The sequence below is a fragment of the Pseudophryne corroboree genome, chromosome 7, assembly GCF_028390025.1.
Source record: "Pseudophryne corroboree isolate aPseCor3 chromosome 7, aPseCor3.hap2, whole genome shotgun sequence".
Taxonomy (NCBI): Eukaryota; Metazoa; Chordata; class Amphibia; order Anura; family Myobatrachidae; genus Pseudophryne; species Pseudophryne corroboree.
Window position 1 is genome coordinate 116,788,067 of NC_086450.1, and position 1,153,433 is coordinate 117,941,499.

The 1,153,433-nt window shown below is 44.8% G+C and overlaps 2 protein-coding genes, 1 long non-coding RNA gene and 1 pseudogene across 10 annotated transcripts in view; 1 reads left to right on the forward strand and 3 right to left on the reverse strand.

Moving 5' to 3' along the window:
• Window positions 1-16,632: 16,632 nt before the first annotated feature.
• STK39 (serine/threonine kinase 39) lies at window positions 16,633-621,413 on the forward strand. Of its 2 annotated transcripts, XM_063933583.1 has the most exons (18): window positions 16,633-16,886; window positions 117,933-118,045; window positions 149,582-149,690; window positions 171,848-171,989; window positions 172,982-173,037; window positions 196,899-197,008; window positions 204,453-204,554; window positions 220,943-221,076; window positions 231,490-231,538; window positions 231,710-231,775; window positions 281,595-281,720; window positions 281,836-281,871; window positions 351,730-351,789; window positions 355,594-355,661; window positions 503,182-503,234; window positions 516,650-516,718; window positions 615,884-615,948; window positions 619,886-621,413. In XM_063933583.1, exons 1-18 carry the CDS (start codon window positions 16,787-16,789, stop codon window positions 619,958-619,960), a joined length of 1,533 nt encoding a protein of 510 aa, XP_063789653.1. In that variant the 5' UTR covers window positions 16,633-16,786; the 3' UTR covers window positions 619,961-621,413. The 2 variants fall into 2 exon arrangements, with proteins under 2 accessions (XP_063789653.1, XP_063789654.1); XM_063933584.1 differs by lacking the exons at window positions 351,730-351,789; window positions 355,594-355,661; window positions 503,182-503,234; ... (1 more) ...; window positions 615,884-615,948; window positions 619,886-621,413 and adding an exon at window positions 291,054-291,290.
• Window positions 221,071-229,529, reverse strand: LOC134944752 (uncharacterized). The gene is made up of 3 exons (XR_010181941.1): window positions 229,433-229,529; window positions 221,793-221,877; window positions 221,071-221,164 (listed from the first exon to the last, which is right to left on the reverse strand). It is a non-coding gene; the product is annotated as an uncharacterized LOC134944752 (long non-coding RNA).
• Window positions 613,226-613,344, reverse strand: LOC134946881 (5S ribosomal RNA; annotated as a pseudogene).
• A 44,774-nt stretch (window positions 621,414-666,187) lies between the features above and the next one.
• B3GALT1 (beta-1,3-galactosyltransferase 1) overlaps window positions 666,188-1,153,433 on the reverse strand; it is a 571,239-nt gene continuing 83,993 nt past the window's right edge. The window contains exons 2-6 of one of the 7 annotated variants that reach the window (XM_063933588.1): window positions 1,025,585-1,025,645; window positions 837,309-837,399; window positions 754,126-754,188; window positions 714,315-714,391; window positions 678,979-681,702 (exon numbers count right to left, since the gene is read on the reverse strand). In XM_063933588.1, coding sequence (XP_063789658.1) covers window positions 680,536-681,516 — 981 coding nt within the window. In that variant the 5' untranslated portion in view covers window positions 681,517-681,702; window positions 714,315-714,391; window positions 754,126-754,188; window positions 837,309-837,399; window positions 1,025,585-1,025,645 and the 3' untranslated portion in view covers window positions 678,979-680,535. Of the gene's footprint in view, window positions 666,475-678,978; window positions 681,703-714,314; window positions 714,392-754,125; window positions 754,189-837,308; window positions 837,400-1,025,584; window positions 1,025,646-1,141,400; window positions 1,141,523-1,153,433 lie in introns of those variants that run through there. The other 6 variants (XM_063933586.1, XM_063933587.1, XR_010181942.1 and 3 more) reach the window with 6 other exon arrangements.

The following is a 1,153,433-nucleotide window of genomic DNA, read 5'->3' on the forward strand; positions in this document are numbered from 1 at the left end:
CTGTCATTCGCTTACAGCTTCCTGCTCCTAATAAATATGATGGCAACCCCAAGCTCTGTAGAGGATTTCTCAATCAATGTGACATCCAATTTGAACTACAACCACAGAATTTCCCTTCTGCTAGGACAAAGATAGCTTACATTGTCTCCCTGCTAACTGGTTCAGCTTTAAATTGGGTATCACCGCTGTGGGAAAGGTCTGACCCTTTACTCACTGATTACGTCAAATTTGTTTCCGCATTCAGACGTATATTCGACGAGCCAGGTCGTGCGGCGTCCGCCTCTACAGAGATACTCCGTATTAAACAAGGCTCCCGTCCCATGGGATAATTTGTAGTCCAATTCCAGACCTTGGCTTCTGAATTAAAGTGGAACAATGAAGCACTAACTGCTACTTTCTGGTTAGGATTTTCGGAGTGCATTAAGGACAAGTTGGCTACCCATGATCTTCCAGTTCAGTTAGAAGATTTAATCTCCCTGTGTGTTAAAATAGACCTACGTCTCAGAGAGAGAGGTCTAGAGCAGCAGGAAAAAGTTTTCTCCAGAGTTTCTTCCCCGCCTCTGCATTGTCCAGTGTCTGCTAGCACAGAAGAACCTAAGCAAACAGGTAGATCTAGGCTCTCATCGGAAGAACGATCCAGGAGGCAAAAAGAGAAATTGTGTTTGTATTGTGCCACTTCCGGTCACTTTATCGGGTTCTGTCCTGAGCGTCCAGGGGAACACCAAGCCCTAACCTGCAATGGGGAAGTCAGATTAGGCCGTTTAATAAAGTCTCCTCCTTCTCCTGACTTAGTACTTCCAGTTACCCTTGTGACTCCAGCAGGCTCCTATCACGTCTCTGCCCTGGCAGACTCTGGGGCTCATTACCTCAGACCTTGCCAAGAAATGTAATTTTCCAGTCTCTTCATTGTCTCAGCACCTCTACCTGACTGCAGTCGATGGTAGTAAAATTCTTGGCAGTGATGTCATACATCAGACAGCTCCTGTTACTATCCAAGTGGGGGTTCTTCATCAGGAACGCAGTGAGTTTCTCATCATTCCTAAGTCATCTTATGACATTGTGCTAGGTTTGCCGTGGTTATGACTCCACAATCCTCGCATCAATTGGGCCTCACTTCAGATTGAGGAATGGAGTGATTATTGACATAAACATTGCGTAAGTGAAGTAACTCCTATCCGGTCCACTGAGATTAAGCCCTTGCCCGGCCTACGCATAGCATATGAAGAATTTTGTGACATATTCAGTGAACAGGCAGCAGATGTGTTACCTCCTCATCATAAATGGGATTGCCCCATTGACCTTCTTCCCGGAAAGTCCCCTCCTAAGGGGCGCACATACCCACTCTCGGTACCTGAGACTAAAGCAATGTCTGATTACATTCAGGAAAATCTGCAAAAAGATTTCATCTGCCCTTCCTCCTCTCCCGCTGGAGCGGGTTTCTTCTTTGTAAAAAAGAAAGATGGAGGCCTGCGTCCTTGCATTGATTATAGAGGCTTAAACAACATAACAGTCAAAAACAGTTATCCTCTTCCACTCATAACTGAGCTGTTCGATCATGTCAAGGGAGCAAAGGTCTTCACCAAACTGGACCTCAGAGGAGCATATAACTTAATCAGAATCCATGAGGGCGAAGAATGGAAAACAGCTTTTAACACCAGAGATGGGCATTACGAGTACCTTGTAATGCCCTTCGGATTAAGTAATGCCCCTACAGTTTTCCAACAGTTTGTGAATTATATATTCAGAGATGTATTATACAATTTCCTCATAGTATATTTAGACGACATCCTGATATTTTCCCAAGATCTCCAAACCCATAGCAATCAGGTGAAAGAAGTCCTGTCCCGTTTACGTGCAAATAAATTGTACGGTAAACTCTCTTAGTGTACCTTTGAAGTACCCTCCATAACTTTCTTGGGGTACGTTATCTCCAGGTCAAAATTACAGATGGACCCCGAAAGACTTGAGGCCATCAACGGTTGGTCCCAACCAACTACACTAAAGGCTGTCCAGCGCTTCATTGGCTTTGCCAATTATCACAGAAAATGTTATCAGGGGATTCTCCACGCTCATCCTCCAATTACAGCCCTGACCAAAAAAGGAGCAAATCGTGCAGCCTGGTCCGAAGAAGCCTTGTCCTCGTTCTATCTGCAGAAAACAAGCCTTCATCTCGGCTCCTATTCTCCAGCAACCAGACCCTGATAAGCCCTTTTCCCTTGAAGCTGATGCCTCTAATGTGGGTATTGGCGCAGTGCTATCCCAGACCGCGGAAGATGGGAAGTAACATCCTTGCAGTTTTTTCTCACAAAAATTCCTTCCTGCAGAGAAAAACTACTCCACTGGCGAGTTGTTAGCGATCAAGTTGGCATTGGAAGAGTGGAGGTACTTGTTAGAGGGTGCCGAATTCACAGTAACCATTTTTACAGACCACAAGAACTTGCTCTACCTCCAAGCGGCCCAGTGCCTGAATCCTTGCCAAGCCCGCTGGTCACTATACTTCTCGCGCTTTGATTTCAAGATCTTGTATTGCCCAGGCTCTCAGAATGTAAAAGCAGATGCGTTATCACGGTCCATGGAGGAAGATGTTCAGCCTCATGACCAGCGTCCCATCAGTCCCACTGCCTTTGCCACCACTCATGTGTCTCCTGTGCCACCTCCAGGGAAGATATATGTGTCGCCTGAACTTTGTCCGAAGTTACTATTTTGGGCTCACGCCTCACCCTTTTCCAGGCATCCTGGGGTTCTCAAGACACTTGAACTTGTTCGTCGCTCTTACTGGTGGCCCAAAATGAGGAAAGACATCCAAGATTTTGTGGCCTCTTGTTCCACATGTGCCCAACATAAAGTACATCGCCAAGCTCCTGCAGGTGCTCTCCTCCCATTGCCCATTCCTACGCGTCCATGGACACACTTATCCATGGACTTTATCTCAGAGCTCCCGAAGTCCCAAGAATGTAATACCATCTGGGTAGTGGTGGATCGATTCTCAAAGATGACACACTTTATACCACCCACCGGTCTACCTTCGGCTCCCAAGCTCGCCCAAATATTCATACAGCATATTTTCAAGATTCATCAACTTCCTACAGAAATTGTCTCCGACCGCGGTGTACAATTCGTAGCCCGCTTCTGGAAATCCCTTTGTTCTGCCTTACAAGTGAAGTTAAGTTTCTCCACAGCGTGCCACCCCCAGTCCAATGGGCAAACGGAGAGGGTCAACCAGGACCTTGAAGCATTACTCAGGCTGTACATTTCTTCTTCACAGGATAACTGGGTTAGTCTACTTCCTTGGGCAGAGTTTGCCCATAATTTCAGGTACCATACGGCTACGGGTTATTCACCATTCTATATTGTGTACGGTCAACATTCGCGTCCACCTAACTTCGAGGCGGTACCAGCTTTAGAAGTGCCAGCTGCATCTTCTACACTCAAGCACTTCTTTCTAGTTTGGAAAAATGTCCATGTCTCGCTCAAGAAAGCTTCCAAGTGATATAAAGTCTTTGCTGATCGCAAACGGCGAGCTGTTTCTCTGCTAAAACCTGGAGACAAAGTTTGGCTCTCCACTCGGAACCTACGTTTAAGGGTTCCTTCCATGAAGTTTGTCCCTCGATTCATAGGCCCATTCTCCGTGGAACAAATGATCAATCCTGTGGCATACAAGTTAAAAGTACCAGCCTACCCGAGAATACCTAATTCTTTCCACATCTCCTTGCTGCGGCCTCTCATTCTCAACCGCTTCCAAAAATCTTCCTTAGTCCCCCAGAGTGTACACCTATTGAGGAGTTGAGTTCAAAGTCAATAAAATTGTGGATTCTCACCAGAGATATGGGCATATCCAGTATTTTATCGATTGGAAAGGCTACGGCCCAGAAGAGAGAAGCTGGGTTAATGCCTCTGATGTTCACGCTCCTCGTCTGATCTCAGCCTTCCACAGGGACAATCCTTCCAAGCCTCGTGGGTGTTCGGTGCGCACCCTAAAAGGGGGGAAGGGGGGTACTGTCAGGAACCACAGTTCACACACTGCTCGCACATGCCACTTACCGGCACGCTGGTGTATTCTGTGCTGCAGATCAGCCACTGGTGCTTTCTGTGGTTACTAGCATGATTTCCACTGACTCTGGCAGAGTCACATGATCCAGAGTCACATGATCCAGAATCACATGATCCAGGTAATTACTTCCTGGTTTTGTGCATGCTGCTGCTGCCAGCAGCAACCAATCAGCATTCTTTTGGGGGGATATAAGCAGGCTTCCCAGAGTCCTCATTGCCTTGAACAACTTGTCAGTTCTCCTGCTTTTCCTGGTTACTTACCTGCCGCCAGAGACTTCCACTATCTCCATCTCAGTGTGTTACCAGTCTGCGGTGCTCAGTCCAGGATTCCCCTCACAGGCTCTGGATATCCTCAGGTACCCAAGTACTCCTGAGTTCACCATCTCCGATATACTTACCTTTTTACGTCACCATCGGACTCACTATCGATGGTTAAACACTTCAGTATAATCCGGTAATACGCATCCCTGTATACCCGAGTGTCTCACAGCCTCCACAGAGGAACCTGAGCAGAGGGCCGCGACCTGCCCGTCAGGCGCAGCGAAGACCATATCCCCTGGCGGGGGTCACTGGCGAAAACCCCTGGCGAGTTGGACTCCGCGCCTCTGCTTCAGGTCTCGTCAATTCTCTGTGCTCACTGTGTAATCTTCTAGAGTGCTCCAGCATATGACTTGTCCATATCTCAAGCCACCTAACTTCTACCTCCCTGCGCCCTCCACTGGCTCACCCAGGTCATTACCGGGAACACAATCAGACCAGCCCGTGACACAGAGACACTAGGAATTCCCCCTCCTCCAGACCTGAGATCACCACTCTCAGAGACTCCATCTTGAATTTGAACTCATGTAAGTACGGGTTCAACGACTTGAGGATCAGAATCGGTCTTACCGAACTGTCCGGTTTCGGTATTACAAACAAGTTGGAATAGTACCCCTTGTTTTGCAGATGAGATGAAACTGGAACAATGACCTGAGTCTGTACCAGTTTTTGAATGGTGTCCTGTAAAGTTATATTTGCCTCTTGTGAAACTGATAAGTCTGATTTAAAGAATCTGTGAGGTGGGAGCTCCTGGAACTCCAGTCTGTAGCCCTGGGAAATAAGATCTATGACCCAGGGATCCTGGCACGAACTTGTACAGATGTGACTGAAGAATTTCAGTTAGGCTCCCAGTCCCACCTGCCAGTCTTCCAGGCATCGCGGTCCACCGTCATGCTGAAAGTTTTGAGGAAGCAGAGCTCGAGCCCTGTTCCTGTGAACCAGCAGTTGCTGGTTTGCGTGGTTTACATCTAGCACCTCTTGTGGCTGTAGAAGAACCTCTGGGTTTGCCCCTAAACTTGGCAGTCCGAAAGGACTGTAAATTGGGCCCTGAGTAGGCCTTCCTAGCTGGGGGAGCTGCAGAAAGAAGGTATGTGGACTTACTCGCAGTAGCTTTGGCGATCCACTTGTCTAGTTCATCTCCAAATAAGCCTCTGAAAGGTAGGTCTTCCATGCATTTCCTGGAGCCCGCATCCGCCATACACTGGTGTAGCCATAGACCCCTGCATGCAGGCACTGCCATAGCCGTAGTACGTGCATTAAGCAAGCCTATTTCTTTTATGGCTTCCACCATAAAATTTGCAGGGTCCTGTATATTCTGTAGGAACAAGATAACCTCCGCTTGAGGCAAGGTGTCTAACCCTTCAATCAGGTTACCTGACCATTTGGCAATGGCTCTAGTAATCCACCCACATGCTATAGTGGGTCTCTGGGCCACCGCAAACAGCTGTATACAAGGATTTGAGCGTAGTCTCAATTTTACGATCAGCCGCATCTTTTAGGGATGTTGCTCCCGGGACAGGCAATACAATTTTTCTGGAAAGCCTGGATACTGATGCATCCACTATCGGTGGATTTTCCCATTTTTTCCTATCCTCAAGAGGAAAAGGAAAAGATGATAACAACCGTTTAGAGATTTGAAATTTCCTATCAAGACTAACCCACGGTTCTTCAAACAGGGCATTAAGTTCCTTTGACACAGGAAAGAGAAAAAGGAACTGGCGCTAAATGTTTCCCCAATAATAAAAACTGTGGATGGATTTCAATAAAATAACATAAAATTTATTGATTAACTAGACATCACATGCTAAAAGCAGGAAAAAATTCCAATAAACACATGTAGTTAAGGGCATTGATGGAGCTCAAAAATAGTTAATAATGGCTGCTAGTAAGTGTCCACAAAGGATCCCGGACTGAAATAATATGCAGAGTTCCCTGGGGAGAAGAAATGCAAACAGCTGGTGTTACCCTTTGTCGATGGAGACTTCCAGAGATTTGAAAATTGCCAGCAGGCAAGCTGTGCTGTTAGTATGAGCACTGGGTCTCTTCAATCGGTGCTGTATAGATGGAATCCCACAGGGAAAGATTTCCAAGGTGGCTTGTTCAAAAGTCCATATCTGGATCCGTTTGAAGAACAGGACACTGATGTAGTAGCAGCATGCACACTTAACGCGTTTCCCTAGGCTCGGTCACCTAGCTTCATCAGAAGTAAAGCTCAATCTGCATATGGGATCTATTTAAACCCCATTTGATAGCCTGATGCCCAGCAGGTGTGATAGAAATACCATTTAATTAACCACAGTATAAATAAAAACAAGAGTTCAATATAATCCATCAATTTACAATGTATATAGGAGTTAGTAGGAGGCAACCCCACAAGAAAACAAATATTAATTTCATATACAAACAAGCAAACCTAGTTTTAAGATTAAAAAGGTCAAAGGCCAGTGCAGTCACATGACTCGCCCCCAGCCACCAGATCTATCATCTGGATTCGGATTTATTTTATTTATTAATTGGTCACTTATAGTCCCCCCCTCCACCATTTTCGGGGCATAGATACCCCCGCAGCCCATCTTACTCACAAAGGTACCCGCGATCGGAGGTAGGGAGACAGGCACATCGGAGAAACTCCGTGGAGCACTAGACGCTCCTTCCGGGTCACGTGACAGGTGGAGACCAGTTGCAGTCTCCCATCAGAGGCGCCCTGGTTGCTAGGCAACCCCGGCGCGCACCAATGCGGTGCGTGATGACGTCATTCCCCTGTCACATGACCGGGAACTCGGAGTAGCTGCAATTACATGAAAAAGTATGTTTATTCCCAATCGTGGGCAAATAAACATGCACTGAAAAACACACTAAATTGTTTGATATGATAGAACCAATATATACATTAGCACTGGGACGCTTAGAGCACTAAAATTCAGACAATTAGCAATTATTGTTCAAAAGTCACAGGAAAATAGACTGTACATAGTGCAAATCTTTATAGGAGTGCAACATAGATCCTAGCACACAGGACCCTCACATGAACAGTTGGATAATTATCAGTTAGCACCACCATATTCTATATACCCTCCTCCTGTACTACTAAGTTAGGATAGGGATCAGTTTATATTTAACTATTAAATAATACACATATAATATGTCTTATGATGACACAAATCACAGTGAAAAATAAACAAGGGATTTCCATGCGGGTGATGATTCATAGGTCAAATTAACATTCAAAAGCCACCTGACCTTAGTCCCACCACCAAAGATGGTTGGTAGCGCAGCGAAGGAGGGACTCCAGTTGGCAGGAGTTGCCTGAACACTCGGATGACCACCGAGTGACCGATTACCCAGGACGTGCTGACAGGGAAAACCACTGTCCCGTCACGGATAAACGTGGAAGCCTCCAAGGCCACGCATACCACACACAGGTGGCACGGATTTGTCACCTGTACCATCTGGGTGCGTGGGAAAAAGAAAGTTATATAGAGCTGATTATACAAGAGGATCAAACAGACATTAGTAGAACCCTTGTCAGTGGTTATAAACCCCTATGGTCAGTTCCCTTATCTCATTGAGACTCCTCAAAAAATTTTTATACCACTACATTCAATTCCATTGTCTCATTTAGATCAGTGGGATATACTGAATTGAACTGGAGCATCCAGTAGATTTCCTTCTTATATAGTAGTGAAAATCTATCCCCCCCCCCCCTTGCAGTTGGGGCCACATGTTCCAGTGCCAAGACAGAAAGACACCCAGGATCTTTTTGATGTTTGCAATAAAAGTGACGGGACACACTATGTTGTAGAAAACCTTTAGTGATATTTCTTTTGTGTTCCATGAACCTGGTGCGTAATTTTCTGGTGGTACGACCCACGTAATATAAATGACAGCTGCACCAAAGGAGGTAAATGACATATGAGGAATCGCAATTCATAAATTATTTGATGGAATGAACATCTGATTTATTTGGTAACTCTATCGACATTGTTTTCCTAGGTGTGTGTAAACAAACTTGGCATTTATTCTTGCCACAATGAGAGAAGCCTAGTGGCTTATTAGTCAGCCACTCAGATTCTAATTTTTGTTTACTATTAGTATCTTTATTTTCTACTTTTTTCAAAAAACTGGGAGCTAAAAGAGTTTTTAGGGACTTATTTTTTCTGTAGATTATTTGTGGGGCATGGGGGAGTGTTTCCACCAGATTACGGTCTTGTTTCAAGATTTTGAAATTTCTATTTATTATGCTACGGATCTGGCCCGCACAACTATTAAATTCACAGATGAAAGCAAAGCTCTTATCCTTATTAACAACATGTTCATCTTTCTTGGAGTGATGTTGTAGAAGGCTATCTCTGTCTAACTCAGAAACCTCCAAAAGGGCTTTTTGTAAGACATTTTCAGGGTACCCACATTCCCTGAAAGAAGTAATAACGGTGTCTGCCTGTTCCTTAAAAGTGATGAAGCTGGAGCAGTTTCTCCTGAGACGAATAAGTTGTCCCTTAGGGATATTCTGCTTCCATGGTTTAAAGTGTGAACTAGTGAAGTGTAGATACGAGTTAGTATTGGTCTCTTTGCTAAATGTAGACGTGACTATTTTATTATTAACTATTTCAAGATTAACATCCAGGAAGTTTATTTTGGTGGCGTGAAAAGTTGAGGTGAAAGTCAAGTTATATTTATTACAGGCCAATGATTGAATGAACTGTGTGGCAGAGTGAAGGTCCCCATCCCAAATAATAAAAAGGTCATCAATGTACTGGCCATAGAGGACCAGATTCGACGCCCAGCCACTGCCCCACACATGGGTTTGTTCAAACTCCCCCATGTAGATGTTGGCATAGCTGGGCGCGAATCTGGTCCCCATGGCCGTACCCATCACCTGTAAATAAAAAACACAGAGAAACAAAAAATAATTATGGGGTTTAAATAGATCCCATATGCAGATTGAGCTTTACTTCTGATGAAGCTAGGTGACCGAGCCTAGGGAAACGCGTTAAGTGTGCATGCTGCTACTACATCAGTGTCCTGTTCTTCAAACGGATCCAGATATGGACTTTTGAACAAGCCACCTTGGAAATCTTTCCCTGTGGGATTCCATCTATACAGCACTGATTGGAGAGACCCAGTGCTCATACTAACAGCACAGCTTGCCTGCTGGCAATTTTCAAATCTCTGGAAGTCTCCATCGACAAAGGGTAACACCAGCTGTTTGCATTTCTTCTCCCCAGGGAACTCTGCATATTATTTCAGTCCGGGATCCTTTGTGGACACTTACTAGCAGCCATTATTAACTATTTTTGAGCTCCATCAATGCCCTTAACTACATGTGTTTATTGGAATTTTTTCCTGCTTTTAGCATGTGATGTCTATTTAATCAATAAATTTTATGTTATTTTATTGAAATCCATCCACAGTTTTTATTATTGGGGAAACATTTAGCGCCAGTTCCTTTTTCTCTTTACAATTTTCATTGGGACTGACAATCCCTACTGGCAGCTGTAACAGCGCGTCTGGGCTTGTTTTTCTGTTTTGACACAGGAAAAGTGGCTGAGGATTTCTTTTTTATATTAAAATAAGATTCCTCACTCTCCTCTGTCACGTTATCAGGAATATTTAGAACTTCTCTGATAGCTTCTATGAGAGCCTCTATTCCCTGCGACAGAGTACCCTCCCCCACCTCTGAGTCCACCTCACCCTCCTCCATTTCTGACCCCTCATCATCCGAGTCAGACTGCAGGATATGGGCCAAAGTGCGTTTTTGCAGACAAATGGCAGGGGACTGAGACGCTGGTCTGGGTACTGAGTCTCTTTTCATAAACTCAGTCATAGATTGTCTTAAGTATTGCGTCTCTTTCTCGGTCCGAGATAACTTAGTAGAGATCGTGGAAATCATTCCCCTAATGGAGTCCAGCCATGCTGGTTCTGCCCCACTAGCCTGGGAAGGGGCACTACATTGAGTGCACACTAGTGAACCCCCTGGGGAAAAGGAACACTGTGCCTTACATGAAACACACTCTTTGCCTGACATACTGTTTAGTGACAGCACACACACACAGGAAAAGGTTAAATGCACAATTAACCCACAAAGAGCCCTTCCAGGGAGACACAGAGGGAGTATGGAACCAGCACACGGCGCCCATAACGCTAATGCCAAGTTTAGCCGGGTCGCAGATTAAGTACACGCTGCCCCCCTGCTATAACCCTTGGTACTGCTGAGGTAATCTTGAGTCTCTCCAGAGGAGCTGCGCATCCCTGTCAGTCAGCATCTTTGTCAGCTGCAGAGGGAAAATGACGCTGGTGAGTCGCTGGATCCGCCCATAGTGAAGCCCCACCCCTTCAATGGCGCACGGTCTTTTCGCTCTTTTTTATACTGGCTTTATGTGTCTAAGTGCATAAAATGGATACAGACTCCTTTTATGGCTTTGTTGCCAGTCTGGGTCCTGTGTCCGCTGTTCAGCGTCTGTGTCCTTACACAGCGGGGAACGCAGTGCACCCCATTTAGAAGCCATGTGTCTCCGTACCCTCATGCAGCCATAACGGCCGGTGACCCGCTAACCGGGGTGCCGGCTTAGTACTCATCACTCTTCTTTCTTCTGGCTCTGTTAGGGGTGGCGGCGTGCTGTGGGAATGTACGCTCGCTGTGGTGGGGCTTGGAATAGTTCCCTCAGGAGCTAGTGTCCTGTCAGCGGGGAACGGGACCATTTACCCTGAGAGAGGTTGGGCCACCCCCCCCAAGTCCAACGAAGCAGGCAGGCTGGTGCCATCCAGTCTTGCCTGAAAACAACAAACACAGAAAATAAATGCAGAAAACTCTTCAGGAGCTTCCAGAGATGTGACCGGCTCCTCCGGGCACATTTTCTAAACTGAGTCTGGTAGGAGGGGCATAGAGTGAGGCAGGGCCGTAACTACGTGTGTGCCAAGTGGGCTTGGCACACAGCGCAGTTGCCCTGAGGGCGCACGGCCAGCGGCATGTAATGAGTCAAATTGACTCATTACATGCCGCCTCTAAGTCTCTGCGCCGTGCGCCGCGCTGTGAAGATAGAAGACATCAGCGTCGCCGTCGCCGCCGGGCAGCGGAGAAGGAGGAGGGAGGGGAGCAGGGAGCCGCAGCAGCGCTATGTTATTGGTAGTAAGCGCCGCTGCAGCATCCCCCTCTCCTTCCGTATTGGCTGCTGGGCAGCCAATACGGAAGGAGAGGGGGATGCTGCAGCGGCGCTTACTACCAATAACATAGCGCTGCTGCGGCTCCCTGCTTCCCCTCCCTCCTCCTTCTTCTCACCTCACTGCCTGCACCGAGGGAGCTGCACGAGGAGCCTGTCAGCGGGGAGAAGGTAAGTATATCACCCCCCCCTCTCTCTCTCTCTCTCTCTCTCTCTCGGACACCGCCTGCCGCAATGTGTAAAAAATGGGACTGGCTGCCGCAATGTGTAAAATGGGACTGGCTGCCGCAATGTGTAAAAAATGGGACTGGCTGCCGCAATGTGTAAAAAATGGGACTGGCTGCCGCAATGTGTAAAAAATGGGACTGGCTGCCGCAATGTGTAAAATGGGACTGGCTGCTGCAATGTGTAAAAAATGGGACTGGCTGCCGCAATGTGTAAAAATTGGGACTGGCTGCCGCAATGTGTAAAAAATGGGACTGGCTGCCGCAATGTGTAAAAAAATGGGACTGGCTGCCGCAATGTGTAAAAAATGGGACTGGCTGCCGCAATGTGTAAAATGGGACTGGCTGCCGCTATGTGTAAAAAATGGGACTGGCTGCCGCAATGTGTAAAATGGGACTAGCTGCCGCAATGTGTAAAATGGGACTGGTTGCCGCAATGTGTAAAAAATGGGACTGGCTGCCGCAATGTGTAAAAAATGGGACTGGCTGCTGCAATGTGTAAAAAGGGGGACTGGCTGCTGCAATGTGTAAAAAGGGGGACTGGCTGCTGCAATGTGTAAAAAGAGGGACTGGCTGCCGCAATGTGTAAAATGGGACTGGCTGCCGCAATGTGTAAAAAATGGGACTGGCTGCTGCAATGTGTAAAAAGGGGGCCTGGCTGCCACAATGTGTAAAAAGGGGTCCTGGCTGCCGCAATGTGTAAAAAGGAGGACCGGCTGCCGCAATGTGTTAAAAGGGAGATTGGCTGCTGTAATGTGTAAAAAGGGGGACTGGCTGCCGCAATGTGTAAAAAGGGTCTATCTGCCGCAATGTGTAAAAAGGGGGACTGGCTGCCGCAATGTGTAAAAAGGCTCTATCTGCCACAATGTGTAAAAAGGGGGCCTGGCTGCCGCAATGTGTAAGAAGGGGTCCTGGCTGCCGCAATGTGTAAAAAGGGAGACTGGCTGCCGCAATGTGTAAAAAGGGGGACTGGCTGCCGCAATGTGTAAAAAGGGGGACACTGTCTGCTGTAATGTATAAAAGGGGCTCTACCTGGTGTAGTGGCGCTACTGTGCAGCGTAATTTGAATAATGTAGACTACTGTGCACCGTAGTATGAATTGCTATTATTTTGTGGCCACGCCCCTTCCCCGTGAAGCCACGCCCCTAGAAATTTTATGCGCGCCTGACCCCAATCTTTCATGGGGTGGGGGGGGGGGGGGCGCCACTGTCGTTTCTCGCACACAGCGCTAAAATGCCTAGTTACGGCACTGGAGTGAGGAACCAGCGCACATTATCAATTTCTTAAAGTGCCCATGGCTCTTAGTGGACATGTCTATAACCCATGATACTAAATGGATTCCCAGTATCCCCTAGGACATAACAGAAAAAATGCTGATACTCTAGGGTGCCGTGATTCAAGAAAGTTTGGGAACCACTGCTCTTGGCTGTTGCCCATCATTGTCAATAAAATGACAGAATGTGATTGGCTCTATGGGCAACTTCCTCACTTTGGGGCCCATTTACCAATGATCACATATGCTATGCAATCCTGAGCGCTAATATCACGCCCAGATTTCACTGCATAATGCGATCATATCGGGTGGATATATCACCTGGTACAGGAAAGGACTGGGGCTCCGAAAGGAGCCCTTACTGCGATGCACCGAGTGAGGAGCTGGGGTTGCTGCACATGCGCAGTCATAGTGACCGCCATGCACTGGGGCCCTTTCCGGCAGAAAGTTCCTGGGAAACCCTGCTAGAACTACATCTCGCAAAGTGGGCTCAGAAGATTGCAGTAGCAGCGGGAGCCAATATCGGACCTATGGGGGATGCAGTCGGAAATGGAGGAATCGCAGCAAAGATACCTACTATGATCGCTCCTTCTTACATTGGGGTGGATACATAATATTTGTGGCTAACCCCTAACACCGGGTACATAGCCGCAAATATTGTGGTCAATTCAATTCAGAGCGTATTGAATAGCGCCGGGAAGGAGCTCCCAATGCTATTCAATTCAGAGCGCTGTTGGTCTGAGAAGGCCGGTTCTCGTTGACTAAACAGGGCGTTTAGTTGCGAGAACCAGAATTCTCTGATTGATAGGTTGCTGTTTCCGCTGCGTTATGGGCAGAAAGCAGCATCACATCAGGTAAGTATATCCCCCCCCCCCCTCTCTCTCTCTCTCTCTCTCTCTCTCGGACACCGCCTGCCGCAATGTGTAAAAAATGGGACTGGCTGCCGCAATGTGTAAAATGGGACTGGCTGCCGCAATGTGTAAAAAATGGGACTGGCTGCCGCAATGTGTAAAAAATGGGACTGGCTGCCGCAATGTGTAAAAAATGGGACTGGCTGCCGCAATGTGTAAAATGGGACTGGCTGCTGCAATATGTAAAAAATGGGACTGGCTGCCGCAATGTGTAAAAATTGGGACTGGCTGCCGCAATGTGTAAAAAATGGGACTGGCTGCCGCAATGTGTAAAAAATGGGACTGGCTGCCGCAATGTGTAAAAAATGGGACTGGCTGCCGCTATGTGTAAAAAATGGGACTGGCTGCCGCAATGTGTAAAATGGGACTGGCTGCCGCAATGTGTAAAATGGGACTGGTTGCCGCAATGTGTAGAAAATGGGACTGGCTGCCGCAATGTGTAAAATGGGACTGGCTGCCGCAATGTGTAAAAAATGGGACTGGCTGCTGCAATGTGTAAAAAGGGTGACTGGCTGCTGCAATGTGTAAAAAGGGGGACTGGCTGCTGCAATGTGTAAAAAGAGGGACTGGCTGCTGCAATGTGTAAAATGGGACTGGCTGCCGCAATGTGTAAAAAATGGGACTGGCTGCTGCAATGTGTAAAAAGGGGGCCTGGCTGCCACAATGTGTAAAAAGGGGTCCTGGCTGCCGCAATGTGTAAAAAGGAGGACCGGCTGCCGCAATGTGTTAAAAGGGAGATTGGCTGCTGTAATGTGTAAAAAGGGGGACTGGCTGCCGCAATGTGTAAAAAGGGTCTATCTGCCGCAATGTGTAAAAAGGGGGATTGGCTGCCGCAATGTGTAAAAAGGCTCTATCTGCCACAATGTGTAAAAAGGGGGCCTGGCTGCCGCAATGTGTAAGAAGGGGTCCTGGCTGCCGCAATGTGTAAAAAGGGAGACTGGCTGCCGCAATGTGTAAAAAGGGGGACTGGCTGCCGCAATGTGTAAAAAGGGGGACACTGTCTGCTGTAATGTATAAAAGGGGCTCTACCTGGTGTAGTGGCGCTACTGTGCAGCGTAATTTGAATAATGTAGACTACTGTGCACCGCAGTATGAATTGCTATTATTTTGTGGCCACGCCCCTTCCCCGTGAAGCCACGCCCCTAGAATTTTTTTTGCGCGCCTGACCCCAATCTTTCATGGGGGGGGGGGGGGGGGGGCACTGTCGTTTCTCGCACACAGCGCTAAAATGCCTAGTTACGGCACTGGAGTGAGGAACCAGCGCACATTATCAATTTCTTAAAGTGCCCATGGCTCCTAGTGGACATGTCTATAACCCATGATACTAAATGGATTCCCAGTATCCCCTAGGACATAACAGAAAAAATGCTGATACTCTAGGGTGCCGTGATTCAAGAAAGTTTGGGAACCACTGCTCTTGGCTGTTGCCCATCATTGTCAATAAAATGACAGAATGTGATTGGCTCTATGGGCAACTTCCTCACTTTGGGGCCCATTTACCAATGATCACATATGCTATGCAATCCTGAGCGCTAATATCACGCCCAGATTTCACTGCATAATGCGATCATATCGGGTGGATATATCACCTGGTACAGGAAAGGACTGGGGCTCCGAAAGGAGCCCTTACTGCGATGCACCGAGTGAGGAGCTGGGGCTGCTGCACATGCGCAGTCATAGTGACCGCCATGCACTGGGGCCCTTTCCGGCAGAAAGTTCCTGGGAAACCCTGCTAGAACTACATCTCGCAAAGTGGGCTCAGAAGATTGCAGTAGCAGCGGGAGCCAATATCGGACCAATGGGGGATGCAGTCGGAAATGGAGGAATCGCAGCAAAGATACCTACTATGATCGCTGCTTCTTACATTGGGGTGGATACATAATATTTGTGGCTAACCCCTAACACCGGGTACATAGCCGCAAATATTGTGGTCAATTCAATTCAGAGCGTATTGAATAGCGCCGGGAAGAAGCTCCCAATGCTATTCAATTCAGAGCGCTGTTGGTCGGAGAAGGCCGGTTCTCGTTGACTAAACAGGGCGTTTAGTTGCGAGAACCAGAATTCTCTGATTGATAGGTTGCTGTTTCCGCTGCGTTATGGGCAGAAAGCAGCATCACATCAGTACTTTTGTCGGATTTCTGCTGGCACCCCCGGAGGGCATCACATCAGGTTGAATTGAATAGCACCTGGAGCTCCATCCCGGCACTATTCAATACGCGTTTAATTGAATTGACCCCATAGTATGATAAATGGGCCCCTTTTGATAGATCTCCCCCTCACCTCTGTGTATTACTTTCTGACAACCATGAGGTAACTTCACGACCTAAACTAGACCATCAGCTGTCACATAACAGGGAAAGGGGAACATGATGAAGCACAGTATGAGGGTCAGCCAGCAAAAAACTCCCAAAGTGAAGTTCCAGAAGGTAAAGGGCAGCGCTGGGTCCTTTTTGTATTATAGAAGGTTTGAACGAAAAAGTGAGTGACAATGCACTAGGTTATCACTTGCTTGTCACTGCCTAGGAGAGGGCTGCACTGTGGGTATTCGGCAGCAGGTGTGACTGGTGCCCTCACCTTGGGAGCAGTCAGTGGCAGATGCCACCAGCCTCCCCAGATGCCAGCTGTGCCCTGTCTCACACAGATAAAGCGTAGCGTGTGCGGCACTTGCATCCAGCCAGGCCGGGGAAGCACCACCTCCTTCCCTAGCTGCTGTCACACAGGAGGAAGCAGCAGCCTCCTCCTCCTCCTCCCTCTGCCTCCCCTCCCCAGCCCTCCTGTACCCGGCTGTCAGTGAGTCAGTGAGTGCAGCCTCTGCAAGTGCCCATAAGCATCACCCTCCTCACCACCATCACCATGGCAGAGCAGACGGAGTCCCCGGTGCACAGCCAGCCTCCAGCACAGCCCATCGGGTGGCCAATCTGCAGGGACAGCTACGAGCTCCAGGAGGTTATTGGTCAGTGCATACCGTCTCTTATCTCTCCCTATGATATGTCACAGGGCATTAGGCACCCAGGTGGCAGCGGGGCTTCAGGCCTACCGGCATCCTGTGCCCCCTCCTCCCAGTGATGCTGCACATTGCAGAACCTGCTGCTGCTCTCCTCTCATAGCTAGCAGCGGCAGAAGTTCCGTCTGGTTGCATCATCACCTTGTCCTCTGCTGTCACTGCTCCAGTGTGATCACACCTCCTACACCCTGTTCTATGCCCCTGTCTGTGCACTGTGCAGTTTCACTCCGGATCCTGCTTGTAGTTGTAGTGTCACTCCGGATCCTGCCTGTAGTGTCCCGCTCCTGGTCCTGCTTAACCTTCTGGAGACATTGTGCCCTTCCAGTTATTGGGGGGTATACAGCTGCAGCATCATGGGGCATGCTGCAACTTCATGTTGGTACAGACCCAGCACTGATATTCTCTTTCTTCACCCTTAATAAACCCTTTGAGTCACAGAAGAATAAGCTGACAGGCTCCTATCTGTAAATTAATCCTGAGATAGCCCAAGAGAGCCAGAGAGGCTTTATTTTTACATTATTTATTTATTTCTATTTTAAAATGCAAAGGCAGGCACTGTATTGTTCTCCTCTAGGTAATGCACACTCTACTGTATATACACCCTGAGCTACTTTGTATCTACCTGGCTGTTACGATATTTTAAGTTCTCCATGTATTCCTCCTGCATCACACGCACAATGCATTTTTAAATGAGTATGCGTAAGCAGCAGGGTAGGTTGTTCCATCAGAGATCTGTAGTATAGCGAATAGTGCAGACAAACAATTAGATTTATGTTGCAAATGACAATGTGTCTCCCTATAGAATTCTTTTAAGTACTCCTTTTTGCAGGCAAATAGTAAATATAACTTTATTTCCTGTGTAAAAGGACCTGCTGATGCTAGCAACGCAAAGTGTTCATTTAACAATTCTGCATAACATGATATTGCCATTCATTTGAAATAATGTATTTTCTGTTCCTGGGTTAACTTAAATCCCCTGAAGACAGGTAGGCCAGATTCAAAGCAGGTTATATTTAGCTAGCTAGCGACTGCACTGTACAGTATATACTGGTGAATTAGATGCTCTTTACGTGAATACTTCTCTCTTATGTGTTTGTACATGTTGTGCTAATAAGACAAAGCCCAGATAGCAAGTATTTGAATAACTTTTTTCCTTTGCTTACAATAAGTATATTATCATTTCTTGCAATAAAAAGTTGTGGTTTTTTTATTGAGACTGATTAAACATTTTTAATTAGTTAACTTCTGATAAAATGTTTCTTAAGAAAACACCCTCCTTTATGAGATGTTAGTCAGATCAGAAATTTTTCTGGCTTCTATGGGAGTTCAGAATGAAAATACTCTATTAGGAACGTTTGTTCCAAAAAAAAAAAAAAACAGACATGGAAGTGTTACATCAACCAATCATATGGTTTCTTCCATTTTCTAATCTGTGCGAGAAGAATCTCAAGCTCTGATTGGTTGCTATGGACAACACTATATGAAATGATATAGTTACTGTAGCAGTTAGGAACAAATGCCATTATTTATCAATGAGTGATAAATTTCACTGTGAGTGATAAATTGCACCAGCCAATCAGCTCCTAACTTCCATGTCACCTGCTGGGTTTGAAAAATGACAGGAGCAGATTGGCTAGTGTAATTTATCACTCACAGTGAAATGTATCACTCATTTGCCCTTATTTACCAATGAGTGATAAATTTCACTGTGAGTGATAAATTGCACAAGCCAATCCGCCCCTAACTTCCATGTCACAGGCTGGAGCAATTTATCACTCACAGTGAAATGTATCACTCATTGATAAATAAGGGCAATTGATAGATAAGGGCATTAGGTTAACAAATAAATATGTAATACTGAAGAAGAAAGAAGACAAAAAAATTTAATATGGAGTTTTAGGAAATGCCAGTTGGACCAGTCTGTCTTTTAAAACTTTATTTTCTGTATGGCTGTGCTGTGCTAATTAGCTGTTAGCAGCCATTTGTCACCATGGTGACCCCATCTTTGTAGGCTACTATTGGGCCTCCGCAATCCTAGTAACCTCACCTATGAATTCATCAGGACACCACAGAGGTCACTCATGCGGTTGGTCACTGCTCAGTACAGGTACAATCAATTCGTAATAAAATGCAGCAGAAGGGTGGCATAGCAGTTGCTAGAGCTATGCGATAGTGGGCAGGAATTTTTACGGGTTCACTGCCATGTTTCACCTGTTACCCTCCCTAAGGGGTAAATTTACGAAAGCTTCTAAAACAGAGAATTTACGATGTTGCCTATAGCAACCAATCAGATGATGTCTATCATTTCTCTGTTGCCTTTTAGAAAATGATAGACAACATCTGATTGGTTGCTATGGGCAACATTACCAATTCTCTGTTTTAGAAGCTTTAATAAATTTACCCCTATGTAAGGGCCTAATTCTATTATCTATTATCAGTTTCACACGCATGCCGGGGGACGCCCAGCACAGGGCTAGTCCGCCCCATATGTCTGGCTCTGCCCCCCCACATGGGTGTAAAAGCATTGCACGGCGGCAGCTCTTGCGCAGCTCTTGCACGCTGGCAGGGAGCTACCTGCTGCGTCTAGGGTTGCCACGGCTACATGTGACATCACGCGGCCCGCGACCGCATCTGCCTGTCAATAAGGCAGAGGTGATCACGGCCCTGAGATGCTTTTAGCCTCTCACTGGGCTCCCAGGGTGCGTACTTCACAAAGAAATTCAGACTGCAGCGATCCAGTCTGAATTACCCCTTTAGTCAACATTTATATTTATCCTCACCTTCCATCTCTGCTAACCTGATTTCCTGTTGTACGTACTTTGCTACATTGCTTATATTGCAAAATCCATTTATAGTCCCTTCTAGTGTAAGTAGTTATATAGTAGCTATATTTATTATGTTTATGATTGTAGGTTCCATGTCTAAAATGGTATCTGGTCTCTAGGTCGACAAGACTTAGGTCGACAGTGTCTAGGTCGACCACTATTGGTCGACAGTAACTAGGTCAACAGGGTCTCTAGGTCAACAGGTCAAAAGGTCGACATGAGGTTGTTTTTTTTAAATCTTTTTTTGAAGTTTTTCATACTTTACGATCCACGTGGAATACGATTGGGAATGGTAACCTGTGTCGAGCTCAGCGGTAGTGGAGTGAGGCAACTTGCCCGAAGCTTTCACGAGCCATGCGAGGGGACACGGTGCACTAATTGGGGTTCCCAGTCACTGTACGGAGAAAACGTCACCAATACAGATTAAAAACTCATGTCAACCTTTTGATCTGTTGACCTAGACCATGTCGACCTAGAATCCCTGTCGACCTAGACACTGTCGACCTAAGTGTGATCGACCTTCAATACCACACCCGTCTAAAATATATGCTGTGATCTGAATAAATAGTATGTACGTACTGAGTGATGCATATACTGTATCTAACACAGAGTTCATTTAGAGAAGAAAAGTAATTGTATTCTTTGGGTTAAACTGGAAACTGTGAGGAATGAAGTAATCAGCCTTAGGACATTATACACAAAAGAAGCCAAAAGAAGCAAACATAAGAAAAAAATATGCAAATGTAAAAAATTGAACTATGCTAATATTAGCTCGATTGGACTTGATTAGATAAGAAACAGTAAATTTCACGCCTTATCTCAAATATGACTTTCCTAAAAAAAAACAAAAAAAAAACCATGTATTTGCATAAACTTTTTATTTGTGTAAATTATATTAGTTTTAAATACAGTATCTTGTCAATGCCCATTAACATTTCTGCCTCACTGCAACACCCTCAGTGCAGAATAGCATGCCCTTTTACTCCAGGCATATGAATCGTCTAAATTTACACCTGTTTTAATAATGGAAGAGTATTGAACTTTTTGACATGACACAATTTATGCACTAGTAGAACATGAACGCTCTGTATTAGATACCATTATTAAGGATCCCCAGCAGGGGCGTTTTAACATTGGAGGGGGCTCCTGTGTTGACTCCGGGTGAGCCCCCTCCTGTGCACAACGCAGTAGTCTCCAGCAATGTGCCGTAATCTACTGCGCATGCGCAGTTCTCCGGAAATATGGCACCCGCCAAGTTCCGGAAATCAGTTTCACTACTGTGCATGCGCGGTACCCATTTTGGAAGAGATTTTTGCTGCAGCATCCGAGGCGGGACTCCACAAAGGTAAGTATTAATTTGGGTGCGGTGTGGGCACCCCCTGGACCCAGGAGCCCGTATGCACCACACACATTGCACCCATTATAGAAAGGCCAATGATTCCCAGGATGTAAGAAGGAGGAACCTCAGCAGCTATCTCTATATCTGTCACAGTCCCTTTATTCCTACCACAAAAGCAAGCCCCCCATAGGTTTGTACAGTACACTCACCGATGTGGAACCCAGAAGCAGAGTGATAGGGTATGCTATCACTGTGGTTCTAGCTCTTCGCCAGGATGGACTGTTGTAGGAACTCAATTTTAATTATATCCACACGGCGTTTAAAATGCATAGTAGCTTATAGCCAATCGTATTGCCAGTTTCTCTAACGTCCTAGTGGATGCTGGGGACTCCGTCAGGACCATGGGGAATAGCGGCTCCGCAGGAGACAGGGCACAAAAGCAAGCTTTTAGGATCACATGGTGTGTACTGGCTCCTCCCCCTATGACCCTCCTCCAAGCCTCAGTTAGGTTTTTGTGCCCGGCCGAGAAGGGTGCAATCTAGGTGGCTCTCTTAAAGAGTTGCTTAGAAAAAGTTTTTAGGTTCTTTATTTTCAGTGAGTCCTGCTGGCAACAGGCTCACTGCATCGAGGGACTTAGGGGAGAGATTTTCAACTCACCTGCGTGCAGGATGGATTGGATTCTTAGGCTACTGGACATAGCTCCAGAGGGAGTCGGAACACAGGGCTCGCCCTGGGGTTCGTCCCGGAGCCGCGCCGCCGACCCCCCTTGCAGATGCTGAAGATGAAGAGGTCCGGAACCAGGCGGCAGAAGACTCTCAGTCTTCATCAGGTAGCGCACAGCACTGCAGCTGTGCGCCATTGTTGTCAGCACACTTCACACAGCGGTCACGGAGGGTGCAGGGCGCTGGGGGGGGGCGCCCTGGGCAGCAATGTATAATACCTGTATGGCGAAAAATACATCACATATAGCCCTTGAGGCTATATGGATGTATTTAACCCCTGCCAGATATCTAAAACTCCGGAGAAGAAGCCCGCCGAAAAGGGGGCGGGGCCTATTCTCCTCAGCACACAGCGCCATTTTCCCTCACAGAAAGGCTGGTGGGAAGGCTCCCATGATCTCCCCTGCACTGCACTACAGAAACAGGGTTAAAACAGAGAGGGGGGGCACTGATTTGGCGATATGTATATATATTAAAATGCTATAAAAGGAACACTTATATAAAGGTTGTCCCTGGATAATTATAGCGTTTTGGTGTGTGCTGGCAAACTCTCCCTCTGTCTCCCCAAAGGGCTAGTGGGTCCTGTCCTCTATCAGAGCATTCCCTATGTGTGTGCTGTATGTCGGTACGTGTGTGTCGACATGTATGAGGAAAATATTGGTGAGGAGGCGGAGCAAATTGCCTGTAATGGTGATGTCACTCTCTAGGGAGTCGACACCGGAATGGATGGCTTATTTATGGAAATTACGTGACAATGTCAACACGCTGCAAGCCGGTTGACGACATGAGAGGGCCGGCGAACAAATTAGTATCTGTCCAGGCGTCTCAAACACCGTCAGGGGCTGTAAAATGCCCATTTACCTCAGTCGGTCGACACAGACCCAGACACGGACACTGATTTCAGTGTCGACGGTGAGGAAACAAACGTATTTTCTTTTAGGGCCACACGTTAAGGGCAATGAAGGAGGTGTTACATATTTCTGATACTCCAAGTACCACAAAAAAGGGTATTATGTGTGAGGTGAAAAAACTACCTGTAGTTTTTCCTGAATCAGATAAATTAAATGAAGTGTGTGATGATGCGTGGGTTTCCCCCGATAGAAAATTATTGGCGGTATACCCTTTCCCGCCAGAAGTTAAGGCGCGGTGGGAAACACCCCTCAGGGTGGATAAGGCGCTCACGCGCTTATCAGAACAAGTGGCGGTACCATCTACGGATAGGGCCGTACTTAAGGAGCCAGCTGATAGGAGGCTGAAAAATATCCTAAAAAGTATACACACACATGCTGGTGTTATACTGCGACCAGCGATCGCCTCAGCCTGGATGTGCAGAGCTGAAGTGGCTTGGTCGGATTCCCTGACTAAAAATATTGATACCTTTGACAGGGACAGTATTTTATTGACTATAGAGCATTTAAAGGATGCATTTCTATATATGCGAGATGCGCAGAGGGATATTTGCACTCTGGCATCAAGAGTAAATGCGATGTCCATATCTGCAAGAAGATGTTTATGGACACGACAGTGGTCAGGTGATGCAGATTCCAAACGGCATAAAGATGTATTGCCGTATAAAGGGGAGGAGTTATTTGGGGTCGGTCCATGGGACCTGGTGGCCAGGGCAACTGCTGGAAAATCCACCGTTTTTTACCCTAAGTCACATCTCTGCAGAAAAAGACACCGTCTTTTCAGCCTCAGTCCTTTCGTCCCTATAAGAGTCATATCTGCCCAGGGATAGAGGAAAGGGAAGAAGACTGCAGCAGGCAGCCCATTCCCAGGAACAGAAGCCCTCCACCGCTTCTACCAAGTTCTCAGCATGACGCTGGGACCGTACAGGACCCCTGGATCCTACAAGTAGTATCCAAGGGGTACAGATTGGAATGTCGAGAGGTTTCCCCCCTCGCAGGTTCCTGTAGTCTGCTGTACCAATGTCTCCCTCCGACAGGGAGGCAGTATTGAAAACAATTCACAAGCTGTATTCCCAGCAGGTGATAATAAAATTACCCCTCCGACAACAAGGAAAGGGGTATTACTCCACACTATATGGTGGTACTGAAGGCTAGGTGAGACCTATTCTAAATCTGAAAAATTTGAACACTTGCAAGGGTTCAAATTCAGATGGAGTCACTCAGAGCAGTGATAGCAAAGAACAAGGGGACTATATGGTGTCCTGGGACATCAGGGATGCTTACCTCCATGTCCCAAAATTTGCCTTTTCTCACCAAGGGTACCTCAGGTTCGTGGTACAGAACTGTCACTATCAGTTTCAAGACGATGCCGTTGGATTGTCCAAGGCACCCCGGGTCCTTACCAAGGTAATGACCGAAAGGAGGATTCGTCTTCAAAGAAAATGGACGACCTCCTGATAAGAACAAGGTCCAGAGAACAGTTGGAGGTCGGAGTAGCACTATCTCAAGTAGTTCTACGACAGCACGGGTGGTTTCTAAATATTCCAAAACCGCAGTTGTTCCGACGACACGTCTGCTGGTCCTAGGGATGATTCTGGACACAGTCCAGGAAAAGGTGTTTCTCCCAGAGGAGAAAGCCAGGAAGTTATCCGAGCTAATCGGGATCCTCCTAAAACCAGGAAAAGTGTCAGTGCATCATTGCACAAGAGTCCTGGTAAAAATGGTGGCTTATTACGAAGCGCTTCCATTCGCAGATTTCACGCAAGAACTCTTCAGTGGGATCTGCTGGACAAATGGTCCGGATCGCATCTTCAGATGCATCAGCGGATAACCCTATATCCAAGGACAAGGGTGTCTCTCCTGTGGTGATTACAGAGTGCTCATCTTCTAGAGGGCCGCAGATTCGGCATTCAGGATTGGATGCTGGTGACCACGGAGGCCAGCCTGAGAGGCTGGGGAGCAGTCACACAAGGAGTGTGATCAAGTCTGGAGAATTCTCTCCACATAAATATACTGGAGCTAAGAGCAAATTTATAATGCTCTAAGCTTAGCAAGACCTCTGCTTCAAGGTCAGCCGGTATTGATCCAGTGGGATAACATCACGGCAATCGCCCACGTAAACAGAAAGGGCGGCACAAGAAGCAGGAGGGCAGTGGCAAAACTGCAAGGATTTTTCGCTAGGCGGAAAATCATGTGATAGCACTGTCAGCAGTGTTCATTCCGGGAGTGGACGACTGGGAAGCAGACTTCCTCAGCAGGCACGACCTCCACCCGGGAGAGTGGGAACTTCATCGGGAAGTTTTCCGCATGATTGTGAACCGTTGGGAAAGACCAAAGGTGGACATGATGGCGTCCCGCCCGAACAAAAAATGGGACAGGTATTGCGCCAGGTCACGAGACCTTCAGGCAATAGCTGTGGACGTCCTGGTAACACCGTGGGTGTAACAGTCGGTGTATGTGTTCCCTCCTCTGCTTCTCATAACCAAGGTATTGAGAATTATAAGACATAGAGGAGTAAGAACTATACTCGTGGCTCCGGATTGGCCAAGAGAGACTTGGTAACCGGAACTTCAAGAGATGCTCACAGAGGACTAATGGCCTCGGGAGCTAAGAAGGGATTTGCTTTCAGCAAGTACCATGTCTGTTCCAAGAGGAACCGTGGCATCGGCCTTTAAGAAAGGACCTGCTCCAGCAGGGACCTTGTCTGTTCCAAGACTTACCGCGACTGCGTTTGACGGCATGGCGGTTTGAACGCCGGATCCTAAGGGAAAAGGCATTCCGGAAGAGGTCATACCTACCCTGGTCAAAGCCAGGAAGGAGGTGACCGCACAACGTTATCACCACATGTGGTAAAAATATGTTGCGTGGGTGAGGCCAGGAAGGCCCCACGAAAAAATTTCAACTAGGTCGATTTCTGCACTTCCTGCAAACAGGAGTGTCTATGAGCCTCAAATTGGGGTCCATTAAGGTTCAAGTTTCGGCCCTATAGATTTTCTTCCAGAAAGAATTGGCTTCAGTTCCTGAAGTCCAGACGTTTGTCAAGGGAGTATTGCATATACAGCCCTTGTGTGCCTCCAGTGGCACCGTGGGATCTCAACGTAGTGTTGGGATTCCTCAAATCATATTGGTTTGAACCACTCAAATCTGTGGATTTGAAATATCTCACATGGAAAGTGACCATGCTGTTGGCCCTGGCCTCGGCCAGGCGATTGTCAAAATTGGCGGCTTTGTCTTACAAAAGCCCATATTTGATTTTCCATTCGGACAGGGCAGAACTGCGGACTCGTCCCCAGTTTCTTCCAAAGGTGGTGTCAGCATTTCACCTGAAACAACCTATTGTGGTGGCTGCGGCTACTAGGGACTTGGAGGACTCCAAGTTGCTAGACGTTGTCAGGGCCCTGAAAATATATATATATATATATATATAATTCCAGGACGGCTGGAGTCAGAAAGTCTGACTTGCTGTTTATATTGTAGGCACCCAAAAAGCTGGGTGCTCCTGCTTCTAAGCAGACTATTGCTCGTTGGATTTGTAGTACAATTCAGCTTGCACATTCTGTGGCAGGCCTGCCACAGCCAAAATCTGTAAATGCCCATTCCACAAGGAAGGTGGGCTCATCTTGGGCGGCTGCCCGAGGGGTCTCGGCTTTACAACTTTGCAGAGCAGCTACTTGGTCAGGGGCAAACACGTTTGCAAAATTCTACAAATTTGATACCCTGGCTGAGGAGGACCTGGAGTTCTCTCATTCGGTGCTGCAGAGTCATCCGCACTCTCCCGCCCGTTTGGGAGCTTTGGTATAATCCCCATGGTCCTGACGGAGTCCCCAGCATCCACTAGGACGTTAGAGAAAATAAGATTTTACTTACCGATAAATCTATTTCTCATAGTCCGTAGTGGATACTGGGCGCCCATCCCAAGTGCGGATTGTCTGCATTACTTGTACATAGTTATTGTTACAAAAAATCGGGTTATTATTGTTGTGAGCCATCTTTTTTAGAGGCTACTTCATTGTTATCATACTGTTAACTGGGTTCAAATCACAAGTTGTACGGTGTGATTGGTGTGGCTGGTATGAGTCTTACCCGGGATTCAAGATCCTTCCTTATTGTGTACGCTCGTCCGGGCACAGTACCTAACTGAGGCTTGGAGGAGGGTCATAGGGGGAGGAGCCAGTACACACCATGTGATCCTAAAAGCTTGCTTTTGTGCCCTGTCTCCTGCGGAGCCGCTATTCCCCATGGTCCTGACGGAGTCCCCAGCATCCACTACGGACTATGAGAAATAGATTTATCGGTAAGTAAAATCTTATTTTTTCAGGGGTCTCTTCATTATCCCTTCATTTCTACAAAAGTAGGTGAAAATTAACATTTTGTAGAAACTAAGTACTGGGGCCATTCATTATAAAGCTAATGCAGAATATATTATGGATATGTCCTGCTTACTTTTCAGTCCCAGTCTGGCTGTCATCCCCATACAATAGTATGGAGACCAAAATTCATCAAGCTCCAAATATACCAAATCTTAAGAACTTGACTGCAGGAACCTATGTCATCTTCAGATGTGTTGGTTTCCAGACCCACCGCTCATTCATATTGGAAAGATGTCCTCCCCTGTTCTGCTCCTCCCGCTGGTCATTGGGTGCTTTGTGCGCATGCATGAACCCCACTTAATGCATGCGCACTAGCACTGCCGAGACAGACTCTGCAGTGTTGTGTTTCACCAATACAGAAGTAGTGGTGGTAGGGATTGTGGGTACAGTTGATCTTTGGATCAGCTGCCTCTGCACAGGAGCAATGTTGAAATGTGCCGGTGTTTTAGTATTGACTGCCGCTACTCACAATATTGGATTCTGAATTAGCAGGCAGTGCTTAATGAATAGGCCCCTTAGAAAGATCCTCCGGATCCCTCTTTGCTTGCCCTTAATGATGTATGTACAGGCCGCTATCTGTGCATGTGCATTACAAGCGCCAATGCTGAACCCAAAAGCAGAGTGATAGCATATGTGTAAGCTATTCATGTGCTTCCTGCTCTCCACTGGGAAGGACTTTTATCAGAGCCTGTGTAACAGCAAGAGATTATTTCTAAATTCCAGCAAAAATGCTAATTAATTACTGTAGGCGAAAACACAACATTTAAAATGCAGAGTGTGGTAAATAGCAGTCTTGAATTTAACACAGAATTTGCCCTCATTTTAATGACAGCTGCAAACTCAGCCGGCTGCCATAGGTAGCTGCACACATGACGTACCTGTTACATTCATGGCTGAATGGCAGTGGTAGTGCTTGGGTCAGCGTATCACATATGCGGCAGTGAAAGGGTTACAGGAAAAGTATACGACTCAATAAATTTTTACTTTGTTTTTATAAGTGCAAAATATGCTGAGTTTATATTAAAACAAAAACCTCTATACTGTATCTAACCATTGGTTATATACTCGCTAGCAACATGTACTATATATGCTAGGTGTAGGGTGCTCTACATAGATCCAAGTAGCACACACACATCACAAAGCTGATGTCATCTGGTTTCAAACATTTGTGTGCACTGTTGACATTGGCCAGATGACAATGTAGTGCCTGTTGGGCATACACAAGGAAATAAAACTTAAAAATGTTGATGTTGATCATGAAATTATATAAAATATAAAAGTTCATGTTCATTAATCCTTAACTTTGAAAGTACTATCTCTAGGGTGTCATTCCGAGTTGTTCGCTCGCAAGCTGCCGCCTACTGGGAGTGAATCTTAGCTTATCAAAATTGCGAACGAAATATTAGCAGAATTGCGAATAGACACTTCTTAGCAGTTTCTGAGTAGCTCCACACTTACTCGGCATCTGCGATCAGTTCAGTCAGTTTCGTTCCTGGTTTGACGTCACAAACACACCCAGCGTTCGCCCAGACACTCCTCCGTTTCTCCAGCCACTCCCACGTTTTTCCCAGAAACTGTAGCGTTTTTTCGCACACACCCATAAAACGGCCAGTTTCCGCCCAGAAACACCCACTTCCTGTCAATCACATTACGATCACCAGAACGAAGAAAAAACCTTGTAATGCCATGAGTAAAATACCTAACTGCATAGCAAATTTACTTGGCGCAGTCGCACTGCGGACATTGCGCATGCGCATTAGCGACTAATCGCTCCGTTGCGAGAAAAAAATAACGAGCGAACAACTCGGAATGACCCCCCTAGTTCTGTAGTCCAAAATATTTCCCTATATCTGAGCTTCTTTTGTAAATGTGCTAATAAAATGTCTCACAAATCATCCGCACTACCATGTCCTCCTCTAAATGATTAACCATAGTGTTTTTTTATTTCTTTTTGGTTTATTTCTGCTTTATGTTCTTCTGAATGTTCCCTAAACATCTTTATAGACCCAAATAAATGTTATCACAAGGGCATAGGATAGGAGGGCATAGATCACTATTGTAGGTTTGGAATTCATATGGCTCTTAAAGGTTTAATGTTTATTAAGTTAAGGATGAACAAAGAATTGAATTTTGCAGATATTGGACTTTCCACATTTAAGGCTTCCCCTTAAATGCTAAGTAGAGGAGGGGTATTTGTATGAGTCATTATATTGGATATTTCTGTGGTTAGTCTAATCAATTGCATAATCCAGTTCTTCTTCATATGCATATTAGATGCTATTTCTACCATCATACAATGTACTTACTAGCTTATTACAAGTTATTAATTACTTCAAATTAGTATTTAAAATGCAAAATGTACGCAATTGTTAAATTCAGTAAACATTCAGGATTTCTCCCAACTTTCCAGATACTGGGAGGACAGTCCCAATGTGAGTACTCTGCCTCAGTGCCTTGATTGAGATAACTCTGTCCCACTTGGGATGTATCTCCCATTCGCTGCTGCTCTGCATTTTAAGTGGGTGCTAGCAGGTAGGGGGGTTAGGCACATCTCCGGCGGTGCAAATGTGCTAGGCATATCTCCGGTGGTGCATGTATAGCCGGGTCCCTATCATTGGGCGGGATGTAAAATAGTCCAAGTTCAGCGGCCGTGCGTTATGCTGGATAAGTTTGGGTGTTTTTATTAAAGGGGCAGTCCTGTACAAGGCATGGTTTAGACTTGTACATGATTGCCACCAGGGACAGACTGGGGGTCTAAAGAAGGCTGGGCACTGTACTGCAGGCGTAAGATGCAGGAGTGCTTGCGCACAACAAAAGGGCGTGGCCATGACTTAATAGTGTGTGCAATGAGTCACAAGTGCTTGACCTCATGGCACGCCCCCAACTGGTGAATTAGTCATCAATAGAACCAAGATAAACATTATTTTGACAGTTTGTTATAATTTATGTGTCTTTGTTATGTTTTAATTTTTTTCTTTATTGTTATCGCTTATTTCTTTATGTAGTGCATCCTTGAGTACAGATCACTTTAAAGCTGCATACACACTAGACGATGTCGGTCTGTGAGCGACGTCGTCTACGGTTTTCCTTCCCAGCCCGGCCGGCCGTACATACTGAGCGATATGACCATTCATATCGCTCAGAGACATCACGCCATGGCCGGCCCGTGCATGCAGCTCCTGGACGACAGTCCAGATTGAGCATGCATGCACTGCTGACACCGAGGGTCATTGACGACTCGCGGTGTGGCGCATCGGCCGTCGTCGCCAACATACACACTTGCAGAGAAAGTGAACGACGTCGCTCAGGAAGGGTGAAAATCAGTGATGTCGTTCATTTTATCGGCAGGTGTGTATGCACCTTAAGACCTCTAAAACACAAATGCTTTTCAAGCATCTTTAGTGCATCTTGGTGAGATTCATTCAAATGTTTATGTGAATACAGAGCAGTGTCACCTCATGTCCAAAGACTACCTCACCTACACAGAAAGTGCATGCGCAGAGCTCACAGGAGATAGCGAACCGTAGTCATACGGTATGTACCCTATAATCTTGTAAACATATCTCAAGGGATAGTAGTATGGAGAAAATGCACCCATGTGTCTGAGTGAGGCTTAAGATGTATGATTTTATGATCTTTTGTGCTTGGAAATCACCCTTTGTATTCCTGGAGACATTAGGTTGCACATTTTATGGCTTGTACTCTCATCAAACAGGAGTACTGGCAGCTTACTCAGGAAAGAGTATGATGAAGTCAGTCAGTATTTTTATAAGAGTTCTTGCTGCTTTTTGTTTTATTCAGTAGTTTTTCTTTAGCAAACAAGTATCCTACAGTTTATTAGTATTATTTGACCTCTCATTGGGCCTGATTCTGAGGTGAAATTAAAGAAAAAAAAGGAACTGTACACCGTGGGCTGATTCAGGTCCCGACGCTGTAGCGTCCCATGCAGCAAAGTTCTGATGTTTGGTACTTTGCGCAGAACCTGTACTGCACATGTGTAGTACGGGTCTGCCACGTCAATCGCACTATGGCATCACACTGTCAGTGACTGACAGTCTGTTGCTGTGTGGGGGCAGGGAGGGAGCGGTGACAGCCTCCGTTTCCTGGTTTCTAGGTAGCAGCTGCGGCGGCCGGCTTCCACATCCTAGGATGCAGCTCAGATCAGTAATGCATGCAGGAGGTGTTACACCACCTCCTGCATTACCATATTAGTACTATCACCAGTGGTGTTGAGATTGGGGGGGCAGGTACTATTTACCCAGGCCTAATTGAGGGGCCCAGCGGGCTCAAGTCTTCTCCCTCCCTTACATGGCAGCAGCAGCTGCAGCTCTTCTCCTCAACCCAGCACACGCTGCTATGTGCTGGGCTACAGTGTGGCCAGGGAGGTGCTCAGAGTACTTTTTCTGTATTTTTTCTAGACCACGCACCCTGAAATGTACCTGTGCCCGGCCAGGCTCTCTACTGCCCTGGCTATCACTGTTGCTTCCATGTAAGCAGCAGTGATACAGTAGCTACTCCGTCCTCATCTAAATCAGACCCTGTGTCAAAGCCATGTTGCACTGCATATAGGGCAGATTTAAAATGTGAAGAGAGATTTGGGGTTTATTTCATACTTGCCTACCCTCCCGGAATGGCCGGGAGGCTCCCGAAAATCGGGTGACCCTCCCGGCCCCCCGAAAGAGCAGGCAAGTCTCCCGATTACAGGGGTCCCCCCCTGCCCGGCTGCCCACTTAGCGAGTGAAGTGGGCGGTCCGGGCAGGCGATGACGCGATTCTTGTTGAATCGCGTCATGCAAGCCACGCCCCCCACTGTATAAGGCCGGTAATTGCGGCATTGCACAGTGGGGGGCGTGGCTTGCATGACACAATCCAGCAGCCACGCCCCCGTCCCTCCTCTGGCCCGCCCCCGTGCCACCTCCGGCCCGCCCCCCTCCTCACATCAGCTCACTGCCCGGCGTGCCCGCCCCCCTGCTGAGCCGACTGGCTGCTCTCTCCCGGAGAGAGCAGCCCAAAAGTCGGCAACTATGGTTTATTTACTTATTTATTTCTGATCGTTCTATGATTTTACTAGTAGTGTTTTGCTAGTAAGATCACTGCCCTTTTAAATATTGGGCATAAACACGTCCAGAAGCACCAGGTTTTACAACACTACGCTTTACAAATAAACCCTTAGGTTTGAGTGGGGCTTGTCCAAACTCAAATATAAACTGCATTGTAAAAATAAGGCTGTCCAGTATTTGTAGACTACATGCAGAAGCAGCTATGATTTACTCTACATGCAGAAAACAGGGACGTGCCAGAAAAACATAACTGTATTTGCACCCTTGCATTTGGTAACAAAGGCGCCGAGCCCGGGATGGCGCCGGAGAGGGGTAAGGGGGAGGGGCGGCAGGTGGCCCGCGGGCCAGCGGCACAATGGAAAGGAGGGGCGGGCAGGTGTGCCCGTCCCCTCTTTCACACCTACAGGCGCTGGTAGCCTGTAGAAGGCGAGGGGGCCGGCCGGATAGCGGGCGGGTTAAATAGGAAGGCGGGGGGGAGGAGGCGGCCACTGGGAAAGAGGAGCACAGAGAGTGAGGTCGGCAGCAGCAGCAGCAGCAGCAGCGCGACGAACAAACGGGTGCAGCGGCGGCCAGCGAGGAGAGGATCCACGGAGGGCGCCAGCAGCCGCCGATCAGGAGGAAGAGGTCACTCGCGGGTGAGAGCAGCTCGGCAAGTACGAGCAAGAAGCGGCAGCAGGGGGGGACGGAGAGAAGTCGGGCACAGGTCGCAGAAGCAACTTCCGGTCACTTCCGGTCGCGAGGCGGCTCCGGAGGCTGGGTGCAGCGCGGGGGGGCTGTAAAAGGGTCGCATTGCATCGGACCAGGTCACCAGCGAGATCAGCACCGCAGGGCAGCTGCGCAAGCCACAGTGCATCCCCTGCAGAAGGAAAGAAGAATGGAAGGGCAATCAGAGAGGGGGGTCAGAAGAAGGAGCATACCCCACAGGTTCAGGGAGGAGACCGAGGACAGTGCAGGGTTACACTTTAACCCTGCAGGGAGGGAAGGAGCACGTCATCAGCAGCAGCACAGGGATAATGAGGCAGGAGCTCCCCCTGGTGGCAGGAAAGGAGGAGGACGCCCGCATGTGCAGAAGAGAAGAAAAAGCAGCTCCAATCCAACAGCCAGGGCCGCGAAGAGGAAGAAGCAGCCGGCAGCAGTGATCACCAGCGAGCAGCAATACGGGGTGAGTGACCTGCCGCCTATTTACGAAGATATCCCCGCGGCAGCGGAGTCAGATGGACCTGACTCCGGGGGGGAGGGCCGGAAGGGTTGGGGCAAAGTTTTGAGCAGCGCCAATCCCACTTCACCCGCCACACAACCGCAAACCCCAGCCCGTAGATGGGAGAAAGGAGAGGGCGGGCCATCATCAAGCGGCCGGGATGCGTGGGTACAGGAGGCTTCCACCCAGCTGTTCAAGGAGATGTCACAGCTTCCGGCGGCGGGGCAACCGGACAGGGGGAGGCATGACAACGGACACCGTCACAGCAAGGAGAGGCATCACAACGGGTATGGAAGCAGGGAGTCATCTTGCGGCCGGAGATCACCGCGTTACAATTCGCCACCGCCCAGCCCTCGGCATCGGCACAGCCTACATTTCACAGCACGCAGGTCATCACCGGTCAGGGGTTACAGCCGACACGCATCACCGCCGGAGGCATACATCACATCACGGCACGGCTGTCGAGGGTGCAGCTGCAGCAGGAGAGAAGACAGGCAGGAACAGCGTTATCGGTCGATGGGAGGAGGGCAGCGATCAGTGCAGCACAGCAGCCAGCACAGCACACCGACAAGACAAGGCGACAGGGAGGCAGTGCACAGGAACTTGCAAGTCTTCACCACGCCAGCAAGATCAACGCACGGGAGCAATACGGCGGTCCACGGTACCATCACGCCACGGGAACAGCAGAGGGCATACACGCAGCGGCCAGGAGGCGCGGAATTCCAGCGCGGAGAGGACGTCATGGGCTACGCTACGGCCGGCGATGCCCCAGCAGTCAACACGGTCCAAGTGGCCACCACACCGAAGGCAGCATCCGGCGCGATGACCAGCGCGGACGGTCCAGCGAGGGAATCCTCACACGGGACGGGTGAGACCAATGTCGATATGAACAGTTTGTGTAATGTTATGGTATCCCCAGATATATCGCAGAATGTTGGTAACGTTATGGTTAAGTTCACGGGGGTGGTCGGTAAGGGCGGAGCAGGTCAGGCGAGGGAGCAGGGGGATAGCGCAACGGATTCAGATGAGGACGAATCATGTAGAGTGTTGAGGGAGCAGCTAAAGTTAGCTAGAGCGACATGTAAGAAAAGGAAGGGGCTTACGCCGGGGACAGATGCGGTTAGGGAACAGATGGGGCAGGTGCAGCAGGAAACGGCTAAGAAATTTCTGCAGACAGGATCCGCAGTGGGTTGCGAGTTTAGCGCAGTGGCAGGCCACTTGCCAAAACAAATCAGAAAGGAGATAGAAAAAGGGGGTTTTGTCTATATATGTTCATTGACAGAGAAGGGCTTGAGCGACAAGGAAAAGGCAAAACCGAAAGGGGGTACACAAGTCAATAGCTACAAGACTATTGAGAACTGGCTGAGCGGAATGTTCGCCTACTCTGGCTGTTACATAGAAGCGTACCCCGAGGTAGCGATGAGCATGTTGAAATATACAGATTTTATATACTCTGTGTACAAGGAACAAGGGGGATCAGTCTGGCTGAGGTACGACGAGAGTTTTAGAGCGAAGGCAGAGGGCGGTAAGCCCATCGACTTCGGAGTTAGGGACCTCGACGCGTGGCTCAAGGCATTAGCAAGCGGTATAGCGGAAAAGGCGGCACCGGCACAAGCAGCCGGGGCAGGGAGGCCTAGCACGCAGAAACATGACCTCAAATGCTGGGCGTTTAACGAATCTCAGTGCACCCGCGCGCAGTGCAAATTCAGGCACGCATGTTCCTTTTGCAACGCAAGTCATGCAGCAAAGGATTGCTATAGGAAGAGAGCAAATCACCCAAGAAAACTACCCGCGGCAGCAGGGGCTGGGAAAAGCGTTTAGCCCAGTGAATTTAAGCAGGATCCTGGGGTGGCTAGCCAGGTATCCTAAGCAGCAGGAAGCCAAATTGCTGCGGGACGGTTTTAGGGAGGGCTTTAGGATACCAATAATAAGAGAGGTCCCGCCCACAGAAAAAATAAGAAACCTGAAATCCGTCAAGGAGCAACCGGGGGTGGTACGGGAGAAGATCGCAAAGGAGCTAGAGTTAGGTAGAATGGCGGGGCCATTTGCAGCCCCACCATTACAGGATTTGATAGTGTCACCTTTGGGACTGGTCCCAAAAAAGGCACCGGGGAAGTTCAGGCTCATTCAGCACCTGTCTTACCCCGAGGGAGGGTCAGTAAACGACGCACTGGACAAAGAGCAATGTTCAGTGCAGTATCAATCCTTTGACCAGGCGATCAAGATGGTTAGGGCACAAGGGAGAGGAGCTCTCATGGCAAAGCTAGACATCGAGTCGGCCTTCAGACTGCTTCCATTGCACCCAGAGAGCTTCAGGTTGATGGGTCTACGTTTTGACGGGGTTTTCTTTGTGGACAAATGCCTGCCAATGGGGTGCGCCATTTCATGCGCTTTCTTCGAGGCATTTAGTTCATTCCTGCAATGGTGTTTGCAGGAACGCGCTGGGGCAAGGGCCATAGCGCATTATCTAGACGATTTCTTGGTGGCGGGCCCACCAGAGTCGGAGCAGTGCAGCCACCTTTTACGAGAGCTACAGGGTATGCTGGAAGAGTTCAGCGTACCCATCGCGGCGGAGAAAACCGAAGGCCCGACGGAGGTTATATCCTATTTGGGCATAGAAATTGACACGGTTAGGCAGGAGTGCAGACTACCAACAGAGAAGGTGGTAAAGTTAGTCAGGGAAGTGAGCGACTGCGCAAAGGCCAAGAAGGTCACGCTGGGGCAGTTGCAGTCTTTGCTGGGGAGCCTGAATTTCGCTTGCAGGGTGATTCCAATGGGCAGAATCTTCAAGAGGAGGCTGGAACAAGCCACAGCAGGCAGGGCATCAAAGCACCACTTCATACGCATCACCAGGGAGCTTAGGGAGGACCTGCGGGTGTGGGAGGAGTTCCTCTTACAGTTTAACGGGGTGCAAATCTGGCCCAAGGAAGTAGCACCAAACCGTGCGCTGCAGTTATTCACAGACGCAGCAGGAGCTACGGGGTTTGGGGCATACTTGCAGGGCGAATGGTGCGCCCAGCGATGGCCACCAGAATGGGAGACCGCAGGGATCACCAAGAACTTAGCGGCATTAGAGTTGTTCCCGATAGTCGTGGCAGTCGACATATGGGGTAAAGTGCTGGCAAACAGGCAGATCCAATTCTGGTGCGACAACATGGGGGTGGTGCAAGCCGTGAACAACCAGCGGGCATCATCGCCGCCGGTGGTCAGGTTGCTCAGGAGGTTGGTGGCAGCTTGTTTGCACCACAACATAACATTCAGAGCTAGACACGTGCCAGGGGAGAAGAACGTAATAGCGGACGCATTGTCCAGGCAGAAATGGGAAGTTTTTAGGGCCGCAGCGCCGGGAGCAAGCGAAGTAGGTTTAACATGCCCCTCCTATCTCTGGCAGATAGTCGATCAGAACTAGATAAATTGGTGGAGCGATCCCTGGCACCAAAGACCTGGAAGGCCTACAAGGCCGCATGGAGAAGATGGCGGCACACTCGTTTAGAATAGGGGCGGCCACGTCAGCCGCTAACGAAGGGTGCGCGATCGAAGAGATCAAAGCATTAGGCAGGTGGGGGTCCAACAGCTACAGGCGCTACATTAGACCCCGCAACGACGAAACAGAAAACATCTAACGAGCATGTCCCCCCCCCTCTCCCACACAGCCCCATCCGCAAGAAAAAAGGAGGCGAGGCGGATATGGATCGTCGGTCACTCATACGTTCACTGGGCGGCAGCACGGGCCGCCGGGAGGCCGTATGGAAAGCAGTTGGGGCTAGCGGAGAAAGAGGGGAAGGTATGCTGGTTTGGGCAGAGAGGGATGAGGTGGCACGGCTTGAGGGGCACCCTGTTATCCGGGGAAGAAGCGACAAGCAGCCCCGATACCATAGTATTACACCTGGGGGGCAACGATTTGGGCGACATGAAATCCCTAGACTTGATCAGGACAATACGGGACGATCTAGCATGGGTAAGCGAGCGATGGCCGGGCGTAGAGCTAATATGGTCTAACATCATTCCCAGGCTAGCTTGGCGCGGAGCCCGGAAAGGGGCAGGAGTGGAGAGGGCCAGGAAAAGGGTCAACGCGGCCGTGGGCAAATGCGCGGCCGCACTAGGGGGACAGGTCATACGGCATAAGGACATCAGTCAAAAGATCGGGGGCATGTATAGGAGCGACGGGGTCCATTTGTCGGACATTGGGATTGACCTTTTTAATAACGCGCTTCAGGAAGCACTGGAGGCCGGGGGTCAGTAGCTGGTTGCAGGGTGGGGGCTTCGGGTCTCGGGGGAGGGGGGCAGCCGAGATCCTCGTGTGGCGGGAAGAAGCGGTGCGCAAGGCATGGCGAACGGGGGGAGCCAGCCGAGGTTGGCAGATTCACCCTCGGTGAACGGGCGCAGGCTCGGCTCCAGCTTTGGACGGTTGGGCCAGGGAGCTGCGTGCCAGGTGAGCGTGATATGCGCCAGGAGGGCTGGTTCCCCAGGGGCGTTGCCGCGGTGCCTACAGGGTAGGCAGGGCACGCCCCCAGGAAATCAGGAGGGGTCAGGGACCCAGGGGCGCCTTGCCCACCACTTCTATCCGTGCCCCGCAACCTGGTAAGGTAACATGTAAGGTAATGGAAATAAACTGTGGCCAGTAATTCGATCCAAAGGAAGTGTGTCAGACTCTTTATTTCAAGGGGAGCTTATTAGCTTATGTGAGCGGAAACAAAGGGGGCCGCCGTAGGTCGACCTCTCCCCCTTATGGTAACAAAGGCGCCGAGCCCGGGATGGCGCCGGAGAGGGGTAAGGGGGAGGGGCGGCAGGTGGCCCGCGGGCCAGCGGCACAATGGAAAGGAGGGGCGGGCAGGTGTGCCCGTCCCCTCTTTCACACCTACAGGCGCTGGTAGCCTGTAGAAGGCGAGGGGGCCGGCCGGATAGCGGGCGGGTTAAATAGGAAGGCGGGGGGGAGGAGGCGGCCACTGGGAAAGAGGAGCACAGAGAGTGACCCACCCACCCACCCATTTAGAAAGGTGTATATAGGTACATATACTTACAGTTCAGAGTTTTATCGTATAAGTCGTTGCAAGTTATAATACGGTTGTATGTTTAATGTGTTAAGGAAAATTAAGGAATACGTATGTCACAGTCAGCGGGCGGCGGGAAGAAGCGGTGCGCAAGGCATGGCGAACGGGGGGAGCCAGCCGAGGTTGGCAGATTCACCCTCGGTGAACGGGCGCAGGCTCGGCTCCAGCTTTGGACGGTTGGGCCAGGGAGCTGCGTGCCAGGTGAGCGTGATATGCGCCAGGAGGGCTGGTTCCCCAGGGGCGTTGCCGCGGTGCCTACAGGGTAGGCAGGGCACGCCCCCAGGAAATCAGGAGGGGTCAGGGACCCAGGGGCGCCTTGCCCACCACTTCTATCCGTGCCCCGCAACCTGGTAAGGTAACATGTAAGGTAATGGAAATAAACTGTGGCCAGTAATTCGATCCAAAGGAAGTGTGTCAGACTCTTTATTTCAAGGGGAGCTTATTAGCTTATGTGAGCGGAAACAAAGGGGGCCGCCGTAGGTCGACCTCTCCCCCTTAGCAGCCTGGTTTGTCCAGATACACTGTTACTTTTTCTTTTTTGCTCTACTCCCACCTCAGAATCAGCCTCCTTATCTCTGCTTATTGTTGTGCAAGGTTTTCCACAGCTGAGCAAATACAAAAACAAAGAAACATCACCGATAAATGAAATATTTGAGCCAAATTATTTAGCACACATAATTTAACATTATATTGTGTACAGATGTGTCCATCTAGCCTCAATAGCGTGAGATGCCTGGCGTGCACTGGCGTATCTATAATGGGGGCAGTGTGTGCGGTGCACTGCACACGGGCTCCTGGGACCAGAGGGGGCCCGCACCGCACACACTGCACCCATTTCTTCTATACTTACCTTTCCGGCATCCATCGGCGACTGTGTGTGGGCCCCCTCCTCTCCTATAGTCGTCACCGCCGCTGCTAGCACACTGAGCGCTAGAGACTCTGGCACAGTGCCAGAGTCTACAGCGCATGCTCAGGACTCCGGAAAAATGGCACGGCGGCCATTTTTCGGAGTCCTGTGCATGCGCTGTAGACTCTGGCACTGTGCCAGAGTCTCAGCGCTGAGAGCGCTAGCAGCGGCGGTGACGGTTACAGGAGAGGAGGGGGCCCACACATGGAGTCTGCACACGGGTCCCCTTCTCTCTAGAAACGCCGCTGCTGGCGTGAGTGCAACTCTGCTATCGTCGGGAATCGTTTTGCTGAAAATGCATCTGATTAATGCTGAGTCATTTGATATATGACACTTGTATATTGTGTGTGACTGTCTGTATATGGAGCAGAACAAAATTTGTAACGGAAAAAAACTGCGGCTGCATATCAGATTAATCAGCACAGTCTCCTTGTGCGTCCTAGTCACACTGCGTTGTGACTAGGATGCCTTTTTCGGCAAAAAAGACGCCCAATGCTAGAAGACTCTCACGAGACCTGGCGTCCCAAGAGGGGCTGTTTGGATGACTGCAGCAAAGATGTATGAGGACACATCTGCATACTGTATATGGACATACCTCCCAACTGTCCCGATTTGGCGAACTGTCACTTTTTTTGGTGTCCTGCGGTCAAGGGGGAGGGGAGCAGTTGGCATGCTCCTGTCACTCACTGCTCTGCCTAGAATGCACACAGCGTCTATTCATGGGAGACAGAGGGTCTAAGGACATGCCAGCAGCTCACAGAGCACCTGGCAAGCTTCAATAGTGACGGAAAAAGGGAACGTGGCTCGCGATCACGTGAAACCATGCCCCCTTTCAAATAAGCCATGCCCCCTTTAAAGCCGTGCACGGCTTTGCCACGACAGGGGGTCCCACATTCCCATCTCCTGATGTTAGGAGGTATGATATGGGTGTGGTATATCTTGTTGACATTCATTGCGTGGTATTCAATTCTTTTCACCCCTTCTACATCCGTTCCGTTTCTGTTAATGGGCGTGGTATAATCATTTCAGCTCGCTGCCCCCGAAGTAGCGAGGGCGTCCAACCCTTTACGCAGCTAAACCTGATTACTATGGGCACGATATGCATGATAACGGGGAACACTTTAGAAAGGAGATTTGGCATGATGTATTATTTGAATACCGCCCTCTATGTCCGTTCATCAGTGGGTACATGAGAATGTCAACATGGTCAACATAGCAAAATAGAAGCAAAAAAGATGCCCGACGTATCCATACTTACACAAACGGTCACCCGGCGTTGAGTGGGTCTGATTTGTAATGTGTAGCAGTTTTTATATATTAGCAACTTATTTGGTAAATAGACCAAAAATGCTATTTAAAAAATATACAAAAGATCTGATTAGAGAAATAAGATAAAAGTTAAACTAAACAAAATTTAATTTCAGTAAAATTAAATTAATTTTATTGTGACTATGATTTAATAATTAACTTAATTTATTATTTTATACGTTTCTTATTACAATAATTATTTTATAACAAAATAACGGCAAAACAAAAATGTTATATTCATTTCTTTAATTTTAACAAAGCTTAGTGGTTATATTTGTACTTATACTTATCCCTTATACTAATTTAGAAACAAAGTTTAAAGTAAAATTATAATTTACAGAACTTCTTTATACTGTATACAATATTGCACTTTTTTTGAAAAGAAAGTATACAGATTTGTGTCTGTCCCTACTATAGAGCATCCCACGTACAGGTGACCATGGGAGACGCAGTGCTCTTGTACTTGAAGCCCAACAATTTTGTGTTTGTCACTGGGATTTATTGATCGACGTGGCAAAATGTTAGCTTACTGGAAATTGCAAGCGTTATCTCAGATGCTATTAGTGGTATTCTAGGAATAAAAATGTCCTCTCCTTTGCCACAACCAGTTTGTATTTGTGCTTCAATGACATGAGGCCATAAAGCTTTTATTATTAGCCTTCTACCATTGCAGAGCTTAGGCAGATCTAAATTTCATAGAAGCATTATAGGAGCTCCTATTTTAAGTTGCAGTTGGTGGGGTGGCAATCCGAGAGGTTCCAAAGAATTTATTGTCGTGAGATTTGTTGCTTTGTTGCATTGACTCTATGGCCCTCATTCCGAGTTGTTCGCTCGTTCTTTTTCTTCGCATCGGTGCGATAAGTCGCAAACTGCGCATGCGCAATGTTCGCAGTGCATCTGCGCCAAGTAAATTAGCACAAAAGTTAGGTAATTTACTCACGGCTCAACAAAGATTTTTCATCGTTCTGGTGATCGGAGTGTTATTGACAGGAAGTGGGTGTTTCTGGGCAGAAACTGACCGTTTTCTGGGTGTGTGCGTAAAAACGCAGGCATTTCAGGGGAAAACGCGGGAGTGGCTGGAGAAACGGGCGAGTGGCTGGGCGAACGCTGGGTGTGTTTGTGACGTCAAACCAGGAACGAAACTGACTGAGCTGGTCGCAGTGTAGGAGTAAGTCTCGAGCTACTCAGAAACTGCTAAGAAATTTCTATTCGCAATTCTGCTAATCTTTCGTTCGCAATTCTGCAAAGCTAATATTCACTCCCAGTAGGAGGCGGCTGAGCGTGTGCAAAGCTGCTAAAAGCAGCTAGCGAGCGAACAACTCGGAATGAGGGCCTATGTCATGTTGTCTCCTTCTATCAGTCAAACAATTGTTTACAACCAAAAAATGATGTTTTCAATATCTATTGCTCAGTCATGTTGTAGATATATGGTCTAATGACTTAATTTTTCGATACTAAATAACTGTATAAGATTTAAGTTAAGAATGCCTATCACCTGGCCACACTAGGCTTCCTAACCAACCATAGTGGGGTATAATAACCCAAGTGGAAGCCCAAGAACACCTCCAGGACTGCTACCAGCCGTTTCCAGGGTTCCCCACATACAGGATAATTCTTGTTAAACAGTCATAGTAAGGTGGAGCAAACAGTCGCAAGATCCAGTGAATGTTATCACTAGTGGGGATTAGCCCCTTAATGCTCAGTATAGGACCAAACCCTATGATAAATATACTCCTAAATATTTATTGAACAAAAACATTGAAAATGCATGTAAATAACATTATAACCAAGTGCAAAAAGCATATCAATATTTATTTATTATTTATTATCAGTTATTTATATAGTGCACACATATTCCGCAGCCCAATGCAGTTCTCCATTTCTCCAATGTCTACCTAGACTGTATTGTATGTGACATGCTGATTTGGAACTACTCAGCACCAGGGTGTTGGCAACTTTGTTAATGTGAATATGCTGCATCCAATTTTGAAATCAATCAAAAAAAGATGCAAGTCAGAACAAAAATACAGATGTGTCTTCATACATCTAGCCTTAAATACACCATGCATTGTGAGATGTCTGGCGGGAGTGAGCTGAGAGGTCTCATGCACCAAAAACACATCTTGGTCACAATGCGACATGACTAGGACGTGCCCAAAGTTCTGTTTAATATAATATGTGACACTTGTAAATCTTTTTGCGACTGAGTATATATATGAAGTACAATGGAACTTGTAGTGGAAAAAAGTCATGGCAGTTGCATTGTAGCACTTCATATAAAGATTCAGAGACTCAGTCGTGCACAAATATACAAGTGTCGTATTGCGACTAAGACGCATTTTCTGGGGGAAAAGATGCTCGGTGCAAGCAGAGTTTCACGTAACCTACATCAGGTCTCTATTTGCTCTTGTTTAATATTAATGATACAGTGATAATTTGTGCTCTTCACCATCCGCAACAATTATAGCAATGTTCCATGGCTTTTGTATCCATAAAGCACAATAATAACTGGAACCAATGGTTATAGTGTCCACAAGACACTTTGTCAGAATCTCTGACTGGAATAGCTAATTCCAAACGCTGATCAACTGGTCATCAGTATGTATTCACTCAATAATAGTGACCAACTCTCATATGTCCCAATTGTAGTCAGAATCTCTGACAAATACTTAATCCGATCCTGTTAGGACATAAAGCCAAGTTTTTATAACATTTGGTCAGTGGCGCTGTTGTATTCCATCAGCACAAATAAGCTTAATTGCTGACAGACAGTCCTGGGTAAGCGCTCCAAAGATATCATGGGTTTTTATACAGCAGACTCCTATATTCCTCTCACCCACTACAGCTGAGTAGTTCTGGTGACGAGTCTCCTTTCCCACTAGGCAGCAGCTTCCTCCGGCAGTCCTGGGAAATCCAGCAACACCAGACGCTCAATACCTTTTACGCGTTTCTCCGCCTCAAATCGTCAGCGGCTTCATCAGAAAGAAAATTTTATTGGACTACGTAGTTATTACAATCTAATGTGATGAGTTTATATTTACAGCCATCTACTGAAAGCGATTTTAGTATATGGTGACAGAGCTAAAAGTTAGAAACATTTGTAGTGCATGCTGCATACTGTACCAGCAGCAAGACTGGCGGTATCTTGAAAATGGGGAGAGTTACTAAGCCTTGGAGAGTGATAAAGTGGAGAGGGATAAAGTATTAGCTAATCAGCTGCTAACTATTATGTTACAGGTTGTGCTTGAAAAAATGACAGGTAAGAGCTGTTTAACTGGTACTTAAACTCTCTCCACTTTATCATTCTACAAGGCCCCAAAATATTTTATACATCTCAATTAATCCACAATATACCCAGTTAGCCAGCTACTGACTCATCATTAGGCCACCGACTCTACAACGTAGCATGCAGGTTTTCTGCTCTCCCAAAGAATAATAGCCATGTCCCCACCCACAATGTAGCAGCCAGGGTCTTCTATCAATGTAAAACCCCTCCATCCACATAGCACCCAGGCAGCTAATGTACCTCTACACAGTATACTCAATACACTCATTACTAATATAGGGACACTGCATTATATATAACTACCAGCTGCTCATTATCACTACCACCACTTACATTTTAGTGCTGCCATTACAATTTTAGAGAGAGCACAACCTATTCATCATACAGTACATTGCCATGTGCTACCAGTGCAATACATTATATCGTAAAAGTGCAGCACATCAAAAGCACATGTTTCAAGTGTATCACTAAAAAACGCTTATGCATGCAATCATTTTCACACATTTTACAATTTAGGCAGCGCATATTTGTGAATGAGCACTCAGCGCACCAGGTCATTGAATAACTGTTCACTTTCATCATGTATCCTCTGGCTGCTGTATAGTTTATGTGCCAGCAGCGGATGTCAGTTACATGTCAACACCAGTGCATTATGTTGTCTCCGTACTTTCCTCACCAAGGGGGTTATTAAGAGCTGATCGCTCCTCTGTGAATTTGCAGATCAGATAGCCACCGCCCAGACAGAGTGAAAACTCACCCTGTGCAAGTCTGCGTATGGCCTGAGAAAATCTCGGCGATTGCCAGTCAGCTGCAAATCCGTTCGCAACTCAGTCATCCCTCTTCCCTCATGTGCTTATCCTTTCTTACTTTAATAATCTTCAACTGCACCACATCCAGCAGTCTTCTGCCACCTGATACTTATTCCAGTGTCATCTGCTGATGTAACTATGTTTATTTACCCTGTACTTGTCCTATACTGTCATCAACTGTAAGTTGCTGTTTTCCTGTTTATATGTTTATGTACTCTGTAATTGGGCGCTGCGGAACCCTTGTGGCGCCATATAAATAAAGGATAATAATAATAATCATTGAATGATTTTTCCAGTCTGTGCGTAGCCCAGGACCTACTCCTACAGTGTGATAGAATCATGCTGATCGGGGCCGGAGCTGACGTCACACACCTTCCCTGAAAACGCTTGGCCACGGTGCATTTTTCCTGACACTCCCAGAAATGGCCAGTTAACACCCCTTGTCAATCAATTTGCGTAATACGATCTGTACGCATACGCAGTCGATTGATAATCAGCCGACTTGCAAATTCGCACAACAGTGATCAGGTCTGAATAACCCCCCAAAAGGACAACGTTCTAGCCCTGATCTTACATATTACAGAGAAGTGCCCTCATAAGAAAGCTATAAGTATAGTAAAAGCTATACAACATATACACATTGACTTTTATATATGATAGATGTAGACTATTTCAAATATAAACAACAAACTCATCATTGATTCATACTGAGAGCTGTTGTCTGACTGCTGTTTATGTTATACTGTATGTGAGGTTGCAATCTGTCATTACTGTGGGCTACAGAATAATGGCATAGATGACTGTGAGGTTGAGGCCAAAGGTGTTAGTTGTGTTTCCGTGACGTGTTGTTTCTTATATGTACATGATCATTTCCTCACACAAGCTACTGCACCCCTTCTCTTTCTAGGACCTGCTGCTTGTACTAAAGCTAACCATACCATGCAGTGACTTGGAAGGCCAAGCAATGACTTAACTACAGTCAGGGGCGTCGGAATAGGGGGGGCAAGGGCGCAGCTCGCTCCCCCCAAACATGAGAGAGGCGCCCAGGTCCGTCGCTACCCGCTCAGAATCTGCAAAGCAGGGAGGCGCTCTCCCTGCTCTGCTGCTGCCGCTGCGCCTGTCACACTGCATGACAGGCAGCGGCGCCGGCATCACAGGGATGGGAGGAGGGGTTAGATCGTGCTCACTGTGAGAGCAGCAGCAGGGGAAGTCCCTGCATCTCTCTGCGGTGCCTCGTCTCCTCCCCTCCCTGGTATCAGCAATAAGGTCAGAAGAACATGTGCCGAGCTGTGATTGGAGGAGCTCGGCACATGCTGATTAGAAGAGCCCCTGATTGGAGGAGCTGTCACATGCTCCTCTGACCCCTGGAACACGGAGGATGTCACAGCATGGTTGATTCTATATCGGAGTGGGAGAAGGGACCTTCTGACGTGCCTAGGGGAGGAGACCCGTCACCAGGTGGAGGAGCTACGGCCGAACAAGGTACCCGAAAAGTACCCTCGCGGGCTCGCTTCGCTCGCCGCGCTTCGGGCGCGGTGGCTCGATACGCTCGCCACCTAATTACTAAAGGTAATAGTTGGTGGCGTGGATACTAGAGCAACTGTCCTGCTGGCGTAGCTCCTCCCCCTTGTGTTGTGGCTCCTCCCCCTGATGGAAAAGGTCCCTTAGGCCACTTGGATCTAGCCTCAACCGTCACAGCATGGCCCCTGTCTAAATGTGAGTAATGTATTCAACCTGACTCCTCTGTCTCCATAGCTCCTGCCTGTCTCTGCCACCCTCTCAATGCAGCTGCTGTCTCTCTCTCTCTGACTGCTACATGTTCTCTCTCTGTCAAGCATGTGCCTCCCCTCCTGTCTCTCTGCCAAGCATCTGCCCCCCTCTCTCTGCCCATCATCTGTCCCCCTCTCTGCAGCATCTGTCCCCCCTTCTGTCTGCCCAGCATCTGCTCCCCCTCTTTCTGCCCATCATCTGCCCCCTCTCCGCAGCATCTTTTCCCCCTCTCTCTGACCAGCATCTGTCCCCCCCTCTCTCTGACCAGCATCTGCCCCCTCTCCGCAGCATCTGTCCCCCCTCTCTCTGACCAGCATCTGCCCCCCTCTCCGCAGCATCTGTCCCCCCTCTCTCTGACCAGCATCTGCCCCCCTCTCTCTGACCAGCATCTGTCCCCCCCTCTCTCTGCCCATCATCTGCTCCCCCTCTCTGCAGCATCTGTCCCCCCTCTCTCTGCCCATCATCTGTCCCCCTCTCTGCAGCATCTGTCCCCCCTTCTGTCTGCCCAGCATCTGCTCCCCCTCTTTCTGCCCATCATCTGCCCCCTCTCCGCAGCATCTTTTCCCCCTCTCTCTGACCAGCATCTGTCCCCCCCTCTCTCTGACCAGCATCTGCCCCCTCTCCGCAGCATCTGTCCCCCCTCTCTCTGACCAGCATCTGCCCCCCTCTCCGCAGCATCTGTCCCCCCTCTCTCTGACCAGCATCTGCCCCCCTCTCTCTGACCAGCATCTGTCCCCCCCTCTCTCTGCCCATCATCTGCTCCCCCTCTCTGCAGCATCTGTCCCCCCTCTCTCTGACCAGCATCTGCTCCCCCTCTCTGCAGCATCTGTCCCCCCTCTCTCTGACCAGCATCTGCCCCCCTCTCTGCAGCATCTGTCCCCCCTCTCTCTGACCAGCATCTGCCTCCCCTCTCTCTGCCCATCATCTGCCCCCCTCTCCGCAGCATCTGTCCCCTCTTCTCTCTGCCCAGCATCTGCCCCCCTCTTTCTGCCCATCATCTGCCCCCCTCTCCGCAGCATCTGTCCCCCCTCTCTCTGCCCATCATCTGCTCCCCCTCTCTGCAGCATCTGTCCCCCCTCTCTCTGACCAGCATCTGTCCCCCTCTCTCTGACCAGCATCTGCCCCCCTCTCTGCAGCATCTGTCCCCCCTCTCTCTGACCAGCATCTGCCTCCCCTCTCTCTGCCCATCATCTGCCCCCTCTCCGCAGCATCTATGTCCCCCCCCCTCTCTCTGCCCATCATCTGCCCCCCCCCCCCCTTTTTCTGCCCATCATCTGCCCCCCTCTCCGCAGCATCTGTCCCCTCTTCTCTCTGCCCAGCATCTGCCTCCCTCTCCGCAGCATCTGTCCCCCCACTCTCTGCCCATCATCTGCCCCCCTCTCCGCAGCATCTGTCCCCCCTCTCTTTGCCCAGCATCTGCTGCCCCTCTTTCTGCCCATCATCTGCCCCCTCTCCGCAGCATCTGTCCCCCCCTCTCTGCCCATCATCTGTCCCCCTCTCCGCAGCATCTGTCCCCCCTCTCTCTGCCCATCATCTGCTCCCCCTCTCTGCAGCATCTGTCCCCCCTCTCTCTGCCCAGCATCTGCTCCCCCTCTCTGCCCAGCATCTGCCCCCCTCTCCGCAGCATCTGTCCCCCCTCTCTCTGCCCAGCATCCGCCCCCCTCTCCACAGCATCTGTCCCCCCTTCTCTCTGCCCAGCATCTTCTCCCCCTCTTTCTGCCCATCATCTGCCCCCTCTCCGCAGCATCTGTCCCCCCTCTCTCTGACCAGCATCTGCCTCCCCTCTCTGTGCCCATCATCTGCCCCCCTCTCCGCAGCATATGTCCCCCCTTCTCTCTGCCCAGCATCTGCTCCACTCACCGCAGCATCTGTCCCCCCTCTCCCTGCCCAGCATCTGCCCCCCTCTCTCTCTTCCCAGCATCTTTTCCCCCCTCTTTCTGCCCAACATCTGCCTCCCCTCCTCTCTCTCTGCCTGGCATCTGCCTCCCGCTGATGGTGCTCCTGTATACCAGCGCCTCTGCCCCTGCTCACGCCGGCACTGGGAGCGCTGCGATTGGATACCTGCCACGCAGCGGCGGAACTACTGCACCGGGGCCCAAAGCAACAAAGTGGCCCACAGCAGTAGTATGAGCAGTACTAATAATGAGTCACACTGACTAATTCTAGTACTCCAAGTACACAGCCGGCTGCAGGACATGACAAAGAGGAAGGAGGCAGTCCGGGGGCTTCTGTTTCCTTCCATTCCCTCCTCTCTCCTCTGACCTCCTCCGCTGGCGCTGACACACTGCTGCTTCTGGCTGGGAGATGAGATATTACCTTATGTACTGTATGTGGGGCTGAACTATCAAGCTGACACAGAGACCAGCCAGAGTACAGTATATATTATTCAACTGCCTGCACACTGTCAGAAAACCTAACGCTGCATCCCCATGCACAGAATCCGACACCTAGGAGTTAAGTGTCCTAACCCTCCCCCTCTATACCTCCTAACCCTCCCTACCTGCTACCTCACCCTAACCCTCCAATCCCTGCAGCCTAAACCTAACCCTCCCTCACCGCAGTCGAACCCTAACCCCCCCGCCCCTCTTTAGTGCCTAACCCTCCCCCCTTACTGCCTAACCTTCCCTCCCTGCAGCCTAACCGTAACCCTCCCCCTTAGAGCCTAACCTTCCCCACCCCGCAGACCAACCCTTCCCGGGGGTGCATAACCCTAATCCCCCTTTCCCACGGCCTAAACCTAACCTCCCCCCCCTCCCCGCAGCCTAACCTTAAACACCCCCTTTCCATAGCCTAAACCTAACCCTTCCACCCCCCCCCCCCCCCCTCTTCCACCCGCCATGGCTTACCTCTCTGGTTTCCCAGCACACAGACGTCCAGGATCCGGCGCCGGGATTGTGATCCTATTCGGGATGACAACGCCAGCATTCCGAGCAGTGTCGGGATTCCGACGTAGGTATTTCGACTGCCGGGATCCAAACCAGATCCCACGCTTACCATGTTGCTGGTAATGCTAATAATCATAATGATGCCCCGACACATATGCCTTTCATGTCACTCAGTGTCACAGTGTGCTGGGAAGCTAGGGGTGCCAAACTCAGATTATATCTTGCCCCCCCCAACCTAAAATCGTTCTGACGCCCCTGACTACAGTACAGGGTGGCTAGACTGGCATATGTCCAGGGGCCCACAAGGTGAAGGGGGCCCAACCCAGAACCAGTCTCTAAATACTGTAGACTAAATACATGATTTGGCAAATAATCTCTGTGTACACGGTACCATTAAGTTACTCTTCAGTTCAATTACAGTAATGACGTTTAAAAAACTGATACGATGGTGGCAGGGATCAACAGCGCTGTGTGTATCATAGCCACTGTTGTACTTGGGACCCTGCAGCACTCAGCTATCCTGTCCTGTATAAGCCCGCCCACAAACTCCTCTGTATCTAGCCAATGGGAGTCTGTGGGCAGGCTTATGCAGGAAGGAGAACTAAAGCTGAGTGCTGCTGCCTGAGTGCAGCTGCGGCTGTGACACATTGCGCTACCGATCCCAGAGGTCAGGCAGCTCCCCCCCCCCATTCATGCTATGTGTGGTCTGCCCAGGGGCAGCAGGCGCCACTGATAATGACTAGCAGTTGGTTAATTGGAGCTGATACATCTTGCTGCGCCGCCTCATGTATTTCTCATATGCATGATACAGCATACCCTCCAACATTTTACACCGAAAAATCGGTACAAATCCGAAAAAGGGGCGTGGCCGCGGGTAAAAGGGGCGTGGTCACGCCCCTTTTCCTATACTTTCAATGTAAGTTTGGAGAGCCAAAAATCGGTACAGACCATGAAAAAAAGGTACTGTACCTATTAAAAAGGTACAGTTGGAGGGTATGATACAGACGTGATTTGGATATGATAAAACATGTAGACCTAAGGGTTTATAGATATCAAATATGAGGCGCACCTTCAGAGTTTGCCAGGGGCCAGTGTCGTCGTTTTAGACAAATCACTGCTTGTCTGGCTCCAAATCATTGAGCTCATACTGACTGGGACTGGCAGACAGTACAGGGAGTTGATAGCGAAGATCTGTCAGTGTATGTTCTTTGGCTGACCATACAAACTAGCTGAATAGCCAGATATTGCTTAGGTGGTTTAGCATGGTGCTACACAAGTCCTATGTACATTATGGAATGCAAATATTCCAAAATCCAGAAAATCCAAAATCCAAAATACTTCTGGTCCCAAGCATTTCAACCTGTAATAACATATTTGTCAGGTGCTTCAGCCCCAATGACCCTGTTTGCTGTTTTAGTGAAAAACACAGTAGCTAAACAAAAAATTCATTCTAATTTTCAAGTACAGATTTTAGTGTAAGAACCAAAAGGTATGTAGTCACTTTGTCGACATTCAGAATGTTGACAGCATAATGCCAACATGTTCTGAATGTAGACATTTATTATATCAACACGTACAGATCCAGTTTTAGGGTTAGCTTTAGATTAGGGTTAGGTTTAGGTTTAGGGGTAAATTGACTAAGATGGGAGTTCTATTTAAGATGGGATGTTGCCCCTAGCAACCATTCAGATTCTACTTCTCATTTATCTAGCGCCTTCTAGAAGATAATACCTGGAATCTGATTGGTTGCTATGGGCAACATCCCATCTTAAATAGAACTCCCATCTTAGTAAATATACCCCTTAGGGGAGTATTCAATTTGAAAAGTCAGTTGGGTGTCTGTTTTTTCCTATCTAATAGACGGGAAAAAAAACAGACACTCAACCCACTTTTCAAACAATTGAATTCCCCCCTTAAAGTCAGATTGAATGGTAAATCCCACTATCAAACATTGTTCCAATGCCGACTGTCAAACATACTGGGGGGAATTCAATTGTTTGAAAAGTCGGTTGAGTGTCTGTTTTTTCCTGTCTCTTAAGGCCCGTACACACTGGCCGATATATCGGCCATTCATATTGAGAGGCCGATTTTATATTGGAGCATCGCTGTGTGTGTACGGGCGACCAGCCGACCGGCCGTACACAAGCTGCGGCAGCCGGCGGTGATTGACAGCTGAACTGTGTGTATGCACAGCACACTGCCCAATCCATCCATAGATAGATATATCTGCAGATCAATTGATCTGCAGATATATCTATCAGTGTGTACCCATCATTAGATAGGAAAAAAACAGACACCCAACTTACTTTTCAAACAATTGAATACCCCCCTATGTCTGTGTTGCTGTAGATATTCTGATTGTCAACAAAAGATACCACTCCCAAAGTAATCTAGCGTACAGAGTGAAATCCTCACAACATGGTGTGCTGGTTATCCCTGACTAACTGGAAGTACTTGAGTATTTTTGTATATGGTCCAACAGGGTCATATTTGCTGATCAGCTATATTATCACTCAGTCCTGTCCTGTCCTTATTCTTTGTGTTCTGGCTGTGTTTATATGAATTTGCATACAGGCTTTTTTATACATTCCATGCATAATTATGACTTGACTGAACACAAGAAAACATACAAGAACAGAACATAATTTCTGTCAGGTAAAAGACTTGGAATTGCAGCACACTGTACTGCGATTTGCTGAACATACAGTAACATGTATTTGCACCTCCATTCTGAAATAAACTGAATATTCCTAAATCTTACTTACCAACTCTTCAAATCTCTGTGGGAAAGGGCAGCCCGCAGAGAGGAGATGAAGATGACCATTACGGGGGCAGGGATGGACTCTGTGTGTCATTAGGCCTGTCCCCTCCTTGCAGACATGTGATTCTGGAATTATTTCCTCATCCTGCCCACTTCAATAGGAAGTGTCCGGGATGCGGAAGATCCACCCATCCGGGATTCTGGGGGACTACCCAAACAATCGTGAGTCTCCTGCTCTTTCTGAGAGAGTAAGTAAGCACAGTATGCCCTAAATGCATTCAGTATACGGTCTGTAGGTCGACCACACTTAGGTGTCTAGGTCGACCACTATTGGTCGACAGTAAGTAGGTCGACATGGTTTATATGTCGACAGGGACTCTAGGTCGACATGTTCTTGGTCGACATGACAAAAGGTCGACATGATTTTGTTTTTTTAATAATAATTTTTCTAACTTTTCCATACGATCCACGGGGACTACAGTTGGGAACGGTAACCTTGCCCGAATTCGCTCGCCTTGCAATGGGACCCGGTGCACTAATTGGGGTTCCCGGTCACTGTACGGGGAAAACAACACCAAAAAAAGTGAAAAAACTCATGTCGACCTTCTGTCATGTTGACCTAGAGTCCCTGTCGACCTAGAAACCATGTCGACCTACTTACTGTCGACTAATAGTGGTCACCCTAGACACTGCCGACCTAAGTGTGGTCGACCTTGCATACCACACCCAATGCATTCAGAAGGAATGTAAAAATGCATATAACATACTGTATGTGTTCTTGTCATGTACATCTGAGTTTGTCGCCCATGTACAGTATACATTCCACAACTGAATGATGATATTGTGATGTTACTCAGTGAGCCTCTTAGGAATCTGTAACTCACCTCTGTGCGTGGATTATATTCACGTTTGGGTCTCTGAAGTCTCTAGCACAGATCCTAAATAAACTGAGCATCCCAGGTATAAATGTTAGCATTCCATTCTGGGGTATATTTAGTAAGCTGCGGGTTTTCAAGCTCCCTGGTTTACCACAGTTTTGCCTGCTGAATTTAAAGGGACAATAATACTAAATACAAAATCGGGCTCCGCAATTTAGTAGATATTCCTCTAGCTTGTAAGGTTGTTTCTAATATTGGATTAGCTGAGAACATAAAGTCTTCTTTCAATTTACTTCAAAATTGCACTATTCACACTGGAAAAATGAATGTGCTTTATGCAGTAATTCCACTTTCTGCCTCTGAAAACACAAATTAAAATTAATTAATTGGTATCTCTCATAATGAAATCAGGTGCAGTCTTGACAATACTGAGAAAAAAAGACTATTCCCTAATTTAGGGGCTAATTCAGGTTGGATCGCAAATCGCGATCCAACCTGAATTTTTACGATTGCTCCGCGGGCGCAAGTGCAGCGCCCGTCCTGCGCATGCTCCAGCACTTTCTGTGTTTGGCCGCTATGTGTGGCCCTACACTTAGGAGACCCAAATTGTGTTCCATACAACACAGCATTATGGCCGCAAATAATGCAACACGTTTGTCTTTATTTGCTTTAAATGTTATACACATCAATACACTGAAAACCCAATGTGCTGCTGGGGGACCATGCTACTTCCACTATATAACTCTCAGTGTGTGGGTTCGTGCTACCTCCATTCCCCTCCACACATCATGTCACAGCCCCTGTCCCATGCAGCCCTGTCATCACTGACATATCATGCATGTCCTGATATACTCTGTGCTGCTGGGCCACCCCTCGGGGTGCTAGTGGTGTGTTACCCCCACAGTGTTTGTTCCCAGAGTGTAAGTAATATGTGTAGCAAGTTTGGGGTAAATTGCTCCAGGCATTCCAGAGTTATGTTGTCTGCTAAAAAACTCTGTGCTGCTACCTCAACCCTAGGGGCGTCTTACCCCCACAGTGTTTGTTCCCAGCTTGTAAGTCATATGTGTAGCAAGTTTGTTGTAAATCGGTCTAGTCATTCTGGAGTTATGTTGTCTCCTGAAATTCTCTGTGCTGCTGTCCCACCCCTCGGGGTGGTATTGGTGTATAACCCCCACCAAGTTTGTTCCCAGACTGTAAGTCATATGTGTACCCAGTTTGTTGTAAATTGGTCTAGCCATTCGGGAGTTATGCTGTCTCCTTAAATACTCTGTACCGCTGTCCCACCCCTAGGGGTGCTAGCGTTGTCTAACCCCCACAGAGTTTGTTCCCATATTGTGAGTGAGATGTGTACCAAGATTGGTGTAAATTGCTCCAGGCCTTCCATAGGTTTGCTGTATCCTGAAATACTCTGTGTTGCTGTCCCACCCCTAGGGGTGATAGGAGTGTTTAACCCCCACAGAGATTGTTCCAAGATTTTAAGTCAGATGTGTACCAAGTTTGGTGTAAATTGCTCCAGGCTGTCCACAGTTTTGCTGGCTGCTGACATACTCTGTGCTGCTGTCTCACCCCTAGGGGTGCTAAGCGTGTCTGACACCCATAGTGTTTGTTTCCAGAGTGTAAGTCATATGTGTACCAAGTTTGTTCTAAATTGCTGCAGGCATTCCAGAGTTATGCTGTCTGCTGAAATACTCAGTGCTGCTGCCTCACCCCTAAGGGTGCTGGGGTGTCTTCCTCCCACAGTGTTTGTTGGCAGATTGGAAGGCATATGTGCACCAATTTTTGAGTACATGGGTCCCGCAATTCCGAAGTTATGCTGTCTCCTGATATACTCTGTGCTGCTGTCTGCCCCCCTAGGGGTGCTAGGGATTTCAAATTGTTTTAGTTGCGTCCGCCATGTTTTAATACGCTTGTATGTGAAATTTCACGATCTTCGCTTGTAAACTGTGGATTTGTATAGAAAAACAGACAGAAGGACAGCAGGACAGAATTACAGATTTTCATTTTTATATAGTAGATGTATACTGTACATGAAAAATGATTGTGTAGTAATTAACTGGGTAATTTATGTAACTTCCCTTTTTGATAACAATAATCGCCTCTAATGGTAATGAAAATAGGAAATATGTGTTTACAGTAGATTGAGATTGGCAAGTGATTATTAATACCTGCTGCAGGGTATTAAAGGGAAATGTATTGTCTGCTTCCCAGACTCCTCTTTTCTGTGGATGATAAATATTTCCTAATGTTTATCTACCATTAGTGCTTCCTTGCTGTCTTTTGAAAATAGATTATTGTGTTCTCTATAACTTCTTAAAACGTTGGCAGTGATGGAGCTGTCTCTACCATTATTATTGCAATCATAATCATCAGTATAATAACGGATTTACATTTTTCCCAAGTTTTATGACTCACGTTTATATTGAATGCCTGTGGACTTGTTATAAGAGAGATTACGGAATAACTAAACCCTTTAATACTTACAATTGTATTGATATAATGTTTTTGCTGTTTAAGGGTCATATCTTTATAATTTCAATGTTCTTTATTTATATTTTACTTTTCTAGAAGTTTAAAGTAAAAAACACATGGTCCTACACCAAAGCAATTTGTACAGTGACCCTAAATTCTCTGCATGTTTGAATGTATACATACTGTAGTATTAATATTAATAAATTAAAATATGCAGAAAATTATACTTGTTACAGATATGGTGGGGGATTCAATTAGCCGTGGTAATTTACCACGGCTAATTGATCCTGCGGGGGCTATCCAATTAGCCCCGAAAACTGGCACTAACAGGGGTTTTGTTTCACCTGCCAGGAGAAATAAACCCTGATAACTGACCCGTTCTCGCGATCACAACGCAAAAAAACATGGATCAGGGAGATTACCCCGGATCCTATGTGTTTTCACCTTAAATCATTTTGGGGGGTTTCCAGGCAAGAAAAAAAAACTGACTTGCCTGAAAAGATATTGGGTAAATTCCGTTTGAAAGTTTTTCCAGCACAATGGAATTCCTGCTTAAGACTATGGAGGAAATTGAATTGCAGGTGAAATCCCGTTTTCGAGTGAAACGTTTGGGGGTGGTAACTGGCCATTTCTCGGAGTGTCAGGAAAAACACAGACGTTCCCAAGCATTTTCAGGGGGGAGGGGTGTGACGTCAGCTCCAGCCCCGAACAGCCTGTTTCTGTCGCACTGTAGGAGTAAGTCCTGAGCTACGCACAGACTGGAAAAATCATTCGCTGGTGAATGAGTTGCGATTGGATTTGCAGCTGACCGGCATTTGCAAAGCTTTTGGCATGGCATATGCAAACTTGCACGAGGCAGGTATTCACTCTGTCTGGGCGGGGACTATATGATTGCAGACTCGCAGAGGAGCGATCAGGTCTGAATTGGGCGCTTAGTTTGCCTTTTCTTGGGGTATAGCTAGATTTCCCTTTTCACCTAGACTTAACACAAGTTTTGCCAGCAAGAATTATCAGACGAATTCCGTTTTCTCTCATTACTAATTGAAATGCCCAATAAACGGGAGTGCGTGTACAGGCCAAAAGTATAATTATCATCGCGAAAAAGTTAACACTCGAAAAATAAAATAGCATTTTGCCTGCAATTGAATTGCAAGCCGCAACGCGGTCACGTGACCGGAAGCACCCGAGAGCTCCGGAGCTCTGCATCTGAGACGGTAGGAATCAGGTGAGTCTCTGTTAAGGGGAGAAGCACACGGCAACCGGCTCCATCAGGAGTACCCCACCCCCAGACCAACCCCCGCGTACAGCAGCACTCGGCACCAGTGGATGACCTGGACGGGAAACATCACTGATAGCCGTACCGCAGCTGACAGTGAAGGTCCGGAGCCCCTGACGGCCTCTGTTAGCCCAGACACATATCCTCCCACTACTACCAACATCAGTAACCCCCGGGTGAACAACTGGCCACCACTAAAGGAGCTACATAGTACATACAGACAAGCAGGACACCGCTATCTGCTAAAGACTATTGAAATGAACTGAGCTTGCTGCCCAACACGGTGTAGTTAGATTTTAGATTAAAGATTTTCGTGTGGTCTACTATAATAGAAAGTATGCTACATGATTGATTTTATTAATACTTCACGGTGATTGGATTACCAAATGTTTTTTCATATATGTTGAAAGAATATTGGGAGTAATTCCAAGTTGATCGCAGCAGGATTTTTGTTAGCAGTTGGGCAAAACCATGTGCACTGCAGGGGAGGCAGATATAACATGTGCAGAAGTTAGATTTGAGTGGGTTATTTTGTTTCTGTGCAGGGTAAATACTGGCTGCTTTATTTTTACACTGCAAATTACATTGCAGATTGTACACACCACACCCAAATCTAACTCTCTCTGCACATGTTATATCTGCCTCCCACATGGTTTTGCCCAACTGCTAAAAAATGTCCTGCTGCGATCAACTTGGAATTACCCCATACTTGCCTACTCTCCCGGAATGGCCGGGAGGCTCCCGAAAATCGGGTGACCCTCCCGGCCCCCCGGAAGAGCAGGCAAGTCTCCCGATTTGATGGGGTCCCCCCTGCCCGTCCGCCCACTTTGTGTGTAAAATGGGCGGTCCGGGCAGACGATGACGCGATTCTTGCTGAATCGCGTCATCGTAGCCACGCCCCCTGCATTGTAATGCCGGTGATCGCGGCATTACAGAGCGGGGGCGTGGCTTAAAGCTTAAAGCTTTAAATACATGTTTTACGTAGTGTCTCATGCTGGGGTAATTGTTGCTTGTAGTTGGAGGCAGGGCCAATGCCACGCCCCCGTCCCACCCTTGCTCCGCCCCCGTACTGCCTCCGGCCCACCCCCTCCATTCGTCAAAGTGCTCCCGGCCCGCCTGTTGAGCCGACCTGGCTGCTCTCTCCCGCAGAGAGCAGCCAGAATGTCGGTAAGTATGAATTACCCCCATTGTACTCATTCAATCATACTAAGTAAAGACAGCTTTGATTCAGATTTGTGTCAACCACGCATTATTGATATTGCACAGATTATATAACAAGGGACAGAGCGCTGTGCATCCTGTATTGTTTATCTGTATTAGCAAGGCGGGCAACCTTGTGTGAACAATAGCAGCACTCCCCGTGTCACATACGCACCACACTGCGCAACTGGTATCACAAATTTTCTTTTGCAAAGCTTTTGGCACAGCATATGCAGACCTTGCACAGGGAGGGTATTCACTCTGTCTGGGCGGGGACTATATGATTGCAGACTCGCAGAGGAGCGATCAGGTCTGAATTGGGCCCTTAGTTTGCCTTTTCTTGGGATATAGGTAGATTTCCCCCTTTTCACCTAGACTTAACACAAGTTTTGCCAGCAAGAATTATCAGACGAATTCCGTTTTCTCTCATTTCTAATTGAAATGCCCAATAAACGAGAGTGCGTATACAGGCCAAAAGTAGAATTATCATCGCAAAAAGTTAACTCGAAAAAGAAGTAGCATTGTGCCTGCAATTGAATTCCCCCTCTATCTGATTGAATATTATGCTGTAGATTATTTAATATTGTAAATGACTAGTTTAAATTGAATATATACAATATACATATTTCAGGTGCAGAATGAGTTACAGCAAAACTTACCGCCTGGTTACCTTGGGTGTAAGGTGTATGGGAGGTCTGGTCCAGGTTTTGTAGCTGGCTGAGAACAGCAGTCAGATAATAGCAGCTGAGAGCTTGGCTTAAAGATCTCATGGGAACAAGGTTCAGGACTCCTGATGATGAACAAGTCAGCCAGGCGATAGGCTAGGTGGGAATGGATTTAGCATCAGAGTGCCGGGACCAGGAGGGTTCACTGTTCTTGGGTATATAGGCTGTGGCTGAAAGTGAAACCCCACTGCTTTGATTGCTTTATTCTAAGAAAAATATTTCTGCAGCGGGGCACACTGTCTTCCACAGGGAATACATCGGGGTGTAGAGAAGGATCTTGATCCAGGCACTAACACGTTAAAGCTTTAGCTGTCCCAGGATGCATTGGGGCCTCCTCTATAAACCTGCCTCCAGGCACTGTGGGCTCAGTTACGAGTTGGTACCTGCAGAAGCAGGTCACTTAACAGGGTGGCTGCACTTGGCAGCCCTGAAAAAGCTTTTAGAATACTTCAAGGGCCACAGCACTTACATGTCAGGGTGACATTCTGTGCTGCGGCTCTGTCACCTCCCCAGCGGCGTCGCATACTCCCGCTGGCTCTGTTCCCGGGTACTTGCGACGGAGACGCTCCGGCTCTAGGCACACTGTCGCAGACGCTCTCCTGGTTCGCGTGGTACTACTGAAGGGAGCAGGTAATAGGGTCCCCCAGGTGGGACCCATCATTAAATCGCGTTCCGGTCGCAATCTAAGGAGAAGGACTGCGATGCTGGCGTGGACACTGAAACAGAGCAGGGACCCCACTGTATCCACCAGGGCATAGGAGTACAGGTCGGATATATAAATATCCTCTTTAGTAAGACTCCATAGTACCAGGTGGTGAGGACCAGCATAGGGGAAAAGGCGCTTGACCTCTAGCCCCTCCCCCAGCTCCGGACGCCATCTACTGCTGTTGTTCCCGCCCTGGAGCTGCCTCACACTCTCCCTCACTCCCTGACTGAGACGCTGGGCACCATTTTCTAAAATAGATGCGACTGGTCTCTGGGACTGCAGGGCAAGGTCTCCTTTGTAAACCCGCCTGTACATCAGCGCCGTGGTTTTACAAGCACTTAAGTATTGTACATGTCAATATTAAGACAGCGTTAGTTAAGAACAAGTGTACCTGTGCCAGAATATATTGTACGAGTATTCTAATATATACATCCAATCTCAGGCCATGCATTGTTATATATAATATACATATACTAGTCCATTGCAGTTTTATTGTGTTACTAAAATAATTATCTGCATTGTCACTGTGACTGTGTGTGCCTGTATCTGCTGTATGGATTTCACTTTCAGTGTATCCCAGCTATATCTCTCACTGTATTCTGTACCCTAAGGGACTAGGTGCGTCAGGGTCCATATATGGTGCTTCACAGTATTTACCGAGTGTACTATACTGTGTACTCAGTCACATAATACCGGATTTATTCACTGGTGTTGTGTACAGTATGCGCAGTCACATTGTACCGGATTTAGTCGCTGGTCTTGTGTACTGTGTATGCTGTCACATACTAGGGGATTTATTCGTAGGTATTGTACTCTGTCTGGCTGTATCATACTTAAATGCTTGGCTGTTACAAATCTGAGAATGTCTAACAAAAAGGGCAGGAAATCCGAGAATGCTCCTGCATCATGCAGGGCATGCGCCAAGGAGTGGGAAGTTTTGTATGACGGTCTGTGACTACTTGCCATACATCTCCCAGTCATTCCACAGCTCCTGTAACCAATGAGGAGCCACCTTGGGCGGCGTTCTCATCTATGTTAAATATGCTTGTGACACGCCTTACGCCCCCTATGGGACCTCCTGTGCAATTACAGCCACATATTGTCTCTATGGTAAATACACCTTAGGCGGTTAATTTGTCTACCTAGTTGCAGCAATTGAGTCAATCCTTTTTAGACATAAAACGGCCCCAAGTCACTTTCACGTCACAGGATCATCTAAGCGGGCTACTTCCTCCTCAGAATCCACTAATCTCCCAGAAGATTCTTCTGATGAGGATGGGGAATATACTGTCCCGTCAGACACTGACACAGCTGCTTCTGACGAGGAATCTACTACTCAGGTTGATGTCCCTGACTTAGTGGTTACTATTAAGCAGATCCTACAAATCACTGATGATGATGAGGATTCCACTACGGAATGTTGTTCTGAATGTCCTGCAAGAGTCTCCATTTGAACCTCTTGAGTCAGTGGACCTTAAATTGCTCACGGTCAAAGTCCTGTTACTACTGGCTATTGCCTCTGCTAGGAGGGTGTCAGACCTAGGCGCTTTGTCCTGTCGTCCACCCTTTCTGATATTTCTCCATGACCGGGCAGTTCTTAGAACTCGCCCTGGTTTTTACTTAAGGTGGTGTCATCTTTTCACCTTAACCAAGAGATTGTGGTTCCGGCCTTCATCTCTTCTGGTTTGTCCTCCAAAGAGCGGTCTTTGGAGGTGGTATGGGCTCTCCGTATATATGTGGAAAGGACTGCCTCTATCAGGAGGTCAGATTACCTTTGTGTACCATTTGGGTTTTTACAAACGTAGCTGGCCTGCCACTAAGCAAACCTTGGCCAGATGGATTAGAATGGTGATAGCACAATCTTATGCACAGGATGGACCTGCTACTATTAAAGCCCATTGTACTCGGTCTGTTGGACCCTCTTTGGCTGCCCGCCGTGGCCTGTCCGCAGAACAATTGTACAAGGCGGCTACGTGGTCCTCAGTGAACAAGTTCATTAGGTTCTATGCCTTTGATACTTCCGCCTCCCAGGATGCTTCCTTTGGACACCGGGTTCTCATACCTGCTAAGGCATGTCCCCTCCCTTGAGGAACTGCTTTAGGACATCCCGATGTATTCCCTGTATTCCCTGTGGAGCATTGTGTACCCCACTGCAGAAAAGGAGATTTATGGTAGACTTACCGTTGTTAAATCTCTTTCTGCGAGGTACACTGGGTTCCACAGGGTGCCCGCCCTGACGCACCTAGCTTCAATGGGTTTGTATGGCATTAGCCGCTAGTCCCTTCTCCTGTCGTGAGAATGTGGTTCTATGTGACTAACATCTGCCTTCTCTTTTACCTGCTCCTGCATTGGACTGTTTAACGAAACTGAGCTCACAGTGCCTGGAGGTGGGGTTATAGAGGAGGCCCCAATGCATCCTGTTTTAACCTGTTGGTGCCTGGATCAAGATCCATCTCAACACCCCGATGTATTCCCTGTGGAACCCAGTGTACCTTGCAGAAAGAGATTTAACAATGGTAAGTCTACCATAAATCTCCTTTTGTAACCCACCGTTGTGGAAGACCTGATATTTGCTGTGCAGTGGCAGCTGAGTTGCATTGAGTATATGCCTACTGCTTTACCACAACTGCTGGACAAGAATCCCGGCATTTATGAGACTGACGCCAGGATCCTGACAGCAGGGATATCGTCAGCAAGCGCAGTGTGGCCCATTATGGGCTTGCTGTACTTGCCATGCTTCGTGCCCAGGGCCAACATTCGGTCGCCACAGGAATATATTCCCCCGCGGGTGGTGGTGTTGACGAGGTGTGAATTTCCGACCACCAGCATTTCACCGGCTGTCAGGATTCCGGCGTCGGTATCCTGACAGCCGGGATCCCGACAGCCGGTAAATTGACTGCCTCCCGTATATATATATTGTGACAAGAACACTGGGATAGTGTTTGAGGGCAGGTATATTTGTCCCAGGTTCTTGTCTTACATGTTTTAGAAAATGTTAACTTCTAGGAAAAATGCTTTTTGTTTTGTCTGAACCTTTTCAGTTTGCTGTAAAAGCTGGGAAAAGGCTCTGAGAGAGAGATAAGGCGAGTTCTAGACATTGGGCCCAGTTCGGGTCTTTGGCCTCACAGAGGGCTAATCAGGGTTTCAGCTGGGTAAGAGTGATATAGTGCTTCTAACCTGATTAGTATGGGCAGACTGCCTGGGAAGGCTGCAGGATCTGTGTGTGAGAGACACGCTTTCTGATGCAAGTAAGCTATACAGTATGTACTGAAGAACTCTGTGTTTTGTTTAGTGACAGTTAGGAACATCTTATGTTTAGTTAGTGCCGGACAGGCAAGGTATTTTTATTTTGGGGTTTGTTTTATTTTCTGTTTCAATAAAACTGGCCGGGGTCAGTTGTACCAGAAACTGGACTTGTGTTGTTCCTCAGCTGCTGCGGGCTGCCATATTCCCCAGGAAAAGGCACCTTGCACCCCTACAGTGTTACAACTTGGTGGAGAATGCGAGCAGGCCGTTCTGCGCATAAGTGAAAGCAGCAGCTTTGTGAGGCCTGCAGAAAACGGTGGTTTATGCAGATACAGCCCAGTGTGAAGTTACTGAGACTCACCCCTGAGGGTTTGATATATGTCCTGGGTGAAAGCAGCTGCAAAGCCGCCTGAAAAATCTGTTGACATGGAGGATCTGCTTAAAGCCTTGCTGCAAGCTACAGCGGCTCAGCAGGAGGCCAACCGACAGCAGCAGGTGGCAATGGAGGAAAATTGGAGACTACAGCAGGTGGCAATGGAGGAAAATAAGAGACAACAGCAGGCAGTTGTTGATGAACTTTACAGGCAACAGCGTCAGGATAGAGAGGCCTTAGCAGAAGTGGTGCAGAGACTTGCAGCTCGGGTTGGAGATGTGGCCGTCAGTGCTCCAACCAGCTCTAGTTCTATACGAGCCAGTCACTTCCTGCAGAAAATGACAGAGGCTGATGATGTGGAGGCCTATCTGACCACGTTTGAAAGGACTGCCGAGCGTGAGAACTGGCCGAAAGCACAGTGGGCCAGTCTGCTGGCACCTTTCCTGTCAGGTGAGCCCCAAAAAGCTTACTTTGATTTAAGCCCTGCTGAGGCTCGGGACTATGATAAACTAAAGACTGAGATCCTGACCCGCCTGGGAGTCACGCTGTCAGTACGAGCACAACGGGTGCACCGTTGGCTGTACGCCATGGAGAAGCCTCCGCGCTCCCAGATGCACGACCTTATTCAGCTAACAAAAAAATGGCTACAGCCAGAGACATTAACTGGTCCCCAGATGGTGGAAAGAGTCGTCATGGACCGCTACTTGAGATCTTTGCCCATGGTCCTGCGCAAGTGGGTGAGCCATGGAAACCCGGGTACTGCTGACCAATTAGTGGACATGGTAGAGAGGTATTTGGCAGCAGAGGAACTACTGATGACCACCCAGCAACCCATAGATCCTCGACAGCGCCCTTCAGTAAAGACTGGTAAGACTGTTCCGTGGGAAAACGTTGCTGGGCGGTTAAGAGAACGCAAGGCTGGAGAGACTGTAAACACTGGCCCTGGAAACAGGCCAATGGGGCTAGAACGGTCTATGCTGCCCAAATGGGTTGATAATCGTGTGGTTAAATGTTTTAGGTGTGGTATGCCAGGTCATGTTATTGCCAATTGCCCAGTCACGCAAGAACCCATGCAATGTGATGCTGCCTTTGAATGTCGCAGAATGTCTTTCTTTGCTAGGTTAGCCTGTACTGTGGTACCTTCACCTGAGCTGGAAAAACAAATGTGTGATGTGTTCTTAGAAGGTAACCGGGTAGAGGCCTTGCTAGATTCAGGAAGTTTAGTTACCCTCGTGAAAGCTGGGTTAGTGAACCCCTTAAAGGTCCAGCAAATACCTATTGGGGTAACTTGCATACATGGGGATACCCAACATTATGCCACTGCTGAGGTGAATATAGAAACTTGTTGTGGGTCAGCAATGGTTAAAGTGGGACTGGTCCCTACCTTGGTGCATGAGGCCATAATAGGGAGGGATTTTCCTCATTTTTGGAAACTGTGGGAATCACGGTTATCAACAGATGTGAGAAGTAAAAAGCCAGTTGATAATACCGGTGATTTTATGGATGTACGTGGGTCTTCGGAACTTTCTGGCCCTTTGCCTTTTGCTAGTTTGGCTGGGGAAGTGACAGATGGGGAGTCCAGTGAGGACCCTCTTGCCGGGAACAGAGACATAGTAGTTAGAACTGAAAGCGTGCCTGACCTGGAGGTAAAGAAGGATCTGTTTGCGTCTGAACAGTTAAAGGATCCTACCTTAATAAAGGCTAGAGAGAATGTTAAGATTGTTAATGGGGAACCTGTGGTACCAGGTGACAGGGTTACGTATCCCCACATGGCCATCTGTAATGAGCTCTTGTACCACATTGTCAAAAGGGGTGAGGATGTGGTGGAACAGCTGGTAGTTCCCCAGCCTTATCGGAGAACGGTACTAGATTTAGCTCATAGTCACGTTACCGCAGGACATTTAGGGGCAGAAAAAACCACTGAAAGAGTTTTACAAAGGTTCTTTTGGCCAGGGGTTTATAAAGAAGTGTCTGAATATTGTTCTTCCTGTCCTGAATGCCAGTATCATGCCCCTAGACCCCATTTCAGGAGCCCACTAGTTCCCATGCCTATTATAGAGGTCCCGTTTGACAGAATAGCCATGGATCTCGTGGGGCCCTTGTTAAAGTCTGCTCGGGGCCATCAGTATATCCTGGTAATTATGGACTATGCCACTCGATATCCTGAGGCTGTCCCTTTACGCACTATCACAACCAAGGCGATAGCTAGGGAGCTGGTGCAGGTATTTAGTAGAGTGGGAATACCAAAAGAAATTTTGACTGACCAAGGTACTCCATTTATGTCAAGGATCATGAAAGAATTGTGCAAGTTATTTAAGGTCACTCACCTCAGGACGTCCATCTACCATCCCCAAACTGACGGGTTGGTGGAAAGGTTTAATAAAACATTAAAAAGTATGTTAAAAAAGGTTGTTGAGAGAGATGGGAAAAACTGGGATTGTTTGTTGCCCTACTTGTTAATGGCCATCAGAGAAGTTCCTCAGTCCTCTACGGGGTTTTCTCCATTTGATTTGTTGTATGGTAGACACCCCAGAGGGCTGTTGGATGTTGCCAAAGAGACGTGGGAAGGACAGCCCACTCCTTATAGAAGCGTTATTGAGCATGTAACACAAATGCAGGATAGGATTGCAGCCGTGGTACCTGTTGTCAGAGAGCACATGGAACAGGCCCAAAGTGCTCAACAGAGGGTCTATAACCGGAGTGCCAAGATACGGGAATTTGCTCCTGGAGATAGAGTTCTTGTTTTGGTACCCACTGTGGAAAGCAAATTCCTAGCTAAATGGCAGGGTCCATTTGAGATTAGGGAAAAAATGAATGAGGTTAATTACAAAGTATACCAGCCGGGAAAGAGAAAACCCGAACAGATCTACCATGTTAACTTAATCAAACCCTGGAAAGATAGGTTGTCTCTGTCAGCGGAGCCTTGCCCTTCGGTGTCTTCACCCCGGTTGCTTCCCGCAGTGAAGGTGTCAGAGACATTATCAGCTGATCAGAACAATCAGGTTAAAGAATTTCTCATCCAAAATAGGGAGGTATTTTCAGAGCTGCCTGGCCGAACGACCATAATAAAACATGACATTGTCACAGAACCAGGGGTCAGGGTTCATTTAAAGCCATATAGGATTCCTGAAGCTCAGCGAGAAGCTATTTCTAAGGAAGTTAAAACCATGTTAGAACTTGGAGTCATAGAGGAGTCTAACAGTGAGTGGTCCAGTCCCATAGTGCTCATCCCAAAGCCCGACGGTAGCATACGCTTCTGTAATGACTTTCGTAAGTTAAATGAGGTGTCCAAGTTTGACGCATACCCCATGCCCCGTGTGGATGAGCTTGTAGAAAGGCTGGGAACATCCAGGTTTCTCACCACATTGGACCTGACCAAAGGTTACTGGCAAATACCTTTATCTGATAGCGCCAAAGAAAAAACAGCCTTTTCGGTTCCGGAGGGGCTGTACCAGTATAAGATGTTACCCTTTGGGTTGCATGGGGCTCCAGCAACCTTTCAACGGGCGATGGATAAAATTTTGAGGCCCCATAGAAAATATGCAGCTGCCTATTTGGATGATGTGGTAATTCACAGTACAGACTAGGGGTCACATTTGGTTAAAGTACAAGCAGTACTGGACTCAATCAGAGAGGCAGGGTTAACTGCTAACCCAAAGAAGTGCTGCCTCGCAATGGAGGAGGTCAAATACTTGGGCTTCACCATAGGCAGAGGTCTGATTAGGCCCCAATTGAATAAAGTTGATGCTATTCAAAACTGGCCTCGTCCAGTGAATAAAAAACAGGTAAGGGCTTTTTTGGGAATTACTGGGTACTATAGACGGTTTATTCCTAATTTTGCGACCACAGCGGTGCCGTTGTCAGACCTTACCAAAGGGAAGCAGTCAAATGTGGTGAAATGGAACCCTGATGCAGAAAAGGCGTTCCAAGCATTAAAAGTGGCTTTGTGTTCACAACCGGTGTTGATAACACCAGATTTTTCAAAAGAATTTGTGGTACAGACAGATGCCTCAGAGGTAGGGATAGGTGCTGTGCTGTCCCAAACCAGAGATGGGGACGAACACCCTATCATTTATTTGAGTAGGAAACTCAATGAGCATGAAAAAAGGTATGCCATTGTGGAAAAGGAGGCTTTGGCCATTAAGTGGGCACTAGATACCTTGAGATATTACCTCTTGGGTAGACAATTCAGACTAGTGACAGACCATGCCCCTTTAAAATGGATGTATGTAAATAGAGGCAAGAATGCTCGTGTAACTAGATGGTTTCTAGCGTTGCAGGACTTTAAGTTTACTGTCGAACATAGACCGGGAACACAATTGGCCAACGCAGATGCATTGTCTCGCATCTTCTGTTTGGGGGCTACAAGTGTTCCGGCCCCTAGGTCGAAACAGGGGAGGGGGATATGTGACAAGAACACTGGGATAGTGTTTGAGGGCAGGTATATTTGTCCCAGGTTCTTGTCTTACATGTTTTAGAAAATGTTAACTTCTAGGAAAAATGCTTTTTGTTTTGTCTGAACCTTTTCAGTTTGCTGTAAAAGCTGGGAAAAGGCTCTGAGAGAGAGATAAGGCGAGTTCTAGACATTGGGCCCAGTTCGGGTCTTTGGCCTCACAGAGGGCTAATCAGGGTTTCAGCTGGGTAAGAGTGATATAGTGCTTCTAACCTGATTAGTATGGGCAGACTGCCTGGGAAGGCTGCAGGATCTGTGTGTGAGAGACACGCTTTCTGATGCAAGTAAGCTATACAGTATGTACTGAAGAACTCTGTGTTTTGTTTAGTGACAGTTAGGAACATCTTATGTTTAGTTAGTGCCGGACAGGCAAGGTATTTTTATTTTGGGGTTTGTTTTATTTTCTGTTTCAATAAAACTGGCCGGGGTCAGTTGTACCAGAAACTGGACTTGTGTTGTTCCTCAGCTGCTGCTGCGGGCTGCCATATTCCCCAGGAAAAGGCACCTTGCACCCCTACAGTGTTACAATATATATATATATATATATATATATATATATATATATAATATTTATTTATTTATTCTTCTTCTTCTATATAGACATATACAATACACAGCCAAAATTAAAGAAAGCACTCCTCATAGGTAAAAAGTCCCACGTGGGCTCCAGTGCAATACAGACAATTCTTGGGCGGCACTCTGTGCAGTGTTTCAATGTTATTCTAAAGGTGCATACACACGGTGTGATGTAACCTTACGATTTTGACTATATAGTCAAAATCGTAAGGTAGGTTAGTGCAAATTCGCACCATGTGTACAGAGCTTGTGGGGTCCGTATCGCAAGAAAATATAGACTGTGCAGGCATGTCAATCTTGACTATATTGTGTACAATCTAGTACATAGTATAGTCAAAATTGGCACTTAGTCAAAATCTCACATAGTCAAAATCTCAAGTAAAGATAGGCAATATCGGTGGTTCAGGGCTCCGGGGGGAGTTCAGGGGAAATCGCAAAGTGAAAATCGGAGATAGCCAATATCTCACCGTGTGTATGTACCTTTACATTTTTGTCAGGGTGCATGAATACAAAACAGCATTTACAGTACTCACCTAAATATCCTTACTGGACCGTCCATGACGCCACTGTACCGCAAAATCCTTGCAAAATGACTTCACGGGCCTCACGAGAGTCGGCACCAAGGAGAGACCCACACCACGTGGTAGCTATAGACAAATGAAAGGAGAGAACTGTAACTTAGCAACCAAAGACACTAAGCCTGCAAGTTAATGCAATAGTGAACATACAATGGCATTAATCACAGATAAACAACAGGCATCAACAGGCAAGTAATGTATAGAAGAAAAACTGATTGAGCCATTTGACTACATATACACATATAGGATAAAGGGTTGCGCATTACAAGCAACCCCGCAGCAATGTTCTGAAAAAAAGATGCCATACTGTATACTGTGCACATCTGGCAAAAAATATAAATTGTATCAAATAACTTAAGGGAACTATTCTGTTCCACAATATACCAAATACAATCACAAGATGATGTATAGAAAAAAACAGGTTGTTAAAGAACAATAAATATATACAAATATGTAAAAAAGGTAAACCTCAATATTATATAGACTGAGGGGCCCATTTATCATTAATCATATATTCAATATATCACATATTCAATATGATCTGGATGCGATATTAGCATCCAGGATTGCAATATGCAATTACAACGATATGATTTATTAAGAAGCATTCGGAGCAATTCCCTGCAATGTGCTTAGGGCTGCTGCACACGAATGGTCCTGCTGAACGCACATGCCCAGTGGCCATTTCCATATAGGGTTCCAGTGGAATCCTCCGGAACTACATATGCAGTGAGTAGGCCATAGGTTACAACGGGCTACCACTGCAGCTATTCCAAAAATTGCTAAATCAGGCAGCATCGCTATGAAACTCTATGGAGAATGTGGCTGATGCGGCTGTCTCTGGGAATGTATTGATCGCAAATGTATAAGAGATGCCTGCTGTAGTCCCTCCTACATATATTCAGGGGACGCATAATATTTGCACCTAATCGCTGAAAACTAGTGTTTATGGTGAAATAGCCATAATTATTTTGTTGATAAAAGAGCCTCTATATTACATAAGACTATGTATAAAGCCGTTCTGAACATTATAAAAAAACAGGACAATCACATTATTTCATTTAGTTTGGGGAGAATGTCACCGAACGATCTATCCTGCAGCATTCAGCTCTAATAGCATTTAAGAGCTCCACTTCTCTTAGTACCTAAAATCTGCCCGATAATACGGCATCATAGTGTGGTAAGAGAGATGAAAATCACTTTCCTCCCTGAGCATGTCACAGCAGCTATATCTGCTGTCACAGCTCTCCTCCCTGAGTGTCACATCAGCTATGTCTGCTCTCACAGCTCTTCTCCCTGAGTGTGTCACAGCACCTATGTGTTATGATTCCTGTACTCCAGACCGGAGGAGATCTTATGGCAGGGATCTGAGTACAGGAAAATAAGCTGGTTGTGGGAGCTGGATAGCCTAGTAACCCCTGGCGCCCTAACTCCGTTGTCTCGCCCGTGTTATCAGAAATCCCCTGCGAGACTATGGTTGCTTGAGCCCATGGCAGCCGCGTTCGAAGGGCGGATTATGTCTGCCCAACCCCGATGCCCCCGCAGGTCTTAATGGGAGACAAGGGGAAGTCCGAGACAGGGTGATAACAAGGGGCCCTCTGACTAAGCAACCAGGCCAGGGGTTACAAGCTAACTAACTAAATCAAAAGGTATGTGCGGACTAGCCGCCAGGAAAAAGGACAACCAAGGATCCACTGATCCGACACTCCTATCCGGCACCGCCGGACACCAGAGTGGATCTGTGGAAGCGGAATCCTCCGCAAAGCTCCAGAACACAATTAAACAAAATAATAAACAGAAGCGGACAAGCCGCAACACACGGCTGCGCCGCGACTCACGAACACCACCAGATGTTAAAGGTGCTCGGTCAGACTCCAGGAACAGATGGTAACTTCCGAGTACAGGATCTCTGAGGACAGGAACAACCGAATAGAGCAGGACTGGAAACACTCTCTGCAACAGATACAGCAAACAGGAAGCTCAGGAACTAGCAGGAACCAAGCTCAGAACTCAAGCAGACTGAACACCCAGAAATATCACCAGCGTCTGTGAACTGCAATCAGCCAGCATATAACAGAGAGGCCTAATTAATAATCCAGAGCAGCTGGCCTATTGCATGATTCCAACTGACAAGATGCAATTAGCAGCCAGGTGAGGCTGAACACATGGAACAAGCTGCAATTACACAGACTAACCAGCGGCAGCAGACAAGAGCATACTAAAACAGAGCAACAGGAAATCCTGGCATGCAAGACAACTTAATAAACATAAAATAGGAATGAACCACTACCTGTGGTTCATAACAGTATCCCCTCCTTAAGGGTGAGCTCCGAGCACCCCATGACACCCACGGGGAACATAAACAGAAGTATAACATAAAATACAGAACCAAAATGCAAAACAGGAATGAGCCACAGCCGTGGCTCATAACATTACCCCCCTCTTGAGGAGGGGTCAAAAGACCCCAAAATTCAGACTATCCAGAACAAGGGATACAAAAAAAAACCTGACACATTGGTCAGACAGACACGAAAACAGAAACAAGCTGCAACCACAGCTTGTAACAGTGCCCTCCCCCTGACGGTGGCCACTGGACACAAGATAAGGGGGAAAAAAAATCTCTCTTTTTTTTTTTTTTTATCAAGGCAAGAGTCAAAAATTATTTATTTTTCTTCTTCTTCTTTTTACAAAGCTCTTTAGGTCTGACCAAGGTAATTCCCCAAACATTGTCTGAACTGATGGTACCACCCAACAAGGCTGCGTTCAAATCAGAGACAGGTTTCTTACCCTTGGGAGCTGAACTTTCTGGCAAAGTACTATTATTAGAAGAAGAAGAAGTCAGAAAAGCACATCCTGCAGTCAAAGCAACGGGCTGGGACTCTTGTGCCGAGTTTACAGTATTTGGTGGAATCTCAGCAGACAAGACGGGTGACTTAGAGGAACCTGAACCAATTTCTTTGGAACCATATCTTTTAATAATTGCATCACTGAATGCTGGGGGATCCTGAAGAATGGGATCTTCAGCTTTCATTAGGCTGGTCGCCCACTCAAAAGGCTCTCCTTTAAAAGAATAAATAAGATAGAGCACAAGGTTCTCTGGAGTGATGCCCAGAAATGGTCTAGACAACATAATAATGTAATAGTGTTTGTAAAGCGCCAGAAATTGGGCTAAGTCCCCATCAAAGATTATGGATGTTGAGATATCAGAGTCAGGATCTGTTTCCTTCCCATCTAACTGACTGAAGTGCTTTGCTAGGACCTGGTCACTATTGCCCTTACTTGAGGCTGAGACTCTCTGAACCCCACCCGGGGCAGTGACTTTCTGAACCCCACCCGGGGCAGTGACTTTCTGAACCCCACCCGGGGCAGTGACTTTCTGAACCCCACCCGGGGCAGTGACTTTCTGAACCCCACCCGGGGCAGTGGCCTCCGGGAACCCCGCTGGGGCAGTGGCCTCCGGGAACCCCGCTGGGGCAGTGGCCTCCGGGAACCCCGCTGGGGCAGTGGCCTCCGGGAACCCCGCTGGGGTCAGCACCTCGGATTCTTTTACTGGGACCGGGCCGTTGGCCTCCCTGACTGGGATCGGGCCATCGGCCTCCCTCTCTGAGTCGATAATTATCGAAAGTTCTCCCGGGACTATGACTTCCGGGACTTTTGCTGAAGCCATAACGTTCAGATCCTCCACTAATGCTATGCTTCTTAAGTTCTTTCCTGGGGAAGCGACTTCTAGACCCTTCTTTGGGGCTGCGTCTCTCGAGACCCCACTTGGGGATATTACTTCAAAGATCCCTTCTGGGGTTTTGCTTCTCGAGTTCCCTTCAAGAACTATGGTTTTAGATACCCTTTCTGGGATTGCGCTTTTCAAATCCCTACCTGGGGTAACAGCTTCTGAGACCCCTTCCGGTATGGACACCTGAACTATAATATTTGATGTCCCTCTATAAGCTAGGGCATCGGGTACCGCTCCAGTACTCTGGGCATCGGGTACCGCTCCAGCACTCTGGGCATCGGGTACCGCTCCAGCACTCTGGGCATCGGGCACCGCTCCAGCACTCTGGGCATCGGGCACCGCTCCAGCACTCTGGGCATCGGGCACCGCTCCAGCACTCTGGGCATCGGGCACCACTCCAGGACCCTGGGCATCGGGCACCACTCCAGGACCCTGGGCATCGGGCACCACTCCAGGACCCTGGGCATCGGGCACCACTCCAGGACCCTGGGCATCGGGCACCACTCCAGGACCCTGGGCATCGGGCACCACTCCAGGACCCTGGGCATCGGGCACCACTCTAGGAACCTGGGCATCGGACACTACTCCAGGAACCTGAGCATCGGGCACCCCTACAGGGACTTGCAACTCCGCTTCCACAGGAACCTCAAGAGAGGAGAGAAACATTCTCTTTTGATTCCTGAATCTATAATGGGGCTCCCTTGCCCAAGGACCCCAATTATAGGACAGAGAGCTTTTTTGTGTGGGTTGTGTGACAAGTACCTCTGCCACAGTAGAGACAGGAGTAGGTCTTGTATCACGACTCAACTTGGCCAGAGGGCTAGACTCGTCACCACACTTTGGCTTGCGCAACTCACAGGTCTGCAGATAATGGCCTAAACCCCCACAATATAGGCATAAGTTTAAGTTTCTGCGACGCAGACGCTCCTCTTCTGAGAGCCTGGGCCGCAGAAAACTTTTAAACCTTTTCTCTTCAATTAAACCAGAGGATTCTCTTGTCACCATACTGTGAACAAGAGTCTCTTTAGAGATAGATGTACTCTCAACGACTTCTGGCAAAATGAGCAAGATTTTAGTCAGAAGGTTTTGCAGTTGCTTTAGGGATTGCTGCCAAACTTGTAGTCGCTCTGGTCTCAAAGCACTGAATACAGAGTTCAGGGCTTCGAGAGATGCCTGCAGGGCTTGCATAGTAGACATAGGAGGATTTAAGACAAGGCAAGACAAGGCAAGACAAGACAAGACAAGGCAAGACTAAATTTTGCTAAACAAATCAAGACTTTTTTTTTTTTTTTTAAACACCGGACTGGATTCTAAACACCGGACTGGATTCTAAACACCGGACTGGATTCTAAACACCGGACTGGAATCTGCACACTGAATTCTAGACAGGACTGGATTCTAAACACCGGACTGGAATCTGCACACTGAATTCTATACAGGACTGGATTCTAAACACCGGATTGGATTCTGCACACTGAATTCTAGACAGGACTGGATTCTAGACTAGACACTGGACTGGGCCAAAAAATAAAAAAAAAAGAGTTTTATTTCTTTTTTGTGGTATGGCTGGTGATAATGTTATGATTCCTGTACTCCAGACCGGAGGAGATCTTATGGCAGGGATCTGAGTACAGGAAAATAAGCTGGTTGTGGGAGCTGGATAGCCTAGTAACCCCTGGCGCCCTAACTCCGTTGTCTCGCCCGTGTTATCAGAAATCCCCTGCGAGACTATGGTTGCTTGAGCCCATGGCAGCCGCGTTCGAAGGGCGGATTATGTCTGCCCAACCCCGATGCCCCCGCAGGTCTTAATGGGAGACAAGGGGAAGTCCGAGACAGGGTGATAACAAGGGGCCCTCTGACTAAGCAACCAGGCCAGGGGTTACAAGCTAACTAACTAAATCAAAAGGTATGTGCGGACTAGCCGCCAGGAAAAAGGACAACCAAGGATCCACTGATCCGACACTCCTATCCGGCACCGCCGGACACCAGAGTGGATCTGTGGAAGCGGAATCCTCCGCAAAGCTCCAGAACACAATTAAACAAAATAATAAACAGAAGCGGACAAGCCGCAACACACGGCTGCGCCGCGACTCACGAACACCACCAGATGTTAAAGGTGCTCGGTCAGACTCCAGGAACAGATGGTAACTTCCGAGTACAGGATCTCTGAGGACAGGAACAACCGAATAGAGCAGGACTGGAAACACTCTCTGCAACAGATACAGCAAACAGGAAGCTCAGGAACTAGCAGGAACCAAGCTCAGAACTCAAGCAGACTGAAAACCCAGAAATATCACCAGCGTCTGTGAACTGCAATCAGCCAGCATATAACAGAGAGGCCTAATTAATAATCCAGAGCAGCTGGCCTATTGCATGATTCCAACTGACAAGATGCAATTAGCAGCCAGGTGAGGCTGAACACATGGAACAAGCTGCAATTACACAGACTAACCAGCGGCAGCAGACAAGAGCATACTAAAACAGAGCAACAGGAAATCCTGGCATGCAAGACAACTTAATAAACATAAAATAGGAATGAACCACTACCTGTGGTTCATAACACTATGTCTGCTCTCACAGCTCTCCTCCATGAGCATGTCACAGCAGTTGTGTCTGCTCTCACAGCTCTCCTCCCTGAGTGTGTCACCGCACCTATGTCTGCTCTCATAGCTCTCCTCCCTGAGTGTGTCACAGCACCTATGTCTGCTCTCACAGCTCTCCTCCATGAGCATGTCACAGCAGCTATGTCTGCTCTCATAGATCTTCTACCTGAGTGTGTCACAGCACCTACTGTATGTCTGCTCTCACAGCTCTCCTCCATGAGCATGTCACAGCAGTTGTGTCTGCTCTCACAGCTCTCCTCCCTGAGTGTGTCACAGCACCTATGTGTGCTCTCATAGCTCTCCTTCCTGAACGTGTCACAGCAGCTGTGTCTGATCTCACAGCTCTCATCCCTGAGCGTGTTACAGCAGCTATTTCTGCTCTCACAGCTCTCCTCCCTGAGCGTGACACAGCAACTTTGTTTGCTCTGACAGCGCTCATTCCTGAGCGTATCACAGCAGCTGTGTCTTCTCTCACAGCTCTCCTTCCTGAGGGTGACACAGCAGCTATGTCTGCTCTCACAGCTCTCCTCCCTGAGCGTGTTACAGCAGCTTTATCTGCTTTCACAGCTCTCCTCCCTGAGCATGTTACAGCAGCTATGTCTGCTCTAACAGATTTTTACAAAGCATGGTGTACCTACAAAAAGGAAATGGTTTAATGAATGACTTCCAGAATTAGTTGGGGTTTTTAGCTGCAGCTGACATGTAATTGAAGGCAAGTGTCATGTGATTTCCTCACATCCAATCAGATGATCAAGCCGAGAGTGTTCCAGTCCTTTTAAGTCAGTTTCTGCAATTCTTCTGACTCTATGGGAGCAATTTAGATGTTAGAGATACCCATGGTCAGACTCTATCCCTTGCAAATTAAAGCCACAAACTTCACAGCATTTCCTTCGAAGCCCATTGGGATGCGCAGAGAATTCTGCATTATTGCTCTACCACAGTTCTCGGCAATGTGAGTGTTCAGCACACGCCTATTTTGAATCACTCTCTATTTGTCGGTTTTCCCGCTAAAATGTTACTTTTTTAATTGGTACATAAATACTGCTATAATGAAAACAAAGCAAAAACAAAGATGGTTCTGCAGAACCTTTGAAGACTAATATATTTCCCTTTCACTTTTATATTACTGAAATACATCTCAGTGTTTCAACGTGCTAATGACTTGTCTTTACTGTCATGTGGTGACGTGCGTACTGCCAGCAGCAAACCTATTGATATAGGCCCTCATTCCGAGTTGTTCGCTCGCAAGGCGAATGTAGCAGAGTTACACACGCTAAGCCGCCGCCTACTGGGAGTGAATCTTAGCTTCTTAAAATTGCGACCGACGTACGCGCAATATTGCGATTACAAACGAGTTAGCAGTTTCTGAGTAGCTTCAGACTTACTCTGCCTGTGCGATCAGTTCAGTGCTTTTCGTTCCTGGCTGACGTCATAAACACACCCAGCGTTCGCCCAGGCACTCCCACCGTTTCTCCGGCCACTCCTGCGTTTTTTCCGGAAACGGTAGCGTTTCCAGCCACACGCCCCTAAAACGCCGTGCATCCGCCCAGTAACACCCATTTCCTGTCAATCACAATGCGAACGTCGGAGCGATGAAAATGCCGTGAGTAAACTTACTTTCATCATAGTAAAGTTACTTGGCGCAGTCGCAGTGCGAACATTGCGCATGCGCACTAAGAGAATTCTCACTGCGATGCGATGAAAATCTCCGAGCGAACAACTCGGAATGAGGGCCATAATGCAGTGATGCTCTGCTGAACTGATGCAAAGTCAAAATGACCTTGAGAAATATGCGATAACCAAACCATTAATATCATATTATCTAGCAGCTCTGAAAATGTAGAAATAATGAGGCCAGGTGACGGTGAAATCAGGATAAAAAAGCATTCTGTCTTATTGTGAGAAACAGATTTTTTTTCATTTTCTTTGGCTAAAACCTAAATGAGTTCCTTTAAATTAGTCAAGCAAGTAAAGTTTTCTGTTTAAAGGAACACTGGCCCTCATTCCGATCGCTCGCTGCCGTTTTTTTCGCAGTGCAGCGATCAGTTTACTATTGCGCATGCGTATGCACCACAATGCACAACTACAACTACAAACAGCATCGTTGCTGTGCAATGCTTGTAGCGAAGAATCCATTCGCACAACCAATCGCAAGGAGATTGACAGGAAGAGGGCGTTTATGGGTGTCAACTGACCGTTTTCTGGGAGTGGTAGGGAAAACGCAGGCGTGTCCAGGCGTTTGCAGGGCGGGTGTCTGAATTCCGGGACCGGACAGGCTGAAGTGATCACAAGGGCTGAGTAAGTTCAGACCTACTCAGAAACTGCAAAAAACTTTTTCATACTGCTCGGCTGCACGGCCGATCGCACACTTGCAAAGCGAAAATACACTTCCCCGTGAGCGGCGACTATGCATTTGCACGTCTGCAAAAAGTAGCTAGCGAGCGATCAGCTCGGAATGAGGGCCATTGTCATTGTATTTTATTGTATGCCTATAGTACTGTATTATACCAATAACATTTCAAGTTACAGTAACGTTTTTCTCCATTTTATTGTTTTGGAGTATTCACAGAAATGTTATTTTATAGTTGAAAAACTGTGGAGGCCTAATGTACTCTAATCACAAATGCAACTAATCCACCAATTACATGACAAGGAGCTGTGCCCGTGCAAGCACTCCATTTGGGGGATTCTAAAAAAGTGAGGTCCCACCTATTAGTTTCCCCTTATATATTTTCAACATTTTAGTTTTCCTCCTAAAGCACTTTTTCAGTATCATCTGTCTGTGAGGTAATGAGAATGGGAAGGCATGGAAACTATGTTCAATGAATGTGTCCTCTTCTTTCTACCTCATAGAGATCTTACAAATCAGGTCCTCTTATGGGGTGGCTGGGGGAGGCTTTGCAGCTACCAGCAAGGGTGCCTGAAAAAGGGTCTGTCCCCTCCCCATGAAGCTCTTAACATATCTTTTCTTGCAAACAGGTCTGCCCAGAGATGCACTGCCCCAATACTTCTATCTATCTATCTATCTATCTATCTATCTATCTATCTATCTATCTATCTATCTATCTATCTATCTATCTATCTATCTATCTATCTAAATATAAAAAAACAGACAGGGCACTTCTATTGTCCGTTCAGCACACCTGTGTGTAGAACCTTCAGTCTAAAGACTGAATAGTATATATAGATAAAAGAAAAGTTTGTGAGTTATCGTTCATATTCTCTGACTAATGGCCAGAAAATCACAAATTCTGCTAGGGTATGTAAATTTATGAGCACAACTGTTATATATATATATATATATATATATATATTAAGTGTCTGCTGGATTCCCATTATCTTTCTGCTCTGCAGGCATACATTTCAGAGGCGTTTTAACATAGGAGGGGGCCCATGTGCACACTCTGGGCGCGCCCTCTCCTCTTCATGGCTCAATAGACATTGGCATTGTGCCAGAGTATACTGCGCATGCTCAGGTCTCCGGAAAGATGGCGCCCGTTTTGCCAAAACCATACTACGCATGAGCGGTGACCATTTTAACAGCATTTTTTTTACTGCTCCGATGCGGGACTCCGGAAAGGTAAGTAAAAAACATCTGTGCAGAGTGGCTTCCCTTGGACCCAGGGACCCTTATGCACCACACACATTGCACCCACTACAGAATCTTACAGTATATATATATATATATATATATATATATATAGTAGCGTAGGGCCGGCACTCCTCGATGAGGTAATTGCTGCGCTTTTGCCCTCACATGTACAGCTGTACAAACATATAGAGTCCAACGTGCGGCACTCAGCTATCAAAGAAAAAACACTGGAAACCAGTAGCGTATAACAACGTTTCAGTGCCCGTAAGCACTATCGTCAGGTTTAAACCTGACGATAGTGCTACGGGCACTGAAACGTTGTTATACGCTACTGGTTTCCAGTGTTTTTTCTTTGATAGCTGAGTGCCGCACGTTGGACTCTATATATATATATATATATATATATATATATATATATATTTATATTCCAGAGCCAGATGCTACTGTGATCTTTGAGAGGCACAGTAAATACGATAATGGGGGCATTGATGTGCATGCTACACTGTTTCCCCCCTTAGCACCTCTGATTGCTGCTGGGTTGAAGGTAAAGCCTATTTTTCTAACGTCCTAGTGGATGCTGGGGACTCCGTAAGGACCATGGGGAATAGACGGGCTCCGCAGGAGACATGGGCACTTTAAGAAAGAATTTAGATTCTGGTGTGCTCTGGCTCCTCCCTCTATGTCCCTCCTCCAGACCTCAGTTTGAATCTGTGCCCGGACGAGCTGGGTGCTGTTCAGTGAGCTCTCCTGAGCTTGCTGTAAGAAAGTATTTTGTTAGGTTTTTTATTTTCAGGGAGCTCTGCTGGCAACAGACTCCCTGCATCGTGGGACAGAGGGGAGAGAAGCAGCCCTACTCTCTGAAGCTAGGTCCTGCTTCTTAGGCCACTGGACACCATTAGCTCCAGAGGGATCGTACACAGGATCTCACCCTCGTCGTCCGATCCCAGAGCCGCGCCGCCGTCCCCCTCGCAGAGCCGGAAGACAGAAGCTGGGTGAGTATGAGAAGCAAGAAGACTTCGAAATCGGCAGCAGAAGACTCCGTTCTTCACATGAGGTAACGCACAGCACTGCAGCTGTGCGCCATTGCTCCCACACACCTCACATACTCCGGTCACTGTAAGGGTGCAGGGCGCAGGGGGAAGGGGGGCGCCCTGGGCAGCATATGGACCTCTGTTGGCAAAAGTACTCATATATACAGTTGGGCACTGTATATATGTATGAGCCCCCGCCAAAAAGATATGTATTTTAGCGGGACAGAATCCCGCCGTCGAGGGGGCAGGGCTTCTCCCTCAGCACTCACCAGCGCCATTTTTTCTCCACAGCTCCACTGAGAAGTAGCTCCCCAGGCTCTCCCCTGCAGATCACGGTAGAAAAGGGTAAAAGGAGAGGGGGGGGGGGGCCACATAATTAGGCGCTAAAAACACAATATACAGCAGCTACTGGGTTAACATTAAGTTACTGTGTTATTCCTGGGTTATATAGCATTGGGGTGTGTGCTGGCATACTCTCTCTCTGTCTAACCAAAGGGCCTTGTGGGGGAACTGTCTTCAAAAAGGGCATTCCCTGTGTGTGTGGTGTGTCGGTACGCTTGTGTCGACATGTCTGATGAGGAAGGCTATGTGGAAGCAGAGCGGGAGCAAATGAATGTGGTGTCTCTGCCGACGGCACCGACACCTGATTGGATGGGTATGTGCAAGGTTTTAAATTATAATGTTAATTCCTTACATAAAAGGTTGGAAAAAGCTGAAGCCTCAGGACAGTCAGGGTCCCAACCCATGCCTGATCCTATGTCGCAGAGGCTGACAGGGTCTCAGAAGCGCCCACTATCCCAAATTATTGACGCGGATACCGACATGGATTCTGACTCCAGTGTCGATTACGATGATGCAAAGTTACAGCCAAGATTGGCTAAATCCATCCGTTATATGATTATAGCTATTAAGGATGTGTTGCACATCACAGAGGAAACCCCAGTCCCTGACAGGAGGGTTCATATGTATGGGGAAAAGAAGCCGCAGGTAACTTTTCCCCCCTCACACGAGCTCAATGAGTTATGTGAAAAGGCTTGGGAATCTCCAGATAAAAAACTGCAGATTTCCAAAAGGATTCTTATGGCGTATCCTTTCCCGCCAACGGACAGGTTACGCTGGGAATCTTCCCCTAGGGTGGACAAAGCTTTGACACGCTTATCCAAGAAGGTAGCCCTGCCGTCACAGGATACGGCTACCCTCAAAGATGCTGCGGATAGAAATACAGGAGGGTACCCTGAAGTCCATTTATACACATTCAGGTACCTTACTGAGGCTGGCAATCGCGTCGGCTTGGGTGTGTAGTGCTGTAGCAGCATGGACGGATACCTTATCTGAGGAACTTGATACCTTAGACAAGGATACTATATTAATGACCCTGGGGCATATTAAAGACGCTGTCCTTTATATGAGAGATGCTCAAAGAGACATTAGCCTATTAGGTTCTATAATAAATGCTATGTCGATTTCTGCCAGAAGGGTTCTGTGGACTCGGCAATGGACAGGTGATGCCGACTCAAAAAGGCACATGGAGGTTTTACCTTACAAGGGTGAGGAATTGTTTGGAGAGGGTCTCTCGGACCTGGTCTCCACAGCTACGGCTGGAAAGTCAAATTTTTTGCCATATGTTTCCTCACAGCCTAAGAAAGCACCGTATTACCAAATGCAGTCCTTTCGATCACAGAAAAACAAGAAAGTCCGAAGTGCGTCCTTTCTTGCCAGGGGCAGGGGCAGAGGAAAGAAGCTGCACAACACAGCTAGTTCCCAGGAACAGAAGTCCTCCTCGGCTTCCACTAAATCCACCGCATGACGCTGGGGCTCCACAGGCGGAGCTAGGCCCGGTGGGGGCGCGTCTCCGAAATTTCAGCCACAAGTGGGTTCACTCCCAGTTGGATCCCTGGGCAATAGATATTGTGTCTCAGGGAAACAAGCTGGAATTCGAAGAGATGCCCCCTCACCGATACCTCAAATCGGCCCTGCCAGCTTCCCCCTTAGAGAGGGAAATAGTGTTAACTGCAATTCACAAATTGTATCTTTAACAGGTGGTGGTCAAGGTTCCCCTCTTTCAACAAGGAAAGGGTTATTATTCGACCATGTTTGTGGTACCGAAACCGGACGGTTCGGTCAGACCCATATTGAATTTAAAATCCCTGAACATGTACCTAAAAAGGTTCCGGTTCAAGATGGAATCGCTGAGAGCGGTCATTGCAAGCCTGGAAGGGGGGGATTTTATGGTGTCTCTGGACATAAAGGATGCATACCTTCATGTCCCCATTTATCCACCTCATCAGGCGTACCTCAGATTTGTGGTACAGGATTGTCATTACCAATTTCAGACGTTGCCGTTTGGTCTCTCCACGGCTCCGAGAATATTTACCAAGGTAATGGCGGAAATGATGGTACTCCTGCGGAAGCAAGGGGTCACAATTATCCCATACTTGGACGATCTCCTCATAAAAGCGAGGTCAAGAGAGCAGTTGCTGATCAGCGTAGCACGTTCTCTGGAAGTGTTACGGCAACACGGCTGGATTCTAAATATTCCAAAGTCGCAGTTGGTTCCTACGACTCGTCTGCCTTTCCTGGGCATGATTCTGGACACAGACCAGAAAAGGGTTTATCTCCCGATAGAGAAAGTTCAGGAACTCATGACACTGGTCAGGGACCTATTAAAACCAAAACAGGTATCAGTGCATCACTGCACTCGAGTCCTGGGAAAGATGGTGGCATCATACGAGGCCATTCCCTTCGGCAGGTTCCATACGAGGACCTTTCAATGGGACTTACTGGACAAATGGTCCGGATCACATCTTTAGATGCATCGGTTAATCACCCTATCCCCCAGGGCCAGGGTGTCTCTCCTGTGGTGGCTGCAGAGTGCTCACCTTCTCGAGGGCCGCAGATTCGGCATTCAGGACTGGGTCCTGGTGACCACAGATGCAAGCCTCTGAGGGTGGGGAGCAGTCACACAGGGAAGAAATTTCCAAGGTCTGTGGTCAAGTCAGGAGACTTGCCTTCACATCAACATCCTGGAACTAAGGGCCATTTACAACGCCCTACGTCAAGCAGAGACCCTGCTTCGCGGTCAACCAGTTCTGATTCAGTCAGACAACATCACCGCTTAGGCTCATGTAAACCGACAAGGCGGCACAAGGAGCAGGGTGGCGATGGTGGAAGCCACCAGAATTCTTGCTGGGCGGAGAATCACGTAAGCGCACTGTCAGCAGTGTTCATCCCGGGGGTAGACAACTGGGAAGCAGACTTCCTCAGCAGGCACGACCTCCACCCGGGGGAGTGGGGACTTCATCAAGAAATCTTCGCACAGATTGCAAGTCGGTGGGAACTGCCACAGGTGGACATGATGGCATCCCGCCTCAACAAGAAACTACAGAGGTATTGCGCCAGGTCAAGAGACCCTCAGGCGATAGCTGTAGACGCCCTGGTGACACCGTGGGTGTTCCAATCGGTCTATGTATTTCCTCCTCTTCCTCTCATACCCAAGGTGTTGAGAATCATAAGAAAAAGAGGAGTGAGAACAATACTCATTGTTCCGGATTGGCCAAGAAGGACTTGGTATCCAGATCTGCAAGAAATGCTCACAGGGGACCCATGGCCTCTTCCTCTAAGACAGGACTTGTTGCCCTGTCTGTTCCAAGACTTACCGCGGCTGCGTTTGACGGCATGGCGGTTGAACGCCGGATCCTAGCGGAAAAAGGCATTCCGGATGAGGTCATTCCTACGCTGATAAAGGCTAGGAGGGACGTGACAGCTCAACATTATCACCATATATGGCGAAAATATGTTGCTTGGTGTGAGGCCAGGAATGCCCCTACGGAGGAATTCCAGCTAGGCCGTTTCCTTCACTTCCTACAGTCAGGAGTGACTTTGGGCCTAAAATTGGATTCCATTAAGGTCCAGATTTCGGCCCTATCCATTTTCTTTCAAAAAGAGCTGGCTTCTCTACCTGAAGTTCACACGTTTGTGAAGAGAGTGCTGCATATTCAGCCCCCTATTGTGCCCCAGGTGGCACCTTGGGATCTTAACGTGGTGTTGAGTTTCCTGAAATCCCACTGGTTTGAACCACTCAAAACGGTGGAATTGAAATATCTCACGTGGAAGGTGGTCATGCTACTAGCATTGGCTTCGGCTAGGCGTGTGTCAGAATTAGCGGCTTTGTCACATAAAAGCCCCTATCTGGTTTTCCATGCGGATAGAGCAGAGTTGCGGACCCGTCCACAATTCCTGCCAAAAGTGGTTTCATCTTTTCATATAAACCAACCTATTGTGGTGCCTGTGGCTACTACTGACTTGGAGGATTCCGAGTTGCTTGATGAGGTCAGGGCTTTGAAGGTTTATGTAGCCAGAATGGCTAGAGTCAGGAAAACAGACTCTTTGTTTATCCTGTATGCTTCCAACAAGCTTGGTGCGCCTGCTTCAAAGCAAACTATTGCTCGCTGGATCTGTAACACGATTCAGCAGGCTCATTCTGCGGCTGGATTGCCGCTGCCAAAATCAGTTAAGGCCCATTCCACTAGGAAGGTGGGCTCTTCTTGGGCAGCTGCCCGAGGGGTCTCGGCATTACAGCTGTGCCGAGCGGCTACTTGGTCAGGTTCAAACACTTTTGCAAAGTTCTACAAGTTTGATACCCTGGCTGAGGAGGACCTTGTGTTTGCTCATTCGGTGCTGCAGAGTCATCCGCACTCTCCCGCCCGTTTGGGAGCTTTGGTATAATCCCCATGGTCCTTACGGAGTCCCCAGCATCCACTAGGACGTTAGAGAAAATAAGATTTTACTTACCGGTAAATCTATTTCTCGTAGTCCGTAGTGGATGCTGGGCGCCCGTCCCAAGTGCGGACTTCTTCTGCAATACTTGTATATAGTTATTGCTGCAATAAGGGCTATGTTATTGTTGCATCAGGGTTGAACTGATGCTCTGTTGTTGTTCATACTGTTGACTGGGTAAGTTTATCACAAGTTATACGGTGTGATTGGTGTGGCTGGTATGAATCTTACCCTGGATTTCCAAAATCCTTTCCTTGTACTGTCAGCTCTTCCGGGCACAGTTTCTCTAACTGAGGTCTGGAGGAGGGGCATAGAGGGAGGAGCCAGAGCACACCAGAATCAAAATTCTTTCTTAAAGTGCCCATGTCTCCTACGGAGCCCGTCTGTTCCCCATGGTCCTTACGGAGTCCCCAGCATCCACTACGGACTACGAGAAATAGATTTACCGGTAAGTAAAATCTTATTTTTTTACATGTTGATGCAGATTAGGGTACCCTTATGTACCTACCAACATGTACCAGGAAACACTCCCGGAAGGAGATACATTCTCCTCCATCTTGCCCCCCCACACACACATATAAACTGTCACAATCATGCAAAACAGTATGTGATTTGAAGTTGTATGCACGGTAATGGGCCGGCTGGTCCGTCATACACTGATGATTAACAACCACTGATATCTTATCCATCAATGAAAGGAGCGGAGTCCCAATGGCTAGTGGCTAATGTCATCTGCACATCAATGGAAGGAGCCCCAAAGGCCAATGCTATCTGCAGTATGCCTATGTGTGAAGTTAAATCATTGGTGGCTCTATGAGACAATCCTAGTAAAGGGCTATGATTAACTGACCCTCAAATGGTACAGAAGCTTTGGTGCTGTACTTCTCTTATGCAAAAGCTAACTATTGTGACTTCTAATGGTCATGCACAAATGCTTCTAGAAAACTAACAAATGTTATATCACGTGTATAGTTATGCTGAGTTAAATTTATAATTTAGTTGATTTAAGAGGCAGAATCTCTCTTCAGTCTTCCTTACAACTATAAATGGTCATCAGATGTTTATCTACGGTTTACACCCGTTGATGGGTGTGGGGGTGAAACAAAAAGACATTGGCTCCCAGTCTGCCATCAATGACGGAGAACCTTCAGATTTCCGCCTTCGATGGCAAAACTATTTGTGGAAATTCATTGATGTTTGTCAACTATCAATGGCTATCCCTACTTGAGACCATCGTTCTAATATATTATTGCTGGAGCTTATACCCAGCGCTCTGAGATGAATGATTATCATCCATATAGCAGTTTGTACACCTTTCAATGGAGCTCTTACTTTTTCCATCCATTTGCTTTTCACAGTTGTCCCCTTTGTCTGTCATGCATTTCTTTGCTATTATTTTCCAGATATTACTATATTCAATGATTCATTGACCAAATTAGCAATGACTCAATTAAACAAATGAAAAGATAATAGTTTTCAATGCTGATTAAATATTCATATTGCAGGAGACATGGGTTTTGCAGTGAACTAGCAACTTAGGATATCAGGTGTATGGATGCGGGCAGATGTTCCAGTAACACCTTTGAGTGGTTTTAATGGGCTTGGACTAATTATGTCTGATTGCTTTGTACAGCTGTGGAATTAAATAACAGACAGCGAACATGCATACGAAGATTAATTTAAATGCCTTTTATTATCCATTTTAATTAATACATTTTGAAATTTACCGAGATTTGAGATAGAATAAGTGAGGCATTTTAATTAAAGCCGTATTCTATATAGATTTGCATTTTGTTTATTGTCATTTTGCAAATACAAATTATACTTATTAGCCTGGCAATGTCCATAACAGATATAACATTAGAAAAACAGTAAACCTATAAGCATGATGATGATAATAATAATAATAATAATAATAATAATAATAATTAGTGATGTGCACCGGAAATTTTTTTGGTTTTGTGTTTTGGTTTTGGATTCGGTTCCGCGGCCGTGTTTTGGATTCGGACGCGTTTTGGCAAAACCTCCCTGAAATTTTTTTGTCGGATTCGGGTGTGTTTTGGATTCGGGTGTTTTTTTACAAAAAACCTTCAAAAACAGCTTAAATCATAGAATTTGGGGGTCATTTTGATCCCATAGTATTATTAACCTCAATAACCATAATTTACACTCATTTTCAGTCTATTCTGAACACCTCACACCTCACAATATTATTTTTAGTCCTAAAATTTGCACCGAGGTCGCTGGATGACTAAGCTAAGCGACCCAAGTGGCCGACACAAACACCTGGCCCATCTAGGAGTGGCACTGCAGTATCAGGCAGGATGGCACTTCAAAAAAATAGTCCCCAAACAGCACATGATGCAAAGAAAAAAAGAGGCGCTCCAAGGTCGCTGGATGGCTAAGCTAAGCGACACAAGTGGCCGACACAAACACCTGGCCCATCTAGGAGTGGCACTGCAGTGTCAGGCAGGATGGCACTTCAAAAAAATAGTCCCCAAACAGCACATGATGCAAAGAAAAAAAGAGGCGCAATGAGGTAGCTGTGTGACTAAGCTAAGCGACCCAAGTGGCCGACACAAACACCTGGCCCATCTAGGAGTGGCACTGCAGTGTCAGACAGGATGGCAGATTTAAAAAATAGTCCCCAAACAGCACATGATGCAAAGAAAAAAAGAGGTGCACCAAGGTCGCTGGATGGCTAAGCTAAGCATCACAAGAGGCCGACACAAACACCTGGCCCATCTAGGAGTGGCACTGCAGTGTCAGGCAGGATGGCACTTCAAAAAAATAGTCCCCAAACAGCACATGATGCAAAGAAAAATGAAAGAAAAAAGAGGTGCAAGATGGAATTGTCCTTGGGCCCTCCCACCCACCCTTATGTTGTATAAACAGGACATGCACACTTTAACGAATCCATCATTTCAGCGACAGGGTCTGCCACACGACTGTGACTGAAATGACTGGTTGGTTTGGGCCCCCACCAAAAAAGAAGCAATCAATCTCTCCTTGCACAAACTGGCTCTACAGAGGCAAGATGTCCACCTCCTCCTCATCGTCCGATTCCTCACCCCTTTCACTGTGTACATCCCCCTCCTCACAGATTATTAATTCGTCCCCACTGGAATCCACCATCTCAGGTCCCTGTGTACTTTCTGGAGGCAATTGCTGCTGGTGAATGTCTCCATGGAGGAATTGATTATAATTAATTTTGATGAACATCATCTTCTCCACATTTTCTGGAAGTAACCTCGTACGCCGATTGCTGACAAGGTGAGCGGCTGCACTAAACACTCTTTCAGAGTACACACTGGAGGGGGGGCAACTTAGGTAAAATAAAGCCAGTTTGTGTAAGGGCCTCCAAATTGCCTCTTTTTCATGCCAGTATACGTACGGACTGTCTGACGTGCCTACTTGGATGCGGTCACTCATATAATCCTCCACCATTCTTTCAATGGTGAGAGAATCATATGCAGTGACAGTAGACGACATGTCAGTAATCGTTGGCAGGTCCTTCAGTCCGGACCAGATGTCAGTACTCGCTCCAGACTGCCCTGCATCACCGCCAGCGGGTGGGCTCGGAATTCTTAGCCTTTTCCTCGCACTCCCAGTTGCCGGAGAATGTGAAGGAGGAGCTGTTGACGGGTCACGTTCCGCTTGACTTGACAATTTTCTCACCAGCAGGTCTTTGAACCTCTGCAGACTTGTGTCTGCCGGAAAGAGAGATACAACATAGGTTTTAAATCTAAGATCGAGCACGGTGGCCAAAATGTAGTGCTCTGATTTCAACAGATTGACCACCCGTGAATCCTGGTTAAGTGAATTAAGGGCTCCATCCACAAGTCCCACATGCCTAGCGGAATCGCTCTGTTTTAGCTCCTCCTTCAATGTCTCCAGCTTCTTCTGCAAAAGCCTGATGAGGGGAATGACCTGACTCAGGCTGGCAGTATCTGAACTGACTTCACGTGTGGCAAGTTCAAAGGGTTGCAGAACTTTGCACAACGTTGAAATCATTCTCCACTGCGCTTGAGTCAGGTACATTCCCCCTCCTTTGCCTATATCGTAGGCAGATGTATAGGCTTGAATGGCCTTTTGCTGCTCCTCCATCCTCTGAAGCATATAGAGGGTTGAATTCCACCTCGTTACCACCTCTTGTTTCAGATGATGGCAGGGCAGGTTCAGGACTGTTTGCTGGTGCTCCAGTCTTCGGCACGCGGTGGCTGAATGCCGAAAGTGGCCCGCAATTCTTCGGGCCACCGACAGCATCTCTTGCACGCCCCTGTCGTTTTTTAAATAATTCTGCACCACCAAATTCAATGTATGTGCAAAACATGAGACGTGCTGGAATTTGCCCAGATGTAATGCACGCACAATATTGGTGGCGTTGTCCGATGTCACAAATCCCCAGGAGAGTCCAATTGGGGTAAGCCATTCTGCGATGATGTTCCTCAGTTTCCGTAAGAGGTTGTCAGCTGTGTGCCTCTTATGGAAAGCGGTGATACAAAGCGTAGCCTGTCTAGGAACGAGTTGGCGTTTGCGAGATGCTGCTGCTGGTGCCGCCGCTGCTGTTCTTGCTGCGGGAGGCAATACATCTACCCAGTGGGCTGTCACAGTCATATAGTCCTGAGTCTGCCCTGCTCCACTTGTTCACATGTCCGTGGTTAAGTGGACATTGGGTACAACTGCATTTTTTAGGACACTGGTAACTCTTTTTCTGACGTCTGTGTACATTTTCGGTATCGCCTGCCTAGAGAAATGGAACCTAGATGGTATTTGGTACCGGGGACACAGTAGCTCAATCAAGTCTGTAGTTGCCTGTGAATTAACGGTGGATACCGGAAACACGTTTCTCACCGCCCAGGCTGCCAAGGCCTGAGTTATCCGCTTTGCAGCAGGATGACTGCTGTGATATTTCATCATCTTCGCAAAGGACTGTTGGACAGTCAATTGCTTACTGGAAGTAGTACAAGTGGCCTTCCGACTTCCCCTCTGGGATGACGATCGACTCCCAGCAGCAACAACAGCAGCGCCAGCAGCAGTAGGCGTTACACTCAAGGATGCATCGGAGGAATCCCAGGCAGGAGAGGACTCGTAAGACTTGACAGTGACATGGCCTGCAGGACTATTGGCTTTCCTGTGTAAGGAGGAAATTGACACTGAGGGAGTTGGTGGTGTGGTTTGCAGGAGCTTGGTTACAAGAGGAAGGGATTTAGTGGTCAGTGGACTGCTTCCGCTGTCATCCAAAGTTTTTGAACTTGTCACTGACTTCTGATGAATGCGGTCCAGGTGACGTATAAGGGAGGATGTTCCTAGGTGGTTAACGTCCTTACCCCTACTTATTACAGCTTGACAAAGGCAACACACGGCTTGACACCAGTTGTCCGATTCTGTTGAAATAATTCCACACCGAAGAGGTGATTTTTTTTGTATTTTGACCAGGCATGTCAATGGCCATATTCGTCCCACGGACAACAGGTGTCTCCCCGGGTGCCTGACTTAAACAAACCACCTCAACATCAGAATCCTCCTTGTCAATTTCCTCCCCAGCGCCAGCAACACCCATATCCTCATCCTGGTGTACTTCAACAGTGACATCTTCAATTTGACTATCAGGAACTGGACTGCAGGTGCTCCTTCCAGCACTTGCAGGGGGCGTGCAAATGGTGGAAGGCGCAACCTCTTCCCGTCCAGTGTTGGGAAGGTCAGGCATCTCAACCGACACAATTGGACTCTCCTTGGGGATTTGTGATTTAGAAGAACGCACAGTTCTTTGCTCTGCTTTTGCCATCTTAACTCTTTTAAGTTTTCTAGCAGGAGGATGAGTGCTTCCATCCTCAGGTGAAGCTGAACCACTAGCCTTGAATATAGGCCAGGGCCTCAGCCGTTCCTTGCCACTCCGTGTCGTAAATGGCACATTGGCAAGTTTACGCTTCTCCTCAGAAGATTTTGATTTAGATTTTTGGGTCATTTTACTGAGCTTTATTTTTTTGGATTTTACATGCTCTCTACTATGACATTGGGCATCGGCCTTGGCAGACGACGTTGATGGCATTTCATCGTCTCGGCCATGACTAGTGGCAGCAGCTTCAGCACGAGGTGGAAGTCGATCTTGATCTTTCCCTATTTTACCCTCCACATTTTTGTTCTCCATTTTTTAATGTGTGGAATTATATGCCAGTATCAATAGCAATGGCCTACTACTATATATACTGCGCACAACTGAAATGCACCACTGGTGGATGGATAGTATACTTGACGACACAGAGGTAGGTAGAGCAGTGGCCTTCTGTACCATACTGCTATATATTATATACTGGTGGTCAGCAAACTGTGCAAAACTGAAATACACCACAGATATGGATGGATAGTATACTTGACGACACAGAGGTAGGTAGAGCAGTGGCCTACTGTACCGTACTGCTATATATTATATACTGGTGGTCAGCAAAATTATGCACTGTACTCCTACTATATACTACAATGCAGCACAGATATGGAGCGTTTTTCAGGCAGAGAGCGTATAATACTGGTGGTCACTGGTCAGCAAAACTCTGCACTGTACTTCTCCTATATAATACTGGTGGTCCCCAGTCCCCACAATAAAGCAGTGTGAGCACAGATATATGCAGCACACTGAGCACAGATATGGAGCGTTTATCAGGCAGAGAACGTATAATACTGGTGGTCACTGGTCAGCAAAACTCTGCACTGTACTCCTCCTATATAATACTGCTGGTCCCCAGTCATCACAATAAAGCAGTCTGAGCACAGATATATGCAGCACACTGAGCACAGATATGGAGCGTTTTTCAGGCAGAGAACGTATAATACTGGTGGTCACTGGTCAGCAAAACTCTGCACTGTACTCCTCCTATATAATGCTGGTGGTCCCCAGTCCCCACAATAAAGCAGTGTGAGCACAGATGTATGCAGCACACTGAGAACAGATATGGAGCGTTTTTCAGGCAGAGAACGTATAATACTGGTGGTCACTGGTCAGCAAAACTCTGCACTGTACTCCTCCTATATAATACTGGTGGTCCCCAGTGCCCACAATAAAGCAGTCTGAGCACAGATATATGCAGCACACTGAGCACAGATATGGAGCGTTTTTCAGGCAGAGAACGTATAATACTGGTGGTCACTGGTCAGCAAAACTCTGCACTGTACTCCTCCTATATAATACTGGTGGTCCCCAGTCTCCACAATAAAGCAGTGTGAGCATAGATATATGCAGCACACTGAGCACAGATATGGAGCGTTTTTCAGGCAGAGAACGTATAATACTGGTGGTCACTGGTCAGCAATACTCTGCACTGTACTCCTCCTATATAATACTGCTGGTCCCCAGTCCCCACAATAAAGCAGTGTGAGCACAGATATATGCAGCACACTGAGCACAGATATGGAGCGTTTTTCAGGCAGAGAACGTATAATACTGGTGGCCACTGGTCAGCAAAATTCTGCACTGTACTCCTCTTATATAATACTGGTGGTCCCCAGTCCCCACAATAAAGCAGTGTGAGCACAGATATATGCAGCACACTGATCACAGATATGGAGCGTTTTTCAGGCAGAGAACGTATAATACTGGTGGTCACTGGTCAGCAAAACTCTGCACTGTACTCCTATATAATGAAAGTGTGAGATGGTGTAACCGGGGCGCCCTCTTTCCGTGGTCGTGTGGAAAGACTAAATCAATGGTGAAAATACTGAATGCAATATGTATGCTATTACCAATACCAATGAGTTACGGTAAAAACCATATGTATTTAATACAATAAAAAAATTCACATACGATAACTAAAAGCATACCATAGAGGTAAGCTAGGAGCCACAGGTGTTAAAAGAGGCAGGGTTTGTCAAAGATACACCCTGCTCTGGCTCCTAGGCTTACTGATGGGTCGTTAACCCCTGGATAGGTGATGATCGATATTCAAAACAGCTCAAATCGCAATTCAAATATTAGAAAGCATACCGGAGAGGTAGCTAAGGAGCCGCAGGTGTTGTAACAAGCAGGGTGGTCCAGACTTCACTACAACATGCAAATATTCATATTCGGTGTAGCAAAAGATCTCTATAGATAGAAAAAAGACTTGTGATGAATAGGAGTAAAACATAGATTCAACTACATCCGTTGGTAGCTGTGAAGTTCGTGATGGTCCGGGAACTGCGGCTCCGATACCGGAAGTGACGCAATGATTTGCGTTCCACCGACCGGAAGTGACGCGGTTTGTTTGCGCGTCACTGACCGGAAGTTGTGGAAACTGTGGCTAGAAAGGCGGTAGTGAGCCGTAGAGCTCTATTTATGATAATAACAATGGCAGAAGTGTGGGTTAATTGATCCTAATTGCATGATAAATTAGTAGAGGCCGAGGAGTAGGGTACAAATATAATACCTAAAAGCTAAGAGAGAGGTGATCATGATTGATGAGTGAAAACAGGCTAGTAATGTACATATATACCGGATATATTATGGTCCATAGTGAAAATCCACAATGAGTGGGACTAATCCTGTGTTTCAAACATCAAACAAGTGTCGTGATCGATGAGTGAAAACATGCTATATTGTGCATATATGACAAATTATTATGGTCCACAATGGAAAACCATAATCAATTGGACTAATCCTGTGTTTCAAACATATAATTGTCCAAAGTTGGAAGTATATATAGTCAATAAAAGTCAAGAGTCCAATGTTGTCCAACGGTGTGGAGATAAGAATTCGAGGGACAAACTAGGCCCGAGAATAAATAAGCGTCCTGGGTTTTTTAAAGAAGGAGCCTAGGGCAAGGAAGGAGAGAAAAGGGGAGGGGAGGGGAGGGGGGGAGGGATAGAGCAGGTAGCATAGCAGCATCCTATAGGTAAGAGGGGGAGGAGAGTTACCTGGGAGGTACAAAAGAGCAGGAGTGCCAGGCAGGCTCCCTCTTTCAGGCTGATCAAGGATACAAGAAGGCACCCACCTCACAGCTCCTGGAATCAAGCAAAGGAATAAGTACAATTTTGTTATTAAGCCTCCCCGCGCTCCCCCTCTCCTAAGCTTCAGTTATAAATACACTGCAGCCCACAACCTAAGCCCCCCTCCATACAGTTCACCGCAAAATATACTTAGGCTCAGCCCAAACGCAGCCCAGTCAGCTAGCACCCGCACAGCAGAATGCGCAGACCCAGGAGGAATGCCCCCCCTCCCCGGCGCCTCATCCAGGCGGACACGGCAGCGCTCGGTTCACAACACGCTGCTCCCCCCCGAGGGCCCCGGCCGGGATCGGCGGGACCGCCGCCCGCGTCACCCCTCCATACGTGGCTGGCGTGCGGCGGCCCGGAAGCAGGCTCCGGCGAGTCAGCCCGCAGCCAGTCACAGGCCGCACCCCCCTCCTTCCGGCGCCGAGCGATCGCGTCACGCTCGGCGCCGCCCAGCCGCAGCAGCAGCCACAAACCACGGCTCCGGCGGGACAGGCCCCACCGCCGGACCCCACACTTACGCCCCCAGCGACGCGGCACAGTAGCGGCGCGTACCCGCACACGCAGGTACGCGCCCAGCAGTGGCAGCAGCCACAGATAACGGCTCCGGCGGGACAGACCCCACCTCCGGAGCCCGTGCACCCCCCACCCAGCGCTGCAATTAAACCACCCGCTTGGACACACCCCCACCCCTTCAGGCGCCGAGCGATCGCGTCACGCTCGGCGCCGCCCAACCGCCGCAGCAGCAGCCGGATGTCCCAGCTCCGGCGGCACAGGCCCCGCCGCCGGAGCTCACACGCACACCCCCCGCGTCACGGCACAGCAGCAGCAGTATAGCACGGCTCCGGCGGGACAGAACCCACCGCCGGAGCCCGTGAGCACCCCTCCCCCCCCCCCGCGTCGCTGCACCGGAGCAGCACGTACCCACACATGATGGGACGTGCCCAGCAGCAGCCGCAGCAGCAGCCACAAACCCCGGCACCAGCGGGGCAGGCCCCACCGCCGGAGCCCACACTTACACCCCCAGCGACGCTGCACAGTAGCGGCGCGTACCCACGCACGCTGGTACGCGCCCAGCAGTGGCAGCAGCCACAGATAACGGCTCCGGCGGGACAGACACCACCGCCGGAGCCCGTGCACCCCCCCCCCCCCCCCAGCGCTGCAATTAACCCACCCGTACCCTCCAATACTGTCTCGGGGCACCTTCACGCTGCAAGCGCAGGCGGGGCAAGCTGCGTACAGCCAACCGCAATACGCAGTGACGCTACAGCTGGGGTGGGGGCAGCAGCCCACAGCGCTCCCCCCCCCCCCCCCCCCCCTGGTGGCAGGCAGGCCTGCACCTTCCCCCGGCCCATTACCCGTCAGGTACTGTGTTGGCTCACTGGGTTAATAGCTGGGACTATTCTGAATAGTGATGTGGATTCCCTGGTTCAATACCCACTGCTGCCTTTCTTCCAGCCCACAGCAGCAAGACAGCACGCTTAAATATTAATTATTTATTTCCATAAATTTCCACCTTTTTCTGTCATGTTACTTTGTAATATGGTACTTTTCCCTTTCACTTACTGTACTTACTTACAGATGATCAGACTACTCGTCTCGCTTCTCCTTACGGCTTAGCTTCGGGGGGAGCCCACGCGAAACTTTGCAATCTAATGATTCCTTAGGATGCACGCAGAGGGACCACCCAGATAAGTATCATGTATTTACGGGCTAGGGGTATGGCTTCTGCGCTGTGGCTTAGTGGGTTAAAGCGACTGTCTGATAAGCAGGCCTCAATGGTCAATGAACATAATGAGTGAAAAGTCCAGCACTGTCCACCAGTATAATCCCACATCTAAGCAACCCTCCCCTTCCCCGTTGCTAAGGCTTCCCTCATAAAAGCTTTGCTCTCACAGTAATACACTAGCTTCCCCCCTTCTTAATTACTGATAGCATGTCCAGCAGACGCTATCTGGCTGGGGGTTATCTTATCTCCCCTCCTCCAACAATGGTGGTGGTTCCCTTTCATCTTCTCCCCTGCACATAACCCCTCCCAGCAGGGTGACCAGTGTAAGGTATACGAGGGAGGGGGTGTAAAAATAAAAATACATAAATAAAGGAAATAAAAGGGCAGTAGGGGGCTGGGTAGAATTACAGGGTTGTGGGGGTTATGGCAGCCCATAGTGTGTAATAGTGTCATAGTAGACAGTATAACATGGGTCAGTGGTTGCATTGCAGTCAGTATTAAATTACAGCGTATAAAGTATGATAAGGTAATAAGATAATATGCGAGTGATGCAAGGATCGCAGAAGTGCAACGGCGTGTATATATTGCAGGGTAGAATAGGTACTAGCAATGCTGCTCACATCGCAAAACCTGCTTTTGAAACGGTATTTGAAACGGTTCTTAAAACGGGTCTGAGCGGTTAAACCCCTTTCACATCTCATGTTGTAACCAGTATATTACCATTTCATTAATTTTTTTTTTTTTTTTTTTTTGGTACCTTTCACACTGAACCCGTTTCACCCATAGAAAACAGTGGTTGTCGCTATAAATGGACTTTTCTAACCACACATTATTAATAAGTATTAATTAATTAATTATTAATAAATTTGGATAGTAGTACGATGGAACCCAGCAGCTTGAAGCATTTTGCTATTGTTTTTATATATGAGGGTATTCTTGACTGTCCCAGTAATTTGTCTGCAGATTTCCTCATCCCCTCTGATCCTAAAGCAGCTCCCTCACCTCTTCATCACTCCAATGAGACATTTTATAATGGCTTTGCAGTATAAAAGTTTATAAAGCCACTCTCACATGGGTCTCCGGTGTTTTCCAAGCTTTTTCCTGGTTGTGGCTGCTGACATCACACATGGAGACAGCCTATGACCTGCTGGGGCTTGCAAATACCGTTTCAGACCCTTTCACACTGCACAGTGAAATGGGACTGAAACGGGGAGGACCCTTCTTTTACCGTTCAAAATACCTGTAGTTTGAAAGCGGTAAATTGAAGGGGACCCCTTTTCACATCGCAGTTTTGACCCGTTTAGGAAGCCAGTTAAAATGGCAAAATACCGGGTACGGGCGGCAGTGTGAAAGGGGAAGTATACGAGATAAAGCAAATCAGCGATGTCATTGCCGCATGGGTATATTACAGGGTACGGGTCGTACTAGGTATACAGCGTAATGATTACTGAGGGCATGGCGGCAAGAGCATATTTCAGCATCATAGGTATACTAGCGGGCTAATATAAAGCTTAATACCGGATCGAATGGCCGGGGGGTATTTTGCACATTATAGGGGGGAATAGCGATGAATTATATAATATAAGGCAGAACAGTCATCGCATTGCCGTGAGCATGTACTATTGCATTGATAGTAGGTATATAAGAACAGTATAATACAGATCAGTGGGGGACAGTCACGCACCATAACGTTCATACTAGCAAATTTTTTCAGTATTACCCGTGGCCTTAGCTCCATTATTATTGTATTGCAGTTAGTAGGAAGGCGTCACAGGCGATTTGCAATGCCTTGCACAGTCCATACATTAGAAAAATGCATGGGTACACAGAGCATAACGAGGCAGTAACAAAAACCAAAAATAATAATAATAATAATAATAATGAATAAATAAAAATAAATAAAAAATAGACAGACCACGATTTGCATAGCGCGGTACAGCCCAGCGCTACGCAGTACAGCTTCCACTGTGCTAAACGCATGGTTTAATCCCCTGGCATTGTATTATGTGGTATATAGTTATAATGATAACCGCTTGTTATATAACCTGAGTGTCATACAAAAGGCAGGCCTGGGAGACAAAGCAAGTAGCGATAGCGATCTCAATAGAAATACCATCAAAGCGGCTTCGGGGAATACGCAGTATTATGTTCACTTAGGTAGCAGAAACGCACCATTTATGGGGCAATGGTTAGCATTACGGCCTCACAGCGCTGAGGTCATGGGTTCAATCCCAGTTCTTAATTCATATTACATTTACTAGTTATGCCTTTAAGCGCTTAATAAGTTTGTTCCAGAACCGAACGGTCATACAAAATGCAACAAGTAGCGGTAGCGATCACAGTAAAAACCCATCAAAGCTACTTTAGTGAACGTGCAATATGATGGTCACTTATGGTATCATAATAAGGTAGACAGGACAGAAGGAAAAGGAAAGCAAAAGGTCCAGGCGCAAAGCGAAGGTTTAAGGGCTGAATAATACCTCATCTCTGCATAAAGTAGGGGTCAAGGCTGCATGGGCCTTAGCGGTATACGGGATAACGTAGGACAACTATAGTCTGGCGCAAGGCATGAATATCAAGTCAGCGTAAACGCACCAGTATGTGGCAATGGGTAGTATTACGGCCTCACAGTGCGTAGGTCATGGGTTCAATCCAGTTAAGAGCATTCTTTGTGGAGTTTGTATGCACTCTCGGGTGTCTTATGTCATATGTCAGTTGCTAGGTATAGATCATAGGGCGCTATATGATGAGTATACCTAACCGGATTGAACCCGTTAGGATGTAGAATTGTTGGGTTTTTAATTTCGGCACCGTTAGGATGTAGAAATTTTTATTGGCTCCGTTAGGATGTAGAAATTGTTTTTTTTTTTTAAATTGTCGGTGGAGGCATCGTCAGGCCATTTGAAAGTGTAATTATCAACTGACAAGACATGGCAGTAGTGGCACGTAAGGGGTTGCCAGCGGGCGAGACCAAAAATCTGGCCAGGGGGAAATCAGGAGCGTACAAGGTACACTTACGTGCGGAAAAGCAAGACTAGAAGGCAGCTCGGCGTCTTTCGCGAAACCCAAGGCCTTAAGCTGCCCGCCATAAATGGGGGAATGAAGGACTTTTTCCAATTTTGCCCTCAAACAAAAAGAGGTTTTGTGGTTTTCACCTTCATATGGGTCGCGCGAAAGTTCGCACCATAGGTCCGCATACAACAGGGGGTAACGGTTATTTGTAATTCTACTTTTCAGGAGGGCAAAAGGTCTAGGGGGCAGCGATCTAGGAAAAAGCTAGGGGAGCGAGCCGATTACGGCAATTCAAGCCGGCATACAAGGGTTGAAGGGCCGGTGGCCTAATACACGGATCACATGGTCCGAGATAGTCCCAAGGGCACAGGGGGGCACGGGGTTACAAAGGGTCAGAAGAAAGGTGAACAGGGCGGTAGCCCGTCTCTTAACGGGAGAAGGCGATACGATCGCCAGGCACCCGTTGTTGAGGTTCGGAGAGGAGGGACTATTCAGGCAAGGCGGGGTACACCTGACAGAGGAAGGTTTAGCTATATTCTTGGGCAACATAGCAGAAAGCGTCAGTGGAAGGCATGAGGTAGCAGGGGGTGGCGGGCCTGGGTTCTAGGAACCAGGCTATGGCGGCAAGCAGTGCTCCTCGGCGGTCTGTAGTAGCGCAACGTCGGTTGGCCGGCACTTCCCCAGATACTCGGCGAATTTGTCGTGGCCTCAAGGGCCGACACGGTCGTCATCTTAAGGGTGGACCGGTGCTATGCCGATGAGGGGAAGTGGTACCGCTCAGCTAACTTGCGCAAGGGCGGGACTTAGGTTCCGCCCCGTTGTTTAATTGAGGAGAAATTAATATGGAGGCTGTAGCCGGGGGTATGCACTGCTTTCTCGCCACCCACTTATAGAGTACCAATTCTAATCCAATCAATAAATTTGGCTGTGACCTTTTAAATCGCAATTCAGTTGTCCGCGTGTTTATTGGGGAGAAAAGAAGGTAGGGGGGTGGACGGCGAGGCCGTTAATAAAATCAATGGACGGCTTAAAGAATTCGAGGGACAAACTAGGCCCGAGAATAAATAAGCGTCCTGGGTTTTTTAAAGAAGGAGCCTAGGGCAAGGAAGGAGAGAAAAGGGGAGGGGAGGGGAGGGGGGGAGGGATAGAGCAGGTAGCATAGCAGCATCCTATAGGTAAGAGGGGGAGGAGAGTTACCTGGGAGGTACAAAAGAGCAGGAGTGCCAGGCAGGCTCCCTCTTTCAGGCTGATCAAGGATACAAGAAGGCACCCACCCTCCCGCCCAGTTGGTAGGGCAATTTGGCCCTGGTATTTAGGAATTGAACATTTTTTAATTTCGGTGGTGGCACCGACAGGCAATCCAGAGTTTTCGCTATCACCAGGGCGAAGGTGAGGTAACTGGAATTTGAATTGAAGTTTACGTCCGGTGGTGGCAACGTCAGGCCAATTCGGTCTTTAATTATGGTCTGGCAAAAGAGGTCCAGCAGGCGCGGCAAGCAGTGCTCCTCGGCGGTCTGTAGTAGCGCAACGTCGGTTGGCCGGCACTTCCCCAGATACTCGGCGAATTTGTCGTGGCCTCAAGGGCCGACACGGTCGTCATCTTAAGGGTGGACCGGTGCTATGCCGATGAGGGGAAGTGGTACCGCTCAGCTAACTTGCGCAAGGGCGGGACTTAGGTTCCGCCCCGTTGTTTAATTGAGGAGAAATTAATATGGAGGCTGTAGCCGGGGGTATGCACTGCTTTCTCGCCACCCACTTATAGAGTACCAATTCTAATCCAATCAATAAATTTGGCTGTGACCTTTTAAATCGCAATTCAGTTGTCCGCGTGTTTATTGGGGAGAAAAGAAGGTAGGGGGGTGGACGGCGAGGCCGTTAATAAAATCAATGGACGGCTTAATGTTGAGAGATATCCATAAAGTGTCTTCATTTGATTCGTTCTCCATAAGTCCCCATGACAAAGAAATGAAGAAAGGAAAACGAAAAAAAGAAATGAGATAAAAGACACCATGTAAGGTATCTAACTGAGATGAATACTAGTGAATTGTGTGTGCTAGTGCAAGAACCATTTGAGTTCAAAATCTTTGTTTAGGCCTTTGGGGCACAGAGACTGAAGTTTGTAAATCAATTTCATTTCCGCCTTTGCAAGATTTTTTTCTGTATTTCTGTCGCGCCAGGTGGATTTTATATGCTGTAATCCCACAAATTTCCTTATAGATGTATATGAGCAGTTGTGTTCTGATTTGAAATGTTCAGATAGATTATGTGTGAGCAGCCCTTTTTTTATATTGCGCAGATGTTCGCCCAGTCGTGTTTTCAGTGCTCTTGACGTGCGTCCAATGTATATCTTCCCACAGGCACACTCCACTAAATAAACCACATTACTGGTAAGGCAGGTAATGAAATCTTTGATTTTAAAGCAAATATTGTTGACGGTTACTTCTGTATATTTGGAGGTTTCAGTTTTGATTTGTCGACACGGAAGACAAAGTCCGCATCTATGAAAACCACTGGTTCTGATGGGATTGATATTTTTCTGAGGTAAGGCGCTTCGGACTAATTTGTTCTTTATATTCGCTGCCTTACGGTAGATAAACGTGGGTTTTTTCGGAATGATGTTTTTTAGTGTATCGTCCATGCATAGCAAGTTCCAATGTTTTCTAATGATCGATTCTATTTTTAGGCCCAAAGGCCTAAACAAAGATTTTGAACTCAAATGGTTCTTGCACTAGCACACACAATTCACTAGTATTCATCTCAGTTAGATACCTTACATGGTGTCTTTTATCTCATTTCTTTTTTTCGTTTTCCTTTCTTCATTTCTTTGTCATGGGGACTTATGGAGAACGAATCAAATAATGAAGACACTTTATGGATATCTCTCAACATATCTCCACACCGTTGGACAACATTGGACTCTATTGACTTTTATTGACTATATATACTTCCAACTTTGGACAATTATATGTTTGAAACACAGGATTAGTCCAATTGATTATGGTTTTCCATTGTGGACCATAATAATTTGTCATATATGCACAATATAGCATGTTTTCACTCATCGATCACGACACTTGTTTGATGTTTGAAACACAGGATTAGTCCCACTGATTGTGAATTTCCACTATGGACCATAATATATCCGGTATATATGTACATTACTAGCCTGTTTGCACTCATCAATCATGATCACCTCTCTCTTAGCTTTTAGGTATTATATTTGTACCCTACTCCTCGGCCTCTACTAATATATCATGCAATTAGGATCAATTAACCCACACTTCTGCCATTGTTATTATCATAAATAGAGCTCTACGGCTCACTACCGCCTTTCTAGCCACAGTTTCCACAACTTCCGGTCAGTGACGCGCAAACAAACCGCGTCACTTCCGGTTGGTGGAACGCAAATCATTGCGTCACTTCCGGTATCGGAGCCGCACTTCCCGGACCATCACGAACTTCACAGCTACCAACGGATGTAGTTGAATCTATGTTTTACTCCTATTCATCACAAGTCTTTTTTCTATCTATAGAGATCTTTTGCTACACCGAATATGAATATTTGCATGTTGTAACCAGCCATTCATATCGACATGTCACTTCCGGTAATAGGCTTCCGGTCCGGGTCACTTCCGGTTGCCCGGCCGGACGTTTTTTATCGCTTTTTAGCGTTTTTTTCACCCAAAACTGCACCCTCTACTCATCACAGAGCACTGATATAGATATATTTCTTCATCAATTTGGTTTGATTAAGAAGTATCCTTTTGAACTAATTCGGGCTCAAGTGACCTATGACCCGGAACCAACCTTACACCATCTTTAAAAGCCATTTCTGGAGACATGGAACACCATCAAGCCCTGAGGAAGAGATTACAGATCTCGAAACGCGTTAGCTATTGGATCCATCAAGAACTCGAACCTTTCATTCATTGGACATCGACCTGGTGGTTAGCTTGGGAGCCAGAGCAGGGTGAAGTCTGGACCACCCTGCTTGTTACAACACCTGCGGCTCCTTAGCTACCTCTCCGGTATGCTTTCTAATATTTGAATTGCGATTTGAGCTGTTTTTAATATCGATCATCACCTATCCAGGGGTTAACGACCCATCAGTAAGCCTAGGAGCCAGAGCAGGGTGTATCTTTGACAAACCCTGCCTCTTTTAACACCTATGGCTCCTAGCTTACCTCTATGGTATGCTTTTAGTTATTGTATGTGAATTTTTTTATTGTATTAAATACATATGGTTTTTACCGTAACTCATTGGTATTGGTAAATAGCATACATATTGCATTCAGTATTTTCACCATTGATTTAGTCTTTCCACACGACCACGGAAAGAGGGCGCCCCGGTTACACCATCTCACACTTTCGTTTTTGCTTTTTTTGGGGGAAGAGGAAAACCCCAGAGGTGTACCCTAGGCTGCCCATCCCCTTTCCAGCGCCCAATAAGTTTTCCCGCCCCTTTTAGCAAATCCTCCTATATAATACTGGTGGTCCCCAGTCCCCACAATAAAGCAGTCTGAGCACAGATATATGCAGCACACTGAGCACAGATATGGAGCGTTTTTCAGGCAGAGAACGTATAATACTGGTGGTCACTGGTCAGCAAAACTCTGCACTGTACTCCTCCTATATAATACTGCTGGTCCCCAGTCCCCACAATAAAGCAGTGTGAGCACAGATATATGCAGCACACTGAGCACAGATATGGAGCGTTTTTCAGGCAGAGAACGTATAATACTGGTGGTCACTGGTCAGCAAAACTCTGCACTGTACTCCTCCTATATAATACTGCTGGTCCCCAGTCCCCACAATAAAGCAGTGAGCACAGATATTTGCAGCCACCTGAATAAAACTGAGAGGACGCCAGCCACGTCCTCTCACTATCATTTCCAATGCACGAGTGAAAAATGGCGGCGACGCGCGGCTCCTTATATAGAATACGAATCTCGTGAGAATCCGACCGCGGGATGACAGCGTTCGGGCGCGCTCGTGTTAACCGAGCAAGGCGGGAAGGTTCGAATCTGCCTCGGACCCGTGTAAAAAGGGTGAAGTTCGGGGGGGGGTTCGGATTCCGAGGTTCCGAACCCGCTCATCACTAATAATAATAATAATAGTACAAAATAAATATTGGATTTTAAAGATAAAAATTATTTTGTGTGCAATTAGGTCAATAAATAAAACCAGAAAATGTACATAGAGTACTGTACCGCTTCACCACCGTTCATCATTTTTGGTGTTTCGTTTGATTCCTCCCAGTGGAAAGCTCACAAGGTAGTGAACCTGCCAATTTAGTGAGGAATTCAAAAAACACTGGGCCTAATTCAGACCTGATCGCTCGCTAGGGTTTTTTTTGCAGTGCTGCGAGCAGATAGTCGCCGCCCATAGGGGGAGTGTATTTTTGCTTTGCAAATGTGCGAACGCTTGTGCAGCCGAGCGGTGCAAAAAGGTTTTGTGCAGTTTCTGAGTTGCCCAGAACTTACTCAGCCGCTGCGATCACTTCAGCCTGTCCTGGGTGGAAATTTACGTCAGCCACCCGCCCTGCAAACGCTTGGACACGCCTGCGTTTTTCCAAACACTCCCAGAAAACGATCAGTTGCCACCCACAAACGCCTTCTTCCTGTCAATCTCCTTGCGATCGGCTGTGTGAATGTATTCTTCGTGCAATCCATCGCCCAGCAACGATCCGCTTTGTACCCGTACGACACGCATGCACATTGCGGTGCATATGCATGCGCAGTTCTGACCTGATCACAGCACAGCGAAAAATCCTAGCGTGCGATCAGGTCTGAATGACCCCCACTGACCCTTAGCATTTGCCATGCAACAGGAAAATATAGTTTTCTTCTCTAGCTCAAACTAAAACTACATTTTTATTTTTCAGTGAATTTATCGGTTAATCCCTTCTCTGTTTCTTTGTCTTGTAGAACTTGCCTGTTTGGCCAGATTTACCACTACTTGCGAAAGCATGCAGTTTGCGCCCATCAGCCACTGACAGGAAAGTGTACTTGAGTGTGCTTAATTCACTGGGGAGCGAGTTATCAAACCTTGAAAGGAGGACTGGCAGAGAATCTGACAAGCAGATTATGCCTATCCTTTTATAGGGGTGGTATTCATGTGACCGGCGGTCGGGAGACCGACAGTCACATCACCTCCTCCACCATCCCGACCACTCACTATCCCGATGGTCGGCATGCCGACCAACAGGGACTATTTCCACTCGTGGGTGTCCACGACACCCATAGAGTGGGAATAGAACCCGTGGCGCCCGCAAGGGGCTTGCTGCACTCGCCCCTCCCCGCCGGGATCCCGGCGTCGGTATGCTGCCGGAATCCCGGCGTCGGTAAGCTGACCGGCGGTCTCCTAAAGGGGAACCTGTCTTCAGAAAAGAGTTTCCCTGTGTGTGTGGAGTGTGTCGGTACGCGTGTGTGTCGACATGTTTGACGATGAAGGCTCGCCTAAGGAGGAGGGGCAGTGCATGATTGTCAGGTCGCCGTCGGCAACGCCGGCACCGGACTGGATGGATATGTGGAATGTCTTGAATGCTAATGTAAATTTATTGCATAAGAGATTAGAAAAGACTGAGGCTAGGGATCAGTCAGGTAGTCAGACCATGCCTGTCCCTGTGGCACCGGGACCTTCTGGGTCTCAGAAACGCACATTATCCCAGATCACTGACACAGATACCGACACGGATTCAGATTCCAGTGTCGACTATGAGGATGCAAAATTACAGCCAAAAGTGGCTAAAGGTATTCGTTACATGATCATTGCTATTAAAGAGGTTTTGCATATTACTGAGGAACCCCCTGTCCCTGACACAAGGGTACACATGTATAAAGAGAAAAAGCCTGAGATCACCTTTAAGTCCTCATTTGAGCTAAGCGAATTGAGCGAAAAGGCTTGGGAATCTCCAGACAGGAGACTACAAGTTCCCAAAAGGATTCTTATGGCGTATCCCTTCACACAAAAGGACAGGATACGATGGGAATCTTTGCCTAAAGTAGATAAGGCGTTGACACGCTTATCCAAGAAGGTGGCACTGCCTTCCCAGGATACTGCTACCCTCAAGGATCCTGCGGATCGTAAGCAGGAAGTTACCATGAAGTACATTTACACACATTCTGGTACTATTGTTAGGCCGGCTATGGCATCGGCCTGGGTTTGTAGTGCTGTCGCAGCATGGACAGATTCCTTGTCTACGGAGATTGAGACCCTAGATAAGGATACCATTCTAATGACCCTAGAGCATATCAAGGATGCTGCGTTATATATGAGGGATGCTCAAAGAGACATTTGTTTACTAAGCTTCAGAATAAATGCTATGTCTATTTCTGCTAGGCGACTCTTGTGGACCCGACAGTGGACGGGGGATGCCGACTCAAAGCGGCATATGGAGTTGTTGCCTTACAAGGGGGAGGAGTTGTTTGGAGAAAGCCTCTCAGACCTTGTCTCTACTGCTACGGCTGGTAAATCGAAATTTTTACCTTATGTTCCCCCACAACATACTAAGAAGGCACCTCATTACCAAATGCAGTCCTTTCGTTCAAATAAAAGCAAAAAGGTATGGGGATCGTCCTTTCTTGCCAGAGGTAAAGGCAAGGGAAAAAAGCTGCACACAGCTAGTTCCCAGGAGCAGAAGTCCCCCCCTACGTTTGCAAAATCCACCGCATGACACTGGGGCTTCCCTGGGGGGGCCAGATCAAGTGGGGACACGTCTTCGATTTTTCAGCCACGTCTGGGTTCACTCACAGGTGGATCCCTGGGCAATAGAGATTGTTTCTCAGGGATACAGGCTGGAATTCGAAGAGATGCCTCCTCGCCGGTTTTTCAAATCGGCTCTGCCAGCTTCTACGTCAGAAAGGGAGTTAGTGTTAACTGCAATTCAAAAATTGTACCTGCAACAGGTGATAGTCAAGGTTCCTCTTCTCCAGCAAGGAAAGGGGTATTACTGAACCCTGTTTGTGGTTCCGAAACCGGACGGTTCGGTCAGACCCATTTTGAATCTGAAATCCCTGAACCTGTACTTGAAAAAGTTCAAGTTCAAGATGGAATCGCTCAGAGTGGTCATCGCCAGCCTGGAGGGGGGGGGGGGGGGTTGGATGGTTTCCCTGGACATAAAGGATGCTTACCTTCATGTTCCGATTTTTCTTCCTCACCAGGCGTTCCTGAGATTTGCGGTACAGGACTGTCATTACCAATTTCAGACGTTGCCGTTTGGGCTTTCCAAGGCCCCGAGAATTTTCACCAAGGTAATGGCGGAACTGATGGTGCTCCTGCGCAAGCAGAGTGTCACAATTATCCCATACTTGGACGATCTCCTCATAAAGGCGAGATCTCGAGAGAAGTTACTGGACAGCGTGTCACTGTCAGTGAGGACGTTGCAACAGCACGGCTGGATTCTCAATATTCCGAAGTCCCAGCTTGTTCCTACAACGCGTCTGACCTTTTTGGGCCTGATTCTGGACACAGAACAGAGAAAGGTTTTTCTTCCAATGGAAAAGGCTCAGGAGCTCATAGCTCTGGTCAGGAACCTATTAAAGCCAAAAAAGGTTTCAGTGCTTCACTGCACCCGTGTCCTGGAGAAGATGGTGGCATCGTACGAGGCCATCCCCTTCGGCAGGTTCCATGCGAGGACTTTTCAATGGGACCTACTGGACAAATGGTCTCATTTACAAATGCATCAAAGGATCACCCTGTCTCCCAGAGCCGGGATATGTCTCCTGTGGTGGCTGCACAGTGCTCACCTCCTGGAAGGCCGCAGGTTCGGCATTCAGGACTGGATCCTGGTGACCACGGACGCGAGCCTCCGATGTTGGGGAGCAGTCACACAGGGAAGAAATTTCCAAGGACTTTGGTCAAGTCAAGAGACTTGTCTTCACATCAACATCCTGGAACTAAGGGCCATATACAACGCCCTACGTCAATCGGAGATCTTACTTCGCAATCGACCAGTTCTTATCCAGTCAGACAACATCACCGCAGTAGCTCATGTAAACCGCCAAGGCGGCACAAGGAGCAGAGTGGCAATGGCGGAAGCCACCAGAATTCTTCGCTGGGCGGAGAATCATGTAAGCACTCTGTCAGCAGTCTTCATTCCGGGAGTGGACAACTGGGAAGCAGACTTCCTCAGCAGACACGATCTGCATCCGGGAGAGTGGGGACTTCATCAGGAAGTCTTTGCGCACATTGCAAGTTGGTGGGGACTACCCCAAATAGACATGATGGCTTCCCGTCTCAACAAAAAGCTACAAAGGTATTGCGTCAGGTCAAGAGACCCTCAGGCGGTAACTGTGGACGCCCTAGTGACACCATGGGTGTTCCAGTCAGTATATGTGTTTCCTCCTCTTCCTCTCATACCCAAGGTGTTGAGGATAATAAGAAGAAGAGGAGTGAGAACAATTCTCATTGTTCCAGATTGGCCACGAAGGACCTGGTATCCGGCTCTGCAATAAATGCTCACAGAAGATCCGTGGCCTGTTCCTCTAAGGCAGGACCTGTTACAACAAGGTCTCTGTCTGTTCCAAGACTTACCGCGGCTGCGTTTGACGGCATGGTGGTTGAACGCCGAATCCTAGCAGAAAAAGGTATTCCGGATGAGGTCATTCCTACACTAATAAAGGCTAGGAAGGACGTGACGTCTAAACATTATCACCGAATATGGCGAAAATATGTTTCTTGGTGTGAGGCCAGGAATGCTCCTACGGAAGAATTCCATCTAGGCCGTTTTCTTCACTTCCTACAAACTGGAGTGAATTTGGGCCTAAAATTAGGCTCCATTGAAGTTCAGATTTCGGCCTTATCCATTTTCTTTCAAAAGAAAATGGCCTCTTTACCTGAAGTACAGACTTTTGTGAAGGGAGTACTGCATATTCAGCCTCCTTTTGTACCTCCGGTGGCGCCTTGGGACCTTAACGTGGTGTTAAGTTTCCTTAAGTCACATTGGTTTGAACCACTTAAAACAGTGGAGTTGAAATATCTCAAATTGGAAGGTGGTCATGTTGTTAGCCTTGGCTTCGGCTAGGCGAGTTTCGGAATTGGCGGCTTTATCACATAAAAGCCCCTATCTGGTTTTCCATATGGATAGAGCGGAGTTGCGGACCGTCCTCAATTCCTACCTAAGGTGGTCTCATCCTTTCATATGAACCAACCTATTGTCGTGCCTGTGGCTACACGTGACTTGGAGGATTCCGAGTCCCTTGATGTAGTCAGGGCTTTGAAAATTTACGTGGGCAGAATGGCTAGGATCAGAAAAACAGAAGCACTGTTTGTCCTGTATGCAGCCAACAAGGTTGGCGGCCCTGCTTCAAAGCAGACTATTACTCGCTGGATCTGTGACACGATTCAGCAGGCGCATTCTACGGCACGATTGCCGTTACCGAAATCGGTTAAGGCCCATTCCACTAGGAAGGTGGGCTCGTCTTGGGCGGCTGCCCGAGGGGTCTCGGCACTACAGCTGTGCCGAGCTGCTACTTGGTCGGGGTCAAACACTTTTGCAAAGTTCTATAAGTTTGATACCCTGGCTGAGGAGGACTTCCTGTTTGCTCAATCGGTGCTTCAGAGTCATCCGCACTCTCCCACCCATTTGGGAGCTTTGGTATAATCCCCATGGTCCTTACGGAGTCCCAGCATCCTCTAGGACGTTAGAGAAAATAAGATTTTACACTTACCGGTAAATCTATTTCTCGTAGTCCGTAGAGGATGCTGGGCGCCCGTCCCAAGTGCGGACTTCTTCTGCAAGACTTATATATAGTTATTGCTCACATAAGGGTTATATTATAGTTCATCGGTTTGGACCGAGACTATGTTGTTTGTTCATACTGTTAACTGGGTAGTTTATCACAAGTTATACGGTGTGATTGGTGTGGCTGGTATGAATCTTGCCCTTGGATTAACAAATATCCTTTCCTCGTACTGTCCATCTCCTCTGGGCACAGTTTCTCTAACTGAGGTCTGGAGGAGGGGCATAGAGGGAGGAGCCAGTGCACACCCAGAGTCTAAAGTCTTTCTTAAAGTGCCCATGTCTCCTGCGGAGCCCGTCTATTCCCCATGGTCCTTACGGAGTCCCAGCATCCTCTACGGACTACGAGAAATAGATTTACCGGTAAGTGTAAAATCTTATTTTTTTGAGTGAGATAGTGAAATCTTTGTTTTCTGATGGCACAATATAAACAAACTTTGTTTAATACACAAAGGGTGTCATTCTGAGTTGATTGCTCGCTAGCTGTTTTTAGCAGCCGTGCAAACGCTATGCCGCCTGCCACTGGGAGTGTATTTTAGCTTAGCAGAAGTGCGAACGAAAGGATCGCACAGCGGCTACAAAATAATTTTGAGCAGTTTCAGAGTAGCTTCAGACCTACTCAGCGCTTGCGATCACTTCAGACTGTTCAGTTCCTGTTTTGACGTCACGAACACGCCATGCATTCGCCCAGCCACGCCTGCGTTTTTCCTGGCACGCCTGCGTTTTTTCGAACACTCCCTGAAAACGGTCAGTTGACACCCAGAAACGCCCACTTCATGTCAATCACTCTGCGGCCAGCAGTGCGACTGAAAAGCTTCGCTAGACCTTGTGTGAAACTACATCGGCCGTTGTGAAAGTACATCACGCGTGCGCATTGTGCCGCATACGCATGCGCAGAAGTGCCTTTTTTTGCATCATCGCTGCGCAGCGAACATTTTCTGCTAGCGATCAACTCAGAATGACCCCCAAAGTTATTAAAAATATTGTATTAAATGACCTTCAGGCTGTATGTATAAGGTGTATATGAAACAAATGATTTGTGTGAATTTACAGTACACACACTTTGTTTAATGCACAAAGTTATTAAAAATATTGGCTAAAATGACCTTCAGGCTGTGTGTATAAGGTGTATATGTAACATAAATGCATTCTGTGCTTAGACTTGCGTCCCATCGCCATGATATCTCATTATGGTATGCAATTATTCCAAAATACGGAAAAATCTGATATCCAAAATACTTCTGGTCTCAAGCATTTTGGATAAGGGATACTCAACCTGTATAAGCTTGATACAGCCGCTCACCGTAAGTGCAGAGTTTTCCAACATTTGATGTTAATAAACCAACGACTGTCGTATAAATGTACAGCCAAGTGTGACATCTTCTGTATGGACATCCACAGCTCCAGGAATAGGGTGTAGTATGGCTGACCGGCGGTCTCCTGACCGCCGGTCAGCTTACCGACGCCGGGATCCCGGCAGCATACCGACGCTGGGATCCCGGCGGGGAGAGGCGAGTGCAGCAAGCCCCTTGCGGGCTCGCTGCGCTCGCCACGCTGCGCTCGCCACGCTGCGGGCTCGGTGGCGACCTACGGTCGCCACGGGTTCTATTCCCACTCTATGGGTGTCGTGGACACCCACGAGTGGAAATAGTCCCTGTTGGTCGGCATGCCGACCATCGGGATAGTGGGTGTCGGCAAGCTGCAGGAGGTCATGTGACCGTCGGTCTCCCGACCGTCGGTCACATAAATACCACCCCAGGAATAATCGTGTAAACCTGTGCACACTGGTGATGCTACTTAGGGAGTACAAGTAAAAATGATTTATAGCTACTGAGGTTCCTTAAAAAACTACAGATGTGTATGAATACATGAGCTGATACAGAGGTGTACCCTGTTCACATAGCCTGCCTACGCTGTACGAAATCCTGCAAATCCTGCCTCTCAGACCTGTTTCCATTGTATGTTTATTGACACTCTCATTGTAAATAGAAATAGAAAAACAATTAAGGTGCATACACATGGGCCCTCATTCCGAGTTGTTCGCTCGCAAGGCGAATGTAGCAGAGTTACACACGCTAAGCCGCCGCCTACTGGGAGTGAATCTTAGCTTCTTAAAATTGCGACCGACGTACGCGCAATATTGCGATTACAAACGAGTTAGCAGTTTCAGAGTAGCTCCAGACTTACTCTGCCTGTGCGATCATTTCAGTGCTTGTCGTTCCTGGTTGACGTCACAAACACACCCAGCGTTCGCCCAGGCACTCCCACCGTTTCCCCGGCCACTCCTGCGTTTTTTCCGGAAACGGTAGCGTTTTCAGCCACACGCCCCTGAAACGCCGTGTATCCGCCCAGTAACACCCATTTCCTGTCAATCACATTACGATCGCCGGAGCGAAGAAAAAGCCGTGAGTAAAAATACTTTCTTCATAGTAAAGTTACTTGGCGCAGTCGCAGTGCGAACATTGCGCATGCGTACTAAGCGGATTTTCACTGCGATGCGATGAAAAATACCGAGCGAACAACTCGGAATGAGGGCCATGGTTTTGCCCAGTTGCTAAAAAATGTCCTGCTGCGATCAACTTGGAATTACCCCCATTGATCAGTGTGTATGTGCTATACCGAACATTATATCGTTCAGCGATATAGCGCTAGTTGTGTGTGGAGCGAAAGTCGCCCAGTGTGTATAGGGCTTAAAGCTGGCCATACATTAGAAAGATTTTAGGGACGATTGTACAATTTAGATGCATCAGAACCATAAATCGTTAGTAAAAGTGCAAATCGTGTACTTTTTTCTAACGATAACGATCCAATGCACGGGTTGTTTCTTTAGAGCTTACCTGCGGCACGTAAAATCTGAAGTTAATGACAGCATGCTCCTGGATTTGGCCACTCCTCAGATCTTTACAAGATCTTAAAGATCTATCTTATGTGTATGCACTATATCGTGGGTCGGGACTGTTGGGAAGTTCAAGGGAAATCGTTAGCGACATCGCTCATTTGCAAGTTGTTCTAATGCAGTGGTAGCCAACCCTGGTCCTCGAGAGCTACCAACAGCTCACGTTTTCCAGCTCACCTGGCAGGTGCACATGTGCAGTTATTACTAACTGACACATTTTAAAAGATCCACAGGTGGACTCTGTGAGGAGACCTGGAAAACGTGCACTGTTGGTAGCTCTCGAGGACCAGGGTTGGTTACCCCTGTTCTAATGTATGGCCAGCTTAAGTGCTCCTGGTATGGTGTAGCTGATTACAGTATCAATTGAGATAAAGATGGAGCCATGCCGAGAATGTCTCCGTCTGGGCGGGCGCGCGCACCTGTGACGGAGACGCGCCCCATTCACCAAAATGGGAGAGCATCTCCATCCGGGGCGCGCCATGACAGAGCCGCTGACGGAGACGCGGCCCCATTCACTAGAATGGGAGAGCATCTCTGTGCACTCCCGGCGGATCTAGTCGGACGGATCGCATAGTCACGCCGGGAGTGTACGCCTGCGATGGAGCCGCACTGGATGAGTGTGGCTCCATCAGTAGTGATGATAATGAAATAAGTGGAAGCACTTGGGGCTACCTCCCAACTTTCTCGAACTGAAGGTTAGAAGTTTTGTGTGCACCGAAAAAAGGGGCATGGCCTCGCGGAAAGCAGCATGGACTCACAGGAAATGCTGTGCATGTGGTCCACTCCCCCCATTTTCATCAGGCTTGGGGCATGCCGAGCGCGTTTGGAGCTTCTGGGTATATTCCCAATCACCGAGAGCACTGGGTAAGAGGGGGCCACCCAACGCCCTCCCCTCCCCTTCTTTTTCCCTGCACCGCGGGATACTGTGGCTGTGGGTGGGATTGCAGGACAGTGCCTAAAGAGCGGGACTGTCCTGCCAAAATCAGGACGGTTGGGAAGTATGACGTGGGGTGCAATAAGTGTTACATGAACTGAGAAAATGAACCATTAATAATTTAGGGACTGACCCCATTCATGCCTGATACGCGCATTCACTGTCCTTTCTCAGTTTCCACTCACAGAAATTATAAACTACATTGAGATTATTTGTGAAGAATAACTGTCAGTCACATTTATTTGGCTGTTTAGGGAATACACTTAGCCATATATCTGGATGTACATTAAGCGACAAAGTCTTACTGAATGAAGCTATTTAACATGCAGAAAGGAAGACTTTAAGGAAACGTGATGATCCCACGTCTTTCCCCTTGAGGTAATTTCAAATCACTCCATATCCTTCTGCTGGCAAAAGCAGTATTTACTTTACGCTCGGCTTTTGTTCTTGGCCCGGATCTATATTAATATAGTAGAAATTATGTTTTGTTTAGCTAAGGAGTGTCAGCAGACCTAGAGCTGCAACGAACCAACTATAATTGGTTGACAGGATTGACTCAATGTCAAGAGACCTTCAGTAATTGCAGGTTCCTCTTATGTTCCAATTTTTATTCATTTGAAATGTTGCCTGTCCTATGATAATATTAGTGTATCCAGCTTCATGGTAACGGGACAGACACCTCTGTGTATTCTTTTGGCGAAAGGTGTAACATAATTACATCACTAGAAAAATGCAGAGCAATTGAAGTTTCTGAGAACCGATGAGCATTCATTATACAATATGATGCCATAAACCTACTTTCTAACTAATAAAACCATAACCGTATTATCTATTGTCCATAAAAATCCTAAGGAGTCTATTTATAAAGCAGTAGCACTGCTCGGTCTGTCAGCTATCACTCTGTTGTTGTACCTTCGATGAAACAGCATCCTTTTAGATGTGATGTCCCAGCTGGGGCCCCAATATATACAGATGGTCGTCATACGGCACGAATCACCAGGCATGACTGAGCTTTTCCAAGTGGTGCAGTGTACCATCTTTTTCTTAAAATTTTGTGTCGTCAAATGGCAGATGCAGTGAAACGCCACTCACAGTGTACTAGAGACACCAGGCTGCAACTTTTACCGCACATGAATTAGTTTTAAACACATACAAAGTTGCAGATGAAGCACAATGCAACTTGGCGTGAGAAAAAGCCGCAGCTGCTGCACCATAGCACTTGGTATACAGATTCAGACTCATTTGCACACAGATGTAGAAGTGTTGCATATCCAAATTGATCAGTGCAATCCAGCACTTCTAGTTGTTTTCATTTAGTGAATAATAGATACATATTGAGCAAAAAAGACACTTGATGTGGCCGATACACCCTGGCCCTGGTAAAGAGTGGCTATTTCGCATAGCTGGAGCCACAGCGTATGAGGACACATCTGAATAACCCCAAAGCTTCATCTCTTATCGCTGCAAACTGTGGTGATAAAATATGATATTTAACGTGGGATACTTACCCCCTTTGACGTCGGGATCTTCAGTGTTGGAATGCTGGTGTCGGTCATGTGACTGCTGGCATCCCGACGAGCGGTATTTCATAGCAAACCCTTACAGAGCCATCCTCATACATCTAGCCTCAATACGCCCTGCAGTGTGAGATGCCTGGTGTGAGTGAGCCTCCAGGTCCCTTGCAACTCTGATAATGTCAGGTGTCTTTTTTTGCAGAAAATGAGACTTAAGGGGGGTACTCACGGAGCGATTGCTTAAAATCCAAGCAATCTGACTAGATTGCTTAGATTTTAAGCAGTGATCTCTTCGTGTGTACCCCCACAGCATAGCGATGCGCAGCCCCGCGCATCACTATCGCTGGTGCTAGATTGGCCTCAATCTAGCAGGTCACTCATTTCACCCGCCGGGTGAAATGAGCTCCCCCCTCCGCACGCTCAGCGCACATCGAGCTGTGCTGAGCTCAGCACACACCTCTCCCCAAATCGGGCCGTGAATACAGCCCTTTAGTCGCAACGCAATGTGACTAGGATGCACAGTGAGATTGTGCTGATTAATTTGATATATGACACTTGTGTATTGTATGTGACTGAGTCAGTATACGGAACAAAACAGAACTTGTATTGGAAAAAGCTGCGGCTTCTACAGTGTAGCACTTCGTATACAGATTCAGTGATTCAGTCGCTCACAGATATAAGTGTCATATCAATCAGCACAATCTCCTCTTGTGTCTTAGTCGCATTGCATTGCGATTAAGATGCATTTGTGGCGCAAAAAAAGACGCCCGTTGCTAGGAGATTCTCACGTGACCTGGTGTGCCAAGAGGGGCGGTTTTGAGTGACTGCAGCAAATGTGTATATGACGACACGTCTATATAAATAACTGACACAAGTTTTTTGCTAAATAAGCACCCCATAAGTATGCATTCATTTCATTTTTATTTTACATTTCCCTTGCACTTTCAGTACAAGCTGCTGCAGATCCAACATGAAATGTGCTTGGTGGAAACAGTAAAAACATCAGACTCACATCTTTCGATAATTGCAGCGTCTCTGTTTTTACCTTACAGTACTGCGCATTTTATCTTCGTTTATACCCGCCTAGACAGTGTCGGACTGGGGCATGTAGGGCCCACCGGGGAAATGCAGTGGTAGGGGCCCATGTTTAGGGGTGTGGCCAGTACACAGAGGGTGCGTGGCCTGCCACATCATTGGTTTGACTAACCATTAGAGAGTGCAACGTCTGGGCCCCTTCATAAATATATACAGTAAATTCAGGTGCTGCATGCATGATAAAGCACCAGATTAATAACAGATTAATTATAGCAATGCACTGTAGAAAATACACCATAGTCCAGTATAAGGTAACATATGTATGATGTATAATTCAAGTGCACAGTCTGGAACCTGATCCTTAGAGCAGGAGGTGGGCCCCCTAGGCAGTGGGGCCCACCGGTGGTTTCCCCCGTACCCCTGTGGGCCAGTCCAAGCCTGCGCCTAGACAATAATTCAAACATTTGTGGAAAGGACATTCTGTGAGAGTAGACAAGTACAGCCTATAGGGGTAAGAGGTAAATCTAGACATGGCTGGTCCCAATAGAGTTACTCAGTAGTGACAGGCTATGGGTACTACTGCCTAGCATAACAGTAACATGCTGCTCTCCTTATCATTTGCATACAGTAAAATAAACGTTGGCATACCTCCCGACATTTTAGGCTTGACCATGCCCTTGATTGTGTCCTCAATCACCCCAACCACTGTTACAACGACTGTATGTCCCCAAATCAGAAGCCTCAGCCCTTTTGGATGCTCTGTTTTGAGGCTGTCCTGATAAAAAATCAGACAACTGAGCAGTATGAATTGTATACTGTAAAACAAATTCAGTGTCACTATCATCATCATCATCATCATCATCATCATCATCATCATTAACTAATTAACATAGTAGACTCCTTCAATTTAGATTTTAACATGAATTCAGCACTGCTTGAAAATAGTTATGGCTGGGTGTAGTAGTGTATGCCGGCGGCCGGGCTCCCGGCGACCAGCATACCGGTGCCAGAATCCCGACCGCCGGCATACCGACAGATGGGTGAGCGCAAATGAGCCCCTTGCGGGCTCGCTGCACTCGCTACGCGCGCCGCACTATCTATTCTCCCTCCAGGGGGGTCGTGGACCCCCAAGATGGAGAAAAGATGTCGGTATGCCGGCGGTCGGGATTCCGGAGCCGGGATGCTGGTCATCGGGAGCCCGGCCGCCGGCAAACCGAAGACCACCCCTATGGCTATGTGGGTGCGCAGAATGATAATAATCAAGTGATCTCTCTTCAGGACCTTCCCACTATTTGAATAACTTATAACTATCACAGGAATACATAACAAAGTGCTGCCGCTAATTATCATGCTGGGGCTGCCCTACAAGCCCAGCGAAACCCTCCCTCCTCAGTGTTGTTTTTCCTTTAGCCGGCAGCCTAACTCTACTAGTGAATGGGAGAAGTGCTGTGCCGGATTAATCTCATCACATGCACAAATAGCGGCAAGGTAGCCTAACATAGCTTTTATCACTCCATGAACTGCCTATTTCATAGGGGCCTGCGGTGATGGCGGTAAGTACTGATATTTTGATTAAGGCCTGAGAAATCGCTCATTTCTCTGGCAATAACCATTTAACAAATTGCACAAAATACTGCGATAGCCATTCACAAGAGAAAACACCTTAATCCCCAGTTTTTTGGCTTATCGCGACTCTGAATTGAAGCCATGTGTGCAAAGACCGTTTAGTTAAAATGTACGGAGTCAGTGACTATGTGGGGACCTTAATAACTTGGTACCTAAAATGGCCTCAATATTTGCACAGCCATGGCTAATGCATACCTCCCAACTTTTTAAAAGTAGAAAGAGGGACTTGAAAAGGGGGTGTAGCCTATATGAAAAGGATGTGGCCTCACCGCAGAGCCGCGATCATGAGTCACGCCCCCTTTTACCGTCACTGAGGGAGCATGCCCAGTGCTTTCTGAGATGCTGGCATGCCACCTCACCCTCCTGTGAATAGACACTGTACGCATGCGCACAGCGTCTATTCACCGCTAAGCAGCAGTAATTGGAGCCTCAAAACTGCCCCCCCCCCCTCCACTGCGGTACACTGCGGCCCGTGGGTGGCACAGTGGGACAGTCCCAAAAACCGGGACTGTCCCGGGAAAATCGGGACAGTTGGGAGGTATGGCTAATGTTAGCTATGCTTATCTAATATTTTGCGGGGAAATGTACAGTAATAAGGTGTGAGAATCAGGAAGTGAGAGATTTTGTGAGAGTTCTCCTGATTTATTTTTAAGTGGCAATCATTTACATTGCAAAACCAGGTTAATTTTGCCATGTAAATGATTGCCACTTTAAAAAAAAAACCAGGAGAATGTTACCAAAATCTCTCACTTTCTGATTCTCACACCATATTACATTCCCCCCTATGGGTGTAGTATGTTATGCCGGCGCTTGGGATCCCGGCGCCCAGCATACCAGCGCTGGGATCCTGACCGCCGGCATGCAGGCAGCGGGGTGAGCGCAAAAGAGCCCCTTGTGGGCTCGCTGCACTCGCCACACTGTGGGCACGGTGGCGCGTATTCTCCCTCCAGGGGTGTCATGGACACACCAAGAGGGAGAATAGTTGTCGGTATGGCGGCTGTCGGGATTCCAGCGTCGGTATGGTGAGCGCCGGGATCCCAACAGCTGGCATATCAAATGCCTCCCCTACCTATATGTACTAATCACTGTTCTGCTTTAATATCCTTATACACTGTAAAATACTGTATCTTTTTATTTTAGGAAGCGGAGCCACAGCAGTGGTTCAAGCAGCACTATGCAAACCCAGACAAGAGCGAGTGGCCATAAAAAGAATAAACTTAGAGAAGTGCCAGACCAGCATGGATGAGTTGCTAGTAAGTACACCCTGTTATTTTTGGACTTGCTACCGTTATCACAGAGAATATATCCACTTTGCCATCGGCAGAAAACACTGAAACTATTTCAAACAACATTAAAACTTGTATACTCTTGTGATGATAGCGATCTGTTATAAACCCTTTCTCAGCTTTTGCCTCATAGGATTTGAATGATTTTAATTATACAGATCAGTGTCTGGGACTAATTAGATCTACATTTGTGTACACTATTCATGTGCTGTAAATGTATTATGATTTTATTATCTTTGTAATGCAGTCTATTTTTACATGACTGTGAGTTACCCCTAGATAATGGAACTCTGTGGCAAGATGTAATAGGGTTCAGGTTTTTAAAAATGCCAAAGTTTAGCGCTATACTCGCACATTTTACAAACTCAAACAATGTAATAGGATGCGGGAATATGCAGACTCGCATGTTTGCCGCAATCCTGCAAGTCGCACAAAGCAAACTCGCATCCAGATGTTTTCCATAGGAAAACATCAAACTCGGCCAATGTGATAGGTTATGAGTTTTAAACTCACATCCAAAACTTGACCAAAAACTCACTTATAAATAGACCAGCTTTTTATAGGCGAGTTTGACGAACAGTTAATAAAAAATGTGGGTTCCACCCTAGAAGCAAAACCAGCATCGGGCTCTTTAAGCCGGTCCTGGTTGAAATATATACAGGAGAAGAAAATTAGTGCGTTTCCCCTGTATTTTAACAACCAGCACCTGCCTTTTAGATCGGTTCTGGTTCCAAAAATATGAGGAAAAAAAAAAAAAAGTAGGGGTCCCCCATACTTTTGAATCCAGCACCGGGCCCCACTAACCAGGGAGCTATTGCCACAGCCGGGGAACACGTTTATACTTGTCACGGCAGCTGTAGCATTCTCTCCCCCCACTTCTCAGCCTAAGCCAGAAATTCCTGGGGGAGTGAGGACTCCCCCCCCAATAAAGCCCCCACCCCCTTCCAGGGCACCCAAGATGATGGCTGAAGGCTGATGCTATCTACGGTGGGTGCCAAATTCATAGCTTTTAAGTGTAAAATTTTGAAATAATATTGTCTTTTACAGGTGGAACTACGGGTCCCAGCAAGCCTCTCCCGTGTGCTGGTACGACCCACAAGTACCAGCATGCAGGGTATTAAAGAGCCTGCTGGCAGCTGTGGTCCCACTTGTAAAAAGAAAAAAAAACAGTAAACACACACAGCATAGAGCCCGGTGCTGGTTATTAAAATACAGGGGAACCGCACTCATTTTGGCTGGTAATGCTCTTTAGGGCAAGAAGGACTGCATGTTTTTTGGGGGGTTTTAATATGCATTTTGGATCCCAAACAGAAAACATGAACCCCAATTAACAATGTTAATTTTCAAACAAGTTTACTGCTGGTGGAGAAGGGGCACTGAGATTTATAAAAGTCATACAGATGTGTCTTCTAGTACATAATGCAGCTGCAGTTGCGCAAAACAGCCCCTCTTGGCGCACCAGGTCCCGTGAGACTATACTAGCGTCAGGTTTATTTTTTGCGTCTCTTCTGACAAAAATGCATCTTAGTCGCACCAGGAGACTGTGCTGATTAATTTGATATGTGACACTTGTATAACTGTGTGTGACTGAGTCTCTGAATCTGTATACGAGGTGCTACAACAGTTGCAACTTTTTTCCAGGACAAGTTCAGTTGTGCTCCGTATACAGACTCAGTTACACACAATAACAAGTGTCATCTATCAAATTAATCAGCACAGTCTCCTCGTGCATCATAGTAGCATCGTGCTGTGCAAGACACATTTCGTTAAAAAAATATGCCCGATGTTAGCAGAGTTGCACTGGACCTGGAGGCTCGTGATGCACGGCGTATAAAGGCTAGATGTAAGAGAACACATCTGTACTGACACTTTCTGACAACTACTATTATTTTATTATCATAACTACTATTATTTACACTTTTCTGTTTTACTACCTTGGTTAAAGTGCACTGATAAATGCGCCCCAATAAGAGTATAGGGCAAGATCCAAGGTTATAAAAAAGTGTCCCAATAAAAGTATAAGACAAGATTATACTGTAGGTGATTAAATAATCAGTCCTTTTGCCTGGAGAAAAGGGCTGGTACCCTACCGCAAAGAAGGAATTGCCCCCATAGATGCGTCCTCTCAACGCCTTTACTCATTTAAAAAATAGTGTTCAGCAAAACAATACAGTGTATATATATATATATATATATATATATATATATATATATATATATATATGTAAAACGGTAAAGATTCTCGTGGGAACCTGATCGCCTTTAGACTACAATATTTAAAATAATTTTTATTCACAAAAATGAACAATATTCACAACACTACATTCGTCTTTGACGTAAATATGTAAAAACTTATTAAAATAGTACATCAATCTCATACATAAATGTTTCTGAATTGATCTGAGGAATTACAATCAGGTGGTCACAGTTATGACTTGGAAAGGATGTATCCCCAACCAGATGCTTGTGGAAAAGGCTTTATTAACCCAAATCGCAAACCCAACGCGTTTCGTCCGTTAGGACTTCATCAGGGTTTAAAAAAAAAAAAAAAAAAAAAAAATCTAAATAGTTACAAGAGGAGATAAGTAAATATCATAATATTCATAACAAACTTACGATTATCACCAAGAGATAGGTAGGTATACATACCAGGTTTTGTATAACAGAAAAGGTTACCACTGGTTGTATTTTTCAATGTATTTCTCAATGTTATATCCAATAGAACATTCTGTATTCAATTCTTAATATATCTGAAATATTACCATTAAATAAATCAGAATGTTATCTCTATAAACATAAACATAATTTAAGGAAGAGGGAGGAGGATCCAATACTCCAAGCTTTTTAGCAAAAAATCAACATTTTAACTCTTGATCAAATTTATATAGAGTACATATCGTATTCAGCTCTAATTCAGGTAAATACCAAAGAGAGGAAGAAAAATTATATATATATACAATCATCCTACAATAATGGCTCTATTTAGTCCACAGAATTTAGAAAATATTAATTCACCATAACCATAAAAAACATAATATATTTCATTAACAATACATACCTAAATGACTTCATTGTAACAATTAACAACACATAAGTCGGAGTTAGATGATGTGATATTCCCTAAAAGGGATAAGGATACATTTTTTTATATATAATCATTAGTGGTGGATGAAACGTTTTACGAACATTTATACCATTACAGTTTCAGATGGTTCTTTATAAATTTTAATAAATTTGTATATTGGAACCTACTGATTGCTTTTTTAAATAAGATTACATTTGGACATTGTGTCACTCTATTGTATAATTAGGGATGTTATAACAACCCCAAGGCGCCAATTTCACTATTATATATATATATACACACATACACTGCTCAAAAAAATAAAGGGTACACTTAAACAACACAATGTAACTCCAAGTCAATCACACTTCTGTGAAATCAAACTGTCCACTTAGGAAGCAACACTGATTGACAATTAATTTCACATGCTGTTGTGCAAATGGAATAGACAAGAGGTGGCAATTAGCAATTAGCTATAGGCAATTAGCAAGACACCCCCAATAAAGGAGTTGTTCGGCAGGTGGTGACCACAGACCACTTCTCAGCTCCTATGCTTTCTGGCTGATGTTTTGGTCACTTTTGAAAGCTGGCGGTGCTTTCACTCTAGTGGTAGCATGAGACGGAGTCTACAACCCACACAAGTGGCTCAGGTAGTGCAGCTCATCCAGGATGGCACATCAATGCGAGCTGTGGCAAGAAAGTTTGCTGTGTCTGTCAACGTAGTGTCCAGAGCAGCGGTGGCCAACCGGTGGCTCTTGAGCCGCATGTGGCTCTTTCTTTATTCAAATGTGGCTCCCAACACTCTAAATCATGTGACCACAACAGATACAGAAATCGCTGCACTCCAGCCAGACACGCAGCAGCACTACAGGGACTGAAAACTGAAGGAGTCAGATACTAGAGGTGAGACACCCACAAGCAAACAGTGGACACATTAGGGACTGCTGCAATGGCACGAGTTGATGGGGGAGCTGTAGTGATACATGAGGGTGGGCTAGAGTGACACATGGCAGAGCTGGCTGGAGAGACACAGGAGGGTCCTGGCAGGAGTGACGTGGGAGGGTGCTGGAAGTAGTGACACATGGGAGATATGGCTGGAGTGACATAGGAGTGTGGTAGCAGGAGTGACACATGGGAGAGCTGGCTGGAGTGATATAGGAGGGTGGTAGCAGGAGTGACATATGGGGGAGCTGGCTGAAGTGGCAGGAGGGTGCTGGAAGTAGTGACACATGGGAGAGCTGGCTGGAGTGACATAGGAGTGTGGTAGCAGGAGTGACACATGGAGCTGGCTGGAGTAACATAGGAGGGTGGTAGAAGGAATGACACATGGGGGAGCTGGCTGGAGTGACATAGGAGTGTGGTAGCAGGAATGACACATGGGGGAGCTGGCTGGAGAGACACAGGAGGGTCCTGGCAGGAGTGACGTGGGAGGGTGCTGGAAGTAGTGACACATGGGAGATATGGCTGGAGTGACATAGGAGGGTGGTAGCAGGAGTGACACATGGGGGAGCTGGCTGGAGTGATACAGGAGGGTGGTAGCAGGAGTGACATATGGGGGAGCTGGCTGAAGTGGCAGGAGGGTGCTGGAAGTAGTGACACATGGGAGAGCTGGCTGGAGTGACATAGGAGTGTGGTAGCAGGAGTGACACATGGAGCTGGCTGGAGTAACATAGGAGGGTGGTAGAAGGAATGACACATGGGGGAGCTGGCTGGAGTGACATAGGAGTGTGGTAGCAGGAATGACACATGGGGGAGCTGGCTGGAGAGACACAGGAGGGTCCTGGCAGGAGTGACGTGGGAGGGTGCTGGAAGTAGTGACACATGGGAGATATGGCTGGAGTGACATAGGAGGGTGGTAGCAGGAGTGACACATGGGGGAGCTGGCTGGAGTGATATAGGAGGGTGGTAGCAGGAGTGACATATGGGGGAGCTGGCTGAAGTGGCAGGAGGGTGCTGGAAGTAGTGACACATGGGAGAGCTGGCTGGAGTGACATAGGAGTGTGGTAGCAGGAGTGACACATGGAGCTGGCTGGAGTAACATAGGAGGGTGGTAGCAGGAATGACACATGGGGGAGCTGGCTGGAGTGACATAGGAGGGTGGTAGCAGGAATGACACATGGGGGAGCTGGCTGGAGTGACAAAGGAGTGGTAGCAGGAGTTACACATGGGGGAGCTGGCTGGAGTAACATAAGAGGGTGGTAGCAGGAATGACACATGGGGGAGCTGGCTGGAGTGACAAAGGAGTGTGGTAGCAGGAGTGACACATGGGGGAGCTGGCTGGAGTGATATAGGAGGGTGGTAGCAGGAGTGACACATGGGGGAGCTGGCTGGAGTGACAAAGGAGTGTGGTAGCAGGAGTGACACATGGGGGAGCTGTCTGGAGTGATATAGGAGGGTGGTAGCAGGAGTGACACATAGGAGAGCTGGCTGGAGTGACATAGGAGGGTGGTAGTAGGAGTGACACAGCAGGGTCTTGGCAGTAGTGACACATGGGAGACCAGGCTGGAGTGACACAGGAGAGGGTCCTGGAAGGAGTGACGCGGGAGGGTGCTGAAAGTAGTGACACATGGGAGAGCTGACTGGAGTGACATAGGAGGTCCTGGCAGGAGTGACGGGGGAGGGTGCTGGAAGTAGTGACACATGGGGGAGCTGGCTGGAGTGACACAGCAGGGTCTTGGCAGTAGTGACACATGGGGTAGCTGGCTGGAGTGACACGGGAGAGCTGGCTGGAGTGACACATGGGGGAGCTAGCAGGAGTGACATGGGGAGCTGGCTGGGGTGACATAGGAGGGTGCTAGCAGGAGTTATACATGGGGGAGCTGGCTGGAGTGACAGGAAGGTGTTGGCTGGAGTGACACATGCGGTAGCTGGCTGGAGTGACACAGCAGGGTCTTGTCAGTAGTGACACACGGGAGACCTAGCTGGAGTGACACAGCGGGGTCTTGGCAGTAGTGACACATGGGAGAGCTGGCTAGAGTGACATGGGGGAGCTGGCTGGAATGACCTAGGAGGGTGCTAGCAGGAGTGACACATGAGGGAGCTGGCTGGAGTGACAGGAGGGTGCTGGCTGGAGTGACACATGGGGTAGCTGGCTGGAGTGACACAGCAGGGTCTTGGCAGTAGTGACACATGGGAGAGCTGGCTGGAGTGACACGGGAGAGCTGGCTGGAGTGACATAGGAGGGCGCTAGCAGGAGTGAAACATGGGGGAGCTGGCTGGAGTGACACATGGGGAGCTAGCAGGAGTGACATGGGGGAGCTGGCTGCGGTGACATAGGATGGTGCTAGCAGGAGTGATACATGGGGGAGCTGGCTGGAGTGACAGGAAGGTGTTGGCTGGAGTGACACATGGGGTAGCTGTCTGGAGTGACACAGCAGGGTCTTGTCAGTAGTGACACACGGGAGACCTAGCTGGAGTGACACAGCAGGGTCTTGGCAGTAGTGACACATGGGAGAGCTGGCTAGAGTGACATGGGGGAGCTGGCTGGAATGACCTAGGAGGGTGCTAGCAGGAGTGACACATGAGGGAGCTGGCTGGAGTGACAGGAGGGTGCTGGCTGGAGTGACACATAGGGTAGCTGGCTGGAGTGACACAGCAGGGTCTTGGCAGTAGTGACACATGGGAGACCTGGCTGGAGTGACACAGCAGGGTCTTGGCAGTAGTGACACATGGGAGCTGGCTGGAGTGACATAGGAGGGTGCTAGCAGGAGTGACACATGGAAGAGCTGGCTGGAGTGACAGGAGGGTGTTGGCTGGAGTGACACATGGGAGTCCTAGCAGGAGTGACACGGGGGAGCTGGCTGGAGTGACATAGGGTGCTAGCAGGAGTGACACATGGGGGAGCTGGCTGGAGCGACACATGGGAAACCTGGCTGGAGTGACACAGCAGGGTCTTGGCAGTAGTGACACATGGGAGAGCTGGCTGGAGTGACATGGGGGAGCTGGCTGGAATGACATAGGAGGATGCTAGCAGGAGTGACACATGGGGGAGCTGGCTGGAGTGACAGGAAGGTGTTGGCTGGAGTGACACATGGGGTAGCTGGCTGGAGTGACACAGCAGGGTCTTGTCAGTAGTGACACACGGGAAACCTAGCTGGGGTGACACAGCAGGGTCTTGGCAGTGGTGACAGATGGGAGAGCTAGCTAGAGTGACATGGGGGAGCTGGCTGGAATGACCTAGGAGGGTGCTAGCAGGAGTGACACATGAGGGAGCTGGCTGGAGTGACAGGAGGGTGCTGGCTGGAGTGACACATGGGGTAGCTGGCTGGAGTGACACAGCAGGGTCTTGGCAGTAGTGACACATGGGAGACCTGGCTGGAGTGACACAGCAGGGTCTTGGCAGTAGTGACACATGGGAGCTGGCTGGAGTGACATAGGAGGGTGCTAGCAGGAGTGACACATGGAAGAGCTGGCTGGAGTGACAGGAGGGTGTTGGCTGGAGTGACACATGGGAGACCTAGCAGGAGTGACACGGGGGAGCTGGCTGGAGTGACATAGGGTGCTAGCAGGAGTGACACATGGGGGAGCTGGCTGGAGTGACACACGGGAGACCTGGCTGGAGTGACACAGCAGGGTCTTGGCAGTAGTGACACATGGCAGAGCTGGCTGGAGTGACATGGGGGAGCTGGCTGGAATGACATAGGAGGGTGCTAGCAGGAGTGACACATGGGGGAGCTGGCTGGAGTGACAGGAGGGTGCTGGCTGGAGTGACACATGGGGGAGCTGAAGTTTATTATGTGAATCTGGCTTTTTCAATTTTTTTGTAAAAGTGGCTTTTTCAATGGATCTGGCTTTAAAAAAATTATTGTATGTCGTTCTGGATTTTTCAATGTATTTTATACCAGGGGTGTGGTCTAGCAGGCACAAGGCCACATTCCATTTTCGCATGTGTGCCATCGGCTCGATGTCGGCTCTTTGACGTACCTAACAAGGTTTTTTGGCTCTTTGTCACTGACTGGTTGGCCACCCCTGGTCCAGAGCGTGGAGGCGCTATCAGGAGACAGGCCAGTACATCAGGAGACGTGGAGGAGGCCGTAGGAGGGCAACAACCCAGCAGCAGGACCGCTACCTCCGCCTTTGTGCAAAGGAGGAACAGGAGAAGCACTGCCAGAGCCCTGCAAAATGACCTCCAGCAAGCCACAAATGTGCATGTGTCTACTCAAACGATCAGAAACAGACTCCATGAGGGTGGCATGAGGGCCCGATGTCCACAGGTGGGGGTTGTGCTTACAGCCCAACACCGTGCAGGACGTTTGGCATTTGCCAGAGAACTGTGCTCTTCACAGATGAAAGCAGGTTCTCACTGAGCACATGTGACAGACGTGACAGAGTCTGGAGACGCCAAGGAGAATGTTCTGCTGCCTGCAACATCCTCCAGCATGACCGGTTTGGCAGTGGGTCAGTAATGGTGTGGGGTGGCATTTCTTTGGGGGGCCGCACAGCCCTCCATGTGCTCGCCAGAGGTAGCCTGACTGCCATTAGGTACCAAGATGAGATCCTCAGACCCTTTGTGAGACCATATGCTGGTGCGGTTGGCCCTGGGTTCCTCCTAATGCAAGACAATGCTAGACCTCATGTGGCTGGAGTGTGTCAGCAGTTCCTGCAAGACAAAGGCATTGATGCTATGGACTGGCCCGCCCGTTCCCCAGACCTGAATCCAATTGAGCACATCTGGGACATCATGTCTCGCTCCATTCACCAATGCCACGTTGCACCACAGACTGTCCAGGAGTTGGCGGATGCTTTAGTCCAGGTCTGGGAGGAGATCCCTCAGGAGACCATCCGCCACCTCATCAGGAGCATGCCCAGGCGTTGTAGTGAGGTCATACAGGCACGTGGAGGACACACACACACTAGTGAGCCTCATTTTGACTTGTTTTAAGGACATTACATCAAGGGTGGATCAGCCTGTAGTGTGTTTTTCCACTTTAATTTTGAGTGTGACTCCAAATCCAGACCTCCATGGGTTAATAAATTTGATTTCCATTGATAATTTTTGTGTGATTTTCTTGTCAGCACATTCAACTATGTAAAGAACAAAGGGGGTAATTCTGAGTTGATCGCGGCAGCAAGTTTGTTAGCAATTGGGCAAAACCATGTGCACTGCAGGGGGGGCAGATATAACATTTGCAGAGAGAGTTAGATTTGGGTGGGTTATTTTGTTTCTGTGCAGGGTAAATACTGGCTGCTTTATTTTTACACTGCAATTTAGATTTCAGTTTGAATACACCCCACCCAAATCTAACTCTCTGTACATGTTATATCTGTCCCCCCTGCAGTGCATATGGGCCCTCATTCCGAGTTGTTCGCTCGCAAGCTGCTTTTAGCAGCATTGCACACGCTAAGCCGCCACCTACTGGGAGTGAATCTTAGCTTATCAAAATTGCGAACGAAAGATTAGCAGAATTGCGAATAGACACTTCTTAGCAGTTTCTGAGTAGCTCCACACTTACTCGGCAACTGCGATCAGTTCAGTCAGTTTCGTTTCTGGTTTGACGTCACAAACACTCCCAGCGTTCGGCCAGACACTCCTCCGTTTCTCCAGCCACTCCCGCATTTTTCCCAGAAACGGTAAAGTTTTTTCGCACACACCCATAAAACGGCCAGTTTCCGCCCAGAAACACCCACTTCCTGTCAATCACATTACGATCACCAGAACGAAGAAAAAACCTCGTAATGCCGTAAGTAAAATACCTAACTGCATAGCAAATTTACTTGGCGCAGTCGCATTGCGGACATTGCGCATGCGCATTAGCGACTAATCGCTCCGTTGCGAGAAAAATATAACGAACGAACAACTCGGAATGACCCCCATGGTTTTGCCCAACTGCTAACAAATTTGCTGCTGCAATCAACTCAGAATTAGGCCCAAAGTATTTAATAAGAATATTTCATTCATTCAGATCTAGGATGTGCTGTTTTAGTGTTCCCTTTATTTTTTTGAGCAGTGTATATATAGTGTATTGCTTAGCATAAAACTTAGAATCAGTTGGGCCCATAATCAATATTGGGTTCTCTGCTAGTATAGAATTAACGTTTGCACTGTTGACATTAGTAGTCTACAGATTAGTTGCTGGGAGTTGAAGCTACTCTGCTGATTTTGGATCTGCTGATGTATTAAAACTAGTCTTCACCAGTGCCGTAACTAGGCATTTTAGTGCTGTGTGCAAGAAACGACAGTGGCGCCCCCCCCCATGTAAGATAGGGGCAGTGCGCGCGTAAAATTTATAGGGGCGTGGCTTCACGGGGAAGGGGCGTGGCCACAAAATAATAGCAATTCATACTACGGTGCACAGTAATCTACATTATTCAAATTACACTGCACAGTAGCGCCACTACACCAGGTAGAGCCCCTTTTATACATTACAGCAGACAGCGTCCCCCTTTTTACACATTACGGCAGCCAGTCCCCCTTTTTACACATTGCGGCAGCCAGGACCCCTTTTTACACATTGCGGCAGCCAGGCCCCCTCTTTACACATTGCGGCAGCCAGGCCCCCTTTTTACACATTGCGGCAGCCAGGACCCCATTTTACACATTGCGGCAGCCAGGCCCCCTTTTTACACATTGCGGCAGCCAGGACCCCTTTTTACACTTTGCGGCAGCCAGGACCCCTTTTTACACATTGCGGCAGCCAGGCCCCCTCTTTACACATTGCGGCAGCCAGGACCCCATTTTACACATTGCGGCAGCCAGGACCCCTTTTTACACATTGCGGCAGCCAGGACCCCTTTTTACACATTGCGGCAGCCAGACCCCCTTTTTATACATTGCGGCAGCCAGGACCCCTTTTTACACATTGCGGCAGACGGTGTCCCCCTGAGAGAGAGAGAGAGAGAGAGAGAGAGAGAGAGAGAGAGAAAGAGAGAGAGAGAAAGAAAGAGAGGGATATACTTACCTTCTCCCTGCTGACAGGCTCCTCGTGCTGGCATCTCCCTCTCGGTGCAGGCAGTGAGATGAGAAGGAGGAGGAGGGAGGGGGAGCAGGGAGCCGCAGCAGCGCTATTTGATTGGTAGTAAGCACCGCTGCAGCATCCCCCTCTCCTTCTGTATTGGCTGCCCGGCGCTGCTATGGATGCTGGGATGAAGGAACCGCATCCCAGCATCCATAGCAGCGCCAGGCAGCCAATACAGAAGGAGAGGGGGATGCTGCAGCGGCGCTTACTACCAATCAAATAGCGCTGCTGCGGCTCCCTGCTCCCCCTCCCTCCTCCTCCTTGAACCCGGCGCTGGTCTCCTCTCCCTCCAGCCGCGCACGGCGCACACAGAGGCGGCACGTAATGAGTCAATTTGACTCATTACATGCCGCTGGCCGTTGCGCCCTCAGGGCAACTGCGCTGTGTGCCAAGCTCCCTTGGCACACACGTAGTTACGGCGCTGGTCTTCACTATGACAGCAACAATGCACAAACCTTTACTCACATTCTCCACTATGTTTGTGACATACAGGTTATGTCATGATACAGTAGTTGACTGCTATTACTGTAAGGGCTGAAACTAGGATTTTGGTTACCCGGGGTAAGGGAGTCATTTGGCGCCCGCCACCCCCACCAAAAAAAATAACAAAAAACCTGTCAAGACTAAAATAATCAGATTTTCAAAAATTTTGAAAAAAAGGGGGATACTAATGGACAATGGCCCTCATTCCGAGTTGTTCGCTCGCAAGGCGATTTTAGCAGAGTTACACACGCTAAGCCGCCGCCTACTGGGAGGGAATCTTAGCTTCTTAAAATTGCGAACGATGTATTCGCAATATTGCGATTACAAACTACTTAGCAGTTTCAGAGTAGCTTCAGACTTACTCGGCATCTGCGATCAGTTCCGTGCTTGTCGTTCCTGGTTTGACGTCACAAACACACCCAGCGTTCGCCCAGACACTCCCCCGTTTCTCCAGCCACTCCTGCGTTTTTTCCGGAAACGGTAGCGTTTTCATCCACACGCCCATAAAACGCCGTGTTTCCGCCCAGTAACACCCATTTCCTGTCAATCACATTACGTTCGCCGGAGCGAAGAAAAAGCCGTGAGTAAAAAAACTATCTTCATAGCAAAATTACTTGGCGCAGTCGCAGTGCGAACATTGCGCATGCGTACTAAGCAGAAAAACGCTGCGATGCGAAGAAAATTACCGAGCGAACGACTCGGAATGAGGGCCAATATTCCCTTATTTGCCCCAAATGCTCTAAGTGTCACATGCCCCCCCAGCAGCGTGTTACACTACATGACCCCTGTGTGTCACCCTGCATTATACTATATCATTGCACTATATCATAACACTTCATCGCTACACTACATTCCCCTATCCGCTGCACTACATCACTATACAACATACCCTACACACGCTTTACTACATCACTACACTACATGTCCCTATACACTGCACTACATACCCTATATGCTACACTACATCATTAAACTACATCCCCTTATATGCTACACCACAAGCTGACTGCTTGTTATAGGTTGGTGCTGGGCAGGCACCCTGGATCATAGCCTGCTGAAAAACACAGCACCAACAGCTCATTTCTATTGCTTGCACAGTGCACTGCACGCTAGACACTGCACTGCATGGCAATGAAGAGAGTTTAAGACCATAGTTGGCATAGGAGAGATTCCAGGTACTGGAGCTCAAAGTACAGCTTCGGAGCCAGCTGCGGGTAGACAGGTGGATCAGAGACACTGCCCTGGGGGGATCAGTACTAAATCCCGCTGGACGGGATCCCGGCAGTCGAAATACCGACGCCGGAATCCTGACCACACAATCCCGACAGGGGTGGCGAGCGGAACGCAGCCCCTTGCGGGCTCGCTGCGCTCGCCACGCTGTGGGCACGGTGCCGCGCTACGCTCGGCACACTAATTTATTCTCCCTCTATGGGTGTCGTGGTCGGGACTCCGGCGTCGGTATTTCGACCGCTGGGATTCCGGCCGGTGGGATCTTGACCGCATCCCGCCCTGGGAGCCATCTGCTGTCTCACTAGAGCTGCACAGCACTGCTGGTAAAAAACAAAACTCTGCTCCTCTCTAACTCCTCGGCGCCCCTCAGATCCTGCACACGGGACGCATGCCCGCTTAGGCCCCCCACCCAGACAGCCTGGATCATAGCCTGCTGAAAAACACAGCATTCATGGGTGGGAATTTATAATCAGCTCACACTAAAATTCATCAAGCAATTTATGCTATCTGTATAATGAACAAATGAAAGTGTTAGAGCTTTCTTGTATTTTATGCCATATAAGGACTGTAAACTCAGATCAGTCTGGTTGCTAGTGTAGTCTGTAGCTGAAATAACATTGAGAAAAACTATGTAGTACATCTTACAGCCATTTCACATATGCATAAAATGCGGTTTTGGCTAAACCCGTCTTTTATATAAATATGTGAAATATGTGACAGTGGGCTGATGTACATATTTTAAGCTACTGTATATACACATTTATATTTTTTCGTTAGAATTATAAGTGCTCAAACATTACCTTTACTAGAAAATACCTTCACAAACCAGCATTTTGGCACATAAGCAGCCATGTAACCCCCACACATGATTATAAAATGCATATTTCTTAGCGTGTGTGAACAACTATTATACAGATGTGTCCTCTTACATCTTCGCTCCGCTTTTTTGCATTTTTCCCCCCACGAAATTGTGTCTTAGTCACAAAGTAATGCAATTGGACGTACAAGCAGATCCCGCTGATTAAAATGATATGCAGTATGCCTGTATTCTGTATGTGACTGCGACTGAATTTGCATACAAAATGCTATGCTGCAGTGTTTTCTTGTAAAAAAAGACTCTCGGCGCTACCGAGTCATGCCACGACATAGCGCGACTTCACGGGCTGTTTAGCGTCACTGCAGCAAGGTTGTAAGAGGACACATCTGTAGGAACAATGCACATTTTCATCATGTAGTTTTCCTAGGGCAAAGGGGGGGGGTACATGACTGACAGCAGGACCTAATTGTGTTCCCCAAGGGTGCACCCTGTAGTAGATAAAAATGGTGACAGGCACCAATTCTGCTCATTGGAATGACACAGAGAGATGTAGTAAGCCAATGTTTTATTGAGCTCTGCAGGAAGGGTAATATAAAAACAGTTCTTGCAGATGAGCACTATTTCATTAATTGTGGGTTTGCAATTTATTAATTTAGATGTTAATAATATTTAATTTGCTTACATTTATTTAGACTTTGCACGCACCTAAAAACTGGCATTTGTATCATATGACAATGAGTTTTTAGGATGCAATACAAAGTAATGAGTCCTTTGATATGTTATCAAATAATGCAAAGCAGACTTTAATATATGAAGTCTTGTGTAGCTGGCTGGTGCAAGGAACAAGAAAGCAACAGGATGGCCAGTACCTGTGTCTATACCCAAAAAAACAACTTTGAAGGAACAGGCCAAGATCATGGTAACAAGTTCACAAGTCCATTAAGAAGTCCGGTCAGAACAAGTAGCAAGCAGGATAGTTGTTACGTTCACTGTACTTGGTACTCCTGGAACTGGGCGGATGAGCCCCAAGTACAGGAACATAATGCTGCAATAGATACAGAGCTCGGCAGCAACCCCTACGGAAACCTGACTCCGTTGTCTCACCCTCGTTGTCCGCTTACTCCTGCGAGACTATGGTTTCTTGGGCCCACGGCAGCCGTGTTTGAAGGGCGGATTATGTCTGCCCAACTCCGATGCCCCCCGGTCTTAGTTGGAGACAAATCGTAAATTGAGACGGGATGATGACAAGGAGAACCTCTAACTAAAGACAGAAATACAGAGTTAGGGGCGCTACAGAACTAAATGAAAGTATGCGCGGCTTAGCCACCAAGACTAACAACAAAGGCAATGCTGTCCACACGCCTACACGACACTGTCGTATACCGGCGAGGACAGCCAACGCAGAACCTCTGCAGAAACTCCAAAACAAATATAACAAGATGCTGCGGCCTAGGCCGAGGGATGCGGCAGAGCCGCTACTCGCGAAACCGGTACGAATACTGGCAAAAGGACAGGAATCCCCAAAGTAGCTGACACAGGCTCTGTAATTACACAGACTCACCACGGCGGCAAACAAGAGTCTTCTAAACCAGAGCAAAGGGAAATCCTGGCCTGCAAGAGAACTATAACATAAAATACATGAACAGGAATGAACCACTGCTTGTGGTTCATAACAGTACCCTCTCCTTAAGGGTGGACACCGGACACCCCATGACACCCACGGGGAACAGAAACAGAAGTATAACATAAAATACATAACCAAAATGCAAAACAGAAAACGGACCCCAAAATTCAGACTTCCCAATACAAGGGATACACTAAAAAACCTGACACTGGAACAGACAATGACAAGAAACAGAAACAAGCTGTGGCAACAGCTTGTAACAGTGCCCCCCCCCCCCCCCCCCTTTACGGTGGCCACTGGACACAAGACAAAAAAACTTTTTTTTACACAATGCAAGAGTCAATAATTATTTCTTTTTCTTCTTTTTTTTAAAAGGTTCTTGAGGTCTGACCAAGGTAATTTCCCAAACATTGTCTGAACTGATGGTACCTTCCAGCAAGTCTGGGTTCAAATCAGAGATTGGTTTCTTAACCTTGGGAGCTGAACTTTCAGGCAAAGTACTAGTACTAGAAGAAGACAGAAAAGCACATCCTGTAGTCAAAGCAATGGGCTGAGATTTTTGTGCCGAGTTTACAGTATACGGTGGACTCTCAGCAAATAAGATGAGTGACCTATAGGAACCTGAACCAATTTCTTTGGAACCATAGCTCTTAATAACTGCATCACGGAATGCCGGGGGATCCTGAAGAATGGGATCTTCAGTTTTCAAGTTGGACACCCACTCAAAAGGCTCCCCTCTAAAAGAATATATCAGATAGAGCACAAGGTTCTCTGAAGTGATGCCCAGAAATGGTCTAAACAACAAAATGGTGTAGTAGTGTTTGGTTAGTGCAAAAAAATGGACTAAGTCCCCATCAAAGACTATAGACGTTGAGATATCAAAAGAGTCAGGATCTGCTTCCTCCCCATCTGACTGACTGGAGTGCATTGCAAGGAGCAGGTCACTACTGACCTTACTCGAGGCTGCGGCCTTCGGGACCCCCTCTGGGGCAGTGGCCTTCGGGACCCCCTCTGGGGCAGTGGCCTTTGGGACCCTCGCTGGGGCAGTGGCCTTCGGGAACCCCGCTGGGGCAGTGGCCTTCGGGAACCCCGCTGGGGTCAGCACCTCAGATTGTTTTACTGGGACCGGACCGTCGGCCTCCCTCTCTGGGACCGGACCGTCGGCCTCCCTCTCTGGGACCGGACCGTCGGCCTCCCTCTCTGGGACCGGACCAACGGCCTCCCTATCTGGGACCGGACCATCGGCCTCCCTCTCTGGGACCGGACCGTCGGCCTCCCTCTCTGAGTCGATAATTATCGAGACTTCTCCCGGGATTATGACCTCCGGGACTTTTGCTGAAGCTATGACCTTTAGAACCTCAACTAAAGCTATGCGTCTTGAGTCCTTTCCTGGGGAAGCGACCTCTAGACCCTTCTCTGGGGCTGTGTCTCTCGAGACCCCACTTGTGGATATTACTTCATAGATCCCTTCTGGGGTTTTGCTTCTCGAGTTCCCTTCTAGAACTATGGTTTTAGACACCCTTTCTGGGGTTGCGCTTTTCAAGTCCCTACCTGGGATAACAGCTTCTGAGACCCCTTCTGGTATTGACACCTGAGCTATTATATTCAATGCCCCTCTTCGGTCCTGAGCATCGGGCACCACTCCTAGGCCCTGAGCATCGGGCACCACTCCTAGGCCCTGAGCATCGGGCACCGCTCCTAGGCCCTGAGCATCAGGCACCGCTCCTAGGCCCTGAGCATTGGGCACCACTCCAGGACCCTGAGCATCTGACACCACTCCAGGACCCTGAGCATCTGGCACCACTCCAGGACCCTGAGCATCTGGCACCACTCCAGGACCCAGAGCATCTGGCACCACTCCAGGACCCTGAGCATCTGGCACCACTCCAGGACCCTGAGCATCTGGCACCACTCCAGGACCCTGAGCATCTGGCACCGCTCCAGGACCCTGAGCATCTGGCACCGCTCCAGGACCCAGGGCATCGGGCACCGCTTCAGGACCCCGGGCATCGGGCACTGCTTCAGGACCCTGAGATTCCACTACCAGGGTTTGCAACTCTGATTCAACAGGAAAATCAAGAGAGGAGAGAAACATTCTCCTTTGGTTCTTGAATCTATAATGAGGCTCCCAAGCCCAAGGACCCCAATTATAGGACAGAGTGCTTTTTAGTGTGGGTTGTGTGACAAGTACCTCTGCCACAGTAGAGACAGGAGTAGGTCTTAAATCCTCACTCAACTTGGCCAGAGGGTAGGACTTGTCGCCACACTTTGGCTTGCCCAACTCACAGGTCTGCAGATAGTGGCCTAAACCCCCACAATATAGGCATACATTTAAGTTTCTGCGACGCAGACGCTCCTCTTCTGAGAACCTGGGCCGCAGAAAACTTTTAAACCTTTTCTCTCCAACCGAACCTGAGGATTCGCTTGTCACCCTATTGTGAGCAAGAGTCTCTTTAGAGAAAGATGAACTCTCAACGACTTCTGGCAAGATAAGCAAAATTTTGGTCAGAAGGTTTTGCAGTTGTTTTAAGGATTGCTGCAAAACTTCCAGCCTCTCAGGTTTCAAAGCACTGAAAGCAGAGTTCAGGGCTGAGAGAGATGCCTGTAGGGCTTGAATAGTTGGCATAGGAGGATTTCAAGACTAGACTAGACTAGACAAGACTGGACTGGATTTTTAAACTAGACAAGACAAGACTGGACTGGATTTTAAACCTGGACTGGGCTCTGAACACTGGACTTGGCTCTGCACACTGGACTGGGCTCTGCACACTGGACTGGGTTCTGCACACTGGATTCTAGACAAGACTGGATTCTAGACAGGACTGGATTCTAGACAGGACACTGGACTGGGCTAAAAAAAGAAAAAAACTACTATTTAGCTTTGTTTCTTTTTTGTTGTATTGGCCGGTGATAATGTTACGTTCACTGTACTTGGTACTCCTGGAACTGGGCGGATGAGCCCCAAGTACAGGAACGTAATGCTGCAATAGATACAGAGCTCTGCAGCAACCCCTACGGAAACCTGACTCCGTTGTCTCACCCTCGTTTTCCGCTTACGCCTGCGAGACTATGGTTTCTTGGGCCCACGGCAGCCGCGTTTGAAGGGCGGATTATGTCTGCCCAACTCCGATGCCCCCCGGTCTTAGTTGGAGACAAAGGGTAAACTGAGACGGGATGATGACAAGGAGAACCTCTAACTAAAGACAGAAATACAGAGTTAGGGGCGCTACAGAACTAAATGAAAGTATGCGTGGCTCAGCCGCAAAGACTAACAACAAAGGCAATGCTGTCCACACGCCTACGCGACACTGTCGTATACCGGCGAGGACAGCCAACGCAGAACCTCTGCAGAAACTCCAAAATAAATATAACAAGACGCTGCGGCCTAGGCCGAGGGATGCGGCAGAGCCGCTACTCGCGAAACCAGTACGAATACTGGCAAAAGGACAGGAACCCCCAAAGTAGCTGACACAGGCTCTCAGGACCGGAGGACAGGCAGAATCCCAAACGACAGACCGGTGGACACCAAGAAGCCGGATACTGGAATAGGCACAGACAAAGCCACAGGACTTCTGGACAGGAATGCTTCAAGGCAGGATACTGGATCAGACACAGGCAAAGCCACAGGACCCCTGGACAGGAATGCTTCAAGGCAGGATACTGGATCAGACACTGGATCAGGCACTGGATCAGGCACTGGATCAGGCACTGGATCAGGCACTGGACTCCTGGATAAGAATGCTTTAAGGCTGGAAGCAGCTAGACAGAAACTATCACCGGCGTCTGTGTTATGCACTGAGACAGAATATAACAAGGATTTCTTCCAATCACAGCAGGGACCCTAATTAATTATGTCGTGCAGCTGCCCTGCTGCACGACTCCAAACTGACAGGTGCAATTAACAGACAGGTGAGGCTAAACACATGGAAACAGGCTGCAATTACACAGACTCACCACGGCGGCAAACAAGAGTCTTCTAAACCAGAGCAAAGGGAAATCCTGGCCTGCAAGAGAACTATAACATAAAATACATGAACAGGAATGAACCACTGCTTGTGGTTCATAACAATAGTCCCATAACAAGCAAAGGTCAGCCACAGAAGGATATCACATAGTGGAAGCACAGGAGTCCGGACACCAGGAACAAAACACATTGACCCTCACATATTGTAGAATGAGCAAGCTTTATGGTTCAGCACAACAAGGAACAGAAGTGTAATTAGCCGTTTCATTGCTGAATACCATGGGACAAGACTGCATCAATCCTGTTGGTAGGCATAAATACTGCAGGATACATGTCCAGCACATCAGTATTAGGACTTAAGGTGCCCATACAGTAGATGACTTGTAAACGATGCAGTCTCATTAACAATTTCCTTTGAACTCCACGGCAGTACTGGATAAACAATTTGTGCATACACATAAAATATATCTTAATCTGAAAATCTCAGGAGTGGCTACATCCAGGAGCATGCTGTCACAAACGATAGCTTCAGATCTTCCCTGCAACAGGGAAGATCCGAACATCCTACCAACGACCTGCTGGACTGCGCATCGTTATCGCTCATAGCCACTGAATTATCTGCACTATTATGAACGGTTTGACATTCTGATCTGTTGGAAACGGACAAATTGCTCATAATATCATCTAGTGCAGAGGTTCCCAAACTTTATGAATTATGGCACCCTAGAGCACAGGTTCTCAAACTCGGTCCTCAGGACCCCACACAGTGCATGTTTTGCAGGTCTCCTCACAGAATCACAAGTGACATAATTAGCTCCACCTGTGGACCTTTTAAAATGTGTCAGTGAGTAATCAACACACCTGTGCACCTGCTGGGTTACCTGCAAAACATGCACTGTGTGGGGTCCTGAGGACCGAGTTTGAGAAACACTGCCCTAGAGTATCAGAATTTTATTCACGGCACCCCTAGGCCAAACGTTTCTTATAGAGAAATTTAGAAGGAAATATTAAATTACGCAAATTGTGTTTATGCCATTGTTGGGTTCAACTGTGTGGTGCGGGACAAGATTTGCTTCTGTTTAGCCACATATTTTGTGATTGACAGCCTATTACATTGACCATAAATAATTTTAATTGGTCCTGGACCACCAACCCAGAGCACCCCTGCAAGTGTCCTGAGGCACCCCAGGGAGCCACGACACACAGTTTGAGAACCACTGGTCTATTGTATGGGCACCTTTAGTGTCCTAATAAGTCAACCACAGCTGGAAAAGCGGTTTTCAAAAACAGAACATTATCTTGTGGACTGTTCAGCTGAAACCTGTGCTATATGTAATTGAACTATGAATTTAGTAGTCATGTAGGTATTGTGTCAAATTATATTGACAAGATAGTTAGCAGACTTCCTCATAAACCCCTACAGGAAGTATGTGTCACCTTGTAGAAATTCCAAGCACTTCTGCTAACTGGCCAATTACAGTATAACATCAATGTAGTATCTGTCTTAACAAGTGTAATGTGATTGCAGAAAACTTGTCCTCACCGCAAGTGTCTCCTATCTTAATAATAAAAATGTAGCACATACATAGGCTTACCATACTATCCCTTTAAACCCGGACACTCCTAAATTACACAGGTTCTATGACTGACTGACTTCAAGCTGCATTTCAGCCACAGAACCTGTGCAATTCATGGGTGTCCCGGTTTAAAGGGATAGTATGGTAAATATATATATATATATATATATATATATATAGATATATATATAGATATATATAGATATCTATCTATCAATCCACATATATATATATATATATATATATATATATATATATATAAAACTAAAGTTACATGGAATATATTTGATGTCTTTCTAAAGTTGTCAAGATATTTTGATTCACTCCATGAATGACAAACCATATCTTGCCACCAATGATAATATTATTTGGTTGCCCTAAATTCAGATCCTCTATTGCAATTTCCTGGACAGCTTTAAATGTAACAGGGGTTACAGCAATTATAATCCCACAGGCATCAGATCCAATTTCTAGTTGATTGTTCAGAATTAATTAGGTTTCTGTAGTCATAGTGACAATATTGTTCACTATGGTTTCACTTCTCTTGAAACACACATGTTCAAAGTTCAAAGGCTCAGAGAAGATAATGCCATACCTTGCTGGCACAGTGGTTAGCATTGCTGCCTCACAGCACAGGAGCTATGGATTAAGAGCCCGATTCAGCCTGAATCGTAGATGTTCAAAAAATTGCACATATATACGATCCATCACTTTGACATGCGGGGGGACGCCCAGCACAGGGCAAGCCCGCCCTGCATACTGGATACAGCCCTCCCCTTCCCCCCCGCACACACATACATATATATATATGTATATATATATATATATAGTGTTCCTTGCTGACTGGCACGCTGGGAATCGTATCAACTGGCCCCAGTGCCCTAACTAGTTACACCATATGTACTGCAGAGATCATAAATCCCAACATGACCCTCTCCAGGAGGGAGAAAATGCTCTGCTCCTGGACTTTTCTCTTAATATATGATTGCCATCACCTGTGGCGAAACACCTTTCTTATCAATTAACCTGTTCAACACAGGTGCCAGCAATGATACATTAAGAGAGAAGTCCAGAAGCAGAGCATTGTGTCCCTCCTGGAGAGGGTCATGTTGGGAGGTATGCAGAGATGTCTGGCACTCAGCGACTTAGTGAAAATACAGAGGCAGGTTGTTGTTTCAATAAAATCTGTTTAAGGATGCAAGGCCTGACATGTTTGGATAATATATTGACAATCATGTTTATACTTAGCATCGCTTGGCTAAAAGTTGTTAAATAAGTAATAATGCACTTTATAGGTTTAAATAGCCATAGCCCCTAGCCCTGATTGAATTACACAGCTGGAGACATCACAGGTGGTTGCAGAATGCAAAGGAAGTTATGCTGGAAGAGATTCATTATTCATTACTCCCTATTCATTTCAGATAGACATGTCTAGTCCTGTATGGTTGATTACAGGTCAACAAGTTTCTTTTCATTTATTTCAGCTCATAAAAATGATTTGCTTTAAATAATATAGCCAAAGGGGAATGTATTAATGTAATGTAGGAATAAATCAAATGAGAGATTAGCTGCTATAAAATTCCACCAACTAAGCATTTTATTTGTGTTAATCTGGTATTTCTTACTTTGTCTCAGTGAACATTAGTGTTTAACAAGTACCGTAATACTTTATCTGCACGAAAATCAGTAACTGTTAACGTGCCAGTTGGCTGTATAACTACTTATAGCAACAGCAGGTGGCAATGTAGTGCAATAATGTAGTGCCGTGCGTTATATTGAGTTAGTTCGGCATGGTAACTTGTGGACTATTCTGCATACATGGGAGAAGATTTAGGGGTATATGCAATTGCGGTCGAATTCCCGAAATTGTCGAAAAACTGGACTTTTTCGCCCCAAAAAAAAATAAAAAAATCGACAATGCAATTCAGTACTTTCCGTCAAAAAAACGGACTTTCCAAATTCGACTTTTTGAAATTCGACATTTGTCAAATTCGACATTTCTGCAATGGTACAAATGCGGCAATTCGCCAAAAGTATATTCAATTGAAGTTTGGAAATTCGACAACAGTGCTTTTAGACAGTAAATTCGTCATTTTCAATCCGCCACACTTTGGTGGCGGAATCTAATAAAAAAAATTTAAAACATGTTTTTTTTGGTGTTTTTTTTATTGGTAATAGCATATCTATTTATATTAGAAGGGATTAGGTACTTGGTTTGTCTATTTTGGAGGCACAAGTATTATTTATATATTTAAAATTTTTTTTTTTTTTAAATGGAATGGTAAAAACCCGGAAAAAAATGGCGTGGGGTCCCCCTCCTAAGCATAACCAGCCTCGGGCTCTTCGAGCCGGTCCTGGTTCTAAAAATCCCGGGGGGAAAATGACAGGGGATCCCCCGTATTTTTAAAACAAGCACCGGGCTCTGCGCCTGGTGCTGGTGCAAAAAATATGGGGGACAAAAAGAGTAGGGGTCCCCCGTATTTTTTACACCAGCATCGGGCTCCACTAGCTGGACAGATAATGCCACAGCCGGGGGTCACTTTTATACAGCGCCCTGCGGCCGTGTCATTAAATATCCAACTAGTCACCCCTGGCCAGGGTACCCTGGGGGAGTGGGGACCCCTTCAATCAAGGGGTCCCCCCCAGCCACCCAAGGGCCAGGGGTGAAGCCCGAGGCTGTCCCCCCCATCCAAGGGCTGCGGATGGGGGGCTGATAGCCTTGAGAAAAGTGTAAGAATATTGTTTTTTCCAGTAGTACTACAAGTCCCAGCAAGCCTCCCCGCAAGCTGTTACTTGGAGAACCACAAGTACCAGCATGCGGGATAAAAACGGGCCCGCTGGTACCTGTAGTTCTACTGGAAAAAAAATACCCAAATAAAAACAGGACACGCACACCGTGATAGTAAAACTTTATTACACACATGTCGACACACACATACTTACCTATGTTCACACGCCGACCTCTGTCCACTTGTCCAAGTAGAATCCACGTGTACCTGTGATTTTTTGTGATCCACGTGTACCTGGTTTTAAAAATACGGGGGATCCCCTGTCAGTTTCCCCCCCGGATTTTTAGAACCAGGACCGTCTCGAAGAGCCCGAGGCTGGTTATGCTTTGGAGGGGGGACCCCACGCCATTTTTTTTCGGGTTTTTTACCGTTTTTTCCCGTTTTTTAAAAATCGGATCAAAATCCGTCAAATCGGCCGTTTTTCGACAGCGGGACTGTCGAATCCGTTTTTTATTGAATATGTTGAATTTCGGCACCCACTTGCCGGAATTCGACAGTCGAATTGTGTCGAATTAAAAAACGGCCGAAAAATTGCCGTGATTCGCCGCTAATTGCATATACCCATTAGAGTAGGATACAAATGCATTGCAGAAATTTGCATTTTAACAGGCCTTCTTCATGCAACTTGCTCAGGGTGAGCGGCACTGATATATTTCCCCACAATTACTGGCGGAAGTTGAGCGCATGTTGTATTGTATAGTGAATTTTACAGGATGTATATTCTTAGAAATTGCTCACAATTGGTTGTAATCTTACAACCAATCCTGTCAGTAGTCCCAATCCCTGTTTAGTACCAGATGACAGGGAAGTATGGGAATGTTTATCAAATGTGTAAACATGTGTGACTAAAAGTTTATACAAAAAAAGGCTGTTTTCTTACAGCTTATAATATAAAATGTATAAACGAGGTTTTACAGAGCAGTATGTTACAGTACGAATCAGTGTTCTGTTAGAAGCAACGCTGATCACTCAGACATTAACTAACACAAATCATCATCTTTACTTGGAATAATTGTTGAGACAGTCGAGAACAAACTTTTACATGAAGTATATGTTAACTCAATTAATGAATTAAAATGTAATGAAGCTTTATAATCTAATATGGCCCATTAGAATAATTCACATTTGCTTGTAATCACTGATAGATCTCTTTCATGGATAGTAACAGTTAATTTAACATCTAGGGGTATATTTACTAAGGTGCGGGTTTATAAAAGTGGAGATGTTGCCCCTAGCAACCAATCAGATCCTGCTTATCATTTATATAGCACCTTCTAGAAGATAATAGCTAAAATCGAATTGGTTGCTGTGGGCAACATCTCCACTTCTATAAACCCACACTTTAGAGGTTATAGGGGTATATTCGATTAAGGTCGAAACTGCCGTCTTGTCGAAAAGACGGCAGTTTTCGACTTTTTCAGGTCGGAAGGGGTTCCGACCTATTCAGCCCCGAGCATTTTTATTCGACAAGTCGGGGGAATTCGACTTGTTGAATAGTACGTCAATTGGCGGTATAGCTGCTGATTTGCGTACTTCTGAGGGAATTGGGGCCAAATTCAACAGGTGTTGGCCCCGTTTCCGACCATCTCTGTTCGACTTAAAAAAAAGTCAATCTGAGATGAGGGACCTGAGAGGAGAAGAGGGGGGAGAGCTGCGGGCAGACGGGGGGAGCCGCGGGCAGACAGGGGACAGCAGCGCTACAGCACAGCTCTGCAGGAGCATGTGTCATAGCCGCCACTCACGGCAGCGTCCAACCGGCTCCAGCAAGTGAGGTCCCGCTTGCTGGAGAAGGGCGGACACTACCGTGAGGTCTGGCGGCTGTGCCACATCCTCCTGCAGCGCTGCTGTCCCCCGTCTGCCCGCACCTCTCCCCCGTCTGCCCGCGCCTCTCCCCACTCTCCCCCCTCTCCGAACCCTCATCTCAATTCGACTTTTTTAAAGTCGAATTGAGATGGGCATTGAATAGCCCTTGTCGAATCCATTCCGACAAATGCATGTCGGAATGCATCCGACCTTAATTGAATATACCCCATAGTGAGGTACAGTGCTGCACACAATACTGAAAATACATTATAAAACAATAAAATCTAATTAATAAAGTATTTTACTCTTATACAGTACATTCTAAAATGAGGTTAAATTACCTTTAAGACACCATTTTATGGTGGAAAAAAATAATTATTTAATGAGGTATTCTATCATCAGATGACTGGATTTTATTGGTTTGTGTGAGCCCCTGTTAGGGTCTCCTGCCCTGTGCTGCCACGTCGTCATGGCAACCGGGAGACAAGTGCTAGTGGAGTAACCTGAGCGCAGCTGATACTCCGGTTCGGGTCTTTTGCTGTGCAGTGGTTATAGGCTCTGTGCACGGCAGGGGATCCGGTGCTGGTTTTTGTGCTCACAGTCTGTGAGGTCTGAGTGGGGCGTGGACAGCACCTGCTTTATAAGGCCTCTTTTCAGAGTAAGCAGATGCTGCTGAATCTCTGTTGGTTAGTCAGTTCATGAAAGTTAGCCAGTACTGTGTAGCTTTGTATTTGTTTGTTGCTTACTGCAAATAGGCCTGGGGATTTGGTATTACACTCTGCCAATCCAGACCTAGCAGTAAGACTGGAGTCAGTCGTTTAGCTTGCTGGGGTTCTGTTATTACTCTGTGAACTTAGCAAGTTTGCGGCTGTATTCTAACACTTGCCTGTCTAATCCTGTCTCACTGTGCTAGGTGTCAGGGGTCAGTTTAGTGGCAGTAAGCTTAAACCTGTGCACTGCAAGTGAGAATCAGGATTGTGGAGGCTCTCCTTGTGTCTATCATTCCATCTCTGACCAAGGAGTTTACTGCCACACCCGTTGGTAACCCTTTAGGGTTTTGCTGTTGCCCTTAGCAACAGCATTTCGGGTTCTCTACGTATTAAAACACAACATCTTGCTTTTTACATCTGAGCAGTTCTAATACAAGGGAGCGACCCAGTTCCTTAGCCTCTGGGCTTCTCTGTTCACTGTGTGTGTATTTTGTTACCCTATCACCTTCTGTGTACGTTATGTCATATTCCCCAGTTTGTCTGTGAGTCCATTTGTTTTGCATAACAGTTCAAACACCAGTACTTTCCTGCAGGCACTGGTGTGCATAACAGCCCCTTTGTAGTTTTCACTAAATACATTGCTTATTTTTCTTTTTACTTCATCCTGTGTTTTCCAGTTATGTATTTATATCATCTGGTAAAGTTAGATATTACCCCTGGAAATGTTTTTGTTGCCATATGGCAGGGGAACAAAAATAAATATCTTTCAACATTTGGAATTGGGACATCACTACGGTACTTTCCTAATGCCTAGTTGGCCATCTTTACAAAATGTACCTCTTGAATGGTGTATAAATGAACAGAAGTCATCCAAAATGTTATACTGTAAAACAAAGTTTTGGTCTTGAGCCCAGTTATACACTGCGTTAAATACCAGTGACATCATTGTACATGTTGTTAGAAGCACTTGCATTTTAGGTGAGGGAGGGTCAACAAATGGCACTCCATTCACTCTAATGTGCTTACTTTCAGTAAATGCAATTAAATTCAAAATGAAAAGCTCTTGAACATAAACAGAAGTGTTACTATGTATGGGGTCATTGAATTCAATGATTTCTATTCCTATTCCCATTTATGTGCTCTCACTGGTGTCAATAAAGCTAGTAAAGCGTGTATTATGATGCCAGTGCATAATGGACCTTTACTAGCATGTTTTTGGTTGACTTGCATCATAGAGCCATCATTCATTTTATTGTTTCAGCAATAGGAGTCAAATTTTCATGAAAACGGAAAAAAAAACTAAATAATAATTTTTTTATATTTTCCAAATTAATTGAGACCAACTAAAAAAGTCTTTCTTTTGATTTACGCATGATTAGTTTTTCATTTCATGATTGTTTCTTTTTCATTTTGAAGCAAGACCATAAGTACATCTGTATCTGGATATCTTAGCAGTGAGAATTTCCAACCTCTGCAGTTTAATATGATGGGAAATAAGAACTTGAGCGCCTGCCAAGAGATGTCCCTTGTTCTGTCACATCATTGATTGGGCTGCCAAGACAAACACTGGATGTAGACACATAGTGGACCTTGATTTGGAGTCTCATTTGAAGGACCACAAGAAAACCTTGAATGGCATCCAAAATCTAGGATTCATGTGTAAAATGATTACCCTCAAATCTTAAATAGGCGTGACAGCCAGCTGCAGAACTGGAAGAGACTTCACATCACAATCATTACTTCATTTTATATTAAGCATTAATATGGAAGGGAGAACAGATCACGATCTTCACCACTTTACATTATCCACTACCACTACATATGATATTGTGGACCGGCGTTAGGGAACTTTTGGCTCATTAGCTGTAATATATCCTGGCATGCTGTTGTGAGCATTAGTCTACCAGCTTTTGAAGATCCACTGACCCCCGCGTCTTAGTGCTTTGTGCAATATTTTGTGCTGAGATATGAATGCCGACAACTGTAAAGATGTTGCTTCACCTTCCTTCGCTGTCTCCACGTTTAATGTGACCCACCCATGCATTTATTTATTATTTATTAACAGGTATTTATATAGTGCACACATATTACACATTATTATATATATATATATATATATATGGTAAACAATGTTGAGTCAGTGCGCAACTTCTCCTTCCCTCCAAGGTCTTTCTCAGTGAGTCGTTAAATGAATAATAGTTTGTATCTGTTATCGTCACACTCTGCTCCAAGGGTCTTTCTATGGACGACTGCTCAGTTTCTCAAAATGCAGCTGGGTTAGAGGCAACAAAATCTGGAATCAATAAAGATGAAACAAGCGCCTCCTAGTGTGGTAACTTTCTGTTGTTTTTGGTAACACACACAACACACATATAGATATTATGCATACCAGATAGCGGAGTCAATCAAGCATATCACAATTAGCAGTCTTACGGTCCTCTGGATAATAAACTATTGCACTGGATGGCAATGGTAAAGATAATCTTCTTGCTGCATCAGCCAGCCTTGATGCTACTGGCTTAGGTCTTCAGTTCTAATGTGACATGTCTTCAAGCTTCCCGCTGTTTGCTTGTTGTCTGCCACTACCGCCCGTACCACGATCCGGCCTGAGCCTGAGCATAATACGCATAATATCTATATGAGTGTTGTATGTGTTACCTTAACAACAGAAAGTTACCACACTAGGAGGCGCTTGTTTCATCTTTATTGATTATATATATATATATATATATATATATATATAGTAGTGGTCAGGGAACAGGGGTAAATGACCCCAAATGGGGTAAAAATTAAATTCCTGGGGGTAATGGACGGTCGCGCTGCCGAGACACAGCTCTGTCCAGCACCGGCCGGTTCGCGATTTGACGTGCTGATGTCACACCGCGCTCCCTCCTGCCCGCCCTGCGCTGTGCTTCTGGCCGCCCTGTGCTCTGTTCCTGCTCCCTCATGCCTGCCCGTCCTGCTGCGCTGTCCTGTCTTCCCGCCCGCGGTCCTCCAACCCATACACAGAACTTGAAGTATTCTGTGGCTGACCGGTGACGGAGTTGCGCAGGATCGGACAGTGGCCCACATAAAAGTGGGAAATTCCCACTGACACCACTGAGGTGAGGATGTGACCATCTGTCTCCTAAAAGTCGTGCACCCCCCCACCCCCTTCCCCCCTCATCCATCTTTCTTACATTCATTCTGGTGTTTTGGGGAGAAAGTGTTAATGAACCTATTCATTGCCCAAAAAAATGGCGAAAATAAATAAATATATATATACGGGTGTAGTATGGTTGACCGGCGGTCTCCTGACCGCCGGTCAGCTTACTGACCGCCGGTCACATGAATACCACCCGTATATACACACATACATACATACATACACACACTATCTCAGAAGTGCCATATAAACAGTGATAACCAGTATATATGCACAATAATATATGATTTCCTTCCTTTCAAATCAAGGGGGTAACATCGTCGTATCTATTATATATATATTTATATTTTGGGGTAAAAGGTAAAAAAGTTCCCTGACCCCTGATATTTGGGATGTAGATATGTGACCGACGGTCAGAAGGCCACCGGTCACAATACCGACGCCTGCATCCCGACCCCTCAAATTCCCAACCGTCGGCAGGCCAACCAACAGGGTCTATTCCCACTCGTGGGTGTCCACAATCATATAGCGTTTGGGATCCCACCGGTCACCATACTGCGCCCCTCCCCAAACCCTGGGATCCCAGCGTCGGTATGGTGACCGGCGGGATCCCAAACTCCGGTCTCCCATACCCAACCCATATATATATATATATATATATACACACTCCAAAAGGAACAGCACTCCAATAGCAAAAAAGGTATAGGCCGTGGTGCATTGCACAAATAATAAATAGTAGCATAGGAATGCGCCACTCAGACAAACTTAAAAAGTAGATTCAGAAGCCAATATGACCTTCAACATTTTGTAATTTAATCCGTCTTCAGGAAGATTATTGTTTTCTACTATTCTTCCTGGAGACGGCTTAAATTCCAAAACAGTGAAGGTTATATTGGCTTCTGAGTCTACTTTTGAAGTCTGTCTGTGTGCCGGATTCCTATGCTACTATATATACAGTGTGTATGTCTATATATATATATATTTATTCTTACACTATATATTACCTATGACATGTACACACATACACACTAGGGACATTTTGTCCCAGGAGCCAATAAACCTGCTAGTATGATTTTTTGGATTGTGGGAGAAAACCAGAGCACCCGGCAAAAACTTGCGCAAATACTGGATGTGCATACAAACTGCGCACAGTACGGCCCTTGCTGGAATCGAACCCTTGACCTCAGTGCTGTAAAGCACTAGATCTGATCACTACACCACCATGCTGTCCATGTGTAATGTGTCAGTTTGTTATGGTGCAATGTTATAATTGCATTGGTATTTGTATAAAATGCACACAATGTGCCTGAATGGTGTCTAAAAGGTTAAGGTATAATAGGTCGACAGTGTCTAGGTCGACATCAAATGATCGACATGCACAAGGTTAGCATTGTCAAAAGGTCAACAGGTTCTTAAGGTCGACACATGAAAAAGTCGACACAGGGTTTTCATTTTATTTTTTAAATTTGCCTATCAGCATGTGTAACCCCAATTAGTGTACCATGCCAACTCGCATGGCTCCTTTTGCTTGCATGCTTCGGGCAAGGTACCTCGCTCCACTACCCCGGAGCTCGGCACGCGTTAATGTTCCCAGTTGTAGTCCACGTGGATGGTAAAGTATAAAATAGGTGAAAAAAGTTTTTGTTTTTATTAAACTCATGTCGTCCATTGTAATGTAGACAATTTGAACCTGTTGACCTTTTGACCATACTCACCATATACATGTTGACCATTTGGTGTTGACCTCTTGACTGTCAACCTCTCATCTGGATACTGTCTGGATATATTGGCCAGCATTGACTGTGTGGAAACTCTGTGACCACCCACCTCAGCTGAAATTACATAAAGTCTCCCATAGCACTCAACTTATTTTTGTTGTAGCCTGTATTCAGCTAGGGACGCCTCAATTCTCACCAAAATCCTTGCGTCAGTCAGATGGAGCACAATTTTACACATACACAGTCAGAATCATTTTTAGACACTAATCCTTGTGCTTACCCATATAAAAGAGTGCAGCTGCACAATAATAAGGGTGTAATTTCACAGGGGGGCACATGCACTGCTGGCTTTCATTTTGCATCGCTCAAGATTCCCTTTTTGTTTTAAGCTTCTCAGTGGAGTGTTTATACTTTGACCCTTGGTTAATTAGCACTCTAATCATTCTTATGACCAGTGTGGAGTTGGTGCTTTGAAATACTGATAATCCTATTAGTGTGGGTAGCATACGTGTGCACTGAAGAGGTAAGTGTTAGACCTTGTTGTGTCTCTTAGTGATGACTACCCATCTATTTACTCTATTGATCACCACACATGACTAATCACAACAATATGTTACTTTTCAGAAAGAAATACAAGCCATGAGCCAGTGCAGTCATCCCAATGTCGTGACTTATTATACCTCATTTGTGGTGAAGGAGGAGCTGTGGCTGGTTATGAAATTACTGAGCGGAGGTAATGTCGGCTTAATTCTTGTTACCACTTATTTCTCAGATACTGTAGCATAACAGCATCATTTTGTTGCAAAACCTTCGTTTTATTTTACTATTATGAGTGTATAGTTAGTTGTATGCATTGGGTTTTTTCTCATGTTTTAGGAATTTCACGTTTTGTACAGTAGTCTCTGAACTATTCATTTCATCTGCAGAGCATTTCATAAAGCCGGAATAGCCACAGCATTAGATTTCTTTAGACCTATCAATCAAAGGCAAGCTACAGTATTATGACATTTCAGATAATGGGGTAAATTTACTAAGATTCATAATTGTCGGGATTTGGAGGGAGATTAAACACGAATTACATCGAATGTGTGAATTTGCAACTTTTTGAATTTTTTACGCCTCATTTACTATGCTGTCGTATTCTGCATTTTCGTGTTTTCTGATGTCGATGTCATTCGTAATTTCGGCCAGTGTTTTACGGGAGTGATTAGTAAAACACTGCCGAACTTAACAAAATGAATCCCATCCGGATCTGTGAGATCCGTGCAGGGCTTCATTGTGTACCTTAATAAAAGTGCTTAAAGTGTTAAAAATCCAGAAATAAATTGTGTATGGTCCCCCCTCCTAAGCATAACCAGCCTCGGGCTCTTTGAGCCGGTCCTGGTTGTAAAAATACGGGGGGAAAATTGACAGGGGTTCCCCCATATTTTAACAGCAAGCACTGGGCTCTGCGCCTGGTCCTGGTGCAAAAAATACGGGTGACAAAAGACGTAGGGGTCCCCCGTATTTTTAACACCAGCACCGGGCTCCACTAGTCAGAGAGATAATGCCACAGCCGGGGGACACTTTTATATTGGTCCCTGCGGCCCTGGCATTAAATCACCAACTAGTCACCCCTGGCCAGGGTACCCTGGAGGAGTGGGGACCCCTTAAATCAAGGGGTCCCCCCCTCCAGCCACCTAAGGGCCAGGGGTGAAGCCCGAGGCTGTCCACCCCATCCAAGGGCGGTGGATGGGAGGCTGATAGCCTTTTGTGTAAAAAAAAGAATATTGTTTTTTGTAGCAGAACTACAAGTCCCAGCAAGCCTTCCCCGCAAGCTGGTACTTGGAGAACCACAAGTACCAGCATGCGGGGGGGAAACGGACCCGCTGGTACCTGTAGTTCTACGACAAAAAAAATACCCAAATAAAAACAAAACACACACACCGTGATAGTACAATTTTATTAAACATACATGCACACTTACATACATACATACTTACCTATGTTGACACGAAGCAGTCGGTCCTCTTCTCCAGTAGAATCCACGGGGTACCTGTAAATAAAAATTATACTCACAAACAATCCTGTGTAGATCGGTCCTCTTCTTTAAGTTTGTAATCCAGGGACTTGGTAAAATAAAAAAACGGAATACCCGAACCACGCACTGAAAGGGGATCCATGTTTACACATGGATCCCCTTTTCCCGACTGGCGGGACCCCCCGTGACTGCTGTCAAAGAGGGTCCCTTCAGCCAATCTGGGAGCGCCACGTCATGGCACTCTCCTGATTGGCTGTGCGCTCCTGAGCTGTCAGTCAGGCTGCGCACTGTAGATACAATGTAGCGCATAAGCGCTCCATTGTATCCAATGGTGGGAACTTTGCGGTCTGCGGTAGTCTGCAAGGTTAATTGGGGTCACTCTTGTATTTTTACAACCAGGACCGGCTCAAAGAGCCCGAGGCTGGTTATACTTAGAAGGGGGGACCCCACGCAATTTTTTTTCCTGATTTTTAACTCTTTCACACACCTTCCCACTGATAAACATGCACGGATCTCACAGAAAAAAAAAAGCAGGTCTAAAAAAAAGCAGGTCTATTTGAAAACTGCTTTTTTCTACGATTTGGATTTTTTCACGGCAGTGTTTGGCTATTGCCGGCAGTGATTGTGAATATTTAGTAAATTACCGAGTTGTATAAAATAACAGGCGTGTTTGACCGATGGTGTATTCATTCGTATTTTTTTTCTTTAACTTAAAAAAAAATACGAATGCCCTCATCACTGCCGAGAATTGAGTTTAGTAAATTCCCGAGATGACACTTTGATGAAAAAACACCAAATCGTTCAAAATCGGGAGCTTAGTAAATATACCCCAATATATCAGTTGGTTTGCACATTTTAAAGAAGGTGAAATCTTTTTTTATCTTAAAATAATTTAGATCAGTTGATAATAAGGTGATATGAATCTATTTTGTTTTCATGATTCTGTTGTCTTATGGTTGGAAAAAAATTATTTAGGCTATTAGCTTCTGCAGCCCTGCGAGTTATGGCTAGCAAACACAAGCGCAAACCACAAGTGGAAATGCATACAGTATGAACACCTATGTTGTTGTAAGAGGTGCGGCTGCGTGTGGTGGTGCCTGCTGCCGTGCAGGTGTATTTTCGGTACTCACCAGGCGCCGCTCTCTCTCACCTTCAGGTACCGGAACCTTCAACGGACCTGGCAATCTTCCGTCGGACCCGGACACGACGACCTAGGAGGAAGAAGATTGCTGAGTGCCGTCCTCCTAACTGTGGACCGAAACGCCCTCCGACCCCGAGAAAAATAGTGCTTTCGGGCTAGGTGAGGGTCATCCCAGGCGTCCGCCTCAGAGCCCGAATTTCACCTATTGGCACTCTCGCACCAGGTGGAAATTCTACCTTGCACCGGCGTGCAAGGCTCACCGTTCGCCCTGAAGGAAGGGAGACAGATAGGGACACACAGAAGGAACACACAGACAGATGTTACTCACCGTCCTACGTTTTGTACTCCGATCTTCTCCACTTACAGGTCCCTGTAAGGAGGCAAAGAGAGAAACAGCCGTGCAGGGCCTAGAACTACCCTAGTGTGCGTCCGCTACACTAGCTACATAAACAGAGCCCTCAAACTAGCTTGTGTGAGTGGTGCAACACAACTATGCACAAACTTAAAACAAACAGACACTTTGCCCTGCACGGTAACAACATACATCACAATATCTGAATACAAGATCACATGGTGCTGTCCCTTTAAATCCCTACCTGCCGCTGGAAGGGGGTGGGCGCCACACAGCCTGCCCACCTCCTGTACACTTCCTTCTATAGGGCTCAGGTCAAGCGGACCTGCCTACCTGAACACCTCAGGGTGGCCTGGGCCTAGTGCCCAGTGCCACCTTTATTCACCTCGGGGGCACTTATCCACTGGGCCTAGCGCCCCCTGACTGCGCACAGGCCGGAGGACTGATTTCACCCACGGGCCTAGCGCCCGCCTAACTTGTCACTCGTGGGGTGACCTGGGCCTAGTACCCAGCGTCACCTTATGCTTACCTAATCGGCCAGAATACACTAGGGCCTAATGCCCTCTAATGCCCCACAGGCCTATTGCCTGATATGCCCCTCGGGCCTAATGCCCGCCTACTGTGCTGTTGGGGTGGCTTGGGCCTAATGCCCAAACCACCAAATCCAATGGTGACTTAAACCTCCTACCTGCGCCACAGGCCTAGTGCCTGAATTGTGCCCCCGGGCCTAATGCCCGTCCCTGGTGGTCAAGGGAGGGGGTGAAAGTTGCCTCACTGAGGCCTCACCTGCTCCAGGGATCTCCAGCGCCCTCTTCTGCCGCTGACTCGTCCTGGCCAGCGGCGTCGCCTCCGCTCCTCCGCGTCCAGCCGCCGCTGGACATCTTCTTGCAGGAGCCCGACGTCTTCCGGCCTCTTCAGCGGCCACCGGAGCTCCTCTTTCCACGGCCGTCTTCTTCTTCTCCTCGCGGCGTCTCCTCCGCTCACCCGCGCGGTCTTCTCACTCCGGGTCCCGGCCGCTTCTCTCCCACTCTTCGGCGCGCTTCTGCACCTCTTCGGCTCCCGCCCGGCGTCTGACGTCAGACGCCGGGGGCGGGGCCTATGACGCGGCGAGCGCCGATTGGCTCGCCACGCCCCTCTCTGATTGGCCGCCGCTCCGGGAGCCGCGATTGGCTCCCGGAGGGCGCCAACATTTAAACCTCTCCGCAGCCTCCGGTCCGGTGCAGGGAAAAGGGTAATCCCTGCACCGGACACCCGCCGCCGCCACGCACCCAGCGCTGGGGACAGACAAGCTGCCCCAGCGCTGTCCCCAGCCAGGGACAGCACCACTGATGTGCCCACAGGGCACATCTCTACATTTCCCCCCCCTTTTTCCTTTGTAGTCCCTACAAAGTTCCTCACGACGTCCCTTGTCCGCGGGTCAGGGAATTCCGAGGTCCCTCCGGCGAGGTTGTGTTCGAGGGCCCAGCCCGGACGGGCTGTGACCCCACATCCTTCCACCTCCAGCTCCTGGTTCCTCTTCTTACCTCCTGACCTCCATCGGCGGATCCTCTGGGGGAGTGGCATCTCCTCACGGTCGCTCGACGTTGGCCACCAAGGGGACTCTTCCTCCACGGGGACAACAGTCACCCACTCCTGGCCTTTCAGATCGTCTGTGGCATCGTCCCTGTCTTCAGAAGGTGGTACCGACCACCACCCAACAGTGGAATCCTCCGGGGCATCCGTTTCCTCCCGGGCAACAACCACCATCTGTCGCATCTCCTCGTGGGGCATCTCCAAAGGTCCCATGTCTTCCTCTGGAACGGGTCCTCCCATGGCATCACGATCCTCTCCCCGTACGTCCGTCCATTTCGGCACTCCCGGCAGGTATTTTTGCTCCAGGACTATCTCCTCCTCTTCACGGAGGGCATTCAACTGGGAGCACGACTCCACCCGATCCTGCCAGTCACTCTCGTCGGCGCTTCCGATGCCAGAGTCGTCCTCCATCTGTTCTTGGAGGGATTCGTCGGCGGACAGCTCACCGTAGTCCGAGTCCTCCTCCGATATCTGGACTGGGGTATTATTTTCCTCCTCAGCGTACTTAGTCTCTTCCGCTGGTACCTCTGCTTCCTCAGCGTACTCCTTCGCTTCCGCTGGCATCATTACTTCCTCAGCGTACTCCTTCGCTTCCGCTGGCATCTTTACTTCCTCAGCGTACTCCTCTTCCGCTGGCATCTCTAGGTGCCCAGGACACACCTGTTCCGCACGTCCTGGGCATGGACGGTTCCATCGCGGGGAGATTCCGGACGTCTCTGTCACTGGGCCTTCACGCTTTTCTTCGCAGCGTGGTCTCTTCACCTCCCAGTCGTCCACCTCCGCCTTATGCGGGAAAGGATTCTGCCTTACTGGGGTCACTTTCTTGGGACAGAGTAGGTCCGCGGCATCTTCCCAGGGGCACTCACTGGCCCCATGTCCTGGTCGCCGACACTTCCAACAATGGAGGGCCACTGCCACCTTCTCCAAGACGGGTTCCTGGTCCACCTCCTTCACTGGGGAATCTTCACCCGTTGGTTCCGGCTCAGAGGAAATGGGCACCTGCGAACTAACTTCAAGCAGGGTCTTCCGCTCCATTTCCCTGGTTTCCTCCTCCAATCTCTGGGCACGACCATCCGCAATCATCCGGTCTTCATTCCACGGACAATCGGGAAGCGCATGTCCTCTCGCCTCGCAGAGCGCACACACGGGCTCTGCAGCCACCCGGTCCCAAAGTTGCTGACGAGACTCCGTCAGCTGCTTCACAGTGGCCTCGTAGTCTGTCCTGTCTTCCGTCCATGGACAATCCAGGAGCCGATGTTGGGGATCTCCACAGCTTTCACACCAGGAATCAACCTCGTCTTGGCTCAACTCTTCGTCCCAGGGACAACTGTTATGCTCATGCCCGTAGTTTCCGCAGAGCAAACACCAGGACTCCTTCTTCGCTTGGCTCTTCCGACGTCTTCGGTCCGCTTCCTGGACCACCTTCTTTGGGGACGTCTCCCGCCAAGTACACTCGTCGGCAAAGTGCCCCGTTTGCCGACATTTCTTGCAGGGCGTCACAGCGGCCTTCTTGCGCCCCTTCTCCCGGCGCTCTTCCTTTCCACGCTGGACCGACCGCTGCACCATCTTCAGGAGGTCTGCCCCAGACACCGTCACCCAGTCGCTCTGGTCCGCACACGTCTGGGGGTGAGTCTGTTCCGGAGCCGTCCGCAGGGAGGTCTTCTTGGTGGCGTTCCACATCGTGTCCGTGATCCGGTATCCTTTATCCTGCCGACTACGCCAAAATGTAAGAGGTGCGGCTGCGTGTGGTGGTGCCTGCTGCCGTGCAGGTGTATTTTCGGTACTCACCAGGCGCCGCTCTCTCTCACCTTCAGGTACCGGAACCTTCAACGGACCTGGCAAATCTTCCGTCGGACCCGGACACGACGACCTAGGAGGAAGGAGATTTCTGAGTGCCGTCCTCCTAACTGTGGACCGAAACGCCCTCCGACCCCGAGAAAAATAGTGCTTTCGGGCTAGGTGAGGGTCATCCCAGGCGTCCGCCTCAGAGCCCGAATTTCACCTATTGGCACTCTCGCACCAGGTGGAAATTCTACCTTGCACCGGCGTGCAAGGCTCACCGTTCGCCCTGAAGGAAGGGAGACAGATAGGGACACACAGAAGGAACACACAGACAGATGTTACTCACCGTCCTACGTCTTGTACTCCGATCTTCTCCACTTACAGGTCCCTGTAAGGAGGCAAAGAGAGAAACAGCCGTGCAGGGCCTAGAACTACCCTAGTGTGCGTCCGCTACACTAGCTACATAAACAGAGCCCTCAAACTAGCTCGTGTGAGTGGTGCAACACAACTATGCACAAACTTAAAACAAACAGACACTTTGCCCTGCACGGTAACAACATACATCACAATATCGGAATACAAGATCACATGGTGCTGTCCCTTTAAATCCCTACCTGCCGCTGGAAGGGGGTGGATGCCACACAGCCTGCCCACCTCCTGTACACTTCCTTCTATAGGGCTCAGGTCAAGCAGACCTGCCTACCTGAACACCTCAGGGTGGCCTGGGCCTAGTGCCCAGTGCCACCTTTATTCACCTCGGGGGCACTTATCCACTGGGCCTAGCGCCCCCTGACTGCGCACAGGCCGGAGGCCTGACTTCACCCACGGGCCTAGCGCCCGCCTAACTTGTCACTCGTGGGGTGACCTGGGCCTAGTACCCAGCGTCACCTTATGCTTACCTAATTGGCCAGAATACACTAGGGCCTAATGCCCTCTAATGCCCCACAGGCCTATTGCCTGATATGCCCCTCGGGCCTAATGCCCGCCTACTGTGCTGTTGGGGTGGCTTGGGTCTAATGCCCAAACCACCAAATCCAATGGTGACTCAAACCTCCTACCTGCGCCACAGGCCTAGTGCCTGAATTGTGCCCCCGGGCCTAATGCCCGTCCCTGGTGGTCGAGGGAGGAAAAGGGAGGGGGTGAAAGTTGCCTCACTGAGGCCTCACCTGCTCCAGGGTTCTCCAGTGCTCTCTTCTGCCGCTGACCCGTCCTGGCCAGCGGCGTCGCCTCCGCTCCTCCGCGTCCAGCCGCCGCTGGACATCTTCTTGCAGGAGCCCGACGTCTTCCGGCCTCTTCAGCGGCCACCGGAGCTCCTCTTTCCACGGCCATCTTCTTCTTCTCCTCGCGGCGTCTCCTCCGCTCACCCGCGCGGTCTTCTCACTCCGGGTCCCGGCCGCTTCTCTCCCGCTCTTCGGCGCGCTTCTGCACCTCTTCGGCTCCCGCCCGGCGTCTGAGGTCAGATGCCGGGGGCGGGGCCTATGACGCGGCGAGCGCCGATTGGCTTGCCGTGCCCCTCTCTGATTGGCCGCCGCTCCGGGAGCCGCGATTGGCTCCCGGAGGGCACCAACATTTAAACCTCTCCGCAGCCTCCGGTCCGGTGCAGGGAAAAGGGTAATCCCTGCACCGGACACCTGCCGCCGCCACGCACCCAGCGCTGGGGACAGACAAGCTGCCCCAGCGCTGTCCCCAGCCAGGGACAGCACCACTGATGTGCCCACAGGGCACATCTCTACATTGTTATATGACTCACATGCAGTATTCCTGTGGCTTATATGCTGTACTTGCAAACAGCTCTGTTCACATTCAGTTCAATAGTCACTTCATTTTAATGGTTATGGATCAATGGGTGGACAGTCAGAAGGTCGACACCAAAATGGTCGACCTGCACAAGGTTGGCATGGTCAAAACCTCGACCGGATTGACAGGTCGATGTGGAAATGTTCGACAGATTAGGAGGTCGACGTAACTTTTTAATGGTTTTTGTTTGTGTCAAAATGTTTCTTCCATCACATGGAACCCCTATTAGTCCCCTCGCATTCACTTGCCATGCTTGGGGCAAGGTGCTTCACTCAGCACAGGTTACTTTTCCCAATTGTAGTTCTGAAATGAAAAAACAAAAACAAAAACTCATGCCGACCTTTTCATGTGTCGACCGTTGTCATGTCGACCTCTTGACCATGTCTACCGTATGCATGTCAACCTATCTTCCGGATACCTTTTCCATAGGGCATCCGGCATGTGTTCAACATGCAGAAATTAATGGACTACTGAAAGTGCTGTAAAATGCAAATAATTTATTCTGCAGCCAGTGCCAGCACTGGACAGCCTTGGCAGGAACCCACTAAACCAGTCGGACAAAAGTGGGGTACTTCCATTAAAGTTTCACTGTGTTACTTAGAGTAAAACCTGGCCCCTGCTAGATAGCCTGGACTGGATCTCTCTAAATGATGGGGCATTGAGCTTCAGATTCCCCTACTTGCATAGGGATCCGTTCTTGAGGTCGACAGTAAGTAGGTCGACAATGTTTTGGTTGACCACTATTGGTTGACAGTAAGTAGGTCAACAGGGTTTCTAGGTCGACAGGGTCTTTAGGTCGACGGATCAAAAGCTCGACATGAGTTTTCCACATTTTTTTTCTTTTTTTTAAAACTTTTTCATACTTTACGATCCACGTGGGCTACAATTGGGAACGGTAACCTGTGCCGAGCGCAGCGGTAGTGGAGCGAGGCACCTTGTCCGAAGCATAGCGAGTGAAGCGAGCCATGCGAGGGGACACGGTGCACTAATTGGGGTTCCCAGTCACTGTACGGAGAAAACGACACCAAAAACACATAAAAAACTCATGTCGACCTTTTCACCTGTCGACCTAGAACATGTTGACCTAAATACCCTGTCAACCTAGAACCCCTGTCGACCTACTTACTGTCGACAAACAGTGGTCGACCAAGACATTGTTGACCTACTTACTGTCGACCTTACATACCACACCCACTTGCATAGGCATTTCTTTAATGGGTGCAGTGTGTGCGGTGTACACGGGCACCCATATAGTATAATTACCCCTCCGGAGTCCCGTGGTGGCTGCCTTGCAGTGCTGCAGAGATTTCTGAGTGGTTTGCGCATGCGCACTGGAGATGTCCCCGGGAACAAGGCGCAGGCTGCGTCACTCTTTATCCATCTCCACTTTATCTCTTCTTAAAGCTTATTTTAATTTAGGCTTTAATCCATTATATTATAAATAAAAAACAGACACAATTGTTAAATAAACTTTTGTTCTAATAAAAGCTGTCTAACCTTCATTTATGTATATACAAAAAAATCTTGTATTCCGATCATGGTAACCTTTTTCTTGTAAAGGGTAAGATTTTCTTATTTTTAATTCAGCAGGAACATTTTGTTCTTTTAATCTAATGGTAAATAAATTCTCATATTTATAAAAAAAAAAAAATAGATGTTATTATGAAACTACTTTAAACTGTGATAGTTATGTTCTAATAGATTTGCTAAGGGGACTCGGGGTTATTCAGGTCGCATCGACCGAAAAACCCTGTCCTCAGCGGCAGTGTGCATGTGCAGGTACCATCCTGCGAATGCGCAACCGCCAATGCATTGGGGTTGCAGCGGGTGCGAATGCCTCTGCCTGATTGGTCACCATTTAGCATACTGGGCGGCCTTGCACAGCGATGGGCAACCCCCAGTATGCGAAAGAACGGATTGCAAATTCTACTTTTTGGTAGAATTTGCAATCCGTACTGAATATAAGACATTTTATAGTTATTTCTTGCACTTATGTGTTAAGTACATGCAGAGCGAAACGCAGGGAAACCTCAGCTTGCTTGTAAAGGGCACTGCAGATACAGTCTTGCTTTAATAATAACTTATTTTTTGTTTGTTTAGACATAAAGTATACATTAGTATTTCATTGAAACATTGTATATTGTATATATACAGTACTGCAGTGTACTTAGGTATGTATTTATCATACAGACTATGATTACATCTCTAAAGCCACATTGTTCTGTAGGAAAGAATAATATTTTTATTTTTTTATTTTCAATTTTGTTATTTGCTATTTACTCCCTTATCACCAAAAGAATAGAGAAGGGTATTAAGGCCCATACACATTAGACGATGTCGCTCTGTGAGCGACATCGTCTAACGTTTCCCCCTCCCGGGCCGGCCGGTCGGCGGCCGCCTGTACGCACTGAGCAATATGACCGCTCATATCGCTCAGTGACGTCACGCCCCCGCCAGCCCTGCATGAAGGTCGTGGACGACAGTCCACATCCTTCATGCATGCCCTACCGACAGCGACGATCGTTGCCGACCCACGGGGCCGCGCATCGGTCGTCGCTGGCGGCATACACACTTAACGATAAAATGAGCGACGTCGCTCAAGGAGGGGGAAAATGAGCGACGTCGCTCATTTTATCTTTAAGTGTGTATGGACCTTTAGAGGGCAATTAGCATGTGAGATAAATACAGTAATTACTATTTACTGTAGGTCATATCCCAATTTATGTCAGCATTATGTATAAAAACATAACTCCCAACTTTCCCACTTTTGAATTTGGACATAACCCGAAAAAGGGATCTCTGTTTAGTGCTTCTGAAGCACTACATCCCCAAACCCTCTCCCCTAACAAATAAAAATACTTCTACATTGCCATACGTGACAAGAGAGCTTATATTCACTGCTGTCCTGCCCTGCCATGCAGATAGAGGGCCAAACATTCCTATATTCTAGAAATTGGGACATGCAGTAGGTCCTGACTGTACAGTGAGACAGTCTCCTAGACTCATGGTTATTCCACTTATACTGTAGCTAGACAGTTGGGATGTATAGTAGAAGAATTGGTTGATAACACATACTGTATACCATGTAAGTAGGGACCAAGAGGCATGGAAATAAGTACTCTGTATTCTATAGAGGTTTCCGACATACTCTACTGTACATCCCCACAAAAATATACTTTTACCATGGAGAAAACCTCTAAGAGAAAGGTACACCAGTTGTCTCACATGCCTCATTGTGAAAATGTTGCAAAGGAGAATACACAACAACCAGGGACGTGCGGTGAGCTAATGGCTCAGGAGGCACTAGCTAGCACCAGAGACAGATTTAAACGCTATATATTTGCCAAAGGGTACATCTGGGCATTATACACAGGTGCAGCAGTATAAACCCCTGGAAATTTGGTGAGTTTTGATCTGAGAGGTGCGGAAAAGATTGCAAGGTGAGGCACTGCCTCACCTGCCATAGACTTTTTACTGCAGAGATTTGGCTATAAAAATTATTAGAATAATACAAATAAGATATTTCAAACATATTCTTTGTATTTTACATATACTTAATACAGTAAAGCTCTGGTGCAAACGTTAGTATGACCGGGAAGGCTCTGCCTCACCTCACCACACGTCACTGCAACAATCATTGAAGACAAAATTTGTGGAGTTATGAAGATCACCTTGTGTACTGTAGGCAAGTTTAGGCTATAAGGTATCTATCAATGAACATAGAAATAGAAAAAAAACCTTGGTGCAGAGGAACTCTCAGTTGATCTTTGGTGTTATAAAGATCTGTTTAAATGTGTCAGCAAGGTTCAAACAGTAAACAGGATTTGTTCTAAACATCATAAAAGTAAAGAACTTCTTCTCCAAAGCTAACAGCAATATCAGATTTAATAATCAAAATATACAGAAACAACTAATCAAGTATAAACATATAGTGAATGTACTCCACATATAAATATTTGAAGACTCGATATGGCTTCCAGTGTAATAAGCTAGTTACTGTAGATCTGTACTTTGAATTCCAACAGTCCACAAATATATTCAGAATGAAAAGTAATTTCTAATCATTGGTGATTATATGTTATATTTAGTGGCATTGGCCAACACAATCAATTTCCACAGTGACTTTTAGTCTGTCTTAAATTAAAGGCATCAAAAGGGAGGTTTGAAATGTACCCAGGTGTCACCCTACCAGGGGATGACACCAAAATACAGGCTCCTCCGCAGTGACAAGGAGCTGGTGCTGTACTGACATTCTCGTGCAATGCTCGGCCACTGTCACTGGAGAGGGGAAGGCAGTGTAGCCATAGGGGGAGATGTACTAAGCAATGAAAAGAGTGGAGAAGTGAGCCAGTGGAGAAGTTGCCCGTGGCAACCAATCAGCTGCTCTGTATAATTTTATAGTATACAAATTAAAAATGTTACTTCAATGCTGATTGGTTGCCATGGGCAAATTCTCCACTGGCTCACTTCTCCACTCTTTTCACTGCTTAGTACATTTCTCTTATAGGGGTATATGCAATTGCGGTCGAACTCCTGAAAATGTCGAAAGACGGGACTTTTTCGCCCCCAAAATTTTTTCGACAATGCAATACAGTACTTTTCGTCAAAAAAACGGACTTTTCAAATTCGACTTTTTGAAATTCGACATTTGACAAATTCGACATTTCTGCAATGGTACAAATGCGGCTTTTCGACAAAAGTATATTCAATTGAAGAATGTAAATTCGACAACAGTGCTTTTTGACAGTAAATTCGTCATTTTCAATCCGCCTCACTTTGCTGGCGGAATGTAATAAAATTTTTTAAAAACATGATTTTTTTTGTGGTTTTTTTTTATTGCTAACAGCATATCTATTTATATTAGAAGGGATCAGGTACTTGTTGGTTTGTCTATTTAGGAGGCACAAGTATTATTTATATATTTTTAAAAATATATATATATTTTTTAATGGAATGGGTTAAAAACCCGAGAAAAAATTGCGTGGGGTCCCCCCTCCTAAGCATAACCAGCCTCGGGCTCTTTCAGCCGGTCCTGGTTGCCAAAATACGGGGGAAAAAATGACAGGGAATCCCCCGTATTTTAACAACCAGCACCGGGCTCTGCGCCTGGTCCTGGTGCAAAAAATACGGGAGACAAAAAGAGTAGGGGTCCCCCGTATTTTTTGTACCAGCACCGGGCTCCACTAGCTGGACAGATAATGCCACAGCCGGGGGACACTTTTATACCGCTCCCTGTGGCCGTGGCATTAAATACCCAACTAGTCACCCCTGGCCGGGGTACCCTGGAGGAGTGGGGACCCCTTCAATCAAGGGGTCCCCCCCTCCCAGCCACCCAAGGGCCAGGGGTGAAGCCCGAGGCTGTCCCCCCCATCCAAGGGCTGCGGATGGAGGGCTGATAGCCTTGAGTAAAATGAAAGAATATTGGTTTTTGCAGAAGAACTACAAGTCCCAGCAAGCCTCCCCCGCAATCTGGTACTTGGAGAACCACAAGTACCAGCATGCGGGGGGAAACGGGCCCGCTACTGCAAAAAAAATACCCAAATAAAAACAGGACATGCACACCTTGAAAGTACAACTTTATTACATACATGTCGACACACACATACTTACCTATGTTGACACGACGTTCGGTCCACTTGTCCAAGTAGAATCCACGGGGTGTACCTGAAAATAAAATTATACTCACCTAAATCCAGTGTCCAGTGATATTTGTAATCCACGTACTTGGCAAAATAAAAAAAACGCATTTACCCGATCCACACGGACTGAAAGGGGTCCCATGTTTACACATGGGACCCCTTTCCCCGAATGCTGACAGCCCCTGTGACTCCTGTCACAGAGGGTCCCTTCAGGCAATCAGGGAGCGCCACGTCCTGGCACTCTCCTGATTCCCTATGCGCGTCTGAGCTGGCAGACAGCGCATCGCACAGCACCTCCATTAGTTTCAATGGTGGGAACTTTGCGGTCAGCGGTGCCGCGGGTGACCTCACCGCTGACCGCAAAGTTCCCACCATTGAAGATAATGGAGGGGGCTGTGCGATGCGCGTCTGACAGCTCCGACGCGCATACAGCCAATCAGGAGAGTGCCACGACGTGGCGCTCCCTGATTGGCTGAAGGGACCTTCTGTGACAGCAGTCACGGGAGGTCTCTGCATTCGGGGAAAGGGGTCCCATGTCTAAACATGGGACCCCTTTCAGTCCGTGTGGATCGGGTAAATGCGTTTTTTTGTTTTGCCAAGTACGTGGATTACAAATATCACAGGACACTGGATTTAGGTGAGTATTAAGTTTATTTTCAGGTACCCCGGATTTGTCGACATTGGAGACGTGGCAGTCGGCGTGTCAACATAGGTAAGTATGTATGTGTCGGCATGTGTGAAATAAAGTTGTATTTTCACGGTGTGCGTGTCCTGTTTTTATTTGGGTATTTTTTTTGCAGAAGAACTACAGGTACCAGCGGGCCCGTTCCCCCCCGCATACTGGTACTTGTGTTTCTCCAAGTACCAGCTTGCAGGGGAGGCTTGCTGGGACTTGTAGTTCTTCTGCAAAAAACAATATTCTTTCATTTTTACACATGGCTATCAGCCCCCCATGCGCAGCCCTTGGATGGGGGGGGACAGCCTCGGGCTTCACCCCTGGCCCTTGGGTGGCTGGGGGGGGGACCCCTTGATTGAAGGGTATTTAATGCCACGGCCGCAGGGAGCAGTATAAAAGTGTCCCCCGGCTGTGGCATTATCTGTCCAGCTAGTGGAGCCCGGTGCTGGTCCAAAAAATACGGGGGACCCCTACTCTTTTTGTCCCCCGTATTTTTTGCACCAGGACCAGGCGCAGAGCCCGGTGCTGGTTGTTAAAATACGGGGGATCCCCTGTCATTTTTTTCCCCGTATTTTGGCAACCAGGACCGGCTCAAAGAGCCCGAGGCTGGTTATGCTTAGGAGGGGGGACCCCACGCAATTTTTTTTCGGGTATTTTACCGTTTTTTGTACCATCTGAAAAGTCGATTCAAAATCCGTCAATTGGTCCGTTTTTCGTCAGCGGGACTGTCGAATCCGTTCTTTATTGAATATGTCGAATTCCGGCACCCGCCGGCCGGAATTCGACGGTCGAATTGTGTCGAATTTAAAAACGGGTGAAAAATTGCTGCAATTCGCCCGGAATTGCATATACCCCATAGTCTCATGGGGCAATCCAGCATCTCCTCTGGGAATGCTAGGTATGCCTCCAGAGTGATGTAACGGGGGCTTCCAGTGAGGCCACACATCCTTATGAGGTCACACCCCAGGATTGTAGTAAATGCGAGTTTTCCGAGAGGCCATGCTCCCTTTTCACTCTGCAATGTTTGCGGCACGGGCAGTCACCAATCCTGGTGCAACCTCTGCTTACATTACTTTAACAAGGTAAATACTTGGTGCAGGGTACGGTGTTTAGGGACCTTTCTGAAGCGAGAAATTATAATTTGGAAGACTAGTGAGTCCCTCTGGCGTCCCCAGTTTAGACGTTAACTATAGACGGTATGAATTGAAACCACCATTCTCATGTCATAATGTCGACATGTCTGTAATGTCGACATACTCATGGTTGTACTGTTGCCATATTCACCAGGGTGCCGACATGTCAAATTGTGTCGTCGATGTGCTGTAAGTATGCCTAATCCTAATCCTAACCCTAACCACAGTCTAATCCTAACCCTAACTGCAACCTAAACCTAACCATAAAATTGTAAGAAAAACAGCTGCTGACATTCCATTGACGACATGCACAATTATGTCATGTCCATATTCTGTCATTGTCTACATTGTGAATGTAGAAGGCACAGCTGTTAGGGTCACTTCTCACATACCTTTCAATCTTTTTAACATCTGCTAAATGTGATTATATCATAGAAGCTTGGAGGTCACAAATGTTTTAGCCAAACAATCTCACAAATGTTTCTCCAGTTGGGTTCAATATGAAAAACCGGGGGCCGGGATCCTGGCCGTCAGTATACCGACAGAGGGATCCCGGCCACTAGTATGCCGGCAGCGGGGCAAGCGGTAGAAAGCCCCTTGCGGGCAAGGTGGCTCGCTGCACTCGCCACAGGTTATATTCTCCCTCTATGGGTGTCGTTGCTATGGGGCCAACAAAGTTCTGGCTACTCCTCTTTAGCACATGGACAAGTGATGTGCTTCATCCATACTACATTAGTCTGCATGGTAGAAACATATAATATGAACTAAGCAACATCATTTACATTGGGCCTGATTCATAATTGCAGTGCGGCCACATTGCGTGCTCAAAAACAAAGTCTAATGGGGGTCATTCCGAGTTGTTCATTCATTGGCGATTTTCGTTATACTGCAATTAGTCGCTAACTGCGCATGCGCATGGTACGCAGAGCGCATGCGCTTAGTTATTTTACTATAAACTTAGCTGTTTTGCTGTAGCGTCTGCGGCGCTTTTCAGTTGCACTGGTGTTCCGTAAATGATTGACAGGAAAGGGGTGTGTCTGGGCAGCAACTCAGCGTTTTCCCGGCGTTTGCTAAAAAACGCAGGCGTGTCAGGGAAAAACGCTGGAGTGTCTGGAGAAACGGGGGAGTGGCTGGCCGAACGTAGGGCGTGTTTGTGATGTCAAACCAGGAATGAAATGGGCTGAGCTGATCGCAGTGTAGGAGTAAGTCTCGAGCTACTCAGAAACTGCTAAGAATTTTCTAATCGCAATTCTGCTAATCTTTCGTTCGCACTTCTGCTAAGCTAAGATACACTCCCAGAGGGCGGCGGCCTAGCGTGTGCAATAATGCTAAAATCTGCTAGCGAGCGAACAACTCGGAATGACCTCCAATATCCGTCTGTATATACTACACTGCCCCTATCCATTCACTTGCAACAGTAGCCATCATCGATATCAGTGCGGATTAGCACAATCAGTATCCTTGGTGCAAGAGTCTTTGATATCTGAGAGAGCAAAGTTGCATTTTACCCAAGTGAAACAACTCTCCCTAAACTTCTAAATAAATCTACAGTATATATAAAGGACTCTGAATGGGCAGACTAGGTGGGCCAAGGGGTTCTTGTCTGCCGTCAATTTCTCTGTCTCTATGTAATAAGGCCAGAAAGAAAAGGTAATGGGCCTTATTTGTGAAGCACACTGCATGTGCATTGATGGTGCACCCAGCACATGGGACGCAGTTAATTTCCCGACTGTTGGGATTCCGGCATTCAAAATACCGACACCGAAATACCTCCACCCATTGAAATGCCGGCGGTCGGAATCCCGACCGCCACCCGGAATCCCCATTTGGGTGCTGGTCCACGCCACCACCCGATGGGGAATAGACTAGTGTGGCGACTGATGGTCACCACCGGTCCCGAAGCATGGCACCTGCAAGGGGACACGCTGCACTCGAGGTCGGGATTCTTATTTCCCAGGATCCCGACAGTCAGGATTTCATACCGAATTCTAGCACTTATACAGATGCTTTCCTCTGTCATGTGATGACTCAATAAGCTAAAGTGAATAGACAGTAGGGCTAGAGAATTGTATGCAAGTCGGCATTAATTGCTCCTCGCTGCATGCACGGAACTAAATATGGGTATTTGCTACAGTGCTATGCAAATTTATAGGCATCTCAGTAGTCAGCTGCCCCTATCCATACCCTTGCTTTGATTTATTATTATTTATTAACAGTTTCTTATATAGCGCAGCAAATTCCATTGCGCTTTACAACTGGACACAGTTAGAAGACAAAACCGGGTAAAAACAAACAGTCATAGAGGTAGGAGGGCCCTGCTCGCAAGCTTACAATCTATGATGCCTATCATCATCAGTACACACTTGGACCTGTCCTATACCAGGTGCAAAATAGCTGCCTGAAGACAGACATTTTATCCGTACCTACACCGCATAGCTCTGAATTCCTCCAACAGGTCCTTACTGACTTTTGCTTATGTGCAGTATCCCATTACCACCCAGTTAAGCTGGGTACACACCTCCATTACCACCCAGTTAAGCTGGGTACACACCTCCATTACCACCCAGTTAAGCTGGGTACACACCTCCATTACCACCCAGTTAAGCTGGGTACACACCTCCATTACCACCCAGTTAAGCTGGGTACACACCTCTATTACCACCCAGTTAAGCTGGGTACACGCCTCCATTACCACCCAGTTAAGGTGGGTACACACCTCTATTACCACCCAGTTAAGCTGGGTACACGCCTCCATTACCACCCAGTTAAGGTGGGTTCACACCTCCATTACCACCCAGTTAAGCTGGGTACACACCTCCATTACCACCCAGTTAAGCTGGGTTCACACCTCCATTACCACCCAGTTAAGCTGGGTACACACCTCCATTACCACCCAGTTAAACTGGGTACACACCTCCATTACCACCCAGTTAAGCTGGGTACACATCTCCATTACCACCCAGTTAAGCTGGGTACACGCCTCCATTACCACCCAGTTAAGGTGGGTACACACCTCCATTACCACCCAGTTAAGGTGGGTACACACCTCCATTACCACCCAGTTAAATTGGGTACACACCTCCATTACCACCCAGTTAAGGTGGGTACACACCTCCATTACCACCCAGTTAAGGTGGGTACACACCTCCATTACCACCCAGTTAAATTGGGTACACACCTCCATTACCACCCAGTTAAGGTGGGTACACACCTCCATTACCACCCAGTTAAGGTGGGTACACACCTCCATTACCACCCAGTTAAATTGGGTACACACCAAAAGATTTATCTGTCTAATCTGTCTGTTGGGAACAAAAATCTGGTAATGTATGGGAGCAAATGACAATCGACCATTTGCTTCTAAACACTGTAAAACAGACAATGGTCATTCAGACAAATTAGTTAAATGTTTGATTTAATAAATGTAACAAATTTATCCGAACAATCATTTTTCCAGCATATGGGAGCAAATGGTTGTTAGTCATTTGCTTCCATACATTACCAGATTTTTGTTCCCACCAGACAGATTAGACAGATAATCTTACAGTGTGCATCCAGCTAAAAGTTTCTTCAGTCCCAATTGGACAAGTGACTGAATTACGTCTGACTTTTCATCACCCATACAGTACTTGAGCTTTGTCACCAAGGTGCAATTGGAAGGCACACAGGGCCTGATTCTGAGTTGGACACAGTCACGTCCATGTTTGCGACTTTTGCAGCTACAAAGCCCTTACCTGGTGTATATTGGTAACGTCCAAATCTGCAAGGACTGAGATACCCACTTTGAGCATCTTCAGACACTGAATACTGCTTATGCATCTTTAGACACACTTCAGACACACCATCAAAATTTGCACCAGTCCTATGTCTGAATATGCCCCCGCCATATGACTGATTCTGTGTCTCTGTATGCAACCACTATCAATGAAACACCCATAAGATGGATCACCTCTGTGCATCTGCTAAGTCGCCTCCTAGTCATTGCCAGAACATTTCTAGGACTGTACTTCTCCCATGCGCCTCAATTGTAACTGAACCTCTATGCGCGTGGACAGTGGATCCATGTGCTGTGCGACTTAGACCCATACGCAGAATAAAACATTGCTCCACGGTGTCCAACATCACCTCTGTGTCCCACTCAGAATCAGGCCCAAAATGTGTCTCCTTAAAAGTATATAAGTAGTCCCACAGATCAACAGCTCTGACTTGGTGTACAATGTATGTCTTTTTGCCGGGAAAGGACCTAATAATGGGGGTCATTCCGAGCTGATCGCACGCTAGCTATTTATTGCAGCGCTGTGATCAGAGATTCGCCGCCTATGGGGGAGTGTATTTTTGCTTTGCAAGTGTGCGAATGCTTGTGCAGCCGAGCGGTACAAAAAAGTTTTGTGCAGTTTCTGAGTAGCTCAGAACTTACTCAGCCGCTGCGATCACTTCAGCCTGTTATTGTCCGGACTTGACGTCAGACACCCGCCCTGCAAACGCTTGGACACGCATGCGTTTTTCCAGTCACTCCCTGAAAATGGTCAGTTGACACCCATTAATGCCTTCTTCCTGTCAATCTTCTTGCGATCGGCTGTGCAAATGGATTCTTCGTTAAATCTATCGCCCAGCAACGATCCGCTTTGTACCCGTACTACGCGCCTGCGCATTGAGGTGCACGCATGCGCAGTTTTGCCGTGTTTTGACCTGATGGCAGCGCTGCAAAAATAGCTAGCATGCGATCAGGTCGGAATGACCGCCAATGTACTATTTTCACCTTGTTATCCAGATTCAGTAATCTCCCCGCACAAATTGAATTTTCTTTTTGCACTGTTCCTCAGAAATAGGTGCAGTAATAATATGCATATTGTGTACAGTACTTCTCCTATACAGACTTCTGCTTCTCCATGAACAGCAGAACCCTACTGCATAAAACCGATGCACTTTGGCAGAAATCTAGTTTTGTTTGCTTAAATAAATGGAGGAACCAAACCTGTTTTGGCAATTCGCATTGATTCTTTTGAGCTCCATAAATGAATTTCAGTCTGTTCTCCCTGTGTTACATGGGCAGACCTAAACAAAGGATCAGTGGTTTGCATCGCTGATGGACTTTGCTGCCGAGGGTAACAGCATGCCAATCAAGGAAGGGGCAGGGCTTAGCAGTTTGTGGGGCCAATAAGGGAAGGGTGGAGCTAAGCTTTGTTCCCCCTGCGCCAAGAGAAAATAAAACCTCCCTCTGCCTCTACCAATGGCAAAACCATCAACCATCAGTGACAAACCATCGATGGTTGTTAACCATCTATGATCGATGGCTATCCCTAAATGCATATTAAATAAGCCCTGTGTTGGGGTTGGCTATGGATTATCGGAGGCCGGGATCCCGACGATCAGCATCCCGACGCCAAGATCCCGGTCGCAGAATGGGGGGCGATGCCAGCAAAGCCCCTTACTGGCTCGCTGTGCTCGCCATGGGTTCTTTTCCCACTCTATGGGTGTCGTGGACAACCACGACTGGGAATAGTCTCTGTTAGTCGGCATGCTGACTGTCGGGATTGAGAGCCGGCGGGATGTCTGGATCAGTATTGTGACCGGCGGTCTCCTGACAGTCGCTTACATAACTACATCCCCTGTGTTGGCATTAAAAAAATAAGAGGAACTATGATTTATTTATAAACTTTGATATAGTGCACATATATAAAGCAGCACCTTATAGAGAATATGTACTCATTCACATCAGTCCCTGCTGCCATGCAGCTTACAATCTACATTAACTATCACACAAGGGATATTTTTTGTCAGAAGTCAATTAACCTTAGCACCCAGAGAAAACCCATACAAACGTGAAGATACAACCCCCACACAGATAGGGTCTTGGTCAGGAATTGAACTTACAACCTCTGTACTGTAAGGCAGTAATGCTAACCATTAAGCAACTGTGCTGATTGAAAAACTTTTCAAACACAGCTCAAAGTGCATCTGTTTCATTGGTTGCTATGCTTCAGATCCTATTGCATTATGCTAAATGGCTTTTAATAAAAGGCTTTGTGTTTGACAAATGATTATTGACAAACCGTGAGAAAATACACTATTAGCTTGAGAGGCAGAAACCAGTATTTGAAAACATTAGCACCACTTGAAGCATTAAAGCTGGATTTGTTTTTTGTTTTAATAACTATGACTGTACCCAGCAGCGTGAAAACTTGATAAAGTGTCAAAAGTAAACTGGTTAGAATACTTTATTTAGCCAAGAAAAATATTGAATTCATACTGTAGTGTAGAGGGATTAGTTTTATTTGAGTCTAAACAAAGATCTGTTGTACTGTAGGTCACTATTACACATTTATTTTTTACCAATCAAATAGTCTATTGATCCAGAACCCTCATGTTTTGCTCATGGCTTCCTCTACAATATATTTATACTAAAACTGCTTCTACTACAAGTGTTGCAGAAGGTTCCCTGGAAACCAGAATACTCTCCCAGGTATCTCTGTTTTAAGTCTCAGGTTTACTGCCTGTGTCAGCTGCATGTTCGTCACAAGAATAGAACAGGTGATTCTTTCTTTGTTCTGGGACAGAGGTTGGGTATTACAGCAGTTTGTTTATTCTGTGCGCTGTGCTTCCAGGTCCCGGTCGTGATGACATGAAGCGAGCAGACTGAAACTGTTGGATAAGAAAACAAAAAGCATTTTTAGGAAGTGTCACTTGGGGACAAGAATGCTACAGGTTGTTTAAATGTCTCTGAAAAAAATAAAGTAAATATTCAGGGTCATTGTTCATTGTTTTTATTCCATTTTAGGTTCCATGTTGGATATTATAAAACATGTGGTCAACAGAGGAGAACATAAGAATGGAGTATTAGAAGAATCGATTATTGCAACTATACTTAAAGAAGTTTTGGAAGGGCTAGATTATCTGCACAGAAATGGACAGATCCATAGGTATGTTGTAATTACAGTACATGGAGAGGTTGCAGATGAACCCCACCGGCTGCAAATGCACAGTACGCTTTTCGGGTCTGAACCCAGAAGCAAAGCTGCAGGTATCACTTTTCTTCTATGCATTTGCTGGGGGGGGGGGGGGGGGGGGGGGAGTGTAGTTAATATCCGACAGTCACCATCCCAACAGTTGGAATGCCATCAGTGGCATCCCGTAGTTAAAACCCTGATGGCAAGCAGTAGGGTTAGGCACAAGTCTGGGGGGAGGTGGGGGTTATAGGTAGGCTGCAGGAAGAGATGGTTAGGGTTAGGCTAAGGGTTAAAATATTCACTTGGATCCATCTGGATTCTGACTGTCGAGATGGTGACTGGTAGTATATTGATAAGAACCCTTTCGACGGAACAGGGCTTTTTTTGGTAGTGATATCTCCGCGCCCCAGTTTAATAAACACATGCAGTTATTTTCATTGCCGCATTGCAGGTTGGGGTGTAATTATCACTTTAAGGTGATACGCCCCTTAAGGTGTTTTAAAAGTTATTGGTCTATTTATTCATGTCCAATGTTAAGGTAGTTTTTCTATTTATTCAACATCTATAACCATGTAGACTTATCCATAACTGCCTTCAGATAAAGCAGAACTTATGAGTATATTCTAAATATTATATATATAACAAATGGCAGCTTACACTTCAGTGTTCTCTCCTGTATATAAGATCTACACTGAAGAAGTAAAACTGTAGACGAGACTTTTAATCTCACTCAGTGAAAACATGTTTGAAATGTATCTGGGGGCTATTTTATTCAATTGCGATCGACCTCTTGTGATTCAAAGCAAAGTAACATTATGATTAAGTTCAAAGCTCAAAGATATTTCCTGATTTAATTTCCTTTTTGAGTTCCAAACATAAAAGTAAGCATTAGTAATATTGCGACTGTTAGATTGTAGAGTTGAGAGTCTATAATAATTAGATTACTTTTTAATATTTTATCCCAGGGACTTAAAGGCTGGAAATATTCTTTTGGGAGAAGATGGATCAGTACAGATAGCAGGTAATTTAAATCAGACATATGCAAATTAATTACCAACTTTCTGAAAAGTAGAACAGGTGCTTAAAAAGTACTTCTACTCTATAGAGGTTCTCATTTATGGAACAGATGTGCAGCGTACTTCTTTCTTGGCGGTGCGGTGTGTTTTTGTGAAAAATCTAATTTTCTAGGCAATATCCAATGTAAAACAAAGCTTCAAACGCATAAAAATTCCACATATAGCAAAGACATCCTCACTGCCCATCACTGATTATATTCAGCCATAAAGGAGCCTGAATCAAGAAGAAAGACATTGCAGAGTTGTACATAGGCAGATGCGGGGGGGGGGGGAAATGGTGCTATTGCCCAGAAACCTCCCTCCTCTTGGAAAGTGCCGCAAATTATGGCAACAATAGCAATGGTATATAATATATATCAGGGGCGGATCCAGAAGAAAAAGAAAGGGGGGGGGCACCATGGTAGGGGAACGGTAATAGTTATATTTACATGCACCTAAGGCTCACGTGCTCCCAGATAAGGGGTGTGGTATCACAGGGGGCGTGGCCTCACAGAATATGCCATCAGGTAATGATTGGCTGTAGGAGCACATCCTGGTTTATTGCCAATGTTTAACCCTGATGAAAAGGCTGATTGGGCCTTGAAATGTTGGTCACCTGTTCCATTAGCTAAGGGAGCCTGGTAGGCACCCCAGCATAATATAATTATTAAAGTTTTTAGTTGGTGGTGGCAGGTGCAGCATACCTTGTTTTGGGCACTGCACTGAGACTCAGACTGCAGGACGTGAACTGCCATCTTTGATTAGCAGAAGCAGCCAGCTGGATCTCCAAGAAGCAGCAAAAGACATCTGCAGGGCAGCCCTGTCACAATCACACAGGCTGCCTTCTTAAAGCTGAGGCTGAATTTGACTGCACCTAGCATGGTGGTAAAGGAAGTGGAGGAGGAAGCGCTGGGAAACTGTGCGGTGCAGTGAGGGCTAATGATGCCTTCTGCGCCATCATGAGCAACAGTCTTACTCGATGCTGGCATTTGAACCCCGTGCCTGGGCTGGACTCTGGCTGGCTGGCAGTATGGGAGGTAGGTTGCGGCTGCAGCTCCAGGCTCTCCATTGGTTACCACACAGACTTGCTGTTAGAGCCGCTGCGGGTCCTAGTGCCTGCCTGCTCTTTTATAAAATCTGACTGACGGAAATAGCAGTAGTGCTGCTGCTGTTCTCCTTTTGAAAAAAGTCAGAAACAACAGGAGGGGCACGGGCCCGGGTGCCCCCCCCCCCCCCGCCCCCGGATCCGCCTATGATATATATATAATGGTATATAATATGATCACTAGAGCTGCCACCACATCATGCAGTTTAAGGGACAGGGCAGAGCTGCTGCACGTGGCCAGTGACAGAGCCATAACTAGAGCTGTAACTACAGTTTTTGGTGCTTTGTGCCAGAGAGAGAATTGTCGCTACCCCCTCCATTTATTTTTCAATAGGGACATAAGGCACATGCCTTGTGGGAAAGGGGCATGACAAGATTGAGCCCAGAGAAAGCCCATGCTATGATGTCCCTTCCCACATTATATATATATATATATATATATATATATATATATTATACACACACATTTCTAGACCACTTCAAGAAAATGTATTTGGACACAAATCCTCATGCACTTAACTTGAGAGCTCATTGTTATTCAGTTACAATACCCTTTATTAAATAACACATTTCAATATACTGTATTGCCATACCCAGGATTCAAACGTATAACCTGTTGAATTCTAATCAAACACCCTACTCATTGAGCTATTTGATCCTGCATAAAAACTATGAACACTATATGAAGCTACTGGTACTTTGTAAAAAAAAAAAAAATCAGCATTGCAATTGAGCAGATCTATGTAGTGTACAGCTGCACATCCACTACATAGATCTGCTCAGCAGCAATGCTGATCATTTGTTCACAAAGTACAAGGTAAGCTTCAATAGCCCCCCTACCCTGCAGCGCTATGTGCGGTGCCTCCTCCGCACACACCTAGTTATGGCCCTGACCAGTGGTAGCAGGTTCTTCTACCAGTTTTGCTGTGTGTGTGGTTCTCAGTCACTGCTTTGGACCCAGAGCGTAGCTACCAGGAAGAAGAGACAGGAGCCTTACCATGAGGTGGGAGAATATGTGCTTAGAAAGTGCATTACTTTTCTATTATGTTTGTGTCTGTATTTATAATAGTATGTTTACCATTTATTTTATTTATATTATTTAAATATGTTAGATGCAGCCTATACTATAGACCACATATAGTGTTAAATATTGATACTGTATTGCATTTGGAAACCCCCTGCGTTAGCCACTGCTGTAGGAGGTTGGGCTTTTGGAGCTTACACTTTTACATCACCGGTGTCGCTACAATGGGTGCAGGATGTGCACTCATTCAATATACTAACCTTGAGATATGTGCGGTAGGGAATTTACTGGGAAACTGGCGCCAGCAACATGTGCATGTGCAGTAGACTTTGGTACAGTGATGAGTCTTCACTGAACATGATCCAGCACGTGGTGGACCTCCTTTCATCAGATGTACTGGTTTTACATATTGCACCTGTTCAGAACTTACCTCCACTTTACACACTCAGGACCTGATTTTGAGTTGCATGCTGCTGTGACTGCTTCAACATCTTTTGCTAGCTTGAGCCCTTCCCCTGGCGTACAAGCATGCTTCTGAATGTACAAGGTCAGAGGCTTCCACTGAGGTTCCCACTTCGAGCATCTTCAGACGCTGTTGTACTTTGTGGTTCATTTTTAGATGCCACTATAGATTAGTCATACTGAACCAGTGAAACTTGCACCTGCCCCATGCTAGGTGCATATTTTCTATCGGGATGCGGTCATGTGGCCAGCGCACGGGATCCCGGCAGTCACCATGCCGACACTGGAATCCCGAGCAATCACAATGCCGCATGACAGAATGCCAACACACAGGGTCTATTCCCACTCATGGGTGTCCACGACACCCATAGAGTGGGAACAGAAACTCTGTGGTCAGCTCAGTTGCATCTCCCCCGCTGCCATTCTGCTGCAGTGTGTGTCTAAGTATCCACCTCCCAGTCACCGCCTAGGATTGCCAAGCACAATTCCAATATATTTCTGATACTGTGCATCACAAGCGCAACCGCACCTCTATGCATATAGTTTTTAGGGTTTTTACATTATTTGCGCTCATGCAGTAGCAGAAAATCAGCATAGTGTGTGACTCCGATCTAGCACTGCGTGCACTTCTAGTTTGTGTATAACCTAGCATCACATGCAGTGCGGCAGGCCAGCAGCTCTTGTGGGGACGGAATTATGTACATTTTGCTAAAATTACATTTGCAAAAAGGGGGCGGGGCTCTGTATGTAGTCTGCCGTGGGCGGTTTCTAGGTTCTCAGAAACCCCAAAAGTGTGCGCCACTGATGCAGCTGCATTTATTGTCAGTCTTCCATCTGTGACTTTTTGCAAACCCTTGTGTTCGTCCATGTGGCCGAATGTGTAAGGTCTGAGACACCCACTTTTACTACTTGCGCACACTGTATTACCAATAAGTGCACCTTTAGCGCCACCATCGATCACACCGTAGGAACTTGCACCAGCCCTATGGCAGGTGCAGTGTCTCTATCTGACCGTGGCCTCTTATGCATGTAGCTGTGTGTCTGTGAATGCAAGCAATGACACTCCCATAACAATCCATGTTTGCATATACTGTTAGCCACCCCCTAGTCACCGCACAGGAAGGCCAGCACTTGACCACATGCCTTTCTGATGCCATCTGTCTTGATCACAACAGCCCGTTGCGCGTTCACTCTGTGTAACACGTGCATCATAGGGGTTTCCAGAACTTTTCACACATGCGCATTTGCAAATAATCAGTCAATTACATGAACACCAGCATTGCGTGTAGATTGTGTGTAACTCGGAAAACTATCTGCTTGATGGTATGTCACCCCCAAACAATGTGGAAATGTACAACTCCTTATAGCCATACAGGGATCAAAAGGTCACTCATACTGGTCCACTGCACGTGCATGCTAATTGGACAATTAGAACCATCATACTGTATCTTTGGCAAATTAAAGGAATCTCTTACTTTTTCTATAAAATTAAAAAAGCTTCATTCTTACTGAGCCACTGTCAGGTGAAATAATGGTGCCGGAAATGGGCTTATCATAATGGTAAATGAATGGTACATTGTAGACGTACTTAATGGGAATAAGTGGCTTTGTCAGAACTGTGAAAAAGCTGCGGTGGTGGCTCACTGAATAGGGAGAGGAGGCTGCTGGGTATAAACATGTGTCATATAAGAAGATAAGCTAGTTTGTTGACTCCAAGCAATGGTGGACTGCAATAAAAGAGACAACAGATCTCACAACCTCTTAAAACGGCAGGCTTTATGCTAAAATAAAACCATTGGAGTGTCTGTGTGTGTTACATTTTTTGGGGGCAAGGAAGTACTTATACTAAAATGCGGGTTTACAATAGTGGAGATGTTGCCTATAGCAACCAATTAGATGCTAGCATTTATTTTCTAGAACAAAGTTTCCTAACCTCGTTCCTGAAGACAACTTTTTTGTTATATCCATTCTTAAGCACAGATGGTTAAATCAAAAAATGGACTGGGAGTGTCCTCAAACCATTCACTTAGCAATTGCAGAAAGACCAGGTATTTAGATACAATATTCACCACTTGGTACTCGATAATTGTTACAAAGTCCCAACGGACTATTTGTGCAAATAGCAAAAGAACTCCAGAATGCCTAACCAGGCTATCTGTATATAGGTACGCTCAACATCCGTCTTAGTTAACATAACGGATCCAGCTGGGCATGCACTGTGTTTACCGGTCGGGTACGGCTAGGCGGCTCTGGACGTCTCTGAACTCCAGCATGTAAAGTGCCGCTGCAGTCCCAGAGAAGCCGCTGATAGATTACCGCTGGCGTCCAGTGTTACACAGTGACAGGGATATCCACAATGAATGGTAATGTCACCAAATGTCCCTTTTTCAACTAACGCGTTTCGCTCATTCCTGGAACTTCCTCAGAGAGATGATCTGGCACCCACTTATTATGTGATAACAATGTGCTACCAAGCGCTTAGCTCCTTTGTTACTAAAGCAACATCTACAGGGACATCTGTCCATATAACTAACCACAGGACAGTAGCGCACGCAGGGGGATTTTCTGAGTACCCAGAAGCCCCCCATGATGGTCTGAGATATTTTTTGGGGTAGATGGAGACAGCGTCTGCCGCAGCCATGATCGGAGCTGCCACCGGCAGCTCATCAGCCAGAGCTCTGCGCACGAGAGCTCTCTGTGCTATCCAGTGCACAGGAAATGACTGAGCTAGGGGGAGCCGCGGGTTATCTGTAGTGGCGGCAGCTGCAGCTGATAGCGGGTAATCAAGTGGACTGCGCTCCGGAGTGGCAGGCATCCGGCTACATTATAATGATATAGAAGGTAGATAGAAGTGTGCCTGTCAGAGGGCTTCCAGTGGAGGTGCAGCTGAGTGTTTATGACGAGTGTGTACAGTATGTAATTGTATTAATGTGAGTGTGTGTACATGTGTGTATAAAGTCTGCTCAAGTTGAATTTTCTATAGTAAATGCACATCAATTTGTAGTCTTGGCTGCAAGTTTCCTGTGGGTGATATATATTACTGTATGTATATATATATATATATATATATATATATATATACTGTATGTGTGTGTATATTTCATATATATATATATATATATATATATATATATACTATAACTGTATCTATGTATCCAACTTCCATCTAGATCTATAGTCTATCTATGTATCTATCTATAGTTTACAGTGTATATATATATATATATATATATATATATACATACATACAGTAATCATATGGCATATTTGGAAACCCCCCCTTACAAATTCTGCGTTTGCCCCTGCAGGATCAGTGGCGTAAATAGAAATTTTTCTCCCCCAAGCCAAATAATTCTCTGGCGCCCCCCCCCCCTCATAATTGGCACTAGTAAAGCGATGAATCTGCACGAGCCACAAAAAAAGGGGAGTGATCTTGCTGAAATGGGCGTGGCTTTGCAGGAAAAGACTACCTTATACCCCAGTTTTGCAACCTGCACGCCCAGACGTTGGCCACCACAGGAAAAAATAATAATACTGATTCATACCCCTTACATTATTTGTCATTTTTCCTCCATATGGTAATGCCCAGTATACATCATGCCACATACTTCAATGGCCCTTAGACATTATGCCACACACAATAATGCCCAAGACACAATATGCCACACACCATAATGCCACCGACACATTATGCTGCACACCGTAATGCCTGTGACACATTATGCCACGCATCGCAATGCCCGTTATTCATTATGCTACACACTGCAATGCCCCTGATACATTATAGCACATACAATGCCTGTGACACATTATGACACACACCGCAATGTCCCTGATACATTATGCCACACACTGCAATGTCCGTGATACATTATTCCACACACTGCAATGACCCTGAGGCATTATACCACATACCATAATGCCCGTGCTATAGTATACCACACACCGTAATGCCTGTGACACATACCGCAATGGCCGTTATACCCTATGCCACACACCGCAATGCCCGTTAAACATTATGCCACACACTGCAATGCCCCTGAGACATTATGCCACATACCACAATGCACGTGATATAATACCACACACATCGTAATGCCTGTGACACATACCGCAATGCCCGTAATACCCTATGCCACACACCGCAATGCCCGTTATACACTATGCCACACACTGCAATGCCCCTGAGACATTATACCACATACCACAATGCCCGTGATATAGTATGCCACACACCGTAATGCCTGTGACACATTATGGCACACACCGCAATGTCCGTGATACATTATGCCACACACCGCAATGCCCATTATACATTAAGTCCTACAGTAAGGCTTCTAATTACTTTTAAATTACCTGCTTGTTGCCAGAGGTTTCATGCTCTTGGTTCCATGCACGGTGCCAGGGGTTTTCATGCTCAGGGTGTCATGCTCGTTATCAGGGGTTTCATGTGGTAGGTGTTATGCTTGTTGCCAGAGGTATCATGTGCTGGGTTTCAAGCTTGTTGCCAGGGGGTAATATTCCTTGCCAGGGGTTTCATGCACTGGGCTTCATGCTCGTTGCTAGGGGGTAATGCTTGTTGCCAGGGATTTCATGAGCTGGGTGTTGTGCTTGTAACCAGGGGGTAATGCTTGTTGCTAGGGCTGTGCTCCCAGTGCCACATATGCCCCCAGTGCCAGATATTCCCCCACAGTGTCAGGTACACATATGTCCCCAGCGCCAAGTATGCCCCCCCCAGGGCCAAATATGCTCCCCCAGGGCCAAATATGCCCCCCCCCAAGTGCCAAATATGCTCACCCAGTGCCAAATATGTCCCCCCAGTGCCAAATATACTCCCCCAGTGCCAAACATGCCCCTCCAAGTGCCAAATATGCCCCCCCAGTGCCAAATATGCTCCCCCAGTGCCAAACATGCCCCCCAAGTGCCAAATATGTTCCCCCAGTGCCAAATATGTTCCCCCAGTGCCAAATATGCCCCCCAGTGCCAAATATGTTCCCCCAGTGCCAAATATGCCCTCCCCCAGTGCCAAACATGCCCCCCCAAGTGCCAAATATGTTCCCCCAGTGCCAAATATACCCCCCCAAGTGCCAAACATGTGTCCTCCCCCGACCCCCCCCCCCCCCCCCCCCCGGGCTCCCGCGCTGCTGTGCTGTTTTGAGAAGGAGGGACACGGAGGGCACAGCACGCGCCTCTCCTGTGTGCCCTTCCTGCGTCTCCGGCAGCAGCGGCGTGTCTATCAAATGAAGTGCCGGTTTGTGAGCCAATCAGAGCTCATGAACGGGCACTTCATTTAACAGACACGCCGCTGCCGCCGGAGCACCAGGAGGGGCACACAGGAGAGGCGCGCACTGTGCCCTCCGTGTCCCTCCTTCCCAAAACAGAATCAGTGGCGGCGGATAGGGCGCCCCGCAGCCCTGCGCTCCTCCAAGCGATCGCAGTGGCTGCAGACCCCTAGTTACACCCATAGGCGTGCGCAGCTAATTTTATTAGGGGGTGCACTGCTGGAGGGGCGTGTCTAGCACTGCCTTTTGGGCGTGTCTCGCATCGCCTTTTGGGTGTGTCTAGCACCGACCAGGGACATGTCTAACACTATTTTACATTCTCTCTGTAAAATCACATGGCGTAATCTAATTTATCCCTAGTTCCTAATAATACAAGTAGATACAATACACCCCAGAGAAATAAAATGAAACATAATGGTGCGACCAGTAGACACTACTGACTGTCCGCTATGGCATAATTCTGAGTCCTAGCTGCCGCTGCGTCCTATCGCTACTTACACTTCCCCAACCTATCGCTGACCTAGTGGTGGAACTAGAGAGTGGTGGGCCTTGGTGCAAAATTCACATTATGCCAAACGGTATGAGCCGAAATTCACATTACACCAGACAGTGGCCCTCATTCCGAGTTGTTCGCTTGCTAGCCGCTTTTCGCAGCAGTGCATACGCTAAGCCGCCGCCCTCTGGGAGTGAATCTTAGCTTAGCTGAATTGAGAACGAAGTATTCGCAATATTGCGAAAAGATTTTACTTTGCAGTTTCAGAGTAGCTCGAGACTTACTCCTCCAGTGCGATCAGTTCAGTGCTTGTCGTTCCTGGTTTGACGTCACAAACACACCCAGCGTTCGCCCAGACACTCCCCCCGTTTCTCCAGCCACTCCCGCGTTTTTCCCAGAAACGGCAGCGTTTTTTTCACACACTCCCATAAAACGGCCAGTTTCCGCCCAGAAACACCCACTTCCTGTCAATCACACAACGATCAGCAGAACGAAGAACAAACCTCGTAATGCCATGAGTAAAATACCAAACTTCTTAGCAAATTTACTTGGCGCAGCCGCAGTGCGAACATTGCGCATGCGCAGTTAGCGGAAAATCGCACCGATGCGAAGAAAAATAACGAGAGAACAACTCGGAATGAGGGCCAGTGTTAGCCAAAATTCACATTAAGCCACAAGGAATAAGCCACACCATTACGTCACACCATATGAGCCGAAATTTACATTACGCCACACAGTAAGAGATAAAATTCACATTACGCCACACTGTATTAGACTAAATTTACATTACGCCACACAGTAAGAGCCAAAATTTACATTACGCGACACAGTATGAGGCAAAATTCACATTACGCCACATTATGCCCCGGCCTTAAGAGACCCCATAGTACCCCAAAACGCGTTATATAATACACAGTGCACCCTAAACACATATGCCACACAGTGCCCCCCCCCCCCACACACACACACACACATTGTGTGACACATAGTGCTTCTCCAAATACATTATATAATATGCATTATACATTACTTGTGGGTGTATCGCAGCTGAGCGCTCTTCACCACCTGCCACTCCATGCATAGACAACTACTGCCGTCCTTTCTCTCTCCTTCACCCCTTCCTTCCCTGCAGTCCTGTTCACATGTGGGTTCCAGTAGTGGGTGCAGCTGACAAATGCATTCTCTACTGGCTCTGCAGCGGCGTGTCTCTTCCCCTATCGCCAAGCCTGCTGACCGGGCAGGTGAAGAGAGGGAAGTGGAGGGCGGATGCGGGTGTAGAGAGCGGGGGTGGGCGGGTGTAGAGAGCAGGGGTGGGCGGGCATAGCAAGCAGGCGGACGGCCGTAGAGAGCGGACGGTCTGTGCTGGCGGGCGTAGAGTGTGGTTGGGCATACACAGTCAGGAATAGAACTGCAAGCTTGGCAATGACTCAGTTACAGGCGTGTGTAAGGGGGGTGCCGGACATTAGGGGGTGCCTGTGCGCACCAGGCACCCCCCCTGCGCACGCCTATGGTTACACCACTGCACAGGATGGATGCTGGGAGAAGATGACTGAACAAGAGCTGGAAAAAGAGAATGAGATATTCAGTGGCAGTTGCCGTGTGTGTGCAGCCACATTATCCTCCAGAGATGGTACTAGTTATTCCAATTGTGATTCTGTGAGGAGACCTGGAAATCATGATCTGTCAGGGTTCTGCAAGGACTGGAGTTAAGAAACACTGATGTAGAAGAGTGATCTAATGTTAAGGTTCAAATCTAGTTCACATGAGCAATAGCAAAAGCTTCATATTTGTAACCCTGAACTAATTAAATATATGCTTTAATTATACATGATCATTAAAGTAAAAATATAATTATGTTCTCTGTATTGCAAAGTGGGAGTGATTCACATATTTCATATGGGCTTGCACATACCTTTGCTACTTGTCATATATATTACTTTCACCAAGATTGCAGATACTGAAGGTCAAATAGCACAGCCAAGAGCAGGAATCTAGCTAGACAGCTTACACTATCACAAAAATATTGCCTGGAGACTTTGGGACATACCCTTACGCACGAAGGGAAACTAGACGCTACCATACCCTTATCCCCATACAGTGGCGTAAGTTTGTCCCAGTTGCCCGGAGGCAAGAAAAATATTTGTGCCCCCCCCCCCTTCCCTATATATCATCCAATAAAATGTCGTTTTGAGATCCGAGTAAAACCGAACCCGCTAATCTCTAATTCTAACTATATGAAGCTACTACAAAACCCGTTGCAACTAGGCAGATCTATGTAGGGGTCCAGCCACACACTACATAGATCTGCTCAGTCACTCACAATGCTGATTATTTCTCTGACAATTAATTTGCAAGTGTCATATCCAGGATTAGAACCCACAACCTTTTACACTGGAAGCATGCTTCTTACTGGTGGAGATATCTGCTCTTGCATAGGAAGTATGAGAATTCTAACTATATGAAGTTACTTGTAATTGTCATAGAAATAACTTCATATAGTTAGAATTCTCATGTTTCCTTTATAGGAGCAAGTAGCTTCATAAATAAGGTGTCTGCTTCCAGTGTATCTATAATAAAGAGGGTGTGATTTGTAATTGTAAGGTGTAGTGACTAGTGGGGAAGTCGGCTACGGAAGATATAACAGCTGCTGTCAATTAAATTAATTGATTAATGTCACTGAACACACCGAACAGGAGGAGAGGTGCCCTCCTTCAAAGCAGGGGCCGGGCGGCAGCTGACTCCGTTTCCTCCCAGAGTTCTGCCTCTGTCCCCATAGACTGCAGCTGCACCTGCAAAGCCTGGAAAATTGTGTGATTGCATACAGTGTATATCAGGAAGCTTATGCAGAAGAGACTCTCTATTTGTATGGGATACGGTCATTAGGTCGACAACACTTAGGTCGACAGTCATTAGGTCGACCACTATTGGTCGACATGCATTAGGTCGACATGGTCACTAGGTCAACATGGAAAAAGAACTTTTTACAATCCTTGTGGACTACGATTGGGAATAGTAACCTTTCCCGAAGCATGGCGAGGGAAGTGAGCCATGCGAGGGGACACGATGCACTAATTTGGGTTCCCTGTCACTTTACGAAGAAAATGACATCAAAAAAAGAAAAAAACTCACGTCAGCCTTTTTCAATGTCAACCTTGTTCATGTCGACCTAATGACTGTATCGACCTATTTCAGGCGTCGACCTAGTCACTGTCGACCAATATGAATAAATTGGTGGAGTACCCCTCCAATGCGCGGTATAGGCTGCCCTAAATGTGTGAATCAAATATGGGTGTTCCCACTCCCATAAACAACAGAACAGCGAAGAAAATAGAAAACACACTGTACAGGGCGCCAATCAGACAATGAATAACAAAGAAATGAATAAGGATGAATACGTCCCTTACTAAATCTTGGATTTCAGGCGTATAGGACGTTCTTTAGATTTCTCATGCACAAGGGATTTTTCGTAACAAGACCTCAGTCATCGATGTCATGTGAAGAAAAAATATGGAACATCTAGTGTAACACAGTTTTATTCCTTCATAACACACTTCATAAAAAATGATAAAAACAGAATCCAAGTAAAAATTGTTTTCCATAAAACTTAATGGAGCACATGCAGCATAAGCGATAATCCCCAAGCTGTGTGTAAAAGTGCAAAATTACCGGATGTTTAGAGGATAATAAAATCCTCAAATAAACACGATCTCAATCACCAGGTGGCCTCCCGGGAAATGGCGTCCTGGATTCTCCGGCAATCCTCCTTCCACAGACAGCAAATGGACACCCCCTGCTGCGCCAACGCGTTTCAAGCCTTCCTAGGCTTGGAACGAGCAATTAAGAAACACTCTATACTGGAGGGAACTGAAAGACATAGAAGGGGTACATGCAGGTGTCGCTGCAGTATTGATGGCTGCTCTCTGCTAATGACTGTCAACCTAAGTGTGGTCGACCTAATGACCTATACCCATTTGTATTTATTTGTGTATTTGTAAATGTGCTAATTCAGACATACATTATTATTATTATTACATTTTATTTATAGGGCGCCACAAGTGTTTCGCAGCGCCGTACAAAGGACAGTACAGGGAGACAAAACTTAGCATAACAGTAAATAAATAACAAAAATGGAGTGCAGGTAACAAAGAGCAACACAATTCTCAAAACATAATACAGCTTAGATGTAAGTAGCGAAGGAGTAATCATTGTACTACTTGGGGCTGGCGGCCATAAATAGAGATGAGCCTTTACCAGCAGGACAGAAAGCAGGTAAAGATGGTCGCTGAGTGAAATGTGTCAAGAAGAGGGTTTAGACAAGAGGAAAGAGGGCCCTGCTCTGAAGAGCTAACAATCTAGTGGGGAGGGGCAACAGACAGATGACATGAGGTGCAAGCAGGTAGAAGCCTGATGGTGGTATGCGAGCAAAGCAGAGATGTCCAAGGCATGGGGCAGGGGGATGGAGGAGCAGCCTAAGGACTAGGTTATGCATTGGAGGGGTACGCTTTGATGAATAGGTGGGTTTTCAATGCCCGTTTGAAGCTTTGCAAGGTCGGGGAGAGTCTAATGGAGCGGGGGAGCGCATTCCACTGAAGGGGTGCAGCACGGGCAAAATCCTGAACTCGTGCATGGGAAACAGTGACCAAGGCAGAGGAGAGGCGACGGTCATCAGCCGACCATAGTGGGCGGGAGGGAGTATGAAGGGAGAGGAGGTTGGAGATGTAGGGAGCAGTGGAATTAGAGATGGCCTTGTATGTGAGGGTGAGGAGTTTGAAGAGGATTCTGTAGGGGAATGGGATACATAAACCTGATTTACAATATATGCAGGTAATAAAGGTTACTTATGATCTTCAAAATGTGCAGCTCCAAGGGCATATGCTATCTTCACTTTTGCCTGTGTTTCTGTACCTGGTGTATAAGGAATCGCATGGATTTGGCAGCCAAGATGGCATCTGTGGGTAGGAAAACTTTTGCACCACTAGACAAACATTTGATTTAGTTTTACAGGTTGAGTATCCCTTATCCAAAATGCTTGGGACCAGAGGTATTTTGGATATGGGATTTTTCCGTATTTTGGAATAATTGCATACTATAATGAGATATCATGGCGATGGGACCTATATCTAAGCACAGAATACATTTGTTACATATACACCTTATACACACAGCCTGAAGGTAATTTTAGCCAATATTTTTTAATAACTTTGTGTATTAAACAAAGTTTGTGTACATTGAGCCATCAAAAAACAAAGGTTTCACTATCTCACTCTCACTAAAATATTCTGTATTTTGGAATATTCCGTATTTCAGAATATTTGGATATGGGATACTCAACCTGTACTAGATAAGATTATTTAAATAATATCCAGTTTATGCTGGGCTGCCCCACAGGCTTCCCCTGCATTGTGAATAGATCCCATGCGCAGCCCGGCTCATCTTCCTCACCAAAAAAACTGCGTACACCTCCCCTCTCTTACAAGCCCTTTACTGGCTCTTCTTCCTTTTCAGAATCCAAGGTTTTCACACTCACAAAGCCTCCACCCACTCCTCTCCCTGTACACTCCTACCCATCTTCTTCGCTCCACTAATGCACACCGCCTTCCCTGCCTACTGATTACTTCCTCCCACTCCTACCGCCAATATTTTTCACGTGCCGCTCTCTCTGGAATTCTCTCCCTCTCCCTATAACACTCTACAAAACTTTAAACGGGCTCTCAAGACCCACTTCTTCACCAAACCCAGCCATCTCTCATCCTAATCCTCGTTCCCAAGCTCACTGTCTACCCCATCTTGGTCACCCCTGTCTGTCTGCATCTCCCCTTTGGAATGTAAGCTCTCACAAGCAGGGCCCTCTTTCCTCGTGTGCCTTTCCTTCTCTTACTTAAACGTTCTTCTACTCCCTTCAATGGCATCAGATCCTTCGGTTTTCTGCCACCCTAATACTTATTTCTGCAGCAGGTTACATTGGTTTCCACAGGGAAACATCGGGGTGTAGAGTGGATCTTGATCCAGAGGCACCAACAGGCTAAAGCTTTAGGCTGTCCCAGGATGCATTGGCACCTCCTCTATAACCTCGCCTCCAGGCACTGTGAGCTCAGTTTCAGTTGGTGTCTGCAGAAGCAGGTCACTTAACAGGTGGGCTGCACTGTGCAGCCCTGAAAAAGCTTTTTCTGACATAAAATTTCTTTAAAACTGGGCTGTGAGAGCTGTATGTCATGGTGACACTTCAGCGCTGCAGCTCCATTATCTCCCAAGCAGCGTTGGATACTCCCCCAGCCTGTTCCCGGGTACTTGCGGCGGAGACACTCCGGCTTTAGGAACACGGTCGCAGTCGCTCTCCTGGTTTGCATGGCTGCTACATGGTAAGAGGGTCCCCCATTAAATCGCGTTTCGTCCGTGACCTAGGGAGACGGGTCGCAGTGCTGGCGCGGACACTGTCACCGAGCAGGGACCCCACTAGACCACCAGGACAAAAGAGTACAGGTCGGGTGTACTAACGCCCCATTTAATAAGGCTCCCTAGTACCTGGGGTGGAAGTCCAGCATAGGGGAGCTGGCGCTTGAGCAGTAGCCTCTCCCTGGCCCAGGGCAACATCAACTGCAGATTTTCCCTCCGTGGGGCTGCCTCACACTCTCCCTCACTCCCTGACTGAGACGCTGGGCGCCATCTTATAAACATAGTTGCGACTAGTCTCTGGGACTGCAGGGTAAGGTCTCTCTTGTAAAGCCACGTGTATACAGCGCTGTAACTTTACAAACACTTGAGTATTCTACATGTTTTTATACAGACAGCGTTAGTTAATAAAAGGTGTACCTATTACAGGATATATTGTACGAGTATTTTGATATATACCTCTGGTCTAGGACCATGCTGTGTTTTATATATATATATATATATATATATATATATATCTGTACATATACTAGTCCAGTGCAGTTTTATTATCATAATAATTATCTGCATTGCCTGTGACTGTGTGTGCCTGTATCTGCTGTGTGATTTCACTTTCAGTGTTTCCCAGATATATCTATCACTATATTCTGTGCCCTAAGGGACTAGGTGCGTCAGGGTCATATATAGAGAGCGTCACAGTATTTACCTATTACATGTATTCTACTGTGTACTCAGTCACATAATACCGGATTTATTCGCTGGTGTTGTGTACTGTGTCTACAATCACATACTAACTGATTTATTCTCAAGTATTTTACTCTGTCTGACTTTATCATACTAATTCGCTTTGTTGTTGCATTTGTGTACAATGTCTAACAAGAAGGGCAGTAAGTCTATGGACGCTCCTGCATCATGCAGAGCATGAGCCAAAGATTAACCAGAGGGGGAAGCTGTGTATAATGGTCTGTGTACTATGTATCATACATCTCCCAGTCAGTCTGCAGCTCCTGTAACCAATCAGGAGCCACCCTGGACTGCGTTCACAAACCTACTGGGTACTCTGGTGGAATGCCTATGGGACCACCTGTGCCATTACAGTCACAAATTGTCCCTATGGTTAATCCGCCTCGGGCGGAAAATTTGTCTAACCAGTTGCAGCAATTAACTCATTCCTTGGTCAGACAAAAATCTACTCCAGGTCACTCTAGATCCTCTGGATCATCTAAGTGGGCTGCTTCCTCCTCACAATCCACAAATCTCTCAGATATTTCATCTGAAGAGCAGAGGGAGCATACTGTCCTGTCAGACACTGAATTAGGTGTTTCTGATGAGGATTCTCCATTGCAAATTGATGTCCCTGCCCTTGTAGTTGCTATTAAGCAAATCCTACAAATCACTGATGAGGATTCCACTACTGTGGCTAAGGAAACTGATATGTTTAAACGGCAGAAGGTGGTTTAAAATCTATTGCCCCATTCTGACCATTTGGTGGACATCAGGCAGGAGCCCTGGTCTAATCCAGGGAAGAAATTCCCTCTGTCTAAATGGACCTTAGCTCTCTATCCTCTCCCTGCAGAGTTATGTAACAAGTGGGAAAATTCACCACCGGTGGATTCTCATGTCACCCTCCTAGTGGTGTCGTCCACTCTGCTTGTCACCACTGTCTCTTCACTGAAGGAACTGACAGATAAGCGTGTGGAGGGATGCCTGAAATCTATTTACTCCCTTACAGGTGCTGTATATAGACCCACTATTGAGGCCTCTTGGGCTGCAAAAGGAATTGAAGCATGGGTTCAGGCATTAGAGGAAGAGCTGCCCGAGGATATAGCTGACAATGCCAGACAATACCTGTCTAACATTACCACTGCCGCCTATTACATTCAGGAGGTGTTATCTGAGGTGGGTGTGTTGGCAGCCAAGGCGTTGACTACGTCTGTCCAGGCTCACTGTATTCTGTGGTTGAGGTCATGGAAGGTGGACCTAGACTCCAAAAAGACCTTGGAGGTACTCCCTTTAAGGGGGACTGCCTTTCTCCCAAATACTAATCCTTTTGCACAGAAGGCTAAAGGTACCACTTTTCGTTCCTTTTGGCCTCAAGGGAATGCAAAAAGTCAGGCATACCCGAGACAATCTCATGCTCCCAAAACCACTAAGCCCAAGGCAAAGCAGTCCTGGGCCGCCCATCAGCCTGCTTCTAAACAAGACAAGCCTGCCGCATGACGGGGAGGGTCTCTCCCTGGGAGACTCCAGGGTGGGAGGCCGACTTCTGCAGTTCACCCAGGTCTGGTTAATGACTACTTCAGATGCATGGGTGCGGGAAGTTGTCTCTAACGGGTACGCAGTCTCCTTCAAGAGACATCCCCCTTGCCAGTTTTGCACCATGGTTATCCCTTTGGATCCGTTAAAGGCACAAGTTTTGCAAAAGGTTGTGAGTTCTTTCCTGAATACAGGAGTGGTAGTGCTGGTTCCTCTGGCCCAGGGAGGCAGAGGTTACTACTCGACCCTGTTTCTAGTTCCAAAACCCAATGGGTCTTTCCGGCCTATACTTAACCTCAAATCACTGAACAAGTTTGTGAGAGTGTCCATGTTCCGTATGGAAACAGTGCACTCAATTATACTATGGAACCCGGAGACTATATGGTATACCTGGATATACAGGATGCGTAAGACAAGAAAGGAAAAGAGAAAGTTGACTCTTGTTTGGGCGCACTCTTGAAAACGTTAATACAAACTGATTAGATAATGTATTTAAAACTTAACTTTGAATTAAAAGTTACGTTTTAAATACATTATCTAATCAGTTTGTATTAACGTTTTCAAGAGTGCGCCCAAACAAGAGTCAATGTTCTCTTTTTCTTTTTTGTCTTCAATTCTTTTGACGCAGAGCGCACCGCCATACGGACTTATAGTAAATATTTAACACTTGCGGTTATCGTCCACTTCTGGCTTTTTTACTATTATTTGTACCTTGAATCCATTGAAGGCCAGTGCAGAATCACAACCCACGTTCTATACTATACAGGATACGTACCTGCATATACCTATTGCCATGTCGCATCAACAGTGTCTGCGGTTTGCTATTGGCAACCTCCACTATCAGTTTCAGGCTCTGCCATTTGGACTGGCTATGGCTCCTCGGATCTTCACCAAGGTCATGGCCGTAATGACGGCTAATCTGCCAGCAATATCGGCAGTGTTCATTAGGGGCGTCCTAAACTGGGAAGCGGACTCCTTCAGTCACTAGGACATGCATGCCGGAGAGTGGAGTCTTCATCCAGAAGTCTTTCAACGCCTAGTGGACAAGTGGGACCTACCAGATGTAGACCTGATGGCGTCTTGACACAATCACAAGGTTCCGGTCTTCGGATCAAGGACCAGGGATCATCAAGCAGCGTTCGTGGATGCACTGGCAATTCCATGGATCGGCTGCCCTATGTGTTCCTTTGAGTGTCACTCCTGCCCATGGTTATGCCGAAGTTCAAACAAGAAGAAGGATTTCTTCTTCTAGTCGCTCCAGCGTGGCCCAGATGGCATTGGTTCTCAGGCCTGCAGGGTCTATCGACAGAGCGTCCTCTTCTACTTCCTCAGCACCCAGACCTCCTCGTACAGGGCCCTTGTCTTTATCTGGACCTGGCCAGGCTGGCTTTGACGGTGTGGCTCTTGAGGCATCACTCCTGAGAGCCAAAGGATTCCAAACTATGTTAAAAGCCCGCAAACCAGCATCTGCTCGGATTTATTACAGGGTCTGGAATTCTTACTTCACCTGGTGTGCTGATAAGAATTATGATGCATACAGATTCAGAACTTCCAGAATTCTGGCCTTTCTGCAAAGAGGCCTGGACTTAGGCCTTCATCTGGTCTCCCTCAAGGTACACGTATCTGCCTTGTTGGTATGGTTTCAGAGAAAAATTGCATCTATACCTGACGTTCATAAATTCACTCAGGGTGTCTTACGGATTCAGCCTCCCTATGTCCCTCCTGTGGCTCAATGGGATCTGTCTGTTGTCCTGAATGCCCTGCAATAGTCTCCATTTGAACCTCTTGAGACCGTGGACATTAAATGGCTCATAGCCAAGATCTTGTTTTTACTGGCTATTGCCTCTGCAAGAAGGGTGCATTGTCCTGTCATCCACCAGGTTATTTACCTAAGGTAGTGTCATCTTTTCACCTTAACCAAGAGATTGTCTTCTGATTTGTTCTCCAAAGAGAAGTCTTTGGATGTGGTACTGGCTCTCTGTATATATGTGGAAAGGACTGCCCAAACGTGGCTGGCTTGCGAATAAGCAAACCTTGGCCAGATGGATTAGAATGGTGTTTGCACAAGCTTATACACAGACTGGTCTCCCATTTCCTGCTGCTATTAATGCCCATTCCACTCAATCTGTTGGACCTTTTTGGGCGGCCTGCCGTGGAGCGTCCGCAGAAAAATTGTGTAAGGCGGCTATGTGGTACTCTGTGAACACACGTTTATTAGGTTTTATGCCTTTGATACTTCCGCCTCCCAGGATGCTTCCTTTGGACGATGGGTTCCCATACCCGCTAAAGTGCGTCACCTCCCTTGAGGAACTGCTTTAGGACATCCCCGATGTTTCCCTGTGGAAACCAATGTAGCCTGCTGCCTCTTTCTGCAAGGTACATTGGGTTCCACAGGGCACCCACCCTGACGCACCTAGCTTCTATGGGTTTGTATGGCATTAGCTCCTGGTCCCTTCTACTGACCATCTACCTACTCTCTTACCTGCTACTGCATTGGACTGGTTAACGAAACTGAGCTCACAGTGCCTGGAGGCGGGGTTATAGAGGAGGCCCCAATGCATCCTGTACCTTGTCCTAAAGGAATGCATATGATTTACCAGCAGGCAGGATGCCAGTTGTCCATATGCCGACAGCGGCATCCTGCTCGCCAGAATGTCGGCAGTGGGGCGAGCACAAAGAGTCCCTTTGCGGGAACGTTGCACTCGCCACGCTGCAGGCTTGGTAGCTCAATGCATTCACCAGAGGATTATTCCCACTCTATGGGTGTCATGGACACCCACGAGTGAGAATAGTCCTGTTTTGCCGGGATTCCGGCATCGGTATCCTGACCGCCGGGATCCCGACAGCTGGCAAATTGTATGAATACCGTCCTAAATTGTCTTGAACTGTAAGTCACTTATTTTCTTGTTTTGCTTATTTGCTTATGTACTCTGTAACTGCGCGCTGCGGATCCATTGTGGCACCATATAAATAAAGGTAATAACAATAATAAATGTGCATGCCATCTGTTCACCTGCTGCTCTGCTATGGAGAAGGTGCCAGTAATCAGGATGACTTTGTACCTTTTTGGCTTCACATTATATTGGAAATGCACTCTTAAGAGCATTTCATGAAACGCAAAAACAACAAATGTAATACAGACAGTCCCCAAGTCATAAGGGCCATAAGGGGCAACATAAATGAAGGAAAACAAAGCCGTTTCCACCCTCCATCGTGTTCTGTAAACAAAAAATAATAATAATAGAAAGGTGCAGATTGATTTTCTACAGGTTATTTCCAAAATCAGGATGTGGACGACATCTCTAATTAAATCTAGGTGGATAAATGGGCCCATTTGTGCAGATAATAAAGTGTGCATTCCACATTTTTGTGAATGACCTTTAATGTAACATGCTGAATTTCAGAACAGTGACTGAGAGCAGAAACGACCGTGAAAGAAAAATACAGTCGCCATAGTGAATCTTATGCTGATTTGGAAGCCATTTAATTTTCCAATCATCTGAGATGTTATTTAATGTTTCTTTAAGCTGATCTGAGTATAAGCAATACCATCTATAATAGGAGTATAATAGTATAATAGGAAAATACGAGTGATTGAAAGCAAGAATTACTTTTTGTGCTCTTATGGAAAGTAGTACAATATATACTGTATATTATATAACCAAAGAAGGATGCAAGTATTGAATTCCATTGGACTTTATCTAGGAACACCGACTAGGAGAACCCTAGTAATTTAATCCCTCAGGGAAAGATGAGCTGGTGTAAAGAGAATGTTAGAAAAATGACTTAATAATGGGCAGAAATGTACTTTAGTATGTTACGGATTTATGTAAGTAGATACGGCGGATTCATGTAGACTGAATGGAAATGTATCAACATTTCATTTGTTTCATTTTTGTACATCTACTGGCTCCAGGGTTTGGACAATCCTTAAATTACTGCAACAATTTTCAATCTACAGCAGAACATAAAGAAATATATCAGCGCTTTAAACTGTTCTGTGCTGTTGCAGAGCTGTATAACATGGTCATAATATGATCTGAGCCATACAAAAGTGGGAGACATATTATGGGTCGGGTTATTTCCGAAATGCCAACGCTCAACAAAAACTACCAGTACAACATTTCCGTCTGAGGAGCCAGGCATATTGTCCCGTTCCTTATACTGATCTCAGACTAGTCGCCGTCATTCATCAGTTTATATGCTACAGAAACAAGGTTTAGTTTTTCAGATGAAGATGCATTAAGGAATCTCAAGTAGTGGAAGCGGCCAATGTAGGCGGCATTACTGGTTTATTGAGGTTTGTTAGTCATGCAAAATGCATTTTTGCAGGTAATTGTTTGCTGATTATTACTGTAATTGGGACGTCTTTTACATCATCCAGACTAATGAAAGTGTACAAAACTAGTAAGATTCAGAATGTTTGCATGCAATACATGGAATATTCTGCCCTTATTATAACATGACATATTTAACACATAAATGAGCAATATTTGAAGAAAATAAAATGGTATTTTAATTATGCGAGAGGTCAAAAAATGATAATATATAGGAGTTTGACATTGGAAATCTTATAATAAGGCAAAATTATATAGCCACAAAAATATTTGCACGGAGGCACTTCCAGAAACTGGTATGGGGCACACATCTGGGTATACAGATGACACAAGACCATTTGCGTAAAAAATAATCTCTGCAGTTTAACTTTTTATGACACTTCATAAATGGCTGATTCTGCAAAAGAATATATGTGAACCATTGTCAAATGTTTTTTTTTTATGTATTACAGGCAGCGGCGGCTCCTACCTGGATGGAGGCTGCTGCTGACCGTGCTTCCTAGTCCCTGTAGCCTTGTCACCGCTGCCTGCTTCCGCTGCCGGCCAGGTCCCTGTACCATGTGGGTGACAGGTGCCAGGAACGGTGCATGTGCAGTAGCTGCGGTGGTACTGCGCATGTGCTAAACCCCAGCTTCTATAGACTGCATTGGCTGCAACCCATAGAAGCTGGCTATGGCTAAAAGGCAGGGAGTGGCTTCCTATAGGAAGCCAGCTCTCTGCTAATCACAGCCTGTTCTGGCATTCCCAGAGGCAGGAAAAACCTCCCAATGGTATTGCCTGTCTTGCGGGTAACTGGCAAGTAGGGCTTCCAATAGGCCAGTGCTGTATCACAGACTGCATCTGTCTCACTGAGCTGAGGTGGTGGATTTTACTGGGGAGAGAAGGGGGAAAGTCCGCCATTAATTACAGGCCTATTTATTATGAAGTTCACGACCGGCCTAGTGTAACAGTGACAGAACAGGAGGCAGCTCACAAACCTCTCTCTACCTAGCTCTCTAATGCATATGGGGCCTAATTCATGTTTGTACACAATTATCATACAACAAAGTGATTATCTGCAGACTGCGCAAATGCTGCAATCGCAATGCACATGCACGAAGATGCCGCTGAGGATTTTATGGAAATGTAATAAGTGACTGTTTGGAGGTGTTATCTGAGTGTTTACGGGGAGTGGTTGGGAAAACGTGTGTGTCATGGCCATTTTCGGGATGTGTATCTGCTGACTGATGCAAGCTCGTACGTACAAAAACATGGCGTCTGAGTCGGTACTGCTGTGTCCAGTCTGCGTAGCCATAGACCAAACCTTTGCCCCAATGTTCCTCATTTTTGCGTGTAGGCTGTGAATGTGTATGCAGTTGCGAACGCACCTTCAGAAAAATCGCCATACCCTCTAGCATAGTCACGGAATAGGCAACACATTCATGGTCAGAGCCCTGATGGCGCTTAACCTTTAGCAAGACTCACCCCTGATTTGTCCAAATTCCCCATCAGATGGCACATGTATATAATCCTTTCAAAACTATTTGCACTTCCACACAACTATGCGCATGACATCACAAAATCACATTTGCTCTGCACTTTTGTGGCTGACCCTTATTTTCTGACTTGCAGTAGAGCAGGCATGTCCAAACTGCGGCCCTCCAGCTGTTGAAAAACTACACATGCCAGCATGCCCTGACACAGCTTTAGCATTCTCTGACAGCAAAACTGTGTCAGGGCATGCTGGGATATGTAGTTTCACAACAGCTGGAGGGCCGCAGTTTGGACATGACTGCACTAGAGCAATCACTCCTAATTTTTGATGTTGTGGTTCAAGGTTCAAAAGTTCGCTAGGCGTATATATATTTGTCTGTGTAGCAAATAGTTGTATTCAACATGTTTTAGTTTACATTCAGTTTGTTTTATGGTAATTGTGGGCTCGGCCACATACTGGTTTTGCCAGAAGTTACCCCAGAGATGAAGTCACTGCATGCTACGTGTATACAGCATGAAAAGCCTTGTAGATAATTAATCCCAATGTCAATGCACACGATCATTCACAAAGCAGTGCACATTGAACTACAGTAGTACACACCAGAAACATTTTATGAGTTAGAGGATATTACCTGACTTTGGTACAAATCTACACAGTAAAGACATCCATAGTAAGCCGCCAGCAAATTTTAACGTTACACAGTATAGGGCTAGTAGTCTAATGAAAGCTGGTGCCTGATTGGCTACCATTGGTTCATGTATTGTGGAAGTGTGTATCTATAATATGTTAGTAAATGAGATGTCATATATGGTATCCATGATGTCAGTGCCATGGCTGCACAGCTTAGCCTCTTTTGCATAAATATAGACAACATTGAAGTATATTCAATTTATAAACATTATTTTATCAGATTAAACTTAAATTTTTGAACATTTTGAAACCTTTCAAATAATATATTTATATAAGTAAGTTGTTTCCATTTTGTGTTTGTTTTTACATTTCAGATTTTGGTGTTAGTTCATTTTTAGCCACAGGTGGCGATGTCACCAGAAATAAAGTCAGGAAAACATTTGTTGGCACCCCCTGCTGGATGGCTCCAGAAGTAATGGAACAGGTACAGTATGAGTTTGATATGTTTTAGCGTACAGTATGTGCTTTGTTTTTGCAAAAAAAGTTTTTATAAATTATGATGTTTAGATATTATTTAAACGCAGGATAAAGCCTGGCAGAGGACGTAGTTCCAGAGCTGCTAGGAGCGTGAAAATAGATATTTGCTTTATGGAGACTTTGAAAAATAAGTTTGTTTGGCTATAGTCTTTACTGGTTTTCCTAATAGATTTCTGTTGTATTTGGAGAGATTGGATTAAAGTGTATACTTATACGCATGTTTTACTACATTTGACGCACAAAAAATTCTATATACTTAATGTAAGACAAATATGTATCACATATGTTCTGGTTTTCTAATGCAAATACAGTAGACAGGGAGCCTGGAGCCTTAAACAGACTGTAAGGCTTTTACTTTTAGCTGCTATACAGTGGAAAGACCAGTGACTTCACTCACGTTCATTGCGTTGGTTTTCCAAATATGCAAATAGTTTTGAACTATGATGACCTGAAGAAGCAATGTTTAAATCAATAAAATAAACACATAGGGGTAAATTTACTAAGATGGGATTTCTTTTTAAGATGGAATGTTGCCCATAGCAACCAATCAGATTCCAGGTATTATCTTCTAGAAGGTGCTAGATAAATGAGAAGTAGAATCTGATTGGTTGCTATGGGCAACATCCCATCTTAAATAGAACTCCCATATTAGTAAATTTACCCCATACTGTAAATGTTTCTTTGCATCAGACTATAAAAGCCTTTGTCTTAAAGAGGGCCTGTAAGCTATATGGATTTGGAAAGCTTTGACCCACTGTGTGAAATTTATATAGAGCAGAACAGCAGTGATTGGGTGCCACCAATGGGGCAGCCATTCCATTTTCTGTGCCGAAATCTGTGAAACGGGTCAGGGGTTATGGTCACTCCCATTGTAATGTAGACACGCCATGATGGATGTAGTCACATCCGAATCGCAGTGTGGGCACGCCCACTGTCCTGATTCATGGTATAATATGTTTTGAGGTATGGCAGAACCAGTGACATCACTGAGCCACTGCCTAAGATTCATGAGATACTAGTCTTAGGGTATTGGTAAACTGCAATCTTGTGAATATTAGTTCAACCCATGATATTGTGTGCAGGTGAACGTACCACTTGAAGATTAAAAATAGAAATGTAAATAATTTTAGGAGGGGGGAGGGGAAAACACATTGACAGATGCTTATACTAGTCTCTAACATCACTTTATAGACACAGTGCCAGAGGCGGATTGGCCATAGGGTTTACAGGGAAGATCCCCGGTGGGCCGATGCACCCGCGGGGCCTGTTTTGTTTGAGGACATGTGGTCCTATTTTTAGACATAATGAATAAGATGCAAAATAATTTGCACATATGAAAATTTCTTTTCCACTTATCCTGTGATTGCAGATGATCTAGTGTATGCTCTGTCTGCCTGCTTGGCTGACATATAAGAATGAGTGAATAGTGATTGGGATAAGGTTGGTGTAATAAGCAAGAAAATATATCTTTCTAAAGAATTATATAGTTTCCTAAATTCTAACGGTGTATCATATAATGTGCTCATAATATGTCTTAGGGGGAGGGTGCTGCTGCCATGGCCCATGGCTAGACCTTACACCTCTGGTGCTGCCCATGTGGGGCCACTAGTACAAATTTCTCTACTGTCCTAGTGGATGCTGGGAACTCCGTAAGGACCATGGGGAATAGCGGGCTCCGAAGGAGGCTGGGCACTCTAGAAAGATTTAGGACTACCTGGTGTGCACTGGCTCCTCCCACTATGACCCTCCTCCAAGCCTCAGTTAGATTTCGTGCCCGGCCGAGGTTGGATGCACACTAGGGGCTCTCCTGAGCCCTTAGAAAGAATGTATAGTTTTAGGTTTTTTATTTTCAGTGAGACCTGCTGGCAACAGGCTCACTGCAGCGAGGGACTAAGGGGAGAAGAAGCGAACTCGCCTGCTTGCAGCCGGATTGGGCTTCTTAGGCTACTGGACACCATTAGCTCCAGAGGGATCGACCGCAGGCCCAGTCCTTGGTGTTCGGTCCCGGAGCCGCGCCGCCGTCCCCCTTACAGAGCCAGAAGCAAGAAGAGGTCCGGAAAATCGGCGGCTGAAGACATCAGTCTTCACCAAGGTAGCGCACAGCACTGCAGCTGTGCGCCATTGCTCCTCATGCACACTTCACACTCCGGTCACTGAGGGTGCAGGGCGCTTGGGGGGGGGGCGCCCTGAGCTGCAATAAAAACACCTTGGCTGGCAAAAATACCACAATATATAGCCCTAGAGGCTATATATGTGGTAAATTCCCCTGCCAGAATCCAGAAAAAAGCGGGAGAATAGGCCGCGGAAAAGGGGCGGAGCTATCTCCCTCAGACACACTGGCGCCATTTCTCCTTCACAGATCCGCTGGAAGGAAGCTCCCTGGCTCTCCCCTGCAGTCTACACTTCAGAACAGGGTAAAAACTGAGAGGGGGGGCACTAAAATTGGGCGCAATACATATATAATATAAAAAGCAGCTATAGGGGACATAACTTAGTTAGTCCCTGCATTATATAGCGCTCTGGTGTGTGCTGGCATACTCTCACTCTGTCCCCCGAAAGGGCTTTTGTGGGTCCTGTCCTCATTCGGAGCATTCCTTGTGTGTGTGCGGTGTGTCGGTACGGCTGTGTCGACATGTTTGATGAGGATAATGATGTGGAGGCGGAGCAGATGCCTTTAGAAGGGATGTCACCCCCTGCGGGGCAGACACCTGAGTGGATGGGCTTATGGAAAGTAATGAGTGCACGTATAGACTCCTTATATAAGAAAATCAACGACATGCCAAATGTGGGACAGCCGACTTCTCAGCTCGTGCCTGCCCAGGCGTCGCATGGGTCGTCAGGGGCTCTAAAACGCCCGCTACCTCAAGCAGACCCAGATGTCGACACGGATACTGACACCAGTGTCGACGACGATGAGTCAAACCTGATGCCCACTAAGGCCATTCACTGTATGATTGAGGCAATGAAAGAGGTGTTAAACATTTCTGATATAACTAGTGGTACCACTAAAAAGGGTATTATGTTTGGAGAGAAAAAACTACCCGTAGTTTTTCCCCCATCAGATGAATTAAATGAAGTGTGTGAAGAAGCGTGGGCTTTCCCTGATAAAAAATTGGTAATTCCTAAGAAGGTACTAATGGCGTTCCCTTTCCCGCCAGAGGATAGGTCACGTTGGGAAACACCCCCTAGAGTGGATAAAGCGCTCACACGTTTGTCTAAAAAGGTGGCACTACCGTCTCCGGATACGGCCGCCCTCAAGGAACCTGCTGATAGAAAGCAGGAGGCGATCCTGAAGTCTGTATATACACACACAGGCATTATACTTAGGCCAGCTTTTGCGTCAGCTTGGATGTGCAGTGCTGCCGCTGCGTGGTCAGATAAACTGTCAGAAAATATTGACACATTAGACAGAGACACGATCCTGTTAACCATAGACCATATAAAAGACTCAGTCTTATATATGAGAGATGCACAAAGGGAAATCTGCCGATTGGCATCTAAAGTAAGTGCATTGTCCATTTCTGCTAGGAGAGGCTTATGGACTCGCCAGTGGACAGGAGATGCAGATTCAAAAAAGCATTACCATATAAGGGTGAGGAATTATTTGGGGATGGTCTCTCGGACCTAGTTTCCACAGCAACGTCTGGGAAGTCAGCATTTTTACCCCATGTCCCCTCACAGCCTAAGAAGGTGCCGTTTTATCAGGTTCAGTCCTTTCGGACCCAGAAAAACAGGCGTGGAAAAGGCGGGTCCTTTCTGTCCAGAGGCAGAGGTAGGGGAAAAAGACTGCAACAAACAGCAGGTTCCCAGGAGCAAAAGTCCTCCCCCGCTTCTTCTTCCAAGTCCGCCGCATGACGGTGGGGCTCCACAGGCGGAGCCAGGTACGGTGGGGGGCCGCCTCAAGAATTTCAGCGATCAGTGGGCTCGCTCACAGGTGGATCCCTGGATCCTTCAAATAGTATCTCAGGGGTACAAACTGGAATTCGAGGCGTCTCCACCCCACTGGTTCCTAAAATCTGCCTTGCCGATTGCTCCCTCAGACAGGGAGGCGGTGCTAGCGGCAATTCACAAGCTGTATTCCCAGCAGGTGATAATCAAGGTACCCCTACTTCAACAAGGCCGGGGTTACTATTCCACACTATTTGTGGTACCGAAACCGGACGGTTCGGTGAGACCCATTTTAAATTTGAAATCCTTGAACACATATATAAAAAAATTCAAGTTCAAGATGGAATCGCTCAGGGCGGTTATTGCGAGCCTGGACGAGGGGGATTACATGGTTTCCCTGGACATCAAGGATGCTTACTTGCATGTCCCCATTTACCATCCTCACCAGGAGTACCTCAGATTTGTGGTACAGGATTGCCATTACCAATTCCAGACGCTGCCGTTTGGACTGTCCACGGCACCGAGGGTATTTACCAAGGTGATGTCGGAAATGATGATACTCCTTCGAAAAAAGGGAGTTTTAATTATCCCGTACTTGGACGATCTCCTAATAAAAGCGAGGTCCAAGGAACAGTTGTTGGTGGGAGTAGCACTATCTCAGGAGATGCTGCACCAGCACGGCTGGATTCTGAATATCCCAAAGTCACAGCTGGTTCCGACGACACGACTACTGTTCCTGGGTATGATTCTGGATACAGTCCAGAAAAAAGTGTTTCTCCCGGAGGAGAAAGCCAGGGAGTTGTCTTCTCTAGTCAGAGACCTCCTGAAACCAAAACAGGTATCAGTGCATCGCTGCACGCGGGTCCTGGGAAAGATGGTGGCTTCTTACGAAGCAATTCCCTTCGGCAGGTTCCATGCCAGAATCTTTCAGTGGGACCTGTTGGACCAGTGGTCCGGATCGCATCTTCAGATGCATCGCTTGATAACCCTGTCTCCAAGAACCAGGGTGTCGCTACTGTGGTGGCTGCAGAGTGCCCATCTTCTAGAGGGCCGCAGGTTCGGCATACAGGACTGGGTCCTGGTGACCACGGATGCCAGCCTTCGAGGCTGGGGGGCAGTCACACAGGGAAGAAACTTCCAAGGACTATGGTCGAGTCAGGAGACTTCCCTTCACATAAATATTCTGGAACTAAGGGCCATCTACAATGCCCTAAGTCAAGCAAAATCCCTGCTCCTACACCAGCCGGTGCTGATCCAGTCAGACAACATCACGGCAGTCGCCCATGTAAATCGACAGGGCGGCACAAGAAGCAGGATGGCGATGGCGGAAGCCACAAGAATTCTCCGATGGGTGGAGAATCATGTACTAGCACTGTCAGCAGTGTTCATTCCGGGAGTGGACAACTGGGAAGCAGACTTCCTCAGCAGACACGACCTCCACCCGGGAGAGTGGGGACTTCATCCAGAAGTCTTCCAGATGCTGGTAAACCGTTGGGAAAAACCACAGGTGGACATGATGGCGTCCCGCCTCAACAAAAAGTTAAAAAGATATTGCGCCAGGTCAAGGGACCCACAGGCGATAGCTGTGGACGCTCTAGTGACACCGTGGGTGTACCAGTCGGTTTATGTATTCCCTCCTCTGCCTCTCATACCAAAGGTATTGAGAATAATAAGAAAGCGAGGAGTAAACACCATTCTCGTGGTTCCGGATTAGCCAAGACGAGCGTGGTACCCGGAACTTCAAGAGATGCTCTCAGAGGACCCGTGGCCTCTACCGCTCAGACAGGACCTGCTACAACAGGGGCCCTGTCTGTTCCAAGACTTACCGCGGCTGCGTTTGACGGCATGGCGGTTGAACACCGGATCCTAAAGGAAAAGGGTATTCCGGAAGAAGTCATTCCTACGCTTATTAAGGCCAGGAAAGATGTTACGGCAAAGCATTATCACCGCATATGGCGGAAATATGTTGCATGGTGCGAGGCCAAAAAGGCCCCAACAGAGGAATTTCAACTAGGTCGATTTCTGCATTTCCTGCAAGCAGGAGTGAATATGGGCCTAAAACTAGGCTCCATTAAAGTACAGATCTCGGCTCTGTCGATTTTCTTTCAAAAAGAACTAGCTTCAGTACCTGAAGTTCAGACATTTGTGAAAGGAGTGCTGCATATTCAGCCCCCATTTGTGCCTCCTGTGGCACCTTGGGATCTCAACGTGATGTTGAGTTTCTTAAAATCACATTGGTTTGAGCCACTAAAAACCGTGGATCTGAAATATCTCACGTGGAAAGTGGTCATGTTATTGGCCTTGGCTTCAGCCAGGCGAGTGTCAGAATTGGCGGCTTTATCATGTAAAAGCCCTTATCTGATTTTCCATATGGATAGGGCAGAATTGAGGACTCGTCCCCAGTTTCTCCCTAAGGTGGTGTCAGCGTTTCACCTGAACCAGCCTATTGTGGTGCCTGCGGCTACTAAGGATTTGGAGGACTCCAAGTTGCTAGACGTTGTCAGGGCCCTGAAAATATATGTTTCCAGGACGGCTGGAGTCAGAAAATCTGACTCGCTGTTTATCCTGTATGCACCCAACAAGCTGGGTGCTCCTGCTTCTAAGCAGTCTATTGCTCGCTGGATTTGTAGTACAATTCAGCTTGCACATTCTGTGGCAGGCATGCCACAGCCAAAATCTGTAAATGCCCATTCCACAAGGAAGGTGGGCTCATCTTGGGCGGCTGCCCGAGGCGTCTCGGCTTTACAACTTTGCCGAGCAGCTACTTGGTCAGGGGCAAACACATTTGCAAAATTCTACAAATTTGATACCCTGGCTGAGGAGGACCTGGAGTTCTCTCATTCGGTGCTACAGAGTCATCCGCACTCTCCCGCCCGTTTGGGAGCTTTGGTATAATCCCCATGGTCCTTACGGAGTTCCCAGCATCCACTAGGACGTTAGAGAAAATAAGAATTTACTCACCGGTAATTCTATTTCTCGTAGTCCGTAGTGGATGCTGGGCGCCCATCCCAAGTGCGGATTGTCTGCAATACTTGTATATAGTTATTGTTAACTAAAGGGTTATTGTTGAGCCATCTGTTGAGAGGCTCAGTTGTTTTTCATACTGTCAAACTGGATATAGTATCACGAGTTGTACGGTGTGATTGGTGTGGCTGGTAAGAGTCTTACCCGGGATTCTAAATCCTTCCTTATTATGTCTGCTCGTCCGGGCACGAGGTCCTAACTGAGGCTTGGAGGAGGGTCATAGTGGGAGGAGCCAGTGCACACCAGGTAGTCCTAAATCTTTCTAGAGTGCCCAGCCTCCTTCGGAGCCCGCTATTCCCCATGGTCCTTACGGAGTTCCCAGCATCCACTACGGACTACGAGAAATAGAATTACCGGTGAGTAAATTCTTATTTTTTCCGGGGCCGCTTTTTGTTCCCAATCCGCTCTTGCACAGTGCTGTTTATAAATCTACACGAAGAATATGTCAATAACCAGTGACTTGATTTCCCTGTCTCCAGGTTAGAGGCTATGACTTCAAAGCTGATATATGGAGTTTTGGAATTACTGCCATTGAACTAGCTACGGGTTCAGCTCCCTATCACAAATATCCTCCAATGAAGGTAAGGTTAACAGATGGCTGACCCAGCACAGGCAGCTATTTTTTGGACCAAGCCAATTAATGTGAATGCAGCCTATTAATTCATAAGCAGCCAGTAATACCATAACATGTGCCAGAGGGTATGTGGTCATAATCACAGAATGTTTGCAGTTATACTGCTGACAGTATTAAGATGGTTTAATTAGAGATGAGCGGGTTCGGTTCCTCGGAATCCGAACCCGCCCGAACTTCATGTTTTTTTTCACGGGTCCGAGCGACTCGGATCTTCCCGCCTTGCTCGGTTAACCCGAGCGCGCCCGAACGTCATCATGACGCTGTCGGATTCTCGCGAGACTCGGATTCTATATAAGGAGCCGCGCGTCGCCGCCATTTTCACACGTGCATTGAGATTGATAGGGAGAGGACGTGGCTGGCGTCCTCTCCATTTAGATTAGAAGAGAGAGAGTGAGATTGATTTGAGACAGAGACACTTGATTTACTGGAGCTTAGGAGTACTGTAGAGAGTGCAGAGTTTAGTAGTGACTGACCACAGTGACCACCAGACAGTGCAGTTTTATTTAATATAATCCGTTCTCTGCCTGAAAAAAACGATACACAGTGACTCAGTCACATACCATATCTGTGTGCACTGCTCAGCCCAGTGTGCTGCATCATCTATGTATATATCTGACTGTGCTCACACAGCTTATAATTGTGGGGGAGACTGGGGAGCAGTGCCAGTTATAGGTTATAGCAGGAGCCAGGAGTACATATTATTAAAATTAAACAGTGCACACTTTTGCTGCAGGAGTGCCACTGCCAGTGTGACTGACCAGTGACCTGACCACACTGACCACCAGTATAGTTAGTAGTATACTATATTGTGATTGCCTGAAAAAGTTAAACACTCGTCGTGTGACTTGTGTGGTGTTTTTTTTTTTATTCTATAAAAAACTCATTCTGCTGACAGACAGTGTCCAGCAGGTCCGTCATTATATAATATATACCTGTCCGGCTGCAGTAGTGATATATATATATTTTTTATATCATTATTTATCATCCAGTCGCAGCAGACACAGTACGGTAGTTCACGGCTGTAGCTACCTCTGTGTCGGCACTCGGCAGTCCATCCATAATTGTATACCACCTACCCGTGGTTTTTTTTTTCTTTCTTCTTTATACATACATACTACATCTCTTTATCAACCAGTCTATATTAGCAGCAGACACAGTACAGTAGTCCACGGCTGGAGCTACCTCTGTGTCGGCACTCGGCAGTCCATCCATAATTGTATACCACCTACCCGTGGTTTTTTTTTCTTTCTTCTTTATACATACATACTACATCTCTTTATCAACCAGTCTATATTAGCAGCAGACACAGTACAGTACGTTAGTCCACGGCTGTAGCTACCTCTGTGTCGGCACTCGGCAGTCCGTCCATAATTGTATACCACCTACCCGTGGTTTTTTTTTCTTTCTTCTTTATACATACATACTACATCTCTTTATCAACCAGTCTATATTAGCAGCAGACACAGTACAGTAGTCCACGGCTGTAGCTACCTCTGTGTCGGCACTCGGCAGTCCATCCATAATTGTATACCACCTACCCGTGTTTTTTTTTTCTTTCTTCTTTATACATACATACTACATCTCTTTATCAACCAGTCTATATTAGCAGCAGACACAGTACAGTACGGTAGTCCACGGCTGTAGCTACCTCTGTGTCGGCACTCGGCAGTCCGTCCATAATTGTATACCACCTACCCGTGGTTTTTTTTTCTTTCTTCTTTATACATACATACTACATCTCTTTATCAACCAGTCTATATTAGCAGCAGACACAGTACAGTAGTCCACGGCTGTAGCTACCTCTGTGTCGGCACTCGGCAGTCCATCCATAATTGTATACCACCTACCCGTGGTTTTTTTTTTTCTTTCTTCTTTATACATACTACATCTCATTATCAACCAGTCTATATTAGCAGCAGACACAGTACGGTAGTCCACGGCTGTAGCTACCTCTGTGTCGGCACTCGGCAGTCCGTCCATAATTGTATACCACCTACCCGTGGTTTTTTTTTCTTTCTTCTTTATACATACTACATCTCATTATCAACCAGTCTATATTAGCAGCAGACACAGTACGGTAGTCCACGGCTGTAGCTACCTCTGTGTCGGCACTCGGCAGTCCATCCATAATTGTATACCACCTGCCCGTGGTTTTTTTTTCTTTCTTCTTTATACATACATACTACATCTCTTTATCAACCAGTCTATATTAGCAGCAGACACAGTACAGTAGTCCACGGCTGTAGCTACCTCTGTGTCGGCACTCGGCAGTCCATCCATAATTGTATACCACCTACCCGTGGTTTTTTTTTTCTTTCTTCTTTATACATACATACTACATCTCATTATCATCCAGTCTATATTAGCAGCAGACACAGTACAGTACAATAGTCCACGGCTGTAGCTACCTCTGTGTCGGCACTCGGCAGTCCATCCATAATTGTATACTAGTATCCATCCATCTCTATTGTTTACCTGAGGTGCCTTTTAGTTGTGCCTATTAAAATATGGAGAACAAAAATGTTGAGGTTCCAAAATTAGGGAAAGATCAAGATCCACTTCCACCTCGTGCTGAAGCTGCTGCCACTAGTCATGGCCGAGACGATGAAATGCCAGCAACGTCGTCTGCCAAGGCCGATGCCCAATGTCATAGTACAGAGCATGTCAAATCCAAAACACCAAATATCAGTAAAAAAAGGACTCCAAAACCTAAAATAAAATTGTCGGAGGAGAAGCGTAAACTTGCCAATATGCCATTTACCACACGGAGTGGCAAGGAACGGCTGAGGCCCTGGCCTATGTTCATGGCTAGTGGTTCAGCTTCACATGAGGATGGAAGCACTCAGCCTCTCGCTAGAAAACTGAAAAGACTCAAGCTGGCAAAAGCACCGCAAAGAACTGTGCGTTCTTCGAAATCCCAAATCCACAAGGAGAGTCCAATTGTGTCGGTTGCGATGCCTGACCTTCCCAACACTGGACTTCATGTTTTTTTTCACGGGTCCGAGCGACTCGGATCTTCCCGCCTTGCTCGGTTAACCCGAGCGCGCCCGAACGTCATCATGACGCTGTCGGATTCTCGCGAGACTCGGATTCTATATAAGGAGCCGCGCGTCGCCGCCATTTTCACACGTGCATTGAGATTGATAGGGAGAGGACGTGGCTGGCGTCCTCTCCATTTAGATTAGAAGAGAGAGAGTGAGATTGATTTGAGACAGAGACACTTGATTTACTGGAGCTTAGGAGTACTGTAGAGAGTGCAGAGTTTAGTAGTGACTGACCACAGTGACCACCAGACAGTGCAGTTTTATTTAATATAATCCGTTCTCTGCCTGAAAAAAACGATACACAGTGACTCAGTCACATACCATATCTGTGTGCACTGCTCAGCCCAGTGTGCTGCATCATCTATGTATATATCTGACTGTGCTCACACAGCTTATAATTGTGGGGGAGACTGGGGAGCAGTGCCAGTTATAGGTTATAGCAGGAGCCAGGAGTACATATTATTAAAATTAAACAGTGCACACTTTTGCTGCAGGAGTGCCACTGCCAGTGTGACTGACCAGTGACCTGACCACACTGACCACCAGTATAGTTAGTAGTATACTATATTGTGATTGCCTGAAAAAGTTAAACACTCGTCGTGTGACTTGTGTGGTGTTTTTTTTTTTATTCTATAAAAAACTCATTCTGCTGACAGACAGTGTCCAGCAGGTCCGTCATTATATAATATATACCTGTCCGGCTGCAGTAGTGATATATATATATTTTTTATATCATTATTTATCATCCAGTCGCAGCAGACACAGTACGGTAGTTCACGGCTGTAGCTACCTCTGTGTCGGCACTCGGCAGTCCATCCATAATTGTATACCACCTACCCGTGGTTTTTTTTTTCTTTCTTCTTTATACATACATACTACATCTCTTTATCAACCAGTCTATATTAGCAGCAGACACAGTACAGTAGTCCACGGCTGGAGCTACCTCTGTGTCGGCACTCGGCAGTCCATCCATAATTGTATACCACCTACCCGTGGTTTTTTTTTCTTTCTTCTTTATACATACATACTACATCTCTTTATCAACCAGTCTATATTAGCAGCAGACACAGTACAGTACGTTAGTCCACGGCTGTAGCTACCTCTGTGTCGGCACTCGGCAGTCCGTCCATAATTGTATACCACCTACCCGTGGTTTTTTTTTCTTTCTTCTTTATACATACATACTACATCTCTTTATCAACCAGTCTATATTAGCAGCAGACACAGTACAGTAGTCCACGGCTGTAGCTACCTCTGTGTCGGCACTCGGCAGTCCATCCATAATTGTATACCACCTACCCGTGGTTTTTTTTTCTTTCTTCTTTATACATACATACTACATCTCTTTATCAACCAGTCTATATTAGCAGCAGACACAGTACAGTACGGTAGTCCACGGCTGTAGCTACCTCTGTGTCGGCACTCGGCAGTCCGTCCATAATTGTATACCACCTACCCGTGGTTTTTTTTTCTTTCTTCTTTATACATACATACTACATCTCTTTATCAACCAGTCTATATTAGCAGCAGACACAGTACAGTAGTCCACGGCTGTAGCTACCTCTGTGTCGGCACTCGGCAGTCCATCCATAATTGTATACCACCTACCCGTGGTTTTTTTTTTTCTTTCTTCTTTATACATACTACATCTCATTATCAACCAGTCTATATTAGCAGCAGACACAGTACGGTAGTCCACGGCTGTAGCTACCTCTGTGTCGGCACTCGGCAGTCCGTCCATAATTGTATACCACCTACCCGTGGTTTTTTTTTCTTTCTTCTTTATACATACTACATCTCATTATCAACCAGTCTATATTAGCAGCAGACACAGTACGGTAGTCCACGGCTGTAGCTACCTCTGTGTCGGCACTCGGCAGTCCATCCATAATTGTATACCACCTGCCCGTGGTTTTTTTTTCTTTCTTCTTTATACATACATACTACATCTCTTTATCAACCAGTCTATATTAGCAGCAGACACAGTACAGTAGTCCACGGCTGTAGCTACCTCTGTGTCGGCACTCGGCAGTCCATCCATAATTGTATACCACCTACCCGTGGTTTTTTTTTTCTTTCTTCTTTATACATACATACTACATCTCATTATCATCCAGTCTATATTAGCAGCAGACACAGTACAGTACAATAGTCCACGGCTGTAGCTACCTCTGTGTCGGCACTCGGCAGTCCATCCATAATTGTATACTAGTATCCATCCATCTCTATTGTTTACCTGAGGTGCCTTTTAGTTGTGCCTATTAAAATATGGAGAACAAAAATGTTGAGGTTCCAAAATTAGGGAAAGATCAAGATCCACTTCCACCTCGTGCTGAAGCTGCTGCCACTAGTCATGGCCGAGACGATGAAATGCCAGCAACGTCGTCTGCCAAGGCCGATGCCCAATGTCATAGTACAGAGCATGTCAAATCCAAAACACCAAATATCAGTAAAAAAAGGACTCCAAAACCTAAAATAAAATTGTCGGAGGAGAAGCGTAAACTTGCCAATATGCCATTTACCACACGGAGTGGCAAGGAACGGCTGAGGCCCTGGCCTATGTTCATGGCTAGTGGTTCAGCTTCACATGAGGATGGAAGCACTCAGCCTCTCGCTAGAAAACTGAAAAGACTCAAGCTGGCAAAAGCACCGCAAAGAACTGTGCGTTCTTCGAAATCCCAAATCCACAAGGAGAGTCCAATTGTGTCGGTTGCGATGCCTGACCTTCCCAACACTGGACGTGAAGAGCATGCGCCTTCCACCATTTGCACGCCCCCTGCAAGTGCTGGAAGGAGCACCCGCAGTCCAGTTCCTGATAGTCAGATTGAAGATGTCAGTGTTGAAGTACACCAGGATGAGGAGGATATGGGTGTTGCTGGCGCTGGGGAGGAAATTGACCAGGAGGATTCTGATGGTGAGGTGGTTTGTTTAAGTCAGGCACCCGGGGAGACACCTGTTGTCCGTGGGAGGAATATGGCCGTTGACATGCCTGGTGAAAATACCAAAAAAATCAGCTCTTCGGTGTGGAAGTATTTCACCAGAAATGCGGACAACATTTGTCAAGCCGTGTGTTCCCTTTGTCAAGCTGTAATAAGTAGGGGTAAGGACGTTAACCACCTCGGAACATCCTCCCTTATACGTCACCTGCAGCGCATTCATAATAAGTCAGTGACAAGTTCAAAAACTTTGGGCGACAGCGGAAGCAGTCCACTGACCAGTAAATCCCTTCCTCTTGTAACCAAGCTCACGCAAACCACCCCACCAACTCCCTCAGTGTCAATTTCCTCCTTCCCCAGGAATGCCAATAGTCCTGCAGGCCATGTCACTGGCAATTCTGACGAGTCCTCTCCTGCCTGGGATTCCTCCGATGCATCCTTGCGTGTAACGCCTACTGCTGCTGGCGCTGCTGTTGTTGCTGCTGGGAGTCGATGGTCATCCCAGAGGGGAAGTCGTAAGCCCACTTGTACTACTTCCAGGAAGCAATTGACTGTCCAACAGTCCTTTGCGAGGAAGATGAAATATCACAGCAGTCATCCTGCTGCAAAGCGGATAACTGAGGCCTTGACAACTATGTTGGTGTTAGACGTGCGTCCGGTATCCGCCGTTAGTTCACAGGGAACTAGACAATTTATTGAGGCAGTGTGCCCCCGTTACCAAATACCATCTAGGTTCCACTTCTGTAGGCAGGCGATACCGAGAATGTACACGGACGTCAGAAAAAGACTCACCAGTGTCCTAAAAAATGCAGTTGTACCCAATGTCCACTTAACCACGGACATGTGGACAAGTGGAGCAGGGCAGGGTCAGGACTATATGACTGTGACAGCCCACTGGGTAGATGTATGGACTCCCGCCGCAAGAACAGCAGCGGCGGCACCAGTAGCAGCATCTCGCAAACGCCAACTCTTTCCTAGGCAGGCTACGCTTTGTATCACCGCTTTCCAGAATATGCACACAGCTAAAAACCTCTTACGGCAACTGAGGAAGATCATCGCAGAATGGCTTACCCCAATTGGACTCTCCTGTGGATTTGTGGCATCGGACAACGCCAGCAATATTGTGTGTGCATTAAATATGGGCAAATTCCAGCACGTCCCATGTTTTGCACATACCTTGAATTTGGTGGTGCAGAATTTTTAAAAAAACGACAGGGGCGTGCAAGAGATGCTGTCGGTGGCCAGAAGAATTGCGGGACACTTTCGGCGTACAGGCACCACGTACAGAAGACTGGAGCACCACCAAAAACTACTGAACCTGCCCTGCCATCATCTGAAGCAAGAAGTGGTAACGAGGTGGAATTCAACCCTCTATATGCTTCAGAGGTTGGAGGAGCAGCAAAAGGCCATTCAAGCCTATACAATTCAGCACGATATAGGAGGTGGAATGCACCTGTCTCAAGTGCAGTGGAGAATGATTTCAACGTTGTGCAAGGTTCTGATGCCCTTTGAACTTGTCACACGTGAAGTCAGTTCAGACACTGCCAGCCTGAGTCAGGTCATTCCCCTCATCAGGCTTTTGCAGAAGAAGCTGGAGACATTGAAGGAGGAGCTAACACGGAGCGATTCCGCTAGGCATGTGGGACTTGTGGATGGAGCCCTTAATTCGCTTAACAAGGATTCACGGGTGGTCAATCTGTTGAAATCAGAGCACTACATTTTGGCCACCGTGCTCGATCCTAGATTTAAAACCTACCTTGGATCTCTCTTTCCGGCAGACACAAGTCTGCTGGGGTTGAAAGACCTGCTGGTGAGAAAATTGTCAAGTCAAGCGGAACGCGACCTGTCAACATCTCCTCCTTCACATTCTCCCGCAACTGGGGGTGCGAGGAAAAGGCTCAGAATTCCGAGCCCACCCGCTGGCGGTGATGCAGGGCAGTCTGGAGCGACTGCTGATGCTGACATCTGGTCCGGACTGAAGGACCTGACAACGATTACGGACATGTCGTCTACTGTCACTGCATATGATTCTCTCAACATTGAAAGAATGGTGGAGGATTATATGAGTGACCGCATCCAAGTAGGCACGTCACACAGTCCGTACTTATACTGGCAGGAAAAAGAGGCAATTTGGAGGCCCTTGCACAAACTGGCTTTATTCTACCTAAGTTGCCCTCCCACAAGTGTGTACTCCGAAAGAGTGTTTAGTGCCGCCGCTCACCTTGTCAGCAATCGGCGTACGAGGTTACATCCAGAAAATGTGGAGAAGATGATGTTCATTAAAATGAATTATAATCAATTCCTCCGCTGAGACATTGACCAGCAGCAATTGCCTCCACAAAGTACACAGGGAGCTGAGATGGTGGATTCCAGTGGGGACGAATTGATAATCTGTGAGGAGGGGGATGTACACGGTGATATATCGGAGGATGATGATGAGGTGGACATCTTGCCTCTGTAGAGCCAGTTTGTGCAAGGAGAGATTAATTGCTTCTTTTTTGGGGGGGGTCCAAACCAACCCGTCATATCAGTCACAGTCGTGTGGCAGACCCTGTCACTGAAATGATCGGTTGGTTAAAGTGTGCATGTCCTGTTAATACAACATAAGGGTGGGTGGGAGGTCCCAAGGACAATTCCATCTTGCACCTCTTTTTTCTTTTATTTTTCTTTGCGTCATGTGCTGTTTGGGGAGGGTTTTTTGGAAGGGCCATCCTGCGTGACACTGCAGTGCCACTCCTAGATGGGCCCGGTGTTTGTGTCGGCCACTAGGGTCGCTTATCTTACTCACACAGTCAGCTACCTCATTGCGCCTCTTTTTTTCTTTGCGTCATGTGCTGTTTGGGGAGGGTTTTTTGGAAGGGCCATCCTGCGTGACACTGCAGTGCCACTCCTAGATGGGCCCGGTGTTTGTGTCGGCCACTAGGGTCGCTTATCTTACTCACACAGTCAGCTACCTCATTGCGCCTCTTTTTTTCTTTGCGTCATGTGCTGTTTGGGGAGGGTTTTTTGGAAGGGACATCCTGCGTGACACTGCAGTGCCACTCCTAGATGGGCCCGGTGTTTGTGTCGGCCACTAGGGTCGCTTATCTTACTCACACAGCTACCTCATTGCGCCTCTTTTTTTCTTTGCGTCATGTGCTGTTTGGGGAGGGTTTTTTGGAAGGGACATCCTGCGTGACACTGCAGTGCCACTCCTAGATGGGCCCGGTGTTTGTGTCGGCCACTAGGGTCGCTTATCTTACTCACACAGCGACCTCGGTGCAAATTTTAGGACTAAAAATAATATTGTGAGGTGTGAGGTATTCACAATAGACTGAAAATGAGTGTAAATTATGGTTTTTGAGGTTAATAATACTTTGGGATCAAAATGACCCCCAAATTCTATGATTTAAGCTGTTTTTTAGGGTTTTTTGAAAAAAACACCCGAATCCAAAACACACCCGAATCCGACAAAAAAAATTCGGTGAGGTTTTGCCAAAACGCGGTCGAACCCAAAACACGGCCGCGGAACCGAACCCAAAACCAAAACACAAAACCCGAAAAATTTCCGGCGCTCATCTCTAGGTTTAATTAGCCTTTTAACAGTGGTGACAGGATCTTGGTGCCGACACAAATATTGTCTGCAATGTTTGTGTTGACATAGCGTACTCAACCTGCATCAAGGATTCACTCTATTCATTCTCATTGATTTCGCAGTGGTGCAGCGTGGCTTATTTTGCACAAACTAATCCATTTCCTCTACTTGTATACAACGGAGCAGGCAGCCATTCATTTTTCTTTTTTCTGTACAGATTCTATTTATTGGTATTTGTACGAGACTCTTTATTATACCCTGCTTTTTTTGCCCTAAATTGTGCCTATCTTAAGGGACCCCCACTGTGTTAAAATTGGGCCTCATTCAGAGTCCGACACTATTGGGTTAGCAAAATGCAGTGGACCTACTGAGAGTTGGTGACATTCGTAAATTTGGAGCTGCGATTTCCTCCCTTTCACATACTGTACCTGGGTTAGATATGGTTGGGATAAAACTGGAGGCATGGTTTCATAGTGAGCACTAAAAATCACAGTACAAAATGGAAAGCCAATACAGTTAATGACAGGAGTATGCAGATACAGATTCATCCTCACTTATTGGTTATCCACACACAATATGTACGAGACGCTCAGCACGACTGCAATGCTCCGAGACAAGTAGCTTACCATATTTATCTTTAAATTGTGTGTCTTAGTCACATTGTAGTAGAAAGCCGCTCTCAGTGTACCGGAGACGATGGGCTGCGGCATTAATGGCAAAGGAATTTGTATTACACACGTACGAAGTTGCAGATGAAGCACATTGGAACTCTTTGTAAGCAGAAGCAGCGGCCGCTTACATCGGAGCCCTTTCTACGCATATTCACATTTAGTCGCACACAGATGTGCTCTTGTCGCATATCAAATTGATCAGTGAAAGCTAATGTAGTTTTCTCTGACGTCCTAGTGGATGCTGGGACTCCGTCAGGACCATGGGGATTAGCGGCTCCGCAGGAGACAGGGCACAAAAATAAAAGCTTTAGGACTAGGTGGTGTGCACTGGCTCCTCCCCCTATGACCCTCCTCCAAGCCTCAGTTAGGTTTTTGTGCCCGTCCGAGCAGGGTGCAATCTAGGTGGCTCTCCTAAAGAGCTGCTTAGAAAAAGTTATTAGGTTTTTTATTTTCAGTGAGTCCTGCTGGCAACAGGCTCACTGCAACGAGGGACTTAGGGGAGAGAAGTGAACTCACCTGCGTGCAGGATGGATTGGCTTCTTAGGCTACTGGACACCATTAGCTCCAGAGGGATCGAACACAGGCCCAGCCATGGAGTCCGGTCCCGGAGCCGCGCCGCCGACCCCCTTGCAGATGCCGAAAAGTGAAGAGGTCCAGAAACCGGCGGCAGAAGACTTTTCAGTCTTCATGAGGTAGCGCACAGCACTGCAGCTGTGCGCCATTGTTGTCAGCACACTTCACACCAGCGGTCACTGAGGGTGCAGGGCGCTGGGGGGGGGCGCCCTGGGCAGCAATGATAATACCTTGTTCTGGCTACAAATACATCACATATAGCCCCTGGGGCTATATGGATGTATTTAACCCCTGCCAGGTCTCACAAACACCGGGAGAAGAGCCCGCCGAAATAGGGGGCGGGGCCTATCTCCTCAGCACACAGCGCCATTTTCCTGCACAGCTCCGCTGCGAGGAAGGCTCCCAGGACTCTCCCCTGCACTGCACTACAGAAACAGGGTAAAAAAAACAGAGAGGGGGGGCACTTTTTTGGCGATATTGATATATTAAGCTGCTATAAAGGAAACAACACTTCTGTAGGGTTGTTCCTATATATTGATAGCGCTTGGGTGTGTGCTGGCAAACTCTCCCTCTGTCTCCCCAAAGGGCTAGTGGGGTCCTGTCTTCGATAAGAGCATTCCCTGTGTGTCTGCTGTGTGTCGGTACGTGTGTGTCGACATGTATGAGGACGATGTTGGTGTGGAGGCGGAGCAATTGCCGGTAATGGTGATGTCACCCCCTAGGGAGTCGACACCGGAATGGATGGCTTTGTTTATGGAATTACGTGATAATGTCAGCACGTTACAAAAATCAGTTGACGACATGAGACGGCCGGCAAACCAGTTAGTACCTGTCCAGGCGTCTCAGACACCGTCAGGGGCTGTAAAACGCCCTTTACCTCAGTCGGTCGACACAGACCCAGACACGGACACCGAATCTAGTGTCGACGGTGAAGAAACAAACGTATTTTCCAGTAGGGCCACACGTTATATGATCACGGCAATGAAGGAGGCTTTGCATATCTCTGATACTGCAAGTACCACAAAAAGGGGTATTATGTGGGGTCTGAAAAAACTACCTGTAGTTTTTCCTGAATCAGAGGAATTGAATGAAGTGTGTGATGAAGCGTGGGTTAACCCCGATAGAAAACTGCTAATTTCAAAGAAGTTATTGGCATTATATCCTTTCCCGCCAGAGGTTAGGGCGCGCTGGGAAACACCCCCTAGGGTGGATAAGGCACTCACACGCTTATCAAAACAAGTGGCGTTACCGTCTCCTGAAACGGCCGCCCTCAAGGATCCAGCTGATAGGAGGCTGGAAACTACCCTGAAAAGTATATACACTCATACTGGTGTTATACTGCGACCAGCCATCGCCTCAGCATGGATGTGCAGTGCTGGGGTGGTTTGGTCGGATTCCCTGACTGAAAATATTGATACCCTGGATAGGGACAGTATTTTATTGACTATAGAGCAATTAAAGGATGCTTTTCTTTATATGCGAGATGCTCAGAGGGATATTTGCACTCTGGCATCGAGAGTAAGTGCGATGTCCATATCTGCCAGAAGAAGTTTATGGACGCGACAGTGGTCAGGTGATGCGGATTCCAAACGGCATATGGAAGTATTGCCGTATAAAGGGGAGGAATTATTTGGGGTCGGTCTATCGGATTTGGTGGCCACGGCAACAGCCGGGAAATCCACCTTTTTACCTCAGGTCCCCTCCCAACAGAAAAAGACACCGTCTTTTCAGCCGCAGTCCTTTCGTTCCTATAAGAACAAGCGGGCAAAAGGACAGTCATATCTGCCCCGAGGCAAAGGAAAGGGTAAGAGAGTGCACCAAGCAGCTCCCTCCCAGGAGCAGAAGCCCTCCCCGGCTTCTGCAAAGCCCTCAGCATGACGTTGGGGCTTTACAAGCGGACTCAGGGGCGGTGGGGGGTCGACTCAAGAATTTCAGCGCACAGTGGGCTCACTCACAGGTGGACCCCTGGATCCTGCAGGTAGTATCTCAGGGTTACAGGTTGGAATTCGAGAAGTCTCCCCCTCGCCGGTTCCTAAAGTCTGCTCTGCCAACGTCTCCCTCAGACAGGGCGACGGTATTGGAAGCCATTCACAAGCTGTATTCTCAGCAGGTGATAGTCAAGGTACCCCTCCTACAACAGGGAAAGGGGTATTATTCCACGCTATTTGTGGTACCGAAGCCGGACGGCTCGGTAAGACCTATTCTAAATCTGAAATCTTTGAACCTGTACATACAAAAATTCAAGTTCAAGATGGAGTCACTCAGAGCAGTGATAGCGAATCTGGAAGAAGGGGACTTTATGGTGTCCCTGGACATCAAGGATGCTTACCTGCATGTCCCAATTTGCCCTTCACATCAAGGGTACCTCAGGTTCGTGGTGCAAAACTGTCATTATCAGTTTCAGACGCTGCCGTTTGGATTGTCCACGGCACCTCGGGTCTTTACCAAGGTAATGGCCGAAATGATGTTTCTTCTGCGAAGAAAAGGCGTATTAATTATCCCTTACTTGGACGATCTCCTGATAAGGGCAAGGTCCAGAGAACAGCTGGAGGACGTAGTAGCACTAACCCAAGTAGTGCTGCAACAGCACGGGTGGATTCTGAATTTTCCAAAATCTCAATTGACCCCGACGACACGTCTGCTGTTCCTGGGAATGATTCTGGACACGGTTCAGAAAAAGGTGTTTCTTCCGGAGGAGAAAGCCAGGGAGTTATCCGAACTTGTCAGGAACCTCCTAAAACCAGGAAAAGTGTCTGTGCATCAATGCACAAGAGTCCTGGGAAAAATGGTAGCTTCTTACGAAGCGATTCCATTCGGCAGATTCCACGCACGAACTTTTCAGTGGGATCTGCTGGACAAATGGTCCGGATCGCATCTGCAGATGCATCAGCGGATAACTTTGTCTCCACGGACAAGGGTGTCTCTTCTGTGGTGGTTGCAGAGTGCTCATCTGTTAGAGGGCCGCAGATTCGGCATACAGGACTGGGTCCTGGTGACCACGGATGCCAGTCTGAGAGGCTGGGGAGCGGTCACACAGGGAAGAAACTTCCAGGGAGTGTGGTCAAGCCTGGAGATGACTCTTCACATAAATATACTGGAGCTAAGAGCGATTTACAATGCTCTAAGCCTGGCAAAACCCCTGCTTCAGGGTCAGCCGGTGTTGATCCAGTCTGACAACATCACGGCAGTCGCCCACGTAAACAGACAGGGCGGCACAAGAAGCAGGAGGGCAATGGCAGAAGCTGCAAGGATTCTTCGCTGGGCGGAAGATCATGTGATAGCACTGTCAGCAGTGTTCATTCCGGGAGTGGACAACTGGGAAGCGGACTTCCTCAGCAGACACGATCTACACCCGGGAGAGTGGGGACTTCATCCAGAAGTCTTCCACATGATTGTGAACCGTTGGGAAAAACCAAAGGTGGATATGATGGCGTCCCGCCTCAACAAAAAACTGGACAGGTATTGCGCCAGGTCAAGAGACCCTCAAGCAATAGCTGTGGACGCTCTGGTAACACCGTGGGTGTTCCAGTCAGTGTATGTGTTTCCTCCTCTGCCTCTCATACCAAAAGTACTGAGAATTATATGGCAAAGGGGAGTAAGAACGATACTCGTGGCTCCGGATTGGCCAAGAAGAACTTGGTACCCGGAACTTCAGGAGATGCTCACGGAAGATCCGTGGCCTCTACCTCTAAGACGGGACCTGCTTCAGCAGGGACCGTGTCTATTCCAAGACTTACCGCGGCTGCGTTTGACGGCATGGCGGTTGAACGCCGAATTCTAAGGGAAAAAGGCATTCCGGAAGAGGTCATCCCTACCCTGGTAAAAGCCAGGAAGGAGGTGACTGCACAACATTATCACCGCATTTGGAGAAAATATGTTGCGTGGTGTGAGGCCAGGAAGGCCCCGACGGAGGAATTTCAACTGGGTCGATTCCTACATTTCCTGCAAACAGGATTGTCTATGGGCCTCAAATTAGGGTCCATTAAGGTTCAAATTTCGGCCCTGTCGATTTTCTTCCAGAAAGAATTGGCTTCAGTTCCTGAAGTCCAGACTTTTGTAAAAGGAGTACTACATATACAGCCCCCGGTTGTGCCCCCAGTGGCTCCGTGGGATCTTAATGTAGTTTTGGATTTTCTCAAATCCCATTGGTTTGAGCCACTCAAATCGGTGGATTTGAAATATCTTACATGGAAAGTAACCATGCTACTGGCCCTGGCTTCAGCCAGGAGAGTGTCAGAATTGGCGGCTTTATCGTATAAAAGCCCATATCTGATTTTCCATTCGGACAGGGCAGAACTGCGGACGCGTCCTCAGTTTCTGCCTAAGGTGGTTTCAGCGTTTCACCTGAACCAGCCTATTGTGGTGCCTGCGGCTACTAGCGATTTGGAGGATTCCAAGTTGCTGGACGTTGTCAGGGCATTGAAAATATATATTTCAAGGACGGCTGGAGTCAGAAAATCTGACTCGCTGTTTATGCTGTATGCACCCAACAAGCTGGGTGCTCCTGCTTCTAAGCAGACGATTGCTCGTTGGATTTGTAGCACAATTCAACTTGCACATTCTGTGGCAGGCCTGCCACAGCCTAAATCTATCAAGGCCCATTCCACAAGGAAGGTGGGCTCATCTTGGGCGGCTGCCCGAGGGGTCTCGGCATTACAACTCTGCCGAGCAGCTACGTGGTCGGGGGAGAACACGTTTGTAAAATTCTACAAATTTGATACCCTGGCTAAAGAGGACCTGGAGTTCTCTCATTCGGTGCTGCAGAGTCATCCGCACTCTCCCGCCCGTTTGGGAGCTTTGGTATAATCCCCATGGTCCTGACGGAGTCCCAGCATCCACTAGGACGTCAGAGAAAATAAGATTTTACTTACCGATAAATCTATTTCTCGTAGTCCGTAGTGGATGCTGGGCGCCCATCCCAAGTGCGGATTGTCTGCAATACTTGTACATAGTTATTGTTACAAAAAAATCGGGTTGTTATTGTTGTGAGCCGTCTGTTCAGAGGCTCCTACGTTTGTCATACTGTTAACTGGGTTCAGATCACAGGTTGTACGGTGTGATTGGTGTGGCTGGTATGAGTCTTACCCGGGATTCAAAATCCTTCCTTATTGTGTACGCTCGTCCGGGCACAGTATCCTAACTGAGGCTTGGAGGAGGGTCATAGGGGGAGGAGCCAGTGCACACCACCTAGTCCTAAAGCTTTTATTTTTGTGCCCTGTCTCCTGCGGAGCCGCTAATCCCCATGGTCCTGACGGAGTCCCAGCATCCACTACGGACTACGAGAAATAGATTTATCGGTAAGTAAAATCTTATTTTCTCACTCCCAGTTCTTTTATTTATCTGAACAAGACACACATTTTCAGCAAGAAAGACACTCTGCACGGCACTCACACGGGACTTATGAGCCAAGATGGGTTATGTGTAAAATGTAGAGAATAATTATTTTCTACTTAAATCTACAGTATATTAAGTGAGAATTCAAAAGTATTCACATTTTTTATGCTAGTATATATATAAAAGTATGCTGTATTCTCCAGGTCTTAATGCTGACCTTGCAAAATGATCCTCCAACTTTAGAAACTGGAATAGAAGATAAGGAGATGATGAGGAAATATGGGAAATCATTTAGGAAATTAATCTCGCTCTGTCTCCAGAAAGACCCATCAAAGAGGTAAGAGGCTAATCTTCTCCCAAAGAATATGTTGCTTTGTCTGTCTACTGGATGGAAGTCACACTGACCACATTCATGTATCAAATCTCTGCAAAACGTCAGACACAAGAGATTAGGTTAATAAAAAAAGAGCATTTATTTGCAATACCAGACTAAATATATTCACCGCCTGGGGTATTTTCCGTGCACACAGAGTTTTTTTTCCTGTGGAGTTCTCTTGCAGTCAATTAAATATTTAATGACAGTAAAATAGCACACAGGATATTGTTACAGTGATTATATTCAGCATAGCTGGTGCTCCATTATATTTTATAATGTCTTGGCTTGGTAAATGTGAAAAGATTTTATGTCGCCTCTCCTCTCCTGTCTTCCAGGTGCACTTCTCTTATGATTTTTGTCACAACACTCTTAGTTCATCACACATAAATAATTTTAAACAATGTCTCTAGAATAACTTTTACAGTTTGGTTATGAAGGTTTGCTTGTGTGTGTGCCAACATGTTATGTTATGGCCAGACGGGATACAGTGTAAATCCCGGCAGTCGGAAGACTTACTGCGGGATCCCAAACACTAGGGGGAGGGTCAGGGTTATGGGGTTATGCTGCGGGGATGTGGGGGGTTAGGATTAGGCTGCAGGGGGGACATTTACGGTTTAGGCTGTGGGAGGGGTGAGATAGGATTAGGATTTTAGGTACGGGTAGGGTAAAGTACATACCATGATCCAGCTCGGATTCTGTCTGTGGGGATTACGCAGTTGCTCTTCTGACTGTCGTGATCGAGATTACGACCCGTACCTAACCCTGCCAGACAATAACAATAGTTTATTTTATTTTTGTGTTACTCTTCTACTACTACTGCTACTACTACTACTACTACTACTACTACACTACTATTATTCTTACTACTGTCATCATCATCATCATCATCATCATCATCCTTGGTATTAGTTTTATTAGTTTTCTTTCCTTTTCACATTATATATCACAAGGTCAGGATGCAATGACTAAATGAAGGATAAATAATGTTACAATTTATTAAATGATCTTCAGTAACTTGATGCATCAAATAAATACACCACCAGATGTTTTGTTTATAAGTAACAGACTGTACAGTAAATGGTAGCACTATAGATACCATAACAATTGATACATGCAAAAGCACATATATGACTATTTAGTGCAGTATGTGAATGCATATCCATGACCTACTGACTATGGAAATAGTTATTTGGTGGACAGCACCAATGTTCATGAGAATGCAACCTTTTAGTGTATTAGCATTTTAGAAAATTGAAAGGCTGAATATCGGGTACAGTGTGTCTAGACAACAAGTATGTTTTAAAAAAGAAAGCCCAGAGATGTAAAGTTCTTGTGAAATGTCAAGGCACAGAACCGTATATAAGCAGTGCTGCACACCGAAGAAGTCAGCATGTTCACTTCCTTCACATACTCGTTATGGAGCTCAACAGAGACAACTGGAGAGCCATGATCCCTCTACTACTACAAGAGTGGTCTGTGACAGTAGGACAGTTTTGACCAACTGTTAGCTGCATTTGGGGAGAAAGCACTGTCCCGAATCACTGTGTTTGAGTTGTTTGCAGAATTTCGGCATGGGAGACAGTCCCTAGAAGATGAGGAATGATGTGGCCAACTTGTGTCCGCCATCATAGAGGACAAGATTGCTGCCATGCGGACCATAGTTGAGGTGGAAGACAGGGTGATATATCCCAGTTAGAGAAGGAGCTAGGCATCTCATCAGGATCCATCCACTTGATACTCCAAAAAAAGCATGTCATGTGAAAGGTTTCTGCATGCTGGGTGTCCCATCAGCTGACTCAAGAGCAGAAGGAGGCTAAGATTACTTGTTTCCGCGACATGCTTGCCAGATTTGATGGTGGTCGCTCAAACTCTGTCTGGGAGATCATCAGTGGCCTTGTATCTGCTGGGTTTTCTGTTTTTTTTTAATCTGTTTATTTGATTTTAAAACAAAATACACAAAGGAAAACAGATAATAGATAGACATGGTCGTGAAACAGTCATACAGAGCGATTGAGAAAAGAGAAATAACAACATGAATAGAGAAGTGAACACATCTTATGAAGATGATGTGTACCAATGCGGAATTGTTTGACACATCCACAGAATAGGATAACAAATACTAAATAATCCACAATCTTTATCAAATGAGGAGAAATCTAGAGCTGTGAGGAAAGGAGCAGGGGGAAGGGAAATCAGGGGAACACACATGAGGGAGGACAGGGACAAAAGAAGGATAATACATTAGTACCAACGACATCATGAGTGTAGATAAATATACCATAATAATAGGAATAGGTGGAACATAAGCTCACAGAGAACTAGTGAGCGGTAAAGGAGGGGGGCAGAGGGGTCATAGTGTGGAATCTTCTAATAATCTTTTATGAAGGAACCATTCTGTATTTTCAAATACTTTAAATATTTGGGGTTGTGTGGCCTGATCACGGGAGTCTATGTACATGCCCCATTTTTTGTAAAAGATTTTACACCCAATTCTTTATTGACTTGGGCTGATTTCCTATCAAAATATAGAATTTGTAAAAGCTTTCCGTGTATTCCGTCATCTTTGGGGAAGAAGCTGATAGCCAGTGTGATAATATAATTTTCTTAGATACAGTGACCAATACTGTCAGGAACGGGAGCCAGCGGTGTCTTGAGGGACCTAGGTCCCAGTCATTAAAGTTAGCACAAAGACATGTCAAAGGAGTCGCTCTAACCCATAGTCCTAGTAGCTGATTAACAAATGAGGCCACTTTATGCCAGAAGATACGAATCAGGCCACACTCCCAAAACATGTGATAAAAGGTAGCAGTGTGCATGTGGCATTTGGGACATTCTCCAGATTCGGTCGGATGGAATCTGGCATGTTGGGCTGGGGAGATATATGCTCTTTGCAGAGTGCGCAAATGTACCTCTTGCAAGTATGGGGAAGCTAGCCATTTCATTACAAGCGTATAATTACTACTGAGATGTTGATGAGCAGTGAGATAAGGTAAATCCCATTGCCATTGCTTCAGAAGTTTATCCCATCTTACATCAGTGGAGGCAGACGTTAAAATAGAGTAAAGCTGTCGAATACGTGTAGGGCCTGCTTTATGCACATTCAGGGATGCTAGTAAGGGACTGAGCGAGTTTGAGTTGTCACATAATGCTTTGTGGGAATAAGTGGTAGATCCCAGGTAATGACGAATTTGCAGGTACATAAAAAAATGTGAAGAAGGGAGAATGTATTTATCTCGAAGATCTGAGAATAGGAGAAAAGCACCTCCAGGATCAAAGACCTTCGAGGAATTCGTCAGACCCTTCTCTCTCCAGACACGAAAGTTAGAGTTGGTAAGAGAGGGAGGGAACATAGGATTACCCCATAACGGGATGCAGGGTGAGGTGTGGGGAGTACAGTGAAATTTCCTATGCAGTGTGATCCAAGCATAATAAATATCATGAAAGAGAGGATTTTGAAGTATGTGAGTCGGGATGGACGTAGCTTTGGATAATAAAAGAGCACCTGGGGAGTAAGGATGAAAAAGGGCCTCATCTAAGACTGGGTCTGTGAAAAGATCCGTCGAACAGCCAATCAGCAGCACAACGGAACAGGGTGGGTAGTAAGAAGCAAAATCTGGAATACCAATTCCCCCCGCTAATTTTGGAGCCATAAGTTTGTCTAAAGCTATAAATTATTTTTTACCTTTCCATAAAAATCTGGACATAATTTTGTGCATGTACAATGTATCTCGTTTAGAAAGGCCAATAGGGAGCATTTGCATGAGATAGAATAATTTTAGGAAAACTATACTTTGTAATACAGCCACCCTCCCTAACAAAGATAGGGGAAATAACATTCAACTGTCCAATAAGGCAGTGATACGGGTCAACAGGGGAGTGAAATTTTCTTCGTATAGTCTGGAAAGATCAGACGGAATCTGAATCCCTAAATAGGTAATTTTCATTTGGGAGACCTTAAAAGACATATTAGGGAGATGGTCAGAAAGGGTACGTGATGAAGCGCCCAGTGGAAGAAGTTCAGATTTGGCGATGTTAATCCTGTATCCCGCTCTGTTCCCAAAAGCTCCGATCAGTCCTAGAATTTCAGGAAGAGATGTAGTCGGATAAGATACAAATAATAGCATATCATCTGCGAAGAGAGCGACACGCAGGTCAACACCACCAACTCGTATTCCTGAAAAGTCCTTCGACTGCCTCAGCGAGATTGCCAGGGGCTCCAAGGCAATCGCAAAGAGCAGGGGGGAAAGGGGACACCCTTGTCTCGTGTCCCTACCGATGGTAAAAGGGGAGGAGAGAATCCCATTACAAGATACCTGAGTTTGAGGAGTAGAGTATAACAGTTTAAGGAGGTTAATAAAGGAATCTGGGAATCCAAATTGAGAGAGGGTATGGAAGAGGTGAGCCCACTCAACCATATCAAATGCTTTTTCAGCATCCAGGTAGAGTTTGAGGGGTTAGGTCTGTGGGAGGCAAGGTATTAGCATAATATATTGCTGAGAGTACCCTACGAACATTAATTTCAGATTGCCGCCCGGCTATGAATCAGGTCTGATCTATATGTATAATATGGGGAAGCAGTAATTTAATGCGATCTGCCAAGATCTTGGTGAGCGGCGCCAGGGAGTGAGAGATCCCTACCAGGTTTTGGGAGAATTTTAAGGATAGCCGTGTTAAAGTGGGGAGGGAGATATGTAGAAGAGAGCAAGGTATTCAGTACCCCTACCAATGTATCACATAAACGAGGAAGAAGGATTTTATAAAAATCTGCGCTGAAACCATCTGGGCCAGGTGCTTTGTCACGACTAAATTGACCAATAACCTGCTTAACTTCTAGAAGAGTAATAGGATAAAGAAGAGTCTGGACCATGGACGGAGGAAGTTGTGGAGTAGGAAGTGCATCCCAGAACGATTGGGACCAGGGAGAGCTACCACGGGGGCATGGAGAGGATGGATTCGTAGGGGTGGTCTACAATTCCTGATAGAAGAGTTGCATCACTTCAGAGATTTCCTTATTGCTAGTAGTCATTGCACCTGAAGAAGTGTTACCATTGGGGGGGCGGGTGCCATTAAGTTGATTTGTCAATAATCGTCCTGCTTTATTACCGAATTTATAATATCTATAATTCACAGAGAATAGATATCGATCACCCATAGACTTCATCAATTCGTCAAAATGTGTTTTAGCTTCAGTGTATAATAGTCGAGTATGGGGGGTCAGGGAAGTTTTGTACTGCTGAAAGGCTGCCGACAAGGTCCTCTGAAATTCCAGGTATTGGGAGGCATATTGTTTGTTCATGTTGGAGACATAGGATATAATATCACCCCTGAGGACCGCTTTCGCTGTCATCCAAAACAGGAGGGGTCACTGTCTAAATGGGCTAAATCATTTATCCTGAAGGTTTCCCAGGCAGGTTCTAAGCTTTGTTGGAATTTAAGAGATTTTGCAAGGTACGAGGGGAATCTCCACAGTTTGGGGGAGGAGGAGGTGTCTGGAAAGTGAAGGGTGGCCGTGACTAAAGCGTGATCTGAGAGGACTATAGTCTCAAAGTGAGAACATGTGACATGTGGTAGGAGGCAGTGTGAAAGCAAAATATAATCTATTCTAGAGAGAGTGTGGTGATCTGCGGATAAGCATGTGTATTCCTTGTCAATTGGGTGAAGTGCCCTCCAAATATCTGCTGCCTGCAACCTCTCAGCCAACAGGGGGACCCCTACTGTCGGTAAAGTGAGAGAACGGTTAGGTGTGTGAGAACGGTCCAAGTAGGGGGAAGAAACCAAATTTAAGTCACCACATAAAATTAACGGGTCAGAAAGGAGTGGACACAATTCTGCAAGCAGCATTTGAAAAAAGGACTTGGAGTACACATTGGAAGCATATACATTACACAGTAGGTAGGATCTATCCTGGATATTAACCGTAAGAATTACATAACGACCGTTGGGGTCCACAATAGTGGAGGTTATGACAAAGGGTAAATGGCAAATGATCAAAATCACAACCCCTCTGGCTTTAGAATTAAAAGAGCTAGAACCCAGCACCTGCCAATTTAAACAATTCAGTTTTGCAATCTCATCTGGTATTAGATGTGTGTCTTGGAGAAATGCCAGGCCCACATTCTGCTTAGTAAGATAAAGAAGTACTTTACGTCATTTAGCTGGTGAATTAAAACTACCGACATTCCACGACCCCACTAATAGACCAGGCATTTGCACAGAGGAGAGTGCAATACAAAGGTACTAGTACCATATTTAGATAAGATCAGTACAGAAATGAGTGCCAGCATAAAGAAAAGGAGGGGGGAGGGGGGGGGTGGAGAGACAGTACAAAGGAGGAAGGGGTAGGAAGGAGAGGGGGAGATCAGCACATGTAGACGGCTATACATGAGTAATGGCAATAAAAGTAAGTACAATACGATGAAACCAGCCGTAGTTCTCCAGCTAGCAGACATGCAAGAGCGAGACAATTGCACCCATCTCATGCACGGATAAATGGGTAGGGGGCTCCGTCCGACCACCCCGCTGTATAAACAAACCTAAAGAAAATAATAACAATAAAAATACAAACAACAAGGACATAGGTAAACGGTACTCAGGGAGGAGCTGCTAAACAATGGTGTAAACCGGCAATAAAACCAAAATAGAACAAGAAACTGTAATCCAGGTAGCCTACAAAGAACCATATGAGAGTCATCCCTGGGGTGTGAGAGTAAGAAAAAATCAATGAGCAACATATCTTAGTCTGAGAGAAAATATGGAGCTTGTTACCTGTTTGTAAATAGGATGAAAGATTTCAGTGATATAACAGTACAGGTGGAAGAGGTCGTACATCTGGAACATTGATCAAGGCAGTAGAGAGTGAGACTCCTGCCTCGTAGAAGTCATGTAGATGACATTAACTCAGTAAACTAATGCAGGCATTAGAGGTAATATTGGAACTACAGAAGAAACCCTTTCAGGTAGTTGCTGCAGGTGGATCAGATATGTCAGAGTGATCCGCGTTTGCAAGGTGATGTAGGTAAGCTGCGGCATCAGCTGGCGACAGAAAGTCTTTGTGGGAAGTCCCCTCATACAGGTGTAAGCGGGCGGGATATAACAGACCAAACTTGCAGCCCTCTGACACAAGATGCGAGCATATGGGTGAAAAGGCTTTCCGGGCCCTAGTCAGCTCCACAGAATAGTCCTGAAAAATGAAAAGCTTGAATATTTTTCACTCTACGTGAAGCAGACCAAAACACTACATTGTGGAAAAAGAGTTACCCGCGGTCGCAGTCTGTTAGGAGTAGGTGGACCTGCTCGATAACCAGATCTTGACAATCTTGTTCTATACCTAATAGGGATGGGAGGGTGATTCGTACAAAATGGGCTAATGCCGTGCCTTTTACAGATTCAGGGAGTCCCACAAGCCTTATATTATTTCTCCTCGATCTGTTCTCGACGTTGTCTAATTTATTCCAGATAATTCTCAGATGTCAGCGATTTTACAGAATGATGTAGCCCTTCTATATCATGGGAAGCGGCATGCAATTGAGATTCAGTAAGCGTGACACGTTGAGTGAGCTGCTGCAGCTGCTGTGTGATATCAGACACAGCCTGGGAGAGAAGGGGGGCCATAGTAGCCCTAATAGCCTCCACTACATCACCATATGTCACTGGGGCATCTGGTGCATGGCATACCTGGGAGGAAGGAGTCCCTGTGGCTTCAGCAGCCTTTTTCTTGGATGCAGGGGAGAGTTTGTCAGTGCCCGCGTCCAGCGCCATATTGCCAGCCGTATGTCGCTTCTCCTGTCCCGCTGAGGTGCCAGCGGGAGGCTGTGGCCACAGGCATCAGAAAGCGATCCATAGCGCTCATAGAGGCAGCGGGTCCGGTCCTGGGAGCTGTGGAAGCTGAGTACATCCTAGAAAAGGTGGGTCAGCGGGTCGGCGGGGACGGAGCTCTCACTGTGTGCTCCCTATCCCATGAAGACCGGAACCGGAAGATCTTGTATCTGCTGTTTATTAAACGCTAGAACACATGGTTCAATCGTTTATCCATGATGGTCTTCCTTTTAGTTTACTGTTTCTCCCTATGCAGATAATTGCTGATAAATATATACACATATGAAATTGAGGGTGCATATAAACAATAATAACACTTATTCACAAACTACTTTGTAGGCTTAAAAGAGAAACATTGTGAATTATCCAGAGATTTAGATAGAAATGTCTGGGCCCCATAGCAGAAAAAAGTGTGGCCCTCCGGTCCCTATGGTCTAAGTCAAAGCAAAATCGACTGAAAAATCTGCACTATCCCAAAAGAAATCCCAGTTACAGTACTAACAACAACTTTGTCTTCTTTGTCGTCTTCTTATTTGTCTTTTTCTTCGTCTTCTTCTTTCTTCTTTATTTGCCAAATGTTACTGCAGTCTGTATTCAGTATATTACTACAAAAACATTGACATGGATATGGTTATTTTAGAAAATTACAGATAATCACAAATACAATTCCTTTGTATACTTAAGGTGTAATTGTTTTTCTAGCTGTGCATTTTGAGACACATATTTTGCCTAATTATATATTTCATAACCTGAGCAATATGATAGCTTTGGTGTCATGCGTTCATTCATTATAATTTCTTTTATAGTAATTGTCGAGAAAGTAATAGCTAGCAATTCATGATCCAATTATTGTTGTTTTAATGAGAACTGCACTGAAAACAGAAGCAGATCATGTAATGAAAACATTCTAGTTACAAACAACTTCTTGTAATGTTAAAAAATATTATCGTTAATACATTAATAATATAGTTATAGAATTCCTTGTGTTAGCAGCTGATGTAAGTAGCAGTCAGTGTTAGAGAAGTTTGAAAGTGGGGTACTGGGAAGGGGCGGGACATCTCCTGCTGGGATTTCCACCATTTATTATCAGACTTAGCCCAATGACGGTCACAGTGGAAAACGGCAATTGACAGTTAATGCAAGAGGACTATCAAGACCTCTGGGCTTATGCAATAGCCTGCGAAATGCCGGCTGTGCGGGAATTCGGGCAAGTATTCTACTATTTTTAAAGTGGCAATCTGGCTTTGCCTTGTAAATTATTGCCGCTTTAAAAATACGAGCTGATCGCAGCAGGAAAGTTTTTAGCAGTTGGGCAAAACGATGTGCACTGCAGGGGGGGGCAGATATAACATTTGCAGAGAGAGTTAGATTTGGGTGGGTTATTTTGTTTCTGTGCAGGGTAAATACTGGCTGCTTTATTTTTACACTGCAATTTAGATTGCAGATTGAACACACCACACCCAAATCTAACTCTCTCTGCACGTTATATCTGTCCCCCCTGCAGTGCACATGGTTTTGCCCAACTGCTAAAAAATTTCTTGCTGCGATCAACTTGGAATTACCCCCATAGTTGCTATAATTCCTGCACAGGTCTTACATAAGCTCCCTCATGTGTGATTGGTTTTACTAATTTACTGAATAATAGCAATAGTATGCGTGTGTGGTCTTTTTATTGAGTACTTGCAGCAGGGTGTAACCATGATTCTTTTACTAATAATATTCTGCTATAATAAAATACTCTTCTTTATACTGTATAATACACGCTGGACAACTCTCAAGCAGAACCCCCCCCCCCGCCCCTTCACTCCATCCCACAATTACCCTTTAAAGCACAGGGTTCTTTCCCTGTCCCATGTCATATTATATGTACTGTATATACTTATTTTTTTAATGTACCATGTCAATCTCGGGTCAGGTGTGAATCATAGGGTCGACTGTATCTAGATCGACAGTCATTAGGTCGACCACTATCGGTCGATCTGAAATATGTCGACATGGTCGTTAGGTTGACATGAACAAGGTCGACATGGAAAAAGGTCGACATGAGGGTTTAAAAAAAAAAACATTTTGGTGTCGTTTTCTTTGTATAGTGACTGTAAACCCCAATTAGTGCACCGTGTCCCCTCTCATAGCTCGCTTTGCTTGCCATGCTTCGGGCAAGGTGCCTCGCTCTGCCACCGCTTCGCTTGGCACAGGTTTCTATTCCTAATTGTAGCCCATGTGGATCGTAAAGTATGAAAAAGTTAAAAAATAGAAAAAAAAACTCTCATGTCAACCTTGTACACGTCGACCTAGTGTCCTTGTCGACCCATAGACCATGTCGACCTAATGCATGTGGACCAATAGTGGTCGACCTAATGGGTATTGACCTAAGTGCAGTCGACCTAAGGACCGTATCCCGTTAATCTCAACACTTTATTAATATTACCACAGCTCAGCTGCAAAACATGTACTATTGGTTATTCCTTTCTATCCACTAATATTATTCCCTTATAGCCTCATCATGTCATTTTTAACTATGCAATATTTGAAAATAAAAAATCTTTTTTTTTATTTTAGGCCAACGGCAGCTGAGCTTTTAAAATGTAAATTTTTTCAAAAAGCAAAGGTAAGTACCACAGAATTTTATTTTTTTATTGACACCTTTTGAATATTTGCTAAGTACTGTATTTGTAAGCTATGCTGATGCATTTACCAATACTCTACAGGATCTTTGCGATTATTCATTGCCTTGTGTATACCAACACCATTAAAAAAACATTTTTTTGTTTTTTTACAGAATAGGGAGTATCTCATGGAAAAACTCCTTACCAGTTCACCAAATATTTCTCTGAGAGGAAAAAAGGTAAGATACTATGTACTTTTTCTTCTCCATTATAGTTCTGGTAAAACAACATTGTTGATCTGCTGTCTAGCTGAGCATCATGGGATACCTTGTTCTGTAGGTTATCAACTTATTGAAATAAAGAGAAAACATCCAACAAAGACATAATGGGCTAAATGTAATAGACTCCGAGTTGCCGGAGGTGCAGGACTTTGCATACTTGCACAAATTCCCGCACCTCCGGCAACTCGGAGGCTATTACATTTAGCCCTATGTATTGTAAAGAAATATAGATCCAATGTATACTCAATGTGGCAGTCATTTACTCTATTGCTACGGAGTTATTTGAGCTACTGGTCTTTAGCTTGTCTGCTTTGTTTCATTAGAGTACTTGCACACAAATCTGAAATATAATCTTTTGTAAATACAGAACTATACTTCTACCTACAAATTTTCCACACTCTCTGCACGCAAACCAAAATTTATGTTCTTCCTGAATAGTGCTTTTAAAAGGAATTGTACAGTACATATAAAACTGGAACGTACATTTTATACCACTGATTAGTTTCAACCCAGACACTCAAATTTTATCATACTCAGGCACGTAACTAAGGGTGTGTGAGCGGTGCCGTCGCACAGGGTCCTGGGGGTGGTACAGTTGCTGCCCCACGGCACCTGCATGTGGTTGGTAGGGTGCCTGGAAGTGTACCTTGCAGCGACTGCTATTGCATAGCTACCTGGAGCAGGCAGGCACCCTGCAGCCAGTATAACTATTGCAGAGGCGCCCAGAGCGTGCAGTCACCCTTCCACTTGGTGATCTGCCTGGAGCAGTGCTCTACTTCCCAGAGTCGGCGACCATGCCTCCTAGGCATGATGGATTTGGTGGGAGGTGCCGGCACTGCCGCCTTGTTATGTTGCTAAAAATACCCACCTTCTAACTGTAAGTCACGCCATTAAGCTGTTGTGGTTAATATGACAGACATTAGGTATTAACTAATATGACAGACATTAACTATTTTGTTGATATTATCACTAGTGTTTACAGTAATATCTGTCCCACACTGTAGGTGCCATCACTATAAATATTCTAATGCCTGCAATGTGCTAGGCTATGGTATTGCATGTTATTACATACTTGATCAATAAAAGCTATTGAAAGTTATATAAAGTTGTTTTCAAACAAGGAAAAAACAAAAACAATCAGAAACACATTTTGCATATTTTAATATGGTCCAAATCGCAATAAAGTGCACTTACAAATCTGTCCTTATATATCTAGCCTCAATATGCCACGTACAGCAACATGAGATTACCTGGTGCAAGTGAGCCGCCAGATCCTGTGCAACTATACTAGCAACAGGTGTCTTTTGGGGGTAATTCCAAGTTGATCGCAGCAGGAAATTTTTTAGCAGTTGAGCAAAACGATGTGCACTGCAGGGGAGGCAGCTATAACATTTGCAGAGAGAGTTAGATTTGGGTGGGTTATTTTGTTTCTGTGCGGGGTAAATACTGGCTGCTTTATACTGTATTTACACTGCAATTTAGATTGCAGATTGAACTCACCACACCCAAATCTAACTCTCTCTGCACATGTTATATCTGCCTCCCCTGCAGTGCACATGGTTTTGCCCAACTGCTAACAAAAATCCTGCTGCGATCAACTCAGAATTCCCCCCTTTATGCACACAGATATACCAGTGTCTCATATCAAATCTCTTGCTGCGTTCTAGCCATACAGCCATTTCATTGCGACTAAGATGCATTTTCACCCAAAAAGACTAAAAAAAGACATCCAGTGCTAGCTGAGTCTCTCGGGACCTGGCGCACCCACAGGGGCTGTTTGGCGTGACTTCAACAATGATATATGAGGACTTATCTGTATTTGGACTAATGTAAGGGCTGTATTTTGTCTGTGCAATTAATTCACTGAAAGTAGTGAGGGAAGAATAACCAAAAAAAATATTAGTGTCTCTTCTCACTACTACATCATCCTCAGATGTTTGGGGGTATATACAGTACAGCCAGCACAAATCCCTATTGCTCTGTCAGGATTACCCATTTTCCTGTGCAGTATCATGACAGTGGGAACTTAAAACTTTACATTTTAGTTAATCTTTAAAGGGCACCTGTACGTTTGCCTTTACTAGGGATATAAATATAATAATATTGGGTTGTTACTGGCATAGTATCTGAATAAATAGCTCATTTGTAATTAGTACCTTGGCAGAGTGATGAGTATATACAGATATTAATCTCTCTATCTTAATATCCATTTCCCTTTAGCTGTAGAAAGAAAAATCAACTGGTTTCCAATATACTCTGTGTGTGATGTAGGTTAATGCTTCCCATTGCCCAGAACCATGTGTCTCCCTTCAAAACTCATTATCGTCATTGTTACCAAAGTGTTTTATCGGCATGCCATCTAATATGTAGATCTTTCTCTGTATCTGTAAGCAACCGGGCACCTTTCTCTGACAATGCTGCTGATTGTGCCATTTGTTCTACTGAAGTGCCTACTGTTGCTGTGATTCTTATAATAAAAGTCATGTATTATTGGATTCTCTGAAAGAAAGAGATTCCATTTGCTTGATGCTGACATCTGTGTAATTTGCCTAACTGGGTGATGAGTCACAGGCTCATTCGTCTTAAATTGGATCTATCACCTTGAGCCGACTTTGAAATAGTACTTTAAAAAACCTGTATTCATTATTAATTGGATACTCATATTTTTTTTAATCAAATATTTAAAGTGTACTGTACCTGCATTCTGTGCATGTATGTTATTGGTTGAACCAGTATAATTTAGAATCAAATGTATCAATGTATTGTCAACCTGGTAGAATGAAAGCATGACTCAGTGATGTCACAAATTCATTTTGAACTGATAAATTACATCGTAATAAGTATTGAATATGTTCAAAGAAGTTAGAAATGGATTTAGTATAAAATACCGGCAGTTGGGATCCCAACAGTCAGAATACCGACAGCAGGATCATAATAGCCAGAATCCCTACACAACCCATAAGTATTATTAGCGTAACCCAACCCTCCCACAGCCTAACATTAACCTTCCCCACCCACAGCCAACCCTCCCCTCCCTTAGCTTAACTCTAACCTGTCCCGCAGCCTAACCCTAACTCTCCCCCCACCCTATCACTATCCTCCCCCACCCCCGCAGCCAGTGTCGGACTAGGGCATGAAGGGCCCACCGGGGAGATGCAGTGGTAGGGGCCCATGATTAGGGGTGTGGTCAGTCCAGAGGGGGTGTGGCCAGCCACCGCAGAGGCTTGGCCAACTATTAAAGAGTCCATGGTCTGGGCCCCTTGATAAATATATATAGTACACTATAATTTTAAGTATAGCATAAGTATTAAACATATATATAATGTATAATTCAAGTGCACAATGTGGAACTTGGTCCCTAGAGAAGGAGGTGGGCCCCCGGGCAGTGGGGTCCTCCTGTGGTTTCCCCTGTACCCCTATGGGCCAGTCTAACCCTGCCCGCAGCCTAACCTTAACTCTCCTCCTAGTGCCTAACTCCATCCCTGGTACTTACCTCCGGAATGTGTCGGGATTCTGACCGTCGGGATCTAGCTGTCTGTATTTTCATGGCATCCTGTGAGAAACCTGTATCTAGGCAAACCTCTAGTTACTGTAACTAAAGAGGCTATGTGGTTGATGCAGAGTTAATAGCAATATGGGCATAGATGATTCTAAACAAAATGCAGGGTAAAACAGCATTGTTCTGTCCTTATACAGAGACGTGCACCTCTCCAGATAAATACTGCTCAACATATGCACCTGCTCAGCATCTACACTACAAGTCATCACCGATTATCTGGCACCTGCACTCCAGCAATTGCAAAATATACTCCTCCTAAGAGGCATATATGCAGGGTTGGACTGGCCCACAGGGGTACCAGGGAAACCACCGGTAGGCCCCACTGCCTGAGGGCCCACTCCTTCCTCTGGGGATCAAGTTCCAGACTGTGCACTTGTATTATACATGTAGATATGTTGCATTACACTGCACTAGACTGTTGTGTATTTCAAGCCTCCATGGGGGCTGACCACACCCCCTTTGTAGGCTGACCACACCCTTAAGTATGGGCCCCTATCACTACATTCCCCCGGTGGGCCCTTCATGCCCCAGTCCGACACTGCATATATGCTTGCTTCTGCAGGTCTAAATGAGCCTTATTTGCAGAAATACACCCTTACTGTATTCTACCTACATTACAATGCAGCTTCCCTGTCCCACCTATCCCTGCTCATGGGAGTGAACATGGAACAATTGAATATGATTGCATCTATTATTATACAGTGGGTTCCTGATCAAAATGAAGACATCACATTAAGTGAAGAACTAATCATGACTGTGTGCGTTGCACATTAGGTATGACGTGCGCACGTGCCGCAGCATGGGGGTTGGTGGGTGGGCTGGGGGGGGGGGGGAGGGCAGAAGAGTATTTTTGTTTTCATATAACAGAGCATCTTACCCTGCTATAACATATGCTTACAATGCAGTAGCTTTCACATTCTCTAACACTAGGGCTGATGTAGGAGAGCCGTGCTTTGTGTTATATCAACCAGTAGCACTATGGTGTTTGAGGCACTGGAACTTGCAACAAACAAGGGAGAACATAATAGAAGGAAAAGGGTTTATTTAAGTGGGAATTCTATTTAATGCTGTTATAATAATATCAGTTTCTAGTTTCTACTCAAGATGATAAAATTCTGTTTGATACTAATACACAGTAGATACATCTCTTCATTGATTTTGCAACTCATTTATAAAATATGGATGTAGCCAGCATAATCTTATAGTGATATTTCAGGAAAACCAATATAATATTTGCTGTATTCGTAGGTCAAATTAGAGTATGATGGCTGAGCATAAAAGGAAAACCTTTCAGATGATATTGGATGGCAATAATATGACTCGTGACAAAATAGTTTCCTTTTGGAAAGCGTTGGCATACACTTTCCCTTTTTTCATTATTACCTAGCATCTGTAAATCGGCACAGCGTCCTACTGGCCACTGCTTGTACTGCGTCACAAGCTCCTATATCAGGGGCAGCATCTGTCTCACAGAATGTCACAGTGTGTAAGCTCATTCAGCCAGCGGAGTGTTAGTACAACTGATCTCTGGAGTGGTGACTTTACTATGAAATTTTGATATTTTTTTTTCTTACATAATACAGCTATTCAAAATATATGATTTGTAGCTTAGTGTTATAAGGTCCTGAGAGAATTGTCACAGTGCTGTCAGATCCTGCATCATGAATATGCTATTTACTCTGAGTAGCGCCATTAATAACGTTCCTAAAATATTCTCTGTAAATACTCATTTATTAATGATATGTGTTCCCTGTAATATCTGATGTGTGTTGCATACAGTGTGCTCTCTGTTCTGCGTCTCTTTGCTGTGGAATGCTATGTACTGGAATCTGTGGGTTTTTCAGGTCAGAGCAGCATTAACCAGTCAGTTACGAGTAGTAAAGCGCTAGCAAAACTTAGCAACCTTTGATCCATATTTTACTACTGACAGACAAACACAAGAGCGCTGCATCAAGTGCCCAACCAGAATTGGGAAATTTGCTATGTAGGCTGTTATTTAACAACTTCATGGCCCATGAAAACAGCTTATAAAAAAAGTTGCCCAAGATACGTGTGATTCATTGCTTCCATACCAGTATTGGGCCCTCCATGGTAATCTTCCTGAGGTTGGGAGATGTTGGGGTGATAAACTTACACTTGGGGAGTAGACTAGACTAAGATTACAGTTACCGAGAGAAAAAGGTTTTATATTCAAGTTTGATCCAGTTTGTGTATAGTCAAGGGTATCCGGACTCCAGGTCGACAGCAAAAAGGTCGACACACCTTAGGTCGACACCAATTGTTCGACACACCTTAGGTCAGCATGGACAAAAGGTCAACATGAACAAGGTCGACATGGAAAAAGGTCGACATGCGTTTTTCAAATTCCATTTTTTAAACTTTTTCATACTTTACGATCCACGTGGACAGTGGCGTAACTAGAAATGTTTCTCCCCCAAGCCAAAACGCAGCCAAAAGGGGGCGTGGCTTCATTGAAATGGGCGTGGTTTCGCATAAAGGGGCGTGGCGTTGCAGGTAAAGACTACCTTATACCCCAGTTTTGCAACCTGCATGCCCAGACGTTGGCCACCACAGGAAAGAAAAATAATCCTGATTCATGCCCCTTACATTATTTGTCATTTTTCCTCCTTATAGTAATACCCAGTATACATTATGCCACATACTGCAATGGCCCTTAGACATTATGCCACACACAATAATGCACATGACACAATATGCACACACCGTAATGCCCCCGACACATTATGCCACACACCGTAATGCCTGTGACACATTATGACAGGAATCGCAATGCCCGTTATACATTAGGCTACACACTGCAATGCCCCTGATACATTATAGCACATACAATGTCTGTGACACATTATGACACACACTGCAATGACCCAGAGACATTATACCACATACCTCAATGCCTGTGATATAGTATACAACACACCGTAATGCCTGACACATTGTACGTGATACATTATGCCACACACTGCAATGACCCTGAGACATTATACCACATATCACAATGCCCGTGATATAGTATACCATACACCGTAATGCCTGTGACACATACCGCAATGCCCGTTATACCCTATGCCACACAACGCAATGCCCGTTATACATTATGCCACACTGCAATGCCCCTGAGACATTATACCACATACCACAATACCCGTGATATAGTATGCCACACATCGTAATGCCTGTGACACATTATGACACACACCGCAATGTCCGTGATACATTATGCCACACACCGTAATGCCCAATACACATTAAGTTCTACAGTAAGGCTTCTAATTACTTTTAAATTACCTGCTCGTTGCCAGGGGTTTCATGCTCTTGGTTCCATGCACGGTGCCAGGGATTTTCATGCTCAGGGTGTCATGCTCGTTGCCAGGGGTTTCATGCACTGGGTGTCATGCTCGTTGCTAGGGGGTAGTGCTTGTTGCTAGGGCCGTGCTCCCAGTGCCACATATGCCCCCAGTGCCAGATATTCCCCCACAGTGCCAGGTACTCACGTGCCCCCAGTGCCACATATGCCCCCTCAGTGCCTGCCACATATGCCCCCAGTGCCAAATATACCCCCCCAGTGCCACATATGCCCCCAGTGCCAGATATTCCCCCACAGTGCCAGGTGCTCACGTGCCCCCAGTGCCACATATGCCCCCTCAGTGCCTGCCACATATGCCCCCAGTGCCAAATATACCCCCCCAGTGCCACATATGCCACAAGTGCCAGATATTCCCCCACAGTGCTAGGTACTCACGTGTCCCCAGTGCCACATATGCCCCCTCGGTGCCTGCCACATATGCCCCCAGTGCCAAATATACCCCCCCAGTGCCACATATGCCCCCAGTGCCAGATATTCCCCCACAGTGCCAGGTACTCACGTGCCCCCAGTGCCACATATGCCCCCTCAGTGCCTGCCACGTATGCCCCCAGTGCCGAATATACCCCCCCAGTGCCACATATGCCCCCAGTGCCAGATATTCCCCCACAGTGCCAGGTACTCACACGTGCCCCCAGTGCCACATATGCCCCCTCAGTGACTGCCACATATGCTCTCCCAGTGCAGCGCTCCCCCGCTCTCCCCCGCTCCCCCCCCCCCCCCGCTCCTTTGTGATGGAGGGACACGGAGGGCACAGCGCGCGCCTCTCCCGTGTCCCTCCTGGGTCTCCGGCGGGTCTGTTAAAGGAAGTGCCGGTTCGTGAGCCAATCAGAGCTCACTAACGGCACTTCCTTTATTAGACCCGCCGGAGACCCAGGAGGGACACGGGAGAGGCGCGCGCTGTGCCCTTCGTGTCCCTCCTTACAGCAGCGGAGGGAAGGAGACCGCAGATTGACATGCACTAAATCAGTGGCGCCCCCAAGCCACCGCGAGGGCTGCGGGGGCAGTAGTTATTCCACTGCACGTGGACTATAATTGGGAACGGTAACCTGTGCCGAGCACAGCGGTAGCTGAGCGAGGCACCTTGCCCGAAGCATGGTGAGCGAACGCGGTGCACTAATTGGTGTTCCCAGGTCACTCTACGAAGAAAACGATACAGAAAAAACATAAAAAACTGATGTCTTCCTTTTTCCATGTAGACCTTGCTCATGTCGACCTTTTGTCCATGTCGACCTAGCGTGTGTTGACCAGTTGGTGTTGACCTAAGGTGTCGACCTGGAGTCCCATACCCATATTCAAGTTTCATCCAGTTTGTGTACAAATCTTAATTTTGTTTTTCTAATATTATTTAAAGTATTGAGGAGATCATATTATCTTTATAATGCACAGAAATGTCCACTTGTATGTATAGGTGTATTTATGTGAGAAATTAAAATGGGGGACTGGGCTTGATGTTGAACAGAGACAAATATAATCTGTGCGCTGTGTGAGAAACCCACTGAAAATCAGTTTTATACCTGTCATCATGAGTAGAACAACATTGAAATAACTTTCTAAAACTGAACTTGGCGGCCACGTGAAAATGTTGAAGTGTACTTTGCAGGGCCCACCAGTAAATCCAGTTGCAAGGGGCCACGGCCATATTGACATTAATGTATTTTTTGCAGGCTGCTTGGCTTGTTGTGAGTGTCTTAGAACAGCAGTGCAATAAGTGCAGTGCAGTAATACAATGTAAAGAATAAGCCCACAGGACCCTTGCCTAGTTGGAGCCTTCTGGTTTGCTTCCTGTGCTAGATAGTACAGGAAGCCCCATGCTGCACTTTCCATAGTAGGTGTAGTTTTTCCAACTATTGGTGCTTTTGCTGGTTCCAGTTCTGATCAGTCTGCATTTGACTATTTTCTCTGGATCACTGCCTACCCTAGACTTTCTCCACTGGACTATTCTCTGGAAGCCATTAGCTCTGAGCAATCCACTAAACATTGACCTTTCCTGAATTTCTGCATGCAGATAGGTCAGAACCAGATCCCAGGCAAAACAGACAGCTAGAGCCCTGCATATGGAAACTGTACATACTGCCAGCTCTGCAACATGGGTCTTCCTACACTATAAAGCACATGCAGAAAATGAAAAGTATACCAGAGAGCCCTAATTCCATGTGCACCCACAGTAGCCAATGAGCTCAGTGGCGCACCCAGGGGGGGTTTCCGAGTACCCAGAAACCCCTCTCCACTAAAAAAAAAAAAAATTTTTTTTTTTTTTTTTTTTAGCTGCATGAGTATTATTAATGACTGTCTAGCATCCTCTGCAGCCTGCTGTCTTCCTGGTGGCACTTGCAAGTGCAATAAAAGTTTACTTTATTTTAATTATAGTACATATATATCCAAGTGCCTACATATATACACATGTATATACATACATACATACATACATACAAACACACACACATATGATATATGCATGTTTATTATGCTATGTATATGTGTATATGGGTTCACTACGATCTCCCGGCGGCCGTCCTCCCGGCGACCAGCATACCGGCGCCGGGAGGCCGGCCGCCGGCTTACCAACAGTGTGGCGAGCGCAAATGAGCCCCTTGCGGGCTCGCCACGCTACGCGCGCCACACTATTCTATTCTCCCTCCAGGGGGGTCGTGGACCCCCACGTGGTAGAATAAGTGTCGGTATGCCGGCGGTCAGGCTCCCGGCGCCGGTATGCTGGTCGCCGGGAGCCCGACCGCCGGCATACTGTAGACCACCCGTGTATATGTATGTGTGTGTGTATGTATATGTATATATATATATATATATGTGTGTGTAGATATATATATCACCTCAGTCCCCACCCCCGTGATTGGCTCCGCCCAGTTCTGGAAACCCCCCCATGCAAATCCTGCGTTTGCCACTGGAGCTGGTGGAAGAGGAGGTGCTTTGCGGTGCAGTGCCTACGGATTGAGGCACAATATTTCATATCACAAGTGCACGGTACTTTTGCTTATGGTTATATTTATTTAAAGACCTGTTTTCAATCTTTAAATTCCATGTTTTCACTATCAAATAGCCTAAAGGGGCTTGCTCAAGCTTGGGGCAAATCAGATGACCCTATGGCAACATTATATCTCTCCGTCCGATGTAATCACTACAAGGGGAAACTTTTTAGCTGACAGTTTTTCTAAACAGAGGGTTAATGGCCTTTTTTCTGGAGGTTTTGAATCTACCTGACTTACTAAATACAAATAAACGGAAATATGAAAGTTTAGCCAAAACCGCAATACACATCACCGTCCCGACTTTTAGCTATTAAGCAAATGGTATCCGGACTCCAGGTCGACACACCTTAGGTTGACGCCAATTGGTCGACACACCTTAGGTCGACATGGACAAAAGGTCGATATGGACAAAAGGTCGACAGGAACAAGGTCGACATGGAAAAAGGTCGACATGAGTTTTTCACGATTTTTTTCTTTTTTTGAACCTTTTCATACTTAACGATCCACGTGGACTACGATTGGAACGGTAAAGTGTGCCGAGCGAAGCGGCAGCGGAGCGAAGGCACCATGCCCGAAGCATGGCGAGCGAAGCGAGCCATGCGAGGGGACGCGGTGCACTAATTGGGGTTCCCGGTCACTCTACGAAGAAAACGACACCAAAAAAACATAAAAAACTCATGTCGACCTTTTTCCATGTCGACCTTGTTCCTGTCGACCTTTTGTCCATGTCGACCTAAGGTGTGTTGACCAATTGGCGTCGACCTAAGGTGTGTCGACCTTTGTGCTGTCGACCCTCAGTCCCAGACCCTAAGCAAATACTGCATAGGCCCCTAGATTTATCAAGCAGCATTTAAGAACCAGTGTAATACTGCTAAACAAAAGCTTGTGACTGGTGAGATGGCTCAAATCGCTGTAAGTTTTCTCTATAGTACCTTGCGTTGCTAACCTCAGTACAAAACAAAAAACAACCCCTCCCATACAGTATTATCATAAATGAAAATGTAATTGTTGAAAGAAAACAATAAACTATATAATATGGTTACCCCATCAAATAAATAATTCCCTATGATATTTATTATAATTATTATTGCCCCCAGATATAAATATAAAGTAAAATTGTGCTTACGACAATTATTTTAATAATGTGCCCCCTCAATATAAAATATTTTTAGTGTCCTCTCTATATATTATATACATATATATTATATATATGTTCCTCAGACTACCCCCATTATTTGCTGTTGTGTAGTGGTACCCCTATGTATCTTCCTCATGAGCTGACGTAATGCATTGGCACTTTAAAAAAACAAAAACAAAACACATTCACTGGCACTGACCAAGCCTCTCAGCTCCTGGCGCAGAATGAGGTAATAACTGGGTGCCCGGCCATGTTATATACTGATGGGATGGTATCGATATCCTGGCATATAGCGACAGCGGCATCCTGATATTCAAAATCCAGACAGATTCCATTGACTATTTTATCCCTAACCCTAAGGCACCCCTGCTGCAGCCTAACTCTACCCCCCCCCCCCACCAACAGCCTAACCCTAGCCCTCCACTAGTGCCTAAACCTAACCATAAACCTAACCCTAACCCCAATACTTACCATCAGGTTCTGTCGGCATTCAGAGCGCAGCATTTCAGCTGCCAGGATCCTGACCACTGACAGTCAGTAGCAGTGCCTCATCTGTCAGAAATGAGAGGACACTCCTGATTGGCAGGACATCTATATGGACAGTAAATCAAGTTGCTCTAGGACATAGTCATCTTGCCAATAATATAATAATCTTTCAATGTACAACTGCTTTTAAATTGTGCATGTTGCAGAATACAAGTTGTTTTTAGTCAAGGTTCATAACAAAATAAACCTGAATACCCTGGTAACTATTGATGCAAGAAATATTTATATACTATAAACATACTGTATATAAACATTCTTTATTTAAAAAAAAATATATATAACAGAAACTTTATGCAGGAAATACAAATATTTGTGTTGAATACAACTTTCTGAACTTTGAAGCAAAATAAAAATGTACTACATTAAAACTAAAAGTAATCATATGTAAGCTTTGTACAGGAAGCACAAATGTTTGTATTTAATAACTGCTGGGATTAGAACAAGTAAACATTTCTAAAAAAAAAATAAAAAAAAAATAAATCCAATTTTTACCAGCAGAGGGAGATAGAGGATTTCCTATATATTGGCTGAGTTTAAAATAAAACAGGAACGTTTAGAAGGATATATTTTTACTAAGTACGTTCAGTGAATTCCAAACTATTATGATATTTATTAGTTCTAATTATCTGGAACAATACACACTGCTTTACTGTGTTAGCACAATAGATTAGCAGATGTTTATATTATTATGTAAAAGTGTAGCATTCTGAGTGTGTACGTTATACAGTTCCTTGCTAAAGTATTCACCCCCTTTGCATTTTTCATGTTTTGTTGCCTCACAACCTGGAATTAAAATGGATTGTTTGAACATTTGTATCATTTCATTCACAGAATATGACAACTTTGAAGATGTGTTTTTTTTTTATTGTGAAGCAAACAACAAATAGGACAAAATAACAGAAAATTTCAGCGTGCATAATTATTCACCCCCCTAAAGTCAGTACTTTGTAGAGCCAACTTTTGCTGCAATTACAGCTGCAAGTCGCTTTGAATAAGTCTCTATGAGCTTGCCACATCTTGCCACTGGGATTTTTTCCTATTCCTCAAGGCAAAACTGCTCCAGCTCCTTCATGTTGGATGGTTTCCGCTTGTGAACAGCAATCTTCAAGTCTGACCACAGATTTTCAATTGGATTGAGATCTGGGCTTTGACTAGGCCATTCTAACACATTTAAATGTTTCCCCTTAAACCACTCGAGTGTTGCTTTAGCAGTATGTTTCGGGTCATTGTCCTGCTGGAAGCTGAACCTCTGTCCCAGTCTCAAATCACAGGCAGACTGAAACAGGTTTTGCTCAAGAATATCCCTGCATTTAGCACCATCCATCTTTCCCTCGACTCAAAACAGTTTACCAGTCCCTGCTGCTGAAAAATATCCCTACAGCATGATGCTGCCACCACCACCATGTTTCACTGTGGGGATGGTGTTCTTCGGGTGATGGGATGTGTTGGGTTTGCACCAGACATAGCGTTTTCCCTGGTGGCCGAAAATTTAAATTTTAGTCTCATCTGACCAGAGCACTTTCCTCCATACATTTGGGGAGTCGTCCACATGCCTTTTGGCAAACTCAGAATGTGCCTTCTTATTTTTAACAGTAAGTAATGGCTTTTTTTCTGGCCACTCTTCCATAAAGCCCAGCTCTATGCAGTATATGGCTTATTGTGGTCACATGCGCAGATACACCAGTCTCTGCTGTGGAACTCTGCAGCTCCTTCAGGGTTACCTTTGGTCTCTGTGCTGCCTCTCTGATTAATGCCCTCCTTGCCCGGTCTGTGAGTTTTGGTGGCCGGCCCTCTCTTGGCAGGTTTGTTGTGGTACCATGTTCTTTCCATTTGAAGATGATGGATTTGATGGTGCTCCGGGGGATCATCAGAGATTTGGACATTTTTTTATAACCCAACCCTGACGTGTACTTCTCAACAACTTTGTCCCTGACTTGTTTGCAGAGCTCCTTGGTCTTCATGGTGTGATGCCTCTTACTTAGTGGTGTTGCAGCCCCTGGGGCCATTCAGAAAAGGTGTGTTTATACTGACAGATCATGTGACGCTTACATTGCACACAGGTGGAATTCATTTCATTAATTATGTGACTTCTGAAGGTAATTGGTTGCACCAGAACTTTTGAGGGACTTCATAGCAAAGGGGGTGAATACATATGCACATGCCAATTTTAAAATTTTTATTTAGAAAAATTATTTTTTTATATAAATTTTTCTCATTTCACTTCACCAATTAAATTACAGGTTGTAATGTAACAAAATAGGTAAAAAACCATGCGGGGTGAATACTTTAGCAAGGCACTGTATTTAGCACTTCACAAATTTACAAGTTGGGTGCTACTGGGATTAGAATATAGAACTGTTATACATTGCATTTGTGCTGAAGATGGAAAGGAATGTTTAAGCTTAACACAACAAATCTGTAAATTTATAGCATATTACAGTAAACTGAGAAAATTAAAATGAGTTAATTTGGGTGGGGCTGCACAGCGTCCTTTGTAAATAGTCTAACAAGACATGCAGGAGAATGGCTAGACGGGAAGCAGTTAGCTTCCTGACAGACCGGATCCCGGAGGTCTATATACCGACGCAGGGATCCCGAAGTAGGAGGCAATGCTGGTGTCGAGATACCGACACCGCACAGGATGCCGACGGTACATTACTGACAGTCGGCATCCCCAGCGTCCGGACAGTGGGATGTGCTGGTGTCCTGCTGCAGGGGTGGGTTGGGGAGCATGTAGAGAAGTTAGGTTTAGGCAGAAGAAGGAGGGTTAGGGTCAGGCTGCAGGGCACTGTGGGGCATATGTGCATCTGGCACTGGGGGGCATACAAGTATGTGCATCTGGCACTGGGGGGCATATGTGTATCTGGCACTGAGGGAGCATGTCTTGCACTGTGGGGCATATGTGTATCTGGCACTGAGGGAGCATGTCTTGCACTGTGGGGGCATATGTGTATCTGGCACTATTGGGGTCATATGAGTATCTGGCCCTCCCATATGTGTATCACATACATTTTCATTGTCCACGCCTAGTGTTGCATGTGGCCACACCCATTTTCTGGCACGTGCACACAGTACCACTAAGAATTTTTTTCTACTTGCACCACTGACTGGGGTGGGGGGCTACAAATTACCCACGCTTTTCTGGGGTGCCCGTGCTAATACAGCCATGGCCTCTAGAAACAGGACAACAACAGTTCTTGGCACATATAAATGCATCTTGGTGGCTAACTAAAATATTTTTCTGAGCAGGCTTGACCAAGGATTTGTGCTTAGCCAAACCCCCTCTCTAGTACCAGGGCCTCTGTATCAGCTGCTCTGTGGCTGGAGTATGAGAAAGTTAGACTGCTCTGTGGCTGGAGTATGAGAAAGTTAGACTAGGGTCCTAATGGTATTGAAAGAAAACTTCCAGAGCTGTATCTGATATTTGATTTTTTTTTAAATCAGTATGACCTATTTGTGCTACTGTAACCATGGAAAAGGTGTGCAAGCTTTGAAAGGGAACTTTAAAGGGGCCATGTCTCCGTTAAACCTCTGTGCTGCTTCCCCCCCCACCCCCACCCCACCACCACACACTTTATATCTGTCATCTTTTCTGATGGCTGAAGTTGCTGCAGTTCATCAATGATAATGATGTAAGTGATGGCGGGGGGGCCATTACTCCCATGGGCTCAGGTGCAATGCTTTGGCTGTGAAGACGGTAGTTCTGTCCATGGGTTACTGTATTTTAGGATTTATGACAAAAATTTAAAAGGTTTTATTGACTTGTAAAATGTTGTAATACGGATGATTATCTTTGAGATATTTCCTTTTGTACATCCTGAAATTGTTGACATTCCTGGTAAGACCAAGAAAAGTGGCAAGCAAAGGGCGCTTAGCAAACAAAGAACAAACATTTATTAAAGGGTTGCCTGGGATGTACTGTATATACTATAGTATACCAAGGAAAACAAAATAGCCAAACTTGTTAATACACTGTGTGCTGTAGACTAAACAGGTGGTAATCTAAACAAGTGGTAATAGACCCAGCTCATGCACATTTTTGTGGAGGGCATATTGAGTGCAGAAAGTACAAAATAAAATGATATAAAGGTTTTTGTTCCCCTTATACCCATTTAGCATCCCTCTTTATACTTCTGCCCAGTATTAGTATGCATTTATAAGCATATAGGTATTAATTTGGTAGAACCTTTTGGACAACAGTATTTGTCCTAAATGGGATGTAGTCAAATTATATAATGCTGACATTCATAATGTTGACAGTCATGATATTGACATTGTTAAAGTGTCAGCATTGAGCATGTCGGGATCTGCAGAAATGATGACCTACTACTCTCATCTAATGCTGGCTGTTCCTAACTCCCAATATCTTGACAGCCTTTACTTTAATTTTTTAAATGAGACCAGGGAAGAATAAATGTGTTTTGCCCAACTGTAGCTGATTAATATAATCAGTAAAGTCACTCTCATTTCAACAGCTTACATTGAAACAGCCAATTTTGCTTAATTGTTTTACTATAATAAGAAGTTTGTCCTTCCTATTATAGGAGCAGGAGTTGGGTCTTCCTGCCAAAAGATAGTAATGTTTCTTCTTCTTACAATATGAGAGAATAGGCTTTGGGCCCACTGGGAGAGACCCTGAGTTTGTGGACAATTGCAATACAAGATAGCCTGACAGTGAGATAAACGATAAACCATACTGTCTTACAACTCATGCCAAACTAACCTTTCCAGTTGATAAATATCATATATAGTTTTCCAAATAGCTCTCTTAAATAAGAAAAATAAACAATTCATATGATCCAAAGAAAGTTTTCTCTGAGACAACAAGAGAGAACAACTAATAGAAATATTTAACATGAAGATACATCTTGCCTCAATACGCCATGCAGCAGGAGATGCTTGGCATGAGTCAGCCAGCAGCTCCCGGGCAGCTCTGCTAACCATGGGTGTCTCTTTTTCCAAAAAATTCACCTTATTCACATCACTGTGTGACTAGGACGCACAAGCAGCTTATGCTGATTAAAATTATATGCGGTATGCCTATATTCTGTGTACGACTGTGGCTATATCTGCATACAAAATGCTACATTACATTGATTTCTGTTACATAGCAATGCGACTCAGATGCATTTAAATGGAAAAAGCTGCACATAAAGATGCTCGGCACTACCGAGTAACAGCATGGCATGACTAAAAGGGCTGTTTAATGTGACTGCAGCAAGAATGTAGGAGGAAACATCTGTAGTATTGGACAGAGACAGGTAGAACTAGACATAATAGATGAGTCAACAGAGAATAGTCCAGCACCATGTTTTAGTCCCCAAACCAGATGGCAGAACAAGATTTTGTAATGATTTTCCAAAAAGTCATTGCATTCATAAATGGACAACTGAACAAGTTCATCAGTATCTTTTACTTAATGGTATCGCCACATTTACATAACAATAAGTGTGAAAACCTAAACTGCATTTGATACTCTGTAAACTTTTTTCAATTCAGTTTTACCATTTACTGTAGGTTACGCAATGTTCCAGTTAATTTACAGGTGCTTATGGGTACATATTTATGTTTACTCAGATATTATGCAGGTTATTTATATGATTGGGAAACTCATACAGAAAATTTGAGCAGTAATGAGCTTTCTTCAAAAGAACAGATTTGACTCCTAATCCTCAGAAATGTGCAGTTAGGTTAGCAGAGGCACTGCACTTAGATGATTTTGTTGATGGTTGGGGGGTAGTTACAGCAGAGACGTGTGGTCAGGTAAATGGCTCAGGAGGCACTGGCTAGTACCAGAGGCAGATTTAGACACAATATTGGAGCCCAAGGGTTCTTTGGGTCATTATACATAGGTGCAGCATTATATGCTGCTAGGAATTTGGTGAGTTTTGATCAGAGATGTGCACTGATGTAAGTTTTCTATGCACAGGTACATGGATAGTATAGGACCCTGAATGTAAGATACTCAGAGGAGATTTTGCTAAAATGTTTAAAATTCTATCTTTATTTTTTAATCATTTAGCCATACAGGTTACAATAGGTCTTCAACCTGTGGCCCTCCAGCTGCTGTGGAACTACACATCCCAGCATGCCCTGCCTCAGTTTTATCATATCTTAATAGAAAAACTGTGAGAGGGTATGCTGGGATGTGTAGTTTCACAGCAGCTGGAGGGCCACAGGTTGAAGACCCATGGGTTACATGGTTACTTGCTTTTAACTTTTTTCCTCAGGATACATTTTATATCACACAAACCTAATCAATACATTGGTTTTCTAAATAAGATTTTTATAATGATTTAATCAACCCTCCAGAATCTTTAGCTAGCCTGTTCTCATAATGACATAATTAATTAAATCAGGATCAATCATCTTTAATTACCTCATAAATGTCTTTAAGAAATGATTATTGCTGGAAATAAACAAACCTGATCACTTACATATTATTATTATTATTATTATTATTTATTACCAGCTATTTATATCATACACACATGTCATGCAGCACTTTATATTAATCCCAGTAGAGCTCACAATCCATATTCCCTATCACATGGAAACACAAACATCATACATCTTGATCTGCAGCGTGGCATTTTACAACAGTGGAGCCACTATGATGCAATTCAATGTGACTCACGTCATCAGGTTCATCGAAGATCGGCCCATTCTCTCATGAGTCCAGAAGAGCGCCCCAAATTCGTCACAGTTGGCAAGCACAGTATACAGTAGGGTTACTTTTTTGGCAGAAACCAGTAAATGTTATCAGCCGCGGCGCTGCTCGTGAAGGAGACAGGTCCCTGCCATTGCCAAGCGACCGGGACGCTGCACTTCCTCCATGAGCCGGCGTTTCCGGGTCCGGCCCTGTGCCTAGCAACGCTACTGCAGTGGGGACTGGGAGCTGCCGAGTGCCTAGCAACCAGGATCGTAGACGCAGGCAGTGTTCCCGGTTGCTGGGCAACTAGTCTGGCAGTGACTTGCAGCAGCGCAGCTGCACGTCCTTTCATTTATAATCTCATCTCTGATTCCTGGGTCTGATTGGAGTAGCCACATATATATTCCCTTCCTGGTCACTCCCAAAACGCTGGTGATAGTTCCTGATCTTGTGAGAACCTGTCAGCTTGTGTGAGAACCTGTCAGCCTGTGAAATACCCATGATTCTGAGACCATGCCTGACTGATTTCCTGATCTTATCCAGCTAGCCTTGTATTCAGGTTTTGGTGTGGAGTTTCCACACAGGCACTGTCTTGTCTACATTTTTTTATTGTATCCACCTTGTGCATTGTTGCATTTACAAATCATTTGTATTTACAGTCTCGTTGTTCATAACACCCTGTGCATGTACATTGTGATTGTGTTAATATTCCAACCTGTGCATTGTTGCACTCACGTGCACTCCTTATTTATTCCTCAGTCTGTGCCTTTGCATAGTAGTAAGATTGTGTTTGGTGAACGTCTCACCGTACTGCATTTACCCCTGCCCAGCCTCCGATAGTCTCCTTGTCCATACGTAAGACCTGGGGGCATCTGAGTACAGGGTGGACCTAATTCACCCTGGAAAGGCGGCTGCTATAGGAGAAGCCTAGCACTGCAGGAGGCTAGAAGACTGCTGGGCAGTGGGTAATTGCGTGAGCATCACAAGGCACCTACAGAACTGAGTGTAATCATAACTGTAAACCTACCAGTATGTACTGTATTTGGTGAGTGTGAAAAAACTGGATTATATACCGGACAATCTAAAATTCACCATTATATCTGCAAACATTTCAGGAACTTGTGAGAGCTGAAGCGATTGCAGATCAGGTTATGTTCATCGATTAGAATTTTCTTTGCAAACCAAACCAAACCAAACCATCTGTGAACCTGTTGAAGGGTTATTTCCAAACCTATTAATAACTGCATGAGGGTCATTCACTAGCTGTAAAATGTATATGATGCCGAGCATAAACATTTATCCAACTGCACCTAGTTTGACAGGTACACATACTCACAACTGTTCACTCTTTCCGTAATATTTGTGAAACGCTGAAAACAAATGTGAAATAGTGTATGATTTCTATATGCATAATACAGAGGAGAAAAAGAACATCTTGCTGTACTGCCTATCACATTCGTGCTCCACCCCATTTAAAGGGATACCCCACCATTAAACTATATTACCACTGCTTAATCCACCATGGGGTGTGATGCAGGGAGCGTCTCCACACATCCGGTGCCATTGTTCTAGCTTGGGAGTACCCAGGCTGCAACATCCACTCAGTACACCTTTGCTGTTTTATGCCTCCTAACATTATGAATAACTATTTATATATCCACAAATACATTGTAAAAGTCAGTGTAGTATTAGAGCAGATATAAGCATCTTAGGACTGTAATGACAGAGAATGCTGGAACTGTTAGTTCAGGATCAGCTAGATGTTGTCTAAGCCTGTGGTAGAGATCCTAAAGGAGGAATAAACCAAACTGCTGGTTTGTCGGTATAGGCACAGTTAATACTGTATGTTAGTTTCATATCTATCCTGTTCATCCTGCTGAAGATTAATTTCCTCCTGGGTAGCTTCAGTGTGCTATGTGGTATAATGGTCTGATACCAGGAGCTGCAGAACAAAGATTGCAAGAGATCACAAGGTCTCCTCTTAATAACCATTTATACCTACAAGAGTTGTCATGTTGAAAAAGTAACCTCAGTATAATTGTGTCTGTGTCCATGTAGGATCATTACTCTGTATCTTGTTCAGAAAGTTGGGACTATGAAATATGACAGATGTCTGTATCAATTGTATTGAATTATTCTAGTATGTAAACAGCTTTGATCTATAAATTTTTGATCTTATCTATAATAATGATAATCATGTTCCGTGCTAACTGTGTCTCTCTCCCTATATATATATATATATATATATATATATATATACATACATACATATATGTATATATATTTATATATATATATATATATTTATATATACTTTTAGACTCAGATTATTAGGTAATTAGCACAGTTGGTACTGTATGTAACAAATTACTGTAGCTCACATGACCTCCCTGCTATTTAGCTGTGTTTTTTTGTTTTTGTTTTTACATTAAACACAGGAACCCCACAAGAGAGGGAGAGAAATAGAACAAACAATAATAGCATGAGATATTGCAACATAAAGCAGAAATCCCATGAAACAAAATTTAGATTTTCCTTTTTTTTTTAAATTCTTTTTTTAAACATAACTTACTGCAGCAGGCTATAAGAAGATTATTGATATTTACATTTCTCTTTAGTTTGTTTCTTCAGACATCTGTTTATTGCCACAAGTGGTGCTGGCCACACTTACCAGAGCAGTCGGAGCATCACAAGGCAGTCACCAGGGTTTAGGGGTGGTCAAGCCCTTAAATAAAAACTACGTAAAGAAGTACCAGCGCTGGCTTGTAAAAATATACTTCGAACGGTTTGTTTAAAAAGATATATAGCAATACAATTTATTACACTATATAATCATAAATACATAAAATAGATAGCCACAGGGCTCACAATGAGAATGCAAGTATCATGAAAAAGTAACTTAGAACAGCCACTGTTAAAACTCTTATATCATGAAGTTCATCCGGTAATATTAAGCTGCATTTGAAGGCCATAATAGCAACACATTGCTCAGAGAGTCCTAGCCAGGGTATGAACTTCATGATATAAGAGTTTTAACGGTGGCTATTCTAGGTTATGTTTTCATGATTACTGAATTCTCATTGTGAGCACCGTAGCGCTCTGTTTTATGTATTTATGATTATATAGTGTAATAAATTGTATTGATATATTTATTTTTAAACAAATCATCCTAAGTATATTTAGACAAGCCAGTGTTGGTATAAATCTAGTCACCAGGGTTTGGCAATCCAGAGAGGTGACTACCTGGTTCATGCAGCTGGGCATTACAGTCAGGCAGTGTGACCTGAGGGACAGTGCTGAAACAGGACTCTATACTGCCCTATTAAATCCCCACCCTCTAGACCTATGTCATTCATCTAGGGCAGTGATCTCCAACCCGTAGCTAGCGAGCTACTGGTAGCTGGCTGCAGTATTTTCGGTAGCTCACAGAGCGCACGGTCTTGGGCAGTCACTGGCACTCCTCCTCCCTTCATTTTTAATATGGTGCCGGCCGTCAGCCAATCAGAGCTCATGGACCGGCAGTGGTGGCACCTGATTGGCTGCCGGACCGCGAGTTTTGATTGGCTCACTTACCGTCACCATATTTTAAATGCCCGCCGCCACCGGAGACTCTCACCCTCATCGCAGCTGCTCTCTGGACATCACAGGAGAGGCGCGCACTGCGCTCTACTCCCCTTCCGTACCTCATACAGGAGGAGCAGCACTGGCAGCAGAAGAAGCCAGCAATGGTTAACACTATGTGGGGCACATTATCGGACACTGCGGGGGGGTGCGGGCAGGGCCGGTGCAAGGTCTCTCTGCACCATAGGCAAAGTTTCAGCCTAGCACCCCCTAATCTACAACCATCCATGTACTGTCTGTGGTCCCGCAGAAACCCCCATTGGTTACTTACCTTATGTTGTTTTCCCTCATCATTGGCATGGTTCCTCTTAGAGGCAGCAGCATTACAGTGACACTGCTGGGTACTGACATGTAGTCAGGTGCTGCTTGCTGCTGTATAGCTGGGATCCAGGGGCCTGAAGAAGGTGCATCAGGGCTATGAGTATGACCTTGGGGGTGCCCCTCGGGAGCCATAGTTACAACTCCCTCCTATGTGCATTCACATGACCTGATGATACACGTGTCGGCACGGAGGAAGCACAGAGGCATTATGCAGCACAACCTGATAGCAGCAGCTGTACCTGATTAGACATGCCGCCAGCGCAGTGTGAAAGGAGGTTGTCTCGTAAGGAGACATCTTCAATTTATTGCTTGATGAATTCAGTAGCGCCCTCCAAGGGCCGGCGCCCCTAGGCAGCCGCCTAAAGCTGCCTAATGGAAGAGCCGGCCCTGGGTGCGGGGGCATTTTATCTGGCGCTGTGGAGGGAATTGTATCTGGCACTGGTGGGGGCATTGTATCTGGCACTGCTGGGGGGCATTATTTGTGTATCTGGCACTGCTGGGGGCATTATTTGTGTATCTGGCTCTGCTGGGAGGCATTATTTGTATATATGGCACTGCTGAGGTGCATTATTTGTGTATCTGGCACTGTGGAGGGTATTTCTTGTGTATCTGGCACTACGCGGGGGGCATTACTTGTTGTGAGGCCACACCCACTTTTGGGAGGCCGCACCCACTTTTGCAGGAATACACGCGCATTGGGGTGAGGGGGTAGCTCCTTCAGAGGTTTTATTTTCCGAAAGTAGCTCACACCCCAATTAAGGTTGGAGACCCCTGATCTAGGGGGTGGGGCCATGGCTGTAGGAAGTGGATTACTACCTGGAGGGTCCAAGACCGTGGGCTCTGCAGCAGTGCTACTGGCTACAGGGTGCTGTTATAGGTGCCTTGGGGCAGTGTCAGTGCTGCACCCAGGGTGAAGGCACCTGTTCACAAATCCCTAGTTACCGTTCTGGTGGGGGAAGTTTCATCTCCCCCCGTCAGAGAACGTCAGACACTGTGATTGCTTGCCCCCTGCTGGTCCTACTTCTAACTTTGGGCCGCTGATGTGTCCTGTTTAACTGAAGTCAGCCCATTTTTCAATGCTTGATTATTGGAGAAGCCTGCTTGTTATCAGGATGTGCCTGCTAGTCCTCTCAAGCTCTCTTGTAATGTTTCTTGAATTAACTCTCTGGGTATCAAAGCCTTGTCAACTGATCCTTTGCCTGTACCTCGCCAGTCTGACAGCTATACATGTACCAAAGCCATGCTGTTTCTAGTCCCTCCCTGTTCCTCACCAGTCTGATAACTATAGATGTACCAAAGCCCTGCTGTCTCTAGTCCCTCCCTGTTCCTCACCAGTCTGATAACTATAGATGTACCAAAGCCCTGCTGTCTCTAGTCCCTCCCTGTTCCTCACCAGTCTGATAACTATAGATGTACCAAAGCCCTGCTGTCTCTAGTCCCTCCCTGTTCCTCACCAGTCTGATAACTATAGATGTACCAAAGCCCTGCTGTCTCTAGTCCCTCCCTGTTCCTCACCAGTCTGATAACTATAGATGTACCAAAGCCCTGCTGTTTCTAGTCCCTCCCTGTTCCTCACCAGTCTGATAACTATAGATGTACCAAAGCCCTGCTGTCTCTAGTCCTTGCCTGTACCTCACCAGTCTGTTAACTATAGATGTACCAAAGCCCTGCTGTCTCTAGTCCTTGCCTGTACCTCACCAGTCTGATAACTATAGATGTACCAAAGCCCTGCTGTCTCTAGTCCTTGCCTGTACCTCACCAGTCTGAATAACAACAGATGTACCAAAGCCCTGCTGTCTCTAGTCCTTGCCTGTACCTCACCAGTCTGATAACTATAGATGTACCAAAGCCCTGCTGTCTCTAGTCCTTGCCTGTACCTCAAAAGTCTGAATAACAACAGATGTACCAAAGTACTGCTGTCTCTAGTCCTTGCCTGTACCTCTCCCGTCTGATAACTCCACCTGTACCAAAGTCCTGCTGTCTCTAGTCCTTACCTGTACCTGTACCTCAAAAGTCTGAATAACAACAGATGTACCAAAGTACTGGTGTCTCTAGTCCTTCACTATACCTAACCAGACTGATAACTCCACGTGTACCAAAGTTTGAGAGAGAGAAGCAAGAAAGAGAGAGAGAGAGGGTGCAAGAGGGAGTGGGGGTGTCAAGGAAAGAGAGGGAATGAGAGAAAGAGAGGGGAGAGTGAGAGGGTGTCAGGGAGAGAGAGGGGGAGTGAGGGAGAGGGAGTCAGGGAGAGATAGATAAGGAAAGAGAGGGCCGAGAGAGAGGAACAATAGAAAGAGAGAGGGTGATGGAGAGAGAGAGAGAGATGAGAGGGGAGAGAGAGAGAGTGAGAGTGTCAGGGAGAAAGGGAGAGAAAGAATGGCACAACCCCCATGAGACATGACCACACACCCATGTTGCATGTGTGCCCAGTACACTGCCAGGGCTGTTTTAGAGACCCAGTCCATCACTGCATAAACAGGTTACTTGAAGGGATAATGCTTCAGCTTTCATTGTTTCATTGGAGCAACTTATTCATCTTTCTTCCCCTGCTCCAATGGTATTGCAATTGTTTTGTTCCTAGTGGATACATGTACTACACTCTCAACTATCTCTGTGTCACTGCAGTACTGCTACAGTACTGTACTGTCCTGCTACAGGCACTTTCATATGTAGCATTCATATGTAGCATTCAATATGTACAGTAGCAGGTATTTTGCGTGCACCCAGGCAGTGTGACTTTCACTGGTGAAAATCAGCTCACCTATAAAAGTGTAAGGAAATCTCAAAACAAGAAATGTTAGTGGTTCTTGATTACCAAAGTTGAGGATCACGTGATGGTATGTATACCACCACTCAGTGTATCAACTCAGTCATAAAATAACTAATTTGCTGAAGCTAGAAAAACTACCATATAATTCCTTTCATTTCCATGTACTAGTAAGGAGAAAGAAAAGTACTCTTTGTTTGCAACACTTTACTTTCTCCTTGCTTATATCTTATATACTTTACTCTCATGGATGCACCTCCAGAAGTCTATGAGCAGTTGGCCCTTAGTGGAATGATATTTTGCCTGCAAATGGATTTCCCTATCTAATATTATCATATACAGCATACAAACCAGTGCTCGGGTCTCCCTTATTCTCTGTCCCCTTGGCAGGTCCGAAAGTAGGATTTCTGTCACCCGGGGCAAGGCACTACTTTGGCACGTAGCCTTATTCCCTTATACCTTTTGATGTTGGTTTAATAGGAGTTAAAACATCAGAACCATACAGTAGTTGATCGGAAACGTAGTTCACAAAGGACAAAGGGGGTCATTCGAAATTGGTCGCTAGCTGCTTTCGTTCACTGCGCAGCGATCAGGCAAAAAATAGGCACATCGCATCGTACTATTACAACGAACGATGTAGTTTCACACAAGGTCTAGCAAAACTTTTCAGTCGCACTGCTGGCCACAGGGTGATTGACAGGAACAGGGCGTTTCTGGGTGGCACTGACCGTTTTCAGGGAGTGTTTGGAAAAACGCAGGCGTGCCAGGAAAAACGCAGGCATGGCTGGGCAAATGCAGGGCGTGTTCGTGTTGTCAAAACAAGAACTGAATAGTCTGAAGTGATCGCAAGCGCTGAGTAGGTCTGAAGCTACTCTGAAACTGCCCAAAAAAATTTTGTAGCCGCTCTGCGATCCTTTCGTTCGCACTTCTGCTAAGCTAAAATACACTCCCAGTGGGAGGCGGCATAGCGTTTGCACGGCTGCTAAAAACTGCTAGTGAGCGATCAACTCGGAATGACCACCAAAGTTCAGCTGCTGTTGGTCCAAACTTACTCAACCATCCCTTTTTAAAAAAAATAATAATTCCGTAATCATCTTTGCAGTAGAATTTCTAACAATTCTTTCATGACAACGAAAAAGATTATTTATTACTAAAAACATACAAGAATGTTCTATCACAATAACATCCACAAAGAAACCTCCCTCCCCTCATCTCAGCACCAAATCTTTCATCGCTTCCATGCAAAGCTTGTTCAAATATCACAAATATTTTGCATTTATATTGCACCTTAAATCTAAACAGTGTCAGGGTGATTGATCTTCCCCTTCCCTTCTGAAATCTAAATGCATCTAAATCAACAAGGAAATATTCCTGACAGTACATAAGTACTTTTGTACAGAGCTCTCTGCTTTAATACCAAGTTGACTAACTGGCCACCTGTGTGAGTTTTAGTATAGGTGAATATATAGAGAGAGGGGGGATATTTCAGGGACGTGCGGTGAGCTAAATGGCTCAGGAGGCACTGGCTAACCCCAGAGCCAGATTTCCATGCAATATATAACTATACAGTAAAGTAAAGTGATTCATTGTTACATTATCCAGTGAGGGCATATAATTGATGAAGTTAATAACTGTTCATACAGTTTAACCATGCACTTGGTTATATTAATATTTACATACGTCATGGTGTGAAAATAAAGGAAGATATGCCTCTGAATTCTACGCTGATGAATGCTGATATGTAAATATTCATGAGCTCAATAAATAAGATCCTCATGTGTGTACATTGCTTTAAATGAAATGAAAGCAATTTCTTATTGGCTGTGGAAAATGACAGTATGATTGCAGATGTATAGTGTCAAAGTTATGACAGAGACAAGTAATAAAATGACCAATTTGTCCTCTGTAAAGTCTGGCCTTGTAAAGTTTGTATAAACCAGTCGTTGTTCACCCTTCACCTACAGAGGGAGCTGCAGTTCAGCATTTTGTTTGCTTTCAAGATTCCGTTGGATCACTTTTAAGAAACAGCAAAACTTCATCTACACAAAGGACATCTGGTGACCTGTGTGCCAGTGAGCTACAGTATGAGAATGTGCAAAGCAACACTGTTCTGAAAACCATTGTTCTTCTTGGCTGTTCTAGAGCATAGGAAACACTCCAGCACTGATAACAATACCTGTTAATTCTCCTGTGTTGTTATTTGTTGTTGCATTGGTGTTTTTTTCTTTTTTCCTTTCTGTTCCATATACTTCCCATCTAACACAGCCCTCCTGGGAGATGAATATGTTTTGATATTTTTTTTATATACTGTAGTGTTGGGTGTAGTACGGCTGACCGCCGGTCAGCTTACCGACGCCGGGATCCTGGCAGCATACCGACGCCGAGATCCCGGCGGGGAGGGGCGAGTGCAGCAAGCCCCTTGCGGGCTCGGTGGCGACCTGCGGTCGCCATGGGTTCTATTCCCACTCTATGGGTGTCGTGGACACCCACGAGTGGAAATAGTCCCTGTTGGTCGGCATGCCGACCATCGGGACAGTGACCCGTCGGGCTGGTGGAGGAGGTCATATGACTGTCGGTCAGCTGACCGGCGGTCACATGAATACCACCCGTAGTGTTAGCATCATTGTTTTTAAACACAGTGCTAACTTAGGCTCACACACCAATCTGCAAGGACCTGTCCTTATTATTTTATGCATTGTATGCACCGTGGTTCCATAGCATGCAGTGGTCATTGGACTCCATTTTTTTCAGTAAGTGCATGTTGTGTGCCCAGAATGTTTACATGGTACTCCAATAATGATAGGAATTACATTAGATCTGTGCTGGCACTGAAAACATACGACCCTTCGTAGCTCAAACCAGTGTCTCTTCTCATTTGTGCTGTCGCTATTGAAGGCCTCAGCGGTCATGAGGACATATTTATATAAGATGTCATGGAACTACTGCAAAAGCAGGGCACGTAGATGTTATGGGCTATTAAGTGAGGAACGTTCTACCATGCCGAGGTTCCGATCTATCTTCTGAGATTATGCAGGAGCTAGCCTGTGTGCAATGAAGACCAAAATAGAATCCTCCAGAGAGGTGGAATGGAATTTCTGGGGCCTACCCTGTATTTTGCTATAAGGACTGGTCTAATCATATTTCTCCTTTTGGGGCTGTGGATGAGGGTATTGGCATCCTGTTACCTACCCCATACTGCAATTAATTAACTTTGTCCTTGCCTTATAAGAGAATGATTGCATCAAAAACATTGTGAAAAAGCATCTTACAATATTATGGAACCACCAGAACCCTTCACTGCTAGAAACAGGCACTTAAAGGCTAAAGTGTTCTGTATGGTGGTGCCAAATGCACTCATCTGCTTATCACTTTCTCTGGTGTACGTTCAGGATCCCTGCTGTCAGGATCCCAGCAGCCAAAATACCGATGCCGGAATCCCAACAGCCGTCAGAACACCAATGCCGGAATCCCGACCAGTATAGCCGAGATCCCATAGGTAAGTGTACCCCGGAGGGTTAGGATGTAGCTGTGTGTGTGTGTGTGTGTGTGTGTGGGGGGGGGGGTGTTAGGCACCACCTGTGGGGGTTAGGGTTTGGCTGCGGGCAGGTGAGGGGGTATCGGGTTAGGCACCACCCGGGGGGGGTGTTAGGTTTAGGCACTAAGTGAGGGTTAGGGTTAGGCTGCGGTAACAGAGGGTTAGGGGTGTAGAGGGGGGTAGATTACTTACCTCACCCCTGTCGGGATCGTGATCATCGGGATGCCGGCATCAGCATTGTGACCGCTGGCATCCCATCCGCCAGGTTCACATACCGGTCCCTCTTCTCCCAGTGTTTGGAAGTACATTGCTGTTGCTCTTTACACCACTGAGCTTGTAGCCTTGTAGTGCCAGATGTGATGATCAGTGTATACATTACAGTAGACTCTAGAGTTTTATTTGGCACATTTTTGGAAACAAAAAGTATTTGCATCCAGTACAGGTTGAAATTTCCAGATAAGTGAACTACAGTTGGTTTCTGTTTTGCATTGCTCTTTAAATTAGTGCTCTCGGGGGTTCCACTTGCAGATGATGCATTTCTCCCAGATTACCTTAGACACTGTTGTCTATAAAACATCAACAACTGCAGCTGTCCTGGTCACTGGGGTTCCTGTGAAATGCTCCTTAACAATCACCCACCCTTCTAATACCCCTTTTCCACCTCCATAAATATATCGGGTTATTGCACATGAATGCACAGCATCCCGGGATATTATGCAGTGTGAAAGCACCAGGTTGAAATAAGCAGAGTCGAGCCCCTCGGTATTTCAACCCGAGTAGCGAGCAGAGTTGATCATGTGTTCAACCCGTCTCGCTGTGCTGTGTGAACGGGTAAGCCTGGTCGATGTGACCCGGCACCCATTCACTATATAGAAAGAGCATTGGAGATCCACACCAAACACTGTCTACGGGACGTGTCACCGGTGACATCACCAACCGGGTCGGGCCGCTGGTCTGAAAGAGGTCTTATACTGGGTTGCAGTGGGGGATGACCCGTGTACAGGTCCGGAGTGCGACCAGGTATTGCAGTGGAAAAGGGGTATAAGTCACCGAGGTCTTCTCTTGCAGCCAAGATGGCCATAAATGAAATCCACCAGGCAGACCAGCAGTCTTTTTACATGACCCTGTACACATATGAGGTGCTGTTGTGTGAAAACCCGTGGTGCGAATGCTTGGTGTTCCTCATATACACAGAATTCTCCATTTGTTTGTCGACTTTCTGTGTTCAGTCCTGTATTATTCATACTATATGTGGTAGAGGTAAATGATCCTATAGAAACTCTTGTCTTATTATCTGTGTTCCTTTAACAATTATAGTTCTCAATAGGGAGCACATTCTACATTGTCAAATGTTTCAGCTGCTGATTGTGTGCTAATTATATAATCCTCGAGGTTAAATGTGGTTTCCAAGGATTTTATATTGTTCTTTAATTTGCATAGCATTTTCTCATACTTTAAACAGTCCTTTATCAACTTAATTGATCTTGAGCCTACTTTTTCTATGTATATGACATTATTTTTGAATTAATAAATCTATAATCATACTTTAGAAATGTGAAGTTTTATCAAGGAGCAATTTAATTGCCTTACCATTTTCACATTTAATTCTACTTTACTATTAATTCACTAATTTTTCAATGTTCATACTACATGACATGCTTAAATGAGCAATACATTAAGATCTTATGGGAATAACCTGGTTGAAAGCTGCTGCTTATCCTGAATTCTGTTGGTTCTGTAATGTTGAACTAGTAAATTAAGTTTGTTAATCAACATTAAATGGTGATAGGGGTAGTTGTGAGTAGTAGGGATTGCGGTGTATGATTGGTTTCCCCACTGATACCCCTCTTAGACCATCAGCTTGTAACTCGGGTTGTGCGATCTGAAAGGGTCCAGGTGAAATATCCCTGGTTGAGCGACCCAGTAATTCAACCCTAGTAGCGACCAGCGTTTAATATATGGCCTCTACCGGGATCGCTGTGCGGTATGAACCGGTTGGTGGGTCGATGTGACCCGTTTCCCGTTCACACTGTATGGATGGATGGCGGTTGGAGATCATCTGATTTTCAAGCGCTACCTCCGCACGTGTCACCGCTGACATCACCAACCTGGAAATATGACGGGCTGGGGACGCCAGTGTGAAAGGGGCCGAGGCAGGTCGCACCCGGGAAGCATCCGTGTACAGCTCCCAGGTGCGACCTGCCATTTGCGGTCCGAAAGAGGTATTCAGGGTTGGACTGGCCCACAGGGGGACAGGGGAAACCACCGGTGGGCCCCACTACCTGGGGGGCCCTATCTCCTCCTCTAGGGATCAAGTTCCAGACTATGCACATGAATTATACATTATATACTGCACAGGACGTATTTTCTGTAGTGCATTGCTGAATTTATTCTGGTACATTATTATGCATGCACTAGCAGTATTTACTATATACAGTATATTTATCAAGGAGATCAGCTTATGCACTCTCTAATGGTTAGGTAAACCAATGTTCCACACTCTTGAGACTGGCCACAACCCTAAACATGGGCCCCTACTACTCCATTCCCCGGTGGACCCATCATGCACCAGTCCGACACTGAAGGTATTTCTGTTGATCTGGACAGGGCCGAATTAATCATTGGGGAATTGGGGGCCTGGGGAAAAGGGGGAGGGGGGGGTGTATATTAGATTGTGCATACCTCCCAACATGACCCACTCAAGGAAGGACAAAATGCTCTCTACCTGGATATCCCGCTTAATAAATGATTGGTGACACCTGTTTTGAACTATTTATTTATTTATTAACAGTTTCTTATATAGCGCAGCATATTCCGTTGCGCTTTACAATTAGAACAACAGTAATAGAACAAAACTGGGTAAAAACAGACAGACACATAGGTAGGAAGGCCCTGCTCGCAAGTTTACAATTTATTTGATAAGAAAGGTATTTCAACATATTGTAGGTGATTGCAATAATAAATTAAGAGGGAAGTCCAGGTAGAGAGCATTTTGTCCCTCCTGGAATGGCTCATGTTGGGATGTATGGATTGTGTATATTAAATTTAAACCAATTGTGTATATTATATTTAAACTAATTGTTTAATCATGCCTGGGTATTGTTTATAGCTGTACTTAAATGAGAGACAACTATTTTTTTAAGTTTTTATTGTAGTAGAACAAAGACAACTTAAATGACCTTAAAATATACGTAGAAAAATAATATCTATAACTGAACTTGTCTCAATCAAGAATAGCAGCAACCTCTGTACTACTTACACACTAGGACAAGCCTCACAAGAACTCTGTGTGTGTGTGTGTGTGTGTGCGTGTGTGTCTGTCTGTCTGTCTGTCTCTCTAGATACTCCAATGCTCTCAATAGATAACAGGTTACATACGATCCAGACACCCAGGCGGAAAGGACGAGAAGCTGGGATCCCCGGGTCACTAACCGTTATCTCCCCCCTTCTATCTCTCCTCTGGCCAAGAAACTCAGTCAGTAGCTCATGAAACCTGATGCTCCAGTATCTCTGCCTGCACTGCATACTGTCCTGCTCGCATTCTGGCTGCCTGGTTCTGCTGCTGCACAAGAGGGAGAGCTAAGGATGTTAGTGTGCTCTGGCTGGGTGACCCCCTGACAGAGGTGGGCCCGGGGTATAGTACACCCTGATCTCCCCCTTAATCTGGTTATGGTTCTGGGGCCACCCATTCTGTGTCAGTTACCCAATGTGGACTCTGATATCACGGCACGTATGGCCAGCTTTAGTCCAGTCTGTAATTAGCACAAATCAGACCATGGGGCTGTTTCAGAATTGAACTTACATCCGCTTTTACAACGTATCTTGCATGTACTGTGCATGCTCCGGAAATGGCTGTACACAAGCACTTGCAGTGGAGAGTCAAAAGCATTTAGTTCACATCTGCATTAACGACTTAAGAGGCAGAACTGATTTGTATCTGAACGTTCTCATATAAGCAAAGTTTAGTGATGATGTTTTCATGCAAATATGGGTTATGCAGACCATAAGAGAAAATGCTTTATGTTAAGGTGTATTGTGATGCAGCTAGGACAGGTGAAATCTCATTATTGATGAGTTATAGTAAAAAGGGCACATATGTGGTTGCATTTCAAGATGCAAACAGTATGGATTTATTTACTCATTATTTCCGTCCACTCTTCTTTTGATGATCAAAATATGCCCAATTTACTGCATCAGGTCCCATGTGTGTAACCTGGGTGCAGTACTTGGCAGACATGTATCAACTAGACATCAGGTGTCAGCTGTTGTCATATGCTTATTCTTCCACATGAGAAACATAACACAAATCAGCACTTTGTCGCCTCACAAGACCCACTGTACTTACTGCAGTCCTTGCCTTTGTATCCTCTCAGTTGGATTTACTGTAATCCTTGGATTCCAGCCTTCCAGACAAACAATGCAGAATGCTTCAGGGACGCTACAAGCAGTGGCGTAAGTTCATCACAGTTGCCCGGAGGCAAGATAAATATTGGTGCCCCCCTATTTCCTATATTAAGATAAATATATGTATGTATGTGTGCGTATATATGTATGTGTGTGTGTGTGTGTGTGTGTGTGTGTGTGTGTGTGTTCTGAAAAAAAATGTATATACTGTATTTATACATTTAATTGTCTTTTATTTTACATCAAACATTTCTTAGCAGTCATGCTCAGGATTACAACCCATGACCTGTTATACTGACAGCAGACACTTTACTGATAGAGCTATTTGCTTCTGTACAGGTGTAATTGTCAGAGAAGTATCTTCATATAGTTAGAATTCTCATATTTCCTATACAGGAGCAAATATCTCCTCCAGTAAGGTGTCTGCTTCCAGTGTAATAGGTCGTGGTTTCTAATCCTGGGTATGACACTTGTAAAATGTGTGTCTACAGTATAATAAAGAGGGTGTGATTTGTAAGGTGCAGGGACCAGTGAGGAAGTCGTCCACTGAAAAGACAGCAGCAGCTATCAATTAACTTAATTCAATGGTGTCACAGAATGAGAGGAGAGATGCCCCCCTTCAGAGCAGGAGCCCGGCGGCAGATGACTCCGTTGCCTCCCAGAGTTCTGCCTCTGGCTACAAGTAACTATCCCTGTCACAGTCTTCATGTGCCGCCCTGGCTGCTGATAGGATTTATTCTAAAATGTATATCATTGAATAATAAAGCTGCAATTGAGTGAAAAAAACAAACGATTAAGGGGTCTATTTACTAAGCCTTGAACAGAGATAAAGCGGACTGAGATAAAGTATCAGCCAATCAGCTCCAAGCTACCATGTCACAGGCTGGGTTTGAAAAATGACAGGATCTGGTTGGCTGGTACTTTATCTCCGTGCACTTTATCTCCATCTAAGGCTTAGTAAATAGACCGCTAGATCTCCATGGGTATGGGACTCAAGGTTGACAGTGACTAGGTCGACACATTAGGTCGACACCTATTGGTCGACAGTGACTAGGTCAACACAGGAAATTGGTCAAAACGGCCATTAGGTCGACTTGAACAAGGTCGACATGAGTTAATTATGGAGGGTTTGTGTAGTTTTCTTCGTAAAGTGACGGGGAACCCCAGTTAGTGCACCGTGCTTCGCTCGCCATGCTTCGGGCAAAGTTACCGTTCCCAATTGTGGTCCATATGGATCGTAAAGTATGAAAGAGTTAAAAAAATGAAAAGAAAAATGTGAAAAACCTGTGTCGACCCTTTTCCATGTCGACCTTGTTCATGTCGACATAATGGTCACGTTGACTTATTTCCTTTGTCAACCTACTCAGTGTTGATCAATAGGTGTCGACCTAATGTGTGTTGACCCTGACAGTGTCGACCTAGAGTCTGGAAAGCGATCTCCATATTAGCTCCATCCCTCAGACATAAGACTTTGACACTGGAATACAGTACATGCCAAGGGATGTAGTTATGTGACAAGCGGTCAGGAGACCACGGGTCACAATACCTACGCCTACATACCGCCCCCTCAAGATCCCGATAGTCGGCCATACCCAACTCCATGCCAAGACGCACCACCCTTGGACATAGTTAAAAGCCTCCTAACATCTACCTGTTAATGATAATGAAAGCCATTAGAGACGTCCAGGAGTTTATATTCTTTATATGTACAGTATTTAAACCTCTGTTGATTCATAACTTTACTGTGGTTTGAATACTAATAAAAAGCAAATCAACTATTATTAATATATGCATATACCCAATCAAACAGTCCGTAAAGATATCATCAATATCTTAGAATGAAACCAATAACTCCATTTCTGCCCAAGTATCTGTGTTTCCTTATTGCTTACTTTTCCATTTGCCCAAAAATGTGTTAACTTTGTTTCTGACAATAAAACATGCAGCACAGGGTATCCTCATATTGTAGTTCTACCCCAGCCCCGCACTCACAAACAGGTGAAGCTGAGTATTAAAAATCCATCTTGGAATAAGTATATGCCAGTATGCTAGGCAGCGCTCACTCTGACAGAGCACATGTGCATACAGTATTGGGCGCACTAGTTTTCTTTGGATTCTTCCACTGTGTTAAATTGGAAAAAAAAAATGTACAGATAGTTTTAATGGAGTTGTCCACATTTGGACATTTTGTTTATTATCCGAATAATTCCAACCACACCCAGTTCTACGGATGGGAGATTCACTGAACATGAATTGCACCTTTTTGAACTCAAAATCCATATGGACATTAGGCAACACTGCACTAACGCCTCCTTACACTTACAGAGGCCGAATGGAGAATAGAGGAGACATGCAAGTGTTAGCCAATAGAGTAATGGCGCTATCCTATTAGAGGCTTTACCTTTTCCGGCTGATCAAAGAGGGCGGAGATGTTTGACCAGTGGTCATTATTGCGGTATCCAATTGCGATCATGGGATCCGGGATAAGCTCCCTATCCCATGTGTTATCGTGGCTCCAGCTGGCCTGAGGCACCCGGAGCGTAATCTCCGATAAGTGCCAGCATCAGGGCTAATACTATTGGCTGCAGTAAAGTACCGCTACTGATAGGATACCGCCAGGGTCGGACTGGCCCACGGGTACCAGGGAAACCACTGGTAGGCCCCACTGCCCGAGGACCCACTCCTTCCTCTAGGGATCAGGAGGGCCTGAGGGCCCACTCCTTCCTCTAGGGATCAGGTTCCAGACTGTGGTAGATTGTAGATATGTTGCATTACACTGCACTAAACCATTGTGTATTTCAAGCCTATACACTATATACTATACGGCTGGCCACACCCCCTCTGTAGGCTGGCCACACCCCTAAGTATGGGCCCCTATCACTGCATCCCCCCAGTGGGCCCTTCATGCCCAGTCCGATACTGGATAACGCCCAAAGGACATTTTCATGTAAATGTTTCTCATGCTGTAAACACAACAAAGGTGCAGATACGCATGTCAGGAGGCGTGTGACTTGCAAGTGCTCATCCTCCTAATGTTCTCAGTTGGAGCAGCCTGAAGAATAAATCTAATATTTAAAAAGAACTGCAGAGGTCCTTGTATACCTTATGCAGCAGTGTTCCAATATGATGTCTCTAGCTCTTGTTTCCCAGATCCAAAACAGGGCCCCAATGTACTGTACCCAAAAAACTTAGGTTCCCAACAAATGTACAATCTCTGGCTTCTTATATCCTTGTACTGTACACCCTCTGTGGTTTCTAAGTTTGGTACCCAAATTGTTTCTCAAACTACTGTAGTCAGGTTTTTAGGATTTCCCACTATTGGAACAGGTGAAATTATATTAGTTGAGCTAGTTAAGAAGATTACTGTACTTGTGCAAACTTTTAATATATCCAGAAAAATAGATTACTAGTGTACTTGGGAATCAGAAAACTTCCCACATTAGCCAATCAGATTCCAGCTATCATTTTATATAGTATATTGTCCAAAATTATAGCTATAATCTGATTGGTTGCAACGGGCAAACTCCACTTTCCCTTTTAGAACTGTTTGTAAATCTACTTCCAGAACTACGCTATTTCAACCTTCTCTCTTCTCAATGTCACATTATAGGATACATTTTAATTTTGCTGTTATCTAAATTCCAAGAACAAAATGATAGTCAGTGTTTTGAGCTAGTTCACTAACGTAAGAGACCAATTTGTTCATAATTACTGTCTTTAAAAATATATTATCCTTTTTCCATTTTAAATTATCCCCAGTGATGATGGCGATCTACTAACCACACATCTCATCATCAGTAAATGAATTGTTAATGTTACAATGCATACGGTAAGCCTAAAATATTGAATCAACAGAAAAGGCTTACTTAGCAGTTTACAGCCAGTTAATTGTTTAAATGGAATGGTACTCTAAGGCAAATTCTACCACTAGAAAGTTTAATTAAAACTGGCTGGGGAATGTTCTGTGGAAACTCATTAAGTACTATACTCATCTATAGCTCAGCTACAACTTTTCTATTTATCCATTACAGGCAAAAAGAACATCAATGGAAAAAAATCTTAATAGACTAGATGATTTAAAACATGTTACATCTGCAATCTGTGGATGAAAGAAGAATTACTTAGCTTTTGGAAAACCGTGTTATGTATTAGGCACACAAGCATTGAAAAACAAAGGTCTTTGAAGTGTAGGTAATTTGCCCTCTCCTCAAGGCACCTTAGAAACGTGTTCATTAATGAGTGTTAAAGCAACAGTATGTTGTAGCATAGAGTCCTAAGGCCCTCATTCCGAGTTGATCGCTCGCTAGCTACTTTTAGCAGCCGTGCAAACGCATAGTCGCCGCCCATGAGGGAGTGTATTTTCGCTTTGCAAGTGTGCGAACGCCTTTGCAGCCGAGCTCTGCAAAAACGTTTTGTGCAGTTTCAGAGTAGGTCTGGACTTACTCAGCCCTTGCGATCACTTCAACCTGTTCGTGTCCGGAATTGACGTCAGACACCCGCCCTGCAAACGCTTGCACATGCCTGCGTTTTCCAACCACTCCCAGAAAACGGTCAGTTGACACCCATAAACGCTTTCTTCCTGTCAATCTCCTTGCGATCGGCTGTGCGAATGGATTCATCGTTAAATCCATCGGTCAGCAACGAACCGCTTTGTACCTGTACGACGTGCCTGCGCATTGCGGTGCATACGCATGCGCAGTTTTGCCATTTTTTTACCTGATCGCTGCGCTGCAAAAATCGACAGTGAGCGAACAACTCGTAATGACCCTCTAAGTTCTGTACTGTACACAGTGCTTTAAAAACATTCCTATAGAACTCCCATTAGAGTTTACTGAGCATGGGCCTTCTTTCAGCATGGATTGCAATTGCAAAGCTGCTTTGTCGGTCCCTATCTACAGTTCCTGGGCAGCTAAAGAATAAATTCCGGTACCCCTTATATCTTCAGCGTTTGTTTTTTAATGATTCCGGCTGCTTAAATATAGCTGCTCAGACAGGATGCAGTTAATATACTGGCTGTCGGGATAACGGCATTCAGGAGACCAACGCCGGAATCCTGACAGCCGGTGAAATACAGACAGATGGAATCCTGACCACTGCAGGTTATTCCTACTCGGTTGGTGGGTTCACACCACCAATCGAGTGTGAATATATAATCTGTGGCAAGTGAAGCGAGCCACCGGGCCCAAAAAGTGGTGAGCTCAGCAAGCCCGTGAGGGAACTCGCTGCTGGGATTCCGACAGACAGGATGTCGCTGTCGGTATACTGACAGCCGGCATCCCATCTGCCGGTAACACATACCGATGCTGCTCAGACGGTCAAGATATTGGACTTCCAGTCAGCAGGACCTGGCCAAATCTCTCCCCAGTGGTAGCCCAGATACTATTTTTTATTTTTCACTTTGACGGTCCACATCTCTTGTTCCAGGACAGCTAAAAATGTAATTCCGGTACCTCCTAAAAGCTGAATATCTGAAGTTGTCATGATACCAGCTGCTTGATTGTTGTGCCTTAGGAGGACAAGATATTGGACTTCCAGCCAAACTCCTCTCCCATTTTTACGACTCACAAGAAAATCACAGTTTCTTTGAACACAGGGCCTAATTCAGACCCGATTGTAGCAGCAAATTTGTTAGCAGATGGGCAAAACAATGTGCACTGCAGGGAGGCAGATATAACATGTGCAGAGAGAGTTAGATTTGGGTGGATTATATTGTATCTGTGCAGGGTAAATACTGGCTGCTTTATTTTTACACTGTAATTCAGATTTCATTTTGAACACACCCCACCCAAATCTAACTCTCTCTGCACATGTTATATCTGCTCCCCCCGCAGTGCACATGGTTTTGCCCAACTGCTAATAAATTTACTGCTATGATCAGGTCTGAATTCGGCCCACTTTGTGACAGCAAACTTTCTGTGCAAGAGGGGTGAAACTTGCAAAACCGTTTTGGGATAGTCCAAGGTTAATGTTCCTCCACTCCTACAGTCTCGTTATTTAATAGCCATACCTCGTACATGTAACTGCTGATAGAGCTGTTTTTTTTTCATCCTTAACAGTAAATGTAGCAATGGGCCCACTGGTTTAATAACTGAAGTACACACACACTCAACACACACACAAAATTAACATTCAAAACAAATGTTAAAAAAATGCCCCTATATATCCTGTATAATGCTAGAATTAAGAGTTGTTTTTGTACCAAGCTTGTGTCAGGATTATCATTCATTCAGCACATAAAATGTATTGTTCATTATGAAGATTTTGCAATGATTGAGTGGGTTGTGAAAGAAATATGTTTTTTTTTATCCATTAAATTCTTTAATGACCACTTACTGATCCTTTTTAAGGGAGCAACAGTCCATAATAGTTAGTTACTTACCATGTGACATCTACATTTCATGCAAGATTAAACCCTTGAGTATTTGAAGACAGATGGATCTATTTACTAATTTAATGGTTTTCAACCATCATTGCTCAGAGTTGCAGTTGCTCTGAAAATTGTTGAGCGCTTCACGATTACGTGACGCAATATTTACAAATCAAGAAAATTGACTTAACTGCCTATGTATAGCATTATTAGAGAAAATGCACCTAAAACTGTCATATTTTTTATATTTTTATTCGTAAATTACTTGAAGCTGATAGATTGTTTTTAATTTGCAACATAAATTTAGAGATAGTGATAGATTATTATTTTTGGGGTGAATTTAGGGCAATCTGTACTTTTATGTGGCAGCAATACAGTTTTCCCTCCCAACTAGTGTAGCTGTGAGTCCCGCGCAGGGACCATTGCTGTTTCAAAGAACCTTTTCCCCACCGTAAATATAATTGTTGCTTTCCTCCATTGACAGTCATCAGATAGGGAGTTGCAAACAGTGCTGGCTTTATAACACAACTCTTTCTCCAATCACTACTATTAGAAACTAGAGATGAGCGGGTTCGGATTTAACGCCAGAATTAACGCCAGTTCGGTTTTATCCAGATTTTTCTTATTGGCTATCCAAAACACATGACATCCGTGAGCCAATAAGGTGCCGTTTTGAGAACCGAGTAAATCCGAGTAAAACCGAACCCGCTCATCTCTATCACTAGCGTGGCACTGTTTGGATTCTCTATGGTTGTGAGCACCAGGAGAAGTTGCCTTTGAAACATACTGTACTATACAGGATCATCCATTAAGCTGGCTACCTAAGCCTAATAGTGTAGATACCTGTACTTTTTTTAGACAAATGGAGGGAAGGAAGGAACTATATGAGGTCAGGTGCTTTTTAGAGAGTGAGTGTGATGAGTTCTCAAGTACTTGGCTTGGAACTCCCACAATTCTGCTAGTTAGATGGAAAAATTGTACTTTTAAAATAATGTTTAGTTGAAATTAGTTAATGTAATGGCTGGCATATGCCAGTAATAATACATGCAAAGACAAACTATAGATCTGTGAAACAAGGTTTTAAATGAGCTTACAAAGAAGGAAAGAGCACCTATATGAAAGTCGTCTTGATGTTATGTGATGCCACTGGGCTTTTACGCAGTGCAATATTTCCAGATGCTTTCCCCACAGGAGAGGTGATAAAGTGCCCATTTGCAGAAGTAAGCTGCAAGTAAGGCAGTATGTGCTTATACTGTTAGCAGAACTACAGTGTATCAATATGTTTAAGAAGAAAAAATAAAGATGTCTCTTGAGTGATTTGTAACTTGTTCCTGTCAGAAGTTATATACAGTATGAATGAAGGTCAAACAAACAGTAAAAAAAAAAACATAAATCTTTTTACGTCATGAAGTAGGGATCAGTACGAGATCCCGTCGGTTGGGATCCAGGTGGTCAGAAGACAGACGCCGGGAGCATGACAGCCGGTATCCCGGCGGCGAGCGCAGCGCGTCCCCTTGCGGGCTCGCTGCACTCGCCACGCTTCGGGCCCGGTCGCCACAGGGTTCTATTCCCCTCCGGGTGGTGGCATGAACCACCACCCAAGAAGTGTAACCAGCTGGCGGTCGGGATTCCGACCGCCGGTATTTCAGCTGGTGTCGGGATTCCGGCATCGGTATCCTGACCGCCGGGATCCCGACAGACGGTAAATAGACTGCCTCCCATCAAGTAAGCTGGGCAGAATATGATGATGATGATGGTGATGATGATAATACAGATTGCTTCATAATGCCTACGTCAATTTGGTATTCATTTTGGTGGGAATTTCCTAGGAGTCTATCAGGTCTCATGTTTATATGGGAGTCTCACAGACATTTCAGGAGAATAGCAATGGTGGCTTAGTTATGTTATTTTTGTATATTCAAATACAAGCTACTACAAACTTACTGGATCCACTGCTTCATAGCTATATCTTACTAGATGCTTGCCATTGTTTTGCAGAATCAGTGGCAGAATTTGAAAATTTGCAGAAGTACATGAACTGGCTCCAGCTTATATGGCGCTTTAAGAGAGGAGGGCACAGATGTGCAGGCTACAATCGGGCGCCCTCCTCTCCGGTGGTGCAGAACATCCTGGCATTGTGTCAGAGTCCTGCATATGCGCAGGTCTCTGGGTACATGGTGCCACATTACCGGGACATCTGTATTACGCATGTGCAAATCACCAGAAAATGGCGATGGCAGCCATTTTCTTGATATTTTCAGCTCTGCTAAGTATAACTAAATGGGTGCAGGATGCACCGCACACCTTGCACTGATTATAGATACACCAGTGGCCTCAGACATGTTTTTTTCCCCCCAACATTTCTTTTATTCATCAGAGCAATAAAATACATTATCGGAAAGCATTATATATCAAAAGACAAAGTAGGCAATAAGTCACATAAAAGCCTACTATAGGCAAATACAAATAGTAATACAGCGTTAGCACCCTAAAAGGAGTTGTAACATAAAGTAGTAGCAAAAGGCCATACATGGTACATATTCTAACCTGAGCGTGGCAGACACTTCCTCTAAAACGACATCAAAAAGATCATCCAAAAGTTAGAATAAATAGACAAAAAATGAACAGAACATTCGCCTAATAAAATCCAGGTTTCATACCATATATCACACCATATATCTGTAATTTAAAAGCCAAAGTAAATGAATCTATAAAACTATCCCAAAGTAAAAAAAAAAAAAAAAGACTGTCTTAGTTCCCTTAAGCAAGGTAGTCTCAACTCATACCATTTGGAAGACAAAATATAGTTTAGCCCGGAATAAAGAAATCGTCTCAAACATGTTTAAATTTCAGCTGATACATTTTAACCTTTTTTTATGGCGTACAATGAATCTGTGACGTCTTCCCGTGCTCCCAGGAGTCTGTGCGTGCAAGAGGCTTAGGAAAGTCATGTGCAGCCTCATTAGAGATTTCTCCTATCAGCCTGTGGCCTTGATTTGATGATAGGCTGACATACTGTACTTAACCCACGTGCTGTAACCATCTAAGGATGCGGTATATGCGCCCTGTGCTCTCAACGCTGGGAGGGTGACTTTACATGCACCCTCTTGGGCAGGAGTTCCCATAGTTGAAGTAGCGGTGGCCGCCTCCTGCTCCGCGGCGGTAGCTGAGAAGGCTGGAGCCAGGTGCCCCCTTCAGGGCTGGAGCCCGGTGGCAACTGACTCCATTGCCTCCGGGAGTTTCTCACCTGCCATGAGTGTTAACGGCAAACTCTGAGACACTGGGGTATATTTACTAAGGTCCCGATTTTGACCGAGATGCCGTTTTTTCATCAAAGTGTCATCTCGGTAATTTACTAAGCAAAAATCTCGGCAGTGATGAGGGCATTCGTAATATTTTGGAAGTCCTAGGAAAAAAATCACGAATCAATACACCATCGGTCAAATACGCCTGCAATTTGCTAGAAATCGGGAATTTACTAAAAAGTGCAAAACACAAACACTGCCGACAATAGCCAAACACTGCCGTGATAAAATACAAATCGTGAAAAAGTGCTAAAAAAAAACAGACCTGCTTTTTTATCCCGTGTTTGTATAGGCATGCACGGATCCATGAGATCCGTGCATGTTTTTCAGTGGGAAGGGGGGGGAAATGTTCTAAATTTTCAGAAAAAAAATTGCGTGGGGTCCCCCCTCCTAAGGCAAACCAGCCTCGGGCTCTTTGAGCCGATCCTGGTTGCAGAAATATGGGGAAAAAATGGACAGGGGTTCCCCCATATTTAAGCAACCAGCATCGGGCTCTGCGCCTGGTCCTGGTTCCAAAAATACGGGGAACAAAAAGAGTAGGGGTCCCCCGTATTTTAGAAACCAGCACCGGCTCCACTAGCTGGACAGATAATGCCACAGCCGGGGGTCACTTTAATACAGTGCCTTGCGGCCGTGGCATCAAATATCCAACTAGTCACCCCTGGCCGGGGTACCCTGGGGGAGTGGGGACCCCTTCAATCAAGGGGTCCCCTCCCTAGCCACCCAAGGGCCAGGGGTGAAGCCCGAGGCTGTCCCCCCCATCCAATGGGCTGCGGATGGGAGGCTGATAGCCTTTGTTCAAAGTGTTTGATATTGTTTTTAGTAGCAGTACTACAAGGTCCAGCAAGCCTCCCCCGCAAGCTGGTACTTGGAGAACCACAAGTACCAGCATGCGGCGGAAAAATGGGCCCGCTGGTACCTGTAGTACTACTATTAAAAAAATACCCCAATAAAGACATCACACACACACACCTTGAAAGTATAACTTTAATACATCCATCCACACCTCCATATACACATACTTACCTTATGTTCCCACGCAGGTCGGTCCTCTTCTCCAGTAGAATCCATGGTGTACCTGTTGAAAAAATTATACTCACATAATCCAGTGTTTTCGGCTCCTCGGTAAATCCTTTTGTAATCCACGTACTTGAAAAAATAAAAAAACGGATACCCGACCACGAACTGAAAGGGGACCCATGTTTTCACATGGGCCCCCTTTCCCCAAATGCCAGAAACCCACTCTGACTGATGTCTAAGTGGGTTTCTTCAGCCAATCAGGGAGCGCCACGTTGTGGCACCCTCCTGATCGGCTGTGTGCTCCTGTACTGTCTGACAGGCAGCACACGGCAGTGATACAATGTAGCGCCTATGCGCTCCATTGTAACCAATGGTGGGAACTTTCAGGTCAGCGGTGAGGTCACTTTCGGTCAACCGCTGACCTGAAAGTTCCCACCATTGGTTACAATGGAGCGCATAGGCGCTACATTGTAACACTGCCGTGTGCCGCCTGTCAGACAGTACAGGAGCACACAGCCGATCAGGAGGGTGCCACAACGTGGCGCTCCCTGATTGGCTGAAGAAACCCACTTAGACATCAGTCAGAGTGGGTTTCTGGCATTCGGGGAAAGGGGGCCCATGTGAAAACATGGGTCCCCTTTCAGTTCGTTGTCGGGTATCCGTTTTTTTATTTTTTCAAGTACGTGGATTACAAAAGGATTTACCGAGGAGCCGAAAACACTGGATTATGTGAGTATAATTTTTTCAACAGGTACACCATGGATTCTACTGGAGAAGAGGACCGACCTGCGTGGGAACATAAGGTAAGTATGTGTATATGGAGGTGTGGATGGATGTATTAAAGTTATACTTTCAAGGTGTGTGTGTGATGTCTTTATTGGGGTATTTTTTTAATAGTAGTACTACAGGTACCAGCGGGCCCATTTTTCCGCCGCATGCTGGTACTTGTGGTTCTCCAAGTACCAGCTTGCGGGGGAGGCTTGCTGGGCCTTGTAGTACTGCTACTAAAAACAATATCAAACACTTTGAACATAGGCTATCAGCCTCCCATCCGCAGCCCATTGGATGGGGGGGACAGCCTCGGGCTTCACCCCTGGCCCTTGGGTGGCTGGGGGGGGGGGACCCCTTGATTGAAGGGGTCCCCACTCCCCCAGGGTACCCCGGCCAGGGGTGACTAGTTGGATATTTGATGCCACGGCCGCAAGGCACTGTATAAAAGTGACCCCCGGCTGTGGCATTATCTGTCCAGCTAGTGGAGCCCGGTGCTGGTTTCTAAAATACGGGGGACCCCTACTCTTTTTGTTCCCCGTATTTTTGGAACCAGGACCAGGCGCAGAGCCCGATGCTAGTTGCTTAAATATGGGGGAACCCCTGTCCATTTTTTCCCCATATTTCTGCAACCAGGATCGGCTCAAAGAGCCCGAGGCTGGTTTGCCTTAGGAGGGGGGACCCCACGCAATTTTTTTTAAACATTTAAAAAAAAATTTTTTTTTAACAAGCTGAACAATGAAGCCCAGCACGGATCTCTCAGATCCGGCCGAGATTCATTGTATTAAAGTCGGCAGTGTTTTACAAGTCACTCACGTAAAACACTGCCAAAAAAACCGAATGACATCGACATCGGAAAACCCGAAAATGCAGAATACGGCAGCTTAGTAAATTAGTCGTAATCAATTCAAAAAGTTGCATATTTACACTTTCGATGTCATTCGTGATTGAACTTTGACCTCAAACGGGAAAACACGAATCTTAGTAAATTTACCCCCACTGTCGTATTTATGATGGGTGCAGTGCATACCCTCCAACATGACCCATTCCATTAGGTACATAATGCTCTGTTCCTGGACTTCTTTGCCAGGGCAGTTACAGAGGTGGGGCTGCAGCACAGTCCAAAAGTCAACTAGGGGAGCCACACCAACTGCCACCCCAAACTCTGCCAAATATCACCAGCCAGGACTCAATGGCAGTTGGTGTGGACCCCCTATTTGAATTTTGGACTGTGCTGCAGCCCCACCTCTGTAACGGTATCCGTTCACATGGTCGACCATGTTATGGTCGACAGTCATTAGGTCGACCACTATTGGTCGACATTGACATGGTCGACATGGACACATGGTCGACACATGAAAGGTCGACACATGAAAAGGTCGACATGAGTTTTTTACTTTTTTTTCTTTTGGGGAACTTTTCCATACTTTACGATCCACGTGGACTACGATTGGAACGGTAATCTGTGCCGAGCAAAGCGGCAGCGGAGCGAAGGCACCATGCCCGAAGCATGGCGAGCGAAGCGAGCCATGCGAGGGGACGCGGTGCACTAATTGGGGTTCCCAGTCACTTTACGAAAAAAAAAAAGTAAAAAAACTCATGTCGACCTTTTCATGTGTCGACCATTTTCGAGTGTCGACCATGTGTCCATGTCGACCATGTCAATGTCGACCAATAGTGGTCAACCTAACGACTGTCGACCATAACATGGTCGACCATTCATACCGGAACCCTCTGTAACTGCCACTGGCAAAGAAGTCCAGGAACAGAGCATTTATACCTAATGGAATGGATCATGTTGGAGGGTATAGCAGCGTATGCGATGCACATGGGCCCCTGAGGCCAGGGACCACACCGCCCACACGATGCACCTATTTCTTGAATACTCACCCCTCCGGAGTCCTGCGCAGATTGCAATACAGCTGTTAAATCACTGTGAAAATGGTGAGGCGGTAAGTTTCATGGTATTTTGCGCATGTGCAGTAGAGAAATCACTGGGAAAATGGCTGCTGCACATTTTTCCCAGCTATCTGTGCATACATATTAGGGTCTGCACCCTCTAGTGTCCAGTTCTAGTGCTCAGTGCTAGAGTTCTCAGTCCGAATTAAAAAATGTTAAGATTTGATTTAGGTATTTAAAATTCTTATTTAAATAGTGTTTAGAAATATTTTCAATTACTAATTTTAAAGCAAGTGGCAACCCTTGAGTGTGAGTGTTAATGGCAAACTGCGAGAGCTAAATAAGAGGACAAATATGAGGCAAACATTACAAACATGGGGCGTGATTCAGGTACCGATGCAACTTGAAAGTTGCTTATACAGATATAGTGGGTATTCAATTGGTGTTGGTTTTTCCGACAGTTGGAAAAAGAGCACTTTTCGACAGTCGACCTATTCAATGTGAGTGCCGTTTTTTCAACTGTCAAAAAAAAGTCACTTGTCGGAAAACACATGGATCAGCGATTTACTCGCCGATCCACCTTTTTTTTGTCAAAAACGTGTTTTCGACAGTTTTGCACTGATGCAGACTCGACTTGTTATCAAGTCGAATCTGCATGGTCGTAATGCTGGCCGGAAACGGTCAGCGTTGAATAGTGACGTATCAGAGGGGATCAGACTTCTATTGAATACACCCCATAGCCCAGCTCGCCTAGTCATACCCACACTGGGTTGCATCTTTTGCCGCTCATTACAATGTCAATGGGGTTCGGGTGCGACTAAGACGCACACGCCATCACGCATTGCGGCAAGCGAGACATACACGCTCTTGTTGCAGCCGCAATGAGCATGGCTACATCTGTATTTTGAATTATATACATTTATATTGCTTATATATTGAATAAATTATTATTTAAAAAAAAAACCTCTGTACACTTTTTAGGAGAGGCAGAATCAATACAGTGGTACTATTGCCAGACAAGTGCATTTATTTGAGTGAGCTGAAACCTTGAAACATTTGTTTCATACTCCTGTTCAACAATGCACATCACGTCCGAAGCAGCAGAGCCATTTGAATAATATGCTCTATAAAAGTGAATTGTAAACTGAACAGCCAGGTTGTGTAATGATTACCATTGTGCTCTTCAAGCCACTTGCGACGCTCTCAGTATGTTTTAGAGGAGTCTGATGCTGTTTTGTTTTGCTCAAGTAGGCTGAGCAGAATGCTGGAAATACAAGCTTGGTGCCAGGTTCTGACAAAGAGCAAGATGTCAGCAGAAGGGTACTTGACTTTTTTAGGATTTAGTTTTTCTTTACTCCTAAGTTTGCTTTTTAGGCTTGTGTTGGTACTGTTTTTATTGGTCAAGTATAGATCAATTTCCTTTGCTGTGTTATTATTATTTTATATAAAATTGGTATGTTGTATGTCGCAATAAAAATGATATTATACAGTAAAGCTTGAAGAACATGTGCTGTAACCCTAGCAACCAATTAAATACTAGCTGTTATTAGTGTAGATACACTGCACTGATAAGAGCTCATACAGTATCTGTTTGCTGTAGGTTAGAACATATCGTTATCTTAGTATCGTGATATTAAATATCATTTAGTGGAACATCTTGAGTTTGTAATGATGAATATGTGTGTCATAGTCAAGTTAAAGAGCACGTATATCTTTAAAATATGCATTGATATAAAAAAAATCGGTTTCCTCCAGATTAGAAAACAAATCTCATTTTCTGGTGGAGGCATCTTTCAAATGCTTATAATTGAAACTGCAAGTATTGCACTTTTGCTACATAATATAATAATAATTATTATTATTATTATTATTATTATTATTATTATTATATTACTTAAGTTAATATTTTAAACTCAGTCAAAGCTCACATAGATAACAAAAGTGTAGTCAATGGAAGTATTTTGCTTTAATCAGCTGTTTATTTACATGCATATTTTAAAGACTCATTAAAACTCTTATTACTGTATGTTTTTTTTCCACCAGGCTTTGTTTGATTTAATTAGTGCTTTGACCAGAAAGTCAGGATAAAGAGCGCTCGGTGATCTTATAAAATTAAGGGGGTAATTCAGATCTAATCACAGCAGCAAACTTGTTAGCTAATGGGCAAAACCATGTGCACTGCAGGTGGGGCAGATATAACATGTGCAGAGAGAGTTAGATTTGGGTGGGTTATATTGTTTCTGTGCAGAGTAAATACTGGCTGCTTTATTTTTACACTGCAATTTAGATTTCTGTTTGAACACACCACACCCAAATCTTATACCCCTTTTCAACTAGATAGCACGGGTCGCAGTCGGGAGCCTGACACGGCTGCGACCCGTGATAGAGCCCCCTTCTACACTGCGCTCACCAACCCGGCATATTGCCGGATTGTGACGCTGCTGGTGATGCGGCAGGGATGGCACTGGGAGATCACATGATCTCCCAGCGCCGCCCTTCTATACACTGTGAACGGGAGCCATGTCACATCGACACGGCTTCCGTTTACACTGCACAGCTTACCGGATTGAACTCGTGTTCAACCCGGTAAGCTACCCAGGTAGGATTCCCGGATCACTTGATCCGGGAATTTCAGGGGGGGGGCGTTTCCTCTTGAAAAAAACACGGGTAAATGCATGCCCCCACGCATTTACCCGTGTTTTTAGAGCTAGTGGAAAAGGGGTATAACTCTCTCTGCACATTTTATATCTGAACCCCCCCCCCCCCCCTCCCACTGCAGTGCACATGGTTTTGACCATTAGCTAACAAATTTGCTGCTGCGATCAGATCTGAATTAGGCCCTAAGTTTTTGTTGGTTTAGCCAATATTCATGTGGATAGAGCTTATTATGACACTAACGGCGGTATTCAAATGATATATCACCCCCAATCTCCTTTCTAAAGTGATCCCCGTTATTGCGCATATTGTGCCCATAGTAATCAGGTTTAGCTGTGTAAAGGGTTGGGTGCCCTTGCTACCCCGGGGGTAGCCTGCTGAAATGATTATACCACGCCCGTCAGCAGAAACAGAACGGGTGTGGAAGGGGGTGAAAAGAATTGAATACCGCCCTAAGATTCAGTGACATCACTTGGCACCTTATTCATAAGAACACAATGATATCACTTGTTTTTAGTTTTAGTGAATACAGCCCCTACATACACTAAAACTGTTTATCTATCTGTTAAAAGCCATGTCCAGTTGTGAATTCAACTCTTATCTCAGGCTAATTCAGCACATCATATTAATAAATGATACTTTTGCATATACAGATGGTCAGTGTAAATAGGTTTTCACACATGCAGCATTGATAAATGCTTTAATAGCACTCAAGTAAACGGTGCCTAAATCAAATGTATTTTCAGAAATATTGGTTCAGCCCATGAAATGTACAGTATGATTATGTGACAGGCACTCTGTAAATCACTTTCTCATCTGTTGATAAATACAATAGAATCTTTTCTGTATAGGTTAGAAGAGTACCTGGCTCAAGTGGTCACCTACATAAAACAGAAGATGGCGACTGGGAATGGAGTGATGATGATGAGCTAGACGAGAAAAGCGGGGAATTCCAAGATTCATTTTCCAAAGAAAAGGTCTTGTGTTTTATATCTATTGCAGACACAAACACACATTGTGAAGCCTATCTTTTATCAGTTGTATCCTCTCATGTGTACCAGTGCTTCAATTGTCTCTTTTTCTATTGTTTAGTCAAGAAGAATCAATGAGGACAGTGACAACGCAGAGGTAAGGATTTGTCTTCAGCACCAGTTAAGCTACTGCCTTATGTACCTTTCATGACTTTTACTGTTTTGAAAGTATATTTAACCCCTTAATGAACAGTATATGTAATATTTCTCTAACGTCCTAGTGGATGCTGGGGACTCCGTCAGGACCATGGGGATTAGCGGCTCCGCAGGAGACAGGGCACAAAAATAAAGCTTTAGGATCAGGTGGTGTGCACTGGCTCCTCCCCCTATGACCCTCCTCCAAGCCTCAGTTAGGTTTTTGTGCCCGTCCGAGCAGGGTGCAATCTAGGTGGCTCTCCTAAAGAGCTGCTTAGAAAAAGTTTTTAGGTTTTTTATTTTCAGTGAGTCCTGCTGGCAACAGGCTCACTGCAACGAGGGACTTAGGGGAGAAGAAGTGAACTCACCTGCGTGCAGGATGGATTGGCTTCTTAGGCTACTGGACACCATTAGCTCCAGAGGGATCGAACACAGGCCCAGCCATGGAGTCCGGTCCCGGAGCCGCGCCACCGACCCCCTTACAGATGCCGAAAAGCGAAGAGGTCCAGAAACCGGCGGCAGAAGACTTTTCAGTCTTCATGAGGTAGCGCACAGCACTGCAGCTGTGCGCCATTGTTGTCACACACTTCACACCAGCGGTCACGGAGGGTGCAGGGCGCTGCAGGGGGCGCCCTGGGCAGCAATGAGAATACCTTGTTCTGGCTAAAAAATACATCACATATAGCCCTTAGGGCTATATGGATGTATTTAACCCCTGCCAGGTCTCACAAACTCCGGAGAAGAGCCCGCCGAAATAGGGGGCGGGGCCTATCTCCTCAGCACACAGCGCCATTTTCCTGCTCAGCTCCGCTGCGAGGAAGGCTCCCAGGACTCTCCCCTGCACTGCACTACAGAAACAGGGTAAAAAAGAGAGGGGGGGGCACTTTTTTTGGCGTTTTTGATATATATTAAGCTGCTATAAGGGAGACAACACTTCTATAGGGTTGTTCCTATATATTTATAGCGCTTGGGTGTGTGCTGGCAAACTCTCCCTCTGTCTCCCCAAAGGGCTAGTGGGGTCCTGTCTTCGATAAGAGCATTCCCTGTGTGTCTGCTGTGTGTCGGTACGTGTGTGTCGACATGTATGAGGACTGACAATGCTAAATTCCTTTGTCGTATAAACAACCCTTTATGAAGTCTAAGAACACTGTACGCTGTTTACTTAAGAAGTACCGTATGGGTACGCTGGTTGCGTAACGATCGCTCAGCCGTAGGCGAGACGCTCACGCGTCACGTTCGCTCACGGCCCAGAGATCACAGGACAGCACGTTGTTGGCTATGACTAGAGTACTGATTCGCTATGGCGTAGCGGACGCTCGAGACCACGAGGAGATCACCAGCGGCGCAGACGCTCACAACGCTATACCTTTATGTCTAAACCTTATCAATGAAATACACAGAATACCTTAATGTGAATACAGGGTGTAAGTGCAACCTTGTGTAACCTGACTAACTACAAAGCTGCTTGAGCGTCACCGACGCTCAAGTGAACACTTAAAACTATAGACAATACACAGATACTGGTTTAGGGTCCAAAGCCTATTAACTGTATTATATCTAATATACTTGTAAAAGGGAATAACAGTACAAATGATACACTACAATATAACAGATACTTCCTAACCAAAATAGCTACACTAGAAATACAATACAATACCAATCTAATACAATACAATACAATACTAGTCAAAGGGGAGATATGGGAGAAAAGAGAAGGGAGAGAGAGAGAGAGAGAGAGAGAGAGAGATATGAGAGAAATGGCTCACAGTAAGACAACATGATTGCAGAGAAGCTTACACATGTGAGGAACAATCGCTGCGCAGTTAGTCAATGCTGATGAAATACTTGGGCTTACTCATACTGGCTGTCCCTATATCATGGGACAGAAGCTAGACTCCATTTTGGGAAACCTCCACTTGATTCTAAAGACCACACCACATGGCTGAAAGGGGGAGGGGAAGACATCCAGCAGCAGCCATTTTAGATTTGCAGGTCCAAACACATGGCACTCTCTACTACACCACAATCACATAGCAGGAGACACAAGACTCCATGTTATTCCAAAATGTCCAAGCCTCAAAACAATGCATATGTTCTGATTTTACGATTCCAAACCATCTAAATCACCTTTCACAATGTAATCCAACTTCCTAGAACCATCTCATAATTTCACATCCCAAACAACTTCAGTATCTCAATAACCAGAGCATATTCATCACAAGACCAGATCACAATGTAATTAACACAAACGTAACTGCATGGTGGTATTTATGATTAACAGGATATATAGTATAACTAACCAGCACAATCTATTTTAAATCTCCATAGGCAAACAAATACCACAAATACTATGCTACAGATGGTATACTGTTCCAATTCATCACAGACTTCACAGAGTATCCACAAACACCCAACAATCACACAACCAAGTTACAATATCCTATTTAAACCAGAAAGCAATCTGTCTGTTTCCTTATCTAGCCATGTGAAGTTCAATACTTAGCCTTTAGTTTGGAGGATGTCCTGGGGATTTAGCCGCCATGCTGCTGGGTGCCAGGTAGCTGTGTGTGTGTGTGTGTGAGTGTAGCTACATTACATCTGTTCTCTGAGGCCACACCTGACCACTACCTTCCTGTTTGACCAGTACTTGGGGGAGGGGTCTTTCTTTCTCCTTTGTATTGAGTCACTATTCTCTTTGTATATGCTAATCAGGTTCAGCCCTGAAAACTTAGTAAAAGGTTGTCTTGAGCATCCATTGTTCTAACAATATGATCTTAGCTTTTATACATATAATCATATCTATCTGCTGCAATGTCCCACAACTTCACAACCAGCATCAAACTAACCCACACATCATTCTGCTTGCTTCAATACCAAACATGATGGGCACATCTGGTTCTGTTCAAATGATACGTATTCATGACATCAATTCATCAGCCAATTCTATATCTCCATGATGTCTGGTGTTTGCTGTGCTCGCTGCGCATATTTGCAAGTATAGCGGCTTATATGTGTGCAGTTTATATGGTCTCTCTATGTAATATTTTTGACTTTGACAGTCCACCCTTTGGCAGTCACCAATAACTGCCACTTCCTAAAACATTTCAAAAAGAGAAAAATATATGTCAGGGGTTAATACATTTCCATGGTTGGGTAAGGGAGGAGAGAGGAGAAGGTGTGAAGAGGGTATGACCTAGTGAGATAGCAGAAGCATGTGTGTATGAATCCATGTTTGGGGGGTCATGTATCATCGTGCCGTACGTGTTGTACATCAAGCTTCGAGGTATTGCGAAGTATACATTTGAATTCCTTCTTATCCTGTGGTACAGGTCTGTGGATGGGCTGTCAAACTTTACCGAGCTCTTTTCGGATTTTTTTTTGAACAAAATGGGGAGCACATTTTAGTTGATGATACATGAATGGGGGAGGTATGTGGTTGCTGATATCTGTGCCTGTATTCCCTATCGACTATGTGTGTCATTACCTGAGGGTTGTAGAGATGAAGATAAAGAACACTTATGGAAAATGCAATGATATTCTATGTCAGGGAAATGTACATCTGTTGTTGAAGTTTTGTTCGGTATCTGTTGAGAGTCGTCTTCTTTGCGCTGTATTGCTCTTTGGGCATGAGCAAATAGCTTTGTCAGTGCCATCAGATTTACAAAAAATGTTGGGCTAGCGTGAGTTTAAAATACTAGGGAAACTGGGGATCCATGGCAAAGTTCATCAAGTGTCCATATCATAGGTTGTCAAAACTTCATCTTTGGTGCTTGTCTGTTGTCTGTATAGCGTCTCGTTAACTTCCTCGTCCAAGGGGTCTTTGTATCTTGGAGAAAAGCAGAAAAACAGGTGAAAGAAACGGACCGTATAATCGCATTTTCATCACATCCTGGTTTCTATCATTGGGTCATATACCAAATCCAGGTTAATTACAGTTTCCTCGCTCCTCAGACTCATCACTCTTGTACTTTGTTTGCACTTCATTAAAGCCTGCCCGCATCTAAATATCAATCCAATCGATATAACGACACCCAAGATACATAGTAGAAACTTTCCAACATCCATTATGACTCCTTGAGCCCAGTCTCCTAAACCGGAGAACCAATTTCGCGGGTTCAACCATGACACCCAACCAGTCAGCTCATTACCTACAGCAGCAAGGGTGAGATTGTGTTTTCGGCGAAATTCCCACTTCAATTGGAGAATGTCGTCCATCTTTTGGTCTATGACCTCTACCGGATCCTCGGTGCTATTTGTGATATACGTGCAACACTTTATGCCGTACTGTGTTGCCAATGTAACACAATATCCGCCTGTTACTGCTGTAAGATAATTAAGAACCATCCTATGCTGAACTAGTTCTGTTTTGTACGCTTGAAGTTCTCTTCCAGTGTATCTGAACGTGTCATCATACATTTCAGTGATATTATCTAACAAATTGGCGAGTGCGGAAATGTATCTATAATTCATCACTCCTCGAGCGGTGCGAGTGAAATCTAACGCTACCAGAACCTGAATCCCGGTGGATTCATAGATAAGATCAGAGGCCGGATGCTCTAACCTTTCTGACAGTTGTCTTTTATCTCGGTGCTCGTAATGAGTGTGAGTATAAGGAGCTTGGGCACCACGGTATATGTCCTTCACTTTGTCATGTGTAACAGTCATCACTTCAGGCAATACTTTTCCAATATAACACAATCCTTCAGAGTTTGGGGCAAGCCACTTGTACGCCTTTCTCCCGCATATGAAATATGCGTCATCGGGGAGAACATATGGGACGGAGAAGGACATGACCATATTACACACCTTCCAGGTGAAATCTCCTGATCCTAATTCTTCCATCTGCTTAATGCACGTATCAGACTGTACGATATGTGCACAGTATCCTGGTGATACTTCTCCAACTCTAGTAATCCTATTTCCTAAGGTATATCGATACCGGAAAGATTTTCCTCTACTGGCTATGTGGCGTACAAGCTCTGTATCTGTAGGCATTCTATCTGCTCTGTGTGAAAAGGTCATGGTAAGGTTGCTCCATGACACTTCCCAATTTCCCGGCTTACGGGGATTGGAGATATTAAAACATAAGAGGGACCTATCCACATGGTATTGGTGGAGCTTCAAACTAGGAGGGCTGGAGATGTTAAATCTCCGGTCCACCGGTCTCCCACCCCTTAGCTCAAGTACCTCCCCTAACGTTAAAGGAAATGGTACTAGCCCTGATTTGCTATGACCCTGAGGTACTTGAGAGCATACCCAACAATCTGTTTTATTTAACACGTTACCCACTAAGGAGTGATGGTCACTCAATGGATGCTGGTCCATATGGATATTAAGACTGGATTGGCATTTCTTTATGCATCCATCTTCAACCATTGTCACAGAGCCTACAGATACAGTTTTTCTTTTTGAACTAACAATCCTTCAAAGAAAATGTTTACAGATAACATGGTTGTTAGATCGTGCCCGGTACTCGCCTTTGCTTGGTGATTGGGTTGCTATTGGAAATTTACACCTCCGTCTCAGTCATCAGGACCTTTCTGGATCCTTTCTCGACCTCACTGGTACTCTCACCGAAACAGACTGCTCTGGTCAACATCATGGTTAACGGGAAAATCCATATCACAGTCTCTTGGGGCAAGTCCATCTTACAGGAGGAGAAAAGAAGAAATTTGTAAAGGGGGCATAAGAAAACAGTTTGAGGGGGAGAGAACTTGTTACGATAATAAGTTCTCTCGTCTTGTTGTTCTTCTTGTTCTGCTGTCCTCTCAAAGGTGCTGTCTCTCAGTCTTCCAAACGAACATTCTGGTGATGCAATATTCCTTCCTAACCGGCGATCTTTCTGTAAGGAGAAAAAAATCTGGCATTACCATTGGTCCAACTGAGGGGTGACATACCATCTTTAAACCATGGAAACATGAGTGGGAAGAGAGAGACAACAAAAAAACAAAAGAGATAGAGAACAATTCATGTGCATATATACATTACATAACTCGACAATAACCATCAATAAGAAAAGAGAAACAAAGCATTTTTAAACATTGTCAACATTAAGAAAACATTGTTAGCATTAGAAAAACATTGTCAGATTATCAGGCTGTCATAGCTACGTGTCTAATGGTCTCCTTGAGCAGTCCCTCCCCACCAGCACCTGCATTACTCCACTGTCTGTATCTGGCCAGAAATACATTGTGGCGGAGGTCATGCTGGGGTTTGGTAGACTTCTGCAAGGACCAAGTGGGTATGCAATGTGTGAATTCTTACCAATACTCGTCAGAGATGGGGATAGAGAGAGAGAGAGAAAAAAAACATTTCACTGATACATTTACAACGTTTCACCTGGTCATTCCGGTGTCTTCAGTGAATGACCTCCCACTTTATTAACCGTTACCTCAGGCTTACCATCAGTCGTATGATCACCTTTCTTGACTACCTATCATGGATGTGGCTCAAAATTCTTCCTATGTGATCCCTGCTTGTAATTTGGTGTGTCATATTCATGCTCATTTTCATGTCTAGGGGGTCTAACTTTATGTGGGTTATTACAGTTACTGGCATAATGCCCTTCTCTTCTACAATGATAACAAACCCTGGGCTTCCTCCAAGTGTCAGTGAAATGGGGTCTTGGCTGATTTGATGCCTCCTCAAACGTTTGGATGCTCATCACCCTCAACCGCTTTCCCTGTACCTACCTGATTCCTTGTATACCATGATTATGTCGTTGTCTAGGGGGTTCATATACCTTCTGTGAATCTTTGATCATACACTTAGATCTTTCCTAGGATCTGGGTAATCAGACATGATTGATCTCAATTCTGTCCGGGACCAGGGATGGCACATTGCACTGTCCTTGACGGGAATGGTTCCCTGATCGTCAGTCTTCCCATTGGGGACTGTGATCACCCTGACAGGACTAAACTCAATTACATCACCTTGTTTTGGTCTTACAATATGGGGTACATTTGTTTGTGCGTGATATAAAACATTGTACGTACCTGTGGACACGACCTCACCTGACCCTCCGTTAGGGGGTTTGATTATTGCCTTTACCAATTTGGTCGCGTCCACCTGGATGTCTTGTAGGATGGCTGCTGGAAGAGGTGCCGACATCGTTCTGGGCTCACTTTCTTGCTGGTAATCCTGAGGGAAGTTTAACATGGGGTGCGACTTGCACAGGTTAATATTTGTAATTTTTACACTTTTGTTTTCGTAAACATTATTACATTTTACACTTTCATTCTTAATACAGTTACTAAGTGCATTTTTATCGTACAACATTGTGCCATTTCTCTGCAACCATAATCCTCTTCAATGCCATGTCTCTCCTCTCAAGATAAGAGTCAGAAAAGTCAATTGAATCTCTTTGTAATTCACCTTCCTGTTGCCATAACTGCAAATAATCATAATGTTTACTTCGTCTCTTTGTTGGTTCAATGAGACATATCCTCCTCCTTAAATTTTGTAACACTTCTGGACTGAAGCTACCTATTTTTGGGAATTTCTCCCTGTCTTGTACAGTCATTCTCTCCCATTCATCACATAAAGCTTCTGTGTGACTTCCATATTTCTCACACATTATGTACCTGGCCGATCCTACTGGACGGTCTTCTGAATCAACCCGAACCGAGGTTGATCGCCCCCTACCTGAACAATTGGCCCCCATAATCTGTAGGTGTTGCTTACTACTCCTGTGATCTTTATATCACGGTCTTCAGCGAACCCTTACAGCAAACCAAATTATTCACAATAGGCCGGCGGTGGCGGTTTACCGAGTACCCCACTCACTCGCCCACCTCGACCAATACGACCTGATCACACCGATATGGTGCTGGCGTACTCGATACAGGGCCCCTATGGAACCTTCTGTTTACTGGAACATATGAGGGTTACCCGCAGGACACTTACTCTTTCCAGTAAAGGTGGGGTTGTTAGATAGTTCCTGAGTGACCAGCGAACTTCCCTTCCAAAAATAAAAAATTACACAAATCACGTCAGAATGTACAAATAGCGTTTGTGACCACTTTACTCTAATGGTATTAGGTCAGATTACTAACTACTGCACACACTTACGTGCGGTCCAGTCGTTCAGTACACAAACAACTAAGCTTATGTACGGAAAGACCAATGGAATCGAAACTTACGACTGCGAATTCCTTCAGCCAGAGCTTATATGGCCTATATGGGTTCTGCACCAACACCCCAGGCGTTGTGCCTCTTGTACCTTTATAGCGGACCTCTTTGTCTATTTTACCTGTTACCTTATGACCTCCTGGTCTGTTACCTTATGACCTCCTGGTCTGTTACCTTATGGTCCGCTATACTCTAATGCTCAAATATTTATTTAACCAGGGATGCCTCCCTAGCCACCGTATATGTCACTTACACGTATGTCCCTTGACGAGTACCCGACTTTCCTTTTTGGTTCAACCTCTAAGTTATATAAACTTATGTGATAAAAACACACTCACTCAACACATGTACACTTTGTTTCTATATCTATTTCTGCGCAGAAATTTTCTTCAGCCCAGCTGTGTTACCAATTAGGAGCAGGATCTGTTAAACTAAATTTCAGATTTTTCCAAAAATAGATTTGCGTTATTTACCGCCTTTGCGTTATTTCAACTTATCGTGACTTGAGCTACGTGGGCGTAACCGGATGCTCCGTTGCATAATGTACGCTGCGTGCGTCTGCCTTTGGATTGCGTACGCTCTGTCCTTGTAAGCACACTTGTACACAGACCAAGTACGTTCACAGTAACACACTACACGTTTATCAATGTGAATGATCTTTAAGTGTAATCATTCACTATACACCACCCAAATCTCCCTTGTATTCTTAGGCGAGACTGTGTGCGTGCTTTACAAATTACCCCTTAAATGTATTACTTTTACACTTTAACTACCGAGTAGCAACAAATCTTTCTTAGCACGTTATCAATGCAAATGGCAAACAGGAAGGTGAGATGTGAAACTTACACAGATGAAAATGCAATTCTAAATTTAATCTAATAACATACATTGATGTAAGCACACGCATATAGATATTACATATAAGTACCAATCACTATTACTTATGATTGACTATGATATAGATTAAATAAATGCATAAAAAAAACTCATTAAATGATGATTTCTTTTTGACAGTGGATGGCTGATTGTTTCCTGAGTCAACTGAAAACCAGCCGCTCAGAAAAAAAAAAAAAATTTGACCTTCCCAAAATGGCCGCTGCTCCTCCCCCTTCCACCTCCATGAGGGTCACACAAAATGGTGGACAGACCATGCGGCCTCTTGTCACAAAGAAAGTCATCATTCAAAACTCCTAAAGTTATTCTAGGCCTGAGTGTGTAGTTGGCACCAAATTGAAATAAAAACCAGATTTTCAAAGACAATAGCGTACTGTTCTTACCTCCGGTCCCGGATTCCCTCAGCACCCTTTACTAAGCGAAACAGACGCTTATCCAATCAGCACTGCAAGGAATATGATCCCGCCCTTTGCTGATGGATAATGTCTGCTGATATTACCTAGCAGAGATATGTGAAGGACAGGACGAGTCCCCCAATTGACAATGCTAAATTCCTTTGTCGTATAAACAACCCTTTATGAAGTCTAAGAACACTGTACGCTGTTTACTTAAGAAGTACCGTATGGGTACGCTGGTTGCGTAACGATCGCTCAGCCGTAGGCGAGACGCTCACGCGTCACGTTCGCTCACGGCCCAGAGATCACAGGACAGCACGTTGTTGGCTATGACTAGAGTACTGATTCGCTATGGCGTAGCGGACGCTCGAGACCACGAGGAGATCACCAGCGGCGCAGACGCTCACAACGCTATACCTTTATGTCTAAACCTTATCAATGAAATACACAGAATACCTTAATGTGAATACAGGGTGTAAGTGCAACCTTGTGTAACCTGACTAACTACAAAGCTGCTTGAGCGTCACCGACGCTCAAGTGAACACTTAAAACTATAGACAATACACAGATACTGGTTTAGGGTCCAAAGCCTATTAACTGTATTATATCTAATATACTTGTAAAAGGGAATAACAGTACAAATGATACACTACAATATAACAGATACTTCCTAACCAAAATAGCTACACTAGAAATACAATACAATACCAATCTAATACAATACAATACAATACTAGTCAAAGGGGAGATATGGGAGAAAAGAGAAGGGAGAGAGAGAGAGAGAGAGAGAGAGAGAGAGAGATATGAGAGAAATGGCTCACAGTAAGACAACATGATTGCAGAGAAGCTTGCACATGTGAGGAACAATCGCTGCGCAGTTAGTCAATGCTGATGAAATACTTGGGCTTACTCATACTGGCTGTCCCTATATCATGGGACAGAAGCTAGACTCCATTTTGGGAAACCTCCACTTGATTCTAAAGACCACACCACATGGCTGAAAGGGGGAGGGGAAGACATCCAGCAGCAGCCATTTTAGATTTGCAGGTCCAAACACATGGCACTCTCTACTACACCACAATCACATAGCAGGAGACACAAGACTCCATGTTATTCCAAAATGTCCAAGCCTCAAAACAATGCATATGTTCTGATTTTACGATTCCAAACCATCTAAATCACCTTTCACAATGTAATCCAACTTCCTAGAACCATCTCATAATTTCACATCCCAAACAACTTCAGTATCTCAATAACCAGAGCATATTCATCACAAGACCAGATCACAATGTAATTAACACAAACGTAACTGCATGGTGGTATTTATGATTAACAGGATATATAGTATAACTAACCAGCACAATCTATTTTAAATCTCCATAGGCAAACAAATACCACAAATACTATGCTACAGATGGTATACTGTTCCAATTCATCACAGACTTCACAGAGTATCCACAAACACCCAACAATCACACAACCAAGTTACAATATCCTATTTAAACCAGAAAGCAATCTGTCTGTTTCCTTATCTAGCCATGTGAAGTTCAATACTTAGCCTTTAGTTTGGAGGATGTCCTGGGGATTTAGCCGCCATGCTGCTGGGTGCCAGGTAGCTGTGTGTGTGTGTGTGAGTGTAGCTACATTACATCTGTTCTCTGAGGCCACACCTGACCACTACCTTCCTGTTTGACCAGTACCTGGGGGAGGGGTCTTTCTTTCTCCTTTGTATTGAGTCACTATTCTCTTTGTATATGCTAATCAGGTTCAGCCCTGAAAACTTAGTAAAAGGTTGTCTTGAGCATCCATTGTTCTAACAATATGATCTTAGCTTTTATACATATAATCATATCTATCTGCTGCAATGTCCCACAACTTCACAACCAGCATCAAACTAACCCACACATCATTCTGCTTGCTTCAATACCAAACATGATGGGCACATCTGGTTCTGTTCAAATGATACGTATTCATGACATCAATTCATCAGCCAATTCTATATCTCCATGATGTCTGGTGTTTGCTGTGCTCGCTGCGCATATTTGCAAGTATAGCGGCTTATATGTGTGCAGTTTATATGGTCTCTCTATGTAATATTTTTGACTTTGACAGGACGATGTTGGTGTGGAGGCGGAGCAATTGCCGGTAATGGTGATGTCACCCCCTAGGGAGTCGACACCGGAATGGATGGCTTTATTTATGGAATTACGTGATAATGTCAGCACATTACAAAAATCAGTTGACGACATGAGACGGCCGGAAAACCAGTTAGTACCTGTACAGGCGTCTCAGACACCGTCAGGGGCTGTAAAACGCCCTTTACCTCAGTCGGTCGACACAGACCCAGACACGGACACCGAATCTAGTGTCGACGGTGAAGAAACAAACGTATTTTCCAGTAGGGCCACACGTTATATGATCACGGCAATGAAGGAGGCTTTACATATCTCTGATACTGCATGTACCACAAAAAGGGGTATTATGTGGGGTCTGAAAAAACTACCTGTAGTTTTTCCTGAATCAGACGAATTGAATGAAGTGTGTGATGAAGCGTGGGTTAACCCCGATAGAAAACTGCTAATTTCAAAGAAGTTATTGGCATTATATCCTTTCCCGCCAGAGGTTAGGGCGCGCTGGGAAACACCCCCTAGGGTGGATAAGGCGCTCACACGCTTATCAAAACAAGTGGCGTTACCGTCTCCTGAAACGGCCGCCCTCAAGGATCCAGCAGATAGGAGGCTGGAAACTACCCTGAAAAGTATATACACTCATACTGGTGTTATACTGCGACCAGCCATCGCCTCTGCATGGATGTGCAGTGCTGGGGTGGTTTGGTCGGATTCCCTGACTGAAAATATTGATACCCTGGATAGGGACAGTATTTTACTGACTATAGAGCATTTAAAGGATGCATTTCTATATATGCGAGATGCACAGAGGGATATTTGCACTCTGGCATCGAGAGTAAGTGCGATGTCCATATCTGCCAGAAGAAGTTTATGGACGCGAAAATGGTCAGGTGATGCGGGGTCCAAACGGCATATGGAAGTATTGCCGTATAAGGGGGAGGAATTATTTGGGGTCGGTCTATCGGATTTGGTGGCCACGGCAACAGCCGGGAAATCCACCTTTTTACCTCAGGTCCCCTCCCAACAGAAAAAGACACCGTCTTTTCAGCCGCAGTCCTTTCGTTCCTATAGGAACAAGCGGGCGAAAGGACAGTCATATTTGCCCCGAGGCAAAGGAAAGGGTAAGAGAGTGCACCAAGCAGCTTCTTCCCAGAAGCAGAAGCCCCCCCCCGGCTTCTGCAAAGCCCTCAGCATGACGTTGGGGCTTTACAAGCGGACTCAGGGGCGGTGGGGGGTCGACTCAAGAATTTCAGCGCACAATGGGCTCACTCACAGGTGGACCCCTGGATCCTGCAGATAATATCTCAGGGTTACAGGTTGGAATTCGAGAAGTCTCCCCCTCGCCGGTTCCTAAAGTCTGCTCTGCCAACGTCTCCCTCAGACAGGGCGACGGTATTGGAAGCCATTCACAAGCTGTATTCTCAGCAGGTGATAGTCAAGGTACCCCTCCTACAACAGGGAAAGGGGTATTATTCCACACTATTTGTGGTACCGAAGCCGGACGGCTCGGTAAGACCTATTCTAAATCTGAAATCTTTGAACCTGTACATACAAAAATTCAAGTTCAAGATGGAGTCACTCAGAGCAGTGATAGCGAATCTGGAAGAAGGGGACTTTATGGTGTCCCTGGACATCAAGGATGCTTACCTGCATGTCCCAATTTGCCCTTCACATCAAGGGTACCTCAGGTTCGTGGTGCAAAACTGTCATTATCAGTTTCAGACGCTGCCGTTTGGATTGTCCACGGCACCTCGGGTCTTTACCAAGGTAATGGCCGAAATGATGTTTCTTCTACGAATAAAAGGCGTATTAATTATCCCTTACTTGGACGATCTCCTGATAAGGGCAAGGTCCAGGGAACAGCTGGGGGACGTAGTAGCACTAACCCAAATAGTGCTGCAACAGCACGGGTGGATTCTGAATTTTCCAAAATCTCAATTGACCCCGACGACACGTCTGCTGTTCCTGGGAATGATTCTGGACACGGTTCAGAAAAAGGTGTTTCTTCCGGAGGAGAAAGCCAAGGAGTTATCCGAACTTGTCAGGAACCTCCTAAAACCAGGGAAAGTGTCTGTGCATCAATGCACAAGAGTCCTGGGAAAGATGGTGGCTTCTTACGAAGCGATTCCATTCGGCAGATTCCACGCACGAACTTTTCAGTGGGATCTGCTGGACAAATGGTCCGGATCGCATCTGCAGATGCATCAGCGGATAACCTTGTCGCCACGGACAAGGGTGTCTCTTCTGTGGTGGTTGCAGAGTGCTCATCTGTTAGAGGGCCGCAGATTCGGCATACAGGACTGGGTCCTGGTGACCACGGATGCCAGTCTGAGAGGCTGGGGAGCGGTCACACAGGGAAGAAACTTCCAGGGAGTATGGTCAAACCTGGAGATGTCTCTTCACATAAATATACTGGAGCTAAGAGCGATTTACAATGCTCTAAGCCTGGCAAAACCCCTGCTTCAGGGTCAGCCGGTGTTGATCCAGTCAGACAACATCACGGCAGTCGCCCACGTAAACAGACAGGGCGGCACAAGAAGCAGGAGAGCAATGGCAGAAGCTGCAAGGATTCTTCGCTGGGCGGAAGATCATGTGATAGCACTGTCAGCAGTGTTCATTCCGGGAGTGGACAACTGGGAAGCAGACTTCCTCAGCAGACACGAGCTACACCCGGGAGAGTGGGGACTTCATCCAGAAGTCTTCCACATGATTGTGAACCGTTGGGAAAAACCAAAGGTGGACATGATGGCGTCTCGCCTCAACAAAAAACTGGACAGGTATTGCGCCAGGTCAAGAGACCCTCAGGCAATAGCTGTGGACGCTCTGGTAACGCCGTGGGTGTTCCAGTCAGTGTATGTGTTTCCTCCTCTGCCTCTCATACCAAAAGTACTGAGAATTATACGGCAAAGGGGAGTAAGAACGATACTCGTGGCTCCGGATTGGCCAAGAAGAACTTGGTACCCGGAACTTCAGGAGATGCTCACGGAAGATCCGTGGCCTCTACCTCTAAGACGGGACCTGCTTCAGCAGGGACCGTGTCTATTCCAAGACTTACCGCGGCTGCGTTTGACGGCATGGCGGTTGAACGCCGAATTCTAAGGGAAAAAGGCATTCCGGAAGAGGTCATTCCTACACTGGTAAAAGCCAGGAAGGAGGTGACTGCACAACATTATCACCGCATTTGGAGAAAATATGTTGCGTGGTGTGAGGCCAGGAAGGCCCCCACGGAGGAATTTCAATTGGGTCGATTCCTACATTTCCTGCAAACAGGATTGTCTATGGGCCTCAAGTTGGGGTCCATTAAGGTTCAAATTTCGGCCCTGTCGATTTTCTTCCAGAAAGAATTGGCTTCAGTTCCTGAAGTCCAGACTTTTGTAAAAGGAGTACTACATATACAGCCCCCGGTTGTGCCCCCAGTGGCTCCGTGGGACCTTAATGTAGTTTTGGATTTTCTCAAATCCCATTGGTTTGAGCCACTCAAATCGGCGGATTTGAAATATCTTACATGGAAAGTAACCATGCTACTGGCCCTGGCTTCAGCCAGGAGAGTGTCAGAATTGGCGGCTTTATCGTATAAAAGCCCATATCTGATTTTCCATTCGGACAGGGCAGAACTGCGGACGCGTCCTCATTTTCTGCCTAAGGTGGTGTCAGCGTTTCACCTGAACCAGCCTATTGTGGTGCCTGCGGCTACTAGCGATTTGGAGGATTCCAAGTTGCTGGACGTTGTCAGGGCATTGAAAATATATATTTCAAGGACGGCTGGAGTCAGAAAATCTGACTCGCTGTTTATACTGTATGCACCCAACAAGCTGGGTGCTCCTGCTTCTAAGCAGACGATTGCTCGTTGGATTTGTAGCACAATTCAACTTGCACATTCTGTGGCAGGCCTGCCACAGCCTAAATCTGTCAAGGCCCATTCCACAAGGAAGGTGGGCTCATCCTGGGCGGCTGCCCGAGGGGTCTCGGCATTACAACTCTGCCGAGCAGCTACGTGGTCGGGGGAGAACACGTTTGTAAAATTCTACAAATTTGATACCCTGGCTAAAGAGGACCTGGAGTTCTCTCATTCGGTTCTGCAGAGTCATCCGCACTCTCCCGCCCGTTTGGGAGCTCTGGTATAATCCCCATGGTCCTGACGGAGTCCCCAGCATCCACTAGGACGTTAGAGAAAATAAGATTTTACTTACCGATAAATCTATTTCTCGTAGTCCGTAGTGGATGCTGGACGCCCATCCCAAGTGCGGATTGTCTGCAATACTTGTACATAGTTATTGTTACAAAGAAATCGGGTTGTTATTGTTGTGAGCCGTCTGTTCAGAGGCTCCTACGTTGTCATACTGTTAACAGGGTTCAGATCACAAGTTGTACGGTGTGATTGGTGTGGCTGGTATGAGTCTTACCCGGGATTCAAAATCCTTCCTTATTGTGTACGCTCGTCCGGGCACAGTATCCTAACTGAGGCTTGGAGGAGGGTCATAGGGGGAGGAGCCAGTGCACACCACCTGATCCTAAAGCTTTATTTTTGTGCCCTGTCTCCTGCGGAGCCGCTAATCCCCATGGTCCTGACGGAGTCCCCAGCATCCACTACGGACTACGAGAAATAGATTTATCGGTAAGTAAAATCTTATTTTCTTAATTACCAGACAAAGGGGGTCATTCCGAGTTGATCGTAGCTGTGGATCCGCAGCTAATCCGCCATTCCACGTGTTTTCCGACAAGTCGGAATTACTGACTTGTCGGAAAAACGACAGGGGCATTGAATAGGTTGGAACAGTTTCCGACCTAAAAAAGTCGGAAACTGCAGTCTCCCCGACAAGACGGTAGTTCCGACAGTAATTGAATACCCCCCATAATGATAATTGGACTGCAAAAGTCACAGGTTGTAGAGGGGGTTATTCAGAGGTGGACGCTGTTTTGGCGATATCGCAAATGGATGATATGTGTCCGTCTGTGCATGCGCAGAGTCCGCATCGCGCATGCGCAGCATTCGCGATGCGATCGCATCCTGGAAGCATCCGATCTCAAAGTGATTGACAGACGGTGGGCGTTTGGGTGCAGCAAGGCAGCATTGGAGGGGAGTGGAGCAGGAAATGCAGGTGTGTCATGGCCGTTTTCAGGCCGTTTTTGCTATTTTAGCAAATACTGCTACGGAAAGATACTAATATCACAACAAACAATTCTGTAAATATAATAATCAAGTGAAAGTAAAATACTTCCAAACCAAGAGTTACAGTACATGGAACATCCAGAGATCCACATTAGAAATTCAAGATCTAAATACCTTTATTGTATAACAAGAGTTTCTGTGTTTTTGTTATAAAACTAAGGACAGAAATTAAGTTGAATACCTCTCCCTTTTGTTATAAGACACAAAAGAAGAGACACCAATAAAAGTTATCTTAAGTGATTTAATAAACTAATTTTCTCATACGTCCTAGAGGATGCTGGGGATGCTTCAAGAACCGTGGGGTATAGACGGGATCCGCAGGAGACACGGGCACTTTAAGACTTTAAATGGGGTGTGAACTGGCTCCTCCCTCTATGCCCCTCCTTCAGACTCCAGTTAGATTCTGTGCCCAGTGAGACTGGATGCACTCTGAGGAGCTCTCCTGAGTTTCTCTGAAAAAGACTTTTGTTAGGTTTATTATTTTCAGGGAGCACTGCTGGCAACAGGCTCCCTGCTTCGTGGGACTGAGGGGAGAGAAGCAGACCTACTTCTGTGAGTTTCAAGGCTCTGCTTCTTTGGCTACAGGACACCATTAGCTCCTGAGGGTCTGAACGCTAGGTACACCTAGATGCTCGTTCCCTGAGCCCTCCGTCACCCCTCTTGCAGAGCCAGAAGACAGGTGAGTAGAAGAAGATCAGAAGACTTCAGTGACGGCTTTGAGGTACCGCACAGCGGCCGCGCTGCGCGCCATGCTCCCACACACAGCGGCACTACAGGGTGCAGGGGGTGGGGTCGCCCTGGGCAGCATTAAAAACCTCATATAAGACTGGCAAGGTGGTTTTTAAGTGCCAAGGCACTAAATCCGAACGCCCGCCAGTATAAATATTTAAAAAAATAGCGGGCTGAAGCGAGCCATTAAGGGGGCGGGGCTTAGCCCTCACAGCTCTCATCAGCACCATTTCTCTTACATCCTAGTGGATGCTGGGGACTCCGAAAGGACCATGGGGAATAGCGGCTCCGCAGGAGACTGGGCACAAAAGTAAAAGCTTTAGGACTACCTGGTGTGCACTGGCTCCTCCCCCCATGACCCTCCTCCAAGCCTCAGTTAGATTTTTGTGCCCGAACGAGAAGGGTGCTCACTAGGTGGCTCTCCTGAGCTGCTTAGTAAAAAAGTTTAAGTATAGGTTTTTTATTTTCAGTGAATCCTGCTGGCAACAGGTTCACTGCACCGAGGGACTAAGGGGAGAAGAAGCGAACTCACCTGCGTGCAGAGTGGATTGGGCTTCTTAGGCTACTGGACATTAGCTCCAGAGGGACGATCACAGGCCCAGCCATGGATGGGTCCCAGAGCCGCGCCGCCGGCCCCCTTACAGAGCCAGAAGACTGAAGAGGTCCGGAAAATCGGCGGCAGAAGACGTCCTGTCTTCAATAAGGTAGCGCACAGCACCGCAGCTGTGCGCCATTGCTCTCAGCACACTTCACACTCCGGTCACTGAGGGTGCAGGGCGCTGGGTGGGGGCGCCCTGAGACGCAATAAAAACACCTTATATGGCAAAAAATACATCACATATAGCTCCTGGGCTATATGGATGCATTTAACCCCTGCCAATTTTTCCTTAAAAAAGCGGGAGAAAGGCCGCCGAGAAGGGGGCGGAGCCTATCTCCTCAGCACACTGGCGCCATTTTTCCTCACAGCTCCGTTGGAGGGAAGCTCCCTGACTCTCCCCTGCAGTCCTGCACTACAGAAACAGGGTAAAACAAGAGAGGGGGGGCATAATTTGGCAGATAAATCTATACAGCAGCTATATAAGGGAAAAACACTTATATAAGGTTATCCCTGTATATATATAGCGCTCTGGTGTGTGCTGGCAAACTCTCCCTCTGTCTCCCCAAAGGGCTAGTGGGGTCCTGTCCTCTATCAGAGCATTCCCTGTGTGTGTGCTGTGTGTCGGTACGTTGTGTCGACATGTATGAGGAGGAAAATGGTATGGAGGCGGAGCAATTGCCTGTAATAGTGATGTCACCTCCTAGGGAGTCGACACCTGACTGGATGGTCTTATGGAAGGAATTACGTGATAGTGTCAGCACTTTACAAAAGACTGTTGACGACATGAGACAGCTGGCAAATCAGTTATTACCTGTACAGGCGTCTCAAACACCGTCAGGGGCTCTAAAGCGCCCGTTACCTCAGATGGTCGACACAGACCCAGACACGGACACTGACTCCAGTGTCGACGGTGAGGAAACAAACGTATTTTCCAGTAGGGCCACACGTTACATGATCACGGCAATGAAGGAGGTTTTGAACATTTCTGATACTACAAGTACCACAAAAAAGGGTATTATGTGGGGTGTGAAAAAACTACCCGTAGTTTTTCCTGAATCAGATGAATTAAATGAGGTGTGTGATGAAGCGTGGGTTTCCCCCGATAAAAAACTGCTAATTTCTAAAAAATTATTGGCATTATACCCTTTCCCGCCAGAGGTTAGGGCGCGTTGGGAAACACCCCCTAGGGTAGATAAGGCGCTCATACGCTTATCAAAACAAGTGGCGTTACCGTCTCCTGATACGGCCGCCCTCAAGGAACCAGCTGATAGGAAGCTGGAAAATATCCTAAAAAGTATATACACACATACTGGTATTATACTGCGACCAGCAATCGCCTCAGCCTGGATGTGCAGTGCTGGGGTGGCTTGGTCGGATTCCCTGACTGAAAATATTGATACCCTGGACAGGGACAGTATATTATTGACTATAGAGCATTTAAAGGATGCATTTCTATATATGCGAGATGCACAGAGGGATATTTGCACTCTGGCATCAAGAGTAAGTGCGCTGTCCATTTCTGCCAGAAGAGGGTTATGGACGCGACAGTGGTCAGGTGATGCGGATTCCAAACGGCATATGGAAGTATTGCCGTATAAAGGGGAGGAGTTATTTGGGGTCGGTCTATCGGACCTGGTGGCCACGGCAACGGCTGGGAAATCCACCTTTTTACCCCAGGTCACCTCTCAGCAGAAAAAGACACCGTCTTTTCAGGCTCAGTCCTTTCGTCCCCATAAGGGCAAGCGGGCAAAAGGCCACTCATATCTGCCCCGGGGCAGAGGAAGGGGAAAAAGACTGCAGCAGGCAGCCTCTTCCCAGGAACAGAAGCCCTCCCCCGCTTCTGCCAAGTCCTCAGCATGACGCTGGGGCCTTACAAGCGGACTCAGGCACGGTGGGGGCCCGTCTCAAGAATTTCAGCGCGCAGTGGGCTCACTCGCAAGTGGACCCCTGGATCCTGCAGGTAGTATCTCAGGGGTACAAATTGGAATTCGAGACGTCTCCCCCTCGCCGGTTCCTGAAGTCTGCTTTACCAACGTCTCCCTCCGACAGGGAGGCGGTATTGGAAGCCATTCACAAGCTGTATTCCCAGCAGGTGATAATCAAGGTACCCCTCCTACAACAGGGAAAGGGGTATTATTCCACGCTGTTTGTGGTACCGAAGCCGGACGGCTCGGTGAGACCTATTTTAAATCTGAAATCCTTGAACACTTACATACAAAGGTTCAAATTCAAGATGGAGTCACTCAGAGCAGTGATAGCGAACCTGGAAGAAGGGGACTATATGGTGTCTCTGGACATCAAGGATGCTTACCTCCATGTCCCAATTTGCCCTTCTCACCAAGGGTACCTCAGGTTTGTGGTACAGAACTGTCACTATCGGTTTCAGACGCTGCCGTTTGGATTGTCCACGGCACCCCGGGTCTTTACCAAGGTAATGGCCGAAATGATGATTCTTCTTCGAAGAAAAGGCGTCTTAATTATCCCTTACTTGGACGATCTCCTGATAAGGGCAAGGTCCAGAGAACAGTTAGAGGTCGGAGTAGCACTATCTCAAGTAGTACTACGACAGCACGGGTGGATTCTAAATATTCCAAAATCGCAGCTGATTCCGACGACACGTCTGCTGTTCCTAGGGATGATTCTGGACACAGTCCAGAAAAAGGTGTTTCTCCCGGAGGAGAAAGCCAGGGAGTTATCCGACCTAGTCAGGAACCTCCTAAAACCAGGCCAAGTGTCAGTGCATCAATGCACAAGGGTCCTGGGAAAAATGGTAGCTTCTTACGAAGCGATTCCATTCGGCAGATTCCACGCAAGAACTTTTCAGTGGGATCTGCTGGACAAATGGTCCGGATCGCATCTTCAAATGCATCAGCGGATAACCCTGTCTCCAAGGACAAGGGTGTCTCTCCTGTGGTGGTTACAGAGTGCTCATCTTCTAGAGGGCCGCAGATTCGGCATTCAGGACTGGGTCCTGGTGACCACGGATGCCAGCCTGAGAGGCTGGGGAGCAGTCACACAGGGAAGAAATTTCCAGGGCTTGTGGTCAAGCATGGAAACGTCACTTCACATAAATATCCTGGAACTAAGGGCCATTTACAATGCCCTAAGTCAGGCAAGGCCTCTGCTTCAGGGTCAGCCGGTGTTGATCCAGCATCACGGCAGTCGCCCACGTAAACAGACAGGGCGGCACAAGAAGCAGGAGGGCAATGACGGAAGTTGCAAGGATTCTTCGCTGGGCGGAAAATCATGTGATAGCACTGTCAGCAGTGTTCATTCCGGGAGTGGACAACTGGGAAGCAGACTTCCTCAGCAGACACGACCTCCACCCGGGGGAGTGGGGACTTCACCCAGAAGTCTTCCATATGATTGTGAACCGTTGGGAAAAACCAAAGGTGGACATGATGGCGTCCCGCCTCAACAAAAAACTGGACAGATATTGCGCCAGGTCAAGGGACCCTCAGGCAATAGCTGTGGACGCTCTGGTAACACCGTGGGTGTACCAGTCAGTGTATGTGTTCCCTCCTCTGCCTCTCATACCCAAGGTACTGAGAATCATAAGAAGGAGAGGAGTAAGGACTTCGTGGCTCCGGATTGGCCAAGAAGGACTTGGTACCCGGAACTTCAAGAGATGCTCACGGAAGACCCGTGGCCTCTACCTCTAAGAAAGGACCTGCTCCAGCAGGGACCCTGTCTGTTCCAAGACTTACCGCGGCTGCGTTTGACGGCATGGCGGTTGAACGCCGGATCCTGAAGGAAAAAGGCATTCCGGATGAAGTCATCCCTACCCTGATCAAAGCCAGGAAGGATGTAACTGTGCAACATTATCACCGTATTTGGCGTAAATATGTTGCGTGGTGTGAGGCCAGGAAGGCCCCTACAGAGGAATTTCAACTGGGTCGTTTCCTGCATTTCCTGCAAACAGGACTGTCTATGGGCCTAAAATTAGGGTCCATTAAGGTTCAAATTTCGGCCCTGTCGATATTCTTCCAAAAAGAACTAGCTTCAGTTCCTGAAGTTCAGACGTTTGTCAAGGGGGTACTGCATATACAGCCTCCTTTTGTGCCTCCAGTGGCACCTTGGGATCTCAATGTAGTTTTGGGGTTCCTAAAATCACATTGGTTTGAACCACTCACCACTGTGGACTTAAAATATCTCACATGGAAAGTGGTAATGCTGTTAGCCCTGGCTTCAGCCAGGCGTGTCTCAGAATTGGCGGCTTTATCCTATAAAAGCCCTTACCTAATTTTTCATACGGACAGGGCAGAATTGAGGACTCGTCCTCAATTTCTCCCTAAGGTGGTTTCAGCGTTTCACTTAAACCAGCCTATTGTGGTACCTGCGGCTACTAGGGACTTGGAGGATTCCAAGTTGCTGGACGTAGTCAGGGCCCTGAAAATATATGTTTCCAGGACGGCTGGAGTCAGAAAATCTGACTCGCTGTTTATCCTGTATGCACCCAACAAGCTGGGTGCTCCTGCTTCTAAGCAGACTATTGCTCGTTGGATTTGTAGTACAATTCAGCTTGCACATTCTGTGGCAGGCCTGCCACAGCCAAAATCTGTAAAAGCCCATTCCACACGGAAAGTGGGCTCATCTTGGGCGGCTGCCCGAGGGGTCTCGGCTTTACAACTTTGCCGAGCAGCTACTTGGTCAGGGGCAAACACGTTTGCTAAATTCTACAAATTTGATACCCTGGCTGAGGAGGACCTGGAGTTCTCTCAGTCGGTGCTGCAGAGTCATCCGCACTCTCCCGCCCGTTTGGGAGCTTTGGTATAATCCCCATGGTCCTTTCGGAGTCCCCAGCATCCACTAGGACGTCAGAGAAAATAAGAATTTACCTACCGATAATTCTATTTCTCATAGTCCGTAGTGGATGCTGGGCGCCCATCCCAAGTGCGGATTGTCTGCAATACTTGTACATAGTTATTGTTACAAAAATCGGGTTATTATTGTTGTGAGCCATCTTTTCAGAGGCTCCTCTGTTATCATGCTGTTAACTGGGTTCAGATCACAAGTTGTACGGTGTGATTGGTGTGGCTGGTATGAGTCTTACCCGGGATTCAAAATCCTTCCTTATTGTGTACGCTCGTCCGGGCACAGTATCCTAACTGAGGCTTGGAGGAGGGTCATGGGGGGAGGAGCCAGTGCAGACCAGGTAGTCCTAAAGCTTTTACTTTTGTGCCCAGTCTCCTGCGGAGCCGCTATTCCCCATGGTCCTTTCAGAGTCCCCAGCATCCACTACGGGCTATGAGAAATAGAATTATCGGTAAGTAAATTCTTATTTTTCTCTTCACAGAGCTGCAGAGACGCTGGTCCTTCCTCTACACTGCTGTATCAAGTAACAGGGTGCAAAGCAGGGGGGGGGCACAGTTTTTTGGTGCTATATATGTATTTATAAAAGCGCTAACAGGTCTGAGGCTTTGTATAAGGGTTTTCAGAACCGGGATAAGCGCTGGGTTGTGAGCTGGCAAACTCCCTCTGTGTTTCTCTGACAGGCTTTACTGTGGGTCTGCCCCCTATATGCCCAGTGTGTCTGTGGGTGTCAGCACATGTGTGTCGGCATGTCTGAGGCTGAGTGCTCTTCTCAGGAGGAGGCTGGATTAGGGACAGAAATGGCTGTGGGAGTGACCATGTCGGCACCGCCGACTCCTGATTGGGTAAATGTTTTGAGTGCTTTGAATGCAAATGTGGCTCTATTAAATAAGAGATTGGATAAATCTGAGTCTCAGAACTAGGCATGTAAAAAAATCTGTGGAGGATGTTTTGTCACAGGTCCAGACCCCCTCGGGGTCGCAAAAGCGTTAATTTACCCAGATAGCAGATACAGATACCGACACGGACTCTGACTCCAGTGTCGACTATAGTGATGCCAGATTAAATCCTAAACTGGCTAAGAGCATTCAGTACATGATTGTGGCGATAAAAGACGTGTTACATATCACGGAGGATCCTGCTGTTCCTGATACTAGGGTCTGTATGTTTAAGGGAAAGAAACCTGAGGTAATGTTTCCTCCCTCTCATGAACTGAACTCACTTTTTGAAAAGGTTTGGGAAAATCCTGACAAGAAGTTTCAGATTCCCAAGAGAATTCCGGTGGCATATCCGTTCCCCTCTGGGGATAGGGAAAAGTGGGAGTCACCCCCCACTGTAGACAAGGCTCTGTCACGACTGTCCAAAAAGGTGGCGCTTCCGTCCCTGACACGGCAGCCCTAAAGGAACCTGCGGATCGTAAGCAGGAAAATACATTGAAATCCATTTATGTCCCTACAGGTACGCTGCTCAGACCTGCCGTTGCTTCGGCGTGGGTGAGTAGCGCTATTGAAAAGTGGGCAGATAACTTGTCATCTGAGTTAGATATCCTGGATAGGGATAGCATTATTTTGACACTGGGTTATATCAAGGACGCTGCAGCCTACCTAAAGGAAGCTGCGAGAGACATTGGCCTTTTGGGATCAAGGGCCAATGCCATGGCAGTCTCAGCTAGAACGGCATTGTGGATTCATCAATGGAATGCTGATGGTGACTCTAAGAAGGCTATGGAGTCTCTGCCGTATAAAGGTGGTGTCTTGTTTGGTGACGGCCTCGCTGACCTGGTATCTACGGCTATAGCGGGCAAGTCATCATTTTTACCTTATGTTCCTGCACAACAAAAGAAAACGCACCACTATCAGATGCAGTCCTTTCGGCCCAATAAATAAAAAAAAGGACGAGGATCTTCCTTCCTTGCTTCTAGAGGAAGAGGAAAGGAAAGAGGTCAACGGCTGTGGCAGGTTCCCAAGAGCAGAAGTCCTCTCCGGCTTCTGCCAAATCCACCACATGACGCTGGGACTCCTCTGCGGGAGTCCGCACCAGTGGGGGCACGTCTCCAACTCTTCAGTCAGTTCTGGGTTCGTTCGGCCCTAGACCCATGGGTGTTAGAAATAGTGTCCCAAGGGTACAAACTGGAGTTTCAAGACGTTCCCCCTCGGCGATTTTTCAAATCAGCCTTACCAGCTTCTCTTCCGGACAGGGAGGTGGTATGCGCCGCAATACAAAAGCTGTGTCAAAATCAAGTCATTGTCAAGGTGCCCCCGTCACAACAGGGAGAAGGTTTTTATTCGAGCCTCTTCGTGGTCCCGAAGCCGGACGGCTTGGTCAGACCAATTCTGAACCTAAAATCCCTCAATTTCTATCTGAGAAAATTCTAATTCAAGATGGAATCTCTCCAAGCAGTGATCTCCAGTCTGGAGGAAGTGGATTTTATGGTGTCGGTCGACATAAAGGATGCCTACTTACACGTCCCCATATATCCTCCGCATCAGGCTTACCTGAGGTTTGCGATTCAGGATTGTCATTACCAATTTCAGACGTTGCCATTTGGTCTCTCCATGGCTCCGAGGGTTTTCACCAAAGTTATGGCAGAAATGATGGTTCTCCTGCGCAAGCAAGGAGTCACAATTATCCCGTACTTGGACGATCTCCTGATAAAGGCGAGATCCAGGGACCAATTACTGCAGAGCATTACGATTTCCCTGACAGTTCTGCAACAACATGGTTGGCTCCTGAACTTGCCAAAGTCACAGTTGAGTCCGACGAAATGACTGTCGTTTTTGGGAATGATTCCGGACACAGAATTACAGAGAGTTTTTCTTCCAAAAGAGAAGGCTCTGGAAATTCAGGGTCTGGTCAAACAAATTCTGAAGCCAGCGAGAGTGTCAATCCATCAATGCACTCGGTGGCTGGGGAAGATGGTGGCGGCTTACGAGGCCATTCAGTTTGGCGGGTTCCATGCCAGAGTGTTTCAGTGGGATCTGTTGGACAAGTGGTCCGGGTCCCATCTGCACATGCACCGACAGATAATCCTGTCTTCCAAGACCAAAATCTCACTCCTGTGGTGGCTGCACAGCTCTCACCTGCTAGAGGGACGCAGGTTCGGGATCCAGGACTGGATCCTGGTGACCACGGATGCGAGTCTCCGAGGCTGGGGTGCAGTCACACAGGGGAAAAATTTCCAGGGCAAATGGTCAAACCAGGAAGCTTGTCTACACATAAAAATTCTGGAATTAAGGGCCATTTACAACGGCCTTCTACAAGCGGAACATCTTCTTCGCGATCTGCCCGTCTTGATTCAGTCGGACAACATAACAGCAGTGGCGTACATAAACTGCCAGCGTGGAACAAAGAGCAGAGCGGCAATGGCAGAGGCCACAAAAGTTTTCCGCTGGGCGGAAAGACATGTAAGCGCTCTGTCAGCGATCTTCATTCCAGGTGTGGACAACTGGGAAGCAGACTTCCTCAGCAGACACGATATCCATCCAGGAGAGTGGGGTCTTCATCAAGAGGTCTTTGCAGAAGTGACAAGTCATTGGGGAATTCCTCAAATAGACATGATGGCGTCTCGCATCAACAAGAAACTTCCGAGATATTGTTCCAGGTCAAGGGACCCTCAAGCAATAGTGGTGGATGCCCTAGTGACACCGTGGGTGTTTCAGTTGGTATATGTGCTCCCTCCGATTCCACTCATTCCAAAAGTGATAAAGATCATAAGAAGAACAAGGGTTCATGCAATCCTCATTGTTCCAGACTGGCCAAGGAGGGCCTGGTAGCCAGATCTTCAGGAATTACTCATAGGAGATCACTGGCCTCTTCCTCTACGAGAGGATCTGTTACAGCAGGGGCTGTGCGTGTACCAAGACTTACCGCGGCTTTGTTTGACGGCTTGGAGGTTGAACGCTGGATCCTAGCCCAAAAGGGTATTCCCATTGAAGTCATTCCCACACTTCTTCAGGCTAGAAAAGAAGTAACGGCGAAACATTATCACCGTATTTGGAGAAAATATGTGTCTTGGTGTGAATCCAAGAAGGCTCCTACGGAAGAATTTCAGCTGGGCCGTTTTCTCCATTTTCTGCAAGCAGGTGTGGATGCGGGCCTAAAGTTAGGCTCAATTAAAGTACAAATTTCGGCCTTGTCAATCTTCTTTCAAAAAGAATTGGCCTCCCTTCCGGAAGTTCAGACTTTCGTGAAAGGCGTGCTGCACATCCAACCTCCCTTTGTGCCCCCCGTGGCACCGTGGGATCTTAACGTGGTGTTGCAGTTCCTGCAATCTCATTGGTTTGAATCTTTGCGTAAGGTAGAGTTGAAATTCGTCACTTGGAAAGTGATCATGCTGTTGGTCTTGGCCTCTGCAAGGCGGGTGTCTGAATTGGCGGCTTTATCTCACAAGAGCCCTATTTGATCTTCCATGAAGATAGAGCGGAATTGAGAACTCGTCAGCAATTTCTGCCAAAAGTAGTGTCATCGTTTCACATGAACCAACCTATTGTGGTGCCGGTGGCTACTGACGCCTTAGTGGAATCGAAGTCTCTAGATGTGGTCAGAGCTTTGAAAATTTATGTAGCCAGAACGGCTCAGATTAGGAAAACGGAGGCTCTGTTTGTCCTGTATGATCCCAACAAGATTGGGGCTCCTGCTTCCAAGCAGACTATTGCACGCTGGATCTGTAATACGATTCAGCAAGCTCATTCTACGGCTGGATTGCCGTTACCGAAATCGGTGAAGGCCCATTCTACCAGAAAGGTGGGCTCATCCTGGGCGGCTGCCCGGGGGTCTCGGCATTACAGCTTTGCCGAGCAGCTATTTGGTCGGGTTCAAACACTTTTGCAAAGTTTTACAAGTTTGATACTCTGGCTAAGGAGGACCTCTTGTTTGGTCAATCAGTGCTTAGAGTCATCCGCACTCTCCCGCCCGTTCTAGAGCTTCGGTATAAACCCCATGGCTCTTGAAGCGTCCCCAGCATCCTCTAGGACGTATGAGAAAATAGGATTTTAATACCTACCAGTAAATCCTTTTCTCTTAGTCCGTAGAGGATGCTGGGCGCCCATCCCAGTGCGGACTCTAGCTGCAGTTATTAGTTATGTTTACACACAGGTTGTGTTTCTGTTATAGTCAGCCTGTTGCTGACATGGTTCATGCCGTTGACTTGCGTTGTGTTAAATGCCATGTTGTACGGCGTGCTTGACGTGTGAGCTGGTATGTATCTCACCTTAGTTTAACAATAAATCCTTTTCCTCGAAATGTCCGTCTCCCTGGGCACAGTTCCTATAACTGGAGTCTGGAGGAGGGGCATAGAGGGAGGAGCCAGTTCACACCCCTTAAAAATCTTAAAGTGCCCATGTCTCCTGCGGATCCCGTCTATACCCCATGGTTCTTGAAGCGTCCCCAGCATCCTCTACGGACTAAGAGAAAAGGATTTACCGGTAGGTATTAAAATCCTATTTTGAGTTTTATACTGTACATAAATAGGAGGAATTTATTTCCAGACACAAATCAGTTTATTTATATACTCTTGAATAATAAACAGAGTCAAAACTACAAGAGATAAGTTAATTGTGTACGTTCTGTATTATATTTAAAAGAATCACAGTAAATGTCAACATTGCAAACTCAAGACAATTGCTCATAGTGTGGAGATTAATAAGAAGAAATTTATATATACAACTTATCCACACATGCACATTATATCCCATATGTACAGCATTAAAAGCACTGAGAATTAATGATAATATTGCTGAGCGGTAATAAACTCCAACTATGAAGCAATATATATATATATATATATATATATATAAATGGATGTATATGTGTATGTATATTCCAGCATAACTCTGGAATTCCTGGAGCAATTTACAACAAACTTGGTACACATATCACTTGCAATCTAGAAAAGAATACTGTGGGGGTAAGACACCCCTAGCACCCCTAGGGGTGGGGGTGGGAAGGGGGTGACATGTAAAAATACATAGTTTTCGGGGTCGCAGAGATGAATAGTGACACTCCCGATGCCGTTTAAGTCCAAGTTCAGCCCCCATCAGCATGGGGAGTTTGAAGGGGTGAAAAATAAAATGTCCAAATTGTCCACAATAAAATAAAATGTCCATATAAACGGATGTATGTGTGTATGTATGCTCCAGCATAACTCTGGAATGCCTGGAGCAATTTACACCAAACTTGGTACACATATGACTTACAATCTGGCAAAAAATACTGTGGGGTAAGACAGCCCTAGCACCCCTAGGGGTGGGGGTGGGGAGGGGGTGACATGTAAAAATCCATAGGTTTCGGGGTCGCTGAGATGAATAGTGACACTCCCGATGCCATTTAAGTCCAAGTTCAGCCCCCATCAGCATGGAGGGTGAGAAGGGGTGAAAAATTAAAAATTAAAATTACCGACATTAGTGTCAAATACATAGTTTTCGGCAGTGGCGTGCGGTGAGGTCAGTGGCTGGTGAGGCATAATGTCCATCGAGTCCCGACAATGTTTCGAACCACCGCAGGGCCAATGCCCAATACTGCTGCTGTTAATGGGTGCTGCCCCTGCCAACGGCCTACAAAATCACCACCATCATCTGCCTGGCCCTCAGCCGCTAATCTACATCTCAGTCTGATGCTGCCGTCATTGCCCACAACCTACCTGCTCATCAAACTTATGATGAGCAGGCGGCTAATATATTGTACATTTTTATAAATGTATGGGAGAGAGAGGTGGAATATGGGGAGATAGGAGAGAGAGGAGAAATATGGAGACGGGAGGAATAGGGGGAGACTGGAGAGATAGGGAGGAGGAGCAGGGGGGCAGACTGGGAGTAGTAGTGGAAAGTGGGGGACAAGTTTGGAGTAACAGTAGTGCAGAGTAGGGGGTCAGACAGGGAGTAATAGAAGGGGGGTAGGATAGGAGTAGTGGTGGGAAGAAGTGGGCAGTATGGGAGTGGAAGGGACTCAGCGAAGTTAGAATAAGTTGAAAATGGATCTCACCTCCTCTTAGACAGCTCCTGGGTCCCAGCCACCATTGCTCCCTCCATGTTGATAGCAGGCTCACACAGGATGGGCAGGCAGCCTGAGTGGAAGCAATGGGTCCCGCTCCTCCGGTAGCTCACACCAGTCTCTTCCCTGTATGGTCCAGGGGAGCTTGGACGGGTTGGGTATGCATGACGCCGGAATCCTGGCTTGCAGATGGCCAGCAGGGAAGGGGTGGGGGGAGCGGAACGAAGCCCCTTGCATCTCGCTGCGCTAGCCACATTGCGGGCTCGGTATTCAGGACTGTAAGGGGGCGGGATTCCGGCATCAGTATTCTGATCGCCGGTCACGTAACTGCCTCCTGCTTGGACAGAGTGGTGGACGTGGCCTGCAATCGGACAGGATGTGGTGGCTGTACATGATAAGGCTCTTTAATGCCTGTCTGCCTGTAACAGTGCCCTTCTCATTACTTGTGACAGCCATAGTTTGTGCGCTGCAGCCCACAGACATTCCTCTGAGCACGCTGGTGCTGTCTGTCCAAGCACCCTTTGTGTCAGCGGCGGTGGCGGCGGGTGACGCTGGGAAGAGGGCATAACCTCTGCTGCAGCCCCTGCTCTCACTGCATATGTCGCAGTAGTAAACTCCAGTGGCAGAGTGGGGGGCACTATCGGCCGCCACTATTGTAAACTCGGCTGGGTGGGGGGTGGCTAATGCTCGCGGAAGTCTGCCCGGCAAAGGGGGTGGTTTTTTGAAGAGCAGCCCTAGATGAGACAACGGGACCAGCCAATCCCACTTTTCCAAATAAGCAGCAAAATTGTACATTATTGTGTCCAACAAACACAGGTTTCACTTAGTGTCAAGGAAAATATGTAAGTGTTCTGGTCTGCACTTGGCTGGTCCCGTTGTCTCATCAGAGTACCCCCCACTCTGCCACTGGAGTTTACTGCTCGGCATATGTAGTGAGAGCAGGGGCTGCAGCAGAGGTCATGCCCTCTTCCCAGAGTCACCCGCCGCCGCTGCTGCCTAACACAAAAGGAGCCCCAAACAGCGCCAGCCGATCTTCCCCTGCTGCCGGCGGCGCCACTGCCGCTAACTCATAAGGAGCCCCAAACAGCGCCAGCCGATCTGCCGCTAACTCACTCATAAGGAGCCCCAAACAGCGCCAGCCGATCTTCCCCTGCCGCCGGTGCCGAGCACAGCTTTGCTGCTCGGCTGGACTAGTCCTACCCACTGCCCAATCAGATCTAATTCAGTGACAGGGGCGTGCTTTCAGCTCATATGAAAGCACGCCCATGTCACAGAATTAGTTGTGATTGGGCAAAGAGGCACTTCTAGAAGTGCCGCTTACATACCATTTTTTAATGGGCTTTTACTGCCCAATGCTTGGCCCGCCCCCCGCTTCCAGCCCTCTAACAAATGATAGCAGGAGACACCATAAAATGGATTAACCTAATCTAAAGACTAAACTACATACTTATGACACAGTAGCTGTGTCATAAGTATCTTCTTTGTATTATTTTAATCATTAGACAGTGGAGGCACTGCCTCCCCTGACTGCACGTCCCTGGTTTTCGGAGTCGCTAAGCTGATCGCATTTTGAAAACTGATATGTTCCTTACACTTTCCGTTAACATATAGGCTATGTACCTTCATGCTAATTCTTTTAGGGGTTGAGTAGTGAACTTAAACTTGAAGATGGGCGCAATGAAAAGTCTTATTGCGTTAACATGTCCACGCGGGCGAAGACGCAGGCAAAAAGCTATATATATATTTAAATAGTAAGGAGATCTTGTGTATTTATAATGTAGCATATGGTATCACTGTATATACCCCTTGGAGACTTACATATTGCCGGGTTGGTGAGGTCACCGCCTATGGGGTTATAAGCGAGGACAATATAAAGCAATCAAGGCTGCAGGTGTACTACAGGGCCCAGTCTTCAACCCGGGGAACACCGGATATCCCAGCTAGTAGAATATAAAGTACAGGTGGTGGTGGTGGTGATGGTGGAGACTTATTTTCACAAATTCATTTTTTTACTCACTTTAGTAATAATAATTATTTCTCTAACGTCCTAAGTGGATGCTGGGGACTCCGTAAGGACCATGGGGAATAGCGGCTCCGCAGGAGACTGGGCACATCTAAAGAAAGCTTTAGGACTATCTGGTGTGCACTGGCTCCTCCCCCTATGACCCTCCTCCAAGCCTCAGTTAGATTTCTGTGCCCGACGAGAAGGGTGCACACTAGGGGCTCTCCTGAGCTTCTTAGTGAAAGTTTTAGTTTAGGTTTGTTATTTTCAGTGAGACCTGCTGGCAACAGGCTCACTGCATCGAGGGACTAAGGGGAGAAGAAGCGAACTCACCTGCGTGCAGAGTGGATTGGGCTTCTTGGCTACTGGACATTAGCTCCAGAGGGACGATCACAGGTTCAGCCTGGATGGGTCCCGGAGCCGCGCCGCCGGCCCCCTTACAGAGCCAGAAGAGCGAAGAGGTCCGGAAAAATCGGCGGCAGAAGACGTTCCTGTCTTCAATAAGGTAGCGCACAGCACTGCAGCTGTGCGCCATTGCTCTCAGCACACTTCATACTCCGGTCACTGAGGGTGCAGGGCGCTGGGGGGGGGGCGCCCTGAGACGCAATAAAACACGATAAAAATACCTTACATGGCAAAAAATGCATCACATATAGCTCCTGGGCTATATGGATGCATTTAACCCCTGCCAGAATATACAGAAAAACGGGTGATAAGGCCGCCGAAAAGGGGGCGGAGCCTATCTCCTCAGCACACTGGCGCCATTTTCCCTCACAGCTCAGTTGGAGGGAAGCTCCCTGGCTCTTCCCTGCACTACAGAAAGGGTTAAAAAAAAGAGAGGGGGGCACTAATTAGGCGCAGTATTAAAACATACAGCAGCTATAAGGGGAAAAACACTTATATAAGGTTATCCCTGTATATATATATAGCGCTCTGGTGTGTGCTGGCATACTCTCCCTCTGTCTCCCCAAAGGGCTAGTGGGGTCCTGTCCTCTATCAGAGCATTCCCTGTGTGTGTGCTGTGTGTCGGTACGTTTATGTCGACATGTATGAGGAGAAAAATGATGTGGAGACGGAGCAGAGTGTCTGTAACAGTGATGTCACCACCTAGGGGGTCGACACCTGAGTGGATGTACTGTTGAAAATTACGTGACAGTGTCAGCTCTATATAAAAAAACAGTGGTTGACATGAGACAGCCGGCTACTCAGCTTGTGCCTGTCCAGACGTCTCATAGGCCGTCAGGGGCTCTAAAGCGCCCGTTACCTCAGATGGCAGATACAGACGCCGACACGGATACTGACTCCTGTGTCGACGGTGAAGAGACAACCGTGATTTCCAGTAGGGCCACACGTTACATGATTGAGACAATGGAAAATGTTTTATACATTTCTGATAATACGAGTACCACCAAAAAGGGGTATTATGTTCGGTGAGGGAAAAACTACCTGTAGTTTTCCTGAATCTGAAAAATAAAATGAGGTGTGTGATGATACGTGGGTTTCCCCCCGATAACAATTGATAATTTCTTAAAAAGTATTGGCTATACCCTTTCCCGCCAGAGGTTAGGGTGCGTTGGGAAACACCCCCTAGGGGGGATAAGGCGCTCACACGCTTGTAAGAACAAGGGCTCTACCTTCTCATGAGATGGCCGCCCTTAAGGATCCTGCTGATAGAAAGCAGGAGGGTATCCAAAAATGTATTCACACACATACTGGTGTTATACTGCGACCAGCAATCGCCTCAGCCTGGAGGTGCAGTGCTGGGTTGGCATGGTCGGATTCCCTGACTGGAAATATTGATATCCTAGATAAGGATAGTATATTATTGCCTATAGAGCATTTAAAAGATGCATTTCTATATATGCATGATGCACAGCGGAATATTTGCCGACTGGCATCAAGTATAAGTGCGTTGTCCAATTCTACCAGTAAAATGGTCAGGTGATGCGGATTCCAAACGGCATTTGGAAGTATTGCCTTTAAAAGGGGACATTTTGGGTCGGTCTTTTAGACCTGGTGGCCACGGCAACAACTGGGAAATCCACGTTTGTACCCCAGGTCGCCTCTCAAAATAAGACGCCGTATTATCAGGCGCAGTCCTTTGTTGGCAAGCGGACAAAAGGTTCCTCTTTTCTGCTCGTGACAGAGGGAGAGGAAAAAGGCTGAAGAGATTACCCAGTTCCCAGGAACAGAAATCCTTTCCCGCCTCTGCAAAAGCCCTCAGTATGACGCTAGGGCCTTACAAACTCAGGCACGGTGGGGGCCCGTTCTCAATGAATTTCAGTGCGCAGTGGGCTCACTCCCAAGTAGACCCCTGGATCCTTCAGGTAATATCTCAAGGGTACATATTGAAATTCGAGACGTCTCCCCCTCGCCGTTTCCAAAAGTCGGCTTTACCGACGTCTCCCTCTGACAGGGAGGCAGTTTTGGAAGCCATTCACCCAGCAGGTGATAATCAAGGTACCCCTCCTGCAACAGGGAACGGGGTATTATTCCACACTATTGTGGTACCGAAGCCAGACGGCCCGGTGAAACCGATTCTAAATCTAAAATCTAAAATCTTTGAACACTTACATACAGAGGTTCAAATAACAAGATTGAGTCACTCAGAGCAGTGATTGCGAACCTGGAAGAAGGGGACTACATGATGTCTTGGGACATCAAGGATGCTTACCTTCATGTCAAAGTTTACCCTTCTCACCAAGGGTACCTCAGGTTATGGTACAGAACTGTCACTATCAGTTCAGACGCTGCCGTAGGGATGGTCCACGGCACCCCGGGTCTTTACCAAGGTAATGGACGAAATGATATCCCTTCGAAGGAAGGGAATTTTAGTTATCCCTTACTAGGACGATTCCCTGATAAGGGTAAGATCCAGGGAACAGTTGGAAGTCGGTGTAGCACTATCTCAGGTAGTGTTGCGGCAGCACGATTGGATTCTCAATATTCCAAAATCGCAGCTGGTTCCGACGACTTGTCTTCTGTTTCCTAGGGATGTTCCTGGACACAGTCCAGAAAAAAGGTGTTTCTCCCGGAAGAGAAAACCAGGGAGTTATCCGAGCTAGTCAGGAACCTCCTAAAACCGAACCAAGTCTCAGTGCATCAATGCACAAGGGTTCTGGGTAAAAATGGTGGCTTCCTACGAAGCAATCCCATTCGTTAGATTCCACGCAAGAACTTTCCAGTGGAACCTACTGGACAAATGGTCCGGGTCGCATTTTCAGATGCATCAGCGGATAACCCTGTCACCAAGGACAAGGGTATCCATCATGTGGTAGTTGCAGAGTGCTCATCTTCTAGAGGGCCGCAGATTCGGCATTCAGGACTGGGTCCTGGTGACCACGGATGCCAGCCTGCGAGGCTGGGGAGCAGTCACACAGGGAAGGAATATCCAGGGCTTAGGGTCAAGCCTGGATACATCACTTCACATAAATATCCTGAAGCTAAGGGCCATTTACAATGCTCTAAGCTTAGCAAGACCTCTGCTTCAAGGTCAGCCGGTGTTGATCCAGTCGGACAACATCATGGCAGTCACCCACGTAAACAGACAGGGTGGCACAAGAAGCAGGAGGGCAATGGCAGAAGCTGCAGGGATTCTTCGCTGGGCGGAAAATCATGTGATAGCACTGTCAACAGTATTCATTCCGGGAGTGGACAACTGGGAAGCAGACTTCCTCAGCACGACCTCCACCCGGGAGAGTGGGGACTTCACCCAGAAGTCGTCCACATGATTAAAAAACTCGACAGGTATTGCGCCAGGTCAAGAGACCCTCAGGCAATAGTTGTAGACGCTCTGGTAACACCGTGGGTGTACCAGTCAGTGTATGTGTTCCCTCCTCTGCCTCTCATACCCAAGGTACTGAGATTGATAAGATGGAGAGGAGAAAGCACTATATTCGTGGCTCCGGATTGGCCAAGAAGGACTTGGTAACCGGAACTTCAAGAGATGCTCATGGAGGATCCGTGGCCTCTACCTCTAAGAAGGGACCTGCTCCAGCAAGGACCCTGTCTGTTCCAAGACTTACCGCGGCTGCGTTTGACGGCATGGCGGTTGAACGCCGGATCCTGAAGGAAAAAAGGCTTTCCGGATGAAGTCATCCCTATCCTGATCAAAGCCAGGAAGGATGTAACCGCAAAAACATTATCACCGCAATTGGCGAAAATATGTTGCGTGGTGCGAGGCCAGTAAGGCCCGACGGAGGAAATTCAACTGGGTCGATTCCTACATTTCCTGCAAACAGGAGTGTCTATGGGCCTGAAATTGGGGTCCATTAAGGTTCAAATTTGCGGCCCTGTCAATTTTCTTCCAAAAAGAACTAGCTTCAGTCCCTGAAGTTCAGACGTTTGTAAAAGGGGTACTGCATATACAGCCTCCTTTTGTGCCTCCAGTGGCACTTTGGGATCTCAATGTAGTTTTGGGTTCCAAAAGTCACATTGGTTTGAACCACTTAAATCTGTGGAGTTAAAATATCTCACATGGAAAGTGGTCATGCTGTTGGCCCTGGCCTGGGCCAGGCGCGTGTCAGAATTGGCGGCTTTATCCTGAAAAAGCCCTTATCTGATTTTCCATTCGGACAGGGCGGAATTGAGGACTCCTCCTCAGTTTCTCCCCAAGGTGGTTTCAGCGTCTCACCTGAACCAACCTATTGGTGGTGCCTGCGGCTACTAGGGACTTGGAGGCCTCCAAGTTGCTAGACGTTGTCAGTGCCCTGAAAATATATGTTTCCAGGACGGCTGGAGTCAGGAAATCTGACTCGCTGTTTATCCTGTGTGCACCCAACAAGCTGGGTGCTCCTGCTTCTAAGCAGACTATTGCTCGTTGGATTTGTAGTACAATTCAGCTTGCACATTCTGTGGCAGGCCTGCCACAACCAAAAATCTGTAAATGCCCACTCCACAAGGAAGGTGGGCTCATCTTGGGCGGCTGCCCGAGGGGTCTCGGCTTTACAACTTTGCCGAGCAGCTACTTGGTCAGGAGCAAATACGTTTGTAAAATTCTACAAAATTAATATCCTGGCTGAGGAGGACCTGGAGTTCTCTCATTTGGTGCTGCAGAGTCATCCGCACTCTCCCGCCCGTTTGGGAGCTTTGGTATAATCCCTATGGTCCTTACGGAGTCCCCAGCATCCACTTAGGACGTTAGAGAAAATAAGAATTTACTTACCGATAATTCTATTTCTCATAGTCCGTAGTGGATGCTGGGCGCCCATCCCAAGTGCGGATTGTCTGCAATACTTGTACATAGTTATTGTTACAAAAATCGGGTTATTATTGTTGTGAGCCATCTTTCAGAGGCTCCTCTGTTATCATACTGTTAACTGGGTTCAGATCACAGGTTATACGGTGTGATTGGTGTGGCTGGTATGAGTCTTACCCGGGATTCAAAATCCTTCCTTATTGTGTACGCTCGTCCGGGCACAGTATCCTAACTGAGGCTTGGAGGAGGGTCATAGGGGGAGGAGCCAGTGCACACCAGTTAGTCCTAAAGCTTTCTTTAGATGTGCCCAGTCTCCTGCGGAGCCGCTATTCCCCATGGTCCTTACGGAGTCCCCAGCATCCACTACGGACTATGAGAAATAGAATTATCGGTAAGTAAATTCTTATTTTTTCTTTATGTATCCCTTTATTGTGAAAAAGTTTTTAATGTATATTAATAAAATATGATATATATTTTTTTATGATGGTTTAAATAAAACTGGTGGCCTCCAGTGGAGTACATTTGAGAACTTTGGAATTTTGAAAAATACATCTATCTATATTATTAATAAAATTGTCTGTATGTATATTGAACCATCTTGCTAGCATGTTAATTGGCTAATTAGTAAACAAAATCATCAACGTATCAAATCGTTTGTGTCATTGTGCCCCAGAGTAGGGAATGCGGGTTGCAGAGGTATGCATGGGTGATGGGGCACATAATACCAGTCATTTCGGAAACAATTTATTTTATTTTATTCAAGTGCAGCAACATAGGGTGCAACAAGGTGCATGCCAGAATGGGGGAGGGGCATCATTCACTGTCATGGGGTGCAGTGCGCTGAGGGAACTAATACCATTTGGCCGTCATCTGCAGTGCTTCAGCACCCATCTTGTGGCTTCTGACTGGTTGCTCAGGGTCCAGACAGGCTCCACCAGCCAGAAGCCGCAAGATGGCACCAGTATAGCGACGCTAATTTTTTAATTATGAAGGTATTCATGTGACATAACACAGATGCAGAATTTAATAAAAACTGCACTGTCAGTAAAGGGTGGCCCATTTGGGTGACGTTGGTTGCAATCATTTGCAATAGCATGTGTGCTTCGTTCTCCAGATATTAAGACAATCTCAACATGTTCTGTTTGTGTTAGTGCCATTGAGAAAACTCAGTTAAAACTCGAGATTAATAAATGTATACGTTAAAACGAAGAACATCATTGTTTTCTTATGAAATACTGCTGTTTGATATGTCACATGAGTACCTTCCCAATTGCATCCAAGATGGCAACTTTAAGATGGCAACCATATTGCTGACATACCCTAAAAAGTTTCCCCCCACTCCCATATCATATCTGTAGACACTGGATTAATATTTCCTTACTCATTTACATTTTATAAGGGTGTTTCTACCTTATGGACTCCCCTGTATTATGTGCTACACCTTTTATTAAACAATGTCTCCATGAAAATCTGTTCCCTTCTCACACTTAGCAGTAGGCAACAGGGGGCCTAATGACCGCGTGCAGCCCTTAGGAGTGTCATGCATTTCAGCATCTCATCTCAACTGAGTTATAAAATAGCTTTATGCAGGGGCAGTGGGTGGAAGCTGGTTGGACAAGCCTGCTTGCAGGGAGGGTAGCTTCTGGGAATGGGGTATGTGTGGGGTGGTTGATCATGCAGAGGCAGAAATCTGGGAGGCAACGGAGTCAGCTGCCGCCGGGCTCCTGCTTTGAAGGGGGGCACCTCTCCTCCTGTTACATGTGTTCAGCGACATTAATCAGTTAAGTTAAATGACAGCAGCCGGTATCTCTTCCGTAGCCGACTTCCCCACTAGTCACTACACCTTACAAATCACACCCTCTTTATTATAGATACACTGGAAGCAGACACCTTACTGATGAAGCTATTTGCTCCCGTAAAGGAAGCATGAGAATTCTAACTATATGAAATTATTTCTCAGACAATTACAAGCAACTTCATAATACTGTAGTTAGAATTCTCATACTTCCTATGCAAGAGCAGAGATCTCCATCAGTAAGGCGCATGTTTCCAGAGTAATAGGTTGTGGGTTCTAATCCTGGATATGACACTTGCAAATTAATTGTCAGAGAAATAATCAGCATTGTGAGTGACTCAGCAGATCTATGTGTGTGTGGCTGTTCCCCTACATAGATCTACCTAGTTGCAACGGTTTTGTAGTAGCTTCATATAGTTAGAATCTGCAGGCCTGCTATGCAGGAGCACATATATGTGTGTGTGTATGTTTATATATATATATATATATATATATATATATATATATATATGTATATATATATGTGCACAAATAAGGATGCACTCAGCAGACTTCTCCAGGGTGAAATTGATAGATTTTAATCCAGACACCACATACTCACAAACAGAAGGTCAACATTTTCGGCTCACAGAGGAGCCTTTGTCAAGACCAGATTACCAGGTTGCCATCTCCCTTGTAATCTGGTCTTGACAAAGGCTCTGCTGTGAGCCGAAACGTTGACCTTCTGTTTGTGAGTATGTGCTGTCTGGATTAAAATCTATCAATTTCACCCTGGAGAAGTCTGGTGAGTGCATCCTTATTTGTGCACATGTATCGTGGAACTTTGTTCTGATAGGACCTGTTCCTGGATTTTGCACCCCAGCAACTGTGATTATTAACGACATGTGAGTGCGGCTCTTCTACAATGGATATATATATATATATATATATATATATATATAGTGGAGATCAGTAGTGGCAGCACTCAGGAGACGAATAAGTACTTATTCTTCTCCTGACTGCCGCCACTACTGATCTCCACTGCATATATAGTCCGTAAGGTCTGGAAGGAGGGCACCGGAGCACGTATACCAGCAGCTATTTACTGATGAGTGCCGGATCTGTTGTCTCTCTCTCTCTCTTTCTCTTTCTCTCTCTCTCTCTCTCTCTCTCTCTCTCTCTCTCTCTCTCTCTCTATCTATCTATCTATATATATAGGTAGAAGAAAGACTGCGGCTCTCCGGGTCTTGTAGAAAAGCAAATTGTATTCAAAATTCACAGCATGAGGGTGTTCCATGCTGTGAATTTTGAATATAATTTGCTTTCTACAAGACCCGGAGTGCCGCAGTCTTTCTTCTACCTAGCCATACTGCTTACTGAGGGCACCGGGCACAGTGACACTAGGAAGAGTGCCGGGCTATCCCTGTTTCATATATATATATATATATATATGTGTATGGGGGGGCACCAATATTTTTCTTGCCTCCGGGCAACTGGGACAAACTTACGCCACTGTGATCATGGGAACATATTCAGGAATATAGGTTGGTGCAGTCAGGCATTAGTGACCCAACACATTACGGTGCATACTGTATGCTGTATCTTTAATCTGTGAAATCCTAATTTATCCTCTGTTTTATTTGATGAATGTGAGTTCTCTACTACAAAACATATTGGGACAAAAATAATAGTCTGCAGGTTGTGGTAAGTGCAGAGATTTTGCAGCTTTAGCCACAACATTTAAAGCAGCAATTTTTTTAAGGCAAAAAAAAAAGAAAAGAAATAAAAATGCTCTAAATAATTCTTCTAAATCCCAGAAATCTCTGCACTTTTCACAGAGTAAAACATTTGCCCATTGTCTTTTTAACATAAGACTGATTTTGTTGGACGTATATTTTCAATGCTTATGTCCATGAATGTTTTTAGTCATCATGTTTTGTTATATTGAAGACGACTTCTTATTGATTTTGGTAACAATGCAGAACGGTTGAAGCATGGAATATTTCTGTTTTATGAGCCTGTTAATAATTCAGTGCTACTCTGTAAAATGCTTGGTTTATTGTAAAATGCTATCCAAAATGTGCACAATGTAAACTTTCCACGATTAATATTTCGACCTTCCTGCAAATCATTTTTTCCAGCTGCTGCATAAGAGAGCTTTCCCATAGAAAAATATAACACAAAGGTTGATACATAAAGCTTTCTGACTCATAGTTTAAAAGTAAAGTCAGTGACAAAAGTGGTTCTAAAATAACATCAACAATAAATATTTTTGCAAAATAAACGAGCCACTCTGAAGGTGGGTACACACTGTGCAATATACGCTCCAGGGGGCTAATTCTGACCTGATCGTACGATCAGCCACCCTGACATGTAGGGGGAAACCCAGCACAGGGCTAGTCCGCCCCGTATGTCTGGCCCTCCCCCCACCGCACAGGTACAAAAGCCATACTTGCCGATGTTAAATATCTCCTCTCCGGGAGAAGCCAGAGAGGAGACACTGCAGGAGACTTCGGGGGGCGGGGCCGGGCTATGGCATGATTTTAATTTTCATAATTTTAACCCCTTCCCCACTCCACGGACTCGCGTATACAGGAGTTTATCTCTTCATCCTGGCTGCATCACTAGGGTGCGAGCAGGATGCGGGAGACCTGCCTACTCTTCCGGGGGGGGGGGGGGACTAAAAAACTTAAGGTTCCTGCAGCTCCCGGGTGAGTAGGCTAGTATGACAAAAGCATCGCACGGCGGCGATGCTTTTGTACCTGAAGAGTAGCTCTCTACCAGAGCAGCTCCTGCGCGCTACCCATCGCTCTCTGGGTCGCAGCGGCGGCGATGCTTTTGTACCTAAGGAGTATCTCCCTACCAGTGCACTGGCAGGGAGCTACTGGTCACTTCCTGGGTTGCACCGGCTGCGTGTGATGTCACGCAGCCACTGCGGCCCGCTCCCCGCGTGCTCCGGGTACGCCTGTGTTGCACGGACCGCGCCCCCAAAATGGCGGCCAAACTGTCAATCAGACAGAGCCGATCGCTGGACTGAGATGGCCATCGGCTCTCTGGCATGCGCCGGTGCACTGCGGCGCCGGCACTTGTGCAGTTCAGACCTGATCGCTCGCTGTATGAAAATGCACAGCAGCGATCAGGTCTGAATTAGGCCCCATGAGCGATATCGCACAGTGTGTTCCCTTCCCTCCTGGGCTGCCCGACATAGGGCCTAATTCAGACCTGATTGCAGCAGCATTTTTTTCTCTAATGGGCAAAACCATGTGCAGTGCAGGTGGGGCAGATATAACAGAGATGAGATATGCAGAGAGAGTTAGATTTGGGAGGGGTGAAATACAATGGCGTAAGTTCATCCCAGTCGCCCGGAGGCAAGTTAGATTTTGGTGCCCCCCCCTCCCCTCTGAAAAAAAGGGGAAATAAATTAGTGATGAGCGGATTCGGTTTTACTCGGTTTTACTCGGTTTTACTCGGTTCTCAAAACGGCATCTTATTGGCTCACGGATGTCACGTGTTTTGGATAGCCAATAAGATGCCGTTTTGAGAACCGAGTAAAACCGAGTAAAACCGAACCTCGCTCATCACTAAAATAAATATGGTGCATATCTATCTACTGTATACACAAATTCACTAAAATAGAATATGCATCTATGGGGCCGATTTATGGGATGCCCCTCCATATATGCCATATGGTGGACGGCACTTGTGGTGCCCTCTGGGGCCTTTGTTACAGGTCATTGTGGAGACTGGACAGAACCGGATAAAGACCAACAGGGCCCTAATCAATATACTGCCTCAGTGCCCCATATTAATGTACATATAAATACATATGCATACAGTTCTCACCCCTAACTCAGATCCCTCCCTCACGCAAACCCCTCTAATATACTGTAGCTCTCCCCTGCTCATACAGACTCCCCCCCCACACACACACAGCTATCCCCCCTCATATAGCTATTTACTCCTCACACAAATCCCCTACACACACACACACACACACACACACACACACACACACACACACACACACACAGCTTTCCCCACTCACTCAGTTCCCCTCAAAGACATCTAGCGCACAACCCTCACTCAAAGCCCCCCAACATAGCTGTCCCTAAAGGCCCGTACACACTGGCTAATATATCGGCCGTTCTCTTGAGCGGTCGATATATCGCGAGTCCGTCGGCCAGTGTGTACGGCCGATACGTCTGTGAACTGCGTAGTTCACAGACGTATTGCGTCGGCCCCGCAGCACAGCCGACGGCCAATATATCTATCGATATATCGGCGCGTCGCTGTGTGTGTGCGGCGGTCGGCCGACCGCCCGTACACATGCTGCGGCGGCTGGCGGTGATTGACAGCTGAACTGGGCGGGCGTGAGTTCATGACGTATGACGCTCAACACACTGCCCGATCCGTCCATAGATATATCTGCCGACCAATTGATCGACAGATATATCTTTCCAGTGTGTACCCACCTTAACTCACAAGGGTCCCCCACCACCACCACAAACACAGCTCTCCTCCATCACTCAGTTCCCCTCCCAACAACACACACACACACACACACACACACACACACACACACACACACACACAGCGTACCACCTTTACACAGCTCCCCCCCCCCACACTCAGCTCTCCTTCCTCACACAGGTTCCGCACACAGACACCACCAAACCCCCCCCCCCCCCGCAGCCATACACTGTGTACCACCCTCACACAAATCCCCCCACAGCTCTCCTCCCTCACAGATATTCTTCCCCACCTCCAAGTTGGCTTCCTCACACAAACACACACAGCTCCTCTCCCTTCCTCAATTTCCCTTCCCTCAAATAAACACAGTGTACCACTCTCGCTCATTTCCCCCTCACACAGATCCCAAGACACAGTTCTCCGCAAACAGTCCTCCACTCCACCCCCCCCCCCCCCCATCTCAGCTTCCCTCCCCTCAAACTCACAGATCTGCAGCCCCCTCCGCTCTGGTAATCCCTCAGCGTGTTAACTGGTGTGGGGAAGATCAGTGGATGAGCCAGAAGAACACAGGACCTAGGAATCGGATCAGTGTCTTCATACAAGCGGCGTAGTGTGGACGTAGCAGGAGCCGCGAGTGCCGCTCCGCCTACACCACGCCCACTGCATGGAGACACTGACCGCTCGTCAGGCTTCACAGGCGACCCGCCCCTGCTTCCTCCCCCCCAGACACTAACAGCCGTGCGGGTACTTCGGCTGTGGGGCTCGTCACGCTGCAGGACTCGCTGCGGATGACACCGGAGCAATGGAGGAGGTGCCCCTTCAGGGTTGGCGCCCGGCGGCAGCCGACTCCATTGACTCCGGTACTTCCGCCACTGGTGAAATATGATTTGCAGTGTAATAATAAAGCAGCCAGTTTTTACCCTGCACAGAGACAAAATAACCCACCCTAATCTAACTCTCTCTGCACATGTTATATCTGCCCCCCCTGCAGTGCACATGGTTTTGCCCATTAGAGAAAAATGTTGCTGCTGCAATCAGGTCTTAGGTCTATAGTGCGTACACACTGAGAGATACCGCAAATGATATCACTCAGTGACATCACGCAGTGTTAGGGTCTCCTGCCCTGTGCTGCCACGTCGTCATGGCAACCGGGAGACAAGTGCTAGCGGAGTAACCTGAGCGCAGCTGATACTCCGGTTCGGGTCTTTTGCTGTGCAGTGGTTACAGGCTCTGTGCACGGCAGGGGATCCGGTGCTGGTTTTTGTGCTCACAGTCTGTGAGGTCTGAGTGGGGCGTGGACAGCACCTGCTATATAAGGCCTCTTCTCAGGTTAAGCAGATGCTGCTGAATCTTTGTTGGTTAGTCAGTTCCTGAAAGTTAGCCAGTACTGTGTAGCTTTGTATTTGTTGTTGCTTACTGCAAATAGGCCTGGGGATTTGGTACTACACTCTGCCAATCCAGACCTAGCAGTAAGACTGGAGTCAGTCGTTTAACTTGCTGGGGTTCTTTTGCTACTCTGTGAACTTAGCAAGTTTGCGGCTGTATTCTCAGACTTGCCTGCCTAAATCCTGTCTCACTGTGCAAGGTGTTCAGGTGTCAGTTTAGTGGCAGTAAGCTGAACCTGTGCACTGCAAGTGAGGATTAGGATTGTGGAGACTCTCCTTGTGTCTATCATTCCATCTCTGACCAAGGAGTTTACTGCCACACCCGTTGGTAACCCTTTAGGGTTTTGCTGTTGCCCTTAGCAACCGCATTTCGGGTTCTCTACGTATTAAAACACAACATCTTGCTTTTTCCATCTGAGCATTACTAATACTAGGGAGACACCCAGTTTCTTAGCCTCTGGGCTTCTCTGTTCACTTTGTGTTTATTTTGTTACCCTATCACCTTCTGTGTACGTAATGTCATATTCCCCAGTCTGTCTGTGAGTTCATTTGTTTTGCATCCCTATCCGTTCAGACACCAGTACATTCCTGCAGGCACTGGTGTGCATAACAGTTCAAACACCAGTACATTCCTGCAGGCACTGGTGTGCATAACAGTTCAGACACCAGTACATTCCTGCAGGCACTGGTGTGCATAACATATTCAGCAGCCTAATACTCCTGTTGAAATTTTGTGGGAATATGGAGCATACCCCTCAAAATACGTTGCAACAGGTGGTCGATCAGGTGCAGGTCCTGACTCGACAATTTAATGATTTGTCCATTAAAATGCACACCTCCCAGGCCGCTGGCGGAGCTCCCGCAGCATCAGCACCTTCAGGGGTTAAGGAGCCGAAAGTAAATCTCCCGGATCGTTTTTCTGGAGATCGCTCGCAGTTCTTTTGTTTCAAGGAGAGCTGCAAGCTATACTTCCGGCTTAGGCCTCAGTCTTCTGGGTCGGAGATTCAGCGGGTGGGCATAGTGATTTCCTTGCTACAAGGAGACCCACAGGTCTGGGCATATGGGTTGCAGCCTGACTGTCCGTCGCTTAAAAGTGTTGATGCTTTTTTTACGGCACTGGGCATGTTGTATGATGACCCTGACAAGACGGCCTCAGCCGAGGCTCAGATTTCGATCCTTAAGCAAGGGCGAAGGCCAGTTGAGGTTTACTGTACGGAGTTTCGGAGGTTGGCCCATGATACCCAGTGGAATGACCCATCCCTGAGACACCAGTACCGAAGAGGTCTTTCTAACCAGATAATAGACCAACTGGTACAATATCCCTTGCCTGATAGCTTGGATCAGCTCATGCAGTTATCCATCCGGGTGGATAGACGGCTGAGAGAGCGTTGGCTTGAAAGGGAGACCGAGGTTTCCTTCTTTCCCAAGGGAACCTCAGACTCTGAGGAATTTTCCGAGGAGCCTATGCAGATTGGGGCTAACCCGCCTCTCCTCGCGTGAGAAGACGCGGAGGAGACAGCAGGGGTTGTGTTTGTACTGTGGGAATAAAGGTCATGTGGTAGTATCATGCCCAGAAAAGCTGGAAAACTTCAGGGCCTGAGGGTGATGGGAAATATCCTGTCAGGCCAGAAGTCAGAATTTCCCAAGAAGACTTTTATCATTCCGGTGACCTTGAAGATCCTCGGTCAAACTGTCAAGACTGAGGCCTTTGTGGACAGTGGGGCCGACGGGGTTTTTATGGACCGCCAATTCGCCCTGAAACACTCTGTTCCCTTAGTACCCTTGGCATCGGAAATTGAGATTTGTGGGTTAAACGGGGAACCATTATCCCAAGGTAAAATTACCTCTTGCACTAGCCAGATTTCTTTGTTTATTGGAGCCACACACTCTGAAAAATTGTCCTTTTATGTGACTGTCTGTACTTTTGCCCCATTGGTGTTGGGGTTACCCTGGTTAAGGGCCCACAATCCTCAATTTGACTGGGTCTCTGGGGAGATTCTTAGTTGGGGTACTGATTGTTTCAGGAGTTGCTTGAGCCTTCCAGTCAGGCTCTCGCAGCTAAGTTTGCCAGGATTGCCAGGGTGTTATGCAGATTTTGCGGACGTGTTCTCCAAAAAAGTTGCAGAGGTACTACCTCCCCATCGCCCCTATGACTGTGCCATTGATTTGTTGCCAAATGCTAAGCTTCCCAAGAGCAGGTTGTACTCCCTGTCACGTCCAGGAGAACTTGGCTAAGGGATTTATCAGACCTTCACAGTCTCCAGTTAGGTCGGGGTTCTTCTTCGTGGGTAAAAAGGACGGTTCGTTGCGACCCTGCATCGACTTCAGGGAATTGAACCGTATCACGATTAAAAACTCATACCCACTGCCTCTCATTTCGGTCTTGATTGACCAGCTTCGTACTGCCACCATTTTTTCTAAGATTGACCTACGCGGTGCGTACAATCTAATCCGAATAAAAGAGGGGGATGAATGGAAGACTGCCTTTAATACCCACTCAGGGCATTATGAATATTTGGTGATGCCTTTTGGGCTCTGTAATGCCCCGGCAGTCTTCCAGGATTTCATGAATGATGTACTCAGGGAATATTTGGATAGATTCTTAGTTGTATACTTAGATGACATCCTAATCTTCTCCCATTCCCTGGAGGAACATCGGAAGCATGTACGCTTAGTCCTCCAGAAACTCAGAGACCACCGGCTTGGGGCGAAGCTGGAGAAGTGCGCATTTGAAGTTCAGCAAATCGCATTTCTAGGATATATTATCTCCCCAGAAGGTTTCCAAATGGAGGGTTCCAAGGTACAGGCAGTCCTGGATTGGGTGCAGCCCACTAGTTTGAAGGCGCTTCAGTGTTTCCTGGGCTTTGCAAATTTTTATAGACGATTTATCGCTGGATTTTCGTCTATAGTGGCGCCCTTGGTGGCACTCACTAAGAAAGGGGCGGTTGTTGCTCACTGGTCTTGTGAGGCTAAAGCGGCTTTTGCCAGTCTCAAAAGGGCATTTGTATCGGCCAAGGTGCTGCGACACCCAGATCCAGAGCGTCCTTTTGTGGTGGAGGTGGATGCCTCTGAGATGGGTATTGGGGCAGTGCTCTCTCAGATGGGAGTGTCTGATAATCGCCTTCATCCCTGTGCTTACTTTTCCCGTAAATTTTCGCCTGCCGAGATGAATTATGACGTGGGTAACCGGGAATTGTTGGCTATTAAGGATGCACTCGAGGAGTGGAGACACTGGCTTGAGGGGGCTAAGTTTGTGGTCTCAATTCTCACCGACCATAAGAATCTGGCATATTTAGAGTCAGCGAAGCGTCTCAATGCCAGGCAGGCACGATGGGCTTTGTTTTTTGCTCGCTTTAATTTTTTGATAACATATCGCCCTGGGTCAAAAAACATCAAGGCTGATGCGCTCTCGCTGAGTTTTGCTCCAATCCAGGAGACCACCGAGGAGCCGTTGCCCATTGTGTCCCCATCATGTATTAAAGTGGGCATTACCCAGGACCTCTTATCATTAGTCCTTAGAGCACAGGAGCAGGCTCCTCCAGACCTTCCGGTAGGTCTTTTGTTTGTGCCTCCTAGGTTAAGACAGCGAGTGTTCCTGGAATTCCATGCCAAGAAGTCGGCAGGTCACCCGGGTTTTGCCAGAACTCGAGAGTTGCTATCTAGGGCGGTGTGGTGGCCCTCGGTGGCTAAGGATGTGGATCAGTGGGTTCGGGCATGTGACATCTGTGCCTGAAATAAGACTCCTAGAGGGGTTCCTGTTGGCCCATTACATCCACTCTCTATCCCATCTAAGCCATGGACCCACATTTCAATGGATTTTGTGGTGGACTTGCCCAAATCCTCGGGGATGACAGCCATCTGGGTTGTCGTTGACAGGTTTTCGAAGATGGCGCACTTCGTTCCACTGGTTGGGCTGCCATCGGCCAGACGCCTGTCTGAATTATTTATGCTGCATGTTGTGCGTCTCCACGGGTTGCCACTTGATGTGGTCTCTGACCGCGGATCCCAGTTTGTGGCCAAATTCTGGAGGGCATTTTGTTCCGATCTCCAGATTTCTGTCAGCTTGTCGTCAGGCTACCATCCGCAGTCTAATGGGCAGACTGAAAGGGTGAACCAGTCCTTGGAGCAGTTCCTCAGGTGTTATGTCTCCAAGTGTCAGACTGACTGGGTTGCTCATCTGTCCATGGCGGAGTTTGCCTATAACAACGCGGCTCACTCTGCTACAGGGATCTCTCCCTTCCTTTGTGTGTATGGGCATCATCCTAAGGCCAATTCTTTTGACCCCCTGGACTCCACGCCTGGTGGTTCCTCTGTGGTTTCGGTCCTTAGAGGTATTTGGAGGAAAGTGAAGAAAGCCCTTGTGTCTGTGTCATTAGTGACCAAAAGGGTTTTTGATAAGCGGAAAAGACCCTGCAGCTTCAAATTAGGAGACTTCGTCTGGTTGTCTACCAAGAATTTGAAGTTGAGACAGCCATCTCATAAGTTAGGCCCCCGGTTCATCGGCCCTTATAAGATCACCAGGGTTATCAATCCGGTGGCATTTCAGTTAGATCTGCCCCGTTCTTTGGGTATCAATAAAACATTTCATTGTTCCCTTTTAAAACGGGCGATTAGTAATCCTTCTTCCAGTGGAAGACCTTCCCCTCTTCTGATACGTGGCCAGAGGGAGTTTGTTGTTGAAAGGATTCTTGACTCCAAGATGGTTCGGGGTCGGCTGTCATTTTTGGTGCACTGGAAGGGGTATGGCCCGGAGGAGCGGTCGTGGGTGCGCAGTTGTGATCTTCATGCCCCCAGACTGATACGCTCTTTCTTCTCGCAGTTCCCCGATAAACCCGGTGGTAGGGGTTCTTTGACCCCTCGTCAGAGGGGGGGTACTGTTAGGGTCTCCTGCCCTGTGCTGCCACGTCGTCATGGCAACCGGGAGACAAGTGCTAGCGGAGTAACCTGAGCGCAGCTGATACTCCGGTTCGGGTCTTTTGCTGTGCAGTGGTTACAGGCTCTGTGCACGGCAGGGGATCCGGTGCTGGTTTTTGTGCTCACAGTCTGTGAGGTCTGAGTGGGGCGTGGACAGCACCTGCTATATAAGGCCTCTTCTCAGGGTAAGCAGATGCTGCTGAATCTTTGTTGGTTAGTCAGTTTCTGAAAGTTAGCCAGTACTGTGTAGCTTTGTATTTGTTGTTGCTTACTGCAAATAGGCCTGGGGATTTGGTACTACACTCTGCCAATCCAGACCTAGCAGTAAGACTGGAGTCAGTCGTTTAACTTGCTGGGGTTCTTTTGCTACTCTGTGAACTTAGCAAGTTTGCGGCTGTTTTCTCAGACTTGCCTGCCTAAATCCTGTCTCACTGTGCAAGGTGTTCAGGTGTCAGTTTAGTGGCAGTAAGCTGTACCTGTGCACTGCAAGTGAGGATTAGGATTGTGGAGACTCTCCTTGTGTCTATCATTCCATCTCTGACCAAGGAGTTTACTGCCACACCCGTTGGTAACCCTTTAGGGTTTTGCTGTTGCCCTTAGCAACCGCATTTCGGGTTCTCTACGTATTAAAACACAACATCTTGCTTTTTCAATCTGAGCATTACTAATACTAGGGCGACACCCAGTTTCTTAGCCTCTGGGCTTCTCTGTTCACTTTGTGTTTATTTTGTTACCCTATCACCTTCTGTGTACGTAATGTCATATTCCCCAGTCTGTCTGTGAGTTCATTTGTTTTGCATCCCTATCCGTTCAGACACCAGTACATTCCTGCAGGCACTGGTGTGCATAACAGTTCAAACACCAGTACATTCCTGCAGGCACTGGTGTCCATAACAGTTCAGACACCAGTACATTCCTGCAGGCACTGGTGTGCATAACACGCAGCAGCCTGCTCGTACATACAGTTTTGGCAAACATAGCCAAAATTAACCTACATGTACAGCCGACAGAGAGGGTTGTTAACGATCCCCGGGAACGCGCATCGGCCGCCTTTGCGGCATACACACTGTGCAATATTTTAGACAATATCGCTCAGAAGGGGAAAATGAGTGAAATTGACTAAAATATTGCACAGTGTGTATGCACCTTTACAGTATGTATGGCAGATTGTCATAGAATATAATTCCATTGATACATATGCCACATCTGTAAATAATGATACATGAATAACAGGAGACATCTTTCTTAGTCATAATGTTATACAGTATGTCACACTTTTTTTATGGGCAGCACAGTTGGCGTGCGGGCAGTATATTTGGTAGAGTGGTTAGCATTATTGCCTCATAGTACTAAAATCATTGTATAAGTTCCTGATCAAGGCAGTGTCTGTGCGGAGTTTGTATGTTTTCCTGGGTGTCCCAGTTTCCTCCCAGGTTTACTGGCTTCTGACAAAAAAATTAAAAATAATAATAATAATAATCCTGTTTACGTGTAGTGGAATATAGATCATAAAAATCCATCGGGGCAGAGACTGAAGTGAATGAAATATTCTTTGTAATTTGCTAATATACGTGTGCTACTTAAATAACTGTTAACAAATAATAAATAATTTTGTTCACTTTCAAATGACATTATCAATTTATATATATAGCAGTTCTTTAGTATGACCTCATTAAATTGAAAGTTCAAAATAATATGTTTTGTTATTTAAATGTACATTTTAACCTCAGTTTATTATTATTTTCTTCTTCAGAAATATTAATTAGCTAAAGGGCCCATGGTCCAATATACATATTAACTAAATTGTAAAATGAAAAGTTAATTCATACATATTTTTATTCCATAAAATGATTTATAATTGTACTTTAACATCTTAAATCAAAAGAATACTTTAATGCATTTGTGTCCCTCCCTTCAATTATTGAATGTATCAGTCATGCATGCATAAGCAAGTAAACAATGTCATTTTGAAAGTGGGGCACGAATACTGTATAATATACAGTAGCATAGCTCCCAGCTTTTATGACTGCAGAATCGGGGCCCCTCTGCACGGAGAAGCCACGCCTGCCTGAAAAGGGGGCGTGACCTCAGCAAAAGGGGGCTTAGTGGGAATGTCGAGACCACCTGCCACGCCTCGCATTTTCGCCACTGAGGAGGCATACCCAGCACTCTGTAAGTTGCTGGCATGCCCCCAGTCCCTCTGTCTCCTGTGAATATATACTGTGTGCATGCAGAGTGGAACAGCAGGACAGTCCCAAAAAAATGGGACTGTCCCGCGGAAGTCGGGAAAGTTGGGAAGTATGCAGTAGCACAGCAAATAGTCTGCAGTAACTCCACCAAAATCAAGTCGTTTAACTTCACCCAAACCAAGTTACCTTAGCCATGGCAACATAGAAAGTCAAGACTGTGTGAGACATACACTATAGTAGCATGATCTGATTGGATATCTGCAGTACATATCCATTACAGTACCATCCTGCTAACCAGGGCCTTCTGAAAGTCTCTATTACCCCTTTCACATCACCAAAATAACACGGGTTATTACCGGGTTGTTGCAAGGTCGACCCGGGTCCAGTGTGAAAGCGCCAAAGTGAATAATACCCCTTTCACACCGCACAAATAACCCAGTATCGACCCGGCATATTGCCGGGTCAACACGGGTCGGCGTGCGGTGTGAAAGGGGCATTGCCGAAATCGCGGGTTGCCTGACCCGGCAATTCAACCTGGGTATAAAGCAGTGTTATACCCGGGTTGAATACCGGGTCATTGGCTGCGTAAACAGGCTCCTGGGTCGATGCGTCCCAGGACCTGTTTACTAGATAGGGAGAGGCGCCGCCTCCGCCCCGCCGCCAGCTCCGTCCCCCTGCTGCTATGGTAACCCGCCCTGCTTATTGCCGGGTCGGGAAAGCCTGCAGCAGCTGCCAATGCCGGATCCCACCCGGGAAGAACCCGCTTCCAATTCCCGGGTGGGATCCGGCATTGGCAGTGTGAAAGGGGTATAACCCGGATCGAGCAACCCTGCATTTCAACCCGGGTTATAATAAGGGTTAAACACGGGTCGGACCCGGGTTGCTGTGCAGTGTGAAAGCCTCTGGCCCGGGATATTCAACTCGGGTCTCAGAAAAAGGTGCCGATTGGCTGTTTATGTGTTTGCTCTGAGCAGTTCCCAGCCTCCCTTTTTTTCTCTTACGTCCTAGAGGATGCTGGGGACTCCGTAAGGACCATGGGGATAGATGGGCTCTGCAGGAGACATGGGCACTAAAAAAGAACTTTAGGTATGGGTGTGCACTGGCTCCTCCCTCTATGCCCCTCCTCCAGACCTCAGTTTGATACTGTGCCCAGAGGAGACTGGGTGCATTATTATTATTATTATTACATTTTATTTATAAGGCGCCACATGTGTTTCGCAGCGCCGTACAAAGGACAGTACAGGGGACAAAACATTGCATTACAGTAAATAAATAACAGAAATAGAGTACAGGTAACAGAGCACCACACATTCTCAAGACATAATACAGCTAAGATGTAAGTATCGAGGGAGTGATCATCGTACTACTAGAGGCTGGTGGCCATAGATGGAGATGAGCCTTTACTAGCAAGATAAAGATGGTCGTTGAGTAGGGGAGAGCTGTGAGTGAAATGTGTTGAGACGAGGGCTTAGATAACAAGAGGAAAGAGGGCCCTGCTCTGAAGAGCTAACAATCTAATGGGGAGGGGCGACAGACAGATGACAAGAGGTGCAGGCAAGTGGGAGGTAGCCTGATGGCAGTATGCAAGCAAAGCTGAGATGTTCACGGCATGAGGCAGGGGGGTGGAGGCGCGGCTTCAGCACTGGGTTATGCATCGGGAGGGTATGCTTTGATGAATAGATGGGTTTTTAGTGCCCGTTTGAAGCTTTGCAAGGTTGGGGAGAGTCTAATGGAGCGGGGGAGTGCGTTCCACTGAAGGGGTGCAGCACGGGCAAAATCCTGAACTCGTGCATGGGAAGCAGTGACCAGGGCGGTGGAGAGGCGACGGTCATTAGTCGACCGTAGGGGGCGGGAGGGAGTATGAAGGGAAAGGAGGTTGGAGATGTAGGGAGCAGTGGAATTAGAGATGGCCTTGTATGTGAGGGTGAGGAGTTTGAAGAGGATTCTGTAGGGAAATGGGAGCCAGTGTAAATTTTGTTGAAGGGGAGTGGCAGATGTGGTGCGGCGGGAGAGGAAGATAAGCCTAGCTGCGGAGTTCAGGACAGATTGGAGGGGAGCAAGATGGGAGCAAGCGAGGCCAGTGAGGAGGACATTACAGTAGTCAAGTCGTGAGATGACCAGTGAGTGGATGATGAGTTTAGTTGCACTCTGGGAGAGATATGGCCTGATACGAGCAATGTTGCGTAGCTGGAAACGACAGGATTGTGCCAGAGCTTGGATGTGGGGTGCAAAGGAGAGGGAGGAGTCAAGAGTGACGCCCAGGCAGCGGAGTTGGGGAACGGGGGAGATGGTGGTGTTGTCAACAATGATGGAGATATTGGTCAGGGGTGTTGCTCTGGATGGGGGGAAGATGATGAGTTCCGTTTTGTCCATGTTGAGCTTTAGAGAGCGTTCAGACATCCAGGAGGAGATTGCAGAGAGGCAGCTGGAAACCTGAGAGAGGACAGAGGGGGACAGATCAGGAGATGAGAGGTAGAGTTGTGTGTCATCAGCATAGAGGTGGTATTGAAGGCCAAATGAGTTAATGAGCGCACCCAGGGAAGAGGTATACAGGGAGAACAGAAGGGGTCCAAGGACAGAACCCTGAGGGACACCAACAGGAAGGATGGAAGGGTGTGAGGTGGTGCTGGAGGCAGATACAGAGAAGGAGCGGTTAGTGAGGTAAGAAGAAAACCAGTCAAGGACAGTGCTAGAGAGGCCAGCGTTTTGGAGTGTGCCGAGGAGGAGAGGATGATCTACGGTGTCAAAGGCAGCAGAGAGGTCCAGAAGGATGAGCAGAGAGAAGTGGCCCCTGGATTTGGCCGAAAACAGGTCATTGGTGACTTTCACCAGGGCAGTCTCAGCTGAGTGGAGTGGGCGAAAGCCAGATTGTAGTGGATCGAGGATGGAGTTGTCAGAGAGGTAGCTTGTGAGACGGCTGTAGACTAGTCGTTCAAGTAATTTGGAGGCGAAAGGGAGAAGAGAGATGGGGCGGTAGTTAGTGGGTGATGAGGGGTCGAGGTTGGATTTTTTGAGAATAGGCGAGACCAGAGCATGTTTGAATGGTGAGGGGAAGATGCCGGTAGAGAGGGACAGGTTAAAGAGGTGAGCAAGGTGGGAGCAGGCAGTGGGGGAGAGGGAGCGGTGAAGACGGGAGGGAAGGGGGTCCAGGGGGCAGGTTGTGGGGGGGAGGATAAGATGAGGGAGTGGACTTCCTTTTCTGAAGTGGGATGGAAGGAGGACAGGGTGGGATAGATGGAGGGGAGGGATAAAGGGGGCAGGGGGGTAGCAGAGGGGTGACGGCGGGAGATGTCGTGTCGGATATCCTCAATTTTGTAGATGAAGAAGGAGGCAAAGTCAGTGGCAGTGAGGGAGGATGGGAGGGGAGGAGGAGGGGAACGAAGGAGAGTGTTGAAAGTTTCAAAGAGACGGCGTGGACAGGAGGACTGAGAAGAGATGAGTGCTTGGAAAAAGGATTGCTTGGCGAGGGAAAGAGCAGATCTGTAGGAGGAGAGAATAAACTTGAAATGGAGGAAGTCCGGCAGAGAGTGAGATTTCCTCCAGGAGCGTTCAGCGGAGCGTGAGCATTTTTGTAAGAAACGTGTTAGTTTGGTGTGCTAAGGTTGGGGTTTGGAGCGGCGGAGGGGGACAGAGGAGAGGGGGGCCACAGAGTCGAGAGCAGCGGTTAGGGAAGAGTTATAGAAGGTGGCTGCCTGGTTGGGACAAGTCATAGTGGAAAGAGGGGAGAGGAAAGTCTCGAGGGAGGACATGAAAGTGGGGTTGAGAGACCCGAGATTGCGTCTGGTGGTGGTGGGTCTGGGCGTGGAGAGGAGGAGGGGGGATGAGAGGATGAAAGAAAGCAGATGGTGGTCAGAGAGAGGGAAGGAAGAGTTTGAGAAATCAGAGAGATCACATCGGTGGGTGAAGAGAAGGTCGAGGGAGTGGCCGAGATTGTGAGTAGGGGTTGAGGTCCTTTAAGAAAGTCCAAAGGAGGTGGAAAGGGTGAGAAGATTAGTGGAAGCGGCATTAGTGATGTCAACAAGGATGTTAAAGTCTCCGAGGATGACAGAGGGGAGGTCGGAGGAGAGAAAGTGGGGAAGCCAGGCAGCAAAGTTGTCAAGGAAAGGTGAACAGTGGCCAGGGGGGCGGTAGATCACTGCCACAAGGAGGTGAATGGGGTAGAAGAGGCGGATAGTGTGGACCTCGAAGGTGGAGAAGGTGAGAGAGGGCTCAGGTGGGATGACACGAAAGGTGCAGTTAGGGGAGAGAAGGACGCCCACGCCTCCACCCTGGCGACCATCAGTTCTGACTGTGTTGGTGAAGGAGAGACGTCCGTAGGAGAGGGCAGCAGGGGAGGTGGTGTCAGAGGAGGAGAGCCAGGTTACAGTGATGACGAGAAGGTGAAAAGAGTGGGAGAAGAAGAGGTTGTGGATAGTTGGCAGCTTGTTGCAGATTGATCTAGCATTCCAGAGTGCACAGGAGAAAGGAAGGGAGGGGACAGGGGAGATAGGGATAAGGTTGGCTGGGTTCTGAGTGTTTGTGGGTGATTTTGAATTTGGGGGGTGAGACCTGGCAGTGAGGATTGGTATGTGACAGGATCGAGGAGCCATAATTTGGTACAGTAGTGTTCAGGGGAATAGAATGGTGTAGGTGTAATATAGAATGAACAAGGAGAATGTGGGGTGTAATGTAAGCAAACTACAGGGAACTCTCCTGAGTTTCCTGAAAAGAAAGTATTTTGTTAGGTTTTTTATTTTCAGGGAGCCTGCTGGCAACAGACTCCCTGCATCGAGGGACTGAGGGGAAAGAAACAGACCTACTTTAACGTTAGGCTCTGTTTCTTAGGCTACTGGACACCATTAGCTCCAGAGGGAACGGAACGCAGGTCTCACCCTTGCCGTTCGTCCCGGAGCCGCACCGCCGTCCTCCTCGCAGAGCCGGAAGATAGAAGCCGGGTGAGTATGTGAAGAAAGAAGACTTTAGAGATGGCAGAAGACTTCAGATCTTCATTGAGGTAACGTGCACACGGCAGGCACTGTAAGGGTGCAGGGCGCAGGGGGGAGGCAATAAGAACCTCCATATCTGGCTTAAAATTATATATACAGGCTGGGCACTGTATATAAGAGATCCCCCGCCAGTTTTTGAAAATTTTCAGCGGGACCGCAGCCCGCCATTGAGGGGGCAGAGCTTGTTCCTCAGCACTCACCGGCGCCATTTTCTCCACAGCACACCGCTGAGAGGAAGCTCCCCGGACTCTCCCCTGCTTACACGGTGAAAGAGGGTTTTAAAGAAGGGGGGGCACATAATTTGGCGCAGATAAGGATAAACAGCGCTATCTTGGTAAACATATTGTGTGTTTTTTTCCTGGGTCATTAGCGCTGGGTGTGTGCTGGCATACTCTCTCTCTGTCTCTCCAAAGGGCCTTAAGGGGGAACTGTCTTCAGATAAGAGGATTCCCTGAGTGTGTGGTGTGTCGGTACGCGTGTGTCGGCATGTCTGAGGTAGAAGGCTCTCCTAGGGAGGAGAAGGAGCAAATGACTGTAGTGTCTTCGTCGGCAACACCGACACCTGGCTGGTTGGATATGTGGAATGTTTTAAGTGCTAATGTAAATTTATTGCACAAAAGGTTGGACAAAGCTGAGTCCAGGGAATGTACAGGGTGTCAAGCCCTGCCTGCCCCTATGTCACAGGGACCTTCGGGGTCTCAAAAGCGCCCACTATCCCAAATAGTAGACAATAATACCGACACGGATTCTGACTCCAGTGTCGACTACGATGATGCAAAGTTACAGCCAAAATTGGCTAAAAGTATTCAATATATGATTATTGCAATAAAAGATGTTTTGCATATCACAGAGGACCCCCCTGTCCCTGACACGAGGGTACACATGTATAAGGAAAAGAAACCTGAGGTAACCTTTCCCCCGTCTCATGAGCTGAACGAGTTATTTGAAAAGGCTTGGGAATCTCCAGACAAAAAACAGCAGATTCCCAAAAGGATTCTTATGGCACATCCTTTCCCGAATAAGGACAGGATACGGTGGGAATCCTCCCCAAGGGTGGACAAAGCGTTGACACGCTTATCCAAAAAGGTAGCGCTGCCATCCAAAGATACGGCTACCCTCAGGGATCCTGCTGATCGCAAGCAGGAGGCTACCTTGAAGTCCATTTACACGCATTCTGGTACCTTACTTAGACCGGCGATAGCGTCGGCTTGGGTTTGTAGCGCTGTAATAGCGTGGACAGATACCTTATCGGCGGAAATTGATACCCTGGATAAGGATACCATTTTATTGACCCTGGGTCGTATTAAAGATGCTGTCTTATATATGAGAGATGCTCAAAGAGACATTGGCCTACTGGGTTCTAGAGTCAACGCTATGGTGATTTCTGCTAGACGAGTCCTATGGACCCGGCAATGGACAGGTGATGACGACTCAAAGATGCATATTGAGGTTTTACCTTACAGGGGTGAGGAATTGTTTGGGGAAGGTCTCTCAGACCTGGTTTCCACAGCTACGGCAGGTAAATCAAATTTCTCTGACGTCCTAGTGGATGCTGGGGACTCCGTAAGGACCATGGGGATATAGCGGCTCCGCAGGAGACAGGGCACAATAATAAAAGCTTTAGGATCAGGTGGTGTGCACTGGCTCCTCCCCCTATGACCCTCCTCCAAGCCTCAGTTAGATTTTTGTGCCCGGCCGAGAAGGGTGCAATCTAGGTGGCTCTCCTGAGCTGCTTAGAATAAAAGTTTAAGTTAGGTTTTTTTCTTTCAGTGAGACCTGCTGGCAACAGGCTCACTGCTACGAGGGACTTAGGGGAGAGAAGTAAACTCACCTGCGTGCAGGATGGATTTGCTTCTTAGGCTACTGGACACCATTAGCTCCAGAGGGAGTCGGAACACAGGTCTCACCCTGGGGTTCGTCCCGGAGCCGTGCCGCCGACCCCCCTTGCAGATGCCGAAGTTGAAGAGGTCCAGAAACAGGCGGCAGAAGACTTTCAGTCTTCATAAGGTAGCGCACAGCACTGCAGCTGTGCGCCATTGTTGTCAGCACACTTCACCAACAGTCACCAACTGTCACTGAGGGTGCAGGGCGCTGGGGGGGGCGCCCTGGGCAGCAATGTATAATACCTTTTTATGGCTAAAATACATCACATATAGCCCTTGAGGCTATATGGATGTATTTAACCCCTGCCAGATCTCACAAACTCCGGGAGAAGAGCCCGCCGAAAAGGGGGCGGGGCCTATTCTCCTCAGCACACGGCGCCATTTTCCTGCTCAGCTCTGCTGTGAGGAAGGCTCCCAGGCTCTCCCCTGCACTGCACTACAGAAACAGGGTTAAAACAGAGAGGGGGGGGCACTTATTTGGCGATATGATTACATATATAAAAATGCTATAAGGGAAAACACTTGTATAAGGGGTTGACCCTGTATAATTATAGCGTTTTTGGTGTGTGCTGGCAAACTCTCCCTCTGTCTCCCCAAAGGGCTAGTGGGGTCCTGTCCTCTATCAGAGCATTCCCTGTGTGTGTGCTGTGTGTCGGTACGTGTGTGTCGACATGTAGGAGGACGATGTTGGTGAGGAGGCGGAGCAAATTGCCTGTATTGGTGATGTCACTCTCTAGGGAGTCGACACTGGAATGGATGGCTTATTTAGGAATTACGTGATAATGTCAACACGCTGCAAGGTCGGTTGACGACATGAGACGGCCGGCAAACAAATTAGTACCTGTCCAGGCGTCTCAGACACCGTCAGGGGCTTGTAAAAACGCCCATTTACATCAGTCGGTTGACACAGACACGGACACTGACTCCAGTGTCGACGGTGAATAAACAAACGTATTTTCCTTTAGGGCCACACGTTTCATGTTAAGGGCAATGAAGGAGATGTTACATATTTCTGATACTACAAGTACCACAAATAAGGGTATTATGTAGGGTGTGAATAAACTACTTGTAGTTTTTCCTGAATCAGATAAATTAAATGAAGTGTGTGATGATACGTGGGTTTCCTCCGATAGAAAATTATTGGCGGTATACCCTTTCCCGCCAAAAGTTAGGGCGAGTTGGGAAACACACCTTAGGGTGGATAAGGCGCTCACACGCTTATAAAAACAAGGGGCGTTACCGTCTCCAGATACGGCAGCCCTCAAGGAGCCAGCTGATAGGAAGCTGAAAAATATCCTAAAAGTATATACACACATACTGGTGTTATACTACGACCAGCAATCGCCTCAGCCTGGATGTGCAGCGCTGAGGGGGCTTGGTCGGATTTCCTGACTGAAAATATTGATACCCTTGACAGGGACAAGATTTTATTGACTATAGATGCATTTCTATATATGCGAGATGCGCAGAGGGATATTTGCATTCTGGCATCAAGAGTAAACGTGATGTCCATATCTGCCAGACGAAGACACGACAGTGGTCAGGTGATGCAGTTTCCAGACGGCACATGGAAGTATTGCCGTATAAAGGGGCGGTCCATCGGACCTGGTGGCCATGGCAACAGCTGAAAAATCCACCTTTTGTTACCCCAAGTCACATCTCAGCAGAAAAGGACACAGTCTTTTCAGTCTCAGTCCTTTCGTCCCCATAAGGGCAGGCGGGCAAAAGGGCCAGTCATATCTGCCCAGGGGTAGAGGAAAGGGAAGAAGACTGCAGCAGGCAGCCCATTCCCAGGAACAGAAGCCCTCCACAGCTTCTGCCAAGTCCGCAGCATGACGCTGGGGCAGTACAAGCGGACTCAGGTGCGGTAGGGGGTCATCTCAAGAGTTTCAGCACGCAGGGGGCTCACTCACAAGTGGACTCCTGGATCCTACACGTAGTATCCCAGGTGTACATTGGAAATTCGAGACGTCTCCCCCTCACAAGTTCCTGAAGTCTGCTTTACCAACGTCTCCCTCCGACAGGGAGGCAGTATTGGGAACAATTCACAGGCTGTATTCCCAGCAGGTGATAATCAAAGTACCCCTTCTACAACAAGGGAAGGGGTATTATTCCACACTATATTGTGGTACTGAAGCCAGACGGCTCGGTGAGATCTGAAATATTTGAACACTTACATACAAGCGTTCAAATCAAGATGGAGTCACTCAGAGTAGTGATAGCGAACCAGGAAGAAGGGGACGATATGGTGTCACTGGATATCAGGGACGCTTACCTACATGTCCAAATTTGCCTTCTCACCAAGGGTACCTCAGGTTCGTGGTACAGAACTGTCACTATCAGTTCAGACGCTGCCGTTTGGATTGTCCACGGCACCCCGGGTCTTTACCAAGGTAATGGCCGAAATGATGATTCTTCTTAAAAGAAATATGGACGCTTTCCTGATAAAGGCAAGGTCCAGAGAACAGTTGGAGGTCGGAGTAGCACTATCTTAAGTAGTTCTACGACAGCACGAGTGGATTCTAAATATTCCAAAATCGCAGTTTTTTCCGACGACACGTCTACTGTTCCTAGGGATGATTCTGGACACAGTCCAGAAAAGGATGTTTTCTCCCGGAGAAGAAAGCCAGGGAGTTATCCGAGCTAGTCAGGAACCTCCTAAAACCAGGAAAAGTATCAGTGCATCATTGCACAAGGATCCTGTGAAAAATGGTGGTTTCTTACAAAGCGATCCCATTCGGTAGATTTCACGCAAGAACCTTTCCGTGGGATCTGCTGGAAAAATGGTCCGGATCGCATCTTCAGATGCATCAGCGGATAACCCTGTCTCCAAGGACAAGGGTGTTTCTTCTGCGGTGGCTGCAGAGTGCTCATCTATGAAAGGGCCGCAGATTCGGCATTCAGGACTGGGTCCTGGTGACCACGGATGCCAGCCTGAGTGGCTGGGGAGCAGTCACACAAGGAAAAAATTTCCAGAGAGTGTGATCAAGTCTGGAGACTTCTCTCCACATAAATATACTGGAGCTAAGGGCAATTTACAATGCTCTAAGCTTAGCAAGACCTCTGCTTCAAGGTCAGCCGGTATTGATCCAGTGGGACAACATCACGGCAGTCGCCCACGTAAACAGGGCGGCACAAGAAGCAGGAGGGAAATGGCAGAAACTACAAGGATTCTTCGCTGGGCGAAAAATCATGTGATAACACTCTCAGCAGTGTTCATTCCGGGAGTGGAAAACTGGGAAGCAGACTTCCTCAGCAGGCATGACCTCTACCCGGGAGAGTGGGGCCTTCATCGGGAAGTCTTCCACATGATTGTAAACCGTTGGGAAAAACCAAAGGTGGACATGATGGCGTCCCGCCTGAACAAAAAACTAGACAGATATTTAGCCAGGTCAAGGGACCCTCAGGCAATAGCGGTGGACGCTCTGGTAACACTGTGGGTGTACCAGTCAGAGTATGTGTTCCCTCCTATGCCTCTCATACCAAAAGTACTGAGAATCATAAGAGGGAGATGAGTAAGAACGATACTCGTGGTTCCGGATTGGCCAAGAAGGACTTGGTACCCGAAACTTCAAGAGATGTTCACGGAAGACCCGTGGCCTCTACCTTTAAGAAAGGACCTGCTCCAGCAGGGGCCTTGTCTGTTCCAAGACTTACCGCGGCCGCGTTTGACGGCATGGCGGTTGAACGCCGGATCCTGAAAGGGCATTCCAGATGAAGTCATCCCTACCCTGGTCGAAGACAGGAAGGATGTAACCGCAAAACATTTTCACCGCATTTGGTGAAGATATGTTGCGTGGTGTGAGGCCAAGAAGGCCCCTACAGAGGAATTCCAACTGGGTCGTTTCCTACATTTCCTGAAAACAGGACTGTCTATGGGCCTAAAATTAGGGTCCATTAAGGTTCAAATTTCGGCCCTGTCGAATTTTTTCCAGAAAGAACTGGCTTTAGTGCCTGACGTTCAGATGTTTGTAAAAGGGGTACTGCATATACAGCCTCATTTTGTGCCCCAGTGGCACCTTGGGATCTCAATGTTGTTTTGAGTTTCCTAAAGTCACATTGGTTTGAACCACTCACCACTGTGGACTTAAAATATCTCACATGGAAGGTGACGATGCTATTAGCCCTGGCTTCAGCCAGGCGTGTGTCAGAATTGGCGGCTTTATCATATATAAAGCCCTTACTTAATTTTTCATTCTGACAGGGCAGAATTGAGAACTCGTCCTCAATTTCTCCTTAAGGTGTTTTCTGTTTTTCACATGAACCAACCTATTGTGGTACCTGCGGGTACTAGGGACTTGGAGGACTCCAAGTTACTTGACGTTGTCAGGGCCCTGAAAAATATGTTTCCAGGACGGCTGGAGTCAGAAAATCTGACTCGCTGTTTAGCCTGTATGCACCCAACAAGATGGGTGCTCCTGCTTCTAAGCAGACGATTGCTCGCTGGATTTGTAATACAATTCAGTTTACACATTCTGTGGCAGGCCTGCCACAGCCAAAATCTGTAAAAGCCCATTCCAAAAGGAAGGGGGCTCATCTTGGGCGACTGCCCGAGGGGTCTCGGCTTTACAACTTTGCCGAGCAGTTACTTGGTCAGGGGCAAACACGTTTGCTAAATTCTACAAATTTGATACCCTGGCTGAGGAGGACATGGAGTCTCTCATTCGGTGCTGCAGGGTCATCCGCACTCTCCCGCCCGTTTGGGAGCTTTGGTATAATCCCCATGGTCCTTACGGAGTCCCCAGCATCCACTAGGACGTCAGAGAAAATAAGATTTTACTTACCGATAAATCTATTTCTCGTAGTCCGTAGTGGATGCTGGGCGCCCATCCCAAGTGCGGATTGTCTGCAATACTTGTACATAGTTATTGTTACAAAAATCGGGTTATTCTTGTTGTGAGCCATCTTGTCAGAGGCTCCTTCGTTGTTATCATACTGTTAACTGGGTTCAGATCACAGGTTGTACGGTGTAATTGGTGTGGCTGGTATGAGTCTTACCCGGGATTCAATATCCTTCCTTATTATGCACGCTCGTCCGGGCACAGTATCCTAACTGAGGCTTGGAGGAGGGTCATAGGGGGAGGAGCCAGTGCACACCACCTGATCCTAAAGCTTTTATTATTGTGCCCTGTCTCCTGCGGAGCCGCTATATCCCCATGGTCCTTACGGAGTCCCCAGCATCCACTACGGACTACGAGAAATAGATTTATCGGTAAGTAAAATCTTATTTTTTTGCCTTATATTCCCTCACAGCCTAAGAAAGCGCCACATTATCAGATGCAGTCCTTTCAGTCAAATAGAAACAAGAGAGTACGAGGATCGTCCTTTCTTGCCAGAGGTAAGGGCAGAGGGAAAAAGCTGCCTACCACAGCTAGTTCCCAGGAGCAGAAGTCCTCCCCGGCCTCTACAAAATCCACCGCATGACGCTGGAGCTCCGCTGAGGGAGTTTGCCCCAGTGGGGGCAAGTCTTCGACTTTTCAGCCACATCTGGGTTCACTCACAGGTGGATCCCTGGGCAATAGAAATTGTTTCCCAGGGGTACAAGCTGGAATTCGAAGAGGTGCCTCCTCGCCGGTTTTTCAAATCGGCCCTGCCAGCTTCTCCCCAAGAAAGGGAGATAGTTTTAAATGCGATTCACAAATTGTGTCTTCAACAGGTGGTGGTCAAAGTACCCCTGCTTCAACAAGGGAAGGGGTATTACTCAACCCTGTTTGTAGTCCCGAAACCGGACGGTTCGGTCAGACCCATTTTAAATTTAAAATCCTTGAATCTATACTTGAAAAGGTTCAAGTTCAAGATGGAATCGCTCAGAGCGATCATCGCCAGCCTAGAAGGGGGGGATTTTATGGTATCCCTGGACATAAAGGATGCATACCTTCATGTTCCCATTTATCCACCTCATCAGGCGTACCTGAGATTTGCGGTACAGGAGTGTCATTACCAATTTCAGACGTTGCCGTTTGGGCTTTCCACGGCCCCGAGGATTTTCACCAAGGTAATGGCGGAGATGATGGTGCTCCTGCGCAATCAGGGTGTCACAATTATCCCGTACTTGGACGATCTACTTATAAAAGCGAGATCACGAGAGCAGTTGTTGAACAGCGTGTCACTTTCGCTGAAGGTGTTGCAGCAACACGGCTGGATTCTCAATATCCCAAAGTCACAGTTGGTTCCTACGACTCATTTGACCTTCTTAGGCATGATTCTGGATACGACCAGAAAAGGGTTTATCTTCCGATAGAAAAGGCCCAGGAACTCATGACTCTGGTCAGGGACCTATTGAAGCCAAAACAGGTGTCAGTGCATCACTGCACTCGAGTCCTGGGAAAGATGGTGGCGTCTTACGAGGCCATTCCCTTCGGCAGGTTCCATGCGAGGACTTTCCATTGGGACCTACTGGACAAGTGGTCCGGGTCACATCTACAGATTCATCAGTTGATCACCCTGTCCCCCAGGGCCAGGGTATCTCTCCTGTGGTGGCTGCAGAGTGCTCACCTTCTAGAGGGTCGCAGGTTCGGCATTCAGGATTGGATTCTGGTAACCACGGACGCGAGCCTCCGAAGTTGGGGAGCAGTCACACAGGGAAGAAACTTCCAAGGTCTTTGGTCAAGCCAGGAGACTTGTCTTCACATCAACGTCCTGGAGCTGACGGCCATATACAATGCCCTTCATCAAGCGAAGACTTTGCTTCGCGATCTACCGGTTCTGATTCAGTCAGACAACATCACCACAGTGGCTCATGTAAACCGCCAAGGCGGCACAAGGAGCAGAGTGGCAATGACGGAAGCCACCAGGATTCTTCACTGGGCGGAAAATCATGTAAGCGCACTGTCAGCAGTGTTCATTCCGGGGGTGGACAACTGGGAAGCAGACTTCCTCAGCAGACACGATCTACATCCAGGAGAGTGGGGACTTCATCAGGAAGTCTTCGCACAGATTGCAAGTCAGTGGGGACTGCCCCAAATAGACATGATGGCGTCCCGCCTCAACAAAAAACTACAGAGGTATTGCGCCAGGTCAAGAGACCCTCAGGCGGTGGCAGTGGACGCCCTGGTGACACCGTGGGTGTTCCAGTCGGTCTATGTGTTTCCTCCTCTTCCTCTCATCCCCAAGGTGTTGAGAATCATAAGAAAAAGAGGAGTACAGACAATTCTCATTGTTCCAGATTGGCCGCGAAGGGCCTGGTATCCGGATCTGCAGGAAATGCTCACAGAAGATCCGTGGCCTCTTCCTCTAAGACAGGACCTGTTGCAATAGGGGCCCTGTCTGTTCCAAGACTTACCGCGGCTGTGTTTGACGGCATGGCGGTTGAACGCCGGATCCTAGCGGAAAAGGGCATTCCGGATGAGGTAATTCCTACTCTGATAAAGGCTAGGAAGGACGTGACAGCTAAACATTATCACCGTATATGGCGGAAGTATGTTTCTTGGTGTGAGGCCAGGAATGCTCCTACGGAAGAATTCCATCTGGGCCGTTTCCTTCACTTCCTACAAACTGGAATGAATTTGGGCCTAAAATTAGGCTCCATTAAGGTTCAGATTTCGGCCCTGTCCATTTTCTTTCAGAAGGAATTAGCTTCTCTCCCAGAAGTACAGACTTTTGTGAAGGGAGTGCTGCATATTCAGCCTCCTTTTGTACCTCCGGTGGCGCCTTGGGACCTTAACGTGGTGTTGAGTTTCCTTAAGTCCCTCTGGTTTGAACCACTTAAAATGGTGGAATTAAAATATCTCACTTGGAAAGTGGTTATGTTGGTAGCGTTGGCTTCGGCTAGGCAAGTGTCGGAGTTGGCGGCTTTGTCTCACAAAAGCCCCTATCTGGTTTTCCATGTGGATAGAGCAGAATTACGGACTCGTCCTCAATTCTTGCCCAAGGTGGTTTCATCTTTTCATATGAACCAACCTATTGTGGTGCCTGTGGCTACGCGAGACTTGGAGGATTCCGAGTCCCTTGATGTAGTCAGGGCTTTGAAAATTTACGTGGCTCGGGTCAGAAAAACAGAAGCACTGTTTGTCCTGTATGCAGCCAACAAGGTTGGCGCTCCTGCTTCTAAGCAGACTATTGCTCGCTGGATCTGTAACACAATTCAGCAGGCTCATTCTACAGCTGGATTGCCGTTACCAAAATCGGTTAAGGCCCATTCCACTAGGAAGGTGGGCTCTTCTTGGGCTGCTGCCCGAGGGGTCTCGGCATTACAGCTGTGCCGAGCTGCTACTTGGTCGGGTTCAAACACCTTTGCAAAGTTTTACAAGTTTGATACCCTTGCTGAGGAGGACCTCATATTTGCTCAATCGGTGCTGCAGAGTCATCCGCACTCTCCCGCCCGTTTGGGAGCTTTGGTATAATCCCCATGGTCCTTACGGAGTCCCCAGCATCCTCTAGGACATAAGAGAAAATAAGATTTTATACCTACCGGTAAATCTTTTTCTCCTAGTCCGTAGAGGATGCTGGGCGCCCGTCCCAGTGCGGACTACTTTTGCAAGACTTGTATATAGTTATTGCTTACATAAGGGTTATATTACAGTTTAGTTCAGTCTCTGACTGCTGCTGTGTTGTTTCATGCTGTTAACTGGTTCGCATAACCCAAGTTATACGGTGTGAATGGTGTGGGCTGGTATGAATCTTGCCCTTGGATTAACAAAAATCCTTTCCTCGTACTGTCCGTCTCCTCTGGGCACAGTTTCTCTAACTGAGGTCTGGAGGAGGGGCATAGAGGGAGGAGCCAGTGCACACCCAGATCCAAAGTCTTTCTTAAAGTGCCCATGTCTCCTGCGTAGCCCATCTATTCCCCATGGTCCTTACGGAGTCCCCAGCATCCTCTACGGACTAGGAGAAAAAGATTTACCGGTATGTATAAAATCTTATTATTTACTTTGAAACCTCATCAATGTGAGCCAAAAAAGTCCATTTTAAATCACATCACAGTGTTTAACATGGGTGACCCGGGTTCAGTGTGAAAGGCACCAACCCAGGAATAACTCAGAAATAACCCGGGTTGAAACTGCAATGTAAAAGGGTCTGAGGCTGCTCAGACATCGGTTAGACCCAGGTTTAAAAGCCGGGTCCAACCTGGATTTGCGATGTGAAAGCGGTATAAATAACGGTGCATGGACAACAGAAGTTATGCACAATAGGTCCACATCGTGGTAATGCCACATGTATCAGAAATAGGGCCTCTACTCCACTACTTCATGTGGTTGCAAGATTAGTGTTAAAAGGAAAAAGTCATAATTATTTCTTCTCAAATTGCATTTTAATATTCTAATTTTCAAATGTGTTATAATAACGTTTAAATGTATCTTTATAGTAATTTTGTTAAACAAGAACAGGCTGTTAACAATTTTCTTTAAAGCCATGCTTGTCATTCTGTAGAGAGCATATTAGTAAGTGAAACTTACTAATTACTGATGAAAACTAAAAAGTGCATGATTATACATTAGAAGAGATTTGTATTGCCAGATAAATTGCAGATACCGAATCCTGCTGGTGTTAAAATTACAGACGCAATTACAACTGGTAAAGCAGCCGTCATGTTGAATAGATGTAAAAAGGACATTGAAATTGAGTAATCAAAGTATGAAATGGTTCTGTTGCTTTGTCTGAATATTAAAAGTGGTCAGTTATTTAAAAAGCCATTTACACGGACGTAATCAGCACCCTAAGACGCAGCAGCATTGATGTAAAATATTATATCAAACATTTTCCAGTTGTTTTTTTTATAGAGAACTACAATCAGATCTCTTTGCATAAATATGCTCTAGTCTTCAATTTACAATTTATTGTGCATTGCTCCTTAATTTAACATAATTGTCTTTTTTGTGCTCTTTTTGGCTATTGTAGACACCTGCAGCTGCTGCTCATCAGTAAATATGGTGGTATTTAACATAATGAACATAAAACATTAAAACCAAAGCACGACATAGATAAAACCAGCAAATGTGATATACCCGCCAGAAAAATTGAGCTAAAATTATGATTACAGTTCATTTTATCTGACATTTCAGTAACAGTTTGTTAACTTAATAGTGATTAGTACAAAGTTATACTTAGGATGGTAGAACTGATCTTCCGCCTTTCACAGCCAGTGGTGTCTTTAACAAACCAATCTATAATGAGCATTCTTTGAGTAGAATATGATTAGTATGTCTTTAATTTAGAGACATTTGTTTTAAAACATGCTCCAAAACCTGGTGTTTTGAGGTCAAATGTTAATCCTTTGATCATGTGACTTAGGGGTCCATTCCACATCCCTTAGCACAAATTAAAATAGTTTCACTTACATTGGTAAATCCAAGTATCATGGTTTTTCATTACACAGGTAATGTAGGAGATAACATTGATATCTCCTGCTTGCCTGGCAGCCCCAATACTGTCAAAATACTGGTGTATTCAACAGGAAAGAGGTCTGGATTGCAAAGAGGGATCTGATTGGAACACTTCGTTCATGCCAGAGCTCTTTCCACCCGTACATGCACAAATTTAGGTCACGCATGCACACTAGGACTCCTGGGTCAGACCCAGCAATGTAAAGTTATACTGCTATTAATTAGTGGTGTAGCCGCCAGGGTTAGGGATCGTGGGGACAGATGCTTTTAGGAGTAGCTGTCCCTGGAGAGAAGTAATATGGAATTGCTATGATAAAATGGTATTCAACACCACAAATCATAACAAGTCAGATACCAAATTATCAGGGGGCAAATGGGGTATGTTACATTAGTATTATTATAGTTTTGTTGTATACTGAACAGCTGTCAATGGCAGAAATACAGTTAAAACTTACTGTACAAATGTTAAAGTATGTAATATTTCAGCTACCAAAATATGCTCATTGCATGAATTATACTAACTTTTCTTTATGTTTAATCAAATACATGGAAAGTGATATAACAATATGAATCGTTGTCTCCAGTATTACAATATCCACTTCCGCTGTTACATTGTTAGAGTTGAACTCCAGTCTTTGGAACTCATCTTATTTGATCCACGTGCTTTTACCATGGATAGACACATTGTGGAAGCCTAGGAGGGAGGTCTGGGTCTGCAAATGCTAGTTACAATTGCATCTTAACATGCATTTTTGCCTGCATAAAAAAAAGCAACCAAAATGCCAGTGGATACCTGGCCGTACATTTAAATGTTTATTAAGCAAGATTGAATATTCTCTTATTCTTTCTACCCAGACTTCCACAGATAGCAATATGCAAGCACGAGTGCAAAATCTGACTATACAAGATACTCAGGTAAGCAACCAAATAAATAATTTCATGATCTTAAAATATGAAATTAGATGTACGTGTTTATATTATGCATTTCAGTTCTGAATACAAATACATGTTAATAGTACTTAATGCATAAAATAAAGTTAAAAGGAAAATGAAAAAAATAAATAAATAATTGTGTATATTACAGGTAACTTTAAGTTTGCCTTTTCCAAGCATCATAACATTAAAAGGGAGGCGCAGGGGACACTTCGTTGACTGAACATGTTTTGACAGAAGGCGAATACATGTGGCATGTAAACTGCTGTATGTTGTCAAAGATTTTGTCAGTAATTACCCACTCTTTACCAAGTTTAGACAGAACGTCTCTCATGCCAAGCTGTCAACTTTTGGCAATCAGAACCATGTGACCAAATAGGTTTCGGTCTGCCTTAAGAATAATTTGCTTTACCCCACCAGTTCCAATTATCTTCTTTGTTTTGAGATTAGAGAATGTTTTTAAGCTTTGTTTAGTGATCTTATCATGAAAAGATGTACTAGGGGAGCTTTCTTCAAGGTAGTTTTTCTTGAAGTTCTCATATACATCTTCTCCGACAAGATGAGCCTTTAGAATATCATCCACAACTTCTGCTGGCGCGATGACACCAGTCGATAGACTTACTAATTCAGAACTCTCATGGTGCATCGGATTGATCCAACTATTCTCCATGAGGTCAACCAGTGATTTGACATCTTCTTCGTCTTTATAAATTCTAGGTTGTTGGAGATCAGGATATGATAGTCGGGTGCTATTCTGGCCTGACATGTCTCTCAACTGCCTGAGATACATACTCCTGTACTCGGATGTTATGTAGTACTTACTCACTGCACCTGGATTTAGACTAAATCCTTTTGTGCCACCTGGAGTTTGAGTGTCTTTGTTTGCGGAATCTCGCAAACAGAATCTCGCAGAATCTCGACCATATTCAAATAAGACATCCAAAATGCAGATAAACTTCCATTCTTGCATCTTAGATATTCCAGATAACTCTCAAAGAGTGTCATAATATGGATACAGGCTTCATTGCAAAGCACCTCCGATAATGTGGCATTGCAGATGTTTTGGCATAAGATATTGACACCATTAAGCATTTCATCCAAATAGGCTTTGTCATTTTTATGGGTTTCTTCCAACCACGCGAGAAATCCCTTCCATGCAAGACTCATAATAGCTTCATACACCAGCTTGTGAAGTCGCTCCGCACTTACGACCTTCCATTATGCTCGTCACAGAACCTTCTGCAATAACACCAGACTCAATGCACAAATCACGCAAGCCAGCATCTTCAAAGCGTTTTCCAATGGTTGCTAAAAATGTGCATGCAGTATGAAATACACCCATTCGTATGATGATGTCTTTGAACTGGTCAGGATATTTCCATAATACTTCAGCCGCCTTAGCATAAAGTGCCATATATATATCTTTAAGAAAAGTGCACTCAAGTTTTGCCCCTCTTGGTGGTACCGACATTTGGCCCACGTACTATAAAGTTTAGCACTAATGTGATAGCAATTGCCATGTTTATAATCCACCTGATGAATACACATGTGCTCCAGCAAGGAGAGATGGAAAACATGCACTGTTAGGGTTCACTGAAGACTGAAGTTGGGAAACACTGACATAAAGGCAGGCATGTCATAATGTTCTCTGTATAGTGTGGCTGTAACCTAGTATTCTGAATCCATGGAAAGAGGCAGCAAAAAAATGTAGAATTCATTCTGAGCTGTGTGGCCAACATGTTTTATCAAAGGATTTCATCAAGACTGGGTATTACAATTCATGAAATTGATCTCTCTTGTTTTAACACTGCATAAGTCTGAGAAAAAAAAATCAAACTTTTAGAATCTGCAATTGGCAGCACCTCCTCTTGTCCTCTTTAGAAGGCAGAACCAATATGTTGCACCTGTTTTGTGTAGTATCGCTCTTTGACCCCTCTCCAACATCATTTGCATAATTATCTACCTAATCTTCGGTTCTGATACAGAAAATAGACATTAAAAAGATAGACAGTCATTAGGTCGACAGTTAAAAGGTCGACAGGGTCAAAAAGTTGACAGTTGAAAGGTCGACAGGGTCATATGGGCGACAATCATAAGGTCGACATGTCAAAAGGTCGACAGTCAAAAGGTCGACAGGGCAAAAGGCCGACACACAAAAAATGTTATGGGTGTTTGGTGTTTTTACACATTTTTCACCCGTTTTTTTAAAATGCATCCCCTCGCAGGCACGCTTCACTCGCCACGCTTTGGGCGTGGTGCCTCACTCCGCTGCGCTTCGCTCCCCACAAGGTTACTAATGGTGATAGTTTGTGACATGGATAGTCAATTTTATGAAATGCGGCCCCTCGCGGGCTTGCTACGCTCGCCACGCTTCGGGCTCGGTGGCTTGCTCCGCTTTGCTCACCACAAGGTTACTAAAGGTAATAGTTTGATGTAAAATTTAAAAATATCTGAAAAAAACATGTCGACCTTTTGACCCTGTCTACCTTTTGAATGTCAACATTTTGACCCAGTCGACCATTTGATTGTCGACATTTTGATATCGTCGACCCAATGCATGTCGACGATTAGTGGTCAGCCTATTGACTGTAGACCTTTTTAGTGTAGATATATAGACCGGATACCCTAATCTTCAGTACTGTTTATTTTAAGATCTAATTCATGTTGTTAACTTGTAAAAGACTATTTTCTTCTGAGCTTGTAAATTTGTGTATAATATGGGCAACTCTTTTTCAATACTTGCTCACTTCCAACAGCTACTAAAACAAAAGTATACAATGAATTTATCTGAAATTCTGACAGTCATTGTTTGACAGATGACACTAAACGATGATATACAGGTTTGACGTCAGTGGCGCCAGCTGTCTTCAAACACGGGTACTTATCAATCACCCCTCGTATAGTGTATCTTGAATTAATTCTCACTCCACATGCTCAGAAGGTGAAGAAGTGCATATGTGGATATGGAGAACCGCACACGTTTCGCACCAGTCATGCTTTACAACAGGTGAGATAGCACATACAGACCAGCAAATAAAATAAGCGCTGGTACGCCTATTAGGAAGCATGGGGGTAATTCTGAGTTGATCGCAGCAGGAATTTTGTTAGCAGTTGGGCAAAACCATGTGCACTGCAGGGGCGGAAGATATAACCTGTGCAGAGAAGGTTAGATTTGGGTATGGTGTGTTCAATCTGCAATCTAAATTGCAGTGTAAAAATAAAGCAGCCAGTATTTACCCAGCACAGAAACAAAATAACCCACCTAAATCTAACTCTCTCTGCACATGTTATATCTGCCTCCCCTGCAGTGCACATGGTTTTGCCCAACTGCTAACAAAATTCCTGCTGCGATCAACTCAGAATTACCCCCCATATCTTATGTACCAGCTATAGGGCAGGTATAAGTACACATCAATGATGATTATGACGTGTAATAAATTAGCGCATATGCTGCCGGTGCAGAGGCTTGTGCATCTCAATATGTTTATGGTTCTAAATACAAACAAAATACCATATTTTTCCATGCCCTTTTCTTTTAAATCATTTACAACCACTTTACTCCCAACTCTGCACTGGCTCAAAAATCAGTTTTCTCAAATATATAATAGACTTTAAAGCATCAATTTTGTCAGTACAGATACTGTAGTAAACACAATAAAGTACGATAAATAAAATCACCTACTAGTAATAAATGACTAGTTATATATGATTGCTAAGTAGGCTTATAACTGTGATCTGTTCTTTACTCAGCTCAGTTATTTATTTATTTATTTATTTTTGTTTTAGGCACAAACCAATGAAAGCCATCATGAAAACAGACTTACATCTGCTATTAATCTTGTTCTAAGGTTAAGGTAAGACTTTTTTTTTTGTCCTATAATCTATGGGCTTCATTTAGAGTTAGAAGTAAATCCAGCAAGCAGGTAGAATTTTGCAAACTGGTAAACCATGTTTCACACCACAGGATTTAGGGGCAAATTCAATTAACCCCTCACAGCTAATTACCATGCTGGCCCAATCCAGTTAGTGGGGATACAAACAAGTCTGCAATAAAATTACACAATTGGGGGTTCACGCGTGAGGAAAACCCATTGATTCCGCAGTTTGGGCCTGATTCAGCATGGATCACAAAATCAAAATTTCTCTTACGTCCTTGAGGATAATGGGGATCCATTTAGTACCATGGGGATTAGACGGGTCCACTAGGAGTATTGGGCACTTTAAGAATTTGATAGTGTGCGCTGGCTCCTCCCTCTATGGCCCTCCAACCAGTCTCAGTTTAGAAAATGTGCCCGGAGGAGCCGGTCATGCTTATGGAAGCTCCTGAAGAGTTTTCTGCATTTATTTTATCGGTTTGTTGTTTTCAGGCAGGACTGGATGGCACCAGCCTGCCTGATTCGTGGGAATTAGGGTGGGGAACAGCCCAACCTCTTGAAGGGTTAATGGTCCCATTCCCCGCTGACAGGACACTAGCTCCTGAGGGAACTATTCGCAAGCCCCACCACGGCGAGCGTACATTCCCGCAGCACGCCGCCACCCCTAACAGAGCCAGAAGAGAGAAGAGTGGTGAGTACTAAACCGGCATCCCGGTTAGCGGGTCACCGGCGATTATGGAGACACACGGAGACACACGGCTTCTAACCAGGGCGGACTGCGTCTCCAGACTCAGTACACAGCTGCATCTAAGTACACTGTACGCAGGACCCACACTGGCAAAGCCTTAAAGCGGATCTGACTCCATTTTAAGCACTAAATTACCTCAGCCAGTATAAAAGAAGCGAGAAGACCACGCGGCATTGAGGGGGTGGTGCTTCACTATGAGCAGATCCAGCAGCTCACCAGCGCCATTTTCCCTCTGCAGTGGACACAGACGCTGACTGAGAGGGACGCGCAGCTCCTCCGGTGTGACTCCAGATTACCTCAGCGGTACCAGGAGGTCATAGCAGGGGGGGAGTGATTATTAGGGGGTCATTCCGAGTTGATCGCTCGCTAGCTGTTTTTAGCAGCCGTGCAAACGCTGTGCCTGCCTCCCACTGGGAGTGTATTTTAGCTTAGCAGAAGTGCGAGCGAAAGGATCGCACAGCGGCTACAAAATAATTTTGTGCAGTTTCAGAGTAGCTTCAGACCTACTCAGCGCTTGGTCCTGTTTTGACGTCATGAAGACGCCCTGCGTTCACCCAGCCACGCCTGTGTTTTTCCTGGCACGCCTGTGTTTTTCCAAACACTCCCTGAAAACGGTCAGTTGACACCCAGAAACGCCAACTTCATGTCAATCACTAAGCGGCCAGCAGTGCGACTGAAAAGCTTCGCAAGACCTTGTGTAAAACTACATCGGCCGTTGTGAAAGTACGTCGCGCATGCGCATTGCGCCGCATATGCTTGCGCAGAAGTGCTGGTTTTTTTTTCATCATCGCAGCACAGCGTACATTGGGGGTCATTCCGAGTTGTTTGCTCGTTATTTTTTTCTCGCAACGGAGCGATTAGTCGCGAATGCGCATGCGCAATGTCCGCAGTGCGACTGCGCCAAGTAAATTTGCTATGCAGTTAGGTTTTTTTACTCACGGCATTACAAGGTTTTTTCTTCGTTCTGGTGATCGTAATGTGATTGACAGGAAGTGGGTGTTTCTGGGCGGAAACTGGCTGTTTTATGGGAGTGTGTGAAAAAACGCAACCGTTTCTGGGAAAAACGCGGGAGTGGCTGGAGAAACGGAGGAGTGTCTGGGCGAACGCTGGGTGTGTTTGTGACATCAAACCAGGAACGACAAGCACTGAACTGATCGCACTGGCAGAGTAAGTCTCGAGCTACTCAGAAACTGCACAGAGAAGTATTTTCGCAATATTGCGAATCTTTCGCTCGCAATTTTGCTAAGCTAAGATTCACTCCCAGTAGGCGGCGGCTTAGCGTGTGCAAAGCTGCTAAAAGCAGCTTGCGAGCGAACAACTCGGAATGACCCCCATTGTCTGCTAGCGATCAACTCGGAATGACCCCCTAAGTCCCCAATCAGGGCACTTAGTCTGCGACCTGGCTAAGCTTGGCATTAGCGATAAGGGCGCTGTGTGCTGGCTCCAAAATATCTGTATCTCCCTGGAAGGCTCTTTGTGGGTTAATTGTGTTTTTAACTTTTTCCTGTGTATGTGTGCTGTCACATTTACAATATGTCAGGCAAAGAGTGTGTTTCATGTACGGCAGAGTGTTCCTCTTCCCCAGGGAGCTCATTACTATGTACTCAGTGTAGTGTACCTTCCCAGGGTAGCGAGGCTGAACCAGTGTGGCTGGATTCCATTAAAGGTATGATTTCCAATACTTCTAATAAATTGTCTCGCAATGAGAAAGAGACGCAATACTTAAGACAGTCTGTGGATGAGTGTATGAACAGAGACTCAGACCCCAAACAAGCGTTTCAGTCCCCTGCCATTTGTCCACAAAAACTCTGGTCCATATCCTGCAGTCTGACTCTGACGCTGAGGGGTCAGACATGGAGGAGGGTGAGGTGAGGGGGGGGGGGTGCTGCTCTGTCACAGGGAATAGAGGCTCTTATAGAAGCTATCAGAAACGTTTTGCTAATTCCTGATAAGGAGACAGAGGAGTGTGCGGAATCTTATTTTAATGTAAAGAAAAAGTCGGTTTTCCTGTGTCAAAGGAATTGTTTGAAGAACCGTGGGTTAATTCTGATAGGAAATTTCAAATCCCTAAAAAGTTACTCTCATCTTTTCCTTTTCCTCCTGAGGATAGGAAAAAAGGGGAAAGTTCAACGATAGTGGATGCATCAGTGTCCAGGCTGTCACGAAAGATTGTATTGCCTGTCCCTGGTGCAGCCTCCCTGAAAGACACGGCTGATTGTAAAATTGAGACTACACTCAAATCCTTGTACACAGCTGCTGGGGTGGCCCAGAGACCCACTACAACATGTGCGTGGATTACTAAAGCCATTGCTAAATGGTCAGGTAACCTAATTGAGGAATTAGATTCCTTGTCTAGGGGGAAGATTATTTTACTCCTGCAACATATACAGGACTCTGTGAACTTTATGGTGGAAGCCATAAAAGAGATAGGCTTGCTTAATGCACGCACCACTGCTATGGCAGTGGGGGTAATTCCAAGTTGATCGCAGCAGGAATTTTGTTAGCAGTTGGGCAAAACTATGTGCACTGCAGGGGAGGCAGATATAACATGTGTAGAAAGAGTTAGATTTGGGTGGGTTATTTTGTTTCTGTGCAGGGTAAATACTGGCTGCTTTATTTTTACACTGCAAATTAGATTGCAGATTGAACACACCACACCCAAATCTAACTCTCTCTGCACATGTTAAATCTGCCTCCCCTACAGAGCACATGGTTTTGCCCAACTGCTAACAAAATTCCTGCTGCGATCAACTTAGAATTACCCCCAGTGTCAGTACGCAGGGGCTTATGGCTACGCCAGTGGACTGCTGATGCAGACCCCAGGAAAGACGTGGAAGGCCTACCATTCACAGGAGAGGCCTTATTTGGAGATGAACTAGACAAATGGATCTCCAAAGCTACTGCGGGTAAGTCTACATATCTTCCTTCCGCAGCCCCCCCCATCCAGGAAGGCTTACTCAGCTTCGAATTCACAGTCCTTTCGAACGGCCAAGTTTAAGGGCAAAACCAGAGGTGCTTCTACAGCCACCAGAGGCACTAAAGGTAAATCACGCAAACCAGCAACCGCTGGTTCCTCAAAACTTTCAGCATGATGGTGGACCGCGAGGCCTTGAGGACTGGTAGGTGGGAGGCCGACTAAAATTCTTCAGTCCCATCTGGACAACATCAAGCCAGGATCCCTGGTTCATAGATCTTATTTCCCAGGGTTACAGACTGTAGTTCCAGGAGCTCCCACCTCACAGATTCATCAAATCAGGCTTACCAGTTTCGCAAGAGGCAAGCATTACTTTACAGGACGCAATTCAAAAACTGGTAAAGACTCTGGTCATTGTTCCAGTTCCACCTCATCTGCAAAACAAGGGATATTACTCCAACTTGTTTGTAGTACCGAAATTGGACAGTTCGGTACGTCCGATTCTGAACCTCAATTCGTTGAACCCGTACTTAAGAGTGTTCAAATTCAAGACGGAGTCTCTGAGAGCGGTGATCTCCGGTCTGGAGGAGGGGGAATTCCTAGTGTCTCTGGATATCAAGGATACGTACCTTCACATTCCGATCTGGCCGCCTAATCAGGCTTATCTACGGTTTGCACTGCAGGACTGTCACTACTAGTTCCAGTCCCTGCCGTTTGGTCTCTCCACGGCACCGAGGGTATTCACCAAGGTGATGGCAGAGATGATGTTTCTCCTCAGAAAACAGGGAGTGAACATAATTCCGTATCCGGACGATCTTCTGATAAAGGCACCGTCCAGGGAGAGGTTGCTGGACAGCATTGGTCTTGCAACCAGACTTCTCCAGGATCATGGGTGGATTCTGAACCTTACGAAATCTCACTTAGAGCCAACACGGAGGCTTCCTTTCCTGGGAGAGATACTGGACACGGAGTCGCAGAAAGTGTTCCTTCCATTGGAAAAGGCAATGGTAATCCAGTCAATGTTTGGGATGTCCTGAAGCCAACCCTGATATCGGTGCATCTGTGAATTCGCCTTCTGGGTAAAATGGTGGCCTCTTACGAGGCACTTCAGTATGGAAGGTTTCACGCAAGACCCTTTCCTGCTCGATCTTTTGGACAAATGGTCCGGATCACATCTTCACATGCACCAGAAGATCCGTCTGTCGCCAAAAACCAGGATCTCCCTTCTGTGATGGCTACAGACTTCTTAGCTCGTCGAGGGTCAGGGGTTCGGAATTCAGAATTGGATTCTGCGAGCCATAGACACAAGCCTCAGAGGTTAGGAAGCAGTCACCCAGGGGGTACAGTTTCAAGGAAGTTGGTCAAGTCAGGAAGTTGTCCTTCCAATCAACATTCTGGAACTCAGGGCCATATACAGCACCCTTCTGCAGGCCTCTTCTCTTCTTCAGGATCGGGCCATTCAGGTCCAGTCGGACAATGTGACGGCAGTGGCGTACGTAAACCGACAGGACGGAACAAAAAGCAGAGCAGCAATGTCAGAGATGTCAAGAATTCTCCACTGGGCAGAAAAACACTCTGTGGCATTGTCAGCGGCCTTCATTCTGGGAGTAGACAACTGAGAAGCAGACTTCCTCAGCAGACATGACCTGCACCCGGGGGAGTGGGGCATTTACCCGGAAGTTTTCAGGTGCTTGACAAGTCGATGGGGATATCCACAAATCGACATGATGGCCTCTCATCTCAACAAGAAGCTCAAGCGGTATTGTTCCAGGTTGAGAGACCCACAGGCAGTGGCGGTAGACGCTTTGACGACTTCATGGGTCTATCAGATGGTGTACGTGTTTCCTCCACTTCCTCTGATCCCAAGAATTCTCAAAAGAATAAAAAGGGAAAAGGTTCAAGCAATACTCATTGCCCCGGACTTTCCAAGAGGGCCTGGTACGCGGATCTTCTGGAGATGCTCCTCGAAGATCTGTGGCCTCTACCTCTTCACGAGGTTCTTCTGCAACAGGAAAGAATGGAGAAAAAAGTTGCTGCGCCTGTGTCAATCAATTATAAATAATACAAGACCGGTGTCCTTATTTAACAGTGCAAAAATGTACGTGCGCCTCTATAGGGAGTTGTGTGTTACTCCCACAGCTAATGGATCATAAGAAAAGAATTAAATAGAGGCGCTCATTTCACTTTGACACTGTAAATTCTAAATTCATCACAACCAAGGGGTAAAATTAAATTAATATTTATTCTTAAATTAAATCAATATAAAATTCCACTTTGTTAAGCACAAGGTTATATATAAAACACAATTGGTAATCCCTATTCTCACAAAATTGCCACATATATTGGATAAACCGCTCACATGAATTGCCTGTACTGTTACAGCAAACAATTGAAGAAATGATGTACACTGAACAGCTGCCGGCAGTCCAAATGTATCAGCTGTTGCAACACTGTAGCCAAAACTGTTGTGTACCACTGTTTGGATGAAACACAGTTGCTAGATATGAATGTGGTTGTTAAAGGCAATAATAAGCTTCTATGAATATTGGGCTATATAGTGCATTGCCTCAAAGTTCCAGAAGCCAATGTATGGAAATATTGTATTGAGTTACCTCTCCAGTAGGGCTGCAAAACCCGAGCGTCCTCGGGTGGAATCAAATTGCCCAATGAACAATAGATCGGAGGGTCTGTCCATACACGCTGGAATCCCACAGTTGTATAATTATTCCCCTGGGCGTGCACCGCCCGCTGCAGTGTGTGGGGAAAGGCAGGTGCGCGGCTGATTAAATTAGAGCCGCTGTGGGGATCCAGCACTCTGTAGTACTTCTCCTATGCTCTCTGGACGTATGCTGTCCGTGGATGATGAGAGGGAGAAAGGCTGATGTCCGGCCACTATCCGCATGCAGAGCTGATGCTGCGGCTTCGTCCTATATTAAGATGTATACCGCTTGCTCCTATAGCCGGTAAGATGGAGCTGTAGATAGCGTCCCCATTTGCAACAGGGCCCATTTGTCTATCAAGACTTACTGTGGCTACGTTTAACGGCATGGAAGTTGAACGGCTGATTCTAGCCAGGAGAGGGATCCCTGACAAGGTTATCCCGACTATGATCCAAGCCAGAAAGGGGGTAACGTCTAAACATTACCACCGTATTTGGAAGAAATACATCTCTTGGTGTGAGAGCAGACAATTTTCTGCCTTGGAATTGCATCTGGGGCGTTTCCTACTTGCCTACGTCCAGATTTCGGCCTTGTCCATTTTCTTTCAGAAACAATTGGCTTCTATTCCTGAGGTCCAGACGTTCTTGAAAGGTGTGCTACACATCCAACCTCCCTTTGTGCCTCCCATGGCACCTTGGGATCTCAATTTGGTGCTGCAGTTCCTCCAATCGGACTGGTTTGAACCGTTACAGGAGGTAGACGTAAAGTACCTTACATGGAAGACCGTCACACTGTTGGCCTTGGCTTCAGCAAGACATGTGTCGGAGCTGGGGGCGTTGTCTCACAAAAGCCCCTATCTACTTTTCCATGAAGACAGAGCTGAACTCAGAACTCGTCAGCAATTTCTTCCTAAAGTGGTGTCTGCATTTCACATAAATCAACCTATTGTGGTTCCGGTTGTTACGGACACCTCTGCTACTTCAAAGTCTTTGTATGTTGTGAGGGCTTTGAAAGTATATGTAAACGAACAGCTCGTCACAGGAAGTCGGACTCGCTGTTTGTTCTTTATGATCCCAATAAGATTGGGTGTCCTGCTTCAAAGCAGTCCATTGCGTGCTGGATCAGATTTACTATCCAGCATGCTTATTCCACGGCAGGATTGCCGGTTCCAAAATCTATACAAGCCCACTCAACTAGGTCGGTGGGTTCTTCTTGGGCGGCTGCCCGGGGTGTCTCGACTCTGCCGAGCAGCTACTTGGTCAGGTTCGAACACGTTTGCAAAGTTCTACAGCACTCTCCCACACGGTTTGGGGGCTTTGGTACTTCCACATGGTACTAAATGGATCCCCAGTATCCTCTAGGACGTAAGAGAAAATATGATTTCAATTACCTACCGGTAAATTATTTTCTCGTAGTCCGTAGAGGATACTGGGCGCCCGCCCGGTGCTTCGTTCTTAGGCCCTCATTCCGAGTTGTTCGCTCGCAAGCTGCTTTTAGCAGCTTTACACACGCTAAGCCGCCGCCTACTGGGAGTGAATCTTAGCTTCTTAAAATTGCGAACGAAAGATTCGCAATATAGCGAAAAGACATCTCTGTGCAGTTTCTGAGTAGCTCGAGACTTACTCGGCATCTGCGATCAGTTCAGTGCTTGTCGTTCCTGGTTTGACGTCATAAACACACCCAGCGTTCGCCCAGACACTCCTCCATTTCTCCAGCCACTCCCACGTTTTTCCCAGAAACGGTAGCGTTTTTTCACACACTCCCATAAAACGGCCAGTTTCCGCCCAGAAACACCCACTTCCTGTCAATCACATTACGATCACCAGAACGAAGAAAAAACCTTGTAATGCCGTGAGTAAAATACCTAACTGCATAGCAAATTTACTTGGCGCAGTCGCACTGCGGACATTGCGCATGCGCATTAGCGACTAATCGCTCCGTTGCGAGAAAAAAATAACGAGCGAACAACTCGGAATGACCCCCTTAGTGCACTGTTACCTGTTTAAGTATTGTTGTTTGGTTCAGCTGTTGCTGTTCCTGTTTCAAGTTTGGTTAGCTTGGCTTTCCTCTTGTTTGTGTGTGCTGGTTCGGAATCTCACCACTATCATTATCTATCCTTCTCTCAAAGTATGTCCGTCTCCTCGGGCACAGATTCCTTGACTGTGTCTGGTAGGAGGTGCATAAAGGGAGGAGCCAGCCCTCGCTATCAAATTCTTAAAGTGCCCATGGCTCCTAGTGGACCCGTCTATACCCCATAGTACTAAATGGATTCACAGTATCCTCTACGGACTACGAGAAAAGGATTTACCGGTAGATAATTAAAATCCTATTTTTCTCTAATGGGCAAAACCATGTGCACTGCAGGTGGGGCAAATGTATCATGCAGAGAGAGTTAGATTTGGGTGGGTTATTTTGTTTCTGTGAAGGGCAAATACTGGCTGCTTTATTTTTTAGAATTCAGTTTGAACATACCCCACCCAAATCTAACTCTCTCTGCACATGTTATATCTGCCCCACCTGCACTGCACATGGTTTTACCCATTAGAGAAAGATTTGGTTTTGCGATCTTTGCTGAATCAGGCCCTTTATGCGGAATCAGTGAGTATCCGCGCTGCCATCCCTGCTATTTAATTGAATAACTTTTCCCCACTCTGCGTGGTAATTTCCCAACAGTTAGCCACGCGGTGAAACCCAAAGCTAATTAAATATGATGCTTAGAGTTAGGAGAAGGATGTTACCCAGTATTTGTTTACTAAATAGAAAAGTAGGCAGTATTTTTGCCTCCATACAAAAATCCAAACAAAAACAGCATTGCAATATGGTACATAGGGTCACCCTTTTGCTGACTCTTCAAGCTTTATACATGAAGGCAGATGTCACACGGATGTTTTAGAATGTCCTGAGTTACTTTGTGTGCGAGTCACATTGTATTTCACATTTGCTACGCTAACTGTGCAACATTCATTGGCTATTACAACAGAACCTCCAGTATTAGTTCCCACCTAAGCTATATGGGGGAATGAATTAAACTGTAAGAATCTTTGGGGCAGATGTATTAACCTGGAGAAGGCACAAGGAAGTGATAAACCAGTGATATGGGCAAGGTGATAAACACACCAGCCAAACAGCTCCCATATGTAAATTAATAGTTAGGAGCCGATTGGCTGGTGCATTATCACCTTGAACTTAACACTGCTTTATCACTGGTTATCACTTCCTTATCCCTTCTCCAGGTTAATACATCTACCCCTTTGTACTGTGTGCAGTGTGTGCAGTATAGTCGCTGACCTGCCTGATGATGAACCGACTTTTGATAGTTGAGTACTCTCTGATAGAAACTAAATGACACAGACTCAGACATTAGTGTTCTTGGGCCCGCTCTACCCCATGCTGATTTTTCTCCCAGCCGGATGAACTCTTGTCCTGCTGGATTAAATTATAACCTGGCATGATGGGAGCACACAAAGAAAATTGTCAAGTATGGGGGTTACTCAGTCCATGTGCAGGCACCCCCCCCCCCCCACCATGTTTCCTATCACAAGAATAAAAAACGACATATTTCGGCCACCCCCATGACACGCCTGCATTTCCCACGCAACTCCCCCCCCTTCGCCACAGCGACCCCACCTGTCAATCACCATGCGATTGTATCCATCCGGGATGCAAAAAGACTTGAAACTCAACTAAATGATGCAAGAGGGGCTTCAGTCCAACAGGATTGCGGACTCTCTATGAATGTTGCTTTGATATTTGGGTAACATATTTTCATACTGTAATAGTATATTTGTTGTCATTATGGGGGTAATTCCAAGTTGATCGCAGCAGGATTTTTGATAGCAATTGGGCAAAACCATGTGCACTGCAGGTGTGGCAGATATAACATTTGCAGATAGAGTTAGATTTGGGTGGGTTATTTTATTTCTGTGCAGGGTAAATACTGGCTGCTTTATTTTTACACTGCAATTTAGATTGCATATTGAACACACCCCACCCAAATCTATCTCTCTCTGCACATGTTATATCTGCCTCCCCTGCAGTGCACATAGTTTTGCCCAATTGCTAACAAAAATCCTGCTGCGATCAACTTGGAATTACCCCCTATGTGTGTAATACAAAGAGACATAAAGCAGACGCATGATACAAGTTATTGGGCAGAAGCATTTTTGGCGAAAAATGTATTTTGGAATACAGGACATGTAAAGATAAGAGTGTATCTTCCCTGGTGCCACCTATAATAAAAGCATTTCTGTCATTCCCTGGATTAGCACATTAGGCGTCCATGGTCCGTCCATACATCCACTATAGCAGTGGTTCCCAAACTCGGCGCAGCTAGGCACTTGCAGGTGTGTCACGGGTTGGTGGTCCAGTCCCAAATCTAATTATTTATGGTCAGTGTAATAGGCAAAACTGTGCTTGTGTCTGCCAATTGTAGAATATGTGGTAAACACAAGCAAAACTCTGTCCAACACTCTATAATTGAAGGGTGATAGGTAAGAACAATTTACTTATTTAATAATTTTTGCAGAATTTCTCAATAAGAAACTCTAGGATTTAAGAAAGTTCATGTTTTTCTTTGTCGTTCTCTAGCCTTTGGACTCCTACTGTGCGTGTGGTAATAGCTGTACATTGCAGATAGGCTTTTGGCTAAAAGTTAATAGTAAAAACATGAAAACACTGTATGTTGTCTCCTGATACATTCTGGCCTAAGCATATGTTTACTTAGTTTATATGATAAATATAGCACTTGCTAGATGCTCAGAAAGAGATTTGACCATGGTCCATTATCTCACACTGGAAGGGGCTATTAAAGAAACACATGGGCCGGTGTGAAAGGCCCACCACCGCCCTTCATCTGCAAAGAAATAACAGCAGCTTGGTGTCAGCATATAGTCACTCACTGTAGTAGAAGTCATGCATTGCTGATCACCCATCCCAGAGTCTGCACCGTCCAGGATGAGAGACAGTTGCAGCATGAGAGTTGGGGGTGCAGGGAAAATCCTCATCAATGTGGTATGGTGTGGAAGTGGCGGTCGTCCGCATTACATATTCCCAGGGTGACCCACACTGCAGACCATGTACCCATTTGTCATAGTTACCTCTCCAGAGTCTCATGTCAGTGCAGCACAAATCACCAGGAAAATGGTGCAGCCACCTTTTTCTCAGAGGTTTGCACATGTGTAGTACAGAATTCACCTGGGACATGGCATGAGCGCTCTGGACCTTATTCAGTAAGGATTGCAGTTTCTGCTAAAAAGCAGTTGCTGCGATCAAATAGTTGCCGCCCAGAAATAGAGAAAGAAACGCCCATTGCAGAAATTGTGACTGCATCGCAATATGTGGGGTGATTGCAAAACCATACGTAATTACCAGAACATCGAAGACTTTTCCTACCTGTACCAGGCAAGGTCATCCACAATTCTTGCGACAGGAGAGGCTGGAAGTGGCCATTGCTGATCTCAGAGGCCCTGCTTAAAAACATCTGAGCACGCCTGCGTTTTTTCAGACACACCCAGAAAACTGCAGGTTTCCGCCGAGAAACGCTGGCTTCTTGTCAGTCAAATAGCGTCTGCATTGCGGTCATGATGTGTACGCATTTTCTGTCGCTACTATTACTCGTGCATGCACAATGCGAATGCTGCGGATGCTCAATCGTTCGATAATCGGACAGATTGTGATTCACAAATTTTGCAATCCTTACTGAATAATGTCCTGTGTGCAGTAGACTCTGGGATATTGTAGTTCGTATCTGCACCGCAGAGAATGGAGGTGTCCACATGGAGGCCGCATATGTGCCCCCTCCTCTATTAATCTGCCCATACCTGCTAATACGCCATTGCGCAATGGGGCAGATGTATTAACCTGGAGAAGGCATAAGGAAGTGATAAACCAGTGATAGGTGCAAGGTGATAAAGGCGCCAGCCAATCAGCTCCAATATGTAAATTAACAGTTAGGATCTGATTGGCTGGTGCCTTTATCACCTTGCACCTATCACTGGTTTATCACTTCCTTATGCCTTCTCCAGGTTAATACATCTGCCCCATGTATCATACTGTATAAAAAGATTGTGTCACATTGAAATTGCTGTCATTTCTCTACTGAGCAAGTGATAGCTGACTGACATTGTCAGGTTATTATTTTTTTAATTGATATAAATGGTACATAAATATACTCACAATTGGCTTTTAAGATATCTGTGTGACGTCATTGTTTCAAGAACAAATGGCGCCAACTCTGTCCTGTTTCTCTTGTTTGTAATCTAAAGTAATAGGATGATACATGTATTTTTGAACCTTATTGAATATCTTGGTGCTACTAGGATTAATACTCACCAGTGACTTATTGTCAGGATTAATCGCCGTCATATATGAATGTGGCTGTGGGTTTACCGAATACTTCATTATGAGTTTTTTTCTTTTTGTGGAATCACAGTAAGAGATTTCTAATGAGTTTCTTTCACACTCCAGCAGTCAGTCTCTGACAGAAATAAAGTATGGCTGTTTTACAAGATGCATGTTTAGAACATTTTTCACTTGGAGATTTGATCAGCGACAACTGGGAAATGACAAACGCCTTTTAAAAGAACATTGTGACTGTCTTATATGAGCTGAGCTTTAGAACGATGTCCTCATCAGCGCAAACACAAAGGCGAACTGTGGGGACTTATCGGGATCGTTATGAAGTGTGGAGGGCATTTCATCTCAGTTCAGTGGTTATAGGCAATAGACTCCATTGCATATGATCAGCTGTGACTTTACAGTGATCTTGAGAAGTGCAGTCAAAGTTACTGTAGGTTGCTGCTTAATGTGATGTGATGGCATAATATACAGCTTATAAAACTCCTTTCTATAAAACAGAAATGACATTTTTAGAATGTGCATCTTATTAGGATTTAAAACGTTTATTTAAAATACAAGCTCTATAAATTAATTTAAAAAAATGACTGTGTGTGGTATGGAAGGTAGATAGTAACTAGGTCGACAGTGTCTAGGTCGACCACTATTGGTCGACAGTAACTAGGTCGACAGGGTCTCTAGGTTGACAGGGTCTTTAGGTTGACATGGTCTAGATCGACAGGTCAAAAGGTTGACATGAGTTTTTTGGTGTCGTTTTTTTCGTAGAGTGACCGGAACCCCCAATTAGGGCACCGTGTCCCCTCGAGAACTTCCGGCAAATTATCGTTCCAATCGTGGTCCACGTGGATCGTTAAGTATGAAAAGGTTCAAAAAAAGAAAAAAAAAGTGAAAAACTCATGTCGACATTTTGACCTGTCGACCTAGAATATGTCGACCTAGAAACCCTGTCGCCCAATAGTGGTCGACCTAGATAGTGTCGACCCAGTTACTGTCGACCTAGAGACCGGATCCCTGTCAAACACAGTAATTTTTCCTTGTGAGGTGTGTAAGTGTGTCTTGGGTGGACGGGGGGTGTTTTCAAACATGGAGAGAGATAAAGAGGAGAGCTATAAAGTGCCAACCAATCAGTTTCAACTGTCATTTCACAGCTGTGTTTGAAAAGTGACAGCTAGGAGCTGATTGGTTAGTACTGTATCCTGGGCCGTTTCTTAGGTAGGCGAGGTGTGCAATCGCATGGGGCGCCGCGGCCAATGTTTTCAGCAGTATTCTATGCTATCTAGCCGTCCGCATAGAATACTAATAAAATGTTCTACCCAATATGGCTGCAGCTCTAGAGAAGACAGATGCTAGAGGTCCTACTGGACCTCTAGCATCTGTCAGGGACGAGGACTCCGATACCCGTAAGTGCCGGGGACCCGCCGGGAGATGCTGCAGTGACCGTCGGTGCCAAATGGGAAGCGGCATGCAGTGTGAAACCACTTGACAACGAGCAAAAAGGTATCAATACTGGGGGAGGCCAGGGTATAATAAGTTATGCTGGGCAGTACTGTTTGGGGCATAATAAATTGTCAGGGGCATTACTGTGTATCATACACAGTAATGCCCTTGACTCTTTATTATGCCTCACACAGTACTGCACAGTACAACTTATTATGCCCCACAGTTACACAGTGTACAGATAATTATGGTGCAGGGAACAATATTGTGTGGGGCATATTATGATGCAGAGGGAATTACTGTGTGGGGCATATTAAGGTGCAGGGGGCATTATTGCGTAGGGCATATTATGGTGCAGGGGGCATTATTGTGTGGGGCATTACTGTATGGGGTGTATTATATTATAGGGGGCATTATTGTGTGGGGCATATTATGGTGCAGGACGCATTACTGTGTGGGTCATATTATGGTGCACAAAAGAAAAAGGGACAATCTCACTTTGCGCTCCAATGTCCAAGAAATCCAAACATGTCCTTGCAGACGAGTTAGAAGATATTTAAATCAATATGTAACAGAAAACACAACATAGTGTAATACTGTAAATATGATGAGATTTTTTTCTCTCCCAACTGTGCACACGATATAAATTTTATTTCCAGCTGACCAGACAAGGCACGCTGTACACCAGGGTTGTTTCACACTAATCTTGAGAAAGACGCTGCATAGCGTCGAAACGCGTCGATACAGTGTGGTTCGTGGGTTACAATTCAGCTTATCCATAGAGGTGAACTCATGACAATATGATAACCCGGGTCTATTTTTGTCAGCTGATTTCCAACATTGTTTTCCTTTATGGTACGGCTATCTTGTTTACCCGTTTTAGAATTACTCTAATATTAAAGAGATTTTTTTCCTAATTGGAGTTTATTTCTGGCTTTTTATTCGTGGTGAGGGATATTCATCTTTTCCTACACGAAGTAATGAGTGACCAGAGATCTTAAAGAAACCTTTATATGTTTCAACCTCTCCTAATACAAGTAAGCATACATGTAAGGATCTATTGCTACATTTCCTGAACACCATTTCGGGTGCCTTTAGAAGAATGTGGATTCTTGGATATCTATCGGGACTATTCCAACACTACTACTTTCGTGTGCACAGTTGGGAGAGAGAAAAAATCTCATCATATTTACAGTATTACACTATGTTGTGTTTTCTGTTTTCTGTTACATGTTGATTTGAATATCTTCTAACTCGTCTGCGAGGACATGTTTGGATTTCTTGGACATTGGAGCGCAAAGTGAGATTTTGCCTTTTTCTTTTGTATTCCATTGTGCTATAGGTTGGTGACCTATATAGTACCATCTGTTTGCAGCTCCATATTGCAGCACCATAGGAGGATTTTTTTATTTTACATATTATGGTGCAGGTGGCATTACTGTGTTATGCATAATATGGTGCAGGGGGCATTACTGTTTGCTGTATAATATGGTGCAAGGGGCATTACTGTGGGACATAATTTTTCTTGTAAGACCACTCCCATTTTATAGAGGCCAAACCCACTTTAACGAGGCCACACACCCTATCTTGTTACTTTTTATAATGTCTATAGGAGGGGCGCATTTTTTTTACTGTCGTGCTGGGGGGGGGGTTTACATTTTTTTATTCTTCGCACTGGGAACAAAAATGTCTAGAAACGTCTCTGACTTTATCTCTTTCCACATTCTCTCTCTCTCTCCGTGCTTTGATAAATACTCCCTTAGTAGCAAAGGAAACAATTGCAATACTCTATTTGTACATCATATAATGTAGTAAAATGCCATACACCGAAGAGATAATAGTATCATGATAGAGTTATTAATAAATGCGTGTGTGGCATTTTGCATGCTTAGTGTAATAAAATAGAAATGCGTTAGATGTTACAGTGTGTTGGATTATCACAGGCCCAGTGTTACCAGGTGATAGTGCTCCTGCTCGTACACTTCTCACTGGGATGCGGTCATTAGGTCGACACCACTTAGTGGTGTCGACAGTCTCTGTCATCAGAGAGAGTTAGATTTGGGTGTGGTGAGTTCAATCTGCAATCTAAATAGCAGTGTAAAAATAAAGCAGCCAGTATTTACCCTGCACAGAAACAAAATAACCCACCCAAATCTAACTCTCTCTGCAAATGTTATATCTGCCCCCCCCTGCAGTGCACATGGTTTTGCCCAACTGCTAAAAAATTTCCTGCTGCGATCAACTTGGAATTACCCCCACTATTCTAGTACTCAATACTATACAGCATTATGTATTCCGTGTCCTCACTCAGAGATTGGCTTCCAAGTCTCAACCTAAAAATCTATTAAACAAATTGGGAAATGAGTGACAGACAAGGTGTTATGTGTAGCTGAGAATTGAAAGACCTTTAGCTTTATTGGAATTGCAAGCTGGAGTTCACCTTCATAGATCCTGCTGAATAAAAAAAAATAAAGTTGCACCTTTTCATGTTGGTACCAATGTACACAAAATACACAAGTCACTGTTATTATGAACTATCTTTTTAAAGCTACACTTTCTCCTAGGTAAAATATTTTCTAAGGTGCTCCTCCCCCGAGTCTGCTTGTTCTGTAATACAGAACAGCCAAATCAAAAATATAACCAATTTAAATGGTGGTGGCGGTGTGGAGTGAGAGAAACAATCACTACTTGTGGTTGGTCCTCCGAAACACTCTGTCCCTGGATTTCTGTAGGGGCTGTAACAATGGAGGCCAGTTGAAATCGACTATACAAAGCAGCTACCGGGCTCTGGTTAAGAGGTGGTTCACCATACCAAAATCACTTATTAGGTGGTAGTGCGGATTAAAAGATTTGACCTTAGATTGATGTTTAAAATTATGTGGTATATTATTGACATTGTGCATGCTCACAAGTTATATAAGTGATGAACCAATGATACAGAGCCTAATTGTAGGTCAGATGCCGGATACATGACTGGTGCAGATATGATATAACTGGTGCAATGATAATTACCAATGGAAGAAAGCTTTTTCCTCAAGATTTATGGCAACATACTGTAGTACAGGCCTGGCCAACCTGTGGCTCTCTAGCTGTTGTAAAACTACAAATCCCATCATGCTTTGCCACAGTTTTGCTATTAGGGAATGCTGGTATGTGTAGTTTCATAACATCTGGAGAGGCACAGGTTGGACAGGCCTGCTGTAGTACATGCATACTATATGTATATTGTAGATTGTTTTGTTTGGATTTGTTTTTAACAGAATAGCACCATACCACAACACAGCAAAACTATCATGTCTAGGAAAGATCTGCAGATGGCTGAATTACATCAATTGAGAAAATGCCTGGTGATTAAGAAATTAAATAAACAAATGCGTGTAGCTTGTAGTCGCTTTGCAAATGCATTCATTTTAATTACATTTCTGAAGTATGTAAAGCAATTAGTCTAGGAATGGTGGCTGCTTACCAGTACTTGCAAAATATCATTTGCATTCTGAAATATTTAATAGGATACAAATTACCCTTTATTAAACTCATCTTTTTTTTACCTTTAAAACAAATAGCTTGATAAAATGTAAATCAATCTTGTTTTTATAGAGTCTATAAAACTGTGACACGACTTTTAAAATTATATAATTAGCTGAAAACACCTTAAAAACATTATGGGACTGATGCAGACTGATTCTTGCGCCAATTTGCATACTGTAATCTGCATAAATTTGCTATGCCCATGGCCAGAAATCAGGCCACTCATATATACACCTATGCAGAGTTGGCGATTCTAGCACTTACTCGCGCTCACAAAAAGACGAGGGACTGGACATGGGTCATGAGTACAGTAAGGGCTTCATGTGCAATTGCAAAAACATACAGACCGGCTCATAATCACGTATACCTGTACGAAAAAGCCATATTATGTACATGGACAAGTACAAATACACAATAAAAGTGAACCTTTTATGATTGGCTGGTTGTAAATGTGCTGCTGACATCGATAGATGCTGCTTTCATTGTATCTGTATATAAAGTTTTGATTGTATATTGATCAGGGCGCCTGCAGTCCGCCGACTACCTAGTGCAGCTATGCACATATAAACATACATGTAAAGATGTATGTAATATATGTGCTGGCAATGTATCCGGGATCGGCAGCAGCGCTGTTTATCACAACTGCTGTGCATACTCGGCATTAGGCTTCACTCTCCGAAACCCACTCCCAGACTCCTGTGAAACCAGCCAATGAGAGTCTGGAGGCGGGCTTAAGAGAGTGAATCCTAATACTTGCTGAGTCCCGGGTTCACCACGACAGCTGTGATATACAGCGCTACTGCAGATACCAGATACACTGCCAATGCATATGTTACATACACATCTCCACATGTATATTCATATGTGATTAGCACCCCCCCCCTCCCCACCAGCTGCCGCTGGTATTGTTTTAGCAAATAAATAATTCTCAGAACCAAGATGTAGAGTTATATGTGATGTATCACAGAAGTTTTTTTTAGGTTACAATGATGCCTACTAGTGTATTTTGCAATCCCTATGAAGGATAAAAAGCATTGGTGTATACGTGTGACATAAAGTAAACCTGGTGCATATGCCACTGGTGCAGGCCGACCTGAGATTTAACTGTGATTTGTGCCAATTGTGGCCAATCCCGTGTCAGTCCCTACAAAGATTCTCATTATGCTTGATCATCTTAAAAATAGAATTATCGTGCAAGCAGGGCCATCACTGACAAAGTTCCCTTCAGCAAGTTACAGAACTTTACATATAAAGTGGCGTATTATACGCCACAGCCACCTTACTCCAGTTTTATAGCAACCTAAATTTACCACCACTCAGTGGTGTATCTAGAATGAGTGCAAGGTGTGCAGTCCACAGGGACCTCATGCTCTGGGTCAATGGGAGTCCAGTTCTGCACATACTGCACCCAGAAGTGTTGTGTCGGCAGGTAAGAGCCAAGACTCTAGTACTGTGCCAGAAACTGCTATCTACTGCACATGCCCATCTTCCCATTGGAATAATGGCACAACAGACAAGGTAGGAGGGAGCCCATTGCACATAGGCTTCCCCCAGGCATTAATACAAAAATGCCACCATTCTGCCACTCTTCATGTTTAGATTCTCAGTTTAACCCCTCCCACTTTAAGTTTGACTAAACACTGAAGATTTTGTTTATTTGTTCTGCTGTTAACATTTTAATACTCTGAATAGCTACAGGTTGTTCTGCACCAGCTTCATCTGCCAGAGTCGGAACTACCCTTGGTGCAGCAGGTGCATTGCATCGGGGCCCCTAAAGACAAAGAGGCCCAATGCTGCCCAGACCAGGCACCCTACAGGCCATTTTGAGCAATGTTGGATGAATAGCCCAGTGCAGATAGCGTGGGCCCCACTGCCTGATGGACCTCCCCTTACCTTAGATAAGCAGTGCTGACCTTGTGTGTGTCCTGACTGATGGAGAAGTCCTGTCACCTATCACAGCCACTTTCTGCCTCTAATTAACAGACAGCTGACCATTGTATATTATTCACTGCTATTTGTGAATTAAAAGCAGCTCAAAACCGGTCTAACTGGTGCTGTCAGATTCTGCCTGCCTGAGTGCCAAACTAAGGAAAACACAAAGGGCGGGGGCCCATCAAGAACAGAGCAGATGCTGCTGTGTTCCTGCTTCCACCAAAGTACCTATTCTTCACATCACGCAGGACATTATGCTTGTACCCATGTCACCCACTGTCTCTCCCTGGTACCCACTGCCTCTCCCTGTCACCCATTAATGTATTGCATGTTGTGAACTTGGGTTGGGGTGGTGGAGGGGCCCCAAGTTATATTTTTGCAAGTGGGCCCACCACTCACAAGTTCTGCCACTGTCATCAGCTCATGCATGTATGTGTCCCCTATTTTGAAGGATGAAGGCAGTAGGTGATTTGACCTACCTGACATGCAGCAAATGGATCTAAACTGGCAGAATGCTTGCAAGGCATTACATTTTAAATACAATAATGGGAACAGTTTTGCACATTGTATTGTTCTAAAGCAAAAAAATACAAACTACATGTAACTTGTATACTGTATTTTGCTCCTAGGAAATCAATAACACCTTATTGTATGCTAGAATTAGACAGTGGGAGTCATGTATTCAGTGGTACCTGTTGGCATTTTGGCTTGTTAAATGAACTTCAGTCTAGAGAATAACAAAAAGCAGGTGCAGCCAGCATTAGACATTTCTACTGTATGTGTTTCAGCTGAATATTAATAACCATCAAATTGCGGAATGGTTTATACTGAACGGCATACAGTAGCTTTCAAGTTCTTTCTGTCTTCATGGAATCAGTGCAGTAGTAACTTCACATGTTGATCAGTGCCACCTGGTACACCCAACATTGGGACATTTCCCTCAAATCAAGACTGTCCTTTCTCAGTTGAGATATTTGGGAGCTAGCAGACAGTGACAGACAGAATTACCTGCAGAAATACACAGTGTGGATTGGTTAATTAATACATGTGCAGTGATGACTTAGTTACAGTTGGACGTGATCACAAATACACCTGTTTCTAGGTGTATCCTTTGCATCTAGTATAGGGTAGGTGCAAGTGCTCACTGATGATGGCGGCAAGTAGCAACTCAGATTACGTATAGGTGGTGGGTTTAACGCTAGATGCATACAACTCTGCATACAGAAAAATATATACAGGGGTGTGTTTTGTGAGCTGGGGGGGGCAGTGTGCAGTCTCCACGTGCTCCCTCCTCTCTAGCCAACAGCACAGATGACTAAAACCTGGCACTGTGCCAGAGTCTACTGCACATGCTCAGGTATCCAGGAACATGGTTCAGGCAACATGTTACCAAGTATTTTGTGTTGCACATGTGCAAATTGCTGAAAAAATGTCTGCTGCGCCATTTACCTGTAGATTTGGGCATTGCTGCCTTGGGGCTCTTGAGTGGTCATTATTAAATATGAGTGCAGGGTGTGTGGTACCCATTATAGATGTGCCACTGAATATATGCATTATTTCTGTGCACACAATGCACGATCGCATGCAGCCGATGTCCGTTCATCCCCATAATAGTTTTAATTTCAGCAGGAAATAACAAGATTCTGGTGCTTAATAACGAGGGGTTAAAGTGTGTGTGGGGGGGGGGGGGAGATGAGGTGGAACTGAGTTCCACCACCTGTATTCGTAGGGGGAACTAGTTCCACTTCCTCCATTGCCCTACACAGCAATTCCAACAGATAAGACTGCCCCATAACCTACGTCGATCGATGATGCAGGTGGGGCTAGTGGTACTGATGAGCTGCAGCCACCTCCCCCTTCCTCAGGTCCTAATGACTCCATGGTCATCCTCCATCTACAGCACACCCCTCCTGGCACTCACAAATGCTGTGTTTGTTGGACAGCATTCATCCTCTTCTCAGGTCCCAGTGGCTTCCTTTTCCGGCACAACAGAAGTGATGTCATGCTGTCACCACTGCTGAACTGAAGAAGAGCCAGGAAGAGGAGCAGGCACTGTGCATCTTGAAGACAAAATGAGAGGGGGCTGGAGGGACTAGAGAGGTGGGGTAGCTGCTGGAGGGATACAGGTGGTGAGCGCTGGAGTGGCAGAGGCAGAGTTGTGTATAAGGGGCACTACTGTGGGCATTCTGTGTATAAGTGGCACTACTGTGGTCATTATGTGTAAGGAGCACTACTATTCTGGGCAATATGTGTAAGGGGCACTACTACTGTGGGTATTCTGTATATAAGTGGAACTACTACTTTAGGCAGTTTGTGTATAAGCGGCACTTCTGTGGGCATTATGTGTATAAGTGGCACTACTACTGTTGGAATTGTGAACAAGGGGCACTACTGTTGGCATTGAATATAAGGGGTACTACTGTGTGGCGTAACGTGTATAAATGGAATCATTGTGTAGCACAATGCGAATAAAGAGCACTACCGAGTGATCTAAATATAATACGGGGCATTACTATGTGGTGTAATATGAATAAGGGGCACTACATACAGTGTAATGTGAATAAGATTGTGCTACTGTGTGGTGTAATTTGAATTGGGGGTGCTATTATATGACCATGCTATTTCTTTGTGAGATCAATGTCCCTTTTATAAAGTATGGGAAGTAGGCAGGGGTTAAAGTCGGCTGGATCAGGGCGGAACTGCATTCCAGCAGTTCTAATTACAGGCGGAACCAGTTCCGCCTCTGCCCCACCCACCTTATCTACACACAGGCAGCCTATTAAGTACTGATTAAGCACTCAGAGCAGAGAGCATCCACATTGCAGCCAGACTGCTGCTGCTACTGCCCTGCCTCCGCCGCCCGCCCACAACATCTATTATGCTTTGTGCTGCAGGCTGTCACTCACACACTATCCATGTGACCTCGCTCGGCTCACCCTCTTGCTGGATTAAAGTTCCAGGCTTCACTATGCGCTGCAATGATGTGGTGGTGCATGGCCGGCAGGAATGATTGATTTAGCCTGCCCCGCCTCCTCCATACCCTGTGCCGCTGACGGGAAAGATGACGGTATGATGTAATCGCGTGTCTGCTTCTACAGGGAGCAGAGGAGCTGCCCTAAGTACACAGCCATGCGGACATTGAGGGGTTGGACGGAGAGTCAGAGACTCCCTCAAATACGTATGCAATAAAAAAAAAAAAACATGCAGTTGCAATGCAATCTTTATTTATATAACTCTCAACTCAACTGTCTATGTAAATACATATTTGGAAATTACATTGACATGACTGTTGCTGATTAATGATATATGGCAGAGTGAGTAATACTACATTGCTCTCTTCCACCCAGGGGTTAAAGTGGACCGGAACAGGGTGGAACTGCGTTCAGTCACTTCTTCGGCCATTAGTACGGAGCATCGGGTCCCCGCTGCAGTGCATTTTAAAGTTGGCTGGGACTGCCAATTAAAAGAAGTAGAGGCTTTTTTTCTTTAAACTGGCGTGAGCTAATCACGGTTTGTGGACCTCCTGACCAATGAGAAGCTGGCGGTATGCAGTTGGTGATTGGCGCGCAATCTGCGCCAGATTCAAAGAGCGGCCTCTTTTGATTGGCAGCCGGTCCACAGGAATGGCTAGCGGCTGCTGACAACTTTAAACTGCTCTGCAGCCGGAACCCAATGATCCCTGCTCCTCCTCCATCCCACTTCCAGCACAGACAAAAGTGTGTCTCAGGAGAATGACAGGAGCAGGAGTGAGATGGGGGAATGACAGGAGCAGGAGGTGAGATGGGGTAGTGAGAGGTGCAGGGTGTGAGATAGGGGAGTGAGATGAGCAAGGGGTGAGATAGGGGAGTGAGAGGAGCAGGGGGTGAGATGGGGGAGTGAGAGGAGCAGGGGGTGAGATAGGGGAGTGAGAGGAGCAGGAGGTGAATTGGGGGAGTGAGAGGAGCAGGAGGTGAATTGGGGGCATAAGAGGAATAGAGGGAGAGATGGGGGAGGGAGGCACAGAGAGTGAGATAGGGGAATGAGAGGTGCAGGGGGTAAGATAGAAGCAGGGGCTGAAAGGGTAGCAGGAAGTGAGAGGTGTAGGAGTAAGTAAAGGACAGAAAGATTCAGGTGATCAGACACTAAAGAGAGTATATAGGGAGTAAGAAGGTTACCTAGGATGAATATATGGACACATGAGGAGAGTGACAGACAGAGGAAACATAAGAAAGTGGACACATGGAAGACTTAAGAGAGTTGAGCTAAGGTTGTTTAACATATCCTGCTACATTGTGCACCACATCTAGAATTGGGGGGGGGGGGGGGGGGGCACTGCTGTGGGCATTGTGTGTGTAAGCGGCACTACTACTGTAGGCATTGTGTATGTAAGGAGCACTGCTACAGTAGGCATTGTGTGTGTAAAGTGCACTAATATGTGGGGCAATGTGAATAAGATTGTGTTAATGTGAGGCGTAATTTGAATTGGGGGTACTATTGTGTGGCCACACCCCTTCCTTGTGAGACCACACCCCTTTTGCGGCACGTGCCTTCGACATGCACTGCGGGAAAGATGAGTTCCCCCACCTCTCCAGGACCACTTTAAGCCCTGTTAATAAAAGTTTTGACTACTGGGACGGGGCATGGCTTCAAACAAAATTAGCATGATTGCACTGGAATATCTGATTTTCAATAGTTTCCATTTAGAAATGTCGAGAGGTATGATATAGTAATGTATAATTTAAAAAGTGGTTTATTAGCTGGTATTACAGAATACCTAAAAAAAATAATAATCAGGTTCTAAGTGTCTTAAATAAGAGGAGGCTTTCAGGTGCCTGGACTCCTGTAGATATACTGGTGAAAATAGGAAGAATACTTGTTGCACGGAAAGGGTATACAGAAGCAATTACCCATAAGTCACGGCGTGACTTATGGGTAAGCAGTGTGAAATATGCATATTAAATGACATAACACCAAAAAGTACATCAAAGTATGAGACACCAAAAAACAAATCCAAGTAGTAAACAACATAAAATAATTATCAAAAACATACAAAGGTTCCAGTGCATAATGGGGTGTTTACCATTGTGGGAAGAGTTCTCCTTTAGCCTCCAATAAACCAACCAGCCATATTTATTTCAAAGTAGAAGTTTTATTTTTATTTCTTTACTTAACTGCCTCTGATTAAATAAAGATAATAAGCAGCAAACATTAATCTGTACGGATTACATTATATAAATATATAGGAAAATGAGGCCCATGTTGAATCTTGTGAACCCCAGGACACTTTTAAATGGTGGCAATTACAAAACTTCATTTCAAAGGCAAAATAGTGAATGCTCCATCATATTCAATTGAATTTAGCCTGTAGTGATTTGTGTGTTTTGTTTGATTCTATAAACAGAATTTCAATTTAGTACTCTATATAAAAGAATATAAATCAACGTGAACCCCACAGAAAGAGTAATTGTTTTCATCCTTTTGTTCCATTTTGTTGCCATAATGCTCAGTGAGGGAGAGACATTTAGTACTCCCTGCCTAGGGAAGATCCAGCAGTCATCCACAGGACTCTCCGATCATTTGCAGCAGCCGTATGGCTACTACTTCTGTCTGCCCTTGAAAGCACAAAGCAGAGAAACAAAGATAATTGCAAGAAACCAGTAGCATACAAAAGTAAAATAAAAAGGCACAGTGTCATTCGCTTATTAACACAGAGCTTTTATGAGGGCATGTGTTCTTACTTCAGTGTGTGTAGTTAATATGTACAAAAGCAGTAATGATGTCTGTTGTTAAATATGCGTCTGTATGGATTCTGTAAGCAATTATTCTTGTTGTTTTTTATACCACGTCTTATTATGGTAGTTCTGTTCACAGTTCTGTAGAAGGGAGCAGAGGAGCCCTGGGCTAGCACCTCCCTCTCATTACGCATTCTCGGGTGTGCTCCCCTCCCCCCAAATCATATGTACGAATGTATGGTTAGTGGCTGTAGCAGTGCTCTCCGTACTGAATGCTGTGCATTTGGTTACATAACTAGCCATAGAACAAACACATACCACAGCCTTACTTTGACTTGGTAGATAGGGCCTTAGGGGAGGATGGTCGTCTACTGCAATAAGGGAGTGTTGATGAAAATACTCATCCCAGCAGCCTCAGTTGGGACAGGAGTCACACAGTGTCAGTCCTTGCTGGGATAGATAAACAGCTGCAAGCCGCCAAAGAGACTAGAAATGGTTCACGCTATCAGCAAGAATATATGAAGCATGAAGTATAGATGCAGCACATTTTTGTGAGATACCAAGTACTCCGCTTAGCAATCACATAAGTGTACCATATAGATACTGCAAGTACTGTATAAGCATAAGAGATGGCATATCAGAAGGTCCCTAAATTCTTCATTTACTGTACTTAAATTTGGGACAAAAATCACAAGGTATGTGAGGTGGCTGTGACCACTCCTCTCCATAGTGGGTGCTACAGGTGCCTCCTCCCCCCGTCCACCAGTGAATAGGAGGTATTTCCCATGTGTTGTCCTGGTTTGTGCGCTGTGGGTGGGGTTTAATCATTAATGGGAGTGGTGATGAATTTATATAAAACATATTTCAGTGTACAGTACACCAGACATCTACCAAATCATTTTCTCAGCAAACACAGTTGTAACATTTAAGGAAATTCAGATACTGCAGTTCCCCCTCCACTACTACATACCAGAATATTTGTTGCCTGTGTTTATCACACTTTAACATCTACTTATGATCTTTTTCTCTTGCTTAGTATGTGAAATTGATTTTTTATTCTTCTAAGTAGAACTTTATTTTAACCTTCAGGGTTTTCAGGTGTATTTTATCAATGTCTAATTGTGTACTGCAATTCTGAGTCAGGCACTGTTCCATATTACCATATAGATGAAGTCATTGAAAGCAAGATTCACATGCAGCAAACACTTAACAATCAATAAAGACCATCTAGTGCAGAATATTATCTGGAAATTAATTATGTCATCATTTTATGTCAAACGTTGTTAATAGCAAACAGGCCTCAAAGGATGTGTGTTTTTATGATCCACTTTACAGTTCTTAATGAAGTCAATGCAACTAGGAACCATTCTGCAGTATTCTCTTAAGGTGCCCATACACTAGGGTTCCAGTAGATAATGGGGTGTTTACCGTTCTGGGGAGAGTTCTCCTTTAGCCTCCTGGATGTAGCTACTCACAGATCTTAAGATATATCTTAATATATATCTTATGTGTATTGTAGTATATCGTTTGCACAGGACTGCCGGGGAGCTGCCTGGGGAGTTCAAGGAGAATGCATAATTTACAGGACCTCTAGTGTATGGTCACCTTTACGTTCCTTATTGTTTTTTTTAGAGTACACCATAAGTGAAATTGTAATACTGTAAGTAGTGTTTCACTTAAAAGGGAATTGAGTAGTGAGGCATAACATATAAATCCTCTGCAAATATTGTATTTGTAAGGGCAAGACTGAGATTTTCGTTTGGTAATGATGATATACTGTACTATAGGTTAAGGATTTTACCTCCCAATTTCCAAAATGGAAGCTAGTGGAGTGTTGGTGGCATAGTATACATGATCATGCCCCTTCTGAACCACCAACCCCTCATTCTAAAGCTCATCTGAATTGCTGTACTCACTTTAGGCACCTGCCTCCGCTCTAAGAAATACCCACTCGTCATAGTGAACATCCGGACTGTGGGATGCAGGCAGTGTTAGCTGGGGCATAAGGGGCCCACCAGGGGAATGCAGTAGTAGGGGACCATGCTTAAGGTGTGTGGTCAGCCAACAGTCTGGAACCTGACCCCTAGAGTAGGAGGTGGGACCCCCAGGCAATGGAGAACACCGGGGATTCCACCTATGCCCCTGTGGGCCAGTCCCACCCTGGACGCAGGTCAGACCTCTGAACTTGGAACAAGTGGAAGGTATGCAACTACTACATTTCTTTGCATTATAATGTTTGGGCATCTCTAGTCACATTGTATGTTTCACAGAATCTCTAAATGAAATAACACAATCTCTACAGGGTAGAAACTGCAGCAAGGCACACCATATTTCTGCACAATGTAATAAACAAGTACAGGTTGAGTATCCCATATCCATATATTCCGAAATACAGAATATTCCGAAATACGGACTTTTTTGAGTGAGAGTGAGATAGTGAAACCTTTGTTTTTTGATGTCTCAATGTACACAAACTTTGTTTAATACACAAAGTTATTAAAAATATTGTATTAAATGACCTTCAGGCTGTGTGTATAAGGTGTATATGAAACATAAATGAATTGTGTGAATGTAGACACACTTTGTTTAATGCACAAAGTTATAAAAAATATTGGCTAAAATGACCTTCAGGCTGTGTGTATAAGGTGTATATGTAACATAAATGCATTCTGTGCTTAGATTTAGGTCCCATCACCATAATATCTCACTATGGTATGCAATTATTCCAAAATACGGAAAAATCCCATATCCAAAATACCTCTGGTCCCAAGCATTTTGGATAAGGGAGACTCAACCTGTATTACGTTAAAGAATTAATGAAGCAATGAGAAGTGTGCCCAAACATTTCTACATAGCAAATCCACATTGGCACATAGCGCATTTACCATGCACAGGTAGTGTTAACGTCTTCTCACTTAGAGGTCCCATGAGACATTCGCTTTGACAAAAGTTTATCTTTACTGTCGTCAATGAATGTAATGTTGTATTGAAATATATTTGAGGCACACACTAGTCTTTAAGCGCTATGTAATGTATCCCAGGCCGGTGGACTTTTGGGGTTTGTTGCAGGCTATCAGAGTATCTCACAGGAATGAGACCCCTTTTGATTAATTTAGCAGGTAACAAATTTGACAGACTTTATGGCCTCATTATGCCACAGAGGAACATGATGGCTACAGTTTCATTGTGAGTTGCTGCCTCTGCCACTTATCAGAAACGTTACAATAAAAGATGCAGTGGAGAAGAATATTGTAACCCACAGTGGCCAATCGGGTATGTATTTTCTGTTTGTAAGCACTAGAAAAAGAAAAGAAAATCATTGGTTGCTTTGGGTTAAACTTTCTTTTTCCTGTCCACCAGTTTTATAAATGTCCCCCTCTAGTCTTATACAAACACAACACTTGATTACAACCAACAAAGCCCTGAGTGCCAGGCATTCTGTTCCAGAACAATAAAATGTATTCTTGGAAACAGTAATCAGTAGTAAATCTCACTACGATATTTAGTATTCAGTGCATGTAGCGATGTGGTAGGCAGATAGGATTCTCGCAGGGACTCTGTTTTATTATCATCTCTCCATGCATTATACTTTCTTCATTAAACCAATTCTCACATCAATAAATTCGCATTTGTTTATGCTTCAAATCGAAAATAAAGTTGTTAAGAGATTAAGATGTTGGCATGAAAAGTTTAATTCAATATTGAAATTATTGCTGTGGAATTTCTTTTTTAGTTGGATAATTAATTACGAAATAGTACATGCACATAATTATGTCTGTACTAATTATAACAGTGCTGAGCTGACTTATAAAGAAATAAAATAATTACTTGAAAATAGATGGTATAGAAAAAATTGTCAAGTAGGTATTTACTATTGTTCAATATTTATTCAAAACCTGCACGTGGAGCAGGTTAAGCTGGAATGTTGGCATGTAGACTAAAATTTTATTTGCTACATTGGTTCTGGGTCCTAAAATTCCCTGTAGATGGGAAAATACTGTTGCAGCAATCAGACAGGGGCAGATTTAGCGGTCAGGTCTCCCCGAGGCACAACAGTAATGCCCACCACAGTCCAGCTGTTTCATGTTGGTAGTCGCAGTGTTCCTGACTGTCCAAAATGTAATGCTCCGACTGGGACAGATGTATGGAATGCTATTTACTTGATTGGAGTTGTTGTCTCTTCCTTTTGCTTGTTTCACATTTCACTAAAGGAGACGCTAACGCAGTGTTTCTCAAACTGTGTGCCTGGGGACCCTCGGGTGCCTTGGATTGGTGGTCCAGGACCAATTCAAATTATTTATGGTCAATGTAATAGGCAAATCCAGTGCTTGTGGCTGTCAATCATAAAATAGATGGACAAACAGAAGCAAATCCTGCCCCTCACCACACAATTGAACCTAAGAATGACATACGTATAAAGTATAAACACAATTTACTTTATTTTTATTTTATTTTAATTTCTCAATAAGAAACTTTGGCCTAGGGTTGCCATGAATTATTTTCTTTTATACTCTAGGGCGCCGTGACTCAAAAAAGGTTTAGAGCAGTGGTTCCATAAACTATTTTTAAATACATGTTTTACGTAGTGTCTCATGCTGGGGTAATTGTTGCTTGTAGTTGGAGGCAGGGCCAATGCTAGGGTGTTCAGCACCAACTGCCGACTGTCCTGAAGATGGCTGTAACTGCCACAGCGCATGCCGTTTCTCTCTCCCTGGGATTCATACCCCTCTTGATGACTGGTCCATGTCCCCGTGCCAGATTCAGCACAGTTAGTCCTTTCCCGGCTGCAAGTTTAATGGTGTTCAGCCAGGGGTGCCAGTGTGTTTTATCTATCAAAGACACTATGAAAAGCAAAATACCAAAGCACATACAGCTGAATAGGTTGTAATGTCTAGTATAGTTTGGAGATTTGAAACCCAGGTGCTGTTATAGTGATGAATTCAATTGTTACAGAATTGTGTTTAATATTATTGGATTGCTTTTTTTAAATACATTTATTTTTGCACTTATTAAGAATATAAACTGGAAATACAAGGCAAATATATCTCCTATATATAAGCCCAGATCTGTGACTGACTCAGTGTATAATGCTGGGTGGAGTCACAACGCTGGGCGGAGTCACAACGCTGGGCGGAGTCAGAGTCGCAGATCTGGGCTAATATATCCATGGGTGCTCCCGGGCCTGAGCAACCAAGGGCAACGAGTAGCACCCACGGAACCATCCACCCAGTAACGCTAGCCGCTTCCGTACATTGGCCCTCATTCCGAGTTGTTCGCTCGTTCTATTTCATCGCATCGCAGCGGTTTTCCGCAAACTGCGCATGCGCAATGTTCGCACTGCGACTGCGCCAAGTAAATTTGCTAAGAAGTTTGGTATTTTACTCACGGCATTACGAGGTTTTTTCTTCGTTCTGGTGATCGTTGTGTGATTGACAGGAAGGGGGTGTTTCTGGGCGGAAACTGACCGTTTTATGGGTGTATGTGAAAAAACGCTGCCGTTTCTGGGAAAAATGCGGGAGTGGCTGGAGAAACGGGGGAGTGTCTGGGCGAACGCTGGGTGTGTTTGTGACGTCAAACCAGGAACGAAACTGACTGAACTGATCGCAGTGGCAGAGTAAGTGTCGAGCTACTCAGAAACTGCTTAGAAATTTCTATTCGCAATTTTGAGAATCTTTCGTTCGCAATTTTGCTAAGCTAAGATACACTCCCAGTAGGCGGCGGCTTAGCGTGTGCAATGCTGCTAAAAGCAGCTTGCGAGCGAACAACTCGGAATGAGGGCCATTGCTGTGTTGAAAGAACTACCAAAAATGGTTGCCACCAAGGAGGAGACAGACTCTAGAGGTCACATTTGACCTCTAGCATCTGTCTCCTCGGCGGCGGCCAGTTTAAGGTTTTTGTTTTTACGCCGCAATGTAAGGAAGCGCTTCTGCAGCGCCCAGCGCATCTCAATCCACTGCGGGGGCTGTGGAGGCTAGCAGTTTAATTAATTATGCCCGCACCCACCCTCCCATACTTTACTTGGGCTGCGCCCAAGAGACTCCTAGCAATGCTCATTAAACCCATGGAGACGGACATTTAACCCCTGACAACACGCATGAAACCCCTGACAACGGACATTAAACCCCTGGCAACGCGCATGAAACCCCTGGCAACGCGCATGAAACCACTGGCAGTGGACATTAAATCCCTGCCAATGGTCATTTAACCCCTGGCAACGTGCATTAAAACCCCTGGCAACGGACATTAAACCCCTGGCAACGTGCATGCAACCACTGGCAATGGACATTAAACCCCTGGCAATGCGCATGCAACCCCTGGCAATGCGCATGAAACCCCTGTCAACGGACATTAAACCCCTGGCAACGCGCTGGAGACCCCTGAACACGTGCATGAAACCCCTGCCAATGTGCTGGAGACCCCTTGCAATGAGCATGAGACCCCTGACAAAAGGCAGGTATTTTAAAAGTATTTAGAAGCCTTACTGTGTGGCATCATTTGTAAGGGGCATTATTGTGTGTGGGGCATAAAATGGTGCCAGGACCCCCTACACTACCCGCAGCACCCGCCCCTACCCCACCCGCAGCACCTCTGGAACCCCTCCCCCATACGCAACAGCCCTGCACCTGCCCCTCCACCACCCACGGCACCCCCGCCCCTCTACCACACATAGCCCATCCGGACACCCTCCCCCATCCATGGCCACCACTCCCCCGCCCCCTCCTTGTCACAAGGGACTACGACCCCTTCACCATCTGACGCCCTTTTGTCCTGCAATATTTAACCACTTACAAAACTAGGAATGCAGGTAATACTCCATATAATACAAATATTGGAAGCCAGAAAGGTGTGCAGGTGTTAAGGGGGTGTAGCCCCTTGAAACGATGTGAAGAGCGCCTGTAGGGCGCTATGAGTCACCTAGTATTGTAATATGAGTTACAGAATAACAGGCATACATAGGACAAAAGTGCTGAGATAAAGAGAGATGATAACATTCATCATCATTGACTGGGCATTAAGAAAACTAATATAGATCAGAACATCTTCTAATTTGTGATAAAAGGAAGTAGATGGAAGAAGAGGAAGGCAGGGAAGGAAAAGTTGCTACTAACTTTTAATATGAGTAGGGGAGGAGCTAAACTATGCGGAACCATCAGATAATGTGCAATGGTGATTCTTCATCAAACAGTTCTCATGTAAAGTCGCTGTGATGCTCTCAATACAAAATACAGACCATATGATATTGACCAGATTCAACGGAGGTTTAATTGTCATGTCCTTAGTGGTTACATCTTGGAGCACCTCTAGAAGTTCTTGTTTTAGCACATAGGTCTGCAAACTCGGTCCTCACACAGTGCATGTTTTGCAGGTCTCCTCACAGAATCACAAGTGAAATAATTAACTCCACCTGCAAACCTTTTAAAATGTGTCCGTGAGTAATTAATACACCTGTGCACCTGCTGGGTTACCTGCAAAACATGCACTGTGTGGGGTAATGAGGGCCGAGTTTGCAGACCTATGTTTTAGCAGGATCGCCTTTGCTCTGTGGGTTTTGCTCCTGAGTCTGTTTTCAGCATTATTGATTAGCGATGTTAGCTTCAAGTACAAACCATACTTGCCTACCTGTCCCTCTCCATGAGGGAGAAAATGCTCAGTTCCTGGACTTTCCTGGTAATGTATGATTGCCATCACCTGTGGTGAGCTAGTTAATGGATAAGAAAGGTGTTTCACCACAGGTGATGGCAATCATACATTACCAGGAAAGTCCAGGAACAGAGATTTTTCTCCCTCATGGAGAGGGTCAGTTAGGCAAGTATTGTACAAACATGCACAACAAATGTCTCTGGTTGAATTCAGAAGATAACCCAAGAACAAAAATTGTTTCTTCTGTAGTTCTCTGTAGAGAAACACTCCAATCCAACGTATTCACTTGCTGAGCAGACTGAGAAACCTGGTCAGGAGAAATAGCTGATTACCTGTCAAAGGTTACACCCAAATACCTGACATCACAGCTGGTAGCTATAGTAATCAGACAGCTCAACTTCATATTACCTGGTTAATGTTATACATTGACCTCAAAAATATATTATGCTGTACAAATGTATAAAATACTTATGGTATATAAAGATAAAGAAATACATTGTAACCCAGTGGTTCCCAAATGTTTTTTGAATCACAGCGCCCTAGAGCATCAACATTTTTTAAAAGTACCCCAAGGCCAAAAGTTCTTTATTGAGAAATTCATAAAAAAAATATGAAAATAAGTAAATTGTGTTTATAGGTCATATACATGGTAAGGGACAGGATTAGCTTCTGTTTCATATCATACAGTATTTTATGATTGCCACTGGTTTTGCCTACTACATTGACCATAAAGAATTTAAATTGATCCTGTATGATCATCCCAGGGCACCCCTGCAAGTGGCCCAAGGCACCCCAGTGCGCCACGGCACCCAGTTTGGGAACCACTGTTTTAAGCACTTAAAAATATCCCCCAAATTTGTTATTTTTCTAATAAAACTCTATAAAACTACAATACTGAGGGAAAAATACAGAGGCAAACAGTAGGACAGACGGGTTGGGTACGGTTGCGATCTCGGCGGTCCTGACCGCCAGAATGCCGGCAGAGGGGCGAGCGCAACGAAGTGTTGTGGACACCCAGGAGCGGGAATGGCTGTGACGGCACTGCAGGCCGTGATCCTGGCGTCGGTATTCTGACTGCCAGAATCCCGACCGCCGGGATCCTGACTACATCACGGAAAGACATATGAAAAATATTATAAAAAAACAGTGTATGTATATATATATATATATATATATATATATATATATATATATCGAGAGAGAGAGTTTGGAAAAAGCAGGTGATCAGCAGACTTCCCCTAAGTAGGCGCCCAGATCACCTAATGGGCAGGGTCAAACATAGGGGTCATAGTATTCATAGTAGTTATTTTCGTTGTTAGATTGGTAGTTCAATTTAACATAATAATGAAACAAGCTATAAGCTAAAACATTTTATTTACTTACATATGCATATGTACTAATTAGGACAGCTTGTTGAGGCAGTCTGTACATATCAGCTTGTCCGACCCCACTTCAGATGGCATACGGTACAGTACAGTGGAAATATTTTGTAGTTACTGGGAAATTCAGACTGATAGTAATAAAACAAGTGTCCAAGTGCCGATCCCCAGCATGTGCACCCCTACGCTCGTGACTCATGTGCCTGATGGGAAAATCACCACTACAACAGGGCTGGTGGGAAAATCTAGTCAGCAGATGTCCGTGACATGCCAGTCTATATGTTTCCATTACTAAATATATCCTGAGGGGATCAGTATGTGCCATTATACCGACGTCGGGATCATGATCATCAGAATGCCCGAGGGAGGGGGGGAAGCAAGCGTAACGAAACCCCGTGTGCGCTTGCTGCACTCACCACGCTCCGGGCTCAGTAGCAAGCTTTGCTCGCCACAGGTTCTATTCTCCCTCTATGGGTGTCGTGGACACCCACACAGAGGGATCACCTATCTCGCCTGGAATTCTGGCGGAGGTATGGTGCCCCTGGCAGGATCCCGGCGGCGGTATTGTGATAGCCGGGATCCCGTCCATCGGTATGCTGACCGCAAGCCATTCTGAGGACAAAACAGCTCCATCTGTCTAGCATCTTTCCAATTTCCATGTAAATGTGTGGTTAAACTCAACCGACACAGAAAGATGCATGAGGTTGGTCCATTATCTACACCCCAAGGGAACTTTAAGTCCTCCTCAGAGCAGAGAATGTCTTCTCCCTGTTCTTTTCAGATTAGTCCTGGCGCCCAAATCCTTTAGTGACATTGAGGAGCCCGGCAATGCACTGTCCCAGATACAGGACTAATCTCTCAATGCTTTTGCCAAACAAACAAATCTCCTTACAATAGAATCTTAAAGCTGCAAGAGTTCTGTGAGATAGCTGTATCTTTCATTGACCTTGAGTAGACGCCTATGCTATATGGCTGAATATTTAGAATGTAATGCTGGTTGTGCATATTAATTAGGGATGTGCACTTGAAATTTTTCGGGTTTTGTGTTTTGGTTTTGGGTTCGGTTCCGCGGCCGTGTTTTGGGTTCGACCGCGTTTTGGCAAAACCTCACCGAATTTTTTTTGTCGGATTCGGGTGTGTTTTGGATTCGGGTGTTTTTTTCAAAAAACCATAAAAAACAGCTTAAATCATAGAATTTGGGGGTCATTTTGATCCCAAAGTATTATTAACCTCAAAAACCATAATTTCCACTCATTTTCAGTCTATTCTGAATACCTCACACCTCACAATATTATTTTTAGTCCTAAAATTTGCACCGAGGTCGCTGGATGACTAAGCTAAGCGACCCTAGTGGCCGACACAAACACCTGGCCCATCTAGGAGTGGCACTGCAGTGTCACGCAGGATGGCCCTTCCAAAAAACACTCCCCAAACAGCACATGACGCAAAGAAAAAAAGAGGCGCAATGAGGTAGCTGTGTGAGTAAGCTAAGCGACCCTAGTGGCCGACACAAACACCTGGCCCATCTAGGAGTGGCACTGCAGTGTCACGCAGGATGGCCCTTCCAAAAAACACTCCCCAAACAGCACATGACGCAAAGAAGAAAAAAAGAGGCGCAATGAGGTAGCTGTGTGAGTAAGATAAGCGACCCTAGTGGCCGACACAAACACCTGGCCCATCTAGGAGTGGCACTGCAGTGTCACGCAGGATGGCCCTTCCAAAAAACACTCCCCAAACAGCACATGACGCAAAGAAGAAAAAAAGAGGCGCAATGAGGTAGCTGTGTGAGTAAGATAAGCGACCCTAGTGGCCGACACAAACACCTGGCCCATCTAGGAGTGGCACTGCAGTGTCACGCAGGATGGCCCTTCCAAAAAACACTCCCCAAACAGCACATGACGCAAAGAAGAAAAAAAGAGGCGCAATGAGGTAGCTGTGTGAGTAAGATAAGCGACCCTAGTGGCCGACACAAACACCTGGCCCATCTAGGAGTGGCACTGCAGTGTCACGCAGGATGGCCCTTCCAAAAAACACTCCCCAAACAGCACATGACGCAAAGAAGAAAAAAAGAGGCGCAATGAGGTAGCTGTGTGAGTAAGCTAAGCGACCCTAGTGGCCGACACAAACACCTGGCCCATCTAGGAGTGGCACTGCAGTGTCACGCAGGATGGCCCTTCCAAAAAACACTCCCCAAACAGCACATGACGCAAAGAAAAATGAAAGAAAAAAGAGGTGCAAGATGGAATTGTCCTTGGGCCCTCCCACCCACCCTTATGTTGTATAAACAGGACATGCACACTTTAACCAACCCATCATTTCAGTGACAGGGTCTGCCACACGACTGTGACTGAAATGACGGGTTGGTTTGGACCCCCACCGAAAAAGAAGCAATTAATCTCTCCTTGCACAAACTGGCTCTACAGAGGCAAGATGTCCACCTCATCATCATCATCCTCCGATATATCACCGTGTACATCCCGCTCCTCACAGATTATCAATTCGTCCCCACTGGAATCCACCATCTCAGCTCCCTGTGTACTTTGTGGAGGCAATTGCTGCTGGTCAATGTCTCCACGGAGGAATTGATTATAATTCATTTTAATGAACATCATCTTCTCCACATTTTCTGGAAGTAACCTCGTACGCAGATTGCTGACAAGGTGAGTGGCGGCACTAAACACTCTTTCGGAGTACACACTTGTGGGAGGGCAACTTAGGTAGAATAAAGCCAGTTTGTGCAAGGGCCTCCAAATTGCCTCTTTTTCCTGCCAGTATAAGCACGGACTGTCTGACGTGCCTACTTGGATGCGGTCACTCATATAATCCTCCACCATTCTTTCAATGGTGAGAGAATCATATGCAGTGACAGTAGACGACATGTCCGTAATCGTTGTCAGGTCCTTCAGTCTGGACCAGATGTCAGCATCAGCAGTCGCTCCAGACTGCCCTGCATCACCGCCAGCGGGTGGGCTCGGAATTCTGAGCCTTTTCCTCGCACCCCCAGTTGCGGGAGAATGTGAAGGAGGAGATGTTGACAGGTCGCGTTCCGCTTGACTTGACAATTTTGTCACCAGCAGGTCTTTGAACCCCAGCAGACTTGTGTCTGCCGGAAAGAGAGATCCAAGGTAGGTTTTAAATCTAGGATCGAGCACGGTGGCCAAAATGTAGTGCTCTGATTTCCACAGATTGACCACCCGTGAATCCTTGTTAAGCGAATTAAGGGCTCCATCCACAAGTCCCACATGCCTAGCGGAATCGCTCCCTTTTAGCTCCTCCTTCAATGCCTCCAGCTTCTTCTGCAAAAGCCTGATGAGGGGAATGACCTGACTCAGGCTGGCAGTGTCTGAACTGACTTCACGTGTGGCAAGTTCAAAAGGTTGCAGAACCTTGCACAACGTTGAAATCATTCTCCACTGCGCTTGAGACAGGTACATTCCACCTCCTATATCGTGCTCAATTGTATAGGCTTGAATGGCCTTTTGCTGCTCCTCCAACCTCTGAAGCATATAGAGGGTTGAATTCCACCTCGTTACCACTTCTTGCTTCAGATGATGGCAGGGCAGGTTCAGGCGTTTTTGGTGGTGCTCCAGTCTTCTGTACGTGGTGCCTGTACGCCGAAAGTGTCCCGCAATTCTTCTGGCCACCGACAGCATCTCTTGCACGCCCCTGTCGTTTTTTAAAAAATTCTGCACCACCAAATTCAAGGTATGTGCAAAACATGGGACGTGCTGGAATTTGCCCATATTTAATGCACACACAATATTGCTGGCGTTGTCCGATGCCACAAATCCACAGGAGAGTCCAATTGGGGTAAGCCATTCCGCGATGATCTTCCTCAGTTGCCGTAAGAGGTTTTCAGCTGTGTGCGTATTCTGGAAACCGGTGATACAAAGCGTAGCCTGCCTAGGAAAGAGTTGGCGTTTGCGAGATGCTGCTACTGGTGCCGCCGCTGCTGTTCTTGCGGCGGGAGTCCATACATCTACCCAGTGGGCTGTCACAGTCATATAGTCCTGACCCTGCCCTGCTCCACTTGTCCACATGTCCGTGGTTAAGTGGACATTGGGTACAACTGCATTTTTTAAGACACTGGTGAGTCTTTTTCTGACGTCCGTGTACATTCTCGGTATCGCCTGCCTAGAGAAGTGGAACCTAGATGGTATTTGGTAACGGGGGCACACTACCTCAAGAAATTGTCTAGTTCCCTGTGAACTAACGGCGGATACCAGACGCACGTCTAACACCAACATAGTTGTCAAGGCCTCAGTTATCCGCTTTGCAACAGGATGACTGCTGTGATATTTCATCTTCCTCGCAAAGGACTGTTGGACAGTCAATTGCTTGGTGGAAGTAGTAAAAGTGGGCTTACGACTTCCCCTCTGGGATGACCATCGACTCCCAGCAGCAACAACAGCAGCGCCAGCAGCAGTAGGCGTTACACGCAAGGATGCATCGGAGGAATCCCAGGCAGGAGAGGACTCGTCAGAATTGCCAGTGACATGGCCTGCAGGACTATTGGCATTCCTGGGGAAGGAGGAAATTGACACTGAGGGAGTTGGTGGGGTGGTTTGCGTGAGCTTGGTTACAAGAGGAAGGGATTTACTGGTCAGTGGACTGCTTCCGCTGTCGCCCAAAGTTTTTGAACTTGTCACTGACTTATTATGAATGCGCTGCAGGTGACGTATAAGGGAGGATGTTCCGAGGTGGTTAACGTCCTTACCCCTACTTATTACAGCTTGACAAAGGCAACACACGGCTTGACAAATGTTGTCCGCATTTCTGGTGAAATACTTCCACACCGAAGAGCTGATTTTTTTGGTATTTTCACCAGGCATGTCAACGGCCCTATTCCTCCCACGGACAACAGGTGTCTCCCCGGGTGCCTGACTTAAACAAACCACCTCACCATCAGAATCCTCCTTGTCAATTTCCTCCCCAGCGCCAGCAACACCCATATCCTCCTCATCCTGGTGTACTTCAACACTGACATCTTCAATCTGACTATCAGGAACTGGACTGCGGGTGCTCCTTCCAGCACTTGCAGGGGGCGTGCAAATGGTGGAAGGCGCATGCTCTTCACGTCCAGTGTTGGGAAGGTCAGGCATCGCAACCGACACAATTGGACTCTCCTTGTGGATTTGGGATTTCGAAGAACGCACAGTTCTTTGCGGTGCTTTTGCCAGCTTGAGTCTTTTCAGTTTTCTAGCGAGAGGCTGAGTGCTTCCATCCTCATGTGAAGCTGAACCACTAGCCATGAACATAGGCCAGGGCCTCAGCCGTTCCTTGAAACTCTGTGTGGTAAATGGCATATTGGCAAGTTTACGCTTCTCCGACGACAATTTTATTTTAGATTTTGGAGTCCTTTTTTTACTGATATTTGGTGTTTTGGATTTTACATGCTCTGTACTATGACATTGGGCATCGGCCTTGGCAGACGACGTTGCTGGCATTTCATCGTCTCGGCCATGACTAGTGGCAGCAGCTTCAGCACGAGGTGGAAGTGGATCTTGATCTTTCCCTAATTTTGGAACCTCAACATTTTTGTTCTCCATATTTTAATAGGCACAACTAAAAGACACAGAGGTAGCTACAGCCGTGGACTACCGTACTGTGTCTGCTGCTAATATAGACTGGATGATAATGAGATGAAATCAATATATATTATATCACACTAGTACTGCAGCCGGACAGGTAGATATATTTATTATGTAATGACTGATGACGGACCTGCTGGACACTGTCAGCTCAGCAGCACCGCAGACTGCTACAGTAAGCTACTATAGTAGTATGTATAAAGAAGAAAGAAAAAAAAAAACCACGGGTAGGTGGTATACAATTAAGGATGGACGAGCGACTGCCAACACAGAGGTAGCTACAGCCGTGGACTACCGTACTGTGTCTGCTGCTAATATAGACTGGATGATAATGAGATGAAATCAATATATATATATATATATATAATATCACTAGTACTGCAGCCGGACAGGTAGATATATTTATTATGTAATGACTGATGACGGACCTGCTGGACACTGTCAGCTCAGCAGCACCGCAGACTGCTACAGTAAGCTCCTATAGTAGTATGTATAAAGAAGAAAGAAAAAAAAAAACCACGGGTAGGTGGTATACAATTATGGATGGATGAGCGACTGCCGACACAGAGGTAGCTACAGCCGTGGACTACCGTACTGTGTCTGCTGCTAATATAGACTGGATGATAATGAGATGAAATCAATATATATATATATATATATAATATCACTAGTACTGCAGCCGGACAGGTATATATATTTATTATGTAATGACTGATGACGGACCTGCTGGACACTGTCAGCTCAGCAGCACCGCAGACTGCTACAGTAAGCTACTATAGTAGTATGTATAAAGAAGAAAGAAAAAAACAAACCCACGGGTAGGTGGTATACAATTATGGATGGACGAGCGACTGCCGACACAGAGGTAGCTACAGCCGTGGACTACCGTACTGTGTCTGCTGCTAATATAGACTGGATGATAATGAGATGAAATCAATATATATATATATATAATATCACTAGTACTGCAGCCGGACAGGTAGATATATTTATTATGTAATGACTGATGACGGACCTGCTGGACACTGTCAGCTCAGCAGCACCGCAGACTGCTACAGTAAGCTACTATAGTAGTATGTATAAAGAAGAAAAAAAAAACCACGGGTAGGTGGTATACAATTATGGATGGACGAGCGACTGCCGACACAGAGGTAGCTACAGCCGTGGACTACCGTACTGTGTCTGCTGCTAATATAGACTGGATGATAATGAGATGAAATCAATATATATATATATATAATATCACTAGTACTGCAGCCGGACAGGTAGATATATTTATTATGTAATGACTGATGACGGACCTGCTGGACACTGTCAGCTCAGCAGCACCGCAGACTGCTACAGTAAGCTACTATAGTAGTATGTATAAAGAAGAAAGAAAAGAAAAAAAACCACGGGTAGGTGGTATACAATTATGGATGGACGAGCGACTGCCGACACAGAGGTAGCTACAGCCGTGGACTACCGTACTGTGTCTGCTGCTAATATAGACTGGATGATAATGAGATGAAATCAATATATATTATATCACACTAGTACTGCAGCCGGACAGGTAGATATATTTATTATGTAATGACTGATGACGGACCTGCTGGACACTGTCAGCTCAGCAGCACCGCAGACTGCTACAGTAAGCTACTATAGTAGTATGTATAAAGAAGAAAGAAAAAAAAAAACCACGGGTAGGTGGTATACAATTATGGATGGACGAGCGACTGCCGACACAGAGGTAGCTACAGCCGTGGACTACCGTACTGTGTCTGCTGCTAATATAGACTGGATGATAATGAGATGAAATCAATATATATTATATCACACTAGTACTGCAGCCGGACAGGTAGATATATTTATTATGTAATGACTGATGACGGACCTGCTGGACACTGTCAGCTCAGCAGCACCGCAGACTGCTACAGTAAGCTACTATAGTAGTATGTATAAAGAAGAAAGAAAAAAAAAAACACGGGTAGGTGGTATACAATTATGGATGGACGAGCGACTGCCGACACAGAGGTAGCTACAGCCGTGGACTACCGTACTGTGTCTGCTGCTAATATAGACTGGATGATAATGAGATGAAATCAATATATATTATATCACACTAGTACTGCAGCCGGACAGGTAGATATATTTATTATGTAATGACTGATGACGGACCTGCTGGACACTGTCAGCTCAGCAGCACCGCAGACTGCTACAGTAAGCTACTATAGTAGTATGTATAAAGAAGAAAGAAAAAAAAACTACGGGTAGGTGGTATACAATTATGGATGGACGAGCGACTGCCGACACAGAGGTAGCTACAGCCGTGGACTACCGTACTGTGTCTGCTGCTAATATAGACTGGATGATAATGAGATGAAATCAATATATATATATATAATATCACTAGTACTGCAGCCGGACAGGTAGATATATTTATTATGTAATGACTGATGACGGACCTGCTGGACACTGTCAGCTCAGCAGCACCGCAGACTGCTACAGTAAGCTACTATAGTAGTATGTATAAAGAAGAAAGAAAAAAAAAACCACGGGTAGGTGGTATACAATTATGGATGGACGAGCGACTGCCGACACAGAGGTAGCTACAGCCGTGGACTACCGTACTGTGTCTGCTGCTAATATAGACTGGATGATAATGAGATGAAATCAATATATATATATATATAATATCACTAGTACTGCAGCCGGACAGGTATATATATTTATTATGTAATGACTGATGACGGACCTGCTGGACACTGTCAGCTCAGCAGCACCGCAGACTGCTACAGTAAGCTACTATAGTAGTATGTATAAAGAAGAAAGAAAAAAAAAACCACGGGTAGGTGGTATACAATTATGGATGGACGAGCGACTGCCGACACAGAGGTAGCTACAGCCGTGGACTACCGTACTGTGTCTGCAGCTAATATAGACTGGATGATAATGAGATGAAATCAATATATATATATATAATATTACTAGTACTGCAGCCGGACAGGTATATATTTTTATTATGTAATGACTGATGACGGACCTGCTGGACACTGTCAGCTCAGCAGCACCGCAGACTGCTACAGTAAGCTACTATAGTAGTATGTATAAAGAAGAAAGAAAAGAAAAAACCACGGGTAGGTGGTATACAATATTATATATATATTATATACAATTATATATATATATATATATATATATTAAACTCACTGGTGGTGATTATTAAACTGGTGGTCAGGTCACTGGTCACACTATCAGCAACTTGCAAGTAGTACTCCTAAGCAGACAATCACAATATATATTATACTGGTGGTCAGTGTGGTCACAATGGCAGTGTGGCACTCTGGCAGCAAAAGTGTGCACTGTACGTTATATGTACTCCTGAGTCCTGCTCTCAGACTCTAACTGCTCCCCACTGTCAGTGTCTCCCCCACAAGTCAGATAATACAGTCACACTATCTATCACTTCAGCAAGTAACTACTAGTACTCCTCCTAATGCTCCCCAAAATTACTACTGTGTCTCTCTCTACTGTCTCACTCTCTTCTCTATAAACGGAGAGGACGCCAGCCACGTCCTCTCCCTATGAATCTCAATGCACGTGTGAAAATGGCGGCAACGCGCGGCTCCTTATATAGAATCCGAGTCTCGCGATAGAATCCGAGCCTCGCGAGAATCCGACAGCGGGATGATGACGTTCGGGCGCGCTCGGGTTAACCGAGCAAGGCGGGAAGATCCGAGTCGCTCGGCCCCGTGTAAAAAAAACTGAAGTTCGGGCGGGTTCGGATTCCGAGGAACCGAACCCGCTCATCCCTAATATTAATACACTTGGGAGTAAAGGGTTGTTGTGTGTTCTAATAAAATATAAATGCAAAAGGAGGGTGGATGGTCAGACGTAATAAACCTATGTGGGTTGTGGAGGTGGGTGGCTAGGTTTTACTTTTTAATATGAATGCTTCTATCCTCATTCAAATCCTATGAATTGTGGAATAGAGCAGCATCGCTCTTGGAAAGGAGAAATGCCTCAAACCCTTTTCAATTATTTGCTATGAAGTTGAACAAGCACGGAATGGTCTTGGTGCTTTATTTTCTGGGACTGTTGCAGACTTTGCTGTACACACAAGGGGGGTCATTCCGAGTTGTTCGCTCGTTGACGATTTTCGCTATATTGCGATTAGTCGCTTACTGCGCATGCGCAAGGTTTGCAGAGCGCATGCGCTTAGTTATTTTACACAAAAGTTAGGTATTTTACTCACGGCATAACGAGGATTTTTCATTGTTCTGGTGATCGTAGTGTGATTGACAGGAAGTGGGCGGAAACTTGCCGTTTTCTGGGCGTGTGCGAAAAAACGCTGGCGTTTCTGGGAAAAACGCGGGAGTGTCTGAAAAAACGGGGGAGTGTCTGGGCGAACGCTGGGTGTGTTTGTGACGTCAAACCAGGAACGAAACTGATTGAACTGATCGCAATGGCTGAGTAAGTCTGGAGCTACTCAGAAACTGCTAAGAAATTTCGATTCGCAATTCTGCTAATCTTTCGTTCGCAATTCTGCTAAGCTAAGATACACTCCCAGAGGGCGGCGGCTTAGCGTGTGCAATGCTGCTAAAAGCAGCTAGCGAGCGAACATCTCGGAATGAGGGCCAATATGTCACAGTTTAGAAAAAAGCACTGGCGTTGGTCCTAAGATCTCTACACTTTTATTTTCACATCCCATTTCTATTGCCTTTATTAGCCTCTCTGCTGCTATATATTCCATTTGTAATTCACAAAAGACACTAGTGGTGCCTTGATCTTGGAGATCAGAATGCTAGAGGCATACAGGACAGAGTCAACATCTGAGCATTACTGTGCATGTAAAATATGCCATTAATTCATTTTTTAATCCTACACATTCACAGCCTCAATTACCAACTTTTTCAAGTAATTGGCTTGCGTTATCATTTTTGTTTGTCCTATTATTCATTATGTTGTGTTGAAGCAGATCCATGAAAACGAGTTTTAAATTGTAAAGAAGGTACGTGGCATGGCAGGTCAAAAAGTATGAATAATTCTACTTCAGGCAGTTTCCTTTCAAATAAGCAGGCAAAAATGTTGACAGGTAGAAACTAAGGCGGTCATTCCGAGTTGATCGCTCTCTAGCTGTTTTTAGCAGCCATGCAAACGCTAAGCCGCCGCCCTCTAGGAGTGTATCTTAGCTTAGCAGAAGTGCGAACAAAAGGATCGCAGAGCGGTTAACAAAAAAATATTGTGCAGTTTCTGAGTAGCTTCAGACCTACTCAGCGCTTGCGATCACTTCAGACCATTCAGTTCCGGATTTGACGTCATAAACACGCCCTGCGTTCGGTCAGCCACGCCTGCGTTTTTCCTAGCATGCCTGCGTTTTTTCGAACACTCCCTGAAACGGTCAGTTGACACCCAGAAACGCCCACTTCATGTCAATCACTCTGCGGTCAGCAGTGCGACTGAAATGCTTCACTAGACTTTGTGTGAAAATACATCGGCCGTTGGTAAAGTACGCAGAAGTGCCATTTTTTTCCATAATCGCAGCCAGCGAACCTTTTCAGCTAGCGATCGGATTAACCCCCAAAATACAGACCTTCTTTAAGATAGCAGATATATTGGATTGTTTGTCTTACTAAAGTACCTTTGTGTTCTGATGTTGTGAGATTTAATACAGTAGCTGATGTTTTGTCTTGCAATTCAGTTTCAGTTGTACTCATTCATTGGTTATGCATATCCATTATGTTTTTAACTCCGATAATATTGACTAAAATTATTTCCAATTCAAATTCAGTATTAAAGTAACTAAAATATGCCGCAATTCTATACATTTTAATACTAGTAGTAGTAGTAGTTATACTACTAGTGCTAGTTTCAATGGAGTATCCAATGGTAGCATCTAAAAAGGCACCAAGCAGAATTGTTGAGTATAAAGATGCATAAACTAGGCTTCCCAGTCCTTGCACGTTCAGGCGCACACTTGTGCACTGGAAAAGGTGTAGCTGCAGTTACAGCAAAAGACACATCAGCATGTGACTCAGAATCGGACCCTAAAAGCAGTCTCAGTGTGATAAATGTAATATAGTGAACAAGCTGTGAAAGAATGTTGCCTATTAATCAGGGGCATTTGTAGAGAGTAGAAGGACCGTGTGCAGTCTCCGGGTGAGCCCCCTCCTCTCTAGCCGGCAGCGCTGTGTAGACTCTGGGCACTAGGGTCCCTAGGGGCTGCGGCGCTGAATCGTTGCCAGTAAGCCGTGTGTAAATAGTTTTTTGTTCCAGACCGTAGTGCCACCTTTTGACGTATACATTACATACAACAGTGCTATTGCACAGATTGTGGTGTGGAAGGCACCGGGCACAGCAATCAGTTGTTACCCGTGGAGTGCCGGAGCTGGGGATTTGTATATAAATAAATATATATATATATATATATATATATACATATACAACACACACTATATATATATATATATATATATATATGCAGCGGTGTGACTCAGCACTCAGTTAGGGTGTAGTTTCCTGCTGCGGTGCCCTCTGAGGATCTGTACTGGATACAAAATAGTGTACTGGAAGCAGCGGCACTCAGCAGACTTGTCAAATATGAAAAAACGCCTTTATTCCGGTCCTACGCCGTTTCGGGGATTACCCCCGTCGTCAGGGACAAGCGATCCACCCGATCGTGGATCACTTGTCCCTGACGACAGGGGGTAATCTCTGAAATGGCGTAGGACCGGAATAAAGGCTTTTTTTCATATTTGACAAGTCTGCTGAGTGCTGCTGCTTCCAGTACACTATATATATATATATATATATATATATATATATACTGTATGTATATATATATATATATATATATATATCTGAAAATAGCAAAAGAAGGAGAATGCGCTCATAGTGCAAATCAATTTAATTAATAAACCACATATATACACAGGATAGGTCAAATGAATAGCAGTGGACTCGTACCCTGATGGCCCACTCTGTGGGCTGTGTATCACATGAAAAGTAAAACCACAAGGCAAAAGCTGCAGCCCGCTGCACCTGGATCTGGGACCACGCACCGCACCAGCTTAAGCGACCGATCCGTCAGGACACCTGTACCGGGTGAAGTCAGGGATGACAGCTCATGTGGAACAGGAATCGCCTGGTAAGCCCCACCTCAATGCATTTCGTAATCACAATGAGGTGGGGCTTACCAGGCGATTCCTGTTCCACATGAGCTGTCATCCCTGACTTCACCCGGTACAGGTGTCCTGACGGATCGGTCGCTGAAGCTGGTGCGGTGCGTGGTCCCAGATCCAGGTGCAGCGGGCTGCAGCTTTTGCCTTGTGGTTTTACTTTTCATGTGATACACATCCCACAGAGTGGGCCATCAGGGTACGAGTCCACTGCTATTCATTTGACCTATCCTGTGTATATATTAGAGATGAGCGCCTGAAATTTTTCGGGTTTTGTGTTTTGGTTTTGGGTTCGGTTCCGCGGCCGTGTTTTGGGTTCGAACGCGTTTTGGCAAAACCTCACCGAATTATTTTTGTCGGATTCGGGTGTGTTTTGGATTCGGGTGTTTTTTTCCAAAAACACTAAAAAACAGCTTAAATCATAGAATTTGGGGGTCATTTTGATCCCAAAGTATTATTAACCTCAAAAACCATAATTTACACTCATTTTCAGTCTATTCTGAATACCTCACACCTCACAATATTATTTTTAGTCCTAAAATTTGCACCGAGGTCGCTGTGTGAGTAAGATAAGCGACCCTAGTGGCCGACACAAACACCGGGCCCATCTAGGAGTGGCACTGCAGTGTCACGCAGGATGTCCCTTCCAAAAAACCCTCCCCAAACAGCACATGACGCAAAGAAAAAAAGAGGCGCAATGAGGTAGCTGTGTGAGTAAGATTAGCGACCCTAGTGGCCGACACAAACACCGGGCCCATCTAGGAGTGGCACTGCAGTGTCACGCAGGATGGCCCTTCCAAAAAACCCTCCCCAAACAGCACATGACGCAAAGAAAAAAAGAGGCGCAATGAGGTAGCTGACTGTGTGAGTAAGATTAGTGACCCTAGTGGCCGACACAAACACCGGGCACATCTAGGAGTGGCACTGCAGTGTCACGCAGGATGTCCCTTCCAAAAAACCCTCCCCAAACAGCACATGACGCAAAGAAAAAAAGAGGCGCAATGAGGTAGCTGTGTGAGTAAGATTAGCGACCCTAGTGGCCGACACAAACACCGGGCCCATCTAGGAGTGGCACTGCAGTGTCACGCAGGATGTCCCTTCCAAAAAACCCTCCCCAATCAGCACATGATGCAAAGAAAAAGAAAAGAAAAAAGAGGTGCAAGATGGAATTATCCTTGGGCCCTCCCACCCACCCTTATGTTGTATAAACAAAACAGGACATGCACACTTTAACCAACCCATCATTTCAGTGACAGGGTCTGCCACACGACTGTGACTGATATGACGGGTTGGTTTGGACCCCCCCCAAAAAAGAAGCAATTAATCTCTCCTTGCACAAACTGGCTCTACAGAGGCAAGATGTCCACCTCATCTTCACCCTCCGATATATCACCGTGTACATCCCCCTCCTCACAGATTATCAATTCGTCCCCACTGGAATCCACCATCTCAGCTCCCTGTGTACTTTGTGGAGGCAATTGCTGCTGGTCAATGTCTCCGCGGAGGAATTGATTATAATTCATTTTAATGAACATCATCTTCTCCACATTTTCTGGATGTAACCTCGTACGCCGATTGCTGACAAGGTGAGCGGCGGCACTAAACACTCTTTCGGAGTACACACTTGTGGGAGGGCAACTTAGGTAGAATAAAGCCAGTTTGTGCAAGGGCCTCCAAATTGCCTCTTTTTCCTGCCAGTATAAGTACGGACTGTGTGACGTGCCTACTTGGATGCGGTCACTCATATAATCCTCCACCATTCTATCAATGTTGAGAGCATCATATGCAGTGACAGTAGACGACATGTCCGTAATCGTTGTCAGGTCCTTCAGTCCGGACCAGATGTCAGCATCAGCAGTCGCTCCAGACTGCCCTGCATCACCGCCAGCGGGTGGGCTCGGAATTCTGAGCCTTTTCCTCGCACCCCCAGTTGCGGGAGAATGTGAAGGAGGAGATGTTGACAGGTCGCGTTCCGCTTGACTTGACAATTTTGTCACCAGCAGGTCTTTCAACCCCAGCAGACCTGTGTCTGCCGGAAAGAGAGATCCAAGGTAGGCTTTAAATCTAGGATCGAGCACGGTGGCCAAAATGTAGTGCTCTGATTTCAACAGATTGACCACCCGTGAATCCTTGTTAAGCGAATTAAGGGCTGCATCCACAAGTCCCACATGCCTAGCGGAATCGCTCCGTGTTAGCTCCTTCTTCAATGCCTCCAGCTTCTTCTGCAAAAGCCTGATGAGGGGAATGACCTGACTCAGGCTGGCAGTGTCTGAACTGACTTCACGTGTGGCAAGTTCAAAGGGCATCAGAACCTTGCACAACGTTGAAATCATTCTCCACTGCACTTGAGACAGGTGCATTCCATCTCCTATATCGTGCTCAATTGTATAGGCTTGAATGGCCTTTTGCTGCTCCTCCAACCTCTGAAGCATATAGAGGGTTGAATTCCACCTCGTTACCACTTCTTGCTTCAGATGATGGCAGGGCAGGTTCAGTAGTTTTTGGTGGTGCTCCAGTCTTCTGTACGTGGTGCCTGTACGCCGAAAGTGTCCCGCAATTTTTCTGGCCACCGACAGCATCTCTTGCACGCCCCTGTCGTTTTTTAAAAAATTCTGCACCACCAAATTCAAGGTATGTGCAAAACATGGGACGTGCTGGAATTTGCCCATATTTAATGCACACACAATATTGCTGGCGTTGTCCGATGCCACAAATCCACAGGAGAGTCCAATTGGGGTAAGCCATTCCGCGATGATCTTCCTCAGTTGCCGTAAGAGGTTTTCAGCTGTGTGCGTATTCTGGAAAGCGGTGATACAAAGCGTAGCCTGCCTAGGAAAGAGTTGGCGTTTGCGAGATGCTGCTACTGGTGCCGCCGCTGCTGTTCTTGCGGCGGGAGTCCATACATCTACCCAGTGGGCTGTCACAGTCATATAGTCCTGACCCTGCCCTGCTCCACTTGTCCACATGTCCGTGGTTAAGTGGACATTGGGTACAACTGCATTTTTTAGGACACTGGTGAGTCTTTTTCTGACGTCCGTGTACATTCTCGGTATCGCCTGCCTAGAGAAGTGGAACCTAGATGGTATTTGGTAACGGGGGCACACTGCCTCAATAAATTGTCTAGTTCCCTGTGAACTAACGGCGGATACCGGACGCACGTCTAACACCAACATAGTTGTCAAGGACTCAGTTATCCGCTTTGCAGTAGGATGACTGCTGTGATATTTCATCTTCCTCGCAAAGGACTGTTGAACAGTCAATTGCTTACTGGAAGTAGTACAAGTGGGCTTACGACTTCCCCTCTGGGATGACCATCGACTCCCAGCGGCAACAACAGCAGCGCCAGCAGCAGTAGGCGTTACACGCAAGGATGCATCGGAGGAATCCCAGGCAGGAGAGGACTCGTCAGACTTGCCAGTGACATGGCCTGCAGGACTATTGGCATTCCTGGGGAAGGAGGAAATTGACACTGAGGGAGTTGGTGGGGTGGTTTGCGTGAGCTTGGTTACAAGAGGAAGGGATTTACTGGTCAGTGGACTGCTTCCGCTGTCACCCAAAGTTTTTGAACTTGTCACTGACTTATTATGAATGCGCTGCAGGTGACGTATAAGGGAGGATGTTCCGAGGTGGTTAACGTCCTTACCCCTACTTATTACAGCTTGACAAAGGGAACACACGGCTTGACACCTGTTGTCCGCATTTCTGGTGAAATACCTCCACACCGAAGAGCTGATTTTTTTGGTATTTTCACCTGGCATGTCAACGGCCATATTCCTCCCACGGACAACAGGTGTCTCCCCGGGTGCCTGACTTAAACAAACCACCTCACCATCAGAATCCTTCTGGTCAATTTCCTCCCCAGCGCCAGCAACACCCATATCCTCCTCATCCTGGTGTACTTCAACACTGACATCTTCAATCTGACTATCAGGAACTGGACTGCGGGTGCTCCTTCCAGCACTTGCAGGGGGCATGCAAATAGTGGAAGGCGCATGCTCTTCACGTCCAGTGTTGGGAAGGTCAGGCATCGCAACCGACACAATTGGACTCTCCTTGTGGATTTGGGATTTCAAAGAACGCACAGTTCTTTGCGGTGCTTTTGCCAGCTTGAGTCTTTTCAGTTTTCTAGCGAGAGGCTGAGTGCTTCCATCCTCATGTGAAGCTGAACCACTAGCCATGAACATAGGCCAGGGCCTCAGCCGTTCCTTGCCACTCCGTGTGGTAAATGGCATATTGGCAAGTTTACGCTTCTCCTCCGACAATTTTATTTTAGGTTTTGGAGTCCTTTTTTTTCTGATATTTGGTGTTTTGGATTTGACATGCTCTGTACTATGACATTGGGCATCGGCCTTGGCAGACGACGTTGCTGGCATTTCATCGTCTCGGCCATGACTAGTGGCAGCAGCTTCAGCACGAGGTGGAAGTGGATCTTGATCTTTCCCTAATTTTGGAACCTCAACTTTTTTGTTCTCCATATTTTATAGGCAGAACTAAAAGGCACCTCAGGTAAACAATGGAGATGGATGGATTGGATACTAGTATACAATTATGGACGGACTGCCACGGTTAGGTGGTATAAAAAAACCACGGTTAGGTGGTATATATTGTAATACAATTATGGATGGACGGACTGCCTGCCGAGTGCCGACACAGAGGTAGCCACAGCCGTGAACTACCGCACTGTACACTGGTTGATAAAGAGATAGTAGTATACTCGTAACAACTAGTATGACTGACTATGACGGTATAAAGAATGAAAAAAAAACCACGGTTAGGTGGTATATATTATAATACAATTATGGATGGACGGACTGCCTGCCGAGTGCCGACACAGAGGTAGCCACAGCCGTGAACTACCGCACTGTACACTGGTTGATAAAGAGATAGTAGTATACTCGTAACAACTAGTATGACACTATGACGGTATAAAGAATGAAAAAAAAACCACGGTTAGGTGGTATATATTATAATACAATTATGGATGGACGGACTGCCTGCCGACTGCCGACACAGAGGTAGCCACAGCCGTGAACTACCGCACTGTACACTGGTTGATAAAGAGATAGTAGTATACTCGTAACAACTAGTATGACACTATGAAGGTATAAAGAATGAAAAAAAAACCACGGTTAGGTGGTATATATTATAATAATACAATTATGGATGGACGGACTGCCTGCCGACTGCCGACACAGAGGTAGCCACAGCCGTGAACTACCGCACTGTACACTGGTTGATAAAGAGATAGTAGTATACTCGTAACAACTAGTATGACTATGACGACTGTATAAAGAAAGAAAAAAAAATACCACGGTTAGGTGGTATATAATTATACAATTATGGATGGACGGACTGCCTGCCGAGTGCCGACTGCCGACACAGAGGTAGCCACAGCCGTGAACTACCGCACTGTACTGTGTCTGCTGCTAATATAGACTGGTTGATAAAGAGATAGTATACAACAATATACTACTATACTGGTGGTCAGGCACTGGTCACCACTAGTCACACTGGCAGTGGCACTCCTGCAGCAAAAGTGTGCACTGTTTAATTTTAAATTAATATAATATTATGTACTCCTGGCTCCTGCTATAACAACCTGCAGTGCTCCCCAGTCTCCCCCACAATTATTATAAGCTTTTATACATTGATGTGCAGCACACTGGGCTGAGCTGAGTGCACACAGACTGAGTCACACTGTGACTGCTGTGTATCGTTTTTTTCAGGCAGAGAACGGATATAGCAGAGAACGGATATATTAAATAAAAGTTAACTTAACAACAACTGCACTGGTCACTGTGGTAAACTCTGTCTGCACAATCTCTCTCTCTCTCTCTCTCTTCTAATCTATTCTAATGGAGAGGACGCCAGCCACGTCCTCTCCCTATCAATCTCAATGCACGTGTGAAAATGGCGGCGACGCGCGGCTCCTTATATAGAATCCGAGTCTCGCGAGAATCCGACAGCGTCATGATGACGTTCGGGCGCGCTCGGGTTAACCGAGCAAGGCGGGAAGATCCGAGTCGCTCGGACCCGTGAAAAAAAAAGTGAAGTTCGTGCGGGTTCGGATTCAAAGAAACCAAACCCGCTCATCTCTAGTATATATGTGGTTTATGAATTAAATTGATTTGCACTATGAGCGCATTCTCCTTCTTTTGCTATTTCCAGATACTTTGCTCTTGAGAGTCAGAGCTATATGAGGAGAATTGCTGCGTTGTGATTATACTCCGGTGCTACAGCCCAGTGTTGTGCTTTTACCTGTGGACTGAGACTAACTAATCACCAGCGCACCTGTACACATCTCTTTTCTGTGGACACATATATATATATATATATATATATATACAACACACACATATACTGTATGTACATATATAAAAAGAAGGCTGCTCCTCCTGCCGGGCACCCCCCTCACATTGCCCACTTGCCCCTGCACAGGGGGATGAGATGAACTTGTCGAAGGCTAGTCTTCTCCACTTCTCCCCTCCAGATGGCTGTCTGCTGTATGGGTCTGGGAGGCGCTGGCAGGCAGGCAGGCATCCAAGCGGGTTTGCCGGAGTACCTGTCAGGTGGTTGGGCAGAGGGAGGAGCGGGCAGTCAGGGCCTTGCAGCAGTGGCGGGACCCTTGCAGTCAGTGCGGGCAGTCAGTGCCTTGCAGCAGTGGCGGCACTATACTCGGCAGCGGAAGGTGATCGCGGCAGGCGGGGGTGGAGGAACAGCTCACAGAGGGAGCCAACAGAGTTTTCGGGGCCCTCTTAAATACGGTGCCTTGGACATGTGACCCCTTAGCCCCCTTCCCCCAGTTTTGGGTATTTGTGAGAACTACAGCTTGTGCTCAAACTCAGGTTAGGTGTAACCAGTGGCGTCACAAGGGGGGTGCGGTCCGTACCTGGGTGACACCAAAATGCCGGTTCGTGTTCAGTGACAGGAGCCAGGTGCTGCTCTGTAACATGTCACTGTGTAAGAGCTTGTACTGCAGCCACAGCACTCCACAGGAGTACCCCACATCTCCCCTGAAACCCCGGAGTGATGAAAACAGGGGTCTGGACGCAAAGCCCCTTCCCTCATGTAAAACCCTGCCCCTTCCAACAAATCACCACCCCTTTTTGCAGTGCCGCACCGAGTGTCACTGTAGGAAGTGATGCCTCTGGCTGTAACTAGGGTTGATGGCGCCCCAGGGAAAAACCAAATCCAAATGAATTAATATTCTAATATTGGAATTCAACTAAACACACTATGTAAATACAGATTAGGGAAGCACAAGTGCAAGGCTAAACATCTGTATGACAGTGCTGAATACCACGCCTAACACTACTGTGGAGTGGAAATATTAACTAAACAGTCCATTATGATAAGGAAGGCAGGTTTGGCTATTAACCCCTTTGCTGCGGGGGATCCTACCAATATCAGACTGTGGAAGACAAGCCCCACTCATTCTCCGCAGCACAGGTGTAGCATGTCCCTTACCCCCCACCCCAATAATTTGCCGGTAAGTTTAAAAAAAAAAAGACAATTGGAAAGATGGTGGGTGAGTACCCTACAGGAATATAATGTAGCCAAGGCATGGTGGAAGATCTCCCCAAACCTGGCATCGAATAAATAAGGGGTACACTTTTAGAAAGCTGATGACCCCCTCTTTCATATATTGGGGCCCCTTAGTACTTATTGCCTGGTGATCACCAGGCAATGTTACCCCATGCTAAAGAAAAACTATGTTTTCCATATACGAGGGGGAGGGATCACCACCATAGTGACAGCTGCAACTGACTGGGCACCCAGATTTCAAAGTGGGGAATCCCTCTTTCAAATTATGTGAGCTAGATAACTAAAGAGAGTAATTCTGGCACTACAAAATTATTAAAATGTTTAACATTTATATTGTAACAAATCAATAAAATGGACCAATAATATGTAGTCCCAGTCCCAATTTTATTATATCGGGTAAGATCCTATTGTCATATTTAATTGTCTATCTAATAGGACTGTGGGGTTGGTTGAGAGCAATACCCCTTATGTGATTCATTCACCCTTTCAGCACTCACAGCCCCAGCCCCCGCCCCCAACACACACACACACACACACACACACACACACACACACACACACACACACACACACACACACTTCTATCACTAATCAGTCCTCTCCATAAATAAGCCATTAAAGAAATATCTTACTTACTATGCTTTATTCAGCAGTAGCGTCTCATGTAGTCAGTAACAGTAGGGGATCTACTACACTGGCTGCATGACTATGAGCACTAGTTGATCTCGCTGACAGGTGAGAGTGCAAGTGTCACATAATCTGGAACCGTAGCATTTATTTAGGATGCGGATGTCAGAGACATCCTTAACTTCTGTGCTTATCGGCAGAGCCCACCAGGGTCGTATCTACCCATTGGCCAGGATGGCACTCGCCAGGGGCACCAGCCGAGCAGGGGGTGCCTCCCGACAGTGCCACACTCGGCCAACGGATGGAATCCCTTAAGCCGCAGTGTCCTGCTGTGCCGAGCTGCCTGGGATGGAGGGCAGAGGATCGCTCAGCAGGCAGGAGCTGGCGCCGGTGTCTGGCACCGCAATGCACTACAGGGAAGAAACTGAAAATAAACTACAACTCTCAGCAACCCTTGCTGTCACGAGCTCCCGGCGCCATGGACTGCTGGGAGCTGTAGTTTATTTTCAGTTTCTTCACGTAGTTTGGTGTGGTGCCAGACACCGGCGCCAGTTCCTGCCTGAAGAGCGATCCTCCGCTCTCCATCCCAGGCAGCTCGGCACAGAAGGTATTGCCAGACACTACGGCTATCTGCTCAGATGTAGTGGGGTGGGGACTAGGGCTATGTGATGTGTGGGGAGGCTATGTATGTGCTGGGAGCGGGGGAGACTACTGCTAGAGTATGTGCTAAGGGCAGACTACAGCTATGTGCTGGGAGGGGGATGGGGACTATGGCTATGTGCTTGGGGAGGTGAGGGGCTATGTGCAGGGAGGGGGACTATGGCTATCTATGCTGGCAGGGAACTATTGTTATGTGATGGGAGGGGGGTGGGTACTTCTGTATGACTGTGTTGGGAGAAGTGGAGACTACGTCTATGTGCTGGGGGGACTATGGCTATTGCTTGGAGAGGTGTGGAGGCTGTTGCTATTTATTGGGAGGGGACTATGGCTATGTGCTGGGAGGGGGATGGGGACTTTGACTGTGCTGGGAGGTGGGAAATAACTATGTGCTGTGTTCTGGTAGGGGCTATGGCTGTGATAAGGGGGGACTACAGCTATGTACATTTGAATAGGAGAGTTAGGTAGTGCCAGTGCTGCAAGTATGGCGGTACTGCGTACCGATAAGAAATTCCCAGCCGGTACGCCACCTTTCAGGCACCATGGAGAGAGGAGAGCGCAGCATGCACTTCTCCTGCCCTTTTCAATCTGTAGACCAGCAGTTTCTCCCCCCTTTGAGACCGGCGGCTGCGGCGGCATGTACTAAAACGCCGGTTTGTGAGCCAATCAGAGCTCGCGGACCGGCAGCCAATCAGGAGCCGCCACTGCCGAACCACGAGCTCTGATTGGCTCGCGGACTGGTGCCAGAATCTGAGCTACAGGATGCCGCCGCTGCAGGAGGAGACCGGACTGGGGGAGGAGAGGCGTGTGCTGCCCTCTCCTCTCCCCGACAGCAGCAGCAGACAGTGCCGGCCCCAGGCAGCAGCAGCATCAATAATGGTGAGTTGGCTGATGGGGGCATATCTGGCACTATGGGGGCATATCTGGCACTATGAGTGCATATCTGGCACCGTGGGGGCATGTGTATCTGGCAATGGGGGGGCATATCTGGCAACATGGGGGCATATCTGGCAACATGGGGGAATGTGTATCTGGTACTGTGGGGGCATATCTAGCACTGTGGGTGCATGTGTATCTGACAATGTGGGGGCATATCTGGCACTGTGGGGGCATATGTGTATCTGGCACTGTGGGGGCATATCTAACACCGTGGGGGCATATCAAGCACCGTGGGGGCATATCTGGCACTGTATGGGCATGTGTGTTTCTGGCACGGTGGGGGCATGTGTGTATCTGGCACTGTGGGGGCATGTGTGTATTTGGCACTGTGGGGGTATATGTGTATCTGGCACTATTGATGGCATATGTGTATCTGGCACTGCACTATTGGAGTCACATGTGTATCACGCCCCCATTTTGATTGGTCACGCCCAATGTGGCATGTGGCCACACCCATTTTTTGGGCGTGCGCGCGATAAAGGCATGCGCATACAGTACCACTAAGATTTTTTTTCTACTTGCACCACTTGGTAGTGCGCTGCACTGCACTTCTTTGCACTACTTTTTGAGTATACTACCTGGCCTTGGGTGGCGTTGCCTTCTCAGCCAGGCCAGGCACTGTGATGTCTCCTCAGTGTTATAAGAATTACTGTGTGGGCATAATGTGTAAAGGGAACTGCTACTGTGTGGGCATGATGTGTATAAGTGTTACTACTATGTAGCGTAATTTGAATTTGGGGAACTATTGTATGGTCATGCCCCTTTCCCACAAGATCATGTCCTTTTTTTGCACATGCACCTTCCCTATTTCAAATATGGAGGGCGCCAGTTCCTTACTTTGCCAGGGGCGCTCGGACCCCTAGATACACCCCTGGAGCCCACTCCAGGTGCCAGCTTCCTAGACAGCAGGTGGCGGATCCTTGGGGGGCACTCGGGCCCGTGCCCCCCCTGTCATTTGTGGCATCCGTCCCCCGTCTCCCCCCCGGCGCCGCACAGGGAGATGACGGGCGCCCGCTGAGATTGTGTTACCAGCGGGCGCCCGTCTCCCTGCACAGCGGCAGCCGGAGGCAGGAGCTCAGTACTGAGCTCCGGCTACCGGCGCTGTCACTGTGCGGCGTGCACAATGGGAGAGACATCAGTCATGACGTCTCTCTCATAGTTCTGACTGAAGAGCGGACGCCCAGAGAGGAGGAGGACTGTAGCAGTCTGGAAGCGGGAACGGGGCTCGGTAAGTATGATGGTTTTTTCTTCCTTAATGCAGTGGGGGCATCTACTGGGGGCAAACTACGGGGGGACATTACTACTGGGGGCATCAACAAGGGGCATTACTACTGGGGGGGGGCATTACTACTGGGGGCATTATTACTGGGGGGCATCTACTGGGGCATTACTACTGGGGGGTCATCTATTGGGAGCATTACTACTGGGGGCAGCTACTGGGGGACATTTTTACTGGGGGCCATCTACTGGGGGCACTATTACTGGGGGGGCATCTACTGGGGGCATTACTACTGGGGGGTCATCTATTGGGGGCAAACTCCTAGGGGGCATTACTACTGGGGGCAAACTACTGGAGGACATTATTACTGGGGGGCATCTACTGGGGGTAAACTACTGGGGGACATTATTACTGGGGGGCATCTACTGGGGGCAAACTAATGGGGGACATTATTACTGGGGGTCAACAACAAAGGGGCTAACTACTGGGGGCATACTACAGGAGGGCATTACTACTGGCGGTTTAACTACAGGGGCATTACTACTGGCGGCTTAACTACAGGGGCATTACTACTTGGGGGCTAAACTACAGGGGGCCAAACTACTGGGGGCATAACTACAGGGGCCAAACTACTGGGGGAAAACTACAGGGGCCAAACTACTGGGGGCATTACTACTGGGGGCTAAACTACAAGGGGGGCATAACTACAGGGGCTAAACTACAATGGGGCAAACTACAGGGGGGCATTACTACTGGTGGCTAAACTACAAGCAGGCAAACTACTGGGGGCATTACCACTGGGAGGCTAAACTAAAGGGGGCGGGGGTAAACTACTGGGGTCATAATTGCAGGGGCATTACCACTGGGGGCATAACTACTAGGGCGCTAAATAACTGGGGGCATTACTACAGGCAACATTACTACTGGGGGCAATACGAGCATTGCATAAGGGACACCACTACTATGGGGTCTATATAAGGGGCACTACCAGTACAGTGGACATTGCATAATGAGCGCTACAACTGTGGGCATTGTATAAGAAGCGCCACCTCACATGCACTGAAGCTGCACGCAAATGTACTTGCCCCTTCCATGGTGCCCCCCCCCCTATCATTTTCTTCTGGATCTGCCCCTGTAGACAGCTGCCTAATGGAAGCACCAGTCCTGCCCCCATCCTCCACAGAGGAGTCAGAACAGAGATAATTGTGGGCCCACTGAATAAATGAAGTGCTGAGTGAATTATGTTCCAGCACTAGTGGGAGTCCTGTGAATACCACTCTTTGTGCATGCATATGGTTAGAGACTACAGTCCTGAGTCGAGTGCCCGGTAACTGTTAGTTTATCCAACTATGGTGGCATAACTATACCCTTGTGATGGCGCCACTGAAGGAGGAAGGGGGGTTGTGCTGTGAATTAGCGTGCTGACAAGGCTGGTGCTTTGCTCACCAGCCTTGTCATTTGGCATGTGACTGTGGTTGCTATGGTAAACTAAAACTATCAGGCTGAAGAAAAACAAAGTAATATAAAACACAGTAATACTGTATGTATTTTAGTAAAATTGAGGGATTTATGCTAAAACACACACACACACACACACACACACACACACACACACACACACACACACACACACACACACTCACACACACACACACACACACACACACACACACACACCTCACAAATACATGGAATTTCATCCTCTGGCAACTATTTTTATCCAATGAGCTGTATAATTATCAGAATGAGCATATTATCACTACTGTGACAATTAACAGAAATCTTCACTGAGCCAAAAGCACAGTATGGTGCATAGCAATTGGAGTCTAATAAAATGAAGCATATTCCTCCCTCACAAATAAACAAACTAATACTGTATATTATTGTCACTCAACTGACTTGAAAGAATACATGTTCTTCCATTTCTTTTCTCAGAGATGAAGCTACAAAGTGTTTATCACCTACGATCCCTATAGTAATACCATGTACATAAATCTAATGTAAATTGTCGGCAATGGTGATTCTAGCCTTCAATGAAATTGTGCCTCTCATATAACAGGAGGTAGTGGGCATCCCGATGCTTGGAGTGCCGGCGGTCAAAAGACTGGCGCTGGAATCCCAACACCCGTCAGAATCCCGAAAGTCAACCAAAGTTTAGGCTGCAAGAAAGGAGGATTAGGGTTAGGCTGTGGAAAGAGAGGGTTAGTGTTAGGTGGGCGAGAGGGTTGGCATACTTACCCACCAGGTGTTGGGAGTCTAAGCATTGGAATGCCACTGTTGGTCATGTGACTGCCGACATCGTATTCACCGCTATCCTGTCCACAACCCCATATGACCCACTGTCCTTTTTAATTAGTATATTGTACACCATACTGCAGTGCCAGGTTTAGGATCTAGTAGTGGTTGTAATATGCCCAGAAGTAATAGTATCCAGTAATGCATGCATTATACTGTCCATCAGTATGCCCAGTAGTAGTAAGTAACTGTAGTAGTATACATAGCAGTGCTAATGCCCAGTATTTCATCCATCTGTTTTGACAGAAGTTTTTCATGTTGATTAACACTTTGGGGCTTATTCTGAGTCGCACACAAAAGCGCATGTAGCAGCGCCTGTTGATGCCCATCTGCGAGTTTATGCAACTGCCGCTACAAACTCCTATTCCATTTGGCCTGAATGTGCAAGGTCTGAGACGCCCACTAGCATCCGTGCACACTGTTATACCGATCGGAAAGTCTTAATACGCCACCATTGGTCTCACCATCTAAACTTACACCAGCCCTATGGCACTGCAGTGTCTCTGTCTGACCATGGCCCCCAATGCCTGCGTTGGTGCGTCTGTGAACACAGCCTCTAACAATGTCTGTTACACAGGGCCGGTTCTAAGAGTTGTGGCGCCCCGGGCAAAATATGGGGGCGTGGCTTCAATTGGGGGCGTGGTCACGACGCTGCAAGAAAATAAATAAATAAATAAAAAGAATACTTACCATCCCCGTTCCTGATCCAGACCCCCTCCACCGGCGGCACCGCTCTTCTCCCCTCTCTCTTCTCTTCGATCTATGGGAGAGACGTTATTACGTCTCTCCCATAGAACAGCATAGACACTAGAGGTCAATTATGACCCCTAGTGTCTGTGCCACTATGCTGTGCGGTGCGCTATGACGTCATCGCGCATCGCACAGCAAAGGTCCTCTACACGAAGGGAAACTAGACCGTAGCGTCTAGTTTCCCTTCATGGAGAGGACCTTTGCTGTGCGGTGCGCAATGACGTCATCGCGCACCGCACAACTAAGGTCCTCTCAATGAAGGGAAACTAGACGCTACGCGTCTGGTTCCCTTCAAAGCGGGGGGGCACAGCAGGGTACTGCGGGGGGCACAGTGGCGGATCTTGCCCTGGTGCGGCGCCCTCCGGATGGCGCCGGCGCCCTCCGGAAGGCGGCGCCCCGGGCAAAAGTACCGCTTGCCCGTGGCAAGTACCGCCACTGCTGTTACACTCACATAACACTCCCACTGAATGGACCATTTTTGAGTTTATTTCTAGTTACCTCTCAGTAACGGCTCAGGAACGCCCAACACTTTTCCATAACATTCCTAATACTGTCTTTCCCAATCGCAACAGCATCTGTGTGCATACACTCAGTGTAACGCATGTGCCGTAGGAGCGTTCATAAATCACTCAACTACGTGAATATTGGTATTGCATGCGACTCATTTGCATCTCAGTATCAGGCCTTCTGGCTCACCCCTGCACCACCTCCCTGTTCCAGGCGAAAATAAGGTGCTGCTCCAGTGGTAAGATGGAAGGAAAGCAGGCACAAGATTAAGGGTGGCCATCAACCATCAATGGTTAGTTACCATCGATGGTCTGATGGTAAGTGGTTTCACCATTGATGAGAGCCAATGGATGATAAATGATCCCCAATGTTGACTGTCGATCCCCACTATGCGCATATATGGGGCGTCATCTGTGCATGCGCACGGCCTAATTACCGATGGCGCACCACTGATGGTTAATTGTCGCAAAGCCGTCATTGATCATCACTAGCATAAGTTACCCAGGAATGCCCGGGGTCTGAGGAGTAGTGCTATGCCCCAATGTGTACCTCACCCCTACACCACAGTACGAAAAGAGGGCCCTGGTATTCACAATAGGGCAGGACCGTGTACTGATGTGCTTTGCCACATCTCCTAATATCAGACCTCAGTCACAAGTCATGTGAGGTTGCATACTTCTAAGGTTCATTTCCCAATATGAAAAAATGTGAAAACATCATGCACTTACAACCATTTTTACTTGTAATTAAATACATAGGGGCTAATTCAGAGGTGCACATAAACTCAATGGTCTGCATAGATATAAGATGGTCGTAGATCTGCGCAAGCACAGAATCTGTACTGCGCATGTGGAAATCTGATCGGAGGATACGGCTGCAGTGCCCCCTTAGCCGCAGCATGGGCCATTTGGGGGAGGAGCAGGGGCGGGCATGGCCAGTGTTTTAGAAATGGGGGCATGTTGTGGCCAGTGGCTGCATCCATGCACTCAGCTTAAATGGCTATGGCAACGTGAAAACGCCAGCCACCCTGGGTAGCCTCAGGGTTACTCAGAAGCTTGATGTTCACGGAGATTACCTGGACAGCTGGAGGCGTCTATTTACAATGGACGCTTCCTGCGGCATTAGCATATTTTCGGACAGCAGCTGCGTCCAAAGGTGCAACTGCTGTATGAACTGCATCCATCTCTGAATTTCTACCATAGTTTTACAAGCCAAAGTGATTAATCAGTGGCTGTGCAAACGTTTGTCCCATCTGATGGAGGCAGAGGGCTGGGCGGATTGAGGACATTCACTATTAATTGCATCAGGCAGTGTTTTGTACCCAGATATTGCAAATATAATGTCTTGTTTGAGATTATATTTAAGGGATGAAAAATATCTAAGTTACTAATATTTATATTTAGAAGTGTAACTTTAGTCGTGTTTTGCACCTTTCACTTGCACTTTTATGAACACTCTAACAAAACAAAGAAATAAAGAGTGACAATGTCCCCCCATCTTGTAATTCATTAAACCATACTGTATTTTAGGCAAAACCAAACAGTATTTTAGCAGATTAATTTGAACGTTACAATTATAGTGGTAGGAGGGGGGACTTTTACGTAAATTCTGTTTTTCTTTATTTAACCATGTGCATTTTCAAGTAGGTCCACAAACCTTGGACAGTTTGATTTACGAATACAGACCCAAGGCCTGGAAAGTGGGTGTATGTCTTGAAATGTGCACAACCCCCATCTGTCCTAAATAAGGTGGGCCTGTACCGCTGTCTTAAATGTCAGGACTTTTGTCCTGACAGCGGGATCAATGGGGCAGATGTATTAACCGGGAGAAGGGATAAAGAAGTGATAAAGAAGTGATAAGTGCAGTGCCGTTTCTTGTGGCGGGCGTGCCGTGCAACCGCACGGGGCGCCCTCCGCGGCACTTCTTGAGCTTTTTGAATCCCCCCTCCTCCCGAGTGCACAGCTCGGGAAGCGGAGTTTAGTGGAATGATGCAGGTGCGTCGTGACGTCACGATGCAATTACGTCCTTCCGCTAAACTCCGCCCCCCAAGCTGGGTACTCGGGAGGAGGGAGAAGGGGGAGCCAAGCCGCCCGGCGCCGCAAAGACAAGGGAGAGGCGGCTGAAGAGCGGGAAGAACCGCTTCAAATGAAAGTCAGCCTCTCCCTCTCTCTCCCCCCCCCTCCCCCCCGCCACCTGCCGTATTGTGTAAAATGGGGACACTTGCCTGCCATCATGTGTAAAATGGGGACACTTGCCTGCCGTATTGTGTAAAATGGGGACACTTGCCTGCCATATTGTGTAAAATGGGGACACTTGCCTGCGTAATGTGTAAAATGGGGACACTTGCCTGCCGTACTGTGTAAAATGGGGACACTTGCCTGCCGTACTGTGTAAAATGGGGACTCTTGCCTGCCGTACTGTGTAAAATGGGGACTCTTGCCTGCCGTACTGTGTAAAATGTGGACACTTGCCTGCCGTATTGTGTAAAATGGGGACTCTTGCCTGCCACAATGTTGAAAATGGGGACACTTGCCTGCCGCAATGTGGAAAATGGGGACTCTTGCCTGGCGTATTGTGGAAAATGGGGACTCTTGCCTGCCGCAATGTAGAAAATGGGGACACTTGCCTGCCGCAATGTGGAAAATGGGGACTCTTGCCTGCCGTAATGTGGAAAATGGGGACTCTTGCCTGCCGTAATGCGGAAAATGGGGACTCTTGCCTGCCGTAATGTGGAAAATGGGGACACTTGCCTGCCGTATTGTGTAAAATGGGGACACTTGCCTGCCGTATTGTGTAAAATGGGGACACTTGCCTGCGTAATGTGTAAAATGGGGACACTTGCCTGCCGTACTGTGTAAAATGGGGACACTTGCCTGCCGTACTGTGTAAAATGGGGACTCTTCCCTGACGTAATGTGTAAAATGGGGACTCTTGCCTGCCGTACTGTGTAAAATGGGGACTCTTGCCTGCCGTATTGTGTAAAATGGGGACTCTTGCCTGCCGCAATGTGGAAAATGGGGACACTTGCCTGCCGGAATGTGAAAAATGGGGACTCTTGCCTGGCCTACTGTGTAAAATGGGGACACTTGCCTGCTGTATTGTGTAAAATGGGGACTCTTGCCTGCCGCAATGTGGAAAATGGGGACACTTGCCTGCCGCAATGTGGAAAATGGGGACTCTTGCCTGCCATAATGTGGAAAATGGGGACTCTTGCCTGCCGTAATGTGGAAAATGGGGACTCTTGTCTGCCGTAATGTGGAAAATGGGGACTCTTGCCTGCCGTAATGTGGAAAATGGGGACATGTACCTGCCGTATTGTGGAAAATGGGGACACTTGCCTGCCGTATTGTGGAAAATGGGGACTCTTGCCTGCCGTAATGTGGAAAATGGGGACTCTTGCCTGACGTAATGTGGAAAATGGGGACACTTGACTGACGTAATGTGGAAAATGGGGACTCTTGCCTGCCGTAATGTGGAAAATGGGGACTCTTGCCTGCCGTAATGTGGAAAATGGGGATTTAATGTATCAAGGGCATTGCGGTGTATGGCATAATATATATATATATATATATATATATATATATTCCTGTGCTTTCCGTGATCTGTCGGTGCAAGGTTAAAAACTGGGGTGTAAGGTAGTCTTTTCAGATGAGGTCACGCCCATTTTACAGAGACCATGCCCATTTTTGGGGGGCCACGCCCCCTTTGCCGGATGCGCGCGCATTCCCTTTACTTTTTATATCTATGCGGGGGCACGTTTATTTGTTATTTCAATGGGGGGGGGGGTCAAATTTTTAAATCTCGCACTGGGAGCCAAATTGGCTAGAAACAGCCCTGGATAAGTGCAAGGTGATAACACACCAGCCAATCATTATGGATTTGAAAAATGACAGGAGCTGACTGGCTGGTGCGTTATCACCTTGCACTTATCACTTCTTTATCCCTTCTGCAGATTAATACATCTGCCCCATTGAGACAGATGTCTCACTAACAGAACAGTGATGAAACAAGAACGGGTGTGAAGTGTTATGCTAGTGTTTCAGGCACACTAGGCAGCTCCCCAAATACCACACTAGCCATTTTTTTACTTCTTACTGCTGCCATTTGCAGGTAATTATCATTACAGTCATGACGTGTAGTGCCTCTGATAAGTTGCTGTCCGGGCGATGACTTGATTTTTACTGTCACTGTCATCCTTGGAGCTTTCTTTTCTCCGGTTGCAGTTAAAATGTCGGCTGTCGGGATCCCCGTGTGAGGGAAACCGATGCCGAAATCTCGACAGTCGATGATGCCGACAGACGGAATCCCAGCACACAGGAGCTATTCCCACTCGTGGGTGTCCATGACACCTGTAGAGTGATAATAGAACCTGTGGCGAGCGCAGCAAGCCACTGAGCCCACAGCGTGGAGAGTGTAGCAAGCTCACAAGGGGACTGTTAGTGCTCGCCGCGCTGCCGGCATTCTGGTGGGCGGGATGCCGCTGTCGGGATATTGATAGCCGCCATCCCGTTCGCCGGTAAAACGTATGTAACCCCTTCTCTCTGTTTTACAATTTTACAAACAGTTATGAAGCTAATGGTACGGTAGTTAATAGAACACGACCAGTATAATAAATACCTCCCAAGCTTATGCTGCTGTATTTCAATTTAAGAATGGGGAGAGTATGATAAATAGGCCCCTAAATAACCCATGATACATTTATATTTTAATATTTTTATATCAAATACATTTCTATATTAGCTCATTGCTATAGGCTAAGAAAATCTTGGGTAAGTTGAGCAAGTGGGATGCAGTCAATATGCCGGCTGTCAGGATGCTGGCGTTCAGGAGACCACTGCTAGAATCCCGACAGCCGGCATTTCACGACGGCCGGAATACCGGAGCCCTCCCGTAATTCCCACATGGTTGGTTGGTCCACGGCACCAACCGAGCGGGAATAGACCCTGGGGCGTGCGAACGGGTCCAATGCGTGGCGAGCGCAGCGAGCCTGCAAGGGGACTCGCTGCAAGTATTTCAGCAGATGGGATGCCGCTGTCGGGATACTGACAGCCGACATCCCATCTGGCGAGATTACATACCGGATCCGAGCAAGTAATGCCATTGAAGAATCTGATTACGTTAAAATGAAGGCTGTCTGCATAGTAAATAAAATGTGGGCAATATCTGCAAAATTCAAGAATTTACATCACTAAAGAGCTAAAAAGAAAAAACATCAATGACTTTGAAAACGTTTATCAGTTAAACATAGTATTTTTACATTGGCTCCATCTAGTCAGATCTAGAATGTGAGAGTTGACGTAATCTTGGCAAAGCAGGTTACAGAAGGGTCTGATACTAGATTGCATCCATTGAACAAAAAAACTGCTTAATGGCGACTTGATGTTGGTTATGATGTTAAACTCTTTTTCATTGTCCTTTAAGTACGGTAACTTGTGAAGTTTTTGATGGAGACAGAAGCCTGTTTCATATAGTTAATATATTTCTTTTACAGTCAGGCTGTGTTGACGCTTTATCAAGGTTTCAAGTTAGTGGCAAAATTAAGGGCAATTTTGATCATTTATGTTTTAGAGAGAAATTGACTTTCTGACACTAAATCACAGAGACAAACCGTAAATCAGTGGCTGCAGGGACAGAAATCTCATCAGAGCGGCCTTGGGAGAAAAGAGCGCATTACGGTGCCATTGAACACAAGAATTATTTCAAAACCCCTTTACTTCAGTGTGGTTTAATATATTTATGCTGTATCCAGTATTATTCCCTCTTAATTCACTAACTAGTAAAAATACCTGCTGTATAGAGGTAAACTATAGGGAAACTGCAGTACTTACAAGGTAAACTAAGGGGTTGGGTTCTCAATTCCATCGGTCGATATGCCAGCGGTCAGAATAGAGACTGCATCATCCCAACAGTGAGAATCCCGATATTGGGAAGGTAAGTAAACTTTCCTTCCCCCCATGCCTCCTAGCCCTCCCTTTCGGCAGCCTAAACCTCCCCCCCCTCACAGCCTACCCCTAACCCTCCATGGTGGTGCCTGAACCTAACCACCCCTTCCTACAACTTACACCTAACCCTCCCTCTCCCGCAGCCTAACCCTCCCCAGGGTCACCTAACCCTATCCCCCCCTTCCTGCAGCCTAAACCTAACCACCCCCCTCCCCACAGCATAACCCTCCCCCCGCAGTCTAAACCTATGGCCCCACCCCGCAGCTTACCTATCCAATGGCCTGTTAGATGATCGTTCGGGATCCCGTGTTGTGTACGTTGTCGGGATGCTGTCATTGCGAGATGTGTTGGGATTCCAGCATTGGTATTTTGACTGCCGGGAACCCGACCGGATCCCAACTAAGGCTGGGTACACACTATACCAATATCTGCACATTTTGTCATATTGGAATGACAAATCATGCATATCATCTCATGTGTATGCCCGATTGTGCACTCCCGAAGGTCGCATATGACATCTTTTAGTTGGCCGTACAGCACGGCCAACCAGAAAATATTGTGTGCGACCCATGCAGTGTTATGAAGGACGTAACAAGAGATCATTCCGTCATTCATTAAATCACTAAGTGTGTACTGGCAATATCTGATAACCTTGAACGGAGATTGCCAGCCGTGTAGATGTGTACCCGGTCGTAGGCAAGTAATGGTTAGTCTGCTTACCTTAGCAAGGTTGTACCCAATGAAGTAGGGCTTTGAATGAGATGTAATAGTATTAGTTGAGATGTGTAGGTAGTACATAGTAGTAGAAAAGGCAGGGGTGGATTGGTACGCCGGGATGCCAGACCAGATTCCGTTTGGCTGCCCCAGTCGTCCCTTCAGTGACCGCCCGTCATCCCCATGCTGGCTGGCGCTCCGATCCGACCTAAGCAGGGCAGCGATGACAGGAGCCTCCCAACTGCACCCCCCACCGCGGGAAACTGCGGCCCACGGGTGGGACAGCAGGACACTCCCAAAAAAAGGGACTGTCCCGCGAAAAATTGGGACAGTTGGGAGGTATGCTGTAGAGGTCACTGGTATGCTCTCACTGTATTGAAAAGAGGATACTAGAATAGTCACTGTGGTTTTTGTATTTTTTAATAGCTATTTGACACAAGATGTTTTTTTATCTCTTCATACCACACCAACAGTAGATAAACCACCTCTGTGAGATTTTTGTTGCACCCATTTTTCCATCGCAGTTTGCTGATAGAAAAGCAAGGGCCACATGCTAGTGTAATGCTCATTGCATTTCTTCCTTAGTCTCGGGCTGCTTACGTACAGATGTGTCCTCTCTCATCATTGCTGCAGTCACATTAAAGAGCCCTTCTAGTTGCATTTAGTCAACAGCGCATTTTCTAATGCCAGGTGTCTTTTTGTGTATTTTTCCTTTGAAAATGCGTCTTATTCGCATCACTAATAAGCTGACTCTGCTGATTAAAATGATATGCAGCATGCCTATATTCTGTGTGCAACTACAGCTGTATCTGCATACGAAAATGCTACGTTAGTGTTTTCCTGGAAAACACTAAAATAGCATTTCGTATGCAGATACAGCCACAGTTGTACACAACATATAGGCATGCTGCATATCATTTTAATCAACAGAGCCTGCTTGTGCATCTTATTCGCAGGCAAAAGAAAGACGCCCGACTCATGCCAGGCATCTCGCAGTGCATGGCATATTGAGGATTAGCAAATTAAGAATTCAGCACTCTTAGCACTTAGCAAATACAGGTTGAGTCTCCCATATCCGGAATGGTCAGGACCAGAAGCATTCTGGATATAGGATTTTTCCAATATTTAGAATACCTGAGCACCCAAGGGTCTTACAGTGTCTGCAGGGGAGCGGAGAGGTCCAACAATGGCGGGATGCAAGGAGGGTGGGGGACTGGCAGTCTCTTAAAAGGTCCAGCAGTGTCTGCAGTGGGGGGAGGGGGAGTGCTTGGGGGGGGGGGGGGGGGGGGCGGTGCTGTGGAGCATCAGTGGCCGGTGAGCAGGCTCGGACTGGCCCACAGGGGTACAGGGGAAACCACCGGTAGGCCCCACTGCCTGGGGAGCCCTCCTCCTCTAGGGATCAGGTTCTAGACTGTGTACTTGAATCATATATTATACATATGTTACCTTGCACAGGATTATGACGTATTCTCTATAGTACATTGCTGGCATTAATGTGGCACATTATCATGCATGCACTAGCATTAATTACTATTAATTAATTACTATTTAAATTATCAAGGAGTCCAGACCAGGTACTCTATAATGGTTAGCCAAACCTCTGTGGTGGCTGGCCACACCTCTAATCATGGGCCTCTATCACTGCATACCCCCGGTGGGCCCTTCATGCTCCAGTCCGACACTGCCAGTGAGGGAATGGCTGCAAAGCCACTCCCACTTCAGATGTCATTGGCCAGTGACACAGTGATGTCACAACATAAGGTAATGTTGTGATGTCACAGCAGAGCCAAAATATTCCAGTTTTTTTAATATTTCGAATAATAGAATTCCGGATAAGGGAGACCCGACCTGTAATAAGTAAATGGGAAGTAGATATACAGTATGATAGGTGTAAGTACATACAGACATTGGCAAGAGTATTTATCTTGTTTGAACTAGTGTCTATGATAACTGCAGCTAGTTTATTGTCTGGCACTAGCTTATTTTCTACACTTTTAATGGGAATCGTTTTGTGCTTTCCACTTTGACAAAGGAGTCCATTTTTAAGTGCATTTCACCCAATGTAAAATTTCAAAGATTCATCTGGCAGTGATTTTGCTGTTACTGTCCTTGCTGAATCCTGATATAGAAATCAGTGACCTTCAGATTTGTAAGTAAATAAAAAAAACAAGTAACATGTGTGTCTGGATCACACCATGTTGCCATGCAAGAGGAACAAGTACATTAAATTTTTTTATGTGCAGGGTTGGCTGCTTTTGCATGTAGCCCGCAAATGGTAGACGGCTACTTTATATTTTTTAGAGATGTGCACCGGAAATTTTTCGGGTTGTGTTTTGGTTTTGGATTCGGTTCCGCGGCCGCGTTTTGGATTCGGGGGCGTGTTTTGACGAAACCTCCCTTAAAATTTTTTGTCGGATTCGGGTGTGTTTTGGATTCGGGTGTTTTTTTCCAAAAAACCCTCAAAAACAGCATAAATCATAGAATTTGGGGGTAATTTTGATCCTATAGTATTATTAACCTCAATAACCATAATTTCCACTCATTTCCAGTCTATTCTGAACACCTCACGCCTCACAATATTATTTTTAGTCCTAAAATTTGCACCAAGGTCGCTGGATGACTTAGCTAAGCGACCCAAGTGGGCGGCACAAACACCTGGCCCATCTAGGAGTGGCACTGCAGTGTCAGACAGGATGGCACTTAAAAAAATTGGCCCCAAACATCACATGATGCAAAGATAAATAAAAAAAAGAGGTGCAAGATGGAATTGTCCTTGGGCCCTCCCACCCACCCTTATGTTGTATAAACAGGACATGCACACTTTAACAAACCCATCATTTTAGCGACAGGGTCTGCCACACGACTGTGGCTGAAATGACTGGTTGGTTTGGGCCCCCACCAAAAAAAGAAACAATCAATCTCTCCTTGCTGAAAACTGGCTCTACAGAGGCAAGATGTCGACCTCATCATCATCCTCCGATTCCTCACCCCTTTCACTGTGTACATCCCCCTCCTCACAGGGTATTAATTCGTCCCCACTGGAATCCACCATCACAGGTCCCTGTGTACTTTCTGAAGGCAGTTGCTGGTAAATGTCTCCACGGAGGAATTGATTATAATTCATTTTGATGAACATCATCTTCTCCACATTTTGTGGAAGTAACCTTGTACGCAGATCGTCAGGTGAATTCCCCTCCTTTGCCTATATCGTAGGCAGATGTATAGGCTTGAATGGCCTTTTGCTGCTCCTCCATCCTCTGAAGCATATAGAGGGTTGAATTCCACCTCGTTACCACCTCTTGCTTCAGCTGATGGCGGGGCAGGTTCAGGAGTGTTTGCTGGTGCTCCAGTCTTCAGCACGCGGTGGCTGAATGCCAAAAGTGGCCCGCAAATCTTCGGGCCACCGACAGCATCTCTTGCACGCCCCTGTCGTTTTTAAAAAAATTCTGCACCACCAAATTCATTGTATGTGCTAAACATGGGATGTGCTGGAATTTGCCCACATGTAATGCACGCACAATATTGCTGGCGTTGTCCAATGTCACAAATCCCCAGGAGAGTCCAATTGGGGTAAGCCAATCTGCGATGTTCCTCAGTTTCCGTAAGAGGTTGTCAGCTGTGTGCCTCTTATGGAAAGCGATGATACAAAGCGTAGCCTGCCTAGGAACGAGTTGGCGTTTGCGAGATGCTGCTACTGGTGCCGCCGCTGCTATTCTTGCTGCGGGAGGCAATACATCTACCTAGTGGGCTGTCACAGTCATATAGTCCTTAGTCTGCCCTGCTCCACTTGTCCACATGTCCGTAATTAAGTAGACATTGGGTACAACTGCATTTTTTAGGACACTGGTGACTCTTTTTCTGACGTCTGTGTACATTCTCGGTATCGCCTGCCTAGAGAAGTGGAACCTAGATGGCATTTGGTACCGGGAACACACTACCTCAAGACATTCTCTAAGTCCCTGTGAACTAACGGTGGATACCGGACGCACGTCTAACACCAACACAGCTGCCAAGGCCTGAGTTATCTGCTTTGCAACAGGATGACTGCTGTGATATTTCATCTTCCTCGCAAAGGAATGTTGGACAGTCAATTGCTTACTGGAAGTAGTACAAGTGGTCTTCCGACTTCCCCTCTGGGATGATGATCGACTCCCAGCAGCAACAACAGCAGCGCCAGCAGCAGTAGGCGTTACACTCAAGGATCCATCGGAGGAATCCCAGTCAGGAGAGGACTCGTCAGACTTGCCAGTGACATGGCCTGCAGGACTATTGGCGTTCCTGTCTAAGGAGGAAATTGACACTGAGGGAGTTGGTGGTGTGGTTTGCACTGGGAGCTTGGATACAAGAGGAAGAAGGGATTTAGTTGTCAGTGGACTGCTTCCGCTGTCACCCAAAGTTTTTGGACTTGTCAATGACTTCTGATGAATGCGCTCCAGTTGACGTATAAGGGAGGATGTTCCTAGGTGGTTAACGTCCTTACCCCAACTTATTACAGCTTGACAGTTGTCCGTATTTCTGTTGAAATAATTCCACACTGAAGAGGTGATTTTTTTTGTATTTTGACCAGGCATGTCAATGGCCTTATTCATCCCACGGACAACAGGTGTCTCCCCAGGTGCCTGACTTAAACAAACCACCTCTCCATCAGATTCCTCCTTGTCAATTTCCTCCTCAGCTCCAGCAACACCCATATCCTCATCCTGGTGTACTTCAACAGTGACATCTTCATTTGAATATCAGGAACTGGACTGTGGGTGCTCCTTCCAGCACTTGCAGGGGGCGTGCAAATAGTGGAAGGAGCCACCTCTTCCCGTCCAGTGTTGGGAAGGTCAGCAATCGCAACCGACACAATTGAACTTTCCTTAGGGATTTGTGATTTAAAAGAACGCACAGTTCTTTGCTGTGCTTTTGCCAGCTTAACTCTTTTCATTTTTCTAGCGGGGGGATGAGTGCTTCCATCCTCATGTGAAGCTGAACCACTAGCCATGAACATAGGCCAGGGCCTCAGCCGTTCCTTGCCACTCCGTGTTGTAAATGGCATATTGGCAAGTTTACGCTTCTCCTCAGACGCTTTTAATTTTGATTTTTGGGTCATTTTACTGAACTTTTGATTTTTGGATTTTACATGCTCTCTACTATGACATTGGGCATCGGCCTTGGCAGACGACGTTGATGGCATTGAATCGTCTCTGCCATGACTAGTGGCAGCAGCTTCAGCACTAGGTGGAAGTGGATCTTGATCTTTCCCTATTTTACCCTCCACATTTTTGTTCTCCATTTTTTAATGTGTGGAATTATATGCCAGTAATATTATTATATCAATAGCAATGGCCTACTGTACTGTACTACTATATACTGCTCACAACAATGCAGCATTGGATACTAGAAGTGACACAGAGCTGCAAGATACAGCAATGGCCTACTGTACTGTACTACTATATATACTGGTGGTCACCAAAATGCTGCACTGTACTACTATATACTGCTCACAACAATGCAGCACAGATATGGATACTTGAAGTGACACGGAGCTGCAAGATACAGCAATGGCCTACTGTACTGTACTACTATCTATACTGGTGGTCACCAAAATGCTGCACTGTACTACTATATACTGCTCACAACAATGCAGCACAGATATGGATACTTGAAGTGACACGGAGCTGCAAGATACAGCAATGGCCTACTGTACTGTACTACTATATACTAGTGGTCACCAAAATGCTGCACTGTACTACTATATACTGCTCACAACAATGCAGCACAGATATGGATACTTGAAGTGACACGGAGCTGCAAGATACAGCAATGGCCTACTGTACTGTACTGTATTACTATATATACTGGTGGTCACCAAAATGCTGCACTGTACTACTATATACTGCTCACAACAATGCAGCACAGATATGGATACTTGAAGTGACACGGAGCTGCAAGATACAGCAATGGCCTACTGTACTGTACTACTATATATACTGGTGGTCACCAAAATGCTGCACTGTACTACTATATACTGCTCACAACGATGCAGCACAGATATGGATACTATAAGTGACATGGAGCTGCAAGATACAACAATGGCCTACTGTACTGTACTACTATATATGCTGGTGGTCACCAAAATGCTGCACTGTACTACTATATACTGCTCACAACAATGAAGCACAGATATGGATACTTGAAGTGACACAGAGCTGCAAGATACAGCAATGGGCTAGTGTACTGTACTACTATATATACTGGTGGTCACCAAAATGCTGCACTGTACTACTATATACTGCTCACAACAATGCAGCACAGATATGGATACTTGAAATGACACAGCTGCAAGATGCAGCAATGGCCTACTGTACTGTACTACTATATACTGGTGGTCACCAAAATGCTGCACTGTACTACTATATAGTATATACTGGTCACAAAACAATGCAGCAGATATTGAGCTCTGATCAGGATACTAGAACTGAGTCTGACACGGAGCTGCAAGATACAGCAATGGCCTACTGTACTGTACTACTACAATATACTGGTGGTCACCACAATGCAGCACACTGAGCACATATATTGAGCTTTTCAGGCAGAGAACGTAGCCACGTCCTCTCCGCTCAATCGATAATGCACGAGTGAAAATGGCGGCGACACGCGGTTCTTTATATGAAATACGAATCTCGCGAGAATCCGACAGCGGGATGATGACGTTCGGCCTTGTTCGGGTTAACCGAGCAAGGCGGGAAGATCCGAGGCTGCCTCGGACCCGTGTAAAACACGTGAAGTTCGGGGGGGTTCGGATCTCTACAAACCGAAACCGCTCATCTCTAATATTTTTACACTGCAATATAGATTTCAGTTTGAACACACCCCAAACAAATCTAAATCTCTCTGCACATGTGCCCACGTAAAGGTTAATGGCCCCTCAACATTCCTGGTCCAGGCAAAACCTCTTATATGTCACAGAAATATTGCAGGTATAGGGGACTCCCAGGACAGCATGGGACCATATTATTACACAATATACATTAAACCATATACTGTATATACAAGCATATTTCAGAATGTTTAGTCATAATAAAATGTGCCGAAATGATGTATACTCATCATACTGTAAGTCAGTCACAGTGTACAGCAGGCAGCCCGACAGCCAGCTGTTTCTAGAAAAAGTAAAACCTTTAAATCTCTTATTTCCAGTATACTTGCATATGCTTATGCATCTCATTAGAAAGTATCTCATTTAAATACAGATGTGTCCTCATAAATCTTGCCACAATACGTACCAGATATCATCGTGTTATATGCCTCAACAATATCCCTTTAAATGGATGTGACCATGAAATATTCAGCAGAGATTTTCAGCAGATATCCAGACTCTTAAGGAATTAGATCATTCCTCCATTTTGCTCCAATACCATTCCAAAACACAGTATATAAATTTAACCAATGGAATAATTTATTTACAGTTATACACAACGATTTAAAACTGTGATACAGGCAGCATACAAGAAGTCCCAAATATTGGAATAACTTGGAATCTTCCTTAGTATGTAAAAAATACTGTAGTGTCAATAGTAAATCTCCCTTGAGAGATTCTGGCTCTCAAAATAGGTGCAATAAAAAGCATCCAATATAGAATGAGGTACTGTAAATGAGGTAAGTACCAATAGGTAATGCAGCGCAGGCAGGAACACAGGAGTATCAGATTTCATGAGCTACCAATGGAGCTTCCCGATCAGAGGAGAGAGAGGAGGGGAAAGAGAGCTGTAAGTGACCCACGGATCCCAGCTTCTCCCCCTCCCTGCCTGGGTGTTTGGATCTTATGTAACCTGTTTTCTAATCAGAGCATTCGGGTCTAGAGAGAGACACACACAGAGAGTCCTCCTGAGTCCTGTCCCAGTGTGTAAGTAGTACAGAGGCTGCTGCTATTATATTTCTCTAGCATCCATAAGGGATATTGGGGACAGATTAGTACAATGGGTATAGATGGGTCCAAAGGAGCCAGTGCACTTTAAATTTCTTCAACTGGGTGTGCTGGCTCCTCCCCTCTATGCCTCCTCCAACAGGTCAGTTTAGAAAAAAGTGCCCTGAGTAGAGGATGCACACTCTGCAAGCTCCAGCGTTTTTTTTCTTCAATTTCTTTTAAACTTTTATTTCTTTCGGCATGCTGTTTGGGCAACAGCATACCTGCACCGGGGGAGTTAGGGGGGGACGGTCACCGGCCTCTTGAGTTGCAGAGCCACTTCCCCACTGCAGGACCACTGTCCTGAGGGGCTGTTTGTTCAGCGGGGCATGGCGCCTTGGCTGTCACAGCTGCAGCATACCGCACACCCCTAATGCTGCCTGAAGGTGATCATCGGTGGGGAGTAGGGGGGTCCCCCGGTTCACTGTGTGGCAGAAGCACGGGTGAGGCATACGGGTCCCTCCTGGGGGGATGCCCGTTGTGGCCCCTGCGTGAAACTGGCTAAATACCTTGTACCAAGCATTTATGTGAGGCTACAAACACTTAGGAGACATGGCCAATATAAAGATTACACAGCTCCGGCACCATAGAGGGGGGCGGAGCTACTTCAGAGTGGGCTCAGTGGCTTTTTGGCGCCTTCCTCTGCATAAGCAGCAGCAGCAGCCTCACACAGCTCCTCCATAACAGTCACATGCTGGATTACTGGTACCAGGTGTAGAGGGGGAGAGCCGCTATATTGTGCACAAATATCATTCCTCTGAGGGATTTTTTATTAGACAGTATCACTGTTTATATGTATATGTGAACCACTGACAGCCTCACTGTGGCTGTGCAGCATTGGGTGCACTGGTGTCCTCTCTCCTGTGTCTCCTCTCACATGCAATAGGGCAGGCTTGTATTGTATTTTAGGCTGTGTTGTATGTGTATTATACCTGTTTTTCTTCTTCACAATGGTAAAACAGAAGTTATGCAGTGTGTGTAATGCTAGATTTTCCGCTAGCCCATCTGGCTCAATATCATGTGAGCAGTGTAGTCAATCATCACAAAATGCTGATAACAATGTGGCTCCTCCTCCTGGCTGGGGGCTTTCAAATCTATGATGTCTGATATGTCATCTCAGCTCACTGCAAATGCCAATAAAACTCAGGAACTGCAACAAGCAGTGGCAAATCTAGCTGCTAACCCCCCCCCCCCCCCCCCTGTCCACTACAGGTGCACAAAAATGTGCTTTACCTGCACTTCTATCAGATACTGATGATGATATACAGGGTGATGGGGATGATGTGGACCCCATAAGCGGGGACTCCACCCCTACGTAGGGTATTGAACCCCTCATATTGGCTATTCAGGATGTGTTAAATCTCCCCTTGGAGGATGCTAATAATCAGCAGTCATTTTTCCTCCCACAAGACAAACTGAGTGACAGTCACATTTCCTGACTCCAAGGAGTTGGATGATTTATTTAAAATTGCCTGGAAAAATCCAGATAAAAAATATCAGGTGTCCAAATGGTTTTTACATACAGTACATTCCCCTTTGCCCCTGAAGGCAGGAAATTCTGGGAAGACTCTCCTGCAGTAGACGTCTCAGTCTCTCGCCTTTCTAAAAAGGCGGTACTTCCTGCTCCGGGCTCCTTTACGGTAAAGGACCCGGCAGATAGGAAAATTGAGACCACTCTGAAAACTATATACACTGCTGCAAGTGTAGCTCAAAGACTGGTCATTGCAGGTTGCTGGATGACACATGCCATTCATTCGTGGGCTACTCAAATTCAGGAAGGTCTTTCGGGTGATATGTCCTTAGTTACTACTTTAACTTTCCTGAAACACATTCAGGATATGGCTAGGGTCCTCTGTGACTCCCTTAAAGAGATTGGCAATATTAATGCTAGGACCACGGCTGTGACTGTCGGCGCGCAGAGCCCATATGGTTGCGTCAGTGGATTGCTGATGCCGACTCCAAACGTAATGTGGAATCTCTTCCCCTCACAGGAGACTTGCTCTTTGGAGGTGAATTGGACGCATGGATCTCCAAAGCTACTGCTGGCAAATCCATGTTTCTCCCTTCGGGGACTCCGCCTGCTAGACGTCCCTACCCGGGCCCATCTTCTCAGTCCTTTCGGTCTTCCAGATTTTGATCTAGGGCCAGGGGGAACCTCCAACGCAGCTAGAGGCACCAGAGTTAAGCCCAAGAAAACAGCCGTCACCGGCTCCGAAGAACAGAGCACCAGTTCAGCTTCCACAAAGACTTCAGCATGACGGTGCCTACCCACCCCAAGGGGATCTCGTGGTGGGAGCTCGGTTACGTCACTACAGTCACATCTGGGACAGTTCCTGCCAAGATGATTGGGTAAGGGACCTTACCTCTCAGGGTTACAAGCTGGAGTTTGATGGTGCTCTTGCCGACTGATTTTTCAAATCATGTTTACCAGCTTTGGAAAATATGCATGGTACGCTACTACTGGCCATAAACAAGTTGGTCCAGTCCCAGGTCATTGTTCCAGCACCCCTGCAACAACAAGGACAAGGTTACTACTCCAGTCTGTTCGTGCTACCAAAACCAGACGGGTCTGTGAGACCCATTCTGAATCTGAAGTCCTTGAATCCTTACCTAATGGTTTTCAAATTCAAGATGGAATCTTTGAGAGCAGTGATTGCGGGCCTGGAACAACAGGAATTCCTAGTGTCCCTGGATATCAAGGACGTTTACCTCCATATCCCCATTTGGCCTCCTCATCAGACCTATCTGTGGTTCGCCCTACTGAACGATCACTACCAGTTTCAGGCATTACCTTTCGGCCTGTCTACAGCTCCGAGGGTGTTGACGAAGGTGATGGCGGAAATTATGTTTCAGCTCAGGGTCCAGGGGGTTAACGTAATTCCATACCTGGACGACCTCCTGATAAGAGTTTCAGGGAGTTTCTATTGATCCACATAGATCGCACTATCCAACTTCTGACTCACCACGGATGGATCCTCAATCTGCAGAAGTCCCAACTGGAACCGTCTCAACGGATCCTGTTTTTGGGGATGCTACTGGATACGGTAGCACAGAAAGTGTTCCTCCCAGAGGACAAAGTAAGAACACTTCAAAAAATGGTTTGCATGGTTCTCTGACCTGCTCAAGTATACATTCATCTTTGCATAAAATTGTTGGGTAAGATGGTGGCCTCGTACGAGGCGATACAGTTTGGAAGGTTTCATGCCAGACCTTTCCAATTGGACGTCCTGAACAAGTGGTCCGGTTCCCATCTACAGATGCACCGGATGAGTCGGCTGTCACCCCAGGCCAGGATTTCACGCCTGTGGTGGCTACAGTCTTCCAACCTGGTGGAAGGTCATCGCTTTGGGATTCAGGATTGGATCCTCCTCATGACGGACACGAGTTTGAGAGGATGGAGAGCTGTCACACAGGGGGCGCAGTTCCAGGGCAGATGGTCTGCCCAGGAGGCCCTACTTCCGATCAACATCCTGGAACTTCGGGCCATCTACAATGCTCCGATTCAGGCCTCCCCTATACTCCGGGATCGGGCGATCCATGTTCAGTGTGACAACGCCACGGCTGTGGCGTACATCAATCGATAAGGGGGGACAAAAAGCAGAGCCTGCATGCGAGAAGTGTCAAGAATACTCTTCTGGGCAGAAAGACATGTAAGAGCACTGTCCGCAATCTTCATTCCGGGAGTGGACAACTGGGAAGCGGACTTCCTGATTCGCCACAATCTCCATCCAGGGGAGTGGGGACCAGGGCCGTAACTACGTGTGTGCCAAGTGGGCTTGGCACACAGCGCAGTTGCCCTGAGGGCGCACGGCCAGCGGCATGTAATGAGTCAAATTGACTCATTACATGCCGCCTGTTCTGTGCTGTGCGCCGCCGCGCTGTGGAGGGAGAAGAGAGCAGCGCCGGGCAGATGTGGTTCCTCCATCCCAGCATCCACAGCAGCGCCAGGCAGCCAATACGGAAGAAGAGGGGACTGCTGCAGCAGCGCTTACTACCAATTACATAGCGCTGCTGCGGCTCCAGTCCCACTCCCTCCTCCTCCTTCTCACCTGCCTGCACCGAGGAAGCTGCACGAGGAGCCTGTCAGCGGGGAGATGGTAAGTATCTCTCTCTCTCTCTTTCTCTCTCTCTCTCTTTCTCTCTCTCGGACACCATCTGCCATAATGTGTAAAAAGGGGGCCTGGCTGCCGCAATGTGAAAAAAGAGGGCCTGGCTGCCGCAATGTGTAAAAAGGGGGACTGGCTGCCGCAATGTGTAAAAAGGGGAACTGGCTGCCGCAATGTGTAAAAAGGGGGCCTGGCTGCCGCAATGTGTAAAAAGGGGGACTGGCTGCCGCAATGTGTAAAAAGGGGGACGCTGGCTGCTGCAATGTGTATAAAGGGGGACACCGTCTGCCGTAATGTGTGAAAAGGGGGACGTGTCTGCCGTAATGTGTAAAAAGGGGGACTGTCTGCTGTAATGTGTAAAAAGGGGGACGCTGTCTGCTGTAAAGTATAAAAGGGTCTCTACCTGGTGTAGTGGCGCTACTGTGCAGCGTAATTTGAATAATGGAGACTACTGTGCACCGTAGTATGAATTGCTATTATTTTGTGGCCACGCCCCTTCCCCATAAAACCACGCCCTATATATTTTCCGCGCGTCTGCGGCGCGCACTGCCCCTATCTTACATGGAGGGGCGCCAATGTCGTTTCTTGCACACAGCGCTAAAATGCCTAGTTACGGCACTGGTGGGGACTACACCCTCAGGTGTTTCAACAGGTGATCGACAGGTGGGACTGCCCACAGATCGACATGATGGACTCTCGCCTCAACAAGAAGCTTCACTGCTATTGCTCACGAACCAGGGACCCTCAGGCGAGCGCAGTGGATGCACTGACGTTGCCTTGGCCTTACCAGCTGGTCTACCTATTTCCTCCGATTCCGTTGATCCCAAAGGTGCTCAAGCGGATCAGGCATCAAGGAGTGCAAGCAATCTTGATTGCCCCGGATTGGCCCCAAAGAGCATGGTACACGGCTCTTCTGGACATGTCCGTAGAGGACACTTGTCCTCTACCGCTAAGAAGACATCTTCAGCAAGGACCGTTCGTCTAACCGGACTTACGGCGGCTTCATTTGATGGCATGGAAGTTGAGCGGAACATCAAGGTCATTGCCACTATGGTGCAAGCCAGAAAACCTGTGATGTCAAAACACTATCATCATATCTGGAGGAGATATGTCTTTTGGTGCGAGGAACGCACATATCTGTATGCAAAATTCCACTTGGGAAGATTCCTTCGTTTCCTGGAGACTGGAGTGGATAAAGGCTTACATCTTGGATCCATTAAGGTCCAGACTTCAGCTCTTTCCGTCTTCTTCCAGAAGAAGTTTGCTATCCTGCCAAAAGTTCAGACCTTCTTGCAAAGGGTGCTTCACATACAACCTCCGTTTGTCCTGCCTACGGCACCTTGGGATTTGGATGTGGTGTTACGCTTTCTACAGTCCTTCTGGTTTAAACCTCTGATGACGGTAGAAGACAAGTACCTCACGTGGAAGACGGTGATGTTACTGGCTCTGGCTTTTGCTAGATGTGTCTCAGAATTGGGGGCCTTATCGTGTAAGAGTCCCTACTTGGTCTTTTACGAGAATAGAAAGAAGTGTTATTCCCGGGTTGAATACCGGGTCAGTGGCTCTGTAAACGGATTCCCGGGTCGATCCAATCCGGGACCCGTTTACAAGATAGGGAGAGGCGGCGCTGGAGAAGAGCTTATCTCCCAGTACCACCTTCACCTCCGCCCCCGCTGCCGGATCCGCCCCCCACCGCTATGGCAACCGACCCGGCAATTTGCCGGGTCGGGAAGCCACCAGAAGAGCTAAGAGAGTCTCCAATGCCGGATCCCACCCGCGAAGGACCCGTTTCCTAGTCCCAGGTGGGATCTGGCATTGGAGATGTGAAAGGGGTATATGGAAACTTTATAAAATAGTTGTCTCTCAATTAAGTGGAGCTATAAACAGTACCTCAGGCCTCATTAAACTATTAGTTTAAATGTAATATACAAAATCCATACCTCCCAACATGACCCATTCCAGGAGGGACAAAATGCTGTCTACCTGGACTTCCCTTTTAATTTATGATTGTAATCACCACGGTTGAAATACCTTTCTTATCAATTAAATAGTTCAATACAAGTGACGCCTATCATATATTAAGTGGGAAGTCCAGGTAGAGAGCATTCCTACTGGGAGGTATGCACAATCTAATATACAGTACACCCTCCTTCTCCTGGGCCCCCCTGTCTTAAGTGCTCCGGGTCCCCCCAAGCCTTAATTCGGCTTTTGGTTCATCCACATTAATGCTCTACAAGGTAACTGACCCACCAATAGAGTAATAATATATAATTGTATGGAGATGTAGAACTTTTTTGTGCCAAAGAGTCTCAACTATGCTGGGTATTTTTTCTAAATCCAGTATCAGAAAAATGTATACAGTAGTTATATAGACTTATTGAGCAGAGCAGTAGGAAAAAAAGTCATATACTGTAGATGATACATTGTATATCAATATCAAAAAATAATTGCGGGATATCCCCTGAAAACACCCATTTCTGGGGAGTACCTGTAAATATTAGGAATTCCTAGGATGCATCTACATGGGATCACAGCAGATATTGTAGATATCTTCTGTGATCCCTCATTTTCGATCGCATCAGCAGCCCCCATACATCTCTATGGGGTTTGCTCAATGGTAAATTTACCAAGCTGCTTGCTAAGGCCTTACCAGCACTCTGTGCTACATGCGCCTGTCCCTTGCCCTGCATGTGATTTTTGCTACGTGTCAGTGGTACATAATTTCTTATTGATGTGATGAGCATCGATAAGAATTTATAATTATCGGGTATAAAACACGATAAATAATAAATGAGCTTCATAAACTCTTGTAGTTATGTACATATCTTACATGCCGACAGTGTGTATGTGATACGGAGAATTTAGATAAAGGTGAAATGCAGTAAAAGAAACAATGGAACTGTTTTTGGGGTAATTGTTTTTATAGTAAACCCTGTGAACAACTGAAAATACTACCTTTGTTTAGACACTGCTTACTTGCACTGTTTCGGAGGCGCAGAATGGATGCACACGGCACAGCTTATAGTCTGAGGATTCTGAGCTCCGTAGGCTGCCTGACTGTCACACTGTAACTGACACATACCACCCCAGGTCTGCAGAGAAAGGGTGGTGGAGTAGCCGTGCCCTGGGTGCAAGCACGGCAGGGCAATCTTCTACTGCTGGTGTGTGGGGCAAATCCAACACTGTCACTGCTCAGGGCTCCCATATGCTGCAGGAGCTGTGGAGGACCAAATTCCTCACCCCTCTGCTCACTACTGACATGCAGCGACATATAATATTCTCATCCTCCCATGCATCCATCCCAGTATCTTAAAAAATATTATAAACTTCAAAAATGCAATAGTGGCAGGCCCCAAGTGGCCGCCTTCACTGCCTTGTCCATAATCTGGCCCTGACTGGTTGTAGTTTCCGGTCTTGGACAATGAGAAATGTCAGTGTAGGTTCCCTCCCATTGCTACAATAAGCTTTCTGGAGCTTGGCCCCGATAGCTGAGACCATCTTAAGATGGCGTTAGCAATTGTAGCCTATGGGCAACAGTTCTTAGCATTTTTCCTCAGTAAGAATGCCAGATCCGAACCCAAAATTAAAGATCAAATACTGTAAGTGTTCATCTTACTTTTAACACTTTGCAGGGAAGGGCTCTTATCGGAGTTCTTGTTCCTGCAGGTGTTCTTTGATATAGTGCCCTGATAATTCATTATTTGCCGCAACACATGGCAATAAGACATTATAATGATCCTGGCCAAATTGTGAATAAAGATAAATATAAGGCCCTTAATCTTCAAATTTGTGTTCTATGTATTCTATAAAAATGTTAGCCAATCCAAAGTAAAGGGAGGGCAGTATGGATGGTGTAATGGTTAGCATTACTGCCTCACAGCACTGAGGTCAGGGGTTCAATTCTCACCATGGCCCTAACTGTGCGGAGTTTGTATATTCTCCCCAAACTTGCGTGGGTTTCCTCTGGATACTCCTGTTTCCTCCTACAATCCAAAAATATACTGGTAGGTTAATTGGCTCAACAAAATTAACCCTAGCATGAATGTGTGTGCGTGTACATGTGATAATGAATATAGGGGCAGATATATTAACCTGGAGAAGGCATAAGGAAATGATAAACCAGTGATATGTGCAAGGTGATAAAGGCACCAGCCAATCAGATCCTAACTGTTAATTTACATATTGGAGCTGATTGGATGGTGCGTTTATCACCTTGCATTTATCACTGGTTTATCACTTCCTTATGCCTTCTCCAGGTTAATACATCTGCCCCATTGATTGTAAGCTCCACTGGGGCAGAGAGTGATGTGAATGGAGAAATTCTCTGTAAAGCGCTCCGGAATATGTGTGCGCTATATAAATAACTGGTAATAATAAATAATAATAATTTAATGGTTATTGAATATCATCTTGGAGCTTTGAGTTTCTGCATCTTGGAGTTTTGAGTTTCTACATTTTATGAAAGTCTCTTATTTCGAGTCACACGAGAAAGTCAACGCTGTTTTTATTGTGCACTGCATATTGTAAATAGGCAGAGTACAAAGAAATAAATAAACTGTAACATTTGGCTGATCCTAACATAATATTTAATTCTGTGTCCCACTGGCAACTCATTTCATCCTTGCAGAGCCACAGATCTATATGGTAGTTATGTTGGGAGGGAGTATGTTTGTGCATGGTTTCTTGCACTTTTTATGCTTCTGTTTTGTCAGATCTGCTTTATTCCCTGGGGCTGCATTTTCCATGCTTCAGTCCATTGGCTTCAGATTAATGTCGCACATACTCCTGCGAAGACCAATGAACATTTTATTTTTTCTTTCGCACAAAGAAAAATCAAAGCACAGTGAGAGGAAAGAGTAGTGTAAAGAGAGTATAATTTCTTTAGAAGGAAAATAAATCCTTAGAAAGTAAATTATAGTAATGGACAAGCATAGTAACTTTTTTCCTTTGTGATTCTTAATCTTTTCCTCAGGACTATCTTTTTCTATTTTATTAATCTAAGGTCGCGTATATTGTACATTAGGCAAATTATTGGACAATATATCGTTCCAAAGTGGATCGGAACAATAAATTGTGCATATTGCTGAGTGTGTACCTGCAATTGCGCGCTCTTGCCCATCGTTAGTGGGGTTGTCCCATTTGATGAGGTGCACGTCAGATGGGCTCACCCCGAGCTGACTACAGCATGAATGTGAATGCGGCGGATAACAATATATCGTACGGTCGTACACCACATCGTGCAATGTGTACAGCTGAGCCATATATCATTCCATCGGTTCTCGGATTGGCTGGGGCACACATCGTCCTGATGTGTACCCAACCTACTGTAAAGGGCCGTACACACGGGGAAGATGTGTGCTGAGCGATCTCGCATGAATGCTCAGCACACATATCTCCCCCCGCGCTCAGCACAGCGTGATGTGTGCTGAGCGAGGAGGGGGGGCACGGGGGGCCGCTCATTTCACCCAGCGGTGAAATGAGCAATGTGCTAGATTGAGCCTGCATGCAGGCCAATCTAGCAGCGGCGATAGTGACACATGGGGCCGCGCATTGCTATCGCTGTGAGACATACACACGGAGAGATCCGTGCTTAAGTTTAAGCACAGATCTGTCCGTGTGTACCCCCCTTACGTGTTGCAATAAGGCATTAATGCAGCTATAACACTATAAAAGCTGATTCAGTTAGCAACTTGATAATGTTCGGCTGCGCACATATCCACCTATTACAATAGCTCAACATCAGTAATTTTCCAGCGCAAATCTGTAAAGTGTACGGAAAAAGTATTGATGATGCTGGTCACTATGTGCTGTTCTGGGAAGGCGCATCATGGCAGAGCCCCTAATTGTATTACATCCTTTCAGTTAAACATTATTAGGTTTGTAGCAGAGGGTGACTAGCACCACCACATCATGTCTTGGTTGTCTGAGCTCAATTTAGTCACAAAATTATGTTAGAATTAACTGTTAGATAGTGCCACATTTCTGTAAGACTTGTGTCAATAAATAAACTGACCAGCACATAGGTCACTTTTTTTTTGCAACAAGCCTTTTGTTTTCCCTGGTTGAGAAAAATTGTAATACGCATTGGACTTACGGCTAAGCCCAGGGTGGTACTGATGGTGATGTGACCGGTGCTGCCACCCAGGGGCACAAGATCAAGGAGAAGGCACAGTCCCTGCACCAGCTGCATCTGTTTCCAGTTTGTGCATCAGGTACATTCTTAAGTGCTCAGTTTCTTGCTCTTGGCCTCATCTTTTGTGACATAGGTGGACCTGAAGACCCTTGTCTCTAAATGGCAAGAGTAGCTCCAAGGGCCGTGGAGTAAAGCCTTGGCTAAGGTGCAGGGGCGTAACTATAGGGTGACTAGACTGGCAAATGTCCAGGGGCTGACAAGGTTAAGGGTTGTGTTGTAGTGGCATCTTCAAGCTCCGGCATCTGGATAGGCCAAAAACCACAGCCTAGATTGTCTGGCCTCCCAGATCTTCTACCTCAACCATGCTAAGGCTGCTGCCTACTGGGCCCGCCTGATACCTCGCTGTCTGACGCTTACCTGAGAAGTCTCATCTGTCATTGAGCTGTGGAGGTTGGTGTCCCCAAAGGTACCCCCGGGCCGCCCGTTGGTGTGTCTGTCCTCTGAGAGTGCCTGTGACCAGCATGCTGTACAGCTCCCTCCTTGTCTACCAGTTCCATGCTTGGCCCCTGCTGCTAATTGAAAGATACACTGAGAGCAAAACTTCTCATTATTAATATTGTTTATTTAGCCCCTCAAGTAACGCAGGGCTGTCCAGAGAATATTTGACATTCACATGATAGACATGCCAATTAATTTACACAGTAACCACTGATGTGACGTTTTATTACAGGTTGAGTATCCCATATCCAAAATGCTTGGGACCAGCAGTATTTTGGATATCCATATTTTGGAATAATAGCATACCATAATGAGATATCATGGTGATGGGATCCAAGTCTACGCACAGAATACATTTATATTTCATATACACCTTATACACACAGCCTGAAGGTAATTTTAGCCAATATTTTTAATTATTGTGTATTAAACAAAGTTTGAGTACATTGAGCCATCAGAAAACAAAGGTTTCACTATCTCAGTCTCACTCAAAAAATTCTGTATTTCGGAATATTCAGAATTTCGGAATATTTGGATATGGGATACTCAACCTGTAATTGCATTTACTAATTCCAAATAGTCACTATACGTAATATTACCGTGATGAGAAAAAATTATTTTCCCTCTCATAGACATGAACCTAATTTGTGCAGTAACTATTGATGGATCGCATGTAAATCTGCTACGATGTCTGGTGATGATATTTTCAAATAGGAAATGACAGTAAACATGAAAAATAGAATAAATATGAAGAATCCCAAGTCTGCCAATGTTGAATGCAGTGGAGCGATGTTTTCCTGATGCACATACGTCTAAATTGCACTGTGCATGCGTCCTGATTGTTAGGGCAAAGAGTAGCAGTACTGATTCAGACGCATGGTGTCGGAAATGTATTAGAAATGTATTGCGCATTCCTTGGCGGTGACAGCTGTAGCTAATCAGGAGATGCTGCCCCTTGTGGGCGTGTTATGGGAGTGTCGCCGGCGTGTCACTGAAAGTAGTTGCATACAAAGATGCTTCATGACTCATATTAGAGGCCATACTCGGATAGATAATCTGCACCTAGCATTTGACTGGTGAAAGTTTCAATGGTGCAACCGACAGTGATAACTTCTATTCATATGTTATGCGGAATAGTTATAAGCTAAACTGAAAAATAAAGCTTACTGGCATCACGACTGAGGAAGAGTTGAGCGTAAGTCCTCTGTCATTTCTCTCACATTGGGGTAAATTTACTAAGATGGGAGTTCTAGTTAAGATGGGATGTTGCTCATAGCAACCAATCAGATTCCAGGTATTATCTTATAGAAGGTGCTAGATAAATGAGAAGTAGAATCTTATTGGTTGGTATGGGCAACATCCCATATTAGTAAATTTATCCCATTGTGTGCATGGAACTGAATGAGTATATTTGCCCATATGTTGAACACATCTCTGAGACTGGACCGCCCCTATCTACATTTCATCATCATCAGTGCACATGTGCAACAGCCTTATACTGCATGCAAAAGGTACATCTGAAAACAGGTATAATTACAGACAATGCTGCATAGTTTGCAGTTCCCTCAACCCGTTTGCGTACTACTCTTTGTTGCCCGTAGTTGCGCACACCTGCGTCTAGAGTATACGCAGAGCGAAAACTAACAAGATACCAAAAGCTCGCATATTGACTTGTGTTTGTCTGTGTCAAGCTCATAATATACATTTTCCCTTTAGAAGAAACTAATTTACTAATATTTCCTTTACTGAACATGCTCATCCTCTTTATGCTTTTTAAAGTCTGTCAACATAATAATTACTCAGTGTTCTATACTCAGCAGAAATTGAGTCTATAAAGTATGATAAAAGGCTGTAAAATAGCCTGTCAATATACAGCAATAAGACATAATATAACATTCTCTCTGTTAGCCAACAGTAGTCAAACGTGAACCCTCCCCAGAGAGCAGACTTCAATGGTCTGCATTTTATTACCAATCCTTCCACAAGGAGGTTGTGCAAGGAAATAAGTGTAAATTATAAATAATAGCCGGGAATAACATGGAAATGGTGTCAGTGTCTCTGTCTCATACACCACCATAAAGTCTAAAATAACACTGGCAAAAGATCACCTAAGTGTTCAGTTTGTGTATTATTTCATAGGCTGAAAGGATATCTGTAATGGCACATAAACCACTTTTATGGGTTTCCAGAATCATGTGACAGGTAGGAAAGGGACACAGTCTTCCACAGGGAGCTATAAATTATCTCCTGTGAAATCCTAAACTGGCTTTCTGTATGTACAGTAAGTGATGATTTATGAGGTCAGCAAAAAGTTAGACAGCATCCTTAATGCAGTTATTATAAGAGTGGTGATATTATCATGAATGATTATCCAATGTGCCATCCTAATTATGTCGTTTCTACTGGTAAAACAGGCCTATAAACTACAAGAGGCGTACATTGTAAAAATTGCATGCACTGGTTTTAAATGCATTTCCTGATTACTCATATACCTTAAGTGCAGTTCCAATAATTAGTATTTACTGGGTTGGCACTGAAATTATATGCATGTTCTTACGCTTAAAGACATCTTTGGCTGAAATATATGTTGATCTATTATAAAATGGCAGATAATTGGACAATCTATCTATCTATCTATCTATCTATCTATCTATCTATCTATCTATCTATCTATCTATCTATCTATCTATTCAAGTATGCAGTTATCTATATATAAATGTGAAAGCCCTCACTCACTCACTCACTCACTCACTCACTCACTCACTGACTCATCACTATTTCTCTTACTTCCAAATATGTTAGGAAACTAAAATTTAACGTAGGTATTCTTTAGGAAAACTATGTAATTAGAATTTTAATAAACATCCCCTAAGGGGATGAAAATGGTGTTGACACAATGACGTCATTTTCGATGCGTGGCTTGTGTTGCATGAACAATAATGCATAAATGGACTATTGGATCAAAATTTGGATTGCACCTCCAGTGTGTAGAATTTAATAAACTACAAAAATGGTCCTGTCACTTTTACCGTATCTGCTACGGGTGCTCCTCGGGCAGTGGTGCCGAGAGAGGGGGGGGGGGGGGGAATACAGATTACCTGGGCCCAGGCATGCCAGGGGGCCCATGCCAGAGCACACCAATCAGCAGCTGGGCTTGTTAGCTCATCAGGAGCTAGCCTGCTGGTCTGCAACACTGTGAGTTGAGAGCTGTGACTGAGAGTGACAGACAGACTGTGGTGCTGCAGGCAGCTGCCAACAATTTATAAATTCTATATACAGGTTGAGTATCCCTTATCCAAAATGCTTGGGACCAGAAATATTTTGGATATCGGATTTTTCCGTATTTTGGAATAATTGCATACCATAATGAGATTTCATGGCGATGGGACCTAAGTCTAAGCACAGAATGCATTTATGTTTCATATACACCTTATACACACAGCCTGATGGTCATTTTAGCCAATATTTTTAATAACTTTGTGCATTAAACAAAGTGTATGTACATTTACACAAATAATTTATGTTTCATATACACCTTATACACACAGCCTGAAGGTCATTTAATACAATATTTTTAATAACTTTGTGTATTAAACAAAGTTTGTGTACATTGAGCCATCAGAAAACAAGGTTTCACTATCAAAATGCCATATTTCTGAATATTCCATATTTTAGAATATTTGGATATGGGATACTCAACCCGCACTATAGAAATATTCTATAATAAATGCATCCATACATTACCATTAGTGTTATATATATATATATATATATATATATATATATATAGTAATCACAGAGACTAGATCTGGGAAGCTGCACTGACACTCTCAGATAGATTGCAGGTGTCCGGTCAATGGGGGTCATTCCGAGTTGTTCGCTCGCTGCAGGTTTTAGCAGAATTGCGATCAGGCTAAAAACCGACAATTCTGCGCATGCGTATGGGCCGCAGGGCGCACGCGCTAAGTACTTTCACACAAAACTATGCAATTTTTCACAGGTTGTGCGACGCTTTTCAGTCGCTCTGCTGATCGGTGAGTGATTGACAGGAAGTGGGTGTTTCTGGGTGGTAACTGAGCGTTTTCCGGGAGTGTGCTAAAAAACGCAGGCGTGCCAGACGAAAACGCAGGAGTGGATGGGGAAACGGGGAAGTGGCTGGCCGAACGCAGGGCGTGTTTGTGACGTCAAACCAGGAACCAAATAGTCTGCAGTGATCGCAATCTAGGAGTAGGTCTGGAGCTACTCAAAAAACTGCAGGGAAATATTTAATAGCAGAACTGCTAACCTTTCGTTAGCAATTCTGCTAAGCTAAGATACACTCCCAGAGGACGGCGGCATAGCGTTTGCAATGCTGCTAAAAGCAGCAAGCGAGCGATCAACTCGGAATGAGGGCCAATAAATTAATGTAGCATCTCATATCCATCCCGCAACATCACAGTCAACAGTATAGATTAAAATCTTGGAACAAACTCTGTGGGGGCTAAACACTCCTATCACCCCTAGGGGTGGGACAGCAACACAGAGTATTTCAGGAGACAGCAAAACTATGGAAGGCCTGGAGCAATTTATACCAAACTTGGTACACATGTCACTTACAATCTGGGAACAAACAGTGTGGAAGTTAGACAACCCTAGCACCCCTAGGGATGGGACAGCGGCACAGAGTATTTCAGGAGACAACATAAATTGCGAATGGGTAGACCAATTTACAACAAACTGGGTACACATATGACTTACACTAGGGGAAAAAACAATGTGGGGGTCAATCACCGCTAGCACCCCTAGGGGTGGGACAGCAGCACAGAGTATGTCAGCAGACAGCATAACTGTGGAAGACCTGGAGCAATTTACACCAAACTTGGTACACATTTGACTTACAATCCCGAAAAAAAACTACCACCCCTAGGGGTGGGACAGCAGCACAGAGTATTTAAGGTGACAGCATAACTCCCGAATGGCTAGACCAATTTACAACAAACTGGGTACACATATGACATACACTCGGGAAACAAACAAGCTGGGTGCTCGCTGGTAACAAAATCTCAGCGGGCAGACATTATGGGTTAGGTGGGCCGGAGAGGCGGAACTGGTTCGGTGTCCATATGGAACTGACGGAACGTAGTTCCGCCCCATTCTGGTTCACTTTAACCCTTGGATATATTTAGATAAATATACATACTGTGGCCACACCCACTCCGGGGGGAGCAGGAAGTTGTTGTACTGTGGCCCAGAAATTCTCTTGGCAGCCCTGTCCTCGGGCAGAGCCGTCTTAACAGCAGTATAGGCCCCTGGGCACAGCAATGCACTGGGCCCCCTATCCATCCTCCAGAGGTAGGGATTTGGGGTGCTATCAGCGGCGGTAGGGGGTGTTCTATCTTCCGCTCACATGTAGGACCTGGAGCAGTAATTTCTGCTAATTACTCCTTTACTGCACAGATGGGGCTAAACTGTAGAAGGGTGCATTGGGCTGAATGAAGGAGCCCTGGTACATGACTTCCAAGGTGAAAGGGGGTGTTTAATACGTAGGGGAGGGTGTATAGTGGAGTGGGCTTAATATTCATCATTTTCCGGTGGGAGGGCAGCTTGCTTGACTGCAGATATCTCAAGTTCCTGAAAACAGATTTCTTAGCTTTAATTGAATAAAAAACGAGAGAGTCCCACCTTTTTGGCGGTACTGGGGACTTAGGTATCAGAGTTCAGGAGCCAGAGCAATTCACCAACGAAAATATAAAACTGCATATTAGGCTTGTGAAGCTGGAGCAGGGACAAGCTGCTGGAAGGCTGATATCTCTGGTTCTGGGCATAACAGAGACAAGCTGCCAGTGTCCACCAAAAGGGGAGAGTCTCAGCTTTTGTTATATACCATCAGAAAAACTCTAAGTCAGACAGAACTTGAGATATCTGGCTGGGAAGAGCAATTAACAGGCTTGGATAGGGACCACTGCTTTCAAGTCGAATATCTCCGGTTCCCCAGGGCCGATTTTCAAAAATCTGGTACCCCTGGAAAGAGGGGACCCTCAGCTATCAACATAGGGCCCTTATACTCCTGGGGCCCTTGGGCAAGAGCCCATTGAGCCCATATAAAAAGACGGCCCTGTCCTCGGGCAATGCCAAGAACCATAGACTAATATTTACTTACATTAAGACATCAAATTTACATCTCTACTGATTTACCAAATATTTAACAGTCATTTATTTTTACAACCGTGAAAATCAGAAACTCTCATGCGAAGAACAGGTAGAACAGCTAGACTATATATATATATATATATATATATATATATATATATAAAAACCAGGAATATGGGCACACGAGATCAATGGTGTCTGTTGTAAAGGAACATAAAAGATTTTTTTATAAAAAATGCATATTTTATTTTACAAAATATAAGAAATAATAGTACGCTTTTGTTTAAAAAAGAAAAAATGCTCAAGCATAAAAATTCATAAAAAATGGAGAAAGTTGAGACTTAAAAAAATATATAAAAGTACAAGGTACACATCAATTTGTAGTATATGTGTATAAAGTGCTTATCTTAGGTACAGGAGGTCAGTCTGGGAAAGGACATTCCATGACCTTTCCCAGACTGACCTCCTGTACCTAAGAGAAGCACTTTATACACAAATAAAATATGCATTTTTTATAAAAAAATCTTTTATGTTCCTTTACAACAGACACCATTGGTCACGTGTGCCCATATTCATGGTTTTTATAACACTTTTTACAGCAGCTTACCACTGCTGTTTTTATTTAGGGGACTGCTGACACCCTTTGTACCAAGGGAGTGTAATTTTGGACGTATATTCTATATATTTGCTTTGACGGATAAATTACCACAAGTGGCACTGTTTTTTCTTCTCTATTATATATATATATATATATATATATATATATATATATCCATGCAAAGGATCCGGCACTCCAACCATAAATTGTTGTAGATGCTCTGGTGCCTTCTTTGAGGGGTCTGCGCCCCAGCACATGCAGCAATAAACAGGAAGCGGCACTCAGAGACGTGGTAACTCGTGCAAAAATAAAGCAACCAAGCTTTAATGTATCATCACATCATCAACGTTTCGGGGTTGTCCCCCTTCATCAGGATAACAACAAGTGAGCACAAAACAAACTTTATACCTTACCCCCACCAATGGAAAATTTTCAGTATTCCCGCTAGCATCCACGGAGTCCTCCGCCACTCCCCCCTGCATACACGGCTGTTGCCGGAAGAGGAAGTGACGCGGACCACCGAACAGACTGCTGGGTGCGTTACCATGGAGACGCGGCACCGCTCGTATACAAGGACGCCGCCAGCGTTGTCACGGAAACCCGTGAACCGTAAGATGGTTAGACTAAAGCATATATCAATGCATATAACAGCAAAACCATGCTGGCCGCATCCCGTTTACCAGCAGTGTCAAATCATCCATCTTGCAACCATATATACACACAGAAAAATCATGACAAAAACTGTAACAGTATTACAGACAAATAAAACTAATCTGCATCCCATAGAATCCGCTGCTACATAGTTGTTAATTCTGGGTCAAATTTCAAGAATAACATTCTCATGTAATAAGTTATATATAGCTTGTGACACATAACACATGCCTCAACGAATACATACAGGTGTAATTATAAACTCTATATAAACTACCTACACATATATACAAGGGTATGAATTTAAACTTCAATCAAATTTACTTACAATTAAATGTTACCCCTGTAGATATTTTATATCATGTCATCCTGCGTCAGACATGTGTACCACACCAGCCTGATATGGATATATTCAGAGAAAACAGTTAAGACCCATGGTCTCATTCAGGCCTTTGGGAGCCAAGGTGTCAAGGCGGTAGATCCACCGGGCCTCCAACTGTAGTAATCTTTTATGTCTATCACCACGTCGCAGTGATAGGGGTACATGATCGATAATTTTATAACGTATGGTGGCCACACCATGTCCCAATCGGGCAAAATGGCGTGCCACCGGTTGTTCACTGTTCCCTGAAAAAAGTGCGGCTCTAATGGCCGCCCTATGTTGTGCCATCCTCTCTTTAAATTGGCACACCGTTTTGCCTACATATTGGAGCCCACATGGGCAAAACAGCACATAAATCACAAATTTAGAGGAACAACTAAGGGGCCATCCAATTTTAAATCTCTTACCAGACTGGGCATGTACAATGGTGTCTCCAGTCTGGAGGTATCCACATGTTGTACATCCCAGACATCGATAGCATCCGTTTTTTCTAGTTAGAAAATTTGTTATCTTGTTTTGTCCAAACCCAGTAATGTCGGTCCGGACAATAATGTCCTTGATGTTCTTGCTTCTAGAATGGCCTGCGAGCAGACGAGTGCCATGCAGGCTGTTCAAACCTGGATCAGATGCCACCAGCGGCCACCATGATTTGACATATTTCTTTTTAGCTGCACTTTGTGTGTTAAATTCCGTGATCCACGGAATGGAGTTCTGTAGGGACTCCTTCTTCCGCTTTGTGCTGGTCTCTGACAAAAGGGTTTGACGTGTGTGGCCTATTGCCCTGTTTTTGGCTTTTTCTAACTCAAGGATAGGATAGCCCTTGTCTAAAAAATTTTTTGTCATAATCTCCAACTGCCTCACGGTATCCTCTGGGTCACTAGTGGTCCTACATACCCTCAAGTACTGAGAATATGGAAGACCCCTAACAGTGGACCTTGGGTGGAAGCTGTTATACCTAAGCAGGCTATTTCTATCCGTGGGCTTCGTATACAATGTTGTTTGTATCCGTTGTTGGACAATCAAAATTTTTATGTCTAGATAATGAATCTCTGTGGAGCTGGTGTTATATGTGAGTTTAATTGGACTAGAAGACTTATTGTGATTATCAATATGTGTGAGTAAACATTGCAAATCCCCGTCCCAAAACACCAGGAGATCGTCAATATACCTATAGTACACAAACATACCCTCCGCTATACTAGCATTCTCAAAAAATAATTCACGTTCCACCTCCCACATAAATGAGTTGGCTAGTGACGGTGCCACTGCCGACCCCATGGCACAACCGGTTTTCTGGCGGTAAAACCGGCCATCAAATAAAAAATAATTGTGCGTGAGGGTAAACATGAGAAGGGTCAAAAAGAATTCTATATCAGGTCCCTTATACAGTGGATTATTGACCAATAAATGTCTCACCGCCTCCACACCTGCCCGGTGAGGGATGCAGGTATAGAGGCTGGAGACATCAAGTGTCACCATAGTGACAGTCGCAGGAACAATCTGTAACTCCTCCAGATGTCTGAGCAACATCGTGGAATCTTTAAGATAGGAAAAAGTGCTCTGAATGCATGGTTGTATGAACAAGTCTAGGTATATGGATACTGGCTCACACAAAGACCCCCTGGCAGACACAATGGGCCTGCCAGGAGGTCTTAGTGGATCCTTGTGGATTTTCGGTATAGTGTAAAATATTGGTACTTTTGGAAACCCAGTTTTTAATTTACCACATATACCACTTGAAATAACCCCATCAGTGACCGCCGTATCCAAAATACAATCCAATTCGCTCTTGTATTGATCTGTTGGGTCATGATCAAGTAAACAATAGGTATCAACATCATTAAGCAACCGTAAACATTCAGTGCGATATTCATCTATACCCAACACAACAATTGAACCCCCCTTGTCAGCACCGCGTATTATTATGTCTTGCCTTTCTCCCAATGATTTAAGAGCTAAACGTTCATGTTTAGATAAATTGGGATGAATTTGACTAGGGCTAGGACATTGCATAGACTCCACCATGTGGCAGAACGTTTTGATAGAGGGGTTGGTTGTGATGGGTTCAAACTGCGATCTCGGTCCAAGTTTGTGTAACTCCCGAGGTAATACTTCAGATGGAGAAATGTCCACTTTTTTATCATGGTATTCCCTGAGCTTGAGAGTGCGTTGTAATTTAAAGTTCTCAATCTTGTCATAGAACATATCTGGCTGGTTTGTGGGCAGGAAAGACAGCCCCTTACTCAAGACCCCAATTTCAGAAGGTGTTAAAATGCATGAGGAAAGATTAAAGATTAAGTCTTTTTCCCTTTTGGCGGCTTCTGTGCGTGCTTGCCGCCTTTGTTGCCCGCCCCTCCTTGTGCGTGACCTTTTCGGGTGGTGTATCTTGCCCGGGTGTTCACGCCTAAAGGGGAATGTGATTTTCTTGATGTTGAGGCAGTGGAGGAACGTTCGTCTGTCTCACTAGCCGAACTGGCGGTGTTCCTGGAGAAATGCCTACGTTTATAATATGGTGGTCTTGCTGGGCCCCTCTGTTCATTATTAGAACCCAGCCAGGAATATACCCGGTGCAACTCATAATCCTGTTGGACTTTTAACAATTTCTGTTTTTTAAATTTTATTAGTTCATTTTGATAAGACTGTATTTGGGTCTCCAATTTCTCCACCCAATTAACGGTTTTATCTTTCTCTAATTTCTTCTTATTAGCAGTCTCAAACACCAGTAATTTTTCTTTGGTAGCAACGCATTCCCTTGTGGATTCCTCAATTACCAATAAAATCAGGTCCATAGAACATTTATTTAAAATGGAAATCCATTTTTTGCAAAAAGGAATGCTGTTGCGACCAATGGTGGGCATGTTATGAATTCTAAAACCGCGGGGAATTAATTTAGAGCGAAAATAGTCAGATAAAGTGCGTCCGTGAAAAGTAAAGTCCAAATCTCGCTTTCTAAGCTTATACCATTCCTGGAACAATTCCTCATGGGAATCAATAGTAGCCACATTGAAAGCAGTCTCTTTATGTAAGATGTTCTCTGCCTCCATGTCTGAGTAACTGAAGGTATCTGAGTTGTCGCATTGCAGCACATAAGACATCATATCCCCTTGCTCCATTATGAAACCACCAGGCTAAAACTCCACAAGCACAAAAATGACTAGGATAAAGCAATATCCCTAATGTATAGCAGCAGTTCCCATAAAGTGCAAATTCCACAAGCACAAAAATGACCAGGATAAAGCAATATCCTTAATTTATAGCAGCAGTTTCCATAAAATGCAAACAGTGTCCAGATTCAAAAAAGTGCTAGTGCAAAAATAAAGTGCTTAGTGAATAAAGTGCACAAAAAATACTAAAATTCCTTTCTGAAGGTAATTAATGTAAAGGACGGGTGCCTTGATGTCACCGTGCTACCTGATCCAGGGCTCACACAGTCAATGAACATCCATGCAAAGGATCCGGCACTCCAACCATAAATTGTTGTAGATGCTCTGGTGCCTTCTTTGAGGGGTCTGCGCCCCAGCACATGCAGCAATAAACAGGAAGCGGCACTCAGAGACGTGGTAACTCGTGCAAAAATAAAGCAACCAAGCTTTAATGTATCATCACATCATCAACGTTTCGGGGTTGTCCCCCTTCATCAGGATAACAACAAGTGAGCACAAAACAAACTTTATACCTTACCCCCACCAATGGAAAATTTTCAGTATTCCCGCCAGCATCCACGGAGTCCTCCGCCACTCCCCCCTGCATACACGGCTGTTGCCGGAAGAGGAAGTGACGCGGACCACCGAACAGACTGCTGGGTGCGTTACCATGGAGACGCGGCACCGCTCGTATACAAGGACGCCGCCAGCGTTGTCACGGAAACCCGTGAACCGTAAGATGGTTAGACTAAAGCATATATCAATGCATATAACAGCAAAACCATGCTGGCCGCATCCCGTTTACCAGCAGTGTCAAATCATCCATCTTGCAACCATATATACACACAAAAAAATCATGACAAAAACTGTAACAGTATTACAGACAAATAAAACTAATCTGCATCCCATAGAATCCGCTGCTACATAGTTGTTAATTCTGGGTCAAATTTCAAGAATAACATTCTCATGTAATAAGTTATATATAGCTTGTGACACATAACACATGCCTCAACGAATACATACAGGTGTAATTATAAACTCTATATAAACTACCTACACATATATACAAGGGTATGAATTTAAACTTCAATCAAATTTACTTACAATTAAATGTTACCCCTGTAGATATTTTATATCATGTCATCCTGCGTCAGACATGTGTACCACACCAGCCTGATATGGATATATTCAGAGAAAACAGTTGAGACCCATGGTCTCATTCAGGCCTTTGGGAGCCAAGGTGTCAAGGCGGTAGATCCACCGGGCCTCCAACTGTAGTAATCTTTTATGTCTATCACCACGTCGCAGTGATAGGGGTACATGATCGATAATTTTATAACGTATGGTGGCCACACCATGTCCCAATCGGGCAAAATGGCGTGCCACCGGTTGTTCACTGTTCCCTGAAAAAAGTGCGGCTCTAATGGCCGCCCTATGTTGTGCCATCCTCTCTTTAAATTGGCACACCGTTTTGCCTACATATTGGAGCCCACATGGGCAAAACAGCACATAAATCACAAATTTAGAGGAACAACTAAGGGGCCATCCAATTTTAAATCTCTTACCAGACTGGGCATGTACAATGGTGTCTCCAGTCTGGAGGTATCCACATGTTGTACATCCCAGACATCGATAGCATCCGTTTTTTCTAGTTAGAAAATTTGTTATCTTGTTTTGTCCAAACCCAGTAATGTCGGTCCGGACAATAATGTCCTTGATGTTCTTGCTTCTAGAATGGCCTGCGAGCAGACGAGTGCCATGCAGGCTGTTCAAACCTGGATCAGATGCCACCAGCGGCCACCATGATTTGACATATTTCTTTTTAGCTGCACTTTGTGTGTTAAATTCCGTGATCCACGGAATGGAGTTCTGTAGGGACTCCTTCTTCCGCTTTGTGCTGGTCTCTGACAAAAGGGTTTGACGTGTGTGGCCTATTGCCCTGTTTTTGGCTTTTTCTAACTCAAGGATAGGATAGCCCTTGTCTAAAAAATTTTTTGTCATAATCTCCAACTGCCTCACGGTATCCTCTGGGTCACTAGTGGTCCTACATACCCTCAAGTACTGAGAATATGGAAGACCCCTAACAGTGGACCTTGGGTGGTCCAACAACGGATACAAACAACATTGTATACGAAGCCCACGGATAGAAATAGCCTGCTTAGGTATAACAGCTTCCACCCAAGGTCCACTGTTAGGGGTCTTCCATATTCTCAGTACTTGAGGGTATGTAGGACCACTAGTGACCCAGAGGATACCGTGAGGCAGTTGGAGATTATGACAAAAATTTTTTTAGACAAGGGCTATCCTATCCTTGAGTTAGAAAAAGCCAAAAACAGGGCAATAGGCCACACACGTCAAACCCTTTTGTCAGAGACCAGCACAAAGCGGAAGAAGGAGTCCCTACAGAACTCCATTCCGTGGATCACGGAATTTAACACACAAAGTGCAGCTAAAAAGAAATATGTCAAATCATGGTGGCCGCTGGTGGCATCTGATCCAGGTTTGAACAGCCTGCATGGCACTCGTCTGCTCGCAGGCCATTCTAGAAGCAAGAACATCAAGGACATTATTGTCCGGACCGACATTACTGGGTTTGGATAAAACAAGATAACAAATTTTCTAACTAGAAAAAACGGATGCTATCGATGTCTGGGATGTACAACATGTGGATACCTCCAGACTGAAGACACCATTGTACATGCCCAGTCTGGTAAGAGATTTAAAATTGGATGGCCCCTTAGTTGTTCCTCTAAATTTGTGATTTATGTGCTGTTTTGCCCATGTGGGCTCCAATATGTAGGCAAAACGGTGTGCCAATTTAAAGAGAGGATGGCACAACATAGGGCGGCCATTAGAGCCGCACTTTTTTCAGGGAACAGTGAACAACCGGTGGCACGCCATTTTGCCCGATTGGGACATGGTGTGGCCACCATACGTTATAAAATTATCGATCATGTACCCCTATCACTGCGACGTGGTGATAGACATAAAAGATTACTACAGTTGGAGGCCCGGTGGATCTACCGCCTTGACACCTTGGCTCCCAAAGGCCTGAATGAGACCATGGGTCTTAACTGTTTTCTCTGAATATATCCATATCAGGCTGGTGTGGTACACATGTCTGACGCAGGATGACATGATATAAAATATCTACAGGGGTAACATTTAATTGTAAGTAAATTTGAGTGAAGTTTAAATTCATACCCTTGTATATATGTGTAGGTAGTTTATATAGAGTTTATAATTACACCTGTATGTATTCGTTGAGGCATGTGTTATGTGTCACAAGCTATATATAACTTATTACATGAGAATGTTATTCTTGAAATTTGACCCAGAATTAACAACTATGTAGCAGCGGATTCTATGGGATGCAGATTAGTTTTATTTGTCTGTAATACTGTTACAGTTTTTGTCATGATTTTTCTGTGTGTATATATGGTTGCAAGATGGATGATTTGACACTGCTGGTAAACGGGATGCGGCCAGCATGGTTTTGCTGTTATATGCATTGATATATGCTTTAGTCTAACCATCTTACGGTTCACGGGTTTCCGTGACAACGCTGGCGGCGTCCTTGTATACGAGCGGTGCCGCGTCTCCATGGTAACGCACCCAGCAGTCTGTTCGGTGGTCCGCGTCATTTCCTCTTCCGGCAACAGCCGTGTATGCAGGGGGGAGTGGCGGAGGACTCCGTGGATGCTGGCGGGAATACTGAAAATTTTCCATTGGTGGGGGTAAGGTATAAAGTTTGTTTTGTGCTCACTTGTTGTTATCCTGATGAAGGGGGACAACCCCGAAACGTTGATGATGTGATGATACATTAAAGCTTGGTTGCTTTATTTTTGCACGAGTTACCACGTCTCTGAGTGCCGCTTCCTGTTTATTGCTGCATGTGCTGGGGCGCAGACCCCTCAAAGAAGGCACCAGAGCATCTACAACAATTTATGGTTGGAGTGCCGGATCCTTTGCATGGATGTTCATTGACTGTGTGAGCCCTGGATCAGGTAGCACGGTGACATCAAGGCACCCGTCCTTTACATTAATTACCTTCAGAAAGGAATTTTAGTATTTTTTGTGCACTTTATTCACTAAGCACTTTATTTTTGCACTAGCACTTTTTTGAATCTGGACACTGTTTGCACTTTATGGAAACTGCTGCTATAAATTAAGGATATTGCTTTATCCTGGTCATTTTTGTGCTTGTGGAATTTGCACTTTATGGGAACTGCTGCTATACATTAGGGATATTGCTTTATCCTAGTCATTTTTGTGCTTGTGGAGTTTTAGCCTGGTGGTTTCATAATGGAGCAAGGGGATATGATGTCTTATGTGCTGCAATGCGACAACTCAGATACCTTCAGTTACTCAGACATGGAGGCAGAGAACATCTTACATAAAGAGACTGCTTTCAATGTGGCTACTATTGATTCCCATGAGGAATTGTTCCAGGAATGGTATAAGCTTAGAAAGCGAGATTTGGACTTTACTTTTCACGGACGCACTTTATCTGACTATTTTCGCTCTAAATTAATTCCCCGCGGTTTTAGAATTCATAACATGCCCACCATTGGTCGCAACAGCATTCCTTTTTGCAAAAAATGGATTTCCATTTTAAATAAATGTTCTATAGACCTGATTTTATTGGTAATTGAGGAATCCACAAGGGAATGCGTTGCTACCAAAGAAAAATTACTGGTGTTTGAGACTGCTAATAAGAAGAAATTAGAGAAAGATAAAACCGTTAATTGGGTGGAGAAATTGGAGACCCAAATACAGTCTTATCAAAATGAATTAATAAAATTTAAAAAACAGAAATTGTTAAAGGTCCAACAGGATTATGAGTTGCACCGGGTATATTCCTGGCTGGGTTCTAATAATGAACAGAGGGGCCCAGCAAGACCACCATATTATAAACGTAGGCATTTCTCCAGGAACACCGCCAGTTCGGCTAGTGAGACAGACGAACGTTCCTCCACTGCCTCAACATCAAGAAAATCACATTCCCCTTTAGGCGTGAACACCCGGGCAAGATACACCACCCGAAAAGGTCACGCACAAGGAGGGGCGGGCAACAAAGGCGGCAAGCACGCACAGAAGCCGCCAAAAGGGAAAAAGACTTAATCTTTAATCTTTCCTCATGCATTTTAACACCTTCTGAAATTGGGGTCTTGAGTAAGGGGCTGTCTTTCGTGCCCACAAACCAGACAGATATGTTCTATGACAAGATTGAGAACTTTAAATTACAACGCACTCTCAAGTTCAGGGAATACCATGATAAAAAAGTGGACATTTCTCCATCTGAAGTATTACCTCGGGAGTTACACAAACTTGGACCGAGATCGCAGTTTGAACCCATCACAACCAACCCCTCTATCAAAACGTTCTGCCGCATGGTGGAGTCTATGCAATGTCCTAGCCCTAGTCAAATTCATCCCAATTTATCTAAACATGAACGTTTAGCTCTTAAATCATTGGGAGAAAGGCAAGACATAATAATACGCGGTGCTGACAAGGGGGGTTCAATTGTTGTGTTGGGTATAGATGAATATCGCACTGAATGTTTACGGTTGCTTAATGATGTTGATACCTATTGTTTACTTGATCATGACCCAACAGATCAATACAAGAGCGAATTGGATTGTATTTTGGATACGGCGGTCACTGATGGGGTTATTTCAAGTGGTATATGTGGTAAATTAAAAACTGGGTTTCCAAAAGTACCAATATTTTACACTATACCGAAAATCCACAAGGATCCACTAAGACCTCCTGGCAGGCCCATTGTGTCTGCCAGGGGGTCTTTGTGTGAGCCAGTATCCATATACCTAGACTTGTTCATACAACCATGCATCCAGAGCACTTTTTCCTATCTTAAAGATTCCACGATGTTGCTCAGACATCTGGAGGAGTTACAGATTGTTCCTGCGACTGTCACTATGGTGACACTTGATGTCTCCAGCCTCTATACCTGCATCCCTCACCGGGCAGGTGTGGAGGCGGTGAGACATTTATTGGTTACTAATCCACTGTATAAGGGACCTGATATAGAAATCTTTTTGACCCTTCTCATGTTTACCCTCACGCACAATTATTTTTTATTTGATGGCCGGTTTTACCGCCAGAAAACCGGTTGTGCCATGGGGTCGGCAGTGGCACCGTCACTAGCCAACTCATTTATGTGGGAGGTGGAACGTGAATTATTTTTTGAGAATGCTAGTATAGCGGAGGGTATGTTTGTGTACTATAGGTATATTGACGATCTCCTGGTGTTTTGGGACGGGGATTTGCAATGTTTACTCACACATATTGATAATCACAATATGTCTTCTAGTCCAATTAAACTCACATATAACACCAGCTCCACAGAGATTCATTATCTAGACATAAAAATTTTGATTGTCCAACAACGGATACAAACAACATTGTATACGAAGCCCACGGATAGAAATAGCCTGCTTAGGTATAACAGCTTCCACCCAAGGTCCACTGTTAGGGGTCTTCCATATTCTCAGTACTTGAGGGTATGTAGGACCACTAGTGACCCAGAGGATACCGTGAGGCAGTTGGAGATTATGACAAAAAAATTTTTAGACAAGGGCTATCCTATCCTTGAGTTAGAAAAAGCCAAAAACAGGGCAATAGGCCACACACGTCAAACCCTTTTGTCAGAGACCAGCACAAAGCGGAAGAAGGAGTCCCTACAGAACTCCATTCCGTGGATCACGGAATTTAACACACAAAGTGCAGCTAAAAAGAAATATGTCAAATCATGGTGGCCGCTGGTGGCATCTGATCCAGGTTTGAACAGCCTGCATGGCACTCGTCTGCTCGCAGGCCATTCTAGAAGCAAGAACATCAAGGACATTATTGTCCGGACCGACATTACTGGGTTTGGACAAAACAAGATAACAAATTTTCTAACTAGAAAAAACGGATGCTATCGATGTCTGGGATGTACAACATGTGGATACCTCCAGACTGGAGACACCATTGTACATGCCCAGTCTGGTAAGAGATTTAAAATTGGATGGCCCCTTAGTTGTTCCTCTAAATTTGTGATTTATGTGCTGTTTTGCCCATGTGGGCTCCAATATGTAGGCAAAACGGTGTGCCAATTTAAAGAGAGGATGGCACAACATAGGGCGGCCATTAGAGCCGCACTTTTTTCAGGGAACAGTGAACAACCGGTGGCACGCCATTTTGCCCGATTGGGACATGGTGTGGCCACCATACGTTATAAAATTATCGATCATGTACCCCTATCACTGCGACGTGGTGATAGACATAAAAGATTACTACAGTTGGAGGCCCGGTGGATCTACCGCCTTGACACCTTGGCTCCCAAAGGCCTGAATGAGACCATGGGTCTTAACTGTTTTCTCTGAATACATCCATATCAGGCTGGTGTGGTACACATGTCTGACGCAGGATGACATGATATAAAATATCTACAGGGGTAACATTTAATTGTAAGTAAATTTGATTGAAGTTTAAATTCATACCCTTGTATATATGTGTAGGTAGTTTATATAGAGTTTATAATTACACCTGTATGTATTCGTTGAGGCATGTGTTATGTGTCACAAGCTATATATAACTTATTACATGAGAATGTTATTCTTGAAATTTGACCCAGAATTAACAACTATGTAGCAGCGGATTCTATGGGATGCAGATTAGTTTTATTTGTCTGTAATACTGTTACAGTTTTTGTCATGATTTTTCTGTGTGTATATATGGTTGCAAGATGGATGATTTGACACTGCTGGTAAACGGGATGCGGCCAGCATGGTTTTGCTGTTATATGCATTGATATATGCTTTAGTCTAACCATCTTACGGTTCACGGGTTTCCGTGACAACGCTGGTGGCGTCCTTGTATACGAGCGGTGCCGCGTCTCCATGGTAACGCACCCAGCAGTCTGTTCGGTGGTCCGCGTCACTTCCTCTTCCGGCAACAGCCGTGTATGCAGGGGGGAGTGGCGGAGGACTCCGTGGATGCTGGCGGGAATACTGAAAATTTTCCATTGGTGGGGGTAAGGTATAAAGTTTGTTTTGTGCTCACTTGTTGTTATCCTGATGAAGGGGGACAACCCCGAAACGTTGATGATGTGATGATACATTAAAGCTTGGTTGCTTTATTTTTGCACGAGTTACCACGTCTCTGAGTGCCGCTTCCGGTTTATTGCTATATATATATATATATATATGTAACAGATCTGAGGGTGCTTACATGTATGGTACTGTTTCGATAATATTAGTACATCAGTTTAAAACAAAACAATTTTCAGTTACATAGAATCAAATTTATTCATAAAATTACAGTACGTCTTTGTGATTTTACAGAGGACGTCTTCAGATATTTCCGGTTTTACATTCAGTTTTTAGAGTATTTCTTTGTTGAAACATATGATACAGAAGTAGAACAATAGATCGAACCAACGCGTTTCACCCCTATCGGGACTTCATCAGGGGACTTTATCTAAACAATAAAATAGAACAACTGAATATATGAACAGTACCAATTTCCAAATATATATGATTCTTTACAACATATGTGGAACCATACATGCCAAAATTCTCAGACAATGATGTGAAGAAAATCTGAAGAAATATATAAACCTCTGTTAAAACCAGGTTATCTGGATATGATACCTAGTTAATGAATAATAAATTAGAAAATAGGTGGTGGTGAAAGGAAATGATACATACCAGACTAATAACTAGTATGAAAAATCGCAGCGTGACGTGGCTCCATTATGTAAAAAAGTGTCCATACACTAATATGCAGTATCTCAGCAATGGTCTAAAATGACCTATATAAATGAACATAGTGGGAGGAGTTAATTATAAACTCTATAAATGTGTCTCAAAGTGAAAATGAGGGGAAATACTATAATATATACCGCTATGGAATGCAGATAAGTGTCAACCACTGAACTTTAGTAGATGTAGAACTGCCTTCCGCACATATAATACTATAGAGATATGCCTATAAAGTGAATTAACATCATTTTAGGGATCTTTCAACTGATGCTCAATCGAAACATTGATCCAACTCGACTGAACAGCCATTTGGGGAAGTAAATAATTTCCCCAAGCAAGATTAAATACATTACAATAGTAATACAATAGCGCATATAGTGCAAATAAAGAATATAAAGCAAGATTATTAACAAGGTATTAATTTAGCATCAAAATCCACAGGTAATGATAGATAATAATTATTGCTATAACATAGATGTAGCATAAAATTACACAGATATTCAAAAGGGATATTAAATCCAGTTTTTTAGATAAAAAAATGTCAATTACTAATAACAAAAATATAGTATATAGTATAGAAATACATAGGATACTTAAAATTAGATGTTATATCCAGTATTTTTATAATACAAAAATAAGAAAAAAATCTATACAAGAGGCAATGGAAATACACAGGAAAAACCTAGTGATACTTACAACAAGGGTGATGTGCTCCTCTCAGAGTTCAGTAAATAACTGAAAGAGTGCATAAGAGGGACTATTTATACCCCTCTGGTTTGTGACCTCACTTCCTCCTATAGTTACCTATGGAGTAATCTCATGAAGTGAATACAGGTGCAATAAGGCAGGTAGAAGAATTATTTTAACTGATTCACTGCTAGTTCCGTCCATACAATTCAAAAGTAAGATTGATCACACATGGAATATACAAATTTTTTTTATAAATAAATAAAAAAATATATAAAAATAAAATATAAAATCCAGATTACATAGCACTAGTGGACTAACCGGTTAAAAAAGCCATAACAAATTTGATTAAAGGGACAGTGCTAGTGAATAGTATTGACAACAGACTAAATATTTTATTAAGGGGAGACAAATTAATTAAAGGGACAGTGTTGGTGAATAGTTATGGTAATAAACTAAATATTTTCAATATTTTATTGAGGATAAGCAAATCAGCCTATTTTTTATGGACTAAATATAAAGTTGCAATATCTATAGTGAACATAACTGCAATTAAAAGGACAGTACTAATAAAATGAAATTAGTGATAAACAAAATTATTAATGGGAGGCTATTCTTCATACTTTTAAGGGCTAAGCTTAAAATAGTTAATGAGTAGTGTCTCATCCTACTTTATAAGCGACTAAATAGATACACTTAGATATACTTTTAAAAAAGGAAGCATAAATAGGTGAGTGAATAATGTTCCATCGTATAAAATAGTTAATGAATGGTGTTTCTTCCTACTTTATAAGAGGCTAAATAAGTGCACTTAGTTATTCTTTTAAAGAACTAGGCATAGAAAGATAAGTGAATAGTGTTCCATCATACTTTATAAGGAGCAGTTTATAAATATTGGATTAATTGCATAGTGATATGACAATACATAGTAGTGACAGAAGGGTAGAGTGAATATTAACAGAAACCTATATAGCTCTATATAGTAAAAGTAGCAGTCCAGGTGACCCTATATTTTCCATTGCCTACTTATGTAAACAGCAGTGAAGGTCTAAACTGCAGATTTGAGTGTTTAGCAATAGATACATGGTCATCATTTCAATGGATAATAATCAGTTTACAAAAAATATTCATTCACCCATAGAGCAGAACAGCAATCAATCAACTCTATCATAAGGATTAATATATCTGTGTGATAATATTAATACATAATCATATAGGTATGGTGGGGGGCATTAATATCTCCCCTCTAAATGGAATGTAAATGAATATTCCTCAATGGCCTAAGAAAAAGGTGAAAATCACTAATTTCATAGCAGAAAGTACAGAGTGAATAGACTCAAAGTTGGTCTATAAGAAGGAGGCTACAGCTATACCCTCATTAAGGCCATAAGGAGGAAGCGAGTTAAGGGTATAAATCCAGAAGCTTTCTTTTCTTTCCAAACTAAGGTCTCTATTACCTCCCCCTAGTGGTTCTTTGATGTGCTCTAGTATTGTAAAACGGAAGGTAGATGGAGCAACTTCTGATTGATGTTTTTCAGCATAATGACGAGGTAAACTATGGGTCTTATTTTTTTTTTTTTATTGCGCATGTGCTCCTGTACTCAGATTTTTATCTGTCTCTTGGTCTTTCCTACGTATATCAGTCCACATTCACATGTGATTTTGTACACAACGTATTCAGAGTTACAGGTGACCAGGCAATTTAGTGTGTACATTCTACCAGTATCTAGCTTAAAATTTAACTTGATGCGATCATGAAATTTGCAGCAAATGCACCGATTGCAAGGTATGCAGCCAGAACTTTTAGTTATTAAAAAGTTCTTATTGCATGAATCTGGGACTTTAATCTGTTGCAGTTTACTGGGTGCAAGAAAGCTCTTAAGATTCATAGATTTACGAAAAACCAAGTTTAGTTTGGGGAGAAGATGAGGACCCAGAACGGGATCTTTCAGGATGATCCCCCAATGACGATCCAACACTTTTCGTGAAATTTTCCTTGTTGAACTGAGTAATAAATGGTCTATGATGCCATTTTTTTTTTATTTCAGTTTGGGTGTCAATAAATCATCCCTATCTCGAAGAGATTCCCTTATTCGTGCATCATCAATTAAAGATAGATCGTAACCTCTTTGGATAAAGCGATCGTATAATACTTGTGATTGAATCCAATAGTCTTGAATGTCACTACAGTTTCTCCTGACCCGAAGGAACTGGGAAAAGGGGACCAAATTTTTCCAAGTTGGATGGTGGCAACTTGAATAAGGAATGAAGCTATTGGCATCTGCTGATTTGAAAAATGTTCTTGTTGTATCGGTTCGTCTGGGGTACTGATCAGTTCCAAATCCAGATATTCAATATTAGTTTTGTCTGTCTTATGAGTAAATCGCAAATTGTTATCATTGACATTGATATAGGATATAAACTCATCGATTACTCCAAGGTCACCTCTCCAGATGATTATAATATCGTCAATGTACTGTTGGTACAAGACAATATACTCCTCATACTTTGAGCCATAGACAGAAACTTCTTCCCATTTGCTCAAGAAAAGATTTAAATAGGAAGGGGCAAATTTTGTCCCCATAGCCGTTCCTTACGTTTGAAGGTAACATTTGCCATTAAATTCAAAATAGTTGTGTTCCAGAATAAACTGAATACAATCAAGAATAAAGGTGATTTCTTTCTGATCTGACTCTTGGCCTGTCTCTAAGGTGGTTCTAGTAGCTTCTATCCCCTATATGCGCTGTTATATTACTATTGTAAAATATTTAATCTTGCTTTGGGAAATCATTTACTTCCCCAAATGGCTGTTTAGTTGAGTTGGATCAATGTTTCGATTGAGCACCAGTTGAAAGATCCCTAAAATTATGTTAATTCACTTTATAGGCATATCCCTATAGTATTATATGTGCAGAAGGCAGTTCTACATCTACTAAAGTTCAGTGGTAGACACTTAACTGCATTCCATAGTGGTATGTATTATAGTCTTTCCCCTCACTTTCACTTTGAGACACATTTATAATTAACTCCTCCCACTATGTTTATTTATATAGGTCATTTTAGACCATCGATGAGATATTGCATATTAGTGTATGGACACTTTTTTCCGTAATGGAGCCACATCACGCTGAGATTTTTCATACTAGTTATTAGTCTGGTATGTATCCTCATTTCCTTTCACCACCACCTTTTTTCTATTGTCTCTATTTTATAGTCTAAAGTAATTTATTATTCATTAACTAGGTAACATATCCAGATATATTTCTAGAGTAATTAGTGTGGACCACTAGTGGGTACTACACTAATAAAGGAGCTTATTAACCTTGGCAAATGGGACAACAGTAGAAAGGGAAACCGTCACTATACACCTGGGACTCTTTATCTCTCAGCTATTATATCTGGAAATAATTAAGAAATCCTTTCACATGATTTGATAATATCAGCACATTACAACAGCTGTTATAATTGACACTAAGTACCACTACATATTATATTAATCTGTGAAAAATTACCAAGTTTTTCTGTAGCAAAGAGATAAAGGTATATTTGACAGGTTATGTGTCTTAAAAGAACTCCGGTGTGTTCGGTATTAACCATGGAACAGTCTCAAAACTAGAGACAGCTTAAGGATTTGTATCACAGAATTGGGTATTAACCATGGAACAGTCTCAATACTAGAGACAGCTTAAGAATTTGTGTTACAGAATTGATCCAATCAAATAGAGATCAAATTATTGGCATCTACATATTGGAGTGCCACTATATCTTCTTGCGCAGGTTTTCTATTATGTGCGCCCGGTGGGATGAGGTCTTTTTTATCCATTCATTCTAACCATTTGATATGATCACTACTGAAGTATGTGCTCTCTGATTGTGACGCATACCTTCCCTGTAAATCTGAAATTGTATTACTATGGAAAGAATCATTGAATGCTTTTAGTGATCAGTTGGATGCATACCCCGCAGACCTGTCCATGCTTTCTCTTTGAGAGAACAGGGACTACTTACCTATACTATTTACAATTTTGTTATAGTGTCCCCGTATATGATCAACAGTACTCTCTACGAAAGTTTTGAGACAGTGTATTATCTGCTCTTTTGCATAAATTGCTCCTCTTGGCCACAATTGTATCTCACCGTTATGGATACAAAATAACATATCAAATTACATATGTACGACCACTGCAGTCTGGACAATAGACTGGCAGACAGAGTGTACACATGTTACAATTCATATTTATACTACCCTGGTAGTAGGATGAGGAGTAACCTGGGAGATCTACGCAGGGGTTCTCTTTGAGGTAATTATGAAACTTACCTCTGTGATTGGTATCAACTATTGTAACCTTTGAGCACAGAAAGCTTCTCTTTGCAAACAGCTATTTATTCTTCTTAAAGAGCAGTCAATGCCAGACTCACGTCTGAGACTTGAGACTAATTAAGTCTTGCTAATAGGCGATATGGATAGCCATTACAGCACAATAAATTCTCAATAACATATCACTTAGCTTGACAACATATAATTTCTTTTGCCCCCACTATACTGGTAAATCAACCATTATCCAAATATTTTGTATTTGGGGCAATGACTTTACAAAGGTTTCACTCTCAGGCTATTAAATATACCCACACGCCTGGATATAGAGATTTATTTTAAATGTCGAAATAAAAGTTATATTTTACTAACTAATAATCATTTCAAAAGAGTGCGCCACACACTAAGCTCCTTTTTTAGTGTAGTACCCAGTAGTGGTCCACACTAATTACTCTAGAGATATATATTGCAACTCCAGCTTAGTGGCACACCTGCAACCCAACATAATTTTTGGCTTTTTCACAAAAGAAAGGCCAATTGATTTCTCTCACTGGTTGGTTCTTCTATAATTATGCTGATAATTTTGTTGATTACCTGTGCACTGCCCTCTAGACTTTATTGTCTTCCCCTAGAAGATCATATCCAGATAACCTGGTTTAAACAGAGGTTTATACATTTCATCAGATTTTCTTCACATCATTGTTTGAGCATTTTGGTGTGTATGGTTCCACATATGTTGTAAAGAATCATATATATTTGGAAATTGGTACTGTTCATATATTCAGTTGTTCTATTTTATTGTTTAGATAAAGTCCCCTGATGAAGTCCCGATAGGGATGAAATGCGTTGGTTCTATCTATTGTTCTACTTCTGTATTGTATGTTTCAACAAAGAAATACACTAAAAACTGAGTGTAAAACCGGATATATCCGAAGACGTCCTCTTTAAAATCACAAAGACGTACTATGTTTTATTCTGTACTTTTATGAATAAATTTGATTCTATGTAATTGAAAATTGTTTTGTTTTAAACTGATGTACTAATATTATCGAAACAGTACCATACATGTAAGCGACCTCAGATCTGTTTGTTTACTCTTTTCTCCCGAACCTTTGCTAACAGGAGGTTCTTCTAGAGGTGCTGCTCTATCATTCGCTTAGCGCTACTGGGTACCCTCCTTTTTTCCTATTTATATATATATATATATATATGCGAAAGTTCTCACACATTCACTCATCACTAATTCTCTTACTTCCCAATATGTTAGGAAACTGAAATGTAACATAGGTATTCTTCAGGTGGGAAATAGGAAAACTACATAATTAGAATATTAATAAACCTCCCCTAAGGGAATGAAAAGGGGGTTGACATAAGGATGTCATTACCAATGCGTGGCTTGCGTTGCGTGAATGATAACACCCAAACGGACAATTGGATCAATATTCGGAATGCACCTCTAGTGTGTAGAATTATTATTATTTTTTTAAATTCTTTATTTGTACGTGGTTAAACATAATAGGGAAACATTACATGAACACATGGGACAGGTGGCCATAAGATCCAACGTCCAGCAGAAACCACAGATTTTAAAATAAACAGCGAGATTAATAAAAAAAGAAAGAACAATAACAATCAAGTATGAGATCCGGGGGGGGGGGGGAAGGGGAGAAGGGAAAGGGGGACAGGGGGGAAACCATGGTATAATCTATTTACAGTACATATCATGGAAATAGATAGATCGGGAGAAAGAGGGAGAGGGAGGTCAAGGGAGAGACGAGAGAAGATAAGAAAGAGAGAAGGAAGAGGAGAGAGAGAGAGAAAAGAGAAGAAGAGGAGGGAGGCATGAAGGAGGAGCAGTAGGCAATGCTCATGGGTCTGCGGAAGGAACTAGGAGCAAGAGGGGGGGCGGCGATCTACGTTCAGCAGCGAGCCAGGGGGCCCAAACCTGCTCAAAAATGTGACCCCGGTCGTGGAGATAATATGTAATCTTTTCCATTGACGCAATATGCCAAATTTTAGTTTTAAGGGACGGGAGAGAGGGCGGAGAGGGGTTCTTCCAGTTAAGAGCTATCAGCGACTTCGCCGCCGTTAGAATATGTGTGGCCAGTTTTTGGGAGAATTTATTAAGCATCGGGGGAGGGTAACACAGCAAAAAGATCCGGGGATCTTTCAGCACGGGGGAATCCAAAAGCGAATTAAGGAGGGAGTGGACTAGGTTCCAAAAGGAAGCGATGGATGGGCAGGTCCACCATATGTGCAGCATAGTGCCTCTAGACCCGCAGTTCCTCCAGCAATTAGAGGAGGAAGACGGAAAGAGTTTGTTAAGTCTGTCAGGAGTGTAGTACCAACGGTAGTAAATTTTGTAGGCCGTCTCCTTAAAAGCAGTAGCAATAGAGCATTTAGCAATCCCCAGTCTCATGTCCTCCCAATCCTCACTCTCTGGGGGAGGCCCAAGATCACGTTCCCATGCGAGCTCGTGGGGCCGGGAGGAGGGAAGGGAAGAATCTGGTAAAAGGGAGTAAAGTTGGGAGATTAAGCCTTTGGAGAGGTAAGAGTTAATGCATAAACTTTCAAAGGGGGTGAGGACACGAAGCAAGGCGGAGGAGGGCAGAGAACCTAGGAAGTGGCGGATTTGTAGAAATTGGAAGGGATTAAGTGGGTACAAAGGGGTCTTCTGTTGAAAGTCAGGTAGGGACAGCCATTGATCCCGATCGGCAAAATTAGTTGGGAATTTGAAGCCCAGCGTTATCCATGAACGGAATCTCGTAATTGAAAATCCAGGAGGAAACATAGGGTTCTGCCAGATAGGGGTCAAGGGCAAGGGGGTAGTGGTAAGACCCATCTTCAGGGAGAGGGAGTCCCAAATTTTAAGGTTAAATTTAATAGTGGGGAGAATTTTGGAGGTTGGGGGTCGGGAGGTAGAGGGCAGACCCCATAAGGGGGTCAGGTCCGAGAGGCTAACGAGGGCTGCCTCAATATCCAACCAGGATACAGATCCCAGAGGAACATAAGAGGTGACAATATGGGATAGGTGGGAGGCTAGATAGTAGAGTTTGATATCAGGAAGACCCCTACCGCCAGTGGAGGTTGGCCGTTTCAGGGTATTGGCAGCGATGCGGGGGGGTCTGTGGTTCCAGATAAAATGCACGAGGGCTCGTTGGATAGTGCGAAGAAAGGAGGCCGGGACTGCCACCGGGAGGGTCTGGAAAAGGTAAAGCCATTTGGGGACTATGGTCATTTTAACCGCTATGATCCTGCCCAGCCACGAAATGAAAAGACTGTTCCAGGATGTCAGGTCAGCGAGTGTGTTGGTGAGGAGGGGTGGAAAGTTTTCCCGGAAGAGAGAGTCATAGCGGGAGGTCAAATAAATCCCCAAATATTTAATCTTTGTGGGCTGCCATTTAAAATTAAAGTTGGCACGAAGGGACTCAGCCTCTCGGTGAGGGACATGAAGCAGCATAGCCTCGGACTTGGAATAGTTGATCTTGTATCAGTGTGTAGAATTTAATAAACTACAAAAATGCGAAAGCCCTCACTCACTCATAACTAATAATTCTCTTACTTCCCAATATGTTAGGAAGATGAAAACTGAGCTAATAATCTTCCCACCAATCAGCGATGACTGCCTATTTGACATCTGTATTTCTGATGACAACACAACAATAAACCCTACCAGTCAAACTCACTGCTAAGTGTCATCCAGGAAATTCCATTGTTCCTCACAATCAATGTGTATCCAAATCCTGTTAAATACATCTTAAGGCTGCCATACATCAGGTGGGCCAATTAGCGAATCCACCAATCAGCGGCCAGCGATGGTCGGTGATCTGTCGGGTTATCAGGGAAATTAAACATGTTAAAAATGTTCTATTTGCTGTTCCCAATCATTTCTGGTTGGGATCAAGAAATCTGGATTTTTACATATGTTTAATATTCCCGATTCCCCAACCAGGCCATTGGAGGAACGGGACAATGCCCAAATATAAATGTAATGAGCAGGATTGGATTCACTTGGTTCTTTTCAACAAACATAAAGCAAGTTCAGATTTATCCAGATAAATGTTACTGGCTATCCAAAACACGTGAGAGCTGATCCAAGAAAATCAGAGTAAATCTGAACTCGCTCATGTCTAATTTATGCACTGTTAATATAGTGCATTGACTATTGCAATTCCTTTAACCAGGTTTGATATTGCCTCTAAGTAATGGGAAATGTTAATAAACCTACTTTGCAGTGATAGGTAACAAAGGTGCGATATAGGGGAGAAGCGGTATCAGCGCACGTTATGTACGCTATACCACTTCTCCCCCATGTAAGAAGACTACAGTGTAGGCACAACGATCGGTGCTGCTATCTATAGGATAGCAGGCTGATATGTGGGGGCAATGTATGAACAGTCACACCTGCAGCTGCAGGTGGGGATGTCCATAGACCACAGCATGGGCAGAGCTGCCCTGGCTGTGGCGGGTTCTGGTTCCGGACTGCGCTGGGGATCTCGCGAGAGTAGCGAGATCTCGCGCATGCGCACAGGAGCCCTCCGGGAAGTAGACACAGCACGTCAGCTCTGAGCTGATGCACTGTGAGTTCAGGGGGACATCGCCGGAGTGGGGAGCTTTCGTTCTCCCGCTTCGGCAGACAAGATGCTAATACATCTTGTCGATGTCCCTTCCTGCTTCGCTACGACCTGTGCCGCTATAATACATTTACCTAAAAGTATGGGCCTACAATTATGGCTATAATTATTTATAAATCACTGTGCAATAAAAACACAGTTAACAAAATTTATAGAAGTACAGTACACATTTCCAGAGTTAACTTATTTATTTTAAATAAATCCTGACAATTGGAATTACTGTGTGAGTCTGCAGAAGAGGCGTGTGGCGGTTTGCATATACAGTATATAATTTATTTTTCCCAAGGAGCTTTGAATGCTTGCAAGTACTTGTTTAATGCTGTTTATTAGACGTATGATCTGATTGCTAACTGGTAATGTTTTGCAAACATATTCTAGACTGCTTAATTTGTAGCCTTAGAAAAGGTTGTTTCTTCCAACTAAAGTCTATTTGTCTCTTCATTTTGATAGTGATAATGATTTTCAGCAATGCTAAGTACACTTGGCTGTTGAATTCAGTTTTCCAGAGCTAGGCTTCATGCCCCACTGCTCTAAAATATGAGTCTGTTTCCATATCTGTGTCGAGGAACAGAAGAATAATGGAACACAAAACATATCCTCCTGTTATTGGGTTTTCAACTAGATTGAACTGTTCTCTGGAAACAGAAAATGCCATAGCAATTAATTGCTTAGTCGCGCTCATCTTTATTTCTGTTCTAAAAGAATATGGCATTTAAAACCACAAATAAAGTTTTACTGAAGAAAGAGATGAAAAACTACTATATGTGAGCATCAAAGCCCTATTGCTATTTTGATTTTTGTATTTATTTTGATTATTATTTTTACTTTTTATTTTTTTACTGCAATGCTAGATGCAAATTCTGATGAGACCAGTACCATTAACCTAATGTATGAGTACCAACAAATTACCATCTAGAACTCATTAAGTACTGTATATCTATATGTGCCTCAAATGACACATTAAGTATAGCTATATGTACCTCAAAGGACACAGTAGATATATATTTTATATACGAAGTCCTCCTAAAACATGGGCAAGTATCTTATTACCACATTCTAATATTTCAATCTGTCTCACTGTACAAACAGCTCTTCATAGGAGCAAGCAACAGTAAATTGGATCCCGCAAATGTAGCTTAATACAATTTGAGTCTAAAAAGAAGAGGGTACAGCATATGATGAATTTTCTCCCTCTCATGATTCCAACAGGGGTTAAAGCAAACACTGCAGCAAAGAATTACAATTAGACTCCCTATCCCATCCTCTCTCCACCACTTAACCTTCACACCAGTATGACAGTATTGAAATTACTGTAGTATTCTTATAATGGCACAAAGCAAAAGTTGTTTTGTAGCTAGCAGCCTAGCACTGTAGGAACACTACAGATAGAGGAAACCATACACTCTCTCTCCTACCCCTGCTATCAGAAAAGAAAGATAGAGTTTGATAGAAATATAGAATTTAATATCAGGTAAGAACCACTTGGCCCATCTATTCTACCCATTTTTAACTATATTGTTACAGTACCTCAAACACTATTTTATCCTTATTTATTTATAAGAATATACTTATGCCTATCCCGAACAATTGCTCTACTCTCTGATGGGAGGATATTCCTTTCTGTGAAGTAATTTAATCTCACAATTCCCCTGAACCTACAGTACCTCATATTTTAATACAGTACTTCTCTTCCTTTGGAGAATGTTCCCCTCCTGTACTTTGTTAGAACCCTTGATATGTTGAAAGTTTCTATCATGTCCCACCTTTCTCTTCTATGCTCCAAACTATACATATTAAGATCTTTAAGGGGTAATTTCAATTACTGTCGGATCCATTCCGACATGCATTTGTCGGAATGGATCTGCCGAGCCCTATTCAATTGAGTGGCCAAATCCGGTCGGCTATGAGCCTAATCCAACTGTCTGATTTTGCCGACGTCCGTGCTGCTTTTGTCAGCAACTCCTCGTGTATGAGATCACAGGGAGCTGCTGGAGGGAGCCGCACATCACGTCACTCAGCCGTGTAGCCCAGTGCCGGACAGGGAGCGCTGCAGGGAGAGAGGTGCTTAGCCAATGGGGGCACCCATCATAAGGTATCTGCTTGCCCTGCTGCCCATAGCCCGCTGCCCCACTCCCCCATCTCCTCACCTCAATCCGACTTTTTTAAGTCAGATTGAGATTGTCTGAAACGGGACCAAAACCTGTTGAATTTGGTCCCGTTTCCGACACAAACACGCATATAGGTGGCTATTCTACCGATCCATGTTCTTTCTGACAAGTCGAATTCCCCAACTTGTCAGAAAAAAAAGCCGGGGATTGAATAGCTTGGAACCCCTTCCAACCTGAAAAAGTCAAAAACTGCCGTCTTTCCATCAAGATGGCAGTTTCGACAGCAATTAATATACCCCTTAGTCTTTCAGGGCAAGTTTTGTGATGCAGGCCATGCACCATTTCAGTTGCCCTTCTTTGTACAGTCTCTAACGTATTAATATCCTTCTGATGATATGGCCTCCAGAATTGAACACAGTATTCTAGATGAGGCCGTACCAATGACCTATACAGTGGCATTATTACTTCTTTCTTTCTGCTGCTGATTACTCTCCCCATGCAACCAAGCATCTGACTAGCCTTCCTCATTGCTTTGTTACATTGCTTACCTGCCTTTAAGTACCCTGAAATAATGACAACTAGATCCCTTTCCTCCTCAGTAGTTTCCATTTTAGTGGCATTAATACTATATTTAGCCTTTGGATTTTTGAGATCCGAGTACATGATTTAGCAGTTTTTGGCTTCAAACTGTAGTTCCCACACTCTTGATAATTCCTGTAGTCGACCTACAGTAGATCATCAATTGTTTTACTTCTACTGGTATGTCCACCCTGTTGCATAACTTTGTGTCATCTGCATAAAGGCATACTTTACTTTCAATATAATTTGCAATGTCACCAATAAAGATATTAAGTAGCACTGGTCCAAGTACAGATCCCTGGTAACCTTTGCCTCCTGGGCATGCACTCCATTTACTACAACTCTGTTTTATATCCTACAACCAAAATCTTATTCATTCAACCATCTACAGTAAGAATCCAATCTGAAACTTTCGACTGTTTATTTAACAGTCTACGATGTGGGACATTGTCAAAATCCTTATTAAAGTATAGTTAAGCGTCATCTACTACTTTTGTCATCCAGTCAAAAAAGTAAATTACGTTTTGTTTGACATAATCCCCCCAGTAAATTCATGTTGTTTGGGAACCTGTAAATTGCTTGAGTTTAAATATTCTACAACTCTTTGTTTTAACTGTGTTTCCATCAATTTCCCCACTACTGATGTAAGACTCACTGATCGGTAATTGCAAGCATCTTCTTGCTTCCACTCTTGTGCAGGGGGACTACGTTCGCTCTTTTCCAGTCCTCTGGGATTACTCCTGTAGCAAGTGACTGGTTAAATCATTCTGTTAATGGTGTTACCAGCACCCCTTTAAACTTTTTTTGTATTCTTCAATGTATTCCATCTGGCTCCATTGATTTATCCACTTTCAGTTTTGAGAGTTCTGTTAGGACCCTCTCCTCTGTAAATGTACTTATTTCCAGTGGTGGATTTTACCTACGGTTTGCAGGACTGCAGCCCCCCAGGTGAAATCCACCACCCCAGTGCACTGCACTGGCTTCCTATGACTGGCAGTGACTTCCTATTGAAAGTCCTGCCTGCCAGTCACTGACACACACGGCAGTCCCATTGGAGGTGTTTCCTCCATCCAGTACTGCCAGACTAAGCTGCGATAGGCAGAGAGCTGACTTCCTGTAGGAAGTCACATAGCCCAATACGGCTTCTATGGACTGCAGCCGATGCAGTCCATAGAAGCCAGGGTTTGCACATGCGCAGTCGCACTGAAGCATCTGCATATGCACTGGTACCTGTACCTGCCGGATTCATTGTAGAGGTGCCAGGACTCTGGACTCCTTGTCTCCAGTCCTCTTACTTAAAGTAAGTAGGAGCCACCGCTGCTTATTTCTACCTCATTTTTCTGAATATACTTGCAACTTAATTCTGGCCTCTTCCCCTCTCCTTCAGTAGTGGATACTGAGCAAAAATAATGATTAAAATGATCTGCTATTATATTGTCTCCCTCAACAAGACTCTCACTCTCCGTCTTTAGTCTTTTTATTCCGCCTTTTGTTTTTCCGCTTTCGCATATATGCCTAAAAAAAGTTTTGCCCCCTATACCCACCATTTTCTCATTGTACCTTTGCACATCTGATTACCTTCTTAGCCTTCTTTTGTCTAGCAAGATACACCTCTTTGTCTTCAATATTCTCTGTCTGTTTATATTTCCTAAAGGCCTTCTTTTTTGCTTTCACAATACTTGGTACTACTTTCGCAAACCACACTGGCTTCCTTTTCCTTGTGTTTTTCCTAACACTTTTGATATTTGATACGAAGGTCTGTTGCCTTTAGTATTGCTCGTTTTAATATTTCCCACTTCGCCTGCAGTCCTTCCAAATTCCTCCACTCTGCCAAGAATCGCTTGCATGTTTTACCATCCCTACAATATCAGCCTACCTAAAATCTAACACCTTTGTTTTTGTGTGTGTTTGATCAGTCTCTGTCTTTATTCTGAACCATACTGCTTGATGATCACTGGATCCCAGGTTTTCACGCACATTTACGTCAGATATTCTGTCACCATTTGTTAGTATTACTGTAAAGGCCCATACACACTGGAAGATTTTTTCCATTGATTTGAGCAATAACGGCGGTTTTGATCTATTGTTCAAATTTTCTAGTGTGTACATGATGAACGATGCATGCACTCGTGGTCATTGAAAGCAGGTTGTCAGTCTTCCATGCATGCAGCTCAATCCCAGCAGAGCAGATCGTTCACCGTTCGTATCATTTGTAAAATCGCTCAGTGTGTACACTCAATATCATTTGTCAGGGAGTTCAAGGTAAATCGCTCATCTTCCAAATTTTTCATCTTTCACAGCTTTCAAGTCTTCTAGTGTGTATAGGCCTTAAGTCTAATATTGAGGGGGATATTCCATTTTTTTAAATGTCGTTTGGGTGTCTAACTTTTCAAATAATTGAATACCCCCCTGAGTCTTTACGAGTTGGCTCCCTCACCAATTGCTGGAGGGATGCTCCCTGAAGAGAATTCAGACTGTCCCTACTTTTAATGGAACTTGCAGCAGACACCTCCTAGGTAGATTAAAGTCTTCTATGATTATTACCTCTCCTATAAATGCAGTTTTAGAGGTGTCCTCTAATAGATTCTTGTCTATTTCCTCTTCCTGACCTGGTGTTGAAGTTGGCAAATAGCAATGAACTGCTCAACAAGCCTCCTACAGAAGTTACTTAGACTGTGACTGTTTAGGAGCACAAGGGACTCAACCCACAGATGGGAACGTTCAGCACTAGAAATTCATTAAGAGACTCACCCCCTTCCCAACACACACAATGCAAATCACATGCACAATGGGAGTCATTCCGAGTTGATCGCTAGCTGCATTTATTCGCAGCGCAGCGATCAGGCTAAAAACCGGCAGTTCTGCACATGCGTATGCAGCGCAATGCGCACGCATGGCGTACGGGCACAATGAACGATGTAGTTTTGCACAGGGTCTAGTGATGCACTTCAGTCGCACTGCTTGCGGCAGAGTGATTGACATGAATTGGGCGTTTCTGATTGGCAACTGACCGTTTTCAGGGAGTGTGCAGAAAAACGCAGGTGTGCCAGGAAAAATGCAGGCATGGCTGGGCGAACGCTGAGCGAACGCTGGGCGGGTTTGTGACGTCAAATCCGGAACTGAATAGTCTGAAGTGACCGCAAGCGCTGAGTAGGTTTTGAGCTACTCTGAAACTACACAAAAAAATGTTGTAGCCGCTCTGCGATAAAAACGTTTGCACTTCTGCTAAGCTAAAATACACTCCCAGTGGGCGGCGGCATAGCGTTTGCATGGCTGCTAAAAACTGCTAGCGAGCGATCAACACGGAATGACCCCCAATGCGTACTACACTGAGAAGAGGTGGGTGTATGACTTATTGATCCTTAGACACCTATTAGGACATGATGTATTTCTATATCTACTGTATATCTTTTAATTGGCTAAGCAATTTTTGTGTGAGCAACTACTCTGTAATGTCAACACCGATTTTGATGGTTCAGGTGTAATTCAATTGGGTGTAGATATGCAATAAGGTTGCAGAATTTTGTTAAGTGGTCAGGTTGTTGAGGAATAATACGTCAAAGTCGTGATTTTTTTCTCACAGAAAAAACATTGAGTGGGAGCGCATGATGTTTCTCTTTGGGTTGTAAACTGCAGCGAATCCCTTGCTAATTTTTTCCTGCCCTAAATTCAGTTGATATACAGTAATTAATTCTTTCTAACACTATCAGTATACAATAAACTTTTGGGATACACTCAAATTTCGGGATACAGTTAGCATTCTGGATACAGTAAACTGTCATGATACAGTAAATTTTAGATGAACGCTTTGAAGAATACACAACACATTTTTTTTTTCCGTTTTCGAGCAACGCAGTTGACTAGTTCAATCTCCTCGCAGTAAAGGCCACTTTTATAAACAGTGAAATGCATAACAAGCAATCATTTGGGATTAGCAGAGAGTGCAAATAAACACACTTTATTTTCCCTGAAAGTGTTAAAATGGTAAATTTACATTCCTTAGGATATGCACATAGGTAAACAAATTAAATACCAACAAAGTAAATTTGCGTCGATGTCTGTTATTGCTCAGCAGAACTAATTTTACAAAGACAGTAGTGCCCGTCCATTGCTACTTTACCTAACAGCTAAAGGCTGCAAGTAACATGACCAGTGACTCTACGATATATGTCAACTTGCATTGTCGTAACCATAGCATGTACTGTTTGTCTTGGTGCGCCATCTACTGTATTGACATGTAAACTAAAACTTCATGAGTCAAGATAACCTGTCTAATTACTGATTGATATATAGTCAGATTTTCATGTGAAATAGATCTTGTATATCTATATATCTATGTATTTACATATGCATACATACATATATAACTCTTTACGTTTGAGGTATGCAATATATATATATATATATTGTACATATATATATATATATATATATATATATGTGTATATATATATATTTATATACATATACCGTATTTGCCGGCGTATAAGACGACTGGGCGTATAAGACGACCCCCAACATTTCCACTCAAAATATAGAGTTTGTTATATACTCGCCATATAAGACTACCCCCTTCCACACACCAAATAAAACGTAAAAGAACATCAGATTTGTGACATACTGTATATTATGACCTGATAAGAGATTTGGATAGGGAGTATTTATCAAGGTATGCATAAGAAGTGGGGAGGGGGCGAGGAGAAAGTTGTAAAATGTATAAAAGTATACCCTTGTGTGCATTTAGTGTTACCGGTTTCACATGAGTGCCATTAGTATTAGTGCCATTACAGTACCTGTCATTGTCACCATTGTACGGCCACAACGCGACTGCAGCGCCTCCGGCCAGTCCCTGCATTTCCCTGTAATTGGCACTAGTGACCCGCCGCGGCCGCACTGGATATCGCGCGATACTGGATGGTGAGTAGAATGAGGTGGGCGGGCATCGGGAGGCCACTATGGGCACCGGGCGAGTATAGGAAGGCCACTATGGCAGCTATGTCTATCCCAACTGAAGTGCACCCGGCGTATAAGACGACCCCCCCACTTGGAGGCATGTTTTTCAGGGCAAAAAAGTAGTCTTATACGCCAGCAAATACTGTAGTCATTTTGGACTTGAGGAGTCTGCACACTGCACGTGCCAAGTGTTAAGCATCACATCGAGATCATACATAGCTCAGTTTCTTTCTAGGTCACTAAGCTATACATTAGTGAAAACAGCATCCATATTCGTACAATAGTTTTTTTTAAAGTGGCAGTAATTTACAAGGCAAAACCATGCCTTTTAAATGACTGCCTCTTAAAAAAAATATTGGCCAGCATCCCGCAACTCCGGCAAACTCGAACCCTATTGCAAATGCCTCCATATGTCTCTGCAAACCTTCATACTTAGTGGATAATGAGGTGCACAGTGTGTTCAAAGTGCATTTGTGCAGTTGTCATTTTAACCTCACATATGACCTCCACTGGTCTTAAATGGGGGAAACTTGTGTGTCCTAGCAAAGACCAAGAGTGGATTTTTAATTACTAAACAACACCCTCTGCTTTGTCTTTTTCAATATCTCCTGAGGCAGCATTTGTGTCATGTAGCTTGATACAGTGGTACTTTTGTTGCTCATTTGTATTCATGTTCCTGCATCTTCTGTAATATCAGATTTGCAGGGCAATGAGTTATAAGCTTCCCGGAAATAGAGTTGCTTTTCGTGGCATTCTGATTGTCTTTTTATGCAACCATAGTGAAAAATAAAATCAAAACTGCTCTCCATGCATCCAGATGTCAATTTCATTATAAGTCAGTAAATTTATATCTGTGGTGTACAGTATCGTGTAGAAAACTAGAAGAAAAAAAGAAATTCCCTTTTGCGGGCACACACGGACAAGTATATCCTCTTATAGTCAAATACCCAAAGATAGATGGCCAAAAAATGTTAAAATATAACTTTTATTATTGTCCTTAAAACATACCCGAAATATAGTGCAAGTGTAGTTGTGAAAATAAAATAAAATAAAGTGAATTTTAAAAGCTTGGTCACTGTATTAATTTTGAATTCACTATCTCTCTTATCCTTCAGAATGTTTCAATATTTGTTGCAATGTCAGCTACTAGCTGTTTTTTACTGATACATTTATGTTACAAATAACCATCTGCTATAATAGTTTGGTAGTACCACCTGTATCCTTTCCTTAGTTGTGTGCTTGCAGTGTGCGCATCACTACCTAACTGCACCCTTATTTAAAAGGTTAGGTGGTGAACCATGGCCCTCATTCCGAGTTGTTCGCTCGCAAGGCGATTATAGCAGAGTTACACACGCTAAGCCGCCGCCTACTGGGAGTGAATCTAAACATCTTAAATGTGCGACCGATGTATTCGCAATATTGCGATCAAAACCGAGTTAGCAGTTTCTGAGTAACTCCAGACTTACTCTGCCTGTGCGATCAATTCAGTGCTTTTCGGTCCCGGCTGACGTCATAAACACACCCAGCGTTCGCCCAAGCACTCCCACCGTTTCTCCAGACACGCCTGCGTTTTTTCCGGAAACGGTAGCGTTTCCTGCCACACGCCCCTAAAACGCCGTACATCCGCCCAGTAACACCCATTTCCTGTCAATCACAATGCGTTCTCCGGAGCGACGAAAAAGCCGTGAGTAAAATTACTTTCTTCTTAGTAAAGTTACTTGACGCATGCGCAGTGCGAACATTACGCATGCGCACTAAGAGAATTCTCACTGCGATGCGATGAAAAATACCGAGCGAACAACTCGGAATGAGGGCCCATATACATAAATGCACTAAAAGTATGTCATAGCATCCAGTATAAATATCTTGTGGCCACTTTAGGTAGTGCTCTCAATACACTTCTATTCCTATGTCAATATTATGCCACTGTGTGATGAAATATATATCCAGATATACAATCCACATATAGTAAGCGGCTTCAAAATTCCCTCTCTGAGTAACTGATAAATCTAATTGGGATCTTATAATAAATCAGTGAAGACATTGTGCTTTATTCAATAGCACTATACTGATTTTGTTGGTGGTGTATTATCACATTTGTCTAGTCATATGTGTATTCATTGATGTATTAGTTTTGTTTTGTACTTTATTTTGTATTTCTTAGTACACTTTCCATTCCATCGATAAACTAATAATGCAGAATAATTGGTTTACATCTGACAGTCACATTTAGAAACGTTCCCACCTAAATGCTGGGATGCTACATAACATGCTGATGATACTACTTGATTTCTTCACATAGTCAGTCACACATTGGGGACTGTATTCTGGAATATTTACACAGTGGAGCAGTCTTATATTCTCTTTAGATCAGTATTGCCTACACGCTGTGGTTATATCCCCACAGTCTTGTGCCGGCCGTCCTGTGTCTCCTAGGATGAAGCAAATGCGAAACGATCGTTAGGAGATCGGACGCAGTTACTTTATGTCCATTTTAATAGCTTAGTCACTGTGTATATATAAATGTGATGCATGTCTAGCTAACTGTCCTAATAGCTAAGTTCCAGTCATAGCTATAGCTGCCGCGGGCGTGATTGATCTGATACCGCGCCGGAGACGGCTGTAATACATTGAGATCAGCCACGCTAGTACACTGCAGACGTGAGCCGTGGTTAGCGGCTACACGCTAGAACACGCAGCATTAAGGGGGACACAGGCTTAGGCTGCACTGCTGGACATGAGCCACGGATGGCGGCTACACGCTTGAACACGCGGCATTGAGGGGGACTTAGACCTAGGCTGCCCCAGGGCCGCTCGGGGGGTGACACACATGCGGGGGGTACCTGAGAAGGATACCGCCGTGTGTGAGCAGCAATTATCTGTTAGACACAGGACGGCCGCCACAAGACTGTGGGGATATAACCACAGCGTGTAGGCAATACTGATCTAAAGAGAATATAAGACTGCTCCACTGTGTAAATATGCCAGAATACAGTCCCCAATGTGTGACTATGTGAAGAAATCAAGTAGTATCATCAGCATGTTATGTAGCATCCCAGCATTTAGGTGGGAACGTTTCTACATGTGACTGTCAGATGTAAACCAATTATTCTGCATTATTAGTTTATCGATGGAATGGAAAGTGTACTAGGAAATACAAAATAAAGTACAAAACAAAACTAATACATCAATGAATACACATATGACTAGACAAATGTGATAATACACCACCAACAAAATCAGTATAGTGCTATTGAATAAAGCACAATGTCTTCACTGATTTATTATAAGATCCCAATTAGATTTATCAGTTACTCAGAGAGGGAATTTTGAAGCCTCTTACTATATGTGGATTGTATATCTGGATATATATTTCATCACACAGTGGCATAATATTGACATAGGAATAGAAGTGTATTGAGAGCACTACCTAAAGTGTCCACAAGATACTTATACTGGATGCTATTACATACTTTTAGTGCATTTATGTATATGGTTCACCACCTAACCTTTTAAATAAGGGTGCAGTTAGGTAGTGATGCGCACACTGCAAGCACACAACTAAGGAAAGGATATAGGTGGTACTACCAAACTATTATAGCAGATGGTTATTTGTAACATAAATGTATCAGTAAAAACAGCTAGTAGCTGACATTGCAACAAATATTGAAACATTCTGAAGGATAAGAGAGATAGTGAATTCAAAATTAATACAGTGACCAAGCTTTTAAAATTCACTTTATTTTATTTTATTTTCACAACTACACTTGCACTATATTTCGCGTATGTTTTAAGGACAATAATAAAAGTTATATTTTAAAAATTTTTGGATATCTACCTTAGGGTATTTGACAATAAGAGGATATACTTGTCCGTGTGTGCCCGCAAAAGGGAATTTCTTTTTTTCTTCTAGTTTTCTACAGTTATACCATTCCCAGGAGCACCTCCCAAGATCTAATGGATATACATCTACGATATGGAACAAAAGGGGAAAGGACAAATATATATTTATGAAATATAAAGAACCAGAATATAGGGTGTCTGTGCGACCTTTCACCTATCCAAAAAAAGTGTACAGTATCATGCTAGGGAAAGGAGTCTGTTACAGGCCTTGATGATGATAGCTTAGGGCCCTAGCATATTGAAAGCTCTTGCCAGAATAGACAACTACCTGTTACAGTATTATTTAGGTATTAATTAACAGTTATTTATTTACAGTAGCACACAGGGGCATCTTAAGAGAGGAGGGGACCCATGTGCAGACTCGTCTCTGTGGACCCCCTCCTCTTTGTGGTGCCAGTCTCCAGAAACATGGCGCCTGCCTGTTCCCGGAGAGTAATTTGTATTGCGCATGTATGGGTCTTCGAAAACATAAAACCCGCCATGTTCTTGGAGATACTGTGCAAGCGTGAATCACCGGGAAAATGTCCGTCACGCCGTTTTCCGAGTGATTTCTCTGGTATCAGCGATGCTGATGCAGGACTCCGGAGAGGTAAGTAATTAAATATGAGTGCAGGGTGTGCTGTGTGGGACCCCACGACCCAGGGGCCCGTGTGCTGCACACACACTGCACCCATTATAGAAATGCCTATGGTAGCACACACATAATACGCAGCTCTTTACAAAGGTTATTTAGTCATTAACATCAGTCCCTGTCTCAGTGAGACTTACAATCTATGGGGGGTATTTACTAAGCCTTGGGTGGAGATAAAGTGACGAAAGATAAAGTACCAACCAACCAGCTAGCAGCTGGTAAATAGACCAGTAAAAAGACCCCTAAATTCCCTACCACACTGACACAAACACACACACACACACACACACACACACACACACACAAACACACACAGCTTATTTTATTTTATTGGTGAAAGCCAATTCACCTATCAGAATGTTTTGGATTTTGCGAGTCAGCCAGAACACTTAAGAATTTCCTTGTCAGTCCTATAAAGTGGAGTGTGAACCAGCCCTCTTTTAGGATAATTAATTAGGTGACATTAATGACTTACTACTGTAGCCCCCTATCTGATTGTGGCATGATTTCTATTGTCCTAGAACATAGGTCTGCAAACATCGGTTCTCATTACCCCACACAGTGCATGTTTTGCAGGTCTCCTCACAGAATCACAAGTGAAGTAATTAACTCCACCTGCGGACCTTTTAAAATGTGTCCGTGAGTAATTAATACACCTATGCACCTGCTGGGTTACCTGCAAAACATGCACTGTGTGGGGTAATGAGGACCGAGTTTGCAGACCTATGTCCTAGAATGTCTGGGAGACTCCTGAATTTGAGGGGTGCTCTTGCGTTACAGGTACAGTAGAGCAGTGCACCCTCCCTGATTCCGCCCACTTTCTTATTGAAGTTTTATGATGTGATTCCTGTAAATTGCATATTTATAGCTCTACCCCCAATGTTTTGTGCTGCAAAATCATGGGATTGCACAATAGGTACAGAGGCAGGATAATGAAAATCACATCACATGCCCTATGTACTTACGTTTCAACCTCCCTCCATGAGATCAAAAAGTAGGCAACTATGGTTTGCAGGATAATGTGGCTGCACACACGTAGGCAACTGCCACCGAATATCTTCTCTTCTTCCAGCTCTTGCTCAGTCCTTTTCTTCCACAATACTGTGGTTAGTTATATATGGACAGGTGTCCCTGTATATGTTGCTGAGGTAACAAACGAGTTGAGTGCTTTGTAGCTCAGTGTTATAACATAATAAGTGGGTGCCAGACCATCTCTCTAATTAAATAAAGCATAACTTTAATTACAGCTTTCCTCTTGCACAGCTTATTTACATGGTAGAATCACTTTTCATAATGATCGCAAAGCTATCTCTCTTTTATCCTGATGTTGCCACTCTTGTTCTCACTCTTTCAGTTACAGTGTTATCATTGTGTTCTCTAGACCTGAACTCATCTCTCCACATGGTACATCACCCCTTTCATCCTTCCACACCACTCTAACCTAGTGGTATGCCCAGTCATAGGACAACATGAATGGTCATTACACACTTACCAGTAAATAAAGAGGCATCACACTCTCAGTGCTACACATAAGATAACTGTAGTGCGGGGGAGGGGGGGGGATGGGGTCGGGGGGGGGGGGCAACCTCTGATGACACCTTTAATAATATCATTACTGCTTTACTGATTTATAACAAATATATAACAAAAAACATGCGCAGTGTCTGACACTGGAAAAGGTGTTATTAAAGATGTTTTCATAAAATTAGTAGCATGGGTCATTCTTTCCAGTGCAGAAGGGTGCTGCTGAGCGCTGACACAGATCTGGTCTCATCCTATTAAATATATTTTGCACCTTTTAGTTGCCATTCAGCAGAGAAGCACATTGCACTTCAAGCAGTGTGACAGAAAAAGTGGAACATGTAATAATCGCTCATGAATGAGAGGGATTATGATGTCAAGACTGACAAGACTGAAACATTATACTGGGGGTGTCAAGACTGATATACAGATGTGTCCTCTTACATCCTTGCTGCAGTCATGCTAAAAAGCCCTTGAAGTTGAACAATGCCATGGCGGGACTCGGTAGCGTTGAGCTTCTTTATTTGTGTTTTTTTTTGTGAAAATGCATCTTAGATACAAAGTAATGTAAAATGCCACACAAGCAGCTTCTGCTGATTAAAATGATATGTGGCATCCCTATATTCTGTGTGTAATTGCGACTCTATCTGCATACGAAATGCCACGTTACAGTGTTTTCCAGGAAAACACCTTAGCATTACATTTAGTATGCAAACACACTCACAGTCACAAACAGAATATAGGCATGCTGCATATCATTTTAATCAGCAGAATCTGTTTATGCGTCCTTTTACATTACTTTGATTCTAAGACACATTTATGCAGTAAAAAACCTCATAAAAAGATGTTCGGAGCTACCGAGTCACAGCACTCGCGCGTTATGTGTAGCGCAACTTGTAGCACATGGATCAATGATTTAAGAGGACACATCTGTATTGTACCATCCTCATTCTCTCCATCAGTGTGTATATCATTCTCACACAATATCAGTTCATCCCCACTGGAATCCACCATTACAGAAGTCTCTGTACTTTGATGTAATTGCTGGAAAAGGTCATCCTTGTGGAATTTTTAGTTCATTTGATGAACATCATCTCGTCCACATTTTGAGGAAGTAGCCTCCTACGCTGACAAGGTTAATTTTAAATAACATCCATAGTGTTTACATAGGTGTCCCAGGTTTAGTGTGTAAGGGGCAAATCCGGGAATAACCCAGGTCGAAAGTGCAGTATGGAAGGGTCTGACCTGGGTTGGACCCATGTTCAAAATCCTGGGTTAGACCTGGGTTTGCGATGTTAAAGCGGTATAAAAGATAGACACAACACTGCCATTTGTATGGAGGCTTAAGTCCACAGCACATCCATGTGGTGTATTTACTAAAGTGTGGGTTTTTTAGAAGTGGAGATGTTGCCCATAGCAACTAATCAGATTCTATCTGTTATCTTCTAGAAGCAGCTAGATAAATGATAAGCAATATCTGACTGATAAAGAAAGAAACCAGCGATGTTGCTTATCCTATATCCTAAATGTAAATAAAAATGTAAGATTTATAAACTAAAAATTCTAAATTATAGGTATAAACAGACGGATAGGTTAAAAAATTACCAGAATTTATTAAAATATAAAATACATGTAAAAGTCCTCCAATAACACTGTCTCGCTATTTGTGTCACCACTGGTGGTTAAAAAGCATTGAGATAGTACTATTGCATTTTCACAGAACTCTCAATCAGTTAGTTCAAATGGGATATTACCCGATCAGGATAATTTTTGGCAGTCCCTTGGCAGATGTGCTGTATTGCCATGCAACAGGGTTTCCGCATCTAATCCAGTGGGTACCCATAAACTGAAGTGGAGTATGATGAATCAGTCCCAAATAAACAATATGTCCGTAGAAGATCCAATTGGTGGTGACTGCCAACGCAGGAAGACTGACATTAAGTGGGCATTTCTGGGTGACAACCGACCATTTTTAGGGAGTGCTTAGAAAAACGCAGGCGTGGCTGGGCGAACGCTGGGCGGGTGTGTGACATCAGAAGCCGTCCCACCGTTGTTAGAATCAATGCACACGTAGAGTAACTACAGGGCTGGTCTTGTTTTGCACAAAAAGATTTTGCAGGCGCTCTGCTGCACAAGCGTTCACACTTCTGCAAAGCGAAAATACACTCCCAGTGGGCGGCGGCAATGCGTTTGCACAGCTGCTAAAAACTGCTAGCGAGCGATCAGTTCGGAATGACCCCCTTAATATGGTGATATATATGTCAATCTTTGGAAAAATAATAAAAAAAACATTTTTATATTTCAGCAGTGCTTCTTGTATTTCAGCAATTCTCTCTTGTTTATCTTATTTGGATATAAAGTAGCAAATACCCTTTAAATAGGAGCTGCAGCTCAAATATAGGTTGTGGTCTTGTAGTTTCAGCGCAGAGAAAAAAAAAACAGTAGTTCTTTTTCTTCCCCAGCACCATATAGACTATAGTTTCTGTCTTATGACCTTTATAGAACATTCAGATTCATCAAGTAATACAGTATGTGCTCTGCAGTCTGCATCTAACAGAACATTCCCAGTGCAGCCCTGATATCTGGATATTTTAGAAGATCCTGCTTTGAATTCTTTCACAGTGTGGATTGAACACACATGACGCCTTTAGTCACGTTGCATTTTGTCATTAAAATAAGGTTTGCAAAATTACTATGGGAAATGGAAACGGGTGTGCAAGACAGACTAATGTTTAACTTTGTATTGAAACATAAATGCTTAGTTTTGGAAAGAATAGCGCACAGCTAATTTGGAATTTCAGTCACCATAAGAAACGCATGCAGGTGTTCAGAGACTACTAGATAAATGAACCACTCATCTTATGAACAATGTGGAAGACGAATTGCAAGACAGCAGCCATTTTTCTTCAGTTTCTTCAAAAACAAATTGCCTTATTCACTGGCAATTAAGTTAGAAACGAAATGTGGCAAGAAACATTTGAAGTAGATTTATTAATGTGGAAATTCTGACACAAGAAATTAGCATTCATATTTATTTCCTGCACGAACTGCACACTGCATTATCCACACAATATTGCTGTGATCTGTCACTTTCACTTTTAAAATAAATAGTTATTTTTTTATTCGTACAAATGTATTTTTACTACACTTTTGATATCTCAACGTTAAGCAGTTTTTAGTCTATAGGTTGCACCCATTGGAGTGAATTGTAGACTAGCCAAATGCAAGTATGCAGTAACCTATAACAGGCAGACATACATACAGTGCATCTGGAAAGTATTCACAGCGCTTCACTTTTTGCACATTTTGTTATGTTACAGCCTTATTTCAAAATGGAATAAATTTATTTTTTCCCTCAAAATTCTACCCACAATACCCCATAATGACAATGTGAAAAAAGTTTTTGGGATATTTTTGCAAATTTATTAAAAATAAAAAACTAACAAATCTCATGTACATTATTACAGTAAAGTACAGTATTCACAGCCTTTGCCATGAAGTTCAAAATTGAGCTCAGGTGCATCCTGTTTCCACTGATCATCCTTGAGATGTTCCTACAGCTTAATTGGAGTCCACCTGTGGTTAAACCTCTGTTGAAGTCAAAAAAATATTACATAAAGAGAACATACAAACTACACACATATAAGTCGCTGTACTTGCAAATATGCGCAGCAATATATGGCAACACACGCATTTACACAGACATGCCACAGAGATGGATTCGACACTTATTTCATGCAGTACATAATTATAATAATATCAAGCGCCAGACATCATGATGATTTAAAATGATCTAATGAAGTAATGTCATGAATGTGTATTATTTGAACGAAACAAGATAGACCTGTCATATTTACTATTAAAACAACCAGATTAATGTGTAGATTCATTTGATGCTTGTTGTGAAGTTGTGGGACATTGCAGCGGATAATTATGATTAAATGTATAAAGGCTAAAATCACTCTTATTAGGACAGTGGACAGGAAACTCAGGCAAGCCCTTTGGATGTCTTCAAGGCTGAACCTGATTACCATACACAAAGGGACTGGTGACTCATTGTGAACCCCTCCCCCAGAAACTAGACAACACATTGATCACACAGGAGCTCAGTGGCTTTTTGGTCTCAGAGGATGATGGACTTGCTGCCAGTTCAGTTCCTGTATTTATTTACAGAGAGAGAGAGAGACATAAGATGCATTGGAGGGAATGGTAATTGTATCGCTGGCCTGTAACTGTATGTAACTGTATGTAACTGTATGCATTAACTGCTTGCTGTATGAGTTGTAACTATAGCTATACTGTACATTGTAATATATATTGAATCCATATCCTTTTAATAACAATTATATACATCAATGAGCTTTGGAACTCCGATAATGTGTGGGTGTATTGTTTTCTCTTATGGGATGCAGTGTTTTGCAATGTATAGTGCACATTCATGGGATATGGTAATAAGAGGTTCAGGCATTTACAATATAAATTAGAGCGGGCATTTTAAATATTTGTGAGAAATCAATTTGGCATTCATAGATGGGGGCTCTTACGGGATATCAGGGTCTTAATGATGCACTGTACATTACAAACGCGGCTGTAATTGACCGGCTCCGATTGACGCATCGAGAAGCTGATGAAAATAACATCCACATTAATGTATTGTTGTGTTATCAGTAAGCCAATGATATGAAATTTCAAGGGACAATGCGTTTTTCCTAATATTTAAGATGCTAAAATGTATTTTTATTGTGCAAAACAAAGTTCAAATAAGTCATATTGTGTTTGATTCAGATTGGATTATTTATCTGTTAAGCAGGGTTAAAAGTATATTTAAAAGTTGCTGCATAGCCTTGATATAGTTTTTATTTTTAACTCAGGCCTAAAATAACTTCTGGTGCTTGTATGATGTGTGATCTGTCCTCCATTTTGGACTACCACATGGCCTGTCCACCATTTTGTGTAACCCTCATGGATGTGGAAGGGGGAGGAGCAGCGGCCATTTTGGGATGGTCATTTTCTAAATGGCTGGTTTTCACTGCTCAGAATAATCAGCTTTCCTTGGTCACATCAAACTCCATTTATGAGCTACCAATGCATTTATTTAACCCATGCCATAGTCAATTACAAATAGTTTCAGCTGGGCCTAGTGAGAGTTAATAGATGAATACTTGATGTAAGAATTACACACAGATATAAACAAAGTTTTTTTTCTTTTTCCTCCAGGATTTAGTTCATTCTGCTTGCTAGTTTAGGATAGCCATTGAAATGTTAATTAACCTGTGTAACTGCTTTTTCTTAGCAGTAAAAAAACACTTTTACAGGCAGGCAAAAGCACATAGCTTTGATATGCAAATTAGAAGCACTGAATGGGTAAATGAGTCTCATAGGAGACCAGTGAATGGTACATATATATAATATTATTATAATTATGTGTTATGTTCTGCAAGATAGCTATCCAATCTGAATCATATCATTTAAATTATTGATTATTGCTAGAGTCATTATAGATCTGTGTGAAACCGAATACATTTGTTGCTATATAGTTCAAACTAAAATAAATGTTTAAGGAAGTAAGTGTTAAGCACAAACACAGTCTGGCCTGGTTGTAAAGGTTTATACAGAAAAAAACTGTGTTGTGTTAAGTGAGCGATTATAGTTAGTATTGCTCACATTTATAGAAGTTGTGTGATTTGTTTTTTTGCGGACGTACGGTTTTGTACATGTGTCTCGGACAAAGTACAGGACTGCGCACGCAGCGTAAGAGACACGCACGGTTGCGTGTTTACGCAAAGTGCGTAAGAGTACGGGCGCTAAGTACAAATTACACAATAGTTCGTTTAGTTTAAAGGTGGGACAGTAGTCACGCTACAATAGCACAAAACTGCCCGGTTTCTAAAGCAGATTAATATATAAAAAAAAAAAAATTAGTATAAAAGCATTTTTTTTATTTGCCTCTGGGGTAAAGCTGCCAACCTGAATGAATCCAAATTTTCTGTACAGAAAAACAAAGTGTATTTGAGTGAGCGAACATAGGAGTGAGTGGATATTTGAACCCAGGGAATTCGGGATCCCGTCGTGTGGTACATCAAGTAAGTGGAGGCTTGGTGGCGTGATGCGGGGGACTCACGTTAGTATAAGGTTTAATACGCAAATTGTGAGGTGATTTGCAAAGGAGCGTGATAGTGCATAAGTATTGCGAAGTATTGAAGTAAAAAGGTTTTTGTATTACGCTCCGGGCTGAGGGTCACAGTTTGTACATTGACCCGTGGTTGTATGGCAGATAGGTAACAAGTACCTATATGCTGTGCAATTGGACCGCGCGTTTGAGGGTGCGATATATACAGCGCAACTTGATACCCCTTTTACAAGCTTTTGCGTAGAATCGCGGTATCAGTGGTGCTGTGTAGAGCATACGCAAGCGTGATTTGTGTAAAAGTGTATAGGGAGTTTTCGCTGGTCTCTCTCAGGAAAATCTCCAGCGGTGTATATTCACTGGAATAGGTAAGTCACTCCTAAACACTTCCAGTGAATAGAAACCAGATAGGGGCCTCACTGGGTTCGCGGTGGTCACTATTGGAGTGAGTCGTGGTACTCAGCGGAGAAGGAGTGGGTGAAAGCGCTCTAAGAACTTTAATCGTCTATTCGCATTGTGCATTGGGGATTACGTAAAAAGGAAAAAGTCTGCGATGGTATCCAATTGCACAAGCGGTGGACGTTTTGTAGCCAGGGTTCAGGTTGAAGAGCCGTGGCCCAAGGGGTCAGTGAGGTTTGTTATGTGTGGTAAATATGGATCACACACGGAAGACTTTTTGTCTGAATGGGTACGTATGACTGACAAAGATAGGGTACAATTCCCTAGGGTGGGCAGCTTTGAACCAGAGGTATTGCAGAACTTAAGGATAAGAATATGTCTGATAAAATCCCGAAAACAAAGGGTCAGACATACAAAGTGTTTAAACCTGTGGCAGCAAGAAGGGTTGGTGAGTTTGATCCTAAGGTATTGCAGGTGGTATGTCTAACCAAAGTCATATAAGACAAGAATGGAAATATAAGAACTGTTTGAACTTGTAGCAACAATAAACAAGTAGAAAAAAAAAGAGAATGCAAGTACACCACCTTATGTAGATGTGGAAGCAGTGACGGCCAGCATACAAACTATAGAAAATAATAAAAATATGAAAAATATGACTGTAACCTATATATGTACTAATGAATGTTGAAGTTTTATTTAGGAGGAGAAAGTGACCTGATTGTTTTCAGCCATTTCTCATGCACCCAGAGGAGTATCCAACCGGTAAAAGAAGAGCAGTAGCCTGTGGGGAAGTGGCTGAGACCAGTGGAACAGGTAAGTATGGTATCATTTGTGTACATATATAGTAAAACCCAAAAATAAAACTAAAAAAAATCAAGAAAGTAACGTCAGAAATGGAGAAAAAAAAAAACTATCTGCACATTAGTATTTGCCAGTAGGAAGCGGACAGAGACAAAGTAACCCCTGGGTATTTCTTTCAGTTACCATATAAGAAGTATTCATTCCTAGTAATGCCCCTAGTAAAGATGAGCTCGGAAATGTTTGTTGGACCATGTACAGACCCTTAATACGGGATGAGAAGAATTGAATGAATTACTTCGCATGACCTAGAAGCTTATTAAACTTTTTTTTTGTTTTGTCTCTTGCAGTAATAGAAAACTCTCCATCTGGATAAGACCACTGGTAAACACTAATTCGGCAAATGGGAGGTGGCTGTCTCTATGCAAATTGACGGGCTCAATAAGGCATTGAGTGTCAGGGTGCAGACTTCTTTGCAAAATTGGAAAGGGGTCACAGTAGCTAATCTTAGATAGTGTGCTATTGAACATCACAAGAATAGTGCTAGGCGCAAAGAACAACAGGTGGAGAGGTTGAGGACGGTAAGTATACTAGCACAAACAGGAAAGACACATCAGTCCAAACCCCAGATCCCTAATGGTCAATAATATGTTACACTTGTAGGAAGGAAGGGCATTTTGCCAGAGATTGTAGGAGTAGTAGGACACATAGTCAATATAGATCCCCTAGACAGAAAACACAAGCCACATTATTAAACACATAGACGGGACCAAGGGACATATAGTAAGGAATCATAAGCCATATAGAAAACACAGATTCGGCTAGTGGGAAGAACAAAATAAATGCAACATTACCCTTTGACAAATCTAGACACCCACGAAGACTAATGTTACATTTCATGAATCTAGATTCATGTCCATCACAGGTAGAGGAAATTATCTCACAGATACCGGGTTCCCTATGAATTTAGGATGGACAGGACACTGGATTGATGGCTGGGATAGTCCCAATAGCGATACGATAAACACAGAATTTTTTTCAAGGGGAGTAGACCAAGTAGAGAACCACTTCCCCGTAGTGCCCAATCCATTTGTCAAATTTTTATAAAATCTTCTCCACCTCTACAAACTCATCTATCACCAACCTCTATTCTGTTTCTCTACAGTTTCCTCTTCATCTTTTGCGTTCACACAGAGTGGTACAATACATGGACCCAAGTACAGTTCAAACTCCATATTCCTAGGTCCTTCAGAGTTCTGCGCAAACCCAATATATCTCAACAGCACGATGACACCAGTATTACTGCAGTGTGCCTTATCATGCACAAAGGGTGGAGAATGGGAATACTGGTGAAGGGAAATTTTGTATAGACACTGATATGCCTGTTGGTGAATGGCAAACCTGACATTTTCTTTTTCATTTTCTTCTTCTTTCTCTCCTCTAGAGATGTTTCTTTTTTCTTTTCTTTTTTTTTGAGTTATGCTCATGGTACTCTACATTGCAAACACATGATAGAAAATTAAAATGAAAAAAATTTGTGTTCCCTGCAGGAAGAGGCAGTCTGGAGGACAAAGGGGTATGGCCAGGAGTCCTCAGGACTGTGGGCAGGTGGACACGGTAAGCCAGTAGCCCCCAGAGCATACCTTCCAAGTCTAGCTGAGGTGGCACACGGTCTGACTCATCTAGGCAAAGAGGGTAGGTGCAGCCTGATGAGAGTCTACTGGTGTGTGCCAGGATTCTATTCTCATGCAGGTAAAGAGAGCAATGACCTGTCTTGCTTGCTTGAGGAAGAATATTGGTAAAGCAATACCAACAGAGCAATCCCATATCCCTCCTGCAGACGGATCTTTTCAGGAAATACAAATCGACTTCGTACAGTTAACACCCTTTAGGAATTATTGTTATGTATTGGTGTGCACTGATGTTTTCTCAAACTGGGTAGAGGCATTTCCTGCCGCCACGGATGCTGCTGTGTTTACCGCAAAGAAAAATTGCGCAGAAATTTGTGTGTAGATAATGTTACCCCTAGAAGTAGGAGCAAAGCCTGAAATTGTACTATTGTGATCATAGATACTGCCACTAGTATTATGTAGCTTCGGAACCACTCCCAGATCTTCACTCAACGAATCACCCTCTTCGAAATTTGTTTTTGTTTTGGTATTTTTTTTTTAGTTGTTTTTGAAAGACAACCTCATGTCATGATTGATCCGCACAATGATCAGGAATACACCAATGAGGTGACAGTACAGTATCTTGTTGAGATGAGCCAGCATTTGAGAACTTGACAAAGAACTTGAAACTGTTGATTGCTGGTATGCCAAATGCTAACTGTCTTGATTATGAACCAAGAGACTGTGTGATTGTTCTTATGCTCAGGTTGCCTAATAGACAGGTGGGAAGGACCATACCAAGTTTTGTTGACAGCACTAAAGGTCGCCGAAAGAAAGATTTGGGTCCACTCGTCCCACTGCAAGAAGGTCGCTGACCCTGAGAGAACTCGTGACAAAGTAGTTTATTGCTCACATTCATCGAGTTTGTGTAGTTTGGTAACTGTGTGTTCAAAGAGCAAGGTGGAGAGCAAAGTGAACTGTGTGTTTTAAGTGAACTGTGTGTCCAAAGAGCAAGGCAAAGAGAACCTCGTATCACCAGAGACTCTGTTCCGTGAAGACTGAGAGGCGGCACTGTTGAACACTACCTGAGCGTACTAAAGGATTGCAGAAAGACCAGTCATTGTAATTGATTTGTTATGAACAAGAGTTGTTTTGTTCTATTTCTCTTTTCTCTCTTTCCCGCTGACAAACATTTTCTTTCAGGATATTCTATTTTTGCGAGGTTTTTTTATGAGGAGTCGAGTGTGGGACTGGAACTGGTTCTGGAGGAAGGAGTGATTTCCTTATAGGATCCCAGGATTAGCCGATCAGTTTGTTAAAGTCAGAGAAAAATCAAAGTTCTAGTAGTTATGGAGTTCAGAGGTAATCAGGAACAATCAGACAATGGCTATTCACACATTGCAGATAAAGAGCTCATTAATATATGTGGAAGAAAGGTTTATGAGTGGCTCTCCCCGAACTCCGAAGGTTTATGTTATTTAGGAAGGACACTACTTATAACCCTTGTTCAATTATTAAACAGACCTAGCATATGTTCCAGAAATGGAAAAAATGTTCAGAAAATGATAGGAATATGTAGATCATGAAAATTTTATATGTCACTGTCACGATTTGTTTGTGTCTTCTTCATCTATCCAACAGAACCTCAAATCGAATCCAAACATCAGTGTACAAAGACGTAGGTACATGTATGTGTGAAATGTTCGTCGCAAATCAGACATTATAGGCCAAAGCACTGTCCCAGCATACTCTATAGGTTGAATGTTGTCCCACACCCAACCAGTGGTCCCGTGACCGCCGAGTGCATATAGAGGATGTCTCGTCCTCCTCCCTGTCTTCCCCAAATATAGTCAAGCATCTGATTTGCGAAATGCATACATACTTGTGTCTAGGTCACCGATTATGGTATGAAATATTTTTTCTTATGTTAATAATTGATGGCAGTTATTGTTTGCTGCCAAAGGGTGGACTGTCGAAGTCAAAAAAATATTACATAAAGAGAACATACAAACTACACACATATAAGTCGCTATACTTGCAAATACGCGCAGCGAGCACAGCAATATATGGTAACACACGCATTTACATGGACATGCCACAGAGATGGATTCGACACTTATTGCATACAGTACATAATTATAATAATATCAAGCGCCAGACATCATGATGATTTAAAATTATCTAATGAAGTAATGTCATGAATGTGTATTATTTGAATGAAACAAGATAGACCTGTCATATTTACTATTAAAACAACCAGATTAATGTGTAGATTCATTTGATGCTTGTTGTGAAGTTGTGGGACATTGCAGCGGATAATTATGATTAAATGTATAAAGGCTAAAATCACTCTTATTAGGACAGTGGACAGGAAACTCAGGCCAGCCCTTTGGATGTCTTCAAGGCTGAACCTGATTACCATATACAAAGGGACTGGTGACTCATCGTGAACCCCTCCCCCAGAAACTAGATAACACATTGATCACACAGGAGCTCAGTGGCTTTTTGGTCTCAGACGATGATGGACTTGCTGCCAGTTCAGTTCCTGTATTTATTTACAGAGAGAGAGAGACATAAGATGCATTGGAGGGAATGGTAATTGTATCGCTGGCCTGTAACTGTATGTAATTGTATGTAACTGTATGTATTAACTGCTTGCTGTATGAGTTGTAACTATTGGTATACTGTACATTGTAATATATATTGAATCCATATCCTTTTAATAACAAATATATACATCAATGAGCTTTGGAACTCAGATAATGTGTGGGTGTATTGTTTTCTCTTATGGGATGCAGTGTTTTGCGATGTATAGCGCACATTCATGGGATATGGTAATAAGAGGTGTAGGCATTTACAATATATATTAGAGCGGGCATTTTAAATATTTGTGAGAAATCAATTTGGCATTCATACCTCTGAGACAGGTTGTCTCAAGGCACAAATCTGGGGAAGGATACAGAAAAATATCTGCTGCTTTGAAGGTCCCAATGAGCACATTGGCCTCCATCATCCATAAATGGAAGAAGTTTGGGACCACCAGGACTCTTCCTAGAGCTGGTCGGCCATCTAAACTGGTCGATCGGTGGAGAATGGCCCTAGTCAGGGAGGTGACAAGAACCCAATGGTTACTCTGTCAGAGCTACAGCATTCTTCTGTGGAGAGAAGAGAACCTTCCAGAAGGACAACCATCTCTGCAGCAATCCACCAAGCAGGTCTGTATGGTAAAGTGGCTAGACGGATGCCACTCCTTAGTAAAAAGCACATGGCAGCCCACCTGGAGTTTGCCAAAATGCACCTGAAAGACACTCAGACCATGAGAAACAAAAGTCTCTGGTCTGATGAGACAAAGATTGAACTCTTTGAGGTGAACGCCAGGCGTCATGTTTGGAGGAAACCAGGCACCACTCATCACCAGGCCAATACCATCCCTACAGTGAAGCATGGTGGTGGCAGCATCATGCTGTGGGGATGTTTTTCAGCAGCAGGGAATGGGAAACAGGTCAGGATAGAGGGAAAGATGAATGCAGCAATGTACAGAGACATCCTGGATGAAAACCTGTTCCAGAGCTCTTTTGACCTCAGACTGGTCCAACGGTTCATCTTTCAGCAGGACAACAACCCTAAACACACAGCCAAGATATCAAAGGAGTGGCTTCAGGACAACTCTGTGAATGTCTGGAATCCGAATGAACATCTCTGGAGAGATCTAAAAATGGCTGTGCACCAACTCTTCCCATCCAACCTGATGGAGCTTGAGAGATGCTGCAAAGAGGAATGGGCGAAACTGCCCAGATAGGTGTGCCAAGCTTGTGGCACATATTCAAAAAGACTTGAGGCTGTAATTGCTGCCAAAGGTGCATCAACAAAGTATTGAGCAAAGTCTGTGAATACTTATGTACATGTGATTTCTTATGAGTTTTTTTTAAATAAATTTGCAAAAATCTAAAAAAAACTTTTTTTCACGTTGTCATTATGGGGTATTGTGTGTAGAATTTTGAGGGAAAAATATGAATTTATTCCAGTTTGGAATAAGGCTGTAACATAACAAAATGTGGAAAAAGTGAAGATCTGTTAATACTTTCCGGATGCACTGTACATAAATAAACTTTCATCCAGCTACCTGTATCTAGAATGAATTCTCCCATGCCATTCCAATGGCATACAGTATGTCAAACATTTAATTTAACTGAATTGCCCCCAGACTGTCTTAAAGGATTTGTCCAACTCCACATGGTCTTTATTTGTTGGCATCTACTCGCCCTTTTGCAGGTTTTGCTAGAAAACAAATTGCTTTTACATTGTGAACTGCAGATGGAAGCTCTCCAGAACTAAGGCGATACACTAGTGGGTCTTCTACTTTTAGCAAACCAACCTTCTGTATCCCTTTAGTTAGACTTTCAGGGTCATCTACAGCAAACCTGTGGAGGTGAGCAGTCACATTATACTGAAATACTAATTTACTGTGGTCTAACAGATAATTAAAATCAATGGAAGAAGTCAGGAGAGCCAGTCAGCTACAGAGTGTTAGCAGCGAGGTGGAACAAGTCCAATATAAAACACATAACATGTACTATAATCGGGTAGGGATATGTGAAGGTATTTGTAAGTAGGGCGTGCCAGGATTCATAATGGCCCCCAGCAAAGATAGCCACATGAAGGAAGTAGATAAATAGCAACCACATAGATGTGGTAAAGTTTGTACCTAAAGTACAGGTGTATACCTCCCAACATTTGCGTGGATCTGAGCATCAAGTCACATGTACTCTGCTCCAAACACCTGTTTACTGTGGCCTGCACCAGCGACTAGGCAGGCCAGTGGTGAATAGGACATACTTCCCTACTTTCTCACTGTGACACAAAGGGGGTTGTTAATAAGGCACAAGCAGCACATAAAAGTCATCTTATAGTGTAATGTCTCTTTACATATATTGTATGTAATTTAATGAACAGCTAAGTTAGGCCCTCATTCAGTATCAGACGCAGACTGCTGAAAATCGCAAACGGGCGGGGGTAACCATCAGGGGTGTGGTGACACAGCGTTAGGGGGGAGTGGTCTGGGCAATGTTGGAGTGTCTGGATAAGTTTAGGGGCTGCCACGTGACATCACATGCAGCCAATTCGATGGAAAACATGGTGCCGGTGCACCTACATACATAGCCATGCTGCGTATAAGGCTACTGGAAATCCCGGAAGTTGCGCTGCGATTACATTTTAAATGCGACTGCAGTGCTGGGTAGCATTTTTGATGCTGGGCGGCCTTGCCCTGTGCTGGGCGGCCCTTAGCATGAGATTTTAGTAGCAGTTTTTACGATTTAGTAAAAACTGCTACTGATGCTGAATGAGGGCCTTATTTTGCTTTACATTGTAGGAGGAATGATATATATTTTAATTTAATTTTAGGGTGGCATGTGTTATATTCATAGTATTATTAAGGGAAAGAGTGTTGAAGACCCCATGTCAATAGACTGCTGGATAATGGATCCTGAAAAACAAATATAAAAAATACAAGCAATTTGTGACAGTTGGAAGCAAACTGTATATGACATCAGTGTAAACAACTATTCGGTACCACATACGCTGGAAATTGCATTAATATGACTGCTCGCTGTAGCTACAGTTTTGTCATCAGAGTTTTACATGGAGAAATAATGTTTTTTTTTACTTTTCTTGTCACACTTGTGTGTCAGTCTGTGCAGCCTTGGTTGCATGACAACATCCTCCCTTTGATGATTATAATGATTGAACCAAAAGTGAAGGTCACTTGTCTTTCACAGCTTCATGCTGTGAAGCCTGTTTATCTTCTTTGGAGGCCAATCTGGCAATTACTGTGCATGTGTATGTGGTGGGGTCTAATGCAATTCTAAGTAACAGCTTCAAAAAGTACAGTTCTTTTAAGATATTTTATGTCGCTGCTTCCTTACAGCTCACTGGCTTTTCAGAGATAAGTGGCAGGATATGTTATATTTGGAACTCTTGTAACATTTGATTTGTCCCCCACAGAGAGCAAGTCAGATGCCCATCAACACATAAAGATATGCCTAGTAGCTTCCAACTACGGAGACTCCAAACAGGAATGAAACAGAATAAAACTAATAATGACTGGAATAAACATTTGGGGTGCGGAATTCAAATGTGTTTCCGCCAGCAGCCACTAGATGGTGCCCAAATGGAGCTATTCAATTGTAGCCCAGTTTAGATGCGATGGCTGCCGGCGCCTGCATTTCAGCTCCAACTCCTCCAGGGTGGTGAGCTGAAATGTACGAAAAGTGACCCATTTGGGTGCCCAAACGGCACTTTTCGTGATCGTACCCAGCACTTGGGTCAGGTTTAGCTGCTTTACGAACCTAAACCCGCCATTTATGGGCACGATCACAGCAATAAAGACATACAGTTAAATATCACTGCCACGATCTCCCACCACTTTACACGGGAGATTGGGCACGATAATCAATTTAATTCCGTCTTCTAAATGAAACCACGCAATGAAGCATAGAATTTAAGAGTTGTTTTGTACTAGATGAACGAATTTGCTGTGTGAGCACCACTAATCTTAACGCACAACTAATCTGAATCAGATGTTGGCCAGGCCTTTTCGTAAAATGGGTTTAACAACAGTTACTACAGTCAGACAGTAAAGCTTGTTTACAAATCTTTGGCCGCCATTAGTTCGCAGACACAAATGGTCATTTGCAACGTCAGAAACCTATTTTTGGGAAAATGCTCAGTGTTGATAATGCTTTTGTGGGGGAGTAGAAGCTTGTTCCATTGGATTTGAAGTGATGTCAATTCCAAGGACAGTAAAATGTGTATGTGCCTTGAAATATGCTAGAAGAACAATTTAGGCATACTTGCTAAATAAATAACCCATGCAGGCCCATGTTTTGTGCTGTTTCATAAATGACTCTTCGGCATGTGCAGATATATCTACCAACCTCCCCCATGATTTGCCCAATTAGCTTGAGCACTCAGTTCCCAAATCTGTACATAGAGTGAGCATTTTAAGGGCCATAAATCCCACAAAAACATAAAATTTCACAGAATTGTGGAAAATAATAGCTTGTGCTAACACTTTGCTTCCTGGTATGGGTCCTCAGAGGCATACGTGGTTTTTTGCTAGTGCATGCATCATTGGAGATCAATATAGAGGGATCTGGAGGCTACTATTGGCTAGCCCAAACTTCAGATGATGTTAGTGTCCGAGTCCAAGTGTCCGGACTCAGAGCTTGGTAAATTTGACTGCATTGCAGCCCACATAGAAACTTATGGGGGCTGCTTTGCTGTCGGAAATGTACGGACTGATGTCATTGGTCTGGCATGCACCGCTAACATAGAGTTTGCACAGACAATATGACGAGCTGAAAGAGTGGAGTCTGATGTACATACCACCGTGGCCAGGACATCCAAAGCTACAGAAACATTGAAAGTCAGTGGGGGCCAGGAGAGAATCATTAAAATGCTGGAAGAGGGGGAGATAATGAAACAACATCCACCCAGATTAAACCATTCATATGTGAACGAAAATGAGTTTTATCAGGGAGGGTAATTTAAAAAAATATATCTATATAAAATGTACAGAGGCAATGCTGGGTGTATGTGTGTGTATGTGTGTGTGTGTGTGTGTGTGTGTGTGTGTGTGTGTGTATATATATATATATATATATATATATATACACAGTATGTAGTAGTTGAGAAGTCCGGCACTCACTCCAAACTGCCAACTTGCCTCAGTGCCCCTCCAGGAATGTGATGTAGACGAGATGCAATGGATGGCAGTCCAGGACTGAGATGCTTATTGAATAAATCACAGGCAATAGACTGCACCGTTGGTCTATTGCCTGTGATTTATTCAATAAGCATCTCAGTCCTGGAGTGCATAGTATATATATATATATATATATATATATATATATATAATTTTTTTCAACCTTGACATATCCCGTGTTCAGAACTGACGAGAAATAGTAGATCGTGCATAAACTTCTAGACCTTGACATATAGGTGGTGCTGTAATTCCATAATTATCTACTTACAGTGTCTACTTCTGCTTGCCACCAGTAATGGATGATTGTAGTTTAAATCACTGCCAATCCCCAATAAAGCACCAATATAAGCATAATTTATTAAACAGATTACAGAAAGCTTCTTCTTAATAAAAGGTTTTTATATCTTGCAATGAAAATACTACGTCACAATTTTTAATTCTATTGTATTCAGATTTGTGATTTCAGGGTGCTACTCTACAGGGAAACAATTGCTTCATTGGAATGGAGCACTGTACTGATTCTGCATACAGACGTTATACAGTGCCAACCTTCCTCGCTGCTTTTTCCCAGTGAAATAAAAAAATAACTTGCAAGCAGTCTTTTGCTCTTTGTTAATTAAGAAGATAATAACAGCACCGCTAAAAAATGAGCTTTTCGTTGTTCCATAAACCTTTGGCTGTTAATATCCCTGAACCTTCTTAGAGTTTATATCGTCTTTGACAAATTAAGGATGCAGAAGGCTTGCCATAGGAGAGGAAAATGCTTACTTTTCTAACTGCAAATCCTCTAAACTGCTAAGTATTCTCGCTTTTAATAAACTCTGCCTCATTAGATTTAAGTGTGTTTCTGATCTTTTTTGCAGAAATTCCAGAAAGGAACTCAATGATATACGATTTGAGTTTACTCCAGGCAGAGGTGAGTTTTAATTATACAGTACTATCTTTTTTTCCCAATCATAAATACTTACGGATTTTAAAAGTTGTTTGCAGATGATACCATACATCAGTCATCATCAGGCTGGTTTCAGCGAGATGTGTCTCTTCTTTCCACTCAAACTTCACATTACAGAGATATATCAACATATATACGTACTGATATGTGTTGTATTTATGCTTATAAGTGCAACTTGTTTCTCAACACACTGTATAGGCAAGTTATGTGAATAACTATATAGGAGCAAGTCTACAACTTTTCAGTGTAAATACAGGATTGATCACATGCAAAGAAAAGATATAAGGATATAAAATGAACAAGTTTATGCAATGTCCAACCCCAAATTAACACCCTACTTATCTATAATAATAATATAATGCATCTATAATACATTAACTACTGTTGTTCAGTGGATCTAAGATTACCATTAACATGCAGTGGTCCGCTAGCCTCTGGCGCAATGAAGCCCAGTAGGTTCTTTCATACTCCGGCTTCTGAACATGCTACAAATACCAGAGTGAGCGTAAATGTCACATGTATTGTGTAAAAGTTGCAGAATGGCATGCACTATAAATTATATGCATGCTGCTAGTCAGGGCTGCCACCAGAAATTGAGGGGCCTGGTACTGACAATATATGCAGGCATCCCCCCAGAAGTGAAATAGACTCCAGCCATTTCCCCTCGGTTCACTTCAGCCTCATTCCTCGTGTTTCTGCAGCTTCAGCCCCACAGTGTCTCTCCTGCCTACTTCTGTCTCTCCAGCCCCCCAGTGTATCTCCAGCCAGCACCCCTTCTTTCTTTCGCTCTCTCTCTGTCTCTCTCTCCAGCCAGAGGCCAGCACCCCTTCTCTGTCTCTCTCTCTGGGGGGGATGTACTATCAATGATCACGGGTCATCGCCTATCTTCGTAATGATGCTAATCGCATATGTACTAACATATGCGATTAGTATCTCAAAGCGATGCCAGGGGTGTCCTGCGATCAGTGATGGTCCGCAGGAGAGGGTGTGTGGCGGCTTCCCTTACCTCCCAGCCCCGGGAGGTGAAGTGCAGGGAGTCCCCGTGATCCTCCTTCTACCCCCTGAAGCCAGAAGGAGACAAGGCTGTGCTGCGGGGGAGAAGGAGGAGGGGGGCCGTCGGGAGGGAGGTCATCGTGAGCGGCGCAGGTTGGCGGCAGCGGTAAGAAGCCCATAGGCTTCTATAGGGTATCGCCATCAAAAGATGGCGATACCCCCGGCGGCGTAACCTGACGGTGGGGTCTTGGTACATATGAAAATGCGGTAAAACCCCCCAAAATGGGGCTTTTACCACATTTTCCCTTCAGTACATCCCGCCCTCTCTCTCCAGCCAGAGATCAGAAACCCTTCTCACTCTCTCTCACTCTAGCCAAAGACCAGCACACCTTTCTGTCTCTCCTGCCAGCCCCTATCTTTCTCCAGCCTCCTTCTGTCTCACCAGCCAGCTCCCCTTGCTGTCTCTCCAGCCCTCACCCCTTCTGTCTCCAGCCAGCCTCCCTTCCATCTCTCTAGCTAGGCCACTTCTGTCTCTCCAGCCTCCTTCTGTCTCACCAGCCAGGCCCACTTTCTGTGTCTTTCCAGCCAACACCTCTTCTGTCTCATCAGATAGCCCCCCTTCTGTCTCTCCAGCCAGCCCCCCTTCTATCTCTCCAGCCAATACCCCTTTTATCTCTCCAGCCAGCCCCCCTTCTATCTCTCCAGCCAATACCCCTTTTATCTCTCCAGCCAGCAACCCTTCTGTCTCTCTAGATTCAGCCTCCACATCCAGCTCGCACAGCCCACAAACACTTTCTCCTGTGTCATCTGGCTTCAGCTGTCCTCTTTGTGCTGCTGCTGACTTCTCTGACATCGGTGCGGCACGTGTTACATCATGACATTACGTACTTGTCATAATTGAAAAAAAATGTTTTTCATTCATTGTGCAAGGCAGCTGTTGGCAAGCCCTGGCCCCATCTCTCTCTAGGCCCAGAACTCTAGTCTCAGCAGTCACCCACTGATAGCAGCTCTACTGGCAGTGACAAGCGTGAATTTGAGTGGCCATAATATGAGCTGTAAACTTAAAAGTTCTCATCAAATCATGAACTAATACCTCATATTTTCCTATCGCCAGCTGGATACTGCAATGGTAAGGACAAGCACTGATAGTAAGGACAAGCACTGACGACAACTATGTATGTATGTATATATATATATATATATATATATATGTAGATAGATAGATAGATAGATAGATAGATAGATAGATAGGACATTTTCTTTTTTTGCGGGGTTTTATAAGATGACCAATTATTTCCTATTCCTAAAAAACACAACTGAGTTGTCAACTTTTATTTAGTCTTCATCCCCTGACATTCAGAGCAGTTTCTCTTTCTACCACTTAGACTTTGGCAAAAGTTCTATTCTATGAAAACTTTTTTTTTTTTTTTTTTTTTTTTTTTGACACTTCCCTTTTAGGTTAATTGAACAACTCAGTGCAAGGACTTTGCGTGATCTCTATTGTAAAATAAATTCTGCAATTCCACTTATACTGTATTGCATATTTTTCCCAGCCTATGTTTTATGTGATACCCTTAAGACATATGAATGTATAACAGTAGGCAGCCGGTGGCAGTGAGCTACTGTTAATGCCTGGTAAAAATTAGATATTTAAGCAGCTGTCAGATAAACCACTTCAATTTGTGGGAAATATTTTCTGAAGCTTTTTCAGTATCATAGGAAGCAGAATGTGTTCCAAACCTGTTCTTTGGCCAACAGAGTATCACATTGTAGTTCATATGCTGAAAACAAATTGTCCAATTCATATATTAATCAGGATGTGTGGAAAATAAAGAGGCTAGTGTAGCTAGTGTACATTACAAATTTCATTTTATAAAATATTTCAGTAGATTTATTTCAATTAACCTTTTTGACCCAATGGTTGTCAAGGTTGTCAATGCCGTTTGCAAGTCCTCGCAAAACAAGGGTGAAATATAATTGAAATGATCAATTGCTTTGATGCAGTATACAGATACAAGAGGAAGGTTCAGCTTATTACAGATATGAGTGATGGAGTAACACACTCGTTGTTATAAATCAATTATATACAGTATATTTTAACAAAGAACCAGGACACCGTACCTGAGGTCCTATTAATGTCTCTTACCCTGAATGCTGAAGAATTAATGTTAGATGTATTTATCAGAATGGAACCATACTGCCCAACTTTTTTAAAAAGAAAACAGTGTAACAATGTAGGCCACACACTCATTATGACAACTGCCATCCATCTTACCATGCCCCTGTTTGCCTGCCAGAAATCGTAACTGTTCCACAAAATATAATGATTTTTACATGGCATTCAGGAGTCGATTCAATTGAGGACAATGCCTGTGAACTGCTGTAGTAACACCACTGGCACGACAGCAAAGGCACGCCAACTTACCTCCAATTCCCCCAGCAATCACATATAATTGTTCTCAGCCCATTAGAGGTGTGTACAAAAATATGTGAGTTTAGGGTTACCATAAGTGTAGCATAGGAGTATACAAAATCACAGGCATCACCAGCAATTTAATCAACGATATACCTGTAGCATAAGCTTAAAAAATCCTGAACATCCCGGGGCTCCTAGTTATTTTACTTATGGACCACTGTAATATGTTTCCACAAAAGAAAATACAGCTATCGTGCTGGCCCAATTCCTCTGAATGTACCTAGTAAACAGGCCACTCCCACTTCTTTTACACAACTCTGTTAGTTTTGTGTTATGGAGTGAATTGCAGACCCTCCAACGTGACCCCTCCCACCAATTAATTGATGAGAATTGTGTTTAAACACAGGTGACTGCAATATCGGAAGTCCAGGACCAGAGCATTTTGGGCCTAATTCAGATCTGTTCGCTCGCTAGCTGTTTTTTGCAGCGCTGCAAACAGATAGACGCCGCCTATAGGTGAGTGTATTTTAGCTTTGCAAGTGTGCGAACGCATGTGCAGCCGAGCAGTACAAAAACAGTTTGTGCAGTTTCTGAGTAGCTCTGACCTTACTCAGCCGCTGCGATCGCTTCAGCCTATTCGAGTCCGGAATTGACGTCAGACACCCGCCCTGCAAACGCCTCGTTTTTCCAAACACTCCCAGAAAATGATCAGTTGCCACCCACAAATGCCCTCTGTCAATCTCCTTGTGATCGGCTGTGCGAATGGATTCTTCGCTAGAACCAGTGCACAGCAACGATCCGCTTTGTACAAGTACAACGCGCCTGCGCATTGCGGTGCATATGCATGCGCAGTAGTTGCCTGATCGCTGCGCAGCGAAAAACGCTAGCGAGCGAACAGATTTCTTTGTACCTGTTGGAAGGGGTTATGTTGGAGGATATGGAATTGCAGTAAGCAAACATAACCTCATATTGTACTACAAACTTGCAGGACATTAGTTTATTACTCTGTCCTGTGATTTGGAGAACTCAGCGTTAATAGTCCAGAGATTTGTATGATTAACAGCACAGAGTCAGAAAGAAACTTTCCTCCTCTGAAGCACGATGGACTTTGCTTTGCAGTGAATTTTTTATTTATATTTTGCGTCCTCGTAATCAGCAGGTTTCTTTGAGATTAAAACGCAAAACTTGTTGACCATATGACTTTTTAAAACCAAACAACTATATAGCCATCTCATGCTCAGATGCTTATACAATCTTTAACCTGTATATGCGCATTTTATATGTCCTGAACATGTGCAGCTTTTACAGGATCCTTTTTCATACCTGAATCCCCTGTAAATCCCTGAATAAATTATATTCTTAAAACTATCTGTATTTTCCTGAGCTAAAGAGGATTTCAAGCATTTTAAACTGTGATAAGAAAAATTCGTTTTTTTTTCTAAACATTGCACATAAAAGTTAGGATTAAGCTCAGTATTGCAATAATTTATTGATTCATGGATTATTACACTTAAATGGATGGATGTGAGAATAAAGTGTTCAGTTGGGCAAATAGCTCCTGGTTATTAAAAATGATAATAAATCAGACTCAGATATTGGCTTTCATCAGGTCGGCAGGCATCAAACGAAATAAAGTGACAATAAGTAATCGTTAGGATGGGTTAACATGACCAGGTTTTTCTCATAGCAACATGACCCATAGATGGCTGCTGTGTGAAGAGTGCCGCATTCACACAGGTGATTCATATTGAAATAATTACCTTCAAACCTGTTTCATTTCTGCAACACATTTCTGCCCTGAGCATTCCCAACAGGAACACCAGCTGTGCATTTAATATGAATATTTTTGTTATGTAATAACGTATTTTTGTTTAATGTCATTGTACTATATTTTAGCAATTTTCTTACATAATCAATATAGTATTAATGACACTGTTGAGAAACCAAAAGGTTGAATTGAGTACAGCTCTAAGGGCTATGAATATCATTTAGAAGCTGTTTTATAAAAACTGCCATATTTATTCTAAAATCTAGCCTAAAACTATAATATGGAACTCAGCATTAGGGCCTTATTTAGAGATGTACGCAAACCTGATGGCTTGTGTGCATCTTTGTCTGTTAGAGATTGGCACATGACTTGCATCTGTGCTCATGCTTGCCTAATCTCCTGGAAGTTGTGGGAGACTTACACATTTTTGGGTAGTTTTCCTGCCTCCCCCATCCTTCCCACCTCACCCAGAAGATTAGACGAATCTCCCATATCCCACCAACTTTCTAGTGAAGCGGGTAGGATGGGGAAATTATCAAGGGAATTGCGGTACCATATTGAGGGTGCGGGACTAAATTATGTTAAGCACATCCTTTTAGCCGCACCCCTCCATGTGGACCTGAAAATCGCTGCATTTTTCCAGAGGAGGTTTGGGAGGGGTGCCGGGTTCTCACATCATTAGGCCCTGCCCCCCAAATTAGCGTCTGCTCTCCGAGAGACAGGAACCATTCTCCAAAATGGGGGTATGTTGTCCCTGTTTTATAGGCGTGCCGAGCCAGGGTATGCGCCTTCGGACGAGTAGTTCCGTTGGTCATTCTGAGTAAGCTGAGACTTACTCAGATAGCCAAAGACTGCAACCATCATGACTTATGGTCGTGATGGTGATCTGATGTTGCGTCTTTGGACATAGCACTCGCATGATAGCTGCTGTCAGGGGGCGTCTTTTGTCCTCAAAAGATATCTCCTGCTGAATTTGAATATTTTCTTGCCAAAGTCGCATCAGCGATGAAAATAAAGTTCATCTCTCATTCAGGCCCTTAGAGTGGTTAAAAAAAGGTAGCAATGAACTCTATGTTAAGGAAGATATTTTACTTTACCTTGATTATAACTGTTCACATATAAAAGGTTTCTAATATAGACAATAAAGAAAAAACTAGAATTAAGTATACACAGTACTGATGAACTACTGGGTTGTCGGAGTGGTCACCCAGGGGCCCACACACATAACTACTGTATATCACCAGCATGGTGGCAAATGTTGACAGGGGGTTCTATATGGCACAATATGAACTGGGGGCATTATAGTGTGTTTAACACATTTGTGGTGCTGGGAGTTTTTATACATTATACTTTTTGATAGCATCACCAGCATATCATTGTAACAATTTTATTGGTAGGGGCCCCCACAAATTAGTAGCCCTTAACCTGGCCCTAAACATACATATTTCCTTACAATATTATGTTGCCCTTGTGCAGTGCCAGATTATGCCTTGGGGTGACCCAGGGCACTGAAGACAGGGGGGCCCTCCCCCTATTGCTGTGCTCGCTGCGAGGCAGGTACGGGTTCGGAGGCCTATTCATTGACAGTAGGATTTTTTTTTTCAGAACCGGAGGGCGTGATTGTGACCATCAGCCAGGGGCTAATCCAGAAGAGCAGCAGCGAACAGTGTGATTGTGTGTGTGTGTGTGTGTGTGTGTGTGTGTGTGTGTGTGTGTGTGTGTGTGTCCCCCCGCACAGGCGGAAGAGACTGCTGCTAAGCGGCAGCAGCCTCCCTGCACCACCACAGGCTGGCTGAAGCACAATGCTGCTTCTGTTCTGACATGAAACTGGGAAGAGGGGGTGCAGGAGTCAGCGACTGACCTGGAAATGGGTAACTAGTAGCCACTCCCGCCAGCGTCCCCCTTCCCCCTGATCTCAGGCAGCACAGGGACTTATTCTAATTCCCAGCCTCCACTGCTGCTAGGAGAGCTGGTGGCAGAGGCTGGAGAGGGGAGATGACCGCATCAGAGCTAGGACAGAGCTGCTCTGGCCGGGGGCCCCCTAAAACTATGGGGGACTCTGGTGTACTTACCCCCTGGGCCCCCCCTTAATCCGGCTCAGCCCTTGTGTGTGCACTATAATACTACCCATTTTCAGAGCTCATCATAGCAGATTCCTGTGTAAACCAGCATAAAGTATGGATAAATGTGATACCTGATTTATAAATGTATGTTATATGTAAATTCTACATGGCATTGTGTGAAAAAAATACTTTAAATTAAGGATAGATTAAGGATTTTCTACTGCAGAAAAAAATAATGTATTTGCTTTTGCAGGCTCTCCTACATGTAGTAATTTACTAAAGACATTTATTTGCTCTCTCTAACATTCTGTGCTTGTGAGCCATGTATTTATATTAGCAGTAAGTGTGCTTATGGTTGTTCTGGGATGTGAGGCAGCTCTGCTATACTCTCTACATCAGACACCATTTATTACAGAGAGCAGAATTGTGTTATACTCCAGGGCAAGAAAAATAAACCACTCTGATGACTCATATAGGGGCATATTTATGAATTATCCAGATGGTCCCGATAATTCTAATTTATTATTGGCAATATTAAATTAAGGATCACTCGGATGAAACACATGCAGAGACATGATACGAGCCCGTCCCTGTAATGTGTTTGAGGTAAAGCGATCATTATTGCAGTCACTTTACTTCTGGGTATGGGACCCGGCCGTGCGACTGTGCATGTGCAGCCTGCTGACTGCGCTGGTGCGAGCGATTCTTTCCCAGGCTAAGCGCAGGTCTGTCATAAGAAATTGTGGGGCCTGGGACTGTCAAAATGGGCATGGCCTCTCTGGGGGGTGGAGCTGTGGATAATGTGAGTGGAACTACAGTGGGTGTGGGGCATCACTTGTTGCATAATCCAGTTTTGTTTTGTGTTTTTAATTGTCAAAGTTTGGGCTGTGGGGGTTGGGTATTATTATAACATGTCAATCTATTATAGAAATTAAATGATACTTTAGCCCTGCCTCAACCACCTCAGTAGTATGATACATAAATACCGTGTCACACACACACACACATACCCCAACCACCTCCCTCTTAAGCACATTTACCCAGCCCTGCCCTATCCACCTCCCTCTCACGCACATAAACCCAGCCATCTCCCTCTCACACATATAGATACTTTAGCCCTGCCTTACCGCTCTCAGCTGGAGTTTCCCAGTATGCGTCTGCAGATTTAATGTTGCCTTCTCTGTGACTTATGTTAAACGTGATGTTTCCTTGTGTTCCTATGTATTTGGTTGGCCATATTGTTGAGGACATTTCTATACAGATATCTTTGTTTGTAGGCGGGCCCATTCTCCCCAGTACTGCAGTGTCTAGGCATTTTACTAATGATCGATAATGGGGGATCACAGCAGATATCTTCCCCTGTAAATACATCCACTGAATCCTTATTATTTGACTATGGTCCTAATTCAAGGTTGATTGCAAAAGCAAAATCTTCCTCTAATGGGCAAAACCATGTGCAATGCAGGAATGGGGGAGTGGGGGGGGGGCAGATATAACATGCGCAGAGAGAGTTAGATTTGGGTGGTTTATATTGTTTCTGTGCAGGGTAAATACTGGCTGCTTTATTTTTACACTGCAATTTAGATTTCAGTTTGAACACACCCCACCCAAATCTAACTCTCTCTGCACATGTTATATCTGCCCCACCTGCACTGCACATGGTTTTGCCCATTAGAGGAAGATTTTGCTTTTGCAATCAACCTTGAATTAGGCCCTATGGGTGCTATACTCATATTGTTTGATAAATATGTACAATAACGGGGTGGTGAGGCTGATATTGATTACGTGGACACTGCTACAATATCAACATGATAAAATGTCTACAACCCATTCCTGGTGGTCTAGTGGAGACTTACCAGCTCCCGGAAGCAGCAGCGCCCCCCTGCATTGTCTACCAAGCCTTGGCATTCATGAGCACAGCAGTCCTGGCGCAGGCCTCTGATGGAGCAGCAGTTACTATAATACTCTTCCTTTGTCCCTCCCCCTAGTGCCTAATCCTACCCTTTGCCCTCCCCCTTCTCTGCAGCCTAACACCAACCTCCCCCTCGTGACTTACTATATGTTTCACAGCATGACCCTAATGTTCACATTCTTATAATGTCGAGATTTTACATGTCAACATTTAAGATGTTGACATTGCAGTCATGTTGACATTTTGAGGGTGTTGACCAGTTGCCCGTTGATATTTCAAGAATGTCATCATCATAACTGTCAACATAGTCGGCTCAACATTATTGTTGACATTGCGAATACTGACCTTATGATTGCATCTGACTGAAATGTGCGGAAGGAAGGTAGAGAGAAAAGTGCGCTCTAGTAAGTGACAGTTGGAAGAAGGCATGTACAAGTCATCTGAAAGTGAGTTACAGAATCTAAAATAAATGCAGGGACTCAGATTGTACATATCATGACATATCCAGCATCTCAAACATGGTTTTGCCAAGGATGTTTGTATGCAATGCCAATGTTCACGCAACCGAGTGATTATCGGCAGACTGCACATGTGCCAGAGTACTGTACCTCTGCAATGCGGCTCGTAGTGAGATCTTACTACAGAGTGATTGATAGGAAGTGACCACTTGGGGAAGGTAACAGGGAGTGGCAGCAAAAACCAAGGCGTGTCATGGCTGTTTTTGGGTCATCTATATGCTGTCAGCTGCGAACATGGAAAACATGGCTCCTGCGTTTCTACTGCTGTGTCCAGTCTGCATAGGCATAGGGCTACCCTAGCAGTCAATGTTCCTCTTTATTACATATGGGCTGTGTATGTGCATGCAGTTGCTAATGAGTGTACGATGGCTCTGGTGGGTGTCTATCTTCTTTCTGAGTGGCAGCTTCACTTGCGATGATTAGCATTTCCGTAGCCTGAAAATTAGCAGCTGCCTAGGCAAGTGCGTACACACAGGAATTAGGCCCAAAGTCACTTGCTCTTTTTGTCTTTACTGGCAACTAAGAATCAGCACAATAGTGTCTAGGCAGTTTTGAGGCAGAAGTTGAATTATACTTAAATAATCTTTTTGTCTTACTTTTTGTGAGCAGTCCATTTATGCTCCTACCCAAAATCTTCATCCCTTCCTGACCCCTTATACTGCATGATTCCATCCCAATATGTCACTGCTGGCTTCACAGATTAGAAGTAATACTTACAGTATGTCTACAACTACATATCAATGGAATTCACAAATGACTCATCTGTCAACTTGCTTAGCAAAGGGCCTGAATAGAATTCTGTGATTGCACAGTGCTGGGGAATATGTAGGTACTATTGTTTTCTATATTACAGAGGACACTAGGACAGAGGGGACCGTTAGTAATCGCCTGCCCTTCCTAAATGATAGTTGCACCTTTCTCATTAATAACAGAAAAACACAACATTGTCATAAACAATGAGGGCCTGATACAGAGTTAAACGCAAGTCAGCTGTAATTCGTCCCACATGGTGTGCATAGAACTAAATGTGTATATTCCCCCAAGCCGAGTTGCACGCATCTCTGGTCACCATCCTTATAAGTACCCTTGGTTTCATGACCATCATTATTATCACTGTGCACTACGTAGATGCAATCTCTCTGAACTTTGCGCCAGTGACGTGCAGTGAGGTCAGTACAGTAGCTGGTGAGGCACTGGCTAGTATCAGAGATTTATACATATATGAACCCAATGGTTTATGTGGGCATTATAGAAAACTGCAGCAGTGCTATAGTGTATACTTTGTTACCATATGCAGTACATACATTTTTAATTAAAAAAAAAATCTTATTAGCAACTGATAACATGAAAACAGTTTGTTGCAGAAAGTTGTAGGTAAAAAATAAGAGTGGCTACGATAGGTCAAGCAGAGAGCACTAAAAAGTTTTTAAAACACACTATACTGCACTAACCCTTTTGTCCTCTAGGTTCTTACTTATGGTTCAAACATTGAAATCTCACACTTGCCCTAGAGAGCAAATCTCTATTTTTAAGCATGCCAGCCCCTGGGCCAACTTAATCTCTCTGCTAACAAACAGAAACAGGTCAAAACAGCAACAGATCTTATGCTTGAAGGCATCATCCCACATCAATTTCTACTATATTTTGAAAATCAAATATATCGTGTATAGCTATGCACAGGAAACTTGAGTATAGGAAACTTGAGTATATTTAAACTCTTTGAAAATACAGAAACCCCTTGAGTGCTGCAGGCAGATAACACCAGCCTAAGCTCTTTGATGAAGATAGTCTTCATAACTTCTGGAATAAGGATAATTTATAGTTCATAACTTGTTTGTATAATGGTTTCCAGTGACCTTAATATGTAGTAAATTGCAGATACCTCGCTGTTTGAACATAAATCAATTTATCTTTGCTTCATTTATAAGAAGAAATAAATTAGTTTGATGTGATGAACTTGTCTTTGTGCCCCCCCCCCCCTTTGTCCAGCTAAGTAGTCATTCACCAGCTTGTACTGTACCTCTGCATTTTAGCCATCGTTATTGTCAGTTTCTCAGTCATGTTGAGTGCTGGGGAACTTCCTGCATAAATCACCTGACACTGCATCAAGCCACACCCTCCCCAGTGAGGCAGATCTGATAGCTGCCCCTCCCTGCCACCCTTCTGCTTTGTTTTGCTGTATTACTGTACTGGTCACAGTGAGGCCCCGCCCTTACTCCAGTCAGTCTCTGACAATCACAGAGAGGAGGCTGAGCTGGTAGCTACCTCACCTTTAGTCTCTCTCTGACACTCCCGGTATTTCCGGTGAAGCACTGCAAATTTGGTGAGTTTTGACTATTGAAATGATAAGACTAATACAAAGAGGATATTTGCAAGTTAAAAATATCTTCTTTGTATTGTTCTAATAATTTTTATAGTCAAAAGAAACTCTGGAGTATGACAGGTGAGGCTCTACCTCCCCTGACCGCACATCACTGCTTTGTGTACATGAGAATACTACGGCAGAGCCCAGTTACATCTACTCACACGCATGTACATACCCTCCAACATGACCCGCCCCACTAAGTACAAAATGCTCTGTTTCTGGACTTCCCTCTTAATTTACTATTGCAATCACCTGTGAAGAAACAGCTTTCTTATCATTTAACTAGTTCAACACAGGTGATGGAAATCATAAATTAAGAGGGCAGTCCAGAAACAGAGCATTTTGTACCTAGTGGGGCGGGTCATGTTGGAGGGTCTGCATGTATAGTAGACCCTCCTACATGTAGCTGGTGGAAGGGGTCATGTCAGAATGGCCTGGTGTAGATGCGCCTGAAAGGTATATAACTCTGCATCACCCATAGTTGCATACAGAGACGGCTTAAGAGAAGAGAGGACCCATGTGCAGGCTCCGTGTGGGCCTCCTCTTCACCTGCAGCACAGTAGACTCCGGCTTTGTGCCAGTCTACTGCGCATGCATAGGTCTCCAGGAACATGGTGCCCGAGCCACATCCCTAGAGACATCTCTATTACACACACATAACCACCCCATTTTCCCTGTCATTTCTGCTGTTCTGCAGTGCTGGCCGGTGTGGAACAAGAGGTAAGTATAAATATGGATGCAGTGTGGGCCCCCTGGACCCAGGGCTCATGGTAACCAAGCTTCCTGCACACCTTATTGCATAGGTCTGCAAACTCGGTCCTCGTTACCCCACATAGTGCATGTTTTGCAGGTAACCCAGCAGGTGCACAGGTGTATTAATTACTCACAGACACATTTTAAAAGGTCCGCAGGTGGCGTTAATTATTTCACTTGTGATTCTGTGAGGAGACCTGCAAAACATGCACTGTGTGGGGTAATGAGGACCAAGTTTGCAGACCTATGCCTTATTGATACACTTATAGTTGCATACATGTGGTTCCAGATATGGTCCACAAACAGGCTTATGTTCATCTCCACATTAGCACCTGCATTTTCTGCATATTTGTGTCATTATACAAATATTAAGATTGTAGATATTAACACTGGAATGCTAGTGGATGTACTGTATACACTGTATAACATAGCAATTCTTTCAGCCATACTGATTTGCTCTATTGCACCTGCATAATGAGGGAATTAACTTAGTATTATGGGGAAATAGCCATGCCATACTATCTGAATTATTCTCTTATCATGCATTGTCCTGAAGGTATCATTTATATGCTGTCTTTTCTATTTCCAAAGATACAGCAGATGGTGTTTCGCAGGAGCTCTTCTCAGCAGGCCTTCTGGACGGTCATGATGTAGTTATAGGTAAATGACATTTCTTTCTTGGAACTATTACATGATTACTTTAGCATTTCATGGAAATAATTACATTTATCCTCCCTCAAATCTCGGTGGATTCCGCCAGCAGCAAATGTTTCTATAGGATATTGCGGCCTTAAAGCACAAAACAAAAGGTGTTTCTTCAAACTTAGACACGTGTATTAGCATTCACGGGTAAATTTACTAAGATAGGATTTCAATTTAAGATAGGATGTTACCCATAGCAATCAATCAGATTCCAGGTATTATCTTCTATTCTAGAAGGTGCTAGATAAATGAGAAGTAGAATCTGATTGGTTGCTATAGGCAACATCCCATCTTAAATAGAACTCCCATCTTAGTAAATATACCCCTTATAGTCTAATTCAGGCATGTCCAAACTGCGGCCCTCCAGCTGTTGTGAAACTACATATCCCAGCATGCCCTAACACAGTTTTGCTGTCAGTGAATGCTAAAGCTGTGTCAGGGCATGCTGGGATGTGTAGTTTCTCAACAGCTGGAGGGCCGCAGTTTGGACATGCATGGTCTAATTGTTGTGCCCATACTCCTAACTACTGGGCTGCTTTGCTTCAATCAAGAGTAGCAACCTCCAGGAGATGTCGTTATAGGTTTCATAGCAGCCAGATAGGTTAATCGTCCCATTAATCTTGATTATTTTTTTGTCATATAATTCAGCTTTTACGGCAGATTGGAAGAGTTATTTTAAAATGGAAACTGTAACCTTTTTTCTGTATTATGCTTAGACAACAGAGCAGTTTGTTGCTACACAGCGTCTCACATCCAGTAGCATTGTGGTAGCATTTTGAGCAGCTTGCCTTTTAGTCTTATTGTGACATCCTCACTCCAAAGCAGTGTTGTCCTAAATAATGTGACATTAGTAATAATGAAGCCATTCGTATGTTTGTAAGTATGTTTTCTGACATTACCACCACTTTACAGTCTTTCGATATTGTTACTGTTGTGTTCTATTCCTGACAAAATATGTTGTGAAGAGAAACTGAACTAACCTCTCAATATAATAAATGTTGCCATAAATTCTATATTACTGAGGCGTTAAAGTAAACATAGAATACATATAAGAGCAGTTCAATGTTAATTAATAATGTTTCTTTTTAATAACTTTGTTTTCTTTACTATATTGAGGATTGTAAATACAACAAGTTTAGAACTATGAGCTTCTGCAAAATAATAGCATTAGACTATAATTATTAATTAGACAAATGTTTTTGTTCCCACTTGGCAAGAGTGTTGGTTTGTCAGTGTTTTTTTGCCAAGGATTTAAAGCGACGATTTAGTTTAAAACAAAAAGAAAAAAAAGAAAAGAAAAGCAAAGCAACATTTTCTTGGTTTATATTGTCACATTTTCCTAATAAGGACCTATTATGTTTGGCCCAATTAGTTACTAGGAAGTTCCTTGGGAAGATGATTATCTGTTAAACCTTGCTACAGCCTGCAAGACAGTAGGGGGAGAGCTGGCATTCAGGGCCGGTTCTGGCCCTTGTGGCACCCTGGGCGGAAAATAGGGGCGTGGCTTCATACAGGGGCGTGGTCAGTCACGCCCTCTGTAGAGTTGTGCCCCCTGTAGCGCCCCCATTTGTGTCCCCAGTAGCGCCGCTTAAAAAAAAATAAAATGAATACTTACTATCCCCGCTCTTGAGTCCCGACCGCTGCAGACCTCCGCCGGCTCCGCTCCTCTCCTCAGATCTTTGGGAGAGACGTCATGATGTCTCTCCCATAGCACAGCATAGACACTAGAGGTCAATCATGACCCCTAGCGTCTGTACCAGTCCCAGAATGCTGTGCAACGCGCGATGATGTCATCACGCACCGCACAGCAAAGGTCCTCTCCACGAAGGGAAACTAGACGGGTAGCGTCTAGTTCCCTTCACAGCGGGGGGCACTGCCAAATAGTAGCGGATCTTGCCATGGTGCGGCGCCCTCAGGATGGCGCCGGCGCCCTCCGGAAAGCAGCGCCCCGGCAAAAGTCCTGCTTGCCCGTGGCAAGATCCGCTACTGCTGGAATTGCCAGCAAACAGCAGCACCATATGCATAATCCAGTGTCAGAGCATATCGGGGGTATTCAGTTAGCTCCGGTAATCTTAGAGCTATTGAATTCACCCCCTGCCTATTCAATTGAATTGAATTGCTCAGGGGGCGGAGTTTTGTGAAATGATGTGGCAACGTCGTGGTGTCACAACATAATCACGTCAGTTAGCGAAACTCCGCCCCCCAAGTGGAGTGCTATAGGTTGGGGGAGGGGGAGCGGTATTAGCAGCCAGCAGATGCCGCGGTGTGCGCCCGCGTGATTGCACTGCTTGCCCGCTGGTACAGTCGGCTCTGGATTTCACATGTCGCATGCCCCATTCATGTACATTATTGCAGTACTTTCATTATGTTGTCTCTAATGGGAAAACCACAACTCAGAGGTGGTCAAACAGTGGGAAATACAGGACACAGAAACACTAACTGCGAGGCTGGCAGGGAATGCCAAAAGCTTGAAAGCTACGGGTTACCTAGGCCTAATATATATATTTGATACACACTCATACAGTGGCGGATCCAGGGGGGGGGGGGCACGCGGGCCCGTGCCCCCCCTGTCATGTCTGGCACTTTAAACAAACAATCACTTGTTCACATCTTGGACAGGTTAACGGAGTCCGCCGGCGAAGTTTCCGTACAAGCCGCTATTAGCGCTAAGCGGCACTGTTTCGTGATCAATGAGATCTGTGATCTGGGGACAGTTAGGCTGTGATCACAGATCTCATTGATCCCAAACAGTGCCGCTTAGCGCTAATAGCGGCTTGTACAGGAGCTTCGCCGGCGGACTTCGTAAACCTATCCAAGACGTGAACAAGTGATTGTACCACCTTCAAGGGAGTCAAAGGTACACACCACCACACTGTTGTTTGCGGACACTTTACCCTGAGGAGCAGCGGGGGTTAAAATCACAAACTGGCAGGAAAATCCTGTTCACTTAGGATACCAACGGATTCTAGTTGATCTTGATATATACCAGTACTGCCCGGAGCTCAGCCTTAGACAGTGTGATACTCCGACGTGGCTGCAGCAGCGGCCACCATCCATTTAGAGGCTGGCTGCTGGCAGAGGTAGCGGCTCCTCTCAGGATGTTCTTCTTGCGTGGTGGGGTTGCTTGAGAGGTAGCACATGGTGGTGACAGCGTTTTCACTCCTCAGCGGCATAATATGAATTTTGGCTCATACCGTGTGCTATAATGTGAATTTCGTCTCATACTGTGTGCTATAATGTGAATTTCGGCTCAAACCGTGTGGTATAATGTGAATCTCGGCTCATATTGTTTGCTATAATGTGAATTTCAGCTCATACCGTATGGTATAATGTGAATTTAGGCTCATACTGTGTGGTATAATGTGAATTTAGGCTCATACTGTGTGGTATAATGTGAATTTCGGCTCATAACGTGTGGTATAATGTGAATTTCGGCTCATACTGTGTGCTATAATGTGAATTTTGTCTCATACTATGTGCTATAATGTGAATTTCGGCTCATACCGTGTGCTATAATGTGAATTTCGGCTCATACCGTGTGCTATAATGTGAATTTAGGCTCATACCGTGTGCTATAATGTGAATTTCGACTCATACCGTGTGCTATAATGTGAATTTCGGCTCATACCGTGTGCTATAATGTTTGTTTCCCCAGTGAATCTTTCCCTTCATGCCTCTGTAAACCTCACTACAAATGTCTCACTACTCCCTCTTACTCCTACAGAGACCTTAGGTACCCACTGCCTCTCCCTGTCCCCCTCTCCTTGTTACCCACTGCCACCTCCCCCTGGCATCACCCACTTTTTCCTCGTCACCCTTTCCCCGGTGTTACCCACTCTGCCTCTCACTGTCACCCTCTCTCTGTCACCCACTGCCTCTCCGTCTCCCACTATGTTTCCTTCATCCACTGCCTCTCCCCTGCGTCACTATAAACCCATCACCCTCTCTTTCGTGTCACCCGCTGCCTCTCCAAAGTGTCACCCTCTTCCCGTCTTACGAATACTATGTTCCCTTTGAGGCTATAACCCTTGTTGCTAGGTCATGCCCTTGTTGTGAGGCCACGCACACCTTCATGGACCGCACGCCTTCGTCATGCACAAGGTGCCCCCCTGTCATTTTTTTTTGGATCCGCCCCTGCACTCATATATAAGTTAGGATGCTGTACACCTTCCTATTTGATGGGTTTTGGAAAAACACAGTCAAAAGTCACAATGAAACTCAGCAACTTGACAGATAAACAACTGCCCATTAACTACAGCTGTGATCGCAGTTACTTGTTACAGTATCAATTACTTTCTTCTTCTACTAGTCAAAGCTACGGGAAAGACGTGCTAAGGGCGTCCCAGTTTCTGTAGTAGACAGCAGTGGCAAAGTCGATACAGTGCTAAAGCCTTTGGGTATTGTGACCATACTGACCAATAAAAAGGTGCAGTTGAGGAGTTTCCGGGAACCTTCTTTTGGGATCGGTATGAAATACCTCCAATCAAAATCCCGACGTTCAAAATCCCGACACCAATTGACCGATGGTCAAAATCCCGACAAGGTCAAAATCCCGACATGGACAAAATACCGACATTTAAAATACCGACAAGGTCAAAATACCGACATGTAAAATGCCGACAGATCAAAATACCGACATGCAATTTTTTGTGTGTGTGTGTATGTCGACATAAGTCAACATGGACACCATATAAAGTGTACCGCCTCCCCTCGCATGGCTTGCTGCACTCGCCATGCTTCGGGCACGGTGCCTCGCTGCGCTCGGCACACTAGTATATTCCCCCTCCAGGTCCACTGGGATGGTAAAGTATGAACAAGTCGGTTTCAATGAAAAAAATCATGAGAAACTCATGTCGGTATTTTGACCTGTCGGCATTTTGCATGTCGGCATTTTGACCAATTGGTGTCGGGATTTTGAACGTCGGGATTTTGATTGGAGGTAAACTGACTGCATCCCCTTCTTTTTATTGGTCTTCAAAGTCACACCTATTTTTAATGCCATTGTGCGCACCATGGTGGATTAAAGCCACTGTCAGTGGGCATCTCAACAGACAGCCCTTCGGCTGCATCATCAGTATAACTTCACAGTAGTAGCGGCTGGGACTAAAGTGTGCAGATGCTACTGCTCAGCATCCACTTCTGAATCAGGCTCATGGTCCAGAAGATGCTTGTTTACATAGGAATATAACATTGTCTTCATCATACAACAGAGTTTCAACCAGACAGTACATACTGTAGTAAGAGAAGTTTTGGGGTGGGGCAAAATGGGAAGTTCCCCGATCAAACAATTTTGTATTATTAAACTGTATTTGCTAATTTTGTATACCATTTGTATCAGTAATATGGGTTCTTTAGAATTGGTGTATTAATGAAGATTACTGTGCCTTAGCCATTTCTTCTAAACCTGCCCATTGTGAATAACATCCATTTCCTTCCCCCCACCCAGTTCTCTCCAGCCTAATGTCCGTTGTCTCTCCAGCCTTGTGCCCCCCCCCCCCCGTGTCACATCCAGCCTTTTGTCTCTTTTGTGACTTCCATCCTCGTGCCCCCTGTGTAACTTCCAGCCTCATGTCTCCTGTCATTTCCAGCTCTGTGCCCCGTGTCACTTTCAGACTCATGCCCCCTGTGTCGTTTTCAGCCTTGTGCCTCCTGTGTCACTTGCAGCCTCATGCCTCCTGTGTCACTTGCAGCCTCATGCCTCCTGTGTCACTTCCAGCCTCATGCCTCCTGTGTCACTTCCAGCCTCATGCCTCCTGTGTCACTTCCAGCCTCATGTCTACTGTATCTCTTTCAGCCTTGTGTACCATGTGCCACTTCCCACATCCTTCCCCATGCCCCCTGTGCCACTTCCAGCCTCATGCCCTGTGCCACTTCCAGCCTCATGTCTCCTGTATCACTTCCAGCCATGTGCCCCCTGTGTGACTCCCAGCCTCATGTCTCCTGTATCACTTCCAGCCCTGTGCCCCCTGTGTGACTTCCAGCCTCATGTCTCCTGTATCACTTCCAGCCATGTGCCCCCTTTGTGACTTCAAGCCTCATGCCCCATGTGTCGCTTCCAGCCTCATTTCTCCTATATCACTTCCAGCCCTGTGCCCCCTGCGTGACTTCCAGCCTTGTGTCTCCTGTGTCACTTCCAGCCCTGTGCCCCCTGCGTGACTTCCAGCCTTGTGTCTCCTGTGTCACTTCCAGCCTCATATCTTCTGTGTCACTTCCAGCCTCATATCTCCTGTGTCACTTCCAGCCTCATATCTCCTGTGTCACTTCCAGCCTCATATCTCCTGTGTCACTTCCAGCCTCATATCTCCTGTGTCACTTCCAGCCTCATATCTTCTGTGTCACTTCCAGCCTCATATCTCCTGTGTCACTTCCAGCCTCATATCTCCTGTGTCACTTCCAGCCTCATATCTTCTGTGTCACTTCCAGCCTCATATCTCCTGTGTCACTTCCAGCCTCATATCTCCTCTGTCACTTCCAGCCTCATATCTCCTGTGTCACTTCCAGCCTCATATCTCCTGTGTCACTTCCAGCCTCATATCTCCTGTGTCACTTCCAGCCTCATATCTTCTGTGTCACTTCCAGCCTCATATCTTCTGTGTCACTTCCAGCCTCATATCTCCTGTGTCACTTCCAGCCTTGTGTCTCCTCTGTCACTTCCAGCCTCATATCTCCTGTGTCACTTCCAGCCTCATATCTTCTGTGTCACTTCCAGCCTCATATCTTCTGTGTCACTTCCAGCCTCATATCTCCTGTGTCACTTCCAGCCTTGTGTCTCCTCTGTCACTTCCAGCCTCATATCTCCTGTGTCACTTCCAGCCTCATATCTCCTGTGTCACTTCCAGCCTCATATCTCCCGTGTCACTTCCAGCCTCATATCTCCTGTGTCACTTCCAGCCTCATATCTCCTGTGTCACTTCCAGCCTCATATCTCCTGTGTCACTTCCAGCCTCATATCTCCTGTGTCACTTCCAGCCTCATATCTCCTGTGTCACTTCCAGCCTCATATCTCCTGTGTCACTTCCAGCCTTGTGTCTCCTCTGTCACTTCCAGCCTCATATCTCCTGTGTCACTTCCAGCCTCATATCTCCTGTGTCACTTCCAGCCTCATATCTCCTGTGTCACTTCCAGCCTCATATCTTCTGTGTCACTTCCAGCCTCATATCTTCTGTGTCACTTCCAGCCTCATATCTTCTGTGTCACTTCCAGCCTCATATCTCCTGTGTCACTTCCAGCCTCATATCTCCTGTGTCACTTCCAGCCTTGTGTCTCCTCTGTCACTTCCAGCCTCATATCTCCTGTGTCACTTCCAGCCTCATATCTTCTGTGTCACTTCCAGCCTTGTGTCTCCTCTGTCACTTCCAGCCTCATATCTCCTGTGTCACTTCCAGCCTCATATCTCCTGTGTCACTTCCAGCCTCATATCTCCTGGGTCACTTCCAGCCTCATATCTCCTGTGTCACTTCCAGCCTCATATCTTCTGTGTCACTTCCAGCCTTGTGTCTCCTCTGTCACTTCCAGCCTCATATCTCCTGTGTCACTTCCAGCCTCATATCTTCTGTGTCACTTCCAGCCTTGTGTCTCCTCTGTCACTTCCAGCCTCATATCTCCTGTGTCACTTCCAGCCTCATATCTCCTGTGTCACTTCCAGCCTCATATCTCCTGGGTCACTTCCAGCCTCATATCTCCTGTGTCACTTCCAGCCTCATATCTCCTGTGTCACTTCCAGCCTTGTGTCTCCTCTGTCACTTCCAGCCTCATATCTCCTGTGTCACTTCCAGCTTCATATCTCCTGTGTCACTACACAACCTGCTCCTCTTCTTGGCTCCTCTTCCCTTCTGCAGTGTGATGTGATGATGTCACGGCATATGCTGAATATGTTATTACAGCAGCAAGACAGCAGAGGGGGAGGCGGCTGCGGGCCAGTGCTACCTGCATGATCCATTGTGCTGGGCAGTGCACAAAAGGCACCTTAACCCCTGCCTGTAGTGTCAGGGCCAAGTGGGCTTGGTACCCCCTGTGTCCAGCACCTATAACCGGCAATGTATGTGTGCAATTTTTAACACTTTTTCTGCAGGTACAATGACCCTTGCACCGACCCTGGCTATGCCACTGAACCCCCACAACCTGGAAGAATGAGCAAATATCACCCCTAAACAATGTGCAAACCTTGTAGAAACTTTCTGTTATTACAGCAAAAGGTACTGCCAAGTACTAGTCTGCCGAGGTTGAATACTTACACAAACAACATTTTTATATCATTAATAATACTGGATTATCATCCCTACCAACATTTGCACAGTATGTTACAAATCATCATGACCCCTCGCATGCCCAAAAGGTCAACGTGTCTTCATGGGGAGAAAGCATGCCTGAGTTTTTATCACTCTGGGTCCATCCCCAGCACTTCTGGAGATGCTGGGCTTTCCTCTGGCCCAGTCTCTCCCCACACATTGAATAGATGCCTTGATGGAGGGGGGCAGTGCTTCTGCTCCCCCCACATCACCACTTTCTTCCACAGCGGGACTGTCCCGACAAAAGTGGGCAATTGGGACTTGGGAGGGTTGGATTATGACCCTCATTCCGAGTTGATCGCTCACTAGCTACTTTTAGCAGCCGTGTAAACGCATAGTCGCCACCAACGGGGAAGTGTATTTTCGCTTTGCAAGTGTGCAAACGCCTGTGCAGCCGAGCGGTACAAAAACATTTTGTGCAAAACAAGACCAGCCCTGTAGTTACTTATTCTGTGCGATGATTGCTGCTACGAAGGTCCCGGAATTGACGTCAGACACCCGCCCTGCAAACATCTGTGTTTTTCCAAACACACCCAGAAAACGGTCAGTTGACACCCATTAACTCCCACTTCCTGCCAATCTCCTTGCGATCGGCTGTGCGAATGGAATCGTCGCTAGAAGCAATGCAAAACAACGATGCTCTTTGTACCCGTACGCCGCGCGTACGCATTGCGCACATACGCATGCGTAGTTTTGCCATTTTTTTACATGATTGATACGCAGCGAACAACGGCAGCTAGCGATCAACTCAGAATGAGGGCCATTGTCTGGAACAGTCTGTGCAAATGTCATTTGTAATACAAATCTGTTGAATCTTTAAGGGGAATACTTTTGCAAGCTTTTTTAGTGGACAAAAATGTACAGATTGAAAAGCATCACGGACTCAAGAAGCAGGGAACAGTAGTTGCCAGGGGTAAGAGGAGGTGTCGGGGCAGGCAGCGAAGAAAACAGTACAAAGTACAAAATGAACATAAATGTCACAAACTACAGCATTAATCAGACCAGCCTTTTCTGTCTCTGTCTCTCATCAGATTGCATACTTAAAGTCAGTCTGCAAAAGGCTCTCTGCCAAATAACACTCCCAATTTTCTCTAGAAGATTGTTAGAAATTGAACATGACTCATAGGGGGAGAATCAAATGTTTGAAAAGTCAGTTGGGTGTCTGTTTTTTCCTGTCTATTAGATACGAAAAAAACAGACACCCAACTGACTTTTCAAACAATTGGATTCCCCCCATAGAGTTATACTAGAGTGGTCTCCAGTCTACCTATAACTATAATTGTATTGGCAACTGTCCCTACAAGGTGGCACCAATCATCCACCATTAGTTATGTTCGTGGCCAGGTTAATTATTGTGATTGGAACCCCTGGCCATCCCAATTGTCCAAATATAATGGTCCACACAACCCTTTGCCCATTATCCCAAAAGAAAAAAAATTAAAATTACAATATAAAAAAAAAACTGAGTTAAATTTTGATCTGACGTAGTTCAAATTGAAAACATGTTTCCTTCTTTCAGATCATTGTAGTCCAAATGGTGGGAAAACATGAAAAAATCCCCTGTAAAATATGACCTAAAACCATAATATAAACAAACAATCTGAAATCATTTTGGTATTCATTGGAAATATGTCTTCCAGGCACATAATCACAAGCGAGCAATGTGGGAAAACATTAGCGATTGGCTGAACAGATTTCCTGGCTATAGTCATTCTCTGTAAAACAAAGACATGAACTAGAGAAAAAAAAAATCAACTTTCACCTCTTGAAACAAAGCTAGATGACTGTTTCCGCTAAAGCAGGCTTGCAAATCGCAAGTTTGGTCATTTGCATATCATAAAATTCTAGAATCATATTAAGCCGTTTTCTGTCGTTGGATATATATGCAGATAATGGGAAAAGAAGGTCATGGAAGGCTGAGAGGCATTTAATGGTGGAAAGATGTTCGTAAATATGTAAATTTAGGCCTAAGTATCCTGTTTTTCACTGACTCAGCCCAAAAAAATCGGAGGCCACATTGAAGGTTGTAGAATTTCTTTAGATTTGAGATGAATTTATGCAGAGAAATACAGATGAGCATTATGTGAATGCTGTTGGCAATTGTAGATTTTCCCTTACAGCATGGCTGTATGCAGTTTTGATTTTCAATTAATAATTCAAAGTTTACAAAGTTCCCTGTGTGTTGTATAGATGCAAAAATCTTTTCTAACACATAATCCTGCAGTATACAGTTCTGCAGCCAAGCATCCTGGATAATGACATGCAAATACGATCTCACAGCGTGTCACATTCACTTCTGTTCACTGTGGCTTGGATCCCTTCAAGCTTGTCCCTGCCACATAAAAAGAACTTTTAAAGCCTAGCCGAGGGTATAGACATGCAGGGCCAGCAGGCCTACTTGCTGACAGCTGTTTAAACCTCAGTGTGGAGGCGATTGCTCATTTTGTACTGGTAAACTGGTCTTGGACTCGTTCCAGATAGAAAAACATTGCCACCGTACTGGACAGTCTGTAGCTACTGAGCATACAGAACAAATCTCATTTCTACAACTGGGTTTTGGTGGGGACTGGAGCAATGAAGCGGTGGCGGTAGGGGCAACAACAGCTTCCTAACGAGGCTAACAATTCTACCTAATGTCCCGTTCTCATCATGTTTTATCATCTTCATCATTAGGGTGTTTTATATCCTCAGCCAATGAGGCATGGACTAAGGATAATATTAAGGGTAAAACCACAAAATATATTCCTCTTAGTAAACTTTGTTTATATGTGATACATAAATAGTATGTTGTTTATGATGTTTTATCTCCCATGTTTATAGGTTTCTGTCTGTGTAGTAATTTCAAAAAGATAGAAACCAATTACTTTCAAGGCCATTTGTGGTCAGCATCAAGGTTGTGGTTTATGTGTATTTTTACTACTTGCAGTATAATACAGTATAATATACCATGCAAAGACCAAACTTTCATATACAGCGATGTAAAGTATTCTGCACAATGTCCAGTTGGGATGTGGTCATTAGGTCGACAACACTTAGGTCAACAGGCATTAGGTCGACCACTATTGGTCGACATGCATTAGGTCAACATGGTCACTAGGTCGACATGGAAAAAGGTCTAAATTTTTCACATTTTTTTTATTTTATGAACTTTTTCATACTTTACGATTCATGTGGGCTACGATTGGGAATAGTAACCTATGCCGAGCGTAGCAAGGCACCTTGCCCAAAACATGGTGAGCGAAGCGAGCCATGCGAGGGGACAGGGGCCTGATTACGAGTTGATCGCACAAAGCTACTTTTTGCAGCCCATGCGATCAACTATACTCCACCTATGGGGGGGGGGGGGGTTTCCCATAGCAAGGCTGCGATCGCTTGTGCAGCCCTGCTATGGGAAAATAAATTGTGCAGTTTCTAAGTAGGGCTAGACATACTTACCAGCTGCCATGTTTTCAGCCTGTTCGGTCCTGGCTCTGACGTCAAACACCCGCCCTGGACAGGTCCCGGGTTTCTTCAAACACGCCTGCACTTTTCTTACCACTCCCAGAAAACGGCTCAGAACGCTGTGTTGCTGCCCAGGAACACCCACCGCCTGTCAATCTTCAAACGATCATCGCTGCGATCACTTTCTTTGTTCCCTTCGTCATTGCGCCGGGCAACGACGCGTGTGCGCATTACGGTTATGGTCAGTGTAATAGGGATAGGGTCAGTGTTATAGTATAGGGTCAGCGTTATAGGGATAGGGTCAGCGTTATAGGGATAGGGTCAGCGTTATAGGGATAGGGTCAGCGTTATAGGGATAGGGTCAGCGTTCTAGGGATAGGGTCAGCGTTATAGGGATAGGGTCAGCGTTATAGGGATAGGGTCAGCGTTATAGGATAGGGTCTGTGTAATAGGGATAGGGTCAGTGTTATAGTATCAGGTCAGCATCATAGCATAGGGTCAGAGTTATAGGGATAAAGTCAGCGTCATAGGATAGGGTCAGCGTTATAGGATAGGGTCTGTGTAATAGGGATAGGGTCAGCGTTATAGGGATAGAGTCAGCATTATAGGGATAGGGTCAGAGTTATAGGGATAGGGTCAGTGTCATAGTATAGGGATAGGGTCAGTGTCATAGTATAGGGATAGGGTCAGTGTTATAGGAATAGGGACAGCGTCATAGTATAGCGTCAGCGTTATAGGGATAGGGTCAGAGTTATAAGGATAGGGTCAGAGTTATAGGGATAGGGACAGCATCATAGTATAGCGTCAGCGTTATAGGGATAGAGTCAGCATTATAGGGATAGGGTCAGAGTTATAGGGATAGGGTCAGTGTCATAGTATAGGGATAGGGTCAGTGTCATAGTATAGGGATAGGGTCAGTGTTATAGGAATAGGGACAGCGTCATAGTATAGCGTCAGCGTTATAGGATAGGGTCAGCATTATAGGGATAGGGTCAGAGTTATAAGGATAGGGTCAGAGTTATAGGGATAGGGTCAGAGTTTTAGGATAGGGTCAGCGTTATAGGTATAGGGTCAGCATTATTGGGATAGGGTCAGCGTCATAGGATAAGGTCAGCGTTATAGGATAGGATCAGTGTTATAGGGATAGGGTCAGGCTTGTTATGTCATGTTCTAGCAGGTCTGTTGTAATTGCTAAATTTAAATGCTGCCCCCTGAAAATCCATGTTTTAAGGATTGTCCTGCTTGAGCACAAGTGACCTTATAGGTGTTTTATTTTTAGAGCAAATGTAATATCACGCTCTGTTTTCATGAATATCCCTTGATGTGGCTTGTTATGTCACCCCCTGCATCCATTTTATGTCAAATTGCTTTTCAATGGTTGTGTAGACATTTTAAATGCTGGTGTTTTGTTGGTTTTTTTTCTATTTTATTATTATTTGTTACCATTCCGCAGTGCTTTACAGAGAATATTTGGACATTCACATAATTCCTTTCCCCTAGTGGAGCTTACACTCTATATTCCATACCACATGTACATGCACACACATTCACACAAGGGCTAATTTTATTGGGAGCCTAAGTAAATATACTGGCAGTATATTTCTGTATTGTGGGAGGAATCAGGAGTACCATGACAAAACCCACACAAGCACAGGGAGCATATACAAACTCCACACAATTAGGGCCATGGTAGGAATCAAACCTCTGTCCTCAGTGCTGTGAAGCAGCAGTGCTAACCATTACATCATCCATGCTGCTAATTTTGAGGGTCATTTGGCATTGTTTAGGCTTGTCATGTGTCTGCTGTAAAAGCTACAGAAGATTTACTGTAAATGTTGCCCCCTGAAAATCTATGTTTTAAGGATATTGTGTCTCCTATGGAGAGGGCCGTTTTTGTTAGATGAAACAATCAAAACATATTATTTCCCTTATAATCACTGGAGTGAGTGCCTGCCACTGAAGGAAACACCCCTTAGTGGGAATAGATATGCCCATAGGTGGAGCTAGACATGCCCTTTGGGTGGAGCATGACACGCTGCGTTCTGCTTATACCTATGGTACAATCTCCCTGATACTAGTTTTGAAAAGTAGGCAAGTATGATTAAGCATGTAGTAGAAATTAATTATTGCCAAGCAGGGCTTTTACTGCTGGGGAGGGGACTCCTGAGTGTAGTTTCACCAGTCCCATACTTGCCATTACTTGCATGTGTAGCCCAGGCTGTGGAGTCCTGCACAGGAGCATTACAGGTTGGGTCTACAGTAAATCCAAGTGGGATAAATAACCTTCCCCAAATCTAACCCTAACCCTCCCCCTGCTACCTAACCCTAACCTCACCTCCTGCAGCCTTGCACTAACTACCCCTAACCTCCCCTCCCACAGCCTTGCCCTAACCTGTCCCCTAACCTCACATCCCGCAGCCTTACCCTAACCTCATCCCTTAACCGTAACCTCCTCTCCTGCAGCCCCCTGGTGCCTAGCCCTAACCTCCTCCAGTGCACTGAATCCTCTCCCTGATGAGAATGGTTGTGACATCATCAGAGGTCCTTTGGCCCACGTGGATCTCGTCCCCTCTTTCTAAAATATGTCTCTGGACTGCCCGATAAAACTTTTTACTCTATGAAGAAAACGAGCCATCTAGCTCAGTGAGGAATAGATTCCAGAGTATACCTGCAGTATACGTTTGTCTCCTCTGATTGGCTTATTCTCATTCTTGGCATAGCCAATACAGACACTAGCATAACATAACATACAGTATGTTTATTGGTGGTGTGTGTGTGGGGGATTATTGATCAGACCAACCAGTGACAAAGGAACAGCAGATGATGGCTGTAAAAACAGGTAAAACATTTTCAAAGAACAGTTCTAAAGGGGCACCAATTCTTTTATTTGAGATGGATACCATTAACCTATGGCACTATAAGTTTGTATAGGGCAAGTAAACAGAGTGGTATAGTTGGAATGCAGGAAGGGGGCCCCAAATCAGTATCTTGCCTAGGGCCCCACAGAGTCTTAATCCGGCTCAGAGCCCAGGAATGGAGGGGGGTAGCGGTACCTTCGGTGCTGGCGTCATCAATTCAGATATGAAGGGTGACGAGGTCAATCATCACTCTTCAGTTCAGCTTCTGACCAAGCATGGTATGCTAGGTGGAGGTACAGAGATACCAGAGCCAGCCCACTTATAAATATTGCTGTAAGTGCTTCCCCAGGTCAATTCACATCATTTAGCCCCTCCAATAAAGGCTCCCCGAATCCCTGTATAATCTCCTCATCATCTTTGAAAAAGTCACGGGTCACGTGACGAAACGCGTCAGGACTCCTCCCCTTTCTCACCGAGTACCCGCACGATCAGGGACACAGCCATCTCTGTCTAAAGTTCATTGGCCGCAGCAGTGAGCGACACGCGTCTTACACGGGACGAAGCCGGCGTGTGAGCTCCGTGCGGCAATTGTGGCCAGGCTCTTTATCCTCTCCCGTTGACCACCGGCGGACGGTGCACGTCCAGGGAGTCTTGGAAGACTTTCAGATACAGCCGGATCTGTGTGGCGGCTCCCATTCAATCAGCCGCAACCATGCTCTTTCCATAAATATTTGCAGCAGACAGTGGGTGAAGCACCCTCAGGGAAATTGAGCCTACAACAGTGTGGCCCCGATTATACGTACATACAAGCTACGAACTCTCCAGCCCCATACAATACTGGGCAATTTCTGGACTCACCCGGGGACGCTCGGGTTCATCAGCCCAAAGGGAGAGGTAATCTTTTGCTCAATTGCTATCTATATGCCGGCCACCAATTCTGAAGTTATCCTTCCAACGGTTTAAATACTACAGAGCCTATTTGGCCACACACTTAGTAACTATGTTTCATTCATGAACTTCATATACAGCAGCTTTGGCAACAGTGTACCCTAATTATTGTAACAGATTGTTACATTTGAACTCTTCATTAGCTACTTCAGTGAGCTTTACTGTTATAGTATTTACTGTAACCGTTCATACAATTCATGTGATTCTTAGGTGTATACATGTGGTAAATCAGTGAGATGGGAATTATATATTAACTACTTATGAACTTGTTTTAATAAAGTGGTATTTTATTGAATCATTGTGATCATTAAATATTTATTTTATAAATCTATTTGACTCTTTGGTTGTAATAAAACTCAGGAAATTATGGTGTTTAAATGCAATGAGCGCCTCTATTCATTTCTTTTCTTGGTTCATGTAGGTAGGAGTACCACACAACTCCATATAGAGGCCAACGTGCTTTTTACATCATTAATTCCAGGTTTAGGTTATTAAGACCGGTTAAATGAATAATTGTTAGACACAGCGCAGCAATTTCTTTCTGTTAATCTCCTCATCCTGCCTGCTACACTAAGAAGTGAGCAGGATGTGGGGGATCTGGCCACACTTCCGTGGGTGCGGAGGACTATTCGAAAAACTGTGAGAGTCTCCCCTAACTTGCAAGAGAGCAGACAAATATTACAGCTGTGTATCCTGTGCATGTCGTCATATTACTGTGGAGCTGTGTATCCTGTGCATGTCGTCATATTACTGTGGAGCTGTGTATCCTGTGCATGGCGTCATATTACTGTGGAGCTGTGTATCCTGTGCATGTCGTCATATTACTGTGGAGCTGTGTATCCTGTGCATGTCGTCATATTACTGTGGAGCTGTGTATCCTGTGCATGTCGTCATATTACTGTGGAGCTGTGTATCCTGTGCATGTCGTCATATTACTGTGGAGCTGTGTATCCTGTGCATGGCGTCATATTACTGTGGAGCTGTGTATCCTGTGCATGTCGTCATATTACTGTGGAGCTGTGTATCCTGTGCATGTCGTCATATTACTGTGGAGCTGTGTATCCTGTGCATGTCGTCATATTACTGTGGAGCTGTGTATCCTGTGCATGTCGTCCTATTACTGTGGAGCTGTGTATCTTATGCATGTCGTCATATTACTGTGGAGCTGTGTATCCTGTGCATGTCGTCATATTACTGTGGAGCTGTGTACCCTGTGCATGTCGTCCTATTACTGTGGAGCTGTGTATCCTGTGCATGTCGTCATATTACTGTGGAGCTGTGTACCCTGTGCATGTCATCCTATTACTGTGGAGCTGTGTATCCTGTGCATGTCGTCCTATTACTGTGGAGCTGTGTATCCTGTGCATGGCGTCATATTACTGTGGAGCTGTGTATCCTGTGCATGTCGTCATATTACTGTGGAGCTGTGTATCCTGTGCATGGCGTCATATTACTGTGGAGCTGTGTATCTTGTGCATGTCGTCCTATTACTGTGGAGCTGTGTATCCTGTGCATGGCGTCATATTACTGTGGAGCTGTGTATCTTGTGCATGTCGTCCTATTACTGTGGAGCTGTGTATCCTGTGCATGGCGTCCTATTACTGTGGAGCTGTGTATCCTGTGCATGTCGTCCTATTACTGTGGAGCTGTGTATCCTGTGCATGTCGTCCTATTACTGTGGAGCTGTGTATCTTGTGCATGGCGTCATATTACTGTGGAGCTGTGTATCCTGTGCATGGCGTCCTATTACTGTGGAGCTGTGTATCCTGTGCATGGCGTCATATGACTGTGGAGCTGTGTATCCTGTGCATGGCGTCATATTACTGTGGAGCTGTGTATCTTGTGCATGGCGTCATATTACTGTGGAGCTGTGTATCTTGTGCATGGCGTCATATTACTGTGGAGCTGTGTATCCTGTGCATGTCGTCCTATTACTGTGGAGCTGTGTATCTTGTGCATGGCGTCATATTACTGTGGAGCTGTGTATCCTGTGCATGCCATCCTATTACTGTGGAGCTGTGTATCCTGTGCATGGCGTCATATTACTGTGGAGCTGTGTATCTTGTGCATGGCGTCATATTACTGTGGAGCTGTATATCTTGTGCATGGCGTCATATTACTGTGGAGCTGTGTATCCTGTGCATGTCGTCCTATTACTGTGGAGTTGTGTATCTTGTGCATGGCGTCCTATTACTGTGGAGCTGTATATCCTGTGCATGTCGTCCTATTACTGTGGAGCTGTGTATCTTGTGCATGGCGTCATATTACTGTGGAGCTGTATATCTTGTGCATGGCGTCATATTACTGTGGAGCTGTGTATCCTGTGCATGTCGTCCTATTACTGTGGAGCTGTGTATCCTGTGCATGTCGTCATATTACTGTGGAGCTGTGTATCCTGTGCATGTCGTCATATTACTGTGGAGCTGTGTATCCTGTGCATGTCGTCCTATTACTGTGGAGCTGTGTATCTTGTGCATGGCGTCATATTACTGTGGAGCTGTGTATCCTGTGCATGTCGTCATATTACTGTGGAGCTGTGTATCCTGTGCATGTCGTCCTATTACTGTGGAGCTGTGTATCTTGTGCATGGCGTCATATTACTGTGGAGCTGTGTATCCTGTGCATGTCGTCCTATTACTGTGGAGCTGTGTATCCTGTGCATGTCGTCATATTACTGTGGAGCTGTGTATCCTGTGCATGTCATCCTATTACTGTGGAGCTGTGTATCCTGTGCATGTCGTCCTATTACTGTGGAGCTGTGTATCCTGTGCATGGCGTCATATTACTGTGGAGCTGTGTATCCTGTGCATGTCGTCCTATTACTGTGGAGCTGTGTATCTTGTGCATGGCATCATATTACTGTGGAGCTGTGTATACTGTGCATGGCGTCATATTACTATGGAGCTGTGTATCCTGTGCATGGCGTCATATTACTGTGGAGCTGTGTATCCTGTGCATGTCGTCCTATTACTGTGGAGCTGTGTATCCTGTGCATGTCGTCCTATTACTGTGGAGCTGTGTATCCTGTGCATGTCGTCCTATTACTGTGGAGCTGTGTATCCTGTGCATGTCATCATATTACTGTGGAGCTGTGTATCCTGTGCATGTCGTCATATTACTGTGGAGCTGTGTATCCTGTGCATGGCGTCATATTACTGTGGAGCTGTGTATCCTGTGCATGGCGTCATATTACTGTGGAGCTGTGTATCCTGTGCATGGCGTCATATTACTATGGAGCTGTGTATCCTGTGCATGGCGTCATATTACTATGGAGCTGTGTATCCTGTGCATGGCGTCATATTACTGTGGAGCTGTGTATCCTGTGCATGGCGTCATATTACTGTGGAGCTGTGTATCCTGTGCATGGCGTCATATTACTATGGAGCTGTGTATCCTGTGCATGTCGTCATATTACTGTGGAGTTGTGTATCCTGTGCATGTCTCTGTATACTGTATGTTGTGGGTGGACCATCTATTATGGTAACTTTTTTTACTAATGATACAGTAGCCTGGCTCCTTATACAAGCCTTCACAAACTTTGCCATTTTATAGCAATGTCTTGCACTGATGCCTACCCCATGGGTACAACCTGTAAAAGCTGAAAATTTATTTTTATTTGCTAATAAAATGCCATAAATGAATGTATCAAAGTATATTCTAAGGTCATAATTGTGCTATCTGGTTACTGGTTATCTGGTTAAAATGTGAAATATCCTCTCCTTTCCCCTTTGCTTATTTAACTTTTTTTTTTTTTTTTTTTACATAGAAACATAGAAACATAGAATTTGACGGCAGATAAGAACCACTTGGCCCATCTAGTCTGCCCCTTTTTTATTTTATCCTTTAGGCAATCTCAACCCTTTTTTAACCTTAATTCTTTGTAAGGATATTCATATGCCTGTCCCAAGCATGTTTAAATTGCCCTATAGTCTTAGCCTCTACCACCTCTGATGGGAGGCTATTCCACTTATCCACTACCCTTTCTGTGAAGTAATTTTTCCTTAAATTTCCCCTGCACCTCCCCCCCTCCAGTCTCAATGTATGCCCTCGAGTTCTAATACTTCTTTTCCTTTGAAGAATGTTTCCCTCCAGAACTTTGTTAAGACCCTTGATATATTTGAAAGTTTCTATCATGTCCCCCCTTTCCCTTCTCTCCTCCAAACTATACATGTTAAGATCTTTTAGCCTTTCCGGGTATGTTTTGTGATGTAGGCCATGCACCATTTTAGTTCGCTTCTTTGTACACTCTCTAATGTATTTATATCCTTCTGGAGATAGGGCCTCCAGAACTGGACACAGTATTCCAGATGGGGCCGTACCAATGACCTATACAGTGGCATTATCCTTATTTTTCACATTTATTTAGTTACACTATGTATTTATTTTACACAAAGACATTCACCTTCCTTACTTTCTATCCATAATCCAATGCTAACTGATGCTGCTGATTATTTCATAAGGATCCTATTTCCTGATTTAGTTTTATAGTTCCCGAATTTGAGGGAATTACTGTCTTTCAGCTTCTCTGGGCTACTCTGCCATCTGTGATTGAGTATAATCAGGGCTCGATTAACACTTCGGGGGGCCTGGGTTACTTAAGTCAAGAGGGCCCCCAGACACATATATATTTATATATATTTTGAATACATCCACACACATACACAGCAAACGTATGCACAACACACACTCAGCATGCATACATACATACATACATACATACATACAAACAAACAAACAAAAACAAACAAACAAACAAACAAACACACATAGCATGCAAACAGACACAGCATACATACATGTCATACATACAGTCATACACAGCATACATTAACACACATAGCATGGGGATCAGTATGAGATTACCACGGTTGGGATCCCGGTGGTCAGGAAAAACAGTTATTGACCTAGGGGGCTCTGTAACTATATCCGAGTCTATATACGCCTGATATATATCTGGCACATTTTACTGATGTATCATGTGACTGATATGCCTAAGCATTTGGACGTTTTTATGCATACTATTTTTAGAGCTTCATTTTTTATCACATATGCTGCCAACACACTATCAACCACCTTACGTGTGCAAATGAATACATAGGTGTGTGCATGTGTGGTATTTTAATGTGATCAGTATATACTGTAGAACAACTCAAAAGTTTGCTCCTATAAGCTCCGGAATACATATATGTTAATGTCCAATACTGGCTTTACTAACCGTTTAAATATACTGGATAAAGTGGATTTAACCTGTGCTTCAGGGTTTGCTGATAACAAAGAACATTTGTTGAGTATAATTACCTTCTGTGCTGTGTGATGACAACATAAGGTATAGATATACTTTGCTAAAATGCAATAATCAGCCTTTTCTAAAGTAATGCTGTAATTACATTTTCACAAACCATAGGCGTAGTATTCTTAATACCTTGGAACAAAACTCAGCTTACATTCAATTTTGTGTTTAGCAAATGCCATGATAAATGAGGCAGACCGTGCTGTAAATGGACTGCTGGTTATCAGATAACTAGTTCTCAGATGAACTAGCCTGGAATTGATCTAAAACTGTCACAATCGATTTTCATTTCACCCTCTACCTTATAATGTCAATGTCAACCATTTTAAGAATACCAACAGAGATTACATTGCTCTTTATTACCTTACTAGCAATGGATTTTACAGCAGAAATCTGGCCACATGTGGCACCGTCCTTGTTCTCGCCTAGAGCGTAGATCCAATTTAGCAACACGCATGAGTGGTCAAAATGGACAGATCTGGTCAATAAAGCTATGGACTGGTACCATTTATGAACTAATATATTATTTCAAGGCCCCTTTCTTGTCTTGTGACATAGAAAAAAACATTGCTCAAAGAGGGGTGTGAAAAGTGTAGCCAGAGAGAAAGATGGAAAACTCAGATATATGAATGTGAAGATGGTTTTTGACTGTGAAGAAAGGAGAGATGGGATTTCAATTCCGGTTGTAACTGCATCCTTGAAATGACATCCTTAAAATGCAGCCTTAGCATATGCAGGCCAAACTTGCACCAAAGCAGCCCGGCCACACCAACCAAAGGGGCCCAACTCCCCAATTCCAATACTCATACTGACTTACTGGATTATATAAATGAACCAAGCACTTAACATTCATAGGGGGGTATCTAATTAGCCATGATAATGCGATCCGCAATCGTGGCTAATGTTATTGCACCTATCTCCCGAAAAATCGTGTTATTGCACCGCACGCGCTCCCATTTATAGCACCTATCCTATTCCAAAATGGCGATATCAGGATCCGCGCGATAATTCTAGTTGGCAAAAGCAGAGATAAGTATAGGAGAAAATGGGGAAATCTGCCAGTACCCCCCAAAAAGCTGAACTAACATGGGAAAACATTATAGAAGTCTATTAGTGGTCATAATAAAACTGTTTGGTCTCATTAAATTGGATCACATGGCTATTATATGCAGTTTTAAAAAAAATGGAATAATTATAGAAAGCTATTTTTTTTTAGCAAAATAAGTGCTCTCATTAAATTTGGGGTACATAAAAATGGGTATAAGTATATATTTGGGTCATTTTACGGGACTTTTAAAAAAAAAGTGGAAACAGACCGATTACTCCAACCTGCAAGCCTAAAAACACTTGTCCCACTTATAAAACACCCCAATATACCTATCCCATACCTTGTACCCCAATTTCCATCGGTTTCCATTTTTTTTACCCCAAAATGACTTGTCATTATTGGCTAATTAAAAATTATTAAAAACTTCTAAGTGCCTAATTAATCATTCAGGGGGTTGTCCCAGGGGTTCAGAACCAAATACAGAAATTTTCAACTTAAAATAGGGAGTTTGCACTACTTGTCACCATCTCAGAGATGGTGAAAAGAAATCCGTGATAAACCCTATGGAGACTTATCGGCAATAATGTATCACCGCTAATAGGATGCTGAATTATCGCATTTGTGATCATTTATTGTGAAACCAAGATATTGTGGCTAATTGGATACCCCCCATAGTGTCTATTCCATTATGTAGTGTGCAGTTGCAAGGACCCTATGCTAATTAAAAGAAGGCTAAGAACCTCAATTTTACTCCATGTTAAATTGCAGAGTTAATAGTTATATTTACTAGTGTTCTTTGTGCATAAAGTGTGCCCCTGTATTTTATCTTTTTATCTGTGTGGAACTACAAGTCTCACAATGGTAGCACCTCTTACTATATTTAGAATAAGGGTGTGCAGTCCAGCCCCCTCCCTTCCCCCTATTTATTCTATATTGTGTACACAAAGTGGAAACTCCTTCAGTTTGGACTAGCACCCTTCTCACCTGCTCTTGGGTGTTTTTAGTTAGCATAGGGTCCCTGCATTTGCACACTACACATTTGAATATGCACAATGAATGGCAAGTTCTGGATAAATTTATAGAATATTTCAGTATTAGATTTGGGTTCAGGCGTGGGGACACTTGGGTTGGTGTGGCCGGGCTGCATTGGGGCATCATTACTGTAACAATCAATCTTACACCTTTTAGCACCTAAACTGTTTTTTTTTCTTTTAATGTACCACTTTTTAACACCCAAATTACTACTTCTCACATATGTAACACTTCTAGCACATAGCTGCTACTCCTTAATGTACCATCTTTTAATACTTAAATTGATACTTCTCACTAGTTTTATGCCTTGGGATGATTGGGAATTTGCTGGCCTGTGGCATTCCATGCCCTGGACTTGAAGCATAGAAATATTAGGGACCCACCAGTTTAGGACACGTGGCTGTGGTAGGTGGGCCTATTTTTCGGGACAAAAATTATGCTAAGTTTTACTCATGTTAAATTGCACAGTTTAATATAATTATAAACTAATCTTAGTATTATTACCTTGTTAAATTGCATAGTTTATTACAATTGTTCTGATTCCTAATGTTCTTAGTGCCTAGAATTGTTATAATAAAATATTAATTTTCCATTTACTTTCCGTTGCCTTAGGGGGTAATTCCAAGTTGATCGCAGCAGAATTTTTGTTAGCAATTGGGCAAAACCATGTGCACTGCAGGGGAAGCAGATTTAACATGTGCAGAGAGAGTTAGATTTGGGTGTGGTGAGTTCAATCTGCAATCTAAATTGCAGTGTTAAAATAAAGCAGCCAGTATTTACCCTGCACAGAAATAAAATAACCCACCCAAATCTAACTCTTTCTGCACATGTTATATCTGCCTCCCCTGCAGTGCACATGGTTTTGCCCAATTGCTATCAAAAATCCTGCTGCGATCAACTTGGAATTACCCCCCCTAGTGTCCCATTGTACTAACATAACCTAAAGACAGATAGTTTTTAATCAAGTTCATTTACAGTATTGCTGAATCCTATATTCTTTTTATATTGTTGCATGCGATATCACTTATACAGGTTGAGTATCCCATATCCAAATATTCCGAAATACGGAATATTCCGAAATACAGACTTTTTTTGAGTGAGAGTGAGATAGTGAAACCTTGGTTTTTTGATGACTCAATGTACACAAACTTTGTTTAATTCACAAAGTTATTAAAAATATTGTATTAAATGACCTTCAGGCTATGTGTATAAGGTGTATATGGAACATAAATGAATTGTGTGAATGTACACACACTTTGATTAATGTACAAAGTTATAAAAAATATTGGCTAAAATGATCTTCAGGCTGTGTGTATAAGGTGTATATGAAACATAAATGCATTCTGTGCTTAGATTTAGGTCCCATCACCATGATATCTCATTATGGTATGCAATTATTCCAAAATACGGAAAAATCTGATATCCAAAATACCTCTGGTCCCAAGCATTTTGGATAAGGGATACTCAACCTGTATAATATAACTCATTTTCAGCATGATACACAGTAAAGGCAATTTCAGATTTTATGTTATAGTAGAAAAGGCTTACACAAAGACAAATACAATCATGAAAAGGAATTTTTTTCCCCACACCTTTTATTATATACTGTACAGTAGGATAAAGAGCACATTATTCTTCCACATGTGACAATGACAAATTGTATGGTATCTACACATTGTCTGAATCAGTAAAATTGAATATTTGTCACAATATAGCAGATAGCATTGCTGTAATTGGAAAGTTATGGTGAGAGGTTCAGACCCAATCGTTTTATACAGCAGTGCTTGAAATCTGATATGTGAAACATAAATTGTGTTCAAGGGTCTCATGTTTTCATTCATATCTAGGTGTTTGCAGAAAGTGTCTTTTGGACTTTTTATAAATTGTTATATCGAAGATACATAGAAGGTTGGAAACAATTTTCTGTACACCCACATCACCTACAGGGCTGCCATCAGCAATCATGGGGCCCAGGACAAATGGAAAAGGCTGGGCCCCAGCTTGCAGCAGAGGTGTGTACAGATTGCCAGTGTTAAGAGAGGAGTGCAACCCTGTGCAGTCTACTCCTGTGTACGGCAGTATGACGTCACTGCTGTGCTAGTGAGCATGTCCAAGCATTGTTCTCGCCATTGTATAAAGTGCAGCAGTACTGCTCCTGTGTGGGACCTGTTAACGCTGCCACAGCCATTACTCTGTACACCGCTGTTGACTCTGAGCCCACTGTAGATACTCTGCATACTGCTGGTACCCAAATAAACTCACCATCCTGGTTAAGGAGGTCTGTCTGGACTAACCTCCATTTCACATTCTGCTAAACTCAATCAGGTTCTACCAATAGGTTACATAAATACCCGGATGCTCTGGGTGGCTCTACATACTGCAAGGTGCATGCCCAGAAGCAGCGCTACTGACCACTGAGTACCAGTCCAGGGCAGGTGCCATAGTCAAAGGCAAGGGCCATGAGGCAAAAGTTGTAATATATGAGAAATATATATGTGCACTTCATGTCATGTTGCAACATCATTGCTTCAAATCTACCCTATCTTTCAAAGTGGACCTGCCACATACAACATACCTCCCAACTGTCCCAATTTTCGCGGGACAGTCCCGTTTTTTTGGGACTGCCCTGCTGTCCTACCCGCAGGCAGCAATGTCCCGCGGTGGTGGGGGGCAGTTGGGAGGCTCCTGCACTCGCCGCAGAGAATAGACTTTGTGCGCTTGCGCACAGCGTCTGTTCAGTGGAGACAGAGGGAGAGGGGGCATTCCAGTAGCTCAGAGCGCTGGGCATGCCCCCTCAGTGATGAAAACGGGGATGTAGCTCACGATCGTGGCACTCCTTCTTCAAAATCGGGTGCGGCTTCGCCACGCAAGTGTCCCTTCTCCACTCTACAAAATGTTGGGAGGTATGCTTACAATGAGGGCCTCCAGCTTATGAACAGAGCCAGTGTGCCTCAGATTTTAGCCAACCAGTGACTTCGCTGAGGCACTGCCTGATTAATATTCATGAGCCACTGCTTCCCAGAGAATTGATAGACTAATTCTAATGAATATTAGTTCAGCCCACAGAATGGTTGCACATGACTGGTCTGCTTTAATTATTTGATATTTGCAATGTTTTTCCTTTTATTGTAACAAGTTATATTAAATGTAATTGTTGTGTTATAATTATAATTACTGCATACAGAGGCTCATGTAAAAAGCAGATTTTCATATTGCAGTATTGCAGCACTTATTCTTACATATCCTTTCCCATGCCAACTTAGATGCATTTTCCAATTCCTTATGCTCAGAGTTGGGGGGGGGGGGGGGGGGGGGTTTGGGGTAAGTGCAGCCAGACTCATGCGTGTTCACGTAATGCATGTCACATGCTGACCACAAGAAAGATGCAGATAACTCTGTGCATACTGTATCAATTGCAGGTGCTTGATCTCTAATTGGTTGACTATGTCGTGTTAACCGTGTGCTAATTTTGACGCTTCTTCCTGTTACCAATGAGCCCCACTGATTAACAGCAATTCTGCTTTATAGAGGCTATTTAATTATTTTTACAAAAATTTTAAAAAAAACTTTATACTTTAAATAAAAGCTTTAGTCAAATAATAAATTACATGTTTGATTATATTATTTGATAAGGCCATTCTGAGTTATCAATAGCAGAACAGGTATTACGGTGGTACTTGTTAAATAGTCCCAACTAGCAAGCACTTGGAAACTGCCTTGTAGAAGTCCTGCATTTGCCCCTGTGTTTATAGAGACAAGTATCAACCAGTCAAATATTCCACTGCATACAAAGCAAGACATTTACGTGCAAGGTCTGCCTCATTACTCTCCGGAGGAAATGTCTCTCTCTCCACAGACTTCTTCCCTTGTCATCAGTCATAGTAAATGCATGACAAACAGAAAGGCCCTCTGTTACAAGCATTATTAGGATCATGCCTTGTCTGATTTATTCATTGATGCCATAGCTGACTAACATGCTTAAGTATACCTACAAAGAGAATTACCTGATAAAATATCTCCCAAAGATACAGTTAATTGTAATTATTATAGGCCATGTACTGCTGTTTCCATGTCTCCTGTTTTCTCGTTCTGGTACCTAAATGGAGGAGAGACATCTTCACAATGTAAGGGCCTAGTTCATGTTTGGAAATGCATTTGCAATTGCTATTTTTTTAGGCTACAGAATTGCTACTCATCGCAAGTGAAGCTGCTGCCCAGAAAATAAGACAGACACCCATTGGAGCCATTGTAAACTCATTCGCAACTGCATACACATATTGTACGCAGACTATATGCAACAGCAGGGAAACCTCGACTGCTACAGTAGCTCAGCCCTATGGCTATGCAGATTGGACACGGAAGTAGCAATGCAGGAGTCATGCTTTTTGTATGTACAGTACATGATCGCAGCTGACGGCATATACATGACTTGAAAACGGCCATGACACGTCTGAGTTTTTACTGCCACTCCCCGTTACCTCCCCCAAACGGTCACTTCCTGTTAATCACTCTGCGATGAAATCCTCACTGTGAACGGAATTGCAATGGTTCCTTTACACAAGTGCAGTACGATCGCAGAGCATGGGCATGCTGTCGTTAATCACTCAGTTGTGTGAACATCGGCATTGCGTGCAAACATGGATTAGGCCCTATATGGAGAGACAGTTCTGTGCGCATAGACCCTAATCAGAAGCAGATAAAGGAACACAGAAGGGAGAATGTACAATGGTTAATTATTCACATCTGTAGACTGTCCATATGCATTCATTGTCCCTCTGTTTCTCAAAGATAAAATAATCTTTTGTGTGCGCATCTGTCACCTGTCAAAAACGTGAGTGGAGAGGCTCTTAGAATAAGATGGCCAGCAGATATCAATAAGCCTGATTAGAATGCTAATTTAGACTGCAGCCGTCATCCGTCATGGCCCCCTGCCCTAAAACAGTGGTACAGTCTAGTACAGTATGATGTACAGCAGCAGAGAGTGAGACTGTATTAGATGGTCTTAGATGGCACTCTCACCTCTGTCAGGTGGCATTTTCTACTGCAAAAATCATGACTTGGGCAACTTTTCAATAATCTCTAGTGTTTGATATGATTGTTTTACACAAAGTCAACATTCGGAATGTAAATACTAGACTATCACCACTGTCTGAATGTTGACACTCAATATGTTGACATGGACAGCATGTTGATATGTCGACATTCGCAAACTTCGACAATGACATAACATTGACATTGTGGATGTCGAAAGTTGGCCTGTTAACAATTCTTTTTTGCGTTAAGTCTGAGTCTAACCCTTACCCTAACCGCAGCCTAACTCTAACCCTGAAATCGTATGTTGGCATTCTGTCTGTTAACATATACAATGGTAATAGAGGATAGAAAAGAAGACTCTTTTTTAGGGGCACTCTTTATTTGTAATTTATTAAAAATAATACATTTTATTGCTATTAGAGATGAGCGGGTTCGGTTTTACTCGGTTCTCAAAACAGCATCTTATTGGCTCAAGGATGTCTCTTGTTTTGGATAGCCAATAAGATGCCGTTTTGAGAACCGAGTAAATCCAAGTAAAACCGCGTAAAACCCGAACCCGCTCATCTTTAATTGCTATGCATTAAAAAAGGGGATTTAGGTGTCCCGTTTTGAGTTCACAGACAATACAAACATTTAACAATGATTAGACAGAGAAAATGGAATTCTAATCAGTCATTTCAAGTAGCCAAAGGTCTGTGTTTAAGAAATAATCGGTCCAAAGATTGGTGAACATACAGCAGTACAGATAAGTGTGCTATGCTTAGTAAGGCACATACAGTAAGTAGCACATGTTGATGTACTGTATATTCATAGACAAAATATATACAAATGTCAGCTAATGTAAATAGTGATTTCCAATTTTTGGGGAATTCGTCCTGTTAATAACGTATTGCATATGGCTATATTTTTGAAAGTAGTGCTAGTAATTGTAGACAAAAATATAGACTTAGGACAATATAGTAAACCAATATAAATACATATAGGCAAAAATAAGAAACAATCTTCAAGTATCACATATATTATCTGGGTATGCCTATACACTGTTAATTAAATATTACAATTTGTACAAATGTTGTGGAGCACACGGCAGGTTAAATAATCACTGGTGGTATGGCTTAGGATTATTGTAGATATATTTATGTATGGAGGAGGCAAAGACTCATATGGACCCAGAGGCAGAACTCTGGGAGGCAACGGAGTCATCTGCCGCCGGGCTCCTGCTCTGAAGGGGGGCTCTTTTCCCCCCATTCTGTGACACCATTGAAGTAAGTTAATTGATGGCTGCCACTATATTTTCACTATATGAAGTTACGTCTCTGACAATTACACATAACTTCATATAGTTACAATTCTAATGTTTCCTGTACTGGAGCAAATAGGTCCATCAGTAATGTGTCTGCTGTCAGTGGGTTCTAATCCTGGGTATGACTGCTAAGAAATGTGTGATTTAAAATAAGACAATGAAATGTATATATACAGTATATAAAAAAAACCAGAACACTCCATACACACACACATGCACACATATATATATGCACACACACACACACATACATACATACATACATACATACATACATACATACATACATTTATCTAAATATAAGGGCAACAGGTATGAACTTGCCTCCGGGCAACTGTGATGAACTTACGCCACTGTATGGACCACCCCCACTTCTACTGTCCTCCCCCGTATGTTCTAAAGGACAGTGAACGTGAGGATGAGAGCGTGGGAAGATGGGCCAGAGGTGAGAGAGTATAGAACAGGGGAAGGATCTACTGCTGTGGGGCGGCCAGCACTGACACCCCTGTTGGTAAGTAACCAGCGCAGGGGAGTCAAATGGGTACCATATAGTGAGAGTCCCCCTGAGTTAGGTGGTGAATGTGAGAATTGGATATATACTGTCAATAAAGATAACCCCTAGTGGCAGAAAATTCAGACAGCTTAAATAATAGGGGTTTGTAAACAGTAAGCTCTGGTATCTCACAAGTGTGTTACCAAGACACACCCTGATATAGCCATCATCTGCATATAAAACAGAACAGCATACAAAATACAAAATATAAATATATTATTATTATTATTATTATTATTATTATTATAAAAAAAAAAAATTAATGATACTCATCCAGTTGCCGATATTCCTGGAGTCAGATCCTGTGCATAAGGTCCTTGACCCCCAAAAATAGGGACACGTGTTTCACCTACTGAAGCTTGTTCACCCAGATAGGTGTAGTGAGGGCAAATGCCCTTATATATCTGTACTGATTGATTCATTGAAAAGACTGTTGGGAAAACCCACATGGGATTCAAATTTCCTTCTGCCAATAGAATTGAGTGTGTTCTGGTTGCTAAGAGACAAAGGGGAGTTACCAAGAGGAGTAATGGAAGCTGCAAGTTAATTTTTTTAAAAATAACTTTTAATAAATCATTTAAAAAAATGTACTAGGCATTATACGACATAAAAAAGTTAATACTGCGTCATATGGTAAATCTATCATAAATTTGCTTATTTTCTAAATATCAAAAATATATATATATATATATAGAAATTAGGTATCCGGAAAGACTACAAAGATATGCATCTCTTAATAGATGAATGTCAGGAGGTGTGGCTGCTCAACTCACCACAACTTGCTCTGTAATTATACAGGGTTACAAGGTTTATATTGTGTAGAGAGATTGTTGGAGTTTGTATGTACTCCTTTTGCCTGTTTTTTCACTGTAAGTGAATATCAAGACAGGGTGTGTACTTCAGTCAAAATAAAGCACCTATAAATTGTCATGATTACAGTAATCCACCAGATAATTACCAACAGTTCATTAATAATAATTTTTACCTCTCACTGATTGTATTATCTTTGGAGTTTATATGTACTCATTTTGCGTTTTAATCCAGTGTAATCCAGTGAAAGACCAGGAGCGCACCGTTGCCTTTTCTCAAGGCTATTGATAGAGAGATAGTGATTCTGTAAATTGGTCAATATGCAAGTCTACACCTAATGACTTGGATTTATGGGGGCGTCAGGGTGCATTCTGCCTCTCTTAAAATAGTAATTAAGGGAGGGGGAGATATTCTGAAAAATAAATTAGTCTCTGTGAAAGTTAAAGAGAACTAATAACGGTGTGAAACATTGAATAATAAATCTACAGTTACAAGATTAATATGAATGGAAAGAATATAAAGGTTGTGTAAATAGTGAGAGGGGTGTATTAATAGAATTGGTTTAAACAAATTAGGTGTATTTATCTATGGAATGTACAACAAGAGTGAAATACTGTAGCCAGTGTCGGACTGGGACATGTAGGGCCCACCGGGGGAATGCAGTGGTAGGGGCCCATGTTAGGGGTGTGGCCAGTCTGCAGAGGGGGGGTGTCCTGCCACCTCATTGGTTTGACTAACCATTAGAGAGTGCAACTTTTGGTCCCCTTCATAAATATATACAGTAAATCCAGCTGCTGCATGCATGATAATGTACCAGATTAATAACAGATTAATAACAGCAATGCACTGTAGAAAATACACCATAGTCCAGTATAAGGTAACATATGTATGATGTATAATTCAAGTGCACAGTCTGGAACCTGATCCTTAGAGGAGGAGGAGGGGCCCCAGGCAGTGGGGCCCACCGGTGGTTTCCCCTGTACCTTTGTGGACCAGTCCGAGCCGGACTGTAGGTAGGATAATGTAATGTGTTCTCTGTTGGGACTAAAAGTGAACCATACATTGAAGTGAGGATGTGAAGAAAATATGAAAAATATAGAAACATATGCAATGACGTGATTCATCTTGAATTGGGTTATCAACAGTGGTGCAAGTATGCGGGTACGCTCGGGTACGGAGTACCCTTAAGAATTTGGCAGCAGGTACGCAGTACCACCTGCCACACACTTTGCCATTGCCACAATTATAAGTGCCACAAAACAACAAGACCATGGTGCTTGGCAGTATGACGGCTCCTCCCACTTTGCAGGGTCACTGGGAGTGCGACAGTGGCTGTATTTTCCTGTTATAATGCAGGCATTACTATATATTGTTATTATATTGGGGGCATTACTATATATTTCTATTATACTGGAGATATCACTATATATTTCTATTATACTGGAGGCATTACTATATATTTTTAGCCTTGCCTCCAGAATGCCCAAAAAAGGGGCTGTGTTACGTGGCCACACCGCTAGTGTAATGTAGCCACTCCCACTAGCAGCATGTGGCCACGCCCCATCACAACACATAACCACGGCCATTTTTCCATCACTCAGTACCCATAAGAAAATATTTCTACTTGCACCACTGGTTATCAAGTCCCTGGGCGTCCACTTCACTGTAGATGTTGGCATGATATGGAAGGGTGGTCTATTCTCTCGAGGGTCAAGGAGAGCTTCCCAAATTTCAGAGCCTCATGGACATTCCATGTGAATAGGTAAGTATGAATCAGAGACATGATGCCCAAAGGCTTCCCGATGCTATTACTGGTAGTATGGCATAACATATCAAAATCATAAAAAAAACAAAAGTAATTTTTGCTTTCTTAATATAGCATTTTTCAAATCCTAAATATATTTCACTCGGATTCCCCTTCGCACAGCTCTATCTTCTTTCTCATAGGAAGGAGCAGCGCTACGGGGATAAACGCCATCTTCAAATCGCGTTGGTTGCTGCAAACAAGATCTGAAAACTTTCAGTTCATGGAGTTTGCCGAATATTATGCAGAGCCATCGTGCCCCTAATAATGTTACAAAAAACATGCAGGAACTAGCGGTCCACATGTCTTACGGTTCTGTAAGGGATGATGACTATGCTCCTGAGAGAACTTTTGATATCCGTGCACTAGACCAGATCTTATTATCTTCACCTCTATTAGTTTCTATTATATTGTATTTCTTTGCTGCTTTGTGTTATTAGCTACAGGTCCAGATAAAGGCTGCAAAGGTGTGAGTGCTCTCATTGAATGACGTTTGTATTTGAAGTCCCACATATCATATGTAAATGAATGCTTTAAATTTGTTAGAATAAACACGTTCAATGCGCAATCCTATTTCCTTCACATCAGGTCACATTTATTGTCTGGAATTATCTAGACAGTGGGGTATCTATAATGGGTGCAGTGTGTGCGGTGCACACGGGTCCAGTAGGGCCCACACTGCACACCCTACACCCATTTTTTAAATACTCTCCTCTCCAAAATCACCTGCCGGCGGCAACCCCTCTCAACAAATCTCCGGTAAATGGTATGGCGGCCATTTACCTGGAGATGTGCACATGTGCAGTAAGGAAGTCTCTGGGAAAATGTCCACTACACCATTTTCCTACAGATTTGCACAAACGCAAGGGTCTGTGCCCCTCTAGTGCTCATACTCTATTGCGGTGACCTGCGCCGGCTACAGAGGAAGGGGCCCAGATGGAGGAGGATGGACACGGGCCTCCTGCTTTGTTAATACGCCCCTGTATCTACAACATATAATTTCATTTCTAACCCTATTTCCACTGTTATTTCCAGTGTCCTTTGATTAGTCTTTGTCACTTTTTTTTTTGCTTTGTTATAGTTAACATTTAGTCAGTAGATCTCAGTTTTAATTTTAGTCTAATTTTAGACTAAAATGAAATAAACTGAAACTGAAATAAACTGTCGTCGACGAATACTTTTAGTCAAAATTTTCCGCAATAAAATGAACACTTTCAGCCAGGGGCGTATCTAGAGAGGAGGGGACCTGTGTGCAGTCTCCATGTATGGGCCCCCTCCTCTCCCGTCCCATAGCCGGCATCAGCGGCCATTTTTCCTGAGACCTGCGCATGCGCTGTAGACTCTGGTACTGTGCCAGAGTCTCTAGTGCTCAGACAGAGCACTAACAGCACTGCTGCTGCTGCCGGCTACGGGATGGGAGAGGACCCACACCCAGACACCAGAAAGGTAAGTATATAGAAGAAATGGGTGCATTGTGTGTAGTGTGCCCCCCCCCCCCCCTGGACCCAGGGGCCTGTGTGCACCGCACCCACTGCACCCACTATAGCTACATCACTGCTCTCGGCTACAATCGTTCTTAAGTGGGCTTCCACATAGGCATTGCCTAAGGTAGTAGGCAAAGGTTATTGCCAGTAAAGCCAAGCAATTGCTATTACCAGCTTTGGAACTTGTTAAATCCAGAGAAACTTAATGTAATTTTCCAAATTTGGAGAACTTCTGCCGAAGATAAATTAAATTTCTCATACAGTAACTATAAATATTTGTTGCTTTGTTTTCAGCAATGAGCTCTGAAATATATTATCAGTCAAGAACATATGCCGCTTTATTATCATAGCAGAACTAATTTGTTAGTAAATCATTTTGAATCAGGGAAGCACTATGAAATGCATTGTGTCCCCTACAGCATGATCAGGATTAGGGATTTAAACCGCATGAATGATGTAGCTCAGCCTTACCACTCTTTATTAGTATCATTAATATCTAGTTAAAGGAAACATAATGCATACTGTATGCCTTCTTTTAGGTGAACAAAGCTTTGGTCTGCAGGTTTTAAAAGCAATTTAATTTCAGATGAAGAGATGCAAGTTTTTCTACCCTTGGGTTAGACACACTACACTTGGCAGGGAAGCACTGATGTGGAGCTTATCCTATCTAGTTACAGGGGATAAAGGATGTGTTGTGTTTCTGTGTGCTTTGCAGTTCATGAAATATGATAATGCGATTTTTCATAAACAAGGAAAAAACTTGCATTCCATTGCCGTATATGCTTTCATATACTTAATTTCTCTAACGTCCTAGTGGATGCTGGGGACTCCGTAAGGACCATGGGGAATAGACGGGCTCCACAGGAGACTGGGCACTCTAAGAAAGATTTAGTACTACTGGTGTGCACTGGCTCCTCCCTCTATGCCCCTCCTCCAGACCTCAGTTAGAATCTGTGCCCGGACAGAGCTGGGTGCATTTTAGTGAGCTCTCCTGAGCTTGCTAATAAGAAAGTATTTTAGTTAGGTTTTTTATTTTCAGAGAGCTTCTGCTGGCAACAGACTCTCTGCTACGTGGGACTGAGGGGAGAGAAGCAAACCTACTAACTGCGGCTAGGTTGCGCTTCTTAGGCTACTGGACACCATTAGCTCCAGAGGGATCGAACACAGGAACCTAACCTTGGTCGTCCGTTCCCGGAGCCGCGCCGCCGTCCCCCTCGCAGAGCCAGAAGACAGAAGCCGGCGGGTTGAAGCAAGAAGACGTCAAAATCAGCGGCAGAAGACTCCTGTCTTCATATGAGGTAGCGCACAGCACTGCAGCTGTGCGCCATTGCGTCCACACTAACCCACACACTCCGGTCACTGTAGGGTGCAGGGCGCAGGGGGGGGGGGCGCCATGGGCAGCAATTGATTACCTCCTGGCAAAAAAGCAGCATATATACAGCTAAGCACTGTAATATGCATGAGCCCCCGCCATTCATTTTACACAAAATCGCGGGACAGAAGCCTGCCGCTGAGGGGGCGGGGCCTTCTTCCTCAGCACTCACCAGCGCCATTTTCTCTCCACAGCTCCGCTGAGAGGAAGCTCCCCAGGCTCTCCCCTGCAGACTCACGGTAGAAAGAGGGTAAAAAGAGAGGGGGGGGCACATAAATTTAGCGCATTAATCATATATACAGCAGCTACTGGGTAAACACTAAGTTACTGTGTGATTCCTGGGACATATAGCGCTGGGGTGTGTGCTGGCATACTCTCTCTCTGTCTCTCCAAAAGGCCTTGTGGGGGTCCTGTCCTCATATAGAGCATCCCCTGTGTGTGTGTGGTGTGTCGGTACGCGTGTGTCGACATGTTTGACGAGGAGGGCTATGTGGAGGCAGAGCAGGTGCAGATGAATGACGTGTCTCCGCCGACGGCGCCGACACCTGATTGGATGGATATGTGGAAGGTGTTAAATGATAATGTAAACTCCTTGCATAAAAGGTTGGATAAAGCTTATGCCTTGGGACAGTCAGGGTCTCAGCCCATGCCTGATCCTACAGCGCAGAGGCCGTCAGGGTCTCAGAAGCGCCCACTATGCAAAATTGATATCGACACGGATTCTGACTCCAGTGTCGATGACGATGATGCAAAATTGCAGCCTAAAATGGCTAAAGCCATCCGCTACATGATTATAGCAATGAAGGATGTATTGCACATATCAGAGGTAAACCCTGTCCCTGACAAGAGGGTTTATATGTATGGGGAGAAAAAGCAAGAGGTGACTTTTCCCCCTTCACATGAGTTAAATGAGTTATGTAAAAAAGCGTGGGATTCCCCCGATAGGAAAGTGCTGATTTCCAAAAGGTTACTTATGGCGTATCCTTTCCCGCTAACGGACAGGATGCGATGGGAATCCTCCCCTAGGGTAGATAAAGCTCTGACACGCTTATCTAAGAAGGTGGCCCTGCCGTCACAGGATACGGCCTCCCTAAAGGATCCTGCCGATAGGAAGCAGGAAAGTATCCTGAAGTCTGTTTATACACATTCAGGTACTCTACTGAGGCCGGCAATTGCGTCGGCCTGGATGTGTAGTGCTGTAGCAGCATGGACAGATAATCTGTCTGAGGAACTGGATACCTTAGACAAGGATACCATTTTACTGACCCTGGGGCATATAAAAGACGCTGTCCTATATATGAGGGATGCCCAGAGGGACATTTGCCTACTGGGCTCTAGAATAAATGCAATGTCAATTTCTGCCAGAAGGGTCCTGTGGACTCTGCAATGGACAGGTGATGCCGACTCCAAAAAGCACATGGAGGTTTTACCTTACAAGGGTGAGGAATTGTTTGGGGACGGTCTCTCGGACCTAGTTTCCACAGCTACGGCTGGAAAGTCAAATTTTTTGCCATATATTCCCTCACAGCCTAAGAAAGCACCGTATTACCAAATGCAGTCCTTTCGATCACAAAGAAGCAAGAAGGTCAGAGGTGCATCCTTTCTTGCCAGAGGCAGGGGTAGAGGAAAGAAGCTGCACCATACAGCTAGTTCCCAGGAACAGAAGTCCTCCCCGGCTTCCACTAAATCCACCGCATGACGCTGGGGCTCCACAGGTGAAGCCAGGAGCGGTGGGGGCGCGTCTGCGAAATTTCAGCCACCAGTGGGTTCGCTCACAGGTGGATCCCTGGGCTATACGGATTGTGTCTCAGGGATACAAGCTGGAATTCTAAGTGATGCCCCCTCACCGTTACCTCAAATCGGCCCTGCCAGCTTCCCCCATGGAAAGGTAGGTAGTGTTAGCGGCAATTCACAAGTTATATCTCCAGCAGGTGATGGTAAAGGTTCCCCTCCTTCAACAGGGAAGGGGATACTATTCCACAATGTTTGTGGTACCGAAACCGGATGGTTTGGTCAGACCCATATTGAATTTAAAGTCCCTGAACATTTATCTGAAAAGATTCAAGTTCAAAATGGAATCGCTCAGAGCGGTCATTGCAAGCCTGGAAGAGGGAGATTTTATGGTGTCTCTGGACATCAAGGATGCTTACTTGCATGTCCCCATTTATCCACCTTATCAGAAGTACCTCAGATTTGTGGTACAGGACTGTCATTACCAATTCCAGACGTTGCCGTTTGGGCTCTCCACGGCACCCAGAATATTTACCAAGGTAATGGTGGAAATGATGGTGATCCTGAGAAAGCAAGGAGTCACAGTTATCGCATACTTGGACGATCTCCTCATAAAGGCGAGGTCCAGAGAGCAGTTGCTGATCAGCGTAGCACACTCTCAGGAAGTGTTGCAGCAGCATGGCTGGATTCTGAATATCCCAAAGTCGCAGCTGATTCCTACGACGTGTCTGCCCTTTCTGAGCATGATTCTGGACACAGACCAGTAGAAGGTGTTTCTCCCGGCGGAGAAGGCTCAGGAGCTCGTGACTCTAGTCAGAGACCTCTTAAAACCGAAACAGGTGTCGGTGCATCACTGCACGCGAGTCCTGGGAAAGATGGTGGCATCGTACAAAGCCATTCCCTTCGGCAGGTTCCATGCGAGGATCTTTCAGTGGGATCTGTTGGACAAGTGGTCCGGATCGCATCTTCAGATGCATCGGCTGATCACCCTGTCCCCGAGGGCCAGGGTGGCTCTCTGTGGTGGCTGCAGAGTGCTCACCTTCTCGAGGGCCGCAGGTTCGGCATACAGGACTGGGTCCTGGTGACCACGGATGCGAGCCTCCGAGGATGGGGGGCAGTCACTCAGGGAAGAAACTTCCAAGGGTTGTGGTCAAGTCAGGAGGCTTGTCTGCACATAAATATCCTGGAACTAAGGGCCATATACAACGCCCTGAGTCAAGCGGAGCCTCTGCTTCGCAACCAACCGGTGCTGATTCAGTCAGACAACATCACCGCAGTAGCTCATGTAAACCGCCAGGGCGGCACAAGAAGCAGAGTGGCGATGGCGGAAGCCACCAGGATTCTTCGTTGGGCGGAGAATCACGTGCAAGCACTGTCAGCAGTGTTCATTCCGGGAGTGGACAACTGGGAAGCAGACTTCCTCAGCAGGCACGACCTCCACCCGGGAGAGTGGGGACCTCATCACAAAGTCTTCACTCAGATTACAAATCGATGGGAACTGCCACAGGTGGACATGATGGCATCCCGTCTCAACAAAAAGCTACAAAGGTATTGCGCCAGGTCAAGAGACCCTCAGGCGATAGCTGTGGACGCACTAGTAACACCGTGGGTGTTCCAGTCGGTCTATGTGTTTCCTCCTCTTCCTCTCATACCCAAGGTGCTGAGAATCGTAAGAAAAAGAGGAGTGAGAACAATACTCATTGTTCCGGATTGGCCAAGAAGGACTTTGTACCCGGAACTGCAAGAAATGCTCACAGATGTTATGATTCCCGTACTCCAGACCAGAGGAGATCTAATGGCAGAGGTCTGAGTACTGGGAAGATTTGCTGGTTGTGGGAGCAGGAGAGCCTAGTAACCCCTGGCGCCCTAACTCCGTTGTCTCGCCCGTGTTATCAGAAATCCCCTGCGAGACTATGGTTGCTTGAGCCCATGGCAGCCGCGTTCGAAGGGCGGATTATGTCTGCCCAACCCCGATGCCCCCTCAGGTCTTAATGGGAGACAAAGGGAAATCCGAGACAGGGTGATAACAAGGGGCCCTCTGACTAAGCAACCAGGCCAGGGGTTACAAGCTAACTAACTTAAACCAAGGTATGTGCGGACTAGCCGCCAGGGAAAAGGACAACCAAAGATCCACTGATCCGTTACTCCTATCCAGCACCGCTGGATACCAGAGTGGATCTGTGGGAGCGGAATCCTCCGCAAAAGCTCCAGAACACAAATATACTAAATAATAAACAGTAAGCGGACAAGCCGCAACACACGGCTGCGCCGCGACTCACGAACACCACAGGATGTTAAAGGTGCTCGGTCAGACTCCAGGAATAGATGACAAATATCCGAGTACAGGACCACTGAGGACAGGAACAACCGGATTGAGCAGGACTGGAAACTCTCTGCAACTGACAAAGGCAAACAGGAAGCTATCACCGGCGTCTGTGAGAAGTCCAAAGGGTGCTTATAAGTGTGAGCTCCCCAATCAGGAGCCAGACTGGGTCATCACAATTAATGCCATGCAGCTTGCATGCTGCACGGCCAGCACACCATGATACAATCAGCACATCAAGATACAATTAGAACAGACCCAGCAACGGGGAACGCGGCCCGAACGTGGCGTCCCCGTTGCTAGGGTCAGAGCGGCTCCGTGCGCCCGGCGTCTAGCGTTGCCAGGGAGCCGGCGGCTGTACGCGCACGGCGTCCCTGGTTGCTAGGCGCCGGGCCGCACCGACGAGCGGACCCCGGCGCCTAACAACAGAGGACCCATGGCCTCTGCCTCTCAGACAGGACCTGTTGCAACAGGGGCCCTGTCTGTTCCAAGACTTACCGTGGCTGCGTTTGACAGCATGGCAGAAAATCTGACTCGCTGTTTATCCTGTATGCACCCAACAAGCTGGGTGCTCCTGCTTCTAAGCAGACTATTGCTCGTTGGATTTGTAGCACAATTCAGCTTGCACATTTTGTGGCAGGCCTGCCACAGCCAAAATCTGTAAAAGCCCATTCCACACGGAAAGTGGGCTCATCTTGGGCGACTGCCCGAGGGGTCTCGGCTTTACAACTTTGCCGAGCAGCTACTTGGTCAGGGGCAAACACGTTTGCTAAATTCTACAAATTTGATACCCTGGCTGAGGAGGACCTGGAGTTCTCTCATTCGGTGCTGCAGAGTCATCCGCACTCTCCCGCCCGTTTGGGAGCTTTGGTATAATCCCCATGGTCCTTACGGAGTTCCCAGCATCCACTAGGACGTCAGAGAAAATAAGAATTTACTTACCGATAATTCTATTTCTCATAGTCCGTAGTGGATGCTGGGCGCCCATCCCAAGTGCGGATTGTCTGCAATACTTGTACATAGTTATTGTTACAAAAATCGGGTTATTGTGGTTGTGAGCCATCTTTCCAGAGGCTCCTCTGTTATCATGCTGTTAACTGGATTCAGATCACAGGTTGTACGGTGTGATCGGTGTGGCTGGTATGAGTCTTACCCGGGATTCATAAATCCTTCCTTATTGTGTACGCTCGTCCGGGCACAGTATCCTAACTGAGGCTTGGAGGAGGGTCATAGGGGGAGGAGCCAGTGCACACCAGGTAGTCCTAAAGCTTTACTTTTGTGCCCAGTCTCCTGCGGAGCCGCTAATCCCCATGGTCCTTACGGAGTTCCCAGCATCCACTAGGACGTCAGAGAAATAGATTTACCGGTGAGTAAAATCTTATTTTATTTCTTATTAAGTAAAACTGCTAGGTCTGATGTGTGATGATTACAGTTTTCATTGGAATTTGCTTCCAAAGGTGTTCATATTGAGTGCTGTTTTTTTCCTTTTTGCTTCATACCTGCCAGAGAGCTAATCACTGCAAGGAGCAGGGCCAATATGATGCGATTTGCAGAGAATGAAGCTGGGTGCACACTGAGTGGTATATCGGCCATTCGAGGGTGACTTTTGTACATGACTTCCATTGTCTATACGTACAGTAAACTGATTAATTCTCTGTTGGCTTTAATTGAAATACATGGAAAATCAATAAAACTCTTAAGGGGACGGAATTCAATTAGCCAAGATAAAGTGTTAACGTGAATTAACGCACATATCGCCCGAAAATTCTGCTTATCATCTGTATGCGCGCTCACGGGTTTTGCACAATCCAGTTAGAAATGTGCAAAAATGGAATTTGCCTGATAATTCTTGCTGGAAAAACCAGCGGGAAGTTTAAGTGAAAATGGGAAAATCTGCCTGTACCCTCAAAATAGGAAAATTAATATAGGAGGGCAGTGTAGAAGTGTATTAGTGGCCATAATAAAATAATCTGGGGTATGTGTCAAATGACTGTTATATGCATTATTCTAAAACAGTGAAAACATGATAGAAAGCAAGTGTTTTTCAGCAAAATAAGTGCTCTGATTAAATTATGGGTGCATAAAAATACAAATTATACCCCTTTCAGACATCCTCCAAAATCCCAGTTTTTACACATGAACGTGCATCAATCCGGGATTTTAGTATGTCTGAGAACAGTCTGCGATATTGTCATGTATTATTAGATGAAACCGACAAGCTGCCATACCATCCAGCATTTATTTTGGAGTACGCGTCCACACCTTCTGGAATGAGCTGCTTACCAATGCAAGATTACTTGTGTCTAAAGTGCTCATTTGTAAACAGTGAATACTGTACAACACACATTTTGTGCTGCTCTTGCAGAGCTCTCTGTGTTCCCTCTGTGGCCTCTTATTTTCTAATTTTATTCTGAGTGAAGCAATCTTTTAGCACTGTGTAAGAATTAAGTGCATCTTCTGTACATAAGTGTTTGTTCCATTTAGAACGAAGCTGAATTATTTCTGCAGATATTTGTTAGAATTCAGTGACTACATTTGATGTGAACTTGTGGGAGTTGCACTGATTTCATGAGTTGCTCTAAGGTGGGCAAAGGCTCCATCTTATTTACAGTGCTGAGAGTTGGGCATAGAACAAACGGAATACATATGATCCCAGCATACATATGACTGCTGGGATCCCGACAGCCGGTATATTAACTATATCCCAAGCAAACAGCTACAAGCTAGTTTCTTGTGCAGGACAAGAGACAATGCATATGTCGATGAAACCTGGAATGTAAGATGCCTTGCAAAAATATTTTGTAATATTCCAAAATACAGATGAGTCCTCATATATTTAGCCTCAATACGCTACGCAGCGTGAGTGCTTAGTGGAAGTGAGTCGCCAGGTCTCGTGCATCTCTAGACGTGTTTTTTTTGTTGTTGAAAAAAATGCATCTTAAACACACTTGTATAATGTGTGATATGGAGCACAGAGGAACTTGTAGTAAAAAAAAAGCTGCGGCTGCTACATTGTAGCAGATGTACATTGTATGCAGATTTAGAAACTCAGGGCCGTATTCAATAGCTGTCGGAAGCAGCTGTCTTGTCGGAAAAACTGAAAAAAAAGATTTCTGTCAGAAGGGCTTCCGACCTATTCAGTATGGGCAGTTTTTTCCGACTTGTCGGAAAACACGTGGACCGGCGGAATAGCCGCCAATCCGCGTGCTGCTGTCGGAAACGGGTCCAAATCTGACAGGTTTTGGCCCACTTCCTGACAATCTCAATCCGACCCTTTAAAAAAAGCTCCTCACTCCCTGTAGCACCCCCGACCCACCGCAGACATCTACCGCCGCCGCTAACAGCGCAACCCCCCTCGCCACAGACATAACACCCCCTGCCACGGCAGACATCACTCCCCGCCGCTGCCAGCTCCCCCCGCCGCGGCAGACATTACCCCCCACCGCCACTGACAGCGCACCCGGAAGCCGCTGACAGCAGCAGCAGCAGGACGGAACACCGGGAACGGCCAGATCCGGCAGTCAGATTTGGCCGTTCATTGAATAGCCCTTGTCTGATCCATTCCGACAAATGCTTGTTGGAATGGATCCGACACTTATTGAATATACTCCTCAGTCGCACACAGATATACAGGTGTGCTCATAAGTTTACATACCCTAGCAGAATTTGTGATTTTCTGGCCATTTGTCAGAGAATATGAATGATAACTCACAAACTTTTCTTTCACTCATGGTTAGTGGTTGGGTGAAGCCATTTATTGTCAAACAACTGTGTTTACTCTTTTTAAATCATAATGACAACAGAAACTACCCAAATGACCCTGATCAAAAGTTTACATACCCCAGTTCTTAATACCGTGTATTGCCCCCATTAACATCAATGACAGCTTGAAGTCTTTTGTGGTAGTTGTGGATGAGGCTCTTTATTTTCTCAGATGGTAAAGCTGCCCATTCTTCTTGGCAAAAAGCCTCCAGTTCCTGTAAATTCTTGGGCTGTCTTGCATGAACTGCATGTTTGAGATCTCCCCAGAGTGGCTCAATGATATTGAGGTCAGAAGACTGAGATGGCCAATCCAGAACCTTCACTTTATTCTGCTGTAGCCAATGACAGGTCGACTTGGCCTTGTGTTTTGGATCATTGTCATGTTGGAACGTCCAAGTACATCCCATGCGCAGCTTCTGGGCTGATGAGCGCAAATTTTCCTCCAGTATTTTCTGATAACATGCTGCATTCATCTTGCCATCAATTTTGACCAAGTTTCCAGTGCCTTTGTAGCTCACACATCCCCAAAACATCAGCGATCCACCTCCGTGTTTCACAGTAGGAATGGTGTACCTTTCATCATAGGCCTTGTTGACTCCTCTCCAAATGTAACGTTTATGGTTGTGGCCAAAAAGTTCAATTTTGGTCTCATCACTCCAAATGACTTTGTTCCAGAAGTTTTGAGGATTGTCTCTGTGCTGTTTGGAGTATTGTAAGCGGGATGCTTTGTGGCATTTGCGTAGTAATGGCTTTCTTTTGGCGACTTGACCATGCAGCCCATTTTTCTTCAAATGCCTCCTTATTGTGCATCTTGAAACAACCACACCACTTTTTTTTCAGAGAGTCCTGTATTTCAGCTGAAGTTATTTGTGGATTTTTCTTTGCATCCCGAACAATTTTCTTGGCAGTTGTGGCTGAAATTTTTGTTGGTCTATCTGACTGTGAGTTGGTTTCCACAGAATCCCTCATTTTCCACTTCTTAATTAGAGTTTGAACACTGCTGATTGGCATTCTCAATTGCTTGGATATCTTTTAATATCCCTTTCCTGTTTTATACAGTTCAATTACCTTTTCCTGCAGATCCTTTGACAATTCTTTTGCTTTCCCCATGACTCAGAATCCAGACACAACAGTGCAGCACTGGATGAAAGATGCAAAGGTCTTTCAGGAGTCCAGAAACTCACTGACCTTTTATACACACACACTGATTACAAGCAAACAGATCACAGGTGAGGATGGTTACCTTTAACAGCCATTCAAACCCGTTTGTGTCAACTTGTGTGCATGTTATCAGGCCAAAATCTCCAGGGTATGTAAACTTTTGATCAGGGTCATTTGGTTCGTTTCTGTTGTCATTATGATTTAAAAAGAGTAAACACAGTTGTTTGACAATAAATGGCTTCACCCAACCACTAACCATGAGTGAAAGAAAAGTTTGTGAGTTATCATTCATATTCTCTGACAAATGGCCAGAAAAATCACAAATTCTGCTAGGGTATGTAAACTTATAAGCACAACTGTACAAGTGTTGCTTATTAAATGAATCAGCATAGTCTCCTGATACGTCCCAGTCGAATCGTGTTGTAACTAAATTCTCAAACATAAATTGGTCACATACAGATATGTCCTCATACACCTAGTTCAATATACATAACTCCCAATTGTCCTGATTTTAGTGGGACAGTCCAGTTTTTTCAGGCACTGTCCCGCTGTCCCACCCACGGGCCGCAGTGTCCCGCAGAGGGGGAGTTGGGAGGCCTCCTCTGATGCACACAGCGTCTATTCTGTGGATAGAGGGACCTTGTCATGGCCAGCATCTCCCGGTGTGCTGGGCATGCCCTCCTTAGTGATGAAAACAGGTGACGTGGTGGGTTGCAATCAATGCATTTCCTAAAAAGCCATGCCCCCCGATACTAGGTCACTCCCACTTTTGGATGCGCACACTTCCGGCGTATGGCAGGGACCAGATTTCAACTATGAAGAATATAGGAGGTGTAAATATTCCATACGATGTGATACACCCGACGCAACAGAGCCGCTTGCAGAGGTGTAGTGTTCTGTCATTTTCATTACATTTTGGATCTTATTCACATTGCAGATGCAGCACAATGCCACTCAAAAAGCCTGATTCTGATTTGGAAGTAAAGCAAATAAAGCAAGTAACTTTGTACCTGGAACAAATGATTTTGGACCTAATTCAGACCTGATCGCTAGCCTGCGTTTTCGTACAGCGGGCGATCAGGTCTAAACTGCGCATGCATATGCACCGCAATGTGCAGGCGCGTCGCACGGGTACAAAGTGGATCGCCTCTCAGCAATGGTTTTGTGCGAATGATCCAATTTTATACACATTTAAACACATACAAAGCCGTAGATGAATAACAACAGAACTTGGCTTGAAAAAAGACACAGCCACTGCATTGTAGCACTTCATGTACAGATTCAGACTCATTTGTATATTTTGTATAAATAAGATGCACATTTTGAGTGATAAAGAAGCTCAGTACAGCAGAGTCAGTTGGGACCTAGCGTGTCAAGAGGGGCAGTTTGGCACAACTGAAGTCACAGTACATGAGGACATCTCTGTAAGCTTTTGGCAATGATATTGGCTAATACAGATGTGCCCTCATACAACTAGACTCAATATACCATGTGACGTGCGATATCTGCTGCGATTAAGCTGTGAGTTCTTTTTACCCAAAAATGCAGTTTATTCACAATGACATACACCATGTAAACATGGCATTAGCTATTGGAGCCAAGATCTAGAAAGCTGCACTTTCCAGAGCTTGGTACATTTCACAGATTAGCAGCCCCCAAACCTATGCTGGGGGGTTTTTGTAGACAAAAATGGATGACATCTTCAATATCTGCTGCGGATCCCTCTTACATCCAAGGAATGCTTAATGTGTGTGGGGTAACCCCTGAAAATGTCTGTTTTCTGGGAATTTCCCACAAAATTCTTTTAATAAATATGCCCCTATGGGTTCTGTTATAGTAGAGCTCACTATCAATTTTTACATCACATGGGAATTTTTACATATATTTTTCAGAATGTTCTAAGTTTACTTTGAACTTGCACAGCATTTCTTAGTTTTGTATGTTATTCCTTCTGCAGCCCAAACTACTTGACTTACTAATGTTCCCTTCCATGAATACAGTTATTATAATGACATTATGATTAGACAACTGCCAATGAAGGCTTGGACCCAAGGACAGCTACTGTATATCACAGGCTAAACAAGCTATTGGAGACTGCTACTAGAGCATTAACCCGTAGCTTCGGGAACTTAACCCAGAACCCATGGGCTAATGCATGTTAGCCATGGCTTTATCGCAGAGGAAATGGGCTTACAACTGTAGCTCCCCCCATGTTTAGCCCTTCAAAATATGAATTGTTGTGCGTATGTTATTCTAGGTCTGCTGAAGTACAGTACGTAGGTAACTAACAAATGTGAATAGCATTTAATATGGACTACATTTTTATATAGTTTGAGGGATTTTACAAATAGATTTTCCAATGTTATAGTACAGTATCTCTTTGTAGTATTATTATAATTTTTTTTTTTTTAAAGTATTGGATTTTAGTGTAAAATATATTTGATTGTATTACAGGTTGAGTATCCCTTATCCAAAATGCTTGGGACCAGAGGTATTTTGGATATGGGATTTTTACGTATTTTGGAATAATTGCATATCATAATGAGATATTATGGTGATGGGACCTAAATCTAAGCACAGAATGCATTTATGTTTTATATACTCCTTATACACACAGCCTGAAGGTCATTTTAGCCAATATTTTTTATAACTTTGTGCATTAAACAAAGTGTGTCTACAGTCACACAATTCATTTATGTTTCATATATACCTTATATACACAGTCTGAAGGTCATTTAATACAATATTTTTAATAACTGTGTGTATTAAACAAAGTTTGTGTACATTGAGCCATCAGAAAACAAAAGTTTCACTATCTCACTCTCGCTCAAAAAAGTCCGTATTTCGGAATATTCCGTATTTCGGATATTTGGATATGGGATACTCAACCTGTAGTGTAAAATGGCTTTTTCTGAAGGATTTCTAAAAAGACTCTTCTGACGAGATATGATTTTTAGCTAGAGTGAAGTAGTGGACAACAGCGTAATAACAGACAACCCATCAGGAAGATCTAGTACTTTGCCCGGGGACTTAAGCAGAAAATGAGATTGTGTTGATAATATTGCAGTGTTGGGAGCAATCGATAAGTAAGTGGCTGGACTGATATGACATGAACAATAAGAGGATGCTGCTGCTCATGTGTAAATAAAGACCTTCAATAGGTTGTCGAAATAACAACGAGAAACAGTAAAAAATCATCTTTACTAATTCTTTATAAGATTTTAGGAACCAGGCAATGTAGACGTCACATTGCCTAGACAAGCATGAGCTGTTACTTGCATATTGCTCTACATGTTATACTGTAATGTACTGTATGTTAGACTTCCGCTATAATGTAAATGAATCTTCTGTCAGAATGTCTACACATTAACTTCACTTTAGGAAACAGAACTCCCAAATCAATGACACAGCTAATAGACATAATTACAGGGGAGCTACAAGTTCTGTTCATTGTGTATGGAAGAGGCTATCAAACGGTTTATGCAGAAATATAATAGTAAGAATGTGGCAACACTGCACGGCCTTAACGCAGGGATTACTCCAAATTCGAGTTTCAGTATTTTAATCATGTACAACACGGAAGAATCTGTAGACTTAGGGAATTGCTTGAATTATTTTAAGTGTTTCAAGTTTCTAGATTGGAGCATATTACAAAATTAATTATATTTTAAAAGAAAAATACACTCATACTATTAGCAAGTTTAGTTAGTCTTATTTAATGTGTAACAGGCATATTTATGATAATTCTTATTTTAAGGGTGCAGCCACATGTTTCTCTCTGTCATGTCCAGTGCCAGACTACCCATCTGACACTTCTGGAATATGCCAGAAGGGCCGGTCCCACAGAGAGACGGGAAGGCGGCGCACAGCACAGCTTATTCCTCTCTGGTTCGGCTGCCCAAAGCGTGTGTCTCTAGGATATTCGGGGCGCGCCATGAATCCATACCCCCCTGACTTGCAGCAGGGGATTTCAACTGACTGCAGAAAAGGGGTTTTGCTATTCATTTACAGGACAGAAAATGAAAATGAGACACAGTTATTTCTAAGAATCCCGACCGCCGGCATACCAACAACTGGGCGAGCACAAATGAGCCCCTTGTGGGCCCGCAGCGCTCGCCACGCTGCGGGCGCGGTGGCACGCTACTCGCACCACGCTATCTATTCTCCAGGGGGGTCGTGGACCCCCAAGAGGGAGAAAAGATGTTGGCATGCCGGTGGTCGGGATTCCGGCACCGGTATGGTGGTCGCCGGGAGCCCGGCCGCCGGCAAGCAGAAGTCCACCCCCTGTGGGTCAGTCCAGCCCTGTCTAAACAATACGTTTACTTTTTTACTTGTTTTTCCACCATACTAGAACCACTTTTGTCCAGTCAGAGGGAGGTACTATAAAAGCAATCTATTTACTCACCATAAGTAGACTTCAGCTACTGTAGATATTATGGCAGCAGGTGTTGGTGTTGGTGTAGGGGCAGGTTAGCAAAAAATAAATTTCAGGCAGAAATAATCTTTCAAGCTTAAACATGTTTTTTTCCTTCGGATAACAAATTGATCACTTCTTTAACATTACTACTACACGATAGTGCTCCCTTAACAGCATTAGTAATTATAAAATCCATTAGCGTTATCAAGTGTGTTAAACAAATATAACAGATTTACATTTTATGTTAAAGTATTAGAGCTCAGTGATTTATTGCTTTATAATTGGAACAGTGAAAGTTCACAGCAACAAATGTAGCTAGACGTTTTGCTAAGTGGCCTCCTGGTGATGGTTGTAATAAACGTTTGTTGTAGCATGTAATATTTGTGTTTGATTGGATTGAGCATTAAGAAAACTACAGCCTTCTGCCACTAGCTACATTGTGATTACTGAACCCTGTGGAGCAAAAGGAATAATTCCTAACATTATGGGACAATAGATGAGGGCGATGTAAAGTTTTCTTATATAATGTAAAAGTAGGAAACGTATTACTGCTCAACCTTTGTACATTGCCGTTTAAAAAGAAAATAATTGATTTAGCGCAGTGGTTCCCGGCGCCCTTGAGTATCAGAATTTTTTTCACGGCACCCCTAGGCCAAAAGTCTCTTATTTAGAAAGAAATATTTAATTAAATACATTGTATTTAAATATCATCCTTAGTTTCAGTTGTGTGGTGAGGAACATGATTTGCTTCTGTTTGTCCACATATTGGTCCTCATTCCGAGTTGTTCGCTCGCAAGCTGCTTTTAGCAGCTTTGCACACGCTAAGCCACCGCCTACTGGGAGTGAATCTTAGCTTATCAAAATTGCGAACGAAAGATTAGCAAAATTGCGAATAGACACTTCTTAGCAGTTTCTGAGTAGCTCCACACTTACTCGGCATCTGCGATCAGTTCAGTCAGTTTCGTTCCTGGTTTGACGTCACAAACACACCCAGCGTTCGCCCAGACACTCCTCCGTTTCTCCGGCCACTCCCGCGTTTTTCCCAGAAACGGTAGCGTTTTTCCACACACTCCCATAAAACGGCCAGTTTCCGCCCAGAAACACCCACATCCTGTCAATCACATTACGATCACCAGAACGAAGAAAAAACCTTGTAATGCCGTGAGTAAAATACCTAACTGCATAGCAAATTTACTTGGCGCAGTCGCACTGCGGACATTGCGCATGCGCATTAGCGACTAATCGCTCCGTTGCGAGAAAAAACTAACGAGCGAACAACTCGGAATGACCTCCATTGTTGGGCAGTACAGATGGTGTAATGGTTAGCATTACTGCCTCACAGCACTGAGGTCATGGGTTCAATTCTAACTGTGCGGGATTGTATATTCTCCCCGTACTTGCGTGGGTTTCCTCCAGGTACTCCGGTTTCCTCCCACAATCCAAAAAAATACTGGTAGGTTAATTGGCTCCCAACAAAAATAAACCCTAGCTTGAATGTGTCTGTGTGTGTATGTCAGTGATGGCTAACCTTGACACTCCAGCTGTTGTTGAACTACATATCCCAGCATGCCCTGCTACAGTTTTGTTATTTGGCCATGCTCAAATTGATGCAGGGCATGCTGGGATGTGTAGTTCAACAACAGCTGGAGTGTCAAGGTTAGCCATCACTGGTGTATGTGGTAGGGAATATAGATTGCAAGCTCCACTGGAGCAGGGAGTGATGTGAATGGGCAAATATTCTCTGTACAGCGCTGCAGAATATGTGTGCGCTATATAAATAACTGTTAATAAATAAATACATGATTGACAGCCACCAGCACTGGTTTTGTCTATTACATTGACCGTAAATAATTTTAATTAGTCCTGGACCATCAATCCAAGGGATCCCTGCAAGTGTCCCGAGGTACCATGGGGTGCCATGGCACATAGTTTGAGAACCCCTGGTTTAGCGCAAAAATATATAAATCTTTAAACTGAGATTATTTAAATGACTAGCTATAAGAAGTATACTGAGAACAAGAGCATTCATTGGGGGGAAAAAAGTAAAACTTTTTTTATTCAAAAATACTGAATATAGTAATAGCGACAGCAGCACCAAAACTGTCATATACCAGCCAAATGATTACCTGGTCTGCTGGATTAGACTGCAATTCTCTTCCAGTGTGGCTGGATGTGTTTGACCAATCCTTGCGGTTTTGGACTGTGCTGGTTTTCCTGGGAATTACTTTCTAATTCCTTATCCTACGTTACTATGTTGTACTTATTGGTTTTCAGAACATATACAGCAGTGGATTAATTTCTCAATACTGTAGACAAAAATAATTCTTGGCCATGATATTTCACTGGGCCTCTTTAATATAGTTACAGCAATCTGAGAAAATGACCCAAAAATGTACAGTATTAGGCTAATTCGGGATGCAGTTGATATGCTAGCAGTCAGAAGACCAACGCCAGAATCCCGTCCGCTCACAATGCCACCAGCAGGAATGCCGGCTAATGGGCTATTCCCACTCGTGGGTGTCCACAACACCCATAGAGTGGCGAGTGCAGCGTTGGAAGCAAAGCAAAGGAGCAACTTTACACCTTTGTAAAGCCATGTTGTACTGCAGGTAGGGCCCTCATTCAGATATGGATGCATACCTTCCAACATGACCCTCTCCGGGAGGGACAGAATGCTCTGCTCCTGGGCTTCCCTCTTTATTTATGATTGCCATCACCTGTGCTGAAACACCTTTCTTATCCATTAATCTGTTCAAAACAGGTACTGGCAATCATAAATTAAGAGAAAAGTCCAGAAGCAGAGCATTGTGTCCCTCCTGGAGGGTCATGTTGGGAAGTATGTGGACGGAGTAGTAGCTCATTGAGCAAAGTACCGATGTTCAGCACTTTGCACTTGCGCTGGACCCGTACTGCATACAGTATGTTCAGTATGGGTTTGTGACATCGGTCGCACTACGGCATCAGACTGTCAGTGATTGACATTCACAAACATATAGGACTGTTTAGATCGCTTCCCAAACTTCAGAGGCTGATAGTATACAATGTGTAATAGGAGATCGATTTCTATATGGACACAAAAGTATAAATTATGATGAATAACAGATTCTGTATTTAAAACACAACATCAGTTTCTTTAAAAGAAAAAAGAAAAATACACCCGTCGTGCGGGAACTAAATGCTACAGAAACCACTTTACTTCAAAATCTAGGTTTAACCCTCCCGGTTGGAGGCTACCCATATCATATATTAGACGCATCTCAGCCTTAGCTAATTGGGTAGAGATATCGCGCCTTCTCCAGTGTCCCTGCACCCACTGTAAACCTACAAATCGAGTAATCGCTGATACTGAACATCCATGCACCTTTTTAAAATGATTAGAGAGTGCATGGGTTTCCAATCCCCTTTTAATATTCCTGATGTGCTCTCCTAGTCTAACTTCTAGCGGTCTAGAGGTCCGCCCTATGTAGACTAGGTTACATTCACATTCCACAGCATAGACTACATTCTTTATGGCGCACGTCATAAATTCTTTTATTTCAAAGGGTTTTTTGTTGATAATCATTTGGCTTGTTTTACTTTGGTTTGGCATTTTAATTTCTTTACAGGCCATACAGGACATACACCTATAAAAGCCCTTTGATTTAATTCTCGAGGAGTCTTTTACTGGTGGACACGCACTCCTTACGAGATTATTCCCTATATTTGGTGCCTTACGGTATATACATACCGGTTTGGAGGGCAAGGCTGATCCCAAAATTGGGTCCTTTTTTAAAACTCCCCAATGTCAAGTCATCATTTTTTCAATTGATTTATACTGATCATTGTAGGTGGTTACAAAAGCCCACCCAAATTCTTTCTTATTAGTGTCAGTGTTCTTGGATTCCTTGTTTTTATCCATCAATAAGACTCCTCTATCAAGCACCTCCATTTCTGTGGTAGCTTTTTCTATCCAGTTTTATTATAGCCACAAGCCATAAAATTCTCCCGCATATTCCCCGCCTGTACCTGATAAAGATCATTTTTTGAGCAGTTCCTTTTTACTCTTTTTAATTGCCCTGCAGGGATAGATCGAAGCCAGTTGGGGTGGTGACAACTAGCTGCATTAATATAACTTAGGGAATCTGTATTTTTAGTGTAAGTTTTTGTATGTAATTCATTATCTTCCACATATATAGTAATATCTAGGAAGTTAATCGCTTCTCGACTCCTAAAGAAAGAAAACTCTATATTTAGAGTGTTATTATTTAGATATGTAAAGAATTCATCGAGGGATCTCTTATCTCCCCGCCAGAAAAACAAAACATTGTCTATGTATCGGGACCAGGACACCAGGCTCGCCCCAAATTGATGGTCCACCCAAATGTGCTCATCCTCCCATCGACCCATGAACACATTGGCGTAACTTGGGGCGAACCTGGTGCCCATCGCGGTCCCGACCTTTTGCAGAAAGAAATCCCTCTTAAATGCAAAATAGTTATTCTGTAGAATAAATGTTACCGCCTCAATCAGAAACTTCTGCAGTCCCTCTGCTAGATTACTTTGTTCCAAGGTTTTACTGACAGCTTTTATTCCATCTTGATGGTCAATGATTGTGTATAATGACCGAACGTCGGCCATTACCATAATCAGGTCTTTATCCCATTTAATCTCCTTTATTAATCTGAGAACATCCTTGGTGTCCCTTAGATGTGATTTATTTAACGGCACCAGGGGTTGCAGATGATAGTCCACAAACTGGGACAGATTCGCTGTTGCTGAATTTATTCCCGATACTATAGGTCTCCCCGGCGGATCCACCAAACTTTTGTGGATCTTGGGGAGAACATATAGTACCGGGATCACAGGTTCTATATTGATGATGAACTTTTGTTCATCATCATTTAATATTTCATTTGTCCTGTATTTATCCACAAGGGATTGCAGTTTTTTTATAATTTCTGATGTTGGGTCCGTCCGCAACTTCCAATACGTAGTGCGGTCTCCCAACTGTCTGAGGATTTCAGCTTCATAATCCACAGTATTCATTAGAACAATCCCCCCGCCTTTATCGGCGGGTTTGATCGTAATTCCTTCCATTTCTTGTAATTCCTTTAGGGCACTCCTTTCTTTGCCCGTTAGATTATGTTTTTGTGTCCCCTTCCTCACTTTTTTTAGATCATCATGAACAAGTGTGTAAAAAGTTTCTATAAAGTTACCTTTACAAAAAGTCGGGTAAAATACAGATTTTGGTCTAAAGGGTTTATACTCTACCTCTTCCGGGGTCACCGGGCTTTCTAATTCCTTACCCAAAAAGAATTTTTTGACAGTTAACTTTCTGATATACCTTTGTAAATCTACAAAAAGAGAGAATTGATTAATATTGTTGGAGGGCGCATATTTAAGCCCTTTTTCAAGGACGCTTTTTTCATATATATTCAGGGGGTGACTGCTCAGATTAAAGATTTTCACCCTACCTTTAAGTTGGTCTTGCCCTTCTATTTCTTGATTTGTGGTTTCTACATTAGTATGTCTACAATCGGGGTTTTTGTTTTTAGATAATCTCAGACTTTTCTTTTTTCTGGATTTCTTGGTCTTATTAACATTTCCCCCTCTCTTCCCCCTTTTTCTCCGTGTGGCTATTTGTATTGCTCCCTCCTCCCTCTCCTCCCTAAAAAAGGCGAGTAGGAGCTAAGATCCTCTTCCCTCAGAACTTCAAATCTATTGGGTCTTGTTGTTTCTCTTCTCGTAGTATACGTTTCATATCCTTGGGCATCCCTTCTTTGCCTCTCTCTCCATCTATTTCTAGGATGCTCATCTGTATTCCTTTTATTGAACGGTTGTTCTAATTCCTGTTCATTTTCCCTCCATTCTATTTGGTTGTTAAATCTTTTGTTTGGTCCCTCCCTCCAGCTTGGAGTATGGGGGTTAGTGGGTTTTAAAAAAAACCCTATTTTGTTTCCTTTGTGTAGGTATATTTTGTTTTGGTCTAACTGCTGGCTGTTTCGGTTGGATCGATTGCTCGTCCTCGGTGGTTTTTGCTATTACTCCTCCCACCTTGGATTCCTGTCTGTCTCTACAGAATTTCTTTCGCTTCCGCTCAACTATAACCCTTTCACTTTTCTTAATATTCATCTCAATTCTTCCTTCCAATTCTAAATACTCCTGTGAGTTCAGAAAGGGGATAGTTAAATCCTTTTGTTTTTGGATTTCTGCCTCTAAGGTATTCATCTCCTTTTTTCTACCCTCAATAATAACTTTCATTAATGAAAATGAACATTCCTTCAGCACATTATCCCATTTGAGTTTAAACTCCTCATTAGTATGTGTAAAGGACGCAGTTTTAGTAATCACCAGTCCTTTTGGGATCATCTGGTGGGAGAAATATCTTTCAAGCGTGACAATCTCCCACCAGATGTTGTTTTCCTTGAGTAATAAATTCTCAAGCTTCCTCATTACATTTTCAAGATTATCATCCGAGACATAGACATGTTCCATATTTCTCTTTCCTTTTCCGGTCTATTGGACTAAAGAGTAAGAGATTATAAGAATACGATCGATCTTGACCTCCATACAGCGCTGACTCAGTGGTATCCTATATGTTTGTGAATGTCTGTGTGATTTGAGGGTGGAGGAACCTCGTTAGTGATACCCGAATAGCAGCTGTAGACAGCGCACTGATATCCAACCAATTCTTGTTACTCTCTATTGTCAGTGATTGACAGTCTGATGCCGTATGGGGGTGCGGAGGGGTCTGCGACGGCCTCCATTTCTCCTAACGGAGGTGTGTTGCCACCATTACAGGGGAGGGAGGAGGCCAGGATCTCCGTCAGAGGACTGAGATTTCTTGACCTCTAGGTAGGATTTACAGAGGCCGGCTAGCGCGACCCCATGAGTCATGCAGCCCGCCAATGGTGCTGGGGGAAGATCCGATACTGCGTCCTTGGAGGCATTTCGGATCAGTAATGCAGCAGGAGGCCTCACTACATTACCTTATCAGAACTATCGCTGCTGCCTCTATGTAAGCAGCAATAACACCTCCAACCACATCTGAATCAGGCCCTGAGAGATTTAGATTTGGATGAGGCGTGTCCTAGCTCAAATCTAAATTAAGGTGTAAATAGAAACCTGTCAATCATTTTGAGGCTACATGCAAAAGAGGCCAATATTTACCCATTTACCCTGCATGCAAAAAGAAAAAGTGCGCCCTTGCATTACAATATGGTTTTTCCATATGTAAAATGTCTTCTCTTTTTTGCTTTGTTCCCATCTCTGTTATCAGCTGTAAAATCTACTTCTGCACTGTTAGATGCAGAGAGAGCAAAGAGAATACAGGCTTGATTACACATTTCTCTTTTCAACTTGGGCCTCCCCTCTGGGATCCCCCAGAGGTTGGTCCCAGTGGCAAACACAGGATTTCTAGAGGGAGGGTTTCCAAATGCCAGTGCACAATCTCCCACTCTGCAGAATGTTGGAGCAAGTGCAGGAATCTGAGAGAGCGGTAGAAGAACCTAGTAATGAGCCTGGACATTAATGTAAGCATTGCTCTTTTTTTTACACTGGAAACTGTATAGAATACAGCATTAATATTTAAAACTATAGATGGTCTATAGTATAGGCTGTATCAAACAAAGTGGTCATTAAAAGGTTAAACATGCCATAGTAAATAAATACACAAACATAATAGAACCAGTACTGCACTTAATAAGCACACATTCTCCCAATTCATGGTAAGGCTCCTGTCTCTTCTACCTGGTAGCTACTCTCTGGTCCAGAGCATTGACTGAGGACTCAGATCCACACATACAGCAAACTTGGTAGAAGAAGCTGCTAACACTGGGCATGTGCAGCAACTTTGCTCTGTCCCTTAAACTGAATGATGTGGCGGCAGCTCTAGTAATCATATTATATACCATTGCTATTGTCATAATGTAAGCCATTTGTTAAGAGGATGGGGGTTTCTGAGCAACCGGAAGCCGCCCCCTGCTTTGCCTATGGGTCCCCCAATTAGCCATGTATGATGATTAAACAGTTGTGTGACTCTAACAGCAATGAAAATGTTCCCTTTTATTAGTGTCACTTGTAATAGTCCAACAATCCTGATTTTTGCTCCACTGTCGTGAAGGTTTTAGTGCACAAGAGTGGTGTAACTTACCTGGAAACAGGTGTCATTGTATGGGAGACTTAGGGGTATATTTACTAAAATTCGTATTTTTCAGAATGAGGTTAAAGTTCAAACATTAATGACATCGAATGTGTGAAATTGCAACTTTTTTAATTTTTTACGCCTCATTTACTATGCTGTCGTATTCTGCATTTTCGAGTTTTCCGATGTCGATGTCATTCGTATTTTCGGCCAGTGTTTTACGGGAGTGAATAGTAAAACACTGCCGACATTACCACAATGAATCTCGGCCGGATCTGTGAGATCCGTGCAGGGCTTCATTGTGCACCTTTAAAAAAAAAAAAAAAGTGTTAAAAATCAAGAAAAAATTTGCGTGGGGTTCCCCCTCCTAAGCAAAACCAGCCCCGGGCTCTTTGAGCCGGTCCTGGTTGAAAACATATGGGGAAAAAATTGACAGGGGTTCCCCCATATTTGAACAACCAGCACCGGGCTCTGCGCCTGGTCCTGATGCAAAAAATACGGGGGACATAAAGCGTAGGGGTCCCCCGTATTTTTTGAACCAGCACCGGGCTCCACTAGTCAGAGAGATAATGCCACAGCCGGGGGACACTTTTATATAGGTCCCTGCGGCCCTGGCATTAAATAACTAACTAGTCACCCCTGGCCGGGGTAGCCTGGAGGAGTGGGGACCCCTTAAATCAAGGGGTCCCCCCTCCACCCACCCAAGGGCCAGGGGTGAAGCCCGAGGCTGTCCCCCCATCCAAGGGCGGCGGATGGGGGGCTGATAGCCAAGTGAAAAAAGAAGAATATTGTTTTTTGTAGCAGTACTACAAGTCCCCCAAAAAACGGGTCCGCTGGTACCTGTAGTACTACTACAAAAAAATACCCAACAAAAAACAGGACACACACACACCGTGATAGTAAAACTTACCCAAATAAAAACAGAACACACACACCTTGAAAGTAAAACTTTATTACATACATGCACACCTTCATACACACATACTTACCTATGTTCACACGAGGCTCGGTCCACTTCTCCATGTAGAATCCACGGGGTACCTGTGAAAAAAATTATACTCACATAATCCAGTGTAGCTTGTGTCCTCTTTGTAATCCACGTACTTGGTAAAAAAACAAACCGGAAACCCGAACCACGCACTGAAAGGGGTCCTATGTTTACACATTGGACCCCTTTCCCCGACTGCCGGGACCCCCCGTGACTCCTTTCAAAGAGGGTCCCTTCAGCCAATCAGGGAGCGCCACGTCTTGGCACTCTCCTGATTGGCTGTGCGCTCCTGAGCTGTCAGTCAGGCTGCGCACGGCAGAGATACAATGTAGCGCATAGGCGCTACATTGTATCCAATGGTGGGAACATTGCGGTCAGCGGTTGACCGCGAGTAACCTCACCGCTGACCGCAAAGTTCCCACCATTGGATACAATGGAGCGCATAGGCGCTACATTGTATCTCTGCCGTGCGCTGCCTGACTGACAGCTCAGGAGCGCACAGCCAATCAGGAGAGTGCCACGACGTGGCGCTCCCTGATTGGCTGAAGGGACCCTCTGTGACAGGAGTCACACGGGGTGCCGGCAGTCGGGGAAAGGGGTCCCATGTGTAAACATGGGGCCACTTTCAGTGCGTGGTTCGGGTTTTTTCGGTTTGTTTTTTTGCCAAGTACGTGGATTACAAGCTCAGAAGAGGACCGATCTACACAGGATTGTGTGAGTATAATTTTATTCACAGGTACCCCATGGATTCTACTTGGAGAAGTGGACCGACCCTCGTGTGAACATAGGTAAGTATGTGTGAATGTAGGTGTGCTTGTATGTAATAAAGTTTTACTTTCAAGGTGTGTGTGTTCTGTTTTTATTTGGGTATTTTTTTGTAGTAGTACTACAGGTACCAACGGGCCCGTTTTTCCACCGCATGCTGGTACTTGTGGTTCTCCAAGTACCAGCTTGCGGTGGAGGCTTGCTGGGACTTGTAGTACTGCTACAAAAAACAATATTCTTATTTTTACACATGGCTATCAGCCCCCCATCCGCAGCCCTTGGATGGGGGGGACAGCCTCGGGCTTCACCCCTGGCCCTTGGGTGGCTGGAGGGGGGGACCCCTTGATTTAAGGGGTCCCCACTCCTCCAGGGTACCCCGGCCAGGGGTGACTAGTTAGTGATTTAATGCCAGGGCCGCAGGGACCGATATAAAAGTGTCCCCCGGCTGTGGCATTATCTCTCTGACTAGTGGAGCCCGTTGCTGGTTCAAAAAATACGGGGGACCCCTACGTTTTTTGTCCCCCGTATTTTTTGCACCAGGACCGGACGCAGATCCCGGTGCTGGTTGTTTAAATATGGGGGAACCCCAGTCATTTCCCCCCCCCATATTTTTACAACCAGGACCGGCTCAAAGAGCCCGAGGCTGGTTTTGCTTAGGAGGGGGGACCCCACGCATTTTTGTAAAAAGTTTTTTTAACACTTTCCCACCCCTTCCCACTGATAAACATGCACGGATCTCATGGATCCGTGCATGACTATCAGAACACGGTAAAAAGAAGCAGGTCTATTTTAAAACTGCTTTTTTTTACGAATTGTATTTTTTCACGGCAGTGTTTGGCTATTGCCGGCAGTGTTTGTGATATAGAATTTTTAGTAAATTACCGAGCTGTATGAAATAACAGGCATATTTGACCGATGGTGTATTCATTCGTATTTTTTTTCTTTGACTTCCAAAAAAATACGAATGCCCTCATCACTGCCGACATTTTAGTTTAGTAAATGCCCGAGATGACACTTTGAAGAAAAAACAGCAAATCGGTCAAAATCGGGAGCTTAGTAAATATACCCCTCAGTGTATGAATGTCCCCTTATCAGAAGAGGGACACTACCTGAAGAAAAGTTATAGCAAAGTCACTGGTATTTAAATATGAATCAACATAAAAGACATTTTCCAGGATTAATGAGTTCAGGAAATGCGCTACTCACTCAGCGTAGTCTGTGATTATATTTTCCCTATAAACCTGTGCAGTGATCTGTTCTGTCTGTCCTCTGCCTCTTTCTCAATCAGGATTTATGTATAGAATTACCGGTTCTATCCTATCACTCATCAAAGATTAACTGCAAGCTCTTTTTCCTGACTATAGGAAGGATATATAAATCTGGATTCCTTTTTTACTCTGCCTTGTATGATAATATAGGTCTGTTGACATTATTCCATTATTCAGACTCTAAAGTAACCTTTTCACATAATCAAAGTAGACTGAAAAGATAAAAGCATTTTTTAATAATGCATGACTGCATTTTATTATATATTTTACCTTTATTATCATATTTTTGGGCACTAAAACAATCCAAAGCATAAAACGTGGACCTCTCATGGTCTTACTATATATATATAGATAGATAGATAGATAGATAGATAGATAGATAGATAGATAGATAGATAGATAGGTAGGTAGGTAGATAGATAGAGATATCTATATCTATCTATGTATATATATATAGTTATATATAGACATATATCTTATCGATGCCTAAACACACTTTCTACCATCGCCCGTCCGCAAAACCTGCATATGTAGTAGCAGCTAGCATTTATGATGCAGCTGTAAAAGTACAGCCACACCACTGGGACAATTATTTAATGACTGTTAGTTACACTGTTCCTTTCTTTATGCCACCACCCGCACTAGGTATATCCAGCGGCGTCACATGTGGCTTCAGTCCACACCTGGGTGTCACCCTCAGAGGACGCACTAGAGGCTGCATAAAAAGACGCAGCTACTACTGCGTCCGCTTCTGAATTTGACCCTGACTGTGGATCAGGGGCCTTCATGTGCAAATAGTAGTGTGGAGGTGCAATATAATTGTGACCCCTCAGAATTGCATAATATCATAAAGTATTTGCAAGGTCAACACTTGTCATGCAAGTATTAACGTGTGTGGATAAACTGCCTTTCAGAAAATGCCTCCAAGGCCATACTTGTCAACTTATAGGTTCTTCCATCTAGGATATTACTGAGGTTAAATCCAAGTGACAAGTGCAGGGGGCCTAGTGGTGCAATGACACCATCGTTCCTCTAGCCTGCAGGAACTGGGGAGTATCTAGGGGTCCGAGTGCCCCTGGCAAAGTAACTGATGACACATTATTCATGTTTCCATAATACATCATTGTTACCAGTGCTCAACGTGAGCCGGTATGCAGCAGCATTATGGCACTTCAGTTGCATTAACCTGGAAGCAACAGCAGGGGAGTGGCTTGTGGTGTGCAGCATGTGGTACATCCACACACTCCGAAGCCCTGCAGTGATGCCCTCCCGCCTGTGTAACACTGTGTACCGCTTCACCCGCGGCTGCCTGCCAGTGCCACTGACCGGCAGCATCTACTGTCACGTTCCCCACTGGTGCTGAAGAGATCCAGTCTCTCTCCCCTCCAGTCTCCTTGCATGTACATCTATCTGGTGGTCGCTCCTGTCACTCTCTGCCTACCACTTGTTCTCCAGTCACTTTCTGCCTCCCATTTGTTCTCCAGTCGCTCTCTGCCTCCCACTTGTTCTCCAGTCACTCTTTGCCTCCCACTTGTTCTCCAGTCGCACTCTGCCTCCCATTTGTTCTCCAGTCGCTCTCTGCCTCCCACTTGTTCTCCAGTCACTCTTTGCCTCCCACTTGTTCTCCAGTCGCACTCTGCCTTCCACTTGTTCTCCAGTCGCTCTCTGCCTCCCACTTGTTCTCCAGTCGCTCTCTGCCTCCCACTTGTTATCCAGTCACTCTCTGCCTCCCACTTGTTCTCCAGTCGCTCTCTGCCTCCCACTTGTTCTCCAGCCGCTCTCTGCCTCCCAGTTGTTATCCAGTCACTTTCTGCCTTTCCCTACCATCCACTGCCTCTACCTTACACCCTCTGCCTCTCCCTGTCACCCACTGCCTCTCTGTCACCCTCTGCCACCCACTGTCTCCTGCAAGCACCTACTGCACTTGTTTGATTTCTCCGATCCCCTGACCCTGGTGTCAACATAATGGGGAATTGCTCTGATTTCTGCTGATGTATGGGCACTGTTAGTTGTGGATAATTGAATATTATTGCTTTCCTGAACAGGTGAAATATAGGGGATGATTCAGAATTGCACTTTGTAGATCTTGCAATTTTTATCACTGTGCATGCGCTGTGGTAGAACGTACACAACTCTGAGCAACTAAGGGCTATTCAGAGTCATATACAACTCAGTCTCATCTCCACTTATGGTTGAGTGTGTGTAAGTGGACAACATTCTGAGGGCATGCCATGGGCATGAGGTGGAATTGTGAACAGTGTCAGACTGGTGCATGAAGGGGTGTGGCCAGCCTCCAGAACAGGTGTGTCATGATTATCCACCACAGAGCTACTTGGCCAGAGAGGACATGTAAAGAACAAAGCCCTTCTTCTAAAGGAGGTGTGACAGGACCACCCATTTTGATTGGCAGGAGGGCTAATCTTGATATAGTTGCCATAGAAACACACCAAGCACAGAAGTTCATCCATGATCCTGCTCCTCCAAGTTACTGACCCCAAGAGGAGAGGGTGTGGCCCTCAATCTGTGGGGCCCACTAGGCATTCCCCCTGCTCACCTATGGGCCAGTCCAACCAGGACTGCAGGCCATGTTGAGCTGTGCTTATGTAAAGATCCGTCTCATTTTGGACAGATCTCTTGCACCAGGTATAGGGCTGACAGTGTTGACATCTACTTTTGACAGGGGAGATGAGGCTGAATAAAAATGTGTAGTTCTACACAGCATATATATTTCCATGCAGGCAATGCGGCCGCACCTACGTAAAACTATGAATCAGCCCTATAGTTTACAAACCAAATTACACAGCCACTAATAAAAAATGAAATTGTATGATAAATTCTGGTGGCACGATGATACTGATATCGTGACAATTAAATGTCCTGGCACACTGATTGGGAACAACTCTCCTACTTAACTGTATATATGTTTTAGTTTAGTTAGTACTTTCTCATCCATAATTTGGAATAAATGATTGATACAAAATATAAAAACATAAAAGGTTTATATTCTCTGTGAAACCCCTAGCCTAAACAGCTGACAATATTACCCATGCTGTTGTCTACTTCTGTGTGCCAGTTGACAGTGCTGCGTAAGTCATGATGCCAGGAATGATTTGTGCTGCAGAACCAAGGTTGACAGACATTTTTTTAAGTTAACATCTTGATGACATCTGCTTCATTAAAATATGAAAACATTACTGGCTGAAATCACCCCAATAAAAATAAAATAAAAATCACATTAAACATCGAATGAACATCTTTGGTTCTTTTTTGGCAGCCAGCGCTCTTTGTTTATGTGTGAATAGGACCGGAGGTAAAGGATTTTGCTGCTCCTGTTAATCAATAGTTGCATCTGCATAATCTCCTGTTCCGGATTCCACATTCCGAGCATGTCATGAAATTTAAGAACATTTTTTCTTTTTCTTTATTTGAAGTGATCCATCGCGTTTCAGAGCAATGATTAAATAAGCGTAAGCTGTCAGAAATGTCAGCATGATAGCTGTTTGGTTCAGCAAGGCTGAACGTGAGAGATAAAGCTTACCTATATGTTTAGGTTTTTAAAAGGAACATGCTGTCAGGTTTCACAGACTCAATCCTTGTTCCTGATCGTGAGAGGACCGGCGCGTGTCAGCAGCCCTGTGCTTTTAAAATAAGCAGTGGACATTTAGCGAGTGTGTTTCTGTGTGCTGGTGTCAGCTCCTCAGTGTCACTCCAGGGGCTCTCTAGGGTCTGTGTGGAGGTGTTAGTCAGTGGGCTAAGCTGTATTACAGTTGTCCAACATGCTTGTGGATATGGTTATGTGAACTGCTTGTAACTCAACCCCCTCTTCAGTGGGGTCACTCATATGTGATCAATGTTTTTTGTCACCACAAGGATACAATTCACAGGCACCTGACTGGCTAGATAGCTTCAAAGAATGATTCAGAATGTAAATTCAGAATTGATGGCTGCTAATAGAGAGAGACAGGTGCTAAGACAATCTATTGATTGTGTGGCTAAGGCTGCAGATGCCAAGAAGGCTTATAAGCCCCCTCTAGTGGTATCCCATAAACGCTCACTGCCTCAGGTATTACAGTCTGATTCTGTCTTTGATCAGCTGAATGTGGATGATGACGATATGGTTGAGGACAGCTCTCTGTCCCCTGGAGTGGAGGCTCTCCTCTTTGCTATTGGAGAGGTCCTCCACATACCAGATCAGGAGGAGGAACCAAATGAGGAATTATATTTTAATGTTAGACCAAAGACCTCAGCAACTTTTCCAGTGTCTAAGGAATTAAACTCCCTGGCCAGGGAGGCTTGGTTAAACACTGATAAAAAAATGTAAGATCCCTCAGAGGTTTTAACTACTTTTCCCCTCCCTACTGAGAACAGGAAGATATGGGAAAACCCCTCGACAGTCGATACCGGTACCAGGGGCTGTATCCCTGAAGGAGCCGACTGACCGTAAGATTGAGACTACGCTCAGGGCAATTTATACGACAGCGGGCGCAGCACAGCGCCCCACAATATTTTGTGAGTGGATTTCTCGGGCGGTAGTCAGGTGGTCTGACACTGTTATTGAAGGTTTAGACTCTCTACCCCGGGATGAGGTCATTACTCTGCTGCAACATATACAGGATGCTGCAAACTTTATGAGCTAAGCTATTAAGGAGTTGTGTAAAATAAATGGCCACACTACTGCTATGGCTGTTTCGGCACACAGGGCTCTGTGGTTACATCAGTGGTCTGCTGACGCTGACTCCAAAAAGGGTGTAGAAAATCTTCCCTTCACAGGTGATTCCTTGTTTGGAGATTAATTAAATAAATGGGTCTCCAAGGCTACAGTGGGTAAGTCTACCTATCTGCCGTCGGCTGCGCCGCCTGCTAGACGTTCTTACACCGATTCCACCATGCAGTCCTTTGCAGGGGCCTCCATCACCTCCAGAGGATCTCAGGGTAAGTCCCATAAACCTGCACCTGCCGTCTCCCTGGATTAGACCACCGGATCTCCTACTGCAAAGCCTTCTGCGTGACGGTTGGTCCCAGCAGAGAGGCGCCTTTCAGGTAGGTTCTCGCCTTCAACACTTTGCCCACGTGTGGGCTGAGTCCTGTCGGGATCCTTGGGTGAAGGACCTTATTTCCCAAGGATACCGGCTGGAATTCCAGACACTCCCTCCTCACAGGTTTCTCAAGTCGGGCTTACCAGCTTTGCCTGCAGTTACCTTGCAAGAGGCTATTCAAAAGCTTTTGCAGACAGGGGTGGTGGTGCCTGTACCTCCTCAGTTACGCAACCGGGGCTTTTACTCCAGTCTTTTTTTCGTACCCAAACCAGACGGTTCGGTGCGCCCCATCTTGAACTTGAAGTCTCTAAACCCGTATCTGCGGGTATTCAAATTCAAGATGGAATCCATGCGGGCGGTGGTGTCCGTGCTGGAGGAGGGGGAGTTCATGGTATCTCTGGATGTCAAGGATGCTTACCTACACATTCCCATGTGGCCCCCTCATCAGGCTTACCTCAGGTTCGCCATATTGAATGACCATTTCCAGTTTTGGGCCTTACCCTTTGGATTATCCACAGCTCCAAGGGTTTTCACCAAGGTCATGGCGGAGAGGATGCTGCAGCTGTGCATGATGGGAGTGAACATAGGCCCTCATTCCGGGTTGATTGCTCGCTGACGTTTTTTGCAGCACAGCGATCAGGTTACTACTGCACATGCGTATGCACCGCAATGCGCACGCACGTCGTACGGGTACAAACAGCATCGTTGCTGTGCAATGCTTCTAGCGACGAATCCATTTGCACAACCGATCGCAAGGAGATTGACAGAAATAGGACGTTTATGGGTGTCAACTGACCGTTTTCAGGGAGTGGTAGGGAAAATGCAGGCGTGTCCAGGCGTTTGCAGGGCGGGTGTCTGACAACAATTCCAGGACTGGACAGGCTGAAGTTATCACAAGGGCTGAGTAAATCCAGAGCTACTCAGAAACGGCAAAAAACTTTTTAGGCCCATTCAGCTGCACAAGCGTTCGCACACTTGCAAAGCGCAAATACACTCCCCTAGAGGCGGCGACTATCTGATCGCTGCTCTGCAAAAAATAGCTAGCGAGCGATCAACTCGGAATGAGGGCCATAGTCCTCTACTTGGACGATCTCCTAATAAAGGCTGTGTCCAGGGAGCGTCTGCTGGACAGCATCGATCTGACGACTCGACTACTGACGGATCATGGGTGGATCCTAAAATTTCAGAAGTCTCACCTGGAACCGACCCAATGTCTTCAATTCCTGGGAATGATACTGGATACTGTGTCTCAAAAGGTGTTTCTCCCGAGTGACAAAGCCTTGACTATCCAGGCTATGGTTCACTCGGTGCTCGGTCCTTGCAAGGTATCCATACATCTTTGCATCCGATTACTGGGCAAGATGGTGGCTGCGTACGAGGCAATCCAATATGGCAGATTTCATGCCCGAACATTTCAGCTGTATCTGCTGGACAAATGGTCAGGGTCTCACCTTCACATGCATCATGAAGTGACGTTGTCCCCGCAAGCCCGGATTTCTCTCTTATGGTGGATACAGGTTCCTCACCTGGTGGAGGGCAGGAGTTTCAATTTCTACCCGTGGATTTTACTGACAACGGATGCCAGCCTATGGGGTTGGGGGGCTGTGACTCAAGGGTCCCAGTTCCAGGGGATTTGATCATGACAGGAATCTGCCCTACCAATAAACATCCTGGAACTCTGGATAGTTTACAATGTTCTTCTGCAGGCTTCTCATCTCCTGAAGGATCAGGCGATCCAGGTTCAGTCGAACAATGCCACGGCAGTGGTGTACATCAACCGACAAGAGGGAACAAGAAGCAGAGTGGAAATGCAAGAGATGTTGAAAATCCTCCTCTGGGCGGAGGCCAACGCAAGGGCCATCTCCGCCATATTCATTCCAGGAGTGTGCAACTGGTAAGCGGACTTCCTTAGCAGGCACGACCTCCATCCGGGGAAATGGGGCCTACATCCCAAGGTGTTTCAACAGTTAATTCACCGGTGGGGCTGTCCACAGATAGATCTGATGGCTTCTTGACTCAACAAGAAGCTATGCCATTACTGTTCCAGAACGAGGGATCCGCAGGCTGTAGCAGTGGACTCGCTGACGACACCATGGATGTACCAGTTTGTGTACCTGTTCCCTCCGCTACCGCAAATCCCAAGAGTTCTGAAAAGACTAAGAAGGGAAAGTGTTCAGGCAATTCTAATTGCCCCAGCTTGGCCTCGATGGGCGTAGTACTTGGACCTCCTGAGACCATGTCTCTGGAGGATCCCTGGCCTCTGCCGCTCCAAGAAGATCTTCTTCAGCAAGGTCCGTTCATCTATCCAGACTTACAACGGCTACGTTTGACGGCTTGGAAGTTGAGAGGGAGATTCTGGCAAAGAAAGGTCTCCCCTCTCAGTTTATTTTGACCATGGTCCTGGCCAGGAAGATGGTTACGTCAAAACACTATCATTGTTTCTGGAAAAAGCATGTTTCCTGGTGTGAAAGTAGAAAGGTTTCTCCTGTGGAGTTTAAACCTGGTCGTTTTCTGCTTTTCCTACAAGCGGGAGTGGATATGGGACTATGTCTAGGCTCCATTAAAGTTCAGATTTCGACGCTCTCTATTTTCTTCCAGAAACAACTTGCCCTGTTACCAGAAGTACAGACTTTCCTGAAGGGAGTTCTTCATATGCAACCACCCTTTGTTCCTACCACGGCTCCGTAGGATCTCAATGTGGTTCTGTCCTTTCTCCAATCGGACTGGTTTGAGTTGAAATTTCTCACCTGGAAGACTGTGATGTTATTGGCATTGGCGTCTGCCAGACGTGTCTCTGAATTAGGGGCCTTATCCTATAAAAGCCCTTACTTGATTTTTCATGAAGTCAGAGCGGAACTTCAGACCCATCCTCAGTTTTTGCCTAAAGTGGTGTCTGCCTTTCATGTGAACCAGTCTATTGTGGTTCCAGTGTTATCTGAAGCTTCAGTGGGCCCTGAGTCCTTGGATGTGGTCAGGACTCTGAAGATTTATGTCAAAAGGATGGCACAGCATCGGAAATCTGACTCGCTGTTTGTCCTTTATGATGCCTCCAAGATTGGTCGGCCAGCTTCTAAGCAATCTATTGCTCGTTGGCTCAGGTTGATGATTCAGCAGGCCTATACTTCAGCGGCTCTGCCCTTGCCGATGTCTATTCAGGCCCACTCGACGATGTCTGTGGGGTCCTCCTGGGTGGCTGCCCGGGGTGTCTCGGCCCTCCAATTGTGCCAAGCTGCAACTTGGTCTGGTTCGAACACATTTGTTAAATTCTGTAGGTTTGATTCCTTGGCCAAGGATGACCTTCAGTTTGGTCGGGCGGTTTTGCAGGAGTCTCATCACTCTCCCGCCAATTTGGGAGCTTTGGGACTTTCACATGATACTAGAGTACAAGACCCCAGTATTCTCTAGGACGTAATAGAAAATAGGAATTTAATACCTACCGGTAATTCCTTTTCTCCTAGTCCGTAGTAGATACTGGGCGCCCACCTCAGTGCTTTGTTCCTGCTTACCTGTGTACGTTTTGGTTGGACCGATGTTGCGGTCCTCTTCTGTTGTTGGGATAGCTGTGCTATCCTGGTTAGGTTGGAGTTGCTATCCTCTGTTCTGGTTAGCACCCTCCTTTCATTTATGGTTGTGTGTTGGCTTATTGCCTCAATGCTGTTGTTTTGTTCTACTCTCAGATTATGTCCGTCTCCTCGGGCACAGTTTTCTAGACTGAGTCTGATAGGAGGGGTATAGAGGGGAGGAGCCAGCACACACACATGCACACACTAAAAGTTTTTAAAGTGCCAGGCTCCAGTGGACCCAATCTATACCCCATGGTACTAACGTACAAGATCCCAGTATCCACTATGGACTAAGAGAAAGGAATTACCGGTAGGTATTAAATTCCTATTTTTCTTATACATTGAAAGAACTCATACTGTACATGTACAGCCAGCAGAATGTAGCTTATCATACCTAGCAGCTAGCTGGTACCTAGATGACAACATTATCATAACTAGCAATTATTAGTAAAACATACATAGTAATCTGATATATTACATAGCAAGGGCCAAATGTAATAGAGTGAGAGTTTCAAAAAGTGAGAGATTTGGTAAGGGTTTGCAGTTTTTTTTAAAGTGGCAATCATTTACACAGCAAGATCAATCTGGTTTTGCAGTGTAAATGATTGCCACTTTAAAAAAAGCTGAAAAACTTTACCAAATCTCTCACTTTCTGAAACTCTCACTTTATTACATTTTGCCCCAAGTGTCCAGATTTAGACACGACCGTCTTGATTCATGGACCACGAAATGGGCAAAGTTTACAAGGGAGTAGGTGAAGTTTGAAAGTTAGTGGGTGGCGTTTACAAGGAAGTGGGCGAAGCTTACAAGGAACTGGGCAGAGTTTACAAGGAAGTGGGCAGCGTTTACAAGGAAGTGGGCGGAGTTTAATGCAAAAGAGCTCGTTCTAGGTGAATTAAGGCAGTTTTTACTTTGTCCCTGTTTTGCATGTGTAAATGTGTTGGGAGGTATGTTATTAATTCTTAATAATGACCTACATATTAAAACCTGACACTGGTCGGCATAATGAAAAATGATCTGCTTAATTACCAGCATACTGTTTCCTAACAATGACCAGCAGATTCTCTCTGTAATGTCTTTATATTTCAGAGAACAGAAAGCAGCTAGTGATTATAAGTGTTATTTTTATGTATTTGTTTTGTGATATACAGTAGTTACTTTTAGTTTCTTTACTTATTGAAATGATGTATCTAGTTTTGTTTAGTTTGAATAGTTTATTAAATACACTGAGTATGTACCACCTTTACCAACTTTAAAAATACCTCTCCAGGAGAGCCCTGGAAGCGGTAAACATGTCCCAGTTGCAGGGTGTGTGATTTCATCATCGTGGCTTTATCCCTCACCATTCAAAGCCATGATTCACTGCATTATGCTCTGTGGACAGTTTAGTGCTAATCACATCATCAGTCCCCTGGGCTGCCCATTTCACTTGGGAAGTTGGCGGTTTGCAGGAATGTCAGAGACCCCCTGAAATTCTGGACTCTCCTGGGAGAGTTGACAAACATGGTAAGTACTTTGTAATCAATTTATGCCCATAAAGATATTAAATTGTCTTTGCACCAAGAGTAAATATAGAGAGGGCATAAGTCCATGTATCATAAAGATTTTGAATGGGTCTTGTGTACATAGTGGTCGCCGGGAGCCCGGACGCCGGCAACCTGAAGACTACCCACTATGGGGTGTAGTATGGTTTGCTGGCGGTCGGGGTCCCGGCGACAAGCATACCGGCGCCGGAATCCCGACCGCCGCCATACCGACAGCAAGGGGCTCATTTACGCTCGCCCAGCTGTCGGTATGCCGGCGGTCGGGATTCCGATGCCGGTATGCTGGTCGCCGGGACCTCGACCGCTGGCAAACCATACTACACCCCATAGCGGGTGGTCTTCAGGATGCCGGTGGCCGGGTTCCCGGCGACCACCATACTGGCGCCGGAATCCCGACTGCCGGCATACATCTTTTCTCCCTCTTGGGGGTCTACGACCCCCCTGGAGGGAGAATAGATAGCGTGGTGCGCGTAGCACGCCACCGTGCCCTAAGCGTGGCGAGCGCAGCAAGCCCGCAAGGGGCTCATTTGCGCTCACCCAGCTGTCAGTATGCCGGCGGTCAGGATTCCGGCGCTGGTATGTTGGTTGCCGGGACCCCGACCGCCGGCAAACCATAGTACACACGTACATAGCATTAGGTGACTCAGTTCTTCCACCATATGCTGATACTAATTATACTGTATGTATATACTTTCCAACCACATATTCTGTGCTTTTCCTATACATTTTACATTTCAGTTTGCTGAAACATGTACAAAACAAATGAATACACTACAGACATTCGTGATGTAGATAAGTACATAACCCAGCAAGATTTCTTTCATAGCCACTTGTGGAAAACACATTTCTTACCCAGTATTCTTTTTCATATTGATAAATTGACTTAACCTTTCTTTTTCATCTGGATGACAAATTTCCCTGCCAGAACCCTCAGTGTCTTTGAACAGAATCGTTATTCCCTTCACAATAAAACAACACCAGAAATATCTTGTGAATGTAAATGTTTTCTGAGTAAAGGGACAGTCTCCACTCATTTTCACAAAATGTTCTGTTTGGATCAAAAACAGTTTTTAAATTCAATACTGTAACTTCTCTACGGCATCATGGGTTAAAAAAATATCATACTCAAACCTGTCAGACGTGAGTGACTGATACCATTTGTCTGCGTGACAAGATCTATTGTGATGAGGGAGTCAGAGCTAGTATGAGGTGCTATATGACTTGGAGCTGAAAATGATTGGTTTTATAAACCCAGAGAAACTAATGAAAAATTGACATTTCAAAGTGCTATACTCAAATACAACACAACACCGTCAGAACCATACACTATACAAGCCCATTATCTTGTGCTAAGTACTGTATAATAGGGCGATCCCCATTATGTTGTCTATTCTGGTGAGCTGTACACTATGGGGGGTAATTCAGAGTTGATCGCAGCAGCAAATTTGTTAGCAGTTGGGCAAAACCATGTGCACTTCAGGGGGGGGGGGGCACATATAACATTTGCATAGAGAGTTAGATTTGGGTGAGTTATTTTGTTTCTGTGCAGGGTAAATACTGGCTGCTTTATTTTTACACTGCAATTTAGTTTTCAGTTTGAACACACCCCACCCAAATCTAACTCTCTCTGCACATGTTATATCTGCCCCCCTGCAGTGCACATGGTTTTGCCCAACTGCTAACAAATTTGCTGCTGCGATCAACTCTGAATTACCCCCTAGGTAAAGCTCCGTAATCCTGCAACTAGTATACCATGCAAAAATCTATAATCTGATATCCACTGTACTATGCAGAGTCCCAATATCTCATGACAAACAGCAGTCATACTGTATATTACACAACCCCCCTGTCAGCCAATTATGGGTGCCTAGATACAAACATTACAGGGCAAGAATACCCATCAGCCACATACTGTGTTGCTGAAATACTCGCCATTGCCAACCACCTATATCGTACATAACGCCAATGCCAGGCGTATATTGCAGAAATATATCTTCCAGTGCTACTCCCGTATTGGAGAGATGGGACCTCTATACTTTGCCATATATTGCACAAATAGTAGAAAGGTAGATATCGCAGAGGCATAGCTGTGCCAGTACAATTACCATAGGAGTCTTTCTGGATATAAATAATCCAACATTGTAATAGTTCAATTCTCATTTATTTCTCAGATATTATTAATTTATTTATTACCAGCTATTTATATAGTGCGCACATATTCCGCAGCACTTTTACAGAGAGTGTTTTTCCAATTCACAACAGTCCCTGCCCCAGTGGAGCTGACAATCTTGTTTCCCTACCACATGTACAGTACATGCACACACATTCATGCTAGGGTTAATTTTGTTGGGAGCATGTCATTTCTTAGTTTTTTATTTTAATAAACTTACAAAAATCTCGAAAAAACTTTTGTTCACGTTGTCATTATAGGGTATTGTGTGTAGAATTTTGAGGGAAAAAATGATTTATTCCATTTTGGAATAAGGCTGTAACATAACAATATGTGGAAAAAGTGAAGCACTGTGAATACTTTCCGGATGCACTGTATATTTTTGGATTCTGGGAGGAAACCGGATCACCTGGAGGAAACCCACGCAAGCACGGGGAGAATATACAAACTGCGCACAATTAAGGCCATAGTGGAAATTTAACCCATGACCACAGTGCTGTGCACACAATCTATTTTACTTTTATAGGGGAAGTTCACGTGACACTAAGGGGTCCATTTACCCCTTATACTATACGTTTCCTGCTGCATTACCATATCTTAGCCTCACAGTCGCTGCTGCTTCACATTTGAATCACTTCCCATGTACATAACCTAAGTAAAACTGTGTTTTTCTGTGATATCATTTTTTCATTTTAAAACCGCTGATGTTTCATTCTGTGTAAATATACATTTGCATTCACTAATCCTACCATGCATACCACTGAGGTATAATTTCCAGCATGAGTAATGTAAGACAAAGTGTGTGACTGTCAGAGAGAAAAATAGTTCTGAAACAAATTATGAATGTATCTTCCCCTTACCTATTTTTGTTTCTTTAAAGTGTTTCTGTTATTTGCACGCAACAGAACGCCATTTTGTGTGCCAAACCAGTACTTATTAGAACAGAACCTATTGCTTTGTGCCTCATGCCTCAATGAAGGTAACTCACAGCTAATGACATTACTGAGCCATGAGGCACAAGGTCATGCCACTAGTTGCTGGTAGATTGATAGGCTGCATTCTGATGAATATCAGTTCAGACCACAAAATGTCTGCCTCTGCTTTGTGTGGGCAATGGATATACTTTAAATTCCTATATTATGCAGACATTTTTTACACTCTACAGCACAGGGAAGTTAAATCTGTTTTCATTGCTAGATGATTTTATTAGGCGAAAAATACAGGAATAGAAGGCATTCCTGTGGTGAAAGATCCTTGACGGAAACAGTTTCTTAAGTTAAATTTAATGGTTGTCTGAACCTGTTTGTCACAAAACAAAATAGTCTATGGGCTTAAAATTATATTGTCTGTAATTCTCCTGTCAAGGTTCAACCTACGTTAAGAATTCCAATGGCCATACGAACAGTTTATTATAACTGGGTAAAAAGCAGCTGGATTTGTACTGGAAACATTTAAGCACATATTTTAACATATTGATGCGGTTTGCCTTATGCAGTATTTGTGTATCAGACCTACACCTACAGCCTACAGTTATGTGGAGTTTTAGCAAATGACTTGTGGTGCCCATTTACATTAATCAGCCTTTGCTTTAAGTGACAGATCTTGTATCTTCTGTTCATGTTCTTTCATATTTAGCATTTTCTATATATTTTTGCATTCCCATAGACCTTCTCCACAAAAATATACAATGATACCTTTCTTTTTAAAATTGTATTGGGAATGCGGCATGAGGATGAGGCAGGAAGTAGGAAATTGAATAAGCCTTTAATGTGTATATGCTTTGTATGAATAGTAAATATGTGTGGTGTTGTGCTAGGATTGAATGTAGACTTACACAAAGCTCATGTTATTTCAAGCAGATGCATTTATACAGTATGTATTGATCCAGTGTTGGACTGGGTCAGCGGCCCATACTTAGGGGTGTGGCCAAGCTTGCTTAACCATTAAAGTATGAATATACCACACATATATATATATATATATATATATATATATATATATAGCAGCTGGTGGCGGATCGGCACTCTCCTCAAAGTAGAACAAAGTGCTCAGGTGCCTTCTGGAATAATTAATGCAGATAAATGGCTGTATGACAAACAGCGGCACTCAGAGACTGACAAAGCCAAATTAAAATAAAGTGCTGGTGCTTTTTATTCCATGGTGCAGGCTAAATATTCCAACGTTTCGGGGCGCGCAAGCGAGTATTTTGGCTCACCTTGACAAAGGGGCTTGCGCGCCCCGAAACGTTGGAATATTTAGCCTGCACCATGGAATAAAAAGCACCAGCACTTTATTTTCATTTGGCTTTGTCAGTCTCTGAGTGCCGCTGTTTGTCATACAGCCATTTATCTATATATATATATATATATATATATATAAGTGTAAAACATACCTTTAAAAAGAAGAAGTCCCGTGAAACGGGAAGTATAGCGGGCTCCGGGGGTGGGAACCACTTCCGCCCCTGCTCCCCAGTGCAGCGTCATGACACGAGCGCGTACAGCACCACTGCTGACCAGGAGTCCTTAGCAACCTGACTCCGGGTAGACGGAGCATGCTTAGCGTGTCCCGTAGTCAAAGCAGCAGTGTGGCCATGGAAACCAGGCAGTGGGCAGCCGCAGCTATTACAGTACATGAACGCTGTAAGAATAGTGCATATTTGTAAATGAATTCATATATATACTCAGCATATTGGTGAGAGCAATCAACTCTAGTGAAAAAATAGTGATATAACATGTTAAAACCAACCATATAGCTGCATATCACATTCTACTAAGACCTAGAGGTAATACAATATGGTAAGTATGGACACATCACAAGTATTAAATAATCATGTGTATAGAAACATATCTACGTGAGATAATATTTATCACATTGCTATGTTCCGCATATAAAAAAAATGTAAATAAATTCTCCTAGTTGTAACAGTACAAACTAAGGGTCCACATGAATAATCTTGTATCTATATAAATAATAGTATGCATATAGGGACCATGTAACTATATGTCTATGTGAACAATAGTGAAAATGTATGACTAGATATTGAAAACCGTGAGTCTAAGAAGTAATGGGACTAGATGATGTCTTAGAGCCCCATTTGAGTGCAAGAACACTACCATGACATAGTGTATAATGTCAAATCAAAATTCATAAGCAAATAAACGACACTGGATGAATAACAATGACGTGAAAAATTTCCCATTTAATTTTATCGTTTAGACCTTTTAGCTTCATAGTGTCCAGGGTAAACATTTATTTGGCTTCGACACGTAACAGTTTGCCAACACGGTCACCCCCCCTAAGACTCTTAGGAACGTGATCAATGATTAAAAAACGTAAGTCTTCCAATGAATGTTTCATCTCTGCTTAGTGCCGATCTGTGCATGGCAAGACGTTCTCTTGCATTTCGTACAGTCTTGCCCACGAATTAAAGATTGCATGGGCACGTGGGCAAGACTGGTACAACAGCACCAAATAAAGCAAATTATAATTTGTCTAGATCTGAGCTTAGGGCGCTTAATCAGTTAGGAGCATATCAGGACATTGTGATCCGCCCCGCTGACAAGAGAGACGGGATCGTAATAATGAATCTTACAGACTACAAGTCTAAAATTTACAGTTAGTTATCGGATGACCTGGTATACCAAGCCCTTCTGTCTGATCCAACAAGCAGATTCAAATCAGAGGTAGATAACATCTTGGATCAAGCAAGTCGCTCCAATACAATATCCAACAAATTATGTCAAGCTTTAAAACAAGAATATCCTGTGGTACTGGTGCTATTTACTGTACCCAAGATCAATAAGAATTTGAAAAATCCACCTGGGAGGCCCATTATTTCTGCGCACCAGTCACTTTACCAACCTATTTCTATTTTGTTGGATGGCATTTTGCAGCCTTTAATTACGAAGCAGCCCAATTTTATCAAGGACACTACCACTTTTTAAAATCGTCTTATATCTTTGGACATGGTACCAAATGGCACATTAATTTGCACTATTGACATTTGCAGTTTATATACTAGCATTCCCCACACACAAGGTCTGGCAGCCATGAGAGATTTTTTAATACGGGAGAACATGAATTCCATCAATCTAGATCTATTCTTGGAGTTATTGAAACTCACCCTGACCCGAAATTACTTTCTATTTGATGGCAAATTCTTTCGACAAACCAGCGGCTGTGCCATGGGAAGTAATATCTCTCCATTATTTGCCAACGTGTTTATGCTACAGGAAGAACAACAGATGTTTTTTTCAAAAGTGGAGTTTAGTCAATACATTGTGCATTATTCATGATATATCGATGATGTCTTTATTCTGTGGTCAGGAGGCAAGGACAAGTTTAACAAATTAGTGACCGTGATTAACAGCAGGGATTCACCAATTAGGATTACTTCTCAGTGTGACTACTATTCTTTAAATTATCTTGATGTCAATGTCACCATTCATGACAACAAAATCTATACAGATGTACATTATCAACCCACGGATAAGAACACCTTATTGCGATCCAACAGCCATCACCCTATGACATTGAAAAGGGGCCTCCCAAAGTCTCAATTAATAAGGGCAGCCAGAATCACAAGTGATCCCACTAAGTTGGATGACGCACTATCCAAGGTAGTAACCCGGTTTACAGCTATGGGCTACGATTACCAACAATTATTAGAGAATAAGCGTGAAGTTAGTTATATCCCAAGAGAAAATCTTCTATCCCAGAAGGGTAGAACTAATAATCATATTTTGCCATTTGTGAGCGAGTACAACACTTCCAGTCCAGTGGTCCCTATGGCTTTGAAGGCGTTATGGCCCATTATTTCAATGGACGAGAGTCTTCCCACCTTTAAAAAGAAGCGTCCCATGGCCTGTTATACAAAATGCAGACGAATAAAGGACCACATCGTACATGCTGACATCACTGGCTTTGGCCCAGCCCCACCGCCTACTTTCCTTACTAAAACACCGGGCAGTTACGCATGTCTAGGTTGCAAAACGTGTAAATACATGAATACCGGCCCGTCCTTCTCCTCGAGTTCTACGGGCAGGTCATTCAAGATCAGACATGTTCTATCCTGTACCACAACACATATAGTGTATTTTATTACATGCCCGTGCAATCTTCAATACGTGGGCAAGACTGTACGAAATGCAAGAGAATGTCTTGCCATGCACAGATCGGCCGCCAAGTATGCTTTAACATTCATTGGAGGACTTACGTTTTCAAATCATTAACCACGTTCCTAAGAGTATTAGGGGGGGTGACCGTGCTGGCAAACTGTTACGTGTCGAAGCCAAGTAGATGTTTACCCTGGACACTAAGAAGCCAAAGGGTCTAAATGATAAAATTCAATGGAAAATTTTTAACGTCATTGTTATTCATCCAGTGTCGTTTATTTGCTTAGGAATTTTGATTTGACATTATACACTATGTCATGGTAGTGTTCTTGCACTCAAATGGGGCTCTAAGACATCATCAAGTCCCATTACTTCTTAGACTCACGGTTTTCAATATCTAGTCATACATTTTCACTATTGTTCAAATAGACATATAGTTACATGGTCCCTATATGCATACTATTATTTATATAGATACAAGATTATTCATGTGGCTCCTTAGTTTGTACTGTTACAACTAGTAGAATTTATTTACATCTTTTTTTATATGCGGAATATAGCAATGTTATAAATATTATCTCACATAGATATGTTTCTATACACATGATTATTTAATACTTGTGATGTGACCATACTTACTGTATTGTATTACCTCTAGGTCTTAGTAGTATGTGCTATGCAGCTATACTGTATGGTTGGTTTTAACATGTTATATCACAATTTTTTCACTAGAGTTGATTGCTCTCACTAATATGCTGAGTATATATATATATATGAATTCATTTACAATTATGCACTATTCTTACAGCGTTCATGTACTGTAATAGCTGCGGCTGCCCACTGCCTGGTTTCCATGGCCACACTGCTGCCATGACTACGGGACATGCTGAGCATGCTCCGTCTTCCCGGAGTCAGGTTGCTAAGGACTCCTGGCCAGCACTGGCGCCGTACGCGCTCGCGTCATGACGTTGCACTCGGGAGTAGGGGCGGAAGTGGTTCCCACCCCCGGAGCCCACTGTACCTCCCGTTTCGCGGGACTTCTTCTTTTTAAAGGTATGTTTTACACGTTTTTCACTGTATATCACCCTGACAAAGGGGCGCCATAGCCCCGAAACATTGGAGATGTTGTGATGAATTGAAAGCACTTTTTGCTCACTGACAACTACTATCAGTCTCCGAGTGCTGCTGCTTGTTGGATATGCTGTGTATATATATATATATATATATATATATAAAATAGTGCTAGTGCATGCATGAAAGCATACCAAATTAATAACAGGAATGCACTGTAGAAAGTACAGTAAAGTGCTGTGCAGTCCTATGTGCTCCATGGGGGGATTTGTGTGTTGCAGCTACATTTCGCGCTAAGGACCTCATTCAGTAAGGATTGCAAATTCTAAAAAAACAGAATTTGCTATGCTTTGACTGACTTGCATGCTGGGGCTGCCCATCGCAGGGCAAGGCCGCCCAGCATGCTACCCACCACCCCCGATCGTGCCGCAATTAGTGCACAGTTGAAGAAATTAGGGAAGCCTCCTGCCGGCGCAGCCTGGCTGCGACGACAGGAGAGCCGCAGCCATCTTTTAGATTGGTGCGGCTGCGTTTTACATCATGCAGCTGCCCTGATATCGCCGACACCATGTCCCCCGTTTGCGCTGCCACACCTTCGTTTCCCCACCGCCGCCCCCGCAATGCTCTATCTCCGCCTTGGAAATGGAGCGTTGCCGCCCCGCATTCATAGGACGGGCTCCTGCGCATGCGCCCTCAGGAAAGAGTTAGCCCCTAAGTCCAGGAGTGTCGCCATTTTGTTCCAGTGGGGCCTACCATTCACCATTTTAAATCAGATGGTTGATAAAAAAAAGATAGATTTCTTATTATTGATATAAAAAATTCTGTACTCCCGTTTCACATTAGTTAATGAGGACTCCCTGACTTTCTTTAACTATCTATTTCTTTGAGCACATTTTTAATTTGGGCACAACTCTGAACTTTAATAAGATTAATAGAGGTGTATTGTTGGCAGCATTTAGTATCTCCTGTCAGTGGACATAATTTAATGAGGACTGTTCTGTCCCTGAATGACAGTATGGCATGGCCCCAAACTGTTAGTCACACAGTAGGGAGCATGCGATTTGACTGCTCTGATTGTAGAAAACAAGTTTTCAGTTCCATGCTGCATGCACGAGAAGACTATCTAGCTGACATATGCGCATGTATGCAGAGACTGGCCTGTAAAGTGGTAAGTTATCCTTTACTGTTCTGGGATATTATCACTCATCTGCTCTGCTTGTAACATGCCTCCCGGTCCCAACATTTAGGAGCAAGAACTCGGAACCTTGTGTATGCAGGCACAATGGATGTGGCCTCCTAATACAGGGGTTTTACATACCCCCCCATCCCCATTCTCATCACTCAGTGGATATGCTCAGCTCTCCTTAAACCGCTGTACTGTCTCCAGTCTTTTCCCCACATGGCTAAGCGCTTGTTATCCAGAGCAATGGTGAGAGATTGACCCCAACCCCTAAAAAGCAGGACTGTCTCCACAAAGTCAGAACTGTTGGGCGTTTATATACAGGTTGAGTTCCGTACTCATATATTAGAAATTATGGCTCTAAGGGTTTTTAAATAGGCCCTTAAGTGCCTTCACCCTGATTACCATTTAAGATAAAATGTTCTCATACTGATTTCCGTATAGTGTCCAGATTGCTCTGCTATTTATTTGTGATCTACAGTACATACGGGTGGTATTCATGTGATCGGCGGTCGGGAGACCGACGGTCATATGACCTCCACCGACATCCCGCCCCCTCACTATCCCAATGGTCGGCTTGGCGACCAACAGGGACTATTTCCGCTCGTGGGTGTCCATACTGCAGCTATACATATACAGTGAATATGATATGACTGTATATTTCACCATGCTGTAAGTCTGCATTAAATCATACTGTAGAAGCACTGCTTAACATGTTTCAATTAAAGCCTGTCATCATTTATACAGTTAAAGTTCTCTATGTGAACTTAAAGGAATAATCTTGGGGCTATAATAAGTAGAGAGAAGCAAGATTGCAACTGAAGCAGCTTGGCATTTTTGTAAAATAGACGTAATTTACTAATTGTAGGAAGATCTGACATCTAGGAAAAAGCTCATATTTACATACTGAAGCCCAAAATCTCAGTTTGGCATCCTTAAATGTCAGCAACTATTTATGGGTGTAAAATGTGCAGAATTTGTCTCAAATCCAAGACAAGTGGTAGAAGAGTTCTCAAGAAATGTATGTCAGTAGCATACATTGCATAAATAAACATGCAATGTATGCTACTGACATACATTGCATGTTTATTTACTGTACATCAAATGTGATCAACAATACCATATGCTTTAAGGGGAGGCAGTGTCTGTCAGGATCCCGGCGGTCAGGATACCGACCCCGGAATCCCGACACCAGCTGAAATACCAGCAGTCTGAGTCCAGACCGCCGGCTGATTACCCCTCTTGGGTGGTGGTCCATGCCACCACCTGGTCACCACCAGGCCTGAAGCATGGCGAGGGCAGTGAGCCCAAGAGGGGACACTCTGCGCTCGCCGCCGGAATCCCGGCGTCGGTCGCCGGGATCTTGTACTGATCCCGCTATAAGAGAAATCACACATCTACAGCCAATTCTGGTAAATTGTTTTTTTTTAGAGTATTTCCAGCAAAAAGGATTTGTAATTAAATCCTATAAATTACTGACCGTTTATGAGAAACTCGCCTCCTCCAGCACCACCCACCCCCTCCCCAGATCATGGTTACGTATCCAAGACTGACCGTTCATGTGAAACTCACCTCCTCCAGCACCACCCACCCCCTCCCCAGATCATGGCTGTCCTGCATCCAAGACTGACCGTTCATGTGAAACTCACCTCCTCCAGCACCACCCACCACCTCCCCAGATCATGGCTGTCCTGTATCCAAGACTGACCGTTCATGAGAAACTCACCTCCTCCAGACCACCCACCCCCTCCCCAGGTCATGGCTGTCCTGTATCCAAGACTGACCGTTCATGAGAAACTCACCTCCTCCAGCACCACCCACCCCCTTCCCAGGTCATGGCTGTCCTGTATCCAAGACTGACCGTTCATGTGAAACTCACCTCCTCCAGCACGACCCACCCCCTCCCCAGATCATGGCTGTCCTGCATCCAAGACTGACCGTTCATGAGAAACTCACCTCCTCCAGCGCTACCCACCCCCTCCCCAAATCATGGCTGTCCCGTATCCAACACTGACCATTCATGTGAAACTTGCCTCCTCCAGCACTACCCACCCCCTCCCCAAATCATGGCTGTCCCGTATCCAACACTGACCATTTATGTGAAACTCACCTCCTCCAGCGCCAACTACTCCATCCCCTGATCATGGCTGTCCTGTATCCAAGACTGACCGTTCATGTGAAACTCACCTCCCCCAGCACCACCCACCTCCTCCTCTGGTTATGGCTGTCCCGTATCCAAGACTGACTGTTCATGTGAAACTCACGTCCGTTAGCGCCAGTAACAATCTCTGTTGGTGTAAATGTGTTATTGACGCTATTCAGACAGTTGTCACTGAACTCACTGATAACAATTTCCTTTCACTGTATAAGTAGGGATTTCTGCAACCAGATTAGTGTCCCTAAATTTGGAAAACGTTTTATTATGGCCATTACTCTCTATTCAAACAAGTCAGTTATCATAATAATTTGATTCATTTGCCGGGTATTACTGAAATATATATCAGTCTGTGAACTAGAGATGTGCGGGTTTGGATTTACCTGGATCTCAAAACAGCATCTTCTGGTTCTCGGATGTCACATTTTGAACAGCCAATAAGAAAAATCCGGATAGGATTACGAACCAAGTAAATCCGCACATCGTATGGTATGCTTGTAAAAGCATGGCTAAAGAAAAACAACACCAACATGCAACATTCAGTTACTCATTATCTTAAGATACAGTGCTGAGCTTCACTAATAGTGTTTGGGGTTTTGCATTCTCCTGGTCCGCAAAGGTCCCTGAAGTTTTCACAATCCTATGCGGTTACTACTTTTTGGCCTATTTCAAACAGGTAAAGTTCTAGTTAATGCCCCTCGCCTACTTGTATGTACTTCCTAGAGCATGAGAATATGACATCCACAGGATAGTAGTGTTAATGACACAGGGCCTAACTGAGACTTGATCGTAGATGTGCGAGAATACGTACATCTACAAACAATTTCTTTGACATGCGGAGGGACACCGAGCAAAGGACAAGTGTGTCCTCTCTGCAGACATGCGTGAACATCGCATGGCGGCAATGCTTTTGCAAGTTTTGAGTAGCCCTCTGCCTGCAAAGGCAGACAGCTACCCGCCATGTTAAGGGTCGCAGTGGCTGCGTGTGACGTCATACAGCTGCCACGGCCCGCCCTGCAAATGGTCCAGACATGCCTGCGTTGTACGGACCATGCCCCTATAACGGAGCATTAATGCCTACAAAATGTGGCATTGACGCCCTGTACCTGCCCCCCTCCAGTACTTAAACTGCATTCTGAAGAGAACGCAGCTTAGGTCATTGCGCATGCGCGTACGGGCATACGCGCATGTGCAGATGTCCAGAAATCGCTTCATAGCGATTTTTGCACATCTGCGTCAGAGTGTGAATCGGCCCCACTGCTGTCTGCCTCTGACAGGTCATAGACATACAATACAAAAAAATGAACAGTACATTTCTGTTGTTTTCTTTTTTTAAAGGAAAAAAAACGTTGTTATGTTTTGTTGACATGTTTAGCATGATGACATCAACCATGTAGACATTCAGCATGTCGACATGCTTAGAATGATGACAAAGTTCTGATGGTGCGGCAATCACTTACCTCTGTTCAGCTCTGACATGCAGCGGTGTCTGCCTGGTCCGATGGTTCAGATGACATAGAATTCTAGTATGCAAACCTCTATCCCTAACCCTAAACCAACCCTCCCCCCGCAGCCTAACCCTAAAGTTGGCATTCGCAAAAATGTCAGCATTTCACATGTCAACAGTTCAGAGGTTGACATTGTGAACATGTGACATTCTGCGTACCTTGAATATTTGTTTGCAGTTTACCATACCCTGTCTCTCCTGGCAACCTGACTTTGAAGCGGGAATGTCTTTCTCATGTCGGATGGAGATCCGCATCCCACGTGGGAGTGATGTCGTATAACACTTAGCCACACCCCCTCTGATGACATGGCAATTAGGGATAGGTTACCACAGCCTGATGTTGATGTGCCAAATCTTGATTGGTTATACTCACAGCCTAGTTAAAGCATCAGCGAAACACATGTTGGCGTCCGCACTATGTGTCTTTATATAGTTATGATAGGGTCTATGGGATATATGCACTAATACTGAATGGATCAGCTGTGTGCACCTACCTCATAAGTCTGATATCTGGAAGTGCTGATCATGATACAAATTTGAGACTTTGGTGCCTGAAAGCACTGATGCTAACACAGGATTGTAGCTCTGGTGTCTGGAAGCACTGATCCTAACACAGGATTGTAGCTCTGGTGTCTGGAAGCACTGATGCTAACACAGGATTGTAGCTCTGGTGTCTGGAAGCACTGATCCTAACACAGGATTGTAGCTCTGGTGTCTGGAAGCACTGATCCTAACACAGGATTGTAGCTCTGGTGTCTGGAAGCACTGATGCTAACACAGGATTGTAGCTCTGGTGTCTGGAAGCACTGATCCTAACACAGGATTGTAGCTCTGGTGTCTGGAAGCACTGATGCTAACACAGGATTGTAGCTCTGGTGTCTGGAAGCACTGATGCTAACACAGGATTGTAGCTCTGGTGTCTGGAAGCACTGATCCTAACACAGGATTGTAGTTCTGGTGTCTGGAAGCACTGATCCGATTCCTAACACAGGATTGTAGCTCTGGTGTCTGGAAGCACTGATCCTAACACAGGATTGTAGCCCTGGTGTCTGGAAGCACTGATGCTAACACAGGATTGTAGCTCTGGTGTCTGGAAGCACTGATGCTAACACAGGATTGTAGCTCTGGTGTCTGGGGTAAATTTACTAAAGCTTCTAATGCTGCTTTCAGATCACAAATGCCGGATCCTACCCAGTAAGAGAAACGTGTTCTTACCGGGTGGGATCCGGCATTTGCTCTCTTCTGCTGGCTTTCCGACACGGCAATATACCGGGTCGGTTGCCATAGCAGTGGGGGGTGCAGCAGCAGCAGGGGCGGGGGTGGAGACGGCGCTGGGAGATGAGCTCATCTCCTGCGCCGCCTCTCCCTATGCTGTGAATGGGAGCCGTGTCGCATCCAAACGGCTCCCATTCACACTGCGCCTGACCCGGTATTCAACCCGGTAATAACCCTTCTTTTTAACCGGGTTGAATTACCGGGTCAGGCGACCCGCTAATTCGGCAAAAGCGCTTTCACATCGCACACTGACCCGTTTCGACACGGCAATATGCCGTGTCGATACCGGGTTATTTGTGCGATGTGAAAGGGGTATAAATGGAGAATTGGTGATGTTGCCCATAGCAACCAATCAGATGCCATCTATCATTTTCTAAAAGGCAATAGAGAAATGATAGACACCATCTGGTTGGTTGCTCTGGGCAACATCAACAATTTTCTGTTTTAGAAGCTTTAGTAAATTTAACCCTATATGTCCACACTCAGTAGTTGCACTGAGGGCCAGTGCTAGGGTGTTCGGCGCCCTCATATTTTATTGTTTCTTACGGTACACACGGCATTTCATATGCCGTGTGTACCGTAAGAAACAATAAAATGTGCTTTGGGAAGAATATATTTTTTTAAGTACTCCTAATTTAATGCTGAATGCCATATGCTATAAGCACATAGATTTTTGCTGAAAACATCCTTAGACACAGGAATAGAGGGATTTTCCCCAGTGGCTTATAGGAATAATAAATTTTCCATCTACTTAATGAAGTGATTCCATATATGTACAATTATTATGGAGTATAATTACAACTGAGAACCATAAGTATTTATTTGGCTAACTAGCTGAAAATAACCGTAATATTAATATTCAAAGTGACCTACTACTGTACAATTGCTATTGCATAATTATTAGTGAGCACATACAAGAATAACACACTAATAATTGATATAATCATCTGCAAAAAATATGAATTATATTTGTGGATAATAGCAAACATATAAGACACATTAAATATTCAAGTAGGTACACAGAGACACACATTCGGTACTCAATTATATTTTCACTTATTTTTTTTATAGCCTGCGAGCTGCCCGCCTTGACGAAATTCTGGCGAGTCTGTCTGTATTTTTAAAGCAGCAATCATTAAGAAGAAATGATTGCTGCTTTAAAATATGGGTAGACTCCCGAAATTTCCACAGTACTGGCAGCTCATATGCTATTACATACAGTAAACCATGCTTCGTAAGTGATTGTCCCTTTAAAAAAAAAGTCCATGGCTTGTAAGTGATTGCCTCTTAAAAAAAAGTCAGAGATCGTCTGGCATCCCGCACCTCCGGCACTCTCGGACGTCAGTACATCCCGCCCCATATCTTTTTATCTAGTATTTCACTGTACGTTTTTACACTACATGATTTAATAATTATGTTGAATAAGAACCATTAAAAGTTATATTTTATTGTACATTTGTGTGCCTTATGCTGACCTCTTCTTTTCTCCTTGCTCCTTTCAAGTCTTATCTGATTCAGTTACAGTATCTTAGTTAACATCTACAGCTAATCTCCCAAGATCTTAACAAGGTCTCTATTATACTGTAGAATTAGTGTTATAAAGTGTGTACTGTACTTTAGTACTTTACAGCTTGGATGACTCTAATGTTCTTTAATGCTTTAATTACCACCGAACAAAATATGCTCAGCAATAAACTCAGAAGTTAGAAAATATATAATTAATGGATTAACAGACAACAAGTTTGTTATTATTATGGCGCAAGGAGACATTTTCTTTAAACACATGTAGTGCTATAGAGTCTATGCCAAGTATTGAGGAACAGATTTGGCTTCTGTATAAACACAAAATCTGTTTATTTAGTAATATTAGTTTCGGGGAAGAGGTAGGAAGTAATAGCTGCAGAATTATAACACTAACAGTCAAATGAAACAGCTTGTTCTAAAAAGAAATTATTCATATTGCCAAAATCAGGGCAATCAGCATACAGGAACATTGTCTCTGTAGGGGATGTTGTTCAATACACTTTCAGTGCTGCAGTACCTGAGCATACGTGGAATGCAGAGAATTGTTATGTAAACCTAAGCAGGCAGGCATTGTACAGGAAATTGATAAAAATGGTGAGGTGTCCTCCGTTTATGCCAAGCAATTGTAGTGTTTGCAGAAATCACTTTTTAAAGTGGTTAGTCTCTGTCTTGCAAGATATATTCCCTATGTAACTTTTTCAAAAACGTAGTTTCTAAACTGAAAACATTGGTTCATGTCGGAAATTTCCCATTCAGACTTATCATGTACTTTCTTAATCGTATCCCCATTATAACGTCCTCACTTATCACCAGGTACCTCCTCTGTACAAAATGTATTTATATGATTATAAAGCACCCTAGTTATACCACCATGGGCCAAATTCAGTTAGCTGTGATACTTTCCACAGGCTTGTAGCCTTTAGCAAATGGACCTACACAATGACAAGCCAAGTTCCTCATGAGGTATGCCCTGGCTAAAGCACATTAACGCATAGATCCCGGGTTAAGGGGCTAATTCAGACCTGATCGCCGCTGTGCGATCAGGTCTGAACTGCGCAGGCACCGCAGTGCGCTGGTGCACTCCATCAGCCCAGTGAACGCCTCTGCCTGATTGACAGGCAGAGGCATTCGCTGGGTGGGAGAGGTCGGGCCAGCTGCATTGGGCCGCCGTTTAGGGGGCGCGGTTTGGGCAATGCAGGCATGCCCGGACCGTGTGGGGGACGGGCCACGACGGCTGCGTGATGTCACACGCAGCCGCTGTGACCTGGAGAGCGATGGCTAGCTCCCTGCCAACATGCAGGAGCTGTGCTGGTAGGGAGCTACTCTTCAGGAACAAAGGCATCGTCGCCGTGCACTGCTTTTGTACCTGTGCGGTGGCGGGAGGGCCAGAAATGCAGGGCGGACTAGCCCTGTGATGGGCGTCCCCCCGCATGTCAGGGTGGCTGATCGTAGCCAATCAAAATTTTTCACGTCTACGATCAGGTCTGAATTAGGCACTAAGTGCCCAGAGCTCTGGGTTAATGAGCTTGCGATGACTGTGGTAAGAGCAGAATCCATTACTTACTGATATATGTTTGAGCATGAGCATATCAGAATGAGCAGGTTTAATTACCCCCGGTCCCAAGCGTCCTCGGGTTGTGTTACTCATGGCTTAATACTGTGTTCTGTGATATGAGCGTCCAAGTCCCTTAACGGCATAAACAAACACCAATGGGAAGGAATCGCTGCTTACAGTACTTTTACACATGAGCTTGTATATCGCCCATGCTGAGAGTCCTGGGTTCGATTCCCAAAGTGTGAGTGTATTTTTATTTATTTTTTCTGACAGTCACTTTATTAAAAAAAATTGTAATCTATTGTAATATACCTTTACATTCAATAGAAGTGTGCACACTTCTAGACATTACAGCAGAGTATGTTACAAGCTGTTCATGCTATTTAGTACTCAAATACAAAATACTGTACAGAGATGCTAAGCACCGTAATTTGGCATCCAGGAACTTAGGGAGGATCTTTTGTCTTGCCCCATTATACTTAGAAAGATAACACTTGACACTGTACATTACAAGCTGTTCATGCTATTCAGTACTCAAATGCAAAATACAGTACAGAAACGCTAAGCACAGTGATTTGGCATCCAGGAACTTAGGGAAGAGCTTTTATCTCTCTCCATTATACGTAGAAAGATAACACTTGTCGCAGTACGTTACAAGCTGTTCGTGCTATTTCGTACTCAAATACAATATACTGTACAGAGATGCTAAGCACAGTGATTTGACATCCAGGAACTTAAGGAGGAACGTTTATCTCACCCCATTATACGTAGAAAGATAACACTTGCCGCTGTAACCTTTACAGCAGAGTATGTTACAAGCTGTTCATGCTATTCAGTACTCAAATGCAAAATACTGTACAGAGACGCGAAGCACTGTGATTTGGCATCCAGGAACTTAGGGAGGAGCTTTTATCTCTCTCCATTATATGTAGAAAGATAACACTTGCCGCTGTAGCCTTTACAGCAGAGTACGTTACAAGCTGTTTGTGCTATTTAGTACTCAAATACAAAATACTGTACAGAGATGCTAAGCACAGTGATTTGGCATCCAGGAACTTAGGGAGGAGCTTTTATCTCTCCACATTATACTTAGAAAGATAACACTTGCCGCTGTACATTACAAGCTGTTCATGCTATTCAGTTCTCAAATGCAAAATACTGTATAGAGATGCTAAGCACAGTGATTTGGCATCCAGGAACTTAGGGGTGTATTTACTAAGATCCTGATTTCATTCAAGTTTGTTTTTTTTCAAAGTGTGATCTCGGGAATTTACTAAACACAAATCTTGGCAGGGATGGGGCTGTTCATATTGAGATACACTGCTGACCACATAAATACGAATGGATAGACCATCAGTCAAACACTGCTGTTATTTTATACTCAGTAAGTTACTAAGAATTCGTATTCTCAATCATTGCTGACAATAGCCAAACACTGTCTGGAAAGCATAGAATTCGTAAAAATATGGAGTTTTCAAATAGACCTGCTTTTTGCAGGTTAATTGGGGTCATACCGCAAAATTCCCATCATAAGCTATAATGGAGCGGCGCAAAGCTCTATTCTAGCCGGTGCGCTACGCCTGATTGACAGGCCAGGAGTGCACAGCCAATCAGGAGAGCGCTATGACGCATTCCCTGATTGGCTTCTGGGATCTCTAGTGACAGCAGTCATGGGGGGTCCCGGCATTCGGGGAAAGGAGTTCCATGTGTAAACATGGAACCCCTTTAGTTCATTGGTTCGTGCTTTCGGTTTATTATTTTTTTAACCCTATGGATTATTTCAGAAACGAAGAGGACCAATCATCAATGGATAATAGGTGAGTATTTTGGGGGGTTTCCACAGGTACCCCTATTGGATTCTACTGGACAAGGGGACGTGATTGGCCGGTGAGGGATGTAGGTAAGTATGTATGAGTGTGCATGTATGTCTATTAAAGTTTCACTGTCACGGTGTGTGTATATTGGTTTTTTTTTGGGGGGGGGGTTCTTTTGTTGTATAGCTACAGGTACCAGCGGGCCCGTTATTTCCCCGCATGCTGGTACAAAATACTGTACAGAGATGCTAAGCACGTGATTTGGCATCCAGGAACTTAGGGAGGAGCTTTTATCTCTCTCCATTATACTTAATACTACGGGATTTGGATGCTCACATATCCTTAACATCAATAGACCATACTATACCTGTAACACGTTCGTTTGCATCTGTATATGCTGTACTATTTGCGTCTGTACTGTATATACGGTTATACAGGTATAGTGTATGGCATACTGTAGCATATTGTAGCATAATGAGATGCACCAGTAAAGTAGTTCTTACGCTGTAGTTCAGTATTGTATTTTAATGGAGACCACACGCATGTGCATTGATGATTTTAAAAAGCGACATCTGGTGGATGATCACAGGTATTACACTCAAAGGTAACGCCAAACAGAGCGTTTGACCTCCCTATGACCAGGCGCTCCTCCTTGCGCCCAGGCACGCTGCGTATGCCTGATCGCGACTAACGCCTCAGCCAGCCAAGATAATGGAGGCTCCATCTGTATTGCTGTTAACAGTAATTATTGCACTGCTGGTGTCCATGCTGCACCCTGATGCTACTGATCCAGCACCTTGCATACCCCTTCTTCCCAATGCCATTGGTCACCTCACCCTACAGGAGCCAATGCCCATGTTACAAACCCTGATACTGCAGAGATCAGATACCAGCATCCTCCTGCCCCTTCATACCCCTCTATGCTGGCAACTCTGCGTTATTTATCATGTGTCAAGTAAATCACATAGCTCAGTGCATAAGTGGGAATGAGTCAGTATCCATGTATGTATGTAACCATGTATGTGATATATAGGGCCCCATTCAGCAGGGACTGATGTGAATACAGGGAATATTCTCTGTAAAGTGCTGCATTAATATGCATGCACTGTGTAAATAACTTAAATAATAAACAGTAGTGTGGTGTATACAGGGGTCAGTGATGTAGTGTAGGGTGTAGAAGGGTCAGTGATAAAGTATAGGGTATAGAGGGGTCAGGGATGTAGTATAGGGTGTAGAGGGGTCAGTGATGTAGTGCAGGGCATAGAGGGGTCAGTGATGAAGTGTAAGGTGCAGAGGGGTCAGTGATTTAGTGTAGGGTATACAGGGGTCAGGGATGTAGTGTAGGGCATAGAGGGGGCAGGTATGTAGTATAAGCTATAGAGGGGTCAGTGATGTAGTGTAGGGTATAGAGGGGTCAGGGATGTAGTATAGGGTGTAGAGGGGTCAGTGATGTAGTGCAGGGCATAGAGGGGTCAGTGATGAAGTGTAAGGTGTAGAGGGGTCAGGGATTTAGTGTAGGGTATAGAGGGATCAGGGATGTAGTGTAGGGTATACAGGGGTCAGGGGTGTAGTATAAGCTATAGAGGGGTCAGTGATGTAGTATAGGGTAAAGAGGGGTGATGTAGTATAGGGTATAGAGGGGTCAGTGATGTAGTATAGGGTATAGAGGGGTCAGTGATGTAGTATAGGGTATAAAGGGGTCAGTGATGTAGTATAGGGTATAGAGGGGTCAGGGATGTAGTGTAGGGCATAGAGGGGTCAGTAATGTAGTGTAGGGCAAAGAGGGGTCAGTGATATAGTGTAAGGCATAGAGGATCAGTACTGTAGTATAGGGTATAGAGGATCAGTACTGTAGTATAGGGTATAGAGGGGTCAGTAATGTAGTGTAGGGTATAGAGGGGTCAGTAATGTAGTGTAGGGTATAGAGGGGTCTGTGATGCAGTGTAGCGTATAGAGGGGTTAGTGATTTAGTGTGGGGTATAGAGGGGTAAATGATGTAGTGTGGGGTATAGAGGGATTAGTGATATAGTGTGGGGTATAGAGGGATTAGTGATATAGTGTGGGGTATAGAGGTGTCAGTGATAAGGGGCAATATTGCAGTGCCGTAACTATGTATGTGCAAAGTGTGCCTTGCACACAGCGCACTTGTGGAGGGAGCGCATCGCTGTGCTGCGGGGGTCAGCTGGGAGCCAGTACACCGAATGGAGGAATAAGCAAGAAGGACAGCTCCGGTGCTGTCCCCTTGCCTGACCGAGCTGCCCCGTTTCCCACTCGACACTCCCAATGCACCCGTCTCTACCCCTCTGCAGAATGTCCCACCTTCCCAGAATGCAGGTGCGGGCGCGAGGTCTTCGCGCACAGCATTCTGGGAGCGGACGCGGTGGTGGGAGCTACGGCGTGCAGGGGTACCCGCCTACAAGCAACAGCCACGGCCCCGTCTGCAGCCTGCCTGAGCACCCGCTGCCACTGAGGAGTCCTGCCGCCCACGCAGTCTGTGATCCCGGCAGCAGCACAGCACTCAGCCAGCCTCAGCGCTGGAGGGAGAGTGTTGCCCCCCGGCCCCCCTTCCCAGTGACAAGTGAGTGCGGATGTATCGGTCTTCTCTCTTCTCTCTCTCTTTCTTTCTCGCTCTCTGTCTCTCTCTCTCTCTCTCTCTTTTTGTAAAAAGGGGATCTTTGCCAGCAGCCTAATGTAAAAAAAAAGGGGTCTCTGCCAGCATAAAGTTTAAAAAAGGAGTCTCTGCCAGCCTAATTTGGAAGGGGTCTCTGCCAGCCTAATTTGGAAGGGGTCTCTGCCAGCCTAATGTGATAAAAAGGGGTCTCTGTCAGCCTAATGTGTAAAAAGGGGGTCTACCTGGTGTAATGTGTGTAAGTGGCGCTACTGTGCGGCGTAATTTGAATAATGGAGACTACTGTACAGCGTAATATGAATTTGTATTATTTTGTGGCCCCGCCCCTTCCCAATGAAGCTACACCTCTATATTTTTTATGCACACCGATGCTGTTTCTTGCACACAGCGCTAAAATGTCTAGTTACGGCACTGCAATATTGTGTGGTGTAATGTGAATAATGGACACTACTGTGTGACATAACATGAATAAGGGGTACTATCATGTAATATAATGTGAATAAGGTTGCATTACAGTGTGGTGTAATTTGAATTGGGGGTACTGTTGTGTGTTCCGTCCCGGGAAAAACATTCCCTTTTTTTGGGACGCGCTCCTTTGGCGCACACTGTAGCTATTTAAAATATGGAGATGCCAATGCTCTTGCTGTCAGTGACATAAAAATGATGGTTGCTATGGCTAAGAGGTGATGGTTGTTGCTGGCTGTTGCTGTAACCTGTTCTGCTGTGTGATTTGTACTGTGCTGGGAGAGCAGTTCTGGGTCAGAGACGGAACTAGCACTGGTGCTAAGGGGGAAAGGTAAAATCTTGCCTAGGGTATCAAATTGATTAGGTCCGGCTCTGGAGAGGAGAATGCAGCAGTCAGTGTCTGTAGCCATCTGGACGACCAGATCTTACACGGAGAGTAAAAGTAAGACAGTAGTAAATTACCTACTGTATGAGACTTTAGGTAGGCACTCCTGCTAGTTGTTGAATGATTACGGCTTAGATGTTTATTAAATATATATATATATATATATACTTGTGTAAAACCCTGGGTGCCCCATATACATATATATATATATATATATATATATATATGCTGTGTATATACACTGCTCAAAAAAATAAAGGGAACACTTAAACAACACAATGTAACTCCAAGTCAATCACACTTCTGTGAAATCAAACTGTCCACTTAGGAAGCAACACTGATTGACAATCAATTTCACATGCTGTTGTGCAAATGGAATAGACAACAGGTGGGAATTATAGGCAATTAGCAAGACACCCCCAATAAAGGAGTTGTCCTGCAGGTGGTGACCACAGGCCACTTCTCAGCTCCTATGCTTTCTTGCTGATGTTTTGGTCACTTTTCAAAGCTGGCGATGCTTTCACTCTAGTGGTAGCATGAGACGGAGTCTACAACCCACACAAGTGGCTCAGGTAGTGCAGCTCATCCAGGATGGCACATCAATGCGAGCTGTGGCAAGTAGGTTTGCTGTGTCTGTCAGCATAGTGTCCAGAGCATGGAGGCGCTACCAGGAGACAGGCCAGTACATCAGGAGATGTGGAGGAGGCCGTAGGAGGGCAACAACCCAGCAGCAGGACCGCTACCTCCGCCTTTGTGCAAGGAGGAACAGGAGGAGCACTGCCAGAGCCCTGTAAAATGACCTCCAGCAAGCCACAAATGTGTATGTGTCTACTCAAACGATCAGAAACAGACTCCATGAGGGTGGTATGAGGGCCCGACGTCCACAGGTGGGGGCTGTGCTTACAGCCCAACACCGTGCAGGACGTTTGGTATTTGCCAGAGAACACCAAGATTGGCAAATTCGCCACTGGCGCCCTGTCCTCTTCACAGATGAAAGCAGGTTCTCACTGAACACATGTGACAGACGTGACAGAGTCTGGAGACGCCAAGGAGAACGTTCTGCTGCATGCAACATCCTCCAGCATGACCGGTTTGGCAGTGGGTCAGTAATGGTGTGGGGTGACATTTCTTTGGGGGGCCGCACAGCCCTCCATGTGCTCGCCAGAGGTAGCCTGACTGCCATTAGGTATCGAGATGAGATCCTCAGACCCCTTGTGAGACCATATGCTGGTGCGGTTGGCCCTGGGTTCCTCCTAATGCAAGACAATGCTAGACCTCATGTGGTTGGAGTGTGTCAGCAATTCCTGCAAGACAAAGGCATTGATGCTATAGATTGGCCCGCCCATTCCCCAGACCTGAATCCAATTGAGCACATCTGGGACATCATGTCTCGCTCCATCCACCAATGCCACGTTGCACCACAGACTGTCCAGGAGTTGGCGGATGCTTTAGTCCAGGTCTGGGAGGAGATCCCTCAGGAGACCATCCGCCACCTCATCAGGAGCATGCCCAGGCGTTGTAGGGAGGTCATACAGGCACATGGAGGCCACACACACTACTGAGCCTCATTTTGACTTGTTTTAAGGACATTACATCAAAGTTGGATCAGCCTGTAATGTGTTTTTCCACTTTAATTTTGAGTGTGACTCCAAATCCAGACCTCCATGGGTTAATAAATTTGATTTCTATTGATAATTTTTGTGTGATTTTGTTGTCAGCACATTCAACTATGTAAAGAACAAAGTATTTAATAAGAATATTTCATTCATTCAGATCTAGGATGTGTTATTTTAGTGTTCCCTTTATTTTTTTGAGCAGTGTATATATATATACTGTGTATATGTATATATATATATATATATATATATATATATGTAAAATAATCCAATTACTCTGCTAGCACTTGCTCAGAAATCAAAAATCAATCCATATCTCTCCATAATAACGGCATGCCTCGTCGTCAGTATCAAGCAATAAAATTGCGATAAAATTGCAGATGCTCTGAAACATTGATGCTTTTTGCGAATAAACAAAACAAAAGTGCACCCACACCAATTTGCACTGTAGATAGGCAGCAAGAAACAGAGTAACCCCTTGGGTGTTTATCCTGACCCAAAAACAGTACAAATATGGAAAAAAATGGGGTGACCCCTTCACTGCACCTCTTAATGAGTTAATTAATAACATATAACTCTACTTAACTTATGACAGGATGGAGCTCCCTCAATCTGCTAACTTCTTCTTAATTAATGAGAGATGTGGTATCCAGATAAACAGACATGTGAAAATAGAAAAAAGCAATCTAGTGCAGCATGATTACAGACAATGTCGATCATATTAATTCATTAACCTGTAATTCACTCATAACAAAATGACCATGTGTTCTTAAAAACAGTTTTTTTTTAATAATAAAAAAAGTCGTCATAAAATATCCAAGCAAGGATATGGTAATTAATCCATAGATGTTACATCCATATGAACATTTATGAGGGTGGCTTCCTACCAGATTAACGGAGTTTAAGGTGCACATAAAAGGAACCAATAGGCATCCTTTAAAAAGAGATCAGAATTACTGATTGAAACGCGTTGGCTGATGAGAGGGACAGAACGGGGACCTGACCAGACGAGGAGAAGACGGGTGATCCATTCTTGGAGCCGAAATATTCCCCGGGGATCTTTTGGAACTTGTATTTCTCCCCTTAAAAACACTATTGTAGTCAGCAAGGCTGTCAGCACTTGAGCTCCTTCTCCTGTGTTCTCTCATATTATCATTCTAAGGCAGAGGTACCATATTTGTTGTATATGTTATTGGATGCATCAGATTTTACAGCATTAAAAGTGATTATGTGTAAGCGCTCTGTAAAAAGTGAAAGAGTGTACAAGTTGTTGTTTATGTAAAAGGAATGTGGCTCATTGGCTAGGTTAGTACGCAGCCGCTGCGACCCGGCCAGTGATGAGTAGCTCCCTGCCAGTGCCCAGGAGCTGCGCTGGCTGGGAGCTACTCCTGAAGTACAAAAGAATCGCCGCTGTGCGATACTTTTGTACTTGTGCGACGGGGCAGGGACTGAAATGGATGGTTATAAATTGCACACGTGAATTATACGTTATGGTGCAAAAATTGGATTATCATAAAGCCTTGGTGAAGAATATCAAAAAAATTTTAATACAATGGGTTGAACCTCTCTGTCATAAATACAATTTTAGACAGGTTTGTTGATCCCAATAGGGGTATCCGCTTAACAGGTCTTTATAACTGCATGTTGGATTAGTTACATATGATCAAGTATAAAAATGATAAAATGTTGCCTAAGTAGGTTATTGATCACCCTCTGCTGCAGTGTTTGGTAGTAGTGTCACCATAAGGCATTTTATTCAGCAGAATATTTCATAAGCTTAAACAGCCTGTAGTTGTAGAGGATTCAATTAAATCTCCTATGCCATGAAGAGGATGCAGATAAAGAAATCACAGGTGTGTTTCATCACCTGTTATTTGTGGGTCTGCTCATATCGGTTCAATTCTGTATGTTAGTTCCCTTTATGATCAAAAGTATAACAAACAAGAATATCGAATCAGTTATGTCGGGAACATAGAATTGACTGCTATATGTATGTAAAGAAAGGAGAAATATATGAGAATAATGAAGTAGGTTATCTTCCTTCTGCTGTTCAGCGTATATGTTTACTGCACCTGGTATTCATTGGCGGTCTCCCAACCAACTACTAATCAGGCCTACCACTGATTAGCTTCCAAGATCGGATGAGATTGGGTGTATCCTATGCAGTATGGCAGTAATCTGCTGAATGAGATAGTACTGGTACCATGAATAAGAAAAAGTGCTTCTGCTGTCCAAGAGGGCTGATTACCCTCGTGTGTCTAGTTCAAGAAGAACTATCTTTGGATAAGAGAGCAAGATCAAAAACAGGGCCGTCTTAACGGCAGTGTAGGCCCCTGGGCACAGCAATGCATTGGGCCCCCTACCCATCCTCCAGCGGTAGGGGTGGGGTGTGCTATCAGCGGCAGCTTTGATGTCCCGCGGGCGGTAGGGAGTGTTCTATCTTCCTCTCAGCATGTAGGACCTGGAGCAGTAATTTCTGCTAATTGCTCCTTTACTGCACAGATGGGGTGGGAGGGAGAACACTAAACTGTAGAAGGGGGTATTGGGCTGAATGACAGCGCTCTGGTACATGACTTCCGGGGTGGTAGGGGGTGTTTAATACGCTGGGGAGGGGTGGCTAATGGAGTGGGCTTAATATTCATCATTTTCTGGTGGGAGGGCAGCTTGCTTGACTGCAGATATCTCAAGTTCCTGAAAATATATTTCTTAGCTTTGAATGGAATAAAAAACTAGAGAGTCCCACCTTTCATAAGGTTCTGGGGACTTGGGGATCAGAGGTCAGGAGCCAGAGCAATCCTCCAATGAATATATAAAACTGTATACCAGGCGTGTGGAGCTGGAGCAGGGACCAGCTGCTGGAAGGCTGATATCTCTGGTTCTGGGCATAGTAGAGACAAGCTGATAGTGTCCAGCAAAAGGGGAGAGTCTCAGCTTTTGGATTATACCCTCAGAAAAACTCTATGTAAGACAGAACCTGAGATATCTGGCTGGGAAGAGCAAATAACAGGCTCGGATGGGGACCACTGCTTTCACGTTGGATATCTCCGGTTCCCCAAGGCCGATTTTCAAAAATCTGGTACCCCTGGAAAGAGGGGACCCTCAGCTATCAGCCTAGGGCCCTTATACTCCTGGGGCCCTTGGGCAAGAGCCCATTGAGCCCATACGAAAAGACGGCCCTGATCAAAAATGTATGGATTTATACAAATAACCTATATATCATGCCGTGAGAGCTCTGTACAAGAGGCAGTGAGCTAGAACACAATTCCAGTTTTTAAACTATTGCTAAAAAGGTCTAATGCAAATCTGAGCTGACATAGCTCAACCAATAGGCATAATTGCTGATAATGTGTTCAAAATAGATGAGTATAATAGAAGCTGACCTATAAAAACAGGTCAGTAAGGTATAATACACAGAAGGATTACAATATTCAACCTGATAACAGCACTTCTACTCAGGTTGAGCATATTATTAGCAAAACTCTATCTGTGCTAGATAGCTTATGATATACACTTTCTGGTTCATATATCTCTGTATGCCACAATTTATAGGTGTTCTGTATAACCTTACTGACCTGTTTTTATACAGTAGGTCAGCTTCTATTATACTCATCATGTGTTGAGCTGCTTTCAGCTCAGAACCGCCCAGTGTGTATGCCCCGGCGATGAGCGGCCGCCATTCATTTGCTGGTATTACCAGCAGATGAACGGCGGGTGAGCGGTTTTCCATAGCGTCCTGCTATGGAAAGCCGTTCACACCTGCTGACATCGCTGGGCAGGGGGGGAAATCGCTCAGTGTGTATGCATCTTTACTAGATGAGCTTTTCTAACTGGTTCTGATACATCCTAAGGCATTAGTAATGTACTGTATAACTATACTTATAATTTCACAGACTGTTGAATTTCGAGGAGCTCATCCGGGCTCCTGATAGAGTCGGCCAGTCTCCCAGATCTGGGAATATTGCCGGATCCAGGAGACTGGCATACGCTCTTGGGAACCCAGGTGCTTGGTGATGCAATTTGTCACCCTGGCTTTGCTGACCAAATCCATTGTGGCATTGAGAACTGATGGGTGGGTCAGCAGTGACGCATTTCACTGCAACAAGTCTCCAACCTGAGCACACTCTTCTATATCTCATGGAGGGCATTGTTTAATGTTGGTAACTATTGGGGTGATTCAGACCTGATCGCTGTGCTGCTAATTTTGATTACCTGCAGTCAGATAGTCGCTGCCCAAGGGGAGTGTAAATTCACCCTGTGCAAGTGTGCGATCGCATGTGTACACCGTGCTAAAATGTCCCTCAGTCAGCGGACAGCTGCAAATCCGTTCGCACCTCACTTACCATGGAATGATTTTTCCATATGTGCAGTGTGCGCGTAGCCCGGAACTTACTCCTGCAGTGCGATCCAAACAGGCTGATCGTGTCCGGAGCTGACATCACACGCCCACCCTGTAAACACTTGGGCACGCCTGCGTTTTTCCAGACACTCCCTGAAAACGGGCAGTTACCACCCACAAACGTCCTCTTCCTGTCAGTCACCAATCACGTGCAATCAAATTTTTCGCACCATCCTGTTGCTGTTTGGCGGTGCATACCCATGCGCAGTAGTTCGATAGTCACCCCCTGTGTGAAAATGCACACCAGCTGAATTGGGCCCTACGTGTATAACCCTTTTTTACACTGGATTTTAGTTACAGTTGTGTTTTGTTTTCCTTGCAGTTGCTGCTAATTTGCAGAAGATGGTAGATGATCCAGTTACATATAAAACAATGACATTTAAGCTGGTAAGTACTTCTACATAGTTCTCTGAACAAAATAAACACATTTTTTATACCATTTTACATAACATTATGTAACATTATGACAAATCCATTTTGTTTAGAACTGTTACGATTATATGTAGAAAATGGAATTTTATTTTAGATACAGCGTATTTTAGCAGCACTTATGTAATTATTACATTTACTAACAATATATGCTTAGACTGCTATGCTTGACAATATAAAGCAGACACCAGGGTTATATGTAATCTCCTTCCACAAATCACTTGGACGTGTGGCTCAAGGCTATGTGTTGAAAAAGTAAAAATTCTGGTGATTACTGATACTGTAAGTATGACAATACCATAAGCGCAATTAAAACCTTAGAACCCTGTAATCAATTTTCTGTGCCTGGGGCGTCCATGACTTGCACAAGGTCAGTGATTTCAATCATAAACTATCCAAAACAATAATGTATTTTATTAACCACTGCTTACTTAAGATTTAACTGACACGAATAGATTGTGAAAAAAATATTTAGAACTCATTCTCTGCTTATCATTGTGTTTTGAACATATTGCTGAAAAATGCATTGCATTACAGCAAAAATAAAGAGTCAATCGTTCCATTTCCACCATGGCGTTCTACAATTTATATGCCCAGTTTAAAATTGTAGAATGCAGCAAACATTTATTTCTAATGTACTAATTCATTCTACAAGTAGAATAGTGTGTATTATTAAATTTGCCACATACAGTCTGAAAAGCACTTGGAAAATGTGTTAAATATGCGTCACTAAAATGTGTCTCTGGTGATGGGTACATTTTATGTGTTTTTCTGATTGCTTCCTAGGGCGGGAAGCAGTTAAGATACCACCGCATGGGATTCCGGCAATCACAGTGCCGACGCCGGAATTCCGCACAGCGATATAATGCCGATGCCTGGATACCGGCAAGACAGACTATTCTCCCTCTGTGGGTGTCCACGAGAGGGAGAATATAACCGGTGGCGAGCGCAACAAGCTACCGTGCCCGCAGCGTGGCGAGCACAGCAAGGGGCTTTCTAGCGCTCGCCCCACTGCTGGCATACTGGTGGCTGGGATGCTGCTGTCTGTATACTGACGGCCGGCATTTCACACTGAACCCCCTAGTGCATATGTGTGAATGAGCTGCCATCATTCATAAATGTTTTGTGAGAGTTTGAGCTAATATTAACTAACTAATGCAAGGGTTCCTAAACTCAGTCCTCAAGGCACCCCAACAGTCCAGGTTTCAAGGATAACCATGCTTGAGCACAGGTGACCTTAGACAGAGATAAAATGGACGGAGATAAAGTACCAGCCAATCAGCTCCTAGCTGTCATTTTTCAAACACAGCCTGTAACAGGTTGGGTCTGAGAGACCGGTGCTGGGGATCCCGGCGATCAGTATACTGACCCCGGGGTCCCGGTAGCAGAATGCCAGCAGGGGAGACGAGCGCAACAAAGCCCCTTGATCACTCGCTGCGCTCAGTATGCAGCGGCCTCGGTGGCTCTTAGCGCTCACCACAGGTTCTAAATCCACTCTATGGGCGTTGTGGACACCCATGAGTGGGAATAGTCCCTGTCAGTCGGTATGCCGACTGTCAGGTTGGTTACCGTGTGGGATCCCAGCGTCGGCAACAGGGCCGGTGCAAGGTCTCTTTGCACCCTAGGCAAAACTTCAGTCTAGCGCCCCCTAACCTGCAAAGCCACCACCACCTCCTGTGAATTGCATCATTATACATATACAGAGAAAAGGAACAACACTCAGGGACTTTTAAAGTGATAAAATAAATTTTGTGACTTGTTTACAATTTAGTGACTTTGTTCACAATATACTTTCACTTTAAAAGTCCTTGAGTGTTGTCAATTCTTTATATACTGTAAAATACAGTATATGGGAGTCTAGTGGGGATATTTAATCGGGGTTGGGTACAGGATGCCGTCATCAGAATACTGACAGCGGAATCCCGACCACCAAAATACCGACATTTTGAATTACCGTATATACTCGAGTATAAGCTGACTTTTTCAGCGCCTTTTTTGTGCTGAAAAAGCCTCTTCGGCTTATACACGAGTGAGTATTTAGGAGGGACATGGGAGGGCACAGCGCGCGGCTCTCCTGTGTCCCTCCGGCGGCAGCGGCGTGTGTGTGTTAAAGGAGGGACACGGAGGGCACAGCGCGCGGCTCTCCTGTGGCCCTCCTGTGTCTCCGCCGGCAGCGGCGTGTGTGTGTTAAAGGAAGTACCGGAAACCGGCACTTCCTTTAACACATACACACGCCGCTGCCGCAGGAGACGCAGGAGGGACACAGGAGAGCCGCGCGCTGTGCTCTCCGTGTCCCTCCTTCAGAAGACAGCGCGGGAGCGACGGGACAGCGCGGGAGCGACGGAGGGTAAGTAACAAACTGGCACTGTGGGGCATATCTGGCACTGTGGGGTATATCTGGCACTGTGGGGCATATCTGGCAGCATGAGGGCATATTTGGCACTGTGGGGCATATCTGGCACATATGGCACTGTGGGGCACATCTGGCACTGTGGGGCATATCTGGCACATCTGGCACTGTGGGGTATATCTGGCAGCATGAGGGCATATCTGGCACTGTGGGGCATATCTGGCAGCATGAGGGCATATCTGGCACTGTGGGGCATATCTGGCACATCTGGCATTGTGGGGCATATCGGTCAGCATGAGGGCATATCTGGCACTGTGGGGCATATCTGGCAGCATGAGGGCATATCTGGCACTGTGGGGCATATCTGGCACATCTGGCATTGTGGGGCATATCTGTCAGTATGAGGGCATATCTGGCACTGTGGGGCATATCTGGCAGCATGAGGGCATATCTGGCACTGTGGGGCATATCTGGTACATCTGGCATTGTGGGGCATATCTGGCAGCATGAGGGCATATCTGGCACTGTGGAGCATATCTGGCAGCATGAGGGCATATCTGGCACTGTGGGGCATATCTGGCAGCATGAGGGCATATCTGGCACTGTGGGGCATATCTGGTACATCTGGCATTGTGGGGCATATCTGGCAGCATGAGGGCATATCTGGCACTGTGGGGCATATCTGGCAGCATGAGGGCATATCTGGCACTGTGGGGCATATCTGGCAGTATGAGGGCATATCTGGCACTATGAGGGCTGTGTACGGCTAGAGCTGCATTTCCCACCCTAGGCTTATACTCGAGTCAATAAGTTTTCCCAGGTTTTTGTGGTAAAATTAGGTGCCTCGGCTTATATTCGGGTCGACTTATACTCGAGTATATACGGTAAATTAATGAACCTTACCCTAACCCTCCCTCCCCGCCGCCCCAACCCCTAACCCTCCCCAGCATACTAACATTCAGGTTGCCGGCTGTTAGGATTCCAGCGTCGGTATTCTGATAGGTGTAGGGATTTTGGCATCTGTATTCAGAATGCCAACATCTCGTCTGCCAGTCTACATCCCTGCAATTTTATGTATATACATACATATATATGTACATACATACATATATTATATTTGTATGCTTCTTATTTTGTTCCATCCCCCCATCTGTAAGTTCATTACTAACCTGCATAAAGAGACATCCTTCCGTTTTTTGCTAGATGAATTCAGTGGTGCGGTGCCCTCTAGTGGCCGGCGCCCCTAGGCAGCCGTCTAAAGCTGCCTAATGTTACAGCCGACACTGGTCAGCAAGGTGACCACCGGAATCCCGAGCGCTGGTCACATGACCGGATCCCCTGTAACATGGCAGTTAGGAGCTGGTTGGCTGGTACTTTATATGGTTCTGCATGACATATATGGCAGTGAGTGCCACTTACAGGATGCAGAAAGCATTTCAACCATTTGTTCTTTCATCTACATTCCAGATCACTCAATATATGAATGTGATGATAAAACAATTTATGTTTCCCACACTGACTGAATTTTTTTTTTTCCTTGTGCAGGCCTCAGGTGTTGATGGGACTGAAATTCCAGATGAAGTCAAGCTGATTGGGTTTGCTCAGTTGAGCATTAGTTGATTATTTGCACTTTTGCAACTGGCAGAGTCACACATTTTTTTGTGGCCATTCTAGATAAGAAAATAAAGAAAGGGATAAAAATAATGGCACGCAAGATTTGCTTCAAATCTAGAAATTCACAAAGTTGTACAAAATAAAATCACGATTGTAATCACTGCTGCTATCCGAAATAGAAATCTACAAATCTCAATTAGCAATCAAATTTGCAGACTCCCTATATACAGAAGAAAGAAAGGAAAATGCACTTAACGATAACAGCTATATTTATTAGTTACTTACAATATGTAATTTTTCTAGCGGATATGTATTTCTCCTTTCAGTGTAAATTTTCATATATTTTCATTGTAATGTTGATTAATAAGACTGCCTATTTTCTGTATTATTTTAAGACTAATATGCTAGAAAAAAACAAAAAAACAACTATTAGCCAAACTTGAATCCTAGATGTAAAAAGGACTGTGAATTTTATTTTCATATATTTATGAATTGCACATCCAGTGGATATTTGTGGTTAAGTTGTGTGCTTGTTACAACAAAACTATTATAAAATTCTTATATTTGAGGTGTGATTTATTTTTTAGTCCCACTGTAGCTAAAAGTGTGGACAATCCAAGTGCCAGTAACAAACCAGATTTCAATGTTATCCTTCTGTGAGTACAGTAGGTCATTGCTTGCTTCACCTGAGTAAAGGATATACTTAAAATGTGGCATGTTACTAAACTTAGATGTACAGTAATATGTTGGTAATCTTACAGGCCAACACATTTCACTGTTCCAACAATGATAAAATTAGGTATTGAGATTTATTGATGTATCTTAGTATTGGGAAGTAAGCACCCAATGTGGGACTACAGCTTAAGTTATCCTTTGGATTTTTGAGGCTTTGGTCTAATGATTAGTGCTAGTTTTCTACTTCTGATGTTGCCCATATCTACACTGCTGTGCTAAGCATGTGACACATGATGTGCCTTATCACTTAGCACTGCTCTGTAAATATGAGCCAGGGTGTCTGCGAGGACAAGTGTGGAAGGTGCCTTGAAGACAGTGCAGTTTAAGAATGTGCCCAAAGCTGCCTTTTCTCAGTCACACAGTTAGAAGCTTTCGAAGTGGACACTTCAGGAACTCACATACTGTAGAGCTCCATGCTAGATGTAGAAAATATAAATGTTGTCCATGAGTTTCGGTAGGGTTATCTCCCATAGTTCATAATGATGAAGACACATAAACTGTTTGAATGGTAGGTCTGTTTTAATGGGACTCCTACTTGAATGGCTGTAGCCCTTTGCCATCAGAAGCTCTACTGAAACACGCTCCAGGAAGGTCTATAGGAGTAAAGCATGGGATTCCTGGTATAGGGACTCCCACCTTAGTGCTGTTGGAAGATGCCTAACTTGGGTCATGTTCACTTAAAGTGGACAAGCTTTAAATAAATAAATTGGCTTTTTCCTCTTAATGATTTTGACTGTGTCTACAGTATGTAACAATAGCTGCATGTTATTCACCTTTTGACAACTTATGAATGATGTACAACCAAAAACCTGAATTGCTACAAAAATGACAAGAATCTTGCAGATTGATGGATTAGAACATATTAGTACATTAAGTTCTGACATTGATGGGACCATCTTGAGTGTCTGCTGACTGTTGGCCATTAGAAATTCCTACAGTAAGGGTCATTTATGGACTACAGATACTTTGGACCTGCAATGATTCTTAATGTACTTGAGTGCACCTCTTGACCACCTAGCTTATTCAAAGGCAAACCTCTTCACAGTGCTGGTAACTATCCCTGGAAAGTAAATCACTTTAAACTCCAAGATACCAACAAGTTTATTATTTTTATTTTTTCCACCTATCTCCAAATTCTGCTTGATTTAGATTAATTTATTGCTTAAATTATCATGAGCTTGAAGGGACACATACTATTTATTACTTGTGTCACTTTTGTGCATTTACTTTTTACAGTGAAATGCATTTGCCTACAAATTTCCTGTAAAATGCATCACACTCAAAGTATAGTGCAAAACCTAACCTTGATGCCCCCACCTCACCAAAAAAAAATCAAACCTTTTTATTGGGAGAAAAAGGCTGTGTACTCACCTGCACTTTAAATACATCCTCACCATGTTTTAAATAATCTAATTTAAAGAATTTATATTTGCTTTTAGGTGCTACATAAGCGCAATCAGGCGGCTAACCCTTACTCAGCAAGGAACACCCTAATTTGCTGCCTCTACCAACTTGAAGCAAACTTTTACATCCTCGTATTTCCCAGCAAATAGTTGCCTTTCCCTGCATTGGTCAGCTATAGGCAAAAAGAAAGTTTGTGGTTCCTAAATGACCATTAGTGTTTGATGTGTAGAAACCAGCCTTTTGAATTCACACATTTTAGCCCCTTCCATGAAACAGAATGAGAAGTGTGAAGTTATCTTTTCTATGTATACTCTACTAGTGCTCATTTAAAGGGTTCTTGCACTTTAATTGCATTCTGTGCTAAATCCCCTTCCTTCTCAATAATAGTACCATGATGGAGATTCCTACGCTTGCTTGCACCCTACCATTTGCTAAGTTTAACAGGATTGCAGCACTCACATGCTCTTTGGGGAATTGCTCTGCATAGCAGGGTACGGCTAATTAGAAGTGGAGATGTGCTGTTCGGTTCTCCAAAAATCAGAATCCAGCTGAATTTTGTGGATCTGAAATAAAACAAAGCCCGATCCAGATCTCCCGAGGAGATCCAATCCGAACTGAGTCCCAGTTTGGATCATCACGTGGTTTGGAATTTTGATTTTTAAATATGACTTTTGGATTGCAAAAATTACATGATTTTGGCTGTTTTTATCTATTTTTATGAATAATTAACATTTTTTTAAATCAGTTTTTAACCAAACCAAAAAACTGAATCCGAACGAAAACACTTGAGTTTGGTTTTGCCAAAACACATACATGATGAGGAATTAAAACCAAAATATGGGGGTCCGCACACATCTCTAATTAGAAGTATTAAAGCTACTCTGTTAGATTTCATTTGTGACCGGGGGAGAGAGTATCAAAACTTCTGAAGAGGACAGGTGGAGATATTGCCCATCTTAACCAATAAGCTTCTAGCTATCAAATTATAGAATATACTTGAGTAATGATAGACGCTTTTTGTTTTCTATGGCTAACTTTTCCATGTGTCTTCTTTAGAAGTTTTGATGCATCTCCCCCAAAGAGAGAAAAGTAGTGCTGAAGGTGGTAAGCAGTTAAGTGCATGGTGGAACACTGATAAATAGAGTGAGCAGTGAGAGTCTCGCTGTCCCCCAGCAAAGTGGAAAAGATCTATAACTCTTTATCTAAAATGAAATGGTGATTTTCACCTTACATAGAGGACCTGTGAGCAGGTCTTATGATGTTATTTTATTGCCATACGTTCTGTGTAGTTAGCAAAACTAATACTGGGTTCCTCTAGGACCCTGTTTTCTCAGGAGAGAGCATTTTATTCAAAGTACTGTTTATGAACTATGCTTTTCCCCAGGTAGGCCTTCTTCAGCCTACACAGTAAGCTTTAAGGGAGATAGCACATTTTCTAAAATGAAATCCCAAATTGCACAATAAACTAAAATTATAAAATAGAGGTTCTGGTGTGAGGTATACTTTAAAGATTGGAGAATTATTTATCAATAGCATTAGCTAAATTGTAAGAACTTAATTGCTGATGCTCGTTGTGAGGGATGTGCCCTAGTTCAGTGTATGTCCTAGTTTTGGATGTTTTTTGAACATCAATAATGTCATACTGACTCTTGGTTGGATCAGCAGGCTATTGGCTTTCTGCTTTTTAGTGTACATAGGTAGTCAAGTGAAGCAGTCTGGAAGTACCAATCCTTGGACAGTAGTGCAACAAAATAAGTAAGTCCAGCAAGGTTCTTGTATCCTACCTTTAGTAACACTGGGATTCTTTGAGACATAACTGTAAATTTGTTTACACAGGAATGTACACGTAACAATAGGATATGCTGGATGTAGTTTTAGAATCTATGCAGGACATGATAGGATTTGGTTGCTTCATGTACCCATAACAACTATAGTAACTTTAGTTTCTAGTTTAGGAGCTGAAAAGTCTATACCAGACCTAAAACCAAAATGTTGACTTCAATTTTATTCAATATAAACAAGATGTGTTTTCGATCTCATTACATTCTGCTAACGTGTATCCATTAAAATGCTCATTTAGAAACATATTGAAATAACACAAATATGCTGCGACCAAAAGATATTAGCTTTGATTGATTAAACACAAGTTAGACTAATTAATGCAAATGTCAAGGGTTTTTATGGGTGATATGAGTTACATAGGTGCACCATATTACTAAATGAATTTATAAGAGATTTATTGTACTGTGCTGCACAGCTGTAATTCAGAATTGCCATATGCAAATAGAAATGGGACCAGACGCTAATGGTGACTTAAATTTATTGTCTTGGAACGTCCTCTTGCTATTCTTGCTCTATATATTACTTTTTCATTGTGCCTGATGATATAAATATAAGCCATGGTTGATGCCAGGTTCAGACTGAAACACTAGGTTGCTTCTACTCTCATATTTTAAATATGTAAATTACATAGGGATATATTATGACTTTTCCCATTCAGTGGACTCAGTTGGAGTGTAAGCTTTTCTTGTTATTAGGATGCTATAGATATAAGACAATAAAGCACACAAGTATGGTATAACATGTCGGAATTCAGAATGTCGACATTCGTTATTTTGACACCATCAAGTCCACATTGTCTAAAAGTCAACATTCAGGATTTGAACATGTTCATTATGTCAACACTCCTATTTTAGCCTAACCCTAATTATAACTTAACTCTATTTGCTGTCTAACCCTATCCCTTATTATAGCCTAACCCTAATTGCAGCCTAAGCCTAATTGTAGCCTAACTCTAAATGCAGCGTAACCCTAATTGTAACCTAACACTAATTTCAGAATAGCCCTAACCCTAATTGTAGACTAACCCTACTTGCAGCCTAAGCCTACCTGCAGCATAGCTCTAACCCTAATTGCATTGTAACCCCAATTGCATTTTAACCCTAATTGCAGCACAACCCTAATTGCACCATAACCCTAATTACAGCCTAGCCCCAGACCTAACCCTAATTGTAGCCTGACCCTACTTGCAACCTAGCTGTTATCTTAATTGCAGCGAATCTGTAATTGCAGACTAGGCCTATCCTAATTGCAGCCTAACCCTAGCCCTAATTGTAGCCTAACTCTAACTGCAGCCTAGTCCTAACCTTAATTGAAGCCTAACCCTAATTGCAGCTGATAAAGCTAAATATTTATCTTATATAAAACCCTTTATGAGGTCTAAGAACACTGTACGCTATTTACGTATGGAGTACCGTAAGGGTACGCTCGTTGCGTAACGATCGCTTAGCCGTGGTCGAGACGCTCAAGCGTCACGTTCGCTCACGGCCGAGAGATCACAGGCAGACACGCTATTGGCTGCCGACTAACGTAATGATTCGCTATAGCGTAGCGGACGCTCGGGACCACGAGGAGATCACCAGCGGCGCTGACGCTCACGATGTTAAACCTTTAAATCTAAACCATAAACAATGTAATATGCTGTAAAACCTTAGTGTAGAGATAGGGTGTAGATGCAACACAGTGTAACCTTATTAACTTAAAAGCTGTTTGAGCGTCACCGACGCTCTGTGAATACTTAACACTATAAGAAATACACAGATACCGTGCTTAGGGTCCAACGCCTAATATATATATTATGAATGTTATACTTGCAAAAGAATTAATACAATACAAGTCATACACTACAATATAACATAGACTACCTAACCGGATAACTACACAGGAAATACAATACAATACTATTACGTTTAAGAGAGTACGAGAGAAAGAGAAGAAGAGAGAGAGAGAGAGATATGGCCCATAACATCAAGAAAGACAATATGATTGCGGAGAAAACTTACGCACAAAGGAAACGATCGCATGCGCCTCTGGACATCCAGCTCCCGATTTTCAGCAATGATAACCGTTGAAGAGTGAGCTGGATGTGATCGGCTTGTCTATTTATGCCCCACACACAATACAATTCAATGGTCCCTACAATCTCATTGTTCATTGGACACAGGAATTCCTCCTCGCATTATAACAAAAGGTCATAGGTTGATTCATACAGGTGGGCTGTGACGATTTCCAACTGCTCAGGTGGGTGGGCAACTAGGTTTCCCGCCGCATGGATAAGTAAGTGCAAATAATAGTAAATGGACATAAACTTCTTATGTCCATAACTATTCGCACGAGCGATTAATCCGCTTCAAACCAACACCGGAATATTGCTAATTAAATACTCTTCCGATGGGTACTAAACACCACTGTATTACTCCTGTCTGACCCTTCGTATCAAACAAAGGGGGATTTCTCTGTTCATGAACATTCTATATTAACCAAACTTTCAGAATCTATCAAAGGGACCATGATCTACAAAATACATTATATAGTGGAAATATGTAACGAAAGAGTCGCACGCTACGAACACATGAACTCTACCGTAAATGCACATACCGCGCGCCCGCGGGTGCCCGCAACAGCGAGTATGCGCACGCACGGGAGAGCGCACGCATGCGCAGCGCAGACCTGTGTGAGGTGCAAATATGGCAGTGTGCATAGAGATATTTTTCTGACTTTGACAGTCCACCCTTTGGCAGTCAACAATAACTGCCACTTCCTAAAACATTTCAAAAAGAGAAAAATATATGTCAGGGGTTAATACATTTACATGGTTGGGTAGGGGAGGAGAGGAGAAGGTAGGAAAAGGGTATGACCTAGTGTGATAGCAGAAGCATGTGTGTATGAATCCGTGCTTGGGGGTCATGTATCATCGTGCCGTACGTGTTTTAAATCAAGCTTCGAGGTATTGCGAAGTATACATTTGAATTCCTTCTTATCCCGTGGTACTGGTCTGTGGATGGGCTGTCAAATTTTACCGAGCTCTTTTCGGATTTTGAACAAAATGGGGAGCACATTTTAGTTGATGATACATGAATGGGGGAATATGTGATTGCTGATATCTGTGCCTGTATTCCTTATACTATGTGTGTAATTACCTGAAGGTTGTAGAGATGAAGAAAAGACATAATTACGGTAAATGCAGTGGTATTCTATGTCAGGTAAATGAACATTTGTCGGTTGAAGTCTTGTTCGGTGTCTGTTGAATGCAGTCTTCTTTGTGCTTTTGCCCATAAGGTGCGAGCAAAAGCTTTGTCAATGTCCATAGATTTACAAAAGTGTTGGGCTAGCGTAATTTTAAAATTTCTAGGGAAACTGGGGATCTATGGCAAAGTTCATCAAAAATCTGTGTATCAGGTTGTCAAAACTTCTTCTTTAATCCATCTGTTGTCTGTATATCGGCTCATCAAATTCCTCGTCCAAGTGGGTCTTTTTACCTTGGAGGAAAACGGAAAAACAGGTGAAAGAAACGGACCGTAGAAATCGCATTTTCATCACATCATTGTTTCTACATTTGGGTCATAAATCAAATCCATTGGAATTACAGTTTCCTCACTCCTTAAACTCATCACCCTGGTACTTCGTTTGCACTTCGTTAAAGCCTGACCGCATCTAAATATCAAGCCAATCGTTATGATAACACCTAAGATACATAGGAGAAACTTCCCAACATCCATTATGACTCCTTGAGCCCATTCTCCTAAACCGGAGAACCAATTTTGCGGGTTCAACCATGACACCCAACCAGTCAGCTCATTACTCACAGCAGCAAGGGTGAGATTGTGTCTCCTGCGAAATTCCCACTTCAGTTGGAGAATATCGTCCATCTTTTGGTCTATGACCTCGACTGGGTCCTCGGTACTATTTGTAATATATGTGCAACATTTCACGCCGTACTGCGTTGCCAGTGTGACACAATATCCACCTGTTACTGCCGTGAGATAATTGAGAATCATTCTATGCTGAACCAGTTCTGTTTTATAAGCTTGAAGTTCTCTTCCAGTATACCTAAACGTGTCATCATACATTTCTGTGATATTGTCTAACAAATTTGCGAGCGCAGATATGTATTTATAATTCAACACTCCTCTGGCGGTGCGAGTGAAATCTAACGCGATTAGAAACTGAATCCCGGTGGATTCATGGATCATGTCAGAGGCCGGATGCTCTGTTCTTTCTATCAGGTGCCGTTTAACTACGTGCTCGTAATGGGTGTGAGTATAAGGAGCTTGGGCAACACGGTGTATATCCTTCATTTTGGCATGTGATACAGTCATTACTTCAGGCAGTACTTTTCCAATATAACACAATCCTTCAGAGTTTGGGGCAAGCCACTTATACGCCTTCCTCCCGCATATGAAATATGCATCATCGGGGAGAACATATGGGACGGAGTAGGACATAACCATATTACACATCTTCCATGTGAAATCTCCTAACCCTAATTCTCCCATCTGTCTAGTACACGTATCAGCTTGTACGATATGTGCACAGTATCCTGGTGATACCTCTCCAACTCTCGTAATCCTATTTCCTAGGGTATACCTATATCGGAAAGATTTTCCTCTACTGGCTATGTGGCGTACAAGCTCTGTATCTGTCGGCATTCTATCTGCTCTATATGAAAAGGTCATGGTTTGGTTACTCCATGACACTTCCCAATTTCCCGGCTTTCGGGGATTGGAAATGTTAAAACATATGAGGGATCTATCCACATGATATTGGTGGAGCTTCAAACTAGGAGGACTGGAGATATTAAACCTCCTGTCCACCGGCCTCCCACCACTTAGCTCAAGTACCTCCCCTATCGTTAAAGGAAATGGTACTAGTCCTGATTTGCTATGACCTTGAGGTACTTGAGAGCATACCCAACAATCTGTTTGATTTAACACACTACCCACTAAAGAGTGATAGTCACTCAAGGGATGCCGGTCCATGTGGATATTAAAACTGGATTGGCATTTCTTAATGCACCCATCCTCAACTACGTTGTCACAGAGCCTACAGATACAGTTTTCTTCAGCTAACAATCCTTCACAATTCCTTCTATGGTCAATGCTATCGGATCGTTTTCTGATACTCGCCTTTGCTTGTTGATTATGTTGTTCTTGGGAAACTACGCCTCCATCTCTGTCATCAGAACCCATTCCAGAACCTCTCTCGACCTCCATGGTACTCTCGCCGGAACAGACTGCTCTGGTCAACATCATGGTCAACAGGAAAATCCGGATCACAGTCTCTTGGGGCAAGTCCATCTTATAGGAGGAAATGAAGAAGAATGAGAAGGGGGAAAAATAATTTGAGGGAGGGGGGATGGGAAGTGGAGAAAAACAATAAAAGGGAACAGGGAATCGACAACTGCTTTTGATCTTGTGATTCTCAATGCTCAGGTGCCGCCTCAGTCCTCCTGGAACAGACACTCCAGTGATACAACTTCCTCTACCGTCTGTTCCTTATCACGGGACCTCTCTGGATCAGCAACCTTCTTACAATGGGACGAATGAACCCAAGTCTCTCTCTCGGCAACTTTCAATGCTGTAGTGCTAGTCAATAAGACTTGGTATGGTCCTTCCCATCTGTCAATAAGGCAACCTGAGCGTAGAAAATTCCGTATCATTACATAATCCCCAGGTTCAATGTCATGACAATTACTATCTGGTAAATCAGGAATCACCAACTTCAAATTATCATTTTGATTCCTTAGCTGTTTACTCATGTTAATCAAGTACTTTACAGTCACTTCATTGTTACACTTCAAATCATCCTGAGGGTTAATCATAACATGCGGTTGTCGACCAAACAAGATTTCAAAGGGAGACAGATTAAGAGGGGACCTGGGAGTGGTTCTGATGCTGTACAGTACAATGGGTAGAGCTTCTGGCCATGTCAATCCTGTCTCTGCCATAACTTTGCTCAGTTTATTTTTAATAGTGCTGTTCACTCTTTCTACCTTCGCACTCGCCTGTGGACGATATGGAGTGTGCAGCTTGCTATCAATTCCCATCAACTTACACGTTCCTTGAAAGACATCACCTGTAAAATGGGTACCCCTATCACTTTCAATTATTCTAGGGATACCATATCTACATACAAATTCCTGCACAATTTTCTTAGCAGTAAACATAGCGGTATTTGTGGCTGCAGGAAATGCTTCGACCCAATTTGAGAAAACATCTATACAAACAAGTACATATTTCAAATTTCGACAAGGGGGTAATTGAATGAAGTCAATCTGTATTACCTGGAAAGGGCCGCCTGCAGGTGGGATATGAGATGGTTCTGTTGGTATTGACTTTCCGATGTTCTTTCTCAAACAGGTAAGGCATGACATTGCTCTCTTACCTGCATGAGATGAATATCCTGGGGCGCACCAATATGCTCTTACCAACTTGCACATTCCCTCCTTGCCCAGATGAGTCAGCCCGTGAGCTGCCTCAGCTAAACAAGGGAGATATGCTCTGGGGGCCACCGGTTTACCTTGTCCATCCGTCCAGAGTCCTGAGGACTCCTGGCCATATCCTTTTGCCTTCCAGACTGCCTTTTCCTGTGTGGAACACAAATTTTGCATTTCACACAACTTCTGTGTGTTGATGGTATTAAATACCATCAGTTGCGTGGTGTCTGTCTGTCTGGGGGTACCAGCTGCTAACTTAGCTGCTTCGTCTGCTCGGCTGTTACCAAGTGATACTGGGTCTTGGCTATATGTGTGTGCTTTACACTTGATAACAGCCACTCTGTCGGGTTCCTGTATCGCTGTTAGAAGCCTTTTGATGTGAGCTGCATGCGCTACCGGTGTACCAGCTGCCGTCATGAAATTTCTGAGGCGCCATAGGGCTCCGAAATCATGGACTACCCCGAATGCGTATCTAGAGTCGGTGTAGATATTGGCTGATTTGCCCTTAGCCAATTCACATGCTCTGGTTAGGGCGACCAGTTCAGCAACCTGGGCTGAGTGAGGTGGGCCTAGTGGTTCCGCTTCTATGGTGCCTTGGTCATCTACGACTGCGTATCCAGTACACAAGTCTCCCGAGTCTGACTGTCTATGACAACTACCATCCGTGTAGAAAGTTAGATCTACATCTTCCAGTGGGTTGTCACTGATGTCAGGCCTTGCGGTAAAATTTTGGGTCAAATATTCCATACAATCATGTGTGTCTTCCTTTGTGTTAAATTCTTCCCCACCACTCTCATCCTCCACCCTTTGTGCCTGTCCAGGCACACCTGGGAGATATGTTGCAGGATTTAATGCACTGCATCTCCTTATGGTGATGTTTACGGGGGCCATTAGTGCCAATTCCCATCTTGTAAACCGCGCTGATGAGACGTGCCTGGTTAGGGCAGAATTTAGCAAGGCTGACACTGCATGTGGTGTATGAATTGTGAGGTTGTGACCTAGCACTACATCTTCGCTTTTCGTTACTAGCAATGCTATCGCAGCAACGCTTCGCAAGCATGTGGGGAGGGATCGCGCTACCGTGTCTAGCTGAGCGCTGTAGTATGCTACTGGCCTGCTGGCATCACCGTGCTTTTGGGTTAAGACGCCTGCCGCGCAACCAGCACTTTCTGTTCCGTACAGCTCAAAGGGTTTCCCATAGTCTGGCATACCTAATGCTGGTGCCTGCGTTAGGCACTGTTTAAGTCTCTCAAATGCCAACTCGGACTCGTCTGTATGCGAAATCCGATCAGGTTTGTTTGAGGAGACCATCTCCTGCAAAGGTAACGCTAGAATGGAAAACCCTGGGATCCAGTTACGGCAATACCCACACATTCCTAAAAATGTTCTGATCTGTTGCTGGGTTTGTGGCAGAGTCATGTCTCTAATTGCTTGAATTCTATCAGCGGTCAGGTGTCTCAGTCCTTGTGTTAGACAGTGTCCCAAATATTTTACCTTAGTTTGGCATAATTGCAACTTGTCTTTGGAAACCTTGTGTCCTGTGTCTGAAAGATGAAACAGGAGCTGTTTCGTATCCTTCAGGGATGCTTCCAATGAATCAGAACACAGTAGTAGATCATCCACGTACTGTATTAATACTGATCCACTCTCTGGTTGGAAAGACTGTAAACAATCATGCAAAGCCTGGGAAAAGATACTTGGACTGTCTATGAAACCTTGTGGTAATCGAGTCCATGTGTATTGGACTCCTCTGTATGTGAATGCAAACAAATATTGGCTGTCAGGGTGCAGAGGTACCGAAAAGAAGGCGGAGCAGAGGTCAATAACAGTGAAAAATTTCGCAGTGGGAGGGATTTGCATAAGGATGACAGCTAGATTTGGCACTACGGGGAACTGACTCTCAACTATTTTGTTAATCCCCCTTAGATCCTGCACTAGCCGGTAACCCCTCCCCCCACTCTTTTTCACAGGGAAGATGGGACTATTGGCAGTGCTGGACGTTCTTACCAGAATGCCCTGTTGTAGCAAGCGCTCTATTACGGGGTACACTCCTAACTCCACCTCTGGCTTCAGAGGGTACTGTGGGATTTTTGGAGCTATCCTACCATCTTTTACTTGTACAACTACCGGAGCTACGTTTGCCATTAATCCAGTGTCCTGTCCATCTTTAGTCCAAAGTGACTCTGGTATCTGGGATGTCATTTCTTCTACTTGGGATGGAGTCCTATTTGTCATAATGGTATGTGACATTAATTTTGACGGGGAGTCTAACATGTCTCGCACTTCCTGAGCGTGATTCTCAGGTATGTCCAAGAATACACCTTCAGGAGTACAATAAATGACGCACCCCATTTTGCACAATAAGTCTCTTCCCAGGAGATTAGTCGGTGCCGATGCAGCTAGCAAAAAGGAATGCTTGGTATGTAACGGCCCTACTGTAATCTCGGCTGGTTTGCTAACAGGGTAGTGCTGGACTACTCCCGTTACCCCTATGGCTGGAATTGTCTTACCAGTGGTTCTCATGCCCACTGTCGAATTTATCACTGATTTGGCCGCCCCTGTATCTACAAGAAAGTTTAATGATTTACCAGCTACATTGATTGCAATTTCAGGTTCACTCCCAAGACTTGCAATCAATTTTACTGGCTGCAGATTACAGGTATGGCCACACCCCTATTGGGTATGGTGACCTCCCTGAATCCTGCTGGCAGCAACTGCTTGTGAAGGGGTTAAATGGGAACTACCAGTGGCTTGCCAGTCTCTGTTCGGGGGGTATCTTTTTGTTTCCCCTGTATGTGGCTCATAACTCCGTCTCTGTGGACCTTGCTCCCAATGTCGTGTGTCGTGTCGTTGTCTAGGGGGTTGATATGAGTTTTGTGAATTTTTCACTCTACAGTCTCGTGCCATGTGTCCCTGTCTATGACAAGAAAAACAAGTTACCACATTTGACTTACCCACAGGGTTTGGTGATTTATACAAAGGCTGCCTTGTGGTCAGGGCCTGTATACTTACGGCCATTAACTTATCACCTTGTGACTCCCTGTGTCGGGTGATATTCCGGTCGTGATCAATAGCAGCCTCTCTCAAAGTAGCCACCGACAGACCTCGCCAACATGGTTGCGTGGTCTGTACTCTTGTCTTTAATGTCTCTTTTAAACCATCCATTAGTACAGATACTGCTACTTCTCGATGGTTTATGTTTGTTTTAATGTCCTCTATACCTGTGTACTTTGCCATTTCTAGTAATGCCCTGTGAAAATATTCTGCAGCAGTTTCTGACTCTTTCTGTCTAATGGAGAAAATCTTGTTCCACTTAACTACCGCTGGGAAATACTCTTTTAACTGTAAACTTATTCTTTTTACGTTATCTTTGTTGTACACATCTGTAAGAGGTACATCCTGATCTAATCCACAGTCAGCCAAAAATTGAGCTGCGTCGACATTTGAGGGTAAACATGCCCTCAGCAATACCTGCCAGTCTTTGTTATTGGGCTCTAAAGTGTTCCCTAGGTCTCTGATGTATTTCTGGCTAGCAACTAAATCTTTTCTAGGATCAGGGAATTCAGACACTATGGTTCTTAATTCCATTCGGGAAAATGGGCTGTACATGGCAATGTTCCTAACAGGTGTGATTCCTGTCGTGTCAGTTTTCCCATTTGGCACTGCTATTACCCTAACAGGATTACGTTTACTAACATCACTCTGTGTAGGGTCTACAGCCTGTGGTGAAATGGTTTCAGCATAGTGTATGGTGCCGTACTTACCTGTAGATACGACCTCACCTATCCCTCCGCTAGGGGCTTTTGTTACTAATCTCGTGGGTGGAGCCGTGCCTAATGTTGTCTCTGCTATGGTGGCTGCTAGAGAGAGCGCCGATATTGTTGCCGATTCGTCCTCTTGATCACACTCCTGGGGAAAGTTCAAAACAGGGTACAACTTGCACGGGTTAATACTTGCATTAGTTAACTTATTAACATTTACACAGGCCCTCATTCCGAGTTGTTCGCTCGGTATTTTTCATCGCATCGCAGTGAAAATCCGCTTAGTACGCATGCGCAATGTTCGCACTGCGACTGCGCCAAGTAACTTTACTATGAAGAAAGTAATTTTACTCACGGCTTTTTCTTCGCTCCGGCGATCGTAATGTGATTGACAGGAAATGGGTGTTACTGGGCGGAAACACGGCGTTTCAGGGGCGTGTGGCTGAAAACGCTACCGTTTCCGGAAAAAACGCAGGAGTGGCCGGGGAAACGGTGGGAGTGCCTGGGCGAACGCTGGGTGTGTTTGTGACGTCAACCAGGAACGATAAGCACTGAAATGATCGCACAGGCAGAGTAAGTCTGGAGCTACTCAGAAACTGCTAAGTAGTTAGTAATCGCAATATTGCGAATACATCGGTCGCAATTTTAAGAAGCTAAGATTCACTCCCAGTAGGCGGCGGCTTAGCGTGTGTAACTCTGCTAAATTCGCCTTGCGACCGATCAACTCGGAATGAGGGCCACAGTTGCTAAGTGTTTGTTTGTTACACCCTAATGCGTCATTCTCCGCAACCAATTTCTCTCCTGATATGTATGGTGGCGGCGGGGCTGTCGCTATCAATTTCTTGATAGGATTAGATCCCGCCGCCAGAGCCAATCCTCTCTGTATTTCACCCTCCTGTTGCCATAACTGCAAATAATCATAATGTTGGATTCGTCTCTTTGTTGATTTAATGAGACATATCCTCCTCCTTAAATTTTGCAACACTTCTGATCTAAAGCTACCTACTCTTGGGAATTTCTCCCCGTCATGCACTGTCATTCTCTCCCATTCATCACATAAAACCTCTGTATGTGAGCCATATTTTTCACACATTACGTACCTTGCCGACCCGACTGGTCGGTTTACTGAATCAACCCGAACCGAGGTTGATCGCCCCCTTCCTGAACAATTGGCCCCCATAACTTGCAGGCGTTGCTTTCACCACCTCTGACCTTATTTCAGGGTCTTCAGCGAACCCTTACAAAAACCAAAATGTTCACGATAGGCTGACGGTGGCGGTTTACCGAGTACCCCACTCACTCGCCCACGCCGACCAATACGACCCACACACTGCCTTAGTGCTGGCGTACTCGACCCAGGGCCCCTATGAACCTCTATTTACTGGAACATGCGAGGGATATCCGCAGAACACTTACTCTTTCCAGTAACTATTGGTTGTTGGACAATTCCTGAGTGACCAGCGAACTTCCCTTCAGAAAATAAAAAATTACACAAATCACATCAGAGTGTACAAATAGTTTTATGACCGGGATCGTACACAAATGGTACTGGTCAGATTTAACTAATGTACACAATTACGTGCGGTACAATCGTTCAGCACATAAGCAACTAATCTTATGTACTGAGCGACCAGTGGAATCGAAAATTTCGGCTGCGAATTCCTTCAGCCAGAGCTTTATTGGCCTATATGGGTTTTTGCACCAACCCCCTGGGTTGTGCCCTTTTCTCTTTTATGGCAGACTTCTTAGTCTGCTGTACCTGGACCTCCCGGTCTGTAGTATGACCTCCTGTCTACTATTCTCTACTGCTCAAATTTTATGTTTAACCAGAGATGCCTCCCTAGCCACCATGCACGTCACTTACATGTATGTACCTCTGCGAGAACTCGACTTCTTGTGGTTCAACCTGTAAAATTGTATAAACTTATATATACAAAACACTCACTCACCACACGTACACTTTTGCTTCTATTTCTATTTCTGCGCAGAAATTTTCTTTAGACCAGATGTGTTGTGAATTTGGAGAAGGATCTGTTAATCTAAATTTCGGACACTAAAAATAGATTTTTGCGCTATTTATCGCCTGATGCGCTACTTATCGCCTGTTGCGCTACTTATCGCCTGTTGCGCTACTTAAAAATCAACTGTCGTGTGACTTGAGTTACGTGGGCGTACCCAGACGCTCCGTTGCGTAATTTACGCTGCGTGCGTCGGCCTTGACGTACGCGAGTCTCAGCCCTTTGTTAGAGACACGTGTACACAAAACCAATGCCCACCGCCACACAACTAACACTTTTATCAATGTAGATGATCCTCGATCGTCTACCGCGCAACACACCAATCTCTCCTTTTACCTTAGGTAGAGTTGCATGTGGGTTTTACACTTTAACTATGAAATAGCGACAAATCTCTCTTAGCACGTTTTATCAATTATAAAATGGCAAACAGGAGAGTGATATATGAAAATACACGAATGAAAAAGAAATGCAGATATGTGCGTGTGTACGCAAGACAGAAATAAACAGTTTTAAAAGACACTAGCGTGTTGTTCTTACCTCCGGTTCCGGATTCCTTCAGCACCCTTTACTAAGCGAAGCAGACGCTTATCCAAACAGCACTACGAGGAATATGACCTCCCGCCCTTTGCTGCTGGATAATGTCTGCTGAAATTACCTAGCAGAGATATGTGAAGGACAGGACGAGCCGCCAATTGATAAAGCTAAATATTTATCTTATATAAAACCCTTTATGAGGTCTAAGAACACTGTACGCTATTTATGTATGGAGTACCGTAAGGGTACGCTCGTTGCGTAACGATCGCTTAGCCGTGGTCGAGACGCTCAAGCGTCACGTTCGCTCACGGCCGAGAGATCACAGGCAGGCACGCTATTGGCTGCCGACTAACGTAATGATTCGCTATAGCGTAGCGGACGCTCGGGACCACGAGGAGATCACCAGCGGCGCTGACGCTCACGATGTTAAACCTTTAAATCTAAACCATAAACAATGTAATATGCTGTAAAACCTTAGTGTAGAGATAGGGTGTAGATGCAACACAGTGTAACCTTATTAACTTAAAAGCTGTTTGAGCGTCACCGACGCTCTGTGAATACTTAACACTATAAGAAATACACAGATACCGTGCTTAGGGTCCAACGCCTAATATATATATTATGAATGTTATACTTGCAAAAGAATTAATACAATACAAGTCATACACTACAATATAACATAGACTACCTAACCAGATAACTACACAGGAAATACAATACAATACTATTACGTTTAAGAGAGTACGAGAGAAAGAGAAGAAGAGAGAGAGAGAGAGAGATATGGCCCATAACATCAAGAAAGACAATATGATTGCGGAGAAAACTTACGCACAAAGGAAACGATCGCATGCGCCTCTGGACATCCAGCTCCCGATTTTCAGCAATGATAACCGTTGAAGAGTGAGCTGGATGTGATCGGCTTGTCTATTTATGCCCCACACACAATACAATTCAATGGTCCCTACAATCTCATTGTTCATTGGACACAGGAATTCCTCCTCGCATTATAACAAAAGGTCATAGGTTGATTCATACAGGTGGGCTGTGACGATTTCCAACTGCTCAGGTGGGTGGGCAACTAGGTTTCCCGCCGCATGGATAAGTAAGTGCAAATAATAGTAAATGGACATAAACTTCTTATGTCCATAACTATTCGCACGAGCGATTAATCCGCTTCAAACCAACACCGGAATATTGCTAATTAAATACTCTTCCGATGGGTACTAAACACCACTGTATTACTCCTGTCTGACCCTTCGTATCAAACAAAGGGGGATTTCTCTGTTCATGAACATTCTATATTAACCAAACTTTCAGAATCTATCAAAGGGACCATGATCTACAAAATACATTATATAGTGGAAATATGTAACGAAAGAGTCGCACGCTACGAACACATGAACTCTACCGTAAATGCACATACCGCGCGCCCGCGGGTGCCCGCAACAGCGAGTATGCGCACGCACGGGAGAGCGCACGCATGCGCAGCGCAGACCTGTGTGAGGTGCAAATATGGCAGTGTGCATAGAGATATTTTTCTGACTTTGACACAGCCTCCTACTAATCCTAATTGCAGCCTAGCCCTAATACCTAACCCATAGCCTAACCGTCATTTCATGTGTCCACATTCTGAATGTGTCCAAAACCTGAATGTTGATATTAACACCATGGTGATTTCATGGTGTTAAAATACTGAATGTCAGCATCCTGACTACATCCTGTTCACAGAAGCTAGCATCGAAAAGCAATGCATTTATCGCACAAGGGCGTCCACACATCAGTACAATAAAGTAATCAATTAATATATATTTTATAGAAATGGTTTACATTTAAACTACTTTTAAACTATCCTTACCACAATATAGGTCTGCATCTCTTAAGTCTGATTTTTATGTTTTAATGAAAGCACATCAATCCTGCATACATACATTAGATTTGGAGATATTATGCAAAAAAAATAAAAAATAAACACTAGCTTTATTCAAACCAGTTATGGAGGGATGGAAAATCATAAGGATACTTTCCAAACTGTCACTCAATACAAATATGCATCACAGTGTACTGTACTGTACATGCGACATGTGCATATAGTGTAGAGGAACCAATAGACATTGGTGTGCAATACAACCTACATCAAATTGGAGATGGTATGTGAGGGAAGTGTATTTATTGATTTCTCTATTAATAGAACATAGTCAAATCTAGATATGCTGCATTTCCTTAACATGCTGACTACAGTCATTACAACTTATTGAAATAAAACTGTTATTTATACCTTGTCAACAGTTGGTGTTTTAAATGTTCCACATGTCAATGTAATTCCATTGCATTGTACTGTTTACACAATGAAAACACAGAGACGGCTGAAATTGTGAAAAAGAAATAAAAAGTACTGCACAAGTTGCCTGGCTTTCTTTATTTTGTACTGAATTATAGCGTGTTAACTGAGTTGTGCAGCAGAACAGATTGTCAGTGGGCACGGTATTGTAAGACACTGATCTCTGTGCATATGGTATAAATGGTACATGATTATGGTATAAATAGCTCATTAGTGAACATTGCCTAGTACCACAGACCTATGGGGTTCATTCCGAGTTGATCGCTCGCTAGCTATTTTTTGCAGCGCTGCGATCAGGTCAAAACTCGGCAAAACTGCGCATGCGTATGCCCCGCAATGCGTTGGCACATCGTACGGGTACAAAGCGGATCGGTGCTGAGCGATGGATTTAACAAAGAATCCATTCGCACAGCCGATCGCAAGGAGATTGACAGGAAGAGGGCGTTTGTGGGTGTCAACTGACCGTTTTCAGGGAGTGGTTGGAAAAACGCAGGCGTGTCCAAGCGCTTGCAGGGCGGGTGTCTGACGTCAATTCCGGGACTGGACAGGATGAAGTGATTGCAGCGCCTGAGTAAGTTCAGACCTGAAACTCAGAAGCTGCACAAAACCTTTTTGTACCGCTTGGCTGCACAAGCGTTCACACGCTTGCAAAGCAAAAATACACTCCCACATAACTCAAAGAAAGGGAAAAATTGGAGAACTACTACTGTAAGTCCTCCAGAAAGGAAGCGCTATTCAATTAAATAAAAGATAATACATTTTTCTCTTACGTCCTAGAGGATACTGGGGATCCATTTAGTACCATGGGGTATAGACTGGTCCACTAGGAGCCATGGGCACTTTAAGAATTTGATAGTGTGGGCTGGCTCCTCCCTCTATGCCCCTCCTACCAGACTCAGTTTAGAAAATGTGCCCGGAGGAGCCGGTCACGCTTTTGGAAGCTCCTGAAGAGTTTTCTGCATTAATTTTTCTGTTTGTTATTTTCAGGCAGGACTGGATGGCACCATCCTGCCTGCTTCGTGGGACTTAGGACGGGGGGGGGGACAGACCCAACCTCTTGAAGGGTTAATGGTACCGAACCCCGCTGACAGGACACTAGCTCCTGAGGGAACTATTTGCAAGCCCCACCACGGTGAGCGTACATTCCTGCAGCACGCCGCCACCCCTATCAGAGCCAGGAGAGTGGTGAGTACTAAGCCGGCATCCCAGTTAGCGGGTCGCCGGCCATTATGATGGTACGGAGACGCACGGCTTCTTACATAAGGCGGACTGCGTCTCCAGACTCAGTACACAGTGCAGACACACAGCTTCTCAGGGGGTACTATGGTACTAAATGGATCCCCAGTATCCTCTACGGACTACGAGAAAAGGATTTACCAGTAGGTAATTAAAATCCTATTTTTTTTATTCATCAATACATAAAGATCAATCTCACAATATAAAACCAATATAACAATGTCATTGGTGACAATTATCCTAATTCATATGACAATATACTGAATCATTTAAAAAAAAATAAATAAAAACAAATATTGATGGAAAAAGTTACTGACGTTCAATAAACCATAGACTTGGATTAATGGAGCTTTCCTTCCCAGGTTAGAGAGACACATTTGTCAGTATACCTGGTGCTGCAATGTAAACCCACACATACTGTATAAGGTATTGTAGGACCTATTGTGGGTTTACATTCCAGATCCAGAGATTAACCCTCTTTCCTAACATAATCCCAGGAACTCTTTGGGAAGTTCCACTTTTTCATGGATGCATTATTTAAAAACAATTACATTGCGGTTATCACTGAAACGCTGTTGGTCAGATTCTTTGCATGCATGTAAGTGTAGACCAAGCACAGTATAAGTTACAGAGGGTGTTGAGAAGGGGATGCAGTTAAAAAGCCGGCTGTCGGGATCCCAGCGTTCAGGAGTCATAGCCCGGAATCCCGACAGCCGGTGAAATACAGACACATGAAATCCTGCACGGTATACCCACTTGGTTGGCGGGTTCATGCCACCAGGCCCGAAGCATGGTGAGTGCAGCGAACACATGAGGGGACTCGCTGCCTGGGTTCTGGCAGAGGGGATGCCGTTGTCGGTATACTGACAGCCGGCATCCCGTCTGCTGGTAAATCATACCAAACCCATTAAGTGTTTCAACTATTTTGGCAGAATGTTTTGGGGTTTTTTTAACAGTATTTTTATATCTGGTACTACAGGTCCCAGCAAGGACTGCATGATTCTAACAAGCACCTGCATAGCCACGAACTTTCTGCTTGCCATGATTTGCCAAGACTAGTAGTGCCACAATTTTTTTTTATTTCTGACATTTACTAATTAGTTACCCCAACACCAACCAAAACTGATGTTAGTTCATTGAACACGGGGATGTTTTTTTCTCAGGGAAGAGGCACACAAGCCCATGGAGGTCAGGCTGGGACTGTGTGTCAATGTGACTGGGGGAACCCACACTGTGGGCTTTACTGTTATGGTGTCAACAGCATTGGGTCACAATGTTGAGCAATCACCTAGGATGCTTGGCAGACTAAATGAGGGATCTTGTAGGGCATAATGGCGATTGAGATTCAGGCAGTCAAAGTCCTGTCACTAGTCACAAGACCAATGCCGGGATCCGGATATCGATCACAATGCTGGTGCCAGAATAATGACTGCCGGCATCCCAATCCTAAGTATACCAGGGAGGGTTAGGCTGGGAAGGGGGAGGTTAGGTTTAGGCTGCAGGGGGAGGGTTATGGTTAGGCTGCGAGGGGGGAGGTTAGGTTTAGGCTGCGGGGGAGGGTTAGGTGTAGGCTGGGAATGGGGAGGTTTGGTATAGGCTGCGGGGAGAGGGTTATGGTTAGGCTGCGAGGGGGTAGGTTAGGTTTAGGCTGCGGGGGGGGGGGGTAGGTTTAGGCTGGGAAGGGGGAGGTTAGGTATAGGCTGCGGGTGGAGGGTTAGGCTGGGAAGGGGGTGGTTAGGCTGGGAAGGGGGAGGTTAGGTTTAGGCTGCGGGGGGAGGGTTAGGTTTAGGCTGGGAAGGGGGAGGTTAGGTATAGGCTGAGGGGGAAGGGTTAGTGTTAGGCTGCGAGGGGGGAGGTTAGGTTTAGGCTGCGGGGGGAAGGTTAGGCTGGGAAGGGGGAGGTTAGGTTTAGGCTGCGTGGAGAGGGTTAGGCTGGGAAGGGGGAGGTTAGGTTTAGGCTGCGTGGGGAGGGTTAGGCTGGGAAGAGGGAGGTTAGGTATAGGCTGCGGGGGGAGGGTTATAGTTAGGCTGTGAGGGGCGAGGTTAGGATTAGGCTGCGGAGAGGGAGGGTTAGTGTTAGTGACCACTGGGTAGGGTTAGGGTTAGGCTTTGGGGGGAGGGACAGTTAGGGTCAGGCTGCAGGGATGGAGGGTTAGGGGGGAAAAGGGGATGGCTAGCATACTTACCTAGTAGGTGTCAGATTCTGTGCTTTGGGATGTTGCTGTTGGTATTCTTCCGCTTGCATACCAAGGATACTGATACCATCCCTTCTAGTAAATGGATGTGAGACAATTCTGGGAGTTGTATCCCACTCATAATGGCTTCCTATTCTGCAAGTACACCCCACTTGTTCTGTGCATCAAGGATGACAGCATTAAATAATGCAATTGCACAGGGTGTCCATCCCCTTCATAAAAAGCCTTGAAATCAATTCTAAATAGTTGCTATTGAAAGAGACTGCAACCATCCAAAGTTTCTGTTGCTTTACATTTTCCATGATATATGTTTGATAACATTTTACATTATTTATATTTTACCTGCTCCTTTTAATATTTTGTGTCATTTGTAAACTTGACCATGTCCCTAATGACATCTATACATCTCTATAGCCCACACATTGCCATTAGGCCACACCCCTAAGCTGCTATATAGTGAGAAGATGGTCAAATCTTAATTATATTTACTGGATAGCTATGGGAGGTGTTAAAGAGATACTATATGGTTGCCTTGTGGTAAATCCGTTACTGCAGTAGGTGCAATATTTAATCTACAAGGCAATGTCCCCCTGTCACATTTTTAGCAGAATTTTTCTCCATCAGAAAATTGTGGTAGAAAATTACATTCTAAATGAAATAGCTAAATACATATATTTATATACAAATACAGTATAACTTTTGTAGTATGATCAAAATACTTTGGTGATTTTGAAATCTGACATGTACAGCTATCAACAGCAAAACTGGCAGTGAGAATGAAAATAACAGTATTTGCGGCAATTATTACATAGTGACTGTAAGAAATTGTCAGTGACATTTACATTACACTTAGAACTACTAATAAGTCAGACCTAAAAGTCAAATCATCTTATGACCTTATTGGGATATACAGTATGGCATGAAAAATGTAGGGATAGATAGATAGATAGATAGATAGATAGATAGATAGATAGATAGATAGATAGATAGATAGATAGATAGATAGATAGATAGATAGATGAATTATTTGAGAATTTGATGACTGTTTACATTTATTTTTATACAGTATTTTATTTTACCATTTTACCCAAATTCCATAGTGGAAAAATCAAGTGATATGTAAATATGCTCCAACGAGAGATTTTATGCTCCAACGAGAGAGATATAAATATGCTCCGAGAGATTTTATACGCTCCAACAAGAGAAAACATAATATAGATGGATGAAATCAGATTTTCCTCTAAGATGTAGTAATTTATAGCTTCCATCATTGCCTTCTTCACAGTTTGAGGATTTGGAAACGCACCTGCTCAGTGCTTACAAAATAGCTAAATCTATGAAGTAGAAAATGTTATTGTGTTTTATTTATTTATTTCAGTCTATTCACCTGTGATTCACACAATTGGTTTTGCAGAAATGAGGCAGCACAGGACGAAACTCTCAACTGAAAACAGAATAGAGTGATTTAGGGTCTGTAGTAGGAGATGGAACGCAGCAAGCTTCTCATCTACCATCTATGAAAGGCTTTATAGATTAGTCTTTTGTTGATGAATGAACAACTGAAACAGTACAGTACACTGGGAAATTAGCACTTAGATAAGTGAGTCCATTGCCATTTGTTTATCTTTCTTGCTTCAGACCGTTACAATGTGCTGCTTCTGTGAAGCATTGTGGAAATGTTTTAAAAATACTTTTAATTATATTGTAGACTAGAGTCATGTACTGTAGCTCAATCATTGTTCCTAGAGACAGGTTTGGGCAGAATGAGGCCCAGGGCAGAAAGTTAGGGGTCATATAGTATTAGAATATAACATATATACATATACAGTATATTGTATAAACCCAGATACTTAAACCCAGCATAATTAATAAAATATATACAACAGTGCACTGTAGTCAGTATTGAAGACACAGGATTATTCTGTTGGGAATGGGGATGGAATCTCGGCGACCGGGATCCCGGAGGATAGTATACCGACAATAGGATACTGGCCGTGAGTTTGCCACAGGTTCTATTTCCACACAAGTGGGAATAGCCCTTGCGCAGCTGTCGGCATTCTCGGCGGTCGGGATCCCAGCGTCAGTATTCTGACCGCCAGGATCCCGGCTGCTGGGATATTAACTACATCCCTTCTGTTGGATAGTATGACAGCAGGTTATGCTTTGCAGAGAAGACCCTAATTTTGGTGGCTAGTATGCTATACAAAACTCCCATTCATTTGGCAAGAATATAATGTAGTATCACATTTTAATGGATAGTTTATACCAGTGATGGCCAAACTTTGAGCTCGGTATCTCTGAGACCGATGTTCAGCTTGGGTACAAGTTGCTGGGATTGACCTGATCTTCCCTGAAGATGCCAGTGTGGAAGGCCACCACCACCCGGGCTTTCAGGATGGATCTACAGATGGCTCCACATACACCGTTCCCCATTTAAGTCGTGTTGGCAAATTAATCATGCAATGGAATCTGCGACATAGCCACACCTTGTGATTTTTCTTAAGAAATGCTACTTTAATCCGCTACTTTATGTGAATTCTTTTGCAGCATAAAAAATAATATTTGGAATCCATCCAAAATCTACTTGTGGTGGAGCGTCTTAGCTATACTCAGCATTTTGTGCCAAATTAAGCAAAAGAGGAAAGAAGGATGACAACACATTTGTATTCTAGTTGATGGCCTTACACTCCCGGGGGCCATGGACAGGTACTACATCAAGCGTCCCTGCCTCTTGATGTCCTTGGTCTCCTCCAGTGTCTCGAACACACTTACCATCTGCTCCAGGGAGAAGTTGAGAGTGTGAGAGTGTACAGCAGGAACATGGACAACTCTTATGGGGATGAGTCATTCCAGGCTGAGGCGAATAGTCACTGTATCTCAGTCTTTCATAGTGATCTCTTTCATTCCTGCCCATTGTGGGGAGGAGATCTCACACTCTGAGAAACCCCCCCCCCCCAGTCAGTCAGTGTATGCCAAATCCTCCCCAAAACTGTCAATGTATACCAAATCCCCCAACCAAGTCAGTCAGTCAGGATATGCCAAATCCTCCCAAGTCAGTGTATGCCAAATTCCCCACACATGCAGTCAGTTGGTGTATGCCACCATCCCCCCATCAGTGTATGATACAGAATGGAGGCTGAGCCCTGACAGATTGTGACAGTCTGAACATGCTCCAGGACTCACCATGGAAGGCTGTGACTGGCCTGTCCAGTCCACCGTAAACAGTAGTTCAAGATGCTAATCACCAACGGGATGGGATCGGGTTGGCCGTTCTTGTTTGTTGGAAGTCGGTGTGTATCAGGGGCTCTTGTTACACCTCCTTGTTTGGCATTGCTCAGGTCTCTCTGACCCAGGTTTGATGAAAGACGGTGGCATACTGCACAGGACCCCACGGCTCCCACCTGCAGGGAGTATGTGTGTGGGCTCCGTTTCAAGCCTCTATTCCGGTGATAGTGCCTCCCCCCCTTCTTACAGAGTGATCAACATTTTCCAGTTATTAAGTTATCAATGAGTTGGATATACTGTAACTGTCCCCATACTAAAAATAATTAGTAGCTTAGTAGCTTTTCCAGCACACCCATGAGGTAACTACCCAGTGTTGTTTTTGATTTTCGGGTGTCGCCAGTAGCCCTGATCCCCAGCTTTTCTTTCTATCCAGTTTTATAATGATTTATCCAGTGAAAGATGGGTTTAAAGATTTTCTTCTGTTATCAATGTTGTTATTCCAAGGCTTTTGGGTACACAACATTTTTTGTCTTCCCACCTCCATTTCTGACAGTTATTTTAGCTCATTGATTTATGTTTATTTCAGTCAGTTATTTCAGGTCATTGAATGATGGTACTTTCTGTCAATTATTACAGTACATTAAAGTTTTATCCAAATCCATCCAGTGGAAGACACAGAACAGGCTCCCAGTGTCAAAGTTCTGCCCAGTATACACCAACGGGAGGTCTGACCACGACCCCAACCCCCTAGTAAGTCTTCTTGGATTCAATAAGACCATTCTGTGAAGTTTTTTCCAAATCCATCAAGTGGAAAGCCCAGAATAGGCTCCCTGTATCAAAGTTATGCCCAACGTACACCAACAGGAGGTCTCTGTGAAATTTTCCTCAAAATTGATCCAGTGGAAGGCTCAGAACAGGTTCCCCACATCAAAGTGCTGCCCAGTATACACCAATAGAAGGTCTGACTGGGACCCCAACCCCCTAGTATGTTTTCCAGGATCCAGTGTTAACACTCTGTGAAGTTTTCTTTCAAAACCAAGCAGTGGAAGGCCAGAACAGGCTCACTGTGTCAAAGTTCTGCCCAACATACACAAGTGGGAGGTCCAACTGACCACAACAACCCCCTAGTAGGTCTTCTGGGATGCAATGCTTCCACTCTGAAGTTTTCTTCAAAAACCATTCAGTGAAAAGCCCAGAACAGCCCCCCCCCCCCTTACCGGTCAAAGATCTGTCCGGCATACACCAACGTATGGTGTGTATTAAGTGAGTGTATGTAATAATATATATTTCCATATGTGTGATATATATTATATTATTATATGTCATACAGAAATTAAATTATTATATAAGTGATTTTTAATTGGTGACAAAGCATTTATCCAAACTTCTCTGTATATACCTATAGAGAAAGGATAAAGCCTTTGTGTATATCTATATATGAAGAGCCGTCAGAAAAAGGACATCAGAAAAAAAGGGGTACCTTAGAAAAAAAGGGGGGTACGTCAGAAAAACAAGGGGGAATGGGATATTTACAAAGATCATTTCAACTCTGTATAATGCTCTGGGTAGCGTCATCCTCCACTGTTATCGCTCTGTGTTGTATTTAACACTCCTATTTTTTTTTTAAATCATGAATAAAAAGACATAATTCACAAGACGTGTCTATACAGAATGAATGCAATAAAGTATTACCATTACATAAATAATACCATGGAGCATCATTCATTGATTCAAAGAGAGTAATAAAATGGTTTGCAATAATTACATAATGTAAAATACACATATACAAATCAAAACCCAGTAGAAAGTGTGACGAACAACTCCTACAGCAAAATGTAGTTCGGGGTAGCAAATTAATCAAAAACAATGGGACGATCCCCGTCTAGGTTGCGTAAAGCATGCCACGAGGTTAGACGTAGACTTTTGTGTATTCCTTTGCATATTGAAACAGTTTGTGTGGCAAAGTATCTTTCCCAGACATCAAAGAATGGACCAACCCATTTTTCAAAACATGGTTTCCACCCAATCCATTCTGAAAATGTTATGAAGCTTTTCTTTGTATAGGAGAATGATGGAGGGTGAGGCGTATCCAAATTTTGCAATATTGTTTTTTTAGCTGCTGAACTGCTAAAAGTAGCTTCCTCCCTTGGTAATACGTTGGGATTTTGGGGGGAACCCAAAAATGGCCCACTCAGGGGAAAGGGGGACATAATTAATTAATGTGGTTTCTGCATCATGTTTGACCCTCATTTAGAAACCTCTAATTATTGGACAGTCCCAGAAGCAATGATATAAATCTGCAAGACCCCAAGTACATTTGGTACAACTATCAGATGGGATTAAGCCCATAAGAAACTGTTCCGAGAAAGATAGGTTCTATGTATGATATTATAAAACAGTTCTTGGTACATACTTGAAGATAAAAGCTTGCAAGAAATATTAAGAAATCTCAAAAGGTCCTGAGTTGAGAGAGTTCCACTGGCTCAAAGCTGATTGTATGGTCGTGTGATATATGGGGTTACCCAGGAATATATAGTGAGAGGAAATCACTTTTATGTAAGAGGATCCTTGACGAATAAGAAGATCTAAGGGGTTATCCTAATCGGAATCTTTAAGTTCCCTCAGCACAGTAGAGACATAGTGTTGTGCTTGTAAAAATGCCACTGGGTAAGATTGAAGAATTTCAAACTTAGCCACTGCTTCTGAAAAGGTAAGAGGTTTTTTATCTTTCAATTAAGTCCCCAATTGATCCCTCCTAACCGCCATAAAGTGAAGGGGTGAGATGCAATGCTGCCCTGAAAGCCTGGGTTTTTGTAGAAGGGGAGGTGTATGGAGAAATGAGCATTAAACCCATTTTTATGTCTCAAAATATGCCAGACCTTTCTCATGTTCCATAGGAGAGGATTGTCTCGAAGAATAAGTGGGATATCCTGGTCACGAGCATGAAGAAAACTAGCAGTATTTAAATCACCTAACATCTGGGAGTCAAGTAGTGCATTTGCATACACATTAGTACCATGTATCCAGTCGATTAGATATCTTAAGTGGGCTGCATGACTATATCTCACTAAGTGTGGGAAATTAATTTCTCCATTGGCTTTAGTCTGGCATAGTTTGAGAAAGTTAATGCGAGGCCTCTTTCCTCGCCATATAAAGGAGCAAAACTGACTGTTGATGTGTTTTACATCTCGTTGGGTAAGTAAAAGAGGAAGAACCTGCAATAAATAGAGTAATCTAGGAAAAATGATCATTTTGATCAAGTTTGCTCTTCCAAGGTAGGAAAGGGTTAGATGCTTGCAGCCCCTTAACTCATTAGATATTTTGAACTGCCTTGGTGATATTGTATTTATATAAATGAGAAGGGTTTCTAGTTAAAGTTATGCCCAAATAGGTTAAAGAAGAGGAAGTCCATTCGATGGGAATCAAATGACTCCATTGTGGAATAAGCCTACCCGATCCAAAAAGCATTCCCACTGATTTGTCTGCATTAATGACCAATCCAGAGATGTCACCATAAGAGTTAATTTTGTCCAAAATAAGAGGGACTGTATCATGGGGGTTATTTATATGTAATAGAAGGTCATCCGCGAAGGCAGATATTTTTATTTCCCTTGATCCAATACGCACACCGTGAAACTGTGGCCAGTGTTGAAGAATCTGTAGTAGAGGGTCAAGTGATAATTAAAGAGCAGGGGAGAATGAGGGCATCCCTGATGGGTACCTCTGTAGAGGGTCAATGTATTGCTTCTCAACCCATTAACCAAAAGTGAAGTTGTGGGAGAACGATAAAAACAAGAAATTAATCTTATGAAATCCATATCAAATTCCTATATTCCAATACAAAGAATAGATGTGGCCAAAGCACTGTATCAAACGCTTTGTGAGTATCTACACTAAGCAACATATTGTTCGAACTAGATGACTGAAAAGAGTAAATGGTTGCTGCTATCGCAAATTTTATGGCAATAACCAACTGTCTACCCGCTACAAAGCCAAGTTGATGGTCAGTAAGTAAATTTGGTAAAATTTGTTGCAGTCGATTAGCCATAAATTTAGATAAAATTTTAAAATCAACATTCAATAATGGTATGGGCCTGTAAGACCCTAACAATTGGGGGTCTCTGTCAGGTTTCGGTATTAAGATTGTATGTGATTCATTGAATGAATGATGGGTAAAAAGGAGAGTCTCTATAGATAGTCTGATAAAGCTCATGTAAGGTCGGGAGTATATCATCATGAAGAATTTTTTAATAATCTCCTGACAGACCATCCAGTCCTGGGGCTATGTGAGGAGCAAGCTTCTTGATGACCTGGGAAATTTCTTCCAAAGTAATGGCACCACTTAGTTGATCTCTTTGGATCTGTGATCATTTTGGAAGATGGGCTTCTTGAAGAATACATTTTTTCAAGTCTGAATCAATCGCCTGATCCGCATAAAGGTTGCTATAATAGTTTTGGAACAGATGTAGGATACGTTTAGAGTCCGTGATAAGGCTACGATTGTGAGGATTTTTAATAGCCACAATATGAGTCCTAGTTTTCCAGGGACGTGACATGGTAGCCAAGAGTCTGCCTGCCTTGTTTCCCCACCTATAATATTTATGTTTAGAAATCTCCAGTGAGTTTTTGGCCTGAGTGATAAGAAAGGTCTCTAACACTCCTTCTTCTATTTAACATTTAGGGTCACTTATAATTGACCAGTAATTTACAGTTCAACCATGTTATACATTTATATAACTATTATACAACCAAACCAGGAAATCATCCACAACCAGCACAACCAATAGATCTTTGGAACATATTTTTTAGTTCATAAAAATGACACGATATCTATTCCTTCATTGAGGCCTTTGGGAGTAAGTGGATTTAAAGTGCAAATCCAAAAGGACTCTCTTCTAGACAATTGATTATCCCTGTTGCTTCCTCTATGATTTTCCTTCACATGTTCGAGGATGGTACTTACATTGTTAATATTATAATTATGACACTCCTTAAAATATCTTGGTAAACTATGGGTCTACATTTTATTTTTTATATTTCTCAGGTGTTCCTGTATCCTGAGTTTAAGATTCCTTTTGGTCTTCCTACGTAATGTAGGTTACAGCTGCATGTTATTCTATATATCACATATTGGGAATTGCACGTGAGGAAGTAATCATATTTCAAAATCTTTTTTGTGTCAGTATTCTCATCTATACAGATACTTGGAGATGTATCCATATGCCTACAACAGATACATATATTACAGGGATAACAACCTGGTTTCTTACTTAAAATATTCCCTTTTGGAGAATGTGGTTGTCTGTTGTTTAGCGGACGGAGTACACTTGGAGCCAGGATGCTTTTTAAATTCTTGGCTCTTCTATAAGTGACTGAAGGTCAATGTTTTTCTAAAGTTTTCCTTAATTTTTCTATTTTCTTCATTGTATTGAGTGATAAAAGATTGACTTCTTAACTTATCATCAGTCTGAATGGGTTTGGTTTTTATTATTTCTACCCTATCTTTGTTACAGGCTTGCAGTTTGGCTTTTTCCAAAAATTCTTATTCATAGCCTCTTTCTATAAACCTATCTAATAGTCTTTGAGATTGAACTCTTCATGGTCACTACAGATTTTTCCGTATTCTCAGAAACTGGCTATATGGGACATTGTTTTTGGAAGATGACAGCTGGTCGATGGGATGAAACTGTTTGCATCTGTTTCTTTACAATAACTAGATGTACTGATGGGGCTTGTACCTTGCCCTTCTAATTTCAGAGCTAGATAATCAATACTATATATGATGTTTGAAGGTAAACTTTTACGGGTAAATATCAGGTTGTTGTAAATTCACATTGATATAGGAGATGAAATCTTCAATACTTGAAGTATCACCAACCCATATAAGGATCAGGTCATTGATGTACAGTATCTCCTATAATACTTGATATTTATATTTTCAAATGTTGACCCATAGATAAAATGATCTTCCCAATCACCCATTAGTATGTGGGCATATGCCAGTGCAAATTTAGTCCCCACAGCAGTTCCTTGCCGCTGTACAGAGAACTCGTTCTCAAAATTGAAACAATTGTGGTTCAGTATGAAGCTAATACTGTCAATTAGAAATTGTTTTACATTCGGAGAGACATCTTTGTCCTGTCCTAAAAATTTTACTATGGCTTTAAGTTCTTTATCGTGGGGTATAGAAGAGTAGAGAGCTTGGACGTCTATTGTGTGCCAAACAAAAGATTGATGCCAGTTAAAGTCCTGGAGATCTTTTAACAATGCAGTGGAGTCTTTCAAATAAGATCTTAAGGTTTTTACATATTTTTGGAGCTTTAGATCTACAAAATGTGATAGATTGGCCATCAATGAATCAATCACAGATATAATGGGCCTATCTGGGGGGCATTTCTTATCTGTATGTAACTTGGGAATATGATAGAAAATTGCCATCCAAGGGTTTTTTATTTGCATAAATATTTGATATTCTAATTCCTTGTTACATAAAAATTTCTCTAATTATGCTTTATTAAGAAGGGGAAAAAAGTTGTATTTAGTAGTTTTTTGTGGTGTCTTCTTTCATAGGTTGAACAATCATCTAAAATCTTATATGCTTCCTCGAGATAAGATTCCCTCTTCTGGATAACTACACCTCTTACTTTATCAGCTTGTTTAATTACCAAGCTAGTATCTGATTTTAATTGTTTAATGGCCTGTTGCGCCATGGGATTTAGGTTAGAACTGTTTTTTTCAGGTTCAAGTTTAATTTTTCTAAAATCCTCTTTTACAGAATTGTAAAATAAGTCTAGGCAGCGTCCTCTCCATTCTACCAGATAATTCTTAGATGCTAAGGAAACTGATGGTGTGGAACTTGGCTCATTGTTTTTTTTGTACTGGAGTTTTAAAAATATGTCGTTGAAGAGTGAGAGCTCTAATGAATTTATTATCTATAAAGATATCAAATTTATTCACATAAGCATACAAAGAAAATATAGATGGTTTACAACTTCATTTTTATTATAATTTTTAATTATATTAACTATATAAATTTCCACTTGAACTATCTGGATACAATATTAATATCTTTGGTGATCAATTGTACATAATCTATGAATTTGTTACATTTGTTGAATTGGCCATATTTTGAGACATTATTTGTTTCCCTATCTTAAGTTTATATTATGGTATAGCTAGTAAGCATTGTATATTTTTTTCACAGAAATACCAATCAACTAAGGGTTGGTTACTACCTTTTTCTATAGAAGTTTCTCTCACACACATCTACTAAATAAGCAAATAATTGATTCTTTCTATTTAGAGACACATGGTTGACCAATACTATTTCCTATATATGTTTTTCTATACTATGTTTCATTAATTATACAAATAAAATATTGATGGCTTAGAACTTCATTATTATTATTTTAAATTATATTAACTATATAAATTTCCACTTGTACTATCTGGATACAATATTGATACATTTGGTGATAAATTGTACATAATCTACAAATTTGTAAATTTCTTGAATTGGCTATTTTTTGAGACATGCGTTTTGTATTTAAAGACACCCCTGAGGAAGTCACGAGAGACAAAAAGTGTTGGGTGACACCACCTTGACTTTAGTGGCCTGACATGCTGTCTATGAGCTCACCCTTGCTGGGGTGGAAAGCAGTTGGTTATACCATTAGGCTCACAAAAATTCAAGATGGAAAGATATATGTGCGATGTAAGATCTATTTTGTATGAAAAAAAAAATAATTTGAACATATGAAAAATCTTGTACAATCGGATTGATACAGAATTTTTGGGTATACTCTGGTATGAGGGTCTCTTTTCCAGACTCAGATAATTCTACTCTTCAAAAGAACCTCTGAAGGACTAAAAGTTTTCAAATGAAGCTGTGGACAACAGCAGATAAGGCACTGGTCTCTACTGGCAAGGGACATTTGGGGACAGCAGCCAATCTTGACAAAGATGTTGAGTGTACAAACAAGCAAATAAATCATTGTTAAAATTTGTGGTATTTTAAGCGCATCTTTGGCTTATTGCTGGGAGCTGTAGTTTATTTTGAGAATAAACACTGTAGTGCAGTGCTGGACACTGGCACCAGTGACAGTGGCCCCTTCACAGATTCAGCCCTGTTGGTGGACCCCTGGGACCCATCGGGCTCTAAGCATCTGCTTTGGTTGCATAGAGGTAAATCCACTACTGAGCCCAACTCCTCTACTTACGTCTGGGATTCATCAGGATTCTGACAGTCACGATCCCGCTGTCGGGCTTATGATTGTTGGGATCCCGACAGCTGGCATTTTGACCAGATCTTGTGTAGTAACAAGAGACAGTAAATTTCTAAGAAACAGTTTTCCAGCTCCTACAATAGCTAATATTGGACCTGACTCAGAGGAGGATGCAATTCCCCTTCACTGCTGCATCTTTGTATGCAGCGGTTCTGCGAAGATAATACGGCAGCCACCTCAATTTGTACTGAGATGCCCACTGTCATCTGCTGAGGTCTGCTGCTAAGACATACCATCTGATGCATCACCAGTTGCAGCATTGGACCTCTAAGAAATGGTTGCTCAGAATGTATGTTGCAAGTAAACTGCTGGAGCTGGAACCAATGTCTCTGAAGATGCAACTGCTGGCACCGACACCCCCCTCTCCTCCGAAATGGTCAAAACATGCCTTAGTAGCAACCCCCTCATTATCTCCAACAAACGGTCACTGTCTGTAAGTCACTCTGCATCCTAATCCACACTACCACCACCATTTCAAGACCATTGCGGCACATTCGCAGTACAACACCTGTGAATCAGGCCTATTATCTCACTAGACCATATAAACATATAAGATGATGTGCTAGAGATTCTAAAAAAAATAAATTAAATATGTACTTGTTAATTTGCTCCAGACGTATACAGTTTATATTTTTTCAGTGTATTTAATGTCCTAGTGGGATGCAGTCAATTTACCTACAATCAAAATCCCAACGGTGACCGACGGTCAAAATACCGGCAAAGACAAAATACCGACATGGTCAAAATACCGACATTTCATATGTTGACAGGATAAAAAATCGACATGAGTTTTTCATGATTTTTTAATTGAAACCAACTTGTTCATACTTTACAATCCCAGTGGACATGGAGGTGGAATATAATAGCCATGCGAGCCATGCGAGGAGACGCGGTACACTTATGCATCATACACACCCCAAAAAAAATAAAAACTTGTGTCAACTTTTCGACCGGTTGACATTTTAAATGTTGGTATTTTGACTGTGTCAATATTTTAAATGTCTGTATTTTGACCATGTCTATATTTTGACCATGTCGGTATTTTGACCATCGGTCAATTGTTGCCAGTATTTCGATTGTAGGTAAATCATACTGATCCCGTCCTAGTTCCTTTGAAAAATCTGAACTAAAAAAAAACCAACTCTTTATTGGGTGTGGAACAATTCAGAAATGCAACAACATTTTTGTATTCCTTCTTTCGCTAAAGGTGCATACACACGGAGAGATTTTGACTATGAGAGATTTTGACTAACTTTTCCCTTGAACTGGCAGTAGGAGATTTTGACTAACTTTACCAGAGATTTTGTCTAACTATGCAAGAGATTTTGGCTATGGGAGATTTTGGCTATGGGAGATTTTGACTATCTCATTTAAATAAGGGGATGAGTGTCATATATAGGACGATTTTACAGGGTGGCTGGTATTTAAATAGCTAAAAGTAAAAAAAATTTTTTGCGTGGGGTCCCCCCTCCTATGTAAAACCAGCCTCGGGCTCTTTGAGCCAGTCCTGGTTGTTAAAATACAGAGGAAAAATGAGTAGGGTTCCCCCATATTTAGACAACCAGCACCGGGCTCTGCGTCCGGTCCTGGTTTAAAAAATACGGGGGACAAAAGACATAGGGGTCCCCCGTATTTTTCAAACCAGCACCGGGCTCCACTAGCCAGGGAGATAATGCCACAGCCGGGGGACACTTTTATATTGGTCCCTGCGGCCGTGCCATTACCCCCCCAACTAGTCACCCCTGGCCGGGGTACACTGGAGGAGTGAGGACCCCTTAAATCAAGGGGTCCCCCCCTCCAGCCACCCAAGGGCCAGGGGTGAAGCCCGAGGCTGTCCCCCCCATCCGTGGGCGGTGGATGGGAGGCTGATAGCCTTTCAATAGTAATATTGTTCTTTACAGGTGGCCTACAGGTCCCAGCAAGCCTGCCCCAGCATGCTGGCACTTGGAGAACCACAAGTGCCAGCATGCCCGGACATAAAGGGTCCGCTGGCACCTGTTGTCCACCTGTAAAGAAAATATTGGAAAAAAAACACGACACATTCTTTAAAAAATCCTTTATTAAACTGGGTCTTCACCTGGGGGCGGCGGCCTTTAAGCTCTTTTGCATGGCCGCCGCCTTCCCAGGGCTTCCGGCGTCTTCACCTGGGGGGGCGCCACCTCCCCAGGGCTTCTGGGGTCTTGCTCCGGCGTCTTCACCTGGTGGGCGGCGGCTGCTAAGCTCTTTTGCATAGCCGCCGCCCATCCAGGACTTCCACGGCGTCTTCAGTCTTCAGGAGCTCTTCTCCGCTCCTCCTCCGCCGTCGGACTGAAAGCCGCTGCCTCGCGCTGACTTATATAAGTCAGCGGGAGGGGGCGGCTCGCGGCGGCCATCTTGAATTTAAAAAATGACGCTGAGGCGCCATTTTTGAAACTGGTACCGCTCCGCTGCCAAACTCTGCAAAATAAAGGTAAATTTCCCCCGCCCGCACCGCTGCCGCAACCCGCCGACGCCCACACCGCATCCCGCCACCGCCCGCACCGCCGCCGCAACTCGCCGTCGCCCACACCGCCACCGCAACCCGCCGCCGCCCGCACCGCCGCCACAACCCGCCGCCGCCCGCACCACCGCCGCCTGCAACATCGCTATCGCTGGGAAAAATCGCTGGCCTCTTAAAGTATTAGCGATTTTTACTAACTTTTGCAGCGACATAGCCAAAATTGACTTGCCTGCACTGACTATTTTCCCCAGCGATAGCGACCTAGCGGGGATGCGCATCGCTATCGCTGCCTGTATACACACGGAGCGATCTGCACTAACTTTCTGAGCGATTTTGACTATATAGTCAAAATCGCTCAGTTATATCGCTCCGTGTGTATGCACCTTAAGTCATGTACTTATTTATTTGCATTGTCTATATTAATAAATAAACAAATGAAATAGCAATCAAACATCGTGTCTGTTACAAGTTAGCAAATGTGAAGTTTCTAAACTGTAGGTGGATGTTGCTTAGTGGTATTCACAGCGGTGGCTCTTACTTGTATTTAGTAGGGGTGCTGCTGCTACCCCCATACATGGAGAGGAGACAGCCAGCTGCCAGCTCAGGATCCCGGGAACCTCTGCAATGGATCCGGAAGGTGTTGAGACCAGTGCATACGCAGATGCCGTGGTGCGACTGCGCATGCGCAAATCCCTGGCTTCAATGGACTGTACTGGCTGCAGCCCATAGAAGCCAGATTGGGCTGCGCAAAAGACAGGGAGTGTCTTCCTATAGCTGTCTGCTAATCGCAGCCCAGTTTGGCAGTCCCAGAGGGAGGCAACAACTTCCAATGGGACTGCCTTGTGTAACTGTGACTGACAGGTAAAACTTCCAGTAGGAAGTCACTGCCAGTCACAGTGAAGCCAGTGCAGTCACGGACTGCATCTGGCTCACTGACATCGAGAAAAGGTGGCAAATTTTACCGGGGGGGCTGCAGTCCTGACCACAGTTACAATCCACCATTTGGGTATTCCCCTGGCCTTCTCTTAAGAGAGGGGCTGCTGCTGACCCTGACCCAAAGAAAGAAGAGATCTGATCCCAATGAACTTGACTAATTAGTGATGAATAATGTATTTAGAAAATTAGAGACAACAGTAGAACTAGCTTGGTACAATAGGATTTTTTGGGTGCCATATTATAAATTAACTTAGAATAAACTATCAGTTAATAATTTAAAGCTAAGGATTATTTGTCCTATTATTTTACATAGTCATTCCTATCGATAAAAGTCTATTAATCATGATGTTTCTTTTTATGAATGTATATAATTATGTCTCTGAAGAGTGATAAAATAAACCTTACAATGTCATTAGCTACATTAACCCAACAGTCTTATAAAATTGATTGTTTTTATTTTAGTTTCATCAGGTGGTACCCTGCAGACTTGCAGACAAGAGAAATGGTTTCCACTAAGTAGTATGCTTCAACAAGGTTTACCTGTGTTGGATCCCTATGTGGACGCTGTCACTTCTCATTTTAACAGCAGGTAGATTAGTAAAATCTTATTTATTACTGTTTTAATACTTGGCTGTCTGGGACGGAGGTGTTTGCATGAAGGTGTTGGTAAATATAAGTATTAGTGGGCACCACTTAACTTTCACCAAGTATTAGGCTTAGTGAGCTATTACTATCAAATGAGGTCCTACATCCTGATCCAATGAATCCAAGAGTGATACCTGCTGCTTTATCTTATGGTTAACCAATGGAGGATGTCTTTGGTGGTCTTGCTGACACATGCTATGGTTTGGTGTTGCCTGTCTATGACTCTCAGCTTATCTGTCTCTCTTATCTATTTGCCTACTATCATCTGCTTCACCATGGCTGACAAGTCCACAGCACAACTGCTACAGAATTCAATAGGTAATATACATATGTCTAACAATCAAGTGACTAGCTCTTATAAATTTGATATGGCAGACTGCTGAATTTATTAGTTAACTAGCTAAAGAACTAAATACTGACTAATGAAATAATCAACACTAGTATTAGAAACTGAATGATTAGCTGTTCAAATGTTAGTGAATGACTAAACTGTTTCATCAACTATTAAAAACAACCCACTAACTCAGTGTTTCCCAAATCTGATCCACACGCACACCTAGCAGGTCATGTTTTCAGGATTTAATTAATAATTTACAGGTGATGTATTCTACTTGACTGGGAGAAGTTTGGGTCTACTTGACTAATTTTCCAATCTGTTTCCACAGACAGAAATCCACAAAGCATATCTAGGTATGTGGTTCTCTGTATTGAGGTTCTCCAAGTGCCAGCATGTGGTTCTCTGTATTGTGGTTCTCCAAGTGCCGGCATGCTGGGGCAGGCTTGCTGGGACCTGTAGGCCACCTGTAAGGAACAATATTAACATGCAATGAACCCCGCACCAAGCGCCACCAGGAGTGCGGGGCATAGCACTGGGCTATCAGCCCAGTGCTGGTTGTTGCTCGGGAGGGGGGACCCCAGTATATTTTTAGGGGGTCCCCACTTTCCAAGGAATTCCTGCCCTGGGCTGACCGGTTTGAGGGCTGGTTAATGTGATAGTAGGGGGACCCCACACTGAGTGTCCCTCCTGCTATGGCATTATCCCCTTTGCTGGTTGTGCCTGGTGCTGGTTATTGCTAAATGTGGTAACTGCACGCATTTTTTAAGGGGTAATGTTAATTAGCCAGTACCTCCCCAGTCATAGAACTCACTACACGTCACTGGTTTCTGCATCCCACATTATTTTTGCATTGCATCCTATCTTTGCACATTGTAATTGCATTTCATTATTTGTATTTTCAGTTTTACCAATATCCTCTAATGCATAATAAACACCATTCTTCAGATTATCACATCTGATTGGGATTATTGAAAAGTAGAGGTGTTTATGCTGTCTGTCTGAATTTGGTTAAAAGAAACACCATAGTGAAGACAGAACAATGGACATGTAATTGACAAAGAAAAGGCTGCACAAGTGCAAATACAAAACTGAAGTAGTGCTACAAGCATTATGTAGCCCAGTAAACATCTTGTCTGGGCAGAGTGAATTATTATCACACAGTTTATCATCAAATATTAACAGCATCATTCCACTGGCTACACTTGTATAGTAAGGAGCACCATGGAAATGGTCTACCATTTCTGAAACGGCTTTACAAGAGAAAAAAATGCTCACATCAGATATTGTGCTCATGCACTTTTAACTATCTCTACCTACTGTATCAAGTAAGCAGGTGTTACCTCACCATATGGCGTAAGGACAGTCTTATCACATATTATACCCAATGGCAGAAAGTGACCAATCACATTTGCATTGAGATCCATAATAGTGGCAGAATGCAATATGCATGAATTGATGGAAGCATTAAGTCTTGCATAGGGAGAAAGGAAATTGCATCTATCATATAGGACAGATGTTGTGTCTATATTTAAGCTTAACAAAGGAGGGGTTGGCTATGATATCCCAACACTCAGAATGCCAACAGCTAAAATCCTGATGTTCCATATCCCAATGGATTTTGCTAAATATTGTTACTCTAACTCACCCCTCCTGCAGCCTAACCCTAACTGGTCCCTTTGGCAGCTTAACCCCAACCCTTCCCCAAGTGTCTAACCCTGACCCCTATTATTACCGTTGGCATCTGTCAGAATCTTGAGCAGTGGGATTCTTCTGCCGGGTACTCTGCTGCTGGGATTCTGACCCTTGGCATGCTCAGCGCCGGGATGTTGACTACATAGCCAAAGGAGTACCTGCAGCAACAGCTGTCATATTGTAAAAAGGATCTTTTTCTTGGGAGCTCAAACTTTATGGCAATGTTTATGATTGTCACAATCCACTCTACAACAAACTGATAGGTCTTCCCAAACAAACCAAGAACATGTGTTTTACTCAATATTGGTATAGCAACTTCCAATAATTAAAGTTGTCATCAACAGAGATACCAGAAATGGTCAAGTGTTATCTACATTGTGTGATAGTACAGTTAGAAGTTGGCTGAAACATTGTATCCTGTATTCTGAGCAAGAAGGAATCAACTGTAGATAAGCCAAGGAATGTTAATGTGTTGTTCTAAACTTTTATAAAAGAGCTTTGAAAATATTGCAAGAGGCCACCTAGGCACAGTTAAATTGAGGGCTTAGCTGCAAGTTACAGTATGTATGATGGAATCAATGGTCAAATTGATATACAGTAGTTACACATTTGGGATTAACCCTAGTTCATATTAATTATGCAGGTCTATTCATGGATCATACTGTATGTTTCTGATTGTGGAGGATGCACTATAGTTACCTAACAGAATTGTAATGATAATGGACCCTATAATGTTTCTTGATAGTAAGGGCATAAATCACGTCATTTCAGCACCATATTATCCGGCCACCAATGGATTAGCTGAATTTTTGTTTCAGCCATTAATGAGGACTATTAAGAACAAAGCCACAAATAAATGACTCTACAACACAATCAACAATTTATTACTTGTTTATTGAAATGCTGCTACAGGGTAAACTTTAGTAACGATGTTCCTCAGATATCTTGTTGAGACTTACTGAAAGAAGTGTGTAGGTAAAGAAGTGCATTATAAGCAACTAACAAATACTGTATAAATAAAACACCAATTAAAAATGTCAATATTGGTCAAGAAGTGCTAGCATGAGATTATAAAGATGACAAATGGCAACAAGGAAAAATTATTTCAAGTCTGGTCCCTTACTGTCGATGTTGGAGGATGTTTATAGTGTCATTTAGATCAATACTAGGGAGAGAAGTCACAAGATCAAATAACTAATCAATTCAAATGGGCTGAAATTGTTGAATAAATCTAATAGCCAAATATATTGTTGGTTTAACAATCACAGGTGACTTTATAGGTATATACCACACAAAGAAAAACAAAGAGGGTCTGTGTATTTGATTCTACTTCTATCAGAGATCATGTATATTTAACTTTTATTGTTAAATAAAAATAGTTGCACATTCATGTGTTAAAATAAGCAAACTAGTATTAAAAGATTTTGTATAGAGTGAGGAAGATAGAAGTGAGTGCTCTATAATTGTATCCAGGGCTGTTGCACGGAAATATTGCGTGCGTGTACACTGGCAGCCAGGTGGGTGGGCTTACCACACAACCAGGTCTCCAGCGGCGGCACCCAACAGGCAATGCAGCAGCACAGTAGCTGCCAGGGGCAGGCTCCCCATAGAAACGGACCTGGTTGTTTCATATCTGACTTGTAAATCTATACATATAATGAAACTGTAAGGGTTGTGTCTGTACATAGAATTATTTTTTTAGGAATTACAACTAGGGACTGTTTATAAAATATACAGATAAAAAATGAGAATGTTTGTTTGTTCCAACAAAAACTACTGGATAAATTTGGATCACGTTTTTTTAATATTGTACATCTTAGTAACCTAGTAAGAAATTTTGGTACTACAGTATGATCTCGATGTGACTTCAGGGAGAGATGCAATAAAGGAAGCAGAGGCATTTCTAGCGTCTTCACTGCCCAGGGCAAGATGAAGAACAGTGCCCCCCACACACACAAAGTAAACTAAAAGTGTTCATGGCCACATAACGGCTGTGGCCACTGAAAATGGGGCGTGCTACCCTTTTCTTGGCACTCTGGAAACATTCCTTTCCATTGCACATGCACTTGATGGTTTCTCACAATTTGGAACCTCTGAAGAAATGCATCCTCCATGGGTAGAGTTTCTTCAGTCGGTATTCACTATTCATCTAGGTCACATCATTTGGAAAACGCCTGTTTGTGTAAGAATATTAACAAAGTCATCCTCAAACAATAGTGTTTCAACCAGTCTCATACCCCATGTCACTTCCTGCCCCCTGCATCTCTCAACAACACCATCTTCCCCCTGTCTCTCAGACACACCATCTCTCAGCACACAATCACCTCCCCACTGCATTGTTTCTCAGCACACCATCATTTCCCCCCCTGCATCATCTCTCAGCACACCATCACCTACCTGCATCATCTCTCAGCACACCATCACCTACCTGCGTCATCTCTCAGCACACCATCATCCACCTGCGTCATCTCTCAGCACACCATCACCTTCACCCATGCATCATATCTCAGCACACCATCACCTACCTGCATCATCTCTCAGCACACCATCACCTTCACCCATGCGTCATCTCTCAGCACACCATCATCTACCTGCGTCATCTCTCAGCACACCATCACCTCCCTCTGAGTCGTCTCTCCCAGCACACCATCATCTCCACCCTGAGTCACCTCTCAGCACCCCTCCACCCCTCCCCCTGCATTGTCTCCCCCATCATTCTATGGGGTAAATTTACTGAGGTGTTTTTTGTTTTTTTTAGATCTGGTGATGTTGCACATAGCAACCAATCAGATTCTATCTGTTATCTTCTAGAGGCAGCTAGATAAATGTTAAGTAGAATCTATTTGGTTGCTATGAGCCACAACACCAGTTCTAAAAACTCCCACCTTATTAAATTTACCCCTATGCCTCTCTAATCCCCCTTTTATTCTTTGCCTCTGTGCTCCACTTTCATTCTATGCCTCTATGTGCCCCCCCCTTGATTCTATGCCTCTCTGTGCCCCCCCCCCTTCATTATTTTGCCTCTCGGTGTCCTCCCCTTTATTCTTTGCCTCTATGTCTCCCGTCTCCCCCTACATTCTATGCCTACCTGCGTGTGTCTCTTCCCTCCCCCTTCCCCTCCGGCAAGGAGCGGGGATGATGGTGATGAGCAGCAGGCTAAAGCTCAGGAATCAAGATGCTGGCATCGGTGTCACGCTCCCGGCAGTGCCCCTAGCAAAGTGGGAGGCTGGGAGCTGCTGCTGCAGTAACACCTCTGAGCATCACTTGCTTGGCAGCATAATTGTAATGGGTGGGCGGCTGCGGTGCAATAGTTGTGGGTGGGCCCAGTGCAGGTATGATGCCCTGGTCGGTGTTGCCTCCCACTACTGGGCCTGCCACGGCTCCCACATTTGCCCTGCTCGCCCCGCCTTAGTTATGCCACTGAAATGAAGAACCAGTTGCTTGACTCTAAAAGTTGGTTTTCTGATCATGCTTCTGCGGAACTTGGCGCCAACCAAGTTATGCAATTGCTCCGACTTACAATGAATACTCTGCAGAGGAACCTAAATGGTGCAGGTGTTTATACAACGTATGCCCCAAATCCCCAACAATTTTCCTTTTCAATTCAAGTGCATGAAGTTGCCTGTAAGCATTTGCTTTGCAATGATGATTAACAAGTCACAGGGGCAAATGCTCAAGGCTTCAGGCATAAATCTCAGGACCAGCTTCTGCTCCCATGAGCAGGATTATGTGACTTGCTTACGTGTTAGTAGCCACAAGCATCTTTTTATGTTAATCCCTAAAAGGAAAAACTGCAAGTATTGTACAAAGAAATTTTGTGATCAGTGTGTACATTATAAAATACACATCTACTGTCTTTGCAATATTAGTTCCACTGAGCAATAATAGACATCCATGTGAGCAGAGTTGTGGGCAAATGCTAGAAGTATATGAGTCACAACAGAGCTAAAGAGTGGCTTTCTTCTGATTGCACAAGGGCATAGCCAGGCACACCTGATATGTCCCTAAAAGGCATATCTGCATCTTCTTCCTCTAACATTCCTTTAGTGTGTTTAGGTTACAGTACATCAGCCTTCCCGTTCCTGTTCCAACTCTCTAAGAACGAGAGGTGTATTGGGCAGCTACATCTCAGTCCATATGCAGACTGAGAAAGCCACTGAGGACTAAATAGGAGTAGAAATGTGGTAAGAGACAAACTGAATGGATCCGGTGATTGATGATTGCTCAGTATATGCCATTGGCCATCGGATGAGTCATACCAAAAATAGGGCTGGTGAGATGCTATGGTACAGGTATGTATTGGCATAGTTGATCTATTCCATTGAGAGTGAGAGTGATTTGGCAATGAAGCAATGTCCATGCTTTAATTATATGCTAGATACATTAGAATGATTATGTGTCAGGTTAAGTGAATTATTGGATGAAGGAGTGTTTCCAAATGCCTGTCTGTCTGCTTTATTCTATTTGAACGACATTACTAACACTGTGAATGTTTTGACAGCAGATGAGTGGAATAAGCAGAATGTTATTTAACAGTGCATACTAACAATTGTTGCACTGTTTTGCTACAAGTGAATAGGTGCATCTTCTACTAACGGATGAATTACAATTTAAAATGGAAATTAAATAATTAAATATAGCTCTATGCTTAGTCATCTGTGGCCATTTGAATGAAATAATGTTGTTCATGAAACAAAGTCTGTGTACATTGGATCATCAAACAGCAAAGGTGTCACTATCACAATCGTGCTCAAAAGCATTTGGATTTCAGAATATTTTAAATATCGGCTTTTCAAAAATGGGAGACTCAACCTTTACTATAATTGCCAGTTGTCTCTGACTATTCAAATATGTTGTGAAATTCAAATTGCGCTTTGAGGAGTACCACCACTCCCAAACTTACAGGACCTTCAGTCCTTATCTACTGCTTAGTGTTCATTTACACCAGTGGTTCTCAACCGCAGTCCTCAAGTACACCCAACAGTTCATGTTTTCCAGGTCTCCTCATCTGATTGCAAGTGAAATAATTTGCTCCACCTGTGGGTCTTTTAAAATGTGTCAGTGAGTAATGAATATACCTGTGCACCTGCTAGGTGACCTGGAAAACATGAACTGTTGGGGGTACTTGAGGACCGAGGTTGAGAACCACTGATTTACACCATCCAAGCTGGTACAAGAGTCCATTCTTCTTCTCCTGTATTCTACTACTGCATCAGTAGCTTGGTCTTGTTCTTTGTAGTTTCTAGTGCTCTGATTAACAATAGGTTGATCTACTGTAGTCCTGCTACTGTTCTTATGCCGTGTGAATGTTCTAATGCGCTTAGTGGCTAAAGCTTAAGGCAAATACTCTATAATAATGCCTAGAGGTTTTTGTAGATACACCCACTTCAAACTTACAAACACAAGGACATTTCTAAGGAAAAAAATAAATACAATAGGTGCTAACAATTCAAGAAAGTGTACATTACACAGTGGTAGCATCCAACGCCAAAAGAGGACTTTTTAGGCTCTGGAACTAGGGGGCCAAAGAAGTGAGTGGGTGGTAATGACATCCATTGTGAATACCAGGGCTCTCTGTAAAAGCATGCTGCTGAAGGGAGATGTGGTTGGTGAGCTGTGGTTGCACCTTCCCAGGCAGAACCAGACCTTGACATCTTTTACCTCCCATTTTCCAGAATGCTGTCCTTTGCACAGGGCTGGATTAAGCCTTGGGAGGTCCTGGGGCATTTAAGACAGGGGGACCCAAGGGAAAGGGGAGTATATATTAGATTAAACCAATGGTGTATATTAGATTTAAACTAATAGTTTAATAATGCCTGGGTTCTCTGTATAGCTCCACCTAATTGAGAGTCATCTATTTTATAAAGTTTTCTTGTAGTGGAACAAAGACAACTTAACCTTAAAATACACATAGAAAAATAAAATCTCTAATTTATCTTGCTACATGCAAGAATAGCAGTAGTGTCTGTACTGTGTGTGTGTGTGTGTGTGTGTGTGTGTGTGTGTGTGTGTGTGTGTGTGTGTGTCTCTCTCTAGATCCGTTATCATTAGATAATAGGTTACACAGAACCCAAACACCCAGGCAGGGAGGAGAAGCTGAGATCCCTGGGTCACTTATAGCTCTCTTTCCTCACCTGTCTCTCCTGATTGGGAAGTTCCATTGGTAGCTCATAAAACTTGATACTCCTGTGTGTCTCTAACTGCATTGCATATGGTCCTGCTTACATTCTGGCTGCCTGGTTCTTCTGCTGCACAAGAGGGCAAGCTAGTGATGTCAGTGTGCCCAGGAAGGGGGGCCCCTGGCAGATGGGGGGCTTGGGTAACAGTATCCCCTTGCTCACGCTCACACACACACCCACACACCCTTAATCTGGCTATGCCCATGCAGCCCTTGGACAGGTCAGAAGCAATTTGTTTTTCACAAAACTGTAAAGAAAAAGCAAAAAAAGGCTACTGAAATAAGAAAACAAGAAAGGAAAAAGCAAAGTACCAAACACTTAAATAACTGCATTGTCCACACTTATAAAATAGGCACATTTCCTCTGACTGTTTATTTTTAGATTGTTAAAAAAAGGTACTTTAATACAGAACAACAATCCTTATTATACATAACTGTCTGTACACTGAAATCATACTTCAATGCGTCATAGTTATTTTGGCAATGGGAGGACTGGATGTTACTATTTGTTTCATGTCATATTTTTAATTCCCTTTTCACGTCAATAATACAAAATAGAATATTTTCATTAGCAGCAAAACTGGTAACTGCACAAAACACCATGTGATACTTTAACATCAAAAAAATGCATCGTACATTTAGCAGAAATATTTACAGCATTGACAAGTAACTAATGAACATATTATATTTCTGCACACTGTACAGTTGTAAACTTTCAGCTTTTTGTATATTTTTTGCATTACAAAAACATACTTTTTTTTTTGTATTTTTACATTTTTGGGTGATTGTACTCCAAACAAACATCTACTAACCGCACCCTAAAAGGCAGACTAGATGGGCCAAATAATTCTTATCTGCTGCCAAATTGTATGCTTCTATGTAGACAATGTTTTAATTTAAAAAAAAAATGACATTTATTTCAAATGGTAATTTCTGCACATCCTTTTTCATACTGGGTAGGTCAACCAGTAGGCAAATACTGGCAAACCATCCCACTTTCAGAAAGACAGTCACAGTTATGACTGTCCTACCTTTCCGCTATTGGGAGGTTTATCCTGCTTTTCAGGGGTGCGGTCTATGGGGGGCATTCCAAAGCATACAGCAGGAGCAAAAAATAAAATGGTGATCACACTCCCCCATCCTAATTTGCATTCTCCCAATATTGGGAGGTATATGATCAAAATTTGTATTCGGGAAGTTATGTATAATAACAAGTACAAGTAACAAGTACAATTAAACAGTGCAATGTATTCAACTGGAAAGCAAGTAATAGTTTCATAGGACACTTTATTGTGTGCTTTGTGACACAGGAACCAATTTGTAATTTTTGTCTATGAATAGAGGGCACATTTTTTGTTTTTTAAGAAAACAACTAAACCTACTAACTGTTTGGGGTGTATTCACTAAAGTGCAGGTTTATAGAAGTGGAGATGTTTCCCATAGCAACCAATAAGAATCTAGCCATTATCTTTTAGAAGGTGCTTGGTAAATGATAAGTAGAATCTGATTGGTTGCTGTGGGCAACATCTCCACTTCTGAAAACTCGCACTTTAGTAAATATAGCCCTTAAGGGGGAATTCAATTGTTCGTGAAAACATGTTAATTTACCTAGAGTAACCTGTTTGAGCATTAAAAAAAAGGCTTTTTGCCAGTATACTGTACATGTTCCTGTATTTCCACCTAGCCAACTGTGCAAAAACTGGATTTGCGCAATAATTTTTGGTGCCAAAAAGTGTAGGTGAAAATGGGGAAATCTGCATGTAGCCCAGAAAAAGCCAAACTAGGATAGGAAAATAGTATAGTGAATTATTGGTCAAAAGAAACTGCATGTAGCCCAGAAAAAGCCAAACTAGGATAGGAAAATAGTATAGTGAATTATTGGTCAAAAGAAACATATTTGGGGTAATTAAATTGTGTCAAATGGCTATTATATACAGTTTTCTATAAAAGTGAAAAAAATGATAGAAAATGTTTTGTGCTAAATAAAGATCTACCTAAATTAGGGGTGTATAAAAATGGACATAAGTATATATTTGGGTCATCTTAAGCCACTTAAAAAAAAAAACTTCAAAGGAAAAAAGGATTACTTCCACTTGCAAGCCTAAAAACACTTGTCCCAATCATAAAGCACCCCGAATATACATGTCCCATACCTTGCACCGTAATTCCCATCATTTTGTACTTTTTCACTACAAAAATTACATGTTGTTACTGGCCAATTAAAAATAATGAAAAACTTTTAAGTGCCTAATTAGTCATTAAGGGAGTGTCCCAGGGGAGCTGAACTAAATCCCAACATTTTTACTTTAAAATAGGGATTTTCCACAACTTTTCACCTTTTCAGAGGTGGTGAAAAGAAAAGAAATTTGTGTTAAACCTAGGAAGAATTATTGCCGGTAATATTTTGCTGACAATTAAATAGCGACTTTTCGCGACTCGCAATAAAATCCCCATTTTTAAGGTGAAAACTGGATTTTACAGACAACTGAATTCTCCCTTAGTGTCAAAATAACTAATCCTTTAAACTAAAAATTATAAAAGCTAGATGATACCAATATAACTAAATAGTCTGTATAGTACTTACTTAAGTATATTGTACATAATAGCTAACATATAATGCATAAAGATTAAAAGAATTGGTAATTCTGTCATAATTTTAAAACCCCTTTACTTCCTAAGGCCATAACAATGGGGATTAATTTCCCCCTGGTCTTTGTTAGGACAACAGAACACAGAAGATTAATTGATTGCATAACACAGGTATTCCCAACCACGGTCCTCAAGGCACACCAACAGTGCAGGTTTTAGTGATATCCAGGCTGCAGCACAGATGGTTAAATCAAAATAACTGAGCTACTAATTAAGTCACCTGTGTTCAAGCCTGGATATCACTAAAACCTGCACTGTTGGTGTGCCTTGAGGACCGTGGTTGGGAATGTCTGGCATAACAGATCCCCATTAATTCTGCCCCTTTTGTGTTCAGCCACTTGGAAGATTACTTACATTTCAGGTAAAAGGTGATGATAATGGGTGGGTGATTGATAGATACAGTATGTATATACAGTTTTAGCTATTTTAATCCAATTTGTGTGAGATGATTCTTTAGGAGACTAATAGAGAGAGGGAGGCCATACAGTATCTTTAAAATTATATGTGCAGATACAGTAAATCCCCACCCAAATATATATCTTATCTAATGTTTAATACAAGGTAAGACAATAAACCTCCCAGATTATAAAGTTAACAATTTAGGCATGGCAAATGCTATTCAGAATTTCAGAGTGTAAATGTAGTGACACTGAAGACAAATGTTATTCGGAGGAAGAAATGGAATTTGATGAATCAGATTAGAAGATCTCAGAGAATGGATTTAACACTCCTCAAAAGAAAGCTAATGTCATTCCATTTGTTTGAAGAAGTTGTAAACAAGTGGGAACAACTGCAGGAAACAAGGTTATTGGTAAATTATCAAAATGCAAAACGTAGCCATCGGATGACAGTTCTTCTTTGAAGTATCCTTGGGTAGGAGAACCAATTTCACTTTTCAAAGTAGTGTCTCCTTAGCTGCTGCTCCGCGATAAACTAAAGATTTGAGGTTTTGATTTAGCCAGATCATATAATATTGACTCTGTATTCCATAGGGAAGATATGGTGCAGTGAAGCCTTTAAAACTGAATATTCTGTTGTTCTACCAAGAATCTTGTAGAGATTGGCATAAAAAACCCATCTCATAAAAGAGAGTTAATAATGTAAATGTTGCAAATGACATTTCCTTTTCAAAGATAAAATACTATAATATCATGTTTATCTTCTGCATGTATATTAGAAATAATAAGATTTTAAACCTACCGGTAAATCTTTTTCTCGTAGTCCGTAGAGGATGCTGGGGACTCCATAAGGACCATGGGGATAGACGGGCTCCGCAGGAGACATGGGCACTTTTAGAAAGACTTTAGATCTGGTGTGCACTGGCTCCTCCCTCTATGCCCCTCCTCCAGACCTCAGTTAGAGAAACTGTGCTCAGAGGAGACAGACAGTACGAGGAAAGTATTTTTGTTAATCCAAGGGCAAGATTCATACCAGCCACACCAATCACACCGTATAACTTGTGATATACTATCCAGTTAACAGTATGAAAATGACATAGCATCAGTCCAAGACCGATGAGACTATAACATAAACCTTATTTAAGCAATAACTATATACAAGTCTTGCAGAAGTAGTCCGCACTTGGGACGGGCGCCCAGCATCCTCTACGAACTACGAGAAAAAGATTTACCGGTAGGTTTAAAATCTTATTTTCTCTTACATCCTAGAGGATGCTGGGGACTCCGTAAGGACCATGGGGATTATACCAAAGCTCCCAAACGGGCGGGAGAGTGCGGATGACTCTGCAGCACCTATTGAGCAAACAGGAGGTCCTCCTCAGCCAGGGTATCAAACTTATAGAACTTTGCAAAGGAGTTTGAACCCGACCAAGTAGTAGCTCGGCACAGCTGTAGCGCCGAGACCCCTCTGGCAGCCGCCCAAGAAGAGCCCACCTTCCTAGTGGAATGGGCCTTGACCGATTTAGGTAACGGCAATCCCGCCGTAGAATTCGCCTGCTGAATCGTGTTACAGATCCAGCGAGCAATAGCCTACTTTGAAGCAGGGGCACCAATCTTGTTGGCTGCATACATGACAAACAGTGCTTCTGTTTTTCTGACTGTAGCCGATCTGGCCACGTAAATTTTCAGAGCCCTGACCACATCAAGGGACTCGGGATCCTCCAAGTCACGCGTAGCCACAGGCACCACAATTGTTCATATGAAAGGATGAAACCACTTTTGGCAGGACGGGTCCGCAATTCCGCTCTATCCATATGGAAAACCCGATAGGGGCTTTTATGTGATAAAGCCGCTAATTCCAACACTCGCCTAGCCGAAGCCAAGGCTAATAACATGACCACCTTCCAAGTGAGATTTTTCAACTCCACCGTTTTAAGTGGTTCAAACCAGTGTGACTTAATATAACTTAACACAATGTTAAGGTCCCAAGGCGTCACCGGAGGTACAAAAGGAGGCTGAATATGCAGTACTCCCTTCACAAAAGTTTGTACTTCAGGGAGAGAGGCCAATTCCTTTTGAAAGAAAATGGATAAGCCCGAAATCTGAACCTTAATAGATCCTAATTTTAGGCCGAAATTCACTCCAGTTTGCAGGAAGTGAAGGAAACGGCCCAGATGGAATTCTTCCGTAGGAGCATTCCTGGCCTCACACCAAGAAACATATTTTCGCCATATACAGTGACAATGTTTAGATGTCATGTCCTTCCTAGCCTTTATTAGCGTAGGAATGACCTCATCCGGAATACCCTTATCCGCTAGCATCCGGCGTTCAACCGCCATGCCGTCCAACGCAGCCGCAGTAAGTCTTGAAATAGACAGGGCCCCTGTTGCAACAGGTCCTGTCTTAGAGGAAGAGGCCACAGATCTTCTGTGAGCATTTCCTGCAGATCCGGATACCAGGTCCTTCGTGGCCAATCTGGAACAATGAGGATTGTTCTCACTCCTCTTTTTCTTACTATTCTCAACACCTTGGGTATGAGAGGAAGAGAGGGAAATACATAGACCGACTGGAACACACACGGTGTCACTAGGGCATCTACAGCTACTGCCTGAGGGTCTCTTGACCTGGTGCAATACCTCTGTAGCTTCTTGTTTAGGCGGGACGCCATCATGTCTATCTGTGACAGTTCCCACTGACTTGCAATATGTGCGAAGGCTTCCTAAAGAAGTCCTCTCTTGGATGCAGGTTGTGTTTTCTGAGGAAGTCTGCTTCTCAGTTGTCCACTCCCGGAATGAACTGCTGAAAATGCGCTTACATGATTTTCCGCCCAGCGGAGAATCCTGGTGGTTTCTGCCAATTCCACTCTGCTCTTTGTGCCGCCTTGGCGGTTTACATGAGCCACTGCAGTGATGTTGTCTGCCTGGATCAGAACCGGTAGGTTGCGAAGCAATGTTTCCGCTTGCCGAAGGGCGTTGTATATGGCCCTCAGCTCCAGGATGTTGATTTGAATACAAGTTTTTTAACTTGACCCAAAGACCTTGGAAGTTTCTTCCCTGTGTGACTGCTCCCCCACCTCGGAGGCTCGCGTCCGTGGCTACCAGAATCTAGTCCTGGATGGTGAACCTGCGACCCTGCAGAAGGTGAGCACTCTGCAACCACCATAGGAGAGACACCCTGGCCCTAGGGGACAGGGTGAATAACTGATGCATCTGTAGATGTGATCCGGACAACTTGTCCCGCAGATCCCATTGGAAAGTCCTCGCATGGAACCTGCCGAAGGGAATGGCCCCGTAAGATGCCACCATCTTTCCCTGGACCCGAGTGCAGTGATGCACTGACACCTGTTTTGGCTTTAATAGGTTTTTTACCAGAGTCATGAGTTCCTGGGCCTTCTCTATCGGAAGATAAACCCATTTCTGGTCCGTATTCAGAATCATACCCAAGAAGGGCAGACGAGTCATAGGAACCAACTGTGACTTCGGGATATTGAGAATCCAGCCGAGTTGCTGTGACACTTTCAGCTAAAGTGACACGCTGTTCAACAACTGCTCTTTTGATCTCGCCCTTATTAGGAGATCGTCCAAGTATGGGATAATTGTGACTCCTTGCTTGCGTAGGAGCACCATCATTTCTGCCAATTACCCTGAAATTGGTAATGACAATACTGTACCGTAATTCTCAGGTACGCCTGATGGGGTGGATAAATGGGAACATGAAGGTATGCAGCCTTTATGTCTAGATACACCACAAAATCCCCCCCTTCCAGGCTGGCGATGATCGCTCTGAGCGATTCCACCTTAAATTTGAACCTTTTCAAGTATAGGTTCAGAGATTTTAATTTTAAAATAGGTCTGACCGAACCGTCTGGTTTCGGGACTACAGCCAAGGTTGAGTAATATCCCCTTCCTTGTTGAAGGAGGGGAACCTTGAGCCCCACCTGTTGGAGATACAATGTGTGAATTGTATTTAATATTATCTCCCTTTCTGGGGGAGAAGCCGGTAGGGCCGATAAGGAAAACCGTCGAGGAGGCACCTCTTCGAATTCCAGCTTGTAACCCTGAGAAACAATTTCTATTGCCCAGGGATCCACCTGTGGGTGAACTCAGATGTGGCTGAAGAGTCGAATACGTGCTCCCACTGAGGCGGACTCCCTTAGCGGAGCCCCAGCGTCATGCGGTGGATTTAGTAGAGGCCGGGGAGGACTTCTGTTCCTGGGAACTAGCTGTGCCCTGTGCCCTTACCTCTGGTAAGAAAGGACGCTCCTCGTACTTTCTTGTTTTTCTGCGACCGAAAGGACTGCATTTGATAATGTAGTGCTTTCTTAGGCTGTGAGGGAATATAAGGCAAAAGATCAGATTTACCAGCTATAGCTGTGAAGACCAGGTCCGAGAGCCCTTCTCCACACAATTCCTCCATATGCCTCTTTTAGTCGGCATCACCTGTCCATTGCATGTTCCACAGGACACGTCTAGCAGAAATCGACATAGCGTTGACTCTAGAACCCAGTAGACCAATGTCTCTTTGAGCATGTCTTATATATAAGACAGCATCTTTTATATATCCTAGGGTCAATAACATGGTATCCTTATCTAGGGTTTCAATCTCCGCTGATAAGGTATCTGTCCACGCTGCTACAGCGCTATAAACCCATGCCGACACAATCGCCGGTCTGAGTAGTGTATCAGAATGTGTGTAAATGGACTTCAAAGTACTTTTCTGCATGCTTTCTGCAGGACCCCTGAGGGTAGCTGTATCTTGGTATGTCAGCGCTACCTTTTGGGTAAACGTGTCAATGCCTTGTCCACCCTAGGGGAGGATTCCCATCGTATCCTGGCCCTAGCAGGGAAAGGATACGCCATGAGAATTCTTTTGGGAAACTGCAGTTTCTTGTCTGGAGATTCCCTCTCTTTTTCACACAATTCATTTGGTTCATGAGAGGGGGGAAATGTTATCTCAGCTTTCTTCCCCTTAAACATGTGTACCCTCGTGTCAGGGACAGATGGGTCATCAGTGATATGCAAAACATCTTTTATTACAATAATCATATATTGAATACTTTTCTGCCAGTTTTGGCTGTAACTTTGCATCATCGTAGTCGACACTGGAGTCAGACTCCGTGTCAGTATCAGTGTCTATTATTTTGGATAGTGGGTGTTTTGAGACTCTGAAGGTCCCTGCGACATAGGGACAGACATGGGTAGATTCCCTGTCTGTTCTCTAATCTTTTGTGCAATAAATTTACCTCAGCACTTAATTCCACATATCCAGTCAGGTGTCGGCGTTGTCGACGGAGACACCACACACACATTTGCTCCATCTCCTCCTTAGAAGAGCCTTTTACCTCAGACATGTCGACACACACGTACCGACACACCACACACTCAGGGAATTCGCTTATCTGAAGACAGTTCTCCCACAAGGCCCTTTGGAGAGACAGAGAGAGAGTATGCCAGCACACACCCAGCGCTAATACCCCAGGAAAAAACACACAATGTGTTTACCCAGTAGCGCTGTAATACTATTATTTGCTGCCAATTATGTGCCCCCCCCTCTTCTCTGAAACCCCCTTTCACCGTGGATAAGCAGGGGAGAGTCCGGGGAGCTTCCTCTCAGCTGTGCTGTGGAGAAAATGGTGCTGGTGAGTGCTGAGGGAGAAGCCCCGCCCCCTCGGCAGCGGGCTTCTGTCCCGCTTAAATATAATAAAAACTGGCGGGGGCTCTTTATATATACAGTGCCTAGCTGTATATATATCTCTTTTGCCAGAAATGAGGTTTATATTGCGCCCCCCCCCCTGCACCCTGCACCCTTACAGTGACTGCCGTGTGTGAGGTGTGTGGGAGCAATGGCGCACAGCTGCACTGCTGTGCGTTACCTCAGTGAAGATCATGAAGTCTTCTGCCGCCTCTGAAGTCTTCTTTTCTTCTCATACTCACCCGGCTTCTATCTTCCGGCTCTGTGAGGAGGACGGCGGCGCGGCTCCGGGACGAACTCCAGGGTGAGACCTGTGTTCTGACTCCCTCTGGAGCTAATGGTGTCCAGTAGCCTAAGAAGCAGAGCTTTGAAACTCACAGAAGTAGGTCTGCTTCTCTCCCCTCAGTCCCTCGATGCAGGGAGTCTGTTGCCAGCAGGCTCCCTGAAAATAAAAAACCTAACAAATATACTTTCTGTCAGAAAGCTCAGGAGAGCTCTCTGAAAAGCACCCAGTCTCCACTGGGCACAGTATTAAACTGAGGTCTGGAGGAGCGGCATAGAGGGAGGAGCCAGTGCACACCAGATCTAAAGTCTTTCTTAAAGTGCCCATGTCTCCTGCAGAGCCCGTCTATCCCCATGGTCCTTACGGAGTCCCCAGCATCCTCTAGGATGTAAGAGAAAAGTACAAATACATTTTATTTTTTTATCTAGAGTAAATCAGAGCTCACAATAAGAACCAATACAGGATCCCAGGCTTAAGGCGTCTCCAGCACAAAATTACAGTTCTTATTAAAAAAACAAAAAACAAACATGCATAAAAAAATTCCTTGCAATCCACAATCTGTACAACAGAAAACATAAAAATATCATAATTACATACATCATTGTATATACAAATGTACAGTTAATTGCAGCCAAATGTACCAGTAGGACAACATATTTCTGTATTTTTATCAGATCAGTATAATTTGAATTAATTATATTATATTAGCAAGGCTGTGCACATAACATTGTTAAAAGTTTTAATAGTTCTTCAGGTCAAGTGAAAATGTATACCAGAGAAATTCAACAATATTATAGCAGTAGTCAACATCAATAGCCAACTTCCAATGTGCAACAAATAAAATAAAATGTTTTCATAATAAATATTATTAGAATATAAAAACTTGTTATAAAAATGTATATTGTTCATTGCACTGAAAAAGTAACAATATATCATGGTATAACTATCATAATTAGATTTGCTAATAAATGTTATGCTTTATTAAAAGTTAATGTAGAAGTTAATTTTTATACTTTGTTTGCTACAGTTGTTATGACATGTTTAATATTGCTAAAGCATACTTTTTATAAACAAATTTCTTCTAATCTTTCCAATTGATTGTATGGATTATTAAAAATGTTATCAATATAACCACCTAAATTACTGAACACTGAATTATGAAATGCTGTATTAGGGGATACATGTTTCTGCATGCTACTTTGTAATTTCACTTTATTTTGCCTTTAAAAAATAATAATAAAGATTTGCATTACTGTATGTGTTCATACTGTGACAAGTCAACCAGAAAGATAATAACAAGCATGGAAAAGTATTTAAATGGTGGTTTTCAACAAAAACATCATACAAAATACATTATTTATAAATATATTTTAAGGGAATACATTTTGTTTAAGAATTAATCTAAAATCTGATTTATTATTTTCAATCTAGACTGTATACATAATATGTAAAAATTGTAAGTAAATTTCTAACCTACAACAGTCTCAGTTTTTGTGGCTTCTAGAAATTTTAGGCATGGTTGGGTGTATAAGAGGTATGGTCAAAATGTTTTCTGAACTTTTTACTTCCAATACTGGGTGTGCCATTGATATGTCATTGTTAAGATAAAAAAAAAGAAAATATTCCTATGCAGTATGTAAAAAGCCATAAAGATCAATAAATATTAAAGAGCTATAATACTGTACTTCTAAGACTTTTTTTTCTATTACTCTAGATCTGTCTTCTAAAGAATGCTAATTTACAGTATACGGATTTGCCAAGTCTAATTGGAAACCATCATTTATGATTTTCTATATTCTCTCTAAAGCTAAGCAGTAGGTGTCATTGTGCCTTTTATAATATTGGAGTGCTGTTGTACTTACTAAAACCCTCTAAATTTCACACTGCAGCCCCAATCATTCAGCAGGGAATGTCAGACGATAAGTGTACATATGCTGTACAGTATGTGTGGGTGTCCAGTGTAAGTTTTAATAACTTGTACAAGACTGAAGAAGTGAATATTGTTGTCTTTGCAGCATTCATACTTTGGATATAAATATTTAAATTTCCTATTAAAATAAAATAGGTTTCTCTTGCCATGAACCAACATATTTAAATATTGCATCAGCAGCAAAACTATCTATTGTTACAATTTTTAAGAACAAAGAAAAATGTATGAACTTTTTATATACAATAAAAAGAAAAGTTATAGTATTTTCATCACTATTTGAAGGATGTAGGGTGATTAATAGTATTAAATTGAGAATCTTAGTAAAGGTTTTTGTTTACAGTTTTTTGAAGGAATCTAATATAATGCGAAAAAATATTTTTCATATTTACTATTACCCAACTGTAATAATTTGCAAACTTCTGTATCTGACTTTTAAAGAAACGTCTTCCAGAGAAATGCATTACCTGATACCCTTGTTTGTATTAAAGTCATTTATTACCTGACATGCCTTTGTTCTGCACAGAGAGGCGATCCCAATATTTAGAGATGGTCAGTGACCACAGCAATAGCTTGCCTACATCATTTCACTGATGTAATTGGGTTTGAAAGTCACATTATGTTACCAATTGGTGCTGGGACCTTAAGGTCTAGTTGAGTCAGTGGAATGTTGTGCAGGATAAATCCATTGAGGGAAGTCTAACGATAATTGTTATGGACACCTGTAAATATTGGTTCTCCCATTTTGCATGCTAAAGCATTTATAGTACCCTCCAGCCTACAAAAATGCATTTACAAGGAAGGAACCCGCATTATGCAGGGGCAATATGAAATTAATAAGGTCTGTATTTTGTATTATTGAATATAATATATTATGGTATATAATATATTATGGTGTGTACAATAAATAATAATTCTCACAACTACAGTATAAATTCTTTTTTTTTAATGTGAAAACTTTTTTCGTAAAGCAAATATGGAGCATAGAGAGGGGGGCGTAGAGAGGGGTTCTGTAATTTCATGTATTTATTTAAGGCTTCATTTTAACACTGCCATGTTAATATTTGGAGTTTATAACAGATAAGGAAAATCACCTTCTACTTTGAGATGTACTGAGGAATTTTACATTCTAGTAAACATACTTTGACCAGGGATAAAAATAATGTTGGAAAGCATACTTAAAAAAAAACCTAAACATTTTCATATCATGATATAATTATTTTGACAACTACCATAATGAAGTGGTAGCTTTTATATTAATTAAGCAATCATAGTCATATCCACCACAGACATTTTACTACTTTACAAGGAGGAAAATTAAATGTTATTTATTTTAGATCAAAACGCTTTTCAAAGGTGTGGTGACATTAAAGGTTACCAAAAGATCTACTCAACTCTACTACAAATCATCACGTGCTGAATTAAAAACCTGAGGCAAAGCATTGTGGGTATAGATATGCAAATTAGATTTTTTTATATTATACTTTTGTTACTTCCATGTGGCATTGAGTTTATGTATCAATTTAATATGTGTTTAATTCATGTTTTGATGCATTTACTAGTGCATTCAAACTACATGTTTTAAACATGAACGTTTCAGATAAAAAGAAAGCTGGAAGGAACACATATGAAAGAGCTTTTTAACCACAAGTCACTCGTTAGCAATTGACTCCCATTAATGTAAACTTCATTGATGTGCGTTATTTGTACTAAAATGGAACAAGAAGCATTCAAGGAATATACTGGTGCACAGCGGTAGTAACTGCACATAAAGACAGAAATATATACTGTATTGTATGTATAATTTGTTGCAATTAATTTTATTTTCACATTTGTTTACATGTGCTTAACTTAAGTTAGAAACACATTTTAAATGCATAAATTCAGTGCATACGTTCCAACCCCTAATCTTTCAGGAGGAGGCAGTCAGGTGGAAGATGCAGGGGGAGGTGTGACAGCAATTACATCAAAGCTGCCCCACTCATCATTATGTAAAGCCATAATAACTGGCATTATAAAGCGGGTGGTGGGGAAAGGATTGCATCATCAACCATTAATGGTTCACACAATTCATCAGAGAAGTTGTCTGCAGCCACCAACAGTGAGTAGCATGCAGGAGAACTGCCTATTGTCGCAGGAGACCAGGAAAGCTGCCTGAAATCCATGAGTCTACCAGAGATTCCTGGAGGGTACATAAGTATGATTCAAAGGTAGAATGTAACCTATGACATAAGTCCAAACATTTATACATGAACTCAGAGTAAAATAAGGCTTGTCTCTAATATGCACATTTAAGTGGAAGCCTGGCCTCTTTTTTGAGATCCATGTATCGGGACTATCCTATCAAAATGAGGACAGAGGTATGACTGAGCGGAAAATACTATTAAGGTTGGGGAAACAGAAGAAATAGTTAAATTGCCCTTACAATGGTGGCACAGTAGATATTGTACAAAAAAAAAAAAAAACCTTTAATTTTACCTCCAGATAACCCCCAGTTTGTGGTTATACAGTATTCTGGAGGTAAGTGTGTTAGTATAAGATTTTAGAATTTTCTACCATTATCACAATTTGCCTCCACTTTCTTTTTCCTCCACATCTAAGATTTGTAAGTTGTGTTTCATGAGTCAGAATTGATCTAATGGATGCACAAAATAGATATGTGGCAATTTGCATTTCTTTACCCAGAATTTATTGATGTGCATTTTAAATAAGTTATCTGCCTGGTCTCTGTGCAAATGTAAATTTACTTTTGACTTAAGATGGTGTTTACCCTCATATTATAGGCAAACATTAACTAGTTTAATTTTCCAGCGTTTGAATGAAATAATTAAAGCAAAGTTGGAAACACAGTTAAACTTACAGTAAGGGAATTGGCGATCTTTTGGGTTTTTGAGCTGAGCACAGAGAACATTCTTAATTTAGTCATATATGATCAGTAAAAAAAAATACCTTCCCCCAGCTACGTACAGGTTACATTTCCAGTACATGGCAACATTGCACTCATTGATATGATACATACATTGTAATGCCTCTGAGTCCCACGAATACAGACTGCATTGTCAAGTCATCATAGGATAAATGTCTGCTTTATCAAATCCAGAGGAACACTCAATACTTGTCAGACGATTTACTGTAAATACTGAATATACAGTATGGGTTGAGAAAAAACCCCATAGAACTTCACCAAAGTAATTTTCACTGATGATAAATCAGGAAATGTTGGTCCAATAAAAGTGAAAAAGAAAAGAAAAAAAAAAGGTTGTAAAAAAAAAAATCAAACATTTAATTTTACAACTGGCACATCAAAGTTGCCTATACCCTTTCTAATAACAAAAAACAGTATACGGTACAACCAAAAATCTTAACATCGAAGATGCTTCTTGCTTGACATGTCATTCCAAATCCTGTGCATTTCTTCAGGACCTATCTGATGCACCGTAATCACTCTACGATAGCGGCAAAGGCTATAGGCCATTTTCCAATGATTAAATCCACTGTTTTGAAATGGGTGAATTCCAAGCTTTCGCAAGCAAAGTCCCACGTACACATCCTCAAGATGCAAAAGTCTTGTGTGGAGAGAAGTCTTATAAATGAGGTCTGCCACGTCGGCAGAAAAAATGTATCCCGTTCCTGAACAAAATGGCGGGTAATTGCTATCAGGGTACAAGTCTCTTGGCATGTACCATTTGCTGCGCACATCTCTTATAGGTCCTCCGTTGATGACGTAGCCTGTAAAATATCTTCTCCTAGGCTTTGTGGTTGGTTTCAGGAGTTTATAAATCAAGTTATCCATATTTACAAAAATATCGCTGTCTGTTTTCATCACGTATTTAGCCTTTGAGCAGAACGTAGCCACCCATCTCATGCCCATCAATGTTTTCAGGGTCAGATTGTGGTAGGAATCTATAAAGTCTTCTACAACAATATCATGAAATATTTGACTTTCTTGTTCGACCATCTGATTCAGAACAGAATCCGAGTTTCTGCCCAGAAGAAAGAGTGTTACAATTTTAATTCCCTTGAAGTTACTCTCATTACCCCAAGTTTCTCGGATTGCCTGTCTGGCGTCAAATTCCTTATGTGTTGTGCTTATAAGAATCACCAAAAAGGGGCTGCCATTGTTTTCACATTTTTCAGGCTCGTTAATGACAAAGTCAAATGCGTGAGGGTTTATGGGTCGAGTTCTAATATTGCCAAAGGAAATGTTTTTTTGAGATATAACTATTTTGTTCAGCCTGTAGCCTGTGTAGTTGGATGTTGGGCGGGTGACACTTAGGTACCAGAGTGCACTTGCCCAGCACACAACTGTCAAAATATATAAACATGACACCTTTGAAGCCATGTCTTCTTTTATCTTCTAGGCAATGTTTCCTTTAAACTGTCTTCTCATTACACTGACCATCTTTTGATCCAATGAGGGAAACATATTAGTTAAGGGACAATGTGTGTAAGTATTCAAGGAGTGATTTAAATCCTGTTACTTAATAATTTTCCTTGTCTTGTAGTTTGAGTAATCCCATCACTTTGCCTGTAAGATGAAGACAGAAAAGAAGCTGTTAGATAACAAGAAAAGGAGGGGAGTGTCACACAAATACAGCGAGTTTAGTTGAAAGAAACAGCACAATGGAGGGTATTTTGGTTCATCGAAAACTGACCACATTGTGCTGTATTGGCAATCTCTACTCATACACTGTTTACATGTGGATGTCCCATACCTGTGTGAGACTGGCACACACATAAGACCATGAAACTAAGAGCCTAATTCAGACCTGACCAGTGCTGTGCGTTTTCGCACAGCAGCCGATCAGGTCTGAACTGCACATGCGCCGGTGCCCCAGTGCGCTGGCGGATACCAGACAGCCAACGGCCATCTCAGCCCTGCGATCACCTCTGCCTGATTGACAGGCAGAGGCAGTCGTTGGGGGGGAGGGGTGGGCCGCCGGCGTTTGGACACCGTTTTAGGGGCGCGGTCCGGGCAACGCAGGTGTGCCCAGAGCATGCGGGGGGGCGGGCCGTGGCAGCTGCGTGACATCACACGCAGCCGCTGCAACCCTCACAGTGATGTGTAGCTCCGTGCCAGTGCACAGGAGCTGCGCTGGTGGGGAGCTACTCTTCAAGTACAAAAGCATCGCTGCTGTGAGTTGCTTTTGTACTTGTGCGACGGGTCAGGGCCTGACATGTGGGGTGGACTAGCCCTGTGCTGGGCGTCCCCACGCATGTCTGTGAGACTGATCGTAGATGTGCTAAATTTAGCACATCTACGACCAGGTCTGAATTAGGCCCTAAGTTCACAAAGTTCAATGTCTTTCAAATAAATTTGAAAATCTGTACACTTCTGTAAACTGTTTTATTATTCTCAAACTGAATAATCAAGTAATAAGGAACAAGTTGTAACCAAGAGAGTATAACAGGAGGGACAGGGCCCCATAATACTAGGGGACTTCGAGCAGGGGTTGTGGGTGGTCACACAATCAAAGCAGCATGGAAGCATTCTCTACCTGCCTTCTGGCCTGCTGCTAGACAGAGAATGGCTATCCACCAATCAGAGCGCTGACAGCCAATCACTGTATGGAAGCATGTGAAGAGATGGCAAAAGACTGCTGGAGGGTGTGTTATGATTTTATTGTTAATTAGTTCCCGTGAATGGCTGGTTAGGGGCCCCAGTGTAATGCTTTGCCCAGGGCCTACAATCCTGTTAAAATGGCTCTGATATTATGGCCATATTTAGGACATGAGCTAATGTTGGGGTTATCGTTATTATGGTATGGTAGAAAGTCTATTTAAAAGAGGACACATAAATTACACAGATTTCTCTTTTAAAGAGATAATATGGTAACCCAATATTAGGGTTGAGGCTATATCTTCTCATCTATAGAGAAGACTCGCATTAAAAATTACGCTAAAAGTTATTTTTTGGGTTTCTTGTATCTAGTCTTCAATAGCAGAAATTGTGGTTCCCCAGCCTGGTATACTGTCGTGGGTATGTAGCTGTTGGATTGTTGGTTATGATCTCCTCTTTACTGGGTCAACTTTGTTTTTAAATATCCTCTGGGATTGGACTTTATAAATTCTCAAGGGGTATGAAGCAATAACTTTCTTTCTACATTATTTACAATTCTCCCTGACAGTAGGTTGAGTACTTTAGCAGGAGAGTATTGGTTGGGGAGTAAGAGGAATATGCTGAGAAATTACAATTTCTTTAAAAACACTGAACATTTTTTATAATGATCAATTGTGAAAAGGAGTTAGTGAAAATAATATACTGTATTATATTTCATAAAGTTCCATTTACACTGTATATGTATTCTCACACTCCTCACTTCAGTGAATTAGAAATAAGTGAAAACAATTCAGGCAGGGTGTATCAATGTATTTGCAAATATAGGTACTTTTTTTGTAAAAATATATCATATACAGAGTAAATCGGTTAGACTGTTGTTGCTCTCCGTTATGGATTAGGAGACTTGTATTATTCCCAAAACAATATTTATTAAAACCAAGCAAGAATAACAATTAAGGTCCGTACACATTAGACGATGTCGCTGTGCGAGCGACGTCGTCTAATGTTTACCCTCCCGGGCAGGCCGGTCGGTGGCCGACTCACATCGCTCAGTGACGTCACGTCTCCGCCAGCCCTGCATGCAAGTGTGTATGCCGCGCATCGGTCTTCGCTGGCGGCATACACACTTGCCGATAAAATGAGCGACGTCGATCAGGAAGGGGGAAAATGAGGGACGTCGCTCATTTTATCGGCAAGTGTGTATGGGCCTTAACATATAAAAATAAACAAAATAAACAAATAAATAAATAATGCACAGAAATTATATAAACATATACATACACACATACATAAAAAGCAGTTAGCAGAACTCCACTCCTTATACAGTCTTAATGGCTGGTGCCCCCCAGAGGTAACAAACTAGTAGGTTGTTACGATCTATAAAACAATGAAGTCAGCAGCACTCCAAGTGCTCCAAATAAAGACAGACAGCCTGTCTGATGTGTCAACGTATAAATGTTCTTAAATCAACATTTTCGTCGTGACACTGAAATGTTGACACATCAGTCTGTCTGTCTTTATTTGGAGCACTTGGAGTGCTGCCGACTTGACTGTTATATATTATATAGCTATATATATATATATATATATATATAAATATATATATGTGTGTGTGTGTGTGTGTGTGTTATTCACACACATTTATAGAACACTGCATGAAAATGGATTTGGACCCAATCTTCCTTAAACCACAATCATGCACTTAACTTGAGAGATCGTTGTTAGTCAGTTGCAATACCCTTTATAAAATAACACATTTCAAGATACTGCCATATCGAGGATTCAGACCCGTAACCTGTTGCATCCCAGTCAAACACAATACTCATTGAGCTATTTGATTCTGCATAAAAACCCTGATATTTCTAATTATATGAAGCAACTTGTACTTTGTAAAACATAAATCAGTGTTGCAACTGAGCAGATCTATGTAGTGTGCAGCCACACATCCAATCCCTTGCAGCCACACACTACATAGATCTGCTCAGCTACAATGCTGATAATTTTTCCACAAATTACCAAATAAGCTTCAAATGGTTAGAATTCTCTTAACTTAGAATTAACTACCTTTCTACAGATGTAGCCATGCTCATCTTTGCTGCAATGAGGCATGCTGCAACATGGCTTGCTCTATGGCGTCTCGTGATGCAACATGCCACATTGCAGTAAGATGAGCATGGCTACATCTGTATGTAAGGGCAGATCAGTGTCGGACTGGGGCATGAAGGGCCCACCGGGGGAATGCTGCTGTAGGGGCCCCGGTTTAATGGTGTAGCCAGGTTCCAGTGGGGGCGTGGCCAGCCACCACATAGGTTTGGCTAATCATTACATGTTCTGTGCCCCTTGGTAAATATATAATAAACCAAATTATTGTGAAGTATAATGTAACATATGTATAATGCATAAATCCAACGCACTAGGATAGTCTGGAACTTGATCCCTAGAGGAGGAGGAGGTCCCACAGGCAGTAGGGCCCACCGGTGGTTTCCCCTGTGGGTCAGTCCGACCCTGGGGCAGATAGCTCAATGAATAGAATGTCTTACTGCAATGCCACATGCGATGGGTTCGAGTCCCAGGTATGTCAGCATCTTGAAATGTCATAAAGGACAGTGTGACTAAATAACAAAGCGCTCTTAAATAAAGTTAATGAATGTTGTATAGGTATTAGCGACAGAATGGGTGGGGGAAGGAGATAGGGGTTGTGAGGAGATGCTGGGCTTCAAAAAAGGGGGAAGCTGCAAGTGTAAGTAATTAGAACAGATAATTGACATGTGCCACCAACAGCGCCCCCTACCCTGCAGCGCTATGTGCAGTGGCACACTCCACACATACCTAGTTACAGCCCTGCAGTTACCACAAGAAAAATCAGTTTTTTTCTGAAATATCTTTTTTGCAAAATCAGAGTAACTGATAAACCCTTTCTCAACCAAAACAAATCAGAATGAAAGGACACTTGAACAGGGAGCAGACTGCACAAATGGACACAATCATTAAAATGCTGAATCTGCTTATTGACATTGTTGACCTCTCCAGAAGATCCTGGAGTGGCAGTAGTGGGGCAAGTACAAGAGGAGGAAGGGGGGGGGGGGGGGGGAGTTTAATGTGATCAGCATCATCATGAGCTCGCTGTCTGCTGCGCTGGGTTATGAAGGCTGCCTGATATTTGGGAATATATGTAGTATGTATTTACATGTTTACTGAAACAAACTTACTGTGTCGATGTGTGTAACCCATATGTGTGTGTTTTTTAATGGAACATTTATGCAAATCATTTTTTATGTGAGCTCTGTTGCTGCCCATTGTCTCTCACATACACCACAGAGTGAGCAGACTGAGGTAAGAATCTGATCTTGTACTGCTCTAGGGATGATAATTTATTCTGACTTTTTATGTTTTGGAAGCAGAGCGCATATATTGTAGAAAGTGATTCACTGGCCTTAGATTTACACAATAGTTATTTACCATTTCAGCACACCAGGTGGGATTTAGCATCACATCTCTCACAGAGTTTTACGTATAGGCACAGCATTATTTATGGTAAAGTGTACAAGTGCTGCATACAATTTCCAGCCTCAAGAGTCATCTCAACAGAATGATTCTGAAATAACAATCGCACATCCATAAATACAAAGCGAGAGTATTGATCTATTTTTCTACTGTGCATTAATAGCAATTCATATTGTTCTTGTTATTGTTACTTTTCTAGTTTACCATATAAGTATAATAAGGAATTGTAGATCTTCCGTGAAGAATAACATGTTGCCGTTTTCTATTATACTGTATTCATTGTACAAGGCATCCAGTGCGAATGAGCTGATCTGAGAGGTGCAGTACCATCTTATTCCTTCAATTTTGCATCTTATTCGCATTGCAGATGCAGCAAAAAGCTTCTCATACTGTACCAGAGACACTAGGCTGTGACTTTCATCTCATGGGAACTAGTTTTACGTGCATACAAAGTCACACATGAAGCACAACGGAACTTGGGGGGTCATTCCGAGTTGATCACTCGCTAGCAGTTTTTAGCAGCCGTGCAAACGCATTGCCGCCGCCCGCTGGGAGTGTATTTTAGCTTTGCAGAAGTGCGAACGCTTGTGCAGCAGAGCGCCTGCAAAATCATTTTGTGCAAGACCAGCCCTGTAGTTACTCTTCGTGTGCGTTGGTTCTACTGACGACGGTGGGGCGGCTTTTGACGTCACACACCCGCCCAGCGTTCGCTCAGCCACGCCTGCGTTTTCCCCGACATGCCTGCGTTTTTCTAAGCACTCCCTAAAAACGGTCGGTTGACACCCAGAAACGCCCACTTCATGTCAATCTTCATGCTTTGTGCCGAGCGACTGAATGCTTCGCTAGAACCTGTACAAAACCACAAAGGAACTTGTACCCATACGGCGCGAGTGCACATTGCGGTGCATACGCATACGCAGAAATGACGATTTTTAGCCTGATCGCTGCGAACAACGGCAGCTAGCGTTCAACTTGGAATGACCCCCGTGGTGCGAGAAAAAGCAGCGGCTGCTGCATTGTACCACTTTGTAGTTACAGATTTTGAGCAAAAAAGATGCTTGGACCTTGTGCGCAGGGAAAGACAGATTTGTGTGACTGGAGCCACAGTGTATGCGATCACATCTGTAGCTAGAGGTGGACACAGTACCATATACTGTTTACCCTTCTGCACACATATCTGTTGCGGGCACTCTAACCCTGCTGCACACACCTGTGTTAATGATACTCATTGTGCAGTGTATGAATTTGGGGTCTATTTACTAAGCCTTGAACGGAGATAAAGTGTACGGAGATAAAGTACCAGACAATCAGCACCTAACTGCCATGTTACAGGCTGGGTTTGAAAAATGACAGTTAGGAGATGCTTGGCTAGTACTTTATCTCCGTCCACTTTATCTCCATCTAAGGCTTAGTAAATACACCCCTCTAGTTTCAAATAAACAGTTAAAATGTGGTGCAACACCCACATGAAGTGAACCAAGCAACAGAGTAGGGCTCATAACCTAGACTTGTTTTGCCCATTGCAGAATAAAGAGCATGAGATACCCCCTGCTAAAACCCTAACCAGCACCTGCTATAAATGTCTGCGCTGGTCACAATATAACGGCCCCAACACAAAGCTGAATTTCTCTAGCTCAAAGGTGTACACCATTGGTACACATCCCAGCATGCTCTGTCACAGTCTTGCTATTAAGGCATGCTAAAACTGAGACATGGCATGCTGGGATGTGTAGTTCCACAGCAGCTAGAGGGCCATGGACACCCATGGTGTAGACAGTAGGGGTAAAGGGTAAGCAACCGCTTTCCCTGGTGAAAAACTGTTTAAAGTGCCACCTGTAGCATCATATTGGCTCCTGCAGATGTGCTTTGATGAGGACACAAGACGGACATTTTTTTTCATCACGTTGTCATTCAATATTTTATTATTAAACCTTATTGAAGATGAGTATTTAAATATGATTCATTACGATAACGCTCAGTTTATATAGAGTGCAGTATGTGATGTTATGAATTCACCTGAGGAGGATGTTGTCCCTGACAGTGAAAGATTATACAGAGGATGCTCCTTCATTATATAATAGTCTAGATGGGCCTGTGGTGCCCATTTTTCCATCTTCACAACTCCTCATGTGAAAAGCTGGCTACACTACTGCGATACTTGCCTAGTCTCCTGGAAAAAGTGGCCAAGTCTCCCGCAGCCAGAATTAACCCCCCCACACTGTTACCCACTCACCCCCGCTACCGCATGCTACTCAAAGAAAAGTGGGAGGGGCAATGATCAATCATCTTCATGGCCCCGCCCCCACTTTACAATGCCAGTAATGCGGGCATCACACAGTAGGGGGCGGGGCTGTGGCCGTGATCACATCTCCATGTCCCCAGACTGCTCCCCTTTCCCTGAGCCACACCCTCTGTTGAATCAACCTGGCTGCGCCAGAAAGTCTGCATGTATGGCATATGCTGAACTGCCCAGGCACATCAGGCCTGCAAAAAAATTAAATAAAATGAGGGTGTCTCATCTTGAAAAAACATCACAGAGTTGAAAGCATTGGAGCGCATCCTAACACCAGTTCTGTCGCCCCCTAAAAAAATAAAAAAAAATTCCCAGCTGCATCTATGAGGTCATTTTGACTGGCTCATATTATAATGAGCAACCTAAAATAACAATGATTGTTTACGGCCATTCCAAATAATACAAACAAAACAAGCAATGGTAACTTTTCCTGTTTACTCAGTTCTGCCAGATGACTCTTATTGTAAAGAAGTTTTGATCCCTCTTCACAACATCACTCCCATCACAAATATATATATTTGTACCTGTTTTCTTTATTCAGCCTGGTCAGCTGACAGGCATTCACGCAGAAGATAATTTCAGTATAAACCTGTTATTATTGGGCATTACTCCCCCTGTGGTGCAGTTTATATTTGTAAGTGTTTTCATGGTTGAAATGCAGCACTAATAAGTGTTAAACATATCTGATTTTCTGAATAGGCAATGAGACAATGAGAACCTGTGCAATATAAATCTGTATAAACTGTAATTGGATTTTGATAATGCAATTAAAAAGAAATCTTTTGTACAAATGAGAAAATTCTGATAAAAATAATTGAGGATTTGAGGATAAAAACATCACCAAAGTAACAGCTCTATAACACAGAACTTGAAATATGTGGCGATTTAATGTCGGTGATTAATACGGGTTTTCCAAATAACCGTGTATATTCAAGCCTCAGAGACCTGCAGATGTACAGCCATGTTGTAAAACATGTTTATTTACTGCATTGTGGTATGCCGATATAATCACACAGGAAAACTGCATAACATCTGAACGAGTGCTGCATGGCTGGAATAAAAAACATGCAGTCATTTGCACCTACAGCAAATTTAAGCACTGATTAATGCCTTGTCCATTTTGCAATTAAAATAATTCCATTTTCATTGGATCCCAGGAATCTGTCATCTAAAAGCCATTTCTGTAACCATAACAACACGTTTCTCTGAAACCAGAATTGTCAATGGCATAGGAAAAAATGCACCACGTTCAGCATAGATCAATTTGCTTGGAAGGCTTTAATTCATCAAATGGTGAGAAAATCTCTCCAATGGAAATTAAATTATTCAAATCCCATGTGTCTCATTTCTTTATTCAATACAGTCCCAGTTCCAAATCTTTAACTTTGAATGTTTGATGGTTTTTTTTTTTTAGAATTTAGAGACCTGTTACATCTGGATTAGCATGAATATTGCACACATGATATGTATAAGATAATTTATAATGAATTTAGCAGCATCACTGTATAATATAGCTATAATGCCCAGTGCTGCCTGGCTTTTATTTATTACTTTCTCTGCTACCACTGCCCCCTCACTCTCTCCTGTGCATATCTGATACAGGTGGGTAGGGGCTGAGTTCATAGTACCAACTGTCATAATATATCAATGTGATGAAACAATTATTATCAGCAGTCATTTTCATTATATTTAATTAAAGATAATACAGATAGCGCACCTTTAATATACTGTAATACAGACAGTGAACTTTTCATTTCAACTTTTTTTTGTAGAATAACCTTATAAAAAAGACAGGTGGGAAAGTTGTCCATAGCAACAAATTTGATTCTGTCATTTCATAGACTGTACTAGATAATGATATCTAGAATGTAATTGGTTTCTATTGGCTACTTGTCCTCTTTAGATGCTTTGATACATCTGCTACTATGTGTTAAGGGGGGCAGTGGCATCACAACGTGGGTGCAGGGGGTGCGGCCCGCACCCGGGTGTTCCCCTCTGAGGGGTGACACCAAAGTGCCGGCTCCTGCTCAGTGGTAGGAGCTGCATGCTGCAACCCGGCTCCTGTCACAGTGCAGAAGCCAGCACTGCAGATTCAGCAGTCTCCGGGTGAAGCCCGCATCCCCCGGACCCACAGTGTGCCGAAAACGGGGTAGGGGCGCGAAGCCACGCCCCCTTCCGCGAAGCCATGCCCCCTTTTCACCCGCGACCGCACCGGGTGTTTTAAAAGTAAGTGACGCCTCTGAAGGGGGGTACACACGTAGCGATGTGTGCTTAAATTCTACGCAATCTGACTAGATTGCTTAGAAATGAGGCACACATCTCTCCGTGTGTATGCCCCATAGCGATAGCGATGCACGTCCCCACGCATCGCTATTGCCTGTTCTAGATGTTCTAGATCTTGTTAGATCACTCACTTCACTGCTGGGTGACGTGAGTGCCCCCCCACCTTGCTCAGCACACATCTTGCTGAGTGCTGAGTGGGAAGGGGGGGGGGGAGAGAGATGTGTGCTAAGCGGTCTGTGCTAGATCGCTCAGCACACATCGGTACATGTGTACCCCAGTTTACTTTCCTAGAAGCAGAGTAATAGCCATATCCTCTGTGTTCCGTAAAAAAGAATGCTATTTGCAGTTTCAAATAAATATGTTACACTGCAAGAATGGCATTGGTTTTAGCTGGCTTAGCAAAGCATTGCTTTATATGTAATCATACTTGCCAACTCTCCCTGTCTCCGTCATAGTCTGAGAGACTCCCTAAAATAGTAGCAATCTCCCTGACTCCCCGAAGAATCTAGAAAAGTCCCTGATTGCACCTTACCCCCATTATGTAGCTGTTGTGTTCTTGGGAAAAAAGGAAATGCAAGATACATACAGTCAAATGGTATCATCAGTGCTATTTCCCTGCATTGGTTATAAGGCTCAATAAACCCTATGGCTACATGCATTTTTAAATAAGGTTTCTCATGGCCACTAATATGGAACCACTTGTGAATCACAATACACGCGTTATGGTCCCTACACACTTGCCGATGTGTATGAGCGATATGAACGATCTCGTTCAGTAATGAACGATAAATCGCTCATATCGCTCAGTGTGTATACACCAACGATGAATGATGTGCGTCTTCGTGGTCGTTCATCGTTGGTTTTCCCTCGTTTAGCATAGCAAGCCAATTTGTCCGACGGTCGTTAATCATTGAAAACGAACATAGTCCAAATTGGAAACATCGCCAAGTGTGTAGGGCCCATTAGCCCTGAAATGTATCAGTGTATTTTCATTTATAAGTAGATCTTACTAACTGCTTTGGGGCTCATTTACATTTGGATGCAAGTGATTTTTGTGACACGCCTCTCAGATGTATTAGTACATGTCCGCGCTGATATGTGTTACATTCACAATGTTCTTGAAACACTTTTTTCAAAAGTAGGCAAGTATGTACTGTGTGTAATAGTGTTTCTTGTGTTTCTCTCTTATGTGTGTCTGAATGTAAGACAGGTGAAGACAGCAGGTCTGTAATCAACCTGCAGCCAATTAGAGCTTCAGGGGAATATTTATTAATCAGTTCTATACTTAAAATATGCAGAAACTGCTAATTCCGCATGTTTAAGGGCATCTCTCAGCTATATCATAGAGTAAAAGCTGCTTTTCATCGGGTGGTATTCATGTGACCGGCGGTCGGGTGACCGACAGTCACATGACCTCCTACATCATCCCGACCGCTCACTATCCCGATGGTCGGCATACCGACCAACAGAGACTATTTCCACTTGTGGGTGTCCACGACACCCATAGAGTAGGAATAGAACCCGTGGCGACCGCAACACTGTGACTGAGGCACTAACTCCATCAACATGTTTATATTTGTTAGGAGGAAACCACTCGCTTAGCATATATAAACATACATGTTATTCTGTTTGTAAATAAGAATTTACTTACCGATAATTCTATTTCTCGGAGTCCGTAGTGGATGCTGGGGTTCCTGAAAGGACCATGGGGAATAGCGGCTCCGCAGGAGACAGGGCACAAAAAGTAAAGCTTTATGATCAGGTGGTGTGTACTGGCTCCTCCCCCTATGACCCTCCTCCAAGCCTCAGTTAGGATACTGTGCCCGGACGAGCGTACACAATAAGGAAGGATTTATGAATCCCGGGTAAGACTCATACCAGCCACACCAATCACACCGTACAACCTGTGATCTAAACCCAGTTAACAGTATGATAACAGAGGAGCCTCTGAAAGATGGCTCCCTACAACAATAACCCGATTTAGGTAACAATAACTATGTACAATTATTGCAGATAATCCGCACTTGGGATGGGCGCCCAGCATCCACTACGGACTCCGAGAAATAGAATTATCGGTAAGTAAATTCTTATTTTCTCTATCGTCCTAGTGGATGCTGGGGTTCCTGAAAGGACCATGGGGATTATACCAAAGCTCCCAAACGGGCGGGAGAGTGCGGATGACTCTGCAGCACCGAATGAGAGAACTCCAGGTCCTCCTTAGCCAGGGTATCAAATTTGTAGAATTTTACAAACGTGTTCTCCCCCGACCACGTAGCCGCTCGGCAGAGTTGTAATGCCGAGACCCCTCGGGCAGCCGCCCAAGAAGAACCCACCTTCCTTGTGGAGTGGGCATTTACCGATTTTGTCTGTGGCAGGCCTGCCACAGAATGTGCAAGCTGAATCGTACTACAAATCCAGCGAGCAATAGTCTGCTTAGACGCAGGAGCGCCCAACTTGTTGGGAGCATATAGTATAAACAGTGAGTCAGATTTCCTGACTCCAGCTGTCCTTGAAATGTATATTTTTAAAACTCTGACAACGTCCAACAACTTGGAGTCCTCCAAGTCGCTTGTAGCCGCAGGCACAACAATAGGCTGGTTCAGATGAAATGCTGACACCACCTTAGGGAGAAAATGCGGACGAGTCCGCAGTTCTGCCCTGTCCGAATGGAAAATCAGATATGGGCTTTTGTAAGATAAAGCTGCCAGTTCTGACACTCTCCTGGCCGAAGCCAGGGCTAGTAGCATGGTCACTTTCCATGTGAGATATTTCAAATCCACATTTTTTAGTGGTTCAAACCAATGAGATTTGAGAAAGTCCAAAACAACATTGAGATCCCACGGTGCCACTGGAGGCACCACAGGGGGCTGTATATGCAGTACTCCCTTAACAAAAGTCTGGACTTCAGGAACTGAAGCCAATTCTTTCTGGAAGAAAATCGACAGGGCCAAAATTTGAACCTTAATAGATCCCAATTTGAGACCCATAGACAATCCTGATTGCAGGAAATGTAGGAATCGACCCAGTTGAAATTCCTCCGTCGGAGCACTCCGATCCTCGCACCACGCAACATATTTTCGCCAAATGCGGTGATAATGTTGCGCGGTTACTTCCTTCCTTGCTTTAATCAAGGTAGGAATGACTTCTTCCGGAATGCCTTTTCCCTTTAGGATCCGGCGTTCAACCGCCATGCCGTCAAACGCAGCCGCGGTAAGTCTTGAAACAGACAGGGACCCTGCTGAAGCAGGTCCCTTCTCAGAGGTAGAGGCCACGGATCCTCCGTGATCATCTCTTGAAGTTCCGGGTACCAAGTCCTTCTTGGCCAATCCGGAGCCACTAGTATCGTTCTTACACCTCTTTGCCGTATAATTCTCAATACTTTTGGTATGAGAGGCAGAGGAGGAAACACATACACCGACTGGTACACCCAAGGCGTTACCAGCGCATCCACAGCTATTGCCTGCGGATCTCTTGACCTGGCGCAATACCTGTCCAGTTTTTTGTTGAGGCGAGACGCCATCATGTCCACCATTGGTCTTTCCCAACGGGTTACAAGCATGTGGAAAACTTCTGGATGAAGTCCCCACTCTCCCGGGTGAAGGTCGTGTCTGCTGAGGAAGTCTGCTTCCCAGTTGTCCACTCCCGGGATGAACACTGCTGACAGTGCTATCACATGATTCTCCGCCCAGCGAAGAATCCTTGCAGCTTCTGCCATTGCACTCCTGCTTCTTGTGCCGCCCTGTCTGTTTACATGGGCGACTGCCGTGATGTTGTCCGACTGGATCAACACCGGTTTTCCTTGAAGCAGAGGTTCTGCCTGGCTTAGAGCATTGTAGATTGCTCTTAGTTCCAGAATGTTTATGTGAAGAGACGTTTCCAGGCTCGACCACACGCCCTGGAAGTTTCTTCCTTGTGTGACTGCTCCCCAGCCTCTCAGGCTGGCGTCCGTGGTCACCAGGATCCAATCCTGTATGCCGAATCTGCGGCCCTCCAATAGATGAGCACTCTGCAACCACCACAGAAGAGATACCCTTGTCCTTGGAGACAGGGTTATCCGCTGGTGCATCTGAAGATGCGACCCTGACCATTTGTCCAGCAGATCCCTCTGGAAAACTCTTGCGTGGAATCTGCCGAATGGAATTGCTTCGTAAGAAGCCACCATTTTTCCCAGGACTCTTGTGCATTGATGTACAGATACCTTTCCTGGTTTTAGGAGGTTCCTGACAAGCTCGGATAACTCCTTGGCTTTTTCCTCCGGGAGAAAAACCTTTTTCTGAACCGTGTCCAGAATCATCCCTAGGAACAGCAGACGTGTTGTCGGAATTAACTGGGATTTTGGAATATTCAGAATCCACCCGTGCTGCTTTAGCACTTCTTGAGACAGTGCTAGTCCCATCTCTAGCTGTTGTCTGGACCTTGCCCTTATTAGGAGATCGTCCAAGTATGGGATAATTAATACGCCTTTTCTTCGAAGAAGAATCATCATCTCGGCCATTACCTTGGTAAAGACCCGAGGTGCCGTGGACAATCCAAACGGCAGCGTCTGAAACTGATAGTGACAGTTCTGTACGACGAACCTGAGGTACCCCTGGTGTGAGGGGTAAATTGGAACGTGGAGATACGCATCCTTGATGTCCAAGGATACCATAAAGTCCCCTTCTTCCAGGTTCGCTATCACCGCTCTGAGTGACTCCATCTTGAACTTGAACTTTTTTATGTACAGGTTCAAGGATTTCAGATTTAGAATAGGTCTTACCGAGCCATCCGGCTTCGGTACCACAAATAGAGTGGAATAATACCCCTTTCCTTGTTGTAAAAGGGGTACCTTGACTATCACCTGCTGAGAGTACAGCTTGTGAATGGCTTCCAAGACCGTCACCCTGTCGGAGGGGGACGTTGGTAAAGCAGACTTCAGGAAACGGCGAGGTGGAGACGTCTCTAGTTCCAACCTGTAACCCTGAGATATTATCTGCAGGATCCAGGGATCCACCTGCGAGTGAGCCCACTGCGCGCTGAAATTCTTGAGACGACCCCCCACCGCCCCCGAGTCCGCTTGAGAAGCCCCAGCGTCATGCTGAGGCTTTTGTAGAAGCGGGGGAGGGCTTCTGTTCCTGGGAAGGAGCTGCCTGTTGCAGTCTCTTCCCCTTTCCTCTGCCTCGTGGCAGATATGAATATCCCTTTGCTCTCTTGTTTTTAAAGGAACGAAAGGGCTGCGGCTGAAAAGTCGGTGTCTTTTTCTGTTGGGGAGTGTCTGGCCGAAATGGACATAGCACTTACCCGTGATGCCAGTGTGCAAATATCCCTCTGTGCATCACACATATAAAGAAACGCATCCTTTATTTGCTCTAAAGACAGTAAAACATTGTCCCTATCCAGGGTATCAATATTTTCAATCAGGGACTCTGACCAAGCTACCCCAGCACTGCACATCCAGGCTGTCGCTATAGCTGGTCGTAGTATAACACCTGTATGTGTGTATATACTTTTTTGGATATTTTCCATCCTCCTATCTGCTGGATCTTTAAGTGCGGCAGTCTCAGGAGAGGGTAACGCCACTTGTTTTGATAAGCGTGTGAGCGCCTTGTCCACCCTAGGAGGTGTTTCCCAGCGCGCCCTAACCTCTGGCGGGAAAGGGTATAAAGCCAATAACTTCTCTGAAATTAGCAGTTTTTTATCGGGGGCAACCCACGCTTCATCACACACCTCATTTAATTCATCTGATTCAGGAAAAACTATAGGTAGTTTTTTCACACCCCACATAATACCCTGTTTTGTGGTACCTGTAGTATCAGCAATATGTAACGCCTCCTTCATTGCCAAAATCATATAACGTGTGGCCCTACTGGAAAATACGGTTGATTCGTCACCGTCGCCACTGGAATCAGTGCCTGTGTCTGGGTCCGTGTCGACCGACTGTAACGGGCGTTTTACAGCCCCTGACGGTGTTTGAGGCGCCTGGACAGGTGCTGATTGATTGTCCGGCCGTCTCATGTCGTCAAACGACTGCTTTAGCGTGTTGACACTATCCCGTAATTCCATAAATAAAGCCATCCATTCTGGTGTCGACTCCCTAGGGGGTGACATCCCCATATTTGGCAATTGCTCCGCCTCCACACCAATATCGTCCTCATACATGTCGACACACACGTACCGACACACAGCAGACACACAGGGAATGCTCTTAAAGAAGACAGGACCCCACTAGCCCTTTGGGGAGACAGAGGGAGAGTTTGCCAGCACACACCAAAAGCGCTATATATGACAGGGATAGCCTTATAATAAGTGCTCCCTATATAGCTGCTTTAATATATATAATTTTGCCACAATTTTGCCCCCCCTCTCTTGTTTTACCCTGTTTCTGTAGTGCAGTGCAGGGGAGAGCCTGGGAGCCTTCCTGACCAGCGGAGCTGTGTGAGGAAAATGGCGCTGTGTGCTGAGGAGATAGGCCCCGCCCCTTTTTCGGCGGGCTCGTCTCCCGCTCTTTAACGGATTCTGGCAGGGGTTAAATATCTCCATATAGCCCCCGGAGGCTATATGTGAGGTATTTTATGCCAAAAAATAGGTTTACATTGCTTCCCAGGGCGCCCCCCCCCCAGCGCCCTGCACCCTCAGTGACTGCCGTGTGAAGTGTGCTGAGAGCAATGGCGCACAGCTGCAGTGCTGTGCGCTACCTTAAGAAGACTGAGGAGTCTTCTGCCGCCGATTCTGGACCTTCTTCTCTTTTCAGCATCTGCAAGGGGGCCGGCGGCGAGGCTCCGGTGACCATCCAGGCTGTACCTGTGATCGTCCCTCTGGAGCTAATGTCCAGTAGCCAAAGAAGCCAATCCATCCTGCACGCAGGTGAGTTCACTTCTTCTCCCCTAAGTCCCTCGTTGCAGTGATCCTGTTGCCAGCAGGACTCACTGTAAAATAAAAAACCTAAGCTAAACTTTTCTAAGCAGCTCTTTAGGAGAGCCACCTAGATTGCACCCTTCTCGGACGGGCACAAAAACCTAACTGAGGCTTGGAGGAGGGTCATAGGGGGAGGAGCCAGTACACACCACCTGATCATAAAGCTTTACTTTTTGTGCCCTGTCTCCTGCGGAGCCGCTATTCCCCATGGTCCTTTCAGGAACCCCAGCATCCACTAGGACGATAGAGAAATATACAGTATGTGCTGGCTGGTTCCCCCCAAGAATCGGGTACGCTGAGTCAGGGGCGCTTTAAGAGAGGAGGCCCGTGTGCTGCCTCCTCCGTACAGGCCCCATCTCTCTTCCAGAGCACTGTAGAGTCTGAGCACTAGAGGGCTCAGACTCTACTGCGTATGCACAGTTCGCCGGGAAAATGGCGTGGCGGACATTTTCCCAGAGATTTCTCTACTGCGCATGCGCAGAACCCTGTGAAAATGGGCGCTATGCTATTTTCACTGGGTTTTATCAGTGCCGGTGAAGTCGAGTGTATCTGGAGCTGTGCGGCACCTGGTAATAAGCATAAGGTTTCACACACTCCTAAGCCCATCCCCTTACTCCTGTGAAACTAATCAATGGTAGTCTGAGTGTGTGCTTAGAAGGAGTGTGATGCCTTATGCTGGTTCCCGGGTTCCGCACGGCTCCAGATACACTCGGAGTACCCAATCCCCGGGGGAACCAGCCAGCACATATAAAACGCACATAATAACATGTATGTTTATTTGTGCTAAGCGGTTCCCCCCTGCACTGTATGGTCGTCCGCCGCTAATTTGATCTAGTTAATTGAATATGGGCCCTCATTCCGAGTTGATCGCAAGTAGCAACTTTTTGCTGCTCGTGCGATCGACTTGACGCCGCCTATGGGGGAGTGTATTTTAACATAGCAGGGCTGCGATCGCTTGTGCAGCGCTGCTATGCTAAAAAAGTTTAGTTTCCTGCAAAACAAGACCAGGGTCAGACTTACTTCCAGCTACGTAGGTCCCGGGATTGACGTTAGACATCCGCCCTCCAAACGGCTGGACACGCCTGCGTTTGGATCTCCACACCCGGAAAACGGTGAATATCCGCCCCGGAACGCCTCCCCGCTGTCAATCTTCGTGCCATCACGCTAGCGATCACTTTCTTCTCTCTTCTGGTCGTTGCCCGGTGACTGCTGTCGATGGGCAACGACGCGTGTGTGCATTGCGGCCGCCGTGCAATGCGCAGTTCTGATCCGTTCGCACCGCAACGGGTCGGAATAACCCCCATGATTCAGCAGAGAATTCAATCCAGCATGGCTTATCTGACCCACATAAACAGGAGCATATTGTTACACAGATATACTTCTGTTGTTCATAAATAAAACAAAGAGAATTGCTCGAATCTGCCATATCCAGCAATGGTGAATATATAGTTTTCTTTTTCTCTGCATTTGAGCCAGGACTGATACAGTATTTTTCTGGTATTCCTTCATGCTGACATATCTCATCTCCTGCTCCTTGAGCATCAGTGAATGAGCTTCAGCCACCATCTGTTTGCACATTTATATTGTTTGTTTTAGACAAGATAATTTGGCCCATGAGTCTTCAGGCCCAAGGGATGCAACTCAGAACGTATTTCTGGTTATCAGTGACAATGTAAGGAAAGACAGAGCCAGCACACTCTGATCTTCCCACGGTGCCGTCTATAAATGTAAATTAAACGATTTAGTCTTCTGGAAATAAGCACATTTTGTAAAACTAAGATTTTCACCTTCAATTTTCTTTCTGAAGTCCCAAGACATAAACACAGATGCTGCTTTAGATGATTTTTGAAGAGAACACTGCACGTTCTATTATCAAGGCTGCTTAATAATATAGGAATGTTAACACACAACTTTGTCTGTTTGCATTGGTTTGCCTCATTTAGAGTGGGACATAGTACAGGTTGAGTCTCCCTTATCCAAAATGCTTGGGACCAGAGGTATTTTGGATATGGGATTTTTCCGTATTTTGGAATAATTGCATACCATAATGAGATATCATGGTGATGGGACCTAAGTCTAAGCACAGAATGCATTTATGTTTCATATACACCTTATACACACAGCCTGAAGGTAGTTTTAGCCAATATTTTTTTATAACTTTGTGCATTAAACAAAGTGTGTGTACATTCACACAATTCATTTATGTTTCATATACACCTTATACACACACAGCCTGAAGGTCATTTAATACAATATTTTTAATAACTTTGTGTATTAAACAAAGTTTGTGTACATTGAGCCATCAGAAAACAAAGGTTTCACTATCTCACTCTCACTCAAAAAAGTCTGTATTTCGGAATATTCCGTATTTCGGAATATTTGGATATGGGATACTCAACCTGTATGAGTCATTTGCGTTTCTATAATGGGTTTATTCACTATATAGTACGTGTGCATGTTTAATACTGTGTACACTTACTGTATAAGGAGTTTTTAAGTGTCCCCTGACCTAGGGAGCTCCCTCTGTACAGAGACATGAGAAGGGGATCATCTGCTTCTGTGTGCCAGTATAGGAGGCATGTGCCTGTATAGGAGGTATAACATGCTGTTTTGTACTGTAGTGGGTTGGTCCTGTGACACTGATCTTATATTGGGACTAGTTCTATGCTGTCTCCTGTGATAGATACTGTAACCTTTACATTAAAGGGAACCAACCTGTTTCTGGGGTTCATTGTGAAACACCTGGCCCCTACTGTAACGGAGTATAGGGTGTGTTGTTTTTGCTGGAAGTCTTCAATATATTCTGGTGTTATATTTGGAATCTATGTAATGTTTTACACATTCCTTTTTTTTCTTGTTACACTCCTGCTTATGAATTCTGTTCCTCAATCCCATTTTCAAAAACCAAATGCAAAAATGAGCTAGTTCTGTTTCTACAATATGATAGTTTAATGGATAAATATTTAACAAAACTAGACTAGGTGGTTACAGGGGGTTGCCTAACCAGATGCAGATGTGGCCATAATCAGACCAGTGATCTGCACCTAGCATAGGGCTGGTGAAAGTTCCAATGGTGGCATCTAAAGACAAAGAATGATTGCAGCGCCTGTAGACACTGAAGTGAGTGTCTCTTGTATATTTGTACACTTGTATGTACACCAGGGAAGGGTACAGTAGTAATATTAGTATAAAGTCAGACACAACTGCAGAAAAATACATAAGGAAGGCCGCAACTGAGTTCAACTTAGAATCAAGCCCTATAAGGAGAGATCCCGCCCCCATTGACAGACTCTACCCCCTCAATAGACCCCTCCCCCCATTAGGACTTCCATCATTTTCCCGGGCTGGTTTTCTGTCCCAATCCACCTCTGAGCAGTGGCTTCCTGTGTGGTGTTCACTCATGACCACCATTCTTGTTCAGTGTTTTACATTTTGTACTGTAGCTTATGAACAGGTTTGTTTGCAAGTTGCAGAGATTTCTGTAAGGCTTTAGCTAATATTGTAGATTTATTTTTAAACTGTTTGAGCATTGTGTGCTGTGCTCTTGCTGTAATCTCTGCAGGACTGCCTCTCCTAGGGAGAGTGGCAAAAGTGCTGAATATATGGACTGATTATAAACATCAATGCTTTTAGAGATACTGTGCATTTGTAACCCTTTCCAGCTTTATGCAGGTTAACAATTCATACGGGCACGTCATGGGCGTCTTAACAGAGGAGGAGGCCCGTGTCCAACCTCCTCCGTCGAGGCCCCCTCTTCTGCAGCCGGTGCCCGTCAGCATAACAGAGGATGCACAGAGATTTTCTTACTGCGCATGTGCAAATCTCCAGAAAAATAGCCACAACGTCATTTACAGGAGATTTGAGGAGAGATACTACTGCCGGCGGGGGGACTCTGGAGAGGTGAGTATTTCACAAATGGGTGCAGGGTGTGCGGTGTGGGCTCCCCTGAACCCCTAGGGCCTGTGTGCATCACACATACTGCACCCATTACAGATATGCCCCCGGGTGCACATCTATTAACCTTTTTTTTTACTAAAATAATATGGAAAAGGTTTTCACACCCTTTTCACAGTATTTGAGTATCACTTGAATGTATTAAACAGCTTTTGGAGCAGTTTTCATGAAAAACTGCTCCAAACCCTTCAATTCACTTTTTTTAAGTAACCAGATCTCATTTCCCATACTTATAATGGGAAATGTGATCTGACCGAATTTACGAATATAAAAATGTAAAAAAATACTGCAGTGAGCACTGTAATAATAACGCTGTCCTGAGACAGTGTTATCAGAGGGCTCACTGCGGATCCTGTACTGTTGCACAGCTTTCTCTGCCCCTAAGTAGAGAAAGCTGTGTGGGGACCCGACAGTGTGATCATCTCTGTGTGTCCGATGGACACACAGGCTGATCACTGTGTAAAAACAAAAATCATACTTACCTACCTAGACACCGGTAATTGGTGCACCGGTGTGGGCTGCCGTCACCGGGACTCCATGCTGCACCTGTGACTTCCAGTGAAGTAAAGTGATGGTGCAAAGCGGCAGCTCACTCTACAGTACTGGAGGTCACAGCAGCAGGGAGCACCAATGACTGGCAGCCCTCCGGGAGCTCCAACCACCGATCCCCGGGTAGGTAAGTATGATCAGCGGTGTGTGTGGGTGGGATGTTGTCACGGCGTGGGGGAGTAGTCGCGAAGGAGGGGTCAACCTGGCGGTGGTGGCGGTAATGATGCAGCAGTGCATTTAAAGCACATAGTTGGGGTATTTGTTACAAAAAAATACCCTGATTATACTGCGGGGTGCTATCGCAGGGACAGAGTTTTCTTGCAAGCTCTGTCCCTGCATGCGATAATTGATACATCCATGCGATGCATTCAATTATTGTAGTGCAGATTGAGTCGATTTTATCACATGGTGACAAACCGGCCCCTTAATCTTAAATCTCCTGAGATCTCATTTGTTTGAGACATGATTTTTATCAGGCCATGCTTTCTGTCAACAGCAAACTCCAAATTTGTGGGTGTTTTTATAGGGCATGCAACTCTAACCAACATCTCCAATTCTGTCTCATTGATTGCACTCCACGTTAGCTAAGGCATGACACCAATTAGTTTTATAGAAGTCATTAGTGTAGTGGCTCGTATTTTTTCCAACCTACACTATAAATATTAAATGATTTACCCCTGAGTAAATCCGATCCGACACAAGTATTAGTTCAAATCTTCCCACAGTTCAGAATTACATTATTTTAGCTGTTTTTATATACATTTTTATTGATTTTTCTCAATGATTAAAATGACATATATATTTTTCTATATCGATTTTAAAGCAAACTGAAATCCAAATCTGAACAAACTGAAATCCAAATCTGGTTTTGACAAAACCAAAATCCAATGATGAATTAGAACCATAGCAAATACAAGGGGGTCTGCGCACATCTCAATATATAATATTGTAGAACTGGCACACTGAGCATAACTAGAGTTTGGTTGGCACAATAATAACTATAGGTTGCCAACTCCTGGGCTCGAGCCTCTACACAGAGAACAAGAAGAGGTCAATTGATTTTATAGGTGAAAATAGCAAAAGAACAGAATGACCAACAGAGAGCTTCATTAACCAGAAGCCAATTTAAGTTGTGACTTGATATATAAAGTACAATTGGTATGTAAGATACAGTTATTCTGTAGTGTTAAGAGCCCGTTTCAGTTTATTAAAAAAAACACACAGCTAAGAATGTGGATCAAAAAGCATTTCATTGGTGGACTCCTAGAGCCCTTAGTATTGACAGATTACTTTATGGAGACATTAACCATGGAGAAGGACTCACTACTACCGATGTGTCCTCTCTTATTGTTGCTGCAGTCAAGTTAAGCAGCCCTTGTAGTGCGCCTAGTCATGAGCGCATTTACTAATGCTGGTCATTTTTTTGTGCATTTTTTCCCTAAATATGCGTCTTATTTGCATCGCTATATTTACCTGGAAAACACTGTATTGTAGCATTTCTTATGCAGATAAAGCCGCAGATGCACACAGAATATAGGCATGCTGCAGAGTCTGCTTGTGCGTCTTATTCGCATAGTGATGAGACTAGGATGCATTTTCCACAAAAACTGACGCCCAACGTAAGAGTTTCAAGGGTACTGCCGGCTCACTTACGCCAGGCATCTCACGGTACATGGTGCATTGAGGCTGGATGTTTGAGGATACATCTGTGTTGCTATTAAGCTTTTCAATATATTAGGTGGGCATTAATGGATGACTGCCTAATGAGCCTATTTTCATAGCCAGTTTTCTGCCTCATTAGGTGATTTGTTGGTGGTACAGTATCTCTGTATTTCAGTTGCAATATCTTCTGAAGGGCTGTTACTTGAAGCAAGCACATTTACCGTAAATGACCTGGATTGGAAATGTTACAGCCATATATAAATTAGATCACCTTTTTGTGCTGATTGCAAAACACACTCTGTGCCATTCAGTCTATGCACTAAATGTCTTCATTATAATAGATAGGAGTTGCGTGGAATAGAAAGGGTTACTAAAGCATCTTCTTATTCTCAAATGTCAACCCTTCATATACGATGATGCTTATCGATCTCGGAGCCAGTACAGGCCTGGGGTTTGATCTTGTGCATTTCTTATCCCCCTAGGTAAAATTATCAATAAGAAACATCCTCATCACATCTGAATTGCAGCTGGGCAGACTGATGAGAAGTGGCAGATTGTGCAATACAGTCTCTGGCTCTGCTGGTTTAATATTGTTTCATTTCATCCACTTTGCATGTTTGCTGCATATCCAATTTGCTTTGATGGCATGTGCAGGAGTAATATGGAAGGCATAAATAAGACACACACAGCTATTTCCTGACCTAACAGACATGTCTGTGCTCATTAATCTATATTAGTATATGTAGATCTCTGCACACTTGTAGCTACTGATAGCAACACCTGGTCTGCAACATGCACGTGAATTACGCAGCAGTTATTCTGCTGCTCAATTCTGAGATCATGCAGTGTGCTAATTCCCCTGCAGTCTACCTACAGTTGCATTCTGCAAAGCATTGACATGCCAATCACTGCTCAAGGAGTGTTTCAGACACATGGTTACACAGTTCTGCATAGATCCCTTTTAAATATTATAGCAGCTGTGTTGTAATTGTTGCAAATATAAAAAGGAATTCTAACAAAAAACCCAAGATGTCTAATATTTAGGTATATTTGTAATTGATGCTTCTTGATCAGATAATAGAGGAGCCTATTTTAACATATCGGCTCTCTGTAATGTACAGGGAGCACTAGAATATTCTCTGTATCATATTTTTTGAATGTTCTCTGTATTGTGTACCGGTGACTGGAATGCTCTTTGTATTGTATATAAATCACTAGATTTTTTTTGTCTATTTTATTTTTGTTTAAGATCTTCTTTGTATTATACTTAAAGTCTAACGTTTAATACAATACAGATATAATTTCAATATAATATACAATGATATCTGTATTGTATAGAAATCAGTAGAATGTCCTCTGTACTGTTAAGAGGTCATTAAATGATCTCTGTATTACATAATGTTCACTAGAATGCTCTATGTATTTTAAAGTAGTGACTAGACACAGAGGCATCACTGGGTGCACACTCTGCATTACTCCCGCTGTGGCTGCTCGAGTAATGGGGTGTGGTCTAATAAAAAGGGTGTGGCCTTACAGGGACCTCTGTTGCGTCACTTTGGGGGGTGGGGGTGAGGGGGTGTCCAGCATCTTTGAAGATGCTGGCTGCCCCCAGAGACTGGGATGTGTGTAGTGCCGGCTCTTCATCTGTGACACAAAGCAGTACCTAACTCCTCTCACTGCAGAAGAGCCGGCACTTGGCCTAGCATGTACCATGGTCGGGCCACTTGAAATCTGGCCCTGACCATCAGAGTAGAGAGACAGAGAAAGCAGGTAACACAGTTTCAGGGGTGGATTGGACTGGCTATCAGGAAAAAGAGCCACTTCCCGTTGGGCTGGCTCCCTATCTCCACAGTACAGTACCACCACTGATAAGTGCCAGCAACGTGGCCGCACTCAGCGCCAATCACTGATGCAGTGACAGACACCCTGCATGGGCTCAATGTGCTACACACACATTGGCCGGTGGCCACACAGGTTGCCTGAGTAGAGGGGGTGGGGAAGGAGTGCTTGCACATCAGTGAGGAGTGGCTGGCTGCAGTCCTGATTAGACACCCCAGCTTCCTCCCACACTGCACTGATGTACTCTGAGCTATTAGTGTCAGCTACAGCACATTCAGGCCGTATGGAGGTCACCCATTCTCTCTTCTGGGGTCCCACAATTGGCTTGCAGTCCTAGACTGCTCCTTATAAAAAGCCCCTCCCCCTAAGACTATATGACCTACTGACTGGAGCTGCTGCTGAGCCCTCACGTGGTGAGAATATAATGTGGGGATGGGGGGGGGGGGGCATGCTGAAATAGTGGCACAATAATGTATTGTGACACTATTGTGTGGCATATATTGTGCATGGGGACCTGATGTGTGGCATAACAATGTATTGTGACACTGTTGTGTGGCATATATTGTTTTTGGGGACCTGATGTGTGGCATAACAATGTATCATGACACTGTTGTGTGACATATATTGTGTATGGGGACCTGATGTGTGGCATATATTGTGTATGGGGATCTCATGTGTGGCATATTATGTATGGGTATGGAGCATGGGCCCTCATTCCGAGTTGTTCGCTCGCTAGCCGCTTTTCGCAGCAGTGCACACGCTAAGCCGCTGCCCTCTGGGAGTGAATCTTAGCTTAGCAGAATTGCGAACGAAGTATTCGCAATATTGCGAAAAGATTTTTCTGTGCAGTTTCTGAGTAGCTCGAGACTTACTCTTCCAGTGCGATCAGTTCAGTGCTTGTCGTTCCTGGTTTGACGTCACAAACACACCCAGCGTTCGCCCAGACACTCCCCCGTTTCTTCAGCCACTCCCGCGTTTTTCCCGGAAACGGCAGCGTTTTTTCACACACTCCCATAAAACGGCCAGTTTCCGCCCAGAAACACCCACTTCCTGTCAATCACACTCCGATCACCAGAACGAAGAAAAAACCTCGTAATGCCGTGAGTAAAATACCAAACTTCTTAGCAAATTTACTTGGCACAGTCGTAGTGCGAACATTGCGCATGCGCAATTAGCGGAAAATCGCTGCGATGCGAAGAAAATTACTGAGCGAACAACTCGGAATGAGGGCCATAGTTACCTACTTTCCAAGTCTCCCCTCCGGGAGAAGCCCGGAAAGAAGCCACTGCACACAACTTTGGGGGTGGGCCCGAACTACTGCGTCATTAGGCCCCAACCCGATACAGTGAAACACCCACAATTTGCGGGTCCGCAGAGAGTGGGTGAAGCTATAGGCTCCGCCCCAACACAGAAACCCCCCACGATTCACTGGTCCGTGCCAAGGGGCGGAGCTACATGATGTAATTCAAGTCTTTTAGCCCCACTTCCTTCCTGCTCCTCACGGCCCGCAACTGCTGGTGGTAATTATCATACCATCCTGCCCGCATCACTAGGTAGTGGGCAGGATGCGGGAGAGCGGCTGTGGAGGTCTACCCCAAAAATCGGTAGTCTCCAGTAGCTTCCGGGAGGGTAGGCAAGTATGGTATAGGACCTGATCTATGGCATAATGTGTATGGGAACACTGATGTGTGCCATACTGTGTGTTGAGCGACACTGATGTGTGGCATATTGTGTGTTGGGGACACTGATGTGTGATGTGTGGTATATTATGTGTGACAGAATAATTTACTGGTGACACTGATGTGTGGCATTTTACTATCTACTGTCCACACACAAATGTTGTTCCCAAAGATTGGTCAAAAACATGCTGGTGAGGTTTAATGCATATGGCTAGGAAGAATGTACATTGTTTTGTACTACATATACATTGTTTGCATTTAAAAAGTTGAATATAAGGACGTAAATATTGTAAGGGGCATGAATCAGTAATGAAAATACAGTGCTATACTGTAGATTGTTTAAGGGAGGGGGCCCAAATCCGGTGTCTTGCCTAGTGCCCCATGAGTTCTAAAACCGGCTTTGGTGACACCCGGGTGCGGGCCGCACACACCCACACCCGGCTTGAGACGCCAATAACTAGACTGTTCTCTGTATTGTATAACTATCTCTGGAATGCTCTCTGAAAAGTATAGAGGTAATTAGAATGCCCTATAGCATTGCATATATAGATATGAAATACATGGTGCCAATGGTGTTTGATTAAAATGAATGCACCTGGCAGAACAGGATTGTGGTAATTCCCAATCTGAAGTAAAGAAAAGAAAAACTATTTGGCTGTGTACAAACATAAAATACATTTCTAATAATTCAGAACCTTCCTTTTTTATATTTTTGACAATAAAAACAGTGATAGATATAAAACTGACTGTACAAAAAGTACAACTAGTGGTTGAGGTTATACTCACACATAAGGGAAGCTCACTTTATGGATATTACAGCTTTTACTTGATAAACATAAGGAATAGATTAGAAATAAAGCAGATATAGCATTAGATCTGAGTGGATGGATCTCTGTGTACGGGTACCAACAGCAAGTTTTTACATACACTGTATGTGCAGATGTGAATTTACTGTATGCCTATCCTAAGTCAGATGGAACATGGCCAGATCTGCATCTTTCCATGACATAGGGCATTTCAGCTGTAGGAACTGGGCGGTGACAATGCAGTTGCACATAAGTGCCCGACAGGTGGTAGCGTCCCGGGCATATGTCTAATGCTTTGTGCCATTCTAAACCATACATAAAGGGAAGCTTGTTTCTGGTGCATATCTTGCATCTAGCATCGGGCTAGCAGAAACCTCTGCATTAGCCCTATGGATTCCCTCATTACCATAAGGCAGTAAATCAGGCTTCTGTGGCTGCCCACAAATGAAGACACTTTGTGTGCGACTCATAATCAGGTCCTTAAGGAGACAGAATTTGATATCTTGTAAATATGGAAGCATTGTAGTCCCTCTAATGATGTCCAGAATAAATTCTCACCAAAGATATCCAATGTCCTGAAGCACATATTTCAAACACAGTCCAAGAAGACTTCACTGTATAATGATGTCCAAAATGTTTTTGAATTTGACTATATGAGCTTACAGAAGAAGATGACTGTCTATGTTTGGTCCTGGCTTCCACAATAGGCATTACCGAGCATGAAACAGCAGTACAACTAGCAGGACCACCATTCGCAGATAAAGGACATGGCCTGAACCTTTCCTTGCCACTGTGTGTTGTGTTTGGCATGTTGGCAATTTGACATTCTTCGTCAGTAAACGTTGCTCTTTCTTAAAATTGTGTCCACTAGTCCGCCTTTAGTAGATGTTGAAGTACTATGATGACTGGCAGCAGCTGCAGCACTAGTACTGGGTTACTGCTCCTGCTCTTCTATCGACTGATCCATCTCAACTAATAGTGCTTCAAGTAATGGTGGCACACTGGGATCTAATGAACGGTTTTTACAACACAATGCCTGAACAACACACGTTTTATTTTTTTACACACTGCAACTCACAGCACTTCTAGTAATGGTGGCACACTGGCGCCTAATAAAAGTTATTATTTTACAACACAAAACTTGTACCTGAACAACACACATTTTTTTTTTTTTACACACTGCAACTCACAGCACTTCTAGTAATGGTGGTGCGCTGGTACCTAATGAACATTATTATTTTACAATACAAAGCCTGAACCTAAACAACAGCAACACACATTTTTGTTTTACAGACTGTGGCCCAAATGTTATAAGAACACATTTAGTTCAATGTTGATATTTAGTACTCTAGGTCTCAGCGTATCAAGTTCATAGACCCATTTGGTTTCCATCTTCTTGAGTTCAGTTACTATATTGCCTCCTCTCCAATTAGGGGTGACTTTTTGGATTCCAATAAATGTCAAATCTGTGGGATCTTTATTGTGTTTTTCCGGGAAGTGCTGCGATACGCCATGTGTCTTTAGTCCTTTTTTTATTTTATTTACAGTATGTGTTTAGCTATTCTGGACTTCAATTTTCTCTTAGTTTATCCCACATGCTTGCAGGGGTATTCAAGGAGGTATACTTGTCCCTCTGTTTCACAGGATATGGGTTGTTTTATGTTATATTTTCTACCAGTTCTGTTCGACTGAAATTCTGTTGCTTGATGTTTTCCTTTTTTTTTTTTTTGCAATAGACGCAATTTAGACAGTTGTAGAAGCCTGAGGTTAGGGATAAAACTTTTTGTCAGCGTCTGATGTATATGCCTAGCTTTCTTATACTGTATATGATTTTTGCTTTAGATGGAAGAATGGATTGTAGCTGGTTGTCAAGCATAAATACTGTATATGCCAATGTTTTTCTAGGATGGTTTTTATTGTTTGGTGTTGACTGTTGTATTGCGTGGTGAACTCTTTGGTGTCATCCTTTCTTTGCTTGTGAGATATCAGGTTCTTTCTTTCTAGTTCTGCTATTTTTGTTTGTTCTTTTTTCAAGAATTCTTCCTTGTAGCCTTTCTTAAGAAATCTTTGTTTCATTTGTTTGCTTTGTATCTCATACGTGCTTTTTTCTGGTAGTTACCACATATTCTTTTTAATTGACCACATGGTATGTTTCTTAACCATTGGTGGTGATGGTTGCTGTTGTATGATATAGTGCTGTTTCCGCTGACTTCTTTAATGTGGGTTTTAGAATAAATTGTGTTGTTTTTGATGATCTGAAGGTCAAGAAATATTATATTTTTTTGCAAAAAGTTGATGTGAATTCCAGTCCTATTTCATATGCATTCATGTTTATGAATTGTTGTAGATTCTCTTCCTCACCCTTGCATATGAAAAAGAGGTTGTCTGAGTCAGCAGTGTAGATGATCTCTGTATTCTTTCTGCCAGATGTGGTCTCCCTCCAACGTTGCTATGAATAAGTTTGCATAACTTGGTGCAAAAGAAGTACCCATTGCGGTACCTTTCATCTGTAAATAAGGTTCAGTGCTGCACTCCACAGCCCATTACCGACACAGTCACAGCAGTGCTGCACCCCACAGCTCTGCACTGACAGTCTTACACAATCACAGTAGTGCTCATTTTGAATTCCAAGTCTGGCAGGAAAACACAAGTCTAGGCTCAGAACTACTCGGAAATAGCAAATCCGGTTGTGTTTGGTTTACAGAAAATCCAACCCACATATCTCTAGTTTTGTATATTAATCAGATGCAGCTGTGTTGCATTTGGATAGAGACATTTTTCATATCTTTCAATATATTTACTTAGCTATATGCAAACAATGCCTGCACTTTTTCCATCATGGCCATTTTCTCCCCAGTGCGCTTGTATAAGAGTTTGGAACACTTTCTGCTGTTTGCCCTAAGTCCAAAACTTAAATTTGCAGCTCTCCCTGTATACATCCTCTTGTATTTTAACTGTAGTGGTCCATTAACCACAAGACAGGAATGGTTGTGTGTTTTCTTAACAGCTTCAATTGTTCTTCAAATTAAAATGCTAGAACAAGGTGTAGCAATACTAATACTTACATACAGTATAAACAACAGTTTTTAAAGGAGAAGATATGGTAGTAGAAGAACCAACATAAATTACACAAAATAAGAAAAAAAAAAATCTCAAAATCTATAATCATTTAAGGACAACTTAGAATTAAGAATATATGATTATTAAATCCCTTCCAACCACACCTGACTTGTAAATGGGTAACAAGTCCCTGTTAAACACAACATATTTCTAAGAAGAAAAGTCATGGATGGAAAAATAACATTTTTGTACCTACATTTTATCTCTATTCTGAATATCAACCTGTTATCTTGTACATGTTTTTCAATCATTTCTCAGATTTATTGATGGAGTGACATTAACATTGACTTTGAAGAAAACAAACTACAAAGTAGAATACATAATAATTGAAAGCAACTGAAGATGAACATAATAAAGTGTACTTTACTTTAGCAAGAGAAATGATATGCAAGAGCACTGACAGCATCTGACATATCTCTTATTATGCTGTGAGATCAACCAAGGAGAAAGAAGACTGAATAATGATAAGGGTTCAGTCATGAAAGGTACAGAGAAGTCATCCGTTTCATCAGGAATGGGAAAAGTCAGGGGAGAGACATGACAGGGAAATGCAGATTGTTGCACCGTCATCTAACTTACCTCTAAGGTAATAGGTTGTACTTTTTTTGACCAGTCTCTTAGAAAAAAATTGCAAAATTCCAGAGAGGGCATAGAGATCAAATAACATTTACTGCAGATTTCTGTGATGTCATGTGTATGTTCTTCAGGCATCTGACTTGTTTCTACCTGATCCAGTCCTCACACCTCCTTATAGTACCTCTGTGATTTATTAGTCGGGATAAAGAGCCGGAGCATTTTTGGTAACAGAGTCAGACTAGTTTGTTTCTATCTTTAGTATAGAATAAACTACGGGGGACATGTACTAAGCAGTGATAAAAGTGGATAAGTGAGCCAGTGGAGAAGTTACCCACGGCAACCAATCAGCATTAACGTAACATTTATCATTTGCATACTATAAAAGTATACAGAGCAGCTGATTGGTTGCCATGGGCAACTTCTCCACTAGCTCACTTCTCCACTTTTATCACTGCTTAGTACATGTCACTATAAGTCTATAAAATTATGCCTCTTCCTTCAAATCCTATTAGGATTGACCCCCCTGTATCGTACATGTATGTGTCTCCCAGACAGGTTGGGGCTGCGAGACCGGCGGGTGGGATCCCAGCGGTCAGCATCCCAACGTTAGGATCCCAGCCACAGAATGCTGGCAGGGGGGCAAGCGCAACGAAGCCCCTTGTGGGCTCGGTGGTGAGCTGCGCTCGCCACAGGTTCTATTCCCACTCTATGGGTGTCGTGGACACCCACAAGTGGGAATAGTCCCTTCTAGTCGGCATGCCGACTGTCGGTATTGTGAGGGTCTGGGATGCAGGGGGAGTTATTGTGACCCCCGGTCTCCTGACCATTGGTCACATAACTACATCCCTCCCAGACAGTACATATTGCTACACTGTAAACCAGCCTGTTGCTGGGAAACCTATCCATAGCACTGGATTGAGGAGGAGGTCAGTATTACGATCTGGGAGAGATACTTCTGACAACTGTAATGAAGGTAACCCCCACATGAACCCCCCCCCATCAGGAAAATCTGTATGAGAATTGAAGCTGATAAAATAATCTACAGTACTAGAAGAACCAACATACTGTAAGTGACACAAAATAAAAAAAATACAAATCTTAAAATCTGTGACTATTAAAGGACAACTTTAAACATAGAATATGTGATTTTTAAATCCCTTCCAACCATGCCTGACTTGGAACAAGTTCCTGTTAAATCTTCAGATGGCACCATCATACCATCTGAAGTTATTTGCAGGGTCTATGATGATAACCCTTGATAGATGCGTACCTCAGGATTTAGGAAAAGAAAAGATGCAAACTTCTAGATGTCAAGTCTCTACACTATCAAACTGAATTCGAGTCAGTTCTTAGAAAACAGCTGGAGGAGATCTCTTCAGATCACCAGGTATCACAATATCTGGTAGACCTCTTAATCTTATATTATTGCCTTTTTTTGCTTATTTAGTTGATTTTGCAGCTTATGAAAGCAGAGAACAGGGATGGTGATCATGGCGAGAGTAGACGATGCATTCACACAGATTATAGACTGAGAATAGTGACTGGGCAGACTGCTCATGGTCTGTGCAAGCCAAGCCCCCCTAGCTTATGCATGTTGCACTAGCTTTTGCTTTTTTTCTAGTGGAGGTCCCCCCCAAAAAGGCCACAATGGGCCCAGAGATTACAATGGCCCTCATTCCGAGTTGTTCGCTCGCAAGCGGATTTTAGCAGATTTGCTCATGCTAAGCCGCCGCCTACTGGGAGTGAATCTTAGCATCTTAAAATTGCGAACGATGTATTCGCAATATTGCGATTACACACCTCGTAGCAGTTTCTGAGTAGCTCCAGACTTACTCGACATCTGCGATCAGTTCAGTGCTTGTCGTTCCTGGTTTGTCGTCACAAACACACCCAGCGTTCGCCCAGACACTCCTCCGTTCCTCCGGCCACTCCTGCGTTTTTTCCGGAAACGGTAGCGTTTTTTCCCACACGCCCATAAAACGGCCTGTTTCCGCCCAGTAACACCCATTTCCTGTCAATCACATTACGATCGCCAGAACGATGAAAAAGCCGTGAGTAAAATTCCTAAGTGCATAGCAAATTTACTTGGCGCAGTCGCAGTGCGGACATTGCGCATGCGAATTAAGCGGAAAATCGCTGCGATGCGAAGATTTTTACAGAGCGAACAACTCGGAATGAGGGCCAATATGTGGTTCTTTGTGAGTTTCTTAGAGTTTCTCACAATAAAGAAATGGACCAAATGGCCAGGTTGGTTGTATTTTATCTTGTCTCTGATGCTTCCCCTGATTGTGAGACAGCGTATCTTTCCCCATGCAATTCATTAACATTTGCCATCAAGAAGCCACTAACAGTCAGATTTAAGCCATGCCTTCCTACTGTGACTTTCTATGATGTTTAATACATTAATGAATATAAACTACTTACAGTACGTCCGTTTTCACTTTCAAGTTAATAAAAGACAATCTTTCCACTGCCTTGATTCTGCATACTGAGCTAAAATACTGAAATGAATAAAGCAAGACTTATGCAACTTAAAATATAAAGGTTGAGTCAGAAATTTTAATGATGCTTGTCAAACAATATATATCATTCAGTCTCCAAAAAGTCAGAACATAAAAAAGGATAATGAAATAGAATTTAGAATAACTATTATGCATATATGATCTCTGTAACTGCAAATCATTGTTCAATGCAAATCAACATTCAAGAGTAAATTAATTATAGCATTTTTTTTATTTTTATTTATAGGGTATGTAGTCTAATATTACAACAGGGTATTGCCAAAGTAAAACTTTGTTTTCTATTGTTCAGAATTTTTTTTCCATGGAAATACTATAAGGATTTATTATCTAAAGAATTAAAACAGCATACAGTGACTATACAACCAATTTGTACAGCTTTTATTGCTGATGCAGTACTACAATCAGGGGTGAATTTAGGGGTCAGTCCATCTCTAGGAACAACATTGTTGGTTGCCCTCCATCATGTCACTGCCCCCTTCATGTTGAGGTTTTCTGACTGCCAAAGCAGCACCAACCTCACCCTCCCTTCCACCACCACCACAATTACGGACCATTGCCCCATTCTCCCTCCCCAGTTACAAAATAAAAAAAATAAGTCATAATAACAAAAACAAGAATCACCTGCCCTCACCTAGCCATCAGTTTATCAGGGCTCTCATGCAAGTGAACATGCTGTGTCCCCCTCAGCTATTGTCACCACTAGACACATGCTTCACGTGCCTAGTAGTCAATCGACCACTGACTACAATATAGAACAAAGCACAGACTGAATAACAAGTGCCCTATAACTAGAATAGAACACTGAGGAGCAGATTTATTAAGCTCGGTGAAGTGATAAAGTGGAAGGTGATAAAGGACCAGCCAGTCAGTTCCTAACTGTCATTTTTCAAACCCAGCCTGTGACATGGCAGTTAAAATCTGATTGGCTGGTACTTTATCACCTTCCACTTTATCACTTCACCGAGCTTAATAAATCTGTCCCTGAATCGGCAAATCCGAGCATGCTCAGTAGAGACCTGCTTTCTAAATTTTCTGAGGGCAGAATGGGGACCTTGAGAAAGTGTCCTGGTATTGCCAGGTCTCCTCACCTCTGGACCTATAACCTATACTGCAGTGGTGGTAGTACATCACCATCCAGGGACAAATTCAGGATTTCTTGGGCGGGGTTTCCAAATGTTTGATTTTAGAGCGATTGTCGCCAGCCCATGAATGATGCCATTATTATCATGGAGCAAGTTATAGTCTGCTTTACACAAAGTGCAAGTTATGTATACAGTATTTCAGACATGATCATGGTAAGTTATTATTCTCTCTGGTGCGATGACTGAGCACTCAGATCCACAGACACACACACAGCAGAGTTGGTAGGAAACTCTGCTGCCACAGACATGTGCAGTAGCTCCTTTCTGCCCTTTATACTGCATGTAGTGGATGCTGGCCAGGCTGTGGGGAAAAGGGAGTTTCCGTGCAACCAGAAACCCCCCCTGCGTTTGTTTTTGCCATCCACAATATTTCTTAAACAGTAATAATATTACACACTGGTCCTAATCTAGGGGCCATTGAACCCTTCAGCTGTCCCAAGCATTTTGGATATGGGACACTTAACCTATATTGACATGATCAATAATTACCAATCATCATCATCACCCAACAAACAAAATTTAAACCAAGTTACACCAACCATCCCACATTGATGCAAAGTCCAACTCACTTTTCACTGGGTCATACCCATTGTAGGGTCCAAGAATTATGAACTTAAGTAAACTTTGCTATAGTAATGGACAATGAAAATATTCCCTTCATCAAAGTCCTGAATCTGCAATCTACATATTACTTTATTTTGTTTCCACTGAAGAAAACTGCATTTAAAACATGTTGCTACAGCGGTCAGCTGCATATTCCTTTCTCTATAGCTCTATTCTTTTAGAGATGTGCTTGGAATGTACCTTTCTATATACCTCCTCATTTGCCCTTTTTCTATATTTCTCAAAGTGTTTTAAGTATCATATCCAAAGTTATGTGAGGAAAAGAGTAACCCCAAAGGACAAACAGGACTGTGTGTTAGAAAACACAGAGGTAGTCTGAAGCACTTAATAATGGACTGATAGCATTAGGACCAGAAAGAGATTTACTAGATATGGAATCAACATTCACTAGGTTAACAGGACAATGCTGACTATGGTTGTTACCTTGACACCGAACATGATGACATTGACCATGTTGATATTCAGCATTTCGACACTGATATAATGTTGACATTTATTTAATCATAGCATTACTAACAATGATGATGGCAGTGGCGTATCTATAAAGGGTGCAGTGTGTGCGGTGCACACGGACCCTGGGTCCAGAGGGGGCCCACACCGCACACACTGCACCCATTTCTTCTATACTCACCTTTCCGGCGTCCATCAGTGACCATGTGTGGGCTGCCTCCTCTCCTGTAGCCGTCACCGCCGCTGCGAGCGCACTGAGCACTAGAGACTCTGGCACAGTGCCAGAGTCTACAACGCATGCGCAGGACTCCGAAAAATGGCGCAGCAGCCATTTTTCTGGAGTCCTGCGCATGCGCTGTAGACTCTGGCGCTGTGCCAGAGTCTTAGCACTCAGAGCGCTAACAGCTACAAGAGAGGAGGGGGCCCACACACAAAGTCTGCACACAAGTCCCCTCCTCTCTAGAAATGCCTCTGGATAATGGTGTATACCACATACAGGAAGGTGAATAGGTAGGTTAATAAATGTAATGGGATTTATTTCCAATGTGGGGTTTGGAGATCTACTGATACAGGAGTTTACGGACACTTGGGAGGGGGGAGCTTCAATAGGGACCTTTGGACACTATGGGAGGAGGGAAATGCTATTCAAGAATCTATTACCACTGGGTTAGTAGTAGTCCTGGTTGTGATTCAGATCTGATTGCTGTTGTGCATTTTCGCACAGTGAGCGATCAGCGATTAACTGCTCATGCGTATGCACTGAAATGCGCAAGCGTGTCGGCAAACAACAGACATCACCGGTCAGTGACAGGCTGGTGCGAAAAGTCTAATCGCACAGCCATTCGCATGCTGATTGACAGGAGGAGGCCGTTTGTGGGTGGTAACTGACCGTTTTTTGTTAGCTCCAGGAAAAACGCAGGCGTTCCCAAGCGTTTTCAGGGAGGGTGTGTGACGTCAGCTCCAGACCCGATCAGCCTGTCCTGATCGCACATAGTGAAAATTGAGGCTCCGGGAACCAACACCATCTGAAAATGGCATTTGTTCCTGCAAGCAAAGTTTGCTGAATACTGGGCGGCCCCATTCGGGCCCTAAAAATGAATGGGCCCATTACTTACAACATGTAGAAAGTAGCATTTCCACATGTGCCTTGAGTCCTGTCAGAGAAAGAGGGCTATATAAATAAAATTATTTTTATATGTGTAATTGGCCCATAAAGGATGATGACTAGGCCCCTATGTCCTTATAGATAAATGCAAAACATCTGTGAAAACTACTGTGCAAATACTCTATGTTTAAAAATGTTATTTAAATTGTACCGCAACACCTTTTTTTTTAAATAGTTTTTTGACGTCTAAATTAAGAAGTCTGTCAGCTGTCTTTTTATTATTGTGGGAGGTGTCTATTATACCGGCTACTGCTGTTCTAACCTCTTTGACAGAATGCTTACTATTATTAAAACCCAACTGATGCATCATTAACAACATCATTTGTAATCTATTAGTTACTTTTTATTAATGTTTGAAAATCTTGGTTGAAAAAGGTTAGCGCTAATAAGAGGAAATATTTTCAGGATTTTTGTTAGGTTTGGGAGGAAATACGATGTAACTTCATTAAACCGTGGAAACTCCTTCTTGATCTTTATCAATTTATGACAAAAATCAGAAAGGAATGGTACAAGGTTAGGATTTAAGATCTCATAGTAAAACATTCACTTGGTGAAGGTGTGGAAGATGGAGAGTCTTTGTAGATACGAAGACCTCACAGCCAAATTTTTGAGCAGATATGAGATATTGGAGTAAAACAATCTGTGAAGGTGAACAGTGTTGGCTCCAGCTTTGGGGCCGCATTGCGGTCCTAAATTCAAATAGGAGAGTCACACCAACTGCCAGCAAGTTCTGTCCAGCGTTGTGTGGGCAGCAGTAGGGGTGGCTCCCCTATTTGAATTTTGGACTGCGCTGCAGCCTCACCTCTGAAGCCGCCACTGGAGGTGAGTGTCCATTGGCCGTCTGTTATGAGCATAAAATATAGAAACAAGAGCGCAGATGCACCATACAGCCATTAACATTATAATAACCATCATATCCAAGGTTCTTGGCATATATTGGCCAATATATGAGCCTGCCTTCTTCACGGTGACCTCATCAAACAGGTCCCTAACATTACAGGGGTTCGTCTGTAAAGCACAGGTCACCCCAAACCACCCCAGGGATAGAAGTGAGAGATTGGTGTAAGGCAAGTGAAAGAAGCTGTTGAGTGTTAGAAAGAGGACAACAGTAAGGTGTCAGTGTTAGAAAGTGAGGTTAGCTGATCAGTGTTACAAGTGCGAAAGATGTGTGAAAATTGCTACATAAATAAATAAGAAACAAACACGGGGTGATATAGGTGTTAAAATAAATGTACGGTGGTGATGCCCCAAAGTGGTCCAGCTAGAGCAATCCAAGCAGATCCACACCCCAAAGATTCACCCCTCACTGACTTTATATATAATTGAAAGAATCTTACCTATAGCTTTTGTGCAAGCAGCATGTGCTAGTTCCCTGTTTAAAAGCCTGGGAGGCAGTGGGTGGGGTGCTAATCCAGAATGAGGGCATCCCAAGCCCCCAGATGTGTCTACACACACACATAATATAGAATATATTGTGGATAGGGGGCCTGGACTGCATATCCTAGTTTCTAACAATGGGATGTGTTACCTTGCCGAGACTTAGTACTACAATAAAGGAACAAGAGCGCAGGTGCACCATACAACCATTAACATTATAATAACCATCATATCCGAGGTTCTTGGCATATATTGACCAATATATGAGCCTGCCTACCTTCTTCATGGTGACCTCATTGGACAGGTTCCTAACATTATTGGGGATCGCCTCTGGGGCGCAGGTCACCTATTTGAATTTTGGACTGCGCTGCAGCCTCACCTCTGGAGCCGCCACAGGAGGCGAGTGTCCATTGGCTGTCCGTTATAAGAATAAACCATGAGGTCAGCATTCCAAAAAGAATGGCAAGGACCTCAGTTGTTTTAAAGGAGCAGATGGGTAAAGAAGAAAACTATAAAGCAATGCTGCCTTTATAGGTAAAGTAGCAGAATAATATGAATGAAGCTGTTACCAGATTAGAAAGAACATAGAGCTTGGGGGTGACGTTAACACGAAAAAAGGTCTTCTTCATCCCCCAGAGCCATTTATTCAGTGGCTAAAGCAATAGGTTAGTGACAGGCAGCCAAACAGTCTCCCAGCTGTTCAAGTGTCACAAGGCAATACACAGAGAGGTCTCTGCTCCTGGTTTCACATTAACACTCTTCCTCACCAGTAACAAGAGTATCAGTGCTCCGTGATGGGTATGAGTAGGGTGCTTCCAAGTACAAACTCTCACTCCTTCAGATTATGGTGATATAAGGGGATATGAGGATAAATGCAGTAACCCCTCCACATGAAAGAGACTGGGTAATCAGTGTATGTTGCAGATAGGATGTAACCAGGCAGATGGGTGCATGTTCTTCATAGCACTTGGTTGTGTCTTTTAGGGGTGTCCTCAGCAGCCTGTTTTAAATGTATAGATTAAGACAGTAAGGGTTATGGGTGTGTAGGAGATTTCAAACTAGACCAGTCCCACAAAATAGAAATTGCGCCTCACACTCTGAGCTTGAAAGCTTCTGTAGTTTCCTTTTTAGCAGCGAGTAGTGGAGAGCCAGTTATGCCCGAACGTATCCACCAGATGTTATGTGGCAAAGGTAAGCTTGCGTAGCTGATCCAGGAGATAGGATGGCAATAGATAGGGCGTAGGTCAGAGGAGCTCCGTAAAAACTCAACCAATCTTGTATCCCACCAACTGGGAGTTCAGAATGGTATTATTTAAAGTTCGGGGTTTTTGTTAGAAATTTGAATATATACCAACTGAGCCAAAAAGAAGTTATTACAGAAAAACAGACAAATTATTTATTACCAGTTACTTATATAACGCACACATATTCCGCAGCACTTTACAGAGAATATTTGGCCATTCACATCAGTCCCTGCCCCAGTGGAGCTTGCAATCTATATTCACTATCACATGTACACACAGACACATTCACACTAGGGTTAATTTTTGTTGGAAGACAATGATACCCCTTTCACACTGCCAATGCCCACCCGGGAATTGGAAACGGGTCCTTCCCGGGTGGGATCCGGCATTGGCAGCTGCTGCAGGCTTTCCAGACCCGGCAGCGGGGTGGGGGAAGGGGCGGAGCTGGGAGATGAGATCATCTCCGCGCCGCCTCTCCCTATCTAGTTAACGGGTCCCGGGTCGTATTCAACCCGGGTATAACACTGCTTTATACCCGGGTTGAATTGCCGGGTCAGGCGACCCAGGATTTCAGCTGCGCCCCTTTCACACCGCACGCCGACCCGGCAATATGCCGGGTCATTTGTGCGGTGTGAAAGGGGTATTAACCTACCAGTATATTTTTGGATTGTGGGAGGAAACCGACGCAAGTACGGGGAGAATATATAAACTCCACACAGTTAGGGCCATGGTGGGAATCAAACCCATGACCTCAGTGCTGTGAGGCAGTAATGCTAACCATTACACCATCCGTACTGCCCAAGTTACAGCATATACTGTCGTAAGTAAAACGAACTTCACTTACATCTCAAATTGGATGGAAAGTTATGCTACATTCACTGAAATTGTGCTGTTCTGTTTGCTATTGAATTAATTATACAGAATCTATGAATTAATTATACAGAAACAAATGGTATACAATTCTTTAGGTAGCTGTTCCACATGGTACGGCCAAGAATGTGGATTATTTCCTTTAACCGGGGTATCAATGTGTAATACTGAAGATGGTAATAGATCATTTTTAGCATTCCAGTGTACTAAATAACAAAAAAGTCAACACTTTTTTTTTGTTTAAAGAGAAATCCTGCTGCTTAATTTTCAATTTCTGTGTGTGTTCATGGTTCATCTTAATTTGTATCCTCCGTCTTGTTTTCTTCAATTATAATTATCAGAAGCATTTGTTACAGAAGATTAAGAAAACTGCTCGGATTGCATTAAATCGGCCTGCTTGAGACACAGGTCTTGGAGGATTTTGTGCACATCAATCTTCCTTCCTTATAAGGCTCCTCTAATGTAACAGTTGGTATAATAAAACTGTGCAATTAGTTTCAGTCAATAAAAATATTTAATCTCTACTTTGTTTCAAAACAACATTATTAAATAACTCACTGGAATGAAATATGACCCCTGAGGAAGGCACACCGAACTATGAATCTAATTAGTTATGCATCAGTTGTTAAGCAACATAAAAATTATACAGCAAGACATTTTCCAGTTATAAAGATTTATCATTCAATCATTTCTGAGAGTTGCTTCCTGTTTTGCTAATGACCAAAATAAAAATTTGGTAGCATGTTTTATTATTTAACTACAATAATTTGATTGAAATAATTTGATAGCAATGAAAAAGGCACTTGTGGCTTTTACTTGTGGGTGGGGCTTGTAAATGCAGGGCGGAGTATACGGCATGTATAAACTGCATATTAGTGACAAACAGTATTGTAGCCTTCGAGTTTATCTCTGAAAATGTGCAGAGCCAAGATCTAGACCAACATCTTGGTCTTGACACAGCTCAGATTTCAAAAGTAAATACTTATCTACTTTCCTGGGACTATCCAGGGTACTCACAAATCTTTTGGAATCTCACGGATTGACTAGAGTCCAGAAGAAGCTCTAATATGGAGCGAAATGCGCATTGGTGTAGCCGTGCGCCGTCACATCATGTTGTGTTCTATTAGCTCCTAATTTACATGCCAAGGGACTGTATACCTATATAACTGTATAATTTAAAGAAAACATAGTGATAGATGATCTGGCGTTTGTGCATACCTAATAAAAATGCCACTTTCAGACCTATTGCGGTGCACAGTAACACGCGATCTTAAGAGGCAGGGCAATAAGGAATATCTGAACATGTGCAGTCTGTCAGAAACCCGTATTTCTTTGGCTTAATATCATACTAAACAGTGTAGTGCATGCAAGTTTCTGGTTTCCACATATGAGGAGATATCCAGTAAACACTGCTCTTGTATGCTACATTACTGTGCAGATCATTATATTAATATATATTACATACTGAGGATGGAAACATTCAACTGAGGGGGTACCATCATAGGAGAATAATAAACTCCAAGAGTATAAACATGTCTACACTAATCCTCTGCTATTTCTGACATAGCCTGCCATTTAACAACTTATGACTGCTGATGGGGCATAATACGGACAGGCAGTTTTTCTGAGCCCTCATTTCTGTTTGTGCATACATCTCATATTATAGCTGCACAATAGATTCAATTGAATTAGTGTGAATGGTGTGAAGGAAAGGAATCAGTGCTCTAATTCCCCACTATTTATCTTGACTGTGGGAGAAATTAGTCCCTGTAACTAATACCATATCCACTATTTATGTGAGAAACACATGACTATATAGTACAGCCAATTGGGTTTGAGGACGAGTATCTTAATAGCAGATTTATCAAGCTACATAATAATAAATAATTGTGGTGGAATAACAAGCTACTACATTTCTGCTATGCTTTATGTTTGTAGCATAGAAACACTGGCAGACTGCCAAGAATCTTAACTGGTGTATATATAGCTTGTTGTCAATCTCTGCACATAGAACAGTACAAAATTGAAACTAATAACTATTCCATAAACAAATGTCAGTAGATACAGTATCAACACCGAGGTTTTGATAGAAATATCAATTCTTTATCTTCTTTTCATAAAGAAATAAAAGCATATTACATTTGGAACCTTATATAATACAATATTTGGATATAGGTACAGTTATACACTATGGCCCTCATTCTGAGTTGTTCGCTCGCTAGCTGCTTTTAGCAGCATTGCAAACGCTAGGCCGCCGCCCTCTGGGAGTGTATCTTAGCTTAGCAGAATAGCGAACGAAAGTTTAGCAGAACTGCTACTAAATAATTCCCTGCAGTTTCTGAGTAGCTCCAGACCTACTCCTAGACTGCGATCAGCTCAGTCCGTTTAGTTCCTGGTTTGACGTCACAAACACGCCCTGCGTTCGGCCAGCCACTCGTCCGTTTCCCCAGCCACTCCTGCGTTTTTACCTGGCACCCCTGCGTCTTTTAGCACACTCCCTGAAAACGCTCAGTTACCGCCCAGAAACACCCACTTCCTGTCAATCACACTACGATCACTGGAGCGATGAAAAAACATCGCTCGAGCTTGTGTAAATCTACAAAGTTTTGTGTGAAAGTACTTAGCGCATGAGCGCTGCGTACCATGCGCATTTTTGCCATTTTTTTCACTTAATCGCTGTACTGCGAAAATCGGCAGCGAGCGATCAACTCGGAATGACCACCTATGTACAAAAATACTTGGCTATTAGAATTATATATCAACATTTATTAGAAATATATATATATAAATATTTGGAGCGTAGAACACTCACACTCATCGTAAGAGTGCAATAGATATACAACAAATAATAGGCGGCACACGATTTGGTTTTAACAAATTTTATTTTTATACACAAGACAGAAATCTGTCTAATAAAGTTTTTCTTTTCACGTTTTTCTATTTCTATCCAAAAATTATTTTAATATTTCGCTTTGTATGGTCTAATATTTAGCCATAATAATACCCCATGGGAGATTATGTAAAATAAGAATTTACTTACCGATAATTCTATTTCTCATAGTCCGTAGTGGATGCTGGGGACTCCGTAAGGACCATGGGGAATAGCGGCTCCGCAGGAGACTGGGCACAAAAGTAAAGCTTTAGAACTACCTGGTGTGCACTGGCTCCTCCCCCTATGACCCTCCTCCAAGCCTCAGTTAGGATACTGTGCCCGGACGAGCGTACACAATAAGGAAGGATTTTGAATCCCGGGTAAGACTCATACCAGCCACACCAATCACACCATATAACTTGTGATCTAAACCCAGTTAACAGCATGATAACAGAGGAGCCTCTAGAAAAGATGGCTCACTACAGCAATAACCCGATTTTTTGGTAACAATAACTATGTACCAGTATTGCAGACAATCCGCACTTGGGATGGGCGCCCAGCATCCACTACGGACTATGAGAAATAGAATTATCGGTAAGTAAATTCTTATTTTCTCTGACGTCCTAGTGGATGCTGGGGACTCCGTAAGGACCATGGGGATTATACCAAAGCTCCCAAACGGGCGGGAGAGTGCGGATGACTCTGCAGCACCAAATTTAATAGAACTCCAGGTCCTCCTCAGCCAGGGTATCAAATTTGTAGAATTTTACAAACGTATTTGCTCCTGACCAAGTAGCTGCTCGGCAAAGCTGTAAAGCCGAGACCCCTCGGGCAGCCGCCCAAGATGAGCCCACCTTCCTTGTGGAATGGGCTTTTACAGATTTTGGCTGTGGCAGGCCTGCCACAGAATGTGCAAGCTGAATTGTACTACAAATCCAACGAGCAATAGTCTGCTTAGAAGCAGGAGCACCCAGCTTGTTGGGTGCATACAGAATAAACAACGAGTCAGATTTTCTGACTCCAGCCGTCCTGGAAACCTATATTCCCAGGGCCCTGACAACGTCTAGCAACTTGGAGTCCTCCAAGTCCCTAGTAGCCGCAGGCACCACAATAGGTTGATTCAGGTGAAAACACTGAAAACCACCTTAGGGAGAAACTGAGGACAAGTCCTCAATTCCGCCCTGTCCGAATGGAAAATCAGATGAGGGCTTTTACAGGATAAAGCCGCCAATTCTGACACGCACCTGGCCCAGGCCAGGGCCAACAGCATGACCATTTTCCATGTGAGATATTTTAACTCCACATATTTAAGTGGTTCAAACCAATGTGACTTTTGGAACCCAAAAACTACATTTAGATCCCAAGGTGCCACTGGAGGCACAAAAGGAGGCTGTATATACAGTACCCCTTTCACAACGTCTGAACTTCAGGGACTGAAGCTAGTTCTTTTTGGAAGAAAATTGACAGGGCCGAAATTTGAACCTTAATGGACTCCCATTTCAGGCCCATAGACACTCCTGTTTGCAGGAAATGTAGGAATCGACCTAGTTGAAAATTCCTCCGTCGGGGCCTTACTGGCCTTGCACCACGCAACATATTTTCGCCAAATGCGGTGATAATGTTTTGCGGTTATATCTTTCCTGGTTTTGATCAGGATAGGAATGACTTCATCCGGAATGCCTTTCTCCTTCAGGATCCGGCATTCAACCGCCATGCCGTCAAACGCAGCCGCGGTAAGTCTTGGAACAGACAGGGTCCCTGCTGGAGCAGGCCCCTTCTTAGAGGTAGAGGCCACAGATCCTCCGTGAGCATCTCTTGAAGTTCCGGTTACCAAGTCCTTCTTGGCCAATCCGGAGCCATGAATATAGTGCTTACTCCTCTCCATCTTATAATTCTCAGTACCTTGGGTATGAGAGGCAGAGGAGGGAACACATACACTGACTGGTACACCCACTGTGTTACCAGAGCGTCTACAGCTATTGCCTGAGGGTCCCTTGACCTGGCGCAATACTTGTCGAGTTTTATAAACATGTGGAAGACTTCTGGGTGAAGTCCCCACTCTCCCGGGTGGGGGTCGTGTCTGCTGAGGAAGTCTGCATCCCAGTTGTCCACTCCCGGAATGAATACTGCTGACAGTGCTAACACATGATTTTCCGCCCAGCGAAGAATCTTTGCAGCTTCTGCCTTGCCCTCCTGCTTCTTGTGTCACCCTATCTGTTTACGTGGGTGACTGCCGTGATGTTGTCCGAATGGATCAACTCCGGGTGACCTTGAAGCAGAGGTCTTGCTGAGCTTAGAGCATTGTAAATGGCCCTTTGCTTCAGGATATTTATGTGAAGTGATGTCTCCAGGCTTGACCATAAGCTCTGGAAATTCCTTCCCTGTGTGACTGCTCCCCAGCCTCGCAGGCTGGCATCCGTGGTCACCAGGACCCAGTCCTGAATGTCGAATCTGCGGCCCTCTAGAAGATGAGCACTCTGCAACCACCACAGGAGAGACACCCTTGTGCTTGGTGACAGGGTTATCCGCTGATGCATCTGAAGATGCGACCCGGACCATTTGTCCAGCAGGTCCCACTGGAAAGTTCTTGCGTGGAATCTGCCGAATGGGATTGCTTCGTAGGAAGCCACCATTGTTCCCAGAACCCTTTCCTTGATGTACTGAGACTTGGCTCGGTTATAGGAGGTTCCCGACTAGCTCGGATAACTCCCTGACTTTCTCCTCCGGGAGAAACACCTTTTTCTGGACTGTGTCCAGGATCATCCCTAGGAACAGAAGACGAGTCGTCGGAATCAGCAGCGATTTTGGAATATTGAGAATCCAATCGTGCTGCCGCAACACTACCTGAGATAGTGCTACACCGACCTCCAACTGTTCCCTGGATCTTACCCTTATCAGGGAATCGTCCAATTAAGGGATAACTAAAATTCCCTTCCTTCGAAAGAGTATCATCATTTCGGCCATTACCTTGGTAAAGACCCGGGGTGCCGTGGACCATCCATACGGCAGCGTCTGAAACTGATAGTGACAGTTCTGTACCACAAACCTGAGGTACCATTGGTGAGAAGGGTAAATTGGGACATGAAGGTAAGCATCCTTGATGTCCCGAGACATCATGTAGTCCCCTTCTTCCAGGTTCGCAATCACTGCTCTGAGTGACTCAATCTTGAATTTGAACCTCCGTATGTAAGTGTTCAAGATTTTAGATTTAGAATCGGTCTCACCGAGCCGTCCGGCTTCGGTACCACAACAGTGTGGAATAATACCCCGTTCCCTGTTGCAGGAGGGGTACCTTGATTATCACCTGCTGGGAATACAGCTTGTGAATGGCTTCCAAAACTGCCTCCCTGTCAGAGGGAGACATCGGTAAAGCCGACTTTAGGAAACGGCGAGGGGGAGACGTCTCGAATTCCAATTTGTACCCCTGAGATATCACCTGAAGGATCCAGGGGTTTAATTGCGAGTGAGCCCACTGCGCGCTGAAATTCATTGAGACGGGCCCCCACCGTGCCTGATTCTGCTTGTAAAGCCCCAGCGTCATACTGAGGGCTTGGCAGAGGCGGGAGAGGGTTTCTGTTCCTGGGAACTGGCTGATTTCTGCAGCCTTTTTCCTCTCCCTCTGTCACGGGGCAGAAATGAGGAACCTTTTGCCCGCTTGCCCACGAAAGGACTGCGCCTGATAATACGGCGTCTTCTTATGTTGAGAGGCGACCTGGGGTACAAACGTGGATTTCCCAGCTGTTGCCGTGGCCACCAGGTCTGAAAGACCGACCCCAAATAACTCCTCCCCTTCATCCAAAAACCGTTTGGAATCCGCATCACCTGACCACTGTCGTGTCCATAACCCTCTACTGGCAGAAATGGACAACGCACTTAGACTTGATGCCAGTCGGCAAATATTCCGCTGTGCATCACGCATATATAGAAATGCATCTTTTAAATGCTCTATAGGCAATAATATACTGTCCCTATCTAGGGTATCAATATTTTCAGTCAGGGAATCCGACCACGCCAAACCAGCACTGCACATCCAGGCTGATGGCGATTGCTGGTCGCAGTATAACACCAGTATGTGTGTAAATACATTTTAGGATACGCTCCTGCTTTCTATCAGCAGGATCCTTAAGGGCGGCCATCTCAGGAGAGGGTAGAGCCCTTGTTCTTACAAGCGTGTGAGCGCTTTATCCACCCTAGGGGGTGTTTCCCAACGCACCCTAACCTCTGGCGGGAAAGGATATAATGCCAATAACATTTTAGAAATTATCAGTTGTTATCGGGGGAAACCCACGCATCATCACACACCTCATTTAATTTCTCAGATTCAGGAAAACTACAGGTAGTTTTTCCTCACCGAACATAATACCCCTTTTTGGTGGTACTCGTATTATCAGAAATGTGTAAAACATATTTCATTGCCTCAATCATGTAACGTGTGGCCCTACTGGAAGTCACATTTGTCTCTTCACCGTCGACACTGGAGTCAGTATCCGTGTCGGCGTCTATATCTGCCATCTGAGGTAACGGGCGCTTTAGAGCCCCTGACGGCCTATGAGACGTCTGGACAGTCACAAGCTGAGTAGCCGGCTGTCTCATGTCAACCACTGTCTTTTATACAGAGCTGACACTGTCACGTAATTCCTTCCAACAGTTCATCCACTCAGGAATCGACCCCCTAGGGGGTGACATCACTATTACAGGCAATCTGCTCCGTCTCCACATCATTTTTCTCCTCATACATGTCGACACAAACGTACCGACACACAGCACACACACAGGGAATGCTCTGATAGAGGACAGGACCCCACTAGCCCTTTGGGGAGACAGAGGGAGAGTTTGCCAGCACACACCAGAGCGCTATATATATACAGGGATAACCTTATATAAGTGTTTTTCCCCTTATAGCTGCTGTTTCTTTTTATACTGCGCGTAATTAGTGCCCCCCTCTCTTTTTTAACCCTTTCTGTAGTGTAGTGACTGCAGGGGAGAGCCAGGGAGCTTCCCTCCAACGGAGCTGTGAGGGAAAATGGCGCCAGTGTGCTGAGGAGATAGGCTCCGCCCCCTTCTCGGCGGCCTTATCTCCCGTTTTTCTGTGTATTCTGGCAGGGGTTAAATTCATCCATATAGCCCAGGAGCTATATGTGATGCATTTTTTGCCATCCAAGGTGTTTTTATTGCGTCTCAGGGCGCCCCCCCCCCAGCGCCCTGCACCCTCAGTGACCGGAGTGTGAAGTGTGCTGAGAGCAATGGCGCACAGCTGCAGTGCTGTGCGCTACCTTGTTGAAGACAGGACGTCTTCTGCCGCCGATTTTCCGGACCTCTTCTGTCTTCTGGCTCTGTAAGGGGGTCGGCGGCGCGGCTCTGGGACCTATCCATGGCTGGGCCTGTGATCGGTCCCTCTGGAGCTAATGTCCAGTAGCCTAAGAAGCCCAATCCACTCTGCACGCAGGTGAGTTCGCTTCTTCTCCCCTTAGTCCCTCGATGCAGTGAGCCTGTTGCCAGCAGGTCTCACTGAAGATAAAAAACCTAAAACTAAACTTTTCACTAAGCAGCTCAGGAGAGCCACCTAGTGTGCACCCTTCTCGTTCGGGCACAAAAATCTAACTGAGGCTTGGAGGAGGGTCATAAGGGGAGGAGCCAGTGCACACCAGGTAGTTCTAAAGCTTTACTTTTGTGCCCAGTCTCCTGCGGAGCCGCTATTCCCCATGGTCCTTACGGAGTCCCCAGCATCCACTAGGACGTCAGAGAAATAGGATTATATTCCATGTGGGTATTGGTATTTCATGTTTCAAAAAGATTTATCAAACAAGAAAGTAATAAAACTTAAAAAACATTATAGATTTAGATTCATGAAGGGGTTAGAGTGCACCCAAACAAACTGATCTCTGCCAAAAAAAATTTCCTTTCTGAATCTCACGGATTCCCAGAAGATTTGGTCACCAACTCATACTCCCTTCTTAGAGAAATGGGCGGGGCAAGAGGGTGGGTTATGATGTGATTCGCAGAGAATCACGTTATTTTGACCATGCAATACAATAGTAGCTGTGGCTTCACAGTGATAGTGAAAAATACTTAGGAATCAGTACCCAATGCATACACATTGCAGTACTTGGCCGGGCACTGTAATACATAGGTGATGAAGTTACAGGGAGCATGCAAAATCAAACTTGAACAAGACACACATACATATTTTAGATATTTTTTTTTCTTGGTACTCAATAATTAAACCATCTGTAGCCATCCCCTTGACATACTGACTAGGAAACATGTTTTGCCACTGTGAACGATTGCTCATTTCATTGTAATCCTACAAACAGATTGCACCAGCATATTTCTCATACTAAAAGATTAATTAGGAGGGAATTATCATCATCAGTTCACAACGTGCTCCAGGATATGAGCACCCGCAAGCAAGAGTGTCAGAACATTTTTTGGTTGGAGGGAGGGGGGGAGCAAGGTAAAATCTCAGATTGGCGCCCCTATCTTCTGGCCACCTTAGACAGGTCACTTGTGCCTGTACGGAACTCTATTTCCTTTACTCACATTACTACCACACAGTAGTGCCCGTTAGTCACATTACACCGCACAGTAGTGTCTATTAGTCACATTACACCGCATAGCAGTGCCCGTTAGTCACATTACACCGCACAGTAGTGCCCGTTAGTCACATTACACCGCACAGCAGTGCCCGTTAGTCACATTACACCGCACAGCAGTGCCCGTTAGTCACATTACACTGCACAGCAGTGCCCATTAGTTACATTACACAGCACAGTAGTGCCCGTTAGTCACATTACACCGCACAGCAGTGCCCGTTAGTCACATTACACTGCACAGCAGTGCCCATTAGTTACATTACACCGCACAGTAGTGCCCGTTAGTTACATTACACTGCACAGCAGTGCCCATTAGTTACATTACACCGCACAGTAGTGCCCGTTAGTCACATTACACCGCACAGTAGTGCCCATTAGTCATATTACACCGCACAGTAGTGCCCGTTAGTCACGTTACACTGCTCAGTAGTGCCCATTAGTCACGTTACACTGCACAGTAGTGCACGTTAGTCATATTACACCGCACAGTAGTGCCCGTTAGTCACGTTACACTGCACAGTAGTGCCCGTTAGTCACATTACACTGCACAGTAGTGCCCGTTAGTCACATAACACCGCACAGTAGCATCCATTAAACACACACCACACAGTAGCATCCGTTAGTCACATTTCACTGCACAGTAGCGCCCGTTAGTCACATTATAGTGCACAGTAGCATCCGTTAATCACTTTTCAGTGCACGGTAGCGTCCGCTAGTCACATTACTGTGCACAGTAGCGTCCGTTAATCACTTTCCAGTGCACAGTAGCATCCGTTAGTCACATTAAACTGCACAGTACCACCCGTTATTCACATTACACTGCACAGTAGTGTCCGTTAGTCACATTTTACTGCACAGTAGTGTCTGTTAGTCACATTACACTGCACAGTAACGTCCATTATTCACATTACACTGCACAGTAGCATTCGTTAGTCCCTTTACAGTGCACAATAGCATCCGTTAATGACTTTTCAGTGCACAGTAGCGTCCGTTAGTCACATTACAACACACAGTGGCATCCGTTAGTCACATTAATACGCACAGTAGTACCCTTATACACAGTACACCACACAGTAAAGCCCCTTATAGATGTCATACCACACAGAAGAACCGCTTATGCACACTACACCACAGCAGAGCCCCTTATACACATTATGCTACAGTAGAGCACCTTATACATGTAACGCCAGGTAGAGCTGATTAAACACATTATGCCAGGTACAGCCCAAACACCTCCTACCTGCCACCCAAACCCACCCTCCTATCTTTATTCATTAAATACTTATTCACATTGATACTGATTCCTATTAAATTGCTTTTAAAATCAGTACAGTTAATTTAGATTTTCCAATAACTCTGTTTTCCCTGGTGGTCTAGTGTGAAAACATTTAGCAGGTGCTCACTATTCCCAACACCCAAACACCCCCCCATTTTGGGATTGAAAGGTGCCCAACTTTCACTTACCAGGAGCAGGCGGTGAACAGGCATGGCTGTAGAGCTAGACGTGGCTGTAGCTCCTTTCCATAGGCGTGCACAGCTAATTTTATTAGGGGGTGCACTGCAGGAGGGGCGTGTCTAGTACCACCTTTTGGGCGTGTTTAGCACCGCCTTTTGGACGTGTCTAGACCCGCCCAGGTACATGTCTCGCACTATTTTACATTCTCTCAGTAAAATCACATGGCTTAATATAATTTCTCCAAGGTTCCTAATAAAAAAGTAGATATAAAACACCCGAGAGAAATAAAATGACAACATAATGGTGCGACCACCGGCCGGTACGGCATAACCCTGAGTCCTAGCTTGCCGCTGCACCCTATCGCTGCTTACACTTCCCCAACCTATCCCTGACCCAGTGGCGGAACTAGAGAGAGTGGTGGGCCTAGGTGCATATGCATTCCCCTCCCCCATACCCCTTGCACCCGACAACACCTACAGCCTATTTTGGGTGGGCCACTGTGAAAAGTACGGAGATTTAGGGGGCAAAACATTTCAGTTTTCATATAACACAACTAAAGTTTAAAATGTACACATGTGCCATCAGAGCCATATCTGCCTCTTTCTATGCCATCAGACCCCTCCTCCTCCGCAGGACACCAGCATTTGTCACATGACCCCACGATCACCAGCTGACAGTAGTGCCCCTTATTCACATTACGCCACACAGTATGAGTCAAAATGCATATTATGCCACACAATGATGGGTAATTCTGAGTTGATCGCAGCAGGATTTTTGATAGCAACTGGGCAAAACCATGTGCACTGCAGGGGAGGCAGATATAACATGTGCAGAGAGAGTTAGATTTGGGTGGGTTATATTGTTTCTGTGCAGGGTAAATACTGTCTGCTTTATTTTTACACTGCAAATTAGATTGCAGATTGAACACACCACACCCAAATCTAACTCTCTCTGCACATGTTATATCTGCCTCCCCTGCAGTGCACATGGTTTTGCCCAGTTGCTATCAAAAATCCTGCTGCGATCAACTCAGAATTACCCCCATGTGCACTGCAGGTGTGGCAGATATAATATGTGCAGAGAGAGTTAGATTTGGGTGGGTTATTTTGTTTCTGTGCAGGGTAAATACTGGTTGCTTTATCTTTACACTGCAATTTAGATTGCAGATTGAACACACCCCACCCAAATCTAACTCTCTCTGCACATGTTATATCTGCCTCCCCTGCAGTGGACATGGTTTTGCCCAACTGCTAACAAAGTTCCTGCTGCGATCAACTCAGAATTACCCCCAATATGAGCAGAAATGTATACTGTGCCACACAGTGTAAGCCAAAATTCACATTACCCAACACAGTATGATCCGAAATTACATTATGTCACACAGTATGAGCTGAAATTCACATTATGACACACAGTATGAGCCGCAATTCACATTGCGCCGCACAGTATGAGCCAAAATTCACATTACGCCATGTACAGTAGTATGAGTATCATAATTTTTCATTACTCCAAACGTACCGAAGATGCTGGGCTGCCCCGCAGAGACTGTCAGTACCGGCTCCTGTCACTGAAAAGGAGCTGGCATTTTGGCGTCACCCCTTTGCGGGTGACACCTGGTTAGTGACGCCACTGAATGTGTCTCATATTACTGTGCAGTTCAACTTCTTGACTAGTCAGAAGGAGCTCTAGGATACAGTATGGCTGTGAAAGGAAAGATTGCCCATCTTTATTAGGAAAAGCAATGTTACTACTCCCCGAACAGGATCACTGATAGATAAAGGTAAAATGGCCTCATTAAATTTGTAGAACCGTATGACATTTGTATAACTTGCATTCTATAAATTTTAATTAAACTACTATGTTCCACAAGATTTCTCAGTGGTTTATAACCCTAAACAGACTCCAAGCAATTGATACTGCAGACAAAATAGGATTTTGGTTACCTACCGGTAAATCCTTTTCTCGTAGACCGTAGAGGATGCTGGGGTCCACATTAGTACCATGGGTATAGACGGGTCCACCAGGAGCAATTGGCACTTTAAAAGTTTGAGAGTGTGGGCTGGCTCCTCCCTCTATGCCCCTCCTACCAGACACAGTCTAGAAACTGTGCCCGAGGAGACGACATACTGTACTTCGAGAGAAGGACTGTAACACAGATAGTGGTGAGATTCATACCAGCTCACACATACAAGGCACGTCAAGACAACTAGCTTGAACTACTCAGCAACAGCTGAAACATTATTTACCAAGTAACAATGCAGTACTCAACTAAAACAAAGTTGTACTGAACCAGATAACATTTGCAGAAAAACGAAGCGCTGGGAGGGCACCCAGCATCCTCTACGGACTACGAGAAAAGGATTTACCGGTAGGTAACCAAAATCCTATTTTCTCTTACGTCCTAGAGGATACTGGGGTCCACATTAGTACCATGGGGATGTACCAAAGCTCCCAGAACGGGAGGGAGAGTATGGAGACTCCTGCAGAACTGATTGACTGAACTTCAGATCATCAGAGGCCAAAGTATCGAACTTGTAAAACTTTGCAAACGTGTTCGACCCAGACCAAGTTGCAGCTCGGCAAAGTTGAAATGCCGAGACACCCCGGGCAGCCACCCAGGAAGACCCCACCTTACGAGTAGAGTGGGCCTTGACAGATTTTGGAACGGTAATCCTGCCATAGAATAAACATGCTGGACAGAGAACCTGATCCAGCGAGATATCGTCTGCGTAGAAGCAGGACACACAATTTTCTTGGGATCATATAGAACAAACAGAGTCCGTCTTCCTAAGTTCTCTTCGCATAAATATTCAGAGCCCTTACAACTTCCAAGGACTTTGATGTAATTGAGGAGTCAGTAGCCACTGGCACCACAATAGGTTGGTTGATATGAAATGCCAACACAACCTTCGGAAGTAACTGCTGGCGTGTCCGGAGCTCAGCTCTATCTTCGTGGAAGATCAAATACGGGCTTTTACATGATAAAGCCCTCAGCTCGGAGACACGTCTAGCAGAAGCTAAGGCCAACAAAGTGACCGCCTTCCATGTAAGAAATTTGAGCTCCATCTCCTGAAGAGGCTCAAACCAATCCGACTGGAAGAACTGCAACACCACGTTAAGGACCCATGGCGCTGTAGGCGGTACAAAGGGAGGTTGGATATGCAGAACCCCCTTCAAAAAGTCTGAACCTCAGGGAGGGCAGCCAATTGCTTCTGAAAGAAAATGGGCAGGGCTGAAATCTGGACCTTCACAGATCCCAACCTCAGCCCCATATCCACTCCTGCTTGCAGGAAGAGGCGGAAACGTCCCAGTTGAAATTACACCATAGGAAATTTCTTGGACTCACACCAAGAGACATACTTTTTCAAAAAATACGATGGTAATGTTTTGACGTTACCCCTTTCCTAGCCTGTATGAGGGTAGGAATAACTTTCTTCGGAATACCTTTTCGAGCAAGAATCAGGCGCTCAACTTCCATGCCATCAAACGTAGCCGCGGTAAGTCTTGATAGGCGAACGGCCCCTGCTGCAGCAGGTCCTCCCGAAGAGGAAGAGGCCATGGGTCTTCTTGCAGTAGATTCAGAAGGTCCGCGTACCAAGCCCTTCTTGGCCAATCTGGGGCCATGAGGATCGCCTGAACCCTTGTTCTCATTATGAGCTTTAGGATTCTTGGGATGAGTGGGAGTGGTGGAAACACGTACACTGACTGGAACACCCACGGAGACACTAGGGCGTCCACTGCCACTGCTTGTGGGTCCCTCTACCTGGAACAACTACGCCGAAGCTTCTTGTTGAGACGAGAGGCCATCATGTCTATTTGGGGCAAACCCCAAAGATCTGTTATTTCCATGAAAATCTCCGGATGGAGTCCCCACTCTACTGGATGGAGATCGTGTCTGCTGAGGAAGTCTGCTTCCCAGTTGTCTACTCCTGGAATGAAGATGGCTGACAGCGCCAACGCGTGTTTTTCTGTCTCGAGGAGTATTCTTGTCACCTCTGACATTGCCGCTCTGCTCTTCGTTCTGCCCTGGCGGTATATGTAAGCTACTGTTGTTACGTTGTCCGACTGCACTTGGATGTCCCGATTTCACAGAAGAAGGGCCGCCTGAAGAAGACCGTTGTAGACGGCTCTTAGTTCCAGGATGTTGATGGGCAGGCCGGCTTCCAGGCTTAACCACTGTCCTTGGAAGGTTACTCCTTGAGTGACTGCTCCCCAGCCCCGGAGGCTCGCATCCGTTGTTAGCAGGACCCAGTCCTGAATCCCGAACCTGCAGCTTTCTAGGTGAGGTAATTGGAGCCATCAGAGGAGAGATATCCTTGCCCTTGGTGACAGACAAATTCTCTGATGCATGTGGAGGTGAGATCCTGACCACTTGTCCAGGAGATCCAGTTGGAAGGGCCGAGCATGGAACCTCCCGTACTGGAGAGGCTCGTAGGAGGCCACCATCATTCCCAATAGGTGAATGCATTGATGAACCGACACCCGGGGTGGCTTCAAGACATCCCTGACCATGGATTGTATCACCAATGCCTTGTCCCGCGGAAGAGACACCCGCTGCACTTCCGTATCCAGGATCAGTCCCAGAAATGACAATCTCTGGGTTGGTTCCAAATGTGACTTTGGAAAATTCAGAATCCACCTGTGACTCTGGAGCAGCCGTGTTGTGAGAACAATGGACTGCAGTAGCTTCTCCCTGGACGATGCCTTTATCATGAGATCGTCCAGATAAGGAATGAGGTTCACACCCTGCTTGCGGAGTAGCATCATCATTTCCGCCATCACCTTGGTAAACACCCTCGGTGCTGTTGAGAGGCCGAATGGCAGGACCCGGAACTGAAAAGGACAGTCCAGCAATGCGAAGCGGAGATAAGCCTGATGCGGCAGCCAGATTGGAATGTGAAGGTACACATCCTTGATAGCCAGTGATACGAGGAATTCCCCCTCTTCCAGACCTGATATCACCGCCCTGAGAGACTCCATCTTGAACTTGAACTCCCTTAGAAAGGGGTTCAATGATTTTAGGTTCAGAATGGGTCTGACCGAACCATCCGGTTTCGGTACCACGAAAAGGTTTGAATAATAACCCTTTGTCAGCATGTGTGGTGGTAAGGGCACAATGACTTGTGCCTCCACCAGCTTTTGGACAGCGTCTTGAAGCACTGTGCTGTCCTCTAACAGAGGCGGTAAGTCCGACTTGAAAAAGCGATGAGGAGGGAGACTTTGAAATTCCAGCCTGTATCCATGAGATACAATAACTACCACCCAGGGATCCAGGCCGAATGATACCCAGACATGACTGAACTGTCTGAGTCTAGCTCCCACAGGCCCCACCTCTGGGCCTTCCTGTCCACCGTCATGCGGACGACTTTGGGGTACCTGAAGCAGGCTTTTATTCCTGGGAACCTGCGGAGGCAGGCTTCTTGGATTTAACCTTACCTCCCCTGAAGAAGGTATTGGATGATTTGGCCTTTCTGGACTTGTTGGGCCGAAAGGACTGCTGCGTAGCTGAGGAGAAGGATCTCTTCGGAGCAGGTGAAGCTGAGGGAAGTTACGGAGACTTACCCGCTGTAGCGGTAGATATCCACGCGCCTAGGGCTTCCCCAAATAGAGCCTGGCCTGTATAGGGCAGGGACTCCACGCTTTTTCTGGATTCCGCGTCGGCCAGCCACTGGCGGAGCCACAGTCCCCGATGAGCTGAAATAGACATCGAAGAAATTCCAGCAGCCATGGAACCCAGGTCTTTCATGGATTCTGCCATAAAACCTGCAGAATCATGAATGTTGCGCAAATACAGTGCAACGTCATCCCTATCCATCGTATACAAATCCTCCATTAAGGCAGCCGACCACTTCACTATTGCCTTAGCAATCCATGCACTAGCAATAGTGGGACGTAATATGGCCCCTGAGGCAGTGTACACTGATTTCAGAGTATTATCAATTTTCCTATCTGCCGGCTCCTTTAAGGCGGTAGATCCCGGTACCAGTAAAACCACCTTCTTTGAGAGTCTGGATACAGATGCGTCAACAATCGGCTGGTTTTCCCACTTTTTCCTATCCTCCTCAGGGAAAGGTAAAGCTACCAGAATCCTCTTAGGGATCTGAAACTTCTTTTCAGGATTCACCCAGGCCTTTTCAAATATAGCATTCAGCTCCTTTGACGCAGGGAAGGTTAGCAAGGCTTTCTTGTTTTCAGTGAAGAAAGCCTCCTCAACCTGCTCAGGTGTGGTATCATTAACATTTAACACATCCCTGATAGCCTCTATCAACAACTGCACCCCCCTTGCAAGAGTTGCGGACCCCCGCAATACATCCCCATCACCATCTGTAGTGTCAGAATCGGTATCCGTGTCGTCTTGTGTTACCTGCACGAGCGCACGTTTGTGGGGGTATACAGAGGGGTGACCTGAGGTACCTGACAAAGGCCACACAGCCATAGAGGACTGCAATACCTGGGTTGCAGATTCATTACTGGTAACCCTGTCAGAAATCTTGATAGAGGAAAACCACTCTGGTTCCCTTGCTGGAATCTGTGCTAAACCAGTGCTAACCTGATTACATGGAATGGGATCATCCTGGGAGGATAAATCCTCTGCAGCATATGACACTGTATCCCTGGACATTGCTGCAGGTGACCACCACACACTCCACACACACAGGTTGGGTTAAGACAGAGTTTCCCCTAGAATGGCAAGAGAGAGACAGAGATTGGAGCCAACCCACACCAGCGCTTTCTTTACAAGGAGAAACCCCTTATCAGCGCTGACTTGTGCTCCTTAACCACTTAACTGACGATTTATTTTGCAAAAAAAGCTCAGAAATTGTCTGGTTTTTTATAAGTGAATTAGGTGAAGAACATGAATTTAATCCTATCCCAAATGATTTTAGTTAAAAAAAAGAAAAAATATATTTGTTTTTAATTTTTTTTTTCAAAAAAATATTTCCCCCCAAACATTGATCGGGAACATTGCGACCATCGCGGCTTTGATTTTGAAAGCTGAGACAGCCTCGAGGTATGCAGGGGGGGTCTGGGGGACAGCTAGGGAGGGTTTATTTACACTCCCCAGTGGCTGCCATTGTTTGCAGCCGCTGGAGGGGGGAGATCCTGCCGTGCTGACCGATCAGCAGTGATCGGCAGCACGGCAGACACGGGGAGAGTGCAGGGAGGCAGAGGGACCATACGGTCCCTCTGACAGCAGCAGCGGAGGGAAGTTTCCCTTCCCTGTCGCTGCTAACACTCTCTATCTGACTGGTCGCATCCCGTGCGACCAGGTCAGATAGAGCACTTGCAGGCATGGTCGCATCTGATGCGCCCATTCCAGGCAAGTGGTTAATAGGAAACACAGTCAATATATCAGCCTCCACTACCTTCTACAACCCCCGGGTACCGTAATACAGTAATCTGGAGCTGCTGTGGAGGGACCAGGATCTTCCTTCAGCTACAGCATGCAGGAAAATAGAGATGGAACGCTGCAGGGTCCGCTCTGAGGAGAAGCTCCGCCCCCTTCATGGCACTGTCTTCCCGCTCTTCAGAAGTTTAGACTGGCCTGAGGAGTTATGCTGGCTGGAATCCCTTGACCCCGACAGGCTTGCTGACCAGTGTGAGGGGTAGGCGCTGGCCCAGGGCGTCCCTAACTGCGCCGCACCGTGTGCCTCTGGTACCGTCCAGGAGCACAGTTAATACCGCGCTCCATTCCCTGTTGCCGCCATCTTCACACCGGCCCCCCGTTTGCTAGGGGGGTCGGTGACTAACTCACCACATGCCTCAGCTCTGTAAGGGGTCGGCGGCATGCTGCTGGGGTGAGCGGTTCCCCTGCGGTGGAGACCGATCAGCCCCTCTGGAGCTCAGTGTCCAGTCAGCGGAGTCAGTGGCTCAGACCCCGCAGGGCGGACACTGCTCCCCCCCTTAGTCCCACGCTGCAGGGAGGCTGTTGCCAGCAGCCTCCCTATAAAATAAAAAACTCTAAACTAAACTTCTTTAGGAAAGCTCAGGAGAGCTCCCCTAGTTGTGACCGGCTCCTCCGGGCACACTTTCTAAACTGAGTCTGGTAGGAGGGGCATAGAGGAAGGAGCCAGCCCACACTCTCAAACTCTTATAGGCCCTACACACTGGCCGACATCACTCAAAGATATGAACGCTCTTGTTCATTAATGAACGAGATACCGTTCATATCTTTGAGTGTGGAGGCACCAGCAATGAACGATGCGCGGCCCCGCACTCGTTCATCGCTGGTGCCCCATCGGCTGTGCATGCAGGCCAATATGGACGATCTCGTCCATATTTGCATGCACTGCTATGGAGCCATGTGACGGGGGGAGTGAAGAAACAGACAGACTCTGCCAACCAGTACACAGAGGGTTCCGCTGCAAGTGGTGGCGGCATGCCCACACAGGGGATTTAGCCGGGTGGATGGCGCCTCTCTCATGTTTGGGAGGAGCGAGCTGCTTCGTTGCCCTAGGGTTCCCACCAGTCTTAATCCGAGCCTGAATCTACTGTAGGACGTCAGCTATTTATGAATAATTACTTTCTCTATAGCTCTCCTGAAATCTACTGCATGGGAGAATCCAGAGTTAGCGGAAGACCTCCAAAACCATTCCAGAGTGTTGGCAATTCCCTGCAGAAGCGCTTGCTGGGGAGCCACGATGATGCAAGTCACATCAGAAAAACCGCCCACATCAGAGAACATTGATTGACCAGACATGTGATGAAGAAATTAGCTTTTTCCAGCCTTACTCATTTTACACAGAATATGTGAAAAGTAGACAAATATAGATTATGTTACATATAAATTACTCGAAAGTGCTACTTTTATCAGGTAAGATCTGATTAGCCAGCGCTGGAATATCAAAGTCTTTGTTCCACTAAACTTTCAGCTACTGCATGTGTTTGTCAGCACTTGCCAATTCTTAAACTGCAATTTTCTTGTGTAGAATCTATTTGATCAATCACAAGCTCTTGTACTAATGCTGTGGAACCAAACTGCCAGGAGGTTTACATATTCATAGCACACCTGCCAAAATGCAGAGCTTCCAGAGACAGTATAAAGATTTATGTCACTCAAAAAGTGCGATGTATCACTCTAAATGGCAGTGGCTGCATCAGGGAGTATGTCCTGATGTTTCCATTTTGAAAGTGGCAGGCATTCGTTGCAAGGTTTCTTTGGCACTCATTCCAAGTTGTTCGCTCGTTGCCGAGTTTCGCTATATTGCGATTAGTCGCTTACTGCGCATGCGCAAGGTTCGCAGAGCGCATGTGGTTAGTTATTTTACTCAAAAGTTAGGTATTTTACTCACGGCATAACGAGGATTTTTCATCGTTCTGGTGATCGAAGTGTGATTGACAGGAAGTGGGTGTTTCTGGGCGGAAACTGGCCGTTTTATGGGTGTGTGCGGAAAAACGCTGCCGTTTCTGGGAAAAACGCGGGAGTGGCTGGAGAAACGGGGGAGTGCCTGGGCGAACGCTGGGTGTGTTTGTGACGTCAAACCAGGAACGAAACTGACTGAACTGATCGCAGTGGCAGAGTAAGTCCCGAGCTACTCAGAAACTGCAAAGAAATTTCTATTCGCAATTATGCGAATCTTTCGTTCGCAATTCTGCAAAGCTAAGATTCACTCCCAGTAGGAGGCGGCTTAGCGTGTGCAATGCTGCTAAAAGCAGCTAGCGAGCGAACAACTCGGAATGAGGGCCTTTGTTACTTCTTGACCTTTTTATTTTAATTGTGCAAATCATGTTAATAGCTTAAAATGTAAATGTGAATTAGGGTCCATGTGGGATATTTATCAAAGTTTGACAAGAGATAAAGTGGAGAGAGATAAAATACTGAACCATCAGCTCCTGTCAATTTACAGGCTGTATTTGAAAAAATAAGAATTTACTCACCGGTAATTCTATTTCTCATAGTCCGTAGTGGATGCTGGGACTCCGTAAGGACCATGGGGAATAGCGGCTCCGCAGGAGACTGGGCACAACTATAAAGAAAGCTTTAGACTACTGGTGTGCACTGGCTCCTCCCACTATGACCCTCCTCCAGACTTCAGTTAGGATACTGTGCCCGGAAGAGCTGACACAAGAAGGAAGGATTTTGAATCCCGGGTAAGACTCATACCAGCCACACCAATCACACCGTATAACTCGTGATACAATACCCAGTTAACAGTATGATAACAACTGAGCCTCTCAACAGATGGCTCAACAATAACCCTTTAGTTAGGCAATAACTATATACAAGTATTGCAGACAATCCGCACTTGGGATGGGCGCCCAGCATCCACTACGGACTATGAGAAATAGAATTACCGGTGAGTAAATTCTTATTTTCTCTAACGTCCTAAGTGGATGCTGGGACTCCGTAAGGACCATGGGGATTATACCAAAGCTCCCAAACGGGCGGGAGAGTGCGGATGACTCTGCAGCACCGAATGGGCAAACTCTAGGTCCTCCTCAGCCAGGGTGTCAAACTTGTAGAATTTAGCAAACGTATTTGACCTCGACCTAATAGCTGCTCGGCAAAGTTGTAGAGCCGAGACCCCTCGGGCAGCCGCCCAAGAAGAGCCCACCTTCCTCGTGGAATGGGCTTTTACTGATTTAGGATGCGGCAGTCCAGCCGCAGAATGTGCAAGCTGAATCGTACTACAGATCCAGCGAGCAATAGTCTGCTTTGAAGCAGGTGCACCCAACTTGTTGGGCGCATACAGGATAAACAGCGAGTCAGTCTTTCTGACTCCCGCCGTCCTGGAAACATAAATTTTCAGGGCCCTGACTACGTCCAACAACTTGGAAGCCTCCAAGTCATTAGTAGCCGCAGGCACCACGATAGGTTGGTTCAGATGAAAGGCTGATACCACCTTAGGGAGAAATTGGGGACGAGTCCTAATTTCTGCCCTATCCATATGGAAAATCAGATAAGGGCTTTTACATGACAAAGCCGCCAATTCTGATACACGCCTGGCCGAAGCCAAGGCCAACAACATGACCACTTTCCACGTGAGATATTTCAATTCCACGGTTTTCAGTGGCTCAAACCAATGTGATTTTAGGAAATCCAACACCACATTGAGATCCCAAGGTGCCACTGGAGGCACAAAAGGGGGCTGAATATGCAGCACTCCCTTAACAAAAGTTTGAACTTCAGGTAGAGAAGCCAGTTCTCTCTGGAAGAAAATCGATAGAGCCGAAATCTGGACCTTAATGGAACCCAATTTCAGGCCCATAGTCACCCCTGACTGTAGGAAGTGCAGGAAACGGCCCAGCTGAAATTCCTCCGTTGGGGCCTTCCTGGCCTCACACCACGCAACATATTTTCGCCATATGCGGTGATAATGGTTTGCGGTTACTTCTTTCCTAGCTTTAATCAGCGTAGGAATTACTTCCTCCGGAATGCCCTTTTCCTTCAGGATCCGGTGTTCTACCGCCATGCCGTCAAACGCAGCCGCGGTAAGTCTTGGAACAGACAGGGCCCCTGCTGCAGCAGGTCCTGTCTGAGCGGCAGAGGCCATGGGTCCTCTGAGATAATTTCTTGAAGTTCCGGGTACCAAGCTCTTCTTGGCCAATCCGGAACAATGAGTATAGTCCTTACTCCTCTTCTCCTTATTATCCTCAGTACCTTTGGTATGAGAGGAAGAGGAGGGAACACATAAACCGACCGGTACACCCACGGTGTCACTAGAGCGTCCACAGCTATCGCCTGCGGGTCTCTTGACCTGGCGCAATATCTTTCTAGCTTTTTGTTTAGGCGGGACGCCATCATGTCCACCTGTGGCCTTTCCCAACGGTTTACAATCAGTTGGAAGACTTCTGGATGAAGTCCCCACTCACCCGGGTGGAGGTCGTGCCTGCTGAGGAAGTCTGCTTCCCAGTTGTCCACTCCCGGAATGAACACTGCTGACAGTGCTAACACGTGATTTTCCGCCCATCGGAGAATCCTTGTGGCTTCTGCCATCGCCGTCCTGCTTCTCGTGCCGCCCTGTCGGTTTACATGGGCGACCGCCGTGATGTTGTCTGACTGGATCAGTACCGGCTGGTTTTGAAGCAGAGGTTTTGCCTGACTTAGGGCATTGTAAATGGCCCTCAGCTCCAGAATATTTATGTGCAGGGAAGTCTCCTGACTTGACCATAGTCCTTGGAAGTTTCTTCCCTGTGTGACTGCCCCCCAGCCTCGAAGGCTGGCATCCGTTGTCACCAGGACCCAGTCCTGTATGCCGAATCTGCGGCCCTCTTGAAGATGAGCACTCTGCAGCCACCACAGCAGAGACACCCTGGTCCTTGGAGACAGGGTTATAAGCCGATGCATCTGAAGATGCGATCCGGACCACTTGTCCAACAGGTCCCACTGAAAAGTTCTTGCATGGAACCTGCCGAATGGAATTGCTTCGTAGGAAGCTACCATCTTTCCCAGGATCCGCGTGCAGTGATGCACCGACACCTGTTTTGGTTTTAGGAGGCCTTTGACTAGAGATGACAACTCCTTGGCCTTCTCCTCCGGGAAAAAACACTTTTTTCTGTTCTGTGTCCAGAACCATCCCCAGGAACAGTAGACGTGTCGTAGGGACCAGCTGTGACTTTGGAATATTTAGAATCCAGCCGTGCTGTTGTAGCACCTCCCGAGATAGTGCTACCCCGACCAACAACTGCTCCCTGGACCTCGCCTTTATCAGGAGATCGTCCAAGTACGGGATAATTAAAACTCCCTTCTTTCGAAGGAGTATCGTCATTTTGGCCATTACCTTGGTAAAGACCCTCGGAGCCGTGGATAGACCGAACGGCAACGTCTGGAATTGGTAATGACAATCCTGTACCACAAATCTGAGGTACTTCTGGTGAGGATGGTAAATGGGGACATGCAGGTAAGCATCCTTGATGTCCAGTGATACTATGTACTCCCCCTCGTCCAGGCTTGCAATAACCGCCCTGAGCGATTCCATCTTGAACTTGAATTTTTTTATATATGTGTTCAAGGATTTCAAATTTAAAATGGGTCTCACCGAACCGTCCGGTTTCGGTACCACAAACATTGTGGAATAGTAACCCCGTCCTTGTTGAAGTAGGGGCACCTTTACTATCACCTGTTGTGAATACAGCTTGTGAATTGCCTGTAACACTGCCTCCCTGCCTGAGGGAGTGGTTGGTAAGACAGATTTGAGGAAACGGCGGGGGGGAGACGTCTCGAATTCCAGCTTGTACCCCTGAGATACCACTTGAAGGATCCAGGGATCCACCCGTGAGCAAGCCCACTGATTGCTGAAATATTTGAGACGGGCCCCCACCGTACCTGGCTCCGCCTGTGGAGCCCCAGCGTCATGCTGTGGACTTAGAGGAAGCGGGGGAGGACTTTTGCTCCAGGGAACTGGCTGTATGCTGCAGCTTTTTCCCTCTACCTCTGGGCAGAAAGGACGCGCCCCTAACCCGCTTGCCCCTATTGGGCCGAAAGGACTGTACCTGATAATACGGTGCTTTCTTTGGCTGTGAGGGAACATGGGGTAAAAATGTAGACTTCCCAGCTGTTGCTGTGGAAACGAGGTCCGAGAGACCATCCCCGAACAACTCCTCACCCTTATAAGGCAGAACTTCCATGTGCCTTTTAGAATCTGCATCTCCTGTCCACTGCCGAGTCCATAACCCTCTCCTGGCAGAAATGGACATTGCACTTATTTTAGATGCCAGCCGGCAAATATCCCTCTGTGCATCCCTCATGTATAAAAGTGCGTCTTTAATATGCTCTACGGTTAGCAATATAGTGTCCCTGTCTAGGGTATCAATATTTTCCGACAGGGAATCTGACCCCGCAGCTGCAGCACTGCACATACATGCTGAAGCAATAGCTGGTCTCAGTATAACACCTGTGTATGTATATATAGACTTCAGGATAGCCTCCTGCTTTCTATCAGCAGATTCCTTCAGGGCGGCCGTATCCGGAGACGGTAGTGCCACCTTCTTTGACAAGCGTGTGAGCGCTTTATCCACCCTAGGGGATGTTTCCCAACGTGACCTATTCTCTGGCGGGAAAGGGTACGCCATTAGTAACCTCTTAGAAATTACCATTTTCTTATCAGGGGAAGCCCACGCTTCTTCACACACTTCATTTAACTCTTCAGATGGAGTAAAAGCTACTGGTAGTTTTTTCTCTCCAAACATAATACCCTTTTTTGTGGTACCGGGGGTAACATCAGAAATGTGCAACACATTTTTCATTGCCTCAATCATGTAACGTGTGGCCCTACTGGAAGTTACATTAGTCTCATCGTCGTCGACACTGGAGTCAGTATCCGTGTCGACATCTGTGTCTGCCATCTGAGGTAGCGGGCGTTTTAGAGCCCCTGATGGCTTTTGAGACACCTGGGCAGGCACAGGCTGAGAAGCCGGCTGTCCCACATTTGGTATGTCGTAAAACCTTTTATGCAAGGAGTCGACACTGTCGCGTAATTCCTTCCACAGCACCATCCACTCAGGGGGTGACATCACATTTATCGGCATCTGCTCCGCCTCCACATAAGCTTCCTCATCAAACATGTCAACACAGTCGTACCGACACACCGCATACACACAGGGAATGCTCTGACAGAGGACAGGACCCCACAAAGCCCTTTGGGGAGACAGAGAGAGAGTATGCCAGCACACACCAGAGCGCTATATAACACAGGGATCCCACTATAAATGAGTGTTTTTCCCTTATAGCTGCTTATATAATATATACTGCGCCTAAATTTAGTGCCCCCCCTCTCTTTTTTACCCTTCTGTAGCTTGTACACTGCAGGGGAGAGCCAGGGAGCGTCCTTCCAGCGGAGCTGTGAGGGAAAAATGGCGCCAGTGTGCTGAGGGAGATGGCCCCGCCCCTTTTCCGGCGGACTTCTCCCGCTTTTTCTGGAATTCTGGCAGGGGTATTTTTACACCTATGTAGCCTTTCTGACTATATATGGTGTATATTTGCCAGCCAAAGTGTCTTATATTGCCCTCAGGGCGCCCCCCCCCCAGCGCCCTGCACCCATCAGTGACCGGAGTGTGAGGTGTGCATGAGGAACAATGGCGCACAGCTGCAGTGCTGTGCGCTACCTTGTTGAAGACTGAAGTCTTCTGCCGCCGAGTTTCCGGAACACTTCTTGCTTCTGGCTCTGTAAGGGGGCCGGCGGCGAGGCTCCGGGAACGAACACCAAGGTCGGGTCCTGCGGACGATCCCTCTGGAGCTAATGGTGTCCAGTAGCCTAAGAAGCCCAAACTACCACCTGTTAGGTAGGTTCGCTTCTTCTCCCCTTAGTCCCTTGCTGCAGTGAGTCTGTTGCCAGCAGATCTCACTGTAAAATAAAAAACCTAAATATACTTTCTTTCTAGGAGCTCAGGAGAGCCCCTAGTGTGCATCCAGCTCAGCCGGGCACAAGAATCTAACTGAAGTCTGGAGGAGGGTCATAGTGGGAGGAGCCAGTGCACACCAGTAGTCTAAAGCCTTCTTTATAGTTGTGCCCAGTCTCCTGCGGAGCCGCTATTCCCCATGGTCCTTACGGAGTCCCAGCATCCACTTAGGACGTTAGAGAAATTACAGAAGTTAATTGGTTTGTACTTAATAATAATAATAATAATAATAATAATAATAATAATAATTTTATTTATATAGCACTCTTTCTCCAACAGGACTCAAGGCGCTTTACAGACATCAAAAACAATGCACAGAGGGGGTCATTCCGAGTTCAGATCGCTAGCTGTCGTTGTTCGCAGCACAGCGATAGGCTAAAAATCGGCATTTCTGCGCATGCATATGCACCGCAATGCGCACGTGCGACGTACGGGTACAAAGTCCTTTGTGGTTTTGCACAGGTTCTAGCAAAGCTTTCAGTCGCACGGCAGAACGCAGGAAGATTGACATGAAGTGGGCGTTTCTGGGTGGCAACAGAACGTTTAAAGGGAGTGCTTAGAAAACACAGGCGTGTCGGGGAAAACGCAGGCGTGGCTGGGCGAACGCTGGGCAGGTGTGTGACGTCAAAAGCCGTCCCTCCGTCGTTAGAATCCACGCACACGAAGAGTAACTACAGGGCTGGTCTTGTTTTGCACAAAATGATTTTGCAGCCGCTCTGCTGCACAAGCGTTTGCACTTCTGCAAAGCGAAAATACACTCCCCGGTGGGCGGCAACAATGCGTTTGCAGGGCTGCTAAAAGTAGCTAGCGAGCGATCAACTCGGAATGACCCCCATAATACAGAAGATTAAAGTAATACAGCAATAGACAAGCCACACAGACATAAAAAGAATAATGCAGTAATGGTGTAGGAGTTTTGGATAATAACTTCCATGGGTTGTGTAGTCCACACTTACAGGTACCAGGTGAGGCAGCCATCTTGGGCACACTGCGTAGGTTAACCCTGGGTGGAAAAGTCTACCCCTAGAAGAGATTACACAAAATGGGTGACTGTAGTGTCCTAACGCTCAGAGTATGGTCCCAACAAAATTGTCAGGTCCATGTATTTTTCATCCCATCCACAAGTGTACCAGATGAGGCAGCCATGTTGGGCGCACTATGAAGGTTATACTGAGAGAGCTGAGTCATACAAGGGCCCAATGCATATATGGGAAAATTGACACTTGTGTAGTAATATGATATACCCTGCACGTAAAGATCCACGTGAAGTACATCCTGCCTGCGGAGGAACCATCCAAGGCAGCCATCTGGCTCGCACTGTGCTGGCAGGGTGTGCAATCAGTGGAGGTTCACATTGCAGAAATAGCACACAGTGGGGTGGAAGTACGCTGTTAGGGAGAAAAAAAATATATGGTGAGAACACATTTGAGAGGGGAATTTTTTTTTAAATAAAATTAGAAATTTCCTGGTTTTATGGGGTGAGGAGAAGTCACTTAATTATCCTGCACTGCAGTGTTTGTAAAACTTATTTCAATTTAGAATCAAGAGTAGTCCAAAGTCCAACTCCAGTCCAAACTCTCGCTCTAATTGCATCCTTGAATGACACCCTTAAAATGCATTCTTAACAAATGCAGGCCAATGCCCTGACTGCAGGCCTTGGCAATAATGTTCTTAAATACTGCACACTATGGGCCTAATTCAGACCTGATCGCTAGCAAGCGATTTTTGCACTGCTGCAGATAGTCGCTGCCTAAAGGGGGAGTGTATTTTAGCTGTGCAAGTGTGCGAACGCATGTATAGCAGAGCTGTACAAACAGATTTTGTGCAGTCTTTGCGCAGCTCAGGACTTAGTCAGCGCTGCGATCACATCAGCCTATCCGAGACCGGAATTGACATCAGGAACCCTTCCTGCAAACGCTTGGACATGCCTGAGTTTTTCCAGACACTCCCAGAAAATGATCACTTGACACCCATAAATGCCTTCTTCCTGTCAATCTCATTGCGATTGCCCATGTGAACGGATCCGTCGCACAAACCCATTGCTGAGCGGCGATCTGCTTTGTACCCATGCAACCTGTGCATTGTGGTGCATACGCATGCACAGTTTGGACCTGATCGCCTGCTGTGCGAAACCAACAGCAGCCATCAGGTCTGAATTACTCCCTATATCACCTTGCTCAGGGGTAGGTCATACCTCCCAACATGACCCTCTCCAGGTGGGATAAAACGTTCTGCTCCTGGACTTTTCTCTTAATTTATGATTGCCAGCACATGTGTTGAACAGGTTAATGGATAAGAAAGGTGTTTCAGCACAGGTGATGGCAAGCATACATTTAGAGGGAAGTCCAGAAGCAGAGCATTCTGTCCCTCCTGGAGATGGTCATTTAAGTATATGCTTTTATATTGGCATACTGATGTATTTAACTATTTACCCCTTCTTATATTTGCATACTATGTTTCGTATCCTTTATCCACAATAAAAATAGTTTTATTTAAAAACAAAATAGTGATGTTAAGACCGCCTGTTCCTGTGCGAGGTATGTGTGATGTGACTGCGCACATAACCAGTATATTAGTTTAACATTGTGCACTTTCCTATGCACTGTTATGATATATGAAATAAAATACACAATGTAGGGTCAATGCAGGGTGCCACTGCTGTCGTTCCCAGACTGTCCCAATGGTAGCCAGCATCGGCACTACAACGCATTTATTGAATTGCACACCCACTGTAGGCTGATTGTTTTTGCTACTTTCTCTTACATTTTCAGAAAAGGACTGCAGAATATGTATCTTATGCAGGGGCAGATTGGCAACTAAAAGTGGCCCTGTAAAATTTTGTAAAAGTGGCTCGACATGGGCAGCACAAGAGATACAACATACTGTGTAGCCATACTGGATGGCAGAGTTGCTGTACTACAGAGATGGACTAACAGAATGAATGGGGACAGTGCAGTGTACTGAGGGGGCAATTCCAAGTTGATCGCAGCAGGAATTTTGTTAGCAGTTGAGTAAAAACCATGTGCACTGGAGGGGGGGTAGATATAACATGTGCAGAGAGAGTTAGATTTGGGTGGGTTATTTTGTTTATGTGCAGGGTAAATACTGGCTGCTTTATTTTTACACTGCAAATTAGATTGCAGATTGAACACACCACACCCAAATCTAACTCTTTCTGCACATGTTATATCTGCCTCCCCTGCAGTGCACATGGTTTTGCCCAACTGCTAACAAAATTCCTGCTGCGATCAACTTGGAATTACCCCCTGAGTGCGGTGAGCTGCCTGTCATGTGGGAGGGGGCCACATGGCAACACAGAAAACAGGCCCTGCAGACCCGTCAGCCTACCAGGAATCTTCCTGGTGAGCCCTATGGCCAATCCGCCCCTGATTTTATGTAATATTAGTATCACCATAATAGTATTTATTTGCAGTTTATTTTTAGTTTTCAATACCACATGATGGTTACATTCATCCTTTAAGTATTGAATATTTTTTTAATTATAAATGTAATTATAGTATCAATATTTTATGGAAGGATATATTCCAGTAGGTAGTTACGAATTCTCCCAGGAGATGTCAAAGAGTAGCTCTAAGTGCAGTATAAGTGCTGATAAAAATTCACAAACTATTACTGACCCAGATGTCTTATCTCACTATATGCATGAATAATAACGTCTATCTGATCTGTATATTAATACTTAAGATGAGCAGAGCAACCGTTTCAAAACCGTCCATGAAGTAGTTTACTCATTACAATTTTGCCCGTGGAAGTTTGCACATTTTCCAGAAAAATTTGGCGTTGATCTGTCTCAGTTGTCAACCACACCACCCAGCAATATGAATAAACATGTCAGCAGTGCACGTCATTCAGCTAACTCTGTTCATGACTATAAATTCAGCAAGATGTGAGATTACAGTGTGCAGACCAGTTTGTGGAATAGCTAAGCAAAAATAGATATTGACAACTGTTTAGCCCGGACATCGCATTTCTCCAAAAAAAGTATTTTCCACTGCGGTTTGTGCTAAATGCATACTTACTGTACCAACTGCATTTTATTGGCCACTTTTCTCTTCTTTTCTTTGGGATACTGGAGATTAGACTGAGATCCCAGCAAGTGTGTGGGGAGGGTTTGGGGGGCAGTTTCCCTGCAGCACAATACCACCATTCTCAACATTACACAACGGGAAGGGGGGAGGATGCATGATGATGCAAATCAATATGATTCAGTTCAACATGACCACGCACCACCTAATTCATTACAGAAGTGGGAGGGATGCGGAAGGACGGCCTACTAATCTGTGATTACTGCCCATTTATCAATTCAAGTGTGCCCTCAAAAAAAGAGTTGTCTTTTTCTTCTATCTCCTATGCCAATGATCTTACAACTCCAGGGAGCACCGCCGGCTGTTTATGCAGTAATTAATTTTTCTTTTTCACTCCAAGGAGAAATCACTATTGTGGACATAATTACAATTTCTTTGATAACGGCTCATAAATATACTATTCCCCTTTGGGGTTTTACCCAATGTGCATCTCTTACCCCCAAGCAAACCCCCTTTTTTTATTACTGCCCATAATGCAGACTCTCCTGACAACCATAATGCACTGCAACAGAAAGGAGCTGCTGTAAGTGGCATCATCCACCATTACCTCTACTTTAATGGGGTCCTCCCAAAATCAGGAGTACTGCATGTCCCCTAAGACAGTGCTAGGTAACAGGAAATGTTTATATATAGTAGAGCATACCGGAAAAAAACTTCTAAACATAATAGAACAGCTGGTGGAAGCCCTCAGGACCCTAGGTGGCTGCATGTACAGCCTTATGGGTAATCTGTCCCTGTTTCTTACCAGCTCATATAGATAAAATAGGAATCACAATATTTTAAAGTGATCATCATCAATACAAACCCAGGTTCCTGTATGGAAAAGGTTGGAATCATAATATCACTGTAATCTCTGCAGTGCACTATAGAAAATGTGATGTTGCCTAGAGTAGCCAATCAGAATCTAGCTGTCACTACTTCAATACTGTCTAAAGAAAGCAAATGTCTAACTGGTTTAAGTGGGCTTCCAACATATTTTCTTCCAAGATATCTAAGAAACCAATTTCCCATTTAGATTGCAAGCTCTTAGAGCAGGTCCCTCACAAATACCATCATCTCCTCCCCAATACAAACAATGGCATTGAACCTTTGGGTCAGTTAGTGCTGTTTTGTGTGTATTATGGCTGCATGTTCAGCAATGGTTACATAACTTGTATCTCATGTTACACAATGGGGGTCATTCCGAGTTGTTCGCTCGTTATTTTTTTTCGCTGCGGAGCGATTAGTCACAAACTGCGCATGCGCAATGTTCGCAGTGCGCCTGCGCCAAGTAAATTTGCACAAAAGTTTGTTATTTTACTCATGGCCTAAGGTTTTTTAATCGTTCTGCTGATCTTAGTGTGATTGACAGGAAGTGGGTGTTTCTGGGCGGAAACTGACCGTTTTCTGGGAGTGTGCGGAAAAACGCAGGCGTGTCAGGGAAAAACGCGGGAGTGTCTGGAGAAACGGGGGAGTGGCTGGGCGAACGCTGGGTGTGTTTGTGACGTCAAACCAGGAACGAAACTGACTGAACTGATCGCAGTGTAGGAGTAAGTCTCGAGCTACTCAGAAACTGCTAAGAAATTTATATTCGCAATTCTGCTAATCTTTCGTTCGCAATTCTGCTAAGCTAAGATTCACTCCCAGTAGGCGGCGGCTTAGCGTGTGCAATGCTGCTAAAAGCAGCTAGCGAACGAACAACTCGGAATGAGGGCCCATGTTTCCAATTGTTTTGTTTGCACTGCTTCTGTTTTTGTACCATGTAAGGCACTGTGGAATCCATTGTGGCACCATATAAAGAAAATAAATAAAAAAAAAATAAAATAATAATAATAGTCCCTGACACAAACACAAATATCCTATTGTATGAATTTAAACAGGATATGATAAGTGTTTCCACTTCAGATATTAGTATTCCATGTCTCTCCAGATTTGAACATGGGAAAAGGAGATAAAATATGCCACGCTCCATATCCTCCCAGTTCCCACCCATATTCCCCCATAACTCTTCAATAGTATCCAGAAACACCCATGTTTGGCAAAAGGCCTCCCTTTTTAAGGAGTTTATCGGGACAGTAACAAAATAGGGACATTAGAGGGGTAAGTCATTTGCTATACAATAGTCCAGTGGTTTCCAAACTTTTTTGAATCATTGTGCCATAGAGTATCAGAATTTTTGTCACACCACCCCTTGGCCAAAAGTTTCTTATTGAGTAATTTAGAAAGAAATATTAAATCAAGTAAATTATGTTTATATTTTATCCATACTGTAGGTTCAATTATGTGGTGAGGGACAAGATTTGCTTCTGTTTGTCCACATATATTATGATTGGCAACCATCAGCACTGGTTTTGCCTTTTACATTGACCATAAATAATTTGAATAGGTCCTGGACCACCAATCCAAGGCACCCCTACAAGCGGCTTGAGGCAACCCAGAATGCCTAAGCACACAGTTTGAGAACCACTGCAATAAGGCCTAGTTTTTATACGTTACCTTTATTGTCCTCTAGGCTGAGTTTGCTTTGTGTGAACCTTCCTCTTTGCCTTCTCCCACTGGCTAAAAAATAAAAAGTACATAGTATTAGATACTAACAGAAATTTCAATTATTAAATAATTTATGTTGGATTATTCAGAGAAGAAAGGGCGATGAAGATACTGACATGTTGAAATATGCATTGTAATATTTTTATACAGATAAAAATGTACTGGTGATGGAAAAAATCTTTATTAACATAAATACGAGTTGGGTACAGGATGCCGGAAGTTAGGATGCCTCAAGTGCAAAATAGCACAGTATCAAATCCTTTTTGAAGAAGTTATTGCTTTTTGAGTTGCACAAATGTTGATTGGGAGATAAAGGGGTATATTCAATTGAAGTCGAAAACTGCCGTCTGTCGAAAAGACGGCAGTTTTCGACTTTTTAAGGTCGAATCCTGATTCGACCTATTTAATATATCCCTAAATTTTTCGACAAGTCGAATCCATTGAGCACCTGGATCGGCGGAATAGCTGCCGATCCACGTGTTTGCGCCGAAAAGTTGTCGGTTTTGGCCCCCGTTTCGACAAAAGATGTCGGACTGAGATGCGGACCCAGAGGAGGAGAGGGGGGAGAGCCGCAGGGAGACGGGGGACTGCCGCGGGCAGCCAGAGGAGATCAGCACTACAATAGCGCTGCAGCAGGATGTCACACAGCTGCGCGGCTCACGCAGCGTCCACCCGGGTCCAGCAAGCTTGTTGGAGCCGGGTGGACACTGCTGTGAGGTCGGGCGGCTGTGTGACATCCTTCTGCAGCGCTACTGTAGCGCTGATCTCCTCTGGCTGCAGGCGGCTGTCCCCCGCTGGTCTCCCTGCGGCTCCCCCACCCCCCTCCTCCTCTGGGTTCCTCATCTCAATTCGACTTGAAAAAGTTGAATTGAGATAGGATAGAATAGGGGTTGTCAGATCCATTCCTGACAAATGCATGTTGGAATGGATCATACGCCAATTGGATATATCCCTTAAGGTCTTTCCTTCCCAAGCATCTAGATTTGCAGAGCTTTGCAAAAATTAGAGTTCAATTTGAGGAGCAAAATTATTGAAATTAGGTAAGGGATATTGAGGGTGCAGTGTTAGGGCCTATGTCTGTCATGTGGAGGGATGCGCAGCCTTTTCCGCTCACAAAATGTCTTTTATTTTTGAACCTGTTATATTTTATTTAATTTTTTCCCCTTAATTATAATGTTTTAGCACATTTCATACTTGCATTGGCATTATGATATTTTGACATATACTGTAACAATAGTATTCATTCTGGCACACTGCACCTGTCACAACCCGTGCTGAGATATAGACTAGAGTGTGCTAGAAGCACCAGAGCAGAGAGCGACACCCCAGGCAGGAAAGAGGAGCTGCACAAATTGTGACAGGTGCAGGGTACTTGAATAAACACTAAAGTATATTAGCACAGTTCTCTGTGAAATGACACCAAAGATTTTTTAATGCATTCTTTTGGTTTGTATTAATTAGCATTCTTTTGGTTTGTATTAATAACCAATTGCATTAGCCATCAAATTATTTATGAAGATTAACCATTGTACACAGGATACTAATGCATGAATCTTAACAGTTTCCCCCTAGGTTTGACAAGTCACTATGTGCATCTGCTGCAGTAAGGACTTGATAGTCATCATTAAGTGATAAAATAAATCCAATCTGTCCAAATTCACTATAATATAATACTTTTACATATATTTAAATAAAGCTGTTTTTAAATGGTCTAAACTATGGGGGTAATTCAGACCTGATCTCTAGGCAGCGATTTTTGCAGCCCTACGATCAGATAGTCGCCGCCTACAGGGGGAGTGTATTTTCGCTGTGCAAGTGTACAAATACATGTGTAGCAGAGATGTACAAACTGATTTTGTGCAGTCTCTGCGCAGCCCAGGATTTACTCAGCCGCTGCGATCACATCAGCCTGTTCGGGACCGGATTTGAAGTCAGACACCCTCCCTTCAAACGCTTGGTCCCGCCTGCGTTTTTTCAGACACTCCCTGAAAATGGTCAGTTGCCACTCACAAATGCCGTCTTCCTGTCAATCTCCTTGCGAACACCCGTGCGAATGGATCATTCGCACAATCCCGTCACTGACCGGCGATCCCCTTTGCAGCTGTTCGTTGCGCAAAAACGCACAGCAGCGATCAGATCTGAATTACCCCCTATGTTTGTAAAACTATATAGCATTAGAAAGCCATTATTTTCACTATTAGAATATAAGTTTTATATTGCGTCTGCACTGATTAATCACTAATTGGATGACCAAGATGCATATTAAGTAAACTCATATACTGTAATTCTTCCAGTACTACAAAGATAATAAGACACTGGCCTGATTCAAATGTCCTCTACCCACAATCATTTCTTCAGACCGTTGTGTATGTTTTTCCTGCTGATTTTCCTAAATCACTCTTTTAACTACCAAACTCTTGTCATATACAATTTTAGCATACTTGCAGAAGGCTCCTAGGAGAGTGGGCGACCGTCCATATGAATCGCATCATCTTGGGTATCCAGATCTATTTACTTAATTTATGTAATTTATACATATTTCTAATATTGCACTTTATACTCATCATAAGTAAAGAACTAAAGTTGTGCATGTAGTGCCTAGTGTTTTCTATAAACTCTCTATCGGATGATGTCAGCCTACATTTATACACAGGTTAACATTAAAACGTATCTAAAATAAAGACCCAGAATCCAATTAGCTGCGGGTTTTGCCGCGTGGCTCCGGGTTTCACGCAGCTATTCAATATATCTGCCTTCTACCCATATGGTAAACCCTAGGTTAAAGTGTGCTAACCCAAACATGCATTCAGTGGGGTTCCCCAGGGCCGTCTTTTCGTATGGGCTCAATGGGCTCTTGCCCAAGGGCTCCAAGATAATAAGGGCCATAGGCTGATAGCTGAGAGTCCCCTCTTTCCAGGGGTACCAGATTTTTGAAAATCGGCTCTGGGGAACCAGAGATATCCGACTTGAAAGCAGTTGTCCCCATCGAAGCCTGTTAATTGCTCTTCCCAGCCAGATATTTCGGGTTCTGTCTAACTTTGAGTATTTCTAAGGGTATAAGCCAAAAGCTGGGACTCTCCCCTTTTAGTGGACACTGGCAGCTTGTTTCTACTATGCCCAGAACCAGAGATATCAGCCTTCAAGCAGCTGGTCCCTGCTCCAGCTCCACATGCCTAATATGCAGATGTATATATTCATTGGTGAATTGCTCTGGCTCCTGAACTCTGATCCCCAAGTCCCCAAAACCTTCTGAAAGGTGGGACTCTTTAGTATTTTATTCCATTCAAAGCTAAGAAATATATTTTCAGGAACTTGAGATATCTGCAGTCAAGCAAGCTGCCCTCCCACCGTAAAATTATAAATGTTAAGCCCACTCCACTAGCCACCCCTCCCCTACGTATTAAACACCCCCTACCACCCTGGAAGTCATGTACCAGGGCTTCTTCATTCAGTCCAATGACCCCTTCTACAGTTTAGCCCCATCTGTGCAGTAAAGGAGTAATTAGCAGAAATCACTGCTTCAGGTCCTACATGCTGAGCAGAAGATAGTACACCACCTACTGCCCGCGGGACATCAAAGCTACTGCTGATAGCTCCTCCCACCCCTACCGCTGGAGCATGGGTAGGGGGCCCAGTGCATAGCTGTGCCCAGGGGCCTACACTGCTGTTAAGACGGCTCTGGGGTTCCCCATGCATTACACCCCACTCCAGAGAGTGTCATTTATTGTGAGCTCTTGCAGTTAGAGAAGCAACAAGGAAAAGTACACAGTCCACCTCTGTGGTTTAACGGACGGGGTAACCCTGCAAATTGAATTGGCAGGCATTGCTATTTGAATTTCCTCAGTAATTATGAGGGAAAAAAGTGGTCAGCTTTATTTAAATATAACGGAATAAGGTATGATTATGAAGAAAGAACGGTGTACACTCTGTTCACATATGATAAGCCTAAGCTGGGCACAGTGTATGCAGGCGACTGATCTAAAAATATTGATCAGTTGGCATCCCTCCCAACTTTCTAAAGCTGGGATAAAGCACCCAAGTCACGCACCCAAATTAGGGGGGGTGTCCTCATGGGTAGGAGGTGTGGCCTCACGGAGAGTGCTGCGATGAGCTGCTGGCATGCCTCCAGTCCCTCTGTCCATGTAAATAGGTTCTGTGCGCATGCATACTGTGTCTATTCACCGGTGAGAGGGTCTCCTAACTGACCCCCCCCACCGCGGGACAATGCAACTCGAGGGTGCGACAGCGGGGCGGTCCCAAAAAAATTGGAATGTCCCACCAAAAACAGATATGAGGTTTGTCATGTTGGATCATCCAGCATGTCCATCCCATGCAATATTTTCAAGGTAGCCACGGCTACCATTCTTTCCCGCAACAAGAAAGGTAACAACTAACCAAACCAGAAAAAGAGGAGGGACAGTGTAAGAAAGAAGTAGCAAGAGACGTCCCAACCCTAGAAACAACAGCATAAAACGCAAAACCACAATCCCAACATACCCAAAACAGAAACATGCCATAACTGGGCTTATGCATTCTGTCTCCTTTCCTGTTACACCCTGTAATTACAATGGGTTACCCCTTCATTTGGGCATCTCTCGCAACTTGATACATTACTTAAATATCTCTGAGTGCTACCCAATACCCATTTACATTTTGCACTGTGCATCTAGTTCATGTTATATTAGAGATAAGTGGGATACATTTATGAAGATAAGTTTTATAAATTATTTTTTTTATAAAAATAATTTATTAAAAGAACATTTATAGGTATGAGCTTTTGTAGCTTTAGGACAGTAAATGTCTGAATTTTATTTATTATTTGTTTATTACCAGTTATTTATATAGCGCATACATATTCCACAGCGCTTTACAGAGAATATTTGGCCATTCACATCAGTCCCTGTCCCAGTGGAGCTTACACTCTATATTCCCTACCACATGTACATGCACACACATTCATACTAGGGATAATTTTGTTGGGATCCAATGAAACTACCAGTATATTTTTGGATTGTGGGAGGAAACCGGAGTACCCGAAGGAAACCCACTCAAGTACTGGGAGAATATACAAACTCCACACAGTTAGAGACATGGCGGGAATTGAACTCATGACTTCAGTGCTGTGAGGCAGTAATGCTAACCATTACATCAGAGGTTCTCAAACTCGGTCCTCGGGGGCACACACAGTGCATGTTTTGCAGGTCTCCTCACAGAATCGCAAGTGAAATAATTAGCTCCACCTGTCAGTGTCAGTGAGTAATTAATACACCTGTGCACCTGCTGGGTTACCTGCAAAACATGCACTGTGTGAGGTCCTGAGGACCGAGTTTGAGAACCTCTGCATTATATCATCCGTACTGCACATGCAAATGTCTGAATGGCTATTACGGGCAGAGACATCTTCTCCCCATTTATGTGTCGTACAGTGTTTCCCTAAAAAGACAATGGGGGTAATTCAGACTGCATCGCTGCAGCGGCAGCAATCGCAGTCTGAATTAATTTGTGGAATGCGCGTGCACAGCGGCCGCACTGCGTGTGCACACCCCGGGACCCCAGTGAGATGCTATCAGCATCTTACTGGTGCGATCGCCTCTGCCTGATTGACAGGCAGAGGCGGTTGCGGGGCGGGAGGGGGCGTGCCAATGGCGTTAGAGCGCCATCGGCAGGGCAGAGTCCAGACAACGGAGGCATGTCCGGACCGTTGTGAGGCGGGCCGCGGCGGCTGCGTGACATCACACGCAGCTGCTGCGACCCAGGACCCGGCAAGTAGCAGCCTGCCAGCATGCAGGAACTGCGCTGGCAGGGAGCTACTCGTCAGGTACAAAAACATCTCCGCCGTGCAATGCTTTTCTACCTGTGCGAGGGGTGCAGAGCCAGACATGCGGGGCGGACTAGCCCTGTGATGGGCGTCTCCCCGCATGTCTGTGTAACTGATTGTAGATGTGCTAAATTTAGCACATCTACAATCAGCTCTGAATTTGGCCCAATGTTTGGCCAGTTTCACCCTTATTGTGGCTACTCTGTCAGAGGTAACAGCTGTCTTCTTCTAGGACATCTGTCAAAATTATTTTGCTTGGACTCATAAAGCCGGATACACACTTCGGCAGCGCCGTAACTAAGTGTGTGCGGACGGTGCGTGACACGCAGCGCAAGTGCCTAGTGGGTGCAACCGTCCGCATCTACCGGCTATCCTCTTTGTATGCTGCTGGGCCATTACTGCAGGGATAGGAGCCGGTTCTGTACAGCCCCCGTCGCGCAGGCTCCCCGCACTGCAGTACAGGGACTGGAGCGGCAGCTGTCATTTTCCAGCTCCCAATCCCCACACTTCTTATATGGTTCAGGTATTTGAAGGTATTTCCATTGATTTGGGTAGTGAAACTTATAGCTAAATAAATTACATTTCTGACTTTTGCATGAGTGGAAATACCCACTTATCATGCTGGACTGAAATGTTCACTGTTTGTCAGCAAAAAATATACCAAGTGAATTCAACACTGTAGATCAACAACTCAGTTTACCTACCTTTAAAATAAAATACTGAACTAGCTAGTATATTGCATATGCAATTTTTATCTGTTGTCCTGAGATTGATATTATTTATTGCTATGAACTTAAAATTGTGCTAACTATACACTTTCTCGCTAAAAGAGTACTCCTCTACTTGGGAAAACTTGTTTAGGCTAATTTTAGGCACAGATACACCATGGTCCCTTTATGTCGTGACTCACTCTCACTCGCTCTTACTGTAGCTGTGGCTTTTGCATATTGAATCAGCACATTTCTGCCTAACTTCTATGGAATTTGACTACAGCTTAAGTAACAAGTATGCTTTCAAAACAAACTATTTTTTAAAATGTGTTAATTGCTAGTCCCCTTACAAATATTCCTGATTGTGATGCAGAAATAAACTTAATTTCTGCCGTAATGTGTAAAAGGGGACTCTGCCGTAATGTGTAAAATGGGACTCTGTCTGTCGTAATAATGTGTGAAAAGGGGCAGGGCCGAAACTAGGGTTTCTGTCGCCCGGGGCAAGGCAGTCATTTGGCGCCCCCCCCCTCCCAATATACAGAAATACATCCTCCCGTACATCAATACACAGTACGGCATACTTGTCTACAATATATACACAGCCCCTGAATATACACATACCACCCAAATAAACATATATACATGCCCCTGTATATACACATACCCCAATACACTGTGATTAAATACATCCCTCCTATACTGTACATACAAATTAAGTACCCACTCCGGGTACTCCAGCATACACACACACACACACACACACACACACACACACACACACACACACACACACACACACACACACACACAACACCGGGTTACGCTGCACTGCTTCAGTACACACACACACTGGGTTGCACTGCACTTCTCCAGCACACACACAGGGTTACACTGAACTGCTCCAACACACATACACACTGGGTTACACTGCACTGCTCTAACACACACAAACAGGGTTACACTGAACTGCTCCAAAACACATACACACAGGGTTACACTGCACTGCTCCAACACACATACACACAGGGTTACACTGCACCACTCCAACACACAAACACACAGGGTTACACTGCACCACTCCAACACACATACACACAGGGTTACACTGCACCGCTCCAACACACATACACACAGGGTTACACTGCACTGCTCCAACACACATACACACAAGGTTACACTGCACCGCTCCAACACACATACACACAAGGTTACACTGCACCGCTCCAACACACATACACACAGGGTTACACTGCACCGCTCCAACACACACATACACACAGGGTTACACTGCACTGCTCCAGCACACATACACACAGGGTTACACTACACCGCTCCAACACACATACACACAGGGTTACACTGCATTGCTCTAACACACACAAACAGGTTACACTGAACTGCTCCAAATCACATACACACAGGGTTACACTGCACTGCTCCAGCACACATACACACAGGGTTGCACTGCTCCAACATACACACACAGGGTTACACTGCACTGCTCCAGTACACACACTGGGTTACACTGCACTGCTCCAGCAGACACACACTGGGTAACACTGAACTGCGCCAGCACATGCACGCACACACACACACACACACACACACACACACACACAGTTACACTGCACTGCTCCAACACTCATACACACAGGGTGACACTGCACTGCTCCAACACACATACACAAAGGGTTACACTGCACTGCTCCAACACACACACACACACACACACACACACACACACACACACACACACACACTCAGGGTTACACTGCACTGCTCACAAACACTAGGTTAAAGTACAACACTGCACACACACATATTATACATATATAGCTGTCCGCCTCTCCCTACCTTTACACACTTCTAGTGATGATCAGTCAGGGCCCCGTCCTCTCCGTTTCTGAAGATGTCCGTCACACACACACAGCGCTGGCAGATGATTATGTGAGTGTGAAGTGGCGCCTCTGTGTTTCCGGGAAGCAGACTCTACGGAGCATCCTGGCGCAGCGGAGCGGGGAGGCGCGACTTCACCCCTGCGCTGTCCTACAATGCATGTTTCCGCTTACAGCCCTCGCCGGCGCCCTCTCTCATTCCGCGCCCAGGTCGCGTGCCCCCCTAGCCCCCCCCCCTAGTTGCGGCTCTGAAAGGGGGACTCTACCGGCCGTAATGTGTAAAAGGGGACTCTACCTGACGTAATATCTAAAAGGAGCTTTACCTGGTGTAGTGGCGCTACTGTGCAGCGTAATTTTAATAATGGAGACTACTGTGCATCGTAATATGAACTGGTATTATTTTGTGGCCACACCTCTTCCCCATAAAGCCACACCCGTATATTTTTGACGCGCCTGCGGCGCGCACTGGCCCTATTTTAAATAGGGAGGGCACCAATACTGTTTCTTTCACACAGCGCTAAAATGTCTAGTTACAGCACTGCACTTCGGTATATTGGCCATGCTGTACACACTGCATGATATATCGTTCACAGCCGCATTCCCCTGCATTTGATCACTGCCAGGATCATCTCGTCGGGTGTTCAGCAACCAACCCACGGGAGTGCACAATTTCCAGTACACACTAGACAATGTGGCCGATATGTCAGTGCGATCCGGTGGATCAGACTACATACCGCCTAGTGTGTGCCCAACTTAAGAGCCTGCCCCTGTGAAAAGTGAATAGTAAAGTGTTATCTTTTGCTATCACTTTACTACCAAGTTTTTACCTAGTTAACCTACTATGCATGCCCAGCCATTTGGTATAGGCTGATGAAATGGCCTTCATGCTACAATAGCTAACAACATTTGAAGATGGTCTATGGGGACAGTGAAGTTCTCCCGGTCCTTAAGCAATAGAGTATAACTGTGACTTCTACGATAATGCCTGCATTATAGATTTATATACATTTCCCCCGTACAAGATATACATGCTGACTTTCTAAAGTTCCCCTTCAGGGCCATATGGGTCGGGGGTGTGGGTGTCCTTCTCATTATAAGCCTGCCCCTGTTTAAACCTATTTGCAGTATTTTACAGCAGGGGACAGGGCTAGGATGATGCAGTTCAATGCAAATCAGTCAGAAGTGGGCAGCAACGTCAGACTGGCCAACTCTGTCGGGAGGCTGGGAGGCTGGGAGACCCCCCTCCCCCCCACCCAAATTCACATCTCTCCAACAGATTCCTGGAGAGTTAGCCAAAATTGTACAAGATAATTTTCAGTTCAGAATAATAAGTCGATCCCTAAATACCCTACAGGGTCAGAGCAGCTTTTGTAATCATTCCTCACATGTGGTTACATTATCTGGTTCACACATGTGCAGTGGAATTGAATGCCAAGACTTGGACTTTGAATAATGGGCCTAATTCAGATGTGATCGCAGCAGCAAATTTGTTAACAGCTGGGCAAAACCATGTGCACTGCAGGGGGGTTACCCCCAATGTTTTATTTAAATTTCTACTGTTAGCGCTGTGCTGAGGTCAGCCTCTCTCTGTTTACTCCTGCAAGAAATATAACCAGCAGTACTATTGCTATCATCGCTGGTGGCCCTTTGCTGGGGTGTCTACTGTATCTCCAATGAACATACACCTGTTTTCATTAGAAAGGGTTTTCTCCCTTTGAAAATAGAGCACTTAAGGCCCCCATCTCCCCCTAGGGAGTTTTATCTCAGCAATGAGTTGGATCCATTTTTCCTGCAATCTGGCTGGGAGCTTCCCGGGAGCCCTGCAATGTTTGCTACTTGAGTGTATTGTTTACATGTGATTTATCTCATGCAATCTAACGTTCTTTTAAACCTATTTCTGTGTGATTGAGATAACTATAACGTACAGCACGCATGATCTACGATTGCGATGGGAGACACACGGAAGCGCGCCTCGCATCGCAATCCCACGAAAAGGACATGCAATGTGACACTTTTCATGCAATCCGTCTCTTCAATTCATCTCAATCGCATAAAAACAGGCCATATTGCACTAGTGGATGGGGGCCTGAAGTGCTGATAGCCCAACTGGCTACCTCGGTCCAAGACTTAAAAGAAAAAAAAAAGAAAATGTAGATTATTTTTATAGATATTATATTTATACTAATGAGGCTTATAGGCAGGGATAGCCTGCTTAACTGCACTGCTCATCCAGTATGGGTAGGGGTCTCATATGCTCCGCCTGGTTATATAAATGCATGTATGAAAAGCACAGTTCTAACTAAAATATATTAAGTAATGTATGTCGTAGAAGTTCTAAAAAGCCATGTAAATACAAATGTCTAAAAATCATATGGATAACCTTTTGTAGAATGTCATTTTGAAAGACATATTGATGTTGATCAGGTGGTTTATGAGGAGCAAACTGTGCTTCCTGGTACATTGCATTAATCAAACACAATAATAATATATTCTAGATTTAAAATATATATATATATATATATATATATATATATATATATATATATATATATATTTGTATAACTAACTTAGGGGGACATTTACTAGAAGTGATAAGAGCGGAGAAGTGAGCCAGTGGAGAAGTTGCCCATGGCAACCAATCAGCACTGAAGTAACATCTATAATTTGCATGCTATAAAATTATACAGAGCTGTTGATTGGTTGATGGGGCAACCAGTGTTGGACGGGGCATGTAGGGCCCACCGGGGGAATGCAGTGGTAGGGGCCCATGTTTAGGGGTGTGGCCAGTCTGCTGAGGTGGTGTGGCCTGCCACCTCATTGGTTTGACTAACCATTAGAGAGTGCAATGTCTGGGCCCCTTCATAAATATATTCAGTGAATTCAGCTGCTGCATGCATGATAATGTACCAGATAAATAACAGGTTAATAACAGCAATGCACTGTAGAAAATACACCATAATCCAGTATAAGGTAACATATGTATAATGTATAATTCAAGTGCACAGTCTGGAACCTGATCCTTAGAGCAGGAGGTGGGCCCCCCAGGCAGTGGGGCCTACCGGTGGTTTCCCCTGTACCCCTGTGGGCCAGTCCAAGCCTGGGGGCAACTTCTCCACAGGCTCACTACTCCGCTCTTATCACTGCTTAGTAAATGTCCCCCTTAGTTACCAATGAGACTAACAAAAAGCCATTATTCCTTTTACAAACTGCAATTTCCAGTTAACCGCTGTGCATAGAATTTGACTGCTCATAGTATAACCACCAGGGGCTTCATTAATCAATCTTTGTAGCAGAGATAGATGTCTTTTACATACTCAATCGTCTCTGCTTTAAGAGTAAAGCAAGTGATCCAGTATGAGTGATGAGAATGCAGTTCTGGATTATCTGGAAAGGAACTTAACAATGTCATCTAGAAACTGCTAGACACTCGAAGAGATTAAAGAGTACACAACTTGTTACTCAAATGCCTTGTGGAATGATAATGAGATATTCCCATCCCATGCCTAATATATAGTATGCAAGTAACTGTAGCAAAAAGTAAGTTTGACCCAAACCCCAACAAGCTGACACTGTAAATTCAACTACGACTGTCAGCAAGTTTCTAGGGTCCATTCCTCACCAAAGATCTGTTCCCTCTTATTAGAGTAATATAGGAACATCTACTGATATCCTATACACCAGTGCTTCTCCAAACCAGTTCTTGCGACACACTAACAGAGCATGTTTTCCAGGGTCCTCACAGAATCACAGGTAAAATGATTAGAACCATCTGTGTATCTTTTAATTAAAATGTGTGAGTCGGTAATGAATAGACCTGTGCTCCGGCAAGGAGATGTATAAAACATGCACTGTTTGTTCTGAGGACAGGATTTGTGAAACACTATATGATCAAGCTTGCTGTAACCAGACTGGTATGAATTTCCTGTAACTAGATTGGTGCAACCGTTGCCATTGCCCAGGGCACAAAGACGAGGGATGGCACAGTTGCCTGTTCATGATACCTGAAAAGGCTTGGGGTAGAGCCGGATTTACTGCTAGGCAACCTAGGTGTCCGCCTAGGGCCCTCCGAAATCCGTCCCTGATCGGTGGTCACTGGACTTCTATTGGCAGGGATAGCTCGGATATTCTCCTGCGTGCAGTCAGTGCAATTCCCCTGCGTGCAGTCCCACAAGCACGCACTCCATTCATCCAGCCAGTGTCAGGCTTTATAATCAATCTAAAATCCTCATGGCAAAACACTCAGGGCCGTCTTTTCGTATGGGCTTAGTGGGCAGTTTCCCAAGGGCACAGGCGTAAAAGGGCCCTTATCAGATAGCTGAGGGTCCCCTTTTTTACCAGGGGTACCAGATTTTTGAAAATCGGCCCTGGAGAACCGGATATATCAGACTTCAAAGCAGTGATCTCCATCCAAGCCTGTTAATTGCTCTTCCCAGCCAGATATCCCGGGTTTTGTCTGACTTAGAATTTTTCTGAGGGTATAATACAAAAGCTGGGACTCTCCCCTTTTGGTGCACAGTGGCAGCTTGTCTCTACTATGCCCAGAATCAGCTATATCAGCCTTCCAGCAGCTGGTCCCTGCTCCAGCTCCACATGCCTGGTTTGCAGTTTTATATTTTCGTCGGTGGATTGCTCTGGCGCCTGAACTCTGATCTCCAAGTCCGCTTTTTACCTATAAACGGCATACTGGTGGATGTATACTACTGAGGCGACCTAAAGAAACTGCTATGTGAATATACCATGCACACTTCAAGTAAGCGTGTTATGCCAGAAAGCTGTAAATTCAAAAAATTAGGTGTTATTCCACAGACCCTCAATAATTTTCTGTATAAGGTTCAAAGGAACTACTCCACATTGGAGATTTATTTGTTTTCTCTTTCCACATGTACCACCCATTGGAGAAAACCCATTAAGATTGTGATTATGAACTCGTGGACATTTGGAAGTAAACTGGTTTGGAACTTTATCTATACCCATCAAGTGTGATAGCGCACATGGTATTATTTTCTATATTGTGACCCCTACACTATCAGTCCCACTGTCTCATAAAATAGAAAAATTGCAGAATTTTGTGAAATGTACAAATGTAGAAATACAATTTTAATACTTATGATTTATGGTCGATCATGTGGCCAATTGGGTGGCTTGTTATCATCATACTGTCATGATGATGGGCTTATTTTTATGTGGAGGTCTGGAGCTGGAGTTCCATCCACCCCACTGTTAATCTGGCCCGACAATACCTACTCTCTCGGAACATCCAGAATTGTGGGTTCATAGGGAGCAGGTGGGGCCAATATGATGTGATTCTACAAGAATTGTGTTATTTATAGTCCGTCCCCTCTCTGCAGACCCACGAATTGAAACATTTTGCTATGACAGGGCCTAATGAAGTGAAAAGCCCTCCCATGCCCCTGGAGTAGTCATCTGCATCTCCTCTCCAGGCTCCTTCAGGAGAAGAAGAATACAAAGTTGGAAAGTATGACACACACACGCCATTTTAATTAATTTTATGTTATCCTTACACTCCCCTAATATCCGCTTGTGACTAACCATACATATCAATTTAATAAACCAAACACAAAATAAATTTGTGTACACACCAGTGGCGGATTTTACCAATGGGCTGCAGGACTGAAGCCCCTCCAGTAAAATCCACTACTTCAGTGAGCTCAGCTGAACCATTCTGTATGACTGCCATTTCTCAGTGGCTTCACTGTAACTGGCAGTGACTTCCTATTGGAAATCCTGCCTGCCAGTCACCCGTAGGACAGGCAGTCCCATTGGGAGGTGTTTCTTCCCTCCAGGACAGCCAGACCGGGCTGCTATTAGCACAGCTGGCTTCCTGTAGGAAGCCTCTCCCTGCCTGATCGTCAGCCCAATTCAGCTTCTATGGACTGCTGCTGACACAGTCCATAGAAACCAGGGGGTTGAGCATGCGTACTCAAGCCGCTGCTTGTGCTCATGCGCCTGTCAGCTCCATTGCGCAGATGCCGTGACCCGCCTGGTCAGGGCCGGCTTTCTCCTCTCTGTCGTGGGTAGTGGAAGCCCCCTTCCCAAAAAAGGTAGAGGAGCTGGTACACACCAAACATCACAATTATTGTAAAGTAAGGCTACCTGGCTCTTTACTCATTAGAACGTAATTTCATATCTTGTAATGTGCTTCCTTAAACCACTGGATTTGGATGGAGAAACAAGACAGCGCTATGACCTATTATAACATTAGGAGGGACATTAGTAAACCTGAATGAAATGTAAAATTGTGGTCATGTTGCCTGGCATTATTAGAGTATAACAGCAATGCATTCTGTGTATTTGAATAATAACATCATGTAGAGTTAGGAAACGATAACTGTTACTTTAGAGCTAGAAGAAGAATGAAGAGAAGACTGTAATTCTTCATCTTATATTTGTTCTCTATAGTTTCGCTGGGAGTTCAATAACAGCAGGTGTGTATTCTCCGCTGGGATCGGCTTTTCATCACATTGTCTCGTTACACAGCACAAAACATACAGCGATGATCCTGCCGTCTGCTGCTGGATTATATCTCCCAGTATGGTCTGTGCAAAGCAAATGGTTTTTCTAAAAGGTCAGAACAAGTTTAGAACCAATTTGTAAGATTTATAATACCAGTGTTATTTTTTTGTTTGAAAGGAACCATCATTACCGCAAGAAAGAAAAACAACGTTTTCCCATGTAAAGGAATAGAGGTGCTGCAGGTATTATGAAACCCTTAGGCCTCTTATCCACTGGCATTGTGTACAGCGCATGTCAAATGCAATGTGGTGGGTGGGGAACAAAGCAAACACTCTCAGGTGGAAGTACTAGGGAGTATGGAGCCAACTGATTTGATTCCCATATCAAACACAATGTGGAGGGTGTGGAACAATGCAAACACTCTCAGGTGGAAGTGCTAGGGGGTACTGGGTCATAGGAACCAATTGATTTGATTGCTATATGTTTACAGGTTTATAGTAGTAGTATAGTGGGGGGGGGGGGGGTGTAGGTACTATTTACCCAGGACTGATGGAGGGGCCCAAGTCCCTGGCAGCAGCATTTGCAGCTCTTCTCCTCAGTCCAGTGCACACTGCTGTGTGCTGAGCTGCTGCAGTGTGGCCAGGGAAGCACTTACAGTACAATTTTTTCTGGATTTTCTTTTAAAGTGTGCAGGGCCACGCCTCCCATAATTTGACCACGCCCCCTGAAAAGTACCTGGGCTGGCCAGGCTCTCCACTGCCCCAGGACTAGGGGCTTTGAGGCCCATTTATTAACATTATTTTTACTAAAATAATGAGAAAAAAAAGGGGTGTTTTCACACCCTTTTTCACATTATTTTTGTATCACTCCAATGTATTAAAGGGCATTTGGAGCAGTTTTCATGAAAAACTGCTCCAAACCCTTTGATTCACTTTTTTGGGGGATTCACATCGCACTTCCCATATTTATAATGGGAAATGCGATGTGGGCAAATTTACTAAAAAAAAAAAAAAAACACGTGAAAAAACACTGCAGTGTGCACTGTGATAATCTTGCCAGCCCTATCACAGGGCAGCACTGCAATAGGCAGGCATTTGCCCAGCTTTCTCTGCAACCTACTTCCACATAACCTCTTGCCAGTGGCACAGTCAGGCGGGTGCCGGAAGAACAATGACTCACCCTGCTGAAAAAAAAGTATTTAAAATTGTGAGCTGGCCCCAAAGTGACTTTGAATGTTCCATTTTACCCACAGCTCGACCTACTGGTCCCGGTAGTCCCTGCTTCTCAGGATGTGAGACTATGATGATAGCCTGCAGCAGAGCAGATGCAGCTCTTGTGAGGAGAAGACCTTCTGTTGCTACTGCTGCTGCTGTTTCTTTTACAGGGAGGAGACACATTCACTTGGAGAACAGTCCAGAATCTGCTGCGCAGTGTAGATAGCTTGCCACCCATGAGGAGAGGAAAGAAGTCTTAGAGCCCGGTGAAAATAGGACAGTTAACAGTGAGAACTTAGAAATCAGTAAAAGTAAGACTAAAATAAAAGGTAATTTATATGTAACATTATAAGCCCACTAACATAGGTGGTATAATGAGTAGCATTGCTGCCTCACAGCACTGAGGTAATGGGGGCGATTCGCACCATGGCCCTACAGTATGTGGAGTTTGTATATTCTTCCCGTGCTTGCATAGGGTTTCCTCCAAGTATTCCAGTTCCTTCCACACTCCCAAAATACACTGGTAGGTTAACTGGCTTCAAACAAAAAATTAACCATAGTGTGCATATGTGTGTAAACATACAGATAGCATAGTGTCTGTCATATACTACAGACAGCATTATTGACCTTCACATACTACAGACAGCATTAGTGACCTTCGCATACTAAAGACAGCATTAGTGACCACCATATACTACAGGCAGCATTAGTGACCGCCATATACTACAAACAACATTAGTGACCACCATGTACTTCAGACAGCATTAGTGACTGCAACATACAACAGACAGCGCTAGTGACCACCATATACTACATACAGCATTAGTGATCACCATGTAATACAGACAGCATTAGTGACTGCCATATCATACAGACAGCATTAGTGATCGCCATATACTACAGATATGATTAGTGACCATCAAATAATGCAGACAGTGTTAGTGACTGTCATATACTACAGACAACATTAGTGATTGCCCTATACTACAGACAGCATCAGTGAATACCATATACTACAGACACCATCAGTGACCGTTATATACTACAAAATGCATTAGTAACCCGCAGGTAAGTAGTGGGGTTAGAGTTTGGCACACGGAGGAGGGTTAGGGTTAGGCTGCAGGAATGGTGAGTTAGGGGTAGGGGTAAACCCAACCCCTACAGACAGCATTAGTTCCCGCCATATAATACAGACAGTATTAATAACCACCGAATACTACATAAAGCATCAGTATCTATCATGTACTACCAACAGTATTAGTGACCACCATCTAATACAGACAGCATTAGTGACTGCCATATACTACAAACTGCATTAGGGACTGCCATATTCTAAAAACAGCATTAGTGACCATTATACTGTATAATACAGACAACATTAGTGACCACCTATTACATCCAACATTAGTAACCATCATGTACTACAGGCAGCATTAGTGACCACCATCTAATAAAGACAGCATTAGTGACTGCCATATTCTACAAGCAGCATTAGTGTCCACAATAAAATGCAAACAGCATTAGTGACCATCATATAAGACAGACAGCATTACTGACCAACATATAATACAGATAACATTAGTGATCGCCATATACTATAGACAGTAACAGTGGCCTCAATATAATACAAACAGTATTAATTCCCACATTAGATCCCTCAGTCTCAACAAAAAAACTGTATAATCCTAATTAACAGCATTAAAAAAATTAACTACCACCCTTTATTCTTATTATAACCTATCATAAACTGCGCAGCTCCTCATCTGCTGCTGTCATACCCCTCCTTATGTCATTCACGGCACATGCCTCACGGCCCCCTCCCCGGCTCACTTAAAAAAAACAACAACAAAAAACAGTCACCTGTGTCCATACCCAATCTCCACACTAAGTACTTGTTTATTTGCTAATCTACTTATTTTACTCAAGGTTATTCCACATACAGTGCTACAAGTTCATCAGCATTTGGTTATTTACAGCCTTGCAACCTGGTAATTTTAATGGACCTCACTTTTTCATTTCCATCAGGTATAATCATTACTCAGACTGAGCATGTGCAAATCATGTAACGATCATACAATTAGAGATACCACAAAGGATACACAGTGTGGGAATTGGTAGACACTGGGTGGGACAGCATTAGACACATGGTTCAGAGAAACAAGGGCAGATAGAAAACCTAAATATTCATACATTATCTTAATGAACAGTATTAGCACTGTGTCAAACCACATGAAAAAAAAAATGTGGTGGGCTACATAAGACCCCTGAAAAGCTTCTGTCCAATACTCGCCAGTAAAACAGACCCCTACCACCATGATCTGGTCCGGATTAGGTTCAGGCTGTGGGGAGGGGTGGGGGGGATTGGGTTAGGCTCCCCCAGGGAGTGTTAAATTTAGGCTGTGGGGGAGGGGAAGGGGGGGGGGGGGGTTAGGCTCCCCTAGGGAGTGTTAGGTTTAGGCTGTGGGGGAGGGGGGTTAGGGTTAGGCTGATGGAAGGGGGGTTAGGTTTAGGCACCACTGGGGAGAGTTAGGGTTAGCTGCAGGGGGGGAGGGTTAGGTTTAGGTTGCGGGAAGGGAGGTTAGGGTTGTGGGGTTAGTTAGCCTTCTTTCCCAAACCCTGTCTGGACATTGAGATGTCGCAGTCTGTATTTTGACAGCCGGCATTTCAGCGCCAACCCCTCCCACCAACTGGCCTGGATTCCACATCCAGATTATTTCCACAGCAAATACAGGGTGAAGTTTAGTTATTTGGCTGGGGCTATGCCCAACAGGAACACAGGTAGAAATATTGGGGAAGAGGCCTTTACCGAGGCAAAGCAGGAAGCACTACCGCCCCTCTGGTAATCCCTGTCAGAATCAACAGCACATCAGCCTAGTGCTGTGTCTCCCTGCCCGACTGTCTCCTGTTTGGATGTGCGAGATCTTGCTATTATCGCAAGATCTCCCATGCGCAGTATGGAGCTGGCTATAGTGGCTGTCAATGGGGCAATGACACCTGCAGCTGTCAAAATCGATAGCTGCGGGTGTCAGAACGGTCAGAGCAACTGACCATTCTTACATTGCCCCGCACATCGGCATGTTATCTTACAGATGGCAGCGCCGATAATGACAGAGGAGCATAGCGCCCCTGTAACCTTGCTCACAACACGGGGGAGAACATAACGTGCGCTGATACCACTTCTACCCCATAACATCTGTTCATACATCTCCCCCACAGATACAGTATAATTGTCTTATAGACTTAGTCAGTAAAACAGACTACTGGGTAAATCTTTGCTAATACCACACTCTAATGACAATTATTCACATACTGCTCCATTCCACACTTCCACTGACCATGTTCCAAAGGCAATGTTTATCAATTTATACAGTAGTTTTTTTCCAGCAATTTTCTCCCTCCTGTTGAATTCTTCTCCAGCGGGCCTGCATTTTGCTTAGACACCTAGACCAGATCTACATTTTTTTCTTTATTCTTGACCCTAATGATCTTTGTTTCACTGTTCACTCTTCAGAAATATGTCTTTAATCCCTTCAGTGCTGGAGGTCTTGCAGAACACTGAAGGGATTATGGACATGAAACTTTCAATAATCCCTTTCTCTGCTACAGAGAATTGGAATTTGCAGCTCTGCAATCCCCTTCAGCACTAAAAGTGCTGACCTCCTTCGTAGCAAAGTCACTTAACTTATTTACTGGAGACAACTGTACTTTTAATTAAAAGTAACTGTCAGTAGTCCCAACTATGTTGATCAGTGGGTTATTTTATTATTCTTTATTTATGTGGTGCCACATATGGTCCACAGCGCCGTACAGAGGGTGAACAAGAAGACAGAACTTGGTGAAACAGTACAATACAGTAGACAGATAACATTACAAATAACCCTACAACTTTCAACACAGTAACTCATAGCCTGGATGGGCAAACAGGTGCAGGTGCATAGTATTCAGTTCAAGCTGAATCCTGTGCGCATAAACATGGGTGCAACTAACAGGTATAGAGTCACTAAAAGAGGGGCAAGTCAGGGAGGAGTACAGCTGCAGCAACAAGAATATAATGTAGCGATGCGAGATGGGAGGAGAAGGTTGCAACAGTCAATACAGGAAATGAGTGAGTTGATAATAGTTCTGGTAGCATGCTGGGAGATGATGGTTCTGATATGAGTGATGTTGCAGAGCTGGAAGTGACAGGATTAGGCAAGAGACAGAATGTGTGTGTGTGTGTGTGTGTGTGTGTGGCGGGAGGGGTGGATCATACGGTCCACCACACTTAGGTCAACAGTATCTAGGTCGACCACTATTGGTCGACAGTAAGTAGTTTAACATGGTATCTAGGTCGACAGGGTCTCTAGGTCGACATATACAAGGTCGACATGAGTTTTTTTAAACAAAATTGGTGTCCTTTTCCCGTAGAGTTACCGGGAACCCAATTAATTCACTGTGGCCCCTCGCATGGTTCGCTTCACTCGTCATGCTTCGGGCAAGGTGCCTCGCTCCGCTACTGCTGCGCTCGGCACAGGTTACCATTCCCAATTGTAGTCCACGTGGATCGTAAAAATGGTAAAGTTAAAAAATTTGAAAAACTCATGTCGACCTTCTGTCATGTTGACCTAGAACATGTCAACCTAGAGACCATGTCGACCTACTTACTGTCGACCAATAGTGGTTGAGCTAGACATTGTCTACCTAAGTGTGGTCGACCTACAGACCGGTTACCATGTGTGGCGGGGGGAGTCAGGCATGACACTCAGGCAGTGGAGTTGGGATACAGTTGAGATAGTGGTGTTGTCAACAGTGCTGGACAGGTCAGGAGGGGAGGAGACTCTAAAGATAAGAATTAGAATAGAATTTATGTCCTTTTGTAAGGCTTAGTTTGTTTGCAGTACATACCAGTATAGTGTTGGAATTTCCGACATGGAGTCTCTACAGAATGACTTATTTATTTGTGTACGGTAATTAATTCAGAATTGGATGTGGAGTCCTTGCAGTATGATCTAAACTTGAACTCTGGGCGTCTAAATGGAAAATGAGGTTCAATATAGAAAAATGCAAAGTAATGCATTTTGGGACAAAAAACACACTTGCATTCTACACTCTAAATTGGGAAAATATAGGGGTAACAGTAGTGGAAAAAGATTTTGGGGTGCTCATAGATAATAGGCTTAACAACAGTACACAATGTCAAAATGCAGCAAAAAAGGCAAGTAAAGTGCTTGCGTGCATAAAACGGGTCATTGAGACAAGGGAACAGGATGTAATCCTGCCACTGTACAAATCATTGGTACGTCCGCACCTGGAATATTGTGTTCAATTTTGGGCACCATATTATAAAAAAGATATTGGGGAACTAGAAAGAGTTCAAAGGCGAGCTACTAAATTGATTAAAGGGTTAGAGACACTGGGGTACGAGGAAAGGCTTACTAGGTTAAATATATACACTAGAAAAGAGGCATCTTATAGGGGACATTATTAATATCTTCAAATATGTAAAGGGTCATTACAAGGAGCTAGCAGGGGATTTGTTTATCAAAAGAACTCTGTATAGGACACGTGAGCACTCGCTGAGGCTAGGAGAGAAAATTCCGTATACAACGTAGGAAAGGGTTCTTCATGGTAAGGGCAATAAAGATTTGGAACTCCCTGCCGGAGAAGGTAATAATGGCAGACTCTGTAAATGCATTTAAAAATGGATTGAACCAATTTTTAACTGGAAAAAGTATCCAGGGTTATAGCATTTAACATGGTGACATTAATATCTGGGAGTGGTAAGAATCATAGTTGTCAATTGGTACTAAACCATTACTTCAGCAGGTGCATTATAATATGAACAGATTAACACAGAATACAGGTTGAACCCAGTGGGCATTTTGCCTATTTTCAACCTCACTAACTAAGTAACTATGAAAGATGGCACTATCCGCTGATAATCGTCACTTTTCGACACTTCAATATTCAATTGAAGTGCCGTTTTTCTGTCCTGTCGAAAGTTCCGACATGTCGAAAATTATATGGATGAGTGGAGTCCGTTTTCGACCATTCATTTTCGCACATAAGAGAGGGTGAAAATAAATGGTCGGAATGAGAGGGGGAACGGGCGGAAACGGCCCACAATGAATACTGAAGTGTCGGATCCTCACTGTCCGAAAGGATCCGACACTATTTGAATACTTATGTGCAACTAAAACATTCCTTACTAACCTTGATCAGGTTAGCCATGATATGAATTTAGAAATTAATGTAGATCTCTTACCCCTATGAAGGAAAGGACACTAACGCCCCTTAGAAGAATTTTTCTCTTTTTATTTTTCTAAATGGTTGCAATGACATAACTTTGGATTTGATTGTATCTGACATACTTATGACAACATAGTTACGCATGATGACTCTGCCATTGATTTAGCCTTTATAGGTAAATAAAACCTGTTTTATGGCTACTCTCTCTTCTTTCACATGATGTGTCCGGTTGTGACAAATATAGTAACAACATAAATTAATTAACATTAGCGCTGTACGATACAGCAATAGGTACTACCTGAATTACAGTATGTGGGGATTTTGGATTAGGTATAATGCATATTGCAATGACTGACACAGCACTCTCAGTGCTGTGTATGCAGTCAGCCTATGGTGTGTACGGTGGCTTTCAGTGCTGTGTATGCAGCCAACCTAGGGTGTGTACGGTGGCTCTCAGCGCTGTGTATAAATCCATTTTGAGATTTATTTATTTTTATTAATTATAATACTTATATATTGTTATATGTGCATATAGCAAAACCTGTTACCTCAATTGCCTATAAAAATGTTTATCACTTTGTGTACACTATAATCTGTTGCCTAGAACTATGGCCCTCATTCCGAGTTGTTCGCTCGTTCTTTTTCATCGCATCGCAGTGAAAATCCGCTTAGTACGCATGCGCAAAGTTCGTACTGCGACTGCGCCAAGTAACTTTACTATGAAGAAAGTATTTTTACTCACGGCTTTTTCTTCGCTCCGGCGATCGTAATGTGATTGACAGGAAATGGGTGTTACTGGGCGGAAACACAGCGTTTCAGGGGCGTGTGGCTGAAAACGCTACCGTTTCCGGAAAAAACGCAGGAGTGGCCGGAGAAACGGTGGGAGTGCCTGGGCGAACGCTGGGTGTGTTTGTGACGTCAACCAGGAACGACAAGCACTGAACTGATCGCACAGGCAGAGTAAGTCTGGAGCTACTCTGAAACTGCTAAGTAGTTAGTAATCGCAATATTGCGAATACATCGGTCGCAATTTTAAGAAGCTAAGATTCACTCCCAGTAGGCGGCGGCTTAGCGTGAGCAACTCTGCTAAATTCGCCTTGCGACCGACCAACTCGGAATGAGGGCCTATGTTTAGTAATTTGCGTACATTGCAATTAGAGATGAGCGGTTTGGATTTTAAGAAATCTAAACGCTCCGAACCTCGCCTATCCGGAGCAGTTGAGCCCGGGGCTCGGATTTGCCCCGGCTGCCTCGAGCCCGGTGCGAGCCAAGCAGGCAGATCTCGTGGTTTCGGCTCGGGTGCCAATTTAAAAAGTCGATGGGGCTGATCGCTGATTGGCTGAGAGAGCCATCTGTCACAGCTCCCAGCCAATCAGCATGTCCCCATAGACTTTAATGGGTAAATGCAGTCCGCACCGCTCTGACACCACCGCCTGCACTGCCAACACCACTGCCCGCACTGCCTGAACCCCCACACTGCCTGAACCTCCACACTGAGGATACTGCTGGCACTCCCGCGCTGAAGACACCCCTCCCACTCCTGTACTGCTGACTCAGCCGGCACCCCCACATTGCTGACACACCCCAGCACTGAGGACACCGCGAGCACTCCCGTATTGCCAACTCTGCCGGCACCCCGCACTGAGGACACCACCAACACTCCTACACTGCCGACACCACTAGCACCCCAACAGTACTAACACCACCAGCAACTATGCAATGAGGACACTCACAGCAATGCTGAGACTGCCAGCACCACCACACTGCTGACACCCCCCAGCACTGAGGACACCGCGAGCACTCCCGCATTGCCAGCTCTGTCTGCACCCCACACTGAGGACACCACCAACACTCCTACACTACCGACACCACTAGCACCCCAACAGTACTAACACTACCAGCAACTACGCACTGAGGACACTCACAGCAATGCTGACACTGCCAGCACCCCTGCAGTGAGGACACCCCTGCATTGCCGAAACAGCCAGCAGTACCAACTCCACCATCAACTCTGCACCGAGGACACTGACGGCACCCCCAAACTGAGGACACCACCATCACTGCCGACACCGCCAGCACCCCTGCAGTACGACACTGTTGGCAACCCCACACTGAGGACACTGCTAGGACTGGCGACACCCCTGCATAAAGTATACCCCTTCTACCCCTGCACTGCCGACACAGCCGGCAGTACCAACACCTTCAGCAACTCTGCACTGAGGACACCACCGTCACTGCCGACACCACCAGCACCCCAGCAGTACTGACACTGCCGGCAATCCCACAATGAGGACTCTGCCAGCACCCCTGCACTGCCGACACTACCGCACTGAGGACACCACAGGCATCCCCTGTCACAATAAGTGCACTATTGGTGTATCTGCCCTGCACTGTATCCTGCATTGTAGCCGACCCACAATGTATCCAACCAGCAATGTATCCAGTCCTGTATACGACTCACACTGTATCTAACCCGCAGTGTATCCCACACTGTATCCAACCCACACTGTATCCAACGTGTACTGTTTCCGATCTGCACTGTATCCCACACTGTATCAAACCAGTAATATATCCCAACACTGTATCCAACCCACACAGTATCCAACCCACACTGTATCCAACCTGAACTGTTTCTAACCCACTCTGTATCCCTCACTGTATCTAACCTATCCTGTATCCCCCACTGTATCCAACCCACACAGTATCCAACCCACACTTTATCCAACCCACACTGTATCCAACCTGAACTGTTTCTAACCCACTCTGTATCCCTCACTGTATCTAACCTATCCTGTATCCCCCACTGCATCCAACCCACACAGTATCCAACCCACACTTTATCCAACCCACACTGTATCCAACCTGAACTGTTTCTAACCCACTCTGTATCCCTCACTGTATCTAACCTATCCTGTATCCCCCACTGTATCCAACCCGCACTGTATCTGACCCGCACTGTATCCAATCCAGACTGTATATCGCAGTTTATCCAGCCTTTGCCCAATACTGGTAAAAACAATATTTGTGAGCTGTGAGATGGTCAAAATTGAGTGGAAATGACTAGAAATTAATGTTATTGAGGTTAAAAATACTCTAGGAACAACAACAAAAAAGGCCCAAATTAAATGATTTTAGCTATTATGAAAATTTTTGAAAAAAATCTAAATCCAAATCCGGTCATGGCGGTTTGGCAAATCCAAAGCTGGAAGATGAATCAGAACCAAATCCAAATTCAGATCCAGCAAAAATGGCCCAGCGCACATCCCTAGCTGCAATATATTTTTTATTATCATGCATATTATAATGACTATTACCTCCAGTGAACAAATCAATGACAGCAATACCGCGTACACTGCAATACTGTGAACACTGCAATATATTTATTATTAACATGCGTATTATAATGCCTATTAGCTCTGTGGAACTCTCATTGATGGCAATGCCGAGGACAATGCCTAGAACGACCAGTTGCATAATACATACTGCAATGCTTATATATATTGCTATACTTGTATGTTGTAATGCCTGTTACTTATATTAGCTTCATCGCCTATAGCAACATTCAGTACTTTATTTTTCTATTGTAATATATTGTGATATCTATTATTACATTATTGTATTTAGACTTTTATTTATGAATTGTATTTATTATTACTTGTAGCAAAGGTCCTTGCCCCCTTTTCTTTTGAAGGGGTATTACAAGATATTACTCTTTGATATTCGAAAGGATACACACACACCTGGCTACTTTTTATCTGCTTTCAATACATGATACCACAGGGGGTTAGCCTGACCTGTGATTTTTACAAAGTAAAATCCAGGGGCTGTGCCTGTGCACAGTTAACAGTGTCCCTATTGGACAGTGGTCACTCCTCTTTGCTTGAGGCTAACTCGGCAAATAATTGCAGCCCGGGAGCCAGGAAGTCTGGAGGTGGGGGATGGTTCCCTCCAAACCTTTTTTCCAGTACTCTGCGAAGGGACCTTGCCACCCTCTCCTGCCACATCTGAGCTCCAGGGACAGACAGACAAACCCTGGTCACAGAGTAGATAAAAGTAGATAGTCCATTAAAACAAGTAGTTAGCTGTGTTGGCCAGCTCTCTCTGCACCTCCTGATACCACTTTCAGGCAAGAGGCTGCAGAGGAAAGCATTCTGATTCCCTCTTAGGGAATATATACATATAGATTATATAAATATATTCAATTATTTCTGTACGTGCCCTGAAGTGCTGGGAAGCAGGAAGCACGGCTCCTGGTATCCAGTGTGGAGGACTTAACCATGCAGATTAGATTCTGTCCTGTCTGCAGCAGCTGTTTGTATACTTTCTCCACTGGTGGAGCATACCAGGAGTTAACAGGCTGCCTTTCCAGTCATCGCCCCGGCTGCAGCAGCCCTCCCTGCATCACTGCAGCCACACATTGTACTTACACAATGCCGGTCAAAACATTTGAAATGAGCAAAAGTTCAATTTAAAGATGGCGCAATCATCTGAGGGCTAATGTCACTGCTGCAGCTGCCAACTTGGCCATGTGGGGCAGCCAGGGGGAACTGGCATCAGGACTAGGACCCAGACACATGGGTGGAAGTCAGATTACAGAGGATTGAAGAGGGCGTTGTCAGAGAGCTAGCTGGTGAGACAGTTGTAAACAAGCTGCTCAAGTATTTTGGAGGCAAAGTGGAGAAGAGAAATGGGGCAGTAGTTGGAGTGAAGTAGAGTCAAGACTTGTTTTTTTTTTTACAAGAGCATGTATGAAGAATGAAGGGCAGATGCTGGTGCAAAGGGACAGATTGAAGAGGGGAGCAAGGTGGGAGCAGATGGTGGGAGGAGGAGTGGGTAAGGGAGAGGGGGGTGATGCGGTTAGGAGTGGCAAGAGAATTATGGGAGGAGGAGATTTTTGTGCCTGATGGTCTTAAGTTTGGAAGTGAAAAAGATGGCATGGAGGTGGTGAAGAATGCAAGACTGTAAAATGATGAGAGACTTGACGATGGATTGTTTAGTGAGGGAGAGGGTGGAACTGAAGGATGAGAGGAAGAATTTTAAATGAAGGAAATCCACCCAGGAATTAGTTTTCCACCAGACGTTTGGTGGCACGTGTACATTTTTGGAGGAAACGGGTGACTATGGAGTGCCAATGTCGGGATTGTAGAAAGCGCTGGTGGGCGGGCAGTGTCAAGACAATGGTGATGGTCTGGTTGTAGAAAGATGCAGTCTTGTTGGAGCAGGCCACGGTGGATAGAGGGAAGAGGAGAATTTCAAGCAAATAAGAAAAACATAAGTGGGATGTACTGTACAGTGTATTTGTGCATGTGGAGGGGTACAGGAGATGTTGAAAGAGAGAAGGAGAGCATATAGTGGTCAGAGAGTTGGAAGGGAGAGTTGTAGTCAGTGGGGTTGTTGAGGGGGATGTTGAAGTCACCTAGCATGATAAAGGGGAATTCTGAGGAGAGGTAGTGTGGAACCCAGCAAGCAAAATTATCAAGGAATTGGGAAGTGGGGCCAGGGAGTAGGTATATGACTGAGACACAGAGTTGGATGGGGTAGAAGAGACTGACAGAGTGGAGTAATGGTCTGATGGAGTGGGTGAAGGAGAAGCCACTATAGGAGAAGGCAGCGGAGAAAGCAGTATCAGTTGAAGAATGCCAAATTTCAGTGATAAAAAGAAAATTAAGAGAGTTGTAGATGAAGGGATTGTGAATATATGGCAGTTTATTGGTTATATAACCATTGGATAGAGGGCAGTTTGGTATAAATATTTGCAGCATCAAAATAACACTCTTATCATGACATGATTTTTTAAAAACGTAGTAAAATAAGCCCTGTGTGGGAATCACACTTCTTATGGTACCTAGTCATGGGATGGTATTGTCACAGCCTGTGAATTCACCGGTACACACAACATGTAGACATGGTCTTCCACTGGACAATGTCAGAGTTGTCATGTTGATGTAAACTAGCCTCATCCTTATTGTTATACTGTATGAAAATTGTAGAGTGCAGCAGTATAAGTTGTTCCTAGCACTGTGTGCATTGGGGGGTCTACTACGGTATGCCGGCGCTCAGGATCCCGGCAGCAGGATCCTGTCCGCCGGTATGATGGCAGTGGGGCGAGCGCAAAAGAGGCCTTTGCGCTATTTATTTTCCCTCCAGGGGTGTCGTGGACACCCCAAGAGGGAAAATAGTTGTCTGTATGCCGGCTGACGGGATTCTGGTGCCAGTATGCTGAGTGCTGGGATCCCGACAGCAGGCATATCAAGTGCCACCCGTGCTTTGGTGTTCCTTTGACAATCTCCCTGAAGTGCTTTTTCAAAAGTAGTCATCTGTGAAACCATTTGCTAAGCTAAAGTCTGGTGCAATTACACTAAGATAAATCAAGAAAAGAAGAATTTGCGTAGGGATAATGATGTATTATCATTGGAGATTTGTAGTTGTACTCTATTAGGTGGAAGAAAGTACAAAGGAGTGCGATGGTATACGCTTTATACTGGTCTATCGACCAGAATGAGAAATAGGTGTTACATCACCCTCAATAGAAACAGATCAATTTACTCGTTAGTGTGCTAATTACACAATACCGTGAAGAAAATCATTATCTAGAGTATTTATTGTACAACACTGTCAGAGAAATCACATTACTAAAAAAGAACATTAGCACAGCAAAATATACACATATGCAAAACAAGCATCAAACTACAGACTAGATTTCAATCTATTTTTTTTCTATGTGAAATTCAGAATTATATAGATAATTACTTAAATAAATAAAGATTTTATATATCTATATATATATATATATATATATAAAAAAATTTCCTTGAGTAATTATACAATTCTGAATTTCACTTAGATTTTAAGCAACTTTGACCATTTTCATCTCTACCACGTCCTTATAAATTATGTAAAAAACGTAACTATGGGGCTTATTGCTTATGAGGGGTTGGGTGGCACCTGATAATTAAGTATCCAACTAGCTGCAAGTAGCAGCAGTAGATACAAAATCACCGGACTAACTCAACATTGCTCCTGTGCGGAGACAGCTGATGTGACTTGGCAGTGTTAGTGCACTTCATGAACTTGGGTTCATATACAGTATGTGCATCTAATGCCTGATGCCCAGTGGAGGAAGCCGAACAGTGGAGCAGGGATCTGAAAGGATCCCTTTATCACCAACCAGGAAACTCTTTCCCATAGGAAAGTAGTAGGGTACGGGAATCAGTTCCATCTGAAGATGATGAACAGTCCACCTGTTTAGTATTTCAGAGCTTGATGAATTTATGTCCCCATACTAGTGTAGGGGGAACAGTGGGCCAGAATAGTAAATTAAAGTAAGCATCACCTTTATAGTGAACGGGCCCCTATATCACAAACCCATACCTCCTCCCAAAATGAGTGAATTAGGAATGGGGACAGAAAGTCATAATTGCATCATAACTGGCATGATCATACCCTGTGTGGCATATTGTCAAAAAATTGCAGAATCAAAATGACACAAATCTCACAGAATTGCATTATATTGGCTCTGCTACATCCTCACAGACATGTAAAATCAGGGCATTACAGTATGTCCCCTGTTCTGACCATTTCAATAGGAAGTTGGTGGACTATAGGAGTGCCACCTACTTTTCCATGTGTTCAGAGTCCTCCCTGCACATTTTGAGTCTCTCCTGGACGTTCCAAGGAGTGTACAGTAGGTGGTAAGTATAATAAATAGTGGCAAATGTAATAAAGATAGACCCAATGTCACCTCTCTCATACATAAATGGTTTATTTGAGTTAAACTAATGCTAAGGTAAATTTTGCACAGTGCAGTTCCTGAACATTTTTGTACATTATTTCTACATTTCGTGGTGTACTCTTACTCCACAGCAGGGTGGGGCTGGCCCACAAGCGTTCAAAGGAAACCCGGTGGGCCCACCGTCTCCTCTAGCAACCAGCTTTCAGACTGTGCACTTGAATTGTACATTATACTTACAGAATGTTACATTATACTGCACAATACTATGGTGTATTTTCTACAGTGCATTGCTGTTATTAATGTTGTACATTATCGTGCATGGACTACATTTATCAAGGGGCCCAGACCATGCATGCTTTAATGGTAAGCCAAGCCTCTGTGTTGAGTGGCCACACCCCCTCTGAAGGCTGGCCACACCCCTAAGTATGGGCCCCTGCCACTGCATTCCCTGGAGAGACAATTTCCAAGTACAGATAGACGGTAGGAAACTTGATTTGCACTGAGCAGGTATCAAGATGTTGGTGATCTGTAAAGTGCAAAACCAAGATGTATTATTTCCATCTGAAGCACTTAGTAAAAATGAGTTTCTATGTTGCATTTTTATCTCATACAATTCAGTTCTGCTTATCCTGGCATCAATCACTTTAGCTTTAACGTTACTTTCTATTTTTTTCTGCTACATCGAAAGTGAAACAATTGTTTTTATAATGGGAAATCTAATCAAAATTGCACACTTATGTCAGATAATTATCTGTTAATGAAGTGGATGGAAAAGACCTAAAATTAATATAAAATCATATTGCCAGAATTTTGCTTCACATTGTTTCATTTGATCAGTTAGTGTTTAATGGATCAGGAAAAAGTCCCTCCTGGGATGCAGTCACACATAATCAAGCTCATATTTTAATTTGAATTCTCTATAGCATTTACACATTATATTCCCTTTTGCAGTTGTATAAATTAAAAGGATCAGCGCAGCACAAAATTAAAAAAAGGAAGAAAAGATGCATTTGTTCATAATCAGTTTATTAAATCAAAATATTTAAAAGAATTAAGTAGATAAAATGTGTTATAATTTGTAACCAGTCGTGCACATAAACTGGAACGGATGGTTCTGGTAACAAATTATTTGCAGTAATGGGATTTAAAGCAGCAATTCAATGAAAATGAAAAGTTAAATAAAGTAACTATGATAGCATAGAAGAAGCAGCTTGGGTCATTACTTTTTTCTTGGTTTGTTTCTACAGATTGCTAATAATAAATAATAATAATGAAGATTTTCCACAGTGCCATGTAACTACCATGAGTCACAAAACACATGAGGTAGTGAGCAGAGAGGCTTTGGAATGCCCATCTGAGCACTATTTTCACTGTAAGATTCTCCCTCTTTTTCTCACACCTCTGCCATCACATATCCTGAAAATTTGTGTCTGTGTAGCAGACTGACTGTGTCTGTGTTCTGCAGTCACACATGTTTTCACTCCAGGGAGATCTAATAAGGAGATAATGATTTATAGAATAATAGCTAAGCTGGAAAAGGGGAATGTTTTCAGTTAGCAGCATGCAAAATTAGTACATAAAGTTCAGTTTTAAAATGAAAAATATGAAATTTTCTGGACTGTACAGTTTTAAAAGTTGACATGTTCAGCTTTCATAAAAAAGAAAAGTAATGGCATACCTTATTGTAGTCGTCTGTCCTGTGAAAATCAACATACTCCTAGTACCGAATGATTCATGTATTAATATGTACAATGCATTAATGACACTGCTAGCTTCTGTCTGCATATCAATTAATGATGTCCAATGCTGTTTTATACTCCAAAGATATATCCACATAAAAAGACAAAATCATGTTGACAAAGAACCCTTTTTAATTTTGTAGCGCCAGTCTCCATTTCATTGTGTTCAGATTAGTTATAGTAGATTTTTTTTTTTAAACTCTCCCCCTTCCACTGTTTTTTTTTTTTTTTTTTTCATGAAAAGTCGAATTTAATTACCTAATGAAGCCAATAGTGGGTAAAGCCATAACTGGCCTCGGTAAGTTGGAAGAGTGCAAACTAGGGAAATATTTGAAGTTTAACCAATCTTTAAACATTAATTAATTGCAATGTCTTGCAAGTACAATCATAGTCTCACTTTTGTACTTCTGTTCTACATTACATTTGATTTTGTAACTAATTCATTAGGCAAATAGAACAACCTGATTCATTCACCCAGAACATGCAACCTATGAAACAGCCGCCATGAGATTCAAAAGCGTTTCCAAGGGAAAACATTTATGCTCCCCGTTGTCACCCTTTATTGTGATTGTGTGCTGGTAACATACAAATGGAGCAAACTATGGCCCTCATTCCGAGTTGTTCGCTCGCAAGCGGATTTTAGCAGATTTGCTCATGCTAAGCCGCCGCCTACTGGGAGTGAATCTTAGCATCTTAAAATTGCGAACGATGTATTCGCAATATTGCGATTACACACCTCGTAGCAGTTTCTGAGTAGCTTCACACTTACTCGGCATCTGCGATCAGTTCAGTGCTTGTCGTTCCTGGTTTGACGTCACAAACACACCCAGCGTTCGCCCAGACACTCCCCCGTTTCTCCGGCCACTCCAGCGTTTTTTCCGGAAACGGTAGCGTTTTTTCCAACACGCCCATAAAACGGCCTGTTTCCGCCCAGTAACACCCATTTCCTGTCAATCACATTACGATCGCCAGAACGATGAAAAAGCCGTGAGTAAAAATCCTAACTACATAGCAAATTTACTTGGCGCAGTCGCAGTGCGGACATTGCGCATGCGCATTAAGCGGAAAATCGCTGCGATGCGAAGATTTTTACCGAGCGAACAACTCGGAATGAGGGCCTATGAGACTATCATCTACTGCATGTCATAGATGAGTTCCTGATCAGGACTTTTTTTTAACAAATAGAAGTCAGGAAATCAGGACAGAGCATCAGTTACCAATTTGAGGGCTACTGTATATTGTACCGGTGCTGCAGAGAAATAGTTTTGAGCTATGTCACTGATGCGTGCGGCCATGAATGGGTGTTTGGAGAGGAGTATGGGACAGATATGGAGCGCCGTAGCAGTGCTCAGGGGTGCCATGCGCCAGCACATTCCACACAGCAAATACCGGAGGAGCAGGAAGTTGAAGATACAGTAGGTGCAGGGTAGGACTGTGCTGGGTGTTTCCTAAGAAGATGCCACTGTGTCCTTTTATGTAGCTGCAGCAGAGTGTGTGCAGTGCATCCCCAGACACTCTGCAAGTTGTAAACAGCTTCCTTCACACACTGTGGAGTGAGTGGATCAGAAGTGAATTTGCCCATAGCAACAAACCAGCTTCTACCTATCATTTTATTAAATGTACTTGATAGGGTGTGGTTAATCAAATCGACAGTATCTAGGTCGACAATGTTTACGTCGACCACTATAGGTCGACAGTCACTAGGTCGACATGGATGGAAGGTCGACAGGGTTTCTAGGTCGACATGTGCTAGGTCGACAGGTCTAAAGGTCGACATGAGGTTTTTAGGGTTTTTTTTGGTGTCGTTTTCTTCGTAGAGTGACCGGGATCCCAAATTAGTGCACCGCGTCCCCTCGCATGACTCGCTTCGCTCGCCATGCTTCAGGCATGGTGACTTCGCTCCGCTACCGCTTCGCTCGCCACACTTTACCGTTCCAATCGTAGTCCACGTGGATCGTTAAGTATGAAAATATTCAAAAAAATAAAAAAAATGTGAAAAACTCATGTCGACCTTTAGACCTGTCGACCTAGCACATGTCGACCTAGAAACCCTGTCGACCTTCCATCCATGTCGACCTAGTGACTGTCGACCTATAGTGGTCGACCTAAACATTGTCGACCTAGATACTGTCGATCTTCAGACCGGATCCCACTTGATAAATGCTATCTCAAAGCTCATTGGTTGGTATGGGCAACTTCTCCACTAGTCCACTTCTACATGCTTTTCACTGTTTGATACATGAATCACTGGGCGTCAGTGCCGATTCCAAACCACTCGTGACAGCCCTGCAGACTGGCATGTCCATAACTCCATTTGATGTGGCCATTTCCCCTGCTCAGATTCAATGTTAGGAGGTGTGAATTGATCTCTGCCAGTGACATGTGATGTATCACATGAGCTTGAGCTACTAATTTTTCGGGACTAATAATTAAATTAGCATGCAGTACCAGAAAATGCATCGGAATGTGAAACAAAGGCAGTTATTTAATGACCCACATCAATCAATCAGATACATTTTCTCATTGTTTAACATCCTGTAGCTAAATAGTAATTGGTTACGGTGAGTAATTGTACTGTAATAAAGAACCAATAAACACTAGTTATTAAATCAATACAATTCTGAGAATAGAAAAAAAATAATTACAAATTGTATACGCAATAAAACCACAATACATTAAGAAAGTAGCATATACAGTATGATGCCTGTAAAATGCTGCTTGCTTGCGTGGTGCTAGAATTTACTTAGACGCTGCATTTGAAAAATACTGTAAATGTAGGCATTTTAATGTGTTGCAGTGCTGTAAAATGTTATACCACACTTTATTATAAAGCATTAGATAGTAAAATATAATGTGTAACAACCACAGATGTAAAAGGAGTAATGTTGTACAAAATTTACGAGATATATGAATAATGGGTAATTAACTTTCCTCTAACCAGACAACATATACATACACACTAGGTACTGAAAATGTCACATTTTTGCATATCTGAAATGAAAAACCTGAGTATCACATTTAATAATATAAACTAGTTTTGTATTTTAATTGCTTCTTTGCGAAGCGCGGCGTCTGCAGTAATTGATGTTAGGTAGTTCTCCTCCATTAATTCTTAGTCCATATAACATTTCACAATATAGTGAACAAGCTTATAGAATTTGTAGAACATGAATTCATCTGCAAGAAGACATTAGGTGTAAGTAGCGTTTAAAAACACACACACACACACACACACACACACACACACACACACACACACACACACACACACACACTTTAAAAAAGTAATTTTTGAAAATGCCACTACTGGGATTGGCTGAAACTTCAGTTAATGACACAAATTTATTACTGAACTTTCTGATGTAAAGAAATTATATATATATATATATATATATATATATATAAAAGCTATAAAATAATGTAACATGTCAAGAAGGAATAGAAATCCCCAGTGTCATCAGAATATTTATTAAGGTATTAAGGTCGACCGGTGGTGTTGGCAGCAGCTCTGCCTGCGGCAACATCCAGGATTGGCTGATCAGTGATGAGCTCACATCCTCATGTCATGTGATCAGCTCACATCCTACACAGATGCTCTATTCTGAGCACATGCTGTGTAGTTATACGTGTCAGAATGCTGCCTGGCTTCCATTACCTCTAAGCAAATTAGTAAATGAGAGAAAGTCAACATACATAAAACTGATGCTGTATGCAAAGGTGTGTGTCACTATATATTCATTGCCTAATGTGGAAAACAAAATGGTGCCCTTCTCATCGCTTACACAAAGTACCATAGTTAATTTAATATGAATGAAGTACACTATTTATTATTATTATCCTTTATTTATATGGCGCCACAAGGGTTCCGCAGCGCCCAATTACAGAGTACATATGCACATAATCAAAACAGGAAAACAGTGACTTACAGTTGAAGACAATTTAGGACAAGTACAGGGTAACTAAGCATAACTACACCAGTAAATGACAGAGATAAGTTCCAGGTGGCCAAAAAACTGCGCGATTTGGGCAGTTGAGGATTATTAAAGTAAGAAAAGGATAAGCACATGAGGGAAGAGGGCCCTACTCGTGAGAGCTTACATTCTAAGGGGAGGGGTAGACAGACAGGGGTGACACAGATGGGGTACATAGAGAGCGTGGAACAGAGGGTTAGGATGAGATTTGGCTGGGTTTGGTAAAGAAATGGGTCTTAAGAGCCCGTTTGAAGTTTTGTAGAGAGGTGGAGAGTCTGAGGGGGAGAGGTAAAGAATTCCAGAGGAAGGGAGCAGCACATGAAAAATCTTGTTTATCTGTAAACAATACAGTTTATCTGTAAACAAAAGTCTTGGATCTGTTTTTGAAGGATTCTAGAGAGAGGCCTCTTGAACTTTGTGGGGAAAAGAGTTCCATAGAGTCGGAGCCGCAAGGCTAAAAGTGTGAACCCCAGATGAATTACGGGAGACTCTAGGTACTGCTAAAAGTCCTTCATCTACAGATCGCAGTAATCGGGAGGGACAGTAAGGAATCAGAAGCTGCCTCAGGTACTTTGGGCCCTGGTCATGTAGGGCTTTGAAAGTCAGTAACCCAATCTTGAAAACCAAATGCTATCTTACAGGCAGCCAGTGGAGGGAGTAGAGAATGGGTGTTATGTGGCTGGGACGGGGTTGGTTGGTTAATAGCCTGGAAGCTACGTTTTGTACCAACTGTAAATGGTGCAATTCTTTTCCTGGGAGACCAAGGTAGAGGGCATTGCAGTAGTCTAATCGAGATGATATAAATGCATGTATGACTTTTGGCAGATCTTCTGAGGGAATTAAGTGATTGATTCTGGCTTTGTTCCTCAGATTAAAGAATGAACATTTGATTGTGGCTGATGTCTGATGTTTAAGTGACAAGCTTACATCCAGGACAACGCCAAGATTTTGTACATGATAAATGTTTTGTAATTCAACAATAAAGTAGAAAAGAAATGACCAAATTCTCTATTTTTTTTTGTAATAAAAAAGCTGTGCTAAATTATATATGTGAAGACACTGAAGCAGAGACTGATGGGAGAGGGAAATGCCAGAGAGAAGGAGGTTGTGGTAGTAGCTATGACTCTCCAGGAATATCTTTTTCATGCAAGGTACAGGGAAGCTATTTACTCTATATTTACTAAGGATAGGTGGTGTATGTACTGCTGGCTTACCACCTATTCTGTCACTTCTCAGCATGTGTTATACACTAGAAATACACTAGTTATACTCTAGAAAAGCATTTTATCATTAAAATGTTATTACAAGTATATAAAAAATGCTTAGTGCAGCTGTTGAGTATTGGTGGGGAGTTTAGCACCTCTTCAGTTAAACAGAGTCAAAAACATATTTCGATAGAAAATAGGGCCCAATTCAGGTTTGTAAGCACAGCAAAAAAAGTGTGCAATTGGGTAAAACCATGTTGCTCTGCAGGTGGGGCAGATGCAACATGTGCAGAGAGATATGGGTCGGTTATGTTATTTATGTGCAAGGTAAATATTGGCTGCTTTTTGCATGTAGCCCACAAATGTTAGCTTTATTTTTAAACTGCAATTTAGATTTAAGTTTGACCACACCCCACCCAAATCTAAATCTCCCTGCACATGTTACATCTGCCCCACCTGCAGTGCAATATGGTTTTGGCCAGTTGGGTGCTTCTTTACTTTGCTTACAATCCTGGATCAGGCCCATAGTTCTCTTATCCACATAAAGTAATCCCACATCAGACATTGATATCTATTTTCCAAAAGACCATGGGGGAAATTCCAAGTTGATCGCAGCAGGATTTTTTTTAGCAATTGGGCAAAACCATGTGCACTGCTGGGGAGGCAGATATAACATGTGCAGAAAGAGTTAGATTTGGGTGGGTTATTTTGTTTATGTGCAGGGTAAATACTGGGTGCTTTATTTTTACACTGCAAATTAGATTGCAGATTGAACACACCCCACCCAAATCTAACTCTCTGCACATGTTATATCTGCCTCCCCTGCAGTGCACATGGTTGTGCCCAACTGCTAACAAAAATCCTGCTGCGATCAACTTGGAATTACCCCCCATGTCAGTATGGCTCTTAGCGGTATATTCAATTGAAGTCGGATCCATTCCGACATTCATTTGTCGGAAATGGATCCGACCTGGGCTATTCAAAGCAATCTCAATTCAACTTTAAAAAAAGTTGAATTGAGATGCGGTCAGAAAGGGAGAGCAGTGCCGGAGGAGACTGTGGGGGCACAGGGGGAGAGTAGCGCCGCAGGAGACGGTGGGGGCACAGGGGGAGAGCAATGCCGGAGGAGACGGTGGGGGCACAGGGGGAGAGCAGCGCTTGCTCGAGCCGGGTGGACGCTGCACTAGCGGCGGTTGTGACATCCTCCGGCTACGCTGCCAGCTGCTGTAGCGCTGCGCTCCCTGCTCTCCCCCGGTGCTGCTCTCACCCTGTGCCCGCGGCTCTCCCGTCTTCCTCGGCGCTGCTCTCCCCCTGTGTCCCCACCGTCTCCTCCGGCGCTGCTCTCCCCCTGTGCCCCCACCGTCTCTTTCGGCGCTGCTCTCCCCCCTCTGCTTCACAGTCCCTCATCTCAGTCTGACATTTTTTATGTCGGACTGAGATGGTCGGAAACGGGGCCAAATCATTTCGAATTTGGCCCCGTTTCCCGACTTGTGGAATAAAAATGCTTGGGACTGAATAGGTTGAATCACGATTCGACCTTAAAAAGTCAAAAACTGCCGTCTTTTTGACAGATGGCAGCATTGGACACTAACTGAATATACCCCTTAGACTCTTCAATTAAATTTTGGAACTGTGGGGCTAAATGAATGTTCAAGTCGACCAAGTTTTCACCTTTTGCACAATGTACACTACACACAGAACTACAGTAACATTGCTAAGGGTGTGACAAAAAGTCACAAGTGTAGGAGTACAAGCATACAGGTAGTAAATGAGACGCACAGATTGTGCGACAATACCAGTTTTGGAATTTCCTGCCACTGTTTTATAAATCATAGACAAAGTTACATCCAGCGGGAAAAGAGAAAAAGGAAGTGCAGAACTCTGGAGCTATAGATGACTATTTTGGAAAGTAAAAAAAAGCCCCTTAATAGCTTTAGCATTAATACATTTTGCATCTAAATACTTATGGAACTCACAATTAGAATATTTATCTTCCACTCCAAATCCGTCTTTTCCTAAATGTTTTTTTTAAATTATGCAAAACAAAACCCAGTACATTATATTCTCTATTCTGCAAAATACGGATATTTCCCACAGAGAGGATCCGTTAAATGGAAATATTATAAATATTCACTCAAATATGGTTTAGTGTTTTGTAGTAACAAAAATTTTTCAAGCAGTTATTTTAAAAAATAAACAACTTATTCTGCAGAACACATGTAGGGTAAGAATGTATTTACTAACAAGAAGCTAACAGGAAAACGCTACATGAAAGCGCTACTCTGTTTTTAAGTAGTTTTCCAGCAGCTGTTTAATGACTTAAGAGACAGTAAGGAGAAATAATAACATAAACTTATATAAACCACATTTTTTTATTGAGCTTTCCTGCTGGCCTTAAACACTTTCTGTAGGTGTTTAACACCTGTCACTGAAGAAAATCTACGTTACTGATACCTTCTTGGCAAAATCCCATTTATTTAAAATTAATCATTAAAAAATGAGTAAACAGAAAAAAGAGTAAAAAGCAGTATAAAATATACTGGGTCCAGTTAATGTGCATAAGGTCCATTTTGGACCTTACTTGGCAGTAGCAAATACAGCCCCCTTCACCTCCTGCCTGCCCCTGCACCATCTGCAATGCTAGTAGTTCCACCACTGATAAGAAGGTTAAAACATTCATACAGGGCCATTGAGACATACTGTACAGTACGATGGGCCCAGATGATACGAATCCCATCGAGAAAAATAATAATTGAAAAATACTATTTATGTGAAGCGCAGATCCAGTCTGTAAAATGTAGCATTTATCCCCTTCAACAGTTGGCTCTGGGCGGAATCCCTTGAACAAAGCCTCGCTCAGGTAATTAGTATCTGCTCCTCCTCCTCCATCAGCACCTGTAATCTGATTACCAATGTGCAATAATATATTTTTCTTTAGTTGACTCTGAAGAAAGGACCTTTGGAGATAGTGAACGCTTTGAGTAGTGTAGCAGTGACGTCTTATAAAAATATTTCATTTTCTTTTTCATAATACTTACCCTTTCAAAGTTATACCTTGCCAAGTATTAACTGTTAATTATTTGTATATTTCTACTGTACAGTAAAAAAAATTTTATTTTATAAAATGAAATTCCTATGTTATAGATGATAACAGAATGTCAGCACAACCTTTAAACATTTAATTTAAAATTATTTTCCATCAATACATCTCTGCTGTAGGCATAAAAAAAAGAATAACTGTGCAAGGGCCATATTGTATCTATCAATTGGTATTATGTGGAAAGGGACTGCCAGTTACACAGCATGTGGCCAATCTTTTAGATTTTAAAAATGTGTAGGATTTGCCAAGCCTTTTATTATGTTCCTTTTTTTCATGCTAAGCATACCCTCACTGCTGGGATACGATGAATAGTTGTGACTTCATAGCTGTTAGGTTTAAAACATTACCTGATTGTATTTTCTGCAGTCAAAAAATGTTCTTTATAAAATATTTCAAATAGAAAGGGAAGAAGGAGAATGAAAACGAGAATATGAAGAAGAAGAGAAGGTCTAACTTTGTAAATCATGTTTTAATTCTATATCAGTGATTCACATATGTGGATTTGGAACATTGCTGCGCAACCTTTTTTGGGCTACACTGGGAGACTATTCTCAAATGAAGGGTCTGCATTAAAACATTAACTTGATAAATATTGCTTATATGGGAAAATGCAACCTCATTACAGTCATGTCATGCCTCTCTACAGTGTGAAGGCCTTTGCTGCAAGAGATGTGTGTGCACTGTCAGAAGTGGTGACATAGGTGCTTTGCTATGCCAGTAGGGGGCATACCTAGCACTTTAGCAGACTTAAGTGATCACCCAATCTCCTTTTTGAAAACTTCCCAGCAATTTTGTATACTCTGGATTGCAAACCACTGAAAAGACCAGTCTATCATCGTCAGGGCTGCCATAAAAATTGTGTGGCCCGGGACTAACAAAATAGGTATGCAACAGTGTTGTGCCACTGCTATGCTCAGTGCTCTGTCAGTTCTGTCAGTGTAATGCCAATGATGGATCAGTGCTATGCTGAGTGCTGTGCCAGCAATATGCCTAGAGGTACTAACCTTAGTGATGCTGCTCGTCTGAGGCACAGACTTGGCTGCCTCCAGCAGGCTGACCTCAGTCACCCCACTCCTACATTTCCTGCCCTGGCCATGCTTCAGGCACAGCACACAGCTTCTGTCCAGCCCCTAAGTGGCCCGCACCCTTCATTCCCAGAGGTGTGAGGTTGCAAAGGGCAGTGACCAGGAGGCCGTGATGCAGCTCAAGTGGGGAGTGGGCTTTTGGGTGGCTGCTGTATGTCACACACGGTATCCGGTCTCTAGGTCGACCACACTTAGGTCAACAATGTCTAGGTCGACCATTATTGGTCGACAGTAAGTAGGTCGACATGGTTTCTAGGTCGACAGGGTCTCTAGGTCAACATGTTATAGGTCGACATGACAAAAGGTCTACATGAGTTTTTCAAATTTTTGTCAATTTTTTTTTACTTTTTCCTACTTTACGATCCACGTGGACTACAATAGAGAACGGTAACCTGTACCGAGCGCAGCGGTAGCGGAGCAAGGCACCTTGCCCAATGAATGGCGAGCAGACACAGTGCACTAATTTGGGTTTCTGGTCACTCTACGATACCAAAAAAAGTGAAAAAAAAAACCTCATGTCGACCTTCTGTCATGTTGACCTAGTACATGTCAACCTAGAGTCCCTGTCGACCTAGAAACCATGTTGACCAACTTACTGTTGACCAATAGTGGTCAACCTAGACACTGTCGACCTAAGTCTGGTCGACCCTACATACCACACCCGTCACACACAGAGCCAGTGACAGAGCAAACCAGAAACTCTGCTGTGTATAGGAGCTGAGCATAGGGCTGCCCCATCACACAGTCATCCTCCACTGTTAGCCACTTGCATGCAGGGCGGGATCAATCTGAAATCTAGTGATCTGCTGATTGGATGACTGACACAATCCCTTCCTATGACATGTGCATCGAGGGGAAGGGGGGGGGTGTTTTGAGGAGAAGAGATTAAACTCCTGTGGGTAGGAGACGACTGCCCAGCTGGCGATGCCCTCATGATGCGCCAAGGGAAGGCTTTTTTTAAAACGTCCTCCATGCACATCGGCCCACTGTTGATGCAGCTAGAAGCCAAGGGCAGGACACCTTCTCTGACTGGGCCCGGAACTACAGTCCTGGCAGTACCCCCTAATAACGAACCTTATCCTTGTGGCCGATGCTGTGCCCTCTGCAGTAAATCTCAGAAAGTGTCCTTCTTTACTTAACCCCACTCAACAATCACTTCTACAGTCCAGGAAGGAACACCATGTGTGTCCAACTACAGCCCCTCCCCACTCCATCCCCAAATCCAGTAATTGGTCATTCAGGCAGTGAGCACAGAACTTCACTCATGGTCCAGTAAGGCACCAGCATCCTGAACAACACAGTTTCTTGCCCATAACAATATAAAGCTTCCACAATAACATGCTCAGGAGGGTGTTGCTATAGTTTCCTTTTGTATTGTCTGTGTGTTACAGGACGGCCTATGATTTGTATGATGGTTATTGGCACTGCAGGAGTGCATCTCTATGGACACCTCTATGATGTCATTACTTAAGTAATGAGCTCCTGACAATAATAATAGGATTCGTTACCATACCTCCCAACATTTAGATATATGAAATTGGGACAAAATATACCCAGTACCCAATCTTTCCAACTCAGTTCCAAACTGGCCAAACTCCATGCCTAAATACACAGAAATACACATATTTGGGTGAGACTCCCATCATTTCAATCTGAAAATTAGGACATTTGGGAGATATGTGCTGCTCTGTGTTATTAAGTAATCTGTTGGACAAGTAAAATGGCAAGATTGCGAAAAATATAGCATTACATTCTTAGGGTTGTACATCTAGGATATAATTGTCCAAAAATTAACTATAAAATTAATACTTGTATTATCCCTTAGAATGTAAGCTCTCACGAGTAGGGCCCTCTTCCCTCATGTGCTTATCCTTTTATTACTTTAATAATCTTCAACTGCCCAAATCCCGTAGTTTTTTGACCACCTTGGAATTTATCTCTCTGTTGTTTACTGGTGTAGTTATGCTTAGTTACCCTGTACTTGTCCTATATTGTCTTTGATTGTAAGTCACTGTTTTCCTGTTTTGATTTTGACTCTGTAATTGGGTGCTGCGGAACCCTTGTGGCGCCATATAAATAAAGGATAATAATAATAATTTGCTTTATAATAACATTTTTTATTTATTTTTCATTTAATATGTTTAATAACATTGTGGACTAATAGAGTGGAAATTAATCAAAAGTTTTAATGTGAAATTTAAAGCACCTAGGAACAAACGAGGACATGTTAAAGGTGTATAGAGGGAATTGTGGGTTAGTAAGAGGTAAGCATATGCCGATATACTGTATGTCTTATTTTAGATGGATCTCTTCCACCAAGGATGGGGCTGGTACACGTGAGGCAGTCAACTGACCGCCTGTCGGGATCCCGGCGGTTAGGATACCGATGCCGGACTCCCGACACCAGCTAGAATACCGGCGGTCGGATTTCTGACCGCCGGCTGGTTACCCCTCTTGGGTGGTCCACGCCACCACCCAGAGAGGAATAGAAACCTGTGGGGAATAGAAACCAGGCCCGAAGTGTGGTGAGCACAGCGAGCCCACAAGGGGACATGCTGCGTTCGTCGCCGGGATCCTGGCTATCGGGCTCACAGCATCTGTCTCCTCACCGCTGGGATCCCGACCGCCGGGATTTTGTACTGATCCCCTGGTAGACATGTGTGCTGATAGTTATGAGGGCTTCTTTGCCACCCCATCACCCCCAGTTCAAGTTATCCAAACTACCTTCTCAGTGACACATAAAAAGGCCACCTGGCCAATAGGGTAGAATCATCTCAACTCATGTATTGACTGGAAGAGCACCTGTTGACCTACTGTCTGACGACCACTGTTACCGTTCTTTCCCACACCCAAAACATAAACCAGGGTGGTAGGAAGAGAATTTATTAAAGAAAAAGAGGCTAGGACCTCTACACTACACTACAACGCCGCAAACCCACCCATAACAACACCTCTAAACTTATACACATTAGTTAATCTGCCCAGCAACACAGAACACCCTTTAACTGACAACTACTGAGATATGATGCTAGCTTAGTCTTAAGGTTTATACCCCTCTAGATACGTTAAATGCCTTTTTTAATTCTTAACTATACCATTGACCACTTTTGTGATCAATGTTATATTTTTAGCAGAATACTAGTAAATAAATGACATTTCAATACACTATTTACTGAAGAAGTAAGTTATGTACCTACTGTATGGGGGCAGCAGCAATAAAGGCACAATAGATGCAGACTGAGGCGAGCACGTTTCAGCCAGGACCTAGGCTTTGATTAGTGGCTTATTAATGAGCTCCAGATACATACTGTCATATTGCTAAACATAGCTAGTGCTATGATATCTTGGGCAACTTGCTCTTTCCTGTCATTCCTCCTCCCATGCCCCCACCCTAGTTAGCAGGTGGTTTGCTGACCCCTGATGAACAGTCCCATTGGAATCTAATCAACCCATGCTTCCAGATAACTATGGAGTCCTTCAGTGTAAATGTCCAAGAAGCGCAGACCTGTGCATCTGGCAACCCTGTCTGTCCACTTCCATATTGATGTATTCAAAGAGAATCCTGAGTGTGCAGCTACTGAAGCTATAAGTCACCAATATATGGATCAGACTAGCAAAGATTTAATTAAGGTGAGTAAGTGTCGGGCAAGGTGTCTTCAAAATGCTGCTATGGCCCAGTAATTTCTAATTAAGCTCCTAAGTAATATCCCTTAGTGGCAGCGATAAGTGATAGGATGTATATAAGACAAGATACAGGAAAGCAAGGATTGAAAGAAGAGAGAGCACGGCAAACAAGATGTACAAATAAAAAAGAAGTAGGCCATAAATGAGAATGTAATATAATAAAATGGGGACAGATGGAGAAAGACAGCGAGCAATACATGCAGAGAAGGGGTCGTGGTGTAGAACAGACAGCATTAAAAATAGATGCATACCAGATTTAAACAAATATTGTTGCTTAACATGGAGAAAATTGGAATAACAAGTGCAAGGATGCAAGAAGAAAACTGTATTAAGAATTCAAATGGAGGCTCCAATCTAATCAATACACTTCACAATAAAGTGTGTTAGTATAATTGCCAAAATGTTTATTAAAATGTAATAAACTATTAGGACTTCTCTTTATGAAATATCTATTTTCTATTGCTGCAGTGATAGAAAATATTTTTTCGGATTTACAGTATCTATCATAACAAAATGGAGATATACAATATAGCCAAGAATTGGGGGCCCTACTTCTTATGAGTGACTGGGGCACTACACCTGGTAAGCTACGCTCAGTCCTGAGTAATTATAAGTAAAAAATAAAAAACTGTGTAAAAAAATAAAAATAATAATATAATGCGACTTTCAGAAGAAAATAAGAAATGCTTTATGTTAATTAGAAATATTTTTTTCTTTTTACTGCCTCTACTAATGCCATCCTAAGATAGTGATAGCATAGGAGGATAGTTGACAGTAGAGGTATTGCCTCTGTTCTTAAAATATATGCAGTAAAAAACTTTCTCATGTTTTGCATTGAGTCTCTTTAACTGGAGAGCTTCTGTGATAGGCACCATGCCAGAGGCGGAACTACCGCCAGTGCAACCAGTGCGTTGCACTGGGGCCCGCATCTGCCCAGGGGCCCAAAGCATGTAATGAGTCAAACTGACTCACTACATGCCGCTGTGCACAGCCGCCCGGAGAGAGAAGAGGAGCAGCGGTACGGGGGGGGGGGGGGGGGGGAAGGAGGAGGAGGTAGGTGGAGGAGGGAGCCGCAGCAGCGCTTTGTTACTGGTGGAGGCGCTGCTGCTGCTCCTTTGCTTCACTATAGGCTGTCTTCCGAGAACAGCCTATAGTGAAGCAGAGGAGCAGCAGCGGCAGCGCCTCCACCAATAACACAGCGCTGCTGCGGCTCCCTCCTCCACCTCCCTCCTCCTCCTTCTCTCCTGCCCAGGAATCGTCAAGCTGCACCAAGGAGCCTGAGCCAGCGGAGAGGGTAAGTATAATTCTTCTTTCTTTCTTTCTTTCTTTCTTTCTTTCTTTCTTGGGACTGCCTGCTGCAATGTGTAAAAATGGGGGACTGCCTGCCGCAATGTGTAAAAAGGGGGAATCTGCTTGCCGCTATGTGTAAAAATGGGGGACTGCCTGCCGCTATGTGTAAAAAGGGGGAATCTGCCTGCCGCTATGTGTAAAAAGGGGGAATCTGCCTGCCGTAATGTGTAAAAAGGGGGACGCTGTCTGCCGCAATGTGTAACAAGGGCACGCTGTCTGCCGTTATGTGTAAAAAGTGTACGCTGTCTGCCGTTATGTGTAAAAAGTGTACGCTGTCTGCCGTAATGTGTAAAAAGGGGACGCTGTCTGCCGTAATGTGTAAAAAGTGAACGCTGTCTGTCGCTATGTTTAACAAGGGCACGCTGTCTGCCGTTATGTGTAAAAAGTGTACGCTGTCTGCCGCTATGTGTAACAAGGGCACGCTGTCTGCCGTTATGTGTAAAAAGGGGACGCTGTCTGCCGTTATGTGTAAAAAGTGCACGCTGTCTGCCGTAATGTGTAAAAAGGGGGACGCTGTCTGCCGTAATGTGTAAAAATGGGACGCTGTCTGCCGTAATGTGTAAAAAGAGGAATCTGTCCGCTGTAAGGTGTAAAAGGGTCTCTACCTGGTGTAGTGGTGCTACTGTGCGGCATAATTTGAATAATGGAGACTACTGTGCACCGTTTTATGAATTGGTATTATTTTGTGGCCACGCCCCTTCCCCACGAAGCCACGCCACTATGTATTTTTGCGCGCTCCTACGGCGCGCACTGCCCCTGTTTTCCATGCAGGGGTGGGGCTCTGATGCCGTTTCTTGCACACAGTGCTAAAATGTCTAGTTACAGCACTGTTGCTAGGTATCCATTTCTCTGGCCCTGAGCAGGTCCCCCTCACCAGATCCTCTCCAGGGGTGAGGGGGTGGACTTGGATGGGATGTGGGGGGGAAACAAAGCATTTTGTCGCACCTGGGCCCACCGCTCGCTAGTTCCGCCACTGCACCATGCAATGACCAGAGCAGACTGTGAGAAATAGTAAAATGGTAGAATCCCTAAATTCAGTGAAAATGTAAGACCCCTATGAGTACTTAAAATGATGTTCAGATTTTAGGTTGTATGTGGATAAGCTGACACCCAATGCTGGTTCATTGGTAAACATTTACCATTATAGGAAAGTACCAGTTACAAGAATGCTGGAAAACTGGGCATCAGATTATACAGGTTTTGTGATCACCATAGTAAGGACAGCTTTGCATGTGCCTGTAAGTGGCATGGTTCAAAAGATCTACAATAAAAAGGTCTACTGTCAATACGTTGATCCCAAATGTTCGACACGAACAAACTTCACAGGGTTTAAAAAAAATGTCGATACAAAAAAGGTTGACAATTTATTTTATTTTTATTTTTATTTTTTTGGGGAGAGGTTTCATAGTTTACCCACCAAAAACTCCCATTAGTGTACTGCATCCTGTCGCATGGCAGCAATAGGCCAAGGTGCCTACCTCTGCACTCTGCGCAGGTTACTATTCTCAATTGTAGTCCACATGGATGGTAAAGGATGAAAAAGTTGAAAAAAGTAAAAAAAAAAAACTTCTGTCAACCACATGTGTGTTGACGACTGTTATGTCTGCCTTTTGAGCCTGAAGAGCTTTTGAACCTGTTGACCTACTGTACTGTCTTCCTTTTACATGTTGTCCTTTTGGCCAAGTCAACCTTTTGTACCTCTCGACCTAATGCATGCCAACTATTTGGGGTCAACCTACTGACTGTAGACCTTTTTTATTATCTTGTCAATTTTTATTAACATTTTTGAAAATGTAGGCAAACAAGGCTAAGACACATCAAACAGTAAAACAACAATATATAGAAAGAATGACAAGATCAAAATTATGAAAAACAGAACAACACACGTAACGTCAATTACGTCATCAGTGCAATAAAAACAAAGGGGGGCGACAAAAGGGGGGGGCGGGGCAAGGGGGCAGGGATAAGTATACAATCCAGATACATCCGAGCTAAATAAAGCAGACAATAATAGACAAGAGATCTTATATAGTAGGTACAGTATAAAATGAGAGCAAACAGAAATGACCAGACAAATAGAATAATGTTGTGGACTAGATATCAAAGTCTCCCTGTTATTATAAAGGTAAAATACTTAACACAGAATTTTGGAATGGTTTAGAGGTAGTGTGTTAATCAAACCACAATCACCACTTGATTAAAGGGGCTGTAGCAGAGGTGGAATATCTCAGGCCAATGGTCTCCATATCATAACTCCTCTGAACATACGCTACAATCTTAGAAAGGGGTGGGGAAACAGGATTTTTCACTGTAGACATTTCTAATGTAGATCTATAAACTGGATATCGCCTGTAAGAGCACTTTTACTGCAAATGATATGCCTTTCAGAGGTGGTAAAAATAGACAGTATCATTTATAATGCTTCGTGTGCAGCACACTGCCATTTTTAGAACTCTGCTTCCCAAATAATCTGCTCATGAATATGATTAAAAGCAGAAATTAACGTTAATCACATGCGTAGGCAAAACAGGTGGTTTCAATATTTATAGTAGCAGTAATTCTTATAGAAAAAACTAAATCTTTCTCACCTACTGGAAAATGAAAATGAGGTGTATAAAATAAATGTTTGATCAGTGACAAAGATGGATTGAAAATAGAGAGGTACTGGTGTAACTTTAGCATTTTCACGGGTTGAAACAGCATCAGTGGGTACATGGCATACACAGTACATTAGGTTCTTGATAAATATAAATGACAGGTTATAAGCTAAGGCAGGGATGGCCAGACTTTTGAAGTTAGTGATCTACTTTGAAAGCTGAAAAGCTTTTGTGATCTACCTAGGAGGGATAATTGCACACCTTCCCAAAATAGGGGCGTGGTATAACAAAAGGGGGCGTGGTATGACAAAAAAGGGGCGTAGCTTTGCTGCACAGGGTGTAGTGACTGCCTCGCACGAAATCACACATTGGCCCCCACAGGAAAAACCTCAAACACATATGCCCCCACAGTGCCAGATATGCCCCAACAGTGCCACATATGCCCCCCCAGTTCCAAATACACATATGCCCCCACAGTGCCATGTGCCCACAGTGCTAGTCATGCCCCCACAGTGCCAGATACACATATGCCCCCACAGTACCACATATGCCCCACAGTGCCATGTGCCCACACTAACATGAATACTTACTTTAGCTGGCTGGATCCCCGCTTGCTGTCTCCCCGCTGGATGGCTGGCTGGATCCCCGCTGGCTGGCTGGATCCCCACTGTCACATGCCTGCTCCGCTTCCAGCAGCTGCTCCTCACATTGCGTTCCCAATCGTACATTGCGCAGCTGACGTCATGACGTCACCCGCACAATGCTTCATTGGGAATGCAGCAGACTTAGGCGGCAGAGGCAGCACTCTTGGATCGCAATCTACCGGCGAGAGCTCCGCGATCTACCGGTACATTGCGATCTACGTTTTGGCCGCCGCTGATCTAAGGCATTAACATGTACAGTAGTGGCCAAAATTGTGGAAACTTTTTGGAAAATTAGCATTTTTCAGTTTAATAGCTTATAGCACTAATATATTTTAGTATTATACCAAAAAGCATACATCATTACAACGGTAATTAAATTTAGAACATAATACAACATAATACAATGAACTTTATAACACAAGATGCGCCCGAATCAGAAAAGGGGTGGAGCCTAGGGAAAGGGGCAGAGCCACATTTTACTCCGTTTCCATCACTTTGTGGGCATGTCCAGCACTCTCCGTTATGCTGGGCTGCCCCCAGGCACTTTCTGCACTGTGAAAAGATGCTGTGTGCATGCGCACAGCATCTATTCACCCGCTGCTTACCCACTGCTCTGCATAGTTTGTGTTCCCCCTAACTTCTCCCCCCTCCCCACTATGGGGCACTAATGTATTTGATGTATATCACATAAATTCGTTGTACACTTTTTGCTGTCATACATCCCTATAGTATAACACTAACTGGATGCTTCACAATAGGTGTTGTGCACTCGGGTAGCAAATTTTCAGCAATTCTTTTGCGGACATATTTGATGCCATCACTACCAAATATGGATATTCTGGTTTCGTCACTCCAGATGACGCTGTTCCATTGTTCTTCTGACCAAATAATATGCTTTTTAGCCCATTCTAATCTTTTCTGTCTTTGAGAGATAAAAGCGACTTTTTCCTTGGAATTCTGGTGTTTATTCAAAAATATTGAAGTCTGCGTCAAACAGTTCTGACACTGGTGTTTACACCACATTCACGTAAATCATTTAGCATTGCCTCAGATAATTTTCTTCAGTCACTCAAGCACAGTTTTTTCATTCTTCTATCACAGCATGGTATTGTGGATCTTTTCCTACCTTTACCAGTTTGGTTTTTAATTGACAGAGTCTGTTAATACTTATTTCACAGTTTCGAAATTCCTCCTTTGGTTATGTTGCAATCTACTTTTCTTATAAATTTGTTGTAAGTTATACCTTCTTCACTTAAAGTCATTATTTTGTATCTCTTTCTAGGTGACCAGTCAACTCTTTTTACTTTGCTTGTCATACTAAATAATTTACACAGCTTACTTCAGGAAATGAAAGTTAAAAAAATGCTTAAAAAAACAGCGACCAACTTATTGATAAATAACTAAATAAGATGTTTTATTATCAATTCTGGTAGCAACAAATGTGAGCTTACTCATGCTAACACCTTATTGGATCCATTTTATGGCATCGCAACACCTGATTGGCTCTCAGAACAATCACTCCTATTCTGCAGTTTTGAGTTGAAGAAATCTCTTCTTTTTACAGATAAAGTCTCCCTATCTTTATTTAGCTATAACTTTGTATTTAATAAAGATAATTCATCGCGGTGAACAGCATTCTATTGTATATAAAATTATCTTTCCAGTGATATATACTTTTATAGCATTTTCTTTAAAAATAATGCAATTGTACGCAATGAAACCCTAAAAACACACATTTGACAAAAAGTTTCCACAATTTTGGCCACTAATGTACGTTAAAATAACTATACCATGTCAACCAAATCATTATGTTTTGAAGTCATCATCTTCTTTGTACACTATAACAACGGTTTCTCTGGTTTAGGAAATTACTGTATATACATTTTATGCTGGGTTCAATCATTATAAGACTTACAATAAAAGATGAAACTGGTGCTTTACTTAAGTTTTATATATAAATAATAGTGAGATTAAAAATAAAATGAGGTGGCAGCACCCTCTGTAAAGCATACAGTATATCCTTGTTCATGTAAGCTTTATTATTCAGTATTTATAAAGTATAAAAAGTGCTTATATTGTGCTATATGACCTTGTACCACATGTAATAAGTATTCAGGCCTCTCCGTATTAACAAAGTCTAGAGAGCCCTAGTTTTATTCCCAGTGTGTGGATCCCTGAGGATATTTAAAGCAATGAAATGCGTAAGCTTATGTTTGGACAATATGATGACCTTCATAAAGGACACAGCAGTTCTCCAGACTGTAAAACCTTTCATAATTTACTAACACCTTGGATAAGTTATTGGTACTAATTGCTGTCACATAGCACTGTTAGCTCCAAGGACTCTGAGATACAGTAGGCTATTATTTTAAATATTTAAAATATCAAGACATGTGAGCACACCATAAGGAGAAATACTAAGGATATCTGGACTCTGGTAATGTAGATAAGACAGGATACTAATTACCACTGGTAATACTTAATTTAGCACAATTTAAGCACTTTTTTTATTTTACTAATAATCCGATATTAGGCGTTTGCACCTTTTCTATTTCTTCTAATACACTTAGACAAAGTACATGTCAAATTAACTAAACTTTTTTCCAACACATGGGTCCCAGTAGAAATAAATGATTTTTTGTTGGTTTACAATACTAGAATAAAGTTTTATTTTTACGATACTGAGATAATGCTTTATTTTTGGAAAAATAAATCATACCTAGTAGCAGATTGCAAGTATAAACAGTGCTGTATATATGTGGGCCCCATAGCAACATTTTGAAGAGGGCCCAAAGTTTTCAGGTAGGGTGCTTTTAATTCCTCCCCTTATTTACATTGATGGCTGAAAGCACTGCTTTAGTGCATTACTTCACGGAAACATTGGGGCAGATGTATTAACCTGGAGAATGCATAAGGAAGTGATAAACCAGTGATATGTGCAAGGTTAATACATCTGCACCATTGTTTTTAATGTTTGAATACAATTTTGTTATCATGCAACTATAACGTTATAAAGCATTATGACCAGATATTAGTCTAGCTTTCAAGGGTAGTATGTAACACTGTTATGGTAATAATAACTAGCAATTCCAAAGTTACAAAACCCCACCTAAAGATACACAATGTCAATGCACTTTTTGCATGTTCATGCTGACAACTGACCAATCAGATGTTGTTCTTTTTTGACCAATTACACACCTGTAAGCAACTTACGCCTCCACAATGAAGCCATTTTTCAAGCTTGACAAGTAAATCGTACTCAAGTCTGGCAGAACAGGACACGTCTCACAGGAATATTGCAAAGAAAATGAACTGTTACTGATCTACAGTGTCAAGAATTATCAAAATAGCATAAAGAAACACTTCTACGGATGAGGGGCACCCAACGAAGACAACGGAACATCAAGACTGAGTTTTTTTAGCACATCAGTCACCTCAGGTCCCATGAACTTCTAACACTTCTGTCACAATGGTCAGCAAAAGGAAATGTTGCTGTCTGCATGATTACTGTCCGTAGATGTTTGCAAGCAAGAAAATAGCCACAAAATTCTAAAGTATGTGCCAACATACGTGGACTTAAGAACATAAGACATGGATCATCCAACAGTGGTGAAACGCTATTTTCTCTAATGAAATTATTTTTTGTTTATTTGGAAACCAAGCAAGCTCCTGTGAAGATTATAGTTTAGGACTGCATGTCAGCAACTAGTATTGGTCATTTTAAGAATAATAATTGGCCAAACACATTGCGAAGTTCTCAGGATACTTCCTTCAGCTACTACATATAAAGAGATGTTTGTATAAAGTTGTTTTTTTTTCAAGATGAAAACGCAAATCTTACAAAGATTGGAGAGAAATGATTTGAGACAAATTGTTTCAGCAAATTCAATGGGCAGGCTAATCACAGACCTCTATGCGATTTAGAATTTGTAAAATAAAATGATCTACTGTACAAGCTTCCTGAAACCAAGCCAGCAACCAAAAGAAAGCTGATTGAAGCTCTTGTAGCTTCCTGGATTCTCACTTTGGATCTACTGGAAAACCTTGTGCACTCTATACCACAAATTATAAAGACTAAAGGGTGCATGATTAAATATTAACAACCTTTAAAATGTATTTTCACATTTATTTTATTTAAATAAATATTCTTTGTTTTTACAAAAATGTAATGATTCTGCTACTATATTGATACTATATTTTCTTCTTACATGAAAAGTTTCTTCCATATTTATACCATATTTGTACAGAGTACATATAAGTATCTCACAGATAGATCATTTACAAATATGTGTTACCACATGCCAATATATGACTTTCAAGAAGCCATAAAAGTTGCCACCACTCTATATTACCCAACCAGCCATTCTCACAATACCCAACTCAAACATGGAGCCTGGGGGGAGGGTTTAGCTAGAAACTATGGGTCATGCAGCGAGTATAGTAGGGATGGTGGTAGTGAGATAAAAGGGGGTGGAGAAGGGGGGAGGGAAAGTGCAGCCGGTAAGGGTATTTACATGGGTTCTAATAAGGGTGTTAAGAAAGGTATTGCTAAAGCATTAAATAATAACAATTATGTGTCATCATTACTGTTATGATACCAGTACGTCTGACCAGAGGAGATCTTATGACGGAGGTCAGAGTACTGGAATGGAATGCTGGATACGGGAGCAGGAAAGCCTAGTAACCCCTGGCGCCCTAACTCCGTTGTCTCGCCCGTGTTATCAGAAATCCCCTGCGAGACTATGGTTGCTTGAGCCCATGGCAGCCGCGTTTGAAGGGCGGATTATGTCTGCCCAACTCCGATGCCCCCTCAGGTCTTAATGGGAGACAAAGGGAAATCCGAGACAGGGTGATAACAAGGGGCCCTCTGACTAAGCAACCAGGCCAGGGGCTACAAGCTAACTAACTTAAACCAGAAGTATGTGCGGACAATCCGCCAGGGAAAAGGACAACCAAAAATCCACGAATCCGTTACTCCTATCCAGCACCGCTGGATACCAGAGTGGATTTGTGGGAGCGGAATCCTCCGCAAAAGCTCCGAAACACAATAAAACCAAATAATAAATAGTAAGCGGTCAAGCCGCAACACACGGCTACGCCGCGACTCACGAACACCACAGGATGTTAAAGGTGCTCGGTCAGGACTCCAGGAAAAGATGACAACTTCCGAGTATTGGACCACTGAGGACAGGAACGACCGGATAGACAGGACTGGAAAACTCTCTGCAACAGACACAGCAAACAGGAAGCTATTACCGGCGTCTGTGAGAAGTCCAGAGAGTGCTTTTAACTGGGAGCTCTCCAATCAGGAGCCAGACAGGGTAATTAACAATCATGCCGTGCAGCTGCATGCTGCACGGCCAGGATACCAATGAGGTGATTAATCTAGACCCAGCAACGGGGAACGCGGTCCGACAGTGGCGTCCCCGTTGCTAGGGTCTGAGCGGCTCCGTGCGCCCGGCGTCTAGCGTTGCTAGGGAGCCGGCGGCTGTCCGCATGCGGCGTCCCTAGTTGCTAGGCGCCGGGCCGCACTGACGGGTGGACCCTCGGCGCCTAACAGTACCCCCCCCTTGAGGAGGGGTCAAGGAACCCCTAAGGCCAGGTTTCTGAGGAAATTCTCGAAAAAATGCCTTTTTGAGCCTCGGGGCATGGAGATCCTCATCCAGGACCCAAGACCTTTCTTCTGGACCATAACCTCTCCAATGTACCAAAAAATAAAGCCGACCCCGGGACAACTTGGAATCGAGAACCTTCTCCACCAAGAACTCCTGCTGACCCTGTACATCTATTGGTGATTTCCCCTGAGAGATCTTCCGAGGAAATCTACTGGAAGAAACGTATGGTTTCAACAAGGAGCAATGGAAGGTATTTCCGATCCGGAGAGTTCTTGGTAAACGTAACCGGAAAGCAACTGGATTGATTTTTTTTATAATATGAAATGGTCCAATAAATTTAGGGCCCAATCTGGCTGAGGTTTGTCGAAGTCTAATATTGCGAGTCGACAACCACACCCTATCTCCAACTTTAAAAGTGCACGGCCGCCGGAGCCTGTCAGAAATTTTTTTCTCCCGAAATGCCGCTTTTCTGAGAGCAAGGTGCACTTTTCTCCAAATGAGTCTGAGATGAGCGGTCAAGGTCAGTGAGGAGACAGAGGAATGTTGAAAAAAGGAATTAGCTCTGGGGTGAAAACCAAAAACTGTAAAAAATGGAGACACATTGGTGGAGGAATGACAGGCATTGTTGTAAGCAAACTCCGCCAACGGAAGAAACTCGGACCAGTCATTTTGGAGTTTGGCCGAGTACAAACGCAAATATTGTTTTAATGATTGATTAACTCGCTCAGTCTGCCCGTTGGATTGGGGATGGTAGCCAGACGTTAAAGACAATTTCATCTTTAAAGAGGCACAAAAAGACTTCCAAAATTGTGCAATGAATTGTGGACCCCGATCAGAAACAATATCAGTGGGTAACCCATGGAGTCTGAAAACATGGCGGAGGAACAAAACTGCCAATCCCTGGGCAGATGGCAATCGGGGAAGAGCAATAAAATGGGCCATCTTGCTAAAACGGTCAACTACCACCCATATGACTCGGCATCCGGCTGACAGAGGGAGGTCCACCACAAAATCCAAGGAAATATGAGACCATGGCCTGAGAGGAACATTCAAGGGCATAAGTTGACCGATAGGCAAGGAACGGGGAACTTTATGCTGTGCACAGACCTGACACGAAAAAACAAACTCCTTAATGTCTTTGGAAAGACCAGGCCACCATACTGAGCGGGAGACTAATTCCAAAGTCTTAGCGAACCCCGGATGCCCGGCAACTTTGCTATCATGAAACTCCGTCAAAACAGTTGCTCTCAAAAACTCAGGGACATAAAGATGACCAGCAGGAGTATTTCCAGGAGCTTGATGTTGAAGCTGCTTTAACTGGGTAAATAAATCTTGTGTGAGGCCTGCCCGAATGACTGAAGACGGAAGTATGGGAGTAACAGGACTGTTATCATGAACTGGAAGAAAACTGCGTGACAGGGCATCCGCCTTGGTATTCTTGGAACCTGGCCTGAAGGTGATAATAAACTTGAAACGAGTAAAAAATAAAGCCCAACGAGCTTGCCGGGCATTCAGCCGTTTAGCTGATTCAATGTACTGAAGATTTTTGTGATCAGTCAAAACTGAAATGGTATGTGTTGCTCCCTCAAGCCAATGCCTCCACTCCTCGAAAGCCCATTTAATAGCCAGTAATTCCCGGTTACCAACATCGTAGTTGGATTCAGCAGATGAGAATTTCCTGGACATAAAGGCACAAGGATGTAATTCTAGAGAATCCGGATCCTTCTGAGATAGGATAGCCCCTACTCCAACCTCCGAGGCATCAACCTCAACAATGAAAGGCAATTCTGGGTTGGGATGTCTGAGGACTGGGGCTGAGACAAAGGCTTGTTTCAAGGCCTGAAAAGATAACTCAGCTTCACGTGACCAGTTGGTTGGATCCGCTCCCTTCTTAGTCAGTGCCACAATGGGAGCAACTAGGTCGGAGAAAGAGTGAATAAATCTTCTATAATAATTCGCAAACCCTAAAAAGCGCTGAATTGCTTTTAAGTTGGTGGGTTGCGCCCAACTAAGGATGGCTTGGAGCTTCTTCGGTTCCATACAGAATCCCCGAGGGGAAATAATGTACCCTAAAAAGGATACCTCCGTGACATGAAATTCACACTTCTCCAGCTTGGCATATAGGTGATTTTCACGTAATTTTTTTAGAACCTGACGCACCTGGGTAACGTGTTGTTCAATAGAGTCAGAATATATCAAGATATCGTCTAAATAGACTACTACGAATCTTCCAAGAAAATCACGGAGCACATCGTTAATGAGATCCTGGAAAACTGCCGGAGCATTAGACAGGCCGAATGGCATAACCAGATACTCATAGTGACCCGACTGAGTACTGAATGCCGTTTTCCACTCATCCCCTGACTTGATTCGGATGAGGTTATATGCTCCTCTCAGGTCAATCTTAGAAAAAATCACAGCCGAACGTAGCTGATCAAAGAGGACAGAAATCAGCGGCAAAGGGTAAGTATTTTTTACTGAGATTTTATTCAAGGCTCTAAAGTCAATGCAAGGTCTGAGTGATCCATCCTTCTTCTCCACAAAGAAGAAGCCTGCACTTAAAGGGGATTTAGATGGCCTGATAAATCCTTTCCCTAGGCTTTCTTTAACATATTCATTCATGGCCACAGTTTCTGGTCCGGACAATGCATATAACCTTCCCTTAGGCAAAGTGGCACCAGGAATTAGCTCAATAGCACAATCATAAGGCCGATGGGGAGGCAGAATGTCCGCATTGCCCTTGGAAAATACATCAACAAAATCCTGGTATTCCACAGGAATGGGTGCGGGAATGACAGCAGCTATTCTGATGGGAAGCGCAATACATTCCTTATTACAGATGGTACCCCATTGTGAGATCTCCCCCGACTGCCAATCAATGATGGGATTATGAAAGGCCAGCCAAGGGTGACCCAGAACCACTGGAACTGCTGGGCAATGGGTAAGGAAAAATTCAATTTTTTCGGAATGAAGAGCTCCTACCAAAAATAGTACAGGAGGTGTACAGAGAGAAATAACCCCATTGGACAAGGGACTCCCATCTAAACCATGCATGGTGATACACCTACCCAAGGCTAACTGAGGAATACCTAAGGCCTTGGCCCACGTTAAGTCCATAAAGTTCCCTGCAGCTCCACTGTCAACAAAAGCCGACACCGAGGAACGGAGGCTGCCAAAGGAAACTTTAGCTGGGACTAACAGTGAATTATTTGAGGAGATAAGCTGCAGACCAAAGTGAACCCCCTCACAATTCACTTGGTCGAGGCGTTTCCCGACTTGTTCGGACAATTACGGGCAAAATGTCCCTTACTCCCACAGTACAAACAAAGACCAGAATTTTGCCTTCTGGTTCTTTCTTCAGGAGACAGCTTGGAGAGACCTATCTGCATGGGCTCCTCTATGTCCACAGGAATAGAAAAAACACCAGGAGTAGACCCGACAGATGCTCCTTTTTCAGCCCTCCGCTCTCTGAGACGACGATCAATCTTAATAGAAAGCTCCATGAGTTTATCAAGAGTCTCAGGAGCGGGATACTGAAGGAGACTGTCTTTTATAGACTCAGATAAGCCGAGGCGAAACTGACTGCGCAGGGCTGGGTCATTCCATCCACAGTCGTTCGACCAACGGCGAAACTCCGTACAATAAATCTCTGCGGGATTCTTACCCTGTCTGAGAGCACGCAAATGACTCTCGGCGGATGCCTCTCTATCAGGGTCATCATACAATAGCCCTAAAGACCCCAGAAAGGCGTCTACAGACAACAATGCCGGATCGTCTGTTCTTAAACCAAAAGCCCAGGTCTGGGGATCCCCCTGAAGTAAAGAAATAATAATTCCGACCCGCTGAGATTCCGTACCTGAGGAGACTGGTCTTAAACGAAAATAAAGTTTACAAGACTCTTTAAAATTAAAAAACTGCTTTCTATCCCCAGAAAAACGGTCAGGCAAATGCATTTTTGGTTCAGGAACGACCCTCGGGGAAGTCCGTAACAGATCTTCCTGTGACCTCACCCGAAGGGATAGATCCTGAACCATCTGAGTAAGTTCTTGAATCTGACTAACTAGAAGCTGGCCAGGATTTGGCCCTACACCAGTGGGATTCATGAGGCCGACAAATCTTCCAAACCGAAATAAGGGAAAAAAATCAAACCCTGTTTAATTTTAAATTTTAGTCTGGCCGGTAATAATGTTATGATACCAGTACGTCTGACCAGAGGAGATCTTATGACGGAGGTCAGAGTACTGGAATGGAATGCTGGATACGGGAGCAGGAAAGCCTAGTAACCCCTGGCGCCCTAACTCCGTTGTCTCGCCCGTGTTATCAGAAATCCCCTGCGAGACTATGGTTGCTTGAGCCCATGGCAGCCGCGTTTGAAGGGCGGATTATGTCTGCCCAACTCCGATTCCCCCTCAGGTCTTAATGGGAGACAAAGGGAAATCCGAGACAGGGTGATAACAAGGGGCCCTCTGACTAAGCAACCAGGCCAGGGGCTACAAGCTAACTAACTTAAACCAGAAGTATGTGCGGACAAACCGCCAGGGAAAAGGACAACCAAAAATCCACGAATCCGTTACTCCTATCCAGCACCGCTGGATACCAGAGTGGATTTGTGGGAGCGGAATCCTCCGCAAAAGCTCCGAAACACAATAAAACCAAATAATAAATAGTAAGCGGTCAAGCCGCAACACACGGCTACGCCGCGACTCACGAACACCACAGGATGTTAAAGGTGCTCGGTCAGGACTCCAGGAAAAGATGACAACTTCCGAGTATTGGACCACTGAGGACAGGAACGACCGGATAGACAGGACTGGAAAACTCTCTGCAACAGACACAGCAAACAGGAAGCTATTACCGGCGTCTGTGAGAAGTCCAGAGAGTGCTTTTAACTGGGAGCTCTCCAATCAGGAGCCAGACAGGGTAATTAACAATCATGCCGTGCAGCTGCATGCTGCACGGCCAGGATACCAATGAGGTGATTAATCTAGACCCAGCAACGGGGAACGCGGTCCGACAGTGGCGTGCCCGTTGCTAGGGTCTGAGCGGCTCCGTGCGCCCGGCGTCTAGCGTTGCTAGGGAGCCGGCGGCTGTCCGCATGCGGCGTCCCTAGTTGCTAGGCGCCGGGCCGCACTGACGGGCGGACCCTCGGCGCCTAACAATTACAGCCTATAGAAAATGTTGTATGGGACTTAAGGGAAAATACTTATGTCAGGGCGGTGAATTTAGACGGGAACATTGGGTTGACCAAAGAGAAAAGTAAGGTGGGCAATACTAAGTACGGTGGGGTTGGAGAGGAAGCGAGAAGGACAGTCTGTATCAGTAACTCTACGGATGCACTAGTTAACCAGGATGGGAAATCTTTAGGAAAACAAACAAATAAAGGAACCGATAAACTAAAATGTATGCTTGCAAACGCAAGAAGTCTAGCAGGTAAAATGGGGGAATTGAAATTGTTAGCATCAAATTTCTGAGTATGACATTATAGGTATTACGGAAACATGGTGGGACGACTCTCATGACTGGGTTGCTAACTTGGAGGGGTATTATCTTTTCAGGAGGGACAGGGCTAACAAAAGAGGAGGAGGTGTATGTCTTTATGTTAAACCGTCACTTAAACCATACCTGAAGAAGGTTATCTATGAGGAGACTGGCGATAATGTGGAGTCACTATGGGTTGAAATCTCAAGTGGGGGAATTGATACAAAAAACTAGTTATAGGCACGTGCTACAAACAGCTGGATATTAGCATACATGAGGAAGAACAACGATTGCAGCAAATCAAAACGGCTGCGGGATTGGGGGACATCCTTGTGATTGGGGATTTTAATTACCCAGATATAAACTGGAGTAACAATTCATGTGCTATAGCGAGGGGCAGCAGGTTCTTAAATATGTTTAGGGATCACTACTTGTCTCAATTAGTCGAGGACCCAAGTAGGGGTAAAACTACCATGGATCTAGTAATTACTAATAATGTGGACATTATATCAAACACTAAAGTTGGGGAGACTTTGGGTAACAGTGATCACTATATGATCACATTCGACATCAGTTTCAAAAAACATAGCTACAGGGGTTCCACCAAAACTTTTAACTTTAGGAAGGCCAATTTCAGTATGCTTAGATGTGCACTTCACGACATAGAGTGGGAGGTTCTGTTTAATAACAAGAACACTTCGGAAATGTGGGATGTTTTAAAAGGGTTGCTGGCTAGCAATATCCATAACTTTATTCCCATGGGCAGTAAACACAGGAGTATTAAACTCAAACCGGTGTGGCTTAACAAGCAGGTTAAGGCAGAAATGGATTAAAAAAAACGGGCTTTCAAAGCATTTAAATCTAATGGAAAGGAGGAGTATTTCAAGTATTACAAGGAGTGAAATAAGAAATGCAAAAAAGCAACAAGAGCAGCTAAAATGGAAAAGGAAAAGCAAATCGCTATAGAGAGTAAAACCAATCCTAAAAAGTTTTTTAAATACATAAACGGTAAAAGGTTAAAAAAGGAGAATATAGGTCCATTAAAAGATGAATTAGGGGAATTGATAAATGATGACGAAATAAAAGCGGAAATACTGAACAAATTCTTTTCATCAGTATTCACCAGTGAAGAACTGATGGTGGGAGTAGAGCATAACAATTGTGACAGTAATGATTCATGGTTAGATACTTGTTTAAGCGAAGAAGTAGTCCGGGAGAGACTAAGCAAAATTAAGATTAATAAATCACCTGGTCCTGATGGACTTCACCCGCGGGTTCTTATGGAGCTTAGTTCACAACTAGCACGACCCCTATACTTGATTTTCAATAGTTCAATTAGATCAGGCATGGTACCAAAGGATTGGCGTATAGCTGAGGTAGTTCCATTATTTAAAAAGGATCCAAAAATCTTCCGGGAAACTACAGACCAGTTAGTTTAACATCTATAGTGGGGAAAATATTGGAAGGAATTCTAAGGGACGGCATACAGGAGTATCTACAGTCCGCTAGGATTATTAGCAAGAACCAGCATGGGTTTGTGAGGGACAGGTCATGTCAGACTAACTTAATTAGCTTCTACGAGGAAGTGAGCAATAATCTTGAAAAGCAGTGGATGTGGTCTTCCTAGATTTTGCAAAAGCCTTCGATACAGTTCCTCACAGGAGACTGATGATCAAATTAAAGGAGCTTGGCCTAGGAAAAACTATTTGCACATGGATAAGCAGCTGGTTGGATAGCAGGGTACAGCGAGTAGTGGTCAACGGGAAGTCCTCAACCTGGTCCCCAGTAGTCAGCGGAATACCACAAGGGTCCGTACTCGGACCACTACTGTTCAACATATTTATCAATGACCTAGAAATAGCCCTGGAAAGCACAGTGTCAATCTTTACAGATGATACTAAACTGTGTAAGGTAATTAATTCAGAATTGGATGTGGAGTCCTTGCAGAATGATCTATCTAAACTTGAACTCTGGGCGTCTAAATGGAAAATGAGGTTCAATACAGACAAATGCAAGGTTATGCATTTTGGGACTAAAAACAAACTTGCATCCTACATATTAAATGGGGAACGCCTAGGGGAAACAGAGTTGGAAAAAGATTTGGGGGTATTCATTGATAATAGGCTTAATAACCATACACAATGTCAAAATGCAGTAAAGAAGGCAAGTAAGGTGCTAGCGTGCATAAAAAGGGGAATTGAGACAAGGGACTCGGATGTAATCATGCCACTGTATAAGGCATTGGTACGTCCGCACCTGGAATATTGTGTTCAGTTTTGGGTACCATTGTATAAAAAAGACATCAGTGAACTCGAAAGTGTTCAAAGGCGAGCTACTAAATTGATTAAAGGCCTAGAAGGACTGGACTATAAGGAAAGACTTACTAGGCTGAATATGTATACACTAGAAAAGAAGCGCCTAAGAGGAGATATTATTAATATCTTTAAATATGTAAAGGGACATCACAAAGAGTTATCAGAGGAATAGTTTATTAAAAGAACACAGTTTAGGACGCGTGGGCACTCGCTGCGACTGGAGGAGAGAAAGTTCCGAACGCAACGGAGGAAAGGGTTCTTCACTGTTAGGGCAATCAGGATGTGGAATTCCCTGCCAGGGAAGGTGGTAATGGCGGACTCTGTAATTGGATTTAAAAAAGGAATGGATCAATTTCTGAATGAAAATTATATCCAAGGTTATAATACTTATAATATCAACGTGGTTAATCCGGGGGTAACATGAGTTATAGTAGCTAACTAGTCATAAAACATTATTCAGCGGGTATGTAGAATCATCACAACTTAAAACAGGTTGAACACGATGGGCAATTTGCCTCTATTCAACCTCAAATACTATGTTACTATAATCCATATTGTAGACTTAAAATGAATGGGTGGAGATCTGTAAAATAGACATGTCGGTGGCCACAAAGCAAACAGCTGGTTAAGCAACCAATGGAGCAGGGTCAAGAGCAATGTATATGACATGTAGTGTACAGCTGAGAGCTTAATAGGGCACCTCAGCTGTTGGGCCCCCGTAGTAGCTGCTACCAGGGTAGGTATAGCCATACATTTATGGTTAGAAACACTTAACTCAGAGGAGCTCTGCAACCAGTACAAGTAATAGGCTACAGCAAATTTATTTGATAAACTGAGGCAATATTTTATCATACTTGTAAGAGCCTTTACAGACTAATCAGGTATATTGCAGATGGCTTGTCAAATGTTTTGTTTCCTACTATGGCACTATTTTTAGGACTGTTGTGGGAAGCTTACTAGCAATGCTCAAAAGCTCTAAACTGCACTAAAATCTCAGCAATAGTTTTTACACTGTATGTTTTGTACTACTTATTTAAAGCTAATGTCTTATTTGTTTCTTTGCTGTTAGACAGATTTAAGCAGCATTAATAAACAAGAATCATTGATCAATGGCATTTTTTTACTACGTCAAAAATGAGCTCTCAATATAATTACTAATGTCAGCAGCTGAATCATGATGTTTACATTTCCTCTCATATTGTCCAAGGAAGGACAACCTGTAAACTAGCAGCACTGTTATGGGTGCCAAAGGCTCACTAATGCACATGGAGAGCAAAGACTAGTATGACTGGCCTGATCCCAGAGCTACAGTAGCACAAATTGCAGATAAAGTTAATGCTGGCTATGATAGAAAGGTAGACAAACAATGGTTGTTGCTCAGTCATTCCTGGAGATAATTATGTATAAGGTGCTGGAAAGGGGGAGGGGTCACAGACAAACAACAGACAGAGAGGGGCAGGGGTGCAAATCCCCACCCCTAAATTTCCCTTCAGCACGCTAAAAATTACCTGTAACCATACCTATGGTTACAGGTAATTTTTAGCGTGCTGAAGGTAAATTTAGGGGGGGGGGATTTTCACCCCTGCCCCTCTCTGTCTGTTGTTTATGATAGAAAGGTATCAGAACATAGTGCATTGTAGCTTGCTGCATATGGGTCTGTGTAGCCACAGACCAGCCAGTGTTCCCACGTTGACTCCTGTCCACCACTGAAAGTGCCGACGATGTGAATGTAAGTGTCAGAACTGGACAGTGGAGCAGTGGAACGAGGTGGCCTGGTCTGATGAATCACATTTTCATTTACATACTGTGGAAGGCAGGTTGTGTGGGCATCATTTACCTGGGGAAGAGATGGCACCAGTATGCACTATGGCAAGAGGGAAAGCTGGCATATGTAGTGTGATGCTGTGGGTATTGTTCTGTTGGAATCCTTGAGTCCTGGCAATAATGTGGATGTTAGTGTGACACATTCCAACTACATAAAAACATTGTAGCAATGGCAATGATATTTCCTCATGGCAGTGGCCTCTTTCAGTAGGAAAATACTCTCTGCCACTCAGCAAACATTACTCAGGAATGGTCTGAGAAACATGGAAAGGCACTGACTTGGCATCCAAATTCCTCAGATCACAGTATAATCAAGCATCTGTGGGATATGCTGTAAAAACAAGCCTGAGCCACGGAGGCCCCACCTCGCAACTTACAGGACTTAAAGGACGAATGTCTTGGTGGAAGACACCACATGACACCTTTAGAGGTCTCGTAGAGTCCATGCCTTGTTGGGTCTGTGCTGTTTTGGCTGCACGAGAGGGACCTAAACAATATTAGGCTGGTGGTGGTGGATTTAATGTTCTGGCTGATGTGTGTGTGTGTGTGTGTGTGTGTGTGTGTGTGTGCGTGTATATATATATATAAATATATATATATATATACACACACACACACACACACACACACACACACACACACACACACACACACACACACACAGTGGTGCTTGAAATTTTGTGAACCCTTCAGAATTTTCTATATTTCTGCTGAAATTTGGCGTAAAACTACATAAGAGAGTCTCATAACTCCTAAAAGTAGATTAAGAGAACCAAATCAAAAATATAAGACAAAGAAAATTAGACGTGCTCATTTTTTTGGTGGGTGTCAAAAGTATGTGACCCTTTAGGCAAGGGAGATATTTTAATGGTGAAATTAGAGTCAGGTAATTTCAATCTATGGGATGACAATCAGGTGTGAGTGGACATCCTGTCTTTTAAAAGAACAGGGATCTATGAAAGTCTGATGGTCACAACACGTTTGTGAAAGTGTATCATGCCATGAACAAATGAGATTTCTGAGGACCTCAGAAAATTTATTGTTGATGCTTATCAGACTGGAAAAGTTTACAAAACCAAGAGTTTGGACTCCACCAATCAACAGTCAGACAGATTCTGCTTCTGCGTCTTATTCATATAGCAATGCGAATAAGATGCATTTTTCGGGGGAAAATGCACAAAAAGACGCCCAACGTTATTAACCGCTTTCATGACTAGGCGTGACTAGAAGGGCTGTTTAACGTGACTGCAGCAAGGATGTAGGGGGACACATCTACAATAACACTATAACAATAATAGTAATACATTAACACTTTTAAACAGGGCATGTACTTGTAGTGCTCATGAGAAATTCCATTTTTACTTTCTGTGCTTCTCTCATTTAAGCATGAATGCACACCTGTAGGCTTATTCACGCCAGGCATCTCGCGGTGCATGGCGTACTGAGGATAAATGTACTATATGAGGACACATCTGTATTTTTACTATTTATTTTATTAGCAGTTATTTATATAGTGCACACATATTCCAAAGCGCTTTATAGAGAATATTTGGCCATTCCCCAGTGGATCTTACAATCTATGTTCCCTACTACAGTACATGTACACACACATATTAGCACATATTGCTTGGAAAGGGATAGTTGGCACATGTAAATTGTAATTTGATGTTTGCCTTTGACATTGGTATAGTTGGCTCCACATGTTGTGACACAGTTTGCCTAAGCCAAGTGGTTGTTGAATGCTTGCCGCTCTTTCTTCTGCCACCATACTTCTGTTGTAATAAATAAAGCTGACCTTTATTTTTGATTGGCAGATTTGGACTCATGTTGTTATTTTTAGCTATGCTTAGAGTGTTAGAAATTATTATTGATCTTCTGTCACCTGACGATAAAGAGTTTAAAGGTTGGCTACATTTGAAATGTGAGTTTTGTGCATGTATTTTAGTTTTCATCTACTAAATGCAAGTGCCATGCACATAAGTTACATCTGTATTAAAGGTCGCAATGCACTAAGTGTAATATACCTTTAATAAATTAGTTGAAGCAGGGACATAACTAGGGTGGTGCACAAGGTGCTTTGCACACAGCGCATCTGTCCTGTGGGCGAATTGTCTGCATCCACTCTGATTGGCTGGCTTTCAATGTGGTGAGAACTGCAGCAGTGTCCACTGTAGTCAATACAGCAGGCAGCAATGGGGAGGCAGAGTGTATCTCCCGTGTCTATGTTTACGTTCCTCTCTCCTGCTGTGTCAGCGCTGAAGATATTATAGCAGGCAGCACTGGGGAGTCAGAGTAAATCTTCCGTGTCCCTCCTGCTGTGTCAGCACTGCATATATTCTAGCAGGCAGTTCTGGTCAGGGAACGTGTATTCCCTTTGTGCCCAATTGTTGTGGAAGTGCTGCAGGGCTGGGTATGAGTCGTGTGCTCTACCCCGCCGTCTGGCCTGTTAAAGTGTGTGAAGTTGTACAGTTCTGATGCACTAAATGAGGATCCACGTGCTGGAAGGGAAATTTTCACACCAAAAAACCATCAAAAACTTATATATCGAACATTTGGTGTTGACCTTGACATTGCTGACCTCCTGACTGTTGACCCTTTAACCACTTAACTGGTATGGTCAGATCACATGTGAACGCGCCGCCCCACTGTGTCCCCCAGTGTTTGTTGAGGATATCCGTTCTGCAGATGTGCATAATATAATATATAAATATTTTAAGAAATGCCTTTTAAACTGTATTAAATAAACCTGTTAATAAAAAATGTGCATGTGCAGTGCGAAAAGACAAAAGATTCTGGGTGAATGCAAAACCCTGTATAAGTCTCAAAGTGTATTATTCTTATCTAATGAATGTGGGAGGCTATTTATGTTTACATACAGATGGAGCCATGCTAATTCTGGCTCCGTATGTGACTAGGTGCGCCACGCCGGGAACGAATGAGACGCAAGTGCGTCGTAGATGTGCACGTGCCCCATTCACTTTGAATGGGACCGTCTGTGTACGCTCGGAGGCAGGCTGAGGCGCAGGCACGCCTAGGAACGCTGCTCGCCCCCACCTACGATGCAGCCACGCTCAATGAAAGTGGCTCCATCTGTATAAATAATAGCACAAATGGTACATGGTAAACATGGCACAATTTCTTAGACTTTAATGGCGTGACTGAGCATCTGCTGCATATCGCATGAATTATGCTCTCTGCCCTTCAGTTTCACTGTCATTTTGTCATTTAAATAGAATGTAAACAGGAGAATTATGGCATGCGATGCACCACCATGTTTTTCCTGTCACCTGATCATATTTAACAAAGAAAAATGCTCCATCTGTGTTTATTTAATCTCCTTTAAGATATTATCACAAAACGTACAGTTTTCAGTGAGGATACATTATATTGCTTTATCTACATTTGTTATAACTTAGGACTGTTTTTAAATTGATAACCTTAAAGACATTTGATATATTAGAATCTTATTTTGAACATGATAGCAGTGATTTGATGGGCATAAATAATCTGGTTAAATAAAGTCTTGAAGCCTGACTCTTATCTTCCAGCACAGACATCCATTTAAAGAAATTACATGTCATTTGAAAATAAAATGATATCATTGGAAAAAGGCAAAAAACTCTTTGTATAAAGAATTCTGCAAAAATAACATTAAATAAGAATGTAATAACTAAGTGTAATTCATAATGATGAAAATTTAATTTTTTATACTAAAATTCTGCAATGGTGTTAGATGACAAAAACAAAGTGCTACATTAAATACATGTGTTAAAATGTCATTATCTTTTTTTCAATAGTTTATTATATAAAAGTAAGAATACAGAAAATGATTCCAAATAACATCCAAGTACAATCATTGAAATGACCAAGGTCCTGCTAACAGTAGAACAATGATGAGTGCTAAAAAATGTATTCAACAAGGATAACACATACTGTATAAACGTATGAACAATAGGAGAGGCACAAAAGAGCAGGGGAAGAGACAGAAGAGGTAAACACGAAAGAAGAAGGGAGAAAGAGAGAGCCAAGATTTGGCGAGGAGTTAGACACTAAGGGGGTAATTCCAAGTTGATAGCAGCAGGGAATTTTTTAGCAGTTGGGCAAAACCATGTGCAATGCAGGGGAGGCAGATATAACATTTGCAGAGAGAGTTAGATTTCGGTGGGTTATTTTGTTTCTGTGCAGGGTAAATACTGGCTGCTTTATTTCTACACTACAATTTAGATTGCAGATTGAACACACCACACCCAAATCTAACTCTCTCTGCACATGTTATATCTGCCTCCCCTTCAGTGCACATGGTTTTGCCCAACTGCTAACAAAGTTCCTGCTGCGATCAACTCAGAATTACCCCCTAAGGACGAAATTCAATTACACCCTATAAATTACCGATAGTGATAACGGGAGGTAGCCTCAGGCTTTAATGCCCGAGGCTATTCAACTGGACTGCTGATTTCACCTGATAACCTTGTTAACGCCCAATAAAGTACAGTGTTAATGGGCGTTAACAATGGTTTAAAGTCCATAAAAAAGTTCATTGATTTGTGCGTTGAGAGGGTCATGGCACCCATTAACCCTGGAGTTATCAGGGATTTTTAACCTTGATCTCTGGAGGGAAACTCTAGAAGCTATAGGTACGACATGATGCATAAGAAAACCACTGATTCCAAAGTGATCAAACATAAAGGGAACAGGTACAGTAGTTTTCTCTATTCTTGCAATAAACAAAATTTTTGTTTTAACCAAATGCATAGGTGGGGAAGAAGACTGCTTCCAAAATTTGGCTAAGGAGCATCTAGCAGCATTGAGATCACGAAGAATAAATTTAGAGGAGGAACTATTGAACCCCGGTACTAGGGGCTCCAACAAAGCCATCCAAGGACTCAAAGGGACCTGGGGGGTAATGTAATAGAATGTGAGAATCAGAAAGTGAGAGATTTTGTTAGAGTTCTCCTGTTGTTTTTTTTAAAGTGGCAATCATTTTGCCATGGAAATGATTGCCACTTAATAAAAAAACAGAAGAACTCTTACAAAATCTCTCACTTTCTGATTCTCACATTCTATTACATTACCCCCCTGGGTTCTCAATATATTCAGTAATGCAGTAAATTATATATTATAGAGATAATACCTTGCCTCATAGGGGATTAGTAACTTAATCTTAAAGGGAGTCAAATGTCTAAATATTAAGACTCTTAGTAAAGAGTGTACTGTAAATAGAAACAGTTCTGTAAATATTCATAAAAAACAGGGTGGGGTATATGATATTTAAGAGAGGAAAGGTGAGAAGAGTGGGACAAGAGGCAGGAATGTCTGGTGCAGAGAGGCCAAATAGCACGGGTAAGTTTTGTGACTGGACTAAGATTGTAAACACTATGGCCAAATTTGACCAATAGAATGTAATAATCTTAAATGATAACTTCACTCAAAACAAATTTAGTTTTGAACAGTTGCGCTCCTACCATACCATGCTTTATACTCTTTTTCTTGCTCAGCCTGTGTGAATTAAGTTTAAAGGTTGTTGTATCCACTCCCCTTGTGAACTTCATATTCAGATGAATAGGGAAGATCACTGACAACTGCTTGAAGGAGATTGAAGTGTGGCTTGGTAGGCCGGTGTATCCAGTAAACAGGGGTGTGGTATGCATGACTGGTGATACTGATGCTGGTTCCCCGACAGCGGAATGCCGGCGGGGGCGAGTGCAAGAAGTTCCTTGTAGGCTCACTGCGCTCGCCATGCAGCATTCTCGGTGGTGATTATATTCTTACTTTATGGGTGTCGTGGACACCCATGAGTGGGAATAGTCGCTGTTCGTGTGCATGCTGACCGTCGGGATTGTGAGGGGGTGTGATGTGGGGGAGTGATTGTGATCGGCGGTTTTCTGACTGCTGGTCACATAACTACATCCCCGTAAATAGAGCAGAGCAGATAAGTAAACTTTAATTTTTTTCTTTTACCTCTTCATAATCAATTTGTGTATTTACAAAAGGAAATAATTCTTCAATAATCAAACCTAATATTTGAGGGGTTTGAGTTGCTGGAATTAAAGATTTTGGGCAATATTATTCTTGGTGACTTGTGATGTCAGACAGTGACAACATGTTATTATATATTTCACCATGGCGTAGATCTGAGAATATACTTTATTCATGGCAGAAAGTGACAATGTAAACATACTTTACAGTTATTCATATACTGGGGCTCAACTGAATACATCATGTCAAATATATGCACTGGTATTCACTAACAGTATGCTGACGACTTTCTGTGTAAAACTTGGATATACAGTAACATAAAATGGGGGATTCTGGTATGAATAGTCGACCATGTTAAGGTCGACAGTCATAAGGTCGACCACTATTGGTCGACATTAACATTGTTGACATGGACAAATAGTCAGCACATGAAAAGGTCAACGTGGATTTTGAACTGTTTTTGGTGTCATTTTTTCCGTAACATGACCAGGAACCCCAATTAGTGTACTGTGTCCCCTTGCCCTCGCCCCGCTCCCGCTGCGCTCGGCACAGGTTACTATTCCCAATCATAGTCCATGTAGATGGTAAAGTATGATTAAGTTAAAAATCCACTTTTATTTTTAAAAAGAGCCATGTTGACCTTTTCATGGGTCAACCTGTCCTGTGTCGACTGTCCATGTTGACTATGTCAACCAATAGCGGTTGACCAAGTGACTGTCGACCTAAGTAGGGTCGACCTGCCAAATGGATACCAAAATGGGGGGGAGGGGAGGGCTGGACTGCATACCCTAATTTTAAACATATGAGGTGCTACCTTGCTGAGACTTGTAGTCCCATAAAAAAAAAAAAGATAATGCAGGTGCATATTCTAAGCACCGGCAATCAGAACAGTTCTAATAAACTCCACCTCTCTGTACATCATATCCCATCAGGACTTTTATACACTAATTTACATCAGTCTGTATCTCAGACATATGTCTGCAATCAGCACCTGATGAAGGTGAGCAGCACATATATGGTTTTTACACAGTATGTTTGCACTTATAACTAACACATTTTTGTTATTTCCCATTTCCTTTAAGACTGTAACCATTCTGCGAGATAAGTGTCAAAATAGAGGAGTATGACTAATGCCAATGTTTTTACATTAGAAGTCATCAGGATTTGGCAAGAACATATAGCTTACTTCCAAGATGGTATTAAAAAGGACAGGACCCATTTATCTTCTTAGTTTGGGAAGACATTTCATTTAAATGCAGTTTGATGCATTTGGTAAATGTCAGCTTCATTTTGGGCATGTTCTCATTTGCATCAGAACAACTGGCAAAGTGCAAGAGTTTAATATGTGCTGCCATTCCCGAGAAAGACGTTAAGAACAATATGCAACCGTTATGCAAAATAGCTGAGCTAATATGGGCATGCACATCAGCCAATAAGCAGGTCCATTATAACACCTAAGTAGAATGTTAGCAATGGAGCTACAAAACTAACAAAGAGCTTTTCAAGAGGGATTCTTCTCGTTTATATACATTATGCTGCATAATGCTCTGTGTGATGAGGTTTTTAGAAACCATTTAATAAGCAAATTGGTTTATTATGTAACAATATTCCTTGTTACTATCTGACAAGCAGAGGAACCAGGTAATTTCTCAGATGCATAATTCTGTTTTTGGCAGTAATAATCAGGATACATACAGCAGGAGATAATGTGATGACAAATAGATTTCTAAAGGAAAAATATGCTACATTTTTTTTAAAACGTCTCAATCAGAAAATTTCTATACATATTGCTATAGATTATATACACACACAATTTTATTTCTCTGCATATTCACATTTTTTTCCGATGAACTGGAGCTGAGAAATGGGCTGTCTTGCCAATGTAACCTTAACTATTACTCACAAAGCTAGAGTAGATTAGTGCCACCTACAGGCCAACAGTTAAAACTAATAGTTGCATCACATGCTCATATATTCAAGATACAGTAAAACACGTCAATTTAAATCATCAAAGACTGAGAATTTTTTTCCATCAAATCTTTTATTAACTGTAATAGCAACTATGTTATCTACCTATTGAATTGTCGCTGTCATATGAAAAATATTGGAAAAATTACAAGAAGCTTAAAAATTAGGTTCCTAAAACACAGAAGAAACATCTTAAAGGGATTATGCACACATACGGGTATATTTACTAAAATTTGTATTTTCAGAATGAGATTAAAGTTCAAACACGAATGACATCGAATGTGTAATTTTGCAACTTTTTGAATTTATTATGACTCATTTACTAAGCTGTCGTATTTTACATTTTCGTGTTTTCCGATGTCGATGTCATTCGTATTTTTTGGCAGTGTTTTACGGGAGTGAATAGTAAAAAACACTGCCGACATTAAAACAATGAAACTCGGCCGGATCTGTGAGATCCGTGCAGGGTTTCATTGTGCATCTTTAAAAAAAGTAAAAATAGTTTAAAGTCGAAAAAAAAATGCATGGGGTCCCCCCTCCTAAGCAAAACCAGCCTCGGGCTCTTTGAGCCGGTCCTGGTTGAAAAAATATGAGGAAAAAAATGACTGGGGTTCCTCCATATTTAATCAACCAGCACCGGGCTCTGCGTCTGGTCCTGATGCAAAAAATACGGGGGACAAAAAGCGTAGGAGTCCCCCGTATTTTTTGAACCAGCACCGGGCTCCACTAGCCAGGTACATAATGCCAGAGCCGGGGGACACTTTTATTGTGGTCCTGGCGGCCCTGGCATTACATCCCCAACTAGTCACCCCTGGCCGGGGTACCCTGGAGGAGTGGGAACCCCTTAAATCAAGGGGTCACCCCCTCCAGCCACCCAAGGGCCAGGGGTGAAGCCCGAGGCTGTCCCCCCATCCAAGGGCGGCGGATGGGGGGCTGATAGCCAAGTGTAAAAAATCAGAATATTGTTTTTAGTAGCAGTACTACAAGTCCCAGCAAGCCTCCCCGCAAGCTGGTACTTGGAGAACCACAAGTACCAGCATGCGGTGGAAAACCGGGCCCGCTGGTACCTGTAGTACTACTACTAAAAAAATACCCAACAAAAAACAGGACACACACACCGTGACAGTAAAAGTTTATTACATACATGCACACCTCCATACATACATACATACATACTTACTTATGTTCACACGAGGCTCGGTCCTCTTCTCCATGTAGAATCCTCGGGGTACCTGTGAAAAAAATGATACTCACATAATCCAGTGTATCTTCTGTTCTTTGTATAATCCACGTACTTGGCAAAAAAACAAACCGGAAACCCGACCACGCACTGAAGGGGTCCCATGTTTACACATGGGACCCCTTTCCCCGACTGCCAGGACCCCCCCTGACTCCTGTCAAAGAGGGTCCCTTCAGCCAATCAGGGAGCGCCACGTCGTGGCACTCTCCTGATTGGCTGTGTGCTCCTGTAGTGTCAGTGAGGCTGCACACGGCAGAGATACAATGTTGCGCCTATGCGCTCCATTGTACCCAATGGTGGGAACTTTGCGGTCAGCGGTTGACCGAAAGTAACCTCACCGCTGACCGCAAAGTTCCCATCATTGGATACAATGGAGCGCATAGGCGCAACATTGTATCTCTGCCGTGTGCAGCCTCACTGACACTACAGGAGCGCACAGCCAATCAGGAGAGTGCCACGACTTGGCGCTCCCTGATTGGCTGAAGGGACCCTCTTTGACAGGAGGACCCCTTCAGTGCGTGGTCGGGTTTCCGGTTTGTTTTTTTGCCAAGTACGTGAATTATACAAAGAACAGAAGATACACTGGATTATGTGAGTATAATTTTTTCCACAGGTACCCCGAGGACTCTACATGGAGAAGAGGACCGAGCCTCGTGTGAACATAGGTAAGTATGTATGTATGTATGGAGGTGTGCATGTATGTAATAAACTTTTACTGTCACGGTGTGTGTGTCCTGTTTTTTGTTGGGTATTTTTTCAGTAGTAGTACTACAGGTACCAGCGGGCCCAGTTTTCCACCGCATGCTGGTACTTGTGGTTCTCCAAGTACCAGCTTGCGGGGAAGGCTTGCTGGGACTTGTAGTACTGCTACTAAAAACAATATTCGTTTTTTTTACACTTGGCTATCAGCCCCCCATCCGCCGCCCTTAAATGGGGGGGACAGCCTTGGGCTTCACCCCTGGCCCTTGGGTGGCTGGAGGGGGTGGACCCCTTGATTTAAGGGGTTCCCACTCCTCCAGGGTACCCCGGCCAGGGGTGACTAGTTGGGGATGTAATGCCAGGGCCGCCAGGACCACAATAAAAGTGTCCCCCGGCTCTGGCATTATGTACCTGGCTAGTGGAGCCCGGTGCTGGTTCAAAAAATACGGGGGACCCCTACGCTTTTTGTCCCCCGTATTTTTTGCACCAGGACCAGGCGCAGAGCCCGGTGCTGGTTGATTAAATATGGGGGAACCCCAGTCATTTTTTTCCTCATATTTTTTCAACCAGGACCAGCTCAAAGAGCCCGAGGCTGGTTTTGCTTAGGAGGGGGGACCCCACGAATTTTTATTTTTTATTTTTAACACTTTCCCACCCCTTACCACTGATAAACATGCACGGATCTCACTGATCCGTGCATGCCTATCAGAACATGGTAAAAAAAAAGCAGGTCTATTTGAAAACTGCTTTTTTTTTACGATTTGTATTTATTCACGGCAGTGTTTGGCTATTGCCGGCAGTGTTTGTGAAATACAAATTTTAGTAAATTACCGAGTTCTAGCAAATAACAGGCGTATTTGACCGATGGTGTATTCATTCGTAATTTTTTTCTTGGACTTCAACAAAAATACGAATGCCCTCATCACTGCCGTGATTTGAGTTTAGTAAATTCCCGAGATGACACTTTGAAGAAAAAACACCATCTCGGTCAAAATCGGGAGCTTAGTAAATATACCCCATAGTATCCCCAGGCACTTTAGAGATTTTTATGACAGTGATCCCAAGTGTTTATGTTTGACAGGTCTTTAATGTGTCAAACTTACAGTGAGAGGAGGAGATAGATATAGGAGGTTTTGTATTAGGTAAAACTTCTGAATACATAAGTTGTGGACCCCCAGTCCCAGAGGACCCAACAAATATATTGAAATTGATCTGTGAGGACGTCCACATTGAATCTATGCCCACATTTTCCATATATATATATATATATATATATATATATATATATATATATATATACTTGCTTTTTAAGAAATTTCTCTGCTCCATGCTCAACTAACCTCTAGTTCCCTTTTTTTTTATCTGTTCCCATGAGTTGTCTGTCCTAGTACTTCTGCTAGTGACGAGAACAAGTGTCCCGTTCATTTGCAGAGTATTGGAAACTGTGGTTTATGCTTCCCTAGTTTTATATAGATAAATAAATTCCCCCACCTTATCAATTAGTGTAATCTCTCTATTGCTAAATAGTACTCCATAGCTTCACCGTATTGGGTATTCATATAATTCACAATATAGTAATGAATTGCTTTATCTCTATTTTTCCTCATGTAATGAGTAGGTTTATAGTAAGAAACATAATTATTGCAATAGTGAACACAAGTTTATAATTATACATTTAGTGAATAGCTTTTTATTTGGTACATTCTTCTTGTGCAGTGATTTGTTATTTATTATTTTTTTTATTCATTAATATATACTGTTCCAGTTAGATATTAATATTAGTTCATTGCAAGGAAATTATATCATACTGTATATAATTGTTGTTTTTCGTGATAGAATTTTATTAGTATGGTTTCTGTCCACGATGGTTCCACCAGTACAACACAAGATTGATTAATGTTATATACTGTACTTCAGGTGTATGTGACCCATAGTTTGGGAATATAAGGATGGATACCATGTGGGAGTGGATATGTCTTTGAGAAAGTCAAGTCAGTGTGATGAAACGCATCAGACTAATCCCACTGAGTCTTGTTACCCTGTTCCTATGAGCAGATACCGAAGATTGAGAACTTATCTCTGCCCACAGCTAGCCATCTACCTACAGCATCATGTTATAGCCACGTTAGAGTCTACCAAAGTTGTTTTTTTATTACACTACAAAGACTGAGGTTAATTTTAGAGACATTGTATCTATTCTTTCAAATTATAGCACTACAGTGATGTGCTTTAATTACACTACCAATTGTATACAGTCTTGCTCTTCTAGTATTGTCTCCTAGTTCCTTTCGTAAAACCAGTTAGAGGGGAACTAGCATCTGACTGCACATTGAATCAGGCATAATCAAAAGTAAGTCATTTTTATATTTATATAGTGTTGAGGTGTGGAGCCTCCTGAGCTGTTCTGTCTGGGCCACTTCAGGGCATTACCACTTTACACTTATATTCACATTTTATATCACTTTTTTTGTTTTTTATCCATGTATTTTTACACACATTTATTACTCTTGTAACACTCTTAACAATGAGCAGCTGCTTTCACACATCTGATATTCTGTAACAACACCCCACCGCTATCTTTCATTAGTGTGATGCCCGAGGGGGGATGGGGGGGAGGGGATTTAGCTGTGCCCCAAACGTGAACCTCAGAGTGTTAGGGACTTGCCCGACAGAGGAGACCTGGGCATTGGTGTGCAGGCCCATATTTTTGGTCAAATATATGCTAACAACCTCTTATATGGGGTGTGGTATGGCTGACCAGTGGTCAGGAGACCGCCGGTCAGCATACCGATGCCGGGATCCCGGCAGCATACCGAAGCCAGGATCCTGGTGGGGAGGGGCGAGTGCAGCAAGCCCCTTGTAGGCTCGCTGTGCTCACCACGCTGTGGTCGCCACGGGTTCTATTCCCACTCTATGGGTGTCGTGGACACCCACGAGTGGAAATAGTCCCTGCTGGTCGGCATGCCGACCGTCGGGATAGTGAGGGGGCGGGATGTTGGTGGAGGTCATATGACTGTCGGTCTCCCGACCGCCGGTCACATGAATACCACCCCTTATATGATATTAAATTGTAATATATATTTCAATTTTGAGCAGTAATTATTGCATAGTGCATCTGCATCCCTTTTTACTATGCGTAGTACTATAAAGCTCAGCAAAATAGCTTTATTTCAAGCAGTTAGGGTGTGTAGTCTTGAGCAACTCCCCCTGGAACATTCTTAATGCTGTATTCTCCAAGCACCGCCTACAATATACTATATTGATTTGAGCTTCCTTTTGAACCACACAGAGTTTTATTGATTCAGGTGGCTGCTGGACTTGTGAGATATATCAGACAAATGCGAATCAACAACCTTTGTGAAAATGAGTTAACAGATGATATAACAGTCAGACAATAGGAATACAAGTCAAATGTGGTTTATGATATAATTGTGTTACTGCACTGTACATTAATGCCATACAGTATAAAAATGAAAAAGAAAACTAACATAAAAAGGGAAAAGGAAGAGAATAAAAACCATGGACACTCTCTCCCAGACATCACCCCACCCCCTCCCCTCCGTTTAGTATTTTTATATATTTGGCAGTGGTTATTGGCACAATTTTACTTCTTCACTTCTCTGCAAAAGTTACAACTGTTGCTTCATTTTAGGAACCTGTATAAGAGGTGTCTCTAAGAGAGACATCTGTCTCACTACTCCTGTTTCTCCCAGCTCTGTTTACAAAAATGTTTGTTTTCCACCTACTTTTCCCCCCCATACTAATTTCCCTCTATTCAGCCCTTTTGTAGCCTTTAAAGATAATTACAGCAGCTCTATTTGGGGCCTTTTCATCAAGGTGAATAGGTCCATTATACTGTACTGTACATGCGGAAACAGTGGTTTTTGCATGTTTTAAATAACAGACCAATTCACCACTGCTGTTCCAATGTGGCATGCCGTCCATTCATCAAATTCCAGAACCTGAAGGTTTGTGGAGCTTGACGGCAGTAACTAATGTTACTGTTGGATGTGTTGTGATTGAGCCCTGCAGGAAGAAGATGTGGAGTGCAAAAGGAGATCCACTTGGACCCCTCTCCCTCCTCCAGCCCCCTCTGTGTGCATGTGTGATCTAATATCTTTTATGTGCAGTAACAGTGCCTGGGACTATAAACTTTTGCAGCCTCTAGTTAGCAACAAAAGTGTGCCTGTAAGGGATAGCGGCAGGGCCGGCTCTACCATTAGGCAGTTTTAGGCGGCTGCCTAGGGGCGCTGGTTACTTGGGGCACCACTGAATTCATCTAGCAAAAAACTATATGATGTCTCTTTATGTGGGTCAGTAATAAACTTACAGATAGGGCGATGGAACACAATAAGGAGCATACAAATAAATGTATGTCTGTGCATATATATATATCTATACATACCAATACAATTAAAGGGATGTACTTGGTATCCTGGTGGATGGAATGCTGGCATTTAGAATACCGGCTCCGGAATCCCAACACCTGTCAGAATGCCAATGCCAGAATCCTGACAGTCAGCAACCTGAATGTTAATATGCCGCGGAGGGTTAGGCTGAAGAGTAAGGTTAATTACTGCAGGTTACGGGACGCTAGGCTGAAGATTTGCCTAGGGTGCAGAGAGACTTTGCACTGACCCTGGATAGCCGGACAGCTGTACTGAATCACTCCTCTGGATTTGTGTCTGCTGCCACAAATCACAACGAGTTAGATACATAATTTGCACAATGTCATCACATGATGCTAATAATAAATATTATTTATTTATTAACAGTTTCTTATATAGCTCAGCAAATTCCGTTGCGATTTACAATTGGACACAATGATAAAACAAAACTGGGTAATAAACAAACAGTCATAGAGGTAGGAAGGCCCTGCTCGCAAGCTTACAATCTATAGGCCCCTCAGCATTGTACAATTACCTAAAGCAACATTATATCTTGTCCTTAAGCTATAGGGTTACAATCTCCATAAATATTCCCAGCCCAAAGCATATTTAGTCCTTTACACTTTGTAGTCCAATGTCTACTCCTAATAATTCTAAGATCAGGTTACCTCTACTTTATTGATATTATTTCCACATGTCTGTAACCAATTTCTTAGTAAATAGATCTTACCCATACTTCCATAACAACTCCTCTGTGATCCACACGAAAAGCCAGCAACAGGCCACCCCTCACCATCTTTATAGGCTTAAATTCCTTCTTTATTCCAGAACATCCAGGGCACACAGTTACATGCCCAGGGCAACACTGTTCAGAGGGCAGTATAAATCATTGTAATTATATGTATTTTCTCTATTTGGTCTTTGCCTGTCACCAATTTGAAAGTAATGTGTTAGAGGGGGGTTTTGTACAGAGGGACGTAAGAATGTTGGGAGCACTATTATTAATTTAGAGTATACTGTCACCCAATGCCATATGTTATATATAAATGTGCCCAAAGCCATGTTCCATTGTAGTAATAGAGCTAGATAGCTGTGATTTATGTGATCTAAACCCAGAGCCTATAGAAAATAATTGTGACTGTTGGGATGTAAAATGCATGACCTTCTATGTAGGATGCTCAAGAGTTGCTAAGGATTAGCAGATTGTTGTTCCTTGTAATTTATGTTCCTTATAATGTAAATAGTAGTACTGACCGGCTAGGCTGGTCACATCTGTAATGTGTTCTTGGACTGGAACAATTACCAACTACAGTGTCTCAATGCTATTTTTTCATGAAACAGTCTTGCATAATCAGTGAAACTCCACTGCCTATCTAGTAATATATGAGTACTCGTATATTATATAAAAAGTACTCGTACTTTTTGACAAATGAAAATTAATAACAAAACTTTTCTTGTAACGGATATCTCTGCATTTTCTATTATCATGTACAGTAGGATTCAGGACTCTTCTGCTCTTCATTCACAGTGTGCTGGGGGAATTTGTTGTGTTTTTACTTGTTTAGATGAACCCCTTCCTTCAGGGGCGCATCTAGAGAGGAGGAGGCCCGTGTGCAGACTCTGTCTAAGTCCCCCCTGTATACTCTGGACACTAGGGTCACTAGGGGACCCTAGCGCTGTCCCAGAGTCTAGTGTGCATGTGCCGATCTAGTGCACATGGTGTGGGGGCCATTTTCTCAGTGATTTCTGCTGTGCGCATGTGTGAAATGCTGGGAAAATGTCTGCCGTGGCATTTTTCTGATGATTTCTGCAGTGCTGCTGCTGACGATGTGGTACTCCGGAGGGTAAGTACTGAAAAAAATAGGTGCAGGGTGTGTGGCATGGATCGCACACTGCACCCATTATAAATACGTCAGTACCTCCCTTGCATGCCTCTTTGGTGTGCCAATCAATTGATTGAACAACTATCGTTGTGTATCAAAGACTTACTTGTAAGAATTTGGATCTTCCTATCAATTCTAATTTACGTAATCAAAGCTTATTTATAGACAATTACTTAAAGCTGTTTCTGTATGGGATAAAGCGCTTCCTACTGTAAATTAGATAGACATAATAAATCACCAAGCAGCTCTTTCATCATATAAAAGCAAAAGGCAGTAGACCAAGTGCTTTTAAAAGGTTACAGAAATCTGGAGTGAATCCTAATATCCATATTACTTTATAGTAAGTGGTGCTTTTTTCCTTCTGATAAACATATTTTCTCACAATGAAGTGATTACATCAAAATTCATGTCTCATACATATATAATTCTTATAAGAGTTTATATGATACTCGCGGCTTTGTCCATGTGTATTTCATATTTAATGCAGTTTGAAATGTTACTGTAGAGCCTCCCTGTATACAATATTTGTTGCTTTGGGTGCTTTGAGTGCATATATAAAAATCTCTGCTTGTAGTGATTTGAGAACAGGCTACTAACTGACTGAAGACCTTTTGACTGTCTATCTGTTAAACCACACCCATTTAGGAATTCAGGAGAATAGTGCACTGCATCTTCTACATTCATGACAGTGTTTACAAGAACTGTATACTCTTATCTTCCCTGGAAACCTCTCCAATACAGTATACATTTGTTTAAATAAAGTGAACTTGTTCATTCTTGGGTGCAAGGATCATACATTTGCATAACCATGAGTCATCTTGAGTGACAATTGTCTCAACATGTACATAAACTTTTCAATAAGTTGTTCCAAAGTAGGGACTACTTGCAGAGCGACACTGAAAGGCATATTTCGCCATTTACCTCAGATACTGTCAGGGGCGTTTCTACAGAGGAGGGGGCCCGTGTGCATCTCCAGGTGGGTCCCATCCTCTGCACGGCGCTGTAGACTCCGGCACTGTGCCGGAGTCTACTGCGCATGCGCAGGTCTCCGGAAACATGGCGCCCGCCATGAGCCGGAGACCAATTTGGCTACCGCGCATGCGCGGCGCCCATTTTGGCTGAGATTTCCCGTGCGATAACAGCTCCCGGCGCTGGACTACGGAAAGGTAAATATTAAAATGGGTGCAATGGGTGCGGTGTGGGCCCCCCCTGGACCAGGGGGGCCTGGGTACACCGCACCCATTGCACCCATTATAGAAACGCCAATGGATACTGTCCCCTTGCCAAGGTTCAATAGAATTTCAGAAATTCAGTCCCTTGCATCACTCTTATTATGTCTAATAATATCAGCATAGTGAGAAGTACTTTACTGCCAAGATGCACAATTGCACAAATCAGGTCAACAATATTGCTCATTAAAGTCTTGTGACTGACCATTGCCACGATTGTGCCACGTGGTGCGAGAGTTGCCACATGAACCTGGTAACTGTAATTGCTCCAAGAAGTATCAAGCGTCCGGCTAGAATTTGTAATAACAGAGAAAGTGACCAGAGAACCTGTTTACCCTGTCTGGTTTCTACTTACCAGCGGCAGAGCCATTGGCACACGGCTGTTAAGTAGAAAACAGATGTGGTAAACAGGTTCTCTGGCCACTTTCTCTGTTATTGCAAATTCTAGCCTGACAGCTTGATACATCTTGGAGCAATTACAAATACATTTACCAATTACAAATACAGTTACCAGGTTTATGTGTGTTTTCTTTGAGACAATTATTACCGACTACCTTCACTACTATATTCTGCAATTTGTTATTATAACCTTATTGACATTAGTTTAAACAGGTCAGTTTTCTATTACCAGATATATCTCGCCAGATGGTAATTATTTCACTCAGTGATCCTCATCATATTAATTGATGACAAACATTTGTTTCATATCACTCTGTGACGCATAAAACAACCCTTTAACATAGTGTTTTGCAGGATATTTTGATATCCAACATACATTGCAAGCACCAAAAAATCGTCTGTAACATATTTTATTTTAGATAAACGGTCTTAATTGAAAAATATATAAAAAATAGTAGCACAATAAAAATTTCTTTATTGGTTCACTGTAAGGGTGCCGCTATATTTTAATACATACCAATAAAAAATAAGTTTTAAAGAAACTTTATTATAAACGTTTATTAAGAGTGCCCCAACACAAGAGCCTTTCTTTTCTCTTCTGCATTTTGACAAAAGCTGATGCTTAGCAAATTTAACCCAATAAGTATATAAGAGAATAAATATTGTACTTACTGTGTATTCATTGTCTTCTTTGACATCATCAGTGTAGAAACATGAAGATTTGGGCATGTTGTTTATCAGGCTACTCACAGAGGTCCAGATTCTGTAGAAATAAGTATATTTACAGTATATATAAAAAAAAATATAAAATACATAAGTAAAATAATGAGACACTCAATATATGATTAATATTTTCTCAGGGGTCAATTACCACCATCATTTTTTAAATGTTTACCATGGTTGCTGTTTGTCATATTTATTTTACTGTATTTTTTTTTAGCAAAATTTGTTTGAGATTAATTTCCTTTTATTTATTTTTTGAATATTGTATATTGCTCTGTATGTTATAAAGCTTATGGACTGGGGAAGTAACTTCGCAAGATGCTTTGTTTTACTAGCCTGCAAACTACAATATTTAATGCTTAGTGGATTTGGCCATAGCCCTCAAATGCCCTGTTAATCCAGTCATGAAGACATTTTATTACTTCCTTTACCTGCCAATGCTACAAACGATGACCAAGTAGAGTATATTGATTTGCTGTATGTTTTCTATTAAAAATAAGACCTTAAACACAGTCTTGGATAATCCTCTTAATCGTAGATTGTAGAGGTCGGACCCATTAATCTCTCTGGAAAACTCCATCCTGGCAACATTTATATTTAAGTTAATGTCTTACATTTCTATGATTTATTTTTGTCAACAGTCTGTTTATTTATACACAAAATAAGTGGAATCACATGACTTAAAGGAGAATTTCAACAAAATCTGACAATTCAATTTCATAGGAATTTATGTGAGACACAATTCCAACCAATTCAAAAACATAGGTTTGGACGTAATCAAGTGATACTGCATATTAATTATTTATTACCAGTTATTTATATAGCACACACATATTCCGCAGCGCTGTACAGAGAATATTTGTCCATTCACGTCAGACCCTGCCCCTGTGGAGCTTACATTCTATATTCCCTATCACATGTACACATTCACGCTAGGGTTAATTTTTGTTGGAAGCCAATTAACTTACCAGTATATTTTTGGATTGTAGGAGGAAACTGGAGCACCCAGAGAAAACCCACGCAAGTACGGGGAGAATATACAAACTCCACACAGTTAGGGCCATGGTGGGTGCATATGTTAAATAATTATCAGTCACTTAACTACACTTCTGTAATGTCGACCTAGCAGGGGCGTCACTTACCCTAGTGACACCCAGTGAAGTATTGCCAGGTCGTGCCGTGAAAAAGGGGCATGGCTTAGTGGGGGAGCGTGGCTTAGCAAAGGGGGCGTGGCTTCTGACCAGCTTTTTTCGGCGCTACGTGGGTCCGGAGATGCGGGCTGCCCCCGGAGACTGTGTGCCTGCTCTTCCCAGCTCCTACACTGTGACAGTTCAAAATCCTAAATCTAAGTAAAGAAAGCCTGGTTTACGTTTTGTAAATACAGTACAAGAGGTACACGTCTAGACCTCCAATGTAAATACAGTACAAGAGGTACACTTCTAGACCTCCAATGTAAATACAGTACAAGAGGTACACTTCTAGACCTCCAATGTAAATACAGTACAAGAGGTACACGTCTAGGCCTCCAATGTAAATACAGTACAAGAGGTACACGTCTAGGCCTCCAATGTAAATACAGTACAAGAGGTACACTTCTAGACCTCCAATGTAAATACAGTACAAGAGGTACACTTCTAGACCTCCAATGTAAATACAGTACAAGAGGTACACGTCTAGACCTCCAATGTAAATACAGTACAAGAGGTACACGTCTAGACCTCCAATGTAAATACAGTACAAGAGGTACACTTCTAGACCTCCAATGTAAATACAGTACAAGAGGTACACGTCTAGACCTCCAATGTAAATACAGTACAAGAGGTACACGTCTAGACCTCCAATGTAAATACAGTACAAGAGGTACACTTCTAGACCTTCAATGTAAATACAGTACAAGAGGTACACGTCTAGACCTCCAATGTAAATACAGTACAAGAGGTACACGTCTAGACCTCCAATGTAAATACAGTACAAGAGGTACACGTCTAGACCTCCAATGTAAATACAGTACAAGAGGTACACGGCTAGACCTCCAATGTAAATACAGTACAAGAGGTACACTTCTAGACCTCCAATGTAAATACAGTACAAGAGGTACACGTCTAGACCTCCAATGTAAATACAGTACAAGAGGTACACGTCTAGACCTCCAATGTAAATACAGTACAAGAGGTACACTTCTAGACCTCCAATGTAAATACAGTACAAGAGGTACACGTCTAGACCTCCAATGTAAATACAGTACAAGAGGTACACGTCTAGACCTCCGATGTAAATACAGTACAAGAGGTACACGTCTAGACCTCCAATGTAAATACAGTACAAGAGGTACACGTCTAGACCTCCAATGTAAATACAGTACAAGAGGTACACGTCTAGACCTCCAATGTAAATACAGTACAAGAGGTACACGTCTAGACCTCCAATGTAAATACAGTACAAGAGGTACACGTCTAGACCTCCAATGTAAATACAGTACAAGAGGTACACGTCTAGACCTCCAATGTAAATACAGTACAAGAGGTACACGTCTAGACCTCCAATGTAAATACAGTACAAGAGGTACACGTCTAGACCTCCAATGTAAATACAGTACAAGAGGTACACGTCTAGACCTCCAATGTAAATACAGTACAAGAGGTACACGTCTAGACCTCCAATGTAAATACAGTACAAGAGGTACACGTCTAGACCTCCAATGTAAATACAGTACAAGAGGTACACGTCTAGACCTCCAATGTAAATACAGTACAAGAGGTACACGTCTAGACCTCCAATGTAAATACAGTACAAGAGGTACACGTCTAGACCTCCAATGTAAATACAGTACAAGAGGTACACGTCTAGACCTCCAATGTAAATACAGTACAAGAGGTACACGTCTAGACCTCCAATGTAAATACAGTACAAGAGGTACACGTCTAGACCTCCAATGTAAATACAGTACAAGAGGTACACTTCTAGACCTCCAATGGCTCTGGAAATCTTCTAAAGGAACGAAGCCCAGGTACAGTTAGAAGTATCACTATACTAGTACCAGAGTATGCTACTAACTAGTAACTACCAAATACAATCACATTAAAAATGTTATCACCATACAACATAAAAATAAGAATTTACTTACCGATAATTCTATTTCTCGTAGTCCGTAGTGGATGCTGGGACTTCCGTAAGGACCATGGGGAATAGCGGCTCCGCAGGAGACTGGGCACAAAAGTAAAAGCTTTAGACTAGCTGGTGTGCACTGGCTCCTCCCCCTATGACCCTCCTCCAAGCCTCAGTTAGGATACTGTGCCCGGACGAGCGTACATAATAAGGAAGGATTTTGAATCCCGGGTAAGACTCATACCAGCCACACCAATCACACCGTACAACCTGTGATCTGAACCCAGTTAACAGTATGATAAACGTAGGAGCCTCTGAAAAGATGGCTCACAACAATAAACAACCCGATTTTTTTGTAACAGTAACTATATACAAGTATTGCAGACAATCCGCACTTGGGATGGGCGCCCAGCATCCACTACGGACTACGAGAAATAGAATTATCGGTAAGTAAATTCTTATTTTCTCTGACGTCCTAGTGGATGCTGGGACTTCCGTAAGGACCATGGGGATTATACCAAAGCTCCCAAACGGGCGGGAGAGTGCGGATGACTCTGCAGCACCGAATGAGAGAACTCAAGGTCCTCCTCAGCCAGGGTATCAAATTTGTAGAATTTAGCAAACGTGTTTGCCCCTGACCAAGTAGCTGCTCGGCAAAGTTGTAAAGCCGAGACCCCTCGGGCAGCCGCCCAAGATGAGCCCACCTTCCTTGTGGAATGGGCTTTAACAGATTTTGGCTGTGGCAGGCCTGCCACAGAATGTGCAAGCTGAATTGTATTACAAATCCAACGAGCAATCGTCTGCTTAGAAGCAGGAGCACCCAGCTTGTTGGGTGCATACAGTATAAACAGCGAGTCAGATTTTCTGACTCCAGCCGTCCTGGAAACATATATTTTCAGGGCCCTGACTACGTCCAGCAACTTGGAGTCCTCCAAGTCCCTAGTAGCCGCAGGTACCACAATAGGTTGGTTCATGTGAAACGCTGAAACCACCTTAGGGAGAAATTGAGGACGAGTCCTCAATTCCGCCCTATCCGAATGAAATATCAGGTAAGGGCTTTTATAGGATAAAGCCGCCAATTCTGATACGCGCCTGGCTGAAGCCAGGGCTAACAGCATTACCACTTTCCATGTGAGATATTTTAAATCCACTGTGGCAAGTGGTTCGAACCAATGTGATTTTAGGAATCCCAAAACCACATTGAGATCCCAGGGTGCCACTGGAGGCACAAAGGGAGGCTGTATATGCAGTACCCCCTTTACAAAAGTCTGGACTTCAGGAACTGAAGCCAGTTCCTTCTGGAAGAAGATCGACAGGGCCGAAATTTGAACCTTAATGGATCCTAATTTTAGGCCCATAGACAATCCTGCTTGCAGGAAATGCAGGAAACGACCCAGTTGAAATTCCTCTGTAGGGGCCTTCTTGGCCTCACACCACGCAACATATTTCCGCCAAATGCGGTGATAATGTTTTGCGGTTACATCCTTCCTGGCTTTGATCAGGGTAGGGATGACTTCATCTGGAATGCCTTTTTCCTTCAGGATCCGGCGTTCAACCACCATGCCGTCAAACGCAGCCGCGGTAAGTCTTGGAACAGGCAAGGTCCCTGCTGAATCAGGTCCTTTCTTAGAGGTAGAGGCCACGGGTCTTCCGTGAGCATCTCTTGCAGCTCCGGGTACCAAGTTCTTCTTGGCCAATCCGGAGCCACGAGTATAGTTCTTACTCCTCTCCTTCTTATGATTCTCAGTACTTTTGGTATGAGAGGCAGAGGAGGGAACACATACACCGACTGGAACACCCACGGTGTTACCAGAGCGTCCACCGCTATTGCCTGAGGGTCCCTTGACCTGGCGCAATATCTGTCCAGTTTCTTGTTGAGACGGGACGCCATCATGTCCACCTTTGGTTTTTCCCAACGGTTTACAATCACTTGGAAGACTTCTGGATGAAGTCCCCACTCCCCCGGGTGGAGGTCGTGTCTGCTGAGGAAGTCTGCTTCCCAGTTGTCCACTCCTGGAATGAACACTGCTGACAGTGCTATCACATGATTTTCCGCCCAGCGGAGAATCCTTGCAGCTTCTGCCATTGCCCTCCTGCTTCTTGTGCCGCCCTGTCTGTTTACGTGGGCGACAGCCGTGATGTTGTCCGACTGGATCAATACCGGTTGACCCTGAAGCAGAGGCCTTGCTTGACTTAGGGCATTGTAAATGGCCCTTAGTTCTAGGATATTTATGTGAAGAGACGTTTCCATGCTTGACCACAAGCCCTGGAAATTTTGTCCCTGTGTGACTGCTCCCCAGCCTCTCAGGCTGGCATCCGTGGTCACCAGCATCCAATCCTGAATGCCGAATCTGCGGCCCTCTAGAAGATGAGCCCTCTGTAACCACCACAGGAGAGACACCCTTGTCCTTGGAGATAGGGTTATCCGCTGATGCATCTGAAGATGCGATCCGGACCATTTGTCCAGCAGATCCCACTGAAAAAGTTCTTGCATGGAATCTTCCGAATGGAATCGCTTCGTAAGAAGCCACCATTTTTCCCAGGACTCTCGTGCATTGATGCACTGACACTTGTCCTGGTTTTAGGAGGTTCCTGACTAGCTCGGATAACTCCCTGGCCTTCTCCTCCGGGAGAAATACCTTTTCCTGGACTGTGTCCAGAATCATCCCTAGGAACAGTAGACGTGTTGTTGGAATCAGCTGTGATTTTGGGATATTTAGAATCCACCCGTGCTGACGTAGCACTACTTGAGATAGTGCTACTCCGACCTCTAACTGTTCCCTGGACCTTGCCCTTATCAGGAGATCGTCCAAGTAAGGGATAATTAATACGCCTTCTCTTCGAAGAAGAATCATCATTTCGGCCATTACCTTGGTAAAGACCCGTGGTGCCGTGGCCAATCCAAACGGCAGCGTCTGAAACTGATAATGACAGTTTTGTATCACAAACCTGAGGTACCCTTGGTGAGAAGGGTAGATTGGGACATGGAGATAAGCATCTTTGATGTCTAGAGATACCATATAGTCCCCTTCTTCCAGGTTCGCTATCACTGCTCTGAGTGACTCCATCTTGAAATTGAACCTTTTTATGTAAGTGTTCAAAGATTTTAGATTTAAAATTGGTCTCACCGAGCCGTCCGGCTTCGGTACCACAAACAGCGTGGAATAATACCCCTTTCCCTGTTGTAGGAGGGGTACCTTGATTATCACCTGCTGGGAATACAGCTTGTGAATAGCTTCCAATACTGCCTCCCTGTCGGAGGGAGACGTTGGTAGAGCAGACTTCAGGAACCGGCGAGGGGGAGACGTCTCGAATTCCAATTTGTACCCCTGTGATACTACCTGCAGGATCCAGGGGTCCACTTGCGAGTGAGCCCACTGCGCGCTGAATTTCTTGAGACGACCCCCCCACCGTGCCTGAGTCCGCATGTAGAGCCCCAGCGTCATGCTGAAGACTTGGCAGAAGCGGGTGTCGTTTGGAATCCGCATCACCTGACCACTGTCGCGTCCATAACGTTCTTCTGGCAGAAATGGACATCGCACTCACTCTAGATGCCAGGGTGCAAATATCCCTCTGTGCATCTTGCATATATAGTAATGCATCCTTTAAATGCTCTATAGTTAATAATATACTGTCCCTATCCAGGGTATCAATATTTTCAGTCAGGGAATCCGACCAAGCCACTCCAGCGCTGCACATCCAGGCTGAGGCGATTGCTGGTCGCAGTATAACACCGGTATGTGTGTATATACCTTTTAGGATATTTTCCAGCCTTCTATCAGCTGGTTCCTTGAGGGCGGCCGTATCAGGAGACGGTAACGCCACTTGTTTTGATAAGCGTGTGAGCGCCTTATTTTTCCCAACGTGCCCTAACCTCTGGCGGGAAAGGGTATAGTGCCAATAATTTATTAGAAATCAGCAGTTTTTTATCGGGGGAAACCCACGCTTTATCACACACCTCATTTAATTCATCTGATTCAGGAAAAACTACTGGTAGTTTTTTCACACCCCACATAATACCCTTTTTTGTGGTACTTGTAGTGTCAGAAATGTTCAATGCCTCCTTCATTGCCGTGATCATGTAACGTGTGGCCCTACTGGACATTACGTTTGTCTCCTCACCGTCGACACTGGATTCAGTATCCGTGTCTGGGTCTGTGTCGACCATCTGAGGTAACGGGCGTTTTAGCGCTCCTGACTGTGTCTGAGACGCCTGAACAGGCACTAATTGGTTTGCCGGCTGTCTCATGTCGTCAACAGTTTTTTGCAAAGTGCTGACATTGTCACGTAATTCTTTAAATACGACCATCCAATCAGGTGTCGACTCCCTAGGGGGTGACATCACTAACACAGGCAATTGCTCTGCTTCCACATCATTTTCCTCCTCATACATGTCGACACAATCGTACCGACACCCAGCACACACACAGGGAATGCTCTGATAGAGGACAGGACCCCACGAGCCCTTTGGGGAGACAGAGGGAGAGTTTGCCAGCACACACCAGAGCGCTATATATATACAGGGATAACCTTATATAAGTGTTTCTCCCTTTATAGCTGCTGTTTTATATTTGCTGCCAATAGTGCCCCCCCTCTCTTGTTTTACCCTGATTCTTGTAGCAGGACTGCAGGGGAGAGTCAGGGAGCCGTCCTTCCAGCGGAGCTGTGAAAGAAAATGGCGCTTGTGTGCTGAGGAGAAAGGCTCCGCCCCCTTCACGGCGGCCTTTTCTCCCGCTTTTTTCAGGAAAACTGGCAGGGGTTAAATGCATCCATATAGCCCAGGAGCTATATGTGATGCATTTCTTAAGCCATATAAGGTTTTTATAGTGTTTTATTGCGTCTCAGGGCGCTCCCCCCCAGCGCCCTGCACCCTCAGTGACCGGAGTGTGAAGTGTGCTGAGAGCAATGGCGCACAGCTGCAGTGCTGTGCGCTACCTTATTTGAAGACAGGAACGTCTTCTGCCGCCGCTTTCTCCGGACCTCTTCGCTCTTCTGGCTCTGTAAGGGGGCCGGCGGCGCGGCTCCGGGACCCATCCAGGCTGAACCTGTGATCGTCCCTCTGGAGCTAATGTCCAGTAGCCAAGAAGCCCAATCCACTCTGCACGCAGGTGAGTTCGCTTCTTCTCCCCTTAGTCCCACGATGCAGTGAGCCTGTTGCCAGCAGGACTCACTGAAAATAAAAAACCTATTTAAACTTTTACTTCTAAGCAGCTCAGGAGAGCCACCTAGCCTGCACCCTTCTCGTTCGGGCACAAAAATCTAACTGAGGCTTGGAGGAGGGTCATAGGGGGAGGAGCCAGTGCACACCAGCTAGTCTAAAGCTTTTACTTTTGTGCCCAGTCTCCTGCGGAGCCGCTATTCCCCATGGTCCTTACGGAAGTCCCAGCATCCACTAGGACGTCAGAGAAATATGTAGTATTACTATTTCATTTATTCTACACCAATTATATTGAATGTACAGTGATATACAGCATAACACAGTGGAAAACATTCAGCATGAATAACAGAACTGTAGCAAAATTTATAGTAATTCACACGTTAAAAAGTGTAATGGAGTGCTGATGGACTAGAATCCCTACTTCCCTACATCCCATCTTTCCTAATCTTACACTGGACACAGTGGCATAGCAAGGGTTTAAAGTTAGGGGGTAATGGGTAAAAACAGGCACCACAGGGAGCGTAGCTACATCATGCAATGGGTTGTGACTGCATCATGGTAGTATGTCCACACCCTTCACAGTCATTTCATTGACCCACACAGTGGAGGCACCGTCTTCTGCCAGATCTGCTTACCCTCCTTAATCTGACTCTTTATACACAACTCGCACCAGACTCTCACATATGCTGAGTCACACAACAGGTTCTTACACATGCAGAGTCACACTCACAGCAGACTCACACATGCAAAGTCACACTCATAGCGGGTTCTATCACATGCACAGAGTCTCACACACACACGCACACACCGTTACACAGATTGGTGCACAGAATATAGCATCCCCTCCACCTCCTACCTTATAGGTTGTGCAGTGGTCACCATAGTGCAGACAGGAGTGAAGGGCTATGTAAACCTGCCACCTACAATATTCACATCCTGCCCCTTATCTCTACTCTTCTGCCTACATGGCAGCTTAGCCTCAGCTCTGCAGCTGCTAAAATAATGGTTGAAGGGATCCGGTCTCTAGGTCGACAAGACTTAGGTCGACAGTGTCTAGGTTGACCACTATTGGTCGACAGTAAGTAGGTCGACATGGTTTCTAGGTCGACAGGGACTCTATGTCGACATGTACTAGGTCGACATGACAAAAGGTCGACAGGAGTGTTTCACCTTCTTTTTTTCCATTGTTTGAACTTTGTCATACTTTATGATCCACGTGGACTACAATTGGGAACAGTAACCTGTGCCGAGTGCAGCGGTAGTGAGCATGGCACCTTGCTTCGCTCGCCATGCGAGGGGACACGGTGTACTAATTGGGGTTCCCCATCACTCTACGAAGAAAACTACACCAATTTTTTTTTAAACTCATGTCGACCTTTTTTCATGTTGACCTAGAGTCCCTGTCGACGTAGAAACCATGTCGACCTACTTACTGGCGACCAATAGTGGTCGACCTAGACACTGTCGACCTAAGTCTAATCTACCTAACATACCACATCCTGGTTGAATGTGGGGGCAGATCTGCTACTATTACCCTGAAGTCACTGGTATCAAAGGTTTTGGTTACAGGGAGAGTTCCTGGGTACTGTTACTAAAGATCAGAGCTTTAAAAGTGTAATGGTTGCTGACTCTTGTCTCCCTGCATTGGGGTTGGCATCATTCTCGCTCTAGAAGCAGTGGAGACAACAAACCGATGAGACTGTGACCCGCTTTCAGTTACCACCCATTCATTAGAATGACTAGTGGTTGCTGACTCTTGTCTCCCTGCATTGGGGTTGGCATCATTCTCGCTCTAGAAGCAGTGAAGACAACAAACCGATGAAACTGTGACCCGCTTTCAGTTACCACCCATTCATTAGAATGACTAGTGGTTGCTGACTCTTGTCTCCCTGCATTGGGGTTGGCATCATTCTCGCTCTAGAAGCAGTGGAGACAACAAACCGATGAGACTGTGACCCGCTTTCAGTTACCACCCATTCATTAGAATGACTAGTTCCACATGTATGAGTGCATGGGTGGGAAAGCTAGAGAACAAGGAAGAAGTATTTTTCTGCGCTGTAAAAATGATATTCTTGCTCAGCAATCAAACATGTTAATTGTGGAACTGGCTTTGACATTCTGAGCAGATTTATGAGACATTGTTTTGTGTTTTGTAAATGAGATATCATTTAACTTTATAATGCTTGACATAAAACAGAACTGTTAGTGGAAATGAGCAATGCTATCAAGCTCCCAAATTCGATTACACAAAAATAACAGTAAAATGATTTCTGCTGTAAACACTATGCGCGTATTGAGATTAAAACTTTGTTACATTTTACTCAGTCGTGGTCCACATAGCAGGTGGGACGCAGGGATCCTCTTTACTGGCCATTGCACCCACAGTACAGTCTAGATTAAGCTTTGAAGGGGATGTGTATCAAACCTTCTAAAGAGGACATTTTATAGAATGTACAAAATAAATGATAGCTAGAAACTGATTGGTTGTGATTGGCAACTTCTCCACTTGTGCTTTTTAGAACGTTTGATACATCTCCCCCTCATAGTCTAATCTAGACTGCACTGTGGGTGCAATGGCCAGAAACGAAAGGCCAAACAGGGCTATACTGATCATGTGCTGGTGTCCAGGGCAGATTGAGGATATCCAAAGATTACAGACCGCCATCGTCAAGTGTTTTACCTTTTTAAATAATACATCATTCTAGAGACAAATATAAAGAAGATTGGATTTGCTGAATATTGCTATAATTATATACAGTTTTGCAAACATTCTGCCTAGAATAAGCATGCATTCTGTACACATGGAAAAATATTGAATACATTTGCCAGTTACAGCACCTGTTTGCTGTTTAATGGTGCAAAGCAGCAGGCATTTCATCCTACAACACTACTGTATACTCAGCGATCGTTAACATGCATTCTGACTAAGCCATATTAAAATAAAAAAATGTTAATTGCATTTTCAGGAGAACATCCCTTTACGATGTGTAGTTCAGCAATGCTCTCATTTTTATATAACAGAAAATGATACAGAGTTGCTTTTGCTGTTATTTCAGTTTGTTTTGTTCTGTTTTTAGCTATTAAAATAACATTATTACAATAGATTCGTACTTTAAAAGCTAGAATTTAAAAGCAATATGGTACATGTTAAAAAATTTTTACTTTGTAGTGACTTCGATATTTTAATTTATGTATAAATACTGTATATCATATTTTAGTTATCTATGATCTATTTTAAATTAATGTTTTAAAATTTTGATTTGTTTGGCATGCTATCATTGCTGCAATACTACACAGAGTACATGGATAAAAATCAGCCTTGCTGAAACAGGAAAGTGTCTTCCACAAACTATTGCCGCAAAGTTAGAAGCAAATAATTATCAGTGATGTCACTGTATGCTGCAAAGATAACATTTTCCTTCCCTGGAACTAAGAGGCCCAGACAGGGCCGTAGAGAGGTTGGCTGGGCCAGGGGCATGGCATAATTAGGGGGAATGGCCACGATTCCCTCCTATAAAAAAACTATACATTTAAAATCCTAAATGCGGCCCAGTGCACTGCACAGGCAGGAAGAGGGGGTGCCATTAGACTCTCAGCCAGGGGCAGATTTTCGGAGGGGAGTGGGAGTGACCAGTTTCTTACCTGGCTCCGGCAAGCTGGATCCTACTCCTTGGCTGAACTATCTTCCTAGTGATATTTGGGAAGATGATGTGCACTAGAGAGTAAAGTCTCTGGCACTGTGTCAGACTTTTTGCTTGCACAGTGCGGCACCATCTTCCCGAAGATATCACTGGGAAGATGATGCCGCTGAGGAGACACACTTGCCCGAGCCAGGTAAGTTTATTCAGGGGGTTGTACCTGGGCCCCGCCGGACCCCTCTAACAAGCCCGAGCAATTAGTACTCCCCCCCCTTACCCTCGGCAGCACTGTGCCCAGACCAAATCATGAAAAATAGCTCCAGACCATTATTCCTCCTTCTTCAAACTTTACAGTTGTCTGTATGAATTTGGGCAGGAAGCATTCTACCGGCATACATCAAACCAAGATTCACCTGTCAGAATGCCAGGGGGTGAAGAGTGATTTATCGTTCAGAGGACATGTTTCCAGTGCTCAGGAATCACTGGTGATATGCTTTACACCCCTCCACTTGCATGGGGCTGCTCCTCAACCACAGAAACCTGTTCCATGAAGCTTCTGAAGAACAGTTCTTGTAATAACGTTGCTTCCACAATCTGTGTGGAACTCAGTGGTAAGTGCTGCCTCCAAGGACAGGCAATTTTTGTTTGCTACTCACTTTAACGATCGGTGGTCTGTTTTGTGAGCAAGTGTGGCCTAATGGTTTGGTAATGAGCTGTCATTGCTCACAGATGTTTCTACTACAACAGAACAGCAGTGACTGGTGACCAGAGCAGCTTCACCAGGGCAGCAATTTGATTGTCTGACTTGTTGGAAAAGTGTCGTCCCATGACAGTGCCACATTGAAAGTTACTGAGCTCTTCAGCGTGATCTATTCTACTTCTACTGCAAAAATGATAACCTGGCCGGGATCGCCGGGATCCCGGCCTAAAATTGGCCAGGATTCAATCCCGGGATTGGAGCTTCCAATCCCTGGGATTTCGGGATTGGCCAGAAACCTAGTTTTTTATATGCCGGGCAGCGTTGAGTGTCCTCAGGACGCTCAGACACTGCCCGGCTCCCCCTGCTCACCTCCCCCGTTGCTCCGGCTGAGCACACTGTGCAGTGTGACGTGAAGTCAGAGGTTACGCTGTGCTGCCAGCAGCCCACCCACCTGCCAGCCCTTGCTGCCGCCCTGTATTTGGCGCACGCAGGATCGCCCAGGAAGTGTCCCACCCTCCCACCCGTCCTGATTGCTGTGAGTTATCTGGGCTGGGCTGGACAGGGGGGGTGGGATAGATTGAAATGCAGCCAATCCTGGGATTGAAAGCGATTCCCGGGATTGAAAAAATGGCCCAGGATTGGCCACCCTACATTCAACCTATGACCAACAACCTGCTGTCATTTTATATGCCAATTTTATAATGAAATATCTTGGGAATGTTTTTAATCAACTTTATAAAGCTGACTTCTCCTTTATAGGAACCTTAGTGAACACACTAATAATATGAGTTTGGCTGTGCTTTTTTCGTAGACTCTATTGATTGCGCGTATTCCTTCCCTACATAAAGCCTATTAGTCATGCACGATTGTAGGCACCTTTGGGCAACATTGTGGCTCTTCCCTTTTCTCCACCCCTAGTTTTTCGTTCCCCATTCTGACAACCCACTTTTAAGTTTATATAAGTCATGTTGTTGTTACAGTAGTGTCTCCTTTGTAGGGAATAGTATAATTTGTATTTTTTGTTATCAATGTAACATCATATCTTTATTTCACCGTTATATTTGATGTTTTTGTACATGGCGACCAAGCTCTGGTTTGTTGTATGCTGTTAAAGCCTTAAGCATTGGTGTTCTAAAACAAGAAGAGTAAAACGCAGCATGGATGGTGTAATGGTTAGCATTACTGCCTCACAGCACTGTATTCATGAGTTCGATTCCCTCCATGGCACTAACTATATGGAGTTAACATATTCTCCCTGTACTTGTGTGGGTTTCCTCCAGGTACTCGAGTTTCCCGCCATAATCCAAAAATATACTGGGAGGTTAGTTGGCTGCCAACAAAATTAACCCTAGCAATGAATGTGTGTGCGTGCACATGTGGTAGGGAATATATAGGGGGTAATTCAGATCTGATCGCTAGGCAGCGATTTTTGCTGTCCTGCGATCAGATAGTCACCGCCTATAGGGGGAGTATATTTTAGTTGTGCAAGTGTGCGGACGCATGTGTAGCAGAGCTGTACAAATTGATTTTGTGCAATCTGTGCGCAGCCCAAGACTTACTCAGCCGCTGCGATCACATCAGGCTGTTCAGGACCGGAATTGACATCAGACACCCTCCCTTCCAACGCTTGGACACGCCTGCATTTTTCCAGGCACTCCCTGAAAACGGTCAGTTGCCACCCACAAACACCCTCTTCCTGTCAATCTCTTTGCAAAAGGCCATGCGAATGGATCCTTCGCACAAACCCATCGCTGACCGGCGATCCACTTTGCAGCCGTCCGTTGCGCCTGCGCATTGCGGAGCATACGCTTGCACAGTTCAGATCTGATCGCCCACTGTGCGAAAACGCACAGCAGCGATCTGATCTGAATTACCCCCATAGACTGTAAACTCCACTGGAGCAATGGACAATTATTGTCTGTAAAGCACTACAGAATATGTGTGCGCTATATAAATAACTGGTAATAAATAATAAATAAGGTTAATAGTAGAAGTAAAACAGTGTTGCCAGGACCCTGGATAAGTGCCTAAGTTGGAGCTCTCAAAAGAAAAACAGTGGACTCCACAACCATGTTCTAGTTCAGAATGAGCCTTCAGGCAAATACTGGTGATCTGTCAATACCGGACCTCACAGCGGCCAGACCTACAAAGTGTACTTCTGTTCTTGGCTATGTGGTGTAGATGAAATGCTGCAAGAACAGTTACCTAAAGGTGGCAACACTCGTTCACTTAATTTTCACTACAGTACTACTTACTTTACTTCAATCACTTTACTTAATACAGCACCGCAGCATACATTCCTCTGTCTATATTGACGACTGTAGATACTACAGGTCTACAATATCATTATAGCAGCATAAGTCAGATTAAGGGGGTGGGCGCAGGTGATACTGTACCATGGGCCCCCCTCTGTCAGTGGGCGGGTCGGCCGAAGCACAGTGACATCACTAGCTCTCCCTCTTGTGCAGCAGCAGAACCAGGCAGCCTGTATGTGAGCAGGACAGTATGCAGCGCAGGCAGAGACACAGGTGTATCAGGTTTCATGAGCTATCGATGGAGCTTCCCGACAAGAGAATAGGATATAGATAGATAGGAAGGGAGAAAGCTGTAAGCGACTTAGGGAACCCAGCTTCTCTTTCTCCCTGCCTGGATGTCTAGGTTCTGCGTAACTTGTTATCTAATGAGAGCGTTCGGGTATAGAGAGAAAAACACACAAAGAGTCCTCCTTAGTTCTGTTCCAGTGTATAAGTAGTACAATCTGTCTCAGTGTTTAAGTAGTGGTTCGGTATGATATCCCGGCTGTCGGGATGCTTGCAGTCACATGACCGACACAGGCATCCCGACATTGAGAATGCAGACAGGGCATGGGTGGTGTCGGGATTCCGGCATCGGTGACATGACTTGTATGTAGTAGAGAGGCTGTTGCTTTTCTTGCATATGAAAAGATAAATTAAAGATTTTATTTTACTGTGTGTATTTTAAGGTTCCACTAGAAGAAATCATTCTAAAATAGTTGTCCCTCAATTAGGTAGAGCTACAAACTGTACCCAAAGCACTATTAAATTATTTGTTTTTAATCTAATATACACCATTGTTTTAAATGTAATACAGGTATAAACAATCCACAAAATGCTCTCTACCTGGACTTCTCTCTTAATTTATGATTGCACCTGTGTTGAAACACCTTTCTTATCAATTAAATAGTTCAATACAGGTGACGCCAATCATATATTAAGAGGAAAGTCCCAGTAGAGAGCATTTTGTCCCTTCTGAAATGGGTCATGTTGGGAGGTACACACAATCTAATGTACACTCCCCCTTGCCCAGGGCCCCAGGGGCGAATTTAGGGGTAATGCCACCCCTAGGAACACTATAGGCCGCCAAATCATGTCACTGCCCATTAATTTCGAGGGCCAGTCTCAATGCTACGAGGCCACCAAAGCAGCCCCAACCTCACCCCACTGTCAGCTCTCGGACCACAATTTACTGCCCATTGTCCCACTCCCGTCAGTTAAAAAATAAAATAAGTAATTATGACAAAAAAATAAAAATCACCTGGTCTCTTCAGCCTGGCAGGACGCATGACACACCTGGCAACGCGCAGGAGACCCCTGGTAACACGCATGAAACCCCTGGCAACGCAAAGGAGACCCCTGGCAGCGCAAAGTAGACCCCTTGCAAAGCAAAGGAGACCCCTGGCAAGACGCATGACACCCCTGGCAATGCGCATGACACCCTTGGCAACGTGAAGGAGACCCCGGGCAATGCAAAGGAGACCCCTGGCAAGACGCATGACACACCTGGCAACGCGTATAAAACTCCTAGCATCGCACATGACACCCCTAGCAATGCGCAGGAGACCCCTGCGAGCATGGAACCCAGAGCATGAAACCCCTGACAATGTGCATGAAACCCTTGCCAACGAGCATGAAACCCCTGACAACAGGCAGGTAATTTAAAAGTAATTAGAAGCCTTACTGTGTGGCATCATTTGTAAGAGGCATTATTGTGTGTGGGGCATAAAATGGTGTCAGGGCCATAACTGTGTGTGGCATAATATGTAATTGATGTTACAGTGTGTGCCATAATGCATAACGGGCATTACGGTGTGTGGCATATTGTGTAATAGGCATTACGGTGTGTGGCATATTGTGTAATAGGCATTACTGTGTGTTGCATAATGTGTAATGGGCATTAGTCACTGATGCGGCCGCCCGTTCATTCCCGCTGCCACCTCCCGCCGAGCACCCACTAGCAAAAACATAAATCGGCACCTATGGGTGAATGTGACTGTAGTATATTTAAAAATTATTTTGTTGTTGTATACAAATTAACTTAAGAGTGTTTGACATTTTGTCCAAATCAGAATCATCAGTGTCCTCTTGCACTGTTGTTTTGATTTCAATTGCCTTTCTTGTCAGCTACCATATATTTTGTTCAAGCAGCATTAAACCAGCACATAAATACCCCTTTCCTCTTTATTGCTGCTATCTTATACCATTTTATCAAATAGCAGCAATGTAACAATATATTTTGTCTATCTTCAGATGATTTTAGCTATCAGAGACAAGCTCCATACAGATAAGCCTTTTGAAGCTTGTTAACTTGCTGTTTCCATGCAAGACTAGGTATTCACATATATTTGTGATATTTCCTGTGTTAAATATCTCCATCGCCTAAAAGTGAGATACGCATGAGAATAACAGCCAAGTACCGCATTCGTTTTATAAAAATGTTGGGTGTCTTGCAATCATACTTTGTAATCACATTATCTGTCTATAGATGAGATATGCGCAGACAATAATCAAAAGTGGTGATGTCACAGAAGAGGTGCTTCAAGGGATTATATGAATAGTTTTCAGATATCGGAATAAGTCCTCTTAGGCTTTTACCTAAACCAAGGCCGAAACTAGGATTTTCAGCACCAGGGGCAAGGCGGTAATTTAGTGCTCCCCCCAAAAAATAAATAAATAATATATATATATATATATATATATATATATAGCACTGTCTCCACGTGCGGCACTCCTGGGCATGAAGTAATCAACTCTATTCAGGCAAATAGGGTAACGTTTCAGTGCCCCCTTTATTAAATCGGCACTTTCATTTATACACACACACACACACACACACACACACACACACACACACACACACACGATATGGAAGGATCGGCACTCCTCCTATAACAGTCAGCAATGCTCAGGTGCCATCTGGAAAATGTAGTAATAAACAAACGTCCTCCAACAAGCAGCGGCACTCTGAGACTTGATTTGTCAATGAATCACAATAAAGTGCATTTAATAAATCATCCTGTGAGCCAACGTTTCAGGGCCAATAACGCCCCTTTGTCAAGGTGATGACACATTGAGAAAGGGGCGTTATTGGCCCCGAAACGTTGGCTCACAGGATGATTTATTAAATGCACTTTATTGTGATTCATTGACAAATCAAGTCTCAGAGTGCCGCTGCTTGTTGGAGGAAGTTTGATATATATACTGATAATATATATATATTACTGTGTAAATATATATATATATTATAAAGCCTCCAGCACCCCCTCCCCCCCACAATGCCCACTTGCCTCAGCCCACAGTGGGTGAAGCGATTAACTTGTTTCCGGCTCTGTCCTCTCCAAGCAGGCAAGCAGTCAGGCAGCCGGGCAGGAGAGTGTGCAGAGGCACTGACGAGCGGTAGGGCAGAGGGAGGCTCCGGAGTCCGGCGACCGCACATGTAGAGGGAGATGGAGCAGTAGCGGCGGGACCGTGACATGATGGTGTCATACACGGCTGCCGCTTCAGGAGGTGATCGCGGTGGGGAGGTGGCTAGGAGCAACTGGGTGAGGGAGTTGGGAAGAGTTCTCTGCGCCCCCCTCAAGTCCAGCGCCTGGGGCACGTGGCGCCTTAGTCCACTAGTTACGGCCATGCCTAAACATACCTAATGCTAACAAGATGTGTATGAAAAGGGTTGCAGTCAGGATCCCGACAGTCAGAATACTGACAGCAGGATCCCGATGGTCAGAATCCCGATGAATCCTGATAGTAAGTACTGTGGTTAGGGTTAAGCAATAGGGGGAGGGTTAGGCTGTGTCGGTTAGGGTTATGCTGGAGGCAGGGAGGAGATGTTTAGGGTTAGGCTGCAGGAGGGGACAGTATGGGTTAGGCAGTGAGAGGGGTGGGTTAGGGTTAAAATAATGTGATTCGTTGGGATTTTGACTATTGGAATGCCACTGTCTGCATTTATTTACCAACCCATCTGAAAATTATTTGACACATTCTTTTGCATGGTGACACTATATTAAAAGGCCTCTGCTCTTTCCACTAACTGACAGTCCCTGCTCTCACTTTGTCAATGACAAGAGTAGACAGGTACAAGCCACCCAATCAGTACACTTATTTCCAGAAACACTCTGTTGCAGTGAACATTCCAGTGATCTAATTGGCTCCAAATTATTCTATCCCTTACCACTTAAAAAATGTCAACACACTGACAGGCAGGGTATTGCAAATTAACAATGAAATGGAACAGTGTTTGCTGGTGTCTAAACATTTCTGTTATAAGGCTCCAATTTTGTTAATTTGTTTGGGTTTTTTACATTTCTTTTTATATTGCTTTAGATTTCTAATGAACATTTTACTTACAGTGTACTAAACTAGTTAAAGAGTTGTAATTATTTACTAATTATTTGGGCAATTGCCTTAACATTTTGTGCTTTGAGCTAAACCGCTGTAGAGTATATTTCTTAATATTTGTGAAACTTGTCTTGTGCTTGGATTCCCTTATTGACACAGAATCATATTTAAGATAACACAGCTACTTATTGGAAAATCTATATACTTCTGTACAAGGGAAAAGCATCTCTTGACAGATGTGAAGAGATTTGCTGCAATACACAGAACAGCTGCAAGTCAGTTTAAATGACAGCAAAAGTACAGTATCTCATTGTTCTAGCGGATTTGCTCCAAAAATACAACTTTTTTTGAACTTCTTCCTAAGAGCAGATGATTGTTCAACCGTAGACTGCTAGCTGCTGGCCACATTTACACTATGACCTTCTTTAGGAAATAATTGGTCTATTTTGCAAAGGTTTAAATATACTAACATACTTGACACATAATAATAATTTGTATTTATGAACACTATGCTATAAGACTTTTGAAGCCATGCAATGCTGCAAGTGAGATTGGCCAATAACGAAGGTTGGGTGGCTTCTAAAAACTTGAAACCAATAATGATCCAATGGGATCATGATTGGTATTCGTATGGTATGGTTTTTGGGTCATGCTGAAGCTGAAGCATTTGTGACCAGCTGTATTCATGAATTACGTCCTTTTATGAATAAGAGAACAAAAGTTGCTCAGTCACATATACAAGATCTAATCTGACTGACACTTTCCTACTTGCCTCTCTTTTACAATTTACATAGTTACATAGTTAGCGAGGTTGAAAAGCGGCAAAATGCCCATCGGGTTCAACCTGTATTCTGTGTTAAGCTGTGCATATTATAATGCATCTGCTGAAGCAATGGTTTAGTACCAATTGACAACTATGATTAATACCACTCCCAGATATTAATGTCACTATGTTAAATGCTATAGCTCTGGATACTTTTTCCAGTCAGAAATTTGTCCAATTCGTTTTTAAATGCATTTACATAGCTTCCAATTGTATTCTATAAACTATCGTAAATGCTCAATCTAAATTCTCTCTCCACACTATGCTTAGATCAGTTAAACACTTAACTGTCAAATTATTTTCCCAAAAAATGTTCAGAAAATGTTTTTTTTTTTAAATGAGTAAATTAGGTGTATAATGTGTATTAGATCTTATTAATAAATGATTTTAGTTAAAAAGAAAATGTTTTTATATTTTTATAGTTGGAATTTATTATATAAAACACAAAACATCGGAACATCGGTCGCCACCATCACGACCAATGGAAACATCGCAACCATTGTGGCTTTCATTTTGAAAGCCGGGACAGCTGCCAGGTACACAGGAGTGGCTTGGGGGGGTTCATTTACACTTCCCCAGCGGCTGCTATTGTCTGAAGATGCTGGGTGGAGGGTTCTGCCGTGCTGACCGATCAGCAGTGACCGGCAGCATGGCAAACACTGAGGGGAGGGTGCAGGGAGGCAGAGGGACCTTCCGGTTCCTCTGACAGCAGCAGCGGAGGGAAGTATCTCTTCCCTGCCGCTGCAAACAATTTCTATCTGAGTGGTCGCATCCTGTGTGACCAGGTCAGATAAGACACTTGCTGGTATGGTCGCTTCTGATGCCACCATGCAGGCTCGGCGCATACCGCTCAGCAAAGGGATGCAGTGCAGGTAGGCACCAGGGGGGAGAGGCGCTGCCCCTGCTCTGCATCCCTGTGCTGAGTTCCCCTGCCCTGGTGATGCCGGCTGCTGCGCCTGTCAAACTCTATGACAGGCAGCGGCGCCGGCATCATGAAGCCTCCTCTCCCCCTCCCCTCCTCCCCTGTCACATACTCAAATGCAGCCAGTCACAGTGTGCTGGGCGGATCTAAAAGAGGGCGGGGCTTCACGGGAATAAGGGACGGAGCTACACGGGACCAGGCAGCAGCGTGCATCACAGGAGGACGAGTTTCCAGACTTTTTCATGTAAGTGGCTGGAAAGAGTGTGTGTCTGTGTGTGAGTGTGTGTGTGTGTGACAGTATGTATGTACAGTGGGGGTCATTCCGATCCGATCGAACGCTGCACTGCTTTGCAGCCGTGCGATCGGGTCGGAACTGCGCATGCGCGGCGGCTGCATTGCGCAGGTGCGTCGTTGCCCGGCGACAGTCGTCGACGTGCAGTGACGCCGTGAATGAAGAAAGCCGTCACAGCGGCGACCGCAAGAAGATAGACAGAAGGAAGGCGTTCCAGGGTGTCAACTGACCATTTTCTGGGAGTGGTTTGGCAAACGCAGACGTGTCCAGGCGTTTGGAGGGTGGATGTCTGACGTCAATTTCCGGGACCTGCATCGCTGGATCGATCACACAAGGTAACTATTACCCTGGTCTAGTTCTACACAAAACTTTCATGCATAGCAGAGCTGCACAAGCGTTCGCAGCTTTGCTATTACAAAAAGCCCTCCCCCATAGGTGGCGTCGAGTTGATCGCACGGGCAGCAAAAAGTTGCTACGTGCGATCAACTCGGAGTGACCCTCAGTATGTACATGTGTGTGTATGTATATGTGGTGTATGTGTGACTGTGCAGCATAATGTGTGTAAGCGTTACTGCTTCAGGCGGCGTTGCGTCTTGTATAAGCGATACTGGTACAGGCGTTCATGTGTAAGCATCACTGGTACAGGGGGCTTTGCATGTGTAAGCGCCACTGGTACAGCGGGCATTACGTGAGCAAGCGTCACTGGTACAGGGGGCGTTACATGTGTAAGTGTCACTTCTACAGGGTGCGTTACATGTGTAAGCGTCACTGCTGCAGGGGGCGTTATGTGTGTAAGCATCACTGGTACAGGGGTCGTTGCGTATGTAAGCGTCACTGGTACAGGGGGCGTTACATGTGCAAGCGTCACTGGTACTGGGGGAGTTACATGTGCAAGTGTCACTGCTACAGGGTGCGTTACATGTGTAAGCGTCACTGCTGCAGGGGGCGTTATGTGTGTAAGCGTCACTGGTACAGGGGGAGTTACATGTGCAAGTGTCACTGCTACAGGGGGCATTACATGTGCAAGTGTCACTTCTACAGGGTGCGTTACATGTGTAAGCGTCACTGCTGCAGGGGGCGTTATGTGTGTAAGCATCACTGGTACAGGGGTCGTTGCGTATGTAAGCGTCACTGGTACAGGGGGAGTTACATGTGCAAGTGTCACTGGTACTGGGGGAGTTACATGTGCAAGTGTCACTTCTACAGGGTGCGTTACATGTGTAAGCGTCACTGCTGCAGGGGGCGTTATGTGTGTAAGCGTCACTGGTACAGGGGGCGTTACATGTGCAAGCGTCACTGGTACTGGGGGAGTTACATGTGCAAGTGTCACTGCTACAGGGTGCGTTACATGTGTAAGCATCAATGCTACAGGGTGCGTTACGTGTGTAAGCGTCAATGCTACAGGGGGCGTTATGTGTGTAAGCTTCACTGCGTTTTGTATAAGCGTCACTGGTACAAGGGGCGTTATGTGTGTAAGCGTCAATGCTACAGGGGGCATAATGTGTGTAACCGTCACTGCTTCAGTGGATGTAACGTGTGTAAGCGTCATTGCGTCTTGTATAAGCGTCACTGGTACAGGGGGCATTGCGTGTGTAAGCATCACTACTGTAGGGGGCGTTACGTGTGTAAGTCCCACTACTACAGGGAGCATTGTGTATATAAGCATTATGTGCGCTGTCCCTTTGTAAAGTGCAGGGGGGCGCCGAACACCCTAGCACCAGCCCTGCCACCATGCCAGGCAAGTGGTTAAACCCTAAACTAAATTAAACATGGTAAAAGATACACATCTTGGCAAGCTCGCTGGTTGAAGCACTAACTCGGCTGCTTTTATCAGATATATGGGGAAAAGTTTCTTTATATTTCCTTGAGAGCTTTAACACCTGACTTGCAGTGCCTCCCAGTAAACAATGTGCATCTTATCACTGTCCGTGGAGGACTCTACTATAAGGCCTGAGTCAATAGCTGAGAGACATGAACAGCAGAAGTAAATAACAGGAAAATGCTAATAGGAACCTCTAAGTGTGGTCTCTCAGACTTCTGCCTTCAGTGTCCTTTATGATTTAGTATAGAGATGCACTTTGTTTTACTGCACAGTACACGCCTAACTACAGTATACAGATATATCCTCATACCTCCAGCCTCTGGACCTTATTCAGTAAGGATTGCAGATTCTGCTTTCCACTTAATTTATGTTTGCAGTCACCTGTGCTGAAATGATAAATGATAACACAGATGACTGCAATCATACATCATGTGGGAAGTCCAGGAGCAGAGCATATTGTACCTGGTGGAATGGGTCATTTTGGAGGGTCTGGCATTCACAAATAAAATCAGAGAATTTGGTAATGTAAACATGGTTAATCAGCACATGGGGTTTATGGTGATGAAGACTGAAAGGTGTTAACCTTTTCAACAAACAAAATAAAAATCATCACAAAGCATACCAAGGTCTGTATCTATTGCCTCAAAGTCAGCGTCAGATTAACATTAGAGTGGATGGAGCTACAGCTCCAGGCCGCCACATAAAAATAGGTCCATCGTCAGCATTATAATGATCACCTGCTTAGCTGGCCACATAGTCGGCCATAAATCATAAGTATTACAATTGTAGATCTAGTTTTCTCAAAAAATTATGCAATTCTTCTAGTTCTATGTATTTATGGAGAGACGGGGCCGAATAGTGTAAGAGGTGGACACAGCACTGGTCACAGCTCCTCCCCTTATCAGTATAGGCCCTTGAACATTTTCAGCCCCAGGCCCATGAGAACTGTAATCCAGCCTTGCACAAAGTGAACGTGCATTAGGACAGAATTGCAAAACCTGTGGGACCAGTGACATCACAAGGCAGGTGTGGGGGGTGCGGCCCGCACCCGGGTGTGACGCCTAGAAGGGGGTGACACCAATCTGTGGGCTCCTCCGCAGTGACAGGAGCCAGGTGCTGCAGTGTGAAATTCTGCTACAGCACCCGGCTCCTGTCATAGCAGAGGAGCCGACAGCGCTGCAGACAGTCTCCGGGGGCAGCTCAATACAGCCCAGCATCTCCGGAGATGCTGGGCATGCCCCCGGAGTGACGACCCGCAAGGCCACACCCCTTTTTGCGGCCACATCCCCTTGTTACGAAGAGTGTGCACCGGGTGTCACCACACCAGGTGACGCCTCTGCGTGGGACACCAAGTGGCGTCCTAACATGTATCCAATGGATTCTGTGGCTGGCTAAGTGTTTTGGGGAGGCCACAACCTGGCTTCCGTCTCTAAAGTAAAGTGGAATGCCAGGGGATGACAGAGTAGGCTGCAGAAGCTGAGCTTTCAAAAGCAAGCCATGTACTGTGCTTTACGTAATGTACAGATGCGTCCTCTTACATCTTTGCTCAGTGTGCTAGAAGTCGCGTTACACATAACGCGTGAGTACCATGTGACTTGGTAGCGCTGAGCGCCCTTTTTGCATTTTCTTCTGCGTAAATGCTTAATCAACGCAAGCAGCTTCTGATGATTAAAATGATATGCAGCATGCCTAAATTCTGCATGCAAAAAAGATGCTCTGCGTAACCAAGTTCCACCACGGCATGGCGCGACTTCAAGGGCTGTTTAGCGTGACTGCAGCAATGATGTAATAGGACACATCTGTACTGTTCATATATGCACCCAGAAAAGCCACTAAAAGATTACAATTTACAAATCAAACAATCTTTATACTGTAATTAAGGCTATGTATACGTTGCAGTCAATAAATATGCCTTCCATGATTTATTGCACAGCCTGCTCATTTCTGATGCACTATCCACCGCAACCCTATTTTCCTGTGATTTAATAAATTATAATGGAACAAATGAGACACCATTTATAAAAGGAAAGAAAATAAGCCAATTCTGATTTTGTTGTTCTGCCAACACCTCTTTGTTTTTTTTATATACATAACAAAACTGAAAACTAATATTCTCTCATACACATTTATCCAAGTGAATAACACGTTTCTCTTATATTCTAGGGGTAGAACCTCGTGTTAGCGGAATCTTCTTACATGCCAACATATTGTTTCAGCTTGATCATTTGCACCCCCTGAAGGCCTCTCTGTTATCCAGTTATTCCATGTGTGCTGCAGACTGCGAGCACTTGTGGTGTCAGCAGGAATTATTGATGTACACTGTGGTAACCAGACAACAGATGGTAGAATGTTAAGTGACAAAATGTTTGACTTAAAAAATGTCAGTGATACAAGAATCACCATTATATATAGACAACGGCCATCCATACAGAAACTGCATACTGAGGAGAACATCCCAAGGACCCTGATAACATTGTAGCCAAAAACAAATCTTTGAGAATCATATAAAACAGCAGCTTTCCTTTGTCACACACTTAACAAATAACAGGAACTTTGCATCTTATAAAATATAGGCATCCATTATGAGGCATCATACCTACAGTACTTGCCTACTCTCCCAGAAGTTGCGGGAGACGCACAATTTTTCTGATAGTCCCCTGCACCCTTGGCAGATCGGCCGCATCTCCCACATCCCACCCACTTCCTAGTGATGCAGGCAGAATAGGAAGATAATACTGGAAATCGCTGCACTGTTTTGAGGGGGCGGGGCTAACTGATGCAAAACCATATAATTTTAGCCCCACCCCTTCCCTATGGATCCACAAATGATGGCATTTTGGTGTACAGGCGTGAGGCTTAATGACATGATAACCCCGCTGCACAAAGTTGCCAGCAGTGTCTGCTCTCTAGGCTTCTCCTGGAGAGGAGTTCTACAAAGTTGGCAAGTATGGCATCATATAGCCTTCCGCGTTGGACAACAACAGACTATAACAATTTATTTATGAACAATTATTTATATAGCACATCCTGTACTTATTATGAAGCACTTTACAGTGATTTAGTCATTCCTATCAGTCCCTGCCCCAGTTTCGCCTGGCACACTAACATATAGACACACATATACACTAGGGCAGTGGTTCCCAAAAATGTTTGAAACATGGCATCCTAGAGTATCAGAATTCTTTTCACGGCACCCCTAGGCCAAACAATTCTTATTAAGAAATATAGAAATAAATATTAAATTAAGTATATTGTGTTTACACTGTATGTCATCCTTAGGTTCAATTGTGTAGTGAGGGATGAGATTTGCTTCTGTTTGTCCACATACAGTATTTTATGATTAGCAGCCACCAGCACAGGTTTTGCCTATTACATTGACCATAAATAATTTGAATTGGCCCCGGACCACCAATCCAAGGCACCCCTGCAAGTGCACTGAGGCATCCCAGGGTGCCTAGGCATACAGTCTGAGAACCACTGCACTAGGGTTAACATTTTGTCAGAAGTCAATTAACCTACCAGTATATTTTGGATTGTGGGTGAAAACTGGAGCACCCTGCAAACATGAGGATGACATACAAACTCCACACATATAAGGCTTTGCTGGGAACCCAAAACCTCAAGCTAACCATTGTGCTACCATGTTGCCCTTTCTACTAGCTCTATTTTGCCTGCACAGTCCTAATTTTAGAGCTGTGTCCCAAACTCTGGCCTTCGGACATGTCTGTCCCTCAGTGGGAATGTTGAGAGGTAGGCCCCATTCCTTGCTGCTATGCCTACCAGAACAGCAGTGAACAGATACCGCTCCCACCTGTTACTGGGGTGCACAGCAAAATGAGTGTAAAGAGGTGGCTAAGTGGCAGTATAGGGCTGAACGAATGCCCCCGAATGGTGCTGCCATACTACCATTGTGACATACCCACTCCCCCACAATGCATGACAACCCTCTTATCCAAATTCCTGGATCTGAAATGTTGGGAGGTATGGGAAACAATGAAATTAATATTAACATGTCCATACATAAGGTGGAAGTGGCCATTTTGTTCATGAGAAGAATGCCTGCTAATTTACCAGGATACACTGTCCCTAGTAAATAGGTAGGTTATTGTCTTACAAATACTGGTTCAGCTACCTGCTAAATATATATGTATATTTACTAACTTTCGATGGATTTCAGATGGATTTAATCTTAATCGATGTTGGGCTTCTAGGGCTAAAACACACACATGTATAAAATTTAAAAATGAATATAAAAAAAAATAATCTGTTAGTACAGGTGTGTTTTAGCCCTGGTAGCCCAACATCGATTAAGATCAATTTTAATCCATCTGAAATAGATTAAAATCGATCAAAATCGACCTTTAGTAAATATACCCCACAGACTGAGTGTGCAGCAGAGATTTTTACCAGAACTGTGCTACAGCTATTCTGGAGTCCCAGGGACAACTGTAGCGGCATGAAATTCCCAGGACCAGGAGAAGGGCAATGAGGATAGGGACTGTGTGATATCACAGATGGCAACCCTTAAAAGCCTGCCCTATTTTTTGCTATTATTCAATTCAGTAAAAGAAATGTAATTATTAAAGAAATGTTATTATGTTATTTCATTATTCATGTTCTAGGCTTGACTTTAGTTTCACTTGACCCCTCTGAATTGTAATTTTAATATGTTAAGTTATATACAAGAAGGGCCTGTAATTCTCTAATGATTCAGTTAATCTGCAAGTGTTGCATAACAGTTGACCCGCTGGCCTATTATACCTCTAATGCCCTTCCCTCATTATAAACACACACAGCTCTGCCTACTCCATTCACATCTATTAGATACGGACACAACATAACATGCACAAATTTATTCCAGTACACGTCAGTCTGCATTCGTAGAGAAACTTCTTTAGTGTGCTCTTCATTTATTTGATCATACTGCATACTGAATGCTTGTCACAATAATTAATTAAAATAAAGTTATTGAACTGATTGAAACATGTAAAGCACGTTAATTCCCAAAGAGAGAAAAAAAGACAATATAATGGACTACATAAGAATTATTAATTAAATGTTAGAAATGTTTATGTAAGATGGGCTAATTTACAATGACAATCTGTAAAACTGTGTAAACAGAGCATCAGCCCGTTCTTCTTGCTTTGTGATTCATGGAACTGTTTTAAACTAATGCATTAATCATAGCTGACTGCACACCCTCCTCAGGCACTGTCCCTTTACCTGTGCCTGACCAAGGAAAGCACCCAGTTGACATCATTTTCACCTCTGTCAGGCAGGAAGTGACATCATACTGTATGTCAGTGCTACACTTTTAGCATATACGGGATGTGCAATACATTTCCAGATGCACAAAAAGTATTATCTATACAAACAATGGGAACACTACATTTTTTGAAAGTATTCATCAGAGGAGTCTCTGCATAGTTGCATACACTCAAACCACCTGGTGAAGCAGCTGGACCAGTCCGAAGCAGGTATGTTTTCTACATGCTGGATGAAGGTCTCCACTGCAGCTTCCGGTGACTCAAAATTAATCCCATGCATCTTGGGCTTTATTTATGTGAACACAGAGAAGACACAGGAGCCCGGACTGTACGGTGGATGACCAAGCTCCTTGGTGCGTTCATGGGCCAGAAAATCCACCACATTCCTGGACTTCCACTTTCCTGGCCTTGTGGGCAGGTGCATTGTCATGATGGAGAAGGGCACCATGAGTGTGAATTCTTGGATGGCGCCTTAAAATGACTTCCAACACTTGCGTCAGGCAGTAGTTGGCGTACCGGTCTCCAGTGATGGTACTCTGCTGCACGAGTGGTATAATAGCTACATGACCAGTCCTGACAACAAAAACAGCCACCATCTGCTTGGCCAAGCTGCACTCACCTCGGAAATTCTCCAACTGGGGTCCACTGGGCCGACTGTTGTTTGGTCTTGGGATTGAAACTGTACAGTAGATCCAGGCTTCATTACCACTGATGATCTTCCAGTTTGGGTGACCTCCATTAAACATGGCCAGCATGTTGCAGCACCTAGTCACCCGATCCTCCTTCTGCTCTCGAAGGCAAGCAGAAATCTTAATCAGGTCAAGCTTTTCATGGAGTATCGATGGATGGAATGCCTATCTCCTTCTTTAACTAGGCCATGGTCACCCTAGTATCCATCTAAACTATGGTCTGCATGGCAGTTACATTGTCCTCGGTGATGGTGAACACAGGTTGGCTGCAGTGCTCTTCGTCTTCTAGGTACGATCTCCCATGTTGAAATTCTGCAAACCACTTAAACCCAGTGGTCCAGGATGGTGTGTCCTTACCAAAAGCTCCAGTGACTTCTGTTGAGCTCATTAATGAGTTTATGAAGGAAGTGAACATGCTGACTTCTTTGGTATGCAGTGCTGCTTGTATATACGGTTCTGTGACTTGACATATCACGAGAACTTTAGTCAGAGATTACAGTTCACAACCACACAAACACAGATTGTGTCTACTCTGCCTAGTCACTTCACATCCAGAAACTTATTGCACATCCTTTGTATATCACTGACAGGAAGAAGCTGCAGTCAGTGTCATGTCATGATAATGGCCAGCTCCCCAACAATGAACATTGTCTGTTAACATGAAATTACTGCATGTCACTCATTCTCTATTGTATGTGCACTCTAATCCTTGGAACTCTAATCACCCACCTAAATTTTCCTAGCAGTAAACCCAGTGCAGGCATGCATTAGCATGGAAATGTGGAGCTGAATGTGGTGACCATTTTGGGATGTTTCCAGCAAAATCTGGGATGACCTCAGTAATGTAACTGAACCAGACTGCACATATTATGCTACATTTTGCTAGTCAGGTTATTCTAATTAATTTCAGGGAGTAGGCCAATTTAAACCACCATAGGTTGGTAAGATGGGCCTGGTCACTACTTGTTAGCACGCTTTACAGTTTTGCCATGTTAATTAACATTGCAACTATTAACATATTAAATAATGAGTTAATGTCAGCACCTAGACAGCATATACCGATAGTGACTTTCCCTCATTAAAACCACCTTCGCTACTTGCTTATCACAGTAGTGAAGGAGATGTTTGTACTGGGCAAGTGCACATTCCAGGCAGCATAACAAAGATCTGAAGGACCCTTTTGCGGTCTATGCTGCAGCCTCAGTATTCTCAACTCTAGTCCTCAGGTACCACCAATAGGTCATGTTTTGTCGATTTCTTTATGCACAGGTGAGTTCATCTATTTTGATGGATCCATAATTATCCCTCCTGCTTCCACAGACAGAAATCCTCAAGAAGATAGCCTATTGGGGATACTTGAGGGTTGAGGTTGAGAACCACTGCTGTAGGCTACAGGCTATAATGGAGTTAGATATCAAGGAGTAAGATCTGAAAAAGCTGCTTTTCAGAGCTTGATAAATTGGTGAAAATTGAGAATTATGGGCACTGTGGTAATTAGCTAAACATGTAAGACATCTCTGATTATCTCTATTTGTAAAATAGCCCCAGGATATCTGTATACGTTAAATGGTCCTGAAACTAAAATTTTCCCTTTTATCATGCGGAAAAAGATGTTTCCACATTATTCTGGCTAATAAATAGGTCCCTTAGAGGGAAAGCTCATAAATACGCACACATAACTACTAAGCTGAAAAACCCACTGGGGCTTATACCACAAGGACTCAACTTATGTGCCCCTGCATTAATGAACTAGCTAATAGGTACAGCATTACCCATTACAGCATTTGTGCAAAGAACCTTTGTATATCATATACAGCATTATTTTTTGAACCAAGTTGAATTGCGCAGTTATTTTTTATTCTGTCTCATTCTCACAGAGATAAACATATTCCTTATAAATAATTTATATATACTGACAATGAAGGAGAAACATTATTCATAAATCTTGTGTCTTAACATAACGGTGGATAGAAATGCATGACAAGGTGACAGGACACAATACATTAACTGACAATACATATGACAAGTTTGGAATAAGAGAATTGTAATTCATACAGTTGAAGTGATATATTAAACATTGCTGTGGTGACTGATGCCAACTAACTAGATAGAAAGCTAGTTGTCATATATGACTCATCTTCATCACACAGTGCGGAGTTTCAGATTTCAACTCTTTCGCTACTAGAGGAACGTTGACCCGTTACACCTTAGGTGGTCTAGCAACATAAAAAGACCTGTAACTAATACTTAGGAGAAAAGCTACGCAAGTTTTCTCCTACAATTAAGAGGGTATCCCTACAATTCATTATAAAGACACAGAAGGACATCAGGGTTCCAAATTAATGCCCAAACCGAACATACGTCTGACAAAAGGTGAATATAGATCAATAAATTCTTAGTTGGTTGGTCCATCCTTTACAACAGAAAGCATGATGTTATTCTTCCACTGTATTCCATATATCCATTGAGGACAACAACAGCTGGAATTCCAGGTGACAGCTTTGCAAACTGCAACTACCAACGAGTATCTGTACAATTTTCCCCAAGGCGCAACTCTCTACACCGAATGGTGAGCATACCACTTGTTAGATGATTGTCTCACTTATATTACACAGTGTACACACTAAAGGGGGGCAAGGAGGAGGGCTGGACTGCACACCCTAATTTTAAACATAAGAAGTGCTACCATGCTGAGACTTGTTATGCCAAGCAGGAAAAAAATAAAATGCAGGTGCACACTCTAAACACTAAGAATACTGATAAAACAATTATAAAAAAAACCTCTACAATTTAGCATGCAGTAAAATTGAGGTACTTAGCACATGTTTGGCCAGAAAAGCGAGCGCACCTACATTGTCACGGTGCCCTCATCAGGTGAGTCCATAACATCTCTAAAACAGACATATGGGGCCGGATGTAATGAAGTCTGAGTTGGCAGGAGGTGCTGGATCCCTGCCGAACTAGGACGTTTTATTAAAGCAGCAATCATTTACAAGCCATGGTTTTGCTGCATTAAAAAAAAATCCGAGTCCGGCCAGCAACCCGCCTCTCCGGGCAACTCAGACTTCATTACATCTGGCCCATTATATAAATTTATCCAAGTCTTATCTATAATAGAGCTTATTCTAATATGTAGACAGCAAATGTAAGGTAGCACCTCCCATGTTTAAAATTAGGGTGTGTGCAGCCCAGCCCCCTACCCTGTAATTGTGTATGTATGCACACTGGAAGGTGGAGACTCCTTCTAACTGGACCAGCAACCCACCCATCTGTCTTTAGATGTTTTTAATTAGTATGGGTCCTTACATTTGCTGTCTACTTACTAGAATTGGCACTATTATAGCTAAGACCTGGACAAATTCATGTAACATGTTAGTATTCACGCTTCCTTGATAAAGTCTCTGATGAGATGAAATGCGCTGGAGCCGCTAATTACCACCATCATTACAGGACTGAGCATAGTGATGCCAGTAAGCCGGAACCGTGACTACTACACTTGTCATCAAGTCAGCCACCAACACCGCAGGTGACATCCAGTCTGCACGGACCAGAGCGGTAGCTGTGCACAGAGCTGCAGACAGCAAGAGGTGAATGGAGATGGAGATGGCAATAGCTATGGTAGAATAGGGTCAGTATCTTTTACTAGCCTGCAAAGCTCATGCAGGTGCCTGCTAAAGAAAAAAGGCCTATATACAGCTACTTTCCGTGATTTTATGTACAAATATTGTTTATTGTTTGGTTATTGTTTTGGTTTATTTACTTATTTATTTGCTTATTAGCATTTTTATTTCTATTTTTTTCCATCTTTATTCATTTGTATTTTCATTCCTTTGTTGCTGCAATCCATTACACTAACTAATACAATTGTGCTTTTTCACCATTGCACTTTATTTTAGACCTTCATTGGAAGGGTCATAAAAACTAAAAAGCTGCTTTTTATTTATTGGGAATGCTTGAAATATATTGTTTGAATTTATAATTTCTGTAACATTTTAACTTTCTAATTTGTACTGGGCGTGCAAAGTGCAAACACTAAACTTCCCATTTCAGAGCTACAAATACACATAGAAATTAGCCAATTAGTTACTACTGTAATAGCACAGGGACAAATTTACTGAAATCTGCACAATTTGTGTTTTAATAAAATTTTCTATATGCAATTCTGTACTATTTAGTTGCTGATGATTACTACATAAATCTGCATTATGACATACACAAATGCATAAATATATATTACAAGGCTAAATGCATTTTGCATTGCTAGCACTTTTAACATAATTAATATTTTACATTGGTTATTTTAAGCAGTTTATACAAAGTACAACAGAACTATGTCAAACGTATAATGGAAGTGACTAAAAGCAACGGTAGCAGATTCATTATTCATAAAGCTTACTTCAATATTTAATATTTATTTAAAAATATAAAAAAGCAACAATGTACACTTAAGAGAAAACTGTACAAAGTATGCCATGGGCGGTGTTGGAAAAGTTATATCACCAGCCAGTAATAAAGTTCAAAATTGATTAAATTCAAGAAGTGTGACTATGTGACAAAATATAATACAGTAGCTGAAAGTTAAATAATTTACTACATTATTTTACCACTTCTAAATGAAATGGGAGGTCCAGCTTCATATTATTTCCCATATGACTCCAAAGTAGTAAAGTCTATATTATAAATATTTCACAAACACATAACCTATACAGTATGTTTTCCTGCATTATACTAAACAGGAAACTTGTTTTTTCTTTAATATTATAAATAACAAATGTAGATATAGAAGGTGAACTTAAGGCTAAAAATATTAACTAAAGGTCATTATACTTTTATTGCATAGTAAAAAAGATTCCGGACTGGCATTTTATTTAGGTAATGGTTTGTGCATGGTTAGTTCTGCATAGTTTTATGGTTGGTGAAATCTCTATGTAGGTATATTTGATATGCATGATTTTCTTCACTGTGTAGTAAGTAAAGGGGAACAGTGGAGATAACTGCAATTATCTGTAGAAGGTATTAGAATCATGTGTTTTGATAGAGTGACAGTGACGTATTTGTAAGTGCACTATGAAAAGGGGCATAAGATGGAATTGTTTTATTTATGCTCCCGTTCTGTATTACAGAATATTGTACCATAATATGGATTTCATAGTGGATATTAGAGGGAAATGTGTAGTGGGATGCAGAGTATATACATTAGGCCCTGATTCAGTAAGGATCGCATCAGCGATCCTTACTGCAGTTTCCTGCGCGTGTGCAGAATGGGTCCTGCGATCACGGCGCAGGTATGTGAACGCCTCTGTCTGATTGACAGGCAGAGATGTTCGCAGGGTAGGACGGGGTGGGGGTGACCGGCATTGCTGGAAACGGGGAAGTGTTATCCCCATTTTCTGGGAGTGGCAAGGCGAAAGACTGCATCGCAAGATGCAGTTTCCTTGGCTTCACAAGTCGCCCTCTGCGGGCATGCATGAGTAAGTTCAGACTTACTCAGCCTGCCGTTGCAGATGAACAATGTGACCGATGGTCGCATTGTTCATCCCATATGCCAGAGGTTCTCAAACACGGTCCTCAAGACACCCATAAGGTCCAGGTTTTAAGTTTACCCATGCTTGGCCACAGGTGACTTAATTAGTACCTCAATCAATTTTGATTTAAACGTCTGTGCCGAGCCATGGATATACCTAAAACCTGGACCTTTGGGTGCATTGACGACCGCGTTTGCAAACCTCTGCCATATGCAAATGCATTGCAAATGTAGGAAGGAGGTGCTATGCACCTCCTCCTGCATTTGCATTGTCAAGGATTGCGTTTGCAAAGAATTAGGACCCTAGTGTGTAGAATAATGTTTGTGTTAGTGTACGCTAGTCATACTTACCTACTTTGACGGTTTCCCCTCCAGGAAGAGACCGGAGAGAAGCAGTTGATCGGCAATAGGGGCGGGTTTATTGCATTAAAAGGTCTCGCACCCTCACAGGGAAAATGCTGCGATGAGCATATACTGTATCTGCATAGGGGTGTGGCAAAATGACACTGCTCATTCTGCCCACTTCTCTAGGAAGTGGGTGGAATGCAGGAGGTTGCCCCCTCTTCCAGGGATGCAGGGGACTACCTGAATATAGGCAAGTATGAGTATAGCTGATAACATAGTGTGAATCTCAAATTGGGCCCCGATTGTATCTTATAACTATTGGCAGAACTTATGTCAGCAGTGTGCGACGGAGGTTAGTCCACGAGATGAATAGTGTAACCTGGGATTGGTCTATTAACCAGGCAGAAAAGCTGGATGTGAGCCAACACAGGGTTAATGCAGCACAATGCAGGAACATGCAGTATAAGACATATCCAGCCACGAGCAGGTTATAGCAGATGGCACAGTGTCCACTTGGGAGGCAAGTCCATAGTATCTGAAGGATGGTAGAGGAAGATGCGCAGTAATGGTGTGCATATGCAGTAGACGCATTAGGTCAGAGGTCACGCATATGCGGTAGTGCACCTCCATTTGTATGGCGATGTGGCAGATACAAAGAGACAGCCCAGAGCATACCTACCATCATCCATACACATCCATTGCAAGCATTGAGAGGTATATAGGTAAATGCAATAGCCTGCTATGTGCAAGCAATGGTGAGATCCAGGCAAGCCTATCTGATGTTTTAAAGTGGCAATTAGACACGGAAACACACAAACATGCACAGTTTTGTGATATAAATTCCTTAATAGGCTGACTATACTGTATACATGCTCGGATACATAAAATATTATTTCTTCATGGGTCAGACCTTTGTGATAATATCGCTTAGTTGGGACAGATTTTACACTGTAACTTTATTATAAGAATTGGTTTCTGTCAGCTTCCACAAATCAAAGTACTGAGGAACATACAGAAGTAGAAACATGCAGTGTGCCTAGTGACATACAAAGTCCATTGTATGCCTCCCAGCAGCTAATTATCCATGCTAACACACCTGATATCCTCCCATTCCTGCACAGTTACTTCTCCTTTATGCTAAGCCAATGCTGTTCTAAATTAAGTCACCTGTGTCAGCCTTTGGAGTAATACAGAGAATGTGTTGCTCTTGTGCCTGGCCACTAAAATAGTTCCCAATGCTTAATAAGTTTCCACTGCTGAATAAAAGACTGACACACTAGCAGTGAGGGGGCGAGGTGCTGTATAGTCACCTTATATATGTTTTATACATAGGCTTACCATACTATTCCTTTAAACCAGGACACTAATGAATTACACAGGTTCTGTGGCTGGCTGACATCAAGCCTGTATTCTCTTGGTTTTAATCAGTCACAGAACCTGTGTATTCCATGAGCATCCCACTTTAAAGGGACAGTATGGTAAGCATATTTATACAAACAATACATTTATTTAGCAGTGCAGGAAGCATAATATTTTATGTAAAATTATTTATTTTTTGTTGTTCAATATATGATGAGGTCTAAATTGTAACTGGAATGTAATCCAAACTATAATTTAGAGATCCCTACTTACCATATTTTATACTTTGGTATGTTAACTAGTCCAAAATATTTCCTAAACAAGGAAAAAGCATTAACTGCTTAAAAAAGCCTGTTAATATTTAATACACTTATTACTAATCATCAACATCATCAGAATTATAAAGGCATAACTGCTGTACCACCACCATCCAGCAGGTGGCGCCTAACTTTTATTTTTCTATTTGCTACTTATTTGTTGCGTCATTAATTTTGTAGAACATACATGGACCAGGGAGCATTTGCTGATTGTCAATCCTTCAGAAGCCTGAGTTACAAATAAAGGGGGTAATTCAGACCTGATCGTAGCTGCAAATTTGTTAGCAGATGGGCAAAACCACGTGCAGTGCAGGGAGGGGGGGCAGATATAACATGTGCCGAGAGATTAGATTTGGGTGGGGTGTGTTAAAACTGAAATCTAAATTGCAATGTAAAAATAAAGCAGCCAGTATTTACCCTGCACAGAAACAGTATAACCCACCCATACTGACGTCACACCTTCGCCCTCCGTTCGCCTGCGTTCTACATTCCACTCACCGAAAACGGCAGCAAAAGGTAAGTTGACGCCCCAGAACGCACTCTTGCTGTCCATCTTCTTGCAGTCGCTGCTGCGACCGCTTTCTTCTCTGTCAGCGTCGTTGCTCAGCGACCTCTGGCGCCGGCAATGACGCACGCGCATTCCAGACCCGTTCGCACCGCAGCGAAGAATCGCTGCGTGCGAACAGGTCGGAATGACCCCCATGGTTTTGTCCATCTGCTAACAAATTTGCTGCTACAATAAGGTCTGAAATAGGCCCAAAGATTGAATCCCCACAGAAGCAGCCATGGCAAACCAGTAGTAGCAGCACACCTAAAGCCTAAAGATGTCACACAAGTTTCCATCATGAATTCGGCTATGAGTAATAGAGACTATCAAAAGCAGGGAATGGTATCTGATAAAGACCTTTCAGGTCATTTAAAATTTGTGAGCCCAGACCCAGTACACGTATCCTCTCAAGAACACCAGGACTTGCCAGCCTGTACCTGCCAGCAATACAATTTCACCTGCGTAGTTGTGTCTTTGTTTCCACATAGTGGCTAGATAAGCACAGTCCCATCCTGGTTTGTGGAACAGTCCACAGTACTCCAGCTCTATATCTGTGGAAAAGGTTACCATTCTAGTCCTTTTGTGGGAAAATTACCTCAACCAAGAACTGCCATTGTATTATTGACTTATTCCCAAATTGTACAGCTGCTTAGGAAAACATAGGCGGTTGCCTAAAGGGGAACCTCTACAGCTTTATGAGTGACATAGCAGTAAAACCTACCTGATTATTGTAGCGCTCCCACACTGAGCAGTACCCATTGACAAGAAGATGCGGCTACCAGAACCTTCTTACCTATGAAGCTCCTGTGCTGGGTGCCAGCATTTCCACGTCAGTGATACTGAAGTTGCCGTTGGCACTCCTGCACAAGACACATGGTAAGTAGCAGAGGAAGGATAGCAGGTAAGTGCATGAGGGGAAGATGCCCGAGGAGCTTGTGCCTAGAGAGCCATGGGCACTGCCTTCCTTCAACCTTGCCTGTTTTAATTGCATTCATGCCTATATAATAGGTTTGTAAGGAACACTTCGCAGAGAAAAATATAGTGGGATTCTTCTCAATTATTTAGACACACAAGGGAAATATTTCTACAGGTTTTACAAGAGACAAAAGTGGACGTGGGCTGATATAACAGTATAACAGTCTACTTGGAATAACTCTTGAGTCGCTACCAATTATTGTTAAATCAGATTGTACATGTTACATATACATACAACGCTATCTACTGTATATACAGTTGCGTCCTTAGTTATCTTACATGTAATGCATATGCATCACAGTAATGCAAACGCGGCTAAAGTGTCCGCGAACAGTAGTGTGCATACACACGCACCCCATAGGCATGACTATTCGCAGGTCCCATGTCTAATCTTACACACGATGGACACATCTGTATATCCACACAAAGAGTAGATTACGAAGAAATGTACCTTGTCTCCCAAAGGATAACATTTAAAGGATCCAAAGTATTATTGCCTGTATTTTTCTTCTTCTTCTTCTTCATCTTCTTCTTCTTCTTCTTCTTCTTCTTCTCATCCTCATTATCATCCTCATCATCATTATCATCCTCATCATCATTATCATCATTATCATCATCATCATCATCATCAACAACAACAATAATAATAATAATATTTAGCAGCAGTATGTATCAAAAATGTCTCACAGGGACATAAGAGCCAATAAGAGCTGCAGTTACTGGAGAGGAATCCTTTGAATCCATCTCAAACCCCCCCTCCCACAAAAATGTAGCCTATAGGTTACAACTGCTGATGCTATCTAAAGCTGCCGATAGTTATTGTGTGCCACGCTCTGAAAAGTTAAGCTTTTCATTGCTTGTTACAGTACATCTCCCAATTTTCAGGTGACCATAGAAGACTACAGGGGATATTCAATTAGTACAGAGTTTTCCGACAGTAGGAAAACTGGCACTAATTCAACCATTTGGAATTCTATAGCGGGCGTGTTCAGCAGTTTTTTTGCTCCATTTTCGCCATGCCTTTTCAACTTTTTTTGCGGTCGAATCGGCACGGGTGAAAACGACCAAAAAACTATTGAAAATGCATGCAAATTCGACAAAACAAGTGGATCGGCGGTGAATTCGGCGATCCACGTGGTTTTCACCTGGGCGGATTTTTCAACAAGTTAAAAAAAAACGGAACGGGCTTTGAATAGGTCGAATGTGAATTTGACCTACAAACGGGTGGAAAGTGCAGTTGGTCGAAAAAAACGGCACTAATTGAATACCCCCCTATGACGACTGCATTTGTAATTGATAAACGAGGGACTATAGCAGATATACCCTTTTAATACATAACTCCGATACTTAATTGATGCATCTGTTTTCTGCGGATTGGCCGCAAACTAGTTTAATAGTCCGATCTCATATGATCTTATGCTAAACGGCTACATTTATTTGACATTTTTTGATAAACTGTCTTTCTCAGTGACTGAGTAGAGACCGGAGATCTCCCAGCTTAAATTGCTCCAAGCTTCATCTTTCACTTCATAAAAACTGCTGAGTGAGTATAATTGACAGACTATAAATATACGAGTCAATGGCATGGCTTTCTTTGTGACAAGGCAGTAGTTCAGACTGTACACCTGTTCCCTGGGTTGCCACATCTGAGTGTGGTTTTAATCTCTCATATCAACAGCACAGTTAATTAAGAAGGACAAGTGCAAGGTCATGACTTCCACTCTATGGCCCAGCTGTTAAGACAGAATGCAGAGAGGCCTCTTTGAACTTTTTTAAACAATGTATTCCTTAGCTGCATGCATTCTAAAAGTGAGACTCAGTAAAGCTTTCCTTTCCCTAAGAATTCACTAAAGATACTGTAAGTCTGCAAACGTAGCCTCCACTTTATGGTAGATGACTGCTCTCCACCTTTACAATACCCTTCAGAAATCCCCCCCCCCCCCCGATAACTAACATCTCTTACCATGAGATAGGAGATTATGTTGGGGTAATTTACCATTTTCTTCTTACTAGGACTACTGCTGCAATAAGCATTTTCCTATGTCAAATAGCTCCTTAAATCTAACATTTTTATGCGGAAACATCTTTTTCTGCATACATAACTGGGGATTGTAGTTGAATAAATAGGCCTTATAAGCTCTATATCCTCTATAGTACTTGGCACACATGCAAAACTTTTGAATCTGTGAAGGGTAACTAAGTACGGATTATGGAATTCAGATCTGATCGTGGATGTACTAAATTTAGCACATCTCCGATCATTTACTCTAACATGCGGGGGGACGCCCAGCACAGGGCTAGTCCGCCCCGCATGTCAGGCCTTACTCCTACACCCCCCCTCCCCCCCACGCACAGGTGCAAAAGCATCACATGGTAGCGATGCTTTTGCACCTGGCGAGTAGCTCCCTGCCAGCGCAGCTCCCGGGTCGCAGCAGCCACCCCCCCCCCCCCCCCCAATGGTCCGGATACACCTGCCTGTCCAAATTTCCCTCCCTTTGGGGCACTTTTATTATTTGAAGGATGGGATTAAAGAAAATAAAATTATTTTAATTAAATAATACACGCTGAACACAAATCTGCCAGTAAAAAGTTCATAACACATATGTTTTCATGTTAAAGTCTTGTGTGTTTTATTATATCAATGTAAATGAACTGAAAGGCTTTAAGTAGGGATAATACTGGAAAAACGGAAATATTTGATAACAAACACCATGTTTAAAACACATATATAAATAATAAAAAATAATTTGGGTGAATAACTTTGCAAAATATACTAGCAGCAATTATCACCCATCATCACTGGATGCCGTGCTCCCTTTATACTGCACTGCTGTTCCATTGTGCGAATATCTTAATGGAATTGCTCCCCCTGCTTATTATAGCTCCTAAATTGTCCAGAAAGAAGTGTAGGGGTGAACGTAACAAAAATGTATTTTCAACAATGTACGGCATCCTAACTTTTTGTAGTTATTCAGTAATTCAGCTCTTTATAGTTTTTTGCTTTTCTATTTCCTAAAAACCTACCGCAGATCCGAAGGATTGCCATGCAGCTAATTCTGCTGTGTTAAGCTAATCTTCAAATGTTTTGTCTTCTATGAGTAGTCTAATTTGCTGGCCTACAAATATGCCTGATATGGCTCTAGATTGGGGAGGATTGATGCCCTGCATTGTGTTCACACTGAACCACTGTTGGGAGCATCTCCACCTATGACGGATAGCCAGCCACTCATTGCTCCTTGGATGTAGTTCGGATCAGTAATGTGACAGGAGGCGTGACGGCCCCTGCTGCCTTTCCATATTAGTGCTATCATTGCTGCTTCTATGTAAGTAGCCGCGATAGCAACTCCAACCAGGCCCAATGTCCATTATCCACTCATCTTTTGCTCAGTTGACATCATTGACATTACTATAATGGGTTCTATGTGTGCAGTGCACATGGGCCCCTGGGTCCAGGGGAAGACCCACATCGCGCACACTGCACCCATGTTTAAATACTTACCTTTTCAAAGTCCCACATTGGGCGCCACAGACCTGGCAAAAATCACAGCTAAAATGGCCATGCGCATGCAGCAGTGAAATAAGTCTCTGGAACATTGTGGGTGCCATGTTTCTGGAGACCTGCACATGCGCAATAGACTCCGGCACACTGCCAGAGCCTACTGCTCCGTGGAGAGGAGGGGGCACACCCGGAGTTTGCACACGGGCTCCATCCTCTGCTAAAACGCCCTTGGTTGACATGCATTGACAGTGAAATGTTTTTGAAAGGATAAACAACACATTTATTATCTTAAATGCAATAAAGGCATCAAGAGAGCATCAAGCATTTACTATAATGTGGAGATCTATAGACTGATTTTTTTATACCTTAAGGCAGTGGTTCTCAAACTGTGTGCCGCGGCTCCCTGGGATGCCTCAGGACACTTGCAGGGGTGCCCTGGGTTGGTGGTCCAGGACCAAATAAAATGATTTATGGTCAGTGTACTAGGCAAAGACAGTGCTGGTGGCTGCCAATCATAAAATATGAGGACAAACAGAAGCAAATCCTGTCTTTCACCACATAACCGAACCTATAGATGGCATATAAACAACACAATTAACTTAATTTAATAATTCTTCCGAAAAATGTCTCAAAAAGAAACTTTTGGCCTAGGGGTGTCGTGAAAAAAAGATTGATACTCTAGGGCGCCGTGATTCAAAAAAGTTTGGAAACTACTGCCTTAAGGGAAATTCAACAAAGAAAATAAACTCAAGGATAACTGAAGAAATGATGTCAATGTGCTCATACGCACCAATAACAATATAAAGTTTTCTTTTATCTTTTCTTATAAACTGAACTTTGAATGAACCAGACTCCAGCTGTTGTGACAATACTATTGGTAAGAAAACATTTTCATTCACTGTTACTGTTTTTTATTAAGTGGAAAGGGGCCGTTTTATGGTTGGTGTGTGTGAAAGATGCAATATTTAGTTGTGATTATAATCAAGCTGTGATAACGATTATACAGTTATTATTAACTGCACTATAATATAAGGCAGAATAGCCATTTAAGATTAAATCATTTCTCCCCTGTTGTCTAGTCATTAGATTTTCTGTAAAATTACAACTGCTTGATAACATTTCACTGTAATAAGTCTGTTTTTTTTATTGATAAAAATATGTCAGTCAGTCAGACTCAAAGTGGTTTTGCGTAAATGCTTACAGAGCAACAGGAAGGGCACTGACTCCTACAAATCACAGAGAAAAGTGGTCAAATGTTTAAAACTCAAGTACAGTAAATATGCATCTGGAAAATGTTGCACGGCCAGAAGTGCAATTGCATGTTTTTCTTTCATTTTTTGCATGCAGTGTAAATACTGGCTCCTTTTGCATGTAGCCCACAAATGCTGGACATCTATATTTTTTCACTGCAATTTAGATTTGAGTCTGGACATGCCCCTCTCATATCTAAATTGCTCTGCTAAGATTTAGATTAGATGCGTGAGAGAACATTCATATTCACTGCAGTTATCTGATTAAGCTAGGAAATATAAAGAGGTTACAATTTAGACAAGTCACTGGCAATTAAGTCGAGGAGGTGGGGATATTTGCTTGAAAAAGTTGATGTTGGGTCTTGGAGATATAAACGACCAAGTAATTTATTTTAGCACGTTGCCACTGAAATAGAAAGAAACCAGTCAGGTGTGGTCAGGTTTTAGGGTTAATCTTATCACCAAAGTTACTGTATAGCCATAGGAGTCAAGCTCTTTACAATTAGAGAAGATTGAGGCATTTGGATCAGAGAGTGTCAAAAGAACATAATTTGCATACAATCTTGTGCTCCAATCCCCAGTCCTAATACCATGGATGTCAGAGTAGGTCCAAAGTTTGGCAGCCAGCAGTTCTATGAGTAGTGCAAATATAAGGGGAGGGAGAGGGCAGCTCTGGCGGGTCCTATTGGAAATTTGGAGATTTTAAAGGGAGACGAGGCAATGTCACTGACCGACACAACCGCTGAGGGAGAACAATATAAGGCCACGATTTCAGTGAGGAATTTTCCATTGAAGCCCACTGACCTGAGTGAGCACTTTTGTTGATTGATAGAGTGAATTAGGTCGATGGTGCACCTAACGCCATCCAAGGCCTGACGGCATGGCATAAAACCCACCTGATATGAAAGCAAAGTGGAAAGCCTAGTAGCCATACTTTTTGCATACATATTAAGATCAACATTCAAGAGGGACATCAGTCTGTAGTTGGTACAGATAATGGGATCCTTACACGGTTTGGAGATGACAACTATGCCAGCCAATGTTGTTGCTCAGTTGAAGGGGGCCCTATCTAGAATTTTATTATAAAACTCCATTAAGAAGGGTGCAAGAACATCTGAGTATTTTGTATAATCCAGGCCAGGTGAAGAGAAGGATTTCAGGTTTTGAATCACTATTTGGGTCTCCTCTGAGATACAGTATTACCAAGTTTTATTCACATGAAGAAAATGATAGTACAATACTGGGTATTTAGACACAGAACTAAATAATCAGAATATTTGTTCCACACTAGTGAAACAACTTGCTATGCAATTATTTTGGCCACAATGTATAAAGTAATTGCTGAACAAACTGTGTTTTACACATAAAATTGCAGTTCCCGGGTTTTAACATCTGAAAATAGAGTTTATTCAAACTCACATTTCAAAAGTAAGGGTCGACGTTTCTGTCTACTTGGAGACCTTGGACAAGGCAGTCTAGCTGAGAAAATTACAATAAAACGATGGTGAACAAAAAAAAAACCTGTATAAGTACCCAACTCAATCATATATTGAGTATTGTTTTTTTACAGCCACTGGACGTGACATCAATTACCCTGTATACTCATAGGTAGGACACCGCTCAATTACTATGTATAATCACAGACAGGACACCGGGACATCATATCCTGGAAAGAAGATAGATGCCCACTGGAGCCCCCGCAAAGTCCTCCCCAATTGCATACTCATATACAGCACTGGTGCAATAACGAGGAACACCGGCTCCTCAGGTTGACCTACAGTACGGCTACACAGACTGGCCACGGCAGTAGCTACGCTGGCGCTATGATTCTCTACGTTCATGACTGCAGAAGAAGTTATTTTTCGCGCCAGATCTCTCTTCTCAGGTCATTGGACACCCCCCTACGCCTGATGGAAAACTTCTAATCACATATTTAAATTCAGAATTTAAAATTGCACTAGAGTCACTACTCAATTTTCTTGTGAAAAAAATCATTGTGACAATTATAATCACTCCACTGCCAAAAAATGGTCATTGCTTACAAAACATGAATTACTGTAGGCCCATATTCCAAACCAAAATTGATGGACATAATATGAAAAATGCTTGGGAAAATACAGGTAGATATTGTACTGTATACATACATACATACTGTATACTGTGTACTTCCCAACTGTCCTGATTCCAGCGGGACAATCCCGCTATGCAGACACTGACCCGCTGTGCCACACACAGGCCGCAGTGTCCCGTGGGTGGGAGGGGTGGGGGGTTGTGTGAGCTTGTGATCACTGCTGCTTTGCAAAGCAGCCGGTGATCACTGAACAGATGCTGTGCACGTTCAGGGAGGTGAGCCAAGGGCTGCTCAGGGAGCACTGGGTGCGCCGCCAAAATTCTGAAAAATGGGGGTCATGCAGTGATGCCCCTCCCCCCAGGCCCCGAGGCACGGAGGTTCCAGGTCCCGTGTTGGCATCTTCTGAAGTTGGGAGGTACAGTATGCTGTATATATGTAAGAAGAAATCCACTTGGTGCTAGTAAGTAAATAGAAAGTTCTGATACCTACTGTAAAATACATTACTATAATTGTACACATTAAGTCCTCTTGGTGCAACCATGTGCTGGCGATGGATCCACCTTGCTCCACGTTTTAGTAAAGTGAATACAGGTTGAGTATCCGTTATCCAAAATGCTTGGGACCAGGAGTATTTTGGATATCGGATTTTTCCGTATTTTGGAATAATTGAATACCATAATGAGATATCATGGCGATGGGACCTAAATCTAAGCACAGAATACATTTATGGTTCATATACACCTTATACACACAGCCTGAAGATAATTTTAGCCAATATTTTTTATAACTTTGTGCATTAAACAAAGTGTGTCTACATTCACACAAATCATTTATGTTTCATATACACCTTATACACACAGCCTGAAGGTCATTTAATACAATATTTTTAATAACTTTGTGTATTAAACAAAGTTTGTGTACATTGAGCCATCAAAAAACAAAAGTTTCACTATCTCATTCTCACTCAAAAAGTCCGTATTTCGGAATATTCCGTATTTCGGATATTTGGATATGGGATACTCAACCTGTACATGGTTACCCCCTCTTCTTGGTAGGGTAATCCAGTCTATTATCTTATCCAGTTGATAAATGGCACACTAAAATATTTTCTTAATTAGACTTAGAGATAAAGACAGACACGAAACAAATCAATAACAATGCATCTTAAATTAATATATTTTTAGAGGCAAATTACTTTTTGTAATGACAGTTCTTTGTAAAAATAAGGACGATTTATTGTAAATCAAAAGGCGGTACCCAACAGAAACAGGAATTAGGGGTCTATTTACTAAGCCTTGGATAGAGATAAAGTCGCTGGATATAAAGTACCAGCCTATCGGCTCCTAACCAGGGCCGGATTAACAATGGGGTGGATGGAGCTGCAGCTCCAGGCCTCCCCATCAAAATAGGCCCACAGCATCTCTATGAAAAATGTTTTTCCTATTACAGGCTGCTGAAACCCTGGTAAACCACCTCCCCTGGCTGCCCGCCAGCAAATAAAGCACCAGGCACTCTCACACACGGACTCACACATGGCCGTGGTACAGTGGGAGGCTTCACTAGCTCTGCATGTCAGCTCAGTGTTTCAGGCTGGCCCCTCCTCCCAGGGGGCGGAGCTACCGGAGCAAGAGATCCAGGCACCGTGACCAGGCACAGTCAGAAAGTGAGAGTGTGACCAATGCAGGCATCGCTGCTCAGCACTGCACGGTGGGTGGCAGCTGTTATTGCTCCACACAGAGGGACACTGCTGACATCAGAAGAAGAGCCTGATGTGAGTGGCAGGGGAAGGACGGCCCTTCAAAGCAGGGGTATTACAGGCTGAAGCACCTCCTTGCATCTTCCATGTGTGATGTGAGTGACAACTGCTCACCTTCCTGCAGCTGCGCATGGGGTGTGCTATCCTCGTGGCAGATCTATATCAGGAGGCGGAAGTAGAATAATTAGGCACTGGGGAGTGCAGAAGGGATGATTCTAATGTACAGTAGCTGCCTGAATGTCACCATTAATGAGGCAGGAAAAAAGTAATCAGTGGGGATATTTTACATTAATGACAGAAAACATAAAGACTTCTTTATATATCTGTATATATCTACCAAATGGTGAGGTTTGTTCTGTGATTTATAATATAACTAGTTATTGTGCAGATATTTTTACTTTCTAGACCTACCCTCCCATCTGTTTCTGCTCTTATTCTTCCTCCCATCTCCCCCTATTTTAACTCTATTCCTCCTGTCTCCTCCTATTCTTCCCCGTATTCCTCTCATCTCCCCTTATTCCTCCCATCACCAGCTGTTCTTCCCCTATTCCTCCCGTCTCCTCCTATTCTTCCCCGTATTCCTCCCATCTCCCCCTATTCCTCCCATCACCACCTGTTCTTCCCCTATTCCTCCCGTCTCCTCCTATTCTTCCCCGTATTCCTCTCATCTCCCCCTATTCCTCCCATCACCACCTGTTCTTCCCCTATCCCTCCCGTCTCCTCCTATTCTTCCCCGTATTCCTCTCATCTCCCCCCATTCCTCCCATCACCACCTACTTTTCCCCGTATTCCTCCCATCTCCCCTATTCCTCCCGTTTCCTCGTATTCCTCCCATTTCCCCTATTTCCTCGCCTCCTATTATTCTTCCCCTATTCTTCCTGTCTTCTCTTGTTCTACCCCATATTTCCCCAATCTCCTTTATTCCTCCTGTCTCCTCTTAATCTTCCCCGTATTCCTCCTTTCTCCCTTTTATTCTCTCCCCTATTCCTCCCATCTACCAACTCCAGAAAGCGTGACTTTCCTGGGCTTGTATTTGCTAGGTAACACCATCAATAGATGGCATTGCCTATAGAAGTCTATAGGCGGCTTATTGCAAAAATCCCAGAGAAACATCAGATTGCCGAGCCTTTGCACTTCTGGGTTATAAACCAGTAGTAACTGCATCGCCAGAACAACTCTATATTGGAAGTGCTGTCCCAGTGGATAAGTATTCGTGTATACAGGGATCAAAATTGCTAGCATACATGCAAATAGGGGGCGATGTATTGGAGTTTTATTTGCAATGGTTGACACATATCTCCCTATAGCTGTTATTGGGGTATGTTTATTACAGGGTTTTTTTTGTGTGTGTATTTTTTTGGGGGTGGGTAATGTATGTCAGGACTGATAAGGCTGCCATTTCATTTTACTGTGTAACACCTTGTTAAGATGGCATTAGTCCACTTATGAGGTTCACTTTAACTTACCCTCACGTGTTGGCCGTACTTCTATTTGTGAAATTGTTTAAAGGGAGGGGAGAGGCACCATATCATGTGCTTGCTTGGTCAGGGTGCCGTGTCTCCAGGCTACATCCCTGCCTCCTCCGTGCTGCATGACGTCACACCAGTGCTGCCACACCACCGCACTCAAAAGAAGCTGAGCCTGAGCTCAGCTTTATGAAGGTGGCCCTGCCAGGTGTCTGATCTTTAAGTGTCTGTCTTGCTGACTGCTGCCGTTCATGTGTTGTGCCGCAGGGTGCTGCTGCTTTATCTATCTATGCAGCAAAGTGTCAGCACATTGTGTTGTGTTTTAAAGACAAAAGGCATTGAGTACTACAAAACTTCAGTGCTCAACAATGATCACAAGGATGACAGCAGAGATACTGTATAACCATAGATCATCAGATACTTATCAGCCACAGATGTCAGGGTGGTCAAAAAGTTAGGCACGAAAGCTGTCAGCCTAAATATACAGATACTCTTTCACAGGTAGCGTGTGTGTTTTTTGATTCCCTTTCTGGGGTTTGGATTCATGTTTATATGTTTTTACAGTATCTTTAGTTATAATTTGTCATTTATTCTTAACCATTCTTACTTCGCAGCTTGGCACGTCATTGTTTTTCTATTTTTCAAATATGAGAGGCAGTTGCGGGCATTTGGGGTTGCTATAGCAATGACAGCGCTGCACTGCATATTATGGTCATGTTAACAATAGGTGTTTCCCTTTGTTCAAAGACTCTCACATTACACTATTAATATACCCTTTGTGCAGACCACACCCCCACAACAATGGTCACACCTCCAACATCACTAATCACATCCGCATGATGCTAATCACACTCCCTGAAGGTGGCACACAATAGGCCCTTCAAAATTTCAGCTCCAGGCCCATGTGGACCTTTATCTGGCACTGCTCCTAACTGCCATGCCACAGGCTGTGTTTGAAAAATGACAGGCAGGAGCCCATTGGCAGGTACTTTGGCCCTCATTCCGAGTTGTTCGCTCGCTAGCTGCTTTTAGCAGCATTGCACACGCTAAGCCGCCGCCCTCTGGGAGTGAATCTTAGCTTAGCAGAATTGCGAACGAAAGATTAGCAGAATTGCGAATAGAAATTTCTTAGCAGTCTCTGAGTAGCTCCAGACTTACTCAGCCACTGCGATCAGTTCAGTCAGTTTCGTTTCTGGTTTGACGTCACAAACACACCCAGCGTTCGCCCAGACACTCCCCCGTTTCTTCAGACACTCCCGCGTTTTTCCCAGAAACGCCAGCGTTTTTTCGCACACGCCCAGAAAACGGCCAGTTTCCGCCCAGAAACACCCACTTCCTGTCAATCACACTACGATCACCAGAACGATGAAAAATCCTCGTTATGCCGTGAGTAAAATACCTAACTTTTGTGTAAAATAACTAACCGCATGCGCTCTGCGAACCTTGCGCATGCGCAGTAAGCGACTAATCGCAATATAGCGAAAATCGGCAACGAGCGAACAACTCGGAATGACCACCTTTATCTCCAGCGACTTTATCTCCACCCAAGGCTTAGTAAATAGACCCCTTAATCCTTTATTAACCTGGTACAGTTATTCAAATTAATCAATCATCATAGACAAGCATAAAAATCCCAGTAAATGCAGCGCATTAAAGGGAAGAGTGACGATTACACCCATGTATGAGCCTATGGATTCCTTGGTGTTATTTTGCAGGAACCGTGGCTATAGTAAATGTAATAAACGTGACTATTTAGCTTTTGTATGTCATAAAAAGAGGTGCAGACATTCGGCACAGAAGTCCGGCAGCGTGCGATCATGTTTCCTGCTGGTACTCTTACGGTTTCAAATCTGACAGAGGCAAGCATTTTATCCTGCTCATCCAAGTGAGAACTTTTGCATGATCAGATGACCAGAAGGAGATGGGCTCCCTGTTGCTCACTCTTGTAATGTTATGTTGGACGCCTCCACAGACATTTCCTCCAGCGTGATTTTCAGATGAGCCTGTCCAAAACTATTTATTTGGAGAGGCTCGCTTTACATTTGCGTAGGGTTACCAGTAAATGGCTCAATAGAAATAGTTCAGCACACAACAATAACTTTATTACACAACCAGCGTGTGAGTAGTAATTATTTCTGCTAATGACCTCATAATGGTACTGCTTGAAAGGTACACAAAATAACCTCTGACGCTACAGGCAGATCTTTACCTTCTAGTTCATGTCATTCTACTTTATTTTTTCGTCTCGTGATCACCTCAATATATAACAATACTATAACAATACTGTATATAAAATGTTGGTGTTACTAAACACAGGGATGTTCTAATAATGATATAAATTATTGAACACTGTACACAATAATACAACCATTATCAGGGGTTAAACAAGTTGAGTTTAGGGCGCTTTCAATTATAGACTTGAAGTTTATTAATGTAGGAGACTTATTTTACACTTTGAAACAGATATATTAAGGGGCATACACACCAGACGATTTAAGTGGATGAGAAAGATACATATTTTATCGTACATATCGTCAAGTGTGCATGCATGATAATGATGCGCGCTCCCACGGGTCATTATCGTTTATCTTTATAAACTGAACATGCAGTCCAATTTAGGCTTTATCTTTCATGACTGCATGTTCAGGGATGGGAGAGGTGACGTCACTGAATGATATTGTTCACTATGGGGTGTATTCAATAACTGTTGGAAGTTGCCGTCTTGTCGGAAAGACGGCAGCTTCCGACAGAAATAGGTCAGAAGGGGTTCCGACCTATTCAATAGGGGCTGATTTTTTCCGACAAATCGGGAATTCCCGACTTGTCGGAAAACACGTGGATCGGCGGAATAGTCGCCGATCCACGTGCTTCTGTCGGAAATGGGGCCAAATCTGACAGGTTTTGGCCCCCTTTCCGACAAACTCAATCCGACTTGAAAACAAGTCGGATTGAGGTGAGGAGACAAGCGGTGTTGCGGGCGGCTGGAGGAGCTGAGATCGGCGGCCGGTGGGGGGAGCTGGCTGCGGGGGGACATGTCTGCGGCGGAGGGGGGAGGCGCTGCAGGGAGGGACATGTCTGCAGCGCCTCCCCTCTCCGCCGCAGCCAGCTCCCCCCGCCGGCCGCCAATCTCTGCCCCCCCGCGGTCCGCAGGCACCTCTTTCCATGCAGTGCCTCCCCCCGCTGCCCAAGACATGTCCCTCGGCAGCCAGCTCCCCCCCACCTATCTCTGCTCCCTCCCGCTGCCAGCTTACCTTGCTGCCGTCCCGCTTATGGCCGCCGCCATCTGCACTCATGTTGCTGTCAGCGCAGGACAAGACCCTGTGTACGGCCAAATCCGACAGTCGGATTTGTCCGTCCACTGAATTGGGGTTGTCTGATCCATTCTGACAACTGCATGTCGGAATGGAAACGACTCTTATTGAATATAACTCTATATCGTTCAGTGTGTATGCACTTTTTCTTTCATTCTGCTGCTGGGGACATTTCAAGGAAAATCATTATCATTATCTTTATTGGTTCAAAATTGTCTAGTGTGTACCTGCCTTAATAAATGAACTCCTGCTAGAAGTTGAGCACTATATCCGTTCCTCAGCCAACAGTACCAGCATTCAGGTCCGATGTCCACACTAGTTGGGACAGCCGAAAATCCCACAAAAGTAAGACTGCCCCATCTAGATGGTATGTAGTCAATATCCCAGCGCTCAGCATACCGACGGTCAGAATCCTGGCAGCAGATTCCCAATGCTCAAAATTCCGACAGATCCCAACAGTATTGGAGTTGGGATTAGAGCTAGGTTTAGGTTAGGCACTTGGGAGAGGGTTAGGATTAGGCTGCGGGAGGGGATAATTAGGGTTAAGCTACAGTAGGGAACACTTAGGGTTAGGATTAGGGTTACAGTACTTATAATACTTCCATAAGGATGCCGTTGCCTGGATATCGACATTGGTAGTTGCGATGAATGATGCCAAACTACTAAAATACAATGCTGACCCATAAATCTAGTTTCTACTAACCAGAACAAAAGTGGCAGGATCTGCAATCAATGGGCCTAATTCAGACCAGATCGCAGCAGCAAATTAGATTTGGGTGGGGTGTGTTCAAACTGAAATCTAGTACCCCTTTCAGATCTCCAATGCCGGATCCCACCCGGGAATTGAAAATGGGTCCTTCCCGGGTGGGATCGGGCATTGGAGACTCTCCTACCCCTTTTGCTGGCTGTCTGACTCGGCAATATGCTAGGTCGGTTGCCATAGTGGCTGGCGGTGGAGCCAGCAGCGGGGGCGGTGCTGGGAGATGAGCTCATCTCCGCGCCGCCTTTCCCTATCTAGTAAACGGGTCCCGGGTCGCCACTGACCCGGTATTCAACATGGGAATAACACTTCTTATAACCCGGGTTGAATTACCCGTTCAGGCGACCTGGGAATTCGGATGCTTTCATGGCCAATCTGTTTATTATAGGTATGCTAGTCACACAAAAAGTTACACCTACAAAATAAGCTGCTATAAGTAAGTTAAAATATAAAAATGTAAAAAATAAAAAATAACCTAGTGTACAGTACTTTGTCTGAGATTTTGGCATTGGCAGGGCAATAACCCATATAAGTGGTACGGTGATGATACCACCGCTTTAGAAAAGACTTGTACTCTCTGTATATAATTACTTATTATAATGCTTGCTACTAATTATATTCAAAATGCTGGCACTTTCAAAAGAAGATTTATGGTAGACTAACCATAGTTAAATCTCTTTCTGCGAGGTACACTGGATTCCACAGGAAATAACATTGGGGTGTAGAGTTGGATCTTGATCCGAGGCACCAACAGGCTAAAGCTTTGACTGTTCCCAGGATGCACTGCACCGCCTCCTCTATAGCCCCGCCTCCAGGCACTGGAGCTCAGATTCGTTAACTGGTCCAATGCGGTAGCAGGTAAAATAGAGACGGTAGATGTTAGCCACATAGAACCACATTCTCGCGACCGGAGAAGGTACCAGTGGCTAATGCCATACAAACCCAAAGAAGCTAAGTGCGTCAGGGTGGGCGCCCTGTGGAATCCAGTGTACCTTGCAGAAAGAGATTTAACTATGGTAAGTCTACCATATATCTCCTTTTTTGCAGCGGGGTATGCTGGTATTCCACAGGGAATAACATCGGGGATGTCCTAAAGCAGTTCCTCATGGGAGGGATAGCACTGTAGCGGGTACAAGAACCCAACGTCCAAAGGAAGCATCCTGGGAGGCGAAAGTATCAAAGGCATAGAACCTGATGAACATGTTCACTGAGGACCATGTAGCCGCCTTGCACAATTGTTCTGGGGTCGCGCCAGAAGGTCCAACAGACCGAGTAGAATGGGCCTTAATAGCAGCAGGAGCTGGGAGCCCAGCTTGTGCATCAGCTTGTGCAATCACCATTCTAATCCATCTGACCAAAGATTGCTTATTCGCAGGCCAGCCACGTTTGTGAAAACCAAAAAGGACAAAAAGAGAATCTGACCTCCGGATAGAGGCAGTCCTCTCCACATATATACAGAGATCCTGTTCCACATCCAAAGGCCGCTCTTTGGAAGACAAACCAGGAGAGATAAAGGCCAGAACCACAATCACTTGAATAAGGTGGAAAGATGACACCACCTTGGGTAGATAACCAGGGCGAGTTCTAAGAACTGCACAGTCACTGTGAAAAATCAGAAAGGGTTGACGACAGGACAAAGCGCCTAAGTGCGACACCTCCTAGCAGAGGCAATAGCCAACAGAAATACGACCTTAAGTGTAAGGCATTTAAGGTCCACAGAGTCAAGAGGTTCAAATGGAGACTCTTGCATGGCATTCAGAAAAACAGACAGATCCTATGGAGCCACAGGAGGGACATAGGCTGAATCCGTAAAACACCCTGAGTGAAAGTAGGAACGTCAGGAAGAGACGCAATTTTTCTCTGAAACCACCCAACAAGGCAGATATATGAACCTTAAGGGAAGCCAAACGAAGGCCTAAGTCCAGGCCTTGTTGAAGAAAAGCCAAAAATTTGACAGTGCTTAACTTGTATGCATCATAAATCTTAGTAGCACACTAGGTGAAGTAAGAATTCCATACCCTATAATAAATCTGAGCTGAAGCAGGTTTACGGGCTTTTAACATAGTTTGAATGACCACCTCAGAGAATCCTTTGGCCCTCAGGAGTGAAGCTTCAAGAGCCATGTCGTCAAAGCTAGTAGTGCCAGGGCCTGGTAGACACAAGGGCCCTAAACGAGGAGGTCTGGTCATTGAGGAAGTAGAAGAGGACGCTCTATCGAGAGACCCTGCAGGTCTGCGAACCAATGCTGTCTGGGCCACGCTGGAGCGACTAGAAGTAGTATTCCTCCTTCTTGCTTGAACATCCGTATCACCCTGGGCAGAAGAGACACCGGAGGGAACACGTATGGCAGTTGAAAGTTCCATGGAATTGCCAGTGCGTCCACGAACGCTGCTTCAGGATCCCTTGTTCTTGCTCCGAAGACCGGAACCTTGTGATTGTGTCGAGACGCCATCTGGTCTACATCCGGTAGGCCCCACTTGTCCACAAGGAGTTGAAAGACTTCGGGATGAAGACTCCACTCTCCGGCGTGTACGTCCTGACGTCTGAGGAAGTCCACTTCCCAGTTGAGGACTCCCGGAATGAACACTGCCGATATGGCTGGCAGATGGCGTTCCGCCCATTGATGGATTTTTGACACTTCCATCATTGCCATGTGGCTTCGAGTGCCACCGTGATGATTTATGTACGCCACAGTGGTGGCGTTGTCTGACTGTACTTGAACAGGTCTGTTCTGTACCAGAGGTAGGGCAAGTTTCAGCGCATTGAACACTGCCCGCAATTCCAGAATATTTATCGGGAGGAGAGATTCCTCCTTGGTCCACCGACCTTGAAGAGAGTGTTGCTCCCACACCATGCCTCAACCCCGCAGACTGGCATCCGTCGTTAGGAGGACCCAGTTTGAGATCCAGAAGAGACAACCCCTGCTTAATTGTTGGTCCTTGACCAGCTCAGTGACAGATGGACCTCCAGAGTCAAGGAGATCATTTGAGACCTGATCCGGTGAGGCAGGCCGTCCCACTTGGAAAGGATTAACCTCTGTAGAGGGTGGGAATGAAATTGAGTGTACTCTACCATGTCGAAAGCCGACACCATGAGGCCTAGTACTTGCATCGCCGAGTGTATTGACACTCTTGGACGAGAGAGGAAGCATCTGATTCTGTCCTGAAGTTTCAGGACCTTCTCTGCAGACGAGAACAAACGTTGGTTGTGTGTGTCCAGTAACGCCCCCAGGTGCACCATGCTCTGAGAAGAGACTAGCGAGGATTTCTTCCAGTTGATGAGCCACCCGTGGGCTTGTAGGAATTGGACTGTCAGTTCCAGATGATGGAGAAGAATCTCTGGTGAGTTCGCCAGGATCAACAAGTCGTCCAGATACGGCAGGATCCTGATACCCTGACGGGGGAGAAGGGCTGTCATGACCGCTATGACTTTGGTAAAGATCCGAGGAGCCGTGGTCAGTCCGAAAGGTAAGGCTTGGAACTGATAATGTAGGTTGCCAATAGCAAACTGCAGATATTGCTGATGCGACATGGCAATAGGTATGTGTAGGTAAGCATCCTGTATGTCCAGGGATACCATTTAATCCTTGGGTTCCAAAGCCAGTACAATAGGGCACAGGGTTTCCATATGGAATTTAGATACCCTGACAAATTTGTTCAAAGATTTGAGGTTGAGTATAGGCCGGGAGGATCCATTCGGCTTCGGAACCAGAAACAGCGTTGAATAGTATCCCCTGCCTCTCTTAGACAGAGGCACCGGCACAATCACTCCAGTATCCATGAGGGATTGTACAATGCAGAGATTATGCTTTTAACGGATCCGAAGGGATAACCGTCGAGCAAAACTGGCGAGGGGGACGTCTCCTGAAGGAGATCGCATACCCGTGAGAGTCCACTTCCTGCAACCCAGGCATCCAAAGTGGTCTTTAACCATACCTGGGCGAACTGCAGAAGTTGGCCTCCCACCCTGGGGTCCCCCACGGGGAGGCCCGCCCCATCATGCAGCAGTCTTGTCTGGTTTTGAAGCAGGCTGACGGGCGGCCCAAGAACGTTTACATTTGGGCTTAGAGGAGTTGGAAGTGCAAGACTGTCTCGGGTACACCTGACCCTTTGCTTTACCTGGAGGGCGAAAGGAACGAAAAGTAGTACTCTTAGCCTTCGGAGCCGGAGAAACGCAGTCTTGGACGACACCAAGTCGGTCACAATCTTGTTCAGATCCTCTCCAAATAGTATATCTCCCTTAAAAGGGAGCACCTCTAAGGTCTTCTTAGAGTCCAGGTCCACCGACCAGGACTGTAACCACAGAATTCTGCAAGCTAGGATAGATGTCTTAGCCGCCATAACGCCTGCATCAGAGGCCACCTCCTGAATATAATGGGAGGCTGTGGTAATATATGACAGATATTGTCTGGCAGTGTCAGAAAACTTAAGAGATAGCTCTTCCTCAATAGCTTGAACCCATGCTTCAATGCATTTTGCAGCCCAAGAGGCTGCCATAGTGGTTCTATGTACAGCACCTGTAAGGGTGTAAATAGACTTCAAGCAACTTTCCACACGTCGGTTCCTTCAAAGAGGTAACGGTGGTGACAGGGAGTGTAGATGACACCAAAAGACGGGCTACATGTGAGTCCACTGATGGGGTTTCCCACTTGTTACTAAACTCCGCAGAAATAGGATAACGAGCTATCTTTTTAGACAGGGAAAATTTCTTTCCTGGAGAAGACCAGGATTCTTGACGTATGTCAATTAAATGGTCAGAATGTGGTAAAACTAATTTAGTAACCTACTGACGTTTGAACTTATCAGGTTTCTTAGATGTGTCAGGATGGTCAACGTCATCATTAATCTGAAGAATCAGCTTGATAGCCTCCACTAGGTCAGGGACATCAACCTGGGTTGTAGAATCATCATCAGAAGCAGCAGTTTCAGCATCTGATAGATCAGTATATTCCCCATCCGAATCGGAAGAATCATCCAAAATATTAGTCGATTGTGAGGAAGAAATGGCCTGCTTAAAAGACCATTTAGTCGCAGTAGGGCGAGGGTTAGTTTTTGTTTAACCAAGGACCGATATAATTGCTGTAACTGGGTTGAGAGAGTATCCGCCCACGAGGGGTAATTCCAAGATGATCGCAGCAGGAAATTTTTTAGCAGTTGGGCAAAACCATGTGCACTACAGGGGGGGCAGATATAACATGTGCAGCAAGAGTTAGATTTGGGTGGGTTATTTTATTTCTGTGCAGGGTAAATACTGGCTGCTTAGAAACGCTGCGAGCGAACGGGTCGGAATGAGCCCCATAGCCAGACAAACACAATACCTGACAAAAAAAAAACCCTGTGTTATGTGACCGCAAATTCACAGCACAACAGAGGATTTAAGTGGTATCGAGTGACTGACACACACAGTGAAAAATACTAAACAGTATATCCTGTGGAACACTATACGCAGGGCCGGCGCCACCACTAGGCAGCTGCCTATGAGCGCTAGCACTTAAAGAGCGGCACTGAGTGGAACGGCATGAGGGATGTGAAGCACCCACTCCATGCTCACTCGCTGGCCGCTGCTGGATTTGCCTGGGGCTGGAGCTGCATGTCCGTTGCCTGTCCCCACCTACCCCTCCTCCATCTCTCGCTTCCTCTCTCCCTGCTGCAAGAGCCGAATGTTACTGGTACCGGCATCCAGGGGCGTCGGAATTGGGGGGGCAAAAGGGCAGCTTGCTCCCCCCAAACATGAGAGAGGCGCCATACACCCGGTTCCCCAATCCCCTGCCTGAGTTCATGCCGCCGCCACTAGCTGCAGTGAAACCGCTGTGAAAAGTAATTGATGCTAGTATAGTGCGGGCAGCGTCAGAGCCGGCTGTAGGCATAATAGGCAGATGCGGTATATTGACTCCGTAGGGGCATCCCAAGCCTATGAAGTCCACCTGTCACCCCCGGCAGAATGTGTTTAGTGTTCTGCCATACAGGAAATGGAACCGGGCGCGCGCCGCTGCGTGCAGGGTGAGGGGAGAAAGTATCACTGCTCAGTGATCACTGGCTGCAACTACATGTGGGGGCGGAACGGAGAGCCTCAGTGTACACTGTTGCCTGTCACTTCTCTTTCATCTCAACGCTGCAGGTCAATAGAAAAACTTATGGTGGAGCCGTCTTTATTCAGGATCTGCAGCATCCTGTGTGCTGCCTGAGCTCCTCCTCCGCTGGGTGCAGCTCATTCACAATCTGAGGTGAGCAATGCTGATCTGCCAGGCTCTAATGTACATGTAACCAGGTCCCCTCCCACCCAGTGTGTCACTATTCACCCATCTCTCAGTATGTGTCCCCATATCCCTCACCTGACCCCACTATGTGCGTTCCCATATCCCTCCCCCCCAGTATGTGTCCCCCCATGTCCCTCACCATCCCCCCAGTATGTATGTCCCTCACCCCCCAGTATGTGTCCCCCCATGTCCCTCATCATCCCCCCAGTATGTATGTCCCTCACCCCCCCAGTATGTGTCCCCCCATGTCCCTCACCATCCCCCCAGTATGTGTGTCCCCATGTCCCTCACCATCCCCCCAGTATGTGTCCCCCCATGTCCCTCACCGGCCCCCCAGTACGTGTCCCCCCATGTCCCTCACCGGCCCCCCAGTATGTGTCCCCCATGTCCCTCACCGGCCCCCCAGTACGTGTCCCCCCATGTCCCTCACGGGCCCCCCAGTATGTGTCCCCCCATGTCCCTCACCGGCCCCCCAGTATGTGCGTCCCCATGTCCCTCACCATCCCTCCAGTATGTCCCCCCCATGTCCTTCACCATCCCCCCAGTATGTGTCCCCCCATGTCCCTCACCATCCCCCCAGTATGTGTCCCCCCATGTCCCTCACCGGCCCCCCAGTATGTGTTCCCCCATGTCCCTCACCGGCCCCCCAGTATGTGTCCCCCCATGTCCCTCACGGGCCCCCCAGTATGTGTCCCCCCATGTCCCTCACGGGCCCCCCAGTATGTGTCCCCCCATGTCCCTCACCGGCCCCCCAGTATGTGCGTCCCCATGTCCCTCACCATCCCCCCAGTATGTGTCCCCCCATGTCCTTCACCATCCCCCCAGTATGTGTGTCCCCATGTCCCTCACCATCCCTCCAGTATGTGCGTCCCCATGTCCCTCACCATCCCCCCAGTATGTGCGTCCCCATGTCCCCCAAGTTACCCACCTTTCCAAGTTCTAGGGGACACTAGACAAAACCTTACCTAGGTCATCAAATTGGTTAGGGCTGGCTCTGGGCAGTGCTGAAGCAGCCTGCGCCTGCCCCATGTGCTCCGCCCCCCACCTCGTCTCCTGCAGTGTTTGCGCTGTGCAGGGCCGTGCTGCCGCCGGTGACAACAGAGGTAAGCAGCAGTATAGCTGTTTGTCCGGGGGAAAGGAGCAGCGGAGGAGGAGGTGCTCTACCAGACTAAGGACTCCGGCTCTACCTGGCCATTATTCATGTCTCTCTCTCTTTCCCCCATAACCCTCTTTCTCTCTCTCTTTCCCACATGTCCCTCTCTCTCTCCCCCTCCCCATGTTACTCTTGGCTGTTGAAAGTACAAGATGCTGCCTCCGCACTTTTTCTCCTGAAGGGCTGGGCATTTGGGTGTAGGGGGGGGGGGGGATGCTAAAAGTTTGCCTAGGGTGCAGTGAAACCTTGCACCGGCCCTGAATAATACGGTATATAAGACCCTGACGCACTGAGATCCCCAGGGTACAGAATATAGGGGGTCATTCTGAGTTGTTTGCTCGCTAGCAGTTTTTAGTAGCAATGCAAACGTATAGTCGCCGCCCACGGGGGAGTCTATTTTCACTTTGCAGGAGTGAGAACACCTGTGCAGCAGAGCGCCTGCAAACACATTTTGTGCAAAACAAGACCAGAACTGTAGTTACTTATCCTGTGCGATGATTGCTGCGACAAGTGACACGGTAATGACGTCAGATACCCGCCCTGCAAACGCCAGACCACGCCTGCGTTTTTCCAAACACTCCCAGAAAATGGTCAGTTGACACCCATAAACGCCCTCTTTCTGTCAATCTCCTTGCGTTCGGCTGTGCGATTGGAATCGTCGCTAGAACCAGTGCAAAACCACAATGGACTTCGTACCTGTATGACGCGCGTGCGCATTGCGGTGCATACGCATGCGCAGATTAACCATTTTTTCACTGATTGCTACGCAGCTAACAACAGCAGCTAGCGATCAACTCGGAATGATCCCCATAGGGCCTAATTCAGACCTGATCATAGCAGTAACTTTGTTAGAAGATGGGCAAAACCATGTGCACTGCAGGGGGGCAGATATAACATGTGCAGAGAGAGTTAGATTTGGGCGGGTTATATTGTTTCTGTGCAGGGTAAATACTGGCTGCTTTATTTTTACACTGCAATTTAGATTTCAGTTTGAACACACCCCACCCAAATCTAACTCTCTCTGCACATGTTATATCTGCCCCCCCCCCCCCCCCCCCCCCATGCAGTGCACATGGTATTGCCCATCTGCTAACAAAGTTGCTGCTATGATCAGGTCTGACTTAGGCCCACAGTGATAGCAATATGTGTGATACACAGAAAATAATCCACACAGCAGCTATAGGCACACACAGTCACAGGTACAATGCAGAAATTATTACATATAATCAATAAGACTGCACTGGACTAGTAATACTACACATATAGCTATGTATACAGATATAACAATGCACAGTAAACAATGGATGTATATCACAGAATACTTGTACTAAATATTCATATAGAAGTGCACTTGTTCTTAACTAACGCAGTCTAAACGACATGTAGAATACTTAACTGTCCTGTAAATGCACAGCGCTGATGAGACAGGTGGTTTTACAGAGGAGACAGTGCCCAGCAGTCCCAGCTCTGTGAAATGGTGCCCAAACGCTGACAGGGAGTGAGGGAGAGAGATGGAGCTCCAGGGCGGGAACACCTGCTGTAGATGGCGCCTGGAGCTGGGGGAGGGGCTACAGGTCAGTGCCTTATCCCCTCTGCTGGACTTCACCACCGGGTACTATGGAGCCTATGTTAAATGGATTTCAGTAAATCCGACCTGTGCTACTTGCCCTGGTGGATATAGTGGGGTCACTGCACGGCCACAGTGTCCACGCCAGCAGCGCAATCCATCTCTGGGGACCACGACCGAATCGCAATTTCTGTGGGTCCCAGCTAGGGGACCCTCTTACCTGCTCCTTGAAGTGCAACCATGCGATCCATGAGAGCAGCAACGGTGATGTGTGCCCTATGGGAACCAGAGAGCCTCTTCTGCAAGTACCCGGCAACCAGGGCGCGGGAGTATGTAGCGCCGCTGAGGCAGGTGATGGACCCGCAGCACAGAATGTCAGACTGACATGCCTGTGCTGCAGCCCTTGAAGTCTTCTTTCTTCTTTAAAAAAACTCTTTTCAGGGCTGTTAGCTGCCTACACCAACTTACAAACTGAGGTCCAGCAGTGCCTGGAGGCGGGGCTATACAGGAGGTGGTGCAGTGCATCCTGGGAGCAGTCAAAGCTTTAGCCTGTTGGTGCCTCGGATCAAGATCCAACTCTACATCCCGATGTTATTCCCTGTGGAATACCAGTGTACCCCGCTGCAGAAAAATATATACGTGGCAAAATTAAATACTATCAGCAACGTGAGCTTGAAGCTATTTACTCAGCACTTTAGCATGATTTAAAACTTGACAACTCATTTCAGGCTGGCTCATATACCCAGAACTACATATAAAAAATACCTGCTTTAGGCTAAGAATAGGTAATCGATTTGTGCCCTGTTTAAGAAGTACATTCTGGTAGCTACACACTTAAGATATATTACAGCAATTGTCCATATTAACAGAGAGCATCTTACTAATTAACAGAGGCTCTAGAGAAAACCAATTTTGGATGTAATTAGAATATAAGGGAAAGAAAAGATGTGTTTCAGAATTATTATGGAAGAGTATTAAATCATTTCTCACTGTGCTTAATTTCTAGCTTGAAGCAAAGAAAATCTGAGGATTATTACGCTTGTACAAGCTGAAAACTAATGTCGATGAATCCTAAAAAAATTGTCTGCCTTAAACTTCTCAAGACTGACTTCAAGTAAGTCCACTGATTTTTGCAATCACTCCTTCATTACAAGGTATTACTTCACAAATAGGTTTTGTTTTTTTAAGAGGAACGTTCTGGAAATTTAGCTGAAATAAAATATAAAAAATAGGCCATATTGGCCAAATGGGTCTGGGACTCCAGGTCAACAACAAACAGGTCGACACACCTTAGGTCGACGCCAATTGGTCGACACGCCTTAGGTCGCCATGGACAAAAGGTCGACATGGACAAAAGGTCGACAGGAACAAGGTCGACATGGAAAAAGGTCGACAGGAGTTTTTTATGTTTTTTTGGTGTTATTTTCTTCGTAGAGTGACCGGGAACCCCAATTAGTGCACCGCGTCCCCTCGCATGGTGCCTTCGCTTTGCTCGGCACAGATTACCGTTACAATCGTAGTCCACGTGGATCGTTAAGTATGAAAAGGTTCCAAAAAAGGAAAAAATTGTGAAAAACTCATGTCGACCTTTTCCATGTCGACCTTGTCCCTGTCGACCTTTGTCCCTGTCGACCTAAGGTGTGTCGACCAATTGGCATCGATCTAAGGTGTATCGACCTTTTTGTTGTCGACCTGGAGTCCGGATACCGCCCAAATATACTGCACGCTCTTCCCTAGTACACACACACAAACTAATTTCCTATATTCTGTGTTCCAATAGAGCTGGATGACATATTGCAAATTAAGGATGGGAAACATTTGATGTTTCATCGGTAACATCAGATATTTGGTTCCAATGTTCGATGTTTAAACCTGCAATGTTGAGGATCCAATGTTTTCTCACCATTGTTAGATTTCTTCCCCAATGTTTTTTTTAAATTTTCCATTTTTTTTTCGTGTGATGCTTTTACTGCTAATGTCAGTAACTCACTGCATGAGATATGCTGGGTCACTCCATGATCCGCCCCCACTTTGCTCCATCCTATCCTCTACTCTGATATATCCTGCATTGTGCTGTCCACTCTCTCCCCAACTCTTTTTTGCATTGTGCTGCCTACCCCCTCCCCATCTCTATGTCCTGTATTGTGCAGCCCCCCACCAACATGTTCTGCATTGTGCTGTCCGCCCCCTCCCAAATACCCACCTATATGTCCTGCATTGTGCTGTCCGCCCCCTCCCCATCTGTATGTCCTGCATTGTGTGTACTCCCCATCTGTATATCTTACATGGTGCTGTCATGTATGTGCTCCACAAACCCTGACTAATTGGCACTGCCAGATCCTGCACACTACCATCCCTGACATTTTGGTATTGCCAGACCTCACTGATACATCACCTCTAGGTATTGTCCATTTGTGAAAATGGAGGCATGTAGCCGCCGTTTAAGGGAAGGGAAGAGGCCAGGGATCTCTGTGGTTGCACGGAAATATCCTTGGCATCTGCGACAGGCGGCACCATAGGTGCCATAAGCCGCCCAATGGTGTGTCAGTGATCCAATGCTGCGTCCTAGGACGCAGGCTGGATCATTACTGCAGCAGAAGATATCTGCGTGTAATAGACGCCTCCTGGTGCATCACCATACAGCGCTATCACTGCTGCTTCCAAGGAGGTGATAGCTAATCCAACCACCCTGAATGACCCCCTCCCCTATATTCATTCTCTACCACCCACATCAGTGAGACAGGGGCAGATGGCTCTGTTATTACAGGGACCCTGAGGAACATACGCTGTTCCCGCGCCCCCACTATCCAAGCAAGGTGCTGCTTGCTGTTATTATTTAGCATTTTGAAAGTAAATTCACAATCACGCATGAGTAGCTGTTCTATAGACAAGACTGTAGTCTGTGCATATATCATATATTAGACTTTGATATATTTTTATATGCAGCAGTATATTTCAGGGGGCAGTATATTGAGTGTCAATAGCACCTACAATCTCAATGAAACTAGTTTTCAAAAGTAGGCAAGTATGCTGTGATCCCGGTGCCAGCTCCCAGGCCACGTTACTTGGTACTGTGGGAGAAGCAGTGGATCACCGTGACAGCACACTGGTTAGTGACACTCATCCGTCACATGGCAGGTACCAGAGTGGCCACGTCAGTAGGTAATGTGGATTGGAAAACTTGCCCATTCCACCATACATAAACCAGACATTCTGTTGACCTATATTAAATGGAGAACCTGGAGCTGTAGCTTCACCTGCCCCATAGTTAATCCAGCCGTGTAATTACATACATACATACATACAAGGCTGGATTGGGCACCAGTTTCCAGTTGGAAGAGCCCCGATGGGCCGACAGGTGCACCGGGCCGCCTTTCTTTTGTGGCCCCGCCCCCTCCTGCACGTCACCAACTCAATGTATAGTGAGTTCCCTGTGCGCTGCAGCTGTCGGCCGCTAAGAGGAGAAGAGGTCCCGCCCCCACCCCTCCTGGCCGCTCAGAAGAGGAGGTCTGCGCTCCAAACGCCGTTGACGTCATTGCGTGGACCTCGGAGGAAGAAATGGTGTGGCTGCAGTGGATCTAGCAGGAGAGGGGAGCATGAGTCTTCAGCTGCAAAGATAGCAGCCAAGCTCCATCTCCCCTGACTGTAACCAGTCACCATTCACATGCTGTAGCCTGTTAGCAAGACTCTTACTTTTTGCACCTTTGTGTCTATTCATAGTGGCTGCAAATCTCACCACCAGTTATTTTGACCCTCATTAAATAAGTCAGATTTTAGATGTGCATTAATGGAGCCATTTAGAAGTCTAATAAAGTATACCAGTGCAAAGAGCTTGTTAGTGTGCTTGAAATGATGAACTAAAACTGCTGTTGAGGTCAAAGAAAGAAAAATGTTAGTCTCAGCAGGTGAGTCAATACTTGCATAAAAAAGCCACTGTGAATCCTATTGAAATTACCACTGATAAAATGCTTGCAGCTAATTGAATAAGGAAATCCAAGCGGCCAACTGTAATTTCATGCGCTGTGGGAAAAATAAATGAATGCAGCTAATTACTATGCCCCTACATGTGTGCATAATATGTAAATGTATACTTTTAATTGCCATCTACCACACGTCACCAAACTCACTGTATAGTGAGTGTCCTGTGTGATGCAGGCGCCGGCAGCTAACAGGAGAAGAGCCCCCTCCACCCCACCCAGCCGCTCAGAAGAGGAGGTCTGTGCAACAAACGCCGTTGACGGTGGCGTAACTAGGGCCCCGCAGAGACTGCGATCGCTTGGAGGCGCAGGGCTGCGGGGGCGCCGCCATCACCGATTGTGCTGCTTTGGGAAGGACACGGGAGGGCACAGTGCGCGCCTCTCCTGTGTGTCCCTACTGGGTCTCCGGCGGCAGCGGCGTGTCTGCTAAATGAAGTGCTGGTTGGTGAGCTCTGATTGGTGTACCTGGCACTGGGGGGGGGGGGGGTATATGTGTACCTGGCACTGGAGGAGCATATTTGGCACTGGGTGGGGGTATATGTGTACCTGGCACTGGGTAAGCATATTTGGCACTGGGTGGGGGGGGGGGGGTATATGTGTACCTGGCACTGGGAAAATATATTTGGCACTGGGTGGGGGTATATGTATACCTGGCACTGGGGGAGCATATTTGGCATTGGGTGGGGGGGTATATGTGTACCTGGCACTGGGAGAGCATATTTGGCACTGGGTGGGGAGGTATATGTGTACCTGGCACTGGGAGAGCATATTTGGCACTGGGTGGGGGGGTATATGTGTACCTGGCACTGGGAGAGCATATTTGGCATGGGGGGGTATATGTGTACTTGGCACTGGGGGAGCATATTTGGCACTGGGGGGGGGGATATGTGTACCTGACACTGGGGGAGCATATTTGGCACTTGGGGGGGGGGGGGGGGATATATGTGTACCTGGCACTGGGGGAGCATATTTGGCACTGGGGGGGTATATGTGTATCTGGCACTGGAGGGTGGCGGGCATATGTGTACCTGGCACTATGGGGGCATATTTGGCACTGGGGGGGGGGTATTTCTGTACCTGGCACTGGAGGGAGCATATTTGGCACTGGGGGGGGTATATGTGTACCTGGCACTGGGGGGCATATGTGTACCTAGCCGGGGGGGGGGGGCATATTTGGCACTGGGAGGTATATCTGTACCTGGCACTGGGGGGGGGGGGGCATATTTGGCACTGGGGTATATGTGTACCTGCCACTGGGAGGGCATATTTGGCACTGGGGGTATATGTGTACCTGGCACTGGGGGGCATATTTGGCACTGGGGGTATGTGTGTAGCTGGCACTGGGGGGGCATATGGGGCACTGGGGGCATATGTGTATCTGGCACTGTGGGGTAATATCTGGCACTAGGGGCATATGTGGCACTGGGAGCACAGGCCTAGCAACAAGCATTACCCCCTGGTTACAAGCACAACACCCAGCTCACGAAATCCCTGGCAACAAGCATTACCCCCTAGCAACGAGCATGACACCCAGTGCATGAAACCCCTGGCAACAATTATTACCCCCTGGCAACAAATTTGAAACCCAGCACATGATACCTCTGGAAGCAAGCATAACACCCAGCACATGAAACCCCTGGCAACAAGCATGACACCCTGAGCATGAAAACCCCTGGCATCGTGCATAGAACCAAGATCATGAAACCCCTGGCAATGAGCAGGTAATTTAAAAGTAATTAGAAGCCTTACTGTAGGACTTAATGTGTAATGGGCATTGCGGTGTGTGGCATAATGTATCATGGACATTGCGGTGTGTATCATAATGTGTCACAGGCATTACAGTGTGTGGTATACTATATCACGGGCATTGTGGTATGTGGTATAATGTCTCAGGGGCATTGCAGTGTGTGGCATAATGTATAACAGTCATTGCGGTGTGTGGTATAGGGTATAACGGGCATTGCGGTATGTGTCACAGGCATTATGGTGTGTCGTATACTATATCACGGGCATTGTGGTGTGTGGTATAACGTCTCAGGGTCATTGCAGTGTGTGGCATAATGTATCACAGACATTGCAGTGCGTGGCATAATGTATCACGGACATTGCGGTGTTTGTCATAATGTGTCACAGGCATTTTATGTGCTATAATGTATCAGGGGCATTGCAGTGTGTAACATAATGTATAACGTATAATGTATATTTGATATATGGAAGGTGCATGTGCAAAAAAGGGGCATGATTTTGTGGGAAAGGGGCATGACCACACAATAGTACTGCCAATTAAAAATAGGATTTTGGTACTTACCGATAAATCCTTTTCTCCTAGTCCGTAGAGGATGCTGGGGACTCCAAAAGGACCATGGGGTATAGACGGGAATCGCAGGAGCTTGGGCACACTAAAAAGACTTAATCTGGGTGTGAACTGGCTCCTCCCTCTATGCCCCTCCTCCAGACCTCAGTTATAGGAACTGTGGCCCTCATTCCGAGTTGTTCGCTCGTTATTTTTCTTTGCATCGGTGCGATTAGTCGCAAACTGCGCATGCGCAACGTTCGCAGTGCGCCTGCGCCAAGTAAATTTGCTAAAATGTTTGGTATTTTACTCACGGCTTAACAAATAAATTTCTTCGTTCTGGTGATCGGAGTGTGATTGACAGGAAGTGGGTGTTTCTGGGCGGAAACTGGACGTTTTATGGGTGTGTGCGAAAAAACGCAGCCGTTTCTGGGAAAAACGCGGGAGTGTCTGAAGAAACGGGGGAGTGTCTGGGCGAACGCTGGGTGTGTTTGTGACGTCAAACCAGGAACGAAACTGACTGAACTGATCGCAGTGGCAGAGTAAGTCTCGAGCTACTCAAAACTGCTAAGAAATTTCTATTCGCAATTCAGCTAATCTTTCGTTCGCAATTCTGCAAAGCCAAGATTCACTCCCAGTAGGCGGCGGCTTAGCGTGTGCAAAGCTGCTAAAAGCAGCTAGCGAGCGAACAACTCGGAATGAGGGCCTGTGCCCAGGAGAGACGGACATTTCAAGGAAAAGATTTTTGTTTAAACTAAGGGCTACAAACCGACCAGCCCACACCTCAAACATACCGTACAACCGGAGTAACTTTAAACCAGATAACAGTATGCATTAACACCAGCAACAAGCTGAAACAAAACAATACACAACCCGTGTATAAACTAATTTAACCAGCAAGAAAACACTGCAAGTAATAGTCCGCACCGGGACGGACGCCCAGCATCCTCTACAGACTAGGAGAAAAGGATTTATCGGTAAGTACCAAAATCCTATTTTCTCTTTTACGTCCTAGAGGATGCTGGGGACTCCAAAAGGACCATGGGGATTATACCAAAGCTCCAGAACGGGCGGGAGAGTGCGGACGACTCTGCAGCACCGACTGAGCAAACGCAAGGTCCTCATCGGCCAGGGTATCAAACTTATAGAACTTAGCAAACGTGTTAGAACCCGACCAAGTAGCTGCTCGGCAAAGTTGTAACGCCGAAACGCCTCGGGCAGCCGCCCAAGATGAGCCCACTTTCCTGGTAGAATGGGCTTTCACCGACTTCGGCACCGGTAGTCTGACCGAAGAATGAGCCTGCTGGATCGTACTACAAATCCAGCGTGCAATAGTCTGATTTGAAGCAAGATGACCAATCTTGTTGGCAGCATACAAGACAAACAACGCCTCAGTCTTCCTAGCAACAGCTGTCCTAGTGACGTAGATCTTCAACGCTCTTACAACATCCAGAGATTTTGGAATCGCCACCGCTTCCGTAGCCACCGGAGCCACAAAAGGTTGGTTAATGTGAAATGAAGAAACCACCTTCGGCAGAAATTGTTGACGAGTCCTCAATTCCACCCTATCCGAATGAAAAATCAAGTACGGGCTCTTATGAGATAAAGCCGCCAACTCTGACACCCGCCTGGCAGACGCCAGCGCCAAAAGCATAACTACCTTCCAAGTGAGAAACTTCAACTCAACCTTACGCAAAGGTTCAAACCAGGAAGACATGAGAAACCGTAAGACCACATCAAGGTCCCATGGAGCTACAGGAGGCACAAACGGAGGATTGATATGCATTACTACTTTCACAAAAGTCTGAACCTCTGGGAGGGCAGCTAACTCTTTTTGAAAGAAAATAGACAAAGCCGAAATCTGCACTTTGATGGAACCCAATTTCAGGCCTGCAGCTACCCCCGCCTGTAAAAAGTGGAGAAAGCGACCCAAGTGAAAATCTACCGCAGGAGCCATTTTAGACTCACACCAGGAAAAATACTTTCTCCAAATACGGTGATAATGTTTCGCCATAACCTCCTTCCTAGCCTTAATGAGAGTTGGAATGACCTCCCTGGGAATACCCTTACGAGCTAAAATCTGGCGCTCAACCTCCATGCCGTCAAATGCAGCCACGGTAAGTCTGGAAACACGCATGGCCCCTGCAACAACAGATCCTCTCTTAGAGGAAGCGGCCACGGATCTTCCATCAGTAAGTTCTGAAGATCCGGGTACCAGGCCCTTCTTGGCCAGTCCAAAACGACGAGAATCGCCTGAACCCTTGCTCGTCGAATGATCCCCAGTACCTTTGGAATGAGAGGAAGTGGAGGGAACATATACACCGACTGGAACACCCACGGAGACACCAGGGCGTCCACTGCAGTGGCTTGGGGGTCCCTTGACCTGGAACAATACCTCGGGAGCTTCTTGTTGAGACGAGATGCCATCATGTCGATCAACGGAATTCCCCAGCGTTTTGTCACCTCTGCAAATACCTCTTGGTGAAGAGCCCACTCTCCTGGATGGAGATAGTGTCTGCTGAGGAAATCTGCTTCCCAGTTGTCCACTCCCGGTAGGAAGACTGCTGACAGGGCGCACACGTGTTGTTCTGCCCAGCGAAGGATTCTTGTGGACTCCACCATTGCCGCTCTGCTCCTCGTTCCGCCTTGACGTTTTATATGCGCCACCACTGTGATGTTGTCTGACTGCACCAGGACAGGTCGACCCTGAATAAGGCTTCTTGCTTGCAGCAGGCCATTGTAAATGGCTCTTAACTCAAGAACATTTATGTGGAGACAGGCTTCCTGAAGCGACCATTTCCCCTGGAAGTTTCTTCCTTGGGTGACTGCCCCCAGCCCCGGAGACTTGCATCTGTTGTTACCCAATCCTGGATACCGAATCGGCGTCCCCCTAGGAGGTGATGACCTTGTAGCCACCACAGGAGAGAAATTCTGGCTCTGGGAGATAAACTTATCTTCCGATGAATGTGCAGGTGAGACCCGGACCATTTGCTCAGCAAGTCCCACTGAAACACCTGGGCGTGAAACCTGCCGAATGGGATGGCTTCGTATGCCGCAACCATCTTCCCCAGGACCCGAGTACATTGATGGATCGACACACTCGTCGGCCTCAGAAGTTCCCTGACCATCGTCTGCAGTTCCAGAGCCTTTTCTTCTGGAAGAAATACCTTCTGTAATTCCGTGTCCAGAATCATGCCCAGAAAATGAAGCCGAGTGGTCAGAATCAACTGGGATTTTGGGAAATTGAGCACCCAACGGTGCTGTCGCAGAACCGACAGTGACAACTCTACACTTCTCAGCAATCGTTCCTTGGACCTCGCCTTTATCAGGAGATCGTCCAAGTACGGGATAATTGTAACCCCTTGTTTGCGAAGGAGAACCATCATTTCCGCCATGACTTTGGTGAAAATCCTCGGAGCCGTGGAAAGCCCAAACGGCAACGTCTAAAATTGGTAATGAGAATCCTGTATCGCAAACCTGAGAAAGGCCTGATGTGAAGGATATATTGGGACATGTAAGTAGGCATCCTTGATGTCGACTGACGCCATAAAATCCCCCCCTTCCAGGCTGGCAATCACCGCTCGAAGGGATTCCATCTTGAACTTGAAAACTTTCAAGTATGGATTGAGGGATTTTAGATCTAGAATTGGTCTGACCGAACCGTCCGGTTTCGGCACAACAAAGAGGCTCGAGTAGAAACCCTCCCCCCGCTGGGACGAGGGAACGGTAATAATGACCCTCTGTAGACACAGTTTTTGAATCGCTGCTAGCACCACCTCCCTGTCCGGAAGAACTACTGGTAATGCCGAAACGAAGAACCGGTGATGGGGCATCTCCCAAAACTCCAGTTTGTACCCCTGAGACACGATCTCTAGTACCCAAGGATCCAGGCCTGATTGAATCCAGACCTGACTGAATATTCGTAGACGGCCCCCCACCGGTCCGGTCTCCCCCAGGGAATCCCCAGCGTCATGCGGTGGACTTGATAGCAGCAGGTGAGGACTTTTGGTCCTGGGCGCCTGAGCCTGCAGGAGGTTTTCTTCCCCTTCCTCTACCCTTTGAAGCGAGGAAGGACAAACCTTTTCCACGCCTGTATTTATTGTGACGAAAGGACTGCATTTGCTGATGTGGTGCTTTTTTCTGTTGTGTGGGAACATAAGGAAGAAAAGAGGACTTACCCGCAGTCGCGGTCGAGACCAGGTCAGCCAAGCCATCCCCAAACAAGACAGTACCTTTGAAGGGTAGCGCTTCCATAGCCCTCTTGGAGTCGGCATCAGCGTTCCATTGATGGATCCACAGCGCCCTCCTGGCTGATATCGACATGGCATTGGTTCTTGAACCCAAGAGACAGACGTCCCTCGCCGCGTCCTTTATGTAATCTGCAGCGTCATTAATATAACCGAGAGTTAAAAGGACATTATCTTTATCAAGAGTATCCATATCATTAGCTAAATTCTCAGCCCATTTAGCAATAGCACTACTCACCCATACCGACGCCACAGCGGGTCTGAGCAATGCACCCGAATTAGCGAAAATGGACTTCAGAGACATCTCCAGTTTGCGATCCGCCGGATCTTTGAGAGCTGCCGTATCAGGGGACGGAAGTGCCACTTTCTTAGACAATCAAGATAGAGCTTTGTCAACATTTGGAGATGCCTCCCATTTTTCCCTGTCATCAGAGGGGAAAGGATACGCCATGTAAATCCTCTTGGGAATCTGCCATTTCTTATCCGGCGACTCCCAAGCTTTTTCACAAAGAGTATTCATTTCATGAGAGGGGGGAAACCTCAGGTTTTATTCCCTTGAACAAGCAAATCCTTGTTTCCTGTACCGCAGGTTCATCAGAAATGTGTAAAACATCTTTTATAGCCACAATCATGTACTGAATACTCTTAACTAACCGTGGATGTAAAGCTGCCTCAGTGAAATCGACTTCGGAATCAGAGTCCGTGTCGGTATCAGTATCTACCACTTGAGTAAATGGCCTCTTTTGCGACCCGGATGGGGTCTGTACCTGAGACAAAGCCTCTTCCATGGACTTTTTCCACACCTGCGTCTGTGACTCAGACTTATCTAACCTCTTTGATAAGGAAGCTACATTTGAATTTATCGTACTGAGCAATGCTAGCAAATCAGGTGTCGGCTGCGTCGACAGTCCCAACTCTAGCCCCGCATCCGCTCCCCCAATAACCTCCTCCGGTGAATAACCTTCAACCTCAGACATGCCGACACGTAGTACCGACACACCACAACACACAGAACGTCCCAGCTAGGTGACAGGCCCACAATAAAGCCCAGATAGAGGACACAGAGGGAGTATGCCAGCTCACACCCCAGCGCCCATATATCGCAAGAAACGATATATGTACCCAGTGCTGCCTTATGTTAATATTAAGCACCACACTGCGGCCCCCCTCTGAAAATGCCCCCCGTTACTTGGGAGAGAAGCGTGGAGGTCCCGGCAGCGTCTATCCCTCAGCCGCGTGTTGTAGGGAAAATGGCGCCCGTGAGCTGCGGGACGAAGCTCCGCCCCCTTCCCGGCCCTCTTCGGCCCGCCAATTTTAAATCTGAAAAAAGATGCCGGCGGGGGTCTGTAAACGGTGCCGAGGAACCTACAATCTTTAAGCCGCCCAACAAACTCCAGTAACATGCTGCCCAGGGCGCCCCCCCCCCAGCGCCCTGCACCCAGTGAAAACCGTTGGTGATGTGTGTGGGAGCATGGAGCACAGCGTTACCGCTGTGCTGTACCTTTACTGAAGTCTTCTGCCGTCCTGAAGTCTTCTGATCTGCTCATACTCACCCGACTTCTGTCTTCTGTGAGGGGGCGACGGCGTGGCTCCGGGAACAAGCAGCTAGGCGCACCAAGTGATCGAACCCTCTGGAGCTAATGGTGTCCAGTAGCCGAGAAGCAGAGCCCTTAACTAAGAAGAAGTAGGTCTGCTTCTCTCCCCTCGCTCCCACGCTGCAGGGAGCCTGTAGCCAGCAGGTCTCCCTAAAAATAAAAAACCTAACATAAAGTATTTTCTAGAGAAACTCAGTAGAGCTCCCCTAGTGTGCATCCAGTCATTCCTGGGCACAAAGTCTAACTGAGGTCTGGAGGAGGGGCATAGAGGGAGGAGCCAGCTCACATCCAGATTAAGTCTTTTTAGTGTGCCCAAGCAATCGGATCCCGTCTATACCCCATGGTCCTTTTGGAGTCCCCAGCATCCTCTAGGACGTAAGAGAAATTACGTTACACAGCAGTACCCCTTATACACATGATGTCACACACTAGTGCCCCTTACACATCATGCCCACACAGTATTCCTTGTCACACTGTGGAGAAATCAGCAGTGCCTGGTGCGGCCAAGGAGGGGCACTGCCCAGTGATGACACCTGCAGTCAGGGGGTATAATGAAATATTAATGGCAGTGAAAAGGTATCTCTGCGCACTACCTAGTAGTGGTGATGTAGTGATACATTAAGAACAGCATTCTAGTAGTTTATTTTGAGTTTCTTCACTGTGGTGCATTGTGGTGCTGAACACCGGCGCCAGCTCTTGGCTGCTGTGCGAAACACCAGCCCAGGCACTGCCGCTACTAAGTGATTCCACTCCCACCAAGCAGTGCCCCATCCTCTGCCAGTGCACCTGGTGAGTGTCATCCTGGCCAATGGGTAGATAAACTCCTGTCCCCAGCACATAGCCGTAGTCCCCACCCCCTCCCAGCACAAAGAAGTGGTCCCCATCCCACTCCCAACACATAGCCGTAGTCTCCATCCCACTCCCAGCACATAGCCGTAATCGCCATTCCCCTCCCAGCACATAGCCGAAGCTCCCATCCCCCTCCCAGCACATATCCATGGTCTACCCTCTCCCAGCATATAGCCATGGTCTCCCCCCTCCCTGCACATAGCCATGGTCTCCCCCCTCCCTGTATATAGTCTTCTCCTCTCCCAGCACATAGTCTCCCCCCTCCCGACAAGACGGCAGTTTCTGACTGTAATTGAATATACCCCATATAGACCCCGGTCGGGTGATAGGAGGCGCTGGGAGCCACAGGTCAGCTTTGTCCGTGCCCATAGTGTGTGTGTGTGTGTGTGGGGGTATCTCCCTGTGGGTGCAGGGTGATCCAGGGTGATTGTGGAGCCGAAGATGGGAGCTCTGGGAGCATGCAACCATCACCAGGCCCAATCGGACGTACAATGAAATAGAGAACCACCCTCGTATGTATATAAATATATATATATATATATATATATATACAGTTGTGCTCATAAGTTTACATACCCTAGCAGAATTTGTGATTTTCTGGCCATTTGTAAGATAATATGAATTATAACTCACAAACTTTTCTTTCACTCATGGTTAGTGGTTGGGTGAAGCCATTTATTGTCAAACAACTGTGTTTACTCTTTTTAAATCATAATGACAACATAAACTACCCAAATGACCCTGATCAAAAGTTTACATACCCTGGAGATTTTGGCTTGATAACATGCACACAAGTTGTCACAAACGGGTTTGAATGGCTACTAAAGGTAACCATCCTCACCTGTGATCTGTTTGCTTGTAGTCAGTGTGTGTGTATAAAAGGTCAGTGAGTTTCTGGACTCCTGAAAGACCCTTGCATCTTTCATCCAGTGCTGCACTGACGTGTCTGGATTCTGAGTCATGGGGAAAGCAAAAGAATTGTCAAAGGATCTGCAGGAAAAGGTAATTGAACTGCATAAAACAGGTATGGGATATGAAAAGATATCCAAGCAACTGAGAATGCCAATCAGCAGTGTTCAAACTCTAATTAAGAAGTGGAAAATGAGGGATTCTGTGGAAACCAAATCACGGTCAGGTAGACCAACAAAAATTTCAGCCACAACTGCCAGGAAAATTGTTCGGGATGCAAAGAAATATCCACAAATAACTTCAGCTGAAATACAGGACTCTCTGAAAAAAAGTGGTGTGGTTGTTTCAAGATGCACAATAAGGAGGCATTTGAAGAAAAATGGGCTGCATGGTCGAGTCGCCAAAAGAAAGCCATTACTACTCAAATGCCACAAAGCATCCCGCTTACAATACTCCACACAGCACAGAGACAAGCCTCAAAACTTCTGGAACAAAGTCATTTGGAGTGATGAGACCAAAACTGAACTTTTTGGCCACAACCATAAAAATTACATTTGGAGAGGAGTCAACAAGGCCTATGATGGAAGGTACACCATTCCTACTGTGAAACACGGAGGTGGATCGCTGATGTTTTGGTGATGTGTGAGCTACAAAGGCACTGGAAACTTGGTCAAAATTGATGGCAAGGTGAATGCAGCATGTTATCAGAAAATACTGGAGGAAAATTTGCACTCATCAGCCCGGAAGCTGCGCATGGGACGTACTTGGACGTTCCAACATGGCAATGATCCAAAACCCCAAAAAAAAGGCCAAGTCGACCTGTCATTGGCTACAGCAGAATAAAGTGAAGGTTCTGGAGTGGCAATCTCAGTCTCCTGTAAAGTAAGTAAACTTTTGATCAGGGTCATTTGGGTAGTTTCTGTTGTCATTATGATTTAAAAAGAGTAAACACAGTTGTTTGACAATAAATGCCTTCACCCAACCACTAACCATGAGTGAAAGAACAGTTTGTGAGTTATCATTCATATTCTCTGACAAATGGCCAGAAAATCACAAATTCTGCTAGTGTATGTAAACTTATGAGAACAAGTGTATATATCTGTATATGTCTTCATTAAATATAGACATGGGGGTATATTTACTAATATTCGTGTTTTAGCCGTTTTTAAGGGTGTTTGAACTCGAATGGTATCGGGTGCATTTTACTGCAACTTTTTGAATCCTGGGCCCTCATTCCGAGTTGTTTGCTCGCTAGTCGCTTTTCGCAGCAGTGCACACGCTAAGCCGCCGCCCTCTGGGAGTGAATCTTAGTTTAGCAGAATTGCGAACGAAGTATTCGCAATATTGCGAAAAGATTTTTCTGTGCAGTTTCTGAGTAGCTCGAGACTTACTCTTCCAGTGCGATCAGTTCAGTGCTTGTCGTTCCTGTCGTTTTTTTTAAGTTTTTACACTGTGCTTGTCGTTCCTGTCGTTTTTTTAAAGTTTTTTACACTAAACGACCCTTTCCCATAGATAATCATGCAGAGATCTCACTGATCCGTGCATGATTATCCAAACTCGCCAGGAAAAAGCAGGTCTATTTTTTTGGCTGCTTTTTTTAACGAATCGCAAAAAAAAAACACCCGCACTTGAGCATTCAGAGACTAACACCCAAATACGAATTAATAGTGAATACCCGTGTTGTATGAAATAACAGCAGCATTTGACCAATGGTCTATTCATTCGTATTTCTGAACTTAGCCTTGAAAACCATTACGAATAGCCCAAACACTGCCGAGATTTGTGCTTAGTGAATTCCCGTGTTGGGACTTAGAAAAAAAAACACAAATCAGTCAAACTCGGATTATTAGTAAATATAGGCCCTCATTCCGAGTTATTCGCTCGCAAGCTGCTTTTAGCAGCATTGCACACGCTAAGCCGCCGCCTACTGGGAGTGAATCTTAGCTTAGCAAAATTGCGAACGAAAGATTCTCAAAATTGCGAATAGAAATTTCTAAGCAGTTTCTGAGTAGTTCGAGACTTACTCTGCCACTGCGATCAGTTCAGTCAGTTTCGTTCCTGGTTTGACGTCACAAACACAGCCAGCATTCGCCCAGACACTCCCCCATTTCTCCAGCCACTCCCGCGTTTTTCCCAGAAACGGCAGCGTTTTTTCACACACACCCATAAAACGGCCAGTTTCCGCCCAGAAACACCCACTTCCTGTCAATCACACAACGATCACCAGAACGAAGAAAAAACCTCGTAATGCCGTGAGTAAAATACCAAACTTCTTAGCAAATTTACTTGGCGCAGTCGCAGTGCGAACATTGCGCATGCGCAGTTTGCGGAAAATCGCTGCGATGCGATGAAAAAGAACGAGCGAACAACTCGGAATGAGGGCCATAGTGTTTATAGCAGTTTTGATACAGTGCATTCCTTATATTTTTAACTGTAGTGAACCTTTAAAAGATAAGATTAAGCATGACAATGTTAAATTTCCTAGTATTTTGGAAAGCGATAATGGATTTTATATCTTATCCAAACAAAATGCACTGTAGTAAATCTGAGATTATGGTATCATACATAGGCAGAACATTGAATAATCCCACATGTCAATAAGCAGAACATTTACAGCTTGACAAAAAAAAAATATGATTTTTTTCCTTAATATACGTGCTTTCTGAGTAAGAATTTTTCAGAACTAAGGGGGTCATTCGGAGTTGATCGTAGCTGTGCTAAATTTAGCACAGCTACGATCAGTCACACTGACATGCAGGGGGACGCCCAGCATAGGGCTAGTCCGCCCTGCATATCAGTGCCGGCCCCCCCGCAGAAGTGCAAAGGCATCGCACATCTGGGCCTTAGTTTACATTTTGTTTCTCCTCTCTGGTAGAAGCTCGGAGAGAAGATGCAGCTGGCCACTTCAGGGGTGTGGTGCTGCATTTTTACGTCATTAGGCTTGCCCCCCTCAAAACACCGTGAATCGCGTATCCGCGAGAAAGGGTGGAGCTAAAATAATGTAATTTTAACTCCGCACCTTCCACACGGAGCCATGATTCACTGTATTATCTCGTCGTATTGCCCATTTCTCTAGGAAAATAGTCTGGAAGCCAGAGATCCACCTGGTCTCCTGGGGGTGTTGTGGTAGGAGGGGGGAGGGGGGGGGGGCTACCCGGAAAATTGTGAGTCTCCCTCAACTTTCGGGAGAGACGATAGGTATGCATTTCAATAAATTTTATTATCAATTATCATAATAACATTATTGTTTTAAAAACTTTCATATAAGCAATTTTGACAAAAAATAATAATAAGAGCAATCATGAGCAATTCTGAGTAAGCAGCATCTCAGTGGCTTCTCACCATACTTGCCTACTTTTGAAAAAGCATTTCAGGGAGATTGTAAAAGTAACAACTAAAAGCGCAGGCGCGTACTACTACACCGGAGAGGCGCGTTATGAAAATGACTTACATCCAAATGTAAATGAGGCCCAAACTTAGTAATATCTATTTATTGAAGAAAAGACACTGATATTTTGCAGGATTTGTCAATGTATTGTGTTTTACAAGAGGTTCCATATGCTGTAAGTGGCCACAAGAAACCTTATTTAAAATGCATGTAGCCATAGGGATCATTGTACCTTATAACCAGTGCAGGGAAATGGCGCTGATGATCCCATTTGAATGTATTTATCTCTGATTCCCCCCCCCCCCCCCCCCCCCCAAGAAAGTAACAGCTGCATAATGGGGTTAAGGTGCAATCAGGGAGATTACTGGTCTATTCAGGGAGTGAGGGAGATTGCTGCTATTTCAGGGAGTCTCCTGCAGAATGAGGAAGGGTAGGCAACTATGCTTCTCACATATGGCTGGATGGGCACTAGTGGTCGGTAATGGTGTGTTCCATGGCTGTGTAGACAGAGGTTTAGGCTGTTAAGGGGTGAGCGTATGCAAAGATATATTCAATACTAGTCAGATCGCCTGCACTAAGGATGGGGCTGATGCAATTGCAGAGAACAGTGATGGCAGCTGACAAGCGGAGGGCCGGCAGTGGCAGTGTGGTCTGACTCACACACACAGGTGGATGCGCACGCGGATGTACAGTATAATTGCAGCTACATTACATGCAACTCACAAACAGGCCCATGGTTTTGTTTTAGAAAACTACCACCATCAATGCCATCAAAATGGCTACTGTGTATGAAGAAGTCTACAGTACTTGCACTTTGATATATGAATAAATTAGTAATGAATATATGACAGACTACAGTTTTTTTGACATGACATTCTGTAAATGCTAATATCACTGAGAAGCTTGTGAGGAATCCAAACAACGGATTATGAAGACGGAAGATTTTTATTGCTAACATTTCTTCATACACAATGTCACAAGTAAACAGGATTGCCCTTTCACTTTCACAAACAGATATATTTTTGCAAACTCAGAAGCCTCAGTATTGGAGTTTAGCAATAACAATTTTTGAAGTATATGTCTAGTGGCACTACGGCAAAAAATGCATTAGTATGGCAATACAGGGAAAGTATTACATACTTGCCTACTCTCTCGTTTCCTGCTGGAGACACATGATTTTTGGGTAGTCCACTGCACCCCAGGAAGAATGGACAACCCTCTCACATCCTGCCCACTGCCTAGTGTAGTGGGCAGAATCAAGAGAATAATAAGAGAAATTTGCAGTCACTGAGGAGGGGTCAGGGTCTAATGACATGAATCTTTGGAAACTGCTTAATCTCAGCCCTGCCCCAATTCAGTTTTGCAGGAATCATGGCATTGTCTGCATCTAGGGCAGTGGTTTCCAAACTTTTTTGAATCACGGCGCCCTAGAATATCAGAATTTTTTTCACGGCACCCAGGATAGCAAATTCTGCTAATCAGCAGAATTTGCTATCCTATGGATCACATGCTGGGGGCCGCCCATCGCTGGGCAAGGCCGCCCAGCATGCTGACCGGCACCTCCCCCCTTGATGAAGCAGAAAATTGCGAGCGCCTCGCAATTTCTGCTTCATCGGAAAAAATCTTGATGCCTTAGCTGCGCCCGCAGGAGACCCGGCGCCATCTTACCCATTGCGGCGGCTGCATGTGATGTCATGCAGCTACCGCGATCATGCCCACAACATGCCCACATTCGCGCTGTACCGCCCACCGTTCCTGCCGCCCCACCCCCGCAACGCTCTGTCTCCTGTCTGGAAACGGAGCGTTGCCACCCCCCTGCGACCATCTCTGCCTGATAAACAGGCAGAGGCAATCGCTTCTTCTGCGGCCCCCCGCAGAAAGTGTGGGCGCATGCGCAGGACGGGCGCTGCACTTGCGCCCGCGAGGCCATCGTAAAAATTCTGGTTGGTTTGCGACCCAACCTGAATTAGCCCCTTAGTCCGGCCCCGCTCAGGATCGGATTAAGCCTTGGGGGTGGCTGTGGCACTTAAAGCAGGAGGGCCCGATGGAAGGAGAGAGGGGTGGGGGGGCGTTTATTAGATTCTGCATACCGCCCAACATGACCCATTCCAGAAGGGACACAATGCTCTCTACCTGGACTTCCCTCTTAATATACGATTGGTGTCACCTGTGTTGGACTATTTAATTGATAAGAAAGGTGGTTGCAATCACAGGATGCTGCTAGGTGCGGTGCTGTGTCATATGCGCGCGTGCCAAAGACATGGGCAGCTGAACCAGCCCAACGCAGAGTTCAAAGTGGTCGCGGTGGTGAAGAGACAGAACGAGTGAGTGATTTTCAGTGAGGGTGAGAGGAGAAAACGACAGGAAGTGCAGAGAAAGGCAGGAAACGCTGAGGGAGAGGATAGTACATCCCAGCCAAAATGAACTATAGAAGTTCTGTAAATCAATGGGAGTGAATTCAGACCTGATCACTGCTGTGCGTTTTCGCACAGTGGGTGATCAGATCCTGCACGTTGGACAGCAGCAAAGGGAATCGCTGGTCAGCGACGGGATGGTGCGAAGAATCCGAATGCACGGGCGTTCACAAGGCAATTAACAGGAGGAAGCCGTTTGTGGGGGGTAACTGACCGTTTACTGGGAGTGTCCCTAAAAACGCAAGCGTTTCCAGGGAGGGTGTCTGACGTCAGTTCCGGCCCCGATCAGCCTGTTGTGATCGAACTGTAGGATTTTGGGGTACATTTACTAAGCAATGATAAGAGCGGAGAAGTGAGCCAGTGGAGAAGTTGCCCATGGCAACCAATCTGCACTGAAGTAACATCTATAATTTGCATACTATAAAATAATACAGAGCTGCTGATTGGTTGATGGGGAAATATCTCCACTGGCTCACTTCTCCGCTCTTATCACTGCTTAGTAAATGTACCCCTAAGTCCTGGGATGCGCAGAGACTGCACAAAGTGAATTTTAGCAGCTCAGCGTACACATGGGATCGCACACTTGCATGGCGAATTTACACTCCTCCTGGAGGCGCCGACTATCCTAACGCAGGACAGCAAAGTTTGCAGCACAGCAATCAGGTCTGAATCACCTCCAATATCAGTTACACATTGATGGCATTAAGTATAGAACAACTCACCTCCTCTGGTAGCAGTAGAAGTACCTGAAAATCAGAAATACATTACTACCCTGAGTCACATGCAGCTCTGGCTGCAGCCACGTTTGGATTCAGAATATTTTGTTACTGCACCTACATGCACATATGTTTGCAGAGCACCACTCCACTATTTCCAACAACAGACGTACATTTTTTTCGCTGGTATCAGGATTTACATTTACCTTATTCATTCATGCAAGAGATCCATCTGAAATATGAGTCTCCTGGGCATACTGTATAATTGAATAGGATGTAACACTGGCTACACTCCCACAACAGTCCCACACAACGATTATTTTGCATGTGTTCGCATAGTTGCTGCCCAGTTGCCACCCTGAAACGCCCATTTAGTGGGATCAGTCAATACAGAATCGTCCGGTGATACGCAAGTTGCGCATATTCCTTATGAAATAAATTCAGAATCACCAAGAAAAGCAGTAGTTGGTCAGAAAGCAAGAAGCGGATTTTCTGGTGTCACTAGTATAGACAAATCACACTTGTTAAGGATTTCAAAACAGTAAACACCACGGAAAGTAGATAAGTATGAATCAGATAGAACGAGTGAAATAGATGTTTTTTTTTTGTTATTGTTTTTTTTTTATTTTTTTTACTTTTGTAGAATTTACCTAAAATTAGAACTAGATTAAAATCTATTGAGGCACAGGAGCACATGCTTGTTACGGTCTCTTCCCACCTCTATTTATAAAAAAAAAAAAACAACAACAACATATAAATGGGTTAAGTCATCTGGGCCACCACAGTGCCCACTGGTCCCAAGGGAGGAACCAAAGTTGCTTAATGAATGATCCAGGAATTACATTATTGGCATCAGGTTTGCTCTTGAAAAATAAATTAAAAAGAGCAGCTGTGCTATTGATAATTGCAAACAATAGCACTCAGTGCTGATCAGTGGCGGAACTACCGCCAGTGCAAGCTGTGCCTTGCACTGGGGCCTGCCACTGTCAAGGGGCACAAAGCAGCGCAGCATGTAATGAGTCAAACTGACTAATTACATGCCGCTGTGTGCTGCGGGCCACCGCCGCCCGCAGCACACAGCTGCCGCCGAGGAGAGGAGCGTATCAGCCACGTGGAGGGGAGAAGGAGGAGGGGGGAGGGGGACTCAGGAGCCGCAGCAGCGCTATGTAATTGGTGCAGGCGCTGCTGCTGCTGTCCCTCTTCTTCTCCATAGGCTGTCCTCTGCCGCTGTGAATGCTGGGATGCGCTTCCCTCATCACAGCAGCGGAGGACAGCCTATGGTAAAGGAGAGGGACAGCAGCAGCAGCGCCTCCACCAATTACACTGCGCTGCGGCTCCCTCCTCCCCCTCCCTCCTCCTTCTTCTTCCCTGCCCGGGATCATCATCTGCCATCAAGCTGCACCGAGCCTGACTGCCAGCGGAGACAGTAAGTATAATCTATTATTTTCTTTCTTTCTTTCTTTCTGTCTGTCTGTCTTTCTTTCTTTCTATCTATATATCTATATATTCTGTCTGGTTGCTGTAATGTGTAAAAAAGGGGACGCTGTCTGCTGTAATGTGTAAAAAAGGGGATGCTGTCTGCCGTAATGTGTAAAAAGGGGCTCTACCTGGTGTAGTGGCGCTACTGTGCGGCGTAGTTTGAATAATGGAGACTACTGTGCACCGTTATATGAATTGGTATTATTATTTTGTGGCCACACCCCTTCCCCACGAAGCCACACCCCTATATATTTTGCGCGCGTCTACGGCACGCACTGTTCCTGTTTTACATAGAGGGGGAGGCTCCGATGCTGTATCTTGCACACAGCACTAAAATGTCTAGTTACGGCACTGTTGCTAGGTATCCATTTCTATGGCCCTGAGCAGGTCCCCCTCACCAGATCCTCTCCAGGAGTGAGGGGGTGGACTTGGATGGGATGGGGTGGGTGGGTGGGAGTTTGAAGCATTTTGTTGCACCTGGGCCTACCGCTTGCTAATTCCGCCACTGGTGCTGATGCAGTCCTTCTAAAAGTCTTAATTTTAGCTAAATAGTCCTGCTTTTCAGAAATTGTACCACCATCCATCCAGCGGTCTGCAGAGTCCTGCGGGGGGTGTTTGGAAGAGCATTTACTCTTACTGTTGCTCTGCATGCACATGGCATCCAAACACTGCAGAAAAGGCTTGCTCAGGAACTGCTGGATATGACCCAAGTGTGACAAGAAATGGGGCGTGGGACATGACCACGTCTCCAATGTGACATGCAACTGTGGCATGACAATACCACGCCCTGTTCCACATTTGTCATGTCTTCAAAATGTTGGGAAGCATGCAGATGTAATTCAACATTGCTTTAAACTAAATCATTCAAATTCTCTCTGCTAAATCCCATTTTTCGAAACCATTGGAAAAAAAGAGAAGCTGCTGTTGTTTACTTCACGGATGAAAAACTTATCACCAACTGCAGGATCCACTGAATCCGCACAGCCCGAGCAACTACAGTATGTGTGGGAAGCGCAAGCTGCTTAGTAGCCCATTTTTATGGATTTGTATTTTTAACCCCTTCTGAATTTGGGTTACAGCAATATCAATATTTCAGTCTTTATAAAAACAGAGGTCGCCTCTAATAAGTCAAGACAACAAAAAATGCTCAAAAAATGTAACATAAGTATTATTGAATTAAAAATGTGGAGACTTCTTAATCAATTATACCTACAGTGAAGCCAGATTCACATCTGAAGCTGGGTATGGATTATTATGTCGACCAATATTAGGTTGATAGTCACTAGGTCGACCCCATATGGTCAACATGCACATGGTCGACATGGTCAAAAGGGTCAATAGGTCAGCAGTGAAAAGTTTGACAATTAAAAAGGTTGACAGGTACAAAAGGTCGACACATTAAAAAGGTCGCCTGGAAATGATCAACACAAAAAAGCTCAGCAGGTTTTTATTTTTTATTTTGTATGTTTAACCATATGTGACTTCAATTAGTGTACCGCGTTCCCTCGCAGTTACTATTCCCAATCATAGTCCACGTGGATGGTAAAGTATGAAACAGTTGAAAACAAATAAAAAAAAATAAAAATAAAAAAAGCTTGTGTCGACCATATGTGTGTTGACCAGTCATGACCACCATTTGAACCGGTTGACCTTTGTACCTGTCAGCCTTAAGCGCTGTCGATCTTTTACATGTACCTGCTGACCAAATGTATGTCGACCTATTCACTGTCGGCTTAATTACTGTCGTCCTATCATGCAGATTCCCCTGAAGCCATTGCTGCAAAAAAATACTGATTTAAATCTAAAAACAAAATTGTAAAACTTACTTTAAAAAGTTTGAAACTAATTTAGTGATTTCCAAGAAAAATGAATAATTATTTCATACAACTTTATTATATAGACTTTTATAGGCTCAAGTAAAATATAAATGACATAAAAGTATTATAAGGCTTTTTCATTATATACTTACGGCACAGACATTTTTTTTGTAATAGTTTATAGCATTAAGCAGGCGGAAATACATTCACACTAATGGGACATTTTAACTTGCTCTGCAGTTTCATTTGTCAGTACACTTTCAACTGTGCATGTTTTCAAATAAATTTTACTTTATGTTGCATATTTCCATACAGTTTTAAAGCATCCTGCAATTTCTATTAATTTAAAAAACAAAACAAAAACATGAATTTCTTTCTACATTTTGTTAATGTTGGATATACACAGGAGGAGTTTTATTTAATTGCACATGCTGTATAAGTGATTAACAATATTTACTCACAACCCTGTAAATAATATATGCACATGTGTTACATCTCCCAACAATTCAAGTGAGAGGATTGGGACAGGGGTCAATCACTATGCGATCAAATCCTTACGGGATGCTATCGCATAGTGAAAGTCTAAGCATGCGTAATACGCCCACAGCCCAAGGGCGTCAGTATGGGGGGGGGGGGGGGGCAAGGGGGCTGCTTGCTACCCCCAAAAAATTACAGAGGCACTGGTGCGGGGTAGCGCTTACCTCCGGATCCACAAGGGCAGCATCTCCTTTAAAACCAGACACTGTCTATCTATTATACCCAGGGGCGCCGGAAAGTTTTTAGGTTGGCTTTGAAAATTTTTATTTTGGCGCCCCCCCATGGTGCTGGCCTCTTCTTCCTTTCAAGTCCCCCACCCCAGTGCGGGGGAGCGCTTACCTCCGGATCCACGAGGGCAGCATCTCCTTTAAAACCAGTCTGCTACCGCAGGGTGCTGTGTCCTCCTATCTTCAGTTCTCTGTCCTAGCCGCATTATGCAGATGCATTACTGGGAGGAGGCGTAGCTAAGGTCCTGGGATGTCCCCGCCTGGCCACACCTCCTCCCAGTAATGCATCTGTGAAGGAGAGACAGCCGGCTATTGCAGAGAACTGAAGATAGGAGGAGGACACATCACCCTACGGTAGCAGACTGGTTTTAAAGGAGATGCTGCCCTCGTGGATTCGGAGGTAAGTGCTCCCCCGCACTGGGGTTGGGGACTAGAAAGGAAGAGGAGGCCAGCACCATGGGGGGCGCCAAAATAAAAAAAATTCAAAGCCAACCTAAAAACTTTCCGGCGCCCCTTGGTATAATAGATAGACCGTGTCTAGTTAGACAGTCAATAGATAGACACAACATGTTAGACAGTCAGAAGGTCGATAGGGTGAAAAGGTAGACATGAAAAAAGTAGACAGTACAAAAGGTTAACAGGGTCAAAAGGTAGACAGGGTAAAGGTCGACATGAAAATGGTCAACATAAAAAAGGTAGTCACCTTTTTTTTTTTTCATTTTTGGGGTTTGTGTGGATAGTTTTGTCATCTGGGACCCAAAACTGTAGAAAGGCATCCCCTTGCGGTGCTCATTTTGCTTGCCATGCTTTGGGCTCGGTGGCACGCTGTGCTCATCACAAGGTTTATAAGCAACTCTATGCCAACATGTATAGAGAAGGTATAAAAAAAAGTCCAAAAACATGTAAGATTTAAAAAAACCTGTGTCTACTTTGTTATGTCGACCATTTTCATATCGACCTTTTGACCCTGTCGACCTTTTGACCCTATTGACCTTTTGTACTGTCTACCTTTTTCATGTCGACCTTTTGACCCTGTCAACATAATCTCTGTCTAACATATGGTGTCTGTCTATTGACTGTCTAACTAGACACTGTCTATCATCTGGATGCCATTTCCCACATGGTGCATGTAATTTGTTCTCCTCGTCTCCACCAATATTTTGAAAATAAAAATTAATTTGTGCCCATTAGTAGCTACCCTGGGTGCATTTAACCGCATCAGAATGCAGCTAAAATGCACATCAAGACTGTGAGCATTGTTTCCTATGAATATTAATCTGTTAGTACACACCAGGGCTGTAACTAGTGGTATGTGAGCAATGCTGCATTCCAGGATGCAGAGTCTAAGGTGCACCACCTTCGCTGCCCCATGGGGTCTGCATTTGGCTTAAAGGGTGCCTGGAATTGCACCATGCACTACAGCTGCCCCAAGCATCCTATTGAGGCACTTCTCCTCTTCCTGGTCTGGCAGCACACTCCCTTCAAGTGACATCACATGTTCGGGAGGTTGGGCCAGCACTAGGCAGATTATAGCCCCTGTCACAAGCACGGTGGTGCATCATGACTAAAAATAGCAGAAGTCCACAGATTTACAGTATCCTGCAAAATGTTAACAATGCAACAATGGTAATGGGAGTGTACTGTTGTGGATAGCGCAGTTTTAATAAAGAGGTATTGTAATTGTTCTGGACAGACTGTGTGGAGAAATTAAAACCCTGCATTCAAACATAAAAACTTCATAACATCTGTGAAACACAGTGGTGGTCGTATCATAGTTTGGGTCTGTTTTTCTGCATATGGCCCAGAATGACTTTCCATCATTGATGGGACAATGAATTCTGAATTATACCAGAATATTCTAAAGGAAAATGTCAGGACATCTGTCCATGGGCTGCATCTCAAGAGAACGTGGGTCATACAGCAAGACAGCGACCCAAAGCACACAAGTCATTCAACCAAAGAATGGTTAAAGAAGAAAAAATTCAACATTTTGGAATGGCCAATGCAATGACATTTATCTAGTGATGAGCGCCTGAAATTTTTCGGGTTTTGTGTTTTGGTTTTGGGTTCGGTTCCGCGGCAGTGTTTTGGGTTCGACCGCGTTTTGGCAAAACCTCACCGAATTTTTTTTGTCGGATTCGGGTGTGTTTTGGATTCGGGTGTTTTTTTCAAAAAACCCTAAAAAACAGCTTAAATCATAGAATTTGGGGGTCATTTTGATCCCATATTATTATTAACCTCAAAAACCATAATTTCCACTAATTTTCAGTCTATTCTGAATACCTCACACCTCACAATATTATTTTTAGTCCTAAAATTTGCACCGAGGTCGCTGGATGACTAAGCTAAGCGACCCTAGTGGCCGACACAAACACCTGGCCCATCTAGGAGTGGCACTGCAGTGTCACGCAGGATGTCCCTTCCAAAAAACCCTCCCCAAACAGCACATGACGCAAAGAAAAAAAGAGGCGCAATGAGGTAGCTGTGTGAGTAAGATTAGCGACCCTAGTGGCCGACACAAACACCGGGCCCATTTAGGAGTGGCACTGCAGTGTCACGCAGGATGTCCCTTCCAAAAAACCCTCCCCAAACAGCACATGACGCAAAGAAAAAAAGAGGCGCAATGAGGTAGCTGTGTGAGTAAGATTAGCGACCCTAGTGGCCGACACAAACACCGGGCCCATCTAGGAGTGGCACTGCAGTGTCACGTAGGATGTCCCTTCCAAAAAACCCTCCCCAAACAGCACATGACGCAAAGAAAAAAAGAGGCGCAATGAGGTAGCTGTGTGAGTAAGATTAGCGACCGTAGTGGCCGACACAAACACCGGGCCCATTTAGGAGTGGCACTGCAGTGTCACGCAGGATGTCCCTTCCAAAAAACCCTCCCCAAACAGCACATGACGCAAAGAAAAAAAGAGGCGCAATGAGGTAGCTGTGTGAGTAAGATTAGCGACCCTAGTGGCCGACACAAACACCGGGCCCATCTAGGAGTGGCACTGCAGTGTCACGCAGGATGGCCCTTCCAAAAAACCCTCCCCAAACAGCACATGACGCAAAGAAAAAAAGAGGCGCAATGAGGTAGCTGACTGTGTGAGTAAGATAAGCGACCCTAGTGGCCGACACAAACACCGGGCCCATTTAGGAGTGGCACTGCAGTGTCACGCAGGATGTCCCTTCCAAAAAACCCTCCCCAAACAGCACATGACGCAAAGAAAAATAAAAGAAAAAAGAGGTGCAAGATGGAATTGTCCTTGGGCCCTCCCACCCACCCTTATGTTGTATAAACAAAACAGGACATGCACACTTTAACCAACCCATCATTTCAGTGACAGGGTCTGCCACACGACTGTGACTGATATGACGGGTTGGTTTGGACCCCCCCCAAAAAAGAAGCAATTAATCTCTCCTTGCACAAACTGGCTCTACAGAGGCAAGATGTCCACCTCATCATCATCCTCCGATATATCACCGTGTACATCCCCCTCCTCACAGATTATCAATTCGTCCCCACTGGAATCCACCATCTCAGCTCCCTGTGTACTTTGTGGAGGCAATTGCTGCTGGTCAATGTCTCCGCGGAGGAATTGATTATAATTCATTTTAATGAACATCATCTTCTCCACATTTTCTGGATGTAACCTCGTACGCCGATTGCTGACAAGGTGAGCGGCGGCACTAAACACTCTTTCGGAGTACACACTTGTGGGAGGGCAACTTAGGTAGAATAAAGCCAGTTTGTGCAAGGGCCTCCAAATTGCCTCTTTTTCCTGCCAGTATAAGTATGGACTGTGTGACGTGCCTACTTGGATGCGGTCACTCATATAATCCTCCACCATTCTTTCAATGGTGAGAGAATCATATGCAGTGACAGTAGACGACATGTCCGTAATCGTTGTCAGGTCCTTCAGTCCGGACCAGATGTCAGCATCAGCAGTCGCTCCAGACTGCCCTGCATCACCGCCAGCGGGTGGGCTCGGAATTCTGAGCCTTTTCCTCGCACCCCCAGTTGCGGGAGAATGTGAAGGAGGAGATGTTGACAGGTCGCGTTCCGCTTGACTTGACAATTTTCTCACCAGCAGGTCTTTCAACCCCAGCAGACTTGTGTCTGCCGGAAAGAGAGATCCAAGGTAGGCTTTAAATCTAGGATCGAGCATGGTGGCCAAAATGTAGTGCTCTGATTTCAACAGATTGACCACCCGTGAATCCTTGTTAAGCGAATTAAGGGCTCCATCCACAAGTCCCACATGCCTAGCGGAATTGCTCCGTGTTAGCTCCTCCTTCAATGTCTCCAGCTTCTTCTGCAAAAGCCTGATGAGGGGAATGACCTGACTCAGGCTGGCAGTGTCTGAACTGACTTCACGTGTGGCAAGTTCAAAGGGCAGCAGAACCTTGCACAACGTTGAAATCATTCTCCACTGCGCTTGAGACAGGTGCATTCCACCTCCTATATCGTGCTCAATTGTATAGGCTTGAATGGCCTTTTGCTGCTCCTCCAACCTCTGAAGCATATAGAGGGTTGAATTCCACCTCGTTACCACTTCTTGCTTCAGATGATGGCAGGGCAGGTTCAGTAGTTTTTGGTGGTGCTCCAGTCTTCTGTACGTGGTGCCTGTACGCCGAAAGTGTCCCGCAATTCTTCTGGCCACCGACAGCATCTCTTGCACGCCCCTGTCGTTTTTTAAATAATTCTGCACCACCAAATTCAAGGTATGTGCAAAACATGGGACGTGCTGGAATTTGCCCATATTTAATGCACACACAATATTGCTGGCGTTGTCTGATGCCACAAATCCACAGGAGAGTCCAATTGGGGTAAGCCATTCCGCGATGATCTTCCTCAGTTGCCGTAAGAGGTTTTCAGCTGTGTGCGTATTCTGGAAAGCGGTGATACAAAGCGTAGCCTGCCTAGGAAAGAGTTGGCGTTTGCGAGATGCTGCTACTGGTGCCGCCGCTGCTGTTCTTGCGGCGGGAGTCCATACATCTACCCAGTGGGCTGTCACAGTCATATAGTCCTGACCCTGCCCTGCTCCACTTGTCCACATGTCCGTGGTTAAGTGGACATTGGGTACAGCTGCATTTTTTAGGACACTGGTGACTCTTTTTCTGAGGTCTGTGTACATTTTCGGTATCGCCTGCCTAGAGAAATGGAACCTAGATGGTATTTGGTACCGGGGACACAGTACCTCCAACAAGTCTCTAGTTGGCTCTGCAGTAATGATGGATACCGGAACCACGTTTCTCACCACCCAGGATGCCAAGGCCTCAGTTATCCGCTTTGCAGTAGGATGACTGCTGTGATATTTCATCTTCCTCGCAAAGGACTGTTGGACAGTCAATTGCTTGGTGGAAGTAGTAAAAGTGGTCTTACGACTTCCCCTCTGGGATGACCATCGACTCCCAGCAGCAACAACAGCAGCGCCAGCAGCAGTAGGCGTTATACGCAAGGATGCATCGGAGGAATCCCAGGCAGGAGAGGAATCATCAGAATTGCCAGTGACATGGCCTGCAGGACTATTGGCATTCCTGGGGAAGGAGGAAATTGACACTGAGGGAGTTGGTGGGGTGGTTTGCGTGAGCTTGGTTACAAGAGGAAGGGATTTACTGGTCAGTGGACTGCTTCCGCTGTCACCCAAAGTTTTTGAACTTGTCACTGACTTATTATGAATGCGCTGCAGGTGACGTATAAGGGAGGATGTTCCGAGGTGGTTAACGTCCTTACCCCTACTTATTACAGCTTGACAAAGGGAACACACGGCTTGACACCTGTTGTCCGCATTTCTGTTGAAATACCTCCACACCGAAGAGCTGATTTTTTTGGTATTTTCACCAGGCATGTCAACGGCCATATTCCTCCCACGGACAACAGGTGTCTCCCCGGGTGCCTGACTTAAACAAACCACCTCACCATCAGAATCCTCCTGGTCAATTTCCTCCCCAGCGCCAGCAACACCCATATCCTCCTCATCCTGGTGTACTTCAACACTGACATCTTCAATCTGACTATCAGGAACTGGACTGCGGGTGCTCCTTCCAGCACTTGCAGGGGGCGCGCAAATGGTGGAAGGCGCATGCTCTTCACGTCCAGTGTTGGGAAGGTCAGGCATCGCAACCGACACAATTGGACTCTCCTTGTGGATTTGGGATTTCGAAGAACGCACAGTTCTTTGCGGTGCTACTGCTTTTGCCAGCTTGAGTCTTTTCATTTTTCTAGCGAGAGGCTGAGTGCCTCCATCCTCATGTGAAGCTGAACCACTAGCCATGAACATAGGCCAGGGCCTCAGCCGTTCCTTGCCACTCCGTGTGGTAAATGGCATATTGGCAAGTTTACGCTTCTCCTCCGACAATTTTATTTTAGGTTTTGGAGTCCTTTTTTTACTGATATTTGGTGTTTTGGATTTGACATGCTCTGTACTATGACATTGGGCATCGGCCTTGGCAGACGACGTTGCTGGCATTTCATCGTCTCGGCCATGACTAGTGGCAGCAGCTTCAACACGAGGTGGAAGTGGATCTTGATCTTTCCCTAATTTTGGAACCTCAACATTTTTGTTCTCCATATTTTAATAGGCACAACTAAAAGGCACCTCAGGTAAACAATGGAGATGGATGGATACTAGTATACAATTATGGACGGACTGCCGAGTGCCGACACAGAGGTAGCTACAGCCGTGGACTACCGTACTGTACTGTGTCTGCTGCTAATATAGACTGGTTGATAAAGAGATGTAGTAGTATGTATGTATAAAGAAGAAAGAAAAAAAAACCACGGGTAGGTGGTATACAATTATGGACGGACTGCCGAGTGCCGACACAGAGGTAGCTACAGCCGTGAACTACCGTACTGTACTGTGTCTGCTGCTAATATAGACTGGTTGATAAAGAGATGTAGTAGTATGTATGTATAAAGAAGAAAGAAAAAAAACCCACGGGTAGGTGGTATACAATTATGGACGGACTGCCGAGTGCCGACACAGAGGTAGCTACAGCCGTGGACTACCGTACTGTACTGTGTCTGCTGCTAATATAGACTGGTTGATAAAGAGATGTAGTAGTATGTATGTATAAAGAAGAAAGAAAGAAAAAACACGGGTAGGTGGTATACAATTATGGACGGACTGCCGAGTGCCGACACAGAGATAGCTACAGCCGTGGACTACCGTACTGTACTGTGTCTGCTGCTAATATAGACTGGTTGATAAAGAGATGTAGTAGTATGTATGTATAAAGAAGAAAGAAAAAAAAACCACGGGTAGGTGGTATACAATTATGGACGGACTGCCGAGTTCCGACACAGAGGTAGCTACAGCCGTGAACTACCGTACTGTACTGTGTCTGCTGCTAATATAGACTGGTTGATAAAGAGATGTAGTAGTATGTATGTATAAAGAAGAAAGAAAAAAAAACCACGGGTAGGTGGTATACAATTATGGACGGACTGCCGAGTGCCGACACAGAGGTAGCTACAGCCATGAACTACCGTACTGTACTGTGTCTGCTGCTAATATAGACTGGTTGATAAAGAGATGTAGTAGTATGTATGTATAAAGAAGAAAGAATAAAAAACCACGGGTAGGTGGTATACAATTATGGACGGACTGCCGAGTGCCGACACAGAGGTAGCTACAGCCGTGGACTACCGTACTGTACTGTGTCTGCTGCTAATATAGACTGGTTGATAAAGAGATGTAGTAGTATGTATGTATAAAGAAGAAAGAAAAAAAAACCTCGGGTAGGTGGTATACAATTATGGACGGACTGCCGAGTGCCGACACAGAGGTAGCTACAGCCGTGAACTACTGTACTGTACTGTGTCTGCTGCTAATATAGACTGGTTGATAAAGAGATGTAGTAGTATGTATGTATAAAGAAGAAAGAAAAAAAAACCACGGGTAGGTGGTATACAATTATGGACGGACTGCCGAGTGCCGACACAGAGGTAGCTACAGCCGTGGACTACCGTACTGTACTGTGTCTGCTGCTAATATAGACTGGTTGATAAAGAGATGTAGTAGTATGTATGTATAAAGAAGAAAGAAAAAAAAACCACGGGTAGGTGGTATACAATTATGGACGGACTGCCGAGTGCCGACACAGAGGTAGCTACAGCCGTGAACTACCGTACTGTACTGTGTCTGCTGCTAATATAGACTGGTTGATAAAGAGATGTAGTAGTATGTATGTATAAAGAAGAAAGAAAAAAAAACCACGGGTAGGTGGTATACAATTATGGACGGACTGCCGAGTGCCGACACAGAGGTAGCTACAGCCGTGGACTACCGTACTGTACTGTGTCTGCTGCTAATATAGACTGGTTGATAAAGAGATGTAGTAGTATGTATGTATAAAGAAGAAAGAAAAAAAAACCACGGGTAGGTGGTATACAATTATGGATGGACTGCCGAGTGCCGACACAGAGGTAGCTACAGCCGTGAACTACCGTACTGTGTCTGCTGCGACTGGATGATAAATAATGATATAAAAAATATATATATATCACTACTGCAGCCGGACAGGTATATATTATATAATGACGGACCTGCTGGACATTGTCTGTCAGCAGAATGAGTTTTTTATAGAATAAAAAAAAAAACACCACACAAGTGAAGTCACACGACGAGTGTTTAACTTTTTCAGGCAATCACAATATAGTATACTACTAACTATACTGGTGGTCAGTGTGGTCAGGTCACTGGTCAGTTACACTGGCAGTGGCACTCCTGCAGCAAAAGTGTGCACTGTTTAATTTTAATATAATATGTACTCCTGGCTCCTGCTATAACCTATAACTGGCACTGCAGTGCTCCCCAGTCTCCCCCACAATTATAAGCTGTGTGAGCTGAGCACAGTCAGATATATATACATAGATGATGCAGCACACTGGGCTGAGCAGTGCACACAGATATGGTATGTGACTGAGTCACTGTGTGTATCGTTTTTTTCAGGCAGAGAACGGATATATTAAATAAAACTGCACTGTCTGGTGGTCACTGTGGTCAGTCACTAGTAAACTCTGCACTCTCTACACTTCTACAGTACTCCTAAGCTCCAGTAAATCAGGTCAATCTCTCTCTCTCTCTCTTCTAATCTAAATGGAGAGGACGCCAGCCACGTCCTCTCCCTATCAATCTCAATGCACGTGTGAAAATGGCGGCGACGCGCGGCTCCTTATATAGAATCCGAGTCTCGCGAGAATCCGACAGCGTCATGATGACGTTCGGGCGCGCTCGGGTTAACCGAGCAAGGCGGGAGGATCCGAGTCTGCTCGGACCCGTGAAAAAAACCATGAAGTTCGGGCGGGTTCGGATTCAGAGAAACCGAACCCGCTCATCTCTACATTTATCCGATCGAAAATGTTGTGAAAAGACCTGCCGTAAGCAGTTCATGGGAGGAAACCTACTAACATCACAGAGTTGAAGCTGCTTTGTACAAAGGAATAGGGTAAAATTTCTCCAGGCTGATATTCAGGACTAATCAACAATTACCGGAAACGTTTACACTCAGTTATTGCTGCACAAGGGGGTTATACCAGATATTGAAAGCAAAGGTTCGCATACTCTTACCACTCACAGATATGTGATATTGGATCATTTTCCGCAATAAAAAAATGAGGTCTTCTAATTTTTTGTCTCATATGTTTAATTTTGTTCTCTTTATCTACTTTTAGGACTTGTGAAAATCTGTGGTAGTTTTAGGACAAATATCAGTAGAAATATAGAAAATTCTGAAGGGTTTACAAGCTTTCAAGCACCACTGTAAACAGATAATGTAAGGATTCATTTAAAAAATGGCTCATAGCAAGCAGCATAGTTAAAAAAAAACGTTTATAAAGACACAAAATGTGTTAAAACAATTCCTTTGGCTTCAGTAAGCTGTATCTCCCTTTAATTTTGTGTGGTGTTGATCTCTTTCCTTGAGAGGAGCAAGGCAACAAGGATGTGATGCACCATATCCACAACATACTGTAAGTTTCTTAATATAAAACATCTACTAGTAACTGGCCTCCCAACTCTTAGCCAGTCTCACAGTGATTGGAGAACTTTACTTGTAAACGGCAAGTTTATATTGCACAAACTAAGGGTGTGTACACAAGGTGAGATCCTTGCTATGCCCGATTTTCACTTGCGATTTCCCCTGAACTCCCCCAGAGCCCAGCACCACAGATTTTGACTAACTTTTCTTGAGATATGAACTATGTGTGCTTACGATTTTGGCTTATGTGAGATTTTGGCTTATGTGAGATGTCATTGAAATGTGAGATGAACTAGATAGTACACCGATCTAGCAAGGATTGACTTGCCTGCAGTCTATCTTTTCTTGCGATGCCGACCTGGCGGGACCGCGCATTGGGATCGAATCGGGATCGCAAGGTGACTTTCACCTTGCGATCTGCACTAACTTTTCTTGCGATTTTGACTATATAGTCAAAATTGAAAGAAAATATCTCACCGTGTGTACACACCCTAAGTCTCCTGGTTTGTTACCCTGTATTTTCTCTCTTCACGCTTTGCTTCTAAACCAGCGGAGAAGGCAGATAAGTGGTTTATCAAGACAGAAGAAAGCAGGAACATTTCCATGTTAGTGAGATTAGCAGGCAGAGCTTCCACTGCCCAGATAACTCCTCCTTTGTGGTGTACATAGGGAAACTGTCTCCTGCTCCCTGCTGTGACTGTGCTAGCACCGATCATGCCCGCAAATTAGTGGAGAGTTGCGGGAGTGGATTGATTTTTCTTTTTTCACCATAGCCGGATCATCCATTATCCAACCTAGCCTCCCACCTAGGGCATTGAGGGGTTTGAGTGCACAAAATACCCTGTCATGTTTTAAAGTTTATGTATCTTTGACAACAGGGGAGGAATGGGAGTAGCGACGGTACTTACTTTCTGCAGTCCGGGGGCCTGCTGGGTTGCAGACTCTACCATCAATACCATGCATTGCCCATGTGCACAAATCTAGTTGGGCTCAGGCAAGTAATGAGGATGGGGGGGGAGGGTGGTGGCTAGGCGCAGTATACCATCTTTTGGGCTGCATAGTCAGTAGCCCATGGAAGCACAATACGGCCATTAATATGCTAATCACTCTCCACACTGGCAGTCCCACAAAGGGAGGAGTTTTCTTACCTGAGACTGCCGGTGTGAGATTACCAGGCAGAGCTTCCACTGCCAAGATAACTCTTCCTTTGTGGTGTACATAGGGAAACTGTCTCCTGCTCCCTGCTGCGACTGTGCTTGCACCGATCATGCCCGCAAATGAGTGGAGAGGTGCGGGAGTGGAGAAGTGTGGGAGTCAAGACCGGAACGGAAGCTCACTGGGGAGCCGTGGTAGAATTTTACTGTGGGGGGCTACCATTCACAGCCCATAGGCAAAATCCGCCACTTGAAGGGACCCTAAACCAATGTGTTGCCCTGGACCCCACAGAGTTTTAATCTGGCTTGTAGTTGCAAACATACATTTATAAACTACAATACTCATACTTAGAACTCTTATGGCCATATTTATGAATACTATATGTGGGAAAATTCCAGAAAACAGCCATTTTTTGTAGATATTTACAAAAATAAAATATTCCCAGATTAAAAGAATGGGAATACCCAGTGTTTTCTTTTGCAAAAGCAGCCCCATAAGTATGGAAGCTACTAAAGTATTAAATTGTACCAAGATCCAGAAAGCTATGCTACACTAAAGCTTTAGCCTCAATAGCTAATGCAATATTTAGATAGCTTTTGCCATTGGAGGCTATGGGCTACATATTGCTATTTGTTCTTGTAATGTCCACTTACACATATGTGCACAGACGTATCTGTGCCGCGTCTGAGCCAGAAAGTAAAGTGATCACATAACCTTACTTTTTACTGTATCCTAATACATTCCAATTAAAAAAAAGACATCTTACTGCAGCAATATGCAATGAAATGGAATCTTAATGTTCGCGGGCAGACTGTGCCTTATAATAAATATGCCCCTTAATCTTACTTATGATTCACAGCACATTAACAGCACCATAAACTGTATGTTAAATCCCAAGTACGCCTGCTCATTTATGACTTACAGAGGACTAGACACACAACACCTGTTAAATATAATTAGCATGCCAGTATCAGCCTATGTAGAGATGTACTGTATATAGTCTTGAGTCTTATAGTATATTATATAGGATTCTGCTTCTTGGAAACTGTAAAATTAAATCTGCTTTATTAAATTATTGTCTCTGTCACAATCTCATGATGGTAGGGATAATTATTGATACTAAATTGACACAGTTTCAAAAACATAATTATTATCCTCACAGCGGTGCATAGAGTAACAACCGTCACTGTCTGGGAACGCATCCTTTTTCTCTGAAAATAAATCACAACCATACTAACAGAAATATGTCAATGTCACTTTGCTTATGACAGTGAGAAAATATTAGACCCAGGCAGCATTTATAAATATTGCTGGTCTGCATTTTATAGGCCTGCAATCGACTCCTGCTTATAACTACAAAATATTGACTGATCTTGAGTGACAATTTTAAAATGCAGCTAATGAAGCCTCTGGCTGTATATCTGTCTCTCAATGGCCCTAGAATGAAGTTAATGTCAGCTGAGAAATGCACCGTGGTTGTTTAATGGTGTACATCCCACTGAGTTGGTGCTTGAGAGTTCTGCCTGTATATTGCTGCATTCAGATCGCAAATGCCGGATCCTACCCGGTAAGAGAAACGTGTACTTACCGGGTGGGATCCGGCATTTGCGCTCCGTTGCTGGCTTTCCGACCCGGCAATATACCGGGTCGGTTGCCATAGCAGCGGAGGGCGCAGCAGCAGCAGGGGCGGGGGTGGAGGCGGCGCCGGGAGATGAGCTCATCTCCTGCGCCGCCTCTGCCTATGCTGTGAATGGGAGCCGTGTCGCATCGGAACGGCTCCCATTCACACTGCGCCTGACCCGGTAATCAACCCGGTAATAACCCTTCTTTTTTACCGGGTTGAATTGCCGGGTCAGGTGACCCGCTAATTCTGAAAAGGACCTTTCACATCGCACACTGACCCGTTTCGACACGGCAATATGCCGTGTCAATACCGGATTTTTAGTGCTACGTGAAAGGGGTATAAATAACAGTCAGGATCATACAGTATCTGGCTTATCCTCAACCATTGCTAAAGAATATTTCTCCTTTTGCCATAGTGCATTAAAAAGTGAGCTATGTAGTCCATACTTGGCGATATTTCAAATCTCCTCTCTGGGTGATGCCCGGAGAGGAGAAGCAGGTGGGCGGTGATGAGGGAGGGGCCAAGCTGATTGCATCAGTAGGACCCGCCCACCCACTGGGAAAAGTCTGTGATTAGGCAAAATTTGCATAGGGTGGGGCTAAAATTATGTGATTAGCATATAATCGCGTCATTAGGCTCTGCCCCTCTGCCGAGTCCGTAATTTTGCCGTGTTATTCTCCCTATTCTGCCCACTTCACTAGGAAGTGGGCAGAATGCGGGAGGGGTGCCAGCTCTTCCGAGGGCTGCGGGGGACTACCCGAAAACCGGGTGTCTCCAGCAGAATCCGGGAGAGTAGGTAAGTATAATGTAGTCACGCAGCTCAAGGGTTGTTTTTTTATTTTAGAGAGATAATCTACAAGAAAAAATAAGATTTTAAACCTACCGGTAAATCTTTTTCTCGTAGTCCGTAGAGGATGCTGGGACTCCGTAAGGACTATGGGGATAGACGGGCTCCGCAGGAGACATGGGCACTTTAAGAAAGACCTTGGATCTGGGTGTGCACTGGCTCCTCCCTCTATGCCCCTCCTCCAGACCTCAGTTAGAGAAACTGTGCCCAGAGGAGACGGACAGTACTAGGAAAGGATTTTTGTTAATCTAAGGGCAAGATTTATACCAGCCACACCAATCCCACGTATAACCTGTGATATACTATCTAGTTAACGGTATGAAACAACATATCATCGGTCCAAAACCGACGAAACTATAACATAACCCTTATGAAAGCAATAACTATATACAAGTCTTGCAGAAGTAGTCCGCACTTGGGACGGGCGCCCAGCATCCTCTACGGACTACGAGAAAAAGATTTACCTGTAGGTTTAAAATCTTATTTTCTCTAACGTGCTAGAGGATGCTGGGACTCCGTAAGGACCATGGGGATTATACCAAAGCTCCCAAACGGGCGGGAGAGTGCGGATGACTCTGCAGCACCAATTGAGCAAACAGAAGGTCCTCCTCAGCCAGGGTATCAAACTTATAGAACTTTGCAAAGGTGTTTGACCCCGACCAAGTAGCAGCTCGGCACAGCTGTAGTGCCGAGACCCCTCGGGCAGCCGCCCAAGACGAGCCCACCTTCCTAGTGGAATGGCCTTAACCGATTTTGGTAACGGCAATCCTGCCGTAGAATGTGCCTGCTGAATCGTGTTACAGATCCAGCGAGCAAGAGTCTGCTTTGAAGCAGGGCCGCCAACCTTGTTGGCTGCATACAGGACAAACAGTGCTTCTGTTTTTCTGATCCTAGCCGTTCTGGCCGCGTAAATCTTCAAAGCCCTGACCACATCAAGGGACTCGGAATCCTCCAAGTCACGTGTAGCCACAGGCACGACAATAGGTTGGTTCATATGAAAGGATAAGACCACCTTAGGTAGGAATTGAGGACGGGTCCGCAATTCCGCTCTATCCATATGGAAAACCAGATAGGGGCATTTATGTGATAAAGCCGCTAATTCCGAAACTCGCCTAGCCGAAGCCAAGGCTAACAACATGACCACCTTCCAAGTGAGATATTTCAACTCCACTGTTTTAAGTGATTCAAACCAATGTGACTTAAGAAAACTTAACACCACGTTAAGGTCCCAAGGCGCCACCGGAGGTACAAAAGGAGGCTGAATATGCAGTACTCCCTTCACAAAAGTTTGTACTTCAGGCAGAGAGGCCAATTCCTTTTGAAAGAAAATGGATAGGGCCGAAATCAGAACTTTAATGGAGCCTAATTTTAGGCCCAAATTCACTCCAGTTTGTAGGAAGTGAAGAAATCGGCCTAGATGGAATTCTTCCGTAGGAGCATTCCTGGCCTCACACCAAGAAACATATTTTCTCCATATTCGGTGATAATGACTAGATGTCACGTCCTTCCTAGCCTTTATTATCGTAGGAATGACCTCATCCGGAATACCTTTTTCCGCTAGGATCCAGCGTTAAACCGCCATGCCGTCAAACGCAGCTGCGGTAAGTCTTGGAACAGACAGGGACCCTGTTGCAACAGGTCCTGTCTTAGAGGAAGAGGCCACGGATCTTCTGTGAGCATTTCCTGCAGATCCGGATACCAGGTCCTTCGTGGCCAATCTGGAACAATGAGTATTGTTCTCACTCCTCTTTTTCTTATTATTCTCAACACCTTGGGTATGAGAGGAAGAGGAGGAAATACATAGACCGACTGGAACACCCACGGTGTCACTAGGGCATCCACAGCTACCGCCTGAGGATCTCTTGACCTGGCGCAATACCTTTGTAGCTTTTTGTTGAGACGGGACGCCATCATGTCTATTTGGGGCAGTCCCCACCGACTTGCAATCTGTGCGAAGACTTCCTGATGAAGTCCCCACTCTCCCGGATGCAGGTCGTGTCTGCTGAGGAAGTCTGCTTCCCAGTTATCCACTCACGGAATGAACACTGCTGACAGTGCGCTTACATGATTCTCCGCCCAGCGAAGAATTCTGGTGGCTTCCGCCATCGCCACTCTGCTCCTTGTGCCGCCTTGGCGGTTTACATGAGCTACTGCGTTGACGTTGTCTGACTGGATCAGAACTGGTCGGTCGCGAAGTAAGGTCTCCGCTTGACGTAGGGCGTTGTATATGGCCCTTAGTTTCATGATGTTGATGTGAAGACAAGTCAATTGACTTGACCAAAGGCCTTGGAAATTTCTTCCCTGTGAGACTGCTCCCCAACCTCGGAGGCTCGCGTCCGTGGTCACCAGGATCCAATCCTGAATGCCGAACCTGCGGCCCTCTAGAAGGTGAGCACTCTGCAGCCACCACAGGAGAGATACCCTGGCCCTGGGGGACAGGGTGATCCGCTGATGCATGTGCAGATGTGATCCGGACCATTTGTCCAATAGGTCCCATTGCAAAGTCCTTGCATGGAACCTGCCGAAGGTAATGGCTTCGTATGTTGCCACCATTTTTTCCCAGGACTTGAGTGCAATGATGTACTGACACTTGTTTCGGCTTCAACAGGTTCTTGACTAGAGTCATGAGTTCCTGCGCTTTTTCTATCGGAAGAAAAACCCTTTTCTGGTCTGTGTCCAGAATCATGCCCAAGAAGGGCAGGCGAGTCGTAGGATTCAGCTGCGACTTTGGAATATTGAGAATCCAGCCGTGTCGCTGTAACACCTTCAGTGAAAGGGATACACTGTTCTGCAACTTTTCCTGTGATCTCGCTTTTATGAGGAGATCATCCAAGTACGGGATAATTGTGACACCCTGCTTACGCAGGAGCACCATCATTTCCGCCATTACCTTGGTGAAAATTCTCGGGCCCGTGGAAAGCCCAAATGGCAACGTCTGAAATTGGTAATGACAATCTTGTACCGCAAATCTCAGGTACGCCTGATGAGGAAGATATATGGGAACATGCAGGTATGCATCCTTTATGTCCAGAGATAGCATAAAATCCCCCCCTTACAGGCTGGCGATGACCGCTCTGAGCGATTCCATCTTGAACTTGAACCGTTTTAAGTAAAGGTTCAGGGATTTTAAATTCAAAATGGGTCTGACCGAACCGTCCGGATTCGGGACCACAAACAGAGTTGAGTAGTACCCCTTCCCTCTCTGAAGCAGGGCAACCTCGGCCACCACTTGTTGAAGACACAATTTGTGAATCGCATGTAACACTATCTCCCTTTCCAGGGGAGAAGTTGGTAGCGCCGATTTGAAAAACCGGCGAGGAGGCACCTCTTCGAATTCAATCTTGTATCCCTGGGAAACAATTTCTATTGCCCAGGGATCCACCTGTGAGTGAACCCAGATGTGGCTGAAAAGTCGAAGACGTGCCCCCACTGGAGCGGACTCCCTCAGGGGAGCCCCAGCGTCATGCAGTGGATTTTGCAGAGGCCGGGGAGGACTTCTGTTCCTGGGAACTAGCTGTGTTGTGCAGCTTTTTTCCTCTGCCCTTACCCCTGGCAAGAAAGGACGATCCACGTACTCTTTTGCTTTTATTTGAACGAAAGGACTGCATTTGATAATGAGGCGCTTTCTTAGATTGTGAGGGAATATAAGGCAAAAAATTCGATTTACCTGCCGTAGCTGTGGAGATGAGGTCCAAGAGGCCCTTTCCAAACAATTCCTCACCCTTGTAAGGCAAAAACTCCATATGCCTCTTTGAGTCGGCATCACCCGTCCACTGTCGGGTCCATAAGACTCGCCTAGCAGAAATAGACATAGCGTTTATTCTGGAACCCAGTAAACTAATGTCTCTTTGAGCATCCCTCATATATAAGACAGCATCTTTTATATGCCCTAGGGTCATTAAAATGGTATCCTTATCAAGGGTCCCAATATCCGCTGATAAGAAATCTGTCCTTGCTGCTACAGCACTACAAACCCAGGCCGACGCAATTGCCGGTCTGAGTAACGTACCAGAATGTGTGTAAATGGACTTCAAGGTAACCTCCTGCTTGCGGTCAACAGGATCCTTGAGGGTAGCCGTAACTTGGAATGGGAGCGCTATCTTTTTTGATAAGCGTGTCAAAGCTTTGTCTACCCTAGGGGAGGATTCCCACCGTATTCTGTCCTGTGACGGGAAAGGATACGCTATCAGAATCCTTTTGGGAATCTGCAGTTTTTTGTCTGAAGTTTCCCACGCTTTTTCGCATAATTCGTTCAGCTCATGTGAAGAGGGAAAGGTGACCTCAGGTTTCTTTCCCTTATACATGTGTACCCTCGTGTCAGGGACAGGGGGTTCCTCAGTGATATGCAAAACATCTTTAATTGCGATAATCATATATCGAATACATTTAGCCACCCTTGGCTGCAATTTTGCATCATCGTAGTCGACACTGGAGTCTGAATCCGTGTCGGTATCTGTGTCAACTATTTGGGATAGTGGGCGCTTCTGAGACCCCGAAGGTCCTGGCGACATTGGGACAGACATGGGTTGACTCCCTGACTGTTGTCTAATCTTTTGTGCAATAAATTAACATTAGCACTTAAAACATTCCACATATCCAACCAGTCAGGTGTCGGCGCTGCCGACGGAGACCTAACATTCATACACTCCCCCTCCTCCTTAGGTGAGCCTTCAACCTCAGACATGTCGACACACACGTACCGACACACCACACACACACACACACACACACACACACACACACACACACACACACACACACACAGGGAAGCTCTTTTCTGAAGACAGGTTCCCCACCAGGCCCTTTGGAGAGACAGAGAGAGAGTACGCCAGCACACACCCCTGCGCTATATGACCCAGGAAAAAACACAGAATGTTTACCCAGTAGCGCTTTTGTAGCATGTATATGCGCCAATTATGTGCCCCCCCCCCCCCCTCTACTTTAAAACCCTCTTTCACCGTGTGTCAAGCAGGGGTGCTGTGGAGAAAAAATGGCGCTGGTGAGTACTGAGGGAGAAGCCCCGCCCCCTCGACGGCGGGCTTCTGTCCCGCTCAAATTTCTTAATAACATGGCGGGGGCTCTTTTTATACATGTACAGTGCCCAGCTATACATGTATGTATGTGTATTTGCCACAGGAGGTTTTTATTGCTGCCCAGGGCGCCCCCCCTGCGCCCTGCACCCTTACAGTGACTGATGTGTGTGAGGTGAATGGGAGCAATGGCGCACAGCTTCACTGCTGTGCGTTACCTCTATGAAGATCAAGGTGTCTTCTGCCGCCTCTGAAGTCTTTTCCTCACATACTCACCCGGCTTCTATCTTCCCGGCTCTGCGAGGAGGACGGCGGCGCGGCTCTGGGACGGACGGCGAGGGTGAGACCTGCGTACAGATCCCTCTGGAGCTAATGGTGTCCAGTAGCCTAAGAAACAGAGCCCTGAAACTCAGAGAAGCGGGTCTGTTTCTCTCTCCTCAGTCCCTCGATGCAGGGAGCCTGTTGCCAGCAGGCTCCCTGAAAATAAAAAACCTAACTAAAATACTTTCTTTTACAGGAAACTCAGGAGAGCTCCCTGAAAGCCCCCAGTCTCCACTGGGCACAGTATCAAACTGAGGTCTGGAGGAGGGGCATAGAGGGAGGAGCCAGTGCACACCAAGATCCAAAGTCTTTCTTAAAGTGCCCATGTCTCCTGCGGAGCCCGTCTATTCACATGGTCCTTACAGAGTCCCAGCATCCTCTAGGACGTTAGAGAAAAAAATTGTCTTTAAATGTTGAAGTATTTTGTTTATAGCAGTTTATGGATGGTGATGTCTTCTCACCGGCTTTAATAACCGCAGCCTAACCCTAACACTCTCCCCTTCTCCCTCAGTCTAACCCTAACTGTCCCCCTAGTGCCTAACCCAAAGCTAAACCCTCATACTCACCTTGGGAATCTCAGCTTCAGGATTTTGACCGCCGGGATACTGACTACCAGGATCCTTACCGCATCCATTTTAAAGACCACTAAAATAAATCTGCATCAATCAAATCTTAGAAATAATTTCTCTGTGTTTATTCTCCTTGGTGGAAGTTAACACTCAGGAATGCTGTGGACTAAGGGGGCAAAAACAATGTATTTGCATCTCGTTAGCCAAGGCAAAGAACCAGGCCTGCTACAGATGTGTAGCCATGTCCCCAATATCCCCCCCCCCCCTCTCCCTTCCAAAAAAGCCACACAAAAAAACAATAAAAAATAAAACTGAAACGATCGGGCCTAACATTGTTTATGGTTGCCCTAGTAACACAGGTGATTAGTTAACTGTAATGATTGGAATAATGGGTAACTATAAAACTGTTTACAGGAAAAGAGCTCTTTAGACAGTTAAATAAATCTAGTAACATAGAATAGTGGTGATAACTGCTACTTATTACTGGTTCAATTTGATATGGTTTCATTTCAGGATAGACATGTTTATCACAAGCATATTAAATGTCATTTACTCCCCCCCCCCCCCCCCCCCCCCAACCCACCCCCTTCCACAGCAAGTGCCACCCATAGGCATGTGGCTCACATGACTAGTGGGAAATCCACCACTGTTCGGGCCTAGTGGGAACATTGATCTAATCTTAAGTTACAGATTGCCCACTTGTGACTTAAACATTCAGTAATATAAGAGTTGACTTAATGGCTATTAAGTTTAAGGATAAAAATATTTCACAAATTCTGTAGAATCCATCAAGTAAAAACATCTGTTCTCTTTCTTCTCATTTATAAAACAGGTTAGTAAATGAGAGGTTGTTAAAAAATTGGACTTTAGAAATATGAAGGTCAAAATACCTGGACTGGACTTAATGGCATTTTAATGGTTCAGTAATTTATATATTTGGTACATTACCCATTTTATGGCCTTGTGAAGCTTTAAAAGCAGACAGACAAATTTGTGGAAACAAAGTAGTTCACTTATTCTTAATTCCATTTAATTTAAAATCTATGACTTTTTTAAAATTTCTACGGAACATTAGCAAATTTCCCCGATCTGTTAACAGCTGACAAGTTATTTGGAAGTAAAAAAATCTATATTCTTAAGTGATTCGTCCTTATATTTATTCTTCAATTAGACCCATGGCTGTACTTTACGAAGCACGTTGTGACCCAGTGGATATTAAATCGTGGAGAGTGATAGAAAATCATTAATATCTCAATCCATTTAGACTTACTCATTAAAAGACAGCATACTTGTACCGTTGCTTAAAACTACAGTGATGAAAAAACATAGAAGTTTGCAATTTGAGATGAACAAACTATTTCTGCATTTTCCAGTAATTGTTTTACACAGTCTGAATAACAGGCAATATTCCAATTAACAAAGCATTAAAAGGTTTTGCAACCCAGTGTCTCTTGCTATAACGTGGATAGATAGGGTTTCAGTTCACAGAATAATAATAATCATCATAATAATAATAATAATAATAATAATAATAATAATAATAATATCATGATGTGTTATTCTGCAGCAAAAGATGCTGTTTAATTTAACATCTTAAGTTGTTTTAAATCTAGCTGGGCTCAACTATTATTATTGGAAAGAGGAAAAAAAAGCCGCTCAGTTCCTTAGAATAAGAGATGTCACTGAGGTACAGTGATACAGGATCAAAAATGATTAGGTACTGGGCCTGCACTGGTTTATGTGCAATCCGTGTGTGTACATGGAGGGCAGGGGATCAGCACGTAATCCCGCTGGACGGGATCCCGGCGGTCGAAATACCGACGCCGGAATCCCGACCACACAATCCCGACATGGGTGGTGAGCAGAACGCAGCCCCTTGCGGGCGCGCTTCGCTCGCCACGCTGCGGGCACGGTGCCTCGCTACGCTCGGCACACTATTATATTCTCCCTCTATGGGTGCCATGGACACCCACGGAGGGAGAATATGTCGGGATTGTGGCGGTCGGGATTCCGGCGTCGGTATTTCGACCGCCGGGATCCCGTCCAGCGGGATGTTGACCGCATCCCGAGGGCAGTATATGTTGGAGAGTGGGGACAAAGGGTTATATGAATCCAGACTGTCACGTAGGGCATAAACATATCATCATGGAGTTGGGGAACTACAGGGAATTATAAAAAACAGAAGTGAGATATAATCTTCTTAGTACAGAATTTTAACCCTTATATGAGCTACAGTAGTTATTTCACACACTGTATAAACACATACATCTCTGAATGTTCAAAAAGTAACAATCTGGACAAAATCAAGCTCCATTTAGAGGCAGGAACAGTAGCGGATCTTGCCACGGGCAAGCAGGATTTTTGCCCGGGGTGCTGCTTTCCGAGGGCGCCGCCGCCGTGGCAAGATCCGCTACTGGTGTCATGCGGTGTGCGATGACATCATCATGCACTGCACAGCATTGTGGGACCGGCCATAGACGATAGAGGTCATAATTGACCTCTAGTGTCTGTGCGGTGCTATGGGAGATATGTCATGACGTCTCCCCATAGATCCGAGGAGCAGCGCCAGCGGCCGGAAGCGGAGGGCAGCAACGGCCGGGAAGCAGGAGCGGGGATGGTGAGTATTTATTTATTTATTTTAGTAAGCGGCGCTACTAGCGGCACAGCTACAGGGGGCACAGTACTGGGGGCACAACTACTGAGGGCACAGCAACAGGGTGCACAGTACTGGGGGCACAACTACTGAGAGCACAGCAACAGGGTACACAGTACTGGGGGCACAACTACTGAGGGCACAGCAACAGGGTACACAGTACTGGGGGCACAACTACTGAGGGCACAGTAACAGGGTACACAGTACTGGGGGCACAACTACTGAGGGCACAGCAACAGGGTACACTACTGGGGGCACAACTACTGAGGGCACAGCAACAGGGTGCACAGTACTGGGGGCACAACTACTGAGGGCACAGCAACAGGGTGCACAGTACTGGGGGCACAACTACTGAGGGCACAGCAACAGGGTGCACAGTACTGGGGGCACAACTACTGAGGGCACAGCAACAGGGTACACAGTACTGGGGGCACAACTACTGAGGGCACAGTAACAGGGTATACAGTACTGGGGGCACAACTACTGAGGGCACAGCAACAGGGTACACTACTGGGGGCACAACTACTGAGGGCACAGCAACAGGGTGCACAGTACTGGGGGCACAACTACTGAGGGCACAGCAACAGGGTGCACAGTACTGGGGGCACAACTACTGAGGGCACAGCAACAGGGTGCACAGTACTGGGGGCACAACTACTGAGGGCACAGCAACAGGGTGCACAGTACTGGGGGCACAACTACTGAGGGCACAGCAACAGGGTGCACAGTACTGGGGGCACAACTACTGAGGGCACAGCAACAAGGTGCACAGTACTGGGGGCACAACTACTGAGGGCACAACTACAGGGGCATAACTGTGACCACGCCTCTTCCCCATGAAATGCCTCACCTGTTGTAGACTTTTTACTCCAGAGATTTGACTATAAAAATAATTAGAATAATACAAAGAAGATATTTATAATATATTATTTGTATTTTTCATATACTGTACATGTACTTTATATAGTCAAAACCTTATATAGCCATATACTGGAGTATGACAGGAAAGGCTGTGCCTCACCTCACCTCACCTCACCTCACTTCTGTCTATGTGTCAGGAAATATTTAATCTCCTTAGGACAACTTTATCTAATATATTTCTTGTTCTGAATGTTCTGAAAATGTTATTTGTAGTTCTCATTTCAAACAACTAGTATAATAAATGTAGTGGCCCTTTACATTTAGCTCTGTATGTAGTAGTTGATTACATGATTACATTAAAAATAAGGCTTTAAACTCAAATCCAAATATGGGTCATCAATAAGGTTAGGCCCTTTGTTAAAGTATTTGCATACCACAAACAACTATAATAATAAATGTACTATTCATGGTTTTATAACACGCTAGGGCTCTACACACTGGCAGATTTCACTGAACGATATGAACGTTCTCATTCATTAATGAATGAGAACTCGTTCATATCATTCAGTGTGGAGGCAGCAACGATGAACGATGCGCGGCCCCGCGCTCGTCCATCGTTGGCGCCCTGTCGCTTATGCATGCAGGCCAATATGGATAATCTCGTCCATATTAACATGCACTGCTATGGAAGGGGGGAGTGAAGATAATTCGCTCCCCCCGTCACTCCCCCCCCCACGCCGCTGTGTCGCCCGCTGGCCATATTGGCCGTCGGGCACCTCTGCGGCTCATCGCCATATGTGTAGGGCCCTTTAGGGGTCGATCCAATTAGGAGTGAGCTAACTTGTGCACGCTGTTTTCATGAAAAACACTGATTTGTATTTGCAATCCAGTTCCAAGCTAGCAATCTGTGCTCCATGCAAATCTGCATTCTTTTGTGTGCACTACCCTGAGCAGGAGAAAAGGTCGGGAACATTTGGCTTTACTGTACAAATGTTGGGACACAGTGCACCCCTCCCAATGAATAAGAATGCACTTGACGTGGTTTAATAGTATAACTCGGTCAATAAACACATGTCATTGTTCAGGTTTAAAATGGGTTAAATGGTATGGGACATGTATGTAGAGGTGCTGAACTTAAAGAAAATAGTTTTTTGAACTTGCAGATGGGAGTAACTAGTGTATTTCCAATATTTTACAAACTTGGATATAAACAGGGGGTTAGGGTTAGACTGCAGTGATGGGGTATTCGGTTTAGGCACCACCAGGGGGGGAGGTTAGGTTTAGGCACTAAGGGGGGAGGGTTAGGCTGCTGGGTAGGGGGGGGTAGGTTTAAGCACCACCGGAGGAAGGTTATGGTTAGGCACTAAGGGGGAGGTTAGGGTTAGGCTGCGGGAACGGAGGGTTAGGGGGAACATACTTACCTCCCCCATGACAGGATTTCAAATATCGGGATGCCAGCGTCGGTATTGTGACCACCGGCATCCCGGCCGCCAGGAAATCATAATGAACACATTTACACTTTATAGGAACCTCCAGCACTTTGCATATGGCCAATTACAGTAATCTATTTGGCCCTGCTATCTCAGTTGCCACTTTTAGGGGGTTCAGAATTATGCCCCCACTTTTTCTTGACAATTTCCCAGGTTGCATTTTGTACAAAAGTTGCACAACATTACAGCAAGTTCCGCAAATTAGCATTTATGATTGGATCTTGCATTTCTTAGGTGTGTGCCTTGATGGTATGTAAACTTGATGATGCAAGTTCACTTTCACAACTCGCACCTACAATAACTGGATTGACCCCTTAATGTGATTTACTGATGTACAATATTGATTTTACTTGACGGTTCAACAAGTAATCACTGAAAAGTGTGTATATGATACTTGACACGTTAATACAAATAGCCAAATTCACCTTTTTAAAATTAACATATTTCTGTGGTTATGGGAATCAGGGTCGACAGTGTCTAGGTCGACACACATTAGGTCGACACCTATTGGTCGACAGTGGGTAGGTCGACACTAGAAATAAATTGACACCTACTGCTGCGCTCAGCACAGGTTACCGTTCCCAATCATAGTCTACGTGGATCGAAAAGTATGAAAAAGTTCAAAACAAAGTTCAAAAAAAAGAAAAAAAATTGAAAAACACATGTCGACCTTTTTGCATGTCAACCTTGTTCATGTCGACGTATTTCTAGTGTTGACCTATTCACTGTCGATAAATGGGTGTCTACCTAATGGGTGTCGACCTAAGAGTCAGGATACCGTTTCTGTGCGGAGGACTCATGTGCACAACATCAATCAGGGTGCATTTATTCTGGAACATAACGTAACACAAACCTGCAAGCAAGTTAAAACAAACAAATATTTACAAGTTAAAATATTTATAAGCAGATGTTTAATTATATGAAAACAAATTAGATTCAGGAACAGCAATGTTTGAATTTCCTTGAAAATAAGAGATGAAGTGTAGAAATGACACCAGTGACTAAGCAGTCTCACATTTGTTCTGTTTATAGAAAAAAAAAATTCTTATACCTATGGCAAGTATAGCATATTTTTTACAATTTCAAAAATAGGATTTTAGTTACCTACCGGTAAATCCTTTTCTCGTAGTCCGTAGAGGATACTGGGAATCCATTTAGTACTATGGGGTATAGACGGGTCCACTAGGAGCCTTGGGCACTTCAAGAATTTGATAGTGTGTGCTGGCTCCTCCCTCTATGTCCCTCCTACCAGACTCAGTCTATGAAACTGTGCCCGAGGAGACGAACATAATTTGAGAGGATAGATAAGGAAAGTGATGAGATTACGAACCAGCACACACAAAACAAGAGGAAAGCCATGCTAACCAAACTTGAAACAGGAACAGCAACAGCTGAACCAAACAACATTACTTAACCAAGTAACAGTGCAGGAAGAACAAAGCACTGGGCGGGGGCCCAGTACCCCCTATGGACTACGAGAAAAGGATTTACCGCTAGGTAATTAAAATCCTATTTTCTCTTACGTCCTAGGGGAATCCATTTAGTACCATGGGAAAGTACCAAAGCTCCCAAACCGGATGGGAGAGTGCTTAGGTTCCTACAGAACTGATTTGACCAAACTGAAGGTACCGTGGGAGGCACAAAGGGAGGTTGGATGTGCAGAACACCTTTCAAGAATGTTTGGACCTCAGGGAGAGAAGCCAATTGTTTCTGAAAGAAAATAGACAAAGCCAAAATCTGGACTTTTATGGAGCCTAGACGTAGGCCCGCATCCACTCCTGACTGCAGAAAAAGCAGGAAACGTCCCAGATGAAATTCAACAGCAGAATATTGTCTGCTCTCACACCAAGAGACATATTTTATCCAGATACAATGGTAATGTTTAGATGTTACCCCCTTCCTAGCTTGCATCATAGTTGGAATGACCTTGTCAGGAATCCCTCTCCTGGCTATAATCAGCCATTCAACTTCCATGCCGTTAAACGTAGCCGCGGTAAGTCTTGATAGACGAACGGGCCCTGTTGTAAAAGATCCTTGCAAAGAGGTAGAGGCCACGGATCTTCGAGGAGCATCTCGAGAAGATCCAAATACCAGGCTCTTCGTGGCCAGTCTGGAGCAATGAGGATTGCTTGAACCTTTTTTTCATTTTAGAATTCTTGGGTTCAGAGGAAGTGGGGGAAACACGTACACTAGCTGGTAGACCCACAGAGTTGTCAGAGCATCTACCGCCACTGCTTGTGGGTCTCTCGACCTGGAACAATTCCGCTTGAGCTTCTTGTTGAGTCGAGAGGCCATCATGTTGATTTGTGGATATCCCCACCGACGTGTTAACCACTTGAACACCTCCGGGTGAAGGCCCTACTCCCCCGGGTGCATATCGTGTCTGCTGAGGAAGTCTGCTTCCCAGTTGTCTACTCCCGGGATGAAGACCGCTGACAAAGCCACTGCGTGTTTTTCAGCCCAGAGAACTCTTGACACCTCCGCCCTGTCGGTTTATGTACGTCACTGCCGTCACATTGCCCGACTCGACCTGAATAGCCTGATTCTGATGAAGAAATGCAGCTTGCTGAAGGGCGTTGTATATAGCCCTGAGTTCCAGGAAGCTGACTTGATCACCTTCCCTGAAACTGTACCCCCTGGGTAACTGCGCCCCAACCTCTGAGGCTTGGGTCTGTGGTTAGTAGAATCCAATTCTGAATCCCAAACCTGCGGCGCTCAACAAGGTGAGAAGAATGTAGCCACCACAGGGGGGAGATCCTGGCTTTTGGGGACAGATGAATCCTCTGGTACATGTGAAGATGTGATCCGGACCATTTGTCCAACAGATCCAGCAGGAAGGGTCTCGCATAAAACCTCCCATACTGAATTGCTTCGTAAAAAGCCACCATTTTCTCCAGAAGGCGTATACAGAGATGCACTGAGATTCAAGTCGGCTTCAAGACAGCCCGAATCATCGACTGGATTACGATCGCTTTTTCCAAGTCAAGGAATACTTTTTGAGATTCTGTGTCCAGTATGATTTCTAGGAACTGAAGCCTCTGCGTTGGTTCCAGGTGAGATTTTGGAAAATTCAGAATCCACCAATGATCCAGAAGTAGTCTGGTCGAGTGGGCAATGCTCTCTAACAGTTGTTCCCTGGACGGTGCCTTTATCAGAAGATCGTCCAGGTATGGAATTATGTTAACTCCTTATTTGCGGAGTAGTAACATCATCTCTGCCATCACTGGCAGGGCCTGAAACTGGTAGTGACAGTCCTGCAGTGCAAATCATAGATAATCCTGGGGAAGCGGCCAGATCGGAATATGAAGGTATGCATCATTGATATACAGAGACATTAGGAATTCCCCCTCCAGACCTGAGATCACCGTTCTCAGAGACTCCATCTTGAATTTGAACACCTGTAAGTACGGGTTCAACGACTTGAGTTCAGAATCGGTCTTACCGAACCATCCAGCTTCGGTACTACAAACAAGGTGGAATAGTAACCCTTGTTTTGTAGATGAGGTGGAACTGGAACAATGACTTGGATCTGTACCAGTTTTTGAATAATGTCCTGTAAGGTTATTCTTACCTCTTGTAAAACTGGTAAGCCTGATTTGAAGAATCTGTGAGGTGGGAGCTCCTGGAACTCCAGTCTGTAGCCCTGAGATATAAGGTCTATGACCCAGGGATCCTGGCACGATCTTGACCAGATGTGACTGAAGAATTTTAGCCGGGCTCCCACCTGACAGACTTCCAGGCATTGCGGTCCACCATCATGTGGAAGGTTTTGAGGAAGCAGAGCCTGAACTCTGTTCCTGTGAACCTGCAGTAGCAGGTTACTGTGGTTTACCTCTAGCACCTCTGGTGGCGGCAGAAGAACCCTTGGCCATGCCCCTAAACTTGGCAATCCGAAAGGACTGTAGATTGGGTGCTGAATAGGCCTTCCTAGCTGGGGGAGCTGCAGAAGGAAGGTATGTGGACTTACCCGCTGTAGCTATGGAGATCCATTTGTCGAGTTCATCTCCAAATAAGGCCTCACCTGTGAAAGGTAGGCCTTCCACGCCTTTCCTGGAGTCCGCATCCGCAGACCACTGGAGTAGCCATAAACCCCTGCGTGCCAACACTGCCATAGCTGTAGTGCGTGCATTAAGCAAGCCTATCTCTTTTATGGCTCCCACCATAAAGTTTGCAGAGACCTGTATATGTTGCAGAAACAAAACAATCTCCCCTTGAGGCAAGGTATCTAACCCCTCAATTATGTTACCTGACCATTTAGCAATGGCTTGCTAATCCACCCACATGCTATAGTGGGTCTCTGGGCAACCCCTGCAGCTGTATACAAAGATTTAAGTGTAGTTTCAATTTTGCGATCAGCAGCGTCTTTTAGGGAGGCTGCACCCGGAACAGGCAATACAATTGTCAGTGATAGCCTGGAGACCGATGCATCCACTATTGGTGATTTTTCCCATTTTTTCCTATCCTCAGGAGGAAAAGATGATAACAGCCATTTAGGAATTTGAAATGTCTTATCTGGATTAACCCACGGTTCTTCAAACAGGGTATTAAGTTCCCTTGACACAGGAAAAGTGGCTGAGGATTTCTTCTTTATATTAAAATGAGATTTCTCAATCTCCTCTGTCACCTTATCAGGGATATTCAGAACTTGGCTGATAGCTTCTATGAGAGCCTCTATTCTCTGCGATAGAGTACCCTCCCCCACTTCTGAGTCCACCTCACCCTCCTCCATGTCAGACCCCTCATCATCAGAGTCAGACTGCAGGATATGGGCCAAAGTACGTCTTTGCGGACAAATGGCAGGGTACTGAGACAATGATTTGAGAAAAACTCAGAAACTCAGTCATAGATTGTCTTAAGTATTGTGTCTCTTTCTCTTTCTGAGATAATTTAGTAGAAATTAAAGAAATCATTCCCCTAATGAAGTCCAGCCATGCTGGTTCAGCCCCACTAGCATGGGAAGGGATACTACACTGAGTACACACTAGTGAAGCCCCTGGGGAAGAGGAACACTGTGCCTTAAATGAAACACACTCTTTACCTGACATACTGTATAGTGACAGCACACACACACACAGGACAAGGTTAAGTGCACAGTTAACCCACAAAGAACCCTTCCAGAGAGACACAGAGATTATGGAACCAGCACACAGCACCCTTATCGCTAATGCCAATCTTAGCCGGGTCGCAGACTAAATACCTAGATTAATTACTTAGTACACTATTAATTGCTCCCCCCCTGTTATGACCCCCTGGTACCGCTGAGGTAATCTGGAGTCTCTCCGGAGGAGCTGCGCGTCCCTGTCAGTCAGCGTCTGTATAGCTGCAGTAGGGAAAATGGCGCCTGTGAGCTGCTGGATCCGCTCAAAGTGAAGCCCCGCTCCTTCAATGGCGCATGGTCTTCCCGCTCTTTTTTATACTGGCTGTATGTGCTATGTGCATAAAATGGAAACCAACTCCGTTTATATCTTTGCTGCTAGTCTGGGTACTGTGTCCGCTGCACAGACTCTGTGTACACAGTCGGGAGACGCAGTCCACCCCTGTTAGAAGCCATACGTCTCCGTACCCTCATGCCGCCAATGGTTGGGACGCCGGCTTAGTACTCACCACTCTTACTTCTTCTGGCTGTTAGGGGTGGCGGCGTGCTGCGGGAATGTACGCTCACCGTGGGGGGGTTTGCGAATAGTTCCCTCAGGAGCTAGTGTCCTGTCAGTGGGGAATGGGACCATTAACCCTTTAAGAGGTTGGGCTGTTACCCCCCCTAAGCCCCACGAAGCAGGCAGGCTGGTGCCATCCAGTCCTTCCTGAAAATAGCAAACTCAGAAAATAAATGCAGAAAACTCTTCAGGAGCTTCCTTCAGCGTGACCGGCTCCTTTGGGCACATTTTCTAAACTGTCTGGTAGGAGGGGCATAGAGGGAGGAGCCAGCGCACACTATCAAATTCTTAAAGTGCCCAAGGCTCCTAGTGGACCCGTCTATACCCCATAGTACTAAATGGATTTCCAGTATCCGCTAGGACGTAAGAGAAAGCTCAGTAGTACTGTAAAATTTGTGTACTGTGCATTACTGTATGTGTCTCCTATGTAAATTGTGACATTGGAATTGTATACTGTGGATACTGTAACCAGAGGCGTAGCTATTCCAATGGGGACCCCACAGTAAAATTTCCATGGGCCAATCCCTGGCTGACTGCTCAGACACCCCACCATGAAGATGATGCCCCCCCCGTGGACTAACCAAAGATCTTACCCTAAGTGCCAGCAGGTGGGCACTCCCCATCGTGGCCCCATTGCCTGCTTTTTATTTCTCAGCAGTGCTGCTCTGGTCTCCCTGCCAGCTCCGTCTTGTCTCTCCTTAATGCCTTACTGACGCTGGGGGAGAGACGTGGCAGCAGTCCGAGTGATGTCCCTGCTGGTTCAGCCACGCCTCCTCCCTGCATCAGTTAGGACTCGGGGAAAGGAGGAGCTGGCTGCCAGGGCAGATGTGGCTGCAGTGCGCAGCACGTTGCTGAGAAATAGAAGTAGCCAATGGGGCTCAGCAGCTAGGTGCAGGAAGAAGGCCGGGCCCCTGTGATGGCCTGGGCCCCAGAGCAACCACACCTCCTGCACCTACTGTAGCTACACCCTTCACTTTAATGTAGGTTTTAATTTTATAAAGCTGCAATTTACATTTCCGTTGTTAAATATTTAGATCCATATTCCCAGTCTCTCTTTGTTCCCCTTTCATTCCTCATTTGGGGTTAGTAAATACTGTAGACCATTATGGGCTACCCCCAACCCTCAGACATCAGAAGGAGTTGGACTCTACTATCCATTACAAACATCACTGAGGGGGTTGGAGGAGTCAGAATGTGCAGCAGATGTGGATGTTAGTTGGGTGGGAGGAACAGGAGCCAGATGGGAGGAGTGAGAACTGAAGAGACAAGACATTCTTCTTACAGATGTAATAGTCTACCAAGGATTTCCCAGTTACCAGAGGAAGCTGGGACTTCAGTTGAAGTTGGTCCTGATCAACATATCTACATTTGAGGAGATACAGACAGCTGCAGTTAATTAAACATCATAAAGAGCTAATCAGTGTCCTCACGTTTACTAGCAGAGGGTCAAGTGAGACTCCCTTAATTTGTTACACTGGGACTGGTTGTAAAAGTAGTAAATAGAGGGATTTATATTTTCCCTTTGAAAAATCTGAAGTTAAACAATGAAGTATTTTTGTGTCTCCTCATAGAGCCAGGCTAACCTTGGATAACTCAGTAAATCGGAATTATTGCAACAAATAACACATTACATTTTTGTGTATATCATACTTGCCTACTCTCCCGGAATGGCCGGGAAGCTCCCAAAAATTGTGCTGCTCTCCCAGCCACTCAGAAAATTTGCCAATCTCCAGCAGCCTGCTTACTCCCACCCGCAGCCCCCCTCCTGAAAAACAGGTGGCACTCCCAGTCACCCAGAAAAGTGGAGAAATCTCCCGCAGCCTGCCTACCCCCTCCAGCTCCCCCAAAATGAAACTTGTTGGAGCCTGAGAGTATAGCCTGATTGCCAGAGCAGTGATTGCAGTTATTGCCACCCCCCAATGAGCCTCCAATAATGGGGCTTAGGAGGTCAAACTGCATGCCCACGCGTCCACAATATATACCACTGTATGGCTGCAAAGATCTGGGCACCAGCCACTGCCTTGCCCTGGAGAGCATAGAGGGAGAATATCGGAAGAACAACAGCGGAGAGGGTAAGATAGGAAGAGTACCTTGCGTCCCTGCACTGGAGAAGCAGGCAACACGTACCCATATAAAGGAGGTATAAATATTATTTTAAAACCTATTTAATTTTACAGCATATATGGTTTTATTTTTAAGCATTGCACTGATGCTTTTGTTTAACAATTTCACTTCTTTATTGGGCGCACATTTATAATATATAGTCTTGCCCCCGGACTACCCCCTATTCCAGAACCAAGTCAACCTGGCTGCTCTCTTCCAGAGGGAGCAGCTAGAAAGTCAGCAAGTATGGTGTATATGTGATAAGTGGCCTTGGGAGCAGTGGTTGAACACATCCATAGCTCATTGTGTAAGTAACAGCGGCATACAGTATGTTAAAGAATTCTTCTCAACACTTTTAGGAGACTCTGTGTATGAACTATTCCATAAACTTTACCCACAGGCCTAGCAATGATTCTGAGGGCAGACTATTAGGAGCAGGGCCGGATAAAGTCTTGGGTGGGCCAGGGGCACTTATGACAGGGGGTCCCGGGGGAAGGGGCGGTTGTATATTAGATTGTGCATACCTCTCAACATGACCCAATCCAGAAGGGACAAAATGCTCTCTACCTTAGCTTTACTCTTCTCTTAATAAATAATAAGTCACTGTAAGTCACTGTCTTCATGTTTTGCTTATTTGTTAACTCTGTAAATTGCTGCGGGTCCCATGTGGCGCCATATAAATAAAGGATAATAATAATAATAATAATAATAATAATATGATTTGCGTCACCTGTGTTGTACTATTTAATTGATAAGAAAGGTGTTTCAACACAGGTGATTGCAATCACAATTTAGCACGGATATAGCTCCTGTCAAATAGTAAACGTACATAGACAATTTAGACATACTGTAATGGCACATCTCGCAGTATGAACACTAGGAAACTTCCCAAGACTCACAACCCACGTCTTTAAACATAAAGGCGCTTCACATAGTAAGAGCACTTTAGAGAACATCTCATAACTCGCAACATTAGCCCATGCATTACTGACTCAAAGATAACTGTTAAATGATAAATACTTATTTAACCCATGGGGTTGCACTGTGTTCAATCTAAAAATCCACCTGGATTCTTTTTGTAATGAAGCTCTATCCCGATCACCTCAGTTTGAAATCAGGCACCTGGTCTATCATTTTATAACGCAGCTGTGCTAATGTATGTCTGCATTGTTTAAAATGCCTTGCTACAGGCTGATCAATATTTTTTCCGTCAAGGGCCTGGTGTATGGCGCTTCTGTGTTGTGCCATACACTCTTTAAAGGCGCGGATGGATTTCCCACATAAAAACTACCACAAGGGCAGCGAATGAAGTACACTGTGTACTTACTTGTACATGTCAGCACCTGTTTAATCGGGATCCTCTTTCCCGTATGTGGGTGGGCAAATGAGTACCCCGTCTCCATATAGGAGCAGGTCATACATGCCAGGTTTCCTTGTGAGAAAATTGCTTGTTTGTGATTTTAAGATAGAAACATCAGTACACACAATACTGTCAATTATGTTTTTGCCCCTTCTGTAGCATGGTAAGATTTTCTTATTTTTGATAGATCGTAGGTGTGTATCCTGTTGTACTACAGGCCAAAGGCAACGTGCCTCTTGGGTCATCTGCAAACTGGAAATAGTATAGTCATTAATCCAAATGAAAGAATTCAATATCTTGTCTACATTATTTTTAGACTCCGAAATTTTAGGGGTTTCCAGAGTTTTTTTTCATAGCAACCTGTAAATAAATCCCTGCTATGGTAGCCTCGCTGTAAAAATTTCACTCTCATATTTTATAAATGCTCATCATCCTGCTCACTGCAAATTCTGTGCACCCATAAAAACTGTGAATACGGCAGCTCCCTTTTCAGGGGAGTAGGATTAGTATTACAATCTGTGGGTTTTACATATAAGGAGGTTTTCAATAAACTACCATCCAGGGTTATCAGGACATCTAGATAATTTATACATCTATCCTGTATATCATAAGTGGATTTAATATTCACATACTTTGAAGTAACCATAGACAGCATGATTCCAAATGCCTCCTTAGTACCCAACCATAACATAAGCACGTGTTCTATGTACTGGGTGTAGAAATGTATATTCTTTGAGAATTCCCTCCCAGAGAACATAGGTTTCTCCGTCATAAACATAAACGAATTAGCAAACGCCAGGGCGACACAGCATCCCATGGCACACCCCAACAAATGAATAAAGAACTCATCATCAAACAGAAAATAGTTACTACTGAAGGCTAAACGAAGGAGCTCCAAAAAGAACGATAGATTTGTACCAGTGTAATGGGGGTTATTTGTGAGCAAAGTTTTCACAGCGTCTTTCCCTCTGCCCAAGGGTATGTTGGTATACAGGCAGACAACGTCAGCCGTACACAACCAGCAGGGTGATGGAATACTACCCAAGGCTCTCAATTTAAGCAAAAGGGAATTAATGTCTCTCAAATATGTGTCCTGCATCTGCACAACAGGTTGTATATAATGATCACGGTATCTCGCTACATCATAGAAGAGCGAGTCTCTGGCAAAGACTATTGGCCTGGCAGGTGGACATGTAGTACTTTTGTGCAGTTTCGGTATCGTATAAAAAAATCGGTATCTTCGGATGTTCTTTTAATAATGCAGTCACTACATATTCGGTTATATACCCCTTATTCTTTGCATCATGTAGCAGTTCTTTAAGTTTTTCAATAAATTTCAGTGTAGGATCAGCATCCAATTTATACCCCTTTCACACCGCAGCTTGTACCCGGTAATTTGCCGTTTTTACTGGCTTCCTAAACGGTTCGAGCTGCGATGTGAAAGGGTCCCCTTCAATTTACCATTTACAAAATACCGGTATTTTGAAACTGTAAAAAAGCAGGGTCCTACCCGTTTCAGACCCGTTTAATTGTGCAGTGTGAAAGGGTCTGAAACGGTATTTGCAAGCCCCAGAAGGTGATAGGCTGTCTCCATGTGTGATCTCACCAGGCAGAAGCAGGAAATAAACATTTAAAATGACAACCACTGTTTTGTATGGGTGAAACGGGTTCAGTGTGAAAGGTACAAAAACGGTAATGAAATGGTAATATACTGGTTACAACATGCGGTGTGAAGGGGGTTTAACTGCTCAGACCCGTTTTAAGAACCGTTTCAAAAGCAGGTTTTGCGATGTGAAAGCAGCATGAGAGTTGCCTGTAGGCCTCCTGTTTGTAATCACTCAAATTTTGGATAACAAGTGCGTCCCCTTCATCAGCAGGGTGCACAGTAATGTCCGTATAGAACGATAAATCTTTAAGAACTTTCCTGACTTTCTGTGAGAAATTATTTGGGTAAACAGGTTGATTTTTCCCTAAATCAGTAGCCTACGTGATCAGTGCATTGGTATAAGCTTTAATAGCATGATTATTTGATGGGGGGGGGGGTCAATGTGCTTTTAGGGCATACTGGGCAAGCTTCTCGCGGTGCCATAGCTTCTGCTCGCGAATCAAAATACTCTCTTAAACGAAGTTGTCTGCCAAACTTGTTGATATCTAAAATAGTACCAAACGCTGAATGTCTAATAGTAGGCACATAGTTCAACCCCTTTTCTAGCACTTTCATTGCGGCATCTGAAAAACTCCTAGAGGAGTTTATTTCTTATTTGAATGAGGCCCTGTTGTTGCTTTGCACTGTTTTCCCCTCCTTGTTTTTGTCCGTTTCTTTGTTTTTACTGTGCTCTTGTACGTACCCCTAAAGGGGGATGTCCGGTATCATTGCCACAGCTTGTACCAGCAGCCTCCGCATCACTGCTGGATGAAAAACCTGCACTAGAGGTTTCAGTGTCAATCGGGTTTCTTTTGGATCCTCTCCTGTACCTTTGTCTACATTGACTCATGCCTTCGTAGAGTTAAGCCTGAGATGCATATGAAGATTTAAGAGGACATGTGTGTGTGTGTGTGTGTGTGTGTGTGTGTGTGTGTGTGTGTGTGTGTGTGTGTGTGTGTGTGTGTGTGTGTGTGTGCAAACTGTCAATCAACCCTTACCTTGTTAGTTGGATTGTCAACTCCAGGGTTCTATGTTATTAGTTCAGAGCAAATGCATTTTTTGTTAATTAATTAGAGAGAACAGATTACAGCTGATCTTTTGTTAGCACAAGATGACAAAGAATAACCTTCCTATATACAGTACAGTACGAATTTGATGAGGCAAAAAAAAAAAAAACCCTCAATAAGATCTAAGTCAGACTGTTTGAGCCACCCAATTATTTCCTACTGGTTTAGCTCAGGCATAGAGATTGTGCCGATGATTGTTCTTATTTACTGGAACGTAGTGTAACTATCAATAAGATGTCTGTGACGCTTTGAGGTCAGTTCATCACAACACTATTCACTAATCAGGATGATAATTCTGCCCTTAGTTTTATTTTATTTTTCTCCCTTTTTGTTCTCATACAAGTCAAACTGTTGCAATAATGCTTAATATGATGCTTTCTTGGCTCCTGCTTCTATAATGATCTGCAAGAAAATTCCATACATTAACTTTCAAAGATGACTTTCCCAGAAGACTTAACGCATACTCACCGCACATAAATAGTAATGGCACTGAATAAATCAGTTATATTTAGAATCATAAATGGCAATTACAGGTGAGAACTTGCAGGAGAGATTGCGCTGTCAAGGAAAGCTGATAAACTGCCTGTTGCTTCCTTTCCCTGAATTTCATACACTTACCATTTTCCTCTCTTCTATATTCAAAAGCTTGAGAACTTGTTTTTAAAAACTTATTGTATACAGCATCTAACAAGTTACACATTCCCTGGGGTAAACACCTGATGAGCTATCATTTGGCTGTACACACTATTTATAAATTGAGATTATTCACATTATCCTTCTACTGTATATACAATGGATAAAGCACTTGACTGGAAGTTATTCTGTGCAATTGTATATGAGATATTTATGTATTTGCATTTCTGCTGCATTAGCAAATGTACTCTTCCATATATGACTCAAATACACGTAGTCTACAAGTCAAAGTTCTGCTCCTAACACGCTCTTGTCATACAATGCTGTATGTATTTATTAAAGTGGAGACACAGATATGTTACAGAATACTGTATATCCAGTGCTGTTTTACTTGCGAGATTTCCTGTGGCTGAATATACTGTAGCGCACAATTTTTATTGTTAACCTGTTAAAACTCAAGATGCTTGCAAATCTATTGGGAGGGAGATCTGGGACCCACTACACCACACAATTTGGGAATGGATTGCTAGGTCTTCTATATCTACATTGGTTAAGAAATATTCCTATAAAATTAATTACTGCTGGAACATGGTTCTCACTCAACTCTATAGAATGTATAGCTCTACTTCTCTCCCTTATTGGCGCGGTTGTAGGAATCGTGGTATCTTTCTTCACATATGGTGGACTTGTCCTAATATAGTTATTTTCTGGCATTCGATTGCAGACCTTTTGACAGCTGTATTAAATTCCCCCATAACTGTTAACCCATGGTACTTTCTCATTGGTCTACCCTTTGAGTCCTTAGAACAGGCATGTCCAAACTGCGGCCCTCCAGCTGTTGTGAAACTACACATCCCAGCATGCCCTGACACAGCTTTAGCATTCTCTGACAGCAAAACTGTGTCAGGGCATGCTGGGATATGTAGTTTCACAACAGCTGGAGGGCCGCAGTTTGGACATGCCTGCCTTAGAAGGATATGAGGGTAAATTAGTGAGCCAAACCCTCAATGCTGCTATTATAGGCTGAGGCCTACCACTGTCAAAATCTAGGTCTTCTATATCTACATTGGTTAAGAAAAATTCCTATAAAATTAATTACTGCTGGCACATGGTTCCCATTCAACTCTATAGAATGTATAGCTCTACTTCTCTCCCTTATTGGCGCGGTTGTAGGAATCGTGGTATCTCTCTTCACATATGGTGGACTTGTCCAAATATAGTTCTATTCTGGCATTTGATTTCAGACCTTTTGACTGCTGTATTGAATTCCCCCATAACTATTAACTAGTGATGTGCACCGGAAAGGTTTTGTGTTTTGGTTTTGGAGTCGGTTTCGCGGCCGTGTTTTGAATTCGGATGCGTTTTGGCAAAACCTCCCTGAAAATTTTTTGTCGGATTCGGGTGTGTTTTGGATTCGTTTTTTTTTTTTACAAAAAACCCTCAAAAACAGCTTATATCATAGAATTTGGGGGTCATTTTGATCCCATAGTATTATTACCCTCAACAACCATAATTTCCACTCATTTCCAGTCGTTTCTGAATACCTCACAATATTATTTTTAGTCCTAAAATTTGCACCGAGGTCGCTGTATGACTAAGCTAAGCGACCCAAGTGGCCGACACAAACAACTGGCCCATCTAGGAGTAACACTGCAGTGTCAGACAGGATGGCCGATTTAAAAAATAGTCCCCAAACAGCACATGATGCAAAGAAAAAAAAGAGGTGCACCAAGGTCGCTGGATGGCTAAGCTAAGCGACCCAAGTGGCCGACACAAACACCTGGCCCATCTAGGAGTGGCACTGCAGTGTCAGACAGGATAGCCAATTTAAAAAATAGTCCCCAAACAGCACATGATGCAAAGAAAAAAAGAGGTGCACCAAGGTCGCTGGATGGCTAAGCTAAGCGACCCAAGTGGCCGACACAAACACCTGGCCCATCAAGGAGTGGCACTGCAGTGTCAGACAGGATGGCCGATTTAAAAAATAGTCCCCAAACAGCACATGATGCAAAGAAAAAAGAGGTGCACCAAGGTCGCTGGATGGCTAAGCTAAGCGACCCAAGTGGCCGACACAAACACCTGGCCCATCTAGGAGTGGCACTGCAGTGTCAGACAGGATGGCCGATTTAAAAAATAGTCCCCAAACAGCACATGATGCAAAGAAAAAAGAGGTGCACCATGGTCGCTGGATGGCTAAGCTAAGCGACCCAAGTGGCCGACACAAACACCTGGCCCATCTAGGAGTGGCACTGCAGTGTCAGACAGGATGGCCGATTTAAAAAATAGTCCCCAAACAGCACATGATGCAAAGAAAAAAAAGAGGTGCACCAAGGTCGCTGGATGGCTAAGCTAAGCGACCCAAGTGGCCGACACAAACACCTGGCCCACCTAGGAGTGGCACTGCAGTTTTCTAGCGAGAGGATGAGTGCTTACATCCTCATGTGAATCTGAACCACTAGCCATGAACATAGGCTAGGGCCTCAGCCGTTCCTTGCCACTCCGTGTCGTAAATGGCATATTGGCAAGTTTACGCTTCTCATCAGATGCTTTTAATTTTGATTTTTGGGTCATTTTACTGAACTTTTGTAGTATACTTGACGACACAGAGGTAGAGCAATGGACTACTGTACCGTACTGCTATATATATACTGGTGGTCAGCAAAATTCTGCACTGTCCTCCTACTATATAATACTGCGCACAACTAAAATGCACCACAGGTATGGATGGATAGTATACTTGACGACACAGAGGTAGGTAGAGCAGTGGACTACTGTACCGTACTGCTATATATTATATACTGGTGGTCAGCAAAATTCTGCACTGTCCTCCTACTATATAATACTGTGCACAACTAAAATGCACTACAGGTATGGATGGATAGTATACTTGACGACACAGAGGTAGGTAGAGCAGTGGACTACTGTACCGTACTGCTATATATTATATACTGGTGGTCAGCAAAATTCTGCACTGTCCGCCTACTATATATACTGCGCACAACTAAAATGCACCACAGGTATGGATGGATAGTATACTTGACGACACAGAGGTAGGTAGAGCAGTGGACTACTGTACCGTACTGCTATATAATACTGGTGGTCACTGGTCAGCAAAATTCTGCACTGTCCTCCTATACTACAATGCAGCACAGATATGGAGCGTTTTTCAGGCAGAGAACGTATATATTTTCAGCACACTGAGCACAGATATTTGCAAGCACACTGAGCACAGATATTTGCAGCACACTGAGCATAGATATTTGCAGCACACTGAACACAGAAACAGAGAACGCTGCACGTCCTCTCCCTATCATCTCCAATGCACGAGTGAAAATGGCTGCGATGCGCGGCTCCTTATATAGAATACGAATCTCGTGAGAATCCGACAGCGGGATGATGACGTTCGGGCGCACTCGGGTTAACCGAGCAAGGCGGGAGGATCCGAGTCTGCCTCGGAACCGTGTAAAATGGGTGAAGTTCGGGGGGGGGGGTTCGGATTCCGAGAAACCGAACCCGCTCATCACTACTATTAACCTATGGTACTTTCTCCTGGGTCTCCCTTTGAGTCCTTAGCAGGATATGAGGGTAAATTGGTGACTCAATGCTGCTAGTTTGGGCTGAGACCTACCACTGTAAAAATCTTGCCGCTGCCTCTCTGTCTGTTGTTTTCACTAGAACGTGGAGCTCGATTGCAAATAAATCTCAGCTTTCAGTACTTCAACTCCAAATCTGCACAATTCCTAAAGTTTCTGGGCCCTTGGTATACTCATGCTAGCCCATTTTCCACCTACCTATTTGTGCATGGCCTGTCGCACCTTTTTTTTTAAACCCCTAGCTAGCAGCCCAGAGAGGAGATGCTGTGGGTTGCGGGCCAGGCTGTCACTTCATTAGGCGATTTGCATCATTTAGCTCCTCCCCTTCACCGTGATTCTGGTGATTATCTCCCCAATAGGAAGCGTACAGGATGCTGGAGACCTGACTACTCTTCTGGGGGTGCGGGGGGACCTGAGTCTCTCACAACTTCCAGGAGAGTAGACAAGTATGCACGTGTAATATATACTGCATTTCTCTGGCTTTTGCCACATTTGTACCAAACTCCTGTTCCTTTGCTTTTGTCCCTATTTTAGGTATATTTCATAAGTCTTTTAGAGTAAGCACATTTTTATTCATTATATTTATACTTTTTATGACAGTATCTTTTGTCACCAGACTGCCTTTTGTTTTGTTTTTGTTCCCAGAGTAGACTTGAGTAAGTCTGACGTAATGCAGAATGAACTGAACTTAATAACAAGTAAAATACAAGCTACAGTACCATCTTCTCCAGTAGTGCTAACAGTAACTGAGGAAATACTGACTTATCGATATGTACTGTATATGGTGAAGCCAACCACATTTGTTTTAAATCTGTGCTTTCCCACTGTACAGTGTGAGTGAATGTGAGTTTCTCTCCTACTAAGAAATCTAATTTATTTTTCTTGCAGGCTCCAACAGAACTCCCCTTATCAATGTGGGCCAAGTGATACAACCCACTGTAAGAGGGATCAGATGAAGGATAATGCAAGTGCCGAATAACTTGAGGCTGCTGATGGAGGCCAGGCCATGTAGAACAATTTAGCAGTGCAGTAACAAGGGGAGATGCCCTGTGGGAGCAACAGGCTGCCGCCATGCTAATTGCCTAGCCCTGCTATGTGGCCAACAGCTTAAGGAGAGTAAGAACACGGAGGGAATGATAGTTGACAGTACTGTCATAAATCTCAATGCCTGTACACTTACACTCTCAACGGACACCTAGGGGTTACGTTTTTTGTGAGAAGGGATTGGTTTTACATGGAGTGGTTTTGCTAGGTCCTGTCTGTTGTTATGGGAGGTTCTCTGGGTTTTTGTTGGTTGGTTTGGATGTGTGGAACTCTCTTCCCTTCAGGAAATTTGACAGAGAAGTACGGTGTCTATACAGTATATACTGTTTTTGCTATTTTAACCCTGCTATGGTGTATTTGGTCTGCTGGGTCTTTCTTTTCTCCTTCTTTGTCTGCATTACCTGCTTCCTTCTTTTCTTACTACCCCTAATATTGCTTCCCTGCCCAGTTTATTTCCTGCACCATCGCCCATCCTTTCTTTATTGGGGGACTTTAGAGGGTGGTAGCTTTGCCCACCTCTTACCTGGCTGGCGGTATGGCATATGCCAGGAGTTCGGGGGGGAAGGTGGCTCCGGTCTGGCCAAAGTACTTAGGGGTACTCAAGGGGGCAGACCGGATCTTGCGCCTCAGATGGCATCTTGGGGGTCAGTGGGTCACAGGCATGTCTGCAGCTGGAGAGTGAGGTAGCGGCTGCCAGCAGCAGGGCTACCAGCAGGAACCTGTGTGATGCAGGGTCTGATGACAATGCCAGGGTGCAGAGGCAGGTGAGATGCCAGCGCCATTTTGCTGTCTCAGATGTGAAGAGTGATGTCAGCTCTCCACTGCATGGGGGGGCTGTTGGAGTTTCAGCTGTGGCTGTTGTGACTCTTGCCTCCGGTGAGGCAACAGTCCAATTGTGCTAGGCAGTGTCCTAGGGTATGTGCTGATAGGTCTTATGTAGATGTAATGTGGCAGGTTCTTGCACAGTGATGACGGTTTGGGCCCTCTGGTCCTCTTCATCCTAGGCTGAGGGTAGCGCTGAGGGCAGTTTGGATGTGGCTGCAGTGTCCTCCCTGTGTGCTTCAATAGTGTCAGTGCTGGTGCACATTATTACCACCGGACCTGGTGGGGAGAAGTTTCAGGTAGCAGGACGGGGAATGATCCTTCTGGACTGGTGTCGCAGTTGATACAAGCTTTAGTGCCCGCTATTATTGTGCCAGTTGCTGGAGCACAGGGGGGAGAGGGTGCGCCAAGTGCAGTGAGTTTGTGTTGAGCCGGATGTGTCTTCTCATGGTCTTTCCTTAGGTGCCAACTCGTCCAGCTACAGTGGTGACACAGAGAGACGCCACCCTGAAGTACTGGGGACTTCTCTTGCTGCTGTAAGTGCTGAGTTTTTTTGTGAGTCCTTTGGAAATGGAGAGCTTCATCCGTGTCAGGCTCTAGCATGTCCAAGTCCGGCAGGTCAGGGCATGAGAGTGGGTCGCACCAGGACAAAAGTTGCAGGGGGGGGGGGGCAGGAGGAGACAGCAAATAAGGGGGTGGGTAGCAAGAGCCTCTCATCAACCTTGTCCACCTCTTCTTCTTCCTCTGATGGTAGCATAAGCGGAGGTCCTCCAGCAGCAGCATGTCGGTAGATGGGTCCAATAGGATTCAGTCCATTGTGCTAACACAGCAGTATTGAGGGGGTTTCACCCTTGGCTGAGGAAAAGATTCATATAGGGAGGTATGTGAATTTCTTCGCATTGACGAGTACAGAGAAAACCACACTGGTAACTGCTAAGAAGAAGGGCGGATGAGGCGTATAGGGCATACCACAACTGGTTATGAGGCATGTACATCTTCTCTGCTTGTTATCTAGAGACGGGCCTGGACAAACCTATGACTGTAATGCGGTAGCAGTATCTCATTCATGTACTTATTAGCTTGTCGACGGGCTTTGCTTCGCGGGTATATGATGAAGAGTTTCGCCGTAAGCAGCATGGGCATGAGATAATCGACTTTGGGACTGTGGCAAGGTGGGACATTTACTTGCATCCAGCAATATAAGACTTGTATGTAATGTCTACGTGTATATTGTAATGGAGCCTGTGACACAACATGGCTGCCAGCCTGTCCTCTAAGTGAACTCCTAGCTACCCAGATATGGGAGTAGAGGACACTGATGTATAGTGGGGAGTCAGAGGTTATTTTATGGCCCTTACCTTATCTAAGAAGCTATAAACTATAGCTAGGAGGAACATCACAGGTCAAGAAACCTGACCTCTTGAAATTCAAAAGAAAGACAGCTGTTGAAAGTGAAACCAAAGTAAATCTGGTTTCTCACTGCCCAGGTACACAGCATTGAGAGAGTTAAGGAAACGGTGGGGGCTGCAGCTGTGAGGGGGCTTTATTTTCCCCTCTCACACATACTGTGTTGTTCATTTCTGAGGGAAGCAGCCAGGAGCTGGGAATGCACCATATATCTTACATTGTGAAATCCCTCCACACAGAAGGCTAACTGCGGTTGAGTAAGTTACAGTAGGTTTCTGAAATTATCCTCTTTTGTTTTATTTGAAATTGTATCCTAATTGGTGTGTACTTTTAAACATTTCTCATAATCTTTTTAACTCTTTTTGTAGCTAAAGCTCTGAAGATATTCTTGAAATTAAACATCTAATTTTTAGTTCTGGTCTGTTTTCTTATGCCCATAAGCCCTCATGATCCATGCTATTTTGTGACGTATTAATAATTGTGTGTGTAGTCCGAAGTGAAGATGGCCTTGCGTTTAGTCGCTAAACCTTCTTCCTGGTGGTAGTTTCAGGTTTAAAGTAATCCAGTAGGCATGCACGGTGATTCTCGGAGTGGCGTATCTGGAAAATTGGCCGGTGGTCGTGACAATAATGAAGTGGAGATTTTTCATTGATGTCATGCAGCCAGACAAGGTGGCGGAGGATGTTTCATCTGTACGGTGGCCACTGCAGGGGGTTTTGAGGACTAATACAGAAAGCAGTGCATTTAAATCTGGTAGCCTCAAGCCAGGGCATGGCAAGTGCTTTGTCTTTAATAATGGGCAGTGCACTTTGGGGTCGAGGTGAAAATTTTGGCACTTTTGTATCCAGTGTGGAGGTTCCCATTCTGTCAGGAAGTGCAGTAAGATGGTCGGTAGCGGGGGTGGGGCAGCAGTCTCTCACAGCCGTGGTCCCGCGCCAGTTGGGGTGGTGCCTAAGAAGACGCCACAGAAGTTTTGACTGATTCTCATCTGTCTTGTCCATCAGAAGCTTCGGTGAATGATGTCATTGCTGAGGTGCACTGTCGAGTGACATAGCCATTTGATTCAGCGCTGGATTAAGGGGGTCATTCTGACCCGATCTCTCGCTGCAGTTTATCGCAGCGTAGCGGTCGGGTCGGATATGCGCCGATGCCTTAGTGCGCCGGCGCGTGCTGGTCGGCCGAAGGCTGTTGTATTGTAACGATCGCCTCTGCCTGATTGACAGGCAGAGGCGGTCACTGGGCGGGAGGGGGCTGGACGGCGACGTTAAGCCGCCATTTAGAGGGCACGGGATGGCCAACACAGGCGTGGCCGGACTGTTGGGGGGGAGGGCCGCGGCGGATGCGTGACGTCACACGCAGCCGCTGCGACCTGGGCAGCGAGGAGTTTCTCCCGGTCAGCCGTAGGAGCTGCGCTGTCCGGGAGTTACTCCTGAAATGCAAAAGCATCGCTGCTTTTGCATTTCTGTTTGGGGGGGCGGCACTGACATGCGGGGCGGACTAGCCCTGTGCTGGGCGTCCCCCCGCATGTCTGAGTGTCTGATCGTAGCTGTGCTAAATTTAGCACAGCTACGATCATCTCGGAATGACCCCCTTAGTGCAGTCAATTGGTCATGAAGCCCTGATGTGTAAACTTGATAGTGAATTTGCCTTTTATTTGATCCCTCTTCACCCGACGGCATTTCGATTTTTCTGGGATTTTACATGGATGATGCTTTTTATATCAGTATATATTTTATATATGGGGTGCTCGGTTTCCTGTGCTTACTTTGAGCTTTTCAGCTCATTCTTGCAATGGTGAATTGTGGTTGCTGCGTGGAAGGTTAGGGTGGTGCATAACCTTAGGCAAAGGATCCGATATCAATTGAATATACTCCATTGTCTTAAAAATAATAATAATAATAATAATAATAATAAAGGTTGCCAGATTTTCACTCCTTTAGTAAAAACAGATATTTGTGATATAACATATTCCTCTACCACAAAGGGGGGTATCCAATTAGACACGATAAAACATTGTATTTTTTTTTACAGCCTATCCAATTAGATCACCTGTAACAAAAATACATTATCTCAGGAAAACACACAGCTTTGGGAAAACCTTTTAATCAGTTTAGGTCAGGACGCCAGTCCTTTAGGACGCTGCAGTGCCTAGTATATGAAGTGGCTAGTTATAAAGTGGCAGCTAAAATCAATGGCAGTGTTAACAAAGTGACAGAGTGTGGTTTACTGACCTTACATTTGTTAGATTTTATAACATCTTTTGCTGAAGGTGGAGGGTTGCTGTGTGGGGGAGGGGGTTGTAATCAGGATGAACATGTGTTTGTAGACTTATTTATTCAGTATACAGTAGGTCAGGTAGCCAGTCCTTTAGGACGCTGCAGTGCCTAGTATATAAAGTGGTTAGTTATAAAGTGGCAACTAAAATCATTGGCAGTGTTATACCTGTCATTATGTGGCCTTTCTTCACCTCTACCATGGGAACTCCAGGACCAGGCTTACCACCTCTCTGGCTGAGAACATCAAGTCTGCCCCTGGGCCTAATCCTCAAGATGAGCAAGGAGCTGTGGGGAGAAAGCACTAGGACCAGGCTCAGCTGGGACATCTCCATCCGACTTGAGTGTGCTCCCCACATTCTCATATCCACCCGTACTATGATTTTATCAAAATACTGTTATCCCAAATTTCTCTGACGTCCTAAGTGGATGCTGGGGACTCCGTCAGGACCATGGGGATTAGCGGCTCCGCAGGAGACAGGGCACAAAGTAAAAGCTTTAGGATCAGGTGGTGTGCACTGGCTCCTCCCCCTATGACCCTCCTCCAAGCCTCAGTTAGATTTTTGTGCCCGGCCGAGAAGGGTGCAATCTAGGTGGCTCTCCTAAAGAGCTGCTTAGAGTAAAAGTTTTGTTAGGTTTTTTATTTTCAGTGAGTCCTGCTGGCAACAGGCTCACTGCTACGAGGGACTTAGGGGAGAAGAAGTGAACTCACCTGCGTGCAGGATGGATTGGCTTCTTAGGCTACTGGACACCATTAGCTCCAGAGGGATCGAACACAGGCCCAGCCATGGAGTCCGGTCCCAGAGCCGCGCCGCCGACCCCCTTGCAGATGCCGAAGAGTGAAGAGGTCCAGAAACCGGCGGCAGAAGACTTTTCAGTCTTCATGAGGTAGCGCACAGCACTGCAGCTGTGCGCCATTGTTGTCAGCACACTTCACACCAGCGGTCACTGAGGGTGCAGGGCGCTGGGGGGGGGCGCCCTGGGCAGCAATGAAATACCTATACTGGCTAAAAGATACATCACATATAGCCCCTGGGGCTATATGGATGTATTTAACCCCTGCCAGGTCTCAGAAAAACGGGAGAAGAGGCCCGCCGAAAAGGGGGCGGAGCCTATTCTCCTCAGCACACAGCGCCATTTTCCCTCACAGAAATGCTGGTGGGAAGGCTCCCAGGCTCTCCCCTGCACTGCACTACAGAAACAGGGTTAAAACAGAGAGGGGGGGCACTTATTTGGCGATATGATTATATATATTAAGATGCTATAAGGGAAAAACACTTATATAAAGGTTGTCCCTGTATAATTATAGCGTTTTGGTGTGTGCTGGCAAACTCTCCCTCTGTCTCCCCAAAGGGCTAGTGGGGTCCTGTCCTCTATCAGAGCATTCCCTGTGTGTGTGCTGTGTGTCGGTACGTGTGTGTCGACATGTATGAGGACGATGTTGGTGAGGAGGCGGAGCAATTGCCTGTAATGGTGATGTCACTCTCTAGGGAGTCGACACCGGAATGGATGGCTTATTTAGGGAATTACGTGATAATGTCAACACGCTGCAAGGTCGGTTGACGACATGAGACGGCCGGCAAACCAATTAGTACCTGTCCAGGCGTCTCAAACACCGTCAGGGGCTTTAAAACGCCCATTTACCTCAGTCGGTCGACACAGACACAGACACGGACACTGACTCCAGTGTCGACGGTGAAGAAACAAACGTATTTTCCATTTGGGCCACACGTTACATGTTAAGGGCAATGAAGGAGGTGTTACATATTTCTGATACTACAAGTACCACAAAAGAGGGTATTATGTGGGGTGTGAAAAAACTACCTGTAGTTTTTCCTGAATTAGATAAATTAAATGAAGTGTGCGATGATGCGTGGGTTTTCCCCGATAGAAAATTATTGGCGTTATACCCTTTCCCGCCAGAAGTTAGGGCGCGTTGGGAAACACCCCTTAGGGTGGATAAGGCGCTCACACGCTTATCAAAACAAGTGGCGTTACCGTCTCCAGATACGGCCGCCCTCAAGGAGCCAGCTGATAGGAGGCTGGAAAATATCCTAAAAAGTATATACACACATACTGGTGTTATACTGCGACCAGCGATCGCCTCAGCCTGGATGTGCAGCGCTGGGGTGGCTTGGTCGGATTCCCTGACTGAAAATATTGATACCCTTGACAGGGACAGTATTTTATTGACTATAGAGCATTTAAAGGATGCATTTCTATATATGCGAGATGCACAGAGGGATATTTGCACTCTGGTATCAAGAGTAAGTGCGATGTCCATATCTGCCAGAAGATGTTTATGGACACGACAGTGGTCAGGTGATGCAGATTCCAAACGGCACATGGAAGTATTGCCGTATAAAGGGGAGGAGTTATTTGGGGTCGGTCCATCGGACCTGGTGGCCACGGCAACAGCTGGAAAATCCACCTTTTTTACCCCAAGTCACATCTCAGCAGAAAAAGACACCGTCTTTTCAGCCTCAGTCCTTTCGTCCCCATAAGGGCAAGCAGGCAAAAGGCCAGTCATATCTGCCCAGGGATAGAGGAAAGGGAAGAAGACTGCAGCAGGCAGCCCATTCCCAGGAACAGAAGCCCTCCACCGCTTTTGCCAAGTCCTCAGCATGACGCTGGGGCCGTACAAGCGGACTCAGCTGCGGTGGGGGGTCGTCTCAAGAGTTTCAGCGCGCAGTGGGCTCACTCGCAAGTGGACCCCTGGATCCTACAAGTAGTATCCCAGGGGTACAGATTGGAAGTTCGAGACGTCTCCCCCTCGCAGGTTCCTGAAGTCTGCTTTACCAACGTCTCCCTCCGACAGGGAGGCAGTATTGGAAACAATTCACAAGCTGTATTCCCAGCAGGTGATAATCAAAGTACCCCTCCTACAACAAGGAAAGGGGTATTATTCCACACTATATTGTGGTACTGAAGCCAGACGGCTCGGTGAGACCTATTCTAAATCTGAAATATTTGAACGCTTACATACAAAGGTTCAAATCAAGATGGAGTCACTCAGAGCAGTGATAGCGAACCAGGAAGAAGGGGACTATATGGTGTCCCTGGACATCAAGGATGCTTACCTCCATGTCCCAATTTGCCCTTCTCACCAAGGGTACCTCAGGTTCGTGGTACAAAACTGTCACTATCAGTTTCAGACGCTGCCGTTTGGATTGTCCACGGCACCCCGGGTCTTTACCAAGGTAATGGCCGAAATGATGATTCTTCTTCAAAGAAAAGGCGTCTTAATTATCCCTTACTTGGACGATCTCCTGATAAGGGCAAGGTCCAGAGAACAGTTGGAGGTCGGAGTAGCACTATCTCAAGTAGTTCTACGACAGCACGGGTGGATTCTAAATATTCCAAAATCGCAGCTGTCTCCGACGACACGTCTGCTGTTCCTAGGGATGATTCTGGACACAGTCCAGAAAAAGGTGTTTCTCCCGGAGGAGAAAGCCAGGGAGTTATCCGAGCTAGTCAGGAACCTCCTAAAACCAGGAAAAGTGTCAGTGCATCATTGCACAAGGGTCCTGGGAAAAATGGTGGCTTCTTACGAAGCGATTCCATTCGGCAGATTTCACACAAGAACTTTTCAGTGGGATCTGCTGGAAAAATGGTCCGGATCGCATCTTCAGATGCATCAGCGGATAACCCTGTCTCCAAGGACAAGGGTGTCTCTTCTGTGGTGGCTGCAGAGTGCTCATCTACTAAAGGGCCACAGATTCGGCATTCAGGACTGGGTCCTGGTGACCACGGATGCCAGCCTGAACGGCTGGGGAGCAGTCACACAAGGAAAAAATTTCCAGGGAGTGTGATCAAGTCTGGAGACTTCTCTCCACATAAATATACTGGAGCTAAGAGCAATTTACAATGCTCTAAGCTTAGCAAGACCTCTGCTTCAAGGTCAGCCGGTATTGATCCAGTGGGACAACATCACGGCAGTCGCCCACGTAAACAGACTGGGCGGCACAAGAAGCAGGAGGGCAATGGCAGAAACTGCAAGGATTCTTCGCTGGGCGGAAAATCATGTGTTAGCACTGTCAGCAGTGTTCATTCCGGGAGTGGACAACTGGGAAGCAGACTTCCTCAGCACGACCTCCACCCGGGAGAGTGGGGACTTCATCGGGAAGTCTTCCACATGATTGTGAACCGTTGGGAAAGACCAAAGGTGGACATGATGGTGTCCCGCCTGAACAAAAAACTGGACAGGTATTGCGCCAGGTCAAGAGACCCTCAGGCAATAGCTGTGGACGTTCTGGTAACACCGTGGGTGTACCAGTCGGTGTATGTGTTCCCTCCTCTGCTTCTCATACCTAAGGTACTGAGAATTATAAGACGTAGAGGAGTAAGAACTATACTCGTGGCTCCGGATTGGCCAAGAAGGACTTGGTACCCGGAACTTCAAGAGATGCTCACAGAGGACTCATGGCCTCTGCCGCTAAGAAGGGACTTGCTTCAGCAAGTATCATGTCTGTTCCAAGACTTACCGCGGCTGCGTTTGACGGCATGGCGGTTGAACGCCGGATCCTAAGGGAAAAAGGCATTCCGGAAGAGGTCATTCCTACCCTGGTCGAAGCCAGGAAGGAGGTGACCGCACAACATTATCACCACATGTGGCAAAAATATGTTGCGTGGTGTGAGGCCAGGAAGGCCCCACGAAGAAATTTCAACTCGGTCGATTCCTGCATTTCCTGCAAACAGGAGTGTCTATGGGCCTCAAATTGGGGTCCATTAAGGTTCAAATTTCGGCCCTGTCGATTTTCTTCCAGAAAGAATTGGCTTCAGTTCCTGAAGTCCAGAAGTTTGTCAAGGGAGTACTGCATATACAACCCCCTTTTGTGCCTCCAGTGGCACTGTGGGATCTCAACGTAGTTCTGGGATTCCTCAAATCACATTGGTTTAAACCGCTCAAATCTGTGGATTTGAAATATTTCACATGGAAAGTGACCATGATGTTGGCCCTGGCCTCGGCCAGGCGAGTGTCAGAATTGGCGGCTTTGTCTCACAAAAGCCCATATCTGATTGTCCATTCGGACAGGGCAGAGCTGCGGACTCGTCCCCAGTTTCTCCATAAGGTGGTGTCAGCGTTTCACCTGAATCAGCTTATTGTGGTACCTGCGGCTACTAGGGACTTGGAGGACTCCAAGTTGCTAGATGTTGTCAGGGCCCTGAAAATATAGGTTTCCAGGACAGCTGGAGTCAGGAAAACTGACTTGCTGTTATCCTGTATGCACCCAACAAACTGGGTGCTCTTGCTTCTAAGCAGACGATTGCTAGTTGGATGTGTAGTACAATTCAGCTTGCACATTCTGTGGCAGGCCTGCCACAGCCAAAATATGTAAATGCCCATTCCACAAGGAAGGTGGGCTCATTTTGGGCGGCTGCCCGAGGGGTCTCGGCTTTACAACTTTGCCGAGCTGCTACTTGGTCAGGGGCACACCCTGGCTGAGGAGGACCTGGAGTTCTCTCACTCGGTGCTGCAGAGTCATCCGCACTCTCCCGCCCGTTTGGGAGCTTTGGTATAATCCCCATGGTCCTGACGGAGTCCCCAGCATCCACTTAGGACGTCAGAGAAAATAAGAATTTACTTACCGATAATTCTATTTCTCGTAGTCCGTAGTGGATGCTGGGCGCCCATCCCAAGTGCGGATTGTCTGCAATACTTGTACATAGTTATTGTTACAAAAATCGGGTTATTATTGTTGTGAGCCATCTTTTCAGAGGCTCCGCTGTTATCATGCTGTTAACTGGGTTCAGATCACAGGTTGTACAGTGTGATTGGTGTGGCTGGTATGAGTCTTACCCGGGATTCAAAATCCTTCCTTATTGTGTACGCTCGTCCGGGCACAGTATCCTAACTGAGGCTTGGAGGAGGGTCATAGGGGGAGGAGCCAGTGCACACCACCTGATCCTAAAGCTTTTACTTTTGTGCCCTGTCTCCTGCGGAGCCGCTAATCCCCATGGTCCTGACGGAGTCCCCAGCATCCACTACGGACTACGAGAAATAGAATTATCGGTAGGTAAATTCTTATTTTCCTTCTGCCACTGGTTACATGCAAATGTTGCCCCCCCCCCCGTGTTTTTATTTATTTATTTCTACCCTCCCTATGTATTTTTTCTGTAATGTGTACCTCCACACTGATTGTACACCCTGCCATTGCACCCTACAAAGTGCATCATACTACTACACAAGTGTCATTTTTCCCATAAATGCACTGGGCCCTTGTACAGCTCACCTCCCACAGTGTAACCTTCGAAGTGCACCCAACATGGCTGACTCATCTGGTACACTTGTGGATGGGATGAAAAATACATGGACCTGGTGATTTTGTTGGAACCCTACTCTGAACTTTAGGACTCTGAAATCACCCCCATTTTGTGTCATCTCTTCTAAGGGTAGACTATTTCCCCCTGGGTAATCCTATGCTGTGCGCCCAAGATGTCTGCAGCACCTGGTACCTTGTGATGGTGGAATACACAAAATGCCTACACCAATCCTTTATTATGCTTTCTGTCTGCTTAAGGTTTTCTGTTCATGTCTGTGTGGCTTATCTATTGCTGTATTACTTAAATCTTTTGTATTATGTGCATTGTTTTTGATGTCTGTAAAGTGCCTTGTTGGAGAAAGAGCGCTATATAAATAAAATTATTATTATTATTATTATTTTTTGCGACTGCAGCCCGCTGAGGCAAGTGAAACAAAATCCCCAAATAGCGCCTGTTCTCCTACAAATTATAGTATTAATTTGAATAGGGGGTACTGTTGTGACTACAGCCCTTCACAGTAAGACCACACCCCTTTTGGACTCCTTATTCAATTGTTTGGGGGGAAGGAGAGCACTAGTGCTCTTTCTAGCGCAGGCACTAAAACATCTAGTAACATCTCTGGCCTCAATACTTCTTGTCTCGTGGCCAAAAGGCAGCTGATTGGATCTGAGAGGCAAAAGTGACTTAGAGCAACCTGTCCATCAGAGTGGCTCCTTGTATCTGCATAAGAAATAATACTCTACAGTGTTTTCTAGGAAAACACTGTATCGTAGCATTTCGTATGCAGATACAGGCGCAGTCGCACACAGAATATAGGTATGCCTCACTTCCTTTTAATCAGCAAAAGCTGATTGTGCGTCTTATTCACATAGTGGCAAAAAAACGCTAACGCTAACAGAGTTGCACAGGACCTGTCAGCTCACTCATGCCAAACATCTCACTCTACGTGGTGTATTGTTGCAAGATGTATGAGAACACATCTGTATCATTATGTTTTTGCATTGTGGTGAAGTACCCAGAGGAAACCTGTGCATACACATGGAGTACATACAAACTCCACACAGACAGGGTATTGGTGAGAATCAAACCCAAGTCTTCAGCGCTGTGAGGCAATAATACCAACCACTGTGCCGACCATGCTGTCCATTTATAAATACTTTTTGTATTATCTTGCTTCACTTAAATATCACAGTGCTTTTTTTTTATAAAGTCTCTATATATCAAAAAGATGTGACAACAGAAATATCAACAAAATAAAAGTACATTGGACTATTTTAAACTTCTACATTCAAACTTTGGATGTGAACTGAAATACCTTCAGCCTAATCACAACTGGAAGACCTGTTTTTTTTTCCGCCAACATCTTTCCACAAGTACAATGGTGGTCATTCCGAGTTGTTCGCTCGGTAATAATCTTCGAATCACAGCGATTTTCCGCTAATTATGCATGCGCAATGTTCGCACTGCGCCAAGTAAATTTGCTATGAAGATTGGTATTTTACTCACGGCATTACGAGGTTATTTCTTCGTTCTGGTGATCGTAATGTGATTGACAGGAAGTGGGTGTTTCTGGGCGGAAACTGGCCGTTTTATGGGAGTGTGTGAAAAAACGCTACCGTTTCTGGGAAAAACGCGGGAGTGGCTGGAGAAACGGAGGAGTGTCTGGGCGAACGCTGGGTGTGTTTGTGACGTCAAACCAGGAACGACAAGTACTGAACTGATCGCACTGGAAGAGTAAGTCTCGAGCTACTCAGAAACTGCACAGAGAAGTCTTTTTGCAATATTGCAAATCTTTCGTTTGCAATTTTGATAAGCTAAGATTCACTCCCAGTAGGCGGCGGCTTAGCGTGTGCAATGCTGCTAAAAGCAGCTTGCGAGCGAACAACTCGGAATGAGGGCCAATATTTCTTAATTTGAGTGAGATACTGTGTCTCATATCTATGACACATTTTTTCTCTCTAATATCTTAGTAAGGAACTATGACATATACCAACAAGGGATGGATCCGTGAACCTCGATGGAGGGGCTGGGGTTCCACGATGTGTGGAGATGAGCAGGGATGCCGCAATGGGGGGAGTGGCATATAGTAGCCTTGAGGGGAGAAACAGAGAAGTTGAAAGGGGAGCTGATGAAGAGGGGACTCCAATGGGAGAGGTTGGGAACATAGGAAGCAGGAGATATAAATACTGGCTCTTGTAAGATCAAGATTTGGAAGGGGAGGAGGGCACATAGAAGCTAACCGTTGATTGTATTTGTGACAAATCTAGCTGAGTGCTGGGGAAAGCAGGTCCTGGAGGATCTCCAGGCAGTGGGCACCAGCATGTGTTACAGTGTGACAGTATGCCCCACTTGTTTGATCTGCGGGTGGGAGTTCAGGTAGGGGAGGGGTAATGGGCGGGGCCACAGTCGGACTCCTGCTGGCAGGCTGATGTAACAGGAACAATATTTTCCTGTCTACAAGATGGATGTCCCCCTTGGGACTTGCTGGGCCCTAAGTGGGCTCCTAGATTACCTTTGCTTAAAACTGGCCCTGCACAGAGAGCTCTCCTCTCCTTGCATGCGTGATGCAAGCATTGTCAGTAAAATGCACTGGATATTTCTATATTCTTTGCAATACAGTCTGTCAATTTAATAGTAACTGGTGCAATAATGATGCCGCAAATGTGACTGGCTCCAAGCTAAATTAAAGACTATTCTTATTTATATTGGTACAGTCTACAAAATAGCTGTCTTTAGTAGTTGGAATTCATGCAGCCATGTTAGGGTGCTTAGTACTGTACTACTGAATCACTAGACATTCCCCTGGGCATTGACAATGCCCAATATGATGTGGACATGCCCCATCATCATGAAACAATAAAATCCCATCATAAGAGCCAATGGCATGGCCACGTCCCAATTTATAAAGGCAAAATGCTGGCACGTTTAAGTAGCCATGCAGCTACCACACATGCTGGTAAATGCAAAAATATGTTTTATATTTTTAACATATATAAAATGGTTTAATGTTTCATAACCAAAGTATAACCTTTACGTCTTCTTCTTCATTTTGTGTGAAAATCCCATTGTTTCACTTCTAATTAGATCCAGCTTCCTCACCAGGTTATTCTGATGCGGCATGCATGATATAAAATGTTATAATGATATTCTGATTTTCTGATTTAATCTGGATTTTAATTCTGAGATGGGCAGTCTCCCGAAGAAAAGAGAAACTCCAGTTGGTAAAGATTATAAATGAAATCAGTTTTTCTCATCTTTCTTAGAAGTAAAGTTATGAGCTGAGGCAATCTATCATCTCCAAGCGACCGCACTTTCTTTAGACTTACTTATCATGTTGAACATTTTATTTTACTTGCCACACAAAGCACCACAGAAACTATTTCCTATACTATAAATTATTCAAAAAACATGTCGGCTCCAATAATTATCACATGATTACTAGAGATAAGTGCCCAGAAGCATTGATATCAACAGTTTAAACTATTGTGCTAAGGAATTAATTCTTAAGCCTATGCACCACACTTAACACAGCATCTCATTTACATTGATGCGGTTCAAGCAGTTTTACTTTCTGGTACTTTCTTTCTTTTCTTCGTTCAATGAGAGGCTGAATAAATTTCAAGAATACTTCTAAATACATTTTCAAGTACTGTTATTAAAATGACAAGTGAAATAGAACTCTTAAGGCAAAAGGTGATTCTCAGAAGATGAAAATTGTAAAACTGTTCATGGATATTAGATGTATTATAATGTAGCATGGGTGGTGAAAAGTATCACTAGCAGAGTTGAATCTATTTTTCTCATATATCATGGTGGACTTATGTGTCTGAGGTTTATCATGAATCAGAAACTAGTGATGAGCGGATTCGGTTTTACTCGGTTTTACTCGGTTCTCAAAACCGAATCTTATTGGCTATCCAAAACACGTGACATCAGTGAGCCAATAAGATTCGGTTTTGAGAACCGAGTAATACCGAGTAAAACCGAATCCGCTCATCACTATCAGAAACTACAGTATAGTAATGACTATGCTCACTTAGGGCCTGATTCAGGATTGTGAGCAAAGCAAAAAAGCACCCAACTGGGCAAAACCATGCTGCAGTGCAGGTGGGGCAGATGTAACATGTGCAGAAAGATTTAGATTTGGGTGGGGCCGTGCATCGTTCATCGTTGGTGCCTACACACTGAACGATATGAATGATTGAGAACGTTCATATCGTTCACTGTTATCTGCCAGTGTGGAGGGCCCAAAAGAATGCTAGTCATATACTCCATGTGATAAATGTACCAGATGCATGTGGGACCAAATTGACTGCATAGATTGAGAAGCCAGTTGCTTCCAATCTTCCGCCAAATGGCAAATCATGGCAGTGACTATATGGTGCATTCACTTATTTGGTGACTAGTCAATGTAGGGAGGCCTAGAGGGAGGAAAATATATTTAAGGTGGTATGGGATAGAAAAATTAAACATGTTAGAAGACCAATGACTTCCTTTCAAAGATGTACTATCTGTGGGCAGCACCACCTTATGTGGAGGAAGGTGCCCTTAGTGGCACATCCTCTCCAGCATCTACCGAAGTGCCGGGATACATTCTACTCAACTGAGAGGAGGAAAAGCTATTATTCAATAAGTATCTATTTATATATTCTTTGTATAATCAACTGTGCAGAGATATTGATTAACTTTGTGTGAAGTTCCCATTAATTCCTTTTATGTTTTCATGGTCGAACTCCTTAAACATTTCTCCACCTCAGTTAAGCCTACATTGATTGTTCTGAATCCCTCAGTTGTTTTATTTTTTTACAGTGATGAAAGTAACCAGCCGATTCATCTGTAGTTCGGGACTGTTACCATTTCTCTATGAAAAATAGCAGATTACATGGACTGTAGGACACATCAGTATATCACAATAAATTCTCTTTGTGACTTACTCTAGGGGAACACTTGTGAATAAATTGCCTTTTCCATAACCAGTCAAGGGTGAAATGGACTCTCTCGAATAATGTCACACACATCTTTTCATACTATACTAATTGGCGAAAGGCAATTCAAGTCTGCATAACACGTACATGTAATCTCTTTATACACAGTTATAAATACTGAAAGCAATAAAACAACTGTGCCACTTAGCAGACGTTTACTAGACCTACAGGAAACATTTAGGGACAATGATGACATCTAGTGAAGGTGACAAAATGTGCTGTAACCTACAACAAACAGATGTGTTCTTTTCATTGGTTGCTATGGTTACAACAGCTTTTTCCAGTGGGATCATTGTCAGCCTTTTATAGAGCCTACATTTCTGTAAAAGATTGGGCAGTTGTGCATTGGGCTTAGATGTCTGCCTTTATATACAATATTACATAGTGAATGTGCAATATATAACAGGATTATAATTGAAATAATAATAAACATATGGAGTCTATTATCTGGAAAATTATTATCTGGAAACTTCTGAATCCCAGAAATAGGAAAAAGACAAGTAGTTGTTACTATTCATAGATAATTTCATACATCCAAACATGTTCACATCATATTTGCTGACAGGGTAAAGAGGGCCAGGTGGGATGTGTGGGGCTGCAGGGCAGCAGATCACACAGCCCCGCTGGACAGTGCTCAATGCCATGGCTTGTGCCACTGAGAAGCTGGGGTGGGGCCAGGATATCACAATTTAATGCAAGTCATGACATCAGAACTCCACACAGCCCACTTAAATTGAGAAATGGGCAAGATATGGGTAGCAGGACTTCTTGTTTGTGAGTCCTTGTAATCTCCTGAAGTATCGGGAGAGTAATGCTGGGTACACACTAGGACAACGGAGCGGCGGTTGACTGACAGTATACTTTTATCGCACCCTTCCCAATGTTATTCATTTGAAAATGTGGGCATGGCTCTAGAGGGGACTTGCAATGTCAAATTCAGGACATGCTTTTTCCGTGTTGTGGGTATGCCACCTGCCAGTGCTATGCTTAGAGCTTCTGAAGTGTTTAACATACCAAAGACAGGACAGTGGGACAGTCCATTGCAGTCATGTCTGTACTACATAAATAGAGATAGTTGATAATGCTGCTGTTTGATATACTGTATCTTTTAATAAGCTATTCCTTTATGAAATTGGTTGGATAAGCTATGTCTGAGAGTATAGTCATTGTATCTGTAGGGTAAATCGCACCTGGTTCATTTAATATAATTTAGGAAACCATTTAAAAATTAACAGATACATTTTATCATAGCAGATGTGAATCTCAGCAATTGGGAATTAGAGGTAGTTTAATAAATTGCCTCCAGTTATTAACAGCGCAAAAAAACATTGAGCTATTGAATATATACTTTCTTGCAAACATAGTTACAATAAAACTTTGCAAAGCTGTAGATGCAGCTAGGCTAATTTATTGAGTCTGTAAACCTGTGCGCATCCACATATTACTTCTCACCCATGACCCGAACACATAACTTCTGCTTTTTATTTATGTAACACTTTCTATTAATTTAACCTCTCGCTAATGTGATGCCTTGGGGCGGTTGGCCTGTGCTGACTTGAGGGGCCCATTATTCTGGACTTAAACCTTAGTGTTAGAGACCCACCAGATGAGGTCATCTGGTAGCGGTTGGTGGAACCATATATTTTTGCCCCAAAATTATCCTAAGCACCTCAAGTTTGCCCTATGTTAGATTGCAGAGTTTAGTATACTTATTAGCAGTGCTTGGTACTATACAGTGTGCATCTGCATTTGTTTTCTATGTGGAGCTGCAAGTCTCAGCATGGTAACACATCTTATTATGTTTGGAATTAGAGTGTGCAGTCCAAGGTCCCAGTCCCCCCCACCATGAATCTACATTGTATATTATAAACATACTGATTTTTTTTGGAGGTCCATAAAAAATACATCATCATTAGACATAAAACATACATCACTACTATCCTGATTTTGGCAGCACTGTCCAGAATTGCTGACCTTAAAAGGGAATGGATCCTATGGCAATGGTGGCATTCGGGGTAAGGTTTGGGCAGATCAGAGGGGAAGGGGGTTATTCTGTTGCGATAAATGAATGTTGGAGGGTATGCTTAAGGTCATATCTTCATGTACTAACTATGTTACAAGAAAATCCACATTGTACCATTAGCCTTTCCAAAAGTTTGTAAACAATACAACTAGCAGACGACACAAACTGCCTGATGCAGAGTAAGTACTATCATTTTCACTCCATTTTTGCCAGTTCTTACAAAAAAATCATCTGGGGAAAGCTTGGGAAGTCTGAACAGGGATGACGTGCCTTTTACATAGGTACACCCATGCCACCTAACAATAACATCCTACCCACTACGCTGTTCCTTGTAGAGCGTGCCAACTCTAATCATCTCTTCCTGATGGGACACCATTCATATCCAACTAGCTCCTGATTTTTGCAAACTAAAGCAATGATTAATTCACTGGTCATAATATAGTGAGCCTTGCCCTTCACTTGACCTAGGTGGGCGTCATGTTTTCTTTACAGCAGGGTCCTTTATGAAATCAATAACCCACAAGTCTTTATGTTACATAAAGCATTTACAATGCAGTCTGAAGTACAGTACAGTACAGAAAAGGATAAAGGACATCATCACAATGACTCACTATCAGCAGAGACTGAGGGACATAAGGCGGATGTGATCAATATTTTTAGCCTAAATTCGCATTGTGAAAATGAATATTTTTCTGCATATTTTTCTCCTGGCAAAGAGCTGGAAGCACAGTGATAGAGTAAGCTATCACACTGCTTTCTTGTTTTGGTCACCCAGTCACCTACAGTATGTGCATCCATCTTCCGACGTATGTATCTTCGGAGGCAGATAGGAAAAGATCTGCAGGATCCCTCTCTTTTAAAACTTGTGATATAGTAGCAATAGACTACTACAGGCTAATGCTGTCTACAGATGGCATTAGCTATCAGTGCCAAGCTCTGGAATGCATCGAATCCTGGAGCTTGATAATCCAACTGAATAGCATCCAAGATAGACACCTCTGGGAACAGCATTTGTGGTCAGAAACGGAAGGACAGCAGGAGATATCTGCTGCAATCCCTCCATGAACAGTACATCTGAGGGATCATTATTATATATGCGGGTACAGCCCAAAAATGGCTGTCATTAAGGGATATCCTGCAAATATGAATAAATAAATATCAGGTCTATTCATGAAGTAGTGAAAAGAGTGTGGAAGTGAGCCAGTGGAGAAGCTGCCCATGGCAACCAATCAGCTGCTATGTATAATTTTATAGCATGCACTTGATAAATGTCACATCAAAGCTGATTGGATTGGGCAACTTCTCTACTGGCACACTACCCCACTCTTTTCACTGCTTTATGAATAGACCCCAAACTTCTCACTAGTGTGATGCCTTGGGGCGGTTGGCTGCTAGTACAAAAAACTAAAAAAAAATGTTTTGCCCATTTTAAATGCTATTAAATAAAGTTTCTTTACACGCAGCACATAAGAAATATCAGGAAAATGATTTGACATTTTTTTAGATTTGTAAATCCGCCAAAGTACACATAGTAAAAGGGCATAGCTAATAATTACATTATGTAAGAGAAGGTTATGCTATTGTTAAAGTCAGACAGTATTTGCGCAACAATTTACAGTACAATGTTAATGACCAAATACAGTAAGTACAGAGTTTCATACACCCAATCTATCATTGCTCGCGGGACAGGACAATTGTAATATACAAACTTGAACACCTTAAGTAAATTCAACATTTACGGACAAAGGAGAAAATTAGAATTGTTGATGCTTTTTGCAAGAATAAAAAGATAAATAAAAACTTTTTTTATTTTCGGGATTTGTGAAACGGTTTTCAAAAATTTGCATTTTCAAGAATAAGGTTTAATACCACAAAATAGCGGATTTGTTGATCTATTTCATTTTCTGAGCAAATATACAAAGTAAAATATAAATGCGCTATAATGATAATTTTAGTTTGATACTGATTCCTATGCTTTCATATACATCATTTTTATTTAATGCTGATATCATAGTCATCATTAGTAACTCTATAAACAAATACCTGAATTAACATTGCTGTGTGTAATTGCATTGGTCCAAATCTATTGTATATTTTTTCCTTTTAGAGGTCTTTTCCGTCTATAATACCCCTTTCAGACTGCCTGAGGCGGGTCGCACTCGGGAACTGTAGACGGGTGCTTTCCAAATGCGACCCACCTCAGGCCCCTCGCTGCCGCTGTCCCCAACCTGGCATATTGCTGGGTTGGTGACGGCTGCGGTGGTATGGGCAGTGGCAGCGCTTGGAGATCATGTGATCTCCAAGCGCCTCCCATCCACACAGAGTGTACGGGAAACAAGTCGCATCGACCCGGCTTCCTGTTCGCAAAGCACAGTGAGCCGGGTTTAACTTGTGTTCAATCCTGCTCGCTACCCAAGTTGGAATACCGGGTCTCTCAACCTGGATTATTCCAATTGGGCACTTTCGGACAGCACAGCAAAATGGGTTATGCGCACTCATGTGCAATAACCTGTGTTCAAAGCTGGCGGTCTGAAAGGGGTATTAGTATATTAGTTGGGCTGTCTATTTTCAGATTATTATCTTTATTACTTTCACTGTATGATGTACTTTTTTACTTTTCATTATGTTTTTCTGTCATAAACCATAGCTATTTATTTTCCTTTTCCTGGGATATTGCACAGCTTTTTTGTACTCTAAGCTTTGGTTATTATTGTAGCAAGAGCAGCTTCCCCAATGATACAAAGATTAGGCTGAGGTGCACAGAAGATGGGACACATAAAGAACACAAAAGAGCGTAGAATGGTTTAAATGCATTTTATAATCCTTGTCTAAATTATACAGCTGAAAACTATTACTTTTATGGCCCTCTCCAAGTGGTGGTTGGGGGAATCAGTAGTGAGCTTCCATTGACCTCGAGTTGGTCACTTGCAGTCAATGCAACAAATTGGAGAAGGCAAGATGGAAAATAATAATAATGTTATTTATAACAATGTTATTTATATAGCATTCCCAATAGGACTCAAAGGGTGGGATGCACCAATGCTACAAACGCGGCAAAACCTCCACAGGATACAGAGTATCATTAACAGAAAAGAGATTAGGCTGTATTTTTTTTTTCTAAAACCTCTAGGAGTAAGACTATTCAACATGTAAATCCATTTCATTTCCTTTTTAGCAAGACAAACTTCTACGTCTTTGGATTTCCATGATTCATTGACTTGTTCTAACCCCCAAAATCTCTTAATACAAGTTTCTGAATTCTTATGAACTTTTTTAAAATATTCTGAGAATGGGTGGCTAAGATTTCCCTTTTTCACATTATATACAAACATAGGGGGAAACATAAGTGAGTGCTAGTATATGTGGACATCACCTGTCGACTATGTGTGCTGTTAACTGGAGGTTGCAGAGATGAAGATAAGACACATATCTAAAATACATTCACATAAACATTTTGGGTAGGGCTGATGTCTTTTCCGGATGGATGTATCTGGGCAGAGGGGGAAACAAAAGAAAACGGGTGAAAGAAACAGGCCATGAAATTCATTTGCAATCCTTATCATAACACTGTCTCTATGGATGGGTCATAAATTAAATCTGCTGCTATAACAGCGCCCTCGCTCCTTAGACTCATCAACTTTGTGCCGTGCTTGCGCCGCATCAGAATTCGAACACACCTAAATATCGAACCAATAATTATGACGACTCCCAGGATACAAAGGAGAAGTTTCCCTACACTCATAATAACATTTTGAGCCCATTCTCCTAAACCTGAGAACCAATTTCGGGGGTTCAATCATGAGACCCAGCCGGTCAGTTCATTACTTAGTCGCTAAGGTAAGGTTGTGCTTCCTCCTGAACTCCCACTTCAACTGCAAGATATCGTCCATCTTTTGATCGATGATCTCCGTGGGGTCATCAGTGCTGTTTGTAATATACGTACAGCACTTCACACCATATTGAGTTGCCAGAGCAACACAGTACCCACCTGTCACGGCTGTGATATAATTAAGGACCATCCTGTGCTGAATCAGTTCCTGCTTGTAAGCTTGCAACTCCCTTCCCGTATACCTGAAGGTGTCGTCATACATCTCAGTGATATTATCTATCAAGTTCGCTAGCGCATGGATATACCTATAATTTATAATTCCTCTGGCAGTACGGGTGATGTCTAATGCGAGAAGGAATTTAATCCCGGTGGATTCGTGGATCAAATCAGAGGCTGCGTGCTCTGTCCTATCTATGAGGTGTCTCTTGATGATGTGGTCATAGTGAGTAGGAGTATAAGGAGCCTGAGCACTGCGGTGAACGTCTTTCATCTTATCATGGGTTATGGTCATGACCTTTGGCAGTACTCTCCCAATATAACACAATCCCTCTGAGCTCGGGGCAAGCCACTTGTACGCCTTCCTCCCACATATGAAATAGGCATCATCTGGGAGAACATAGGGGACAAAATATAACATCACCATATTACAAACTTTCCAAGTGAAGAAACCAATCCCTAGTTCTCCCATCTGCTCAGTACAAGTATCGGGCTGGATGATATGAGCACAATACCCTGGCGATACTTTTCCAACCCACATGGTCTTGCTTCCACGAGTATACCTATACCGAAAATACCTCCCACTGTTGGCTATTTGGCGTACAAGTTCAGAGTCTGTGGGTATCCTATCAGCTCTGTGTGAAAAGGTCATTGTCTGGTTATTCCACGTCACTTCCCAATTTCCCGGTTTTCGGTAATTGGAAATATTAAAACACAATAAGGACCTGTCTACATGATACTGGTGGAGCTTCAAACTAGGGGGCATAGAAATATTGAATTTCTTGTCCACCGGTCTCCCACCCCGTAATTCGAGTACCTCATCTATTGCTAAAGGGTACTGTACTAATCCTGACTTGCTCTGACCTTGAGGTACCTGTGAGCACACCCAGCATTCTGTCTGGTTTAAGACCTTACCCACTAGTGAGTGGTAATCACTCAACGGATAACGGTCCATGTCGATATTAAGGTTGGACTGACATCTCTGGATGCACCCATCCGCAACTATGGCCCTCATTCCGAGTTGATCGGTCGCAAGGCGAATTTAGCAGAGTTACACACGCTAAGCCTACGCCTACTGGGAGTGAATCTTAGCTTCTTAAAATTGCGACCGATGTATTCGCAATATTGCGATTACTAACTACTTAGCAGTTTCAGAGTAGCTCCAGACTTACTCTGCCTGTGCGATCATTTCAGTGCTTGTCGTTCCTGGTTGACGTCACAAACACACCCAGCGTTCGCCCAGGCACTCCCACCGTTTCTCCGGCCACTCCTGCGTTTTTTCCGGAAACGGTAGCGGTTTCAGCCACACGCCCCTGAAACGCCGTGTTTCCGCCCAGTAACACCCATTTCCTGTCAATCACATTACGATCGCCGGAGCGAAGAAAAAGCCGTGAGTAAAAATACTTTCTTCATAGTAAAGTTACTTGGCGCAGTCGCAGTGCGAACATTGCGCATGCGTACTAAGCGGATTTTCACTGCGATGCGATGAAAAATACCGAGCGAACAACTCGGAATGAGGGCCTATATTCTCACAATTCCTACAAATACAATATTCATCAGACAATAACCCCTCACAGTGCCTACGAGCTCCCTGACTACCAGAGCGCTTACTGATGCCAGCCTTTACTAAAGTGATGCGCTGATCCTGAGATCCTACAAATTCATACTTGCCATCAGAACCCATTCCAGATCCCTGCTCGACCTCTCTGGGACCCTCACCAAAACAAACTGTCCTTATCAAAACCAGAATTACTAACAGAACCCGAAACGCAGTCTCTTGTGATCGATCCATTTCGTTAGGGGAAAGGAGGAAAATAAGAAGGAGAAAAGAAAGGAAAAATGCAGGGGGAGGTGAAAAAAGAAAGTGGTACGACAACCGTTCTAGCTCTTGTTACTCTCTGTGCTCAGATGCCTTTCAACAGTCCTGCCTCTCAACTTTCCCGGAACAGACACTCCAGTGATACGAGATTCTCTACACTCTGCTCTTTGTCACGAGTTCTCTCCGGGTCAGCGACCTTCTTGCAGTGGAACGAGTGGATCCAAGTCTCTCTTTCGGCGACCTTCAATGCTGTTGTGCTGGTTAACAAGACGTGATATGATCCTTCCCACCTGTCTATGAGGCAACCTGAGCGTAAGAAATTTAGAATCATCACATAATCCCCAGGTTCAATGTCATGACAATTACTGTTTGGTAGGTCAGGAATCACCATCTTTAAATTTCTTTGTTGATTTCTCAGCTGCTGGCTCATCCCAACCAAATATTTCACAGTCACTTCATTATTACATTTCAAATCATCCTGGGGGTCTATCATTACATGAGGTTGTCGACCAAAAAGGATTTCAAAGGGTGATAGGTTAAGGGGAGACCTGGGAGTGGTTCTGATGCTGTACAATACTAGTGGCAAACCTTCTGGCCACGACAATCCAGTTTCAGCCATTAATTTGCTCAGCTTGTTCTTAATAGTGCTATTCACTCTCTCCACCTTTGCACTCGCCTGTGAACGGTACGGAGTATGCAGCGTGCTATTAATTCCCATCAGCTTGCACATGACCTGAAAGACTTCACCCGTAAAATGGGTACCCCTATCACTTTCAATTATTCCAGGGATACCACATCTACAAACAAATTCCTGCACAATTTTCTTTGCAGTGAATGTAGCAGTATTTGTGGCAGCAGGGAACACTTCTACCCAGTTGGAAAATACATCAATACAAACTAACACATATTTTAAGTTCCTACAGGGTGGTAACTGTATGAAATCGATTTGTATTCCCAGTACAGGAGAGGTCATAGGTCAGTTTGAATAGGTAGGCGATGTCTGTTCCAACTGCTCTTGTGGGTGGTCTCCTCTGGATTCCCGCCGCATACATAATGTACAGTAAATACAGCTTATATCTATATTCTGCTCCTGCACATAACTATCCGCAGGAACATGCAATCTTTCTCAAACCAACACCGGAATGTTACCCTTAAAATGCCCTTCAGCTGGATACCAAACACCAACTTATAACCTTGTTCTGTCCTCTCCTATCCTGTAAAGGTGAATCCCTTTGTTCTGTTACCATTTAAACTGCTGTTACTTTCTGATGTGGTGCAGGGAGACTATGTGTACATTGTGCACTATTTGGATTAAATATGTAATGTGTTTTGATAGCCTTCCATGCGCTCACAAACTCTACCGTGAATACTCATACCACGCGCTAATGCGCAGGACCGCGGGAGCGACCATACGCAAATTGCGAATATGCGCACGCACAGCAGAACAAGTACACGCGTGGAGGCCATCTGTGTGTAGTTTGTACGTGATGTGTGTACTGCAATATTTTTTGACTTTGACAATATATATATATATACAGGTATAGCTTTTTTGAAATGCATCACATTATCATGTTAATTTATACCCAGTCATATTAGTTGGTGTCGACAGGGTCACCCACATACGTCTGTGTCTCCCATATAGTTTTTTCTTTGGAAAAGCATACAACTACTGATATGCTGACACTTAATCTCATGAATCAAGTACCATCAGGAGTTGGCGGTGCCGACAGAGGGATTCCCATAGCCGTTTGTGGCAGAGCACTCACACATGCCGACACACGTGTACTAAACACCCACCGACATTACACTGACTATAATGGGTAGATCCCAGTATCTGACAGGGAAAACACAGAAAACGTTTACCAACTCATTTACCACACGCTCATTATATATAGTGCTTTATTTTTGTACATATATTGCACTAAACAACTGTGCCCCCCCCTGTTTTACACTGTGAGCTGTTCATCAGTGTTTTGGCAGGGCCAGCGTCTCTGTGAGGAGAAAATGGCGCTGGATAGAGTTGTGAGGGCTAAGCCACACCCCCTTATTGGAGCGCTTCAGTCCCGCTAGTTTTTCCCATTTTTATACTGGCGGGGGTCAGTATACAGTGCCTATGCACTGTATACCTCTTTGCCAGGCTATATATATGAGGTATATTGCTGCACAGGGCGCCCCCCCCTGCGCCCTGCACCCTTGTAGTGCCGCTTGTGTGTGGGAGCAATGGCGCTCAGCACGACCGCTGCGCGGTACCTCAGAGACTCTGAAGTCTTCTGACGTCACTGAAGTCTTCTGTTCTTCTTTTACTTACCCGGCTTCTTTCTTCTGGCTCTGTGAGGGGGGTGACGGCGCGGCTCCGGGAACGAGCAGCTAGGCGTTCCAAGTGATCAGACCCTCTGGAGCTAATGGTGTCCAGTAGCCTAAGAAGCAAGGCCTTGAAACTCACAGAAGTAGGTCTGCTTCTCTCCCCTCAGTCCCACGATGCAGGGAGCCTGTTGCCAGCAGTGCTCCCTGAAAATAATAAACCTAACATAAAGACTTTTCCGAGAAACTCAGTAGAGCTCCTTAGTGTGTAACCAGTCTCTCTGGGCACAGAATCTAAGTGGAGTCTGGAGGAGGGGCATAGAGGGAGGAGCCAGTTCACACCCATTCAAAGTCTTAAAGTGCCCATGTCTCCTGTGGATTCCATCTATACCCCATGGTCCTTTTGGAGTCCCCAGCATCCTCTAGGACGTATGAGAAATGACCATCTATGGAAGAATCTATATAAAGCACTTCCACCTGTTATAAATGAGATTTAGACTTCCGGGTTATGATGGAACGCAAATCAAGCACCCGCGCCTGTGACTTCCGCCCGTGACGATTACCGTGGAACGCAAAAAACATACTTCCGGGTAATGCTGGAACGCAAATTATGCACTTCCGCCGCGCCGGCCGGAGGAGAAACGCGGGAAAAAACAAACAGGAAACATGAAGCGGCTACATCCGGAATTAGGGTATAAATAACCTTAGGACAGTCAGAAACATATGCATTTGAATAAGGATTTACAAGGATCCGAAACGCGTCATGCTGTTGATGCTGAACACTTTGGTGGACTCCTAAAGACTCTCCATCTATCTGGGCAAAGCTTAGTGGTGTGTTGCTGGATGGCCTACAAGGACCTGATCTTACCACACTTAGGCACACACCACTAGCCCTAGAAGGTACGAAAAAAGAAGCATTCTTTTACCTACTTTTCATGTTTTATATTGTCAAATTTTATATATTGTTCTAATTGTTTATTGAAGTGCTATGTCCTTTAAGTAGTATGTGCACTGTGACACTTTAAATACTGCTTTCATGAGCTATGCACTTTATGTTTATCTGTTCCCAATAAATTGTTAATATCCCACCCATACCGTAAAAGTGGATTGAGAGTGTGGATATTTATTTGGGGTACAGCACATCCTTCTGGTAATAGCGCAAAGCCCTATCATCAATATTTTTCTATCTGTTAGCTCTCCAGCTATCATATCCTGATACCAGATCCTGCTTCTCCCCCTTCCCTGGACCCAGTTTGAGCTATCCTGAGGCCGGGACCGTATCGCTGGGAGCCGATCGCTGTGAGGGGTCTGAGGTGCGCTGGAGTCACGTGGGTCGCTGCAATCACTCTTCTCTCCTCCGGATGTCTGCAGCTCTGTGCTGGGTCGGGTGAGGTGCCGGGTGACCGCAGCTGAGTTCTACAGTGCTCTGCACGCTCCTTCACCTCTCCCCGCTGTCTGCTTTAACTTCGCTCCGCTGCCCGTTATCTCACCCTCCTGCTCTCTGCATCACTGCACTTGCTCAGCCTCTCCAGGGCACACTTGGAGCTGATACTGCGGGACATAGGGCTGGCAGGGGCTGTGTTGCGGACCTGGGCTGGGTGCCTTTCACATTATCTGCACCCCTGCCCCCCCTAAATCCTTTCCTGTTACCTGGGGCATCTCCTGAACACTGCCTGCCTCCAATTGCTGTGAGTCGGTGCCCTTATACCTGGACTGGATTTAATACAGTGGGGAGCAGACCTGAGTGCCTTAGTTAAAGTGATGGCGGCCCTTTTGTGTGGACTACCCGTGGATTGCTGCTTGGTCCACTGTGAATTACTTTCTGTTATCCGGACCACTAATCCTGCAGCAGGTGGTGCAGCCGGGAGGTTTTGCTCTCCTCTATATACATATCCTTCACCGTTTGTGTCTCTATTATTGTGATATTTTTTTATTTTTACTATACCCACAACCTCCGGGATTTCGGATTGTGCCGTTTGCCTGTACTTGCATTGCTACATACTCCTGGTCCGGTACTGAGATGTCGTGCTTTCCAAAATGGTGAAAGGCCGCCAGAATACTACTGCAGCGGTTACGCTGGAGAGGTTTGTTAAAAACCCTGCTTATCAACAGCAACGGGCGGGGGATGGGCGGCCTAAGGGCCTCGCCCCCATCTCCCGCAAACAGCTCTGCGTCTTCTGAGCCACCGGACGCTGCTCTTCAAAGAGTCTTGGATGCCATGACTGCTAGTGAGGCTCGCCTGGCTGATAAGATGGGGCAGGTGCAGGCTGATCTTTCTATTATTCATCAAGACCTTCAGCGTGTGAGAGAGAGGGTTGGAAAGGTAGAGACTCGTGTCTCCACTGTCGAGGATACTGTCACTCCGCTGGGAAGGCGAACCGACGTCTTGGAGTCTCAGATGACCGAGGTGCGTAAAAAACTGACGGATATGGAGGGACGCTATGGCGCAATAATGTACACTTCATAGGCCTGCCTGAAAAAGAGGAGGGCTCATCTACTGAAGAGTTTCTTGAAAGGTGGCTCAGGGAAGCATTTGAATCTGAGGACTTTTCGCCTTATTTCATGGTGGAGCGGGCCCATCGGGTGCCGATGCGCCCGCTGCCACCGGGAGCCCCACCCTGCACCTTTATTGCCAAATTCCTCCATTTCCGTGACCCGGACCCTGTTCTGAAACTCGCACGCACAAAAGGTCCTCTCAAATGGAATGGGTCGTCAATATCCGTCTTTCCGGACTTTGCGGTGGATGTGCAGAAAGATAGGGCTCAATTCCTACCTGTTAAACGGAGGCTCCGTGAGCTCAATTTACCATACGCCATGCTGTTTCTCTCGAAGTTGCGGGTGGTGGCTGATGGAGAAACTAAATTCTTCGCATCTCCCCGTGAGGCTTCAGTGTGGCTGGATAGACGATTTCCGACGAGACGTGCTCTTGCTGATACATGCAGTGCAGTCAACCTGGGCCTGCACTACATTCTACAGCACCTAGACATTCCCGGTACCTACGCGAGGGTCCTGTTTGTCGATTTCAGCTCGGCCTTCAATACAATCGTCCCCAGCATCCTCCACCCCAAATTACTTCGCCTAGGGGTCCCAGAAGCTACCTGTTCCTGGATAATAGACTTCCTGACAGATAGGACACAGGTGGTGAAAGCGGGGGAATTCACCTCTCAAGCGCGGTCCATTAGGGCTGTGTCCTCTCACCCCTGCTCTTCTCCCTGTACACAAATGACTGTACCTCAGAGGCGCAATCAGTAAGGATCGTCAAATTTGCCGATGACACCATCTGCCTCATCAAGGATGGGGACGAATCGGCCTATAGACAGGAAGTAGACCGGCTGGCCCAGTGGTGCATCCACAACAACCTTGAGCTCAACCCCCTCAAAACTGTCGAGATGATAGTGGACTTCAGGAAGAAGTCATCTAGTGCACCTCCGCTAACGATTGCTGACAGTGTGGTATCGCTAGTGGACTCCTTCAAGTTTCTAGGGACCACAATCTTCAGGGACCTTAAATGGGGGTCCAACGCTGACGCCACTGTTGGGAAAGCGCAGCAGAGGTTGTTCTTCCTCAGCCAACTAAGGAAGTTCAACATTCCACAGAAGCTTCTGCTCCTCTTCTACTCCGCGATTGTGGAGTCGGTACTGTGCTCCTCGATACTCGTATGGTACAGCTCCGCCAGTGCGAGGGACAGATGCAGGCTCCAAAAGGTGGTCAGAACCGCAGAGAAGATCATCGGGGCCGACCTTCCCTCAGTCCTGGACCTGTACTTGTCCAGAGCTAAAAAGCGGGCAATGAAGATAGTAAAAAACCAGCTACACCCCAGCCACAGCATGTTTAACTTGCTTCCTTCAGGCAGGCGTTACAGCGCTGTCCCCGCCAGATCCACCAGAAGCCTCAAAAGTTTCTTTCCCCAAGCGGACCGCCTGCTGAACTCCTGAACATTGACTGACTAGACGTACATGTAACTAACTTGTGTCCCTACGGTATACCTATCTGTGTAACTTTACTTGCCTCCTTCCCCCACACACACACACACCTGCTTACCTGTTACCTACTTGGCTGTTGTATAGAAAACCGAAGACAAATTCCTAGTATACGCAAGTATACCTGGCCAATATAGCTGATTCTGATTCTGATGAACGTTTCTGAGGTTCCAGCTGCAAGCCTTATGTTACACATGTTATGTTTATATGCCTTCGCTATGTCTCCTTGCTATGTTGCTGTGAATGTTTTATATTTGTTACTCCAGATGACCGTTTAGCAATGTCACATTCTTTCTGTTTTATCATATGCCGTCCTGGTTTCTTTTGGTATGGTTCTGGCGTATCTGAATGTGTTATATTCCTAGGCCCTGGGGGAAGACTGTTTTTTCATCATTGTGCTATGGAGTTTCTCTTTTCTCAGAGCCATTAAATTCTTGGCTCCTACTGGAATATAGCCTAATGCGTGTTTTTGAGTTTTTTTTGTTGTCAACTTCTGGTGTGACAATTTTTTCTTGTTAAGGGATTTGTTACTTGTTTAGGGACCTAAGTATGCTGCAGGTTGAGAGCAGTATACAGGGTGGGGGGCGGGTTTTTGTTCCAGACTACCTTAAAATTAAGTGTGGATGTTTTGGTTTTGAATGTGTGTGGATTACTGTTCTACTTATTGAGTGCTGGTATTTTGCAATTGCGGACTTGGGTGGTGGTTGTGGCTAGCTGCGGGCTATGGGCCCTGATACTGATACAGCTCCCTATGGCCAGACTTAGTGTTATCGTGGAATGTGAGAGGGCTTAATGACAAAATCAAGACACATCACATGGAACCCCTTGCTTCTCTTAAGACTAAGTGGGAGTTAGATATGGGTCCATTATTGGATGACATATGGGAGGGTGCTCTTGGCTCCCCTCAGTTTTCTACTTCCACCATAAGATATCAGCAAATACAATTATTTATATTGCATAGAGTATATATGACCCCGCTGAAACTGTCGCACATTGGAGGATCCAATAGCTCGAAATGCCCTAAGTGTGGCAGTATGGGGGCCAACTTTTGGCATATGCTTTGGTTGCGTCCCAATGTAACTGCATTTTAGAAAGGGGTCCTGAACGCTGTAGTGAAAATGGGTATTCCCTCTCCTTTACTTACGCCCGTGACGTGTGTACTATCGGCTATAGATGAGGAGGCTTTGGATCCGCCCAGTAGATGCTATGTTATAAACTTATGTGCACTAGCCAAGGTTTGCATAGCTAGACTTTGGCTGGTTAGTGAAGCCTCGATCCTGAAGTCCTGGATTTCTTTGGTTAATGAAACTACTGCAAATGAGAAGTTTGTATTTTTGGCCAGGAATGTGGAAAGTATCTTACTGTCTGGGGAAGGTGGTTGAAATCTCACTATTCTACGAATCGATAATGTCGAGTCCTCGTGTTATTTAGACGAGTGTTGCCTGGGGTATTTGTGTGTAATTCGTGTGGTGGGTAGCCGGTAGCCAGCCATGTTCTGTTCTGTTGTATTTATTTGTTCTTATATATTGCTATAGTTGCTTATGTGTTGTACTGTATGGTATATTGATTCTTTATGTGATCCATGTCCCATTGCTATATAAGTCGCATGGACAATTGCATATGTGACTACATGATCTGGTAATCTGGGAACATGTTAATATGCTGTGGTGTTCTATGGATGATATGTTGCTCTGTCACCAGTGTTATGAAGATTTTAGATCTTGGAAAAAGCCTACACTTAACTGTTCAGATGTTTTTCATTTTATATGCAGATGGATGTCTGTTGATGTGTTCTTGTTTTTTCTTTTTTGTTAACTTGTGAAATGATATAAAACCCAATAAAAAGTTATTGAATTAAAAAAAAAAGTGATGTTTGGTACAATGTGCATGTGCCAGACCCGTTCCGTAGCATGGCTGCAGACGTCAGTTGATTGACAGTCTGTAGTCGTTGGGGTTGGGGAGGGGGTGGCGATTGCCTCTGTGTCCCAAAACAGAAGAGTGTTGCCTCTGTTTTGTGTGAGTGGCGAGCTGCAGAACTTCATGGGTTTCTCAGCCAGCCGATATTGTCGCAGGTGATCCAATGCTGTGTCCTCTGATGTAGCATAGGATCACACATTCCAGTGTGTGATTTAATGATAAGTACATGCATCTTTCATGTTCTGAATATTTATCAAGTACCATTTTCAGCATGATGTGATTAATACATTCCGGTCATATATAATATAGGCACATATTTGTCTATCCAGTCATAAATAACATCACTGCTAGCTACACTATAATGATTCAACCAGGGTATTTTAGCATTAGACTCCTTCGGAGAAATAACCCTTAATATAAACTCTCTTTCAACTGCTATGGCACGTTGTTTGGCCAATTTTAACTGTTTAAATTGATATCCACAATCCAAAAAATTCTGGATCATGTTGTTAATATGATATTCTGCATCATTTATGTTACTACATATACAACGGGCCCTAATAAATTGCGAATACGGAAGTCCATATTTTAAACATTTGGGATGAAAACTCCCTGCATGTAATAGAGTATTCCTGTCGCTCTCCTTCTGGTAAAATGAAGTACTAATACTACCTTCCTGTAGCAGAACTTTAACATCCAAAAAATTTACCGATTTAGAGTCAATACTATATGTAAATTTTATGGGACTGGTGGATAAGTTGGTGGATAAGTTATGCTGTTCAATAAAAGATGTATATTGTTCCCTCGTACCTGTCCAGATCATGAACAAGTTGTCTATGTATCTAGCATAGAACTTAATATGCCTAGACACATGACGACTAGTAAAGAAAATATCCTTTTCAGCGGCAAACATGTACGCATTAGTGTACGATGGGGCCACATTGGACCCCATCGCACAATCGGATGTCTGCAGGTAAAATAAAATAATTGTGTGTAAAGATCATAAGTAATAAATCACAGAACAAATCCTCATCGGGTCCCACGTACAATGGATTGCCGCTAATCAGGTCCCTCACTGCACAAACTCCCTCTGAATTTGGTATGACTGTATACAAACTGGAAACGTCTATACTACATAAAAATCTGTCATTAGGTATATTCTTAACACAATTTAATTTGTTCAAAAAAGCTGTTGTATCAAGTAAATAGTTTTCATGTTGTACAATACATGGCTGCAACAAGACATCCAAATATATAGAACAATGTTGGAACAACGATTCACGTGCAGCAATAATAGGACGTCCTGGCGGCGAAACAGGGTCTTTTTGGGCAAAGTATACAACAAAGCCACACTAGGTGATTTAGGTATCAGTGAATCACAGAGAACCTGTGATATCACACCCTGTTCCACTGCCAGTCGCAACCCATTTTGCAGTAGCGGGACACAGCTTGGCGACTTTACGATATATGATCATTGATCATATATCGTATAGAATGAGAGGTGGTAATAGAGCTCTAGATCTACTTAAATGTGAGTCACATTGGATTTTCAGATTGGGGACACTCGTACCTAGGGGTTTGAATGATCAGCTGCGTTTGAGAGCATCCATATAAGGAAATGTATTTATAATATAATGTATAACAAACGTATATGTGAAACGGATGAATACAGTTCCGTTTTATTGGTTTATGTATAAGAACAATATATGCACTATTTAGTGTCCATCTACATCTGTTTCCTCTTGTTACAGCTACATGTGCATTTTATCTTGTTTGTATATGGTTGCTATGGTTACGGGCGGATGGTGACATCATCATTTGTGGGCGTCAGACTTCCATTTCCGGACGCCAGCACCACATGGGGTTGCATGGTATATAAGGTGAGCTGTTTTGTTTTACATTTTGTATGCCTGAAGACGATGTATTAAAACATCGAAACGTTGCAGTTTAAACCTGTTGGTCATGGTTCTTTTCTGCTGAGTGCCACAGTGAAACGTGCTAAATATGTATATATATATATATATATATATATATATATATATATTTATTTAGTCCATACCAACAGCCCGGCATTCCGCGGTCCCCGTTGGGGTTCTGCTCTGGTGCCCTCCTAGGGGTAAGGTGACCCCAATACAAAACAGAGGGTACTGGCGGCACTCAGAGACTTGCACAATATAGGTAAAAAAAAGCCAAGTGCATTTATTATTGACGTTTCGGGGACGGACCCCCTTCCTCAGGACACTGCAAACTATATATATATATATATATATATATATATATACTTCCAGAACAGTCCACACTCTGGCCTTATTCATATATGCTGGGGCGGCATCCATATATTGATAAATCGCCGTGACCCATCAATTCCAGTTCAAATCCAGTAGTAAGGAGCACTCACCAGTCTCCAAAAAAGCCTTTTCTTTATTTTCAGCAAATCATTAGAAAGGGGGTATCGACGTTTCGGTCCCAAGTGGGACCTTTGTCAAGATCATACAGCATTACAAATGGTCCCCATATATACCCAAGATAGCCCTCCCCCCAATTAGCAAGAAGAGAAACACCCTTAAAACATTTAAAAACACACAAGTTGCTCATTGCAACAAACATATACAAATATTACATAGACAAACACAACCTTAGAGAAAATATATTATAAATAATTTTTGAACTGCAACTCCCAATATGTGATCTATCATATTACGTGCGGTTGTAACCTTCAGTATACAGGAAAAATTAAAAGAAGTTTGAAACTTCGTATACAAGAACATCTTCGGAATATAAAAAATAAAATCCAAACTCATAGTCTGTCCAGACACTTTAAAAATTCAATAATTCAAATATAGGCAGCTTGAAATTTTCAATCTTGGAACATGTTAAAGAGAACTCCATAGGAGGTAGTAGGGACATACAGTTGTCTAGAAGAGAGTCATTCTGGATATATGAGCTTAATACCCTCACCCCCAATGGGCTAAACGAGGGTATAGATATTGTATCATTCCTGTAATTCAGTATGCATATAAAATTTGGTTCTATATCTAAAAGAAAGTTACTTTGGAAGTAGGGACCAAATATTTGGACCCTCAATGGTCAAACAAAAGGGCCTAGACAGGGTGTCATTTATAAGTATGCTTATGTACTGTTTATGTTTTCATAAATATCTGTTATGTTTTTCATTATGGTTGTTATTATGACGTTTGTTAGACACTGGTCAATTATGCAAATTATATCAATTGATTGGGGTTTTCTCCGGGGGAGTTATAAATGTCAGTAATTTTCCCCTAATTATGGGTTAATGATCATTGCTAAGCTCATCCTTGGGATCAATGTTTATGGCAGTGAACATGTATAATAGATTATATTATTCCCGTGTTATAATTATAGTTTGATACAAGGAATAAATATCCTATTAAAATGTTAGTATATTAGGCTTTCAGTAATAATGATGCTGGGTGCCTATCACAAAATTATTCTGGGCTTAATTATTATAGATAAGAGAGAAGTATATAGAACCAAACTAGTCCTAAATCAATTGATTATAACGTTCCAAAGTCATAATGCATAAAGGACATGTAGATATATAGACGCCTATTAAGGCTGGTGGAAACGCATACTGTTCCAGGAGACAGGCATGTGTACGAAGGACTTGGAGCATCGCCCACGGGGGCACCGATCACATGATTTTGTTAGGAGCACAGACTTGCATTGGAAGCTGGTGGAACGCAAAGCGTTCCATTAGATGGGCGCATGCGCAGAAGCGCCATCTATGTGACCGCAATACATGTGACCGCTTCCCATGATCACATAATTTTGTTAGGAGCACGAACTTGCATTAGAAGTTGGTGGAACGCAAAGCATTCCAGGAAAGCGGCACACGCGCGGAAGCGCCGTACATGTGATCGCTTCCCACGTGACCGGCCAAGATCAGCGCAATGCGTTCCACGTTCAGGGACGCATGCGTGGTAATGCACACAGCATCATAGGACTCTGCATTCTGTAAGAGAGGCCTGGCACGCATTCAGGAAGCGACGGCCGCTGCTCCTGAAATTAAATACTTAAGTGAGAAACTCATTAACTTTTGTTTATACCTTTAGCAAACATATAAAAACTAGTTCTCAAAAGAGTTTCGGTCTGGATAGCTATCCTAACTTGATCTACCTAAAGAGGATAGTTTTCATCCTTTTAAAAGAGGTTTATTAAGTTTATTTAGTTAATTTCTCTCTAGAAAGTGATGTAATGATAGGGGTGACTAAAAGGACAAACCGGGCTCACAAGGATCATTCAGAGCCAGGACAGCATTGGGATCAGTAGCACCAGTCTTCAGCACAACCAGTAAGTAATTTAATTCTTCACAGCAACACTTGTAATAGATTGCCACTTTGATATATTAAAAAGGCCACAACTATATAGTCACATTGATATCAAAAACTTTATTTAACTAAACGAGCATACTTAAATTATAAAAAATATTATTATGTTTACACTGCACTAAATATTTTTAAAAAAATTTGTTATTATAGAGAACTCATTGTTATTAAGGACCCCCTGGAGCTAAATATGTTTATTGGTGGTTTATAGTGGATGCGTTCCACCATTATTATATCTGTCTAACACTGTCCTCCTATATAATACATTGTATGTGATTGGTTTAAGATATATGATGTGCTATACGATATACAGTATGACTGGTTTAGATTAATAGTGGTCCAAAGTAATTTCGGTCTAAATTGTTTACATTGTATAGAAAATAATAATTTTTCGTATATCAGCCATAACTCCAACTATATCACTCTAGAATGTTTTTATGAATGTTTGTGTTTACTGTATGAAACTAGTCTGTTATCTTTGTTAAAGACACCCCTGAGGTAGTCTGTATAGACGAAACGCGTTGGGTGAATGTCCCAGACATTAGTGGGTGGACAAGCTGTCATAGGAGCTCCTCCCCGCCAGTGGTGGACAGCAAGTCCCATATGAGACCATCTTACCCATGAATGTCAAGACAAATGTAAGAGTCGTTTAAACATTTTAAACAAAAAAATCTTTTCATAAATAATTTAAAAAGGATATGGACTAACGAGTGATTTCACTGTTGGGTGACCTTGGTATGAGGGTTTATTCCAGAACCATCAGTCCCTCCACTGGTTAACCTCCATTTTGAAAGAATATTCTTCGAAAAGACCATACGAGAACTGTTAGTGGCCATTGAGCGCTCCCCACACAACCATTTACTTTGATACATGCTTCGGTTCTCCACTGGCAAGAGGACCTGTTTGGGGATAAGCTGCCGATTCCTCCAAGGACTGTTGTATTCGAGGTGGTCTAATTGGATTTTAGCGCAATTTGGTGATTTTGTTGATATATATATATATATATATATATATACTGTGTGTATCTGTCTATCTATCTATCTATCTATCTATCTATCTATCTATCTATCTATCTATCTATCTATATATATTAACAGGGTTGCATGAAAAATAGATTTTTTTAAATAAATAAAAACTTATTATTATTGATTTAAATCAGATGTTTGGGATTTAAATAGGATTTTTTTAATTCATTTTAAATGTTTCCACCTTGTTTTAGTAAAACATGAACAATTTTTGAAGTGAGAACAGTAACAAAATGAACACAGTAATAGAATAAATACACACTAAACAGTTGCAACAAGAAGTACATTGGACTGTACAAAACAGTACGTTGAAAAAAATCCTTTCAATTCCTGGACTTGATGAACCTGCGGTGAACATCTGCTTCACAAGATTTACTACAGAAGTGTCTAACTGAAGTTGAGCTGCGTAGGACATCCACCAGGCTAGAGGAGATACTTGGCGTAAAGTGTTCACTTCAAACATGTATTGTGCAAATGGTTTCATAGATGCATGAAAGTTGATGAAGACTGGCATAATTTGACGATTATTGACATGAGCAAACTCTATAACAGTCTCAATTTCAGCAGAACTAAGCTATTTTTCCCTGTACCGGCGACAACCAAGTAGATTAGCCAGCAAGTGGGCACCTGTGAGTGCAATTTTAGCTCTTGCCTTTGCCATCTTTACTACATTGCTGTGGTGTCCAATCTCTTCAAGATCATTTAACAGCTTCTTCTACACTTGTACGACCTCAATGATTGTGCAGTTGCATCTTTGTGCACGACCCAAGGCTACAGCTACAGGTTTCAGTCGAGCCAAATAATGTTCAACACTCCGCTCAATACCAAAATTATTAACGTTGTTATTGTCTTGTGGGATATCATCTTTATTTTCATCACATATGCTAACAAGAATGAGCCAGTTTTTCAGAAAGGACTCCAAACAGTCTGCCATAGTAGTCCACCGTACGTCACTTGGTAGTATATACTTGGTAGAATCTCCTGTGTATACACCATCCATTATTCTCCCCAACTGAGCTAAAAAAAGGACTGTCTCCACCTACACTTCTGTCTTTTTCTTAGCAAAAGTTGTAGTTTTGTAACGTATCATTTGCAACCCTGTTGTATATATACAGTTGTGCTCATAAGTTTACATACCCTAGCACAGAGGTTCTCAAACTCGGTCCTCGGGGGCCCACACAGTGCATGTTTTGCAGGTCTCCTCACAGAATCGCAAGTGAAATAATTAACTCCACCTGTGGACCTTTTAAAATGTGTCAGTGAGTAATTAATACACCTGTGCACCTGCTGGGTTACCTGCAAAACATGCACTGTGTGGGCTCCCGAGGACAGAGTTTGAAAACCTCTGCCCTATCATAATTTGTGATTTTCTGGCCATTTGTCAGAGAATATGAATGATAACTCACAAACTTTTCTTTTACTCATGGTTAGTGGTTGGGTGAAGCCATTTATTGTCAAACAACTGTGTTTACTCTTTTTAAGTAATAATGACAACAGAAACTACCCAAATGACCCTGATCAAAAATTTACATACCCCAGTTCTTAATAACGTGTATTGCCCCCTTTAACATCAATGACAGCTTGAAGTCTTTTGTGGTAATTGTGGATGAGGCTCTTTATTTTCTCAGATGGTGAAGCTGACCATTCTTCTTGGCAAAAAGCCTCCAGTTCCTGTAAATTCTTGGGCTGTCTTGCATGAACTGCACGTTTGAGATCTCCCCAGAGTGGCTCAATGGTATTGAGGTCAAGAGACTGAGATGGCCACTCCAGAACCTTCACTTTATTCTGCTGTAGCCAATGACAGGTTGACTTGGCCTTGTGTTTTGGATCATTGTCGTGTTGGAACGTCCAGAAGTTTTGAGGCTTGTCTCTGTGCTGTTTGGAGTATTGTAAGCGGGATGCTTTGTGGCATTTGCGTAGTAATGGCTTTCTTCTGGCGACTCGACCATGCAGCCCATTTTTCTTCAAATGCCTCCTTATTGTGCATCTTGAAACAACCACACCACTTTTCTTCAGAGAGTCCTGTATTTCAGCTGAAGTTATTTGTGGATTTTTCTTTGCATCCCGAACAATTTTCCTGGCAGTTGTGGCTGAAATTTTTGTTGGTCTACCTGACCGTGATTTGGTTTCCACAGAATCCCTCATTTTCCACTTCTTATGTAGAGTTTGAACACTGCTGATTGGCATTCTCAATTGCTTGGATATCTTTTTATATCCCTTTCCTGTTTTATACAGTTCAATTACCTTTTCCCGCAGATCCTTTGACAATTCTTTTGCTTTCCCCATGACTCAGAATCCAGACACGTCAGTGCAGCACTGGATGAAAGATGCAAGGGTCTTTCAGGAGTCCATAAACTCACTGACCTTTTATACACACACACTGATTACAAGCAAACAGATCACAGGTGAGGATGGTTACCTTTAGTAGCAATTCAAACCCGTTTGTGTCAACTTGTGTGCATGTTATCAGGCCAAAATCTCCAGGGTATGTAAACTTTTGATCAGGGTCATTTGGGTAGTTTCTGTTGTCATTATGATTTAAAAATAGTTGTTTGACAACAAATGGCTTCACCCAACCACTAACCATGAGTGAAAGAAAAGTTTGTGAGTTATCATACATATTCTCTGACAAATGGCCAGAAAATCACAAATTCTGCTAGGGCAGAGGTTCTCAAACTCGGTCCTCGGGAGCCCACACAGTGCGTGTTTTGCAGGTAACCCAGCAGGTGCACAGGTGTATTAATTACTCACTGACACATTTTAAAAGGTCCACAGGTGGAGCTAATTATTTCACTTGCGATTCTGTGAGGAGACCTGCATGGGGTATGTAAACTTATGAGCACAACTGTATGTATATATATATATATATATATATATACATACATACATACAGTATATATATATATATATATATATATATACACACATATATATATATATATGTATATGCTTTGCTTTTAAATACAGTTGACATAGTTGATAATTAGTATTATTTATTTTGGGTTTTATTGTACACTAATTGTACCTCCATGCACTGCTAACTATAATAGCCTGCAGGTTGATGTGCTGAAGCCACTTAAGGGAGACTTACTGTAGCAGTCTCTCCTCGAACCAACTAATGAGCTGCAGCAGTAGTGGGTGCACCGTCGCCAACCAAAATGCAAGGTGATAAATCACCCGAAGGGACCGTCCAGGATAAACCAAAGGTGCTGTGACTGTGAAACTCAAAGTGTATCAGCCTCTGTGTATTGCAGCCGCGGTGGGTGCACCGCCGGCAGCTGCAGTGCAGACCCAGCTGTCATCAGCCAGTACGACTCTGGATGCGACAGCTGCCTATACTGTACACCAGCATTGCAGCAGATGGGGAGACTCAGAACGTGTGCGATGTGATGTCATCTTGTGCATTTATGTGCCCAGTGAAAGGTTCATTAATTACAGTCAGAGCTTGGGAGGTTCTAACTAGTAGTGCTGTTACTCCTGGCTTCCAGACCTTATCAGGCAGACCGCGCCACGGCAGATGGTAAGAACACAACATACATTTAAATCTGGCTAATGGGGGGCCCATTGCTTGCTCCTCTGTGCCCCCTTGCTGGCTAACACACAGCGGCAAATGTCTCCATTGCCTCCCAGAGTTACTAGTTTGCCACACGGTCAGCCATAAATCATAAGTATTAAAATTGTATTTCTATTTTACACAAAAAAAAAGATACATTTTTCTGAAGTTTACATATTTAGGGAGACATTGGGGCTGATAGTGTAAGGGGTGTGCACATGGTACTGGATTAGCGCAGCAACTAGGGATGTGCCGATATACAGAGCGCAAAGGCTGACAAGCACCCTGCAGTCTATGCAGCGGATCGGAGCGCCTTCAGGATGTTCTGGTCAGCACTGAACATCCCGGTGATGGGATGGGCTGGCACGGGGTAAATTTGTGACCTGTTACGGCTCTGTACTGGATACACTCACACAGAACTGGTTACAGCTCCAACTTCTCACAAAAAAGGCCCATTCATGGGCAGCCCCTAATGGTACTTCCAATTTTGTTAATATAACCTCTTGGACAAGATCACTTTGGTACAGACCTTGCATCCCTCAATCAGGAGCAATTCAAATAAAGCATCTCAGTAACCACCTACAGTCAGGCTTGGACTGGCCCACAGGGGTGCAGGGGAAACCACCGGTGGGCCCCACTGCCTGGGGGCCCACCTCCTGCTCTAAGGATCAGGTTCCAGACTGTGCACTTGTACTGTATGGTGTATTTTCTACAGTGCATTGCTGTTATTAATCTGTTATTAATCTGGTTCATTATCATGCATGCAGCAGCTTAATATACTGTATATATTTATGAAGGGGCCCAGAGGTTGCACTCTTTAATGGTTAGTCAAACCAATGATGTGGCTGGCCACACCCCCTCTGCAGACTGGCCACACCCCTAAACATTGGCCCACTGCATTCCCCCGGTGGGCCCCACATGTCCCAGTCCGACACTGCCTACAGTACTTCACTTTGGATACTCTTATGCATCCACAGCTGGATAGAGGGCATTGTACAGCTGGCAGTCTCAATTTAAGAAAGGACCAGATTTATCAAGCCTTGGAGAGTGATAAATTGCACGGTGATGCCAGCTCCTAACTACCATGTTACAGACTGTGTTTGAAAAAAGGACAGCTGGGAGGTGGCTGGTTGGTACTTTATCATGGTGCAATTTATCACTCTCCAAGGCTTGATAAATCTGGACCTATATTACAGTAGATTTTATTTAGTCCTTCTTATTCATTCCAGATGTTTTTGTATTTGGTAGAATCCTTTGGAATAGGACTCATCCCTGTGCAAATCCAAAAATGATGGTTTTTGTGCAACCTTAATGAAACCAATGGCTCAGCAGTAATAATTTGCATATTACACGAGTCACCTAGACTATTTATGCGCATACACAGTACCGCAGCCTTACAGTACTGACTCAGTCCAATAACATTAAGATACCAGGAAATTAAAGTAACATTCTTTATAAATAATTTTTCTTTAAAGCTTCTAATGCCACTCCAGGCAGACCAGCATGTTAGAAAACAATCTATTTCATATATTGATCTCTAAAAAAGGTTCCCCTACAAATGAAACCAGCAGTCACAGACTCACAGGGCTGTAACATTGCTACAACGTGACCCATAAATCTAAATCTGACAAATGTCAGGGCTTGTACAAAAGTCCAATTAGTGAGGATGAACACATTGTTCTTTTGTAAGCATTGGCAGCTGTTCTTTAGTTTTACACTGATGGATGCCACACATAAGAATATTACCGTCCAGATCACACCTTTGTACAGGTAATTGCTGTAATAGTCATGAGAATCCGAACATTTGTCCAAGGTAGCGTTGGGAGTAGTCATTTTATTTAAAAGAGACATTCGCTAAATTTCTTATTCTAAACAGCATTGGGGGTAATTCAGACTTGATCGTAGATGTGCAAAATTTAGCACATCTACGATCACTTTCACAGACATGCGGGGGGACGCCAAGCACAGGGTTACTCCGCCCCGCATGTCTGGCTCTGGCCACCCCCCGCACAGGTACAGAAGCATCGCACGGCGGCGATGCTTTTGTACTTGAGGAGTAGCTCCCTACCAGCGCAGCTCCTGCGTGCTGGCAGGCAGCTACCTGTCGCTCTCCGGGTCGCAGCAGCTGCGTGATGTCACGCAGCTGCCGCGACCCGCCCCTGCACGGTCCTGCCACGCCTGCATTGCCCAGACCGTGCCCCCAAAAGGGCTGCCCAACGCTGCCAGACCGCCCCCTCCCACCCAACGAACGACTCTGCCTGTCAATCAGGCAGAGGTGATCGTTGGGCTGAGATGCCGATCGCATCTCTGGCATGTGGCGGCGCCGGCGCATGCACAGTTCAGACCTGATCGCCCGCTGTGTGAAAACGTACAGCAGCGATCAGGTCTGAATTAGCCTCATAGTCTCTATTTGATAACGTGATGACTTGCAAACAGTTTCATTATATTTATGCTGCATTTTGTTTGAAAGCAAACAAAATGTCACCAGGATTAAATGTTTGCATGAAGATAGTTGAAACTAAGGGAGATATGTATCAATCCATCTAAAAAGTACTGGTGGAGAAGTTGTCCATATAACCAATCAGCTTCTACTTATTTTATAGACTATACTAAATAATGATCAAAGCTTATTGGTTGCTATAGGCAACTTACCCACTTGTCCTCTTTAGGAGATGTACTAAGCTTTGGAGAGTGATAAAGTACCAGCCACTCAGCTCCTAACTACAGGTTGTGTTTGCAAAATGACAGGAGCCAGTTGGTTAGTACTTTATCTCCAGCCACTTTATCACTCTCCAAGGCTTAGCACATAGACCCCATAGTTTTAGTACATATGCACCTACATGTGATAAATCGTCCCCACTACGTAGCAAAACTAACAAACAGTTGTGGCTACCTGACAATGGGCCTGATTTAAAGTGTCGCTTCAGTCACAACTAGTTGATGGTTGTGGTTCTGCACATGTATCTTTGCTGCATTGCACCGCTGTGGTCCTGCAACGTCGGTCACAGTGCAGTTTTCGTTACAGTTTGACTGACAGCCAGTGACCATTCGGAGGAGGTAACATTGAGTGGTGTCTAAAACGCAGATGGGTCACAACCGTTTTGGGGCCGGGTCACAGCTTCTGGCCATGGCATCTCAGTTGCAATGTATATCCTGAGTAACTGTAGGATCGCACAGAGGTACGATGGTGCGACTGATGTTCCTGAAGATGCTGCGTCTTGGGATCTGGGGAGTCACCTGGTGGGCGTCTTTATACAAAGGACAGCTCATGAGGCATTAGCATATCTTCTCAGATCCGCTGTGACCGAAGACGCAGCAATCTTTATTCTAGTGACTAAGGAAGGGCAGGGGGTGTTCCAGGTCATCTTTTCATACAGAGCAGGATGAAATGTCCAGCTCTACCAGTTAATAGCACAAAATGGATATATGGCTATGTATAATTTACAAATCAGCTAATAATAAGTTAGGAATTTTGGCACATTCAATTTTCTAATCACCGGAAATTTGTAAATTGTTACGCTGATGCTTTCCAATTAGCATAGGGGGTAATTCCAAGTTGATCGCAGCAGGATTTTTTTTAGCAATTGGGCAAAACCATGTGCACTGCAGGGGAGGCAGATATAACATGCACAGAAAGAGTTAGATTTGGGTGGGTTATTTTGTTTCTGTGCAGGGTAAATACTGGCTGCTTTATTTTTACACTGCAAATTAGATTGCAGATTGAACACACCACACCCAAATCTAACTCTCTCTGCACATGTTAAATCTGCCCCCCTGCAGTGCACATGGTTTTGCCCAATTGCTTAAGAAAAATCCTGCTGCAATCTACTTGGAATTACCCCCATAGTGCGCTGTTGTGTGGATACATTGATGATGCAATGTAAAATGTATATTTTAACACTCCATATAAAAGAGGTCAATAGTACTGAAATAGGTATGAGTTCCTACAAGGATCTACGATCACAGTACCATACAGAGTACTATGGTATCATGTTAGGGGTGGGATGGATGTATCAAGCATTACAGATTCAATGTGATACATTCCTCCACTGATGGCTGCATAACAGTGTTTATTAATGCTGTATGCATGAAGAGTTGTAAATAAAACCACAAAGGACAGCTCTTCCGATAAGAACTTTCATTTGCAATGAGAGGAATTCTGGCTTCATGACCTGGGATACTTGCCTACTCTCCCAGGATCGGCAGGAGACTCACGATTTGTTGTGTAGTCCCCTGCACCCCCCGGAAGAGTGAGAACTCCACCTGCATCGAGCCCACTCTCTAGCGTAGATGGCAGAATGGGGAGATAAATACAGTGAGTCCACAGTCCATTTGGAGGGAGCTGGGTCTAATGACGAGATTCTATGGTAATCGCATCTTTTTAGCCCTGCGCCCTTTTCACATCTGCGTGAGTTGCAGCATTTTACCAAGAGGGGGTGGGGCCTATGATGCCACTAACCTGGACCTGCCTCCACCACCGCACACCAGAGAAGCCCGAAGAGGAAAATTCAAGTGTTAGTACGTATTCCTGGGAGTACTGCACATGTTGGCCAGTGTGCGTGCAAGCTGCGGCGAACATTGGGAGAGATCCTATTGAATCCCTCTCAGTGAAGCCTGCTGTAAGAAGCCCATAGGCTTCTATTAGGCAACTGCCATCTATAGTTGCCATTACCTATCCGGAACAAGCTTTCACTTTCCGGAGCTTTATGTATATGGGAATGCGATCAAACTTCAGAAAACTGCATTTCTGGAGGTTTCACTGCATTTTTGAGGATAGTGCATATTGCCCTAGATGTCTTTGAACAAGTATTAATAATTAGTACTCTAACTGTGGTAAAACCATGTTTGTTAGAATTTATTTTTTATTTATTCCATTTAACATTAAATATCTTGTCTAGTTTTTGTTCGCTCTGATTCAGATATATAAAATAAAAGGATAATAAATGTAACAGACATACTGGAGCTAACCTAATAAACTGGAGAATAGGCAAACACGCTAACACATCCCATCTAACCTAGGGAATACGCTATTTTTCAGTCATGTCTTCACTTTAACCTGGGTTCAGTCAAAGATTTCATGTAAAAGACTTGTACTGTACATCCATTAATTCACTGGGCTCAGGTTAATTTATTGAAAACCTAAGAGGGAAATATGAGACCAGAAAAACATTTCCCTTATGAAATAAGTCACGTTTACATTCACAATGGTGATTTAAGAACAATCAACATTAACTTTTTTATCAAGAAAGTTGTAAGACTTTTAGGGGGCTATTCCACTGTTTGAAAAGTCAATTGGGTGTCTGTTTTTTCCTATCTAATAGACAGGAAAAACAGACACCCAACTGACTTTTCAAACAATTGAATTCCACCCTTAGTCTCACCCAGCATGATAATGATGCAAAAGCATGACCAACCAGAGTGCTGACAGCCATTCACTCTATGGAAACACGTAGAGAGGCATCGCAGGATTGCAGGAGGAGCATGCTATGACTTTTTTTAAACTGGTTCCTGTGAATGTATAGGTAGGGTCCCCAGTGCTTTGCCCAGGGCCTTAAATACTATTAAGATGGCCCTATCTGTACTACAAACAATTAAGCAAAGACTATAGATATGTCCTCATACATCATTGCTGCAGTCACACCAAACAGCCCCTCTTTGCACACCAGGTTGCGTTAGAATCTTCTATCATCGAGCGTCTTATTCGCAGCGCAATGTGACTAGGACTCATATGGAAACTGTGCTGATTAATTTGATATATGACACTTTTATATCTGTGTGCGACTGAGTCTCTGAATATGTATACATAGTGCTACAATGTAGCAGCCACAGCTTTCTTCCAAAACAAGTTCATTTCTGCTCCGAATACAGACTTGGTCACACACAATATACAAGTGTCAAATATCAAATTAATCAGCACAGTCTCCTTGTGTGTCTCTGTATTATATCTTGGTCACTGTATTGTCCATTTATTTTATGGTGGTCACTGTGTGGTCTATACATAATATGGGTGTCACTGCATTGTTTCTGCATTATATAGAGGTCAATGTGCTGTCTCTGCATTATATGGCGGTCACTGTGCTGTCTCTGTTTTATATGGTGGTCACTGCGTTATCTAAGTATTAAATGGTGGGCACTGTGACACTCTCTGCATTATACATAGGTTACAGTGATGTTCTATGTATTATATGGCAGTCACTACAATACTTTCTGCAATATATGGCTGTCACTACCTTGTCTCTATTATATGCAACATTTCATGCATATGATTATGGTCACTGTAATGTTCCATGTATTATATGACGGTCATCCCTACAAAGCTCTCTATATTATATGATGGTTACTGTGACACTCTTTGTATTATATGGCAGTCACTGAGTTGCTCTTTGTATTACATGGCAGTAACTGTGCACCTCTCTGCCTTATATGGCGGGCTTTGCTATGTTCCCTAAAATATTTGACAGTCACTGTGACACTCTGTATAATATGGCAGGCATTCAAATTGCTGTGCCACACCCCTTCAATCAGCAGTTCTTTAGCTTTGCGCTGCATCCCTTCAGTGGGCCACTGCCATCGAATTCTCCCTGTGGGCCCTTCATAACCCAATCCAACACTGTATATGAGTGTGGGTGTGTCTACCTATCTGTCTATATTTGTCTGTGTATGTGTATATATATATATATATATATATATACATATATACGCAGATGTAGCCATGTTCATTCAACCAGCGATGCGTATGCAGGTGTGCACACGTCGCGGGTATGGCTCAGTGCGCCGGGCTGCAACTATTTGCACCCGCAATCACTCAATATGAACTCTATGGGTGCAAATATATGCACATGTCTCTGCACACCACAACAAATGAGTTGTGGGTGCGAATAGCTACAGCTCAGATAAGCGCAGCCACATCTGTATACTGTATGTGTATATATATATATATGTATACAGTCAGGTCCATAAATATTGGGACATCGACACAATTCTCATATTTTGGGCTCTATACACCACCACAATGGATTTGAAATGAAACAAACAAGGTGTGCTTTAGCTGCAGACTTTCCACTTTACCTTTTTAACTTGAGGGTATTTACATCCAAATCAGGTGAACGGTGTCGGAATTACAACGGTTTCTAAATGTGCCTCCCACTTTTTTAAGGGACCAAAAGTAATGGGACAATCGACTCAAAACCTATTTCATGGACAGGAGTGGGCTATTCCGTCGTTATTTCATCATCAATTAAGCAGGTAAAAGGTCTGGAGTAGATTCCAGGTGTGACATTTGCATTTGGAATCTGTTGCTGTCGACTCTCAATATGAGATCCAAAGAGCTGCCACTATCAGTGAAGCAGTGAATCATAAGGATTAAAAATCAAAACAAACCCATCAGAGAGATAGCAAAAACATTAGGTGTGGCTAAATCAACTGTTTGGAACATTCTTAAAAAGAAAGAACGCACTGGAGAGCTCAGCAACACCAAAAGACCTGGAAGACCACAGAAAACAACTGTGGTGGATGACAGAAGAATTATTTCCCTGGTGAAGAAAAACCCCTTCACAACAGTTGCCCAGATCAAGAACACTTTCCAGGAAGTAGGTGTATATGTGTCAAAGTCAACAATCAAGAGAAGACTTCACAAGAGTGAATATAGAGGGTTCACCACAAGATGTAAACCATTGGTGAGCCACAAAAACAGGAAGACCAGATTAGAGTTTGCCAAACAACATCTAAAAAAGCTTTTACAGTTCTGGAACAACATCCTATGGACAGATGATACAAAGATCAACTTGTACCAGAGTGATGGGAAGAGAAGAGTATGGAGAAGGAAAGGAACTGCTCATGATCCAAAACATACCACCTCATCAGTGAAGCATGGTTGTGGTAGTGTCATGGCGTGGGCATGTATGGCTACCAATGGAACTGGTTCCCTTGTATTTATTGATAATGTGGCTGCTGACAAAAGCAGCAGGATGAATTCTGAAGTGTTTCGGGCAATATTATCTGCTCATATTCAGTCAAATGCTTCATAACTCATTGGACGGCGCTTCACAGTGTAGATGGACAATGACCTGAAGCATACTGCGAAAACAACCAAAAAGTTTTTTTAAGGCAAATAAGTGTAATCTTTTGCAATGGCCAATTGAATCACCTGACCTGAATACGATTGAGCATGCATTTCACTTGATTAAGACAAAACTGAAGGACAATGCCCCAAGAACAAGCAGGAACTGAAGACATTTCCAGTAAAGGCCTGGCAGAGCATCACCAGGGATGACACCAAGCGTCTAGTGATGTCTATGCGTTCCAGACTTCAGGCTGTAATTGACTGCAAAGGATTTGCAACAAAGTATTAAAAAGTGAAAGTTTGATTTAGGATTGTTTAGTTTGTCCCATTACTTTTGGTCCCTTAAAAAGTGGGAGGCACATATAGAAAACATTGTAATTCCTACACCGTTTACCTGATTTGGATGTAAATACCCTCAAATTAAAGCAGAAAGTCTGCAGCTAAAGCACATCTTGGGGGTTATTCAAATGTTTGAAAAGTCAGTCGGAATGCACGCTGAAGCCGCCGATCAGCGTGCATTCCGACAGCATTCCGACAAGTCGGGTTTCCCGACTTGTCGGAATATACGGGGCCCTAATGAATAGGTTGGAACCCCTTCCGACCTAAAACTGTCGGAAGCTGCCATCTTTCCGACAAGATGGCAGCTTCCGACAGTTATTGAATATACCCCTAAGCCTGTCTGCAGTTTCAAACACTAACTGTTTTTTAATGGCTTACTGATAGGTGATATGCAGTATTGTGTCCATTAGACCTTATGTATCAAGCTGCCCTTGTATATGGGCCTGACAGATAAACATATTTGTTTTATATAATATTTACTGGGGCCTAGGGGGATGGGGGTCTTGGGCGGGTAATACATGTAGTAACTGGGCAGGGAGGGTACTGAGGGGCAGCTGTATTAAGCCTGGAGAAGTGATAAAGCAGTGACAAGTGAAGGTGATAATGCACCAGCCAATCAGCTTCTAACTGTCAATTTACATATTGGAGCTGACTGGCTGGTGCGTCGATTTACATATTGGAGCTGATATTGTCGATTTACATATTGGAGCTGATTGACCTTGCACTTATTATTATTATCCTTTATTTATATGGCGCCACAAGGGATCCGCAGCGCCCAATTACAGAGTACATATGTACATAATCAAAACAGGAAAACAGTGACTTACAGTTTAAGACAATATAGGACAAGTACAGGGTAACTAAGCATAACTACACTAGTAAACGACAGAAATAAGTTCCAAGGTGGCCAAAACACTGTGGGATTTGGGCAGTTGAGGATTATTAAAGTAAGAAAAGGATAAGCACATGAGGGAAGAGGGCCCTACTCGTGAGAGCTTACATTCTAAGGGGAGGGGTGGACAGACAGGGGTGACACAGATGGGGAACATAGAGAGCATGGAACAGAGGGTTAGGATGAGATTTGGCTGGGTTTGGTAAAGAAGTGGGTCTTAAGAGCCCGTTTTAAGTTTTGTAGAGAGGTGGAGAGTCTGAGGGGGAGAGGTAAAGAATTCCAGAGAAAGGGAGCAGCACGTGAAAAATCTTGGAGATAGGAGTGGGAGGTAGTAATCAGAGGACAGGAGAGTCGGCATGCATTAGCAGAGCGAAGAGGACGGGTGGGAGAGTAAAGGGAGATAAGGTCAGAAATGTAAATTGGAGAGTGGGTGAGGGCTTTGTAAGTGAGTGTGAGAAGTTTGAATTGGATTCTGAAATAGAAGGGAAGCCAGTGAAGGGCTTGTAGGAGAGGGGAGGTGGACATAGTGCGTTTGGTGAGGAAGATGAGCTGGGCAGCAGCATTGAGGATAAATTGGAGTAGAGCGAGGTAATTGTCAGTTAGGAGGAGATTACAGTAGTCCAGTCTGGAAATAATCAGTGAGTGAATAATGATCTTAGTGGCATCCTGGGTGAGAAAAGGTCTGATTTTGGAAATGTTTTTGAGATGAAAATGACAGGTTTGTGAGAGGTGCTGAATGTGTGGTTTGAAGGAGAGGGAGGAGTCAAGGATTACGCCAAGACAGCGTACCCGGGGGCTAGTGGAGATAGTCGTGCCTTTAATGGATAATGAGATTGTGGGAGGTGAGGTTGTGCGGGAGGGTGGGAAGATGATCAGCTCAGTCTTAGACATGTTGAGTTTAAGAAAGTGCTGGGACATCCAGGAAGAGATAACAGAAAGACAGTTGGAGGTACGAGAGGGGAGAGGTCAGGGGAGGAGAGGTAGATTTGAGTGTCATCAGCATAGAGGTGGTATTGGAAGTTAAAAGAACTAATGAGTTCACCTAAAGAGGACGTATAGAGAGAGAAAAGGAGAGGACCAAGAACAGAGCCTTGAGGGACACCAACAGTTAGTGGAAGTGGGGGGGAGCTAGCATCATGAGAGGAGACAGAGAAGGAACGATCAGAGAGGTAGGAGGACAGCCAGGAGAGGGAAGTATCACACAGACCAAGAGAGTGAAGGATTTGCAGAAGGAGAGGGTGATCCACAGTGTCAAAAGCAGCAGAGAGGTCAAGAAGAATAAGCAGAGAGTAGTGGCCCTTAGCTTTGGCTGCATGGAGGTCATTGCATACTTTTGTGAGGGCAGTTTCAGTGGAGTGGAGAGAACGGAAACCAGACTGGAATGGGTCAAGCAGTGAGTGAGAGGAAAGAAAGGCAGTGAGGCGATTATAGATAATACGCTCAAGAAGTTTGGAGGCAAAAGGGAGGAGAGAGATGGGTCGATAGTTGGAGAGAGTGTTTGGATCAAGTGCAGGTTTTTTAAGAATAGGGGAGACAAGAGCATGCTTAAAAGCAGAGGGCACAGTGCATGATGAGAGGGAGAGATTGAGAAGGTGGGCAAGATTGGAACAGGCAGAAGGAGAGAGGTAGCGGAGGAGGTGGGAGGGGATAGGGTTAAGTGGGGAGGTTGTGGGGGGGAGGAACGGATGATGGCCATGACTTCCTCACCAGATACATGGGAGAAAGATGTCAGAGTTGGTAAGAGGGTGTCAGGAATCGACTTACCAGGCTGACATCCGTCCGCCGCTGCGGACTCCGTCCTGGCTCCCTGCGGTCACCTGTCACCTATGCCCCTGCCATGGGACATCATCAAGGGCCTGGGAACACTCCTGAGACAGCGGGCATGTAGCGCGCCGCGTCCCTGCTAGGCCGCAGCGTGGGCGCCGCCATGACAGTCTGTAAACAGCCAGTATACTGCGGCCAATCCGGTGCTTGGCCGCACCCACTTTCCTTCACTCATCCAATCCCTGTGCACCATGGGGTACATAAGAGACTGCAGGATCAGTCTGCAGGCATCCTGGACTTTGTGTCTCTCCAGCGACCCATGTGAAAGGATCTGTTCCTGTTCCTCCTGTGTTCCTGGTTCTCTGGTTAAGAACTTGTACTCCTGGTTACTCTGCACAGCTCCGTGGAACTTCAAGGCCCAGCAATACCTGCAACCTGCAAACAAGGCTTCACACTCATCACCACCTTGTGTGCTTCAGCCTGCAGTTGAAGACTGACTCCAGGTGTGTTTCATTCCTCCACCTGTGATACAGCTTGCTGCTGCCAGTGCCTCATCACCTGCACTGTGAAGTCAGACTCCTGCCTCTGCTCAGGTTTGCCATTCTACACCTTGCTGCCTAAGTTTCCTGTTTTAAAACCTGCACTGGTTTCCAAACCAGAACCATTTCACAAACACTTGTTCTTCTGTTTATATATTACCGGATATTATTTTCTCAAGTCATCTGTCATCCATTGCCATAGACTTTCAGTTATCATACTGAGTGATTGACTTTATTCATCTGTTATTATTGTTTCTGCTACCATTCTGTGTTATATCATCTGCCAAATAAAATACCATTGCGCTCATGCGCAGGAACGTTATCCAGCCTCCTCGTTTTCTCCCATCTACCTCCACTGACCCACTAGCGCCCCCTCCGGGGACACAGCCCAAACACAATCTGACAGTAAGTCCAGGATCGATGGACTCGGATGGTGGACGGAGTGTGGGGTCAGAGGCCTTGCAAAATCTGGTCTCCCGTCTGGATGGTCAAGAGGTTGCGCAGCAGCAGATGCTTCAATTCCTGCAAGGGATGTCCTCCCGATTAGATACACTACAGCAATCCCTGCCTAGTGTACTCTCTCCTACTGTTCCTGTTACTCCAGCACCTGCCAGTGCTGTGAGTTCTTCTATGCCGGCTGCATCAGCTCCAGTGTCACGTCTGCATCTGCCCGTGCCGAGCAAGTATGATGGCAGTCCTAAGTTATGTCGCGGGTTTCTCAATCAATGTGAAATACAGTTTGAGTTATTGCCACATAATTTCCCCACGCCAAGATCCAAGGTTGCCTACATCATCTCCTTACTCTCTGGATCTGCTCTGAGTTGGGTGTCTCCTCTGTGGGAACGTGCTGACCCTCTGATTAACAACTACACAGACTTCGTGTCAACCTTCAGACGGATCTTTGACGAGCCTGGTCGTGCGACATCAGCTTCGGCAGACCTGATCCAACTTTGTCAAGGTACCCGAAGCATGGGACAATATGTCATCCAGTTCCAGACGTTGGCTGCAGAGGTTCAGTGGAACAACCAAGCTCTGGTAGCAGCTTTCTGGCACGGACTCTCGGATCGGATCAAGGATGAACTGGCGACCCGTGACATTCCTGTTCAACTGTCTGATTTGATCTCCCTGTGCATTAAGTTGGACTCTCGCATCCGCGAACGCAATAATGAACGCGCTCGGAGTGAGCCACGCAGATCAAGCTTCATACCTTCTGTACAGTTCCAGTCTCCCTCTTCTGACGAGCCTATGCAGATAAATAGGTCCCGCCTAACTCCTGAAGAGCGGGCAAGAAGAATACGTGAGAGACTCTGCCTATACTGTGCTGCTGCGGGCCATCAGATTAACTCCTGCACGGTGCGTTCGGGAAACGCCAGATCCTGACTTGTAAGGGAGGAGTCAAGTTAGGATCTTTCAGTCAAGCTCCTTCTCAACAAGACCTCATCCTTCCAGTGATGCTAGAGACTCCAGTTGGGCTCCAGTCTGCGTCAGCATTAGTGGACTGCGGTGCTGCAGGAAACTTTATCACCCAAGCTGCGGTAAATAAATTTTGCCTATCTACCTGTGAACTTTCTTGTCCAGTTTACATTACTGCTGTGGATGGTAGTCGAATCTCCAAGGGGAACATTTCTCATCAAACTGTTCCAGTGGTTCTGGGAGTTGGATTTCTCCATTCTGAACTGATCAAGTTTCTGGTCATCCCTCAAGCCACCCAGGAGATTGTCTTGGGCATGCCCTGGCTCCAGCTACATAATCCACAGTTTGACTGGTCAACGTTGCAGCTCACCTCATGGGGTTCACATTGTCATCAATCCTGCTTAGCCCAAGTGTGTCCCATTAAGTCTACCGAAGTAAAGACACAGTCAAGTCTCCCAGCAGCTTATCAAGACTTCTCAGACGTCTTCTGTGAAAAGGCTGCTGATATCCTGCCGCCCCATAGGGAATGGGATTGTCCCATCGATCTCCTTCCTGGCAAGAAGCCACCTAGGGGGCGCACCTACCCGTTGTCTGTTCCTGAAACTGAGGCGATGAGTAATTACATCAGAGAGAATCTTCAGAAGGGATTCATCCGTCCGTCATCATCTCCCGCTGGTGCAGGTTTCTTCTTTGTTAAAAAGAAGGATGGAGGACTGCGTCCATGCATTGACTATCGGGGTCTCAATGACATTACTATCAAGAATAGTTATCCATTACCACTCATTACCGAATTATTTGACAGAGTTAAAGGAGCCCGCATCTTCACCAAGTTAGATCTCCGCGGTGCCTATAATCTCATCAGAATCCGGAGTGGTGACGAGTGGAAGACAGCTTTCAACACTCGAGATGGCCATTATGAATACCTGGTAATGCCATTTGGGTTGAGTAATGCTCCAGCAGTGTTCCAACACTTTGTGAACGAAATCTTTCGTGATGTCCTGTATAAGTACCTCGTTGTTTACTTAGATGATATCCTTATCTTCTCCCAAGACCTTCCATCTCATCGTCTACAAGTTTGTGAAGTTCTCCGACGTCTTCGTGAGAACCGGCTCTACGGGAAACTATCTAAATGCACCTTTGAAGTTCCCTCTATACCCTTCCTGGGTTATATAATTTCCGGATCGGATCTTCAGATGGACCCGACAAAATTGGAAGCTATTGCCAATTGGTCCATTCCAAACTCTCTCAAGTCTATCCAGCGATTCCTGGGTTTCGCCAACTACTATAGAAAATTTATTCGAGGATTCTCCACTCTCATCGCTCCTATTACCAACCTGACTCGGAAAGGGGCAGACCATTCCAACTGGTCAGAAGAAGCCTTGGCAGCCTTCCAGAAGATCAAGCTAGCCTTTATGTCTGCTCCAGTGCTGTCTCAGCCAGATGTCAACAGACCATTCGAGTTGGAGGTAGATGCCTCTACAGTTGGGGTTGGAGCTGTTCTCTCCCAGAAGGGATCCGATGGGAAAGTCCACCCTTGTGGATTTTATTCTCGAAAGTTTCTTCCTGCAGAAGCTAACTACTCCGTGGGAGATCAAGAACTACTGGCGATCAAGTTGGCTCTCGAGGAATGGAGATATCTCCTAGAAGGGGCCAAACATCCGTTTAATATCTACACGGATCATAAAAACCTGCTATATTTAAAGGCAGCTCAGTGCCTTAACCCTCGCCAGTCCAGGTGGGCTATGTTTTTCTCACGTTTTAATTTCAAGCTTCATTTCCGCCCAGGTTCGCAGAATGTGAAAGCCGACGCGTTATCCCGATCCATGGAATCTGAAGAAGGAACATCTGACTCAGTGCCACATTCCATCCTGAGTCCCGTGGTTTTCGCTGCATCTCAAGTCTCCCCAGCTCCTCCTCCTGGTAAGACTTTTGTTTCCCCAGATCTCCGTCCCAAGTTGCTATCTTGGGCCCATCAATCCAAGTTCACTGGTCATCCTGGGGTCCTGAAGACCTTCAAGTTCCTTTCTGCTACATATTGGTGGCCAAAGATGAAAATGGACATCCAGGATTTCGTGGCATCCTGTCCTAAATGTGTGCAGCACAAGACTCCTCGTCAGTCTCCAGCAGGTCAGTTACAACCACTGTCTATCCCTAGTCGTCCCTGGTCACACCTGTCCATGGATTTTATCACCGACCTTCCTCCTTCTCAAGGACATAATACCATTTGGGTTGTAGTGGACAGATTCACCAAGATGGCTCATTATGTTCCTCTCCAGGGTCTCCCTTCTGCCCCAAAACTTGCCCAAATCTTCCTACGGGAGATTTTCCGCTTACATGGTTTACCCTCTGAAATAATATCTGACCGGGGGGTACAGTTTGTAGCGAGGTTTTGGAGGGCCCTCTGTTCTGCCATGCAGGTCAAACTGAAGTTTTCATCTTCATACCATCCTCAGACGAATGGGCAGACAGAGAGGGTCAATCAAGAACTTGAGACTTTTTTAAGATTATATATTTCATCTTCCCAGGATGACTGGTTCGATCTGCTCCCATGGGCCGAGTTTGCCCACAACTTTCGATACCATACTGCCACTGAAACGACACCATTCTTTGCAGTATATGGGCAACATCCCCGTGTACCTGATTTCCAAGAACTCCCTCATATGGATGTTCCTGCTGCCACTACTGCTCTGACTCAGTTTTCATCTATTTGGAGAAAAATTCACGTTTCCCTCAAAAAGGCCTCCAGTCGGTACAAGGTCTTTGCCGACCGCAAGAGACGTGCGGTTCCCCATTTGAAACCTGGGGACAAGGTTTGGCTATCAACCCGTAACCTCCGTCTCAGGGTCCCATCCATGAAGTTTGCACCACGCTTCATTGGTCCTTACCCTGTCGAAAGAGTCATCAACCCAGTGGCCTATAAATTAAAGTTACCATCTTCCCTTCGTATACCTAACGCTTTTCATATTTCTCTCCTCAGACCTCTAGTCCTAAACCGCTTTCAGAATACTCTTCCAGTAGGTCCCAAGGTTCGAACTCAGCGGGGCGTGGAATTCGAGATCAACAAAATTCTGGACTCCCGTTGTCGGTATGGACGTCTCCAGTACTTGGTCGATTGGTCCGGTTATGGCCCAGAGGAGAGAAGTTGGGTGAATTCGTCCGACGTCCATGCTCCTAGGTTGGTCCGTGTCTTCCACAGCACTCATCCCTCCAGACCACGTGGGTGTTCGGTGTCCACCCCTAAAGGAGGGGGTACTGTCAGGAATCGACTTACCAGGCTGACATCCGTCCGCCGCTGCGGACTCCGTCCTGGCTCCCTGCGGTCACCTGTCACCTATGCCCCTGCCATGGGACATCATCAAGGGCCTGGGAACACTCCTGAGACAGCGGGCATGTAGCGCGCCGCGTCCCTGCTAGGCCGCAGCGTGGGCGCCGCCATGACAGTCTGTAAACAGCCAGTATACTGCGGCCAATCCGGTGCTTGGCCGCACCCACTTTCCTTCACTCATCCAATCCCTGTGCACCATGGGGTACATAAGAGACTGCAGGATCAGTCTGCAGGCATCCTGGACTTTGTGTCTCTCCAGCGACCCATGTGAAAGGATCTGTTCCTGTTCCTCCTGTGTTCCTGGTTCTCTGGTTAAGAACTTGTACTCCTGGTTACTCTGCACAGCTCCGTGGAACTTCAAGGCCCAGCAATACCTGCAACCTGCAAACAAGGCTTCACACTCATCACCACCTTGTGTGCTTCAGCCTGCAGTTGAAGACTGACTCCAGGTGTGTTTCATTCCTCCACCTGTGATACAGCTTGCTGCTGCCAGTGCCTCATCACCTGCACTGTGAAGTCAGACTCCTGCCTCTGCTCAGGTTTGCCATTCTACACCTTGCTGCCTAAGTTTCCTGTTTTAAAACCTGCACTGGTTTCCAAACCAGAACCATTTCACAAACACTTGTTCTTCTGTTTATATATTACCGGATATTATTTTCTCAAGTCATCTGTCATCCATTGCCATAGACTTTCAGTTATCATACTGAGTGATTGACTTTATTCATCTGTTATTATTGTTTCTGCTACCATTCTGTGTTATATCATCTGCCAAATAAAATACCATTGCGCTCATGCGCAGGAACGTTATCCAGCCTCCTCGTTTTCTCCCATCTACCTCCACTGACCCACTAGCGCCCCCTCCGGGGACACAGCCCAAACACAATCTGACAGAGGGAAGGGGAGGGGTGGCAAGGGAAAGGTGGTGGCTGGTTGCTGGTCTGGTGGGATGTGATGTCCTGACGTATGGAGTCAATCTTGGATGTGAAATAAGTGGCAAAGTCAAGCGCAGACAATAAAGTAGGGAGAGGAGGTGGTGGTGGGCAGAGGAGGGAGTTAACAGTGGCAAAGAGGCAGCGGGGGTTGAAAGACTGAGTAGAAATGAGGATTTTGAAGTATGATTGTTTAGCGAGGGAAAGGGCAATACTGAAGGATGAGAGCATAAATTTGAAATGGAGGAAGTCTGCTTTAGAGCATGACTTATCAATGCTTTATCACTTCTCCAGGCTTAATACATCTGCCCATGAATGTCTAGAAGGATGGCGGGAAAGGGCCAGGGAAGCGGGGGGATGGAGGGGGTGGGTAATATGTGTCCGACCAGTTCAGAATAAACTCAGCGCTGCAGTGTTGCCAATGCTAACAGAGTCCCAGCTAGTGGGACCCGGAAGTGCCCATAAGCTGAAGCCAATTACACCTTCTGATATACGTTTGAATGCAAATCCCAGAAGTGTGGCTACCGATTGGGCATGAACCAGCCCGACCTGGTAGAAAAGGTGGGCTAAGCCGGCACGGAAGAGGGTAGAATGGACCAGCCACGTGTGAACTTACCCGCTGTCCCGCCAGCCCAATCCACCCCTGCCTGGAATGGCAGCCAGTATCCCTGCTGAAGTGCTGCTGGAATGTCCTTTGAAAGTTCCAGGCAGGCATGCTACAGTCTGTGGAGTTGCTCAGAGCATTCTGAGGATGCTCCGGCCAGTGCTGCACTTCCCGGTGCTGGGATATCATGTGCTTAGGGGGCGCAGGCGAGTCACGCCACTGCATTTATGCATAACGTAGTGTAATCATTTCATTGTATAACTCCCCTTCTCAACTTAATGATGCCATAACAAATGTTACACCTTACTGCGTTAGAGTTACCAAAGTAAGTAACAGCTTCAGATTGTAGTTAAAAAAACATTTTTAAAACATCTAATCTGAAAAAAAATATTCTGTTGTCATGGAAACAGGTCTGCACGTACTGTTTGCAATAGTCAGCAAAAGCTTTTACTATCTGCATTAGTTCGGTGACAAGTCTCCCACAACATTACATGGGTTACATGGCTTCTCAAAGACTTATTCTTAATACAAGATAATACTGCAGTAATCAGTGATGGGTTTTTTATGTACAATATTTTTCTATTTCTGGTGTAATATACATAATAAAAAAGGAAACAAAAAGAGATACAATTTATGAATAAAGGGAACTTGTAACAACTGTATAATAGACAGTGGGTTTAATCCATGACTCAAAACACCATGAATAGAAAATAAATTATAGAGATCAGTAGATATTTGGGTGACCGAAAATATGAATTTAAAAGTTAAATAATAATTCATGGGGTCCATATATCATGCAAACTGTGTATCTGTTGTCGTTAGTAAAGGACATTTTTTTTTTCATGTGAATATTTAGTTTTTGCTGCTTGCAAATGGCTTTGAGGGGAAATGTGTCAAACCTTATAAAGAGAACAAGTATATAAGTTGCCCATAATGGTCAATCATATTTTAGCAATCATTTATCAAGTAGATCTATAAAAAAAACTGATTGCATGATGTGCGCAACTTCTCCACCTATCAGATTTGACACATCTCCCCATTGTTATTGGCTCAAAAAGTTGTTGAGTTTTCTGTATTTTTTATTAACATTATTATTTATAAAATATCAACATTTAGTGAAGCGCTGTACAGAGTATGTAATACCCGTTGTCAACGGCATTATGGGCCTAATTCAGAGTTGATCGCAGCAGCAAATTTGTTAGCAGTTGGGCAAAACTATGTGCACTGCGGGGGAGCAGATATAACATGTGCAGAGAGAGTTAGATTTTGGTGGAGTGTGTTCAAACTGAAATCTAAATTGCAGTGTAAAAATAAAGCAGACAGTATTTACTCTGCAGAGAAACAAAATAACCCACCCAAATCTAACTCTGTCTGCAAATGTTATATCTGTCCCACCTGCAGTGCACATGGTTTTGCCCAACTGCTAACACATTTGCTGCTTTGGTCAACTCTGAATTATCCCCTATAACTATTGCAAAACTTGAACATTTATATGATATATTAAAAATGAAAACCCTTACAATCTCAACTATATGTACATTTTAACCAAGAATGTCCAAGCATGTATGTCCCTCCCATGTTTGCATTTGTGTATGTGTGAGGATGGTGATGTGCCTACCTTCGCAGCCAGCCGATCGTCCACAGTTGCTGTGACCATAATTAAATTGGCAAAATCAGTATGCTGGGTGGTCTTGCCCTGCGCTGGGCAGCCCACAGTATGCGATAGAAAGGATTGCAGATTCTGCTTTTTATCCAACCTGAATAACCCCCACGGTGATCTATATTTTATATACAGTAGATGATGATTTATAGAAGTTCCTGCTTACAACATTTAAGTAGGAACATTTTAGTAATATAAAGAAACAAGAAAACATATCTTTGCACACAGCAAGTAACTATATCTGGAACATTTATTGTTTCATAAACACTATTATTTTTTTCTTCTTCTTTTCTTTCCTTTAAGTTCCAAGGCAGTGTCCTTTAATCGACTCTAACCTCTACTCTGTACACCGGAACTGCGATTATGTCACAGACGTTCCTATCACTCAGAGTATAAATTCAGCATGACCTTTCCACAGCACATCGAAATAGCTATTATAAAGCCAAGTGGAACTAGAAGAGCACAATATTACGTGAGGCCAACATGTATGATATACACAGATGTTAAAATGAGGGAATGTTATGCAAAGTATCTAATAAACACAGCATTAATGCATGCTACAATGGAAACAACATTTGTATGGTTAGATCTTCTGTTTAGCTAAATAGTTGCAGGCAAGGTAACTGATCTGCAAGATCTGAGCAATGTACCTGAGATCCTGCTACTGTTGTTCCGTGCTTTTCATCTGTCAGCTTCAATCCAGCAGCTAAACTGTATGCAAGCAGACACAAAAATATTGTTACCATACAAAATCAGGTAAAAAATTGCAGCCTACATGTTTAGGGAAAAACATATAAACAACATTAATATTTCAACAATAAACTGCAATGATCAATTTTGTTTTTGAACCATTTACAATATACAGAGGAAAACAGTAATACACCCCAGCCTTAATGAAGGACTGTCTGCAGGACTGTCATATACACATTATACATTTGTCATGCAGGCAGGTCTGATGGCATGTGGGGAGGCCTGAGCAGCATGTAAGGGACTCGTGGGATATCTGTAGAGATGCAGAGAGATCTGGGGAACATACAGTATGCACCATCAGTAACATGTGGCAAGGTTCGTTGAATATGCTTGCTCCAAGTACAAGAGTAGAGCTCAACACCATATAACCGTGTCCACCAAGCCAAGAAGGGAAGAGGGGTGGGATAAAGGAGGTAGGCGGACCGGCCTTTTTCATTTGTACTGGGTGCAGCAATTTCAGATGAGAACCCTGTGTGGCAGGGATGGGAGTTTAATGTTTTTATTTTTTTGTTGCTTTTTTGGAACGAAAGACGTTGAAGCTATATTTTTATTTTTTATGTCCCATTGGAGCTCCCAACCAATCTTAGCGCAGAGAAGTGTCTATATAAGAGTTGAAAATAAGAATTTACTTACCGATAATTCTATTTCTCATAGTCCGTAGTGGATGCTGTGGACTCCGAAAGGACCATGGGGAATAGCGGCTCCGCAGGAGACTGGGCACAAAAGTAAAAGCTTTAAGACTACCTGGTGTGCACTGGCTCCTCCCCCTATGACCCTCCTCCAAGCCTCAGTTAGGATACTGTGCCCGGACGAGCGTACACAATAAGGAAGGATTTTGAATCCCGGGTAAGACTCATACCAGCCACACCAATCACACCGTACAACTTGTGATCTGAACCCAGTTAACAGCATGATAACAGAGGAGCATCTGAAAAGATTGCTCACAACAATAATAACCCGAATTTTTTGTAACAATAACTATGTACAAGTATTGCAGACAATCCGCACTTGGGATGGGCGCCCAGCATCCACTACGGACTATGAGAAATAGAATTATCGGTAAGTAAATTCTTATTTTCTCTGACGTCCTAGTGGATGCTGGGGACTCCGAAAGGACCATGGGGATTATACCAAAGCTCCCAAACGGGCAGGAGAGTGCGGATGACTCTGCAGCACCGAATGAGAGAACTCCAGGTCCTCCTCAGCCAGGGTATCAAATTTGTAGAATTTAGCAAACGTGTTTGCCCCTGACCAAGTAGCTGCTCGGCAAAGTTGTAAAGCCGAGACCCCTCGGGCAGCCGCCCAAGATGAGCCCACTTTCCGTGTGGAATGGGCTTTTACAGATTTTGGCTGTGGCAGGCCTGCCACAGAATGTGCAAGCTGAATTGTACTACAAATCCAACGAGCAATAGTCTGCTTAGAAGCAGGAGCACCCAGCTTGTTGGGTGCATACAGGATAAACAGCGAGTCAGATTTTCTGACTCCAGCCGTCCTGGAAACATACTGTATATTTTCAGGGCCCTGACTACGTCCAGCAACTTGGAATCCTCCAAGTCCCTAGTAGCCGCAGGCACCACAATAGGCTGGTTTAAGTGAAATGCTGAAACCACCTTAGGGAGAAATTGAGGACGAGTCCTCAATTCTGCCCTGTCCGTATGAAAAATTAGGTAAGGGCTTTTATAGGATAAAGCCGCCAATTCTGAGACACGCCTGGCTGAGGCCAGGGCTAACAGCATTACCACTTTCCATGTGAGATATTTTAAGTCCACAGTGGTGAGTGGTTCAAACCAATGTGATTTTAGGAACCCCAAAACTACATTGAGATCCCAAGGTGCCACTGGAGGCACAAAAGGAGGCTGTATATGCAGTACCCCCTTGACAAACGTCTGGACTTCAGGAACTGAAGCTAGTTCTTTTTGGAAGAATATTGACAGGGCCGAAATTTAAACCTTAATGGACCCTAATTTTAGGCCCATAGACAGTCCTGTTTGCAGGAAATGCAGGAAACGACCCAGTTGAAATTCCTCTGTAGGGGCCTTCCTGGCCTCACACCACGCAACATATTTACGCCAAATACGGTGATAATGTTGCACAGTTACATCCTTCCTGGCTTTGATCAGGGTAGGGATGACTTCATCCGGAATGCCTTTTTCCTTCAGGATCCGGCGTTCAACCGCCATGCCGTCAAACGCAGCCGCGGTAAGTCTTGGAACAGACATGGTCCCTGCTGGAGCAGGTCCTTTCTTAGAGGTAGAGGCCACGGGTCTTCCGTGAGCATCTCTTGAAGTTCCGGGTACCAAGTCCTTCTTGGCCAATCCGGAGCCACGAGTATAGTCCTTACTCCTCTCCTTCTTATGATTCTCAGTACCTTGGGTATGAGAGGCAGAGGAGGGAACACATACACTGACTGGTACACCCACGGTGTTACCAGAGCGTCCACAGCTATTGCCTGAGGGTACCTTGACCTGGCGCAATATCTGTCCAGTTTTTTGTTGAGGCGGGACGCCATCATGTCCACCTTTGGTTTTTCCCAACGGTTCACAATCATGTGGAAGACTTCTGGGTGAAGTCTCCACTCCCCCGGGTGGAGATCGTGTCTGCTGAGGAAGTCTGCTTCCCAGTTGTCCACTCCCGGAATGAACACTGCTGACAGTGCTATCACATGATTTTCCGCCCAGCGAAGAATCCTTGCAACTTCCGTCATTGCCCTCCTGCTTCTTGTGCCGCCCTGTCTGTTTACGTGGGCGACTGCCGTGATGTTGTCCGACTGGATCAGCACCGGCTGACCCTGAAGCAGAGGCCTTGCCTGACTTAGGGCATTGTAAATGGCCCTTAGTTCCAGGATATTTATGTGAAGTGACGTTTCCATGCTTGACCACAAGCCCTGGAAATTTCTTCCCTGTGTGACTGCTCCCCAGCCTCTCAGGCTGGCATCCGTGGTCACCAGGACCCAGTCCTGAATGCCGAATCTGCGGCCCTCTAGAAGATGAGCACTCTGCAACCACCACAGGAGAGACACCCTTGTCCTTGGAGACAGGGTTATCCGCTGATGCATTTGAAGATGCGATCCGGACCATTTGTCCAGCAGATCCCACTGAAAAGTTCTTGCGTGGAATCTGCCGAATGGAATCGCTTCGTAAGAAGCCACCATTTTTCCCAGGACCCTTGTGCATTGATGCACTGACACTTGGCCTGGTTTTAGGAGGTTCCTGACTAGGTCGGATAACTCCCTGGCTTTCTCCTCCGGGAGAAACACCTTTTTCTGTACTGTGTCCAGAATCATCCCTTGGAACAGCAGACGTGTCGTCGGAATCAGCTGCGATTTTGGAATATTTAGAATCCATCCGTGCTGTCGTAGTACTACTTGAGATAGTGCTACTCCGACCTCTAACTGTTCTCTGGACCTTGCCCTTATCAGGAGATCGTCCAAGTAAGGGATAATTAAGACGCCTTTTCTTCGAAGAAGAATCATCATTTCGGCCATTACCTTGGTAAAGACCCGGGGTGCCGTGGACAATCCAAACGGCAGCGTCTGAAACTGATAGTGACAGTTCTGTACCACAAACCTGAGGTACCCTTGGTGAGAAGGGCAAATTGGGACATGGAGGTAAGCATCCTTGATGTCCAGAGACACCATATAGTCCCCTTCTTCCAGGTTCGCTATCACTGCTCTGAGTGATTCCATCTTGAATTTGAACCTTTGTATGTAAGTGTTCAAGGATTTCAGATTTAAAATAGGTCTCACCGAGCCGTCCGGCTTCGGTACCACAAACAGCGTGGAATAATACCCCTTTCCTTGTTGTAGGAGGGGTACCTTGATTATCACCTGCTGGGAATACAGCTTGTGAATGGCTTCCAATACCGCCTCCCTGTCGGGGGGAGACGTTGGTAAAGCAGACTTCAGGAACCGGCGAGGGGGAGACATCTCGAATTCCAATTTGTACCCCTGAGATACTACCTGCAGGATCCAGGGGTCCACTTGCGAGTGAGCCCACTGCGCGCTGAAATTCTTGAGACGGGCCCCCACCGTACCTGAGTCCGCTTGTAAGGCCCCAGCGTCATGCTGAGGACTTGGCAGAAGCGGGGGAGGGCTTCTGTTCCTGGGAAGAGGCTGTCTGCTGCAGTCTTTTTCCCCTTCCTCTGCCCCAGGGCAGATACGAGTGGCCTTTTGCCCGCTTGCCCTTATGGGGACGAAAGGACTGAGCCTGAAAAGACGGTGTCTTTTTCTGCTGAGAGGTGACCTGGGGTAAAAAGGTGGATTTCCCAGCCGTTGCCGTGGCCACCAGGTCCGATAGACCGACCCCAAATAACTCCTCCCCTTTATACGGCAATACTTCCATATGCCGTTTGGAATCCGCATCACCTGACCACTGTCGCGTCCATAACCCTCTTCTGGCAGAAATGGACAGCGCACTTACTCTTGATGCCAGAGTGCAAATATCCCTCTGTGCATCTCTCATATATAGAAATGCATCCTTTAAATGCTCTATAGTCAATAATATATTGTCCCTGTCCAGGGTATCAATATTTTCAGTCAGGGAATCCGACCAAGCCACCCCAGCACTGCACATCCAGGCTGAGGCGATTGCTGGTCGCAGTATAATACCAGTATGTGTGTATATACTTTTTAGGATATTTTCCAGCTTCCTATCAGCTGGTTCCTTGAGGGCGGCCGTATCAGGAGACGGTAACGCCACTTGTTTTGATAAGCGCGTGAGCGCCTTATCCACCCTAGGGGGTGTTTCCCAACGCGCCCTAACCTCTGGCGGGAAAGGGTATAATGCCAATAATTTTTTAGAAATTAGCAGTTTTTTATCGGGGGAAACCCACGCTTCATCACACACCTCATTTAATTCATCTGATTCAGGAAAAACTACAGGTAGTTTTTTCACACCCCACATAATACCCTTTTTTGTGGTACTTGTAGTATCAGAAATGTTCAAAACCTCCTTCATTGCCTCAATCATGTAACGTGTGGCCCTACTGGAAAATACGTTTGTTTCCTCACCGTCGACACTGGAGTCAGTGTCCGTGTCTGGGTCTGTGTCGACCACCTGAGGTAACGGGCGCTTTAGAGCCCCTGACGGTGTTTGAGACGCCTGTACAGGTATTAACTGATTTGCCGGCTGTCTCATGTCGTCAACAGTCTTTTGTAAAGTGCTGACACTATCACGTAATTCCTTCCATAAGACCATCCAGTCAGGTGTCGACTCCCTAGGGGGTGACATCACTAATACAGGCAATTGCTCCGCCTCCATACCATTTTCCTCCTCATACATGTCGACACAACGTACCGACACACAGCACACACACAGGGAATGCTCTGATAGAGGACAGGACCCCACTAGCCCTTTGGGGAGACAGAGGGAGAGTTTGCCAGCACACACCAGAGCGCTATATATATACAGGGATAACCTTATATAAGTGTTTTTCCCTTATATAGCTGCTGTATAGATTTATCTGCCAATTTAGTGCCCCCCCTCTCTTGTTTTACCCTGTTTCTGTAGTGCAGGACTGCAGGGGAGAGTCAGGGAGTTTCCCTCCAACGGAGCTGTGAGGAAAAATGGCGCCAGTGTGCTGAGGAGATAGGCTCCGCCCCCTTCTCGGCGGCCGTTCTCCCGCTTTTTCATGGAAAAACAGGCATGAGTTAAATGCATCCATATAGCCCAGGAGCTATATGTGATGCATTTTTTGCCCCCTAAGGTGTTTATATTGCGTCTCAGGGCGCCCCCACCCAGCGCCCTGCACCCTCAGTGACCGGAGTGTGAAGTGTGCTGAGAGCAATGGCGCACAGCTGCGGTGCTGTGCGCTACCTTATTGAAGACAGGACGTCTTCTGCCGCCGATTTTTCCGGACCTCTTCTGCTCTTCTGGCTCTGTAAGGGGGACGGCGGCGCGGCTCTGGGACCCATCCATGGCTGGGCCTGTGATCGTCCCTCTGGAGCTAATGTAGCCTAAGAAGCCCAATCCACTCTGCACGCAGGTGAGTTCGCTTCTTCTCCCCTTAGTCCCTCGATGCAGTGAGCCTGTTGCCAGCAGGTCTCACTGAAAATAAAAAACCTAAAACTAAACTTTTTTCTAAGCAGCTCAGGAGAGCCACCTAGACTGCACCCTTCTCGTTCGGGCACAAAAATCTAACTGAGGCTTGGAGGAGGGTCATAGGGGGAGGAGCCAGTGCACACCAGGTAGTCTTAAAGCTTTTACTTTTGTGCCCAGTCTCCTGCGGAGCCGCTATTCCCCATGGTCCTTTCGGAGTCCCCAGCATCCACTAGGACGTCAGAGAAAGATGGGTTTCTGTTTTCCCAGTTTTACTACATGCCCTAACAGCATTATAGGGATGCTACTGTACCTTTACTAGCACTCCCATAACAATGCATTGAGTTTGCAATATTAGGGCACTATAGGCCAATGGAAGGCATTGCTGCTTCGTAAACAGAGGTAACACTCCGCTGCACATCAAAAAAAGACAGCAGTATAACTATAATGCAATGTATCCTTTACTTATAGCCAAGATTATTTGCAAAATTCTGTAGTCTTTGCTGTTTAGTAAGAGTGAAGGTCGGTAAAGGTCAATAAAGAACTGTGTACCTGTAGTTGTCTCTTTTACATGTTAATTTGGCTTATTTCCGCTGTCACTGTCTTGTTTGTGTATGTTGATTTTTGCTATTGTTGATGTCTATTGTTTTGCAACCAGAACATATTTGACATTTTTGCTTTACATCATCTTCACCAGGGATAACATTTTCATTCCTTAATTTATGTTATTTTAATATTACATACAGTAGTAGATTTATACTGTAGTTGTTTATACTGAATTAGTGCAAACCCAACAATTTCCCCATACATATAATCAATTAAATCTACCAATTGTAGCAATTCTGAATGTAAAATCAAATACGGTACATATGCTTTCATCCAGGTCTGAAGCAGGTACAGGGCGCATTTTAATTTGAAAAGATTTAATTTCCCTTGATGGTAAAAAGTACTTGTGTGGAAATACTACTAAAGGGGTTGTTCCATCAAAAACACACGTTATTACCTTTCATTGACTGGCCGACAATGGTGTCACTTCAATGACCAGTGTGATTGTGGTCACTTTTTAAGAAAATAGTTTTTCTGTGTTTTTTGTTTTTTTAAATATATGGACATTTGTGGTCATATGTGTCAGTGCTCCATTTTTCTGTGAGCACAAGGCACCTACAGTATGCAAAAGTGTAACACTGGGTGATACATATTGTCTAACTGTGCTTTACAGGGCTGTGGGGGAGACAGGCAACTTTCTTTATATATTTAAAGTTGAGTCCCTTTAATTGTGATCCTAAGCCAGCATACAACCACAATGTCAAGTGATTTAGTACTGCTGGACTGCATGGAAAACCATTTAAAATAAGATTTTACTTACCGATAAATCTATTTCTCGTAGTCCGTAGTGGATGCTGGGACTCCGTAAGGACCATGGGGAATAGCGGCTCCGCAGGAGACAGGGCACAAAATAAAAGCTTAAGGATCAGGTGGTGTGCACTGGCTCCTCCCCCTATGACCCTCCTCCAAGCCTCAGTTAGGATACTGTGCCCGGACGAGCGTACATAATAAGGAAGGATATTGAATCCCGGGTAAGACTCATACCAGCCACACCAATCACACCGTACAACTTGTGATCTGAACCCAGTTAACAGTATGATAAACGCAAGGGAGCCTCTGAAAAGATGGCTCACAACAATAATAACCCGAATTTTTGTAACAATAACTATATACAAGTATTGCAGACAATCCGCACTAGGGATGGGCGCCCAGCATCCACTACGGACTACGAGAAATAGATTTATCGGTAAGTAAAATCTTATTTTCTCTGACGTCCTAGTGGATGCTGGGACTCCGTAAGGACCATGGGGATTATACCAAAGCTCCCAAACGGGCGGGAGAGTGCGGATGACTCTGCAGCACCGAATGAGAGAACTCCAGGTCCTCCTCAGCCAGGGTATCAAATTTGTAGAATTTAGCAAACGTGTTTGCCCCTGACCAAGTAGCTGCTCGGCAAAGTTGTAAAGCCGAGACCCCTCGGGCAGCCGCCCAAGATGAGCCCACTTTCCTTGTGGAATGGGCTTTTATTGATTTTGGCTGTGGCAGGCCTGCCACAGAATGTGCAAGCTGAATTGTACTACAAATCCAACGAGCAATCGTCTGCTTAGAAGCAGGGGCACCCAGCTTGTTGGGTGCATACAGGATAAACAGCGAGTCAGATTTTCTGACTCCAGCCGTCCTGGAAACATATATTTTTAAGGCCCTGACAACGTCAAGCAACTTAGAGTCCTCTAAGTCCCTGGTAGCCGCAGGTACCACAATAGGTTGGTTCATGTGAAATGCAGAAACCACCTTAGGTAGAAATTGAGGACGAGTCCTCAATTCCGCCCTGTCAGAATGAAAAATTAAGTAAGGGCTTTTATATGATAAAGCCGCCAATTCTGACACACGCCTGGCTGAAGCCAAGGCTAACAGCATCGACACCTTCCATGTGAGATATTTCAAGTCCACAGTGGAAAGTGGTTCAAACCAATGTGACTTTAGAAAACTCAACACCACGTTGAGATCCCAAGGTGCCACTGGAGGCACAAAAGGAGGCTGTATGTGCAGCACCCCTTTTACAAATGTCTGAACTTCAGGTACTGAAGCCAGTTCTTTCTGGAAGAAAATCGACAGGGCCGAAATTTGAACCTTAATGGACCCTAATTTTAGGCCCATAGACAGTCCTGTTTGCAGGAAATGAAGGAAACGACCCAGTTGAAATTCCTCTGTAGGGGCCCTCTTGGCCTCACACCACGCAACATATTTACGCCAAATGCGGTGATAATGTTTTGCGGTTACGTCCTTCCTGGCTTTGACCAGAGTAGGAATGACTTCTTCTGGAATGCCTTTTTCCCTCAGGATCCGGCGTTCAACCGCCATGCCGTCAAACGCAGCCGCGGTAAGTCTTGGAACAGACAAGGCCCCTGCAGTAGCAGGTCCTTTCTTAGAGGTAGAGGCCACGGTTCGTCCGTGAGCATCTCTTGAAGTTCCGGGTACCAAGTCCTTCTTGGCCAATCCGGGACCACGAGTATAGTTCTTACTCCTCTCTTTCTTATGATTCTCAGTACTTTTGGTATGAGAGGCAGAGGAGGGAACACATACACTGACTGGTACACCCACGGCGTTACCAGAGCGTCCACTGCTATTGCCTGAGGGTCCCTTGACCTGGCGCAATATCTGTCCAGTTTTTTGTTTAGACGTGACGCCATCATGTCCACCTTTGGTTTTTCCCAACGGTTTACAATCAGGTGGAAGACTTCTGGGTGAAGTCCCCACTCTCCCGGGTGAAGGTCGTGTCTGCTGAGGAAGTCTGCTTCCCAGTTGTCCACTCCCGGAATGAAAACTGCTGACAGTGCTATCACATGATTTTCCGCCCAGCGAAGAATCCTTGCAGCTTCTGCCATTGCCCTCCTGCTTCTCGTGCCGCCCTGTCTGTTTACGTGGGCGACTGACGTGACGTTGTCCGATTGGATCAACACCGCCTGACCCTGAAGCAGAGGTTTTGCTTGACTTAGGGCATTGTAAATGGCCCTTAGTTCCAGAATGTTTATATGAAGAGATGTTTCCATGCTTGACCACAGGCCCTGGAAATTCCTTCCCTGTGTGACTGCTCCCCAGCCTCTCAGGCTGGCATCCGTGGTTACCAGGATCCAATCCTGAATGCCAAATCTGCGGCCCTCTAGTAGATGAGCACTCTGCAGCCACCACAGGAGAGACACCCTTGTCCTTGGCGACAGGGTTATCCTCTGATGCATCTGCAGATGCGATCCGGACCATTTGTCCAGTAGATCCCACTGAAATGTTCTTGCATGGAATCTTCCGAATGGAATCGCTTCGTAAGAAGCCACCATTTTTCCCAGGACCCTCGTGCACTGATGCACTGAGACCTGGCCTGGTTTTAGGAGGTTCCTGACTAGCTCGGATAACTCCCTGGCCTTCTCCTCCGGGAGAAACACCTTCTTCTGGACTGTGTCCAGAATCATTCCTAGGAACAGTAGACGTGTCGTTGGAATCAGCTGCGATTTTGGAATATTTAGAATCCACCCGTGCTGACGTAACACTACCTGAGATAGTGCTACTCCGACTTCTAACTGTTCCCTGGATCTTGCCCTTATCAGGAGATCGTCCAAGTAAGGGATAATTAAAATGCCTTTTCTTCGTAGAAGAATCATCATTTCGGCCATTACCTTGGTAAAGACCCGAGGTGCCGTGGACAATCCAAACGGCAGCGTCTGAAACTGATAATGACAGTTTTGTACTACAAACCTGAGGTACCCTTGGTGAGAAGGGTATATTGGGACGTGGAGATAAGCATCTTTGATGTCCAGAGACACCATATAGTCCCCTTCTTCCAGGTTCGCTATCACTGCTCTGAGTGACTCCATCTTGAATTTGAACCTTTTTATGTAAGTGTTCAAGGATTTCAGATTTAAAATTGGTCTCACCGAGCCGTCCGGCTTCGGTACCACAAACAGCGTGGAATAATACCCCTTTCCTTGTTGCAGGAGGGGTACCTTGATTATCACCTGCTGGGAATACAGCTTGTGAATGGCTTCCAAAACTGCCTCCCTGTCGGAGGGAGACTTTGGTAAAGCAGACTTCAGGAACCGACGAGGGGGAAACGCCTCGAATTCCAGTTTGTACCCCTGCGATACTACCTGTAGAATCCAGGGATCCACTTGCGAGTGAGCCCACTGCGCGTTGAAATTCTTGAGACGGGCCCCCACCATATCGGAGTCTGCTTGTAAAGCCCCAGCGTCATGCTGAAGACTTGGCAGAAGCAGGGGAGGGCTTCTGCTCCTGGGAAGCGGCTGCATGGTGCAGTCTTTTTCCTCTTCCTCTGCCCCGGGGCAGAAAAGAGTGGCCTTTTGCTCGCTTGTACTTATGGGAACGAAAGGACTGAGTTTGAAAAGACGGTGTCTTTTTCTGCTGATGTGGAGTGACCTGGGGTAAAAAGGTGGATTTTCCAGCCGTTGCCGTGGCCACCAGGTCCGATAGACCAGCCCCAAATAACTCCTCCCCTTTATACGGCAATACTTCCATGTGCCGTTTGGAATCCGCATCCCCTGACCACTGTCGCGTCCATAACGCTCTTCTGGCAGAGATGGACATAGCACTTACTCTTGATGCCAGGGTGCAAATATCCCTCTGTGCATCACGCATATATAGTAATGCATCCTTTAAATGTTCTATAGTTAACAAAATATTGTCCCTATCCAGGGTATCAATATTCTCAGTCAGGGAATCCGACCATGCGACTCCAGCACTGCACATCCAGGCTGAGGCGATTGCTGGTCGCAGTATAACACCAGTATGTGTGTATATACTTTTTAGGATATTTTCCAGCCTTCTATCAGCTGGTTCTTTGAGGGTGGCCGTATCAGGAGACGGTAACGCTACTTGTTTAGATAAACGTGTGAGCGCCTTATCTACCCTAGGGGGTGTTTCCCAACGCGCCCTAACCTCTGGCGGGAAAGGATATAATGCTAATAATTTTTTAGAAATTAGCTGTTTTTTATCGGGGGAAACCCACGCTTTTTCACACACCTCATTTATTTCCTCTGACTCAGGAAAAACTATTGGTAGTTTTTTCTCACCCCACATAATACCCTTCTTTGTGGTACTTGTAGTGTCAGACAGGTTCAATGCCTCTTTCATTGCCGTGATCATGTAACGTGTGGCCCTACTGGACATTACGTTTGTCTCGTCACCGTCGACACTAGACTCAGTATCTGTGTCAGGGTCTGTGTCGACCCACTGAGGTAACGGGCGTTTTAGCGCCCCTGACGGTGTCTGAGACGCCTGGACAGGCACTAATTGATTTGCCGGCTGTCTCATGTCGTCAACAGTTTTTTGCAAATTGCTGACATTATCACTTAATTGTTTAAATACAATCATCCAGTCAGGTGTCGACTCCCTAGGGGGTGACATCACCAACACAGGCAACTGCTCCGCCTCCACATCATTTTCCTCCTCATACATGTCGACACACGCGTACCGACACCACACACCGGGAATGCTCTGATAGAGGACAGGACCCCACTTAGCCCTTTGGAGAGACAGAGGGAGAGTCTGCCAGCACACACCCAGCGCTATATATATATACAGGGATAACCTTATATAAGTGTTACTCCCTTATAGCTGCTGTTAATATATTTATTTGCTGCCAAACGTGCCCCCCCTTCTCTTTTTTACCCTGATTCTGAAGCAGGACTGCAGGGGAGAGTCAGGGAGCCGTCCTTCCAGCGGAGCTGTGAGGGAAAATGGCGCTTGTGTGCTGAGGAGATAGGCTCCGCCCCTTCACGACGTCCTTATCTCCCGCTTTTTCTGTGTAAAATGGCAGGGGTAAAATACATCCATATAGCCCAGGAGCTATATGTGATGTATTCTTTTTAGCCACCTAAGGTATATACTGTAATATTGCGTCTCAGGGCGCTCCCCCCCCAGCGCCCTGCACCCTCAGTGACCGGAGTGTGAAGTGTGCTGAGAGCAATGGCGCACAGCTGCGGTGCTGTGCGCTACCTTAGTCTGAAGACAGGATCGTCTTCTGCCGCCGATTTCACCGGACCTCTTCGTCTCTTCTGGCTCTGTAAGGGGGACGGCGGCGCGGCTCCGGTGACCCATCCAGGCTGAACCTGTGATCGTCCCTCTGGAGCTAATGTCCAGTAGCCTAAGAAACCCGATCCACTCTGAACTCAGGTGAGTCCGTTTCTTCTCCCCTTAGTCCCACGATGCAGTGAGCCTGTTGCCAGCAGGACTCACTGAAAATAAAAAATCCTAAACAAAACTTTTATTCTAAGCAGCTCAGGAGAGCCACCTAGATTGCACCCTTCTCGGCCGGGCACAAAAATCTAACTGAGGCTTGGAGGAGGGTCATAGGGGGAGGAGCCAGTGCACACCACCTGATCCTTAAGCTTTTATTTTGTGCCCTGTCTCCTGCGGAGCCGCTATTCCCCATGGTCCTTACGGAGTCCCAGCATCCACTAGGACGTCAGAGAAAAATGTATACACCATGCACCTCTTAATGTGCATATGCCTTCACCTAACTTTTGCTCATATGCACCTGTAATTCATCATCTGTAAGCTCAGATGGCAACATCGGGTGTGATATACATAGGACACGATGACATCCACTGAGGTTAGAAGAAAAAAATTCCATACATAACGGAAAAAAGGGTTCTTCACAGTAAGAACAGTAAGGATTTAGGATTCTCTGCCAGAGAAGGTAGTAATGGTGGACTCAATCACTAAGTTTAAAAATAGATTAGATAAATTCCTAGCGGAAAATAAAATAAGATTTTAAACCTACCGGTAAATCTTTTTCTCCTAGTCCGTAGAGGATGCTGGGGACTCCGTAAGGACCATGGGGAATAGACGGGCTCCGCAGGAGACATGGGCACAACAAAGAAACTTTAGAATGGGTGTGCACTGGCTCCTCCCTCTATGCCCCTCCTCCAGACCCCAGTTAGAGAAACTGTGCCCAGATGAGACGGATAGTACGAGGAAAGGATTTTGTCAATCCAAGGGCAAGATTCACACCAGCCCACACCATCCACACCGTATAACCTGGAATATACGAACCAGTCAACAGCATGAAACAGACCAGCATCAGTCAAAGAATGAACAAAACTGTAACATAACCCTTATGCAAGCAAATAACTATATACAAGTCTTGCAGAATGTTGTCCGCACTGGGACGGGCGCCCAGCATCCTCTACGGACTAGGAGAAAAAGATTTACCGGTAGGTTTAAAATCTTATTTTCTCTTACTTCCTAGAGGATGCTGGGGACTCCGTAAGGACCATGGGGATTATACCAAAGCTCCTAAACGGGCGGGAGAGTGCGGATGACTCTGCAGCACCGATTGAGCAAACATGAGGTCCTCCTCAGCCAGGGTATCAAACTTGTAGAATTTAGCAAAAGTGTTTGAACCCGACCAAGTCGCCGCTCGGCAAAGCTGTAATGCCGAGACGCCTCGGGCAGCCGCCCAAGAAGATCCCACCTTCCTAGTGGAATGGGCCTTCACCGAATTAGGTAACGGCAATCCAGCCGTAGAATGAGCCTGCTGAATCGTGTTACAGATCCAGCGAACAATAGTCTGCTTAGAAGCAGGAGCGCCAACCTTGTTGGCTGCATACAGGACAAACAGAGCTTCTGTTTTCCTAATCTGAGCCGTTCTGGCTACGTAAATTTTTAAGGCCCTGACTACATCAAGGGATTTGGAATCCTCCAAATCTCCCGTAGCCACAGGCACCACAATAGGTTGGTTCATATGAAAAGAGGAAACCACCTTAGGCAAAAATTGAGGATGAGTTCGCAACTCAGCTCTGTCCACATGGAAAATCAGATAGGGGCTTTTGTGAGATAAAGCCGCCAACTCAGACACTCGCCTTGCAGACGCCAAGGCCAACAACATAACCACTTTCGAAGTGAGATATTTTAATTCCACGGTTTGAAGAGGCTCAAACCAATGAGACTTAAGGTACTGTAACACCACGTTAAGGTCCCATGGTGCCACTGGGGGCACAAAAGGAGGCTGGATATGCAGCACTCCCTTCACAAAAGTCTGGACTTCTGGTAGAGAAGCTAATTCCTTCTGAAAGAAAATAGACAGGGCCGAAATCTGTACCTTAATGGAACCTAATTTTAGGACCAAATTCACTCCAGTCTGTAGGAAGTGGAGAAAACGGCCCAGATGGAACTCCTCCGAAGGAGCATTCCTGGTCTCACACCAAGACACATACTCCCTCCAGATACGGTGATAATGTTTCGCTGTCACCTCCTTCCTAGCCCCTATCAGAGTAGGAATGACCTCATCCGGAATGCCCTTTTCGGCTAGGATCCGGCGTTCAACCGCCATGCCGTCAAACGCAGTCGCGGTAAGTCTTGGAATAGACAGGGCCCCTGTTGCAACAGGTCCTCTCTGAGAGGAAGAGGCCACGGATCTTCTGTGAGCATTTCCTGTAGCTCCGGATACCAGGCCCTTCGAGGCCAATCTGGAACAATGAGAATTGCCTGTACACCTTTTCGTCTTATGATTCTCAATATTTTTGAGATGAGAGGAAGAGGAGGGAACTCATAGACCGACTGGAACACCCACGGAGTCACCAGGGTGTCCACTGCTACCGCCTGAGGGTCCCTTGACCTGGCACAATACCTCGGGAGCTTTTTGTTGAGGCGTGACGCCATCATGTCTATTTGAGGCAGTCCCCACTGACTTGCAATCTCTGCAAAGACTTCTTGATGAAGTCCCCACTCTCCTGGATGGAGATCGTGTCTGCTGAGGAAGTCTGTTTCCCAGTTGTCCACTCCCGGAATGAAGACTGCTGTCAGAGCGCTTACATGATTTTCCGCCCAGCGAAGAATTCTGGTGGCTTCTGCCATTGCCACTCTGCTACTTGTTCCGCCTTGGCGGTTTACATGAGCCACAGCCGTGACGTTGTCTGACTGAATCAGAACCGGTAGGTCGCGAAGAAAATTCTCCGCTTGACGTAGGCCGTTGTATATGGCCCTCAATTCCAGTACATTGATGTGTAGGCAAACCTCCTGGCTTGACCACAGACCCTGGAAGTTTCTTCCCTGTGTGACTGCTCCCCAGCCTCGGAGGCTCGCGTCCGTGGTCACCAGAACCCAGTCCTGAATGCCGAACCTGCGACCCTCTAGAAGGTGAGCACTCTGCAGCCACCACAAGAGAGATACCCTGGCCCTGGGGGACAGGCTGATCATCTGATGAATATGTAGATGTGACCCGGACCACTTGTCCAGAAGGTCCCACTGAAAGGACCTTGCATGGAACCTGTCGAATGGAATGGCCTCGTAAGACGCCACCATCTTTCCCAGAACTCGAGTGCATTGATGGACCGACACCCTTTTTGGCTTTAACAGGTCCCTGACCACATTCTGGAGTTCCTGGGCCTTTTCCATCGGGAGAAAAATCCTTTTTCGTTCCGTATCCAGAATCATGCTTAAGAAAGGAACCAACTGTGACTTTGGTAGATTGAGAATACAGCCGTGCTGTTGCAACACCCTCAGGGAGAGTGACACGCTGTTCAGCAACTGTTCTCTCGATCTCGCTTTTATTAGGAGATCGTCCAAGTACGGGATAATTGTGACACCCTGCTTGCGCAGGAGCACCATCATTTCCGCCATCACCTTGGTGAAAATCCTCGGGGCCGTGGAAAGCCCAAACGGCAACATCTGAAATTGGTAATGACAATCCTGTACAGCAAATCTCAGGAACGCCTGATGAGGAGGATATATGGGGACATGAAGGTATGCATCCTTTATATCCAGGGACACCATATAATCCCCCCCCCTCCCCTCCAGGCTGGTGATGACCGCTCTGAGCGATTCCATCTTGAATTTGAACCTTTTCAAGTATAGGTTTAAGGATTTTAAATTCAGAATGGGTCTGACCGAACCATCCGGTTTTGGTACCACAAACAGGGTTGAGTAGTACCCCATCCCCTGTTGAAGCAGGGGCACCTGGACCACCACTTGTTGAAGACACAGCTTTTGAATTGCATTTAAAACTACTTCCCTCTCCGGGGAAGAAGCTGGTAGGGCCGATTTGAAAAACCGGCGAGGAGGCACCTCTTCGAATTCCAGCTTGTAACCCTGGGAAACAATGTCTATTGCCCAGGGATCCACCTGTGATTGAATGCAGATGTGGCTGAAAAGTCAAAGACGTGCCCCCACTGGGGCGGACTCCCTCAGGGGAGCCCCAGCGTCATGCAGTGGATTTTGTAGAAGCCGGGGAGGACTTCTGTTCCTGGGAACTAGCTGTAGTTGACAGCTTTTTCCCTCTGCTCTTACCTCTGGCAAGAAAGGAAGATCCCCGTACTCTCTTGGTTTTTGCGACCGAAAGGACTGCATCTGATAATGTGGCGCTTTCTTTTGCTGTGAGGAAACATAAGGTAAAAAAGTGGATTTACTTGCAGTAGCTGTGGAAACCAGGTCCGTGAGACCTTCCCCAAATAATTCCTCACCCTTGTAGGGCAAAACCTCCATATGCTTCTTTGAGTCGGCATCACCCGTCCATTGTCGGGTCCACAGGGCTCGCCTAGCAGAAATCGCCATGGCGTTGGCTCTGGAACCCAGTAGGCCAACGTCTCTCTGAGCATCTCTCATATATAGGACAGCATCCTTAATATGACCCAAGGTCAATAAAACGGTATCCTTATCCAGAGTATCAATTTCAGCAGACAAGGTATCTGTCCACGCTGCTACAGCGCTACAAACCCAAGCCGACGCTATCGCCGGTCTGAGTAATGTACCAGTATGTGTGTAAATTGACTTCAACGTAGTCTCTTGCCTGCGATCAGCAGGAACCTTGAGGGTTGCGGTATCTTGAGACGGCAGCGCCACCTTTTTGGATAAGCGCGTCAACGCTTTGTCCACTCTGGGAGAGGATTCCCACCGTATCCTGTCCTTAGCCGGGAAAGGATGCGCCATAAGAATCCTTTTGGGAATCTGCAGTTTCTTGTCTGGAGTTTCCCAAGCCCTTTCAAACAACTCATTTAGCTCATGTGAAGGGGGGAAAGTAACCTCAGGTTTCTTTTCCTTATACATGCGCACCCTTGTGTCCGGGACCGAGGGGTCATCTGTGATATGCAACACATCTTTTATGGCAATAATCATATAATGAATACTTTTTGCCAATTTCGGCTGCAACCTCGCATCATCATAGTCGACACTGGAGTCAGAATCCGTGTCGGTATCAGTGTCTGCTACTTGGGATAGTGGGCGCTTTTGAGACCCAGAAGGGCCCTGTGACATAGTGAAAGGCAGGGATTGACTCCCTGTATTTCCCCTGGACTCCGCTTTGTCCAACCTTTTGTGCAATAAATTCACATTTGCATTTAAAACATTCCACATATCCAACCAATCAGGTGTCGGCGTTGCCGACGGAGACACCACACTCATTTGCTCCACCTCCTCCCTAGAAGAGCCTTCCGCTGCAGACATGCCGACACATGCGTACCGGCACCCCACACACTCAGGGAAATCTCTAATCTGGAGATAGTTCCCCCAACCAGGCCCTTTGGAGAGACAGAGAGAGAGTATGCCAGCACACACCCAGCGCCAATGACCCTGGAAACACAAGTCCCAGCAATATATTTTGTATATAATTTTGATTTATATATAAATATATTGACTGCGCCCAAATTCTGTGCCCCCCCCCCCCTCTCCTTCAAAGCCCTCTGTCACCGTGTTCAGCAGGGGAGAGTCCGGGGAGCCAGCTTCTCAGCAGCGTGCTGTGGAGAAAATGGCGCTGGTTAGTGCTGTGGGATCAAGCTCCGCCCCCTCAGCGGCGGGCTTCGGTCCCGCTCAAAATACAAAATAACCTGGCGGGGGATTGTATATCATACTGCCATAGCTGAATATACCTGTAATGCCAGTCAAGAGGATTATTGCTGCCCAGGGTGCCCCCCCCCCTGCGCCCTGCACCCATCTGTGCCTGTGTGTGTGTGCGGGAGCAATGGCGCGCAGCGTTTCCACTGCGCATTACCTCAGTGAAGATCTGAAGTCTTCTGCCGCCTGTGAAGTCTTCTTTCTTTGTATACTCACCTGGCTTCAATCTTCCGGCTCTGCAAGGAGGACGGCGGCGCGGCTCTGGGGGTTCCGGTATGAATGGTCGACCATGTTATGGTCGACAGTCATTAGGTCGACCACTATTGGTCGACATTGACATGGTCGACATGGACACATGGTCGACATATGAAAAGGTCGACATGAGTTTTTTAACTTTTTTGGGTGTCGTTTTTTGCGTAAAGTGACTGGGAACCCCAATTAGTGCACCGCGTCCCCTCGCATGTCTCGCTTCGCTCGCCATGCTTTGGGCATGGTGCCTTCGCTCCGCTACCGCTTCGCTCGGCACACTTTACCGTTCCAATCATAGTCCATGTGGATCGTAAAGTATGGAAAAGTTCCCCAAAAGAAAAAAAAGTAAAAAAACGCATGTCGACCTTTTCATGTGTCGACCTTTCATGTGTCGACCATGTGTCCATGTCGACCATGTCAATGTCGACCAATAGTGGTCGACCTAATGACTGTCGACCATAACATGGTCGACCATGTGAACGGATACCGGCTCTGGGACGAACGGCAAGGGTGAGACCTGCGTTTCGATCCCTCTGGAGCTAATGGTGTCCAGTAGCCTAAGAAGCAGAGCCTATCACTGAAGTAGGTCTGCTTCTCTCTCCTCAGTCCCACGGCGCAGGGAGCCTGTTGCCAGCAGGACTCCCTGAAAATAAAAAACCTAACAAAATTCTTTATTACAGAGAAACTCAGGAGAGCTCCCCTGAAAGCACCCAGTCTCCTCTGGGCACAGGATCTAACTGGGGTCTGGAGGAGGGGCATAGAGGGAGGAGCCAGTGCACACCCATTCTAAAGTTTCTTTGTAGTGCCCATGTCTCCTGCAGAGCCCGTCTATTCCCCATGGTCCTTACGGAGTCCCCAGCATCCTCTAGGACGTAAGAGAAATATAATACAGGTTGAACTCGATGGACATTTGTCTGTTTTCAACCTCAACAACTTTTTAACTATATAACTATGTAACTATATAACATATATATATCATTTGGTAAGAAGAGCTGGGCAGTTCCGGGTTGCTGAGTGGTGTCCACGAATGTAACCAAAGGCAAAAATAAGATTTTATTGTGCTGATGTGAGAGTCTATGGGTGGAACCTTTTGAGGGTCCCATTGTATTTTTGTTGAGATGGTAGTAAGTCAGACTTGCCTACCCTCCCGCATTCAGCGGGAGGCTCCCGATTTTTCAGTGAGCCTCCCGCTGCCCCGCAGCGCTTGCCTGCCCTCCCGGTTTTTAAATTAGAGCCCTGTAAATCCAGACTGCGCATGCGCAAGTCCGGAAATGCGGGGGGCAGGGCCTGAACGTAAGAGGTCAGAGCCGTGGTTGCAGTCCTGCCTTCTGCTGTGCACTCAGAGTCTGCAGCCTGAGCGGAGGCAGGAGAATAAACAGCAGAGCAGCTGGCCTACTGACAGCCAATGCTCTGCTTCACTGCTGTTGGCCCCGCCCACCTCACTCACAGGGCTGCGTGTAACACACAGCCCGTCTGACCTCTTCCTGCTCCTCCTCATGTGCCTGCCCAGTGCTGCTGCCTCCCTCCACCACACTGTCCCGGCCCCGGCTCCTGCTCTTCACAGGAAGGAGCAGCAATAGCCAGGTGGGTGCTGTGTGTGCTGGGGGTTTTATGAGAAAAGGGGATGTGTATAATGTGGTCGGGGGAGGGGTGTATGTGCTGTGCATGATATAATGATATATGGTACTTTCTGTTATAAGGGGGAGGGGGGGCTGTGTGATATGTAATGTGCTACCACGTGTAATATTGGGGAGGGGGGGTGTTGTGGGGTGGTGGTGTGTAGGATTGTGCTGTGTTTAATATAATGTAATATGGTGCTGTGTACTATCTGTAATATGGGGAGGAGGGCTGTGTGAAATGTAATGTGCTACTCGGTGTAATATTGTGGGGACTGTAGGCTGTGTAATGTAATGTAATATGGGTCTGTGTGTGCTGGCAGTAATATGGGGAACTGGGGCCAGGTCCTTAACGAGGTGTGTGCCAGGACCACCGGCAACATCCACCTGGCTGCACCATCACACTGGGGGTCCGGCCCTCCTTCCGCCATCACCGCTACTCTCACCTAGGTAGCCAGGCAGCGTTGCAGCTCCCCCTCCGCTCCCTTCCTATGTGCTGGGAGAGATGACGTCTCTCCCAGCCCGCCCCCAGCCCACCCACAATGCCCTGTGCTGCGAAGAGTGCAGTGTAGGGCGGGAAGAGGAGAGGCATGCCGGATTGTCAAAGGTGAGTATCTCTCTCTCTCGCCTGCCATAAACTGTAAATAAGGTGGACTGCCTACCATAATGTGTAAAAAAAAGAAAAAAGAAAAAAGGGGACTGCCTGCCGCACTGTGTAAAAAAAGGGGGACTATGCTGCTGTAATGTGTAAGAAAAAAAAAAAAAAGGGGGGACTATGCTGCTGTAATGTGTAATTTATTTATTTTTTTGCTGCTTTTAGTACTAATTTTCACCATTGCAGGACACACCTCTGAGTGTCAATAAATACGTCTATAGGTAGTCCTCAACACGCACTTTGAGCGAAGCATGACCCCCCCCCCCCTTCAACGGCGTGCCGCGCTTTGTGCGGCGTATTATGCTGCCGCCTGGAATCTCCCTGAAACTAGTTTTCAAAAGTAGGCAACTATGTAGTAAGTGTTGGTCTATAGTTATATTGGTACAGCCAATGCGGGAAAAACCTTTGAATAATGTATGTAATAAAGACAGTCCTGATGTCCCTTCGCGTTCATGATTGACTTAACACATGCACTATATTAGGCTAATCCATACAGTATTTGAGAAAAGAAACGTTGAAATTCATGATGGGGTGCTCCTACGGGATGCATTTATAATGCTGGTTGTCGGGATCCCGGCGATCAGGAGCCTGACACCAGAATACCGACAGCTGACATACTGTATTACTGGTGGTCGGAATGCCGGTACCCACCCGTAATTCTCACTCAGTTGGTGGCAAGCGCAGCGAGCCCGTGAGGGGACTCGCTACCTCCCTACCGGTATACCAGTAAACGGGATGCTGCTGTCGGTATACTGACAGCCGGAATCCCATCATACCCATTCCAGTCCTACAGTGGTAATAGGTTTGGCTTTGAAAATACAAATCCATACTTACATAAATTTCCTCTCTGGCTTCTGATCCAGGGAGATCCAGGGAGGTACACATTGGTGGGGTATGACATTAATAATTGAATGATTATAGCCTTGAATCTAGGGGTTAAAGTGAGACGGAACAGGGTGGAAATGCATTCCGTCAGTTTCACTTGGAGACGGAACGCAGTTCCGCCTCTTCTGGCTCACCTAACCCGATGTGTGGCCGCAGGGAGATGCCGGACGCCCACTGAGATTGTGTTACCAGCAGGCGCCCGGCTCTCTCTCCACAGCGGCAGCCGTAGACAGGAGCTCAGTACTGAGCTCCAGCTTCCGTCGCTGCCACTGTGCGCTATGGGAGAGACGTCATGACGTCTCTCCCATAGTGCCGAGGAGCGGACGCCCAGAGGACTGCAGCGGTCGGACATGGGAGCGGGGCTTGGTGAGTATTGATTATTATTTTTTGTTGTGCAGCGGCACATCTGCTGTGGGGCATTACTACTGGGGGAAAACTACTGGGGGGCATTACCACTGAGAGGCACCTACTGGGGGGCATCTACTGGGGCAAACTACTGGGGGACATTACTACTGGGGGGCTTCCACTGGGGGCAAACTACTGGGGGCATTATTACTGGGGGCCAACTACTGGGAGCATAACTACAAGGGGGCATTCTACTGGGGGCAAACTACTGGGGGAAAGCTACAAAGGGCAAACTATAAGGGGGCAAACTACAAGGGTCAAGCTACTAGGGGCAAACTACAAGGGGGCAAACTACAAGGGGGCTAACTACAGGAGGACATTACTACTGGGGGCATAACTACAGGGGCATTACTACTGGGGGCATAACTACAGGGGCATTACTACTTGGGGCATTACTACTGGGGGGCTAAACTACTGGGGGCATTACTACTTGGGGGCATTACTACTTGGAGGCATTACTACTGGGGGCATTACTACTGGGGGCTAAACTACAAGGGGGCATAACTACAGGGGCTAAACTACAAGGGGGAAAACTACAGGGGGACATTACTACTGGTGGCTAAACTACAAGGGGCAAACTACTGTGGCTAAACTACTGGGGGCATTACCACAGGGAGGCTAAACTACATGGGGCAAATTACATGAGGGCTAAACTACTGGGAGCATTACCACTGGGAGGCTAACCTAAAGGGGGGGGGGGTAAACTACTGGGGTCATAACTGCAGGGGCATTACCATTGGGGGCATAACTACTGGGGCTAAACTACAGGGGGCTAAATGACTGGGGGCATTACTACAGGCAACATTACTACTGGGGGCAATACTACACAGGGGCATTTACCATTAAGGGCATTACTACTGGGGGCACTACTAATGAGGGCATTGTAAAGGGGGCACATCATAAGGCTCATCACACCTGGGGACATAAGGGGCACTACTTTTGCTGGCATTGCATAAGGGGCACCACTACTATGGGGTCTATATAAGGGACACTACCACTGTGGGCACTACGAGTGCAGTGGACATTGCATAAGGAGCACTACTACTGTGGGCATTTTATAAGAGGCGCTACTGCTGTGGGCATTATGTGTATTATGGGGTGCTACTACTGTGGGCATTATTACTATTGTGTGACCATGCCCCCTTCTTTTTGAGACCATGCCCCTTTTTTGTGGCGCACGCAATACCTTTTATTACATGGGCGCTGTGGGGAGGGGGCGTGAGTTCCACCTCCTCTCTAGGACCACTTTAAGCACTGCTTGAATCCCATGTAACAATTCACATCAATACATCATAGGACAGGGTTGTGGTGATTAATCATAGAGAAATACGTCACTGCATCCCCTGCCTTTCCACTTCACTGGATACGTGAGATATGGAAAGACTGCCCACTTGTCCAATGAGCCAGGAGAACATCCCCAAATTTGGAAGTCTACCTGAGATTTGATGGCTGTGGGCAACTACTGTACAGCATGTACATATCCACTATTTACACCAGGGGTGGCCGGACTTTTGGGACCTGGGATCTACTTTTTGTTCACTTACTTACCAGTGATCTACCGCCGCCAAATAACACCAATAATAACACTCACATTTAAAAATAGCTTTAATAATGACAGCATCAAATAATCCCCCTTTGTGCAAATCCCCCCCTTTGCAGATCACCCGCTTCCAGTCTCCTGCATAATAGCCCCCTGTACAATAATCCTCTCTGTGCAGATCCTCCACTCGTTGCAGATCCCCCTTGTGTAAAAAAAATCTTTTGTGAAGATCCACGCTCTGTGCAGATCCCCCCCTTTGCGGATTGTCCCTTCCTTTGTGAAGAAACACCCCTTTGCATAACTTACTTGACAAGTTGCCACGCTGCCTAGCTTCAGTCCTCCCTCTCCCTGCAGTCACGGCTAATGCTTTCACGCTGCATGGCCTCCCGCTGGTTGTTTCTCCTGTCGTCGCCACCACCAGTTGGATTAAATTGGATCCTATTAGCGCCCAGGCTCCTCACATCGCGGTTGACGTCATTATGTCACCTGCGCACCCGCACACTGCATCCATGGGATCTATGAAGAGAAGCAGCGGCGGCAGGCTCCTTACAGTTATTTTCTGTTAAGTCTGTCGTGATCTACCAGCCGATGTTCCGCGAGCTACCGGTAGATCGCGATCTACCTTTTGGCCACCTCTGATTTACACTATACACATTTGCATATGGAACTGTAATCCCATAACAGTAGATGCAGACTGAGATTTTCTGGAGGAACATCTCAAAACTGGAATTTGAAAATATATCTGATTGTATATTAAGCCAACAGTTTATTCTAAAATGTGAAAAATGGCTGTGTCTAAGGCCAGCCTTATACCCATGGTTCAATTTTCAGTTTTTTATTAATTCAAAAGCTCAATTTATCTTCACGAGTTGTATTACAGATGTGTCCACATACATCTAGCCTCCTGGCACATTAAACAGCCCTTTTAGTCACACCATGCCGTGGCGCGGCTAAGTAGTATCAAGCGTCTTTTTGTGTGACTTTTTCCATTACAATGCATCTTATTCGCAAACTGATGCAAATATGATGCACAATTTGCTTCTGCCGATTAAAACGATATGTGGCATGCCTATGGCCCTCATTCCGAGTTGTTCGCTCGCTAGCTGCTTTTAGCAGCAGTGCAAACGCTAAGCCGCCACCCTCTGGGAGTGTATCTTAGCTTAGTAGAAGTGCGAACAAAAGGATCGCAGCGCTGCTACAAAAAAAAAATTGTGCAATTTAAGAGTAGCTGTAGACCTACTCCTACCTTGCGATCACTTCAGACTATTTAGTACCTGTTTTGACGTCACAAACACGCCCTGCGTTCGGCCAGCCACTCCCCCGTTTCTCCAGCCACTCCTGCGTTTTAATCTGGCACGCCTGCGTTTTTACACTAACTCCCCGAAAACGGTCAGTTACCACCCAGAAACACCCACTTCCTGTCAATCACTTAACGATCAGCAGTGAGACTGAAAAGCGTCGCTAGACCTTGTGTAAAACTGCATCGGCTTCTGTGAAAGTACGACGCGCGTGCGCAGTGCGCCCCATACGCATGCGCAGAATTGCCGATTTTTTGCCTGATCGTTACGCTGCGAACGAAAGCAGCTAGCGATCAACTCGTATATTCTATGTGCCACCGTGGCTGTATCTGCATATGAAATGCTATGTTACACTGTTTTCCTAGAAAACACTGTAACGTAGCATTTCGTATTTTAATCAGCAGAGTCTGATTGTGTGTCTTATTCATATAGTTATGCGAGTAAGACATATTTGCTCTTCTCTTAAAACGAATTGAAATGTATTATGAAAGATTCACTATCTGCTGCTACTCAAGAGTTAAAGCATAGGTAGTTTATGCTAATGACATCATTCACATATGTGTGAACTAGACTTGTGCATGTTATTGTGCGCTCATTTATGTGTCATATTCTGGTCACAGGTTAATTAAAAATAAACTACACCTAAAGAATTCTAACTATTTATCTCACCCACATGGCTAATTTATGTTCACGCTTAACTTTTGCAGAATCTGTGCTCTAAGCATGTGATCACACTTTGAAATTGTGTAGCATTAATTATGTTGCCACTGATGCTGCTTTCACATCGCAAAACCTGCTTTTGAAACGGTTCTTTAAACGGTTCTTAAAACGGGTCTGAGCAGTTAAACCCCCTTCACATCGCATGTTGTAACCAGTATATTACCATTTCATTACCGTTTTGGTACCTTTCACACTGAACCCGTTTCACCCATACAAAACAGTGGTTGTCATTTTAAATGTTTATTTCCTGCTTCTGCCTGGTGAGATCACACATGGAGACAGCCTATCACCTTCTGGGGCTTGCAAATACCGTTTCAGACTCTTTCACACTGCACAATTAAACGGTTCTGAAACGGGTAGGACCCTGCTTTTTTACCGTTTCAAAATACCGGTATTTTGTAAACGGTAAATTGAAGGTGACCCTTTCACATCGCAGCTCGAACCATTTAGGAAGCCAGTAAAAACGGCAAATTACCGGGTACAAGCTGCGGTGTGAAAGGGGTATTACTATTAGTTGTACATTAAATATACAGAGGAGCATTTTTTAATTGGATTAGGCAATTTTTGTATAACTATGTGTAGCATAAAATTAAGTTACATTTTTTGTTAAATTTAAATATGTTGTAATCCAGACTGTGTGTTAAATAAGTGATCCCCTTAATTACTTTTAACAACAAATAATGGACTAATCAGAATAAAATAAAAGCCATTGAAAAATGTGGATGTTTTGAATATAGGCCCTCATTCCGAGTTGATCGCTCGCTAGCTGTTTTTAGCAGCTGTGCAAATGCATAGTCGCCGCCCATGGGGGAGTGTATTTTCGCTTTGCAAGTGTGCGAACGCCTGTGCAGCCGTGCTCTGCAAAAAACATTTTGTGCAGTTTCAGAGTAGGTCTGAACTTACTCAGCCCTTGTGATCACTTCAGTCTTTTTGGTGCCGGAATTGACATCACACACCCGCCCTCCAAACGCCTGGACACGCCTGCGTTTTCCATATCCCTCCCAGAAAATGGTCAGTTGACACTCATAAACGCCCTCTTTCTGCCAATCTTCTTGCGTTCGGCTGTGCGTATGGATTCTTTGTTAAATCCATAGTTCAGCAACGATCCGCATTGTACCCGTACGAAGAGCGTGCGCATTGCGGTGCAGGTCAGAGACCTGATCACAGTGCAGCAAAAATTGGCAGCGTGCGATCAACTCGGAATGACCCCCATAGATCCCAAATCTTATCTTACAACTATAGTTGTGAGCTTCAGTTATGACTCTTTACTGCTGTAACTTGACCAAATAGGGATAGAATTTACAATTTTATTAACATTCCAAAATGTGGAGCAGAATGTAATGAACTCTGAGTACGGCGGCTGTGCGGGATGCCGGCCGAACTCAGACTTTTTTTTTAAAGGGGCAATCATGTACAAGGCTAAACCATACCTTGTACATGATTTCCCCTTTAAAAAAAAGTTTGAGTTCATCCGGCATCACGCAAAGCCGTCGGACTTGGAGTTCATTACATACTGCCCTGTGTTTTCAAAGTAATGGGTGTTAACCTCATTCTGGTGCATGGTGCAGGTAATGCCATATTTATGAGCTTCTTTGCGCCTCATGGGGATGCCCAACCAAACTTATTTTTTAATGATGGGAAAGCTTTGGTAAGTAGATAGCTATATAAAATAGCACAACATTCAATAAGCTACTGTTGCCTTCTAAGATGGATCCCGTTTGATTTTAAATTCTCTAGGCTACAGCACCAGTATAATGCAATATTAGTGAAGTGAATCTCAGCAATGAAAAGATGATGGTACGGATGACAATCAACCATCTCATTATCGATGGTTAGCAAGCAGCGACTGGATGCTACAAATATTCAATGATTTTGCCATCAATGGCAGAGGCACTATATTTGTCCATCACTGAGTTCTGACAGTAATGTGGCAATGGTTTTTTTTCTCATCGCACATCACTTGGCCCCTTCTACCAGTCACACAGTGGTTAGCCCCGCTCTTCTCTAATTGGTCCACCGCTGTCATGTGTCCCCAAAAGTGACTTCCATCTATGGTTAAAACCATTGATGGAATGTACAGATAGTGACATTGTCAGAGACCATCAATTTAACTGTTCAATGGCCATCCATAGATTACACTAACCAACTAGTTGCAAAAGTATTGTGTTCTACCAGTTCATAACCTAGAGCACTTATTACTCACACAGTAGGCGCAGCCATTTTGAAAAAACAGTATTTAGTTTCTCAACACATATGTTTGAATGCAGTCAGATGTAAATTAATTGAAGGGAAAAACATGTTAAATTAAAAATCTGGAGGCCAGGCTGAAAACTAATAACCGCTTGGAAGACATATAGAATGCCAACATCCCATTTGTGTTGTGAGGGGACTTTATTTATTTTGGTTTTGATCCAACTACTGAATGTAGACATGCAAGCACGGTAACAGATGCTAAAGATATGCTATGTGACAAACAGATTGTAAAACAATGTGTCAGAATCTGTATTCTCCTTGTCATACTGTGTTTTCCTGTGAAAGTCTCTTCCAGGCAGGGCTGCTGAAGCAGAATGTCAGGGTTCCGAAAAGGAGTCAAAAAAGCTTTATTGTTGTCCTGTGGTTACATTCCATGCTCACACCATGTATATTAATAATAATAATAATAATAATAATAAAGTTGTACAGTATGTGCTTACATTCTGATAGGGTATTCATACTCTCTAACTTATGGTTATCTCTGCTTTGCAATGGTATGTACGGGGATGCAGAGAGGAAAGGAGAGCGGGTATTAATTACAGGTTGAGTATCCCATATCCAAATATTCCGAAATACGGAATATTCCGAAATACAGACTTTTTGGAGTGAGAGTGAGATAGTGAAACCTTTGTTTCTGATGGCTCAATGTACACAAAGTTATTAAAAATATTGTATTAAATGACCTTCAGGCTGTTAGTATAAGGTGTATATGACACATAAATGAATTGTGTGAATGTACACACACTTTGTTTAATGCACAAAGTTATAAAATATATTGGCTAAAATGACCTTCAGGCTGTGTGTATAAGGTGTACATGAAACATAAATGTATTCTGTGCTTAGTCTTAGGTCCCATCATCATGATATCTCATTATGGTATGCAATTATTCCAAAATACGGACAAATACAATATCCAAAATACCTCTGGTCCCAAGCATTTTGGATAAGGGATACTCAACCTGTACCAGGTTCCAGGCTAATATGGGGGGGGGGGGGGGAAATCATCGGGGACCTGGTCCAACTGTACAAATACCCCTTTCCATTGTGCATACCACCATAATTTTTTTTCAGAGTGGCTATGAACATGCTTGCCTGTTTTGGCCAGAACTTATGTGTTACTTGGGCCCACCATATATGTCTCAGCAGCCCCAGATTTCTGCAGGAGAACAAGGCATTGACAATGTGTCATAGAGGGTAGTCTAGGCATCACAAGGGCATGTACACACATCACAGGAGCATGACCAGAACTTATTATTCTAGAAGTGCCCATCATGCCCAGTTCCTTAAAAGCACCCTTTCAATGTCTCTCATCTGTGCACTATATGACACTGTGACAGTCTGGTCTGTGTTGTCCTGCAGTTTGGAGCGATGAAACCATTCACACTGGTCTGTATCGACTTGTACCCCATGGATGCTGCATCATACTCTTACTGCTACACCGGCACAGTTTTTGACAGTTTTTAGAAGTGTCACTCTACCTGTATCCTCCCACCCCACCCATCTATAACACTAATAACCCATCGATCCCACTAATGTGACCTTAAATTATGGGTCTTATTCAGGTTTGATAGCAAACTAAAAAAGCACACTAATGGTGAAAACCATGTGCATTGCAGGTGGGGCAGATATATCATGTGCAGAGAGAGTTAGATTTGGGTGTGGTGTGTTTAAACTGAGATCTAAATTGCAGTGTAAAAATAAAGTAGGCAGTATTTACCCTGCACAGAAACAATATAACCCACCCAAATCTAACTCTGTCTACAAATGTTATATCTGCCCCCCCCCCCCCCCGCAGTGCAACATGGTTTTGCCTATTAGTGTGTTTTTTTGTTTGCTAACAAACCTGAATAACCCCCTATACCCGCTGATGTCCTAAAGGAGTCCTGCTACCATTACCACCATAGAAGGTAGGCTCAAGGGATGAGTGTAACATGCCACTGTTTTCCAAACCACCTCTATCCCCATAAGCCCCTTTTTTTGCCTTTCTGTATATAAGTGAGGACTGGTGCATACAAGTTCAAGTTCCAACAAATGAATCCCTCAGCCCTGGACGCCATAGCAACCTCACCATGTGATGGCCATAATGCCGCCTAAGTCACAACTGTAAAGTTAAGTGATGCAATCAACTTACTATAATCATATCTCCCAACTGTTGTCATATCCAATGCGGGACATGACATGCAGTGCCAAAAGGCGCGCAAAAGGGGTGGAGCCTTTAAGAAATGGGTGTGGCCTCCGGAGAAGGGGCGGGGCATCACGCTGCGATCCCTGATTTTTAATGTTTTGGGGGCAGCTGGGCAGCCCCCCCCCCCCCCCCCCCGCACTGTTCAGATGCATCTATTCAGTGATCACCAGCTGCTTCGCAGAGCACAACAGCAGTGATCACTGGTTCTTCTAACTGTCCCCGCCACCCGCGGTACACTGCGACCTGCGGGAGGGACAGTGGGACAGTGTCCGAATAGTGGGACTGTCACGCTGAAATCGGGACACTTGGGAGGTATGCTACATTCAGCAAATTGTAAAATCTAAACAAACTGGTGGAAAGATGCATGACATTTTTTTTTTACATGTAACTGTTATTGGTGTGTGTGTATATATATATATATATATATAGCATATCCCTATAAGAACCAAAGGGCCCTTAGGCCACAATCTGTCTCTCACTCCTATCTTGATGACACAGGGAGTTGTTGTGCACTGGGTCAAGTAGCGAGTGAACATCTACTCGCAGTGTAGGGGAAGCCTTGGGGCTGCCCAGTATCTCGGAGAGTGTGGGCACACCCCCACAGTGATACCTCCCTTCCCTTAGGCCCTGCCCCACCTTGAAGGCACATGCGCTCCTTCAGTGCGCGCAGGGTCCCACTCCACTGAACACCAATGTTGAAAGGTATGCTTCGCCCTCTGCCTCTCCCTGTCACCCACTACCTTTTTCTACCACCCACTGCCTCTCTCTGTCACCCACTGCCTCTTTGTCATCATCTGCCTTCCTAGTGACTGACTGCCTCTCCCTGTCACACTCTGCCTCCCCAGTCACCCACTGCTTCTCCCTGTGAAGCAAATGAGGGCAGGGCACAAGGCATATTGTAGCGCCTGAGTCCACCACTCGCAAGTTCCGCCTCTGATTTGAACCTCAAAAAATATTACAATTCACAGGATTCTCTGATAAGCTATGCTTACTCTCCTCTTACCACACACAGGTCATTCAATGTTTGCTACTTACTGCAGAGATACTGAATTATGTTCCACTGCAATGTATCAAAATGCACTCATCAAAAGCAGGGCCAATGTAACAACATTGCAGGCGCTAGGGAATGCAATGTTCTGGAGTCCATATCTGGGAATAAATACATAAAATGCAACCTCTCCACAAGCAGTGAATGGCTGTCATCCAAAATTGGTGGATAGCTCCAGTAATCCATCAATCAACCCATGCTGACAACCAATTACTGTCTGGCTGCAGGCTAGGAGGCAGGTAGAGAATGCTGCATGGCTGCTCTGATTATAGAGTATGAGCATACTCTACCTGCATCCCAAGACACTCCGGAAGCAATAGCCCGGGGGGAAGGGGGGACGATGATGACAAGACAGCATATGCCCCCCCCCCCCCCCCCCGCCCAGCCATACCCTGTTTAAAAGCACTTAGAATTGTGGGGTTTTGGACAGCTGCCCATTGTGTATATATTGTACGTTAAGATGGCCCTGGCCTGGCCGAGAGGAGTCCAGTACAAAGGTTAGCCCCCTGTGATATGGATTTTACTTTCCACAGTAGCGTATACTCCAGTAAACGCTTCTCTGGTTCTCTACATTTTTGCACATACTGCTCACTTGTGGGCTAAACAAGGCAGCGCATGGTCAGTAAGCGATGCTTACAGTTCTGCTCAATAAGGGAGGGCAGCAGCATGAGTGTGTAGTCTACCGGGAAGAGCTGCCTCTTCAGTGAGGATTGTCTTCTCCAGCCAGCATGCAAGTTACTTGAATGTCATACTGACTTGGCAGCAAGTTCTAACCACAAGTAGACCAGTTGACCTTTTTGCTGCTTGATAATTATAATAATTATGGGGGTCATTCCGAGTTGATCGCACGGTAGCAGTTTTTTGCAGCCATGCGATCAGACAGTCGTCGCCTATGGGGGAGTGTATTTTAGCTTAGCAAGTGTGCAATCGCTTGTGCAGGGGAGCTGTGCAAAAAGTTTTTGTGCACTTTCTGAGTAGCTCTGAAATTACTCAGCCGCTGCGATCACTTCAGCCTGTCAGGTCCCGGAATTGACGTCAGACACCCGCCCTGCAAACACCTGGACACGCCTGCATTTTCCACGGCACTCCCAGAAAACGGTCAGTTGCCACCCAGAAATGCCTTCTTCCTGTCAATCTCCTTGCGATCGGCTGTGCGAATGGATTCTTTGTTAAATCCATCGCACAGCAACAATCCGCTTTGTACCCATACAACGCGCCTGTGCATTGCGGTGCATACGCATGCGCAGTAGTGACCTGATCACTGCGCTGCGAAAAACAGCAGCGTGCGATCAAGTCGGAATGACCCCCTATGTCCCCATAGAGATTTATGAGGGCAGTGGAAAACTATGTTAAACTACTGAGCACTTGATAGACACATACTGTAGAAGTGGTAAGTATGTTATTTTTTGCTTAGCATTGCTTGTTAAGTAGACTCCTTATAGAGATAACAGTGAGAGGGGGGCTATTATTTTACTAGCATTTATTTATATGGCACCAACATATTCTTTATATATTTTTGCAGGATGTATGATCTATAATCTTTGTTGAATAAACCAATTAGGCCAGTGATTTCAAACCTTGGTCCTGAAGGTGCAGTAACAATCCAGGTCTTACATTTAGCCATACTTGAGCACAGGTGAATTAATTAGTGCATCAGTTACTTTGATTTAAGCATATGTGCTGAAGCATGGATATCCTTAAAACCTGGATGATATCTTTAAAGCACTGTCTAAAATGTCAAAGATAAATATGGTCCCCTTGGATCAGCTCATCATACTCATCCCTTGCCCTTCAGATTTAGGGTGTATTGGCCCTACCAGTAGTGTGCTCTCTGGGCCTCGTGGTACTGAGCCGGACTCCTCTCCCCTTATTCTATTTATATTGTTATTGTACCTCACCTCATACAATCATGTATCTCTAGGCTTGAAGGTTTTGTGTTGTTTATTTGGTTTTTTTATTTATTTATTTATTTATTTATTTTCTTTCTCTCAGGGGGTTGTGGGCTATATCTGGCCCGCTAGTTGGGATGTTTCTTAAAATATTTGGGGGAGAAAATTGAAAATGTTAAGTATGCGGATTATGATCTGATTACGGACTTCAGAAAATCTGTATAATGTGGGTTGAAAATATTTGGAACTGTATCTTCCTGGAATGTCTATTATTATGTATCTATATTGATGGGGGAGGTATTTGACCCAGTGTATTGTATAATGCCAATTGTGTTTCCCAGCATGCACTGCCATGTCTGTATCGTTAACTATTTTGTTGAATAAAAATACTCGAAGAAAATGTCAAAGATATATAAAGCTGAATAAACCTACTTGCCTACCTGACCCTCTCCATGAAGGAGAAAATGCTCTGTTCCTGGACTTTCCTGGTAATGTATGATTGCCATCACCTGTGGTGAGCTAGTTAATTGATAAGAAAGGTGTTTCACCACAGGTGATGGCAATCATACATTACCAGGAAAGTCCAGGAACAGAGCATTTTCTCCCTCATGGAGAGGGTCAGGTAGGCAAGTATGTGAATAAATGTATTGCAAAGCATTCCATTTTTAGTAGCTGTTATAGCATGTTAAGAGGTATATCATTTTGAGTGGTAACTATTCCTTATACTTTCTGATGGTTATTTATTCAAGGTATTGTAGAAAGTTATCATTTTACCCACAAATTCAAAACAGCAGAGTTATTAGGGATAACCATGGCTCCATCTGCAATTTATGACAATTATATGAAAATGAATGAGTATATTAATATTCATTCAAGTTATGTTACAAACAGTTTTACCATGTGGAACAAGTATTCATAAATGTAGGACAGCACTATTTTGATTAAGTTGAAGAACCTAACTATAATGTTGAGTATTCTTTGAATAAACGCCACATTATACTGTAATTCCTGCTAGTGCTGTTGCTAGATCTACAATATTTTATCTCCAATACGAAGTGTGTTGGATTTAAATTACTCTATATACTTTTTAGCTCTTCTACTAAATATTCTGTATTTCTTGGAAAAACCAATTCAATTTAGTGACAAGCTCTGTTGTTGAAGTGTTACTTACTCCCACGTCTTTTCAAACAAAGTGTCTGGTTTACAAAAGATCTATCCCACTCAGTTTTTAAGGAAAGATTGTGGAATAAAGGGCACTGCTAAGTTCTATAGAGTAATAACTCCCTGAATAAAATTACACCAGAAGAAGTGCTCTTTAAGTAGATTTTCCAAAAGGATTTGATCAAAAGAGAAGTTATTTCTTCTGGTACAAAGAGCTGAGTACTTGGATGGATCAGGGGTCGTGCAGCAATATAAATGGAAATTCTTAGGAAGCATTAATATATATATATATATATATATATATAAATAACAGATCCACACATACTTAGGTGGTCGCACTCACATCTTTCAGAGAATGTCCAGGCAATTGGGGTGTCACCCTTAATACGCACAGAGGAGTATTAAAATATAGAGAGAAATAGAGGAGCACTCACTAGAATTTCCATGAATATATCAAAAATTTACTTTTATTTCTAAAGAGGCATATTTAGTGTCATTCTTCAAATGATGCCAACATGCTTACAGTACTTTCGCGTTCCAGCTGGTGACATAATTTCTAGTCCAGCTGGAACACAGAAGTAAGATTTTGGCGCCATTTTTTGAATTGGAAGGGTATTTAAGGAGCCAGAGAGGAATGAACAGCCTTGCTACTGGAATTTGGTGGAACTTTATTTGTTGTTGTGCTGCTGTAACTCCTGACGAAGGTCCTGACAGAACCTAATATGTTTGAGGAATGACACTAATGGGGATATCCAATTATCACCGCTCCTAATTGGATACCCCCCTAAGTATGTCTATTTAGAAATAAAAGTACATTGTTTTTTATATATATATATATATACCGTATATACTCGAGTATAAGTCGACCCGAATATAAGCCGAGGCACCTAATTCTACCACAAAAACCTGGGAAAACTTATTGACTCGAGTATAAGCCTAGGGTGGGAAATGCAGCTCTAGCCGTACACAGCCCTCAGTGCCAGATATGCCCTCATAGTGCCAGATATGCCCCCACAGTGCTGCCAGATATGCCCCCACAGTGCTGCCAGTTATGCCCCCACAGTGCTGCCAGTTATGCCCCCACAGTGCTGCCAGATATGCCCCCACAGTGCTGCCAGTTATGCCCCCACAGTGCTGCCAGATATGCCCCCACAGTGCTGCCAGATATGCCCCCACAGTGCTGCCAGATATGCCCCCACAGTGCTGCCAGATATGCCCCCACAGTGCTGCCAGATATGCCCCCACAGTGCTGCCAGATATGCCCCCACAGTGCTGCCAGTTATGCCCCCACAGTGCTGCCAGTTATGCCCCCACAGTGCTGCCAGATATGCCCCCACAGTGCTGCCAGTTATGCCCCCACAGTGCTGCCAGTTATGCCCCCACAGTGCTGCCAGATATGCCCCCACAGTGCTGCCAGATATGCCCCCACAGTGCTGCCAGATATGCCCCCACAGTGCTGCCAGATATGCCCCCACAGTGCTGCCAGTTATGCCCCCACAGTGCTGCCAGTTATGCCCCCACAGTGCTGCCAGATATGCCCCCACAGTGCTGCCAGATATGCCCCCACAGTGCTGCCAGATATGCCCCCACAGTGCTGCCAGATATGCCCCCACAGTGCTGCCAGATATGCCCCCACAGTGCTGCCAGATATGCCCCCACAGTGCTGCCAGATATGCCCCCACAGTGCTGCCAGATACGTTCCCTCCCCAAGTGCCAGGTATGCCCCACAGTGTTGTTACTTACCCCTCCGTCGATCCCGCGCTGTCTTCTGGAGGGACACGAAGCACACAGCGTGCGCGGCTCTCCTGTGTCCCTCCTGCATCTTCGGCGGCCGCGGCGGGTCTATTATAGGAAGTGCCGGTTCGTGATCAGAGGTCACGAACGGGTATTTCCTGTAATAGAACCGCCGCTGCTGCCGCCGGAGATGCAGGAGGGACACAGGAGCGCCGCGCGCTGTGCGCTCCATGTCCCTCCTTCACACTGCTCTGCCTCTGCCTGCACTGACTCGAGTATAAGCCGAGGTGGCTTTTTCAGCACAAAAAAAAGTGCTGAAAAAGTCGGCTTATACTCGAGTATATACGGTATATATATATATATATATATATATATATTAGATAGATAAATAAACATACACATGCGCATATGCAAAAGAACCACTTTGACCCTGAGCTGGTGCATCTGTGCTAGTCATATTATTATTAATGTAATTATTATTATTATTATTATTATATTGTTCATTTATGAGGCGTTACAATAACCTGAACTGCCATACAGTGGATATGTATAGCATGTGAAAATGACATACCAACTGGAAATGTTTTAGACAGAAAAGAAAATTATACTGTCCTGTTATAGGCAGGGTGTAAATCAGGGATGTAGTCAGAAAATAAAAATTCTAAGGGGTGTATTCAATTACGGTCGAAAACTGCCGTCCGTCGAAAATATGGCAGTTTTCGACTTTTTAAGGTCGAATAGTGATTCGACCTATTCAATCCCATCAGTTTTTATTCGACAAGTCGTGGAATTCGACTTGTCGAATAGTACGTGAATCGCGGTATAGCTGCCGATTCACAAACTTTTGAGTGAAACGGGGCCAAATTCGTCAGGATTTGGCCCCGTTTCCGATCATCTCAGTCCAACATAAAAAAATGTCGGACTAAGATGTGGGACCCAGAGGAGGAGTGGGGGGGAGCCGCTGGGAGACGGGGGACAGCCGCGGGCAGACAGGGGAGAGCAGCGCTACAGCACAGCACTACAGCAGGATGTCTCACAGCGGCGACGCTCACGGCAGCGTCCACCCGGCCCCAGCAAGTAGTTCACGCTTGCTGGAGCCGGGTGGACACTGCTGTGAGGTCTGGCGGCTGTGAGACAACCTACTGCAGTGCTACTGTAGCGCTGCTCTCCTCCGTCTGCCCACGGCTGTCCCCGCGGGTCTCCCCGCGGATCCCCCCTTCCTCCTTCTCTGGGTCCCTCATTTCAATTCGACTTTTTAAAAGTCGAATTGAGATGAGATTGAATAGGGGTTGTCGGATCCATTCTGACAAATGCATGTCGGAATGGATCCGACTCTAATTGAATATACCCCTAAATGTACATGCTGTAATGATAACAAGTTCAGAATGTCAACATTTTCTCATATGGTCATAATATTTTCATCTAACTTGATAAGATTCATAATGTGCTATAATTGCATGACAGACAATTGATTTGCTCTAAAATAGTTTGTTAGACCTGAGCTGTCATCTACTATTTTACCATTGTGGGTAGTGGTACAGTACAGTTGGAATCTCTAATGTACCTTCTAAGCCAGCAATATGCACTATAACGCCCAGCAAAAATATACATACAGTAGGGCTGGATGTAATGCCGTCCGAGTTGGCCGGCGGTGCGTGTTGGCTGCAGAATTCTCACTTTTTTTTAAAGTGGCACTCATTTACAAGGCAAAACCATGACTTGTAAATGATTGCCACTTTAAATAAACGCCCAAGTTCGGCCGGCAACCCGAGCCTCCGGCCAACTGGAATGGCATTACATCCAGTCCATTGTTGCAGTTGTTAACATTTCGGTGCGCACCACTACGGAGTGATGGGGTTAGGAACAGATGTGGACTGGACCCTTACTACTGTATAATATACCACTAGTAGTGGCATATATGTGGAGGCTTACCAGATTTCATATTATACTCTAATCACTTTTATAGCAGTGAGATTATCAATTAGGCAAATCTGTAATTATCCTTTCTGCTATCCTATTAATAATGCAAAAATAATTTTATCCGTCTCCATTTTCTGTTGAAGAGTCCACACGGACAAATTGTAAGTAGAACCGTTCTTACGCTGCATATTAATAATGTATTTATATAACTCATCGGTATAAATTCATTACTTGCAATTCCACTGAGTCTGTTTTTCTAATATTTAAACTAAGTACTATGGATAAGAAAAGGAGACTGTAATTGGCCTGAGTGAATATTTGTTTCATATAATGCTAATCACACAGTGCAAACATGGCACAGACTTGTGGAATGGCAGACTGACAATGTAACACATACTGTATCTACACTGCTGTTTCATTTAAAGAATTCTGTTTTAAGCAAACTTTTTTAAACATGAAAACTTTTTGAAACTTATTTTAAATGTCTTCGTTTTTGTCAATTCCATCATTTTGTCGGGATCCAGTCTTTAGGTCGACTGCACTTAGGTCGACCACTATTAAGTCTACGACTATTAGGTCGAATGGTCTATGGGTCGACATGGTCACTAGGTCGACATGGACAAGGTCGACATGGAAAAACACTGACATGAGTTTTTCAATTTTTATTTATTGTTTTAAAATTTTTCATACTTTATGATCCACGTTGACTATGGTTGGGAATAGTAACCTGTGCCGAGCGCAGCGGTAGCGAAGCGAGTCACCTCTCCTGAAGCATGGTGAGCGAAGTGAGCCATGCGAGGGGATACGGTGCACTGATTGGGGTCCCCGATCACGTTCCAAAGTAAACGACACCCAAATTGTTTTCAAAAAATAATGTCGACCTTTCCCATGTCGACATAATGACCGCGCCGACCTAGTCACTGTCGATTAATAATGTCGACCTAATGATTGTCAACCTACTTACTGTTGACCTTATGATCCACACCCATTTTGTCTTACTCTATATAAGCGTAGCTGTTTTCACTACAATCAAAGAGGTCATGGGTGTAGCTTCCATAGGTGCAGGGGATGCGGTTGCTATGGGGCCCGAGCCATCTCTGGGGCCCAGCCCTTCCCCTGCACCAGGGGCGGATTGGCCATAGGGCTCACCAGGAAGATTTCTGGTAGGCCGACATAGCTACACGATATGTTATACCTCCTGTGCTACCCATGTTGGGCCACTTCTACAAAATTTTTCAGGGCCACTTTTAGTTCCCAATCCTCCCCTGGTCTGAGACACAAATGCAACAAAAGACAAAAGGAAGGCCGCAACTGCATACAATCAGGTCCTATGAGGACAAACCCCAAACAAACCCCACCCCCTTATCAGACCGCACCCCATTAGGGCTGCTTCCATAAATTTCCCGGGCTGGTTATCCATCCCAATCCACCCCTGCCCTGCACCTAGCTGCTGAGCCCCGCTGGCTGCTTTTTTTACCTTAAATGCGCTGGCTGTGCTGCTGCTCACCCGGCTGGCACCACCTCTCCTGAGTACTAATGCTGGGAGGAGGCGTGGCTGAGTCTGCAGGGACATCACTGGACCACGGGCACCACTCCTCCTCTCAGCGTCCACCTCCTCGTCATCTAGATGGAGCCGGCTGGGAGAGCAGCAGATATGGGCACACTGACACTGCTGATAACTAAAACCCCAGAAAATGTCGCCCCATTGGTGAGTGCCCACACCCGCTGCAGTTAGTCCTGCAGGGGGTAACCCTAATCCCCGGCCCCGACTGTCTGTCAGTCAGTCGGGGGGGGCTGACTAACTGTGCTATGGGGCCCCAATGTGCATAGCTACGCCCCTGAAAGATGTAATATGCACAATACAGATTGTTTCTAGTGTATAAAGAATGCTGCAGCAACACATAAGCATGTCTAACAATGTACTTATGTTTTGGATGAGCGCTGATCTATATGCCAGTTATAAGGATTTTGATATTTTAAGTGACAAATGTTTTATTTTGACTGATGGAAACAGCAGCCACACTGAGAGGTTGGAAAATTGGGTGCACTGTGTACCTAGCTTAGAAAATCATTCTAATAGTTTCTAATATATATCAAATCTGTAGAAAGTAGCAGTGGTTTCTAAAGCGTTGGATCGTCCATATACCTCCTGTGCTATCCTCTGCACTGACAAACCCTCCACTACCCTGACCCCTCCACTTCACTTACATCCACACCAGGGTTGGACTGGCCCATAGGGGCACAGGTGAAATCCTCGGTGGGCCCCACTGCCTGAGGGCTCCATTCCTTCCTCTAATGTCATGTTCCAGATTGTACACTCAAATTATACATTGTTACCCTTTTAGAGGGTTATTTTCATGGTCTCTTCAGGCCAAGCCTCTGGGTTGAGCTGACCACACCCCCTGTGTTAATCAGCCACACCCTTTAACCATGAGCCCCTACCACTGCATCCCCCTGGTGGGACCCTCATGCTCTAGTCTGACACTTTCTCTGGGAAACCTGCAAACCACCACCCATCCCCCCCCTCCCACACCCCCATAAGCTTGTGTGTTCCCCTGTGTAGATGGTATGAGGTACCCTGGTAAGTAGTGCACCTTTCTACCTTGATAAGCTCATGGTTCCGTGCAATACAATATGTTAGAGGCCAGATTATTATTTACATGACTCCTGCATCTCATTATTTGGTTACACAGATGATAATAAAGTAATGGGCCCTACACACTGGGCGATATGAACAATCTTGTTCATTAATGAACAAGATACCATTTATATTTTTCAGTGTGGAGGCACCAGCGATGAACGATGCGCGGCCTGCGCTCGTTCATCGCTGGTGCCCCGTCGCTTGTGCATGCAGGCCAATATGGACGAGTCCATGTTTGCCTGCACTGCTGTGGAGCCAGTTGATGGAGGGAGTGAAGAAACTTCACTCCCCCCGTCACTGCACCCCGCCGCCGGGTCGCCCGTCGGTCGTATACGCCGTCGGGCAGCTTGGCTGGGGATCTATCAGTGTGTAGGGCCCGTAAGTTATTTACATTGCTCTTTCTTCAACTCCAGCAGAGTCTTGAACTTCAAATAAACATGTCAAACACGGGTGGCTTATGTAGCTGGCTGCTTCTCCCTCCTACTTTATGATCTATTATTATTTATTAACAGTTATTTATAAAGCACACACATATTTTGCAGCCCTTTACATAGAATATTTAGCCATTCATATCAGTATCACTCTGTATTCCCTACCACATGTACACACACACATTCACGCTAGAGTTAATTTTGTTGGGAGTCAATTAACCTACCGGTGTATTGGATTGTGGGAGGAAAAGAACATACAAACTCCACACAGGGCCATAGTGGGAACTGAACCAATGACCTCAGTGCTGTAAGGCAGTAATGCTAACCACTACACTGTCCATACTACTTTATAAAAATGACTCTACACGTGTCACACCTTAGCATCACTTTGTCACAGAGCTTTACTTTATTAAAACACATGAGGGTATATTTATTAATACACCGTTCACATTGCTATTGCCAGGTCACACCCGGGAGTTGAAAACGGGTCCTTCCCGGGTGCGACTCGGCATTGGTCCTGATTAATGTGAACGGGTGAGCTTCCCGATCCGGCAATATGCCATGTGAACGGGTGAACGGGGTATAAGAAGCAGTTTGGGGAAGGGACTGAGTAAGAGAGGTCTTGGTGGAAAAAAGAGTGAGCTTTGACAGGAAATGTGCTTCTGTTAGTGACAAAGTTTCAGACGTGCACTTAACAGGTTCCTATAACCCATAACTCCCTCTATAACAACAGATTGCAGAATACAATACCTCCATGTTTATTTGCAAGCATTAAGATAATCTGCCTGCGACACAGGCTCCTGGAATGATTTCTGAGCACTCAGAGAAGACAGCACACAGGGTCAGTGATCAATAGCAGGTAACTGCTTTTGTAATTAGCAACTCACAGTTGTTTAACTGCAACAGTTAAATCAAGTGGACATCCCGGAAAGCTATGCACTCGGGCCAACATGCTGGTGAGTCAATCAGCTTGCTGCACGAAGAGAAAACTTATTCAAACTTCATCACTCCCTCTCCCAGCAGGGGTTACGGTCAATAGGTCGACAGCACTTAGGTCGACCACTGTTGGTCGACATGCAGTAGGTCGACACGGACAATAGGTCGACATGTACTAGGCCGACATGGAAAAGGTCGACGTGAGTTTTTCACTTTTTTTCCAATTTTTTAACCATTTCATTCTTTACGATCATCGTAGACTACAATTGGGAACGGTAATCTGTGCGAGGGGACATGGTGCACTAATTGGGGTTCCCCGTCACTTTATGAAGAAAACGACACCAAAAACAGAAAAAAAACCTCATGTCAACCTAGTACATGTCGACCAATAGTGGTCGACCTAATAACTGTCGACCTAAGTGTGATCGACCTAATTACCCATACCCCCCAGCAGCATATGAACAGAAAAAGCAGCACAGCGATGGTCAAATGGCCCATCAAGATGTACAGTAAGTGTGGAGGTGGATGGAAATCAGTGGCACACATGGGGGGGACTTCCGAGAACCGAGACCTACACCGCCAGACTTGGGTTTATTTTTATTTTTTTTACTGTCCGGCCAGTACATCTTTCTTATTTCCTGCTTGGTGTATGTTATCCCCGAATGAAACACACTGGAGGGAATTCAAATATTTGAAAAGCCGGCTGGGTGTCTGTTTATTCCTGTCTATGAGATAGGAAAAAACAGACTCCCAACTGACATTTCAAACAATTGAATATCAACCACTGTGTTTGTTCCAATCTGCGCGTTATTTAATATACACATGCATCCTTCCATGTATTCCACAAACCCCTCCAGCTGTCTCTACCCCTTAGCACCTGGGTCCACCTTAAGTCAGGGCACATAGCTAGTGCCATGACTATTCTACTTCTGTATCTCAAATCCTAACCTTGGTTTGTGACTACTGTCACCCTTCATTCTCCACTCCCTGACTCTGGCTTGTATGTCCAACTATTCTTTTCTCTATCATTCTTTAAGACATGAAAATTCTGGGTCCAGGCAACTGAACAGTGCAGGGAGGTGATCTGGGAGCTGCCTAGCTGCTCAGGGAGCACTGCCCCCCCCCCCCCCCCATATAACAAAAACAGGTGGATGTGCCGCTAGACCACACCTACCCACCTGAGGCCATGCCCTCATCCAGCAGAGGCCAAACCCCCAATTTTGGGCGGGCACAGCTACAGCACGTGAGGGCCCCAAATTACAGATATAAATGTGCAATGAGCAAAAATTTTGATGTATAGTCTAGGGGGTAAATTTACTATGGTGGGAGATTTTTTAGAACTGGTGATGTTGCCCATGGCAACCAATCAGATTCTACTTACCATTTATCTAGCTGCTTCTAGCAGATAATAGATATAATCTGATTGGTTGCTATGGGCAACATCACCAGTTCTAAAAATCTCCCACCTTAGTAAATTTACCCCTAGGAGAACAGGTATAAAATCAATGCACAAACTTTGGCATTAGTTGAATGGATACTTGCATTACTATAAGGTAATTAATCTGGCATCCGTGGTTGTCCTTGGCTACAGCCACTTTGTGTGTGACTCAATCAGCCCCTTAACTCTAATTTTATTTATAAGGTTGAAAAAAATAATGTTGCATATACAGTATTCAGAAAGGAAATGCCTCAAGAATCCCTATTATGTATGATATATGCAAGATTAAATAAGATAGTACACTTTCACAGATACTGTACATTGTATTCACAGGACTATAGTCTAGGTATCAACATTACTATTATGGCATATTGTACATATTCTCCATCCATTCTTCATCTTTCTCTTCTGAATACACTAGTTACTAGGCAGCAGTTATACTATGTAAAACTCACAAAAGAAACATCTTGTCTCAGCAGTGGCAGGTAAAATGTTATGTAGCTCCATAACAGAGTCGGTAATAGCCTCTACTGAGTGAGGGATTACAAAACCCATGTCCCAAGATTTTACAACCTCAAAATTCTGACTAAAATGGTAAGAAATGGTCTGTGACATAATATACTAAAGCTGCCAGGTTCTGTCTGTATTCATAGCTAAAATACTCTAGCAGTTTCTGAGAAATTCTGAGTAATTGTTGCTGTACTAGTCTACGTACGCTATAGGAAAATAAGGGGCCCATTTATCAATGAGTGCTAAAACTTGTGAATGATAAAACTTGTTGCATATGATAAATGGTACTCCAGCCAATCAACTCCCATCATTTCTGATTGGCTGAAGCACCATTTATCATATGCAACAAGTTTTATCATACACAACAAGTTTTATCGCTCGTTAAATGAGCTCCTAAATATGTTATTTTAAGCTACAGCAATCAAATATGTTATATAGGATACTACGGGGCAAATGTAATAGAATAGGATCTGATTTGGCAAAAGTGCTAATTTTTCAGCACAAGATTTAGAGCAGCCATTATTTTAAAGGCAAATTTGAAAAATTAAAAAAACTGATTACATTTGCCCTTACGTCTTCATACATCCAAATTGTAATTGTTAGGACAACCTTGAACCACTCTGCAAAATAAAGTCTTGCTTTACATTGCACTGAGAAGTAACCGCAGTGTTATTCCTAACCCAGTGGTTTCCAAACTTTTTTGAATCACGGCGCCCTAGAATATTAGAATTTTTTTCACGGCACCCCTAGGCCAAAAATTTCTTATTGAGAAATTTAGAAATAAATATTACATTAAGTAGATCGCGTTTATATGTAATCCTTAGGGTCAGTTGTGTGGTGAGGGACAAGATTTGCTTCTGTTTGGCCCCATATTTTATGACTGGCAGCCACCAGCATTAATTTTGCCTATTATATTGACCATGAATAATTTGAATTGGTCCTGGACCACCAACCCAGGGCACCCCTGCAAGTGTTCCGAGGCACCCCAGGGAGCCACGGCACACAGTTTGGGAACCTCTGTCCTAACCAATACCAAAGTAGAAATACCTTCCATTTCCCCAAATTCTCACCTCAGCCTGAGCAGACTCCACAAATGTATCCATATTGCTCCTTAAACCTATGTACGTTAGAAGAAATCTGGGAATATTCAGATAAATGAAAGTGCTTTGTTTGTCTGATTCAGCACCAAGGGGGTAATTCAGATCTGATCTCAGCAGCAAATGTATTAGCAGTTGGGCAAAACCATGGGGGTCATTCCGAGTTGATCGCTCGCTAGCAACTTTTTGCAGCGCTGCGATCAGGTTAAAACTCGGCAAAACTGTGCATGCGTATGCACCGCAATGCGCAGGCGCATCGTACGGGTACAAAGCGTATCGGTGCTGGGCGATGGATTTAACGAAGAATCCATTCGCACAGCCGATCGCAAGGTGATTGACAGAAAGAGGGCGTTTATGGGTGTCAACTGACCGTTTTCTGGGAGTGTTTGGGAAAACGCAGGCGTGTCCAAGCGTTTGCAGGGCGGATGTCTGACGTCAATTCCGGGACCAAAAAGACTGAAGTGATCGCAGCGGCTGAGTAAGTCCAGAGCTACTCAGAAACTGCAAAAAACTTTTTTGTGCTGCTCGGCTACAAAAGTGTTTGCACACTTGCAAAGCGAAAATACACTCCCCCATAGGCGGCGACTATATGATCGCAGCGCTGCAAAAAGTTGCTAGCAAGCGATCAACTCGGAATGACCCCTCCAGGGGGGTAATTCCGAGTTGATCGCAGCAGGAATTTTGTTAGCAGTTGGACAAAACCATGGCCCTCATTCCGAGTTGTTCGCTCGCAAGCTGCTTTTAGCAGCTTTGCACACGCTAAGCCGCCGCCTACTGGGAGTGAATCTTAGCATAGTAAAATTGCGACCGAAAGATTAGCAGAATTGCGAATAGACACTTCTTAGCAGTTTCTGAGTAGCTCCAGACTTACTCGGCAACTGCGATCAGTTCAGTCAGTTTCTTTCCTGGTTTGACGTCACAAACACTCCCAGCGTTCGCCCAGACACTCCCCCGTTTCTCCAGCCACTCCTGCATTTTTCCCAGAAACGGTAGCGTTTTTTCACACACACCCATAAAACGGCCAGTTTTCGCCCAGAAACACCCACTCCCAGTCAATCACATTACAATCACCAGAACGAAGAAAAAACCTCGTAATGCCGTGAGTAAAATTCCTAACTGCATAGCAAATTTACTTGGCGCAGTCGCAGTGCGAACATTGCGCATGCGCAATTAGCGGAAAATCGCTGCGATGCGAAGAAAATTACCGAGCGAACAACTCGGAATGACCACCCATGTGCAGTGCAGGGAAGGCAGATTTAGCATGTGCAGAGAGAGTTAGATTTGGGTGTGGTGTGTTCAATCTGCAATCTAAACTGCAGTGTAAAAATAAAGCAGCCAGTACTTACCCTGCACAGAAACAAAATAACCCACCCAAATCTAACTCTCTCTGCACATGTTATATCTGCATCCCCTGCAGTGCACATGGTTTTGCCCAACTGCTAACAAAATTCCTGTTGTGATCAACTCGGAATGAGGGCCCATGGGGGTGATTCCAAGTTGATCGCAGCAGGAATTTTTTTAGCAGTTGGGCAAAACCATGTGCACTGCAGGTGTGGCAGATATAACATTTGCAGAGAGAGTTAGATTTGGGTGGGTTATTTTGTTTTTGTGCAGGGTAAATACTGGCTACTTTATTTTTACACTGCAATTTAGTTTTCAGTTTGAACACGGCCCACCCAAATCTAACTCTCTCTACACATGTTATACCTGCCTGCCCCTGCAGTGCACATATTTTTGCCCAACTGCTAACAAATTTGCTGCTACGATCAGGTCTGAATTACCCCCCAAGGAGCAAGGGTTTGTGCTTCTTAAATCATCTCCAGTGTTTGTAAGGATGCAGTTTTTGGTGGTCATTCCGAGTTGATCGCAGCCAGCAACTTTTTGCTGCTGCTGCGATCAACTAGCACAGGCCTATGGGGGAGTGGAGCCGTCTTTGACGTCAGACATCTGCCCTCCATTCTCCTGGACACGCCTGCGTTTTCCTTACCACTCCCCGAAAATGGTCTCCAACGGTCCGGATCCGCCCAGGTATGCCTTCTTCTTGTCAATCTTCTTTGCGGTCGGCTCTGCGACCGCTTCCTTCGTTAGACGCAACGTAACCCGGCAAACCCTGTCGCCGGGCAACGTCGCGCACACGCGCATTCCGCCCGCCGCACATGCGCATTCCGGACCCTTTCACACCGCAGCAAGAAACCTCTGCGTGCGAACGGGTCGGAATAACCCCCTCTGTCAAGTTCAAAATGTTAAGAGGTCCCTACTGCTTTGTTGCCTGAGGTTACATGTACATAAATACCAACCTAATAATTATTTAATTTATTTTTATGAAATACTTTTTCAGGTAACCAAACTGGGTAAGAAAGAGGGGTGTGGTTCATCAAATCGACAGTGTCTAGGTCGACAATGTTTAGGTCGACCACTATAGGTCGACAGTCACTAGGTCGACATGGATGGAATGTCGACAGGGTTTCTAGGTCGACATGTGCTAGGTCGACAGGTCTAAAGGTCGACATGAGGTTTTTTTTTTTTTTTTTGGTGTCGTTTTCTTCGTAGAGTGACCGGGATCCCAAATTAGTGCACCGCGTCCCCTCGCATGGCTCGCTTCGCTCGCCATGCTTCGGGCATGGTGCCTTCGCTCCGCTACCGCTTCGCTCGGCACACTTTACCGTTCCAATCGTAGTCCACGTGGATCGTTAAGTATGAAAAAATTCAAAAAAAGAAAACATTTTTGAAAAACTCATGTCGACATTTAGACCTGTCGACCTAGCACATGTCGACCTAGAAACCCTGTCGACCTTCCATCCATGTCGACCTAGTGACTGTCGACCTATAGTGGTCGACCTAAACATTGTCGACCTAGACACTGTCGATCTTCAGACCGGATCCCAAGAAAGAGAGGGGTTAAGGAGGTAAAAGGGGAGGGGCAGAGGAGAGAGGAAGGACCACGTACAAAGTGCAACTACACTATCCCAAAGTGATATTTTAGGAAAATCCTGACAAATAACACTAAACTACAGTATGTGATAAATGTCTCTTATTAGAACTAATACATTTGGGATATTTTTAACTCCAACTGTAGGTAACACAGCTCATGACAAAAAAATAAATAATAATTTGAGATAACTATGTGGAAAATCTGGTGCGATAACGGTGTCTCTCAAATTTCTGTATATATGCCTGAATATAGGCAAGGTCTACAGAAACAAAACAGGATCAATCTCAGCATGAGGCAATTCGCCACCCTGATTTTTTTAATGTGAAACATACAAGTTGACAGATGTAATGAGCTGCGATAAGTCCACAACTGGCATCACGACATTACTTAATTTGGAGTTACAGTATGCTCAGGAGGGTGAGTGCAGAAATCTTGAAGCCGCGGGTTTACAGTGCGGCCAATTGAATAGCTCCAGGCACTCATTCCCAGAGCTAAGCAACATCGTGCTCAATTGAATTCACCTCTGTGAGTTTAAAGTTTTACTATAAAAGCCTACAGGTTTGCAAAATAGTATTGTCTGGAACAATCTGTGTGTCATTGAATACATTTGCATGCCTGTGTGTGAGTGTGTCACACACACATAATCACTTGTGTACTATATTTTTAACTAGCTGAATACTCGTCCTTCGCTATGGAATTTATGCCAATCTTTGTCAGGCTGCACCTCTGGACCTCCCCGGATTAATGCTGTCAAAATGCTGGTGCTGAGGAGAATAATCCGCTCAGTGCTGTAAATGCTGGGATGACAGGCAAAGCTCCGCCCACTGTATGTTAAATATGTTAGGTTTGCAGGCTGACTCTATGTCACAGAGCCCTAGGTTTCCTTGCTTAGCTACAAAACTAAACTATGCCTCTGCCCCCACCCATGTGTGCCTCTGCCCCTTCCTGTGTGTGCATCTGCCCTTACCTGTAGGTGCCTCTGCCCCTAACTGTGTGTGCCTCTATCCTTACCTGTGGGTGCCTCTTCCCCTACCCATGGGTGCCTCTGACCCTACCCGTGGGTGCCTCTGCCCTTACCCGTGGGTGCCTCTGCCCTTACCCGTGGGTCCCTCTGCCCTTACACGTGGATGCCTCTGCCCATACCCATGTGTGCCTATGCCCTGACACGTGTGTGCCTCTGTGTAAATTACTCAAGGCATTTCAGAGTTGGGCCGAAAACTATGGATTTTTACATGTCCCATCCCCACCCCTAGGGGTGTCTTACCCCCACAGTATTTGTTTCCAGATTGTAAATCATATGCGAACCAAGTTTGGTGTAAATTGCTCCAGGCAATCCAGAGTTATGCTGGAACATACATACATACATGCACACATACATACACACATAGATCCATTTTTATATATAAATAGATTATTTCAATATAATGGTGAAAGAGCAACTGTTTTGATTAGTCATTTCTTGACTACATCTGTATGTTTCAAATCTATAGCACGCCAATTAAACATTTCTTGAGGCAAGTGGTGTAAATTGTCACTTTTTTAGTAATACTGTAAGTTAACTTGTATAATATATTGTATACGTCCTTCAAAGATTCTAAATAAGTACTGCAATAATTAGGAAGACCTTTGTAAAATAGATCTTATTTAACTGACAGCCTATTCAAATATTTACAGTAATTTAGAGCATAACGTGGCTATATAATTTCAGTAATTAATTACAAGAAACAAATTAGCTTTTTATATATTACCTTTTGTGAAGGAAATAGAAATGTTCAACAATGCCTGCATTTAATTCATGAAACAGAACCAGATGCATAACTTATACCATGCCAAGTGGGGAAGTAGGAGGGTTGAAAAGCAATTTATTTTTGTACTTTATATTGAATCTACGTAATATGTTATTCTCGATGGCAGAGCACATTTGCATTTCTAACAACTAGTGTCAACTTATGAGCGGGAGACAGACCTACTGCTGGTGGATATATGTATTTTTGCTGGTGATAGGTTGATGCTATAACCAGCCCGGAGTTACTACTCTTTTAGCGAGTTTAAAGTCACCAGAAATCACAGTGAGATTTTTGGCTTAGCGGGAGATGTAGCAAAGCCACTGCTGCCAAAAGAAATCCTGGGCCTCTGTACAAAAACTTCCTGGGCCCCCCGGAGGGGGTGTGGCCACAATATGTTGGGGGTATGGCTGCATCCCTTTGTATTTGTTATATATAACATATAGTATTTGTTATATATAAAAAATACTAACATGTATTATGGCTGCATGTATTATAGAATATTTATATAGAATTTATAAATTGTTAGCCGCTGCCTGCAGCACCGTAGTGCTGTGTCTGTCACTCACAATCAAAGTTCTCAACTCACAGTGTTGCAACCTAACAGACTAGCTCCCAAAGAGGTGACCAGCCCTGCCACTAATTCTTCCACGATCCAACTGAGCTGAACTGCGCCACTTCTTAAACCCATTCACAACGTCCAGCCAGCTGCATGCCTTTCCCTCCCAGTCCCCGCCACCCAGAGCCTGCTGATCCTGAACAGGCCGCCCAGGGCCGGCTGCAGAGATTGACTCGCAAGATGAGGATGTCATCATCTCGCGAGATCTCAGCAGCAGTGGCTGGAAGTGGCTTTGAGGGCCGTCCACGACATGGGGCACACAGCCAGGTGACACACACAAATACCCCCCTCCCAGTGACCCGCCCGCCTGCCTGTACACTTATTTTTCAAACACAGCCCTTACTGGGAGTTTCTGGCAGATAAAAAGGACAAACTTGCCAGAAAGTCGCTGAAAACTTATCTAAAAATTCATCAAAAAATGTCTCTTAACAGAGATATTGCTCAAACTACATGCATTGGGACCTAACGTGTCATATGGAACATAATAAAGATTCACATTAAATATACAATATACATTATTTCTCATACGTCCTAAAGGATGCTGGGGTCCACTTCATGACCATGGGATACAGACGGTTCCGCAGGAGCCATGGGCACTCTTAAGACTTTTCAATGGGTGTGAACTGGCTCCTCCCTCTATGCCCCTCCTCCAGACCTCAGTTTTAGAAATGTGCCCAGGCAGACTGGATGCACTCTGAGGAGCTCTACTGAGTTTCTCTGAAAAGACATGTTAGGTTTTTTATTTTCAGGGAGAACTGCTGGCAACAGACTCCCTGCTTCGTGGGACTGAGGAGGCAGAAGTAGGAACCAACTTCCTGAAGAGTTTCATGGCTCTGCTTCTGGCTGACAGGACACCATTAGCTCCTGAAGGGAACTGAATGCTAGCCGTGCCTAGATGCTCACTCCCACAGCACGCCGTCACCCCCCTCACAGAGCCAGAAGTCAGAAGACAGGTGAGTAGAAGAAGACAGATCTTCTATCAAGAAAAGTGACGGCTGAGATACAGCGCGGCTGGCGGGAGTGCAGCGGGGCGCCCTGGGCAGCAAAAGCCTGCATGGGTGAAAGAAATACATGATAGTATGCATCATATAAATAGGAGATTAGATAAGTCTGAATCTCATGCTGAGTGCTGGAGAAAATCTGTGGAGGATGTGATTTTTCAGGGCTCTGTTTTTCCATCAGAGGGCGACCCCTCTGGGTCACATAAAAGACCATTTGCGAATATTGTGAATACTGATACCGACACGGACACAGATTCTTGTGTCGACAATAGTGACTCCAGAGAAATAGATCATAAAGTGGCAAAAAATATACACTATATGATTGTGGCTATAAGGGAAGTTCTGGAAGTCACGGAAGCCACTCCTGTACCTCAGAAGAAGGCTTATTTCAACAAAGAAAAGAAATCTAAGGTCACTTTCCCTCCTTCCCACGAGCTTAATACACTCTTTGAAGGGATGTGGGTGAATCCCGAAAATAAATTTCGTATTCCCAAGAGTATTCAGATAGCTTATCCTTTCCCGGTGGAGGACAAAAAAAAATGGGAGTCACCCCCTGTGTTAGACAGTGCACTGTCCAGGTTGACAAAGAAGGTAATTCTCCCTGCACCTGGCACGGCTTCACTAAAAGAGCCGGCAAACCGAAAGATGGAAACTACATTGAATCCATTTATGTTGCCAATGGTACGCTGCTCAGGCCCACAATTGCTTGCGTGTGGGTGAGTGGCGCTATTGAAAAATGGTCAGAAAGCGTGTCATCAGAAATTGACACGATTGATAAAGATGAGATACTCCTTAAGTTAGGGAATATCAAAGACGCTGCCGCATACATGCTAGAAGCGATGAAAGATATTGGACTCTTGAGTTCACAAGCCGCTACCATGGCAGTATCGGCTCGGCAGGCGTTGTGGATTCGCCAGTGGAACGCGGATGCAGATTCCAAAAGAAATATGGAGGCTCTCCCATATAAAGGTGAGGCCTTATTTGGCGATGGACTGGATGCGTTAGTCTCGGCGGCTACCGCAGGTAAGTCAGCATTTTTGCCCTCTGCACCTGAACCGGCAAAAAAGACATATCACCCGCACATGCAGTCCTTTCGGTCCAATAAATACGTGAGGTTCCCCCTTTTTTGCGGGTAGGGGAAGGGGAAAGGGAAAGAAGTCCACAGCAGCTTCAGGTTCCCAGGAGCAGAAGTCTACCCCTACTTCTGACAAATCTTCAGCATGACGCTGGGGCTCCTTTGCGGGAGGCCGCTCGGGTGGGGGCACGTCTCAAACTGTTCAGCCAAGGTTGGATTCTGTCTGGCCTGGATCCCTGGGTGTTGCAAATAGTGTCCCAGGAATACAAGCTGGAGTTTCAAGACGTTCCCCCATGCTGATTTTTCAAATCAGCCTTGCCAGCTTCTCTTCCAGAAAGGGAAGCAGTAACAGCGGCAATCCAAAAATTATGTCAGGATCAGGTCATAGTCCTGGTACCTTTGTCACAACACGGGGAGGGGTTTTATTCAAGCGTTTTTGTAGTTCCGAAGCCGGACGGCTCAGTCAGACTGATCCTAAACCTGAAAAATCTGAATCTCTACTTGCAACGATTCAAGTTCAAAATAGAATCACTGAGGGCAGTGATTTCCAGTCTGGAGGAGGGGGACTAGATGGTGTCTGTAGACATAAAAGATGCTTACCTGCATGTTCCCATTTATCCTCCTCACCAGGCTTATCTGAGATTCGCGGTTCAGGATTGCCATTACCAATTCCAGACGTTACCTTTCGGTCTCTCCACGGCGCCGAGGGTATTCACCAAGGTGATGGCGGAGATGATGGTTCTCCTGCATCAAAAAGGAGTCAATATAATTCCTTATCTAGACGATCTCCTGATAAAGGCGAGATCCAGGGAGCAGTTGTTACAAAACATCACACTCTCCCTGTCAATACTCCAACAACACGGTTGGATCATAAATGATCCAAAGTCAGTTGGAACCGACGACAAAATTGTCTTTTCTCGGGATGATTCTGGTTACAGAAGTTCAGAGAGTATTTCTTCCGGTGGAAAAGGCTCTGGAAATCCAGAAAATGGTAAAACAGATATAGAAACCATCGAGTGTGTCGATCCATCAGTGCATTCAGTTGTTGGGGAAGATGGTGGCGGCCTACAAGGCCATACAGTTTGGCAGGTTCCATGCCAGGGTATTCCAGTGGGACCTGTTGGACAAGTGGTCGGGATCCCACCTACACATGCACCGGAAGATAATCCTGTCGTCAAAAGCCAGGATTTCGCTCCTGTGTTGGCTACACAGTTCTCACCAACTAGAGGGACGCAGGTTCGGGATTCAGGACTGGCTCCTGGTAACCACGGATGCAAGTCTCCGAGGCTGGGGAGCTGTCACTCAGGGAGAAAGCTTCCAGGGAAAATGGTCAAGTCAGGAAGCCTGCCTTCACATAAACGTGCTGGAATTGAGAGCCATTTACAACGGCCTTCAACAAGCGGTACATCTTTTTCAAGATCATCCCGTACAGATCCAGTCGGACAATGTAACAGCAGTCGCGTACATAAACAGGCAGGGCGGAACGAAAAGCAGAGCGGCAATGGCAGAGGTGACGAAGATCCTCCTCTGGGCAGAAAGACATGTAAAGGCTCTGTCGGCAATTTTCATTCCGGGAGTAGACAACTGGGAAGCAGACTTCCTCAGCAGACATGATCTCCATCCAGGAGAGTGGGGCCTACACCAAGAAGTCTTCACAGAGGTGACAGGTCTTTGGGGAGTTCCTGAAGTAGACATGATGGCATCTCGTCTCAACAAGAAGCTTCAGAAATATTGTTCCAGGTTGAGAGACCCTCAAGCAATAGCAGTGGATGCGCTGGTGACCCAGTGGGTGTTCCGGTCGGTGTATGTCTTCCGTCCACTTCCGCTGATCCCAGAAGTGCTCAGGATCATAAGAAGAACAAGAGTTCGAGCAATCTTCATTGCCCCAGACTGGCCAAGGAGGGCTTGGTACCCAGATCTTCAGGAGTTGCTCATAGAAGATCCTCGGCCTCTTCCTCTTCGCGAGGACCTGCTGCAGCAGGGGCCAATCATGTATCAAGACTTACTGCGGCTACGTTTGACCACATGGCTGTTGAGCGCCGGATCCTAGCCCGAAAGGGTGTTCCCAAGGAAGTCATCCCCACCCTTATTCAGGCCAGGAAAGGAGTAACGTCGAAACATTATCACCGTATTTGGAGAAAATGTGTGTCTTGGTGTGAATCCAAGAAGGCTCCTACGGAAGAGTTTGAGTTGGGACGTTTTCTCCATTTTCTGCAGGCTGGTGTGGAGGTGGGCCTACGATTGGGATCAATCAAGGTCCAGATTTCGGCCTTGTCAGTGTTCTTCCAAAAACAATTGGCCTCTCTTCCAGAGGTTCAGACCTTCGTAAAAAGGGGTTCTGCAATCCAGCCTCCATTTGTGCCTCCAGTGGCACCATGGGACCTTAATGTGGTGTTGCAGTTCCTTCAATCAGATTGGTTTGAGCCTCTACAAGAGATAGAGTTGAAGTTTCTCACTTGGAAAGTGGTGATGCTTTTGGCATTGGCATCCGCGCGGCGGGTGTCTGAATTGGGGGCCTTGTCTCACAAGAGCCCTTACCTGATCTTCCATGAAGATAGGGCAGAGTTGAGGACTCCTCAACATTTTCTTGCGAATGTGGTTTCATCTTTCCACATAAACCAACCTATTGTGGTGCCAGTAGTTACTGACACGTTCACTGAGTCAAAGTCTCTAGATGTGGTTAGGGCTTTGAAGATTTATGTCGCTAGAACAGCTCGAATACGGAAGACAGAGTCTTTGTTTGTCCTGTATGCTCCCAACAAGATTGGGTGTCCTGCTTCCAAGCAGACTATTGCGCGTTGGATCAGAAGTACGATTCAGCACGCTCATACTACGGCTGGATTGCCGTTACCGACGTCGGTGAAGGCCCATTCCACTAGGAAGGCAGGCTCATCCTGGGCGGCTGCCCGGGGGGTCTCGGCATTGCAACTTTGCCGAGCAGCTACTTGGTCGGGGTCAAACACATTTGCTAAATTCTACACGTTTGACACCTTGGCCGATGAAGACCTCAAGTTTGGTAAATCGGTGCTGCAGGGTCATCTGCACTCTGACGCCCGTACTGGAGCTTTGGTATAAACCGCATGGTCAAGAAGTGGACCCCAGCATCCTCTAGGACGTATGAGAAAACAGGATTTTGATACCTACCGGTAAATCCTTTTCTCCTAGTCCGTTGAGGATGCTGGGCGCCCCCGTCCCAGTGCGTACTTTACCTGCAGTTTTGTTATTAGAGTTACACAAGTTGTGTTATATTAGTTTCAACATGTTGCTGTAATTGGTTCATGCCTGTTGGCGTGTGTTCTGTTGAATGCCATGTTGTGCTGCATGGTTGAGGTGTGAGCTGGTATGTATCTCACCACTAGTTTAAAGTAAATCCTTTTCTCGAAATGTCTGTCTCCCTGGGCACAGTTCCTATAACTGAGGTCTGGAGGAGGGGCATAGAGGGAGGAGCCAGTTCACACCCATTGAAAAGTCTTAAGAGGGCCCATGGCTCCTGCGGAACCGTCTATACCCCATGGTCATGAAGTGGACCTCAGCATCCTCTATGGACTAGGAGAAAAGGATTTACCGGTAGGTATCAAAATCCTGTTTTTGTCACTAAATAATACTCAATTAAGGAGCCCCAAAATAATTTAAATATCTTTGAGCCATAATTATTTGCAAATTGTATTATTGGGAGCAATACTGCTTAAAAATAATAACATTTAAATTATGCATCCAAAAATATGTTTATGTTAATTGGGGCCATATAAATTAATTAATGATAGAAGCACCAATTATATTACAAACTTGAAGCACTTCAAGAGCCAGCATAGATGTAATGCTATCATTAATTAATTAAGATGGCCACAATTACCATAAGAATATTATTGTCTTCATAATTTAAAACATTGTTATTTTTTTTAACATTACAACACAATAATAAATTAATAAAATAATTATGGCCCATCAAGATAGTTATTACTTTCTGAAGACCCTTAATTGAATATTAAGTAGTGGAAAAGTAACACATATATCTAATGTGGCTCTTTGTAATGTTCTGCCTGTACAGATGGCATGAAATGTATGGCATTTCAGCAATCTCACCGCCTAGAGGCACCTTTCTCATTTTTGCGTTTTTCGGTTGACTTTCCAGCACATTTACAAGTCACAGGCTATTACATCTGATGACTTATGTATTTGACATTACAAAAATCGGGACAGCAACTTGTATCCAGCGTGTCTGGCGTATTTCTTGAGAGTTTGCGACTAGTCACACTCTATTACATGCAGCGGCATAAAACTCATGGGAAACTTGCTGAAAAATTAACAGTTTTTCAAAATCAGAGGCTTTTACATTCCTCCCATGTTGTGACCAGAAAGCATTAAAATAGACTTTATTCTTAAGATAAATCATTCTTTAAAGCAGTGTTTCCCAATCGCAGTCCTCAAGGCACACTGAGGGGTAAATTTACTAAGATGGGAGTTCTATTTAAGATGGGATGTTGCCCATAGCAACCAATCAGAATACAGGTATTATCTTCTAGAACACAGGTTCTCAAACTCGGTCCTCAGGACCCCACACAGTGCATGTTTTGTTGGTCTCCTCACAGAATCACAAGTTAAATAATTAGCTCCTCCTGTGGACCTTTTAAAATGTGTCAGTGAGTAATTAATACACCTGTGCACCTGCTGGGTTACCTACAAAACATGCACTGTGTGGGGTCCTGAGGACCGAGTTTGAGAACCTGTGTTCTAGAATGTGCTAGATAAAAGAGAAGTAGAATCTGACTGGTTGCTATGGGCATCCCATCTTAAATAGAACTCCCATCTTAGTAAATTTACCCCTAACGGTCCAGTTTTTAAGGATAGCTATACTTAGGCACAAGTAACTTCATTAGTACCTCAGTTATTTTGATTTAACCATCTGTGCATCCTCAGAGCCTGGACTGCTAGTGTGCTTTGAGGACCGATGTTGGGAAAGACTGCTTTAATGTGTTCCTGTGTTAGTTTTATTTATAAAAAAAAGTGTACTAATTTAAGTAAACATCAAATAAATTGTACAATATTTTATATTATATTGCTGTTTATGCATTTGCATAAAAAACCTTACCAGAGGCATTTCTCCAGAAGATCCCATAAATACTTAATTGGGTTGACATCCGGTTACTGAGAAGGACATTACATATTGATATCATCAGCATCATGCTCATCAAACCATTTAACCCCTGCCTGGCATGGCAGCATGAGATGTGACTACATCAAGCTGGGCTTTCCCTGACACGGTTGAATCTGAATTCTTCCAGCAGCCGTTGGATTCAGGAGGCACATTGTCAGCTCCTCGGCTCTCGACGATCCCTTGTTCAAATATGTCTTGAGCTCTGTAGGACAGAGGCGGATCCAAGGGGGGGGGGGGGGGGGGCACTCGGGCCCGTGCCCCACCTGTCATTCCTGACTTCTTTTTTTTTTTTCAAAAGGAAAACAGCGGCAGCACTACTGCTATTTACGATAGTCAGATTTGATATAAGAGCTGGCAGGCACTATGACCCGCCACGGCTTTAACAGCAAGTCCGTGTGGTAACCAATGGGGAGGCTGGAGCTGCAGCTCCAGCCTCCCCCACTGCCAGCCGTCTAGAGTCCAGCCCAGGCACCGCACAGTTTCCCAGCGCTTCCTCCTCCACTTCCTTTACCACCGTGATAGATGCAGTCAAACTCAGCTCAGCTTTGAGAAGGCGGCCCGTGTGATTGTTACAGGGCTGTACTGCAGATGTCTTATGCTGCTTGTTGGAGATCCAGCTGGCTGCTTCTGCTAATCAAAGATGGGACGTTCGTGTCCTGCAGTCTGAGTCTCAGTGCAGTGCCCAAAACAAGGTATGCTGAATCTGCCACCACTGACTAAAAACTTTCATAATTATATTGTCCTGGGGTGCCTTCCAGGCTCCCATAACTAATGGAACAGGTGACCAACATTTCAAGGCTTAATCAGCCTTTTCAACAGGGTGAAACATTGGCAATAAACCAGGATGCGCTCCTACAGCCAATCATTATCTGATGGCGTATTCTGTGAGGCCACGCCCCCGTGATACCACACCCCTCATATGGGAGCACGCGTGCCTTAGGTGCATGTAAATGTAACTATTACCGTTCCCCTATCATAGTGCCCCCCCTTTCATTTTCTTCTGGATTCACCCCTGGAGGAGCTGAGACTGAGATACCTTCCCTATGGTAAGCTTATGTGCTGGGAGACACTAAGATGTTCCAATGATAGTGTGGGGAATGGGGGATGTAGTGTAGTGATGTAGTGTAGCATATAAGCAATGTAGTGCAGTGTATAGGAGCATATAGTGTAGTGATGTAGTGCAGCGTAAAGGGGTATGTAGTCTAACGATAAGTGTAATGATGTAGTGCAGTGATGTAGTGCAATGTATGCATTTAGGGGACACAGGAGGCATATGGGGAACACTCTGCTGGGAGACCATGTGACAGACGCTTAGGACATTTGGGGCACACAGGGGGCAATATCGTCCAATAGTATCCCCCTTTTTTATAACTAATTGATAATCTGTTAATTTTAGTATGACCGGGGGGGAGGGGGGGGGGGGTTATGGGTGTGGATGGATACCACTGATGCACAGATATCCCCATTGTGAATAAGCAGTCCTCATTGTGGAGTAAGATACATTTGCACACAGTGGAATTTTCTCATTACTACAGTACATTCATTAAGTTTATGATCTTGTGGGGATAACTCTGCTGTGGTGACGGTATTTATGAACAAGCTATCAAATAACCTTTGGACATAACTAGGCTGAGTTGAATATGCTGTAGTATCTACAGATGGAGCGAGCAGAAGCTACAGCTGTACAATTAAACACATTTTTTTCTCTTTCATCTTGTATACTTGAATCAATTCCTTATACTGGAGCTCCTTTTTCTACATGTACATTTAGTACATTTTGGGAGAATGTTAATCTCTTATCGCCATGAACAGCGGTGATAAAATATTTAAATTATTGGGTCTACAATGGGATAATTAGCAAATATAAGATATTAAAGTAGCGACAGACCATTAAAGGAGATCAAAATAAAAGGTAAAAAGGAGAAAGGAGAAAGAAAAAAAAAGACAACCTCCTACTGAAGGTGCGAAAAAATACTTTACTATAATTCCACATCTGGAACAAAATAAAGAGACTTTTTTTTCATGCTCAGCAGTAATTACTGTACTATGACTCTTTCACATTAAATTGCACTAAACCGTAGTTCCACAAGTATATATTAAGTACATGAGGCTACAATACAAAGAAAATTGCACTATTTGTCAATCAATTTACCACTATCACTGCAAGAAAAAAACACTGAATTAAGATTCATCTCAAAACAACATTTGTATTGTCATTTACTTTATTTTACGAAGTAACTAAAGATCATTTAGAAACTGAATGCCCTCACTCCAGATTTCAAAACTGCACGTATGACCAGGGCCAGTACAAGGTTTCTAGACACCCTAGGCAAAGTTTGACATTACTGCCCCTGATTCTCCAATACACACTCCTGCAATCAATGTACATAAAATCACACTTACGTGTTTACCAAGTCTAGGACATCGGGGTGAGTCATTGTTCATATGCGCACCCTAAATGTAAATGTATTACATTTGATTGTAGATCCAGAGCCACCAATATGTCCATTTACCTGTGCCTCCATCAACACCATTTGCCAATGCACCTCCCATTCATTAACTTCTCACATCCAGCATTCATCAATCTAGAGTTCCCCAAACACTGCCATTACAGTCCAGGTTTTAAGGATAGCCATGCTTGAGCACAGGTGACATACAGTAATTAGTAACTCGGTCAATTTTGATTTAGGCATTTGGATTCAAGCATGGATATCTTTAAAATCTGGACTGTAATAGCGGAGTTTGGGAAACTCTGAATTCACTCATTTCTCCCAAGAAGACATTAATCAATTCACCCTCCCAGTACCCAATAACACATGTATCCATATTATCAGCACCCATTAACATCCCTCCACTAGGACCCATTTATCTATTCACCACCAGTACCTGTAAACCCATTCTCCTCAAGAATCCATTAATCAATTCACACACTCAGCACTCGATAACCCTTACTTTCTAAGAATCCATTTATCAATATACCCTCAAAGCACCTACTGTAGTAACACATTTGTCCACCATGTCAGCACCCATTAACATCTCCCTCCTGCACCCATTAATTCATTCTCACACTCAGTGCTCATTAACCTGTTCCTCTCAAATCCATTAATCAATTCAACCTCACAGCACCCATTAACACATTCGTCCACACTGTCAGCACCCATTAACCCACTTCACCCAGCATCCATTAATCCACAATCATGCATTAACCCCCCTCACAGCCATTATTACCCCACCACACCACCGCCCAGCATCTACTATTACATTCACTCTCAGCACCCAATAACCCCCTACCAACTAGCACGTATTACTCCATTTGCACCCAGTACCCATTAACTCCCCTCTCACAGCACCTATTATCCACCACCCCAGCACACACTAATCACTCTCTGCGCCCATTAACTTATCCTTACCAAGCACCTATTAATACATTCACTCTCAGCACTCATTTACTCCCCGCCCAAAGCATCCATTAATTGTAATCACACATAAGAAGCCATTAAAATGTTCCCTTATCTGTCTGGCTCCTGCTGCTCATTCAGCTCCTAATTCTTATGGTACAGCCTGGGAGGTAGAGCATGCATACTTTGCTATGTCAGAGGGAAGGGGAGGAGAGGGAAGGGTATGGGGTGACCACGGTGCTGCCTGTCTGCTGCACGTGGATTTTAACACTGATGGCCAGAGGAGTAGGTTGCAGCAGGCATAAATAACTAATAGTTTTACAGCTGGTGCAACTGAGGACACGGACGTCACCAGCAGTACGCATAATAAGGATGACAGGGACATCCTACATTTTTCTCACATGCAGCCCCAGCAAGCCGTGCCATCAGGTCCAGGCATCCTTAGGCTGATGTCTAAAGTTGCCCATTAAAAATGCCGGCCCCACCTATAACAATACAATGCCTCATTTCTTGCAGGAGTGCCTTTCTAGCAGGTAGTGTGACTTCTGCAAATATCAAAACATCACTTCAGAGTACATCCCATTACCACTTTAAGGCTACTCCTTTCAGTAATGAAACTCATGCATCACAGATTAACCGTATTTACTTTATGTCTTAAATTAATCATACGAGGGAGGGAACATCACTCCTATATAGGGCAGTACGGATGGTGTAATGGTTAGCATCACTGCCTCACAGCACTAAGGTCATGGGTTCGATTCCTACCATGGTCCTGTGTGGATTTTGTATATTCACCTGTACTTGCGTGGCATAGTCTCCAATGTCTGCTTTATTATTGTCAGTTGATAATGCTTCTGTCTTACCATAGCCACATGTTCCCTATACCTCTAAGGCTGGTTACACACTTAATGAAATGTAGCCGATATATCATCCAAACCAGGGGATCGGACGATATATCGTTCATAACGTCCAGTGTGTATGCAGTACATCGTCAATGATGCGCGCTCCTGCGGGTCGTTAACAATGTCCAATATCTTCAGTTCAAGCCTTGAAATCTAAAAATATTAGACAAGACTGCCTGCACCTGGACGTGAGTGGATGCCGTCACTAATGATATTGGTAACAATATCGTTCAGTGTGTATACCCTGATATCGTTTACCTTGACGATGTTGAATCGTATGCGTATCGTCAAGTGTGTACCCAGTCTTAGATTGCAAGCTTATCTGGCAGGACAATCTTTACCTTCTATTTCAAGCCATTGTACAGATGTAGCCACCTTTATCTTGACCGATTCTCCTCCTAGACGGACGTTTAGTCACGCTAAGGCGATAGCTTAGCTTGCTGAGTTTAATCACAGGCAGGCGCGTTGAGGCGATTCTAGATACTCAGCATGCATTACACATCTCCACCACTGGGTAGCTAATGCTCCACTAATCCAGTACTTTCGATCATATAGCGGAGGATTGATCTACAGCTCTGGCAAATGGTCAGTGACGACTGTAATGTTAATAGATGGTGACCAATGGTCAGACGGTGAGAGTTCTCAATATAAATAGTTTATACAGACACAAACGAACATGTTAAAACACTTGTGTATGCAGACGCAAGATTGTGTATGGAGACGCAACTAATTGTGTAAAAGGAAGTATGTACAATGCATAAACATTGTGCTTTTGAAATACATGTACAGTATGAGCGTCCGAGTTCCAGTGACATTCACTTTATTATAATTTTTTTCCTTTGTTATACATTCAATGGAAGGGTGCACACAGGTTTCACATAAATCTTGTCTTGTAACCTGATCGGAACTCCCTACCTGTCTACTGCATGAACTGTGCAGGCTTCCAGGGGGGAAGGGGAAAGTGGGATGGGGGTAGGGCGAGGCAGTAGAAAATACCGTGTTCAAAGAACAGGCCAATGCTGAAGGAGCGTCAGAATCCCCTAGCTAAAATACAGAGGGTCGATAGGGATAAGCGAGGTCTTTGCACATAACGATACACCAGACCCCATTGCATCACAAAGTGACAAAATGTGCGAGGCACATGAACCCCCGCCTTGTAGCATTATGTGCATAGACCTCGCTTAACCCTATCGCCCCTGTGTATTTTAGCTAGGGGATTTCGATGCTCCTTCAGCACTGCCCCGAAGCCTGCAAAATCTATGCCGTTACTCGCTCCATAGCTGAGTGCTGACACAAGGTGGATGTTCATGTGCCTTGGACATTTTGTCACTTTGTGATGCAATGGGGTCTGGGGTATCGATAAGTGCATAGACCTCGCTTATCCCTATCGACCCTGTGTATTTTAGCTAGGGGATTCTGACGCTCCTTCAGCATTGCCCCGTGACCTACAAAATCTGTGCTGTTACTTGCTCTATAGCCGAGGGCCTCCATGGGGCAAGGAGTCACAGGCGGTAGCCATTTCAATTGAGTCTGCCCTGCTACAGAATTGTATGTGTACCGTATGGTGCATAGAACCTTAACAGTACAACCGCTTCTGCAGCTTTGCCCTGGTTTATGTGAATAACTCCCTCCCTGTCTACTGCATGACCTGTGCAGGCTCCCAGGGGGGAAGGGCGATGGGCTAGCGGGAGGCGGTGGAAAATACTGTGCTTTTGAAATGCAAGTACTGTATGAGTCCGAGTCCCCAGTATGTTCTTCTAGTGTACTAATTAGCACGAACAGCTTGTAACGTACAGTGGCAAGTTTAATCTTTCTATGTATAATGGAGAGATAAAAGCTCCTCCCTAAGTTCCTAGATGCCAAATCACCGTCCTTAGTATCTCTGTACAGTATGTTCTACTAGTGTACTAATTAGCACGAACAGCTTTTAACTGGATGCCAAATCACCGTACTTAGTATCTCTGTACAGTATGTTCTATTAGGGTACTAATTAGCACGAACAGCTTGTAACGTACAATGGCAAGTTTAATCTTTCTATGTATAATGGTGAGAGATAAAAGCTCCTCAGTAAGTTCCTGGATGCCAAATCACCGTACTTAGTATCTCTGTACAGTATGTTCTATTAGGGTACTAATTAGCACGAACAGCTTGTAACGTACAGCGGCAAGTTTAATCTTTCTATGTATAATGGTGAGAGATAAAAGCTCCTTAGTAAGTTCCTGGATGCCAAATCACCATACTTAGTATCTCTGTACAGTATGTTCTATTAGGGTACTAATTAGCACGAACAGCTTGTAACGTACAGCGGCAAGTTTAATCTTTCTATGTATAATGGTGAGAGATAAAAGCTCCTCAGTAAGTTCCTGGATGCCAAATCACCGTACTTAGTATCTTTGTACAGTATGTTCTATTAGGGTACTAATTATAGTATAGAAAATACTATACAGAGATACTAAGGACGGTGATTTGGCAACCAGGAACTTAGGGAGGAGCTTTTATCTCTCTATATTATACATAGAAAGATTAAACTTGCCACTGTACGTTACAAGCTGTTCGTGCTAATTAGTACACTAGTAGAAAATAGAGTACAGAGATACCAAGGACGGTAATTTGGCACCCAGGAATTTAGGGAGGAGCTTTTATCTCTCTCCATTATACTTAGAAAGATTACAATGGAGAGAGATTAAAGCTCCTCCCTAAGTTCGTGGATGCCAAATCACTGTCCGTAGTATCTCTGTACAGTATGTTCTACTAGTGTACTAATTAGCACGAGCAGCTTGTAACGTAGTGGCAGGTTTGATATTTCTATGTATAATGTAGAGAGATAAAAGCTCCTCCCTAAGTTGCTGGTTGCCAAATCACCGTCCTTAGTATCTCTGTATAGTATTTTCTATTAGGGTACTAACTAGCACGAACAGCTAATTAGTACCCTAATAGAACATACTGTACAGAGATACTAAGTATGGCGATTTGGCATCAAGAAACTTACTGAGGAGCTTTTATCTCTCTCCATTATACATAGAAAGATTAAACTTGCCACTGCATGTTACAAGCTGTTCGTGCTAATCAGTACACTAATAGAATATACTGTACAGAGATACTAAGTACGGTGATTTGTCATCCAGGAACTTACTGAGGAGCTTTTATCTCTCTCCATTATACATAGAAAGATTAAACTTGCCGCTGTATGTTACAAGCTGTTTGTGCTAATTAGTACCCTAATAGAACATACTGTACAGAGATACTAAGTACGGTGATTTGGCATCCAGTTAAAAGCTGTTCGTGCTAATTAGTACACTAGTAGAACATACTGTACAGAGATACTAAGGACGGTGATTTGGCCTCTAGGAACTTAGGGAGGAGCTTTTATCTCTCTATATTATACATAGAAAGATTAAACTTGCCACTGTACGTTACCAGCTGTTCGTGCTAATTAGTACACTAGTAGAACATAGAGTACAGAGATACTAAGGACGGTAATTTGGCACCCAGGAATTTAGGGAGGAGCTTTTATCTCTCTCCAATATACTTAGAAATATTACAATGGAGATAGATTAAAGCTCATCCCTAAGTTCGTGGATGCCAAATCACTGTACTTAGTATCTCTGTACAGTATGTTCTACTAGTGTACTAATTAGCACAAACAGCTTGTAACGTACAAGTGTAATTTTTCTAAGTATAATGGAGATAAAAACTCCTCCCTATGTTCCTGGATGTCAAATTACCATGCTTAGCATTTCTGTACAGTATTTCCTATCTAGCCAGAAACCCTGCATCCTGTGCAAGCTAGGCGGACAACTGAAGGGGACCCGATACATGGTTGCTTCCCGTTTCCCTTTCCAGTGTCACATAAACTAGTGGATGGTCTGCCCCGAAAGCCAAGAGTCTCCTCTTTTGGATGGTACCAGTGCTGAGTCTCTGGGACACCGAGAACCAGAGATATCAGTATGCAAAGTGGAACCATTTTCCCATAGACTATAATGGGCCCGTTAATTCAGACCCACCATGGGTTCCGACGCTTGCCATGAGCCTTGTGGGGGTCACAGAAACTTGGGGTTGGTACCCTCAAGTAGCTAATTGTCTCCCCTTCCATACCAACCTAGCGATGAAGGCTCCCACCTCCCACGCTGAGAGTCCCAGGTTTGAGTCCCAAAGTGCCAACCTTTTTTTTTTTTTTTATACATGTTCCCGTGACATTCACTTAACTATTTTTTTTTCTTTGTTATACATTCAATGGAAGGGTGCACACAGGTTTCACATAAATCAGAGTGGGCGAGGGATTTTCCTACATACAGTAGTATACTGTTGCACATGTCTTGTAACCTGATTGGAACTCCCTCCCTGTCTACTGCATGTACTTTGCAGGCTCCCAGGGGGGAAAGGGAAAGTGGGATGGAGGTAGGGCGAGGCAGTGGAAAATACTGTGTTCAAAGAAAAGGCATAATCAAAACCATGGGGAACTTTGCGGTGTATCTTTATGTGCATAGACCTTGCTTAGCCCTATCACCCCTGTGTATTTTAGCTAGGGGATTCTGACGCTCCTTCAGCATTGCCCCGTAGCCTGCAAAACCTATGCCGTTGCTCGCTCCATAGCTGAGTGCTGACACAAGGCAGGGTTTCACGTGCCTCGGACATTTTGTCACTTTGCGATGCAATGGGGTCCGGTGTATCGTTATGTGCATAGACCTCGCTTATCCCTATCGCCCCTGTGTATTTTAGCTAGGGGATTCTGACGCTCCTTCAGCATGGCCCCGTAGCCTGCAAAATCTGTGCTGTTACTTGCTCCATAGCCGAGTGCCTCCATGGAGCTAGGAGTCACAGGCGGTAGCTATTTTAATTGAGTCTGCCCTGCTATAGAATTGTATGTGTACCGTACGGTGCATAGAACCTTGACAGTAGAAGCTCTCCTGCAGCTTTGCCCTGCTTTATGTAAAACTTGTGTTTTGTCAGTTTGCTATGCGATCGAGCCCGATGTAACGTAATGTGCATAGACCTCGCTAATCTCTATCGCCCCTGTGTATTTTGGCTAGGGGATTGTGACGCTCCTTCGGCATTGCCCCATAGCCTGCAAAACTTATGCCATCTCTCCCTCCATATCCGAGCGCTGCCTGCCACGTGGTGGGGGTTCAGGGGCGGCGGCCATTTTGCCAGTGTGCTATGCGATCGAGTCCGGTGTAACGTAATGTGCATAGACCTCGCTTATTCCTATCGCCCCTGTGTATTTTAGCTAGGGGATTGTGACGCTCCTTCAGCATTGCCCCATAGCCTGCAAAATCTGGACTGTTACTTGCTCCGTAGCCTAGGGCCTCCGTGGGGCAAGGAGTCATAGGTGGTAGCCATTTCTATTGAGTCTGCCCTGCTACAGAATTGTATGTGTACTGTACGGTGCATAGAACCTTAACAGTAGAACCGCTCCTGCAGCTTTGCCCTAGTTTATGTGAATAAAAAAAATAATAAAGTGTCTGGAAAAAACTAACATGCATTCGTACTTTAGGAATCGAACACGGGACTCTGAGTATAGGAAGTGGAACACTTCACCACTTCGCCTCAGAGAGATGAATAAATCCATTGGTTTTGATTATGCTGTAATACGGGATTAGGACGCTAACATACTGTACAAAATTCCTAATCTCAAAAGGCAATAGTGAACTTCTAACACGTCCATTTACGACAGTGTACACTACTGGTTTTATGTTGTTTTGTCTGCGGGACTTGGACGCTCACATATTCATAAAGTACTGTAGATGGATTATATACTGTATTCTGTACTATTTGCGTCTGTACCGTATATACTGTATTAAATAATGCAGCGTAATGAGTATTTACTGTATTAAATAATGCAGCGTAATGAGTATTTACTGTATGCAGCGTAATGAGACGCCTTAGTAAAGTAGTCCTTACTATATATTTCAGTATTGTATTTTACGGGAGACCACATGCATGCGCAGTGGTGATTGTAAAAAGCGACATCTGGTGGATGATCGCAGGTATTACACGTAAAGGTAACGCCAAACGATCTGTCTGCCTCCGTGCGATTAGGTACGCCTCTCTGTGACTAGGCGCGCCTCCCTACGCCCCGGTACGCTGCGTATGCTCGATCGGGACAAACGCCTCAGCCAGTCAAGATAAAGGTGGCTACATCTGTATGTCATTTGTACCATGATTCCCTCATTCTACAGTGCTGTGTAATATGTCAGTGCTTTATAAATAAAAGATATAATTTTAATGCCATGGTGTAAAAACATCCAATGTTAATATTGCCAAAGGGGTGGATACTTTTTATAGTAATTGCAAATGACATGTGAACACTTTGCTTCTAGCTAAAATATTGGTAGCTTAAATAAGCTTTTCAGTCAACTTCTATACACACCGATCAGCATATCATGAACATATGCTCAGCATCGGGTAACAGTCTGCAAAATAGCAGCTTGTTAGTATTCATAACTAAGCTGGCACTCCTGACTACTTTCCAATGTTCAGAGCAGCTATACTGTAGCACAGAATAAGATTAATGATGTTTATGAAGAATAATGTCACAGCAAGCTTAGAGCATCTTGCAGCAACAAAATGTACATTAACCAAGTTTTTGTTGTTGTAAATTCTGAGCACACTGTCTTAAATATTCACCTCGCCATCTAACAGGTTGGAGCACACAGATAACAAAGTAAAAGCAGAGTTTAAAATGAATACAAATGCAAAGAAACATCTGACAGGGACATATTATTTAAGAAAGAATAAGTAGCGTTAACTTCTCTCTGTGAATCACATGAAGAGGTTGCATCTTAGAAAACACATTAACAGAGATGTATACTTGTTATACTGTATGAAGGTGCACCTAGATTACCCCCAAAGCACATACTGAGCAACTAATATAAATACAGGTCTATTTTTCTCTGAAAATACAGATTATCTTAAAGAGATAAAAGTCAGGTTGTCTTCATTTCATGTTTTATTTTATTACATATTTACAAATAAAATAAATAAATAAATAAATAAATAATTGCACTGGTTTTGCTCATGGGAGATGTACTAAGCAGTGGTTAGACTGGAGAAGTAAGCCAGATAGTGAAGTTGCCCATGGCAACCAATCAGCTGCTCTGTATACTTCTATAGTATGCAAATTATAAATGTTACATCAATGCTGATTGGTTGCCATGGGCAACTTCTCCACTGACTCACTTCTCCATTCTTATAACTGCTTAGTACATCTCCCCCATAGGGTGTTATTCAGAGTTGTTAGCGAACCAAAAAAAAATTAGCAATTGGTGGGTTATGTTGTTTCTGTGCATGGTAAATACTGGCTGCTTTATTTTTACACTGCAATTTAGATTTAAGTTTAAACACACCCCACCCAAATCTAATCTCTCTGTGCACGTTATATCTGCCCCACCTGTAGTACAACATGGTTTTGCCCATTTGCTAACTTTTTTGGTTTGCTAACAACTCTGAATAACCCCCATATACTGTAAGTGTGCTTTCCCAAGGGATAATTACGAGCTGTGATTTAAAAGTCAAGTCAAATTAAACGGGTTAAAATGCTCTGCTGACTTCTGCTGAAAGAGAAGTGCTCAGTATGGACTCTTGTGTTTGCATTTGGGAATACCTGAAGCCATTTCTTGCATCTAGCCTGCCTTAAATAAGGACTGAACGCAGCCTAGGTTGCCACCCTCTTAGTGCACTAAGCCATGTGCTTACCTGTGAGTAATCTAAGTGCATGATGTCACAAAAGCAGAAAAGATAGCACATGTGATGCACAAACATATTTTTTATTGTGTATATCAATCAGTTAATATATTAATAGTTAATGTCAAAGGGGGGGGGGTGTCAATTTTTTTTGCGCATATTCTCTTGGCCAATCGCCATCTAAATTTTCAGCTTTTTATGAAAAATCCAATGGAGGATGCCAGTAGGAATAATGGGCGCAGTTGCACTCACTACCCATCGGAGCAACAACTGAATAGCTCGCCAGGTTCCGGCCGTAAAAAAACTGAATACCCTCCAAAGACAAAGATCAGTTTACTAGTTTCTTAATCATATTTGTTGACTTTTCCATGGTCCTCTCCAGGAAATGGTGAGGTCCAGGTGGATGTTGCGATGGGCAATGTGCTGTAAATCGGCTCAACCCTCCATTGTAGAATTATTCCACTAAGCACCCAGAGTGCCCACGTCACCAGGAAAATGGTCAAAATTCGGAAGACTGATATCTTCTGGGAGAACTCACCCAAATCTGGGAGTCTCCCGGACAACCCGCTACATGGTCCAATTATGGTCTAAACCAGCAGTGCTCAAAATGTGGCGCTCCAGCTGTTGCAGAACTACATGCCGGGTTGTGTAGTTCCACAACAGCTGGAGGCCCGCACGTTGAGCACACCTAGTCTATATCATTGGACAGTGCCAGTGATGTCGTAGCATCCCAGGATCAGCATTTAAACCTATGAGATCCACACAACATACTGTACAGCACGTGTCCTAAGTAATGGGTATGCAAATAAAATAAAGATATGTTTCATTTTACCTATAGCGTTCCTATATAAACATTTAAATCTGGGGCTTTAATGTTTCATAAGGGATGACAAAGAGTGTATGCAAGTAATTACTGATACCAAGTATTGTATAGAAACACTGTTTAAAGCACTAGACAGTTTAAAATATTTGTGCCTTGCATGATTAACCTCATGCTATCAGAATTAAAGCAGTTTTTATCATCTTAATAATATGTAGTTTAAAAAGTATACAGCTACTTCTCTAAAAGGTCAGGTAATAAAAATGTAGATAACTATTATTAGCTTTAAGTGTTTTCTACTTCTGAAACGTAGGCAATTTACAGAGTATATAACTGTAACGTTTACAACAAGTGTTAATTGAAATGACTTGACATTTAGAAATCAATGAGTTCTACCAATTTCATTAGTATGCTTTCAGATTTTAAAGGGTCTTTCTAACTGCAGACAATATTACCAGTTGGCGTGTGCCTTTTTTCTTAAGTATTTGGTTTGTTATATTTTGTGCTATGTCGCATTTATTGAGTGTAACAATGTGTGGAGTACAAGAACAATAGTTGGAGCGCAGTTGAAAACATCTTTCTTTCACAATGATCTATGAAGGCATAAACACAAAATACAGTAAATAAAGAATGATAATTTTGTCTCTAAATGAAGAATAGGGGGTTTCTAGAAGAGACAAGAATCGATTGTGTTACTATCGAGGTGCTGCCGTTGTTCCGCTCGCCAAAACGGAACTAGGGGCCTAATTCATGTTTGTACGCAATGGGCGATTGTCACGCAACAGAGTGATTATCGTTAGACTGCACATGTGCTGTTGTCGCAAAGCTCATGCACGAAGGTGCCGCTGCGATCCCACTCATAATGAGGATTTTATGGAGAAGTGATTGACAGAAAGTGACCGTTTGGATGTGTTAACAGGGAGTTTACGGGAAAATGCAGATGTGTCATGGGCATTTTTGGGGCATGTATTTGTTGTCAGCTGCGGGCTCATACGTACAAAAACATGGTGCCTGTGCCGCTACTGCTGTGTCCAGTCTGCGTAGCCACAGACCAACCCTTGGCTCCAATGTTCAAATACTTTGCGTACAGGTCGCAAATGTGTACGCAACTGCAAATGAGTTTGCGATGGCCCCGGTTGGCTTCTCTTTTCGTTTCACCTGTTAAGATTAGCATTTCCGTAGCCTAGAAAATTGCAGTTGCATTTGTGTACAAACATGAATTAGGCCCTATGTACACATTTTTCTATTTCAAAAATTCATACCCCACCACCCCTTTACATTAACATTTAAAAATTATTGTTATTATGTTGCTACCAGTATTCTCTGTTCTAGATCGCAGAAAAACAGTCCACACTACAATTCTCTCCAAGGAATTATATAAGAAGAATGTGGTCTTCTGTCACTTTCTGAAAGCTTGCTTATAACCATAGGACAGCAGGAAAATTAATATAAATACTTGCAATCTATGGGATATAATAAATAAGAAGATTTATGGTAGACTTGCCATTGTTAAATCTCTTTCTGCGAAGTACATTGGGTTCCACAGGAAAACATTGGGTGTAGAGTGGATCTTGATCCAGAGAGGCACCAACAGGCTAAAGCTTTAGGCTGTTCCAGGATGCATTGTGGGGCCTCCTCTATAATCCCACCTCCAGGAACTGTGAGCTCAGTTTGTTAACCAGCCCAATGTAGGAGCAGGCAAAAGAGAAGGCAGATGTTAGTCACATAGAACCACATTCTCACGACAGGAGAAAGGACCAGCGGCTAATGCCATACAAACCCATAGAAGCTAGGTGTGTCAGGGTGGGCGTCCTGTGGACCCCAATGTACTTCACAGAAAGAGATTTAGCAATGGTAAGTCTACCATAAATCTCCTTTTCTGCAGCAGGGTACATTGGTTTCTACAGGGAAACATCTGGTGATGTCCTAAAGCAGTTCCTCAAGGGAGGGGACATGCCTTAGCGGTTATGAGAACCCGGCGTCCAAAGGAAGCATCCTGGGTCACGGAAGTATCAAAGGCATAGAACCCAATGAATGTGTTCAATGAGGACCACGTAGTCGCGTTGCACAATTGTTCAGCAGCGCGCCATGGCGGGCCGCTCGAGAAGATCCAACAGACTGAGTAGAATGGGCAATAATAGCAACAGGAACTGGGAGTCCTGCCTGTGCTTAAGCATGTGCATTCACCATTCTAATCCATCTGGCCAGGGATTGCTTATTCGCAGGCCAGCCACATTTGTGAAAACCAAACAGTACAAAAAGGGAATCTGACCTCCAGGTAGAGGCAGTCCTCTCCACGTACTGTATATACGAGAGCCCATATCACATCCAAAGACTGCTCTTTGGAGGACAAACTAGAAGAGATGAAGGTCAGAACCACAATCTCTTAGTTTAGGTGAAAAGATGACACCACCTTAGGTAAATAACCAGGGTGAGTTCTAAGAACTGCCGGGTCACTGTGAAATATCAGGAATGGTGGACGACAGGACAAAGCGCCTAGGTCTGACACCCTCCTAGCAGAGGTTCAAATGGAGACTCTTGCAGGGCATTCAGGACAACAAACAGATCCCATGGAGCCACGGGAGGGACATAGGGAGGCTGAATCTGTAAAACACCCTGAGTGAAAGTATGAAAGTCAGGAATAGACGCAATTGTTCTCTAAAATCACACCGACAAGGCAGATATATGAACCTTGAGGGAGGCCAGACGAAAACCAAAGTCTAGGCCTTGTTGCAGAAAAGCCAGAAGTCTGGAAGTTCAGAATTTGTATACATCATAATTCTTAGCAGCACACCAGGTGAAATAAGAATTCCAGACCCTGTAATATATCCGTGCAAATGCCAGTTTTTGGGCCTTTAGCATAGTTTGGATAACCACCTCGGAGAATCCTTTGGCTCTCAGGAGTGATGCTTCGAGAGCCACGCCGTCAAAGCCAGTCTGGCCAGGTCCGGGTAGACACAAGGGCCCTGAACGAGGAGGTCTGGGCGTTGAGGAAGTAGAAAAGGACGCTCTATTTACAGACCCTGCGGGTCTGAGAACCAATGCCGTCTGGGTCACGCTGAAATGACTAGAAGTAGTATTCCTCCTTCTTGCTTGAACTTCCGTATTACCCTGGGCAGGAGTGACACTGGAGGGAACACGTATGGCAGCTGAAAGTTCCATGGAATTGCCAGTGCGTCCACAAACGCTGCTTGAGGATCCCTTGTCCTTGCTCCGAAGACCGGAACCTTGTGACTGTGTCGAGATGCCATCAGGTCTACATCTGGTAGGCCCCACTTGTCCACAAGGAGTTGAAAGACTTCTGGATCAAGACTCCACTCTCCGGCATGCACGTCCTGATGACTAAGAAAATCCGCTTCGCAGTTGAGGACTCCCAAAATGAACACTGCCGATATTGCTGGCAGATGGCGTTCCGCCCAACGAAGGATTTTTGACACTTCCATCATTGCCATGCGGCTTTGAGTGCCTCCTTCATGGTTTATGTATGTCACCATGGTGGCGTTGTCTGACCGTACTTGAACAGGCCTGTTCTTTAACAGAGGCAGGGCGAGAGACATAGCATTGAACACTGCCCGCAATTCCAGAATGTTTATCGGGAGGAGTGATTCCTCCTGGTCCACCGACCCTGGAAAGAGTGTTGCTCCAACACCGTGCCCCAGCCCCTCAGACTGGCATCAGTAGTCAGTAAGACCCAGTTGGGGATCCAGAAGGGACAGCCCCTGTTGAACTGCTGGTCCTATAACCACCAGGTCAGTGATAGACGAACCTCCGGAGTCAAGGAGATCATGTGAGACCTGATCTGATGAGGTAGCCCGTCCCATTTGGAAAGGATTAACCTCTTCAGAGGACGGGAATGAAATTGAGCGTACTCTACCATGTCGAAAGCCGACACCATCGGGCCTAGTACTTGCATTTCCAGTTGATGAGCCATCTGTGGGCTTGTAGGAAGTTTACCGTCAGTTGCAGATCACTGAGGCGGACATCTTGGGAGTTTGCCAGGATCAGCAAGTCGTCCAGATACAGCAGGATCCTTACTCCCTGGCGACGGAGATGAGCTGTTATCACGGTGAAGAACCGAGGGTCCGTGGCCAGTCCAAACGGCAGAGCCTGGAAAGGATAGTGAAGGTTGCCAATAGCAAGCCGCAGATATTGCTATGGCAATAGGTATATGCAGGTAAGCATCTTGTATATCCAGGGATACCATATAATCTCCGGGTTCCATGGCCAGTACCATTGAGTACAGTGTTTCCATACGGTACTTGGATACTCTCACAAACTTATTTAGTGATTTGAGGCAAAGCATATGCCAGAAAGACTCATTCAGTTTTCGGTACTAGAAACAGGGTTGAGTAATATCCTCTGCCTTTCTGAGATAGAGGTACCGGCACCACCACTCCTGTATCTAGGAGGGAACTAACAACCATTTGTAGAGCTTGTGCCTGTAACGGATCCGAAGGGATAACTGTTGTGCAGAACTGGCGAGGGAGGATGTCTCTTGAAAGAGACTGCGTACCTGTGGGAGACAACTTCTCGCACCCATGCGTCTGAAGTGGTCTTTAACCAGACCTGGGTGAATCGCAGTAGTCAGCCTCCCACCCTGGGATTCCCCAGGGGGAGGCTTGTCCCGTCATGCAGCAGGCTTGTCTTGTTTAGAAGCAGGCTGACGGAATGCTCAGGATTGTTTAGCCTTGGGCTTTGTGATTTTGGAAGCACAAGATTGTCTCTGGTATGCCTGACTTTTTGCTTTCCCTTGAGGCTGAAAGGAGCGAAAAGTGGTATCTTTTTCCTTCTGTGCAGAAGGAGTAGTGTTAGAGAGAAAGGCAGTCTTAGCAGCCGCCAAGTCAGCCACAATTTTATTGAGGTCTTTCCCAAACAGGATGTCTCCCTTAAAAGGGAGTACCTCCAAGATTTTTTTGGAGTCCAGGTCCACCTTCCATGACCTCAGCCACAGAATACGGCGAGCCAGTATGGACGTAGTCGATGCCTTGGCCGCCAACACACCTGCCTCAGAGGACACCTCCTGAATGTAATAGGTGGCGGTGGTCATGTGAGACAGGTACTGTCTGGCAATCTCAGATATATCTTGAGGCAGCTCTTCCTCTAATGCCTGAACCCATGCTTTAATTCATTTTTGCAGCCCAAGAGGCTGCTATAGTGGGTCTATGTACAGCACCTGTAAGGGAGTAAATAGACTTCAGGCATCCTTCCACACGCTTATCTGTTGGTTCCTTCAGTGAGGTGACAATGGTGACAGGCAGAGTAGACGACACCACTAGACGGGTGACATGGGAATCCACCAGTGGTGAATTTTCCCACTTGAGACACAACTTTTTAGGGAGAGGATAGCGAGCTACTATCCTTTTAGACAGGGAGAAATTCATTCCTAGAAAAGACTAGGATTCGTCCACTAGATGGTTAGAAGTAATAACGTTTTAGTTACCTTCTGACGTTCAAACCTATCAGGTTTCTTAGACACTGTAGTGGAATCCTCGTCATCATCAGTGATTTGTAGAATCTGCTTAATAGCAATCAAGTTAGGGACATCAACCTGAGTAGTGGATTCCTTGTCAGAAGCAGCTGTGTCAGTATCTGACGGGACAGTATACTCCCCATCCTCATCAGAAGAATCTTCTGAGAGATTGGTGGATTGTGAGGAGGAAGTAGCTGGCTTAGATGACCCTGTGACGCGAGAGTGACTTGGGGCAGTTTTATGTCTAACCAAGGAGTGACTGCATTGCTGCAACCGGGTAGACAAATTATCCGCCCAAGGCGGATTTACCATAGGGACAATATGTGGCTGTAATTACACAGAAAGTCCCATAGGGGGCGTAAGGCGTGTCACAAGCGTATTGAGCATAGTTGAGAACGCCGCCCAAGGTGGCTCCTGAATGGTTACAGGAGCCGCGGACTGACTGGGAGATGTATGGCACATAGGGGGTCATTCCGAGTTGATCGCATGTAGCAACTTTTTGCTGCTCGTGTGATCAACCTGACGCCGCCTATGGGGGAGTGTATTTTAGCATAACAGGGCTGCGAATGCTTGTGCAGCTCTGCTTGCTAAAAAAGTTTCAAGTAAAACAAGACCAGGGCTGCAGTTACTCACCCAGTGCGACGGATCCAGCAATGAAGGTCCCGGTCCTGACGTCAGACATGCACCCTCCAAACACCTTGACACGCCTGCGTTGGACTCATGACGCCTGGAAAACGGCGAGTATCCGCCCCGGGATGCCTCCCGCCTGTCCGTCTTCTTCCGATCGCAGCTGCGATCACATTTCTCGCTGGCGGCGTCATTGCCCGGCGATGATCGTTGCCAGGCAACAATGCGCTTACGCAATGCGTCCGCCATGCATGCGCATTTCCGACTCGTTCACACCACAGCGAAAAACCGCTGCGTGCGAACAGGTCGAAATGACCCCCATAGTACACAGACCGCCATATAAAACTTCCCCCTCAGGCAAATCCTTGGCGCATGCGCTGCAGGATGCAGGAGCTTCCTCGGATTTCCCGCCCTCTGTGTTAGACATTATTAGTGAATGCAACCGCAGAGCATATTAATACGATAGTCAGACAGAGTACAATACCTTGCGAATAAATTCACTAGTATGTGGCTGCGTACACAGTACACAAACACCAGCGACTAAGTCCTGTATTATGCGACTGAGCAAGCAGTAAACAACACGAGCGAATAAATCCGGTAATAGGTGACTGAGTACACAGTAGAGTACACTTTAATCGGTAAATACTGTGCAGCACTATATATGGACCCTGACGCACCTAGTCCCATAGGGTACAGAATACAGTGATATATATATATAGCTGGGATACACTGAAAGTGAAATCCATACAGCAGATACAGGCACACACAGTCCTAGTGACAATGCAGATAATTATTTTAGTAATACAATAAAACTGCACTGGACTAGTATATGTATATTATATATAACAATGCACGGTCTGAGACCGGATGTATATATCAGAATACTCGTACAATATATTCTGGCACAGGTACACTTGTTCTTAACAAACGCTGTCTTAATATCGACATGTAGAATACTTAAGTGCTTGTAAAACCACGGCGCTGATGTACAGGCGGGTTTACAAAGGAGACCTTGCCCTGCAGTCCCAGAGACCAGTCGCATCTATTTTAGAAAATGGCGCCCAACGTTTTCAGTCAGGGAGTGAGGGAGAGTGTGAGGCAGCTCCTGAGCGGGAACACCAGCAGTAGATGGCGCCCTGGGCCGGGGGAGAGGCTACAGGTCAAGCGCTGGTTCCCCTATGCTGGACTTCACCACCTGGTACTATGGAGTCTTATTAAAATGGATATTAGTATATCCAACCTGTACTCCTATGCCCTTGTGGATATAGTGGGGTCCCTGCTCGGTTACAGTGTCCACTCCAGCGTCGCAGTCCGTCTCCCTAGACTGCGACAGGAACGCGATTTAGTGGCGGGTCTCGTCTGGGGGACCCTCTTACCTCCTCCCCGTCGCAGCCACACGAACCAGGAGAGTGTCTGCGTCCCTGTGCCTAGAGCCGGAGCGTGTCGGCCGCAAGTACCCGGGAACAGGCCGCGGGTGTATGCGACGCTGCTTGGGAGGTGATGGAGCTGCAAGTGTCACCATGACATACAGCGCTGACAGCCCAGTTTTGAGGAAATTTTGTGTCAGAAAAAACTTTTTCAGGGCTGCCCAGTGCAGCCGTCCTGTTAGTGACTGCTTCTACAGGCACCAACTCAAAAACTGAGCTCACAGTGCCTGGAGGCGGGGTTATAGAGGAGGCCCCAAAATGCATCCTGGGACAGCCTAAAGCTTTAGACTGTTGGTGCCTCTCTGGATCAAGATCCACTCTACACCCGACGTTTCCCTGTGGAAACCAATGTACCATGCTGCAGAAAAATATGATATAAAGCCCTTTACAATAAGAATTAAAAAATGAAAAGGGTTTCTCTGATTTCCATGTATAGACATTACAGTGTGTGGCATATTGCGTAATGGGCATTACGGTGTGTAGCATAATGTGTAATAGACATTACGGTGTGTGGCATATTGTGTAAAAGACATTACGGTGTGTGGATTATTGCGTAATGGGCATTACGGTGTGTAGCATAATGTATAATAGACATTACGGTGTGTGGCATATTGTGTAATAGACATTATGGTGTGTTGATTATTGCAAAATGGGCATTACGGTGTGTGGCATATTGTGTAATAGGCATTACAGTGTGCGGCATATTATGTAATGGGCATTACGGTGTGTGGCATAATATGTAATGGGCATTACAGTGTGATGCATAACGTGTAAAGGGCATTATGGTGTGTTGCATAATGTGTAATAGGCATTAGTCACTGCCATGGCCACCCGTTCATTCCCGCTGCCGCCTGCCACCGAGCACCCACCAGCAAAAATATAAATCCCCACCTATGCCTGTGAGTGGTAATAAAACGAACCATTATGGTAGAGCCTGGAAATCACTTTAAAGGAAAACAATCAGAAAATATATAACATATGTTAACGATAAGTCCTTATTAAACTCTCATTGTTTTTTTTTTCTTTATTAAAAATGTCTACTATACGGCGTAATGTGATGTATGTCCTCTCCCTGATCTAGAATAATAAAGATCTAACAATTAAGGTAGTATTTATGATATATTTGTTTAAACGACAATTAGAATCTGTGCTGTGATTTAATAGGTAACAAACCTTTATAAACATGAGTCATTATAAAGTAGGTATATTCAGTCACTCATGCTGATAATATGCAGCATAACTACAGTAAATAAACTTTCCAAGATGCAGATTTCTAATGACAAGAACAAGGACTGCTCTGGGAACAGTGGGACGTATGGGATATATGTGGATGGAATAAGACTGGTAACACTAAAGCCATTGGCAAGATTACCCTCTGTTTGCAGCCATGTGAATGCAGCTACTGGTTCTGTAAGATAACATTCATTGTAGCTGCACAAAGTAATATTGTTTATATCATCACTAATTTACTAGCTGTACCTGAAGTGATTATTTGTTAACAGCTATTATTTAGGTTTGTAGCTTCCTCTGGTAACAACAAAACACCGCAGGAGTCTCACCTTATCCTACAACACTGTAATTCTAACTCATTGTGCATCACTTTATAGTAGACAAAATGCTCTAATATTAAATGATGTTTCCATAAAATGTTATAAAAACCCTGTGGTATAAAGTATTGTACAGATGAGTTTAGTATAGGCTGTTAGATTCTGCAAGCTGTGCTTGGATGCAGGATCTGAGAATTCATATCTAGATTGAAATTGTTGCAAATTTTCTGGCAGGTGAAGTTTCATAGCAGAACAGACACAATATCATGTTTTGTTTCATCAGCAGAGCTAAATGTGTCCCATTCATCCTATGGCAGAAGGCCTAGGCTACACAGTTGTAAAGATTTGTCCCACTGAAATGTTTACCCCTAGATTTCAGTACTGACTATAATACAATGCTTCCATTTGTGTATGATAGAGCCAGCTACTTCTACCACCATCTATCATCATCTCTATTCTTATTCTATAGAGCAGGGGTCAGCAATCTTTTACTATCAGTGTGCCCTCGGTGTTCTATTCAAGAGTGAGAGGTAGGATCAGAGTTACTGGTAGCCGGCATACATTAATATCTATTAGCTGTTACCATCTAACATGCAAAAACGTAGACTGTAAGTAAATCCAGAAAAAGGAAACATGGTAGATATGCAGTGGTAGGCTTCCCATTGACCCACTACATAACCACACTATGTGATGAGGAAGAGGGCAGCAGCACGAAGGCAGATATTAAAACTGTCCCATAGAAGGGTCACACATTATCCTTAATCTGCGTAACAAGTTGTTTTACTAATTTAATCATTCCCTCAGATCCACACTTGTCACATACTATACCCATGTGTCCCTCATAGCCTCACATTCCGCTAAATCCTTCTATTTTTAGTAAAAAGCATCTACTAAACCCAAATATGCCTACAGTACCTCATACACTGGCGGCATAGGGCCTAATTCAGAGTTGATCGCAACAGCAAATTTGTTAGCAGTTGGGCAAAACCATGTGCACTGAAGGGGGGGGGGGGGCAGATATAACATTTGCAGAGAGAGTTAGATTTGGGTGGGGTGTGTTCAAACAGAAATCTAAATTGCAGTGTAAAAATAAATCAGCCAGTATTTATCCTGTACAGAAACAATATAACCCACCCAAATCTAAATCTCTCTGCAAATGTTATTTCTGCCACACCTGCAGTGCACATGGTTTTGCCCAACTGCTAACAAATTTGCTGCTGCGAACAACTCTGGATTACCCCCATAATCCTTCCACTACCCATAAAGTACTCCCAATAAGCTCACAGACTCCTTTAAATTTACCCATATGTCACACAAATCCAAGAATTACCCCCACATCGACAAAGACCCATAATATGCTCTTAAACTTCCCTTAAAGGAAGACTATTGATAATCATACTATAGATGTATAAGGGTTTTACCATTTCTTATCTTGGAATAAATGATAAAGTAATCAGGAAGCTGCAGACTGTGCGTCATTCATACGCTCAGATGTTCAGCGACCTCCCTGAGCAGTGAGAGACTGCAGCTGGTCAAAGGATAATATGTTCAATCTTATTCTGTTTTATTATCCAGCGAGAGTCACCAGTCACCTCAGCTTTTATTCAATAAGGTGCAGCTTGGGGGCACATAAAGCGTCAGGAGACAAGGCTGATGGAGATGAAGTCTGGGTGAGCAGTGATTTCGCTCTGAAAACGACTCTTTCCTTTGTTACAATCTTTAGTAACACACTTCATAAAGAAACTCCACTTAATGCATACATTTTTCTAAAATATTTTCATGTAAATATAATCAGAAAGATTAGCAATGAGCAATATTACTGTTACACCACAGAATGCCGGACTCTGGCAAATAACGGTTCAATGCAGGGACAAATGCAGAGGAAGCACATATTGAATTGAGGACAATATCCAGTGCACGTAACAGAGCAACTTCAACATGCCACACTCACATACACATTCACCTTATACAATCTATTCTATAGGTTCTCAAACGCGGTGCTCAAGGCACCCCAACAGTCAAGGTTTTAAGTATAACCATGGCTCAGCACAGATAGTTAAATCAAATTGACTGAGGCACTAATTAAGTGATCCAGCCAAGATCCCCGGGGTCAGGATCCCGGTAGTCAAAATACTGACACCGAAATCCCAACACTGCTCAGAATCCCGACACCAGCATCCCCAATAGGGTAAAAAGCCCGGTGCCATTATCCCAACCACCGGGATCTCGAACGATCATCTACTGGACCATCTGACAGGTAACCTGCCGGGGAAGGGGGGGTGGAGGTATAGGCTGCAGGGTTATGGTTAGGCTGCGGGCGTTAGGGCTAGGCTGCGTGTGTGTGTGTGTGTGTGTGTGTGTGGCGGGTGAGGGGTGGGGTTTTCATTTAGGTGGCAGGGAGAGGGGTTAGGGTCAGGCTCCAGAGGAAGGGTTAGGCTGCAGGGGGGATGGTAAGTATACAATCCTTTCCCTAGTGTGATTCTGATCATCGGGATGCAGCTGTAGAAATTCCTACTGCCGGCATCCTGACCGCCGACATTTCCATCCCAATCCCTAATTGAGTCACCTGTGGCCAAGCTGGACTATTGGGGTTTCTTGAGGACTGTGTTTGAGAATCTCTAATCTATTCATAACAATGTCCTTCATATGCATCAGGGATATAAGGGGATATAGCAGGGATTTTTCTGAAAACTGTATCAAGGAACCAATCACAGTAGGTTTGTCATTTTCTAGCGCATTTTACAAAATGAAAGTAAATATGATTATAGGTTCCAAATGGCACCTTATTTAATACTGTATGGAAGATAAAACAATGATAATTGACTGTTACAACAAATGCCCACTCACTAATGTATAAATATAGCAACAAAAAGATCAAAAGAATAACAGGGGTTACCGGATAAAAGTCAAGAAATTAAATAAGTTCTAATACACATAAATATAATCCTCTCTCGTGGAGCTATACTATTTCAAAGTACATTTCCTTACATTTTCTCATAATAAACATCTGATTGAAGTTATTATTTAAACCCCTCAGGAGTAACATGCCTAGCCATAATCTTCTGGGTGAAATTGTCTTTACATTCAGTCTACTACGTGATACCAGTAGCACCTCTTTCAGAATCTGGCAGATAAAATGTATTCAATCGGGGTATTTAAGAATTATTGGTAGCTTTCAGATACAATTTGATTCTGCTATAAATGGTGTAAGAGACAAGTTGTGTCTACTGTGAATGTGTTAAATGAACAGGTGCTCTGATACAATGATCAGGTGACCTTCGGAATAGCTACATGATTGGATAAATGCTATATAAGTATGGCCACTATGTGGCTTGTAAACTCATCTGATGAAGGAACTGGCTGTCACTAAATGTCATGCCTCTGTCTATGAATTCTCTGGACTAAATTTGCATAGTACTATAATGGAGCTTCCAGGTCCACGGTTTGTTTTGCTATTAGCTATTGGAAACACCAGCTTATTACTTTGTATGCACTCTATCTATCTATCTATCTATCTGTCTGTCTGTCTGTCTGTCTGTCTGTCTGTCTGTCTGTCTATCTATCTATCTATCTATCTATCTATCTATCTATCTATCTATCCTCAGTCACACTTTATATATTATTCATAGTATTTGCCTGTCTATATTTGGTGACTCTGGTTACCATTGCCATTTGATGATGTTTGTGATGTGGCCTTGTTGTCTTGCTGGCTGCAACTATTGTAGCCTGCAACCATGTAATGATAGGCAAAGCCTTTTAACCTCAATTTATCTAACTGCATGGAGCAGCCCTATTTACAACTGAGCACATTCCAGCACATCATGCAAATGATTATCAATTCTTCAGTAATCTATTTGCATATGAACTTATTATGATCACTTAATGAAGAGGTCAAGGTTTTTTTTTTCGTTTTTTTTTTTAATGCTAATATTGGGTGTTTTGTTATGCCCCAACTCAGCATTAAATCAGGATTTCACTGTGTCATGCTAAATATCGATTAAATAAATAAATGTATATATATATATATATATATATATTAGCAACCACTGCCGTGTCACAGTTTATTTCCAATAGTTATATCATGTGTTCGTGTGATTGTTATGAAAAGGTCTTCAATGATAATTTTAACATTAAAGTATCTGAAATGGGGAAGCCAGGTGAGAGGCTGGGGTATGGTGCAGCCGAGTCAGCAGTGTATGTGGCCACTGCTGTACAATATCACAATAACCAGCATATTAAAGTGGGGGTTGGAACCATGGTGATGCAGTTCAGCAAAATTCTAATCATAAAGCCACCAAGATCTTCATATTCACTTGTAAAGTACAGTAGGCAGCACTGAGCGACTGAGAGGGGCCTCCAGAGGACATGCCTACTTTTCTGGGCATCCAGGAGAGCCCTATGAGATTTGGGAGTCTCCTGGACATTGTGGGAGAGTAGGAACTGTAAGTATGCATTGAATAAGAATATCAGAAATTTAAGTCCAGCAGCACTGCATTTTTAAAAAAAACAAAACAAAATCACTTCAAGATATTGCCCTTAATGGGAAATTATATGAGTAGAAAAGTATTTTGTCGATAGCAATGTAAAACAAGGCTATACCCATTTCTGAGTGGCAATATGTTATTTATTAATGTAAAACAAGTTTCATGTTACTTATCAATTGAACACTGGGGGCGAACTTCCATTCACATATGGTAAAAGTAGTGGACAACACGGTGACACAGTGGTTATCATGTTGACTTCACACTGTAATTTGCCCAATTCAAACCAGAGTACTCGGAGTGCGGACAGGGATGCTGAAAGTGGGCACTAGGTATCCGGGCCTGAGCTTGTTTAAAGGGCCCAGACAAGCTGTGCAGAGTCACATACTGTATAGTAATTTTCATTCACTTGTTTTGGAAAGGGGGGCACACCCCTGGGGATTTGGCCACACCTCCCCTATCACCAGGGCCCATCATTGCTCTCTACAGCCCTGAATGTGTAGTTTGGATGTTCTACCTATGTTTGAGCTCAGATATTCTGCCGAAAACATATTCTCTGTGCAGCACTAGGTATTATGATATAAATAAACAGTATTACTAATTAAAATAACATGCAGTCCTAGCTGGGCTGTCTCCACATCCACCAACCTTCTCCTCTACCAAATACTGAGCAGAGAGCATGAGTTTACTAACATTTTATACATAACTAATATTTAAAGTATACCCCAATATAACCTGCATGCTCCCCATTGTGGTACCCCACAGGTGCTCCTTGTTCAATAAACTGTTTTGTGGCCCCTGCAACCCCCTATTGTGACTGCTGCCGGCTGTATATGGACACCGACAGGGTTAACAAACCCCTCTCACTGTTACATCAGCAGCTGAACAAACACCACAGACACTAGGACCGGGGGTAGTGGAGCAGCAGTGTTCGGGGAGCAGGAGGACAGCTGTGTGGCAGTTGGTTGACACCTGAACTGGGGGCATGGCCTAGAGAGCAGAAACTGAAAAGGAGGGACTAGCTATGGGCTTGCATGGATTACAGAGCAGCTGTGAGCAGAGCCTGCTGTGAGGAGATCATGGCAATATCACCTGGGCACAACAAATGGGAGCAGGAGCGCTCTGAGTACCACATTGGAGGAATCATTCAAACCCCGTGAACCCTCTACCTCACCACTTGACTGCACCCTGTGTAAGAAGAAAGGACGGTACCCAGAGCTGGGCTTACCCAGAAGGAGGCGACAGGACTGCAGCCAGACAAACAGCAAAGAGGAAAGCAGCCTTCCTGGCAGCACTGCCCCAAAAGTAAAGAGGTCTTCAGTAGCGCAGAACACTGAGAAGATGGCTTTCCATACACTGATAGACGAAGATTTCCTGAGGATGGATGGCTACTGTAAAATAGCCGATAGGTACCTGTTAGCAATAACATTTGCAAACTTCAGGCGAGCAGTATTAAAACCGCATGAATCCAGCAGAAGAAACTTCTTTGTGGCATTATATCTGGCAAATACTATAGAGGGGGAGTGTTTTCACCTAAAGTATAAAATCTTCCCGTGGGCCTTAGGGAAGAACTGGAGGCAGCTTGTGCCATCTTTCCTGAAAAAGAGGAACCAGAAGAAATTCAAAGTGCGGAAGAAAATGCTAATTTTCGATGGTCTCATCTGAGCTGTTGTTGCCTACCATCTGACCGGGATGCTGTTAAGATCCCGCCAGACAGGATCCCGGCGGTCGGAATACCGACACCGGGATCCCGACCAGCACAATCCCGACATATTCTCTCTCTGTGAGTGTCCACGACACCCATAGAGGGAGAGTAAACTAGTGAGCCGAGCGTGGCGAGGCACCGTGCCCGCAGCGTGGCAAGCGCAGCGAGCCCGCAAGGGGCTGCGTTGCACTCGCCCCCCCCTGGCGGGATTGTGCCGGTTGGGATCCCGGTGTTGGTAATTCCTCCGCTGGGATTCCGTCTGGCAGGATCTCGTACTGATCCCATCTGACCAGACGAGACCAAAGAAACCCAGACGGCAAGAACTTGGTGTCCCAGTGCACAATGAATCTTTGGGGTGGATTGATGAAACAGATGTAAGGAACAAAATGAAATAATGCACTTGAGCTTGCAGGATGCAGTTAGACCTGAACTCCCTCCAGAGCCAATATGTGAGAGCACACCGAAAGTGGATGATATTGATTCCCCCAATCAGGCAAACTCAAATACCACTGACTGGTAAGGAGACACTGAAAAAGCAGTCCACATGGCCATGACAGATGGATCAGGGTCCCTTAAACCCAAAAGTGCAGATTCGGTTATCTCACCATCCAAATCTAAGGTCCCTGCAAAAACCCCTAGAGTGGATAGGGAGGCCAAGCAACATTCTTATCTAGAAAAGTATGGAGCAAATAACGGGTACACCATGATAACTGGTGAGGAATTTGCCTCCATGGTGCAGCAGGCTATATGGAGGTCTAAGAAAAAGTAAAAAAGACCTTTCTATGTTGTGTAGACAGTAACCTATGATGTAGAGGTACATCTTTATTTACTGTATGTATTTGCCTTCGTGTGTATATACCTATTGTTGTAAATGAAAGTGTTAATCTAGTAATTCTTTGAACTGTGACAAGAAACGGTTGTACAGGACATATGTACCAAGAAAGTCGCGTGAGGAGACGCATAGTTTTAGAGGAGCATATGTGGTACCCCACAGGTGCCCCTTGTTTAATAAACTGTTTTGTGGCCCCTACAACCCCCTATTGTGACTGCTGTCGGCTTTATAGGGACACCAGCATCACCAGGGTTAACCCCTCTCATTGTTACATCAGCAGCAGAACAAACACCACAGACACTAGGACCGGGGGTAGTGGAGCAGCAGTGTTCGGAGAGCAGGGGTACAGCTGTGCGGCATTTGGTTGACCTCTGCACTGGGGGCATGGCCTAGAGGAGAAACTGAAAAGAGGCGGAGTTACCTCTTGAGGTGATTGTTGTGGGGTAGTGTCCCTGGGGAGACCAGTGAGGAGAGTAGCTGCCATCTGAGAGCCCTGAGGAGAGCAGGAAAAAGGAGGAATGCGGCAAGGGAAGACTGTGCTGCATGGAGATCGGCTGCGGAGAGTGATGGTTGCTGTGCTGAGATAATGGAGCCATGACCAGGCCAGCATATGAAACACACAGCTGAGAGTTGTAGCCAAGGACCTGACAAGCTGTCACGGGTGTTCCGGTGGTGCTGCAGTGTGGCCCTAATGGTCAGAGTGAGTAGGTTGAGTGGACAGCGTCAGTGCCTGCATTCTTCCGGTATCTACTTCTGCACACTACAGTCAGTCAGTCAGACATTAGGTGAGCGCCAGCCATACAACCTGAGATAAATTGGCGCAGGCTGAAAATACACTGCTTTTACTTAGTTACCGGCCACCCAGTTACTAGCCTGTCTGGTCAGAGTCGCAGTAATAGCGGACAGCAATAGACATTGTAACCCATAAGCTGGGAGGTCCGTCCATTATACTAAATAATACTTATTGCCTATGAGGAGAGACTTTACTGTGAGAATTGATGTCAGGAGTTGTCCCAGGAGAGAGAGCGAGAGAGGGAGACTAGGGAGTAATTATCTATATTAAAGAGTAATCTCATTGTTTCATACCGAGCAAGAGAAAAGGGTGTTACCCCAGTAGCCCTGTCATACAGAGGGGGAGACTTGTTTTAGCTCAGTGGAACACCCTATCTTAATGCTACAGGGCAAATAACTTTCTAGAGAAAGACAATGTCTGGCTTCTAACATCCACTGCTTGAATTGCTTCTGCATGCTGCTATCGCTATAGAGTAGTTGCAACAGCCCAGGGAGTTGTGCCTGATTGAACACTGCCTGAGGATATTATACCACACTCTCTCACTTAGAATTCGCTGCTTGTACTTTTCCCAGTTACTGCTTAAACAATTCCTCCTGTCATTACCCAAGACATCCGCACCACGGACACCCTGTCTCACCTGGTGTTACACCATCACACATAATATCAGGCTCTGACCCATCACAAGGGAATACATATCATATGCCTGCAGACGGAATGCAGTTAAAATGCCGGCTATCGGGATTCCGGCGTTCAGGATACCGACGCCTTAATCCCGACAGCCAACAATGCCAACAGCCAGAATCCCAGTGCACCAGGGCTATTCCCACTTGTGGGTGATCGCGACACCCACAGAGTGGAAATAGATCCTGTGGCGAGCGCAGTGCTCGTCCTGCTACCGACATTCTGGGGGAAGGATGCCGTTGTCAGGATATTAACAGCCAACACAGGACACAGGAAATATTGGTTCTATGCATGTTTCCCAGGACAATATAGAAAAAGGGATCAAGATTTTCAATGTAAGTTCCCATGCACTCACAAAACATGAAAAGAGTGTATTAGAAAAAGGTCTTAAATATGCTCCTGCCATTCCCATGAATAAATTTGAAGCATTTGTAGATATACACAAATTTATTCGCAAACAGTGTTTGAAAAAATTATTTTTAACAAAAGAAACAGTGGGAGAACTAGGAAATACTCAACTAATAGAACGTAAACCTTTTAAACCGAAATCTGTCTTCTACCCTGCGCAAATAAAAGGGAATTTTTTAGATACGTTCTGTGAATTTGAAAGATATAAAACCAACAGGAATTAAATATAATTTAACTTTTAATGAGAGAGTGGCACTAAAGGATTTGAGGTCGAATTTAGAGTTGATAATTAAGCCGGCAGACAAAGGTGGTGGAGTAGTGGTGATGGGCAGTGAATGGTATATGACGGAAGTAGAAAAACATCTAAAAGATCGCTGCACCTATCAGAAATTGAGGGCAGAGCCAACAGAAAGAACTGTCATGAATCTACAAAATCTTATAAAGAAGTATAATGACTTCGGAGTGTTGGAAGAAAAGAGGTAAAGTTTCTTTTAAATGAGAAACCAGCTGTACCTGCACTTTATGTATTACCTAAAGTCCATAAGAACCCTATACACCTCCCTGGGAGACCTATAGTCTCCGGCGTAGATTCAGCAACAGCGAATCTGTCGGAGTACATTGAGTATTTTTTACAGCCACTAGTCTTGAACAATGTTTCACATCTTAAAGATACTAAAGACCTTTTGAATTTCCTCACCACGGTCTCGTGGGAGGAAAATGTAATACTGGTCATAGCAGATGTGAAATCTTTAAATTCCATCATTAATTATGAAGTTGGCATTCAGGCCATGACCTCATTTTTGCCCAACAGCACTTTAGGGGAGGAAGTACAGAATTATATCATAGAGGGTATCTATTTTATCCTCAATAACAATTATTTTATTGTAGGTGGAGACTTTTACATCCAGAAAGTGGGTACAGCCATGGGCACCAGGTTCCCTCCAAGTTATGCCAACATTTTTATGGGGCAATGGGAATTGGATTATATTTGGAATAATAACCCATTTGGAGTGAGCCTGGTGTCCTGGAAATGATACACTGACAATGCACTTTTTACATGGAGAGAATTGGATATCTTCTGCACTTATCTTAATAACAATAATTTAAATATAGAATTTACTTTTAATATTGATATGAACAAAGTAGATTTCTTAGATATCACCGTGTTTCTGGAGGAGGGAAAATTCTGCACAAAGACTTTCACCAAAGAAATGGATTCACAGGCATATATAAATGTCATTAGCTGTCATCGTCCTAATTGGCTTAATTCAATTCCTTATGGCCAGTTATAGAGACTCAAAGGGAATTGCACTAAAGATGAGGTGTATCAGCAACAAGCTTCCCAATTAAAATGTAGGTTCGAAAAGAGTGGATATAGAAATGAAAAGATTGAACAGGTAATGAGGTTGAGAAGATAGACAGAAATGACCGGCTGTCTAATAAACCACAAAAACAATCCAGTAAAGGAAAGTTTGAATGGGCTTTTATAACCGGTTTTAATTCACAGCATAAGGCACTAGAAATATTTTTTTTAAAGAATTGGAATATTTTAAAGAAAGACCCTGTTTTGGGGAATGTGATCCCTGATCATCCTGTTTTTATATACAAAAAAGCCCCCAACCTGAAAAATTCCCTGGTCAGGAGTTACCTTCCACCGAAAAGGAGAGAGGGTAGGATATTGACAAAGGGTTTTCACCGTTGTGGAGTTTGTATTGGATGTAGGGAAATAAAGAGCGATGGGTTCAAGAAACTGGATATATGTATAATGGGAAGACCATGAAGATTAGAGATTTTATCACCTGCAATGTTAGGAATGTTATATATTTTATTGAATGTTCATGTAATCTTTTTTATATTGGTCATACTACCAGACCATTAAAAACACGTTTAAGTGAGCATTGCAGAAATGTCAAGAAGGGCTTAGAAAATCATACACTTTCTAATCATTTTAGAATCCAGCACAATTGTTCCACTAAAAATATAATTAGGTTTGCAGGGATTAAATTGGTTAAGTACAATAATCGTCAATGGGATATTACTACTATTTTAGTCAAGAATGAGATGCAGTCTATCATAAGTTTAATACACTACATCCGTCTAGCCTTAATGTTGATTTTGAACTTAAATCGTTTTTATAAGTCTATTCTTATGTGTGTTTTTTAATTATGTTGTTGTGTTGTTTTTTAAACGATCACAGAGACTAATGGACCGGAAGGCTTTTCATGGACTTCATTTAAGGCTGTTTTTATATGGACATATTTTATCTGGATATAATAATGAAGCACCGGAGTATGATGGAGAATTGATCACCTTTATCCGACATTTATTAAATATGTTTATATGAGCTGTTTAGAAATATATTAGTACGGTTACCAGGGAGACGGACTCGATATGGGAGTGTGGAGCTTGGCGTGCGGACTTCCGGGACATGGTTGGCAAGGTGCAATTAACGTGGTTGGCACATGGAGGTCGGTGCAGTGTTCCCAGAAGTGACGCAATGTTGGCTGGCAACACACAATGATGCGGCTGGTGGAAGCCATGCGGTAAACTGTGTCACATTTGCGGAAGTGACGTGACACCGGAAGTCATGATCTGAGTGGCCGGGTCTGTCTCCATGACAACCAGAAGCTGAACATTAGCGTTAGTATGAGACACAGCTGTGTCTCGTTATCTATGAGATCTCTGACTGGTTATTTTGGATATTTATACCTATTTGTGGACTTGGGACCGTTATTCTACCTCGACAAAGACCCACGGAATACGGGTCGAAATGCATTGGTAATATGGGTATACAGACCCCCGCAGCACTTGCCTAGAACACCTGGAATGCCGAGTGATAACCAGGAGAAGCTCCCAGTGCACCTTCCCAGGAGGACGCTTGGTGACTATTTCACTGAACTTATGTGAGAACTGTTTATGATCAGATCTCAGTGCTTCTGGTAATTATTCTGTTTCTCCATTAAAGCAGGACCTTGGGTACTGTTTTATATGTTTCATGTGTATGCATTGTGTGTGTTAGTCTGTGAGTTAAATTTTGACTTTACTACACATGCTGTATTTTTCTCTTCATATGTTGACCCATGACAAACGGTGTAACATTGAATGAGGACGTACCATTTGGAAACATACGTCTATTCAAGGGATGTATTGTTATTTATATATTCTTTATCATACACACTGATATTGTTTGTATAATATGGATTTAGTTAAAGGTGCCCAAGGGAGCACCTTTCCCATTTTTTCTTTTTCTGTTCAACAGCCAGTATCCTGCTCACCAGGATAACATATATAACCCCAGGAGACGTTTCTCTCGCCACAGGTTCTATTCCACCAACCGAGTAGGAATAGTGAGCGTTTGTTGGGATGCTGGGCATCTGTATTTCACCGGGATCCTGACAGTCGATATATTGACTGCATCTCATCACAAGGATGGTGACCTAATCTTACTATTAATGACAACCTTTAAAACTATCACACATATGTGGAGATGTGCCCTGTACTACAGGGCACATCGTTACGGCGGCGGGTGTCCGGTGCAGGGATTAGACTTTTCCCTGCACCGGACTAACAGCGGCAGCGGGATTTGAAATCCGGCGCCGTCCGCGAGCCAATCGCGGCTCGCGGGGCGCCGGCCAATCAGAAGCGGGCGAAGCGAGCCAATCGGCGCTCGCCGCGTCACAGGCCCCGCCTCCGGCGTCTGACGTCAGACGCCGGGCGGGAGCCGAAGAGACCGCGCGCGCGGAAGAGCGCAGGAGAAGACGCTGCCGGGAGAAGACGGAAGGCCGCGCCGAGGAGCGGTGAGGAGGTCCTGAGGCCGCGGAAGAGGCCAGAAGACGCCAGGCTCCTTGAAGAAGATGTCCAGCGGCGGCTGGACGCGGAGAAGAGACGGCGGCGCCGCTGGCCAGGATGGGTCAGCGACAGAAGAGGGCGCCGGAGACCCCCGGATCAGGTGAGGCCTCAGTGAGGCAACTTTCACCCCCTCCCTTTTCCTCCCTAGACCATCAGGGACGGGCATTAGGCCCGGGGGCACAGTTCAGGCACTAGGCCTGTTGCGCAGTTAGCAGTTTGTCACCCCCTGTTTTGGTGGTTTGGGCATTAGGCCCAGGCCACCGTAATTGGCTGTGTAGGCGGGCATTAGGCCCGAGGGCATATCGTGGGCATTAGGCCCAGATTAATAGGTGTGCCCCCCAGATGAATAAGGGTGGTACTGGGCGCTAGGCCCAGGCCATCCCGACGTGCACAGAGTAGGCAGGCTTGTAAGCCTGAGCCCCACTCTATAAGGTGAACCTGGGCATTAGGCCCAGATCACCCAACGGGCACCAAGATAGGCGGGCACTAGGCCCGAGGATAAAGTCAGGCCTCTGGCCTGGGTGCAGATAGGGGGCAGTAGGTCCAAGTAGGGGTACGGGAGGTGGGTGAGCTGTACAGCGCCCACTCCCTGGCATTCTGATTTAGGTTGTAAGAGGGACAGCACCGTGGTTGTTACACTGTGAATGTGATTGCATATGTGTGTTACCGTGCAGGGCGAAGTGTAAGCTTGTTAAGTCTGTGTTTAGTTTTGTGCACCACACCCACAGAGCTAGTTTGAGGGCTCTGCCGTTGTAGTTAGTATAGGTGTGTGACACTAGGTTAGAGTTAGGCCCTGCACGGCTGTTTGTTTGCCTCCTTACAGGGACCTGTAAGTGGAGAAGATCGGAGTGCAAGACTTGTGACGGTGAGTAGCATCCATGTACGTTTGTCCTTTTGTCTGTCCCTGAGCGCCGGAATAGGTATTGCTCACGGACGTGAGAATCCCCTTCATCACACTACGCGCGAGTGTGTGAATTCTGGGTGGCTGAGGCTTTGTGCCTGTGATGACCTTTCACCCAACCGGTGAAAGTCGCCGTCACCCCTGGGGTATCCCTTTTTCCGGTGGAAGAAGGGTTGATACCCCCCTTAAGGTAGACTATTTTCTCCTCAGCTCGGTCGTCGGTCAGCTCCGAGAGGGAATCGCCGTGTCCGGATCCGACTGAAGATTGCCAGGTCCGTTGAAGGTTCCGGTACCTGAAGGTGAGAGAGAGCGGCGCCTGGTGAGTACCGAAACTACACCTGCACGGCAGCAGGCACCACCACACGCACCGCCGCCGCACCTCTTACACATACATTGTCAAACTGTGTTTCAATCAGAGGTGGTATTTTTCCTTTACTGGCATTACACTCACATGCTTACCATTATAACACATTCTGGAGGAGCTAATAGGTATCAGTCTATAAAATGACAGTAGCTAATTGGTTGCTAAGTGCAGATTCTCCACATTCTCTCTCTCTTTTAAGTTTGATACATTTCATTCTATGGGCTAGATGCATCATCGCTTGGAAAGTGATAAAATGGAGAGTGAAAAAGCACCAGCCAATCCCGTCCTAACTGCCATGTCACAGGCTGTGTTTGAAAAATGTTAGTTAGCAGCTGATTGGCTTGTACTTTTTCACTCTCCATTTTATCACTTTCCAAGCGATGATGCATCTAGCCCTATGTGTTGTTTATTGTTTTCTGATCACCTCTATACGGAGAAAAGCTGCTTATCTGATTTCCAATACACACCTTCAGCAGTAACCAGTAAAAACGTTGTAGGTGGGGATATATCTAGCCTTGGAGAGAGATAAAGTGTAGTAGTTGCCCAAAGCAATCAATCAACTTCTGCAATTTCAAAGATTGTGCTAGATAAATGACAGATGCTTTGTGCAACCTCTGAACTTTATGTCTCCCCAATGCTTGACACATCTCCCCCTGTGTATGTAAATAAGAATTAATGGGAACCAGTTTCTGAGGATAAACATTGAAGAGCTGAATGTTACTCATAAGGGCAGATTCAATTTTCTGTAGGATTTACCACACGGCTAAAGCTCCGGAATGAACGCTCAAAGCTATTTAGTGATTAGCCAATTTTCACACGGTATGTAGACTGCTAACCCATAGATCCAGGTTAGGTGCCCCAGTAGGTGCACTTACACAGATATTTCCTTACAACAAAGGGAAAGAAAAGAATCCTTTTTTTGGGGCACTCATCCACCTTATTCACAGATTTTTTCCTTCCAGCTTCAGGAGACTGCAGGAAAATAAACACTTCACTACGTGCACCCTCTGGGGATTACCAGGTACCAGCATTAACTGAATAGCTCCACGTAGAGCTTTAGCTGCGCAGTAAGCCCCGCAGGGAACTAAATCTGCCCCTTAGACAGTTTTCAGTGTGGAGAGGAGAAAATTACACATAAGAGAGACATAATCCAGTTTCCTGAGCACACACTGCAGTCGCCATGGCGACCTGGTGAGTGGGATTTGATTTTCAGCCCTGCACTACAGTTTGCTCTACACCTATTTAGAGCAGCAGCATAATATACACATAAACTTATATTTTTGTGTAGTGTTTAACATTTTAGCACACGCCCCAATATTTTGTTGCTTTATATTTTCCTCTATACTTCAAAACAGAGGATGTGCTGAACAAGCAATAGTTAAAGACTGAATACAACAACGTGCTCGGACCCTTATCAAATGCACTTTAAATAAGTCGATGAAAAAAGCGAAGATCCATCAAGCTTAAAGGTTCCCTTCTGGATAATGTGCATTCTGCTATCCTGATAAAGTTCATTCTAACTTGCCAAGTAGAAAACTGTTTAACTTACCAACCATATAACTACTCGTGTGGGAGTACAGGATGACCTGAGTTAAAATTTATGATCCATTTTTATGATCCAGTCGAGTCAGAACTGGGGAAAGGACATAGTACTGAGATATCACTGGTGTGTGTGCTAAATGATCTTCTGATGACAAGAGACGATTGTTTGATCTTAATCCACCTTGACCCCTCCACGGCATTTGATACTGTATACAATATGATTTTACTAGAGCAGCTGAAGACTTTCTTTGGCCTGGATGGCACAGACCCTAGCTGATTCACATTGTTTCTCACTGACAGAATACATCAGAATATCTATCTGCACCAGCGCCTCTGTAATGCAGTAATACACAGTGCTCTGTGCTATCTCCCAAGCTATTTGCACTATACATGATAAAACTGGGTAAAAATAGGATTTTAATACCTACCGGTAAATCCTTTTCTCTTAGTCCGTAGAGGATGCTGGGGTCACTTCAAGAACCATGGAGTATAGACGGGATCCACAGCAGACATGGGCACTTTAAGACTTTCAAAGGGGTGTGAACTGGCTCCTCCCTCTATGCCCCTCCTTCAGACTCCAGTTATAGGAACTGTGCCCAGGGAGACAGACATTTTGAGGAAAAGGATTTACTGTTTAACTAAGGTGAGATACATACTAGCTCACACCTCAAGCATGCCGTACAACATGGCATTCAACACAACGCAAGTCAACGGCATGAACAACAGCAGCAACAGGCAGAATATAAATGCAACACAACATGTGTGTAACCATAACTAATAACTGCAGACACAGTACGCACTGGGACGGGCGCCCAGCATCATCTACGGACTAAGAGAAAAGGATTTACCGGTAGGTATTAAAATCCTATTTTCTCATATGTCCTAGAGGATGCTAGGGTCACTTCAAGAACCATGGGGTTTATACTAAAGCTCTAGAACGGGCGGGAGAGTGCGGATGACTCTGCAGCACCGATTGACCAAACATGAGGTCCTCATTAGCCAGGGTATTAAACTTGTAGAACTTCGCAAAGGTGTTTGAACCCGACCAAGTAGCTGCTCGGCAAAGCTGTAATGCCGAGACCCCCCGGGCAGCCATCCAGGACGAGCCCAACTTCCTGGTAGAATGGGCCTTCACCGATTTCGGTAACGGCAATTCAGCCGTAGAATGAGCCTGCTGAATCGTATGACATATCCAGCGCGCAATAGTCTGCTTGGAAGCAGGAGCCTCAATTTTATTGTGAGCATACAAGACAAACAGAGCCTCTGTTTTCCTAAGCTGAGCCGTTCTGGCGACATCAATTTTCAAAGCTCTTACTACATCGAGAAACTTTGATTCCCGCAAGGCGTAAGTAGCCATTGGCACCACAATAGGTTGGTTCAAGTGGAACGATGAAACCACTTTCGTCAGAAACTGCTGACGAGTCCTCAATTCTGCTCTATCCTCATGGAAGATCAAATAAGGGATCTTGTGAGACAAGGCCGCTAATTCAGATACCCGCCTTGTGGATGCCAAGGCTAACAGCATGACCAACTCTACCTCCTGTTAAGGTTCAAACCAATGAGATTGAAGGAACTGCAACACCACATTAAGATCCCAAGGTGCCACAGGGGGCACAAAAGGAGGTTGGATGTGCAATACGCCTTTCATGAAGGTCTGAACTTCCGGAACTGAGGCCAATTGTTTTTGGTAGAAAACCGACAAAGCCGAAATGTGAACTTTAATTGAGCCCAACTTTAGGCCTGCATCCACACCGGCTTGTAGAAAATGGAGAAAACGTCCTAACTGAAATTCTTCCGTAGGAGCTTTCTTGGATTCACACCAAGACACGTATTTCCTCCAAATACGGTGGTAATGTTTAGACGTTACTCCTTTCCTGGCCTGAATAAGAGTAGGAATGACTTCCTTGGGAATACCCTTTCGGGCTATTATCCTGCGTTCAACCTCCAAGCCATCAAACGAAGTCGCGGTAAGTCTTGGAACACGCACGGCCCCTGCTGTAACAGATCCTCCCTCAGAGGAAGAGGCCAGGGATCTCCTATGAGTAATTCCTGAATGATCTGGATACCAATCCCTCCTTGGCCAATCTGGAACAATGAGGATCGCTTGAACCTTTGCTCTTCTTATGATCTTTATCACTTATGGAATGAGTGGAAGCAGAGGAAACACGTACACCGACCGAAACACCCACGGTGTCACTAGGGCGTCCACTGCTATTGCTTGAGGGTCTCTCGACCTGGAACAATATCTCTGAAGTTTCTTGTTGAGGCGAAATGCCATCATGTCTATTTGAGGAATTCCCCAAAGACTTTTCACTTCTGCAAAGACCTCTTGATGAAGACCCCACTCTCCCGGATGGAGATCGTGTCTGCTGAGGAAGTCTGCTTGCCAGTTGTCTACTCCTGGAATGAAGATCGCTGATAGAGCGCTTGCATGCCTTTCCGCCCAATGGAGCACCTTTGTGGCCTTTGCCATTGCCGCTCTGCTCTTTGTTCCGCCCTGGCGGTTTATGTACGCTACTGCTGTTTATGTTGTCCGACTGAATCAAGACAGGCCGATTGCGAAGAAGATGTTCCGCTTGCAGAAGGCCGTTGTGAATGGCCCTTAACTCCAGAACGTTTATGTGTAGACACTTTTCCTGGCTTGACCATTTTCTCTGGAAGCTCTCCCCCTGCGTGTGTCTGCTCCCCAGCCTCAGAGACTCGCATCCGTGGTCACTACGATCCAGTCCTGGACCCCGAACCTGCGTCCCTCTAGGAGGTGAGAGCTGTGCAGCCACCACAGGAGTGAGATTCTGGTCCTGGAGGACAGGGTTATCCTTCAGTGCACATGCAGATGGGACCCGTACCACTTGTCCAATAAGTCCCACTGAAAAACTCTGGCATGGAATCTGACAAACTGAATGGCCTTGTAGGCCGCCACCATCTTCCCCAGCAACCGAGTGCATTGATGGATGGATACTCTTGCTGGTTTCAGAATTTGTTTGACCAGGTTCTGAATTTCCAGAGCCTTTTCCACCGGAAGAAAAACTCTCTGTAATTCTGTGTCCAAAAACATTCCCAAAAACAACAGCCGTGTCGCCGGAACCAACTGCGATTTTGGCAAGTTTAGGAGCCAACCATGTTGCTGCAGAATTGTCAGGGAGAGCGTAATGTTCTGCAGTAATTGGTCCCTGGATCTCGCTTTTATCAGGAGATCGTCTAAGTACGGGATAATTGTGACTCCTCGTTTGCGCAGGAGAACCATCATTTCAGCCATCACTTTGGTGAAAACCCTTGGAGCCGTTCACAGACCGAACGGCAACGTCTGAAATTGGTAATGACAATCCTGAGCTGCAAACCTCAGGTAAGCCTGATGTGGAGGATAAATGGGAACATGTAAGTAGCAACACCATACCAACACCATAAAATCCCCCTCCTCCAGACTGGAGATCACAGCTCAGAGAGATTCCATCTTGAATTTGAATTTTCTCAGGTAGAAATTGAGGGATTTGAGGTTCAGGATTGGTCTGACTGAGCCGTCTGGCTTCGGGACCACGAACAGGCTCGAATAAAAGCTTTCTCCCTGTTGCGACGGGGGAACCCTGATAATGACTTGATTTCGACACAATTTTTGTATTGCGGCGCATACCACTTCCCTGTCTGGAAGAGAAGCTGGTAAGGCTGATTTGAAAAATCGGTGAGGGGGGACGTCTTGAAACTCCAGTTTGTACCCTTGGGACACTATTTCTAAAACCCATGGGTCCAGGCCCGAACGAGACCAGAACTGACTTAAGAGCCTGAGACGTGCCCCCACCGGTGCAGACTCCCGCAGAGGAGCCCCAGCGTCATGCGGTGGCCTTGGCAGAAGCCGGGGAGGACTTCTGCTCCTGGGAACTGGACACGGCTGGTGATCGCTTACGCTTTCCCTTTCCTCTAGTAGCAAGGAAGGAAGACCCTCTGCCTTTTCTGTATTTATTGGGCCGAAAGGACTGCATCTGATAGTGGTGTGCTTTCTTTTGTGGTGCAGGCACATAAGGTAAAAATTATGACTTACCCGCGGTAGCCGTAGATAACAACTCAGAGAGGCCGTCACCAAACAATACGCCACCTTTATACGGTAGAGACTCCATAGCTTTCTTAGAGTCAGCATCAGCATTCCATTGATGAATCCACAATGCTCTCCTAGCTGAGACTGCCATGGCATTGGCCCGTGATCCCAGGAGGCCAATATCTCTCGCAGCTTCCTTTAGGTAGACTGCAGCGTCCCTGATATGACCTAGTGTCAGAAGAATGCTATCCCTATCCAGGGTATCCAATTCAGATGACAAGTTATCTGCCCATTTTTCGATAGCACTACTCACCCACGCCGATGCAATGGCTGGTCTAAACAGCGTACCCGTGGAGATATAAATGGATTTCAATGTATTTTCCTGCCTACGATCCGCAGGATCCTTTAGGGCTGCCGTGTCAGGGGACGGAAGAGCCACCTTTTTGGACAGCCATGATAAAGCTTTGTCCACAATGGGGGGTGACTCCCTTTTTTCCCTATCCCCAGAGGGAAATGGATACGCCACTACAATCCTTTTGGGAATCTGAAACTTTTTGTCAGGATTTTCCTAAACCTTTTCACAAAGCGCGTTCAGTTCATGAGAGGGAGGAAACGTTACCTCAGGTTTCTTCCCTTTATACATACAGACCCTAGTATCAGGAACAGTAGGGTCCTCAGTGATATGTAATACATCTTTTATAGCCACAATCATGTACTGAAGAGCACTCCGCCTCAGACATGCCGACACACGTGCACCCACCATACGCAGATACACTGGGCCTACAGGGGACAGACCTGCAGTAAAGCCTGTCAGAGAGACACAGAGGGAGATATAGCCAGCTCACACCCCAGCGCCTAAACCCGGTCTGAACACTACAGACAATGTCCCAGACCTGCAGCGCTTTTCTAAACTAATATAATGCACCAAAATCGCTGTGCCACCCCCACCCCCTCCCGTTTTTCACCCTGTTACTTGTTCAGCAGTGTGAGGAAGGACCAGCGTCTCTGCAGCCTTGTGAAGAGAAAATGGCGCCGGGCTGTGTGCTGTGAGGGCTAAGCCCCGCCCCCATACTGGCGCGCTTCAGACCCGCTCATTTTTAAACTTGTTTACACTGGCGGGGTCCGGACAGTGCCCAAGCACTTAGTCCGCTGTTGCCAGATAGATATATGAGGTGTATATGCTGCCCAGGGCGCCCCCCCCCGGCGCCCTGCACCCTGTAGTGCTGTGAGTGGGAGCAAGGCGCGCAGCGCGGCCGCTGTGCGGTACCTTAAAGCCGTCACTGAAGTCTTCTGATCTTCTTCTACTCACCTGTCTTCTGATCTCTGCAAGGGGGGTGACAGCGGGCTCTGGGAATGAACCCCTAGGCGTACCTAGTGTTCTAAACCCTAAGGAGCTAATGGTGTCCTGTAGCCAAAGAAGCAGAGCCTTTAAACTCACAGAAGTAGGTCTGACCTCTCTCCCCTAAGTTCCACGAAGCAGGGAGACTGTTGCCAGCAGTGCTCCCTGAAAATAAAAAACCTAACATAAAGTCTTTTCCGAGAAACTCAGTAGAGCTCCTCAGTGTGCATCCAGTCTGCCTGGAGACAGATTCTAAACTGGAGTCTGGAGGAGGGGCATAGAGGGAGAAGCCAGTTCACACCCCTTTGAAAGTCTTAAAGTGCCCATGTCTCCTGTGGATCCCGTCTATACCCCATGGTTCTTGAAGTGACCCCATCATCCTCTAGGACGTATGAGAAATAATCAGACAACATGCCCTGGAATACTATTGCTTTGCAGATGATACTCACTGAAGCTAGTAAGAACATAATATCAAACCTGAATGGCTCCAGGAGTGGAAGAGCGCCCATTGGATGACACTGAATCCCAATAAAAAAAGGTGTTATGGTAGGAGCTCACCGTCACAGAACCGTATCGCACCTTGGGGTTTCTAAATTGCCAAACACTGCTCACTGTAGGGGAAATGTATGAAGCCTTGGAGAGAGATAAAATCGAGAAGTTGACCAAAGCAACCAGTCATGTTCAGGCACAGTCTGCAAAACCATAGTTAGAAGTTAACTGGTTTCTAAGGGCAACTTCTGCATTTTATCTCTCTCAAGGATTTAATACATAATGGGCCTGATCCAGGTCCCTATGTAGCAGCAGCGCATACCGCAAAGTACCGGCGTTCGATACTTTGCGTATGCACTGAACCCGTACTTTTCTGCAAAGTAGCACGCAGATCAGCATCAGACTGTCAGTGCCTTCAGTCTGATGCTGTTTGGAGGCAGAGAGGCGTTGAAGGCCTCTGTTTTTCAAAATGGAGGCATGTCATGGACGTTGCAGGGAAGGTACGAGGCCAGTATCTCCCTCCGAGGACTGAGATTTTTGGCCTCTTTGTTGCTGCTGCAGTGGCCGGTTTGTGCAAACTCATGGGTCACTCAGCCGGACAATGGTTTTTGCAGATGATTCAATGCTGCATGCTAGGACGCAGCACGATCAGTAATCTGGCAGCAGCAGGCATGACGCCCCCTGCTGCATTACCATATTAGTGGTATCACTGCTGCTTCAAGGTAAGCAGCATCTATAGCACCTCCAACTACATCTGAATCAGACCCAGAGTCTTTAATTTTAGGTTGACACTTTAATAGAAAATGTCAGTTATGATCAAATCTTCATTCTTTCATCAGATAAACATAGCCAGAATAAAGCATTTGATCACAAGATCTTCCTACAATCATAAGCCCCATACCCACTAGGCGATATTGTGAACAATATCGCTCAGAAGGGCTAGTGTGTATGGGGCTATACTGTAAATACATTTGCATCCTGCAATGGAGTACTGCAATGCCCTCTACCTGGTACTTAGAGAAACGGAATTGCACTGCTAATCATTAGTACAAAATGCAGCAGCTAGAAAGTTAACTAAATTGCCCCATACCTGTCTTACAACTCCTCTACTTCATTCCCTTTACTGACTGCTTCTAAGATGGAGACTCTATTTCCACATTGGCTTACTGATTTTCAACTCCCTACACAACAAGGTACTTGAAGCAGCTTGTGACTCTCACTGATGCCACTGGCTCACTTTGATTTATAGATGAAAGACTACTAACATTACCTAGAACCTCTTGTACTCACTACTCAAAGACAGTTCATGAATATGGCTGGTGGCCGCAGCATAGGGTTACAATGAGCACAGAAGAGCAGCGCCATAACTAAGTGTGTGCCAGATGTGCCTGGCACACAGCGCAGTCGCCCTGGGAGCGCAACGGCCAGCAGCATGTAATGAGTCAAGTTGACTCATTACAAGCCGCCTCTGCTGTGTGCGCCGCGCTGAAGCCGGAGGCAGGGGAGGAGGAGAAGGAGGGAGGGGGACTGGAGCCGCAGCAGCGCTCTGTAATTGGTAGAGGCGCCGCTGCAGCAGTCCCCTTTCATTCTGTATTGGCTGCCCGGCACTGTTGTGAATGCTGGGATGCGCATCCCTCATCCCAGCATTCACAGCGGCAGCGGGCAGCCAATGCGGAAGGAGTGGGGACTGCTACAGTGGCGCCTCTACCAATTACATAGCGCAGCTGAGGCTCCAGTCCCCCTCCCTCCTCCTCCTTCTATCCTGCGGCTGCCCGGGATCTGCCAGCACGAGGAGCCTGACTTCCAGCGGGGAGAGATGGTAAGTATCTATCTATCTGTCTGTCTGTCTCTCTCTCTCTATTCTGTCTGCCGCAATGTGTAATAAGGGGATGCTGTCTACCGTAATGTGTAAAAAGGGGACGCTGTCTGCGGTAATGTGTAAAAAGGGGGACGCTGTCTGCCGTAATGTGTAAAAAGGGGGACGCTGTCTGCAGTAATATGTGAAAAGGGGGACGCTGTCTGCCGTAATGTGTAAAAAGGGGGACGCTGTCTGCTGTAATGTGTAAAAAGGGGACGCTGTCTGCCGTAATGTGTAATAAGGGGGACGCTGTCTGCCGTAATGTGTAAAAAGGGGGGCGCTGTCTGCCATAATGTGTAAAAAGGGGGACGCTGTTTGCCATAATGTGTAAAAAGGGGGACTCTGTCTGCCGTAATGTGTAATGACACTGCACACCCACTGCACTGCACAGCACTGTCACCTTTTACATTGATACAGTGTCCAGACATTGCCCTCCACAATATCACCAACTCTATCAGTTACATTAGCCATCTCAGGGCTTCCAGGCCAGCAGCCCAGGTGATGTGCTGCGGAGTCAGGGCCTCTGGGGATCTGGGTGCAGCTGTGGCAGGGAGGCACTTCTGTGACATCACGTGCAGAGGAGGCTCCGGGGCCCAGAGAGTATGCGGCGCAGGGAGGGCTATGAAAGCCTTCCGCTGTGCAGCTTTCATACACATCTATGCCAGTGGCCGCAGCAGCTTTTGTTCCACCTGCGCCACGGCTAGGGAGTGGGGATTGTGGATGCTGAAGGGGGCAGGCGGACTGGCAGCAGGACATAGGATGCTGCAGTAAAAGGATTTACCGATTTCTGGCTCTCCAAACTTCCATTGAAAGATTAGGAAAAGGGGCGTGGCCATATTACTTTACCCGTGGCCACGCCCCCTTTTGAATTTGTACCGATTTTTATGTGTAAATTGTTGGAAGGTATGTTGCTGCAGATGCAGTGGGCCTATTTTGGGGTGTGGGCCTGGAGCTGCAGCTCCATCAGCCTCATTGTTAATCCTGCTCTGGCGACACACAGTAGCCAAAGGGCAGAGCCTCCCATTGGATGTAACCTGTGTGGGAGGGCATTTCTCGCCCAATCAGCTGTGAACTAGGTGCGATAGACCTGCCACTAACCCAGTGAGAGCTCCTAGCCACGCCCAGCGTTATCCACACAGTCACAGAGTCACAGATCTGAGTTATTATATAGGAGATGGGTACTTCTGCTGTCACCAAGAAAGCTATGGAGACTGCACTTGCAATATATAACAGAGGGACTGCAGTAGATATCTATAATCTCGTTATTATAAAGGGTCCCATAAGTAAATATATGTTTTACTCCTAAAAAATTGCTGTTTTTGGAGAAATTAACACATAATTACTTTAAAAATGGTCCCTAAATGAAGCCAACAGTGCACTTTATAAAAATAATTAAAACAATAAAAAAATAAATAGATGCTGTGCATATGGGGGTAATTCTGAGTTGATCGCAGCAGGAACTTTGTTAGCAGTTGGGCAAAACCATGGGGGTGATTCCGAGTTGTTCGCTCGCTAGCTGCTTTTAGCAGCATTGCACACACTAAGCCGCCGCCTACTGGGAGTGTATCTCAGCATAGCAGAATTGCTAACGAAAGCTTCGCTAATTTTCTCGTAATGATTACCCCGCAGTTTTTGAGTAGCTCCAGACTTACTCAGCCATTGCGACTAGCTCAGTCCTTTTCGTTCCTGGTTTGACGTCACAAACACACCCAGCGTTCGCCCAGCTACTCCCCCGTTTCTCTAGCCACTCCTGCATTTTGCAACTCGAATGCCTGCGTTTTTCCGCACACTCCCATAAAACGGCCAGTTTCCGCCCAGAAACACCCACTTCCTGTCAATCACACTACGATCAGCACAGCGATGAAAAAGCTTTGTTATGCCGTGAGTAAAATACCTAACTTTTGTGTAAAATAACTAAGCGCATGCGCTCTGCGAACCTTGCGCATGCGCAATAAGCGACTAATCGCAGTATAGCGAAAATCGGCAACGAGCGAACAACTCGGAATGACCCCCCATGTGCACTGCAGGGGGGGCAGATATAACATGTGCAGAGAGAGATAGATTTGGGTGTGGTGAGTTCAATCTGCAATCTAAATTGCAGTGTAAAAATAAAGCAGCCAGTATTTACCCTGCACAGTAACAAAATAACCCACCCAAATCTTGCCTCCCCTGCAGTGAACATGGTTTTGCCCAACTGCTAAAAAATTTCCTGCTGCGATCAACTTGGAATAACCCCCATGGATCCATTAAGGATATTATGCCTCAATAGTCACTGTATATTGAAAACTCATATATAATTAATATTCTAAAAAATGCTGAAAGGTGTACTACACACTGTAAAGGGGTGTAGTATGGCTGACCGTCGGTCTCCTGACCGTCGGTCAGCTTACCGACGCCGGGATCCCGGCAGCATACCGACGCCGGGATCCCGGCGGGGAGGGGCGAGTGCAGCAAGCCCCTTGCGGGCTCGGTGGCGACCTGCAGTCGCCACGGGTTCTATTCCCACTCTATGGGTGTCGTGGACACCCACGAGTGGAAATAGTCCCTGTCGGTCGGCATGCCGACCATCGGGATAGTGGGGGTCGGGATGCTGGAGGAGGTCATGTGACCGTCGGTCTCCCGTCCGTCGGTCACATGAATACCACCCCTGTAAAGATATATGCAGCATACTGTACACTATATTGTTACCTTCCAGCCACATCTACAGGAAGGATTTTAAGTTGGAGGTACCTACAATATGTAAAAATGTACCTGCTTACACACAGGTTTGAGTTTATGCCTGGGTATTTTATGCGGACCTCTAAAGGGGGGTACTCACGGAGCGATCGCTGCTTTAAATCTAAGCTATCTGACTAGAGTGCTTAGATTTTAAGCATGATCTCTCTGTGTGTGTGTACCCCCCCCCCCCCCCCCACAGCGATAGCGATGCGCAGCCCCGCGCAACGCTATCGCTAGATTGGCCTGCATGCAGGCCAATCTAGCAGGTCGCTCATTTCACCCGCTGGGTGAAATGAGCGGCCCCCCGTCTCCCCCAGCACGCTCAGCACACATCGCGCTGTGCTGAGCGGTGGGAGAGATGTGTGCTGAGCGGTTCGCTCAGCACACATCTCTCCCACATTGGCCCGTGAGTACTGGCCTTTACTCAAGCCATCAGTGCATACGATATTGAGCAATTTATAGCAATACCTTTTTTGAAAATAGTAATGTAAATTAAATAAAAATAGGATTTTAATACCTACCGGTAAATCCTTTTCTCTTAGTCCGTAGAGGATGCTGGGTTCACTTCAAGTACCATGGGGTATAGACGGGATCCGCAGGAGACATGGGCACTTTAAGACTTTCAAAGGGGTGTGAACTGGCTCCTCCCTCTATGCCCTTCCTCCAGACTCCAGTTATAGGAACTGTGCCCAGGGAGACGGACATTTCGAGGAAAAGGATTTATTGTTAAATTAAGGTGAGATACATACCAGCTCATACCTCAAGCACGCCGTACAACATGGCATTCAACACAACGCAAGTCAACGGCATGAACAACATCAGCAACAGGCTGACTATAAACGTAACACAACATGTGTGTAACCATAACTAATAACTGCAGATACAGTACGCACTGGGACGGGCGCCCAGCATCCTCTACGGACTAAGAGAAAAGGATTTACCAGTAGGTATTAAAATCCTATTTTCTCATATGTCCTAGAGGATGCTGGGGTCACTTCAAGAACCATGGGGTTTATACCAAAGCTCTAGAACGGGCGGGAGAGTGCGGATGACTCTGCAGCACCGACTGACCAAACATGAGGTCTTCATCAGCCAGGGTATCAAACTTGTAGAACATCGCAAAGGTGTTTGAACCCAACCAAGTAGCCGCTCGGCAAAGTTGTAATGCGGAGACCACCCGGGCAGCCGCCCAGGACGAGCCCACCTTTCTGGTAGAATGGGCCTTCACCGATTTCGGTAACGGCAATACAGCCGTAGAATGAGCCTGCTGAATCGTATGACAGATCCAGCGCGCAATAGTCTGCTTGGAAGCAGGAGCCCCAATTTTGTTGTGAGCATACAGGACAAACATAGCCTCCATTTTCCTAAACTGAGCCGTTCTGGCCACATAAATTTTCAAAGCTCTGACTACATCGAGAAACTTCAATTCCAGCAAGGCGTCAGTAGCCACTGGCACCACAATAGGATGGTTCAAGTGGAACGACAAAACCACTTTCGTCAGAAACTGCTGACGAGTCCTCAACTCTGCTCTATCTTCATGAAAGATCAAATAAGGGCTCTTGTGAGACAAGGCCGCCAATTCAGACACCCGCCTGGCGGATGCCAAGGCCAACAGCATGACCACTTTCCAAGTGAGGAATTTCAACTCCAACTTTTGTAAAGGTTCAAACCAATGAGATTGAAGGAATTGCAACACCACGTTAAGATCCCACGGTGCCACAAAGGGAGGTTGGATGTGCAACACGCCTTTCACAAAAGTCTGTACTTCTGGAAGGGAGGCCAATTGTTTTTGGTAGAAAACCGATAAGGCTGAAATGTGTACTTTAATGGAGCCCAACTTTAGGCCCGCATCCACACCGGCTTGTAGAAAATGGAGAAAACGTCCTAACTGAAATTCTTCCGTAGGAGCCTTCTTGGATTCACACCAAGACACATATTTTCTCCAAATACGGTGGTAATGTTTAGACGTTACTCCTTTCCTGGCCTGAATAAGAGTGGGGATGACTTCCTTGGGAAAACCCTTTCGGGCTAGGATCCGGCGTTGAACCTCCAAGCCGTCAAATGAAGTCGCGGTAAGTCTTGGAGCACGCACGGCCCCTGCTGTAACAGATCCTCCCTCAGAGGAAGAGGCCAGGGATCTCCTATGAGTAATTCCTGAAGATCTGGATACCAAGCCCTCCTTGGTCAGCCTGGAACAATGAGGATCGCTTGAACCCTTGTTCTTTTTATGAGCTTTATCACTTTTAAAATGAGTGGAAGCGGAGGAAACACGTACACCGACTGAAACAGCCACGGTGTCACTAGGGCATCCACTCCTATTGCTTGAGGGTCTCTTGACCTGGAACAATATCTCTGAAGTTTCTTGTTGAGGCGAGACGCCATCATGTCTATTTGAGGAATTCCCCAAAGACTTGTCACTTCTGAAAAGACCTCTTGATGAAGACCCCACTCTCCCGGATGGAGATCGTGTCTGCTGAGGAAGTCTGCTTCCCAGTTGTCCACTCCTGGAATGAAGATCGCAGACAGAGCGCTTGTATGCCTTTCCGCCCAACGGAGAACCTTTGTGGCCTCTGCCATAGCCGCTCTGCTCTTTGTTCCGCCCTGGCGGTTTATGTACGCTACTGCTGTTATGTTGTCCGACTAAATCAAGACGGACTGATTGCGAAAATGTTCCGCTTGCAGAAGGCCGTTGTGAATGGCTCTTAACTCCAGAACGTTTACGTGTAGACACATTTCCTGGCTTGACCATCTTCCCTGGAAGCTGTCCCCCTGTGTGACTGCTCCCCAGCCCCGGAGACTCGCATCCGTGGTCACTAAGATCCAGTCCTGGATCCCGAACCTGCATCCCTCTAGGAGGTGAGAGCTGTGCAGCCACCACAGGAGTGAGATTCTGGTCTTGGAAGACAGGGTTATCCTTCGGTGCATGTGTACATGGGACCCGGACCACTTGTCCAACAGGTCCCACTGAAACACTCTGGCATGGAATCTGCCAAACTAAATGGCCTCGTAGGCCGCCACCATCTTCCCCAGCAACCGAGTGCATTGATGGATCGATACTCTTGACAGTTTCAGGATTTGTTTGACTAGGTTCTGAATTTCCAGAGCCTTTCCCACTGGAAGAAAAACTCTCTGTAATTCTGTGTCCAGAATCATTCCCAAAAACGACAGCCGTCTTGTCGGAACCAACTGTGATTTTGGCAACTTTAGGAGCCAACCATGTTGCTGCAGAATTGTCAGGGATAGCGTAATGTTCTGCAGTAATTGTTCCCTTGATCTCGCCTTTATCAGGAGATCGTCCAAGTACGGGATAATTGTGACTCCTTGCTTGCGCAGGAGAACCATCATTTCGGCCATTACCTTGGTGAAAACCCTCGGAGCCGTGGACAGACCAAACGGCAACGTCTGAAATTGGTAATGACAATCCTGAACTGCAAACCTCAGGTAAGCCTGATGTGGAGGATAAATGGGAACATGTAAGTAGGCATCATTTATGTCTACTGACACCATAAAATCCCCCTCCTCCAGACTGGAGATCACTGCCCGGAGAGATTCCATCTTGAATTTGAATTTTTTTTTTAGGTAGAAATTGAGGGATTTGAGGTTCAGGATTGGTCTGACTGAGCCATCTGGCTTCGGGACCACGAACAGGCTCGAATAAAAGCCTTCTCCCTGTTGCGACGGGGGAACCCTGACAATGACTTGATTGTGACACAATTTTTGTATTGCGGCGCATACCACCTCCCTGTCCGGAAGAGAAGCTGGTAAGGCCAATTTGAAAAATCGGCGAGGGGGAATGTCTTGAAACTCCAGTTTGTACCCCTGGGGCACTATTTCTAAAACCCATGGGTCCAGGGCCGAACGAGCCCAGAACTGACTGAAGAACCTGAGATGTGCCCCCACCGGTGCGGACTCCCGCAGAGGAGCCCCAGCGTCATGCGGTGGATTTGGCAGAAACCGGGGAGGACTTCTGCTCCTGGGAACCGGCCACGGCCAGTGATCGTTTACCTTTTCCCTTACCTCTAGTAGCAAGGAAAGAAGACCCTTGGCCTTTTCTGTATTTATTGGGCCGAAAGGACTGCATCTGATAGTGGTGTGCTTTCTTTTGTGGTGCAGGCACATAAGGTAAAAATGATGACTTACCCGCGGTAGCCGTAGATACCAACTCAGCGAGGCCGTCACCAAACAATACACCACCTTTATACGGTAGAGACTCCGTAGCTTTCTTAGAGTCAGCATCAGCATTCCATTGATGAATCCACAATGCTCTCCTAGCTGAGACTGCCATGGCATTGGCCCTTGATCCCAAGAGGCCAATATCTCTCGCAGCTTCCTTTAGGTAGACTGCAGCGTCCCTGATATAACCTAGTGTCAAAAGAATGCTATCCCTATCCAGGGTATCTATTTCAGGTGACAAGTTATCTGCCCATCTTTCGATAGCACTACTCACCCACGCAGATGCAATGGCTGGTCTGAGTAGCGTACCCGTGGTGATATAAATGGATTTCAATGTATTTTCCTGCCTACGATCCGCAGGATCCATTAGGGCTGCCGTGTCAGGAGACGGAAGAGCCACCTTTTTGGACAGCCGTGATAGAGCTTTGTCCACAATGGGGGGTGACTCCCGTTTTTCCCTATCCCCAGAGGGAAACGGATACGCCACTGGAATCTTTTTGGGAATCTGAAACTTTTTGTCAGGATTTTCCCAAACCTTTTCACAAAGCGTGTTCAGTTCATGAGAGGGAGGAAATGTTACCTCAGGTTTCTTTCCTTTATACATACAGACCCTAGTATCGGGAACAGTAGGGTCCTCAGTGATATGTAATACATCTTTTATAGCCACAATCATGTACTGAATGCTCTTTACCAATTTTGGTTCTAATCTGGCATCACTATAGTCGACACTTGAGTCAGTGTCCGTGTCGGTATCCGTGTCTGCCAGCTGGGTAAATGAACGTTTTTGTGACCCCGAGGGGGTCTGGACTTGTAACAACACATCCTCTACGGATTTCTTCCATGCCTGGTTCTGAGACTCAGATTTATCCAATCTCTTATTTATCAGAGCCACATTAGCATTGAAAGCACTCAAAACATTCACCCAATCAGGTGTCGGCAGTGCCGACAGGGACACTCCCACAGCCGTTTGTGTCCCTAACATCGTCTCCTCCTGGGAAGAGCCTTCAGCCTCAGACATGCCGACACACGTGCACGCAGCACACACAGACACACTGGGCATATAGGGGACAGACCCACAATAAAGCCTGTCAGAGAGACATAGAGGGAGTTTGCCAGCTCACAACCCAGCGCTTAAACCCGGTTCTGACACAATTACAGAATGTCCCAGACCTGCAGCGCTTTTATAATAACTTATATTTATATTGCACCAAAATTCACTGTGCCCCCCCCTGTTTTGCACTGTTACTTGTACAGCAGTGTGAGGAAGGACCAGCGTCCCTGCAGCTTCTGTGAAGAGAAAATGGCGCTGATGTGAGCTGTGAGGACTAAGCCCTGCCCCCAGAATGGCGCACTTCAGCCCCGCTATTTTTCCAAATCTTTATACTGGCGGAGGTTTGGATAGAGGTTTGGCACCCTGTCCCCTCTTGCCAGTCACTTTTTTAAAGGTTAATATGCTGCCCAGGGCGCCCCCCCCCCCCAGCGCCCTGCACCCTGTAGTGCCGCTGAGTGTGGGAGCATGGCGCGCAGCGCGGCCGCTGTGCGGTACCTCTGAAGCTGTCACTGAAGTCTTCTGTCTTCTTCTACTCACCTGCCTTCTGACTTTGCAAGGGGGGTGACGGCGGGCTCTGGGAACGAGCATCTAGGCGTACCTAGCGATCAGACCCTCAGGAGCTAATGGTGTCCTGTAGCCAAAGAAGAAGAGCCTTTAAACTCACAGAAGTAGGTCTGACTTCTCTCCCCTAAGTCCCACGAAGCAGGGAGACTGTTGCCAGCAGTTCTCCCTGAAAATAAAAAACCTAACATAAAGTCTTTTCAGAGAAACTCAGTAGAGCTCCTCAGAGTGCATCCAGTCTGCCTGGGCACAGATTCTAAACTGGAGTCTGGAGGAGGGGCATAGTGGGAGGAGCCAGTTCACACCCCTTTGAAAGTCTTAAAGTGCCCATGTCTCCTGTGGATCCCGTCTGTACCCCATGGTTCTTGAAGTGACCCCAGCATCCTCTAGGACTTATGAGAAAATAAATAACTCTCAGTAAAACTCCAAAGACAAGTGAACGGTACATTCAAGAACAGTGGGCCCGATTCATGTTTAGAAGTAAAGCAAAAAGGCAAGCAACTGAGCAAAACCATGTTGCACTGCAGGTGGGGTAGATGTGACATGTGCAGAGAGAGTTAGATTTGGGTGGGGTGTGTTCAAACTGAAATCTAAATGGCAGTGTAGAAATAAAGCAAACATTTGTGGGCTACATGCAAAATCAGCCAGAATTTACCCTGCACAAAAAAAACTATAAATGTATTTGCTCCCCTTGCATGGCAACATAGGTGTGCGCAGGGGGGGGTGCCTGGTGCGCACAGGCACCCCCTTATGTCTGGCATCACGATCTAACATGCCTGATGCAGCGATCGCCGAGCAGGCTGATTACTGTCCCCTCTGCGCTGCACCCTCTCAGGACCGCATTACTGACCAGACGCCTGGGTTAATCAAGGATGCCACCGCCTACCCATCACACCTGCCACATTCCCACCTCTCTCCTTCTATGCTATGCCAACGCCAGACACTGATGAGGATCAGCATGCAGTTCAGTACTGACAGGCGGCCGGCAGCAGCATTAACACGTCACTAGTTTTTCCAGCAGCAGCAGTACTAGTCTGCGACTGTCAGTGTCAGTGAGTGACTGATTTGTAAGTAAGCTGCTGCAGCTTGCAGGGGAAAGAGAGGGGCAGCCAGACCAGGCTGAGGACGAGCAGGGTAACTGCAGTGAGTGCCATCAGGGGTGTTTGTCTGCCAATGTATCTGCTTTATTAGGATTGGCACAAGGGTGGATATTTTATATTGCATTGACGCCAATAGATGGTGCTAGACACGCCCAAAAGGCGGTGCTAGGCATACCCCTCCGACGGTGCACCCCCTAATAAAATGTGCTGCGCACGCCTATGCATGGCAACATGGTTTGTACCTGACACAGTTACTAAAACATGAATCAGGCCCAACGTACATACAATGAGATGAAAAAAACATTAAAAGTAATTTACAAGCCACAAGAGTACAGCACAGATGCGGTTTTGTGACATTACGCTCCACTTTGGAATGGAAAATGCATGAATGAGTGGTACGGAATTGATCAGATGAGACTAAGGGGTGGAGAGGACGCTTTGACAGGGGCACTTCCAGCTTTGTGGTAGATACACAGCCTTTTCCTCCCAGCAAAATAACTTTTCATGTTATTATATTAATGAGGTCCAAGATTTTATTAGGACACATTTTACATCTTTCAGTTGGATATCTGTGAAAAAGCAAACTTGTATCTACACTTCCATCAAGGTAAAAATTATACTTAAAGATGCAAAAGTGACCATGAAATAAAGACCACCCAAATGTCCCTTTACTCTCATGATAAATGTAATCCATAAATGAGTCTAAACCAAGTAGATTAGCAGTATGCTATTGTTAGCACTGATAACAAAAGTCTTTCTGTTTTGTATATGGCACTAATATTGCCATGTAGCTGGTACCATGTACAATACGGTTATCCTGAGTGCGGGCATATTTCATTTGTTTTGTTTGTAAACCAAGTAGAGTTTTAGCAGAAGAACAAAATTGTGTATTAAGTTAACATATATAGAACTGGATGTAGGATTAGATTGTCCTTCGTTCTGCATACTGTACCTACTGTAGCTGATAATATGTAGGTTTGCAAAAGTAGAGCTGTTGCTCAGAGCAACCAATTACATTCTGGATAACCGTTACTTTGTACATTCTAGAAGACTTCTACCTTAGTAAATTTGCCCTCTAGATTGGGTTGTAGAGGAATCTCCCAAGAATATAGGATAGATGGGATCCCACACTGTGAGCACCGTCTGTTGCATCGGCACAAAATATTGCGTTTTGCGAGTGCAGTGGATTGGGTTTGTAAATGATCTCCTATGTGGTTTACAATAAACTTTAGGCTAATACAAATGTTAATGTTAATTTGTTTAAGAGACAAAATCTCTGCAAGTCTACTTTTTATCTCAGGCCAGGCAGATGATTAAGTTTAAAATAATAAATTGCACACACTGAACACATTAAAAATCAACCAATCAAACGAAATAAGAATTTGTAAAAGCAGTTAATTTACAATGAAACAGACATGTAGCAGTATTATCTTTGTTGTAAGACTGAACAGCACCACCAATGCAGGTTTCACGGTCATTACACAGAAATTTCACACATTTATTGGGATAGCAAATATGGCATTTTCTTAACATTCATGTATCAAAGCTCTGGAGTCAATAATACATATCAAGGGGGGCCTCAATGGGGGTCCAGGCTTGCCAGGAGGAAAAAACAAACCCGATATAGCATATCCATGCCCTTTTCAGTACGCTGCACTCTGCGTCCCTTCTTTCATAAACAGATTGGGTTTAGCCACGCTTCCTTGGCCAGCCACTCCCATCTCTCCTCAATAGCATTTGGTCCTGCCAGAACAACACAGGTGCAGAAGTATATACTGATGGAAATTTGGTGAGTTTTGATCAGAGATGTGCGGAAATGGTAGGCTGGGGAGGCATTGCCTCCCCTGCCATAGAATTATTACTTCAAAGTTTTGACTATAAAAATGATTAGAATAATACAAAGAAGATATTTATAATATATTCTTTGTATTTTTCATATATTTTATACTGTCAAAACTCTGCATATACTGGAGAATTACAGAAAAAGCTCTGCCTCACCTCACCACACGTCACTGGCGCATACTGGCCTACTTTGCTACTGCTCTTTCCGGGAGGGAGCATGCAGGTCACAAAGCAAGGGGGTGTGGTTCGAAGAGGGGCAGTCTGGGTGCATGGATACACGTTTGCACCATTGCGGCCCCGTCCCTAGTGCCCATATTACCGGCATTGTAAAGCGGAGGTCGGGGCTATGATGATGCAATTTAGTGTGTATCGCGTCATCGTCCTACCCATTTTTCTCAGTGAGTGGGGGTTGAGACGGGGTCAGCTGAATGCGGCAAACTTGCCTACTTTTCCAGGTGGCCAGGAGTGATTTTCGGGAGCGTCCTGGCTGTTCCGGGAGAGTAGACAAGTATGCACTGGAGTGCAGATATATAGTTTTAGCATTTCTTAATATGTTTGACAATGTTTGCTCCTTCATTCTACCTAGCCCTCCCAATAATGCTGAGTTTCCTGACATTGGCCACCTCTGCACCACATCTATAGACAACACACATGTATCACAACAATGACAAATGTTAAAGCTTCTGTATTAAAAGAAATACAGATCTAGCTTTAGATGTATTTTGCATTGGTGTATAAAGAAGACTTATCAAACAACATAATTTATATTTGTATATATTAACCACGGAGCTAAACTATACAAATTTGTCATAATACCATACACCTATTCCTTTTGTGCAATATGATGCGAGATGCCTGGCACAATATCCAAGCTGCATACTTTTTTTTCTCAATTTTAATTTGCAAAAAAATGTACTACGTACTTAGGATTACTGTTTAGGCAAAGTAGCAAAGTCCGTGATGTGATAAGAGGAGCTATTTGTCTGCTTTCCCTAAAGAATATAACAAGCAGCAAGTAGAGAGATTTATTTAAGAATATGTATTTCATGTACAATATTTAGCCGGTAACACTGCTTTGCTGTATATTAATGTTCAAAATCAACTGTATATTTTACATTTTGCTCTTTAATGTCTCTAGAGGTACAGTATATTTATTTTACGATTGTACTAAAGTCTGGTGCCCATACACCTAAAGATTTATCTTCCAATCTGGCTGGTTGGAATGAAAATCTGGTAATGGATCACAGCATATGACAGTTGACCATTTGTCATTTGCCCCCATCCATGTCATTTGCTCCCATCCATTACCAGATTTTCGTTTCAACCAGCCAGATTGGCAGATAAATCTTTAGATGTATGGGCACCTAAATACTTTGTTTTTTTATTATTTTCCATAACTAAACATTGCTGTTGTAGGAAACTTTTGATATTAAACAATAATAATATATTTTAAGAATAATACATAAATAAAACATGTTGTGTAAATATTGATTTACACATATCCAAACAAAAATAATCCATTCTAAATAACACACTTCTGTAATATTTATCACACGTGATTCCCATCTTGTCTTTTCAAATGATGTTTATATCATTTCAGACCTGATGCTTGGTTTAGAAGATACAAGCAGTTGATATATGAAGTGTCCATGGTAACCTGACAGAAGAGATTAGAGAAGCCATAAGTTTTAATGCTTTGAAAACATTAAATCACAAAACATTGAGAAATGCTCAAGGGGAAGTATAACAGATAAGACAGGTAAGGCTTTTAGAGGAGACTGCTGCTTGAATTAAGAGTCTATATAAACTCATTGCCACCAGATACTAAGATATGAAGGAAATCTGTTGCACTGCACAAGAACTTAAACAGAATCCTTTATGCAGGGAATTTTATTTTCTTCCACAGGCATCTATGTAATATATATATTCGCGCTGATCCAAGCAGTCCATATACTAATGAGAAATAGTCAGTGTTCCTGAAGATCCTTAGTATTAGTATATGATAGTCCTCTACAGCCTCCTCTCAGAAATAGCCGTACCACGGGCTCAATGTAGCATATGTGAAGAAAGCAAATGAGGGGCGCAAAGTATCAGTGAGATTATACTGCACTTATTTTAATAGCAGTATTCATATACATACATTAAAGTTTCAATAAAGCGGCTCAGTTTTATTGAAACTTTAATGTATGACGAAGACCGTGATTGGTCTAAACGCGTTGGAGTGGTACGACATAACCGGATGTACTGACGTCATTAGTGCTGTACTGACTCTGCTTGAGCTTCAAGCCGCGAGCGGTGAATTTGCCGGCAGGTGGTTTCTTTTTTCGGACGCTATCCGGAGGCACCGATGGTGATCTACTGAGCCGTTTTATTGAAACTTTAATGTACGTATATGTATACTACTATTAAAATAAGTGCAGTATAATCTCACAGATACTTTGCACCCCTCATTTGCTTTCTTCACACATGTATATATATATATATATATATATATATATATAAAATGGAATATATATATATATATATATATATATATACAGGTTGAGTATCCCATATCCAAATATTCCGAAATACGGAATATTCCGAAATACGGACTTTTTTGAGTGAGACTGAGATAGTGAAACCTTTGTTTTTGATGGCTCAATGTACACAAACTTTGTTTATTACACACAGTATTGTATTAAATGACCTTCAGGCTGTGTGTTTAAGGTTTATATGAAACATAAATGAATTGTGTGAGTGTACGCACACTTTGTTCAGTGCACAAAGTTATTAAAATATTGTCTAAAATTACCTTCAGACAGTGTGTACAAGGTGTATATGAAACATAAATGCATTCTGTGCTTAGATTTAGGTCCCATCACCATGATATCTCATTATGGTATGCAATTATTCCAAAATACGGAAAAATACGATATCCAAAATACCTCTGGTCCCAAGCATTTTGGATAAGGGATACTCAACCTGTATATATATATATATATATATATATATAAATACTAGCTTTATATGAAGTACAGTATGTAGTATTGGTAAACTATGTAAGGCCATAGAATATTCTGTAAATATTTTGGTTGAATTCAGTCAGATGTGGTAATTTACCACGGGCTAATTGAATCAGGGGAACTGGACTATAGATCTACAATGTCGAGGTCAACAGTCAGCAGGTTGACACCATATGGTCGACATTCATTAGGTCAACATTGACTAAAGGTCAACATTACTATGAAAGGTCGACATTGGAAAAGGTTGACATGGACAAAAGGTCACCAGGTTCATATGGTCGATATGATGATGGTCGACACGCATATGGTCAACATATTTTTATGAATTTTTTTCATGTTTTTTTTGCTTTTTCCATCCCTTACTATCAATGTCACAAATCATAACCCTTAGTAACCTTGTGTTGAACAAGACACTATGTCCGAAGCGTGGCGAGCGATGTGAGCCTGCGAGGGGATGTGTTTCTACAAATGGTGGTCCCAGGTGGAAAAACTATCCACACTAAGCCCAAAAATGCAAAAAAATATATTATAATAATGTGTCGACAACTGCCATGTCGACATTTTCAGCCTGTCAACCTTGTGTTGACCTTTTATAATTCGACCTTTTGTCAAAGCAAATGCATGTCAACCATATGGGGTCAACCTAATGATTGTCAACCTATACATTGTAGATGTTCTATACCACACCCCTGAAGCAGCGGGGCTATTCAATTAGTCCTGAAGACAGCCTGCAAGCTGCAGTTAATGAGGTTTATTTTTTCAATACTGTGCAGGCTTTGAAAGAAATCGCCATTAAACAGCTTTTTTCGGGTGCTGCGACCGTGTTAACCCATACTGTAGGTCCAGGAAGTTGTCCCAGATTCTATGGATTAATGCCCATTAACACAGTAATTTACCGGGTGAGAAAAAGGGTCCCTAATTCATAACCCCGGCCATTAAATCCCAAGGCTCACACACTTTTTCACCTGTGTTAATTTACTGCCTCTAACTGAATTCACCCCTGGAGGTTGGAATCTAGGGGGTAATTCCAAGTTGATCGCAGCAGGATTTTTGATAGCAATTGTGCAAAACCAGGGCCCTCATTCCGAGTTGTTCGCTCGCAAGCTGCTTTTAGCAGCTTTGCACACGCTAAGCCGCCGCCTACTGGGAGTGAATCTTAGCTTATCAAAATTGCGAACGAAAGATTCGCAATATTGCGAAAAGACTTCTCTGTGCAGTTTCTGAGTAGCTCGAGACTTACTCTGCCAGTGCGATCAGTTCAGTGCTTGTCGTTCCTGGTTTGACGTCACAAACACACCCAGCGTTCGGCCAGACACTCCTCCGTTTCTCCAGCCACTCCCGCGTTTTTCCCAGAAACGGTAGCGTTTTTTCAAACACTCCCATAAAATGGCCAGTTTCCGCCCAGAAACACCCACTTCCAGTCAATCACATTACGATCACCAGAACGAAGAAAAAACCTCGTAATGCCGTGAGTAAAATTCCTAACTGCATAGCAAATTTACTTGGCGCAGTCGCAGTGCGAACATTGCGCATGCGCAGTTAGCGGAAAATCGCTGCGATGCGAAGAAAATTACCGAGCGAACAACTCGGAATAACCACCCATGTGCACTGCAGGGGAGGCAGATATAACATGTGCAGAAAGAGTTAGATTTGGGTGGGTTATTTTATTTCTGTGCAGGGTAAATACTGGCTGCTTTATTTTTACACTGCAAATTAGATTGCAGATTGAACACACCCCACCCAAATCTAACTCTCTCTGCACATGTTATATCTGCCTCCCCTGCAGTGCACATGGGGGGTCATTCCGAGTTGTTCGCTCGCAAGCTGCTTTTAGCAGCTTTGTACACGCTAAGCCGCCGCCTACTGGGAGTGAATCTTAGCATATTAAAATTGCGAACGAAAGATTAGCAGAATTGCGAATAGACACTTCTTAGCAGTTTCTGAGTAGCTCCAGACTTACTCGGCATCTGCGATCAGTTCAGTGCTTGTCGTTCCTGGTTTGACGTCACAAACACACCCAGCGTTCGCCCAGACACTCCCCCGTTTCTCCAGCCACTCCCGCGTTTTTCCCGGAAACGGTAGCGTTTTTTCGCACACTCCCATAAAACGGCCTGTTTCCGCCCAGAAACACCCACTTCCTGTCAATCACATTACGATCACCAGAACGAAGAAAAAACCTCGTAATGCCGTGAGTAAAATTCCTAACTGCATAGCAAATTTACTTGGCGCAGTCGCACTGCGGACATTGCGCATGCACATTAGCGACTATTCGCTCCGTTGCGACAAAAAAATAACGAGCGAACAACTCGGAATGACCCCCATGGTTTTGCACAATTGCTATCAAAAATCCTGCTGCGATCAACTTGGAATTACCCCCCTAGTTAGCAGCAATCACACCATACAATAGGAACAGTGCAGGTATAAATACTAATCCTGCATGTAGCTATCAGTTCTCCTAATCCAATACAGATGCTTATTTAACATCATGGTGTAAAGAGCATTAGAGTGGAGTGACCCACAGCAATTAAATATCAGCTTTTAGCAGCCTAGTGTACAAAGACTGATTAAATCTAATATTTGAATGACTGCCATGAAATAAAGATGAATCATACATCTACTGAAGTCAATCATTTTACATTCAGGCTATACTACTTGTGCTGTTCAAGTTAGCCACATATACTGTATTGTAACATAAGGGCTGATGGGGGTAATTCCAAGTTGATAGCAGTAGGAATTTTGTTAGCAGTTGGGCAAAACCATGTGCACTGCAGGGGAGGCAGATTTAACATGTGCAGAGAGAGTTAGATTTGAGTGTGGTGTGTTCAATCTGCAATCTAATTTGCAGTGTAAAAATAAAGCAGCCAGTATTTACCCTGCACAGAAACAAAATAACCCATCCAAATCTAACTCTCTCTGCAATGTTATATCTGCCTCCCCTGCAGTGCACATGGTTTTGCCCAACTGCTAAAAAATTTCCTGCTGCGATCAACTTGGAATTACCCCCAAAGTTCCTGCTGCGATCAACTCAGAATGACCCCCGATGTTAGGAGAGAGCATAGAGGGAAATGTTCTGGGGTCCCAACTTTCATTAAGTGTTTTTCATTTGTATTTTAAAGTTTCCTAACAGCCCTTCTACTCACATTTACAGAAAATGGTTGCAGCTGTCATTAGTAGATAGAAAAAAAAATCTGTGTCAAAATAAAAAGATCTCCATAGGTTTGGAGTGCATACCTCCCAACACGACCCTCTCTAGACACAATGCTCTGTTCTGGACTTTTCTCCTTATTTATGATTTCTGGCACCTGTGTTGAACAGGTTAATAGACAAGAAAGGTGTTTCAGCACAGGTGATGGCAATCATAAATTAAGAGGGAAGTCCAGGAGCAGAGCATTGTGTCCCTCCTGGAGAGGGTCATGTTGGGAGGTATGGGAGTCGCGTACAGCGATGAGCTGAGGAAATTGATAAAGAAAATATACATATTGTATGTACAGTGTTTGGTATTTCCAGCGCTGCTCCAGTTGTTAAGTTGTGCAATGTTTTTGGTGCGGAGAAAGAAATGTATATAGTGTATACTGTGTCATACCTGCCGACTTTATGGCTGCTCTCTCCAGGAGAGAGCAGCCAGGTCGGCTCAGCAGGGTGGCGGGCAGTGATGTGACGTGCAGAGGGGGGCGGGCCAGAGGTGGAACGGGGGGGTGATGGAGGCAGAATGGGGCGTGGCTGTGGGATTGCGTCATGTAAGCCACGCCCCCTGCTGTGTAATGCCGCTATTACCGGCATTATACAGCAGGGGGCGTGGCTATGATAACGCGATTCAACAAGAATCGTGTCATCGCCTGCCCAGGCCGCCCACTTTATTCGCTAAGTGGGCGGCCGGGCAGGGGGGACCCCTGAAATCGGGAGACTTGCCTACTCTTCCGGGGGGCCGGGAGGGTCACCCGATTTTCGGGAGCCTCCCGGCCATTCCGGGAGAGTAGGCAAGTATGCACTGTGTATAGGTGAGACAATCATCTAACAAGTGGTGTGCTCACCATTTGTTGTAGAGAATTGCACCTTGGGTAAAATTGCACCAATACCCACCTGGGGTTGCGGTCTGCAACGCTGCCTCCTGGGTATATTGAATACAAGGGAGAAAAGCATTGTGCTCTCTGTTGTAATTGATAGACCCACCAGATGGGATCAGTACTAAATGCCGCCGGCCGGAATCCCGGCGGTCGAAATACAGACGCCGGAATCCCGACCACACAATCCCGACAGGGGTGGCGAGCGGAACGCAGCCCCTTGCGGGCACGGTGCCTCGCTACGCTCGGCACACTATTATATTCTCCCTCTTTGGGTGTCGTGGACAACCACGGAGGGAGAATATGTCGGGATTGTGGCGGTCGGGATTTTTGTGGCGGTCGGGATTGTGGCGGTCGGGATTCCGGCGTCTGTATTTCGACCGCCGGGATTCCGGCCGGCGGCATCTTGACGGCATCCCCACCAGATAAGTATTTATGGGTCTATACCCACACTTTGTTTGTCAGACATATGTTCACTTTGGACATTGATTTGGAACCCAGCTGTCCTTCTGTGTCTTTATTATTAATTGTAGGGAAACCATCTCAACCGTAGGAGGGAAATTGTGTAATATGAATGCTATACAGTACTCCCTTATTAATAAATAACAACAGAGAGCACAATCTTTTCTCTCATTTTATTCCATATACCCATTGAGAACCACCTTACAACAGCTGGAATTTGAGGAGGGTATTTTCGCTACCATATTGGTGCAATTTTCCCCAAGTGCGCCTACACCGAATGGTGAGCATACCACTTGTTAGACGATTGTCTCACTTATATTACACAGTGTACACTATGGGGGTAATTCTGAGTTGATCGCAGCAGCAAGTTTGTTAGCATTTGGGCAGAACCAGGGCCCTCATTCCGAGTTGTTCGCTCGCTAGCCGCTTTTCGCAGCAGTGCACACGCTAAGCCGCCGCCCTCTGGGAGTGAATCTTAGCTTAGCAAAATTGCGAACGAAGTATTCGCAGTATTGCAAAAAGATTTTTTTTTGCAGTTTCTGAGTAGCTCGAGACTTACTCTTCCAGTGCGATCAGTTCAGTGCTTGTCGTTTGTGGTTTGACGTCACAAACATACCCAGCTTTCGCCCAGACACTCCCCCATTTCTCCAGCCACTCCCGCGTTTTTCCCAGAAACTGCAGCGTTTTTTCACACACACCCATAAAATGGCCAGTTTCCGCCCACAAACACCCACTTCCTGTCAATCACACAACGATCACCAGAACGACGAAAAAACCTTGTAATGCCGTGAGTAAAATACCAAACTTCTTAGCAAATTTACTTGACGCAGACGCAGTGTGAACATTGCGCATGCGCAGTTAGCGGAAAATCGCACCGATGTGAAGGAAAAGAACGAGCGAACAACTCGGAATGAGGGCCCATGTGCACTGCAGGGGGGGCAGATATAAAATTTACAGAGAGAGTTAGATTTGGGTGGGTTATATTGTTTCTGTGCAGGGTAAATACTGGCTGCTTTATTTTTACACTGCAATTTAGATTTCAGTTTGAATACACCACACCTAAATCTAACTCTCTCTGCAAATGTTATATCTGCCCCCCTTGCAGTGCACATGGTTTTGCCCAACTGCTAAAAAATGTCCTGCTGCGATCAACTTGGAATTACCCCCTATATACATTTCTTTTCTTTCTATGAATTAGTAGTTGGAGAAATGCTGGAACTACCAATATTATCCAGCATTGAGACAACTCATAGAGAGCTGCTTTATCAGATGAAGTGAAATCCATTACTAACGTCCTATCTGGCATGTCTAACCATTTAAGACACCATCTGGGAGCTGTTCACACCTCCCAATGCCTCCATTTAGAATGACCATAGAACAGACCATGAAGGTAAGTACCAGAGGTGGTTCTACCCAGAAGAAAATCTGTGGTTCCCACATATGATGGAATTACATAACTCAGGATTATATGTATTCAGGACATGCTGGAACTATTACTCCCATTACAGCTGTAAATAACATAGGGGCAGATGTATGGACCTGGAGAAGGCATAAGGAAGTGATAAACCAGTGATATGTGCAAGGTGATAAATGCACCAGCCAGTCAGCTCCTGTCAGTTTGCATATTGGAGCTGATTGGCTGGTGCGTTATTACGTTGCACTTATCACTGGTTTATCACTTCCTTATGCCTTCTCCCCCCATAGAACTCAGGGTGCTGTATGTGTCCTTTACACGGCACGATAACTGGAGGGTGACCTGCATAATACATTAGCCATGTCAAATTAATGCCAATGTTATATACAGTATTTCAGAACTGAACTCTAGGTTGCATACTGTACTAACAGCTAGAATACGGGACTGCACCATTTTTTAGTAGCCACTAGAATTGGGGTTGGCATTGTATAGAAGGCATTATAATGTGGCTGTACACTTACAACCAGCATGTGGGTGTGGTTGTTGGTTTATATACTTGCCTGCAGAATAGAAGCCGCTTTTTATACTTGTCATCTTAACGTATAAAGTTTTATACTAGCCTTTAGAATGGGGAGTCTATATTGTATGCTAGCAACCACAATTGGGGCTTACATTGTATACGCAGGGCCATCTTAACATATAGGCACACTGGGAAGCTGCCCAGGGCCCCACTATTCTAGGGGCCTTCAAGCAGGGGTGAGTGGTGGTCACACAATCAGAGCGGCAAGGCAGCATTCTCTACCTGCCTCCCAGCCTGTAGCCAGACAGTGATTGGCTGTCAGCATGCTGATTGGTGGATAGCTGGAGTTATTCACCAGAGTGCTGACAGCCAGTCACTGTATGGAAGCATGTGAAGAGATGGTGCAGGACTGCAAGTCAGGCATGTTATGATTTTTTTAATTGGTTCCTGTGAATTGGGTGGTTAGGGGCCCGAGTGTATTGCTGTGCCCTGAGCCTACAATGCTGTTAAGACGGCCCTATGTATACTTGCCTAAATAAAAGGAGTCTCAGTAATATACTTGTCACCGGCACAATGCGTTTGAAGTTCACAGCTTTGCAGCTTTGTTTCTTTGCCCACAAGTTGCACTTCATTGATACATTTTCACTGAGCATTGCTAAGAAATTAATGGAAAGTACCCATTGATTGATCTTTTTTTGCTAACTTATTATTGATTGGCAACATCTCCTGTCCTGGGTAGATTATTTCACGTCCATTCTGCAAGGTACTGTATACATTTTGTGTTGGGCGCTAAATTTGATTAATTTTTAGGTTGATTTATTAACAAACAGATACTTGTACACATTTAGGGGGATGATCCAATGAATGCCGACGACCCTGGCATTTCTGGCAGCAGCCTCATTAGGTGCGAGCAGGAATTTGCGGAAAGTGTCCCATTAAGTATTGCAGCACCCAAAACAACTGAATCCCCCCTTATAATCATACACATTGCTCTGAATAAGAGTTTTACCACTTATACTAGCAAACCTAACAGTATTTTTTATATTTTACAAAGATGAAGTGCAATCATTATTTATTTTACAGAGCCCAACATTGCTATTCCACATTTCAAGTATTGGCTGATTCTCCAATACAGGTATATCAACAATATAATAAATCATCCTTTTCACATTGTGACTGCTTATAGTTTACACATGTTACCATATCCTTCACTGGTGGTGGTGGGGGGTTTGGGGGAATTTTAAATGAGCAGATTTAAAATTTTAGAAAAAGTGTGTGCAAATTTCTCCTGCATGCAAAAAAAAAAATGTGTCTGCTTTACAACATGGTTTGTCTTCATTTCATACATAGGCATCTTATTTTATTATCTGCTTTTTCATTTTTTCATGCTGTGATAGTTGCATCAGCATTTGTCATTTATTGCATGGTGCATTACTAGATTTTAGTACATTTTAAATATTAAATATACCCTATTTTGCCCCTGCTACTTGCTTCTTTTAGTATTTCTATGCTACTTGCTATTTACGGAACATAGGGATCCCCTCTTTGGGAGCTACACCTAGTATACATTGACTCTGTGGAAGTTCTGTATTCAATTTTATACAGTATATTTATTCTGAGACTTGTGGCTCTGATTCAGAAATGGATGCAGTTCGCACAGTAGCTGGGCACTGCAGATCTGAATGCTGCGTCTGCAGATGCAGCATCGGATCACCATCAGGATCATCTGTTGCAGCATCTGCCATCTGACTGTGTTAATCAGAATGGCCGCCTCATCTCCGCAGCGGAGGCCAGTAAATCTGCATCAGATGATACAAACACTGGCCTCGGCACTTCCACAAAACTGAGGTCGCCACCCACTCCCAAATGTCAATCATGTTGCAGCTTAGTGAGAACGAGACCTGCACATGTGCAGTGTGGCATCTTGGCATGTGCAGATCTCACACAATCGGAGATGTTAGCAGTAAAAAACAGCAACAAATATACAACTTAAAACAACTAAAATATATACATACCACAATGGCTGCCACCTTTCAGCAAATATTATTGTCGGGTTGAATTCCAAAGCCTGATATAGGTATAGGCATTAATAATATGTGGTATAAGAGCAAGGAGATGAAACAGATGTAGAAGAGTATTGGAATAAAATGTTAAACAAACTTCCTAAAATTCAAAACCTTCTTTGTTGCCTGAAGATCCCTCTGAGTTTTGCACTGATGCAGTCAGTTCGTCTAATTTCATATGTATATTCTATCCCTTTACATATTTAATAATGTGAGGAAAATGCTATAACACAGGAAACCCAGCTGGGATTATTAACTGAAAGGAATATTATTTATTAAGAGGTTTCTGAATGATCAATTACATCTCCAAGTCCGGACACTTCACAAGATTAGAAAGTATCACATGAAAAGCTGAGTTTAAGTCTATTATGTTTGATGAAGTAATATACAGCATGCAATGAGGTTAAGCAAGGTTAACAAAGGAAAACTAATCAAGGCACTAACAGCTTCAACAACTGTCTGCTATTTTAGTTGTCCTTGACTCTTATGACAGATTTATGACAGTCAACCCCACATCCTTTAAACTCAAGTGTTAAAGAGTGATGGCTGTTACCTTCTCTCTATTAGTAAACAACTGTCACAGTACTTAATTAGTGGGCTGGATGGACAGCAATCTGATTCCTACATTGGTAAGGTTACTGTACATATTTTATTATATTTTAATTTAAAATGTTTCAAATTCTGATAAAATCTGTTAGATATAAAATAAGAATTTACTCACCGGTAATTCTATTTCTCGTAGTCCGTAGTGGATGCTGGGAACTCCGTAAGGACCATTGGGAATAGCGGCTCCGCAGGAGACTGGGCACAACTAAGAAAGATTTAGGACTACCTGGTGTGCACTGGCTCCTCCCTCTATGCCCCTCCTCCAGACCTCAGTTAGGATACTGTGCCCGGAAGAGCTGACACAATAAGGAAAGGATTTTGGAATCCCGGGTAAGACTCATACCAGCCACATCAATCACACCATATAACTCGTGATACGATACCCAGTTAACAGTATGAAAAATAACTGAGCCTCTCAACAGATGGCTCTAAACAATAACCCTTTAGTTAGGCAATAACTATATACAAGTATTGCAGACAAAACGCACTTGGGATGGGCGCCCAGCATCCACTACGGACTACGAGAAATAGAATTACCGGTGAGTAAATTCTTATTTTCTCTGACGTCCTAGTGGATGCTGGAAACTCCGTAAGGACCATGGGGATTATACCAAAGCTCCCAAACGGGCGGGAGAGTGCGGATGACTCTGCAGCACCGAATGAGCAAAAGCAAGGTCCTCCTCAGCCAGGGTATCAAACTTGTAAAACTTAGCAAACGTGTTTGAACCCGACCAAGTAGCAGCTCGGCAAAGTTGTAAAGCCGAGACCCCTCGGGCAGCCACGCAAGAAGAGCCCACCTTCCTCGTGGAATGGGCTTTTACAGATTTAGGATGCGGCAGTCCAGCCGCAGAATGTGCAAGTTGAATCGTACTACAGATCCAGCGAGCAATAGACTGCTTTGAAGCAGGAGCACCCAGCTTGTTGGGCGCATACAGGAGAAATAGCGAGTCAGTTTTCCTGACTCCAGCCGTCCTGGAAACATAGATTTTCAGGGCCCTGACTACGTCCAGCAACTTGGAATCCTCCAAGTCCTTAGTAGCCGCAGGCACCACAATAGGTTGGTTCAAATGAAAAGCTGATACCACCTTAGGAAGAAATTGGGGACGAGTCCTCAATTCCGCCCTATCCATATGGAAAATCAGATAATGGCTTTTACATGACAAAGCCGCCAATTCTGACACACGCCTGGCCGAAGCCAAGGCCAACAGCATGACCACTTTCCACGTGAGATATTTCAGTTCCACGGTTTTAAGTGGCTCAAACCAATGTGACTTAAGGAAATCCAACACCACGTTGAGATCCCAAGGTGCCACTGGAGGCACAAAAGGGGGCTGAATATGCAGCACTCCTTTAACAAACGTCTGAACTTCAGGCAGTGAAGCCAGTTCTTTTTGGAAGAAAATCGACAGAGCCGAAATCTGGACCTTAATGGAACAT

Excerpts from the sequence above, each read along its gene's own strand:
- STK39 (XM_063933583.1), top strand. The coding sequence starts at position 16,787 with ATGGCAGAGCAGACGGAGTCCCCGGTGCACAGCCAGCCTCCAGCACAG. Across the intron at positions 204,555-220,942 it reads ACAAATATCCTCCAATGAAG|GTCTTAATGCTGACCTTGCA; the intron begins GTAAGGTTAACA and ends TGTATTCTCCAG. Across the intron at positions 351,790-355,593 it reads TGACTATACAAGATACTCAG|GCACAAACCAATGAAAGCCA; the intron begins GTAAGCAACCAA and ends TTTTTGTTTTAG.